This window comes from Podarcis tiliguerta (genome assembly GCF_965153285.1).
Source record: "Podarcis tiliguerta genome assembly, chromosome: 9".
In the NCBI taxonomy this organism is placed as follows: domain Eukaryota; kingdom Metazoa; phylum Chordata; class Lepidosauria; order Squamata; family Lacertidae; genus Podarcis; species Podarcis tiliguerta.
In genome coordinates this window covers 48,949,689-50,103,121 of record NC_139542.1, presented here as the reverse complement: position 1 = coordinate 50,103,121, position 1,153,433 = coordinate 48,949,689, and the positions used below count along the sequence as shown (strand labels likewise).

General features: G+C 41.7%; 26 protein-coding genes and 11 long non-coding RNA genes across 162 annotated transcripts in view; 16 read left to right on the top strand and 21 right to left on the bottom strand.

The window, feature by feature from the left end:
* TLR3 (toll like receptor 3) overlaps nt 1-57,179 on the bottom strand; it is a 112,937-nt gene extending 55,758 nt beyond the window's left edge. The window contains exons 1-6 of one of the 2 annotated variants that reach the window (XM_083458126.1): nt 57,081-57,179; nt 53,232-53,304; nt 49,704-49,772; nt 27,332-27,444; nt 24,317-24,380; nt 23,148-23,286 (exon numbers count right to left, since the gene is read on the bottom strand). The gene's annotated coding sequence lies outside the window, so the exon portion shown is untranslated. The remainder of the gene's footprint in view (nt 1-23,147; nt 23,287-24,316; nt 24,381-27,331; nt 27,445-49,703; nt 49,773-53,231; nt 53,305-57,080) is intronic. The other variant, XM_083458125.1, reaches the window with a different exon arrangement.
* LOC310685100 lies at nt 179-6,425 on the bottom strand. Of its 2 annotated transcripts, XR_014515068.1 has the most exons (3): nt 6,299-6,425; nt 4,283-4,468; nt 179-548 (listed from the first exon to the last, which is right to left on the bottom strand). It is a non-coding gene; the product is annotated as an uncharacterized lncRNA (long non-coding RNA). The 2 variants fall into 2 exon arrangements; XR_014515069.1 differs by lacking the exon at nt 179-548 and having other exon boundaries at nt 3,609-4,468.
* A 69-nt stretch (nt 57,180-57,248) lies between the features above and the next one.
* SORBS2 (sorbin and SH3 domain containing 2) lies at nt 57,249-238,975 on the top strand. 50 transcript variants are annotated; one of them, XM_083457831.1, is made up of 31 exons: nt 57,249-57,492; nt 57,882-57,985; nt 87,168-87,305; nt 155,229-155,278; nt 158,696-158,788; nt 161,503-161,529; nt 163,870-163,994; nt 164,852-165,460; nt 172,591-173,079; nt 175,818-175,959; nt 177,002-177,177; nt 185,567-185,633; nt 187,140-187,184; nt 189,346-189,523; nt 190,664-190,778; nt 200,426-200,509; nt 201,552-201,608; nt 206,362-206,411; nt 207,449-207,636; nt 208,794-210,365; nt 212,608-212,696; nt 215,424-215,470; nt 216,891-217,005; nt 217,115-217,243; nt 218,056-218,259; nt 223,792-224,601; nt 226,580-226,774; nt 228,775-228,882; nt 231,062-231,111; nt 235,242-235,348; nt 236,564-238,975. In XM_083457831.1, exons 4-31 carry the CDS (start codon nt 155,269-155,271, stop codon nt 236,623-236,625), a joined length of 5,943 nt encoding a protein of 1,980 aa, XP_083313957.1. In that variant the 5' UTR covers nt 57,249-57,492; nt 57,882-57,985; nt 87,168-87,305; nt 155,229-155,268; the 3' UTR covers nt 236,626-238,975. The 50 variants fall into 50 exon arrangements, with proteins under 50 accessions (XP_083313957.1, XP_083314006.1, XP_083313960.1 ...); XM_083457880.1 differs by lacking the exon at nt 158,696-158,788 and having other exon boundaries at nt 163,939-163,994; XM_083457834.1 differs by lacking the exon at nt 57,249-57,492 and having other exon boundaries at nt 163,939-163,994; nt 165,317-165,460.
* Nucleotides 207,321-307,519, bottom strand: CFAP96 (cilia and flagella associated protein 96). Of its 4 annotated transcripts, XR_014515389.1 has the most exons (14): nt 307,389-307,478; nt 306,001-306,051; nt 305,467-305,624; nt 303,023-303,242; nt 301,588-301,725; nt 301,407-301,482; nt 299,847-300,026; nt 298,708-298,880; nt 297,313-297,377; nt 291,529-291,611; nt 222,419-222,540; nt 218,559-218,693; nt 209,134-209,218; nt 207,321-208,424 (listed from the first exon to the last, which is right to left on the bottom strand). XR_014515389.1 is itself a non-coding variant. In XM_083458444.1 (9 exons), the coding sequence occupies exons 3-9, from the start codon at nt 305,564-305,566 to the stop codon at nt 297,329-297,331; spliced, it is 936 nt and encodes a 311-aa protein (XP_083314570.1). In that variant the 5' UTR covers nt 305,567-305,624; nt 306,001-306,051; nt 307,389-307,478; the 3' UTR covers nt 297,222-297,328. The 4 variants fall into 4 exon arrangements, 2 of the variants coding, with proteins under 2 accessions (XP_083314570.1, XP_083314571.1); XR_014515388.1 differs by lacking the exons at nt 207,321-208,424; nt 209,134-209,218; nt 218,559-218,693; nt 222,419-222,540; nt 306,001-306,051 and adding an exon at nt 290,340-290,492 and having other exon boundaries at nt 307,389-307,519; XM_083458444.1 differs by lacking the exons at nt 207,321-208,424; nt 209,134-209,218; nt 218,559-218,693; nt 222,419-222,540; nt 291,529-291,611 and having other exon boundaries at nt 297,222-297,377.
* On the top strand, nt 252,543-276,939 carry PDLIM3 (PDZ and LIM domain 3). Of its 2 annotated transcripts, XM_083458413.1 has the most exons (8): nt 252,543-252,980; nt 259,670-259,821; nt 261,745-261,829; nt 267,759-267,826; nt 271,830-272,093; nt 273,362-273,492; nt 275,171-275,282; nt 275,848-276,939. In XM_083458413.1, exons 1-8 carry the CDS (start codon nt 252,888-252,890, stop codon nt 276,035-276,037), a joined length of 1,095 nt encoding a protein of 364 aa, XP_083314539.1. In that variant the 5' UTR covers nt 252,543-252,887; the 3' UTR covers nt 276,038-276,939. The 2 variants fall into 2 exon arrangements, with proteins under 2 accessions (XP_083314539.1, XP_083314540.1); XM_083458414.1 differs by lacking the exons at nt 267,759-267,826; nt 271,830-272,093 and adding an exon at nt 266,953-267,140 and having other exon boundaries at nt 252,551-252,980.
* Nucleotides 279,104-295,189, top strand: CCDC110 (coiled-coil domain containing 110). Of its 11 annotated transcripts, none has more exons than XM_083458145.1 (7): nt 279,104-279,146; nt 279,357-279,455; nt 284,239-284,291; nt 285,752-285,817; nt 286,658-286,768; nt 287,692-289,621; nt 294,629-295,189. In XM_083458145.1, exons 1-7 carry the CDS (start codon nt 279,119-279,121, stop codon nt 294,814-294,816), a joined length of 2,475 nt encoding a protein of 824 aa, XP_083314271.1. In that variant the 5' UTR covers nt 279,104-279,118; the 3' UTR covers nt 294,817-295,189. The 11 variants fall into 11 exon arrangements, with proteins under 11 accessions (XP_083314271.1, XP_083314268.1, XP_083314274.1 ...); XM_083458142.1 differs by having other exon boundaries at nt 279,113-279,249; XM_083458148.1 differs by lacking the exon at nt 294,629-295,189 and adding an exon at nt 290,463-290,533 and having other exon boundaries at nt 279,113-279,249.
* UFSP2 (UFM1 specific peptidase 2) lies at nt 307,475-322,074 on the top strand. Of its 5 annotated transcripts, none has more exons than XM_083458366.1 (12): nt 307,475-307,551; nt 309,572-309,650; nt 310,402-310,585; nt 310,680-310,746; nt 311,265-311,422; nt 312,455-312,647; nt 313,667-313,813; nt 314,384-314,548; nt 315,183-315,307; nt 316,948-317,024; nt 319,166-319,290; nt 319,794-322,074. In XM_083458366.1, exons 1-12 carry the CDS (start codon nt 307,486-307,488, stop codon nt 319,878-319,880), a joined length of 1,473 nt encoding a protein of 490 aa, XP_083314492.1. In that variant the 5' UTR covers nt 307,475-307,485; the 3' UTR covers nt 319,881-322,074. The 5 variants fall into 5 exon arrangements, with proteins under 5 accessions (XP_083314492.1, XP_083314493.1, XP_083314491.1 ...); XM_083458367.1 differs by lacking the exon at nt 307,475-307,551 and adding an exon at nt 307,621-307,885; XM_083458365.1 differs by lacking the exon at nt 307,475-307,551 and adding an exon at nt 307,915-308,058.
* On the bottom strand, nt 320,417-327,273 carry ANKRD37 (ankyrin repeat domain 37; the record flags this gene model as incomplete). 2 transcript variants are annotated; one of them, XM_083458515.1, is made up of 5 exons in its annotated part: nt 323,693-327,273; nt 323,310-323,462; nt 322,745-322,836; nt 321,815-322,041; nt 320,417-320,627 (listed from the first exon to the last, which is right to left on the bottom strand). In XM_083458515.1, the coding sequence occupies exons 1-5, from the start codon at nt 323,717-323,719 to the stop codon at nt 320,623-320,625; spliced, it is 504 nt and encodes a 167-aa protein (XP_083314641.1). In that variant the 5' UTR covers nt 323,720-327,273. The 2 variants fall into 2 exon arrangements, with proteins under 2 accessions (XP_083314641.1, XP_083314640.1); XM_083458514.1 differs by lacking the exon at nt 320,417-320,627 and having other exon boundaries at nt 321,792-322,041; nt 323,693-324,308.
* A 12-nt stretch (nt 327,274-327,285) lies between these two features.
* On the top strand, nt 327,286-342,607 carry LRP2BP (LRP2 binding protein). 5 transcript variants are annotated; one of them, XM_083458430.1, is made up of 9 exons: nt 327,286-327,423; nt 330,136-330,268; nt 331,643-331,755; nt 332,788-332,895; nt 334,538-334,680; nt 335,829-335,934; nt 338,995-339,218; nt 341,830-341,995; nt 342,175-342,607. In XM_083458430.1, exons 2-9 carry the CDS (start codon nt 330,160-330,162, stop codon nt 342,238-342,240), a joined length of 1,035 nt encoding a protein of 344 aa, XP_083314556.1. In that variant the 5' UTR covers nt 327,286-327,423; nt 330,136-330,159; the 3' UTR covers nt 342,241-342,607. The 5 variants fall into 5 exon arrangements, with proteins under 5 accessions (XP_083314556.1, XP_083314555.1, XP_083314558.1 ...); XM_083458429.1 differs by having other exon boundaries at nt 327,358-327,479; XM_083458432.1 differs by lacking the exon at nt 327,286-327,423 and adding an exon at nt 327,842-328,035.
* A 986-nt stretch (nt 342,608-343,593) lies between these two features.
* SNX25 (sorting nexin 25) lies at nt 343,594-391,642 on the bottom strand. 2 transcript variants are annotated; one of them, XM_083458096.1, is made up of 19 exons: nt 390,682-391,642; nt 381,721-381,805; nt 379,406-379,622; nt 374,478-374,650; nt 372,031-372,217; nt 370,276-370,346; nt 362,174-362,364; nt 357,059-357,190; nt 356,199-356,474; nt 355,501-355,656; nt 353,058-353,189; nt 352,747-352,887; nt 351,120-351,233; nt 349,166-349,330; nt 348,222-348,339; nt 347,220-347,286; nt 345,908-346,089; nt 345,070-345,170; nt 343,594-344,182 (listed from the first exon to the last, which is right to left on the bottom strand). In XM_083458096.1, exons 1-19 carry the CDS (start codon nt 391,186-391,188, stop codon nt 344,102-344,104), a joined length of 3,096 nt encoding a protein of 1,031 aa, XP_083314222.1. In that variant the 5' UTR covers nt 391,189-391,642; the 3' UTR covers nt 343,594-344,101. The 2 variants fall into 2 exon arrangements, with proteins under 2 accessions (XP_083314222.1, XP_083314223.1); XM_083458097.1 differs by lacking the exon at nt 390,682-391,642 and adding an exon at nt 389,592-389,756.
* Nucleotides 391,643-393,919: 2,277 nt separating this feature from the next.
* On the top strand, nt 393,920-415,101 carry CFAP97 (cilia and flagella associated protein 97). Its single transcript, XM_083458359.1, has 6 exons — nt 393,920-394,305; nt 397,578-398,483; nt 398,563-398,634; nt 407,268-407,536; nt 412,467-412,617; nt 413,477-415,101. The coding sequence occupies exons 2-6, from the start codon at nt 397,607-397,609 to the stop codon at nt 413,608-413,610; spliced, it is 1,503 nt and encodes a 500-aa protein (XP_083314485.1). The 5' UTR covers nt 393,920-394,305; nt 397,578-397,606; the 3' UTR covers nt 413,611-415,101.
* A 13,018-nt stretch (nt 415,102-428,119) lies between these two features.
* On the bottom strand, nt 428,120-432,775 carry SLC25A4 (solute carrier family 25 member 4). Its single transcript, XM_083458449.1, has 4 exons — nt 432,283-432,775; nt 430,586-431,072; nt 429,203-429,343; nt 428,120-428,621 (listed from the first exon to the last, which is right to left on the bottom strand). Exons 1-4 carry the CDS (start codon nt 432,391-432,393, stop codon nt 428,464-428,466), a joined length of 897 nt encoding a protein of 298 aa, XP_083314575.1. The 5' UTR covers nt 432,394-432,775; the 3' UTR covers nt 428,120-428,463.
* A 111-nt stretch (nt 432,776-432,886) lies between these two features.
* LOC310657406 lies at nt 432,887-459,793 on the top strand. The gene is made up of 3 exons (XR_014501753.1): nt 432,887-433,059; nt 449,114-449,196; nt 458,701-459,793. It is a non-coding gene; the product is annotated as an uncharacterized lncRNA (long non-coding RNA).
* Nucleotides 459,794-464,038: 4,245 nt separating this feature from the next.
* Nucleotides 464,039-483,091, bottom strand: HELT (helt bHLH transcription factor). Of its 3 annotated transcripts, none has more exons than XM_083456719.1 (4): nt 482,997-483,091; nt 467,363-467,467; nt 466,961-467,057; nt 464,039-464,837 (listed from the first exon to the last, which is right to left on the bottom strand). In XM_083456719.1, the coding sequence occupies exons 2-4, from the start codon at nt 467,378-467,380 to the stop codon at nt 464,350-464,352; spliced, it is 603 nt and encodes a 200-aa protein (XP_083312845.1). In that variant the 5' UTR covers nt 467,381-467,467; nt 482,997-483,091; the 3' UTR covers nt 464,039-464,349. The 3 variants fall into 3 exon arrangements, with proteins under 3 accessions (XP_083312845.1, XP_083312844.1, XP_083312843.1); XM_083456718.1 differs by lacking the exon at nt 482,997-483,091 and adding an exon at nt 468,115-468,489; XM_083456717.1 differs by lacking the exon at nt 482,997-483,091 and having other exon boundaries at nt 467,363-467,713.
* Nucleotides 483,092-488,977: 5,886 nt separating this feature from the next.
* ACSL1 (acyl-CoA synthetase long chain family member 1) lies at nt 488,978-574,905 on the top strand. Of its 6 annotated transcripts, XM_083458207.1 has the most exons (22): nt 531,149-531,854; nt 534,174-534,239; nt 542,858-543,092; nt 550,340-550,454; nt 551,097-551,161; nt 552,160-552,261; nt 554,860-554,959; nt 555,451-555,629; nt 560,436-560,468; nt 560,590-560,641; nt 561,063-561,136; nt 562,592-562,669; nt 564,133-564,267; nt 564,495-564,629; nt 565,199-565,294; nt 566,172-566,244; nt 567,764-567,852; nt 568,201-568,317; nt 570,153-570,296; nt 570,989-571,090; nt 571,593-571,664; nt 572,441-574,905. In XM_083458207.1, exons 3-22 carry the CDS (start codon nt 542,898-542,900, stop codon nt 572,579-572,581), a joined length of 2,097 nt encoding a protein of 698 aa, XP_083314333.1. In that variant the 5' UTR covers nt 531,149-531,854; nt 534,174-534,239; nt 542,858-542,897; the 3' UTR covers nt 572,582-574,905. The 6 variants fall into 6 exon arrangements, with proteins under 6 accessions (XP_083314334.1, XP_083314332.1, XP_083314329.1 ...); XM_083458208.1 differs by lacking the exons at nt 531,149-531,854; nt 534,174-534,239 and adding an exon at nt 488,978-489,097; XM_083458206.1 differs by lacking the exons at nt 534,174-534,239; nt 562,592-562,669 and adding an exon at nt 562,722-562,799 and having other exon boundaries at nt 530,907-531,493.
* On the bottom strand, nt 511,362-519,760 carry LOC310657431. Its single transcript, XR_014501778.1, has 2 exons — nt 519,419-519,760; nt 511,362-511,660 (listed from the first exon to the last, which is right to left on the bottom strand). It is a non-coding gene; the product is annotated as an uncharacterized lncRNA (long non-coding RNA).
* A 3,213-nt stretch (nt 574,906-578,118) lies between the features above and the next one.
* CENPU (centromere protein U) lies at nt 578,119-602,662 on the top strand. Of its 10 annotated transcripts, none has more exons than XM_083458251.1 (14): nt 578,341-578,602; nt 580,973-581,040; nt 581,849-581,900; nt 583,463-583,532; nt 584,028-584,154; nt 585,690-585,762; nt 586,850-586,981; nt 587,388-587,463; nt 594,483-594,606; nt 595,977-596,055; nt 598,066-598,113; nt 599,270-599,331; nt 600,575-600,731; nt 601,361-602,662. In XM_083458251.1, the coding sequence occupies exons 2-14, from the start codon at nt 581,024-581,026 to the stop codon at nt 601,481-601,483; spliced, it is 1,140 nt and encodes a 379-aa protein (XP_083314377.1). In that variant the 5' UTR covers nt 578,341-578,602; nt 580,973-581,023; the 3' UTR covers nt 601,484-602,662. The 10 variants fall into 10 exon arrangements, with proteins under 10 accessions (XP_083314375.1, XP_083314369.1, XP_083314377.1 ...); XM_083458252.1 differs by lacking the exon at nt 578,341-578,602 and adding an exon at nt 578,906-580,205; XM_083458244.1 differs by lacking the exon at nt 586,850-586,981 and having other exon boundaries at nt 578,384-578,602.
* On the bottom strand, nt 587,802-594,485 carry LOC310685716. Its single transcript, XR_014515420.1, has 3 exons — nt 593,227-594,485; nt 588,052-593,190; nt 587,802-588,015 (listed from the first exon to the last, which is right to left on the bottom strand). It is a non-coding gene; the product is annotated as an uncharacterized lncRNA (long non-coding RNA).
* Nucleotides 599,545-616,196, bottom strand: PRIMPOL (primase and DNA directed polymerase). 2 transcript variants are annotated; one of them, XM_083458310.1, is made up of 14 exons: nt 616,091-616,196; nt 614,758-614,840; nt 613,260-613,444; nt 613,019-613,110; nt 611,634-611,775; nt 609,394-609,541; nt 608,391-608,678; nt 607,278-607,440; nt 606,726-606,823; nt 605,781-605,867; nt 605,588-605,696; nt 605,345-605,427; nt 605,210-605,256; nt 599,545-602,732 (listed from the first exon to the last, which is right to left on the bottom strand). In XM_083458310.1, the coding sequence occupies exons 2-14, from the start codon at nt 614,765-614,767 to the stop codon at nt 602,430-602,432; spliced, it is 1,755 nt and encodes a 584-aa protein (XP_083314436.1). In that variant the 5' UTR covers nt 614,768-614,840; nt 616,091-616,196; the 3' UTR covers nt 599,545-602,429. The 2 variants fall into 2 exon arrangements, with proteins under 2 accessions (XP_083314436.1, XP_083314437.1); XM_083458311.1 differs by lacking the exons at nt 613,019-613,110; nt 613,260-613,444; nt 614,758-614,840; nt 616,091-616,196 and adding an exon at nt 612,505-612,721 and having other exon boundaries at nt 600,725-602,732.
* Nucleotides 616,197-616,303: 107 nt separating this feature from the next.
* Nucleotides 616,304-629,346, top strand: CASP3 (caspase 3). Of its 3 annotated transcripts, none has more exons than XM_083458451.1 (7): nt 616,304-616,431; nt 620,560-620,641; nt 621,284-621,408; nt 622,394-622,522; nt 623,652-623,827; nt 624,989-625,106; nt 626,121-629,346. In XM_083458451.1, the coding sequence occupies exons 2-7, from the start codon at nt 620,568-620,570 to the stop codon at nt 626,345-626,347; spliced, it is 849 nt and encodes a 282-aa protein (XP_083314577.1). In that variant the 5' UTR covers nt 616,304-616,431; nt 620,560-620,567; the 3' UTR covers nt 626,348-629,346. The 3 variants fall into 3 exon arrangements, with proteins under 3 accessions (XP_083314577.1, XP_083314578.1, XP_083314576.1); XM_083458452.1 differs by lacking the exon at nt 616,304-616,431 and adding an exon at nt 616,442-616,573; XM_083458450.1 differs by lacking the exon at nt 616,304-616,431 and having other exon boundaries at nt 620,517-620,641.
* A 9,079-nt stretch (nt 629,347-638,425) lies between these two features.
* Nucleotides 638,426-677,743, top strand: IRF2 (interferon regulatory factor 2). 6 transcript variants are annotated; one of them, XM_083458421.1, is made up of 11 exons: nt 638,427-639,278; nt 639,510-639,886; nt 653,251-653,337; nt 664,781-664,873; nt 667,167-667,266; nt 668,454-668,630; nt 669,282-669,319; nt 670,377-670,491; nt 671,298-671,462; nt 672,822-672,868; nt 676,328-677,743. In XM_083458421.1, exons 4-11 carry the CDS (start codon nt 664,787-664,789, stop codon nt 676,649-676,651), a joined length of 1,053 nt encoding a protein of 350 aa, XP_083314547.1. In that variant the 5' UTR covers nt 638,427-639,278; nt 639,510-639,886; nt 653,251-653,337; nt 664,781-664,786; the 3' UTR covers nt 676,652-677,743. The 6 variants fall into 6 exon arrangements, with proteins under 6 accessions (XP_083314548.1, XP_083314547.1, XP_083314546.1 ...); XM_083458422.1 differs by lacking the exons at nt 639,510-639,886; nt 653,251-653,337 and adding an exon at nt 646,769-646,889 and having other exon boundaries at nt 638,426-639,278; XM_083458420.1 differs by lacking the exon at nt 639,510-639,886.
* LOC310657417 lies at nt 639,715-641,071 on the bottom strand. Its single transcript, XR_014501764.1, has 2 exons — nt 640,732-641,071; nt 639,715-639,910 (listed from the first exon to the last, which is right to left on the bottom strand). It is a non-coding gene; the product is annotated as an uncharacterized lncRNA (long non-coding RNA).
* LOC310685717 lies at nt 677,584-697,569 on the bottom strand. Of its 4 annotated transcripts, none has more exons than XR_014515421.1 (6): nt 697,220-697,569; nt 696,210-696,413; nt 689,135-689,321; nt 681,696-681,838; nt 679,664-679,828; nt 677,584-678,467 (listed from the first exon to the last, which is right to left on the bottom strand). It is a non-coding gene; the product is annotated as an uncharacterized lncRNA (long non-coding RNA). The 4 variants fall into 4 exon arrangements; XR_014515422.1 differs by lacking the exon at nt 697,220-697,569 and adding an exon at nt 680,897-681,013 and having other exon boundaries at nt 696,210-696,803; XR_014515423.1 differs by lacking the exon at nt 697,220-697,569 and having other exon boundaries at nt 679,660-679,828; nt 696,210-696,803.
* Nucleotides 694,651-722,234, top strand: ENPP6 (ectonucleotide pyrophosphatase/phosphodiesterase 6). The gene is made up of 8 exons (XM_083458392.1): nt 694,651-695,114; nt 702,615-702,794; nt 708,211-708,322; nt 709,105-709,246; nt 712,339-712,518; nt 714,140-714,277; nt 718,491-718,614; nt 721,988-722,234. The coding sequence occupies exons 1-8, from the start codon at nt 694,874-694,876 to the stop codon at nt 722,191-722,193; spliced, it is 1,323 nt and encodes a 440-aa protein (XP_083314518.1). The 5' UTR covers nt 694,651-694,873; the 3' UTR covers nt 722,194-722,234.
* On the bottom strand, nt 714,311-725,172 carry LOC310685730. 2 transcript variants are annotated; one of them, XR_014515446.1, is made up of 4 exons: nt 722,868-725,172; nt 721,348-721,493; nt 717,861-717,942; nt 714,311-715,441 (listed from the first exon to the last, which is right to left on the bottom strand). It is a non-coding gene; the product is annotated as an uncharacterized lncRNA (long non-coding RNA). The 2 variants fall into 2 exon arrangements; XR_014515445.1 differs by having other exon boundaries at nt 714,311-717,942.
* A 5,626-nt stretch (nt 725,173-730,798) lies between these two features.
* On the bottom strand, nt 730,799-864,828 carry STOX2 (storkhead box 2). 7 transcript variants are annotated; one of them, XR_014515343.1, is made up of 5 exons: nt 859,703-864,828; nt 753,977-754,129; nt 743,718-745,989; nt 737,602-737,976; nt 730,799-737,078 (listed from the first exon to the last, which is right to left on the bottom strand). XR_014515343.1 is itself a non-coding variant. In XM_083458100.1 (4 exons), the coding sequence occupies exons 1-4, from the start codon at nt 860,169-860,171 to the stop codon at nt 737,781-737,783; spliced, it is 3,090 nt and encodes a 1,029-aa protein (XP_083314226.1). In that variant the 5' UTR covers nt 860,172-864,828; the 3' UTR covers nt 730,799-737,780. The 7 variants fall into 7 exon arrangements, 4 of the variants coding, with proteins under 4 accessions (XP_083314226.1, XP_083314229.1, XP_083314227.1 ...); XR_014515344.1 differs by lacking the exon at nt 859,703-864,828 and adding an exon at nt 814,639-815,989; XR_014515345.1 differs by lacking the exon at nt 859,703-864,828 and adding an exon at nt 772,409-772,584.
* Nucleotides 826,261-897,579, bottom strand: TRAPPC11 (trafficking protein particle complex subunit 11). 6 transcript variants are annotated; one of them, XM_083458041.1, is made up of 31 exons: nt 897,268-897,579; nt 896,453-896,681; nt 894,728-894,897; nt 893,760-893,830; nt 892,889-893,003; nt 892,031-892,130; nt 891,445-891,518; nt 890,967-891,063; nt 889,860-889,993; nt 888,894-889,041; nt 887,673-887,766; nt 886,584-886,663; nt 886,418-886,496; nt 886,280-886,334; nt 884,741-884,886; nt 884,119-884,180; nt 883,896-884,028; nt 882,707-882,837; nt 881,319-881,471; nt 880,497-880,684; nt 879,898-880,046; nt 879,200-879,321; nt 878,595-878,714; nt 876,820-876,885; nt 876,575-876,731; nt 875,853-875,964; nt 874,273-874,364; nt 873,090-873,223; nt 871,915-872,082; nt 829,705-830,023; nt 826,261-829,285 (listed from the first exon to the last, which is right to left on the bottom strand). In XM_083458041.1, exons 1-30 carry the CDS (start codon nt 897,519-897,521, stop codon nt 829,997-829,999), a joined length of 3,660 nt encoding a protein of 1,219 aa, XP_083314167.1. In that variant the 5' UTR covers nt 897,522-897,579; the 3' UTR covers nt 826,261-829,285; nt 829,705-829,996. The 6 variants fall into 6 exon arrangements, with proteins under 6 accessions (XP_083314167.1, XP_083314165.1, XP_083314166.1 ...); XM_083458039.1 differs by adding an exon at nt 836,525-836,651 and having other exon boundaries at nt 828,621-830,023; XM_083458040.1 differs by having other exon boundaries at nt 828,621-830,023.
* Nucleotides 897,580-897,674: 95 nt separating this feature from the next.
* On the top strand, nt 897,675-907,800 carry RWDD4 (RWD domain containing 4). 2 transcript variants are annotated; one of them, XM_083458506.1, is made up of 7 exons: nt 897,675-897,919; nt 901,183-901,263; nt 901,991-902,100; nt 902,192-902,336; nt 902,791-902,908; nt 903,610-903,659; nt 904,872-907,800. In XM_083458506.1, exons 1-7 carry the CDS (start codon nt 897,896-897,898, stop codon nt 904,902-904,904), a joined length of 561 nt encoding a protein of 186 aa, XP_083314632.1. In that variant the 5' UTR covers nt 897,675-897,895; the 3' UTR covers nt 904,905-907,800. The 2 variants fall into 2 exon arrangements, with proteins under 2 accessions (XP_083314632.1, XP_083314631.1); XM_083458505.1 differs by having other exon boundaries at nt 897,746-897,919; nt 903,610-907,800.
* A 2,239-nt stretch (nt 907,801-910,039) lies between these two features.
* LOC310685490 (uncharacterized protein) lies at nt 910,040-949,785 on the top strand. 4 transcript variants are annotated; one of them, XM_083457711.1, is made up of 32 exons: nt 910,057-910,636; nt 913,474-913,536; nt 914,349-914,468; nt 915,895-915,972; nt 916,053-916,148; nt 916,912-917,473; nt 918,104-918,303; nt 918,939-919,351; nt 920,650-920,804; nt 920,907-921,115; nt 923,453-923,592; nt 924,804-924,914; nt 927,241-927,399; nt 927,815-927,938; nt 929,009-929,218; nt 930,763-931,634; nt 932,670-932,809; nt 933,678-933,806; nt 934,946-935,277; nt 935,737-935,870; nt 937,264-937,392; nt 938,457-938,704; nt 939,063-939,231; nt 939,811-940,012; nt 940,184-940,314; nt 942,121-942,281; nt 942,832-942,989; nt 944,696-944,902; nt 945,370-945,464; nt 947,324-947,445; nt 947,854-948,111; nt 949,699-949,785. In XM_083457711.1, exons 1-31 carry the CDS (start codon nt 910,586-910,588, stop codon nt 948,090-948,092), a joined length of 6,159 nt encoding a protein of 2,052 aa, XP_083313837.1. In that variant the 5' UTR covers nt 910,057-910,585; the 3' UTR covers nt 948,093-948,111; nt 949,699-949,785. The 4 variants fall into 4 exon arrangements, 3 of the variants coding, with proteins under 3 accessions (XP_083313837.1, XP_083313836.1, XP_083313838.1); XM_083457710.1 differs by lacking the exon at nt 949,699-949,785 and having other exon boundaries at nt 947,854-948,994; XM_083457712.1 differs by lacking the exon at nt 949,699-949,785 and having other exon boundaries at nt 910,058-910,636; nt 942,835-942,989; nt 947,854-948,994.
* A 561-nt stretch (nt 949,786-950,346) lies between these two features.
* Nucleotides 950,347-955,863, bottom strand: ING2 (inhibitor of growth family member 2). Of its 4 annotated transcripts, none has more exons than XM_083457716.1 (2): nt 955,715-955,863; nt 950,347-953,361 (listed from the first exon to the last, which is right to left on the bottom strand). In XM_083457716.1, the coding sequence occupies exons 1-2, from the start codon at nt 955,734-955,736 to the stop codon at nt 952,691-952,693; spliced, it is 693 nt and encodes a 230-aa protein (XP_083313842.1). In that variant the 5' UTR covers nt 955,737-955,863; the 3' UTR covers nt 950,347-952,690. The 4 variants fall into 4 exon arrangements, with proteins under 4 accessions (XP_083313842.1, XP_083313839.1, XP_083313840.1 ...); XM_083457713.1 differs by lacking the exon at nt 955,715-955,863 and adding an exon at nt 955,087-955,568; XM_083457714.1 differs by lacking the exon at nt 955,715-955,863 and adding an exon at nt 954,571-954,862.
* Nucleotides 955,864-960,645: 4,782 nt separating this feature from the next.
* CDKN2AIP (CDKN2A interacting protein) lies at nt 960,646-966,241 on the bottom strand. The gene is made up of 3 exons (XM_083398045.1): nt 965,516-966,241; nt 964,089-964,216; nt 960,646-963,599 (listed from the first exon to the last, which is right to left on the bottom strand). Exons 1-3 carry the CDS (start codon nt 965,809-965,811, stop codon nt 962,467-962,469), a joined length of 1,557 nt encoding a protein of 518 aa, XP_083254171.1. The 5' UTR covers nt 965,812-966,241; the 3' UTR covers nt 960,646-962,466.
* Nucleotides 966,242-974,219: 7,978 nt separating this feature from the next.
* On the bottom strand, nt 974,220-980,562 carry LOC310685112. Its single transcript, XR_014515077.1, has 3 exons — nt 980,422-980,562; nt 977,197-977,231; nt 974,220-974,241 (listed from the first exon to the last, which is right to left on the bottom strand). It is a non-coding gene; the product is annotated as an uncharacterized lncRNA (long non-coding RNA).
* A 13,081-nt stretch (nt 980,563-993,643) lies between these two features.
* LOC310685448 lies at nt 993,644-998,711 on the bottom strand. Of its 2 annotated transcripts, XR_014515271.1 has the most exons (4): nt 998,618-998,711; nt 996,077-996,158; nt 995,902-995,967; nt 993,644-993,727 (listed from the first exon to the last, which is right to left on the bottom strand). It is a non-coding gene; the product is annotated as an uncharacterized lncRNA (long non-coding RNA). The 2 variants fall into 2 exon arrangements; XR_014515272.1 differs by lacking the exon at nt 993,644-993,727 and having other exon boundaries at nt 995,685-995,967.
* Nucleotides 998,712-1,004,172: 5,461 nt separating this feature from the next.
* Nucleotides 1,004,173-1,010,516, top strand: LOC310685362 (claudin-22-like). The gene has a single exon (XM_083457614.1). The coding sequence runs from the start codon at nt 1,004,273-1,004,275 to the stop codon at nt 1,004,939-1,004,941; it is 669 nt and encodes a 222-aa protein (XP_083313740.1). The 5' UTR covers nt 1,004,173-1,004,272; the 3' UTR covers nt 1,004,942-1,010,516.
* On the bottom strand, nt 1,007,530-1,121,397 carry WWC2 (WW and C2 domain containing 2). 3 transcript variants are annotated; one of them, XM_083457093.1, is made up of 23 exons: nt 1,120,642-1,121,397; nt 1,081,182-1,081,291; nt 1,069,290-1,069,493; nt 1,067,262-1,067,338; nt 1,066,066-1,066,145; nt 1,061,319-1,061,448; nt 1,060,828-1,060,974; nt 1,058,451-1,058,524; nt 1,053,837-1,054,076; nt 1,044,273-1,044,362; nt 1,042,802-1,043,418; nt 1,034,539-1,034,662; nt 1,032,586-1,032,666; nt 1,032,396-1,032,482; nt 1,029,185-1,029,377; nt 1,026,851-1,027,015; nt 1,024,962-1,025,131; nt 1,023,464-1,023,662; nt 1,020,995-1,021,156; nt 1,016,268-1,016,360; nt 1,014,708-1,014,950; nt 1,012,630-1,012,757; nt 1,007,530-1,010,641 (listed from the first exon to the last, which is right to left on the bottom strand). In XM_083457093.1, the coding sequence occupies exons 1-23, from the start codon at nt 1,120,770-1,120,772 to the stop codon at nt 1,010,575-1,010,577; spliced, it is 3,612 nt and encodes a 1,203-aa protein (XP_083313219.1). In that variant the 5' UTR covers nt 1,120,773-1,121,397; the 3' UTR covers nt 1,007,530-1,010,574. The 3 variants fall into 3 exon arrangements, with proteins under 3 accessions (XP_083313219.1, XP_083313221.1, XP_083313220.1); XM_083457095.1 differs by having other exon boundaries at nt 1,067,262-1,068,466; nt 1,068,865-1,069,493; nt 1,120,642-1,121,176; XM_083457094.1 differs by lacking the exon at nt 1,120,642-1,121,397 and adding an exon at nt 1,119,780-1,119,906.
* LOC310685470 lies at nt 1,035,894-1,042,776 on the top strand. Its single transcript, XR_014515303.1, has 3 exons — nt 1,035,894-1,036,505; nt 1,037,704-1,037,818; nt 1,039,080-1,042,776. It is a non-coding gene; the product is annotated as an uncharacterized lncRNA (long non-coding RNA).
* LOC310685451 lies at nt 1,097,014-1,103,191 on the bottom strand. 2 transcript variants are annotated; one of them, XR_014515277.1, is made up of 3 exons: nt 1,102,862-1,103,191; nt 1,099,536-1,101,193; nt 1,097,014-1,099,447 (listed from the first exon to the last, which is right to left on the bottom strand). It is a non-coding gene; the product is annotated as an uncharacterized lncRNA (long non-coding RNA). The 2 variants fall into 2 exon arrangements; XR_014515278.1 differs by having other exon boundaries at nt 1,097,014-1,099,440.
* Nucleotides 1,121,398-1,153,433: the final 32,036 nt, after the last annotated feature.

The window sequence follows — 1,153,433 nt, the reverse complement described above, 5'->3', positions numbered from 1 at the left end:
GTTTCACGGTACCTGTTTGCTGCTTAAAATATATCTGTAGTGTGGCTCATTTCACAGAACCACAGTGCTGTAGGGCCTTGTGTGCCTCCCACTCAGACAATCCTTTACTATACGGTATATCATGGAAAGACTAAGGAAGTCTTCAGATTACAGAAGCCAATAAAACAAAAGGGAGGAAGATGTGCAATTTCCTTACTAATGAGAATTACAAAAGGCAGCTGATATTGCTGAAGAGTAGAAGCACCATGCCGCTGTCCCTTAAAAAGGTCAAGGATGTAGTTTGTAGCTAGGCTATAACTTCTTAAAGCACCTTCCAATATAAAGGCTAGGGACATATATCTACTTGTGCAAGCTGACTCGCAATCTGATGGCTCAGACATGTAGATACACAACTGCTACAGGCTTACAGAACATATTTGTGAGGACTATACATCTTGAAGGTTTTCTGCAGCTATTGTCATCAGTTCTTCATTGGCATACAGATGGCTTATTGCATAATAGGCCTTATTCATTTCTAAGCAAGATATTATGGTGACCTTCCCCAACACCTGCAGAAGAGAGAGAAATTATCTTGTTTCCGCATAAGCCAGTAGTTGTTGAGCAAGTGTACAATGAACCTCACAGCAGTTTAACAAAGTATCTGACTTGCATTGGGGTGGTGTACTAATTATTTACAATGTAGATCCATGAAATGACGCAAGGAGCCAAGACAAAAAGTGGGAGAAAAGCTTTGGTACACAATCACAGGATCTTGTCATGGGTTCAAGTTAAGTGCATAGCAGACCACACACTTCACAGGCAGAAGTTATGCTAAAGGGAGTCTTCCCTTGAGGGCAGAGGTCATCTGAACACATTCTCCTGTGGCCAAGCCAATCTCCACCACTACAGCGAATATTGTATGCTGGACAGAGCTCAGGCAAAGCTTTTCTGAATGACTATGGGGAATTGAAGCCCAAACTCAGGCTGAGCCTGAGCCTTGTGAGCTGTCCACAAAGGGAAATGTCCACAATGGGAACATTTAGAGCCACTTCCATGTGAATGTACTTGATATCGGTATGTAAGTCATCCCCAAAAAAATTCTCTTGTGGTGGGAAGTGCAACTCCAAGTGACATTTTTTAAAATCAATGCATAGATTTCTTACAGCAAAAATGAGCAGTTCGTGGCACATTAATGATACAGGAATGCTTAAAACTCTGATTTTTTAAATTATAGATTTTTAAGAATCAATTCTGGATGACACAAGAATAGAAGTCTTAAGGGCCCATTTAAACAGCAAAATGCCAGATCAATAATGTTATTTTTAAATGAGGCATTCAAGAACTAGAGGATAAACACCAGTTTCACATTTATTAGATTCCTGCAAGCAATGCTGCCAGACTTCTTCCATCAGTACACTGGCATCAAGCTTGCTGCTGTGCCTCTTGTTTCCATAGGTAAAAGGAAATAAGGCCTCCCATAACAGAATTCACCACTTCCATGGTTTGGCTTATCAGTGGCTGCTTGTTTCCTACCGAAGGGCAGGAAACAACCAACCTAGATCATTAGGTTGGTTGAAAGGGAATTCAGTAGCCATGGAGTCAGAAAAACATGGGATTTTGGATTTAGGCATATGGATAAATAATGACAAAAATGTAGGAATTGAATTGAATGGGGTGGGGGATTTATGTTGGAAGGCCTGTGGGGTGTGGTCAAGGCATAGATAAAAGGACATGGGTGGGTTGTGATTTCAGAATTTTAATCAATTATAAAATGTATATCCTATGGCTCAAGGAGAATCAGAAGATGTGGGAGAAGGTAGTCACAGAGAGGAGAAATTAATTTTTGCACAAGTGTCTTTTCTTCAAATATCAGCATCTTTTACAGAGATATTTACAAATATCAGCCAAGTTACAGGGAACCAGGCAGAGGGCCTTCTCAGTAGTGGTGCCCTCCCTGTGGAACGCCCTCCCACCAGATGTCAAAGAGAACAACAACTACCAGACATTTAGAAGACATCTGAAGGCAGCCCTGTTTAGGGAAGCTTTTAATGTTTGATGTATTACAGTATTTTAATATTTTTTTGGAAGCTGCCCAGAGTGGCTGGGGAGGCCCAGCCAGATGGGTGGGGTATAAATATTATTATTATTATTATTATTATTATTATTATTATTATTATTATTATTTTGGTCTGTGTACTTTCTGTGTAAGGTAACATAAAGCTCTGTATTCAGTCACTTATCATAGAAAAGAAGAGTAAGTTCTTGTAGCAACTTGAGCATTAATTTCTACACCACTATTAATTTGTTTTATCCCACACTCTAAGGTAATTTCTTTTTTTAAAATTCCCATCTTGCCTTTAGTACGTTTAGTGCACAATTTATAGGTTACCCAAATAACAAGGTTCTTTCCAGAAGTGTTACAATCTAAGGCAGGGACAACAAAGATGGGAAGAGACAATATGGCCAGATGGAAGTATTACACAAATTGGATGTGCAAGGATTAAGTGCTAACAAATTGCAGAGAAAGTAAATCTAAAGTGAGTGGGTCAATAAAAGGTTTAAGAGGAAGTTGACTTTGATAATGGGTTGGCAGGCAGAGAGGAAAGTGGACAGAGAAGGGGAGGCTATGTAGAAATGAGAAGTGGAATGCTAGAAGACTGGAGAAGAAATGATGAAGGAAATGGGAATGGCAGATTAAACTGAAGGAGATAGAGGAAAATAAATTATTGTTGGGAAGCAGAGAGTGAGGAAGAAATTTACATAGTCAGAACTGGAGATCCTTAAGTGGAATTAGAGGAGCATTGAAATTGATGTGGGAAATGACAGGGAGAGAGCATTTTTAAATAACTGGGTACTTGAACTAGGACCTCTGTGGTCCGAAGAGCCTACACTACTCAAGGAACAGACCCCTTTGCACCAGGGATGCAAATCCCCATTTCAGCCCATCAGCCTAGGCAATAAGACTGCAGGGAATTGTCAAGACAGGAGGGGGAGTGCTAACATCCAAGGCAGAGATTTGCCCCTTTAAGGTCTTTCACTGCTCAAGGATGAAATGGCCGCAGATGTATAAAAGGCTTTATTTCACCTTTAGACTTTCTTTTTGGAGCAAGTTGTTCACCTGGAGCTTTCCATGGTGCTGAAGCTAGTGGGCTGCCTTGCCCTACGATCCTCTGTGGGTTTCTTGTTAAGGTCAGGCCAGCAAGATGGTATTGGGAAAATTATGAAATACCAATTAATTTTTTATCCCCTTCACTATGTTGTTGGCTCATAGATGAATACACTTTTATAGAATACATCGGTTAGAAATTAATTCAGAGTTTGTTACCAGCTGCCTGTTTAGTGACAGTTTTCCATTTTTATGCTATTGAAACACCTGCCAAAGATGACTCGGTTTAACATGTTCTGAGCTTATTAATAATGAAAGTTGATGCTGCAAATTCAGACTTAATGAAGGAGGCAGATATTAGATCACTTTATGGAAGTCTTGTGGCCAGTAATCACATCAAGCCCATGTGAACTGGAAGAAGTGCAAAAATATAGGTATGTTGTATTAATTGCCTTCAAAATATAATGCTGCCTGTATCTATGATAAGTGAGCTGAAATAAAAGTGAGTAAGTAGTGGTAGAAATAATTGCAATTATTTTCATTTTGTTTATTTTTTTCATAAAGGGTGGGTTTGTGTCTAAGTTGCTGGCTCTGTCTTTGGCAAGAGGTTCATCTTTACTTAAGGACTCCAGCTTGTTTGGCAGTCATTGACTCCAACAGAGTGGGGTCAACTATGGGTCCACTACGGCTTCTGAGTTAGAGGAGAGCAACGTGACAACTTCAGACCAGAGCAGTAGTGGCATAATGGAATTCTCTTGCACGTGTGCTTCTGGTTGATTACGTACATCTGGTGCTGGCCCTGAGGGCAATTCTCTTTCCCACTCTGAATCCCCAGCCCTCATCCTCAGATACCCCCTCTTCAGATCCCAGAGTTATGAAAAAAATGGAATTTTAGGCCAGCAACATTTGGAGAGCTACAGATCCCCATCACTGAAATAAATGAAACTTGTGAATGTTTCTGTGGTGCATGTGCACACATGCGCGTGCACACACCAAAACAGTGAACCTGTCTCACATGGGAGTCTAGTCAAGAGGAAAACATATGGACAGGACCTAGGACAGCTCCAAGGGGTCATGCTAAGGCAGATATAGCAGATGTTCTCTCTGCAGGGAGCTAGAGTCAATGGAAGCCTTATGGAGGCTGACCAAGCCTAAAATATGGTATGCTCCATCTGGCTGGCTGCTTAAGGCACTTGCCTTATTTGGTAGCCTTTGATTTCTGTGAAGCTGGGGAGACAGAGATTTTTGCAGAAGAATCATCCTCCAAGTCTGGATGGTGAAAAAGCTGTGTCCTTTAGCTGGGAAGGCACTGAATAAGGTACTGGTGGTTATTCCTCCATGGAAGTAGTGTGAACCTCCTCCTCTTCGGTCCTTCACCACAATCTGCAAGGTTGACAGGTATGGTCATGACAGCCAGTGGCAAGACCAATAGAAGATGTATCAATTGACTTTAGTATGTAGTCTTCTGCTAACCCCCCTCTGTAGCAGAGGAACTCCCTGCATGTCTGCCATTTCAGTTACGTCTTTATTTGCTCAAAGCTGATAGGGCCATTGCATCCCTAGTTATAGTTTTTCTCTGTGAATTAAACATCCAAGTGTAACTGACTGTAGCAACATTTTCATGACATTTAAAAAATGTCAAGGGGGAGCTGTTCACTTGATGGGAATGGTATTCATTTGCATTGTTTTTCCTTAATTACTGTTGTACTCCGACAAGGAAATGTGAAAAATAATGAGCAGAGACTCTCTATAAAATAAATGATATACTATTATATAAACTGCCCAATCTGTTATTATCATCATCATCATCTATTTAAATAAAAAGAAATCGGTGAGAAGGCAAAATTTTAATTTTCAGTAAAATGTGGATACTTCTACATGGATGAAATCAATCCAAAAATGGGACTGAGCTTTTTAGTTGTGAGCACTGGTCAACTTCTGGTGGTAGAGACACTGAATAAACAAAGAGAGAGAAACTGGCTTCATGCTACTGCTAGTTAGAGCTGTGTACCAAACCTGGTCAGATCCTGAACTGAATCTAGCTGATTTGGGTTGACCTGGTATTTAGTCAGATAGGATTGTGGCAACCCTGGATTACCCCAGGTTGGATAGGGTCCACCCAAAGCAATCTGTGGGTGTCAAAAGCAGAAGGGGGGGTGATATAACAGAGAAGATGGGGGAGATGCGCAGACATCTCCTGCCTTTCTCCTAACTGCATTTTAATTAGGGTTTAAAATCCAATTAAACATGAGGTTGGGAGAGGGAAGAAGGAGATGTACACAACAGTCTCTGTGTGCCTCCTCTCCCCCCTCCCTGGACTACATCTTTAATTAAGGTTTTGAACCCTAATTAAACACTGTGGAAGGCCCCTGAATCTGCTCAGAGCACAGATCTGGGTTGAATCAGCTCAGGTTAGGTCAGTGCCACTCTGAAGCACTGGATCTGCTCTGATATAGGATTGGAGGGTTGTGCACAGCCCTAGAATTTTTGCATGACTATTGTGATTTTGGATAGACCACTGAATGCTTGCTACTTGCTGGGATTGCTGAGAAGAATGCTAAACAATGTAGATTTTGATCAGATCTAGCCAGGAACTTAATCCAGTTCTTAAGCAAAATGGCATACTCTGGATCCCTTAAAATTTATTAGTTGCGCCCTGAGGACATCCTGAATAAGCACCATTATTTTATAAATGTAAAAGACATCAGTGGACTACTACTGTATTCAGTGAACTTTTTACAAGGTTAGTGCTAGTGCAAGGATTTTTTGCAAGGATTAGTGCCCCTACACTATCCCCAGACCTGTTCCATAGGGTTGGGGAGGAAATCCTGAGCAAGTTTAAGGAGCACAGATGGGGAGGTAGGGAGAATGTTCTATCCTGCAGGGCGGGAAATCATTGCATTGACAGAAGGTTTACCTTAGCATTATGTTGGAAATAATATTGGGATTCTAATTTTCTGTTGTAGAGCACACAAAATGCTGGTCTTCAGAAACCCTAGCCTAGGAAACCACAGTGAAAGTGAGCAGAATTATAAGAGAACCCCTTTTTCAAACTAGGAAAGTGTAAAATTCTGGCTTAGCTAACTCTGACCCCTTGATTTGCAGCCCTGTTCAGAGGCGATGAAAAGGGATCCCTTTTGGCAGCTTTTGTGGACAAATGAGAAAAATTTGGAGAACAATGGGACAAGAAAGAAGTTTTGGGTAGGGAAGTACCTGCACTGTCTGTTCCTTATGATAGTGTGGGCAGCTGATCCCTTTCCTCCACAAAATGTATTCAAGACCAGATGTGCTCCCCCAACCCAGCTAGAAAGCCATGTTCTCACTCTGTAGTGGCTTTCTTTATCCTCCACTATGACATTTTCCATTATGTCATCATGATGCCAAGCCTGATTGGCTACATGGCCATCTGAAATCTTTACATTCAGAGTATGATCCCCAATTGGCTGTGATTGTGTTGTGAGGAAGGAGATCCCCAGTGATAGAAAGAAATGACTGGTGCAAGCAACAGCCAGCAGGCATACACAAGATTAGCATTTGGCAGTCTTTGGAGAAAATGTATAGCTTCCCCCCAAAAGCCTCCTTTTCATACTGAAAGAGTTTCCTGAGGACTTTCAGTGCAGCTGTGCTTGAAATTAGCTGTGTCTCATCGAAGGAAGATGAGCTGATAGGTCTGGGAGTTCAGTGAATCAATGCAAAACAGTATATGACACACAGTGATCCCTGAACAGGGTGCATTGCTGATGCAAAGAACTCTCTGTGATCCGCAAAAGCTCTCAGGCTGTGAGAGCCTCTTTGACCCTAACTATTGTGTAAGTGTTTTACTGAGTGTATCCTTTCAGAACACATGCTGCTTCACGTTTGCTTCCTTGCCATGGAATACCTGGGATACTTTACAAAGGTAGAAATGGCAATATTTTGAATGGAGGTGTGTGTGGTTTTGCTTTTCCTTTTTTTAAAAAAGCCCATTGAACAAAGTTGGATCAGTTACAAAGCTCATTGACTGAATAGTACACTCCTTTCACAGCAATTGTGCACCATTTGACTCCAATTACATCCCAAAGAGGTGTGTAAGGTATGGCAAAAGTTTTTGTCCTAGGGAAGTTACCCAGGGTTCAGGGATAGTAGTGCCTCTGTGCTGCAGTAAATTGATCTTCCTTTGCTTCCATTAACTCCACCAATGAACAGGATTTGATTCTCCTCACAAATGGTGGGAACTGGCTTGACTTCAGATTTTTATCTGACCCGCTTTGTATTTTTAAAATATGCTGGCGGCGGGTGGGGGGGTGACCACTGAGAGAGATTCTGGGTGGTAGGAGGGACTCTTTTTTTCCCAAAATCCTGTCTAGAATACAGAATCATTTGTATTTAACTGGGATAGAAAATGACTGGTTACCCAGTCTCCAGGTGGGCAGCATTTGTGGCCCATCATAGGAGGCCCTTGGCTCCATGGAGAAAAGTCCTCACCATTGGAGCCAGACTGTTGAGGAATTTTCCCTGCCCTCCTTTGCAAGGGAGGGTGAGATGGCCCACTATGCTCAAGATTTAAATTGGCCAATTAGGTGGCCAGAGTGGGTGGTGCTTCGGTGCCAGAGTGCAGCAGTCTTCACTCTGATCCACTACCCAGCTATATAGGCCGGCTGCGCCCAAGTTCGGGATTGCAGTGGACCAAAGAACAAAAAGGAAGCAAGTTTTTTGAAGACCAAAAGAACAAAGAAGCAAGTTTTTGAAGATCGAGCCACGATGAATGGTGAGGGATAAGGCATAGTCTCATAGTGGAGGAGTGGTGTCCACACAATCAGGAAGAAGCAGAGAACATTGTGGGACAGAAAAGAAAAATTTCGCTTTAACAGGGATAGAAAATAAGTAAAAGGGCTGAAGACATCCTGGCCCACTTCACATAGTAAACCATTGCCAGTAGTTTACTATGAATGTGGCGACTGCTCCCACTTCATTCTTCCCCTAGCAGAAGTGAGAGCCAGAAATCAGGATCCCTGGCTCAGCATTGCAGCTGAACCAGAGTTTGTGGTTTGTTTTGTTTCACAAGAATAAACATTGGCTTAGCATCATGGTTTGTTTGCATAGCCAGTTTGCATGGAGCAGACATTTTCCAGGTTGGGGTGTCATTCTGCTAGATAATTGGTTAGTCAACACAGCCATCACATCACTACATTTACTTCTCCCGAGAAATGGGCCATCACCCCAACCCCATTGTGGCCTTTGATTTGGAAACTTTAATTGTGGGAGAGTGGAAATGGACCAACTTACTATTTTGTTCGAATGTCATCTTCGTATTTATTTCCTGATGACATTCCAGGCTATTATGTTTAGCACTACCTCCTTTCTACTACCTTCCGAATAAGAGTGAAAGACTCCTCAAAAAAAGAGGACTTTCTCTAGGACCCCTTCAAATATGACTTACTTACTGTATGTGTGCTAAGCTGGTTTGCTTCATTTCCTTCCAGAATAAGCATCCTGCTATCTCAGTCTGTGAAGCAGTTGAGACCTGGACTGAACTGGGGTGAAGAGGGCACATTTGCTTGAGAAGCTAAAATAAGTCATGGCAGGTGGGGAGGATGCTGACTGTGTGGAGTTTCAGCCTGCCTGCTGGGTTGCCAGAGAAACCAGAGATGTTGCTACTGCAGAAGCAGTAGGTAAACCAACTGAGATAAAGGCCTGGGAGGCAGGGATGGCAAAGAAAAAGAGGTAGATAGGTGGAGGAGAGGAAGCATAGCAGATGGGAGATGGCACTAGGTACACCAAGACTGCGAGAAACCAACTGTAACTCAATGAGGGGTGGGCAAATCTGTCAATTTTGGTTTCATTCCATTTCTCATTTTTCCAACCCTAAGTTGAGTTCTCCCCATTTCCACACCAGTGTGTGATTTTGCTCCACCCCTATGAAAATCCATCAGCATTTTAGCGTACATTTTAAAATGCAGTGTTGCCAAATATACACATCTTTGCAAAACAATTTTGCCAAATACAATGTGTGTATATTTTCACTGCTATATGCATTTTCATGCACACAGTCCCTAGTATATGCATTTTGTAAACCCATTACTTGGCTGGGAATTGCCCTGCAAAATTGAGAGAAGTGTAAACTGAGTTCTGGCAAGTTCCAGCTGGGGGAAAAAAAAGCCCTGAGCCTCCTTAATATGCTTCCCAATGCCATGACTCAGGTCAGAGAGGGAAAGGGAGCAGTTATTATTGAAAAATATGACAGTTAAAAAATAGCTTCTGTTTGTCTGTGAAAGGCAATTGCCGCTGTGTATTATTTTTTTTAAAGAATTGATTAAAGGTGGAGTGATTTTCCACTGGGACTGTGATACTTGTGGCAAGGTTAGCCCTTTCCTCCTCTCACCATGGTACCATCAAAAATCATCCCATTGCTGCTGTCATTCTCAGAAGTGAAACTTCCATTGGCACCAGTGGAAGGTTCCCTCCTGGCATTGTCAGAGTCAGACTGTCCTATTCAGGAGATGAAACAGTGTAGTCCAAGGAGAACAATTTCCTTCAGCACTAATGAACCCACTCCTTTATGCAAGGGGTGGGATCCTGGCCCAATCATCATCATCATTTATTCAATTTATACACCGTCCTATACCTGGAGGTCTCAGGGTGGTTCACAAACAAGACCACAACATATAAAATCAAACTAAAAACAATAACCCAATTAAAAAACCAAAAAAGAACCACATTCTAATAGGGTGTTAGATGTCAATAACATCAACCAAAGGATGTCAATAAGATTATCATCATCATATATTCTTTATACCCCGCCCATGACTAACTATCCATGGGAAAGGGCTGTTGTTCTACTGCTAGGCACATAGAGTCCAAAACATGCAGAATGGGGGTGGTCATGGTTGTTGGGTGTATTAGTAGTGGCAAGTGGTTAGCTCATGCAACCTACCTCACATATTCTTTGAACATGGGGAGGGCTGTCAGGCTTCCCTGTGGTGTGGCAAGAAAGATAGTTCAGTCTGTTGCTAATATATTCACTACAAAAGAAGAAGTCCGCCTCAACTGCTGCTTTGGATTTCAATAGCTGTGATTCACTTACAGACAATAACTGTTTTCCTCTGCAAAATCCTCTTTCTCATTAAAGAGGTACAAACTTTTGGTTGATTAGCCTAAAGTCTTGTGATGTCCCTCACCATGTCTAATTCCCCTTTGCATTAACAATGGGAGCATTTTTGCTACATTCATCTGCCCTGCTTTCCTTGAGGACCTTGTTGTTCATAAAGTTATAGCTGGCAGAAACTAAATCTGGATGTTTTATTGTTCTGTCTCAGGACTCCTGCAGGATCAAAATGGATTAAAGTTACCCTGTAGATGCAGTTGTGCAAATTCAGCATAGTGAGAGAGGATGAGAATACATGAAAGCCAACAGTTCCAAGAGGGGGGAAAGGGTATTTGAATGGGAAACACACATCTTTGTTCTTAGACAGTGTTAGACAAAACTAAGATGAAATGCTGCTATAATTGAACATGGTTTTGGGGTGAAAGCACATTCTAAGGGAAATGTACTGGCACATGTTGGTTAATACAACAGTACTGTAGCTTTGGACTTTATTAAAACATGACTAATTCCAGCTCAGCTGGGCTGTTCTCAGTCTTCTCTGTGTTTTGGCAATCAAAACCCCCATATTTTCCCTAGATGACGTTGAACTGAAGTGCATTCATAATAAAGGCTAAGCTTCTGTTGTTTGCAAATGAACACTTCAAATAATAGTGGTGGGCAGAATCTCTCCCTGTATTTGAAAATACCTACTATTGAGTCGAGCAGTTTGTGATATCCTTTTCAGAATATCTCTGTGTTTCTAACTGATGCAAAACATAGCGTTGACTAATCTTTTAACTTCTGAGTCCTTCCTCATTTAGGACCAGGACCCACCCTCAGGTATGAGTAAATTATAATTAGAGCATAGTTGGAAAACAGAAGGTGGTGTTCAACTAAGATTTACTCAGAGAAGACCCACTGAAATTAATGAACTGGGATAGCGCAGTCGATAGAGCTTGAGACTCTTAATCTCAGGATTGTGGGTTTAAGCCCCACATTGGGCAAAAGATTGCAGGAGGTGGGACTAGATGACCCTCATGGTCCCTTCCAACTCTATAATTCTATGATTCATTACATGACTAAGTTCGAGCCATTAATTTAAATTGGTCTACTCTGACTAAAACAATACTGCCTAGAAAATTTAACTGTCCATGATGTTTCTGAGTTACGGCATTTCATTTAGTGGCATATATAGGACACAAGCAGGTATTCAGCTATAGTAAATAATTTTTGATTGCATGAAACAAATCAGGTCTGGAAGCAAACTAACAGACCAGCAATTCAAGAGCAACTTTGACTGAGAAGACCAGAGTAAGCATCCTCATAAGACTAGGTAACACTTGCTTGTGTCACATGATTCCTTCTTATCTAGCAGTGTTCCACCAACTTCTGGTGAATGACTGGTTACCCAAGCTTATGGCATGGGGATATTTTAAATAAATGACGGGTGAATTCTGAAGCCCATGTTCCACCATAACATGTTCTGCTGTACTCTTCCATTTGGACCATCAATGTGCTTGAGACTCGTATGTTTTGTAGTTTTGCTTTCAGTCTGGATGTATGTATGTATGTATGTATGTATTGCAAGGCGTTGGTGTTGAACCCTAACATTTCTGTATAGCCAACATCCATCTCCTATAATACAACTTTTATTCCCTGAGACTAGATAGTTGTCTGACAGAAAGATGGAGGTTTTTTAAGCGAAAGAACAACCAACCAGCCTGTCATCTATTTGCCTTTGAGCTCAGAAAATTAACTCCGTGCTAATTGGCATTCTGTGGGTGCAGTTATCTAAGATCATAGGTAGCAGCTCCGCTTGATCACACCAAAGCCCCACCCATTGCAGCATTCTGTTCTCACAGTGGCCAACTAGATGCCTATGGAAGTTGTGAAATGTCATACAGCTTTCTGCTTTGTTCAAAAGGATTGCATCTACTTTCACTCCATTTAGCACCTTATCTGTAGCAATTTTGAGTCAAAGTGTTCAGGTTTTGTGTGGACAATTACAGTGGTACCTTGGGTTGAGAACTTAATATGTTCCAGAGCTCCATTCTTAACCTGAAACAGTTCTTAGCCTGAAGCGTGCTTTCACTAATGGGGCCTCCCGCTGCGCTGCTGGCGCACGATTTCCGTTCTTATCCTGGGGCAAAGTTCTTAACCTGGAGCAACCACTTCCTGGTTAGCGAAGTTTGTAACCTGAAGCATCTGTAACCCAAGGTACCACTGTACTGACAAATACTATTTGGCATTAATAAAATGGGTTAGCCACATTGTCCCACAGTTATTACTCTGTCTTTGTGGTTATTTACATGTAGTTGCCACCATGTGCATCTGAGTTCCCATCTGATTATGTTGGTATCCTGTGGAAGGCGAATCAAAGAGCCTTCTGCCAGGTTCAGCGCAAGTGTAAAGGGAGGGAAAGACTCTTGGGGATCGGCTGACTTACTTAACTCTCTCAGCCAGTAAGGAGGAGGAGCAGAAACTGCTCTTTCTTGCACAGATTACCCAATTGTCATTCTGTTCTGGCTGACAGCCATAGCACCTGGCTCTTTGGAAATCATGCAACACAGTATTGCTCAGTCTTGGAACAGCTGCATTTGCCTCCTAGGACAAAGGTAATATGGAAACTCTTTTAATTATACCAAAACATCAGTAGGTAGACTATTGAATGCTGTACTGCATCCCTGGTCCTTTCCAGTCCAATGAAAATAATAAGATTGCAAGACTAGCCCTTATCTTTAAGACCACTCTAACCTGGAGGGTAACATTTGCATAGGATTGCCCACTATTATGGATAATTTATAGCTTGCTTCTTGTCATTACTATAAAATATGAGCTTTTTAATGCTGATCAAACGTCTCTTTTCATCAAGAGAAGGATGTATTTTGAGTTATAAATTGATTCATGTTGTAAATATATCATGATATCAGCACTGTAGGCCTGCATTTACATATTTTTATGTAAGAAAAATATGAGATCTTAAATCTTCTATGGAAGGCCACAAATGTAGATGTCAGAAAGTTGGCAAAATCTTGTGAAGGTCAGTTTGGATGGGAGAAAATAAATTTTTAAGGAACCTTCGTTCTCTTGGCAGGAAAGGAGTAGACTGGCTAAGGACTGCTGCTGGCTGGGAGACTAAGAGTCAAGGGTAGAAGCAAGGCAAGAAGAATTGCAATGAGATATGTAAATTGTTAGTCTGAATTAACCTGACAAGCCTTTGTCCACATCTTTCTGGTGATGCTCAGTGTATGATGGCTCTGTGTCTTTCCTGCTGAGCTGTCACACTAAATCATATATGGGGAATATATTGCTGGCCCGGATGTTGTAGAACTCCTATTCCCATCAGCCCCAGCTAGCTTGTTCAATCATCACGAATGATGTGAGTTATAGTCCTACAACATCTGAAAAGGTACAGTTTCTCTATACCTATTGTAAAAGCAAGTACTGTACTTTTCCATTTATAAGTCTAGGGTTTTGTTTTTTTACTGAAAAAGAAGGTTTAAAAACGGGGGACGTCTTATACACGGGTAGTGGGTATGGTAGATGGGTGATTGGTTGCAGCCGCGAACTGCAGACTGTCATTGGTGATTTGTAGAGTGATTGGCGGCTGTGAGAAATGGGTGTGTGATTGTTTGCTGTGTCAAGGGCTGCTGAGGATTGGCTGCTGCTGCGGAAATTCTGCTTGCTATTTACTTCTGCTGTAGGCAATCAGGCAGACGCTTGCAGCAGATGTGAGCAATTGTTAGCGAGCGGGGCGAGCAATTGCAACCATTGGGTTAGTGATTTACTGTATTCCCCCCCCCCCCAAAAAAAAAGCTCATCAACTTTGGGCCATTTTATGAAATTGGAGTCCCCCAAAATAGGGGGCGTGTTATACAAGGGAGCGTGTTATACATGGAAAAGTACAGTAGATAAAATGATCTCAGTGGAAAATGAAAGACTCCTCAATGAAGCCGCAGTCTATAAACTCTTCTCATTCTACACAAAATCCTCTGCACCAAAGTCAGGCTCCACTAAGTCCCATCTTTCCTCTTTAACACATTTGTGGAAGGCATGGATTACAGATCTGTTTTTAAAAACTATGCTTTTAAAAGACAATGCTTTCAAAAACTAATTTTTACTGTGAGTTTCAAATAGTACAAGTTTCTGTTCAATGAAATCTGTAGAATTTGCATGCATTTACTATTACAGTAGTTAATTTATTAAAACTTTAGTTAAACCACTCAGAAACCAAGCACTATTACAAAAGTGTGTGTATATTTTGAAAAGTCTTCTGAGATCTTCAGATATTCTTATGAAAAGTATAAGCCCAAGATCCACATGCTTAGTAAGAGATATGAATCAGTTCAGATCATTAGACAGAATACATAATTGTTGGAAGTCTGTCATACTTCCAACAGATGGTGCAATTGTGCACATGGACAGTATAAGAATAAGATTAGCAATTAATCCCATTCAAGAAATAAGTGTGCCTAGTGGCATATGAACAACAAAACTGCTTCTAACATTTTGCAAACAGGAGAAAGGCTTCAACATCGGAGATGAAGAATGTTTGGAATACAAAGACAAATTCAGTTTATTTTCTTTTAAAAACAGTCCAATTAACAGCTGAATTTGCAATTATTCATCTAAAAGGGAGAAGGTTCTAATGGTGATGGTTGAAGGACAGCACAATAGGAAGGGATTAGACATTTGTCTAAACATGAGCGAAGCAAGAGTGGAAGAGTTATTACCTCTTGAATGTGGATGAGAAGAAATAGAGGCAAATGGTGAGAGGCACAGACTTAGCACTCTCCTGAATCTTATTTTCAGTGATGGGTTTTATGAAAATAAGGTGGTGCAGTCAACCTAACCATGGCACATCAGTACATTTGCACTTTATTCTGAAAGTGTGCCAAATGCATTTACAGTAAAAAGCATGGTGTAAACACCACCATAAAACTCTTTGATTAATATAGGATTTCATAAACTATGCTCCTCAGGTAAGGCCCTGGTGGACTGTAATTCAGCACCTGCCAAAGTGATTTATTCATCCCCGGTCTTGTTTAAGTCCTTTGTTTTCCACTGTGTAAAAATCAACAGCACTCGGTTATTGCTGTATGTCTATCCTCCCTTCCCAATGAAATGCCTGCCCCATTTTTCCTAGTGCTGAGATGAGTTCTTAAAGGCATATGGACTTACAGTAAACAAGAAGGTCAGGGTGCATCCCCTGGTTTCTGCTTCAGTAACAGAAGCTCCAGGGCAAAATGCAGACTATATAGGTTTCTTCTCTGCTGCTTTGTTCTTGGAATATGTCTGCAGTTCTGTACTGTTTTCCATATGGAGCTGGTGATGGCACTGGAGTTCAATGGAGAAGGCTTCAATTTGCTTTCATGTGCTGGATATAAAGCAAGAGGATAGCTGCTCATCCGTGGCAGTTGCTTATTGATTCACCATCATCTGACCTTGTCACGGAGAGGGATCTAGTGATAGAAAACTGCCTTTGGGGAACTGTCATCTTGAAAGTATACTCCTTGTTTGATGCAAAATGCTCTAGATTTGTTGACCTTCATGGCACACTGTTAATCTTTATTTGGGGACTTTTCTAGCAATGGGACACGAACAGTGTCTTTTTTGCGAAGAGAGAATGTAGCCTTTTTATTGTGTTTTTATTGTGTTTTAACTGGCATGGTTATGTCACGGGGAGAAATTAAATGTAACTAGGCAAACATGGTGTTCCCTGCCCTGAACTGGATCCAGAAAGAGTGGACCTATTGAAATCAATAGGATTTAAGTTAGTCCTAACTTGAATCCCAATGACTTCATCTGGTCTACTCTAAGCATGACAAAGGGGGCAAAAACCTACCTATCTAAGAGTAGGTCCCATTTAATTCAATAGGGCTTATTTCCCATTATTTCTTATTTCTCTGCCGGCTCAGCTCTCCCCTGCCTCCTGCAAAAAGCAAGGGATAGTATGCAGATGACCAAAAATAGCTTTAGCATATGTAATGAGACAAGAATCCAATATCTCAGTTTTAGTTCCAAAAAGGTTTGCTATAGATCTGCCAGCAGTGCCCTTCAGTTCTCTGTATTGGCCAAACAGGCCAAACCTTATGCCAAAGAATAAATGGACATAAATCTGACATCAGGAATCACAAGACAGAGAAGCCAGTAGGAGAAAACTTCAATCTCCCAGGATATTCAATACAGGATCTCAAAGCAGCTGTCTTATTTAAAAACAAAAACAAAAACAAAAACAGAAATAGACTTGAAAGAGGAGTTGCTGAATTACAACTTATTACTAAACTGAAAAGTATGGAGAGACCTGGTCTGAATAGAGATATTGGATTCTTGTCTTATTACATAAAGGTAAAGGTACCCCTGCCCGTACGGGCCAGTCATGTCCGACTCTAGGGTTGTGCGCCCATCTCACTTAAGAGGCCGGGGGCCAGTGCTGTCTGGAGACACTTCCGGGTCACGTGGCCAGCGTGACAGAGCTGCTCTGGCGAGCCAGCACCAGCGCAGCACACGGAAACGCCGTTTACCTTCCCGCTATAAAGCGGTACCTATTTATCTACTTGCACTTAGGGGTGCTTTCGAACTGCTAGGTGGGCAGGAGCTGGGACCGAAGGACGGGAGCTCTCCCTGCTGCGGGGATTCGAACCGCCAACCATACGATTGCCAAGTCCTAGGCACTGAGGTTTTACCCACAGCGCCACCCGTGTCCCTCCATCTTATTACATATGCTAAAGCTATTTTTGGTCATCTGCATACTATCCCTTGCTTTTTCCTGTAGGACTATTTGCAATCATTGACAGTCGCCAGTTTACCATACCCATTGAGCCAATCACCCATCTCCCACTACCCTTCTTAGAAAAACCCCACCCCACCCTCCCACTATATATAAGGGTCTGGTGACTTTTGTTTCAGTGTATCTGAAGAAGTGTGCATGCTCACGAAAGCTTATACCCAGAACAAACTTAGTTGGTCTCTAAGGTAAAAAGGTAAAGGGACCCCTGACCATTAGGTCCAGTCGTGACCGACTCTGGGGTTGCGGCGCTCATCTCGCTTTATTGGCCGAGGGAGCCGGCGTACAGCTTCCGGGTCATGTGGCCAGCATAAATACACCGTCAGATAAGGCCTACCAATTTTCTCCTGATCCTGCATTTGCATTACCTTGGCAAAGTCAGGTTGGGGAACCAATGAGTTCAGAATAGTTGTCCTCTTTTCATAACACACAAAGAAGCCTCATACAAATTTTCATCCAGTACGTTTCCGAGCACAATTCAAAGTGTTGGTCTTGACCTTTAAAGCCCTAAACGGCCTCGGCCCAGTATACCTGAAGGAGCGTCTCCACCCCCATCGTTCTGCCCGGACACTGAGGTCCAGCTCCGAGGGCCTCCTGGCGGTTCCCTCATTGCGAGAAGTAAAGCTACAGGGAACCAGGCAGAGGGCCTTCTCGGTAGTGGCGCCCGCCCTGTGGAACGCCCTCCCAGCAGATGTCAAAGCGATAAATAACTACCTGACATTCAGAAGACATCTTAAGGCAGCCCTGTTCAGGGAAGTTTTTAATCTGTGATATTTTATTGTATTTTTTGTTTCTATGGAAGCCGCCCAGAGTGGCTGGGGAAACCCAGCCAGATGGGCGGGGTACAAATAATAAATTATTATTATTATTATTATTATTCAGGATGATTCACTTTCAACAAATCCTGGTGGCAGCTTTTATGCAGAAGTCTAACTGGTTACTTGCCAATTACTTGGGTATGTCCATCAAAAAACTACAGGGGAATGAACAAATTATTTGTTTGGGATCAAATACCACCCCCCCAAAAAACTAGGAGTTCTATGGAAAACTAGGAATGCAGAAGCTATAACAAAAGAATGAAAATGAGCGCTCTCTGAGGCATAGTGACAGCTTTTGTTTTCCTCACTTGTTGTATGGAGATGCTATATAGATTTCTGAACAAAAGCCGCACTGGACCTTACCCATTAGGCACAGGACTAAACAAAACCAACATACTGGATTGGACTGATTTCAAATGTTTTGTGCCTAAGGCATGTTTATGAGCAATATTGTATTTGGCAGAAAAGCAATTAGGCTAGGGAGGCACGGTCTCTATGTGTAAGTTGGTGAATTGGACCTTTTTGTTATTTAAGCTTTCTGCCCCCCGTCCAGGTATAGCCATGGTGCATTTAGATAGTAAGTCATAAGGCTGCTCTTAACTACACCAAATGCCCATCTAGTCTCCAGTATAATGTTCTCATAGTGGCCATCTAGATGCTTATGGAAAGCCCCCAAGAAGGGCATGAGTGGAATAACAATCCCACCCTGCCTAGCGATTCCTATTCAAAGGCATACTGGTTTTGATATGGGAGATTATAGCCACCATGACTAGTAACTGTTGATAACCATATCCTCCATTATTATTTTTGAGCAGTGTGATAACAGTGTTGGAAATGAGCCTTGCCATACAGGTGGGAACATGTGCATCCTTGTCAGCAATGTTTATTTTATTATTTTAATTTTTATATCCTGCCTTCTCCATATGCTCAAGATGACTCAATTTTGAAGAAGAAAAATGTATACGAGAAAATAATATGCAAAAGCTGGTACTGACTCAGCAGCAGGAAATAGCAACTTTAGCTAGTGTTCCTTCTTTGATGCATTTTGCAGCGTGTGTGTGTGTGTGTGTGTGCGTGTGTGTTTGAAGGAAGAAAGTCTACAACTGAATCTCCATCAGGAGGTAGGTTAATAGTGTTAGGCCTTTGAGCCTGACACAAATATTCAGATAGACCAAATGGATTGGCTGGAAGTCGATAGTGGGTAACACATGACACAGTGGATGGTGCTGTTGCTGAAGCAACGAGGTAGCCAGAAGACTGAGAAGCCGACTTGGGAGGATAGTTTCTTTAGATGCTGGTGTGTCTTCATTAGCTTGTGAAGTCAGCTGACCATTTACAGGTGAGTCAGCTGATCAAACTCAGACCGGTATAGTGGCCTAGAGGGTTTCCTTCAATCACAGAGCTTAGACGGCCAGTCTGACTGAGTGAAGAGTGAGAGTGCAGAGGCTAGATCTCTAGTCTTATTCAAAGAAATAGAATTCCTTGGTCAGAGCAGAGGGAATGACTGTTAAATGAGTTTAAGATTCTAAAGTAAATACATCTGCAATGTGGCTCCAAAAAGTAAAGTGTGGTTGGTTGGCTTGTTTGCTGTTTGGGAAAGCCTCCAGAGAAGAAGCTAGGATAAATGTTGAAAGGGGGAAGAGCTCTCAACAAACCATCAGTTTAAAACCAATTGTTTGAGAAACCACAAAACAGAGGCCTTGTTTTAAAGATTTCTATTTTTAAAACTTCCACTCCTCAAAGTGTTTCATCACATAATTTCAATGAGGCTCACCCTGCAGAATTATTTGAGACCAGCCTACTGTGTTTATGCCATTCCAGGCTATGATGTGCTTAGAAGCCGAGTTTGCAGAAAGCTGTAAATCAAGCATGTTAGCTGTTCTTTTTCCCCAACTCACTTTTCCTGTACAGTACCCACATTCAAGACAAGACTCTCTTTGTAGCAATTTAAACCTCCATTTGGTAAATATTTGATGCCATGAACATAGGTTTTAGAGGGAGCAGTTAGTCAAAAGAGGTTTTTAAAGAGTGTAAAGCATGTATTTCCTTTCTTGTTCTTTTCTGGGGCTTTTAAAACCTCAGGCCTAGTTTCATTCTCCAGCTCTGTCAAAACAGCAGGATTTTAAAAAGGGAGCTGTTTTCAGCCATTAAACTTAATATACCAAGTTAATCTGACACTCAATGGAGTTGAATTAATGTTGAATAATTTCCTAAAGAAACAGCAGCCATCTCATTGAAACTGTCCTGCAATGAACTTGCACTACATGATCTAAAGTGATGTTTCCAGCCAGTTCCACCTATGCAATTGGTTGTGAAGGGGAGGGGATAGATGTGCAGGATTGTACAAATGCAGCCCTCTTTCAAGTTGATTTAGGGCCCATCACACCCTCCCTCCATTTCCACTGTGCCTCTTCTACAACCGTGGAATGGCGGTAGTGGGAACAGATGTTCCTCAACTTGATGAACCACAAAACTGAAGTTAGTTTCATGGTCCTCTGAATGAAAAGATAGGGCATAGCCATTATATCTAGACATGTTGTTGACACCACTAAAATGCTAGGACTAGGGCTACTTCATAGCAGTATGAAGGCATACAGCTCAAGGCAGCAATGCATCTGAATACCAGTTGCTAGAAACCACAGGAGCGAAGAGTTCTCTTGTGTTTGAATCCTGCTTGTCAGTTTCCCACAGGCATCTGGTTGGCTTCTGTGAGAACAGGATGCTGGACTAGATAGGCCATTGCCCTGATCCAGCAGATTTTTCTTATGTTCTTATGTGAGCATTCCTAGCTATTATTAGGGATGTTCTTATGTGCATATGGGGTGTTAGGGGAGGGGTAGTACTTCTGGTGGAGGACACGTTGTACTCCTCCTGGGGTAGTTTGTCCACCTTTGGTCCCCACCCTGCACTCAACTCTCACTTGTGGCTCCTAGATGCTGTCAGCAAGTGACAGCGACCACACCCTAGGAATGGCTTTGACTATATGACTGAACCAGGTGAGGCTGGCTGATAGGTCTCAAACCTTCAGTGAGTTCGGGACTTCCCCTGCATGTGAAGACAGGCTCTAGTGCATTGAGCAGAGGAGACCAATAGTGGGTCCAATGGTCAAGAAGGCAGTTTCTGTGTGTGCTGTTTAGGAAAGGGAGGGGCAGATGGGGCTTGTCAACCTGGGAAGGTAGCCCAACTTGGAGAAGGAAAACTCTGAACCTGAACCTGAACCTCTGCTGCCTTGTGGGACACCTTTGGGAGATGGAAAGGCTAAGGAATAAATCCTACACATATCCGGAGTGAAGTCCCTAAGAGGGTTGGATGGAGCCTTGTACGCCTCCTTACTGCAGCGAAGCTGGTGTCAAACATACTGTTCTGCTTTCCTTTAGACCACATCTGTGAGGCCAGTAGTGGGGTCTTGTCATCTAGGTGGCCCAGGACCTCCATACACACTGTCTCTTGAGACAGATGGATGTCAACAACTTGAGTGCGAAGTGATGCACACATGAATATACCAGGATTGCAGTGACTGGGTGTGAAACTGCTACTTTGATCAGGGACATTAATTACTACTAACTATATTAGTCATCAGCCAGTTCACAAGTTACATTTTGCAACATGAAAATGTACCCAGGGACAATCAGGACTGCTGGCATGTACAGAAACAGATTGTTATTATAAGCAGCCCTTAGAACACTTTAATTTAGCATTTTCTCAAAGTTAGTAACAGAAATGCTGACTGATAAAAATATGAGTTTTTCCATTAGAGTCCTACTTTTGTGAGAAGACAAAACATAGCAATCATTTAAACACAGAGAAATGCTGAAAAATAAAATGAGTGTATCAGCAATTAGGCATAGGAGCATAATCATACCTATGTGCTGGAGCAATTCAGAGGTGGTAAATTAGTTCTGTGTACATCAATCATAAAAGTTGTCTCCTTAATTATATATGGACTCATTCATACTTAATTATTCCCAAGGATGCTTAATTAAGTGCATCATCATATTAAAAGTTTGAGGCATTTAGCTCTTTGAGTTCATACTTGCTGATCAGACTGTGGCTTTATTTACTGATGTTAATGGGCAAAGAATCATAACACACCGATTTCCCAAACTTGTAGAGTAGCAAGCATTCAAAAACAAATTTGGTAAGTATTTGAAAAATACTACAAAATCTAAACATTATGCAAGAGAGGAAATACGCTACAAATATTTAAACACAGAGAGTATGAAACAAATAATTATAAAGTGGGAGAGTATATAAAACAGTACATACATAATAGGAGAGTACCATTTAGTGGTAGTATGGTTGTAATGCTTTTTGTAACATAAAATCATTCAATAAAAATTATTTTAATTTTTTTTTTTTTAAAAAGAGTACCACTGCAGAAGTCAATACATAATTCATACTCTCTAGGATTTAATAAAAAAGAAACAGTCCTCACTGTCTGGCACTGGCCCTTTTGAAAAGCTCATTCATGAGCCTGTGATATGAGACGAAGAATTTTCTTTCAGGTTGCATTCACATGACAGTTTATTCCAGCTTCCCAACATTTCCCTACCTGTTAATTTCCGCATTTTGTTTGATCTTTCACACGATGTAAAAGCTACTACTGGCATTGGCGTAACGTGAGTTGCTGGCACCCGGGACAAGCAAGCCGCTGCCACCACCAGAGCTAAGATGAGCTGCACTGCACCACTTTCCATGTTGCTTGCTAGCAGAAAAAATCCTCTGACACTGGAAATTGTGGCAGACATTGGGCACTACATTTTAGAAATCAAGATGGTGGCCACTCAGGGCCAGTTGGAGCCAAACAGCCAATTGCCACCCCTCCAAAAAGGCCATCACAGCCTGACCTCCATAGTTGACAGGGGTAGGATTTAATGATTGGGGGTTTCAGGGAGACAAGAAAGGCATCAGACCTCGTGGACTCAGTCAGTACATATGGGTCCCAGCAGAAACCCAGGTTTGCTGGGTGCTGACATAAGTGCTGGCTACCATTTTAACTGGAGATGCTCTGCCACTGTGTGATAGTTTCTGCTGGCTGCTATCATGGGAGAACTCACACCCCTATAGATACTAGCTGGGGTAATTATAACCGCTAAAGTACAGTCACTGGTTAACGGTCAATTAAACAGGTTTTTCATCATCCTAATGTGTAAAGAGAAGGAAAATGCTGCAGAATTTCTTCATATATTTTACATTTTTACAGATGAGAGAGGCCAAAGTCATCCTATTTCTAAAGCCCAATGAGGAACACTTTCTTTATTCCAAGCCCCTTGATACAGTTTTGCTCATGCATTTGGTCTCATTCATCATAGGAAGTCTGGCACAACTGCAAAAGCTACAAAAGGGATATTCTTTCCCCCAGAGCACTCTACAAATATAAAATATTGAGCTTACTTGTCTTTATGAGATAGCATGTGGATCAGTTAGTTTTTCTTTCCTTTATGCAATCCTGTAACAATAGTCGTCAAGCCATTTAGCAAGCCAAAATGCTTTAATCCATAACAAATTTGTACAGCTGTTGTTTCAAAACATGCTAAAAGAAAGGAGGCAGGCAGAGAGTTAGAGAAATTTGCCTGCATCTTTATGAGGAGTAAATCAAAGGGGTTTTGCACATATTTTTAAACTGCCAGACATGAGTCTTTGCTTAGAACTGTTAGCAACTCTCCCTCTTTTCGAAACAATATTATACTTTTAAATGATTTACACACACTCTTAAGTGAAAATCGCACCTTGATCTGATAACAGTGCACAAAAATGGTTTACATTCATTTAACACATGCTTCCTCAGAGAAATTTAATTGAGACATCTGTTTATGGATAGGCTACAGAGATAGATAGATATAATTTAAGTAGTTGCTATACTTTTTTAAAAAAAACCCATAAAATTATAGAGTTGGAAGGGCCATCTAGTCCAAACCTCTGCAGTGTGTACAAAGTACAGTAATGCAAAACATCACCATTATTAGGTATTAATATATATACTGTACCACTTAATGCCAGAATAGACTTGTGAGTGGTTTACAAGGCATTATGAATATGAATCCAGTTTTATTGTGCAGGCTTTATGTCAGTATTGCAAATGAAGGCAATTGCGTTATTTATATGATCCCTCTTCATGCATTTGCCTGAATTCATGAGGGTCTTTTTTTGGAGGGGTAGAGAGGCAGGTACATAGGCACAAGCCCCATACCCAGTGTCCACACAGGCTCCTCTCAGACCATTGTACAAAGATCTGAAATGGTCTTGTATCTGTGTTTCGGCTTCCATGTTTATCAAGGTTATCAAGCCTTATTGAGGTTCCCAATGGCATGGTGATATATAAATACCTTCAGCAGAACACACATAAATGCTTGAAGGTCTGAGAGGCAGAATGCCTGAGGCCAGCGAGGTGGGGCTTCTGGGCATGCTTCTACAGAAGCACTAGATTTAGGGCAGTGCAGGCGATTCCCCTACACAGGGTGCCAAGCCGAGGGGATGCACTTGAGAGCATGCGCAGAACAGAAAACAGGGGAGGGACGCCAAATTTTGTCCTCAGTCTGCCCCTGGCTACAGCTAGTTTAAACCTTTTCATGTTCCAGGTGACTGTCTGGAGATGGCTACTGTAGACTCTCTTCCACTACAGACATCCTACAATGCAATTAATTCTAGAGTTATATCAATCAGACATCGGATTCTTACTGTAAATTGCAATTATATTTCTGGAATGTCAATAACATTGTGGTATGTCCCATTCATAAATCAGTATCCTGATCTCCCCATCCCCTTCTACCAAATCAAACCATTTTTTTCCCTAGGGAGTATTGTTACATTGTTAAATGTCCTGTTCTCCCTCTGCAACACACTATTTCCTTTCTGGCATATTGTTAAGGTAAAAGACAACACTTTTACCTTAATAGGCTAGTTTACAGTAATGAGACCAAATCTCTTGAGTAGCTGAGTCACCAGTGAGATTTAGCTGCCACCCTTAAGCGTGCTCAAGAAGGGAGGAGGTTTTCCTGGAGAACCAGCTAGGATACAGATTTACTATTAATCGTAATCCCTTGGGAGCAATTGCTGGCATCCTAGCAGCTGTTGGTTGCTTGTAAACATACTGCAGAAGCACGAGGAGGAAGGGAGGGAATAAAAATGGAATAGCTGGACTACATTAGTCCAGCAGATTGCATTCTTCCACTGGAGAGTCATGCAAGTTAGATTTGGAATAGGGCTATGTCAGATCAACTTCCACGATTCCCTCCCTCCCTCTCTGCACTGCAATTACAGACAAGTGCAATGCTTACACGAGTATGATATTCCTGGTTTCTGCCTGCTGTAATGAATATGATGCAAATGCTGAACCGCTGAACTTGTTCCGATGATGTCTCTAAGGGATTTTTTCCCAAGTGACCCTCTGCATACCTTTTGACTGGAGTGTGCCACTTGTAGATATTATTTATGTGGCCTAGAACTGTATAAATCCCACTTATACTGAGTCAGACTATTGGTTTGCCTACTCAATCTGCTCTCGTTTGCAGGGATTTCCAAAGGTCTGTCTGAGATCCTTTTCAAAAGAAATGCCAGGGGTTAAATTGAGACTGTCTGCAGTACATAAACAAAATTGTATTAATTTGGAAATAATTGGTATAGTTGGGTTAAAATGGGAAAATCAATAAAAAAAATTGGCAAAGGACTGTCTGCTGTACCACTGAGCTAAGGCTGAGCTAAGGTCAAATGTCACGTTTCAACTGAATCAACCTCCAGGTCAAAGTAGGGCTTCAATTTTATCTATGGAGGCAGGAAATGCTTGTGAAGATAGCATGATGTGTACATAAACCTGTTGACTACTGTTTGCTGGTAAACTCTTCCCATTGCTAATACTTGTTGACAGCAAGTCTTGATTGCCTTACAGACCCAGCCTGCACATCTGAGCTCAGATTCTAGCAAACAGAGTGCTCTTTTCCTTTACTAGCAAAATCTGTCCTATCAGGGTGTAAGTCCTCTTGAACTCTAGGAAAATGATAATGCAATGCTATGCTTGTTTACTCAGAAGGAAGTCTCTCTGCTGAAATGTGAGGGGCCACAGCTTCCAAAAGAAGCAGGCAAAGCAAGCATGCAAGTAGGATGAACATATGAAATGTATTCAGTTTTACAGAGGAAAGGAAATTTGGAGGGATGTGGCCAGAGTCCAAGTCCAGTTTAAAGAGAGAGCACAACAAGAAGGGATAAATAGTATTTCCATTAAAATAATAGTAATTAAGTTTGAATCACAATATTCAAATTAGCACATGCAAATTTATGTAAATCTATATCCTCTTTTCTTTTTGGGGGTGGATGACCCATGTCCTCTTTTTCTGTGGATGTAAATACAAAGGACACAGAGATATTTCTCCCCTACACTTCCAGGTCTTGTCTGTAGCAAGGAGATGTGTATCGCTCCCTTGGAGAAAACAGATGTAAAACTGAACAATGTGTTCAGTGAATTTGTAGTCCAAATATGTCTCAAATCCCACCAGGTTCTTCCTCAAGGGAAATATAAAATACTAGTAAGCTGGAAATGGCTGCATTTTCACATTTTACTCTTTTGGGGGAAGACTGACTGCTGCAAGCAAGTATAAAGGGAAGGAAGCAGTTTCCAGCTTACTGGATTTGTCAGATTTCCCCTGAGAAAGAACCTGGTGTGATTCAAATTTGTTGGGGCTACCATGTTACATAATGAGTTCATTCACATCTGCTGGCTTTACCTCCAACCTCATTTGTTAACAGCAACGCAAAGGTGTTAAGATATAGATGTCAGCAGGCATGGCAATGTTCTAACACAACAAGGTCTGCTTCTTTTAGAATAATGCAAGAACAGCCCTGCTGGACTGGACTGGACTTGGATTGGACTAAAGGCCCATCTAGTCTAGCATTTTCTTCTGAGTTTTGCGAAAGAATATGTACAAAATGCATACACCTGGGTAAAGTATTAAATGCATATATTTGTGAAGATAATATACAAAAATGTATTATATTTGGGGAAATTGGTTTGCAAGAATATGTACTGTATATTTGCATGTATATATTAGGAGAGATTCACACTGAAATGCTGTAGAAGTTTCTTGAGGACCTTTTTTATATACAATGTAGAAATGTAGGGGAAATGTAGAAATACAGAGAAATATAGAGGTCAACTTCAGACCAGAAAAGTGAGAAACTGGAAAAACCTGAAAGGAGCAGATTCTCACATCCCTAGTTAGAACCCTGATTATGTAGGAATCCAAATAGTACGGAGAGCTTCCATGAGTGCAGGAGGCTCGCAGCTTCAGACCTTTAACCTCTAATGCATGGAGGGTTGTAAAGAATGCAAAGCGATGCACTGACAGAGGCATGGCTTGGCAGTGTGCCACCCCTCTCCTTCGTGTGGTTTTCATCACGTTGTAAACTGAGCATCTATCTAGTGTTATAGATTTTTGAAATCTGCTCCCATTCCCTTACTCTTTCACCTGCTCACTCTGTTCAGATGCACACACAAACACCATTTTGTAGTGGGGTCCCGCTTAAATGCTTGTAAAGATACACAGAAATGGATATAGAGGCATCTTCCTAGTCCCTCATTCTCTCACCTGCACAATCTGGGAAGGTGCCTGCTTGAGAAGGGAGTGTTTTAAAGACCCTCTTCCCAGAAACACACCCTACGTTGCCGTTTTCCACAGAGCCTCACTTGTCACTTGAATTTCTGAAATGCATTAACATACGAAGACATATCATGGGCAACGAGCTACTGAAAGCAATATCATTTAGCAGCAGTCATGCCTGCATTTTAATTATTGTAGGGCTTGGTCATATAAACGATGGCCAATAAATTAAATGCTGGCAGTGGGCTGCTTCATGCTATTAGGAGCAGATCTTGTCAATGCAGGGTGATGTATTTAATGAAACTGGGAGCTCAGGCATATTAGCAATAGCAATAAAAGTCCTGTGAAGTGACAATACATTTAACCATGCTTTATAAGGTAGGCTTTAAATACTTGCTCTTGGAGGCTGCCAATTAACAAAAGCAATATTTTCTGTCCCTTTATTTAAAATATGTATATCCCACTTTTCAAAGCGATAGATTAATAGCTAGCTAGGTTTTTGCAGCATTTTGTGCAACTTCTCATTTTCATATAAAAAAACCCAAAACGATCCTGGATGGGTCATAAATTAGATTGCCCTGGCCTCGAAACTGATGGTCATAATCCTGCATACCTGACTATCCAGGAAAAAAGGTATGTGGAAAGTCTTGCTCTGTGAAGGCAACTTCAACATCATTTTTTCAGAAAAGACCAATCAGCTAATGAATAAGTTCACATGTCATACTTATGCTTAGCTTTTGTACCTTTAAAAAATGCTTAGTAGAGAGCATGATTTGAAACTAGTTATGGGTGAATTGGTCAATTCTGGGTTTTCTCAGTTTCTAATTTTTCCAAACTTACGTTCAGTTCTCCACATTTCCACATCAGTTTGCTATTTTTCTTATGTCCTCATGAAAATTCATCAGCTTTTGGGTGTTAATTTCTACTAATACATATGTCATTTTATCCAATACATTACTGCAAAACAGTTCCCCCTAATAATTCAGTTTTGTTTGGTGTATTCCTTAATGCATGTGTTTTTATCCACTATACTATAGTATATGGATTTTGCACACATTACTTGGCTGGGGAACTGCATTGGAGAATTTGAGAAGTGCACATTTTTAAGGATGGATGTGCTTTCTTCACTGCCTGAGTCAGCAAACCCATGCTGTGAAATATGGCTTGGTTCTTAACTTGTTCTTTCCTTACGATGGCTGCTTCTGAACCTATCTACCAGTGCAATTGGTTTGGTCCCCTCAGTTGTGAACAGTCTCTGAAATTCTGTCAGGAATTACCACAGCGTAAAACACCTTTAGATTGTGGTTTTTTAAAACAATGTTGGTATGGGGAGCCCTGGAGATGCCAGCAGATGACTGCATGTAAATAATATCCCAGCATCATTTCTCTCTCTCTCTCTCTCTCTCTCTCTCTGTGTGTGTGTGTGTGTGTGTGAGAGAGAGAGAGAGAGAGAGAGAATACATATTCGTATATACACACACAGTTTCTTAGCATCACTGTGCCTTCAGTCATAAGTTCTTCCTACATATACAGACATCCCTGATAGAGTAACCATCCTTAAGCAAATTAAGGCCCCAACTCTGTTTAAAGATGCAAAGTTTGTCCTGCACCTATTCTCCTGCAAGGTAGGTTCATTAGTAATGCAACCTGTCGCTCCTGCCCCTCCCTTCTGCTTCATGGTGACCTTTTCAGTGTTTGAAGCCTTCTTCTGTCATGCATTAACATTTGGGTAGGCGAACAGGCATGTCTGAATCAATTTAGAAAATTAAGAATGGTGGGAATCTTCCGTTTGCTGCTGCCTGTACTTGACACACCCTGCATTTATCAAAAGAAAAATAGTTTCAGTGAATATGAAAATCACAGAATGGTGGAGGTGGAAGGGACTTTGGAGGTCACCTCACCCAACCCAGTAGCAAGATCTCTGACAACATAATTATCTAGTCTCTGCTTAAATACCTCCAGTGAAGAAGAGTTCAAGTGTCAATTATGAGCTGTGGCCAAATAGTGTGCCCAGGCAAACAAACACAGGTACTCATCCATTGGGGAAGGAAATAGTGATGAAGCACATAATTATTTGTAGAAGGTTGCAGGTTAAAGACTTAGTATCTTCACTTAAAGGATCTCACGTGGTGCAGGTGGGAAGGACCTTGACTTGAGATCTTAGAAAGTTGCCTTATACTGAAACAAACAATTGGTCCATCTCACTCTGTACTGTCTACAGAGTGAGACAAGCCAACCTCACCACCCCCACATGACTGAGGAACATGTGGCCCTCTAGATGTTCTTGGACTCCAGTTCCCATAATCCTTGACCATTGCACATGGTGGCTGGTGCTGATGGGAATTGGAATTGGACTCCAACAAAATCTGGAGGGACACAGATTCCTTACCTGTGGTCTACATATTTGGCAATGACTCTCCAGAATTTCAGACAAGGGGCTTTTCAAGCTTCACCTGGAGATGCCAGAGACCCAACCTGAGTCTGCATGCAAAGCATGTACTGTACCACTGAGCAACCATGGAGAACAACTGCTTGCTGGAGTAAATTGGACATATGGCCAAATTAAGTATAATGCAACTCATATGTACAGAGAGTATTAAGAGCAAGGCCTATAAGAATATAGCTAGGGAAACATCAGTAATTTGCCTGTTACCCGTCTGGCCAGGCAGTAAAAAGGGACAGAATGGAAGAAGAAGAGTCATAGTGAGTCGTGACCCTCATGCAGATTTATGGAAACAGCAACAGTCTGTCCCAAATCATGTTGTCTTCTGTGTGTGTTTGTGTGGACACTCTTTCCTGTGCCAAAGTGACTTCATTTCTTCTATATACTCCTCCGCATGACAGAAAAATTATTCAGTAAGGGAGAAGACATGACTAACAAGAGCATGCTGGATTTCTTCAACTGGATTCTTAATATTTGAAGAGCCTCTACTTCTAATCTGCCTGCCTGTACAGTGATAACGTCATTCCTGGGTTTTTCAAGCTTGCGTCAGTTTCCAGCTATGCCTTCCCTTTTTATAGCTGTACTAGTACAAATGATATCAAGCTGCCTTGCTTCATGATAACAATGGAATACTTTTTGCAGCAGTGTATTGATAGGGAGGTTAAAATTAACTGTCACACTAGAGGTTGTCACCCGGCTTATCTTGTAGAACCAAATAAATGGAATAGAATGGAAACTCTGCAAGGTTTTGTTATTGCATAAGGTCATCTGTCTGAAATGACATTGTAAGTTTCAGGTAGCTGATCTGCATTGCCTTGCAGTAGGGTCACTACAGTGAGCTTCCAAGTATGGCAATTTCTTAGCTGTGCATGCAAGCCTTTAGTATCAAGACTTGGGCTCCAAACCACTGGTCTGGAGGATGTCAGGCCAGAGAATTTTCAACAAGCTCTGTAAGGAAAGAAAACTGTACATTAGCCATGGAAGCTTTCTTCCACCAAAGCTTTCTTCTTGCACCAAAAGGCAAGAGGAGGTCAAGTGATGCCTCCCAATTGAACAGACCCAGTGTCAGCAACTGTGAAATATGCGAAATTCATGCAAGGGATTGTTAGGAAATGGATAGAAAAGAAAACTGTCAAGTTTGTAGTACTGTTATATGAATCTATGGTGTGTCTACTATTGAAATAGTCTATTTCTGGTTGCAACACATCAAAAAAAAAGATGTGGAGCAGGAAATGGTGAAGAAAATGGCAGCCAAAATGATTGGTTGAAAAAGTCCAATGTTTAGCACTTTTTTTGCTTGGGGAAAAAAGATGAATAAAGGGGGATATGACAGAGGTGTATAAAATTATGCATGATACAGAAAGCAGACACAGAGAGCACTCTCTCTTTCTCATATAAATACTAGAACCTGGGGACATTCAGTGCGGCTGGTGTCAACAGGCATGGAGGGAAAAATTAGCCTTTTCCTCCCTTGTTGTGATCCTGAATAAAATCCCTCCTCTGAAGCTGCTGTTTACAGCAGGAGGAAATCACCCATTGGACCCTACCGTGATTCCAATAATTTGTAGCTCTCTAGATGCAAAAATGCATATAACATCATGTCTACTTTGGACCTGAGTATTAAGGAATCAGATTTCTCCAACCTAGAGCTGACTTTCAGAGATAGTTGAGCCCCGACTGGTATCCAAATGCTGCAATTCAATATTCACTTTATGGGGAGTAAGCCTCATGGAACAGAGTGAAACTTACCTGTGATTAAACATGGTGCAGGACTGCACTTGTAAGTAAGGTGCTGCTGTTGGTAAATTTCAGTAGGCACATACAAACATACGGCCTGCTCCACTAAGGTATACAAAATACTAGGCTCTTTTCACTTTGCTTCCAGTAGGCATACAGGCTGTCAAACAATTACATTGGCTTGTGCCTTCAGGCTCACACTATCAAATGCAATGCCACAGAACAATAGAAGCCAATTTCTTCATATGATTCTATTTAACACTCCCCAAGCTAGTTCACTTGTGCTGTTATTAAAATCAGTTCAGAAGCAAACTTAGAGAGAGCCCATGGCACACAATCTCACCAAAGGGAGGGACGTTAAGATCCCACTAATGTCAACAGAAGAGACATAAGCTTGTGCTTCGGTATCACCTATTAAAATCAACAGGACATTAAAAGTGTTTAACCGTGGCCTCATGGTTCGCAGTGGGCTATGGCCTGATCCACACCTCAGCCTGTGCAGTTATCTAAGAGGCTCAGGTTTATTGCTGTAACCTCCTTTGGAACAGCTCTCTTTGGGGCAATATAGCTATGTTACATAAGCCAATAGTTGATGAAGTTTTCCTTTGAAGTCTCTCTGTACTAAATAGGCTTTCTTAAATAGGTTCACCCACATTGCACTCTTCTTCCTAATCCCAAACTCCTGTAGTTAAATGAAAGGCCCAGTGATTTCCCCAAAACTTGCTTTCAAATACAATGTCAGTATTTTTCACAAAAAAAGCGACCCAGAGTCACTTGCAAAGTGAAACAAAGATTAAAACAAATAGATAAAACAAATAAAAAGCACATCTATAATATACATAAAAGGGGAGATCTAACCCCAACCCACTAAAAAGATGAGCAGAAAAGAGGCCACAAATATATCTAATACCCCACAGATTAAGAACCAAAAACTTGGGTCAATAGAAACTTTTTTGCCTGGTGCCTAAAAACTAATACTTTTATTTTAAGAACACCTTATGAAATTTGAGAATACAGGAATAAGCAGTGCATTCTGAAGCAAAATGTTTCTATATCCAGTTAAATAATCACAATTCTCCAGGATTATTCATTGTACTCATAATGACTATACTGTTTGAGTTGAAAAAAACACATGTTTCAGCATTGTTAAGGGGAGAAAGTTAATTGGAGAACTTAAAAGTAAAAGTAAAATTAGATCATTGATTGGTACTGTTCATCCAGTGCTGAGAGAGAGAAATTATATATGAGGTTAATGGAGCTCCACCAATTAGGTAGAGTTCTCTGTTAAATAAGACACAATAAGAGCTGGTAAATGCAATTAACAGTGGAAACAGAAGGGATCTGTGGCTCTTAGGCCTCCCAAGTTAATGCAATCAAATTAAAAATGGCAGTCATTTTAATTTTCAGTCTGAAATTCTGCGCCCTGCTAAAATACTTTGCTTCAAATTCTGGTTTTCTCTTTAGATAAGGTAACTGTATTTGCCAATTTTGGAAGACTGAAAATGAGGCATTTCTTCCACTTTAAGGCTGCAGTCCTATACATGCTTATCTAGGAGTAAATCTTACTGAATTCAATGAGGCTTACATATAAGTAGACATGTCTAGGATTCTGATGCTGGTTCCTGTTTAGTTGTATATTTTCATTCATTGGCCTCCCCACTCCTCTCCAGTGTGGGCAAAAACATGTATGACTCCTTTGACAATGAGCTGATGGTGCTCAACAAATTATAGCAATGCCAAACCATTTACAGTTATTTAATCTTATTTGCTCAAGATATGAAAACTGTGTGCTATGGATGTTAAAAATGGTACTGGTTCACACAATGTCATCAAAGGGATGATGATGGTGTGATGACCTTGCCAAATTGTTGTTGTAATTGGCTAGCAAATGCCAGTGAATTTTTTATTTAGTTGACAATTTAGACAGTAGTGGGGGAAAGTATTTGTACGCTTGCCAAGTTTCTCCTTCAGTCAGGAAAGTGGTGGCAATATTATTTGTAGGTGTTGCTTTTTCTTACCTTCTCCTTGTCATTTTTTGGTGTACAAAAGTGATATGTTGTAGATCTATGTCTTCCTACCTGTGTTGTTGCTCTTCAGTAGAGTTGTTCAGATAGCTACCATTTGCGCACACAGCGTAATAATCACTGCCATCTTCACACAAGGACAAATGATGATGTTCCCTGAATATACTCGCCCTGGGATCTGCGTCCTAATTCTGAATTGCAATGAGAAAGCTATAACATTTAGAAGCTGCTGTGACGAGTTGGGACTATCACATTGAGAGTGTTTCCCCCCCTATCCACCAATCATGGCAAATCACACTTTTATGAGCAGGCTGACTCATACTGTGAGTTGCTCTGAGCCATGTGGCCAGGATGTGTGCTGTCTCCATGGCAAGGATAAAATCTAGACAAGCTCAGACTCTGAGCCACTAAAGTTGACGGGCAATTATGTAAAGTTAATGCTGGTTATGGATCTTCATCAAGAAGAATTAATAGACTGCCTCTCCTGGAGAGAAAGATGTGCAGGTGAACAAGTGTATTACCATTCCTCAAATTCCTGTGCACAACTGAAGCTTTGAAAGTGAATACTGATAAGTGACTCAATAACAAAAGTTAGTCTTAACTGTCTGTGCTTTCGTATTCAAAGAGCTGCTTCCCAGGACTTGAATGTTCCCATATCACCTTCCCTAATACAAAATCCTGTTAATACCTAGCACTGGGAGGGATCAGATGAGCTGCTGAGAATGAGTGCTTTGCACAGCAAATGGCACTCAGTGAATTACTGGAGGCTAATATTTATACAGAATCCATTGCACCACAAAAAAAAAAAACCATAAAAAATGTGCTGCTTGCTTCTCCTCTAGCTGCCATTCCACCCCTAGACTGTGCAACTTTTGAAAACTGGTTATTATACTAATCTGCTTGTAGTATATCAGAATACATTGGGCTGAACCATTCACCTTATTCATGTACTGTGATGTCCTGAAAGTTACTTTTTTGCCATCAATTAATGAGGAAAGAAACTGAACATGAAGGTTATCATAGGGGAGAGAAATGAGTGGGGTACAGTGTTCCTGTTGTGCTCGGTATGCTTTCAAGGAGGCCAAATGGTGTTTGTGACTAACCTTTCTTTCATTCTGCAAATCACCTCTTTTCTGATCTGTACTCTGAAGCCTTCCTAAAAACCCCATGATGCCATTGGTCAGGCTCTCCTCTATGTGCAGAGGGCAGGTGTGCTCTCTACTTTGTGGCTGGCTGCGGTTCACTATTATCATTTTAAGTGATAAAGAAAATCAACTTTCTGCACTGATTCCTTATTTTAAAAAGGAAAAACCTCCCTTAAAAACAAGCATAGCCAGTGTGCTGGTCTCAGGTTCTCAATAACCACTCTCCCCAACTATCTATCATCTATCTATCTATCTATCTATCTAAATGTATATACTACTTGATTGTGAAACAGAGAGAGAGAGAGAGAGAGAGTTTACAAAAAGATATGGAAATCAAGGGGGGGCCACAACTATACTTTAAAACATACAGAAGTTAAAAATACTAAAAAATACAAAAGTTAAAATACTTCCCGCACTTCATTTAAAATCCAGGGGAAGGTGTTATAAAGAAACTCCTCCCCTGGGGCTTTCTGAGATCAGCAACTACAGGCAGTGGGAAAGCTGCAGAGTGCAGGGCAAATGTTTAACGGGAAGAAAAACACACATACCCTCCATGACTACCTTGTAACATTAGCCCAGCCTTGCACCCACTGAAAGCATAAAGGAGTTCTAACGTGCCCTGCAAAAGAGGCAGAAAGGTGGAAACTTCTTTTGCAGCTGAAGAAAACTTTCAAGAAATTGGAGAACAGGTTTTGACACAGCACTAGTTGTAATTATTCAAGACACAAGAGCATGCTCATGTGCTTTCCTCAGAGGGCAATTAGGAGCTTGCAGGGGTGATTTTAATTGGGTTAAACCACACACACCCCACCAGCACCACAGCCCTCAATGGATTAGTCCCCTCCCACAGACCTCCTAACATCCCATTTGCTTTGACCTGATACAGGAGCACCCCACTGTTGCCAAAATAACATTTAATGAAAGAAGCAGCCTTATATCTGCAATCCTAGAAGAAAACATATTGAAATAAAACCTAGGCAAAAAAATATGGATTAAAACTTTGAAACATCCTGAAAAGTCCTTGGTTTTCATCTATATACATTGGCTGTAGTCTGCAGGACCTAGTGTTGGGATCTTAATATGTACCCAGGGAAAAATTGCACCCTTGCATATGCATATGTCTAACTCAAACTGATGTCTCAGAGTTGTTAGAGACGTAACTTTTCAGTACTGCTTGCAGGTTTCCTGCATGCATTTGGCTGGCCACTGAGAACAGGATGCTGGACTAGATGGGCCATTGGCCTGATCCAGTAGGCTGTTCTTAGGTAAGTGCTGCCTCCATGTACCCTATGTAGATTAACATAACTACTTTTGTGTAGGATCACTCCAACCCCAACACCATGTTTTATTGCTGGACTCACATTGGACAGAAACTGGGAGAAACTAGAAAGGTCTAAGAGTGGAATCTTGCTCCAAGCTATAATACTAATAGAGTGGTACCTCGGGTTAAGAACTTAATTCGTGCTGGAGGTCTGTTCTTAACCTGAAACTGTTCTTAACCTGAGGTACCACTTTAGCTAATGGGGCCTCCTGCTGCCGCCCCACCGGAGAATGTTTTCTATCCTCATCCTGAAGCAAAGTTCTTAACCCGAGGTACTATTTCTGGGTTAGCGGAGTCTGTAACCTGAAGCGTATGTAATCTGAAGAGTATGTAACCCGAGGTACCACTGTATATAACCCAATAATGTCCAGACTACTATGGATTCTTTTAGAGAAACCTCAGTCTGTGTTCCTACTCTGACCAAGAGTACCGATATCCTTAGGACAATCCTGAGAGTAGAGATGATTAAGAGTCCACTTACTGTTTTAGAGTGCCCTGGAGTTCCTATTATAAACTTTCAGTCTTTTTTCCCTTGAAGTACATAACTGTTTTGTAAACTCTCCAGCATTATTCTGCATTGCTTTCAATATATTTTTATTACTCTCCATCCATCTTCTCAAGCTGAGCAAGCAATGTTTCTTGACGCTTGGATGGTGACTTTTGAAAAGCTCGACTTATCCCCAGAACCCTGACACCATGAAGAGAATGAGATTGGACTAACGTGAAATAAATTTTGAGACATTATATCAAAAGGAAATGGATGTTTTGTCTCTTGAAGTGATAGGAGGGCGATTTAGAGTAAGAAGATTTGAAGAATGCAATCTGATAAATCGGATAGGGGAAGGAGGCAGAAGGAAAGAGCAAGAGGTGAAAGGAAAGTTCCAAGGAAGGGGGTTCTTCATTGAATCATTATTTCATTTATAGACCTTTCCTACCACTGGTACACAAGTATACAGGAAGCCTTTTCAGTTACAGTACGCAGTATGGCAGGGATGGAGAATCTTAGGCCAGGGAATAAATGTGTCTCCTGCACCACACGCCGGGCCTCTCTATCGGGCCCTAAGAACTCTCTCTAGGTCAAATCCCTCATTGGGCCTTGTTTGCATCCAAAATATTTTTGCCTGGCTGGAGTGTGTCCTGGAAATCTGACCATGTATTTTACTTGTCTCTATGCAGGCTAGGCAGGGTTGGTGTGTGTATAGCAAGGAGCTTAGTGTACAATGGTAAAATTTACATCTGTTGCTTTGCCTCTGGCACTGCCCACCATGTGACATCCAGAAGGATGCCTCAGGCTGAAATATTTTCCACATTCCTGCGGTATGTCACAGAGGTAACCAAGAAAGAGCCTCAGATGTATACTCATGTATCTTTTGTGGTGTACTCGACACAACCAGCACTTAACTGGCAAGATATGCTTGGCGCAGTGTAACCCCGACCATAGGAAATCTTAGAAAGTGTTATATCTCCAGCGGAATGAAAAGCTAAATACTCATATGCCAATGCTCATATAACCAATGTGGGGCAGGGGGCACCGTAGCACAGCTAGGTCTACCATTAGGCAGCATGAACCAACTTGTCCCTAGTGGCAGACCTTAGGTTGCCATTAGCGGGCATTATTGTTTGTTTGTTTGTTTGTTTGTTTGTTTGTTTAATATTTTATCACCCTGGGAGTGCCACTGGAATTTTCTTCTTCAGGTACCCAAATGTCTTGGGCTATTTCTGCAATTGAATGCAGTGTTCTTATTTATGATAGATAGATAGATAGATAGATAGATAGATAGATAGATCCCACTTTTCACCACTGAGTTCTCAAAGCAGCTTGCAACAAGAAAAATATCCAAAATAACAAAAATTAAAATATAAATTAAACTTCAGACGTTTAAAATCTCGGAAATTTTAGAAAGAGCAATGGGAAAATGTTAACACATCAGAGAAGCATTCATTTTCCAAGGCCCTCCTGAAATGAAACTATTTTAACAAGGCATCTGAAGCTCTGCAAGGATGGTGCCTATTTGACAGGAGGAAGTTCCACAGAGTTGTGCCCACAACACTGAAGGCATGACTTCATGTTGGCATGAGTCATGCTTTTAAGTCCATGGGGGACCACTAATGGTGCTTCCCAGTCAATCTCAGCAATTGACTTGGGACATACAGAGTAAGGTGGTTCTTAAGGTATTCTAGACCTAAGTTATTCAGGGCTTTGTGCATTGGTCTAATAACCTTGAACCTAGTGCAGTAGTATTGGGACGCGGGTGGCGCTGTGGGTTAAAGCCTCAGTGCCTAGGGCTTGCCGATCAAAAGGTCGGCGGTTCGAATCCCCGCGGCGGGGTGCGCTCCCGCTGTTCGGTCCCAGCGCCTGCCAACCTAGCAGTTCGAAAGCACCCCTGGGTGCAAGTAGATAAATAGGGACCGCTTAGTAGCGGGAAGGTAAACGGCGTTTCCATGTGTGGCTCTGGCTCGCCAGAGCAGCGATGTCACACTGGCCACGTGACCCGGAAGTGTCTTCGGACAGCGCTGGCCCTTGGCCTCTTTGAGTGAGATGGGCGCACAACCCTAGAGTCTGTCAAGACTGGCCCGTACGGGCAGGGGTACCTTTACCTTTTTTAGTGCAGTAGTAAATGGGAAACCAGTGCAGGGCTTTCCCCCCCTCTTAACACATGTCATATCTCATGTTGGTGGTCTGTTCTCATTACCAGTCTAGCCACAGCATTCTGCACCAGCTGCAACTCCCAGCCCTTAAAAGCAGCATGCAGCCTTTATGTGTCCAATGGATCTATCCAATACAGCACTTTGAGAGGTTTCTAAATGAATCAATTTTAGTTTGCTTTCTTTTTCTGAAAGAAACTGTAATGTATCCGTGTGGTTTTTAAAAATCCGAAGTCCTCAAATATCAGGCAAATAACAAAGATGCTACACTTACATTAGATGCTGATGAAGGATGGAAAATAAATTACTTTCTGACACCTACAGAAACATACTTCTTAGAAATGCCTGAGACTGCCCACACATTGTATCTGATGCACCTACAGCTGCTTGTTATGTAACTAACTGTCCCCTTTCTTTGGATGTGATAATCTATCAGTTTAAACTTTCAGATCAGAACATAGAATCCTTACCTCCCCCACACAGCTTTGAAAAGACGGAAATTCAGTTATTATCAAACATTTTGAAAATTAGCTCTCTGGATTGTGAGTCATGCTGTTCATCTCTTATTACCGTTTGGTGATGTGACTATTCCAGTTTCCTTCATATATGCCTTCACATTTACTACAAAGGTTCACAACTCCCCTCCTCCCCAGCCCCAAATACCCCCACTTTCTTCTGTAATTGAATTTAGATTAAAAGCGATGCTCCGTCTCGGTTGCTTTTGTGGGTAAATGTATTACAGTAGGAAGGCTGAAGGCCAAATACAAATGGCTGTAACTTTGATTGTTAAGAGAGGAAAACATCTTACTGCAGACTTCAGAATACCAATTTAGGCCATGGAACCCACATACTTGGAAGCAAGTTTCATTGAACTCAGTGGGATTTTAACCAGAGCAGCCATGTCCATCCAGAACATTCACTTCTACCTCTGCTTACAGAGGTTGTTACTATGGAAGATGGTTTGGATTCCTCAAAAGCTCAGGTAAAACCCTACTGAAGTAAACCAAAGGACCTTTTGCAGATGCTCTAACTACTGAGTTGTAGTTCTCATGCTTAATAGCTCTTGGTAGACAAATTAATGGAAGCTACCTGTAAGTTGGTGGCCATCATTGCAACAACATCCTGTGGCCATCAGCAGCAGACAGCATGGTGGTGGTGCACTGTGCATTTGACCTCCCTCTGGCTGTATCACTGCTGCTCACTGGGATGGACAGAGGAGGTGGTAGAGGAAAGATCAGTGCAGTGCAAACATGCCAGCAGGAGCAGCAGATTGGCTCTTCCAGGGCTTTTGCACCATGCTGACTTCCCCTTGTCCCCTCTCTATCCCTATATTCAGCAGCAATGCGGCCGGAGGGAGATCAGGTGCATGGTGCAATTCTATCACATGGTCCACTGCTGGGAGCAAAGAGTTCTACAGGTTAATTATGAGTTTTGTAAAGTACAACCCCTTCTGTCCTGTAACTTTGTTCTTTAATTTCCTCACTATTTTTAATATATATATATATATTTAAACTCTTAACATTTTGAAATGCTCATTTAGGAGTGCTGATACCCCTATGAGCACTTGGCATGCCTTGCTTCACCACTTCCAAAATTGAATCAGGCCATGTTATCAACAACGTTTGGGGGCCACTGCAAGCTTGTTCATCTTTTATGTGCCTTTACCTTGGATGCATCCAATATGTAACATGGTTCAACTGGCATGTGCATGAAAAAACTACAATGCCTATGCCACTTGGCTTACATGTATTTGGGCTTGTTGACAGAATAGTTACAAGATGGCACAGAGCAGGAGGAATGTGGGAGTATTTTGGAGGAAGAAGATTAATAGCTAAATATTTTTGCTAGAAATTGCTTCGGGGTTTATGCTTATGCTACCAGCCCTGCATTTGTGAAGAATCTGTTGAAATACTTGTTGCAGTTTCAAAATAGGTAAGAGTTGGTGCAGGGTGGGAACCTAGTGTTGCATTGCATGCTTATACCCCATTTCGTCTTCTCCACCAAAAGCAGAAACACACACTGTTATTTGCTTGAGTTGCAAAAGTTTTCATGTGCTAAATGGTGCTTAATATGGGACCTGAGATTGAAAAGAGAAAAAGGTCTGCAGTGCACCCCCCCACCCTTCTTTGTATTCTCCTCTTTCTTGTTCTACAAGTCCTGCAATTTGGGTAGTTTGATTTTCTCAAGTGTTTGATCAATATGATCTTTGAGTGGATTCTTTGAGATTCAAGGTTAAGCAGGAAAAGGAACCGTAATCTAATTCAATTCAGATTAATACCAAATCATAGTGATCTCACAGACCCATGTACTCCCCAACTTCATCCCTCCTGACCTGTAGCACGTTTCTTCCTCCATTTCTGGTTTTTACTAACCATACTTTATCATGCTATTTAAACTTGGAAACTTTGGTTAGAACCTTGCCTTGAAACTATGGCTTGAAGTGTGTTTGTGGAGTCACCACTTACAGCTTGGAAAGCTAGTTAAAACCATTGGCTAACTTGTAGGCTAGCACAGTAGCTGCCATACTTGCAGGGGAGGAGTGGCCTTCTCACAAGATCTCAATGTCTCATGGGACATTGCATCTCATGGGACCTTTGAAGGGGGCTGGCCACCATCCTGCCTAGCCTTCTTCCCCCCTCCTTGTATGGAGTGGCAAATCCAGTGGCCAAAGCAAGGCTGAGCAACATAGTAATACCAGTAAGCCAGGCCTGTTGTCATCAAGGCTGTGTATACCCTGTACTTTTAAAGCACATTCATAGCACATTCTCCACCCTCTCAAATAATTATGGGCACTATGGTTTGGTAAAGGTTCCTTGGAATTGTAACTCTGTGAGGGGTAAACTACAGAGCCTAGAATTCTTTGAGGGAAATAATGTGTTTGAATGTGCCTTATAGTGTGCAGAAACAGCATAAAATTGAGGTTCTTAGGCTGCTTCCTAATTATCTGTTTCTTGAACATTCATTCTAATTTGTTTACTCAGAGTTTAAGGGGGGGGGTTTGATGACGCCAGCTAACTATTGAGGAATCATTCTGTGTTGTTTGCAGGAAGGTTATATGAGAATCAAGCCATTCTCCTCCCACACTTTTCCAGTGTGCTTTCCTTATTCAGGAAATTTGGAGAGGATGCAGATTTATGGTGCAAGAATACCAAAACATCTTCCATCATGCAATCTGAATTTGATGGATGTGACGGAATCCCAACTAAAATAGAGACAGCCTTATAAATATCAAGCTATTCCACACGAGTTACTTGCCCTATTAGTGGTTCGGAGAACATTTGCATTTGCATCATAGTGAAATAGTCAAAAACCTTGCTTGACACTCACAAGGGAGTGGATAAAAAAGACCTTTTGCAAACTTGATTTCTGGTGGGGAAAGGACATACATATACTACTGCTGTTTTATAGCAAATTGATTCCAGGATGGGAGTGAGGATCAAGCTGCTTTCAGATCTTTGCACAGATTAATAAAAAAGATAGTGATCTACTTCCCATTAGGCTGTTTACAATTTTATTTTTTTGTCAAAGCTGTTTCCAAGAAATACAGCTTTGTGAAATGGAGATACTAAGCAGCTCTTCAAAACCCAGGATATAAAATCACCCTGAATGTTCTATAGTGAAAAGAAATCAGCAATATTGATGAAATGCTGTCAGACTGAAACTGTTGCTTAAATAGTCCATTCGATGGTGTAGTATACATAGACCACATATTTGCCTGCATGCTGTAAGAACAGATTTTTAAGATATTCGTTTTCATTATAGATTTCTTCACTATATGTGCCTTATATAAAGAATGTAAGAGGAGCTGCCTCCAGGTGTGTTCTCACACATAATGCAACACACTGGCAAGGGGAAGAAGACAAGTTGTCCTGGAGACAGCTTCCCATAGTGCCTTGCTGAAAAAATATTCCACTCTTTTTTCTTCTTCTTTCAAATATTCCCCATCAATTTATTATCAAAAGGGAGAGAAATACTCATGAAAAGCATGCACTGACCTTTCTTTAGCAGCAGCCGATGGATTTTGTTGGGTATCCTTTCTTTCATTCTATAAGTCATCTCTCCAAGTAATCTGCATTCTGCAGCCTCCCAGGTGCCCACCCAGCTTCAGGGCTGGTGCTAAACTTCAGGGAGGACATAGTCATGTCCTAACCAATGGCCTCGCCATAATCCCCCCCCCCCTTCTGCCATCCCTGCTTTTGTTTTAAAATATTATTTGCTGCTGTGATAACCGCCTTGAGTCTCGTCAGGTGGAGGAAAGGTGGGGTATAGATATATAGTAGTAGTAGTCGCACCTACACTGGAGGCTTCTCTGCCACCTCCCTTGGCACCTGGGCCTTGAGCAAAGGCATCTTCAGAGACAAGGAGGCCAGAAGAATGCCTGTGCTGCTATTGCAGTTTGTCACAGCAGCTAGAAAGACATATATAGACCTCCAAGTTTAAAGTCTTTCTAGCTGCCGTGGCACAGCCAATGCCTCTTCACCTTTCTCAGAATGCCAGGGGATACGAAGGACCCTCATGGTCCTTTCTCAAAGCCCAGACAAGGCAGGGCAGTAGAGGGAGGCAGCCAGCTAGCATAGCTGAGAGCTGGGCCCAGTAGAGAGTGAATGGACAGCAGATCAAGCTGGTAAGCGACCCTTCAGAGTGCTGAGCCCATCAGCCAGTGCTCAAGATGTATAAAAAAGAAAAAGAAAAAGTGAAATGATTTTATATTTAGTGGGGTCTTTTTTAAAGGGGGGGAGGAAGGAAGGAATTCCCTTAAACAACACCACCTTAAACAACGGCCTCAGTCCAGTATACCAGAAGGAGCGTCTCCACCCCCATCGTTCTACCCGGACGCTGAGGTCCAGTGCCGAGGGCCTTCTGGCAGTTCCCTCATTGTGAGAAGCAAAGCTACAGGGAACCAGGCAGAGGGCCTTCTCGGTAGTGGCGCCCGCCCTGTGGAACGCCCTCCCACCAGATGTCAAAGAGATAAACAACTACCTGACATTCAGAAGACATCTTAAGGCAGCCCTATTCAGGGAAGTTTTTAACATGTGATATTTTACTGTATTTTTGGTTTCTATGGAAGCCGCCCAGAGTGGCTGGGGAGGCCCAGCCAGATGGGCGGGGTATAAATAATAAATTATTATTATTATTATTATTATTATTATTAATCAGTGAGCACTCTCAGGTGCTCAGTAACCAGCCTTGCTATTTAGTTAAATCCTAGGGGAACATGCCTCCTGTAGAGTAGATGTTGTTTCCATATAATGTGATCCCACATCTGACCAGGCTTGGTAGAATGCTTATTACACCAAAAAGACACTTCTGCCCTCTATTGCTTCTTGTAATGCGAAAATAAATAAATAAATAAATAAATAAATAAATTTTTATTTATATCCCGCCCTCCCCAGCCGAAGCCAGGCTCAGGGCGGCCAACAACAATAAAAAAACCAAACTTGCACTCCAGATTTACGCATCCTTCCAGTGAAGATCCACAAATGTCTGCTTTGTATGTGGAACTATATGATAGAAGAGGAACCGTGGCCCCCTGTGTCACTGAGGGTGGTATTCTATGCTTGTCCACTCATACATATGCCCCATTTAGACTGATGGGACTTACTTTAAGCTTTGTGTACATAGACAAGTTGTTTTCGATATGTGCCTCTGTGTAGAGAACCTGGTTTCCTCCTCCTCATATTTCATTAAGCCCTAACTGCAACACTTAACCACTCACTTGATAACATCTGCGTTGGGAGCCCTCAATTCCTCCCAGGTTGAGCCATGAGAGTGGTCAATTAAGCATTGTCTGGAAATAGATGGGGTGGGAAGAGTCGAACATGCACCAGTTTTCAGCTGTCACTGGTGAATTCAGGCCTCTGTCTCTCATTTTAACCAGACTCATATATGACGATGAAAATTGCACCTCTCATCTTATAAGGCAAAGCACAATTTTCAAGTAATCTTGTTGAGTGGTTTAGGAGATACAATGTCTCATGTTCTGTAGTTAAGGTTTTGCAGATTTGTTTAAGGGCAGGCAAAAATCTCCAAGAGGCCACAGCAGAACAAGAACATAACTTATTACAAAACACTTCTTCATAATACCCCCTCCATCCCCCAAACAGCTAGTGTTCATAGAGATGGGGCAGATTTAGCCGTTGAAGAGCCAAGAAAGATCATAAAGCACTAGGGTGGCTGATTTTCTCTTCTGTATATTTGAAATTAGGTTCTCATTGGTTTGTACTCTATATAGCAGAACAGAACAGAACCCATGCTGTTAATGTCAGTTTGTATTAATTAAAGCCAGAATTGTCTGGCTTTAATTTGCAATAGGTCCAGGTGTTTCTCTAAAGTTAGCTCTGTCTCTGTTTCTCAAACTCTGGTGTCTTCAAAATGCCATCATTGAACTGTGGGACAGGGAAACAGACAGACAGGCATACAAAGAGCCTCTCTAGCAATGCTACTCCATCCATTCTGTAGCTGTGGTCAGATGGACCTTATACCTGTGTGATTTGCAGTGCTGCTTCAAAAATCACAAAGTGCCACAAAAGCACAAGGTACCAAAAAAGAAAAAAGAGCAAGGTCAGTGGTTCTATAAATATTTTGATTAAGACATTTTTGGAATGATTGTGAATTGTTGCACTTCAGGGACCTAAAAGAACACCGACCTCTTTGTGAAAAGAATGTTACCGATAAGCTGATCTGCTCCTTATCAAGTTGGCTGTTAGAGCCGTGTTGTCAACCAGACATTTTAACATTACTCAAGCATGATGTCCAATAGTATTTATACCTTACCAAGAACGACTGAAGTTAAGCACTGCCACTTCTCAAAACTGACCATTATGTTCTAATGCCCACAAACAAAGTTTCCATGTTTTAAAATGTCTGAACCATGAAATAAGGTTTGATGTCAGGGTTAGACTTGAAAGCTCTCATAATCATGTTATTTTTTTACTTTAAGATACGTAATGAATATGTTTTATATACCTTTTAAATATTTCTCTCTCCATTCCTCCTCCTCCGCTTACATTCATTTTGGGCAAGCTAATGATTAATAGTGAGATCCATCCAAGTTGATACTATTTTCACAGTGCTTTTGAACTTTGGTATGAAGCGTTGGTTAATATTTTCCAAAAATGTTACCTTGGAAGTCTGAATAAAACTTGTTCTCACTGCTAGGGAAAACTGTGGTGGGCCAATCTTTTAAGTTGTAAATAATTAAAGTGCCCTCAAATTCACTCACAAATGGCTGAAAGAGAGTGGTGGACGTAACCCAGAAAGACACCTGCTATTTCATTAGGAAATCCAGGTTCACAAGCCAATGAAAGTGTGGAGACAGTGAAATACACTCCATAATGTGTTAATGCACTCTTTTCTCTGGTTCTCCTGGCTCATGAGTTCAAAGAAAATAGGAAAAAGTAAGCATGATGTTTAATAACAAACAAACAAATTTATTATTTGTAGCCCACCCATCTGGCTGGGTTTCCCCGCCAGTATGGGCGATTCCCAACAGAACACTAAAAACAAAATAAAACATCAAACATTAAAAGCTTCCATAAACAGGGCTGCCTTCAGATGTCTTCTAAAAGTCAGATAGCTGTTTATATGCTTGATATCTGGTGGGAGGGCGTTCCACAGGGCGGACACCACTACCAAGTAGGCCCTCTGCCTGGTTCCCTGTAACCTTACTTCTCACAGTGAGGGAACCACCAGAAGGCCCTCGGAGCTGGACCTCTGTGTCTGGGCTGAACAATGGGGGTGGAGACGCTCCTTCAGCTTTGCTCTCTGTTGATTCTCCACATCTCCCTCTGAATTTACATGAGTGAAATAGGAAGATGGGCAAGAATACAACTATGAACATAGTGTTACAGGGTTTTTTTGCCAGGAGGAAATAACCCACTAAACTCCTGACTGCTAGATCCTCTGCAGAATTCCTTTATTTAGTAAAACATCAGTGGCGTTTACCTCTGGGCGTCCAATATTTATCCTGAATGCTGAACAGTGTGGCATTAAAGAAATCTGGTGTGAATAAAACATATAAAGGTGTGTGTGTGTCTTCAGAAGTGAAGAACACTTTCCTTATTCTTTGTGGATCTGTCTTTTTACATCATGGTCCCAAGGTTACAACCTTTCCGCCACAACAAAAGCCTGCCAATATCCATCCTACCAAGGCCTTTAAGAAACTTGGATGGATTTGCTAAGATGCTGGGCTTTCTCCTTTGCGGTATTTAATTGCTTAAATTATTTTACGCATGATTGTATTGATTAAATTGCTCTTAGCTGTGCGGGTATTATTGAGCAAAACACCACAACCAAACTGGTATATAAATATTTGAGAAAGAATAGCATGCTTAATAAATTGTTGCACAGACTTCAGTTGACACATGGGCACAATCCTCTGGGAAGCTATGTTGTGAAAGCCCTGGCACTGAAATGCTTAGGAACCACTCAAGAGGACTGTCTATTACTGAAGCAAGCTATGTAGGCCTAACCCTGTCAGCTTGAATGAAGGTCCCCTTGGAGGCCATATTTAAGCCACTGTGAAATCACTGGAGGGAAATCCAGGGTACCTCTTAAATAATAAGCTCTTACCATTCATTTAACTGGAACTTCCACAGCAAAGCTTCCCGGAGAGCTTTACCCATGATGCTTCTTCACAGGACTTTTAAAAAGTATAATGTCTGTGAGCTAGAAATAACGTATTACATACAATAGTTCTCACTTTCACAGAGGGCATTGGGGAAACTTAAGAGTGGGTCAGCTTTCCTGAGCGACCCACATCTTCTTGGGCATATTATATATGCAGGACTCTAGGAATTAACAAAGCTATCAGATATTTCTATGCCTGGCACTGACTTTCATTGCTGAAACAACCTATGAAATTCTGTAGCAATGCACAGCTGTGGCACTGCAGCAAATGAACTGAATATGCTATATAGTGGTACCTCAGTCTACAAACAGTCCTGTTAACAAACTATTCGGTGAACAAACTCCACAAAACCGGAAGTAGGTATTCTGGTTAGTGAACTTTGCCCTGGAAGCCGAACGGAAGCCGAACGGTAGAAGGGCACTTGTGGCGGGAGGCCTCAGTAGGGAAAGTGCGCCTCAGTTTAAAAACACTTAGGTTTAAGAATGGACTTCTGGAACGAATGAAGTTTGTAAACCGAGGTACCACTGTATTTGAAATGCAAACACGGACAGAATCTTAAATAGGTGAAGACAGCTCATCTACCTGTTTTAACTCTAATCTGGACAATGGGATCCAGTTTGTGTGTGTGTGTGTGTTTTAAGAAAAAAAATGTTTATGCCTCTCTTTCCCCTTTTTAAAATCTCTCTACCGCGCACAAATCCTTAAATCAGTGACATACTGGCTTGACAGACTTTCCTTATGCCAAAGGAACCTTGGGATTTGTGCACCGTACATACTAATACACTTGCATGGAGCAGATTAAGAGATCTCTTGCAGCTTTATTAGCATTTGTACTAAACTATTATCTTTGTGGGGAAACAATGACAGTTTAATTAGCATAGATAGAACTGGCACATATAGTAAGGCACTGGATTTTAATGCGAACTACCTTTCCAAAACATGCCAAATTTGCACTTCTCCAAATTTTGAAATACAGTTCTCCCTACCCCCACCCCTGCTGCCCAAGTAATGTGTACCAAAATAACCGTGTACAGTAGGGGAACATATGCTTAAAAAATGCTTGTGTTGGTGAAAATAACATTAAAACGCATTATATTGAGGGGAAATACATTTGCAAAGTTGTGTATATTAGGCAAAATTGCATACAGAAATATGTTAACTTAAAACGCACGTGAATTTTCATGAGGGCTTTTTTAATTAAAAAAAAAATCAGACCAATGGAAAAGTGTGGAGAACCGATCTCTGTGAAATACGAAAAACTGAAATAAACAAAAAATGACAGATTTGCCCACCCCTGTTTGTAGCATAGATGTACTTTGCCCCTCTTCTTCCTTCTCCCCTTCAATGCCTTCCCCCTTTTTCATTTTTAAAGGGAAATGTTGTAGTGCCATTGTTGCAATCCAGTTTAAGAGCTCATCCAAACTTACCTTTTTGCCCCAAGCTTTCTAGGCACAGGTCTGTATTTTAAAGCTATATACATGCTCCCCACCCCAGCAGTTTCCCCATAAAAGCTTGCTCTTTAACAATGAATTGGAACAAATGGCAATTTGGGGTTTCTGCAAATTTCTGTTAGCTCCAATTCAGCAGTAAATAGTGGGTTTTCATGGGGAAAGTGCTGGGGAAAAGGAAAAAAAAACCTGCATAGAGCTTTAAACTGCAGACCTGTGCTTAGAAACACAGCACAGAAGGAAGTCTGGCTGAGCCCTAATTCAGACCGCTTTAGACTCACCCACTGAAAACCAATGGCCTATGGTTATATTATACAGAGGCTCATGACCCACTGGTTAGGCTGGCAATACAATCACCTTATATGGCCAAACTATTTCTCCTCAGATAACTAAATGCGCCAGGAACTCTATTACCAGTTGACACACAGAGAACAGGGCTTCCTCTGTAAAACCGCACACATGCAAAGGAGGCATACTGGAGAAAGGTGCCATTATATGAAGGGGAGTAAATTTCCCTCTTGTGCATATTACCATAGTTTTCATGTAGAGATGTGTTTATTTTAGGTACTCCCATATCAAAGCAGTGGTTCGCATCAAAACTTACCACCTCAGAGAGATGGCTAGTTTCCTTTGAAATTACACATCACCTCAAGGGGCTTCAATATGTAAACAAAACCACGAGCCATATTTAGAATAGGAGAAACAAGCTATAAGGATGTGTAGTTCACTGTCACTTTTGATTCCTTTCTCTGACTTGTATGTAACTAATGACTTGTCATTTCTGTCACACTCAAAATTCTAGTAAAATGTGGAGGGGGCAGAGATTCTTATCCAGTTAGTAACCATAGTTTATCCTACCAGTACATGCACAATCAACACCAAATTCTTAATTCACAATTTTCACCTTTTGCTATCAAATTACATAAGAACTTGATCACAGCATCAGAAAAAAAGCTCATAAAAATACCTTCTAGAACAGAGGTTCCCAACTGTGGTCCATGAGCTTCATGCTGGTAGCCAATGAAGTAAGCCTGGGCTTTAAGCAATATATTGTTTCAGTCATGTTTAGCAAACAATCAGAATTTCCCTTGCCTCTTTCATCATCTTTTACCCAGCCCTAGCTGCAGTAGCCACAGAAGGCAGGTAGCTGGCATCCACATCAGGATTTATGTCTATTCCCGCAATTTCTCTCATTTGGAGTTGGTTGTTTGTGAGCCAAGGGCCCTGATTTGAAAGCGGCTGATCTCTAGGCTCTTTTTGCCTCTGCAGGTCAGAACAGACACAGTACAGAGTATCTACTAGATTAGGTCCTAGCCTCATACCCTGATGTTCCAAGGAGGACCAAGGTTCCTGACACTATGTGTAAACAAGATTTTCCTTCAGTGGGGAATCAGGACTCACCAACAGCTCTTTCCCAGCTCCTCTCTGAACATTCTGTTTTATGTTGAATGCTTTTCCCTAGCCCAACTGAATTTGTCCCAACCATTCATGCATATAAATCCACAGATTAAAAAATAAAAAAATGCCCAAGGTGAGTTCACTTGCCATGATAACAAGTCTATCCCTTCGTATTTGTTCATGGGTCTCTTTGAAAAGCTATCCTAGAAATCTTAAAATGGAACACTAACCTAGTACTCAACTCTCATTGGCGAGGTATGCATGGAATATAATAAAACATGAGACACTTGGTTAGGATTATTGACTTCACTGCAGCGATGACAAGACAGATCAGCTCCCCTAGTAAATTCCTTGTTTGTAAACAAGATTCACAACCAGTGAAGGATCCCTTTCCTCTAAAATCATTTTGACATGTTAGCTTTTGCAATCTACTTTTTAAAAAATTAAAATGTGGGTTTATCTTAAGTAGTTTGAGGTATTATGCATGATGGGCATTATAAAAAAAAGACTAATTTTCTACAATGCCAATCTACAGCCATCATTTTACACCTTGTATTTTACTAATTGCAACTCTATGTTGTGTATGTCATTACGTGTTCAAAACTAAATATTGATCAGCCATTAGCCCTCTTAAATTGAGAATAACAGCATAAATCCAAGATTCAAATTCAAAATCTAGAAGCTCCATTAACAATACATTTCCTGATTTTTGTAAAATTGCATTAGAAAGAATGGCCAGGAAGTAGAATTGCAGAGAATAGTTCAACAATGGTCATGTGATAGTTTCACCAGGCTCCATAAAACTACTGTCTGTCCTGAACAGCACTGCCTGCCACCCAGGCTAGCAGTGAGGCTGCTGTGTACTTGCCTTTTCAGTACAGTTCTCCAAAACAGCAGCCATTTTGTATGTGTCAGGTAAAGCATCATTAAGTTGTCTTAAATGACTACGATTTATTCTTTTAGAATCAGGCAGGACCTTAATATAGCAGAGGAAAGTCTTATGCCAGGCTTCCTCAAACTTGGCCCTCCAGATGTTTTGAGACTACAGTTCCCATCATCCCTGCCCACTGGTCCTGCTAGCTAGGGATCATGGGAGTTGTAGGCCAAAAACATCTGGAGGGCCGAGTCTGAGGAAGCCTGACTTATGCCTCGAGTTACTTACTTAATTCGTTCCGGAGGTCCGTACTTATCCTGAAACTGTTCTTAACCTGAAGACCACTTTAGCTAATGGGGCCTCCTGCTGCCGCCGTGCTGCCAGAGCATGATTTCTGTTCTCATCCTGAAGCAAAGTTCTTAACCTGAAGCACTATTTCTGGGTTAGCGGAGTCTGTAACCTGAAGCGTATGTAACCCGAGGTACCACTGTAATTCAGGCTCAGCTTTAGCCTCTGCTTTTGTGTGAGTGAGGTTAAGGACCACAACCCTTAGAATTTAATTGATATCAGTGCTGTCCTCCCAATTGTCAACATCTTCATGGATGCATGAGTGAGAAGTCATCCACAGTACATTATTCTTGGCTCTGCTTATCTTCAAGACCTCCTCTTACAGTACTTCCCCCTACTTGCATTCTTAAAATGTTTGTGAAGATTCAGTCTGGTCTTTGCAGCAGGTGAACAGACACACAAGACTGAGACATGCCATCTCAAGTTGTTTGTGGCTGTTTGCACATTACCACATACATCTTTCTCTAGTTTCAGGTTAAGCAGCAGAGCCTTTTATCAGGGAAATGGCATGGAAACATGAGAGGAACTTAATTTTTAAAGCCATTGATTGATACTTGCTTGACAACCGTAAACCACTGTTACAAAGACATTGAAAACACAATCTTTTTGAAATTGCTACAAAAACCTAGAATAGAATGTACATTCATGAGTTGCCCATTTGGAATTCAGATAAATAAATGAAAGTACAGTATGAGGAACCACCATAAACTAAGCTCAGAATGCATTATCCGAACCACCATTTTTTGCATGGACCTAGTTTTTAGTTTGGATTAGGATGGCAAAAATTCTGTAACTCAGTGAATGTTGTTCAGGCATGGTCAAACACTAAGGGGCTGAGCCAGTTGCCTGCTGCATCCTCCCCACCCTTTTCTGCCAGTGGGAGGTCCCCCTCCCCTTTGGCAGCCCTCCCATGGACAGATTAGCTGTGCTTGCCGCATAGCACACATCAGGAACCAACTGGATCGGCCTTTAACTTTCTTCCCAGTTTGGATATTCAATTACCCTCAAGAATAATTATAGCAATCCTATATCTAGAAGGGTAATTTTATTTCCTGTAATTGCTACTTCACTAGGATTTGCTCTTCTGGCATTTGTTGTGTAGCGATGCCAGTTGCATGCAAGGGCAGATAGTCATATCAAAAAGCAATGTGATTTGCAGTGCTTCCATATATATATATATATATATATATATATATATATATATATATATTAGAGGCTGTTCTAATTTTTCTATTAATTTCACATGTCCCAATTTCCCCAGGGTAGGAGAATAATAGCACAAGAATGTGTTTTGAAAAATGCACCCGCCTGTAACCCTTCTGTGGGTCTTGAAAGGTACTGCCAATTTTACTGAAGTAGAATTTGGACGCTTCTTGCATGGGGCAAATAGCAACTGGAAGCAATAACATGCAATCATGCACGATGTGAGGATAAAAGCATCTGTCTGGACTGGAGACAAGCTGTGTGGAATGTCTGCCACTCTTGTCCTCAAAGTGAGGAGTGATAGACATGATTGTCATTATGAGTAAAGCTCCAAGCAGAGAGACCGACAGCATTAGTTCATGGAACAAGCTAACATCCATGCCTCTCTGTTTAAATGTAGACTAGCAACTATAGCAAATGGTGATTTTAAACATAGCTGACTATAACTGAAGCCTGGCTTGTGAACACATGCCAGATCTTGAGACTCTGCGACTTGTGGGGTGAACATGCAGCAATAATGTTTGGGTTACCCAGGCCAAACCAATATAATATGGTCTCCGGGTGGGAATGTCACTGCCAATTCCTGTGGCTATTCAGGGCTAATATGGAGAAGAAAAGAGGTTGAAGAAATCACATGGTTCCTTAGAAATTTCCTCAAGCTTTCTTATCTACCATTTTTTAGTTATGCAGAAACAGAAGTCTATGGTGGTTGCCATCCTCTTTACTTCATTTAATACATTCACTCCTGCAAGAAAATACATGTCCATTATGGGTTTTAGCTTCCACAGAGTGGAAATAGTGCAAATAGAAGGTAATGAAATTATTTTGTCTTGCTTAGCCCTGACTAACTTTGAGAAGGGGTTTGTATGTGTACATGTGTGAAATGCTGTGTACCAAATCAGGCCCAGAACATATTCAGACATAAGGTTTACTAGGCAGCTTTTTTGTGTGTGGTTTTCTTTCCCTGTCTCTCTACAGCATGGTCTCCTTTTTATGACACTGTGGGTTTCTGAATAGGCCATCATGAGCAGAACCTACAGTTCTGTGTACTGTAGCTCACAGCCCAAATTGATAAGATTGGCAAAGTGTGAAAAATTATAGTTACTGTGCATGGTAAATGCAGAGGTGATTCCAAAAAATGGTGGAGGAAATAAGGCAGAAGTTAGAGTAATGCCCTGCCCTGCATATTTTGCAAACTACTCAGGATTTTGATAGAATAATGGCTAACAAGCACCTCCAATGATGCAGAATCACAGCCTCCCTAAATAGGAAGACATCTGTATTGCTGCAATGTGTTTTATGTGGGGCTGCCTCTGAAGATGGTTCAGAAACTTCAGCTGGTGCAAAAGATGATAATGCCTTGTCTTGCCTCAGTAATGGGACTGGATGGGAGCCAATAAACTGAAGCTCAAGTTAGTGGGTGGTTCCCTAGATTGGGTGGATGGGAGGTTGCCTGGTCTTGATGGAGTTACACTCCCACTGAGGGAGTAAGCACACAGCTTCTGGATCCATTGCTATTCACTGAGGCTCAGGTGGCCTCAGTGGCATGGAGTGCCTTCCATCAGCTTCAGCTAGTGGCCCAACTGTGTCCCTTTCTGGACAGGGATAGCCTAACTACAAGATATTGAGTGTATGGTGGCTCCATAACTCTGTACAGTTCTGTTTAAGGTTAGTACAAACCATTGAGAGGCGAACAGGGATTTGCAGTACCATCTCTCTATTTGCTGTACACTTTACAGTCGAGGAGTTCCTAAACTAATTGCAGCGAAGTGGTATTTGTAAGTGATGCAAAGTAATTACATGTCAGTAATAAATTGTGGAAATTGCTATGTGCGCATCTGCCAACAGCTTTTGAGTCAGCAGCAAAATCAGCAGATTGGTACTAAAAAAGAGACCATACTGGTCAGTGCCCATGGGCCATGGTTCAGGAAAGAGAATTTGAGTCATAGTAGCTGGCAGTGTTCTCTGTCTGGAGCTCCTGAGGCTCTTAAAATCAGCTAGCCTCCCCGCCCCCTCCCAAAATACTTGATTATTTGCTGCTAATAATAATTATCCCACATTAGAAAATCAAGCAATTGGAATAAGGCCCAAGAAAAGCAAAACACCAAGACTTGCATCCTAAGATATTACTACCTGCCACCCCAGTCTCTGAGCAGCAAGAGACTCCGAGGGTTCCTGCACTTTCCCAGGGTTCAGTTTCCTAGGAATGAGGGTCAATGGGAGACCATGGTGTTCTTAGGATATATGGTTTTAACTACACAGATACAAGCTGAGCACAGGGTGAGGAAGCTAACACCCCAACAGATCTTGCTTCCCTATTAGGTTCCAGCCGAGCCCCAAGTCCAGAACAGAACAGACAAGCTCATAACAACAACATGCATAGGAATCCAATGCATATTTACTCAGCCCTATTGTGTTCAGTGAGACTTGCTCCCAAGTAACTGTACATATATCATTGACCTTAAGGAAGTTCATGGATGGAAAGGGTCCCTTCCCCAACAGATACCATGTGAAAATCTTTCTGGAGGGTTGGGAGACCTTCTGGACACTGTGGGGTGCCGCATGTTAACTTCCATGAACTTCTTCACTCCTTCAAGCCTGATTTGGGGGTTTCCTCAGGAGTTCCTAAGCCTAGCTCCTCATTGTTCAGGAAGGCCCTCGACCCTCCAGAGGGGCTTTTCAGAGAAGCACAGGGATACAGGGGAGGCCAGTCCACCTATGAGGCCAGATGGGGCAACTGTCTCAGGTGAGCAACACATCCCAATGTTGAACTCCCCCCCTGCCACACCTTGTTCCTGATAAAGATCTTCCCGCATCTCTTCTTCCCTGTGTGGCATTTTGTGGTCCGCCTCGGGTGCCAAAATGTGTTGGGCTGGCCCTGGCTTGTTGGCTGGTTATTGTAATTCTGCAAGGGGTAAACTGCAGCACCCACAATTATTTGAGGCAAAGAATGTGCTTTATAGGTGTTGTGTGTACACAGCCTTAGTCATAGGAGCCAACTCCTAGGGGCTGAGGTCCCTTCAAACACCCCCCCCATAAAATATGTGAGGGGGCGCCCCCCCCAGGTTGATGGGTATTACCATTCACATGCTGTGTGTGTGCTGCCCCATGTGATCCATTATGCAGGGTGGGGTCCCCCCAATATTTTATTCAAGTTGACAACCCTGGCCTTAACACAGGGGTATGGGAAGCTACCTCTTGGAACCCTTGTCATTTGGGCTACTTTGGTTGCAGTCCTGCATGCTTATTTGAGAATGCATCTCAGTGGACCGTCCAAGTAACCATACATTGGTCTGGACTGCTTGTATTGAGCAGAATCTACAAATGCTTGACATAGCTATAAAAATATGTCTACTCAGCACCTCTTTCTTTGCTGCCTATGGCAGCCACTTCTTAATAAAAATGCATTTTTATCAATATATGAGCACTGGCACCTCCGTTTTACCAAAACAAAAACAAAAAAAAGAGAGAAGGAAAGCACTGTGTGTCTACTATTTTTAAAACAAAAATGTTGTGGTGTAGCATTGGTGCAACCATACAAAGTTCAGACTGCTACAAGTCAACAGGAACATCTAATTGGGATATAAAGTATATACAACTGCAGAATAAGGCACTATATGGCAGGATGTAAGCTCTGAGAAGAGATGCGCAACAGCCACTAGGCATGTCAATAAGTTTTATGCAAACTCACATAATATCCTTCAGTATCCCCACAGATCTCTCAGCTGTGCAGAGCTCACCAAATATGTGATAAATACTTATGTGAGATAACGCAGAAATTCTAAAGGTGGAGCCATTTCCATCTCTGCATCTCTGTCCCAAGATAAAAAGCTTCATTTGTTGAATGCACTGGAGACCAGCCACTAAAGGCCTTGCTGGAAAAACAATGGTGGAACTCCAAAATAACAGTGCTTGTAACATTCTGTCTACATTCCACATTGAAGGCAACAAATGTTAAGATCTCTTGATTTACACTTTTAGGATGAATACTGGATACTATTGATTCCCTCCCCCTTGCCCTACCATCCCACATTTATGGAAGACCATTCAAAGAGCGGTCACAGCGAAGTTGCTCTGAAAAAAGTATTATTGTTGATAATAGTTAGATAGGCATTTCAATAAACAAGGGGATTCCAACAGACATAAAGAGGGAGCTTCAGAATAAGCAGACAATCGCCTTATAAACATTTTACAAGCCTCTGCCCAATTTTCTACACTTGCCACTTCATACAATAATGAAAGAGAAAGAGGGAGGAGAGGAGGGAGGAAGAAGAGAAAGAGAAAGGGACGAGGAAGAAGACAAAAAGAGAAAGAAAGAAAGCTAGTTTCAGACAGTGTGTTAACACTGGCATTTATTATTTTATGCTGCCCATAGGATAGGGCTCTAACATTGCCCAACTCCACCTAGGTTTGGAGCAAACGACCCAAAATCTCCGTCGCGTCTAATTAATGGGAGATTGGCAATATCTGTGTGAACACCCACCCCCTTTCCCGGTACTTATAAGACAAACAGCAATTAACCTCCTGTGTTTGGGGCGGGGGGGGGGGGATGAGATCCGCACATGATCAACCATGCTTGGTGGATAAGTCTGTTGGTTGTTGCCATGGCTACAGAAAGCTAGTGGAACCCAATGAGCTGTCTGCAGCAGTGCTGAAAGGACCAGCCATTTTGCGGGCGGGGGGGGGGGAAGGGGAGTAAAGAGAGTGTTAGCATATTATGCTGGGCTTTAGCGTGGAGTACACAAAGCGCGCGGGGGGGGGGGCGCGTAATTTATTGCGAGGAAACTGAAGAAACGAGCCCATTATGGGTCTAATTAATAGAGCCGGGAATGCCTCCCAGCTGCCATTTTGACAAGCTGCCTATCGCCGCTGCTCTCCTCCCCCCCCCCCACCACCCCCAGCTGAGAAAAGGTGGAATGCAGCGTGATAAAGGGTACATATCTCAGTCTCGCGCGCGGGCAGGGGCTGCTTTTTGTGTGTGTGCGTGCGCGCGCGTGTGCGCGTCTTGTTGGGGTGGGGGCTGGGTGGGAAGCGAGGCTCCTCTGCAGTTATCTCCACAGCTCGCCGGCTGGGCTCTCAGAGCGCGAGCTGGTGACCCAAAAGAAGGGTGTTGCCCTCTCCTCACAACATTGATCCTGCACGCTGCCTGCCTCCTGCTGCTGCTGCTGCCGCCGTCGCTTCATGCAAAACACACCCCTGGCTGAGAGCAAGCAAGCAAGCAGGTGTGCAGCTCAAGACGAGCTCTGTCTTGTGGTGTGTGTGTGTAAGTGTAAAAAAAAAAAAAAAAGCCCTCTCAGGTTTGTATGCACTTCCTATTAACAGATTGCTGTCTTGGGAGCATCTGGCCGTGGATTTAGTCGGGGAAGGAGGTTGCTGCTGCTGCTGCTGCTGCTGCTCGCGCGCGCCTGAGCTGCTCGGCGAGAAAGGTAAGCTTTTGTTCGCCTGCTTCCAGTTCGTAGCCCTGAAGACCCTAGTGGTATATGTCTGTATGTATATATTTCGCTTGCATTAAGTTGTTTTAAAAAAGAGGAAAAAAGCCGTCCATGTTGACTCTACATTCAATTGCCCTGGCGATTATTTATTTTGATGTGTAACGTGGAGAGAGCCTTTCTTTCAGTAAAACAGATAATCGAACTGTCAGGCTTGGGCTACTACTGCAAGCGAGCAGTTGCTGTTGGGATCTGTGTTAACTCCCCCCTCTCACTTCGTTTCCACATTCAGAGATGATGATGTGCATTGGGGGGGGGGGGTCTTCTTTTGTACCACCACTGTCCCAACTCTAGGAAATCATCAGTATGCCCCAGGACTTGGGGAGAGTTTTTAAAAGTATAACCATCTGAAGCCCTTGAAACCCCTCCATATTGCGGTGCTGACATTCTGCCCGGCGTGAATGTTGCTATATAACTAGATTGGAAGAGCACCGGCCACCCCTTGCCCTCTCCACCACGGCTCTTGCATTGCATTGCATTGTTGTAGTATGTAGGTCATAAGGGAAAAGAGGCGTTTGCACTCGTCTTGTGGGCTGCACGCCCCGTTGCTGTGTTTGATTAGTTTCTGATGGCTGTGCTGTTAAGAGGCGAGTAAGGTAGGAGAGAAACAGTTCACACCTCCTTTTCAAAGAGCTCCCACAGACCCACACTCAGGCACACACGGAGCACAACACACCCATTGTGCGCCTGAGTTGGGGGCTGGCTTGATAGAAAGGAAGCCAGTTCTCCACATGGACCACAAATGCAGCTATACTGAGGTGGAGAGCGAAACTCCTTTGAAACACAACCTCGGTGGCAAGCTGCATGTTAAGAGCAATATCAGGGACAAAGGAAATGAAAGATACACACATGGAATGTCTATAGACCTTACTGAAGCAGAATGGTTCTGGCATATGTCTAGGTGCTAAACGTATAGGCTTTTGGTTTCTTGAAATAACTCGTAAAACTGATCAATAAAACCGCAATCTGTTGACATAGCGTAAGGCAGATAATGTTTAAATTATGGTAAAGGAGAGAATTGTACTCACTCCAGGTTGCTAGTAATAGGTGGCTGTTGTTTTGCCAGAATGCCATCATTTTTGGCTGCTTAGAATGTTGTTGAAAACCTGGAGTGCCTTTCATGTTTTTATAAAATTCCATGCTTTCTCAAAGCACTACTGGATAATCTTTAGAATATACTTAACATAATAGAATCGCTGCTAGATTAAACATTGCAGACAGCTGCGCCGAACTCAATAGGTAAATTAGTAACAAAGGTAGTATTATGTGCTGGTGAAGCAATAAAGATGTCAAAGTCCAATACATTTTCAGATGTCTTTTCCGTGTATATATATATATGAGCATTTATTAAATGCGATTGGGAAATGCTGTACTCAGGTGTGCACAGAATTACACATTCACATTTAGAGTCGCTTGTCTACCAAGTCCTTTGCAAAGCATCTTCTTTGTTTTGTGTTGTTTTTTAGTTTCATCTCCAAGCACTTAAGTTACTTGAACTGGCCTGTTTTATATTTCTTGTCTTTTGTTACACTTCAAGATCATTCAGATATAGGACCTGACTGCCCCCCCATCCCTTTCGCTATGATGTGTCATTCATTCATAGTATCACACAGATTCAATTTAACAGGTATTTATTGATTCTGCTCTGTGTCAAGTCCATTGTTAAACACTGAGTGCAGCTTCACACAATGCTTTTTTTTTTAAAGGATGGCATTTTTAACAGGGACTAATGTAAGTATTGTGTGCAGATCATAATGAATGAAGTTTGTGCACACAAGTTGCTCTTTGTACACGTGCTGGGGTGTGTTGACATTTAATTTTGTCATAGAATTCCCTTTTCCTTGCAACTTCATAATGTATGGAGTGCCTTGTGTTAAAGAGTTTTCCCACAGGATTCCAGAAATGGTATTTGAATGGAGCTGTGCTCATTGAAACATACCTTCAATTTAAACATGGATTTCTTCTTGCTTTTAATAGCACGTTGACCTCGGTCATAAGTAATACACTGGAGCCTTAAGAGCTGTCTGCACATTCAGAAAAATCTAGTCACATAATCCTGGAGGACCCTAACAACTCCAGAGACAAATGTGGTTTAATGAGGGAAAGATATGCCAGGAGAGATGGGGGAGAGACTCCCCTCTGCTAAATTCTCAAACATGTACAGAGGGCTTCAAGAAGAGTAATGTTATTTCTTCACTTCACACTGGATTTGCAGGCACTTGGAAGTAATGGAGAATATCCTTCTTGCTCATTTTTTTTTGAGTGCCTTCAAAAGCATGGCACAAAAGGAACCAAGTAGTTAATTACATAATGGGGAGAGCAGAACTGTGCCCAGAGGCTGCACCCACTCTGTGTTGCTTCATCTTATGAATTGGAAAGGGAGATGTCTGCAGAAGGTAGCTTGCTATATGCATCTAGGCTTCCCCTGCTCATAGTGTGGAATTAGGGTTCTGTGTTGTGGAGTGGAACCTAGGCACAAACAGGCGACTTACCTTGTACAAACCTTTCTTTTGCCCAACTCATGGATTTCAAGGGCTGCTGGGTGCAGCAGGCAGGCAGAGCCCCACTCATCCCTTCACACAATTGTTAATCTTGTGGCGGGAACACCCAAATAGGGCTCTAGCCTCCCAAAATAGAGCTCTAGCCTCTGTTCATCAAATAACTTGGGGCACAGGTGACCAAAAGCAATGTAGTTAGGCCCTTAGTCTAGCTCAGCTGTAGTATCCAAGCTGGACTGGAGTAAAATAGCCACAGGCTTATGGGGCACAAGCGTAACAAGGCAGAGCAGGGAGGCAGTGATTTCATTCCATTCCCTTGTTTGCTCTGTTTCATGTAGAAAAACAGATGGTGCTACCTGCTTTTCTGTGCCAGTGCATCAGCTTTAAATAAATATATGTAACTGCCTCATCATCTCTAGGTCTTTTCTTGGCAGTTGGATTGAAAGGCAGACTTGTTTTTGGGAGGCCAGATGTTGGCAAGCTGATCAAGACAGAGATGACAAAAAAATTATGGTCAGTACACCTTATTGTTACTTTTATATTTTGTCTTTCCTCGAAGGAGCTCAAGGCAGTGTGGAAGGTCCTTCATACATCTGGCGGAAATAGTTTCTCTGGGCACTCAGGAGTGGGGGAACCTGTGGTTCTCCAGATGTTGCCTGGTTGGTAGTCAGGAATGATAGGGGTTTCAGTCCTAATAGTATCTGGAGGACCACATATTCACCATCCCGATGGTACTTAGTTTTTGTGATTCTACCTAGAAATCTAAGTTGTGCTAGGGGCAAGGAGCAAGAGTCCATCGCCCTGCTCTGGCTACTCTTTGTGTCAGCCTTCACCATAGCTCTGACAACTTTATTTATGACACTACAGGCAATCCATGGTTTTTTCCACAGGAGTTACTTTCTGGACCCCAATGCATGTTGGTGGAGCCCGCGTAAAGCGTTTTGCCCACCCCCATTCTGCCCCTTCCCTCCCTGCCCCCGTTCCATCCCCATTCTGCTATTTTAGTGATGTTTTAGGGTTACTTCCTGGTTTGGCCCCGGGCGTATGTGTGCAATTGCACATCCATCAGTCGTTGCTTGTATTTGTAGGCCACCCAATCACCAAGTTCTCTGGAAGAATTTCAAATAACAATAAACACATTTTAATACAACCGTAAACCACTGAAACAAAAGATATTTAATGCAGGGTTAGCGAGATGATACAGGTGACCAGTTTATCATGCAGCTGCATGCACAGCTTGGTAAACTGCCTCTTGGTAAATAGTCATATGCATTAATTAATTCACTTGATGTTCCCTATTGTCCAGCACTTGTTGTGGGGAGGGCATTAAACTGACATTTAATGAAATGCCATTCATGTCCAGCTTTCGTACACCTGTAAGTTACAGAAAGGCAGAACCTACAGGAGCAGTTCTTTGCTGACAAGTATATGAATCTTATAATCTATATTTGTTTGTCGATATGCTCATTTTAATGTACAGTAATTTACAGACATTTGTCTAAGGCCTATTTTTCACTGAGATTGTAAATCTGTCCTGGCTGTAATCCATCAGAATGCAGGTGGGATCTTCACATGCACCTTCCTAACAACAGCAAAAAAAAAAGAGCCCACATGCGAAGACTGAGAAGGCTATGCTAGAACTCTACATCTCCCTGACATGCCAGTTCTCAAGGTGGAGGAAATTTATGTGCATTGGAGGAGCATTCAATCATGTTGAGCCCCCCCCGTCCACCCCTGCAATCTTGAAGTAGTAACACAGGTTTACCACCTGCAGTGAAAACTGGATGTGTGTCTCTAGCAGAATATACAGAGCTCTGAAAGCAAAAATAAGACAAATGATCACGTGAAATATCCCAGCTTTGGCAGTATGGCGCTATTTTGTAGCAAGTTCAAGTCACACAGTGTGCAGGAAATAAAGTATTCGGATCTCAGGATATGGTGTAAGATCCAGTGTTAGTCATACTAACGTTGATCCATTGAAAGAAAGGGATTTGACTGATGCTCATTGATTTCACTCTCGAGTATGACTTGGTTGGGTATCACCTATGGTCTGGAAGCACATGAGGTCATCATCTGGTTGGTGACCTAGGACCCACATTTCCAATTGCTCTTTTGTGTGAGGATGGCTGTTGTGTTTTGTAATACTTCGTTCTGGCACTTGGTCTCCTGCTTTGCTAGGGTTTATGAGCAAGACAAGCTGTGCTCTTAAATTAAGGCAGTAAATGGAATGAAATAAAAACATAAACATATTCCCATTCAGAAAGTACACAGATTTAAAGCTAACATGTTTAGTGTTTTGCTACCAGGCCACAGAAAGAGAACACTGTCTCCATTTATGATTACAAATTTACTTTTGGCTTCTGTACTGAGAACCAAACTATACATGACATTAAATGTGTGAAAGCATTTACTCTGCATGTTCTGTATTCACTAAATATTGGCTGCATGGTGAGAAGAAAGAGCAGAAGTGGGGGACGCAGCTTGACTTGTCATTCCATCAGGTCTCAAATGCAAATGAAGAAGTTGGCTTATGTTATCACTGTTGTGGTTTCTTGTCTGTCTCTGTTGACTTTCCTGCTCATCTAAGTGGATTTACCATTTGTCCAGACTCTCATACAACTGATTATGGGAATGCATACAATATGTCAAGGATGGGGAATCTGTGACCCACCAGATATTGTTGGGGCATAATTCCTGCCATCTCTGTCCATTTGCCATGCTGGCTGGGATTAATGAGAGTTGGGAGTCAATCAACACCTGAAGGGTCACAGGTTCCCTGTGATATGGGCATGCAAGATGTCCCACTCATTGCCATGCTCAAATTCTGACTCTGTTGACAGACAGATGTCAAAGCCATATCTTTGGATCATGTGGATCATACTAAGTCTGCCTGTATTTTTACAGTAATCACAAAAGTGTGTTGAGAAATCAAGTAAACAGCACTGGAAAATATATGTTTAAAATCTACTATATGATCTCTGTAAACATGAACATTTTAAATTTATGTTGGAGGCATTCCCATAACTCACTCGAGGGTATGATTCAGGGTTTTTGTCATCAACCAATGTCTCCTAATAGTGCAAAATCTTACTGTAATTATATATACTAATAGCAAACTCCTTTGAATGTGGATTCTTAGGTAGCCCAAATTCCACATATTTCCAATCCACACATGAGATATCGGCAGGCTGGGGGGGAATGGGGGAATTCCAAAGCTTGCAGAAATACAAAAACATAAACAAAACAAAACCCAATATCTTGGAGGGAAGACAAAATATTTGATGGAGTACGTTTTCCAGTATGTCCCAACATGGCCTTTGAGAACAGTGTGGGAGGCCTCTTGGTGGTGATCCCAATAAACCTTACCTGTTTGGTGGTAACACCTGGAAGTCCCCTAATTATGGAACTCCCTCCCGTGGAGATATGATTGACGGTCGGAGAATTTGCCTTCTCATAGAACTGCTACTGCTTATTGAATTGCTTGTGCCCTGCCAGGTAATATGTCACATTCAACAAAGCTACAAATCAAGAAAACACAAAACAAATATGTTTTTTCCTGTTCATGCTGAACTTCTTACTGTTGAATTTTTTCTTTCATTTGAAAAACAACTTGTTTCTGAACAGTGTTCTTATGTACTCCTTTTTAACAAGAAAGAAGCACTGATTTGGGTGCAACTGTGGATTTGATGTTTTCAAGTCAAATGTTAGACGTTTCATCTGATAGGAAAAGAAATTCTATTTGAAAAAGCTGGAGCATATTCTTTTTATTTCAGTATTGATTTGCTGAAAGATCTTCCCCAAGACTTTATGCAAAATTATGAACACAAATTATTTTTGTGTGTGTACAGTTGTCGTTTACCTTTCAGGTTTAAAAGAAAAGCATTGTGTTTATATGACACTTCAATGGCCAAGTTGTCAAAGATGTGGGATATACTGCATTCACCCTATTATCTCAATAAAAACCCTGTGATTGTTAATCTGCTATCAAGATTCCTTTAAATCACAACTGCTTAAAATTTATTTTGTATCCCTATAAATGAGTTCTTAAGACCAACATGCTTGAGTGAAGGGGGACAGCAAAAAAGAGTGTCTTGTAGAGAATAAACAGAATCAATATCAGCAGTGCTCATACTAGAGTGGGGGAAATGGAACAAAGCCCTGCAGGCATATAAAAGCAGTAAAAGCAATCGATGGTCTGTTAATTTATAGAAGCTATAGCTTGCTATGAGAAAATAACAGCCGTGACTGAAGGTCAGAATAGATGACTGAGTCCTTGGAGTTTAAAACGCAATTGGTTTTAAATATTTCAAGGAATGAAAATCCAAAACAGTTCTAAATTCTTGCTAAACAGAGGAAGGGTGTGTTTACAGAGTCTGAAAGAAATACTATATATTGAGACAGAAGCATCAGCATATGACTACGTTGATCATTATCTGGTTTTAATATTCCAGGAATATGGTCTGATGTGGAGAATCATTCAAGTGGGATATGTGTAAGAATAGGTAAGGATAGAAACACTGTGGTTAGATTTGGGTTTTAGGGTTATCACAGAACAATACTGGGAGGCCCAGTATACACATAGGATGGGAATGTGAACCCTTTAGGAGAGAGGAATAATTCCCAGTATGAAACCATGTAGTCTACAGACTGGTTCTCCACCTTCATCATTTGAAAGGATTGCTGAAGTCTTGGCAAAAGACTAAAGTTGTGATAGTGTGTATATTTCTCCTGTTGTAATACTTTGTGGGGGTCTTACATCTGGGACTTTGGGGCCCAGTGTGCCACAGTACCTGCACCACTTGGGCTAATTGCATGCAAAAGGAAAGGTGAACCAAATCTTTTGCTCTACAGTTCAGCTTCTGCAAATGGCTGGGCAGTGTGCTTCAGCTTTCAAGCCCAACAGGGTTAGGTGTCCTGATGTGCCAATAATGGCCCACCTGGCTTGGCCTTCACTCCTTGGTCTTGAGACTGAGCTGCTGTATTCTGTTTGGGAGCCCTACTTCCTCGCTGCCCTGACACGTCTTTAGGAAAGCTAATAGTCTCCATCCTCCTCAAAAGAGTGAAAAATATTATACAGTGGTACCTCGGGTTACATACGCTTCAGGTTACAGACTCCGCTAACCCAGAAATATTACCTTGGGTTAAGAACTTTGCTTCAGGATAAGAACAGAAATCGTGCTCCGGTGGCGCGGCAGCAGCAGGAGGCCCCATTAGCTAAAGTGGTGCTTCAGGTTAAGAACAGTTTCAGGTTAAGAACGGACCACCAGAACGAATTAAGTACTTAACCCGAGGTACCACTGTATAGGCTTCACCTTTCATTTCTCCACTGATAGCAGAAACTATTCCCCCTCATCAGCTGTATGATTTCATTATATTGTAAATCCATGGTATAACAGTTTTAAAAGAGTGTAATGATAACTGTGTGAATTTGTGGGGCATAGTGGGAGGAAAGCACCCAAAAGAAGTGTGCCTCTGTTGACCTACAAAATGAATGAATGACAATTTGACCATAAATAAGTCAGTCTTCTAAGACCATAGCTTTGACATACTTTGGCGCACACAGTTCTTTGGAAGAGTTCTTTTCTTTAGGAGTCAGTTTACAGATAGGGTATCATGTAACTTGACCTGCAATGGAGATTTCTATCCCATCTTTAAACAAGCACAAGAGAGAGTTTTAATTCCCGTTTTGCATAGCTGTACAGTTGCACGTGTTTCGAACCGACACAACATCTGATTCACAGAGACGTCTGGTAGCTGATTTATGGTTTTGCTTACACACAATTCCAAGATTCAAGACACATACAGTATTCTCAGGACTAGTAGCCCTAGGAGAAATTTCTGTTGAAGTCTGCACCTGTTCAAGCAGCACATGTCAGCATGAAATACAGTCTAGTTGTATGGTGAAGCATAGGAGGGGAGCATAGTAAGTTAACTGCTGTAAAATACAATATTGCATTCTTATGACGGTAAGACTTGGATTCTAGAGAGCTTAAAATTAACTCCTGATTTAAATGCAGCAGATGCTGCTTTGAAGTCAATTAAATATATTTTAGAAAGTTTTCTAAAAAGTGAGTGCATTGATATACATCATCTAAAGACTGGTGTGTGCGTTTACAAAATCAGCTAGTTGGCTTTAACAGTTGCCTCCATCAGGAATTATTTCTTAAATCGATGTGCAGGTCAAATTCAGTGGTAATAGGACACTGTTGTTAAATAGGTACAATATTTCCCTTTTTAACTTATATAATTCTTGCACTTGGTTTTCTTCACAGTGTGATCTTTTTTCTTTTTAAAAAATAGGCCCCAGCCTTTGGTGGCATTTGCATCAATTGATGTGGCTTTCAATAAAACTAGCGCTTTTTCCCCCAGGGGGTACTCAAGAATATGCAGTACCGGCACCTTGTTGTTGCTGCTGTTGTTGTTGTTGTTGTTGAAAAGTGTTGCACTTACTGTAACAACTTTGTGGTGAGTACTAGCACCTATTTTTCTAGATAAAAAAGCAGTGAATAAAGCAATCAAATAAAATACATAAAGCAGCAACATATGATGGATGCAAGTTCAGCAGCAAAAAATATTCTAAAATGAGGGTCTACCAAATTTGTGAAAAGCTTCTGTTCTGCAGACAAAATGTCTGCTAAAAGTTTTAACTGGGTGGTAAACAATTGGAAGGCTGAAGGGGCTCTAGGTACTATTCAATAATCTGGATGAAACCACAGAAATGGCCTCTTGCCCCCAACCAATTGTGCCTCAGCCATGAGCAGGAGGGGGATACCTCGGGTTAAGTACTTAATTCGTTCCAGAGGTCTGTCCTTAACCTGAAACTGTTCTTAACCTGAAGCACCACTTTAGCTAATGGGGCCTCCTGCTGCTGCCGTGCCGCCGGAGCACGATTTCTGTTCTCATCCTGAAGCAAAGTTCTTAACCCGAGGTACTATTTCTGGGTTAGCAGAGTCTGTAACCTGAAGCGTATGTAACCCGAGGTACCACTGTATTCCAAATCTAAGCCATTTAAGGCTTAAAAAGTAATCACCAATTCTGAATTGTGCCCCCAACAGTGCAACTGTTGTGGAACAGGTATGCATGCAGGTCTCACTAGCTGAGCTCAAAGCCTTATCCAGAAAATCATTTGTTAGGCAAGCATTCGCATAATGAGTCAAAAATTTCTGGGGAAATTTCCCAGCCACAGAATTTTGCCCCCAAAGTGATGAAAAAACCCATGAAAACCCTCTGAAACCTTGCAAAAAGGCAAACAGAAAGAACAAATGCCTACCTTATCCTCTGCCCCTTTGCAATGGGAGAGAGAGAGTTGGACATAGTGAATATGGAGACCCAGCCATTGATTTCAGTGGCTGGAACTTATTTCAGCTATTTAAAATGGTCACTTGAGGATTTGGAAATGATTCAATGCCATTTAAACTAGTTTTGAATCTCTGAGCAAAAGTGCAGGTTTCCATTTATTGTTTGTTAGTGGGTGGGGCACGTTTGTCATTGCGGGTTGAAATTTAGAGGGGGTAAATAAACATGTCATGAAAGTCATCCTTGAACATCTTCAAGTTGTGCTATTTCAGAACTTTGCTACGTAGGATAAACTCTTCCTTAAATGAAGAGATCTGCAGGCTGTGTTGCTCTTTGGTAGGTAAAATTCTCATTTAATTATAAGTCTGAACCCAGGTTAAAAAAGCACATCTAAACAAAAACACAACAGATTTTAACCTGTTTACCATTTCGTTTGGGGCAAGCATTTGCAGTGTGGTCATTTCATATGAATTCTCCACAGGGCAAATGCAAGAGAGCCACATATCAGTTTCTTCTTATTTGTGCACCTGCACAACGCAACACTGGGTCGTGATAGTGACATGACAAAATGCAGACTTTTTTCTTAAAGTGTAAAAAGTGGGAGTGAGGGGAAGAAACCTCAGCCTTGTTCCCCTTACAGTTAGGTAAGCCAAACACACACACTGGAATTAACAGAAATCTCTCTTCCTCATGCTCTCAAAAAAGCAAATGAAAACCTTCCCCTTGCGGGGAAGAGTATGGAGATAACAAACGAGACTGAAAAAAATGGGAAGGGAGTTCCAGTTCACTGTTAAATTTCATACCAGTTGTGCAGGGGTGTGGATGCATTGAAAGGACACAAGTCACAGTGCTTTTTTCAGGGGGTACTAAAGGGTATGCAGCACCCAGACCTCTTTTTTGTTGTTAAAAAGTGTGGCACGTACTGTTACAATTTCATGGTGAGTAGAGCACCTATTTTTCTGGGAAGAAAAGCTGTAACAGGTCACATTCCCGGAAGGAATACACCAAAAAAAAAAAAAAAAAAAAAAGATGGTTGGAAGTGATAATCTCCACTATACTCAGGTGAAATGTTTTAAATCCAAGGGATTGTTTTCTTTCCCTGTCTGATGATGCTCTGCAACTCTGTCCTGCTGATCTATGCTGCCAATTTACCATTCTTCTCCCTAGCCATAGCAGAGACTTCCGCTGCGCTAACACTAAACCAAAAATTCTATCTTAATAAGCCAGAACATGCTCTAACAGCATCTGCCCACTGGTGGCCCATTTCCTAAGGTTTTGTTCCTTTACACGTTGTTGTTGCTGCTGCTGCTGCTGCTGTTAATTCAATTCATTACCCACCTTTCAACATCCCATCCCAGGGCAGTTTACAACAATTTAAAATTCAATATTGAAACTACCAGTATATTGAAAATATTGGAATAAATGGTGTGGGTGACTGAAATAGTAGATCAGAAACATTTGACCAGGAAAACACTTTCCCTTTAGTTAAGGCGAGAATTGTCTTCTCTGGTTGTACAACTAAGTATCATTGTTAAAGCACTGTATGCCACAAAAGACAAGCACCGTATGCCACAGAAGGGCTATTTTTTTTTAATGGGCAACAAAATTATGTACTTGTAATAATGGGTGAACCTCCCCCCTCCAGGCTGAATTTGGAATAGGCTGGCCTAATTGGTCTTATTTATGGAAAACAATTCATTTCATTTTTTAACACAATACAGACCCTGCCATGACACACACAATGTGATCTGTAGTGCAGCAGAGCCAAAACACCAATTCCAGTTCTGCTGAGCTTTTCTCTGCCACCCTGTTTCCTTCTCAAAAGCCATCCAGGCAGCACTGATAGGGTTGTTTTGCAAGAGGCCTTTTGGTGAAACCTCCATTTCTACCTGCTACCTTGAGCACCAAAACAATAGTGTTGAAAGGCACCAAGGACCATGGGCAATGTAGTTTCCCATCAGTGCACCTGAGCTCCTCATGCCCATTGTAAATATTTAGAGGTTCTGGCAAGTTACATTTCCCAGGGCTCCAGATACCTGGGAAGCTGATGTTTCAGTGTTCAGTATTCTAGGGAGGAATGGAGGCTTTCTGCAAAGGCTCCCCGTTATTGTGCAAGGTAGGCTTTGCATAAGGGAAGGGGCTGGCTGAGTGCTGGTTTTCATGAACTCATATAGCAAATTGTGCTGGTCTAATGGTGTTGTTCCTGACAACCTAGCGGTTCAAAAGCACGTCAAAGTGCAAGTAGATAAATAGGTACTGCTCCGGCAGGGAGGTAAACAGCGTTTCCATGCGCTGCTCTGGTTTCACCAGAAGCGGCTTAGTCATGCTGGCCACATGACCCGGAAAAACTGTCTGCGGACAAACGTCGGCTCCCTTGGCCAGTAAAGCGAGATGAGCGCCGCAACCCCAGTCGTTCACGACTGGACTTAACTGTCAGGGGTCCTTTACCTTTTTTAAAAATGGTGTTGTGAGGTGGAGGCGCTTATCATCTTAGTAACTGAGTTGTTGCTTGATACTGAGAAGCGGGCAATGCAGCAGAGAGGCCACCAGTTTAGCCTTCCTGCTGCTGCATTTACACTGTGCTGACTTGCCTTCCAGGAGATCAGAAAAGCACCTCTGCCCCATCATGCTATCCACTTCTGGTGTTATGCTTACATTTTGCCATTCAGCATCTTCACAAGTCATCAAAAAAGGTTCCTCTCTTTTATTGAATCACACCAAGTATCTAACTAAGTAATTTTGTTACGCTTTCTAAGGGTGGAACTAGACACTTGTATTTTCACTGCTTAAATGCTTCTATTTAGTAAGAACAAATCATCTTCTACTGCCTATGTAGCAGAATTCCAGCTATATAGAGAACAGGTTATTTGTAAGTTCTGGCCATGCAGTGAGTCTAGCATAGTTTACCTGCACTCTTTCAGAAATGTGTGGAAATGTAGGGTGCTAGCTGATGCTGCCTTTAGCAGAGAGGGAGCCATGGCAGTATGTCTCCTCCTAATGAATTGTGATAATGTTGGATGCTCTAGTGTCCCAAGAATATCTGTTCTGATATGGGAAGGAATTTAATAATGGACACCTTCCCACAGGATTACAGGCTTCCAGTGTACCAAATGGTGCAGGCAAAAACTGCCAGTTGCACTCCCAATTACTCAGAAAAGAGCTCCAATGTCCTGTCCAGATTATTCGCATTAGACTTTTCTAAGCACTGACCGTGCAGGCAATCATCACCTCCTTCCACCCAATGTTGGCTCCCCAGAGTTTCCGAAATGTAATTTGGTCTTGCAAATCAGTGGGCAGAGTGTGATTTATTAGCAGTACAAGCATAGAATCCCTAATCTCCTCTTGTGGTCTCAACATCCACTTATCTTTCCTCAGCCACAAAAAAAGCACAATATACTTCCCACAAATGCTTGAAACTAACACAACCTGCACTCCCATTAGTGGTACTCTGAGGAGAATTTCAGTGGCAAACAATATCCATCTCCTCCCTCTCTCTTTTGCCTGCAAAAAGCTGAAGTAGCACATGATAACATACCAAATATTAAATATGTTTATTTGCCAACAAAAAGCGACCTCAGCATTTGAATTATTGTATTGTTTCTTTACCCCTCTCTCATGTTATTTGTTAAGTTAAAGGGCTACATGTGAGTACAGGTGCATATGGATAAGTCTCTCTCATATATACTATACCTCGGTGCCAGATGAGAGAATCTAGGTTCAAACAAAGAGTGAAATTACACAACCTTATTCTTGTCAAGTGGGGGGGGGGGTCGTGTCACACACAACAGTTTTCAGCTTTCTTAATTATGTGGCTGCATAATTTGCTTTCACCATACCATGTGCTGTTTTCTAGATCTGGATTAAACACTCAAAATACAATCCTCACCCCTCCCCCGCTTGCAGTACTTGATTGGACTTCAAGTCAAGGTAGCTTTCATTGAAATTCTTGCTTAGTTTAGAGTTAATTTTTCTGTGTCACATACACATATATACATACTGTGCATATTTATGTGTGTGTATTATATACATGCAGTTTGCATATGTGTGTGTCTTTCTATATCATATTTATTATATAGGATTCATTACATCATTGTTATACCCTGTCCTTCCTCCAAACAGCAGCTAATATCTTAAAAGTTTACATAACAATACTTTTAAAAACATAAGATAACCACAAAACCATAAAAAGTATTTATCAACCAACTTCGTCTAAGTCCCTAAAACCTGGGCAAAAGTTTTTATAATTTGCCTGAATATTCCTAATATGAGGGCATCAACCAAAACTCACCTGGCAGGGATTTTCATATGTGACATGTGTGTCTGTCTGGTTGGCAGTCCTCAAAGCTGGCATCCAAAGCTGTGGTGAAATAGATAGTTTAATTCCAGGTAAGGGATTCCAATTATCCTCAATTAATTATGCTCCTATTTTAAATATTCAGTGTTTTGGGGGGTTGTTTTTTAAAACAACAACATATGCTCTTGGCTCTTGGGCAGTCAGTTAGCTCAGGAACATCCTGTACCGTCTGTATTTGGCTAAGGCAAGGGATAAGTCTTTACTCCCCCTCAGTCCAGATAAGCTCCATTAGTTCAGTTGCAGAGTCAGGTTTACCACTTGACTGAAGAAGGCACTGACTTTTCTTTTTATGGTGCATCTGTCTTCATCCCAAGTGCAACTTCTTAAATATATGTAATGGTTTGTCCTTTCTGAGTTCCCAAAGCCCAAAATAATTTGGACTTGAGTTTTGGGAGGAGTAGGGTTGTACTCCCATAAACTCCGACCACCACAGCTAGGGGTAATAGGAGGGCCACAGGTTCTCTAAATCTGGGCTAGAGCTGTGCTGAAATGTTAGCAATACAACCACCTTCCTGCAGCCAAAAAACAAGAAGAGAAGACTGGCAGGCAGCCCTCAGATCAAATCATATACAAATACAGGAAATACAGGTGTGTGTATTTAACCCCATTGTTAAAATTGGGTTTACAGTCTGGGGGGCCCTGTGCATAAGCAAAACCCACATATTTGGAGAGCATCCTCTAAATGCTTATTCCCCCCCCTGATCTCCAGTGTTCTTTCCCACTCTCTCTCTAGTTCAGACCAAAATAACTAGAGATGAAGCTCTGGGGTCTGCTGGAGGTTGTAAGATGCTCCTCATGCATCAGCTGATAGGTGGGAATGCAGAGAAGCCTAAAGAAAGCCCTGCTGTGCCTCCTGGCTCTTTGTGGCTTCTTCCTCCCCCACTGACATACCCTTTGGGCTCCAGAGAGGGTCTCCTTGTGAGCCATGAGGACACTCTAGCTCTCTCCTGCCATTTCTTGGTGTGGTTCTATTTATTTCCCAGTGCCATGCGTATATGTGGTTGCGTGCAAATGTGGGATGGGAATAGGACAGTCAGGTGTGTCCACTTCGTAGAATTGTAGAGCTGGAAGGGACTGCAAGGGTCCTCCAACCCCTTACAATGCAGGGATCTTTTTGCCCAACGTGGGGCTCAAAACCATGACCCTAAGATTAAGAGTCTCATGTGTTCACCACTTGAGCTAAGATCATGCCTCACTGAATTCCTCCTGCATTCTCATGTTGTGCATGATCCTGTAGGTCCTGAGGAAGTGTGGAGAGTGGGAAACAGTGCAAGGGTGTTTTCTTAAGCTTTCCACTGGCTCTGCTTGCTGAAGAGAGGTGTCATTAGGGCTCACTGAGACCTAGTAAGGAAAGTGGCAATTTCCCACCCACCAAAAATTTTTAAAGAGCAGCAAAAAATTCAGGGGAGAATGTTTTTCAAGAACTGCAGGGTGGGACAGGAACAGCCTCAGGTTTGGCACTGATGCATTTTCTGCCGTTTCAACACCCTAAACTGTCACTTGGAATATATCAGTGATACTGTGATACTGTTATCCCTTGCTCTTCTTACTGTGATGTGTGTTATGATTCCTTTTGCTGCTTCATAAGTTTCTCAAGACTGGAGCATCTTTATATTGTGCCATCTGCAAGGCTTCACATTGTCCATGTGTAATAACAAAGCATAATTCAGTACTTGGATCTTCACAACAGCCCTCATAATAGTGAGCAAATGCATTCTGTAGCAATTGCCTTCCTTTGACAACTGTGTCATCCCTTAGTGAAGATTGGTATATAGAGTTAATTCACTGCTGTTTCCTAATCCACTAATTAGAATAGATGTGACAGGTTCTCCTGCCTCTGTACTTTAAGGAATCCCTACAGCCTGATCTCTTCCAATCTGATTTTGCTTAAGCTCATTTTCCAGGTTGCCAGTTCAATTTCTAACAGACTGGCAGTGTGTGATATTTCTAGTTAAAAGAATGTCGTTTCTCTCTTGGTCCTAATTGTAAAGGCTTCCATTTTGTGTTTAATTCTCTGGACGATGCATTGAGACTTTTTCCCTAATTCATTATCTCTGATACTTGCAAACTGATACTTTCCACTTTTTTAAAAACTTCCCTTTTTTAAAAGGTTTAACTTGGCTGGCCCACATCCATCCATTAGAAATGCACAAGTAACACTGAACTTTCCTTAGCAGAATTGTTGGGCTATTTGTGGGAAAAGGAGCAGTTTTACTAGTGGCATTTATTGGTTTCTAAAGAATAAATCCAGCAGAGCCATTTAGTTAATAGCAAAATTATGTTTATGAGAGACCATAAGCGGTGCCTTTCTGGATGAGACAGAGGTCTAACTCAGCCAGTATTCTGCTTTCTTAGCAGCCATCCAGATTCTTCAAGATGCTCTTGAGTAAGCCATGAAGCAAAGTAATTCCTGGCTGTCTAGGCCTGTAAGTTAAGAATGCATTCTTATAATGACCCAAGGGCAAAGAGAGGGTTTGCCTATTGCAGTGATCTCATAGCAGAACTGTAGCAGGGGCAGAGAACATCTGGCCCTCTAGATGTTGTTTGACTACAACTCCCATCAGTCTGCATGGCCCAATGGTCAGGGGTGATGGGTGCTGAAAAATATCTGGAGGGTCACAGGTTCCCTATGGCTGCTTTTGCAATTGCTCTCCCTAGAGTTTCTGAGGCTAATTTGTTCCCACTAAGATGGACTTGTGTCTCCCAGTGTAGCATTTCACCATAACTATGAATGGCAGCCTTTAGGTTATATGTGAGAATGTAAAATATACAGCAGTTAAACTGACCATACATAGGGGAGCAGCAAGTTTTGTCTCCCCACATCTGCAAACAGCAGCTGTTTGGATTTGCCTCATCCATCTTAATGGGAATGATTAAAAATGAGCCCACACTTTTCTGCATAGTCAAAACTGGGGCGCACGTCTTCCAAGACATGCTGCTGGGAGAGTCACACGGCCTGCACCTCACCCAAAATGGCCACCGAGATCTCATAAGAAAAAATGGGGTGCCCTGCCTTGTACTCCGTTTCTTAGTTACACTTGAGTGTGATGCTATAAATTCTAGGCTATAGGGCAACCCCCAGGACTCACTTTTAATACAAAGTCTGCCCATCTTCACACTGCCTAAGTTTTAAGATAGTGAACGGTTTGCTTGGGAAGAGATGTTCTGTTTCTCTGATCCGTTCTGCTGTGTGGCAGAGAGCTGATTGCATCACATTCTTCGTCTCTCTTATTTATTTACAGTATTTTAAAAATACAATGCATGTAAAGAGAATTGACCTTGTTAGAATTAAGGAGCAATTGTTTGGCAGCACGTCCAGGTGTCTCATTAAACAATAGGCTTCTGTTTGGTTTATATGCTGATTTGCCCTGTATGTGTTATTAACTGTTAAATAACATTGCTACTGAAGGAGCATTTTACAGGTGCAAGCAAAGGTATCCCAGGCTCTCTGAGAATCTTCTGATGCAACCTCAACATACCTCTCTAGCTCAAATTAAAATCCAAGCTAGAGAATAACTTCCGGCTCTCCCAGCCAGCCAGCCACCCTAATCCCTGAAACCTCCTCTTCCATTCCCTCTCCATTTACTGGGTGGCAGAACAGGTGTGCCCCAGCCATGAAAAGAAAGAAAGGACCAAGTTTAGATTCCACTTTTCTTTCTAGAGTATGGGTGGCCCTTGGAATTTCCCAGGACCTACTGGGACGCGGGTGGCGCTGTGGGTAAAAGCCTCAGCGCCTAGGGCTTGCCGATCGAAAGGTCGGCGGTTCGAATCCCCGCGGCAGGGTGCGCTCCCGTTGCTCGGTCCCAGCGCCTGCCAACCTAGCAGTTCGAAAGACCTCCGGGTGCAAGTAGATAAATAGAGACCGCTTACTGGCGGGAAGGTAAACGGCGTTTCCGTGTGCTGCGCTGGCTCGCCAGATGCGGCTTTGTCACGCTGGCCACGTGACCCGGAAGTGTCTCCGGACAGCGCTGGCCCCCGGCCTCTTAAGTGAGATGGGCGCCCAACCCTAGAGTCTGTCAAGACTGGCCCGTACGGGCAGGGGTACCTTTACCTTTTACTGGCACTGCAGTAGCAAGGCACGCTTCTGAGCTTGGAGTAGCGCAGGAAACAAAAGTATTTCTGAAATTATGCGAAACAGCTCAGTTTCATTCTTCATCAATCTGGTTTGGGGTGGGAGTGATCTTGCCCAACACAGTCTTTCTCTCTTTTTAAAAAAGCACATTTCATTTCTTCAAAAATGCATGGGCCTGTTTCAGTGGTCCAGTATGCTTTAGTGGTTAGAGTGCTGGACTAGGACCTGGGAGACCAGGGTTCAAATCCCCACTCAGCCACGGGGCTCACTAAGTGACCTTGGACCAGTCAGTTTATTTCAGTGTAAATGACTTCATATGGTTGTTGTGAGGATGGAATGAGGAGGGGGAGAATCACACCTATCGCCCTGAGCCCTCTTTGGAGGAAAGGTGAGCCATAAATGTAATAATAATACAAGTAAATTACCAGTAAATACATTGAAATATTTGTTTGCCATTCAAGTTTGTAAGGAGTACTCAGACTACAGCTTTCCACCTTGGGTATCATGGCAAACTGAATTGGCCAAATAGGTAGTACTGCAGTAAGCTGAGCTTGTAAGGAAAAGAAAGTGACCGGGGAGAGGGGGGAGCAAGTGGCAACAAACATGGGGCTCATTCAGAAATATGACGCCTGAAGTAGGACATCAGTCTCTCAAAGTCCTGTCAGCCATATTCTCTCCATATTGCAGATGAGGATGTGAGAAAATGATAGAACAGTGACTCGCATAAGGCCATTTGATAGGGTTTGTGATGGAAGTGAAATTTGAATCTTGTCCTGCAAGGATCACATCTCTCAGACTTAGTATATACTGCTCAGGCTGTAAATAGCAGCATAATGTTAGAATCGGGACATAATCTGAGGATAAAGAAGCATATGTGGTGATATATGTGGAGCTATGCTCAAATGAAGACATTTGATGGGGTCTGCTCATGTTCCTGTCCAGAATTAATCGGTTGCAGCTAGATTGCAGCTAGATTGGTGTTGGCTGTAATTGTTTTGGAATTAATCAAAATGGTGTATTAATGATTAACCAGTAGGAAGGACCGAAATATTTCACCCTTTGCTGTCAACTACCTATTGCAGATAGAAGTTTATACATATGGAAGTTTGCAAAGCACACACAACACCAGGCGGTGCAGGTAAGATTAACTACATTCAAGGGTCTACTAAAATATATCCTGTGTAAATAATGACCTAAGTAATGGGATCTTGTCTAGCTTATACAGCAAAGATTCCTTAGAAAGATATGTGTGAAGAATGCCCCAAGTTTGATAGCCCTTTCAAGATAAAGATGCAACTGTATAGATATACTCATCAGTAGTCCCACTGACATCATTGAGCTTTATGTGTATGTTCCTTATGGACTGTTTTCAGATGACTTGCATGCTTCCACATGCATGAAGATTCCACCTGCTATATTCAGCACCAAGCCAGAAGAGAAATTGTTTTGAACTAAGTTTCTGCACTATGATAGTTCCTTATACATATTATAAGCCCACTGATAACAATGGTCCTGCCTGGCTTTGGACTGGAGACATTACAGCCTCAGGTTAGCGGACAGTAAAACTGTGCATAAAATTGCATATCTTGGATACATACCAAATAAAGAATATATAAGCTAAAGCTTTGGGCTTTTAAAGGCTAGAGAACACAGAAAGTTTGTTGACTTTCCCTCAGTAGAATTCCAGATCCCCCTAGTGTTCCTATTTTCCAGGGACATCCCTGATTTAGTGAAGCCATCCCAGTTTCTGATTTGATCCTACTTTTCCTTAGGATGTCCCTATTTTCATTGGAGAAATGTTGGAGGGTATGGAGTTATCCGACCCCCTAAGTCATCTGAAGCCAATCTTGTATAGGGAAGTGTTTTTTTAATGCTTAATGTTTTATTATGTTTTTATGTATGTTGGAAGCTGCCCAGAGTGGCTGGGGCAACTCAGTAGGATGTGTGGAGTATAAATAGTGAAATTATCATTATGGAATGGGACATCCCTATTTTAATAGAGAAATATTGGAGGGTATGGAATTTTCTTAATTTTGCAGTGGTGTGGTGACTGTGAGTTAACAGTTGAATATACATTAAGGAGAGATAACACATCTTTCCTTTATCAGGAAAGAGTATTGCTTCTGAGTGATGAGTTCCTCCAGTTTAGTGACTTACAACACTTTATGTTGACACAAAGAAAGCATTCATTTGAATTTCATTCCGTCTAATTTACAAGAAGAAGAAAAATCCCATCGCCAACTTGTTTGTCTGTGCTCTGGAAGGCCAATTTTTGTTTTGTCCCATTTCTCCCCAAAAGCAGTAACTCTGCTCATGAAGAATGTCTCCATATATATCAGTGGCATTATTAACCAAATGGTAGCATGTAGAACTTGATGATAAAAATGTACTGCTGCTTCCTGAGAGGGAGGAGTTCCAGATACGTTTGAAGCATTTGTTGTTGAGATGAAACCCTTGCAGGGCTGTCAGTGGGATATTTGGCCTCAGCATTCAAAATGTCTCAGGCCACCTTGGGGCTGTTTGATTTACAGGAAACTGTTGGGTGGGGGGCTACCTGGACTGCGAGAATGATTTTAAGCACGATTCCCTCTGCTCAGTGTGAATAATGTAATGTGCAGTTTGGCCCTAAGCGGGTTGTGGCTAGAGCACATGTGCACCCATAAACAACATAAAGCCGCCCCTCAATTGTAAAATAGCCGCAGTGATTTGGAAGGCATGGGTACCAGAAAAATGAGGACAGTGTGGATGTATGAGTTTGTAGCCCAGCAGAGCTTGATTTCTAAAATTTACCCTGAACACACTTGGATGTCTATCCCTCTGAAATTTGACAGCCTAGGTGATTTCTTTTCATTGGCAGCACACACTGCAGCACACAGAACATTTTGTAGTTCTGAATGGCTCGTATATAATCCTTGTCACCTCGCACCTATCTTTTCTTCTCTCCTTTGTCCTTTTTGGGTCACTAGCAGCACTAGCCAGTCATCTCTTACTTTGATCCATCTCTCTGAATTGCCTCTAAGGCAGACCTGGGATCCACCAGGGGACTAAATGATACATGCCATTGTTAGCCTGGCGCTGCCTTCAGGGTTTATAATAAAAGCTCGTTTTTAGGTGTCCCATCCCACGTTTATAGCCTGAACACGGTTGCTTGCAGTTAGATGACTTTTTTAGACTTCCTGATGTCACATTTAAGATCCAAATGTGCAAATACTGACTTAACACAACATTACCAGGCATTCTACACAGCCCTTATCCTCTACCCGGACTTTGACATTCCTTTTCAGAGGGAACAATGGATGCTTTTCTGCAGGATGGCAAAATGATCTCCCTTTTACTCCGAGGCCTAGTTCTCACAAATAGTAGACAAGGCAACTGACCTGTTTTCTGAACTGTTCTACTTGGATGAGGGAATTTATTTATTGATTGGTATGTTTTCCCTGCACATAGAAAACTGATATGTCAAGACAGATGGCTTCACTAGAATCCTCCCTGGTATCTACTTTTCTGTGTGCAAGGATTTTATATATAGAGGAGCATTTGATCTTGTGAGCTATCATTTGCAGTCTGAAGTAATGCATTTGAGAAACAGGTTGGCCACCTTATTGTTCATTGTGCCTTATGGTAACAAAGGTCCAGATTCCTTGAATATGTCCTTTGAAACAAATCGTCCTTCCCATTGCTAAGTAGAATAAGGTTTTGTGATTTCCCGACATCTGCTCCTTTTCTTATCACCCACAGCTTTCAGTGTGAAGCCAAATAAGTGGATCCAGAAGGTACTTAATAGAGCATTCAGCATTCCCTCCTAATAGGGAAAACCTCTGTTGTGCTTGTCTGGATGAGAGACAGAGGACAGGAGAAAGGGGGGCAGAGTGCTAAACTATAGGTGGGGTACCTCTGGACCAAACTTGCACCCATCCTCTACCCAAGCTGAGGAGGAGAGAGATGACAGCATAATCAGTTGGGCTGCCTTCCATCTAAGGAAGGATGCCTTTGAAAGTGGGGATCAGTCCACCTGTCAGCAACCTAATCTGCAACTTCAAAGCTTCCCACAGCTTAGCACCTTCCCATCTGAGAAGAGAAATGAAAGTGTTCATTGGGCCAGCTGCCAGCTAACCTGATCTCAGCTATCAAAGCTGTCCCTACAGAAAAGATCTATTGGGGTCCCCTGATTGTTACCCCACCCTCAGACATGTATTCAAGGAAATTACAGGAGTGAAAGCATGCTATAGATGACTGCTTTGGTAAATGGTTCCCATGGCATCTGTGGATACCCACCCATATTTTTTCTCAGGGGGAAATAGTGATTATTGGTCAAATTCTTTAATTCAGTGCTTCAATGTAATTTAACATATCCTGCAAGGGGGAGAAGGCGTTTGCATATTTGGGGAAAATATATTAAGAAATGAAGGTTGTCATGGAAGGCTCAGAGGACACCAGTCTGAAAGCCAGAAAATAACTTTATTATTTTTCTTAAACAAGAATGTATCAGGATGTTACAGAAGTTGGGTCCTAGCCCAACTCTCTGCCAAGTGGTAGCAAGATTCCAGGGGGCTCCTGGCACTCACCCAAATGAATCTGTGTTCCTTTGGAGAATGGAGACACAGCAGAGACTGTTATAGCTTTAAGAAATATGATTTATTCATATATTCACACCTTCAGTCTGCATGGAGGGAGTCCGAATCTTACAGCAAGAGGGGCTTGTTCCTCACAGCAGTGCAGCACTGGAGTTAAAGGCATCTCTCCCAGCCTTCAGCCAGCCTGTTCAAGATGGATCCCAGTCTTTTTTTTCTCCCTCTTCTCAGCACACCTTGCTCTAAAGTCTCTTTTTCTCCTGTCACTTGAAATGCACACCCCACCACCATAGCAACCTCTATCTGCCCAGGCCCAAGATTCTTCCTAGATGGGCCATCAAACCTTTTTGTCATGTTAATGTCTCTATCCCACATGAGGCACTGGCTTAGAAAGGAATCTTAGCCTGCACTTTTTTCCACTGGCCTGCAATCTTCCCTTCAATATTGCAAATAATCAAAATCTTACCATATATTAATTTGTAGGGTTTAGCCCCCCACCCCCAATAGATAACAAGGAAGCTCCTTGACACCATCCAGATATAGCTAAGTCCATTGCCACCAGGTGACTAAGCTATATGATGGATGCTATCCATACAGGTGATTTAGGAATAGTCAAGTACATCCAGAAGTTCTGTGGTTGCCTTAAAAAGGTCTGCGTTTCTTTCTTACTGCTCTGGAACACTACCTTCAGGTAGTTAAACTTTGCAGTCATAGCCTACCAGTGTCATTCGGCCAAGAAGTCATTCATATAACCAAGGGCAAAAGTCTGGCTTTGAACTTGTTCCGAACAAAAATATATTTCTATTCACGATTACATCATATGAAAGGGATGGGGAGCCTGTAACCCTCCAGATGATGAGGCACTTACATCATAAATAATCATTGGCCTTGCTGGTTGAGATTGATGGGAGTTTCAGTTCAAGAACACCTGAAGGGTCACAGCTTCCCCGTTCCTGGTATGTTGTTTTCTCAGTGGCGCTACAGAAATGGTGGTTGCAGAGAAAAGCAGGTGTGTCTAAGTCCCACTGACAATTCACAGCACTTACAATCCAGTCCTAAAAGTGTGCAACTTGAACAGGATTTCTTTGTTTTATTACAGACTTAAACACAAAATTAAAACCTGCGTTCTATTGATTAAGCAGGCCTCATAATTTGTAGACCACACCCAATAACACAGCCTTCACAAACCTGATTCCATCCAGATGTTTCGATTTGCAGCTTCCATCAGCCCCAGCCACCAGAGCTGAGGCTGATGAGAGTTGTAGTCCAAAACTTGAAGGACACTATGTTGGCAAACACTGCAATGATGGATGGGATCCAGAGATGACCTCCATGGGTGGAAAGGCCTTTCCATGTGTGCAAGACAACCTCACTGATTTCCACTGATTTCCCTCTTCAGCAAACCCTCTTCAGCAAGCAGAATTTCTACTTGTGTGGCTGCAGATCAAAAACTATATTATTTACCATTTGCTTTGAAGCAGAGCTGTGAAGATCCCAAATGCCTGATTATTCAGAAAACTAAACAATTTGATTGCTGACTCTTAAGCATTTCAATTCACTCCTAGGATTTTCAAATGTGTTTCTGCTTATGACAGTATGCAGAAAGGAGTTGCTTGTTTTTGCTGTCTTCTGCAGTAGGCAGTCATGAAGTAGGTCAGTTTTACTGGACTTAAGGACCAGATTTTGGCATTCAAATGTCTCCAATTTTATTTTCCATTTGCTTTTAACTGTTAATGGGAATAGTTATAACGCCCTTTCAGTAAGTGGTCTGTTGCCCACAACAGTCCAGCCGACCCTTCTATATTTATTAGAGAATATTTACCACCACCCCTCTGATGTATACGCCATTCAAGATGACTTAGATCAGTTAAAAGCTGCAATTTGATAGTAAAACCATAACATAATTAAAATGCAATAGAGATCAGACATGACAGATTAAAGTAATCTCTCAATCATTGCAGAAGCTTGCTGGAATACAAAAAAACTCACCAGTTGTTGAACAGCAAAAGAGGGGACCACTGAAACTCATGATGTGATGCATTGCACAGATTCCACAAGGAAGTCTTCTCTGATCACCGTAGCCACCCTTCCAGCATAGGTGTAACACAGTGAAGGACATCTCCACCAGATCTTGGGCAGGGGACATGTTGAAAACACCTTTCTTACCTTCTTGCAGGAGAGGCCCATATTCCACTCATAGTCATACGTGCTTTCACAGAAAGAGAAACAAGTGCAAAAGGACCAGCAGTTGGTCTGTGGTGTGGCAAGCTCAGGAAGTGGCCCTTCCAAAGGTTTAACTTTAGTATAAAGCTGAGAAGGGAGTGCAAACATGTGGGAGTATTTAGAACAGGGTTTCCCAAACTTGGGTCTCCAGCTGTTTTTGGACTACAACTCCCATCATCCCTAGCTAGCAGGGCCAGTGGTCAAGGATGATGGGAACTGTAGTCCAAAAACAGCTGGAGACCCAGTTTTGGGAAACCCTGCTCTAGGTTCAGAGGCAGCAGGGGCACCAATCTGAATAAAAGGTTGGGGAACCCAGGTAAGCCCTGCCCTGCATAATCGATCACAAGATGTGGTGCACACACCTGATCTAGAAGCTAATGGCAAAATGATTGCCCGTAAGTGGCCAGCCTAATGTATCTCGGTGTTCTCAAGCAGAGTGTGGAGGTGATAGCTTCTCCCTGTTTCTCCCCAGCACCTGGCATTGCAAGGTATGTTGTCTGTGAATATGGTTCTGTTTTGCTATTATGGCTAACAGCTGATGGGGAAATGCATGTACGACTGACTTAATACTTTCCCAAAGGCTTTCTATTTTTGCTAAAATGTTAGTATTATCAAAAATGGCAAGCAATATCAATAACATTGCCTAAAACAGGAGTGGGGAACCGTTGGTCTTAAACGTTGTTGGACTACAAATCCAGCTAGCCCTGACTAGTGACCATGCTGGCTGCAGTTTCTGGGAGTTGTTAAGCAACATCTAGGGGGCCAAAGGTTCCCCATCCCTGTTTCAAAACGTAGGGTGTAGCAAAATATTTGGGAAGCAGTTGTCTAGATTTAAGGGTGATGTTTCTGGACTTCTTTTTTGGCATGGCTGTTTTCAGAGTTATGGAAATCTGTCATGTCCTGGAGACAGACAGGCTGGCTGCAAAAATTTTAATAATATTTGCGACCTATAAAACATGTTTCTTGAAATCAAGCAAAAGCGAAGAATTATTGTGGGCAGTTGCTGCAAATGATTAACTCACCCCAAAAGCAGTGCTACTTAACAAGCTTAGTAAATGCTATCAAAGTGACAGGTAAGATAGATTTACAGCAAAACAATCAAGTTGCAAGACTGAATTTTGTGCCGCTGGTAAATGAGGGGATCGGAAGGTGGATGGAAGCTGTCTGCTTGAGGAGACTGTTTCAGGGAAAGGAAAGAAATATAGCTCTGCAGAGCATCATACATTTGTTTTTTCTTGCATCTTGCTGGCTGGGACAAGAGTAGCTGTATCTCCTTAGTGTGGAAAACCCCCAAAACAGCAGTGTTGAAGGAGAAGTGAAGCAAGCAGCCCAGTGTACTATTTAGGGCTGGCATGAAGAGGGGTAGTTCTTTGAAAAGCAGCTAGAAATGGAACTTGTTCCTTGGTGAGAGATAGAACAGGGAATTGCTGTATTGTCCAGGCAAGAACCAGCTGCTTGTCTGCATACAATGGTACCTTGGGCTACAAACACCTTGGGTTACAAACTCTTCAGGTTACAGACTCCGCTAACCCAGAAGTAGTACCTCGGGTTAAGAACTTTACCTCAGAATGAGAACAGAAATCGTGCGTTGGCGGTGCAGCAGCAGCAGGAGGCCCCATTAGCTAAAGTGGTACCTCAGGTTAAGAACGGTTTCAGGTTAAGAATGCACCTCCGGAACGAATTAAGTTCTTAACCAGATGTACCACTGTATTTAATCCAGGACTCATTCAATCCTGAGCTCTTTTACTGGATATTTTTTATGAATCTTGATTTTACAACTCCTGTAACAAGCACATATATTTGAATGATCCATTGCTCAGCTGAGATTCTCCTATAGTGTCCTGTATTTTTATTTTATGTATTTATTTTTACATTTATATCCCACCTTTCCCATTTTAGAGTTCAAGGAGGCACGCGTCATTTTCTCATTTTCCCCATTTTTATCCTCACAGCAGCCCAGTGATGTATGTTAAGCTGAGAGTGAATGGTTGGCCCAGAGTCACCCAGTGAGCTTCATGATTGAGTAGGGATCTGAATCCAACTGTTAGAGATGAGGGTTGTTTCTTGGTGATGAAGGGTTTCCCAGTTAGGAAAGATGTTTGTAGAGGACATCCAGGAAAGTTCTCTGGGATGATCACATATAAGAAGGCAGCAATTTCTGTTCCGACCTATATTTGCCCTACAACCACTGCTGGTTTCTGTTCCACAGCAGTTTGAGTAAAGGTAAAGGGACCCCTGACCGTTAAGTCCAGTCGCAGATGACTCTGGGGTTGTGGCGCTCATCTTGCTTTACTGGCCGAGGTAGTTGGCATGACTAAGCCGCTTCTGGTGAACCAGAGCAGCGCACAGAAACACCTTTTACCTTCCCGCTGGAGCAGTACCTATTTATCTACTTGCACTTGATGTGCCTTTGAAGTGCTAGGTTGGCAGGAGCAGGGACCGAGCAACGGGAGCTCACCCCGCCGTGGGGATTCGAACCGCTAATCTTCTGATCGGCAAGTCCTAGGCTCTGTGGTTTAGACCACAGCGCTACCCGCATCCTTTTCAGTTTGATTAGTACTACGTTATTTGTCTTGCTGTCTTCTACTTAATGTAAGTTGCAAAGTATTTGCCTAACTTACATACATTTCGATGCAAGGGACATGTCAAAACATTGTTTTCATTAATTACATGTCATTTGTGGACATTAAAAAAACAACCACAACGGTAATGTAAAAAAAAAAATTGATTGTATTCGCCTGACTCATTTCCATTCCTGGCCATGCAAACGGCAGTAATTTCTTCTTCATTTTCCATTTTAAATCTCCCACATCTATAATGATGGAAGATTTTTGGGGGCGAAGGCTAATTAATAAGTTAGTGTTCTTTATTCCCCAGTGTGAAAATGGTTTCTGGACTGATCGTCTGGAATCAGGAGGGTTTGAATCTCATCTTTTCCATAAACTTACATAAGCTGCCCCCACCTCAGCTTCAGTCACCCCATTTACAAAATAAGTAATATTGATTTATTTTACAGGGTTCTTTCAGGATAATGTACACTAACCATTTTGAACAGTTGAAAGTGTTATATATAGACGTACAGTGGTGCCTTGCAAGACGAAATTAATCCGTTCCGCGAGTCTCTTCGTCTAGCGGTTTTTTCGTCTTGCGAAGCAAGCCGATTAGCGCTATTAGCGGCTATTAAAGGCCTAAGGGATTAGCGGATTAGCTGCCAAAAGGCTATTAGCAGCTTAGCGCCTTAGAAAAGGGGGGTGGGGAGCGGAAAAAACCCTCAAGAATCGCAAGACATTTTCGTCTTGCGAAGCAAGCCCATAGAGAAATTCACCCTGCGAAGCACCTCTGAAAACGGAAAACCCTTTCGTCTAGCGGGTTTTCCGTCTTGCGATGCATTCGTCTTGTGGGGCACCACTGTAGATATTAAAGTTGTTCTTGTTGTAATGTACCTGATGAGTATGCTTACCATAGTATCCCAACATGAAGAAACCTTCGGCAGTTGTTCCTTCTCTGCAGTAGTGAATAGGTGGGCAATTGCAATACCCGTTGGCTCCTCATTTCCCTTGCCACATAAACGCTATAGAGTCAACAATCATTCTTAGGTCACTAAGCATTCGAAAATAGAAGGGTTGCAGATTCCAAACATTTTCTTGCAAACAGGAAATAAACTTCTGGTTTCCCTTTTAGGATGCCAAGTGAGCCAGTGAGATCTAAAAGCCTTGGAAGCAAAATAAAGCATATAAGAGAAAGCTCCTCATTCAAAGAATCTGGATTGATGCTATTAAAAGGAGGCACAATATTTACAGTATTTTCCAGGCTGGCCACCCGTTCCAAGAAAAATGAAGTCAATCAGGGTTTATTTCTTGTGCGGCATGCTGCTTTAAATTGTCTGAAAACTGATTTTGCTCAGCATTGCAAGTTTGGATGTGGAATCTGAACAGTGAACAAAGTTGTTGTGAGTTTCCTGCCTGTGTACTTTTCTGGTTTCTCTTATTGCAGACAAACCCGTCCGGTGCTGAAAATAGCTCAAATGCTCCTAGAACAGTAGCTGCAGCCAGCAGCTGAAATTCTTTCATGCTCTTATCGCCCTCTCTTTTCCTCTCTATTGCAGGTTCTTGTTCTTCAGTTAAACTTAGACCTTTACAGAAGCTAAACATTAAGAAAGGACTGAGTTAACAAGATCTTGATGTACAAGAACAAAAATATTAAAATCTCCTACATCTGAAAAACAAGAAGACTCGTCTGACCGGTAATTTTCTCTCTCTCTTTGTGTGTGTGTGTGTGTGTGTGTGTGTGTGTGTGTTAGGGATTTACAATTTCATTCTGCATTCATAGCTGGCATTCCTTGGTCATTAATTAACATACTGTAAGAACCTGCCATAGAGAGTTGGTATTTCTGAGAAAGAGAGAGAGAGAGTCTCTTTGAAATCTCAGCAAGCTAAGGGTGTGCAGAGGCATGTGAGGTTTATGTTGTGTGTTGCTAAATAAATAGTAATTCAGGAAATTTAATGAAATGCTAATTTTGTTTTTAAGAAAATAATTTATTTTTCCTATTAACTTCTTTGGTCTGGTAATTGCCTTTGAAAAGGTCTGAAGCAAACTAGTCAGTGACTTTCTTTTTAAATTGTTTGCTTAGCTTTCAAGTACTTGAAACTCGGAATACTATAATTTGCTGCCCTACTCCATTTCCCCTGGAAAAAAAGGGAGGGAAATAAGGGAATGTAATTGTATATTTTTGAGTTGATCTGCATTTCCTTAGTCCTTTCTATTCTGATACAGTAAATGTTCAGAATTCATTTCAGTATCTGCAGTGACAGCCGTCGCCAGCCTTCCAATGACAGCCCGAAGTGGGTACAGGAAAAGCTTTATCTCTTCATTTTGCTGAAAATATACTTGCTATGGGTTGCCGCTGCCTTCTTCTGCCTTCAGTTTATTAATCTCTTCTCAACTTTGCCTTGCAACTTGCTTCTTGAATAGCAAAAGTATATAAGTAGCTCCACTTGCCTTCCTGAAATCCTTCGGTCGTGACCTGTCCCTTTTTTTCTGTCAGACTCCTTGGTCTGACCACTGTCCAGCAATGAGGTGCAATGATGAAGGGTTAAAGCTTCATTATGCAAATGTTCTGTTGGCTTTGAAAAAAAGGCACCCACCTTAGCTGAAAGGTTGGTGGGTAGACTGCCAATTCCCAGGAAAATGTGGATGAAGGGAAGGAAATTGTTGCTAGTTATTTATATCCTGCTTTTCAAACTAGTTTTCTAAAAGAGCTTCACAATAAGAGCATAACAATAAATCACAGTATGAAGATAAAAGCATAACAGCATTTAAAAACCAGAACAGAGAAATAAAAACAGCAGAAATCAATCATAAACCCCTTTATGGAATTAAAATGTTTTACGAATTCATCTAAGAATAGGAAGGGTGGGCTTATTAACCTCCACCCCTTAGAGAGGGAACATCATATCAACAATGCCATCACCACTCATCCCTGGAATCTTTGACTCATCTTGTTGCTAATGATAAGCCAGAGGGTGAATCTAAAGTTGATTTTAATTAAGGCTTGGGTCATTTTATATGATAAGGGGCATAACGTGCACATCCAGAAGGGGTGTGATCTCTAGTGAAACCATTCAAAAGAAGATGACTATTTTTCAGAAGAAGGTACCATTGAGAAAGAGCTGAAAAAGCTTAAAGATACCTTGTGTCCACCCTACAAATAGTAGTAGTCTTGTAGGGACTTCCTCTTGTTTTTGTTACTTTCACAGTTGGACAGACCTATGGCAGGGGGAGGAGAAACTGGCAAGTGCTTTGCACACCCTACTGCAGAAATATGATTATTACTTACAGGGGCAGAGCAAGGTGGGGCAGGCCGCCTCGGGTGTCATCACCGAGGGGGGTGACATTCAGCGTGCCACCCACCCATGACTCCCGCCTACCTGGAGCCGTCGGGGGAAGGGGGTAGTTGCTCCGCTTTGTGCTGCTTCGTTTTGACAGCCCTGCGCTCCCGGGCCTCTGGAGGAGGCAGGCAGGCAGGCAGAGGATGGGAAGGAGGCAGGCAAACAAACAAACAAGAGGAGGGTGGAGGGAAGGAGAGAAGCAGAAGCTCTCTCAACTCAGGGCCCAAACCCTGCAGCCCCCCAAAAAGCTTAACAATTTTGGTCAATCCTTCCCTTAAAAACCTCAACAACTTCTGGCAATGATAATGGGTAGATCACAGCCAGTCTTTTTATACTGTGAGTAGATCACAGCCTCTTGGGAGTCCAACTAGATTTCAATGGGGGGGAGAGAGACAAGAAATTTTCCACACTGGGTACCACCTAACCTTGCTACGCCACTGATTACTCATTCAATTTCCTACCTGCTTTCCACCATAAACTCCTTGTGCTGGTTACAGCAATTTAAAAATACAATATTAAAATCAGTTTAAAACAAATTGCAGTCAGGAGAATAGGGTGGGTCCTACAAACATATAACTCAGGTGTCAAAGACCAAAGTGAAAAAGTGAGTCTTCAGCATGTGGCAGGAAGCACATAATGAAGGTGCCAGATGAACCTCTGTGGAGAGGAAATTCCACAACTTTAGGTGCAGCCACAAAGAATGCCCTATCCAAGCTCCTGAACTTATGAAGGTGGTGGAACAGCTAAGAGGGTCTCTGCTGCTGATCTTAATATCCAAAGGGTTGGTGGGGGGGGGGGCTTTAAACACTAATGTGAGCACCTGACTGCTGCATTTTGGAGCAAACTGAAATTTTTGGGTCATCATCATGGGCAGCCCATGTAGAGTACATAACAATAATCCAGTCTGGAAGTAACCAAAGTATGGAGTATTAGTTTTCATGGAAATAAAATTTGAATTAAGGGATTTATGTGCCAAACAATGTCTTCTACATTATTATTTTCTGTTTAATATTTAAGTGACCTCACTTAGTTCACAAAAGCCAAATTACATACACTTAAAATTCTTCTCCAATTGGAACCAAGCAATGCCAAATTGAAGTCTAAGGTTGCATTTTTTAAATATATCAAACTAATATTGCTCCTGCAAATAGGGGTCTGTAACTGAAATGTTGATGTAACCTGGAATCCAAACACTATGAACACAGCACTGTAGTTCTTCTGAATGAAGGAGAAATCTCTGGAGAGGAATGGAATGTCTTTCTTTTAGTAAATATACCTCTGCATTCATAGAAAACAAGTGGTAACATTCTGTGCAGGTTTCGTCTTTGACAGTGTGTTCTTTGTTCACTCTCCAATGGTGGTGTCAAGTATGTTAGTGAAAAAGTAATGTGAAATTTCCCCATTTGCATTTTTTGTTTAACTTACCTGTTTCACTCCCAGGGAACACTGTAAGCCTTCAAAAGCTCAGTGCTATGAGTAAAAGGAGTACTTGGCATAATTGACTTTGACCCATTTTGGACAATTATTCTCTGCTTCATAAACCACGGTTTATTAAGCCAGGAATGAGCGTTGAGTTGAGCACTCCTGGCTTATTTTCCTGGTTTGTTAACCAACTTTAAGAAAGGTTTCCCTGATTCAACCGTAGCAAGGAACTCTGACTCAATACAAGCTGGATCTTTTCACTGGCATCTGATGTGAAGGGTGGGAAGAGGCAATTCCTGGCTTAATAAACTATGGCTTTATGAAGCTGGTAATAATTGTCCATACTGGGCCATTAGCTGAATAAGACTGCAATGCTGTGTACTTAACCTGAACACAGAATGTACTTTTGAGTAACCATGCAGAGGATTGTAAAATGAACTGCCTCCTGTGTTTTTATAAATATTCAAATGAGAAAATGCACACATGTGTGTTTTATTAGGCTATTGACAATGAAAATGCCACCTCATCTTGGAATGTTTCTGAATTTAGTTTCCAGTATAAAATTAATACAGCACGTTGTAGAAATATTGCTTTCAAAAATGTACTGCTTCTTGAAAATCCCACCCCACTGATCTGTCCAAACCATCTAACATACGTATGGAGCTCTCTTCACCCCAAACAGCATTTTCAATAGAAAATGCAGGTTCATATTAGGTACATCTTCTTCCAATTGCAGATGTGCTTCTTTCATTGACATGAATGGAGTTGCTTGTGGCTACTAGAGCCTTGTGTGCACAGTGGAGTCTGCCCTGGTCTCTGGATTTGGGTGCATGGATGGAATCCAGTTTCATAGGACTATGTCAGCATTTCCCAAACTTTGGTCTCCAGCTGCTATTTGACTACAACTCCCATCATCCCTAGCTAACAGGACCAGTGGTCAGGGATGATGGGAATTGTAGCCCATCAGCTACAGCTAGAGACCCAGGTTTAGGCAACCCTGGACTACATGATTGATAAGATAGTTTGGATGGACATGGGAAGGATAGATAAAGGTCCAATGAAACCTAACAGTAGCTAAGACTCACAAGGCTTAGGGATTGCCCACACCTTTTGCCCCACTCTTTCCAGACATGGGTCCGTGAATTGCCATTTGCTCTGATTCAGCTTTAAAGAGTAGAGTTTGTGGGGGAGGGAGCTCCAAAAAAATGTATTTGGGCAAGGAGCTTAAAGCATTAGCTATGCCTGGAAAGCATGGAGGACAGGTAAGTGTGGATAAGCCCTTAGTTATGAAATATAAGTGTTAAGGGGATTAATATGGAGCATGTGCATGAATAATGAAGGATAAAATGTCTTTGAATTTAAGCATAGTGCATTTTCCTTAGTTTAAGAAAGCACAACCAGCTTCTTTCACATAATTTGGGGAAAAGAGCTCCCAAGTAAGTGGCTGCAACATTGAGGAAGCTTGAAACTTAGGGGGGGGGGGAATTAACACAAATAAAGCATTGAGGTCAAATCAATAGTTGGAAATTTACTGCTCATTCCTTTGTATAAGTTAATAGTTAATAGAAGAGAAAATAAATGTCAGAGAGGGGAGTAACATTTGCTTACATTGAGGAATACATTGTAGGGTTCAAAATTGTGTAGAAAGAAGGGAAATCTCTTGGTTTTAAGGGGTAAGCTATATGTTACAGATCAAATGTGTGTTATGAATCCACTGGAGTGACTTTCTTAAAATGCGTACAAAGAAACCACATTCCCCAGCTGGGTTGGAGATGAAAACAAATATTATTTCTGTTTTTATTTATTGTAAACTGCTCTGGGTGTTTTTTATATAGAATGGATTAAATTAATAAACTAAACGAATGGCACTAAACTTGGAAATGGAGAAGCTGGGAATTAATAAACAAAGCTAATGAAACATGTTTGGAGTGCCATAAGGGAAAAGCAATTGTGTGTTTTGGAGCTGTGGGATTTGGAGCCGGTAAGCAGTGAGGAATGGTTTACACAACTCCTTCTCTTTGCTGGTGCTTCATTTAAAATAGTCACTCACTTTGCTTGCTTGCTTATCTATCTACCTATCTATCTGAAACACCTCTTGGGGCTTCACACCTGTGATTTTTATAAATCACAAAGTAGGGATGGGGGAGGTGTTTGATTCAGTTTGTCTTTAAAGATTAAGCTAGCCAAATCTGCACTATCTAAAACAATACATGAACCAAAACAGAAGCAGTCTAGAAAACTGCACACCTCCGAATTTTGCAAGGCACTTTTCCAGCCAAATGACATGTACAAAAATGCATATACCTGGCTAAAATGTATATATTGGTGAAGATAATGTACATTCATACATTGTATTGGGGAAAATTCTTGGCAAAAAAAAAAAGTATATTAGGCAAAATTGCATACAAAATGTGTCTGTTAGGAGAAATCTGCACTAAACTGTTGTTAAATTTTTGTGAGATGTGGAAATTTGGAAAACAGTACTTAAGAATGGAAAAGTGAGAAACTGAGAGAAGCCAAAATTGACATATTCACCTACTTAGAGCCTGAAGTTTTTAGTAATTTGGAGTAAGTGCTTGCATAGGACTGACTTCTGATTACACTTGTTTAGGATCAAGGTATGAGTGTGTTTCGCAGTTTAGTTTCGTAGGCATCCTACAGCCTCAGCCGGTTTTTCTTTTAGTCTGACAAGTGTCTCATTATTAATGAATTTATTTAGTGAGCTTGTGTGTTGTGTTATTGAGCCCTGGATATCTCTTCCTTTTTTTAAAAAAAAAAGATTCTATCCTCCTCTTTAGTTGAATGGGGGCAAAGACAAAGAAATGACTTCTTCAGCCCTCATCCTACCTTTAAAACCTTTAGGCAGCTTATCCACCTTCAAGAATCGGGGGGGGGGGGGTAATGCCCTCTGTCGCCAGGACAGGTTTAGAAATTCCTAGGTCCACGCTCTATGGAGCAGGAGACCACTCCCCCTCCACCAGTTTATGTACCTTCCCCCAACAGGCTGTGTACATCTGGAAACTACACCTACATGAAAGCTTCCTCTGCTTATCCCTTTTAAATCCCCTCCTGGTTCTTGGAGACAGTGGTTCAAGAGAAGGTGAGGAAGCACCTGGTCTTTCACTTGCCTGACTTGCCTCTTCTTCCTCCTCCTCTTCTTACCCATTATGTGCTCCACGCTCAAGCTCTGAAGCTTCCTACCCTCTGACTCTTGTCTCCTGGCCAGTCCAGTTCCCCACAAATCACTGACTCCCTCTCCCAAGTCACACTCCAGCCTCCCTCCCCCTAGTGCGCACTCATCAGCATCCTGCCACTTCCTGACAGCTGGTATGGAAGAGAGAGAGAACATGAGAATGAGAATTAGAATGAATGAATCTGAATTGGTATTGTGACAGGCGTATTGTAAGAGAGTATTGTTTTTCTCTTCATCTAGGGTTATTGAGGAATTGCTTTTCAGCTCATTAGTTAGGCACTTGTACATTTGTCAACACGCACACCCCTCTCATTTCTTAATTCTCTGTCACTTACTTTCTGCAGCATATCTAGAAATAACACAGAGAGATAGAATGCAGAGGGGGTGGTGTTCAGCTGAATCACTCTCTGGGTTTTCAGTGATGGAAATAATGTCTAGACCACACCCTACATTTGTCTGGGCTTCTGACTTCTTGTTTCTGGGTAGTCTGTTGCTGTGCATATCCTACTTTTGGCCCCACTTTTTGAGACTCAGTCTCGCCACCTACCCAGGTTCAGAAGAAGACATGAGCATAATCCCAGTTCCCCTCTGCACAGAGCAGAACCACCTCTTGTCTACATTGATTCTAGCATAGCAGGTCTGAAATATTTTTATTTGCATATCCTCATTAGTAGACACTCAAGTGTATGATTCACACTACGCTGAATCAGTAGCAGAGCTACAGTTCGTTTTGAAACCAGAGTGCACCCACAGTTTATTCCTACTCATTCACCTCCTATGCAAAGTCTTTTAAACAGCAGTGAAAATTACATAGTCGTGAGAGCTAGGCTGTATATTTGTAGTAAATGAGGAGCAAAATAGATTGAGTTGCAAAAGTAAAAAAGGGGGGGGGGATCTTCTTAAGAAAACAGTTTCCAGTCCACAGATGTTCAGATGAAGCCTTCTGCTGGAGCTCTGTTTTTTCTCTTAATGTTGTTTTCAGGAAGCCATGTGTGTTTAACTAAGGGTGTGTTCAGGCTTTTGCCTCAGCATATGAATGCTATATCTGTGGATGGGGCATAGGTCCTGCCCCCAACATCCCCTTGCTTCTTGTCCCACACCTTCAGTCCTGGACTTTCCCTACATGGAGTGGAGAAGGCCTGCAAGGAGCTTTATAATGGGTAGTATACCTTACATGATCAGGGATCTTGCTTTACCAGGGTCCCTGATCACATGGGTGGTTCTACTTGCATTCAGGCAGGAACTGAGAGGGAAGCAGTACACATTGATGTGGGCAGCAGCTTTGCATGCATTCTCCTGTCCACCCTTTGAACATTCATGTGAACACCATCTTTAAGGCTTCAGGCCTATACCTACTACTCTGGGAGTAAAGGTAAAAAAAAAAGAAGTAGAGAGATGTGGCTGGTGCTGTGATCTAAACCATTGAGCCTCTTGGGCTTGCCGATAGGAAGGTCAGCGGTTTGAATCCCCATGATGGAGTGAGCTCCCGTTCCTCTGTCCCAGCTCCTGCCAACCTAGCAGTTTGAAAGCATACCAGTGCAAGTAGATAAATAGGTACCGCTGTGGTGGGAAGGTAAACGGCATTTCCTTACGCTCTGTTTTCCTTCCCAGTGTTTGGTTGTACCAGAAGCGGTTTAGTCATGCTGGCCACATGACCCGGAAAGCTGTCTGTGGACGAACACCGACTCCCTCGGCCTGAAAAGCGAGATGAGCGCCACACCCCATAGTCGCCTTTGACTAGATATAACCATCCGGGGTCCTTTATCTTTACCTTACTCTGGGAGTAAGCCCGTTGCATTCACTGGGGTTTACTATTGAGTAGGCATGTAAAGGATTGCACTATAAAACTCATTTTAAAGGTTAACATGCAGTAGTTCTCTGTGGATGCTGTTGTGCTGTTTCACAGCAAGTGCTAAGCTTCTTCATGCCTCACTGTGCAAAGGTTACCGGTATATCCAGCACTTCTAAAAATCACTCCCTGAAAGCACAGTGTTTATTCTCTCTCCAAGGTTTGTAGGTCTTCAAATGTTAGCCTCTCATTAAATCATTAAATTATCGTTCATATTTGTCTAAACGAAGTAGTGGAGCATTAAAAATACATTTGTTCTGGTAGAGCTATTTCAATTTCCCATAGACTGGCCAATGGACTTAACTTTAAATTTGGTGCATACAATTGTTCTTGCAAAATGCTGGTGAACACAGCAGATTATTCAAAAGTGTTTATATTGCAATGCATTAATATAATATATATTTGGAAATATTTTATATAATTTCTTTTTTTTTAGTACTGAATTGTGGAAACAGGAGTGCTCATTTGTTTAACGAACAAACCTGCCTGGCAAAGAAATCATGTTGCTAAATACGGTCAAAATGATATTTGTTTCTCCTTTAAACAGAGCTAGAGATCTCTCACACCAGCGTATGTCTTATGCCGTAAGAGTCTCTTCCCAGAAACTTCCTTCTATGCCATTTCCATGCTGGTTTGGAAGCCAGAACCACTAGTGTGTGTGGCCAGTCACACAGTCCTTCCCATCCAGTCACTGCCCTCTCTTACAAAAGAGCCTTACACAACTGGGACACACCCATGCTCCATGTGACTCTGAGCTTCCAAAAGTTAAACAAGGTGGGGGAAAGAGCTATGGAGATATGATTCCTGCACTGCTTCAATATTATAAAAAAGGGCCTTAAATTACCTACAAATGTGAGTTGTACACATTGCCTTGTGTCAATATTGTCGACCACTGGGCTACACTGGGCATGTTATCCTCCATGAAACATCACTGTGGTTATTGGTGCATTAATGCAGCTGTCTGAATGGCCCTGTTTTCCCTTAAATATTTCCTTATTCATGAAACAGCTGCCATTTTGCCTTAAAGAGTGAATAACCCCATAAATAATTTTGAACCCTCTGAGGTTAATACCAAATTGGGAAAACCCCGCTTTCTGGGGATCATAAAATAGGTAAAAGCACACCTGTTAAAACAGAACCCTGTGCTTTGAACCTCCTTATACTGCTTACCACCTGATTCCACAAAGAGTCCATTGATTTAGCTGACATTAAGAATGACAGAACTGGGTTCATTAAAAAAAAAAACACCACCTAGATACTCTCTGAAAGTATCCTGTTTCCACACATATAAATACAAGGTCTTACCCAACAGTAGTTCTTAAGCAGGTTTTTTATTATTATTAATATTAATCTTGTCAGAATATCTGTCTCCAAAGTGTGCTGTGGTTTGTAGATAGTTTTACAGGATATTTTTTTTAAATTCTCATACAGATGTGAAAGATTTGTACACACACACACACACACACACACACACACTATCATAGACGTCTCACAAGAAACAATGGAATGTCAGGAAAGGCTGGTAAATCTCTGAGCTAAGGCCTTGGCATGCCAGCTTGGCTATTATTGATGGCGTTGCATTGTGATATGTGTGCATCAGCATGGGCAAATCTTGTTGAAAATGATCCATACTGCATCTAAATCACCCTGTTCAATACTGTGTGTGCTTTTGGCAACACTGGCACTACTTTTAGCAGCACCTGCATAGTGCAATGTCAGTGCTGCTGTCTGGCCAGCACTGGCTAGTTTCTGTCTAAGATACGGAAAGGACTTAGCTGAGTTGTTTGCACCATTTGACAGTGGGAGCCTCAAAATACAAAATATGAAACCCGCTTGTCATCTAAAGGATCTTCAGCTTTCCACACCTTATCGTAGCTTCCTTCAGGCATTCAGGGTGAATGCAAGAGGGGACCTTGCATGTAAAAGCAACCAAGCCCCGCCCCACAGACACCTGTGTGCACATTGGCTATGCCCCCCCCCCACCAGCCAAAGGGGAAATTTGTGTCTGACTGTGTGGATGCATGAGGGCAATGCCCCTTACACAGGGCCATGAATGCTGATCAGCGTGGGTTTCTTTCCTCATGGAGTGAGCCCTGCTTACATCTGCACGCACATAGGCCCTACTTAGACCGACTGTGACAGCATGTCGGTCAGGGGGTGTGACTGGAGTAGGTGTCTAGAGGGTAGGTAAGGGTGTAGACTAAGAGTTAAAGCTCTCACCAAGCCCTGATCCAACTTCAGTTCCTGCTGCTATTATTATTTTTAAATAATTAAATGGAGCATTAAGTGGGATATGCACAGGTGAAATGAGGTCTACTCGCACAATGGAGTTTTCCCCGTCCTTCCCCCCTCACACACCATGCCCCCCAAACCTGGGTTTCCCCCCAGCCCTCCAGAGCAGACTTATAGGGCACAAGGAGAGGAGAGAGGGGAATCTCATTGCACAAGTGGCCCTTGTTCCACTTGCAAAACAACTTAGTTGAATCCTGCCTAATGGCTCATCTATGAACTTTAATTCTTAATTGCTGCCCTATACAAACAGAAAGACAGTATTGGGGTAAACTTATTAATCCATCTCACAGATGTATTGTAAGAATTACTGAGGTGTTTATGTGTGAATGTTGAAAAGCACTATGTAAGTTCTGTGCATGGTTTGCTGTCAAATACCTAAAGATCTGAAACGGTTATACCTGCTGCATCAATGCAGTGTAAACTTTTAAGGAATTGACTTAATGCAGTTGTATATATAAAAAGCCTGCTCTGTTCCTGATATTTAATAAACATTCAGTCTGTTAGGAAAGTAACCCTCTTCTTGTGACAGCCATAGGTTTCTGCTAGCCTTAAAGCAGAAGAATGTGTACTTAACAATTATACAACTCAGTACTTTCAGATCTGACAAAGTGTGGCAGTTTCTTCTCATTTAGCTAAAATGCATGCTGTGCTGTAGAGAGGTCTTCCCAGTGATAAGCCTCACAGCTTGGTGACTGAAACTGACAAGAGGGAGCGAAAGTAGAATATTCAAGCAGTATTTTTAGTGCCTTATGCTGGGTTTGTATTATATTGGTACGTGACCCCATGTGCATCCAGTCATTGCATTTAATTCACCTAAGGGCAAACAGATGTTCCGAAAGTCTGTTGGCAGCTAAGCCACTTCTTGTCTATCGACATAACATTGTAAATGATAGCAGGTTGTGCAATTTATGGCCTGGCAAATCTCTGTTTGCAGCCATGAACAACCATATTGTTTAACTTCAACCATAGCCACCCCTTGGTCCATGGCAGCTGGTGATCACGGACCTGCGAATGCAGAAGCAACACTGGCTTGTCAGAATAGGCACAACTTGCAACTGGGAGGCCCACAACAGAATGCAGAGACATCCAGCGTCAAAATATGAAATAATTATATGGAGATCTTATACTGAAAGGGAGTGCAGCAGGGCCGGCCCACCCATGAGGCAGGCAAGGTGACTGCCTCGGGTGGCAGGATCCACAGGAGCAGCAGATCTACCCTCCAGGGAATTCATTGTCTTCTGCTGCTGCTGCTGCTGCTGCTGCCGCCGCCACTGCTGCAGAGGAGCAACAACTAGGGTGCACTCCTTGGAAGCCAGATCTGAGCATTCTCAGCAGCCTCCTCACCCACCCATACACCTCTATAGTAGCCTCTTGGCAAATAGAAGGAGCTGCTGTTCTCCTCCCACTCTTGTTCCCGATGTAGATGATTATTGTCCCCTTGTTCCTGTAGTAGATCTTCACTCATCCCTGATATGGGTGCACCATTTTGTGGTTTGCCTCGGGTGTCAAAATGTCTTGGGTTGGCCCTGGAATGCAGCCTATCTGAAGCACGCAGTATAGGGGAATAAAACAGTGCTCTGTTCATCTACACCAGCCTTCCCCAACCTGGTGCCTTCCAGATGTTTTGGATACCAATCCATCAGACCTGGCCCCCAGCACTGTGCTGGTGCACTAGGTTGAAGAGCATCAAGTTGAGGAAGGCTGATCTGTACAATTAATTGAGACACTACAAGAGCACTACTATTCTCTGAGAAGCACGTGATTTTAATGTTGTGAGTTTGAAGCTGGCTTTATGAAGTTTGATCACTGGTTCATCAAGTTGAGAGCTGTTTACTTCAACTGGCAGGCTCTCCATAGCAACCTTTCCCAGTTTAGTGCCCTCCACATCTTTTGGACTATGGACGAATCTACACTGATTGGTTATAATGTTAAAATGTGTTGTTAAAATGTGACACCAGAGGGCACTGTAGAGCAGCGATCTGTCAGCAATGGAAAATTTCATTGAGTGCTATATTACATTTTTACAGCGTTTTTACAGATCAGTGTAGATCCAGCTTATAAATCCCATCATCCCTGACCATTGCCAATGCTGATGGGCATCGATGGGAGTTTTAGTTTTAAACATTTGAAGGGCACTGGGTTGAGGGGACCTGCTTTAGGGTCAGCATTGCTGATTCTGAGCTCTGTTTCCCAACATCCTTTACCTTGAGATTCAGGGAACATGGGACCTTTTCCGTGCAAAGACGTGCGTTTTCCATTTCTTTGCTATAGCTCTGAGTTTTAGGTCATCAGATGTAATAGTGATAATTTTATATAGCATTACTAAGTTTATTTCAGTTATAGAATGTAGGAGGCCCACAAATTCCTCAAATCAAATGCTGTAAATTTTAAATTTGACTGGTGTAGATTTCAAGTTGCACAGTAAAGATCATGAAAAAAAAATTGGATGTTGAAAGGCCTTCACGTTCCTTTGATATTAAGTAAATATACTCTCCTTGGGGAAAAAAGTGCATTACTTCTATATAACCAACTTTCCTACTTTATATTACTAAAGTCACCAGTGGATAAAGTTCAAAGTAATAGCACTTTCCTCACTACAAGATGCTGTTTCAAGCAGCGGTATTCATCAATATTTTATAGTGCTGACTAAGCCAAGCCAGAAGCAAATTGCTCGTGCTCTCTTTGCCTGATGGGTTTCCTTGTCTTATCTAGTAATCTTTTTGTTTCTGATGGAAATTAATCAATCTTCACAAGGCCACAGCTAACTCTTGCTTTTCAAATCATGCAAGTGTTACTTCTCCCCCTCTTTTCCTAAATGTTTCTTTCTGGCACATTGCAAAACAGTTGCTTTTCCTTCTGTGCAGATATGTGAGACTAAGAGCCAAAATGGATGTAATGCGGGATTTGTTAATAGGATGTTCCATATTGTTGTTGCTGCTACAGTGTGTGATACTTACATCAGGACTGAAGTGCTGGTGGAAGTGGATTTTAACCTCTTTGCCTGTGCTGTATTTCTGATTAAATTCTCATGCCACCCAGAAGAACTTCTATTTGTCATGTGATCAAAAATATTCAAGTATTATGTGGGTACTTGTATTATCAAAAGATTAGCTGGTAACTAACTTTTTCTTACTAATTGATTTCCACCAGAACATAAGATGAGCTTTGCTGGAGCAGACCAAGAGTCATCTAGTCTGCTATCTTTTTCAGCCCCATAATAACCACCCAGATGTTTCTCAGAAGCCAGTGGGGTGTTGTTTTTTTAGCAATATACTTTTTAAAGGAATAATTCTTGCTATTATTATTATTTTATACCACTTACACACAAAAATTACAGTCCACTTTTCCCCTCCAAAAATGAGTTACTCAAAGAGGCTTACAAAACACATTAACAGCAATAACATTCCTTCCTTGACTTCGCTCATTTACCATTATGGCATCTTCTTGTACTTGGTGTGTAACTTTCCTGATTTCCGGTACACGATTTATCTGAACTTCTTTCAAAATGATTTTACGTAACTTCCAAATGTCCTAAAGGAGCTTGGCCCTTATAACTTTCCTGCTTAACTAATTTCTTCATTTTTGAGGTTCTCTCTTCTTCTTCTTTCAAGTAATTGTGAGCGTGTCAGACTTTCTTCTTACTTACACGTTGAATTTCACTGCAGTCTGGTCACTGTTCCTGACCCATTCCACAATGCTTACACCCCACATCAGGTCCTCAGGATTAACTCAAAGGTTGCCTCTGCAAAATCACAGATGGAGAGAAACAAACATGATCATTAGGTCTAATTAGGATCAAATATTTAGTAAGCTCTGGTAGCTGAACCTCATGTACTCACGGAGGCTGAGAAATTGTTTGGGGGTAATGTGCTGTAGAAGTAACAACTGAAGTATGCATGGTTGAATAAACCTCTTCAGAGATTTTTCACCCCTTGTGGAATGTCTTTTAGCTAACTAGAATTTTTTCAGACTCAATATATTACTTTTCCACCGTTCTTGACTATCTACATCAAAATGCATTTGCAATATAAATACATGCAGAAGAAAGTGTGAGTTCTGTTGTCGTGTGTAAGTATAAGTATATAGCCACACCAAATGTCAGAAAACAGGAAAATTAAATAATTACTACTTACATTTTTCCTTTAAAATGTTCGTTTTCATCAAGCTGCATAAAAGTGGTAAAGAATTTAAAATAATTACTCACACACGCAAAAATTAGTATCTCCCTGCTTATATCTAATTTATGTGACACGGGACAAGAGCTGGGCTGATATACAAAACAGCCAAGTGCTAAACTAATTTGGGCTCATCTGGAATTGCAAAAATCTCTAGAACTTCAAATTAGTTTTGTGAAAGCATGGTCTTGGGTCCAACAAATGTACTTGAAATTAATGCCTCTTTGGGACAATGCATAGCTTGTTGTTGTTGTTGTTGTTGTTAAACTGCAGTACCTTCACTGCCCCTCTTCCCATATGTAAAGTGCACTACAAAAAAAACAGTTTATTTTGTTTAAAGAGTTGATGCAGTTAATGATGTATCAAAACTACAAATAATTCATTTGAGTGAGACTCAAATGTTAGTAATAGTTTCTACATATTAGTCCTTCAAACACTGCATTGTTATAAGGTCATAATTGATTGATGGGACGCGGGTGGCGCTGTGGTCTAAACCACTGCCACTGAGCCTCTTGGGCTTGCCGATCAGAAGGTTAGCGGTTCGAGTCGCCATGGCAGAGCTCTGTCCCAGCTTCTACTAACCTAGCAGTTCAAAAGCATACCAGTGCAAGTAGATAAATAGGTACCGCTGCGGCGGGAAGGTAAATGGCAATTCCATGCTCTCTGGCTTCCTTCACGGTGTCCCGTTATGCCCGAAGTGGTTTAGTCATGATGGCCACATGACCCAGAAAGCTGTCTGCAGACAAACGCTACCTCCCTCGGCCTGAATGCGAGATGAGTGCCGCATCCCATAATCACCTTTGACTGGACTTAACCGTCCAGGGGTCCTTTACCTTTACCTTTTTACCTATAATTGATTATTAGTCTGGTCTGTATGTCTTGGCAGACCATCGTGTTTTCTTATTATATGTCTGCCACAGAAGGGCTGGGGTGTTAAGAGAGAGAGGATAGAATTTTGTGTTCCTTCTCTCATCAGCATAACCCATGTTTAAGTGTTGTCTCAGCAGTTATCCCAGCCAATTCTAAATACCTAAGCCAGGGATTGGTAGTGAGGGTCCTCTAGGTATTTTGGACTAGATTTCTCAGCAGCCCTAGCCACCATGTTAGATAGTTAGGTGCAATGAGATTTCTAGTCCAAAAATCTGGAGGGCACCATCATGTTGGCCATCCCTAGTTGAGAGTTCCATTGCTATGTCTGCATCAGCACTGGGAGAACTGTGAAAGACTTCAACATCAATTCACTCAGATTAGGTTCTACTGAACACAAGAGCAGCTGGAAAAGTAAAGCGTTGCTACTCCTGTCCAACAATGAGAGCCAGTGTGGTGTAGTGGTTAAGAGCAGTAGTCTCGTAATCTGGGGAACCGGGTTCGCATCTCCGCTCCTCCACATGCAGCTGCTGGGTGACCTTGGGCCAGTCACACTTCTTTGAAGTCTCTCAGCCCCACTCACCTCACAGAGTGTTTGTTGTGGGGGAGGAAGGGAAAGGAGAATGTTAGCCGCTTTGAGACTCCTTAAACGGAGTGAAAGGCGGGATATCAAATCCAAACTCTTCTTCTTCTTCTTCAACAATTGGATGTTTCTTGAAACACTGTGATGAGATAGCTGCATATCCCTGTATTCCACCTCTACAATTCTGTGATTCTGATTCATTGTCAGCCACATAATAAGAGAATATGGTGATTAACAGAGAACAAGCAAAGAAACACGGTGTTCTGCAGTACAGCAAAGTTTAGCAATCAGTGTTCTAGTTTTCCCTGAACTCAGCTGACACTGTTCATACCTTCAAAGAAACTGTGAAAGGAGGAATGGCTTTTGGTGTCTCACAAGAAGTAGAATTCATGGGTTTCCTTCAGGACTATTAGAAGTCACTGGTGTTCTCTACAGGGGAGTGCCATGAGTTCAACTTGTCACAAGTAGTAGGGGAGGGAGAAGAATATTAAACTTATCAAGTTTCTTCTTTTACTTCTTTTCTGGAAGTATGAACCAGTTCTTAGATTCTGATATTGATTCTTCTAGACTTTGTTGTGTGGTGTTCTGACTCGCTTATGTATATTCAATATAAGCAGCTGACAGCTGGAACTGAATGTTAAATATATAATCAGCAGTCCAGACAAGGCAGAATACTAAAAGGGACAAAAAAAATAAAAAAGGAAACCAAATCTATTTGACACTCTTCCAGATATAATAAAGAATATTGGCCCAGGCTGCCTCTGCAAGCCTCTCAACTACTGGGTTTTTAAGATCAATGTCACTGAGCAAGCAAACCTCTCAGGGCGAAAGGGGTAGAGAGAGAGAGAGAGAGAGAGAGAGAAGCGCGCAAAGTTTGAGAATCGGGGATCTACATCTTCCCCAAATTGCATCTAAAATTGGGCTCAAAGGGAGTCGACTTCCATGACATGATCAAATCCCCAAACCACAAAAGAAATTATCTTTGCAACCTAATGATGATAAAATTTAGCAGCCGAGCCAGCGGCATCCACTTGAGATGCTTGAATGTAAATTATATGGGGTGGAAGTAGGTCAGCGATTTTCTCTAACTATCCTTTAAACTAAAACGGGGGGGGGGGGAGAGAGTCTGGAGGTAATTCATACAGCTTGGAGAACTGTGAGCACTCTCAGAGCTGTTTTGGATGATGAGTGGGCTAAAGGTGCTTTAAATAAGTACATGGCAGAAACTGAGCCACAGAAACAGAACAAGGGGACCCTATAACCAGTGACAGAGCAAGCTGATCAGGCGCCTGGGGCGACATGCATGCCCTGCGCCCAGGGGCGGGGCCAGCCACCCACAGGGGCGGGGCCAGCTGGGGCAGAAGAAGAAGAAGAGGAGTTTGGATTTGATATCCCGCTTTATCACTACCCAAAGGAGTCTCAAAGCGGCTAACATTCTCCTTTCCCTTCCTCCCCCACAACAAACACTCTGTGAGGTGAGTGGGGCTGAGAGACTTCAGAGAAGTGTGACTGGCCCAAGGTCACCCAGCAGCTGCATGTGGAGGAGCGGGGAAGCGAACCCGGTTCCCCAGATTGCAAGACTACCACTCTTAACCACTCCACCACTCCACAGGACTTCCGAGGAGTCTGCTTGCCTCCTCCCTCTCAGCCACCCTACAGCTGAGGGGGAGGCAGCTGGCGAACCTGTTGGGGCAGCACGGAGCCTGCGGGCACCCAAGCCACCGTGTCACTCCCAGGGGAGATGCATGGCTCTGGCGTGCTGCAGGCCCCACAGTGAGTGCCGCCCAGCATTTTGTCACACACACACACCCCCCTCAGAGGTGACACCCGGGGCAGCCTGCCCCCACCACCCCCTTCCTCCGCCCCTGCCCATAATGTGTGCTGTAGCACTGAGTGCTTCTGTTCCAATCAATCAGCTATAAGGCTCAGCCGGTAGAACATGAGACTCTTAATCTGAGGGTCATGGCTTTCAGCCCCATGGTGGGCAAAAAGATTCCTGCATTGCAGAGGGTTTGACTAAATGGCCCTTGTGGTTTCTTCCAGTTCTGCAGTTCTATGATTCTCCACAGTACTCATCTAGTCCATCTAGCCTGGTCTCTCCCCCCGCCCAAACTAAAAAAATCAAGCAGCATTTCATGGGGCCACTAAGTATGTTCTGTCCTCCTTGCAAAGTTTTGAGGGTTCTCTTCTCCTCCCTTAGTGTTTTCTTCTTCTTAACCTGAAGTCACAAAGATATCTCCCTCTTGTGCATTGGTGATGAAGGCAGAATTTGGTTTGCTTGGTATTTTAAGGTGAGACTAGCTTACTTTGCACTTTCCAAAGCAATGTGCAAACCAAAACACAGCTGTCCTTTAAAATCCACACTTCTCTGAACTTTGTGAAGCAGTTTTCCAGCCCAAAGATGTGTGTGTTAGGGGAAGTGTGTGTGAAAATGTACATATTGGTGAAAGTAATGCACGAAAATGAATTATATTAAGGCAGGGGTTGGGACTTTCAGCTCTTCAGATGTTGCTGACACTACAACCCAGCCTGTGTGGCTGATAGTCAAGGCAAATGGGAGTTGTAGTCCAGCAACATCCTATATTAGGTGGAATTGCTTGCAAAAATGAGTATATTGGAGGGAGCTGCAAAAAAAAAAATTATGTTAGGAGAAATACATGCATAGATGCTGATGAACATTTCTGAAGACTTGTGTGGCAAACTGAGGATAAGGTTTGTGCATGAGTGATGCCATTTTGACTACATAAGTACAGTGGTACCTCAGGTTAAGTACTTAATTTGTTCCGGAGGTCCGTACTTAACCTGAAACTGTTATTAACCTGAAGCACCACTTTAGCTAATGGGGCCTCCTGCTGCTGCAGCACCACCGCAGCACAATTTCTGTTCGCATCCTGAAGCAAAGTTCTTAACCTGAAGCATTATTTCTGGGTTAGTGGAGTCTGTAACCTGAAGTGTATGTAACCTGAAGCGTATATAACCCGAGGTACCACTGTAACAACACTCATGCCTGAACACTGGAAAAGGGGGAAATACTATGAGAATTGAACACATACTGTTGGATGTGGATTGAGAGAATGTTAATGGACTGGGTCTTTTGCTCAATGCTGCTCAACATTGCACCGCTAATTGTCATTAAAGAGGCAATGAGGAGTAACATAAATCACTTATCATCGATGTGATGAGGTGGAACAAGATGAAGGGGGCAGTATGAAGAACATAAAGCAGATGCCTATCTTGTATTAAGCTAATAGCTAGCATTGCAGTTAATTAATGCTAATGCAAGCAAAGCCAGTGTTCGCTAGTGCCTCTCAGATGGGTGTGTGTGTGTAAAGAGAGCATCCAGTCCTTATAAAACAAACTGATGATGTTCCAAAACAGAATTCAGAATAGGAAAATATGGATAGGCGCATGCTTGAATCTCAGTGATTTGTCTCACTAGAGAGCAGGCGTAGCCTCCACTAACCAGTTTCTATCTTATTTCCAGAGATGGATGAATCACTCTGTTCACATGATTTCTACATGTGTTCATCCTTAAGCCCATTCCACTCTGCTTCTGCACTACTTTGCAAAATAATGTTATTAATTGATCCTTGAAAGCAAAATAAGAGCATTGCATTAATGACCATACAGTGGTGCCCCGCAAGACGAATGCCTCGGAAGACAAAAAACTCGCAAGATGAAAGAGTTTTTCATTTTCTGAGTTGCTTCGCAAGACGGATTTCCCTATGGGCTTGCTTCGCAAGACGAAACGTCTTGCGCCTTTTTTTTAAAACCGCCAATGCATTCCTATGGGAAACCGTCAATACACAGTGGTGCTTTGCAAGACGAAAAAACTCGCAGAACGAAAAAACTCGCAGAACGAATTAATTTCATCTTGCGAGGCACCACTGTACTTGGTTTCATGTTTCTGTTGTTTATATTCATACTAAATTTATTTTTAGCAAAAGAAATGGTTACCCAAAATATTCAATGATTGGATCTATAAATGCAAATGCTTCCTCCAGATCACATTTAAATAGATACTTAAATTCATCATTCTAAAGCATTTTGCCTCCAGCTATGCATTTCAAAATGCATTCTCTCCTAAAAGGCACATTCTTAAGAAAATTATTTATACTTTTTGGGACCACAAATTGTGAAAGTAAATTGGAAAGTATGAAAGCCAGTAAATATCAAATCCTAACCATGACCACTGTCCGGAGGGGCTAATGGAGCAGTGGGCCTGCTGCTGTATCTGCAGTCCACACAGATCAGGGTGGAAGGTGGGATGCAGGCAAACTGCTGTAGCAGCCTGGAACTGATGCAGCAATCAAGCCCAAATCTGGGCTGATGCCATCACATAGTAGCAGTGAGCCTGGACCAGGATCCAATGACTTAGCACTTCACCACCCTCCAAGTCCTCATCTTGGAGCTTTCCACCAATTTTTCTCTGAGAGCCAGTTTGGTGTAGTGGTTAAGAGCGGTGGACTCGTAATCTGGGGAACCGGGTTCGCGTCCCCGCTCCTCCACATGCAGCTGCTGGGTGACCTTGGGCTTGTCCCACTTCTTTGAAGTCTCTCAGCCCCACTCACCTCACAGAGTGTTTGTTGTGGAGGAGGAAGGGAAAGGAGAATGTTAGCTGCTTTGAGACTCCTTTGGTAGTGATAAAGCAGGATATGAAATCCAAACACCTCCTCCTCTTCTTCTGTAGATATCTGGCAGAAGCACTTTCAGTTGCCCGCATGTTCAGCAGGTAGAATAGGGCAGAGCTCTGTACTGACAGAAAATTATTCTAGTGTCACTCAGTTACAGGGGATAGCAGGTCTCGGCGGAGAAACACCTCTGCCGAATTGACAGTCCCCAGCCCGATGCAAAGTGGGGTTGGTAGTTCTGGTCAAATCAGAATTTGCAAATATTGCATTTCTTAAGGGATCCCTATTTATTTGCTGTTGAAAGCTAATCTAGGAGCTGTTTTCATCGTGTGAAAGTTTCAGTGATCCAAAATGTTACCCAAGGCAGACATGCAAGAGCTGCTTGGAAGGCGGTAAGAAAGAGTGGGTGGACCAAGGCTAGAGAGAAGATTGCAGTAGTCAAGGCAAGAGGTGATGGAGGAATTCTTATTCTTATTATGTTTTGCCAAAGGGACTGGCAGGGAGGCTGGAAAGTTGTAAAACTGGTTTGGTGACAGACTGGGTAGCAAGGGAATGAGAGAGTGAAATCAAGGGGAAAGCCAAGCTTCTATACTGCTACAGTTGTACCTTGGATCCTGAACGCCTTGCGAGTTGAACATTTTGGCTCCTGAACGCCGCAAACCTGAAAGTGAGTGTTCCAGTTTGCGAATGTTCTTTGGAATCTGAATGTCTGACGTGGCTTCTGATTGGCTGCAGGAGCTTCCTGCAGCCAGTCAGAAGCTGTGCCTTGGTTTCTGAACGCTTTGGAAGTCAAACAGACTTCCAGAATGGATTCCATTCAACTTCCGAGGTACCATTGTGTTGCAATATATATAAGGATACAGAAGGATTTAATGCAGTGAAGCCTAGGACCAAGTTGAAACTGTTCAAACTCCCTTGTTATTTTTGTTGCTGCCAGGAGGTACAAAGTTGCTGAACTTCTATGGAAATGTTGCATTTAGTATACTATACGCTGCTGTTTTATTACTGCTATTACTATGAAATTATTCCTACGCGTGTAAATTGCTTTTTGAGCATATTTTTGTGTGGAAAGGCAGCATGCAAATAAAGAAATGATAGATTTTAAAGGTCTTTATGTGTGTTAGAGTGGGATCCATAGAGAGGGGGAGAGAATAAAATATTACATGTATTGGGCATGGATATGACTGTTTATATACATTTAATGCTATGTTTGTTGAGGAATCTGGAAGTATGACAGGCAGATCCAGGATTTGAATGCACAAAGTTTTCCAAGTGTATGAATAGGCCACAATATATAATCGCATACAGCTTTCCAAAGAATCATTGGCATCATAGTGTTGCTTTATAGTGCCTGCCCACTAACAGCTGTAGAAAATTCTCAGCCATGTATTCCTTAATATGTATTCCGCAGGCTTCTTTCTCCCTCATACCCGTATCTAACAAGAGTAATGTTCCTCTTTGGGCAACTAAAGGTGATGGATCTAATAAATATTAACACTTGCCTGGCTATAAAAACAGCATGTTAGACTCAATCGGCACTTTATGCTACCCTTCTGTTAAAAGATTATATCACAAGAAATGTAGTTAGTTTGGGGGGGGGGGCACCAAGATTTTTATACGGTGCTCAGCCTCTACTGGCTGTAAACAACATATCAGTTACATTTCTCAATTGTAATAAATTCCACACAATGAAATAACTCAACCTGATACCCTGCCAGCACATAGGGAACATTATAGCTGAATGTGGTGTTATACCTGAAATCTAGAAAATAGATTTCCTAATAATAATAATAATAATAATAATAATAATAATAATAATAATAATTTATTTATTTATACCCCACCCATCTCGCTGGGTTTCCCCTGCTACTCTGGGCAGCAACGGAGGAAGCTGCTCAGGCGCCTGGGGCAGGGCACCTGGGGCAGGGCAAGCCACCCATAGGGGTGGGGTGAGGGCGGAGCGAACCATCTATAGGGGTCTGCCTGTCTCCTCACACACAGCCACCCTACAGCTGGATGGGGAGGCAGCGGGCGGACCGTTTGGGCAGCGTCAAGCCTGCGGGCGCCCCAGCCACCACGTCTTTCCCAGCGGAGATGTGTGGCTCAGGCACGCTGCAGGCCCCGCAATGAGTGCCACCCAGCGTTTTGTCACACACACCCCAGTGGTGACACGTGGGGCGGACCACAGCCACCACACCCCCTTCCTCCGCCCCTGGCTCTGGGCAGCTCTCAACAGAATATTAATAATAAAAAGCGACAACATCAAACATTAAAAACTTCCCTAAACAATATCATTATTATTGGATTATTGGCTGCGTAGCAGGAAGATCTCTTGCATCAGTGATTAAAAAATGGTTCTTGGGTAGCACAGTGACCCAAGACCTTTGCTTGTTGCCTTAGAGAGCCACTGCCAGTGGAAGTGAACCAGTTGGGGGTGGCTCTGTGCTACATAGTATTCCTGGCTAGGCACATCTAACCATCCATTTGTTCTATTTTTCAGTTGCCTTTGTAGTCAATTTCAAGATTTTGATTCTTTATTTGCCTGCATGATTCCTCTCTCTCTCTCATGGGTGTATGCGGATGGATGGATATGTTCATGATAATGACCACAGTCATGATTCAGTGTTATAAATTGTCCTGCTGTAAAAAGTAAAACAAAACCTGGACCAGTAGATTGTCCAGTAACCCTCAAGCCTGACACCCCAGATTGGGTCATCTGCACCAAATTTGGCCGTGTAACCCGTTTATTCCCAAACTGCTGGCCGGGACAGACCAGTGTGTAGTGAGAGGAGCTGAAATGTGTCATGAAAGCTAATTCACCACTTGTGGATGCATGTACTCTATATTCGCTTTTGAGCGATAAAAGAAAAGCCCCCATGTAGTGCTAGTTGTTTTTCCTCTATGTCAGTAATAGTCTCCTGCTAGTCCTATGAATAGAGAAGGCAGTAGCACTTTGAGCTGTACATGATCAGGGAAGGTTTTCAAAAAGGTTCTAGGTGTCTTCTTCCTCTCACAGTGAACAGGCCTAGCTGGGAAGAATTGACTCTCTAGCCACTTTCTTCACACCAGGCATAACTTTATAATTTTCTGTCACATCATCCCTCTAGCCATCTTCTTTCTTAGCAACCCTCCCCCCCCCAAAAAAAAAATTTGCCTTTCCCCTCAGGGAAGGTGCTCCATTACCAAGAATTGTTTTGAATAGGAATTGAAAAATCTCTCCATTTTTCAGCTTTTTGCAGTTTATCACCTTTTCCCCCAATTTTAAGTTCAGTTCTCTACAATTGCATATCGGTTTGTGGTTTGATTATTTGTTTACTTTGAAAATGAAAACCCACCAGCACTTTAATGTGAATTTCTCCTAATATACACATTTTTATGTGCAATTACATACAAGGATGTATAAGGAGAAATGCGCCATTTGATGTAGGAAGGTGGAGAACTAAATTTAAGCCTGGAAAGACGAGGAACTGATACAAACCAAAATGGACTCATTTGCCTGTCTCTATAGCAGGAGGGGAAAAACTGGCCTTGGCAGGAACGCACCAGAGATTTTGAGACATATTAATGTTTTCTCGGTTGTAAGCACTATTGACTCTTAGGGCCAATGTCACATTTCTAATAGTTTCACCCACTCCCTAACCAGATGGTATGGTGAAGAGCTTCATTAGGTTCAGTAGATGGAGGGAATTAATCCTTACATGCATGCACATTCACACTCACATACACAACCCTTTCTCAAAATTAAGTACTTTTGACTGTAAAACTCATAGCAACTTTGGGCAGTGGTGGGGCTTGATTGTAGAATGGAACCTCAAAATGGTTTTTGGAAAACCTTCCAGGGAGAAAGGTTTCCCTCTTTTTCCACATCAGTAGCCTGGTGAAGGGATGCAGGTGGCGCTGTAGGTTAAACCACAGAGGAACCTAGGACTTGCTGATCAGAAGGTCGGCGGTTCGAATCCCCGCAATGGGGTGAGCTCCGGTTACTCGGTCCCTGCTCCTGCCAACCTAGCAGTTCAAAAGCACATCAAAGTGCAAGTAGATAAATAGGTACCGCTCCAGCGGGAAGGTAAATGGCATTTCCGTGTGCTGCTCTGGTTCACCAGAAGCAGCTTAGTCATGCTGGCCACATTACCAGGAAGCTGTACACCGGCTCCCTCGGCCAATAAAGCAAGATGAGCGCCACAACCCCAGAGTCGGCCACGACTGGATCTAATCTTACCTTTACCTAGCCTGGTGAAAATTGGGGCGCTCATGCCCGCACCCCTAAAAAGCGCCAGTTTTTTAGGTAAGAATGAAAACACTGGGAGATTGATCCTGGATCTCCAACTCCTCTTCGGTTTTGTCCCTAAATTAAAAGTTTTGTTTTCCATTTCATCTATTTGATGGGTTTTTTTGCAAGGGCTAACTTTTGCTCCTCCCCCCTTCCCTCTGCCCCCCCACCCCCACCCCCACATCATCATGGCCTTCATGCTCATCAGTCTTACGTTAGAAAATGGATTCTACTAAAAAAAACAAAAAACTACTTTAGATTACATCCAACATGCAGAAAATATTTGCACACCATGTGCTCACAGATGGGGCTTTAAAATTGCTTGATGTGCATAATTACTAGAAATCTGAAAAAGTTTATTATCACTGATATTGCTGATGCTAAGAGCGGTGGGTGTTTTTGTGGGGGTTTTTGGAAACGTTTAACATTTTGTTTGTGAAGCGAATTATGTTCTGCACATGTCAGCTCTTTCTCAGAAGGTCTAGCAAGTCACTTCATCTACATATGCAAGAAGTTTCTTATTACCATAAGTTTGTTCTCTTTATGTTCCGTGCAGTGAGGGAAGATGATTAGATTCCCCTCCCCCCCCCCACACACTTTTTACATATATATCCTGCCTTTCATCCCAGGAGCTCAAGATGGGTATGTGTGGTTCTCCCTATCCTTATTTTATCCTTGCAACAACCCTGAGAAGGTAGTGAGCTTCATGGCTGAGTGTTGATATTAACCCTTGTCCCACACTCTAACCTCAATACTACACGGCCTCAAGTAGAAGAATGATCGTGCATCATTATGGAAGCCTTTCATCCCCACTAATATATGAAACACTACGTGCTGGTATTTGTCAAGAATTGACAGACATTTCCCTCTTCCAATTACCATGGCAGGCTAACATTGATTCCAGCCCACTCCTTCTAAGAGGAAGTAAGGAGGAAGATTTACTGACTGCAGGAACTGCCCAGGATGGAGAGGCTGTGCCTCCTCCAGCAACACTGGAAGCTCTCTGCATCTGACAGTGTGCAGGTCTTTGTTTTGTGCCCTGACGGTCATATCACAAAGGCCTGGTCCAAGTAGACAGCAGAATGAACTGCCACAGTCCAAGGGTGTGTGCTCCTTCAGGGTTGTTCTGGGTGGGGAAATAATCTTCTGGATTTATGGCCAAGTCAAGCTTCAGAATTGTTATTGTCTCTTAATAACAGGAAGGCTTCTTGCTTCTTCTCACAGGCCCTAGTAGAGGTAGCTTGATCGGAGCCTGCCTTAGAATGAATGAAACAGCTCCTTTCCTCCCAGGTGAACCCTGACAGAACTACATCTATGTCAAAAACAAAAGGACAAAAAGGAACCTACAATTACAGTGGTACCTCGGATTAAGAACTTAATTTGTTCTGGAGGTCTGTTCTTAACTGAAACTGTTCTTAACCTGAGGTACCACCAGTGGCGTAGCGTGGGGGGTGCAGGGGGGGCCGGCCGCACCGGGCGCAACATCTGGGGGTTAGGGTTAGGGGGCACAAATTACTTGCCTTGTCCTGGGTACTGGCAACCCACGCTACGCCACTGGGTACCACTTTAGCTAATGGGGCCTTCCGCTGCTTCCGTGCGATTTCTGTTCTCGTCCTGAAGCAAAGTTCTTAACCTGAGGTACTATTTCTGGGTTAGCAGAGTCTGTAACCTGAAGCGTCTGTAACCGAAGGTACCACTGTAATAAAAAAAAGACACTGAATACAGTGGGACTTCCTTATGAGTAACTGTGCATAGGATTGTCCTGTAAGTAACTCTATCACTATAAGCTGGTCCCTTTCTATAACACCAACTTGAGCAATTGCTTTGGATGCTTTTACTATATAAAGATATGTTCAGTTCATGTTGGGTGACTGACATTTTGGTAAGCCGAATAATTTGTTTTAGTTTAGGATGGGGCGGGGGAGAACACCAGAATAACGTTAGGCATGGGAAAAATATCTGGAATGGGCATCTTAGGGAGGCTTTAGGAAAAATAAAGCAGTAACAGTCTGGCAAAACATAAAGAAGTAAAAATATCTACAAATGTGCCCAGTTGCAAATTGCTGGGATTGAAGTGTCCTTTACACTTTGTGGAACAGTTAGTGAAATTGTGCGGAGTCAAGCCTTGTCAGATGAACTGTAACTCTGTATCATATTTTGTGGTCAAGAAAGAAGAAAAAGTCAAGTTGCATCTGAAATGCACTTCTGTATTTTGGCAGAATATCACTTGTGTTTTATCAGTGGTAACATATACTGTAGCTTTCAATGTCACCACTGATGTAGTCAAACTAGGCATTGAGATATTTGTCTTTAATCTACTAATAATATAGTAGGAGTTTGCCATGAGTGAGATGTCTTCATATGGTCATATCATATGAAATAAGAACCATAGCGTGCGTGTGTTTGTGCAACATGAAAGGCTGAATTTCCTAAACTTCTTTTTGAAATGCTTCACATATGTTCTGTATGGCACATGGAGAGGGTAACCAAACAGCTCTGTTTGCTTTAGTTGTGCACATGTAAAAATGAATGGTCCTCATTGGGAAAGTGCATTACCATTTATATCAATAGCCATCTCACCAGCTTCATGGGTTTTGGATGAAGATATGGTACAGATGAAACATCTGGATACACATCTGCATCAACTGCACACAGAGGAGCCTATTGTCATCTATATGTTGGTCTGGGGCAATGGAAAGTAAAAACTTATTGTAATTCTACTCTGTTGAAATAATCCAGATAAATGTATCTATTAACTGGATGCTATGTGTTGCCTCCAGTGCTGCTACCAGCAGAGAGTGTGACTCATATGAATTAAAAACAATTGGATAAATATAGGCTTGCAGGTTCCACTTAGAGTCAATTGACGATATACATTTCTAACCCATTAACTAAGTGTCCAAATTCTTTGCCAAATTAGTTCTAATATTTTAGGAAGTCAAAGTGTGTATTTATCATAACTGGTAGCCTGTTTAATCCTGCAGGAAAAATACTTAAGCCTATCAAACAGGGATCAAACCCCAGCTCATTATGAACTCCAAACAACCTTGAGTAAGTTGCCATCTTTTTGTGCTTGCAAAAAGGTGGCAATCCCATTCAGGTGTGTAGGTCTGTCTATCAGTCTGATGACAGGTTCCCCTATTCTGCCCAGCAATTTTCCCTTGAGCTGAGTGCAACCCTGGGCTTGAAAAAGGGTTCCCCATCTCTACAAAGAGCATGCTGAAGCACAGGTTTGGTGTATTGGAGTTTGGTGTATTGGAGAATCAAGGAAAATCTGAAAGACACCAAACAAAAACCACCCCATAATAAATGTTAAGCTCAGAATTACTTTAAAGGGCTCAGCATTCGTACACACACACTTCTAGTATCTTGTGAAGTTGTATGTCTGCCGACCTGATACCATTATTAATGTAGGTGTATGGAATGTCATGAAATTTATTCTTAAACGTGACAGGAAGGAATATTTATTTATTTATTTATGTATTTATATGCTCAGTTGTAAAAAACAACAACTCAGAGTGGTTTATAAAAAGATGAAACAAGAAAACCAAGCGGAAATTCACAATTAAGCTTTAAAAACATACTTTTTGTGGGGGGGGGAGAAATGAATGATTCTGAGAAACTTTGACCTAAAAGAAAAACTCTTCAACAGAAAGTGGGAAAGATGGATGTTATCATGGACTGAATATCTTAAATAATCTCCCCTAGCTCCCCCCCCCCTTTTTTAAAATGTAGCCAGCAGATGGAAAATTGGAAATTTTTCTCTGTTTCTTTTCCTTTTGTCTTTCATTTTCTGTTGCTTCTCTCTCTCTCTCTTAATCTCTTTCTCTCTCTCTCTCTCCTTTGTCCTTGTTTCTTTTGTCACTTCTTCTTCTTCTTCTTCTTCTTCTTCTTCTTCTTCTTCTTCTTCTTTTGGAATCCTATGTTTGGAGTCTGTGTTAAGATCCAGGGATTGTGTAGGCCCTGGGTGAGAGACAGGGTAAGGTCAGTCTCCCCAGAGTGAGAGGCTGGGAGGAGAAAGGAATCCCAGCTGAGAGGTGGGACGGGCTGCTGCTACCTTCTGTGGGTGCCAGGGGCTGAGAATTGCTTTTAGGAGAGGTCTCCGTACTCTGTATTTTTTCACAGTTGTTATCTTACTCTGTTGTGAAGAACTTTAATAAAAATCTCATAACAAAACAAAACATGCAAAAGTTGAAATACTGAAACAGATTAAAATTACCCCCCATTTACAGTTGCATTTCTTCCCTCAGAATTTGCTTCCCCAAGTTGCTATAAGGATCAGCAGGTACAGCAGACAGAATGGATGCCTGTTTCTGGGTATTCTCTCCATATGAAAAGCAACCACAGTGTACCACTCTGGTGATGAGAAGAGTAGTGTGTGTGTAATTAAATAGGGAAATGAATGTGCACATAAACCTCAGCAGTTTTATTACAGCTTGTCTTGCCAGCTGGCTGCTTTTGCCCTTTCTTGCTCAGTAGTTTGACTCATCTATTCTTATATATATATAAATGTTACAGGTTTTTTTTGTTATGGGGGGAGGGGAGGGCCGTAGCTCAGTGATAGAGCATCTGCTTTGCATGCAAAAGGTTTCAATCTCCTGCATCTCTAGGTAAAGATTAGGAATGTGCCCTTTCCTGAAACCCTGGAGAGTTGCTGCCAGTCCGTGTAGGTAGTACACACCGGGATGAACCAACAGCTTGACTCAGTATAAGGCAGCTTCCCATGCGCCTAAAGCAAAACTTTGGCTGGTCTCTCTTAAAACATGTTTAGAACATACTTAAATGTAGAACTCTTGCACTGTTTAACTTGTCTTTTCCTTATAATGTATAAAAGCTATCGGTCAGGGATGGAGAACCTTCCAGTTTTGTTGGACTCCACCTTCCTTCGTTCCAGGCAGCATGGCCAACAGTCAGGGTTGATTTAATTTCTTTATTAAATTTATAACCACCCTTCATCATAAAATATCAAGGCAGTTCATAGAATAATGAGAGCTATAGCACTGGGAAATCTTCAGGTGTCTTATCCCTGCTATATGAGTTATAAGTGACCCAATAAATGTGCTATAAGAAACAAAGGTTGCCTTCAAGGCTGTCAGTATTTTGTGGGAGGGATTCTAGTGCATACCAGAACTTTAGGTTTATAAAGTGTTCTGTTGCTTTGCCCCCCCCCCAAAGAAAAAACACTTTAAAAAAAACACGCTCAGAATTTTGTGGTTAGGAAGTGACAGAGAAATAAGTGGGAAGACATGTAAGCACAACACAAAGGAATTAGGATGAATTTAGGACAAATGTTCATTGTCATATAACCTCCCCATGAACAAATCAGAATAAATGCTCATTAAAGACAGGATATAGTCTAGCATCTGCGTACGTTTTGTGCAAGCAAATTTGGATGAGTATTGAAGAAACAAGTCTGAATGGGCCCTTAAGTTTTCTGTCTGTAAAAATATAGTTAGATATCTCATCAATGAAGGGATTTAAAATTTTTTTTTTTTAGTTAATAGAAGGGTTTAATCTTACAGCAACATTGTTTTAGTCATTTTGGATGGTAGTCCTGAGATACTAATTTTCATAGATCTGTAAAGCAGTTTGAGAACCTTATTGATTTTTTTCATTCATTCGTAAATAAATAAATAGTGTACATAAAAACTTTGGTAAAGAAGCTGATTAGAAAAGTTTATAAATGGGGCCAGACCATCTAAATAGGCATGTGACATTGAGATAGCAGTAGTGATTATTGCAAAACCAGGAAAAGGGATAACAGGTTAAAAAGGCTGTGCAATTATTTTGGATTGTTTTCGGGTTTTGAAATGCATAGTAAAGCCTTTTCTCAAAGCCTTTCCTAAAACTGCTTTTGGAGAGAGTTTTAAAAAAGGGGAAAGTGCAGTTCAAAGAAAGTAAAATACTTTTCAGACCTAACAGCTTAAATTGGAGAGTTATAAATATATTCTTAATCTGTCCCTTTGAGACCGATGGTGCTTGAAAGTGTTTTGGCTTTGGCTGATCATACCTCAAGCTTTCTTCCCTGAACACGAAGGCCCATTCCAGATTCTTGGATGGAAAAACACATACATTTAATCACTGTGTGTTCTGTGCTGGCCCCAATGCAGTGCCACCATTTAAATATCTTATTGCCTTAATGATTTAGGGGGGAACTTGTTTGGAAGGGGGGAGTAAGCCTTGCTATGGGGCATGAAGCAAAGTATGAGTTGGTGGTGTGAGAACTCCAACCCTGCCTTTGCACAGGAGAAACAGCCAGGTAGGGAAATTTAAAAACAACACCCAAACAACTGTAAGTTCAAATCCCCAAAATGCCATAGTAATGTATAAGAGAGTGGTAGTGTCTGCTTTTCATACTTCTCAAAGCCTAGATTAAAACCTAGTTTTGAATTAGCCTTGGCAATATCTCAGAAAATGCCTCCACAACCAAGGACCACATAGCGACTATTATAGCAATGGACATTCTAGTTTAATGAATCACTGACTCTCCCAGATGTAGGCTATTGTATATCCAGTGCTCGAAGTGCAACCAGAAGCACAATTGTGAGTAGAGGATATCTGGACTCTGGTAACAGTTCAGTATTTTCCGTGTGAATTTATATGTGAGCTGCCTTATCGGTTCTGGGACCAAAAGGTGAGGAAGTAAATAAATAAAATGTTGATTTCAGAAGAATAAATGATACCACTCTGTACTGCTTTGGTCAGACCTCACCTGCAGAACTGGGTCCAGTTCTGGGTGCCAGAGTTTAAAAAGGATATTCACAAACTGGGACCATCCAAAGGAATTATGATGATGAAGGGCCTGGATACCTAATCTCATGAAGGAAAGATGGAAGAAGCAAGTGTGTATTTATCCTGGAAAAGAGATTAAGAGGCAATGTGCTAGCAATTCTCAAATATGTGAAGTGCTATTACATAGATGATGGGACAAAGTTGTTTTCCGATGCTGCAGAGGGTGGTATCTGAACCCACATGTTCAAATTACAAAGAGGGTGGTTTTGACTAAACATTAGGAAGAACTTTCTGGTGGCACACCTTGTGCCATAATGGAACAGACTGCCTTCTTTGGATAATGCTTAACTCTCCATCATGAGGGGTTTATAAGCAGCAGTTGGATGGTCACCTATCAGGGATACTGTAGCAGTACGTTTTCTGCATCAGCAGGGGACTGAGCGTGATGATTTTTGAGGTCCATTTTTATCTGTATGAGTCCATGAATCAATTTCAGTATGTGTGTGGACACATGCATGAAGGAGAGAAGACTTGGTTTTGAGATATTATCAGAAAATGGAAAACAAGATTTGGATAAAGCCTATCTATGCGGGAGAGTACAGTCAGAAATATTCCATAGATTACAGGTCTCTGTGTGATGAATGGGAATGGTTGAGAGAGAAAGAGCGGTTTTAAGCATGCCTGGTAATGAGGGGCCTCTTGAAGCAGTATAGCTTCAAAGAAAATGAGTGCCTTGTGGTGTTCAGTATTCTGAGATGAAATTACAGGCGAATAGGCTGGAAGCGTGGAACTTTGACAGATATTGCAGGCGTGGGGAGAGCTTAACTGGAATGCTTAATAATAGATATTTAATAGGTTCAACGGTATCTATTTTCCCTCTGTGTCTACTAGCTGCTTGAGTGTTCTGATGTCATACCCGCTGCTGCTGCTACTACTGCTTAATGCTGAGTACTGCCGGCTTTTATACACCCTTCAAGTACAGTATTCTATCAGATCTCATAGAATGGTATTGTTCATAACTTGCTTACTGCCATGTTATAAAGACTTTGCTAGTGGTGGCTTCTCACAGTATAAATTTCATTCCTAGGGCTGTTCATGCTAGGAATTCCACAATAAATTACTAAGTTAAATTTCTGACATAGATATTGCTGTCCTGCTTGTGCAAACAATTACCCCTCACCTTCTTTACATCCGATTCGCTCTGATTTGCTTTCTACTACATGCACAGAGAGGGGAATGCTGGCTGATGTACAAACTGTTGGCAAACTGCACAGGGAACTAGGATGAGAGAGAAAGTGAAAATGTATCAGAATGCACATCCAATGTCTGTCAGTACTGCCTTATTCTCACTGATGTGCCTTTGTTTCAATGGCGCTCCTAATGCATAACTATGCATGGCCAAAGCTGTATTAGGGTGTACATTGGCAGAGCCTAAAGTGCTATCTAAACAAAAGAATGTTGAACACTTTCCAGATTCAATTTGGCTCCACTTACCTTCTCAAGTTGTGCTTGTGTTAGGGCATCAAGGCAGGGCAGCAAAAATGAATGAAAACTATAGTGTGACAAGCAATATCATGCATACATTTGAGCATGTCAAATGTCAACACATACTAGTCTGCCACTGTCTCAGAATGTAACCTAAAGGCACAGGAGGTCACCATCTGCTGAAGCTAAGGAGGTCTTTGTCTGGTCAGTTCCTGGATGAGTGACCACCTGGTAAGCACATGTGTATTTCCTTAGGTTCCATGACAGAAAAGGGCAGGATACAAATATCAGAAGACTGCTGGGGTCTGCCCTGCCAACACTGCTAGCATCATCATCACCTTTACTTGTGGGGACATCGCTGGAACTGAGTGGTGCCAGGCACTGTACCCTTCTGAGAACACACCAAGATGTCATCAAGAGGCTACACCCAAGTGAAGAGAGAGAGTGTGCTGTGTGGCTGTCTCCCACATCAGCTCAGCAAGCTGGAGATTTACACACCACAGTCTCCCTTTCCAGTTGCCCCACATGTTGGGAGGAAATGTAGCTGTTCATAAACCCCAGCAAGGCAAGATGCAGCAGGTAGAAAGCTTAGGAGACATTGAGAGTTGGATACATGGACATGATGATGGAGAAGAGGTCCTGGGAGAAAGGCAGGAAGACAGAACACAAATAGAAGGGAAAGAGAGGTAGATTTCTGAGAAATTACAGAGAGAGGTCAGAGTCTCAGGGGTAGAGGTAGCACCCCAACCCTTACCATTCCAAGCACATACAGGATCTTTGAAATTGAAGATGGACCTGTCCTAACTGAGGATTCAACAGGCAGCTCTTCCCCCCATGAAGGGACATTTCCTTAATATTAACCAGCAATAAATAATACTGCTTTGTCTGATTCCTTTGTTCATTATATCTTGAAACCAATGGACCAAGGGGTGTTTGGTATATCCCTCCCTGATATACCCCTCAACAAAAACAAAAGGCACATCAGCTTGAGTTTTACAAAAGCAACACCAAGAGACTAAAGAAAAGGAAGTTGAAAGGCAGCACTGCCACCCCCTGGACTGGTTGCAAGTAAGAAAGCAGGCAAGGCAAGGGATGGCTGAGGTCAAATGGATGGACCCATGGAGGCCATGCTCTTTCTCCCTGGCTGGGGGTGATTACCAGTTGCTGCAAACCGCAGGAAGGGTGTGTGATCTGGTCCTGCTTGTGGGCTTCTCACAGGCATCTGGTTGTCCACTGAGAGTGTAGAAAACTGGACTAGATGGGCCGTTTGTCTGACCCAGCAGGCTGTTCTTACATTCTTGTGGTTGATGGGGCAGTCCTCCATAATGGGCCAGCCTGCAGTGTGTGTGTGTGTGTGTGTGTGTGTGTGTGTGTGTAAGTACACTTTTGGATTCTCTGTATGTGGTTCTGATTTAGGCACTAAGGTTGAAAGCTTTTCCTTAGGGATGGGAGAAAGAATATCTTAATATAAAGGACACCCCTCTGGGCTGTTCTCTATCCACTCTACTTTTACTTCCTTGCAGTTGTCCTGAGCTGCTTTCTCTGTGACCTTCAGCGTGTTTATATGAAGCTTTCCCAGGTTACAATTTTAGTCATTTTAATGACTTGTAATAGTAATCCTCTGGCTAAGAATTAATTGTAACTTGGAGAGCAGCCTTCAGTATAAAAGCTAGGTATATTTACCTTTGTCAAGTACTGGAAGATCTAGGAGAATGTTCAAGAATTGGAGCTCCTGCTTTTATCTATGCCTGCATGTTTACAAAGCACAGGATAAAGGAAGGTATAATTATTCACGTGAGGCCTTGGCTATGGCCCAATGTGTTTCTTTAAAAAAGAAACAAAAAAACCTTTCAAATCGATGTTATACAATCGATTTTTTTTTCATTAGTGCTCTGTATACCATTGTTGTGATGATATGTGCCAAAAGAGCGTCCAATTGCTCTAGCTTGTTACATCAATATCAGAATGTGTTCCCTGGCCTGCATGCACACACATACCCTCGGAGAAGCTCTAAAAGACAAAAACAAATCCCAACCCAATAGCTGCTTTCAAAGTATGACAACAGAATAACACCAGAAAAGTGTCAAGTTAATTATCTCTAGCCAAAGGACTGAATCAAAATAATACCTATTGTACAATCTTTCTTTTGAATTTTCAACATGACCTGAAAGGGGCAACTTCATGAGTGTTCACTGTTCAGGTTTTTTTTCTTCATCAGCTTAGCATTCAAAAGGTTTTGGCTGTGATTTTTTTAATGTTAGTGATACTTTAGTAAAAGGAGCTGTTGTTCTCTAATGAAAATGGGAAGCAGACTTCCAGTACAGCAGAGGTTTTTCAAAGGCTAAAGTATGATCCTATTAGGGTCAGAACTCTTCTATCCCTTGGCTCAACTGCATCCATGTTGTTTGACTCCAGCTAACAGCTGGGGAAAATGCCTTCAACTTTGCTTTTTTCCTTTAAGCATAGCACATTTGAGACTAAGCATATTTAAGGCATGCTAACTTTTTCTTATACAGTGGTACCTCGGGTGACATACGCTTCAGGTTACATACACTTCAGGTTACAGACTCTGCTAACCCAGAAATAGTACCTCGGGTTAAGAACTTCGCTTCAGGATGAGAACAGAAATCGTGCTCCGGCGGTGCAGTGGCAGCAGGAGGCCCCATTAGCTAAAGTGGTGCTTCAGTTTAAGAACAGTTTCAGGTTAAGAACGGACCTCCGGAACGAATTAAGTACTTAACCCAAGGTACCACTGTAGCTCAAGTTCATATATTTATGTTTAACTTTCATGCTGATTCATTAACACCTTGTTAAGTTTGGCACATTTACTTTCAGGAACGTTGCACATCTAAGGACTATATTATTTTTTGCAAAATTGTGACTGCATTAATTCAGCCTGGTAAGATTAAGCTGGAGACTTCTTTGCTGCAATTGCCAAAAACAAACTAACTTACAACAGTGTTTAACCCCCTTTTAAAAAAAATTTCTAGGCAAATACAACAAACCAAACTGGATAATAACTTTTATTAGGACCAACCAAAAAGTCACAAAAATATGATAAGCTTATAAATTCTCTAGAACTCCTTGTCAGGCAAAACATTGCATGAAGCAAGGGGTGATGGGATGAGGAACTATTTGCTATTGTCAAGCTGTGTTAAAGGCACAGCAGCAGCTGGTATCAGTAAGGAAGCTTACATCTAGCATGCTTTGTCAAAAGCAAGTTTCTTAAAAAGTGCTATGAAGTACCACTATTATCCAGTAAGAAAATCTACCCCTCCGTTGGCTGTATATGCTTTTACCTCACAGTAGGTTGTGCATATACATCTGCATTGGGTTATCTGCTCTCATACAGTCATTCTAGTATAAACACCTGAGAGCATCAATGCTTCGATAATTTGTGAAGACACCTCAGACTTGACTGTGTGATTTAAACAGCAGTCAATCAAGTGAACAGCCTGAATTCCAGGCTTAACAGCTGCTCAGATAGAATCACACTTCAAACTGAATCTGGAGCAACTCCTGGTGAATGATGGCCCTTTAAGGATTTTAAGGCCACATACATAACTCTTCTACTAGTAGATGGGTATGAGCTTTGGCTGAAGTCCTCAAACCACTGACTTCAGAGTAGTGCACTGGCAGTCACCTGCTTCTTCTTCTTCTTCTTCTTCTTCTTTTGCAGTCCTTTTAGCCATAATTACAGGCCCTAAGGAGGTCTGGTTGGATTCAAAGAAGCTTCTGTTTAGGGATCTTGGTTCATTTTGCCCGCAGCAGACTGGGAGTTCCTGCCAAAATCTGCTTGTTTACATTAAAATTACCTTGGGATGTAAAAAAGAAAAAGATCATCTGCAGCACAAGTTTTTCACAGACTGGAAGGTGCTGTGATAGGGAGCTATCATTGCTCATGGTACATCTATTCCGTTCCCTTCCCGCTTCACCCAGGGTTCTCCTGGACTGTTGCTGTTTTCAGGATTCAGTTGCATACTGGCAAATTCAGGCAGCACAATTATAGTTTATTGGGAGTTCTGGCGGAACAAACCTACTTCCTCAAAAGATCTGATTTTTTGCTAAAAAGGAAAGCAACTGGAAAGTATGGGGTAACACTTGCTTTGACACAACATCATGTAACCACCCTGCAAACACATCAGAATGAATGCTAAATAACCAGATTGTCTGCAATAGGGGGATGTGTTTGTTCTCATCTTGAAAATTTATAAAGCCCTTTTGCCTCAAATTTGCTGTATTGAATCCTGGCGGCACCCCTAGTAATGATAGTTCTGTCACAGTTCTTCACAATTTGTGACCTGCGAAACTGAACTCAGCCCTCCATCCCTTGTATTGCAACCTATTTCAGACCTGGAATACCCCTGGTTTCAGTGTCTCTGGCCAGCACCAAAAAACAGGAGGTTTCTCAAGTTCTATTGTGGACTACGTTAGGGTTGCCATATTTCAAACAGTGAAAATCCAAACAGAAAAGTTGTTGAGCTTCTTTTGCCCAAAGTTGATGAGCTTTTTTCGGAGCAAGACCACACCAGGCAGTGCTGATGAATGCGGTATTCCAAATATGTCCAGATGTATTGTAACCCTAGACTACGATAAAGGATTTGGCTTAGTGGACCAGTCATAAATGGTGCTAGAAGTTGTAGGAGAACAAGACAATGAACAGGATGGTGATACAATGACTACTTCAGTTGACACAGGATTGTGTTTGCAATTGTTTAAGATAAAACCTATTTTGAAAAGAAACTACTTTTGCCATTTTTATGAACATTTATTGTTTGTTTACAGATAGTTGCCTTAGTGATATTTGTTGGGATACTGCCAGGGAGACAAAGTCCATCATGACTCCACGTCGTCTCCATTGCGATCCATCTATCTCCCGTAGATACAGTATCAGCAATTAGTGACGCAAGCTCCAGAAATAGCTTGCCACATTCCAGAGCTGATGCATGCTCTATCAGCAGAATTCACAGCAAAAGATGCACTCAGGAGAGCATTATTTACAAGTTTATTCAGCGTTGATCAGAACAAAGAAAACATGACTGCCTGCGTTGATGTCTCAGGCACAGAGAGAGAAACGAAAGCAATAGACAAAACATAAACTTCCTGTGAACAGGAAATACGCAGACTCTGTGACTCACAAAGCCTGCTCCCTTTTAAGGTGGAAATAAGGTTAGGAAATATCCTAACAATATTGTGTTGATTGCAAAAGCTCTAGGGGCAGCCATTTTACCAAATGTACTGTTTTGAGAATCGTAGAATTGTAGAGCTGGAAGGGACCATGAGGGCCATCAAGTTAGGATTCTGGCAAGACTGTCACCAATTCCCTTTGTGCCATCTATATTCTCTAGTAGTTCAGTACAGTTGTAGACTTCTGTCACCATCTATCTTAATGACATAAAACTGGCAAACTGGTGATTTTCTAAGCTAGCAGATTTGAACAAGAGTTTTGCAAGGCTGACTACATAGTTCCATTAGCATTCCGAAACAGCTAAATTTGCAAAGTTTGTGTGCCATTTTAGATTTCTGTTGCCACAGCTGTCAAATGAGGTTTCATGTCAAATGTATCCCTGATTGTTCCTTATTTTCTTGCACCTTAGGGTACCTTAGGGGTTTTTTTAGAAGTCTTGATTCAACTCATAAACATCTATCTGTATCATCAGCAAACCTGCATCAGCAACAAAGGGTCATTTGGAAGCTCTTAACATTCAGGTACCAATGTATCAGTTTAACAAATGTCGTTCAGTTAACTTGCCAATTAAGTTGTCCCCAAACCTAACACTCAGCTCCCCATCCACAGACTGACTACGGTATCCATTTTAGGTAAGCAGCTAGTTAGGCTTTGCCACATGGTCTGCATGGGGCTACAGTGTCAGGCAAGACCAGCAGTTTGTTGGTTCACAATATATGAGGTTTGAGGTGTCAATTTAGCTGGGAAAACATCTCTTAAGATCCCTGACAGAAAAAAAATATAGTGACTGAAGGCTGGAAATAAGTATTTAACTTGTGTTTGGTTTACAGAAAACAGATATTTGGAAAATTAACTTAATTTATATGTTAATTTTTCTTTTCATCAAAAGATGTACGCACACTATTAACCATATTATGGCTCCAGAAAGCCCCTGTTTTTTTGGCATATGTTTGGTTGTCCTGGGTGCTTAAAGCTGAATGATGGTCACAATTTGACATAATGTGCTTAGTGTCTCATATGATCTGTGGAGACCTACCTTCTTCCTGGATTAAAATTCCACCCTTGAGACAGGATTACTGGAAACCTTGAAGCTTAAAGTTCACAGGGAAGCAGGCAGAGACCAGCTTACAGCACCTTGAACAGCTACAAGAGAAGTTGTATTGGCAGGGAGTGAGAGCCACCTGAAGTCTTATGTAGGATGCCCAGGCTTGAAGCATGGTAGGCTCCACAATATAACATGTTAAAGGACTCTCCCGTTGATTTGTAATCTTTGGATTGTGTGATGTTGGAGAGGCAGAAGCACTGGAGGACTCATATTTTGATTAGTGATGATGACTGAACTGTTTGGAGGACCTTGAATGAAGCCCCAACAGTTCTCCCCTTACCACCACCAAGGAAGTGTCCTGAAACTTAGCCTCATTCAAGGCGTCCACCAAGCATTGGGATCATTGCACAGTGTAAATAGTTAGAACATAGTTAGAATAGTTAGAGAACCAGTGTGGCGTAGTGGTTAAGAGCAGTAGACTCGTAATCTGGTGAACCGGGTTCGCGTCTCAGCTCCTCCACATGCAGCTGCTGGGTGACCTTGGGCTAGTCACACTTCTCTGAAGTCTCTCAGCCCCACTCACCTCACAGAGTGTTTGTTGTGGGGGAGGAAGGGAAAGAAGAATGTTAGCCGCTTTGAGACTCCTTTGGGTAGTGATAAAGCGGGATATCAAATCCAAACTCTAAATGAAGGGCTGGTGAAACAGGGGGAATGAGTTTCCAGTGCTGGGTAGAAGGCCCAAGAAAAAAATTATACAGAAACTAGGGGCAGTAGTGATTGTATGCTGCGGGCAACATTGTTTGGTGTAGAAAAATAGGTGGCATGCTGGAAGGCCAAGTGAGAACAGATCCAATAATTCAGGTGGCCAAAGGAAGCAGGACAGAATTGACATTGGGCTGAAAAGTAGGAAATGGGTGAGGAAAGAGAATGAGGAAGCAAGAGAGAGTGGCTAGGAAGAGAGTATCAAAATCCCATAAAGACAGGATGGGGAGTGTGTGCTTGTCAGTGTGTAGGCAGGCAAGGGGAGCCCTTGGGGGCTTTTAGCCAGAGAGGCCAAACAGGCAATGGAGATTGCAGATGAATTTCATATATTGATTGAACTTGCTAAGCAAATGTTTGCTGCAGGTCTCTAGGAATGCATTATTTCAGCAGAGTGAGTGACAAAATCTTTATTGTTCAAGGTCAGCTGGAACCAAATCCTTTGTCTGTTGAGGAGTAAGCTGATTTTGCTAGCTATTGGTTCTTGACCCAAATAGATGTTTTCCCCCAGAACAGAGGCTACTTTTCAGTTATGACCAAAACGAAGGCTTACCAAGCTACTTTAATAAACTCCTGTTAGGAAATTGGAAGATGGCCAAAACTACACCCTAGAATAATCAAAACGTTCATCTTGAGCTGAAGCTTAACATGATCTGCTAAGGTCTTTTTTAAAGGAAGTTATTTAAATGTATGGATATGATGAATTCTGAAGGAATTACGGTACTTTAAAATCAAGAGTGAGTTTAGCAGCTTTCCTGTACCCTAACCACATTTTCCAAAATAAATATTCTTGCTAAAGCTGGCTATCCTCTGGTTTAATAACACGCATTATTATTTATTCATTAAACAAGGAAAATGCAGTCAGAGCTGCTATGCGAAAACACAGAAATAAGATGGTTCCTTGTTCTGAGGAATGCAGAATCTAAGCGAGTTTAGACTACATACTGTGGCCACGTGCCATTTGCTCTTCTGCAAAATAGCCAGCATACACAATTTAGACTATTTAGACATTATGCTAATAAACTGAAAAAGCTATCCCCTCCCTTTAAGCCTGAGTAGTCTCAGTAATAAATTGGGAACCATAGCAATTCACATGATACATTTCAAGGCTGTATGTTTGTGCTACGAGGAAAATTGGTGAATATGATTGTGTGATTGCAAGAATATTTGCACTCCGTTTTAGTTGCTGCCCCACAAAATAATGTAATGGATGTTACCTGTAGGAGGCAAGAAGGATAAAGAAGGAAGGATTTCTTGATTAAGTTTCACTGGGGCAGAAAAACAGTAAGTTCTGGACATAAGTTCTGCATGCACACCATTTGAATGGCAATGCCCATGAACTTTGGGGGACGGTCCCCACAAATATTTTATTGGGGGGTGAAGATCCCTTGGCTCCTAGGAATTGGCTCCTATGCTCAGCAGCTGGTGTGCAGATTTACACTGTCTCTGGCACTAGTAAGCAATGAATAGTAGGTATCAATAGCCCTGCCCTCTCCAGATTTGCCTAATTCCCTTTTTAGGCTATAAGAGTGGTAGTGAGTTCCGTAGTATGAGCATAGAACATTTATTCTTGCTTTTTCAATCTGCACCGTTGAGTGGATGATTCAATGGAACTTTGGCTAATGAATGGTTGTTTGTGTGTGGAACTGGAGCAATAAAATCTCTTGACCATGTTCTTCTGTACTTTAACCTGTACAGTGAGTACAGAAAACAGTTGATTCTCTTTCTAAGAATTATCTTGGGGAGATCACCTGAAGACTCTGAATTCACTGCTTCACAAATGCTTCCTCCTACATTAGTTGAGGGGGTTGCAGAAAAAAAACAAAAACTGACTTTAGTGCAGATCAGGATAAAATTTCTATAGGCTTTAGGGACAGAGAGAGAGAGAGAGGAGGATGAAATGTGTGTTTATATCTATCTGATTTTAATTGCTTTAATGAACTGTATGTTTTATTTCTGTACCTGCTTTCATTCATAGTAGGAGCACAGGACTGTCAGGTTTGGAATGGGTGCAAGGCAGCAGGGCCAGTCAAAGAGCTGATAGCCTTATTTTTTTTCCAAAATATGACAAGGGTGGAGTGGGTACTTTTAGTTTCTTTCCTGCAAGTATCCAGCACACAAAGGTAATTATGGATTACAGTTTGATAGTCAATTAGAGTTCAAAGGTGCAGCAAGGGTTGTTAGCCAAAACTCTCAGGGCAACAACATTTCCAACCTCCCAAAGACAATGCCATAGTTTTGGCAACATTCCATTGTTACTTTTGGAAAACTCTTTCTGACATTCATTCTTAGCATGTGTGTTGTTGTTGTTGTTTAGTCGTTTAGTCGTGTCCGACTCTTCGTGACCCCATGGACCAGAGCACGCCAGGCACTCCTGTCTTCCACTGCCTCCCGCAGTTTGGTCAGACTCGTGTTTGTAGCTTCGAGAACACTGTCCAACCATCTCGTCCTCTGTTGTCCCCTTCTCCTTGTGCCTCAATCTTTCCCAACATCAGGGTCTTTTCCAGGGAGTCTTCTCGAGAGCCAGTGTGGTGTAGTGGTTAAGAGCGACAGACTCGTAATCTGGGGAACCGGGTTCGCGTCTCCGCTCCTCCACATGCAGCTGCTGGGTGACCTTGGGCTAGTCACACTTCTTTGAAGTCTCTCAGCCCCACTCACCTCACAGAGTGTTTGTTGTGGGGGAGGAAGGGAAAGGAGAATGTTAGCTGCTTTGAGACTCCTTCGGGTAGTGATAAAGCGGGATATCAAATCCAAACTCTTCTTCTTTTTCATCATGAGGTGGCCAAAGTATTGGAGCCTCAGCTTCACAATCTGTCCTTCCAGTGAAGGACACTACTTAGCATGTAGCTGACCATTTTCACCTTATTTCATAGCCACATATCTTTCATTTATATTTCTGGGAATGAGATGAAGGATGGTGGCACTTAACCTGCTCAAAAATCCTGCATCCTGTGGAAGCTGGAAACAATGGAAAGCTTCTTGCTACACCCAGGGTGGTTTCCTGTAGTCACACTTGAGACACAAAACATAAAATTGCCCCTTGCAGAGAGGCTAGCAGTCAGACATCTGAAAGCAGCACAAGTTGAAATATTAAAGGGAGATGCATCTTGTGTGTGAGTCATCCAAACAAAACAGTGTGAAACCAAATAGTTACTAAACATACTGAGCCAAGAGGCAACTGACTGCTGCTGTGGATCAATATAGTTCAGTTTGTGTTGCCTCTACTGCTACATTCGTCAAAGTGAAAGCAAACGCTTCCGTGGACTTTTTCAGTACTGTGATTCTGGAACATAGACGGAAAATGATGTGGTGCCGTCTTTGCGAGAGTTTGGCAGTGATGATTTATATGGACACGGTGGCTTTTCTATGATAACCTGTGCACCTAGATTGTTATGGGTGAGTCTGTATTGCAGCCGTGACTTGTTTATGTTTTGTGCTTCCTTCGTTTTACTACTCTTTCCCCCATACCTGCCTTTTTTAAAAGGGTCTGTTCAGGTTTATAATTTTCTTTCTCTGTTTCATATGAAGATCTGTGATGTTGATTACTTTAGTAGCATAGTCAGTTATCTGCAGATGTAAATCCACAATTATTTAGAACTATAGTTCATATTCCTCAATCTTCATTTAGATGTGATTAAAGGAGATTCATGTTTATTTTTGAATACAGTACCGCAAAATAGGGCAGGCAAAGATTCTGGTAGGAACACCACCATAGAATTTTTGCAGTGCTGAAGGCTGGTGATGGAATTATCAAAATATAATGGTCAGTCTGTTTTTTCAGGTGGCTATATGTATCGCCACATTGACTGCCTGGAATATAATAAAACATCACTTGTCCTGAAATGGAGAGTGCAGTTCCCCCTCCCTGCAAAAAGCAGGATTTATTGCATCTTTATGAATGCAGTCTTTGCTGTACGGTTGTATTTTGAAGCTGTGTGGACTGAAGTCTTTAGTTTCTCACAATTAGAACACATTAAAAATATGCAGTTCAAAATTCACTATGTATCACTGGCTTGCTTTTTACCAAAATAATTTGTTGTGGCATAACTGGGAAAAGGCCATAACAGTGGGTATATCTAAATCCTATGCATAAGCAAGCTCCAATGATTCCAATGAAGTTTACTCCAAAGTAAGTGTGCATAGGATTGCAGCTTCAATGGCTTATCCAAATGATAATTCCAAATTTATACAACAGACTTCCACCACCCTGTAAGCTACAGCATCATAATATTAAGCAGTCCTTGGAAAATGCCGCCATTTTCACCAGTGCTCCAGAAAGTAGCATATATCACTCTGATATTCTTAAGGAAATACTGGTCTTTGACAGTTATTGTTGGTTGATATGTTTGAGAGCTCCAGACATACACTTCATAAACAGAGCATTCTGATCACCCCATAAATCATTAAATCTGCTCCCCAGAAAAGGAATGAAGAAGCATGCCAGTCTTTCAGTAACTGCCCCTGCTGCACAAATCAAAATGGTACATTTATTGGGCTGACGAGATCAAAGAATTGCTTCTGAGCCAATGAATAGCAAGTCCTCCATATCTCAGTGCTTAACTTGATTAATCAAGCAAAGTTCTCGTATTCCACCAGCCTTCAGACTGTAATACAAATGTCCTGCCTCAGCCTTCTCTGGGTACAAAGATATAACTTCTACACAATCACAGCTGTTCTGTCGCCTCCCGTCTGCCACCCTGTAATGTAATAGTATAATCTCCTCACCCCCTTCATTTTAATGCTGACAGGCCATTACAGTTCGTGATTTACCCAAGCATATTAACCATAACCATGTTATGCTGTGGGTGCCTGCATATGATTTATTATCAGATAGTAGTCATTTCTATTTACATAGTCACTTAAGTATTTTGAATTACTACCTGCGGAGAACCGGGCCCCCTTCCATTTATACCCACCTTTCTGAGCTATAAGGAAAAAAGATCTCTACTGTTTAGAGGGGGAAATGCTTATATCACAGGAAGGGATATTTGATCACTTGCAAAAAATGTCCTGATGACCTACAGATCCTTGAAGAATATCAAAGGAAGGCTGTGTCTTTCATGGCATTTAGCCATGTACAGAGGTAAGAAAGCATACTTAAGTTCTAGTGATTTCAGTGGGGTTTTAAGCATATTAACTGTATTCTAGGTTGTCTCCATTGAGCAAAATCCAAAGCTCTGTCAGCTTGGTTGCTCTCACAGGGCATTGCACCCTTATTTCCCAATTCTTGTAAACAACTCTCACATATTTTGCCCTAGCAGTGCCTTTTTCACAGGATTGTTTTCACATAATGTAAACAAAGGCTATATCCCGCATCTGGGAAAATCCAGAATGCCTCAACAGGTTTTGTAATTTCAGGATGGATTGAGGTTGTGCAGGTGTCACACTGACATTTTAAGGGTATTAGATCCATGGCTCTGTCAGTGCATGATGTGACACTTTACAGGGCAAGAAGTGCAAGTAGGTAGATACATCTTTTGTAATGTGACATTATTTTGTGACCTGGTTTTGTAATGTGACGTTATTTTGTGACCTGGTTTCTGACAGAGATCAATAAACAGAACACAAACACACAACCCCAATACATATACATTAGTTCTATATTGTACTCACAAATATGAGCATATACTATTATTAAAACAGAAAAAAACTCCAACACCAAACGCTTTCCTCAAGAAATTAAAAACTACCTGCATATGAACTTGAAAAAGATATCGTATTGACATGGTTGATTACTGATACTCCAGTGTTAATGACTATTTTATGGTTCGCTGTAATAAACACCTAAGTTGTACTTTTCAGGATAATTCTGTGTGCAGAGAGAGGGAGGGAGAGAAACCTTTAGCAGGGAAAGTCCTCATTGGTGACTTCATAGTGCTAACTGGTCTTTGCTTTCCCCATAATTAGTTTAGAAAAAGAAGAAGATGTGCTATGTATTTCACATCTAGTTTGACTGTCAGATGCTCAATATGGTTTTGCCTATGACTGCATACAAAGTAATGTCTTTCTTCTTCTTTGGCAATCACTTGTAGCTGAGTAAGATTGTCTTCCGCAAACACGGTTTTAACAATGAGTCCATGACTATGGAGTCCAATTCTGGATCCACATGTCCTTCCACAGTGGGGACATTGGTTTCTGGGCAGGAGTTGATCATGGTGTGGATTTGCCAAGCGTGCCTTCCTCTTAGCATGTTTCTCCCGTGCGTCCTGAGTTCGTGTGTCTTAAAAGTCCATGGCACCTTTGGGTAAAGGCTGTTCTCCAACTGGAGCGCTCACAGGCCAGTGTTTCCCAGCTGTCAGTGTTTATACTACATTTTTTTAGATTTGCCTTGAGACAGTCTTTAAACCTCTTTTGTTGACCGCCAGCGTTACACTTTCCGTTTTTAAGTTCAGAATAGAGTAGTTGCTTTGGAAGACGATCATCAGGCATCCGCACAACATGACCAGTCCAATGAAGTTGATGTTGAAGAATCATAGCTTCAACACTGGTGATCTTTGTATGTGTAGCACAAATGTAGGGTGTGTTTTTTTCTCAGTCCAGAATCATTCACACTCATCCTCAACATGCTGATTTCAGATCCTGCCACCCCTAAGGGTGGCTGTGGTTACTTGCCGCACATTTGAAAACCTACCACATTCCACACAGATTCCCCAGGCGAATGAAGAAGGAAGTGGTGGTTGCAATCTTGGTAAATGCTTACCCACAACTTCGTTGGGCAGGTGTGGAGACCCACAGACAGACCATTACTGTGACTGCCCATTGCCAGCGCTCCGTCTGCTTCCAGCCATACCTGTGCTCCTTCTTTTTTGGCTTGTCCCTCCCTGTGTTTCCAGCTGCTGGCTGGCCCCATCAGCAACTTGCCTTCCAACCCATCTTACCACATCAGACTTGACTGTGTAGCTGCCTCCTGCCCAAGCCAGCCCCTCTTCCATACAGGTGTAGCCCAAGTGTCAACTCTGTTTGTTACTATGTCATTAGATGCAGGGTAAAAAAGAATCAATCTGCAACGAGCTTTTGTTTTGTGAATGATGCACTTTTCTCAAGAAGTGCTTTTTGGGTGCGATAAAATATGCAGCAGAACTAGATTATATGTGGACTGTGTATAAAAAACAAACACTCAGTCTCCATTGTTTCTAGAATAAAACGCTGTGTGTACACAGCCTAAGAGATGGGGATTAAATACAACAGTTTTCTTAATTAGTGAGGATGCTTTCCTGAATGGATTAATTATCTGCAGGGTGGAGTCTGAGATCGGTGCTTTTTAAGGGTGTATGTGAGAAAACAGCCTTTTCCCAACTGATGAAGGAAACATGCAGTTTTAGAGATGATCAGACAGAGAAGAGAGAGAGCTGTACATTGGTCCAAGCTGAAGGCTCTTTTGGACACTGTTTGGGGATCTGGAGCAGGACTTGTGGCTGTGCTGTGTGCTGAGGGACTTGGTATACCTCAGCTATGGTCCTCCTATATATATTTGTGAATAAAACATGACAAATATAATAAAAGACACTGTAAGTCTCCATTGCATGTGTTCTCTTATCCTATGGTGGCTGAATGCCTTAGCACTGCCCACAGACTTCCCCTTATTGAGGAAGTAGAGAGCATTAAGAATAGACAAGCATTTCCTCTTGCGTGTCTGACTGCCCCCTGTTCTGATTCAGCCACATATTTCATCTATACTGCTGAACACTGTATTTCTATAGGGACCCCAACTTCTTGCGGGCATTTTCAGATTGCTCTCTGTTCTTTTAAATAACATGCCATTGAATAAGCAGTTATCAACATCTCTGGAGGTTGTGGTTCAGTTCTTCTTGCTGATTGGATTGCTGTTTTCATCTCTTGGACAGCTCCTTCTTGTCCTTTCCCCTTATTTTCCCTCAGAAGATTCTCCCTCTCTGTGTTTTTTCCTCTAATGCTAATGGTGCTTTGAGCTTCTTCTGCCACAGTAGCACCAGCATAAAAAGTGGAACAGGGAGTATATAAAAATGGGCCTTCCTAAATGGCTTTTGCCCTGTATACCTGAAAGAAAGTCTCCACTCCCATCATTCAGCCTGGACACTGAGATCTAGCTCTGAGGGCCTTCTGGCAGTTCCCTCATCACAAGAAGTGAGGTTACAGTGAACCAGGGTCTTCTTGGTAGTGGTGCCCTCCCTCTGGAACACCCTTCTGTCAAGAAAATAAACAACTACCTGACTTTTAGAAGACATCTGAAGAAAGCCCTGTATAGGGTTGTTTTACTGTGTTTGATGTTTTAATTTCCTGGAAGCCACCCAGAGTGGCTGGGGCAGCCCAGTGAGATGGGTAGCATATAAATTATATTATTATTATTATGTGGGAGTTTTGAAAATGTGCATAAGAGGCAATGTGAGAGAAGTGTATAAAGTTATGCATTTTGTGGAGAAAGTGGTTAGAGAAATGTTTTTCTTCCTCTCTTATAACCTTAGAACTTGTGGACGTCCAGTGATGCTGAATGTTGGCAGGTTCAAGGCTGACCAAAGAAAATGCTTGTTCACACAGCGCTTAGTTAAACTCTGGAATTTGCTTCCAGAAGAGGCAGTGATGACTACCAACTTGGATAGCTTTAAAAAGATGAATAGACAAATTCATAGAGCATAAGGCTACTAAACCTGATGGCTATGTTCTACCTCCCCAGTAGGAGGTGACAATGCTTCTAAATTATACCAGTTGCTGGAAGCCTCAGGTGGGGAGAGTGTTGTTGTGCTGAGGTCTTGCTTGCAGGCTTCCCATTTGCATCTGGTTGGCCACTGTGAGAAAAGGATGCTGCACTAGATGGGCCACTGGCTTGATCTAGAAGACTGTTCGTAGATTCTTACTACACTTGTTGGCATGATACTACGCTCGTGTTCTGTGATTTTCCGATGTGCAGTAATCAGCATGGGGATTGGCACAATCATCACTGTAGATCTTCCAGGTATCGACATGCTCAACACTCCCCAAGGCCTTCATCTGGAAGTGTCCTTAGATTGTGAGTGTCCACCATGCTTTATGAATATCCGCTCCACGTTTATTGACCGCTGCTTTTAATGAGGTGTTAGCTAGGATGTCACATTTTTCTGCCTTGTGATAAATTCTGAAGCAATGTTGCCACTTGCAGGATCTATTAGATACCTCGGTTCTCTGCTTTTAGTATTCTTTTTTGTCTCTCAGCAGTTTTTCAGTGCATTAATTCACAGTTAGGCTCCACTGGTTTACAGGATTCTGTTTGGAGATTGGGCTGTCACACTCTGCAGAGAATCAATTTATTTTTCAAATCCATGTACTTAAGACGCAGATTAAGCTATTAAGAAGCATGAGAAGATCATTTAGCAAAATACCTTTTCTTGACAATATTGCCTCAAACAGAAGAAACCCTCACTCTAATTATGCTAAATATCACAAATAGCATGGTCCTTCAAATGGAAGAGCATTTCTATTTTGGCTAATCATTCAATGCCAATATATGTACTGCTTTTGAAAGAGTGCTGCTAGATGAGCATAGATGGAGAGATGAGCCCACTGCAGATCTACATCCATACTTTTGGGGCCACACACCTGTTGGAAGTGCAACAGCAGTAATCATTCAGTTTGTCACTTAAGGGTTAATTCTGTCCATGTTAAAGGCAGCTAACCAAGAGGTTGTGGTGGTGCTGCTGATGCTGTCCAGGAGTGCCAACTTAGCCCCACAACCATGGGTGCCCAGGGCTGTGGGTGCTATGCAGTGTGCATGGCCCTGGCACTGAAATTTGTGGGTGCCTGACCCCTTCATGGGGAATTTTGTGGGTGCTCAGGCACCCAGGGCCCCAGGAAGTTGGCATCTATGGCGCTGGCAGTGCTTACCAGCCAGGCAGACTGCTATGATGTTTACTGGTTGTGCTGTTCTGAGGGAGTTTTTCTTCTGTTTGGTTGAATGTCTCTCTGTTGAAGTAAGGAAGACAAAGGCTCTGTGTTCCTTTCCCCTCAAATTATACACTGCTTTTGTTCAATAATGTCATCAAAAAGCAGCACTCAAGAATAGGGATGGCAGAGAAACAAAATAAAAAAACTAATCCATCGTTAGTTTCTACATCGCCCAAATTAGGTGGTCAATCATTTTATGAACGTTCATGGTTTCGTTCCACACCAAATAATTTCTGAAAATAATTGTCAAAAACAACTTACATGGTTTTTGAAACTTAGTCCTACTTAATTTTGCTTTATCACACCATACCATAACCTTTCGCCGTTGTTTTTCTTTCTTTCATTACATCTGATTTGACGTGCTGAAATGTGTATTCCTTCCTTGTCACTGAGGTGCTGATGGGAACCATTATCCAACCCATTCAATCACTGTTACGTTTCTTAAGCTGTCACCGCTTGATATCCCTCTCATTTTATCTCTGTAGCTCTATTGCATGAGGTGGGCAGGGGAGAGAGAGGCTGTCCAATGAGTTTTTCCTTCCTCCTGCACTATAAGAATTTGGTAGCAGGGCTAGACCAAGTTTTCTTTGACCTCAGAAGACTTTTGGTTTCCTGCCCATCACCTTCAGGGTGGGGATCGGGTGGGGGAATGGGCAGTCACATTCACTGCAATCCTGTCAATGAAATGGGTCACTCATTGGCTTCACTCTCAATGTTGTCTAGAGGTCCATTGCCTCAGGCAGTGCAATGCTGAGGTTAACAACAGCACCACTAAACAAACAAACCCCACTGTGCTGTAGTGACAGAAGAAAAGGGAAAGAGGAGAGATTCAAGAATAGCCATGTAGCACAATGTGGGCTTTCTTGGTTGGCCAAATAGCTGAGCTATAGCAGTGTACAGAGAGTGTACAGTGGTACCCCAGGTTAAGAACTTAATTCATTCTGGAGGTCTGTTCTTAACCTGAAACTGTTCTTAATCTGAACCACCACTTTAGCTAATGGGGCCTCCTGCTGCCGCTGCATCGCCGGAGCATGATTTCTGTTCTCATCCTGAAGCAAAGTTCTTAACCCGAGGTACTATTTCTGGGTTAGCGGAGTCTGTAACCTGAAGCATATGTAACCTGAAGCGTATGTAACCTGAGGTACCACTGTATATGTGAGTGGCAAGATACACATACATACCCTCCAACATTTATCCGATGAAAATAGGGGCATTCCATTGCATAACGATAATTTTACTGTTTATACCCCACCCATCTGACTGGGTTGGCCCAGCCACTCTGGGCAGCTTCCAACATATATAAAAACATAATAAAATATTAAATATTTTTAAAAATCCCTACACAGGATTGGCTTCTGATGGCTCAGGGATAGGATAACTCCATACCCTCCAACATTTCTCCAATGAAAATAGGGACATCCTAAGGAAACGTGGGACATTCCAGGATCAAATCAGAAACTAGGATGGCTTCTCTAAATCAAGGACGTCTTTGGAAAATAGGGACACTTGGAGGGTCTGCAGATATGAGGGAAGAAAAAATGGTCAGGGCAGAAGTATTTACAGACTTCAGATACCATGGAAATTGTCTGTAAGCCCAGCAGAAGGCTGTTGTGTAGCCACTTTTGGCAAGCCCACAGCAAGCGTGTGACAAGATTCAGTGGAGCAAATATGTCCAAGTGCCTATTCTGGGATGTAATGATTAAGTACTCTTATATTGAGCCAACCCTACCCCATGAAAATACCTTTAGAGACAAATACAGTGGTACCTCGGGTTAAGTACTTAATTCATTCCAGAGGTCCGTTCTTAACCTGAAACTGTTCTTAACCTGAAGCACTACTTTAGCTAATGGGGCCTCCTGCTGCCACCGCATCGCTAGAGCCCGATTTCTGTTCTCATCCTGAAGCAAAGTTCTTAACCTGAAGCACTATTTCTGGGTTAGTGGAGTCTGTAACCTGAAGCATATGTAATCCAAGGTACCACTGTACAGGTGGGACTTAGAAACAGCTTTATTCAATGAGGCCCTACGTTTCATGTGTTCAAAATCATGTAACAGAACACTGATTTTTAAAATGAAAAAGTAGAACACTGATTTGCTAGCTTCCCCCGAAGTACCAGCATGGCCTTGGAGAAGAATTAACAAACTCTTGGGCAAGTGATCGCTTAGAGGGCATAAAAGAGTAAAGAAAGCAGGATGTACATCTTTGCTGCTAGAATTCATGTTCTAAAGGTGTCAAGATGTCTTCATTTGCAAATTGATGTACCCACTGTAGTTCATATAATATTAATCTCACTGTATGCAATATTTAACAGAGGAATGCTTAAAGGCCCCTTCAAAAGTTGGCTATTCTAGCATACTTGAATTTAATCCGATTTAGTTTTCTCAAGGCTAATTGGAATATTGATTGGGCATCTTGCCTTTAAGTAACTGAGAACCTTTAAAACAATCTATTTTGGGATAAGTAATTGTTTTCTATGATTTACTATAATTTATATATTCCAAAAGTGGTGAACCTTTATATTCGCTGAAGAACTAAACTGGAGTTTTCAGTGTGTGAATGCAGTTTCTTTGTGAGGAAGGCGTTCTGTTTTCAGTTTATTGGGTGCATACAAATGTCATGGTAGACCATGGCTTATTGTGATGGGGCTGAACTTAACCTCAGAATGCTGCCCACCCCTTCAGGCTTTTTCTTCCAGTTTTCTATTACTCCTGGCTAGCGGTGTCACCCAAACTTCACAAGCCATAGTTTATGAAACTGGCTTGTTTTTGTTAACCGTAGTTAAAATTTACAACAGTTTAGGGTTCAGACAACATGCTGAACTGCAATTAATCTAAAACAGAAGCAGAGGCTTCAGGTATCCTCCTTCGAGCTGCAGCAAAGGAGAAAAGAGAGAGCAACTTCAAAGGCCACTGATTCCCTATACTTCATTGTAGGGGAAAAACATGAAAACCTCTTGGAGGTTTACTACAAAGGAGAATGAGCTGGTTTTTGTGAACTATATGCTGATCCAGAAAGGTACTGAAGAGACATTTCAGGAAGCTGAAATAAACTCATCATGAGTGGGTAGCAAGGACAAAACAAAAAGTGGGAGAACGGCAGAAAAGTACCAGGAGTTGTGTGGGGCTGGACAATAATGACTGAACAGTCAGAAGAAAGACTTAGGACATTTACCAATCAGTAGGTTTCAGTTTTTATTTTAATGACTATATTGAAAATGGTTCTGAATTGCCTTCTGTTTCAAAACCAATAGGGAGAACATGTCACCTGCTTGAGTAGTCGCTTGAGGCTGAGCTTTATATAAAAGAGGGAACGTTTTTTGAAGGCCAGAGGTAATTATAAATTGGTAGCTTGGTCTTGCCACCACAATAGGCTGCCAGTGTCAAAGTGACATGGTTGCAAATCTTGTTCAGTTACTACAGAAATGAGTAAAAGCAAGCTGGCTCACTTAATACCTTTGATGGCATGCCTATCAGCTTAGCTGTGTAAGTATATGTCCGTTATGATACATGCTAACTATACAACACACTATCCTCCAGAATGGTTTTTAAGAAAAAAATACCATAAAATTGCACATGTGGTTCATGTAAATGCTTTAAAACATTTTTAAAGGGTAAATCAAAATTTAAATTTCCAGGTGTTCCTTCAGGAATGCCAACAATCTAGTGTCTGGTTCTTTTTAGAATAGATAGTTTTGCTTCTTTTAGTATATAAGCATAGAAAATTTATGTTTTCATTCTTTTGTGGTAGAAAAATGAATCAATTGAAAAAGCTTCAGGTTTGGTTTAACTGCATATAAATAATTCCACATACCTCTTGCGTAGAGCCTTCCCATAGAATTTTTAGTATGGCAGTTGTGCAGTTGTTACATGTACAAGGTCCAGGTGTTTTTCCTGATTGCTAGATTTGTCTTGCAGATAACCCATTTCCCCAGCACTCGAAAGCACAACATTGTCTCGCTGGGCAAATATAATTTGCTGATCATTGGTTCCTGCGAAGCTGATTTTCAGAGCCTGCAAAGCATGGGCGCAAAGGAAAATGGCTCACCTGATATCATTGTGTCCTGCCCACCTGCCAAAGAGTTTCAAATACCTGCAGTGCTGCCCAATCCCTTGCAGCCATCCCCTCCCCCCCCCCCCGGTTTTATGGACATTTTGTTTTCTAGTTCAGTGTAGGCTGTATGAGCAGTCTCTCTAATTATGGAGCTCACGTCTACCCCTTAGACAAACTACACTGTGGTTAAAGGTAAGGTAAAGGTACCCCTGCCCATACGGGCCAGTCATGTCCGACTCTAGGGTTGTGCGCCCATCTCACTTAAGAGGCCGGGGGCAAGCGCTGTCCGGAGACACTTCCAGGTCACGTGGCCAGCGTGACAAGCTGCATCTGGCGAGCCAGCGCAGCACACAGAAACGCCATTTACCTTCCCGCTAGTATGCAGTTCCTATTTATCTACTTGCACCCGGGGGTGCTTTCGAACTGCTAGGTTGGCAGGCGCTGGGACTGAACGACGGGAGTGCACCCCGCCGCGGGGATTCGAACAAGTCCTAGGCGCTGAGGTTTTACCCACAGCACCACCTGCGTCCCAACACTGTGGTTATTCCATCATAAGAAAACAGTCTCCATACTTGCTTCTGTTCTGGGTGGGGCAGAATTACAGTACATGCACCTAAGACAGAATCCTCTATGGCCCAAGTATGTTGCTATCAAATGGAGGGGGAATGGTTTGTTTTTATGGTTTAGAAACTAAGCCCCTTCAATACCCAGCAATTTCAAAAAGAGGCTATGAAGTACATGGATATGCTGAATATTTTGCTTCCTAACAAACAAGCTATTAGTATTCATTCTGAAAATGCTGCTTAACATTTTATCAAGAGAGATGATTTCATATTTATGTGGAATTTATTATTTATGATTTGGTATAATCCAACAATAAGCTGCCGCAGAAATATTTTTTGAAGCAGCAATTTAGGAAGAACACATGTATTTGTAAGCAGGTTGTAACATTGTTCAGATTCCGTGGAACAGCACATATAATGCAGCTAGGCATTTGTGGGATTGTATCATTGGCTTGAATTTTTGGATGGACCCAATTGGGAAGACTGCTGGGGGGTGGGATACTTCCCCAACTGCTTAGTCCCCAGAGCCTGTGGAGCAAGGCTCCATAACAGTGGTTTTTTCCTAATTGCAACTCCCCTTTCAAGTGAGTAAAGAGATTTGGGCAGCAGCAGCAAAAATGCCTACCAGTCCCAGCATACCAGCAGGAAAGAAAGGTGATTTGTATTATTTCTGGCAGAGAGAGGGTACTCCAGTTGTTCTAAGCACCTGTATCCAAAAGTGAGCATCGCTGCAATATAGCCCCATAGAATAGAATTTGCCATGACTTTCAGGTGAAAACTGAACTTTCAGAACTGCAGCTTTCTCTCTCTATCTTTTTGTATCAGGGCTGGAAGCAAAGCCTGAGTTCCAGATCTACCCAACACTAATTTAAACAGAGACGTTGCAATAAGTAGACAACTTTGGATGAAAGATGGTCTTACAGCTATGGCGATGATATTGGGTTCTATTTCTGTTTTGCCATGCCCCTCCTGTGTGACCTTGGCAAGACACTCCAGCTTTAAAAAACAACAATTCTGCTTCACAAGATTGGCACCTAAATAATTGGCCTGAGATTCAGAAGTGCTAAGCATTTAACAGCCTCCATTGATTCTCTGTGGCCTTGAGTCTATTAGGAGCCATAAATAGTCAGCATCTCTTTCAAGGTAGCTGCTTGCTCATTTCAGAATCCAAAAGCAGAAGAAAGGGTACCAGTTCCTCAAGGTTCTCTCACGCCTGCAGTGGTCCATTCATAGGGAACTGGCCTTTGACAAGGATGCTCTTCGTCCATCTGTTTTCTGTTGCTCATTTCTATAAAGCAAGCTTGGCTAACCTGTGGGCCTCCAAATGTTGCTGGACTCCAACTCCCATAACCCCTTGCTGATTAGAGCTGATGGGAGTTGTAGTCCAACAACTTCTGGATGGCCATAGGTTAGGCACTCTTGCCATTAAAATATATATAAATAATGTTCAACTCTTGAAATGAAATTCTTTGTAGGTTTTTTCTGGTTTTGGTTTTTAAGAAATATATTAAAATCTCTTTTAAAATAGCTTTTAAGATAAAGGTAAAGGGACCCCTGACCATTAGGTCCAGTCGTGGCCAACTCTGGGGTTGCGGCACTCATCTCGCTTTATTGGCCAAGGGTGCTGGCATACAGCTCCCGGGTCATGTGGCCAGCATGACTAAGCCACTTCTGGCGAACCAGAACAGTGCACGGAAACACCGTTTACCTTCCCGCCGGAGCAGTACCTATTTATCTATTTGCACTTTGACGCGCTTTTCAACTGCTAGGTTGGCAGGAGCAGAGACTGAGCAACAGGAGCTCACTCCGTCGCGGGGATTCGAACCGCCGACCTGATCGGCAAGTCCTAGGCTCTGTGGTTTAACCCACAATGCCACCCATGTCCCAAAATAGCTTTTACCTCATGGCAAATACAAGTGCTATCTTATTGCTTTGCTATGTGTAGCAGCTCTTTCCTAGATAGGTTTTTTCCCCTTGAAAAACAGCAGGGCCATGAACAACTCTTAGGTCTTTTGCGCTCTCTTGCTCTGTGTGTGTTTGTGTGACTGCAATTGTATAGTTTTTTTTAAAAAGAGACCTCCCTGATTCAAACCAGTGGATTTGGTGGAAGCCTTGCTATAGATTCTAGTAGACTTTCAAATGGTTCTGGGCTGGTTTTCATATCACTGAGACAGCAAAGCTATCCTAATATTCATTCCTTTCCTGCTTTATCAGAGTGCCCTCCTGCTAACATGGGCAGAATGGGAACAAGAAAGAGTGGGCCTTCTTGGCAGTGGCCCCCTGCCTTTGGAATGCTCACCCCAAGAGATGTACACCTTCTAGCCATTTGCAATCCTTCTTTCCCCTTTGCAAGACTGCCCCCCCCCTTTAGTATTTTGGTAGTTTTAACTGCAGTAGCGAGTATTTGGTGTTTTGAAGTACCATCTTTCTCAGCCGTTGGCTTTAATATTCCAAATAGGGATTTTGTGTTTATTTAGTTTTCTGTTTAAGTTGGAATTTTGTCAGTGAAGTTGATTACATGTATTTTGAAAATTTGTAGCTTGTAGGGTTGTATGCTCTGTTTTAATTGTTAGTCGCCTAGAGGCATTTTGCAGTAGGTTAACATATATATTTAGTTAACAGTAACAGTAATGAGCCATCATCTTTGTTATGAAGATTTTCAAATGAGTGAAGTGACAGCAATATAAACTGTAAAAAACTACAACAACAAAATGTATTTTCTTTCCTGTTTATATTCAGCACCAGACAGCCACTTTGATCATATGTTTAATGATTTTTTTCCACAGGGGAACAGACTGATAAATAGTATCTAGATATTTAGAATTAGACTTAAATAAGAAAAATTACAAACAATATCCAACTATTGTTTTATAAAGGCAAGTTAGCTCATTCAAATTAATTTGGGGCTCCAATAAACATCCCAATTTAACAAAATGACGTAAGAACAATTTATTAACAGGTAAATTTGAGCCAAAATTATTTTAACTAAATATATTTTACACATATAAATGTTTTTCATATTTAAAAATAATGCCCATGTGACATTCATAAAACTATTACTTACAGTTTATGACAATTTTACGAATTCCATGTGGATAATTTTGAGCCATGCAGTCTGCCACATTAGCCACATTAGGCTAAATCACAACTGTTGTAAGGTTCATCACACATTTGAAAGTGCTGTAATATAAGCTGTTAATGAGTATTGGTGGGTTTTTAACTTTCAGACAGTAGCTCTAGTTCTTCCATATAGTCATGTTGCTAAGTAGAAAGTTGGAAATAAGAGTCTGTGATTGTTTGTCATCAATTCTGACAGCCAGCTCCAGAATCTGTCTATATTGGATGCTACAAAAGGGAAATGAAGAGGTTTTCCCGATTGGTCCAGTAGCAAAATATATATGACTTTTAATAATCAACAGGTATTAGAAATAGATGCAGACTGAATGTCCTTGTTTTTAGATAGCAGAACAGGGAAATACAACTGAAGCAAGTTAAGCAGGGACAGCAATTTAAAGCTCAGAATTAGAATTAATCTCTTGTTTCATTCCCATAATGATATATATACTGTATATATACTGTGTGTGTGTGTATGTATATATATATATATATATATATATATATATATATATATATATATATTGCTGCCTTACCCGTTTCATAACCTGCTGTTAAAATGCACATTTAGAGGGAGGCATCCACTAAATGGTGTCATAAAATTGTCTTAGAGATGTAGCTTTACTTACCTAACAAAACTATTAAGTTCAGAGAAAAAAAATGAAAGTGGATTTCTTAAAATGCATGCCACTGTGCACGAATGTATACAATAGAAAAGAACGACATAATCGTATAAAAAGGCAATTTATTGTTCATTTTTGCTTCCCTTAGTAGGCAGCCATGTCATTTAGTTTGTATGAGATTAAACAAGATATAAAGGAGATACTGATCAGCACTAGAAGGAAGTATGCCTTTAAAAAATGTATCATTTCTTTATACCTGTAACACACTAAGGGCTTTTGTAGTGGTTTTGTTAAAGCCTCTCACGATAACTGGCTGAGCTGTCCTAATGTCAAAGAAGGCTGGGGTATGAAAAGGTATCTGGCAGTCAGGGCCAGGCCAAGGCTGTGGGTAGCCATATCCAAATATAGGCTTGGAGGCCCTTGAGTTCAGTGACCGCCTTGAATTGGAAAGTGGCAAATATAGAGCCTGAAGTTCAGCGAACAGAACACATTGCCTTGTTGACTAGGCAGTGGCAAAAGGCCAGGATTCTGGTATGTTTATCAGGCCTGGTCAACCAAAACACAGCCATCCTTCAAGATTCACACTTCTCCAGCCAAGAAAAGTGTACAAAAAAGCATATACTATGGTGAAGTGTGTGTGTTCATGCATATATTACTCAAAATAATATACAAGAATGCACTATATTAGGAGAGATTGCTTTGCAAAAGTATTAAAGAAGGTTTGCACTAAAATGCTGGCGAATTTTCAGGAGGACTTTAAAAACAAACAAACCACAAACTAATGTGGAAATGCAGAAAACTGAACTGGGATGCTCACGTTTTCTCTCTCCACATCAGACTATGGGCCTTCATCCATTTTATCTCCACCCTACCTGCCTGAAACATGCATTTGGTTTGCCCACCTGAAAAATGGTCTGCTCTCAAGCCTGAGCATCTGCTCGTGTGAGCCTTATTTACAAAGCCATGCATGCAAAAGTCAAATGAAAAGTGTGCTTGGAAAATTGGCAGCTTTTCCACCATTGTGGAACTCTTAATTCCCTGCAGGAACTTTCATATCTTCAAAAAGAGAGAGAGAGAGAAAGTTGCAATATCATCCTATTCAAGCTGGTTTCTGGAGACTAGGATGAAGCTAGTACTGAATACTGTGGAGAGGATTGCACTCTCCTTTTCAACAGTTTTAACTGCTGGTGTTTTGGGCATGTATTATTATATTAATGCATGCTATTGTTGTTGGGCTTTGTTTCAAATGCATAATGCCCTATGCAGAGTCTTCTAGGCAGGACAAGACAATAATCTAAACAAATTAAAGATAGAAGTAGCCTTGCATATGAATGCAATAGAGGTCAGTCAGTAGTTAGCATACACACTGTGGTAATAGCTTCTATCATCTGGGATAAAAGGCATTAATAAATGTAATAGCGCAGGCAGAATTTCTCCAGAGTCATATTAATGGGAAACATAATTAATTGCCTTCAACCTCCAACTCCCATTCTGCTTCTCTCTCTTTTTTTTTTACTAACTTCTCCAGAGAAATTTCCATTCTCCTGAAGACCTCTTTCAGAATGATGCCTTCTTTAATTTTTCACACATGACTTCTAGCTCCAGACCTAATTCGGCTGGTAAATCACATTTTATTGAAGGCTTTCTATCTCAACAGATCTCTATGAATTAGTGTTCTTAACAGTATTAGCAGATTTCCTTTGTTTTAATTCATTCTGCTTTTTCAGCAACTAAATGCTGATGCAACTTATTCCTGGTCACTAATTAAGAATAAAATCTTTACAACATTCTTGATCATTAATTAATTAGAAGAAAATTGAAAGGGTAGCTATGGATAAATGTTGAATCTGAACAATGGTAGAAGAAATAAGTAGATAACTGGCTCGGTTCAGGCTTGAAATGAAGTAAATCTCAAAGGTTTTTAGGCTTAACTGCTGGCAATTGTTAAAGCCAAGCAGTTATTTTAACTGTTCATAATCATGTGAGTTTTTCAGCCCTGCCAAGTTTAATTTTCGTGGTCATGTTTACTTTGGCTATTTATAGGGGGTCAGAATAGCAGATATTTTGCTTTTAATAGTGACAAGACTTGCAGGACTATATTAGGTATAAAACAGGAGGCAGCATTGTATGTACAAGTTGGGTTAACAGCAGAAGCAAGGTCTGTGAGTTTTGGGGGTCTTCACGTAGCTGAAAATTGCAAGTGCTGTCAAAACTGCCATTGGATTGATGTGAAATACGGTCAGTGCTGCAAGTGTGTGAGGGCACTGCACTCATACTTGGGAGGACAGACTGCCCTGACATCTTGTGTGATTCTAATAATAATGCATGCAGCTTTTAGTTTTTAATAGCGTAAATAGGCTTAGCTCCATCTTGAGGGTTACATGCACGCACTGTGTGTACAACATAGACAGTATTGTGTTACTGCTTCTAAATTCTTGAGGGTTTTTTCAGGCAGCACTTAAGGTGACCTCACATAAGTTGAGTGCCACTGCCACAATCATTTTGCTAAACCACTAGATTCTTCAAAGTCGGGACAACAAACTTAGTTTGAGAGCCTCACTAGGGCAAAGCAACATTTTGTGGAATTGCTTGTGTCTAATTCAGAGACTGAAAGAGGCTGGCATGCTTGAGTTACTCTTTAAACAGCTGATTATACAATCTGCTTTCTTTTTGTTTCAAGCACAGCAGGGTAAAGGGGCTAACTTTTCTAAACCAGGGTGAGGAACCAGAAGATGCTGTCTAACATCATCCTGACCACCAGCTGTGCTGAGTACACTGGTGGAAGTAGGAGCCCAACAACATTTGAATGGCCAAGAGGTCACCACCCCATTCATACCTGGCAAGCGTTCTAATTTGGGTCTTAAAAAATTCATCACTTAAATATTCAGAGTGAGATTTAGACTTTCCTAAGGGAAAGTGCTGGGGAGGGGAAGGAATTGTTCCTCTTGGACACATCCACAAAATAGATCATCAAGTGGAGAACCAGAGTCAATCCCACTTCCCAACCATAGGAAATGACGGGCTATGTTTTCCCCATCTCTGTTGGCTGACAGTACTGAGAGCAAAGAGTCAATCCTTGATTTTCATGAGCTTTCTCTTAATAACCCATTGGCTTTGCATGGTTCATTTCTTCCTTGCAGAAGACACCAGCCGCCTTTGCGCTCCAGTGAGTAGAAAACGAGCACCTGGTCTCCAAGGCTCCTGCTCCAAACCTTCTGGCAATCGCCAGAGTAGCAGGACCAAGCCATGTTAGTGCACCAATTCATCTTCCTGAGTTGGCTTTCAAATCTGGCATGATGGTACAGATTACAAGCTGTTACGGCTTTTATTAAATTCATATGTGCTGCAGGAGCATCTGTGGATTGGACTTTAAGCTAACTATTTGTAATGTCTAGGGAAAGCAGCGTCTAATGTCTGAGAAGCAGCTACTTAATTCTTTGATATTTTGATGGAGGGGAAAGAAGAAGAAAAATGTCTAAATAAACGAACGAAACCAGGAAGGACTCTCAGTCTGTTCCTCATGTTTTAGAGAGCTTGTGCCTGGCCACTTTTTAATTGACAGTGCACATCTATATGTGCCAGACCCTTTTGACATAATGTAGACAAAAAGAAGAAGAAGCAATGTCCAAGGATTACCACTGTCCAATTAATTGTGGGTAATGAAAGAATGCATGGGAGCATGAAGAAGCCAGATAATATAAAGCAAATTTCAGGCTGTGAATGTGAAGTAGGTATTTATTCAAAAGTTGTTTTCTTCCCATTTAATTTTGAAGCCAAAAAAATTGCATGCACCATCTGAATGGCTAAATAAACCCTAATTTGTTGGAGATACTTAGAATCTAAAAAGAACTCTTTATTATTTGCTTCACTGTAAAGACCTATTTTTGCAGCTATAAAAACCACCCATGAAATGTGCATATTGTGCTGTCAATTTGTGTCACTTCCTTGACATTTTTGGTCTGACACACATGGTTTGGTTTTCAGAAAATGGCTTAAATATCTTGGGCATGAGTGGTAGGGAATCCATATAAAGAGACAGAACTTACAACATTTCAGCACTAAAGGTCAAGGATCAAATTACCACCTTTCAGCACACAGCTTGTCAAATGCCTTTATGCTCTGTTGCTTTGTTTTCACTTAAAAGGGATAGTGTAATGGCACAAAGTCTCCCCAGCATTGCTACTCAGTCCAGTGGCTTGAGGCATACTCAATTAACACAAACACATCCTTTAAGTACAACAGTCTGTCTTACCTTGAATTCTTTCCATCAGATCACCTGGTGTCACTCGATGGTGGTAAGGGTGGCAGACTTGTTTCTTCATTCAATGCGCAAAATTCTGGATGTCTATGTAGAGTAATAACTATGTCTCAGGGCACATCTGATATTTTGTGATGTCCCATCTCCTCCAGTGTCCATATAGAGTCCGTGTGTTATGTTTGAAATGCTTGTAAACTGCTTAGAACTGTTTTTCTAAACTGTGAGGCAGTATATAAATTACCAGAGTTAATAGATTCCCCCCTTAGTTTATATTTGCCTGTTGTTGTTGTTTCCAAACTGCCCTTTGTCCAAAGAACACAGGGCACCTTACAATATTAAAAAACAAAAATGCACACCATAATAACTTTTCTTTCTTTCTTTCTTTCTTTCTTTTTATTTTTTTAATTATTTATACCCCGCCCATCTGGTTGGGTTTCCCCAGCCACTCTGGGAGGCTCCCAACTGAATATTAAAACACAATACAGCATTAAACATTATATAATGAACAAATAACAATAACGAACAAAAAGAAGAAGGCTCTGCCTGCACACACAGTTTAAAAGGCCATAGATTGTTTAGTTAGCCAAAGGCCTGGAAGAGGGTGAATGTTTTTGCCTGGCATGTTAAGGTATGAAATGAAGGTGCCAGGTTAGCCTCCCCAGAGAGAGCATTCCACAAGTGAAGAGCTTGTGGCCCATCCTCATGTTGCCCCCCTCTGGACCTCTTGTGGCGGAGACACATGAAGAAGGGCCTGAGATGGTGATTGCAGGGTCTGGGTTGGTTCAAATGTGGGGATGCAGTCCCTGAGGTATTCTGGTCCTGAGCCCTTTAAGGCTTTATAGTTCAAAACCAGCACTTTGAATTGGGTCCAGAAACGAATTGACAGACAGTTATATTAGGGTTACCAGACGTCCCCGGTTCCTGTTGACAGTCCCCAGATTTGCAAATCTGCCCCCGGGAAACGTGGCAGCGGCAGCCTCAGCAGCCCAGAGCCAGCCTGGTAGCGAAGTTGGCTCTGGCTGGCTTCAGGAGCTGCTCGCTGCCGTGGCGCCCGCCATTTTTTCCTAGCTGGAAGTCCCCATATGATGTGTCCTGTGTGCATTTGATGTGTCTTGTGCAATCTTCTGTCCCCTTCCCCCTTTGTTCTGACTGATTGGGGGAAGCTCGGGAGTCGCAGCCGGCCAGCCGTTGCCCAGTTTTTTTAAAAAAACTCTGCGCATTTATGTTTCACAGGGTGCGAAAGAAGGGCTTTGCACCTTTATACAATATGCATGATGCTTGGGCCCAGGGTCTTTTGCCTCACCGTTCCCACTACTGACTCCCTGTTGCTACCCAGCTTCCAAAAAAAGTGCCCCCGGATTCATTGGAAAAAATCTGGTAACCATAAGTTATATGCTCAAACCACCATGCCCTGCTGAGCCACCTGGCTGCTAAATTCTGCACCAGCTGTAGTTTCTGAATTATATTCAGAAGCAGTCACACCTATATTGAGTTGCAGAAATCTAACTTAGAGGTTACCAGAGCATAGACAACAGATGTTAGGCTATCTCTGTTCAGATAGGTACACAGCTAGGCTACCAGCCAAAGCTGATGGAAGGCACTCTGCGCCACCAGGGCCATCTGAGCCTCAAGCCACAGCAATAGATCCAGAATTACTCCCAAGCTGTGTACCTGCTCCTTCAGAGGAAATGTAAGCAGCTCATCAAGAGCAGGCAACCTCCCATCCATCCAGTTTTATCTGGATTCAGCTTCATTTTGTTGGCTCTCATCCAGTCCACTACTGAGGCAAGACAAGACAGCATCATCTTCACAACAGAACACAACATGTCCACTATAGATTTTTTGCACTATAATAATGACAAATAGCGAAAATGTATATAACTTCAACTGAGCTAAATACAGTTTATGTAAACGAATCAAAGCTCTCAGTAAAAATCACGTTGACATCCTTCTGTACAAAGAGTTCTGTACTCAGTGCGTCTTTGCTGAAGCTTGGTGTGTAGCGTTGCATTTTATAGCCTGTTTTCATGGTGCTACTGTTTGTTCAGTTCCCAGCTAACAGAACATTTTAAAATGCTGTCTCCCCAGCAGCGAGGAAACACTCCAGGAATCTGATGCTTTCAGGAATAATTTGTGGCTGTTAAGGAAACCAGCGTTGCTATCAAAGACTGTTTATTGAAATAGAACAAAACAGACTGGACTCTCATTTTAATCTTTGAATAACTGGGGATAATTTGATGGGCTAACTTGAGTCTCGTTTCTCTCTAAATTGAATGACAAGAAATTTTATTAGGCATTCCATGAATTCCTGCAATTGTCCTTTTCTTTATTATTCACCTCGGTCTGCGCTAAAGCTTTTATATAGATGGCAGCTATTTTACTCTAAATATGATGGAGATTATGCTTTTTGTCTTGAGTTGCGGACAATATTTTTCATGACCATTGAAAAATTATTTGAATTGTCAGAATTCCCAGTTTGTTAGACAAATTGATTTATTTTATGTTTAATATATTCAGTATTTCTTACATGAGTGTCACTGTAGAAATACCAAGTGATTGGCAGTTCAGTGGAAGTTGTGGAGTTTCCACCATCTGAAAAACTGAGCACTGGACACAGTCCTTTAAAAGTGCAGTCCTATACATGTCTACCAGAACCAAATGGCCAGATCTCCTGAACCTCAGAGAAAGAGACATGTCTGCTTCTGCTCTTCCCAACCATTCTCTTTCCAGACTTGCCATCTACCCTTACCTCTTCTGCTGTTGTGTTTACTTCTTCAGTAAAGAACAGCTGGTGTGGAAGGAGGCAGGCAGCAGGACCATGGCAGAATGATGCATGCCTTCCTTTTTGCCTGCATTAGGGAGAGATTCAAAGGGCTGCATCCAGTGTGCATTCTGCAGGCTGACAACCCAAGGAGTTTACTACCAGAATCCCTGTTCATGTCAGCTGGCATTCTGCAGAGTCATAGGTTTCTAGAATGGGTGCTTCTTTCCTATTATTCATTTTTATTTACTTAATCAAATTTACAAACTGCTTAATCATCAAAGCCTCAACGTGGCTTGCATAAAACATGCATTAAAATTACTGTGAAAATCATATATTAAAAAGGAGTTAACCTTATTTGTTTTTTGAAAATGGAAATGAAATCAGTTTTTAAAATACACATTCAAAATAAATAACATAGAATTGCATGTCAAATTTACATGGCTAGATAGGCTTGAACCAATTCCCTCTTTTTTGTAATAGACATTGAAAACAGTACAATGAAGAGGCCCTGCCTAATATCAATCAACAAGTTCAAAATGAACACTAGGGACTCAGCTACATTTGTAAAGCTAAAACACTTTATATGCGTTATAACACTGTGACACCAGATGGCACTGTGGAGTCCAGTCTTTTGCCAACGGGATTCCCCTGTATAACGTTTACAACGCGTTTAACTGAATCGCTTCTTGGATGTGTCTAGATCCAGCCTAGGTAGCATCTATAAAAGTTCCAGTTGCACAGATAGAAACGGTCCAGTGGTCATGTATAATAGTTCAGTGGAGACAAGTCCATTTGAAGCACTTCACCCAACCACCTCAATCTACCCTTAGCCACCATAAGTCCTTTGCTGGCTTCTTACCTACAAGTTCAGAGGGTGGCACTGACTGACAGCCTCCTCCTCCTTAGACTCAGTGTTGCCCTTGTAGAACTCAGCAAAGGGAGAAATGGGAACAAAACTACAATTAGTTGGTTCCAACCATCACTGGTCCTGGCTCCACCTGTCATTGGCTGTGGCTCCATCTACTGTTGGCCTCCTGCCTTACGTTCTACCAGTCCCAATGGGCAGCAGCCAACACTGCAATAGTTTGTCCCTAAGTGCCTGGATGCTAATAGGCCAAGGTAACCCAGAAGCAACATGTTTCTTACAAATCCCAAAATTCTATTCAAGGGGGTGGGGGAGAATCCTTGATGGATGTAACATCACCGGTAGCACCTACCTGTGTTCCTGACACAGTTTTGCTTACTTCAGCACTATATGCAATAAACAGAGTCACAACATCATTCGTAGTTAAAAGCAATTTTATCAGCCTTTAGATAACATCGCTCTGTCTCCTTTTTAGTTGCTATTTCATGTCTTGTTTCCTGTTTGTTTGTGTATTCGTTTGTGTTTTGAATGCCATGGAGCATCAAGTCCCCAAACGGAATACCACAGATGCTGAAACCCTTCCAACTTCTTGGATTAATGTATTTATAATTTGCTTTCAGTGCATGTTAAGTATCTGGCAGGCTCGGTTGGGACCTGATTCAGCATTCCTTGCACTCAGTGATTTTTACTGTGTTGAATCAATGTCTTCAGAAGCAGTAATTCTTACACAGCCCATAGAAAGAACTGCCTCAGCCTAACCACATTCAAAACGCAACATTAGCGCTTGAAACATAATGTACACCTTGTAAAAACCAACATATGACCTCATGGTCCTTTTTACAAAAGTACAAAACAGAGCCTGTGTCTCTGCTGTTTCTCCCCTCAATACGTCCACCTGATTGAGGGCTGCAGGGAGCAAGAAAGACCCTGCTGATTGTCCCACCTACAGCAGAAGCTAGGAGGGTGGTAACTTGAGAGAAGGCCTTACTGGTGGGGCACCCTAGTTATGAAACTTGCTCCTGGTGGGGGGCATCACATCTTCCCTTACAGTTGACATTTTTAAGTGTAAGTGAAGACTTTCCTCTTTGTCCAGGCATTTGGATCATGAAAGCTGTACTGTTTTCTTGGAGTGACTACGGGGGTTGTTGCTGCTGTTGTTCATTTTATCAAAATTCTTTGGGCTTTATTTGATACTTACATGTTAAGTAATGGTGGTTTTGGTCTTTTATGTTATGCCACTCAGGCTGAAGGGTTGCATATATTAAAAATTAAGTGAAAACTGTTCTAATAAAGAAATGTCTTTAAGCTATGGACAAGTTTGGAAGTGTGAATTTGGACAACATGCTGATGTTTCCTCAGAAATGCTGTGCTGTGTTTTAGGGAATATTCTCCTTTTCGGATTGCAGCCCAAATAGGGTATCCTTTCCAGTTTTGGACAAAGTTTGTAATCAATTAATACGCATGTGATTAGAACCCAACAGAGGGTGAAACATCACAATTACAGTTGTATAGTAGCATATCAGGGGCCTACCACCACATGAAAGCCAAATACAGCAATCATTGACAAGATGTAGAGTTACCAGAACTCTCCACCACCACCTCAAAAACATTTTATGCCCTTGTGATAAATTAATAGGTTGCTTTTGTGTTTCACAGGAAAACTGAAGACTTCAACAGCAAATCATCCAGAGTCAAAATGAATACAGGTATGCGATTTCTATGGTGGGGCAGGGGATAATAAGTTTAAACTCTTTCATTAAGCATATTGTTCAAATGCAAGTAGAACTATCCTAATTTGCTTCAAATAATAACTGTAAAAAATATAGATGACTTATCTATGTGTATCTACTTATATGTGCTGCTATGTATAAATATATGGATTTATACATGCATATGCATGTGTGTTCCATTTCAATATATTTTCTGGCATTTAGTAAAATATATTGGGGCACAATGCACATGTACATAGTCCAACACAGTGGCATAAATCAAGACACTTGTGTTTATGGTGTGCTGTTTAATTCTAAAATGATTGCGCTGTGACTTACTTACAGTGCAATCCCAGACATCAGAAGTAAGCTCCATTGAATTAAATGGGACTTACTCTCAGGCAAGTTTGTATAGGATCACAGTCATACTTTGCTGAAAATTCGTATTTTTATTGGTGCGTTTCTAAACACCTATTCATATTCCTAAAATTCAGTTTAGGATACATTGCATACTTGCCTTTTGAGACCACTATGTTTAACGTTAATCATGGGTCAGAAAATGTGGTAGTTAGCGATGGTCATGAATCCTGTTTGGATTACCATATGTATTTAGAAAAATTATATTGTGCTGCTTCCCCCCCCCCCCACTGGGTGGGAACTCAAATCAACTAACAATAGAGTGATAGAAATAATCAAGACACTATCAAAGGACATGATAAAATAAAATTATGATAGAATCATCCTAGATAACAGGTTACCAGTTAAGCTTCGGGGGGGGGGGGGAATCTTTTTATAGAGCCAAATTTTCAGCAGATTCCGGAAGCCATTGATGGAGTATTTCAGTGTTGATGGAGTATTTCAGAGCATTGGCACCTTAACCAAAAAGATTGTGTTCCTTCTACCCTTCCTCTGAACTTAAGTCAGCAGTGAACTGGAAACAAGGCCTCAAATATTGAACAGCATGTTTTCTTCTTTCTACATCAGCCTTACTCAACCTTGGGTCTCCACATGTTTGTTGGAGTACAACTTCCACTATCCCTAACTAACAGGACCAGTGGTCAGGGATGATGGGAGTTGTAGCCCAACAACAAACACCTGGGGAACCAAGGTTGAGAAAGCCTGTCCTACATCTCACACACACACACACACACACACACACAATGACGCAGTTTCTGCAATCCTACATTGCTAGGGGAGTGGCAACCATGTTGTAGCTGTAACCTAAGAATTGGCCCAAATCCTATTAATTTCAATGACAGAATCTAAGTATATCCTTAACACTGATGAATAGCTTCTGGTGCCGCTATCTCCAGTGTGACTAACAGCACAATTCTAACCATGTCTGTTTAGAGGTAAGTACCATTGAATCCAATGGGCCCCATTGGATTCAATGGTGCTTACTCCCAGGTAAGTGGGGTTAGTGTTGCACCCAAAATTGGCTAAAATCCAAGCATTTAAACTTAAAGTGGGTTGTTGTCCAAGCTGTGCGTAAATCCTGGTGGCTTCTAAGCAGACAAAATTTCAAATAATTTCAAAGGACTCTTCACCACAAAATGTCTGGGCAATCTGCAGACTCACTGCCTTTTTTTTTCACAGATGGATAATGAATGGGTCAAACTTAATTTGCTAAAATATATCTTTAGTGTCCTCCAATAAATATTTTAGGCAGGAATGTACGAGGATAATATGTGTGATAAATGCATCTAATTTAAAAATGATTAAAGAAGCCAACTGTTATATAATAAATGAAAGACATAAATACAAACCACAGCAAACACGCACACAGCCCTCAGAGACTGCAAAAATCTGTGAGGCTTAACTTTGTTACTGTTAAATCATGATGATGCAAACTTCTTGCAATTTATCCAATATGTTTCTGTAACGCAGCAGCAGGCAAAGGAAGGCCACCCACAGTTTTGAAGAGCATTTTCTAAACTTAACAATAGCATGCACTCTAGAGGCTTCCTTCTGCCACCATCACTGCTCTGTATTCCAACTACTTTTGATAGGAATACTCAAATTAATGAATTTGCATGGATTCTTTCCCCTTTAAAGTTACCTGCCCTTGGTGCTGAAGAAACTTTGGCTTGCAGCTGCAGAGAATTTGTGATCAAATGAAGCTGAGTTTCTCTTTTGCTTTAGCAGACATGCCCAGGTTCCTTGCCCTTGCATAGGATTAGGATTGATCACCACAACTCTTGTACTTCGTATAATTATTCAGTGAGAGATTGTGCCATGTAGTATGTGGGATGTATAGTAGCCATGTGTTTAAGACACCCAATATGATCTTCCTGTTAGTGGCAGCTTTATTCTAAATTTGGGCTCACAATAGATGCTCTCCTTCAGCTGACTACAAAGAGCATACATTCCCTGAGCTGGCAATTTTAAACGTAGCCCAACATCATGACGCTGACTTGGCTGTTCCCTTGCAAAGAACGGGCCACATAAATTACACCTGATTGAGCAGCTAGAAATTGCTGAGATGGGATTTTGATTGGATCCAACGCACCCAAAGGATGGTTGAGTTTTCTGCTGTCCCTTCAGCTATATTCTGCTTTGCAAGGCCCATCTAACCTTAGGAGCAAACTTACCCAGGATTGCCTGTTTCAGCAATGTGCAAATACCTTGGGGGAAGAGAGCACTACTGCCTGCAGTTTGGCCCAAAGCACACACAGGCAACTTAACAGCTCATGATGCCCCCAGTATTTCAGGGAACAAAATGAATTCAAGACCTTTGTATTCATCATTATCCTTCCAGGGTATAGGCACAGATGTCAAAGGGAAGATACAAAGAACTGCCAGACATTAAAAATGCGGCATTCTAGAGGATTGGAGTCTTCTCCCCATTCTGTACTACCTTTAGATGAACTATAAATGTTCTCCTTTATCTATCTAGCTTATCTGGAAGGCACTTAGAAGGAGAGCGTCATAATTTAGTTCTTCCTAGATCTCTCCTGTTACACATAGGGGGAAGACACCCGTTTTAGTAATCTGTATCAAAGTATTCCATGAATGAACATACCAAATCACACAACAAATCCTACTTTATGACTCAGATCTTTTTTAGGGCCACACAGTATGTTCTTTATTGAAAAAGTAATGTTGTGTCAATTTTGATCTTCCGTTTTAGTCTTTTTGTGGTGAGTTAGGTACACACAACAAGTGGTCTTTCCAGTACTGGAAAGCACATGATAAATCTATCTTGGCTTGGGTATTCTTTGGAATGGCAGTAATAATTAACTACAGCTTCCCCAGCCCTTCGGTATGTATGTACAAAACCCAGAAGATCAACAGCAATTTCTAACCGCATGAGTTCTATGTCCACATTTACATAGTTCACTTAACTCCACTTGATCTGTGTTGCATGTGCTTGCTCTCTCTATGTTGTGGGCCTGTGTCATTTTGTGCTTTCAGATAGTGGTGGGTGTGCTCGCAAACGTGCTGCCATGTCTGTCAAATTAACAGCCGTGAAGAGAGTTCAGAGTTCTCCAAACCTATTGACAGCAGGTATTAAATATTAACCATGGAATGTCCCACTAGGGTGCCATTGTGGCATGGTTTCTGTACAGTGTTGGTGCTGAATATCATGGTTGATAATGAATGTGGCTGCAGCTGCTGCTCACAACTGTTATTACGAAATGTTTCTGTCCTGTTGGTGTAATCTTAAGCTATGTCCTTGTGGGAACTTCTCAGGCATTCTGGGCTGTGTCCACTGAGAACTAGACCAGCAGTGCACATGCCTTAATTTGAACAAGAGCTTATCTGGGCTCAGCCCCAGAACTTATTTTCCACACCAGAGCTCATGTGAAATAATAGCTTTTGAGTAGTGTGCAACTAAGTCATACTCAGAGTAGACCCATTGAAATCAATGGGCTTCTCTCCCCCACCCCCATTTGAGGGAGAGTGATCATGTGAGCTGGAGCCATAATCAAGCAGAGGTGTTCTTTAAAGAACAGAGGGGAGATATGGGTTATCCATCCACACTTCTACTATGCACTGATGTCTCTGGCAGTGGACGAACAATGGCACAGAATTTTTTAAGTGGGACTAAGTTAGTAGTACTAATTCATTTTTTTCCTATTTTATCACTGTGGTTGCTTAGCTAGAAACTGATTGAAATCCCTTGGGGATGGAAGAAGGAAAGTACCATAATATTCTCTATAAAATGACAGCGCAAGTGTCCTGTAACACCAGTCAGTATATATTACAAGATATATGAATGCCGGGCCAAATTTTTATAGGAAGACGTTTTCATGCATCATCGCCAAATTGGAAGCAATGTAGCATTTACAATATTCTCAGTACTCTTCAGAATACTGGGTTGAAATCCTTCCCTTTGGCTGTTAGAAACCATAAACCAGGTTTCAGAAATTAATGTGAATTTGGCCATTGAATTTTACCCTTGGGTAAGTTTTGCTAAATCAGTGCAGCTTACAGTTTTTAAAGGTTTCCAATGCCAAAGTAATAGAAACCATGTTGGAATTAAAGGTTTGTGGCCATTGGGCTATAAACATTTAAAAGCAGCTTTTTAAAGATTTGCATTTGGCACTAGCCCAAGAAAATGAAGAATGTTAAAGTGACAACTCTAGCTTCATTGTCCTGGCCTTTCATCGTAAACAGATTAATTATGCAATATAATGTAACATACCTAGACGAATATTCATCAACAGAAACAGATCTCAGTAAAATTTCCAGCTACAAATCATTAGTGTTGTTAATAGTCACCTTAATTGTAAAGTTGAGAAAAGTCTTCTTACAATTTTATATTCAATTACAATAGCTCTGGAAAGCAACTAGAGAATGACATGGACTGAAAAAGAAGAATAGTATCACTTAATTTCTATCTAATAAAGCAGCAATAAAACTAATACAAAATAAAACGGAACCACAGTAGCCCTGAAGTGTAGCCTTCAGAAAGTGTGAATTAATGGAGCCATAAGCACTGATTTATTTACCTGTGTTCCAATCGCCCAAGTTGTGCATAGGTAGCAGAAGAGAAGTGGAATTTCAGTTAATCAGTGCATGTTTTGTAGCTCCTTACTAAGCTGACATAAGGAAATTTGCAAAGGGTAAATTGGACACTGCCTCATGAAGAACATGCCCTTTTCAGCCTACAACTACTATCATATAGCTGTTTTAAAGAGATTGATTCCATAGAGCATGCATAGAGGATTTGCTCTATGGCAGGCATAGGCAACCTCGGCCCTCCAGATGTTTTCGGGCTACAACTCCCATGTTCCCTAGCTAACAGGACCAGTGGTCAGGGATGATAGGAATTGTAGTCCCAAAACATCCGGAGGGCTGAGGTTGCCTATGCCTGCCATAGAGCAAATCCTCTGCAATTGTCTATAAAATTTTCTCTAATGCATCTTAAAGCACCCTCACATAATTAATCAAAGACTAACAATGGAGCAGGGATTTCAATCAATTTCTATGAAGAAGGGCACCATGGCAGAGGTTCGTACATTGTCTATCAATAAGGTCACAGACAATGTTGCTGACAATAGTAACATTAGAATGCCCTGCCTTAGTTTAGTTTCCCCCTAACTTGTCCCAAAATGCTTTTAGTTACCTTGAGATTTGAATGGTTTTTCTATTGCTGGCATCTCTTAAAACAAATTGACCTGGCAAGGTCAAATGGGTCCAATTCCCCTGGCCTGCACATAAGTTTATGATATTGGGTTGTTAATAATAGCTTAATAGGTTATGCTAGGTTAAGGAGGCACTGTGCTCATTATGTGCTTCTGAACATAGAGGAAAAAGGAGTATATGTGTCTGATGCTCACTTGTGTAGTGCTAAACTATGGTTTAATGTCTCATCCAAGCTGAACCAGTGTGAAATTGAAGCAAAAGTGCTGTTGTGTTATGCTTGCTCACTCTTGTTTTGGGCCACATAACTTTAATGAAGGTTAGAGGGCTCTTTGACCGAGCAAAAATGGCATAACGAGCCATTCAGTCTGATGTTGTGCATATTTACTTAGCAAAATTTATTTCAGAGCTCAGCAGTGCTTATGCCCAACTTAAATATGCTTAAGTTTGTGGTCTTTAGAAAAAAAAGGTCCTTGGCTACATATGCCGGTATAGTAAGAGTCATTAAAGTATGTGTGCCAATAATTTTTGGTAAGTGAATTACCCCTTGTCTACCACAGTGGTATCAAAGCATAAAGTAGGAATGCTAACTGTACTTTCCACATATTAACTTTGATGTTCTCTTTCTTTAGGACTTGATTCTCAGTCACCAGATTCAGGTAAATGGGTTGCTGTTATTTTAAGCTGAATATAACAACACTGTGAGTGGAATAAATAAGGCATGCATTTAAACCCCCTCCCCACTGTTTCTCTAGCCAAACTGTACTAATTTTGAGATTCTAAATCTTGAACTAAAGACTTTTGATACGTGTGAAAGGCTTTCTTTTACATTTGCTGGCCTTTATATAATGGATGATAACCTAATTTTTTGCTTTCTTAATGGCTTTTTAAAATGCAGACCACTCATCCAAAAAGACCCTACATTACATACCAACATTTATATGTAATTTAGAGCAGAAAGCGCTCATTATCTTCAGTTACGAAGTGGTAGTGAAACAGAAGAAATCTGTTCTTGCAGGTGTATAACAGGAGGTTTTTAAGGTGCCAGTGGGCATAGAATGGATAATTCTGCAAGCTTACACCAGAAAGACTGTACTGCTGCATGAGATATAATTTGGAACAGCTTTCAGTTAATAAGGGCTTTACTGGTCCTTTTAGCCAACAATAAAGCTGCTAGCTGCAGCGATCAATCTAATCCTACAGCATCTCTTTTGGGTAGCTTATAGTTCTGAATTTTTCCATCTTCCTAAAGGAAGGTATGTACTGCGTATACGCTTTGCGTTTCTTCACCTCTCTAAGTCAGTGTTTGCCAAGCATCTGAGTCAAAGGCAAACTATACTCTTACACCCAAATCACTGTTTGGAGGTAGAACACAGGCTCTGCATGCAAAAGGTCCGAAATTCAAATTTAAAGCACTACAAATATGACCGGGGAAGATTCCTGTCTGACACCCTGGATTGCTGCTGCCAGTTGGTATGCCCACTGCTGAGCTGGGTGGACCAATGGTTTGATTCAGCAGGAAGCACCTTCCTATGACAAAATGTAAATTTAGAAATAAAAGCTTTGCTCCAGCTTATACCTGTTGTTCAAGGACAGGACTGGGCGTCATGAATGCCACAGAAATGCCATGAAAAATACCAGCCCTGTGACTTTTCCCTAGGAATGTTCAACATATGACATATCATTATGCTGCAAGTTTTCCTCAACCCCTCCATGCCACTGACTGCTGCTTCTGCAACACAAGGAATCCATAGATCTCTTGAGTATCATTTAGTGGCAAAACAAGTCATGGTGGCAGCCATTTTTGCTGGAAGCTACATCTAGGAGGCTTGTACAAATGGAGTACCCATGCATTCTCCTGAAGTGACTGAGGGCAGATGCGTGTAAAAACCAGACAAAGTGTGGCAAATAAGTAAACGACATAAGCAAAAGCTGAAGGATTGGAGCATCTGGGAATGCTGTTCTGATTTGAGCATTCATTTGTTTTTTAGTGTTATCTGAATAATCTAGAACTAGCCTTTCCTCTCCCAACAGTTATAATCCATGTGTGGGATTTATCTCATTTTATCCACATAGCTACTTTAAGGCATAGATTTGGCTGAAGGGTACTGATTTGCCCAGGGCCCTCTAGTTAAGCTTCATAATCCAGAGGCAATTGCAACCTAGACTCCTCACCTGCCAGGCATATACAGCTACACTATATTTACGGTGCAATCCCATACATTTCAAGTCCCCTTGAATTCCATAGGTAAATTGGGTAAAAGACTTTGGGATTAAGAGACTGATATAAATAAAAACAATAGAAAGCAACACCATCATGAAATCCTGACCTAGTCAGGAGCTCAGCAGCACTGCTTCTGGCTTCCCATGATGTTGTAATGTCTAGCATTTTCTAGGCGTTCTATACATATTTATTATAAAAACAACATAGCCTGTGCCTGTAGGCCTACAGTCCTATTAGGGGTTTTCCCCCCAGCCATAATGCACCAGAACTCAGTTCCAGCACCTCTCAGGTGGGCGCCATTGCCATTAAAAACAAACAAGGGAGGTGAGTTCCGGGACCTCTTTTTCTAGAAAAATAGCACAGGACATGATTTAAAGCAGGGGAGGATAGAGAGGGAACAGCAAAACAAGCAAAAACCGGTACTTTCCCCCCATAAAGTCACATTAATGACCATACTGCCTAACCACTTAGGAAGATAGTTATAGGAGAGGAAGATCCAAATGGCAATTGGTTCCAACTGAGCCAATGGAATGGACCAGCACTTGTCTGCCTTCTTCCTCCGCTGTAATCTGGCAGACTGGCTGCAAATAGTATGAATGTACCCTTTGTTATTGACGTATGGGCATTATATCACTTAGACTTCTTTCACGTTTGTGCCACATCGTCTATATTATGTTGATTCCAGTCACTGTAGAGCTCTTTTCAGTTACTTGACATAATCAAAGCAAATCTTTTGTCAGAAATAAATTTGCTTGGATTTCTTTTCATATAAAAGCTTGGAGATCATTTAACAGTGGGAGTAGAGAAACACTGAATGGCGACACTAGCAGCTCCTCTCTTGCAGCAAAAGGCTTTCGAAGTGTCCGGCCAAACCTACAAGAAAAGAGATCGCCAGCTCAGGTAAAATGGCAGATATGCAGTCTCACACTCTGAGATTATGTGAAATTCTAAAGTTTAATACTGTGATTTCGTGAAGTAAGGAGAGGCAGTTTCCATTTGATTATTGCTTTTGGGGTGCTCTCCTGACATTATTGCATTGGTTTGTAGTATGATCTCTGTTTTGGCTGTGCATACAAATACTGGTTTGGATGCACAGCTGCTGCTTCACTCATGCACTGAATTCCTTTCAAGGAGTAAAGCACAGCTATGCAGTGTTCATCAGGTTTAAAACATATGCCTGCTGTTGGAACAACAGCACAGTTATTTTTTGTAGCCCAAAGTATAGAGTTTGACATAAATTTGAAACGTCCACCCATTCTACAAATTACTTAAGATACTCCCCCCCCCCACTCACCCACACATGCACGCACGCACACGCGCGCACACACACACACACACACTGTTTCTATTACTCTAGACCAGAAAATTTAAGGGGCTATACATCAATTTCCATCAGAACAGTCTGTTGGTTCCAGTGATCTATCTTGTTAATTTTCATCTCTATAATTTAAAGGTGATAACTAGCAATATTGATCCCAAGAGGGGGATGCTCCATATTAATGGGTCAGTATTGACCTCACAATGAATTTGCAATTAATATATGCATCCTGGCTTTCCAAACATCAAAATAAAATGTTTACCATCTGGAATGATGAAGAATGTGGAGGCCTGATTCAAAACCATTGGCTGGATTTGTGTCGGTATCTCTGTTTAAGAAGTGACACGTTTTATCTCTGTTTACTTTCCTGCTAATGTTTTGCTTTCTCTCTTTCTCCTGTAATATTTATTTTGTTGCGTGGATGCTTTTGGCACACAAGGCCCCCCCACTTCCTCCTAGGAAAGAAAGTTTGAGTAGATCTGGAATAACTAGCCACAAGAAGAGCGAAATTAACTCCCGGTCCGTAACAACCAAACAAACTAAGAAATCTCCTGATGCTGACCACTGTACTAACAAGGAGTTTATACGGAGGGCAGTTTATTCTAAAAAATCTAACAGCAGTGTGTCCTACGCACACAAAACCACTAAGCCACTGGCCTCTGTTTACAGCACAAAAACAATAGCTGGAATTAGAACAAGTTTCCGCCAAGGCCACAAACAACCAGGTCAAAAACGTAGAGTTTCTGCCCTGAAATTAACTAGGGCACGAAATGCATCTAGTAGTATTCCTTCTTGTGTACAGCAGCAGCCTGTGCCTGTTGAAGCACCAGCAACTCCACGGAGGCCTGTCTCACCTGCTTGTAACCCAGTACCTGAGATACACAAAGCATCTCTTTCCATTCAGATAGCTCCCATCCCTGATAATAAAGCGGCGCCTGAAAGCCAACAACATCCACCTAGGCTTTCTCCAGACACTTCAGAGACGCCTCCAAACAATATGCAACAAATGTCTACAGTTCCTTCCGCACAGTCCACAGAATGCAATGTGGTATATTATGTTTCTCTCTTGTTTATTTTAGATCTTTCCTGTGTCACCTAACCTTTTTCTCTTTAGTCTACTCACCTGGCTTTGAGTAGTGGTTTACACTTCCTGGGTAAAACTACCTGACACACCGTATTGAGAACAGTGTTGCTGTTTATTTTTTTATTGGTTTTGAAAGATGTTTATGGCCTGCCTTAGTACATGGAGAGAGGGAAGGAACAAGTGATGTTTAGGTACCTGTTAAGTGCGCACCTTATTGCCTGTGTCCTAGGTATTGCAAAATTCAGTTCTGTAGGAAAGGCCGTCTGAGTGACACCTGAATGACACTGCTTGGAGGTATTGAAATCCTAAAAGGAAGTGTCTGGGATCCAGAGGGGTGTGTTTTCTCTTCTATGTGTGCATGGCTTTTCTCCCCACTTACCCCCGCCTTCCTCCTACAGACCCACCCATCAAAAAAACAAAAACAAAACCTCACTCCAAAGGTTAGGAAACATACCAGCATATCATTCCATTAAGTACAAGGGGCTGAACAAAAAAATAAATCAATCAAGAAACCCTTCAACCCTGCCCACCTCTGTGCACACAAAAGTCCTTTGCACATGCGTGCCAATCTACCTGGATTCCAGCTGTTGTGCTTGTTTTGCCATGGTGAGAATTCTCTGGTCGTTCTTCACAGATGAAATTCTTCTTTAATTACACCAAAAGCACATAAAGTGGCTGTACAAGATGCATCTAAATCCAGCCCTTAGTGGTGCACAAATTACAAGGCTTCCACAACAAAGGCAGAAGACTGAGCTGTTAATTTATGTAGGTGCTTGAATTGCTAGGGATATTGGCATTAATTACATCTTGAGTGAGGGTGTTCACACTTCACACAAGGCTGCTCCGATGGCCATGCTCCTTAGAGGCTCTGCTGTTTAAAGCACAAGTTTGAAAAAAGCACCCCTATGTTAATCAGAGGGGTTATCTCTGCCCCTGCACACACACACACCCAGTCACCCATAAGATATGCCTCACTAGAAACAGGATCATTGAACAAGGCCAACCGTTCTGATGACTTCAGCAATTTTTATTATTTTTGACGGCACTCTTTGGTATACTAGATGCAAGCGATGGAACGGTATGGTTAACAGAAAAGTATTTCATAAGAAGTCCAATTCCAAAAGGATAAAATCCTCTGATGTGTGACACAGAGGAGGAGGAGGAGTAACAGTGTGGTGTTGTTGTTTCTTTCTGGTCTAATGACTTGCCAGATTTCAGTGCTTGATTGTGATGATATGGAGAGGGTGATATTTAATGTTTGAGCCCAAAAATGCAACTGCCTTAGAGCTGATATGAGGATTCATAATATAATTGCATTAGAATCTGCAAATGTGGTGCAGCACCCTGGAATCTGATCTGATCAAGGTTGCTATAGAACCGTTTTATTTATATATTTTAAAAATGAGTTGCCATAAATCATTATACAGACAGAGCTATGGGAAAGCTAAACAATTGTTACAACTGTATTAATATTAGTACAGGTGTTGCTTTTATTAATCAGAATAAAAGCGGATAGTTTGGTTGTCATGATGTTCGTGTCCTGAATCCCTAGAATCAAAATGTGAAAGCCCAGGATCCAAAATGGTCCCAACTAGTTTTGTGTGCCATGGTGCGGGGAGCATAAAACTGGCATTTGCCCCAGGGGAAAAAAGACCTGTCTCAACATGGGAAACAACTTTTGAAGCTGACTTCAGTTTCAAAAATAAACTCCAAATCCCATAGGACAGTTTGGACCCCAGCCAAGATGGAAGATGGAGGCAAGCAAAGCATATGTGCCAATCTGCAGAGGGGCTTTTAAACGAGCAAGAGGGTGATTAGTTTGGGCAGCAGACAAAGCTGAGCATTCTTTGCCCTTCTGCCTCTGCTCTGAGAAACTGGAATGAGTAAAAATGGCACATTGGGGGGCCCCACACAATTGAAAAAGCAAGCGGGGATGTTATTACTTGAATCGCCTGGAGACTTGCATTCCAGTAAGGAGCTACTTTTAGTAGCCTCCAAATGTTACCAGCTTTTGTAAAAACATTTCTTTTGGCAATCTCTTGGTAAAACATAAACCAAGGCCCAGCTTACGTTTCTCCAGGAAACCAGGAAAGCACTTGTGACTGGGGGAGGGGGGCTTTTTTGCTTTCCTACTTTTATTATGTGGTGGATGGCCTGTGGATTTCACTGCAGGCTCTCTTTATGGAAGCGGTATGAGCCACTCACATTTATTTCTTCCATTTTTAGTATGAATCCGCCTTTTTGGTAGAAAGCCGGGTTGGGATTTTCAACACTGAGCCAAAGCGTTCAGGAAATGCATATCATATATATATCACGTCTTCATGAAATAAAGGCACCTTTCAATTTCTGATAAAAAATATGGTTTTAGTAGTACATTAAGGGCAAAATCCACTAAGAAATTTTTAGTAAAGCTCTCACTTATTTTGGTGGGGAGCTCATAGGAGAAATTACTGGTGAATTCCTTATCAGTAAAATAAAATGTGTCTGTCAGGTTCATCCATCCAATCATTTATTTTGCCACAATTAAACCTTAGGTATCCCATTTAAAGCTCTCATTGGCATGCAGATCATAACATCTACCAGGTATCTGAAATTTTTACATATTGGTTTGGGTCACAGTTATTGTAATAGCAGTCAGGGCCAGTCCTACTGTTAGGAAGAGTGAAACATCTGCCCAAGGCATCTGGTTTGGGGTGTCATGAAAGGGAAGCAATTTGTTATTTTCATTTATTATTGTATTGTTACTGAAAACGTGAGGTACTGTGGCAGTTCCTGTCTCTGTGATCTGACTAGTCTTGGATATAGCGCACCCTGACTGGAAATGGGTTGCCATTTTCTGTACTGCCTCAGGCACAGAAATGTTCACAGGTGTTATGAGTAGGTATGCAATAATTGGATAGGGAAATGTGGATTTATTTCAGCAACGAGGTTAGACACTTTACAGAAAGTTTGAAGTGTCAGTAGAAGAAAAATATGGAATTGAATTAGTTTCCTTTAGGGAAAGGGCAGATATAAGACCTGTTGTATACATCTCAGTAAAAAGCAAAATGTACTTCCAGTTTTGAGAGAAGTTATAAGACATGTAAACTGAATCCTAATGACAAGTATGTTCATGGTTCTAGGTGAGTGCCCAGACAAAGGTGAGAGAGCATGTGGAAAGGGCCCCGTGTAGTCATTCCTGCACTAAGAATGTGTGCTTACTGCTGCACTAAGAAGTGTGTGAACAGCATGAAGATTCCTGGTGAATATGCATATGTTAGAATGCCATTGTATCTATCCACAAGAACTTAAGGTGTGCTTATGTGTAAGGGAAACCACTAGCACAGATGCTGCAGTATACTTGCATGCAGAGGTGTGCAGTTGAGACAAGTGTTGTTTCTTTTAGATTGTAAAATGTGTATTGTTGTTTTGACGCAAGATGCCTGGATTTGTATTTATGTATTTTGGAAACTAGATCCCTTTCTCATCTGTGGGAGGGTGGAAAATACACATAATTTTCACAGTGTGTAGGAAGAGCTCACCATAGCCACCAATATTGTAGGGCAATGTATTGGAAAGATGAGCCAAGTAGGTTCATATTAGCATTAAGATGTAAACATTCCAACAAAAGAATAGTTAAAGAATATTGTGAAATTCTGTGTTACCAATTACTAGATCATGGATGATTGTCCTACATGTCCAAAAGAGGATGTCCTTGGGAAAGCGTATAAGATTGAAGATTTTTTAAAAAGAAAAGGGGGGCTTGATTTTTCAAAACACAGCATATTTTCATGCAGCTGTTGGTGCTGTTCTTTTGTATTATCAGAAGTTTACAGACATAAACAAGGGACCCAAAGGAATACAGGTGTTCATAAAACTAGACTAGTTCCGTGAATTGAAGACTGAAAATTGGAAAAAAAAAACTTTTACACCTAACTTGAAGCAACCAAATTTTAAAATGTTGAGCATGACCCTCTTAACAATTAAAGCAAGAGGTATTTTTACCCAAGTGTGTGTGTTTGTGTGTGTGTGTTAAAATCTGAGTTTTGTGTGCTATCTTTTCTTATGTGTTAATTAACAACGATCAGTTCACTTTTTCATCTTAGAATCTTAATCGTGTCTTGTTCCTTTGAAGCAAGGCCAGCAATTTGGTGTCATTATCATGCACCCATTCACAAACCTCTTATTAAAATCTGAAATTGTCCACAGTGGTTATAATATACCTGTATCTACATACTTAATGTTAATTGCCTATATAAGCAATCTGGGAAATATATCTTGGTGCAGAGATTTGTAATAAGCACACTGTGCTTATCCAAGGCCACTGTCCAAAAATCTAAGAGTAGTCACAATGTGTTTGGAGTCAAGTTTTTTGGGGGGAATTTCCATTTAACAAATAGTGGTCTCGTGAACATGTTGTTTTTTTGACATGGAAAAATCACAGCAAAGTGACTTTTATCTTCCATACTTACATGGTGATAATTCCTTATGAATATGCCCCTCGTTCCCTATATCTTAGAAAACAACGTTAAAGATCTGTAAGGTATCAGTTTTCACCATGTTATGAGGAATTGAGAAGGAATTTTTACAACAGATAAGTTCTTGTGGTGCTTTACAACTACTTTTCTAAAAAATGTAGCATGTGAGGGAACACTTCATATCAGACTAATAATTTTTATTGGAGAATGATTACAAATCAATACACAGACAGTGTATATATACTTCCTGTGGAATTCAGGTGCATGCAGAAGAAGTTTAAACAAGTGATGGTAGGAAACAGCCTATAATAAAGCGTGCAAGATCTTTCTGGGAAGGATCATCAGCAGGTCAAGGTCAGGTCAAAGTCTGATCAATGAATATCTAGAAAGGAAGATTGGGGCAAAACCAGTCTTGCCTTGCATGGGGCCAGTGTGTTGGACCAGTTGTCTTCCACCAATTGCAGCCTCCAGTCATGGGTCCTTGGCAATGGGAGTGCAATGATATGGTTTTAATCATATTATTTTATCACTGATATGCTTGCCACCCTGCCTATAGTACATTAAAAGAAAAGGAAGTATGAATAAACCTAAGATGTGTTGTATCCAATACTACTGTTCTGCTTGCGAAACAGAACTGTTCCCCCCTCTCATCCCCACTACTGTCCCCTGCAAACCCTCAATATTTGTCAACTTCACATTTACCTGTTTCCATTGTAAGATATTTCTAATTTGAGAGTGTGCTATCCGGAATTCCATGACTTCCATATACATTGCTCTCAGTTCCCGGGCCTCATACTCACAATTGAATGTGCTGCTGTTTTCTAAACTCTGCATATTCAGTGGACAATTTCTCAGCTTGAAAAATAAATTTCACTTCATAGAGGAAACATGGCTTTAGGTCATGCTCACTGTTCATTCATTCACTCACTCATTTTATTTGTATGCTGCTTTTTCACACACACACAAAAGCCATGCTCAAAGTGGCTTGCAACAAAGTAAACAGGGATGCATTTCAAACACTACAAAAACTGTTTCGTAATAGCACAGCGAAACAATAGCAACTATTATAACATACCCCCCCCAAAAAAAAATTCAGAGCTATAAATATAACAAGATTACTTAAACAACATGCAGCATCCAAAATAAAAAATAAACAACAGTTTCACCTTAATCCAAGAAACACCATTCCCATGATGTTCTTCAGTCCCTTCCCTGCAGAAGCTTCTTATAGTGGGGAAGCTGGAAACATCCCTCCCGTTATGTTCCTGTTCACACGGTTACAGATTTTATAGATTAGACCTGGACGTTACATACATACATACATACTTATTTATTTATAAAATATTTTGCTATATTAACTGCTTAGGAACATCAAGTTTCCTCTTAATTGTCTACCCAGCTGCCTTCAAGGTTGTATATTAACTTTCTGTGTACCTTTTGAGTAGCAATGGTGATTACATCAGTCTTGGGTTTTTACCTAGTGAGCATTTTCCATGGTAGCTTCACTTCTCAACCCCACTCTTTTTGTTTTCTATGAGTATCAGTGCTATTTAGGAACCATTACTTTGCCTTCATTCGTAAAAGGAATAGTTTCCTCATTTTTTAGTCAATTGTGAATTCTAGACTTTACATTTTTTTAAAAAAAAAAGGTCAACCTGCAGCACAGACATTTGCAAATTTGAAGTTGTGATTTCTTTTAATTGTAAAAAAAAGTTTTGCGAAAACTTACTTTGTACAAGAGAACTTCCTGTTAAAGTGTACTGAGGTCCAGGTTTTAGGTCACTTCAGATGACCGGTTTATTGAGTGCTACTGAGTGTTGATCCCAATTTGTTTATGGGGAAAACAGACAATGCTGGCTATCTATGCTTTCTGATTTGTTTTTGTTTTTAGGGAGGCTAGATATTGTTGGCTTAAGCAAATGTTACCCCACGCTTCCAAGTGCATTTCTCTATCACTTCCTTTATTGGAAAAAGTCACTCTGGCATAAAATGGGTTTGTTGCACGTGGTGCATGGATATTTGGGCAGGTGGGCAGGGAAACTTATGAAATGGGGCATAACCAGGATTTCGTCCTGCTTTCGCTTCATTGTGTAGAGCCCCCTTCTTATGCATAGTGTGTAGAAGCGGCTATTATTGTGACACATTTTACCATTGGCTGAGAAGGTCAGCTGTCTAGTCCTAAAATGAGACACTTTGGTTACTACTATGGAAATAGTGATATGGCTGAGAATTAAGCTTACTATTGGCCCAAAGAGCAATTCCAATTTTGTATATGGGAAGAAAAACCTTTTAAGGTTTGTGGCAGATAAACAGGCGGAACACTATTTGAATTAAACATCAAACAATTAAAATCTTGGAAATGAACATCAGGCTTATTCCAACACACTGTAGTTTCTGGCATTGCTTCCCATTAATACTTGACAAATTCACTTACTGTGTTTTCTTTTGTAATACAGAGTTTGTTTATTTCCTAATCTATTTGACTGTGTACTTCCTAAGACTGCTAGAAAACACATGGTGTGTGGGTTTTTTTGATTTCTGAGAACTCTTGCACACAACAAAAGGGTAAGGAAAAGAGTAAAAAAATAAATAAATTTAGTAATATGTTTATTTGTTCTTTTGTTTCTCAAAACTCAGCTTGGAAACCAGAAAGTAACTGCCAATGTGATGGAGGTAAATGCTTCACAGACACACAGACAAACTTCAGCAGAAGCTTCGCCACTGCCTCCTTCACCACCTCCTTCATTGGTATCGATTAACAGACCCTCTCTCTCACCCGACAGTGGCACCCACCCCGTAACATCATTTATTTTGCCAACACGGGATGATTTTTGGCCGTCACGCTTGTATAGAACCCTGGCCCTTTCACGTTTTTCATACGCATACCCTTTCCTAGCTCCTGACAGTACTATCCACAGGACTGAAACGGCCTCTGTTATGACCGACTCAGCCATGAGTGAGTACTCCTCTCGCCCGGTGAGCGAGTCCTCCACTGCCATTCTAGATGATCTCCAGAGCTGTAACTATGATACTACTGACTGTTCTGAAACACCTTCCCCAACCTTGAGCCAGATGTCTGCTGTGTCAGATGCCACCACCTTAACCACCACTGCTGCCAGAGCTCATGTAATTATCCTTCCTCTTTCCTCCTCCCATTTTGTTCAACCAGGCTATCAAAGTGGAAAAGAGATAAATCCTTGTTCTCGTCCCTTTTACTCGATGAGCATGCTGGAAATGGCCTACTCAGGTTCTATAACTTTCCTTAATGGGAAAATTTCAAACTCGCTACATGTAAACGCAATCTAAATTTGCTGGTCAATAATCCCAATACTCTGGAGGAGTGATGCTTCCTGTGATAGATGTGATGGTAGCTTCCTTGGATAATTAGTCAGAAGCTTGAAGTGCTCCTGAATCGCTCGCTACATAAAAAGTAGTATTTGGAATACTCTTCCCCAGGGACGTATCAGCTCTTATATAAATATTTATTATCCTCATTTTCCCAGGCCTTAAAAAAGCTGAACTTTATTTTATCTGCTGCACTGCTTTTTAATTATATTGTGTTTAATAATTATTGTTTTATTCTGGATTTTTAAAAATACATGACAGTATTATTATTATTATTATAAATTTGTAACAGTACAGATAATTAAAGTATTCATAGTTAAGGTTGAGGTATAATAGTATTTTTTACGATACCTGTTTTAATTTTAACCTTCTATCTAGAAGTTCTGATCCATCAATTTAGAGGCATGTTGTGGAGACAGGTAGGTTTGTGCGTGGTGGTGTGGTGAACAAGAAGCACAAGTCACCTGTCTTCCTTGTTTCTCCACAACATCCTCTCACCCCATTTGGATCTTTTCTACCTAAGAAATGCACATGCAGTCTATCGGGGAGCATGGATCCCGCCGAAGTGTGAGAATTGTAGAAGTTGTCTTTTGGTTGTAATGGTGGTGCGATGAAACAGGAAGCACAAGACACACACAGTTCATGTTGGAACAGTGCCACAGTCAAAGCAGCTCATAGTAGCGAGGGGAAAGTACTTTGCACATTCTTGGAGACGCTGTCTCATTTATCTCTGCTCCTTATGTTCCAGTGCCAAGCATTGGCAGTGCAACAGACTCTTTGGGGATTTGCTCTGGGAAACTCTTGCTCAAATTAAGCCCTGAACAAATCTTGTAATGGTTATTCTTCAGTCTCACTGTGCTAAAAAGGAAGTGACATTTGGAATATAGGCAGAACTATCTTAAGATGTTAGATAAATGCACATGCAGATAGAATGCTCAAACAGAATGTTAGTACAACTACAAACCTGTCAGAAACTACTGAGCGACCACTATGATGTATGCCTCAAAAATGGATTTTAAGGTGTGTGATTAGTACAGCACTTAACCCAACCTTATCTTCCATTAGCAGTGATCACTGACTGCATGAGTTTGCTTCTGATTTTCGCTTTTTCTCCAACTAACATTTCCCCTCTTAAGCATTCTTGTCTTCCAGGAATAAAACTATGGATATTCTGACATTCACTTGCTACAAAATGTATTGTTTCTTTTCTTTTCCAGGAATGCATTTTCTTTATTCTTAAGTCACTTCCCTTCAACTGTTTAAATACACTTGTCCTTATGTATAACTCAAAAGTCTAATACATGTGATATATACATACATGAGTTAAAATCAGCAACTTGCTTAGTTAATTTCAAATGAAGCATCCTATAGATACAGCTCACACTCTTAAAACAAGCTGGAATATGCCTAATATTTTATAGGTCACTGTATTACAAGATAATAAAACAGTAGATTCTAAAAGGCTTTTCTGAATGAAAAGCCGTTATAATCTAGTATCATGCCGTAAGGGTTAACATGACAAATGTAAATGGAATCTTTGGTATACTTAACCAGAACGCTTGAACTCAGTGGGATTTTAATCCAAGTAAATGGGTACAAGGTTAGAAAGTTTGCATGACTTCAGGCATGGCATGTGACCTCCTTGCTACACATAAGGTTACAAGTCAACCAGAAGTGCTAAAGAAAAGCAAGTTGGTGCATAACACAAAGTAAGGTTTCTATATCTATAGCCATTGGTTTCTAAGGCTGCAATCCCACACACACTTACAAATGAGCCAAACCCCATTGAAGTCAATGGGGTTGATTTCTGAGTAGACATGCACTGAAAAAAAGCTTTTCAGTGCTACTCATTATTCTGATTTTATAAAGCAGCATGTTAAGTGGTTTGAAAAACAGCAGCTTTGTGATCTTAATAAATCAAAGCATGCCTAAATATTGGCAGTGACTTATTCCTCCCCCCCCCCCCAAAAAAGGAAAGATGTGTGGCAGAATTCATTGCCTAGGATGTTAACCACATAACAATGGATAACTTTGGCCATGTATTATATTTTGAGAACATGCTGTGGGTTAAACTTGACCATCACATCTAGTTTGCATCCAGATTCTGGCCACAATATTTGAAGGAGATTTCAGCTCTTCTTGCTGGCATCTTTTTTCTTTGTCTTCAAGTGAATGGCAATAAGATTTAAGCACTTGGAAATGGAAGAGAAAATTGCCTTCAAGAGAAAATTGGAAGTGCAAGTTTTACTGTCTCTTTCATTTTGTACTGCTTTGACCTAGGACTTTCTTGATGCCTTCCCATAATTCCAGCATGCTGTTTTTTGTAGGGGGAATAGAACAGGGTTGCATAGGGAACATAATCCTGAACACAGACTGTTATAGCTAAGAATCTGACAGCTGGATCTTTGCTATAGGGATAGGAATTCGTTCTTCACCTTTTGTACATGGTAGGCTTTGGACAGTTCTATGATTAATTTACTGGGGTGTGATTTTTGCTTTGTTTCTTTTCTACCTCTCAGGCTCAGATAACAGTGAATGGGAACTCTAGTTCAGCAACCAGTCCCATGAGCCACTTTCAAAGGCCCTTTTCCCCTTCAGGATATTCCCCACCAGTCTCACTCAATTCAAGTCTGGTTCTCCTGCAACAGAGCAGAACAATGGGTGAGTTCCCACATAAACAAATAACATACATTTATTTTAAAAAATTAAATGGTGTACACTGAATAATGAAATGTCCCTCTGAATGACTCTGCTCCCTTTGTAAGCCATGAATCTGGAGGATATTTCTCTGATTTCTGCAGGGGATAATGTGTGCAACAGAAAAACATTTTCTTAAGCTATGGTGGCAGGAGTATGTGTGTATGTGTCACTTTTATATTGCTGGCAGTAGCAGTAGAAGCATCATAGCTTTGCTGTCAGCAAAGGTGCCAACTTGGGCCCCAGACTGTGGGTACTTATCACTGTGTGCCACAACACGAACCTGTCACATTGCTCTGTGTGCCACAGCTGCCTTCTGGTGCCACTTCTGTGCTTCCGCAGCAGCAGCAGTGCATGTGTGCATGGCCACGCCCGCAGCGGGCCCCGAAAGAAGCCCTGCAATGGAGGGTGAGAACCTGGCCCAGTCACTGCCGCAGGCCAGGCACCCACAGTGAAAAGTTTGCGGGTGCCCAGGCACCTAAGGCCCTCTGGAATTGGCGCCAGTGGCTGTCAGTGACCCAGCCACCATTTTCTCAACCCCTAAGCTACCCAGAATCATTGTCATCCCAGGGCATTTTATGGGGGCATGTGAGGGACACTGCAAAAATATAGGTGCTGCCTCTTGTTATCATTTGAACAATAAGCTCCCAATAATTGAACTCATAATATAGCAGAAATAAATGTTTGCCCCTTATACAATAGCAGGGAAATGGAAAGAGTGGAATGAGGTGGGTCAAAAAGTAATTTGTTTCTAAAGATTCTAAAAAGATAACTAGGCACTACACAGCTGGAACCTTCTAGAAAGAAACAGAGCATGTGGTGTGCTACAGAGTTTGAGTCCCCCTGAGCACAGAGGCCCAACTCCAATTCATCCAATATCTAGTATCATGAAACATCTTCCTAATCCTGTGTCAGTTTGCCACATTGAAAGTGCCTAGTCTGATAACGGAGGTGAAGCGTGTTAATTAAATGGTTATACAGCGCTGTGTTAACATTATCTTTGTAGAATCCGCAGAGACATACTCACAGCATGCTCATTCTGTTGGCGGCAGCAGTACCACCAGCACAATACCAATCTGCAGAACTTCGGAAGAAGAGAAGAAAGTCACAGTCATTAAAGCACCACATTATGCAGGGATTGGCCCAGTCGATGAATCAGGAATCCCAACTGCAATTAGAACGGTAGGAAATGTTGAGTGAGTGTGGCTCTGTGTGTGTGAGTGCATGAACACGTCGTACAATGAATTGATTGTTGGTAATGGCTTTTTCACATTCTTCTAGGCTTATATAATGTGTAATAGAATGTGCATAATCAGGGGACTCGTGATTATAATTCTGTGAGTAGAGGGGAAAGGGGGAGGCTGGTGGTGTATAATTGGAGAGCCTTGACTTTTTTTTTACTTTTCACTGTAAAGTTGTCAGAAGATCTGCCGCTTTCTCTGTGTTTTGTTTTCCTTTCCTTTCCTTTGCTCCACCTTTCCTTCTTTTGTTTATTTTGCCTTTGAAAAGTTTCCTAAAGTTTGGTGCATTTTGTAACTTTTATCAAGATGTCCTTGCATGCCTAATCCTTCCTTGTATTCATGAGTTAACAGTTATAAGATGAATGAATTAATGTACACACACACACACCAGGCAATCATTTATTTAACCATTATCACCAGGAAGCCCAGTGTAGAACTAGCTCTCCTTTGCTGAGCGGGTGGAAAAAGCTTTCGGGTCAGCTTTGACAGCTTGCCACTAGTTAGTGCTTGAGTGCTTTCAGGATGCCACACTGAAGTGTTTTGTTTTTAGCTATGCTGAAGCATTCTTTCCACGCTGCTGCCCCGGCATCCCCTTCTGGCCGGTCCAGGCGGCAGCAGTAGCAGCTGCAGCTCTTGTAGGGAAGGAACTGTTTGCCGGTCTGAAGGAGTTCTTGCTGCTGCTGCTGCTGCTGCTGCTGCTGCTGCTGCTGCACTGGCTGAATGAAACGACTAGGAGCCAGGATGAAGGCAGCAGAGCCCTTGCAGGTGAACTCTTTGGGAGATGCAAGGATATAGCAGCTGTGGGTATACTTTGCCGGCCAAGACCAACATACGGGGATGTGGCGTTGCCAGGAACAGATTCAGTAGAGAGGGGAACAGGGTGGGGTGGGGTGAGAGAGAGAAATGGAATTGATGGGGAAAAGCGATAGGGAAAGATTTCGCTCTAAGTGGTAAGACTGTGGCTTTTAAAAAGAATAAGGGAGGGGAGAAGCTCAGTCAGTTCTTGCTTCCTTTTACTATGGTTGTGATCTAGCTAAGTCATGTAAAGTGTGTTTTTTTAAATGACTAACTCTCACTATAACAATTCTGAAGACATTTCCATCCCATTTAACAGAGGCAGATCCCTCTGTGTGTCTTTTTAAAAGAATCACAGACTAATCAAATAGGATGGCTATTAGTTATATAAGAGCATGAATTAAAATCCTCCCAACTGTACTTAATGGGCCTGGCCCATTGCCAGCTATATATTTAAGCCTCCAGATTCTCTTGATCTCTTTAAGATTGGCTATGAAATTCCTCCCATTTTTGGATAGCTGTTTCTATATAAAAACATGTTTTTAGCTTGTAGAACTATTATTGCATAAAATTTTATAAGCCGATGTGATTTAAGACATGCACAATGCCGTCCCAGGCATGCTCATTCAGAAGTAAGTCCTACTGACCTCAATAGGACCTACTCCCAATTAGGCATGTATAGAATAGCAGCTACATAGTTTGCTCAGAATGTCATATAAACAAAGAGGCATGTGTTAAGTGACCACAGGAACACAAACTAGATAAGTTGGAGTGCTTAATGCTCTGCAGCCTCAGAGTTACTTTTTAATTTTTACTGATTGCATATTCATCTTAAGATCCATGCAAAACAGCACAAGTGTTTCAGATGCAATTGTATTGGATCATATATCACTGTACTTGTCCATACATCTTGCTGAGTTCAACAGGGCTTAGTACTGTTGTTGTTGTTGCTGCTGCTGCTGCTGCTGTGTTCTGTAATTTAGTACAGAGAAAAGTGCGCATTATCATGCACATCTTTTTAGGAGGGATGGTAAATAATCAAGTGTACACCACATTTCTGCCTGAGTTACCAATCCAGCTACAGTTAGTCTGCAATTCTAGGTACACTTACCAAGGAGTAAGTACTGCTGATCTCAATTGAAGCTTCTTTGTAGCTGTGCACAAGATCACACTGTCAGTCACTGTCTCACTTTCAGTGAAGCCAGCAGAGCATATTAGTTATTGTGATTAACTTAAATTTCATCTTGTCAGTTAGAAATTAGAATGGAAATTGGGAGATTTGATTTTCAAAGGAAAGTTTGCTAATCAATTTGGCTTTTTTATTCAGTGTAAATATGCCCTAAATCAGGCACCAGTTGTCTAGTTGATATACTTTCTCCTTTTCAAGTGGTTTGCTGAGCTTGCACCTTCGCTGGAAAATTGGTATGCTTGTTAACATTCCAGCAATGTGTCTGAATGAATCATAGAATACCAATGTGCACAGATGTCAGATGTGCCTTTAAAAAGTAGCATTGATTGCCACCCATAATTGACAATGGTGGATCAGTTTTCTAGCTGTTCAAGTGGATATAATCGCTTCTGTCTTATCTGGATTCATCTGCAGTTCTCCTTCATCCAGCCCATAACATTTGCACAAGCACCTAACTTCAGCTCCCAGATCCAGTTTGAAAGAAAAATAAAGCTGAGAGTGCTCAGCATATTGTTGACACTACACTCCATATTGTCTAATGATCCCTCCCAGCAGCTGTATGTGCTTACTATAAAAAAGTATTGTAGATAAGATAACATTTAAGTAGCGGACACTTAACAATTTGAGGATCAAGTGCATTGCCCACTAGAAATAATTTGGTTGCAATCCATTAACTACTTTCAGATTCTGTAGACATTTCTTTTTAAAAAAATGATTTACAACAGGAACACACATATGCACACAATATGTTGGAAGGGATGCAGAGATCTTCCCAGGGGATTGTGTGCCTATTTCGCAGAACTCGGTACTCCAACCACAGCGGAAGATTGCTTTGAACACAATTCTCCATCAAGCTGTTCCTTTATTGACATTAACATTGCCATTTGTAAAATTGTTTTGCAACAGCCTCGGATTCCTACTGGAGAGTGTCCATGGCATCACTGATGGGGGGAAATGACTTGCCCAATTTTTTATTCTGCCTTTTAATTTTGCATTGGCAGTGTATTCATTGGTCTCTGTTCATTCATTCTAAGCTGAGTACAGATTGGCATAGACCAAGAAGCTGAGCTGTTGGGCAGTGTAGATTGCAGCAAGGAAGCAATTCCTACTCAGTGGCATCCAGGAATGTCAACTTGAATATAATATTGGAGGGGGGGCAGGGAAGCCCCACTCTGCATAATTGATCACAAGTCATGGCACACACACACACACCATTTGAATGGTAAAGCCCATCAACTTTGGGGGGGGGGGCAAATGGACCTCAGCCCCTAGGAGTTGGCTCCTATGGTGGCACCACGAAAGGCATCTTGGCCAAGGGAAACCTATAAACTGGAGATGGGGCTTCCTTCCGTATATTTTAAAGGTGGCAGCTGCAGAAGATGGACTTGTGCACACTTCAGATGCAAAATGCCAACCACCAAAAATTGTATAAAAGCTATCCTTAGGAAAACCAGAATGTGGAATTTGCTCTTTATTGAAAGGACAGTGTCTATTCAGATATTAAGCTTTTCCTTAGATTTCATTCTGTCCATTTGTAGGAGCATAAATATTGTAAGCTTGCTTGTCTATGTGAAGTGAGAAATCTAGCTTCTTCATAAAGCAAAGCTTAGCGGCAGTAAAGGGAGTTTTCAGCAGTATAGTAAATATGTCTACTGTATACTGGGCCAGTTTTTGAACAAAGATATCTTTCAGCCAAGAGTTTGGAAATGCATATTTTTGCAGCATGTAATGCCTGCCCATTTAAGAACCCTGGTCACTTTCCAAGAGCTTACAGCAATTAAGCTCACTGTCAGCCTCTGACATAGAAAACCAAATTTTCAACCTTGAGTAACTAGTTCTTCTAGGTAGATCTACAAGGCGCAGCTTAGACAACTACAGGTGCCTTATAGTGCATTACATCATTGTCATTTTTATTCTCTGTGTTAACGTTTGGTCATTGTACCATACTCCAAAGAGCTGGAGTGCTAAGTAAATTGAAAATTAAGATAAAGATATCTACATTCATGTTATACACCCAGTTTCAGATACTGAGTCATCTTAGAAAGACTCCAATATTTTGGCTATGTAAATTTTTATGTTTCATTTCTTTAAAAAAATTCCGTATCATATATGAGAATGTGTATTATGTCATTTCTTTAGTTTTTGGCCGAGGACTCATCAAAATGTATTCCAAGTATAGTTACAGATACTCAATTATTTTAATGCAATACATGATAGTTTTCTGCAAATTGAGCAAGATAGACAAGCAAACTTTGCAGCATTCAGTTAGATGCAATGTACTAAAATAATGGGAACCAAAAATTTATGCAAGTCAGTTATTTCAGATTTAGAAGCAGCTTTTGTACGTAGAGGTCTTTGGAAAGTATATGTAGAACACTGAATGTGAAATATTAGGATATGATGTGCAGATAATAGAGGGATACAGACTTCAGATCAAAATAGAATTGTGTTGTCTGACATTTTATCAAGATCATAGGATTATGCATTACAGGGAAGGAATGAGTGTACAAATTTGTTATCTTTGCAGCTTGCATGCATCACTGTTTAAGGTGGTTTTGCAACTGGCTTTTGGTGTGCTCGGTTTCATTTTTTTACTGGCACTACTCTGTATTTTTAGAAGTTGTGATCCTTTAGGTTGCCATGAATGACCATGCAAAAAGCGTCCTTGTGCACCAGAAATGCAGCCCAGGTTTCTCAACCACTTGTTCCCCAAAACGGGCAGTTTTGTAGCCAGCTTGCACTGTATGTTTTCTTAAAGCTGTGTCTGTAGGTGGCAGACTTCGAGATTAGCTGTTTTTCTTATAAATAGGTCTTATTTTGCTTCATCCATGCTACTTGTACAGACAGATGATGAATTTTCAGGAATAGAAAAGGTTTACTGTCAGTTGAACATAGTGGACATAAAAAAATATATGAATGCTACTGTTAACATAATTGATGTCATTTCTTGTTGTCTTATGATTTTCCCCCACTGACCCATTGAATATTTAAATGCTGTCACCCAATTTATGAGCAACCCAATTTCTCTTTCCAAAATAAACTTAACTTTTGCCAGTGCTTGGTATGAGTGTTTGCAAAAGGTGCTTGTTAAACACTTGCTTGTAGGACTGCAGAACTCAGGTCAGCTGGAACCCAGATATAAGGACTCATTCAAACCTTATCAAAATAGAGAGGTTAATGCCCTCATCCCACACAGGTCTTCCTGCAGTTTCCCCCATGGAAACTTCCACAGAAAAACCATTAATATTTGAAGTTTGTCAAAGTTACCAACATGTCCCTTAGACGCATTGACAGTGGAGGAATTCTGGCAAGTGATAAATAATACCCCACCTCTTCAGCAGCCAGTAACATGGTGCTAAGATGGGGAGAAGCACAATGTGATGCTAAGCACTATGGAAAGATAAATAATTGAATGCAGTATCGCCACACATGCACATATACCAAGGGCAAACTAGAATCCACTATTGTGTCCAGCTTCAACATTGGTTCTAAGCATTGCCTGTTTCCCTACCTTTTAAGCTGATGGATTTAAGATTATTTTCTTCCATATTGTTTTCAGTGAAACAAAATAAGCTTACATCCATGTACAGCTTAGTTGTCTGCCTAGCATTTACAAGATTCCCAGGATTTGGTAATAAGAATTTTTAAAATACCCTACACTGTATCCAATTATAATGCTTTTTTTTTTTTTAAAAAAAGAGTAAATGGTGAGTTATTGGCTGTGCCTACAAAGAGAATAAAAGATGCTTGCTGTCAATGGATTTGACTACCACCACAAAGGATCTTATCTAGAAAAGAATCGAGCTGCAAGAAGTTTTGTGTAGCTACTGGATTGTGTGTGTTTTACTTTTAACCAACAATCCATTATAATTGCTTCACGGTCAACCTTCTGATTATTTGTACGACAAAGAGGCCTTTCATTTATGTGTGAATAACTAAATCCGGTCCATCCGGATTTGTTTGACTTAAGCAGTGTTGGAATACTGTAGCTAGCTTTTCTGTTTTTTAAGTGGGCTTTTGCCCAGAGAAAATTAGAAGCCTGTTTGCACAAAGCATTGCTTGATTATGGATTGTTACAAAGGCTAAACAGAATGTAGGGCAAAGAGGAGACTCTCCACTGAGAAGAATAAATGCCTCCGTTAGCTGTGCATTTCCTCATTGATCATCACTCCACGGCATTTATTTCTTCAAGCCTCTCAAAGAGTACTTGCATCTCTTCCTTTTTTTACATGGTTGCTACAGTCTGATTTTATAATTGTGGTGCTTAATTCTTTTACATCAAAGGAATATATCCAGCAATTGAATACATTTCAGTGCAACTGAAACTGCATGCATTGGTGGATAACGCTAACGCCTAATTTAATTACTTGCCTTTGTAGTAATGACGAATCTTCATGCAGTGCATTCCCACCATCCCTCCTTTATTTAGCCCCAATAAAAGGTGGCTTTTCCTCCATGTGCTTAGTCTGTTGTGGAGGGATGGCAGGACTATTCCTGTTGACCATTGGAGCACCCCACTGGCCCTTCCGTCAGCACATGCATGTTCACAGCTGATGCATCCCCAGATGATCAGGGCTCCCAGCAGCACCGGGTTGACAATCACATAAGCACCCATTTTAACTTGATATATGTTGAAGTAGGAGCAGTCGACCCAGTCCTGAGCTTCCCCCTACCCCTCTCTATGTAATCATATGAAATAGCACCTACGAAGACCTGTTGTGCTAGATCATTTGTACTATATTTAGCCCTTCTTGCTGAAAACAAAGGAAAGGACTAATGCTTCACAAAGACAGATACCATCTATAAAAGATGGGTTATCCCTCCCCCTCCAGCTGATCCTGAAAGCACTTGAGGAACTTACTGGTTTTCCAGTTGGAACACTTGGTAAGGCTTGGTTTGGCCATTACTGCTCCCCATTCTCCCAAGACAAGAAACCTTTCCTTGGATAAAGCAGGGGTGAGCCGAGTTGCTTTCTCAACAACCCATGGAGTAGTTTACTGTTCAGAACCTGAAACATGTATATTTGGATCCTTTCCAACCTTGCTTACACTACTGCCAAAGGGGAAATGTAACTCTGCTAGTCCTCCTGGACCTCTTGGAGGTCATCATTGTCATCAACCATAGTCTCCTTCTCGGGTCATCTGGCCAGAGTGAGACCTGAGGATCCAGTGCTATGGTAGTGCCGGTCCTTTCCAAAGGGATGAGCACAAAAAGCAGTACTGGGGGACTTCACTCTATGGCCTTTGGCCTGCGAGGTGCCACAGGATTCCATTCGGTCCCACACTGACATGAAGCCCTGGGGAGAAATCATATGGAGGTTAGAGTTAAGATGTTGTTGGTATGCTGATGACCTGTCATTGTAGGGAATCTGTAGAAATCCTGAACAGAGGTTTGGAGTCAGTTTGGGGATGAATGAAGGCAAATGAGTTGAACATAAAGGTCCTGTAAGTCCTGTAAATCTGCTGATCTGGATAGAGTTATATGGCTAATGCTGGATAGGATTGTACTCCCACCCACCCACCCACCCCCTACACAACCAGGTGCACAGTTTAGAGGTTATCCTGGACTCAGCTCAAGGTTGGCTATGTTATGCTCCCAGTCATTTGAGTATTCAAGCAACCCAGCTTCAAATGCTCATTCCATCCCTAGTTTTCTAGTCCATTATTTTCCACAGAATTATTTCTTTGGAGCAGTTCTGAAGGTTATCCAATCCAGTGCCTTGAAGTACTGAGATACCAATCATATCCAAACATTCCTAATGAAGGAGACATTAAACAGTACTGTAAAAGACAGAGCTATATCATCTATGACCCATTAAGCCAAACACAATCTGAGAGTTGGTCTTGCTCCCTATATGCTGATTCGGTCTTTGCAGTCACCAGGAGAACCATGTCTTATGGAGTCATGTCCCCAGGGTGGTGACATGGGCCTGGACTTTTAGTATGGAACTCCCTTCGGGAGGCTAACAGACAAGTACTTTTGAGATTTTGGTGCCTATTGGAGAGGTTTTTATTCTAGTAGGCATGCAGAGAAGGAGAATCCCCACCTGGTCATTATCAACTCTGGAGCAGTTTAATGATGATTTAATAGGTTTACATATTGAATTGAGATTTTATTATTGTTTGTTCCTTGCTTTTGAGGTTCTTTTCTGCAAATAAGGTGATTTTAAAAATCACTTTATTAATTTTGTATTATTAATACACCTATCAGCTAAGTATGAGGACCCATCTAAGGAGTAAACGACCCTCGTAGTTACCTCTATTGTACATTAATTCAACCTATTGTGTAACCAATTTAATCTTTGTTGTTGTTTTCTTGCTAATTATTTAAACTTTGTCATTTTTAGACAGTTGACAGGCCGAAGGATTGGTATAAGACGATGTTCAAGCAAATACACATGGTTCACAAGCCTGGTATGTCCAACTTCCTCTCTTTGCTGTATTTTCATACATCTTGCTGTTTTGCTGTCAGATAATAATATATGCCAGTGGTCATTCAATAATAAAATACCAAGGTCCAGTGGGCACTTTAAGCCAAATAAGTATGTTCAATACAGCTGGTGCATTTTTCTGTGGGGAAAACTTAAGGAATTCTCTAACAGAAATTAACATTTTAAAGAAGTACAGAAAAATAAGAGAGGTTACAATGAGTGTGTTAGGGAAACGAAGTAGCTCGGGGTTTTGTGTTCATCCCTTAGAATTAGCTTGGGAAGATTTTCATTGCTGTAATCCTGCCAAGGCAACAAATCAAATAAAGAGCTCTTCCTTTTTTTCTTTCTTTTATAAATTCAACAAAGTTAATGACAAAATGATCCTAGCCTAGGTATGGAATCATTTGGTTCTCCTCTTGGTTTAGTTATTGTAAAAGGAGTCGCTTTGCGTAGTAAGTACTAAGAATAACATTTAATCCAAGAATAAAAGACAGTGACTGGTCCAGGGTTATGAAGTGAGTTTCATGGCTGAGCAGGGAACTGATCAAATAACAATAATTTATTGATTAACCGAGCAATCCTGGAGGAGCAAAGGGGAGAGGGAGCTAAATGATGGACGTGGCAGCCAAAATGGAAGCTGAGGGGAGCACTTTTGCTGGGCTTTTCAGCACAGTGGATCACTATATTTTGTATCTACGCCCTCCCCACCATCACCAAAAGCACTGGAGAAATTAGCTTCATCTGCTCCAGGTTAGCATAGATGAAGAGCCTAAATTCAGTCCCTCACAGGGAAACAAAACATCCTTGGATCCAGCAGATCCATAGTTGATTCTGTTCCATTCTCAGAATGCTCCACACTCTGTGGCCATAGGTTTGCTATCACAAGCAAGAACACCAAATGGGGGTAGCTTTCTATCCACCAAGCTTTCTGAGGGTACAGTAGGGAGCCTCCACAATCTCAGTCTATCCATCTCCATGAGCAAAGGACAGATACCTAGGCCTTTTCCTAATTACACCCCCTCTGCAAACAGGCAATACCAGGAGGTCAGGATTGCCCTCTTAATCTACATATACATTACAATGGCACCATCTTCAAAAAAGCCTTTCTGGATGTGTGTGAAAGGTGATGCTGCCACCTGTTGCATTTGTAAATTCCTGTTTAAAAATAATTAACATAAAATCCCCACTGCCAATAAATCAGGGCCATATTTAAGTTGATTAAATATTTGTTGCAGATTAACTAACGAATCAGCTAAATATTCCATACCTAACTGGAAGGGCCATAGCTCAGTGATAGAGCATATTGCTGTATTTCCCTCTCAAGTGACAGAATGCAATCCAGGATTGGTAGCATTTGAGATAGACTCCTGAAGTATAAAGCTGGCTACAATTTGCTTGTTGTTTTACAGTATTTGGGATAGTAGAGCTGCCTTGCTGTTCTAAGCGGACCAGTGTTGCACCACTATAACATTTATCTTTCTTTTTGTAGATGATGACACAGACATGTATAATACTGCCTATGCATATAATACTGGTAGGAATTATTCCTTCCCTTCATGAGTCTGTTCTCGTTACTTTTGGCAATTACCTAACCTTGTAGGCCCATCCTTCTTGTGCTTGTGTAACTGCAGTTTTTATTGTTGTGTTGTGGGATCTCAGTGTATTGTTGTCATTTCGATATTTTCCTGACACCTGAATGATTGCGTGTGAATTCTTTTTCCAGCCAAATCACCCAAAATGTATTTTCAATGGTGACCTTCCAGTGCTTTGATTTTGTACTAATTTGGACAGATTCTGGCTTTGTGAAGAGTTTCAAAGCAGAGCTTGATTACTAGCATAACCTCCATCAACATGCATTGGGGATGATAAAGGTAGTAGCTGAGTAGAATACTGCATTGTATGCATAAAACATGGGAACAATCCAAAGTCATATATTTTTGTGTCTCGTTAATTTTAATATGAGAGAGTTAACACTGAAATAAATAAATTCTGCTCAGGGCTAAACTATACATTATGCTAAAGGAGCAGGTGGGCAATTGTTATATAACAACACACTGTCACATTTGGGACAAAAATTGCCTGCTTTCTGGCCATGTAGCTAGGAAGCATAGGAAAAGCCCCCTGCACCTGTAATTAATTAAAATAATGAAGAGCATGCAGATACAGCTCTGGATTTATTTTAATCTCTGTTTCGTTTAATTTTCACTAGATCATCCCCTTTACCATGGGACAAAACATGAATCCAAAACTCAAGCTTCCACACTGTGCATTCCATTAAAGCTGTCAGCACGTTGCTTTTGCAACTGCTGGAAATTAAAATGAAATTGTCAATATAACAATAGAAAGTGACAGAACAGCGGTCGAAGGCTGCAAATTTCTGTAAAAATGTACATCAAGCCAAATAATTGTGAAAATATATCAGATGTACTTATTGATTAGAAAAGCCCTTTAAAAATGTGTTATACATATTTGCAAAAATATGCAAAATGGTAATGCACCATAGGAAAAAATGCATTTTAAAAAATGCAACTTCCAATTTAAGTTGATCACATCACAATCTGCATAGATTCAATCTTCACTTGCAAAAAAAGTACATTTATGTGATCTGCTTGGGTGACTGTCCAGAACTAATGCTGATAAATATTATATTACTAACCAGAAAGGCATTGTTACAAAATTAACAAAGGCATGCTTAAATTCAAGCATGTGTGTATTTCTTTTTCAGTTTTCTGCTAGCAAGCAACCACCAAGATAACAATGGCAGCCAGCAGTAAATTATCCCAACTGTGGCTATGCGGCACTTCCAGATTTTAGAGAAATGGGAACAGAACCCTTTATCCATGTATCAAGTCCCCCTAAGGCATGATAAACCACTTGCTTTGGACTGCAGAAATAGGGGTCCTGTCAAGCCATTGATATGGCCCTATACCCAGGTGGTGTGCTGCATTTCACTTGATGGTTTACAAGTTGTGCAAGCCATGCTTACCATGAATCAATATGGGACTTCTGGTACCAAAAACACTTCTTTTGATTGAACAATTGCCCAGAGGCACCCTTTTTCTTAACTTTTAGGAGTATGTTGTTTGTCTCAACTTGATCTACTCTTTTGAACCTGGCTCCAGTTGATAGAGCTCAGGGTTCTAGTAAAAATCAAAGTAGATCCGTCAAGCCTGAAGTCTGCCCACTCCAGTCAAGACCAGTTGTTGCAAGTTCCATTGAATTTAGTGGGATCTACTTCCAATAAATGTGTTTAGGGACTGAAATGTGTGTCGTTACATACCCTTCTCAAAGATAGGTCCACAAGTATCCTCTGTGTTGGGTATATGATGTGGAATCCAAGGTGGCGGCGTACAAGTGGATGACTCTTTTGTTCTCATCCTGGGAGCCATGGTCTTTGGAAATCTGCCCTTCTTGCTGCAGCCTTCCACACCACATGCTAGTCTGTTCTAGAGGATGCCCTAGTCTCTAGGAGCCAATGTTTAGGGGCACAGGCTGCTGCAGAGGAAAAGAAGAAGCAGGAAAATTCCATTCTGTAAACTCTATGCCATTCATGGAACTGAGGATATAAGCCAAGAACTACCATTAAATTCACATTAATTTTTAAAAACCCATAATTGAATGTGGCAGATATGTATTATATCAAGTGATGTTAATAGTTATATTATGGCTTTTTTTCTGTTTTGTCATTTTATTAGGTAACTTTAGCCCATCCTTTTCTGCTCAAGCACACCCTGCTGCAAGAACACAGACATACAGACCGCTGACGAAAAGTACTTCTGACAATGGCACGGAGGCCTTTAAGGTCTCGTCCCCTGTACCTCCACCACCCCCAGCACCACCAATTCGCCCACGGCAACGATCTGCACCAGAGAAGTAAGCCTTGCAGCCGTTTTGTAGCAGTCAATCTAGAAGCAGCAAATTCCATGAGGCATAGTGTGCGAGGCATTATTTCAGGCTCTTTTAATGTTCAAAGCTCATAATAAGTATTTTTATACTTGCTGCAAATGCTTTTACATAGAGTGTGCCTTGCTTCACCATAAATAACTTAACAATCTAAACTGCTCCACTCACACCACAAAGAGCTCATAACCCACCTACTCTCAGTAGCCAGAAACATCATAGCCAGACACTGGTGAGACCTGTCAGGAGTAAGCATGGACCAAGGCTATCAAATAGTATGGGAAGCAGCCTTATTGGAAAAACTAAGCAATAAACTTAAACTCACACAGGGACAAATAGAAGACGACACCTTCACCTCGGTATGGCTCCTTTATCACATACACAGCCCAACAAGACAACAACAAGAATCCCCCGACAGCATACAAATCAATCTGGCTAGCATGATTCAAAAATACACACTCACACCTGGCTCACACATAAAAACAATTCTCACTACAGCCAAGCAAAGACAACCAACTACACCCTACGCCACACCCAACCTCTCTTACCACCAAGGAAATACAAGTGAATAGTAAGAGAACCCATACACGTAATGCTGACACAACCCCTCACACACACTAAGTAGAATAATGGAAGCATAACCACCCCACCCCACTTGTCACTCCCCTCTCCCTTTCTTCTTCTTCCTAATTGTTTAAACCAATTCATAAACCAAGAATTTATACAATGACCACTAATAATGAAACCTATGTTGTAGATATCTTTCCACATTTATTATGCTATTTTTGTGATACACAAACAGCACGAGGAAACTTGATATACTTGTTTGAATAACATTTTTCATGTTTATAAAAGCCAGTTAAATATATATATATATATAAACTGCTGCATTGCCTCTTGACTTTCAAATACTATAATGTCATTAATTATGCTATTGCGAAGCATGGTTTTCCTTTCTATGAAATCTCTGCTTTTAGTGTCAGTTTTATTGTGATTTTACAAATGGCACATGGAGAAAGTAGGCTTGCAGTACCCACAAGAATTTTTTTATATTTGAGTAGAGCTTGGTGGGAAAGATGATTTAATTCAGTTGTCAACTTTATTTTATCTTAGAAATGAGTGGGACCCTCCTGATAGAAAAGTAGACACACGCAAATTCCGTTCAGAACCAAGGAGTATTTTTGAATATGAGCCAGGAAAGTCATCTATCCTCGAACACGAGAGACCGGTAAGTGAAGTCGGTTTGTATTTAAACATAACAAATACTTTAATGAGTTAATTTCTAGTCACAAAAGCTGACATAGTTTTAACGGATATCATTAAATGCTGTGAAAAGAAATGAAAAGTACTGAACTCTTCTTAAAGAGATTTGTTGTGGTGGTTGAAGGGTTCACATTTTGTGGCTGAAATGTCGCAATTTTGGTTCGCTTGCCACATTTGACTACTTTGGATTTTTTTAAATGTTGGACTCAATCTGAAAAATGTGCTTGTTTAACTTGTCACATAGGTAAGCAGTCTTATAAGCCCCTAGTTGCAGAATGAATGTGGGGAGTTTGTCACCTTTGTAGCAATTTTACCAGCACATGTATAACATGAAAGTTGTTACACATTGGGGGGATCCTTGTTCCTATGCACTCCAGAAAAATTAAATCCACAAATGTGTTTTCATTATTTATGCTTAATGAGGTCTTCGCAAATGATGGCTCAATGCACACTAACTTGTGGCTAAATGTCTCTGTTGCATTTTTTAAGCTAGGGTTCATATAAAATTATTTAAAAGTATGTTTAATAAGGCTGATGCTTGCAAAATTACCACTAATGTTCCCAGTAACTCTATGGCATAGTCTGCTCATTGATTTTTATTGCATATGCGTAGTCTTGGGGGAAATGTGCTTTGCTCAAACGTACTAATACTGTCCTTGCAAAAGTAACATCTTTTATACCTTTAGTGGACACAAGGGCAATATCTTTCTTCATTACCCAGAAGGTGGTCTAGCTGAGCTGGCTTTAACCAGACCAGTACAATTTATGTTGCCTAACTTGGATGCAGCAATTGTCTTTAAATACTCAGCATTTTTAGGGTTGATCTTTAACATTCTAATATATCATTTTAGAAGTTGTAAATGATTTTATATTTCCACTGTTCAGGAATTAAAATACTGATTGATGTAGGTACTCAAATGCTGAGTTTTACTTATGACATGTTACTTTGTGGCCATTGCTTTTGAAGCCGAATTTTACCATAGCAGTTATATAGCATATAAACTGCACTGAATGGATGTGTCTTAATATTTCCCTGTCTTATTGGTTAAATCAGTTAGGGGGTAGTTTCCAGTTTTTATTTCTCAAGTATGATTAATAATGAAGGTTTCAGTGGGAATGTGGATTATTAGTTGCAAGTGCAGTAACTTGTATCAGCATATAATGCATGATGAAATTTTATATACATGCGAGATACGTGTAACTTGATATTTGGGAAGAATTAAAGTTAACATTGGCCAATTCTGACCACCCAACGTTCACAATAATAGCGTGCCATTCATTTTTTTAAAAAAGTGATGAATTAACTGTAATCATCACATCTATGGAAACTTCTGAAGGCCAAGCATAAAAACCTGACCCTATATTGATTTAAGAAAATGTCTGTGCTTTGCCTCCCATCAAGGATAGGCACACTATGCAATCTGAAGGAAGTTGGGGTGAAATTATATGTTATGAGAAATACAAGATCGCTGCTGAAAATTACCATACTTTTGCTCTCTACAGTAACATGGAGAAATCAGTCAATTTCCAGTCTGTGTCAGTATTACAGTGTTGCATGTGCTCATTCATAAGTTCCATTTCTGCATTAATCCCTGCACCCCAAACAGCTCATTTGGGGAGTTTCTGCTGGTAATAGCAGGGCTCCCCCACTGGCAGAGCTGAGTGGAGGGAGCCTTCTGCCCTATCCAAATCCTCTCTAGCACAGCAGATTAGGGGTTTGGATTCCTCTCCTTTGCACCACTTCAGAAACATTTATAATTAAAACACTCAAATAACTATCCTTGTCTGGTATTCAACTTCTGCAATAGAAATATCATGGAACAAAAAACCCACCCAATACAAATAACTCTGCATATTGAAATGTTTCACAAATGCACCCTTGTTTCGTACAGTGGAACCTCAGCTCCTGAACGCCTTGGGAGCCGAACTTTCTGGCTCTGGAACGAACAAAAACCAGAAGTAATTGTTCAGTTTTTGAATGTTCTTTGGGAGCCAAATGCCTGGCGCGGCTTCCGCATCTTCTAATTGGCTGCTGCAGCCGATCAGAAGCCATGCCTTGGTCCCCGAACTGTTTTGGGATTCAAACAGACTCCCAGAACAGATTAAGTTTGGGAACCAAGGTTCCACTGTAATGCCTAGCAAATCCTAAATTAATTCACTTTATTTTTTACCAGATTTCCCCCTTGGAATAAAGCTTTAGTTATGTGAGATTCATCACTGATGTAATCTAAATATAACCATCTCCCCAAACCCTGCTTGCGCTTGTAGCTGGCACTGATTGTCGAGGACTCCATTTCACATTGTGACAAATTGAGTAAGTTTGTTGCTAAATGTTCAAAGGGAGCTGCAAAATGCTAAATGTTTCAAAGAACTTTGGAGGTCTGGATCTTAAACGGTAGCTGTGGTGTTCTGACAATCGCTTCCTTTTGAACAGACTCTAAATCAATTAGCACAGAGCCAAGTTGTTAATGTAACATTAATTTTGAAGTCTTCACTGTACAAATGATGTTAATTATAAAACAGTTCATTTGCATAAAGTAATAGGCAATGCCTTTTTGCGTCAGAGCTGCAAAATTTGTGGACAAAAGAAATGCAATCTACAGAGTGCACTATAATTGGGACTTTGCCTTTTTATAGCATGTTCATGAAGTGGGAAATTAATTCCCATTACCTGGGGCTGTAACGCGAATTGAAATCTAGTATGAATGGAGAGAATGGGCATATATATATATATATATATATATATATACACACACACACACACACACACACACAAACACAAACACAGAGACTATTTTCTGGCCCAGAAAGCAAAAGCATGCGGTTTTGCACTTTAGGGATATCACTTGTGTTCACATCATGAATTCACCCACATTGCTTTCACAACTGGATGTTAGAATCATAGCATTAAAGGTTCCAGATTTGCTTCCTTGATGTATGGTTGGCACCTCCTTCTCTAGAAAGCCTCCTGTGCTTTTAACTGCTTATGACAGGAAGACATTTAGCAGGTGCAACTTCTACCATAGCAGAAGTTTTGTGTGTTGAAATTCTTTTGGTCACACAGTTGTTAAAGTTGCCCGAACGTTGCTAGAAAAGAAAATGGGAGAATACCCTGCTCTTTGGTGGTAATAATAATAAGTACTAATAATGTTGACCAGAGGAAAAAAATGCAGTTGTTCTTAGCTATGGTTAGTAACAACAAGCCAACTTCAAGCAATCATTTGTGATGATGGCTTGTTTTCACTAACCATAGTCAAATTTAAGCATGTTTAGGATTCAGACAACATGCTAAACTGTGGTTAAGTGGGGGAGGGAAGAGGAGGAGGGGAGCACAAGCCAGAGGGAGGCCACATTCATTCTCATAAGGGCCAATTTTCACAAGTTTCACCATTTTGCTACATCAAATACCAATGCTTTTTGCAAAACACATGGCCCCTATAGGCATAGGTTATAGAGGTTTTGCTTCAAAGGCCTAGTGTTGAATGCTAGCTATTTGGAAACCACATAACTGCCCATGATGCCAATGTAACATTAGCAGCCCTGGATACTTAAATGCATCTTGTTTTTTCATTGTTTTTTCAATTACTGAGTTCCTCTGAAAAGATAACAAAAAAGAGGGAAAGAAAGGCACCAAACACAGGATCAAAAGGGGAGGAGACTTCAAAAGCATACAGAAAATAATGCGGTGCTCAATGCATTTATTCCTCTCTTTCAGAAAGGGACCAAAACTGCATTTTGTAGTATCTCAAAAAGTAGGGAAAGGCATGGTGTGGAATAGTTTGAAATCAGGGTTGACCCTGAGAAAGAATAGTTATACTAAAAATGTGTTGGGTAATAAATTATTTTCTGCACAGCTTTTGAGAGCTTCTGCCTTATCACAGTGCCGTAGAGTGGGGGGTGCAGGGGGGGCCGGCCACACCGGGCGCAACATCTGGGGGTTAGGGTTAGGGGGCGCAAATCCACGGGTTAGGGGGCGCAAATTACTTGCCTTGCCCCCACGTGCTGACAACCCACGCTACGCCACTGCCTTATCATTCCTCTAGCAAGCTAAATTCCTCCGCTTTCCAAGAGCTCTGCTGCTTTCCTCTGTTTATGGAGAAAAATGTAAAGACGTTAGCAGTCAAAGCCAGGAGGTACACAGTATTCCTTGTGCTCATATGTTTTTACTCTTCAGAATGTATATTATTTTTAGCAGTAGCTTTAGAAATATGTACTTAGAAATAATACAAAAAAGATGTATTTGATCCTAAAAGGCGCTTTGTATCAAACGGGTGTGCTATTTTACACATCTCAAAACAGAAGTTGAAAGTTCTACATTTTAGTATGCCATGTGTCAAAATCTATGGGTATTTATTTTGCAAAATTTATACACTGCCTGTTTGTAAAAACAACAATGACCTCAAAGCAGTTTACCAAAAGATAAGATCAATAACAAAATACAATACTTTAAAACATATAAAAAGCTAAAATACCAAAACAGGATTAAAACTCACACCAACATATTTAAAGCCTCTAGGTAAGCTTTCCTAAACAAGAATGTTTTTACCAGGCATCATAGGTGTGATGATGCTTATCCTTCATCTTGAGTTAGAGGCTCTTAAGCCAACTCAGAGTTTGACTATTATAGAAAGCCCCTCCCCTCCAAAACAAGCCAACCCTGCAGCCATCAGTGCTGGGCTTGTGGCACAGGAAGAAGAGGCAACACCACCTGCCTTCCTCTCTACTTCCTGGCTACTGTCAACAGCAGTGCATGATGCCTGAGAAACTGGAACAGGGAAACTGGGAAGGGAAGTCATGGGAGAGCCACTTTGAGAGTAGAGAGGCACAGAATCTCTTTACTCGGGATCCCCTGTATCTTGTGAGATTTGGAGGCGGAAATACAGGGAGGCCTATATAAGGCCTTATCACATGTGGCTTGGCCTCAGTTGACCAGAGATTCCAGGCAAGCAGTCTGCAAACATAGATAGGTGCACTGCTCAACAGAACAAGCTGAAGCTGCTATTTAGCACATAACCATATTGATGGTACTTCTGGCTCAGATCCCCTCCCCAATGCTTGCTTTTAACTTTAAATAATATGTGGGAGATCCAGTTGAGGACCTCTCTCAGTGCCCAGTCTAGTTTGGCCCCAAGTCCAGGGTGAAAAAGAGGAGCAAATACATTTTTAAAGATGTCATATTGATACCCTGGCAAAGTGCTATTCCTCAATTAGCATTACAGCTTTGCTTTATTCAGTATGTCAGAAAGCAGCATGCATGGCCTCATGGATATCTGTCATTTCATCAAAGGAAGGCTATCAAATGTTGCTTGTTACAAGGAACTGCCCACCCAAGAGGCCCATATTACACAGGGTTGGGTGTGCAATTCATAATTGACAGACATTTTTCTATGTTGGGCTTGTCACATCATTGATTGAAAAGTATCAATTACTTGGGGGGGGAATAGAGCTGTTTTGGGGGCAGCCCTTGTTTTGTTGAGCCCTTTCAGTTATTTCTGAGTCTGCTTTTGGCTCCCAAGATGCTTATATTCCATGTTCTCTGTCAAAATAACCCTCAGTAAGGTTTACAACTAGTGCAGTTTTATGACATTCTTCAAGAAAAAAATAAAATCTAAAATGAGATGTCACTGAAACAGTTCAGCAACATGAGTGCTGCATCAAAAACAACTCTGTTTTTCAATAATGAATGTTAGATCATACATGTCCATCCCTGAAATATATTTAGAGCACTTTTTCCTTTAAAACAAATTATGATTTTTCCCAACATCTGTTTGTATGCATGTTGCATGCATGAGTACAGTTGTGCAAATTCTGCGTTTTTAAAGAAGAAAACCCCATACCTTCAGCTGACAGTTTGTAGTCCTCCCCCAAATGCATATAAAGAGAGGAGGCATGTGTAAATTAGTACCAGGACAAAAAGTGGAGATATGTATCCAGGGTTCTATTTTTGATTGAGACCTCAGTTGCCTCTTTATTTATGCACACACAACTTCTTACATTTTGACAGTGCAGATCAAGTTACACAATTTTTTACTGTCCTGCTTACACACATAGCTGTATGGAGTTGCTGTATTACTTTTTGGGGTAACAGCTTTTTAAATATGTATAGTGTATAGCAGGGGTGGGCAACCTAAGGCCCGTGGGCCGGATGCAGCCCAATCGCCTTCTAAATCCGGCCTGCGGACAGTCCGGGAATCAGCATGTTTTTACATGAGTAGAATGTGTCCTTTTATTTAAAATGCATCTCTGGGTTATTTGGGGGGCCTGCCTGGTGTTGTGACATGAGTAGAATGTTTGCTTTTATGTAAAATGCATCTCTGGGGTATTTGTGGGGCATAGGAATTCGTTCATTTTTTTTCTTCCAAAATATAGTCCGGCCCACCACATGGTCAGAGGGACGGTGGACCAGTCCACAGCTGAAAAAGGTTGCTGACCCCTGGTGTATGGGCTTACCTTATTACAAAAATCAGAAAGGCAACATTGGCTCACCAGCCTGTTATCAGGCTCTGGTGGGTTACCAGGATTCTGGACAGATGTTGTGCCAGTTGGCAAGTTAACAAATTAGTTGAACGAACCTGTTTCACAGAATAAGAATTATAGAGTTGGAAGGGATCCCAATGGCATCTAGTCCAACTCCCTGGAGTGCATCAACAGGAGCTAAGGAATCCCTGACAGATGACCATCCAACCTCTATTTAAAAACCTCCAATGGAGAGTCCACCACCTTTTGAAGTAGTCCATTCCCCTGTCAAACAGCTCTCACTGTCAAAAAGTAATGTTTAGTCAGAATCTCTATTCTTCTAATTTGAATTCATTGGTCCAGATTCTATGCTCTGGAGCAGCAGAAACAAGCTTGCTCCATCATCCATATGATGGCCCTTCAGATATATTTGAAGATGGCTATCATATCACATCTCAGTCATCTCTTCTCCAGTCCCTTTTGGTTCCATCAGTCAACCAGCTGCAGTTGTACACAATGTTAGATTGCGTCAAAAGCTTATCTACATGTAAGTCTAGATATAGGACATTCTCCAAAAAAATTCTCTAGCAGTTCCTTTTAGTCATAATAACTAAATGGAGTCTCCATATTCAGAGACACCTTTGAGCTAGATGCATTCCTATATCCATGCCCCCCCCCCCAAAAATACATTTGACTCAATTCAGATGGAATGATCTCAGTCTGATAAATTATGGTTTGTTGGACTAAAAATGAGGGTTATGCCACAGTGCTTCCTTCCTACCTTAGTGCAAGACTTCCAGAGTTTCCTGTTATATACTGTTTCCTATATACATATAAACCAGTAAACAGTGCTTTAAACACAAGCTGCAGTCCTCTTGTTTGTGAACTGGTGCAATCTGTGGTTAGCAATTTTCGCTAGCTTTAACCACAGTTCTCTGATTTTTATGTAAGGAGTTCTGGAAACCTTGCATCAAGTCATTCAGGAGAGCAAGAGAGAGAGAGAGAGAGAGGAGAGAAGGAAGGAAGGAAGGAAGGAAGGAAGGAAGGAAGGAAGGAAGGAAGGAAGGAAGGACACTGCTCTTTCTCAGACTGATAAACCACATTTTATCTGACCAAGAATATTGTACTTGAACCAAGCTTTTCAATTAATCATGGAACAAAAATTGGAGACAGAAAGTAATAAGCTTTGTGCATGGTAGTTATCCATCATCTTTATGAGTAAACACAGAAAAATAAACCCAGAAAAGTGCTACAAAGCCAGAAATATTAGCATTTTACTACTGAAGTGGATGGTATGGTGAATGAAAGAGGGGAATCTTGGGGATGCTTACTCTAACACTAAAGCATTTACTGTTGCACAGCTAACACAAATTGTGATGTTCAGCTGGTGGAAACTAATATGCATCTGAGGTCACAAGCTGGCACTCTGAGCAGTATGTAAGTTCAGGGCATTTGTTCTGTGGATCTGAAAAAAAAAACCTAAAGGAATGTCAGGAATGGCAATTTCTGAATTTGTGTGTGAGAAATTTACTTTAAATATTTTCTCTCATCTTTGGTTCCATACTGTCTCATGGTGACTAATTTTAAAATGTAACTCATAAAGAAATTATAAGTAACAAAAAACAGCAGCTACGAAAGTAGCAGATAAAAAGAATTGTGCCGTGGTAAAAAGGAAGATGCTCAGCAGTGGTGTCAAATGGAAAATCATTTGTTCTTCTAGTGTTCACCTAATTCCCCCACTTGGAATATGGGGTGTAAGATGTTATTTGACACTCCTGCTGCTTCTGATGAGAATAATTTTGCTAGAAACTTGTCCTGAAAGGTGAAGCTGGGGCTGTACAATTGCAAAAGGCTCTGAGCAGAAATTCTTGTTTCTTGCTGCCCTCTACAGCACAATAAGTGAATCAAAATGATGTGTCCCATGATGACTGTGGGGAAAAGGCTGCTTTATTTGACTATGTATTGATGATGCTCTAAAAAGTTGCTCATCACTTTAAAGAGTGCACACTAAAGACAGACCCTTAGTAGAAGGACCCAATCAGCTGTGGCTGCCTTCTTCACAAACCATCACCACTGGGGGTAAATCAGTGTGCTGAATGAATATCAAATTGCCAGGAAAATAAATATTAATATATATATTATTATTTCATTCATATACTGCCCTTCCTCCATGGAGCTAGAGGCGGTGTATGTGGTCCACCCTTCCTTTAATTTTTTTATTCTCAAAACAACAACATAGGAAATTAGTTGAGAGGAAGTGGTTGAAGGTCACCCAGTGAGCTTTATGGGTGAAAGGGGGTTTGAACTAGGTCATCTCACTCCAAATTCAACACTCTCTAACTACTTCATCATGATTATTCAGACACATGATTATTTATTGGAAGGGGACATGGGAATGGGTGGCTACATTTATTCTTCCACCCCTGAAAAAGTCATACATGCTGTCTAAAATTGACAGCACTAGCTGTCTGGCCAAGTACCATGAACTCACCCTAGATGCTGTATATGGCTCCCATCTCTCCAAATAACATTTTTCTTCAAGTGTCAGGTAGTGATGCAGAACTTTTCACACACAGAGACACACCTGTCAGTACTATATGAGTAGCTTATTTTATAATGGCTGAAGGAGGTGGTTGGGCTGTCATCATCCTGCATACTACTTCAGAATGCTTGACTTCAAAATGCAAAATTAACATGCTTTCCTTGGGTGGTCCAAATTCTGCCCCAAATCGTGCATTTACCTATCATTGAGAGTTACATAGATCCTGAAAAAGAAAGCATTATATACTGCATCCCCGAATGCAAGCAAACATGCTTCCATTTGTTGTACAACAGTGCTTTTTAAAAAAAGAAACAGCGGCACAAAGCAATCTGATGTAATCTTCTTAAAAACCTATCATATTTTCTGTATTGTGTGTACACAACAATCCTTTGGAGGACAAGCTGAAAAGGAGGAGTTCAAACAACCACAGTGTGACAACTCTCAAATCAAATCTCACTTCACCATGAAGTCCCCTCCATCCCTTTGTTTTTGTTTCACTCTTTCTTTCCTATTATTTGTGTTAATGTCTGTGTGTCATCAGTGTGCCATGTCATTTCCAACACTTTGATCAGTGTGTGCCTTTTCCTCCCCTTTCTCCTTCACAATTCTTCCAGATGGGTCGCATAAACCCAGATGACATAGATTTAGAAAATGAACCCTGGTATAAATTCTTTTCTGAGCTGGAGTTTGGACGCCCGGTAAGTGAGGCTAGAATATTAATAGATAAACTTTAGGAAAATAAGATGCAGTTTACACTTTTCGAGATCAAATTGCCTAGATTCCAGACACACTTCAGTGCCTTAAAAAAAGGAATAATAGAGGCACACCGTCAAAGGTCTCGTGTGTTAGATATTGTGGTTGTGGTATATACATTTGGAATGTTTGAAGAAAATCCACTAAAGCTCAGAGAATGTTTCATAAGAATGGCTCACCAAACTGAACTTCCTTTATTAGTTTTTCCTGAGCCCTTTACTATTGAAAACACAGATGATCACTAATTTGGAGTACTGATTCCTGAGACTAATATCTAAATGACAAGAAAAACATAGTATGTTACACTTTTTATTAAAGTTTTACTATGCTTGTTTAGATTTAATAATGAAATTGATCATTACTCTAATTAGACCCTAAAAGATCTTCTATCATAGTTGCAGAAACACAAAATCAGTGATAATGAAATAAGTAGAGAAAGAGACCACCATCTTCCACACTGCACCACAATGTTAACAGAAATGCCAAATACAGAGGATAAGTATGTCTGGGTCTGTACCTTAGTCTGGTAGGTGATGATCAGTGTAGTTTGTATCAGAATTAAAGGATCAAATTACCCAAGCATCCCTAGCTGTTCATTCAAGTCCAACAAAATGAATGAAGGTGGAAGGGAGAGAAGCAGAACTTTGGTTATTTGCACCCCAGAACACTTTTCCCTCACCCTAAAAATCAGCAGAGATCTAAATAGGAGCTGGTGATATATTTGAATGGTTTTTCTTGACATTTGTTTGTCCTGTAAGAATTAAGGCAGCTGATTTTAAACTAGGCAAGGGTTTAATAAGATGGTTGTATACTTTCTGCTGCACATTCTCCACATTCACTATTCCCCACATTTTTGTTATGTTTGTGCCACTCTTGTAATCTGTCAACACTCAGTTTCTAACTATGTTCACCTTCTCCACATGTTCCATTCCTTGCTGCCATTGATTCTCCTCCATTTCATCTCGCAATTCTGCTAAAATGATGCAGCCTCCTAAAAAGCTTTTGGATTATGTTCAAGACAATCCTCCAGGTCTTTCCAATGAGGTAAATTAAGCATGTTTCTTCTATCAGTGATTAAAACTCGGGAATGGCATACATCATGAGTTCTCTTTCGCTTGGTTTCTATGTAGTGCTCACAGACACAACACCTTATAAACAGCCCTTCTAATTATGTACAATTATAACTCGGTTTCTTTCTAGCATCAGTGGAGGGTCCCTCATACGGGCAATGGGGCAGCACACTGCACTCTCTTGTTCTGACTTGTGCGTACAAGACATACATGCTTCTCCCCAAAGTCCATTCTGACTGCTGCACATGCTCATTGCTCTTCTTCTGACCTGTTCTGTGTCTTGACGCCACCTCTGTGCCTTCCCCTCTTTCTCTCAAGGGAAAGAAGAAACTAGATGTTGTTGTTCTTCAGTGTGAAATTGCCTTAAGCAGGATGTCCAGGTCCAGTGCTCTGCTTATTTACCCTAATTTGGTGGAATGTTGTTGCTGGTGTCTGTTCCCAGCAAGTCATGTTGCCTAAGAGCATAGCTAGGCAGCAGCAAGAGAGGGAGCATCTCTCAGCAGACCAGTGGCACATGTGAGAGGAATGGATTGGAGGAAGCAAGACAAGGAATAGCAGAGACTAGGCAACTTGGCAGTGGCCCCTTTCTCTAATCCAGCAGCATAGAGAGTAGAAGGCAGTTCTTGTCATCTAGAGTAGACAATATGCACATCCTTAGATTTGAGAGCCTTGGTATCCTTCATGTATCAGAGTGTAGCAGTATGAATATTTTACAGTTTAGCAGGACCAGAAAACGAGCCTTCAAAATGAAATAAACAGGAGTGTTTTGGTAATATTCAAATACCTCGATGATGTTCTCCAGGTACTATTAACTTGCACTATTGTATATCTCCTTTTCACTTTTAAAAATAAAATTTGGTGATGATTTGGTGATGCATTTTGCAGCTGCAAATGACAGCTGCAAATCAGTTAGTACCTGCCCCCAAACAGGCAATTTATAATGAGCAAATTAGTTTGCTCAATGTCACAAAGATTTTGAAAACTGTTTTCCCTTGAGACATTAAATTCAGCAGGAAATGTATTTCCACCTTGCTTAAAGGAAAACGAGGCCTATTTATTTTAGAAAATGCAAAGTTAAACAGTTCTGACGTTTTCTCTCTCTTTTGTTGTCAGTTTAAAACAAGGCAGTGGTTTAAGATTTCCATGAGACAGCAAGAAAAGATAGGGACAGCATCGAAGGGGTGGAATGGGAAGCAATCTGAAAAACATTTAAAATGCTGAATCTTTTCCTGGAGCCATTCTAAATGGAGTAGCCACCATATTTTGCCCCTATCAAAATACAAGACAGATATGGAGGTTTCTGTATGTCTGAGGAAATCTTGAAGGAAACTTGGTATCCTGCAATGCAGAAAGTTGGACTAGATAACCTTTGAGGTCCCTTCCAACTCTACAATTCTATGATTAGCCAAATTTCCTGGAGATGTGTGGTTTTCATATCTCTTCATTGTTCATGAAATGCAGTATAAGCAACATTTGAAATTATTTGGGCGGTTGTATGTAGGCAATGTTACACATTATAACAAGGCAAGAATCTTGGCTTAAGGAAATGTTTTGTGCATGAGAAGGATGCAGGCTGGCCCTACCTTTAGGCAAAGTGAGGCATAGGGAATAGCCACAAGGTCCTAAAGAAGAGAGCAGTGTGTACCATATAGCTTGCTGTTTCCCCCAGGTGGGGTAGACCATACTGTCCTACTGCAAGTGTTGACGTAAGATTCAGCTGCCTGTCAAATGAGATTCTGGAGATAGAATCTTATCCTTCACTCCCAACAGTAACATGGAATTGGTCAGCCCTGGATGCATCCTGATGCACAAGCAGTTAAACAAAACAGGAAAGGTATCACTTAATATTCATTTAAACCCAGAAGGATGGTTTATTTCTCCTTAACAAGTCAACCTTAAATCAAGGTTTCTTCTTGGTTTATGAATCCTGGCTTGTTAAGGAGAAACAAACCACTATTCTATATTGTTAAGTAAGCTATCCCCTTCATTATTTGTTTATTCATTTCCATGAAGCAATGAACTTGGTGACTAAACTCAAATAAGTTTTTCACATCTCCAATTCTAAAGCTTTTTTCTCTGCAAACTCCACTGGAATAATTCTCATTTCATCATATGCTGAAGACACATTTCTTTACCTTGGTCTTTGATACCTGAGAGATATTTTAGGACCTACCCTATTCTTTTTTGATAGACATTTAAACTGATTTTAATATTATGTTTTTATATTTTTTTAAACTTGCCCTGGGACCTTATGGTGGAGGGTGGGTAAGAAATCTAAATACCGTATTTACTAGAGTCTAATGTGCCATTGAATCAAATGCACCCCTCAATTTTCAGAACCTTGAAACCAAAAAAAGTATTTACTGGCAAATGTAAATGTGCTATCGAATCCAATGCAAACCTAAATTTTTGCAACATAATTTGGCAAAAAAAAGGTGAGCATTAGATTCGAGTAAATACGGTAGTAATAGATGATGATAATAATAATAATAATAATAATAATAATAATAATACACATAGTGTCTTGTCTCATCAGCATCTATTTCCTGATCAAATTGGGGTGTGTGAACTTTCTTAAAATGTTACACTTTTAAAGCGCATACTAAATTAATGTTGATCATTTTCTAGGTTTCAACTGCATTTCTATTATGTTCAAAAATACTACTTCTCTGCCTTTAAAATATGATCTTGGATACTTGTTTGATAACTACTTCTGCATAACTTGGTTTCCAAGGGAAAAATCAATTTGGAGATGTTGGAAATGTGTATGCTGCTTTGGTATTTTAGCTCCCACAGGAGGCAGTGATGGCCACCAACTTGGATGGCTTTAAAAGAGGGTTATAATAATAATAATTTTATTATTTATACCCCGCCCATCTGGTTGGGTTTCCCCAGTCACTCTGGGCGGCTACCAACAGAACACTAAAAACAGAATAAAACTTCAAACATTAAAAACTTCCCTAAACAGGGAAATTCATGGAGGAAAAGGCTATTGATGGCTACTAGTCACAGTGACTATGGTCTACCTCCACAGTTGGAGGCAGTACGTTTCTGAGATCTGCAGGAGAGGAGGTGCACTTAGGTCTTGCTTGTGGGCTTCCCACAGACCTCTGTGAAAAAAGGATGCTGGACTAGATGGGCCACTGGCCTTATCCAGCAGGCTCTTCTTATGTACTTAAATATCTCCAACACATCCTGTTCCCAAATTACTTTTGGGTCTTGTTACTGAGGAGGGACTGTAGCTCAGTAGTGGAGCTCATGCTCCACATTCAGAAGGTGCCAGGTTTAATTCCTAGCTCCTCCAGGTAGCAGGTGATGGGAAGGGCTGCTGCCTGATACCTTGGAAGTCCATTGTCTGTCAGAATGGACAAAACTGGGTTAGGTGGCAGCTAGCACATAGCAACTTCCTTTGTTTCTGTGTTCTACTATACAATGCATTTGTAATGAATGCCAGTTGTGGTAAAAGGCCCTGCTGTCAGTAGTCAGCATGTTTAGGCATTTGGCAAGAGCCTGCAGATTGGCAGGGACTCACTGCTGACTGGATCCCCCAGAATAGCTACTAACACTATAAGAGGCAGAGCAGATTCAGCAGTCCACCGGCCTTGTCTCCTGCTGGGCTCCCAGTCCCCACTGTTAGGGTGGTGCACAGCAAGGAGGAGGAGGAGGGAACACAGGGACAGTCTGGTGCCCAGGCTCAATAAATTCTGGAGTCCATTCTGGGTGGGTGGTGATGCAAAATCTTTTGCCGTCTCTCTCGGCGCAGCGAAAAAAGAAATTACTGAAGTGATGTATAAGAAAATTAAAATGTAAATACGAATACAAGCTCTGCTGTCACTCGCCAAAAGTAAATGGGTTCACCCAGATGCAATGCAATAGCGATTGCTTCCTATAATACATTTTATGTGTGATTTCAGCCTGACCTCCTGCTTTTCCACAAAGAACAGTAGCACACAGTGTGAAAATTCTATTTTCAGTTCCTTGGGTCATCTCTGAAATTACATAGCCTGAATGTAAAATATGCTTAATATGTGAATGCATAGTTTTGTGCCCATGAAAAGATGTCCCTGGGATAACATGATTCTTTTTCTAGCTCCCACAAACTGTAGTACGATGTGTGCCTAATTCCAGCGCAAGCTTTCACACCAGTTAAGTGACTAGATTAAAAATAGTGTGTCACTAAGGACTGAACATATATTGACAAGTTTTAAGTATTTGCATTCCCAAAGGTCATTCGGCTGTCACTTCTTAAGCAACGGAAAAAGTCTTTAGGTTGGTGGGACCAACTCTGCTCTTAACATGAAGTTAAGAAGGTCACCAAGTGGCCGTGCAAGTTATAGATGTGTAAGCTATGTATACAGAGAATTTCAAGCTATCTTTGACATTAATACTTTGGTAAGTAATTATAGGATATCTCAAGTCTCTCATTTACTGATTAATTAATGTATTTATCTGAGATTTTATAGTTTCTACCTTTTAGCCAATGTAAATCATAGCACCTATCATTTTGGGAACAAGCTTAAAAAGGAACAGTTTGCTGCTTGACCTTTCAAGTATTAAAGGAGGGACATAAAATTGACTTTGAAAGCTGCCTCACTTCTAATTTTTCAAGCTTCTCTTGGTATGATAAATTATGGTGTTCCTATAGTCACTGCATAGTGATTTCTTATGAATTATACCAGTGAAATCCCATATAAAAGGCTAACTGTCTTGCTTGTTTGTGCCTCCAGACTTCCTTATACTACAGTCCAACAGATAGAGGCTTGGGCAGACCTTCTAGGTAAGAATAACTTTGATCAATGAAAGTAGGGGGGGGGCTGTACAGAGACGTCTGCTCATCTATAGAGCAGCTTGCATTTGAAAGTAACTACAGGAAGACATTTCCATATAGCCTTTTTGGGTAAAGGACAGACTCCACCCCTCCCTATTTTTGCTATACCCAGACTGATATGCATGTTTCTGGCTGGGACTCCTTACCTCAGTACAAATCTAATAATCTGTTCTTGTCCCTTTCTGTTTGAATATGAAGCATAATTTGTCCTGATGCTCCACACACTATCAAATTTCCCTCCTCTCTGTTTTCAGCATCTCCATTGCAAGATTTGTTAGTGTGGTTAAATTGTTTGCATTCTCATTTTGTGTTGTTTTTCAAGTACCAAACCCATGAAGTGAAAGGATGTATGTTGCTGCTAGCCATGTTTATCGTGCATTCAGATTAAGAATAATGTAATCACCAGCTCTCCATTAGGCTATGTCAACTGTCTGTAAATTATATAGCAGCAGTAGAAGCCTTCCTTCTTGCCTGGAAACCATGCTTTTGGAAAATGCTTTGAATTTATTAAGGTACCCCCTAATTGGAAGTGAAAGACAGGCAGGTTACACTGTCACTATCACTGGACTTGTTGTTGTTAGTGTCATGCAGTGCTTCAGGAAGCATTCTGTTCTTCCACAAAATCATAGTTTGGTCATTATGTTTCACATTTTCCATTCAGTTGTTAAACTGCAAAAGAGCATCCCATGCTGTAGGAAACTGGAACTTGTGTTGTATGTTTTGTGTGCTGTCAAAAAGAAGAGTCAAGGCCACAAAGATGTCAACCAACAGACCCCAGCTCTGATTCTTGCCAACTTAAAAGAGCTTGAGACATGTAAACAAATAAATCGGGATCAAAATGAGATTGTTGTCACACTATTTGGCCTAATCATCTTGTTGGTTTTTATTATTAGTACGTAACTAAGTCAGCACTAGCTGATGAGAACATCACTGAAGTTTTTTTAATGCGTCCTGTGCAGTGACACTCATACTGCTTATTTCCTTAGTTCAACAAGTACTGCAAGTGACTACAGGAAAAGAAGGAAGTCTGAGCCAGCAGTACCTCATCAGAAGGCACACAGTGATCAAAATGCAAATCGGGCTAGTGTGGGCCATACAAATACGCAGAGCACATATTCTACACTTAGGAAGCCTGTTACAACCTCTTCTCCATCGTCTCCATCAAAAGCAAAAGGTAAGAAATTAACACAGTTGTAAACAGGCTATGATGTAATTATACAAACATTCCTTATAAACTGCAAAATATTGTTGAGCTGTTGATGGATGCTGAATGCTATTAGATGGTAAGCATTCACTGATCTCTCAAATGTCTACAAGCAAGAAGTCAAAATTCTGTGCTTATATTTATATTCATCCTCTGGGGTTTGGGTATTTTAAAAAGTTCTCTATATGAAGATTATTCTGTTTTTTGTTTTTTTTAAATGCAGTCAGCATTTGTAACTGTAATGTATGACATGCCATTTAATTGCATTTCTTCTGTTGTCTGGACAGAAAAGAATGTTCTATTTTTGAAGATATAAAGAATGTTATACCTTCTGTCATACACAAGAGTTTGAATGAGGATATGGATCTCAAAAATAAATGGGGGCACACATCCCCCCCCCCTACATACAATAGAGACCTCCTAGTAGGCTATGGCTGTGGCTACTAGAGCATTATAACAACCAACTCTCATTTGTTCACTGTTAAACTGAATCCATCATAAATCTTACCAAGGGTGCAGCCTCTTAAGGAAAGTGAAAGATAGTTTAGAAGTGTCTAGGTTAGAAGTCTGTCTCTACATTTCTTGCCATGCCTTGCTATCAGTTTCTGAACAGGATGTGTGGTTCGACTTGTCTGCTTTCATTGCCCTAAAGAGGTGACATGATCACTGCGTATAAACCCATGGATTTTCAGATGGTCAGAAATGAGACAGTCCTGGTAGACTTGCTGGAAACAGGTGCTCTGTCCTCCCACTGCAACCTATAAAAATATTTAACTGTTAGTAGAAGCATGAGATTCTATTTGCTTAACCTTTAGATTTTAACAGTGCAATCCTATACCTGTCTACTCAATCAAAAGTAAGTACCATTGATTTCAATGAGGCTTACACCCAGTAAGTGTGTAAAGGATTGCAGCCCAGGGTCTAATAAATGCTTAGATCTGTTTTTCATCCCCTATGCTTTGGTAATGTGTATCTTACATTAGTGCTTAATGCTAGGTTAGGAAGACTAACTGCCTTCTCTCTGTTCTTTCTGGCATGTGCTGATTGTCTTATTTCCTATCTACTTTTGAATCTGTTAATTTCTGGCAATGTCTCTTTTTCACCATGCTGCTCTGTGGATTATAAAGGTGGGGATATTAGCAAAGTGTGTTCACCCCTTTCCAGTTACTCAGTGCCCAACTACAGCAGCTCAAATGAATTAGATTACTGTAGAACCTATGGACAGCGCTTGGCTGTGCCAAGTGACTCAAGAAGGGCAATCAGCTACAAGAATGGCTGGCAAATGTCCCGTCAGAATGCAGAAATCTGGAGCAGCACGGAAGAGACTTCCTCTCCCAAGCGGAAATCTCGCAGTTGTGATGACCTGCTAGCAGATGATCGTTGTAGCTTTCCTGACCCACAGAATAAATCGGAAAGCATGGTGTCTCTGTTATGTGAGGAAGATTCGAAAGGTGGCTCCACACTTACCTGGGCTTCCCCATACGCTTCTGAAAGCCGTGGCTCCAGTCACTCACGGGCACGTCATAGATCAGCCCACGACGCCCCTGGCTTCCTGAAAATGTATAAGAGGATGCACCGTATCAATCGGAAAGACTTGCTGAATTCTGAGGTAATCTGTTCTGTAAAGTCCAGGGTATTGCAGTATGAAAAGGAACAGCATAAAGACCTGCTGCAGGGCTGGAAAGACTCCTCTGCTGAGGAAGTGCCCAGAGACATGGTGCCCAATAGAATATCTGAATTTGAAAAGCTGATTCAGAAGTCAAAATCAATGCCAAACTTAGCTGAAGAAGCACTGTCAGCAGCAACCCTCCTCGAACCTCCTAAAAATGGCTTCTGTACAAAGAGACGGTTTTCCATCGAGTCCTTGCTGGAGGAGGAAAACCAAGGCAGACATGCTACTCAGGTACAACGGAATTACAAATCTAAAACTCTGGTGCCAATTCACATTGAAGTGACTAGTGAGGAACCGCAAAGATCTAATCTGGACTTTTCAGACAGTGACCAAGATGGGGTGGTCTCTGACCTCAGTGACTTTATACAGATAGAAGGCTCTTCCTTTTGTAGTGAAAGTGATTTTGACCACTTTTCCTTTACGTCGTCGGAAAGCTTTTATGGATCGGGCCACCACCACCACCACCATCACAAGCATCTCATCAGCTCCTGCAAAGGGAGGTGCCCAGCATCGTACACCCGCTTCACCACCATGCGAAAGCATGAAAGGGCTAAACAGGAAACTACCCCAGAAGACCCTAGAAGACAAGACTCTGACTCTGGCCTCTCTAAGATAGCATTCCTAGTCAGCCCAGTGCCTTTCCGGAGGAAAAAAACGGCAGCCCCCAAAAAGCAGGCTGAAAAGACTAAATGCAAATCAGCTGTCTTTGACGCTCTGGACTCTGCGCTTAAAGATATCTGTGACCAAATCAAAGCAGAAAGAAGAAGGGGAAGCTTGCCTGACAACAGCATCTTGCACAGACTTATTTCTGAGCTGCTTCCAGACATTCCCGAGAGGAATTCCTCCCTTAAAGCTCTTAGGAAGAGTCCCATGCTCCAGCCTTTTCATCCACTGCCTCAAGATGGTGCTATTCATTGCCCTTTGTACCAGAACGAATGTGGAAGATTACCACTTAGTGCCTCTTACCAAGACATGGAAACAACCAACAGCAGCAGCCAAGAAAATGATAGTGCACTATGTTTCCAAGGTTGATTATCTCCTTTTCTTTATGCTTGTGATTGAGTCATCCACCCCCTATCCTTTCACTTCCAGCCCATTGTCATTGCATTTATATTGTGTTTTTAGAAACAAATTGTTTGTGGTGTAAAAAGTCATAGGAGTGAAAGGCTCATTGATGAGTGTAAAATTAAAACTATCTGTGCATAGAGATGCAATTATCAGATATTCATAGGCTTCTAAAATAGTAAAGTTGTGGTTCATAATGGAAATGAAGGTCACACCCTTGAAAATCTGCTCCCAAGGGAGTGATGTAATTTCCTCACCCAGAGTTTTTAAAGGTAGGAAGATGCCTATGATCAGGGCAAAAATATCCCAATAAAATGCATAAGCAGTAGACCATGGGAAGCTATTAGAGAAGCTATGTTGTGCAATAATAGCATTAAACAATGCAAGAAAAGCTGCTTTTTTAATTGGTTCTAACTAGGCTCACAAAGAGTATGCACAGTTATAGCTGAAACGTATTTTTACGTTGCTCATTTAACCCTCCCTTTTTAGGTAAATAGAATGTTAGACCCTTTAAGAGAAGTGTCCATTGTACAACTATTCATTTTTGAGGGTGGCAAAACTAGATCTCTTTAACTATTTTAAAATGCCTCCATTCAGATTTGAGAGGCACAAAGGCCAGAAAATAAAGACAAGGAGTACTGATAGCCATTTCTAACAGTTCCATCTTGCATAACTTAGCTTAACTTCCCATTTTAACAACAAAAAGATGTTGGTATATATTAATTGCACAGAATACTATTCTGAGACATTCAACTCTACAATGGCCTGTTTTACACATAACACTAATCTATAATTTAGCACTATGTGCACAAGCAGCAGCAAGCCTCAGGCTTGTGCACTCCCCTCCCCTTCTCCAAGGAAGAATTTGGAAACATCCATTTTTAACTAACTAGTTTTCTGTTGGATCCACGCTCAGTGTGTGCTCTGGTTAGTTTAAACTACAGGTTGCTGAAACAATTGTAAGCTCTTAGGTGAGGAGGCTGAGCAAGCTCAACAGAGCTCCACTGCCCCTCCAGATCGCAAGAAGACCCTCCCTGGAGCCCAAAGAGCACATCCTCTTTAGGCTGTGGGGAGGGTCTCCTCACAAACCACTAGGACTCTCCGAGTGCTCTCCACTTAAGTGCATATTCATTCCGTAAGCATCTATCCTGGGGGTTTTCTTTCTAGAAATAAAAGTAAGGGTAGGGATGATCTGAGTTTTAATTGTGCAGTTCAGGGAGGACTTTTACTTCTCCTCATAGGGACGTGGGTGGCGCTGTGGTGTAAACCACTGAGCCTCCTGGGCTTGCTGATCAGAAGGTTGGCAGTTTGAATCCACGCAATGGGGTGAGCTCCCGTTGCTCTGTCCTAGCTTCTGCCAACCTAGCAGTTTGAAAGCACACCAGTGCAAGTAGATAAATAGGTACCGCTGCGGTGGGAAGGTAAATGGCGTTTCCGTCCAGGTGTTTCCGTTGTGCCAGAAGCGGTTTAGTCATGCTGCCCAAATCACCCGGAAAGCTGTCTGTGGACAAACACCGGCTCCCTTGTCCTGATAGCAAGATGAGTTCCGTACCCCATAGTCGCCATACCCTACCTTTTATCTTCCTCATCTCTTCTACCACTGTAAATTGCCCCCAAATATGCTCTTTTGGGAAATGGCACCTTCCTGGGGGAACAGGAGCTATGGGAGTGATTTTCAGTGAGAAAGTGGCTCAGAGATAGATATTGCAGTTGCGATCCTAGTTGTCTAGTTCTGGACTTATATAAAAGAGGAATGCATACTTATTGATAATATGAAAAATGTCATGTAGTTCACCTTTCTGTGATTGTGGCATGTATCCGATACATTCCCTTGCATGTGGTTCCATGTTTAAAATCTTATGATTCATTGCTATGCTTTTCTTACCCTTCGCATCCTTAATATCTCATACTTCTGTTCCTTTAGTTGCTCAAATCACTGTTGTACAAGTTAGAATTAGGGTGCTCTGGTCCTGCTTTTGCTCTTTAATTGCTCAAGTTCAGTTTTAAAGCATAAAGTATTAGTGGAAGAAATTTCCCACAGTTCAGTTTTTAGCTTCTGTTTGTCCTTTTCATTTGTTGGTTTCTATTTTTTTAGCCCCAACTTGCATTTTGCATATAATTTAGATGTAGTGCCCCTTCAAATAGAGCCCAACGGCTTTATTTTTAATTAAACTGAATTTCACAAAGTGGCATCTTATTTTCAGTAGACCAGGAGTCCCCTGGGAACTATTCTGCTTTCACGGATGTGGGTCGATGTGCTCCAAAGGAAAGAAGAGGAACTCCAGAGAGAGAGGTATTTAAAAGAAAATGAATAATTTAAAAGTGTTTGAAGCCAAAAAAGGCATTATCTGTAGTTGTCACTGACATTTATAAAAGTCCACTGTTTATCAATGGTACTTTTTCTTGCCCAGGTGCTACAAAACAGGTACCATATATACTCACATATAAGCCGACCCGAATATAAGCTGATGCACCTAATTTTACCACAAAAAACTGGGAAAACTTATTGACTCGAGTATAAGCTGGTTCACCACACCACAAACCTCCTGGTGGGCTGGAGTATGTGTGCGTGTGCATGCACTCGCAGCAGAGGGGGTTTCTCTCTCTCCCCCCCCCCCCAGCCCCTCCTGTCTCCCTGCCTACCTAGGGTTCTGCCAAGAGGCAGAGGCTGGTGGTGGCAGTGGCGGAGGAAGAACAAGCAGTCCAAAAGGGCTGCTTTTCGGCTGCTCGTTCCACCACCGCCAACAGCGGCAAAGGCACAGGAGGAGGAAGGAGCAGCCCAAAAGGACCCTCACTTGAGTATAAGCCGAGGGGGACTTTTTCTTTTTTAAAAAAATAATTTTTATTAAGTTTCCATTTACCAAATTAAACATATCATACCAATTAGTCCAAATTGTATCAATACACATCATAAAGTCCAAATGTTTTCCAAATTAATTTTTTTTGTAGAGGGTACCCATGCTTCACAATTGGCAGGAGTCCAGTCATCTATATTTCTGCTGCTTTCATGTTTACAATGATGTTTTCAGTCCCATCTTCTCAACTCTTTGTCGTTACTCATTTTCCTTTTCAGTCATCTCCGAGTTCTCTCCACAAGTGGATTGAAAGAAACAGTCCTATTTATATCTCTGTGTGGGCTTTGTAATGCTCTCTCGTAGATCTCTCACAGAAATCCAATAGTCCAGGCTTTCATTCGAGCAGACATTCGCCATCTTGCCACTCCGATGAAATACAGTCTAAATGTCTGCTCATTAACTTTCCAGACCCACTGCATCGTAATTAGTCTCTCCAGGAGGATAATAGCCCTTTCAAATTTACCATCCCAGCCTGATAACCAATCCACAGCTCTTCCTCCCTAAGACCATATATCGTGCAGCAAAGGTCTGCCTGTCCATATCGGGTCACATTTCTTGCTGCGTCACAAAGAGAGCCTCTTTTCTTTCCAAATCTTTCACAGAATAAAACCTTTAATTCATGTTATTTTTCCCCCACACAGTTCATTTTTAATCCCACTTGCAAATTGGTCGTTGAGACGGTTCTTTAAGGGGGAGGGTTGTTAAGTAAATCACATAGAAAAAGTATAAAGTCTTTCCCCCCCTTTCTGTTCCGTTCCACCTACCAACATGTCTGTGATTCTCTGATGTTATCTCTGTTCCTTCCGTCCTTCCATCCCGATCTTCTTCATCTCAGTGGTAAAATTATTAGCAGATAAAAACATCTCAGTGGTAAAATTATTAGCAGATAAAAACACTCCTGACCTCTCTTGAAGCATGTGCGTTTACTTCTCCATTTCCCCCCTTCTTTTTAAGCAACGCAACCAGGCTCGCTCCTGAAAGCAGCTTCAGGGAGCTCCGAGCCTGTACAAGGGCTTTCCGCCCAGTGCCTCTCACCCCCTCCTTCATCCGAATTCGGGGGTAATTTATGGCAACCGCGGGCGAGGGCAGCATCTTCCCCTTTCCCTGGGAAGATGAGGGAAACTGATTTACTCCCCATAATCAGCCTCTAATTACCTCGTGCAAGCTGGATACATGGTATTGTCAGCCATCTTCCAAGGCGCCCCTAGTGGCCCCCGAGGGGGACTTTTTCAGCATAAAATATGTGCTGAAAAAGTTGGCTTATACTCGAGTGTATACGGTAATTTATTTGCCAACATAGAACTAGGATGGAAAAAGGAAAGGGAGAAGAAAATGAGATTCTGGTCCCCAGCAGTCTTGATGTTGTCTCTGAAGGCCTAACTACCTGTAATGTTAAATGCATGAATGCATTTAACATGTCGGGGGACAGAGTTGTGTCTCTATTGAGGGGGCTCCATTGATATATGCATTTATGTGAGATTGATGATTATTTGTCACTCTCAACAGTGGCTGGCATGGCACACTAGCACTTATGGAGTAAGGCTCACCCTCAGGTTCCCATTGCACATTTGATACTCACAGGTACCAAAAAACTAAATAGATGCCATACCATGCCTGCCAAACATCCCAATTTGAGCAGGGCAGCTCAAATTGGGAGCCTTTGGAAGGGAGGTGGGCAAGGGCAGGCAGGTGTGAAAGGAGAGGCAGACAATGGAGAAAGGATTGGTGGGGCGAGAAAGACTGAAAAGGATTGACACGGGGTCCAGAGATTGACAATTGGGGGGATCTTCAAATCTGGTTTATATATAGGCCACAACCATCAGACTCTGGCCTATCTGTGACTCCTGATTCCTTAACACCCTTTAATCATCCTGTTAAAAAAATGTTTACCCTGATTTTCATCCCCCAGATGTAGGAAAGTATGCCATGCAGTTAAAAAGCAATATAAAAGTCTCTTAAATAAGTTAACTGAATAATAGACAGATCATTTGTAGCATAAATGCTAATAAGAGACATTGGAGACACTATTATTTTAAAATGTTAGGCATTTTACTTAAGGGCTTACATAAAAAAGATTTTTAAATGGTTCCCTTCTTTGCAAAGTTTTCGACATAACATTTAAATATTTATATTCATGTAGACTCATTTCTTTCCCTCCATTTCAGAGACTGCCAGCTAGAGCAGTATATGATTTTAAGGCTCAAACCCCTAAGTAAGTATTAGTGACTGCTGTTTTTCCTTTAAAAATTATTATGTATGTTGGAGCTGTTTGCAGAGGAAACAAGTGCTATATGTAGGACTTTTAATTGCTCTAGATTAGTCTGTATATTAGATGTAGTTAAACTATTGTGGGCTAATTGTGGGATATTTAAGCATTCTACAATATGCAAATGTTCAGTCATTTAACTTGAATGAGTCTCTGCAGTGTTTAACTGCAAAATAATGCATAGAATCATTCTCATGAAGTATTCAGCTATATCAAAGGCATAATAAATTTTAGGAAACATAAAATGTTACTGGTTTTTAAAGCTGAAGGGCGATATATATTGTTAGTAACTTAAAAGTCATTAATTTCAATGGATTTACTCTTAGTTGGATAGCAACTGATAAGTCCCCATCACAATACAGGAAACAGTTTTAAAGTGAACTATGGATATTTATGTGCGATACTAAAAGTTCATTTTAGCTCCATTTGCACAATGGGAGCACATGAATGGATGCTGCTAATGCAAATACAGTGGTACCTTGTTCTACGAACAGTCCTTTTAACAAACAATTCGCACAATGAACTCTGCAAAACCGGAAGTAGGTGTTGCGATTAGCGAACTTTGCCCTGGAAGATGAACAGTGGAAGGGCACCGGCAGTGGGAGGGAAAGTGTGCCTCGGTTTAAGAACACTTTGGTTTAAGAATGGACTTCCAGAACGAATTAAGTTCGTAGACCAAGGTACCACTGTATGGTGTTTTTTCCTGCTTGCTTGTACATCGTAACCAATATTGTTCTTTTACATTCTTGTTCAGCAAGAGAAATACAAAAAGTGAGGAGGGAACCAGAACTAAAGAATGACTTGCCTTTTCATAATAGAAGGGTATTTCTGTTGCATAAGAAAATTTGTGGTTTTTGTTTGTTTTTTAAAGGCTGACGTTTTCAATAGCACGGTACCAGGATTCAAAGCAGAAAGTTTCCTGCTGAATATTTGTACAAAACATTTTGAATTTAGGCTCTGTTAATTATTCAAAACGTGACTTGAGTTAACCATAGTTAGATGTTGTATATACACCATGCAAACCATAGTTAAAGCTGTTTCTATATCTCCTTCCTTGCAAGGGTTGAGCATGTCTTGCTGGTTATTCGCTAAGCATGCCTTGCAAACTAAACCATGTTTGAGAACTTAAAGCAAGTTCTCACAGAAAAAAGCATCATAATTGTTTTTATGTTTGCACTAGGCCAATAACATCAAGTAGGGTTTATGTGCTCATGACTCTCCTTCCACAGACATGTAGGAGGAGGAGGAGGAGTAATAAGAATAAGAATAATAAACATTCAAATCAGATTTCAATATAAAGATCATTTGAAGTACAAAAAATCCAAACAGCTAGCTTAACATTACTGTTTATAAATATCTGTTACAGGGAGTTATCCTTTAAGAAAGGCGATACTGTCTATATCCTCAGGAAAGTGGATCAAAACTGGTATGAGGGCGAACACTATGGAAGAGTTGGGATTTTTCCAATTTCTTACGTTGAGGTTTGTGTGTATTGCCATCTCCCCCCCCCCCCCCCTTCTGTGTTAGCTTTACGGAGTACTTGCGCAAACTGAACAGACTGATTTAAAGCAATCACCATTCTCTTTCCAGAAACTTCTTCCCCCCGAAAAAGCACAGCCAGCAAGGCCACCACCCCCAGCACACATTGCAGAGATTGGAGAAGCTGTTGCAAAATACAATTTCAATGCAGATACAAATGTGGAACTGTCACTGAGAAAGGTAAGCAATGACTAACAGCTTCTTTGTCAAACAGTATTGTTATTCAGAACTAAAATTACCTGAAGTGATGGAACGGAACGCTACTGTTTCACGCTGTGGCTGGTGAGATTTGTGGCTCGTCGAATAAGAAAACAGGTGAAAAACAAGAGACTAGCCAACTTTTAATAGTACCTAGTGTTTCACACATATTTGAAGTGTTCGAAATAATTCACATACGCTGTCTTGCTAATCTCTTTAAAAGGGTCCTATAAGTTAGACAATATATTGTTTGAAATAAGTGCTGTTGCGCTCAGGTCCTTCCTGCTTGGAGACCTTTCATAGGCGCCTGGTTGGCCAATATGAGAACAGGACTCTGGACTAAATAGGCCTTTGGCCTTATCCAGCAGGACTCTTCTTATGTTTTTACATGTGTCTCACTTTTCCAGTGTGTTACAGCAACAGTGGAAAATTAAAAAGACAATCATATAAATTGAATGACATAAATAACTAGAAACTGTCTCCACTAGTAAGAAAAGTTGCTGTAGAGAGCAACCGGGTGGGGGGGGGGGAGAGGAATCATTTTTAAAATTATCTTTCTGGAATAAAAATCAGGAGGAACAATTCCTCAATTCCACATTATTCTCATTTTGTGGTTGTGGGCCATTCTGAAAGTACCAAAACCCACCTAGTTTAGGTGAGCTTTGGGGTTGGAGTTTTCAGGCTCGCAACTCTCACTCTTTGTTACTACACTACCCTGAAAGACCGGGTGGTAATGAACATGTGATGCTTTGTAGAAGATTATCACATCTCAGCTTCCAAGTTTTGCCTTCCAGGGAGACAAAGTAATTCTCCTTAGACGGGTTGATCAAAACTGGTATGAAGGCAAACTACCAGGAACTAACCGACAAGGAATCTTCCCTGTGTCCTATGTGGAAATCATAAAAAAGAATGCCACCAAAGGAGCAGATGTTTCTCCTGTTCCTCCAATACCCCAGAGTTATTCCAGCGACAGAATACATCATTTAAGTTCAACTAAGGTAAGGAGAACTTTGATCTTTTCAAACATGACTAGAATATTCCTATGCACAGACCTCGAGAAAAATTAACCAGTGGAATCGGTACATATTTATTGAAACGATCAAGCACACAGCACTACTATACTTACAATACTTTCTTCTATGAAAACACAAATGCAGTATTTTTTTGTTTGCAGTATTTATATCAAAATCAAATTTATATCAAAAAAAGTTCTCCCCATTGTGTTACCTTTATGTTTTAAAAAATGTTTCCTTTTTGTTTTTTTAAAAAATGATTCTCAGAGTTTGTTAGCACTAACCGTATTAAAGCCAATGGAAATCCACTTCATTTGCTACCATTTATTGTAAGCTGCTTCCACTTCGTCCAGTTTCTTGCTCCGTAAATGCAATGTGGATTGGTCAAATTGAAGGTTCCTCTTTTCACGTGTATAAATCTGCGATGGGGAAGAAGTTTGGTTCAGTTTGCAGGTTAATTTGCTTACTTAATTTGCACTTCCCAAAACAATGCCTAAACAAAAATGAAGCTATCCTTCAAAATTCACACTTCTCTGTTTTGCCTTCTAGTTTGTCAACCAACTGATGTGTATAAAAGTATGTATAGTGGGAAGAGATGTGTGTAGTAATGCATATATTCTTTAAAATAACATACAACAGGCAATAATTATACTATCGCTTAGTAGAAGTGGCAGCAATCCACAGGTAGCTTTGTATAGACTGCCTTGGTGCTACAGAGGCATGGGCATCCTTATACAGAAATGTATGGTGCCAGTGTCCTTTTTGTTGAGGACCTGTGTGGGCAGCAACAACAGTACATCAGAAATTATTCTGCAGTCCACTGATGGATCACAATCTACCGTATTTTTCGCCCCATAGGACGCACCAAGTTTTTTGGGGGGGAAATAAAGGGGGGGGGAAATATCCCCCCCCCAGGCGCTTGTGGGGCCGGCAGTGGGGAGAAGCGCTCTTCTCCCCACCGCCCACCTGCAGAACAGGTCCGGGGACAATGGGAAGACACGCTGCGCCTCCCCGCTGTCCCCGGAGCTTGCGGGGCAGGCAGCGGGGATAAGCGCTCTTCTCCCCACCGCCTGCCTGCAGACCAGGTCCGGGGACAGTGGGAATACGCGCTGCGCCTCCCCGCTGTCCCCGGAGCTTGCGGGGCAGGCAGCGGGGAGAAGCGCTCTTCTCCCCACCGCCCGCCTGCAGAACAGGTCCGGGGACAACGGGAAGACGCGCTGCGCCTCCCCGCTCTCCCCGGAGCTTGCGGGGCAGGCAGCGGGGAGAAGCGCTCTTCTCCCCACCGCCCGCCTGCAGACCAGGTCCGGGGACAACGGGAAGACGCGCTGCGCCTCCCCGCTGTCCCCGGAGCTTGCGGGGCAAGCAGCGGGGAGAAGCGCTCTTCTCCCCACCGCCCGCCTGCAGACCAGGTCCGGGGACAACGGGAAGACACGCTGCGCCTCCCCGCTGTCCCCGGAGCTGGCGGGGCTGGCAGCGGGGAGAAGCGCTCTTCTCCCCACCGCCCGCCTGCAGACCAGGTCCGGGGACAACGGGAAGACACGCTGCGCCTCCCCGCTGTCCCCGGAGCTTGCGGGGCAGGCAGCAGGGAGAAGCGCTCTTCTCCCCACCGCCCGCCTGCAGACCAGGTCTGGGGACAACGGGAAGATGCCCTGCGCCTCCCCGCTGTCCCCGGAGCTGGCGGGGCTGGCGGCGGGGAGAAGCATGCGTCTCCCCACCGTCAGCCTCCAAACCACATCGGGAGACAGTGGGATGGCACTGTTCCGTCTCCCCGCTGTCCCCCGATCTTGTGGGGCTGGCGCTGCGGCTCTCCTGAAGCCTGGAGAGCGAGAGGGGTCGGTGCGCACCGACCCCTCTCGCTCTCCAGGCTTCAGCGAAAGCCTGCATTCGCCCCATAGGACGCACACACACATTTCCCCTTCATTTTTGGAGGGGAAAAAGTGCTTCCTATAGGGCGAAAAATACGGTACATCCTGTCCATCCAGCCATGTTTCTGTCCTAAAATCGTATCTCAAATCTCCAGCTCTTGTAATGTCAAATGTTGAACAAAAGAGGATTAACACTATGATAAACTATTTGAATGTGAGGTGTTACTGTCATTCTGATGTACTATTAATTGCAGTTTCTCCAACATTTTAATATGTGCAGGTGTCAGTAGGGTATTTTGCTAGTATACAGTTGCAGCTAGCAATTGATGGACACTCTCCACCCAAATGTTTCATAATAAAAGAGAGAATAGACTCTCTTACTACTCCCACCATAAAATCTCTTCAATCCATGAATATATTGGATTTTAGTGGAGAACTATCACTTTACGTGTCATTGTTTCTAATATTTTCTATCTATAGATGATTACTAGAGTGGTGCTAATTGAAAAAGCTTTAACATTTTGCAAACAGAATTCATTTTCTCCCTCTCTATGTGTCCAAAACATATGTTGACTAGCAGTTGAGCTCTTTCCATCCCCACTTCTCTTCTTCTCTTCTGAGCACCAAAAATATAGTTGATGAACTCTTTTAGTGTTTACCATGTAATCAGTTCAAATCATCCTCAAACCCAGAGGTTCTCGTATTGTGGCCTACAGACCACTAGTGGTCGGCAAGCTCCATTTGTGTGGTCTACACAAAGGTTATATTTCAGTAGAGATCGCCTGTACTTGGCCCTGCACCTGCTTTTTCCTAATGACTGAGGTCAAGTCTCTTTTGACCAGGGACAGATGTCTCCAAATAGCAAGGCTCTGGCCTATGACCCATGATCTTCATTTTTAAAAAATGCTGTTTACTTATTTTCCCCTAAAATTACCAGTTTAAAGGGGTTTTCTCAACCTCAGACACCTCATTTCCACAATACTGCACTGATGGTGCTGAAGAGCTAAAGGGTTGTAGTAAGTACCGTATTTTTCGCACCAAAGGACACACCGGACAATAGGACGCACCTTGTTTTAGAGGGGGGAGAACAAGAAAAAAAAAATCTCCCCCTCTCTGCCCAGCGCCCCTTCAGCGAAGCGGCAGGAGGCGCTGCGCAGAGAGAGGGAGAATTTTCCCCCTCTTGTTTTCCCGCTCTAAAACAAGGTGCCGTTTAGGGTGCGTTCAGGCGGCTACCTTGGAAGCCTGGAGAGCGAGAGGTGTGCACCGACCCCTCTTGCTCTCCAGGTATCAGGTTCCTTTCAACCTGCTCTATGCGGCTGGCAGGGGGAAGCCCACCACCAGCCCCAAAGAGCAGGTCAGAGAGCAGTGGAAAGGCGCAGCGGAGAGGCTGCTGCCATAGTCGCACGTCACTTCTCCAGCTGGGAGAGGGTCGCGTGGCTATGGCTTCTTTAGCCCCACGCACCCTCTCCCAGCTGAAGAGGTGGCGCGCGGCTAAAGAGCCTCCTGCCATAGCTGCGCGTCACCTCTCCAGCCGGGAGAGGGTCGCGGGGTGCTTCTTTAGCCCCGTGCGTGCTCTCCCGGCTGGAGAGGTGACGGGCGGCTATAAAGGTTCCTGCCATAGCCTCGCGTCACCTCTCCAGCCGGGAGAGGGTCACGGGGGGCTGCTTTAGCCCCGTGCGCGCTCTCCTAGCTGGAGAGGTGTCAGGCGGCTATAGAGGTTCTTGCGCGTCACCTCTCCAGGCGGGAGAGGGTTGCGGGGGGCTGCTTTAGCCCCGCGCGCACTCTCCCGGCTGGAGAGGTGACGGGTGGCTATAGAGGTTCCCATTCTATAGCCGCCCGTCACCTCTCCAGCCGGGAGAGGGTCGCGGGGGGCTGCTTTAGCCCCGTGCGCGCTCTCCCGGCTGGAGAGGTGACGGGCGGCTATAGAGGTTCCTGCTATAGCCGCGCGTCACCTCCCCAGCTGGGCGAGGGTCGCGGGGCTATGGCGTCTTCGCTCCATAGGACGCACACACATTTCCCCTTCATTTTTGAAGGGGAAAAAGTGCGTCCTATGGTGCGAAAAATACAGTAGTCTGCTGAGGCTTCCAGCAATCAAGTTGTCCCTAATAATGATAAAATTGAGGACCATTGCTATAACTGCATCACAGAGAAAATTATGAAACTATTTCCTCTCCTTGCTCACTTGCCCTTTGTCAGAAGAGCACAAAGAAGTGTGCACAGGCCTGCACACACCCTCCCATAGATCCAGATGCCCTACTTGTCCCCACAACCATACATACCAACTGGTCCAAGCAGGAGTAGTCTGTATCATGGAAAGAGAAGAGTGGTCCTATGGGATCTATATATGGCTGGAGCCCATACTGGCTGGGTATTTTTCACTGAGACTTGGCTGAGAGCAAGCCTGGAAGAGAAAAAGAGAATAAAGAGCTCTGTCAAGCCTCCTGCTCAAGGGTCACTGAATCCTCTTCCCTGCAAGAGTGTTCCTCAGAGTGGCATCCTGACACTGTGTCACCCCAGCTGTGGCAGCAGGGTTGAAAGGAATGGCAGTTGGCTACCAGCTATCGCAAGGACCTCTGTCTCTCTCTTGCTGTGTAGAGAGGGAGGGGGGAAGGCTAGTAGTGTGAGGTAGATAAAACCCTAGAGAGCTGCTGCCTATGAGTACGGAAAATACCACGGTAGATAGACCAGTGGTCTGATGCTGTATAAGGTGCCTCCCTTTACCCCTAGAGCTGATTTCAATCATTCCAAGAATTATCTCAAACGTTTTTTCTTTTCTTTTCAAATGAAGGTTTAATTTTGAATTTTAATAACAAAAACTACATTTTCAGTATTTACTGAAGCAATGGATATCTACCGATGCAATATACGTATGAATCCCAACTCTTCCCGTTCTTACAAAAAGGACCTTTATTTTGCCAGAAGGAAACTTCAATCAATATTTAATTTTACAATATGATTCAGCCAATAAGGATATTCAAAATATATGGCTGTGTGTGTTTACAATGATTGTCTATGATATGCAATAAGTAGCATCGGAATGCTGTATACTTTCGAAAGACATGTAATTATACATCAAATGCAGTATGCAGTTGTATTTTAAATGTTTCTGCAAAGTTTCCATGTCAAGTGATGATTTTTTTCTTAATGCTTGCACAACCTGAGATTGCCCAGTTGGTGTTAATATTCACTAGTATTTAATAGTACCCCAATCTGAGCTGCATTTTTATTTTTTTGACAGCACCACTCTGCTCTAAAAATAAGAATAGCCATGGTTTGGGGAATTCTGGCAATAACATTTGGACCGTTAGTCATAGGCTTACTAAAGGACAGTAGAGAGAACATAACTCTCATGGATCAAATTCACTTCATGAACTCAGTGATTCAGATCTGTCTTGATGTTTGACATTTAAGCTCTGGGCATGAACCTGATACAGTTTCACTTTTCAGATATGCTTTCTGCTCTTCTGATTCATGTGATAATGATTTCAGACATTTATGCTCAATGAAATAATACCCTATGACCAGGAGATGTCATAGGGTGTGTGTGTGTGTGTGTGTGTGTACACACACACACACACACACACACACACACCTGAGCCCATTGCCTTTTTTCACTTTGTTTTAATTTCTATGCTTTCCCTTATTTCTCAAGTTGGATTCCAAAGCATCATCCCCTCCTCTCAGGTACCGATCCTCTCCTTGTCCAGATTCTAATAAAGGGAATCTTCAGGCTGTCACCGATGAATGGTTGTCACTGACTCTTGCCGTCTCACCTTCAAGCACACCTTCCCCAACTCCTCCACCTTTTCCCAAACTCTTTCTTTCTGATTTAGAGGAACTTGGCACTCTAGCTTTGACAGGTCCGCAGAGCGTGCTGGGGCATTCAGATAATATCACTCCTCAAGTAAAGCATGACCATTTTGTTCCAATTACCTCACCAAAGGCTTCCCACTCCTTCCCTGAATCTCCAACTTCACCTCAGCCATTTTCTTCATCTGCCTGTAAATCACCTCCTCCAGCAACCTGGTTTCATGACAGCGTGCGTAAGCCTGTTACCAATAGTGTAAATCTAAGTGAAAGTAAATGTAGCAATTTCAGAGAGCTGAGAGGAAGCCCCACCACCAAGGAAAGGAAAAATTTCTCACAAACAACTCTGGAAGTTCAAGGAATAGCAGGCCCTGCTCTTGTTCTCTCCAAAGAAGACCCATTATTCAGAACCCTGACGGAGACTGACGAACCAGAAGAAGAAATCTGTGAAGAGCTGCTAGCGATAATCCAAGGGGGCCGGTCAAAATGTAAAGATTCAGGTTTCTACAGGCGTGCCCCTGATGTAACAGAACAACTGGCAAGGCTTCATATAGAGGAAGAGCTGAGCCATGACAATTTAGAGTCACTCATATCAGTTAAGAGAGAACCTATGATACCTTGCGAAGGGGACAGTTCACCAGATACTAAAAAAGAGGTATTTAAACTTCTTAAGATAAACTCCTACATTCTCATCATGAATTCAAGTCTTAACTTTCTGTTGTGTGTGTTTCTGCCTGCATGTGCCTTTCTAGTATAAACTGCAATATTTTGAGAACAGTAGCATGCACATTAACACACAAGCCCTCTCTCCAGTTATTTTATTTTGGAGATGGGAAGAAATGTCACATTGTAACTTAGTTTACCCTAACTGAATAAAGTCTCTCCTTCCTTCCTTTTGGAGCTAGCCGCCATTAGTTGTGGCTGTCATCAGGAATGAAAAACCATTGGTTCCTTTGATGGGCACTAAGTAGTTTGGCACAACTCCTGGTCAAACTAGAAGACATGCCAATGTGATCATACTTTCCTAGGAAGGAAGGAGTGTAAAATCTGTCACCCCCATGCAATTTCCCCAATACAAATGCTCCACCACCAGACTAGAGCGGCCAATTTGCCCCAGAAGGGGAGATGCTATTTGTAGCTATACCATCTCTTCTCCTATGGCAAACAGAAACTTCTGGCTTTTAATAGATAATTAACACCCCTCCCTCTACACACGGCACTGATTCAAGTCGCACCACCATGGGATGCTATTTATTCACACACCTTTAACATGCCATCTAGTTTTGTCTCGAAAACTTTACAGTAAGTCATTCAGGAAATGCCCATTTATTTATAGGTCACTCTCTTGTTCAGAAGTGACCAACATGTCCTCCGGATGTCATTGGACTAAAATTCCTGACAGCCTCAGTCAGCAAGCATTGCCAGTAGTCAGGTAACAGTAATCCAACAGCATTTGGAAGGTACTGCATTGGCTACCCTGATCTAGTTAACTTGAACAACTCCCCATAGGTTTCTGATATAAAGAAGCATTACCCAGAATACCCATTAAAGTTAATGCTGCTTTATACTACCTACACGTGTGTATAACACTGAATTCCTTGAAATGTGAGCAAGCCACAAACAACTTCTGCTTACCCCACCACACGAAAGGTGAGAGTAGCCAGTTTACACAATCATTGTGCACAGAGCTTTGCTTGATAACAAAAAAAGAACCATCTAGCTTTAGAAACTGCCAACTGGCAGCGGTTGAGTCTGGCCCCCAGCGCCATTCTAATTAGTCCCTGGTGGTTCTACTGAATTTTAATCAAGTTGTCATAAAATGTTTCCCACAGTTTTACTCATAAGAAAAGGGGGGAGGATTTTTGGCTTGTAAGATTGTCTTCCATCTAATGTTACATCTCTCTTAAGAATTTGTATGCAGCATCCCAGCTGTGGAACCAGCCATTTATAATGGCCTGCCTAGTGTTTGTTTTCCAGCATCACCACTGTGCACGCACAGGCAGCAAAAACAGTGTATCTGTTGTGGTCCCTGGTCACTTGCATTCCGCTTGAAGGGTTAGACTTGCTCCCAATGGTGTTAAAGCCTGAACCTGCATGGAGTGATCAGTTTGCATGACAAAACATGCTTCAGGCCCTTTTCTGAGAAGCAGAATGTGCCTTCGCCACCTGCAAGAATGCAAGCATTGGCTATCCTTGTCCAAGAGAGACAAGGGCTGCAATCCAGCAAACATTTTCCAGGCATACTTGTTAACTCTACATGCACAAGCCTTTTCTTTTCCTCCCTGACCTTCACTGTAGACTGCTTTCTAAATGTGGGAGCATTTAAGAAGCAGCTTGCTGCACTGTGAGGTGCAGGAGCAGGGACCCACTATGCCAGGAACAGGGAGCTGCTATTCAAGTAAGCAGATAGGAAACAGTCCTGCTGAGCACAGAGATCGATCCATGTATTTCCAATAATTGCATTGTCCTATATGTACTCAATTAACCCTACTGAACACAACAATGGGTGGGAAGGTTGGGGGTGTCCCATTTCCTTTCACTGGTGGTGGTGCAGTATTCCTCTCTCTGCTTTATTGCTCCCTTTGTAATTGCTCTTCTGCTCAATTACTGTTGTGTTTCTTTAAATGTTTAAGCCAGCTTCACTTCCCTATGAGACGCAAGCACCTTCCACCTCTCCTTCTTGCCTTGCTTCCAGTCCTCCATTTCACTCAGCCAAAACATCTTTCTCTGAATGCGTTTCTACATCTTCCAAGCCTGCTGTCACCCACTCACCCCCTCTCCTTTCCAAACTGTCATACAGACAGGAGAAACATTCTCCAAAATTAAAGGTAACAATATCTGTTAGAATATGAAATGCTGCATGCTTTTTCAAATGCCTGACATTCAGGAAGCCTGGAGGTTAACCTAATAATTTAAAATCAGATTTGATGGTGACTAACATTTAATAACATAAGCATGCAGTCAGATCAAAACGTTGTAGCACCAAGTATTTAAATATACACCATTCACCAAATACTCCAACCTTTAATGCACTGGTGCAACTGAGCAAAAGTTATGTCACTACTGAAATCAGTGCATCAGAATTAGGACATGCCAAACAATAAATATATAAATCAGCAAAGATAAAATTTTGGCACACAGAATGATTCATAGTCCTTACTTCCTACAATTTTTCTTGTCTAGATTTTGATTCCTCCGTAATACTACTAAGACATTTGCTATACAAATTTTTATCAGTAAGGACTTCATCCAAAGCCCTTCATCCAATCTGCTAGAAAACCACTATTAACTTTTATGGTGTGGACTTTTATCTACTTGGATAGTATAAACATAAATAACTCAATAAAATCCTGAACAAGCTACCTAGCATGCATATGTATTTCTTACTCCTATAGCAAGCATATTCATTCCTATTCTTGAGAGCCAAATTACACTTGCCTGCCTGGCTTCCCAGTCAGTTCTAGGAGTACACAAAGCCAGGCTAGAATTGAAACATCAGCATAGCTGGGATCCCCATACACATGACAACTTACTAACTAGGGAGAACCATGGTCTTGGAAGTCTCGATGGAAATGGACAAGTGGAAGAGGCTATCACAGGCCTCAGGTACCTTGCCATTCCTACCAGCAAACAGATAATTAGACAACTCTCTTTTTGATAACACACCTAGTCTCATAGGAAGGGACTCAGGAGGCCCAGGGCTTCTTGCCAGGCTGGTGTTGTGTCTCATCGTAAAGTACCTGGTTAGACTCTGCCTAGGTTGATACCACTTCCATATTGCTCTATTATAAAGCATGCATAGCAACCCTTCTGAACTCACATACAGACATTTTAGATCAAAAGCATACCATACATCTGGAATCATGTGGGGGGAAGGTGTAGCCAATCTGAACTGAAATCTCATTATTCCCTTTCATTGAATTATGCTATTCCTACCAACACTGGTCAGCCACTCACAGTGGCACGGTCTATTCACAGCTATCCAATCCACCATTGCAGGAATTCCTGCAAGAGAATATTATTCATGCACTGCTTATGGTGCTACGAATCCAGTTAGCATTTTAGCCTGTTCTATCATTAGCAGGTACTACAACTGAAACAAGAACTAGTGTAATGGCACTGAGAAATAATAAATCATTGCTTTTTGACTAAAAAAAAAATCACTTTGTAAGAGTGCTTTTGAATTTTGCAGAAGGAATGTGTGACCCACACTGTCTGCTTCAACACTTATTGGAATGTGCAAAGGCACTCTTAGAATCCTGTAATTGTTTATTTTTTTTTTCACACCCATCTTCTCAGTCAAGCTTTGGAATCTAATTTAAGGAGGCATCAGCTTCATCTCCCTTTCATATATCACTTCCTCTCTACTTATATTCACTCATGCAAAAGACACATTGAGATGCTTAGAATGCAGGTCAGATTTTCGCAATGAGCTCCTTTTAATCTCTCGAGAGTTATAATGCCTCAGCTACTAATATTTTCCTCCTGGCTATGAGTGCTGTTTGCTTTTGAGGTTGCTCCATTATTAAACTTGAAAATGTACAGTGCTGCATTTTGTGATAGGATCTTCTGCCCCAGGTAGACTGGTAGGCATTGCATTTTTTAAGTGCTTGAGGACGGGGGTGGGGGGAGTGTCGCATTAAGGAAAATGATCATCATAGCTTTGCAACACAGTGGATTAACAGATGTGCATGTCTTTTTGCACAAGGGTATTTTGGAGATTTGAAAGCTGGTTTGTGCAGCTTGCAAGTGAGAATGATATGACAACAGTAAAATTGCCCGTCTAGACTTTTAGATGAATTGACCCCCATGTTTATGGTTTTTCCAGGCCGATTTAAAAAGAGAGATATTTGTCATCGGCAAACCTCCTCGTAGCCCTGTTATAACAAGGAGATCTTGCAGCTCGCCAGTCAGAGGGCACAGCTATTTACATAGGGTATGGTACCATATGGCCCTGATATTGCCAGGTTTCCCCTAGCATAAGGAATTTGGTTTCTCATTGTGAAGTCTGGGGCTCACATGCTTAAGTAAATTCTCTTTAAAATGGAAAAAGCTTGAGTGATAAAAGTGTGGAGGCCACAGGAAGCTGTGCTTGATTTGGACTGTTCTGCTGGGGAATTGTAAATTGCAAGTATGTGTGAAACAGCCCTAAAAAGAAGCAATTTCTCTAACCAATCTGTGTTTAACTCTCCCTTCCTTCTTAAGTAGTTCCTCTCATTTCTAAGTATCTTACTTATGAGACCATTTGCAAAGGCTAAATAAGAAGACCTCATTCGTAATGTCTATGTTGCTGTTCCTTGTTGTTTCCAAATGCATGATCGCACACACACACACCAAAATATTTTGCTGCTATGGCAACATATGTTGCACTCACTTGACGCCATGCTTTTTCATCGCACTGATTCTCTGAGCTGCCATCTGCATCAGCTTTTTCTTGCTTATTCACATTAAGCTGCATCCTCTATACAGTTCAATCTCTTATTATAATTGTCCATACTCTGTCTTTGAAAATAATGTGTGTGATTTCTGCATTTTATGTACAAACCAAATGTTATACATATTTGAATCTAATCGTTTTTGTATACATTACAAACTTCATTTAACTGAACTACAAGAGGAGTCAGGGATGATCATGTTTGCATTAAGATGTTTATGTTTGAAAAAATGTAAGTGTACTTACAGCGTTACAATCATGTACAGTTACACGGAAAAATTATTGGAGGCTTATTTATGAGGCTTGATTATTTATGAGGCTTGTAAAAGGCAAGGGCCTTTTACCAAGAAAGCTATATTCTTTTCTCATCAACCATTTGTTGACCATATGATCCCGAGACTTGATTACTTTACTGTAGTCTTGATAGACTCATCTTGAAGACTAGTTAACGTCTATAATTGGTACAAATCATTGCAAGTCCAGTCCTGCAAGTCCAAGCACTACCTTTCTCTCGCATTTAAGATGGAATTGGGTTATACTGATCTGAAAAAGTTCAGACTACATTGTTCACTTCATGTCCATCATTTGTGGTCCATTCATAAAATCAGGATCCACATAACATCAAACTATGAGACAGTTACATAAATATACCCTAATAGCTGTTCTTTTGAACTGTGAACTTCAAGTCATGAATCCTAAACCATGGATTCCCTTTTATATTTTGAAAACTTCCATATTTATTTTGTTACACTAAGTCTGCTGGGTATTTATGTATGTTTACTTACCTTTCTGTTCAATAAAGGCAGTTTCTTTTATGTTAAAAATATTCAGTTTGTTTTTCAGAACTTTAATTAATGCCAATCTGTGGTGGGAAATGAAAATTGCTTTTCAGCTTTTTATACTGGCATTGGTTACCATTTTCCCCTTAAAAGGCTACATGTTGATAATTTATCTGCATTCTTTTAATAATTTGTTTTTCTCTTTTCTCATTCCCTATGGGATAGTTTATTTTTGTTTTTTAAAAAAACCTTCCACAGTCCTCTCAGAACTAGGCAGTATCATTAACAAACATAGCATGTGGTAGTTGCCAATTAGATATCTGAGAGTACTTTTGCAAGAATGTGGTATTGAGCAATCATAAGGAATGGCTGCTTGTTCGGTCAGTGTTATTCACACTGATTTGCTTTCTGCTTGTCTGAGGCTGCTTGTTTGGATTAAAATTGTATATTCATTTGTGCATTTTATAGACTAGCAGTATATATGACACTTAACAGCTTTTTTTGGCATGGTGATATTTATGCTGATGATGATTAAGGTTGCAAAAGGTGTTAAAGAAATCCTAGCATCTCCTCTTTTCTTTTACACTTTGGGGGTTGGTTTGCTTTGCTTTTAGTTGTTTAATTTATTTGTGAAGCAGACAGCCAGTAAATGAGGCCTGCATCACAAATATCCTACTTGGCTCTATGTGCTTCTGCATTGTGACCTTTAGCTATTTGTTAAACTGTTTTTATATGCAGCCTCAGGACCAGTAATATGGGGAGGATTGTTGTTGTTGTTGTTGAGCACTTGGTGAGCTGTGCATGGTGGTCCTAGGGGTGCAAATTATATAGGACTGTGGAAAGCTATACCTGGATTTGTAACCATTTATACTCTTATTACATTTCAACTCATTTCATTTCAGCCACAGCGCCCTGTGTTTGCTCATGAAAATATACACAGTGGGGGGGAACCGTAAGTATTTTAATCTACTAAAGTTTTTATCGAAATGACATTGGTAAATTTCTAGTGTGGTTGAGTAGGGAGTATTTGCCATCCCAGAAGCTGTCTACTGAGGCAGCTTGCATCCCATGGCACGGCAGTGCATGGAGAACATATGTGTAATGATATGGGCGGTGTTGGCTGTCCCTTCAAAACATGCTATCTGCCTCTGACTCTCACCATTGACTCATACATAGACCCATGACCCATACTGCCATTCATTAAACGCTCCTAAAACTCAAGAGCTCCTGTTCATGCACAAGAGGCATAACATCAGCAGCATCCCTTTCAAAGTGAGTTGAAGTTGGGTTGTGCACTTTGGTCATGAACATATTAGAGAGCTTTTTCAAAACTATATGGCAAGGAACAACTCTATGTTGTTATCTTCAGTCAAAGTGATATTGGGTATTAGGCAGAAGTGGAGAGATGCATGCTGAGCATCGCTGCTGGTTAGAGGCAAAGGGATGAAGTACAGGCTGCTCAGTGCAGTGTGAGCACAATGGCAAAGCCAATCTGCCACTGCACCTACACCACACTGAGCTTCCCCTGCCCCTCCCCATCTCAATAACCAGCAGCAACACCTGGCACTAGGAAGCTAGGTGAACAATGCACCACCTCACTGGTACTGTTAGCAGGGCTGGAAAAGGTCTCTGAATGAGACCTTGGAAAGCTGCTCTGCCAGTCAGGAGAAACTGTACTGGCTAGATGGACCATTGGTCCAGCTAAGTAGAAGGCAACTTCATTTTTTGTGAAAATCTAGACAGACTTCATTTGCACATAACAATGCCAGTGGAAGTTGTGCAAGTTGTGTAGCTGGTGTATTGCAACATTTTATTCAGTTGCCGAAAGCTTTCCTTTTATAGCTCCTTTGGAGTGTTAAAATCTGAACATGTATCACCATTACTGAAAACAACTTAACTGTTGTAGTTGAAATTCAAGCACACACAAGTAAATGTCATGCTAATTAAGTTGTTACACTGAATATTCTGGCACCTCTTAGTGGTGACAGGCAACTTACAAATTACTGATCAAATTCACTTTTGGCACTTAATGCAATTTTAATCTCAGAAATGAGTTCTATTTCCAATTATAATGGGAAGTGAATTAGCTTATGAGATTTATACATAAATACCTCCTTTGTTGATGTGTTGGACATAGTACTTAAAGTAGCAAAAAGTCAAGAGTTAGCCTGCAAATGGTGTAGAGAGGGGGAGCTTTTGTATATCAACTGCTTAGAACCACAAATGGGGAGAGTGCTGTTGCACTCAGATGCTTCTTGCAGGCTTCCTATAGGTTTACGGTTGACCACTGTGAGAACAGAATGAGCCTTTGTTCTGACTTGGCAGGGCTCTTATATTCTGGAAAGAAGACATGACTGGTTGTTCCTGTTCAACATTCTCGCTAGTCGGTCAATAATTTCTAACAATGAAGCATAAGATCTGAACACTCAGTATATTAGATCTATTTTACTTAGTTACTGCACAACCCTGTAACTCTGCTTACAGCATAGTAATAACAGCAGACAATAAAAAGAATGCCAGTGCACAATCCATCACAGTTGGGCACATTTCAGTCCATTAAAATTTAAATTCTCCAGAATCCCAGGATGGGACAGCCTTACTAGGGCTTCCTTCTATATACACATGCACCTTTATCTTTTAAGGACTGCATGAGCTCTCCATCACTTGTGTGATGCAGCAAGAGAGGACTCAGTGGACATAGGTCTGGTGCTGTCACAGGCACAAACCAATAGGTGCCTTGCCCAGTTCACATTTCATCTGGCATTGGCAGAGTGCTGAGATGAACTAAGGAGGAGGTGGTAGGGAGAATACATTTGTTTTCCCTAAGGAACAAAGCATTACAAGTTTATCTTTAAGAAATGTAGTGTCCACACAATAGATACTATGGCTTGGCCCTAAGGAAATTAATTAAAGTAACATGGAAGGAAACATTCCCTATCCTCATTTTCGCCATGCAGTCAATTATGCCCCCTGAAAGGATGGGCTAGGGAGTGTCAGGAATCAGAATTAAGCGCAGGTCAGCAATAAAAAAACATGGTGTCAGTGCAGTTAAGTCTTTATTCAAAGAAACCAAAACAGTGCCGGCCTAGTGATCCCAGCAACTCTTCCCTAGGCTTGGGCAATATATCACCCAGGACCGATATGAGGGTAAGACTGTGATGGTGGTTTCACTCAGCGGTATATTGCTAGTGAAACCACCACAGTTCCTGAGTCCCTCTGCTACCAGCACAGCAAGGTAGCAGGCAGGACAGCTTGTTCCTCCCTCCTTTTCTTTGGCTGAGGAGCACGTGGCTGCCCTCACCTCAGCCAAGCAGTTTTATGGAGCCCCAACCTGCCACAAGCTGGCACAAGCCAGTGGTGGGGTGGGGGCTCCGTTAAACTGCTCCTGCTCCCCAGCTGAGGAAGCATTCTTCTACTTGCACAGAAGTAGGAGGATTAGGGATCTCAGGCTGATGTGTGCAAATAAGACCCCGTCACTCTAGCATGTGCATGCGCTGGATGAACAGAGATTCTGCTTCATGCTGCCTGGCTGAAAGGGCCATGCCAGCAAAGGCAAAGGGAGCCCTGATGACGGAGCCTGTCAGGTTCAGTCTCAGCACTCCTTCCATCTTCAGGCAAGGAAGGGGGAGAGCAAGCAGCCTCTTTCTCTGAGGAAAAGGAAGCCGCTTCCCTGCCCCCCCCCCACTCCTTGCCAGCAAAGCTGAAGGAGCCCTGCAAACGGAACCTGTCAGGCTGTGTTTGCAGGGCTCACTCCATCTTGGGGAGTTGAGGGCTAGCTCAGCTGGGGGGTGGGAGCCTTCATGCCAAGCAGCGGGCTGGGGCCAGCTGCATTCACCCCAGCCTGCAAAGCCCTGGGATAAAAGCACCTTAGCTCCTGCGCAGTGAGAGCTGAAGCATTTTCACCCAGGGTCTCACAGGCTGGGGCCAACGCAGCTCTTTCAACATAGCGATATATCACCAAACTGTGATGTTTGGCTGGTGATACACTGCAATGTTGAAAATCTAATATTGCCCAGCCCTAGTCTTGCCCCAATCAAACAGCTGTGAGGACTGAAGGTCCCCACCTTCCCACCACTTTCTAAGGCTCCACCTCTGCAGGGTCTTAACCAAGCAGTCGCAAACTGTGTCTGCACAAAACCAATCTCTGTTATTTTCATTTCTCTGCATGTTCTAGAATACCAGGGGGAGGGGAGCTGGTCACAAGAGGAGGGGAGTCTCCCTCAACTCTGCCTCTTGCCCAACCTCCTCTCCAGCCTCAAGAGTCAGAACTTTTCTCTGCCACAGCCTCTTCCTGCTCACTAAACTCTGTTTTCTGCTTCGAACACCACCTCCACCCAGTCTGCTCCTCCTCCTCCCTCAGACCACTCATTGTTCTCCCACCACCAATCCCCTGGCTCTGGGGGTTCCCCAGGTGGTGCCTCCCACCACTCCTCTGCATCCAGCCAGTCTATGAGAGGGAGCTACTGGGGGAGGGGTGGGAAGCATCCCTTCCATGAACTTTCTTATATTCAAATCCAAGACTACCATAGTTTTAGATAACTCTTCCTCCTTTGGTAGGCCTCCCCCCCACACACACACATATACAAACTACTCATCCCACATTGTTCAAGAGAATCCCCCGATTCTCCAGATAGACTTTGGTGGGTGCAGGTAGTTACAGAGATTAAGGGACAGGGAACTTCTGTGACCTTGGTGAAGTTAACTTACGTTAGGATCCAAGCCTCTGTGGAAAGATGTCTAGATTCCCTTGGCAAATTAGTAAACAACTGCCTGGTTATTATATGAAAATACAGTCATGTACAAGAGAATGGGAAGGAAGATATGGGGAAATGATCAGAGCTTAACTGTAGCTGATTGACAAGCTAACCAAATAAATAGTAAGTTAGAATAATTTGCATTTCTATAGAACATTCAAGTGCTCAAAGTACTCCATATGCATATTGAGTTGTAGTCTCTACAACAACCTGTAAGCAACCTATTTTTAACTTCAAAGGACTATTATTTAACAAGCTTTTCCAGCTAAGTAAAAATGAAAGCTGCTCAATTTTTTTTCTTTAAATGCATCCATTTGTCCTGTTTAAGGTTTCAGGTTCTGTATAACTATACTCCTAGGAACGAAGATGAATTGGAGCTCAGAGAGGGAGATGTCATTGATGTGATGGAAAAATGTGATGATGGATGGTTTGTGGGTATGTTAATTTTAAATTTAGTAGTGCTCTAGGATATATGTGCTACCTCAGAGATTGCATAGCAGGATACACTCAGTACTTTGTGGCTGGCAAATCAGACTTCATGAGATACCTGCAGTGACACTAAACCTGTCAGAATCTTTTCAAAAACCTTTGGTATGAATTGTATCACACTGTTTAGAAAGAATGTGGCAAGCATTAATTCCTTCACACACACAATGCATATCATCCCCTTACCCAGAGTTCAGCAGATGCTGTAAAGCATGCATGGAGCTTGCACAAAGGGCCAGCTCCAAAAAATGTTTTGAGCTTCCCAAATCCCATAACCATTTGTATCTGAGTCACTGATAATGCAGCAGTATGCCAACCAATGTAGGGTGTTTGGGCTCTTGCATCCCAAGCATGAGCTGTTGACTGGCAAGGTTTACAGATGACCACTATATGAGACCTGGCCAAGTCAGAGGCAGTGTGTATTCATCTTCCTGCTTCTAACTGGCGGGATTGCTTGCTTGACATGAGAGCACACCCTCAGAATTCTCTTGCACCACTGAGATTGCAATATTCAGAGCTCAGTGGCTCCCTCCATTTACACCTCAGCAAATGCCTGGCATTGACACATGCTAAGCATTGGTCATAGAAGGCTTCCCCATTAACTTCGATGGAACAAGCATTTGAGTAACACTTGTTCCCTGTTAAGAAAGCACTGTCCAACAAAACTGAATATAGGACTTGGGAAGAACGATGGATGATATCAGAGGTTTCTTCGAAGTTTCAACTGCATCTACCTGTACTGCTGAAGAGGCAAGCTGCATTTTAAAAACATCTTGCCTCCTCATCAATGTGAGCTGCTGTAATTAAAACTTCCAAGAATTCTACGTTTTTCCTGTTTTGCACCTGCAGCTTAGGTGTAGGAAACTTTGACTCTCCAAATATTGCTGAACTACAGCTCCCATTATCTCTCACCACTAGCCATGCTGGCTGGGGTTGAAGGGAATTGTAGCTCAGTTACACCTGGAGGGCTAAAGGTTCCCCAAACCTACCATGGCTTTATTGAATGTGATATTTAATTCCCTTTTGCAATGTATTATTCCATGTTTTCCAAATTACATAGCTTAATATACTAATGAAGGATGCTAAAATGAAATGTAACTATCTTCTCTAGAGAGCAATATGTTACCACTACTGCCATGTTTCACTTATTACTTCTACTTTCAGGAACCTCCAGAAGAACAAAATTCTTTGGTACTTTCCCTGGAAACTATGTCAAGAGGCTGTGAAATGTTGCTTATTTTTTTTCCTACTTATTTATGCTGCATTTCTGCAACACATCTGCATATAAAGCTGCTAGAAAACATGCTCCACCAGTCTTCTGTTATGCTGCTTTGCAATTCCAGGTAGAAGTCATCTAGTTCATCCTCACAATTCCCATCCTCATCCGCCAGCCAGCAGTATTACCGTTAACAGCTACAATGGGATAACTCAGCTTTTATGAAACAAGAAGAATTAGTTCAACCTTTAGTACACCTCTTTCTGTGTGCATTAAATATTTGCCTGCCCCTACCAATCTGACATATGCCAAGAAGAAAAAGCTTAATCGAAGGTACTTTGTGACACTCCAAGTGGTTATCCATATTATTTGAGGGAAATTGCAGTACTGTCCTTAAGAAAAATGTTTTATCTTCTTTCACCTCATATATAGAACAGGTTGTAGCTTACTACATTTCAACCATTGTTTTGAGTTTTCACATTCTTTTTAAGCTCAGCAGCATATGTTGCTTTTACGTTGCTGTCTCACACATTTGCCTGTTTTTAACTCATTTGCAATATAGAATAATCACTCAGACATATAGCTTCCATGGCCTTGTATGTTGCAACATATGCAGAGTGGTTATAAAATTTTGAGCAGGAATAATTCAAAAGGGGAATTGCTCTTAATAGTTGACAAGCCATGACTTCTGATTGGATCTCAAAGAGTTCATGAGGCTTGAGTGAATGGAGGTCATACATTGGTTAAATCCCCCGTTTCCACAGCTAAGAGCAGCTTCATGCATGAAGCTATTTGCAAATCCAGTAAGCACAACTTGCACTTCCTGCATCTGTACACATTAATGTCCGGGAGGGCATGCAAATGTTCCTAAAGCAGTGTTCTTTCTCCATAGAGAAAATATGTGAGTCATACATTAATGATGTGCACAAAGACAGGAAGCAGATGAAATGCATCTTCTGTATTTGCATATGTTAATGCCCTAAGTCAGGAGAGAAGTATGCATGTCTTTGCAAGAAGAAGTAGATCTTCCTATTGCAAGTGCAGCATACACCTCTGTCTCTCTCTACAGGGAAAATGTTCAAAGGCCCCTCTTCCAACATCAGCGATATGGGCAAACTTATCCCAAAGGAATCCATGTTTACTGCTTAATATTAAAGAAGTGTACAAAACAAAACAAAAATACTGGGAAACAATTAAGCAAACCAATAATGAAATTGTTGATGTCGTATGCTTCTCTACTACATCAAAAATACCCCGAGTTCAACAGAATATCTGAAAGTCTAGTACAGTATTCAACATTCATTTATCATACAAAGTTTCTGCAACAAAAAAACCAATATCCAGTGCACAATTTTACTGCAACACCGAGTTGGGGGAATTCTGCAGAAAGTATCACACAATGCTTTTATTTATTTTTTCCTACATATGTATACACATACATTTATAAACCTGAACAATATTTTCTTCCTGGCCCTCCAGCATTAAAAGAAAGAAACAGAAAGGCACAAAAATGAACACAGGTACATGTGGGTGGATGTAATGAAATAGTATCAAATATCTGAATATAGTATTTGTTTTCCTTATGCAAAGAGAGGCATCAATAGCGTATGAGGGAAAACACAGGATTTCCCACATCTATGGCTTTATGTAAGAGTCCAGATTTGGTTTTGCTGGCACCATATAGAAGGCAAAAACAAAACAAAACCCTTTTCTGGGTAAAGGACAGATCTTCTCACAAATATTTGTAGTCTTGTAGCATTTTGTACATATGTTTGGTTTTTTTGTACAGAGCCATTTTATTGTTGGGGGTTTTTTGAAGAAGAAGAAAACCTACCCCCTTCCACTAATAAATATCAATATTTCCTCGTCTTCTTTACCCCGTCCTCCTCCCAATGTATAAGCACATTTGGATAGTGCAATTCTGTAAAATAGCATTTGCTGCAAAAGTTTTATGAAGTATAATATGGTTTTACCAGCCAAATCTTTAAAAATGTACATATGTCTTTATTATGGAGAAATGTCAGTAAGACAGACAATAAATCATATTTGTGCAGCATACCTTTATTACTGCAAATTTCATGGCAAAAGCTTTATATTTCAAAGGCTTTCCATTATAAACTAGATGTGCATGCAGCTTTGCTGTGAAATCAATACCTATCTTTGATGCCATTTATGATGGAAGACTTAAATGTCTGTTGCCTGTGATATTTTAAAAAAGCACTGTTTCTATTCTCTATCTGATTTTAATAGAACATTTTTCATACCTGGCTTTCAGGTAATTGACTTTGAATTATTACATGCAAAGGGTCTCTGTGTTTTTTCCCTTGAATAGACTTCTAATAAAATTTGCTTGGAGTACACTGGTATGCCTTTTTGATTAGCATCCTTACGGGAAAGCATCACACATTTAAGTTGAATATGCTGGAATTAAAATCCTGAACAGCAAGGTTCATTATCCTATAAACAACAGAGGCACCAGAGAAAGCAATGACACAGTGCCTTTTCTGCTGCTGCTGCTTCTACAACAAATAGGATATCATTTACCCAGTGTGGTTCCTCTTTATCACATAAACAGGACAATGGCCTATATCCAGCAACAGCATACAAATAAATATGGCTAACTTGACCCAAAAACCTACCCCACCGCACAAACATGCAAACAAGCCACACTGCAACCAACTGAATGAAACCAACTGAATTCTGAACCTTCCAACCTCTCACAATGGCAATGTCTAAACAAAGGACCTATCCACGTGTCACACTAGGCAACAGAATGAAAGAACAACACCCCCATCTTTCTCCTTTCCTCTTTCTCCCCTTCTCATTTCCCCCAACTGTAATTTTCTCTGTTTATTTGCCTGTTTTGTAACACAAGAAAAACTTTAATTAAAAACTAATTTTAAAAAATAGGATATCATGACCCCAGGCAATGATGTAATCTGGGGAAATAAAGAGACTGTAAGAATATAGGCATTATGCTGAAGCTAAGCACAGCACACATGCACAGCTAGCAGGAAAACGGTCACACTTTATGGCTGATCTGTGTGTTCAGGAAAAACAAAGTATAGTTCTTATACCACACATCAGTCTACAAAGCTCAGAGTACTTTAAATGCAAAGAAAGAAACCTCACAGCAAATGTTTCATCCATTTTTATCAGGAATAATCACAGAGAGAGAAATGGGTGGAGATAGTATATGGCATCATTGTGTCATACAAAAGTGTTGAATGGCAATGCTGATGATAGCCATACTGTATGCAGCAATTGCTTCCCATCCATTAAACATGACTCATCTTCAAGCATGGGGAATAAGAAAGGGAGTAATAATAAACAACAAAGTGTTAAGCTGCTCTACAAATACAGTATATTTTCTTGGCCATAGAATCCTGGACTCTGAAGCACTGCAGCAAATCTGTGTCCCACATTTTAATATTGGCATGTCCCAACAGCCCTGCATAGCATTCAAAGGAGCATCATGCATACTTTGCTAAAGGGTTTATTCCTAAAATGACCACTCCACAATAATTAATTTTGTCCACAGAGTGCTACTGTCTGGCTTTTAAAGTGCTAGAAGGTCCCTATAGAAAGTGGAGCTTTAAATCAGGCCTGCCCACCTGTCAAAATAGTCCTCCACCACTCTAGCCTCTTCTTAATTATTTTGCACATTTTCTGACTTTCCCTATGCTAATCTGTCACAAACAATAGTAGAAGTTAACCACTTCATTATCACCTCTTACCTGCAGAGCAAGTAAGGTTTGCCAATTACTGTGATGCATCAGCAGGTTTCCTAATTGTTGCTCCTTTAAAAAAGGTCCTGGAGCTGTGCTCCTCTCCATTCTCCCTCCACTATACAGTCTGTGTTAGTTAGAGCATGGTGCTATTAACACCAAGGTTGCAGGTTAAAGTAAAGTGAATAATTTAAATCCTGGAAATGGCTAGATTCTAAATAAAAAATTTCTTCGGGACTCTTAAGTATGATGGCATACAAGGTACAACATTTGAGACCTTCAAATTAGCTCAGTTGGTTAGAGTGTGATGCTGATAAGGGTTTAATCCCAATACAGAGGAGCTGCATTGCAGGGGGCTGGACTAGATGAGCTTTGGGGATCTCTTCCAACTCTGTAATTCTATGATTAAACTATTTTACTTGGTTTAAAAATCTAATTTTTATTTGACCCCTCAGCATTTGTTACATGCCAAGCACTGCCTGCAAATAAATACGGTTTAGTTATTTGGTGGGAAATCAGTTACTATGGTGTAAGTACTACAATTTAAGCAATAGTGTGGGAAGATGTCAAGGCAAGCAAAGCCTGTATCTCAGCAATGACAATTTAAAAACAATCTGATATTTCACAAAAGAGTGGAGGAAAGCACCAGCTGGAGCATTATGCTGTCCTTGTTTGTATGTTTTATCCTTCATTCCACAATCTAGACCCTATCTTACTTTACCTAGAAATATTTTTTAAATTCATGTATTGTACCTACACTCCACACATTTAAAGCACCTCATTTGCCCCGAAGAATCCTCATAACTGTAGTTTGCTGCAGGTGCTGGGAATTGTAGCTCTGCGAGGGGTAAGCTCTAGCTCCCAGGATCCTCTGAGACAAATAATGTGTTCTAAAGTTTGCATTGTTCTCTCCTCCACCTGCAATATGTTCCTTACTAACAACCTTGTGAGGTAGGTTAAGCATGGGGAAAGTGACTACTCCAAGGTCAGCCAGTGAATTTCATGAATGGATGAGGAATTTGAATTCAGTCTACCTAATCGCAGTCTAACACATTAACCATTATACTACACTGGCTTCAACAAAGGGAAGGAACTGCAGAGAAATCAGACCAGCCAAGAATACATCAATAGGCCAAAGAAACTGGAGTAATAACTCCTTATACTGTATAACCTTTTCTGGCCAAGTTTGTACAGTAAACTCTGCAAATCAGAGACATATCCTTGTTGGCTATAGATTCCTCCAATAACCCTCAACAGCCTGGCAGTGTGGTTTGACCGAAACTAATCCTCTCCATTCACTACACAGAAGTTGGTGGGAAGTTTCTACAGTTCTTATATAATGCAGTAGGAATTCTTTAATGCCTGCAATGGGTTAACAGGAGCATGGGGTGCACATTTAAAAAACAAAATGATCTGTCACCAAACATGAAATAGCACAGAGCTATCTGAAGAAGCATTAAGTAAGCATCTTTCCAACAGGGTTTTAGGTCACTGCTATTTTTATTCCCTTGGAAGAGTTGCAGGTATGTTAGTGGGGTAGTCTTGAAACTGGCAGAGTTGTGACAACCGACAAAATATAAGCGTTTAGCTTGTCCTTCAGACAATGCCTTATTCTTAAATGTGCAAGGCAAAATGTGTTCATTTGGCTATACCCCCAAAAACATCAATTCAAATTCCTTTGTACACTTAAAGCTCATGAAATACTAAGTCTGTTTCAAGTTCCTGCCAAACTGACAGTCAGCTACATGTGGTTACATTCAAAGTAACACTAAAATGCTGCAAAGGCTCTCAAAGTGAGAACCAGTTCGAATTTATTCTTGTACAGCTATAAAACTTGTGACAAGCTCATCATTTAATATGAACAAATTAAGTGGACAAAAGGAACTAAGATGCAAAACATTCCTCTTACAGGGAAGCTCTGTACAATTGCCTTAAGGAAAAGTCACCTCTCAAAATGATAATTTAGAGCCAGAAAAAGCCAACCAAAAGAATCAAATCACATATACAGAAAGAAGCTTTTTGATTTTGGAAAAAGGAAAGAAAGGGGAGGGCATGACAGAGGTGTACAAAACTATGCCTCGTGTGCAGAAAGCAGATACAGTGAAGTTTTGCCTTCCTCTCTCCAAGGTCATCTAACAAAGCTGAATGTTGGAAGACTCAGACCAGATAAAAGGAAGTACTTCTTCACTCAGTGCATAGTTAATAGTATGGAATTCACCTTCAGAAAATGTAGTGGTCACCAACTTGGGTGGCTTTAAAAGGAGCTTTGACAGATTCGTGGAGGATAAATCTATCAGTGACTACTAGTCATGATGGCTGCGTACTACTTCCAGTATCAAATGCATTACATCTGAACACCAGTTGCTGGGGAACACAAGTGGGGAGAGTGCTGTTGAACTCATGTCCTGTTTGTGGGCTTCACACCGACACCTGGTTGGCCACTGTGAGAACAGGATGCGGGACTACATGGGTCTTTGGTTTGAGCCAACAAAACTAGTCTTTATGTTCTTAGGGATTTTTTTTCACAGCTGCCATAAATTTTTATGTTTAAAAATCAAACTCAAGTGGCCTTTGGAATACACTTAGATCAGTTTAAATCAACAGATAAGCAGATGGTTAGTGAGGTAAACATAGGTCATCTGGAGGCAATTACCCCAAAGCCTGTAATTTGGCCTGTAAGCTACTAGTTGCTGTCCACTGGCACAATGCACAACCACATTATTGGCAACCTCTTATTTCCACCAAGAGAGAAGATTGTAAGATATTTGGAGGTGTGCATAATTATTTTCAAACATGTGATTTGCCACCCTTCCACAATCCACAAATACATACAAAATGAAAACACTGCACCGTGTCAAACAATAAAATCTAAACTGCAGATAAAAGCAGTAAAGTATAAAAGGTACAGTTGTTAAAATGGTTAAAAAGCTCTAGAAAACAAGATAAAAAGAGTTTTGCCTGGTGCCTACCAAAAGAATGTTTTTTCACTCCCTAATCACTTCAAATGGCAGAGGGCACCCAGATAAAAGCCTCTGATTTTGATCTTTGTGCACAGGCAGGCTAACGTAATCCTTCAGGTATCCAGACATCAATCCATTTGGGGCTTTAAATGCAAGCACCAGCATTTGAATTGTTCTTGGAAACATACCAGGAGTCAGCACAGTTGTTTTGGGCATTGGAAAAGCACAGGCTAATAGCTGTATTTTGTATTAACAACAGTTTCTGAATAGTCTACAAGGGCAGCCCTGCATACAACACATTACAAAAGCCAGCTCTACCATTAGGCAGATTGAGACAGACATCATTAGGTCAAGTGCTGAGGGTCAGGGAATGACAGAGCTGTGTGTGCCCCACACAGCCTGCTCTGTGCCACCAAAGCTAGCCTGTTGTATTCATGTACAATGGAGGATGTTGTTTCATTGCTAGTGCCAAAGAAAATTTGACTACCAGTCTGGCTGGCTTTTCTACATGAAATACGGTGAGGCACCACCATCTTGTGCTTCTCCTAAGTCAGCAAAATGTCTTTGGTCACTCCTGCATTGCAGCAGTGAAATCTGGTTGCATGGTTGACAGCCTTCCTCAACCTCAGGTCCCCACATGCTGTTGCACTACAGCCCCATCGTCTCTCATCATCTGCCGTGCTGGCTGTGGCTAACAGGAGCTGTAGTCCAACTGGAGACCCAAGTCTAGGAAAGGCTGCTCTACTGACAGCACTCTTATCTCACTTTTGTTGTTGTTGTTGTTGTTGTAGGGATGGAGAGTGTCTTCAAAAAGATGACAATTTGCACTAACAAGATACTCTCAGCGCAACAGAAAGCAGTTGCCCATCTTTGCCACTGTCAGTGGCGTAGCGTGGGTTGTCAGCACCCGGGGCAAGGCAAGTAATTTGCGCCCCCTAACCCGTGGATTTGCGCCCCCTAACCCTAACCCCCAGATGTTGCGCCCGGTGCGGCTGGCCCCCCCTGCACCCCCCACGCTACGCCACTGGCCACTGTATCAGGAAAGGGGGGAGCTATGTTGAAGCTCTATTTGAGGTATTCACTGGGGGAAAATGGATAGCCATTTCAATTATACTATCTCAAGCTAAACACAAGTGTCACTACTTAATGCTACCATTTAAGCTAACTCACCTTCAGAGAAATACACACAGCTTCCTGGTGTGGCTCCCCTTCATTACATACACAACCCTACAAAACAACAAGAACCCACCGACAGCATACCCATCAATATGGCTAACTTAACCCAACAACCCTCTGCCTCACACACGCAAACAAAACACACTGCAGTCAACTGAAGGCCCTCCAACCTCTTTTACCACCAATGAAAACTAATAAATTAATAGAAAGAGAACCTACTCATGTGACGCTGACATAAAAACCTTGCACATACGCTATGTAAAAGAAAGTTCACTACCCCCTTCTCTTTCCCCCCTCACTCCCCACCTCTCTTCTCTCCCAACCTTATACTGTCTGTAACATTAGTGTCTCACATTGAATATAATTGATCTGTATAAAGGATTATATGAACAGAAAGCAGAGACACTGTATGTACTTTCCTAACCCAATAAAATCTTTAATAAAAACAATTTTTTTAAAAAAGAAACCTATACAGCTTCTGAGAGTTCACCAAGCATTGCTGTCATGTTTTCAGTCTTCTCACTCTATCTTTAAAGCCTACAAAACTCTATCCTTAAAGACAATAAAACTCACTTTATATCAGTGCAGAACAAATAAGATAAAGATTTACTGGTGGTTAATTGTGTTTGGAAATGATAGTGTTTCCTACTTTGAGTCTTCAAGAATGAGGTGGGGTAAAAGGTCTAAATACATAAATAAAATACTTTTGCAAAATGCAATTGCTGAATCTCTCTCTCTCTCTCTCTGTGTGTGTGTGTGTGTGTGTGTGTGTGTGTGTCTGCCCACCCTACATGTCATGCAAAATGTTTGAATCCAATAAGAAACTCAATGAGAGAAAATGAAACTGCAGTGCCAAAGGACATAGGCAGCTCCAGGAAAGGGCTATTTATGCTCTGCAGTTCTGCACAACTTAGCTCTGTAGCAAGCGCTAATTCCGGGATCTTGTGTATAATGTGGAATTCTGGGAATGTAGTCTGTGATAATCCATGGTTGGGTGATGTCATATCTAATCTAGGTTCTGGTACACAGAGGTTTCCCCTGGAGCAAAATAGCATTCACTTGCTGAGTGGCACTGCAGAACTGCTCCTGAGTGACAACGTGGAACGTGTTAAGTTTCTTTTTTGCTCTGCACACTTCGTTGGTCAGCTCAGCAGTACATTTTGTCCCAGAATAGTTACATGGTGACACAGATGCCAACTATTGGTTCCTTTTCTGGACTCCCAAAAAACCTCTCTTAAAAAAAAAGAAAGAAAGAACTACAACAAAAGAGCTGTTGTGATGGTGGAACAGTAGTACCTCAGGTTACATACACTTCAGGTTACAGACGCTTCAGGTTACAGACTCCACTAACCCAGAAATAGTTCTCAGGTTTAGAACTTTGGTTCAGGGTGAGAACAGAAATCGGGCTCCAGCAGCACGGCAACAGCAGGAGGCCCCATTAGCTAAAGTGGTGATTCAGGTTAAGAACAGACCTCCGGAACGAATTAAGTACTTAACCCAAGGTACCAATGTAGTTATGAGACTGAGGTACAAACCAGTAAAGGTGTGCTTTGAATCTCTGTCACAAAATCACTAAGTGGTTTAAGTAAAGCAAACCCAATCCTCACCCATTGTCTCCCATCTTAAATAGGGGGATAATAATACTGACCAGCTTTACAGGATTGGGGAAATACAAGACAATCCAAGGATATATCTTCAAACATTTTAGGACAATTCTTAGGGGGAAACCATAACTGTTGAAAGGAATATAATACTGCTTTAAATATATAGTACAGATGGGTGGCGCTGTGGGTTAAAGCCTCAGTGCCTAGGGCTTGCCGATCGAAAGGTCGGCGGTTCGAATCCCCCGCGGCGGGGTGTGCTCCCACTGTTCGGTCCCAGCGCCTGTCAACCTAGCAGTTGGAAAGCACTCTCGGGTGCAAGTAGATAAATAGGGGCCGCTTACTAGCGGGAAGGTAAACGGTGTTTCCGTGTGCGGCTCTGGCTTGCCAGAGCAGTGATGTCACGCTGGCCACGTGACCCGGAAGTGTCTTCGGACAGCGCTGGCCCTCGGCCTCTTTGAGTGAGATGGGCGCACAACCCTAGAGTCTGTCAAGACTGGCCCGTACGGGCAGGGGTACCTTTACCTTTTTACAGATAAGGTATTTGAAAAGGGCTATCATATAATAATCCAAATGTATTTTCTTCTGCTCCAGCAGATACAACCCAAACCAATGGATTCAAATTACAAGAATAAGGATTTAGACTAAACTTTAGAAAAAACTTATTGATGAGGTGTGAGCTGTTTGACATTGGAACAGACTGACTCAGAAGGTGGAGGACTCTCCATTAGAGGAGTTTAAGCAGTGGCTTGGGAGCCACCTCTCAGGCATGCTGTAGTGGTAGGTTTGTTGAACTGTCAGGGGATCGGACTAAATGACCTTCACTGACCCAAATCCAGGATTCTATGATCTGATGAAGTGGACACTAGTGTCTACAAAAGCTTATGCCATCATAAATGTGTTATTATTTAAGGTGCTGTGGGCCTGTTTCTTGTTAATAAAGCCTAAGTGAATGAAAAATGTTCTGCCCTGGTCTTATTTGAAATCTCAGAGAAGCTAACAGAGGTTGCTATGGGCTTCTAATCCACATCTGGACAGCTGCTTAGCTTCAAGAATGCTATAGCATTAGGTGTTCTCAGACCATTTACTAGGCCTAGTTCCTGTGTTAATTTGCTTTTCTGCAAAGCAGATGGCTTTGAGTACTTTCCTGAGGATGTACCATTATTGCTCATAATAAATCTATAGCCCAGCTTTTAAACTGCACAGATTTCACTGAGACAGATTAATGAAGGTGGTTATGTGGGTGACTGGACAAATAACAACTGTGGCAATTTCAGGAAGATCACAGGGGGTGCAGCAGTCCTGCTCCATTAAAGTCAGACATTGTTTTTTGCCAGCTGGTTTTCATTTTTCATTTTCTTGGTTAAAATACGGATTGCCTTCTATGTTAGCTATTAGTCACCTATTTTTGGCTGCCCTTGCCCCAGAATAATTTCATATCAGAGATATTGTGGTAAATTAAAATGACAGCAAGCAAACACAGTTGCTTATTGGAGCATTGTTTAAAGGGGGGCCAGGGCTAGCATCTGTGGTGTGCCCTTTGGAGGCTCTGTGGGGCTGCCCAAGAATCAGGGCTGGCCTAAGGCATTTTGGCACCTGAGGCAAACCATAAAATGGTTTCCCACCCCAGGCAATAAGGACTGAAGGAACAATGGGAGAATAAAGACCTACTTCAGAAACAAGGGTGGGAGGAGACCAGCAGTGCCTCCTATTTGCCAAGAGCAGCAGCAGCAGCAGCGGGCAATACACTTGTCCCCCTGCAGATCCAGCCACCTGAGGTGGTCACCTCACCTTGCCTCATGGCTGGGTTGGCCCAGTCAAGAATGCTGCACATTGATCTACACTTGGTTATGAGCCCAGCCTGGAAGAATCCAGTGGGTCAAAGGTGTGGCCAACAGAATCTGGAGCTTACTTGCTTTTCAGTCAGTTAATATGACTCACTAAAAGAATCCAGAGCAAATGCTCCATCATTCAAACTAGAATTTCCTTCCAGGGATAGGCTATGTCCCAAGCACAGGAGGCTGTAATGTGAAACAGGAAAGAATACATGCAGTGCCCCAAGACGCTTCAGGATTCCAGCTACTATAAGACTTATTAAGGATTTATTTTGCCAGTTTGTTTCATTGACACTGATTCATTTGTTGTCTTCTTCTGACTTTCAAACTGACAAAGTTTGATATCTTTGAACAGGTAAATTTAGCCTCTTCTTACATTCTCACACCTCTGTTAAATGCCACAAGACATGAATAACAGCTATTTAAGAACTCAGTAGACTTTGTGCAAAATTCTGACAGTGCAAACAGAGACTGTAGTTTTGATCCAGGTAGCTTATGGAACTGTACATGATTTTAGTTCTCCAAGGATATGGATAAACTAACCATCTTTAGTACAGTAATGACAGGTGTCTCCAAAAACAGTCAAAGATCAGAAAGCAATAAGGTAATATTGCATTCCTGGAGGGTTTAGCATGCAAAACCCAATACAATCATGAAAACTGAGCTCTTGTACATCCCATTAACTTCATTTGGAGGGTTAAGAAGAAGTGCTTAACTTTGGCCAGAATGTACCATAAGTGTTTGCAAAGGTAATATCACACCGACAAGTTCAAGCACAGTATGAATTCCTCCTCATATTTTACTGCATTTTTCCTGATGTGGCAACAGCCTTCTCAATTGCTAAAGAGTGAACTTTGAGAGCAACAACTAAAGACACTAGGCAAGACACATTAGGATTTTGTTGTCTTCTTACCATCTCATATTTTTTGAATTGGTCCTGCCTATATTTCTCACATGTACTTCTCCAAAGTAGTTCATCTGTAGAGCCAATCCCTGTTTACTCTATAAACTATTTTATCTGGCAACTCTATCTATGAAACTGAGCTTTTAAAAACACACAGACCCCCTACCCTAAGATTCAAGTTACATTCTGCCTTGTGTGAGTGGGCATGTTTGCTTATGATTTCAAGCAACAAGCTGGAGCAGCTCCCTCCATTTACTCACAAGTGGGTGCACCAGGTGGCCTTTTCAAGGTCCATGTTTGTTTTCCTTGTTCGTCTTTGCCCTGTGACTGCTTCCTACATGTACACAGTATGCTCACAATCTCATGAAAGAAGGCGCAGGGACAGACAAGAGGCAATGAAACAACGAGAGGAGAGGAGAGGAGAGGAGAGGAGAGGAGAGGAGAGGAGAGGAGAGAGGAAGGACTGATGCAGATCCCTGGTTAGCCTCATACAACACTATGTTGAAAGAAGAGAGGGGTGGAACCTTATATCTTATCTACAGCAATCTCTGAATGACTACATATGTCAACTCACTGAAAAGCCTGAGTATGACTAACTAGATTCTGTATCTGCCAAACTGCTGGCTTGCGTCCCATCCCCAGACTGAAAACATGTCACCATATTTGTCTTGCAGCTGTTGCTGTTTGTTAAAGGCCAATAAACAAGGCCCATTTTTCTATGGCAACCATGGCTAAAGCATTAGCCATGTCCCCAATCAAAGCTGTGAAAAAATGTCACCAAGACTCACCGTTATCAACTGATCTATCCCAGCTGTAAAAATGTAAGAGAACCTACATCCCTACTGACCAGAGTCAGTCCTACTGCCTCAGGTGTCACAAGACTAAGCTGTCATAGTAGGTTCCAGAACACACAATGGCCCTTCAGCAGGCTGGTGTTTGTTTCAAAAGAATTTTTGTATTTCATACCACTTAACACAAAAACACAAAAACAACAAAAAAAGGCAAATGTCTCCTTAAGATTTTCAGTTACGAAGAAAGCAGATATTAACAAACTGGCTCAACCAATTTCATTCAGGTCATCTCCAAACTGTCAGTAAAAGGTAAAGGTAAAGGGACCCCTGACCATTAGGTCCAGTCGCGGACGACTCTGGGGTTGCGGCGCTCATCTCGCTTTATTGGACGAGGGAGCTGGCATACAGCTTTGGGATCATGTGGCCAGCATGACTAAGCTGCTTCTGGTGAACCAGAGCAGCGCATGGAAACGCCATTTACCTTCCTGCTGGAGCAGTACCTATTTATCTACTTGCACTTGGACATGCTTTCGAACTGCTAGGTGGGCAGGAGCTGGAACCGAGCAACGGGAGCTCACCCCGTGGCACAAATTCATACCACTGACATTCTGATCGGCAAGCCCTAGGCTCTGTGGTTTAGACCACCGCGCCAGTACTGAATTCAAATACATACCAGGAATTTTAGATTTGCTCAATTAAAGTGGATTAAAGCAGTATGTCACCCCAGCACAACAAAAGCACTTTTATAAAAGTGGGGGTTTTGTGCTTAGGACAGTGACAGGGAAATGCACTAAAAATGAGTGGAATGAACGAATGATTAGATTAAATACTCAGTGTCATAGCAAACAAATCTGAAAAGCGTAAAGCAAACAAAGAATGAATATTCAATAAAGACTGGCCTAAGGCTGCATACTCACCCTATATTTAAAGCACACTGCTTCTTCCAAAGAATCCTGGGAGCTGCAGTTTACCCCTCAAAGAGCTACAATTCCCAGCAGCCTTAACAAACCACAGTTCCCAGGATTCTTTGGGGGAAGTCATGTGCCTTAAAGGTGTATACAGCCATATTCTAACCTCCATGCAAGTAAATCAGGCTGAAAGCTCAAAGAGGTAATCTGGAGGAGCCTTGCGACAAACAGCTATGTAAATTTTAAAAATGGATTCAAAATACTTATGAGAAACCAAACTTTGGTCTGTCTGCACACAGATTCTGATGCTATGTGCTGGGAAGGTAAATTAGAATCAAATCAAACCAAGCAGTCGTTTAGCCCAATAGTTTCTATAGGTACCATCAAACCTAATTCCAAAGTCATATGATCATGTCTCACTTCAGGGATTAAATGTGATACCTCCCTCCAAGTAACACAAGTAATTAACTACTAATTTACAGCCCTACCCATCATGAACTGTAATTCATTAACTCCCAAAAAGTAACAGATCCTCGTCAAGTGCTTCAGGCAGCTCATCTTGGATGTCATGGAGGGATAGCATATTGTTAGTTATTTCATCTATTATTCTTGTATTTTTACTTCCATCAAGAGGCACATGTGGGATTTTCTTTTTCAAGTGCCAAAATAACCTGGCCAGCCTTTGATATGCTTTGGGTTGCCCTGGGCAAAATAAAGACACCAACAAATGTAATAAATAATTATATTCTGCACCTTGATTTAGGGTATGTCTGCATCACTACATACTCCACATCCAGGATGCTCCTACTGCTAGTTTTTGAAGCCACATTCACCTGTTAGCCACAATCCATATCAATCCTGTAGTTTCCTGTCAAATACTGCTGATTCATGTGTTACTTCTAAGAGACCACCTTCCATCCAAGCAGAAAACTAACAGCATTCACTTAGTACTTCAGAATGGTGTGAACAGCTTCATTAATAGGGAATTCAATCAGGTTGCAAGGGAAAACTTACAAGATTGTGCATGCTTGGTGAAGACATTCCTGCCCCACCTCTGATGCGAACACCATGCAAATATGGCTTGAAACACAGTGGGAAAAATATATTTGCTACATTTAAAACTGCTAATGTGAACATACCCTTAGGGAGAGCACTATTTGGTATTCTGCCTTGGGGTGCAAAATGTCTTGAGCAGGCCATGAGTGCTTCATTGTAAATGCCTTCCTCACCTGCTTTGCGATTTTGTTCTGTGATGGTAACCATGTTGGCAAAAAAAAAACCTTCATCATGAAGAGGGGGGGAAATCAAACATTTACATTACACCAAATCATGTCAACGGCATCCAGAGCATGAATTGGGGACGCCTGAATTCAAATCCCTTTGCAGCTCTGAAGGACACTGCATGGCCTTGGGCACTCTTGTCATACAATCCACCTCACAGGGTTATTGTGAAAACAGAATATGACACCCTGAGTTCTTTGAAAAAAACCAGAATGCAAATTGTGTGAAATTCAGCCTTTTCTCTTGGCCAAAAGGCAGGACAAACACACTAAGAAATAAAATGAATTCATGAATAAATCTTATAGTAGCAATTTTAAATATTAATATGAAGAAAAGAGATGATATAGGAAGTGAATAGCAGGGAAATGAGTGCTTGGCAAACTGTCTCTTTTGCAAACCAATTATTTATATAATATAAATATTTTGCCATTTTTAATTATTATAAAGTGCCATCAATATGCATGATGAATTTACAAGGGAACAGGGACTTTTCCTGAATAACTTAACCAAAATTCAGCACATAGGAATCAAGGGAGAAGAGCGGAGGGGAAACAGAGGCAGAGGCAAACTAAGGAAGACTATGTATTTATTTATTCTGAGGTGCGTATTAATTGACTGGCAGGACAGCCAGAGAGTTAGAGAGCACAGATTCGGTGGTCAAGAGATGCACAATTCAATCACCACATCATCAAAAAGGAAGCCGGCCAGTTTTAAGAGGCCAACAGGAGGCTGTAACCCGAAGCGCCACTGAGTGCAGGCTTGGGAGACTCCTGGGAAACAGCTAATAAGCTGCTTGGGAGTTGTAAAGTCCACAGAGCAGTGTCCAGGTTTTAGTTTACCAAAGTTGGTACTGCTCCCCCCTCTGAGTGGAGGCAGCCTGGGACTGCTGACGTCACTGAGGAGCAGAGATAAAGGGGTGATATACAGCAGCTGGAAAGCGAAAACTTCTGAGGCGTGCTGGAGAGAGGCTCTACTGCTCAGTCCAGGGAACCACAGCCAAGCTGACAGGAACCCTTTCTTACAGAGATCTAGGGAGGTGGAAGAAGAAAAGGGAACCATTAAAGATACCCTCAGAAAATTGCTGAAAAATGCCACAGAACGTTGTCCTCCCAGGACCGGCGCCTTGGGGCTTCAGGCTGACAGGAGGGATAGATTTTAAGCAGCCGTTAATCATATCCAGGGTATGTCCTTTTCCCTTTTCTTTTCTTTTCTTTTTCTTACAATGGCATCCTTGAAGTTGTGGAAGTGTGGAGTCTGCAGGAGGTGATAGTGTTTTGCTCATCCTCAGACAAGACATGCTTTGCTGAATGCTTTGTATTTTTAAAGAACACAACACAGGTGGTTGTTAATTTTGCACTGTGCAATCAATGGTTGAAGGGTTTCTTTTAATATGCTTGTCAAGAAGAGTGAGCAGACTTGACACTGCTATTTCTTCCCATGCACCCCTTACTCTGATGTAGTATTCATCTACTCAACCCACATGAATGGTTACCAGTGCAATCCTAGATATGTCTCTTTAGAAGAAGAAGACCACTCAATTCAATGGAATCACTCTCAGGTAAGGGGACACAGGATTCACTGGACTGCAGTCCTGTAATCCGCTTACCTGTGACCCCATTGAATCCAGTGGGATTTGGAATAGGGCCAAATTTGCAACACAATTTTGCAGTGCAGTGCCCTCACCCCCCACCACTTAGCTTCAGACAACCTGGAACAGGGCATTTATAGCACTGCTTAGGAGAAGGTGGGAGGACACCTTTTCCACCCCTGCCCCCTCCCCATAAATGCTGCTAGAGAGCTTAAGCTTGGGTCTGGCTGCCAGCCCTAAACTTGAGCATTTTGTTTCTACATGAAGGGGAGTCAGGGTTTGGAGACTAAGGAACTGGAGAATGTGTCTTCTTTTCCTTTGCTTCCTCCTGTAACATCTTGATTATTCACCCCTCCACTGCTTTCAGAGCCTTCCTCCCACCTCCAATGGATAAATTCAATTTTTTGCATACTTGAGTTTCCTCAAAAAAAGCAAAATGTAGCAGCAAATACAGGAGTTCCTAACCATAGCATTAATGTGAACCTAGAACTTCCATCTCTGATGAAATAAGATGTGTCTCTTCTTGCTTTCTCCATATAGGCTCAACTAGTATCATATTCTGTATGCCCTGGAAACTCACAGGTTTTTCTTGGACCATTTTGGGGGTTTTCTTTTAATTTACAAACTTGCATACTTCAATCTACCCAGGGCTCCCTCAAGTTTATAGAAACCACCTCCTTATTTTTGGTTGTGCTGTTTTGCTTTCAAACTGAGAGGTACACAGCCACCCACTTCACTTCACCTAACTGGAACGCTAATGTGCATATGATAACTTGAAAATTAAAAAGGATGTTGTCTTCCCTGTTCAAGCACAAAGATGGCATATATAAAGAATGGAACATCATGCAAACTCTTCGACTGAAACCCTTATGCTACTTATTCTAGTGAAAAGAAACTCAAGGAGTCAGAAATTTAAGGTAGAGAAGGGGGCACAATCCGTTTCTAGCCCACTGCTTTTCCATTTCATCACCTCCTCAAGCCACTCCAGATGTGCATCTCTATACAACAACACAGCTGGGTGTCAGTTAACTAGTTTAACTAAGTTGTACAAAAGGAATTTGCAGGATGCCTTCTTGGGGAAAGGCGCTATACATATTCATTTTCACACTTAGGGTAAGTTCACACAAAATCAGCATAATGAGAGTTCACGGGGAGAGTGGGGTAATGTTGTAATTAGTTGTGCCTAATAAGGGGACAACTGAAGGATCAAATGTAGACATTTCTGAGTGCTATCTTCATATATTTTTCAAAATGATTACACACTCACCCTGTTGGTTTGTAACTGGGAACTTGTTGACAAGTGGGATATACTTCCCTAAAGCAAATCAGGTTAGTAATTTTATTGAGTTCATCTAGGAGCAACTTAACATGTACATTACAATGCTAACTCAGAGAGTCTTCATACTGAATCAGTTCGGGTTACTTTGCTGACCTCAAAAATCAGCAAAGAGGTGATATAGTTTTAGGATTGATTCATTAGCAAGAAACTATTTCAAGGCCACACCATCTGTACACAACGTCCTTTACAGGAGCATAAATCCTTTTTGAGCCATCCAGATTGATATACATTTTTGCCCAAACATGCACAGCCACTCCATATCTTTATTCTGAGGCAGCATGCACAAGGATGTGGAATGTTGCCATTGTGGACAAAAACTGAGAGACCTAATTTTGGAATTCACATTTCTGCATTTTCCATTACTTTATAATGCTGATCAAATAAAGTCAGTGCCAATGCCTTATGCAAGAACTGTGATTTCAACACCTCTCTCATTTATTTCATTTTACTGCATGCATTTTACTGCATGCACAAGTAGAATTAATTGGCCACAACCTTGAAGACCTCTACAGACTGAAAGATAGGATAAATATTTGAAATAAATAACAAAAATAAAAATGCTCCTGCTAAAACAAAGTATAGTTTAAATCTCACTGAGGTCAATTGAAATGACAGGCACATCCTTAACTGACATTAATAGATCTTTGAAAAGTGATTAACAGTACGTCCCTTTGTTGGCTTACTCATAATAGATTCCCATTGCATTCAGTGGTGATTACTCACAAATAACTATGCACTGGATCGTAGCCTTACAGAGCAGATTGTGCCCTTTAAGTGTTAAAAATTCCATGATATATACTTTCAATATCACTATTTTACAAACAACTTCAGTTTCACTGGATGCTACAGATACAGCTAGTATTCCTTGCAGAATGAGAATATCTAAACGTATTATCCTCTCAAATTTGCAGTCTGATTGAAAAAGTACTACACAAATAAAAAATGCCAGTGTAAGGAGTTGAAGAATTATTGCTGACTTAACAGTATTTCAAATGAGAACTCTTGTTAGAGTTAAGGTACTACATTTAGGCACTTAAAGAAAAACCAACACAGCTAGCTAGTACCGTAAACAAAGAGTAGTTTGTTTCACCAGAACTCCATGCACTCTGAGTGTTTAACCTTCATAAAATGCACAAAGCACATGTAAGCTGATGTGGTGAATGCTTATGGCATATGACATGGACACACTGGAGAAAGGGAAACAATGTCTGAGCTTAAAAACAATAGAAGACACTGTGGAGTTTTTGGACTCCTATTGCCTTTTATGGCATTATAAGAGGGAAGGACTTTCCATTATCTCTCAAGAAAAGTATTTTAGTAATGCTAGGCTTCTTGCCTGCATTTGTTTACAATAAGCTCAGTCAAGTTTAAAGTTCTATTAACAAAAGAGGAGCTGCATTTATACCTAATTACTGAGAAGTAAATTGTTTGGTATTATCTGAGTCACTGTGAGACAAGTAGCTTTGGGAGCTGCTGAACAAGACTCATTAACTGTCTGTTTCAAGGCCTACTGCTCCGCACTGCAAGGCGTGTTTACATAAAAAGACAAATGTGAAGACGGATGCCTTGAGTTTTACTGGTACATCTGTTTGACGTTAACATATGTCAACTACTTTGATTCTTTTTCTCATTTATATGTAACAGTTCAGTATTTAGAAATGGATCTCTAAAGTGCGGGCCCAACGCCCAGAATACTTTAAATCAGTTCAATAAAACCTTAACTCCTTGATCCAAAAGATATGGATTATCAGAGCAAGTTCTAAAATCAATGGCCCTAAAGGAGCTTAGGTTAACCATTTTTAAGGTAACTGGCTTGAGGGTATCTTGAACTATCCATGTGCAAACCATAAGAAATATACATGGGAGTCTAATTATTTTGTTTGAGAAACAAAACACCAAACCGTAGCATTTTATAACAAAGTACAGGATACATATGCATTTTTGATAACACTGTGTGAACACAAATTTAAAACTGAACAGTGGAAACACAGTAAGTGCACAGTAAATGGAAGTGTGAACACAGCCACAGTTACAGTTTTAAGAATACATTTATCTCAGGTTGAATGTCTGCATGCACTCCAAATACCGGTAAATGAAGTTGAGTTCCTGCATAATCAGACTTTCCCTATACATTTCAATGGAAAGAACAAACTCTGTGTGAGCATCTCTTTGCACATCCAGAACTGAACCCTTATTTGAAGTGAGTGCTGGAACACCTGAAGATTGAGTGGGATCCATGTATACCATGGACAAGGAACCTGCAGCCCTTCAGAAGATGCAGTTCCTGTCATTCCAGGTCTTTGGCTACATGGTGGGGCTGAATGAAGTTATAGCTCAACAACATCTGGAGGGCTGCAGGTTCCCCATGTTGTACACATTAAAGGAAGCCACACCTTCAAAGAATAATTGCATCAAGGCAATAGTGTCTACCATACATTGTATAGTTTTAACTTTCCACTATCGGGAGCTTTTAATGACAGCTTATTGGACTTTTCTAAGTAAAGGTATTTACGGATGAGGGACTTGTTTCCTAGTGGCTCAGGCTATCATTTTAAGAGAATTGTACTGAATCCTTAGGAAAATGATACAGGACAAATCTATGTTTTTCAAGATGAAGATGTACATATTTTTTAAAAAAAAAATCTTTAGCTATGCCAATTTCCCATCAATTTGTGACAAGACAGCATGATCATTCAAAAATAGCTTTCAAATTAAGCAATAAATCTTTTTGGAATTGATTTTCTAGCAGCGTAGAGTTTTAAACAGACCATAGCAAAACAGAGTAGCCTAGTCAATCAGGTAAAGACTTCACAAGGGAGAGACAGAAGGGGCTACTACCACCTGTTTATCTAGAGAAGTGATGTCATAATCAAAAAGCTATCTGTGGTTACCCAAACCAAATACAGTAAGACAACCCTCTGGAAGGTTTCAAGCAAATGTAAAACCTCAGGGCAGATAATCCAGACAAGCTAAGTATAGAAGTGGATTGAACTGCAGCCCAATCGTCAACATACTACACTGCTTGTTTGAAGGCCACCAAAATAAATGCAACTAAGGCAAAAAGAGCAGTTTGTGGATTAATCAAAGCATGCTAAGAGACAGTTAAGCACATCAATGCAAGAAGCAAAATATTTTCTTATCTAATAACTGTAAGAAGCTGGATTTACAGATTAGGCAATTGACAAATAGATTACAACATTGTCATATTTCACAAAAAAGCTTTATCAAGGAATGATGCTTCCAAGCAATAGCTCTCTCTCTCTCTTTTGAGAACCAGGATACACACATCAGTAAGAACCACACATTAGTAAGGCAGACAACTTTTATTCCCTAGTAGGGTTGGTGAGCCTTTACTAATGGCACGACAGGTAGAAATCCAACATGGGTACGCATACAAATTTTTAGCACATCAAAAGCTTTTTCAGTCACACTAGCTTTTCACATACGAGGGGCGAATTATGTAGACAAGGAATCTCCTATCTGAAATCTGAACTGGTACATTCTAGGAAAGGCTGAACCAGATGAGATTTCTAAATGCCCTGTGCTGTGCAGGGCATTGTACAGAAACTGTAAGATACCAGAAATTACCCCTAAGTGTTCTCCATGGCAAAATTATAATTTTAAAAAATGCATCCCCGAAGTGAGACTATATTCTCTGTTTGGTCACTTTGTGACAATGCCCCAAGAGTTTGGAAACCATTTCAGTTGTCTGAAATCTTTATTTCTTGCTACAATTAGAATCCCACCTTTCCACCAAGGAGTTCAAGGTGGTGTACATGCTTCTCCTCCTCTCCATTTTATCCTCACAACAGCCCTGTGTGGTAGGTAAGACTGAGAAATAGTGATTGGTCACCCAGTGGACTCCATGGCTAAGTGGAGATTTAAACCCTGGACTCCCAGCTTCTAGCCTGACACTCTAAACACTGTGGAACACTGGAATGTGCTGAGGAGGAGATCAGGTCTGGAACTTCCAAAACCCTTAGCATTTGCTCAAGCCAATATATCACTTGCTAAACTCTGTATCAGACATACTTCATGTCTGGTATTTTTTGAAGAGAGAAATATTTCTGGAATTCTTCAGCCTTCTAGAAAAGGCTTGCGCAGTTTAACATTCTCTTTCACAAGGAGAGGTGTAGAAACCATAGGAAGGAGTGGTTCATGGCAGAAACTAGTCCCAAGGTTGCCAGGCCGCAACCATCACCCACACCAGACTTGAGTGAGCAATGTTTGCTATTTCCTCTGTTTTGTAATTATGACAAATTTCAAAAGTATTAAGCCAACCACAAAACCTGTTACATGCATAAAACTGGATAAAGCACAACAAATTATATAACCTGTGTGCCAACCATCATCACCCCATCCATATGCAAAGCAGATAAAGAAAATATTAGAGAGCAAGTTTCTGTTTTATACATCCATACTGCTAAACAATGGCATTATAACTCATATAAAACACTGAGAAATCTGTATTACCATTGCAGACAGACTTGCTGACTCATGGTCCCTTGCTGCACATTCTATGTCATGCAACATAATGTAGATGACAGTTGTCTGTCCTCACTGGCAGCACCAAAACTCTTCTGAACATAAGCTTGTTTTAGTATTTTAACTCTTCGCATGTTTTAAACTATTGCCGTATAATTTTATTGAGTTTTTTTGTAAACAGCTTTGTTTTTTCTACAATCAACAGTGTATAAATTTTATGAAATAAATAAATAAATGCTAAAATATCAGCTAGCACCAAAATAATAATAAAAAATAGAAGCTAATGCTTACATGCCTGTCACAATGAGTCATAGATCAACTACAGCTCATACTCGAAATTAAGTGAAGTTTCACCACCTCCCTTATTTGTGTCAAAATAAGTTGCACTGAAATCAATACTTCTTATGTGGAAACAGGTCTACTTATCATTTAAAAGAAACATCTTGTGTTTCTTTCAGATCACTCCAGGAAGCAAAGCTTCACAAGCCAATTTGTGCCCTGGTGACATCATTATAGCTATTGATGGCTATGGCACAGAGAACATGACTCACAATGATGCACAAGAGAGAATTAAAGCAGCGTCACACCAACTCTGTCTGAAAATTGAGAGGTAAGATTTTGCCATATGCTTGGAGTACAATACAGTGGTACATTGGGTTACAGACGCTTCAGGTTACAGACACTTCAGCTTACAGACTCCGCTAACCCAGAAATAGTACCTCGGGTTAAGAACTTTGCTTCAGGATGAGAACAGAAATCGCGCGGTGGTGGTGCAGCGGCAGTGTAAGGCCCCATTAGCTAAAGTGGTACCTCAGGTTAAGAACAATTTCAGGTAAAGACGGACCTCCAGAACGAATTAAGTTCTCACTGTAATGGATTCAATATTTCCCATCAAAGTTTGCCATTATCTGATGATTACAAACATTCATAGCCATGGATCCAATAGATTTCTGGGCCCAACCTCCTAGATGTTCTTGGCATGATAATGTGGCAAGATTGCCATGACAATTCCTAGTCCTGTTTCCCTTGGTGTAATATATCTTCTGCAGCTTCTCAGACTATTTTCTACTAAATAGTCCCACTGTTAAACAGCACTGCTCCTTACAGGTTCGAAACAAAATAGTACTCAGTTTGGCCTTGAAGGGAAGGCACACAATGGAATGAGGCTGTCTCCCAGGCCACTCATCAATGGGTGATTTGAGAGCAAGAAATGGTAGTCAAGGGGCCAATCAGGCAGAAGCAAGCAATGTAAAGACAGGGAGAAAGCATGAGCACAGAATAACCTGCTGCTCAAGAGTGAGCTGGAATTGGATTGCACAATGTTTAGTTAGTCAGGGCCCTGCAGGACTCAACAAGAGGAGTGTGAGACTGCAGAAACTGGAGACAGTAGCTGGATAAGATAACAAGGAATTCAGCAAGGGAGTATGACTCTGAGGTATAAGGAAAGTTGTCTCCAGGCCCAAGGCTGCTGGTTCAAATTCCAGTATGCTATTGTCCATGGAAACTTGGGGCATTGCTTCTTCTCACAGACACCAAAGCAACCAAATTCTAAATCCTAGCTCAATTTGCAGTAAAGGGCAAAAGTTTGCATTTCGCCTAATTGCATTGTAAGATATAGCCCACCCATTCTATTCTTGATGTTACCATTGTCCTTACATGCTTCAGCTTTTCCACTGTACACATTCTTACCAAGCACAACCTTTTCTATTAAAAAAACCCCAAAACAGGTTGATTGTATCCATTTTATGTTTTGTTTAAAAAGACACTCTTTAGATTCAGAAGTGGCTCACCAGTTGGGACGCAGCCACTTTGCTAGCTTCCTGGTAGGTGTGTTGCTGTTGCTTACTGGGAGGGACAAGGCAGTGGGGAGGTTGGTGTGGTGCAAACACACCAGCAGATTAGTGCCAACATCCCCACTGCCTCTCCCTTCCTCTCCCTCTGAGTAAGCAACAGCAGCCCATCTGCTAGGAAGCTGGTATGGTGGTTCCACCCCACGCAGCAAGTCACTCCTGCCTGTATTGCTATGGGGTGCTCCCAGATAGATATTTATTGGGGGAATCAGTGCTGCTTAGGCAAAGTTTTTCACAGCATCCATACACATTGATTTCAAAATGCCAGCTTGCATCCCACCCACATTTAATTTAGATTTACCCTGTCTGAGATAATTCTGTTAAGTTGACATAACTTGTTGCCAATGACCTATTTGCAATATTAAACCCCCATTTGGAAGCATCCTTAGACTTTCACAATTCCTCTTATCTTTCTTTTGCCACAAGTAAGCTTACAAGCATTATCTGAAAATTTCCCTGCTCAACAAAAACTAAAGGACCACTGTCCTATTTTTCTTTAGTTACCAATTCAGTATTGTCTACTTTTCATAAGATTTAATATACAAATAAACAGTTAACTTACTTAAAAGATAAGTTTTCATGTTGTGATAAAAGGGAGACAAAAGCTTTGGGGGCTTTAGGATTGCATAACACATTGAATGCAGATGTGCTATATTAAGGATTCTTCATTTTTCACCCTACAGGGCAGAAACAAGAATGTGGTCTCCGCAAATAACAGAAGATGGTAGTCCACATCCATTCAAAGTAAACTTGGAAGCTGAACCACAGGTAGAAATCGCTTTAAATCAGCAGCATTCCCATTGTATTTTGCAGCAGCTTACTTATATTTTTATTATGTTTCCCAATGTCTAGTTAACCTCCTGTTAAACATAAGATATCTTAAAGCAGTACATCCCTATACTTTTGTATGAAAAACCATTGGAAGCTGTAAGATTCTTACATCTGTTCTGGACATGATCTTGAGCCATTAAATTCTTAATACCTCACATGTTCCAGAGCCGAGTCCTGACACTGAAAACAGCTTCTAGGGAAAGGCCCCAAGGACCCCTGGTTAAATTTACCCATCCTCACTCACCTGAGTATCACACCTAACCCAAATAAGTCTACTGTCTTAACCCAAGCCACATCTGCACCATACATTACTGTATATCACTTGAACAGCCATGGCTTCTCCCAGAGAATCCTATGAATTGTAGTTTGTTAAGGGAGCTGAGAATTGTTCGGTGACCCCCTGCCCTCACAGGGCTACAATTCCCAGAGTTTCCTGGGAAGAGGGACTTATTGTTAAACCACACTGGGAATTGTAGCTCTGTGGGGAGAACAGGGGTCTCCTAACAGCAGCCTTAACAAGCTACAATTCCCAGGATTATTTGGGAGAAGCCATGACTGTTAGTGGTATAATAGTACTTTAAATGTATAATGTGGATGTGTCCCCAAATTGAAATTTTAAAGTCTCAGAATTCCGAGGGAGTCTTATCTTCCTTGGTCAGGCAGAAACCCTCTACTGTATCCTCAGCCTGGTTGATTTATAGCCATCCTGGATGTAATACTGATGATGTAACTTTCTTAACAATGCATGCTTATGGTTAGTTAGTGTGTGACACTAAACGGATTACCCATTCGGGTAGTCATTATTCTAGATGAACTGATCTGAAGTAACTTATGATATCTGTTAGGGGCACACCATACAGTGAGCTCGAATAGTAATAATATTTGGAAACTAAGGCATGCATAATAGAAATACTGCATTCTTTAAAATCTCAGTAACAATACAATATGTCAAAATCAAAAATACTGAATTCATTTTACAATGCTGAAAATGGTCTTTTCAAACCACACATTTTAACCTATACAATGCCATCCTGATAAATAGGCCAACTGGTTTGTTTGAGAATACTCTTCTGCTGCTTGTAAAATTCAAAAGGTGTCCACCATTTAGAGCTATCTGTGTGATTATGCCCCTAACAGCTTTGTTGGGACTTATAAATTATGTGCAGTGATTACTATTTAAATTTGGTCTTGAGTTCTCAGTGAATTTATCAGACAAATCAGCCAAATTTTAGAGGTTTATTCATACAATAAATGCAAAAGCTGGACTGTTATTTTTTCTGTTGCTTGCTTTGCCATTTACACTTTGTGGACATGGTGATATTTCTAGAAACTAAAATTAACTCAAACTCATTGCAGCAATGATATACTTTTACAGTAAGACATTACAAATATGATGTTGTTATAATATGCACTCTTTCTGCACTTCCATCTGTAAACTAATCCCAGTTAAAAACTAGTTGATGATATATTTATCAAAGTTAATTTACATATAACATGGTTTCTGACTAGGATTTACTTGCATTCTTAGAAATGCACCTTGATTCCACAAGCACATTTACTTGGAAGTAGTCCCCACTGATAGTATAAACCTTTGCACTTATCAACCATCCCATTAGGTTGATATACCAAACAAGTGGAAATCTTGCTCAACCTGTCTGGCTTTTGAGATATTAACAATTATTTCTCTCATATTTTTAAGAATATTTTCTCAGCTATATGGACGAAGGGTGGGTGTTTGAATAAAAAAATACAACTGCAGCTTTTATTGTTAGGATGCTGATGTGCTAAATATGGCATGCTATGGGTTTGCTGCATTTGCTTCTAGCTACAGAATGTGCACAGCTGAAACATGTGGCTGAGTTTACAAGATATTTCAATGCCAGGTGTGCCCACACTATTTAAAGATTAGTTTACTAAATCAACCAAAATGACTCAAGGAAGTGAATAGCCTCACTTAAGTAGGCTGTAGATCTAGGCTTTTGGTTTCAGTGGCACATTTGTCCTTTGACTTCAGTGATATTGGAAGCATTCTATTTAGAACTCCACACTATGGTGTTTGCTTATATGCTGGGTCTTTTTCAGTTTAGTCTTGTCTACTTTTAGAACACTGATCTAGCATGCGCGCACACACGCACACACACACATATATATATACCTATTATGTGTCCATGTCTTTTTTACTGAAGGTTAAGCTGATTTATGGCTGTGAGACTTTTCGAGCAAATATGCCTAGACGTTAATACATGTGGAAAATAGATGCATTAAAAAAAAATTAAATGGCTATTTAGCCTTTTCATTTCAAAAATTGCTGTGGGCTCTGCCAGACAGCTTCTTTATTTAGCAGTAATCTTGACTTGCTCGCACAAAGCTTGTGCAGAAGTTAGATTATATCTGGTCTTTATGGAGCATTTGTTCTGATGCGTTTGTGGGAGGATATACAACAGGGGTCAGCAAACTTTTTCAGCAGGGGGTCCACTGTTCCTCCGAGCTTGTGGGGGGACGGACTATATTTTTTGGGGGGAAATATGAATTCCTATCCCCCACAAATATCCCATAGATGCATTTTAAATAAAAAGCACACATTCTACTCATGTAAAAACACCAGGCAGGCCCCACAAATCACCCAGAGATGCATTTTAATTAAAAGGACACATTCTACTCATGTAAAAACACGCTGATTCCTGGACTGTTTGTGGGCCAGATTTAGAAGGCGATTGGGCCGGATCTGGCCCCCGGGCCTAAGTTTGCCTACCCATGATATACAACAAGGAGCATTCATCTTGATTTGCTTACAGGGTGTTTATACATCTTCCTGTGAATCATTTGCTTATTCCATGCTATTCGCCTATCACTTTCCAAACTGAAAAAATCAGATTATTATTTTTAATGGCTTTGTTGTGCTAGAGTACTTTGATCCACACTAATTGCACAAACCTAAATTTCCTGGAATGTGCTTGAATCCCTCCTGCAAAATATTATTAGGATTGTTTCAACAGTAGCCTCTAAGTGGTAAACAATGTTACAAAAAATTCAATAAGCACAAATCTGGTTAAAACATAAAATCAGAAAATCTTAGCATTAAAATGCCTGCTAAAATAATTAGTACCAGAAGTCAAACAGAGAGGCGGACTGTTTGATCCCAGCCAGGAGCATATTCTGCAGAATTGGACCCACAATACTGAATGCATAGTTACGAACTGTGCATGTGAGCTATGGGGGATCACTAACAGTGACTCCCCCCAAATACCTCAGCAATTAGGCAGGGATATAAGAAATTAGTGGTCCTTAAAATATCTGACCCCAAATTGTTGTCTTGTAATTGTTGGGATTTGATTAGAGGCTAGGAGAGGATATATTTATTAGATTTTATCCTTCCTCACATTGTTGAGTTGAGCAGAGTGCCATTCCTTTGCCACTTAAAAGGGAGCTTGTATAAGCTAGTTTTAGCCTTTTAGCATTAACAAACCAGGGTGCTTTAAGGCAGACTGGATTTTCCTGATATTACCCACCTTTTCCTCCCCCTCAAATAATAACCACACAATAGGTTTTCTGGCAAAGTGAAAATAACATTTACTCACTCAGTCTACGTCTTCAAGAACAGCAGTTATGGCAGCAAAATGTAGGCAGGCTTAAAATGCTATTTAAGTTACTAAGAGACATTAAAGTCTAGCTTAGAGATGGAGTCTGAGCTGGAGGTTACAGGTATTGTAAGAAAAAAAGGTGTGCCCAGGAAGGGAGGAGCATACCAAGTTATACCTCTTCCTGTCAGGACACAAAAGGGAAGTGATCTCACAGTCTTCTCTAGTAAGAACCGAAGGAAAACTCTATGAGCTTCAGCCCCTATTATGTGCCTTGCTAGAAAAACATGATTTTTTGATTTGACGGCTATAAATATCCTGCAGTAATTAATACAAGAACCTTGAACCTGGCCCAGTAATATATGGATAGCCAGCACAAGCTTTTAAGCACTAGAGTCATGCGCTGGTGGTAGTTTGGCCCTACTAGCAATCCAGCTGCAGCATTTTGCACCAGCTGGAGCTTCCAGACTGGGCCCAATATTGACTCCACAGAGAGCACTGCAATATCGAAGTCTTAAAGTTACCAATGCCTTGTAGCCAGGGCAAGCTATCCATGTCCCAAACTGACTGAAAGTATCCTTTCACAGTTTAACCTGAAACATGTTTACTCCGACATAAATCCTACTGATTTAAATGGTACCTACTCCCAAATTAAATATGCAAAGGATTGCAGGTTTCTGTTATTAAATCTGAGACAGAGAACCCCCTCCCCAATCCCTGATAACGTCTAGCAATCCAAACTATGTCATTACATGTGTAATGCAGAGTTTTGCCAATCCCATGTCCCTTTATTGGATGCAATTTGCAGGGACAAATAAATTTCAATGACAATGTGAGTTGACTCATATTGGGAATCCTAGAAGTTACTAGGGAAGACAGAAGGCATGGTGGCTGCTAATTTTGACTGCACCTCTTATGTAATATCTAAAGGTAAAGGTACCCCTGCCCGTACGGGCCAGTCGTGTCCGACTCTAGGGTTGTGCACCCATCTCACTTAAGAGGCCGGGGGCCAGCGCTGTCCGGAGACACTTCCGGGTCACATGGCCAGCGTGACGAAGCTGCTCTGGCGAGCCAGCACCAGCGCAGCACACGGAAACGCCATTTACCTTCCCGCTATAAAGTGGTACCTATTTATCTACTTACACTTAGGGGTGCTTTCGAACTACTAGGTGGGCAGGAGCTGGGACCGAAAGATGGGAGCTCACCCCGCCGCGGGGATTCGAACCGCCGACCATATGATCAGCAAGTCCAGCCAAATTTACAGTTTCTTCTACAAAAATTAGCAATGACATGTTATTGTCTATAAGTATAGATCTTCCCTATACTCCTCCCTATATTTTCTATGGTGAAACACAGGATGCTTGCTTAGTGGTTTGCAGCAAGATGCGTTTCATTAATAAGTAGCAGCATTGCCAGTTGTGCTTGTTATTGGCTTTAATGTGCATTGTAGCTTTGTGTATTTTGTCTGCCTGTTGTGCACAGGAATTCAAGCCCATTGGTACAGCTCACAACAGAAGGGCCCAGCCTTTTGTTGCAGCAGCAAACCTCGATAACAAAAGACAGGTGGTGAGCTCTGCCTATAACTCTCCCATTGGGCTGTATTCATCTGGCAATATACATGATGCTCTTCATGGACAGCTACGGGGCCTTATCCCCAATTCACCTGCAAAGTAAGTAAGATGCTCTAAGATGGTCTTTTGCTGCAACATCTGTTTAACTGGCTTCATGGTCTCAAGTCCAGCTCTTGCTATTCTTTTTTCTTTCTTTCCTGATGCTCAAAATATACAAAGTGTTATTCAAAAAATTTACCTCTAAAATGAATCTTCAAATAAGCAAGACCAATATTATAGACATTTCTCTTTCAGAGGGTTGGCTACACAGGACATTATTATTATTAAGCACATTCCAGCCAAAGCTAAATACTGAAGGCACATCCTATGTGCATGCACACACAAGATGCACACAGGAGCATGCCCCATTGGTTTGACTTACTTCTGAGTAAACATGGATAGGATCAGACTGCAAGTCTTATTGATTGCAACAGGCAATATAGAAAAATGGTGTGCAGCCTCATCCTATGTGTAGGCTTAAAAAGTTAACTTTGGCTTGATTGTTCCTATTGTTCTCTTTTTCTCACAATAACATCAGATGTATTAATGTTACTACTATATAACTTACAACTCAATAATTTACAACATGTATGTTAACTAATCTTTTCTGAAAGCAAAGATGCTTGCTTAAGTTAAAAAAACAACAACCCTGTATTTCCTTTTCTTCTTCTTCTCCAGGACTTGGGCTACTTTGAACACAAGCATAACATTCGGCCCAAACCTTTCATAGTCTCAGGCCCAAGCAGGTTATAACTTCTCTGTGTAATCTGTAACTGGGTGCATGGTGTTTTGTTTTTTAATGAAAACAGTAACAATGCTATTTCAGTATGTTGTAAAGCCTTCTAATGAATAAATGCTTGCTTTGCAGCACCTATAAATCTGAGATCAAATGCCATCAAATGCCAAAAGACACACCTGTTTCATTTGTCATGGAGAATAGTAGTGAAAGGGCACACTTTTTGTGCAATTATTGATCAAAATCACAACAATCTGCCAAGCAGTAATGCGCCTGCAATCAGGTTAATTTCAACTGAACCTACATCAGAGAATTGTTTGGTGCATGAGAGATCAAAACTGAAATATCACATGTAACATTACTTATAGGGCTTTAAAATATGTAGTAACGTACATACAAACAAACTACAACAACACTATAATGTTGGGCTAGAAGGGAGAATGAGAAAAGGAGGGAAGGACCTCATATGGAACCTCCACGGGCTAAGGCTACCCAGTGTACATCCAAGGACACCAGTGGATAAGAACAAGATGGCACTCTTATGAAATAGAGCAGGGATAGTTTGATAGGGATGTTTCTGTCCTTTATGGAATGCTTAATGATCATTCTTATACAATTATTCAATGTAGGATGTGATTTGAGGGTTGAAAATGGAGTGCTACATATGTTTATGTCCTGCAGGGAGCTGACTATTTTGCAGTTAATGTGTCATTAACAAATGACACATCGATACTCTCATTTTCTATTTCATAGGCAAATGATACTATTTTGTTTATTTGGTTAGATTGTTTTGCACATCGCCTTTCATCTGAAAATCTTAGGAGTGGGTAGCAGTTAAATTCAGTAAAATACAGTTCACATCTGTACATACCATTAAAAACACAATAAAAGCAAAATAAGTTACTAAATGTCAGTGACCATTCCCCCAAATCTAGATAAAAAAGCTACCTTTTGAGCTTTTTAGAGTAAGTGCCAACTGAATTTCAAGGCACAGGGAGTTTCAAAGCCAGGGTGCCACCACAGAAGCTGGCATGCACATCACCATGCCTAGTGCTGAAGCACTAATTGCGGGGCAGGGGTTGGTGCACAATTCGACTGCTGGGCAGAAGTCCAGGAGACCAACATCAGGTGGAGTGAGATATGATGACAGGTGGAACCACCTTCTGACTTTTTGTAGGCAAGAAGGCAGGCAGAGTGCCTCACTTGTAGTTTTATAAAACATTTAATGTGTCAACACGAATAGAAGTTATTAATATTGCAATTGCTGTATAAGGGATTATTATTATGACCAGAATGTAATTGAAATTAATAAGATTTTGGAATGCAAAAATAAAGAAAATCATCAAACCATCAATTCTAGCATGCGGGGGGCCACCTTATCTAAATTATATAATTCAGTATTTAAACGATTGGAATTGGTAATTGTAGTATAAATTGGTATTGTTATAACGAGGCTATTATTGGATTGTAATTGAAAACTAATAAAAATTATTATCAAGACAGGCAGGCAGAGAGAGACTGGCTGAGATCAGTGTGAGGTTGTTGGGGCAGTACCCCGTATGCCCTAGGACCAGCGCCAACAGGCAATAGCTAAGGCCTCCCTCGCCAATCTGCCGAGTTGTGTTGTAAGAATAAGTTGTGTTGTGTTGCAGAGTATATAGTTCCACGCTGAGCATAATTTTTGAGTTTACATAGCAACATAAAATATCAGCTGGTGGGCGTCTGAAATATTTTGCTAAATGCACTCCTTCTCCTTCTGCAGCACTCGTGGGCAGTGCCCTATTGCTCCTAACAATACCTGGCTGTTAACAGTGCACTTCAGCTTCTGGAGTTAACAGCATCATTATTGACAAGCTTTGCTCATGCTTTCCAAACATGGATCCTGGTTTTATTTCTGAGTAACGGTGTGTGGCTGTATGGCTATCCCCTTGTATGGATATTTAGCTTGAGTGATCTGGCAACTGTAAAGTTTCTTACTTGCTTTGGCACATGTGCAGCTCTTCTGGAATTCTTTGTCTTGCCTTTGATGGTAAGGAATGCACTTTTCTTAAGGCAGTTGACAACATGGTCCTACTTAAATTCCACATGGCATCCCTGAGGGAAGTTAGTTCAGTGAAAAAGGATCCATGATGTAGACAAAGCTGCCATTTAGCTGTGGGTGATATTTCCCTTTTTATAATATTTGTGACAATAAACACCTGAAATTCAGAGAAAGATGACAAATAATGAATATTGTGAATGTCTGAAAACTCAAAGAGGTATCAGTAGATGCAGCAAATAATCTACATATGATTGCCATCAGTCACTAAAAGTGGTGAATCAGAAATCTGGTTTCAATGTTCCCAAAATTTGGCATTGTGAATGTTCACCAAATTCAGGACATTAAGGTTCCAGTCCAATAATTTTACACCCTTACAGTCTGGGAGGCAGTAACATGCACTGAAACCAGTGGTCTTACTTTTGAAAAAGGCATAGGATTGTTCTGTAAGGCTGCTGTCCTTTGCACACATGCAGAGTATAATTTCTTTCTGACGTAGCATGTTTAGTAGGATTATGCTGCTGTAGTTTTTACATATTAGTCCTACAGCATGTTTATCCAGAATTAAAACCTTATTATTTCTGTTATATTTCTGATAAATAAGTCCACATCCTTAGAGTAGTTTCACATATCTTAAGAAATGCTAGTGTTGTCAATAGAGGATCTGCAGCTGAACTGTCTGTTCACTCCCCACAGTTCCCGTCTAACAACTAAAAAGGGCACTTACACACCTCTCGTTCCCTGCTATGGGCACCCCATGGGCATCTCACCATGGGAGAAATGTACAAGTTGCCCATTTATTTCTTGCCAATTGCCTCCTGCAATATTCAAAGTTACCCCTAAGCTCCCATTTTAAATTAACTGTAGGTGATCAAGGGGGTTTCCATCTGTCTTAGTAAACCATGCTTAGGAGGCAAATCATGTCATATAACTATTCTAGGGCTTGTCCACAACTGAGCATTATTTAGCTAGTAATCCACTCCCATCCCATTCGAATTAGACTCAAGTAGTCCACCCCACATATATCTGAATTTGTGCATAAAAAATTATTAAATAATGACAATAAATAATAAATACATTAGGAGCAACTTGAGTCTTTCCTGTGTTTTTCCTCAGCTTCTCATTTGTTGATTCTATTGGTAATGTTCCAATGGCTTTTAAATAGGTAAAGAAGGCACAGCTTTTCCTACCACAGTGAGATTTGTGTCACATAGCAATTCTGAACCAAGAAAAAAATATGTGGTCAACTGCTAATACATTCCTAGTCTATGTAGTTTGTGTCTTGGACTATTGAATATTTAAAATTGAGGACTCTAAATTAAAAACTGACAAAGGCATGTTTTTGTAATCCAAAACGAATGCAAGAAGAAAATCTGACACATCTGATTATTTCTGTGGCATCAAAGACTAAATAATTAACAGATCTTCAGACCTGCTGTATTAGCATACTGGTGCTTGGAATGACTTGTGGTGCCATTACCTCAATGTGTTCTTAGGAAACAGATTCCACTAGTGCTGTTGCAATGCTGTGGAAGCATCATAGTTATGCATTGGCACAATACTGGAAATATCAGTATTATCTCACGAAGTTGTTATTTTATACATACGATTGGCAAGAGAAGTTTTAACTTCCAAAATTTCTTCTGATTCTGATTTACTGTTCGAATCTGGCCATTAACCTGTGCCATCCTTGATGTAATTATGTGCTGAAGGAGGTAGTATGAGACAAACAAACATTTGATGAACTATAAAACTTAGAAGTTTTGCATAATAGTTGTGATCTCTTTAAAATTATGGCAGATTATACTCAGTAGAAAAATACACAAAAGTTGTGTTTCATAAAATGTGTTTTTTCTTGCATTTGATTCTTTTGGGCACTTTTGTCACTCTGGAGAATACTTCTGCTCCCTGTTATTCATCTTCTTTTCCTCTCTGGTTTGCATCACGTATTTTTGTGTACTGGTTTTTGGCACAGTGTTTGCAGTACTCCTTCCGGTATTGACGGCGGCAGCGGACGTAGCACACCCTCTTCAGTTAGCACTGTTAGCACTATCTGTCCTACCGAATTGAAAGCTGCAGCTAAGATGGCCCCCAACATTCCTTTAGAAATGGAACTGCCTGGTGTCAAGATTGTACATGCTCAGTTTAACACACCTATGCAATTGTATTCAGATGACAATATTATGGAAACACTGCAGGGGCAGGTTTCTACAGCACTGGGGGAAGCCACCCCGATAAGGTAATCCAAGCCACAATGTATGGTTAGCTTATTTCTAAGGCATGAATAGTGCTGCCATTATTGTTGCTTCATTAGTCGTTAAGGCTTTTAAATATATCTAAACCATGCCAATTTGAAAGTCAATGTGAAATTCTGAAAGTCAATGCCTATTTAGTCATCAATTTCAGTGGGATAAAGACTGCCACCTTGGTGAAAATGTTCTATGGAAGATGTACAGATGGACAAAATGTAGCCTAAATTGAGAATTATTAGGAAAACCACTGTGTCATGCCAGGGAGATTAAAAATGAAGTTTGGTTAGGTTTCATATAAAGGTTTTTAGGTTTGTGAAAATTTTATGCATTCTAACTTGTGTTTAAATTAGGGGCAAATGCTTGAAAGAAAATATTGTGACTTCCTAGGGAAATGAAGAGTTTTAAGTTTGGTTAAGTTTTTATATAACTTTATACAATTTGTGTAAATGTTACTTTGATATGGGTATGTAGCTCCCCTTATGTGTCCAGCTCCTACTTTGTGATAGTTTGACAACTAGAGACTTGATAACAAATCTCAATCTATATGCACTCAGCTTGTAAACAGTCACAAGATTCCCATAATTGATGTCAACAGGAAATGAGACATTCAGATAAATTGCCCATTATATAAATTACATTTACATTAAAGTATATAGCAATTGTCCTGCTAATCTGATGGAAATTGGTCATCTCTAAACTTTTAGAATTTTGTGTGCACTCACAAAGTAGCTACATTTTCTGGACAGTGATTCCCTGGGGTGTTCATTAAGTGAACTGACTTTACCCATACTGCACTCCTGGACTAAATATTTATTTATCATATTACAAGTAGTGGCAAGCATGCTTTTGGGAACCATTCCAGTAAAAAAAAGCTTTGAGTTGTTTTTGTTGATGGGGTTCATTTTCACCAAGTATGAACTTGGAAATGCCATATTATTCCCTAGGGGTATTTTGTGTCTGGTAACTAATAGAAACTTTAACCCTTCTTGTGGGATGTTCCAGTTGCCTATAAGATGATTATTAGAAATCAAGAGTTAAATCTAAAGTGATTAAGCTTTAATTTCCTTTGGAAACTGGTAAACTTCATTTTCTGAGCTTTATATTTGTTCTCTGTGTAGATTTTCTTTTGCACATTGCTAGAATGGAACATTATCTGACTTCGTTCAGTTCTGTGCCTTCCACTTTTGTTTTAAACAATGCAATTATAGTGAACATTTACTGGTTAACTATCTCATACAGCTCATTGATTTTTCAGTGACCCAGTACCAGCTGCAGTGCCCCAGTCTGATGTGTACAGGCTGCTACATGATGATCAGCAAGGATCAAGTAAGCCACGTCAGTCCGGTTCCTTTAAGATTCTCCAAGACATGGTCTCTGATGAATCTGGTTAGTTGCCATTTTTGTACAGCATCTCTCTTCACTTACATTGCATTACATTTCTATGATGCAGCCAGGCACGCCACCTCATAGGGGAAGAGGTTTCTTCGGCCCCCTTAATATATGCTGGCAGGGGCCAGGCACCCTCGATATTGAGAGGGCGGAGGAGGCTGAGCATGACACAGTTTAGTGCTTGGCTCCTCCTGAGCTTGAGAAAGGAAGCTGCACGATGCAACTACCTCTCCTATGCTCAGGAGGAGCCAAGCACTAAACTGTGCTGCACTCGGCCTCCTCCTGCTGGTGCAACATTGAGAGCCAGTGTGGTGTAGTGGTTAAGAGTGGTAGTCTCGTAACCTGGGGAACCGGGTTCGTGTCTCCGCTCCTCCACATGCAGCTGCTGGGTGACCTTGGGCCAGTCACACTTCTTTGAAGTCTCTCAGCCCCAGTCACCTCACAGAGTGTTTGTTGTGGGGGAGGAAGGGAAAGGAGAATGTTAGCCGCTTTCAGACTCCTTAAAGGGAGTGAAAGGCGGGATATCAAATCCAAACTCTTCTTCTTCTTCTTCTTCTACATGACATCACTCACACATGGTGTATGCCAGCCCCCAATCTTGCACGCAAGACAGCGCCTCTGGATGCAGCCACTTTGCTGAAGCTAAGCAGGTTTTGGGCTTGTTAATTACTTAACAGGAGGCAACTCAGGACATCACTTACACATTGTCAAAAAAGGGGGAAGACATCACCAAAAAAGTGCACAAGCTTGCATAAAATTTGCGTGCCATGATTAACATATACAGATGTGAATTAAGAAAGAATTACAATAATTTAGCTAGACGTAAGATACTTCTCATTATTGTGGGGAACACTGTGACCAGGTGACCTGTGTGCCTACTCAACCTGTTGATAGGAAACTTCAAGGTTGCTGTTCTCTCTTCTTACAGAGATGGGAGACGTGGATTGGAGTGCACTTCAAATAAAATATTCCTTCAAAGAGTGGGCTATCCCCTGATAGCCATTCAAATAGAGATCTGTAAACCTTGAGTTCCATAATGGAAGAAAGGCACTAAATAAAGTAAAGCCTAACTGGAACATGCACAGTGACACCAATATCAAATGTTAACCAAGAGGGTTAAACATATGCAGACCATGTGTTCACAGTAAAAATGAGAGGGGGAGATAAAAGTAGCAGCATATATCTATTGCTTAATTAAATGGAATCCCCTAACTTACTGAGCAGTCCCATAACTCAGAAGTAAATCCAATTGTGTTGAATGAGGATTGCCCCCTAGGGTTTATCGGAATGTGCCTAAGGGAGAGAGGATATAGACATGGCACCTGCATATAACTAGTGAACTTCTTTTTTAAAAACATCTTTAAAATTGAGGAAATCACCAATATTATGCCAGAGAATTTGGATGGTTAAAATAATAATCAAGCTTCATGTGTTTTGTTAGGCAATCCCTTGTTTTGTTTTGTTTTGTTTTGTTTTGTTTTGTTTTAATACTAATTAGCAATCTCATCTAGTAACTTTGCAGATGAGAATGTAACACTAAGGGAGTACTTTTAATAATTTTTCTCCTACGCCATTTTCTCCGTCTAAATTGCATTTAACCCAAGACACTTAGAAGAAGCCTTGAGCTCTGTCCTGTCCTGTAAACAAAAGTGGCATCTTTTTTCTTTTTCTCCAGATGGTCGGGCCCCTGCTATAAGGAGTGTGAAAGCACCAGTAACGAAGGTACCTGCTGCTGGGGGAAGTGTGCCAAAGGTGCCCTTGTGTGACAAGTGTGGAAATGGAATTGTGTAAGATATTTTATTTTCGTTCTAATTGATTTATGGCATAGGTCTTTGGAAAAGTTAACACCAATCTAGTGGTGGGTGGGTATCTGTGATTTCTCTTTCATGAAGTTAAACAAAATTCAAAGCATTCATACCTCTTTATAGAGCTATTTTTTATTGCACATTTTTATGCATTTTGTTTTATTTTGTTGGTGCAGCATATATTTTTAAAAGGTTACATAAGGTTTGGGACAATGCTATAAATAAAGTCTGCGTAGCCTGTGTTGCTCTAAAAGAAATGTTGGCGAAGCTTCTTGATTTTACATGCTCTTCTTAGCTCCCACTGAAATTCAACCTCAGCAGGGTGCCTAACAGATGCTGTACAGATTGGCTGTAACAGCATATGACCAGGAGCTGCAGAGGTGAGGGTATCTGAAATTTACTTAGTGGTTTTCATCGGTCAAATTTTGGCTTGCAGGCATCTAGGTATATTTTATTTTTATTTTTTATTTTTAAGAAACCCGATTTCGTATATTCATAATTGAACTTTAACTTCTTTTATTTTTACCTCCCTTTCTTTGATCTACAGTGGCACAGTGGTGAAGGCACGTGATAAATACAGGCATCCTGAATGTTTCGTGTGCTCTGACTGCAACCTCAACCTGAAGCAGAAAGGCTACTTCTTTGTGGAGGGGCAATTATACTGTGAAGCTCATGCACGAGCTCGTATGAGGCCCCCAGAGGGATATGAAGCCGTCACTGTTTATCCCAAGGCTTAGCTGTCCGGAGAGACACAAATACCTGCATGCTCACATAAGGCACTATCCGCTTACAGCAGCAATACGACTGAAGGCAATCCAGCATTCTGCTTTTTAAAACAGGGAGGGAGACAGGATGGAGAAGTTGGGAGAAGGATGATCATTCTTGTAGCCCATGTTGGTATCTATGGGATTATTTCCCAAAACATTATCACTATGGCTGCCAGTGTAATCCAATGAGTTATAAATCTGACATGCTATATTAAGATCCTTTGCAAATTGAGTTCATGTATAATACTATGAGTAATCTACAGTGAGAGAACCATACTGTATTTTTAAAATGTTCCTCTGTTTCTCTGTACAAGTGCAATTAAATTGCTTTTTTAAAAAAGACATGTTCTGTAGCAGCATTTACTCCCCAGGTGTTTGTTACCTTCATATCCAGTGGAAGTGGGAAGACACATTCAGGAATATAATGTCTGAAGAAATATGACTTGTGGTGGTAGAAGCAGCGGTGGCAAATATCACAAGTTTTTAAAGAGGAGTGAAACAGAGGCAGATGTCTCAAATTAGCAGCTGTTGCATCTGCATAGGGCAAAATAACTTCAACCTCATACATTTTTGGAAGAAAACTCTAAGATAAAATAAATTTAAGCTCGTGTCTAGAGAAGTCAAGTGCAAGACTGTTGACAGGTGATGGCTAGTATGAAAATGGTATATATACCTTAATGTTAAGACTGTAGCCTACTTTATCTCCCTAAGGCATTGTTATTGCAATGTTCTGATGTAACTTATATCTTCACCTGAAGGAAAAACATCAGTCCTCAGACCCTTTCTAAACTTCCTAATCCAGGCCCCCATCTAGCCTCTGGCGCTATCCCCAGGCCAAATCCCCCACCTGAAAATATGCCCCTTCTCTGGGAGACACCAAAATGATTTTTGTTGGGGAAAGAGTAGTGGTTGGGAGTACATTGAAAACAAATACATGAGAAGAGATTGCAAAAAGTACTTGTGAATTGAGTTCTCAGAGGAAAGGAAAGAGCTGGAGAATAAAGCTATCAGAGGGCACGATGCATATCGTTTTCCCAACAGAGACACAAGTAGCATAAGATATGTGAACCATGTTTGGTTGTGTGCCAGAGGTTTCTGCCAGCACACGACACTTACTGTGGGGTCATTCAGCAAGTTAAATACAGGCTTGCTGTAGATGTTGGGGGAGAGATTAACTCTAGTGAGTTACCTTACAAGGACAGGTGTTCGGTCTTCCCAATAATAAAAAATCTACATTGTCAGTGTGGCAATCCTCACAAAGAGAGCCCAGACAGATGACCAAACTATCCTAGGGTACCTTGGTTATCTGTATCAACCTGCAGTGGAATTCCAGGGCCCCAAAGGCAACAGCAATGGCTTACTATATTTTGAAGTCAGTGAAGTAAAACATTATCATCTGTGGAGGCCTCCCTGCCTTAAATCCAAAGTCTAAAATGACTGAATTGCACAACTGTCAACCTGCCAATTGCAGTGGTCGACTGAAAAGTTGCTGCTATCTGGGCCAAACTGTGTCCATCAGCTCCCTTATTCTATGTGTGGGGGAAAATAAAATCACAGTTGCCACAGCAACTAATAAATTTCCTAAGATAGGCCCTACCATGTCAAGGTACCATTTCTTCAGCTGGAGGCTTAAGCGGTAGGGAGTGCACATAGAAACATAAGAAACTGCCTTATATTAAGTCAGCCCATCAATCCATCTAGCTCAGTATTGTCTACACTGACTGGCAGCAGCTCACCAGGGTTTCAACCAGGGACCTTTCCCAGCCCTATCTGGAGATGGCTTGGGGTCCATCCTGGAACCTTCTGTAAGCAAAGCAAGTTATAAAACTTGCTTTCACCCATGGGTTACAGGAAGGATAGGTCTCACTGTGAACACAGAAAATCTTCCTTCTCCAGTGAAATAGATATTGAGCCTGCAGCCACGAAACGCTGACATATAAGACTCAAATCCTGCTACATTAAAATAAATGAGACAGAATCTTTTTGTTCTCTATAAGAATCTACTGGAATGGAAAGGAGAAGTGTTGCTGCTGCTACCACACGACAATGGTGACATCATGCCAGGTCTAATTTTATATGCTAGTCAAAACCATTATAACAAACAAAGGTACCAGCAAAATCACAATGCAGAGTAAACTTTTAAATATAGCAGTAACATATACGCTGTTGTATAATATTGTTGGGATCGAGCCCAGGTGGTTGGACTTCTCAGCTGCTGTGGAACAGGTGTAGGAAGGGTTTGCTAACCGTGTTCTAAATGCTAGAACTATTTGGAGACCCTTAATAGTGGGGCTACATTACAATATTTCCTGTAGTTTAAGAGACCTGAACTTAAAACAACCAAGAAATAGTGTCCCAAGTTTTCAGGTCTTTATAATTTTAGGAACTCTCTCACCTCCCCCTCAACTTTGGTTTCCTTTTTTTGAAGTTTTCAAACAGATAAAACTTTATTATTATTATTATTATTATTATTGCTATTTTTGTAGAAAAAAAGGTGCCGGTACTCACCATGAACTTCTCCCTCGTTCTCTTATAATGGAAATGGCACCCACCTGAGAGTTCTGACTAAAAAAAAAAAGGCATTATTATTATTACGTACTGGTTTAATGGCTGGCAGAATTTCAATCTGATTCTGTTCTATGGATTCTTCTATACTTATTGCATTTATGTTTCAATCTGGGATTTCTTATTTTGCACAGTGCCACCAGCCTTGAGAAGGCTTGGATCTTAAAAGGCAAAATAGAACAAGAACAAGAACCACCTTTTTGGACTAATGAATCCCACACAATTAACGTACCGTAGAAACTCATAATACGGTGTGTCCCTCACCCCTGGGTGCTCAGGTGCTTTGCTCTACAACTCCCCAGGTGACAAAATCCGTTTAACGAACATCTAAAATGACGGTTATTCCAACTTTTCGAATCTACCTCAGAATTTACCTCAGAATCCTGCAGGGGTAGCGCGCGGCCTCCAGGGGGCGTTGCGAAACGACGCGTGACGTAGAGAACGCTGCACAAGCAACCTTCCCTCGCGCGCCCCCCCCCCGTCTCTATGGAAACACGTTCCTTAGCAACCCCAGGTAGCCGAGTGGCGGTTAGAAAGCCTGAGAGCCTCAGTTTGAATGGGACGAGGATCGTGCGGGCGCACGCGAGGAGGAATGATGAGAGCCGGTGTTGGCTATAGTGAGTCAGGCGGGAGCGGGGAGGGGTTAAAAGTTAGCCGGGCGGGCGGGGAAAGCTTCCGGCAGCAGACATCTATATTAACAGTATTAACGCAAACTGCGTTGCAGGAACCCAGGAGTGCGGCAGGACGAGCGCCCCCAATTTCGGGAGGCTGAGGGAGGAAGAGAAAGGCTCTCCCGTGGGGCGCCAAGACGCCTCAGCTGCAGGTGAGCCGACTCCTCTCACCTGGACGTCGACAGGCCTACGATGACACTTTTATTATTGTTGTTGAAAATGCTGCCCTGTCGTCCTCCCTGGTTGGTGTAGGGATGCTGCGATGGGCAATGATGTAATTTCCTGCAACAGCACAGCGCCGTGGTGGGTTATTGTGCCCACCCTCTGTGAGATGTTTCCCTGCACCCTTCCTCCATCATAATGTGAAAATAACAGTTTTTAAAAAAATCATTTACTAACAGACTTCAGCACCCGGATGCGCCCTTGCACCTCTCTCCCCAAACTGCTTACTCCAGCAGTAACCAGCGGTAAAGTACTTCACTTCCACAGCTGTCCCCAACCTCCAGAATTAAGGTGCCAATGAGTGCCAATTTTCTTTTTCCTGTGGTCAGCAGGGCAATGTCACTTATTTATTTATGGGAGTTGTTGTTGTTTAGTCGTTCAGTCGTGTCCGACTCTTCGTGACCCCATGGACCAGAGCACGCCAGGCACTTCTGTCTTCCACTGCCACCCGCAGTTTGGTCAGATTCATGTTTGTAGCTTCGAGAACACTCTCTAACCATCTCGTCCTCTGTCGTCCTCTTCTCCTTGTGCCCTCCATCTTTCCCAACATCAGGGTCTTTTCCAGTGAGTCTTCTCTTCTCATGAGGTGGCCAAAGTATTGGAGCCTCAGCTTCACGATCTGTCCTTCCAGTGAGCACTCAGGGCTGATTTCCTTAAGAATGGATGCGTTTGATCTTCTTGCAGTCCATGGGACTCTCAAGAGTCTCCTCCAGCACCATAATTCAAAAGCGTCAATTCTTCGACGATCAGCCTTCTTTATGGTCCAGCTCTCACTTCCATACATCACCACTGGGAAAACCATAGCTTTTACTATACGGACCTTTGTTGGCAAGGTGATGTCTCTACTTTTTAAAATGCTATCTAGGTTTGCCATTGCTTTCCTCCCAAGAAGCAGGCGTCTCTTAATTTCGTGGCTGCTGTCACCATCTGCAGTGATCATGGAGCCTAAGAAAGTAAAATCTCTCACTGCCTCCATTTCCTCCCCTTCTATTTGCCAGGAGGTGATGGGACCAGTGGCCATGATCTTCGTTTTTTTGATGTTGAGCTTCAGACCATATTTTGTGCTCTCCTCTTTCACCCTCAATAAAAGGTTTTTTAATTCCTCCTCACTTTCTGCCATCAAGGTTGTGTCATCTGCATATCTGAGGTTGTTGATATTTCTTCCAGCAATCTTAATTCCGGCTAGGGATTCATCCAGCCCAGCCTTTCGCATGATGAATTCTGCATATAAGTTAAATAAGCAGGGAGACAAAATACAGCCTTGTCGTACTCCTTTCCCAATTTTGAACCAATCAGTTGTTCCATATCCAGTTCTAACTGTAGCTTCTTGTCCCACATAGAGATTTCTCAGGAGACAGATGAGGTGATCAGGCACTCCCATTTCTTTAAGAACTTGCCATAGTTTGCTGTGATCGACGCAGTCAAAGGCTTTTGCATAGTCAATGAAGCAGAAGTAGATGTCTTTCTGGAACTCTCTAGCTTTCTCCATAATCCAGCGCATGTTTGCAATTTGGTCTCTGGTTCCCCTGCCTCTTCTAAATCCAGCTTGCACTTCTGGGAGTTCTCGGTCCACATACTGCTTGAGCCTTCCTTGAAGAATTTTAAGCATAACCTTGCTGGCGTGTGAAATGAGTGCAATTGTGCGGTAGTTGGAACATTCTTTAGCACTGCCCTTCTTTGGGATTGGGATGTAGACTGACCTTCTCCAATCTTCTGGCCACTGCTGAGTTTTCCAAACTTGCTGGCATATTGAGTGTAGCACCTTAACAGCATCATCTTTTAAAATTTTAAATAGTTCAGCTGGAATACCATCACTTCCACTGGCCTTGTTATTTGCAATGCTTTCTAAGGCCCATTTGACTTCACTCTCCAGGATGTCTGGCTCAAGGTCAGCAACCACACTACCTGGGGTGTACGAGACATCCATATCTTTCTGGTATAGTTCCTCTGTGTATTCTTGCCACCTCTTCTTGATGTCTTCTGCTTCTGTTAGGTCCTTACCACTTTTGTCCTTTATTATGGTAATCTTTGAACGAAATGTTCCTTTCACATCTCCAATTTTCTTGAACAGATCTCTGGTTCTTCCCATTCTGTTGTTTTCCTCTATTTCTTTGCATTGCTCATTTAAGAAGGCCTTCTTGTCTCTCCTTGCTATTTTTTGGAATTCTGCATTCAATTTCCTGTATCTTTCTCTATCTCCCTCGCATTTTGCTTGCCTTCTCTCCTCCGCTATTTGTAAGGCCTCATTGGACAGCCACTTTGCTTTCTTGCATTTCCTCTTCATTGGGATGGTTTTCATTGCTGCCTCCTGTATAATGTTTCGAGTCTCCATCCATAGTTCTTCAGGCACTCTGTCCAGCAATTCTAAATCCTTAAACCTGTTCCCCACTTCCACTGTGTATTCATAGGGGATTTGGTTTAGATTGTATCTTACCGGCCCAGTGGTTTTTCCTACTTTCTTCAGTTTAAGCTTGAATTTTGCTATAAGAAGCTGATGATCTGAGCCACAGTCAGCTCCAGGTCTTGTTTTTGCTGACTGTATAGAGCTTCTCCATCTTTGGCTGCAGAGAATATAATCAATCTGATTTCGATGCTGCCCATCTGGTGATGTCCATGTGTAGAGTCGTCTCTTGTGTTGTTGGAAAAGAGTGTTTGTGATGACCAGCTTGTTCTCTTGACAGAACTCTATTAGCCTTTGCCCTGCTTCGTTTTGAATTCCAAGACCAAATTTGCCAGTTGTTCCTTTTATCTCTTGATTCCCTACTTTAGCATTCCAATCCCCTATAATGAGAAGAACATCCTTCTTTGGTGTCACTTCTATAAGGTGTTGTAAGTCTTCATAGAATTGGTCAATTTCAGTTTCTTCAGCACCAGTAGTTGGTGCATAAACTTGGATTACTGTGATGTTAAAAGGTCTGCCTTGGATTCGTATCGAGATCATTCTATCATTTTTGAGATTGCATCCCAGTACAGCTTTCGCCACTCTTTTGTTGACTATGAGGGCCACTCCATTTCTTTTACGGGTTTCTTGCCCACAGTAGTAGATATGATAGCCATCCGAACTGAATTCGCCCATTCCCGTCCATTTTAGTTCACTGATGCCCAGGATGTCAATATTTATTCTTGCCATCTCATTTTTGACCACATCCAACTTACCCAGGTTCATGGTTCTTACATTCCAGGTTCCTATGCAATATTTTTCTTTACAGCATTGGACTTTCCTTTCGCTTCCATGCATATCCGCAACTGAGCGTCCTTTCGGCTTTGGCCCAGCCGCTTCATCAGCTCTGGATCTACTTGTACTTGTCCTCCGCTCTTCCCCAGTAGCATGTTGGACGCCTTCCGACCTGAGGGGCTCATCTTCCAGCGTCATATCTTTTATATGCCTGTTGTCTTTGTCCATGGAGTTTTCTTGGCAGGGATACTGGAGTGGCTTGCCGGTTCCTGCTCCAGGTGGATCACGTTTGGTCCAAACTCTCCACTATGACCTGTTCATCTTGGGTGCCCTGCTCGGCATAGTTCATAGCTTCTCTGAGTTCTTCAAGCCCCTTCGCCACGGCAAGGCAGTGATCCATGAAGGGGCTGGGAGTTGTACCCCTGCACTTTAGTTTAAAACAGTGTCTCCCAAATGTGGGTCTCCAGCGGTTTGGGGACTACAATTCCCATCATCCCTGGCCACAGGTCCTGCTAGCTATAGGGATGATGGGAGTTGTAGTGCAAAAAACCAACCGGAGATCCAAGTTTGGGAAACACTGGTTTAAAAGGCTGTTGGAGAGGCTTACCAAAATCAGTACTAAGATGGCCCACAAATACATGACACATGGGGAGAAATGAATGGGAGGAAGGGAGGGCTGTCGGTTTCACCCTCCATGGGCAAAAGCCAAGTGGGGGAGGAGAGTTTAAGTCAGCCACAGCAACAAAGGCTAAACTGGCAGGAGAACACATCTTCTTTGACCCTGTTAAATACAAAAGCACCAAGCTGTGCACCATAAATGATTCCTTATGGCTGTGGAACATTTGACATATAGGCACATGGACTCAGTTGAGAGAATCATAGAATTGTAGAGTTACAAGCCCCAGCACAGCAGGAATCTTTTTGCCCAATGTGGGGCTGGAACCCACAACCCTGAGATTAAGAGTCTCATGCTCTACTGCCTGAGCTATCCAGTGGCAGGTCTGTTCATATATTTTTCTCTATTTCTCAGGAATTAAATATTCTGGCATATCTTCTAGTATCAACCAGATTATACGATGGCAAATTTACTGCTGGATACAGTGTTTCAAACAGTCTTAGGATCTTTAATATGTAAATTTCCAAGCCTTAGAAATTATGACTTTTATGGAGGTAACAAAAAAGTAACTTACATTTGTTCCCACTTTGGCATGAATACTGAATATGCTTACTAAGAACGAAACAGGCACATAAAAATACAGAATGTCGGAAGGAACAAGTGTAAATATGCATTAAGATGTTCTTGATTTAGGGAACACACTCTTGGTCTAGGTCAGGGATAGTGATTACGTAGTCTTCCAAAAGCTGTTGAGCTCCTACCATTGCTGACCACTGACCATGCTAGCTGGGGCTGATGGGATTGGAGTCAAATAGCATCTTAAGAGTCATAGATTCTCCACTCCTGGTCAAAGTACTAAAGTTTAAAGCCTCCAGACGTTCCAACATTATATTCTTCAGGGCTTATTGCACTGATTTTTCAGATAAATCTGCTTCAGGAAGAGATGGTCAAGTCCAGCCACCATCAGCATTAAAAGTAAGTTTATCTGTTTGGGGGGGGGGCGGGCTGAGGGATAATATCCTTGCTAAAATACATAAATAATGGCTAGAAGAGAAGGTGGTTCAGTATGGATTTTAACGTTACCAAAGTTCTTTAGGCTGTTCCCTTGTTCTTACATAATATGTTGTTAGGATTGTCCAGCCTGTGCTCCTGCAGCTGTCTACCAGCTCCATCAGGTGCACCAGCTGGGAGCCTACTTGCCTGCACACTGGATCACCATAATTTTACATGCTCTGGTTACCTCCTGCTTGGACTACTGCAATGCACTCTACATAGGGCTACCTTTGAAGGTGACTCGGAAACTACAACTAATCCAGAATGCGGCTGCCACACTGGGAGTGGCCGCCTGGACCATATAACATCAGTCCTAAAAGATCTACATTGGCTCCCAGTACATTTCTGAGCACAATTAAAAGTATTGGTGCTGACTTTTAAAGCCCTAAATGGCTTTGGCCCTGTATACCTGAAGGAGCGTCTCTACCCCCATTGTTCAGTCTGGACACTGAGATCCAGCTCCAAGGGCCTTCTGGGGGTTCCCTCATTGCAAGGTTACAGGGAACCAGGCAGAGGGCCTTCTCAGTAGTGGTACCCGCCCTGTGGAACACCCTCCCATCAGATGTCAAGGAATTAAATATATATCTGACTTTTAGAAGACATCTGAAGGCAGCCCTGTACAGGTAGGTTTTTAATGTTTGTGTTTCTTTAAGATAAAAAGAGAACATGGGCTTGCCTCATTATCCTGAAGCATATGGATAACCCAATCCAAAGATAGGACTTTTCTTTTGGCAGCAATGTTGTGAACATAGTACAGAATTCAACATGCACAATACAGATACCAAATATACCTAGATCAACTGTTTCAAAACTGTACATTAATTAACTTATTATTTATACCCCACCCATCTGGCTGGGTTTCCCCAGCCACTCTGAGCAGCTTCCAACAGAGCACTAAACTACAATAACCTATTAAACATTAAAAGCTTCCCTAAACAGGGCTGCCTACACGGCCTAAAGAGAGATCACTGTCTAACAGAGCAATCAAATTCCTTCTCTGCCCAGTTTAGCCAGCCAGCAAAGAGGAGTCCCACCAGCAGGAGTCAGTGGAAAAACTCAAAATGTGTTCTGGGGGCAAAGCTGAGCTGGCATGGGATCCATAGGATCCTGAGCAGGTCTAAGTACTGTTGTGCAGTGGCATGAGACCTGATCTGGGCCTGGTGGCTGCGCCAGCTTGGAGTCAGATCAGTGATCAGGCCTGGATTTGGCTCTGCCATTGTGCCCTGCCATACCTTCAACAATTTCCTCCTGCTACAATGGTATGCCGTTTATATCTGGTAAGATAATAAATAGCAAGTAAAGATCACAATCTAGGCATAGGAAGAAAAAGTGCAGACTATTGCAGAATATGTCTAATTAATTAATTTTACAATACAATATAGATCTTACAACAGCAGTTGGATTCATTTCAAGCCCTTCGACAACAAACTTTGCAGAATGTCAGCATGGTAAGACCAAGTCCTAAACAAGGTTTAATTCCTCATTCAATGCACAACCTTTCTAAAGGCCTCTAATATTCGCATTTTGCTTTTACATGTCAACTTTTTCTTGTTGTTCTCCTGCTCTGGATCACCTCATCCTCTCAAAATTCCTTGCAATGAACATCTGCCACTTGGTTCCCCAATTCCAGATAGTAGATAAACTGCAGCTGGCTGGCTATTGGACACTTTGTCTAAATGCCTGTGGTGAAGAAGACCGTTTCAAGTGTCAAATCACCTTCCCTTTATTTTTTCCAATGATTCCCATTCCTACAAGATATGGTTATACGTATATATCAAAGTTCTGATAAACTTTGGGGTTTTCCCATTGTGGAAGCAAGAAGGGACTGGTCATGCTTGCCAACAATATATGCATATATAAATATTATTATTATGTTTTTTTCAGAGGTTCCACAGTAAATAGTATAGTCAGAGATACCATGGTTTGCGATCCAGCAACACATCCAATAATAAGTAATACTAAATATTTAAATTCTGCAAATGCTGTAGGGTGGGGTGGTGGTGGTAAGTCCCACTGAACGCAGTGGAACTTACTTCTGAGTAAGTGACATGCATACACTTGTACTCAAGTATTTTTAAGAATAAAAATAAGTTGCTACTAGGCTTAAAACGTGGGTGTGGTTCTCCCAATATTAGCGGGCTAATACAGTGGCCATGCTTCTTGGAGATGATACAAGCTGGAGTCCAACAATGTCTTGAGGGCCACAGCTTCCCACCTCTGCCTTTAAACCAATATAAAAAGGGATGAAAGCAGGAGAAGGATAACTATCTCACTTCTTGTTTCTTCAGGTTCAGTCTGAAATCAACCATATACTTAATAAAAATATAACTGATATGAAGAGCCCAGAATTTATTCCAGACAATTTACTTTTGACCAGCTCGCCTATCAACACTACTATGGTATGTGGGGTTGTTTTGCTTTGTTTTGCTTTGCTGACATTAATTATATAATGGCATTTTACGGTTCAAAGGAACTAATCCCTCGGCTGAATTTACCATCATTTCTGATCCAGAGAGCAGTCCATGTAATATGCACCACAGTGCTCCATAAAGTAGAGAGCAAGTGTACTGCCACTTAGGATATAATTAATTCTCCTTGACTTTGTGACATAATCTTGGACATAAATGCCCCAGTTTCCTGAGGTCAGGAGCTGGAGTCAGGTGTAGGTCAGCAATAAAACAAAAACATGGTGTCAGTGAAGATAGCTCTTTATTCAAAGAAACCAAACTGGCATAGTGATCCAAGCAATTCTTCCCAGTAGGTCTTGCCCCAATGAAACAGTTGCAAGGACTGAAGGTCCCCACCTTCCCAACACACTCTATGGCTGCTCCTCTCCAGGGTCTTTCCCAAGCAGTCGCAAACTGCATCTGTGCACAACCCAATTCCTTGTTGAATTACTCTTTGCTTATCCTACTATTAATGACTTTTAAAATGCCTTAAAAGCTAGATAGTATACAATGATTATATTCAAACAAACCTACCCTGCCCACAGCCCTACCATCTTAAAAACAAGCACCCACAGACAAGAACTAAGGATGGAAAGGAGAGAAGAGACACAAAAGGAAAGGGAGGCAGTAACTAGAGGTCATAAATTGGGGAGAACTAGCATACTTTCAAATGCTGTTCAGACAGTTGCAAAGAGAGAAAGGTGCAGATGTCAGGAGGCAGTGATTCTGTGGAATAAAATCTGTATCAAAACCTATATTCCCTTTTGAAAACAGCCACTCTATGCAACTCATTGGTGGTTCCTAGCTATGTTTCCTCGGTTGTTAAATACTGAAGGCCTTCTGATCTGACTGTTATCCCCTTCTCCCTCTCTCAGCCAAGAGGGCATCAAGAAGCGCTTCCGTTGAAGAAAAAACTTCATCTTGGTAACAGACCAGGTGCCAGTAATTGTCTACAAACCAATTTCAACACTGTATTTGGAAAGCCGGTCACAGGTGAACGCGTTCCAGATCAGGTTCTATCAAAATATATAACAGTTGAAAACCATGCCCCAACGTGTAGAAATAAAGGTATTCTGCCTTGGAATACTGACCAAATATTGAAGAGGTCTGCCAACTTTTCCTCCCCATCTTTTGTTGGTTTGGAAGCAGAAGAGAGGACTCTTCGAAGAGAGAAGAAAAATCGGGATGAACCTAAAGTGTGTGTGGCATTCCGTAAGTATGAGGAGGAAGAGGAAGAGGAGTCCTTGACTGAGAGTGTGAGTTCTTTCAAGGATACGAAAGACGACGGCAAAAAGACCTATAAGCATTTTGAACGTCAAAACTCTCCTAATGTTATGAGTGGTAAAGACAATGATTCTGGTTATCTGTCAGAACAGGATCTAATAGAAAAGGGAATGTCATATGAGGATTTTAAACCTAGGGGGATTTCAGAACTAGAGGATTCTGATGAGTTGCATATTAAAGAAAATATCGCACAAGCAGCATATGATAGAAAGCTGCAGATGAATTTCCTGCCCAAATACAGACCAACAAAGATAGACCAACCAAGGCAGCAGCTTAGCACAAACCAAGAGCTCAGAAAGCATCAGGAATTCTGTGGTGCTGTGTCTGATGAATATGCTAAAAAAGTTAGATGGTTAGAGACATCTGACAGAGAATCTGAACATGTCTGTAATAAGGTGATGAGCCATGAAGATGAAAATGAATCGAAACCTCTTACTGATGTTATACAGTCTCTGACAGAGCAAAATTCAAAATATCAGAAGCAAATCAAGGATTTGCATGATGAGAAGAATAGCCTTCAAGAAAGGCTAGTTAAATCTGAAGAAGATTGCAAGGAATGCCTTAAAGAAGTGAAAAGACTACTGAAGAAATGCAAGGAGTTTCAACAGCAAAAGTCAGCTCTGGAAGAAAAGCAGGAGCAGCTTTATTCTGAGAATCAACGTATGATGTCTGAGATAAATGATTTACAACAGAAAGACCAGAAAACACAGGAAACCTTGGCTTTTTCCACACATGAAAAAAGCGATCTGATTGTGTCCTTAAAAAATTTGGAAAAACAAGTTGCAACCCTTCAAGAAGAAAATAAGAAGTTAGGCGGGGAAGTACTTCAGCTAACAGACAACAAGGGTTTGTTAGAAAAGGTGGTTGGAGAAAACCAGAATGAAATGCAACAACTGAAGATAAATGAGAAAACTACACTATCGAATCTGGAGGCTCTTATTAGGATGACACAGTCGCTTAAAGATGAAAAACAGAGTCTTGAAAAGGCATTGCAGGAGGTGCTCACTGTGAAAGAAGTGCTGCAGAAGGGGCTTGAAGAGGCCCAGTCAGGCAAAACTAATACTGAGGAAAAACTTCTGATGGAACGTAAAAGTTCAAAAATAGAAATCGGTGTTTTGAAAACTAACTTGTCAAACATGGAACGAGAGTGTGAGAGGATGAGAATGGTAGTAGCAGACATGACAGACGAAAACCACGTTCTTAAAAAGGAGCTGAATTCATATAAACAGGAGGCTTCTGATTGCAGAAATAAAACAAGACTACTGAGCGAGCAGCTCCTGCTGATGGAAAATGAAATACGCTCTACAGAGAACGAGAGAGATGTGTTGCAGTTTGAAGCACGCCGTCTCCAAAAGAATAATGCTAGCCTCAGGGACCAAGTTACGGCTTTGGTCGATCAACAATTTAAGCAAAGGCATAATTCCAGAAGCCAAAAGCAAAACGACCAATTTGCAGATCCCAGTGAAATCTGTGAAGAAATATCTAGCTATCAGCATATTTCTTTAATACATAACTCACCAGGTATGTTTTGCTTTCTGATATGTAAAATTCAACTCAGTTCTAAGTCTTTATTATTCTGAGGAAAATGACAGTTGGTATCATCCTTAGGGTTAATGTAAAATAAAGGAATAAATGCTTAGATTAAAAACAACAAGAAATCACTGGCAATGCCTGAAATCTGAGGGTGCAATTCACCAGGCCTTTCCCCTCCCTCTCAGGCAAGACCCTTGGACATGTGTGAGCCAGTTATATACCTGGGTGCATTTCAAGAAATAACTCACATAGTCATTAGTGGTCCCCCTTCTCAATATGCCCTTGGTCCAGAAGTATTACAGACCTGAGCATGAGGTCTGGAAACAGCTGGACTTGTGTGGGGGAAATATTGTGCACTCAGTCTATAGATATTTTCAGCCACAACCAATACTGAGATAAATTGCTAGGTATAGCTGATTTTTAAAACACATTTGATTTTGTCTGTGTTACATATAAAAAAATTCAATGAATTCAGCTTTTTATAAATTTATAGTTCTGGTAAGAAAATAGTTTTTAAAGTGACTTTTTCTCTGAAATGTGTGTAGAATATGATCCTGACAGATGCTTTTTACTCATTTAAGTCATAAACAAACTGGGAGAAATTTAATGTTGATAAAGAGCTGATCATAAGAATTATTAGCTTTGATTGCTTTTGGAATTGGTTTAAACTAACCTAACCTACCATCAGTGAACTATTAGCATTAGCTTCAGTGACTTATTTGATTTATTCCTGAGACATCATGGTTATATAGGTTTGTAGATACCACAGTCTCCAACAGTGAATTGCTCAGGGGGTTTTTTCTTAAAGAAAGCTGTCCTTTTTTTCCAGGCAGTTCCAGACAAACTCCAACAATCTGTCCTTCAAAGAAAGCATAATAAAATTTTCTTCTTTGAAACCTGTTTTTAAACTCTCCTATCCATTTACTACCATTTCCCCTTAAGTCTTTGAATAAAAAATTGGGTTGATGTTTTACAGGTAACCAATGATAAGTTTTACACCTCTTTTTTCACATCATATCATTGCCAGTATAGTATATACATACCTGATGGCTAAACAAGCAATAATGTAGCCTGATGAACTAGCAGAAGCTATAGAATTATAACATCAAGTTCTAACAATACCCGGAAACAAAACCACCACATTGAGACAACTATATAGGGAAGAGTGCATTAGTCAAATATGTTTCATATCCTACATGCATCAAAGTAGTTTGTATTGCTTCCAAAGAGCAGGCCATATGAGAAGATAAAAATATTTCCTTTTGACATTAAATCCTGTTAGCTCAATCCAGTTAATCATTGTAAATTTTGGTAGCAGCTATGCACAATATATGCACATTTTAAAATGCTTTATACCACAATCCTATGCCTGCCTGGTCAGAAGTAAGATGAAATGTATGTAAAACACAATCTTATATATTTCTATATGAACGCCATAGTGAAGTTGCACTAATACAGTGGTACCTCTGGTTGCGAACGGGATCCGTTCCGGAGGCCCGTTCGCAACATGAAAAGAGAGCAACCCGCAGTGGCGTGTCTGCGCATGCACGGGTTGTGATTTGCTGCTTCTGTGCATGCGCGAACAGCAAAACCCGCAAGTAACCCTTTCCGGTACTTCCGGGTCACCGCAGGACATAGTCTGAAAGAACGTAACATGAAGCGGACATAACATGAGGTATGACTGTATTAACTTACTGAATTGATAATTTCTAGGACAACCTGTTACCCTCCAAATGTTGTGAATTTCCAACAGCTCCCAGCCATTATGGTCAATGGTCAGTGATGATGGGAGCTATAGTCTACAACATCTGGAGGGTAGCATGTTGATTTCCTTTGCTCTCGGATGACCCCACTGTCATGGTCAGACCACTTCCTGTTGAAAAGTACCAACTTACCCTTTAGCACTGGGAAACCTGTTAGAATGGCTTGCATCTGGAGACTTGAGTCCAATGGATTCTTGAATGCTCTGGGAGATTTTCTGGTGGATAGAAATGGTGATCTTGTGAAGGCCCTTGTCTCACTAAGGGCACTAAGATGCAGAGGACCAGAGATATGATTGCTCCTGAGTGCCTCTCTGACAGTGTGGAGCATATTTGGCTTCCTGGTACACTGGGGAACTACATGCAGTGAAACAGGCTGGATGATTTCCAGAAAGCAGGTGATGGAAATACTACTGCAAAGACAACTGAACATGCATTAAGAGCACATAACCATGTTTGCTGCATGGCAGTGAAAGCAGCAAAGGCAACCTATTTTGCTGCTTCCACTGTGTCCTCAAGAAATTGGCCAGCAGAACTCTTCAGGGTAGGCCAAGACTGTTAACACCTATAGTGGTGGCTGAGGCTCAAGATACCTACCTCAGATACCTACCTCATTTTACCAACTTCAGTTGCTAAGATAACTGGCTATTCCTGGATCAGGATAGCTTGCATACAGTTGTGCATGCATCAGTAACCTCATGGCTTGATTACTGCAATGTGCTCTTTGCAGGGCTGCCCTTGGGGTTAGTCTGGAATCTGCAGCAGCTGTAGCCTGCCAAGACTAGGTTGCAAACGACCACCATATAACAGTTTACTTGCAGGATTTGTACTGGCTGCTGATATGCTACTGGGCTACATTCAAAGAGTTGGTTCTAACATATAAGGCCTCATACAGTTTAGGACCAGCTTGCTTGAGAGATCGCCTTAGCCCTTATATACCCAGGAGATCACTGTGGTCTGTTGGCAGATTTCTTCTGTAAATTCCAAAGATATCAGAAGCCTGCTCAGAGCAGGGCTTTGAGTGTGGCTGCCCCTTCTGTGGAATAGTATTCATCTCACTGTGACAGGTCTCCACCTGCACTTTCTGGAAACAATTGAAGACATTTTTGTTCCGATAGGCTTCCCCAACTGGATAAATGGATCTTTTCTGTGAATGTCTGTTTAGTAGTGTTAGCTTTGTATAAAATGTATCTGCTTCTTTGAGAGTTTTTATTAGTTTTTGCTGTTTTTATTGTACATCACCTTGAGATGATTCTGTAGATTAATAATGATCACAGACTCATTGAAGGGACCCCAAGGGTAATCTAGTGCAACCCGTTGCAATACAGGAAGGTTATATTGTTAGCAATAATACGGCCAGGGTCTATATTTTTCTGCTACATATATTTCTATAGTCTATGAAGCATGGTTTATAACCCAGCATGTTTCTTTGACAACAGTAGTCAGATTTTGAAAATTTGCAAATCTTTGGCCTGTTCCTTGTGTTTCTTTTGTGATTTGTTGGCCACACCTTCAGATTTGGCCAACCTTATATGCATGTATAGTATAATTGGTACTGAAGCTGAAGCAAATCCAAACCACTGGTGTCTAGGACTTTCTACATAGTTACACAAAGCGTTTGAGATGCTATTTTTTCCATAGAATGGCACATCAACCAAATATATGCAGTTACTGTCAGTGGCACCAGTCTCTTCACTAGACCTGCTGCTATGTGGAGTCCATATAAACTATTTTACCACACATTCTGTTCAGACTGAATAATGCCACATCTGTGCAAATAGTGTCCATGCCAGGGGGTCATAAACTGCAAAATACAGATATACTATTTCAGACAGACTGCTGAAACAGCCTCTACATTATTTACATGCACACAAAAAGGCCATAAAAGTTTATGAGTGACTTAACATTAATGTTACTTCAGTAGAAAGAGTGATAGCTTGTAAAAAATTCATACCCTTTGCTGTCTGCCCATAAGAATTAATATGTGAACCTATGACACCTCTTCTGACACAATGCAGCAATTTCATTTTTATGCAATGGTGTATATATCTGTAATCTGACAATTGCATTATATTGCAGATAAGCAATCAATTCATGTCTATATTTGCAAATCTTGCGGAGGGTGGATTTATGTCTGTCATAAAAGTATAAGAGCATGAATATTTTAGGGCCTTTTTGTTTACAATGTGAATTCTAATTTCATTCATTTGCTTTTTGAAAATTGAATTAATATCTTGATGGTGTCAGAACACATCTAAAACAAGCTTCCCTCTAATTATAATTATACCTAATGCAATTTCCTGTGCTCTGTGCACACAGGATTGGGCATCACCTTCCCAACTCCAATGCAAGAGCACAAGTAAATCCCTATGTAGCACAGGTGGTTCCTCCTGCCTACTGCCATGGCATAAAAGTGAGGTGTGAGTGACCGCATCCTATAGTCCCTTCACAGAACATTCTGAGTCTTCCAGATCTTTAGGGGTTACAGAGGGTGGCAACAATCTCACTGTAGGGTTCAAAGGTAGGGACTTTCATGCCAAGTAAATTGGAGCCAAGCAGCTCTGTATCTGAAATGGAGCAAGCCTCTGCTTAGGTAGATTAACAGACTTAGGCAATTTAGTTGCTCTGTATTTATGAATACAGAGAAAAATCCACACGAAAAAAATCAGACAAGAAGAAAGCTTTCAGTTGTGGTTACAATTACTGCAATAATCAGGATGACTGTTCCACATTTAAATGTGAAACAGACTAAGTATATAAACTTGCTTGTGTGTGGCACTTACCATGTTGTCCTTTACTGGAAGATGATAGCTGTTGCTGAAATATCTCTTTCCTAGACATCTACTATCTCCACAGAACATTCCTATACACTAAGGGCATAGGTCAAGGTTTAAAAGGTCTTGCAAAGGCAGGGATGTTGTCTGTCAACAGATTACACCCTCTGTCCTCATCTTTGGCAGAATCATTGAGCTCCTGTAAGGCTAACCTTTGAGTACATTGAGCGCCCCACTAACTCACCTAGGAAGAAGAGAAGGTTAAACTACCCTGTCTCTCTCAAGACTGCATACTATATTATTTGTTCCTAAACAAGAGATTATATACTTATCAAACAGGGAAGGAAAATTTGTTTTATGTCCTATCAGCTGTGGAAATTCCACTGCAAATAATAAAATTGGTTAGTTCATTAGATCTTAAAGCTATCTTATCTTCTTTCCTAACATTTCCAATTTGGTAGAGTGTGGAAAGATTTCTGAAATCCGAAAGAAACTGGAAGAGGAGGAACTCTATACAGAAAAGAAGCGCAACACCACCAAGAAGCTCTACAGTGCTTTTTCAGTCAGCTGCACCACATCCGTCATAAAAGAGTCGGGTTTTCCAACTGCTGTGCGGAAGAAATATAGCACTATTTGCTCTGCTACTTAGTGCTTTAAGGGTTATGCCCACAGAAGTTAAGCACTACTCTATTTTCCAATTGTTGTGCCTGAAAAGCATAACAAAGAGCAGAGCAATCAGAAATCCAAGTACTATGAAAGAAACTAACTTGAGGTTGTAGATGAGAAAGAGATTTGAGCTGCACACACACAATACATATTTATGGTTACTTTTATACTATTCCCATTCGTTTCAGCTGGAGCTTTTTCCTCAAAGAATGAAACACCTGACAATGTTTTGAATGATATTTTATGCTATTTCAATTCCAAGAAAGGAGGTAATCATCTGAGCTTTGTCATAATTGTTCACTGAATATAAAAGGATGCAAACGGGAAATAAAGACAATTTCTGATGAAATGTAAAACTTGAGTATTGTACCCAAATCAGTCTTCATTTAAAAATATTTGCATTTAAAACACTTGAAAGAGTTTTATTATTGCTGTGCTTTATATCAATTTTACTTTGGACACTATTTATAGTTGGTAGAGAAAAACAAAACTAAAGTAGAAGTTAAAGGTACCTTGTAGGAAACCATAATACTAGGTAATCCTATTAAGGACATCTTAGCTAATTATTCATATGAGTTATTGAACATAATAAAAGAGACAAACACTTTTTTTAGATCATGCATTTAGAAAATGGACTACTTAGAAAATTCATTTCCTCTTCTCTTTTTCATAGGAACAATTGCTCCTTCTAAGATAGTGTCTGCCATTTATAGTTCTTCCAGGAAACCAATAATGTTTTTAAATAATAAAAACCCTGCTACCCAGAGTAGCATCAGAACCATATTTTAAAGTTAACCAAAAGCATTTTAAATGGATCTGTTGATTAATCACCCACTGCATTCCTATCAAAGCAATAATAGCATTGTGTCTAGATTATGGTTACCAGACGTCCCCGTTTCCCAGGGACAGTCCCCGGATTTACAAATCTGTCCCCAGAAAAAATCTGTCCCGGGAATGTCCCTGGATTTATATTTTAAGTGTTGTAGATTTATTAGTAGAGAATGAATGTTGAGTGATTGGTTCAATGGCACAAGACACATCATAGGGGGACTTCTAGTGAGGCAAAATGGCGGGCGCCACAGCAGCAAGCAGCTCCTGAAGACAGCCAGAGCCAACTGCACTACCAGGCTGGCTCTGGGCTGCCGAGACTTCCCTTGCCACCACCGCCACTGTCGAGGGGGAACCGGGGATGCCCGGCGTGTCAACAGGGGGAACTGCTCTCTCCCTCTCTCTCACACACACCCCATGACCCAAAACGAGCTGGGAGCGAGAGCACCTGCTTGACTGCCCAGCAGAGCTCTGGGGCCAGGAAAACCCCGGAGCTGATGCAGGGAGAAGGAGGAGAGGAGGAGAAGGAAGAGAAAAAGAGGAAGGAGAAAAAAAGAGAGCAGCCCCGACCTTGCCGCGCCGCTGCTGCCGCTGAGGAAGAGAGGTAGGAGAGCACCGGGAGGGCACGAACACGTCACCGAGCCCAGGCCCAAGCCCAAGCCGAGCCTACTCGGCGGCGGCTAGCGCTCCAAGAGAGCAGGCTGGGGCCCAGAGGAAGGCCGCGTGACAGAAGAGACCACATAAGAGAAGATATTACTTCTTAATTTTCTTCAAAAATAACTTTTTAAATAACTTTTTTCCTCTTAAAAAAAAAGTGTCCCTGGATTCTTTGAAAAAAATCTGGTAACCTTAGTCTAGATTGGAATAGGGGGGTAAGGAAGAGAGATCTGCAGATTTTAAAGGTTCACCGTGATAGCAAAAGGAGGGAGGAAATGGAACACTTGGAATAGTCTCTCACCATGGAGCTTTTGGAGTTGCCACCATGGGAAGGGGGCTTTGGGGATTTGGATTCCCAGATATTCCTTAAATCTTCAACTTTAATTTTAGAAACTCTTAATTTTGTGGAAAAAAATGAGAACGTGATATCCAGTGTTAGACACACTCAGAGTAGACCCACCAAAATCAATTAACTTGTGTCCATTGTTTTCAATTGACCTACTCTGAGCATGACTCACAATGGATATCACCCTTTGTCTCACAGCACAGAACCAGCCCTTATCTGCATGCCTATATCCTAGATTCCATTCTTGTAGCCATACTAGAGTGTTTAGGAACCCAAAGAAATAGATTTTAGTAGATCAATGTCTATTAACTAGGACCAGACTAGATGTCCATAACAAGATTTTGTAAATGGCTGGACATAAAGCTTGAGGTTCATCAAGTGCAAGTATTTATTTTTGCTAGTGCTACATACAATCAAAATAACATTTATACCAAAATATACTTCACATTTTATATACATTATTTGTAAATATATTATCTATTTCGTTATATATATAAAGAATATATTCATAAAACATCGTCATGTGTGGTAAACAGTTTTGGCAAAGGATAGCCATATTTGACATATTTCCCACATTTTTTTATTTGCTTCAGATACCCTTGAGCTGTTAAAATGCTACTGTTTGCAGAATCTAAAAAGTTCATTCACCTTGCTTTGGGTACAGCTAATATGACATCACTTGCGGATTCGTGTAGTTGGTTGCATTTAATGATCTGAAATTCAAATTTGAAAGAAAAGTGTCAGAGCATTTAACTGAATTGTGACTTTTTGCTAAGATAAATAGCCATTTCTTCGCCCTGGCTTTCCCACATAAGCTCTTCATTGTCAAACAAGATCTTAACCCATCAAATTAGAGCTTATACAGTAGTCAGTAACATATTATATTCTTCATTTTAAAACCTATGGTGTTTTTTAAAGTAATAATACTAGTAATATAGAGTATTATGCAACTTTTGATATAATACTATTTTCCCATAGTTGGTGAAATTGTCTTAAACAATGAACCTCTCCATAGCTGCATTCCAGGCCACTGAAATAAGCCCTGGATTAGAGGTGAATGGATGGATGGATAGGAAGGAAGGAAGGAAACTTTACAGTTTCAGCCAGTTGCATAATGCTAACAATACCTTCCTTTCACTTAAATTTATCTCTTGAGAAGGTAAATTGGCAACCTGCTCATTCCTCCACCCCACCTAAAAAGGGTCATCATATTCCTTGCAGTACTAGAGGCACAAATTCATTAGATTTGTATCCCACTTTTTAAGGCCTATATGGAAGTTGGGCTCCAAAACACATGAAGTGGCATATATGGCAAACAGACCTAAAGGAATCATCATAACCACTCTTCATATTACAGCCACTATATTAAAATCAGTTTAAATCAAGCCATATTTTATGAAGCAAATCATTAATGTGCAGGCATCTGGTGATGCCTTCCAATTGTTAGGATTCTATGAGATTCCTGGGAGCCAGATAGAGAAACCTAGAGGTGTGCATTCAGCTTTAGGAAATTGAGGCTCCCCATTCCTGATGTGGAACATAAGGAGATAAATAGATTAAAGTGACCATGAGTATGTTTGGAGTATATTACCCACAGCAATGAGTAAGTAGGAAGAAAATTCCCACAAATAAGAATGGCTTCCAGACCAGAGGATGTTGTGTTCCGACAGAAGGAAGCCAGTGGCGGAAGAAGCCTCTTGGGCACCTAGGGGCAGGCAAACCACCCATAGGGGCGGGGGGCACTGCACCACAGGGCACCCATAGGGGCTAGGGACAGGGCACGCCACACGGCACCCATAGGGACAGGCAGAGGTGGAGCTTGTGACGGCAGCGTGCATCCCGGGGGGGGGGGTGTTTGCCAGTGGAGAGCATCCCAGGGGTGTGTGCAGCAGCAAAGAGTGTTCTGGGGGGTGCACCTGTGGCGATGTCACCCCCCCTGGGATGACACCCAAAGCAGACCGCCCCCACCTTGCTCTGCCTCTCAAAGAAGCCCCAGCAAACCTTATCACGAACATGAAGTAATTAAAGTTATGTCATACTTACTTTTCAACATTTAATGACATAATACTTCTTACTGGTCTGCTCTTCGGTCCAGGAGAAGGATGAAATACCCGCCCTTGTTTATTGGTTGTGACAGGCTTTGCCTGTTTAACGATGTAGGGGTCTACGGAATGGGTTGGATAAGGATCAAATGTGCCTGCTTTCATGCCCCCAGGCTGGAAAGCAAGGATAAAGAATTTTGATAAGTTGGTAACAAAAACGCTTCGCAGAAAAATACAGAGCCTGAAGCAGTAGTTCAGAAATATTATTTCACGAAACACAGTGTATTATGTAAATAACAAGGCAGCCAAAACCCAAAGGCACCGCAGAGAAAATTTGCTTATCACAGCCCCAAGCAGCACAGAATGATGTACATTTATCCTATTTAATCCACAAAAGTTGTGCACAAGAGTAAATTTCAGCGGGTGAACTTTGCATGGCTACGTAGAAGTAGGTCCCATTCCGTTAGGTGGAGCTAACTCCTGGGTAAGTGTACATTCAATTGCGTTTTTACTCCACTACAATGAACTCCACTACATACACCAAAGAAATCTTAGTCAATTGTTTAACTTTTAGTTGATTAATTAAATTAGCACATAAGTAAAATAAATAGTTATGAAGCAAAAAAAAATATTTTTTTACACTGATTCACAAGTGTGTCATTGTGGCATTACATTGGATGTAATGCCTTAATTGGATGTAATGCCTAAGAAAAGGCATTACATCCAATGTAAGAGATAAGGAGGAATGCCTCATAAAATGCTGTATTTTTTTAAAAAAACTATTCTGTTAAAAAAATTAGCATTGGTATTTTTAAAAAAAATTGGCTGTCCAATTTATTGGGAGTACCATTTTAATCAATTTCAAATGTTATTAATTCCATCGATTAATGTATCAAACTTTGGAGCCCTAATAAGTTTACTTTGTATATTAGCACCATCTTTAAACAAAATGCCATTTGATTAAATAAATAATTGTAAAAAACATTTTTCAAACTTATTTATGTTTCCACCATTCAAAATAGTTCTCTAAACTGCAACAAAAGTAAGCCACCACACCCATCTTCTCTTTCTAGCTAAATGAAAATGTCTGCAATAAAAATTAAATGACAAAGAAGAAACGTTTTTAGAGAACAACTGCACCTTCTTTGCAGGAGAAGTTGGCTTAAAAGGATGGGTAACTGGTGCTGGCGGGGGTTGTTTCTTTGGTGGTGGCAATGGTTTGTCATCATGGTAAGGATTTACATCAAAATATTCTCGTGGGTAAAGATTCAACTTGAAAGCTCCACCTTTCATCAAACGGTGGTGTTCTTCACTCATTTTCTGTGTAAACCAGAGAGGAAAGATATCACATTGAATACTTCTAATTAAGATTATTTTCAATTGGGAATGACTAGGAAATAATTTATGGCTGGAATCCTATGTTTACTTATCTGATAGTAAGCCTTACTAAACTGAACAAACACATGCACAGGACTGTACTCTTTGAGATGATAACGCAATAAATGCTACAAAATAGATGCAGATGTGTAACAACATTAGCGATCTGAACATGCCAGGAGTGGGACACCTGTAGTTCACCATCCCAAACCACTAGCCAACAATATCCATCCATCCATTGATTTTAACGCCACCCTTCATCAATTAGATATCAAGGTGGTATACAGAATAAGCCCAGAACAAAATAAGCCCAGGTAAGACCTCTGGAGGGCTACAGAGTCCCAATCCATGGTATATGTCAAAGGCTTATATCAGAAGGCTAACACATGATTTGTACCAAATGTGTACCATGGGAGTGCTGCAGAATGGAGGAAATGATATCCTTCCTTCTTGATCCAAATAATTAATGCTTATAAGAAAAAGAATAATCAGCCTAGCTTTGGACTGCCTCAGATTAATCATTGGAGTTACTGGCACAGTATCATATTCCTCAAAAGCTTCACACAGAACCATGCAAACTAGATATATGAAGAGTATGGTCCTTACTGAAGTAATAGGAAACAGAGCAATGCTTGTAAACCTACATGGATTTTTTCCCATTTCCCCGCTTTTCCACTTTCCCAACACCTTCCAATCCCCCCCCCCCCCAATAGCAGGGCTTCGTGTCACTGGTTCCATCTGGGACAAACAAGTGGGCCCCAAACAATAACTGTACCAATGGGCCACTATCCAAATCTCCTAGTTGTTGAGAAAGGACTTGAGCAGCTTATATCCAAAAGGGACGTGGCTTAAGTTCATGGTAGACTAATTTCAAATATAATGTGGTTGGCTCAGACTATGAGTTCAGGTTACAATGTTAGGTCTAAGAGAGCTCTAATGGTGTATCCCTCGCCCCCCAACACACACACCCAAGAAAGTAATCCATCAAAATGATCAGGTCAGTCTCAGTACGGGGCACAGAGGGCTGTAAACCTTGCTACCTAGCACATTGCTGATACTAAATAACAAACTATGAACGTTTAGAAAGTACTAATAAAAATTCTTATAAAACAGAAAGAATGCTACAGTGGAACAATTCCCATTTTTGAATCAGCAAGCTGAAACAACAAAGAGCTAACAGTCTTAACTAGTTCATTTTGCAAAAGAAATATGATTCATGTACAGTCTCATTTGCACAGAGCAAACTAAGATCTGATCATGTGAAACAGGGTAATGTTCTCTATTCACAGACATTAATTAAATGGAAATACAACAGAATTTTACCTTAAAGTTTATCCTTCCTGTGTCATACAATTCCACTGAGTGTGGGTATGGTTTACCTATGGTAAGATTTGCATACCTGGGTAAAGAAAAGAAAAGAATGGTGACACCAACATTCAAAAGCCTCTAAAATTCAAGAAAACATATCAGAGACTATTACAACTCTAGAAAGTTGATGTTTTACCCGTAGCCAGTTCCTTTCTTCCCTGGATTGGTATAGAGATTCTTCCCAGGTGGGACATACGGCACTTTGTCTTTTGCTTGTGCACTGAAGTAAGCACATGGGCCACCGATTGTTCCATAGTAGGTTCCTATACCACAACTGAAATAAATAAACAAACAAATAAGCAAATATTTATCCATTAAATTTGCAACTTAATTGTGTAAGAACAGATAAGGAATCTGTGGCCCTCCAAATGTTGTTGGACTGAAACACTGCTAGCTTATGCTAAGAAATATTGCCTTAAGTATTGTGTCCAAGGGTTTCCCTCCAGGGACAAAAGGTTCGTTGATTCAGTAAAGGCTTTCATCAGTGGAGTGGGATGCTATTTTCAACGAAACACACACCCACCCACACACACACACAGAGGCAAGCGATCTATGCCACCTCCTGTGCTGATCTAAAGGGCCCCTCAATCCTCTGGAGCAACTGGGGAGGTGATGGGAGTTTCAGGGTAAAAAAATGAGCATACATAAGCTGCCTTTCTTCCCCAGTGACCACGACTGAACTCAGCTGTACTTTCTTTTGAGTATGTATAGGATAGCACTGCAAGATGCTCAAAACCTTATTCAAACATCTGTATTTGCCAGTGGTTGGCTGCTTATTTTTATTTAGTGCTGCATTTTAATATTAATATTTGGTTTGGTTAGAAATGCAAGAATTAACGTACTATATCAGACCAGAGGCCCCATCATGCTCAGAATCCCTTTTTTTTCCAGACAAGGGCTAATGCCTGGATTATCCTGTGGGAATATAGGACAACAGACAGCCATCTCCAAATGATTCCCCTTCATCTCTCTGCACGTGCCTTCGGCTGCCATATTGTATCCTAGAAATGGCTCCTGGGAAGTTTGAGAAAGTTTGTAGAAATTAAAATAAGCAGCCCCAGAGGGGGAAAGGCATTTGCGGCACATGTGTCAGTGGAGTAAAAGACATTTGTCATTTCTTCTTCTATATTCCTCTCCAAGCCACATTAATCTACTGATTACCAACTCTGTCGAGAACTGCTTCATTTTCAGGATCACTAAATGAAAGACCTACCCTAATCTAGGTCTTCCCACAAGACCCTGGCCTGTGATTTAGAGCCGAAGGCATGCATGCTTCCTTGGTTTCTCTATGAGAAAGAACTAATCTGTGTGCTCATGAACATTTTCGATTCCACTAGCTGTTTATTCTCCTTTCATAGAAAAGAAAAAATTGTGATGCACAGTGGTGGTGGGTGACATAGAGACTGGGGGACCAAAGGTATATACAAAATTCAGATGTAAATACCTTTATTTTAGCAAGAAATAAAACCTAACAAAATAATCTTTTGTTTCTAAAGTTATTTTAATTTAACATGTAAAAATAAACAGAACCCATATGATGACCAAAATTAACGCCTTTCCCCAGCACTTACGGATATTTCTCTCCATTACTAGGAAGGAAGGGTTTGCTCAAGTTTTTCTTTGACTCTGCCATTCGGTATCTTCTCCTTAGCTGAACAGGATTCAAATAGCTTTCACCCTCAAAAATTCTTGCATACACGGGATCAAAGTAACCTGCCTGGGTAGCTGCCTTCTCTTTGTTACCCCCTGGTAACATCTGCTTGTTCTTGCTTGCAGCTTCATTAAAAGGGCCTTTAAAACAAGTTAGTGCTGTCAGTTTTGGTTTAATAGGTGTGGCTTTACTTAGTTTTAATTTTTACACATGTACATCTGTGCCAGATTTTCAGACTCTCTAACTTTGTAGAAGCAATTTAAGGCATGAACTGCTACTACATCTATGCCAATATGGCATTACAATAAGCTATATATCTTCAAGATGCGCTGAAAAGTAATAATCGTGAACATTTGTTCTAAACTAAAGATCCTGACCCTGCCTCCAAGTAGAGGATAGTAATATGACCATATGGAACCCCTAGTTAGAGATTTTTGGCCCTTTTCCCCTGTAAGAATATAATTTGTTTCTGAGGAATAGACGCCTGGAATAAATTTTAACACAATCTAAAGATCTACTACTACACCAAAAGGAATGCTGTTTGAAAAATATTCCCAGGGCCCCTTAGTTTGAGAATTATTGAGCCTAGAATCTGGTTAACCATACAGAAGTTTAACTGAAGGATGATGGGGCAGAAAGTCCAGTCAGATCAGGACAAAACCACAGATTGCCCTATTCAGACATAACAAGAAACCATAATTATCACAAACTAGGAAGTGAAAAGGGTCAACTGTGTCCTGGTTCCATTTGAACAGGGCGTTTTTCCAAGAAATAGCAGAAAAAGACTGCCTTCAAAATACATTTCCCAGTATATATAAAAGAATGTTAACCACATGGGAGAATAACATCATGTAGGGCTAAAAGAATTGGGGATTAAACTGCCCATGAACTGGTAAAGAAAGAAAAGTTCCTCTCTGATAATCAGGACCCAGATGGAAGTTATTATTGTTTTATGAAAGATTCTAATTGCAAAGAAGTATGCATGAATTGCTTTCAATCCAAGTACTTTTGTAAGAAAAGCCCCCAATTATTGTGGATGAAGTTTATAGAGGCTACTTTCTCAATTCTATGTGGTGGCATACAGTGCAGAACTCTAGTGGCACCCTCTGTAAAGCATTGGGATACCTCCATCCTACCTAATAGCCACAAACCCACTGTCATTTCCTATTATAACATATAGACATATGTTGCTGTTTAGTCATTGAGTTGTGTCCGACTCTTTGTGACCCCAAGGACCAGAGCACGCCAGACACTCCTGTCTTCCACTGCCTCCCGCAGTTTGGTCAAACTCATGTTGGTAGCTTTGAGAACACTGTCTAGCCGCTCATCCTCTGTCGTCCCCTTCTCCTTGTGCCCTCAATCTTTCCCAACATCAGGGTCTTTTCCAGGGAGTCTTCTCTTCTCATGAGATGGCCAAAGTATTGGAGTGTCAGCTTCAGGATCTGTCCTTCCAGTGAGCACTCAGGGCTGATTTCCTTCAGAATGGATAGGCTTGATCTTCTTGCAGTCCATGGGACTCTTAAGAGTCTCCTCCAGCACCATAATTCAAAAGCATCAATTCTTCAGCATATAGGCTGCACTAATGTAATTGGCCAACAGCATGATGGAGCAGCTCTCCAATCATCCTGCCTTCTTCACTGCAGTTTTACCCAAGTTCCCATGCAGCAAACTGGATTGGTTAAACAAGGCAAATAAACTAACATATACTGCTAGCTACTACCAAATCAGTGCTTCCAACTCATGCTGCTATACATATGCAGTGTCCTGGAAACACTGGTACAATTTTAAAAATTATGTTGGCCTTTATTCTATACATTTAAGGTTTACACAGTGAAGGATTAATCAAAGCAATTTTTAAACATTTCTCATACTAAGGAGTTAATTTCAAACATACAGTGGTGCCCCGCAAGACGAATGCCTCGCAAGACAGAAAACCTGCAAGACGAAAGGGTTTTCCGTTTTCAGAGGTGCTTCGCAGGACGAATTTCTCTATGGGCTTGCTTCGCAAGACGAAAATGTCTTGCGATTCTTGAGGGGTTTTTTCGCTCCACAACCCCTTTTTCTAAAGCGCTAAGATGCTAATAGCCTTTTAGCAGCTAATCCGCTAATCCCTTAAGCCTTTAATAGCCGTTAATAGCCCTTAAACTGCTAATAGCGCTAATAGCGCTAATCCGCTAATGGGCTTGCTTCGCAAGACGAAAAAACCGCAAGACAAAGAGACTCGCGGAACGGATTCTTTTCGTCTTGCGAGGCACCACTGTACCTGTTTTATTATCCTTGCTTTAACTCATTCATAGCTTTGAAGATTTTTTTCCCCAGAAAGAAAAACCACAGTATTGTAAAATAGGGAAAAAATATACTTACGGTTAAATGGTGAGACATATTTATCCCCAATAGAAATATATTCCATTTCACTAAAGAGGCCAATCCTCTCCATGTCTGATTTTCCTGTTTCTGAAGGCATGTTTACTTTTGTGTGATAACCCCGCTACTCTAGAATATGTGTCAATGCCTTACAATGCCTAGAGAAAAAGAGATGGATTCATACATATCAGTTTTCAAGACATTTCCAAAACAATCACTGTCAATTTACTGCTGAAAATACTGGTTTAAACAGATAGCAGAAATAAGTAGCAAATTTCAAATTAAGGTACAAACAGAATTTTTAGTTTCTCTTTGGCACAGTAGATGAAGCAGCAGTAAATTCATTTGAATCTATTTTATCAGACTCTCTGATCCAACTGATGTATTGCTCTCCCTCACACTCATACACCTAGAATTAGACCACCAATCTGGTATGTACATAGCTGATCCTACTTTTTGTCTCAATAAGTAATTCAGGAAATATAACAAGCTAGGATTGGGCAAATTGAAGTACAGAAATGGCTCAAGCCTCACCTCAAACACAAATTCACTGCATAGCCTTAGACAAGCCCCTCATTCCTTCATCTGAAATATAGATGGAGTGTTGTAAGACTTGAGATAATGAATGTGAAGCAGAAGTGCTAATATAAATAATATTACCATGAGGGGGAAAACAGTACTCTGCTGATACCAGGTATCATTTGGAATATGCACTCCTTATTCCCAGACGGAACATCCTGACAAGGGGGAGACCAACCTGGACCATCCCTTTGGCCACTGAAGGTGCTGCTGTTCCAATGCTTGCTTTCCTCTCCCCCCTCCATTTGTTGTTGTTTTTTAATCCATCTTATATTTTAATATGTGCGAAGATTAGTATGTTTATGTGATTTATGAGCATTAATATATTACTGGATTTCAAAAATCCATTTATTATTATCTGTTTCATTATGCTGACACAGTTTAAGCAGATAAAAATAGTTGATTTTTATGTTATGGATATAAAAGTCTTCCAAATATTGATCAGCAACAAACTACTAGGGATGTGCATCATATTCAGAAACCTGGTAGGATCTGTATGAGGCAACACAAACAGAGACCACTGAAGCACTTTGTGGCATCTCAGCAATCCAGACTTTAAAAAAAAACCATGCAGGCAAGCGTCTGCTAAAAGCATTGCAGTCTTGAGACTCCAATTCAAAAGTTCAGCAGCCTCTTTGCACTAAGCAGATGGAAAAGTATGGGAGAGCTAATGTCATCTGCATATTGATGACACTTCTACCTAAACCTCCCAGCAGGTTTATATAGATCATTAATAAAGCATAGGAGAACGGAATCCTTAGGGAACCTCCAGGCTTGGGAAAACTTAAGCTTGCAAAGAATTGCACCACCTGCTGAGAAAGAACTATGGAAGAAAAAGAACTTCTGCCACAATCCTAAATGCCTATGGATAAAATACTAGTCGTACCTTATTAGGCATAAAGCAATAAAAGCACCACGTAAAAAAAGAAGCACAAATTCAATTGTGAGCCCTTGGAAGAACAGCAAGGGCAAAATGACTGCAATCCACCTGGTGCCCCGGGAAAGGCTTAAGTGCACGCGTGTAATGCTGTATCCATACACATGACACGCATTTATCGTTGCACGTTAAAGTTTCTCTTCACAAGGCACACACACACTTTTAGGGAGGAAACTGCATTACAATTAGGCTAATTATTCCTTCAGTTTGCACCATTTATGCCTCATAGCTGTCGGAAACAGGGCTTGGAGCCCAGGCTCTGTGAGGGAAATGGGGAGCCCTTGACTTCTTGTTGTTTATTAAATTTGTATACCGCCCCTCATCCGAAAGTACCAGGTTGGTTCGCAACAGAAAAAATACAAATTTAAGGATACGAAATACATTTTAAAAAACTGTCGTCACCCACCTTCTTTCTTTCTCTCTCTCCCTCCCTTTTCCCCCGCCAAGATGGGCTACTCTGGCTCAGCAACAGAAACTTCCTCGGCCTCCCTCTTCCATCCACAATGAGCGCCAATTTCTCCTTTGCGCAGAAGCGTCTCTTTGTTGATGCGCGGTTGCCATGGATTCGGGTAACCACCATCATTAAATATTTCACTTCCTCCCCCCCCCCGCCTGCAGCTCTCGTATGGCACAACCCGAAAGGATCGCGGCGGCGGCTGCGCGGTGAGAAGGGCATGACGGGAAATGTAGTTCAAGAGCCCGGATGCCGGCGTACGCAAGTCCGTCGGTGGCTTTTAAAAAAAACAAAACGCAGAGGGGTGTCTTTGCTTTGCCCTGGAGAGGCAGCGAGAGGGTGACGTGTCAGCTCGTTAGGGGCGTGTGCAGAGGAGTAGCTCTAACCTTGCCTCAGGTTGAGGGGGAGGAGCCATGCAGCCGCCCCTGAACGTGCCGTTGACGGACGTGGTAAGTGACGCGGGTAACCGCCACTCTCGCCCCGCGCGAGGAAAGGGTCGCTGTGAGAGGAGAAGGAAGAGGAAGAGAGTGGGCTGGGGGACGGTCGTGATGCTGCCATGGGGCTCCTCTGCCAACAAAACAGTGCCTCCCTGGGGCATAAATTTAACTCTGCCATGCAGCCGGTGGGCACTGGAGTTGCCGTGGCCAATGAGAGGAAAGACTGGGTTCCCCCTAGTTTATTAAACCCTCCATCTTCCCCACCACCAAGAATATGGAGTGAGGTGGAGGAATATAATAAGTGAACCAAGACCTGGAAGACAAAAGTTCAAATGCCTACAGCGCCATGAAGCTCACATTGGGCCAGGCACCGTCTTCCAACCTAACCTACCTCACAGGTTCGTTGTGAAGTTGAAATGAGGAACCATGACTGCCATTTTTCTTTTTTCCTCCTCAGAGGATTAGTAGGGTAGGATATAAACGTGATTGTGAAGAAAAGATCTGGCCTGTCCACACCCAATTCTGAGTTGGGGTAATACAAAAAGAACACCAGCCCTAAAATAAAATAACAATAAAAAAGAATCTTGGAGACAACCAGGTTATATTAGCCTGTGCACGTGAGACGTTACAGGCAGACAAATCCAATGTGTGGATGACTTGGGGCAGGCTTGCCTGGGTGGGTCGTGTAAGGCATGCTCCTGTACTGAATACCTGCTCCAGAGTCTGTTTTACAAATTTTTAATTGGTCTAAGTACTAGTATGCGGGTGGCGCTGTGGTCTAAACCACTGAGCCTAGGGCTTGCCAATCGGAAGGGCGGTGGTTTGAATCCCTGCAACGGGGTTAGCTTCCATTGCTTGGTTCCAGCTCCTGCCAACCTAGCAGTTCGAAAGCACATCAAAAGGCAAGTAGATAAATAGGTACCGCTCCGGCGGGAAGGTAAATGGTGTTTATGGTTTCGCCAGAAGCGGCTTAGTTATACTGGCCACATGACTCGGAAAACCTGTCCGGACAAACGTCTGCTCCCTCGGCTAGTAAAGCGAGATGAGCACCATAACCCCAGAGTCATTCATGATTGGACTTAACTGTCAGGGGTCCTTTACTTTTTACTAGGGTTGCAATAAATGGCATGTAATACATATAAGATGCAACCTTAAATAATAATCAAATTAAGCAGTTATGGATTACACGTTAATAGGAGCCAACAGAAGAGACCTGCTGTGGCTATGGCCAGCATTTGTTGCACACTTCCCGGACATAGATGCTAAATGAGCTTCCCTTAGCAGATGGGGAACTGGAGGATTTGGACATTAATATGTAAACATGGTGCCTAGCACAATTTTCCTTGCACACATTTGCACCTTTTTTATTGAGTCTTAAGATTAACAAAATGTCAACTGGCTTTTTGTGATTGCTGTCATGGCCTTATCATGAGACTGGATCTGAGCATTCCTGAGCACTCAAATCTCAGTTTCAGTTCAGTCCTGCATCATATTTCAGTTCCATTGTGAAGTAGAGGTGTACTGTATTAGTTTCATCTTATAAATGAGATTCAGCACGTTAACAACATACAGTTTTGATGCATGGAGAGTAGAATTGAGCGTTAGGCATGGGCCACACTCCAATCACAACTTGTGAAAATTTACAACCAAAGCAGCAGCACTTCATACTAACTCAACTTTTTCTTACCCCCCAAATAGGTCATCTTAGAGACTATGGACATACTTTTTAGAATAAGAGGTGGCCTTGATCTGGCATTTCAACTTGCCACTACTGATGGTGAGTCTTCATATCAAACACTGTGTTACAATATTATTACTGAAACTAATGTAAGGAAAATATTTCATTTTAACCAGATTGGCATGAGAATAAGTTTTTGGTGGATCTAGGCAGGAAAAAATTTTAAGGATTCAGGTCCTTTAAAAATATTTTTTGAAGGATCCAGATACAGTTGCAATGCTTTGTTAGCACAACAGCAGCAGTGGGTCCTTTTGCACTATAACTTTCTCTGGTTTTGCATCAGCATATAAACAATACAAAGCAGCAGAAAGTGAATGAGCCAATGTTGGTTTTATGGGCAGCATCCAAAGTTGCTTCTGTAGGACATAAACCAGAAAATCAGCACAAGCACTTGTGCCTCTAATTTGTTAAGTGGTTTGCTTGAAAAAATAGTTGAAGCTGAGTGAATCCATCCTCCTTCCCAAGTAAAGGATACCACACAAAAGAAGGCAGAACTTTGCATGCCAGAGGTTCCACATTCGGTCCCTGGACTATTTCCCTTTAAAAAGGTGAGATAGCAGATGATGGGAAAAACTTCTACCTGAGATACTGGGGAGTCATTACCAGTCAGACAATAATGAGGTAGATGGGCAAGTAGGTCTGAGGCAGTTTTATGCTTTCACTTTAGCAAATAGTTTTGACAACTAAAGAATTACTATTTCTTTTTGTTCCATCATCCTTCAGAATATTTAAAATGTGCAACTATCTCCCCAATTCCTTTCATCTTCTTTCTTTTCTCTGTGTGTTTTAGATTCGTCAACAAAAGAGGGACTGAAGTATGTTTTCAGTGATCTTTCAGCCAAACTGGCTTCAGATGTGCTGGTATTCAGAATCTGTCACAGCTCGGTGTATCTGTGGCCAAATAGTGGTAAAAATTCAGTTGCAACAGAGCTTACAGATGATTCTGCATGTAAGGAGATACTACGATTTATTCAGTGAGTATAGCTCAACAAAAATAAGAATGATTTTTGAGGGTTCTGATAGTATACGCATTTCTCAGTATGAGTTGATTTTATTACTGTTTTTCAGATTTGAGCAGGAAGATGATAACAAACGCAGGTTTTCAAAAAAGAAAGATAAAAAGTTACAAGAACTGGTATGTTTACCTTTCCTTGCTATGGCTTTGTAGAACTGAGTGAGTGAAACCGTTGTGACATTTTTATAGCTAAATCATGCATTTGGTGTAAATGCAGAAGTTTACACTTTCAGATAAAATTTTAAAATCTCATCTGCGATTGTTGACTTGCAGATCCTAACATGTTCCCAGCAGATCTGCCTGCAACATAGGCATAGCAGTCCTGCTGTTTTGCTATAATACTGCACTAGTGGATTGATCAGTCAACTCAACCCCCTACCCCACCTCCTTGCGAATCTGTGGGCCAAATTGGAGGAGATGTTAGATATCTTTGTCTCTTAATTTCTTTTAAATGCAGTTACAGGGCACCTAATTTGGATTGGAACTGTGATGCTTGGAGGAGAAAGGTGTTTAACCCTTTTAACATGGTCAATTTTAAGAATGAGATTTCCCTCCACAAAAAATATTTTGTGCTTTGTTAAGGAAAACAAGGGCAGTAAACTGCACAGCTTGCACATTTAAATTTTTATTATTTACAGCAACCTATAGTAAATATAGATCTTATGCTGGAAATGACGACTTCGTTAGATCCTCTTTCTCCAATCATTGAAAAGGAGAGCAGAGGGCATCACTACATAAGCATGACCTTGCCAGTTGATGCTGTTGTCTCCGTGTCTCCAGAAGAAGTGTGGCGGAAGTAAGTAGATTATGTATAAAGGATGTGCTTGAGTTTTTCTATTGTATGATCTTTGCATATTTATCATGCGAAGGTGGATATATCTCTGCTGAATTTTATAACATCCTTAAATCTACAGTTGTAATAATTAGGGCGAAAAGAAGTGTGCTGAATTGTTATCTTGTTACTCAGAAAAGTAGATGCCCAAGAAGCAGATTGTTCAGAAAGACTGAAATACCTAAAGGTGTGCATAATATAACCCAATGTTATAACTAGAGGTTATGCACTTGGAAATAAATTAAAATCTTTTGGCAGGGAATAGTTATCTTCATTGGGCTTGAGAGAAGTAGTGTTTCAGCTACACCATGATGCGAGAAGAAAAAGGCACAGTGTTGGTAAACTTTGGGTAGTGCTAGTTTATATTTATGCATACAAAATGTTATAAACCATTTAAAAGGTTTCTTCAGGCCTAAGCAAGGAAGAGATAGTACCGGTATATTGTACAATGTAATCCTGCCATGTATTGCAGTGAAGCATGCATCCTCTGTTTCCAATATATAGACTGCAATTTATATAAATATTAAACTGACTAGGTGCCAATAGGCAGGCTCGTTTTACTCATATATGTGCCAGTGTGTCGCTATTGAATTTAAACGAGTAATCCTCAGTCTGCATTGGTTTCTTTTAGTTGATTCCTGATACGGTCTCTGTCTGCCATATCAAAAGCTGCTGATAAATCTAAAAAGGCTACAAAAAGCTGATTAGATGTATCCTAAGTTTTTTATTAGACTCTGTAATCTAAAACATTGACCAATGTGCAAAATCCCCAATCAATTCTGTCATCTTGAGCACATGCTCCATGCCTTCTTTCGCATATGCACACTCACCAGTCAATTCTCATTAACCCCAGTATTGATACAACTGTATAAAGTGTAGCAAAGCAGCTTATTAAGGGACTTTTTCTCCATCTCTTGAAGAATACACATAGTTTGAGAGTAAGAAAGTAATTCTGATTTTCTGGTGTTCTTAAATAGTTTCATCAATATCTTGCAGTGTACGAAGTCTCCTGGTGAATGCGATTCATACACAGCTAACTGATATGGAAAAGTGCATTTTGAAATATATGAGAGGAACAACTGTTGTGGTGCCTGAACAATTTCATTTCATGCTACCAGGAAAAAAACACCTTGTAACAATCTCATATCCTACAGGCGTTTCTGATCAGCAATTGGAGCCTTACAGACAGGTACCTTATGTTGAAAGATTGTTTGGATGGTGATGACTAAAACATGGCATAGTTAATAGTTTAACTTTATATAATTATTAATAAAAGTAATCTATAGTTCTCTTTTTTAAACTAAACTGGCCTTTAAAAAGTTATGTTAGGTTCTATGTACTGAAATTCATTACTATCAAGTGGCCTATGTCTACTTCCATACAGATTATGATGTATAATGTTTTTCCGACTATGATATTTTTAAAATAGCACAAGAATGGGGGACTGTTGTCAGCTTGAAGGTCACATCCCCCCATAGGAAACCTTCCTTGGGCTGCATGCTGATGCTGGGTGTGTCCAAAGTGAATGGATCAAGTGGATATAACTCTGGTGCTTACCTTTGTAAAATAGACTACCTCACAGCCATGCAGAAATCAGTTTTCTTCATTCACTTTTGCTTCTCCAACCTCCATCCAGTTAAGCAAGAGGAATTATGCAGGAGACCTTCCAGCCAGGCAAAAGTCTTCAAGGAATGTATGGAGCACATCTGGTGGGGGTGTGGCCTGAGGAGAGTGGGTGTGTCTTTTCTATATACAGATTGCTCTGTATTTGCACAGGGATTCCTTATAGTGTGTGCTGGGCACTCAGTACAAACAAAGCCAGACATTGTGATATATGTGTGTGGCTACTGCTGAAAGCTGTAGTGCAGCATTGCTCCCTCCTCTGGTAACATGCACAGAAATGAAGGATGTGATGTGATGTCATCAAATTCCAAGCTTTCCCTTTTTCTGTGCTATTTCACGGGTTGCTTTTGTGGGGTGAGAGAAAGTTGGAGCGTGATGCTGCCACATGTTTTTTCCTCTACATATTATCCAGGCAAAGAGAAAGAAGAAATGCTAGGTTACTGGATTCTGTGTTGTCCGCACATCTCTCACACCATCTAGTTCTTCCTTCAGAGAATCTGGGTAGAGCTTAATGGCTTGAAATCTGCAAAGGCTTTTCTGTTTCCTATGGATACACACTCTCTCTCATTTTTACCTTGCTTTTAGGAATTACATAGACGGTTTAATCTACCGTTTGACAGACCTTATTTCCGAAGGGCTAATGCCTATCATTTTCCAGATGAACCATTCAAAGATGGATATCTCAGGAACCCACATGTACATCTCAACCCACCTGGTATAGAGTCTGGGATGGTGAGTTTCATTTCTACTTGCTCTCATCTAATGGCCCAATAAGGAAACAGGTACATATGCTGACTGCATTGCAAGAGAACTGGGAGGCTCTTCTTGGGAATTTCAGTTAACATTTTGACATTGATGGTTCTTCCTAGTGCATGCATACTTAGTGGTATCCTAGTGCCAGTCCCCTAATTTGCAAACAAATTCAGTGTGTTCTACTGGGAAATATACTGGCAGTATTGAAAGAGAGGGGAGACAGCACAGAACACACAATGGGACTAGCTGCTCTTAGACAGCTCTCCCCGGACTTCTTTCTCAGTGGCTGTTCCACATGGTCATTAAACATTTTATGACACAATTATGAAGAATTCTGCTTGCTTTCCTGTTGGCTCTCCATCCTTTTTTCCCTTTAGTAGCATATTCTTGTTGGTTTTTACGGCCACCAGAAATCTTTAATAAAAATACGTTTAATAAAATTAGTAACAGCAGCAATAAAAATACCAATTTGAAATACAAAATTACTATCATAATAATATTCTGAACTTGACATGCAGGACTACAATGTGCTTTTTCTTTCCTACCCAGGTGTATGTGGTATATGGCACATATAGTTACCATCATTACATGCAGGATCGTATTGATGATAATGGCTGGGGCTGTGCCTATCGGTCTCTACAGACTATATGCTCATGGTTCAGGCATCAGGGATACATGGACCGATCAATACCAACACACAAGGAAATCCAACAGGTACTGAAGACTTCCAGGTTTGGGTTCCTTGAAAAATAACAGCTCCCAGTGGAATTGTATGTTTGGGATAGCCCACCTACACTTACCAGACTATATGCGGTTTGACATTTCTGAAGCTTGCATTTTGAATGATTGGGTGCTCCACTTTATGTTTGTGCCCCATCACTGCAGCACTGAGCTGGCAAACCTGTGTCTGCATTCCACTTTAGATTGGAAATGGACACACCTGATAAAAGGCTTCATATACCATGTTGGGCAGAAGGATCCTAGTCTAGCCTAAAATTACACTTATATACATTTTCTATTTTGATATTTATCATATACTGGCTAAAAGCAAACTTTAATATGGCAGGGACAGTTTTGGTGTCAGATGTAACATCTTAAGTCAAGCTTTTTCCACAACACACCTTATGTTAATAAAATTGTGTATCAATTGTAATGAATAATTATTTAATTTTGTAAAGATATTTTCCCCTCTTTACCCCGTCCTGTTTCTAATAAACCAGATTTAAAATAGTAGTAGACAGGTAAATATTATTATTATTATTATTATTATTATTATTATTATTATTAATTACAGTTATGGTACAAATGACTTGTTACTTTTGTATTTTCATTTGTGGTTGTTCCAAAGGCTCTAGTTGATGTTGGAGACAAGCAACCAGGATTTGTTGGATCACGCCAATGGATTGGTTCTATCGAAGTGCAGCTTGTACTGAACCAACTCCTAGGGATAACTTCAAAAATACTCTTCGTCAGGTAAGAATGCTCACGGGGAAAACTGAGGAAGGGCTGCAGCTCAGTGGCAGAACACATGATTTGCATGCAAAATGTTCCAGCTTTAATCCCCAGCATCTCTAGATAAAGCTGGGAATTAACTGCTGCTTGAAACCCTGAAGAGCTGCTACCAGTAAGTGTAAACAATACTGAACTAGATGGATCAATGGTCTGACTCAGTGTATGGTAGCTTCCTCTGTTCCTAATTTCTAACAAAACCAAGATGGCTCAAGAATCAGGTGAAGAAACAAGTGCCTCAGAGGATGAGCCACAATACCATAGCGCAAATCATAGAATACACCATTAAATGACAGATAAGGCACCAGATTCCATGTTAACAAAAAGAAGCACAGTCAGCACCTGAGTGGATAGCGATTGGATATTTTGTTACTTAGTGACCATTATGTTCATTATCAAGAGACTGTAAAAATGTATTGATTCTGAATTATTTTGTTTATGGTGGTCAACTCTAAAATGGAATTAAAGACAGGACATTTTATTCAATAGTAATTTCATTCTAGACCAAACACAACATTTTTACCACTGATATAATACTATAACCTTTGTAAAATTGATTTCAGTTTCTACATAAAAAAATATCCTAATGTTATTTTCTGTCACTGTTAGAAGCAGCATACAGTTTGCTTTAGATTTTTATTATTGGGACTGACGGACATACCAGCAGTAATTTTTTTATAGCGGATGTAGAGCACCTTGGAGATTTCCCTTTAATGTGTAGTCTATGTGCTGTTTTAAGTGATTGCAAAGAGAAAAACCAAGCTATATAAGTTCCTAATTTGTCTTATGAAGAGTGCAGCTTAATACACTGACCTGTATGCTGTATAGTTTCATGAAGAATATATAACTATTGGTAACTATTTGTCATAGGTGGCACTGCCAATATCATTCCTTCCAATATTTCTCTAATGAAAATAGGGAAGTCCAATATACCATCATCTGTTGAAGTACTTAAAATGAGGTGTGTTTTTTCAACTGAGAATGCTGCAACTTACACATTACCAGTAGTTCTGACTACCGTGTTTTCAGGGGAATCCATTGCAACACACCTTAATCCAGTGCAACACACATGCTCAAAAACACAGGTCAGGGGGGAGGCTGAGGGGGCTCAGTCTTTTGTGACGTTACTGTTTTTATCAGGCTGTGGTGTGCATGATTGTGAGGAATACAGTGGTGCCCCGCAAGACAAATGCCTCGCAAGACGGAAAACCCGCTAGACGAAAGGGTTTTCTGTTTTGGAGGTGCTTCGCAGGACGAATTTGCTATGGGCTTGCTTCGCAAGACGAAAATGTCTTGCGATTCCTGGGGTTTTTTTTCCGCTCCCCACCCCCTTTTTCTAAGGCACTAAGCTGCTAATAGCCTTTTAGCAGCTAATCCGCTAATCCCTTAAGCCTTTAATAGCCACTAATAACCGCTAATAGCGCTAATCCGCTAATGGGCTTGCTTCGCAAGACGAAAAAACTGCTAGACAGAGAGACTCATGGAACGGATTCTTTTCGTCTTGCGAGGCACCACTGTATAATGGATTGGAACTTGTGGCTTTCATGAATCCCCCACCCCCAATTTAAGCACTAACTGAAAACGATGACAACCTTTTCTTCTAGCCAAGGGTCTGAGCTGGCTTCTCAGGGAAGAGAACTTGCTAATCATTTCAAGACTGAGGGAACACCAGTGATGATTGGTAAGATTTTAAATACCACCCAATCCATATTATCCCAACTTTTCTTTTCTAAATATGCTACTGACCCTTTAAAAGCAGTGTGTTGGCTTTGGAGATTCTGGTTACATTCTTAACCCCTGTCTTGGGACTGTGCTACTTTAGCACACAGATAAGGGATTGCTTGTTAAATGTTTGAATGTTCTGCAACTATTTTTCCTGGGAGAAAATAGCACATCCAGGAAAAGCTGCTTCTACCAACATTTTCCTTTTTATAAATGGACACCTTTCAGTCATGTGATCCTCTATTTGCATTTTGAGGTGATACAGTCTTGGGAATTGCTGTATCGTGAGAATTTGGAACACACAGCTCAGAATGTAAAGCTATTTCTGTGGCAACTTTTTTTCACTACTGACATGTTGAGTCTATTAGTTCAATGTTCCATTTCCAAAGAACATCTAAGCTATTCCTGAGATATGTTTTTGCTGGTCCTTACTGTCTAAGAAATCTATTATTCAAAATAATGACCTTAACTTAGAAACTGAAAAAGGATATTCTTTCCCCAATTGTTTTTAAAGTCTGATTTCCAATCTAGGAAGCTATAAATTGAGTAACTTCTTTTAGACTGCAGTCCTATCCTAGTCACACTTTTCTGAGACCAAACCCCACTGGACACAACTGGACATTCTTCTGAGTAAACACACATAGGAATGCAGTGTTTAAAAGCAGAGCTCGTCAGGAATCTTTAACAAAAACCTCTGTCACCACATGATTGTGAATCATGGTCTTTCTTTTGTTTATCTTGCTTTTTAGATAGCTTTGAAGTGGCTTAATGGCAGTAAAGAAACATCTGGCCTGTGATTTATTTTTAATTTTTATCCCATGTGAGGCTCCTTAATGAAAAAAGATCATCTGGAGTCTTAAGCAAGATAAGAGTCCCTGTATAGCTGTAGGTGACCTTCATCCACTAGTTGTTTCTGTCCCCTCTTGCTTTGGAAAGTAAGTCTAATTAAGTCCCACCTTAAGAAATAAGATGGGCTTAATTAAACTTACTTTCCAAGTGACCTTGTAATTATCCATACAATTTGAATGTCTTCCTTGCCATGTTTTCACAAATGGCACCTGTGGCAAAGATGTACTGCACCCAGGCATGTTTTCAGAGGATTTCCACATCAGCTGTCAAAGGTGTCTCCTGTAATTTTAGACATTCTATTCAGTTTCCAAGGTCCAAGTTTGTAGAAGAGGGAGTGGGAGCAAAATGATTCAGTTCTCTCAGCTCCAATTTGAACATCACAAGAGTGGTGCTCTTCACATGGTGGAACAACACAACTTCCATTCCCACTAATGGGATAACACAACTTATGAGTTGGATAGTGTACATCTCAAAGCTACAAACATGAATCTGACCAAACTGCGGGTGGCAGTGGAAGACAGAAGTGCCTGGCGTGCTCTGGTCCATGGGGTCACGAAGAGTCGGACACGACTGAACGACTAAACAACAACAAGTGTACATCAACATCCATTAAGATAAAGGACCTACTTTTACAATTTTGTGCTTTAGCCTAGGTTTGCCCACTTGATGTGCTCTTAGCCTCCAGAGACAGAAAATGCAGTGTTCACTTATTCCTTTTTTCATCTCTTCAGCACAGTGTTCTCAACTTGCTGTTGGCACTAAAAAAACCCTCTGTTTTATGCAGATATTTCATACTGTTTGGGCAATTTTTTTTAGACTTCCTAACCTCTAGAAAAGACTTTTTTTTAAGGATCATACATGATGTTCTCTTATCAGTTGTTTTGAGTGGTTATGTTGCTGAAAACAAAGCAGAGTGCAATTCTAAATATACTTACTAAGGAGTAAGCCCCATTGAACACAGTTGGAATTCCTTCTCAGTTAACTCATTTTATTTTAAGTCCTGTGCATGTTTATCTATAATAGCTTATTTCCTGCACAGTTCCATTTTGGCTTCTTTCAGCCTTTGTCCAGTTTTCTTCTACCATGCATTTCCACGAAAGGCTTTTAGAATTGACTTTTAAATGTTCAGAAATGAAAATTTCCTGCTTGACTTCAGAGGATCATTTAAAAGTATGATTAGCAAATGATAATTTTGTCTTTGAATGTACTGTCTTACCTCTCCATCTTCTTTCTCTCGTCTTCTCTATTCAGGTGGTGGAGTCTTGGCTCACACAATACTAGGAGTAGCATGGAATGAGATCACAGGGCACATAAGATTTCTGATCCTGGACCCACATTATACCGGAGCAGAGGATCTGCATATTATATTAGAAAAGGTGAGACTCTGACATTCCAACTGCATATGTTAATACTGAAAGAGAACATTTTGTGAGATGTTTTAAAAAGTCTGCGATTCACTTCTCTGTCATTAACCATGGGTTTTTGCTTCATCTTGACCTGACAAATGATGATGTAACTGTATACTGTTTGGAAACAAGCTATCTTCAAACCATTTTTTATGAAGCTGGTTTGTTGCAATAAGCCATGTTTAAGATTAATTACAATTTATGCTTCAGAGATAATTTTAAACAATAGTTAATCAAAAGTGGGTGCAAAAGTTTCCAGTCTGGCCATGATTGGGAGAGAAGAAGAATCGCAAGCCAAGGTTTCCTGCTGCACATTCCCAACAGAGCTGAATAAACCAAGAGGTGTTTTGTTATCCTTTGTGTGTATGAATTAGTAGAACAAAGCTTCTGACATTCATCTCAATTTTACTAAAATGCCAGCTATTTTATTAGAAGCAACAGACTTAACAGTGTATTGTTTTTCTTCTATACAGGGCTGGTGTGGATGGAAGGGTCCAGATTTCTGGAACAAAGATGCTTATTATAACCTGTGTCTTCCTCAACGACCAAAAACTATTTAAATGGCTATTTAGATGATCATGGTGAACTACCGGAAGTTCTGTAAATACATATAGGTACACAAACACACTTAAGCAGTGATTATTTATTTTACCTTAACATAGTATTATGTTGCTCACCACCTGTTAAAATAAAAATGCTAATCCAATATATTAGAGTCCAAATAATGAGGGGGGGTTCAAAAAAAATCTGATTATTAAACATTGTTATTTCCTAATAGCTGGCTTTTCTGCATTTATAATCTGATCCTAACAGTGCAATCCTATACATATCTGTTCAGAGTCACTGCTCAACAAAATCATGTACATTTTAATCCTCTGTTTGAACACTGGTTAAAGGTATTTGTAAAGTGGATCTTGGGACCTCATAACAATGCTAATTTTTAATATACCATCTTTGTTCCTCTGCACTCCTTGAGTGTGTTTGTGTGTATATATGTGGAGCATTTGTTGTGGAAGGAACAAAATACCAATCACAAAATCAGTGCTAGATGTCACATAGTTACTTGGGGCATAGATGGTAGAAAGAGAGGGCACAGTTTATACATATATATATTTTATTGTGTGAATACAGGAATTAATATTTTTAAAAAATCTTCTTCAAGAAGCAACCCATTCTCCTTCTTAGAAGGCACTGTTCAAAATATTTGGTTTTGAGATGCAGACTTATTTCTTTGTAAAATTCTTAGTGTTCACACGTCTTCTTGCGGTAATTGGCTTTCACGTGACATCGAAGACTTCATCTTTATTCTGTTTAAATGCAAAGAGAAGATTTGTATTTCATATATAAATCGTGCATCTGAATTAAGCTTTTTCTAACCTATACATAGCACTCGGTTTCAGCTTGGCATATCTCAGTCTTAGAAATCAGTTTTGTGGGAGGTAGTTGCTTATTCCCACTCCCTTTGGCAGCTTAGATGCTCTCCCCCCACCCCTTGCATACAGATTCACCATGGCAGGGTTGTTACAGCTTTCTTTTCTGTTTAGAACATTTTGTGTCCGTTTTCCAACTTACATAAGCAGTCAACATAATGACCATAGAGAATTTTTAAATAAAAAAAAATCCCTTCAGAACTTTAACAAAACTAAAAAAAAGCAACACCTGAACACACAGAACAAATCATCCAATTAAAATGAGTGGAGATGACCAGGTATACAGTACCAGCATAAGAGCGCAATAATATGGCTATGAACTGTAAACATTTTTAAAAATTGTTTGGGGCTATGTTCTCAAAATGTCAAGAGAGGCTGCGGTAGCCTTTAAAAGAGAGTTGAGAAGGCCTAGGCAGATACGTGAAATACCTGTTACCTGTCCTGGAAGGAGCCCTTCTCCTTAATTCTAAGTGCATATTGCTGTGTGGTGAGGAAATGACACTCAGTATATAATGTTATATAAGTGTGCAATCTGTATTCCTCACATTGGAGGAGGTAATATTAAATGGGTGCTGTTTAAGGAGGACGGATAGGGTTCCTAGACTGGGACAGTAATACTAAACACTCTTACTAGGAATTTCCACTAAAATCGAATCTGAAATATATTTTGTACTTGCACTACTGTGATTGAAGTGTCCTAGGGCAGGGGTGAGAAACCTTGGGCTCAGGGGTCAAATGTGGCTTTCCAGGCCTTCCTGTCTGGTCCTGGGGCTCTCTCCAGGCCACACATCACACCAGCTGTGCTTCATCTCCACCCCATCCCACCCCCCACTTGAGTGTTTTTGCATGGCTGGAACATGCCCTTGAATTCTGGTTTCTTGCTTGCCAGGTTAGGTGGGTGTGGGTGTGGGTGTGTAAGCTAGCCTACTATACAAATGAATATGTCAATTTGCACTGTGCCTGTTTGATACATCTTTTATCAGATAGAAGTTGTGTCAGATAAAACATTGTGCTTTGAAGAAGCTGCCTTGTATCTGTTGTCTAGTGAAAGCTAAATGCCATACCATTTGATCTCCTCCTCTTCTCGCTTATGGATCTCTTGCTTTCATGTGCTCGTTTCTGTCTTGCCTCTGTGTCTTTAAGCAAGCTGTCATCATGCAGAGAGTAACTAAGCTGTGTTATTGCTTTCCTGTTTTGAATGTGTTTCATTTTCCTGAGGAACTGTGCACAGTCCAAAAATCCAAAAGCCCATGCAAGGTCTTCTGCTGTTTCACCATTCTTATTGCACAAGCTAAGAAAAGAGAATTAAAACAAAATCAATACATTTGACTGAATGATTATTATTATTATTATTATTATTGATAAAGTAATGCGAAATAACAAGTGTTAAGTGAACTATTATGAATTTTAAAAACACTTTTAACGGTGCAATTCCGTAAATACCCAAAAGTGGGTCTCAATGAGTTTAGTTGGGAATCCTGTGCATTGTTTGGGGGGAGTAAATTACATTGAATCCAATAGGACCTACTTCTGGCTAAATGTGCTACATGGATAGAGCTACATGGTTCTGATCTAACTAAAGGTCATGATTGTTATGTTGAAATCAACATGACAATTTAGGCATAGCTAATTTTAAGCCCCCTTGATTTCAGTAAGACTTAAGTATATCTAACTAAAGTATATTTGGACCTAAAGTTCCATCCTTTACCAAACTTGCCTCAAAGGCCATTGTAAAAGTTGTATGCAAGTGATTATTCATAAATTAAACCGCAATTCGAACTTGTACAGCATATTTTAATTAATCAAAATAACTCCACTGTAATAATTCCCCTCTCCTTGCATTGTTTCCCAAAACTAAAGAGATCAGTTATATTTTTGTTGTTGTTGCTAACTTTAGGATTCATATTCAAATCTCCATTCACATTTCCTCAATATAAACGCCATAGCTTTGTTTGGGTACATTATGTGATTAGTAATTGAATTTGTACACTTACTCAATGTCAGCATGACTGGCAACCAGCAAAGTGAGACACTCCAAACTCCCAACTTTAGCTGCCTTGTGAATTGGAGCTTCCCCAATCCAGTCCTGAATAAACAGAGAGGTTTCCTTTTGTAAGCACAGCCCTACATAATGGTGTAATCAGTTACTATAAAAGTGGTGGGGATCTCTAGCGTAGTGCTGTACTACTTAAAATTGCCACAATCTCCAAACCAAAAATCCTTATCTTTAAGGGCACAATTCACAAACCAAGACCAACTCCTGCAACAGAATTAGACGTACAGCCCACAGTTCTCTGGATTGGGCCCCACTGGGAAAATATGTGCATTGTAACCAAACTTACTCTCTCCCCAAATAGTGATTTTTTACATTTTGCTATACAATGGCACCTAGTATATGCTAAACCGAAGTACTATCAAAACTATTCTAGCATATCTAGCTTTGCATCAACCTTGTTCGTAGTGTTAAGCATTACACTAGAATGGACAGCTATTGTTTAAGAGGATGAGGTCTGTTGGAACCGGACTGCCTTCCTGAAAAATAGAAAACATAACTTATACCTGTTGGTTCAGATTGGCTCCTGTCTGCTGTTGCCAAAGTAGGAAGAAAGCATGTCCTCCACAAGCAGCCAGATGAGCTGGGGACTGACAAAATCCATCAGCAGCTAAATTCACTTCAGTCCCAGCTTCCAGAAGGTGGCTCTGCCCATCAGCCTACAAGTCAGATAAATGTTTGAAACATTTATTGTTCCTAGGTGTGATTTACCACCCCCTCAGTAGCAAAAACCAAGGTTCCCAATAAATTATGATGAAAATGATGAAGCATTTGCTGCATTGTAGAAGTGTGACTTCTCATTGATCTTAAATGTCTGTGAGTTTAACCGGCAATGTTAACATCTAGAAATCTAAAAACACATTAAAAATAAAGGCTTTCCAAGCATTACCTCTGTGTTGCAATCCAACAGTAACATTATTTCTTCTTGCCTTCCTCCAGTATACTTGCGGCAAAAGTTGTGGTTGGATTGGCTGACTTCCAGCACAGCTTTACTCTATCCAGTGAATCTAACCAAAGACTGGCAGTGCCAGCTAAAGAACAGAGAGACACTCTGGCTGCAATCCCGCCCTCTCTGCCGGGAGCTGTCTTTTGCACGTACACAAACAAGAGCACATGCAACTCGACCCACCTTGCTGTGTCCTGATTGGCTCCTGCTGTTGCTTTCCGCATGCATCCTGTGTTTGCTATGCTTATGAGATGGGAGGCAACAGGAAAGACTTATGGCAGGTGGGGCAGCCATGGAGCACAGTACAGCTAGACACGTATCACACACCCACACACTGAGCCACCCGCAGTCTGCCCCCCTCCCCTTGCAGCATCCTCCAGAGTAGAAGGCAGGAAGCAAAACAATCCCTCTGTAATAAGTATTGACATTTCCTTCTGAAGTGGGTCTTGGATAAAATACATTGGAGATACTTAAGCAAAGAAATAAGGCCAGAAACCAGAAAAGATAATGCTGCAAAGCATCAAAACAGTCAACTACCGGTACCCATAAAGGCACTAAAAAAATAATAATAAGCAACACCATAATCGCTTACCTGGATATAGGGAAGGAGGTAGCCAGCTGAGCCTCTCTTAGCGAGAGGCTTCAACAGAGTGGATGCTATCACAAAGAAGGCTGGCTGGCTGGGTGTCGCTGCTCACAAAAACTTGGAATGAAGGGGCATCCATAGCAGCTCCTCTCTTATTTAAGGTATGAGAAAGCCTATGGGGGAGTGCTTCTTCAGATATCCTGGACCCAGATCATTTCAGCCTTCATAGCTCAATGTTATAGACATGTTTCTTTAAAGAGTGTTCAGTGGGGCTTAGCATTTATTAGCAAGTGTGTTTAGGATTGCAGCCTTAAAGACTAATACTGAATTGGGCTCAGGACCTCATGGTAATCAGTTTGAGAGCTGGGAGTTATACCTGCTAGAACCAGTTAGCCAAGGATAAAGCTATGCTGGGCAGCCTAATGGGAATCTTAAGATCTATGATCAGCCACAGGCTCTATATTTAAATGCCTTTAAACTGCAGCCTGTTTCTATAAGATGTGAAGCAAGAAGTCTTACAGTGTGATTGGTCATGAAAACACTTGAAGCAAATAATTCCATATGGAGCAGATACTAAAGTGTAAAAGTGGTTCACTACTTCAACGCTGGTGTCTCAAATATTTGAGAGGATCTAGGCGGAAGTAGTGAGCAAGAAAATAATTTGGACTGATATTTGTCCATGTTCTAGTAAAATAATGGTTAAAAACTAATTGCTTCATATATGTTATCTCTAGTAATCCTTACAACAGCCCGGTGACATAGCTGAGTGCTGTTATTTAGGAGACAAATAAATAGTGGCTTGCCTAAGGCTGCAAACTGGTTAATGGCTAAGAACCAAACTATAGATGTGGCTAAGATCAGTAAACAGGAACTTAGTCGGCTGAGAAGCTGGGGTTTTCTTCACCCCCATCATTTTCCTGGTTTTAAATTACTGCTTCCTCAAGTTGCTATTTGTGTCCCATGTGGGGGAAATGCATACATAAGTTCATTCTGAATTAGTAGGGGGGGGGGCTTCCTGACCCCCAGAGACAGTCAATGGTTGCCAAGCACAGGATCTTTCATCCACGCAAGCCAACTCATTAGGTTGGGATAACAGCTGCTCTTGCTACCCTTTGTGTTTCTTATGCCGGACTTGGCCTAAGTATATTATTACATATGTCCATACAAGTAAACAATAGAACTGGAAACATCTAGAACCATATAAATGGAAACCATATTGCTTAATGCTCAGTTTATAAATAGTATCTATGCATAGCAATAGTGGTTACAAATAGAAACCAAAGAACTTGAGTTATTTCTCAGAAACCTCTAGATACTATTGACAGTTTACAGTTCACAGTAATCCATCTAGCACACTCTACTGACTTAAAGGCAATAGACGGCATAAAGAGTTTATTAAGAAAAGGGAGTTAAGCAAAGAAATATCTAACAATTAGCAACTAAGATAGTAAACGGAGATTATTCTTACATCACAATCCCTCACATTTTATTATGGGTGTGTATGCCAATCTCCTGCAGGGACCACTGTAGTATATTCAATACACTAAGTTAAGAGAATACATTCAGGTAGACTGCCCACAGGACTTAGTTTTTTAAATTTATAAAAGCTTATCTGGCCTATGATAAAAACTAATTCTAAACCTAGCAAATACATTCACTAAAGTTGTTTGTTTTCAGAAATATTTCCTGTCCCATGCACACATGCAGCATCTTAGTTTGACGGCTTCTTGATGAAACAGAATCAAGAGCTAATTCAGTCTGGTTTCAATCCTGATTTTTCGACAGAATTGTTAAGATGCTACATAATGAAGCAAGAAGAAAGCTTTGAATCTTGCTTCTCCTCTTGTCTGGGTCTTGTGTAATTGGGAAGATGTGTGCATCTCCCCCCTGCCAATTTACAGAAGAGCTAGAAATGTAAGAGAGAACAATTTACACTTTGTCACTGCCACTGTGGTGACAAAGTGTGAATTTAGCAGTGCTATATTTAGTGAGATTGTCCATGTAATGTTTAAAAGTATAAGACTGTGATGTGCCTTTGGCTACTGCTATTCTAAAGAGAATCTAATTCATTATTGCTAGCAATAGTCACCCCCCTCCCTTTATGGGCATAATTCATTCATCACAGAAACCAGCAGTGAGTCCTAAATATTTTAGCACATATCTGTAACTCAGGTTTCCCAGCACCTGACACACTCTACCTTTTATGAGTAGATAGCGCTTTCCTGTAAAACACTATAGTTGTAATTTTAAACTAGAAATCTTAACAGTCACAGACATGGGAGGATGCAGTTTGCATACCGCTGCATTTCCTCTCAAATTGACCGTCTTGCAGGGAGTCACTGCAGCGTCCCGCCTAGACAGGAAGGACAGAATTAAAACATCAAATTTGTGCACCTCCCTCTGGAGATACAATTTGGGGTAAATTAGCAGTAACCACAAGCGCAGCAACATAACAGAATAAAATTACGTAGGTAATAACAAAACTCCCGCAGTCAAAGCCATGCAGTGAAATGCTTCAGGAAAGCTGATACTGTGAGCAAACCATAAGGCATATATATCAATTGGAATTAGCTATTACAAACTAGATTATTCCAGTAGCTTCCTGCCTCATATGCTCAGAGGCACTCTTCTTTCCCAGAAGCCCCTCTTGATTTTGGCTAGGTTGCAATGATGTAATTATGTATTTATTTATTTTGACGGACTGCCCTGTTTAGCTGCTGAGGAGACGACGAAATGTTCCCTCGGTCGCAGGCAGCTTCTGGAGTGTGCGCGCGCACTGTCCTGTCATCCCTCCTCTTTACCGGCCCTGAGGAGGATGAGGATGAGCGGGGCGGGGCTATCTGTGACCTGACCGCGCGCGCGCGCCCCTCGTTTGCCCCGCCCTCAGCAGAGCGAACAAAGGATTCCCACTCCCTCAGCGCCTCCTCCCCACTCTCCTCTCCCCGCCAAGTGCTCGCGCGCGCGCGCCGCAGCACTCGAAGAGGCGGGGCACTGGGAGAGGGCGGGCCTTTCTGGGAGGCTCGAAGGCGGCGTTGCCAAGCAACGCGAAGCTGGCAGGAGGCGGGCGCTGGGAAGCGGGAGAGAGAGTGTGAGTGAGCGCGCGCGGGAGGGCGCAGTTCGCCATGGGAACCGGTGGTCAATTCAGTGAGTCGCTCGCGCGGGGGAACCGAATCGGGCGGGTTCATTTTGCCTTTCCATGCACTTCTCTCTCTCTCTCCCCCGCCCCCACGCACACAACAAAGCGCCTGGTTTTGCCCCCTCGCAAATGTTACATGGTACATAATTTTTAAGTACTGGGTTTCGAACGCCACTTGGGAGTCACACACGCATCAGACCCCGAGGCTAAATCGCAGGTGCACGGGTTAATTTTTTGGTGGCGCTGGTGCACTCTGCGCATGGTCAGAGGGCATACCGCAGTCTCGGCCCTAGAAGCTCCGGTTCGAATTAAGACACACCCGCCTTTCCCTTTTTCGCTCACCTGTTGGGGGCAATTCCTCCGACGAGACGTGGGGAAGGAAAGGGGCACCCTCGCCCTCCAGATTTCCGAAGGAGGGGTGAGAGGCAGCCATGGTCACAGAATCGTCGTCGTCATCATCATTCACATCACTGACCACCATCATAATAAGCTGAGAGGGTCCATATAGTGCTGAGGAAGTTCACTCAGGATCGGGGACCTTCTAAAACAGGGGATAAGTCACCAGTGCGCCTAGTTTTTCTTCTTCTTCATGTCCTACATGTGTGAGAATCTCGCTTTGTAAACAAAACGTCCCTCCAGTCTTAGAGTTTAATCCCTTTCCGTCTGTGAACAAGGCATTTATTTCCACAGTAATAGGGTCAGGAAAGTCCTTTTGACCTTAGCAGGACTCTTTGCTAGGATCCTGGCAACAGACTGTTGGCACAGATTGATATTGGAGTAAGTTTTAGGCACTTCTTGTTGGCCTTTGTCTGTTTCGAGAGACAATGGAGTGCACCTCCAGGGGGTGAAGTCAAACGGCTGCATTAGGACTGAACTGACGCCCCCCAGGGCGCAAGTCTGGGAAGTGCGTATGGAGGTCCTGGGATGTGGGTGGCACTGTGGTCTAAACCACTGAGCCTCTTGGGCTTGCCAATCAGAAGGTCAGCAGTTCGAATCCCCACGACGCGGTGAGCTCCCATTGCTCTGTCCCAGCTCCTGCCAACCTAGCAGTTCAAAAGCACGCTAGATACATAGGTATCTGCGGCGGGAAGGTAAATGGTGTTTCCGTTCACTCTGTTTTCTGCCGCGGTGATCTGTTGCGCCGGAAGCGGTTTAGTCGTGCTGGCCGCATGACCCAGAAAGCTGTCTGCAGACAAACTCTGGCTCCCTCGGCCTGAAAGCAATATGAGCACTGCAACCCCATGGTCACCTCTGACTGGACTTAACCATTCAGGGGTCCTTTACCTTTACCTGGGATGTCCAGATGATAAGACCCCCCCCCCCACTCTTGGCCTTGCTGCTGTAGTCCAAACAAAGGCTGTGCAATGCATTTGTGGCACCAGGTTGGCTGCAGGAGTTGCCAGAAGGAGGTGTACAAGATGCTATCCGACAGTCTTAGTGACTCCACCCTGGATTTGTGTAGGGTTTACTCCTGAGCCTTTTTTTCTCCCAAAGATATCCCACAGGGCAGTGGAGGTTCAGGATTAGAGTTTTCCTTCTTCTAGATTCCCAGGTGGACAAGTTCCATCTGCCCATCACTTCCCTCTCTACAGCATGCATAGAAACCACCTTGTTGACCGTTGGGCCCAGTATCGGTCTTGTCCTCTCAATCTGTCAGAGCCTATCTTCACATGCAGGGGAAGTCCCTAACTCAGCAAGGGTTTGAGACCCAGTCGTAGCCATTGTGTAGCCACTGTTGCATGCTGACAGCTTCTAGGAGCCCCCAATGAGAGTTGAGTGCAAGGAGTGTGCTGACTTGAGCTTCTTGGGAAAAACACAGGTTAAAAACATACAAAATAAATGCCATTATGTTGCAGGGAAGACTTGCCAAGAGATAAGTTGCTACCATTATACAATGGGGGAAAGCAAAACTATGGAACCTCGTAAGATTTTGCGCCAGGTCCTGGCACACTGAGAATGTTTGTGCTGTTCTGGATTTAGAATGTGTTTTATAAAAACTAGATGCCAGAATGAAGGGAAGTTGATGGCTTGGTCCAGCTAAAAATTTATAAAGGGGGATATGATGTTATAATAATATTAAAAACGGAAAAGCAATAAAAATATTATAAAAAAATAGAGAATGTTTGTGCTGTTCTGCAGAGCCCAAGGCAGGGCAGAGCAAACTTTATAAGAAAAGTATACAATATGACCCCCCCAAAAAAGTTTGCTTTCTCTTATCCTATTTTGAGCCCTTGTTAGTAAAAGTTTTCAATTGCCTGGAAATGTGTATGTATGTAGCCAACAGCATATCTGCTTGTTTTCAAATGTTGGATTAGTTGTATGTGTAGACATCAGGCATCTCTCTTTTTTTTTTGCCTCCTGTTTCAAATCAAGCCTCTCAACTGTTTGGAGCCTGGCCAAGATCAGGCAAAGTGTAGAAGGTGCCCTTCATAACAAGAGGCCTTTGAAAGCTTCTGGCACTGTGCGTTCCCATAAAGGTAAATGTGGGTAGTCTTAAAAATCAGCATGAGATGTTCCTCTTAAGAATAGAACCTTAAGGATTAGATTGTAGCTTCTGAATCTCTTATTTTTGATGGCTGAATGAGGCGCAAGTAGTAATTATTCTGTGGTCCTCACAATCTCCCAAGCCTGGGCATTTACTCCTAATTTTATCATTTATTCCAGAAAGCAAGAGTTTGAAAGAAAGAAATGGAGCTAACCAGTGAGCCTTTGCCTCAAGAAAGTAGAAGCGAGACCATTCTCCAAACCATCTCAAAGGTCCAGATTTCTGAATCAGGAGAGTTCAAACCTGACCCAGGTAATTATTATTTATTAAATTTGTATACTGCCCTTGATCTGTAGCTCTCAAGGTGATTTACAGCATACAAATACACTACAAAAACACTGTATACATAATAAGAACAAAACAAACCAGTAACACACACCCCAACCTCCCACAAACACATTTAAAAGGACCTAGGATGTTAGTCAACCAAAGTCCTGGTTGAAGAGGAACTTTTTCACCTAGCACCCAAATATAATGAAGACCCTGGTGCCTAGGCTGTTCGATTTTTCATTCCATATCCCATGGATGGAATCATTAAAAAAAAATCTGTTCACAGTAGTTGGCTGGGGCTGACGAGAGTTGGAGTCTCACAACATCTGGAGAACAGATTCCCATCTCTGCTGTGAAGTAACACTCCTTCGCACTGCAGTTTCTGAGCATATTTTTTAGTAGAGAGGTGATGTTGCTGCTTATTTACTTCATCTGTTGCAGTGTATAAGCAATGTATATAGCCATACACAACCTTTTTAGTTGCAGCCTCTAGCCCACACCCAGGGTGAGGATGAATGAAGGGAAGAGATGGTGCTTGTGCGTTTGTGTGAATGGATGTGTGTGTGTGTGTGTGAGAGAGAGAGAGCATGAATGAGGAGTGTCCCACACCCACCCACTTCTTGCTTTGGTCCCACTTATCACCACCAGTATTGCAGCCCTTAGCTCTGAAAAGGCTGTCTACCTCTGGCTCGTGGGATCTGCTACTACTTTCCTAAACACATGGAAGAAAAGAACCTCAGGTTAACAAGGAGCTTTGTTCCTTGATCTTAATTTTGCTTCAAGGTCGGATTTATTTTCCAGGAACATTTTGAAATCATTCAGGCACATTGACACAAAGAGGGCAATCTGTGCATTGTGTGCATGGGCCTGCTTTCAGGATTGGGCCCCTCAGGGGCCAAGGAGTGTTGTAGATTTTTTTTAAATAAAAAGAATACACACACAGTGAATGCTGGGTTTGTTCCGCAAGCATATTTCCTGGCAGATGGTGTGGTCAGCTTTGATATTCCTGTGGATATGGCTGTTGAAGGTAAGGGGGCTGAATTTTGGCTCTCCTTCTCTCCAGTTTAATCAGCACTGTAAAAATTGACTGTGCCATCTGTATAGCTGGTACTCGCTGGCAGAAACTGTTGTGTACGGTGATCTTTGGATTGGGGCCACTTACTCTGGCTGCAAGCCCCAAGTTGTATTTCGCAGGATGCATGCAGACAATATCAAAAGAAGTCCGAAGAGTGTTTAATGCAGCTTGTAGTGTAGCAAAACAAGAACTACGTCATCTCATAGGTGATGATAATGTAATGAAGATTGTTTTAACGTTTCAGGATCAAATACTATTTTTGTTTTTTGTTTTTTAAACAGAGATTTACAGTCACGAGTATCTGCTTTCAAGGGCTGAATTGTTACTGGAAAAGCGGATTAAAAATGGAGATCCTTTGGCCTCTTTTCTCAGAGGGCAGATGTATTTTGAAGAGGTGGGACTTTGCGCACACACCATATACATACATGAAGAAGTTTGAAATTGTGTTGAACAAGTATCAGTGTTGAAATGTGGGATTAAGAATTCAGATGCCAATATGTTAGGAAAATTCACAACCATTTACCAGGTCAGATTGGTGTAATATGCTCAAACTGGCACGTTTTCTAACTGCTGTAAGGGGAGAAAATTTAAGGGGAATCTTCCTGTCCTGCCAGGAAGATGCAGAATTTCAAGTTTATTCATGCTTTTATATTGCTCAGGACTTATATTATTCTATTCAGGCTTTACATCTTTATTTTTATTTTACTGATTTCAATTGGGCCCAACAATTTAAGGGGCAATCCAGTGATTTGCCAGAGAGATTTAGAATTTTATGTTGTTGTATGTAGTTTTATTTGGTTATGGGTCAGTTTTATTTATGTAAACGTATGTCATTTTTATGCAGATCTGTAGTTTGCTAACATTCATGCTTTGTGATGTCCAATGGCTAGATACAAATGAAGAAATTGAAATCCATTTAGGACTCCAACCATTTGTCCAGTGATCCTTTGTGGCTCAGTGGGAACCCCGATATCAACTCAGGCTTGTCCAGTGACCTCAGTGAAGGAAACTGCTCTCTGTGCACAGCCCATCACAAAAGCACACACAAAGTTTTGGGTTCATGTGACTTGTTCTTTCCAGTGGTTTCTTCCCAAGAACCTCTCTTCTGTAGTGCTTGCATTTCTCTTTAGGGGAGGAAGCAGAGAACCTGGCCTGTTTAGCAGGAGAACAAAAACAGCTAGTTCTTATTCCAAGGTTCTCTGCTGAAAGTGACACGCATCTCTCATGGCTCAGATCCAGGCATTCCACGTGTTTTATTAAACAGTTCGCATAATTTCCATATTCCAGGATGTCTAGTGACAGTTTCTGGGTTGGATTTTATATTTTACTTACAATATTTTATGTTAAAATGACACAATTGTATCCCAAAGGCTTCAGTAGCTAGATTTAATCCTGAGTATTTGATCTCTCGTCGTTTCTTGCACAGGGATGGTATGAAGAGGCACTGCAGCAGTTTGAACAAAACACAGATTTTCAGTCCATGTATCAACTAGGCGTAATGTACTATGATGGACTGGGGACCCCACCAGATCCTGTAAGTTGCAACCAGATTGCTTCCCCCCTTTGGTTATTCATTAGGTAACAACTTTTCTTACTTAATAGCATGAATTTCAAAGATACAGATTAATAAGCAAATGTCTGAAGCATAACATCATTGGGCAGAGCAAATCGGTGGAGCCAGAAAGCAGAGGATGCTTCTAGACTGTTAGCGTTTTCAGGTGGCAAATTCAGTCACTGATAAAGTCAGGTTGTGCAATCATAGTTTATTGGGGGGATCTTGCCCCCCCCAACACCCAATTCTGAGAGCGCTGTGCTTTTTATTTATTAAATTTCTATACCATCCTTCATCTGAGAATCAGAGAACAACTTACAATGTAAAAAACACAAAAATGCATACCATAGTAACAAGCTAAAGCAATAACCCAGCCCCACACAATTTAAAAAGCCATAGATTGTTTTGCCAAAGGCCTGGGAACGAAGAGGAGGTCTATCCATGGAAAAGGTGGTCTAAAATATTCTATGGCCTCTGAGAGGCCCTACTGAGAATCATAGGAATGTGCCCTAAATAAGGTAGGCAGAGTCCAATATTGTCACAGAGAGACTTTCCTGGTGCTCTTGTTATGATCTTTTGGGTGCTAAGTAAAAATAATAATAATAAACAAAATTATCTCTACAAGCCTTTTTTAAAAATCAGGCTCTCAAAGTCAGACCTGTAATTTGCTGTACATTTGTGCTGCTGTCTTGGTTTTATATTTCCCCCCACTCTACTGGTAAAAATAATTTTATGCAGCAACTAATTGTTTTTGACTTTTTAAAATATTGCATTGTCTTCTTTTTGTGAGCAGCCTGGAGAACATGGGTGGCTTACATAGATGCTAGGTAGTATGCAATGCTACTACAGCGGTACCTTGGTTCTCGAACTTAATCCGTTCCGGGAGTCCATTCAAAAATCAAGGTGCGGCTTCTCATTGGCTGTAGGAGATTCCTGCAGTCAGGTGGAAGCTGCGTCGGACATTCGGCTTCCAAAAAAGTTTGCAAACTAGAACACTTACTTCCAGGTTTGCGGCGTTCGGGAGCTAAAACGTATGAGTACCAAGGCGTTTGAGAACCAAGGTACCACTGTAGTCCTATCCCTGAGTGCTGCATTCATGCTAGAGCCAGATGTTTGCATATGTGAATTCTGATACAAGGGTTTTTAAAAAAAATAAAAATGAAGAAATTTATATGCTGCCCAATTAAGTTTTAAAAGCCAATTACTGTATTAAGTTTCTACAACTGCAGGTCAATCTTAATCATATGAAATATTTCCTAATGTCACTAGAGGGCAATATATTTGTTACATTGTGGGGTGGGGTGGGGGTCATTGTAATATCCAAATGAAATGCTGCGCATGAAACCAAATGAAAGAAGCAGATAAAATTGTGAGAAATCAGGCACACTATGCATCTGGTTACAATTTACCAAACCCTTTTTGTTTTACTCAGATTCATACTTGTAAAAAAACCATTCTTCCCACAAACTTTCCCCCCTGGTAACAAACAGTTACCCCCTTGGTAACTGCTACATTTAGTGGAATGTTAATGTTTTTGTTAAGTTTGCCAATATGGATTTCATATGCTGTGTTTGGTAGAGTTTTGTTTATGCTGTGTATTTTTGCTGTTTTTTGTCACCTACAGCAAAAGGGAATTGAATATATGGAGAAGATTATCAACTCCAGTTCCCCTAAAGCAAGGCATTTGAAGTTTGCTGCTGCCTACAACCTTGGAAGAGCTTGCTATGAAGGATGTGGAATTGAGATTTCAGAGAAAGATGCTGAACGGTAACCTTCACCAGACACCTGTGTGATGTGGATGCACTTTTGAGAAATGTCACATGTGTTAATGCCTCTTTCACGCACGCACCCATCACTCTTTGCCTCGTCACACCACATAGCTATTTTACTGGGAGGAAATGTGCATTTTCTCAGCACGGAGACGAGGGGCTCAGTCTGCCATTTTTCCAGGTTCCCACTTCATTGTAATTGCATCTGGACACTGCAATATAGAACAGCCCTAAAGCAGGAGTGCGGAACCTTTGTTGTTGTTGTTTTTCACTTGTCAAAGCCAGTAGTCACTTAGGAGTAATCTGCCAGGTGTCATTGGTGGGCAGGGACAGAGCCTCTTCATCCATGCATGCTATCACCTTTTAAAATACATTTCATTCCCTTCTCCATCACCTCCACATAATGGGTTTGGCTGCCAAGAGATGGAACAACAGATTAATTTTGCCAGAGATGTAAGCAGATAACTTACAGAGGGCCTTTTTAACTCTCCGCCTTCCATTGCTTCATCTGTCTCGGGCTGGATCTAGACACATCAAAGAAGCATTTCAGTTTAAAGCATTGTAAATTTAAACAGGGAAAACAGGTAGAGAAAAACGGGACTCCACGTCGCCATCTGGTGACACAATGTTGTATCGCACATAAAGGTAAAGGGACCCCTGACAGTTAAGTCCAGTTGCGTACGACTCTGGGGTTGCGGCGCTCATCTCACTTTATTGGCCGAGAGAGCTGGCATACAGCTTTGGGATCATGTGGCCAGCATGACTAAGCTGCTTCTGGCGAACCAGAGCAGCGCACGGAAACGCCGTTTACCTTCCCGCCGGAGCAGTACCTATTTATCTACTTGCACTCTGATGTGCTTTTGAACTGCTAGGTTGGCAGGAGCAGGGACCAAGCAACGGGAGCTCACCCCGTTGCGGGGATTTGAACCGCCAACCTTCTGATCAGCAAGCCCTAGGCTGTGGTTTAACTCACAGCGCCACCCACATCCCATATCACACATACAATGCACATAAATCGCTTTTTCTTTACCAGTCTAGTTCTTTCCATTGCTTCTCCCTTTCCCTTTATTCTAGCCACGGGTTACCTATACCTGTTTTAAGAGGAACAGGCCAACCATGCCACTCATGTTTTCCTATGTCTTCCAGTTTATGGTTTATTGCTGCAGACCACGGGAACCCAAAAGCAAGTGTAAAGGCTCAAACAGCCCTTGGGATGCTGTATTCAGCAAAGCATCGAAAGGATCTGAAAAAGGTACGTGTCCTGCTTTGGCTTACATCACAAATCTTGATTCAGGTGTGCTGTCCAGTTAAATGAGGCTGTTGTGATTTAGATGTGGCAAGAATCAAGTGAGTAGTACAAAATACTTGTGCATCCACAACTGGTTTGCAATGAAAGGCTGCCAAGCAATTTAAGGTGTTTCTTAATTACCTGATGCCTTTTGAGATGCAGCACTTTTTGCCAGGGGGGAGAAAGTTTTACAGCAGCACTGACCCTAATCTGCTTGTAGCTGTAGGCAACTTTGTTGTTGTTTAGTCGTTCAGTCGTGTCTGACTCTTCGTGACCCCATGGACCAGAGCACGCCAGGCACTCCTGTGTTCCACTGCCACCCGCAGTTTGGTCAGACTCATGTTTGTAGCTTCGAGAACACTGTCTAACCATCTCGTCCCCTGTCTTCCCCTTCTCCTTGTGCCCTCCATCTTTCCCAGCATCAGGGTCTTTTCCAGGGAGTCTTCTCTTCTCATGAGGTGGCCAAAGTATTGGAGCCTCAGCTTCAGGATCTGTCCTTCCAGTGAGCACTCAGGGCTGATTTCCTTAAGAATGGATGCGTTTGATCTTCTTGCAGTCCATGGGACTCTCAAGAGTCTCCTCCAGCACCATAATTCAAAAGCGTCAATTCTTCGGCGATCAGCCTTCTTTATGGTCCAGCTCTCACTTCCATACATCACTACTGGGAAAACCATAGCTTTTACTATACGGACCTTTGTTGGCAGCTAGGCATGTGTAAGAGCTATTGCAGAGGTCAACAAACTTTTTCAGCAGGGGGCCAGTCCACTGTCCCTCAGACCTTGTGGGGTCTATATATATTTTTTTTTGGGGGGGGGGGGGAATGAACGAATTCCTATGCCCCACAAATAACCCAGAGCTGCATTTTAAATAAAAGCACACATTCTACTCATGTAGAAACACCAGGCAGGCCCCACAAATAACCCAGAGCTGCATTTTAAATAAAAGGGCACATTCTACTCATGCAAAACCACACTGATTCCCATACTATCTGTGGGCTGGATTTAGAAGGCGATTGGGCCGGATTCGGCCCCTGGGCCTTAGTTTGCCTACCCATGAGCTAGTGGCTCTTTGTGAAGCTACATCTCCATTTGCATCAAAAGATGATCCAGCCATTATGACACTGATGAGAACAGTATCCAGCTGCACGTTTGCAGTGCATGTAGAAGACTGGTTGTACAGGCAAATCCTTCTTGCTTGATTGAGAAAAAAAAATACCTATTATCTTTTCTCTATGTGAATAGGGTCTCCCCTCAAACATGCTTGGTATATTAAACCATTTAGAAGAGCTAGCTTTTACTACCTTTCAGAATAAACTAAGAGACACAGTAGCCTTTCACCTTATCTGAATTTAGGGTACCAGATACCCATATCACTTATGATCGTTGCCACTGCAAGAAGTGAAATGTGTGGTGTCCCCCCCCCCCCAAGCCATTTGCTTCCCTGAGTTTTCAAGCAAAACACACTTCCCCCATTTAAACCAAATATTCTTGCCTTAGCTTTCAAATACCCAGGAGAAAGAAGGATCCAACTTGCAGCAATATAAACTCAAATAATTCCCCCCCCCCAAAGAAACTGAGCCACAGCATTTATGAGAATAGTTTAATGTACTGTTGTATACTACCCTGCAATCGGCGGATGAAGGGCAGTGTAGAAATAAAATGAAGATGATAGCAGCACTACAAAGAAAAAGAATGAAGTTGTACGCTGGCAAAAGCAAAATTCACTTTCGACCCTTTGACATTTGTGGCCAGGTTTGCGTAATGAAACACTAATGAGCTGCGTGGGTTGGCACATCAGACTTGGATCTCATGATAACAGCATTAGTCATTTGAAGGAAGGCTTGAACATCCTGGGGTAATTTAACAACCAGTCTTTTCTTAATGCCATGAGCTCAACATTTCAAAAAACAAGAAGCCATTAAATATCAGAGAAGTTCTGCATTTATAACTAAGCAAAACATCTGGCAGGCTGTAAATAGAAACATTGGCTTGCTCTTTTTAAAAGACTGTGTTCTAAGATTAAGTGCTCAAACACACTTCCACTTGTCCCACTGCTTTCCCCCAGGAAAACGTGCTGTTTACCGCTGAATCAGAACAAAACGTCAATTGGGTTTTCTGCGGATCAACATTTGTTCCGATTCAACAGCAAGTTTTCCTAGGGAAAGCAGCAGGGCAGACAAAGAACCTCTCGTACCAATGACTATCAAGTGCAGGGCAAGCAGAAGTGTGGTGGACAAGCCCCAAGAGTCTATACTGCAGTTGGTAGCTGCCCATACACTATGTCAGAAGTGCTGGCGTGCTCACTACCATTTTCACTGCCATTTATTCATATGCCTAAATTGGGAATCGCCAACATTGTTGGGACCGTGAACAAGCAGGAGAAACTGTCACGAGCACCACATATAAACTCCGCAACCAAGGCCACACCACAACCTGTTCTATGGTCTGCAACAGAATGTTTCTTTCAAGCCTGATTTCAGCCAGGGCAGGGGACCCCGTAGGCGTCAGCAAAAGCCCCTGTGGGAACCACATTGGTATCCCCTAGTCTATGTAATCCTGCCAACCTAGCAGTTCCTGCCAACCTAGCAGTTCGAAAGCACGTTAAAGTGCAAGTAGATAAATAGGTACCGCTCCGGCGGGAAGGTAAGCGGTGTTTCCGTGCGCTGCTCTGGTTTCGCCATAAGCAGCTTAGTCATGCTGGCTACATGACCCAGAAAAACTGTCTGTGGGCAAACATCGGCTCCCAGTAAAGCGAGATGAGCGTCACAACCCCAGTCGTTTGCGACTGGACTTAACTGTCAGGGGTCCTTTACCTTTTTTAGGCTATGTAATAAGAGAGCCCTCAAATCAGTTGGATAAAGTGCCAAAATGTAATTTAATGGCCATTATATTATGCTGATTACAAGTCCACATCTCTGCTCTGAGATGAGCAGCAGTGAGGCTGCTCATAAGCGTATTTTGTACAGTACCCATTCAACCATGTTGCCACTATATATGTTTCAAAATCCCATTCTTTCTCCTACAGGCCTTCTTTTGGCATTCAGAGGCTTGTGGGAATGGGAGCCTGGAATCACAGGGCATCCTTGGTCTTATGTATTTTTATGGGCACGGTGTACGTCCAAATTTAAAAGCTGCTCTGGAGTGCCTGACTGCAGCCTCAGATCGTGGGAATGTCTATGCTAAAGGTCACTTGGTGGAATATTACTACAAAAGGAAATTTTTTACAAAAGCAGCTGACTTTGCCAAAAGGTAAATTAATTCATTAGTAATTCAAGTGGAAGCTAATGATGAAAACAAAGGCATGATTAGATCAGTTCCCAAAGAACAGATACATAGAAATATGGTACCTTTTAATTTTTGTGTTGCTGATCTTAAAAAAACAATTCTGCTTGTTGGAACTAAATTTCCTCTCTGCTTGACTCTCCTTGCTTTCTCCAGCAAAAGGGAAAGACGGGGGGGGGGGGGAGAGAGAATCAGTTTTATGTTTTGCCCTTAATATCCACTAAATTCAGGATACTAGATTTTAAGTGGGAGGAACACATGAGTTTACCCAGGAAAGGCATAATTATCTAGTTCATATCTGGTGAGGCATGGTGGTAGGACAATTTTCTTCATGTCACTATTCAATAAAGAATTATTTTACTTTCCAGATCGCATGTTCAAGTGCTAATCTTCTAGCTCAAGGGTTTTTTCAGCAATACATCCAGCTTCAGTTTTAAAGCACTTGGATGTCATTTGAGAATGGAGAAATGATTCAGCACTCTCATTTTTGCCTTAATGGTTTTGCTAAATGATGTCCTAGAACTTTGGGAAATAGCTACCATTCCACTTGTTCCTACCTGGTTTGTGACAAGCATGATACATCTAACCTTTTGCCTAATGGTGCCTGTCTAAGCATGCTCACTCAGAAGCAAGGCTCACTATGTTCAGTGGGGCTTACATCTAGGAAAGTGTACATGGGTTTGCAGCCTATATCTGACATTTCTGGGAAGAGTCTGACTCTGGAGACGAGGGAATGCTGTCACAGACAGAGCAGGAGTGGGTTAGTTCGGCTCCCCTTCATCAAGAGTTCCCAGACTCGGATAGAGCAGCAGATTCAGAAGGCTTGCAGGCAGAGAGAAGGGAGGAGTAGATGACATTGAGGGGATTGCTATGCAACCAGGAGGGAGGCAGCGTTTAGAGGATTCTTCTTTTGAGGGAGGGGGGAGTCCACCCACCTTGTCCCCGAACCAGAAGAGCTGAAAGTATAAGAGAGGAAGGACTGGACTATGGCACCCTTCATGCTGCGAAAGGGTGACCAACTCGTAGCTAAGAGCGGCAGGCTCGGAGATGCTCTCTGGGTGTTAATTGTAAATAAACATACCATAAAACTGCCAGAGACTCATTAATTCTTATTGGAGCTTGCTTGCTTGCCTGCCTGAGATCATTACAAGTCACTATACTACTGTGAAATCTTTAAGCCTGGTTTTCACCACCACAACCCCATTTCTGAAGCCACTTCTCTATTCCTTTCCGCAGCCCTGCTCTGCACCTGGTTTTGCCTTCACTGCCATGTCCATTTGTCGGCTCTGCGTCCTTTTTCTCTCACACAGGAGACAGCTGAAGAATGGAAGAGGGAGATGTTTGAGTACAATGAGAAGGGAGGGACCCTGAGAAGAGAGAACATGCTGGTGTTCTGGGAAGGGAGAGCAGGGAGGAAGCCCCAAATTAGGACTGGTACCATAGTAGGGGGGAAGCCTTATTTCCTTCTAACCTCCAGCATGCTCTCAGTCTGGATCACCACCATCCCATGTCAGTTATTTGTTTAACACACAGCCAGACAATTTGAACACCATCATGTCTGTAAGTTGCCTTGAGTCCCATCAGGGGAAAAGGCGGGGTATAATAATAATAATAATAATAATAATAATAATAATAATAATAATAATATCATCTAGTCTGGCCCTTAATTCTCCCAACTTATAATGATTAGCTTGCTTTGCTATGAGATCACAACAAACTTCTAATCTCCCACCTCCTTCTGACAGCAGCAGCAATGCCAGCTTTTGCAGACCCTTCTCGTTCTAATGCTGTTTTGACCAAGAGCAAAAGGCTCTTAGTATTTAACGTCCCCTCCATTTTTTCTGAAAACAGCAACAAAAGCCCTATCAACACGCTTTTCACATTCAGGCAAATGAGAATGAGAAGACAAGATGTGTGGGGGCAGGGACTATGACACAAGCCTGTCTCTGTTGCTGTTTCACAAGGAATATGGCTTTAACAACCCTTTGCTTGTCTCTTGGTTCATTTGCAAAAAGTGGAGAAGGGGCATGAGGATTTTAGCACAAAAATGCACCAACTATACAAGTTATTCCTGCTTCTTCCCTTAAACATCAACATGTAAGGACGTTGTCATGCTGAAGTTTGTGTGGCTGCTGGTAGGCTGTCACACCAACTTCAGTATTTAATAAATAAAAATAAAAACAAATAAACAGGGCAAATGACAGGCAGGCAGGTGAGCAAACAAGCAGTGCAGTGGCAGGCAGCCCTGACAAATTTATTTAATGGAAGGGGGGAGGCGCATCAGAGAGCTGTTTAGCAAGGCACTCTGAAGTACCTCCCTCCAGCTGTGCTAGCATTCCAGAAAACTGCTCTTTAAAGCACCTCCCCATTGCTTTAAAAGGGGTTAGCAGAAGGTGGGAGTAGAGAGGTGCTTTGTGCTAGCTGTGACTGCTGCGGAGGGATAGCAAAGGGGTGGGTGAGGTGTAAAGTGAGAGGTTTGATCAGATGTGGAGGAAGAACAGTTGGCAAAGTCGTAATGGCGGCCCCCAAGGGTTCTGAAAATAACTAAACTTTTCCCTTGTATTGTGAATCCAAACAGGACTGCAGAAAATGATGACGTTGAAAAGTTAGCAAAGGCAACAGACTGCATTCCTTTTTATATAAAGAGAGGGCTTGCTATGGCTTCCTTCTACTTGGCTAGATGTCTCCAGTTTGGCCTAGGAACACAACAAGATTTAGCAGCAGCTAAAAATTATTATTCTAAGGTAAGTTGCTTTAACTCTGTTAGCTCTTTGAGGCGACATTATTTGGATTGTCATTCGAAATACTTTTTTTTAAAAAGTGCGTGTCCTCGTAGCTTCGTAATGTAAGCTTTATATAATACAATGAAGGTATAAAGTTCATTTGCAATTATGGTCACTCTAATTCATCTTTGTGTTTATAGGCATGCAGGCTGGATCCCGATCTGGCTTCTGAACTTGAGCTACTGGCTAATCATGGGAGAATTTAGAGCATCGTTTTGATGAATCTGAGCAAGTTCCGGCAGTTTGTCTTTGTAACGACAAATGTCAGTTGTCGTTCAGCTTTTGATAAATCATGGTTATTATTGCAAGCATTTTAGGCACATAATGTTCTGATTATCTTCATCTAAAAGAAAAGCATTGTATGAGTTACTTTCAGTGTTACGTAACCATCAAGTTTGGGTCAACATGCATTAAGTTCAGAACTGTAGCTCTGTTACCTGGTATCAGGGTGGGGTGTAGGACTGTCTCTCACCGTTTCTGACAATTTGCCATGCTGACTGGGGCTGATGGAATCCAACAGCATTAGGAAGGCTGTCCAACCCTAGTTTACTTAATAAAAACAGCATCGTTAAATGCCTCTTTCATTGCCTACAAATACTTAAAACGTTTTCAAGGCCAGCTTATTAAATACCCCTCAATTCTTAGATAATTTGTCTTATTTCAGTCATCAGTTGCAGCAAAAGAATACTGGAATTAAACAACTGAACCATCTTTTATATATAAAACTTTGCTGAAAAGTCCCATATCAGACCTTTCTAGTATTGCTGAACAATAGCACACCCTGTAGATGCTGAAGCTTTACAATTTAGTCACCGTCTGTTTGTCAAGACATGCCTCTTGGGCAGCTGCATGAAACTGGTGAGCACTAAACCCTCTGCCCTGTGTAGGTTGGTATATTGCAGAATCAAAGTAAACCAAGAGCTCAGGCATGTGGAGTTGATCACTGACACACTGTGACACGTTGTGTGCATTTGAAATCGTACCATAAAAGTCCCTTGCTACTCAAAAAGCTATTGGGCATTTTTCAAGGCAGTAGTGGCTATGTTTTGAGCTGGCAAAGGATTGAGGCACCCACTCATGGAAAAGCAAAGTGGCTGTGCTGTGGCATTTTTCTTTAGGAACAAGGAACTGAAAAGGGATGTTTTCTCCATCTGTTAAGGTGTGGGAGACCCAAAAGCTTTTTGGGCCCATTCAGGCTTTGGAAATACCATCACATTTCCTAGCTGGACTAAATTAAGTTTCAGAAAATTCAAAAATCAGGAGTCTCCAGCAGTGAATTGGCAAGCTTCGCATTAAATCCAGTTGTTCTTTTACCAGTGCTTTAAAAAGAGCCACATTTAGGGAAATAGCTATATAAATGATATCAAGAGGGGATGAAAGGTTTAAGTGAACAGGTTATTAGTATCATTGTTTATGCAATGAATGCCAAGTCATTCATTCATGTGATTTATGACAACATGAAATCTATGTTCTGCACCTTGCAGAATCAGTGCAATTCTCTCTGAAAGCAGCACTTTGGCCCACTGAAAGTGTAGCTTAATTATGAAACACTACAGTTAATTTTTGTTATTTATTGCTTACAAAGGCTCCAAACTATGGGAAATCTTTGGTAAAAATAAAAACAATAAAATTTACACAATATCTTTACATATATTGCACAACAAGGCTCTTCAATACAACAAGAAAATAGAGGAATGTTCATTATCCTCAGCAAGGAAATTAACTGTACAACATTCATTGGTATACCACTAAAGCAAAATGCCTTTCATAAATGTTTTAAAATACTCTATAGTTCTTATACCTTATATTAACATTTACATTTCAATCTGCATCTTAAACAGAATTACTCATGTAACAAGTTAAATAAAAGCCAGAAACTACGCAGTGCTGGCATTCTACCGTATCGTCAGTTCTTTCAAGTCTTGTTTGCTCCATGTAGAATTTAAAAAGAAAAGAAAAATACAAATTTGCAGTAGTCCTCAGCCAGCCCTCTGTGGAAAAGAGGGAAATAAGTTACATGTCTGCTTTTAAGAACAGACATGTCTCTAGTAATTCACTTGTGCAGATTCAAACCTGAGCTGCCTTAAGCTGCTCTAAATGAGTTCGCAACTCAGGACACAGTTCAATTAGCAGCAATTCCAATAACACCTGGAAAAGAAGAGAGATTAAAAGCGTTTTCCCCCCTCTTTCTGAACCGGTAATTACAAACTTGGATAGCAAGTCATTAATAGGTGCAGAGACCAAGCCCACACACCCTGCCCCCAAGGGCTACCACAGGGGCCCCACAGTGGTCAATTCAGGAACAAGAGGCATACATGGAAGGAAGCAATTACTGTAAAGTCCACAGATTATTGTGGGGCCCTTTACGCAGAGTGGCTGTCCAGTAAAAGCCTTTTCTAAGGTATTATACCTGGTTCCACAAGATCTCGCTGGAAGCTGCCACGCAACTCTGGCGGTGGGCAGGGCACAGCCCCATGAGATTCCACCACACCAGGTAGCTGCTTCAGGCTGCCTCATGGGTGGGCTTGGCCCTGTCTGGAAGGCTACAGGTTGTCCACTATGTACTATGGTTCATTGGTTGCTTTTAAAAAAAACAATTTGCACATCTGACAGTTGTAGAACCACACATGGAAAAATGCTCTTGGTAGCTCTCTGGGGAGGACCAAATCCTTATTATTCATCAATGTTTACTGGCACATACAGGGCTCTGCACAGATTTTCACATACCTACGAAGACCTCAAGGATTAGTAAATTTATCAGGTTTAGATTATCCCTCTTCCTCCCAGTCTAAAGCAAAATCTCAAGCAGCACAGACCTTCAAGGGGATTTTATCCACATTTCCCTCAGTGGATCTCACCCATCCCTGGTTAAAACAAATTCTGCAGATAATTCTAAAAGGTTAGAGGATAAAACAGCTACTGTTGCAGGCCAAAGGGTAAATGCCAGAAACTAACACCAAGAATCCAAATTCTGAGGTCTGAAGGAAGAGTAATTTTAAGTAACAAACCCATGCAAAAATGTGCTGGTAACTCACATAAAGAAGATGCTTATTGGCCTTGGTTTCTTGAAGTGCATTGAAGACTTTGATTACACCATGGCGAGCATTTTGCTGACCAACGAGACTCTGTAGTGTATCTGAAAGAAAAGATATTTAATTTTGGTGACGTATCTGCTAATGTGTTTTAAGAAATTCCAATGAATTAAATATATATATATGCAATGAGCAATGTAAGCTGTGTATTGAGATACTGATTCAAAAGCCTGCATATCCAAAATGTTAAAATAGATTCCTGTTATCTATCTTTTAAAAACAAATCAGAGATTTTATCATCAAGAAGAATATAATATGGATTAATACACATGTAAAGTGCCTTTTTGTAAAGTGTAAAGTGCGGGAGGCAGTGGAAGACAGAAGTGCCTGGCGTGCTCTGGTCCATGGGGTCACGAAGAGTCGGACATGACTGAACGACTAAACAACAACAAAGTGCCTTTTTATTTTCAATATTTGGGTGCAGTAGATTTAGTTCCCTGCTTCTCTGCTTTTTCCATATCACCTAAATGCCACCCTGATTTCTTTTAAAAGAAACAGTTCTTCTACCCACAGAATAACATCTGACAGATGTCAGGGATCTGTATAAAGGTTAAATATGCAACTCTGTGTGTGTGTGTGTGTGTGTACTTGGTTTGCTTAAAATTTAATCTCATAGAATCTCACAGATTTGCTTATTAAAGTGGGCAGAGTTTAACTCTGCCTGTGGAGTGTTTTGAACATTCTAAGGGGTAAACAAATGGTAAATATTGTTTATTACCATAATCTCCTTTGATTCATTACAATCTGAACGTTAACATGACAAGTGATTTGATATGCTCACCTGGAATGTTTTCAAGTAATTTTTGCTGTGCTTTCTGTTTCGTCTCCCGGCTTTGCTCTTCACTTCTGGGCTTTGAGCTGGATGCTAGTTTTCCATTTGGCCAAAAAGCATCTCGGAACACATTGATGTAGTAAACAAGCATTGGTTCACTGAAGATCCAATTTACAGTGTCACGAATTTGCCTTGAGGGAGAGGCGTCAAGAAGAAATGGTCTTAATACTATAGCCAGAGGAGACATGCTTTTAACCCACTTTGAAACTTCCTAGAGACAACTTGTACATCAAGCAACAAAAATAGGGTTTCCACAAGGCAGATACAACATGTTGCTTAGACAATACAGCAACTTGGACTAATCTAAATGTTACTCTTACAATTGCAATACCTAAAATTTGGAAAATAAAAAGGGGGAAGAGAGAGCTAGGAACAGGACAGCAGTAAGCAGTGAAAACTAGGTTTGAGTAAAACAATAATTGGCAGTAATAATAAAATTATACATAAATGCAGCTATAATAATATTAACTATAAAATACAAACTTTTTAAGTTTTAACTTAAACTGTGATACTACTGTATTGTTGGGGGGGGGGGAGCAGAGGTTTATTTTTATTTTTTAAAAAAGGTAGAGGTGAATCCCACTTCAAAATGTTTGAGAAGCACTGTTCTATGGAAACATGCAAATAGCTAGAAATCCTCCATTCTCATGCCCCCTCTGGTGGCTTCTAGTCACATTATATTTCAATGCAACCACTGTGTGTCTACATCTAATACTGGGTGAAGAATTCAGCATCCTGAAACTCTTATGCTTTCATTTAAAGGGGGGGGGGGGAGGCAGGCAAGTTTCTAATCTCCAAAGCTGCAAGGACAGGTTTGGGCGTCTGTAGGGCATGCCTGATGAAGTCTCATAAGCTTGGCAATGTGCTGTGTAACTCTCATCTCCCCCATGCCTGACATAATTAGAATTATGCAAAATAAGCAAATATATACAAATTGATGCATATCACAAATTCAAATTTCCTTGGCACCAAATTTTGGGAAAGCCTGGCTCTCCCACCCACCCTGCTTTCTGGTTCAGCCCTGAGTACATAAGGATTTGTGGCATACAAGGCACATGGGGAAAGTTAAGAAAGATTTGTCTGGAATTCTGAAACGAAGCTTGTGAAATTTCAACTTTCCTTTTCTACATACAAAGAAACATGCAGAAGCTAGTTTCTGAACAAACATGCTAGCCATGTCGGTGCTGTTGTCAGCTGTTCCTGCATCAAGCAGCTGATTCAGAGTACAATTCTAGAAGCAGAGAAATCGTAATGCACTCACTTGTTGATGGTTCTTCCAAAAGTGATTTGAACTAGTGCAATTAGCGTCTTCCTCACCCACTTAAACACTAAAACAAACAAAAGCAAGCAGCACACAGAAGTCAACTCCAAGCATGCAGATAGGGTCTACTCAAATACTCTTAAGTATATGTTCAGGTTATGCTGTTTACTACGTAAAAATCCGCCCCCTTTTAATTACTACAAGTGATTATGTGACTTTTCCTACTCAGCAGCCTTCATAGAGAACCCAGACAATTTTTAAAAATGGCCAACCTTCCTAGTGAACAATTCTTTCCTAGTGCTTATTTGCACACAGATGGTTTGAATGTATCAGGAATCAAAACTCATTTATTTATTGCTGCCTATTTTCAGTGCTTTTTTCTAGAAAAAATAGGCACAAAGTTGTTACAGTAAGTGTCATACTTTTTAACAACAAAAAGAGGTGCTGGTATAGTGTACCCTTGAGTACCCCCTAAAAAAAAAGCACTTCCTATTTTACATTGAGGATTTTAGCATATAGCATGCAACACTAATACACTTTTTTCCGTGTTGAAATTAGCTAAAGAGTTACACTGCTCAACATGCTCAACTTCAGAATGTTTCTTTAGAGGGTTATTTCTGCAACACAGGGGCTGCGCATTAACACTAAACCATGACTAAGACATATGCAAATGAGGTGCAAGAAACCTGATTTGTGTGGGCCACGGGTAGAACAATTTTACCTGCGTAAATGTTGCAAGTGCACCTACCCAGGTCACAACCATGCTAATGCTACATGCAAAAAGCACACGTCTATGCAATGAGGTGCATGTAGAACATTTTACATACGCAAGTGCTTGATTTGACAGAAAACCACCTTCCCATATTAAAACTGAGCACGAAAATGTGGTGCATTTCTATCATCCTGATGAGTGCACTCACAGAATCATAGAATTGTAGAGTTGGAAGGAACATCACCACGGTCATCTAGTCCAACCCAACAATGAACAAGACCACTGCTTACTTCCTCGCAGCTCAAATATCTCTCCTATCAGCATGAAGCAAGGCTCAGCAAGGGCATCCCGTTTCCCATCCACATCTTCTCCATAGTCAGACAGGTCATCATCGTCTTCAGCCTCCTCCTGGACAAACCAAACAAGCACAGGGTGGCAAAGGTGGTTCCAAAAGTTACGGCGGCCATTTTTGCTCCCCATCTAAGATAGCAATCTGAGGCTGATCCCTCTACCTAATGGTGGAGCCACCCACACTGTGCTCATCAAGTCCAAGTCTGTACCTCCAGCAAGAATTTATATGCCTGAGACAGGCATCACAAATTATTTCAAATTAAACATTTAACTAAGAAGATACTATGTAATGCCCCTGCATATATAAAACAGCTGTCAGATCCAGATTTACGCCTCTACATCTTGTAGCCATTCAAAGGCTGTCCACTTGTTTTATGCTAATGCCAAATCTTCACTCCCATAGTCCATTATCTCTTACTCTTTCTTGCCAATAAATTAGTGAGGACAGCCATGGTAGGAAAGGTTGAGCAGAAGTGGCCACCTTGATTTGTTAAGACCAATGGTGCTTCTATATTGACAGAAGCTTTCTTGAATACTGGCTAGGCTTTGCTGCCCAGGATTCTTAAACTGGGGAAGGCATGGCTTAGACTTGGGTCTCATGCATGCCATTGTACGTGCTTCAATCACCAAGATTTGTGTACCTGGGCACAAGCCGTAATGGCTTTCACAATAGCTTTCAATGGAGCTTGAACAGTTGGTGCCAGCGAAATGTGGAGATGGCACAAACATTCATTGGCAACCTGCATTACAGTTGGCAGAGCGCTTTAATATGCTGTCCATTAGTTCATGTATTTAAATTACTTCTGCAGATAGTTCCACCTGAGATGCTTCCTATTTATTCTGGGTGCTCATCTACCGTAAATATTGCTCTTTGCCCACTCACCTCTTGATGAGAAAAGAAATCACCGGGAAGCCTCTCCAAAAAAGAAGCGAGTGAAAAAGAAGATTTCTTTCCCTGTACATCGATAACCTTGAGGTGTTCTGGAGAAGGGCTTAAAAAGGCATAAAGTGCTTCACTCTGACAGAGCCTTTCATCAGAAAGCAATTTCTGTGGAAAAAGAAAAGCCACCACAATTGTAATTTTCTTTTTTAAGCAGAGCAGATGAAGACTCTGCATGAGGGCAAGGAGTGCTAATCAGCACTGCCGATGTCAGCCAGTCTTAAGGGTTTACAAAATCAGCAGTGATTTCTGGAATCAATACACTTCAGTAGCTCCTAGGCACATTCCTGGCAAGTATGTTAATTGAAAACAGCACAGGGGAAGCATCCTGTTTATGCTTTTCGCACTGGTACCGTCTAAGTGGGAAGTGGACCTACCTAACAATGGCCTCAGAGAGTTGCTAAGGGACAATCTGTAGGCTTTGCCACCAGTGCGGTCAGTAGCTAACTGGACTTCTCCCAGTAGCTGCATGTCAATGGGTAGCTGGGTGGTTGTGCAGGCTACACACCCCTCTCTCTCCTTGCATACTGGTCAATTGGGGCCATCAAATAAAGCAAATCCCATCCCCACTCAACAGTACTTAAAAGAAATTACTAAGATGTTTTACATATTATTTGATCCTGAATAAGAGTTACTTAAGCATTGGGGGACGCAGGTGGTGCTGTGGGTTAAACCACAGAGCCTAGGACTTGCCAATCAGAAGGTCAGCGGTTTGAATCCCCGCGGCGGGATGAGCTCCCATTGTTCGGTCCCGGCTCCTGCCAACCTAGCAGTTCGAAAGCACGTCAAAGTGCAAGTAGATAAATAGGTACCGCTCTGGCGGGAAGGTAAACGGTGTTTCCGTGCGCTGCTCTGGTTCACCAGAAGCGGCTTAGTCATGCTGGCCACATGACCCGGAAGCTGTATGCCGGCTCCCTCGGCCAATAAAGCGAGATGAGAGCCGCAACCCCAGAGTTGGCCATGACTGGACCTAATGGTCAGGGGTCCCTTAAGCATTGGGGGAGGGGCTATAGGGCAAAGAGAACTGTAAAAGGATTTCCTAAGCATTTTTCTAAGGATTTCTAAGCATGGAACCCCTTGACTGCTTTCAACAGCAGTTTTGGAACTTCAATGAACTGCTCAGCAGAGCAACCTATAGAAAATTTTCAGCTGTATCACTATTTGGGGTTGGAGAAAAGGGTTGATTAATGAAGTCTGGTCATGGTTGATGGTATGAGTAAGACGCAAGAATGTGGTAGGATTCTGAAACACCACAGAATCCATCGAAAGGTGAAGTGGGAGATGTGGAGCCCATCTGAGAGACTACCTAATTTGTCCCAGAGAACGCAACAGAAAAGTAGGAGCTGTTATTAGCTACAGGCGCAGCCAACCAGAACAAGTGTCAAGAGCTGTTCACTACATTGGGTTGTATGCTAGAAAAGTCACGTTTGACACCACCAACCAGTTCTGAGTACCTGACAAGTGTACTTCTTTGATATGCTAAACATATGTAAACCTAAATTGCACATTTAAACAGATCCAAACATATGCATCATACCTTACTATAAGCTCAGGTTTGCACTTAAAATACCTTGAGTTATACATTTAAATAACATAGGCCTAAATCCAGAGCGATTTCGTCATACTAAAGTCACATCAACATCAACAATTAATTGTAAGTAATGCCCAGTTGAAATGAATAGAACTTCAAATTCGGCTCGCTCTGGATTTGGATTGAAGTATGTGAAAAGGCCAATAAACATTGGGGGGAAATGTGAGAATAGGCAATCAAGAAATTGAATTCCTTACTCTAAAGCCCATGCAAAAAGGTACAGCGCACCATTCTGAGTTAGTAAAATAAAACAGATATATATATATATATATATATATAGTGATTGCTGCTTCTTTGATATCTTACCTGTAAGAAGTTATTTAACTGGTTCTTTGACTTCTCCATAAATTTCTGGTCTACTGATTTAAAGGGCAGTTTGCTGAGTGAAGGCAACTGAGCTTTTTTTAATGATGGGAAGCACTAGGTGGGAGGACGGGGAAAGAAAGCAAATCACAATTATTTCTCCATTTTAATTTACACACTGTCTTTATTTTTGTCCTGTTCTATTTACGGTAGTCAGAAAGGGAAGAACTAGTTTTCGGCTTCTCTGCCTGTACCCTTGATCGCCTGCAGGAACTCTTCCATCAATCAGCCAAAAAGAGTAGCTCTAAGTGCAGTACTAGGCTGCAGAAATAAGCCAATGCCAGCTTAAGGCTCACTGGAACTAACATCTTGCAAAAAATGGAGAGTATAATAGGTTATAAAAGGGTAAGGTCAGTGCAATTAAGCAAGTGGAAGAAAGCTGTAAAGCCTTCATACAGCCAAAATAAAAATGGCAAAATAAGAATGAACCAACAAATAGTTGGAAGGAAAAAGAAAGAGCTATTGTGAAAATAATTTACTTTAGGTGTATATGAAAAGACGGAACAAAGCCTATGTTCACATTTGCCTTTCAGTGTCAGCTTAACATGTCATGATGCCTTCCTACCACTGGCTGCTGTCACTCACACTCACATGCACACATAGTATGCCTTGCATGCTATGCCTCTTTGACTCTTGATGTGCTTAAGCCAACTCTCCAAACTAACATGAACACAGGATAAAAAGTTTTAGATACAGCATATAAGCTTATACTCTTCTAGGATGTTGAGAGCCAGTGTGGACTATGCTCTAACAAAACCAGATTAAAAGAACGGGGGGGGGGCACATGAACATAATGGTGTTTGGTGCTGCTCTGGGCTCCTTTGAGAGGAAGGGTGGGATATGAATTTAGTGAATAAATAATAAACACACAGAAGGCACCCTGTGGTTGGAATACTCCCTGTGAAAGTACCAGCAGCAAAAACACAAGACAACAAAGAGAAAACTGCCAGGTTCCCTGAACAGAAAAATGTTGCTGGTAAGAATCAGTAAATGATTCTAGTGAACAGAAGGGAGACAAAACACCAAGAGAGCGAAAACAAAACAGCCCAATTTTCTGCCTCACAAGAGCAGAAAAGGGGAAAGGGGACAAAAAAATGGGGCTTATGATCAGTGGAGTGATACGTTCTGAACTGCAGGAGCTCATGAAGACGACCCCCAACTTGATTCTGACCAAACTAAGCCGCCTGATATATATTTTGCTCTAGGAAGGTTTAGCGTGGTCAGAATCAAGTACATGTATACACTTTCAGAGTTATTCTGTACATTACTTCTGGTAAATGAGCTAGAGGAGAATCAAAATTTGTGCTCCCAGACTTATTAGACTTGTCTACCCATGTACTCCCTGAAACCCAAGGGGTGCATTGGTGGCCAGATCTGACCCCCCCCCCCCCCCCAGCTCTCCTATCCCACTATTATTGAATCTGACTGCCTGGTGCTGGATAGGTTGTTGTTGTTTTTGTTGACAGACATGTCTGGCTCCTTCCCTACAATATGGAGGACAGAGGATACAGAAGTTGGCCATACAGAATATTAAAACTAAGCAAGAGCAATTTCCACATGTTCTCCATACCTCACTGAGTTTCCTATGTAGGCTTTGAAACTCGCTGAGCTTTCGGAGTACCGTCCATTCCTTAGCTTCAACGCTGCCAATCTCTTGTAAACTCACCATGACAGAGTAACAGGGCACTTGTTCACCATTTTCTTCTATGACCTAAAACAGAGAAAGGGTATTATTATTATTATTATTATTATTATTATTATTATTACTACTACTACTACATCATCATCATCATACTGGAAAGGGATATGCATGCACACCTACATGACAGAAAGGTTCCACTTATCTATATTTAAAAAAAAAATAGAAGGAAAAATTCATACTTCGCTGGAATTTATGAAGGCTTTCCACATGCCGAAATTCTCACACCACCAATCTGTTCTTTCAATGTGCAATTGAAGGTCACCGTGTTCTCGCTCCATCAGAGTGATTTCATCCTTCAGTTTAGAAACAATCTGCCAAGGAGGGGAGAAACCACTTGTTATTATCGGTTATCATATTCCTTCCTTCCTTCCTTCCTTTTTTTAAAGAAAATCTACACAACTATTGCAACGGATCACTCTGGTGCATGTACTGAAGGAAACAGATTAAAATGTGTAGCAATAAGGAAGAGAAATAAAAAATTGTCAGGGAGTGGAAGGGAAAGAGGCAAGGAATTTAGTAAAAGCTCCCAAACCGATTCCCCATCTAAATGACTCTGTCTTGACATAGCAGTACTGCTTAAAAGGTCATGCATAATTTGCTTAAGGTCACGTATAGTTCAGAAATGAAAAGCAAATTAAGCCCTGAAACTTAATGATAAATGAAGATTTAGTGCTGAGTTCATGAAAGATAGGGGGAAGGGGGAAATCACTATAGAAAAGTTTTTAAAAGATGCTGTGAACTAAAAAAATTAAAAATACTTAAGATATTGTCCAGCACTAATTCACTTAGATATTTTTTTTGGCCGGGGGGGGGGGGGAGGGGACAGTAGGCTGTCAGACAGCTGGGGAAAAATGCACATTCAGCAACCTAATAGATAATCTATGCAGAGAGGTCCAACATCATGGTGCAGAATTAGATTGTAAAGAGGCTTTGGAATCTTTGGACCTTAAAAAGCATGGTTATGCTACACACTATTTTTATGGGTACACACAGAATATTGTGTTTATCTGTAAAACTGTAACAAAGGCCTAGTGGCAACTGCATGACTTCAGATGAATGCATCACATAAGATGCATGAATGTGACCTAAAGGTAAAGGTAAAGGGAGCCCTGACCATTAGGTCCAGTCGTAACCGACTCTGGGGTTGCGGCGCTCATCTCGCTTTACTGGCTGAGGGAGCCGGCGTACAGCTTCCGGGTCATGTGGCCAGCATGACTAAGCTGCTTCTGGCGAACCAGAGCAGCGCACAGAAACGCCATTTACTTTCCCGCCAGAGTGGTACCTATTTATCTACTTGCACTTTGATGTGCTTTCAAACTGCTAGGTTGGCAGAAAACTGACTTAGCCATGCCTTAGTTGTTATATCGCAGCAACATTGATGTTAATGTATGAAGCCCAAGGATGCACTCAAGGATCTGAAAGTGCTGAGGTGGTACTGTGGTTGATTTTACTGAATCATGTGAGCAGGAAAAGTGAAATAGAATAGAAGAGGCTTATACTTGATCAAAAAATACACGAGTAACCAACTACCAACAATTTTTGATAAGCAACTCCCATAAAGGCAGTTTTACTAAAAAATATATATGTTTTTATTGATTCTCCATTGCTCATGGTAACAACAATAAAACAACAAAAATTAATTTTTTAAAAAACTTCTGGGTCATTTGACAATGTCTTACTCCAGAGGTTAGTTTAGTAGAACTCTCCACAGACTGCCATGTGTCAAAGGCAGGTTGTAAACATGGTCCTCTTGCTGTATGAAGTCATGGAAGGGTTGCCAAGTATTTTAAAATTAAAGAGGTTTGATATCCCCTTGATTGCTCATATCAGAACAAAAACTAGTTCTTACTGTTATACCAGTAAACACATCAGATTAATTCCACGTGGCAACTTTTCTCAACACAGTTGCAAAGCACCGAATAATATTTTCCTGTGATATTGCAATCAACCCACAAGGCAGGACCTTCCATGCCAACATCTAGGACTTGGTATCATTTTGTGTCTCATTTACCAAACCAAAGAGCAAGCACTGGTGCAGAACTGGAGAAGCAGGCAGGAATGCAGGTTTGATTCTATGCCATCCAAAAGGCCCATAGACCCTCATGCAGCATTTCAGAAATGCTAGAAAGCCCCACTGTCTATTCCACATTGTCACTAAAGTTCATAGTTCAGCAGCTGAGCACCAGCTTTACATGCAGAATGTCCAGAGCTCAATTTCTGGCATCTCCAGTTAAAGAATATCAGGTAATAGATTTGAGAAAGATCTATGCTTGAGTCCTTGGAGAAGAACCAGGGTCAGCTGGAACTGACAATTACTGGGTTATAAGCAATCAAAGATCTAATTCTGTGTCAGACAGCTACATATGTACTTATATTCACTGACAGAACAACACTGCAACCCGCATAAATTGCTAAGATCAGATTTTTAGGGTGCTGAGAAGGAAACACTATTAAAGATTGTATATCAATGCCTTTGTAGAACAATCAGTGGCTAATGAGAAGCCTGGAAAACAGCACCTTCCAATTTATTTTTTGAAGTGAAAGCTCTCTAGAGTCTATCTACATGTCTACTCTGAAACACAGTCTGCTAGTATAATGCATATAAATAACAAAGCCGCAAACCTTTTTGTCAGGTTTTGGTGAACTGCAGAGAGAATTTAGAGCTTGTCTCTTATATTCAAGTCTGTCATTTAGCTGGCGTAACTTATTCACAGCGTAACTGGCCTGCTCATTAATTCCGGAGCTTCCTTCATCAATAACTTCTTCACAAACTTGGTTCTAGAAGAGAAAGTATGGGTAGCCAACAGTGATCAATATACGTTAAAGTATAATCCATTAACTTGACTACCTGGTTTAACACACATGGTCTAAGCAGAAGTACGTAAATAACTGTGCCAACTAGAATAAGATGTGGGTTTGAATCCCGCCTCAAATCACAAAGCTCACAGGTTAGCCTTGAGCCAGCCACTATCTCACAGCCTAAATTACATCATGGTTGTTGTGAAAGTTAACATCATGTAGGAAAAGGACCATGAATGCTGCCCTAAAAGGGGTTTGATGGAAGATGTGTCTACCACTTACTCTTAGCCAAAATAATTAAATGGAAGCTCCAGGTACAGAGACAACACACCCAGTTGTTGGGGCAATAGTAGGAAGAGCTATTGCTGCCTGGCCACTGTTGGAAACAATGATAGACTAAGATGGACCTTTGGTCTGATCCACCAGCGCTTATGATCCATGTCCCCCAATATTACTATGCTATCAAATATTCTAGTTTTTTACCCAGTTTATCTTCCATGGCATCTGTAAGCATCACTCACCACTTCATCTTTGTCGTCAGATGTCATCTGAACGGTACTCCTCTCTTCTTCCTTCTTGATCAGCCTCTCATACAAATCACTGACAAGGAACGATGGGTAGTACCTGTCCTTCAGTGTTTCATAAACATCGGTCTGGATTTTGTAGAACACCTCAATGCCTTTGTTGCCTACAAGGCTCTGCTGTATCTCTTTATACAGTGACTTTTCCACAGTAATCTCTCTGCCTTCTACAAAGAAATCCTGATAGATTTGACTCACAAGTTGAGGTATTTCAGCCTAAGGAGGAAGAAAAACCAACATGAAGAGCTGCATCCATCATAATCAAGAACCATGCAGTTAAATATATGCTTGTTTATCCTATTCGGTTCTCTGAAGAATGACCCTTGGTTTTAAATACAAGCAAATAATTATAATCATAATCCACAGTACAGCATACTCAAACAGAAAGCAAGAAGGATCACACCCCATGCAGGTTTTTCTTTATTCCTTTTCATATTGCTGATCCTCAGCAACACATGGTAGGGAGATCACAGCAGCAGACTTCTTCTGCATGTGAACACTAAAAACATTATTAAAAAAATACCAGTGATCTGGAAGATTAAGTGTTAACTGTTTATGTTTTCGAACAGTCCATTTTCTTCACTCATTTCATGAAACAGGGAATTGGTTTTTAAATTTGGCCTGATTTTTGCCACACCAGCACAACTGACTGGACTGATAAAATATCTAGGAGCAGTTTATATGCAATTTGAATACTAAAGCCAATGCCAACTTTTTATACAACACTGGTTTACAATTAAAAGTCTTGCCAAAAATTATTTCCAATAACAAGGTATGACATATGTTTATCTACTTTGTACCTTGTTAGCATTCTTCAAGTATTCCACGCATTCCCAATAGCGGATCAAAGATCTCTTATCCACTCTTTCCATGTATGTTCGGAAGTGCTCTCTGTAGGATGGGTTGCACAAAATATCCTCAAATTGAAGAATCTGGAGGGGGGAGGGGGACAATTAATGACATTATTTCAATTAACTAATCTAGTTCACAGGTTACAAACCTCATTAAGCGCACTTATTATTGACAAAGTGGATTAAGGCTGGAAGGATCAGCAGAGATAATCCAAGATTCTGGATTCATTGTTTTTTATACCTTACCATTTTCTCAGCACTCTGATAAAAATCTTGGGAGACATTAAAAATGTTTCATGGGTGCAGAGATCATCAGTGCCATCTCCACAATGACCCCTCTTAGTACATGCAAGAATGTTTTTGTGTATATTAGGTTCAGCAGCAGCTCCTTGTACTGTGTTGGAAGCCGTTTTAATTTATTATTTATTAATTACATTTATAACCTACCCCTCTCTATATGGTCCCTGGGAGGAGTTGATACATAACTGCACAAAGCATTTTTTTAAAGAAAGAAGGTCTTTCTGAGCACCTCCGTTTTAAACCATTTCAAACTCCTTCAAAGGGCTGGACAAACACGAGTTTTGAATCCCTCCCCCCCCCCCCCCCCAGTTCCAAGGAAAAGTGTCTTTGTAGTAAGGAATTGTATCCAGAAATTGGGGGGAATAACTCAGCAGCTCATCACACAGCTCTCTGGATAGACAACCAAATACTAAAAACATAATAAGAATTTGTTTATTCCAAAGAAGCAGATATAGTATTCTGCTGTTAACCTCTTTAAAAATGGTGCGAAGGTACGCTATGTTGCACAGCCTTAAAAGACAATTTTCATGAGTGTTCAGGACACAACTGCTAAGACAATGGCCTACCTGATCACACACCAATTATTTACACAAGGAATTAAGGAACACACTATATTAATTTTCCTTTGTGTATCTTCAGAAAGAGCGACTCATTCACCCAATCCAGAAGTTCTATGAATTTTGCAGAACTCCTCCCTATAGTAGAGCCCCGAGGGGTGCAAAGTTTCTTCCATTCTCTTCTGTGTCACTGATGGCTCCATATGCAAGAGCAGCCCCCAACTCCACTTCTAATCTATACAATTTCCTGGTTGAAGAGCTTTTCCTCACCTCACCTTTAGTTTTGCAATCTGGAGCCATAGCAGTTATGTGTAAAACAGCCAGCAGGACAATCTTAGGCGTGCTTACCTTTAAATAAGTCCCAAATAAATAGACAGGACTTGCTCCCAGCAAACATGTCTGAAACTAGAGCATTAACAGCTTAAGCACTAGCTCATATAGCTTCACGCTGAGCTGCAAATGAGACACTGGAATCCACTGCTGTGCTGCAATTGTTACAGTACAGAAACAATGAACCTCGGGATCCAACATGCTCTAACCAAGAACTCAAGAAGCAACTTAACTGGAGTGGAGGGAAATAAACCTTCTAAAGTGTTCCTTATCAGCACAGTTATATGGCTGCTGATTTGCTATCTGTAACCAAAATCTAGTGGCTGGAAGGGCAAGCAAAATGTTCAGCATGAAAAAAATACATCTGTTTTGGAGGCTCAAAGTATTTCCTGAAAGACCCCAGAAAAATATGGTTGTAACCCTGTTCATTTCACCACCCGAATCAGCTATAGCTTCAGTGTTGATTAAAAGAAATTGAACTCTTCCTTCCTGTTAACAGCAATGCTGTCAGGTAGCTGGTAAGATTTGGCTGAGAGATGGTGGTTGATTTTTAGCCAGCAACAAGGAATGTGGAACTGCAGCTGCAGAGACTGCATGCAAGAGCGCCACCTTGTTAGTAGAAGGGGAGCCCTGCAGGGGTGTCCTATAATAAATAATAATAATAATAATAATAATAATGTTCCCTAAGTTCCCAATTAGGGTTGCCGCAATTTAAAAATACAACATTAAAACCAGTTTAAAACAACTTACTATCACAAAAATAGGATGCATCCTTAAAGTATACATCTCAGGGTTATGTTTTAGAGGCTAGGGTAAAGAGAGCATTCAATGAGAAGTGCCATTCAGAAGGTGCCAGATGAAGGTTCCACAACTTAGGTGCTGCCACAGAGAATGTCCTCATGCAGGCCACCACCATGAACTTCTGAATGCAATGGTACTACCAAGATAGCCCCCTCTGCTGACCTGAGAGGGTCTGTAGGGAAGCAGATGGTCTTTCCAAAATACGGCACCTGAGTCATTTAGGGCTTCAAACATTAATGTGAGCACCTTGAATTAGCCCTGGAAACAAGCTGGCAACCAATGCTCCTGCTTTAAAACAGGGGTTATGAGAGATCTAAACGAAACCCCAGAAAGTAACGTGGCCATTGCATTTTGGACACAACATGAGCAGGATTTTAGTCGCTGCACGTTTCCTGGGTCTTCTCTCTCCCACAAAACTGTTAAAATCTTGCTCTGGGCACTCATGTACCCAATTCTTCCTGGCCTGGCCTTTTTCTCTATGCACAAAAGGTGCAGAGTGGGAAAGGGCTGCCACTCATGTGCACTGGAGGTTCCACCACAAACATTTTAGACTCCTTTTGCACAGCCCCAAGCCACCACAAGGGGGACACGTTGTACCTGGTGGGCAGGGAATTCATAACAAAATGTACCCTACCTCATTGAACCTAGCCTTGGAGAAGCCCAAAAACCTGTTCTCAGACTTGCAGAGTACTGAATAGGCATGGAAATGTTTGGCAATGTCTGGCTCTCCAAAGCTAAGATGGAACAAGAGGGGCTGAAAATCTTGTTCTGGCCACTCCAGAAAATCTACTTGACTCCTCTTTCCCTTCCCTTTTTCTCTATACCTTCAATTTACTCTTAAAAATGTCAACGTCTCTGTAAACTGGACTCTTTGAAGAGGAATTTGTTATGCGTACCAGGCAAACAGATTTGACAGTTATTGCAGGATTCTTTTTTTCCTTTAAATGGAAGGAAGTAGAAAGCCACTCTCCCTCCAGTGATTCTTACTGCTAACCATCTTAAAACTAAATTCAGCCGCTATGTATTTCATCCGCTTGTTTAAATAGCTCATTCCCTCTAAACCTATTTAGATGCTTCTAAATCCCCAAGGCAGGGGGAGTCAAATCCAAGGGCATATAAAAAAATGCCGCAGGGTAATAAAGCAAAAATACAACTCAGTCTGAAATATTATCGCAATGCAATCAATGGCGCTCTCATTGTTACTTTATTAATTCAGTACTGTCAGGAGTGGTACTCGTTTGCAAATATTTCTTCACAGATTGACTTGCTTTAAAGCAAGAAAGGAATTAAAAAATGAATTAGATGTATCATTATCATGGTAGAAGAGGCTGTGGTTTTTATGCTTTGCCTGCAAGCATTCGTGCCAGTTTTACCAAATTTTTGCACCATCCTAATTGCATTTAATCAGAAACAAGACCCACTGTTGTCAGTAGAAGCTGTATCCAAGTAAGATGCTTAGAACTGTAGTCAACACAGATACAGTTTTTAAAATGCCTTCTCTTCCCAGCATGTGAAATTTGTATAGTCCTTGAACAAGGCTGAAATGTTCTCACAAGGTCTTGGAAATTCCAGTACCCTTGGTGCCCTGTAACAAACTGAAAGCAGACAGCTATGCTGGGACACAGGCAAGAATCCTGTCACGTGATTGGCTATGAACTAGAAGATCTAATTTTAGAGCTAGTCCACAGCTACGGTGTGTCCCTTTAAGCTTTTTAAAGTCAAGTAGCTTCAAATTCAGGGATGAAAATTCAACAGTTGCCCTTTAACTCTGCCGCATCTCAGGAGGAGTTGAGAGTTGAGATAATGAACCTTTCAGTCTTGGTCCTGTGTATGTTTACTCAGAATTAGTCCCACTGAATCCAAGGAGACTTAATTTTAAATGCATGCACACAGAATTGCAGCCATGTGGTCCAATCGTGTCCACATTTACCTGGAAGCATGACAATTTGTGTTGATTGGGGTAGTGTCCTTATTGTTACCTGTGAAGTCAGCATAGGACAACCTTTGCTGCTCAAATATTCTGTCAAAGCACAGCTGGAACAAATAAATTGTTTTATTTTATTATGAAATGTGGAGTTTCTTCCCCATGCCAACCGTGTGCCCAAATATATGATTCACATATATGTCATGACAAAATATTTGACAAACTGACTTAGGTAAGCAACTAAAATTATGCACTACATTTCAATATAGCACAATTTTCCTAAGAAAGAGGGCCATTCTGGCCTGTAGTATGAGTACCATTATGTTAACTGTGGAACAAGAGTCCCAGCTTTTAAAGGCTTTCCAAAGAAATTGACAATTTCCAAAAGGTTTCCACTAAAATTGCAGGGGGGGGGGGGAATATCATACAGAAATAGCCACAAGGGTATCTTCTGGATCTCGTGCTGAGCTTTAGAATCAGTGAGACTGCACACTGCTTTCCATAGTCAGCGTGGTGTCTGGAAGTTTCTCTCTTTTCTTCAAAACTTTGACAATGCCTGGGGAATCCCCTGACCTTGTGCTTAGCCTTGGGAAGCAGAAATAGAAGCACTAGCAAGGTCACAGTCCCTACAAATTTAATGTGTTGAGGACAAATCCCTGCACGGTTGCACTGGGCTTCAAGAGGTGCTCCCGGCTCCTCTGAAACTCAAGAGCAGCACTGCAGCGAAGACCTCCGTGCTCCCACTTTATGGAGAGCAAGGGTCAACAGCAAGCAAAAAATTCTGGCTGGCTCTTGAAGCTAGTCAATATTTGTGAACAGTGCTAGAGTCATCAGAGAGTCAGGTGCAGGCCTTGCCAATGTCCCTGATAGCAGCCGCACATAAGATATTTTGAACTTTCCAAAGGAAGTGCAAGATAACAAGTATAGAATGGTTTTTTTGGGGGGGAGAGATAAATCTCTGCATTGTTTACAAAAGCCACAACCTTTCCTTCGTGCAAACAGGTAGCCGCTGCAGTATTGAGACTCCTCCAGTTTGCCTGCATTTACTTCCAGTCAGGTCCTATAACATGATGTAGAAGAAAAAGAGAGGGGGGGGGGAGAAAGAAAGGACAAACAAACAAACAAAGAAACACAGAGAGCCAGCATGCCTACCTTCTGGTTCTGTGGGCCATCACTATCGTCAAAGATGCCATCTTCTTGCTGGTCATAATCAGGACCTCCTAGAAGCCGTATTCGCTTTTCGCACTGTTTTTTTGCTACAGTTAGCTGGTTAATATACCTCTTCATGTTCCGGGCTCTCAGATGGTCAGCTTTCATAGCAGCCGTCTCTTTACCTTTACTCTCTATCAAAAACAATTGGTAAAAATTGTTAAAAACTTTTTGAACTTAAAAAAGGTTAGCATGTCAACATATAATGATTTTTGAAGAATGGACCCATATAGCAGTCTTGGCTTCAACCCCCCCTCACACACAAAAACACACCTTGTAGTAAAAGTCAGGATTGTCTCCTAGTGCCAAGGTATTACAGTTCACAAAAGTAGCTTTGCGTTTCTTTCCTTTATGCCACAAACAGCTAAGAGAGATACAAATTGTGCAAGCTGACTAATAAACTTTATTGGTCCACAACACTTTTTATCATCATAGGAATGTATTGTTCATAAACGGTTTACATGTTAGCTTTTTATTATTATTTTCACCCCTAAAACATCTAAGAGTCTTGTGGCACCTTAAAAATCAACAAACATATTACAGCATAAGGTTTTCTGGGCTACAGTCGACTTCATCAGATGTTGTGGAAGGAGAATTGTTAAGGCCGCTCCACTTCCGGGTGGGGTGGTGTTGCGGGCAGGCCATGTGGCCTCCCACACACAGCAGGGGCTGGGCTAAGCCCCTGCAGCATCGAGGAGACCCTGGCCACATCACACACCCCTTCCCATTCAACATTATTGATCTTGCTGGATGAAAACATGCCTCAAACATTCAGATCAGTTCTGGCGGCCATGAACGGATGGGAGAGTTATACTGTTTTTATAATACAACAGTTCTGATCAACCAGGAAACCATTTGAGCAGGTTTTAATTGTTCTTTGAGGCAAAATTCAGGAAGTCTCTTTGTCCTACAGTTTAAATTTTGTTTATACAAATGTCTAAAAATATGCAGATGAACTTTCAGAACAACCAGTGACACATGTGTTTTGAGATGAAAGAAAACAGGTGTTTCCTTCGGGGAGCCTAACATGGTTCTCAAGGCTAGTTTTGCTCCATTTAGCTCAGTAACAGTATTAATTGAAGATATTTAAATAAACCCTCTGTTAACTACAAGAAAGAGATTACAAAATTAGCAAAAGAATATAAATGCCTGATCACAACCAGAACCAAAAAAATCTGCATTTGCGAAAACGCATCTGCCATAATAAAAAGTGAACCACTGCAAAGCACTAATTACAGAATAGTAAGTGATGCATTAATTAGCCTCCTTTATATGCTTCAGGTACTTTACGTACATTAGGAGCTCACCTTGGGCACACAAGAGGTGCTTCTCGCAAAATGACTGCTAACCAACTTCAAGTCCATGAGATACAAGTTACTAATACAGTGGTACTGAAGCCTTGGAAGTCGAAAGGAATCCGTTCCGGAAGTTCGTTCGACTTCCAAAACGGTTCGTAAACCAAGGTGCGGGCTTCCAATTGGCTGTAGGAAGCTCCTGCAGCCAATCGGAAGCCGCGGAAGTCCCGTCGGATGTTTGGCTTCCAAAAATAGTTCACAAACCAGAACACTCACTTCCAGGTCTGCGACGTTCGGGAGCCAAAATGTTCAAGAACTAAGCTGTTCGAAAACCAAGGAAGCATACATGGTTCATCTCTCTCTCTCACCAAGACATTTTGCTGCCTGAGGTGAAGGGGAAGGTTCACATACAGATGTCAAATACAGTAGCAACTTAATCTGAAACAAAAGTCTAGTTTAGGGGGTCCAGGACAGGTTATGTGGCGCACACAGTTCTCATGTTATTCTGCCTGGTGCAGAATATTCTGCCTGGCACATCCTCACAACAACCTGTAAGACTGGGACAGAAAATAACTGGCCCAAGATCAGCCAGTTAACTTTATATTCAAGATTTGAGCCTAGGCCTTCCCAGTTCTATGGCTTGTCCACAAATGTGGAATCACACCAGCCTGCCTTCCCCATAAAAGTAGAGGCGTCCTGTTATTCTGGACCTTTCCCTCTTTAAATATGGGGTTCAAATCAAATACCTAAATCACAAAAAACTCTACATGTAAAGTGGAAAAGGCCCTGGACAACTGTGGACAAGTCCCTACAACACTGGCTAAAAAACAACAACAACCTAAAAGCCTTTCTCCTCCAAACATTTAAAATGAATGAAAGAGAAAAACTTTGATACTGTGCCCAAGATGCAAAAAATAAATTCAAAACATAGTGTTTGGAATTCGCAAGTTATTGTTTGCTTTTTATTTATCTATTGCTTCCCACAAGGCATCCCCAGATGATTTACAATACAATACTTTTTGAGCTATTATAAATAATAATTTGAAATTTAAACACCTAAGCATTTCCCCCCCAATCCCTTTGATCTATCCTCAAGGCACAGAATCAAGGTGGTTTGTTTTTTCATAACAACGCATCCTAACTAGAACCTTTTGGCCATAATACATCATTATTAGACAGCGGAATATAACTGAAAACCTCAAAATATTTTTTGAACAGCAACCATCAATAATATGATCTCCAATGTCAATCATAGTTTGTTTTGAAGGTTTTTAAGAACACTATAAAAAGTCACATTTTGGGAGCTGCACAAACTCTGCACTGCTATATCTGACAGAAAAGCTAAAAGTTAACTGCAACAGCACCTGATGAGAATCTGCAAGAAATTAAAACCCAAGGCATAAAGTAAGTGTCGGTGAGAGTTAGGAAAGCTTTTCAAAATGCTTTTTTCCTAGCAATGACTACTAAACTATTCTGCATTCCCACCTGCACTCTGAGATAGTGGGCTTCTCAGTTTCTGGCATTCTGGTCTGACTACAGGGCTAAAGTCTTCCCAAAACTTGTATAAAACCTGAGTGCTATCATCACACTCTTATAGGTAGAGAAGTCAAGACAATACTTTAAAAAAAAGAATCTTGCAGCACCTTTGAGGACTAACAAATTTATTACAGCATCAGCTTTCAGGGATTCTAGTCCATGTCTTAATCACAGAATTCAAACATTTCAAACAGCCCCTATTCTACCGAGTATATTTACAAAACTGGATATATGCAACATTTTTTGTATTTTTTATTATGAATGTGTTTCTCATAGGTATAAATGCAAAAATGAAGACTAGCATATTTATGCCTACTCAAAATACTAAAAAATTGAAATTCCTTCACCACCCACACCTAAACGATTAAGCTGTACAAATTGGTTCCTGTACACACAGAAGTGCACTTTTTCGCATCGACTTAAAAAGCTAGTACAAATTGTACCTACTTACACTGAAACATTCAAGTGGAAGAAACTGCGTAGCCTCCTACAGTTACTGATTCTGAATCTCTTAAGCTCTGAGGGAGCAAGATCTTTTGAAGAAGAAATGACCCCAGGTGGAGTATTTGTCACAATTTTGAAAGTGGAGGCTATTCTCATACAGAAAAGTACAACTAACAAGGATCTTTTTCTGGCCCATAACCAAGTGGGTAAAAGAACAAGTAATTCAAGACTGTGCATCAGATCTTCTCTTGAAAACACTTGGTTGGCTGAAATTTGAGAATACCACCTTCCCCTATGCCACTTTCCCATTCTTCCAAAAGTCTCCAGTCTGCCACAAGTCCACAGCTAACTTTTTCCACAACAACTGAGTAGAAATGAGTATTCCATAAAGATTTTTTGCATTCTACAAAAATGCATAAGAAAAGTCAAGAAACAGAATATACACAGATATCAAGGTCTTGATCAATAAGCTTGATATTTAAATCACAGTTGTGACTCAGATGGGAAACTGTGGTTTGAAGAGACAGAGATAAAGCCAACAAACAAGAGGCGTGTGTGTGTGTGTGGCTCCAGCATGCTTTTCCAGCTTAACAACACCCTAACAAATTCCATATCCCTTTGGTTCACCCTCAGCAGCCTCCACTACTGCCTGGTATCAATGAACTGGAAAATCAAGGATATGGTAAACAAATATCTGGAAAAATTCAAAATAAAATGCAATCCTATATATGTCTAGTTTGAAGGAGGTCTCTGTGAGGTATAAAGAACTTATACAGAGTTGCAGCCTGCAATGCTGATCTGCAGAAACTTATTATTTTTTATTGAATTTATATACCTTCCATTTTTCCTTCTAAGCCAAATAGAACACTATAAAAATTAATACTATAAATACTATAAAATTTACATACAGAATCAGAAGTGGTTTGAAAAATACACAGCTCTCAGTTGCTGCACTCCCCTGAACATGGGGCAGTAGCACTGTAAGCTCAGGGTCTGCCACAAAATTAAGTAAATATTTATTGATTTGATTTCCATACCGCCTTTCTCCTAAGGCACTCAAGATGGTTTACAATTTGAAACGCTAAAACAAACACATTATATAAAACATAGAGTGGCAAAGTGATTATTGGGCCAACTGGTAGCCAATGGTATGTGCCTGGGCTGCAGATACACTAAGTAGAGAAGACCTTTTAAAAAAAAACTATTGTTAGTTTGTTATATAAACTTTTAAGAAGAGAAGAAGAAGAGTTTGGATTTGATATCCCGCCTTTCACTCCCTTTAAGGAGTCTCAAAGCGGCTAACATTCTCCTTTCCCTTCCTCCCCCACAACAAACACTCTGTGAGGTGAGTGGGGCTGAGAGACTTCAGAGAAGTGTGACTGGCCCAAGGTCACCCAGCAGCTGCATGTGGAGGAGCGGAGATGCGAACCCGGTTTCCCAGATTACGTGACTACCGCTCTTAACCACTACACCACACTGGCTTAAAAAGTACTTTTCTTCTTTAGAAGACACAGGGAGTATTATTTCAACAGAAGCCCATAGTAATTTCACAGGATGATGGAAATTGGAGAGAGCTCCATTTTCTGTCAAGGAAGGAAGGGAGATGTGCAATCAATTCTAAAAGCTGCACGGAAGAGGCTTTGTGACACACATTCAATGTTCTTTGCAGCAATCTTTCTAATCATGCTGAGGGGGTACTTAAAAAGGACGTAATGAGAGAGATTAGTTGTCAGCTTGTCATCCTAATGGCCATTTGCTGCAAATGTCAAGCAAGCTGCTATGAAGAGAGAAACACTGATGCATTTTTGAGGTAAGGGATTCTTACCTGCAGCTCAGGGAGAGGGGATTTCGGAGGGGAAGGACATTCTAGTGGACTAAGTAGCAAAAAAAAGCAACAACTTGGCTTGCAGCAACCCTTTTTTTAAATGAAGAAGTAGTAGTACAGTGGTACCTCAGGTTAAGTACTTAATTCATTCCAGAGGTCCGTACTTAACCTGAAACTGTTCTTAACCTGAAGCACCACTTTAGCTAATGGGGTCTCCTGCTGCCGCTGCAAGGCTGGAGCACAATTTCTGTTCTCATCCTGAAGCAAAGTTCTTAACCTGAAGCACTATTTCTGGGTTAGCGGAGTCTGTAACCTGAAGCGTATGTAACCTGAAGCATATGTAACCTGAGGTACCACTGTACAGTCATACCTCGGCTCCCGAACGCCTTGGAAGTCAAAGGTTCCAGCCCCCGAACAATCGAAAACCGGAAGTGAGCATTCTAGTTTTCGAATGTTCTTTTGGAAGCCGAACGTTCGACTGGGCTTCCGATTGGCTGCAGGAGCTTCCTGTAGCCAATCAGAAGCTGTGCTTTGGAAGTCAAACGTTTCGGAAGTCGAACGGACTTCCAGAACATATTCTATTTGACTTCCGAAGTACGTCTGTAGTTAAAATGTTATTAGCGACACTGAAAACATCCAAGGGCACCATTTGCTATCTCAGCACAGACCCATTGAGTCTTTAATAACTGTATTCCTGAATATGAATTCTAGAAACCTGATTCCTGGACCTGGAGAGCTAAACCACAGTAGTTTGAGTACTGGTGATTATAAGGCTAGATTACTGCAATGCACTCTATGTGGCGCTTCCCTTGCACCTGGCCTCTAAAATGCAGTTAAGTGCGGAATGCTGCAGTATAGTTGCTGGTACAATGAGCTTATAACACCTCTGCACATTTGTTACCAGGTCATGGTCAAGGTGTTACTATTGGCATGTTTGTTCCAATTCAGCTGTAAACAATGCATTTTCCCAGGAAAAGTTTCAGGGACAAACTCTGCTTGGACCTGTGCCTACAAATGACAGCACAAACGGAAGTCTGCATGAGCCCAAGCCCAAACTGCTGGACATGTATTTAAAAATCAATAACCCAGTGTGTGCATTTTCTGCTTGCTAGCAGAAGTGGATTCTTGTTGGGTACTATTTCTTTATTTTATTTAATGAAATGTATATACTGCTCAACTGCAATAAAACCTCCAAGTGGTTTGCAGGAAATATTAAAGCTATCAGAAACCTTTAAACAAGAAATGGAAAAAAATAAAATACAGTTGTACCTTGGTTTTCGAACAGCTTAGTTCTTGAACGTTTTGGTTCCTGAACACCGCAAACCAGGAAATGAATGTTCCGGTTTGCGAACTATTTTTGGAAGCCGAACGTCCGACGTGACCTCTGCGGCTTCCAATTGGCTGCAGGAACTTCCTGCAGCCAATCAGAAGCTGCACTTTGGTTTCCAAACATTTCGGAAATCGAACGGATTTCCAGAACGGATTCTGTTTGACTTCCAAGGTACGACAGCAAAAGATAATTAAAATTAACAGTACAGTAAAAAGGAGATTAAAATACATCAACATCTTGCCTACGCAAATGTTATAAGCAAGTGCTGAAAAAAGTACATTGAGGATGCCTCCCTGATAGGTAGAGCTTAAAAGACTGATTTTTTATAAGTACAAATTGAGTATTATGTGGGATTTGTAACAGTCCATGCCAATTCCACAGATCAAAGCAGTTGAGTGGGCACATATGGGGTAAGATGATACTGCAAGTAATCAGTGGGTTTTCCCAGGGAAAGTGGCGGGACAAAAGAAAAACGTTCGGACCCATGCCTGGAAATCATGGATCTGAGCCTACAAATCACAGCAAAAACGGAAGTCTCATGCCTATTGTGTATCCTCTCCACTCAGTATCTTATGAAATGGTCTTTCCAGTAAATGAATATATTCATCACTATCTCGCTCTTTGCAAAGGGAAGTTAACAACAAATACTGTTTATATTTTGCCTTTAGTACTATTTCAACATTAGGCTTTTTATGCCATAAATAACCTATTTCAAGTAACCTATTTCAAAGCATGCCTTTAGAAACAGGAACAAAAGAAAGATAACTAGAGTATGTAACAAAAATGGAACAGAAAATTACGCACTTAAAATGAAACTGAAGTAAAATGAAGCACGCCAGAAACCCACGTAAGGGCACACAAAAACATTCAAATGATTTTGGGGGGTGAGCATGCTATTCTGGGATTCTCACTATGCCATTTATTTATCATTATTCATTAATCTTCTATTATGTTGTTTATTTGCCAGTACTGATATTGGCAGTGCATTGTGCTTATCACAATGGATTGCCAGTGGGCAAAACCCCACAACATAAAAGTCTGCCCTTTCGTCCCCAAATAACTAAAGTGGACAGATGTGAGAAGTGAACCAAAAAGCAAGTAAAATGTACCAGTCTTGAACAAAGGAACAGTCATCTCAGTAAAATAAAAATGATGTACGTGAAGCAAAACTGAAATGGATCAACCAACATTTAGAATACTGGGAAAGTTTTGAAAGTGGTTCCATTGTTGCTGTAGAAAGCTGAAGGCTAAGAGAGGCATGTTTTCAACCAGCCTTCATTTTTCATCAAATGAAAATACTTTGCTTTAGACTCTCTCTGCATGTAGACAAATTTGGCATCAAAACAAAAATGTGCATATCCTAGGATGATATGCATCATTTCAAGATGGTAAAAGAGGGCATGCAATATTACACAGTGGTACCCCCCTCGCATTTTGCAATGTGGCCTCCCCGCTATGTTTGCTTTCTTTATAAACAAAGTAAGAACAGTATTCTCAGTTTACGGATGGGATAGCTCAGTTGGTACAGCATGAAACTCTTAATTTCAGATGGCCATGTAAAGAATTAGTTATAAGTTTTCTAGTTTTAAACACCTCCCGAAAATACGCAACTTACCTTTTTGCCTTTTCAACTGTGGAAAGCTGCCGATAGTGGTTGCTTGAACTATTTCCACTAAAATCTGATACCTAGTTACAAAGAGAAGAATACAATCAGATCTTTTTGGCTTCATGGCTAATAGTACCTATAAGCAACAATGAAAGGAAAGACTTTTGAGTGAGGAGTGGAAGGGCTGAGCAGTTTTTGGTCTTATGCAGTATAGAGGATAGGACATTTTGGATTGGTTTAATGTTTACACTGACATCTCTACAATGGTACCTTGGGTTAAGAACTTAATTTGTTCTGGAGATCCGTTCTTAACCTGAAACTGTTCTTAACCTGGGGTACCACTTTAGCTAATGGGGCCTCCTGCTGCCACTGCGCCACCACTGTGCGATTTCTGTTCTCATCCTGAAGCAAAGTTCTTAACCCGAGATACTATTTCTGGGTTAGCGGAGTCTGTAACCTGAAGCATCTGTAACCCGAGGTACCACTGTACTTCCAAAATTTAACATGCATCCCTCAGAACTTATTATCACCATAACGGATTATAACAGTTATAACCCTCAGCACTGTCAGACTGTAACAGTTTTCAGAATATTTTTGTTGTCATGTATACAATAATTAAAGGATTAAAAATATTACTAAGACCAGAAATCATGTTATCTAAATGTGTGGCTTACAGAAAGACTATAATCTTGCAATTGTGATTCCTGCCTCTCAGCTGAGTAGTTTAAGGAAGATGCCCCCCCCCCCCCGGGCTCATGCAAATCAGAGGAAGAGGGTGTTGATCAACTGAGGGGCATGGGAAGCCTAACCTACTGCGAAGGGTTGTGGTGACCACTAGGACAGAGCTGTTTTGTTTCTTTCAATAAACAGTTAACTTCACTGACATCGAATGCTTTATTGTTGACCTACGCCTGCCTCCAGCTCCTGTCAAGGGTGAAATGAAAAAAAACCCAACAATATGCACAGAGAAAGAAATACAGTGGTGCCTCGCAAGACGAAATTAATTCGTTCTGTGAGTTTTTTCGTCTTGCGAAGCACCACTGTGTATTGACGGTTTCCCATAGGAATGCATTGGCGGTTTTTTTTAAAAGGCGCAAGACATTTCATCTTGCGAAGCAAGCCCATAGGGAAATCCGTCTTGCGAAGCAACTCAGAAAACGAAAAACTCTTTCGTCTTGCGAGTTTTTCGTCTTCCGAGGCATTCGTCTTGCGAGGTACCACTGTAAGGCCATGCATGCAATCTGACTCCTGTGAGCAGCCTCAGGAACTCTATAAGACATCTGGATTACGACATCTGGAGAACGAGCCGTCTTAAGAACAGCTTCTTCTCCAGAGCGATCTTGGCCCTGAATGGGAAGCCCGGACTTTGAAAGTCATCAAATCTCCTTTGCTGTATTTTACTATATTTTTTAATTAGTGTTTTTATGGAGCAGCCAAGTAATTTCGTTGTCCCCGAAGGGGGCAATGACAATAAAGTTATTATTATTATTATTATTAGTCATTCCTGGTATAAATCCTATGAGTGTGGCCTATTCCTGCGAGTTCAATAAAGCAAAAACACCTGCCTCCAGAAACACTGGGCTGGAGAATACGCACTTTGGATATGGGTCACAGTATAGCTATTCATGGCCTCAATTACCTGCATGCCATAAATACTAACTAGAACATGCCTGCTCTCTCTCTGATACAGACTTTGCCCCCAATTCAATGAATGCCAATGGACCTATTTTGTGTCGAGTTTCCTATAAACAAACATGGAATTACCTTAGTTGTTTGAGGAACTCAACATCCGAGTTGCTGTTAATAAGCTTGATGAACTCTTCGTAAGAAGGAGCATATGTGTAGGCTCTTTTGTGATGCTCATTCACCTGTTCCCGGTACTCCATCTGGACAAGCAACATTTGGTTGATGTAGTTGGGATCACTCAGGAGCTCTACCATGGGTTTCAGTACTGAAGTTTTAAAAAAGAAGAACGCGGCACACATGTAATGCTGCAGACATCTTCACCGAGGAAAAAAAAAACCCTGTACATTTTGCACTAAATAATATTAGCCTGAATTTATGGATACAAATGAACCACTTCTAAATGCTCGTGTGACGTTTATTTCAAAAATTCTTAACAGCTTGGTCTTATTTACTTGGACACAAATCCCAGTGCCCAGTGGGAAAACTGTTCCTAAGAAGTGTGCATCCCATTGTAGCCTTAAAGAACGTTTCCTAAAAATAGCTGGAGGTGACACACAACCTTAGAAGTTTATAATCACAGGAGTTTGGAAATTCAGTCTGTTAAAATACTGTAGCTTCATGCCTGTGAAGTTATTTCCTAGAACCCTGAAAAGAATTAGGAGAGCAAGCTTTAAATATTTAATTCAATCCATTATAGCTGTAGTTGACTGATCGGTAAGGGCAAATTTTAGATCAGAAGAGCTGCAAATTAAGAGAAAACTTAATTTCTCTTAGTTTGTGGGGCCTGATCCAATGTGGGTCACAACAGGAGCACCACCACCATGCAAATATATGGTAAAATATTAAGAAATAAGTTCCCAAATGCAAGCTTGTGTTAAAAGTAGAGTCTAGATCTGAAAAGTTTAGATAGCTGCCATAGACAATATTGGCCAAAATGAACCAATGGTATAAGACAGCTTCCTTTGTTCCTATGAGTAAAAGAATGAAAACAAAAATATAAAAATTTGCGTCTTTTTCAAAGAATTAATGGTGGTTTTTATTTATTGTTGTAAATCACGTAAATTTGTTTAATGTCTCAAAGAGACAGTTATACTGAGGTTTCAATAATATACTGAATATACAGTGGTAGCTCTAGTTACGAAGTTAATTCGTTCCGGAGGTCCGTTCTTAACGTGAAACTGTTCTTAACTAGAGGCGTGCTTTCGCTAATGGGGCCTCTTGCTGCTGCTGCACCACCGGCACATGATTTCTGTATTCATCCTGGGGCAAAGTTCTCAGCTCGAGGTAACTCTTCCAGGTTAGCGGAGTTTGTAACCTGAAGCGTTTGTAACCTGAGGCGTTTGTAACTTGAGGTACCACTGTACCATGTTTTTATATATGCTGGAAGCCGCCCAGAGTGGGTGGGGCAACCCAGTCAGATGGGCGGGGTACAAATAATAAATTATTATTATTTTACAAATATAACCATTGAAAGGGTAGGTGATTAACCAACTAATCAGGGTTGGTTACCTGATTAGGGTAAGCTGACAGCCCTACTTAAAATGAAGTCACCTTTATTTCCCAATGAAACAGAAATTTCCATTTACGAGTTCCAGAAAAAATGCCATATTAGATTGTAGCAGCAAAAAGCCTGCGACGCCCCGGAGACTGACAAGTTTATTGTGGTATGGGCCTTCGAATGCAACATCCATCTCATGCACCTGATGAGTCAGTCTGCCTTCAGTCTAATTGTATGCCTGCCCTCATTTCATGAAAGCCTTCACTCTGGCACACATCAAGAAAAACGTGCAGATTTTTCAGTGGCTCAAATCTGTAGATCCAAAGAAGATCTCCTGGGCTCCTCTAAAATGCTATCAGAACAAGCAAGGTGCAATAAAGTCAATGCATGCACAGGAAGGGTTGCCAAAGCAGCTCCCACAGGTTCTACTCCCCTCACTAAAATCAGGCTTCAAAAAAACATCCCATTGTAGCCAAGGGTGTTGTGATGCTTGCCAAGTCGCAGGACAGCTGTACCTAGGCTCCCAAACGCCTTGGAGGTCAAATGTTCTGGCTCCTGAACGATCGAAAACCGGAATTGAGTGTTCTGGTTTTCGAACGTTCTTTCGGAAGCTGAACGTCCAAAGGCGCTTCCGATTGGCTGCAGGAGTTTCCTGCAGCCAATCAGAAGCTGTGCTTTGGTTTCCGAACGTTTCGGAAGTCGAATGGACTTCCAGAACAGATTCCGTTTGACTTCTGAGGTACGACTGTATCTCCATGGTGCCCACAACAGTTGCTGCAATTTGCAAATGTGCCCACAGGCTCCAAAAGACCAATAACCTTTGTTGAGGGAATTTTAATCTGTTTCAACTATTTTAACTTTTGCATGTTTTGAGATACGGTTGTGAATTTTTCTTGATTTTCTTGCTTTTTTGTGAACTGATTTGAGGTTTCTTAAGACTCAAGCAGTGTATAAATTTTATGAAATAAATAAATGTGCAGGCTGATTTTCTAATTGTGACCAAACACTTGACCTGACCTATAATTACCTTTTGATGCAAGTATTTCTGCAAGGACTATGCGCAAGCTCAGCGACCGGGCATCCTTTGAGGGCAGAAGACAATACACCAAAATTTGAGAACATGCTTGCAGGAATCTTGCTTCTTCATCAGAGTTCCTCAAACACGGATGCAATAAAAATGGCCGTGGCTGCTCTTCCAGTCTAAAGAGGAGCAGCAGAAAGTTAATCATCCTCTAGTCATCACTGCTTGAAGATTCCCGATCCATAAAAGAAGAAAGCCAGCTACCTATAAAAACCACTGCCTTTGTTGAATGTTACATGCAATGCATTTATTTATTTACAGTATGAGTTAGTTATACATTTCCCCACAGCAAGCCCCTCCCTTCTTCCTTATTCGTTATAGAAAGAAAGGGAAAACAGCAATTTAAATCACTTGGGCTTTGCAATGTTAACAAAGTTATGAACATTTCTGAATTTCTTAAACACACACAGACACACAACTGTAGTTTCACAACACTATGCCATGGTGAGGTTTAGTAGTTTGTGGGGACAAGGTTTATGGGGACAAGCATCAGATCTCACATCCCTGTGTTCCCTCCTCTAACATGTCTGTGGAGGAATTTGAAAGGCTTCACTTCAGCTTTATGCAATCTATTGCTTTGAATAAACCAGATAAACTTTAAAAAGCTCAATGAATTGGTTCAAACAAACATATGCAAATGTATTTTTCAACAGCTCCAATGTCTATTTTACAGAATTTCCATACAAAGCATTTATCACAGATTTTCAATTTGGTCCATCTTGTTATTGAAAAGCCGTCAGCTTGTGAGGGAGCTTGCAATTGTCAGTTTGAGGCCTGCTTTGCAAATGCCATATAAAAAGGCCCAGACCAGGGCTTCATTTCCATTTCCAATCAGCCAGTAAAATACTTCCAGCGTATGCTTGCATAAGAGGGCAAGTATGCAAACATGTACTGGATAAGTTTATCTTAGCAGGTATTTCAAAATCCTTGAGGCAGCTCTTGCAATAAAATGCATGCAAGAAAGTATTCCATAAAGCTCTAGCATTTAGGTGATGAGTAAAAGGAGAGACCTACCAGGCACAAAGTACAGCATTCACAACAAAGACAGAACAAAATCAAACATCACCTAAAATAAAAATCATTTACAGTTCATGAAACACACCAGCCCAGTTGAGATGCAACACCAAACCATGGTTTAAATCCAGTTTATTGGGAAAAGCAGACCTAAGTCCTGGGTTCACACACTTCCCCTCTGTCTCAGTCTTTGATGCGTGAAGGGAGGAAGTTCCAAGTTTCTATTTGCAGTTCAAAACAACCAGCAGTCCTTATTCAAAGGAAAGCTATAGTTTGTGCAAACCACAGTTAGATCAAACTGTAGGGTAAAAGACATTGAATTATACATTCAGTTTCCTTTCCCCTAAATAAACCCTGATAGTTAAAGAAAGCTGTCCGTTCCTCTGAGCCCACCCACCCACAGTTGTTTTCATAGCAAAAAGAAAGTGAGACCATGTAACTTCCCAATCACTGGGACAATCAGTAGGGTAGGAACTGAGCTCAGGAAAAGCACAGCGTCCAAACCCCTGACAAATTATTCAGAGCTGGCTAAGCATTCTCAATCAACCAAGGCATTCAAGCCAGTCTCTGGAGGAACAATCCTGGGCCAAGGAGAAGTAAGAAGCAGGCTACTTGTCCCTCATCCTGCAAATTGCTCTGACTTTGCACATTACACTCCATTGTCAAAAATATATTTCCTGAATGGACAAGGACAGCCTTGCAACCTCGGGCCACCATGGCTTGGAAAGAAGGATGGTGAGGCCATTTTGATACTTTTGTCCAGTTTTGCAAAGGAAATGGGTCTCTTACCAATGGCTGAGACAAGCATGCTGAGAGTGGCATTTTAAAAGGCATTATAGAACAAAAATCTGTTTAGAAAGTAGGGTAATTTATCACGGTGTGCAAGTGAGAGTCTTTTGCAAGGAAACCTGAGACCACATTCATGTTAGCCTCCTATTAACTCTAATTGCAACTTTAAAAAAATAAAAATAAATCCTGAAACCATTCTGGTTCTTCATCATCTTGACAGTGTAAAGGGGCTCCCCAACAGGCAGGAGATAAATCTGAAAGATGTTTACGCAGCAGTAAATCTAAAAAGACATTTTTCACAGGACTGTAGTGTATATCTATCTACCAGGGCTTCCACACAAGTCTGCAGCAAGCTGCTAAGTAATTCACAAGGGAGCAGAAGTGGCTGTACATCTCTTTATCTGCATTGCCTCAGCTTCTTAAGAGATTGGCAGAATTAAATCAAGTTTGATCTGCTAGAACCCCTTTTCGGGGGGAAAAGGTATAATTAGGGCACTAGCAAGAAAACACAAATCCTATAGATATGGATGTTCCCCTTTTGTTTCATTTGCTAAGAGAAAGACCATCTAGCTACCAAGTCAGATATTTCAACTTTTATTTCTTAATTGCTTTAATATTTCCGGCTGGCCTTGAGACTGCTATTTGCAAAGAAAAACCCTCTCATGTTTCCCATGTCTACCACATGCATTAAAATGACTACTGGAAAAGCTATTAACGGAAGAGGAGAAAGAAAAGCAGCAGTAGTTTTACCTATCCTTCAACCTAGTTTGCAAGGCATGTTTGTTCTCTGCATTTTCCTGCAGTACTTTACCAGGCTATCAACGGCAAGTTAGCAATTTGCAAGTGATCCCTCCTGAGAGTGTAAGCAAGAGCAAAGAGTGTGCCCAGGTCACATCAGCTATAATGAATGTGCAACTGGAACAAACTCATGTCTTGATTCATTACCTGAGCCTGTCAGAAAGTTAAAACTAACTGCAATTCAACAAAGTGAGTGGCAAGTGTTAGGTTCTCACAGGTAAAACCGGGAACCATGGCAGGCAGAATCAGACTGGCAAGCCAGATGTTCCCCACCACTGCACTAAAAGTTTGCATGGATTTTAAAACACAGTGAAATCCTGTTAAGTCTCCATGTTTCAATTCCCAACTGGGCATTCAATTGTAAATATCTAAAAGAGAGCATATGTAATATTACTGTGCTATACTGGTATCCCAGCAAGAAAGCTTATATCAGCTGCCCCATTTTTAAACACAGAACATCCTTAAGAAGTAGGTTATGCAAAAGAAACATCTAGTGCCTACTTTGGCGACGTTTTTATTTGTGCATGCTATAGTTTTAGTCCTGCAGATCCTTTTTACCTGGCTTTTAAGATTCTGCTGCCTTTTAATAACTGTATTTTTTATTATTCAGTTTTGTTTTATTTATATTTTAATTGGGTTTTTAAATTTGCATTTTCCTCTTATGTGAAGCACTCTGGGAATTCATGCTGAAGGCTGGAATAAAAATAGGTCAAGGAGCTTTCTTTCTCTGCTAGAGAAAGCCACATAGCAACCTGGTTCTTAATCTATTGCATCATGAGCATCTCCAAGATAAACAAACAAACTGGCCAGCAAGGTCATGCAGTGAGCTTCAATGCCACATGGAGATCTGCCGCATCCCAAGGACTCACATATACCAACTACACAGCTATTAACTGGCCACATTCAATGTGCAACAGGTGGGGGGGGGAATACACAGTTGTGTTTCAAAGGATGTAGTTCAAGAGATTCCAAGCAGTCGCCTAGCTAGCCCATGGGTCCACCCACACAAATATACTTTAATTTGGGTTGTGTGTGTTTTTTTTAAGATGCTCCTGCTGCATCCTGGTTTGTTGTGGTTTCTGTTAATCCCCTTTGCCAACTAGGTACTGCCAATGATAAGACCAACCAAAAAAATGGAACTACAAGAACAAAGAGGAAATTCCCTTTTCAAGAACATCAGCTTTCACAATATACTTCACATGCCTATGTAGTGAACACACCCAAGTCAAAGGGATTCAGTTCCTAGTACAAGAGAAGTGGACAACAAATATACAACTGCAATCCATGTCTGATAACACATCAGTGACATTATTCTCTCTTCAAATACATATATACATGCATGCATACTCTTGCAAAGTTTTGCTTTCTGGCAACCTCCATAGCCCATCTTTAACTGGTCTTAAATGACCGCACCCCAAATGCTGAATAATAATAATAATAATAATAATAATAATAATAATAATAATTATTTATTATGTATACCCTACCCATATGGCTGGGTCTCCCCAGCCACTCTGGGTGGCTCCCAACAGAATAATTGGCGAAGTTTATCATTTTTAATACAGGACAGAAAACATTTATGAGTTTGGCCACAATTCTAACCTTGATGAGAACAATGCCTTGCCATGCACATGGCATAGAAGGTAAACCTGTAACACATGCACCAAAACAATAGAAGTTCATTATACATTTAGGTAGGAAAAGGAGGGTCCATATGCCTGCCAGAAAAGTAGGATCAGGCCTACACTTCCCATTGCCTTTCTGCTACTGACCAGGGCCTGTTCAGCTCAGTAGACTAGACACAGGCCAACCACAATGTATGAGGGAGCAAGCGGCATATATAGTCTCTCAGACGTTTGACTTGTATTGTGACATACATGCCAAAAAAGTTAGTTATCATTGCTGTTTATCATTGTTTCTGTTGGTGTTGCCTCAAAGGAGGCTTCACTATTCTTCTTCAACATCATCATCATCATTTGTATTTATAGCCCATCTTTTTCTCTAAGCAGCTCAAAGTGGCTCCCTCTCCTTGTTTAATCCCCGGAACAACCTTGTGAGGAAGGTTAGGCTGAGAGGCAGTGACCGGCCCAAGGCCACCCAGTGAGCTTCATGGCTGAGTGGGGTTTGAACCCTGGTATCCCAGGTCCTGGTCCAGCACTTTAACCACTACACCACACAGGGTCTCTCAATACAGTTCAAACACAAGCAAAAGGGGAAGGAGAGAATAGCTAAACTAAAATGGAATAAGGGTGTTGTGGGGAATATGTTTTTACCTGGAACTGGCTGCTTTAAGGTCACAAAAGTGGGTTAACAAAGCTTTCACTACATCGCTGCAGACGACTTTAACTACATCAATGTGACTGAGCCTCTGTCGCAGCTGCTTGGCAACTTCCCAGAAGTCTTCGGATAGCAGGTGGTACAGCTGTCCCTCGTCTCTGCTGAGGTGACCATACCAAGATAAAATGTAATCTCTGTAGCTGTAGTCAAACACTGAAACCAAAGCAACACCAAAGATGAAGCAGAATTCAGTCAGGAGCCTTGGGGAAGGGGGGGGGGAGTACTGTTATGAACAATTGGTGCTTGAAAACACTGGCTGCTTGCACCTTCAGCGTACTGCATTCTCCCACCTTTCAAAAAATAAGAAAGGGATGATATAAGAAAAAATGGCCTTGAAAAAGCTTGCTGGAGGTTCACAGAGTAAGACTGCAACTGCCATTTGTCAGTCACCTTACTAGAAATCCTAAGTAGCTGCCTATAACTGTAAGTAAAAATAAAATACGGTAATTTCCCACAGAATGAGTAATTTAATTAAGTACAACTGATAAAACACACTGTGTCACATGAAAACTAAGCTTTATTTTATGAAACTATTAACTACCCAGCTCTATCATACCTTTTTGGTCCGGCATGCCTAACCGCTTTATAGTCACATGTAGGTAGAAACATCTTACTGAGTTACAGTAAAAAGCCTCATGCTGCTCACTAAGACAGCTGGGTTGGTTCACCTCCCACTTTTTTACATCTGTTACTTCCACTTCCACAGGCATGACAGTTTGCAGATTTAGATGCAGCAGCAAATTAGCAGACTTTGCCAGAGCAGTTACCTGATTAAGAAGAGCATGTGAAGAGGGGACAAGAGGCCACACAGGTGCAACGCTTGTTCATGTAACAAACCTTACATAACATTAGAGGTGACTGAACCCACTATCAACTGTGGATGGGCAATACAAAGTGTTGACTGGTTTTGGTTCCAATGTAAATCCATGCGCTTCTACCCACAGCTCCTTAGCACCGAGCCTCCCATCTCTGGTCACTAGATCTCAACCCAATGCATGAAATTTTCTGCTAATAGCAACCACACCAATCGCCAACATTGCATGGCTGACTCTTCCTGCCTCCACAATTAGAATGCTCATGGTTAAGCCCCATGCAAGGCTACTCGCTACCACTGCAACACAGCCTTTGCAATTCAGCATTCATTTACAGACAGAAGCTCTCTAAGAGACAACAGAAAATACTGTCCTTTATCTGCTGGCAACTCAACCTAAGCCTTGTCTTCACTCTTTTTAATTAAATTATTTGGGTACTGCCTTTAAAATATCATTCCTAGGCTGCACAATACATTTTATAAAACAGAGACACACTTGGGATATATCAGCATCGTATATTCTTTTGATGACAGGTTCCTGAGTTTTAAAAGGCAGCTATTACAGACTTGGATTGAATCACATCTCTTACCCACAGTGTTTGCCCTAACTGCCTGCCTACTCCAAGAAGAAACCAATGCAAGAGAAGTGGATCCATGATCATTTTCAAGGCCAGCAGCACGGTTCTCCAATACTGAATAGGTGATAATTTAAAAAAGGAAAAAAAGGAGGGGGGAAATAGACCACCTTGGCTGTGAGTCCTAGAAGACGTGCTCCTTGTCTGTAAGGAACCTTGAGCAAGATTTGAACTGTGGAAAGGTATGTATGTATGTAATCAGTGCTATTTATCTAGAAAAAGTGGTGCCGGAGCTCACCATGAACTTCTCCCTTGTTCTCTTAGAATAGCAATAGCATCCACCTGAGACATGCAGGAGCTGAGCTCCAGTGAGCTTTGGCTGAAAAAAAGGCATGTATGTAATATAAACCTCCAAATGTAGAAAGGAACGAGCCAGGTGTGCTCACTACGAAGACTACTGTTCTTGTTTATTTGAGTAGTCATATTCTGCCTTGTCCAATGAAGCTTCAATTTATTAGCCAGCGTCCAGTCTGTTGTGTGTTTCCAACTGCAGTCCCTCGTGCCACCTCCAACTCTATTCCAGAGGATCCCCTGATCTTTCACAGTTGAAAGGGAGAGCTGAGACCCAAGAGCACTCCCTTCTGTTAGGGGAACTCCACTCATGGATCCAACCAACCATACATCTACTTTAGACAATGACAGCACAGTTACTGACATTCAGATTCCATGCTACTAGTTAGGCAACCTGAATGTCTCCCAAAGTACTGTGGGTGGGTGGGAGGGAGGTCCTCAAATTTTTATTTTACAAAATTCCATTGTGTGAAATATTTTTTTCATCAAATAACTGGTTATCTTTGAGTCCTACCTTCTTTCAGAGCTTTATCCATGTTATGAGAAATCATCAGTCTCCTTGACTGGACAGATTCATGTGCGTTTCCAGATAAAAGAGTCTAAAAGAAAGCAAACATGCACACACCTAAGACATGGATGAATGCAGTATTTAAATAATGACATTTGATTGTTAAATCCAGCAAAGCACACACTACGTTCGAGACATCTAGCCCAGCCTAACAGTCATTTAAAAAATAAATTTCTTTCCAAATCTGGAGTTTGCCAAAACTCCGAGCCACTCTCCTAACTCCAAAGGTTGCTCAGTTTTTTAAATGACCAATTTGAAATGAGAAAATTAAGTTATCATTTGCAAATAAAGACATGTAAACTAATAAGGGAAAAGAACCATTCATCTTCTAGAAATGTCAACCCAAGCAGATTTGATAGCCACAGTATGCAAGATAAGAATACAACCATATACATGAAGTCACAAAGAGTCAACATTCAACATTTGCTGCCAACATGATCGGAATCAACACCTCACCTAGGAGGACTTCCTATACAGCTGAATGTGTCCAATAAATGTGCATCTCCACAGATAAAACTGTCTTCCTCAAAGCTTCTCCATCTCCAATGACTCTAAAAGCAACACTATGCAAAAAGGGTGATTCAGTTGTTCACCCAAGTTAGCACCAGTATTGTCTTTGACGTGCAAGACGACCAGCAACATCTTTAATCACAATAACCCTCAGAATAGGTATTTACAGCTTCGTTTAGATGGTGTGAGGCAAGCCACCATGTCATAAATCACATTACATACACATACAAAAATGCAACATATATAGTATAAATAATTCATCGGTCAAAATATTACAGATACTGAAAGCACCACTCCCATCCTACCCTGTTTCCTGGAAAAAATGTGATGTGATGTGCGAAATCTGTGATCAAGATCTCCCTTTTTGTTTTGTTCTAAAAGTAGCAGCTTGGGGAAGGACTCATATTGGGCTGGGACCACTGTAGTGGGGAAGGGGGGGGGGTGAGTGTCATATATGGTAGCAGGTATAGGGCAGGGCTTGGCCAAAATGTCCTGGTGAGCCAAATGGGGAGTCTTGGCAGGTCAAATTTGGCCCATGGGCTGGAGGTTTCCCACCCCTGTGCAACATGGAATGTAAGTGCTCTACATGGACAGTACGGCCTCTCATTTCATGGGGATGCTGAACACTGGTAACTGTATACTCAGCGTACTTTCTTCTTATGTACACTTCTGAATCACACTCAAGCGTTATGAACATATGAAACCACTTTATACTCTCATGCCATTGGCCCATCTACCCCCATACTGTCTAGTCCAACTGGCAGTAGCTCTCCAAAGGCTCTTAAAACCAAAACATTAAACGCAACGATATAAAAAAAGCAATTACGAAAAGCAGCAGAAATAAACACACACAGTATAGCATACAAGAGGGGTTTTACTAAGAGCATTTGCTTGGCTTTGAAATGCCAAGCAAAGCACCATTCCATATTTGGGGTGGACCATCAAGTAGGGAAGGTCCTTTCTCCTGCAGCCACCTGCCATGCCACAAATGTAAGGGGCACTCAAAGAAGGGCCTCATATGCTACAGTGCTAACCCCACTTTCCTAAGTCCCATTGAATACAATAGGGATTACTTCCAGGACGACATGGTTGATCTGTACTGTTATCGTATGGCAGGTACGTGTGGAAATGAACAGTTCTACTGGCTTCAAAAAAGGTCTAAACTAGGTCAACAAAGGAGCTATGGCCCTCTCCGCAAAGCGTTCTCAGATATTCAGTTCAAGCAACCAAACACAGTTCTGTGCATATTTATCTCTCCCTCTTGGTTATCTTCAGTCAATGAAAAGAAACAGAAAAACCAGCACCATCAACAAGCCCATCAACTTTTTCTAGGAAATTATGAGGAGGAACAAAAACAGGCATAGCGCCAGGAACATAAAAATAATGGAATGTCCACAAAAGAAACATCTTATTTCACCCTAGGGCCCAAATGAAAAACTCAGGTTGTGAAGGAGCAATACTAGATGAGTCACACATGCTTAATGTTAAATATTGAGACAATTAATATTCCTCAGTGGATCCTGCCCTCTCACTCTGGGTGTCAATTAACGCCAGATTTAAGTTTTTAATGAAGAGTTGCTGCTTCTAATAACATTTCGGTATTAGTTCTCTGGCCTGCTTTGGATAATGATCCTCTGGGTCAAATGAGCTGACATATGAACAAACCTTTTGCCTGTGCCCACAGCCCTTCTGTTGTAGAAGCAATCAAACCAATAAGACTAGCATTTCTCATTTTGTACAAACAGGAAAACTACGGGTTACTAGTTTTCAAAGAAGCCAGGATGTAAAGCCAACTTCAACTATGGTTAAAGGCTTCTATGTTTGATTACTAATGCTACAAACGAAGGACTGAAGGGGGCATATATGTGGGCAAAGGTTTGTTCCTATGCAGGGCTTTTTCCCCCAGCCAGAGCTCACAGGAGCTCAGCTCCAGCACCTCTCAGGTGGGTGCCATTGCCATTCTAAGAGAGAATCAGAGAAGTTCACAGTGAATTCTGGCACCTCTTTTTCTAGAAAAATAGCACTGCTCCTATCTCAGCTTATTAAACTGAAATATACGGCCTATTCTCAGATTCACGTACAGAGGAAGGCCACTTTTGTGTTGCTTTAAGTACACATGTCTTAACTGCTTCCTAATCATTATTATAAAATGTATTATTATGATTATTAATTAAATTTGCATAGCACCGTCCCCCAAAGGCAGTCCCGTTGCTCTGTCCCAGCTCCTGCCAACCTAGCAGTTCGAAAGCACGCCAGTGCAAGTAGATACATAGGTACCACTGTGGCGGGAAGGTAAACAACGTTTCTGTGCGCTCTGGTTTCTGCCCCGATGTCCCGTTGTGCCAGAAGCGGTATAGTAATGCTGGCCGCATGACCAAGAAAGCTGCCTGTGGACAAACACCGGCTCCCTCAGTCTGAAAGTGAGATGAGCACTACACCCCATAGTCGCCTTTGACTGTACATAACCGTCCAGGGGTCCTTCACCTTTTTTTTTTTAACCTCACAACATAAACATAAAATGTAGAGTACACATATCATTTATTTGGACCAGGATCTAAAAAGCTAATGTAGGGATATTTTATGCTACTTTAGGGATACTCAAGAAATTTCTGTTGTTGTTTTTAACTCCCTCAGACCACCCTCTTCCAAATGCTGTATCACAAACTGTTCTAGAAAGTCCCCTCATTCAAAAGTGATTTACTATGATCACACGGAGTTGGATGTTCGGATCAAATGAGCCCACAGCATCTGGAAATTAGTTACACAATTATCTGAATCTCAGGCTTGAATGACAAGTAAGCTAATATTGGGTAGCTTACCCCTGAACTGAATAGCAGAGAAGCCAGGGAGTGGGTGGCTGTTACTTACTAGAATGAATGAACTTCTCCAAATCCTTAAATAACATTTTTTTTAAAAAAATCATGTCAAGAAATACCTCACTAGAAAGAGTACAGGCTTGCTGGGAAAGGATTTAAGCAATACAAAACAAATCTTATCGCATGCAACTGCTTCTCACTGACCTACAAGAGTGCTCTGTTTAAAATGTGTTTACAGCAACAGAACTGACACCAATGCTGAAAAATTAGGAACAAAAGCAGGGGGGCGTGGGGAATCTCAAGCCTGAAGGTCAAATGCTTCCCAGCTCTCAGAGCTCTCTCAAGGCCATAACTTTTCTAGGGCTCTGTGGTCTATTCTCAAGTGCTTTTGCCTGGCTGAAATGTGTAACAGAACTATGGCAATGCCTCTTGCCTGTCTGGATAGAAAGATGTGTTTATGTGGCTGCATCCACCACTAGTATGCAATACTGCTCATGAAGGAATGTGCTCCTTTGGCTGAATAATGTTCATCCCCAACAAACTAGAGTGAAGTTCTGAGTTCTGACTACAAATACCGTATTTTTCGCCCTATAGGACGCACCGGCCCATAGGACGCACCTAGATTTGGGGGGGGGGGATAAAGGGAAAAAAATCTTTCCCCCCCAGGCGCGGGGCTGGGGCGGGGGAAGCCCAAGCTTCCCCAGACCCCAGAACGGGAGCCAGAGCGATGGCGAAGCCGCGCTGGGCTCCAGAGGGTTGCGCGGAGCTGCGTGAAGCCCAGGAGTGCAGGCAGCTCCGCGCAACCCTCGGGAGCCCGGCACAGCTTTGCACCGGGCTCCGGAGGGTTGCGCAGAGCTTCCTGAAGCCTGTATTCGCCCCATAGGACGCACACACATTTCTCCTTCATTTTTGGAGGGGAAAAAGTGCGTCCTATAGGGCGAAAAATACGGTACTTCCATTACATTTTATGGATAATAGTTATCTACTTGCAATATTTATATCCCACCCAGAACGAGATTCTCTAGGCTGCCTATGGTAGCAATAAATAAATAAAAGTTACAATACAATTAACCATAAAAACAAAATATTGTACCATGCAGATAATAATTTCCAGTCTACAAAACACCCACAATTTGAAATGTTATTAAAATGTCTACAAATCAATCATTACACACACAAAAAAACCCAGATTAATTACCCCTTCATTCTTTACTCATTTGTACTGTCAATAGTTAAAGAGTAGCATACAGGTGGATTTTTCTATTGTCACTATATTTTTACAATCTGAAACTGAAGTTCCAAAGCATGTCCGGACCACATGTGAGGCCGGGGGGGAGGGGGGTCTTGTCATCTGGGCAGCCCAGAATAGGGCTGCCATATTTTGAAGAGCAAAAAAGACGATGCTAAGCAAATACAGTGAATGCTCGGGTTGCGAACATGATCCGTGCGGGATGCACATTTGCAACCCGCTGCGTCCGCAACCCGCAGAGGCATATCTGCGCACGGGCGGGTTGCGATTCGGTGCGTCTGCACATGTGCAAAGCGTGATTTAGCATTTTTGTGCATGCGCGACCGCCAAAACCCGGAAGTAACCCGTTCCACTACTTCCGGGTTTCGGCAGTCCGCAACCCAAAAAAACGCAACCTGAAGCATCTATAACCTAAGGCGTGACTGTAAATGCAATTTGTCCCAAATTTTACCCCTGAAAAAGAGGACGTGTCCAGGAAAAAGAGGGCACATGGCAACCCTAGCAGGAGCTCCATACAAACGGCCCAGGCTTGTGCTACAGGAATGTCACTTCAGTGATTTCACCCCCGTAGGCACACTCCATTGTCTCTCGAGATGGATGCATGCCAACAACAACAAATATGGATTTTGGAATTTCTCTTAAACGCAGAGCATTCGCAACAAGTAAAATACCCTACTCTTTCATGGTGTAAAATACCCTACTCTAAGCAGCTTCTCTAAAATGTTACCCATTTTCAGGTAACCTACTTTAGCATGCCACCAGTGAAGAGCAAGCAAGCAAGCAAACAAACAAATAAAGCAGAACAGGAAAGAAAAGAAACTAAGTGCTGCAATTATAGAGCCTTGGTCTGAGGGACTTTGTGATTTCCTTAGGATTTTCAACACTAGCTGTGTTTGAGAGCCACTTCTTGCCCTGACTTCCTCAAATGGCAAAAAGGAAGGTTGCTCCCTCTTTCCCAGTCAGGAAACCAACCTTGCGCATTTTGCTAGCTACAAGATTGGCCTTTAACAAAATATCTGAAAATAAATGAGATATTGTTAAGGCCACCTATAAAACTGCACCGTAAATGTGTTGTTGTTGTTTAAAAAACCCACCAACGAAAGCATACCTGCCTGTGTCAGATAAAGCTGGACAGACAGAAAGGTAAAGGAAAGGGGGAAGGATGCTTGAAAAGACTAGAGGTGCATATAAAAGAGTGCAACCAGAAAGGAGAAAAGCAGCATTTATAAGGAAAGCTCCACCCCTCAAAAAATGACAGCTAGCAGAGGCACATAAAAAGTGAAAGGACTGTGAAGGATTTAATTCTACTGCCTACAAATGCAAGAGAATTTGCAATTGCAAGGTTGCGTTTCCGCAAGTAATCAAGGGGCTGCTCTCATCTAAGAATGTTATCTAGAGACAGAATCCAAGCAACAAGGACAAGGAGTACCCACTCTTGAAAACTGGAAGACAAAAGATAGCTGTTATCAATAAACTACACATTAGGTCATACTTCAGAATGAAACCGATTCTAGTGCTAAAGGCCAATTAGCAGTCTAAGTATACAAACCACTAAGGATCCAAAAGTTTATTATATTCTATGACTATTACTTCACAAAGCCAAACAATAGTATATCCAATTAGCTCTTGCAAAAAGACAAGCAGATTAAAAAGTGTTTTATGGGTCAGTAACTTCACCGGACTTTTTTTTTGCACTACCCTTCCTACATAGCTAGGACTTGGACTGGAGTAATTTCATGGGGATTTTTTAAGTGTATTTCCAGTTAAGCTACATTAGCAGATAAAGAACTAGCAGTTTTGTCTGTAATGATGCAGGGAGTAACAGCAGCTACCTGTGGATCAGCCATCACATCCCATGCGGCATGCTTTTGGTGGCACCTTCTCTATTTTTACAGGGGTAAAACAAACAGCCTGCCATTTATTCCACCCTTGCTAAACAAGCAAGTATCTTAAAGCCAAATAAAATAGTCTTGATCTTTGGTGGTTTGCGAGTGACGAGCCAAATCAATTCAAGTCTTGCAGCACAACAAAATCCATTGAGTTTGGAGGCTGACACCATTAGTGGATGGTTTAATAAATTGCCCAGATTAACGATAAGACAGCTCTCATTCAAAGAAGTTCCCAATTAAAACTGCAGGCTAAGGCAGGTTCTACTGCAGAATTTTTCCAATTACACACACACACACACACACACAGAGAGAGAGAGAGAGAGAGAGAATGGATATACACATGGAAATCCCATAAATGGGGGAGATAAATCCAACTATATGCCTAGTTCCAATGCCAACAATGCAAAATAATTTTGTCTGATATGCAAGGCAGATGATATAATCAGTAGGTTTCACATCAGTGTGCATTACTACTATGCTTATCATGTCCAGAATTTTGCTGTGATTATAGTAGCTGGCTTGTGGTGGCCAACAAATCAGTTGACCAAAATCATAGACACATAAAATTCAAGGCATTGTCTGTCCAATTACAGAATAAGGAAAAAATGTTACAAGTTTAGCTTCTATTTATATGTGAGGCTGAATAAACAGCTCTCAATCAAACATGCATCTACTGTGCTTCACACTGATCATTCCCCTCTGGATATAATTTGTAAGAGTATACTATGATGTGCAACGAACACATCTGTCTAGTCTGGTCCTGGGATACTACATGCAATCACAAGGTGGGGTACATTTTCCTTGAGAAAAGAAATATAGGAAAATTGTCGTGTATGAAGCAGGCTTAAATTCCTGTGTGATCAACATTATGAATTGTTTTCAGCAGATCTGACACTCTACAATCAAAATTAGCTGTGGCAATTCAAACACTGTTTCCCACTTATCCTCACAGCAAATAAGGAATGACGGTTCTTCAGTACCGTATTTACTCGGATGTAATGCACACCTTTTTTGGCCAAATTACATTGCGAAAATTAGGGGTGCGCATTAGATTTGATGGCACATATACATTCGCCAGCAAATACTTTTCTGGTTTCAAGGTTTTGAAAACTGAGGTGTGCATTAGATTTGATGACGCATTAGATTTGCGTACATACAAATCTGTGTGGGCTGCACCACTTCAGCTGGCATGGGTGTTCCACCACTAAAAACCTCAATGTAGAAAACTAGATATTCCGGAGCTGGTGAACATCTAACTTTCTACATTTAGGGAGCACAGGTGTGTGCGTGTTTTGGTATAGAGAAGAAATCCACTTTGCAAGCTCCCCTTTGTAGTGGTAAACAAAAGTTTACCAAAAGTAAGAATGAAGTGCAGATCCTTCAATGTCATCAAAATCCTGTACAATATGGTGCCTTCATCCTCATCTGCTGCTTCTCATAATTTGGCATCCCTTTAATGGCACCCCCCAAAAACCACTGCCATATAAGTGGGCTGTATCACCCTGCCTGTTCAGCCAGCTATAATGTAAAAGCCAAATGGACAAAAGAACACCTCAAATTAAACTGAATAGGGGATACGTTTTTCTGCTTTTTATTCATAAGCACGTAGTATTTAGGAACACACATTTGAAATTGGCCAGCTTCACCTACTGAACCAGTTCTATTTATTTACTGTATTTCTGCATTGCTCGAAAGGGTTATCTGAGTGACATGTGGTTTAAATGAATAAAAACAGTGAGAAAGCAGTAACCCAAACGAAATACAACCATTGCAGGGCAGCATTAAAACCTATCAACAGAACAGCACACACTTTCTAGTGTTGCTTGTTGTTAATCCTACTTTGAACAAGTTTACCAGTATTAAGCTTGCAGGCCTGAAATAATCCTCTGCTACTTCGGGCACTGCAGCCAAAATAACTGGAGCAGCTGCACTGTCACTGCACAGGTGAATAATAGGAGACCGTCATCTTTCAGCAGGGAAGCGGGAGATGAAATTAGGTTTCAGGCCGCTATGCAGGCACACGCGCAGTCCAGGTACACAGATCCCCCCCCCCCCTATTCCTATTTTGGTATGAGATATTGAGGTGGGGGCGGGAATCAAGCCTAGACCACCTTACACTTACTTGCTAAATTTAAAAAAAAGACGCCTGGACTCCAGTCTACCTGAACATACTATCCGGGGAGGCCTACAGTTGAACCCCAGATGTCTGGGGAAGGCTGAAGATCTCTGCGATTCCCAAGTTGGGAAGAAAACATACTCTGTATGGGCTCAGAGGCACTGTCCACCCCACGGAGCTGAGAACCCAAGGAGAGAGCACAGTACACGGGCAACTCTGGGCTGAACTCCAGCCCTGCTTTGGAAGGCAAGGCATGCACTCTGAAAAGAGTCTGCAAAACTTAATTCGGCGCAAGGCAAGGGGTCCATGGCAGGGGCACTTGCTTACCACGGCAGCTTGCAGTAAGGGAGCGGCGTTTTCCCTGCCGGGGTAGCGGCAGTTCCAGGCAGCGCGGAAATCCGGCGGGGGTCTGAGGCGGCCGCGGCTCCGGCTGACGAGAGCCAGCAAGGTGCCGACTACGAAGGCGCTGGCGGCGCAGGCCAGGTAAAGGGCCAGCTGGAGCAGCAGCAAGGCCAGGCTGGGCTGCCCGCCGGCCTCGGCCGCCTCCTCGCCGCCGTCGCCCTCCTTCTGCCGACCCAGGTAGAAGAGGGACACCGCCAGCAACAGCACCCCCAGTCCGGCGGCCAGCATGGAGCAGGGCAAGCCGCGACCAGTCGCCGCCGCCGCCTCGTCGTCCTCTTCGGCGGCGGCGGCGGCCGGGACGCTGCCGCTCCCGCACGACTCGCCGGGACTCTGAGCTGCAGGGGAGCCGGCGGCGGCCGAATCGAGCTGCCCGCTGCTGCTGCTGCTGCTGCTGCTGGAGGGCACGTTAGCGGCGTCGGCATCAGGGAACATGCTGCTCCAGGCGTCTCCGGGAACCAGCGCATCTCCCGCCGCGGGGGCCCCCTCGCAAGGTCGCGTCCCCCCCGTCAACAAGACTCAAAGCCCCGCATGGGCGCAGGCAGCTGGCCGGGCTCATGCCCGGGATCCCCGAAGGGACGCGCAGCTACAGCGACGCAGCCGGGCCGCCTAACTGCGAACAAAAGGAGCTGCTGCTGCTGCCGCCGCTGCGAGCGGCTCTCTATTTCATCGCATCTCGCGCAGAAGCCGGCGGAGGCCCCGCTGAGCCTGTTTGCGCGCCGCGGCGGCGAGAGGAGGAGGCGGATGAGGAGGAGGAGGGAGCGCCTGAATGACAGCAACTGCTGGAAACCGAGCCATGTGTGCTCCAGCGGGCAAGGCGGGGCCAGCCGCGTAAAGGCAGCAGCTCCGGGCCAGCTCTTGCCTTCCTCCCCTTGGCTGGTTGCGGTGTCAATCTTAGCGCTGAGATTCGCGCAGCGGCTCCGTCCTGTGGGTTTTCACTTCTCAGGAAAAGAAAAAAAGAAGTGCTCCCTCCAGCGGAAGTCTGCAAATCCTCCCGCGTTTTGCAATGCCTGGTTGTGATTTGAGAAGCATGCAAAATGCGCATGTTTCCAGTTGCATCCTGCAACCCAGCTACAAGATAAAGGGTGATAGCAGGGCGCTTTCAGCACCAAGAGTTATGCAGCTCAACCCTATGCATGGCCGTGAGTTCATAGGGTAAAGGGACCCTGACCGTTAGGTCCAGTTGTGGCCGACTCTGGGGTTGCGGTGCTCATCTCACTTTATTGGCCGAGGGAGCCGGTGTACAGCTTCCGGATCATGTGGCCAACATGACTAAGCCGCTTCTGGTGAACCAGAGCAGCGCACGGAAACGCCGTTTACCTTCCTGCCTGAGCAGTACCTATTTATCTACTTGCACTTTGTGCTTTTGAACTGCTAGCTTGGCAGGAGCAGGGACCGAGCAACGGGAGCTCACCCCGTCGCGAGGATTAGAACCGCCAACCTTCTGATCGGCAAGTCCTAGGCTCTGTGGTTTAACCCACAGCGCCACCCGTGTCATATTATTGGAAGGGGCACCGAGGGTCATCTAGTCCAACCTGCTGCGCTGCAGGAATCTCAGCTAAAACATCCATGGCAGATGGTCATCCAACCTCTGCTTTAATATCTCTAGTGAAGGAGAGTTCACCACCTCTCCTGGGAGTCAGTTCCACTGTTGAACAGTTCTTATTGTAAACTCCCCCCCCCAAAAAAAAATAGGGTCTCTGGCACTGCCTCCTGCGGTAAAGCCAATTGAGGAGATGATGGGTGGAAAAGGTATTCAGTTTATTGAGAGATGCACCAATCTAGACACAGGGTGAATAAGATCACAAAGGCTGTGCACCTCACGTTGAGGGAAGCAGATACTTATACATATTGCAAAAATGCGTGAGCTCATGCCCGATGCCCATAAGCTTACTAATTGGCTAAAGTTCTGCATAAACAAGAGCATGCTAAGCTCTGATCTTCTCACCACTTGTGGGGGCTCATGTTTGTTCTGTGCTTGCATTAGCAGTTTCATATATGGTTTTGGAAAACCACCTAGCTTCCTGTCATGCTCTGTTGTTACAGTACCTATGTACTTTCCAAACCCTAAAGGTCACATTTACTGCAATTTGCTAAACTGGTAGATTCTTATCTCTATTACCTAGCAGTCCGCAAATTCATGCAAGCATAGCAAGGCTTCTGCTATACCATGGGGAGGGAGGGAGTTACAAAAAAGCAAAAGAAAACTTCATGTTAGAAACATCCTGGTGATAATGATTGTCCACTCGTCCACCTAGCCCTGTATCCCTTGTAGGTTGGCTACCATTACTGTCGGAAGGTTCTTCCTGATCTTTAGATGGAATCTCATTTCTTGCAAGTTGAATCCATAGGTTTGGGTTGATGTAATCTAGAATAGCATTAGTTTTTGTTTTGTTTTGTTTAGTTTTGTTGCTGCTGCATCACACTGTCGTCCCATGTAAAGCTTGTGGTCTACTAAGAACCACATTTACTACTGGCAGGCCAGAGTGTCGCCCATATTATATTTGTGCAGCTGCTTATTCCTGCCTAAGTGTGGGACCTTACATTTGATCATTATTGCTAATTATTTTATATAATCAATGAATACAATGTGGGCCTTATTCTCAAGTAAATATGCCTAGATCCAGGCTGTAACCCTAAAGGCTGTTAAATTAAATGAGACTTGCACCATGATCCTATGCATTTCCTCAGAAATTAAAACAATGGGATTGAATGATAAGCGTGTATTGAAAGTAGCCTTGCAACACAGGCGTTTGCACGTTTAATCAGAAGATCCGACTTCTTAATGAGGCTTAACCCCAAATCAGTGACCATATTAAGCCTACTCCTTAACGCTTTTGGGAATGCAACTTAAACACTCAGTCAGCCATAACTCACTTGAAAAGGAAGTTTAAGGCAACGGTTGTGTAGATGCCATGAGGAATTTGAGAACCAAGAGATCGCATTATTTACACTGATTGTAGCAGATCTTATTTACAAAACCCTTTGAGCAGCCTCGTGAAGGAGCCATCGAAGGAGGAGGAAGCTCTTAATGTTTATAGCACACCTTTAAGGGGCTCTTTTGACGCTGGGTGATGGCGACAGAAAAGGCAAAAAGATCCGAGATCCCCGTCTAATCTGCGGGGATTACATGCTCTATTTGCGGCTCGCTACCATTTACGAGACGAAGATTTGACCTTAGCTAGAGAGTAAGCGGCTACGGCCGCCTAGCTAGCCTGCCGAGCATCCAAGATTAGCCGAGGAGTCTGCCGGCAGCCTGAGGACACACCTTGGCGAGAGCCTCTAAAACGGCGGCTCCCGAGGCAAAGCGAGAGAGCGAGCTCAAGGCTTCCACCTGCTGCATTGGAAAGGGAACTATTACACATGCCCACGCGGAGACGGAAGCAGCCTCTTTCCCCTCCTCTCCCCAATCCCGCCCTTCCCGTGGTTACGCAAACACAAGGCCGGGCGGGAGAAGCCGGGCTTGGTGGAGAGCGCGAGGCGAGAAGCGCTCTCCGAAGGGGCCTCCAAGCGCCGGAGCGCTAGCGACGCCTTCTGCCCGCCCGGCCCGCGGTGAGTACCCGAGCCTTGCTTGCCCCAGGCTGCTCGCCCTCCCGCCTCCTCTGCAGGGAGGTGGGTGTCGGCGGAGCCGCTGCTGCAGAGCGCCGACCCGCCGCCCTCCGACGCCTCGCCGCGGGCTGTGTAACCACAACAAAGCGGGAAGGTGGCGGGCGTGTGCCGGCGTTTCCTCCGACGTATCGGAGGAGCATTGGCCGTAGTGGCGGGGAGGGGGGGGGTCTGGCTTTTTCCAATCGAGGAGAGGAAGGGGTTTGCCCTCCGTCCGACCCCGCCTGCATGCAACCAGTTTTCTGCGCGTGGCTAGCCTATATGCAGCCTCCTTCGCCTTTTCGAGGAGCTCCTTAGTTAATCCTCCGTGCAATGTCGCTGCAATAATTATCATTAGGCTTCGGCTTGACGTGCGGGCGGGCTTTTGTCGCCAGCAAAGGTCGTTGCGGGAGGGGGGCGAGTTGCGCGCGATTATAGTCGCTCCCATTGTGCCCTGACGCATCGCGGTCACGACTCAGGAGGGAGGAAACGGCGCTCTTGACAGATGTCTTCCTAGGCAGCCGGAGCCTGTTTGGCTGTGACTGGGGAGGGCACGTGGTATTTGAGATCTACCCCGAATGGGGAATGCTTATGCCTTTTAGAAGAGTGAGCCTGATGCCATCTTCCAGTGTTAAACTTCGCTTTGAGCAGGCAAAGGAGCGGTGGGCTTCCTGCATTTTGGGGTGGACCTGATCTAGATAGGTAGCAGAATGCTCAGAGCTGGATAGGTTGGGCTGTACTGCTTCAGATGCAAGTGATCGTGGGGAGGAAGTCTGTTTTGAATCCTTCATAATGTTAAACATACAAATGCCTCCCTGCAAGTAGAAGTGAGGCAGGGAAGCACATAGGAGACAATGATTGTGGGGCTTCTCCTTACTGTGCCAGGCTTCTCCTTACTGTGCTAGCTTTCTACATGTAGGGAGATTTTATTTTTTTAAAAAATTAAAAAGCAATTCAGCCACCCCACCAACAGTCTGAAGTGGTATAGATCATTCTACCACCTTCTTCATTTTTCTTTGCCATGGGCCAGGGAGTCCAGATCAAATAAAGCGGTATCCAGGCAGGCTGGAGCCTGCTTCCTTTTGTTTACCTCAATACATAGATACCTGTAGTGGTAAGATAAGAGAGTGGCAGAGCTTTACAGCATCTGTTAATATGGATCCTTTCTTTCTGTAAAGCAGGATTAGACAACCTGTGAGGGACGCGGGTGGCGCTGTGGGTTAAATCACAGAGCCTAGGATTTGCCGATCAGAAGGTTGGCGGTTCAAATCCCCGTGGCGGGGTGAGCTCCCATTGCTTGGTCCCTTCTCCTGCCAACCTAGCAGTTCGAAAGCATGTCAAAGTGCAAGTAGATAAATAGGTACCGCTCCAGCAGGAAGGTAAACGGTGTTTCCGTGCGCTGCTCTGGTTCGCCAGAAGTGGCTTAATCATGCTGGCCACATGACCCGGAATCTGTACACCGGCTCCCTCGGCCAGTAAAGCGAGATGAGCACCGCAACCCCAGAGTCGGTCACGACTGGACCTAATGGTCAGGGGTCCCTTTACCTTTACCTAGCCTTTCATATTGTTACAAAAACCGGGTGCCTGCCCCTCCCACTGCCGAGAAGTGGGAAGTTTATGTCTTAATCCGTATCCCAATTAATCAAAATCCTAACATTTATTAATTCCTAAGGTTTAGGGGGAATACCCCTTAGTCTATAACAATATACCGTATTTACTCAAATCTAATACTCACCTATTTTGGTCAAATTATGTTGTGAAAATTGAGGTGCGCATTAGATTTGATGGCGCATTAGACTCGAGTAAATACAATATTTGTTGGACTCCACCACCCATCAGCCCCATCCACCATTGCCAGTGGTCAGGGGTGATGGGAATTGTAGTCCAACAACATTGGGAGCACAGGTACCCCACTCCCACTGTAAAACATACTTCCCATGACTAGAATAGTCCGGATCAGTGTTGCATGCCTGCCAGCATGCTTGCCTTCTGCGTACACACAGTCGGCATCACATGCATCTGTGAAATGTTCTCTGCATCCTCCCTCGCTTTCAACAATGATACTCAGGAAGCAACGGTGGCAATTATCAGACATTTTAAAAATTGTATTTTTCTATGTTGCATTTCCTTGAGCTTCCTATGGAATCATTTTAGTGGCTTTCTATGTGAGACTTTGCCAGGAGCTGTCAATTCAGCGTGGTAAGGTTTTGTGCACCTTTAGATTATATGAAAATGTTAAGCTCAGAACAGAAACAAGCAATTCCATGCAATATCAAATTTCCTTATGAAATGGTGGAAAAAGAAGCAACAAAATCCGCTCTAGGATCATTATTGTCTTTTTAAAAAAGATAAATGATTAACATTCTGCATAGACTTAAAGTTGGGCAGAGATACAGGGATGCAAACTTAAGCAGCTCTATAAGACCTCTAGCTCCACCTACGTTTCATATCCAATCCTTCTTCTTTAACTTTCCGCATGCTGGCAGAATCTCACCACTCCAAATGGTTAGGTCACATTGAAAGCGAAATCAGAACTTGTGGCCTATCACTTGAGTTGCTGCTTATGCTCCCACAATTGGAAGCATTCTAGACAATCAAGCGCAGAATCCTGGAGATTGAATTCCAAACCCTTAGTTGCACAGCCAATAAACCCTGTTCCCAATTGGGGTTGGGAATTCCACCCTCTTTGGCCAGGACATTTCATATTTACACCAGCTTTACGATCCCCACCTACTCAGAGCTCTTTCCCTCGCAAGATTTAATGTCTTATCATCTGCAGTTTTGCAAGGTAGATTTTTGAAAATCCCATACTCTGATACTGCCCTTGTGGCACAAAACAGGTTGAATGCATCACACACGTTTTGTTTTATTGGCCATTTTATGCAAAAATATATGATAAGTATTTGGCCCCCTTATTGAACCCCTCCAGGGTTTTCTATCTGCTGAACAATTGTAGTAATGACGTTGTGGAGTATGTGGCAAAATGTTTGAGTGACGCCATGAAATTACATCACCATAGGTCCTAAGAGCCATTTTCATACCTCACAATGTTTGGACAGCTTTATCCCAAAGTATCTCCTACTATGTTTTGTTAACTGTATTGTGTTCTGATCCATGTATAGAATGCACTTTTTCTATGCCAATAAAGGAGATTGACTGATTGACTTGTAGTTGTAGAGTGGGTTTTGAACCTATATTTTTTAAATTTCTCAGTTAGTAATTCTGGTCTCCATTTGCAGGAACCGCATTTCAGCACCTTTTTTTGATCATGGACCGTATGTATGAAGATGTGTCAGACTGTGAAGTGGATCACTCTTTCTTCGATAGTGACTTTGAAGAAGATGCGGCGAGGAAAGGAGCAACAACGAAAACAGATGAGAAGGCAAATGGTGAGCACACACAAACGGAAGATACAATTACAGGCAAACCTGGCTTGAACATGGAAACCAAAGTGGTGGAGGATAACTGTACTGAGGAAGAAGACAAAGCAAATAAAGATACAGAAACTCAGGAGGGGGAGGAATTAAACAATGGTGCTTGTGATCCTGAAAATGCTGTGTTGTCGTTAGCTTCTCTAAATTCAGAAAAGGCAAGTACATCTGGTAGGATTTCAGCACAAGGTAAAGGAACGCATGGAAAAAACATTTCCTCTCAAGTTGACCAAATAGTTAAAGCATCTGAGGAAAACTACTATACAGATGAAGAAGACAGTAGCGATGACAGCAGAAACCAGAGGGTTAGACTTAAGTTGTCTAAGCAGTCTAATAGTGCAAAGGTTAGCAAGAATATTGCGGTCAGTTCCTCCTCGTCTTCCTCCTCCTCACATTGCCTATCCTGTAGTTCTGATACAGACTGCTCAGATTCAGATGGTTGCTTGTCAGACTCATCCTGCTCTTCTTCAAAAAAGCAAAGCAAATGTAACTTGGCGCTTCTTTCTCTGAGAGAAAAACCCAGCCCAGGAATTAAATCGGTGGAAGTGAAACCTAAGCTCGGTGACAATGCAGAAGAGTCTGAAGATACTGTGACTGATGTGACTCCTCTGTCAACTCCGGACATCAGCCCCATCCAGTCTTTTGAACTTGCAGCATCTAATGATAAGAAACTAAAGGTTAAAAGACAAGAAAATGTGAGCCAGGAGTTATATGGTAAGCATGAGGTGCAAAAAGCTTTACACTTTTGAGGAGAAGAATTACAAGCCCTGACTAAATTTCTGTTTCTCCTTAGAACCCGACTTGGATCACAAATGTCATCAAAAGGTCTTGCAGGAGGCTGTGGACTTGAATCATCTTTTGAAAGGTGACATTTTCTTAACTTTAAAAATATGGGGTTTGCTCTCAAAATAATAACATTCTGATATAATATGTATGTCTCTGCTGTTCTTTCAGATCTGGATAAGCATTTTCAGTTTTTCCCTTGAGTTCTATGGAACAGCAATTGTTAACAAAACTATTTGTTTGGTAAAGTTATTATTTAGATAGACTGCACTCTATACACGATAAATGTCTTTTCAATTTATTTCTGTTTATTACATTTATATTGTGCCTTCTCTCCAATGAACTCAAGGAAGGACACAGAGTTTTCCCTGTCCATTTTATACTTCCATCAACGCATATAAGTTGGTATGGAGGTTAGGCTGATAAATAATTGCAGGACCAAGGTTTCCCCACGGTGCTTAGTGATTGAGTAGGTGTTTGAATCTGGGTCTGCCCAGCCCGTCTGCAACAAGCTCAAAAGGTCACCATTGATTCCACTGGATATATTTTTGAATTCAGAGTAGTAGTAAAAATCTGCATGGCCATAGTAGCATAAATGACAACATATAACCTCTGAAGCAGACTCTTGATTCTATGTATGTATGTGTTTAAATAGTACATTGCTAGCTAAGGTTTGTAGTTGAAAAGAGAACCTGAAATTTGCAGCCAAATTCTGTGGACGGCTTAGAAACTAAAGAGGCAGTCAATGGAAGACACTTTTTTTTTCCCAGCAGAGCTGCTACAGCCCAGCCAAAAAAATCAAATTCAAGGGGGACTGGGGAAACTTGGTTATCTCCTGAAAGATAAACCGGGTGTGGTGATCCTAGTTCACCAAGGCCCTCCCAACCCAATTTTCCTTCTACTCACTTTCGCCCCACAGCAACAACCAGATCTCATGGTTCATCATAACAATGGACACTCAATGTATATTTATAGTAAAATAAGTTATTATTTTCAAGTGGCAGTTTTCAGATGTTAGGATGCTTGTAGCTTATACATGTCAACCTTTTCTCTCCTAGCAGAGGTTCATTGTTGAATAAATTACTGAGAGGCAATAATCAGTGATGACTCAATGCTATGTATTTAATTAAGGTGGCTTTACTTGTTATTATGAGGTGATCATTACAATTATCAAATTAATAATGAAACAGGAATTCAGCATATGCTTGTCTATTAGTTTGTGGTTCTGGTAAACACATCCAAACACCTTTCCATGTAAAAAAGGAAAAGAAAGCATCAATTACCTTGTAGCCTAAAGCATCAATGCTCTATTGGACTCAAACTCTCTCAACCCATACAGAGCCTTCAAGACTTTTTATCTCCCTGTCTTAAATTTGCCAAAGTATTGCACCCATGATAGCAACTATTCTAAAAATCAACTAGAGGTATTGTTTTAGAGGGCAACACGTGAATATGGGAAAACTCCAGGACTCGGTAAAACTTCCCTTCTTTACTGCAATAGAAGTTTAGTAGTTGTACTCCTTGGGAAGACGTGATCAAAAGTCTAGATGCTGCCTGAGAACTGTTTGAACACAATGTACTAAATTCACTGGTATGAAGTAGAGGAAATGTGTGCTGATCTCCTCCTGCAGGACAGAAGTTGATAATCGAAGCATATAAAATTGTCATGTGTATGAAACTCTGCTGTTCAGAAGTTCCTCAGTTGCACATAAGTTCACACATGCCTTTCCTCTGCAGGAACTATCCAGGTGTCAGTCTTGGGGAAATAGTATCTGATATTAGCAACGCAGAATTACGTACTTCAGTCGTAAACTGAATGTTACATTTTTCAGGCACTTTTGAAAGAGGGTGATAAATCAAAAAAGCGAGGGGAGGGTATTCCAATTAATTCTTGAAAATATATGATATATAAAAAGAAACTCAACATCACCAAAAAAATAAATATGGATTATTAACCGTTTAAGTCACTTTGATGTAGAATGGGAGTACACATTAGCTTAATCATGGTTTTTGAATGTTTAAAGATATTTTATCAGATCAAGACTGAAAAGATCTCAGATCATCATTGCTTTAAAATGTGGTGCTAGAACACTATTCATATCCTTTGATCATGATAAATACTTATTCATCCTCTTGCACTTGAATTCTGGATAGACTTATTTTCAAGGTAATATTTCTTCTGTTCTTGCATCACTGGTAATTTGGTTTATGAAAGGGTATGTTCTTTAACTGTTAACACTCCAGAAGAGCCTTGATAATGTATGCATCTTTTCTCAGGTGAAGAGAAATTTATTTTCTTTCTTGCCAGCAGCCCCAGAGACAACCAGAAACCTCATTTTAATGTCTGCCTTCTCTCACATTGCATCTTGAGATTGTGATCATATGCAGACTCCATCTGTCATCCAACTTTTCCCTTCTCCGCCTCCCCCCTTGCTCTGTTTGCCATCTAGCCTAATATAGAGTTCCTGCCTTCTAATTTGTGGCATTTGGGTTGACCTAATAAAGGTATTGCCCAAATACAGACTTTGGATTTTTTCCCCTTGCAGCCCAACTTCTCCTTTTGCGTACCTTTTTTCATGTCACACAATGCAAAGACCACGCTGTTTTAGCCTCTTGTTTAGCCTCCAGTTTTTGTAATGCAAATATAAAAATGTTCTGTAGATGAAGGGAGCCATTTGTCTGTCTCTGGGCATAAGTGAGTTAGAATAGGACTCTTAGAACAGGCTTCCTCAACCTCAGCCCTCCAGATGTTTTTGGCCTACAATTCCCATGATCCCTAGCTAGCACGACCAGTGGTCAGGTATGATGGGAATTGTAGTCTCAAAACATCTGGAGGGCCGAGGTTGAGGAAGCCTGTCTTAGAATGCAATTGGAGCTCTCTGAACACAGAGCTCTGGGTCAATTAGCGGAAGAGGCTGCTTTACTTCTCAGTAGCTCATTACAGTTTCTTGACAGCTTGTATTGACTCAATTGGACATGCACGTCAATGCATGATAGGGAACGGAAGTCTCCCTTGTACACAAAATAATAAACGATAGAAATTAGCACAATAAACCACAGATTTCAGTCCACCCAGAGAGGACACTTTCCACATTATAACTCATTCGGAAGAGCAAGTACAGCCCAGTTTTGCAAAAGAATGGGAGGAATTATGTGTCCTGCGCTCTCTTTACAAGTTAAATGCAGCTAAGCTGCAGAATTTAGCATAAATAAATAATTAGCTATTAATATTTTTTTTACCGAACTTCATCTAAAGATCACAGGATGATTTACAATATTAAAAACAAAAAACTACATGCCTAGAACATAAATAAGAACAATAACACCCCACCTACATGCACAGTTTAAAAGGCCATAGATTGCTTAATTAGCCAAAGGCCTGGGAGAGGAGGGTTGTTTTTGCCTGGAACCTGAAGATAGGTAATGGAGGTGGCAGGTGAGCCTCCCTGGGGAGGACATTCCACAATAGGGGAGCCACCACAGAAAAGGCCTGTTCTCATATTGCTGCCCTCCAGACCTTTTGCGGAGAAGACACACAAAGAAGGGCCTCAGGTGATGATCACATAGGCATGTCCTTTTGTTTTAGAATTTTTTTAAAAAAGTTAAGAATGTAACCAATCTAGAGATAACACCAATATGACTTCAAATGTTGTGGAATGGTTATTGGCTGGAGCTGAGGATTCTGGAATTAGTACAAATATATGTAGTTTGTTGAATGCTTTCTATCATTTGATTACACTGCTCTGATATGAGATGTCTGGTGCCAATCTATTATGACGCACTGCTGATGTCATGTAAGCAGATTCTGTATTATGACATCCTGGCGGTAATCATTGCAGCATCAGAAGTGTTTCAAGAGTTGAACAGCAGGAAAGAGGATTTCTCCATACAATTAGACTTGATATAGATCAATGTGATGAAACATCCCAGGTTTCAGGAATTTGCTGGCAGAAAATAGGTGAGTGCTGTAGGCAGAAATTAGAGAGATGAATATAAACTTTAAGGGGCAGCATCAAAGAGAGGTTACTTTAATGGGCAAAATGTTAAACATGACTTGGAATATGTAACTAAACATTTCTGTAGTCAAAATCAATCTACATTTATTTTGTACAGCACCTAGCACATAGTTTCATCCTAATCCTGGAAACAGTCTGGGTGCTGCCATAGACCACCTATTTAATAAAAATATGTATACTGTACACATGTTATATGGAAGCTCTGGTTTTAAGCCAGGATTGTCTCCAGAAGGATTTTGCAGTCCATGGATAGGTGCAATATTCTAAGGCTATGTGAAGTTGTTCGTGGTAGTCTGTTGTCATAGTCTTGGTTCCAGTGTCTTACCTGCAGAAGCGAATTGGGCAGGAAGAACTGTAGATTGGTTTTGGCTTATAGATAGGTAGATTGGCTTATAGTTGAGACACATAGATGTATTTATCCTGGGCGGGCATAGCTAATATCGATGGCATCAATTGTCATTTTATAGTGATCACAGCTTTCCAGTACAATTTGTAAGACATCTTTGTTTTGATTATCTCACAATTGTACATAAAATATATTTGATAGAGAAGTCCCTTTTAAGTTCAACATGATCACCCTAACAAAGTTTTAACAGATTACATTAAGTACTGTATATCCCAAACTGCCAAACCAACTGGTATTGGTTTACAAATACCACCCAGAATATTTTCCTATTTGTGACTATTTTGCAAAAGTTGCCAAAGAACATGCCTGGGGCTTGACTCCTTGGTGCAGCTGAATCAGACAAGTCTTGAATACAGTTATTAAGCTCTGTGCTGATGTTCATGCAGATTATTTGTTGCTGGACGAGTCTCCTTTATTCCTAACCATCATCCCTGGTAAGGGATGATGAGAGCTATAGCCAAAAAACATCTGGAGGACCATAGTTTCCTTATCCCTGTTCCAGATTGTTAACTTCTACCCATGGTGAAAGGAGAAAACCTGGTGCCAGGTAACAAATCAACAATCTCTTAATCAGGGCTTTTTTCAGCCGGAACTAACTTCCACCTCTCATGTGGGCGCCATAACCATTCTAAGAGAAGGAGGGAAGTGTTTGTGATGAATTCCAGCACCTCTTTTTCTAGAAAATTAGCACTTCTCTGAATGAATCTATAGTAATTGTGGTGATAGAATATTCTTGAGCACATTTTTGGCTATATAAAAACACTCCTATATTATTTGTAGGAGGGGGGCCAGAAGTGGAAAATTCCCTTCTTGTGCCTTAGGACTTTTGTTTTACCTTTGTTTATGATGGCATTGCTTATGAAGCAGAAGCCAAGTGTTCACAATATGCACATTTTTAACTGTTCTCAGTGAGGTGTAGGAAAGATTAGTCTTTGCACAACTTCACTTTATATTATATCTAGCAACAATCATTTTAATCTACTAATCTAGGAGTTTTAAGATTTCACTTCGTTTCCTAAGGTGACCTTGTGTTTCAGTATTAAACAATACATTTTTAACTGTCCTCCATAGGGACTGTATGATAGAGCAAGACTGGGGTGCTTTATCCATTGCAGAGAACTAAAGCACTCTAATTTAGAAGAAATTATCTATGTAGAAGCTTCAAGCAATGAAGGGTTGAGATGTGTAAGTGACTCTTTAATATGCAATATTTAATAGTTGTTTTGCCACATTCCAATATGTAAAGCATTAGAACAGAACATGTAAAGGTTGTCACTGGCTAAATAACCACACAGCTGGTCCTCTGTGCAGAAAGGTTCTTTGGACTTGTTTGTTTCATCCACATCTGGCCAGGTCACAAACTATCATGCAGGCATAATTGTAATCTTTTGATGTAATTTCACTTACCTTACCTAGCACTCCACTGCCAGATACAAAACAGTTTTCTGTGAGTAGAAGGGCACCTTTGAATCAAACCTGTTGTATTTAACTGAAGTACAGGTGGAGTAATGGTAACTTAGAATTGTATACTGATATATTGGGAGAAACTGAGCACATGGAAGAATAACACTTTTAATTGAGTTTAATTTCACACTGGCGTGAAATTCAGTACTAAGTAGTGTGAGAGCACCTTTTATTAATTTTGGGAAAACTCTTAACAGTTTTTGTGATTTTGCTGGAAATAAATCATTCCCTTTCTTCACTGTATGCACCTCATGACACTGTTCCCCTAGCTGCAACTCTTCTACCAGTTCTTGGTATTTCGCCCCTAGCGAAGATGGGTATTAGGATGGAACAACTAGCTCTCTTCTCTGTATGCATTGGCTTTTCCTGTTAGGTTTCTTTCTTAATCCTGGCTTATAATTACTTATCAACCTAGCAGTTTGAAAGCATGCCAGTGCAAGTAGATAAATAGGTACCACTGTGGCAGGAAGGTAAATGGTGTCTCCGTGTGCTCTGGTTTCCATCATGGTGTTCCGTTGCCCCAGAAGCGATTTAGTCATGCTGGCCACATGACCAAGAAAGCTGTCCGTGGACAAATGCCAGCTCGGCCTGAAGCAAGATGAGTTCCACACCCCTTAGTCGTCTTTGACTAGACATAACTATCCAGGGGTCATTTACCTTTACCTTTTTTACCTTATCATCATTATTTATTATGTTTCTGTTCCACCCTTCCTCTCAACATAGCCCAACATAGCAATCAACTAAGCAGCAAAACAGTGCAACATAAAATAAATTATATTTAAAACCTCTTAAAACATCGAGAATAGCTAAATGTTTTGTTAAATAGTTGCATACCCCTACAGCTAAAATCTCTCTCTCTTTCCATGAACTGTGTAGCCCTTTCCCAAAACTTATTTTCCTACTGTTTGCAGTTTATCATACTGCTTATTATTTCAATCTTGGTCACTAGTGTAAGGGTTTGGAGAGTCACCTAGAAGCTTGTCTAAGAGTAGTGGAGGTCCCTATCCATGCAGAGTTTCTGAACACATCATTCAACGCACCATATGTTCCCTTGATTTCTGTAGGGTTTGAACCTAATTAAGATTTAAAATTTATGTACCACCTTCTGTCTGCTTTTACTCTTGCCATTTAAGTCCCTAAAGACAAATCAAACTTGTTCAACAATTTCAGGCTCTCTAACATCACTGTGGGATTTTGTTACACTTACAAGGAAGTTGCCTGCCCAAGACTCACACCTTAAGGCTACCATCAATTGCACAGTTGTCTGCTTTGCTGCAAATTGGGAAGCATATGATTTTAAATTCCAGTCCATGGTTTACTTTTGATAAACTAAACAGCAAAAAGTTACTAGAGGATATGTATCTGTGCCAGAGGCCTCTGAAATAAACTCTGCCTACTGTAAACAAATCAGTTGAGCAGTCTCATATCCATTCAGCAGAAAGCAACAGTTTCTCTTCTTCATATGTGGTAGAATCATAGGTTAGAAGTAGGCAAGATACTTCCTTGAAGATGACCTAAGCACTCCTGAAATCACCAGTAGTCAAGGCTTTTGCTCAGAGACGGTATACTTCCTACAATGCTAGAAGTTGAATCATGGAGATGAAATCCTACAATCCCCAGAATGAAAAATGCAAGGCAGATGTTGAGAAATGTTAGTTTAAATATTTTGTGCTATTTGTAGACCCTTTGCCATGTCACTTTGGGTTGCTTAACCACACCTCTGTGCCTAACTCAATAGCACATAAGGTTGAAGAACAGAGTATCTGGTGTTTGAAACTCTAAAACATACTGTCCTTGGCTAATGCTCATGTTTCTTTCAGCAGTGTACATATTGCCAATGATGAGAAATGTAAGTTGATATAGTGTGGTTCTCCAAGTATGGAGAGACTCTTCCATAGCAACTGCCAGTGTAGGACATCTTAACTCAGGGATCACCAGTATGGTACTTGTGGGTAGACTACATGTGACTACAGGGTCCCTTCCTGCATCCCTCTGCCTGCTGAAATTAGACTTGAAGCATTTTGCTATAGCTAATAAAATAGGTTGTGATAAGCACCCACAATAGTATCTCCAGTTTGCAAGTGTGCCTCTGGTTTTAGAACTTTATCTTAACTGCATGTACATTTTCAAAATTATCTATATTATCAGCTCACCATGTATTTCTAGATGTGGCCAAGTGCTCACATTGCCTAGTCCTAGCTCATGTTTAAGAATTATAATGCACATCAGGTCTTCATAGACCCAGCTTCACATATGTGTTGGATTCCTCCTTAAGTATACTTCTGTGCTATGTCATGACTTTTTATGGTTTACATGCATTCTGTTTCTTTTGTTTGGAAACAAATGAGAGTTGGTGTGCCTCTTACACTTGGAGCCTAATATTGCAACCTTACGGACAATTTTCTAGAACTAAGTGCCATTGAACACACTGGGATAAATAACCTTGCAAAAGAGTGCACTGCAAGTATTCTTCAGTGCCATGGTAGTGGCAGTATTGTATTCTCTCTAGGCTAGCCTTTCCCAATCTGGGGCCCTCTGAGTATTTGGGCTACAACTCTCAGCAACACAAGCCAGCATAGTCAATGGTTTGGAGCATTATGGGAGTCATAGTGCAGCAATTCCCACAGGACACCAGGCTGGCAAAAGCTGCTGTAAGCTTTTGCTACGTATGCATGTGTTGCCATTTAAAAGCTATAGGCTGAAAATGAGGTAACCCCCTCACTTAAGTTAGCTGGTTAAACCCGAACTCAGATTTTTCTGGATTTCAAGTGAAGATATACAACCCCCTTCATCTATGTTGGCTTCTCAAGGGTTTACTTGTTTTCAAAGCTTTTCTGCAGCTGGAGAAAAAAGAACAACAGAAGCTGGTCTTGGATCAGTCCTCTATAGGGTCAAGGAAAAACTACTCTTTCACAAATGAGGAAGTTCGACAAATTGATCGGGAGAACCAAAGGCTCTTAAAGGAATTGACAAAGCACTCTGCAAAGCCCAGGAGCAAAAGTACCTCGCTGAAGAAGCCTCCAGGCCCAGCACCGAAGATGTACCACAGTGCCATCAACAGGCAGAGAGAGCAGCAAAGGATTGACAGAGAGAATCTGGTTAGTTGGTTGAAGTTCTTTCGTTTATTAAGCGGAGTTTTGTACCTACTAAGTGCATCTATTACAATCTTTAGTAAGTCATTGAGCAGTGTCATTGTACTATTGCTATGATTTGGAGAGATGTGTCATTGTAACATCCGCCACATTCTGTCCATGTTCAACCTAGGAGGGAAGAGGGGGAAACCAGCCAACCAGAAAATAAAAAGCGATATAAAAATGGCATGCCCCCAGCATCCCTGGAAACACAACCGCAGTCCACCATTGTGTGAACTATGAAGTCCACATACCACCCACATGGAGAAGGAACCAGTGAACCCCCAGCAATGATACAGCCCCCAACTGCAGTACACACTACCATGTTGCAGCACACCAGTCTTATCTGCTGCAGTGCCATAGTCACATCTCCCTCCTCATTGACCCTGTTCCATGCCCTTCTTGAGTACTTTCCCCTGGCTAGAATGTGTTCCTAAATTTTGATAATGCTTCTTGGGCTGCGTACACACTGTACCTTTAAAGCACATTCTTTCCCTCAAAGAATTCTGGGCACTGTGGTTTCTTAAGGGTTGTTGGGAACTGTAACACAGTGAGGGGTAAATGGCGCCCAGAATTCTTTGAGGGAAATAATATGCTTCATATACGCTTTAAAGGGATAGTGTGCATGCTGCCTTATTCGTCTGGATGCACAGTTGTGTGTAAACCTTTTGACATTTTTGCATGGCTGAAATGCGGCCTACTATATACAAGGGCTCCACACCTCCGATAAGGAGTGGGTTGGAGGGATCCCTGTCTACCACTCCCTAGGAAAAAAGAAAGTTAACTTGAGGAGTTCTTGAACTGTCATCTTGGTAGCAAGGAAGAAGAAAAACACATTATGTAGTACCAAGAGAGTACATTAATAGTGTGTCAATAGCACGAAGAATGTAGCCCACAACATAAAATGAAATGGAAATAATTGAGGCGATAGCTAGCAGTCAGTTTCATTATCCGTATCTTTGCTTGTTCCATTACCATTGAACCATTGTTGTAACCATAGTAACACATATTGAGGCAAATGGAAACTCGCATTTCCATGTAATAGGTCTTTATCTAGAGCTGATCAAATAGTAATATAATGTAATTTTGCAAAGTATTATTACATGCAGGAACAGAGAGAGTTTGATTCATGGTCTGTCTGCTTTTTGCATAAGAATTCTGATCTCTGCTAAGGGTTTATGAATCCTAAATTTGCAGTAAATTATATAATGTACTCTGTCTCTCCAATACTCAGGATTTTATTTTTAAAATTCCTGTACTAAGAAGTCTAAGCACTTGATGCCTTTCCTTGTGTATCCCCACCCTGCAATCCCATTGCTCTGTTGGTCTCTTTCTGAACCTTCACAGGTTCAATTATATTATTTTGAGGTGCAGCAACCACAAATGCATACAAATATTCTGGATGTAAATTCATCGCAGAATGGTTTGATGACATTATGATGCTGTGATTCCCACACACACCCTCTTTACACATCTGCAGTTGCATTATTCTTCATAGTATCAGATATATTGACATATACACATACTTGGTGAATTTTGTGCTGTGAGATTAATCCATGCACATTTTCTTCATCAGGGCTTAAATTCTCTGCTAAGGGCTATAGACAGAAATATCTGTCCCATGTTTTCACCAAGAGGCAAATGTATTTGTTTTTTTTGCTTGTTGGTTCTTTTGATATACTGTAATTGCATTGAGCTCATATTTCCCAGTTTTAGCAACCACATCCCTCGTGCTCACAATGAAATAGATTGACCACACTTGTTCAGAAAACTAGTGATCTTTCAGAAGATTGACCTAAAAGGTTCTTTTCTGGTGAACTCTAACTACCGAGTGTTCAATTTCTGTTTTGGTTATTTAAATTTTCCTTATAATTACCCAGGTTGCATTTATACTTCATTGGTACATGGTTAGCTTGTCTTTAGTCATTGGTCCCATTCTAAAGTCAATTATCCTTTTAAATCTTTTTTCCTTTGTATCATATTTTTCTATATGCATTCCTGTGTAGGGGAGCAGATCTTCCATGTTGTTTTCTGCTACCCTTCCTAGATAGAAACACATTTACAGGTTAAAACAAAGTTTGTGGCTTATTTTGAAGTTTTAATTTTTCCTCACTTGGCAGGTGTCCTTTCAGTGTGACTGTTCAGCATCAATGTAATTTGCTGGCCTTGTTCGGATATAACACTAAGCCATGGTTTAGTGTTATGATAACAGCCCACAGAATACCTCGGGCCTGCATCCTTCTCTCATTGGAGCCATGAGGAGAGGTTCAGAAGCTTTCACTTCCATTTTAGATTAACTGCAATTTGTCATGTTATCCAAACTCTGACAAACTAATTAATTTTAATGATGGGTGGTTTTTTCTGAAACAAGCCAAATCATGGTTGATGAAGCTGGCCTGTTTCAGTTAATCATAAGGAAGATTAACCATAGTTTAGGGATCAGGCGATGAGCTAAACTGCAGTTAATTTAAAGTGGAAGTGAAAGCTTCTGACTATGCCATAAGAAGGAACCCACAATCTCAAAAGTCATTGGGGCTTGCTCTTGTAATGCTAACCTATGGTTTAGACCGAGTTATATCTGAAAGCAGCCTTTCTGACAATTGATACGTAATAGCCTCAGGATGCTCTTTCCTGACCATTGTGAAATAACTAGTTATATATAATATACCTTATAGCATAAATTTTTGTATGAGTAAAATTTCCACTTGCATTTTAAAGTAACCTTTTATTTTTACATTCCCCACTGCTCTAGATTATAGTCAAAGCCCTTTCTTTGCAATTTCTCTCTATTTTCCCCTTAATACATTGTTAAATTAAGTATTTGTTCACTTAGTGCAAGAACATTTTCCTGGGCTCTCCCCAAGCACCACATCAATAGCAATGTAAGTTTAAATAAATTTTGAAATCCTCAGTCTAAATTGATTATCTCTCCTGCTCTTGGTTTTATGAAGACAACTTTTTAAGCACCTTAATCCAAAATTTCCTTTACTATGCTTCTGTTACTTCTCAGAACCAAATATCAGACTGCAAATTAATTAATTTATTTTTTGTTGAATGACAGTGGAACTTGTCTTTATATTAAGGAATATTTCAGTGCAACTGTTAGTAGTAGCAGTGATACAGGGTAGTATTTAGCTAAGTTTACTAAATAGGAGTAAAATGCTAACTTGCTAAATTGAGTTGAAATCCAATGCAAATTACCTCAGCAAATTAACCTTATTTGTTTATGGAAATGCTCCAGTTCATTTTTTTCTGGAAAGTTCACATCAGCACTTACTTTTTAACTGTATTGGGGAAAATGAACCAGTGCCAAGTAATACAGGATATTCTGTGTGTTCTGGACATTTTTATATAGACAGCTGTTTATACTGGACAAAAACCAGTTTCCTGTTTTTCCTGTGACTGTTACATGTAAACAGAATTGGCAACGTGAAGTCCGTTGCTGTAGCTGAAGAGAATTTTCTTCTAGAAAAGCATTTCCTCTTTTTTATTATTACATTTTTATCTTGCCTTTCCCCCTTCTTCTGTGAGGTAATCCTGACTGCAAGATTTTGACTGGCCCAAGATAACTCAGATGTCTTTTAGGCAGCGAAGGAATTTGAACTTGGACTCTCCCTAGTCCAAGGCAGACATCCTTTCCACAACGCCACACTGAGACACAAACACACTATCTCCTCGCATACTTGTCCATACTAAATATTCAGATTTTATATTACCCACCAGTGGCATCAAGCAAAATGATTGCACTGATGTGTCTGATAGTTTCGGGTTTTCTGTTAGAGAAGCAGGGATAAAAATCTGAAAATGTGGTGTTAAGGTATGAGATAGAAATTTTATTTCTAGTTCAACTAGCTAAAGAAGCTAAATTTAGATTTGAAATGTACCCTTCCACCTCTGCTGTGAAAAATAATCCTGGTTTCTGTTGCAAATGAATTTAGAGGAGACATCATATAAACAAAGCCAAACACCTGTCCAAGAGTCCAGTGGCCAGTTGTTTCATAATTCATGTGTAGCTGGTAGCTTCAATGTGTGGTCTCCCTCACATTTGACTTCCATTTTGAATAAAGCACTGTTGAGGGGAGTAAGTTTGAGCTTTTTTTAAAAAAAACCACAACCACATTTATTTAAGTGCCAAATATAAGAAAGAAGAAGGAAAAAACAAAGAAGGAGATGGGGGCAGAGAGTGACAGTACACGCTGTCTACACAAATCAAGAATATAATAGCTATCAGTACTTGCTTCCAAAACTAAACACAGAAGTCAGTATAAGCCATCTAGATATGTATCCTCGTGAAACTGGTGTTTATAAAAAAAATGTTCAAATGTAGCAAGGGTGGCGAGGCCCTCAGGCAGTTGCTCAATGGATATTGTGTGTTTATTCTTGCAAGTTCAAAATACCTTGGCAACAAGAAGGGCTCACAGCTTCTGTTTTCCTGTCATTAATCCCCATGTTTATAGGAATATTGTTTAAGAGTATCTGAACATAAATTACAAAGGAGTGGTAACTGCAGCAATTAGATTACTTTTTGGCCCTCACTGGTAAATGATACTTAAGCCGCAATACAGAAAACAACAAAATTCACAACCTGACCCTATTAGCTGATCTAATGTATAAACCCCACAATCACTCCAAAGTTTGACACTGCTTTTTTGTTGGCATTTGAATTAGGCTGGTAGAAACATAATGTGCTACTTTACCATTTAACTGTTATATGAACAACATCAAATGTGGTTTGGTTTAGTTCTTTAAAATTAAGCTTTTCTGCTGCCCATGATTCCCTAAAACAAATTACCAGTATATCATAGCAAAGAAATGGTATTCAGCTTTAACTAGTTATGATAACTGCTATGGATTTTCTCTAAACAAAAAGTAATATTTTTAACAAATTAAATTTAAGGCTTTTTTGAAGAGGCTTGAAGCGGTGAAACCGACGGCTGGTATGAGGCGCTCTGAACAGCTCATGGACTATCAGCGGCAGATGAGTTACCTCAGTTCTGCTCCCTCTCCAAGGCGAGGGAAGTCTGCCTTAAGCCACCACAGCCCTTCTCGTAAGCAGAGTTTGCGCTTTTCATTATGTATTTTTTGTAATAGTGAACCATGTTTTCAAGTATACATGCATAATCCTGGATGTCTTCATCCCCCAGTCTCAACATGATTCAAATGTGTGAAAAGAAAATAAGATTACTAAACCCCAGTATTTAGTCCCATTTGCAACTTGCATTGCTCTGTGTGTGTCGCCCTCCATGTCCAGCTAAGCATTGAGAGTTATATGGGGAGATGAACAAGTCCCATTCTCAGATTTTTCTTGCAAACAAAATGTTTTAGGCAACATGACTACCAAATTACAGCCTTCTAGTGAATGTTGATTATTTGTAGAGGTCATGTTCCCCCTTTTAAAGGAAGTCCGCATTACTGTTCATCATCTTCTAGTCCCCTGGAGTGTTTTGGGTTAGGGTTACTTGTGCACTAAATTTCAGATTATTATTTTTTGTGTTTTCCATTATAAAGAAATAAAGTGACACAAAGAAAAAGAGAAGAAGAAAAGGAAAAGAAAAAACAATATATGAATATTTACGGGGTGGAAAATCAGATTTCTTGATTCTGTGGGGGTACATTTCAAGAGCGAAATACACATTACGGGTTGGAGCCAAAGTGTTGCTCCAAATGTCCTAGATCCTCAGAAGTGGCTTTTTGAGGGTTCAGAAGACGACAGCAGAAAGCAGGCATGGAGAAACCCCCTTCCCATGAGCTGAACCCCATTTGCAGTTGTTAAGACCCTAACCCAATATTTCTGATTATAAAACGTGGAGTTGCTTGCATAGATTTTAAATGGCTTTGTTTTTCAAAATGGCAGAGTTATGCAAGCACCTTAACGCTGTCCTCCCTTTTCTGTGTCCTTCCCCACAGGAGGTGCTTCGCGAGCATCCAGCCACAGTGCATCTAGTACCGTGAGTCGGAGAAGTGAAAGACCCGTTTATGACTCATCCAGTGATGCCCTGCAGCGATTGAAACCCACTAGTATTCGTACTGCCTGGCTCTAAGTTATTTGCACTTTGCCACCAGATTTTTAATTCTGATGTATTTGCAGATTGCTGTAAAGGCTGTGCAAGAGTATTGTAATATTCACTGTTGGTGATTAAAGGACACTGGAAAGTGACATTAACTACAAACAGATACAACACTGATTATTATTATTGTTGTTGTTTTTTGAGCAAGCAGGATCTTTACTATATGTGTTGGATAATATCTTCCCATTCAGTATTTCTGCTAATGATATATTTGTATAAGAAAAGTGGCACTGTAAATCTTATTTATGTTCTTCAGTCACAACTGAAGTTCAGATGTGAAGAGTAGAGGGTGGACTTGTAGCACTTTTGGACCAGTGTAAAAGTGTAAAAAAAAAATGCATTTCATTTTTCATTGTACAATAAACATTTGCATTGGATTAGTTGCTCATTCTTTTGTTTCTTACAGTGTAGCTGCTGTTTTTAATTTAGCACAGTCAATTTATGCAGTCCTCAAGGAGAATTACATCGCTGGTGTTCAGTATAATTATAAGGTCTTGTGGAAATGGTAGAGTGACGATATGCAGTACAATTCAACTCAGTTTCTTTCTGGTGATTCTTGAAATGGTTCTGTTTGGCTGAGTGCTTTCAGATGAGCTTATGCTTTGCTGCTGCTTCTGTGTCACATTCCAAGAATGATTTTTGATCAGGTCTCCATGCTTAATACTGAGAAATGTTATCTTTAAATGTTTTAATATTACATGGATCCAGTAGCAGTCAGAATGGAGGGATGGAGGTGCTTACATGACCCTCCCCTTGCATTGTTGTGCCCTTACCAGGAGGGGCAAGACAAAGGCGTACCTGATGCGGTGTGAACACGCTGGCAGGAGCACCAGATGTGTTTGCACCCCACAGGCCATCTTGCTTCTCTGCCTCCTCGTAAGGTGCAATCATGCTGGTGACGGGAGGTAAGCACCACCAACCTTCTATGCTGACCCTTGCTACTTGTAACTTAAGCAGTACATTTGGTTTTATCCATTGTCTCCCATTAAAGCTTGGCAAACCTTTTTTTAATTAAACGAAGCTCTCATTTTTGTGAATTAAACTCAATTTTGACAGCGATTTTAATGTCTTAAGCAGTAAACATTTAGACAGTGGTGTGGAAAAGAGTAGCCTCTGTGAACTAAAGCTCTCTTATTGACCTTGCAATGTAACTAACGTTTTGATAGCTCTGCCAGTGTGAAGTATATGCACAATTATGCTGATTGAATGGTTCTTTATGTAGAGTTTGACTGTTTCTTGAATGAAGTACAAAGGAGCAAGCCTTCTTCTGGTTGCACTGTTGTTGTTTTAAAAAACTACTAAGCACTTTTAAACCTTTCCGTGACTTTTTTCTCTTCATAGAAAGCACAGTGTGTGCTAGCTTTAAACTGTATCATCTTAAATGTTTTACTTGATTGATTATGGAAGACATGAAACTTGTATGTCACTCTTTTTAAAGCTTTAAGTAAATGATTAATTGAATTACATCTGTGTTCAGCATTGTACTTCCTTTCTGTGAATATTTTATCCAGATATAAACAAAATGAGGTAAATTTGGAGCTTAAGTTAACTAAGTCTGTCATAGAGTCAAATTCCCTTCCTTCTTCTAATTAAAGTTCTCTCTGTACTGATTGCCAACTCTAGCAGTCCGTAGTGATTCCCCATTATTCTTTGAAATAGGAAATAATGTTTCCACCTGAAACACAAGTTCTATTGATGGCGTATTTTCTGGGTAGCTTGCTGGTTTGTTTGGAGTATGGTAAGCCCACAACTTGCACACATTTAACTTGCAGATTTATGCTCATGGCAAAAAATTGAAAGGTTGCAGGGTTCCAGGAAAAATGACTTTGTTAATCCCCACCTGCCACTGAACCCAGTGGCTTTTGATGTGATTTTGGCTTTAGTTGTGGTCCCCGGAACTTAAACCCCATGTAATTTTCAGGGCTACTGTAGATTCTTGCTAGTATCAGAGAGTTGCCTCGCGCAGTGTGAAGGAGCAAACACTACATTAACCACACAATATGTTTGTATGTGTTACAGAGAACCATAGCCTATCCCAGCTCTGTAGTATAAATAAAGCTGTGTCAGTTATACACAACCTATTTACGTGTGTGCAGAAAACACTTGATTTTAATGTACATAATTCAGTGCATGGAGAGCCCCCCTGAGAAACTATAGTTGTTATCCTATGCAGATTTTGGAGCTTCACAGAAGAGTTAAACATGATTTGATGTATAAGCAGGAAAGATTTAATCAAGTATTCAGAGGTAATTTGGGTTAGTGTACAGAGAGATACAGCACACGTTCATTTTCACAAATACCTCCTTGCTGGATTTGACTGAATAGCTAGCTAGTTTACCATACTGTGAGATACTTTTTTGGAAAGACCACTTGCAGGGCATAGCTTGTAATAATCCTGTCCTGCTGATTAGGTCAAGCATCTGCTAAGATGAGTCTCATATATTGAGTATTAATGAGAGGGGCCCAAAGTCCCGGTATAAGGCAGCTTTCTATGTTCTTAAAAGTGTATTGTTTTATGTATATTGGCTGCTTTCTGTTCTGTTAGCTTGAAGCAAGCGGTGATCAGCTTGGAGGCAGAAACTGGTGTCTATGTGTTCTGCTCCTTTTGCCCACAAAGCAAGTTCTGTTTATATGTCTCACATAATATATGAGATGTCATTTACTTGCACAGCATCCAAGAGTGTAGTCTTGACGTTCTCTCATCACTTCATTGACTTGTTTGCTGTTCATTTTTGCAGTACCGGTACAGTATAGACATTTTCCGTGAAGTTCTGGTTAGTATCTTCTGCTAATTAAGGGCATCAGCAGTTTCCATGAAGAAGGTTAGAATAATTGCCTGTTTGATGTATTTGCAGTCTAAAGTGCTTTGCCTGTAACTTTAGCTGGAAGCAAGATAATTATATTTCTGCTTCTGGAAAGACACCCAAGAACATCGTCTCCTTTTCGGAAGGAACAATAGTAGTCATAAACATTTGCAGAGATAAAAGCCGATATCGGTTTGCTCAGGGAAAGCAATGCCTACCTGTTTTGTAATATGACCCATATGTATGTTTATATGTTTTACAGTTCTACCCCCACTCTTCTTCTAAAGAGCTCAGAGCAGCTTAATGTGGTTTCCTGACAGATTCTCATTCATGTAGCTTAAGGGTCAAACTAGCTTCAAAAGTTGTAACCATGTCTTCTCATTTTCAGACCATTTGATGGCAGGCTGTGCAACAAAACAAGCAGGAAATACAGTGGTACTAAAGGGAGATGGGAAAGGTTTCTTCTCAATATTTTATTCTGTTGCTCTCAAATATTATCTACACATAGTAAATTCCTGCACTCTGCTAGGATGGTCAAAACAGCCCAAAATTGCAGTTGCTTGCAAAAGTCTAAATCAGACAGGTCAGGAGGTCGTTTTCTGCCTAACCAGCTACTTGAAACTGCTGATGCTAGCTACAGGTCAGAAGGTCGTTTCCTGCCTAGCCAAAAACTGCTGTCAACTAAAAACCACTAGCAAGATGTTTCCTGCTTTACTTCTGCTTTAAGTAATGCAAGAATAAGAAGAGAGACGAAGGGAGTGCTTGGCTTAGCAGAAAGACAGGAAGGTTTAGCAAGCAATAAAATGTGTTAAGCAAGCAATATTTGCTAGCCGATTGGGGAAGTCTGGGGGTATAAGAAAGTCTGCTGAAGTGTCTTGCTTTACAGCCAGTGTATTTCTAGGAACTAACCAGCAGGCTGTCTCTGAGTACAGACCTTGACTCTGTGCTCAGATCTCAATAAACTCTTTTTCTCCAAAGAAGATTTTGCTTTCCTGGTACTTTTGTTCCCTCCGAGGTCCAGGGGATGGCGTGGCTAATGGATCCCTAGGTAAATAAGGCTTCATTTCTTTGGGGGCTCGTCCGGGATCAGCCCCCTCCCCAAATACGGACCGGAGGGCCAGGCTCAACCAAGGTGAACAGCTCCAATCGGCGTTCGCATTTCCGGTGCACACCCTGCCAGTTTGTAGGGGGAGATTGCCACACCGTCCTGGAGCGGAGACATCTAGTTGAGGGAGAACAAGAGGACAGAACGGCGCCGAGGGGACAGGTCCGCAGCGGAGAAAGGTAAGCCCGAGGGAAAGGGCTAGGGGCCCGAGGGAAAGGGCCAGAGGCCTGATCAGCCTCACCTGGTAGTTGGCAGTAGAGTGCCCGGCAGTAAGAATGCCACCAGGAAAGGAATTGGTAAAGGTTTGGGAAAGGGAATGGGGCAGAGGGAATTGAGTGTTTTGTTGACATGTTGTGTGTCAGATACTCCAGTGGATGAATTGTTGAATGAGGGCCAAGGCTTAGTGCCCCCTTGGCCGAGCGATTGTAGGGTTGTGCATTTTCTGACAAACTGTAGCATGTGAAGTGTGAGAGAATTTTGAAAACCCAGTTAGGAGGGGAGTATCTGAAAAAAAAAAAAAAAAAAAAAAATAGGGTCTGGAGCAAGCCAATGTATTCCTCTGGAATGCTTTTTTAATAACTGGAAAACAGCCACGAAGAGTGATGATTCACATTGAAAAAACAGAGACTCAAAACTTTATGTGAGGTGGACTTGCCAACCCAGAGAACTGCGTGGCTTTGATTTGCAATTAATCAACCCCCTGTGGCAAATCAACCCCCTGTGGCAAAATATATTAAATGTCCACCCAGACCAGATCCCCTATATCTCTACATGGAAGACCAATGTAAAGAAAAGAATCTACCATGGCTAAAGTCTTGCTGTGACAGCAACACACAGAACAGGATTTGTACAGTGAAGCCTCTGGTGTTAGAAGACCCAGAAGATGAGGAGGGGGAGTGATTAAGCCACCACCTTACACTCCACCAACAGCCCCTCCAAACCCCCCCCCCCCAGGCCAAGATCAAGAAGCACAGGGAGGTGCTGGTGTAGGGGGGAGGAGGACCTGCGAAGGAGGATAGTGAGACGGAAGAAGAGGAAGATGAGGAAGATAACGAAGAGTTTAGGAAGACACTAGATGATATGAATCAAGGAAAGAAAATGTGGACAGAAAGACAGAAAAAGAGACTAAAGGAGTTTGTAAAGCCATTTGAGGAAGAAGTTGGATGTAAGCCCCTTGTTAGTTGAGGCAGCAGAATGCTGCACCCCTGAAAAGAGGAAGAGATGGCAACGTAAGTGGGGACAGGCGGCGAAGAGAGTTATGTCTCACAGATAGTATGAGAAAACCAGGAAGGATCAGGCAACTGGAGAAATGCCCCTTCAGAGGGTTTATGATCCACCAGCCCCTGTCCCAGCTGAACAAGCGAAGGCACCACAGACCTACTCGGTCCAGCATATACCCTTTTCAAGTGCAGATGTTTGTAATTGGAGAAATCAGAACCCCTCTTTTGAGGAGAATCCAGCAAAGATCGTAAAATTGTTTGAAGGGATTTTTTTTTTTAAACCTATAATCCCACTTATGATGATGAACAATATCTCCTGGACTCACTACTAATTACAGAAGCATTGCTTGGCCCCTGCATGAGTCAACTAGGGAATAGAGAAGGATCCTTTTATATGGGGCAGGGAACAGCAGCAGGCTTTTCAGGGTCTCAAAGTGACAACAAGCCCCAGTGCTTGGCATCCAAACCCCAAGAAGCCTTTTACGCTGTTCATAGATGAAGACCAGGGGGTAGCCAAGGGAGTCTTATGCCAGAAACTGAAAAATTGGCAGCAACCCGTCGCATACTTGTCAGAGAAGCTAACCCCAACAGAACAGAGATTGCCCCCCCCCCTGTATGAAAGCGATTGTGGCAGTGGCCACCCTACTCACGAAGGCAGATAAAATTCACGTTTGGACAGGACACCACCTGTGTGACTCCACATGCAGTCCCAGCCTTACTTGACATGAAAGGCACCTATTTCCTATCACAAGCGAAAATGAGGAAGTGCCAGATGCTGTTATTACATTCACGCCTGAAGTTTCAGGTTACCACAGCCCTTAACCTAGCTACCTTATTACAGGTAGGAGAAGGTGAACAAGGGAGCTGCCCACTCAGTCTCACCTGTGCCTGTAACAAAACCCACAAACCAAGTGGTTAATATAATTGGGGCCACAGGTAAATCACAAAAGGCCCCGTTTTTTTGCAGTCTGTTACCTGCTGCCTAGGTGGCCAAGTAGTCCAGCACAATTTTTTTTGTATATACCAGAGTGTCCCATTCCTTTATTGGGCCAAGACTTGTTAACAAAATTACAAGCCCAGATTTCCTTCCAACCAATGGGGGAAGTAATGATGACAACTGGACCAGCAGGAGAGTTTTCTTTAGAAATGCCCCTGAGAGACCATTGGTGCTTGATGATGGTAAAAGAAGAGGAGGGAATCCTCCCTGTTAGCCTGCCTCATGATGTTGACCCTGGACTATGGGCGAAAGATAAAAACCAATACCCCATCCCACGACAGGCAGCTGAAGGAGTGTGGGTGCATTTGAAGCGATTGCTTCAACATGGAATCTTGAAACAATGCCAATCACAGTGAAACACCCCACTGTTGCCAGTGAAGAAGGAAGATGGTGGGTACCGCATATAGGCCCCAAAGTTCTGGAAAAGAGGAAAGGATGAACAGGACTTTGAAAAAAAACCATTGACCCAAGAAACAGGGTCTAATTGGGTGTCCATGTTGCCCTTGGCTTTGCTTAGAGTCTGTAGCCTCCCATTGAAACGCATTCACTTGTCACCCTTTTGAAGTGATGTTTGGGAGACCGGTTCCTTATGTGTGCATGCTTTCACCTATCCCTGCTCAAGATGTGGAATTGAACAATTATGTACAGTCTCTCTCTCGAGATTTTCTCTCTCAACCCAGGCCCGAACTTCTTGCATGACCAGTTTGAGCCAGGTGACGAGGTGTGGATGAGACTGGTCCCAGGCACCACTGCCGCCGTGCTGGAAGGGCCCATCTGCTCTCCACACCCACAGCTGTGAAGGTCGCTGGCACCACCCCTTGGGTCCACCACATAAGAAAGCTGCTTCAGATTGGACTGTGTCTCAGCATCCTGAAGATCCCCTCCAGTGACGACCGCCTTGCTGATATCTCTACGCACGGTGAAGAATTGGATGGGAGGGGCGCCCGCAGGCAGCGCCCCCAACGTAGACATTTGTTCTCCAGCCAATTTAGAGGTACCACCAGGACTTTTGATATTGGTACCAGAACTCACTCCAGACGATGTGGAACCACGTTACACCCTTGATGAACAGCAGTGGACCAGCCAAGAAGGAGCAACGCTCCAGGAAGGACCGGACAGCCGTGTTTTTGTGCCCCAACATCTGGCCAGCACAATTGTAAAGAATTACCACGAGTCCACCCATTTGGGAGGCCCAGCTGCTAAGGCGCACCTTGGGAGAATATTCTACCTCAACTAACTGCTGCTATAACTAACTGCTGCTATATCCCAAAATGTGCCCTGTGCGCCAACCAAGAGACTGAGAACTATCACCCTTTGAACTTCTATATGGCAGGCCAACCCCTTTCGTCCGAGGCATCCCCGCCGGTTTGGGCAGATGGGAGATCACATCACCCAAGAACAAGTGCAATCCCTGTGTTTGTTGTGTGTGTTTGCTTTCTTTCCAGGTATTCCCTCAAGCGTACACCTGCAGTCCCGTGGCAGTCTCGCTGAGCCGGTTCACCAGTCCCTCTGAGTGACAGCGTCTGGCGACCCCCTCATCCCTAACTGCAGTGAAAGTAGTCGAGGTGATCCCCTGGGTACATCACACGCATCTGAAGAAGGGTGTCTGGACTTGCAAAAGAAATCCCGCTGACCCTCTGAAGTTGATCATCACCTTGTGTCTGACGCTACCAGGAAAAAGCGTTAGGCCACGGGCAACGAGATCCTGCGACTAATCATCACAAGGACAGTTACAAAGACTTTCTCTTTTCTCTCTTATTTTCTTTATTGACTTGCTCTATGTCTTATTGCCCTGACCCTACCGAACCATACCAACCCTATTGGCCTGCTGGCCTCTGCTACGACTGGTTCGTCTTGCCGGTGGTAAGAGATGGCGTGCTCCTTGGCTATTGGAAACTGGGGTTTGATGAGATTACCGTATTGAGACACCCCACTGCCCCGTTGTGGCTCCTCTCCCACACCACTGACCAGCATGCGTGGACAGTGCTCTTACGGGAAGCTGTAGAGACGATCGAAATCTATCTAGTTCTGTACCGCTCTTGCTGTTGTGGGAGGGTAGTCAACTGTTATCTGGAAGGTAGAGCACTGTACCAACCTCATTTGATAGACCAGGTCCTACTCTTAACCCAGGTGATAGATGGGAGCCTGAGCCAGGTGTGCATTGAAATTACTAAACAAGTGCCAGTAAGAATTGCCACCCCAGGATTTCAGCTTCCATATGCTCTGGTCACTAGGGAGGCAGCACGAGAGTTCAATCCACCCAACAGGGCTAATAGAAAAATTGACCCACATAGTGGGAGCATCAGCTCACCGGTAGGCTCTCATCCTTGAGGCTCAACAGGTAGTCGGGCACAAATATCAGTGAGCTCTTCAACAATGAGCACACCCCCTGAATATTGGTGGGAGGAACCATGGAGATATTGGGTTTGGTGGGTAGGAGTGATATGTACCGCCCTTGTCATATGGATGCTCTCGTATTTCTGTTGGCATGAACGGTATCGTATTTGTGAGGAGAATAGGCCCAATAATGCTTCTATTGCCTTTCTGCTTCTGTATACCCTGCTTAATGCAATGCCTGCAACATATGATGAAAAAGATGATGTCTCGCATGATGGGACCTCGCGTGATTGCTGTAATGAGAGAATATAGACCCCTACCCCAGAACGAATCTAAGTAATAGATTGTTCAAAAGAAGAGGACGGAGTAAAGGGAGATGGGAAAGGTTTCTTCTCAATATTTTATTCTGTTGCTCTCAAATATTATCTACACATAGTAAATTCCTGCACTCTGCTAGGATGGTCAAAACAGCCCAAAATTGCAGTTGCTTGCAAAAGTCTAAATCAGACAGGTCAGGAGGTCGTTTTCTGCCTAACCAGCTACTTGAAACTGCTGATGCTAGCTACAGGTCAGAAGGTCGTTTCCTGCCTAGCCAAAAACTGCTGTCAACTAAAAACCACTAGCAAGATGTTTCCTGCTTTACTTCTGCTTTAAGTAATGCAAGAATAAGAAGAGAGACGAAGGGAGTGCTTGGCTTAGCAGAAAGACAGGAAGGTTTAGCAAGCAATAAAATGTGTTAAGCAAGCAATATTTGCTAGCCGATTGGGGAAGTCTGGGGGTATAAGAAAGTCTGCTGAAGTGTCTTGCTTTACAGCCAGTGTATTTCTAGGAACTAACCAGCAGGCTGTCTCTGAGTACAGACCTTGACTCTGTGCTCAGATCTCAATAAACTCTTTTTCTCCAAAGAAGATTTTGCTTTCCTGGTACTTTTGTTCCCTCCGAGGTCCAGGGGATGGCGTGGCTAATGGATCCCTAGGTAAATAAGGCTTCAGTACCTCGGGTTACATACTCTTCAGGTTACAGACTCCGCTAACCCAGAAATAGTACCTCGGGTTAAAAACTTTGCTTCAGGATGAGAACAGAAATCATGCTCCAGCGGCCTGGCGGCAGCTGGAGGCCCTATTAACTTAAGTGGTGCTTCAGGTTAAGAACAGTTTCAGGTTAAGAACAGACCTCTGGAATAAATTAAGTACTTAACCCAAGGTACCACTGTACTGCTTTTAGCTAGATTTCCCCCCCCCAACTTCAAGCTGCAGGATTTAAAGGGTAGATAGATAGATATGTTCATTCTAAAATAGGCCTTGTGCTAGATTTACGCATGTAGTAGAATCCCAACCTTTGGTTGCTAGTACTAGTTTTCGTATTGTAAGTTTTTTTTTTTTTTTTAAAAAAGGAAACACAGAAAGACAGCATCACCTACCTACTATCCGATGGTAATGCAGTCACTACGACTTCAAAATTCTAGCTTTAAGTACATCTTTGCAAAACTCTGTTTGCATCCATCAGTAACTAACTCCTAGTGTCTTGTACAAATTTTTATTAATGACACAATTTAGCAGCTGGCCATAGTTAAGCATGTTTAAGGCCCACTGACATTTGTAGGTTAGTCAAATGTGTCTTGTTCTTGCTGACTAGTTCTCATAAGTGCTTAACTTTGACAATTGGGTCCATGAGATGAGGTGAAGCAACTGCCACCAGGGCAGCAGATCTTGATGTCAATCTTTCTTTTTCCCCACCACCCTCGTTCCTGATGCAGATCTTCCTGACCCCCTTCTTCACAAGCAAGGATGGTGGGGTGGCTCCATTTTGGGGTCTGACTCTGGTGCCAAAATGTATTGGGCCAGCCCTGAGCCAAATAACAAACCTGTGTAAAATGAGAACAGTATCCACATTTTTCTTGCCAAGGTAACGCCTGGGCCACAAGGACTTGGAAAACTGAAGGCTCACTTTCATTCAGAAGTTTTCAATGCTGGGTTGCAGATTTGAAAACTCCTCTTCCCTTCTAATAATGTCCACAGCTCCTAATTAGCAGAGAGCCTTTCTAATTTGAAATCAGGGAAGGACTGCCAGAAACTAGGACAGCTGAAAGCTGTGCATCAGCATAATAGGTTGCTTCATAATTTGCTTCTTTCTTGTTTTAGGCTAAAGTGTGCTGTACATGGCTATTATGAGACCTCTGGAGGCACTTAATTTAGCAGAATGCTCTTAAGCTTGTCTTCAATCAGTGTATCGCTCAGAATTAACAAACATCCTGATGATTATGATGCTGGAAAATGCACCAAAGAGGCCAAGGATTGAGGATGGTGGCATTTCAGGAGATTTAGTGGACTCAACCTAGAAATCTTATTTGGATAAAATACTCAAATGTCAGATAGCAAAAAAGGCACAGGGAACTTTGATTATTTTTTTTTTACTTGAATGGCAATTCTCTATACTGTACAATAACTTTCTGAATTATGCCTAAAGTTGTTGGCTACAGTGAGGTGTCATTTTTTTGCTTTCAAGCACATATGATGTCTGTGGCTTACAGTGACAGTAGAAAACCTCTAATAATTTGTGAAGAAGGCAGCTGAGGTTTGAAATGGAGGTGGATGGTTGGCATGTTCTTCCATTTCTAACAAAGGATTTCTTGATACTTTTGCCTGTGTAGGAAACAAACAACAGCTGTAGCAGCCCTTTCATAAATATGAGATTTTACTGCCTCAGTTCCAAGCTAATCTCCATGTAGCAAATGCAATTACTGCATTTACTACAGGAAGCACACTGCTCTGTTAACTTACACATTGCCAAATGGCAACACATCATTTGTACAACTCTCATAATAGGATTGTTTTGCCGTCTGGATGCACGATTAGCAGTCTGCCCTTGTGATTTTAAGACTTTCTCTGAACAGGAAACATTCCCTCTTACCCCAGCACCTGTAGTTGGCAGCCTTCAGAGGCCTCTGTCTGGCAGCAGAGCAAGCAAGGGTAGGAGCAAAACCAACCCCAACTGGGCTGTCCAATTCATGATGCAATGCTGCTTCAAGATTCTCATGCCATGTCTTTTTAGAGATCTTTTCCCAGCTGTCGTTTGGTATGGAACCAATAACCGTTTGTCAGGACTACCAAAAATATCCTAGGATAACTGCTTATAAACAAAACATATTTATAATAGGCTGGTGCAAGTAAAGCTCCACTTTGTGTACTGTGGGAGCCTTTGAGAGCCAGTGTGGTGTAGTGGTTAAGAGTGGTAGACTCGTAATCTGGTGAACCAGGTTTGCGTCTCTGCTCCTCCACATGCAGCTGCTGGGTGACCTCCAGCTAATCACACTTCTTTGAAGTCTCAGCCCCACTCACCTCACAGAGTGTTTGTTGTGGGGGAGGAAGGGAAAGGAGAATGTTGGCTGCTTTGAGACTCCTTCGGGTAGTGATAAAGCGGGGTATCAAATCCAAACTCTTCTTCTCTTCTTCTTCTTCTTCTTTGAAGCTGCCCGGGGTGGGGTGGGGTAACACTCCTAAACATGGGAACTCTGAAGGCATGGATTGGGCTAGTACAGAAAATGCGTGCTGAGAATGCCCTGTGGCTATCATGTGGTGAATGCTTTGGGACAGATTTTATGGACCAAAAAAGGGCTATTATGTGGTGGCGACCATTATGCGGTGAAATATGGTACTAGCCAAAATGGCTCTGTTCTGCCTCCACTGTTGGAGGCAGTATGCTCCTGAATGCTGGGAATCACAAGTGGGGAGGTTGGTGCTGTGCTCAGATCCTGCTTTTTGGCTTCCCGTGGGCATCAGGTGGCCTCTGTGAGAACAGGATGCTGGTCCAGATGGGCCATTGGCAGGCTCTTCTGTTTTCTTCCTCTAAGCTCCCTCTGCTCCAGCATCTTCCATCTCACATCAAATTTGGCCAAAATGGCCTTTGGAAGAGCATCGTAGAAGCCCTGGTACCATTTTTAATCGCAGAAGATGTGGGTGAATTAGGCACGTGCTGCATATATAAACAGTTGTGTTTAATATTTTTGTAAAAAAGTGGGGGTCTTTTAAAAAATTGTTGGGGGTTTTTTGGCACTTTGATATACCTTGGGGCTTGGACAAGCCTGCTGAGACCTTTTTCTTGTGTACGGATGGAGCTCCTCTTGCTATATAATCATCAAGGTTCTAGCCTGAATCACAGGCATAGAGGAAATGACAAGAAACAGATCCCAATACATTTATGCTAAGCAATTTGAACCAGAACTGCAGACCACAAAGTGCTAATCTATAATCCACTGTGGCAGGAGTTAAAAATAGTCTATTGCTGATTAATTTTCCATCAGCTTCAAGATGCTGCTTCCGCTTCCTATAATTACAAAAGCAAAATAAAAACAACACTTGACAATGGTGCCAATGACCTTACAGGGCACTGTACCAAAAGTGTCACAGGCAAGATTCCTCTTAAGCCATGGGTAGGCAAACTAAGGCCCAGAGGCCAGATCCGGACCAATTGCCTTCTAAATCTGGCCCGCAGACGGTCTGGGAATCAGTGTGTTTTTACATGAGTAGAATGTGTGCTTTTATTTAAAATGCATCTCTGGGTTATTTGGGGCATAGGAATTCATCAGTGGGCTGGCCCCCTGCTGAAAAAGTTTGATTGCTAGATTGTTACATGTTACATGTAGGCAAGTATAAAAATGGCCCGTCGTATTTGATGATAGTATGCTGCCACATGTTCAACAAATACATTAAAAACACAAGACGATTTTGTTCTTAGTGCAGAAGTAAATGGAATTGCAGTGTTTATCTGGTTCATTATAGCATGTGTAAAAGTGGTTGGGGGGAGTTTCTAGCTTGCATTTTGCGCAAGGGCCACATTCACCTTTGACCCAACCCTCTACTGGGCCACATGCCATTTTGGGTGTGTTATGGAGTGGTATCCCATTACCTCAACACATACTCTCACGTGTGTATATGCAGATTATAGGATAGGAGTTAGCGAACTGCCCTATTCATAACTGACCTAAGATCTTTCGCCACTGGTTTCTATGTGTCTAATCTGAATAAGAAGGATATCACAAGTGCTTTAGGCTGCAATCCTATAGCTAGTAACTGTTGAATGAATCCACTAAATTCAGTGGGACTTACTTCAGTCAAGGCATGTATAGAATTATCCTGCAAGTCTCTTTTTAAAGAAAGTTATTTTCCTTTGCTTTCCAGTAATTATTTGATCAGGGCATTTGAGATCAGGTTGCTTTTCTTAAAAAAGTTTTCTTCCTCACTTCCCCCATTTTCTTGTTCTTCATATATTAAATTTCAGATAAATCTACAGCTGCCTATTACGGTTTCCATGAACTTTCCCCTTAAAGCAGTTGAAAGTTGTTTCAAAAATATTTTTATTTATTTGATGTCTATCTTGTTCTTACATGCATTCCCTCTCTTCTCCCTATACCTGCTCAGAATTGTTGGTTATTTTCCAGTTTCATAAAAAGTACCTACTGGGATTCTCATATTCCTACCTGCCCTCATTTGAACCTGTCTGGTTTTCTTGTGAGAACAGGTCTGTTCTAGCTATACAGGTACGACAACACCTGTCCACACTTAATCTTCACCCACAAACTTCCAGTAAGTGCGAAGGGAGGACAGAAGCTAAAACTAAAATCTTTTTTTTTTTAAAAAAAAGGATATATGCTATCTTCTGCAGCAATTACACCAATGATTAAGTACAAGATATAAAACTTGCATAATTCATGTTACACAATTTTAAACCGCAAAAAGTGATTGCCTGATTTTAATCCAGATAAATTACACACAGAAATCCATTGAAATTATACTTCACTTTCTATAGTTTGTTTGCTTAAAGCACTTGGGCTTCAACCCTGTATGACTGTACTTCCCATGACATATTTTTGGCAGTGTTTGACATACACAGGTCAGAACCATCCATATGGTTGTAGTTTTTTGGGTGGCACAAATGCAAGATAACATGCCCATGTTTTCCACAGTATTTGAAGCTACCTTTATTAAGTATGAGCCATGCAGAAAAAGAAAATTGGCAGAGCTTTGATTTAAATAGTATTTATTGAATTCACATTTCTAGTTATCTGAATACTGTGTAACTTGCCGCCTTCAGGAAACGCACTTAAATATAGGAATATATTAATGGATTTTTGTCAAATATATTTATATATACAGGTGCCTCTTTAGTTTTTCCATACAAAAGAGTTTGGCTGTAATCTAATGAACAAACCATTGATCTATCTTACAATGCTGCAACCTGGTCTCTGAATTGGATTTAACCCACGAAAGCCATCTCTATTTCCCTAGGAAATATTTTGTTGCCCGTTAAACCACATGTAGGTACCTTACAAAAGAGAACTTTCATTTGAATCAAGCCATTTGAGTCTTAGACGTATTTCTTGATCTCATCATACAAGACCAATACAAAAGCACCGCCCATGCCTCTCAACACATTGGACCAGGCGCCTTTGAAGAAAGCCTTGCCCCCTTCATCTTTAGCTATCTTCTTCCAGCAGTCGATTGTGCCTTTGTACATGATATCAGCTGTGGAAGACAAACAAGGACAGGTAAAACGTAGTTACATTACCTGGAGAAAAAGACCATCGCAATACTGCCTTAATTCCCCTCTCAAGACCTGGAATGCAGTTCTCTGCTCTTTACTTGCTTCAGAAGGAGGACAATGAAACTATAATTTCACCAGCAGCACCACAAAGAAACCACATTCAAATTTGTCCCCACATTCTGGGAGTGAAAGAACCTTCCTCCCTTTGATTTGTATACACGCATACTAAAACTTAGTACTATAAAACAGGGCAAATATAGATAAATATAACTTGCCCAAAGACTGCAGAACAGAAATAGCACTGTACTATTAATGCACTTTACTACAAAATGTAAACATACACCAAACAGAAAAGCTGTAATATAAAATCAAATGGCATTGCTCAAGGAAACTGCGTTAATAATAATAATTATTACGGTCAATTGCACCTGTGTCTCTGTTTCAATCTGACCTCTTAAGAAGAAAAAGTACTTGGTTTTTAAGACTTCTACCTTCCCTTGAGAATTTAAAATGGAGGAATTTTTTTTGGCAACATTACAAAAATGTAGGATTATTTTCTTACCTCCTTTCCTGCCAGACTGCATCATCATCCTACGTCGGACAGTGTCAAAGGGGTAAGACACCAGCCCAGCTACTGCAGTAACGGTCTGTGCTATCATCCAGCTTACTATGATGTGTACATTCTTTGGATCAGGCAACATACCTACCATTGGGAGTAGATTACCCAAAGACAGGAGAAGGAAGAGGAAGAGGAAGAGGAAGAAAGAGGGGTGGGAAGAGGGTGTTATCAGTACCACTTTATCAATTCTACCTCAAGCAAGACCAATCATGCCAGTTAAGTTTTGTTTTACACCCAATCAATCCAAGTCACATGATAGAGATTCCTGCATTGCAGGGGGTTGGACTAGATGACCCTTGGGTCCCTTCCAACTCTAAGATTCTATTATTCTAGACATCAGCAGCTGCAGCAGAATTCCAAGGCAAGTCATTTTGCATGCTGCTTTGGGAAGACGTACATATACACAGATGCTGTTGTGTTTTCAGTGCTTAGAATGTATACATTACCAGATAGCAAGTGCATTCATACAATCCTTAGTTACAGGAAAGTTTGGGGTTGTCAACCAAACAGTTAAGCCACCCTCAGATATACGTAGACGCTGAGTAGTCCACTCAATTAGCATCCTAGCCTTCCTCCGACAAGCTCAGGTGGCAAACATGGGGCTGTCTCACTTTATCCTAACAGCCCCATGAAATTGAGCCACTCCCAAAGTCTCACTCTGTATACTTCAGGAATTTAAGCCCACATATTCACAGTTCAATTCCAGCACTCAAACTATTACACTACAATGACACTTTTTGGGAATTGCTTCTATTGCCAGAGCTCAACAACTGAGTGGGAAACTAAAAAAATGTATTTTTTTACTAGGTGGGAATATTTAGCTTCATGTCTAGAATATCCATATGTACCGACCTCTTGGCCAATTGGGCAAATATTAAGAGATGATTGGTTCAAGGAGACTAAGAAGCTTGTATGATGAGAGTCACAACAAGGGTAGCTTAGGGTATCTGAGTAATGGGGCATGGGAAGGGCTGCCTGATTCCCTATGCTGGCAATTAAAAGAACCTTACTAATCAGTGCATGGCCTTGTGAAGTTAACTCATAACTACATATCATACAAATTATACCCATTATAAATCTTTGAAAATACTTGGATAAGGAGGTGGACATTTAAGAACTGTTCTGTTTTCTTTCTTTCCAAGAAAAGGGAGAAAGGTGAAGCACACTCCAGACCTGTCTTAACTAGAAATACTTACCAACCTATTGAATCAAGAAGAACCCTATTTTGGGAGCATGTTTAAATATTTCATATTCTACATTCAGGGAAAACTCTAACTCACAGAATCTAGGGTGTGTTTTGCTACTCAAGTGGCTTCCCTTTCTTACCCTTAGCTGTATCATAGACGCCAAAATACGCTGCTCTGTAGATGATGATGCCCTGGACTGAAACATTGAATCCCAAGTAGAGACCCTTCAGGCCATCAGATTTGTAGATTTTGGCAATACAGTTGCCCAGCCCAGTGAACTGCCTCTCGCTCGCCCCTTTGCCCACATCAGCAGCTAGCCTGGTCCTGGCAAAATCCAGCGGGTAAACGAAGCAGAGAGAAGTTGCTCCTGCAGCACCCCCAGAGGCCAAGTTGCCGGCAAAGTAACGCCAGAACTGCTTGTGCCTGTCCACACCCCCAAGGAAGATCTGCTTGTACTTGTCCTTGAAGGCAAAGTTGAGGGCCTGGGTGGGGAAGTACCGGATGACATTGGCCAAGTTGCCTCTCCAGAAGGAAATGATGCCCTGCTCCTTGGGGATCCGTACTACACAGTCCATGATCCCCTTGTACTGCTTATCAGCTGTGATCTGTTGGCTGGCATGCTGGACCTGTTAAAGGAAGAAAAGGGATGGGAAGAAAGAGAGATGGAGAGAGGGAGGGAGGTGGGAAGGAAGGAAAGAAGGAAAATCATTGTGGCACATTATACACAACTTCTCAATTGGAAGAAATAGCCATTCCTATCTTTGCACCTGCAGCTTTATCTTTGATTACTGTTTGGTGCCAAAGTTGGCCCTCCGCTTGAGATTAGCATCACTTGCTACAACACCAGGGCATAACAGCTGCACATAATGTGTAACTATAGTAACTTACTTGACCATTAGAAATGGAAAGTGGAAGAACTGTAGTTGCTCCTCCTTCTAATCAAACAATTAATCCCGTCCCCCTCACATATGAAGTTCTTGATAGGCTATGGACTAGCTTGATTTTCTCTATTATACACACACTTTCTTTTTTAAAAACCATGGTGATTCGGTAGCATATGCAGTATTAAAGGGAGACAGGCTACATATGTGAGACGTCATTCTTCCATTTATATGGCCCTCCCAAGAACTCATGTCCTTCAGTTGACCTCCAGTTAGTTATCAGGCCACTGATCCTAGTAGCAAATAGCACTTTCGCCCCCAGTTTAGTTCAAATGAAGGAAGCTTCCCTGATACATATATGGTACAAAACACCGTTCCTTTCACAATAGTTTTTTAGTGTATTTTTTTTACAAGTTATTGGACTTAATGGCCACCTGCCATATACGTGCAAGCACACACTGAAAAGAAAAGAATAAAACACCCAAGATTTCAAGGCATTTCCCCCAATGCTCAGCACACTTGCAGATCTGTGCTATAAACAGAGCCAAGGAAAAAAGAGCTGCGCTGGTCTTGTGTAATCAGAACTGCACAACTGGAGTTTCCATATTTAGTCACTTCAAGCTCTAGCCCATCTGACAGTAGAATTCCTGCTCCACTCCTGAGTCACAGGAAGATCCTTTCCTTAGAGATACAGCCGAGCAACAGCTCTTGAGGGCAGGAAACTTAAGGCATCGCCATCACCAAACCATCACCACTTCTAACAAAGGACATATGAATTTCTAAGCCAAAAAAACCCAACTTGTTGTCCTTGTTAATCTGGAAAGAACGTCCCTGCCAATTACTTTTAGGTCCACAGAACGATGCAACCTTTCCAGGAACAGGTGCGGGTTGACTTTTTGGGCAGCTTATTTTGTGCACGCGCAAGCACACTACTTTAGAAAACCAACCTCCTTACCTGTAGCAGCAGTTTCACTCTTTCAATAGGTGCTACGGCAGTTTTGGAAATGGCAGCAGCAATCCCACCAGCCAAGAAGTCCTTAAGGAAACTGAGAGCTTGGTCAGACATGATGGAGGCAAGTCAGAGCGACACACCAATCGCCCCCTCCTCTTTTCTTCCTTTTATTATTTGTTTTCTTTTTTTGCTAATGGAGGAGCTGTCCACAGGCACCTCCCCACCCAGCTGCGCCCCCCCAACCTAAAGCAACCGCGTTCCAAATGGACGGACCCTTACCCCCTTTTCAGCTATTTATAGCTCCCCCCTGGGTCTCGCGATAGCCGGAGGGGGCCGGCAGGGGGCCGTTCCGCGCGCACATTGGCTGGGACCCCCCGTGAGGCGAGGGCACCGGGGCAAAGCCGCCATGCTGCTCTCCCCTGAAGGGGCAGCCCTGGCGAGGGGGACGTCTCGGCAAGGGCAAAGTAAAGTTATCTGCTGCTCCCTGTTGGAGAGCGCAATGTCACGGCATGTGCTCGCGCTATTATTAATAGCACACGGGGCGGCCCTGGCCGGGGGTGGGTGAGGGGGCGAAACTGACACTCTCTGGGCGGAAGAGTTAACCCTTCCACGGGGCGACCGAAGTTCTGGCGAGGAGGAGCGCAAGCGGCGCTGCGGGAAATGGGGAAGGGCGCGAAGATGCGCGGTGCGCCCTCGCGCTGCTGGCGCGCGCGCCTGTGCGTTCTGTTACAACATATGAAATAAAAGAAACCGCCCTTCTTCCTCCAAAGAGCTCAGGAGGTGGGGTTCCATTTTTTAGCCTGCACAGCAGCCTTATGAGGTAGGCTAGGGAAGCTGAGATACAGTGATTGCCTGAAGATGTCTCTGCCCGGGGATGGATTCAGGATTTTCCCGGTCCGTGTCCTTGCTACTGGGTCACACTCGTTGCACCCAAACATTATTTTCAGTTTTTAAGCCCACTGCACTGTGCCTCGCATTTCTTTTTATTTATTTATTAAATTTTGGAAGTAGAACACAGCAGTGGCGTAGCGCGGGGAGGGCGGCCGCACCGGGCGCAACATCTGGGGGTTAGGGGGCGCAAATTACTTGCCTTGCCCCGGGTGCTGACAACCCACGCTACGCCACTGGAACACAGACATTGTGGCTAATAGCCAGATCAGATCAGGTTCTTTATTATGCACTTCCTAGACCTGAACAAGCTAGTAGCCACTGATAGCCCTGTCCTCCATTCACCTGCTTTTATTTCCAATTTAGTATAATTAGGATTGGGATGCAGGTGGCAATGTGGGTTAAACCACAGAGCCTAGGACTTGCTGAATCCCTGCTACGGTTGCTTGGTCCCTGCTCCTGCCCACCTAGCAGTACGAAAGTACATCAAAGTCCAAGTAGATAAATAGGTACCGCTCCGGCAGGAAGGTAAATGGCGTTTCAGTGCGCTGCTCTAGTTTGCCAGAAGTGGCTTAGTCATGCTGGCCACATGACCCGGAAGCTGTACGCTGGCTCCCTCAGCCAATAAAGCGAAACGAGCGCCGCAACCCCAGAGTCGGCCACCACTGGACCTAATGGTCAGGGGTCCCTTTACCTATAATTAGGATAGTGTTTTCATATGCCCTTTGCTTTGTCTTTCTAATTCTCTATTGCCTACTCTGGCTGGCAGCAGCTCACCAGTGTCTGGGGCAGAGACCTGTCTCAGTTCATCTGCAGAGATCCTTTAAATGTCAGCTTGTACCCTTGTACATGAAAAGCAAGTGCTGTGCCATTTAGCTATGACCTTCCTCATGTACACATATGTTTTTGCCTTCATAATTTACTTATTGTGCATGGTGAACTCTGAAAAGTAATGAAGTGAGGAGTGTGCAGCCATATTTAAGATGCTGATCCTGGAATTAGAATATGAAGGGAGACCAATGAGTTTTCTTGCAAAGCGCAGAGCTGCAGCTTTAAAGTTCCACTGAGAGAGAGTCTTTCTCATGCCAGCAGTTTCTCTCCATTCATGGATGTAGTGAGGAGGAGTTAATGCTCTTTTCCTAGTACTGCCTTGAAAGGAGAACCACTGCATGTGGATCAGAAGGCAGGTGTCACTCTTTAGGTGGAAAGGAGGCTGGTGGGAGGTCCCAGGAGCATATGACTAGGAAATGGAAAGTTTGTAACCCAAAATATGAACTATAAGTACAGGAGGTGCTTGTATACAGTATAATCCGGTCACTGCCTGACATCATGGATCATGCGGATGTAGGCATATCAACCTGGGAAGGCAGCCCATTTAGGAGAAGGAAAACTCTGACCCTAAACCTTGCAGAATATATTCAGAAGAAAAGGCTAAGGAGTAAACCCTACACAAATCCGGAGTGGAGTTCCTAAGATGGTTGGGTGGCGCTTTGTGCACCTTCCGACAACTTCTGCAACAAAACTGGTGCCAAACATATTGCTCTGCCTTCCTTTGGACCATATCAGCGAGGCTGATGTCATCTGGGCATCGCAGGACCTCTATGCACACTGCCCTGGCTTGCACCCTGGAGAGGTCACTTCAGTGTTGCTAACGCAGTGGTTTGACTTCACCTCCCAGAGGGGCACTCCATTGTCTCTTGAGACAGACAGATGGCAGCAACCATAAAATATTCTCATACTGTGTATACAGCATACATTTAAAGCACAATCCTCCACCCCCTTCCAAAAACATCCTAGAAACTATAGTCGTATCTTGGAAATTGAACAGAATCTGTTCCGGAAGTCCGTTCAATTTCCAAAACGTTCAGAAACTGCAGAAGCCCCATCAGGCTTTGGGTTTCAAAGAATGTTTGCAAACCAGAACACTCGCTTCCGGCTTTACGGTGTTTGGGAGCCGAGTACCAAGGCGTTCAGGATCCAAGGTATGACTGTATTTTGTTACGGGTGGTGGGAATTGTAGCTCTGTGAGGGGGCAACTACTGTACAGTTCTCATGATTCTTTGGGAGGAAATGCATTTTCAATGTGTTTTAAATTTATGATGAGTATGCAGCTTCACATCCTTTGCATTATTTGCTGGACAGGCATTTTCACAAAAGAGGCTCAGGCTGTGTGCACACAACAGATTGATTCTGCTTTACTCCATGGTATGTCCATTTGAAAATAGATGTAGGAGATTCTGGCAATGGGTGGTATATACAAGAAGCACCATCACCACTTCCTTCTCTGCTCACCTGTGGCATATGCAAGGAGGAAAAGGCATGGAAACCTAAGTGTATCAAGTAAACACCTTTGTGGATGGCGCAAAGGAAAGGAATAGGACACATTTAGACACCATTGTTGTCAACTTCTGCTCTACTTGTGAACCAGTTTTCCACTTTAGCTTCCAGTGCAAAGTACATCCTGTAACATAGACACCACTGCTATGCAAAGTAGTGGTGCAACTATAGAGGAAAATGGCCAAAGGAAGTTCTTCATGTTTATCAAAGCTTCAGGCTATGTGTCCTATCTCTGCATTATAAAGCCCTTTTCTTTATTGCATAGAGCTACTTTAAATATGTCGGGCATCTCTTACAGATCATCACAGCCAACTTTTCTTGCATGAGAGTTCTTGTACTTGAAGCAGCTGTACAGAAGTGGGAACAGTTTGCCATTCTAAGGTGGCAAAAGCTCTCCCATGCAATCTTTAAAGGTACAGGAGTTCTGCCATCCATTATGTTTTGTCACTCCATATCAGTGCGGTTTCAGTGATGGGAAGGATTGGGTTAATTAAAGGGAGTTTTGTTGCGAAGAGGCAAGGGACCTTATTTACTTGGGACTACTTCCCCTGAGTTGACCTGTAGATCTCTCAGCAAACTGGCTTATTTTAGCACTGGCCTTCTGAGGTCGGCTGACTTTTCACCTGAATAATAAGGTACAAAGCCAAAACTCAAGGACTTCTGCTGCTTGGAAAGCAGACTGCTGTAGCAACTGGATTCTCTCTCTGTTCTAAGACAAGTGACCTGAAATAACCTTATAACATATTCACTGTAATATTATCCCTGCAGTGCATCTCCAGAGAGACCGATTTCAATCTTAGCCATGCTAAAATCACTATTATCTACCTTGGCTCTGGAAGATATGAATAAGGAAAAACAATTTTTAAAACTTCCACACAATTCTGTTTCAAAATGTACATTCATTCCTCAGTGACATTCATCTCCTATTTTGTACCTGCAGCTAAAAAGTTAATGGTTTCAGATTATGCTGGTATTTGCCATCTCTTTTGAAGTTCTAGCATTGGGACTGTAGCAGGAGTGAAATTGTCTAAGTGTCTAAAACACCTAATTCACTTATTGTAACTGCATTTATTTGGAGATAAGACCTACCAGTGTCAAAGTAAGGTTTGCTTAACCAACAATCAAAAGAAAGCCAGCATGTTCTTTGATAGTTCTGTACCATTCATGATCACATCAAGAAATAAACTTTTGGGATGTTCAGCTTTTCTTACTCCTGTAATGTGCTCAATTGCATCTTGTTGCCCTAGTCCTAATGCAATATATACAAGCACCAGAAGGTTAAAAAAAGGTAAGGTAAAGGACCCCTGGACAGTTAAGTCCAGTCAAAGGCAACTATGGGGGTGCAGCTCTCATCTCACTTTCAGACCAAGGGAGCCGGCGTTTGTCCACAGACAGCTTTCCAGGTCATGTGGCCAGCATGACTAAATCGCTACTGGTGCAACAGAACACTGTGACAGAAACCAGAGCACATGGAAACGCCATTTACCTTCCTGCCACAGCGGTACCTATATATCAACTTGCACTGGCATGCTTTCAAACTGCCAGGATGGCAGGAGCTGGGACAGAGCAGTGGGAGCTCACCCCATGCGGGGATTTGAACCAACCGACCTTCTGATCAGGAAGCCCAAGAGTCTCAGTGGTTTAGAACACAGTGCCACCCGCATCCCAGAAGCATCAGAAATGGCACCTGGAAGCTCTGAGCCACGTACTCACTGGTTGCTTGCCCTTTCTCCTAACTCATATATGTAATATGCTCCAAGCAGACACATGATTGTGGTGGTGCTTGATTTGCTTAATTCTTCCCCACAGACGGAAGTGATAGTGTGGCAGTGGGGAGATGTCCCCATGGTTGTATAGCAATGTTGATTACCTGCATCATATGTGACAGTTTGCAAGTGAGAGGGGGGGAAAGCAGGAAAGGGATGCAATGTGAATGACACTGCTGAGCAGTGTCTAGATCATAATTTTATGCATTATGGATATTCTGCAAAAGGTGATGCTTCATGTGAACTGCTCATACATTGGAAAGTTCATACAACCAATCTGATGTGCTGAAATGCATTGCATAAGGGAATTTGTGCTGGTGTCAGTATTTAAAACATAGCCATGCATGTGACTTCAGGAACAGAGCCAAGATCCCGGGTGTCTATAACGTCACCTGCTCTGTGTCAAGCTGTCACACAGAATGGTGTGCATAAATAGAACAGAACTTCTGCATGTGATTTCTGAGCAGTAACCTTTCCCTTTTTCATTTCTCCCTTTCAACATTTCGTCCAAAGGCTGCATAGGCTGCTGCTGAAGCAAATTAGTGCCATTTCGTGTTCCTGTCTCTGTTGGCTACTTTCTAGCAAGCCTATAAAGAAGTCAAGCAGGTTGGCAATCAGTCAAATTACAAGCTGGCAAATAAACTAAACTAAACTCTAGAAATTTCTAGCAAGGCTTTAAAGAAGTTGAGTTAGTTAAGAATAAGTTACAAGCTGGCTAAAACTATGAATAAATCACAAGGATCAAAAATCAAAATCTGGAAATTTATGTTGCATAAACAATGCGCATATGGGGACAAATTCACACAAAAATGCTGGTGAATTTTCACAAGGATTAAAAAAATAAATCAAAACTGATATAGAAATGTGTAGAACTTAATTTAAGAATGCAAATATCAGAATCTAAAATGTATATAGTCACCAATCCCTGGGAGGGATATGCCTAGATTGTAAAATTTGTAGGAGCAGTAGGTATCCTAAGTTACATTTCAACTGAGCTTTGCTACAGCTGAATATTTTTCTGCCACTAGATGGCAGAGTACCCATTGCTTAGATCTGTGGGCTCTAGTACAAGAAGGTTTATGCCTCAAGCTCAGTGGTGGGCAGACGTACATTTGGGGGGGCCTGAAGCTTGAACTGTTTTGGAGGCACTTTCATAACAAGCACCGAGATCTGGGTAGCCATTGTTATATTCTTCAGTGGGGTTATTCCATGCCAGATTACCACAGTTAAAACAAAAAACTACTGCATCTCGGATTTTGCTTAAAATTGCTGTACCGCGACCCTCCAATTTTACAACAGCTGACTCTTAAACTTCGGGATTGTTGAAATATATACAACAAATAATGGGTCTATTAGACTCCATTTTTTAAAAGCCATATGGACTAAAAGTCGCTTCTGGTGTGCCTCTGGGATTACCGGTAGGTGCCCTGAAGCTTAAGCTTCATTAGTCTCATAGTGGATCTGCCCCTGTTCAGCATTTGGGCAGGTCTCACCCACCACCCAGATCACTTCTGCCACTTCAGCCTTCTGACCCTTATTGCAATGGGTAGGTGTGAGGGGGGCTAGTAGTGGCACGTAGGTGGCGCTGTGGTCTAAACCACTGAGCCTCTTGGGCTTGCTGATAAGAAGGTTGGCAGTTTGAATCCCTGCGACGGGGTGAGCTCCCATTGCTCTGTCACAGCTCCAGCCAACCTAGCAGTCCGAAAGCACACCAGTGCAAGTAGATAAATAGGTACTGCTGCGGTTGGAAGGTTAATGACGTTTCCATGTGCTCTGGCTTCCATCATAGTATTCTGTTCCACCAGAAGCGGTTTAGTCATGCTGGCCACATCACCCAGAAAGCTCTCTGCGGAAAAACACCGGCTCCCTCATCCTGAAAGTGAGATGAGCGCTGCAACCCCATAGTCACCTTTGACTGGACTCAACCGTCCAGGAGTCCTTTACCTTTACCTAGTAAGGGTAGAGGGGATCAGAGAAGGGTGCGGGCAAAGGTTGGAATATTCAAATTATTGCTTCAATCGATTTCACTTATTGCATCGTATAATAAAAAGAATGCAGCTTTTATTATTAACAATAGTCATCATAATCATTGATTAGCTACAGAACTAAGTTACTTGTACTTATGTCCCATTGATTTCAGTGAGAACTTACAGTGTGATTGTATACTTCTATTTAGAAGTAAGACCACTGAGTTCAATAGGATGTATGTACAGCCATGGCCCTGTATCCCTGAAGGAGTGTCTCCACCACCGTCATTCAGCCCAGACACTAAGGTCCAACTCTGAAGGCTTTCTGGTGTGCCCCTCACTTTGAGAGGTGAAGCTACAGGGAACTAGGCAGAGGGCTTTCTCGATAGTAGTGCCAACCCTGTGGAACACCCTCCCATCAAATGTCAAGCAGATAAGTAACTATACAACCTTTAGAAGACATCTAAAGGGAAGTTTTTAAAAGTTTAATTTTGTGTTATGTTTTTATATGTGTTGGAAGCCACCCATCTGACTGAGTTAACCCAGTCAGATGGGTGGGGTACAAACAAATAAAAACAATAACAATAACAATAACAACAATTAGGTGTTTGCCTAGCAGGAGTGGCTAATCCTCAAACCCCACCAAGTGTTTCTGGGTGGCTAATCCACAGACCTCTCCCAAGAATTCTGCAGCATCTTTTAAAAAGGTGAACCAAAAACTCAGATACAAAGGTATTATATAAATGCACCAACAACATTGGTTTGTACAATTGTACAAATTTTAGAAATGGGTTTTTATTGATTTTATAGTCTGTATCTTTTTTATGTTGTTTTTTTAAAGTCTATGGGACCCCAAGCCACTGCTTCTGCAATTTTGCATCAATGCAATAATAGTGCAAGGGTGGTGTCCACACATAGTTTCACCTTATTAGTTTTTCTGCAATGCTCCCCCAATGTTATTTGTGTTACAACAACTTACATGATTTCCGCAAGTAAGTTAAGGGACATGCACTGATTAGAAACAAAGCAGTATGCTAAAACCTTTGCAAGCTGAAACAGCATTAATAGCAGGATCACGTATAACTGCTCTGATACCATCATGATCACAAATCACTAATAAAATGGCCAACTGGAAAGGTCCTGCATCTTTTGTGTATTATCTCATTTCATCTCATTGTAGACCAGTTTGAGATCTTCTGACTTTGAAGCAGTTTAGAAATCTGTGAAACCAATCAAATAAATAAGCATAGCCAATTCGTGGAAGCATCACATACATGAAGCAACTGTTTATCTCCTCCTAACTGTTTAATAGACTTGATGGGAGGGGCTGTCAACTTTTCCCTTTTCTTGCGAGGAATCCTATTCGGAATAAGGGAATTTCCCTTTAAAAACAGCTATGGGGGGAAGCAATCTGGGCAGATGGTTGTAAACAAGGACAAACAAAAAATGAAGAAGTTCCTTTTGTGACTTCACTTTAAAATAATGTTTTAAATGTCATGCATATGAAAGGAAGTTCATTCCGGTTGTTGATTTATATGGAGCAGCAGGGAAAGGGGAATGGTGGGACCAAAGCGACAAATCCACATTGCACAAGTGAACCCTTTCATTGGCTTGCCCCAAAGGAAGCCTGTCCTCCCCAGCTCTCCAGAGGTCAGCCCTGCCTTATCAGCTCAGCAAAATGGAGAATGAATGCCTTGTTCATTATTATTGCTGAAGTCATTCCTATTTATGCCGGTATTTCATGGATTATGTTTTTATGAAAACACTTTCTTGCCTGTGAATAAACACAGGCGCTTTAAAAATATTTGTATGCAAAATGTATCGAAGGCCATTATGAAAATGCTTTGCGAAAAGGCAGTAAGAAGCCTTTTGCAACCTCGAAAAAAAAGAAGAAAAAAGAAGCCCTCTCACATTTTCTCTACATTTTCTTTCATGCTAAACAGTCCAAAGAAAAGGCCTTTTCAGAGTTAACTAGTTTCAGCGATACCAGTGTTTTAGTGTAATGAATAACTTTTCAAAGGGGACAATCACACATCGCTCAGTATGCCGGTATTTCTATTTCTGTGCACCACCAATGGAGGGATTTCTGTGGCAGAATTTCTTTCTCAGAGAAAGCTGAAGCGATCAAAACCCTGATTAACCTCTGATATTCACGTGCTGCTCTTGATCTTGGGGACCGAAGCTGTAACAAAGAGTTAATGGCAGCCATATGCTTGGGGTATTGTAGGTTCCGCTGACCCAAATGTGAACTCCATGAGTGTCTGCAGCGAACTGCTGTTTGTTCCAAGTTTGGCGTGCAGATTACTGATGAAGAGTTTGAGCTTCTACTTGACAGAATCCCCCTTGATGAAGATGGAAATGTCAAATTTCCCCAGTTCATACCCATGTTTGATTCACAATTTACAGCCTCGACTTTTTGAATTTGTCATATGTCAATCAATTTCTGTTTGCTAGAGAAGCTTTGCAATAATCCACGAGAGCAGGTTCAGGCTATCTGACCGTGTTGCATTTTATAGCATTTAATATTTTCAGGAAATGCAATTTGCCTCATTCAGTGACAGCTTAATTGGTGTTTAAGCACTGAACAAAGTTTGACATTCAGGGCATTTTCACACACAAGAGCTCAAGCGTTTTCACACTTGAGAGCTGAATCAACCTAGGCTTAAATTTGTTCCTTACCATGGAGGTAAAACCTGTACGGGCTACAAGGCACTTGCAATTTTTATTCCAACTTGTCATGCTTTGAAAATACTCACAGATGGCAGAAAGAATGTGAAAGTGGCTCAAATGTGGTGGTTCTTAGTCTCATGTGTGAAAATGTTCTTGTTTCACCTGGGAATATGTTTGCAAATGTGACAAATGAACAACTTTTTCAAAAGGTTTGTAAGACATACTTTTTTAGTGAAGCTTTTTTTTATTGAAGATGTTTCTGTGTCTGACTGCTTAAATCTGCGTTCCTAGTGTTGGTTCTGTTATAATGGGCAGGTTATATGTTGGGGAAGGGTGTGCATATTGAGTCTTCCCTAGGAGATAAGTCCAGAGTTCTGAGCGAATGAGAATTCATTCTTTCTCGATTTCCCTTGAAGCTTTTAGGTAAAGGTAAAGGTACCCCTGCCCATATGGGCCAGTCGTGACCGACTCTAGGGTTGCGCGCTCATCTCGCTCAAGAGGCCAGGAGCCGGCGCCATCCAAAGACACTTCCGGGTCTTGTGGCCAGCGTGACAAAGCTGCAACTGGCGAGCCGTTTACCTTCCTGCTATAAAGCGGTACCTATTTATCTACTTGCACTTAGGGGTGCTACTTGCACTTAGGGGTACTAGCACTTAGGGGTGCTTTCGAACTGCTAGGTGGGCAGGAGCTGGGACCGAACGACGGGAGCTCACCCCGCTGCAGGGATTCGAACCGCCAACCTTACGATCAGCAAGTTTTAGGCACTGGGGCTTTACTCACAGCGCCACCCACGTACAAGCTTTTAAATGCTTGTAAAAACAAGAGTGGTGGATATTGTGTCTGCACACATACAAACCCATAATGTTTGCAATGGGTTAGATTTATGTTCCTCTCCCCATTTGATAAGACTTATCCATCATAGCTCAATCACAAACTACTAGTGATTGCGTGTGTCTTAACCTTTTATGGGGACGAAACTAACTCGAGGAAACCAGAGTCCTGACCTTTGTGATGGCATCACTGTGTGTGTGTGTGTGTGTGTGTGTGTGTGTGTGTGTGTCATTCTTCTGGTATCCATGCACCATTAGATTTTTGTGTTTTTTCAAAAGTTTTACTCTTCAAAATAAAATAGCCAACAATATTGGTTTAACATGGAACTTAAAAGCCAAATAAACCATTCCATTACTGTATTTATCATTAGGATGCAGAGGCTGTGACTGGTGAAGGTATTTTATGTAAATGCCAAAACTTGGATTCATATGGCAGAACTGAAACACTGACTTAGCAATCGAGAAATCAATTGCGCAGCCTGTCCCAATGTTATCCTGGTACAGGTCATCATATGGTTCCCAGGCAGCCTTCTCTCATTTTTCTTCATTTATTTAAGCAACACTGAATATTTCTAGCTGCATGCAGACACTCACATTGATGCCACATTTAGAAAGTGTGGGACCGAAATGCTTCTGTGGAATCGTGGCAAAGCTGGTTTCTACAAGGGCAGATTTAACTCTCTCCACAAATATTTTTTTTCCTCCAAAGATTTTGGTTTTGAGAATGGGTGGAGTGGCACAAATTCAAAAGCAGCAACACATTTAAATTATTAGTATTACAATACGAGCAGAAAGAAACAAAAAAAGTCAAAAGCTCTGGCCAAAGAAAACTCTCTTTACCTGGAGTCTAAGGTTGTAATCCTATATGCATTTATCTGAGACCAAGATCACATTGAACTCAGCAGGATTTACTTCTGGGTAGAAAGGTATAGGATGACACTGCAAAATTCAAAGGAGTAGCAATAAGCTATATAGGCCAAAGGAGGACGTTCCAAATATGGGTGTCACCTGATCTCTGGTCCCCACTCTTCTACCTCAGTATGCAGGAGTATCTGTAAGAGGTACTCTCCAGATAATTTTAAACTCCAGAAGGGGATCACTGGGATCGGAGTCTCAGAAAAAGAGAAGGTGTTTGGGTGGGAGGGGAACTGATACTGTAGTAGCAGCCAAGAGGGGCTTCAAACTGGTTATGAACAGGTGCAAAAAATGCAAACAATGGGTACAGAAACATACTGGCTGTAGTCTCCTGAAGCCCTTCATTTCATGTCAAAAAATATTTGCTGGAGAATATTGGGTGCAGCACTACAGTGAACACCAGACTTGTCTAATTCTGGCTGTGTTATCTCAGAGAGAGAGAGAGAGAGAGAGAGAGAGAGAGGATTTACAAGTCAAATGATCCACTGTGCCTTTTGTCAGCCAATTAAAACATCTTCACTGGGACCTACAGAACTAACCTTTGTGTGGTCTTTGGTCTCGGATGGAAATGATCGCTTGACGCGTTTGGCAGTGTGAATTTTGAGACGGTACAAAATGTGTGTGGGAACTTGGGGGGGAGAAAAAAAAGCCCATCTTAAAAATAAGTAGGATCAGGGTGGTGATGGTGAGGGGGGGGGAGAAAGGTGACGTTAGAGATGCTGGTAAAAGTTAGTCGTGGTCAAGCTTGGGGCGAACAATAGCGCAGTGTTGTTATGGGCTGCTTTTACGACTTAGATATTCTTCCCATGTCAGTATAATCACTACTGGGAGGTAGCTCGATTAAGGATTACCATATCATTAATAGTATCTATGACTTTTGTTCAAAGGCTACTTGTGTAATGTTGCCTTGTGGATGAAGCTTCCTAATCCGCTGAGCTGCAGCTGTAGAGGAGGGCCTTCCTTAGAGGCGCCCACACTGACTTCCCTGTCCCTTGGATCAGTTCTCAAAAACAGACAGAAACAACAGTCAACTCAAAGCCAGAAAAAAGAAACATCCATTCTACATTTCCACATTCATCCGCAAGCTCCAATCCCTGCCAATGTCTCCCATTCATGTCTTCTCTAACATCCAGATCACCACTCGGATGGTGGCCAGATTAAAAGGGGAACAATGCAGTTTTAAATGTAAAGTTTGCATCTAATTTTTTTTTTATCCTTTTGCATGAGAAAAAGCACATTTATTCTGTCTGTCTGTCTAATGCTCAGCCTTTTCTTATTTTCTTTGGCAACGCAAGGCATGCTTGCTGCTGGGTGCCCAAGCTCGATGTGCTCCTATGCTGCCTTGGCTAGTTTCTCGCTACACATAACTGCCTTGAAACTGAAAATGTGTATGTTGGAGGCTGAAATGCTAAATATTAACAGTTTTGCCTAGTAAACCATGGTTAGAAAACAACCTACTTTAACAACAGCTATGATGCAAATATTGGGTGCAGATACATGGCCAGTAGAAGAAATTACTGTAGTGGAAAATAAATGTGGCAGGTGGGAATAAAACCATAAATAGACTTAGGACAGAAAATACCGGTACTTCTATGTACTGCAGGCTTTATGACAATAATCCACTTTTAAAAATAACAAACAAACAGTGAAGTGCCTGCTGTCATCCAAGTCCAACATTTGGAAAAGGAAATGTCCAGTCTGTGAATAAACAGCAATTTTGTAGTTAAGTAACCAGGTCCTGTTCACAGTTGCCTAAGCATGTGCTTGAGTAGACCCTGCAATAAACTTAAAGAACGTCTCTATCCTAGGTATTTCTGATCTATGAAAAACAGACAAGGTCTGCAATTATTCATGTTTGCCACTTAGGTAACAGTTTAAAAGTTAGTTTGGTCCAAGTCATACAAGCTGCTTCTCATAGGACACTATTGAAAAGATTTGGAATGCCGCCTTTGGGGTCAAAATGTGTCAAATGCTTTCTGGTCTCCATGGAATTGTTGGTTTCTCAAGCAACATATATTGCAAAAGGCTTCGCCCGTTAATTGTCTATACATTTTATTTGCCTTTCTTTTACTGTGCAAGCTATTTTTCTGATATGGGTGCTTTTACACATTTGTCCTATATCTTTCTTTCTTTGTCTAGATTTATTATCTAACATTTATATCTATGTGCTTCGCTAAGAATGGTTACTGGTTAGTCCTGATTCCAATGGAGCCATAACGGCTCTGAAATTTTCAGTCCAACATTTCCCCAATGAAGATCTTGTTACTTCAGTGCTATTATAAACTTTTGCTTTGGGATGACATTGACTCCTTTGATCATTAATTAATTTTTACCTACAGCCAGCCCTATCCCCCAAACTCGGTGAAGATAAAAAACATTTCCCTGTCATTTCCTCAATATCCCATATGAGACAGAGTGTTACTATTCCCACTTTATCAATGGGATTATTGTGACTGAGAGGTAGGACCTTATCTAAAGCACCTAATGAACCTATGTGATACATAGAAAGGAATATATGCATCAAAACACAAGTGCCAACTTCAGTTTTTCTATGGCAGGCTACACAACAATTAAGTAAATGTAACATCACTCAATGGCTAAATGTTACATCACTCAATAGTTTCCTTGTGCACAAAACTGATCAAGGTTGAAACTTCATATCATCTGACATCACCTCAAAGGCCCTGATCCAGTGAGATGCACCCGGCAGTCAGATGCCAACACTGATCATGCCTTCCAGCAAAAGAAAGGAGGGGATCTGGGGGTTTCTAGCTGGATTTTGTCACTGGATGTGAGAATGTTTTCAAAAGAGACACCCAAAAACTAATTTGAATCTCTCTAACACTTTTACATGACTGCTGTTAATGCAGAATTTAGAATTCAGGAGATAAACTGAATGTACACTGCAGGCAATGAAGTTTTTATGTTCCCATGAGCACTGATTTAAAACAAAGATTACTTAAGCCTCTTTAATGAAATGCTAGGAGTCTCTCCTTTGGGCTAATTGTGACTCTCATGGTATACTTAATCTTGTGCTCATTTAGCACATTCTGGTGAATCTGGTATAGGAATGGCTAGTGGATGATACCAGGCCCTCCAAGTGTTCCTATTTTCCAGGTACAGTCCTGGATTTGCAGAAGCTGTCCTGGTTTCTGATTTGATCCCATAATGTCCCACTTTTCCTTAGGAAGTCCCTTTTTTCATCAGAGAAATGTTGGAAGGTATGGAGTTATCTGACCCCCCGAGCCATCTGAAGGGAGCCCTATATACGGAAAATGTTTAATGTGTAATTATGTTTATATATATGTTGGAAGCTGCCCAGAATGGCTGGGGCAACCCAGTCAGGTGGGCAGGGTGATGATGATGATGATGAAATAGGGCATCCCTGTTTTCATCTGAGGAATGTGGGAAGCTATGTGATACTAATAAAAAGAATATTAATCATTGTAGTAAATGGCAGGTATGTGGCACTTTAGAGTAGGCCACACTCACACCATACAATTAAAACACCATTATACTATAGCAGTCCTATCTTCCCCCAAAGACTCCTAGGAACTGTACTTTTCTAAGGGTGCTGAAAGTTATTAGAAAACCCCTATTTCCCTCACAGAGCTACAATTTCTAGAGTTCCTTGGGAAGGGAGATTGATTGTTAAAACACTTTGGAAATTGTAGCTTTGCCCCCTTAACAAGGAACGGTTCCCACACTTCTGTGGAGGAACCATGACTGTTAAAGTCATATAGTGGTGCCTCGCAAGACGAAATTAATTCGTTCTGCGAGTTTTTTCGCCTTGTGAATTTTTTCGTCTTGCAAAGCACCACTGTGCATTGACGGTTTCCCATAGGAATGCACTGGCGGTTTTAAAAAAAAGGCGCAAGACGTTTTCGTCTTGCGAAGCAAGCCCATAGGGAAATCCGTCTTGCGAAGCAACTCAGAAAACAAAAAACTCTTTCGTCTTGCGAGTTTTTCGTCTTCCGAGGCATTCGTCTTGTGAGGTACCACTGTATAATGGTGCTTTAGATGTAGGGTGTGGCTATGGGCACAGGCAACTAGAGGCCTAAGGGCCTAATCTGCCCTCCGGGGCTCTCTCTCTGGCCCTCATATTAGCCCCATTTTTGTGTATCTTGCTTTCTCTGGATGCAAGCAGAGATAGCTTGCAAGATGCTAGCTGATGGCTCTTTCACTAATTCTTTCCTGGTATGAACAGAAATAGAGGCTGTGACAGAATTCATCCCACCCCAATGTGCTTCAGTTGCCCACTCCCATGTGTGAACCACACGAGGCCCAAGCTTCATGTGACAGAAATAGAATTTTATTATTACGGTCACATACCAGTTCCAGCTCACTTACAATATCCAGAAAATCATAAAACACAACAGGAATACATTGAATTGGAATTGGGTATAACAGAGACAATTCAGATATAGCAGCAGTTAAAAATATATATTAAATCTTGATCACTAAAATATAACCTAAAATTATCATTTAAAACCTTAATCACGTGACAGAAATATAAGCCAAGCCAAGCTTAAAAAAAAAAGGATGATGATGATGATTATGATTATGATAACTGCACTTGCACTTTAGCACTGAAACAAAAATTGGTTTGTTTGTTTTTAAAGGTAAAGGTAACATCTGTTTAGCTCCAGTCATGGACGACTCTGGGGTTGCGGCGCTCATCTCACTTTATAGGCCAAGGGAGCCAGTGTTTGTCCACAGACAGTGTTAAGTTGTTGGTGAACATAGAAGACGACACAGCGATTTCTTCCAAAGCAGCTCTTTATTTGTAAGCTAGACAGAACTGAACAGCAAACAGCTCAGCCGGCCTGCTTTTATAGGCAGCCGGCTGTCGACAATGTAGCAACAACAACCCAGGGTTTCCCGCCTAAAATAACTGACATGGACCTGAGTGAAAACTACATACACAATACTCCTGGTGGCCAGGGCGAGAACTTCAGTACATAACAGACAGCTTCCAGGTCATGTGGCCAGCATGTTGTTTTTTAAAGTCACACAAATACCAAAAACAAAAGAAAAGGAATGGGCGGAAATAACCACACTGCAGATCATGTAATGGTGGAGGGAGAAGTAGCCAACACATTGTGCAGCCCCACTGATCAGGGAGAGAAGGAACCGAGGAAGGACAAATCCAGTCTCTTGATCCCTCTCGCAAACTGCTAATTTGTGGAATTTGTTAAGGGTTCCAGGTATGCAGGGCAGGTGATGGTAGCAGTTCAAGCAAGAAATTCAGGGGGGGATAGGGACAGGGCTTCACCTTCCATATCACAGTTGCCTCACAGAACATCTTACCAGGCAGGTCAAAATCACTTTGCCAGTCCACATGTAAATCACCACAAACCAAGCCTTTTAAAAGAGAGAAGGACAGGGAAACTATTGGAAAATAGCAGTCATTTTGGATCAGGCCAATGACCTATTCTGGTTCAGCATCCTGTTTTCACAGTGGGAAACCAAATGTCTCTGAGGAGCCTCCTACCTGGACCTGAGCTGAACTCTCCCCAGTAATTCTTACGACAGCTCTGTAAAGTAAGTCAGTATTTATCTTCTTTATTTTGCAGAAATAAGACTGCCAAAGCTGGACCTCCTATTGGTGGTGAGTTTTGAGGCATGGACTTCCTAGACTTGTAGCCCCTTCACTTCACTATTTCTAGGTGTAGAGTTTTTGCATGACACCATGATTAATGGATGTACAAAGGAATAAGAAACCTAGCGTTGTATGCAATAAAATGGAGTGGAGGTGGATATGGGGAGTTGCACCACGATGACAAAAGGCTGGAGAATCAAATCTTGATTCGGTTATAATGCCACATCATAACCACCTGCTTTTAAGACAAAACTGTTACTGCAAAGGTGACATATCTGAGCTCATTAGCAACAAACATTTTGGCACTTGTGGACCAGTATAAAACTGAACTCATATTTCCATAGTATAGCTTTTATTACCTAGTTTAATTATCGAAGATCAGAAGCCTGGCTCTCTCCTGTGAAGGTCCCACAGTTAAGAATTTACACGCTTTGTCCCCATATTTACAATACCTTTTGACTGAGATGTCTAAAACCTTTTAGCATAAGGTTTAAGCAGTGGACAGTCAGCTCTGGCACTTCTTAGAAATCTTTTCAGAGGGGCCATGTGGCCGAGTTCTAATCCGGGAAGAGCCACTGCCTCTCTGTGTGATCTGACAGAGTGACATATCACTTGACCCCGGTCACAGCAGCTGTAGACCTAGGTTAGAAAGTCAGGCCTAAACAGAAAAGCGGGCCATGCTATCTGTCCAGTCCTTTCCCTGCTAATAAATGAGAAGTGCTGTTTTTTTCCTTGTCCATTTCCTCCACAATTCAAATATATATTTATGAGGGGCAGGCGAGAATTTGAGCCTCCCTTTCAATGCACACGTTTTCATGGGAAATTAAAAACCTATACATTGCCTGTCTAACAACTCAAAACAATAGATACTCCATGTGCATACCTGAATCTTTAATTTATACATTTAACTCTGACAATTTATCAACTTCAACTCAGTGTGCTTGCAGAGCGGGGGGGGGGGGGGACAAAAGGACTGTTTAAACACATATCTAGAGCTCTGCCTAGTCGGAAATATTTTAATATATGCGGTAAGGGGCATTTTTACGTATGAACACGTGGTTTTTAATCTCAATTTTGTTGAAATACCTGTCTAGATATTTGGATAGCGCACATTACTTTATACACTGAAATCAGGATTGATGGAATATTCTCATTTTTAATGTCAGCTGGTGATGGTTTATTGTTGTTGCTGATGTTTTAAAATTATCGTTGTTATTATTACTATTTTAAGTTTAAATTTAAATTGCTTTTTCTGTTGTGTTCATTTTTTTAAAAAAATATCAGAATAAACAAACAAATAATGGGAGCTTTGAGCAAAAGAGGCATATTTTTAACAAAGGAAACTAAAATAGCACCTTTAAAGCCAAGTTCTTTTATAAGCATGATAAAATGTTGATGAAAAGAAACCAGTTCTTTGTCTAAGCCTGCAGAGGGCGCAGTGCTTCTTCTTTAACCCTCTCGGGCATACAGTTCTGTGGAATTCTTAAGTTGGCAGTTTAAAGTCTATCAAGGAGGCCTGCTTACAGAATACACTTGCTGGAACCATAAGAGGGGAGAGTGCTGCTGCACTCAAGTCCTGCTTGTGTGTTTCTCACAGGCATTTGGCTGGCTCACGTGAGAACATGATGCTAGACCATTGGCTTGGTCCAGCAGGCTCTCCTCATGTTATTATGTTCATATATAGGAAAGTTGAATCCATATTGCGCCAGGGTGTGATGTGTTTTGTGGGTGTGCGTTATCGATCAGTGTCCTACACTTGGCTTTTCAAAAAGGGTACAAGATGTCAAATTAGCGTGCATTGCAAAATGAATCTATGCATTTATTGTAACAATGGCCATGTTTTCTGAGCAACTAAAAAAAAGCCAAAACAATAACCGGGGTAATGAATTCAGTTTAGCAAAATCTCATTTAGACACAAAACATGATTCCCATCCCCTCAGTTTTGAAGTGGTTATTCTATGCTGCTAGGAAATTATTTTACTTATTTGGGCGGCTTAATTGACTCTTACATATGTCACAGTGAGTCTTGTGAGGCTTACACCCAAGCAAGTGTGCAAAGGATGGCACCTTTTGATATTTCCATCCCAAATAAACGTGGGAATCTAGCTTTTTTAGCATAGATTTTCTCAGCTTTATTCTTTTTAGTTCTTTTGAAGGACCTTCAGACAATATGGAATATATTTCTTACCGTCGGCTTCTTACAGAGTAATCTGAGCTGCAGAAATTTCAGCCTGCCCAACCAGTCTCCAAATATAGTAGGTCTATTAAAAGTGCTGCAGTTGGGAGCTGGCCTTCTCTCGTGCCAAATCATTTGACCTTAACATTAGCAAATATTTTGATTCCTGCTAGTGTATGTCTGAGCATAAGCCATCAAAAGGAATCCATATTGCAAGCTATCCAGGGAGCTTGTCAGTCCCATGTTAGCAGCCCCCGGTCAATGAGGTCATCATCTTTGCTCACATTTTGCTTCTTTGAAACATACATTTATGCAATGTCCAACACTTGCACATTTTTGGATAAAAGCATTAGGATGTATAAATACTACTTCTGGGGGAGGGGAATTAAAATCGTCAAATGATAATATTATCCTAAACCACACACCAATTATGTGGGTCTTGACAGCCAGTCATCATAGATAGACTTTCCGTGCCCTTACTTCTGCCAAAAGATTGATATTGACTCACTAGAAAGAGAACACTACACCCCCCCTTTGATCAATGAATAGAAGATATGACAACTCTTGCATTTTATAAAAATTATGACTCCTTAATAATTGTATGCTTGCTGGAATAAATAGCATTACTTATATACCTATATATTGTGTTCAGTTTCCACCACCTTTTTCTCCCCCCACCCTCCCATTTCTTTCACTTTATTTGTCTGCTGAAATTTTTAAATTAATAGAAACTTTGCCCACCCTTAGTGCTACTGTCCACTTATAGCATGTGACATAGCAAACCATGGAAACAGCTGCACTTCTGCTTCTGTCAAGGCAACCAGGCCCAGCCCACACCGTAGTTCAGCACCGCTTAGCTGTGGAAGCTCATAGGCTGTCAGTAAGCCACAAAACAAGCCTCCACCTGAATATGTGAAAAGTTACACTTGTCAGGGTTTGAGATTAGTGGGGAAAGGGCCGGCCCTCCCATTAGGTAGAGGAGCAGCTGGCCCAGTGGAGGGAGCCACATCGGCTGCCTCCTTTCATTCTTTTTTACTGCAGTGGCCAGCCACAACATACCCTTCTGCTTCCTATACAGTGGTACCTTGGGTTACAAACACCTCAGGTTACAAACACTTCAGGTTACAGACTCCACTAACCCGGAAGTAGTACCTCGGGTTAAGAACTTTACCTCAGGATGAGAACAGAAATCGCGCGCTGGCAGCAGCAGCAGGCCCCATTAGCTAAAGTGGTACCTCAGGTTAAGAACGGACCTCTGGAATGAGTTCGTAACCAGAGGTACCACTGGATTATATTTAATAGTTAAAATGAAACAGCTGTGTTGGAATGGCAGGCTGTGATGTCTTAGTGCTTAGGTGCATGCGTTCCTATGTATATGCACTACAGTCGAGGTGCATTTGCCCCGCAATCGGTAACGTGCCTTCGAGAGGCCTGAGGAAGGAGGGCTGAACACCAAAGATTAGAAGCTGCAGTGCGGTAAGAGGCCTGCACGAACTGCCTCCCTGACAAAAAGTGAGACAGTGTTTTGCCAAGAACAGGTACCAGAAAAATTGGATCGTTGTTCCTAAATAGGAATCATCGTAAATGTGTGGGTATTTTGGTTAGGTTTTTGAGAAAACGGATGCCATTGCCCTAGCACTCACCTGCAATACCAAAATAATACCAGAAGGTGGCCAAGTTGCCGGAACTTCCATGGCAAAGCATGAGGAAGGGGGTCCATATAATAAGCTATAGCTCAGCAGTATATTTTGTGGTTGCATGCTGTTTCTGGACTGGGATAGCTTGAACACATGCTGGTAACCTCAAGGCTGGATTTCTGCAATGCTCTGTATGTGAAACTAGCCTTGTTTGTTTGTTTGTTTGTTTGATTGATTGATTTATATATATACTGTCCTTCATCTTAAGATTTCAGGGCGTTTCACATAAATAAAATACAGGATAAAACAAGCAAATAATTAAAACAAAGCAGCAAAACAATAAACACTCACCCTTCTAACAAGCACATTTAAAAGGCTGTAGAATATTAATCAGCCAAGTTGAAGAGGAATGTTTCCACCTGGCACCTAAAATATATACAATGAAGGCGTCAGGCAAACCTCCCTGGGGAGAGCATTCTGCAAATGGGGAGCCACTACAGAGCAGGCCTGTTCTCGTGTTGCCACCCTCCAGACCTCACAAGGAGGAGGCACATGAAGAAGGCGATGAACACAGAGTATGGGATGGTTTATATGGGGAGAGGCAGTCCTTGAGGTCCTGAGCCATTTAAGGCTTTATAGGTCAGCACTAGCACTTTGAATTGGGCCCAGAAGCTGATTAGCAGCCAGTGCAGTCAGGCCGGGATCGGTGTAATATGCTCCAACAGTTTTGGCCCAGTGAGCAACCTGGCTGCCAAACTCTGCACCAGCTAAACCATCTTCAGAGGGGCCCTGCATTTAACGTGTTGCAGTAATCCAACCTAGAGCTTACTGGATAATAAACTACAGAAATTGGGCTATCTGTCCCTATCCCTATCTGTCCAGATAGGATTGTAGCTGGGCCATCAGCTGAAGCTGGTGGAAGGCACTCCATGCCACTGAGGCCATCTGAGCCTCAAGCGACAGCAGAGGATCTAGGAGCATAGGAGCCAATTTCTAGGGGCTGAGGACCCTTTGGCCCATAAAATATTTGAGGGGCCTGCCCACAAAAACATTAATGGGCATCGCCATTCAAATGGCGTGCATGTGTAACTTACCTGTCTGTCACCCCCAATATTTTATTCATGTTGGCACCCCTATCCAGGAGTACGCACAAACTATGTCCTTCAGAGGGAGTGTAACCCCAACATGAGCAGGCAGCCTCCCAGCCTTGTTGGTTTGGCCCTGGCTAGGTGAGGGACGCGGGTGGCGCTGTGGGTAAAAGCCTCAGCGCCTAGGGCTTGCCAATCGAAAGGTCGGCGGTTCGAATCCCCACGGCGGGGTGCGCTCCCGTCGCTCGGTCCCAGCGCCTGCCAACCTAGCAGTTCGAAAGCACCCCTAAGTGCAAGTAGATAAATAGGGACTGCTTACTAGCGGGAAGGTAAACAGTGTTCCGTGTGCTGCGCTGGTGCTGGCTCGCCAGAGCAGCTTCGTCACGCTGGCCACGTGACCCAGAAGTGTCTCCGGACAGCGTTGGCCCCCGGCCTCTTGAGTGAGATGGGCACACAACCCTAGAGTCTGTCAAGACTGGCCCGTACAGGCAGGGGTACCTTTACCTTAGGTGAGGGCAAGCTGCTGCCAGCATATAACTCCTTGTGTTATACCAGTAACTGTCAACATTAACCATGTTCCATACACTCTACCTTTTTAGTCCCTTTCTTCAGTGGTTGGCAGTGTGGGTCCCAGGGCCTGCAAAGGCTTTTCTCTGTATTGCTTCATTCTCTCCCCGCTGCCATATGATAGGTAAAGGCTGTTAGGTCCAGTCGCGGATGACTCTGGGGTTGCGTGCTCATCTCGCTTTATAGGCCGAAGGAGCCTGCGTTTGTCCTCAGACAGCTTCTGCGTCATGTGGCCAGCATGACAAGCCGCTTTTGGCAGCGCACAGAAACGCCGTTTACCTTCCTGACGGAGCGGTACTTGCACTTTGATGTGCTTTTAAACAGTGCATTCTGTGGTTTAGACCACAGCGCCACTCGCATCCCATATGATAACACACCACTATTACCTCAGAGAAAGTGGTAGGGGTGGCCATTTTACAAGGGGGCTGCAAAAACCACCTGAAATCAACCCACGGTCCTTAGGTTGCTTACATCTGCAGTTCCTTTTAACTGCTCGAAGCAGGCCGTTGTCTAGGAAAGCTTGTGCCACAGTAAGCCAATTAGTCCCTGAGGTACAATAGCAGTTTTCCTTGCCCTGCTGCTACAGAACACAACAGCACTGCTTCCCAGCTTTGCTTTGGTGAGCCATATCTAATTAGCACCTCCTTATTCAGCAATATCCTGTTCTGCTGCTTAATTAAGAGTCTCTTGTGGCACACAATTCTCTGGGCTTCCTGTCTTTCTTTAGAGAAGTACACAAAAGCAGCAGGATCCCCTCCTCACGAGGCATTAACTTGATGCGATGATGCTTTTTCTGAGAGACTTGACTTCTTGCCTTGTGCCTCCTCACCCCTTCCATGCTGAGATGCCTTGTTCCTCTCCCTCCTAGGGTCATGTCCTACACAGCACCCCCACTGCGGCATGCTCTGCTGGGTCACAGAAACATGAGATGACACTTTGAAATACCATAAACATAGGAGGAAAACAAAATAGCTGCACTCTGCACCCACATATCCAGATTCTTCTGGAAATGTGATGGAACGCTAATGGCAGGGCCGTTTTAGGCGTCTGGTCCTCTTGCACCTTTAGGTGGGTACAGGATGGGCCCTGTTGTTAACTTGTTGGATTCAGCCTCTTAAATAGCAAGCATGTTCCCAAGAACAGCCAGTGGATGCTTCTTAGGTTTCAGCCCTGGAAATATGTCATCTATGTTCAAGATCACATGAGGACAAGCGTCTTAAGTAAAAACTGTGGCTGTTCTTTACTAAAGAATAGGAAGAAAAGCAGCAACAACAGCACATTTTCTGCATATTCCCAAGACGCTTTCTTTTAATAATCTGTTTAAACAAACTAGTAGTTCTCCCCCCCCCCTTTTTTTCTCTTTTTTCTTTTGCATATTGACATAAGCATTCATTTGCTAATTTGCAGGACATTAAACTCCACCAGTGAGCCTCCTCTCTCTTTCCCGCCTCCCTGCCCTGCAGTTCCTGAATGCCAGATAAATGCTTTCCTTCTTAAGGTTGCTTAGACCCTGCATGAGTCCCGGCACACATGTGTCCCCACCCACCCCAACCCAGTCTCTATCTTCTATATAAAAGTCAATGTTTTGATCGCCTTAAAGGAAATAATGAGTTAAATGGACCAATATTCTCTCCTTGGCTCTCAAACTGGGCCTTTTCATAAACGCCTCTGAGCACCTGCAGCAGCTAAGTCGTTTACACATACATAAATAAATAAATTAACAATGAATAAATAATTTAATCCTCCCGCCCTCCCCATTTGCACAATGACACCTTGCGGATTTGCTCCAAGTGAGGTTTTTTTTCATTCTTTCCCCATTTCTTTCTTTCCCCATTTTCTTTCTTTTTTTCTGATAAAGTCCTCTCAGATACTTGCTGACTGTCAGGCTAATTTTATTATTGTTTTCGCTTGATTAGTTCTGTATGACCTGGGTCGCCCTTAAAACCCACATCTCTCGTGGAGGCTTCCCCAAAGGCTGCCTTTTTTCCCCTTCCACCCCTTCCTCAAAAGGGATGGAAAGTGCCTGCCATTGCTCCGGACAAAAGCTCTGGAAGGTTTTTCAGTTATTAGTCTTCTGAAGCAGCCCCTTCCGCTCACCCAACCGCAAAAAAACCTCATTAGGGGGGCACCTTTATTTTCTGGCTTCTATACCCAATGCATGTAAGGGTTACATATGTCAAGTTTCTCAAGTCTTGGATGAATCTGAACATTCTCCCCTTTAACCCTGCAGGACTCTTTAAGTTGAGCCCACCACAGGGACTCGCTGCATCTTTTCACTTCTACATTGTCATGGCTCAAGGGCCATGGATCCTTTAAAAATAAAAAGGAAAACACACCCACCCAGAAACAAAAACCTAAGATGAACTTGTGCACAACGGCATAGGTATTATATTGCTGCACAGAAGTGAACTTTGACAGGTGTGCATCAACAAGCAGCAACAGATAAGCAGTGTTACCACAATCTCATAAAGGTTTCTCCCCAAAAGCAAACCAAAAACCCACACCCCACTAAAAGCAACAAAAGAGTATTGTTTCATCATGAAAGCTAACATGAGCACCTGTCTGACATGTGGATCAAATACTCTCCAAATTAATTTACCCTTTCCAAAATATATGGGAAGTATTTTCATAGAATACTATGAAAATACTATGAGAATACTAGAAGGGTGAGAAGCTCATTTAAAAAAAAAAAAACCATTTCCAGAGGGGTCGCTGTGTTAGGCTGCAATCCTAGCCCATTTACCTGGGAGTTAGACACACTGCACTAAATAAGACTTAACATTGTTAAGTAGACATTCTTAGGAGGACTGTGTTGTTAGTCTGTTGCAGGCAGCAGGAAACATGAGCCTTGTGGCATTTTTAAGACTAAAAAAATTCTTCTGGCATAAGCTTTTGAAATGGACTCATGCCTGCAAAAACATCTACTATAATAAGGTGGGGTTTTTTTCTTCATCTTTGCTGTTTTTGCCCCTACAGAAGACTAACAAAGCTACCTGGTTTGGGTTTGTTTGTTTGTTTGTTTGTTTTTTAAAAAAACCCCAAACCCACAGAACAGCTTTTCAGCCTTTCTGTGAAAACTGCCTATCATTTTGAAGAGGGTACATGTATTTGGAGGGGTGTGCCTTAGTTGTCTATATGCAGGAGTCAACCGCAACACGGTCCTGTGCACAGCTGTGCAAGTGCTTGTGTGAATTATAATAAATCATTCTTTCCTGCTATGAAAGAACAAGCAAGCTGTGTTCAGTGGCAGATTTGGAGACCTCAAATTTCTGTGGCGTCTTGGGCGACACTAAAATTCAGCTCCCTCCCTGCCTCTTGTGCTCTATCCTACATCACTGTTGCAGCGCCGCCCCCCCACCCCACCCCCAGTGCTGGTGCACAGTGTGGCCACACCAGTTGTACTACCCTAAAACCACCTTTGCCATGAGTAATGAGAATGCTATTGCGTTATATCAAGTGGAGGTGTACCTAGCTCTCTGGGGTTTTGTGCAGCTAGGGACCTGCTTGATGCCATTTCATGACTTGCAGCTCGTATTGGACAGAACATGTTTTTGACTGCTGAAAGAAGACATTTGGGAGTATGGGGAGAGTGTGCAAAGCCCTGTGTCCATATTGCAGCATTATTATTATTATTATTATTATTATTATTAGTCTTTGAATCTTGCCTGCCACCTTCCCATTGGCTCTTGACTGGTCTCTGTCTCTCACTTCACCCTGTTGCATGGTCCAGGCTGAAGAGTCTCTAGCCATGAAGGGTTTGTTTGTTCAATAACGCTTGAAAGCACAAGTGACCTCTGTATTAAGAAGGCTGCCGGTCACTGGGTAGACCCATGCTGACTGTAAGGCTCCTCCAGCAGTTAAGGCAAATTCAAGGAGACTGAGGCCTGGTCCTAGCAAGCAGCTTTGTTCCTTACTCCCATGGGCAGAGAGAACCTTTGATTTCATGGGGATGATTATTTTTATTCTTGCCCAATCAAGGATGAAGCCCAAGGAACAAGAGATTGCCCCTTTCAGAGACACAACAATGGATCACCTCCAGCCCAAACCACTGGGAAGTTTTCTCTGTGTTTTGTTGAGGGCTCCTGGAAACCAGCACTATACAACTTACTTAAAAGGAGAGCGCATGAGAAGGGGAGGCGGCATGAATCGACACATTGTGGGAAGACAAGATGGGAGGGAGACACACTGAACTCTTAACTCTGCCTCCAGATACTTCTCTGGCCAAGACTAACATTATTGTCCTTAATGGAAGGAAATTGAAACTACTTCCAAAGTAATTCTCAGTCTTTATCGCAGAAGGCAGAAATGAGCAGAGGCATTTCAGGGCTAGAGGTGGAGACAGGAGGTTCAGAGAGTCAGAGAAATATCTGAGGTGTGTGTGTGTGTGTGTGTGTGTGTGTGTGTGAAACAAGGGGACAAGACTTTTATCCCAAAGCCATTGTAAATCTAAAGCAGGGTTTATCCTCCTCTGTGAAATGAAAATTGGGGCAGGGGGTGTTGAGATCAAGAACAACATTTGAGCCACAAAGACTGTCATGGGCCACTGCAAGTTTGCAGAATTATATGTAAATGACCTAAGTTTTGAATGTGGTGGCCTTGTGCTAATCCCAGAGAGAATATCTACTTAGCAAAAGAAAGTGAGGGAGGGCGTTGTGGTGGTTTTTGTCTAATTTGGTTAACAGTGGCCAAAAGTTGAATAAATTAATAATAATTTATATTTCCAGGGTAACACTATCTCTGTAATGCTTCTGTGCTGCAGGAGTTTCTGAATGGCTTTGCGCCAGGAGAGAGAGAGAAAGAAATAGTCTAAGTTTTTTCCCCCTTCTTCTTTCTCTCTCCATATTCTATTTCAAGGGATGAAGAAAATGAGTGTAAGACACGTTTTCCAATAATGGGCGCCAGCCACTCAATTTCTGCCGCTTCTATATTATCCCTGTGGACATTTAACAAGCGCTATTTTCCTACAGCGCTCATTTGGATTTGGAGCCACAAGTGTGTCTTGACAAAACAGACAGTTATTTCTTCCCTGTCCTCAAATTGTCCACCAATATGACCTCTTTTTAAGTCAATCTGTCACACCCGGTTTTTCTGTGTTTACAGTTTAAATGGAAGAAATACACTATGCTTTATACTCATTGTAATGAGGATTTTTTTGTCTGTCTCGGGATAATGGAGCTGATGGCTCACAAATTGTGGGTCAGCCTCTTCCATGACCTTAGTAAACAATCCAGCTCAGATCTCCCTAAAGCCTGCAGAATGAAATGAAATAAGTTAATTTACCTTCCGTCAACTGATCCGGAAGCCCAAAACACACTGAACAATGTAAAATACTGACTGACACACACGTAGGGAAATATTTTTCCCCATAGCACATGAACGAATGCTGGTCTGGAACACAGCAAAGGTAAGTGCAACCTGCGGTAATAATAGGATATTAAAATACAGGAATATTTGTGGGGCGAGAGTGAACTACATTGCAGTGTGATTAATACATCTGAATTTAGAAAGTAACTTTTAGAATCATTGGATTGCCAAAACCTATACTTTTTGTTAGTTTGGCAAATTTTAAATCATTTTTTTTAAACTAACAACATTTTTCTGGAGTTTTGAAGTTTTAGTCGATGACACTTCTGTGAACTGCTGAAAATGAAGTCTGTTTGTCCTTTACATGGTTTTGAGATCAAATAGCTGTTTATACATAAGAATGAAAAAATGCTGTACGATGACATTACTTCAGTATGGCATGAATGATTTTTTTTCCATGCGGGAAAGCATGGACTTTGAGCTCATTGGACAAAAGGAGGTATGTTAATGCAGTTTAAAAATAAATAGTTTATATGGAAAGAGAGAAACAGCGCAGATCTAGCATCAGCTGCCATATGCAAGCCAAACAGCGCTGGATTACCAAATAGGCAGAGTAGCCTATGCGCCCCACGACTTTTAGGGGCCCCACGACAATGGATCAAAATAGTATTGATTTGATCTTGAGAGAAAATTACAAAAATGTATTAGGAGATAATCTGCAAGCCTAAATGAGAGATAATGACCTGGGAGACTAGGGTTCAGATCTTCATTCATTCATGAAATTCGCCTGGTGAACTTGGGCCAGTCACTGTCTCTCCACCTAACCTACCTTACAGGGTTGTTCAGCTGATAAATGGAAAAGAGGAAAACCACGTATGCAGCCTTGAGTTTTTGAAGGAAAGGCAGGATATAAATGTAACAACAATAACATGGGAGTTTTGGTCAGTGCGTACTTGAATTTCCTTTTTTCCTTATCCAGTGGTGCCTTGCAAGACGAAATTAATTTGTTCTGTGAGTCTTTTCGTCTTGTGAATTTTTCGTCTTGCGAAGCACGGTTTCCCATAGGAAATGCATTGACGGTTTCCCATAGGAATGCATTGACGGTTTTAAGAAAAAGGCGCAAGACATTTTCGTCTTGCGAAGCAAGCCCATAGGGAAATTCGTCTTGCGAAGCAACTCAAAAAACAAAAACTCTTTCGTCTTGCGAGTTTTTCGTCTTGCGAGGCATTCGTCTTGTGAGGTACCACTGTATTGAGATCTTATATGGAGTTTACCTTCACGGCAGCTATGCCTATGTACCTCAGCAAGATTTTGTTACCATTGTTCTGAACAATTATAGAACCAAGCTGTCAAAATCCCTGGCAGTAAGTATTTTTCTTTCTTATTTGCTCTGTGTTTTACACTCCCTTTTGGGTTTTCATTTTATATATGATAACATTCCATTCAGCCTGCAAAAGGTGACTGGGAAAGGGCATGGGGATTTGCCTTTCAGGATTTGAGTACTTCAACTTCTTCATCTTAAAAAAAAGCTTATCCTCATTATGTAAGACTTCACCTTACTGTACAATGTAAAATTGGAGCCTTTCAATTTCCCCACAGGACTTCCTTGCATGTTTTGCATAAAGGCAGGAAGTGTGCATCTCTGTTGAATTGCAGCATTACTTGGTTGAAATGCATATATGAACAGAAGCACAAACTATCATGGAAAGAGCTCTCACACCTTAAGTAAGCTTAGTCATCATTTTCTTTATGGATTCACTGAGTCATTGTGCTTTGTTTTGCTTATTTAAATATGTACACTCTGTGTTTTGAGGAGCTTTCTCCAAAAAGCTGCTTATAATGTCCATTGAAAACCAACTCCATCAGACAATACAATATAAAAATATGAAATGCAGTATAACTAAATAATAAACCAGAATAGAAATTAAAGTACAGAAATAGAATATTCAAAAGATTAAAAAAAAAAACCAACAAGAATTTTTAAATACAGTAATAAACAAATGCTGGGATAATCCAGGCTGAAATCCCTCTGCTAGGAAATCATGAGACATCTTTGGACATAATTATAACCAGCCCTAAGTTCCCCACCTGGAATTAATAGTCACAGAAGTATGTTAATCTACAGCTATCTGAATGAATTCTAGCATGTTAAGATGTGGAAGTCACATCAGGAATCATCTGAGGGTGACAGAATAATGTAATTGGTCATCACTGCCCAGCTTCCCAAAGTGTATTGAATTACACAGCAAACACCCAGGTCTCATTCAGACACTTGCTGTCTTCCATGGGATCACTGTTGGTGTGTGTATGTGAAATTCAACTAGGATCACATGGAAACTCTAACTATTTGCACTTTCACCTCTGCATGAGGTTGGAGGGCTGGACACACACACACAGCCATTGTGGTATGTGCAGTATTGTAGATCTTTTATCTGCTTCTGCAGTCACACAGGTTATATGACTGCTGCATGTTGATCACCCACATGTGAATACCTTCTCCACACAAGCAATGGGACATGACCATAGTTTAATGGTAGAGTATATATGTTTTTAGGGACGCGGGTGGCGCTGTGGGTTAAACCACAGAGCCTAAGACTTGTCTATCAGAAGGTCGGCCCTTTGAATCCCCGTGATGGGGTAAGCTCCCATTGCTTGGTCCCTGCTCCTGCCAACCTAGCAGTTCGAAAGCACGTCAAAGTGCAAGTAGATAAATAGGTACTGCTCCAGCGGGAAGGTAAATGGCCTTACCATGCACTGCTCTGGTTCGCCAGAAGCGGCTTAGTCATGCTGGCCACGTGACCCGGAAGCTGTACGCCGGTTCCCTCGGCCAATAAAGCAAGATGAGCGCCGCAACCCCAGAGTCGGCCACGACTGGACCTAATGGTCAGGGGTCCCTTTACCTTTATATATGTTTTGCAGGTAGAAGGTCCAAGGGCTGCTGGATGGACCAATGGTCTGATTCAGTATAAGGCAGCTTGAAGAAATGTTCCAGCCGTGGGCCCCAGGTGGACCTGGAGTCCAGCTGGTACCTAGTGCATTCCCATGTGCAATGGTGTGAGACCTCCATGGGTGCCTTAATGGGGCAGTAGTAAAACAGCTCCATGGTGAGATCTGCAATGATCCATTCAACAGCCCCCTTTCTCTGTCATGAATGCCTTGGCTGAGATTCCTGAATTATTTGGGGTCCCTTCCAACTCTACAGTTCTGTGATTCTATAATAATAATAATTTATTATTTATACCCCACCCATCTGGCTGAGTCTCCCCAGCCACTCTGGGCGGCTCCCAATCAAATGTTAAAAACATTAAGTATTAAAAACTTCCCTAAACAGGGCTGCCTTCAGATGTCTTTTAAAGATAGGATAGTTGCTTATTTCCTTCACATCTGAAGGGAGGGTGTTCCACAGGGTGGGCGCCCCTACCAAGAACGCCCTCTGTCTGGTTCCCTGTAACCTCACTTCTTGCAATGATGGAAACGCCAGAAGGCCCTCGGCGCTGGATCTCAGTGTCTAGGCTGAACGATGCGGGTGGAGACGCTCCTTCAGGTTCTATGATTCCATGACATGCTAATATGATTGTGTGAAATGGCTCCAGAGCCCTTGAGATTAAATCCTATAAGGTTTGCTTCCAAGGAAGCATGGAGATCTCAAGGCCAGGTTGCAACAACAAACAACACCATATATACACCAGGGTATTCCCATCCCGTATCAAAGGACACCGCTGCATAAGTTAAAGTCTTGTGGTGCAGCCTGGCTCCTATCAAACCAACAGCAAAATAACCTTGGTGTACGATACCATCCTTAGCCATTTGGCACAGGCATCTCCCCCATCGCTTAAATAGAGTTTCCATTCCCCTTAGCTTTGTTTGTTTCTTCTAAAAATGCTTTCTTTAAAAAGGTAAAACAAAACAAACCCAATGTGCCCTGAACCTTACTCCATTTGTGCCAAAATCAGAGCAAACATTTAGAAGAACTGGCTGGCAGAAGGATGAATAAATAAACACAGCAAACATATCAGGCTGAACCTTTTTCCAGAAGTATATTTTTATTTCACTCCACCGTTAATTTCATATCTATTTACAGTTGTGGAAGGAGGCCAGATAATTTATTGTCTTGAAATAATATAAATAGGTAATATGTGCAGGTGAGCTGGGCACTACCTGGCCTTGGAAGGCATTTGGGGCCTTTAGGAACTGCAAGACGCAGAGAAGGTCAATGGCATGGCAACACTGGGAAGGCAAAAGCCATAGACTTCTCTCTCTCTGGCAGCTCTTTAAGACACAGGGACCCTTTTTGGACAACCAGCTGGCAACGCCAAACGTGGGCTATAGCACCGATGGATGCTGGCCAGAAGGCAGGCTGAATGTGTTGGGGTGGGAATGGCCAATTAGGTTGAGGTAGTGGCGGTCCAGACTTTGCACGGATGACAAGAAGGTGCTGCGCTGCTGCCCGTGGCCAGTGAGGGGCACAGGAGCGTTGGGGAGGTAAGGGAGAGTGGGACTCCTAGCGGAGCTGTGCCAGGAAAAGGGGGCGTGTCCAGATCCCTGCTGGAACACAGGGTCATTGGGGCTGTGGCCCAAGCAGTCTGGAGCTGGTGGCAGCTGATAGGAGAAGTCTGGCTCTGGGAGAGAGCCCAGTGAGGAAAAGATGGGTTCGGTGACAAAGCGAGCTTTGGACTGCAGGAAAGCCAGGATCCGGGCGTACTTGGTGTCCTTGGTCTCCATTCTCTCCACCGTGGTCAGGTAGTGAACTAGGTTCTTCATGCACTCGTGGTAGCCATAGTGAAAGTAGTTGGCAAATTCAGCTAGAAGCTCTGTTGGAAAGAAAGGAAAATTGGGTTACAGCCGTGGTTCCTATTCGCATGGAGGAAGCCTAAAAAGCCATTAACTGTTAATAACTCATTCTTGAACTGCCCGCCTTCAAAATCAAATTGCCCCCTGTGGGGCATGTGGTTGGGAATCATGGCTTGCCTACATGGGGCAGGAAGAAACTCGAACACCCCACCCTACAATCGACACCCTGTTTTTCCTGCCTCTTGCAGCAAATGAATGGGAACCTGTTTTGCCTAATTTAGTAAGTAGAGTTTGGAAACTAGTGTTTCCCAAGTGGGGGGTCTCAGTGGAGTGGTGAAGTAAAAAAGTAGGACAAGGCTCCTGTACCTTTGCAGGTATTCACCTGTATCTTCTTCACCTGACCATTTTACACATGGGAAAAGGTGCATTGGTTAACGTGGGCATCCCGTGGAAGGCAATGCAACAGGACAAAGGATGCTTCAAGAATGTTGCTGTTTTTGGATAGGATTCAGCCATATACTGGCAAATTAAAGTTGCACAATTAGAGTTGGTTTGGTGCTCTTGTGTGACAAAGGGCTCATCCACACTTACATTTGTATCATGATTTCTAGGCAGGGGGCCAAGAGATGTTCCTTTTGTCCTGCCATTTCCCCTGGGAAATCCTGTGGTTTACTACTGCATCAGAACAAACGTCAAATGGGTTTTCTCCAGATTTATGTATGTACTGATTCAGCAGTAAACTGTGGGTTTTCCAGGGGAAGGCAAAGGGGCAGAAGAAAAACCTCTCCGACCCATGCCTAGAAATCATGGGGCAAATGGAATAAATTGCAGGACAAAAGGAGTGTGAATGAGCTCACTCCCTACCCCAGTGATGGGAAAACACACTGGAAAGTGTGAGATAACAATCGCTTGATGTGGCATCACATAACCTCCCCACAATAACTGAAAATGAATGCTCAGAACACATCCCATGAAGTCTAACAAATCAGGGGTAGATCAGCAAATACAGCATGAGAACAGAGCAACCCATGCTCTGCAGTCTTGCTAGTTAAGGTAGGAAAAGCAGCTATGTTTAAAGCACATTTGAAGCACAGGTTCCCACTCAAAGAATTCTGAGCAATTTTGTTTCTTGAGGGTTGCTGGGAATTGCAACTCTGTGATGAGTAAACTACAGTGCCCAGAGATATTTGATGGAAATAATGTGCTTTAAAGGTATAGCGCGTACACAGCCTTAGAGTGTACTGATAAATTCTCAGCCAACAATTTTGCACTGGACATCCCCCCTATGTAGCCAGGTATATACAAAAAATATACACCTATTTGAGTATATGTTCACATCATATACATCTGCTGAGTATTAATGCTTCATGTAGCTGATGAAGTGGGCTGTTGGTCACAGAAGATTGTGCCATAATAAATGCATTATTTGTTCATTATTATTCTACATTTCACAAGTCTGTAAAATCCTTCCTTATCAGGGAATGAAGTTATCTTGCTGGATCAAACGAAATGTTGTTTGAGTCCTGCACTTATGTCTCCAAAACCACCCAGGCTTGGAAAGCTCAAAGCAATGCCTAAGCTACTGTAATGCACTGTCTCTAATCACGGAGAGCTTCACCTTCCATTAATTTGCTTACTCCTTTTTTTGCGGGGGGGGGGGAGTTTAATTCATGTAAAGGATTGTTTATTTATGTTCCATGCAATCCATTCACTGTGAGGTAGAATCACTGATTCCCAAATTACATACTGAAAACTGAGGCCACCACCCCACACCCATTTATCTGGGAGCAGGCCCCATTGTAATCAGTGGGACTTACTTCTGAGAAGATTTATAGAGGATTGCACTGGGGGTCTGAGTCTAAGAGCTAGTGGGTTGCCCTTGGCGATTTAACCCCTGGACCCCTAATCTGGTCGTGAAAACGTTTGTGTCCAAAATCCCTCCCAGTGTCGCGAGCTGGGATTTCTTTTCCTCTCCACCCGTGTCGCCAGGATCCCCCAATTTCACTAATGGGATTTCCCACAGCAAAGTGTGGTCCATTCCCAAGGCTTCTCAGAGCTCAGCCAGCAGTTCCCGGCCAAGGGTCTTCTCCCTGCGCGCCTGCGTGGCCAGAAACGCACAGCCACGGAAGAAGAGCGCGCCTACCCTTTTCTCTCCCCCGAGGGAAATCTGCAGAGTGAAGGGCCCGCAGGTACTGGACGGTCATCTCCAGGATCTCCGCTTTCTCCAGCTTGCCGGAACTCTGAAATGCACAAAGGCAGACAGGACTTCAGGGAGTTGTTTTCCAACCCCGTGCACCCGGAGCATTGAATCCAGTGAGTTAACCTAACGACAAAAAGGCTTGCAAATGAGCGGGAATAAGCCACACTTGTTTCATTCACAAAGCTATGATCACGATCCCCTTATATTGCAAAATGCCACATACACACACCCCTCTCCACGCAAAAAGAACAGCAGCAGCAGCAGCCACTCCTAAGTAACCCCACGTACGCAAATTGCCTCCCCTCTCGGCTAAAAAGACGCAAAACGCAACTTTGGGATGCGCACCTGTTTTGCCAAAGCCATTGGCACCGTCTTTCCGAGTTCGTTCAGACAGCGGTTGATCCGGTCCCTTCTCCTTTTCTCGATCACTTTATGGGAGACCGGGATCCTCTGGAAAATGCATGAGAACGACAGGCTTAGGCTAGACACACGTGTGGTATGGCAAGATGGAAGGGACCATCGCACCAGAACGCGAAGTCGCTCCATCACCTTTAATTTTTCTTGACGTCTCCAGACACTTCTCTGCCCTTCAACAACCTACTTCTGTACAGCTTGGAACAGCCCTTTAAGAGCCAAGCACTTGTGAACTCCTCCTATCCAACTCTCCAAGCTTTTGACATACTGGAGACAAAAAAGAAACAAAAACCTCCCCAAAACTTGGCAATGCAGCATCCTTACTGCTGGAGACGATGATGGCTCCATCATTTGCTGACGGTACCATAATCCTAAGAAGGCAAACTGGGGTGGGGGACGGCAAAGCCTCAAAACTGAGATATTGGAAACTTCCATACGAGATTTGAAACGTCCAGGTATATGAAGCGCCAAATACTGCAAGGTTCCTATATCTCAGCAGTTTCGGGACTTCGCCTTTTTCTTTCTATTTCCTGAGTTCTGGTACTGCCCCCCCACCCCATCCCACACATCATCACAAGCCTCAGAACCGATGTCTAAGCCTGTGCAGCTAAGGGCCACCAGTTCCTTGAGGAAAGGTCGAGCCCGGTGGCAGCGCGCAGGGCACCGTTCCTTCTCCAACTCACTTTCCGTTCCTTCAATTTGGAGGCCATCGTGACAAGAAGCCGCTGCTGGGGGAGAAGCTCGCAGAAGGCACCCGATGTCCTCCTTCAAGTGGCCCAGGTGGATTGCAGAGCCCTAACTTCCAAGGGGCGGTTTATAAAGCGATCATTTCTGAGGGAGGGGGGGGGGGGATATATTCATGGCCTGCCTGATTCCCCAGGATTAGGGAAAGCAGCGTTAGGAGGAGGAGGAGGCATGCATTAAAGATCAGTTTTTTAAAATGTGTGTATGTTCGGGTCTTCCCCCATCCACCCCACACCCCCAGCCTAAGGGGCGTGTAAGGGTGGGGTGGGGGGACGTCAGATCAGCTTTGTCACTCCACGTGGGCCTTCAAAGGACACGTGATCGGCCCCCGAAGGGCATTTGCATGGCAACGACCCGCGCAGGGCTGAGGAGCAGCGAGATGAGCGCAGTGGCGCGCCTGCAGGCTGCGAAACACTGGCCGTCTTCTTTCACTGGGCCGCCAAGCGCCTGGTCGGTCTCTCACACGACAGCCGCCTGTTTACAAATCCCAGGCACCCCACACTCTCCCCCCAGCCCAACACACACATGCACACACCCTGCCGCCGCCCCCCTTCCCTGTCCAAGCGCTGACTGCATTTTAAAGCCTGTCCAGAGTCATTAAAGTAATTAAGTAAGCCCTTAATAGGCTGTTCCGCCCAGTTCAAGGAAGAGCCCTTGGAGACGGAGTGGGCCCGTTTGTTCTCAGGCTTTTCTCACACGACTTGGTGACACGTCCATCTTTATGAGAGATGGCAGCCAGGCCTTTTTGTTTCTCCCGCTTTATGTGGCGGGGACACCCCGGCAGGTGTGGGGACTGGAGGCTGGCACGAGATTCTCTCCCCCCACCCCGTCCTTTAAATTTTTCTCTCCTCCCCTCTGCAGACCTCAGGAGCCTCCCTCAAACCTTTGGCACACGACGGTCGTTTCTGTAGTGTGTGTGTGTCTCTCGAGGTTGTTATTTTTCCCCTCCTCCTCGCCGCTTTGGAGAGGCTCAATTTGTAGCCTATTATCCTATAGGAAAATATCCCATTGAAAAGTGTGAATGGTTTCATTGGGCCTAAATCTTAATAATGCGGGTCAAAGAAAAGAGGGGCGAAATAAAGAGGGGATCGCAGCTGGTCTGAGAGTGCATTATGTGGTGTCACCTGCGAGAAGGGTCGCCTACAGACCCCCTATTCATTTGCCTAATTTTGGTCAATTTAACAAACTTCAGGAGAAATTATTGTGGCATTGTTAGGGAGGGTAAAGCTTTCTGATCGAATTAACAGCATGTTTTGATCCGGTAAATGTCATTAGAAAGAAAGAAACAATCGCGTTTAAAGGGGCTGGGAGTGAAATGCGCCAAGTGGAGACGCCAAAGCGCAACGCTCACAAAGGGAGCAAGTAACTGCCACAGGGAACTTTTGTACACGCACATTGCTGAAGTTTTTACACAAAAAGGCATTATTTCATACTTGAATACGTCTAATCCAACAATTGTCTATTTTCTGCAAACATATTTTCACAGCATTGTTAACTTTTTTCCTAGGGCCTCTGTTCTGGCAGCCGCGCTTCTCGCCTCGAGAGCGCAAAGGGCTGTCTTTTTGGGGGGCAACAAGTTTGTCCGAGGGGGGGCCGGAGAGGGAAGAATGGAGCTTGGGGAAGTTGCTTGCTTTCTTTTGAAAGGCTTGAAGAGGAAAATATCGAAAACACACAAACAGGAACTTGAGGAAATTAGCTAAAAAAGAGGGTGTATCCTTTTCCTCTCCAAAGCTTCGGAGCGCATTTTCGTGCCTCTTTCAACTTTCATTGGCACCTTCTTATTTAGTTGTATAGGGACACCCCCGCCCCTCAAACAAGCCCAATTTACACATCGACTAAATGAATAACAAATTCAACTCAGAATGTGACTATAGTTTGCACGTCCAAATAAAAACATCACCTAGACTTTGGAGATGTGTGCCAGTGTATCCAAACTTTAGTCCGTTCCATCGTGGAAACGGTGTATTTTCCAAAGCAATATTATGAACGTGTGTTTTTAAAAAAGAGTCAGAAATACAGTTTCAGAGAGACGTTCTGCAAACTGTTTTAAAAAATAGGTTACTGTTCTCCTCCCTGATTTTTATTATTTTATTTTTAGATGAAGGAAACTGTGCCATTTAATATCTCCTAGAACTGTATTTTGGTTAGCTTTTGGTTATTTTGTGCTTCTTCTTCTTTTTTTTATTGCTGCAAAATGCAAATTCAGATTCTTGTCTGTTTAAAGAGCTCTCGCTTCTTGATGCTTTGTCTGTAACCTGTTTTGTCTGCAACCTGATGGGTGACTAAACAAACCCCTACAAAATGTTATCCAAAACTGTGCGTGCCTTGCACGGTTCAGTCTGGGGGGGAGACGCTCCTGATTGTTGTTCTGTTTGCAAGATACCCTCTTTCAGAAGGCTTGTAGGTTTCAGTATATTCAATTCTGCACAATGGGATTAGAAACTAACCGTTATCATCCAAATTAACTAAACTGTGAATAGTAAACGTGGGAGCTTTATTTCTCTCCCTCTCTCTCCAGCCAGTGGAGATGGAGTTGATCCTCTTACTGTCTGTGTTAACCGCCAGCTGCAGGCACCTGCAAGGCAACCCCCTTTTTTTACACCACTCAACTTGTTTATTTGCTTCTTTTTCCCTGCCGGAGAATTGTGTCTCGGTCAGGACAGGCTTGGATGAGGTGCAGGTTCAGGCTGACAATGGAAGCTAGAAAGGACACATGCAAAGTGGATATGACAGGGGTGATGGAGCTGGAGTGCTGGAAACGTTATGGCATATTAAGGGGAGATGTTTGCTTTTACTTCTGATTTCTAACGTTACATCTCTGCTCAGACTAACAATGAGGGCCCCAGACAGACATTATGAGCTGCTTTGGAAAGCTCTTGACACATTTCCAGTTGGAGACTTCCAGAAGTATAACAGCATTTATCGTTTAACTCTCCAGAAATACACAAAACCCACACCACTCTTTTATTCATCATAAACAGTAGAGTGCACATGTTTCATACATTTAGAAATGGGTACTCCCTATAGCCATGATTTCATGTATATACATAGAAAAAGCTCCCTTGGTTTGTGATTTTTTAAGCACTTTAGCAATGAGGATTCAACACAGACATAAATCTGGAAAACGCTCTTGTCTTTCTTTACACACAAGAAACAAGGCAGTTTGAATGCAAAGCAGTTCTTTCCATCCATTTATTTAAAGGCTACAATCCTCTGTGTATTTTACTTGGGAGCAATCTCCATTGAATAGAATGGGACTTACTGTGTAAACACGCAAAGGATTGGACTTAATGCCTCATGCTAGCATACACCTGTTAAAGCGCTGCCGCAAATTGACACCGAATGCCATACAGCTATTAATATATAAAATTAATTATTTCTTAATTATGCGGTAATTGCATACATTAATGTTAAGAATGTATATGATACAGAAACATGACATAAACACATAAAAGCAATGACACCTGCATTTGAGCACAGTTGGCATACTTGGAAGACCGCCGCCCCCCCCAATTCAAAACCTTATTGGGAAATTATGCTGTAACCTGCACTTGTTTTAATCTGGCAAGAGACACACCACACAAAAGCAAGAAGAGGTTCTTGTTTTTACTTCAGCATTGCCTCTCTACTCAATCCTTCTTCCATAGTAGCCATTTGCTTCATTTAAAGAAGGATCTTTGATGGCGGGGATAAAGTTATAGAGAGTCATTCACAGGCATAAATGCAAGTTGGGGTGGCAGAGAAACAATAATTTCACATGGTTTTGGATCTTTGTTGAGCTTCGCACACCCTGATTTCAGGGCCAATCCAACTGTTTTTGTTTTGTGCTGTCATGGAAAGAAATTGAATCGAGGTTCTAACACCCCAATCCTAGAAATTTTTACTAGGAAGTAAGTCCCACTGTAATCAATATGTAGCTAATGTAGAGGCAGTATTGTGCAGTGGTTGGAGTGCTGAGCTAGGAATCTGGGAGAGGAGAGTTCAAATCCCTACTTGGCCCTGATGCTCACTGGGGTGACCTTGGGTGAATAACTTTCTCTCAGCCTAGCCTACTCCACAAGGTTGTTGTGAGGGAAAATGGGGGAGGGGACTGTGTATGTCACCCTGAACTCCTTGGCGGAATGGCTGCATGGAAAAAATAATTGTAATCATGGCAAAATAGAAAAATGGAACTTATTCCCACATAAATGTGTAAAGGATTGCAACCTATATTTCCTCCTTTGTTGTGTATGTGTATATGTAGTTATATAAGTTAACTGTAACAATACAGTGGTACCTCGGGTTACAGACGCTTCAGGTTACAGACGCTTCAGGTTACAGACTCCGCTAACCCAGAAATAGTATCTTGGGTTAAGAACTTTGCTTCAGGATGAGAACAGAAATTGTGCAGCGACGGCACGGCAGCAGCGGGAGGCCCCATTAGCTAAAGTGGTGCTTCAGGTTAAGAACAGTTTCAGGTTAAGAACGGACCTCCAGAACGAATTAAGTTCTTAACCCTAGGTACCACTGTATTAAAAATGTAAATTTAGAAAGAGAAATTATATATCTAACCTTGGACGTATATCATTTTACCTTTATATGCTAGAGGTCTTGTATACAGGACTAATGAGTAGTATATTCCTATTAATAGTAAATTCCTATTAAATTGTGTTCCAGTGTAAAATAAATATAATTTCTGCTTTTGTCCTGTGGAGTATGGGCAGCCCACAGGCCAGGCTGTCCTCTCATATACCTGCTGGGATTGACAAGGTATCTGACCCTCACCTGAATCTCATAGCTCTCCCGACGAGCTGCCTTTGATTAGTTATCATTTAAATATTGGGAAGAATAATTAGCATCACACGTCATGTGCATGGAAGTTGCCAAACCAATTAACCAACCAGAAGGATTACTGTTAACAGCACCAGTTTTCCTATAACTTGATATTGCTGGATAGTTTCGATGATCTGCAAAAGCATTTTTAGTTTGCTTTCTGTTGCCACCCTGGAACTTTTCATTATTAGTGCCACTTTGTTTTGTATGATTTCTTGCAGATGAAGGATAAGAACTTTTCTGCTTGTATATATTGATAATATAATTTTGGTTACTGAGGTCAAACAAGATTGTACAAAAAACAAGATGACAGGGCAGGAGCTACACAGAGCAGGGCCTTTTCACTGGTGGTGCCCTGCCCTCGCATGAAGTTTTGGGTTAGCAATTTTGGGAGAGGGGAGACTGCCTGCTGGGGAGCAGGTGGGCTGGCAAGGCCCCCTAGATTTAGAGGCCCTAGGCTTCAGTCTACTTAGCCTATACATAAATCCGGCACTGCTCCTTACATTATGCAATGCACATCCAGGGGTGCAATCAATGTGACCCCCTTTCAGAATAGGGAATGGGGAGCCTGTGGCCTTCCAGATGTTTGGGACTACATCAGCCCCAGTCCGCATTGCCAATGGACATCTGCAGGGCCACAGGATCCTCATTCCTGACTTACAAGGTGATGTACATTCCCTTCATCGTGGCCTGACATTAGTTGCGCACAACACACTTATCCAGCTCTGAGCTGCTGCTGCTGCTGCTTTCTCTAGATAGTCTACACCTGCCTTAAGACAGCCTAGTTCCCTCCAGATGCTTTGGACTACAACTCCCATCAGCCCCAACCAGCATGATGGGAACTGTAATCTGTAACATCTAGAGGTTGGCAAAAGCTAGCCTACATTCTGGATTTTTAATTCTGGCTACCTAATTGACAGGTGAGAGGTTTTTCTCATTTTCTTTTAAATATAAAAATACACTCCACTGAGGAACTCAAGGCCTTGGGAGCTATTTTATTACCGTATTCCAACACAGGTAGATGATGGAATTTGAAATGAAGCCCATTGTAGAATCATAGTATTGTGGAGTTGGCAGGGACCCCAAAGATCATCTGGCCCAACCCCTTGCAATGCAGGAATCTCAGCTAAAGCATCCATGACAGATGAAATGTAAAATGTTTGATGACAGATGAAATGTAAAATGTTTGCTGGCTTACGCTGGTATGTATTTATTATTATTATCTACCTGTATTTACTGTCAATCTAAAAGATGACGTATGACTTATATAACATGCACTATATATATATATATATATATATATATATGACAGATAAAGTATGTTGCTGTTAAACAAACCTCTGGAGGAAGGCGGTTCCAAAGGTAGAATTCAATCCCAAGAATGCCTTTCCTTCTGGTCTTGATCATTGTATTTTGCACATAGAGGTATTATCAAAAGCTGCATTAATAAGGTTATCAGTATTGATAGAATCATAGAGTGGGCACCCTGAGGATCATCTAGTCCAACCCCTTGCAATGCAGGGATATGCAGCTGTCCTGTTCAGGGACTGAACCTGCAACCTTGGTGTTAACAGCACCATGCGCTATCCAGCTGAGCTATCCAGGCTGGTGAAGGTCTTTGTAACATACAGTTCCTAAGCTGTGCAATGATACTGGCAATGTGGGGTCTTTGCTTTTCACAGATCCTTTTATATCATTGGTAGTAGCAGACCGTGGCTCAGAACTTCACTTGTGCATGCTCATTTAGTTCTTGAATCAGAGAAGCCAAGACTAACTGTGCGATCCTATACATGCTTGCTCAGACACAGGGCCCATGGAGTGCCAATGAGATGCACTCTCCAGTTGGGAGGAGCTGGGACAGAGCAATGGGAGCTCACCCCGTTGCAGGGATTCGAACTGCCAACCTTCTGATCTGTAAGCCCCAGAGGCTCAGTGGTTTAGAGCATCCAGGGGTCCTTTACCTTTACTCTCCAGTAAGTGGATGCTTTATTTCTGGAGAATTCTGCAATCTCAGTCCAGAATCTGCTGCAGTCTTCCCACCTCCCACACCTCTGCTTGGGACCTTTGTAAGGATGAGATACCCCTTAAGGATTTACTCCTGCTCTCCCTGGAGACTTTCTGAGGGCTGCTATTTCCCATTTGGGCAAAGGAACATGCATATATTTTGCTTTTGGTCTTTTCTGAAATATTAAGATTTTGCTGTCTAATTTTTGGGGGTGTAAGTTGTACTTTTTAAATTTATTTTTTGGTTGAGTTTTGTATCTGGGAATTATCGTGTGTGAACCGCCTTGGGGGCTTTTTTCGGGGGAGGGGTTGAAAGGCAGCATAGAAATAAACTTTAACTATAGCACTAACCATCTAAGGAAATTATTAATAACTGCAAATTCAGTATGAAGTTGTTTATGGGAGCTGAAGCGAAATACAACCACCAGTGCTAAATCCTAGGGATGTTGACATTGTAGATTTGGCTTGTTCTGGTGTATGCAATGCTTTTTGTTCTGTTTTGCAATTGTGCAATTTGTGTTCATATTTATAGTTACAGGTAGGTAGCCATGTTGGTCTGCCGTAGTCGAAACAAAATAAAAAAAAAAATCCTTCCAGTAGCACCTTAGAGACCAACTAAGTTTGTTATTGGTATGAGCTTTCGTGTGCATGCGTATCTGAAGAAGTGTGCATGCACACAAAAGCTCATACCAATAACAAACTTAGTTGGTCTCTAAGGTGCTACTGGAAGGATTTTTTTTTTTATCGTGTTCATATTGTAATAGCCATTGGCTACAAACAATCAAATTGATTGGGGGGAAACCCACCAGCTAGACTTAAAAGCAGATCAGTTAGAGTCACTGGATTCTAGCAAGAATAAAAAGGTCTTACAAACTTTTGGGGGAATATGGGAAGAAGGGGAACATATGTCAACTTTGACAAGAATATCATCTTATCATTTCAGGGCTGTAAAGGACTTACTCCTAGCAGTTGTGAGGAGTTTGTGCAGGAGTGTCTGGTCTGGGGGCGGGGACAACAACAACAGCAATGGGAGTGGGAAAGTGATGAAGTGGCTTAATGGTTAAACCAGCACCTTGAGTTGTGCTCAGAAGGAAACAGATAAGCAATGCCATTTGCAGAACAGTGGTTAGATATGCACATGCCACTCCATATCCTTTTAGGAAGGCAGCCCTAGCATTTCCCACCCACCGAAACTTCTGAGTCATCTTCAAGGGCAGCACCACCTACAGTGAATTACAGAGGTCAGTTTTAATGGGCTTTTAGAAAATTATTCCCTTGATTTTCTTACAGACACAAAAATCAAAGCAGCTAACAATCCAAACATTAAAAAACAAAGAACACCCATGCAAAAGAAAAACAGATTGTCAAGATGGGAGAGGAGAAGCAGATGGTGCCGTTGAGCAGAAAACACCACATCTCTATCTTCCCAAACTGTCTCTGAGCTTTAAAAAATACAAATCCATGTCTGAATGAACACCAGGAAAAACTGCCCAATGTAATATAATATATTTGCTTGCTTACAGTGGTATGTAGTTATCATTGTCTAATGATTGCTCATCTATCAAAGAGGTGATATGTGGCATATATAAAAAAAAAGGAAAATTAATACAGTGGTACCTCGCAAGACGAATGCCTCTCAAGACGAAAAACTCGCAAGACGAATTTCCCTATGGGCTTGCTTCGCAAGACGAACGTCTTGCGCCTTTTTTTTTAAAACTGCCAATGCATTCCTATGGGAAACCGTCAATACACAGTGGTGCTTCGCAAGACGAAAAAATTCACAAGACGAAAAAACTCGCAGAACGAATTAATTTCGTCTTGCGAGGCACCACTGTAATAATTGCAATTATGCTGCTAGTAAACAAACCCTTTCATAGTAATCTGTTGCTGTAGCCAAAGTTTCCAATGCCTGCCTGAAGAAAAGTATCTTCCATTGGCTTCAAAAAATGCTCTAGTTCAGATTTTGGTGGACGTCCAGAAGGAGGCTGTTCTAAAAGCACATCCTTTCTACACAACTAGAGGCGTGACCCTGGTAATGTGCTTGGCAATAAAGCTTTCATCATGAATCTGCTGAAGGCTCTTTCTATATGCCAGGACACCTGCAAATATTTTCTCCTAGGGCCAGTTTTTTAAAATGTGCCAAGACAGAGATGGCTACAAGCCCCAATAATCTCCCTTCTTGTCTCCCCCGCAATGATCTCCCTCCTTGGATGACCTGCACATGTATGCCCTGTGGGCAAGAGGGTGGGGCAGTCACAGTCCTGTCCTGTCTAAAAAACCTGATCTGAATTTGCTCCTATCATGCAGCTATTAGAGAAGAGGAGCCCTGTCAGAAAAACAGCTTGGCAACTCAACGAGAGCAAACCAGTATTAGGGGCCTGGGGTAGACAGGGTGTTCTTGTTCTCCTAGCTGTGTTTAGGAAATCAAGCAAGACTCCACAGGCTTGTACACTTCTTCATCATCCTCTCACATGCAAACTCGGCTAGTGTTGCCAATCCTTCTCTTAACCCTGGTTCCAGCCTCTGCCTGAAAACTAGCCATGGTTAGCATTAATATTGGCGGAAATGGAGCTGGGCAGCATGATTACCTCTGAAAAGAGAAAGGAAGGGAGTTTGCATAGCAGAGGAGAAGGAGGGAGAGGGGAAGCTGGTTAAAGGTAAAGATAAAGGGACCCCTGACCATTAGGTCCAGTCGTGGCCAACTCTGGGGTTGTGGTGCTCATCTTGCTTTTTTGGCCGAGGGAGCCGTCGTACAGCTTTCGGGTCATGTAGCCAGCATGACTAAGCCGCTTCTGGCGAACCAGAGCAACACACGGAAACACTGTTTACCTTCCTGCCAGAACGGTACCTATTTATCTACTTGCACTTTGACGTGCTTTCAAACTGCTAGGTTGGCAGGAGCAGGGACTGAGCAACGGGAGCTCACCCCATCACGGGGATTCAAACCGCCGACCTTCTGATCGACAAGTCCCAGGCTCTGTGGTTTAACCCACAGCACCACCCGCGTCCCTGGTTAGGAAGTCAGAAATCATACGTGTGCAATAGGTCAATGTCAAGGTGCTAAGGATGAATGCAGAACCCTTGAAATATCCCAGGCATTTTATATTTTATGATCCCTGAATGGCTCACATTTAGTTAGAACTGCCTGACGCAAAATTTAACATGGCTGTGTGTGCATTCCCTGTCCTGTAAATCATATGCAATGCTAACAGATAAACTAGACATGTCTGGAACCTGAATGGCTCCTATACAGTGGTACCTCAGGTTACATACGCTTCAGGTTACATACGCTTCAGGTTGCAGACTCTGCTAACCCAGAAATAATGCTTCAGGTTAAGAACTTTGCTTCAGGATGAGAACAGAAATTGTGTTCCGGCGGCACGGCAGCAGCAGGAGGCCCCATTGGCTAAAGTGGTGCTTCAGGTTAAGAACAGTTTCAGGTTAAGAACGGACCTCCGGAACGAATTAAGTACTTAACCTGAGGTATCACTGTATGTTTAAGAGCAGTTTGAGCTACAGTAGCCTTCCCTGGCTTGGTGCCCTGCCGATGCTTTGGAGTACAACTGTAAACTGCCCTGAAATCTACAGATGAAGGGCAATATACAAATTTAATAAATAATAACAATAATAATAACAACCATGCAGGCTGCAGTAGATAGAAAGTGCAGTCTGAGATAAGGGGAGGGCAGCAGGTTGGGGGAAGGCTGACCTATAGAAATCAGCAGATGAAACTTTTCAAGGCAATGAGATAAGCATTATTCTCTGCCAATAATGGCAGAAAGGCACCAGGGCAGAACCCAGTTAAAAGCTGGTGACCTTATAGTTCCTGCGGGTTTGACGAAATACCCAAGGCAGAAATATCTTTTTAAATCTAATTTGGGTAAATTTCTGCCCAGTTTCTATAAGATTCTAGCTTCAAACCCAGGCATACAGGGATGCTCTGGTCATACTGCCACCAAGTGGACAATAAAGGTAAAGGTACCCCTGCCCGTCTTGACAGACTCTAGGGTTGTGCACCCATCTCACTCAAAGAGGCCGGGGGCCAGCGCTGTCCGGAGACACTTCCGGGTCACGTGGCCAGCGTGACATCGCTGCTCTGGCGAGCCAGAGCCGCACACGGAAACGCCGTTTACCTTCCCGCTAGTAGGCGGTCCCTATTTATCTACTTGCACCCAGGGGTGCTTTCGAACTGCTAGGTTGGCAGGCGCTGGGACCGAACAGCGGGAGCGTACCCCGCCGCGGGGATTCGAACCGCCGACCTTTCGATCAGCAAGCCCTAGGCACTGAGGCTTTAACCCACAGCGCCACCCGCGTCCCTACAAGTGGACAATGCTAGACCCTAATTAACAGTTGTAGACATTAGGCAGCCTTCCCTCTTCCTAGCGATGCAGCCAGGTTAACATAGAAGGGGAAACAGCGAACAAAGTGCAGTCTGAGCACTATTATCCATATTGTCCTTCCGCAACTGTCTTCCGAGTGTTGTTATTCATTTGCTGTGCCTTCTCTGGTTTCGTTTTTGTATCACTACTGATGCAAAACAATAAACGATAGGGGCAAATGATAAATTGGCAACTCTACCAATCTCCACCACTCTCCAAGAGAAGCAGAAATGCATCATCTTGTTTTATTGCCAGAATTCCCCCCCCCCAACTTTAAATTTTTAATAATCACGTTTATCCACAAAAAAGACTGATAAAACAAGTAGAAATTTGGTAAATGCGGCTTTTTCTATCCGCGCTGGCAAAAGTCCACCCTTCGGAATTTCTGCCACTCATGTAGTTGTAAAAGATAAAGGAAAACATATGCAATACCAATTACCCTATTTAAAAATATTAATTACTCTCCCTGAACTCTGATGGTGAGGCACAAATTCTAATGATAGCATTTACAGACTTTTAAAAGGGTCCAGTACAAGGGGCAGGGTGTATACACACTCCCCATTAGGAATGCCGATTATATTATTATGGTAACCTATGCTCTTCTGCCTTTTACAGCATCTTAATTTGTAGACGATGGGGACGCGGGTGGCGCTGTGGGTAAAAGCCTCAGCGCCTAGGGCTTGCCGATCGAAAGGTCGGCGGTTCGAATCCCCGCGGCGGGGTGCGCTCCCGTTGTTCGGTCCCAGCGCCTGCCAACCTAGCAGTTCGAAAGCACTCCCGGGTGCAAGTAGATAAATAGGGACTGCTTACTAGTGGGAAAGTAAACTGTGTTTCCATGTGCGGCTCTGGCTCGCCAGATGCAGCTTGTCACGCTGGCCACGTGACCCGGAAGTGTCTTCGGACAGCGCTGGCCCCCGGCCTCTTGAGTGAGATGGGCGCACAACCCTAGAGTCTGTCAAGACTGGCCCGTAAGGGCAGGGGTACCTTTACCTTTACCTTAATTTGCAGACATTAGCAGGCGATAATGCTAACTTTGAAATCTTCTACTGAAATATTCTACAGAAGGGTCAAGTTATATTCTGCAGGGGGACAGCCTAACTAGATTAAGAACAGGGACGGTAGCTGGTTAACATCTGTAACCCTGGTAGGGCTGTTCTGGTGTGAAATGCTAGATCAATCCAAAATAAGAACGAATTCATCAGTTCTTTGATTGTGGATGAGTGGGGCTGGCCTGGCATGCATTACTCATAGCATATATACAAACAGTGTGCATGCACACAAAGCTCACACCAAGAACAAACTTAGTTGGTTTCTAAGGTGCTACTGGACAATATATATATTTACGGATGTACAGTACAGCACCAGTTCCTTTAAGCATTTAGGCACAGCCTGTAGCTCAGTGCCAGAACACATGCCTTGTATGCAAAGGGCCTCAGGTTCAATCTGGCATTTCCAGGTAGGTCTAGGAAGGACTTCGTCCTGAAACCCTGAGCTGCTGCCAATCAGTGTTAATAATCCTGGGCTAAATATATATATATATATAAAATTGTCCAGTAGCACCTTAGAGACCAACTAAGTTTGTTCTTGGTATAAGCTTTCGTGTGAATGCACACTTCTTCAGATACCTGTGCGTGCACATGAAAGCTTATACCAGGGGTCAGCAAACTTTTTCAGCAGGGGGCCGGTCCACTGTCCCTCAGACCTTGTGGGGGGCCGGACTATATATTTTTTGGGGGGGGGAATGAACAAATTCCTATGCCCCACAAATAACCCAGAGATGCATTTTAAATAAAAGGACACATTCTACTCATGTAAATACACGCTGATTCCCAGACCGTCCACGGGCTGGATTGAGAAGGTGATTGGGCCGGATCCAGCCCCTGGGCCTTAGTTTGCCTACCCATGGCTTATACCAAGAACAAATTTACCGTATTTTTTGCTCTATAAGACTCACTTTTTCCCTCCTAAAAAGTAAGGGGAAATGTGTGTGCGTCTTATGGAGCGAATGCAGGCTGCGCAGCTATACCAGAAGCCAGAACAGCAAGAGGGATTGCTGCTTTCACTGCGCAGCGATCCCTCTTGCTGTTCTGGCTTCTGAGATCCAGAATATTTTTTTTCTTGTTTTCCTCCTCCAAAAACTAGGTGCGTCTTGTGGTCTGGTGCGTCTTATAGAGCGAAAAATACGGTAGTTGGTCTCTAAGGTGCTACTGGACATTTTTTTTATTTTTATATACATTTCAACTGTGTCAGACCAACATGGCTACATACCTGAATCTAGAATCCTGGCTAGATAGTCTGAATTGGTAATATGCAGTTTTCTGTGTTCCTATGTAGGTAGTTGGGTTTTGTTTTGTTGTTTTTAACCACAGCCTTTAACTGCTGCAATGTTCAGAACTTGCACTTGCGGATAAGATGCTGACTAATGTCACAACTGCCATTCCTTGACTTAAGACCACATGTCGTATATCATATCCTTGCAGCTGCATCGCCGCAGATGGATCATCATTTAGGTCCTTTGTGCCGGTGCCACATCAGGACTGCAGAGCTGTCAATAATGCAAAGTGATGCTGTATCAGCCAGCTCAAGAACGATGAGCTAGAATTCTCTCTCACTTGCATATCCCACAGAGGATAAGACTGGCCTGTGAAAAGATTCTCTAAATAACAAATGGTTGCATCAAATGGAAGCTGTTACGATCCTGAATTCAGTTCCGTTTAAATTCCATTGAAGTTATTGGGGTTAGGGGCTGTGATCCAATGCCCTCTTATCTGGGAGTAAGCCCCGCTGAACTCAATAAGACTTCTGGATAAACACAAATAAGATTGTACTACTGAGAAATTATAATTATGCACAGTATTGCAGTCATATTAAATATAAGGTAAAGGTAAATCACTCCTGGACAGTTAAGTTCAGTCAAAGGTGACTATGGGGTATAGTTCTCACCTCGCTTTTCAGGCTGAGGGAGCTGGCATTTGTCCACAGACAGCTTTCAGGGTCATGTGGCCAGCATGACTGAACCGCTTCTGGCACAATGGGACACTATGATGAGTGCCAGAGCACACAGAAACGTCATTTACCTTCCCGCCACAGTGGTACCTATTTAGCTACCTATTTAGCTGGTATGTTTTCGAACTGCTAGGCTGGCAGAAGCTGGGACAGAGCAACGGGAGCTCATCCCATTGCTCGGATTCGAACCGTCAACCTTCTGATCAGAAGCCCAAAAGGCTCAGTGGTTTACACCACAACGCCACCTGCCTTTAATTTAATATAATCTGCATTCCAATACTGCATTGTTTAGCTGATTAATTAATTGGTTAAAAAGCAACAAACATTTAGTATATCAGTACTATTATGCTCTCACCTCTGTGTGTGTACACACACACACACATTTAGTATTTGTATGAAATGTGTGCGGTCTAACATACTTTCCCCTGTTGAACACAGATATTTAATGCATAACAAAAAAAGAAAAGTCCTGCAAATACAAAGAGAGGTTGATTTGCCTTTCCTTTTGAAAAAGGAAACATACAGTTTTGATCATCGCAGGCAATTTACAGGAAGTATATCTGATGGTGAAACTTTATATTTGGTGTTGGCTGCTGCCCCCAAGTGGTGAGAGAACATACCTAATTATTATTAATAGCATTTTAAACCGTTGCCCTCAGAGGAATGCAGCTGGCTTTATGACCGAGAGAATATGGATTGCACCCAGCAAGGCAATCTGTGTTATAAACAGATTATTGTTTATGCATATGAGCCTCTCTTCCTGGGGGAAGTAATAAATAATTTAAAATCCTCTAGGAAATCTTTTATTGTTGATTTTTATATACTAACTCAAACATATTTTTGTAGGAAAGATGACACACAAATATTTTGCATAAAAATAAATGTTTCAGTGGAAGAGGAACTATCAAATAGTCTATCTAGGATGATAACCCACGAAAAGTACTACCGGCACCCTTGTATTCTTCCCAAATTCTTTTGCAATGCAATTTTCAGTTGCAGCAAACAACTCAATTTTTCAGTAAGTATACTCCCACCTTCCAGCATGCCAATGAATGTAGAAGCACCACAGAATAACTGAGAACAATTTGGGAACTTGACACTTAAATTGTCATCAAATTAGATGCTATAGGACTTTTTAAAATTATGGAGAAATCCTAGATATGTCTATTCAAAAGTAAGCCCAAAAAAGTTCAAGGATACTTCCTTTCAGGTAAGGAGACATAGGAATGGATCAAATGGTAATGGGAAAGTTTTAAGCATATTAGATAGTTGTTGTTGTTTTTGCTGTTTCACACTGATATATAATCTTGCCTCAAACAGAATTGCACACATTCAGTGTACCATTAGCACCACCTCCACACAAAAAACCCCTCAAAATAAAATGGATCACAGGCTCAAAGCTATCAATCCTGTTCTCATTTTAATGAATTTGATTTCAAGCGTGCTTCCTTTAGAATGGCTGCTAACAGATAGAGTGGCCTTAAGTGCCCTACAAAGGCATCTGCCAGGACAGAAATGGGTGGATATATAACATTTAGCAAGAGGCATTATTTTGGCATTATTTCCTCTGTGTTGCATTAGGAAAGGAACCTTTTTTCTGGAGCAAAGGACAAGTGCTCCAGACAATTCGCAAAACGATTTGTAGCTTGGATTGGGTAAGCAACTGGTCAAGAAATGTACAACATGGACAATCTCCTGAGATATATCTGAATGTCCTTTAACTTGCCTGACCCGGGACACAATAGGGATTACAAAACCACATTTTGAAAAGCTCTACCACAGATGTAATAAAAAGAAGAAGTTTCAAACTTACAAAGAAATGAGCAAAGTAGACAGGTCTTTCTGTAATTCACACAAGGGAGAATTACAGTGAGAAGGAAGGATAGGATGAAAATAGCATTACCAGTCTTGTTTTTTTAAAACTATTTGAGTATAATATAGTGATCTGTTGTATACCTATGTTTCTTTTTCTTTTCCCTTTTTGAAATACAGCAATTTACTCCAGTGGTGTAGCGTGGGGGGTGCAGGGGGGGCCGGCCGCACCGGGCGCAACATCTGGGGGTGGGGGCGCTCGCACTCGCAGCTCTCTGCCCCTACCTGGCTCACTCACTCTCTCTCACTGCAGTGCTGGCTGTGTGAATCCGATCCGAGCCGCCGGGTCGCCGCCCACTGTGGAGGGGGGGGTGCCAGGCGTGCGGTGCGGTGCGGAGAGAAAGCGAGGGACTATCTGGGGGAGGGACAGTGCAGCGGGGGGGGGCGCAAATTACTTGCCTTGCCCCGGGTGCTGACAACCCACACTACGCCACTGATTTACTCCTACCTTAATTCTGCAAGTAAAGTGCTCTTCCTCTGTGCAATTTGCGAAACCATTTCAGTGTGGATTGCATAGTTGCGCTCTGTCTATGCTTCTTCCCCAGGTTCCCACAAAAGTAATGTCAAAAACTTTTTTTAAGTTCCCAAAGTCTCTTCCACACATCCCAAGGGAAACAGAAGCAAGCTGCATTTCAATTTTGTGAGTGGATTGCTACAGTGTATCATTATTCTTACTATTATTATTAATTAAATTTGTATGCCCCCCTTCATCTGAAGATCACGGGGCGATTCACAACATAAAAATACAAAATGAGAACACAGAATGCATTTAAAAAATAAGAAATGGAATTAAATCAATACACCAGCACTGGATTCCTTCACACACACAAAATAAAAGACTACAGTGATGACAACAGGTGCTTAAGGAAGTCCTCTCTTATGGACTGAAAGGATGTTTTAAAGAAATTGGAACACAGGTAATCAACAAGACATTCATTCTTCAGGTGACAATGGACTACAACTCTTAGGACTGGACCATTGGCTACTTGGCTGGGGATGATGGGAGTGGGGAAGCCAACATCTTCTGGAGGCCAAGGTATTGGCTACCCCTGAATTAAAGGGTTACAAAACAAACAACAACCTAGACCTGAAGGGGCCTGAACAGTTTTAAATCATGAGGGCTGGACCATAAAGAAGACTGATCGCTGAAGAATTGACGCTTTTGAATTATGGTGCTGGAGGAGACTCTTGAGAGTCCCATGGACTGCAAGAAGATCAAACGTATCCATTCTTAAGGAAATCAGCCCTGAGTGCTCACCGGAAGGACAGATCGTGAAGCTGAGACTCCAATACTTTGGCCACCTCATGAGAAGAGAAGACTCACTGGAAAAGACCCTGATGTTGGGAAAGATGGAGGGCACAAGGAGAAGGGGGCGACAGAGGACGAGATGGTTAGACAGTGTTCTCGAAGCTACAAACATGAATCTGACCAAACTGCGGCAGTGGAGAACAGAAGTGCCTGGCGTGCTCTGGTCCATGGGATCACGAAGAGTCGGACACGACTGAACGACTAAACAACAACAACAACAACAGGTTCTGAAGGGATATCAGAAGATCAGAAGAGAATACATATAGTTACATATTCAGGCAATATGTCTATTATAAGGTCAACCAAAATATCACAAAATGGGGCTGCAAAATACTGTGCTATGGAGAGGCCTAGCCTGCCTTGAAGGATGTGGGGATGGTCTCCCACAGGGATTCCTAGGGATGGAAGGAGACCAGCAGTGCCTCCTATTCACAGAGAGGCTGCTGTGGGAGCAGTATTGAGGGGGGCTGCTGAGGAGCAGGCATATCTGGCCTCCAAGGAGCACACTCCAGCAGTGGCCAATGCATTCCTTAAAAGCCAGATATCCTGTCCCTGTGTATCCTGCCACCTGAGGCGCTCACCTCACCTTGCCTCATAGATGAGCCGGCCCTGTAACCTCCCCTGTGAACATAGGGTGAAGGGCGGGTAATAAAAGAACAATTACTAGTGGTTGTACTACTACTACTACTAGTAGTAGCAGCAGCAGCAGCAGTTTAATACATTATAAAGCAACTCAGCACAGAAAATAAATCAGAGCTTCATTTTTAAGAGGAACTCATTCTACTTCAAGTTCAGCATATCTCAGAAGGAACTAATTACAGTTCATAGTCAACCCTTTACGAAGCGGACTAGTTTGGATCACATTCAGCTCAAGTTCAGCCAAATGATCTTTGGCAATGTTTTTTCAGCATTCAGAATGTTACAAGCAGCTGTGCTGAAGTATAAAATATAGTTACAAAGGCTAAGGGAGCATCAAAAAATGAACACAGTGGAATGTGAACCATTTCATTTATTTCCCCCAACAATTGTGAAGAAACTTGAAGATGATGAACTAGAAATCTACCCCAAAATAAACTTATTACATGTTCACTTCACTCATAAATTATGGGAACTACTTTCAGTAAGTGTTTGGAGACTTTTAGACTAATTCAGTGACCTTTGTGAAACTGAGCTATTTCACTCCAAGGCCTGAAATAAATGCATAAAAGAATGTGAAGTGAATAGTATGCATATAAATGGTTTTTAATTGGGGTGGTAGCAGCTGCTTTTGTTCTCAGTAACTGGCAACTATCCACTGCAAGCCTGTGTAAGAAAGGTAAATTCCTGCACTAATGGGTCTAGTAATTTACTCAGCTAGACTTTTACAAAAGTACGTTAACACTTTACCCAACCTAAAGCAAACAACAATTCAAACAGAGCACATCAGGTGAGAAATCATAGCTCTTTTCCCACTGCTGTGGTGAAGAATCAAGTGTAGTTCTACCTAACATTGAAATGTTATGACTTACCCATTAACTCTTGGAGTGAATTAAAGAGGAAATCAACTTGATTTTACCATGCAGTTGTTTGCAAAGTCATTTACCCTCTTTACCCTGCCCTTTGACCCTCAAGATTACCTTTTTAGGACCCTCTCCATGTTTGTGAGCTGTTTTTAAGGTAAAAATACCTTTAAAAGTGACCTGCCCTGCGACTTTAGGATGAAGGGTGGAATAAGGGAGAGTGAGCTGCCCCATAGTTAAAATACCTCATTCATGAACCACATAGGCCTTCATATGTTTCAGAACTGGTGTTGCCAACATGATGCCTGCAGGTACCCACAGAGGTCTTCCCTGGTGCCCACAGTGTACATGAATACCCCCAGGAAAAAAAGCACTGCACACAACTATTCACACTGTCACCAGTAAGATTCATCTGCCAGTCCACACAGCTTCTGAACAACGAATGGGGTGTGTGAGAGAGAACAAATAGGCATTTGCCTCAGGCAGGAAAACGCTGCACTGCAGCCTGTGGCACTAAACAAGAAATAAAAAGAGCATCTTGAGGAGGAAGAACATATTCCAACTAGCATAGGAAGATGAGTCTACACCACAGCCCTTGTACTAGTCTCCATTTTATAGTCCACACTAGTGGTTATCAGTCCATGCTGAATCAGCATGCTTGACAGTTGAAAACACCTCCATCTGGAAGCCTGTGTGGCAAAAAAATACTGCTTTTCAAATTACTGAAGGTGTTATCCTAAGCAGTTGGCTGGGGAAATGACTTCCTCGGTGTTCCTGATGGCTTGTGACAAGACAAAACTAATTTCTCTTTCCAAAAGAGGTGACTCATCCTGACAGTGTGCCTGTTTTAATTTGCCTTCCAGTTTATCTGAATTCCTGACAGCAAAGGGATAATTAGCAATACTGAACTGTCACTAGATGAAATGATTGGGCCATATTTTTAGGTGGATAGACAGATAATTGCTTCTGGTCAATAAATGCTTCTGGCCCACCTTACCCAACATGCAAGATTAGGAATTTCTGCGACACAGCAGGACCATTTGTTATTCTGCGTAGTATTAACAGAAAGCTATTTTCAAACCATGTTCAGATGGAATGTAAACTCAGGCTATGTTTGTTTTGAAGAACTGTCACCATAATTTTTGGATGGGTACTCTAAACCAGCATTTCCCAACCTTGGGCCTCCAGCTGTTTTTGGACTACAACTCCCATAATCCTCAGCTAGCAAGACCAGTGGTCAGGGATGATGGGAATTGTAGTTCGAAAACAGCTGGAGGCCCAAGGTTGGGAAACACTGCTCTAAACCATAAGCTTAACTATGGTTTAATGATAAACACACTATGTGGAGAAAATTGTGGCTGTCCGACTTCTCCCCTGGTCCAGCTGCTGCTGTACTGCCAGGAGTTAAGCTATGGACAAAATCTGGTGCGCCCCCACCCAATATTTCTCATTTTCACAATAATTCCTTTTGGCATAGTTGCGTTTTTATGGGTTTTCTCAATAAGCTCACTGAAACTTTACATTATTAAAAAAATATAAATTGTTTTTATTTTGTGCCCACACCCAGTGCCTTTTTTCTGGGGAGGGGGGGGACACAGGGGCACGTATAGCCCTAAACATTTTGTGAATCTATGTTTGGCCTCATTGAGGGGCAGTATTTCAATATGAGTGGGAAAGTGAGAGTACCCCTAAACATTTTTTAGAGGGAAAAAAAGCACTGCCCACACCTAAATCAGATGCTGTGATGCTCCCAAATACTCCATCTGTTTGTTTGTTTGTTTGTTTGTTTGTTTGTTTGTTTTGGTCTTTGGAAGCAGGGGCTGATAGTCCTAAAAGGAATGTGTGTGGTTTGAATACCTGTTTCCTGCTGATATTTCTCAATGTGTGAATGTGGGTATTGATAATACTTTCTCGGCTTGCTGAGCACATCTGCAATCAAGGTGTGCAGTCTCTTCCCAATCTATGGGAACTAGGTTATGACCAGGAAGAAAAGAAACCCTGATTGGTAAACACGGTCGAAAGAAGATTTCTGGGACCCATAGTAAGTGTGAAATAATCACCTTTCTTGGAACTTGAGAATCAAGTTTAAAAGACTGGCTCTAGTTACTTCTCTAATTACTGATAGCGCAACCTGGTTATTTAGTACTCTTTGTTAAGGTCATCATACTGTTGTTTTCATTACTAGCTGTAGAGGGAGTGTTGATACTGATGTTTTTATGTCCAAAGCTAAGGACTTACCCACACTTAACTTTTGCCTGCTCTTTCCAGGCACAAGTCTGCGTTTTAAAGCTCCATCTTCAAGCACTCTTTTTAAAATTTGCCCCAGAGCTTTTCTTGCAAACCCCCCCCCCCTGCTCTTTAAAGCTGAATCACAACAAACAGCAATGGCAGGGATTGGCTTGATTTCCCATTTGCCTTGCTGTGGATTTCTTTAGTTTTGGAAGTAACTTTCTGAGGGAAAATGGAGGCTATATACTCAAAGAGTGGGACCTCAGATGTCCTGAAGGGCATGCAAAGTGCCTCCTTGAATCCTATTCGTAGATTAAATCTAGAAATAATTAGGGGGGGGGGGAATCTTTTCTTTTTTCCTTACATTTTCCTGGCCTGCAACAGGTTCCTTGACCTAATGCAAGACACATCCCTTTCTTTGGCTTCCAAATACTCTCTGCTATTAGCCTTCTTAATCTTTGTACAGTGGTACCTCAGGTTAAGTACTTAATTCGTTCCGGAGGTCCGTTCTTAATCTGAAACTGTTCTTAACCTGAAGTACCACTTTAGCTAATGGGGCCTCCTGCTGCTGCCACGCCGCCAGAGCACGATTTCTGTTCTTATCCTGAAGCAAGTTCTTGACCTGAAGCACTATTTCTGGGTTAGTGGAGTCTGTAACCTGAAGCGTATGTAACCTGAAGCTTATGTAACCCGAGGTACCACTGTAATGCAGCTATATTTTTAAAACATATAAATCAATGCCTCTCCTGCAATTTAAAATAATTTATGGTCCAATATATTTGTCTGTTATGAACCACTCTGGCTGTGGCCCTATACAGAGTATAAATGCTTTTATGCACATAATCCCTGTTGAATACATTGGGACTGGCTTCTGAGTAAACATAAATAGGTTCAGTGAGATTTATCTCATCCAGATTTTAGCTGCTGTCATCTCCTAGAGACTTGTAACTGGGCTTCTGCTAGATATACAAAAATGCTTTTGTAAATTTCCCCACGGGCACTTCAGTGAGATGGGATGTGTTGACTTTTCTTTTTCCAGTCTGGTGAATGTTAGATCCTTGGAACAGAATATGTGCAAAAGGTGAAAACTTGACTGGTAAACACTGTGCTAAGAGCTCCTGTTTATATTGGTTATCTTGGCAGGCAGTCCAAAGTCAAAGCAATCTTTGCAGACTACAAAGATCCCCTCAAGGCATTCAATTATTGTTGATTGTAAAATAATGATGATTTTGCTCTTGTCAAGTTGTCTGTCTTGGCCTGTTCTTCACCTCAGCCTGCGGGCTCAGGGGATCTCACATGAGAAATGAGTATATAAAAAAAGAAATAAAGAAATGAGTTTGGTTTTATAGCATCCTGTGGGTTTGGAAAGAGAACATACTCTGTGAGGAAACACTGTAGCAAGTGTACCTTAATACCAGAAAGCGGCAGGAATCAGAGGTACTTCTATTTATTTATGAATTACAGAGCAGCAGCTCATCACAGCAGCTAAGACTTGCTACCCAAGCACAACTAAGACACATTCACCCTGTACATTTAAAGTACTATGATACCACTTTGAACTGTCACGGCTTCCTGCAAAGTATATTGGGAACTGTACTTTGTTAATGGTGCTGAGAGTTGTTAGGAGACTTCTATTCCCCTCATGAAACTTGTTTCCAGAGTTTTTTAACAGTTAATTCCTCTTCACGGGGAACTCTGGGAACTGTAGCTTTTTTTGGGGGGGGGGGTTCCAGTGGAGAAACTGGTGATCCTGTCAAAAGCCAAGTTCTTACTATGGAATGGCGAGATAAAACAGGCAGTTGACACGGTCACACCTTACCATCCTTCTCCAAAGTTTTGGAGCCTGAGCAGCTCCTAGATCAGACAAAGACTGGAGTGCCACTGGCACAGGTATCACTCTGAAGCAGATTGGACACTTGTAAGAACACCCGGGACGCGGGTGGCGCTGTGGGTAAAGCCTCAGCACCTAGGGCTTGCCGATCGAAAGGTCGGTGGTTCGAATCCCCGCAGCGGGGTGCGCTCCCGTTGTTCGGTCCCAGCGTCTGCCAACCTAGCAGTTCGAAAGCACTCTCGGGTGCAAGTAGATAAATAGGGACCGCTTACTAGCGGGGAGGTAAACGGCGTTTCCGTGTGTGGCTCTGGCTCACCAGAGCAGCGATGTCACGCTGGCCACGTGACCCGGAAGTGTCTTCGGACAGCGCTGGCCCCTGGCCTCTTTGAGTGAGATGGGCACACAACCCTAGAGTCTGGCAAGACTGGCCCGTACGGGCAGGGGGTACCTTTACCTTAAGAACATAAAATCATGCCTACTATTTGGCAGTGTAGGCCGCAAAAAGGGCTCACTTTGCATTGCATCCTGTAGTAGCCCTATTTTCATTGGAGAAATGTTGAAGGGTATGCAGATGGTTTAGAGGTTACTGACTTCCAGTGTGGAGGAGGGACCTCTGGAACCCTCAAAGACCAGATGTGACCAACAGGCTACACACTTTGAGGTTAAGTTTGCCTGATTTCAGAGTAATCCTGAACTTGTTGCAACTCCAACTAAGTACCCAGTGCTGCTACTGAGGATATTTTGTGGGGTCAGTTTCACCTTATGCAATCAGCTGATGTGGACAAGGTGATGGTGACATGCCCCCTTGACCCCATCCCTCCTGGCTTATCAGACCTAGCAGAGGAGGGCTGACTGGTTGAGTCCAGAGTTTGGTTAACACTTCCCTGGGAGACTGGGTGGTTCCTGCTGCACTGAAAGAGGCACTGGGACGACAGCTCTGAAAGAAACCAGCTCTGGACCCTTTTGATTGGACCCTTTTGAGGGGGAAAGTGGTAGAAAGGGCCATGGTAGGGCAGCTGAAAGCATTCTTGGAGGACACAGATTATAGATCCATTCCAATCTGGGTTCAGGCCTGGCCACGGAACTGAGCCAGCCTTGGTCTCCCTGGTGGATGACCTCCACAAAGAGTGAGGCAGAGGGAGTGCAGGTTTGCCCCCTGCTTCTTGATCTCTCGTTGGCTTTGATACCACTGATTATGTTATGCTCATGGGGAATGTGAACTGAGGACACTGTATTTCATTGGTTCTAATTCTACCTTTAATGGGACATCTGTGGCACTGTGGTCTAAACCACAGAGCCTAGGGCGTTGGATCCAGCTCTGACATGGAAGGCTCAGGTAGCCTCAGGGGCTGGGGGTGCCTTTTATCAACTGCAATTGCTTTGATAGCTACAGCCATTCCAGGAACCAGAAAGCCTTGTTGCAATAGTTCATGTGTTGTTTACTCCAGGACTGCGATTTGATTACTGCGATTTAATTTATGTGGGAATTTTCCTTGTGCAAAGGCTGCAGTTAATGCAGAATGCTGCTGCACAGTTGGGGACAGGAGTGAGGCCTTGGCAGCATATAATCAGTGCTCAGAGTTCTGCACTGGTTGCTGATCTGCTACTGGGCTAGGTCCTAGATCTTGCGCTCTCTCTCTCTCTCTCTCTCTGTGTAATATTAGTTACTGTATTTTTTAATGTATTTTAATTAAATATTAGTTACTGTATTGCTCTCTCTGTGTGTGTGTGTAATATTAGTTACTGCACAGCGCTCCCTCTAGCTGTTCTGGCTTCTGGGGTAGCCCCCGAAGCCTCCGCAGGGCAGCGGGGAGCCTGCATCCCGCTGCCCTGCGGAGGCTTCGCTGGCTACCCCAGAGCTGCTCGGGAGTGCAGGGCATCTGCCCGCTGCCTGCCCGCTGCTCCCAGGGCTGGAGGGGGAAGCCCAGGTTTCCCCTGCCAGCCCCAAAGAGCGGCTCAGGAGCATGCCGCACTCCGGCAATTTAGCTCCAGGGACCACACATTTGCTCCATAAGATGCACAGACATTTCCCCTTAGTTTTTAAGAGGAAAAAAGTGTGTCTTATGGAGCGAAAAATACGGTAATAACTTGAGGCCAGTTTACCTATGAGATCACCTTACACCATATGTGCCTACTTGCCTTCAATCCATAGAATTGGCACTACTACAGGTGCCACATAATGCCAGTTCCACATTTGCAATAACTCAGTGATTCAGTGTGGTAGCACCTTTAGAACTCCCTGCCTAATGATATAAATCAGGTGCATTCAGTGTATGAGGTGAGGTGATGGGAGTTGTAGTCCAACAACATCTGGGGACCCACAGGTTGAGAAAGGCTGCCTGGAGGTTGACAGTGTCGCCCCCTTGCAGGTGTGTGGGCCGCAACATGTTCCCAACAGTGCCTGACCCTGACACTGGCTTACACATCTTTGCCAGTGTCAATGTAACCCAACAGTCCATGGTTTGGCAAGGATCTGTCTAATCCTTCAGCTATGGACAGTTGTAAAGTGCTATCGGCTACAGGCTTCTTATACAGGTAAAATGGCAAAGAAATCTCACCAGCTTAAAAGACAAACAGCCTTAAAAAAACAAACAGCCTTTCCGCATCTTCTGCTGGTCAGCCCTAGGGAAGGAGGGAGACAAATGCAGGTTTAGTAAGAACGGTTGGAACAAAATGTTATCTAGGGAAAAGGTTACAATAGTTACAACTATCTTGGGTTTCCTAAATGGACGTTAATAGTTATCAGGGATCACGGTTAACCATTCACAGATGCCGGTGTGCCTGGAGGGGTAAAATACCACTTGATATCTTCTGACTGGTAATTTGGGGTTGTGATTCGAGGACCCGATCCCCGCTTGGGGAATAAAGACACGTGGTCACAGAATGTAAGGTTAATGGGTAAGGTAAAGGCCACAACTTTATTGATTACAGCATGTGAGAAGGTATTGGCTTAGGCATTGGACCACGGAACATTAGACTCCACCCACTCGTAGAGGGGTGAGTCTGAGGAGGGGTTAAACACCAGTAGGGGAAGCCTGTTGATGCTAATCCAACTATGGGCTCTCTTTCTGATGTCACCGAGGGTCGTGCCATGGCCCCCCGCCACACGGGCATCGGACAGGATCCATGACCGCCGGATTCCTTTAGCGGAATACCCAAAATTGCCGGGGAAGGCGATGGCCACACCTTGCCCCTCAAAACACCAACAACACATTCCAATGCCTAACCGCCACCTGAGCCAAAAAGGCTCGCCGCCAATACCCTCACAGCTGCAACCAATCCCTAAGACTATTGGATATGTTAGCCAGCCATATGTCGTTTCCCCGATTTGAAAGATAAATGTCGTCATCCCGGAATAGGGTCTGGTCGCCAATCTGGATATCATCATGAGATATAACTAGGCCATTCATAAAACGTACTTTGCGCGCTACCGTGCGATTCAAGAGTTTCCTGGATTTCTCAATGGCCATAATGTTATGCGCACCGTGCCAAACCTTTCTCTTCAAGAGGGAGGACCAGAACAGGGTTGTTCTGGGAAATAAGGCAGCCAACTCATCCAAGACCTTTCTCATGTTCCACAACAAGTCCACACTCTTCCTGCTAGCCGGGTCGGTCTCATCCAGCTGAATGATTAGAATGTTAGGGGGGGCCAACAGCGCAGCTTTTGCCTTCAGCAGTGGCATGAGTTCTTGCCAGCAGCAATCATTGAGTGTCACCATTAGCCAGCAACTACCTCTCCCAGTTTCTGACTGCAGAACTTTCCTGAAATCATTCTGTGCCAGACTCAGAAGGGCATAGAGCATGAAGTGGGTATGCAACAACATCTGTCTAATCTTTCAGGACAGCTCACTTCCTTTCCTTACCTATATATTTTCTGCTACTTTCCTATAGGTTGTGCAACATTTTGCTCCCATTTGTATCAGAACAGCGTGGAACTCTTTTCCTTCCACCGCCATCGTATGACATTCTGTGACAGCTGCACGCCTGTTGCAGACAGAGGGTGCCGTGCTTTTGCACTAATATTGCAATCAGATGCTTCTCCTTCTGTGTCAGATGTTCATCTGCACAGAAGTGTGGAGACTCTCGCTCCAACATTTTCGTCTTTTTGTTATGACCATGTTGCTGTAGCAGTGTTCCCATGAAAGCACCATGAAAGTGTGAAAAGGCGAGTGCCAACTGTTCCCATGACCACCTCTATAGAGTTCTTAAGTTTCCCGCACTTATTCACAAGGGCATTGTGTGAATGCACTCTTAACAGAAATTGAGATTATAATATAGACTTCAGTATAGACTATACTATAGTATAAACTATAGTATACAACAGAAAATATAGTAAAGCCGAATTATATTGCTTTAAGTTATACCATTCTAAGGGTTGATTCACACAGGTCAAATATTTCTGCACAGAAACCAGGTTGGTGTATGAAATTCCCTGAGTTCTGCATGCAGTTCGACCATATATGAATGTGTATGTTGCGGGTAACAGGTAAAGGGACCCCCTGACCATTAGGTCTAGTCATGGACGACTCTGGGATTGTGGCGCTCATCTCGCTTTATTGGCCGAGGGAGCTGGCGTACAGCTTCCGGGTCATGTGGCCAGCATGACTAAGCCGCTTTTGGTGAACCAGAGCAGCGTACAGAAACGCCATTAACCTTCCCGCCAGAGTGGTACCTATTTATCTACTTGCACTTTGCTTTCGAACTGCTAGGTTGGCAGGCGCTGGGACCGAACAACGGGAGCGCACCCCGCTGCGGAGATTCAAACCGCCGACCTTTCGATCGGCAAGCCCTAGGCTTTTACCCACAGCGCCACCCGCGTCCCTTTTCGGTGGTGTTAGGCTGTAGTAAATCTTCAGATATAGGCAATTTAGCTCTGATACCCCTTCCCATTCAAAGTTGTGCAGGAGATCAACCATTCTCCAGTAGGGTGCTCCTGTAAATCGGCAGAGAATTCTACCAATCACTTCCACTGTCGAAAGCTTTCTTCGTCAGATTTTTTACCTTCTGGACAGACCTTTCTATAAGCCCATTCAACTGAGGAAAGTTAGGGCTTGATGGTGTGTGTTGAAAATCCCAGTCTTTGGCAAACAGCCTGAATTCTGCACATGAGAACGGTGGAACATTATCACTGAGCACTTCATCCGGAATACGATGTCTGTTGAATATCCCTTTCAGGTTGGCAATCACTGCTCTACTGCTGGTACATTGAATTGTGCATATTTCTGGAAAGAGAGAATAATCATCTGTAACCATTAAGTAGTTCTTGGAATGCCATGTGAATAAGTCAGCTTTTTTCTTCTGGTAGGGCCTTTGAGGAACTGGATTTAATGGCTCTGGTTGTTGATGTGACTTGTATTTTAAGCAGGTGAAACAACCTTCTGCCTTAGCTATTATATCCTGATTAATTTTAGGCCAATATATCACATTTCGTGCATTTCCCCCCGATTTTATGTAGTATTTCTTTATAAGGGCTAGGAGGTATCACTACTTTGCTTTCTTTGAAGAGGATGCCATCTATCGCTGTGAGTTCATGTCTGAAATTCTAGTAATCTCTGAAACTTACATCACATATGCCCTTAGTCTCATGCCAGCCTCTAATTACTACTTCATTCAGGATTTGCATAGATCTTTATCAGATTCGCCTTTGATCTGCTCTAGTTTCTCATTTGCCATTTTCATTTGCCACAGTAAGGGAAGCAACAAGCATATCCACATAAATATGTCTCTGAAATCTTTTCCACTACTGTAGTGGGGAAAACAACACTTGAAAGCGCATCTGCAGTGAACAAACATTTCCCTGTTGTGTTTAAGTCACCTACAGATGATACTTCTGCAGTTTGAGCGTCGTTCATTTGATCTGTAATGTACAGTCATTCAGTGGTTTGTGGAATATGGTTCTGAGAGGCTCATGATCAGTTTCCACAGCCACTGTGTTGCCATAAATATATTGAGTAAATCTTTCACAAGCAAATAATATACTAAGTAACTCTTTCTCAATCTGTGCATATCTCGTTTCAGCATCAGTGAAGGACTGGCAAGGACTTTGTAAGACCGCAGCACTCAATTAGATGTTGAGGAATCTTATGAAATCAAGATTTGGCAAAGCCACTGATTATTTCTCTCCCTTAATTATAAAGTAAGGTATTATAAAGTATAAAGTAATTGAGATGTCCAGCTCAGTGATGTGCACATAGAGCACATGTATGGTTTGATGATAGATTTTGGCAGCAGATGCAATACCAAATGATAGGTGCAAACATCTATAATGTCAAAATGGAGTACTCAATGCAGAGGTGCACCTAGGCTCCCTTGTGCCCTTGGCAAGGAGATGTATTGGCAGCAGCGCCGGCACCACCCATCTCCAGAAAAAAATGTGACCTAATTCAATAATCACAAATGGCTGTTAAACTGGGTGTTTCACAGCACAATCCTACTCAAAAGTAAATCCCAAAAGTAAAAGTAAATTTACTCAAAAGTAAATGGGGCTTCCTTCCAGGAAACTGGCCATAGGACTACAGCCTAAATCAGGCAAGCCAGAGGCAGGAACTTCTGACAATATCCCACCGACCTTTTTGTTATTTCTAACAAGGCACCAGCAGAAAGGCACTTTCAAACTGTGCCATTATCTCCTCTCTGGCTGGTAATTTTTTTCTTTTTTCTCTTGTTGAGATCTCTTGGATCTAGGCATATGCACAACTGGCCATTATGTTTCTCCCCAAGTACCAATGAACTCACCCAGTCAGCTGGTTCACCTGTTTTCCTAATTACTTCTAAGTCCTCCATCCTGTCTAGCTCAGTAGGATAGCAAATGGCACTTTCCTGCATCACTGAATAACGGGAGGAACTGTATTATTAATCTGGATGGAGTCTTCACCTGGTAAAGCAGCCCAATCCAACAAACAAGTCCTGGTATTCTGCTACGAGTGGCCCTTACCCTTGGACAGTATGGCCCTGCAATGCAAAGATGTGTTTTGCCAGATTTAATTTTTCACAGGTTGCGACCCAAGATGAGTGTCGTATTCTTGGGTACAATAAGGAACAACAGGCTGCTGTTCTCTGTTTTGGCCTTATTGGCAGACTGGGAGAATCTTTTTCAGATGAGTTCTGTTCCCATTTAAATAGGATAGATGTCTCATTCACCTGCACAGAGAGACTCCAGTCTCCCTTTCACTAGTCTTTATTACTTCTACTTTTTTTTTACTCTAAAATAATGTTTAAAAATGGGGGTCGTCTTATACACGGATAGTGCATGGGGGGGGACGGGTGATTGGTTGCAGTCACGAGCAGGAGCTTGTCAGTGGCGATTTTGTGGGTGATTGGCGGCTGCATCAAGTGCTGGTTTGGATTGGCTGCTGCCTCAGTAATTGGGTGGGTGATTGGTTGCTGCGGCAAGGGTTGCTGTGGATTGGCTGTCGCTTCGGGAATTGGGCATGCAGTTGCCCTCTGCTGTTGGTGTGTGGGCAGGCGCATGTTGTCTTTGGCAAAGCAAACGATTGTCAGCGTATGTCATTCGGGTTAGTGATTTTCTGCATTTGCCACCCAAAAAAGCTCAACAACTCTGGGCCATCTCCCCCCCTTTTCTTAAATTTGAGTCGTCCTGTTCCCCCCCCCCCCCCGTCTTATACACGGAAAAATACGGTATCATCTAAAGTATCTTCAACAGTCTGCACCTGATTTTTCTTTCTTTCTCTGGTTTAGCTACACCTTTTGAAATTATTATGCTTCCCACAGTTCAAACATTATTTTCCAAATGCTCTACAGTGTTTGGGTCCTAGCTGCATTCCACACTTTCCCCATGCTTATTTCTTTTGACTTTCTCCTTTCACAGCTGCTTGTGAGGAAGGCATTTCGCCCTTTTGAACGGGTTTCCTTATACTCTGTTCCTTAATATGCAGAGTAGGGACAACATATTCACATGTTTTCAGAGCTGTGTTCTGTACTTTCACAGTTTCTGGATTCAAGTCCAATGGCAAAGGAATTATCTCAATTCTTCCTTGCTAGCTGTAGTGAAGGGGGATAAAAAAAGATGGCAAGTTCAAAAAGTGCCAATTGTTTGATTGAATCACTATTTCTCCCCAGACCGAGGACTCAGCAACATTGGCAAAGAAAAAGCACTTTATGAACGTTATATATACAGTGGTACCTCGGGTTACATATGCTTCAGGTTACATACGCTTTAGGTTACAGACTCCGCTAACCCAGAAATATTACCTCGGGTTAAGAACTTTGCTTCAGGATGCGAACAGAAATTGTGCAGCAGTGGTGCAAGCAGTAGCAGGAGGCCCCATTAGCTAAAGTGGTGCTTCAGGTTAAGAACAGTTTCAGGTTAAGAACGGACCTCCAGAACGAATTAAGTTATTAACCCGAGGTACCACTGTACATTATAGCACTGTGATACCAGATGGTGCTGTGGAGTTCTGATTTTGCCAACCTGGTTTTTCATGCAAAGTTTACAACACATTTAACTGAAACGCTTCTTTGATGTGTCTAGCTCCAGCCCTAGCGCAGGTTACAGAAACTGTAAAGGGCAATCCTTGCTGGTGTCCCTTTTGTTTTTCAAGACATTACTGGAGTGCTCTTTTTCACACATGCAGTTGTCTCTCGGGCGGGTGGGGCATGGTGTATAAAATACAACACTATCTCTGTTTTTTAATAAAATGTGGGAAGTTCTTACATCATGTGAATTGCACCCTTGTTGTTTCTCACACTGCTTTGTGGCAAACATCCCTGTGACTAATTGAAACTACTTGGGAACAGGGCAGGGCTTGAAAGGTCACTGTGGTTTGGTTTTGGTTTTTCGTTAGGTAGAGGCATGCGCACCTACACAGACAGCTAATGCAAGCTGGGACAGCTCCACACTATACATTCAAAGCATATTCAACACATATGACTCCCCACAAGAAATCATGGGAACTGTAGTTTTCCCTCGAGACATACAATTTTCAGTGATCTTAACAAACTATAGTTCAGGCTTCCTCAACCTCAGCCCTCCAGATGTTTTGAGACTACAATTCCCATCATCCCTGACCACTGCTCCTGCTAGCTAGTGATCATGGGAGTTGTAGGCCAAAAACATCTGGAGGGCCAAGGCTGAGGAAGCCTGCTATAGTTCCCAGGATTTGCTTCAAATGTGCATTGAATGTGCTTTAAAAGTGAGCTCTCAATTAACCTGCATAGACAGAAAGAAGATTCTGCATCCCCAGAAGATGTGGGAGTCTGTTTGGGGGAATTTCACCACACCCCGACAAGTATCACCTGGAGAACAGAATACTTGCTGAGATTTTCACCATCATTATCTATTTCTGGAGATTCTGACTCCTTTTCCGATTATGCCAGTCAATTGACAGGGGTGGGGAGGAGGCTGCACCCCCAGAAATAGCACCTGAGAAGGACACAGGTAGAGATCACCACAATCACAATCCTTCCACGACTGCAAATATTCCTCCCCCTCTCCCACTCCATGGAAAGTGAAGGCTTGGAGAAAAGTGCACAAAGAGAAGTCACTACCAAAATAATAGCATGTGGCTGATTCACATAGAAATCCATGGTGAAAAAACAATGCAATAAATAAAATCAAACTATTATAAAAGCAATCTGAAAATCAGGGAATGACGGGCCTGAAATGGTGGCATTACTACAGGGTGGAGCCTGTGTTGTGTGCCTCCTGAAGCAAGAAAGAAGCAGCAGTACGTAATTTGGATTGGACCAAAGATTAGGATCTTTGTGCACTACACTTTAAAATCAGCTTTAAACTATTGTAATTAAATACCTTCCTAGCTAAAGGACCATAGGAAATACTGTTCTAGTTCTATTTACAAACACTTATAAAGGTTCCCACAAACTACAATTCCCTCGGTTTTTTGGGGGCAGAACAAAAACTGTTTAACTGGTTCAAACAATGCTTTTTTCTTTAAAAAATTGTGTAGGGGTTCTCTCATTTTCCTACTCATTGAAATACTGCACCTCAATGAAGCCCAACTTAGATTCACAAAATGTTTAGGGGTATGCATACCCCTGCGTACCCCCAGAAAAAAAGCACCGAGTTCAAGCCCATGTAAGTCTTTAGTGCAAAGTTACCTTTAGCCAACTAGTTCTGAGCCACCGTCAATCAACATGGGACTGTACTACAAAGAGTTGCAAATGTCAAGCAAACCTCAATGATATGGGAGGTCTAGGATTTCAGCATCTTTTTCAAAGCTCAACAGTACTGTAGTCAGTGGGGTGGAATTGGACCAGAACTGCAGTGCTGGGAAACGTAGGTCCAAGCTTTTCTCTCATTTCCAGATTGAAATCCACATACCACCACAACCCCAAGCTCTGCTGTGAAGCCTCCAGTTCGAAGGGACAATATTGTGCCTATGTTTTCCCTGCCACCCACTCATGAGGCTATTAGCAGTTTGGCAGGATTTTGAGAATAAAAAGAGAACTAGGGCAAGAATTATTACCCTTGGCCACTGCCACATCCAGACCCCCACCCCATGCTAGCAGCTTCATCAATGCTTTGAAAATGGCGACAGATTCCTAATAAATGACCCTTAAAAGGTACCCCTGCCCGTACGGGCCAGTCTTGACAGACTCTAGGGTTGTGCGCCCATCTCACTTAAGAGGCCGGAGACACTTCCGGGCCACGTGGCCAGCGTGACATCGCTGCTCTGGCTAGCCAGAGCCGCACACAGAAATGCCGTTTACCTTCCCGCTAGTAAGCGGTCCCTATTTATCTACTTGCACCCGGGAGTGCTTTCGAACTGCTAGGTTGGCAGGCGCTGGGACCGAACAACGGGAGCGCACCCCGCCGCGGGGATTCGAACCACCGACCTTTCGATCGGCAAGCCCTAGGCGCTGAGGCTTTAACCCACAGCGCCACCCGCGTCCCATAATAAATGACCCTTAGGAATAGTTAAAAGAATAAAAATAAAATCTTTGTAAGTAGATATTGCTTCTGATTGTTTTCCAACAGGTACACTTTATAGATGAGTAAACAGAGGGAAACAATAAGCAAATAGATATGAAGAGCAATTAAAACTATTAAAATTATCCAATACCTAAAAATGATCCCCAAGTGACTTTTCCAGTTTCCATAGCACATTATTGGCTCGTCTAGAAATAGAACCGTTGAGTGCACATTTCTCCCAAAGTATTAGCGAAGCTACCTTGCTGTTGCTGTCATATATAGTTAATTCTCAAGGTGATCTAAAATTGCACATATTTTCTGCTTTTACAAAGCCAAATAATCCTGTTATTCAACTTAATGCACTAGGAATTTGCTGATTATGACATGTAGGCTCCCATCTGATAATAGTTTTGCAACCTCTGAATCAATCACTCTAAATAGCAATGTACATGACATGTTGTAGTCCTTTATCTTTAGGCAGTATTTGACATGAAGAATAAAACTGGCTTAAACTGAAAGGCCCATAATTTTATCTGGAAACCCCTGCACTGTTCCTACTTCAGACCACATGGCTGGCTGTACTCTCTCAACAGGAATAAAGAAAATAACTTTGTAGATGGTCAGAAGTGTCATTCTAGCACACAGAAGCTGATGTACTGGACTATTCTATGGCATCGGGTCTTAAGTCACATTGATCAAAACACAAGTGGATATCTATTGGCTTGCAGAGGCTAGATATAGTAGTGGCCATTAGGAGCCATTGTCATCATCAGATCCCAAAAAGAAATGTGTATACTGCCCTTCAACATTAGCTTTGAGGGCAACTTACAAATTAAAACCAATCAAAACATCAACAGAAGCTGAAAGCAACTTAAAAATGTTAGTTTCTGTTTGCCACTGTGCAGCTGCTTAGAGTCACAAGACTCTGTTTACATTCCAGAGACATTCCAGGCTGTTGGAAGTCTCACAGAAGACAGGAGACGGATGTGACGTTACTGGTTTCCTGTCCCTTTGTTTGTTTCAGTTGCTCTCTGCTCTCACAGAGAGAGGATGATATATTTTCTGTCTATGTGGCTTAGTAATAAAACTCATAGCGATGTAGCCATAAATCTCATCACTTCCGCGTGCTGTTTTGATTCTCTGCCGAATGGGAATGTGCCTGGAGCCTCATCAAAGGCTCAGGTCGTTAATCACGTTGGAGGGCGATTCCGGAAGTGGGGCTTTATCAGCTCGGCCGAGTGCAGGTTCCGACAAAAAAAAAGGCCTAAGTTGGAAAAAATAAAAAGGTACCAGAAAGATCAAATTGTGTGTGCACAAGTGAGCTTCCCTAGGGAAAGGGTATCAGAGATAAGAGCAAAAACCAAAAGTATCCTCTCTCCCAGTTGCCAGTTGCCTCACTTCTGACACAAAGAGGAGACCATCAACCAGAGACCATAGTATATGGGCAGATTCATGTAGGAGCAGGCGTTCCTTCAGGGACCTGAGGCCCCAGTTGTGTAGAATATCATAGGTATTGAACTGAGCAATTATTTCCCACATATTCAATAAACGTTTTCCAATCTTCTTTAAACATCTAAACAAGTGGCCAATTTTTGATTAGGAGTTCTAGCATAAGAAGGTTTCCTAATATGTCAGAAATTCAACATGATATTGGCACCTATACCAGTGGAGGGTGGTGGGACCAGTGGGGCCTATTTCCCCCTTTTTCTTACTATCACTGCTGCATGTTGGGCAAGTTTCAACTGCCAGCCCAGTTGGCTTCTGTACAAGGAATAGGGAGGGACGGCCATCTTGTTCCTCACCTCAGTCAGCAAAAAGTCTTGGCTTCAGAAAGGTCACAAGACGGCAGTTGGTGAAATACAAGGGTTGTGAGCACTCAAGCTCCGGTAGAATCTTCCACCCACAGACTGAAATTTTGTAACTTGTCTGGAAAAGAACATGACAGTGCTTGATCTTGAGAAATACATGAATGAAAGAGAAAGAGACCCATGATTCCAGGGAAGGGAGAGAACTGCAGAATCACTTAATTGAGAATTGAGAAAAATACGCAAACGCAAGGAAAGCTTCTGTGACGTATGGCCATCCAACCTCTGTATAAAAATCACCAGTGAAAGAGAGTTCACCACCTTCCAAGGGAGACAGGGAATTCTGGGAAGAATCCACCACCTTGAAGGCCATAGGTGAACAGCTGGACAGATGCAACTCTCTTTGTTCCTAACCTTGAACCAATATATTGGTGGCCCTCGTCTTCGTGGGGTAGATAGTGGAAGCCTGAAAAGAAGGTGGAATTCTTGTTTATTTTTTAAAGCTGAACAACCGATAGATTTAATTGTTTATATAGTGTCCCACCAAATAACCTGCACACTACCGCCTCTGTTTTCTTTCCTGTGGGGAATGAGCACAGAGCTTTCAGTCTCACATCTATATTTGCTCCAAGCACAATCAGACACCAGCACCAGAATAATATATTTTTGCCTGGCCACCAGAGAAACGTCTCAGTTTATTATCTTGTTGGTTGTTTATCTGAACAATTCCTCAAAACCTTTCTGTTTGGTTTCCTCCAGTCAGATGTTTATTGGAATTTAAGGATTCTAACCACATGTTTAGGCTGACCACTTGCATCCCTATCAGGTCTCCTTTCACCTGCTCCTAATATGTTGTTGTTCACTGCATTTTTGTTGCAAGTGATAAATACTGGCAGGTTCTCTGACCACATACAGTTGGCTTTAGAGTGGCATTCCACTGCCCTTCTTTCGCGTCCCTGGACAGCCTTATTTATTTATACCTTGCCTTAGTTTCCACTTGCCAAGGTAGTTCTCAGGGTAGCTAACAATGTTCAAAATACACTAAAACAACCACAAAACAACTAAAATAATTTAAAAGCCAAACACACACAACAACAACAACAACAACAAACCAAGAAGCAGCGGCACAGAAAATTTAAAGTAGAGTCACCTTAAAATACCAAAATTAATGGAAAGGCCACAAGCTGACTCATGGTCTCTAGTGAAGGATGGGCTGTAAATATAAATAATAAAATAAACAATAAGCTAACTAAATTGTGGACAGTAAAAGCTAAGGAGAGGGACAAACACCAGCAGAAAGTTACAGAAAAGGCCCTCACATCCAGTAGAGGCTGTTCTACCATTAGAGTAAATGAGGCACCCAGTTTGGCTTCAGCCAGCCCCCCCCCCCCCGCCACCTGCCCTCTTACTAGCAACCAGCACTGACTTCCACTTCTTTCTTTATTCCCTGCAGAACCCTGAGTAGTTGACGATGCTGATCGGCAAAATTTTCTAGCATTGATGAATAAGTGCATGGTATACACAAAGTAGGGGACGTGGGTGGCGCTGTGGGTTAAACCACACAGCCTAGGGCTTGCCGATCAGAAGGTCGATGGTTTGAATCCCCACGACGGGGTGAGCTCCCGTTGCTCGGTCCCTGCTCCTGCCAACCTAGCAGTTCGAAAGCACATCAAAATGCAAGTAGATAAATAGGTACTGCTCCGGCGGGAAGGTAAACAGCGTTTCCGTGCGCTGCTCTGGTTTGCCAGAAGTGGCTTAGTCATGCTGGCTACATGACCCGGAAGCTGTATGCTGGTTCCCTCGGCCAATAAAGCGAGATGAGCGCCGCAACCCCAGAGTCGGCCACAACTGGACCTAATGGTCAGGGGTCCCTTTACCTTTACTATACACAAAGTTACAGGTTTTTCTCTTGTTGACAGCTGACAAAAAATAGTGATGGCCCATATGATCCTAGTGAAAATGAGCAGTTACCAAAAGAAAGCCTGTGTCATTCACCACAAACGTCAGAGTAGGGCAACCTCAGCTTCTGTGTTGTTCAGGGAGACCTTCCATTCACCACAGAAGATAGTTCCCCTCAGCTTTAACAGAATACCTCACAACTTACACAAGAGTCAGTTAAAGTCAAGTTGTTAAATACCAAGATTTGCATTTGCATCATCATCATCATCATCATTTTACCTACCCACCACTCTAAGGTCCCTGCGTGGGTTACAACAATTAAAACACAATATTAAAAACAATTTAATCCCCAAAATAAGGTGGGTCATAAAAATGTACATCTCAAGTGTCAAGAGGTGCATCTTTTGCCTGACACAGTTCTGTTGGGATGGAGTTCCATAACTTTAGAGTTTGTATCCAGTTTGTTCAGGTTTTAAATCATGACCAACAGGGCACTTTGTTCTTCATCTACCCATTATATAATGCTCAAACTGCCTGCCCGCCATACATTTAAAGCACATGACTTGCCCCAAAGAATAGTGGGAACTATAGTTTGTTCAGGGTGCTGGGAATGTACCTCTAGGAGGTGCAAACTATAGTTCCTAGGATTTTTAAGGGAAACTATAGCTTTAAATGCTTCTGAATGTATGGAGTGCACTCAGCATCAGTATAGAGAAAGAGAAGTTGCTGTAGGAAGTAGTTTGTCATAAACAGAGCCGACCCAGCCATTAGGTGGTGTAAGGCCTCCACCTCAGGGGCCGGAAGCCCCCAAGATGGCATTCTCACTGGTGCCCTGCCTGCCCTGCCACCTCTGGTGGTGATGAAGTGGGCCAAAGTGACCCCTCTGGTGGGCCAAGTTTGGTGACAGGGATTTTTAACCTGCTTCAGCAGTGGAAACTTAAAGTTCTGAGGTAGAATTAGTGACATGGGAGGTTGACATCTCTGCCAGCATCGTGGCCCAAATCTGCTTCCCTTCTCTTTAAAAGTTAAAGTTTTAACCTTAAAAGGAAAATAAAAAAAAAAAAAAGAAGAAGAAGAAGAAGAAGAAGAAGAAGAAGAAGAGGAGTTTGGATTTGATATCCCGCCTTTCACTCCCTTTAAGGAGTCTCAAAGCGGCTAACATTCTCCTTTCCCTTCCTCCCCCACAACAAACACTCTGTGAGGTGAGTGGGGCTGAGAGACTTCAGAGAAGTGTGACTGGCCCAAGGTCACCCAGCAGCTGCAGGTGGAGGAGCGGAGACGCGAACCCGGTTCCCCAGATTACAAGACTACCACTCTCAACCACTACACCACACTGGCAATAAATCCTGATTATGCTCTGTCCCATCTACTTAGTTATACAGTATACTGCTTTCTGAGCACACAAAGAACTCACACATCTCAATAATCTCCCAGGTAGAAAAAAAAAGTGGGCTGAGGGAGGAGAGAGCTGTCTTTTCCTCCACATGGCAGTGAAAGAGACGAGGCTTAGAAAGGATGACTTGCTCAATGCCACCCAGTTTGTTGTTAATGGCTGAGGTGACATTTAACTAGGGAAATCTGGCTCTGGATCTCTTAACTTCTAAAGCAAGGATGGGGAAGCTTTTTCATCCCCTTCTGGGCAAACTTTTGGGGGCCGCATTCAGTGGTGATCAGGGCCCGAGGGAAAAGTGAGCAGAGCAAGGAATGTAATGTTTACCTTTGTACAGCAGGTACACACCCTCTGCGCACACACACACTCCCCCCACTCCATCCTTCATCTAGACAAGCACCAGGCAGCCCTTAAAAAACCCCCACAAAGTAGTTCCCATGAGGAGCGTGGCCTAGGGAGAGCCCCAAGGGACAGATGGAGAGGTCAAGAAGGTCACAATTGTCCCCCAGACCTGAGGTTCCCCACCCATGGCTGCAGTACACCAGCTCGATCAGGGCAAGTGTTTTTCTTAACCTGTTCTGTGTCAACAATGCATTATACAATAGGCAGAAAAGCAAGCTAAATGGCCACAAATAATTCCTTAAATTCCGTGTATTATTTTCATAATACTAGAAAGGACAGCCAGGAATTTATGACTACTGATAATCATCATTAGCTCGGGGATTGGAAAGACTAATTAAAGACTATAAATGGCACATTCCTTCTGAGCACCCTTAGGAAAATTGCACGGATCGAGTAAATCTGCATTGCTCTGGGGAACTCCTGTTTCCTGGCAGAGGTGGATTTAGGGGAGCATGACCGGTTCAGGTATAGAGCCTTGAGAGTGCTGCAGGGGCACCTCAACTATGATGTAGAATGGAAAGCAAGAGGCAGACAGTGCCGAATTTTGGGGTTGCACAGGGCACCCATTTAAATTTGAGACTCCAAGGTCCACTATTGCTCTTGAGCACACCGGGGAAAGTAACTTTCTGTTGGACTATTTGCAGAATTCATACTATGCTTGCAATTGTATCTTGCTTTTTTGCAAAGAGCCAGACTGGAGAAGGAGACAGGGACCGCCTGAGTATACCTGTAGGAAGAAGGGTCCTGTTTTCATTAGTACATTCTGAGCTTTTTTCAGGACATGCAGTGCCTTCATTTCAGGCAGTACTTAACTGAGAGATAGCAGGGCTCCAGTGTGCATAGAAGCTATTAACCTCAACAATGCAGACACCAGTTGCCAAAGCCCAGTGCTGCAGGCACTAGGAATAGCAAGCCAGCAGCTCATGTGACACAGAATCATAGAATCACAGAACTATAGGGTTGGAAGAGACCATGAGCGCCATCAAGTCCAACCCCCTGCAATGCAGGAATCTTTTGCTCAATGTGGGTCTTGAAATTAAGCATTGCCACCCACCCAGGAACCGTGTCCTCCCAAAGTGCTGAAGTAATAGCTCTTGTACCTATGGTACCACCTTGCAAAAACGTCTGGTAAGGCAATCTTTAGCCCAAAACATCCAGAGGGCACTGGGATCTTGTTTCAGGCCAGGTCCTGGCTAGAGAGGGTCCACAACAATAAATGGATGTTGCTCTGTTGGACATACAGCCCTTAAAAAACCCCACATTCTTGCTTTCTCGGTCCTAGGATAATGAACATTTTGTGAAATTGACTAGCCAAAGAGGCACAGAGACAAATGAGTTATTTCCACAGTGAACTGGAGAGTTTATAACTTGTCCCATGCTACATGTCACCAGGACTCATGCAGTGTTTGCTCAAAAGCTGTTTTGTTTACTGTACTGTTGTGGGAGGAAATTGACAACATGGAAATGCTCGAGTCAGTTTAGCAGAGGCTCTTGCCGAGTTCAGTAACCCTTACAGTAACCCCCTGTGTAACAAGCATGGAATGCTGATGCATGTCTGAGGATTCAAAAATAGATCTGTGTGCGCATACAGTTCTGGGAGGCAGGTTAAGGAGAAAGGAATTCAAGGAACAAAAAGAGAGAGGAAGAGTTGCAGAAGTCCTGTCCACGTCTGACCGTTGTGCTTCATTAAAGCAAGGAAGGCTAATTCTGAAGGTCTGCTTTGTGTCTTGTTCTTAAAAGCAAACCTGAAGCATTTGTGAAACCATCGTGCTTGGGATTTTTTGTTGCGGTTCCTTTTAAACTCAAGGTCATTTTCAGTGTCCTTGTGAAATATTTCCTGTGGCTTATTTGAAAAACTTTCCCCACATTCCTTTCAAAAAGATACTGCATTTTGTTTTGAGCTTCTCTGTAAAAAAAACTTAATAGAAACACGTGGTTGAATTGAGGATACTTAAGAAGTTACTAAGGAACTGGTTGTTTGAACTTAAATATTTGTGGCAGAGCATTCACCTGCAACACCAGAGTAGCATCCTCCTACAAGGCTGCTGTACCAGTAGAATTTGTAGAGCTCAGTGTGGAGCAATTGAACATGTGAAGGAAAAAGGTGTCTTTCACCTGTAGAGTGCATTCCCGTCAGTGAATAAAGCCAGAGGTAAAAGTGGGTGGAGTTTGCAGCATTGCATAGACTGGGCCCCTCCATTCAGGTGTGTCATTGAAGGTGTCTCCTTCAACATGGGGTATAAAAAGTTAATGGGATTTAAGCAGGAAGTTACAGGATCTGCACTGATTGGAAATGAAGTGGTGCGACTGCCTCAGAACTTTTGCAGGCATAAACAGTTATTGAAAGCAGGATCATGTGTGACTACCCTGAAAGCATCATTTGCACAAATAATCAGGAATGTGCAAGAAGAGGAGTTTCCAGAGGGGCCCTTAATGAGCTAACCCCATCTCTCTGCCTCTTCCTTCCTCTCCTCATTAGTCACACATAGGAGATGGCAGGCAGGATATATGGGGTGCTTACCCTCCCTGAAGGGATGCGGGTGACGCCAATCAGAAGTTGGCGGTTCGAATCCCCGCGACGGGGTGAGCTCCCATTGCTTGGTCCCTGCTCCTGCCCACCTAGCAATTTGAAAGCACGTCAAAATGCAAGTAGATAAATAGGTACCGCTCCGGCGGGAAGGTAAACGGCATTTCCATGCACTGCTCTGGTTCGCCAGAAGTGGCTTAGTCATGCTGGCCACATGACCAGGAAGCTGTACGCCGGCTCCCTTAGCCAATAAAGCGAGATAAGTGCCACAACCCCAGAGTCGGCCACGACTGGACCTAATGGTCAGGGGTCCCTTTACCTTTACTACCCCCCCTGAATGGAAATGAATGAGGATAAAGTAATCTCTCGCTCCATTTCACTGCATAGGGAGGGAAGCATGTGGCTTTTTGGAAGAGAGGAGCTCTTATGGATGCTTCTCTAGAGATCAGCAGTTATTTATTTATTTCGTTCCTGCCACCTGGGTTCCACTTGCTGTTTTGCTTCAGCACTCCCCCATGCTCCAGATAAAGAATGGGCAAGGATCCTCTTCCACTGCCATACAAAGTAGCTTATTTCTTAATAAATATATTCCGCAAATTCATTCCTGGAGAAATATTGAACATCAAAGAAACCACAAACACTCTAATCCTAAACACTTATACTGATAAGCAAATCCCATTGACCGCAGTGGTATTTCTGCCTGGGATTTCAGTTTTTATTTAACATTTAGTACACAATTGTACCCAGCAAACATTCCATAGGGCTCACTCCCCATAAAGTATGCCTTAAATATGTATATATTTATTTATTTATTAAAAAAGAAATGCTTCATTAAATACACATGTTTTAATGAAGATATAGTTTTAAGTTAGTGCTTTTCCAAAGAAATAATTTCTCCACTCTCTGGATGGGGATAAAACAAAATCCTCCCAAAAATCACAGGGTGTATGCGGGGAGAATACATTTCTCTGAACCTGTGGGACTTTCCCCTATTTCCCCCCTGCTTTTTAAACACGTTTTGATTTCAATGGATTCCGGAGTTCTTCTTTAGCCAGGCAAAACACAAAATATGTTTGCCTGCTGTTGGACTTCCCATGGTCATCTGGTTAGCTCTCCATACATCTTCTTTCAGGCAGGAGAGGCACTTTCCAGTGTTTAAACACAAACTTTGTTTCTTTTTTCATCACCTTGTTGCTTAAGGCAGATCTGTACCACTAGAAAGAATGTCCACTGAAAACAGACAATGGTATGTGAAATAAGAGGGGAAGGCCCAAGAACAAGCAGAAATGTCACTGTTAAGTTGTGGGTGAACATATCAGACGACACAGCGATTCTTCAAACAGCTCTTGTTTATTCCCAGGCCAGAACAGAACTGAACTGAAGGGTTCAGTCAGCCTGCTTATATAGAGCTCCAGTACAATGTAACTGTAACAATTTTCTAAAACTATCCAATCACTGAACGTCACTTTTGATCCCTTATTTGCATAACTATCTACAGTATCCCCCTGCTGGCCCAGGGTGAGAACTTCAGTACATAACAGTTACCTACAGTGGAAGTCCCCAGACAGGCTGAGGGATCATTGCTGAGTGATGACCAGTGTCACCATCTTCATGAAGCATCCATATAACCCTGTTAAAAAAACAACACCTTCAGTGTCTTGGATTGGGGACAGGAACTAAGAGGAGCCAATGGCTAAGTAAATGCATGTTAGGAACAAAACTAGAGTCTCAGCAGAAAGTCCTGCAACCAATTTCCAGGTTTGTGTGTAGCTTTCTTTCCTCTGTAGTAGGTTTGTGAGATAAAGAATGCCAGCCAGCTGGTCTCTCGGCCAGCAGCAGAAGCTGACTGGCTCTGGACTCTCTGCACTGAGGGATGAGTCGCACTTAGAGACAGGCTAGCTGGGAGAGCTCAGGTGGAAGGAAGCACTGAAGCTCAGTGGTAGAGAATATGTTTTCTTTTTATGCAGAAGGTCCCAGGTTCCATTCCCAGGCATCTCTAGATAGTTCTAGGAATGTCCCCTTTCTGAACCCTGGATAACTACTGCCTGTCAGTGCAGGCAATGCTGAGGTAGATAGATGAATGATCTGATTCAGTAGAATACATCTTCCAGTGTTCCTACGATCCCATGAGGTGAGTGCATTCCCAGTATTCAGAGACTCCACAATAGGGATGGGCAAATAGGTCAGTTTCTGTTTCTCATTTTCCAGCCTTAAATTTGCCTCCCCACACTTCCACATCTGTTTGTGAATTTTTAAAAACTAGTTCTCATAAATAAAGTATCATCTTATTGTGAATTTCTCCTAATATCCTTTTTTGGGGGGGGTATGCAATATTGCCTAATACAGTGGTACCTCGGGTTACATACGCTTCAGGTTACATACGCTTCAGGTTACAGACTCCGCTAACCGAGAAATATTACCTCAGGTTAAGAACTTTGCTTCAGGATGAGAACAGAAATCATGCTCCCGCGGTGCGACAGCAGCAGGAGGCCCCATTAGCTAAAGTGGTGCTTCAGGTTAAGAACAGTTTCAGGTTAAGAACGGACCTCCAGAATGAATTAAGTAACCCGAGGTACCACTGTATCCAGAGTTAGATCCTGCATTTAAATTAACAAATAGAAGTGGTAATAGGCATAGGCATAGGCATAAGTACTGATTTAAGGCTTTCTTGCCACGGGATATTGTTTAATCTTGGACCTTGGTAGGTATCCTTTTAGAAATGAGGCACTGGTTGTTGTTTTTTGGAACGTGGAATTGTCTTAGTTATTGGCATTTATTTTCACTTAGGAAGGCAAGCCATGAGTTGCTATACTAGAAAAGCGAAATCTGAAGTAACCTCAATTGTTCTGGGACAACAACAACAACAAAAGATTGCGCCACAAATTAAATAATAAAAAAGTTAATGTTTTAAACAGAAAATCTCATTAAAAATAAATAAATTATTGCTGGGTCATCCAAGGTTCAGAGCAGCCTTGCTGATTGTGAATATTCAGTGAAACATTGAACTGACGTCAAGGGAGGCTAAGGCTAGATGCCACCTGTGATAGCCCTGCTTCTAATTCATGCAGCTTTTGCCAACCTGGTGCCCTCTAGGTGTTTGGGGCTCAAGCTCCCATCGACATTAATGCATACACAAGGTTTTTATTAAAGGTTTAGAAAGCCGACTGCTTCTCAGATTGCAGTTTTGCTGTGTAACTTGAGCTGACGTACGTAGGAAATGGAAAAATGTTCCGTTGTAAACAGAGGCTAGACAAACAACAAAAACGCCTGCGGACATGATTTCATTCCATTTGCTCCCGCTATTATCTTATCAGTTTTAAAATGAAACATAAGCTAAACAAATGAAATGCCACTGTTTTTATAAACAGATCTCTTCCATGTAAACTCAAGCCACAGGTGCTTTATAGGAACATAGCAAGGCATGCATCTACCCTAATATGCACGGTGACATACCAGTTTTGAAAATGGGAACCTGAGGCACGGGATTCTTGAATGAGGATAAATGTGAGCATTGCGTGATGAGATTGTTATAGGTGAATGTTAAGGGGAATGTAAGTTGAATGGTAAATGTGCATAACAACCAGCCATTGTGTACATTCACCAGGCCTCAGTAGGCCCTTTAAAAATCCATACATGCCCAGGTTGTGGCAAACATTTCAAGGATAGGAACCGTTTTGTTAGTTCAGCAGCAATTTTAGTGCAAAGTTCTCCCAATATACGCAGTTTTGCCATATATTCACATTTTTGCAAGGCAATGTTTCCTAATACAATCCATTTTCTAAACTATTTTCACAAATATATGTATTTATATACATTTCCTCTAGTATGTGCATTTTTACCCAGATTATTTGGCTGAACAACAGCCATCCTATGATGTTGTGCACTTTCCCCAAATTTTGCAAAATTCAGAGAAGTGCAAATTTCAAAGGCTTCTGTTTGTGCATTGTTACATCTTTCAATGTGACCTCATCAAAGGTGTCCCTTATCCCTGACTGCAGGTGGTTGGTTACCCACTGGCTCTCTTGCTGCAAGGCAGCAGGCTCCTTTAGTGGGCTGCCCAGGTACAGAGGTCACTAAAGGTGAGGCAGCCGGTGACTCATTTCCCCACCCCGTTCTCAGTTTCACAGCAGTGACCATTGGCTTATATAGCTTGCTTGTTAACTGAACCACGGGAAACTGAGACCCAGTGAAACTGAAAGTAAATGCTGCCAAAGCCCTAGGGTTGTGAGCGTGCAAGCCTGATCCTTCACTTGTGACTACACAATTGAGGCCTTCTTTTTTTACTCCCACGTTATTCATCCATGTGTTAATCAGTGGCGTAGCGTGGGTTGTCAGCACCCGGGGCAAGGCAAGTCATTTTCACCCCCTAACCCGTGGATTTGTGCCCCCTAACCGGTGGATTTCCGTCCCCTAACCCTAACCCCCAGATGTTGCGCCCGGTGCGGCCGGCCCCCCCTGCACCCCCCACGCTACGCCACTGGTGTTAATCACATATTTAAAATGTGTTGTTGATGAGACTCTAGTTGAAGTTCAACGCTAAAGTTGCTTCATCGATTGAGGCATTGCTGTAAACAAAATTCAAGCAATGTTCACGTAGGTTTCCAAACAATACTTGAATTGTCTCGTCGTTGTGCAGAATGGCCTTGTCTGAAAATTTTGTACGACCTCATTTGCTTAATGCCTTTCGATGACTGTTGGCTACTAGCTATCCAGCACATTCAATCTGGGTAAGGCCTCAGGGAAAGTGCCTGAGAATTGGAATGTACAGTAGTCAGTGGAAGAGAAGGATCCTAAGGGGTGGGGTTGGCAGCCAGCTGGCAAAATGCAATTCAATTGCTTTAAAGGAGAAACACACTGTTTGCCTAAGGGTCTTCTCCTCTGTGCTCAACTTGAATATTTTATAAACATGTATTACAAAAAGCACTATAAGATTCTCATACTCTCTTCCCAACCAAATTCCTACCAGCTGCTGAGCCATCAAGAGTTGCTAAGTTCAGGTTTTGGTGTCTCATCCCGGGAAATGTGACAGAACAAGAGAGATCTTTCAAATAGTTTAGCCCTGACCTTGTCCACAGTCGCCAAGCAGTGAAAGCTTTTAGCACCGCTATGCTGGTGCTTGCGCTCTGCCTAGGAAACAAGCATCCATGTATCAGTAGGTACATCAAGGAGGTATTAGGGCTAGGTGTGTCAAAGGAGGGCTGGAGTACTGGCTGAGGGGGGATACGTTTTCTGAAATACTTTTTTCTGGAGCGTCCCGTGTGTGTGTGTGTGTGTGTGTGTATATATGCGCAGAAGAATGTAACATAATAATTCATATAAACAATAAAAAAAATCCCCCAATCCTAACTTAAACATATTTATTGATATATGTGTATATTTATATTTATATGTCCAAATGAATATCCAAACGAGACTGATGATCATTTGATAAAAATTCAAACATAGAAAAGGCAGTGAGATCTTCAAACCACTGAGTAATGGAGGTTGAGTACTTATCCTTCCAGTCTTGAAGCAGAAGTCTCTTTGCCACCATAATGTCTCATAGGATCCGCTTTCATTGTGCCCACAAAAAGGGAATGTAATTTAGAAGTGTCTGAACACCTGAAAATATAAATAATTCCAGTTGAGTTGCCCGTTATGGCGGACAGGAGCTCTTTCGCGGAAAGGGCGCCGGTGCTTTGAAGCCAGGGGAGAACCACTATAGCGCTGCGGTACCCCGAAAAACCCTCAAATCGAGCGTTCTGAGGACCTGGTGTTCCTGTGGGTGTGTGGAACAACTCCCCCGCTCCCCGATAAGCTCCAAAAAGAGCGCTGAGTGCGAGCGGGGTTGGAGACGGAGGCACTTGGGAATCGACGCGCTTCCTTCATTGCACAATGCTCTGAGTCCGTCAATCGTGAGCGGCCAATTCCTCCAAAAAAAAAATCAATTGGAAATTCGTGAGTAAAAGGATATAAATTTGACCCTTTAATTTGGAAGTTGCTGTGCAGTCCAATACACCTGCAACGTCATTTTGAGCCCACGGACAAATAATGTTATTAGTTTTGGTGGGTGGGTGGGGAGTAGGCTGTATACCAAGAACCTTCTAACCCCTGGGTACAGCAAGTGTTAAAATATAAGCCAGGCTACCTTTCAGTTGAGGTGATAGCCTGGACAACGAGCCATTAGCGGGAACAAAGGAAATGAATCTGTGTGATGTGGCAAATGGGTAGGCCTCCGTCCCTCAACCCGTGAGTAGTTAGAAGGAGAGTTTTGCAGTGATGTGAGCTAGAAGCAAAGCGGCAAACTGGGGATAGAGAGAGCAGTGTTTGATTTCTGTTTGTATCCAAGCCTGTGGCTATAGGAGAAGCAAGACCCTTTTGGGGTGCTGATGCTGTGAGCCCCTCCATCGTAGGCTCAGGTGGTTTATACATATAAACCATATATTATAAAGACACCACAGCCTCCACTGTGCCTCCTTTAGTAGTAGTAGTAGTAATGATGATAATAATGATGATAATAATGTATTATTTCTACCCCACTCATCAGACTGGGTTCCCAGCCACTCTGGGTGGCTTCCACCGTACATAAAAACACTGTAAGACATTACACCTTAAAAAGCTTCCCTATACTAGGCTACTATCAGATGTCTCCTAAAATATATATAATTACTCATCTCCTTGACATCTGATGGGAGGGCATTCCACAGGGTGGGCGCCACTACCGAGAAGACCTCTGCCTGGTTCCCTGTAGCTTTACTTCTTGCAGTGTGGGGACCACCAGAAGGCCCTTGGTGCTGAATCTCAGTGTCCGGGCTGAATGATGGGGAGGTGTTCCTTTAGGTATACAGGGCCCAGGCTGTTTAGGGCTTTTTTTCCCTTTCCTTTTTTATAATAGTTAGTTTTTATTTCATTTTAATACAACACATACAAAAAGAAAATATGAGGCTTTTTAGGGCTTTAAAGATTAGCACCAACACTTTGAATTGTGCTCAGAAATGTACTGGGAGCCAATGGAGGTCTTCCAGGACCAGTGTTTTATGGTCTCAGTGGCTGCTCCCAGTCACCAGTCTAGCTGCTGCATTCTGGATTAGTTGTAGTTTCCGGATCACCTTGAAAGGAAGCCCCATGTAGAGTGCATTGCAGTAGTCCAAGTGGGAGAGAACCAGCACATGTACCACTCTGGCAACACAGGCGCAGGCAGGTAGGGTCTCAGCCGGCGTACCAGATGGAGCTGGTAGACAGACACAGAATTAACCTGTGACTCCATGGACAGCTGTGAGTTCAAAATGACTCCCAGGCTGCGCTCCTGGTCCTTCAGGGGCACAGTTTCCCCATTCAGGAAACATGAGCTTTGGAAACATGAACTGTGTGAATGACCAAGAGCCCTTTGAATCATGCACTGCTCAGAGACTGGGGTGGTGTGCAATAATAACAAATCATCTGCACAAATAACTATTTTAAATTCCACTTCATGTAAAAAACAACAACCATGAATTTTCCTATTCTGCTCCAAACGCAAATAAAATATCAACGGAGAAAGGACAGCTCTGCCTCATACTTCTCCAAACCAAGCACACTTGAAAAAATTCCATTTGTTCACACCTGTGATTGCTGAGAAAGCTGTAAGATTCTATTCCAATTCTTAGATTCCCAAGGAAACCTGGTGAGAGCATGGCAAGGTTGTGAGGTTGTTATGCAATACAATAAGAGCCCTCAGGTGATACTAAGCCAGTTCATTCAGTTTATTTGATCTACCTTCTTTTAGCTATACAGCTGCAACATTACTCATGATATCACCAGCCACAATCAAAGCACCAGAACACATTCCACTTTCATTGTCAGCATTAGCTAAAGGAGAATGAAGTTCTAAGCTGCCTAGCACAGGCTCTCATGGTCCTCTCCTTTCAAAGTAAACATTGACAGGTATATCTGTGCTTGATTAAAAAAAAAGACCTATTGCCAGCTCTATGTTGTTGGCATCCATCTGTCTCGGGAGACAATGGAGTGCATCTCTGGGGGTAAAATCAAACTGCTGCATTTAGCCTGGCGGTCCTAAACTGCCCAAATGACAAGGTCCCCTCTTGACCACATTGATATGGTTTCAAAGGACAACAGAGCAATACATTAGGCACCAGCTTAGGAGCAGGGATTGCTGGAAAGAGGAGTACAAGGTGCCATCCAACCATCTCAGGGACTCCAGATTTGTATATGGTTTACTCCTTAGTCTTTTCTTCTCCTGAAGTTATCCCACAAGGTAGCAGAGGTGTAGGATCATAGTTTTCCTTCTCCTAGATGGGCTACCTTCCCAGGTTGAAGAGCCCCATCTGCCCCCTCTACAGCCCATGCAGAAACTGCTTTCTTGACCATTGAATCCACTGTTGGTCTCATCCACTCAATCCGCCGGAGCCTGTCTTCACATGCAAGGGAAGTCTCTAACTCACTGAGGGTTTGAGACCCATCGGCTATCTCACCTGGTTTAGTTGGCCCGTTGAAGCTGTTTCCTGGGGTGTGGCCTCTGTCACATACTGACAGCTTCTAGGAGCCACAGGTAAGAGCTGAGTGCAGGGTGGGGACCAAAGGTGGACAAACTACCCCAGAAGGAGCACAACAAATCCCCCACCAGAGGCACTACCCCTTCCCTAACATGCCGTATACCCATGGTATTTTTTAATATATATATACAGTGGTACCTCGGGTGGTGCTGTGGTCTAAACCACTGAGCCTATGGCTTGCCGATCAGACGGTTGGCAGTTCAAATCCCCACAACGGGGTTCGAAAGCACGTCAAAGTGCAAGTAGATAAATAGGTACCGCTCCGGCGGGAAGGTAAATGGCGTTTCCGTGTGCTGCTCTAGTTCGCCAGAAGCGGCTTAGTCATGCTGGCCACATAATCCGGAAGCTGTCTGCAGACAAATGCCGGCTGCCTCAGCCAGTAAAGCAAGATGAGCTCCGCAACCCCAGAGTTGTCCGTGACTGGACCTAACGGTCAGGGGTACCTTTAACTTTACCTCGGTTTACGAACTGAATCCATTCTGGAAGTCCTTTCTTAAACCGAAACCATTCTTAAACCGAGGCACACTTTCCCTAATGAGGCCTCCTGCCACTGGCGCCCTTCCACCTTTTGGATTCCGTTCTTAGACCGAGGTAAAGTTCTCAATCTGGGACACTATTTCCAGTTTTGTGGAGTTCATAAACCGAATGTTCTTAAACAGGACTGTTCTTAAACCGAGGTACCACTGTACTGGGGGTTATCACATAGGTGAGTTGCTAGAGAGCCAGTGTGGTGTAGTGGTTAAAAGCGGTGGACTCGTAATCTGGTGAACCGGGTTCGCGTCCCCGCTCCTCCTCATGCAGCTGCTGGGTGACCTTGGGCTAGTCACACTTCCCTGAAGTCTCTAAGCCTCACTCACCTCACAGAGTCTTTGTTGTGGGGGAGGAAGGGAAAGGAGATTGTTAGCCGCTTTGAGATTCCTTAGGGTAGTGATAAAGCAGAATATCAAATCCAAACTCTTCTTCTTCTTGCAACTTCTGGTTGCCCAAGTCATCTGGACTGCAGGATAAGTATTACTCCAGAAACTTAGGACTAACATCACACCTGTTCATTTAGTGATCCTCAGTAAGCAAGACCTAGAACTGGCACATGGCTCCATCTCTTCTCCAGAGAGATGCAGGAAGGACACAGCTTAATCTTCCTGCTCTGCAGTATTGAGACAACTTGTCTGCCAAACAAGTGTTCTTTCACTGCTGTTGTCCCCATCCGCTATCCTTTAGCAAGGACGTTTGGATGGGGCTTTGCCAATTCAAGTGTTCTCAGGATTGCATTCCTCCCTTACAGATTGGTCCATTAAATATAGCACATGCTCTTGGCATCAAATGTGGGGCAAGGGGAACAACCTGTAAACACTCCTTGCACATGTTTCTTTAGCAAGTTATTAAGTTATATGAGGGGACTGGGCCAAATGGACAGAGCAGAGCTTGATGAAGAGAAAACAGGAGAACCATATTTGCAAAGTGCCTCATTTTATTTCCTGTATTTTCCCTGATCTTCAATACCCAGTGATTTTTGCCTGCCATAGAAGTGATCCCAAATCCACCTAATCAGAACAGAACAGAAGCTAGTACAACTTGAAAATGCAAGGAAGGAAGATGGCTTGTCTTGTTGATTTTGCTAATTTGCTCTGTGGCTTTGAATTGTTTTACGCACTGTTTAATGTTTGCCTGTTTTCAGCTTGCGGAACTTTTATTGTATTTGCATTGGGGTTTTTTTGTATGCCACCTTAAGAGCCCTCTGGGAAAGTGGCTCATACATTTCAAGCCGGACAGGTCAATCTTGGGCATATATGACTGAAACTGCTTTTATTTATTCAAGAGTAAAGCAACCCACCTGATCATTTTGTTGATCATGCAATATATCTGCTGATTTTACATGTCACGCAGTGCAACCCTGTCTATGTTTACTCAGAAGTATGACTTGCTGTTTTAGTGGTTCTTACTCCCTAGAAAATGTACTCAGGATTGCAGCCATTGAAACTGTGTATACATCATACATTAAAAGCACATAACTTCCCCCTCCCCCCAAAAAAAGCATCATGGGAACTGTGCTTTACCCTTCATAGAGTTACATTTCCCTTTTTAAAAAAAACTACAATTCCCAGGATTATTCCCCCCCGCCCCCCGGAAGTCATGAACTTTAAATGTGTGGTGTGTATGCTGGGTAGCCAATGCAGTGCTGTATAGATCTTTTGTAGGGCTGTCATACATCTGGATTTTCCCAGACATTACTGGAATTTCAAAGGCACAATTGACATCCGGGGGGGATTTCCGAAAGTCAGCGCTTTGTCCTGGATCTTAGGCAAGTCAATTGAAAAATCATGTTTATTTGGCAATTTTGTAAAAAAAATATCTCAGTAACTTAGGGGTTTTCCTTAAAAAAGCTCCACAACTCTTTCGGGGTGTCCTGGTTTTTTACTTTTTGAAATATGGCAACCCTATCTTTTGGACTACAATTTCCATCATCCTGACCACTGACCATGTTTGCTATGGCTGATAGGAGTTGTAGTTCAGAATATATGGAGAGCACCACTTGGCTTGCCTTGCATGTGCTACATCTGCACATTCTCATGTAGGAAAAAGCATATAAACAATCAGCTATGATGACTGCACTTGCATCTGTTTTGCTGCAGCTCTCCAGCAGAAAGGGCTTTACCCAGGTTTTGCACAACTGAATTCGAAGGAAGGGCTGAGAACTGGGATGTGTGCAAGCCTATGCTGGAGCGGCCCCAGCACACAGAAGTCAGTAGTACTTTACCTTGCCTAACCCTGGGAAGGATTAGAAGGCAAACTTGCTAGACTCCAACAAATTGGCAATCCATGTAGCAGCCCCAGATTTAGGGCTGTCTGGGCAGCTCCACCACACAGGGCACTGAGCCAAGGGGGCACATAATAATAATAATAATAATAATAATAATAATAATAGAAGAAGAAGATTTTTACAGCTATCTGCTGAGAAGATCCATAAAAAGCAACTGTAGCAACATGAATTATTGTGAAAAAAAGAAATATTTAAGGCGGAAGCACCCAATTTTGTCCTCACTCAGGGTGCCATCTTACCAAAGTCTGCCCCTGAATGTTGCTAATCAAATGTGAGTAAAGAAGAGTTCAACAACAGTGTCAGGGTGTTGTGACATCATCAGAGCCTGAAGCTGTAAAAGCCTGTTGAGTAGCTAAACATCCTGTTTATGCTTCTTATTTCTTGTACTTCTAGTAATGTATGGCAAGCTGCCATTCTGGCAAATGGGGCAATTACGGAGAAAAGAGCCAGCATTGAGATGGAGAGAGGAAATACATATACCTCCTATAGGCATCTTTTGCCTCCTATTAGGGTGCCCTCTAAATAACCAGTCTATGGCCTTCTTAAAATGTGTGCCTATCCAAATCACGAGTGCTGATTTGGCAGCAGGAGAACCCCATTAGCTAAAGTGGTACCTCAGGTAAAGAACAGTTTCAAGTTAAGAACAGACCTCCAGAATGAATTAAGTTCTTAACCTGAGGTACCACTGTAGTATTAATTGCCAGTGTGATGTAGTTGCCACAGTAGGACAAGGGAGACCAAGTATGAAATGACCACACAGCCATGAAGCTTTCATTGGGTAACCAGATGGGTCAGAGTTACTCTGACCCAGAGTCAGTGACCGAGAGCCAGTGTGGTGTAGTGGTTAAGAGCAGTAGTCTCGTAATCTGGGGAACCGGGTTCGCGTCTCCTGTCCTCCACATGCAGCTGCTGGGTGACCTTGGGCCAGTCACACTTCTTTGAAGTCTCTCAACCCCACTCACCTCACAGAGTGTTTGTTGTGGGGGAGGAAGGGAAAGGAGAATGTTAGCCGCTTTGAGACTCCTTAAAGGGAGTGAAAGGCGGGATATCAAATCCAAACTCTTCTTCTTCTTCTTCTCCTCAGCCTAACCTACCTCACAGAGTTGCTATGAGGGCAAGACAGGAAAGGAAACCACTTATATCCCCTTGGTTTGTGCAGACTTAGGAGGAAGTCCCATTGAATATAGCAGTTGTGATACAGCCCAACAGATTACTGTGCTCAAACACCATTAACTGAGCTTTTGAAAAAGGGAACCTTTTGAGAGCTAATGAGCATCAACAAACATCCATTCTTTCTCTTTAGAAACAGCATTTACAAACATTAGGTTGTGCCCAGAATGTTTGCTTTCTTTCTGGTATGTGACTCCTTTTTTCTGAACTCTTTGTGATCAGTATTTCAGAAACTACTTTACTGTTTGGTTTGGCAAGGATATGTAGGCTTTGAAAAGGTATGTTGTAACTATTCAGGTGAAGGGAGGCCCTAATGTCACCCTGAGGTTAGGAAAAGGGACTCTCTTTGCAGGGATGGACTTTGGTAATATGGCGTCCTGAGCAAGCAGAAAATTTGGTGGCCTCCCCTTCAATATTTCTTATTTTCACAATAATTCCTTTATTATTTATTATTATTTGTGCCCCACCCCTCAGCTCAGCACCCTGTGCAGATGAACTGCCTGCACCACCCTAAATACGGTGCTGCTCTTTGTTAGATATTGAGATAGAAAGCATGCTTTTTGGTAATTCTATAAGGGAAATGGCAAAAGAAAGAGAAAAATACAATCACTTGTGTGGGGCTGAACTATATGTGATGCATGCACCTGCAAGCGACCCAAGTCAGCACGCATAAATAATAAAATTCACATTGCAACTGAAAAGGATAGCCCCACCCAGTGCTTTTTTTCCAGGGGTATGCATACCCATGAACATTTTGTGAATCTTTGTACTTTTGTCCATTTACTGTATTTATTTTTCCTGATTTGAACTATATAAAATGGTGGTTTTCTTCAGTCAAAATGAAAGTACCCCTAAACATATTATTTTAGGGGGGGGGAGCACTGACCCCACCAATTCAAATACGGTAGGATAGAAGGCTATTAATCAGATCAAGGAAGTAGTTATTTACTGCGACAGCATTAAGTGAAATCCAATGCCATTCTTTTTAAAAACAAAATCAAAACTAAAGGATGTTTAAGTGCACACTTTAAAATGTAATGTATGAATTGATTTTGAGAGGAACTTGATAGCAATCAGGTTGTTTGGCATAGCTGGATTGTTGCAACAGGCTGGGAAACAGGTTGACAGATCTTCTGAATGCAGGGAGAAGCAGTGGAGAGTATGCACAATGCAGATCAGAAGGTATTTCTACAGAGTCAGGGGTGGGACACAAGCAGGTTGTGTTTTACGGTAACTCCTGCAGGAGCGACAAATAGGGTGGAGTCCGCAAGTAGCCCACTGGCCTTGCGTTATGCAGGCCTATTTCACGTGTTGCAAAATGAACTCTCACTCTCTCTCTCCCCACCCCCCTTTTGTGAGCGGTGTTCTCAAGCCAGGCATTTAAATTGGCATTTCCCTGGTGAAGAGGCCTTTCAGCTCACAATTCATTCAGTTTCACTGAATGCAATTTCAACAGGGAACCATGTCCTGCAACTGGCTGCACCTGTCTCAATAGCATTATGTTATATATATTTGGGGTTTGTGGATTTAGGGTTTGAAACAAGTGTATATTAGACAATGAGAGCTTAATGCAGCTTTCTCCAGCCTGCTGCCCTCCAGGTGTTGTTGGGCAATAACTTCCCTCATCCATGACCAATGGCCATGCTGACTACAGCTGATGGGAGTTATAATTCATGAACATTTGGTGGGAACTAGGACATGGGTGGTGCTGTGGGTTAAACCACAGAGCCTAGGGCTTGCCGATCAGAAGGTCGGTGGTTTGAATCCCCGCGACGGGGTGAGCTCCCGTTGCTCGGTCCCTGCTCCTGCCCACCTAGCAGTTCAAAAGCACGTCAAAGTGCAAGTAGATAAACAGGTACCGCTCCGGCGGGAAGGTAAACGGCGTTTCCGTGCACTGCTCTGGTTCGCCAGAAGCAGCTTAGCCACATGACCTGGAAGCTGTACGCCAGCTCCTTCAGCCAATAAAGTGAGATGAGCGCCGCAACCCCAGAGTCATCCGCTACTGGACCTAATGGTCAGGGGTCCCTTTACCTTTAGGCTTGGGAAAGGTGGCATCAGAAATTATTATGGCCAGCTTTTGAAAGCCACAGCCATATTAGTCAAAACTCATAGAGAACTTCTCTTGCGCTGCACCCTTCGAGTGTGTTTATGCCTTTCCCCAGATGACAATAACATGTCTGAGGCTCCTGCTGCAGTAAACTAAGGATCACGTATCCCATTTTGGTTAGATGTATAGCCTTCTCCTATGCATCCACCTCAGGAAAAAACACATTTTATAAGTGAAGGGACTCTGCACAGTGCTTGATTTGCCAGTCCTTGTGACAATCATAAGTCACTCCTGTTGCTAGAGCCGTTCCTCAAGGTTTTCTTTTCCCAATAATAAAAAAGGAACCTATCCATTTTGGCTTGGTTTCTTTTAACACCCTGAACGAATCTCTAATTGGATAAACCCACAAGGCATGCAGAATGGAAAGCCATAGTCTCCCTGAAGCATTAGGGAGCACCAAAGAAGTCAGCGTTGGATCTGCAGACAAGCACATTTATCACTTGTGGAATAAAGGAGACACAAGCTAACCAGTGGCAGAAATACACACCAACCCAGCGGAAGCTGGCCCATAAGGGCAGGGTGGAGGCTCTGCTCTTACCAACCTCAGGCTGCCCTCAGACAGTCTCCACCTGCCTGCTTTCTTCTTACTCCCAGTCTGGAGGGTGATGTTGATTGTCTGCTTCCTCTGTTACGGCTGCCATATGTCTGAGTTTTCTTGGACACTCCTGGAATCAGACTGTCAAAATTGCAACTAGGGCGATTTTTTAAAAAAGAAACATGCTTTTAAAATGCAAAAAAAAACAACCCTAAAAAACTTCACACACCCCCCCCCACAAAAAAGGTCAACAACTTTCTCCAGATTTTCACTTTGGTGACTATGACATCCCTATGTTGCCCTTGTACACTCCAGCAGGGAAGAGGATGGGGACAAAACTATAAACAGGTGGCCTTGCCTCTCATTGGCCCTAACCCCACCTACTGTTGGTCTCCATGCCTCTCCCATTCCCAGTATGCACCAGCCGCCACTGCACTAACCTGATTGTAGGGATGTTTGTAGGCCGCACCCCAAATTTTCCTATAACTTGAGCCGTTATTCTCAAATAATTTACCTTAAAGCAACTTGATTTCCCTCGGTAGATTATTTCATGTTTGGGGGGGGGGCGGCTTTGAGCAGCAATACTTATGATTCCTTACCGATTTCCAATGTAATATTTATGATGTTCTTGTTAATACTGCATAATATTTTTATGTAATTGTTAATTCATGGTGAGAAGCACTTTAGTTTTTTGTCAGTGAGTACTGGGGAGGACTTTGCAAGTTGCAGTAGGAGTCCGTGCTGTGACTGAGGGACTTAACAAGGAAGAGAGTCTGGTAAAGATAATGGTGTAGGATGCACCATTAGGCCCTGGCTGCAGATCCACCTTTAGTGGATCGAACAGATGGGGATGGAACTAGCTGGCAACAAAAAGACTGCTGCTGTTAATGGAACACAGTGGCTAAGGGCCAAAATATGTTAGCTAAACATCTGTGTTTTGAAGTGCAGCAATTTAAATTGTGTTACCCACAAACTGTTAGCCCTGGCTGCTCAATCTGGATTGGGAACCTGGGGTGGGGGACTGGGGGAGCTGTATCCCTTTAACCCCTGCTGTGGTCCTGATCCAGATCAGTACTTCCTCCACCATGCCTTCAATTTGGACTGAGAGGTAATAGAAGTCCCATTCATTTCAACTGAATCTGGGGCTAGGGGGCAGCTTTCAACAACAACAACAACAACAACAACTTATTATTTATACCCTGCCCATCTGGCTGGGCTCTCCCAGCCACTCTGGGCGGCTTCCAAAAAAAAATATTAAAATACTGTAATACATTCTATCTTTGTTCTCCTGCAATTCCCAGCCACATTGACACACACCAGATAGAATATGGTTCTAACAGAAGGGAGGCAAGATTGAGCAGGTCTCGCAACGATGCAAGGGCTACAGTCCTAAGCGCTGTTACTAAAGGCTCATCCATAATGCTGTTTAATGTGAATTGTAAGCTTCCTGTGCCTCCATTAATTCTCCGTTGTCCATATGATGGTCGCCTCTAAATCACTGCCTTCCCATACTTCCTTCTCCCTCAATCCAGATTTTCTCATACCAGGGATACTCCAAAAAAAGGAAGAGTATGAGAAAATATGGATAGAGGGAGTGGGAAGTATGATTTAGAGGATAATGTCAAACAACGGGGGATTAGTGGGGGAACAGGAAGCTTACTATCCACATTAAACAATGGTGTGGATGAGTCCCAAGTCCCAAGGAGACTCTCTGTTGAAGATCGGGCTGTAGATCTCAAAATGTGTGCCCTCAATATTCAATGGCTTCACCATTTCAAGCCTTTCCATGGGGGGCAAGAAGGGGGGCAGCTGCTCCCCTAAATCAGGAAAAATCAGCACAAATCAATACAAATATGAGGTTCTGCTTTCCCTCACAAAAGCCTGTCCCCCCAAGAAAAAACCCTTGCTATGCCCACACAGCCTTTCCATTCTGTTCCTTTTTTGAAGAAGCTTATACATTCATCAGTATGGCATTGTACATCTTCCTGAATGGGAGGGGCAGGGGTGGAGAGAAACACAGCCTACTCGTTTTCACATCTGCCTTTTGAAAGACAAATGAAATGGAGAAGTTTGCAAAGGGAGGCATTCCCCCCAGCAGCTCTGTTTCATTCCACAGCACCGTGACTGAGGGCTTGGTGTGGATATTGCAAAGGAATGCATGGAGTTGAGAGGATAAGCTTTAATCCATTTATGGTTTTGGTACATTAGGAATGGTGGGCATTAGCACCTAGAAAGGGCAGAATAGTTCTCTCAGATTTCCGTGTAAATAGACTCTGGGGAAGGTGAATGACAGAGTGGACTATCCTGTTTTTTTGGGTTTTTTTGTAAGGATGAACGGATTAGTTTTAACCCAGAGAAAGGCAATCCTTCCTTGCAGTACTATAAGCCTTTAAGAACAAAATGACTATTTGAAAAAAATTATCTAAGAGCAAACAAGTACCGGTATTACCACACAGGTATTTACATGTTGTTCTGGCATCATTGCACAGACCACATGAAATCCAGTTCTTTGAGAATCCACCCAATGGAGATATATTACCAAGGTCATAAATTTCCCATCTAGCTTTCTATCTTCTCTTGCATCAGAGTACCCTGATTCAGATATACAATCAAATTGGGTTAAATCATGCATATGTATAGTAGCAATTATATATAGGCATGCATCTAATACTCAAAACTATGCAATTAAAAAAAAATCATAAATGGACAGGTCTCTCATTTTTGTTTCCTTCTCCTCCTGTTATATCACTCTTCAGAAAATGCCCCAATATCCTTCATTTGTTTCCCTTCCCCCTCCCTCCAGTGTGGTGTAGTGGTTAAGAGCGGTAGTCACGTAATCTGGGTAACCGGGTTCGCGTCTCCGCTCCTCCACATGCAGCTGCTGGGTGACCTTGGGCCAGTCACAGTCTCTCAGCCCCACTCACCTCACAGAGTGTTTGTTGTGGGGGAGGAAGGGAAAGGAGAATGTTAGCCGCTTTGAGACTCCTTAAAGGGAGTGAAAGGCGGGATATCAAATCCAAACTCTTCTTCTTCTTCTTCCTTTTTGGCAAATAATTTTAATGTCTCACTCAAAAAAAAAAGCAACCAAAGGTATATGATGATGGGAACTGGTCCAGGAGTGAAGATGCAGTTAAGCAACCTCATGGGTTATTGTGACATATTTACCAAACATTTCCCCAGAAATACAGGAATTGACTTTGATATGCAAAACAGGTTTTTATTTAATCAGATCCACACTGCGTAACTTACCATAACTTTAATGTATTCCTCTATAAGCAACAGTGAACTCTTCTGTCAAACTGTAATTTACAGTGCATAAAAGGGGTATTTAAAAGCACACACAGAACCCTATACAGATGGAGTACTGAAATATTTTGTTCATTACCTTTTGCTCTATCTTCTACATCATGGGTCAGCAACCTTTTTCAGCTGTGGACCGGTCCACCATTCCTCAGACCATGTGGTGGGCCAGACTATATGGGGGGGGGGAATGAACGAATTCCTATGCCCCACAAATAACCCAGAGATGCATTTTAAATAAAAGGACACATTCTACTCATGTAAAAACACGCTGATTCCTGGACTGTCCGTGGGCCGGTTCGAGAAGGCGATTGGGCTGTATCTGGCTCCCGGGCCTTAGTTTGCCTACCCCTGATCTACATTAATAAGTAGAAAGGTTTTTCCCCCTCTGAAATGTTTTCCTGGTCAATCAACAGCAATATACTGGTAGTTCCTTTTCAATTTAAAGAGCAAGTCAGTGAACCCCAAAAAAGAGAAAGCATATTGATACCAATGCAAAAACATGGCTACGTGAATACACAAAAGTGCATAAATTAAATATATCTGTTTGGGTTATATATGGGTATAACTCTAGTATCAGACTGCAGCAGCTTATAGGTAAGATAACATAAGTTAGTGGCATCAGTAGATATGACACAGCTCATTAAAATATGATGTTGTAGTAGCTGGTGTGCAAGAGCTATGATGACCTTATGTGGAATCAATGCACTTCAGTGCTGGAGTGTTAAGAACATAAAGTTACCTGTATAGATCCCTGCCTTTAAATACACACACACACACACACACACCACCCTTAATTTTCTGGCCAATGAATGGGGACAGAATATGCTTCCCTTCAGTTTTGCAATCCCAGGGTACTCTGTTGGAGCAGAGTGATCTTTCTGGCAGGCAGAGAGGATGGATGCAATGCGAACATTTAGCATTAATAGTTGGATATTGCAACCTCTGGTGTTTGGTTATATTATTGGGGGAGCAATAAAGAATTATGTAAGTTGGAAATTATGACACTAGTCCCTGCTGAGTATGTGTAGCAATGAGGAAGGGACTATGGACAGGGTCTCAAAGAGAGTGACTAGTACAAAGATCTGGCTAAAGTTACACAAAAGCCTCTCTTTCACAACGGCAGGCTTAGACTAGATTTTAAAATCTAGTCGCTATACATAGATGCCACTGGATAAAAATGCTCTCCCAAGACACAAAATGTGAGACAGAGGGGAGAGGTACAAATTATGCCACTTAATAACAGGCTGGTTTAATGGTTTGAAAACAGAATAGCAAAATGATACTTCAAGTATTTCCCCCCCAATACTGTTTCAATACTGAAAGAATACCTTTCAGTACTGAAAGAATACCTTTTGGGTGTCTCTCCATCAAACTTTTGCTCATGATAGAGAGATTTGAGTCTGTCTCCTAGTCCTCTCCCTTCTCCAGTTCCTCTGAGAGGAACACAGGCAGCTGCATTAGTTAAGACCATTGGTCCCTCTGGTGGAGTATTCAGATGGGACATTCTCTGCCCTACCTGGGGATACATCTTGGCACCTTGTGCAAGTCCCATTCTCACAGGTATTTACCAGAAAGAGGGGGGAGGGATGTAAACTTTGGCAAGCTCTATGAGTTACCTCTGTGGGCAACTAATCATGTTTGTTGTCTTTTAGTCGTGTCCGACTCTTCGTGGCCCCATGAACCAGAGCACACCAGGCACTCCTGTCTTCCACTGCCTCCTGCAGTTTGGTCAAACTCATGCTGGTTGCTTCGAGAACACTGTCCAACCATCTCGTCCTCTGTCGCCCCCTTCTCCTTGTGCCCTCCATATTTCCCAACATCAGGGTCTTTTCCAGGGAGTCTTCCCTTCTCATGAGGTGGCCAAAGTATTGGAGCCTCAGCTTCATGATCTGTCCTTCCAGTGAGCACTCAGGGCTGATTTCCTTAAGAATGGGTAGGTTTACTGAGAAGTAATTCAGCGGCAAATGTGCAGTCAAAGAACACTCTCTCCCCCCCCCCCATATAAAAAGGGTGGTAGGTTTGTTTCATTTATTTGAGGGGTAAGCACTGAAGTGATGCTGCTTCCTAGGATTTGTTCTCCCGGGCCACAGATCCCATGGAACTCATGCAGACATGCTTCTGAGTAGACCGTGTAGAACTGCCCTGATAAGCTGAGTGCTTGAAGGTGTAAGGGGTGTGCGCACGTTTTTGTTTTTGTTTGTTTTGGCTTGCTCTTGCTTCTTAAAGGGCTTAATTTTGATGGATGCTTGGTTCTTCCAGAGAACCTGTTTTTTCCCCTGAGCAGGTCTCATTCCACAGAACATGTGATGCAATAAATCAGTTTCCAGGGGGCAGTTGCGCTGAACTAATCCCTTCCTTACAACAACAACAACAAGCGAGGTGGCGCGCAGTGGAGTCTTACGCCGCCTTTTAATTATTAGCCGCTTTATGGCGGCATCAGCTTTCGCGGACCAGACCCTCGATCCTTAATGCGCATCCACAGCTAGGTGGCGCGAGCTGCGGTAGGCGGCGGACAGGCTAGCGCACGCCGCGGGTCCCTTGAGAATGCGCAGAGCGCAGCCCTTCCGCCCGCGCGCAGTCCCTCCCTCCCTCCTCTGCAACTCCGAGTTCCAGGCCAACCCCGAAACACTGGCTCTGCCCCGTGGCGCCCTGTGACTGACTGCGCCCGGCCTTCCTCCTCGTCCTCGTCCTCCCAAATTCCGATTGGCTGTGGGCGCAAAGGAGAGGACGCCGTCTGGTTGGCTGGCCAGCCTCCTGAGGGTCCTAGTGCCCCAGCTCTCGTTGCGCTTGCAGGAAAGGCGGGCCCGACGCGACGTAGCCACACGCTCTGCTGCCGCTGCTGCCACAGCTCCGGCCGGGGGTGTTTTGTTTTGTTTCCTTTTTTTCTTTTTTGCGGGCCGCTTAAATAGGACGGGCCGGGCGCTCCAGCTGCAGAGCGCGTCGTCGTTGTAGCCGTCGCCACAGCCGTCGCCGCTTGGCCAGGGGCGAGACGAAAGCAGGTGGGTGAGTCAGCCCGCCAAGACCGGCGCCTGTCATCCCGCAAGGAGAGGGTTGAGCCCGGCGCGCGGCGAGAGAAGCTTCCGCGGCCCGCGGGGACTTTCCCGCTTCTTCCCCCGCCTAGAGCCGCTTTCCTCCAGGCGGACCTTTCCTTCCCGGCCGCCGCCGCCGCCGCCGCCTCTGTGGCTGCTGCCGGGAAAGGGGGCGGGGAAGAGGGGGTCGCCCTGGCTCGAGAGCCGCACGTCAGGAAGCCGAAGCTTTCAGCAAGGGGCCTCCCCGCCATACATAGGCCGACTAGAGAGGCGCCGCCGCCGCCGCCGCCACGGTTTGCGGGGACCAGGCGAGCCTTGCCATCGAGCCGAGGTCGGTCGCAGCATCTTCGGGGGGAGGGGAGGCCTTGGCGGGAGGTGGTTTGGGGGAGATGATGTTCCAGGTTGTCTAGGGCTCTGGAGATGGCTGGCACCGGGCACCTCCGCATGCCGCCCCCGGCGAGTCTGAAGGCGCAGATGGACGCAGATTTTCTCATTATGGTGACGGGGGAAATGGTTTGTCTTTTGGACAAGCGTTTGCTGCATTCCGAGGCACTGAATGGCAGGGCAGGGGAAGGGGAGAGTACAGTAATCCATTTTTCTCCACCGCACTTGGAATGTGTGTCATTATTATTATTATTATTTGCCACCACCCTAAAACTAGGAGAGCTTTTGCATATGGGCCTGTAAAAAGGTGCAGCTAGTCAGGTCAACAGTGCTGCCCACTTTACCACTAACTTGCTCTCCCTTGGGCTGGCTTCTTATCACATGATGGAACTTTCCTGGCTTGCTTAAGCACCATCAGGGTTTGGTAGAACAGCTCAGTGTAACGATATTGTTATTTGGAGGTGCGATCTGCCTTGCAGCGGTCCTTGGACAGCTGCCCAACCAGTTGGGATAGGCATGAAATGCTTTTAGGTAAAAGTGTCTAATGGTAGCATTGCTGCAGAAATAGTAATTTATTATGGACCAGGCCATTCTGTTCCCATTTAGGATTGCCATATTTCAAAAAGTAAAAACCAGTTGTCAAGCTTTTTTTTTTTTTTTTAGGAAGCCACTGAAATGCTGTGACAGATAGGTTCAGAATATTCAACAGGTTTAGCAATAGAAGTAGGAATCTTCTTCCTTGAGGATAAAAGGCTGTGGCTTCATTTCAATATTTGAACAATGGTGATCAGGCTAACCAGAGCTCATTTGGAAGCATATTCATGATGTTTTACTGTTGGATATGTGTCAGCTTTGGTTGATGGTCAGATTATTGCTGTGGTGGTTTAATGTCCTCTATTTTGGGTGCTTGGATAGCTTCTCACAGGTATGTAGAAAGCAGAAGAGAGGACACTTTGGCGGGTAGAAGAGGGGGAAATGAGGGAGTATGATAAAGGAATAGGCAGACGTAACCCCTATAGCATCACAAATTTGCCTAAGAGTAAAAGATGGAGTAGATACCTTCTGAGTGGATGTTTGCTTGAGTCATATTGCTCAGTGCAAAGTGGCTCCAAAAGCAGCTTAATGAAACTCTTGCTGTGGGTTTTTTCTAGGTAGCTCTTAACTACACACTAAAAAGGTAGTGATAATCCAAAATATACTATACTTTTAGTAAGGTAAAATTAGCCTTTGATCTCTTAGTGGAATGCTTTTCGAACTAACATTTACTATCATTACTAAGAGTCGTGTTGTGCTAGAGGGCCTTATGCCCCTTGGGTTCCTCGCTTTTAAATGCTCTTATGGTGCCAGAAGTTCTGGTACTGTTTCTACTTGTTTGCTTGCCATAGGACTAGATTGGTGGCCTTCCAGATGTTGTTGGGCTTCAACTCCTATCAGCCTCAGCCAGCAAGGCAAACAGCCAGGGATGATGGGTGTTGTGATACACTTTCAGTTGAAAGGATAGCCAGCTTAGCCATCACTTACAGCAGAAATAAAACTTTAGAGGCTAACAAATATGTGGTTCCACAAATTTTCATCAGTCACCAAGAATGAAGGACTGTAGTCCCAGGAAGCTCATTGCCTAATAAATTGGTCTTTAACAGTGGCAGAACGTATGCCAGTGTTGCCCGGGGTGGGCGTATGGGACGTGCCCCTGAGGGGGGCGCATGCCACAGTTCAGAGTTAGGAGAGGGCTGAGGAAGCTCCTGCCCACTCTCTTATTTCTCTCCACTGTCAGATCAGGCCTGACCCGGGGCCGGAGTTGTGCCAGGCCCAAGCGCTGCAGCTCCTTCTGGCCAGGATCCGATGAAGGAGCCTACTCTGGGGGCGCCTGTTTGCGTTTGGGGCCACAGCACACACACACCCTCCCACGCTTCACCTCTGATCCTTAATGTTTGTTTTTGGTTGTTCTGATAAAATCATACTGTGGTCTACTTTACAGGTTTGCTGTGAGGATAAAGCAACTATCAAACACTTTGCCAAACTTAAAATGCTATTAAAACAAGTAGAATGGTGCAGAGAATGGTCCAGATGAGAACTCAGTGTGCAGAGCCTATATGTAGTATACTTAGGGTCATGGATAGCACCCTGCCCGTACCCTCCACCCAGACAAACCTGTCCTAGCAGATAGCCACATACTGCATTTGCTGAGGACCCACATGTAAAGTCTGGTTTTTGTAGGTCTGAATATCCTGATTGTGTTCCCAATGCTTTTCTCTTTGATTTTCAGATAGGCTTTTTCCAAGATTCCAAACTTGGTCACCCCTTTCTCAATTCAAAAATTGGGAGTAAGCAGGTGGGAGACACGTTTTATTTTGCTTGTTCTTTATTTATCAGTTTTACATTTATATCCATTCCACCTTTCATCCAAGGAACTCAAGGTGGCACTCACGCACCCACTGTCCCCCATGTTATTCTTGCAACCACCCTGTGAGGTATGTTAGATTGAGAGACTGTGAATGACCCAAGGTCACACAGGAACCTTTGTGCATGAGTGGGTGACTTTTACCCTGATCTCCCAGGTCTTAGTCCATTTAATATCCTTCTACTTTATTCCACATTCTGGAAAGAATGTGGAACATATAAATGAATAAGCTGGGAAAGGAGAATAATATATTTCCATAGGTTTGGAAACTTATGGGGTCCCTTTTTTAGCAGTCCTGTGTGGATCACCAATTCCAGCCTTCATTTCTAACCAATTCAGACTGCAATCCTGCAAACACCTATCAGGAAGCAAACCCTATGGGATTCTGAGTAACATACAGTTACTGCGGCATGAATCTGCACAAGCAATTCTGAACCAAGTTAAGCTGCTTGGTTAGGTGCTCAGTATTTATATGTGGTGTTTGAGCGTCTAGTGTTTCCTTGAAAAGGAGGATAAAAGAGAGGGCCAGAACAGTTAATGAACACGCGGCTTTTTTCTCCCATTAGAGAAGCAACTGCGACAGAAAGGACCTCTTCTGAACCAAAGAAAGACAATTTTCAGTTTAGTTACCCTAGGTGTTTGTAAAACTTCAATGATTTGCAAGGGAGGAGGATGGGGAGAAATCAGTGACCTCCTAGATGCCCTGCCAGGTCCAGTGACCACCAAAATTTTGGTGAAAACCAAAATTATACTAGCTGTTGAATTGTTGTGCTATATAAATGTGCCTGAGGAGACCACGATTTGCCCATCAAGTACAGTATACAAATACTGTATACTGCTACTTTTTGTAGCAATATAGATGCTCAAATTTATCCACAGCTAAGTTACAAATAGATTACTTGAGAAAAAACATTTAAAAGTAGGAATACACTAAAACAAAATGTATCATGAAAATAACAGTGCAATCCCACCCTCTTGAATTCCCTATTTAAGACCTGTTGAATTCAATGGAGCTTCTCCCAGGTAAGAGGGTTAGGACTTGTGGCCTTAACTATGTGTTTGTTGCATAACTATACTGCTTAAGACTGCAGGTAGGGTATAAACCTTCTACATTTAGCAAGCTAACATGCAGAGCAAAAGATCCTAGCTGTGTAACTGGGCACCAGTTGATCTCTTTGTAGAAAATGTGCAGAATGTTAAGATGAGTGGAGTAGCATTTGGGCAGGTAGTTCATTCACAAGTAATGCCTTTTTTGTTACGATGATGTTGACTCTGAAGTACCTATTTCTCAAGGTTATGACATTAATTCTCTAGATGTCATGCTTGCTTCTGTCTAATGAGGTGTTGTCCAGATGCTGTCCTGAGAGAACATAATTTGCAGCTCAGTAACCTGGAATTCTGAAGCAATGCACAGCCAGGGTCTGATTGTGCTGTTTGCTGAAACACTTGTAGTCACTGTAAAGATACACAAGACTTACTGCCATTTTAAATTGTTGGGAACTATGAAGAAACGAGTTAGGTTGTATCTAGGTTATGAATCTTTAAGAAACTATAACAAGTTAACTTCTGTATTCATCCTCAAACTAAGGTTTAAAGTGCTCTCCAAACCTTGTTTCAACAGCAATGGAGGTTATACTTGCTTTCAGGCAAGAAAAAAGAAACCTTGTGGCTAAGATCTCTGCTTGGTTATAGATGTTTCTATAGATGTTGCACTTGGTAACAAAACTAGAAAGAAAGAAATCACACAGGGACAACCAGGAGCTCTTACGAGAACAAGTATATCAATGTTGAACAGCAGACTTTTTGAAGCTCAATGAGGGTTGGGGCATTTGTAGCTTATTAATACAAACCCTCTGCGTAGCGCAAGGGTGTGCTTGCCGCACTTTTCTCCTGGCAAAGAAAGAAAAGTGTCGGGAAAGTTACATGGAATACAGAAATCTTCGGGGGGTTTTTGAGAATGATCTCTGCTTCAGAAAGCTAGACTTTGTTTCTTGAAATTGCTTGGGTAGATTATTGAATTCCAGTGATACTATTTTAAGACTATCTGCATGGGTAGCTAGGATGATGCTCAGTGTTTAGCAATGCATTGTCTCATAAGCTCCATTGCTAAGCCTTCATTGAATTTTAGGGCAGTGGATTTTTTTCCTGCTCAAGGCAGAACTTGACCACAGTCAATCCTAACTTTCTTGCTCCATCTTGTGAATGCTGAAACATCTATATATGTTATTTAAATATCACTTAAATTTCCACACATATGAGCTCCACTGTTGCTACCCAAAGGCCTTGGTACCGACTGAAAAAATGCCTGTGTAGACCAAACCATAAATGGCTACTTGAAACTGCTGTTTCAATGGACCTGAATGCTTGGCTGCTGCTCTTTGTTGAGTGTTAACTTAAATTGAGTACCACTGGCTGGTTCATTAATCACTGTCAAAATAATGTTTCTGATCTGTTTCATTTTCCGTTTCCCTATTGTGCTATTAAGCAATAAATGGATTATTGGGATGTTTTTTTCTGACTTACATTCTGCAGAAGTAATAGAAAAACTATTTCAGTTGCACCGAGAATTGTTTTAGCTAGCTTGATGCCTGTCTTAAGACACACCAATGTCTTAATGTGGCTTAGAACAGATTTCTCAGATATGACCACCTGCATTTGTTTTTAAAAAAGATTAGGAGTTCCAAAGGGAACCAAAACATGAGTAAAAGTTTCCATTTCAATCAGTAGATTCATGTTGATTAAGCATTTCTTAACCCCAAAGATAAGATGGGCTAAATTGGAACTTTAAATGGGGGACTTGCACAGCTTCTAGTAGCCCCATGTAGGTAGAACTGACTCCAGTAACAGAGCAATGCCTCTGATTAAGCAACTCATGCGATTATTTTTCCCCTCAATCAAACAGCAGAGTGGGAGGGAGAGAGGCTATTGGCTCCTGGGTTCTAACGCTATAATGAAGAAGTTGACAGTTGCCCTCGAACGATGTCTGCCTATTGGCAGACAAAAGGAGAACATTCTGCCTTCTGTAAATAGATTATTGTACTTGCTGGTAGAGGAGGAGGAGCTAGGAATGGCTGCATTCAGCCAACTTGGCTGGCTTCCACAAAGCTGAGTTCAGCTGGAAAGACCACATCTTGGCTGATTCAGTATTTTCCTTATTCATGTGTCAAGGAGCTTTTGGCTGGCTTGAAGCTTAGCATTTATTAACTGAGCATGTTATAAGACAAGGACAGAAACCTGCATGCCCAGCTCCCTCACTGAGCACTCTCTTCTAAAGCTAAACATTTTGGGTGGCATTTGACTAATTTGTACTCGGAGGAGACCTATTGAGATCAGTGAACTTAAGTTAGTCATAAGTGACTAGGTCAGATAGCACCCTTTACTCTCTAAGTAATGACCATATTATATTTAAAGGGAGAGTTGAATTCTACCATATACACAAGATGCTAGTCCTGTCCCACATATAAAGTGTGTGTTACCTGGATGTAATATCTAGGATATTGTCCTTATCCTCAATGGACTTCAATATTACATATGCCTGCAAAAATGTTTTACTTCCTTAGCTCTTGGGTGTAGAACTGAAGTATAATCCCGTTTGCTATATATCAAGTACTGTATATTATAATGTTAATACAACATACTAAACTATGTACCCTTGACTGGTTAATTCTACAACATGAGGCCACTGAAGATCATCCCCAAGTAGAAACTATAAACCTGGGAGTGCAATTCAGCATGGACTCACGCTGCTTCAGTCTAATCTAGAGTTCACTGTTAATACAGATATCACAGAAGCTCTTTGGATACTGGCTTATCCACGGCAAGTTGGACTTTGTGTTTTCTGACTGAAGTGCTATTAAATCTTATTGGCTCCTAAACTTGACACAACAGGAGCTAAATTTAGATGTAAAAAGGTTTCCCAATAATTTCATAATACGCTTAACCTTAAGTCTGAAATAGGAATTGCTAATTTCAGTGAGCTATACTTCCAAATGGAGTGTAGGCTAAGGAGAATATTTCTCAAAATATAGGAAGTATATAACACCTCATTGCTTATCTTAATTTTCTCTTGCCATGTCTAGTATCCTTATTGGCGTGGCTTTTACAGGCACTAAATAAGTTGACTGTATTTAATCCCTTTTTAAAAAGTCACATTGCTCTTTATCATATGGTCTCAAGTGTTATTTTCATGGCAAATTGGCAAGCGTGTTCTGTTGCACACCAACTCCCACATACAAAAAGGTGGGGCGAAAACAAAATCAGCAGCAGTACCAGTTGAACTAGGGCTTACTTTTAATGAGGAATGTAGACACAGTTCAGGAAACAAGTTGGTGTAGATTTTTGGCATGTTGCATGTACAAAAGGGTGCAAGTCGAAGGATATGATGGCTTTGGCTTGATTTGAAGGCTTTGAAAAAAGACCTTGCACCCAAAATATCAAAAGAGCTTGGTGAATTGGGGGGGGGGGGTAAATTGACTGTGGTAAGTCTTTACAGCATGTATAAGAATAACTTGACATTCATGTAGTGATCAAAGCATATTTTGTTTCTGTAAACCTTCCCAACTATGATGCAAGCTAGACTGGTTTTCTTGCCATATTGCAGAGGGCAGCGATGAGACTTTGAGTATACTGGCTTGATATTTATTTATTTATTTATTAGAGAAGAGGAGAGCCTGGGAGGCTTCAGCTGGTAGCATCCTGCCTTACAGCTTGTGCTTCTTAACTCCTGCACTATGCAAACCGTCTTGGCCTTCTGAAGCTTTCAAATTAATCTGCTCATTTTGCTGACACTATTATTGCTAGGCCAGCCTTTGAACTAAGGGGAAAAGGCATTATAGACTGGAGAGGTAGGTGGAGGAAGAGTCTGAAGGGCACAGCAAGCAGATGACCTTAAGTCGTACACATCACTTTGGACCCTGCTCCCATCAGATCAGTAAGTTGTTCCAGAGAAGCTCAGGTTAATCAGAAGTTTCCCAGCACCTTCTTATGGAGAACATTGGTGGCAAATGAACTTTTCTGAAAGACTGCACCACTATTGATCTTCTGATCTACAGTCATACCTCATGTTACGTTTGCTTCAGGTTGTGCATTTTCAGGTTGCGTCCCGCGGTGACACGGAAGTACCGGAAAGGGTTACTTTCGGGTTTCGCCGCTCACACAGACGTGCAAAATGACATCACGCGCATGCGCAGAAGCGGTGAATCACGACCTGCGCATGCAGATGCGGGTTGCGTTCTTTTCAGGTTGCGAACGGGGCTCCAGAACGGATCCCGTTCGCAACCAGAGGTACCACTTTACTGAACAGCTGCAGAAGAGTGTGAGGTGTGTTCTAGGCTGTGCAAGGCAGAGTAGGTCTAGTCAGCCACCGCTTGAACACTTGGAATATGCAGCCTAGAACAGTCAGCAGAATCCTCTGCAATTTGCATGCGGTCTGGCAGCAGACAAACCGATGTGGAAAGTGTTCACTGAAGGCAGTCTGAAAACCACTGCCCTAGTGAAAGATTAGATGCCTGCATCAAATGCCCACAGTACAATTTATCACACTCTCAGCTGAAAGATTGTCAGTAGCATATTTTTGTCTACTGCATACAAATAGCTGTCAAGGTGTGCAAAGTGATGTGCCAAATAAGCTTTGTTGGACTACATAACTGCTGAGGTATCCATGCCTTGTAAGTTAGATACATGCTAAAATTTGAGATAGGAAACTCAGCAACTATTTAAAGATGAATCAAGAGGAAAAGTGAATGTCTCCTGTTAATCAAATCAACACTTACTTCACCACCAATGTATGCTGATAAAACATATCTATGGTATTTTTATGTGCAAAAGCTTGGGCTGCTCAAATGCACAGGAAAATAGCTTTCTGCATGCTTAAGAACAGGGGTCGGCAAAGTTTTTGTGGCTTGGGCCGGTTCATGGTTCCGCAGACTCTGCAGTGAGCCGGAGTGCGCTCGCACACACAAATGTGCAAACGCTATTTCTGGCGCTTCTTCCAGCGTGGAGGAGGCATGCGCTGCTTCCCATTGGCTGCAGGAGCTTCCTGCAGCCAATGGGAAACTGGCCAGTGTTGCGGAAGGCGGTCCCCGCTCTGCTCTGCGCTAGTTTAGTGTGGCGCACGGGAACCAACCAAGCAGGCAGGGGGGCCATGGGCCGGTTAAATGACCCCCCATAGGCCACTTGTGGCCAATGGGCCTTAGGTTGCCGACCCCAGCTTAAGAATAACAAAGCAACAAAATAGTGATAAAAAGAACAGCATTGTTTTGCATATTTTATTTAGACTCTGCTTTACTTACCAAAACACCCCAGTGTGGCTGGCTTAGTGCTAACACACACAAACAAACAACCCCCAAATATTTAAAACATGTACAGTAGTACCTTGGGTTAAGAATTCGTTCTGGAGGTCCGTTCTTAACCTGAAACTGTTCTTAACCTGAGGACTACTTTAGCTAATGGGGCCTCTTGCTGCTGCTGCGCTGCTGGAGCACAATTTCTGTTCTCATCCTGAAGCAAAGTTCTTAACCCGAGGTACTATTTCTGGGTTAGCTGAGTCTGTAACCTGAAGCGTCTGTAACCCGAGGTACCACTGTACTCTAGAAGCAAACCAAAAGAGCAATACCTCCTTGAGGCAATTCTATTTAGAGCAACCCTTACCTTTTGACCTTGGTTTTGAATGTTAAGTCAGCATGTAAACACCTGATTGCTTCCTCCTATCAAGTGCAGTAGAGAGATTAGGCAGCAAGACAGGGTTAATGTAAGCCTTTCAAAGGGGCCTCTTTGACGACCTGCGTGAAGTAGTTGTGCAACCATGTTGGCTATGGTCACACTGAAATTCTTTATTGTGTACAAAGAGCAGGCCATTCCCGTATCAGCCTGCCCCATACACTGTGCCCTTTGTTGGAGGTGAAGTGGGTGGCAAACATTTTCAGTTGCGGCACTCCATTTTGAGAACTCTGCCTTGCAAGGCTTGCTTGGCCCTCTGCATTGCCATATTTTTGACACCCAGCAAAACCCTCCCAGACCTTTTAGAATCTTTTACAGTCTTCAGAAGATGTGGCCTAACTGATGCTTTTACGTACTGTTTTCAGAACCATTGTCATTGTGCCCTATATTAATTTTTATAAACGGGGGGCCGTAAATAAAAGGTAGTACAAAAATCCTTAAATGAGCTGGTGGACATGGCTCATGAACATTGGCACTTGCCCACTGCATGCTTAGGGCTGCAGAGCTGATTAGCAGGCTTTGTCCTTACACTGGAGAAAATGCCGGATAAAATTGTTGCATGAAGGAAGCTTTCCACTATCTCTCCCCACTATTCCCCCCCACACCATATTTTTTTAGCTTCAAACCCAATTGCAGCTCTGTCCTATTTGAGTGATTCCCCCCCCCCCCCGGGTATATTAGTAGGTAAGCTGACAGTGCTACTCTACAACTGCCCTTGGTTATCACAGCCGGAAAAGGCATTGATACGCAATGACAAATGGGTCCAGCATTCATGAGCTTAGTCTTAAGAGCCTGGCTCTAAACGAGCTTGCGTTGCCTTTTCCCACAACTGCATTCATAATACTGTATCTCCTTCCCGGTTATAGTAAAACTGTCTTCATCTTGACTGCCTTGTTCCAAAACCCCCACCAGCTTCTGCAAACAAACTGTCCACGCTGACACGTTCCCCCCCTCCCTTTGAAAAGCCTTTTTGTCAGCCTTCCTCTGGTGATAGGAATGAGCTGATGATGGGCATTAATGAATGTCACTGCCAGTTGTGAGTTTCTGAGGCAAACATTGTTTGCTTCCTAGCCTGCCACCCTCTGTGTTCAGTGGGGTGACTTGGTGCTCTCTTTCCATTGGCCCGCCTTCTCTTAGAGCTAAGTATGGACTGTGCCTGCTAGTTACCTTTGCCCTAGTGGGCAGAAACTTATTAAGTGTAGTCACGTGAATCGTGTCCTGAGGGACCTTGGTGTGGAGGGAAGCGTCAGCTGAGCAGGCACAGCAGGGCTTTTGGAAAAGGAAAAGGGGAAAGAAAGGGCTGTTCCTACTCTACAGTGTTTGCTGGGGATTTAAAGGGACCATTAGGATAACAATACAAGCTTAGTTAAGAGAATTTTTATACACAACTTAGGCTAGCTTGCACTCTAAAAGCACTGGAGGAAAACCAATTGCACACAGGCTCTTTTTAAAAAAATAGCTGCCATGGAAGAGAAGGGAAAGGAACTACTGTTGCTTTTTTGTCTTACAGCCTGGCTCTTCCAGCAGATTCTCCATTTTCCAAAAGCACAAAAATACAGCAAGAATGTATTTTGCAAACTTTGGGCACTATGTCTAACAAAGTGTGGTGCCTGCCAACAGCTGCCTTAACAAAGAAACAGAAATGTTAAACGTAGTCCCTTTGCCTGTTCAAAATCTCTTGCCTTTCTGGAAGAGGGCAAGTGGCAAGAATGCAGATGTTTCCAGCTTTGTATGGTGGTAGAGCATGAGAATAGCTGCATCTCCCTCTCGGGGGGGGGGAGGGGGTTCTTTGATAACACGTTGGGTTCACAACTTTTCTTTTTTGTCAACAGATTGCTGCATTAAAAAAAAAAGCAAGGACAAGAGATCACAATGCAAGCTCATGAATTGTTTAGGCATCTGCGAATGCCAGAACTTGGTGACGTAAGGCAGTACGTGCGCACTCTCCCAACAAACACGCTGATGGGATTCGGTGCTTTTGCAGCTCTCACAACTTACTGGTACGCCACAAGACCCAGAGCTCTGAAGCCACCATGTGATTTAGCAATGCAGTCTGTGGAGGTGGAGGTAAGGAATCGCCGTCTTTCATCCCTTGCGTATTTACTTGCAAGATTAGCATAGCATGTTTCATAAAAGGGTTTTTTAAGCTGTTCTGTGATGCAATTATTGGATTAAGACAGCTGGTTGTATGTGCCAACGTGCCACCCACAGTTCATACCAGTCACATTCCTTTTGTCCCCAGAGCATATAGTTCTGTTGCAGCATTTTATATAGCTTTCTCATATTGATTGCAGCAGGCTATTCTGGCAAGGTCTAGGAAGTGTGCAAAGGGAATGACTGCATCATGTGCTCAGGAGCAAGGGCTAGGGAGCTATGCAAGGCAGAAAAACTACGTGTTGGAGTAGGCTTGGTTCAAAGCATCCATTGATTTCTGAGATGTAAACAGCTCAGAACCTTTTCTGCAGCCATGTAGGTTTGAAACAGACACTTTTCTAAAGCAATGGTGAGGAACCTTTCTGGCTGGGTGTGCCAGATTCTTATTTCTCCCTACCCCTGCTGGCAAAGTTCGGCAGGTGGCTTATATTGGTACTGTTGTCGATGTACCCTCTGATATTTCACAGTGCTGCTGTAGCACTGTGTTGCCCTCCTTAGGCCAACTACAGTAACCACAGATGGTTAGTTTCCAGTTGATCAAGGATAATGTGCACTGTTTATTTAATTTATCTCTAAATCTCCCTCCATCTTCCAGGATCCCAGAGCAATTTACAGCATGCACATTAAAACAACAATAAAACCATTCATAAATCAGCAATTCAGATAATGCAACCATACAATTAAAACAACTATGTCGCAGCAGACAACTTCACTTTCAGCTGGTCTCACCAAATCAGTTTCAGTAACTGAAGGTTGATGAATTATTCATTTTATTTAAGCGCATTTGCATAATAACACAATTAATAGTAAATTGCTAATAAAATTACATGCAAAACAAAGTGTGCCTCTTCTGTGTTCTCTCCCTCTGGGCTAGGCGGGTGGTGAGTCTTTTTACCCTAGTACAGAGAATGAAGATGGATTTGGCTTCCTCAGGTTGGCAAGATTGTAACTGTTCTTTGGTTTTGCAGCACTGGAGAGAGTGGAACCAAGTATGCACAGTCGTATTTGGATACTTTAGAGCAGGCACGTCCAACAGGTGGATCACTAGATGTCTGTGGTAGATCACTTTATACTTTGGCTCCCCTAAAAAAAAAGCTCAACACTTTTGCCCTGCACCCCCCAAAACAGGGCTTTCCTTCTTTAAAAAAAAAAAGCTCAAGAACTTTGACCTGAACCCCCCAAAAAGGGGGTAGATCAATGCCAGTTTTTAACTCTGTGAGTAGATCACAGTCTTTTGGGAGTTGGCCACCTCTGCTTTAGAGGATAGTTTCTCTTTGTGCTTTCTCCTTCCCTGGCTGTCTGGCCTGGTTCCAATCCAGGCTCATTCTTGCAGTCAAAATATCCCACACAGTCCAATACAAGTGTGAAATAAAGGTCAGTAGCAATTTCCTCTATGAGCAACTTTAACAAGCAGCTTTGAGCAAGGGGCCTGGGTAGGCTTTCACTATCCTAGTTGCCCCAGACATGACCCTTGGCAAACTTCTTTGCATTTTCTACATCTTGTGCCAAGCATAGCTATTTGTGAATTAGGAGGCCATCTTTCCATATAGACAGAAATTTTCCATCTACAGGGTCCCTCTGGTATTCCCTTTTCTGTTTAAGTATATGTTCAGGGATTGTGGGGATTTCTTCCAGCCCTACAGATTTTTGAGGTGAGGACCAGCATTGTTACGCTGTGATACAGGCAATCACCACACCACAGGTACCAAAACATTTTGAACACAGAGATACAGTGGTGCCTCGCAAGACGAAAAGAATCCGTTCCGCCAGTCTCTTCGTCTTGCGGTTTTTTTCGTCTTGCGAAGCATGCCCATTAGCGTATTAGCGCTATTAGCGGTTTAGTGGCTATTAGCGGCTATTAAAGGCTTAAGGGATTAGCAGATTAGCTGCTAAAAGGCTATTAGCGGCTTAGATCAGCTGATAAGCGGCTTAGATCAGCTGTTAGGCGGCTTAGCCATCAGCTGTCAAGCGGCTTAGCTAACAGCTGTTAAGCGGCTTAGGGGCTTGGGAAAAAGGGGGGGAGGGGGGAAAAAACCCAGGAATCGCAAGGCATTTTCGTCTTGCGAAGCAAGCCCATAGCAAATTCGTCCTGCGAAGCACCTCCAAAACGGAAAACCCTTTCGTCTAGCGGGTTTTCCGTCTTGCGTGGCATTCGTCTTGCGGGGCACCACTGTACAAAACATTGTGATTAGACAAGGTACCTGAAAATTATACTTGATTAGCTGTACTGAATTTCTTTAAATACTCTCCTGTCATTAGTTGTACAGTATATGCATCTAGTTAGATCCACGTGCAGTTTCATTGTGTTGATGACTTTGTTTTCTGCATATGCTATTAAATTTTTGGTTCACTCATTCATTTTCATGTTAATGATATTGGTCATTAATTATTGGTCACTGTGTAGTGTGGATCTTTATTTTTACACTATTCTTTTAAACACCATACCCCGACCAGCCAAAGAGGAATTTTGTACTGTTTTGTAATGTTGTAAGTATTTTAATGAAATAAATCTGAAACAGCCTAATTGAAATGAGCTTGATCTCTTGCTGCAGCAAGCAAAGTATACTGGAGCAATACTTTTCAGGCTCATGGCATTAAAACTGATTGTGTGGATAAATAAAAACCTTGTGCTGAACTGGCTCATACTTCGCTTTGTCTAGCAAACTATTATCCTGGATAAACTGGGGTATTTTTGCTGAATAGGAACTGCTAACTTAGGTCTGATAAGGTATTAGTAGGGTCTTTTTCAAAAAGTCAACAGATCTTGCCCACTATATTTTCCAGAGTGCTTGGGAATAATTCTTGCAAATGAAAATCCATTATCATCTGTTGCTATTTCATTTCACTTGCTGCAAAACCAATTTGATGTGTATGGAAAAGTACATCTGGTTTATGGATTTTGAGTATACTTTGTCCCTTGAAGTTAAACTCTGATCGGGACTTCTGCTCATTTTCTTTATCAATTGATAGGTCTGGAAGTCACTGTGCTTGAGAAGACCACTATTTCTGAGTGCAGGGCAAATAATTGAGAGTTGAGGTGTGGGAATATGCTTGCTTCTGATTCTAGTCCTATTTATGCTGAAGCTCATAGACTTCAACAATAATTCCTTCAAGTTTAGGTTAAGTATATCTGAATAAGTACTCCACTAGATGGCAAGGAATAAATGAGGATGTAGGTCTTGCACTTCTAATAATTATGAATTTTGACAGGTTCAGTTCTTTTCCTATTAGTGTCATTAAAAAAGAAAGGTTCATGTCTGATGGAAATCCTGTATTTAAGGCATGCACATTAAAGCCATCACTAGTAGTATCAAATGAAATAATGAGCTTCTATCAGACAATGCTTATGTAAAACAAAAGGAAAAACTTAGAGAAATTTGGCTGTTCTTGGTTTCTGCAACTCTTGCTCCTACTAGGTGACACTTCCTTACAGGGCCCAGGGTGGGGAGTCATCACAGGCCGGCAGGATTACCTTATATCCCATCAGGATCACTCACTTGCCCAACTTGTACTGACCTTACACCGTGATCAGATGTTTGACTCTACTAGCCAAACGAAGCATATTTGTGTTTGCTTCCGTGGAGTAACTACCACATCTTCTAAAATTCCCCTTTTTCCCAATTGCTGCTGTTAAGACAGCCTGCCCTCCTGTGCTCTAATGTTCCTATAAATCCTAGTTTGAAGTCCCTTTGGGCCTCCTTTTCCCAGCATCCTTGTCAAGGTTTTGCAACTGGTGTGCTGATTTTAACAGAGCCACCTCATGGCATTCTTTCCAAAGAGCGGCTGGTAATGCTGACACGCTTTCCATAGCCTAATAAACTGGTAGTTGGCAAATAGCTGTTGCAAAATACCAAGTTTCTGATGGTTAGTGGGTGGCTGGCAATCTGGGCACTGCTGGCTGGGGTTGTGTGCTCTCCTTAAATCAACAAGAGCTTGCTCACAGCTGACAACACAATAGCTTCCTCAGGCATGCATCCAAGTATCCTTTCACTCTAGAGAAGTGTGCCTGCAACAAAAGCGTCTTGAGAACTACCAGCACTTCTGCCATTCTTCTCCCAACCTCTTTCAGTGAAGTCGCTGGCTGACAGCAGGCCAATTGCTGTAGTTCAGTCATAGGCAAACTTGGCCCGCCTATGCCTGCTGTAGTTCCCCTCCCTCCTTCCACTGCCAGTAAACTAGGCACTGGAATATTATGCTGTAAAGCAGCAGGCAAAATTCCACGTGCACAATGAGAGTTGCAGTGGTCTCTCAAGAGCCTGAGTTGGGAATTAGTTTAGATTTTTCCTCTTGCTATGAATTTTAGGGGAAGGGTATATAGCTCAGTGGTAGAACATCTCCTTTGAGTGTAGAAGATCTCAGGCTTGATCGCCGGCATCCCCAAATAAGATCCTTTGTCTGAAGTTCTAGCAAGCCGCTACCTGTCAGTGTAGACAGTACTGAACTAATGGAACAAGGGTCTGACTTAGGTTGCGTATGCATTAAAACGCAGCAAGGTCCACTCCCCCAACTCCCATTGCCTTTAAAATAAAATCTGCACATGATTGCACACATCTGTACAGTTGTATGTGTTTCCAAGTCAAGTGCTGCCTGCCCACACCAGTGGGCGGAGAGGGGGAGTGGTTGTCCTCATACGTTTGCAAATTGGATTGAAATTGGTTTGGGGAAAACAACATAAGAACGCAGTATCTCTCAAGGAACTTCAAGACAGATGTGGATTGTGGCTAACGTGTGTACACTGCTTCACAAACCCAGCAGTGGGAGCACACTGGATGCAGAGTAAATAGGCTTGTGTGCACTGTATAAGGCGGCTTCCTATGTTACTACGCTTGGCAGGCTTATAAAAGCTCATCCTTTCTGAGCTTCACCTCACCCCCATTTCTCCTACAGGAAATATTACCGATACACCTTTAAAAGGTGGCAGCGAGGATTTCTGTATGAAGTACTGGACTTAGGAAGTTTAAATGCTACGTATTCACTTGCTAGAAAGTTTTTCTTTATCAGCACTGCTTCTGTAGGGCAGTTATTCTCCAGCTAGCTTGTATGGATGCAAGCTTCTGTCTAAAGAACAGTGGGATGTGGTTAACTTTGATTATCCTGCTTATATTTTAAGATAAAAAGCCATGCAGACCTGAGGCATTTTTTTATGGTACTGTGTACAGTTACACCTTAAAATTATGGATACAGCACATGTGTATGATACAGATAGTGCTCTTTCAAGGAGCCACAACCACTTCTACCACCTTGGGACAAATTCAGGTTTGCTATTGCTGCTTCATCTTCATCGCCGTTTTATTATTTATACCCCGCCCATCTGGCTGGGTTGCCCCAGCCACTCTGGGCAGCTTCCAATACATATAAAAACACAATAAGATGTCAACATTAAAAACTTCCTGATACAGGACTGCCTTCAGATGTCTTGTAAAAGTTGTGTAGTTATTTATCTCCTTGACATTTAATAGGAGGGCGTTACACAGGGAGGGTGCCACTGCCGAGAAGGCCCCCTGCCTGGTTTCCTGTAACTTCACTTCTCACAATAATAAGCAGCAAGGTAAATGAGAACATAGGAAAAAAGCCTGTAAGCTTCTCATAGAGTAGAGAGCACTTTGCCATCAATTAGTCATATGTGTTAGATAGGAATGATGCAAATAAAGCATTTCTTATTTGAGGCATTTATCATCTTGGGGTTTTTTGGTTGCTGGGATAGTGAGTGATCATGATCACAAGACGTCCACTTACAAAGCAGGCTTTCACTGAAGAGTATAGTATTCTATAATGATGACGAGGAGCTTGTAGTTCATAAAATGTCACTTTGAAAACTTGATCAGCTGACTAATTCTTTCAATGAAACTTTCATGTAAAACTCAAGTAGTATTTTTTATAGATGTCTGCTCTTGAATATGAAACTCTGTGTGAGAACTAGTTTGAAACCAGCTGAACCAGTTTTACACTGAAAAATTCTTTTCCCGAGCGAGCTGTTTGTAAACACACCAAAAAGGTACTTCCAGACAATTACCTTATTTGCAAGGTGAGCAGTGTGTATTACAGTGGAAAGGCTGTACAAATGTTTAGGGCACAGGTGCAATTCTTATACTTCAATAATGTACTAAAGAGAAATCTGGTTTCTGAGATAGTTTTTCTCAGCGATTCTAAAACAGGTGTGAGAAACTTTTGGTCCTCTAGATGTTGCTGAATTCCCATCAGCCCTAGCAAGCATGGCCAGTAGTCAGGGATAATAGGAATTGTAGTTCAGTGGAATTTGCTGCCAAGGAGTGAGGTGGAGTCTCCTTCTTTGGAGGTCTTTAAGCAGAGGCTTGACAACCATATGTCAGGAGTGCTCTGATGGTGTTTCCTGCTTGGCAGGGGGTTGGACTCGACGACCCTTGTGGTCTCTTCCAACTCTATGATTCTATGATTCTATTCTATGATCATCTGGAGGGCATTACATTGGCTACCACTGCCTTGGGACAAGGCAATTGCAAAAGATTATACAGTTATTGCAGCATAATGTTAGACTTTTCTCAAGTTTGGTCTAGTTTAATTGGAAATAAGAAACCAACCTTTTGCAGTGACTCATTGACCTTGTAGTGTGTAGAGCAGGAGTTGTGATGTCCACAAACACACATGTTCCCACAGGGTCCCCCATCCCCTTTGATGTTAGACTTGAAAGAAGCATTTTGTTTAGCAATGGAATAGGTTGTGGTGTGTGTGTGTGTTGCCCACAATAGCTTGCAGATCTGCCCATGACTGCGAAAAGGCAGGCAACCCCTTTTTAAGTTCAACATTTTATTCTATTCAAGCAAATTTATAAGCATAGGATGACTAATTCTAGAATACACTTCCTTTCTGCAAACTGCAACTAGACTACGTTATCAGCACTAATTTTTGTTTTTGTGTACGTATCAACCAGATACAGCTGAACTTAGATTTAACTATCTGGGATGCCCTAGTATTGTAGCAGAAATGAAACGAGATAGGAACTAAATTTATATCTGTCACACATTTTAGCCAGAGTTTTGCTTCTTTCGTTGACATGCTTCCTAATTCAACCAACTATTGCAACAACCTAGTCACTTGGCTGTTACTGTCTGACATCAAAAAGAAGTGTCACACAGGACGCTTTGGAGAAAGAAATGTGTAATTTAACCTTCTTTTATCTACAGGGTGAAGACCTTGCCCGAAGATCCTCACTACTTGATAGTGATGAGACAATGTCATACTACTATGATGACGTGAAGACAGTTTATGATGTCTTCCAAAGAGGAATGCACGTGTCAAGTGAGTATTCGTGCTTTGGGAAAGCAAACTGGAACAGTGCTCTAGTCACCTGAAAGAAACAGTAGCTGACTGCTTTCATAGTGCAGTAAAATATTGTCTGCTGGAATAAGGTACCCCTGCCCGTACGGGCCAGTCGTGTCCGACTCTAGGGTTGCGCGCTCATGTCGCTCAAGAGTCCAGGAGCCAGCGCTGTCCGGAGACACTTCCGGGTCACGTGGCCAGCGTGACGAAGTGGCATCTGGCGAGCCGGCACCAGCGCCGCACACGGAAACGCCGTTTACCTTCCCGCTATAAAGCGGTACCTATTTATCTACTTGCACTTAGGGGTGCTTTCAAACTGCTAGGTGGGCAGGAATAGCAAATAGTAATCAGAAAATCAGGAATAGCAAATAGTAATCAGCTAAACTTTCAGAACCTGATGATTGAAGTTTAAAGTGAGAACTATGTATCATGATGGTTGCAATATTGACATTGTGAGTAATGAAGCCTTGCACATGAATTTTTAACTTTAAAATCGTGGTTTTTTGGGGGGGCTAGAGCGAACCATCTGATGGTGGAATGAACTAGAATCTCCCTTGTGTTTCTTTCTTTTCCTTTTTAGTTGCTAAAATTCTTAAACCTTTTAAACTTTTATCACTGTAGACAATGGCCCTTGTTTGGGTGTAAGGAAACCAAATCAACCATATGAATGGATCTCTTACAAGGAGGTGAGTGGACACAACTTTGTGTATGTTGATGAGGTTAGTGTTTGATTCTTTTGATGCTTACAGCAATCAAGTTATTTCCTTTCAGAAATGTTGGGATGAGGGAAGTTCAACAGCCACAATTATTTGGTGCATACTTAAGTGGCCTATGTTCTTTATGTTTATATTTAATACAAAATTGTTGTTAAGTTTCACTAGTATCCAGGCTTTATGTGTTGCACACTTGCCTAATCTCTAGTTCAACACTTTAAAGTATCTTTCAAAACTTGAATTCTAATCAGTTTTTCCTTTTGTGAACTTCCTTATATTTCCTGTCCCTTCCTTTCTCTTTCAATTCCTGAAAAGCCTGTCTGGAGGGGTCAGAGGCTCCACACCCTGTGCACAATGGGGAAATTACCCAGAATGGGTGGGAACTTTGGGCGATAGCAGACATCTGATTGGTTTGGGGTTTTTTGAGGGGGAGGACTTTATTCAATTAACTTTCTCAAGTCAGCTTATCTTAGAATCTAAGCCACCGTGTTTCATTGTAACTTGGCTAATATATATCACAAGAGAGATTTTACGTGTTGGAAATATTGATCCTGTGTGTGATCCCTATAATATTTCATATTCTAAGCTTTTGTATTCTTAGCTAAACAGACTTAACAGCATTCCCACCTACGTATTCAAACTGAGTATGTCTCAGCTCATTTAAAATCTGATTCTTCTATGTGGTTTGTGAATTTAATGGCCAGGGCAGTTGTGGAATTATTCTTAGCTCTGCCTAGGCATAATTTTTTAGAGCAGATACCTGGCTTTTAAAAAACAGGCTTCCATCCTACTAATTAATGGTATATAGTTTCCCTTAAGCATTGGCCAGTACCTGTGCGAAATGTGTAAAGTGGCTAAGGTTACTGAAGAGGCTGAGCGGGATAAAATGGAAAATTGAACAGTAAACTCCTACATGCTTTCACAGAATTGGTAAGTGGTGCACCTTTACACAGACGTGTGTTTTCCCCCAGGTTGCAGAAAGAGCAGAATGTGTTGGCTCAGCACTTCTGAACAGAGGCTTCAAACCATCTCCTGATCAGTTCATAGGAATCTTTTCACAGAACAGACCTGAGGTAATCAAAGGCTATCATTAGGCTGATAACTCTTGTGGAATAAGGTAGTCCAATTGTATAGCTTTGCGCCCCTGGGAAGATGAGCTTCCATGATCCTAATTTCACCCAACCCTGTACACAGTGCAGCACCAGTACAGAGTGAATGGTTGGGAGGTTGCCATCGTCCGTAAAAATCACATCTTGCTCACTAGGAAACCAATTCACCTGGAAGCCAGAATCAAGGGTTTGGTCTCCCTTTGCAAGGAAGCTGCCCACCCCTCAGCTGATCAAGCCCCCATACTGCTCTTCCTTGCAGGAACCAGAGCAGTATGGAGCTGGGTGATATATCTCGGCTGCTTCTTCCTCCCCTAAGGTGGGGAGGAAGAAGCAGACAAGATACTTTTCAGACACTGTGATATATCAGCATATACTGATACTTAGCTGCTGATATATCATGATGTTGAAAACCAGATATTGCCGAGCCCTAAATTACAATATCAACTCTTACACACCTGGATATGCACTTACAAATTCTGTTGTTAAGAATGCATTGACGTTTCTTATGTGTGTAAAAGAAAACAAAGAGTGTTGTAATGCAGTGCACCTATAAACTTGCACAATGTGTAAAAATAATTCATACCAAGCCCTACTATGCAACCAAGCTCATACCAGGGTGGAACTAATTGCTCATTAGCTAACTTTCAGCAATCCTTTGTACGTACATAGCTTTATAACTGAGATGTTTTCCAGAGGGAGACTGTTCCTTCATATGCACCCTTTATGGAAATTTGAATTGTGAACTGCAGACAATGCAAGCCTCTAAGACTTGATACTAACAGACCACAAAACTGAGTCATAACAACTGTGGTAGCTAAGATACCGAACGTTTCTTCCAGTTCAATACTAGTTCAGGGAGTTTGATTCCTGCATTGTTTTTGTTGGCATTTGTTTTTTCCAACATTATCTCTTAATCTAATGTGCTACTCTTTAGGAAAGAGTCATTGAACTGATTGATCCAGTAATACAATACAGCACATTATAGAGAAATAGGTGTGGAAAATATCTGGGACTTTGGTTAAGAAAGCATTAGCATATGGCTTAGCTTTAACCATCAGTTAGCTTGCTTATTATAGTATTACTTGCTTAAATCAGCTTTATCCTTTAGGTTCATGGCAACATATAATGATGGAAGTGCCCTCCTATGGCACTTCCTGATGCACATTGCATTAAAATACTCTTTGTACAAGTGATTGCTTTTTACATGCATAAGGAATTGTAATGTGTTCTTCTAAATGCTTGTATTGAACAAATTCATGTGGCAGGGAACTGGGTTTGATAGCAACACCTGTATACAAGATGGAAGTACAGTGGTGCCTCACAAGACGAAATTAATTCGTTCTGCGAGTTTTTTCGTTCTACGAGCTTTTTCATCTTGCGAAGCACCACTGCGTATTGACGGTTTCCCGTAGGAATGCATTGGCGGTTTTAAAAAAAAGGCGCAAGACGTTTCGTCTTGCGAAGCAAGCCCATAGGGAAATCCGTCTTGCAAAGCAACTCAGAAAACAAAAAACCCTTTCGTCTTGCGAGTTTTTCGTCTTCCGAGGCATTCGTCTTGCAAGGTACCACTGTAGATACGACTGTTGTGGAGCAATAGCCCTTCTTTAACCACTCCATGCCCTTGCAGCTGCCAAATGTATGATGTGATCTCACCACACTTTTCCAGTACTGTATTACAAAGAAGAGGAGAGGGAAACTCTTTATATCATTTTCAGCAGCAGACCTATGTTTACTATGTCCAGTTCCTCCTACAGGGGCAATGTGAAGTAACCCTGAGAAACAAGATGCAGAAGTACAGTGGTACCTCAGGATACAAATGCTTTGGGTTACATGTTTTCAGGTTGCGGACCACGGGAAACCCAGAAGTACCGGAAAGGGTATTTCTGGGTTTCACCGCTTGCGCATGCACAGAAGCGCTAAATCACGTCACATGCGTGTGCAGATGCAGCACTGCAGGTTACAAATGCGGTGGGTTGCAGACATGCCTCCATCACAGATTATGTCCGCAACCCAAGGTTCCACAGTAATGTTCTTTTTTTCAGTACTCCAGACTTACAAACTATTTCAACACGAATATGTACGTCCAACTCCAATGATATATTAACAGACTGTTCCAGGACTGTTTGTGTCAGTGGGTAATAGTTCTTCCTTATCTTGGTGCCTGTTCAGACTCTCAGCTTGTGACTGAACTGGTTATTAGGCACATGCAGAATGCAACAAACTGCATCAGCAAAAGCTGGCTTGTAACTTATCATAACAACAAATCCGTGCATGGGCTGGCTAAACAGCACCGATCACAAGCTGTAAATAGCTGCATGAATGGCATCTTAGCTTCCATGACAGTATTCATAAAGGAAACGAATTGCAAAAGCATTGACTTTTCTCCTTACTGCTGCATACTTCAGTTGATGGCAGCAGCTTGCTTTGCAAACAAACAAGGCTGACACTGGCATACTTGAGTCACTGTTTTAATGCTAGTGTGAAAATACCTAAACCAGGCCAGCTGGCTGTAGCATCTGTGCTTGGCAAATAAGCACTACATTAACTCTGCTTCTCTTGCAGTGGGTTATCATTGAACAAGGATGCTACTCTTACTCTATGGTGGCTGTACCCCTCTACGACACCCTTGGAACTGAAGCTATTACTTACATTGTAAATAAAGGTATATTCTGCATTCCTCAACAACTGAATACACTTGTCTGTAATACAGTCACTATTAAAAAGTCTACCCACCATAACCTAAACATCATTGAATGCAACTTAATTTTGCAGCTGTGGAGTTCTTTACAGAATTGTTTTTGAAAGCTGCTACAGCAACAGAATTGCAGTAGGTAAGATGAAGTAGCCTTTAATAGCTGAGTAGACACAAGGACTTGCTGACTATAGGAAGTGAATCCATCGATTCCGACAGTCTGTTTTGGGATATAATGGCTTTGGAGAAGGAGCAGCCTGAAGAGCGTTCTTGGAATGGCCTACATACAATGAGATCCCTGCAGCAAAATGAAAGCGCCAAACTTAAGTGTACAATATGCAATTTACTCCCAACCTTGGTGACATAGTCTTTTGTGCAGAAGTAGACTAGACAGGGTGAGGGTAAGCTGATTCTAATTATTCAAATTTTAATAACTTTGCCCCCTTTCTTCCCAATTTTAGCTGACTTAGCATTGGTTTTTTGTGATAAGCCTGAAAAGGCGAAGCTTCTGTTGGATAACATCGAGAAAGGAGAAATATCTGTCCTCAAGACAATTGTGATTATGGATCCCTTTGAGAATGATCTTGCCACTCGTGGAAAGAAAAGTGGAGTGGATGTAATCAGCATGAAAGAATTTGAGGTGAGCAAAGTAGTTTATGGGACAGCCACAAGTTTTGATGATACATCAAAATCAAGGGAAGAAAGAAGCGAAGTTTAGCAAGTTACAAAATGCTGATCTTTGACCAACAGGGTAAAGGATAAAGGTTGGACTTGTGTTGTGTAAAAGCTTGGATCTCCTGGCCAGTTTACAAATTAGTATTTCACAACATGGCACTAAACATTTGCTAAGATTAAAGATACACAACCTAGTATAACTGGTTCAAAGGTTGTGTCAATTCTGGGATGGGGAATCACACTTGAAAAATGTTAACGAGAACCTGTAGTCCTGATTTATAAAGTGTCACTGCAACAAAGATCAGAGGTCTTGTGCGCAAATCCATACTCCAAATGTACTTTGTGCTTCTGTAATGTAGTTCTCCAGTAAGCTTTCAAGTCTGACTTTTGAGGAGCCTGAACCTTTAATTGGATGGCATGAAAAAAGATCCAGCTTCCGAGTGTCTAGCGCTGATGCCTATGTGCTCCCAGTTAGGATTAGGCAAGTCAATTGAGACTCTTTATCACAAGACAAACTTCACTGGATCAGCCCAAAGGCCCATATAGACCAGCTTTTCTGTTCTCACAATAGCCAGACGGATGCCTGTGGGAATCCTGCAAGCAGAATTTGAGCACAACAGCACTTGCCCCACCTGTGATGCCCAGGAACTGGTATTCAAAAGTATACGGCTCTGACAGTAGTGGTAGAACGTAGCCATCATGGCTAGCAACCTTTGATGGCCTTATCCACCCTGAATTTATGTGAAGCCATCCAGGTTGGGACATCATGGCCTCCTATGCAGGCAAACTATTAACTATTTGCTGTGTGAAGTACTTTCTTTTGTGTGTCCTGAATCTCCCAACATTCTGCTTCCTTAATGTACCTGAGTTCTTGTTTTACAAGGGCAAGATCCTGCTTTAGGTGACTGGCTTTCTACTGAAGCATCTACAATATTATTTTGTGTTGAGGCTCAGGAATGTCCATTTCTGCCTGAACTTTGCCCTACCTATTCAGAATCCTATTGCCAATAGACAGTTACACATGTTTTGGATACCAAAGTGCTTGCACTTGCAGAAGAATTCCTGAATTTGCCAACAACATGTCCAAAGACTGGGTTGAACTCCCTCTGAAGGAACAGATACACAGTCTTGGGATGCTTCTGAATCCAGCTTTGTCACTAGGGGCCTTGGCCACAGTTATTCTGGACTAGGATACCTTGGCTACCATTAAACTAGGCACTGGTAACTTCAAGACTGGATTACTGCAGCAAACTCCATGTGGGGCTTCCCTTGTAGTTGATCCAGAAACTTCAGTTAATGCAGAACGTTGCAGCACAGCTGCTGACAAGAATGAAATCTTGTCAATATGTTACACCCGTGCTCAAAGATATGTGCAAATTCAAGGTGTTAGTAAATAAAACCCTCAATAGCCTGGAATGAGATTATTCAAAGGGTCAACTTGCCCCATATGTGCCCACTTGATCACTTTGATATGTGGAACTTGCATTTTTGCAGAAGCCATATAATGTTCATTTCACATCTGTGAGGAAGTCAACCTTTTACTGTGGCGGTACCCATGCTGTAAACTTCCTGCCTGGTAACAACAGGCAGGTGTCTACTGTATTGTTTTAAGTGCCTTCTCAAAACGTCTGTTTCTTTATGCCTTTTCAAATACATAATTGCATTAGGTATACTTGCTTTCAATTTCTGTTGATCTGTAGTTTTCTATGCATAAAATATTTAGCTGGCTTAGTGTTTGTTATTGTTGTTATTGTAGCTGTTGTTATTAAATTGTCTATAGATTTTGTTAAATAAATAATTTGGAGTTCAACACTGCTAAAGTAGCATCACTGAAGCGTTTTCCTGGGGAAAAGATGACTTTGTTTTTAATCTGCTTGTTTATTCATCACGGGAACCTGTTCAGACTAGGGTGGAATCTACATACATATAAAAACAGTTCTGAAAATGCTTTTTTAAAAAACGTTTTTAAAAATACACTGAATTCCATAACGATTTCCATCTAGTGTCACATTGTGTATTGCACTTAAAACACACTTAAAACGTTTTATTTGCAGCTGTATAGCTGAGTCCTAGCTCTTGCCTCCAGACTATCACCAGGTTTATTTGTTTCATTACTGGTAGAAATTCACTCATCATAGCCATACCACATGCATCTCTTTCGTTTCTGCTCCCCAGCCCAATGGCAACATTCAGAAAACTAAAGAGGCCAGAGTCAGCACTGTTAAACTTAATATTAAACCAGTTTAATAATTTCTGCCTTGTGTCCTGAGGTGAAGTTTAGGGTGTGGATTTCCAAATGCTTGATTACCAGCATGAGCCTTTCTTCATTCAGGGAAGGAGCTTTCCTTTATTTATTTAGTTTTAAGTGACAAATTTGAAAACCACAACAAGCAGTGTTTCTAAGTTACCTCATGCATATACCAAGGTGGAATTTACTACTAGTTGTATGTTGTGCCAGTTCAGATCTGTCCTGAATCAACTGCATGCAATCAAACATAACACTGGTCAACAACAAATTTGTTGTCTGTGTTTTTTCAGTTGATTAGGACGAATCTGATGCGCTGAATCCAAAAATCACATTGGTTTTGCTCAATCAGGTCAAGTTTTTGAGCTATGGCCACGTCATTTTTTTATGTTTTTGTTCACACGTATGCTTGTGTGGAGCATTTTAGAAGAAGTTGTGGGGGTAAAATGCCATGTCGAATAATTGTTTTGATTGGAAATGATTATTTTAATGACAAGAAGTATTCAGGTCTGATAGTTCTGGGTGATTATGTCGAAAAGGGATCAGTTTGAAGTCATAAAACCTCGAAATCTTCCATAAATTGGTGCGGCAAAGCATAAAGTTGGGGGATCAAAACTAAGTTAATGGGACAGCCGCCCCACGAAGTATCCTGATCTTCAATCAGCACGTCGTCCTGTAGCTCATTGTGATGAAATTCCAGTGCCTATCTTCGGAGAACTTCCTGACATTAGTGACGAAGATGCCTCCAGTGTTGAAGGACATGAAGAAGAAGAAGTGGTTCTTGAAGATGATGCTCCACATCCATTTTCCCAAAAAGAGTTGAATGATCTAGTTCGCGACCTCAGCTTGACAAAGGACTCTGCCAAACTGTTGGCATCCAGATTGAAGGGGAAAAAACCTCCTGTCTGACAGTGCACGCATCAGCTTTTTCCGCAACAGGCATCAAGAGTACCTCCACTTTTTCTCAGAAGAGAAGGACTTGGTGTACTGTGCAGATATTGCGCAGCTTCTGCTCAAGCTTGGAGTTGCCACAGTATGAACCCAAAGATTGGAGACAGTTCATTGACAGCAGCAAGTGATCACTGAAATGTGTTCTGCTACCAGTTTGCCTCCATACCCCTGGCTCACTCGAGTACACTGAAGGAGAACTATGAAGCGGTGAAGTAATGTGCTAGAGAAAATTGGTTATGATCAGCATAAGTGGTTTATTTGTGTTGACCTGAAGATGGTGAACTTTTTGTTGGGACAACAGTCTGGCTTCACCAAGTACCCATGTTTTCTGTGCATGTGGGATAGTAGGGACTGTGCTCAGCATTACACGAAGAAGGACTGGCCTGTGCGGGAGGAATTGGTGCCTTGCAAAGAAAGGAACGTCATCAACGACCCTCTGGTGGACAGAGACAGAATACTCTTCCCACCGCTGTACATCAAGCTCGGCTTAATCAAGCAGTTCACCAAGGCTCTGGACAAGGATGGTGACTGCTTCACTTACTTGTGCCAGGCTTTTCCAGGATTGACCATGGAGAAGTTGAAAGCTGGCATCTTTGATGGTCCTCAGATCCGTCAGCTCATCAGAGATCCAAAGTGTGGAAACTCAATGAACGAAGTGGAACTGGAAGCGTGGAAGGCATTTGTTCTGGTAGTGAAGAACTTTCTTGGCAACAATAAGGCCAGAAACTACGCAGAACTTGTCAACAACATGCTGACTGCTTTCAGAAACCTGGGCTGCAACATGCGCGTCAAGATGCACTACCTATTTTCACATATGGACCGGTTTCCTGAGAACCTGGGTTCAATGAGTGACGAGCAGGGGGAGAGATTCCATCAGGACATGAAAGAGATGGAGACCAGGTATCAGGGTCGCTGGGACGCAGTCATGATGGCTGACTACTGTTGGACTCTGAAGAGAGACCTCCCTGCCGCTGAGCATTCCTGGAGTTCCAGGAAATGGAAGTTCGAGCCCTGAAGTTTGAAAAATGGTGAAGCAACATGCAATTTACGTGTACTTACCTTTATCAATGCCCACCATTCAGTTTACAGTAAACCTGACCTGATGGAGAGAAACGGATGCCATTTCCTGATTCAGCAGTGCAAAAATACCCTAAATCAGTTGTAGAAATCTAGACAACATTCAAAAAGTAAAAATTGTTGCCCAGTGTAATTTACTGTGCTCCCACTGGAGGTGCTCCAATTCTAGTTCACCAAAGGAGGGGAAAGGTCAGAACCTGCGGGCATTTGATGAGTACAGAGCATAAGCCTTGCCAGCTTTCCACAACTTAATTGAGTTTAAAACCTGTCCAAGTGTATAACCTATAAATGAGGAAAGCTGTCATTGTTTTAAGTGCTAGGTGAATAGTTGTGCTTTCCCTTCCAAATAGCTGAGCCTTGGTTAGAAACCGATGAATGAAAAGTAGTTTTCACTGCTGCTCCTGAGAGAGCTTAAAGTAAGAGCTATGGAAATCCCAAACTTCATTAGCTTCCTAACTTGCCATCTCTTTCTCTCTCTCCTTCCTGTCTTCCTTAAAGGCACTGGGAAGAGTCCACAAACACAAAGTTGTAGTAAGTATCATGCAGATCCTAATATAAAAATCTAGTTTACATTTTTTTAGCCTTTCAAACTGTGTGTGTGATCAGTTGTTAAAGACAGACTGCTAGTCTAATCTCTTACTCTTCTTCTTAGCTTCCAAAACCAGAAGATCTAGCCGTAATCTGTTTCACCAGTGGAACTACAGGTACACCTTAGAAGTATTGTAATGGGGAGACAACATTCGTCGGTTGGGGAAGTGAGATTAGAATTTTGAGATACCTGGATTGCAGTCTAACATAGAAAACTGTTTTAATGCTATAAAAGCAGATTCTTTACTAAACTGCTATGAGCCCTAGTTTTTGATGGGGCACAGAGACTTCTGTTGTATGTCTAAGCTGCTGAGAAGGACAGAGGTTTTGGAGGTAGGGGAAATTATCCAGCCTTGCCCATATCCTGGATTTCTCTTCACATTTGGTAGGACATTTAAGGAAGTAAAATGGATTATGTGTATTCATTGTATAACCTATCATTCTTAAGCTCTTGCATATGTATACAAGCGTTTCAGCAGCTTAGTTAGAAACTGGATGTATTCACTATTACATATATTAACACCTTTTTTCCTCTAGGAAACCCCAAGGGAGCAATGATTACTCACCAAAATATAGTGAGCAATATGTCGGCATTTGTGAAAGCTACAGAGGTAAAGTGTGATGGTTGAGTTTTTAAAAGCTTAGAGTGTACCTCACTTGGAATGGAAGCAGCTAGACCTTCCACAATGTACTATCCCTTGAGCTTCTGAAACATGTTATAACCAAACTGTTGGAGATGGACAACTGCATTGCACAATTAAAACTTTGTTAGCAGTCTTTTTTAAAACAACAACAACACAAAGCTGCCCAATGATTATTTAATACTTGGACACTGTGGCAGTCTCCCCCAGCCTGGCACTTTCCAGATGTTTTCGATTCCTACTTGCAACATGCATGGCTGGTTGGCAGGGATTATGGGAGTTGTAGTCAAACAACACCTGGAGGGGTAGTAGATGGGAAAGGCTGCTTTGTGAATTAATCTTAATTATAGTTGGGTTTAGAATGCACCCTGTCTTGAAGGTTCACTGAAATTAATTGTAAGGGGAACTAGAACATAGGTGTGTCTGCTAAATTTCTTAATACTTCAGATTGCCTTATGGCACTAAGTGCTATAGTGCTCAGAACAGTGTTGTAAGAATTACTGCAATAATATAAGGTGGGCCGGTGCTCCCACATGAATAGTGCTCTGAGTGACTTTCCTAAGGCCACTGACATTTGATGGTTGAGATGGTATTTGGGTCAGATGCTATCTGACATGAAGCTTATCTCCATAACGAATGTTCCACCAGTTTTCCCCACATATTTTAATTGTAGCTAACGTAACCTAGTGTTAACTCTATAGCCAAGTGTATTATTGCTTCTCTACTTGCCTGATTCGAAGAGCTCTTGCATAAAGCACAGTATCAAAAGATATCTGGATTTTTTTAAAAAATAACATGTAGATCAGTCGGTTTAAGAAGGAGGATCCAATCGAGGGATGATTGGACGACGCACTCAGCCCTTTATATCTGATGTTCCTATCTAGCTTTTGATATGACATCTCACTTATCCAGTTTTTCTTGTGACCTTGAGGCAAGAAAAAACTTTTCTAATATGTTTGTTATCAATAACCCAGGATTAAACGCAAGAACCCTGTTAGCTGTGAAAGCCACACTGGAAATGATTGACACAACTTTCAAACCCCATTTTGCAGCTGATAGGGCAATGTGGTATAAAAAATAGTCTCCAGATTAACTTGATCAGCTAACTTGGGTTTTTGTTTAATTTATAGCTTGCATTCTTTCCAGTTGCTTTGGTGGACATGTGTACTGGTTCTGTTTTAACTGACATGGAATAACAGGCGGGAATAAGTTGGTGACTTGGAACTTCTCAACATCAGCAACTTTTAAAAAATACTGTAATCAAAAGACCAAACTTTGTTTCAACTCTTTTTAAAAATTCAAGGTTAACCATTAAAAAGATGGACTTTGGGATAAATATGTGTTTGGGTATCTGTTCTTGCACTAAACAAATTTAACTCTTACATTTTTCTCTTTCTTTCCTTCTATTGGTGCTTCCACTGACAGAAAGCAGTTTTTCCTTCTACAGAAGATATTTTAATATCCTTCTTGCCTCTGGCCCACATGTTTGAGAGAGTTGTGGAGGTAGGAACCTGTATTTTCCATGTAACAATTAAGTAGTGTCCTCTTTTTGCAGAGTGGCTATATAATGAGTGCCAGAGACACACACATTTCCTATTTGCCTCTTGCACATGCATTTGAAAGAATTATGCAGGTAAGACTCTTTCTTTGTGGGGAAGCAATTTTTTTGTCAGCCTGTCAACAAGTAAGAAGAGCATCTAAGCCGGTATGTTGAAACGGAACAGAAAGGGGGGGGGATAAAACTTTTTCTTTTTTTATTATGATACTGCCTAACAACGCCCCTCCTAGAAGAACCGTCAATACTGTTGGGATACTGCCAGGGAGACAAAGTCCATCTTGACTCCACGTCGTCTCCGGACGTCCATTGATCTCCCGTAGACACGCAGTATCAGCAATTAGCGACAGGAGCTCCAGAAATAGCTTCTCACATTCCAGAGCCAATGCACGCTCTATCAGCAGATAATGCACAGCGAAAGATGCACTCAGGAGAGCATTATTTACAAGTTTATTTCTGCGTTGATCAGAACAAAGAAAAACATGACTGCCTGCTTCAGTGTTCCAGCACCGAGAGAGACGAAAACAAAGACACAACAGAAACATCCTGTGAAACAGGAAATACGCAGACTCTGTGACTCACAGAGCCTGCTCCCTTTTAAGGTGGAACAGAAATATCCTAACAAATACAACCTATAGCAAGTGAGATGGGAAAATAAACTGTGTGGAAATAAAAATATAATCAAATCCTTTCTTTTTTGAAATATCTGGAAAGAAAATAAAAGGCTCTCCTGTGACGCAGTTTTTAATCAGGATGCGCCATTATGAGACAGGCGATGCTGTAGAAATTGATAGCCACAACCCTTGGGGGGGGGGAGTTTGAGAAGCACCACACTGTTCTGTGTATTTTAAGTGAGATTGTCTCATCCTCTGTCTCTAATGCTTTCTGAATGCCTTCAGTGCATTCCCAAAGTTGAAACATACAGCTCTACTGTAGACCAGTGAAAAAACGTTGGTGTGCCTGCTGATCTCTTTAGCCATATGTCTCCAGGCTAATTCGTCAAGCAAGATGTGTAATTCCTACAGCATTTACCCAGCATGAAATTCAGCGAACTTGCTGACTGAGTTAAGGATGAGATTTATCAATCTTGGTGCTAGATTGTGAGGCAGGGAACAGTATGAACCAGACTAGTCAAACATTTGCATGCTCATTGGTATTGGGGTGCAGAACATATTGAGGACCGTAACTTTTGTTTTAGTTGGGTGTGTGAGGCAAAAATGATAGAAATACGTTTCTTAGACAGCACTGTTTTTCTTGGTAAAGATACTTGTGATATGCCAGAAGAGTGCAAAGAATGCTGTAAACTACACTTAGAAAATATGCAGAATGTCCCTAATTTTTAACTTGGGCAAATCTACTTGCCCAGCCAGGTGGGTTTGGTTTTAATAATCTATATGGTCTCTTTCAACAGTGCGTGATTCTCTGTCATGGAGCTCGGATAGGATTTTTCCAGGGAGACATCAGGCTACTTATGGATGACTTAAAAACTTTGCAGCCTACAGTGTTTCCAGTTGTGCCAAGACTGCTGAACAGAATGTTTGATAAAGTAAGTCCACGAGCAATCGAATCCAGTCCGTGCTTTCCTTCTCACTCCCCTTACAAGTTCAGATGAGCACACTTTGCAGCTTAGTGAACCTGCCCGTAGCCATCAGGACGGACATCGCAAGCAAAGTTGCCTCTAGGATTTGCTCGGTGAACCGGTATCAATAAGCCAGTAAATGACCCGTGCAATTTTTTGCTGCAAACATAATAAAAAATGGTCTCTCTTCTCAGATCTTTGGCCAAGCAAATACCTCATTTAAGCGGTGGATATTGGATTTTGCTTCCAAGAGGAAAGAAGCGGAACTTAGAAGTGGCATAATTAGAAATAACAGCCTGTGGGATAAAATGATTTTCCGTAAAATACAGGTAACTATACCCCTGCATTTTTAAAAATGAAAATAGTGTGCTCACTGGAGGGGGGCAGAAGCAATTGGGTTACAAGTACACCCTGCATGGCAGAAACATCCACTTTCAAGAGGATGGCTTCAAACAATCCCAATAAAGAGCCTTCCTCTTTTCCTGGCATAGAATTGCCAAATGGGGCCCACTTACACATTAATTTATTATGCAGTCATCCTGCCCTCAGCTCCTTTGGAAGGAAGGGCAGGATATACTTTTGATAAATGAATTAAATAAATGAAAATTGCCTTCTACTGTACATGCTTGGTTTTAGAATGGCCACTGATCTTCATTGCTGTGTCGTGGAACAATTCCAAATGGTGAATTAACAAGGCAGCCAGTGGTACAGTGAATACTGTTCTAAGGAATAATCTCTTTATTCACTTAACTCACATGTACATAGAAACCATCAATGGGATTTGCACATTTGAGTCACATTGAGATGTATATCCAAGTGCCACTCACCGTAGCTTTTTCCTGGATGCTACTGTTGGAATGAAAATAATTGTGGACACTTCTCCCCCCCCTCTTTTCAGGCAAATCTGGGAGGAAAAGTCAGGCTAATGATAACAGGAGCAGCTCCTGTTTCTGCCAATGTACTGACCTTCCTACGAGCAGCTCTTGGTTGTCAGGTGAGTTTGGACTGTGACTGAACTGTAAATCTGCTCTACTTGTTATTTCGTAAAGTTTCCTTAAAGCATTTTATTTATTTTTTTGGTCAAGAGTATAAACGCCATACTTTCCTCATAGTGTTAAAGTATAACCCAAAAGAGTAGAATCTGAGTAGGAGAGAAGCTGATGTGCAATTTGTCTCACTCTAAGGATGTATTTGGGGGGTGGGATCACTTCTAGTAACATGTCATTAGATGCCCCACTAACAAAAACTAGCTCTCTTTTTGATAGCACGGTATTTCCATGAAGTGGATAGTAGTCCATGAAAACTTACGCCATAATAAATTGGTTTGTCGTAAGGTGACACAAGGCCACTTGTTGATTTTGCTGCAACAGACTTACATGCCTGTCCTTCTGAAAGCATTATGCCCATGAGTGGAAATCTCCCATTCCCAATGCACACTTAAAAGAGAGAGATGTGCTTCCACAATTCAGTGTGTTTGGCCTTTAGGTATAATGTTAGGGCAGGGGCTGGATGCTAATGTTTATTATTAAAACTGCAAGAATGTATTTCAGAAAACGCTCCAAATTGAAAGCAGATGGGATTTTGTTCAAATGTTCTAACAAAAGCTATGAGACTTGTGATTACTCACTAAAGACATTTCTGTAGGAATGATTGTATATGTTGGAATTCTTACTGAAAATATTTGTAGTGCGGGAGGGTAGAGAGACCATGGATGGCTTAGCAAAAATGAATCCTACATTCGTACAGGGTTTTTGTAAAAGCTTAGCCTGCATATTGCCTACAGTTCTGTTTTTGTGTGTGTTAAAGGAACAACAGAATAGGAGAGGGGCTATAAAAGCTCCAATGGCTAATTTCTGTACTCTGTTTAACAGTTTTATGAAGGCTATGGACAGACAGAATGCACAGCTGGATGTTCCCTAACAGTACCTGGTGACTGGACCGCTGGTAGGGCTTCTGTGTTCTTTCTTGAAACGTTGTTAAAAAGATGGCATGGTAACTCAAGCATGAAGTGAGCCTTCCAAAGAAGTTTATGGATTGTTAGTGCAAGGAAAGGAAAATTGTATTGCTTCCAGTAGTGGTCCACATACCTGGTGTTCTGGAAATAAAGGGAGTCTTGCTGTTCTGCTTTGTGCAATCCTGCAAAGGGTGGAACTTTTCAATTTGCATTTCATTTCCATATTAGACTGGAATTGATAGTATATTCCATATATCTGGAGGAGATTGGCTGTGGAAGTTCATGATAGCAGAACCAGCCATCTTCATAGTACACCGTTCCTTGCTTGACTACATTGGCTGCCAATTAGTGTCCAGGCCCAGTTCAAAGTATTGTTTTTGACCTATAAAGCCTTAAGTGGCTCAGGACCACAATACCTCAGGGACCACATCTCACCATATGAACCTAACCCAGGCTTCCTCACCCTGGCCCTCCAAATGTTTTTGGCCTACAACTCCCATGATCCCTAGCTAGCAGGACCAGTGGTCAGGGATGATGGGAATTGTAGTCTCAAAACATCTGGAGGGCCAAGGCTGAGGAAGCCTGATCTACCCAGACCCTGAGATCATCCTCTGAGGTCCTTCTTCGTATGCCGCCTCCTTGAGAGGTCCTGAGGGTAGCAATGCGAGAAAGGGCCTTTTCTGCAGTGACTCCCTGTTAGTGGAATGCTCTCCCCAAGGAGGTTCGGCTGGTGCCTTCATGATACACTTTTAGGCCCCAGACCTTTGGCTGATTAACATCCTATTCCTTTTTAAATGTGTTTGTGGGAAGGGGTTTTATTTATTTGTTGTTGTCGTCCTTGTTTTCCAATGTATTTTGTGTTTTTTAAATCTTATATATTTATGTTTTTAACCACTCTGAGATCTACGGATGAAGTGCAGTATACTAATTTAATAGACAAAATAAAAATAAAAATTACGCACTAAGTGCCAGCTTGCCTGGCTGCACTTGAACTCAAGTCGGGTTCCCACTGGTTATTTTGATAAGACCAGACGAACACAGTAGCTAATCACAGATCTAGCTACTTTAATGAAAGTAAGCCTTGGATGCAAATGCACACATGGAAAGCCCTGCGTAACGCAAATAAGGCATTGTGGTAACAAAGCACTGGGCATTACATACAGATACAGCAATGCCATCACTGAAGCAATACCATACACTGCAGTTTCCAGTGTATCATTTAAGTCACATGGATCTCTCTCTATAGTCAATGACCATGAGCAAATTTGGTATGTATGAGTTGACTCTAGAAGAGTTTGTTTTGATCAGTGTGATGGCTGGGAGCCTTAATACAACTTTAAAAAGCTGAGGCCAAAGTACCCTTTGAAACATTCAAAACTCAGGCTTGGGACCATGAGAAAACAATAAAGACTGCCGTCTGAATGACACCACTTCTGCTTATGTAGAGCTACAGTTATAAAGTGAGTACTATTGCCACATGCTTAAAGACATTATTTATCCAACAAATAGGTCACGTTGGTGCCCCAATGCCTTGCAACATTGTAAAGCTTGTTGATGTTGAAGAAATGAATTATTTTGCTGCCAAAGGAGAGGGTGAGGTAAGTAGCACTCTAAATCCAAGGAATGAACCTATGTCAGGAGTCCTCCGTCTCAAACTGTACCCATTGTTTAAAAATAAATACTATCTATATCCAAAGAAACCATAAAAAACCTCATTCAGTTTAATGACCTCGGATTGTGATCTCGATCAATGCAGTTTGTCATACAGAGACAAATGCTCTGGTAATGTCACTAAAGCATGAGATTAGAGAGAATCGCTCTTGAGTGAGATGCACTGGCTACAGTAAATGAGCTTTATTCCCACTCCATCCTAACACTGAAACACTTAATAGGAGAAACCTGTCCTGCAGATTTTTTTACAGAGCGTGTGTTCCATTCTATTTCAGGTTTGCGTAAAAGGGCCAAATGTGTTCCTAGGCTATCTGAAGGAACCTGAAAAGACTGCAGAAGTTCTTGACAAAGATGGCTGGGTACACACCGGAGATATCGGGAAATGGTTACCAGTAAGTAAACCTGTGAATCGATCATTTTGAGACATAAGAACAAATATCAAGATGGCTTGCCATTGCTTTAATTCCACAGATAGAGATGTCCAGACTTTCCATTGCCCTACATATCTTTCCTCTTTGCATTCTCTTTTTGAACTTCACAAACATGTTTTATCCTCCTTTAAGAGTGTTTCAGGTTAGAATGTGAAAGAAAGGTACCAGAGGGCTGCTTCAGTCCTTTAATCAGAAACCAATTAAAATGCAAAAATTAATGCAAGTTAGTAAGAACGATGGATTGCTAATCCTACTCAGAGTAGACCCATTGAAGTTAATGGACACAACTAATGTAGTAAAATAAAGGGAACAGCAACAGATGCCAGAAATGTGAAGCTTCTAATTGGACAAGAGGAATCTGAGAATAAACAACACTGGTGACAGCAATGCACATTCTAGAGACTATGTCCCTTTTTTAATACTGAACTAGTTTCATTCAAGGAGGGACGCGGGTGGTGCTGTGGGTTAAAGCCTCAGCACCTAGGACTTGCCGATCGCATGGTCGGCAGTTTGAATCCCCGGGGCGGGGTGCGCTCCCATTGTTCGGTCCCAGCGCCTGCCAACCTAGCAGTTTGAAAGCACCTCCGGGTGCAAGTAGATAAATAGGGACTGCTTACCAGCAGGAAGGTAAACGGCGTTCCGTGTGCTGCGCTGGCTCGCCAGATGCAGCTTGTCACGCTGGCCATGTGACCCGGAAGTGTCTGCGGACAGCGCTGGCCCCCGGCCTATATAGTGAGATGAGCGCACCACCCTAGAGTCTGGCAAGACTGGCCCAAACGGGCAAGGGTACCTTTACCTTTAGTTTCATTCTGACTTGAACACAGACCGTTTCTTCCAGCTACTATAATTAACTTAAGGGTCAGTCAACACCACCATCAGGATTGTGATGTAGAAGCTGGCCTTTCAGTGGAGTTAAGACAATGCAAATTCCGTATTACCACAATTACTGCATTTCCTTATGTTGGCATGCCATCTGCAGCTGTTAGACAACTAGTAGAAAGGCCCAGCTGTGGATCGATATATCAACAACATGAGGAATGGATGAATATGTCCATGGATTTAGCAGTGCAACCCTCTGATAACCTGCGACCTGTGGGGCAGGAAGAGGTGGATCAGTCAAAGCAACTGCACCTCCAGGAGGTCCCGACTGCTACAGTGGATAAACTGCAGCAAATTGTTGTAATAAAGTGTGCTGCCACTAGAACACAGCTGCACAGTATACCTGAAAGGGTTCAAACTGCAAAGCTAAGTTGCATAGTGTCTCTCCTGGGATACCAACCTTAATACATAGAATGCCAGGCATTTCAGACTCTTCCCCAAGACAGATGATTAAGCAGCCCAGAACATTTAGTACCCAGCCAACAAATGGAGGAGGGCGACAATATACCACTGTAGCAGCTGAGGCCTCTTTACCAGGAGAACCTGGGAATGCGTTCTAAGTAGTCTGAGGCATTCATCCCATCACCGTTGACAAAGTTGGGACAGTGTATTTTGCAATGAATGTAAATGAATGAATCTTTGATTGATTGATTTGATGCTTGTAACATGCTCATAACTGATACATTAGAACTGTTTGTTCTAATGTAGGCATAAATCAGAGAGCGAGAGAGAGAGAGAGAGATCTAGTTGTTCCAGATGATTCAAAGATAATGAGCAAGGTCAAATGCTCCTGTGAACTATTCCTTCTATTGAGTCTTCTGCTAGCACTTGTGTTATTGTTCATGGAGCAATGTGGTCCTGAATTCATTACGTAAACAGTTTTCAGGAGTAAGCTAACTATTATTATTGTGTTACAGAATGGTACACTGAAGATAATTGACAGGAAAAAACATATATTCAAACTTGCACAAGGAGAATATATTGCACCAGAAAAAATAGAGAATGTTTATATGAGGAGTGAGCCTGTTGCCCAGATATTTGTCTATGGTGAAAGTTTGCAGGTATGTTTACCTTAAATGTCTATTAGAAATAGCCTTCTAAATGGAGCATGTAAGCACAATTTTTTTTAGTTGTTAGTGGATTTTATTTACAATTAGATGCTTACTTCTGGACAGGTTAGACTAGCAAAGAGCTGTTTGTAAAATATAAAAAGTGATATTGCTTATTTGGTAAAAGCCTATTTTTAAAAAGATATTTATTTCTGTGGTAGTACTAGTGTGTACATTTAGGCTACCTGATACAAGCCAGGCTTGATGAATGTCTAATCTATGCCGGGAAACATTCTTCCATAAATGTTGAGTCTTAAATGTGAAGTCCTTAGAATTTTAGGGCAGATTTATTTAAATATTTACATCCCATTTTCAAAGCTGCAATGAGACCTTTAAGAAGGGCAACCTAATTTGAGACCATCATAATGAGCTAAAAATGATGACCCAAACCTAATAACTCAGCACCAAGATTTAAACCTGCTGGAATAAAAATATTATGTTTTGTCATTGAAAGGCCATTCAAATCTCCTCATAGTGTCTTCTCCTACCTGCAGTGATGCAACAAACCCCTCAACAGCATTGACAATAGCATAGCTTGCTACCTGACTGTACTTTGCGGGGTGGGGCGGGGGGGGGTCTCAGAGAAACTTCTAAAATGAATTGTCAGTGGGCAGCTTCTAATATGCTCCCTTACTTCTACTTAGGCTTTCCTAATAGGAATTGTAGTACCAGATCCAGATGTTTTGTGTAGCTGGGCCAAGAAAAAAGGACTGGGAGGCACCTATGAAGAACTATGCAGGAGCAAGGTAAGGGATTGGATCTGTGATTTAGAGAAGTCTATTCTTCCCACCCTTTTCATAAGCTTCATCCAGGCATCCATTCTGCTCCTGAGACCACAGCGTGGCAGGTGAACGGGGGTTACACCTGCTAGCCTCATCACAATGTCTACACATCATCGCAGTCTGCTTTTGTGCTCTGGCTAGCATTGCCTAGAGGGTTGACTAGGAGTCAATGTGGCCCTCAGTCCACAAAAGCTTAACCACCTCTGGTCTAAAGGATGTGGTGACTCCACTCATATGTTTCCCTCAAGCACCTGAGAGTCCTGGATTACTGAAACATTCAGTCTCATGGGGGAGCCTATGGATGTACAGCTAGCTCCTCTCTTTTAGATCTTCAATGAACACATTGGATAAAGGTAGATAAATATCCACAATAAAATGTGCACTTTTGATAGGTGGTCCACAAATAGTTCAGAAATACTTTCTTTCAGTATTGCTCTATAACTCTTATTATTCTGAATCCCAATAGGACATCAAAAAATATATTCTGGAAGACCTGTTGAAAGTTGGGAAAGAGTTTGGCTTGAAGTCTTTTGAACAGGTGAGTATCTCTTTGAAGTTTCAACTATAATATTTGTACTTTGATTTCAAATTAAACTGCTTTGTTTGCATAGTTTTGCAGCTGGAAACTTTAACTGGTTCATTATTGAATCAAAGCTCTAATTTTAGAACAGACCTGAATCTGTGGGGCTGATTTTTGAGAATACATCTTAATTTCATCCCACTTTTACTGCAATAGGGAATAGAATAGAGGTGTCTTTCTCTTTCCCTTTTGAGTGTCAGTTATGTAATTTTATCAGGAAGACAAAATAAACCTAATGCTGCAAGCAAGTAATGAAAGCAGTTTTAAGATAAAAAGTTTAAAATATAAATTGACAAAATATAACCAATAGAATATGCCTAGCACTGTGTTTGTGTGTGTATCAATAATAAACCAAATGCTGTAATGTACAAATAGTAATAAATTCAAAGAAAATGCTATAATAACTGGATGTGTTTCAACCCAAGTGATCATCTTCAGTGGTACCACAAAATATTACAAAAATTTCAGCCTCATCAACCAGCATGCTTGTGAACAATATAAAATAATCTGCTAGGCGTATTTTATTGGTTTATTTTTTATTTTCTAACTTTTCCTTTAGTTTTCATTGTTAAATCCTACTTTGCAGAGTTATACTGCTGAGTATTCCTAACATAAATCACTTAGAACAAACTGTTCTGAACATTATCTCATATATTCCAAAATGCCAATTTTGCTGTTAATACTAGTTAATGAAAAAAGTATGCAAAATCTGACTTCCTGTCTTATCTTTCCAGGTCAAAGGCATTACTCTTCACCCTGAAATGTTCTCTGTTGAGAATGGCCTGCTAACGCCAACATTAAAGGCAAAGAGACCAGAGCTACGCAAATACTTCAAGTCCCAGATAGAAGAACTCTATGCCAATATACAGATGTAACTGAGGAAAACTGTTGGAGAGAATGGCATTTGCTATTGACCTTCATATCTCTAAATTGACTACAGCAAATATAGGGAAGGAAACAGTGCAATCATCAACTTGTACGCAAAGGGGTACTCGACATAGGAAAACTGAAGAAAATGGAACACTGCCTTACTGTCCACTTGTGTTGCAGACCATTTTTTATGGTGACATACAACTTCTTCAATGCGCCTTAAAACTGTAAATGGTATCTATGTGATTTGTAAGTTATTTAAGACTTCCTCAGCCAAAAATGTGACTCTCTCCAAGGCATGTAAAGGGATGTGTGTGTGTGTTGCTAGCACATTTTATTGTCTTTAGTATATTGTGCAGCTGGTGGTTTCTGCCCCATGGAGATTTTTAGTGCACATTGAGAAAGGCAGGTTCCCTTAGGACGCTGGCAGAAACTTGGCTACTTTGGTTTCCTGTTGACACCTTCGAAGCTTTTCTGGGTGTGTCTTATGCCCTAGGAATCTAGATGAAACTACCAATGCAATACATGTTGACTTCATGAGCTCCAGAGATGGTTGGGCCATTGCAACATCATGCTGTAGCATGCATGTGGATGGAATTCCAGTGCTGGGGCTAACTGTCATGCTCATTCATTGTTGGCCACTAGATTGCCAGAGCAGGCTTAACCTTGGACACTTTTAACTTGATTATCTTTGTGCAAAGTTGGCTTCTGCTTCACACTATTCTCACATTCTGATCTCCAGTATACAAAAAAGCCAGAAACTGGGATGTGGTTTAAACATGGGACATTCTTTCATTAGGCATGAAGTGGGGAAAGATATTTCAGTTACCATGTATCTGCACCAGTATTTCATTGGGTGGGGGGAATGAGATTGAGATGCCTTGTAATAATCCATGCTTGAGGGTTTTTCCACATAGCAAGTCATAAATTCCTGTTTAAATATATGTAAACAAGCACAATGAAGTTTGCACTAAAGATTGTGTAACTGTAATGCACTACTCAGTTGTATAATTTCATACATATGTACCCTAATTGCACAGCCAAGCCAATACTCATAGAGTATTAAGTCACTTGTTACATTGGAGTTCAAATGTTTGCTTAGTGTTGGCTATTTCTATATTTTATAAACCAAAATTTCCAAAAACCAATGAAGGAAACCAAAATAAATATTTCTGCATTTAATTTGAGTAAACCTTTTTAAGAAATTGCATCAAATGTTCATAAACAATGGGAACCACTGTCTGAAAAGTGTGGCATGGTAAAATGTAGTTTAAAAGAAACTGAGTATTACTAATTTATTTTTGGGGTGGTGGGGTGTTACTTGAAGTACTTAATCATGTTCCAAATGAAGCCAAAGAAAAAGAAATTGTAGGATCCTTAAAGTTGCTCTGCTGGATTTTCAACTCTTGCTTTCTCTCGCAGGAGTTCTCTGCAATTATGGTGAAACAATAAACACACAACTCTGTGTACATCTATTGCAGAGAGCTCTTTGCAAATTCAGAGTGCTCAGCCTGTTAATAATCATGGGCTATAGCTTACTACATGAACAAGAGGAAACCAGTAGCTCATAAGAGGAGCTTGTGGTACAGTTAACATCTGCAGTGGTCTGAAAAAAGCTTGTTAAGAACTTAAGAAGAGCCCTGCTGGATCAGACCAAAGGCTCATCTAATCCAGCGTCCTGTTTTCAGTAACCGCCCAGATGCACTCAGGTCCTGCTTTCAGTTTCCCATAGGCAACCATGCATTTGAGCTTCCCAGCAACTGCCTTATTCAAAAGACTGCTCCTACAAAAATAACCTGAGGTCATACTATGGCTTTCTCCTTCCCCATCGCTGCTCCATTACCAAAACCCTTTGACTAACGTGGGGTGTTTGTTTGTTTGTAGCTCTTATATCTGCAAAAAGTTTGGCTCCACAATTTAAAGCAGGGATGGGGAACTTATGCCCCTCCATATATTGGACTAAAACTCCCATTACCTGGCCATTCCAATGGGACCTGGAAGTCCAGCAACAGTTGTGAAGCCACCAGCTCCCCACCCCTGATTTAAAGAAACAAGTTCCCTACTTCACTCAGGCTGCAGCTTTATATCCCTATTGGACATGGATTTAGAAAACGCAGGATGTATCCTCAACTCTTTCCCTATTTGAATCAAAACTGTTAACTCTGGTGTCTTGTTTTGTAAGTTTTTAATGTATGTACTCTGTATTTGGAAGCTGTAAATTGCTCTGTAATATTCTGATACCTTAACAGTCTTTTGATACTCGCTTGCTTTGAGGAAGCGCCATCTATATTATAGTCCTGCTTACTGTAAATTATGTAAAATTTACAAACATTTCTGCTTCTTGTTTGACCAAAAGCACTTAGAAGAACATGGCCTTTATTACAATATTGGGTGTGTGTGGAACTGAAAATTAGATCACCTTTAAAAGCATACTCCTGATTCCTTCTAGTTCAAATGGTGGAATGGATGTCTTCTCTAACAAAATGTTTGTCTGATTAACTTGAAAAACAGTGACATGAGGTGCTAAGAAGTACCAGGATTCTCCCTTTCCCCATTAAAGTGAAAAGAATAGAGCAGTACTCTGCTAATCTAAGATTAGTTGTGCTGCTTATGCCTTATCTTCACGCTTCAGGAACACATCTGTTGGCTCTTGGTCCACCCTACAGAGTACACCAAGTTCTACCTCACCCCACCCCTCTGTAATTACTTCTGCAATTCAACCACCATAAGTAAGTGTCTACTGCTGCCCTTTCACCTAGTTTGGCAAGAGACAGAAATATGCAATCTCGCTTTATCTTGACATCTCAGATGCTTGCAGAAACATGCCCACAGCATGCAGTAAAACTTTAGCAAAAGAGCTTGTTGTAGTTTAGAGTGTGTTGTAGTTGCTTTCAGATAAGCAGCCTGGCAACTCTGTAGGTGGTGGTAGTATTGTTAGCAAATACTCTGCACTGAATTTGGGGCACCTGGCAGATGAACTTGCTTTCAGAAACCTCTCATGGAGAGTGCAGCAAGTAGTTGAACCCACTGAGGAGGGCATCTTGTCAAAAGACCCTCCGAAATTGGGAGATGCCCTTCTTGTGATGATGCCCACAAGAAGGCAAGCCATTTCCCTCAAAACATCTAAGGGGGCCCTGAGGACAATTCTTTAAAATTAATCTAACCATGACATGGGTTCCCTATGTTTATAAATCTTGAGGGATAGCAAAAGAAGCAGAATGCAGAAAGAATCAGTAAACTTACACTTTAGATGAAGAAACTTTCTTGCTTTCTCAAAACATAATTGCTTTCTCAAAAACGACCACCACAAAACAAACTAACTGCCACCTTTGCTCACCTCAACTATCCTCAAATAGTTGCTTCTCCCAAAGTCCTCAGCCAAGTCACTCAGCAGGGGGACGTGTCACAACCGAGGACATGACACCATTACTTTAGCTACCTTGCTTAACTATGGGCATGGCTCTCCTTAATATTCTTTTTTTTAAAAAATGCATCTTTTAGTGAGTGAAGTGGTTTTATTTATTTTTAAAAGTTCTAGACCCCTTTTCATGCAGCACAGTGATTTTCTGGAAAAGACAGGAAACACCACACACATGCACTTTTCAGCATGGTGGGGACACCAAGGGAAACACTTCTGGCCTAGAATACGGCCGCTGTTTCTCACTTAATAGTTAAAAATAACCCCTCAACACCCTGTAGTAATCTGTCCAGTATTATGATGGACAGGAGCAAGACTTCACTCTTAGACCTCCTCATCCGCCTGTTTCTTTCAGTTTCTGCCCAGTGTCTTCCATCAAGAAACAAACACCTTCCAATTCCCCTCCTGTCTGCATGGATGAAGTAAGACAAATCAATCACCTTTACAAAAGATGCACAGGCTGTCCTTTAGCTTCATAGCTCCTTCTCATTTCTCACTACACACAGGTAGGTAGGTGTTGGTCTGCCGTAGTTGAAACAAAATTAAAAAATTCCTTCCAGTAGCACCTTAGAGACCAACTAAGTTTGCTGAAGTCTGAAGACGTGTGCATGCACACAAAAGCTCATACCAATAACAAATTTAGCTGGTCTCCAAAATGCTACTGGAAGGAATTTTTTAATTTTGTTTCACTACACACAGTGTATGTGCGCTAGGGCTTCCCAATGAACATGTCAACATGTCAGTGCCAGTTCAAATTAAAGGCTGGAGCTCTCTCCCATGCCCTTTTCTCTTTCATAATCTGTGTGTTCAAGGTGGGTGTGCCAACCTGTATGTTCTCAGTAGAACCTGGAACATTATAAGCTTGGTGCTTGAGTCTAGAAGAATAGTTTAGCAAATGGTCAACACATGAAGTCTGGACTGCAGGAATTTAAATTTAGCTCTTTCTCCATTTGCATAGATATCTTTCATACCGCTGTAGTAAAGCTAGAGAAGTGTCTTAGACTAATTGCACTGTCAGGTACATTGCAATATCAAGTTAAGACTTGTTCAGAATAAGCTCCAGTTAGTCTAATATACTGCACTATGTTTCAGTGTTTCACACTTTTGAGGATGTAGTAACACACCACTCTTATTTAAATGTGGATATTTTATCTTCTTATTAGCCTCAGCTGTACTGAGCAGGACATTCAGTAACCCTGATGGAAGAGAACATGAAAGGCAGCACATAATATGCCAAATTCAGTGAAAAGAATACAGATTAAGGCTGAACTGAAGTGCCCTAGCATGGCTGTGATGGTAGTACTGAACTGTATTCTTCCATTCATAGAAAGTTCTTTGATTTGACAAAGAATTACCTTGAGTCATATCTGTGTCCTTCCATTAGTGGAAGAGTCTCTGAGCCAGTGAAGGCTTCCATGAATAAAAAAGGGAGACAATTTTTGCAGATTCATCCCTGTCTAGGATGAACGTGGGATGCACCATGCTTCAGTGGCTCTGCTGATGGGCAGACCTTAGATGACGAACTATTGCTCTGCCTCACAGGTTTTCTGCTCTAGAGTTCTATTTTATCCCTGTGCTATCTATCTAACAGCCACATTAAGCCAATGGGTAAAAGAAGCAACATACAGATGACAACCAACTCTGAGGTGGGACATTGAAATCCAACATTGAGTTGGAATCAATGTTATTGATGAAGCAGAGAACATGTTTCTTATTCGAAACTGTTTGCAATGCATTCCCATGACTTTCTTAAAAAATAAAAATAAAACCCTCTCCTCCTTTACATCTGGCAGTTCCCTCATTGTGAGAAATGAGGTTACAGGGAACCAGACAGAGAGCCTCCTCGGTAGTGGCGCCCACCCTGTGGAACACCCTCCCTTCAGAAGTGAAGGAAATAAGCAGCTATCCTATCTTTAAAAGTCATCTGAAGGCAGCCCTGTTTAGGGAAGTTTTTAATATTTAATGCTGTGTTGGTTTTAACACTCGATTGGGAGCCGCCCAGGGTGGCTGGGGAAACTCAGCCAGATGGGCGGGGTATAGATAATATATTATTATTATTATTATACATTAACTGAAGATCAAAGAGCCATCTATGAATGGATGGATGCCAAGAAGCCCTAGCTGCACTACTCCTAACCAGCCACTCCGTTCTGTCTTCTGGGTGTAAGGTTTCGCACAGACGTTGTTGGCCCACAACTCCCTAGTCAACTGCCAGCGGTAACTGGGGTTGTAGCGCAGCAACATCTGGCAACTAAAGGTTGAAGAACGCCAGTACGGTAATGAACTGTGTAGTATTGAGGAAAAATAAGGGTTACCTATTCCCTTCCAACCACTAGATGGCGCTGCTCCTCTGTTCTCACAGCTACCAGCAGCTAACGCCGCTCGTCTCCTAAAGCTCCTAAAGCATACTCTTTCGCCTCTTAGCTCAGAGCCGACGGACCAAACCAACTGCCGAGATAGAAACAGGGGCGCCCTCAAATGTTCCTTGTACACTGAGGGAAGACCTAATAGTTGCGTCTCCCCCCATTTCCGGGTGCTCGGTAGGACAGTTCCGGCGCGGCCATTTGAGTTACAACGGCGGGAAAGAAACAGCCGAAAGGAGCTCGCGGTGAGTTCGCTTCTCTCGCGGAAGCTGTCGGGCCTGGCGACTGAGGGGGGCGCGCGCCACAGCCGAATAGTTCAGCTCAAGGGGGCACTTTGGGCGGGGGCGCTAGGTGCAGAGGCCCAGGGGCCCTAGTCAGGGAGGGGGAGCCGTGGGCTCGAGAGGAGTTATGAGGGGGCGTGGCCAGATTGAGTGGGGCTTATCGGTAGAGCGCAACAGAGGAAGGGCGTGGCCCCAGGCTGCGTGCCGGGGGCGGGGCATGGGAGCCGTTGTTACGCGCGCGCGGGTTGTCAACGGTGCCAACGGACGCGCCGCGTGAACGTTGAGGCAAAGAAAAGAGTTCTGAGGGGCGGCTGCTCTTCCGGTTTGAATTCGCTGTAGCTCAGCGAGGGAGCTCTTGGGAGCGGCTCTGGCATTTTATTTTATTTTAGCCAGAAACTAATCATAGAATCTTGGAAGGAACCCCGAAGGTCCTCTAGTCCAACCCCCTGCAATGCAGGAATCTGAGCTAAAGCATCCATGACAGGTGGCTGACCAACCTCTGTTTAGAAACCTCCAAGGAAGGAGAGCCCACCACCTCGGGTGGGAGCCCACTGCTGAACAGCTCTTACTGTCAGAAAGTCTTTCCCAATGTTTAGTCGAAATCTTTCTTGCAACTTGAAGCCATGGGTTCGAGTCCTACCCTCCAGAGCAGGAGAAAATAAGCATTCTCCCTCCTCCACGTGACAGCCCTTAAGATATTTAAAGATGGCTGTCATGTCTCCTCTTTTCCAGACTAAACATATATTTCAAGCACTCCTCATAAGGCTTAGTTTCCAGACCTTTGATCATCTTGGTTACCCTCCTCTGCACACCTTCAAGCTTGTCAACATCCTTCTTAATTTGTGGTGTCCAAAATTGGACAGATTATTCCAAGTGCGGTCTAAGGCAGAATAGACCGGTACCATTACTTCCCTTGATCTGGACACTATACTTCTGTTGATGCAGCCTAGAACAGCATTGGCTTTTTTTTTGTTGCATCACACTGTTAACTTATGTTAAGCTTGTGGACCCCTAGATCCTTTTCACTTGTACTGCTAGTAAGCCAGGTGTCCCCCATCCTATATTTGTGCATGTGGTTCTTCCTGTCTTAAGTGCAGAACCTTATATTTGTCCCTATTGAAATTCATTTTGTTAGCTTGCGCCCAGTTCTCCAATCTGTTAAGGTCATTTTGAATTCTGATTCTGTCTTCTGTGGCATTAGCTACTCCTCCCGGTAGGGGTGCCATCTGCAAATTGGATGAGCATCCTCTCAGTTCTTTTATCCAAGTCATTTATATAGACGTTAACAATGGGACCAGGACAGAACCCTGCAGCACCCCACTTTTCACTTTTTTCCAGGATAACGAGGAACCATTAATGAGTACGCTTGGGGTTCGGTCAGTCAACCAGCTACAAATCCACCTAACAGTTACCTCGTTCAACCCAAATTTTACCAGCTTCCTCGCAAGAATATAATAGGGAACTTTGTCAAAAGCCTTATTGAAATAAAGATACACTATGTCCACAGCATTTCCCTGATCCACCAAGTCTGTAATTCCATCAAAAAGAAGAAGAAGAAAGAAATCAGGTTGGTCTGGCATGACTTATTTTTAAGAAACCCATGCTGGTTCTTAATAATCACAGCATCCTTTTCTAAATGCTCACAGACCGACTGTTGAATTAACTGTTCTAGGGTCTTCTCTGGGGTCTTCTCTGGTATCAATGTCAAGCTCGCTGGTTGGTAGTTACCTGGACCTTCCTTTCCCCCTTTTTGAAGATGGGGACATTTGCCCTCCTCCAGTCTGTAGGGACTGCACCTGTTCTCCAAGAATTCTCAAAAATAATAGACAAAGGCTCTGAAATTACACCCGCAAGCTCCTTTAGTACCCTTTGGATGCAGCTCATCAGGCCCTGGAGATTTGAATTCATTTAAAGTAGCTAGGTGTTCCCTTACTACTTTTCCTATCGTGGGCTGCAGCTCCCTCCTTACATCATTTGTAGTGCCAATCTTTGCTGGCTCAAGAGTTGAAGATAACCCGCTTTTAGTCTTAGCAGCCCAAAAAGAGAGAGAAAACACCTCTAGCTTTCTCGCCAGGTTGACTAGCTTGGGGGGCGGGCGGGTACTTTACATGCTTTAATCTTACATCCCTGTAAGACAGGCAGATAGCATTCCTGTATCTCTGTCGTCCACAAGGTGGAAGTAGGGAGGAATAGTGGAAAACAAACCAGACGCGATTTTGGTAGCCACACTTGTTCGTGGATTTACTCATCTTCATAAAAAGTGGAAAGTGTATGTCTTATTGTTCCACCTGAATGTGATTATTAAGTGTGTGTGTTTTTTTTTTCTCTTTTCAGAAGAAATAAATTCATCTTAAATTAGCAGTACAGACAAGACAAGAGTAAAATATGGAAAACGGTGTTCGGTTAGTAACTATGAAAAAAAGTATTTATAAGTTCATTTCCACTTTTCTCAACAAAATTTACATCAGTCTTGTCCTTGGTATTAATTTGTCCTAAGCAAGTGTAAATCACAACATCTGTGCTGGTAAAAGAGTGTATAGATTACAAGGGAGTATTAGTCAGCTATAAGAATATGAAGGTGTGCATATAACTGAAGAACTTGCTTCTAGAAGTTGCTAGAATTTTGACCTATTATATGGAAATTACATTTTTTGCAAGATCATACTGGCTTCTTAATTGAAAGGAGTAATGCAATAAATATCATCTGCCTGAATCTGTATGTCTACTGTTGAGGTAGGTGCTTTTCAAAAAAATACTATTTTACAGTAAGCAGCAATGACAGATCTGCTGTTAAATTTCTCTCAGCAGACATAGCATCTAAGCCCCTCTGTGCCTTCCAGTTCTCATCTCCCACCATATATTTTAACTTTTACAATGGCATTCCACAAAATAATAATTTCATTAATATGCAATACACATATGGACAGAACAGTGATGGAATGTGTTTGTATAAGGAACAGCAAAATAAATATACTGACTGATTGAACTCCAGAGATGTTCTGCAAGCACCTGAAATACTCAAGCTGTATAGGACTGAGCTTGTTCTGTACTTGAATGGGAGATTACCTAGGACTGTGTCATTCTGTTTAGGAAACTCACAGATACAAGTGCAATGAAGAGTTGATAAAGGTCCTGCTTGGAAAAAAAATCATAAATGTAAAATATAATATACCCCTTTATGGTAATGTTTCTTTCCCCCTATTTTGTTAGTAAAAAGATGCCAAAGAGAAAATCAAGGAGGGACTTCAGAAAGAAACTGGGAGTAAGTGGCACATATCTTTTTCATTCAAACACAAATGAGACATTTACCACTTCTGTTTAGTTTTATTTGATTCACAGCCTTGAGATAATCCATACTGGAGTTCTATGGGGAATTTTGAACTTAAACTTTTTTTAAAAAAGCCTTTCGCTCTTCCAACTATAGAGGTGACACATGATATCCCAAGTGCTTAAAGAGCATGATGCAATACAGAATCATCCTCCGTTAGGGGCACTATAAGTATACAGAATATGTAAAATACGTGTTTACATAGAATGGGATAATGAATGGCTGACATTCAGAGGCATGGCATGACACAAAATTGGTACAGTCACTGCTGCTCTCCTCCCCTTACCCAGAAAATCTGCTGCTTGCCACTTTTGGATTGGAGATAACACAGTATTGATTCTTCAAATGCGCACAATGGTGCTGTTGCTGTCAAATCATAGAGAATTCCCCAGTACCAGAAAAAAATATACAAAATGGTTACATCCTGCTCACTGACACACACTACACAAATACAGGCCACAAACACACACACATCTCTCACACATACACACTCATACAGCTTGGCTGTGAGTCTTGGAAGACTTGTTCCCTGCCTTGCAGGCCTTTCCCCACCTGGCCTGGGAGGGGAGGGCCCTGACTGACTCCAGCTATGAAAGCTGAGGCTGCTGAAAAGACTCTTGGGCTGGACTATTGTTTAGGAAGTTTTGTTTGGCTGGGTGTTTCTGTTATTAATTTTAAAAAGGATCTTTATTTTAGATCTTAAGATATATGTGGAAATTGTTCAATTTGGTTGTGTACTTTTTGGCGTCTTATTTATTGTTAATGGCTAATTTTGGCTTTGTAATTATGTATTTTTTTTCACGTTGTAAGCTGCCTTGAGCATGGTTTTAACTTTGGAAAGCCAGCATGCAAGTAAAATGCTGTATGTATATATGTATGTCATACACTACATATACACAGCTACACAAACCTCTCTCTCTCTCTCTCTTTCTCTTACACAGACCACATATACAAGCAGACCACTCACATGCTAGCATACCTTCCCTCACACACATTGCATACATTTCACCCTCTCTGCCAGATCATAGATACATACCTTGCCTGCCCGCCTCTCCCTCTCCCCCCATCACACCACTATTCCTCTTTCTATGTCCAACTGTTTCTCTATCAATCACACAAACAGCATGCACAGATCCGGAAAATCCGCTCCACAGATGAAATAAGTGTCTGTCATTCACACACACATAAACCCCTATCTATCTCACCCTATCCCAAAGGCCAATCCCTCCCCCCCCCCAAAAAAAAATACATACATAACCCCTGGTTTCTTGTCTTGTTTTGCTTTCTGCGGGTTTTTTATTATAGGAAATAGTATTTTGATAAAACATTTCTTTCTTGTTCTAATCCAGTATATGAATTTGTTTGAATTCTATTTCTTACGCTGAAAGAAAGAAATCTCAATTTTCAGCTATTTGTTACAGATTCTGTTTTTTGAGGGTCCTCCCCAGGGATACCATGTCAAGTTGCACTTTCATTTTAAACTGCTTTCTCCTTAGGAACCAGATGTATCAGGTATTTTGAAAGTTCTCCAAACTGACCAAGCAGAGGAACCTGATGAATTATTTGGTTAGTGATCGCATTTTGCCTTTTTAAATTGACACTAATAGTTACAGAACATAAAATAGAGTCTGCTTCAGCAGTGTAAGTCGTGCCCCAAATCCTGTGAACAGTTTCAGAGCTGAGGCATCAGAGTAGTCCAAAATTACAAGGAATTGAAGTGAGAAATATAAAAATATGTTCTCCTCACATGTAAACAAGCCCATGAGGAGAAATGAATGTGCTGTCAAGCCCACCTCTTCTGGCACATTACTGTTATCATGTTACTAGCCCTCCATGAGTTTTGAAGGTGAAGTTCTGAAATAGGAGGACTGTTAATTTAATAAAGTGGTTGTGCTGGAAGGGACAGTTGTCACTGATAGTGTGCCCTTGCTCCCCTTTATGTATATGTTTACATTCGAGGTGGACAAATGTCTGAATGCCCAAGACTGACCTGTGTTTTTATTGCTCACCACAGACACGATGGTGCAGTTCATTAATGCTAGATTTGTCTATGTTATCTAGGTGAACCTTCACAGGAACCTTTACATAGCACCGCTGTGTCTGCTTATGAGGAAGAAGATCAGTATTCAGATGGGTCAACAAACAGTTCATCAGATTCTGAGCCAAAAAAGAAAGATACTAGAGGAAGGTACTACAGATGTAAATTTGAAAACATGTTTATCCTTGTAAAACATCATGTACCCATTCCTCATTCACTCGCACACCTGTTAGCTTGACTAAAATATGCTAGGCATACTAACATTGGCCATTCATTCAGCACACTACAGAACTCCCATCTAATTTTCAGGTGCCTTTTCATGCAATTGAGAAGATATCGTCCAAACCATGTGAAATGTTTGGATGGTTTGATTGTTCCTTTTTAAACTTTTAACTAAGGATATGGAGGAGAGAACACAAGCATGCTCCCTCCTTTTTATTTGAAGTATAGGGTGCGGAACTGCAGGCCAATCTGGTCTGTTAGGGGTCCACTTTCACCCATGAGGCCATCCCCAAACCATGCCCACCTGCCCATCAGCTGACATCACTGGTGATAAGCAGAGATTAAATCCTGCTCAAAAGCACTATGTGAAGCAGCTTGTGTGTCACCTGCTTTCAGGAGAAACGCACTAGCTGCTTCAAACAGTGATTTTGGAATCTAGCACGAAGCAGAATCACACTCCGTACCAGCTGATGGGAAGGGAGAGCAATCCTCCTAAGGACAGAGGAGGAACAAGTCTAAGAGAGCTTGTTCCATGTGTTTGCCAGTTTCCTGCTGTTGCCAGCAAACTTCAGCCTTGTTTCTCTCATGCCTGTCAATGGTGGAGAGGGGAGAAACAAGCTCAGAACTTCCCAAAGCACTAAACATGGGTTTAACAATGCCCCTTTGCTTAAAGGGGAGGCAGAGCAAAGCACTGTTTGAAATGAAAGGAGAGGAGTGAATGTTTCAGTGGGCACATTGCAAAGCCACAGATGGGGTTTTGATAGGTGGGCAGCCCCATCCACCCTGTGAGGCCTATGATGCAAAGGATCTGGTCTGTGAAGCCAAAACGTTTCCCCACGTGTGTTCTAAACCAACTTGTATGTTTCAAAAATATGACTGTAGGAGTATTCCTAACTTTCAGGTCTAAACAGGATTATTATTTGCAATCAATACATTATGCAGCAAAAGTATATAAATATACTGCATTATTTTTCTTTGGCTCTTTGTACTCTACTGTGTCATCAAGACTGAACCTTTAGCTCTTGCAGTACCTTTCTGAGTGGCACATCTGTGTGACCCCTAGGAACGCATTGTAAGAGATATTAGAGATTTGTAAGTTGTCTCAGTGAATTAAGCTTCAATTCCTAGCAGCACATACTGTTGTGCAGTATCGGCTCCTTCAGCTCTTAACCACTATGCAACACGACACTATGCAACACAAGCCATATAGCTTTTTGAGTAACTCAGATATACAGTCGCATCCTTATTTTTTTCCTTGAATGCACACATCTACATACCATTCAATTCACATATCCATTTGATCCCCACTATATTCTTGCTGGCTCTTTGATTCTTACTGTCAGCATTGGACAAATCATGTGTGCCAACAATGAAACTTCTTAGCAAGAAAAGAAGTGACATTTTGATTTTTAAAGCTACATGCCAGAATATTCTGTATTGCATTATTTTATATCTTTTTCTAGCAAGTGTCAGCATATCTTGAAATCAAGATCAGAGAGAGAAGTTTCTGAAGAGGAACCTGTGCAAGAGAATATGGTAAAGAAATGAAGTTAAGATTGTGTGTCCTACTTTTACTTCAGGAAAACAGACAACAATACATTGAAAATTCCAGTATATTTCCAATATATTGGAAATAAATAATTCGATCTCTATGTTTTAAATGTATATTATTATAACTGGGTAATTAATTCTCCAGATTTCAAGCAAGTATGATTTATTTACTACTAGCTGAAATCTCATGCTAGCTAAGATAATGAAGAATGAATATCGGTAATATTATCTTCACATGGCATGGCTCTTAAAGTCATGACTTGGCCTTAGAAATCATATACATACATATATATATAAATTCCCTTGTATATTATAATTTCCCTTCTAGGAGCTGAAGCTCTTAAATGCATTTACCCCAATCTAGCAAATGCAGCTTTTGAGCGCTCAGAAAAGAAGATTAGCACAAGTATGATAGTTGAGGAATGGCAGACATACCAGGAATGGTATGCTTGGTGCACAAAGCATTGTATCTTTGCAGGCACATTATGTGTATAGGCTTTTGCAGACTCTTGTTTTCTGTGTTGAGGTAATTGTCTGCATGTCTTCAGACTACACAGAAATTATGAATGTTAGAAACATATTTTAATGGAAGTTGACACTTAGGCTTTAAAATAGTGGTGCTCTTAGTCTAATATTTCTACAGTACAGCTCAGCTGCTCCCCATGTGCTCACTATAAACAGCTGCTTATATTGGTCCAGTTGTGATCACAGTTGTAATATATAGTAACAACTTGAGGCTGTTTTGTTGCTAGTGCCTCATGGCTACCTCTATTACAAAATTTTCATGGTACCTTTATTGGATGTAACCTACTTTCATTTAGTTTTTAATTATGTTTGCTGTGGGAAAGCAAGGTAAATTGTGGCTCCCTGCAGCAAGTATTCATATGTTTCTCACAGACTGCAGAAAACATTGCAGATGCATGTTACATAAAGATTTATAAGCGATGTTTCCATAATATGTAAAGCTGTTTTTATACTGGGGGGAAAGTTTGCATCCGTTCCTATAAAATGAAAGGCACTGCATTTGTATTCTCTTTAATGTGAGAATAATCACCTGACTGTTTTCATTTAGAGAGCCACAGAGTCTACATCCAGCACAGAGGACTATAGATTAACATCTCCGCTGCCAGTAAGATGCAGCTCTTCAGAATGCAGAATATCAGATAACATTCCAGATCTTGTGGAGGACTTGAATACTGATAAGGTTAACTATAAATTTTGCTATGCACCATAGCTGTGTGAAGCTTTGTCCTAGGAATGATGCCTTTTGGCACATATCTGGGTCTTGTTCTTTTTAAAAATGTGTTCAGAAAGCATTAGTGAAGAAATACAGTGCTTCCTATATTTTAGTTTCCAGTATTTTTTTCACGGTGGTGCTTTCACTGGTGCAGCTTATGTGTGTGCAAATTAGTTAGGGGCTGTTGCAAATGGGCAAATGTCCTCTCAACACCATTTCCTTGTATTTCCTCAACATGCCTTGGTCAGAACTAGCCAGAACCACTTGTTGAAAGAGTGTGAGTTCAGACAAACTTCGAAGCTGCTGCTCCTGCCTAATGTGATCTAAAATTTCAAAATAAAAGTATTTAAATGTATGCATATTTATTTGACAGATGCCTATTATGAGTGCTGAATGCCACAAGAAGCAGAAAGAGGCTTGCTCACCAGAGATGGAGACAGATTACTCAGGTGAGAAAGAGGTTGTGTGGTGTTGTTTTGCTTACAGTGGAGGGGATCCATGGATAGCTTGTCACTCACTCCACTGTACAGGAATTTTCAAATTAGGGCACTTACCCTGATAGTGGTTGCTCAAGGTGGTATTCATGGTTCCCCACCAACTCATAATTTAATCCCCATAACACCCTTTTCAGGTAGGTTTGGCTGAGAGTCACCCAGATCCTAGTCTGATGCTCTAACCGCTATGCCACACTGGCTCATAATATTATCAGACCATTGCCTATTAGAAGGCCTAATGGTCACTATTTTGCCTGCCAATATATGAAACAATAAGTGTTAGCATTTGTACTGAAGTTAGGAAATTTCACTAGACAAACTTTGGTCAAGCTGAAGAAAAGCACTGTGGGAAGACCAAAGGCCAAAGGATTTATGGGAAATGTGTCCCTGTTACCTTAAGCTGCAGACTAGCTGTCTCTGGGAGTGTGAATGCTTATCTCAGGCATCTGCAGGAAGGAAAAACCTCTAGTTGATTAGTGGTGATTTAACACCTGCTTACTAAGTGTCCTCCCTGTGCAAACATGGGTTATCAAGCCTCATTACAGGAGAAGGAGGATCTGGTGTGTGTCTGAGAAATTTGGGGAGGAAACCTTTGATACCAAAGTCTTGAGAACCAACAAGCCTTAGCTGTCACAAGCTGAGTAATTATCCAACTAGCTGACCATTCCTTTGTGATGATGATTCCTATTGTCGTCTTGAGATGCGGATTCAACAGAGGACTTTTCGAACTGCTCTAACCTTTCTTATGTTCTCCTTTTGTAAGTACTTTTAGCTAGCGATGCTTTACAATGTTATTGTTTTTCTGTCTGAAACGCTATAAGAGATGTGCCTACTTTTAAGTATGTTTAATTTTGTTTTTTAAATAAATTTTAAAAAGAGGATTTCCTTGTTGTTCTGTGTGCCATTCTGGGGAAGTCTGAATCCAAGCCTGACCATTTAGCCTCCTACTGAACCTGTGAATTCCTGCCTGTAACTTGCGGAACCTGTTGAATTTCTGCCTGCATTTTGTGGAAAGCAATTGCAGGGTGGGGCAGCCAGTAACTGGGAAGAGTAACCTTCTCCCTTGGGTAATCATCTGGCTATCCCCGGATACAAGGGAGTGGTGGCAGCATTTACCCTTTTGGTGTGTTTTGTCCTGTAAAAAGTATATGTTGCGGCACCACCTTCCCTCTTTTAGCCTGGTCCCCCTGGATTGTAGGACAGGTGAGGAAGGGGCGTGTGACCCTAACATTACTACATGGTTGGCAGTTGGGTGGGATCGAACTTCCCTACAGAAAGGCACTTTGATTTTAATTTGAGCACGTATCTCTTATAAGTTGCAGGCGTTTTATTTTTTTCTGATAGATAGTTAGGAATCATGGAAGGCCCCCATAAGAATACAATGCGAATGGTGGATGAATGGGGGATGGGTGGAGAGAGTAGCTCCCTTCCTACCGCGGCAGAACCCCCCCAACAACCAATTTCTAAAGCAGACTCCTCCCACTTATTCTCGGAGCATTCCGAGGGAGAAGAGAATGCCAACCAATTAAGAACTTCTCTGAGGGGCTGGAGAGAGTCGTGCAACTCTCAGAGTGCAGTTGGCAAGTCATTTAACCAACAGCTATCACCTCCCGAGGAAGTGAAAGCTGTGATTGCCTCTACACGTCCTAGAGGAAGCTATCTTGTTTATGCAGAGCCGAGGGAAATGGAGTTTTCAGCCGGTGAAGCTGTCGAACGGGTGCCGGATCCTGTCCAGGGAGGATTTCGGTGCCGGGAAAAATTTGCCAGAGGGGGCCAGTCCATCATTACTGACCCAAGAACCAGCCGGATGGCGTATGAGTATCGAGACTTGCCACGACAAATGCAGGAAGCATCTGTGGAGGACGACGACCTGGAGCGTCCGTCCCGTGAAAGTCGCAGACCAGTGGGACGTTGTTTGCCTAGTCCAGTCCGGGTCTACTTGCCAGTAAGAGCTTGGGAAACCCGTGGGGCGGCGCAATGGTACAAGGAGGAGGTCAAACCTCACCCCCAACCCTCGCGTGGATACGCAGAGGAGGGACTTAAGCGTCCGGATGGACAGGTGCCTCATTATCGTTATGCTTCAAGATATGACTGTAGCCCAGAACCGCGGGGAGCAATTCCAAGACAGGCTCCTCAAGGGTTTCCTTTGAGCAATTTTGACTTGCGTTTGTTTCCTACATACCAGCCCCCCACAGACGTTTTTAGTTATTTAATTCTCTTTGAAGGGACCTGTCAGGATATGGGGGTGCCCTTGAGAATGTACATGCCTATTTTGCGCCCCTTAATTTGTGGGGAGCTAGTTGAGCTGATGGCCCATCTCCCTCTGTCCCAGGCAAATGACTATGAGCGTTTTAAAAGGCTGGTGATGCAGAGGCCTGGGTTTCATGCTGAAAATTATAGACGAGCCTTCCGGAAGGTGGATAAATACAACCCCTCAGACAGTATTTCTGTGTATTCTTCGAAAATGGCTCAAAATTTTGAATTATGGCTTTTGGCTGAAGGCGTTGATACTGTTGAAGGACTAAAGCAATTGATGTTAAAAGAACAATTTATGGAACAATTGCCCCCTGAGATTGCAAGCCTAGTCGCCAGTCAGCTTCCAGCTACTTTGGAGCAAGCGACCCAGCTCACAAAATCGTTTCAATTGAAGTGGTCCCATCTGGTGAACAGGGGACAGCCGGGAGGGAACAGACCAGCGGCGTCGGCTCCAGCCGGGAGATCTGCCCCCCCAGCTAAGGAACAAAGTAAAGCCACCCACATGCCTGCAAAAGACCGCTCGAAACTTGCTCCTAGTTCGGGACTGTGCTTTCATTGTAAAAAGCCTGGCCATGTGAAGGCAGCTTGCCCTCAATTGAATGGTAAAAAGCCCCCAGCCTTGACATCGACCCCTGCAGTGCGTATGATTCAATGACTGGCGGAGGACTGGGAGGCTGAGCAGCAAAGTTCAGGAACTGGAGAAAACCCAGTCCCAGATGGGAGGCGTGGGGCAGCGCCTGATGCTGTAATTCCTAAAACTGCTGGAACCACTTCTAATGCTGTTACAGTGGGGTCAGTGAGTACAGGGGCAGGACCGAGGGTGCCACATGTTAATTGGGCTAATTTAAAATTTACAGCACCCATTGAGATCAATGGAATTGCTGTGAACTCTTTCCGAGACACTGGTTCTGATATCACCAGCGTGTCTAGAGATCTGGTTTTGCCCATACAGATGTAGCCTGACCCCTTGAAGATCAGCCCATATGGCATAGATGAGATTTTCCAACCTACCGCCATTGTTCCGGTGTCCTATAAAGGCTACACTTGAAATCAACTTGTTATAGTTCATGATCGTGAAGTGTGTAAAAGCCCTGTTCTGGTGGGAAATGATTTGGGATTTAAGGTTCACCCACAGCAAATATCGGTGAACTCTTTGTCAATTAAGGTCTCACCCACCCAGGCACAGGTGATGGAAAACTGGGGAACGACACCTCAAGGTTTGAGGGATGAGGGAAGCCTTATCCCAGAAGGGATGGGTGGGGGTTTGGCGCCTGGTGCTACAATTCCCGCAACCATGGGGACTGCTAAGACTGCTGTTCCTGAGAACCCAGTTGGGGAAGAGGGTTGGCTTAATAAGTACCGCCACTCCTTGCGTTCATTGGTGCAACTCAGCGTCTAACGCACCTCCCAGTGTTCACATTCGTCAAATTGCTGTGCTTTCCTTTCGAGGCAAAAACTCTGATACTGTGACTGTACCAAATGACTTAGTTTTTGTCCCAGCTGATTCAGTCCGATTTTCGGAAAAGTAATTCTAGTGGTGGAAAATTAATCCCCCAACCTGCAGCCATTGATCCAGTTCCTTCCAAGGATTTTAAGGGGGATCATTTTGTACCAGTCCCTGAACCCCAAGTTTGTGCAAACCCTACTTTGGGGGAAAGTGTTTTGAAATCTACAGTTCCTTTCCAGCAGCTTGCAGCAAGCCCCCTTGCAACGCAGAATGAGAAAGATGCAAGCGTGTCCTGTCAGCTGATAGCTGAGAGTCAAGAAGAGGAAGGGGGGCCACCTCAGCCTAGCCAAACCATTGTGGAGAGTTGTAAGACTCTTGCCATGACAGGGGATTCTCTGTTGTTTGAAGTAAAGCAGAGATTTGGTCAGTTTCTCCTAGGTTGCCTAGAAGCTGCGGAAAGCCCTCCTTGCGAGTCTGTCTTTTTTGTGTCTAAAAAAGAATTTTTCTATCCACAGCTCAAGGACTTTAAAGACCCAGTTGATATGTTCAATGTTTTTCAAAATATGTTTTGTAATGTAAGTGGTTTCATTAAAAAGAGAATGAAATTGGTGGGTCCTTTACAAAATTTTAGTCCTGGGAAACAGCATGGCTGTGTTATGAGTAAAATTGTTTTCAGGTCTGGTGGGATCATCAGCCTGCCCAACCCCTTTGTTCAAAATCTGCTGAAAACTTTGGTTGAGGTTTACCAAAGGAGCTCAGAGTTTGTGTCAAACCAGTCAGGTTTTGCCAAGCTCCTAGATAATCCTTTGTCCATGCTCAGAGGGAGATGGGAGGAGATTGAGTTAATTTTTCTCAATTCGTGGCCAGAACGCCTTAAGCATGTGCAGAGAGTTTTGGCAGGATTGCGAGATGCAAACCTGACGGTTGAAGTGTCTAAATGTAAGTTCGCTCAAGGAGAAGTGATTTACTTGGGATTTACAGTGGGGTCGGGAAACATCAAATCCCTGGAAGCCAAAATCCAGTGTGTGCAGGAATGGCCCCAACCACAAACCAAGAAGGGTGTACAATCTTTTCTAGGATTGGCAAATTATTATCAGAGGTTTTGTTAATCATTTTGCTACTCGAGCTACTCCCTTGACCAACCTGTGTAAGAAAGCTCTGCCAATCAAAGTGGATTGGACTGATGATTGTCAGCGAGCCTTTGAGTTGTTAAAACAGGCTCTTGTGAGTTCGCAGGTGATGCTAGCCCCTGATCAGTGGCGTCCCTTTGTGGTGCAAACCGATGCCAGTCAAACAGGATTGGGAGGGGTTTTGCTCCAACAAGACAATGAGGGGAGTTGGCGACCGGTGGTGTGTCTGAGCAAGAAATTGCTACCCCGGGAGCAAAATTATTTTACTGTCAAAAAGGAGTGTCTTGCTCTGGTCTGGGCTCTAATTAACTCCGTCCCTATCTGTGGGGTAACACCTTTGAAGTCCAGACCGATCACTCCTCCTCCTTTCCTGGGTGGAAAGAGTAAAAAACTCTTAACCAAAAACTACTCAGGTGAAGCTTAACCTTACAGGATTATCAATTTAAGATCACTCACATTCCTGGAAAGGAGAATGTGGTTGCTGATACTCTGTCACGTATGTACCAGTCTGTAAAATGAATTGTTGACGTGTGAATGATGTTCCACTTGAGTATTTCCAAACTGTGTAAATATTTTGTTTTGGTGAAATTTAGGGACTTAACCCTGTAATTTCATCTTAGAGGGCAGGGTGTAGTGAAGTTAGGAAATTTCAGTAGACAAACTTTGGTCAAGCTGAAGAAAAGCACTGTGGGAAGACCAAAGGGCAAAGGATTTATGGGAAATGTGTCCTTGTTACCTTAAGCTGCAGACTAACTGCCTCTGGGAGTGTGAATGCTTATCTCAGGCATCTGCAGGAAGGAAAAACCTCTAGTTGATTAGTGGTGATTTAACACCTGCTTACTAAGTGTCCTCCCTGTGCGAACATGGGTTATCAAGCCTCATTACAGGAGAAGGAGGATCTGGTGTGTGTCTTGAGAAATTTGGGGAGGAAACCTTTGATACCAAAGTCTTGAGAACCAACAAGCCTCAGCTGTCACAAGCTGAGTTATTATCCAACTAGCTGACCATTAATTAAGTAATAAATTAATCAAGAGTTCTGATTGGTTTTGAGGTCCAATTCCATATGGGGTTTTACAGGGGAAAAAATCCTAGGAAAGGGGTTTTGTGCTGCACCTCATCCGCCCTTCTGTCAGATACCATCATGCTGACAGTCAACGTGCTACATTCCTATGCGTGTCCTTTGTGATGAAGATTCCTATTGTTTTCTTGAGATGCGGATTCAACCGAGGACTTTGTGAACTGCTCTAACCTTTCTTATGTTCTCGTTTTGTAACTACATTTAGCTAGCGATGCTTTACAATGTTGTTTTTCTGTCTAAAACGTTGTGAGAGATGTGCCTACTTTTAAGTATGTTCAACCTTGTTTTTTAAATAAATTTTAAAGAAAAGAGGATTTCCTTGTTTTTCTGTGTGCCATTCTGGGGAAGTCTGAATCCAGAGCCTGACCATTTAGCCCCTACTGCACCTGTGAATTCCTGCCTGTAATTGTGGAACCTGTTGAATTGCTGCCTGTATTTTGTGGAAGCAATTTGCAGGGTGGGGCAGCCGGTAACTGGGAAGAGCAACCTTCTCCCTTGGGTTAATCTTCATGGCTATCCCGGGTTACAAGGGAGTGGTGGCAGCATCTACCCTTTTATTGCGTTTGGTCCTGTAAAAAGTATATATTGCGGCACCACCTTCCCTCTCTTAGCCTGGTCCCGCTGGATTGTAGGACAGGTGAGGAAGGGCATGTGTCCGTAACATTACTACAAGGGGGTAGTGGTGGGATGCTGTGCCCCCTAACATTACTACATGGTGGCAGTGTGTTGGGATTGAATTCCTAACTTTTCTACAGACGCTCTAACCACTATGCCACACTGGCTCATCATATTATCAGACCATTGCCTATTAGAAGGCCTAATGGTCACTATTTTGCCTGCCAATATATGAAACAATAAGTGTTAGCATTGTTTATTAGTGCTACCGTGCAGTGCTGTCTTCAATTTCACAACTGAAAGACAATGTTTTATGATGCCATCGTTTATGGATTTTATTTCTTCTATTAAAAGTTGGTGCTATTTTGAGGCATTTTAAATCATAAATTTTGAGGGTTGGCTGAGACCTATAATCTCAAAAGCTGCTTCAAAAACACCGTTTATTTAGATTCAGATGCTGAGCCAGATTTGATAAAGGTTTGGGGTTCCAAAGACATGAAAAAGGCTGCCAGCCGTGTCAAAGAAACTGATGTTATTCTGGATGCATTTGAGAAAATAACAGCAAAATACAAGTAAGTATCTTTATGACTAAGATTTAACTCGGTATATGACTTTAAGCTCATAGACTCCACTGAAATTGGGCATTCTTAAGCCACTTTGTGCGCTCTCTGTTACAGATTGGTTTGCTGCAGCTGTGCTGTTTAAAGATAGTGAATGTTGTCATATGATCATAACCAAAAGGCTAAGCCATTTTTAGTCGGATATGAAATAATTTTCCCCTGATACTACTTCCTAGGAACTCTGCCCCTGCTCACTCAACTTGCCATGCCCTTGCCATTCCCCTCCCCCCCCCACATTACTACCCTAGGGCACCCCCATATTCATGTCTCTTCCTCTCTCCTACTCTGCAGCCTTCTTTGCGCGCGCACACCATGCTGATACGTTACTGTATCTCTTAAGATTAGTAGAATCTGAAGATACAGTAATCTTACACCAGATTAAGAGCAGTAGAATTTTAAGAGCAAGTTTGTCGGTTTAAGTTCGGTTGATGAATATTGTACAAATATGAGTAGCTGCTTGTTAATAAAATACATCTTATAAAGTACTACATTCAATCTGAGACATTTTGTCAAAGACAACACATGGCACCATGAATGAAATACATGATTGTGGGAAGATGCTGTGGAATATCTGAGGGCTTCGCATCCTCTGATGTTGTTTAAAGCAGCAGTTTCCCTCAGTGTCCCTCTGTGCTCACTCCCATGTCATGACTGCTGTTGTTGTGCAGCCTGCCTTCTCTTCTGTTCCTCTGCCCCGTCCTGACTTCATGCAAATCCAGTATTGTGATGACGCACTACAAGTCCTCCAATGGGCGCTGTGCAATGGCAACCTTACATTTTTATGTATATAGGAAGAAAGAATACTAGAACAAAACAAATGGGTGCTTATCTAAAACAATTCCCATCCCTCAAGTTTAAACCATAATGAGGATGAACTAACTACAGTGGTACCTCGGGTTAAGTACTTAATTCATTCTGGAGGTCCGTTCTTAACCTGAAGCACCACTTTAGCTAATGGTGCTTCCCGCTGCTGCCGCGCCACCGGAGCACGATTTCTGTTCTCATCCTGAAGCAAAGTTCTTAACCCGAGGTAATATTTCTGGGTTAGGGGAGTCTGTAACCTGAAGTGTATGTAACCTGAAGCATATGTAACCCGAGGTACCACTGTAAATGTATTGCAACTAAATTAAGCTTTCAGTGTTTCAAGTTATAATTTCACATGTTATTCAGTAGGAGAAATTTAGATAGTTGATGGCATTTTCCAGTTTTTGTCCACTCAAAGTATCAAGTTCTATACCTAGAATATGTTTTTCAAGATACTGATCAGTTCAGCATTTTTCTTTCTTTAATATACTGAATTGTATGCATTCTGCCCTATTCAGACAAGGAGTGGAGCTGAAAATATGTGGGAAAGCTATTGATAGCTTTTCTATTGCGTTCAGAGAGCAACTCACCAATAATGTAAGTACATTTGTTCCCTTATTTCTGCTGTTCAGATGTAAGTGCCATTGCTTATGTTGCCAAAACGGCACCATCCAGGCACAAGAGGGAGGTACTGGAGTTTGCAGAAGCATTACAAAAATAGGGGGGAACCCTCGGAAAGGGAAAGCCCGAAAACAGCCCGCCAATGATAAAATTTGCTTATTGGCTGTGGCATGCCAGCTAATGAAATGCTCTGCATGAATAAGGCTGACAAATGGAAATGAGGGTGCAGCGCTGCCAAAATGCAAACAGACTTGCATTTGTTAGACCGGTGAGGGAAATGAGGGGCTCAAATGGATGGGGTGGTGGAAGGGGGAAAGCCCTCTGCAAATTATCTGTTCAGACCTGTAGCAGGAGTGATCTGTTCTTCACAAGGAGGATAAGGGGATGGTTCACCATGTGGTTCTGAACAAATTGCATCTGAGAGAATGTGACCCTCATCAAAAAAAAAGGTTCCCTTCTACTGTTACACATACAAAGGCTTTGTATTATCTGACATGATTTTTCCTCTGCTGTTTTCCCATCTGCAGACTTTAAAACTTGCTTTTCAAATGACATATGTACTTCACAGAGAACATTTGAAAACTGAACTGAAACCTGTTGTATTATTTAATTCTCAAACTTGGAAATGATAGCATTAACAAAGTGCCCACAGCAAAATTAAAATAATACTTATTATGAAAAATGTTTGTGGCAATTAATGCTTTAACATTTTTAAAGGACTCCAGCCATGTTTCTCAAATGGAAGACATACTGTAAAACAACCAGGAAAGAAAGGTGAAGGGTGGGATAAATATTTTAAATAAAACTTTGAATCATATTTTCCCCAATTGAGTGCTGATCCTTTAAGATTCTTGGCTTAGGATAATAAATACAAATTCAGAACTATGAAAACTAAGTAACTTTCCACAAATTACAGAATCTTTGTAACTTACCTGCTTAGGCCCTAATGTTGGACTGAGCCAAGACAGTGTCCCAAACAGTTAGCATTCACCTGGGATTCTGGCATGGACTTACTCATGGACTTACAAGTTGTAGGAGCTGCATCCTAGTTGGCTACAGCAGGATAGTGTAGCTAGAGCCTTGGAAAGAGCACAGAAAGGAGAAGGAATCAAAAAGTAATGATCACAGTTTTGGTTGTCTCTCATATGAGTAACCATGCCTTTTGAGCTTCCCTTGTTGACTGTATGTTATGGTTAGCCAGCTCCTGCCTTCTAGCCAGCCATCTTGATCCCAAAGCTGCAACAGACATATGCTAAAGGGAGAAATCTGGAAATCACAGAACTCTAAAAAAGTTGTTGTTGTTGTTTAATCGTGTCCGACTCTTTGTGACCCCATGGAACAGAGCACGGAACAGGAGCTAGGCACTCCTGTCTTCCACTGCCTCCCGCAGTTTGGTCAAACTCATGCTGGTAGCTTCGAGAACACTGTCCAACCATCTCGTCCTCTGTCGCCCCCTTCTCCTTGTGCCCTCAATCTTTCCCAACATCAGGATCTTTTCCAGGGAGTCTTCTCTTCTCATAAGGTGGCCAAAGTATTGGAGCCTCAGTTTCAGGATCTGTCCTTCCAGTGAGCACTCAGGGCTGATTTCCTTAAGAATGGATAGGTTTGATCTTCTTGCAGTCCATGGGACTCTCAAGAGTCTCCTCCAGCACCATAATTCAAAAGCATTAATTCTTTGGCGATGGTCCATAAAGCCTTCTTTATGGTCCAGCTCTCACTTCTATACATCACTACTGGGAAAACCATAGCTTTAACTATACAGACCTTTGTTGACATGGTGATGTCAGAGACCTCAACTTAAAAAAACAACCTATCAGCTTACTTGTAATTGGATATCTACTTCCAGAAACCCCGTGGCTAGAAAATGTGAAACCAATGAATTGCAACCCTTACAGTGACACATAAAAGCTGTGTCATAATAAAACAACTGAATAAAAGAGTAAATTAAGAAGCTATGCTGTATTACTAAAACCACATTTTCATTAGGTTGCAGGTGCTGAGGAACTTAGAACAACAAAATTGAAAAATGCAAAGGTAAACAATTTCATGAATCTTCATTAATTGTATGGGTTCTGTCTAACTACAGAAGTGAGTATACATGTTGGATTAGGACATTTCAGTGAATTAAGAGCTGGAGTTCGCAGTGTGCCCTGTGAATTTCACCAGAGGGAGAAGCTCTCCTTCCAATAATGATTAAATCCAACTGCTGTGGCAAGAATTTATGTCCTCGTCTTTGCTCTGAGACATGTTAGTTTTAGAGGTGTGCTGCTTTGAAGCCCACGTTTTTCACCCATGATTGCTTTGGAGTGGGAAGGCTAGATTTCTGCTTCCGAGGTGGCTGTTAGAGGGATAATATTTGGAATCATGAGACAGGACACCAGAGGGCATGTTGTCTTTGTGGCTAATTGTATTGACTGAAATGTGTTCAGTCAACATATTTAATCAACCTGATCAGGTGTAGTGCTTGTGTACTGCCATCTGCAACTGAACATTCCCCAGGATAAGAAGCAAATCTGCATTCAGTACTCATTGCTGGAGCCAGTTTGTGAAAGGTGTGTGTGTCTTAGACCAAAATGCATAGCTTTCATACAACTCCTGGCTCTCTTCCTGCCATTTTGGATGTTCAGGAGCATTATATTCACTATTTTATGTGATAAAGAGCCCAAATAGATTGGTATGCCTTATATGAGAAAATGAATTTATTACAATTGTTTTGTTCTCTTGCTATAGCTTTTCTAAAAGCAGACATTAGTTTTGGTGGACAATTTTTTAAAAATAAAACCACTGGCATTAATACCATTGTATTCATATTGGCAGGTATTGATTTTATATAATGAATGTTCTGTCTTCTTATACCAATTAATCAATTGGATTTCCTTTCAGTAAACATCACTTGTCCCCCTGTACATTAATTGTATTTATTTATTCTGTCACTCATTGTACTTAGTATAGCAGGATCATGTGTACAAAAGATATCCACTTTATACTTTGTAGAGTGCAGGTGTACAAATGATTAAGGTCTGACTGAAGTGATATCCAATGTTATATGCTGAGTAGGTCCACTGAAATCAATGGGCATGTTAGTTAAGTTCCTTGATTTCAGTGGGTCTGCTCAAAGTATGACTTCGCTGGATATCACCCTTTGTATGTTTTGCTTTTCAGTCTTAAAATATATTTATTGTCATTACAGATGGTGAGAGCAACAAATAAGAAAAGGCAGCGTTTGACAGAGGTCAAAGGAGAACTACTTAAGTATGTTCTCATCAGTTAAAATGTTTCATGAAATAACTTGAAATACATTTTAGATTTAAGTTTTAGACATAGTCCAGAACACTTCTTATATTATTAAAGTCTAAAATGCTTTTTTATGATATACCTCTTATAAGCTCATTTGTGTATGCTTTTTTATATTCTGTAGTATTTTGTGTTTTATCATGAATCATAAATTCCACTTGTTTTTTGCAATTATCAATGTTGACAGAGAATAATTTTATTATTAGAGCACTGTTCTCTTCTTTGTTAACATGCATTTCTAAACACCGAGAAGCTTCATAAACACAATTTGCGACAACCTGTTTTCAAGGTGTGTTTTTTTTAAAGATGATTGTTCTTGGTCTCTGGAGTCACATGTGGGTTTTGTGCAAAAGCAACATTTTGGAAAATTCTAGAGCCTCCTCTCAAATGAGTGGAAGCAAGTGCCTTCCTGCCCAGGTCTTTTTCAATTGACAGCTGAGCAGCAGTGTTGGATACATGTTTATTCAGTCAACTCTAAACCGTTTTCCTTAGCTTTTTGCTAGACGTTTGTTGCCTTAGTAGTTACAACTTACACATATGTTAGTCCAATGTTGCTGATAATTTGTCACTGAGGCTGTCTTATGGATTTGAACTGTTTCAAGGTGTGTTGCTAACAGACTTTCGCTAGGTAACCAACTAGCCTATGCTGTGCCATCATTAGTCACTATGCTTTAGATCTTAGAGCCAGGAAATCTTTGGGGGAACAATCCTGCAAGATTGCGTCCTCCAGGGAGGCCAGCTTGGTAAACTTCCATTTCTGCATCTACACACCTAGCATGAAGGAAGTCGGGTTGCTTACTTTAAACTGATGTTCTTTGAGTGGTCTTCTGTACAGTCACACATCTCTTTCTTGCTGTAGGCTCTTAGAAGCTCACCTTGAGCTAGATGGAAAAGCACTGACGCACGCAAATAGAGTGGGCTCTGCACCTTTGAAGGGAAGGACAAGTTCCAGCTCCCATTCTATTGTATTTATTACTTTCTGTTTAATGCACTAAGGTAGCCTCGGGCTGAAGGGCTGTTTAGAAATTCAATCAATCAGTAATCTTTGGCTCAGGAGCTTCTTTAAAACATTGTTCTGTGGAAGTGAAGAACCCATGTGTGACTGAGCAGAAAATCACTTGAATGTTAGCTACATTTAACTACTTTTTAGCAGAACAAGTAGCTCATCAAGGCACAACCCTTACACGTTTGTGTTTTGCAGAACTGAACCACAGCTAAAGAAACTGGAAAGAGAATATGCTGAACTAAAAAGAGAACTATCCACTCTCCGGAATGCAGTTCAGTTGGTGACTGATTTAAAGGATCTTAAACAAAAATATGTCAATGTCAGAAAGGAAAACCCACAAGAAAAAACAGTAGTAAGTATATGTTTAATAGTCTGATGCCATGTGAAGTATTTCATTACTTAGGTAGAGCAATCCTAATTGTTGCTGCTGTTGCTTTGGGCAGCTGGGTGGGTGGGATAATCCATGGCAGAGAAACCACCCAAACCCTGTTGTGCTCATTCTGAAAGGGTTTATTGTGGTGGTAACATTTAACCTCCCCCCTGCCCCAAATTCTGTGCTGCTCCAGCCTTTTCTTTTGTAGTTCCCTCTCATCCAGTGGGAGGGAAAAATTGGTATACCAGCTCCAGGGGTAGTGTATTCAATCATCTCTCAGCAGTCCCAGTGGCATGCCGAGGGAAAGAAGGGGTTTGTATCCAGCAGATCCAAAGGCACCTGATCCACCCTTGGTGCTATTACTTACAAAAGTGACAGTGCCCACCTAGAGGGAGATCCAGTATATCCTATGGCCCCTGGAATGCCCTGCCAGGCTACCACTTGATTTGACAAACCTGCTTCTGAATAGTCCCCAAACTACAGTGAGTGGTTAGTGTTGATCTGGGTACAACTGCATGGGTGGGTGGGGCTGTGACTGGATTATTTCACAAAGTGTTTCTTAGAAACATTGTCGTCGTGTTTCTTAGAAACATTTTCTTCTTTCATAGTATGGTGCCTCCAGCCTTCCTGCACTTCTGGTGGAATCACGAAGAATTTTAGGAGCTGAAAGCCACGTTCACCGTATCAACTCAAAATTACAACAGGTTTTAGATTCACAAACGGAGGACTAGACATATATACATATAATTTACACTTTACTGCCTACCAAATACCCTGCCATATTTTAAATACAACTACACAGCAGAGACCCATTGAAATTAATGAACATTACTAAGTTATGTCAATTAATTTCACTAGGTAAAATATAGTTGAATGCCACCCCACTGACACCTCTAATAGTATTGTAGTTGAAGCAGGAAATTTGAAGATTAGTCCTTTTTTGAAGAGATTTTTCTCAAGTGGCTGAACTATTCGTACTTTTAGCGTTGCTATCTGAACTCAGCATAAAAAGCAATAAATGCTTTTTTAAATTGCCAGTTAAGTTGGAGGCAAATAGGAAGTAGTAGGATAGGACGGAAAACTGAATACAAACAAGATAAACCTTGATAGTTTTTTAATGGCAAGCTTGAGAAGTGACCACTGCTTGTTGTCAAGCCCTAAGAACATCTGAACAGCATGTTGGCTACCTGTGGCCCACGGGGTACTATAAATTACATTAAGCTACTTTGTTTACCATCACTAACATAATTAAAACATACCAGAGAAAAACACTCTAAAATGAAGCAGGTGGCTTGTCTCCTCTTCTGCCAATCTCACACTCTGTGCAAAACAGTTAGTATATGTGTAGTTGGACATGTATGTGAATTACACAAATCACTTTCTACACTATAACTTTAATCATTTGACTATTTAGCTGTACTAATCCATTTCTAGAACTAAGAGAGAGCATATTTGAGTAACTGGCATCTTGGTGGTTGCTAAGTTGTTTCAGCATGTAAGTCACCCTGTAAGGGGTACTAATGTTTTTTGGTGTTTGAACTCTTGGAACTAGCTAGCTGAAACCATCATGATTTCTCAAGTAAAAGCACCTTGTTGGCTAGCTTGTCTGGCTATTGCCAACATAACTACCCTAGTGAATGCTTTTTATTCAGCCATACCTAATTTATTAAAGTAGAGTTACTTTTTTGTTTCATCTCCTTTGTGTTTTCTTGAAACCTCTATTAGGAGTTCATCAGGTATTTCATCTGTACTCCAAGGCTGAAATGTTTCAGCAGCTTCAGCTAGTTCTATATCCTCAGCAGCTTCCAAAAAGCAGGTGTCATTTTCATTATCTCCTGTGATACTTGAGCTTTTCTTGGTGTTCAGCTCTTTATTTTCATGTGTTGCCGTTAAAGATTTTCTTTCTGTAAGGTCATGGTGTGTGTTTGCTTTTTCTTCAATATTTCCATTTTCATCCATTATATACACATATTCTTCATCCTTTTAAAGCAAACAAGTTATTTGAGGATTATAACTTTTAACCAGGTTCTAAAATATTTATATATTTCATACAACCAGAAACAAGTTTATTTTTCTTTTATTGTTACTACCATTGATTACCTGCCTTCTAAACCATTGTCTCAAGGCAATTTACAAATAATTAAAAACAGTTAAGCATGAAAAACAAAAAATGAATTTAAAACATTGTTTTCAGAAAGTGCAGACAGTGGGTGCCTGTTGTATTGTGAAAGAAATGTTATTCCAAAGAACAGGGCCCCACTAACAACTCTGCTCCAAATTATTGTGGAATGGGCTTCTGAGATCTCTGGAACTTGCAGGAAAAACTCTCCCTCAGATGGCAGCAATCTACTGGGTGAATCTAAGGGACAGGGCAGTCTCACAAGTAACCTGGTCCTGAGCTGTTATAGGGCCTTAAGTCATGCACCAATCAAAGTTGGTGATTTTTATAAATTCAGTAGATCACTATGTGCTCCAATGAGTATTCATATACAGTAGCTGCAAACACTCTTAAATACTGCCTGGCTTTGGTGTTTAGAGGCATAAGCCAATAACTGTCTGCAGCTGCCCAACATAATATATCATGGCTGTTGAAGAAGCTTTCCTTCAGTAGGAAAGAGCTAAGCCTCAGTGGGAGACTTTCTAACAAGTTGGTCTTTTAAAGATCCTGAATGCACAAAGCTAAGAGGCCACACATGCAAGTTCACTTGTAAATTAGTTACCAACAGAAATTTCACATCATCCAACATCCTATTTTTCACTTGAGATGTTTCACACTCAACTTGAGTGTTCACAGATTAAATTATGTCACATATGTGCAGCAGCTCAGAGGCTACTTTTTGTTAAGACAGTTAATCTATATGTTCAAAAATTGTTATGAAGAGGTGGTTGCCACCAGTGCTTTTCTTCTGGGGGGTATGCAGGGGTACGCATACCCCTAAACATTTTGTGAATCTAAGTTTGGCCACATGGAAGGGCAGTACAGTGGTGCCCCGCAAGACGAATGCCTCGCAAGACGGAAAACCCGCTAGACGAAAGGGTTTTCCATTTTGGAGGTGCTTCGCAGGACGAATTTCCTATGGGCTTGCTTCGCAAGACGAAAATGTCTTGCGATTCCTGGGGTTTTTTTCCCCTCCCCCCCCCCTTTTCCCCAAGCCCCTAAGCCGCTTAACAGCTGTTCGCTAAGCCGCTTAACAGCTGATCTAAGCCGCTTATCAGCTGATCTAAGCCGCTAATAGCCTTTTAGCAGCTAATCCGCTAATCCTTTAAGCCTTTAATAGCCGCTAATAGCGCTAATCTGCTAATGGGCTTGCTTCGCAAGACGAAAAAAACCGCAAGACGAAGAGACTCGCGGAACGGATTCTTTTCGTCTTGCGAGGCACCACTGTATTTCAATATGAGTAGGAAAATGAGAGTACCCCTGAACATTTTTTTTAGAAAAAAAAGCCAATTCAAGTGGAAATAGTGCTATTTCACATGGTCAAAGAGCTGTAGTGTAGCTCAGATATATTTTCAAAGTGGTAGATGAAAAGCTAGGAATTCCTTTATTAGGAGGTTAATAGAGGGCACTTGCGGTTTCTGTCCCAGCAACCTGACCCTATATTGCACATTTAGTCATCTGTTATTGCTGGTAAGAAAAAAGTTAAGACACACAACTCTGATCAGACTTTACTAATTAGACAACAATATTTTTGCACCATACAGTGGTACCTTGGTTTAAGAACAGCTTAGTTTTTTAACATCTTGGATTAAGAACGCTGCAAACCCGGAAGTAGGTGTTTTAGTTAGTGAACTTTGCCTTGGAAGCAGAACATGTTCCACTTCCTGTTGAGTGTGTTCCATTTGTAAATTGAGTCCCCCGCTGCTATGGGAAAGCAAGCCTTGGTTTAAGAATGCTTTGGTTTAAGAACGGACTTCCGGAACGGATTAAGTTCGTAAAGCAAGGTACCACTGTACTTTCATGATAGAACAGGAGCATTCTACTTGCATTTTCATTAACAATACTTCTGCCAAAATAACACATGGAGAAGGTCTTATTACGAAGTTCTGGTTTTAGTGGAATGTGCTTCCTAGCAGTTGCACAGCTGTGCAGACTAAAGGAATTCACAGTTAGATCAGGGATGGGCTTGCATGACTTTAATGAGAGAAACACAAGCAGTACTACAATATTCACAACCCCAACTCCCAATGCGTAATTTTCAATTCTATGGGCATATTGTACCCAAATTGAGAGGAGTTATGCACTTGCACAACTTTAATAATGCAAGCCTATGACAACATCAAGACTGTGCTAATGAAATACTGGTTTTATTTTAAAAAGTAGGCCTGAAAATTTCTCTCTTATGTTTGCTCATTTTTCACCTACACAACTCACTTTCTAAACTACTGTTTGCTACAGAAATAGGTCTTGCCAGGATATAACCAAAACATTTCAATATTGCACAGTGAGAAAAGCATACCTCTTTGAAAAGAAATGGGAGGCATACCTCAGCTGGTAGTGGAAAACCTGTTAAATACAAAGAGAGTTTATATTGAATTATATCCATTTAACATTAGTAGCTGTAATATTGTAGGTAATACAAAAAAGTACTCACATTCTGACTTGAAGTTTTCTGCTCTGCAAACAGGGTCATGGCATTTTTGATACCAATTCTCACTTTTCAAATCTATTACAATCCTTGAAATAGATTTAATAGTTTATGTGAGTTTCAGTCAATGAGAGTGATCTTAATTGCTTTATTTTATAGCCTTGCTACAAGGCTTTGCAGAAAAGCTAATCCTACTTTTATTAACCTATTGAACAAATTATTTTTAGGAAAATACCAAAGTATACATACATTATATTGTTACTTTTGTGAGCTCTGCCAATATTCATGCACCAGCGATACTTGGAGATGTCATATACAAGAAGTTGCTCAAGAGAAAAATAGTTCCATCTTCTTATCCCTGAAAAAAGAGATGTTCCACTTTGTAAACAACTTCATTATCTTTAGAAATACCACCTCTGCTTGGCCCAAAAATATTCCTTACCTCCTTGAACATTATCTTTATTGACCAAAGAGAGAACGAAGTTATCAATTTCTGGATAAGGTGAGCACTGATATCCTCCTATGGGGTCTATTAAAAAAATTTACAAATGTTAATAACTTATTCTTCCGTAGCACATACTAAGAAATAAAATATGAACACTGTTAGGAACAGAATTAGGACCTCATTGCCATGGTAAAAAAAAGCAAAAAGCTCCATACCAAAACCATTTCTAGCTTGCCTGTCATAGTACACAAGCAATCATTGACAGATGATGCTAAAATTTGGCCAGGCAGCAGCAGGGCATAACAGAAACATAGCCATTGTTGCATCCACATCGCTTATGTCAATTGAGGCAGCAGGCAAAAACCTGTTCCGCTACTGCCAGTTGAGTCCAGTGGAGCTGCTCTGGGCTGCATGGAATAATGCAGCCCCCGGCTTTGCATATTAGAGGAATGGAGCCTGAAATGGTACGAACTTCACTTAGGAAAGCTGAATTCTGAGTCTCCTTCCCTCAGGTCTGCACTGAGAATGTAATAAAATCTAACGTGCTTTTCATATCTAGCCTAGTCATCAGCAGCAGTACAAATTAATCTTGCTGCACAAATTAATCCATTTTTAAATTTCTGATAACGTGACACTTCTGAAATTTTTTGGATTGTCTTTTGTTTTTTGTGTGTAATACACTGCAATGACCACTGACGAAAAGCAGTTTAATCAAATACTTGTCAGCAGCTTACAAAATTTTTGAATTGTAGGTATTTGAAGTATTTTCTATGCATAAAATGTTTCAGGATAAACTTCTTCAGGAGCACAACTAGACATAAATTTCAAAATTCAGACATACTCATTTTCACAGCCGCATGATGAAATAAAAACATTTTGAAATTTTAAATGCCATTGCATCATTTCCATAACATGAATTAAAATTTATTTTAACACAATTACCCAGACAGCCATTAGAAACACTGCCGTCTAAATCCGTAGATTTTTCTTTTGTCTCCTTTGGGTTGTCACAGGACAAAATTTTTAAACTGTCTGAATATCTGAGAAGAAACACAGGGGGAAGAATCTTAATACTTGCAGGATACAAGCATATTTTCCACAGCTACACATCTATATCCACACTTTAACCATGGTTTTTTTTAAAAAAAAGCTCATTATTTTACTTGGCTATATCAACGCTTGGAGAAGCAATCACAAATCATGGATAAAATGACGGAGATAGAAAAAAGAAACAGGACAACAGGAAAAATTCTGCCTTATACCAACCACCTTCCAAGATTTATAGCCAGATGAGAGGGCAGCTCCTCAAGCCAAGAGGACCCCAATCTATCATGACTCTACAAGGCAATGTTGCTCCAAATTCTCCAGGATTCCAAGCAGAGGGAGACTAGCATACATAATAGTCATTGCTATTGCAAGTGAAATAATGAACATCCTCAATAATCACTAAAAAGTATTAGGGAAATTAACATTTCAATAAAGTGATATTGTTACCTTACATTACAGATCAAAGAGGAAAGGAAATACTGCTCTTCCATACAAGAATTCTTTACTGGTTCAGGAACAAATCTGTTATCTTCAGCAATGTCCAAAACAACAGAGTTTCCTGCTTTTGATGACTTGTATAATCGGAAGTTTCTGTTCTTTGTATATACTCCTAGATAAAAAAGGTTATTGGCTGTATCTACAATTGCTTATGCTTTTTGGATTCAACAAAGCAATTCAACATTTAAATGCGTTTAAGGCCACCAATTTCAATCCATAAACTCTCTTGGAATGCAGCCCTTAATCACTGAATACCATTTTAACAACAGATGGGATCTCACTAACAAAGTTTTTTTTTTGATGTTTTTGTATCTCAAATAAGATTTCCAACATATGAGGGGATTAGAATGTAGAGTCCTGACAATACTTGTGTTTGTGGTGTCAGATGAAGTATGCTTGAAAATACGCAGACACCCTGAGCCAGAAAACACTTGTCAAGAGAAGGTAGACTTTATGCAGCAAATGTTGGCCCATGGTCCCTGAACATCACATGTATAAATAAAGAATGACTGTGTTCTTATTGCATCTTCCCTCCCCATATGCGAAGTCTCTGACAGCTGTTCTTCATCTTCCCTTTTGGCACTCTTCACATGGGTGGAGAATTGCTCATACCCAAAGTCATACATACAACAGGGCCAGATCAGGCCCACAATTTTTAGTATCAGTGTTAATCAGCACACAGTGGACAAATGCACAATGAGTAATTTTGAAATTATCTCCATACTGAAATAACCAATTGGCAAAAAGCTTCTTAAAGCATTACCCATCTACCCTATGTTGTCAGCCTTGAAATACATACAAGGGCTACAGCAGGGGTGGTCAACATGGCACCATCCTTTCATTGTCTGAGTACAGCATCTATCATCCCCATCCACTAGCTATACTGGCTGGGGCTCCTGGCAGTTGTAGCCTGACAATACCTAAAGGGCCCCCCAGCTATAGCAGATTTTCAGATATACCTGCCAGCTCTCCTGTTAAGGCATAAATAAAATGTTCCCAGGTTCTTCGCATATGCAAAAATATTACCATAGAGCTGTGTATTAAATGTGCATTTATATTTACCAAGATCTACGAACAACTGCTTTTCTCCGTGTTTACCATTCACTATTAGAAAAGAAAGGTCTGGATTTTCTTTCCATTGAGATGCACCATTTCCCAAAGAATCGTTTGCTCTAAGTTGCCTACTATGAGACACATCCTTGGTGACAGTCTGGTTTTCAACAGAGCTGGGCAAATCAGTGGCAGCTTTGCAACTCTGAGAACGAGAGACCACCTGTTTCTCTGGAACCATTGCGTCTCTTTTCCTAGTTAAAAGAACAGCAGGTTGCAAAATTTTTCTTAAAAAGTTACCTAAAAAACAGAATGGGGAAATTTGAGAGATCAACAATAGGAAAGTTAAACAATCTAAGAACCAATATGCAATTGCTTGCCTAATAGGAAATACTGAATCTTTATAAATTGGGGGGGGGGGGGGGAGCCAAAACAGCATGCATTGTACGAATTCCTTTTTCCAAGATTTTACTAACAGCTTATCCAGTTAGCTTCTCATGCTCCTGATCTGGTGGTTAGAATACAAACAAAAGCATAGAAAGAACCCTATGACATTAGCTGGTATGCTGCAGGAGGCTAGCAATACACAACCCACACCAAACCAGCCATAGGGCAAGGACACCAGTGCAGACTGGAATAACTTGCACAATGAACCTCTGTAAGCTGGAAGTACTGAGTCTGCGTGTTACTATTATTTACACTCTTCGTCCAAGGAGCTCAAATTGGTTCTTCCAGAACATTTTATCCTGTTAACGATCCCTTGAGGTTGGTTAGACAGAGATAGTCTGGCCCAAGTTCAGTCAACTTCATGGCTGAGTGAGGATTTGAACCTGTCTTTCTGCTCCTAGTCAGACACTTTAACCAATGAGGCATGTGAGCCACACTTGCCAACTGACTGTATCTACAGCCCAACTTGTTAGATATATAAAAAAATGATGATCATATATATTCATATCCACTACTTTAAAATGGTTGCAAATCAATTTTGCATGCATTTGAAATAAATTGTGCTTACCTATATGAATATTATTCTTAAATGCAGCATTGCGGAGCAAAAATATTAAGTGGCAACTAAATTTTTCTTTGGTGCTGGAATCCAGATTCAAAACATCTTCAACTGAACATTTTATTCCATAGTGTTCATCAGTCTTTTTACAAATGAACTGAAAGACACAGTGAAATTCTCCCGTTATCATTTTGTCCCCTATTAATTATTAAACTTGTTAATGGCTTATTATCCAATAAGTATCCACACTACTTACAACATATTTTAAACATTGCCATAAGTAAAACCCTAAGATAATATAAACATATTTAAAAGATCTGATATGCAAAATTAACCGGCACACAAAATGGCTTTTAGAAAAACTAACACAGAAAATTTCAAATACAGCTAAATACAGGTAAGTATCTTTATGACTAAGATTTAACTTGGTATATGACTTTAACCTCATTGACTCTGCTGAAATTGGGCATTCTTAAGCCACAATACTTTGTGCTCCCTCTGTTACAGATTGGTTTGCTACAGCTGTGCTGTTTAAACATAGTGAATGTTTTCATATGATCCTAACCAAAAGGCCAAGCCATTTTCCCTCAGTCATGAAATTATTTTCCCTTGACACTACTTCCCAGGGGCTGTGCCCCTGCTCACTCAACTCGCCAAGCCCTTGCTATTCCCCTCCATGTTACTACCCTAGGGCACTCCCATATTCATGTCTCTTCGTCTCTCCTACAGTCGTACCTTGGAAGTCAAACAAAATCTGTTCTGGAAGTCCGTTTGACTTCCAAAACGTTTGGAAATCAAAGTGCAGCTTCCAATTGGCTGAAGGCCCATCGGACGTTTGGCTTCCAAAAATAGTTCGCAAACCAGAACACTCACTTCTGGGTTTGTGGCGTTCGGAAGCCAAAACGTTTGAGAACTAAGCTGTTCGAAAACCAAGGTACGACTGTACTCTGTAACAGTATTCTATTGCAGGGACAGTATTTAAAAATATAGATATTTTTTGTTTTCATTGATTACAAAGATGATGAAAAGTCAAATAAATATTCCCATCCAAGACATCTGGTAGAAAAAGCCCTCCTCCAACTCAGGGGTATTTATGTGTTGGTCATGGGGAGAAAGACAGTGGTCAGTTTTCCCTTTAAGCCGCAGCCCCTTCTGTTTCGTGGAATGCTGCTCAGGGGAATCCCCTGGGCTTTGGGAGCGAGTTTGCAAGAGGTACAGCAAGCAGGCGAGTGGGAGCTGAAAAGGCCCTGGGCATATATAGTACGTTACATGTAGCCCTTTGATTGTTGGCCAGTCCATCTCAGATGGACTGATAGTCCCTTATACTGGGACCAAAAAAATGCCCTTTTGGTCAAGCAACACTTCAAAGGTTTTAGGCTTCATCCCCAGTCCTTCCTCTTTTACACAGCACATGGGAAATCAACCACACTGTCCCTCTTCACCCAGTCTCAGAAAGACTCAGACTTTCCACTTCTGTCAAAAGGGCACATCTTATGACTGCGTACTGAAACAGAGACAGATGCTATTTTCCCCAGTGTGCTCCAACTTTCATACCATCCACTAAACAACTTTTTTGAAACTTTAAGACTAGGCACTCTTCTTCGGTAAAATAAAAGTATTATATGTTACTTGAAATTCTGAAGTACCAAGTTCTGGTATTTAACATCAAAGTCCAGTGGCGTAGCGTAGGGGGTGCAGGGGGGGCCGGCCGCACCGGGCGCAACATCTGGGGGGGGGCGCGCTCGCACTCGCAGCTCTCTGCCCCGACCTGGCTCACTCACTCTCTCTCACTGCAGTGCTGGCTGTGCGAATCCGATCCGAGCCGCCGGGTCGCCGCCCACTGTAGAGGGGAGGGTGCCAGGCGTGCGGTGCGGTGCGGAGAGCGAGGGACTATCTGGGGGAGGGACAGTGCAGCAGGGGGGGGGCGCAAATTACTTGCCTTGCCCCGGGTGCTGACAACCCACGCTACGCCACTGTCAAAGTCTGCTCACGATATATTCCCACACAATTGATATTACTATTTCTCAAGTGCTTAGACTAGATAGAAAGGTCATGGCATGTCTTGCCTAATACCTTGCAGGATTAGATTTTAAACTAACAGATGATGGTGTAGCATTTGTTTGAATCACCAAAGAACAAGATTCTACTGCCTCCCTTGGTGGCTTATTTCATTGTTAAAATTCCATTATACCAAGCATATTCCCCAAATGTTTTGCCTATATCTATATTCCTTATTACTTTAATATTACCTCTATCAAGTCTGCTACCATCTGTTTCCCATCAGCTTCTTGATTAGCTGGTATGTAGAATTCCAAATCAAAGTAAAGTTTGCAAACAGCTTCTTCTGGAATAACCTCATAACAATGCATAAGGCTTGTTTCATTATATGTTCTAGATTAAAGGGAGAATCACAATAATTTATATTCATTGAAATTACAATTATCAGATTACACCAAATACTCCAAATTATTTTAAATAAAACCGTAGTTACTTTAAATTGCTATTGCCTCGCATGCAGGTGATAACCTCTGTGAAATGCAAATGGAACCTTCTGAGGCCAAGCAGAAAAGAACCCTTATTGTCTGGAAAAACCCATAGCATCCTATTGATGAACACAGCTGTTTATCATCAAATTTGGAATGAGGAACTCTAAACTATAAAGAAAGATATAGTTTGGGAACACTTTGAGTTATCACCTGCTCCAAAAATATGTCCCAGTTCTTTATGTGTATGGTTTTATAGAAAGCCACTATACTGTTGAAGAGCACAAAAGCACAAAGATGTGCTGGCTGAGTGAGCCTAAGTAAAGCTGCATAACTGTTGCAACGAGCTTATACCAGAAGTGAACTAATGTGGCAACAGATGTCAGGTGCTACACCAGCACTCAAGTTGTTGAGTGAGGTCAAAGGTGCAAAAGGTGCACCCACATATTTATTTATTTTTAGTTTCCTTTTTGGAAGAAAAAGAAAATATACCTTCAATCTAATAAAAATCTAATGAAAAGTTGAATGTTCTGTCACACTGGGGGAAAAACACAAATGAATATACAGTGGTACCTTGGTTCTTGAACCGCATCGGATGTTTGGCTTCCAAAAAAAGTTCGAAAACCAGAACACTTACTTCCAGGTGCCAAAATGTTCAAGTACCATGGTGTTCGAGAACCAAGGTTCCACTGCATAGGCTTGGTTCCAGGAGTATCCCAAGCAGAATTCCACTCAGGAGGTGCACTAGTCAGCAAAGGAAGGAAAGCAGACTATTACAGAATCCCATTTCCCCTTCCAATCCTTAGCGCTCTCCCAAAATCTGCTTCACATGATTGGGGGACCTACTGGAACACTGTGAAAAGGGATGCTAGGGGCTTCTGGGGAACTCAGCAAAAGTTCCCCCTCACCTTGTCTTCTCTCAGTGCGATCTCACTGCTGGATCAGAGGTATAAGGCCCTTCCATATCCCAAAGGTAAAGTCTGGATTCAACTTCTAAATTGCAATAACTGCAACCTTACACACATCTACATGGGGGTATGTGCCATTTAACACAGGGGAACTTATTCAAAGTAAACACGCAAAGGTTTGGGTTACATCAATATATGAACATGAATCTTTCTGAGTACAGTATTTGTTTTTCAGATACTTGCCTATAATAAAACCAAAGCTCTGCGTATGTTGTCACAAGATAAATCCTTTGTTTGTTTTCTGCATTCTTTTCCAAAGCAAATACATGAACATCCTTTAAAAATTAAAAAAAAAATCCTCAGTCAACAAATCAAAGTACCCAAAGCCAAGTCATTTCTCATTTATAAATGTGCTATAACAAAAACTTAACATGTGCAAGGCATATTGCTGGCAAAGCCACATTCTAATCATTAACCATCATACCTGTTTACAAGTTTTGGCAAAGTTAAATGCCTGAGTTTGCCGATGAAATAGCTTCCAAACTGGGGTTGCTTGCCATGGTTTGGACAACTGCGGTTTGTAACGTGGACAGATGGGCCGTCGTTTATACGAAGATGCTAGCTCCTCAATATCCTTTAGCCTTTCTTCCCATTTTCTCTTTGTCTGTTCTAAAGCATTCAAAATATCAAGTCTGTATTCAAGCAAGAGTTCCAATAAATAACAAGCGAAGCTCATGATCATTTTCAGATAGTTATTATACAATATAGCCCAGAAGTTCGGTGCAGGATTGACTCTTGCTGTCTTCTTGACGACCAGAGATGAAATTGTGGCATTGGTAAATAGGTGGTGCAAAGAAGCATGCAAGTGCAGACTTAACCACTTCCAGAATCAATTGAAACCACTGACCAGTAAGACAAGGTGCTTGCTTATTTTGAAGCTTCAGCTTATCCTGTATCTTAAGAGACACTAGGGTAGTGCATAGATAGATATTTCACAGGCTAGCTGGGTTGATGGACATGCAAACGATATGTCTAGCATCAGCAGTACATTCAACAGGGAACACATCCCACTTCTTACAATTTATTTAGCAACAGGGTATTGTTATTATTAGAAAGCTCAAACTTATTGGGAAAGGTGCACATAGACCACAATTTCCACTTTAAAATCATGGCTGTCAACATTCCCCCTTTTTTTAAGGGAAATTCCCTTATTCCGAATAGGATTCCTCACAAGAAAAGGGAAAAGTTGACAGCTATGCATTAAAATATACATTAAACAGGGATTCAGTCCTTTGCTGGTTGCTGCTCATGTATAAGACAGAAAGCTGGTGTATATAAACATGCACTTTTTAAAAATAGGGCTGCACTTGACACACCACTCTTAACACTAAATTGTTCAAAGTACATATTTTCATGTCAAGCCATTACATCCTTCAGCAAGCATGTCATGTTCCACCAGAAAATCAGTTCTAAAGGTGGAAGTTATTAATACACATGATCATGAAACAGTCCAGTGATGCAAGCAAATATGTCTGTGTATATATATGGATCATGCCATTCTCAGCATATATTCAGTGCCATATCCTATGTTCTCAATCTCCATTTCCCACCTTATATTTCAGAATATGCACATATTTTTATTGGGTTGGATCCAAAGAATTTGGACCCAGCAGCTCTTCCACACACAGAGAAGGGACTTTTGCTGATTTCCTCTACTTGCAGCCTTAACATCCTGTCCCAGAAAGTCCTCCAACCCTCTGAAGCAGATTTTCAAGGAGCACAGGAAAAATGAGGCACCAAGACCACCTACAGTAATTCCATGCGATGTCTCCTCACAGAATTCTGGAACGAACCACTAATGTCAACTGAATCAAATAAATTATTCTGAATCAGCAGTGATTTTATCTGCAAGAAGTTTTAATCATGCTTAATACTGCTAAGTTTAATGTAACTATTTTCAGAACTTGGAATAGTGGACTTACTGGTGCTCATGATACCTTTCTTGCAGAGAAGTAATCAGTCTTTATCCTACTTTGAGACAGCAAACACACTGAGGGGAAAATACCTGTAAAAACGTAGACTTTTAATATGTTGAATATGAGAAGTGGTTAATTTCCTTCATAAGTGTAAATCACCCAGTGGTTGAGCTAACCGCAGGTGCAAAACAGCCAAGCCAGTTGCTATGGTAAAGACCCAGTGCTCCAACTATAACTGTGATTAACACATGTCAGCTCAGTAGTAGAGTCTGTTAGTTGTCCAGTGCTACGTTCTGAATTGCTGGACTTATTTAGAGCAATGGAGATACTTTGTATTTATATAATACACATTTGTATAGTGCACATATAGTACACAGTACACATCCACTGTGTTCTGGGGCCCAAATTCCACTTGGCACCCAAACCATATGGAAAGGAAATGCAAATAGGCCATCCAGCGCGCGCGCACATACAAAAGAAGTGCTGCAGGTTCCTATAAGCAAGATCTTTCCAAACTTCTCATGTTGGTGACACTCTGTTTAGACATGCATCATTTTGCTTGCCGATCGTAAGGTCAGCGGTTCGAATCCCCGCAACACAGTGAGCTCCCGTTGCTCGGTCCCTGCTCCTGACAACCTAGCAGTTTGAAAGCATGTCAAAGTGCAAGTAAATAAATAGGTACCGCTCCGGCGGGAAGGTAAACAGCGTTTCCGTGCGCTGCTCTGGTTCGCCAGAAGCGGCTTAGTCATGCTGGCCACATGACCCGGAAGCTGTATGCCGGCTCCCTCGGCCAATAAAGCGAGATGAGCGCCGCAACCCCAGAGCTGGTCACGACTGGACCTAATGGTCAGGGGTCCCTTTACCTTTAATTCAGTTTTACTAGCAAACCAGAGGTTAAACTAACCCCTTTCCAGCCCGGGAGGAGCGTACGGAGCGTTCGAATGACACACTGCAGCCAACACACTAATGGATGGGTAGGCATACTAAGGCCCGGGGGACCGGATCCGGCCCAATTGCCTTCTAAATCCGGCCCACAGACAGTCCGGGAATCAGCGTGTTTTTACATGAGTGGAATGTGTCCTTTTATTTAAAACACATCTCTGGGTTATTTGTGGGGCCTGCCTGGTGTTTTTACATACCTACTAATAGGTATCTAAAGCCATTTGCACATAACAAAAGATGTATTATATCAAAGCAATTGTTGAACTGAAATACAATTAAGAAGTATATTAATAGTGAAATTGGGAGTGGGGCCGTAAGCTATAGCTTGTTTAGCTTATACGTCAATCCGGCACTGATGGGGGGTGAACCGCATCGCAGCTGCTGCCCCCCTACCTACCTCTAAGAAGAGAGCGTGGGGAGGAGAGCAGCTACAGCCCCGCAGCCACTTCCGAAGAGGAGTGGCTTTGCGCGCGCAAAAGAGGGAGCCGACGGGCGGTTTCCCGCGCTTTCCATTGGACAAACTTCCTTGTTGCTGGGGCCGTCGCCGTTGCTAGGGCAGCTTCCTCTCCTTCTTCCTTTCCTCCTCCTCCTCCTCTTGGGGCGGGGCTGAGGGGTGGGAGACGGAGCGAAGGAGCAAAGTGCGGAGGAAAGAGGGAGCGCGCTCCGCCAGGCACTTGGGTCCAAAGAGGGAAACGGGCAACCGCAGCAGCACCGAAGGAGGAGGCGGAGGCGTCCGAGGTCAGTAGCCCGCGGCTCGCCCAGGCTGCTTTTTCTCCCCCCTCAGGGAAGCTAGCCAGCCCTCCTGCAGGCGCCCTCCCCGCCCGGCGGGGCGCTCCTTATTTTGATAGCAGGAAGCGCGCGGGGAAAGCAGACAGCAAAGGTACAACAAAGAAAAGTTTCTCTGCGGGAAACTGCTGCTTCCCCAGCCGAGCCCCACCCCGGCCCCCCCTCCCGCCTTCCCACGCCCCCCCCCCCAGCCTCTCTCCTGCTCGGCTTTTCCCCTTCCTCCGGCAGCCCCTGCTGCTGCTGTTGCAGCTGTTCGGCGCCATAGTTGCTTATTGTTCCTACTTCTTTCTGTCCCAGCGCATCTGAGGCGCGGATCACGTATGCCCTCGAGCCTTTTATTTAGGAACCAGGCGAGGAGCTGGCAGGTCTGAATCCAGCCCAGTGTTCGCTGAGCTGCAAACAAGAGGGGACCCGCTCCCTCTTTTCTTTTTTTTACAGAGCGGAAGCGGACCGAGAGATCTTACTTCAGCAGCATGCAGCAAGTTTTCTCTGAACCCACCCCCCACACATGTGGCTTGGTGGTAGAGTTGAGAAATCTCCCCTTCACTGTCTGTTGTTTTTGTTCTAATATTCTTTCAGCTCATCAGACATGTGGCATCCTTCTGTGACTGGATATGAAAGAATTAGTGAAGTAGTGCTTAAAAAAACAAACACCACTCCCCAAACACCCATTAGTATGCTAGTTTCTGCAGAAGGGAAGGACTATAATCTTGTTTGTGAGTACCAAAGCAGGGGATGGTAGCTAAACTACTTTGGTTTAATTTGAATCGCAATTAAAATGTGTGATAATTGTGTATGCTGCACTTGAATTGATCAATAGCCCAATGGGAGTACTTGGCATATCGAAAGGGTTGCTTAATAATGCCATCTTGTCTGTTTCTGTAGTTAGCAATCTTGCCAGTTTTAAAACCTGAGTTTTTCCTGTCATAGGCTTTGCTTGGAGACCAAGATGGGAACATAGTAATTTATCACCCTTCCAGCAAAGACTTCATGGCAGCATTACCCATGAACTAATCCTCACTCAAATGGCTTAGATTAATATATGAAATTATGCTGTCAGTCTTAACAAAAAATGACTACAACAGTATCTGGAAAACGTTGCCAGTCTCGCAGGAATGCTTTAGATTTCCCTTGAAATTGGTGTTTTGCCTGAGGAGGAATTTTTGAATGTCATTTTGAACAAAATCTGGTGATAATTATTACCCAAGGAAGAACTACCAAAATCAATATGATTTTGGCTTTATGTAAAATTTCAGTGGTAACTTAAGAATTAGTCAGTTGGCCTGTGGATGGAGAAATTGGAAAGCTTGAGACTAAAGCAGTTGAATATTAATGTGAACTCTCACAATCATAAAGCAGCAGCACCTTTTTTTCTCAAAAAAGGAGGAAAACAAAGTCCATGAGAGTCAAAAGATTATTTTCCAACTATGGCGCTATACTGACAGTTGCAGATAGGCGCCTAGATCTTTTCAGCCTTGTGCAATTCATTGTATCTTCCTGTTAAAAGTGAAAATAAGAGTGTATGGATTGATAAACAAGGTTAAAGAGAAGTACAGTTTTCACAATAATAGGCTAGCTAGTTTTGCTTATCTATGTTCTCAGTCAAGTCTATGAAATTTGTCACTAGTGTCAAGAGCTCCAGAAAACATTTTCCATATTTATAATGTTTGTGGCTAAGTCAACATAAACAGATATATGTAGAAATAAAGCTCGTTAGGAGCAATTGACATGTGAAAACGTGCAGATCAATTTAGGTTGCATCTAGATGGCAGTTTCCTTTTGTGATTATTGCATCAAGTAGCAAATGGTAGAAAAGGCACCATAGCCAACAACTAGTGAAAGGGCTTTTATGTGATGCATAGTAGCCACTTTTATCATAGGCTTTCACAGCAACACATTTTGAGCAGATCCCATTGCAACAACTTCTGATTACGGGAATGTCTTGTGAGCCTACCATGTCAGTGGTGAGCAGGACCAGAGGCAAAAAATAGATGGAGCAATGAAAGTGACTCTTATCTTTGCACGGTTGGCTTCATTCCAGCCACATTAAAGTCAGAAAGGTGTCTATACACACACCTATAGGCTGGGTTTGAGCCCCACATTGGACAAAAGATTCCTGCATTGCAGGCAGCTGGACTAGATGATCCTCATGGTCCCTTCCGACTGTAGAATTTCATGATTCTGTAATGATCCCACATATAATGGGTAAAAAGACCAATCATGTCAGCTGTATTGTTACTGACTTTTCCTAGAAGCCTCATAACTTTATGTGCCCTTTAAAATGTTTCTTACCTAAGGGAGGAGGAACTTCAAAGCAGAATATCTGTTAACTTTCCTAGAAGCCTTTCTTTCATCCTTTGTAGAATGAGATCATCCTCCCCAGAGAGAGATGTATATTCTGCTTGACAGAATATGACATCAATGCATTAGCTAACCGAGATGAGGTAATGCTTTAGTACTCCAGTGAAGCTAGCTAGTAACTGTGTTGTCCTCCCAAGAGCTTCGATGCTTCAGTACGTTAGCATTGGTGTTGTGGAAAAGAAACAAACCGTCAGTGACAGAGCATATGTCTGACTGCACAAAATCAAAACAGATGTCTGCTGATGGATAGGTCTTTTTGTGGCCAAGTTGCTTAATTTTAACAGACTGTTGATTTTCAGGTATGGTGGTACCTTGGGTTAAGTACTTACCGTATTTTTCGCACCATAGGACGCACCGGACAATAGGACGCACCTTGTTTAGAGGGGGGAGAACAAGGGAAAAAAAAGCTCCCCCTCTCAGCAAAGCAGCAGGAGGCGCTGCGCAGAGAGAGGGTGAATTTTCCCCCTCTTGTTTTCCCGCTCTAAAACAAGGTGTTGTTTAAGGTGCATTCAGGCGGCTACCTTGGAAGCCTGGAGAGCGAGAGGGGTCAGTACACACCGACTCCTCTTGCTCTCCAGGCTTCAGGTTCCTTTCAACCTGCTCTTTGGGGCTGGCGGGGGGAAGCCCACCACCAGCCCCAAAGAGCAGGTCAGAGAGCAGCAGAAAGGCGCAGCGGAGAGGCTGCTGCCATAGTCGCACGTCACTTCTCCAGCTGGGAGAGGGTCGCGGGGCTATGGCTTCTTTAGCCCCGTGCGCGCTCTCCCGGCTGGAGAGGTGACGTGCGGCTATAGAGGTTCCTGCCATAGCTGCGCGTCACCTCTCCAGCTGGGAGAGGGTCGCGGGGGGCTGCTTTAGCCCCGTGCGCGCTCTCCCAGCTGGAGAGGTGACGTGCGGCTATAGAGGTTCCTGCCATAGCTGCGCGTCACCTCTCCAGCCGGGAGAGAGTCGCGGGGGGCTGCTTTAGCCCCGTGCGCGCTCTCCCGGCTGGAGAGGTGACGTGCGGCTATAGAGGCTCCTGCCATAGCCATGCGTCACCTCTCCAGCCGGGCGAGGGTCGCGGGGCTATGGCGTCTTCGCTCCATAGGATGCACACACATTTCCCCTTCATTTTTGAAGGGGAAAAAGTGTGTCCTATAGAGCGAAAAATACGGTAATTTGTTCCGGAGGTCCGTACTTAACCTGAAACTGTTCTTAACCTGAAGCACCACTTTAGCTAATGGGGCCTCCTGCTGCTGCCATGCCGCCGGTGCCCAATTTCTGTTCTTATCCTGAAGCAAAGTTCTTAACCTGAAGCACTATTTCTGGGTTAGCGGAGTGTGTAACCTGAAGCGTATGTAACCTGAAGCGTATGTAACCCGAGGTACCACTGTATAAAGTTATTTTTGAAGCAGTATTTTTTTTACCCTGTATTTGACTTTAAACCTGAACAGGTAGCCAAGTGTTGTAAATTGCTATAAACTACCCGTTTGCATTTCCCCTTAGTGGGTTTATTAAAAATGCCTAGCTTTCAGCTAAATTTATGCTCCTTCAGAATAATTATGCCTCAGGGTTGTATTCTCCTTGTCTGAGGGAAGTTGGGGGCAGCTCGTTTTTCATTTTCCTTTTCTGTTCTCTTGATACATGGGAGGCCACAATTTTATTTTCCAGAAGCTTTGCTTTCTCCTTGCATTGATTGGCATTAAAAAATTCTGATGATAACACTTTATCCTTTGTTTACAGAAACAACTATGGCAGACATAAACCATATTATGAAATCCTCACAAACTGTGACAGATGCAAAAAAATTCCCTGGTTCTGAAGGGTAAGTGGGGATTTTGACTATTGGTGTTGGTTGGTTCTTTGTGGTGGTCTTTTTCTTCTCTTCTAGCCACTGTAGGCTTCGGCTTTAGTTTAGATCTCCCTCAAAATATATGGAGTGTCCACCCCATAATATACCCATTCCTCCCATGGGCCTGGCACCAACTGATGGTGAGTTGTGACTCCTCCTTGCCATTAGCCATTATCCTACATGGAAAGACAAGGCAAGCAAACAGCAGTGAAAATGCAGCAACTCCCTGGACTTAATCTTTAGCCTGAAGCTTATGTAACCCGAGGTACCACTGTAATAAAAACATGAAATATTTTATTTGTTCCATTGTATTTATTTAATAGTGGATATTTGAGGGAACTGTTTATAACTAGGTTGTTGTTGTTTTGCTAGCAATTTCTCATTCAGCATTAACATTCATGCTGTTCTGAACTTGTGCAAAATCCAAAAGATATCAAATTTGCAGTATAATTGTATACATGCAAACTCAGAAGTCCTTTTGAATTCATTTGGACTTACTTGTAGGCAAATGTGTGTAGGATTGTAGCCTCAGACTGCTTTTTAAATTCAGGATCAGAAAATTGAAAATTTGAGAGAGAGAGTTTAGTTTTACATTGTGTTTTATTTTTTCCTTAGGAAGAGCATACCTATTAGCAAATCTGTGGACTCTGTGATACCGGCAGATGAGACTTACAGAATGGATCACCCTGAAATGGGAATGTGTCTTTTAGTCAACAATAAAAACTTCCATCCAGCTACTGGTAAATTTTTTTAAAAAAAACCCTTTCTCCCCTTGCCGGTAAGGCTTCCCTCCCTGTAACCTGCTTTAAACTGTCAAAAGTGAAATATATCTACTGCTTAGTCTTTTTCAAAGTTGGCTGTTGTTTGCTTAAGGAAGTCCGTAAGTTCAAACATGCCTAAACCTGCATAGGAGAGAGCTGTTGGTCTTAATATCAGGAGAGAGGAACTTGTGGCCTCCCAGATGTTGGCCTCCCAACTTCCATCAGCCCCAGGCAGCATGACCATTTGTCAGAGACGATGGGAGTTCTAGTCTCAAAACATGTGGAGGGCCACAGATTTCCAACACCCCTTTTAAATAGCAACGCTGTGCTTTAAGCACACAGTTAGGTGACTTCATTACACCTAAATGAAGCCTGACAATATTGTTCCTTTTCCTTCCAAGCTCGATAGAATCGTACCTTAGATCCCGAACGCCCTGCGGGTCTAACGTTTTGGCTCCAGAACGCCGCAAACCCGGAAGTGAATGTTCCAGTTTGCGAACGTTCTTTGGAACCCGAATGTCTGATGGGGCTTCCTTGGCTTCTGATTGGCTGCAGGAGCTTCCTGGAGCCAATCAGAAGCCGTGCTTTGGTTTCCAAATGTTTTGAAAGTCGAACGGACTTCCGGAAGGGATTCTGTTCAGCTTCCGAGGTACGACTGTACAAGGCTTTTTCAATACATGTTTTATTTATATACAAGTTTGGTCCTTCCATGGATCAGCAGGTGATGCCAAGTTCAATTGTTCATCTGCAATAAAACCAGTGCACCCATTGTTTCCATTCTTTCTGTGTTTACAGGGTGGAATGTCTTCCATAAATCCTGATATATTTCATATACGAACAAGTCTTCAGGCTCCAGCTGTGCTTTCCCATATTTTATTTTCATATAACTGAGCAGAATTTGCCTGTGGCATGCACTGTTTTCAAAAATTAAGTCAATGCAACTTATTTTCTTTTTTATCTAAAGGGATGGCATATCGCTCTGGTACAGATGCAGATGCTGCACATGTTGTAGACACATTCAGGACCTTGGGGTACACAGTCAAGCCTTATAATGATCTTACATGTAAGGAGATTATTGAAGTTTTGCATAATGGTAAGTAGTGATTTGGTGGATGATGTATTGCCTGTTGTGCCGAAATATAAAATATAAACTCTTGGGTTTTTGTGTTGTCTGCTCTTCTTAGCAATGAGGAACTGTGATATTAAATAATAATTAGAACACCTGGTGTGGCAGAAGGGTTAAGGGTCCCTTTGTGTAGCAGCAGGCTGCATGCACACCACTGAGTAGGAGGATCTGAAAGCATAGATTACCATCAAAAAGTCTGCTCTGACAGTCTTAAGACATCTGTTGGAAATGGGCAAGTCTAGATACAGTCCCCTCAACAGCTGGAGATCAGAATTGACCACCTTGAGGGAATGCATATGTGGACCAGGTCCATCATGGAACAATGTGTTTGCAGGCCCAGCAACAAGGTTTGGAAGTTGTGCCCCAGGTACTGCTTTCATGAACTCTCCTTAGGTTAAGATTTTAAAATTATATTTTAATTTTGCTTAAGCCTTAAGCAGTGTAATTGGTATTTCTAACTTGGATAACTTCAGAGTCTGAACTGGCAACTAAAAATATTCCTTCCTGATTAGGAATGTCAAGATTCTTCACTCAGGAAAATATTTCAGTCTAGACACTAAGCTCATTCTAGAATAGAAGCCACTTTCAGTCCTGATTTTGTTACCCTTTCATTTGTCAGACCCAACTTTCTTTAAATATTTCCACTTATAATGCTCTCCCACACTACTATTTGCTTTAATAAGATTCTTTTCAATACTCATTTATATAATAAGCCTGCTAATAACTACTGTCACTGCCTCCTACCTATAAAAAGGATTCTATGGCATATCAGCAGGATTTATCCTTCAGATATTAGTATGGCAAGAGCAGGGCAACGTTGGGGAGAATGTAACTGCATTCAAGCCTAAGGTAGCCTTACAGTTGCCACAAATTCATAGGAACGTTAAATTATCCTGTTACTATGCTGCTTATCCCAAAGAAGCTATATGATCGACAATGCTTGTCTCACTTTGTCTATTTGTTCGTTTGAGGGAAGCATTATTGTGCTTGAAGTTTTGCTATTGCCTAAAAGTTTCTTGTTGAAAAAATGTCAAATGAGTATTTGGAATTTCTGAATACTTAAACAATGTTTTCCCTCCACCTGGGTTTTTTGAAGCTGCCCAGGATGATCACAACAAGAGAAGCAGTTTTGTTTGTGTCTTGTTAAGCCATGGAGAGGATGGACTCATCTATGGTACAGATGGTCCTCTGGAGCTAAAAATGTTAACAAGTCTCTTCAGAGGAGACAGATGCAAGTCCTTGGCAGGAAAGCCAAAGCTCTTCTTTATTCAGGTAATTGTGCAAAATTGAACAGATGACAATACTGTGAAGACTTTCATTTTAAAAAAGTTTCTCAAAGATAAAAGGAAATGTTATGTCTGCATTATACTATTAAGCATAAGATCTATGGTTACATTTCTGGGAATATAAAATATATCCAGTGTGTCTGGTAGTGTTAATTTTTTGCTTTCTAGCAGTGTTAATATTTCAGTTTCCATACCATTCCTACTGCTTAGAGAGGATAGCAGCAATATATATATATATATATATATAAACTAAAAATTCTCTTCCTTAAAACTGGCCATTGAAACCCAAAAGGAAAATCTTAACAGTGATTTTAGAAAATGCACAAGCTTAGACACTAGGATCATAGTTGTGGAGCAGCTGCTAAGAATTATTCTTTAAGTTCCCTGCTTTTTTTGACTATGGTAAACAGATGGAAAATAAGAGAACTGCCCCAAATGCCATGATCCCTGTTTATTTTCATTAGGAAATGAGATCAGTATGATGATTTTGTATTTGTCATTTAATTTTAGGTCTCCTACAGAATAATGCATTAATAATGAGAACACATTACTTTATGCCAGGCTTCCTCAACCTCAGCCCTCCAGATGTTTTGAGACTACAATTCCCATCATCCCTGACCACTGGTCCTGCTAGCTAGGGATCATGGGAGTTGTAGGCCAAAAACATCTGGAGGGCCGAGGTTGAGGAAGCCTGCTTTATACTAATTAGTAAAAGCTTGTCTACTTGGACATCCTTCGGAAACATTAGTCAGGGCTTTCACTGAGAAACTAAGCATTTGACCAATGGCCAAAACTAAGCATTTGACCAATGCCTCTAAACCATAACCAATTCAGAAAAGCATTTCTTACTGTTTCAGTTTAGGTTGGTGGTTTTCTCACCTGTGACCACAGTTTTAGCAGAGTGCTCTAAAAGTGCTGTGAACTTCTTCTCTGACTCAGAACGGCTTTTCCATGTCACAAAACTGCAAAGTTCAACTTGAAACTCATACCTCATCAAGATTAGCATGCCTCCCCTTTCAAGGTGTGCATAAACGAGTCCTCTTATTCCTTGTTTGTGTTCATTTGTATCCGACTGTTGCCATTTTCAGTGAGCCAATAATGGTAATATTTCTGGCTACCATTTACTCTTCTGTCTTCCTTTGCGTAGGCTTGTAGAGGAACAGATCTTGATTCTGGTATTGAAACAGACAGTGGCACGGATGAAAGCACATGTCAGAAAATACCTGTAGAAGCCGACTTCCTATATGCCTATTCAACTGCTCCTGGTAAGATAAATGAATAAAAGATGCAGCCTTGTGGTCAAAATAAATCGATGGCTTGATGGCTTTATAACTTTTTATTTAATGCATCTCCTAGTCCAGGGGTCAGCAAGCTTTTTCACCAGGGGGCTGGTCCACTGTCCCTCAGACCTTGTGGGGTGCCGGACTATAAGACATGCCCCCCACGACTCTCCCCTCCCTTCTCCACAGCACCGGACGAGCGCCTTGTGGCTGCTTACCTGTGTCTTGCGAGCGGCAGGGGCTGGCGGCGGTGGAGGGACGATGAGTGGCGCACGAAAGGGGTCTGGAGAGGGGCTGCTTAAAATGGTGGGCCGCTTGAGCACTGCTGCTGCTGGCATCAATAAAGCCCAGCCCCCTTCCTCCTCTAGGCAGGGTGGGGAGAAGCCAGTAGGAGGGCGGGAGGAGGAGGCGGCACCGTGTGAGGGAGAGGGAAAGAACGCGCGCGCTGGCGATCCACGCGCCGATTCCCGGACCCTCTGCGGGCCGGATCCAGAAGGCAATGGGGCCTTAGTTTGTCGACCCATGTCCTAGTCCAACAAAGGTGCCTGAATACTTCTCCCTCTTTTTGTAAAACCATTTCATGTACAAAAATGTTACTGGCCCATCAACCCGCATGCACTAGCTAGATAGCCTAAGTGGAAAATATCTCCAAATCAACATGGCCATGTATGAAGATGGTTTTTTAATCTCAGCACTTCTCTTGGGGAATATTTGAGACTAAGGGGCGGTAGGCTTAACAGCAGAACAAATAAAAGTTGAATGAGATTAATGTGAAGCCCTTTACTAAACTGAATGAACACCCTTGTTCTGGGGCAAAGTTATCTAGTTGTGGTGGGGTGATTGTGACTTTAATCAGTTCAATAAAAGTAAGATTACTGCATTGCATGGACTAGATGATCCTGGGGTCCCTCCCAATTCTGATTCTCAAACATGATTAGCTTTTGTAGTCTCATTCTGAAGAACATTATATTTTATTCAATTCATTTTTTTTCCTTATAGGCTACTACTCTTGGAGGAACTCATCAGATGGCTCCTGGTTTATACAATCACTGTGCGGGATGCTGAAACAGCATGCTACAAAACTTGAACTTATGCAAATTCTGACACGTGTAAATCGCAAGGTTGCAGAATTCAGTTCTTATTCAAACAGACCAGACTTCCACGGAAAGAAGCAGATCCCTTGTATTGTGTCTATGCTCACAAAAGATTTTTATTTTCCTCACTAGCTTCCTACACTGTGATGTGAAAGCTAGCAGAAGAGCACTAGCGTTTTATATCATTTTTAACTCTTGACCCGATGTCCAGTCTCTAATACATAGGTTGTATTGAAATGTTATGACCTATGGAGTGGATTACTACAATCACTAGAATAGTGGGATCACTTGCTAGTTCAGAAATTCTAGTTTGGAAAATGAAAATATATGTAGATTTGCAGTTATGCTCTAACCTCATTGCTAAAATAGATTGAAGGAAGAGATCAACTATTACTGTCAAAATAAAGTATCAGTTACCGCAGACTGAAGAGCAGTAAAAGGTTACTTTTAGTTAACTTTGGTAACTGTTGCAGCCCAATCCTGGGGTTATTTACCTGAAAGCAAACTGTTGATAGAAATGGTATTCCCCCCACCCCCCAAGTCAATACCATTAGAATTGGAGAAATTAATGTCATGACACAAGTGTGCAGTTTTTCAATATGGCGTAAGGACTAAACTATTATCTTTCATATACAATCATGTAGCACAATCAAACTTGTGAGGTAGTTCTTCAGCCTTTTAGAAATGGCTATATGAAATGCTTTTTGAGCCTTTTCAAAGCTTTTTGACCACTATAAAATACCTTGAGATTTTTTTTTTTTTTTAAGAGGTGCTTCTTTTCTAATAGATGGCAAATGGTTCTTGGAACGCTGATCCTTACTGGATCCAGGCCTTAAAGCAGTTTTGCATGCTTACATTCACATTTCAGTTTAGGCAGGAGTGTTGTGCAAGTGGTAGTTTGTGAAGAGTATAAATTCAGCCTGCTCCTAAACACATTTTTGTGGTTCTTAGTTTTATTTATATATTCTATTTGATGATAAGAAGTATATGAAAAATGCATGTCCCATTTCCCAGTCCTCATTCTGATTCCTTTTTTAAAAAGCAGCATGTTTTAAAATACTAAGACTTAGAAGCAAGTATGTAAAATAGAAGTTCATCTTCACCTCAAAGTAAAATATTTCTTCGGCCCTTTCTAGCATGCAGATTCTTAACTACTTTCTTCATACAACTTTGTGTTCTGCCCGCATTGGCTCATTCTTAGCTTTCTTGACATGGCTCTTACAAGTCTGGGCTACGTGTCCCTGGTGACCTGTGCTTCCTTCCCCCTTTTTTTGAAGGTTGCTTCTATTTTCAGCTTATTACTCAGCTTTTTGTGCAGCTACATTGTCTTTATTATTTTTTTAAGACATCTGCCATTTTTCTTTCTCATCTGGAATCGTGAGTGATTGTGTCCTTAGTAACTCCTTTTTTTAAAAAAAACAACAACAACCCAACTTGTGCCTGTCTGGGGCTCTTTCCCCCAGTACTATATCTAGCTATGGAATCCCACCTAGTATTTCTCTGATACCATGAAAAACATCTTTCCTGAAATGAAAGGTTCAAGTTTTGCTACACTTTCTTCCACCTTTCCATATGTAATGTCATCATTACATACAGTAGTTACTTTCCCCCCTGAAGTTCTCACCACTTCCCTGCTGGTTAAGATCTAGTCGAGAATAGCCAACCCCTCGCTGCTTCCTCCACATTGTGAAAGAGATGGTTTTCAGCAAGGCATGTCAGAAATTGCATGATCTGTGCTTAGCAGAGTTTGTATTCCCACAGATACCAGGGCATTTGAAGCGTTATTGCTTCTTTGAAGCATCTGTAATTTGTTTCAGGACATGTTTCCTCAATCTTCCTTGGTATTGCAGTCTGTACTATACTCCAACCATGATGTTTTGCTTCTCTTATTTTTACCCAGGGCTTCCCACAGGGACTATCATGATCACTATCAGGGATTACTTTCTAGGTGTGCACATTTGATAGGTAATGCTATTCACCCTCCTTCACTCAATATGAACTTCTGTAGATTTCAAGTAGGCTTACAAATAAGTAAGTACAGGCAACATGGTAGTTAATAATTTATGCTAAACCATGGTTTTGCACAACACGCACAAGCAGGTTCAGTGAGCCTTGTTTTTGCAAGCACTCCCTTTGCCCCCTTCGCACATGGTCAGGAGGAAGAGTTTAGAAGCTTTTGCTTCCATTTTTGGTTAATGGGTTTGTTGCATCACTGAATTGGCAACCTGTAGCTAATGTTACTTATGCCAACTTTCAAACCATGGGTTACTAAGCTAGCTTGCATTAAACTATTCGTAGTTCATGTCAAACACAATTCTGGGTCTAGATGGCACAGCAAACCGCAGCTAACTAAAAGTGGAAGAAAAAGCATCTGAGCTCCTCTGCCATGCAGGGAGCATATGAGCCAAGGCTTGCTGTGCCTGTGCATGTTGTGCTCAATATTAACATGATAGTGAATGTCTTCAGGCATGGATAAAAGCTTGTGTTAGTGAACTTGTGGTGCTTGCAATACTTGGAGAAATTATTGTGAGTGTAACTGAGATAGCTGTGCATGTTTCGGGTTGAGACCTTTCATCTTGATCCAGATGGGAGATAATGTGCAGAAATAGGTTCTGCATGCATGTAAGATTTGCCAACAGCAAAATAGGAAATGGGAGCAAGTGGGACAGAATACAGCATTCACAGGTGTATGTGCATATCATGGCTCTTTGGAATATAGTCGCAGATCCACACTTCAATGTTTCTTGAAGTTTTGGTGTCCTTATTTAGCCATGGGGGCTCCTGGATTTGATCCATCCACCTACTCATCACCTGCTAAATAACTCTGAACTTTGAGAAGCAATCACAGCAGTGTGCTTCAAATGGCATAATATGCAATAGTTTCTATACATTTGAACTTATCGCCAGCTAAATAAATCAGTTAATTTATTCAGAAGAGTTGACTATGTCTCTTGCTTAGAGGCATGAATCTTTTAAAAAGAATAATACAGAGCAATATCTGAAACTACCCATCATTGCAAACAAGATTTTTGGCAAAGGTTTAAATCATTAGATATGATTAATTTATGTGTGTGACTGTGACTATCTTAACTCCTGTATGAAAACCTAATAAACCATGTGCATTGTATAACTAGCTTTGGTTACATTTTTATTTAAAAAAACCTAGACATTTAGAATGTCTTACAAGTTCCAGTTTCTCGGTCCTGTTTAAAGTGTATAGATAATCATATTAACCCGCATAGAAAAAAAATATTCTACAGGTAAAGTTTAAAGAACACTTGCCAAATACAGATGTGAACTATTAACAGCCATGCAACCTCCATTTCAGGGAATGAGTTGGCCTCAAAAGTATTGTTCCTCTTTAATGTCACTCTGCCTATAATTTAGTGTGGCAAAAGAGACATTGTTCACGTGTCATGTTAAACCATAGCTTAAACAGTGGTTAAGACAAACAGGCAGCATGCAGTAAATTCTCAACTTTGCTTCTGCCCCACTTGTGGCCATGACAGGACCAACGAGCGGAACTCAACAAAATATTTGCACTAACTCAAGGATTAGTGCTTGTGCAAGAAACAGGATCCCCCCCCCCTTCTCTCCTCACATGCATCCTGTGCCATCCCCCTATCTGCTCCTGGAAAGTTGGGAGAACCCCCCCCCCCCAAATGGATACAGGGAGTGTACAGAGGGAGTAGAGGGGGAGAATGTTCCATTAGGGACCCCTGACCATTAGGTCCAGTTGTGGCCGACTCTGGGGTTGCGGCACTCATCTTGCTTTATTGGCCGAGGGAGCCGGCGTACAGCTTCCAGGTCATGTGGCCAGCATGACTAAGCCGCTTCTGGCGAACCAGAGCAGCGCACGGAAACACCGTTTACCTTCCCGTCGAAGCAGTACCTATTTATCTACTTGTACTTTGATGTGCTTTCGAACTGCTAGGTTGGCAGGAGCAGGGACCGAGCAACGGGAGCTCACTTCGTTGCGGGGATTCGAACCGCCAACCTTCTGATCTGCAAGTCCTAGGCTCTGTGGTTTTCCCCACCGCGCCACCCATACATTGATGGAATGTTCACTTTAGCACTATGTTGAAGGCAATTAATATAAAAAAACTGCTCAAAACAAATAGTCACAATAGCAGAGTGGGTCGTAAAATATAGTTCTCAAGTATCAAAGGCAAAGTCTACCTCATCCATCCCAAAATTGCCTCCAGACACCAATTAAGCAGTTCCACAACCCTCCCGGGACGCGGGTGGCGCTGTGGGTTAAAGCCTCAGTGCCTAGGGCTTGCCGATCGAAAGGTCGGCAGTTCGAATCCCCGCGGCGGGGTACGCTCCCGCTGTTCGGTCCCAGCGCCTGCCAACCTAGCAGTTCGAAAGCACCCCTGGGTGCAAGTAGATAAATAGGGACCGCTTACTAGCGGGAAGGTAAACGGCGTTTCCGTGTGCGGCTCTGACTTGCCAGAGCAGCGATGTCACGCTGGCCACGTGACCCGGAAGTGTCTTCGGACAGCGCTGGCCCTTGGCCTCTTGGAGTGAGATGGGCGCACAACCCTAGAGTCTGTCAAGACTGGCCCGTACGGGCAGGGGTACCTTTACCTTTACCTTTACAACCTCCCTTCAGTCCAGATCTCCAATTTACTTCTCCAAGGAGTCTTCTAAGTGTCCTTATGTCCTGAAGAATCAACCAAGATTTTACACAGTATCCATTTTAAATATAATGGCAACTTTGATTTTTCTTCTTAATCTGGTCTCTTTGCAGTGCAATCCTATGAATACTTACTCTGAAGTCCCACCATGTTGGATGTTTATTCCCTGCCAGTATGTGTGCTGAGGACTGCAGGCTAGAATTGTGTATGAAAGCTGATTTCACACAATACTGCCCATATTAATGGTACATGCCTCAAGGCTGCAGGAGGGTTGGCTATAGGGCCCACCAGATGCATTTATTTACTTGATGTGTGACTTAATCCTGGAATCCAGATGTACTTGGAAGTGAGGGGAAACCCAACTAAAATACTTTCATTTACGTTTGCCAGTCCAACGACTGGAATTTCCATGGCTTTGATAAAAATATTATGTATACCTGGGACAGGGGTCTCTTCTTTCCTGGGTTATGCTGTAAAACTCCCTATAGACTGATGGTTTTATAGAAATAACACCAGCAATAGTCCAAAGGAATTTCACTGTACAGTACTGTATCATCTCAATCCAGACTACAGTGGTACCTCTACTTACATTCACCTCCAGTTACGTCTCCTTCGGGATACGTATGCGGGTTTCGCTGCACACGCATGCACAGAAGCGCTCTACCATTCCGTACACATGCACAGAAGTGGTTCCTCTGGTTGTGGAAACCTCAGGATCCGACCGGAGCTCCGGAACGGATCCCATCCACAAACGGAGGTACCACTGTATTATAATGTGCTATGTGGGCATCAGATCATTGCCACAGGGTGTCACTAGAGATAATGAAACAATTTGCCAAGGCTGAAAGCTGCTCAAGAGTATCTGATGTAAAACCAGAAGAACCCAACAAATCCTGATTGAAGTATCATCTAGAATATATATTTGCTTGGGAATAAGTCCCACAGAGGGATTTATTTCTGTATAAACATACAAAGGACTGTGCTGCAATCTGTGTACACACCATACATTATAAGCATGTTTCTCTCAAAGAATCCTGGGAACTTAGAATGTCGAGAGTGCCATAAATTGTAGCTGTGTGAGGAGTAAACTAAAGTTCGCAGTAAATGCATGGTGTGTATGTAGCCTTAATAGCTAGGTAAATAATCTAAAACTGTTCAATAATATTGCAAATTCACATTTAATAAATAGATGGTTGAACTGCTTATAATTCCCACCCACACTTGCATGGGTTGGTATACATCTTCAGAGAAATAAGGAGTTATAGCCTTGTCTCCCACATAGAGTTAATATTTCCACTATGGTGCTACAGAGTGAAAGTTAGTTTGGAAATGTTTCCTGGTCCAGTGTCTTTTCAGGATTTATACAAATTTACTTAATTGCAGCAAAGAAAGCATAGTGCTTAAATACTTGCAAATATATTTTTTTTGGCATTGTTGTCTGGGCAGCCCAGGACCTCTGGGGAGTTCCCTTTGGTGCTGATGACACAGCAGTTTGCATTCACCCCTGGAGGTGCACTCCATTGTCTCTCAAGACAGATAGTAGCTCTGTGAGAGATAAACTACAGTTCCCAGGATTCTTTGGGTGAAGCCAACTGCTTTTAATTCATTTAAAATGTATGGTGTGGATGGCCTGACTAGCAAACAATGTTTTTGCCTGGTGCCTGAAGATATGTAACAATGGAGCCAGGTGAGTATCCCGAGGGAGAGCAACAAATGGGGAGCCACCACTGAAAAGGCTCGTTCTCATATTGCTTTTTAAAAAACCTCTTTACATTGGCTTCCTCTCTGCATTGCATTGGTTTTAAAACCTAACTTTGAAATGTTTGCATTCTGTTGCTCCAGATTATTATTTTCCCCTGTACATTCTTTCTAGACCCCTGAGTGCTTCTTGTTCTTACATTTCCATTTTCTTTATTTGGTAATACTTTTTTCTTTGTAAGTCACCGCCTGCAGCTATTTCTGCCATCTAGTCCTTCCTCCTCTTTAAGAGGGGCCTTGACATATTTATTTTCATATATCTTTTCCAAATGAAGTATTTTAATTCAGTCTCTCTTACTCCATTGTATTCCCTTACAAAGGAAGAAATGGAGAGGTTAAAGAGGTATGTTTATTTAGACCGCAGGCAGGATGTTGTTTTTCTTATAAATTCTATGTTATTATATTGCATTATATTAATCATCATACATAGTTCTCCCTCCTAGGGGTAGACAAATATTGTCAGTTTTGGTTCCTCTCAGTTTCTCATTCTTAAGTTCAGTTCTCCACATTTCCACATCAGCTGGCAATTTTCAAAAAAACTATTCCTCATGAAAATTTATCTGCATTTTAGTGTGGGTTTCTTCTAATGTACACAGTTTTGGAAAACAGTTTTCCATAGTCTAATGGATTTATCGGTGCTATATTCACTAATTTATGCATCACATTTATTTTTGTACACACTGCTTGGCTAGAGAACTGCATTGCAAAATTCAGAGAAGTGTGAGTTTCAAAGGATTTTTGCATTTTCGTTTGCATATTTGTTTCAGAAAACATAGATTTGGCAGGTTTGTCTTTAAATGCAACCTGAAATTAATTTCTTCCCCATCCCTTCTCCTTCCTCTCATTTGTATCTGATGTATACACATTTTTTTAAACATATTACTTGACTAGAAAACTACACTGCAAAATTCAGAGAGGTGTGAATATTGAAGGATACTTGTGTTTTGGTTTGCATATTATTTTGCGAAGTGTGACTTAGGTGTGACCTTTAAATGAAAGCTGAATCAAAAATTTTCTTCATCCCTAGACAAACATTAGATCCATTATCCTTCTGTGCTGTGTTTCTCCAGATTCTAAGACTGAAGGCAGGTACTGTCTTGTTTGTATTGATCTATTAGTTGCTGTGGAAGCCTTTTTTGGCTGAAAAACAGAATAAAAATATATATTTAGATAATTAAATAATCAATATTAAAATTCATGTAAAGAAAATACAGATTAGATAAAATTAAGCAGGAGGGAGCAGAAATTGAAAACATTCCATTCTTATTGTTTCAGGCTCCAATATTCTTATTGTTTCAGACTCCAATATTCTTGGCAGCAATTTTGCTGGGGTGCAGTTTGATTTATATAGCCACTTAGATTGCATCTAACTGCCAAATTGATTTAAGAACCTCACTCAGTGTCCAGTCAGGCCTTTCACCCACAAACTGAACCAATCACAGACCAGATCAAAAGCCACCAGTCATATGGGAGTTCTATCATTTTCCAAGTCTCTTTTATTTCCTCAAGCTTAACATGATTCAATCAATCTGTGTTTTATTTTTTCTTAAATATTTTTTCTCCTTATTTCAGTAATCTTCATAACTTTTAAATATATTGTTTCTATACTGCTTCCATCTATTTTACGTTTCCCCAATAGACTCCATTCTTCTCATCTGTTGTTAATCCAGTGGTATCTCAGGTTAAGTATTTAATTCGTTCCAGAGGTCCGTTCTTAACCTGAAACTGTTCTTAACCTGAAGCACCACTTTAGCTAATGGGGCCTCCTGTTGCCGCCGTAGCACGATTTCTGTTCTCATCCTGAAGCAAAGTTCTTAACCTGAAGCACTATTTCTGTGTTAGCAGAGTCTGTAACCTGAAGCGTATGTAACCTGAAGCATATGTAACCTGAGGTACCACTGTATTTAGTCACAATAATCCAAGTTGTTTCACGCCTAACAGTCAGTTTGAACCTCAGCCTCCCAAGTCCCAGCCCATCACTGTAACCATTACACCAACCTAACTTATACCTTTTTTTCCTGGGACGTCTTCATCTAATAAAAGAGGTATTCTTTGTTTCATCTGACAAATGCTAGAGTGGTATTATATGTACTGATCCATGTCACTGTTTGTCAAGTGGGGGGGGGGAATCTATGAGTCTGACAAGAACTGTTTCAGGCTTTTAAGGGCTTATGACATAGACAACCTAAAACAGTAGGATCCCATGGAAGTGGGGAGCAGACATCTATGAATCGGCATAGACCTCCTGGGCACACAGCTTCTCCTCAGAGGCCTCACTCTTTTTCTGCCATGAGGTAAGTCCCACTGAACACAGTCTGAATTGCTTCCAAGGAAACATACTTAGCACTCAATTGTTAAGTTCCTAATGGCCTGTCATTTATACCAAAGTTAAATACCTTAATGTAGCATATTTGTATCACAAACGAGTACCGCTTCTTAATTCTTTACCCAATAAAGTGGTTCCCTGGTTATGAGGAAAAATATAATGAAATCTACTGCTGCCTCCATTTACTACATTTAGGCATCAAAATACCTAGAGTGGTACCTCAGGTTAAGTACTTAATTTGTTCCGGAGGTCCGTTCTTAACCTGAAACTGTTCTTCACCTGAGGTACCACTTTAGCTAATGGGGCCTCCTGCTGCCGCTGTGCCGCTGGAGCCCAATTTCTGTTCTCATCCTGAAGCAAAGTTTTTAACCTGAAGCACTATTTCTGGGTTAGCGGAGTCTGTAGCCTGAAGCGTATGTAACCTGAAGCATATGTAACCTGAGGTACCACTGTATTGTTTGTTTTCAGGATCTGTACATGTGATCTGTTGTTAAAAGCATGGCCTGCATATTTTCTTGTTTCCAGGTTTTGAAGATGGCACCAGGATACTGCCATTATTCTTGAAGTTATCAGGGTTTTAAAATATAGATATATTTGTGTCAGAACAGAATTTATTAACAATTTCTCCCATCCCTGCACTGCCAATCTGGAGGCCCACAAGTTCCCCATTCCTGCTGTGCGTGTTTTGTTTTGGTTTTTTTTAAATTTGCCTAGAGGGCAAATTTATAGGTTCCTGTTTTGAAGAACCACTTTTTCTGGCAGCTTCCTCAAAGCCACAGCACATTATTTTCTGATGTGAAGCAGTCTTTGAAATAGAAGCTTGCAGAATATATGTAACCTATAAAGGGATTCCCCGGTACAGTGGTACCTCAGGTTAAGTACTTAATTCGTTCTGAAGGTCCGTACTTAACCTGAAACTGTTCTTAACCTGAAGCACCACTTTAGCTAATGGGGCCTCCTGCTGCCATGTCACCGGAGCACGATTTCTGTTCTAATCCTGAAGCAAAGTTCTTAACCCGAGGTAACATTTCTGAGTTAGCGGAGTCTGTAACCTGAAGCATATGTAACCTGAAGCGTATGTAACACGAGGTACCACTGTAATTATGTATGTTAGTATTTACGTGAACTAAGACAGAGGAAGACACATGAATGGTGCTAGAATGAGGTCAAAATTATTGTTATGATAAGTATTAGACACTTGACGAATGGTAAAAAATTATCTGTTAAGATTTTAGAGGCCTGAGATAAGTGCCAGGACATGCTGACATTACCAATAAAGGACACTGACGTTCATTGTGGTGGGTTTGTAAGCTTCCAAAATAAGCTTTACTGCAATGTGAATGGGCCAGGTGGTAGGACCTCTCAGCTCCAGATGGTCTTGGATGATGAATTATTTGGATCTGTTCCAATCCAGCTTTTGGCACAGGAACAGCCTGAGTCCCCAATGGAGGATTTATGCCAGAGAATTGATTGAAGAAGTGCCGTGTTCTTAGTTCTCCTGGACCTTTCATTGGCCATGTTGTCCTTCTGGACTGCTTATCTGGGTTGTTTATACAAGACCTGGTCCTGTCGTGGTTCCTTCTGTTCTAGAAAAGCCTTTCTAGAAGGTGATACTGGGGGACTGGGACTGTTTCACTTCATGGCTATTGCTGTCTGGTGTATCCCAGGGTTCAATACTGTCCCTTATGCTCTTTAACAGCTACATGAAACCACTGGCAGAAGTTGGAGGTTTGGGTTGCAGTGTCATCGGTATGCTGGTACCACACAGCTTTACTTCTTACCTTCAGATCCAGGAGAGGTTGTTTTTGAACTGTGAGTTGCATGTTTTGTTGTTTGTTTTGAATGTGTATTTCTAACTTACGGATTTTGCATTCCCTCTCGCTTCATCACACATGATCAGAGGGCATGACACAGTAATGTAAAACCCAATAAAGAATAAGAACTATAACATTATTTGAAATATAGCCATCTCCATCTATTTAGTATATCACTCAGTACATAGCCAAGCATCTATCGGGCCTGGCAGGAAAAGTGTCTTCAGCTGGCACCCTAAATGAACCAAAGCTGGTTAATTCCCTAATTTCCCTTTATTTAGGAACACAGGAAGATGTCTTATGCTGAGTCAGGCCCATTGGTCTTTCTAGCTCAGTACTATTTAGCAATACTGACCAGCAGCACCTCTCCCGGGTTTCAGGCAGGATATTTTCCAGCTGTACCTAGAGATACTCCACCACTGAGCTATGACTCCAAACACCTCTATTAAATTCAGCTAACTCGATAAATTGAAAGTGGAATATATGTGTCAATGTGTATATGTAAAAGGGAATTCTGGCAACAGGTGGACTGGAATTAACTTTGGTATTTGTCCAGCAATATCCCCCCCACCTTTAAAGGCTGCAATGCTGGTTGCCATAACTTTTCTTTTCTCTGGTGTGTGAGACAAAGTTTTGCTTTTGGTATGCGTTTTGAACAAAGATTAAAAGGTGGAAGTTACAAGTGACATCTGAAAAAGAAGAAGCGAAGACAGAGGCAATGAGCTTAATGAGTCATTAATGTCTGAATTCCAGTTCATCTTTGCCAGAGATCATACACGATGTCATTGAATCATCTCAGAAAAGGAGTGGGCTACAAAACAAACAAAAAACCATCAGCCAGGAAGTTCTGCTGACTTGGGAGATGTATCTGCTTTATTCTATGACTGACACCAGTCTTTTGAAAGACACGTTTTAAGTTTTGTAGGCGAGGAAGACTAATTTAATAATTAAGTTGGCTAGATAATTTCTCTAATTCTTTTAAGCCATATTGAGACATGTTTGTTTGTTTCACTTTTTTCCACAGGCTTTCAATAAATATTTTCAGGGCAGGTTATTATTGTTATTTATGAATTTATGTATTAATAAGTAACCATGAAAAGGAATATGACAGCAATGAAGTAGTAAAAACAATAATGCCCTCAATAATCAATAAAAGAGGATTAAAGACTCAATAAATGTTAAAAAGCCATGGAAAATAGATGGCTCTTTGCCAGGAATCAAAATGACGAGAAAGTAGATACTAGGCAAGCCTCCCTGGGTATTGCATTCCATAGGCAGGATACCACCACCAAAAGAAACACAAGGCATGGGCCTGGAACCAAATAATAATAATAATAATAATAATAATAATAATAATAATAATAATAATAATTTATTATTTATACCCCGACCATCTGGCTGGGCTTCCCCAGTCACTCTGGGCGACTTCCCAAAAAATATTAAAATACTGTAATACATCAAACATTAAAAGCTTCCCTAAACAGGACCATGCAGCTAATTCTACACCCAAGAGAAGGATTTGGACCTGTGATTTTTTCAACAACAGCACATACTATACAGGAAATGACTTTTCGAAAAGGGAGGAGTTTCACAGTGGTTGGCTGCTTAAAAAAACAATTCCCCTGGTTATTTCCCCAACCTCATTTATAAGTAAAAATTCAGAAGAAAGAAAAGAAAATGATACATGTATGCCCTGACTTCTCAAATCCTCGCTGAGATAAGCAGCCACTGCCTCTTAGGCTGTTACTGTTTGTTTCACAATGACAACTAGAAACTTGGCTCTTTTTTTTTAGCAACAAAACAAGCCAAATCTCCCGGATCTGCCAGAGGCCGCCGGTTCCGCACGCACGCACGCACGGCGTGCAATGCTCAAGGTCGGATCCAGCATCTCTCCGTCCCCCTGGGTCGCTTCGCACAAGGCTCTGGAAGATGCTCGGGCGCCATTCCGTCCCCAGGATACAGCACCCGACCACAGAAAAAGGAGGCGAAGACGAGGAGGAGGGGAGGGGAAGCAGTGGCTGCTTGTAAGCCCTGGTTTCCCTTACCGAGGAACCGAAACCTCTATTTCCGCCTCCCCCCTCCCCCACCAGCCACTTTCCACCCGCTCGCCGTGGGCTGATGTCGCTGTTGCTGGAGGGAAGTGAAAATGAAATCGACTTTTCTGAGAACTGATGAAAGCAGCGGAGCCTGCCAATGAACGGCTGCGGCAAACTTCCGCACCCCTTTCTCTCCTTCCAGCCCCCACCTCCCCTTCTCTCGCTCTCTGCACAAACAGGCCTGGAAGAGGAGCAGGAGGAGGAGGAAGGGAGGGGGGGATTTCCAAGACTCAGCTCCTCGCGGCTTCCTCCCCTTGTTTTGCTTTCGATCTGGGCTGATCTCCGCCAAAAGCAGAGGAGGATGGAATAACTTTTAGTTTTGCTCCCGCGATTTATGCAGCCGCCTGTTTTCCTTTCCATTTTGCGTCTCTTGGCAACCGCGATAACCTTGAAGGGAACTGCCATAAATAACGCGAAACAAACTTATTGGTAAGGCATTTTTTTCTAAACAAAAACCAAAACCCAAATATTAATCCTTTGCAGATTAGGCGTTTCTCTCCCCGCCCCCCACATGATTGAGACGCTTGCTTCCAGAAATGTTGCTATTGATCTCGATTGAAAAGAAAAATAAAAGGCCAGCGCCGTTGCGGGTCATATGATTTTAGGTGCAGCTACTGGTAAGAGAATGCAGGGCTTTTAATTTCACTTTTGGATTTGCAGAGGCTGGGAAGGGATCGGCTGGAAGGACGCGTTTCTCTCGCTGGTTGTGGGGCTCTGAAACAGGCGGTTTGCTTAGGGGGTTGCCGGATGGCGAGAAATAGCAGCGGCAGAAACAAAGGCGAGGAGCGATTGCGACGGGGCGGAAGGGAGAAAATAATCTGGATTTAGGAGCACAGAATCGGAACCGAGCCCAGGAGCACCTTGCTTGGGGGACGCGGAGGAAGCAACTTTTATTTTGACTCCCGCGGAGGTTGACGAGAGAAGCTAATGGAGCTGCTGAGCTGGTGGACACTTGTTGTTTTCGATCCCGGGATACGTTGGCCATGCGGATATTATTTCTGGCAGCTGACCAGCCTCTTCGCGGGCGTGGAAGCTAGGTGAGCGAGCGAGGGCCCCCAACCCTGCAATACACGAAGGGGAGCGGTGCATAAAACCGGGGGCCGGGCGGGAGAAGGATTTCTCTTCCCACCTCGGGGACTTTGAACCCAGCCATGGCGGGGCAAGGCCCGTTCTGGTAGAAATCGCTTTGCCGAGAGAGGAGAGCCGGGCGGTTCCCGGGGCCCTGCGGCTGCCGCTTCCTATATGCTTTTCCTTTCCCTCTCGGTGCTGTGAAATGAGGTCGGGGAGGGGGGAATTGGGCTGGGTTGTTTCGTAACGTGTGCTTGGTACCGAAGGGCGCCGTGTGCTCTTTTTTTGGCTTTCCCCGCAGAGGCCTTGCGGCTGCCATCTCCACTCTCCCCTGCCCCTCCCCGAGAGGCTGTATGTAAGAGGAAGAACCAGGCAGGGAGGCGGCCTTGGGATGGAGCCGGAGAGAAAGGGAGGAAATGGCCACTTCCCGCCCTTAACTAGCAACTGGCGCTGGGGGGGGGAGAGACACACCTGGAGGTGCCACTCTGCCAGCGGCGGCGGGGGGGGCAGCCCCCGCCTCCCCCAAATACAAGCGTGACACCCCCCCCCCCCGCGAAGTAGGTTGTTGGTTACACAAGCCTGGCTCGGCCACTTCCTTTTCTCCTCCGCCTCAGCGGCCGGGTCAAGCCGTGACGTGCTGCTCCGCTTGGCCAATGGGGAGCCGGCTTCGAGGCAGTAGAACGCGGCACTGGATACTTCTGCGGCTCGAGGCGTGGGAGGAGAAAGGCGAGACTAGGTGCATTTTGTTCCAGGAAGCTCGGCTTATCTGGCGCAAGGGCTACCAGATATACCCCCTTTCGCGCGCTAGCCTTACCCGTTTTTGCTTGAAGTCAGACCGAATAGGTTGGAACCCGACGTTTTTTGCCAAGGGATGGTTAATATTCTAGGGCAGGGTTTGGGGAATCTGTGGGCCTCTAGGTGCTGCTAAACGGCAACTGCCATCAACCCCCCAGCCAGCATGGCCAGTGGTCAGGGATGATGGGAGTTGGAGTTCAGGAATATCTGACGACACAAGGTTGAGAAAGGCTGTTCTAGAGTGTCACAGCTGCCTATGATGGCCGCCTTTGTTGGTGTTTAGGTAAATGCACTTGGGGATGCGGGTGGCACTGTGGGTTAAACCACAGAGTGTAGGGCTTGCCGATTAGAAGGTCGGCGGTTCGAATCCTCGCGGCGGGGTGAGCTCCCGTTGCTCAGTCCCTGCTCCTGCCCACCTAGCAGTTCGAAAGCACGTCAAAGTGCAAGCAGATAAGTAGGTACCGCTCCTGCGGGAAGGTAAACGGCGTTTCCATGCACTGCTCTGGTTCGCCAGAAGCAGCTTAGTCATGCTGGCCACATGACCCGGAAGCTGTACGCCGGCTCCCTTGGCCAATAAAGCGAGATTAGCTCCGCAACCCCAGAGTCGGTCACGACTGGACCTAATGGTCAGGGGTCCCTTTACCTTCACCTTACTTAGGAAAGTGTACCTTAGAACAGAAGCTCTAGTTAGCAAATTCATGGTGCCACATGCTCGATTTACTCTGGTTTAATTAATCTAAAACCATTACCACCCCAGTGTATTCTTTGCCACTTTTAAATGATTTGTTCTAACAACCTTAGATTGTGGCATGGCAGCCCCTTTGCTCACTGGGATTTAGCCGTTAATTTTCATGTGCAGAGGCAGCAGGCATACACAGTGCAGAGCAGGTCTTTTGTGAAAACCCAGTGTGCACAGAGTTCTGTGCATGTCTTGTATGTGACTGTCTCTAAGGAGACAGCTAGAAGTCAGCAGTAGTTTCCACACTTCAGGAAGCCATTAGAATTTTACATGAATTAAAATTTGATAGTCTGTAAACCTGCATTTCCACTTTTCACTGAATCATGACACTGAATACAAAAGAGCCATTGAAGTGAGGGGCATAAAAGTATATTGGCTATGAATGTTGCAATGTTGTATGCCTGTGATATCAAAATGTACCTTGTCTGCAAAAATTGCTCAGCATGAAGACTAGGCTATGTGAGAAGTAAGGAGAGGGGGCTTCTCAGTAGTGGCACCCACCCACCTTTGGAATGCCCTCCCATCAGATGGCAAGTAGATGAGTAACTATATAACCTTCTGAAGACACCTGAAGGCAGCCCTGTATAGGGAAGCTTTTTAAGGCTTATGTTTTTATATATGCTGGAAACCACCCAAAGTGGTTGGGGCAATGCAGTCAAATGGGCGGGGTAGAAATAATAAATTACTATTATTGTAAGGAACACAACAACTCAATTCCAGTGAGAGTCACTCATTGAAATCAATGAAACAAGTTTTTAAACAGCAAACTTAAGCCCCATTAATTTCGAATGGACTTAAGTGCAACTGACTTTTACTGAGTGTAAGGAAGTCCTGGTCTAAAGGTTATTTGGAACATGGGGATTTTTGGTGTTCTAAGTCTTTGTTTTGGTCCAAGTTTGATTTTCCCTGTCCCTAAATTGTAGCAAATTCCCTTCAAAAGAGTGGCATACTTTGCATTGGGCTGTCTAGAAATCCTAATTTGAGGAAATAATACCATTTTTGAAAATCTCAGTCTGGTTCTCTTGGATCCCAGCGATCACATAGGAAAAGGGCCTATCATTAACTCTTAAGATTCAGATATTCATACCAGCTCAGTTAGTATGCAAATATAAACATAGCCAAAGTCTTGGGACAAGTACTTTTTAACTTGTTCACAAATTAACTAGAGGTAGGGTGAGTAGTGAGGTAGCCAAGTTTGCTAAAGACTTCAAATTATTCAGGGGATTAAAAGACAAAAAGCAATTGTGAGGAACCCAGAAAGGATCTCTCCAAACTGGGGAATGGGTATTAAAATGGCAAATGCAGTTTAGTATGAAGTGATCATTTACTGGAGTAAAAAAAACTGCACATATACACTGATTGAATGTGAACTAGCAGTGATGCATAGGTTGGTGAAAATGTTGATGATGTGTGTTGCAGCTTTGGAGGAGAAGGCAAATTCCTTTTTTGGAAATTGTTTGAAAATAGAACAGTCAATATTATATTGCCTATTTACAGACTTTTGGTGTGACCAAACTTAGCATACTGTCCGCAGTTCTGATCTCACCTCACAATATTGAGCCAGAAAAGGGCAGTCAAAAACAATCAAGGGGCTGGAGCAACTCCTAAGAACATCTGGGCTAGCATCCTGTTCTCACTACAGCCAACAAGTTGGCTATGGGAACCCCGCAAGCGGAACCTGAGCTTAAGAGCACTCTCCCCTCCTGTATTTTCCAGCAAATGGTACAGTCATACCTCGGGATGAATACGCTTCAGCTTAAATATTTCCGGGTTGCGCTCTGCGGTGACCTGGAAGTAACGGAACACGTTACTTCCAGGTTTTGCCGCTCACACATGCGCAGACGCTCAAAATGACGTCATGCGCATGCACGGAAGTGGCGAAACCAGATGTGCAGTTGCATCTTGCATTCGCTTCAGGATGCGAACGGGGCATCCAGAGGTACCACTGTATTCAGAAGCATACTGCCTCCAACCATGGAAGCAGAGCAGAACTCCCCTCTTAAGGAAAGCTTACAATGCTTGGTTCTTTCTGGTTTTGAAAAAAAGATGAGTAACAGGGGACATGATAGAGGTTTATAAAATAAACCCAGGTCATCCAGTGATGCTGAATGGTAGGAGATTCAGAGCAAACATTCGCTACCGCAAGATATCGTGATGATCACTACCATAGATAGCTTTAAAGTGGGATTGGGCAAGTTCATGGAAGATAGGACACATTGATAGCTCCCAGTCATGATTACTATACATTACCACCTGTATCAGTCAGGATGCCCCAGGTGCTGTTCAGAACAGTGCAGTAACACTGTTCTGCTGTGGCTTTCTTGTAGGTGTCTGGTTGGCCACTGGGGGAAGAGAATGCTGGACCTGATGGCTCTTTGGCCTGGTCGGACAGGGCTCTTCCCACATTCTCAAAATAAATGTGGACACTGGGACAAGTTTCAGTTAATTACACTTCCTATATTGTAGCACTGACGCCGGTAATGGCGCAACATTTCTTGGGGCAGAAATTGTGCTTGTACTGAAGAATGGCCATTTTAAAATAACGGCATGGGCTATGTTCAGGAGCATTACTTAGGGATGTATTGTGTCTCCCCATCCCATCTCAATTTAATAATAGTCCTGATTAATTTGTTGAAAACTAGACATTGCTAAGCTCTAGCTGCCATCTCGTAAAATATCAGTGTGGTGTACTGTACAATAAAACACAAAACACCATTAAAAACAGTACAGTTGGTAGACAGCTACCGAAGCCAGCAAAAATGTGCGGACCCCTTATCAGGTGCCACCAGACACTGCTCTGTGGGGAGAAAGAAGCATGTTATTTTAACATGCAATCTCTTTGGCCACCTGGTTAAAAACCCCTTCCTTCCTGGAGATAGATCATATAGTCACATCTCAGGTAATTTGCTACTTTCGGAAGCAGTAGTGGGGAACCTGCAGCCCTCCAGATGTTGTTGGACTCCCAACCAATTCCCATCAGCCTCACCCACATGGCCCATTAATGGTCAGGGATGATGGAGAGCAACATCTGGAGAGCCACAGGTTAGTCACCCCTGCTTTTATGGTGAGGGAGAATCAGAAGGATACACCTGCATCTGAAAGTCACACCAAACTGAGAGTTCCCTTTAGGACATATGGGTGTTGCATGACACCCTTCGAAAACTTGGCTCATTTGTGCCACAAAGTAGTGTGGAGTTGGATATAGATTAAAAACTATGGCTGTTGTTTTCACTTGCGTGTAGAACTATGGTCAGATTTTAGAAACGGCTTTGTGTTACTTGCATGTAGTAGGGCCGGATTGAGAAGGCGATTGGGCCGGATCTGGCCCCTGGGCCTTAGTTTGTCTACCCCTGGTGTAGACAGAGAAGGGACTTGTTTAATTTAGCAGCATTTACTCTCAAGTAGATGTGCATAAGATTGCCACCCATAGAGGGTCTTGATTCTAGTCACAATGGGTTTACCCAGAAGAGCACGGATTCTCAAAAGTCTCCAGCTGCAGAAGCCTCATTCCATCCAGAAATACTTCTCTTGTTGGGGTATATTGTGCATTATTAGCCTGCTGGGCTGCAGTTTTAGAAACTATTGCAGCTTCCAAACTGCATTGATGCCTGCTCTGCTTTACTGGCACAAGTGCCTTCCGGAGCACGGCCTGAGTTTGTTACTTCATAAGCATGAGTCATTCTTCCAGTGTTAAACAAGAACAAAATGTGCTCTCAGCATGGTGTTCTTTACAGTAAGGTACTCTTAGCATCAATGATTTGTTAAAACACTGCCTACTGCTGTAATGCTGAATGCTGCTTATGAGTTTTGTTTTCTGTTTAAGGGCACTTTTGCCATGCTGCTTATGAATGGCGAGGAGGTACAGGGCTGCCAATACAATTCTGAATGTGTGATCTCTGTGCAAAGGGAAAACTAATAGACTGGGCGGCTGAAAAGATACTTGTGGCGTGTCCAGGGTTTTGTACATGGCCAGTGGGTTTAGAAAAACAAACTTGTGTTTTTTTATCAACGTTAGATTTCCATGCCATGTCACAAACTACTTTGGAAAGTCCCCCCCCCCCACATTTTAAGAGTAGCCATATGAAATGCGCCACTTATGTAAAAGAAGTCTGCAAGTTCAAAGCCTGTCCCCAGCCAGACTACAGAATACTATTTGTACAATCATTTGCATACTGACCTTTTTCTTTGCAAATATATCTCAGATTATGAAGTTAAAAAAAAAAAGATACAGAGATAGATGCTCAAACTGTGGTCTGTGAACTCTGTTCTGTGGTCTGCGAAAAGGTTGTACAGTCAAGAATATCTGTTCTTGGCTATACCTGTGTTTTATTTTTTATGATAATGGAGGCCTTTTGAACCAGGGCTGGATTATCAAATAGGCTAACAAGATTCTGGCCTAGGAGCTGTGATTTTCATAGATAGATAGATATATCTTTATTGTCATTGTCCCATGCAGGACAATGAAATTGCAATAGTAAGATAGTGTGTGTGTGTGTGTGTGTGTGTGTGTGTGTGTGTGTGTGTGTATAGTGGTATGATACCACTTTAAACAGTCATGGCTTCCACCCCAAAAAATCTTTATTAAGAGTGCTGAGAGTTATGATGAGACCCCTATTCCCCTCAAGGAAGTAAACCCAATGTGGTTTAGCAGTCAGTCTCTCTTCGCAGGGAACTCTGAGAATTGTAGCTCTGTGACAGGAATAGGGGGTTCCTAACAACTCTCAGCAACCTTAACAAATTGCAGTTCTTTGGGGAAAGCCATGACTGTTAAAAGTGGTATGATGTCATCTTAAACATATAGTGCAGATGAGGAAACTCCTGCAGCTAAGCTGGTGTCTAATGTATTGCTCTGAGGCCGAGAGGAGGTCTTCTTGTCCGGGTAGCCCAGGACCTCCATACACACTGCCCAGGCTTGCGCCCCAGGAATGTCATTTGGGTGCTGCCAGTGCGGCAGTTTGACTTCACCCTCAGAGGCACACTCCATTGTTTCTCGAGGCAGAGAGATGCAGATGACCGCCTTAAACACGTAGTGCAGATGAGGCCTAGTTGTCAGAGCAGTAGGCAGGATAGTCATCGACCAAATTGGTGGTTGAAAACAGAATGTTGAAAGAAATCCAAGAAGTTTATTTAATCGTGTATGGACCACTTTCTTTATATAAAATATCCAAAAGTGGTTTATAAAAATAAGAAGCCAAAGATTCTTAAATCAACAAAGAGCCAAAACAAAACATATATACTGATAATATAAATAAAGAGCAAATATTTTTTTATATATTTTAATCAACTGTCCAACCTATAAAACTCTTAAAATAAACAGTACTAAAGATAATGAAGACAGTGACAGCGATGACTCCAGTGACCAAACTTGAAAGTGAGATGACTGAGTGACTTCACAGAGCTTTGCTCACAAAAGCAGACACATCCATCGCATTAGAAAGGTAAAGGTGTGGTTACTAAAACATAAATTAGGCATGTGCTTTGATTTTTAGAAGGGAAAAAAGTTTACTAAGTGGTCCACTGAGACCCCAGTAATTTTTCAAGTGATATTTGAAGGTGGAGGCAGCGGCAGGGATTTTGAGAAACACTTAGTTTATTCTACTTCCAAATTTATGACATGTCTACACATACATAGGACACATAGCCCCTCCACAAATATCTGTGCATCAAATACGGGAGCAATTGGCATCCTCATCAGAGTGCTGAGCTAGGTAAAGAACTGCCCTGAAATCTACAGGTGAAGGGCGGTATACAAGTTTAATAAATAAATGGGGGGGGGGGGAATAGAAAAAGACCCTGCCCTATGTCTGCTGTACGTTACTTTTTTCTACTGCCAGTTCTAAAATTGGTGGCTTCCTGGTGGGGCAGAAAGAATTGCACGGGGAAGCTTTTCCAGGGCTTGCCACCCCTAGTTTAAAAAATTGTTTTACTCACATGTTTGTATGGTTCTAAGATCACAATGGGGAGCAAGTAGTTCCTTTTGTTTTGTTTTCTCACCCATCGGGTTGGTGTTACGACTGGTCTGTCTCATAAAGTTGAATTGGCATTTTAAAGGAATGAAGATTGCAAGGCATTCTGCCTTCTCAGAATGCTACATTTGTGATTAACAGTACTCAGAAGGGTGGGTATTACGTCTAAGGGCAACAAATCTCAAAGAGTGTGTGGCTACCAGTCACACGCCTACTCAACACCAAGTGACACAGTCAGCCCATGCAGAAATCTCCGCTGATGAAACCCAAACATCAAATGTTTGCAACAGTAGAACAAGCTGCATTCATAGACAAGCTGCTTAGTCATGGGGAAGTCCAGCACACCTTGTCAGGCAAAATCCCCCTTGGCAGGTTGCAAAAAGGATTAATTTTGTAATGTATGAGACTGAACTTTTCCCTTTGCCATATGTGTGACAGTTGCGCAGTTAAGTTCTCCATTGTAATACTGAAAATCACCAGTCTCTAATCACAAGCAGCCTACTCTAGTATAACTCCATGTGCCAGCTGACTTGGTGAGGCATCGCAGCCATGCCTTCCAGCCAGATGGAGAGGCTAGGCTTCCTTGCAAAAGGCTAGTTGTCTGTTGCAGAAGGCACCTGGTGCCCGACTAATTTCCAACACTGTGAGATGGGCCATTGCTCTGATCCAGCAGGCTCTTATGTTCTTATGTTATCATGATGTGTAACTAGTATGAACACTGTGGGGCTATTACCCTGGTGTTACAGGCAGATGCACTGGTAGATGAAGCTGTATAATCATGCTCCAACAGAAATTAAGCCATAGCTCTCCGGTACATTAATACATCGCACATTGACTATATGTTACTATATGTGTGCAAGAACTCCAAACTAAATCATTTATAGCAGGTGCGGGAAACCTTTGGCCTTCCTGATGTTCCTAAACTGCAATTTCCATAATCCTTGGTCTTGCTTGCTGGGGCAGGTGGGGATAGTAGTTCAACATCTGGAGGACAAAAGGTTCCCCATACCTGGTTTGTGGCGTGGCGTGTAAATTTTTGAGCATCTTTAAGGGGGGGGGGGAATAGCCTCATTCTGTAATAGTTAAAGGCACTGAATATCATACATATCCCCTGGCACATGTGACCGAGTATTACTGCTTCATTTATGTAAAGCTAAAACCAGCAACAAAAAAGTAATTCACACATGGGAAACAGAAAATAAAACCCATAAGAAAGTTTGCACAAACAGCCAGGGGTTCAGTACTACAGTGGCAGCCACTGCTTTTGCAATAGCCAAGTAATGGTAATCTCCTGCTAATTATGTTGTTGTTGTTGTTGTTATTTGCAATTGCAAAAAAATGTTTTCATTATCCTTTGGGATGTGGTTCAGAGTGTTCACCTTTGCAACTCAACATTACAGCAGGGCTTGAGTGACAGAAACAAAGCACAAATGAGCAAGTACAAGCAAATGTCAAAATGCCCCATTTGGAAAGTCTTGTGCTTGGGAGATTTCCAAGTCCTTAAAGGTGAAGAGAGGGATAGGGGTGGGGAACTTCACTTTCTAAAGAGATCATCTTTATTTCCAGTTGTCTGTCTAGGCACAGGTGATCTGTAGGTGGGAATGTCTGCACCCCAAAGCCATGGGTTAATCATGCTGAGAACTGGAGGGTTACAAAATAGGAGAGGTTTTTTATGAATAGCTAGAACAACCCCGCCCAGGTAATAAAACAAACTCTTTAATCAAATATCACATACCTTTATTGCACTGAGCAAATAGACGTTGCTCATGATTACAAAGAACAGTTTTACAAAAACAAAGATTACTATGAATAGCAAGTACACCTTGTGATTGTGACGCTTGTACCTCAGATACTTGAAATCTTGTGCTCAGGCACGTTCCACACTAAAACATTTGGTGTCTTTTTTCTGATTTCTACTCAGAAATGAAAACATACTCCCTGTCCTTTTATAATACCACTTAAAAGGAGGTTAATGAAATGGTCTTTTAAGAACCGATTTGTTCTTAGCCTCAACTTCTGTGTATTCTAAAGGGAGAAGCTGTGCTTGAAATATTAGCATACTTTTCCTAATTGACATATGAGTGCATTCTGTAACCCAAGTACAAATCGTTTTGTAACATGTAGCTATCAGAAAAGAGCCCATAAACAATAAAAGTATCAGTGTTTTGTTTTGTTTTCTCTTTTGCCATGACTGCAAATTGCAAGATTCAAATGCGTTGCTTTGAATTTTGGACTGGCTTGAATACTGCTTTTGTTTGTTGAAGGTGAGAGAGTCAGTATGACAGTCTCCTGAAAAAAATGAATATGCTACCAGATAAATCTCTGAAAACCATCATGTGCTTTTACAGAATTGGGCCCATTTATTTTAATTCTTCCTGCTTTCAGTACACATAATTTAAGTGATACCTATTAAAGGTATCCTTTGCGATATAAACTTCTAATACAAGAATTAATATTTAATTCTGTTGTAAGTGTAAGCAGCAATTTTTCCTCTGTGCAGTTTTGGCTTCCAAATTTCCCCAATACCCCAGGGCCTTCCAGGAGTTCATAAAAGAAAGGAACACTCTTATCTCCTATATACATATAAACATAAGGCTGTCATCACACAGTTCTTTTCATTGAAGGATTTGTAGTGCCTCATCACAATCCTGGATTTGCATGAAGTCAGGGCTGGGGAAGTGAGCAGAAGAGAAGGCAGGGTGCACAACAACAGGGTCTTGGCATGGGAGTGAGAAAGGGGAGACACTGAGAGGGGGGAAGTGGTGCTTTAGAACAGCGGCACCAGGGATGGAGGAACACAGAGGCAGCTTTAAACAACAGCTGAGGTTTGAATAAAGCAAGGATGTAGGGACACAGGGTGCTTAGAAGTTGCAGTTTGTGGGAGGAGGAAGATGCAGAAGGTTACTGTGAGTTGGTTTGGGTGCAAGTGGGGCTGCAGAAAAGAGAAACATGGCTTCAGAAATGGGCTTAGGAAGGTGAAAAGTCATCTTAGTACAGTGGTACCTTGGGTTAAGAACTTAATTCGTTCCGGAGGTCCGTTCTTAACCTGAAACTGTTCTTGAAGCACCACTTTAGCTAATGGGGCCTCCCACTGCCGCTGCGCCGCTGGAGCACGTTTTCTGTTCTCATCCTGAAGCAAAGTTCTTAACCCGAGGTACTATTTCTGGGTTAGTAGAGTCTGTAACCTGAATCGTCCGTAACCTGAAGCGTATGTAACCCGAGGTACCACTGTAGTCACATGAGGTGGGAAGGGGTTAATGAGGGAAGGGCTGAGTGGTTGCTGAGCAGAGGGAGCAGGGACACAGCCCCTAGTTAACAAATGCAGTAATAGGTGCAATGTAATTTGTTTGGTTTAGGGAGCTCTCATTTCTTTCATGCATCTTGTCACAGAATTAATGTGAAATATGGCCTGCCATTCACGAGAAGGATTAGCTAAAGTTTCCTAGTAACTGCCTATGACCTTATTGTCTACTTTCTCAGTCATCGTTAGATGTATTCTTGGTGGGTTCATTTATGTCTTCCAAGTACAAATTCCTTTTGCTACCTTTGGAAGCAATAAGAAAGGGGTTAGATGAGGGAGCGGAACGTGTGCCCCTCCAGATGTTGCCTGACTACAGCTCTTATCATCCCTTACCATTCACCGTCCTGACTGAGGCTCAGTCTAACACTATCTGGAGGACCACAGATTCCCCACTGCAGTGTCTAGGTGATAGATAGGCAACTGCTGGTTTGCATTCTGTTGCTTTTAGTCTCCTCCCTCATAGACTGTACTGGTCAGGCAATAATGCACAAGAGACGTGGTTTATTATGGACTAGCCCATCTTTCTTACATGTCACTTTGAAGGCACAAAGTTCATCGGTTAGGGGACCGTGAAGTTGTTACAGTAAGTGCCACCAGTGCTTTTTTTTTCTAAAAAAAAATGTTTAGGGGTACTCTCATTTTCCTACTCATATTGAAATACTGCCCCTCAATGAGGCCAAACTTAGATTCACAAAATGTTTAGGGGTATGTGTACCCCTGCGTCCCCCCCAGAAAAAAGCACTGAGTGCCACACTTTTAAACAACAACAAAAGAGAGGTGTCAGTACTGTGTACCCTTGAGTACCCCCTGAAAACAAAAAAGCGCTGGGCCCAGCGATGGCTGGACTGTTTTACCTTGGCTCTCCAATAGCAAAGTTTTTTCTCATGTAACTTATGGGTAGAACCTGTACAAGCATGGAAATAACTGAGGAGCTACATTTCCTGGGAAAATTAGGGTTGCACTATGCAGAGTCAGTAATGATGAGTCATTTTTGTGAAGGCTTCGAAGGCAAAAAGATTGTGTTTTTCTTTCTTGGTTCTATGGCTCAAATTAAATTAAAACCATCCACCCAGTCTTAATTTTTTCCTCCCATGCCTTCTTAAATGCACATTCAGGAAGCGCCAGATGATAGCCATATAATTTACTAAGGAAGTTGGGTCAAAGTTCATACCTTTCTTTTATAATACAAGCAGTGGCCGATAAATGCATGTCCAGTTTACGCGTGACCACGCATGTGTGCCTCTTGGCGACCTGGCAGTGGCTGGAAAAGGGGGAGGGGGCATAACACGGTGGGCTTATGCGTGCTCTGCTGCCATGCGTGATGACCCAGAACACAACCCCTAGGCAAATCAGGAGTTCCCTGTACATTGAACATGTCTTAAGTATATAGGTGATTTACAGTCACAAAATATACATGGTTAAGCTAAGGTGGATGTGGATGTGTATGCATATCTTGAAGATGAGCTAGATTTTTAAGGGTCATCTCTTATTTCAGAGCATAACTGAGGATATCGCCTACCTTTTAACATCATATCTGCCTAGAACAGATCAGCTAACCTTTATTCCATGCTCCAACTTTGATCTGCTCACCGCTGAACCTAAGCAGATCCTGGCTAGTTGGTGTGACTGCACTGCAGGATTGTGAATTAGCATTGGTGGAAAAGATTGCATACATGCAAAGCTCTGAAATTCTTGAGAGGTATTTGATGGGAAGAAGCTTGGGGGGGTCATCACATATGTAGAATTCTTCTTTATTATCTGGTAGGTTTTTTGGTGGGATGGAAGTCGTCTTTTGTTTGTGTTAGAAGGCTGCTCTTCATTTTTGTTCAAATGAGAAAGGAAGGGTTGGAGAAAGATCTTGAATCAATGAGTGCATGTAGTCTCTCTTTCCTTGACAATGCACACAGGCACTGGCTTAGAATTTATTTTATGCGCCGAGAGCATGCGCATGAAGGAACACAGTGCCGTTCAGCTGCCTAGCTTTTCTGTAGTACTAATGCGAGTGCCAGAGCAAGAAAAGCGATCCACTTTTAATGAGGAAATTGCGCTCTGGAGGCTTGTCTGAATTAGGAAAACATATGAAATGTTGTATATTTTATCTCTCTGCACACTTTGACCTCTTCCTTGGGTGTTGCCGTTCCTCCCACCACCCCCAATCTTCACCAGCTGCGTCAAGTTAGATGAAGGCCACATTGGGGAAAATGTCAAAATATGCTTCGGAGTAGCTGACTGGGGCATTTTCCATGTGTGGAACAACTGAGCTCAGAAGCATGCATCCAGCCAGCCATAAAATATACTCAGAAGATTTATAGGCAGTTTTTTCAAGTCTTAAGACAATGAAGGCTTCAAGGCTGTTTTCTCAGTATGCTTAAATGCCTCTGCTAGCTAAGTTTTTAAGTGGTGAGAAATGTAGTCTAGCAGCTAAAATAAGTGTTCAGGGGGGTGGCCTGCCTTCCTGCGACATTTGTCACTGGTCACTTTCATGTAAGTGGGATGGGGTGGACCATAATCCAACTTCTATTGTCTCCCCAGATGCTTCTTTCTCCATCTCTCCCTCCTAGCCTTAAATGGCCTGTGAGACGTATCACATAGATAGGACAAAAAGCAGGAGACAGACAGGTAAGTGCAGAGCTCAGCTTTGCTGTATCTGTAATCTGAACAGACTAGGCTGCTAGGACAGCTTGCAAGATCACAGTGTTAATGAAACAACTGCACCAGGAAATGAGTTGGGATCCAAAGCACACATCTTAGCAAGGGATGGTATGACACCCCCCTCCAGCTCACTTGCATAATTAAACAACTGGCTGCATTTTGAACTACATACTTAACATTTCTGCACAGTTTTGGTAACCTAGTGGTTACCATAGAATTTACAATAGTGCCCGGATCATCATATTCTAGGAGTGACCATAACGAAAGTACCACCCTAAGTAGGTATGAGGCACTTTTGGCCACGATGACCACCATCTGAGGATCCCAGAAGCGTCTTGCCCTAGGGTAGGTGTGGGGAACCATTGGCCCTGTAGATGTTGCTGAATTACAGCCCCACCATGGGCACCATTGACCATGCTTGCTAAGGCTGATGGGAGTTGTAGTTCAGTGACACCTGGAGGGTCAAAGGTTCCCCTCTCCTGCTCTGGGGCCTAGGCAAGTGGCTCATTGTGTGGGACATATGCTTCATAAGGCATATATTCAGATCTTGGCATAACTTTCCTCAACCTGGAAACCCATACTCTTTAGTGTGCAATTAGGATAAACATTGCAAATTTCCATACAATATATTTTAACTGTGCACTTTATTCTGGATGTAAGGGAGAGTCGTGGTCAAGCGTACGTCCAACGGCCAGAACTTCCTTGTATTTGGTGTTCCTTAAAATAGGGCTGGTGCTGCTTTACATCCTGGAATAGCTCCAGCTTCTGAACAGATCCAAGTTCCCTGAATCCTATAATTAGAGTACAGATTCATCTGAGCAATTCTATCTGGTCACACAAGATAATATCCAGACTTATGAAATGATTGTGAATCTGGAGAGGAAGGCTGAGTTTGTCGCTGCTGCTTAATTTTGAAAATCACATTTCACAGCTGTAGATTTAGTGTTTTCTGTTAAGCAGAAAGTTGTACCACAGATGTGAAGGGAAAGCAGTGGAAACTGAGGCTTATGAGCTCCTATTTCACCTGACTTCTGGCAACACCTGTGGTCTTTGGCCCAGCACCTGCCCCTTCGTCATGTCAACTAGAGTCAGCTGTCTAAACTAGGATATTGGCCAGGCAAAATCAAATGGGGAACATTAAGCAGGAGCAAGTGGATGGGTGGGGATCTTGTGATATAACAGCTCTAACCTTGAAACGGAACCCAAGAGAAGAACTGGTAAAAGGTTTGCTGGCTGCTGAATTTCTGTTCGTATACTGCAGGGCAGATTAGGTTTCACGAGTCCAGCATGATCGCAGGCAAAGCCAGAGGAAACTGGGCCGGCCCTGTAGTCTGGCAAGGCTCATTGGGGCCCACTTAAAAGTAGCTTATGGAAGTCTTCTCCAGGAGGAAGTGGGGTTTTCCCTGCTTGGGGTTGAGGAACAGAGAGCTTATCTGCTTCATTTGATTCCTGTGAAGGAAACTCTTGTGCGGCAGAGCTCTTCTGTAAACAGCACCTGCCTGTTCAGGGAGAGAGGATACTACAGGTTAATACAGAAACACTGCATTGTGTAAACTGATCCTTCTTTGAATAAGCTGCTGCTTCTGCCCTGACAGCGATGCCTGTTACTGGGATGGTGAAGAATTTGCTGCCACAGTCATGAGTGTGAGTTCTTACCAGGAAGCTACAGAGGGCTTTCATTGCACACTGCTTTCCATGGCAATGTGTTCACAGGGGCAATAGGGGCATGTGGCTTGGAACCCTTTTGCAATGCAAGAACCTGATATAAGTATGTGCTAGTATGCTGCGCCAATTAGCTCAAAGCAGTGATGGCCAAACTTGGCCCTCCAGCTGTTTTGGGACTACAGCTCCCATCACCCCTAGCTAACAGGACCAGTGGTCAGGGGTGATGGGAATTGTAGTCCCAAAACTGCTGGAGGGCCAGGTTTGGCCATCACCACTGGCTTAAAGTGTGGTGCCAGTCCCACAAATCCTTGCTTTAAAGGGCCTGATCTGGCCTAGTATATCTTTTACCAGTTGTGACTCTTACACACTAGCATAGTTTTACAGTTTGCCCATCTACCTGAAGATATCAGGTACTTTAAGGTAAGGGCATATGGTGTGAAAATGGCTACAAAACTTAGAGGCTAGCTCGTAAGGTGGCAAAACTTACTACGTTATCATGGAGGGTGGATATAGATAGATGTCGTTACTGCAGTGTTTCTACTTATAACATTTTTCCAGCTGCTGACAGAAATTGAAACTAACATAAGCGCAATACCAGGTCCAGTTTCATTTCTAATTTCTTCTCTACACCAGTTTCGATTTCTGTGTTGTTTCCATTTCTGACAACATGCTCAGCCCCAGAAGTTGCACTTTCTGTATGTCATAACAGTTGCTAGCCAGCAAAGTTGACCTTAAGGTTTACTTGAATTGTTCAGAGCAGTTTGATGAAAACTTTGTGGATGCCACAGGGATAGAGCAATTCCAGATATAAAATCGGTCCCAACTGATTTTACAGTCTTTTACAGCGCATGAATGGGCGCAGATCTGCTAGAAGGTAATATCCTTTCTCCAACTTATAATATCTATCCAACATCAAACGCTCTCCTGCAGGAAAGTGGTTTGTGAAGCAGCAGCAGCAGCAGCACCCTGCAAAACGGATCCTTCCACTGTTGAGTGGGGACAAGGATCCTGTGGGGGAGGGCAGCTGGCAGGGAGGAGAGTCGTGTCTTGGGCCTGCCTTCTGCCAGAAAGATGCCAGTGCCTGTCTGGTAATACTTGGCCTTTTTCACACATTGCTTGCTCCTCCTCCTTCCTGCCCAATGCCTGACTCCCTAGCAACCTCCTGTTGACTTCCAGTGATAAAGTGTCTGGGTACTATAGCCTGGCGATATATCAGTAAATTGTCTGAAACTTGTATGGCATGGGTAGGCAAACTAAGGCCCGAGGGCTGGATCTGGCCCAGTCGTCTTCTAAATCTGGCCCGCTGACGCTCTGGGAATCAACATGTTTTACATGAGTAGAATGTGTCATTTTATTTAAAATGCATCTTTGGGTTATTTGTGGGGCCTGCCTGGTGTTTTTACATGAGTAAGGTAAAGGCAAAGGGACCCCAGACCATTAGGTCCAGTTGTAGCCGACTCTGGGGTTGCGACGCTCATCTCGCTTTATTGGCCGAGGGAGCTGGCATACAGCTTCTGGGTCTTGTGGCTAGCATGACTAAGCCACTCGTGGCAAACTAGAGCAGCACATGGAAACGCCGTTTACCTTCCCGCCGGAGCGGTACCTATTTATCTACTTGCAGTTTGACATGCTTTCGAACTGCTAGGTTGGCAGGAGCAGGGACTGAGCAACGGGAGCTCACCCCGTCGCGTGGATTTGAACCGCCGACCTTCTGATCGGCAAGCCCTAGGCTCTGTGGTTTAACCCACAGCGCCACCCACGTCCCTTTACATGAGTTGAATGTGTGCTTTTATTTAAAATGCATCTCTGGATTATTTGTGGGGCATAGGAATTCATTCATCCCCCCCCCTTCAAAATATAGTCCGGCCCCCCAGAAGGTCTGAGGGACAATGGGTCGCCCCCCTGCTGAAAAAGTTTGCTGACTCCTGCTGTATGGCATTCAGATCGCAATACCGGTTTCAGACATTTTGAGCTGGCAATACATTGTGGTGGCCAGGGAGCCATGATGTATTCCCAGTTCAAATTGCCTGTAGACAGCAGAGGTGGAGGCAGGCAAGCAGATGGAGCCTGCCTGCGCCTTTGAGGAAGCCCCCTGACCCTCCAGCTCCAGCTCACCTGAGCCGGAGCGGCTCCACTCAGCTGAAGGGAGAAAGAAGCAGCCGAGATACATTCCAGACATTGTGATATATCATCATATTGTGGCATTTAGCTGCTGCTATATCACAATGTTGAAAACCAGATATTGCCCAGCCCTGGTGTGTACCCAACCTGTCCAAGGCCCTCCAAATATGCCCACTTCGGCTTAGGCCTCGACCCAAACCAGTGCACACCCCTAATATACGTTTGTTAAAAGAGCATAGCACTTATTCTGTCTGGCAAAGTATGCTCAGGTCCAGAAAAGCTTCCAGTTTTTAAGGTACTCCAGCATGACTTTATGCTGCAATGCAGCTATCCTCTTGCCATTTGATTCTGCTGATTTGTACAAATAATCTTTATGCTAGAGCCAGACTTTCTGAAGCATGGACTGTTTGATCCTGTGGAGAGGTACAAGAATAAACAAAATGTGTGGGTGTTGCTTCATAGAGATTAGAAGAAATAAACATGATACTTAGGTTTTGCCATATAGATATGCTCCGTTTAGGAGAAGTACTATCTCAGACTGTACAATTGTGAACAATTTATTTCAAAGCCACACTCCCTTATGTGCTTATATATGTGTCCTCTGTTGTTTCATTCATGTCCTTTTGTTTGTTTGGTGAAGTTTGTTTGCTAAGTCATTGGAGGAAAGGCTCCTGTGTAAACTACAGTTTGGACGAGATACGTAAGTTAATGGAGGTCTGTTTTCATACTGTATTCTCTAGGGTGTGGCGTGTGATTGTCAGCGGTGTTTTAGCGGGTGATGGTGGGTGTGTCAAGGTCTGCTGGCAATTGACTGATGCAATAATTGGGCGAGCTATTGGCGCTTACATTCATTGAGCGTGCAGACAATTGGTGGCTTCGTCGATGTGCGTGCGATTGGCTGTGGCGGTCTTGCGGTCTTGCAATTCCTCCCCCTCAAAAGCCCAAGAATTCTGGGTAACCCCCCCCCAAAAAAGCTCAGCAACTGAGGGCAATCCCCCCCCCCAAAAGCTCAACAACTCTGGGCAATCTCCCCCTATTTTCTCATTTTTGAGTCTCCAAAAAGAGGGAGCGTCTTACAGAAAGAGGGGGCATGTTACACATGGGAAAATATGGAGCAGAAGACATCTGAATGCTTTGGGACCTGTAGGGCAATCAGTTGGGAGATCCATGTGGGCAAAAAGAATCGAATCCAGGGGTCGGCAAACTACCAGGGTTCTAAATCCAGCCCGCCCAGCCATTTAAGAACCCACTGCAAAGCTGAGACTCCTGGCAATGGTGACGGGAGGAAGAGGCCGAGCGGCGGCGGCTCTGCCAATCAAACGCTGCGCTGATGTAAAACAGGTGTGGTGTTTGATTGGCAGAGCCGCCGCCGCCCTGGTGCTCCTGTGGCTGCTGCCTCTCTGCATCCCCATGAGGGGGGCGGCAGTGGCATTCCTGGAGGAGGACAGCTGGCCCAGGCTAGGGCTTGGCGGGGCCACCACCGCTGCACTCCCATTGGCGGCCGACGTGATGAGGCTGGCAGTGAAGTAGCCCAGGTGGCGACCTTCACCTCCGGGGAGCAGGAGGGCAAAGGGGCGGAAACACCCGCATGGGGCGGCAGCTTCAGGTGAGGCACCAGCTTGTCCTTGTCTCCGTCTCCATGCTTCTTGAAGAGGTGTACCAGGCAGTGTGTGCTGCTCTCGGCCAGCTGGATACATGGGCATCCTTTTGTTTAAAAAAACAACTGTGTGGGACTGAGCTGTAGCCTGATAGCACCTCAGTTGCATTTATGCCGCAGCCACTAACTTGCAATTGCTTGCAAGGTGGCTAGATCAGAGCTAGTTGTTTGAAATTCTCACCTTTGCCTTTGTTTGTTTGGCCAGGGTTTGAGAGGATATCTATATGCCCAACACAGACCTTTTGAGCTCGACCTCCCTCCCTGAACCTAACTATATCTTCTGCCCACCACACCATCTGTTCTGGGGGTGAATGTGCAGAGATCCTCGCACATCGTCAGGTGTGTGCCATGATAATGGAAGGAATCTTGCCAAAGCATAGAGAAGGTGGTGGCCGCAGTGTTGTGCCACAGCTGATAGGCTCCTGCGGAGGGAGACAGATCCGGCGGCTGCAGGATCCTGGAATTTGGAGGAGGGTACAGTGTCTAACATAAGGGCTTTCTCTCCTTTTGGGGGGTGCCAGTGCAGCACATGGGTTTACCCTTGGCACCCTTGAGGTCTTTCCTTGGTGGCCTCTGAACCCACCCAGCCACTGGTCCCTTGGTCATAAGGATGGTTGCCATTTTCTCCCTTGAAAAGTATATAGAGCTGAAGGAGGGGTTTAGAAGACGAATGGTCTTTCCCGCTTCCTCTTTTTGCCCTATGTGTTTTTCAAAGCTCAGATTAATTCTAAAGGATCTGGCTTTAAAAACAAACAAACTTGGATCACTTGGGAAAGCAACATTTGCTTGCACACACTTTCTCTCTGTGTGTGTCTTTCTGTTGTGTGGGGCTGATCCAGGGGAGGAGGGGGTTGAGCACCCACAACACTTGTTCAAAAATCCAGATGTGCCCAGAGTCCTAAAAATGTTGATGATCCCTGGCTTACCTGAAAGCACCTGCTCATAGAAGGCTAGTCTGTTTTGTTCACTTACGTCAGCATGTTGTTTATTTTGTGACAAGAATTCTGCCATGAAGGTGCCAAAAGGCTTTTGTATATAATTCCACGTTGCTTCCTTTGTTCAACAGGAAGAAACTGAATGGCTCCTGGCTGTAGAGGATAACGATTGCATCTATTTCTTTCTTTACCCAACTCACTTAATCCTCTTGCTAATATATTTGCATGTATACGGGCTGTTTCTCAAGTTACAGGTATACTGTCCTAAAGGTGCTCGAAAAAGCAATGGATGCTTGAGTATAAAGGACCGTCTCAAATTGTAGAGCCTCTAAACTCCAGTATGGCTTCTTCCCATCGAGCAGTTCCTCTGTATGACGTAGGGATGGGCAATATATCAATTGTTGTTGTTGTTTAGTTGTTCAGTCGTGTCCGACTCTTCGTGACCCCATGGACCAGAGCACGCCAGGCACTCCTGTCTTCCACTGCCACCCTCAGTTTGGTCAGATTCATGTTTGTAGCTTCGAGAACACTGTCTAACCATCTCGTCCTCTGCCGTCCCCTTCTCCTTGTGCCCTCCATCTTTCCCAACATCAGGGTCTTTTCCAGTGAATCTTCTCTTCTCATGAGGTGGCCAAAGTATTGGAGCTTTAGCTTCAGGATCTGTCCTTCCAGTGAGCACTCAGGGCTGATTTCCTTAAGAATGGATGCGTTTGATCTTCTTGCAGTCCATGGGACTCTCAAGAGTCTCCTAATATATCAATATATCGTCCAAAATCTGTCTGAAGTCCATATCGTGAGATTGGTTTCATAATTTTTGACCTGGCAGTGTAGTGCAAATCATCGTGCGTGCGTGCACTATGCCAAAATCACAATGTGGGGGAAACAGTGAAGCCAGTCAATGCATCTCTCGTTTCCTGCAGCCCCTGTTAACTCTGCCAGCTCGGCTCTCCCCTGCTTCATGCAGAGGACAGCAAATCAAAAGAGCAGGTGCCAGTTATGATGCAGGAAAAACTGTGAAGCCAGCCAGTGCCTCTACATAGTTCCATCCTTATTTCAGACATCATGATATATTGGTATACTGTGATGTTTAGCTGATGATATATTGTTGAAAACCAGATAGTGCCCAGCCTAGTATGAAGTATGCTGCCCAAAGACTGTAGTCGGGTGGTTCTTGATTGGCTCAATAATACTAACAAGTCTTGCTACGGTATAGGAGGCTAACATGTTGTGGTGACCATCCCTGTTGCCAGTTAAAAGGGGCAATCCTGTTTCTTCCCAGTGTAGGGCACCTTTCCACACACAACATAGCATGCTGTTGAACTTTTGGAGTCCTGCTCTTTCTTCTTCTTTTGGGTTTGTACACAAGCCACAGTTGCTGAGGTTGCATGTAACCCTAAACTGGTCAGGCATGAGCAGGAAGGACCTGCTGCAAGGCTTGCCACCTTGCATTTATAGGTTGATAGGCGGTTGGTAGTTAACCCATTCATATAATTAATGTTGTGAGTGAGATTCTGAAAGACCATTCTGATCTGTGTCTTCGTTTGATTTATGGAGACAGAAAATTACCGTATTTTTTGCTCTATAAGACTCACCTTTTTCCTCCTAAAAAGTAAGGGGAAATGTGTGTGCGTCTTATGGAGCGAATGCAGGCTGCGCAGCTATCCCAGAAGCCAGAACAGCAAGAAGGATTGCTGCTTTCACTGTGCAATGATCCCTCTTGCTGTTCTGGCTTCTGAGATTCAGAATATTTTTTTTCTTGTTTTCCTCCTCCAAAAACTAGGTGCGTCTTGTGGTCTGGTGCGTCTTATAGAGCAAAAAATACGGTATTTCTCCACACCACCTTGCCTTCTTCATGGCAGCACAAATGGGAGAAAATGCCAGAGTATTAGAGGAAGGGGTTGGTAGTAAATGCTAGAAACCAGATGGCTTGTGGTGAAGTTTGGAGGCTGGAAGTAAGTGCAGGTGAAGCTCTGGCTTCTTGTTGCCTTCGATTGCAATGCAAAGAGTTTGTTGGAGGCTGCTGGTGAATGAAACTGCGAAGGCCTAGGCAATTACATAGCCATTTACGTCAAGAGAGGACATGCTTCAGACTTGTAGGTTCTGCTGTTTGTTTGTTTTTTACTAGCACCCTGAGATCTACCAACCAGAGCCAGGTGCAAAAGACATACACGTGTAATTAAAGAATGCTGCAGCCCAGGAATTAGTTTTAATTAGCCAAACTTCAACTGAGCTCACTGTTTGTCCTCACAAAACCACTCCTGGTTAACTCTCCTCCCTCAATCCTAGGTATCTTTCATTTTCAGCAGTATAATTTGGGAGTGAGGACTTTCTTTGTTGTTGCCATAATCAAGAGTCAGAAATGCTTGCTGATCTACTTCATGCAGATCTCTACCAGTAGATCCCACTTTCTGAGTACAGTGGTACCTTGGGTTACAGACACTTCAGGTTACAGAATAGTACCTTGAGTTAAGAACTTTGCTTCAGGATGAGAACAGAAATCGTACTCCGGTGGTGCAGCGGCAGTGGGAGGCCCCATTAGCTAAAGTGGTACCTCAGGTTAAGAACGGACTCCCAGAACGAATTACCGTATTTTTTGCTCTATCAGACTCACTTTTTCCCTCCTAAAAAGTAAGGGGAAATGTGTGTTCGTCTTATGGAGCGATTGCAGGCTGCGCAGCTATCCCAGAAGCCAGAACAGCAAGAGGGATTGCTGCTTTCACTGCGCAGCGATCCCTCTTGCTGTTCTGGTTCTGAGATTCAGAATATTTTTTTCTTGTTTTCCTCCTCCAAAAACTAGGTGCGTCTTTTGGTCTTTTGGTCTAGTTGCGTCTTATAGAGCAAAAAATACGGTAAGTTCTTCACCCGAGGTACCACTGTACCTCTGCTTTCCATTGTTGACGCAACAACTATATTGCTTGGGTTTTAATTCCTGATGTATGATTTGCATACTCTATAATCAAAATAAATGTCTACTGAAAAAAGATTGAGTATTCTGTCAAAGAGAAATATCTTCCTTCTCTTAGGCAAATGAAGCAGTTAATTTCTCAGTGTCCTGTATCTGCACAGTGATCTTTCCCCTCTTTGCTATTTTCCTCCCCACAATTTCAAATGATGTTTGATGGATTTTTTTTTTGTAGCAGCTGTGGTACTAATTCCTTATGGAAATCAAGCCCCTCCAGAAGCCATCAGGATTTGGTCATAGAGAAGAGTTATATCTATATATAGGGGAATGTTTTAATAATTGCTTAAGTTCCATCTTTGAGTAAGCAAGGAAAGCACATTTGGTTTCTTCTCGAAAGGCTTTTCTGGCTCTTGCAATCCTACCTACCTGAATCCCACCTGTATTTGTTGATCAGGCCTGAATTCACTTCTATATTTAGCCATGATCTCTCCAGCACAGCATACCGTCCTGCTTTCTTACAGTATGACTTACTACCCATTTAGAGGCAGAACACATTCCTAATTCATGAAATATATGATGTCTAAAATTACATTGGCTTCATTTTACTGACATATTACATTGCAGGTTCATCATTTATTCTATGGTATTACTTGCTCATCAGTCACTGTTACAGAATATGATATTGAATCTATGATTGCAGCCTTCCATAAAGTATAAAGCAAATAAAAATAGATGAGTGTATTTCATCCAAAGTGTAAAGTGCACAACAACCTGATACTCCATGTTTACTGAGAAGTGAGTCCCATTGACTCATGCCGAGTTCTCAAATTAAGAGTGCATAGGATTACATGCTTGCTCAGAAATCCCCCCCTGAATTTAAAGCGACTCACAGCACAATCCAAGGCGTGTTTACTTAGAAGACTCATTACGCCCAGGTAATGTAATGCCCCAATCCTACACATGTGGCCATTGAACATGACAGGCTTTGTTTTGAGTAGACATGCAGAGGATTACAGGCAAAGTGTCATCAACTTCTGTTGGGAAAAGTTTAGCAGATGCTTAAGTCTTTCAGTAAAACTTGTGAGACTCAAGAGGTACAGTGGTACCTTGGGTTAAGAACTCAATTCGTTCCGGAGGTCCATTTTTAACCTGAAACTGTTCTTAACGCAAGGTACCACTTTAGCTAATAGGGCTTCCCGCTGCCGCCACTGTGCGATTTCTGTTCTCATCCTGAAGCAAAGTTCTTAACCCGAGGTACTATTTCTGGGTTAGCGGAGTCTGTAACCTGAAGCGTCTGTAACCTGAGGTACCACTGTACTTCATTTTTAAATTTCAGCATAGGTACATGGTGTTGCAGTGAAAATCATCTCCAGTGAACTGTTATAAAATACAATATAGTGTAGAACAATTGCTTGTAAGATAAATTGTCGGGAAGGTCTTATCAAGAAGGCCCTCCAAAGAAGTAAACTCTGATTAAAGCCTTCCAAGGCAGTCCTAGAGATTGGTTCTCTTGAGGTCAGCAAAGTGGGAAGCCTTGCATTGCATGGGCCTGGGCTGTAGGCAGAGCCTTTGTTCCCAAGTTTCATGTTGAATATTACCATAAAGTTTATAGATATATATTTTTTACATTAGCATTATAGATAATTTCACTTCTGTGTATAATGTAAAGTAGCGGTGGGAATCAAGATCTGGTGAGTGGGCTGGATCCTGAGCTTTGAAGGCAGCCCTGTTTAGGGAAGTTTTTAATGCCTGGTGTTCTATTGCTTTATTATTATTATTATTATCATTATCATTATTATTATCATTAATTCTGTTGGATAATAATGCTACTAATTATTATTATAATGTGGCTCAACTGCAAAGGAAGAAATTGGGAGTTCACTCTTAAGTGTGCTCCTAATTCTTCCCTTTAACTACATCTTGACGTTCAAAGTGCAGCTTGAACTTTTCTGGACTTGATGTCATATATGACATAGGAAAGGAGGGTGTGCGTGTCTTTCTGAAAACAACATGGCAGCCCAACCCACGAGACCTAATAAGGTCCATGCACCAGAGTTTCCCTGCTACTGATGCAAAGGAAACACACCTGGCTTGTCAAATAATTGAGCTGCGGTTTCTCTTCTTGCAAAGGTAACAATGCCAGTGGAAAGAATGCGAATGCGGCCGTGGCTGGAGGAACAAATAAATTCAAACAAGATACCGGGTTTGAAATGGCTAAACGAGGTAAGGCATGCCTGTGTTTTTAAACATTATTATGGGCCCATGAGGTGATACAAAAACAAGGAAAGCACCAGTTAAAACCAAACCATTGTTTAAACAAAACTAAGAAATGGAATTAAAAACCCATCAAAAGCCAGGTCAAATAAAACATTTTTATAGCCTGCATGAATCTAAGCAAAGGGAGAACCAACCTGATCAATAAAGTAGACAGTTGATACATGGTACATTCATAATGCCACAGAGTGATTTGATGCTAGAGGAATTAATCCAGCATTAGCATTCATCAAACTCTAATTTGAGTGTAACCAAAATTGGAATGAGTGTAACCCAAAACTGTGGTTTGCTGCAGGGTGGATTTGATTTAAATTGAATCGATTTAAATCATTAGTCAGCAAGACTTGATTTAAATCATTACTATTTTTACAGAAAGACCCATTCTTGCATAAATTTTCAGAGTAGTTTTTACAGTTATCAAAAATTACTGACTTGGTTATACTATTAGAAATACATAGACAGATAATTATGAAATTATTGTGAGGTTTAATAAGTTAACTCTTTATATTTGGACGTTTCTGCTGTACTTTATTGGAAGGAGAAAAATAATCATAAGTAACAATTTAAACAATTTATTTAACTAAAACAATAACATTATAGCATATGTATCCATGTTTGTTAACTGATGTGTATAAACAAAACTTAGACTGAATTTTAGCACGCATGAACAACTTAAAACAAATTCTTATTTCCTGATAAATAGCCTTTGGACTATAATGAAACTTGGATAGAAAATTATCTTTAGAAAGATTTTTCCTCCAAAAGCATTTTATTTTAAAAATCCGATTTAAATCAAAACAATCCAATTTAAATAAAAGAAACTTTTTATTATTATTATTTTTAAAAAATTATTGATTTTTATCCAGCCTGGTTAGCTGTAAACTGGGAAGTAAATAATTATGTGGCATATGCAAGTGAAAAGGAGTGAGCATGTTAGGACAGGGCTCAATGCCATATGACAGACATCTCCAACATGTCGATTGCGCGATGGATTTTTGTCGATCACGACCCGCCACCCTCTCCCATGGCCACCGGGTGCCCTCAACATGCGCTCAGCTGCAGCTGGAGCGACAGAGGGTCCGCTTAGCCAGGCTTGCTCACCGCTGCCACAGCAAGCGCTCTGGCTGGCGCTGGCACCACCTCCGCCTCGCAGCTGCCTCAAGCACCCCGCCAATTCAGCTGGCCGGCCTGGAAAGGTGTGAGGCCTGCCTCTGTCCCCTGCAAGCTGCAGCCCCAGGCAGGAAGGCAAAGACAAGGTGTGCGGGCTCCGCACAGACTGCAGTGCTGCCGAGGGAGCCACAGGAAGGGCCGTGTGAGAGACAATGGTATCCCTCCTCCCTCTCCCCCCTCCCCCTGGTTCCTGTGGAAAGAAAACGCCCTCTCCCTCCTAGTGGGATGCTGAACTTTCCTCACTTTTCCAGCTCCAGCCTAGCTGCATTTACTCAAAAGTAAGCTGCTGGCCCCGCTCCCCACAGAGCTCTTCCTCTGGTAAAGGCGGAATTGGACATTTTGGGGCATGTTGACTTCCCACGTGCACCAAGAGCCCTGGGAGGGGAGGGGGCTGGTGTGAGGGTAACAATTTGTTATTATTTTTATCATCATCATCATGATTTATTATTTATACCCCGCCCATCTGGCTGGGTTTCCTCAGCCAAATATAATACGTTTAAGTTGAAGAATGACAATGGGAGAGTGTGGTAGATCACTGTTAGTTTTTGATATTGGATACTAGAACGCAGCCTAATGGAAGTTGGACATGCCTGCCATATGACATGTGAAGCACCCCATACTATTTTGGTTTCCATATTCATGGTTTTCTGGGAAGTGTTATAGCCTGCCTTATTCTATGAACTCTGAGCCAGTTTTAGTCATTTTCTGTTCCCAGGGGTCCACACTGTTAAGTAATTCAAGTAATCAAAAGGCTTAGGATAAGAGGCCAGTGAAATTAGAAATGTTTGCCAGTAATGCACATCCAATAGTACCTCAATTAGTTCACAGCTTTAAGTCAAAAGGAGGCACCTGAATATTTTGCAGCATTTAGTAATTTTCCTTAATCTCAGTAAAATCAACAGCTTTGACTTTCATTCCATGCAGAACATTATTGAGCCAGAAAGTGAGAAAGCAGTGAAAAATAGGTTCAGGTTGTACAAATGCTACCTGTTTTATAAAGTAAGGAAGTTTAAGACTTCTGTATCTGCAAGTTGTTAATTGTGCTTGTTTCCTACTTGTTTTTCTGTTCCAGGAAAAAATGATTTTTCAGATTCCCTGGATGCACGCAGCACGCCATGGGTGGGATGTTGAAAAAGATGCTCCTTTATTTAGGAACTGGGCTATTCACACAGGTAAGAGGAGCTCAGGTTTATTGGGGCAGGTTCTATCTCTTCTTTCAGCGTTGTAGTGTTCTGTTTTGCTTTTCCACATTTTCACCTTTACCCAGTGTCCCAGCTGTAGTGCAGTGAGCAGGTGGGGCTCTTGCAGCTACAAGGATATAGCTGCAGCTATTTAATCATCTGGGGGAAACAGATCCACACATGCATCCCTTTGCCTCTTCAGAGCTGCCCCCTCCATTCCTGTATATGTGGCAGGGTCATAATAATCTATCAGAGGCCTCTGTGCCTGGCAGCTGATTTGATGGGCCAAATGCGGAGAGGTTTGGAGTATACTTGAGCAAGCAGCTGCTGTGTGTGTCTTACAGGGTGTCCAGAACTTCTCGGTCTGATTGTAAGGATCCCTGAATATGAAGGGTCCCTAATTCATAAAAAGCAACACTCTAGAGGTCCTGGGCCCTAAGGAAGTCAGATTAGCCTCAACCAGGGCCAGGGCCTTTTCAACACTGGTTCCAGCCTGGTGGAACGCTCTGTCTCATGCGGAAAGAAATCAGATCCCGCAGGGCCTGTAAGACAGAGTTGTTCCTCCTGGCCTTTGGCTTGGAATCAGCCTGATCCCCTCCCCCTCTTTCCTTTTCCTTCTGTGATGGGACCCCTATTTGGGGACTTCCCTGGCTTTTTTCTGGCCCATGTAGGACCAGTCTGGATAGTTGGCCTTGGTGAAGATTTGACGTTTTCTCCCCCCCCCCCCCAACAGTTTTTGATCTGTATTTTAATCAGTTGTTTATACCTGATGTTAGCCGCCCTGAGCCCGGTCTTGGCCAGGGAGGGCGGGGTATAAATAACATTATTATTAATATTATTAATATTAATATTATTATAATCATCAACATTATTATTACAGTGGTACCTCGGGTTACATACGCTTCCGGTTACATACGCTTCAGATTACAGACTCCACTAACCCAGAAATAGTGCTTCAGGTTAAGAACTTCGCTTCAGGATGAGAACAGAAATTGTGCTCTGGCGGTGCGGCAGCAGCAGGAGGCCCCATTAGCTAAAGTGGTGCTTCAGGTTAAGAACAGTTTCAGGTTAAGAACGGACCTCCGGAATGAATTAAGTACTTAACCTGATGAGGTACCACTGTATTTATTAGCATAAGGTGTGTCATACCACGAATCCCGTTTTTCTTTCTTTGTTAGGGAAGTTCCAGCCAGGAGTTGATAAACCAGACCCAAAGACATGGAAGGCAAACTTTCGATGTGCTATGAACTCCTTACCCGATATTGAAGAAGTCAAGGACAAAAGCATAAAGAAAGGAAACAATGCCTTCCGGGTATACCGGATGCTGCCGTTATCTGAGAGGCCTTCAAAGAAAGGTAAATGAGAGGAACATTGCGGATATTCTGGAGATCGAGAGAAGCCATGCTGATAGTGGGCTGCTTCCTACATTAGTCAAATTGTCTCCTTTATAGCAGGCACACTTGGTCTTTAACATCCCCGGTAATAATAATGAATTGTGCAACGTCTTCACTTCTGTGCCTCACAAAAAGAGCAAAACGTTAACAAATAAAAACGCTTCTTAATACAAGAGAAATATATATACAAAATAAATACACACTGGGCAAGATCACCTGGTTGGCACAAGATTGTGTATATCTGCCTGTCATGTGTCAGGTCAGGCAAGATACTCACAGGGATGAGAAGACAAAAGATGTAGCAGTAGCTCCATGGTTTTAGGAGCAACTAGTTTTCCCTTGAATTCAAAATTTAGTGGGGCATCTTGCTCCTCACCCCAGTTGACGGTTTTGCAGGGTAAGCTGCAGGCAGTACTGCTGTCCAAGCTTCCTTAATTTCATTACGGTTCGAATAGGTAGTCTAGGCCATTTCAAGTACCACGTAAATTATAATTATGATCAACATTGAGTCCAGTGACTTTCCAAGTTGGAGTATGTTGGGGCTAGGCAGAATTGTCCAGTCTTGCCAGGAAATGATTGTAAAACAATAAATGAATCCTTACATTTCTACAGGAAAGAAACCCAAGGAAGACAAAATGAAACAAATTAAGGTAAATATCTCATCATTTCATAGACAAATTATGGTTGATGATTGGAAGATGAATGGAGATTCATGACACAGTGTCTTGCCAACCTGTAAAGAAATTGGGTTTTACTGGTTGGTCTATGTGGGTTTATGGGGTTAACTGAGATTCTAGCAAGCATTGCCTCTACTCTTTCAAGCCTATGTTCACACACAGGCTTAAGGGATAGACAATTGCTTTAAAAAGAAAGGAAAGCTGAAAACTTTTGTGCAGACTACCATTACTGCACTTTTTTGTATTCCCATGTGATCATGCTGAAATATATACAAAACCTTTATATCAGCTACTAGGAATGAGAGATTCCCCTCAGTTGATGGGCATTTAATTTTATTCTTACCCTTCTCCATCCAAATATGGAACAGAAGAGCTATCCAAATCTTACACTGAAACAAAACGAAACGCAAATGTTTCTGTCTGAATTGGGCCTCCTATCCTTATACACTTGTACCAGCAGGAGCAGGTCTTGTAAAAGGCATTTCCTTGCCTGCTTTCTGTCTCTTGCTCTCTGGGAGCATGGATTTTCCAAACAGAGAACATGTGCCGCTGAAACACATTTTGTGGATGCAAAGTTCAGGTGCTTTTCTAAGGAACTAAGAGGACGTGTTTACGTAGTGACTGGCTCTCACGATTATCCTGCATTCTCTGCTCATATCACTAAAATGCACTTGGAAAGCTACAATGAATATTTAATAGGAATAAATGTTTCAGGCAGCGCCTCACCCTTGCAACTCTGTAATGTTGAATTTTTCATTACAAACCATGCATTAACATTTCTTGGAAGGCACCTTGTGAATTTCACACTTTGCTTTTATGTATGAAAAGGGCTGGGAAAGGTTGCTGTTTCAGTCTGATCTGGGGAAGCTTAAACAGCCATTCGACTTTCATTTAGGCCTACCATCATGGCTAAGAAGGGTGTGTCAGGGACAAAGGGCAGGGAAAGGTTAACGAAGCATAGTCAGGAGATAGCTCTTCTGTATACTCAACAATCTTAACACACTTCCATTTTTTTTATTTTTTTCCCCAGCAAGAGCCAGAGGAATCGTCATATGAACTGAGTAATGGAACATGCCAGGGGTTTTCTGATTACTGCTTATCTCCAGCAATAAAAGCTGAAGTCGACAGCACAATAAACATTGTAGGTAAGTCGCCCCAGCACATTCCTTTTCGTATCTGGTAAACTTTTACTGCACTAGCTGTAGCCTTTAAAGTTCAGTTTCACTATACTGTTGGTAACACGGCGGAATTACAGCAACAGGAGTTCGTATTTTGATGTGCCTAATAATATTTTGCTGTATTTGAGAACTCTTAAGAACAAATGTGGACATGAAATTTAATGGTTTATTTAGCTCGAGTGGGTCTCAGTAGTAATCCTTCTCACCAGTGAAAAAACACTACAGGAACTTTGACAGCACTTTTCAGCTAAAGTAGGAATCCAGCATCGTAACACCCTAACAAGGTGACGGGGAAGGAGATGAAATAGAAGAATTTTTGTGGCTAGACCGTCATTTTCCATGTTAAACTAAGAAACAGGAAATACTTTTCATCATGAATGAAAGGTCATTTTAATTATAGTATATATCATATCAAGGGAAGGCTAATTAAAACTGATGCACTTATTTGAATGTTCTGGTATATACATTATGCTGGCCCCAGCAAACCAAGGTTTGCAAATCAGGAATTTGCTCCCCTCTCTTCCTCATAGTCAAACCTTCCATCTGATTCCTAACCAAGTCCCCTCTTAACCATGTCTTCAAACCCTGGTTTCCGATGTTGGTTGAGATGGGACAAGTTTAAGACTCTACATAGTGTACCAATCTTAGGGCTAGATCTCCAGCCATTGTGAAGTTACAGTCCATAACAGTGCTTTTGGCTTGACTGTAATGTATGCTCTTTATTAATGCAGGCACAGGTAATCATCACGATTCTTTCTTGTTATCATGCAAAGTTGTAGGAGATTCGCATTTTGAGTGTGGTTCTGAGGATCATATGATAGTTCCCAATCCACCTGATGTTTGCCAAGTAGTGGAAGTGACAACAGAATGTGATGACCAACCCAGCAGTGTGAGTCAGTTGTATCCACTACAGATCTCCCCAGTCTCCTCCTATGCAGGTAAGAAACACTGCACTCGCAAAAGAACTTGGGGTCTTGGTTTCAGTCAGTGCCATGTTTTAACTTTTGGTAGGTAGCTGCTTTTCTTTTCTATTTTAGAATAGTTGTCAGATTCTTTTAGTGCTTGGGTTCTGCTAAACACAGGTATTATTTCTTCTGAGAAACAAAATACCTAAACCTGCTGTAAAACACAGAAACGAAATACTTATTAAAATTATCCTTTACATGTATGTTCAGTAAACCTCACTCAGTGTGCGAAAAATATGTTTTTAGCGGTTTCTGTTTTTATCTGTAAGCCACCTTGAGTCCCTTTCATGGGGAAAGGCAGGGTATAAACAAGTATATAATAATAATACACATGTGTGCATGGTGTCACAACCAAGATGATTGCAAATGTGGCTTCTTAGGAAAAGCTCCATTTTGGCTTTCACTTAGAAAAGTGGAGTATACATTTCAGTATGTATTCGTGTATAAATAAAATTACTTGAGATGTGAGGAATGGGAACCGAAGGGCAAGAGGCTTTCTTACACAGGGCTCAAGAGAACATTGTTTGCCTGAATTGTCTCTGTGCTGCTGCATCTAGGAATTAAAGGCTGGTAAATGTACTTGTACATGAAATCCTGTTATGTGACAGAGAAAATTGTGGGATGTATAAGCTATACCACAGACAAAGGCTTGGTTCCGGGGGACACAATGGAGCAGGAAACCTAATACACTACCAGTTTGTGTGTGTTTTAAAAAGGCCTTGAGGCTGCATGTTCTAGATAAATATTATCAAGAGAAAGAAGTTTCGTTGCTTCTTGGGTGTGGGTGCCGATAGCGCTGCTTGGAGGTCAGCCAGAAGAATGTGCAAAGACTGGTGTATGTTTATGTCTGTAGCTCCAGAGGTGGTTGAGAAGGGGCTGTTGACCATGCAGCAGGCCGGGTTCTAGCAGTGTCCCCCTTTTGACCCTCAAATAGAAAGTTTTGCATCCTCTTTACCAACTTCTGATTCTAGTATAATCTTGCCCTAGTAAAGTAACTTTTTTTGTCTGGCACTGTTGTGGCATTTCAGTGGTATAGCTGCCTCACACTGAGTCAGACCATCAACCTCAGTATTAGCCAATCTAATTGGCTGCAAGTGTCCAGGGTATCTGGGGGGGGGGGGGTCCTCTCCCTGCCCAAACTGGAGATACAAGGGATTGAACCTTGGGGCATCTGATGCTCCCAGCCCTTCCCCACATGGAGTCGCTGGTTCTGGAGAAACCTCATAATGCTGACATGGAATCCATGATTGAATAAGAGGAAACGTCCTGTTAACATGGTTTATTGACAATCAATATGTCACATGTTTTCAGTATGCATATTTTTATCCACAGAAAGTGAGACAACAGACAGCATACCGAGTGACGAAGAAAGTGCACAGGTAAGCAAAGGAATAGAATATATTTCATAAGTCTTTTATTCCTTTTCCCGCCCCCTTCCCTAATATGCTTCAGTCCATTTCTTCTGTGAATTGAATGGTAGCAAGGTAGAGGTGTTCGTTTGCTGGTTTAGGACTTTCTGCCCCTCCTTCCATCTACAAAGGCCCTGGAGGCAGCCCACAACAGAATAAAAATATACAATAAAATTAAAGCCATATCCATAAGATTAAAACACTGGTGTGGCATTAGCATAGCAGAGAGAAACCCAACCATTAAAATAATCCAAATGCCTGGCCAAAAATAAAAATAAAAGCATTCAGCATTCACCTAAAGACTGAAATGGTGGGAGCCAACTAGGCCTCTTAAGGGGGAGGGAGTTCCACAGACTGCTATCCCAGAACCTACTGTATTTTTTGCTCCATAGGACGCACCGGCCCATAGGACACACCAAGTTTTTTGGGGGGGAAATAAAGAAAAAAAAATTTATTTCCCCCCCAGGCGCTTGCGGGGCAGGCAGCGGGGAGAAGCGCTCTTCTCCCCACCGCCTGCCTTCAGACCAGGTCCGGGGACAACGGGAAGACGCGCTGCGCCTCCCCGCTGTCCCCGGAGCTTGCGGGGCAAGCAGCGGGGAGAAGCGCTCTTCTCCCCACCGCCTGGCTTCAGACCAGGTCCAGAGACAACGGGAAGACGCGCTGCGCCTCCCAACTGTCCTCGGAGCTTGCGGGGCAGGCAGCGGGGAGAAGTGCTCTTCTCCCCACCGCCTGGCTTCAGACCAGGTCCGGGGACAGTGGGAAGACGCGCTGCGCCTCCCCGCTGTCCCCGGAGCTTGCGGGGCAGGCAGCGGGGAGAAGTGCTCTTCTCCCCACCGCCTGGCTTCAGACCAGGTCCGGGGACAGTGGGAAGACGCGCTGCGCCTCCCCGCTGTCCCCGGAGCTTGCGGGGCAAGCAGCGGGGAGAAGCGCTCTTCTCCCCACCGCCTGGCTTCAGACCAGGTCCGGAGACAACGGGAAGACGCGCTGCGCCTCCCAACTGTCCTCGGAGCTTGCGGGGCAGGCAGCGGGGAGAAGCGCTCTTCTCCCCATCGCCTGGCTTCAGACCAGGTCCGGGGACAGCGGGAAGACGCGCTGCGCCTCCCAACTGTCCTCGGAGCTTGCGGGGCAGGCAGCGGGGAGAAGCGCTCTTCTCCCCACCGCCTGGCTTCAGACCAGGTCCGGGGACAGCGGGAAGACGCGCTGCGCCTCCCAGCTGTCCCCGGAGCTTACGGGGCTGGCAGCGGGGAGAAGCGTCTCCCTGCCGTCAGCCTCCAAACCACATCGGGAGACAGCGGGATGGCGGCGTTCCGCCTCCCCGCTGTCCCCCGACCTTGTGGGGCTGGCGCTGGGGTTCTCCTGAAGTCTGGAGAGCGAGAGGGGTCGGTGCGCACCAACCCCTCTCACTCTCCAGGCTTCAGCGAAAGCCTGCATTCGCCCCATAGGACGCACACACATTTCCCCTTCATTTTTGGAGGGGGAAAAGTGCATCCTATGGAGCGAAAAATACGGTACTTCAGAGCAGGGCCACTGAAATAACAGAGATGGTTTTGGGGTGTAAAATTTAAGGATTTTAACTTAACAGCCATTCGCTTTCTACTCAAAAGCCCCCAGGGATGTATGCTGCTAGCAGAGGCAACCATGCCATGTTGCTCACCCACGTGGTAAATAAATAGATGATCCTCAGTGTCCCTTCCAAGTCTACAGTTCTGTGATTCTGTAAACGCTCTGTTTCAGCCAATGGCTATAACCACTTTGCTTCAGCTTACGATGCTGAACCGCCGAAGCAGTACTAAAAATACAGCCATGACGAGGCGTTTTCACATTTCGGCCCTAGCACAGCAGACGGTATTTCTACACGCAAAGTCCCTGGGGGACTTTGCTTTGCAGCTGCTCCTTCTCCATGAGGGAAGTGGAATCTCAAAGTTAGCACGACTCCTCTGGAGCGCCAGCCGCACACAAGCAGTTCTCAGTAGCAACCCTGTTGCTGCAGAAACCTTAGAATTACTCCAAAGGCAGCATTTTTCAAACATTCTAGCTCAGCTGGGCTTGCAAATTGGGCCGAGTTGTGGTAGAAGTTGATACAATCAGTTCAAGGTGCCTTGGTATCAATGCAAAGAGTGTGCCCTTGCATTAATCTCCGGGTGCCAGCATTGCTGGATCAGGGCCTCTCTAGCACCCGCACGACACAGTTGTGCTGCACAACTGCTGTGCCATGTCAGCATAGCCTGGAAGAGGCCAAAGCTTCCTTACGTAGTGTTCTGGGGTGCTTTTTTTGACCCAGAACAGGCATTGGTGTGTATCTGCACCAGGCGTAGCTAATTATCATTGAAAACTGCATGTCTTTTTGCTTACCTTCACACTTCAGGAGTCATGGTGTTTGCAAGTTAATGCACTGCTGCAGCAATCTGTAACGGGACACTTTTTTCTCCTTCAAAATGAGCAGCGAAGTCTTTCAGTTGGGTACTGCTACAAACAAGCAACTGTGCATAACATTTTCCGACTATGAAAGCTAGTTGCAGCTTGCTTGTTTGTCGTATCTTGGTTGCAAGCTGCCACTTTTGGATTTCCTGAGCTCACATGTGGTTGAACACAATGGCAGGAAGTTCTCCTAGCCATGATGGAAAGCTTTCTTACACATGTGGTACCTGCAAATACCAAAAGTATTTCTGTATGAGTACTTCTTGTATGAGAGAAAAAACATTCTTCACTATAGCTTCTGTAGCTGATTTTTGTTGTCAACCCTGCAACTGGGCAGGTTAAGTCTTAAGTGTGTATGTTTATGTATTCTTACAATGTGTACTGCGTCAGTGAAACTCTGTAGACTTTCCTCCTTCACCACACAGAAGCTGGATGGTCAAGGAGAGGGAGTGTACCATTGCTCCACCCCTGACATTGGCATGTGCACCAGCTCCCTGACCGCTGTGTAGTCAGTGACAGGTTCGAATGGGGTGCCTAGGCAGTCAGGAACCCTGGGCAATTGGGGGTTCCCAGTTGCCATAAAGAAGCTACAAACGCACACCCAGACTTTCCCCAGATGTATGAAAGTCAGGATGCTAAGAGAGTGCATGTGGCAGTGTAGGAGCACTTCTGCCACATGCTAAGTTGGGAGCTGGAGGACCTTTTATCGCACCTCACTTGGCATGGCCAAGCAAAGGAGCCTAGGGCCAATTGTGCAAGGAAGGGAGTCAGTAAGGCCCCAAACAAACAGGTTGCAATATGGAGCACAGTTGAGGGAAAGGGGAAACTGCCTTTCATTCTAGATCCTCCTGTGGTGAAGAGTCCCTTTCTGTACCCTCAACACTATGACAATAGTCATCCTACAAGTGTGGTTATTGCCTCCTCTACAACAAATGACTTTTCCAATTGCAAGAGGTGTCCTGATTATGCTGTATGTGGGATGAATAAAACCCTCTTGTCTCCTCTCTGCAGGGTCATCTTCACTGGCAAAAGGAAAACGTTGGCGGCAAACAATACTACAGCAACTTGGGGACCAGGAACTCCCCTTACCCGCTTCCTGGGATGGCTACTTTTGTGACTTCCAACAAGCCTGACCTCCAGGTCACCATTAAGGAAGAAGCCTGTCCCTTGCCTTACAACAGCTCGTGGCCTTTCCCAGAGCTCCCTCTGCAACAAATCGTGTGCTCGGCTTCCACCAGCTACAGCAACAGCAACAGGCCACCGGATCACGAGAACCGGGCCAGCGTCATCAAGAAAACGTCAGATATTACTCAGTCAAGAGTCAAGAGCAGCTAAGCCACATAAACGGGCACGTTCTTGGCGGATTCTCTGTTGTGGCTTTGAGGAGCACATCTAATGTACATTCAGCAAACCGAAGAGAGAAGAGCCTTGACAGTGCGGAAGGCGACCGTGTCCAACTCCAGCACTGGAGCATTTTAAACTCAGGACTCCAACCCACAGAATGTAGACGTGAAGCTGGACAGAGGTCCAAGGTTACAGCCCAGGGAAAGGAAAGCCACCCTGGTAGATTCCAAGGCTGAAACAAGAGGACCAAGAGCCCCCAAATGAAGTTCCTCCATTTCTAGCAGTTCAGGCCACAATGGAACTGAAAACCTCAGAATGGAAAGAAAAATGTGAACTTGCTTGATTTTTGTTTTTTTCCAGAATCAGTTGTGAATATGTACATAATGCAGTGCTGTACTAGCAATACTGCAGACTGCTTTCGCACCTTATTGAAAAAAAGAAAAAGCACTTGCAAAAAAGGCCTTTCATTATCTTGCTCTTATTAATGGCACACTTAAAGCCCCTTCTTCCCCACCCTCAACTTCGCTCTTTCCCAGGGCTCTTCTGGCTAATGTCGCCTTGGAGTATGGAAAAAGAATCAAATAGGAAAGTAAAACCTCCTCCTGTACATTTCGCAGGTTGTTTTAAAGAGTGCTTACCTTATACTTGTCTAATCTGCTATGCTTGAAAGCTGTGTGGTACAATAGAAGAAAATCTATTACAGATATATTATGCAAATTCCCAGGTTTTAAAGAGAGAGAGAAATACTCTAATTCTAACCAGAGTAAGCTTTTTTATTTTTTTATACAGTGGGATATTTTATTCAAAGTAAAATTCTAAAGTGAATATTAATTGTTTTACTTTTTTTATCTTTTCTACAGCAAATTTATAATTTTACAATTCAGTGACTTGGTTGTCAGCAACCATCGCATCTTTGTGGCACATTTTCTTTTTTTTTCTTTTTTCTTTTTTTCTTTTCTTTTTTACAATTTGTAAAGGTGAAATAGCTTTTAATGAATTTTATGTAGCAATCAAACTATCCTGTGGATTGATAATAAATATTATATATAAATAAGTTTTTAAATAAACACGTTTTCTTTGGTGTGTGGGATTTAATATATATATATAAGATAAAACACTTCCAAAGGGATCGTGTAAAAAAGTTAAGGGGGCAATTACTTTCATGTTCTGAAAACAAAAGATGCCAAAATATATGATGTGTGTTCCATTGATTGAGAGGCGCTTTGGGGCACGTTCCAGGCTATAGCAGAGGCAGGAGGAATAAATGATAACTTTTGCTGGATTATAGCTATTGTTTTTTAGATTAGGTTAAGTGGAATTTCTTAGTGCTTCAGGTACATTCGGTGTCAAAAGTTATTTACAGTGCACAGAATGCTTACAAAGAAATCCTGCACACAGACCAGTTTTACTAATTTGAGACAGAAGATTTGCTTGAGACATACAGTTAGAACAAATTGATGCTAAAGGGCTATAAGGTGCATGTCTATAAGGAGACAGGTAACTCCTGTCTCCAAAAGCCAGCATGGTAGTTTAATTTTGCAGTGAGGCAATAAAAGCTGTAATAATTTCTGCTGGAAATCCTACTGCTTGGGCTTTCTGTTTTGGTATCCCATAACTGGGATACTTCTTAATCTGGCTTTCCTAACCACTTTAGAAACATGGGTGAACACAGCAGTGCTATTTTTCAAAAAAGAAAAGGTGATGGAACTCACCATGAATTTTACTTTATTTTCTTCATTCTCTTAGAAGTGCCTACCTGAGAGGTGCTGGAACTGAGTTCTGGCAGGTTCCCGCTGAAAGAAAAGCCCTGGAACAGAGAATCCCAATTAGTGTTAACTGTGGATAATATCAATGAAGAGATTCTAGGCAGTGAGTCAAGGCTTGTCCTAGATACGTAAAACGTATTTATACTAAAGTTCAGAATCTGACTCTCAGGCAATTCTTAAGGTGGCTTATGACAATTAATCATCAGTAACCATGAAACCAATACATAAATTATTATGAATGTGGCTGCAGTTTTCACACATGATGAAGTAGTCGCCTTACTTAAAGGCATTCAGCACAGGTACAGATTAGACCCACATTCGTTTATGGTTTATATAATATATGAAGCATCCCCTAAAATGTCAGTTGCTTGAGGTATAGATGAATCTGCCGCATAACCCAAAGTTTTCACACATGAAGCGTAAAGCATTTTTGTGCTACATGATGTCCTCCCCCCTCCAAAAATAAAACCTATCAATCAGAATGCTTATTTGCTTGCAATATCATTTGTTCAATCTTTGCACTGGACCTGTTGCAGCTGCGATGCTGCTTGTGGCACAAGCAAAACAACAAAGATTGTGAGATCAGCCACTTAGCCCAGATAATTTCTTAGCAACACAGCCAAATTATGCCTAAATGAATCTATGTGCTTGTTACATTTCTGCCCAACCCAAATGAGGACAGAGCAGCAAGGTACATTAGGCTGATATCCCAAGGCTATTCATTGAACTTCCTAGCCTTAGGGCTAATTCCATCTTTACTTTTTCTGCTTGGATACAAATCTAAATTGAAATGGTAAAATGTATGTACTGTAATTATACCACAGAGAATTCTCTTTATTTTCTATCCATACTGACACAGTTCAACTATCTTTTGTTTCTATAATGTATTATTTTTATTTGTTAAAAGTGCATGTATACACACACACACACGCCATGGCTCTACTGCTTCAGTACTAGTTTATGCACACACAAAAAAGGGCCTTGAGAAAGTGTTCAAGTAGCACACATTTATCCTGTCATTTTGAAAAGAACTTAAATGTTGGTAATTTATCACACAGTGAAGTTTCAGAGTGCAACTAGGAAACCACAAGTAAAGTGCACACAAGCCTCACAACTCACGGCTGCTACTGATAATGAAGTTTCCCAAGTACCGTATGTGCTCTTTTGTTCATATTTTAGCTGTAACATCATTGCAGTGCAGCATTTTAACTACCGGTAGTTCCAATCGCTTACTTACAATAACAGGTCCGAAAGCTTGTACTTTCAGAAAGTTTATACAGCTCCTTCTTTAGCACGGCTGCAATTGCTCTTTTGGTTCAGGATACAACAGCATTTGGAGATTCTTTTGTTAGAGTTCTATACGGCAGACCTATCCCAGGTTTCACAGGGCATGTGTGTGCTCCTAGAACAAAAGGATATGGTTTAGTCTTGCTTTATACATCAGGGATTCCCCAACTCCAAAACATAGTAAGAAAACCCCTTAGGGTTTCTGTTGTGGCTGTGCACTAGATTCAGCCAAATTGCAGGCTAAATTGGGCTGATTAGAGGGCATCTGGGCTTTGGCTGAGTTGGGTTGGGGCAGCCTTGGATCAGGTTGGGCCATCTGGGGTGATCTGCAGCCATCAGGGGCAGGGTATTGGGTGGAAAGGCTGCAGGAGTCTGCTAGGCCAGCATGTTCCCCACAGAGAATGTGCTGGGGAAGCAAACCTTAGCAGGATGGAATCCTCCACTCATCAGGATTCAATCCTTTGGGCTGCAGGATGCTTTTTTGAAGCTTGCGAAGTAGCACCTAGCAGGACTGAACCCTCTTGCTCTTGGTTGGGAGAGGAGATGGCAGCGTTTCTTCCCCCTGACCCCTCCTGACAGTATCTCAGTTGCAGTTGTCAGAACCCTAATTAAACATTAAAGGTAAAGTGACCCCTGACCATTAGGTCCAGTCATGGCCGACTCTGGGGTTGTGGCGCTCATCTCGCTTTATTGGCCGAGGGAGCCGGCATACAGCTTCTGGGTCATGTGGCCAGCATGACTAAGCCGCTTCTGGCAAACCAGTGCAGCGCACGGAAACACTGTTTACCTTCGCACTGGAGCGGTACCTATTTATCTACTTGCACTGCGTTGCTTTCAAACTGCTAGGTTGGCAGGAGCAGGAACCAAGCAATGGGAGCTCGCCCCGTTGCGGGGATTCGAACCCCCAACCTTCTGATCAGCAAGCCGTAGGCTCTGTGGTTTAAACCACAGCGCCACCCCACCCCAAACTGTTTGCTGGACCCAGGGCAAGGTGGGTGGTCCCTGGGTCGGCCAGGCTTGCAGAGGGGGTGGAGGGGGCTATGTGCAGCTCTAGGTTCTATACTATGGCCTTGCTGCCCTGACACAGCAATACTGATAAGCTCTGGAAGCTCTAGCTTTGTAGCAAATCCCAGCATATGTGAATGAACAGTCTTGCCCTGAATCAAAGCAATAGTCTACCTACCCCAACAACTGGCTAACATTAGTTGCCAGCAGCACTTCTGTAGGATCTCATGACCACAGATGGATGGACATTTGATGGCTCTGTTCTCCAAGTTTTTAAAGCTGGAGATTACGAGTACTGAAACCAAAAACTTCTTATTTGCAAATAATATATTCTGCGCCATGCTCTTTTCCTGATAGGATTCTATGCAAATTCAAATAATTATTAACAGTCATGTAATCATATTTTTTTTAAAAACGAATACAAAAATTTAGGAGCCAGTGAAATTTTATAGTAGTCGGATAGGAGCAGAGAATGGCGTCATTACTTCTGCAGCAACCTTCATTCCAACACTCAAGACCAATATTTTTGAGGCACCAGTGGCTATTAGGCACGTTCATTTTTTATGCTGTTAATTTAAGTACTTAGGTATTAATTTTCAGGTTCTGAGAGTACTCTGAGTTGTACTTAAATAGGCCTTAATTTTAAATAATTAGGACTGCCAAACCCCACACACCGACTGCATCCTTCAAGCAGCCCTGTTCTGTTGAGGCAGAAATTCAGCAGCGGAAGCTTTTCCTGACAACTGAGGTGATGGGGGTTGGGAACCTCCAGCCCACTGCACAGCTCCACCCAGGCCCTGATCCTTCACTGGTCCTACTCTGTCTGTGCTCTGCGTCTTTCCAAAAGCTAAACCTCAGAGTGCATTGGTTACAAGTGGCCTTATAACATTGTTCTGCCAGCACTGCCACACTTCATGGTAGGGTCTTTTAGTTTTGTTAAGCCCCAATACCACACCACAGGCTTCCTTTCCACTTACCTCCTCTGTTCCAAAGATCTCACCACTGCTACTGAAGCTGGAGACCCAAAGGTGGGAAGGATGACCTCAAAGGCCTTGAGATAAAGTGCGGCAGGTAGAACAACTTTCCAAAAGTCCAACCACAGGGCACGGTGATTAGATAACTAAGAAGTGATAGGGAAAGTCACAAGAGCAGGATTAGTTAAAATAGGGTTGTTATATTTGAAACAGTAAAAATCCAGACAGAAAAGTTGTTGTTGTTTTGGCCAAAGGTGTGGAGCTGCTTTTAGTTTTGCCCAAAGTTGTTGAGCACTGCCAACATGGGTTGCCATGCGTCCGGATTTTCCCAGACATTTTTGTGACACTACTTCCGACAGCAGTATTCCAGGGAAATTTTGGACGTGTGACAACCCTAGTTAAAAAGAGTGACAACCCTAGTTTAAAATGTACACGTTGTTACATGGATTTGACAGATGTCAAGGCAAACCTTTTGAAAGTACAGTACATACAGTGCAAACCATTTGTAACCTATATTCTTAAAGCTGTGTTGGTTTTTCTAAAAAGTGCTAAGCCGCTAAAATGAAACAGCGGCCCAAGAATGACTAATTAAATACATTTCAAAACTCCTTCAAACAGAGCTATGTTTTTATAATCAAAACTCCAGCTCCTCAATAACTGACTTTGACAATGTGTTTGCACTTTCAGTTTACACAACAACCTGCTCGGCTAGTTGCTGCTCCAAGTTCCCATAGTAACCATTCACTTGGCTGCCTTGCCATGGAAACTGCATATTTTTTCCTAGTACCTGAGTGACCTTTGAGCTACAGAACAAGAGAAGGTAGACAACTGTTTCACGTATGGAGTCGTATACTTATATGTACCCCTGCAGCAATTTATTGCGGGTACTCATGACAGATTCTCCATTCACTTAAATGGAAGTAGGGAGTGCCACACACACACAAGGGAAAGGCAACAAGAACAGCACCCCCCCCCCCCTTAAAGTGATAGAGGAAGCCTAAATGTGCCTAAAGGTTCAAAAAGGTTAGGGACCCCTGTTCTTGCTTCTTGTCATTTCAATAAGTGCCATTTTGCTGCTGGATGTCGCAGAAAGTTTTCTACACAGAGGCACCGGACATATAAAAAGGGGTGTTACAAAAATGGTTTAGTTAAACAAACCATGGTTTCATGTTGCATCTGAACCCAGCCATTGGCTCCAGGCTTGAAGTCATTACCAGAATATGTACACATTGAACTGCAATATGAGCATCACATGATGCGACAGTTATGCAGCAGTTTAGAGATAACAAAATAATAAAGTTTCCGTATATTAGTGCAGTCAGTTAACTATCTTCCTCCTGCCTTCATTGCTAGCAGTTACTGAGGCTCTTGGGTAGTAGTAAAGTCAAAAAGGGTTTATCAATGCTAGCCAGAGATTGCAGCATTCTTTATAGTGACAAATTAACAAACCCAGACTTCCAGTGTTTACCTCTTTCCTTTTTATAACTCTGGCCCTTTGAGCAAACAAATAGCAGCTATGATGCAACTTCATCAAACATTGCATTATGGAAATATGCCAAATTTTATATATAAAAAAACACAAAATACTTGCACTAAATCAGTCCAAAGGTTACAGCAGATTGTTTCATGCACACCCAGCTATAACTAATGTTAGAGCACTCGCCGTCGTCAGGAAACAAAGGAATGAAATCAACCACCAAGTCAATGATAATCTTTTTGATCTACATGAACTTAAAAGAGTTTGATGCAAAGAGGTTTCTCCCTTTTGTTTCCTGGGCTGGGCTCCTTTGTTCTTAAAAGCCGTGTCTTTGTCAAAAACATCAACAAGTGTACTGTACCTTTCCCCATCAATCATTACATCACTGAGAAAGGGAAGGTTGCAGTCGTGCCCTTCCTGCTTTGATGTGTTGAATGCTCAGGAGCCCTGCTGGTAAAAGGTGGCAACTGCATTAGCATGCTAAGGCGACATTATCCATTGTAACAGATTTCCTTTTTATTATAATGCTGACTCCGAAGCAAACCAAACCAACCCAACCTGATTTATCTCTATCTGTGGTAATGGGAAAAGAGCAGAGACAAGGACTCAAATCCCTGTGCTGACTAGCCTTGAACACTTGAGGCTGCATACACACCATATGTTTAAAGCACATGGCGCTCTCCAAAGAATCATGGGAACTGTAGTTTGTCAAGGGTGTGGGGAATTGTAGCTCTGTGAGGCGTAAACTACAGTTCCCAGAATTCTTTGGGGGGGAGTAAGTCCTGTGCTTTAAATGTATAATTCTCTCGGCTAATCTACGTCAGAGTGTTTCTGAGAGGACATGACTGCCCACATACATGGGGATGCAGTTTTCAAATTTCATATTATTTCAAGAAACACAATCCTGTATCACTTCTGCTCTCCATCCCCAGGACTGGCCAAATCTAACATGTTACTCAGAGTAGCTGTATTTAACCTCCTTCCATGCCAGCACAGTATGTCTGTCTGTCTATTTAATTTTTTTTATTATGTTTTATTATTTATTTTATTTTCAGCATTTGATCCTAACAATCATTTCAGTTGTAAATACAATTTTATTCTCACTTTCACTTCCACTGTTTATAAACAGACAGAACCAAACACAGAAAGAGAAGGAGGCCAAGCCATGGGAAATATCTGTGCAAAAGAATTATGGAAGGCACAGGAGCTTCTGACAGTTTTAAAGCTGACTCTTGCTTCCATATAATTAGATATGTGTTTTTATTGGAGGTTATTGCTGGTTAAAGAGCTCTGTTAAACGGAATGGGCAAATCAGTATTTAATTTTTGCTATTTGGACTGATTCATGCATTGCATGAATTCTACATACAGGCCTCACTTGACAGAACTTTTAATTGGGTAATTGGTGAGATGAAATTTTAATCTGTAGGGCTAAGTTTGAAGAGCACACTTAATTACTGAAGCCATTTTGGCTCCTGTGTGTTACTGTAACTGAGAAAGAAGAACATATTAAGGAAAGGCCATGGAACTTTTGTTTATTAAATGGAACCTCTTTCAGGATTTCTTCAGTGGCCTCAAAAAGGCACATATTGAGCTTTTAAAAAACATATCTTATTATAATTTATTTTTAGATAATAACAGTTATCAAGCAAAACGAAAAACAAAACAACAGAACAAGCAAAACCATTTCATGACCAGCAAAATACAGTTCACTGCATTATAAAGCACAACAAAATTTTGATTGCATGCTATTTCTGATTATCATTATTATCCTTTCAAAATGTTTCAGGTTTTATCGAGAAAGCATTTGTTTTCTTTTTGGCAAAGTGAATGCTACTTGTGTATTTTGCTATGTTGTATCATTTCTTTTTAATAAAATAAATAAAACAACAACACACAACAAAGCACTCTGTGTGTCAACAGAGGCTGCCAGTCATGTTCCTGATGTGCAATATAAGCAATTAAACCAACTTTCATAAAAAGTGCCTTTCATCATCATTAGATTACTTCTTGCTTCAACTTCTTAGGCAGCTTTTCCATTAAAGCAGATTTGTTGATACCATTTGTCCACCCAATTATTACATAGCATTTTCAATTGTTTGGTTTTGTTATTAGACAGACAGACGGATGACAGCTCTAGAATTTTTTTTTTTTGGACAGGTACACTAGATAGCCTCAAAGTAACATAGGTACATGACTTAGATTCCACTAATGATTCTGCTAAATAGAACAGAATATGGAACAAGGTCCACTTAGTCTCTAGCAGAAAGGAAAATTCCTTAAATCCGACACCCAGGTAATACCTGTTGCCCCTCCCCCACCCACCACCTTGAGTAGGGATATCTGGTTCTAATAGTCCCCTATATTGATTACTTTTGTAATATGATTTGCGTGTGTTGAGCTTTTTCAGTATACAGATTTACATTTTGACAAATTAATTAAAAGTTAGGCAGCAGACGTGTTGATAGCCCTAACACATTCCATTCCACTGACCATCTCCTACATTGCAATATGTCATTCGGGAGGAATAATCCACAGTGATGCTCAAACTATTCCCACTGTGCATAATCCATGAGTACTTTTGAAGAATCAGGTAAAATGTAAAGGGACCCCTGACCATTAGCTCCCGTCGTGACCGACTCTGGGGTTGCAGCACTCATCTCGCTTTATTGGCCAAGGGAGCTGGCGTACAGCTTCCGGGTCATGTGGCCAGCATGACTAAGCCGCTTCTGGCGAACCAGAGCAGCGCACGGAAACGCTGTTTACCTTCCCGCCAGAGTGGTACCTATTTATCTACTTGCACTTTGACATGCTTTTGAACTGCTAGGTTGGCAGGAGCAGGGACCGAGCAACGGGAGCTCACTCCGTCATGGGGATTCGAACCGCTGACCTTCTGATCGGCAAGTCCTAGGTTCTGTGGTTTAACCCACAGCACCACCCGCGTCAAATCAGGTACCTTCCTTCAAAAACAAGCAAGCAGAACCTCATTTATAATCAGAATACATAACTTCAATTATGTATAAAGATTTTAAGGAATTCACGGGAGTTTTTGTGTGTGTTTTCCTTCCCAGGTCTGTTTATCCTCTAGTCTAGGACACAATTGTTTTGCATCTGAATGCACAAGAGCTGTTGACAGAGGAGGGAGTCTCCTGAAATTTAAGGAAACCCTGCTCATTGTAAACACTGCCCTGAGGGTTATTTCCTGCTTCCCCTGCAGCAGCTATGACAACAGTCATTCACGTATAAACAGTTGCTAGGATGCCACTTGGAAGGGAGGGAACAGAGAGAATACCAATAATATTTCATTTAAATGCAAGAAAGACCTAAATTTAAAATGTCCAGTAATCTCACAAGCATTTTTTAAAATGAAATTTCACATAATTTTTAAAGGAAAAAGAAAACCAGTGTGAAGCTCACTGGGTGTAATTGACCACTATTGCCTAGTCTGACCTCATCCACAGGGTTGTCACCATGTCAAAAGTGGGGTGGGGGGCAGGCGAAATAACTACTTATGGCACATATTCCATCCATTATTCTTTGCAAGGCTCTCTCTCTCTCTCTCTCTCTCTCTCTCTCTCTCTCTCTCTCTCTCACACACACACACACACACACAGAGAGAGAGAGAGAGAGAGAGAGAAATCATGTGTTTCAGATGGCCTGTGAGCAAAGATGCTTTGGCCCTTCAGGGTTTCAGCTGGCTGTGTGGTATCTATAATGTTTTAGCTGGTTTTAAACAGAATTTACTACTCTGGTCTGAGTGAGTTGGTTGTTATGGGTGGGCTTTATTTTAAATATATTATTAAATTTATCATATATTATTGATTTTAAATATATAAATTATATATTTTTAAATAATTAGTCATTCACGCGCAGCAATTTATTTCTTTACATTCTGAAAGTACCAGTTCTTCTGCCACTGGGATATAAATCAAATGAAGTAGCTTAGAATGAAAGCAATTTCACAAAAAAAGGTGTGGTTGGAGAAGGTTTGTTTGTTTAATTTCTTGCTTATTTTCACAACATTAAAGATTTGGATAGGATATTGCTTCCCTTTTAAGATTAAGATAGCAAAACACGGGGGAGGGAGCATGGGGACTGATCAATTTATCAATGGATATGCAGACAAGTGTCCTTTTTGAACTTAGGTTTAAACAATGCTGACACCTAGTGGTCACACACAACTCAGTCAATTTCAAGAAGTGCCTTGCAGGATCAGCAGAAAGCCTAAGCACTCTGGTTTCCAACAACAGCCTGCCAGGGAGGTGCGTCTAGAAGGAGCACAAAATAAAGATGATGACCTTTCCATTGGCCTGCATCTTGAACATAGAGGTTCTGTCTGTTTTCTTTTATTTAAGAAAACAGATCTTCATTCATTTACAGTGGTACCCCGGGTTAAGAACTTAATTCGTTCTGGAGATCCGTTCTTAACCTGAAACTGTTCTTAACCTGAAGCACCACTTTAGCTAATGGGGCCTCCCGCTGCCGCTGCACCGCCGGAGCACGATTTCTGTTCTCATCCTGAAGCAAAGTTCTTAACCCGAGGTACTATTTCTGGGTTAGTGGAGTCTGTAACCTGAGGCGTCTGTAACCTGAAGCGTCTGTACCAAAGGTACCACTGTATTAGTATATTTGTAGCTCACCCCCCCCCCTTTTTTTTACTGACAGGACTCCCTATTTACAAGTTTGGATTTCCTTCCCTTTCCCTGTCCTAGCCATGACCAGGGCAACTGGCTTGCAGAGACCTTGCACCTGCGATTCGTTCCTCCATGGGGCGATTTGTGCTCACGAAGGAAAGTAACCCCTTCCTCCATGGTCCAATTCCTCCAACATATCTGGATCTAACAATAAACTCGACTGCAGATACTGTACATAACCACAAACTGACAGATATCTTATTTAGGCTTATCCATTCCAGACATCCACTGATTTCCTGGGGAGTGAATTCAGTAAACCCTTATCTGTTTTTCTCTTTCTTTCTTTCTCTTTAAAATTTCCTTACTCCCTTCTTCAGGGTTGAATCTCACTGCCTCTCAATTCCACTTGTGCCCCAAAGGGCAAATGCTAACACTTCTTGGCAAGGCTACCACCTCTACATTCATTCTATATGGGTAAGATAAATTACAGTTTTTCTCTACTTTGCGGGGCTATACCCCAACACACAAATCTACTGTCTGTGATTGTCTGGCTAAGCTCGTATCACAGTAATAGTTCATGGTTGTTAACATTAGCATATTATTATCCCCACCACGATTTATCAGGGCTGGCCTGGGACATGTTGCCACTTGAGGCAAACAGAAAATGGTGCCCACCCTCCTCCTCTTCCTGCCCCCGGCCAAAGCCCCTTCCTGCTGTTCTGTCAGCTGAGGCAACAAAAGGCAGCCCCGGCTGGCACCCAAGATCTGCTGCCCTTCCCAACTGTCAAATTAGCCAGCTGCCCAAGGTGACTGCCTCACGAAGCCTCATGGGCAGGCCAGCCCAGTGATTTATTAAGTTTATTGACTGTTTTACAGAAGCATCTTAATGGGACTTGCAAGTAATAGTAAAATCAATACATGAAAAACAAAACAACTAAAATGAAGTGCAATGCGAGGTAATCAAAGTGTAAAAACAATTCCTCTATCCTCAAACACAGGTCAAAATACCACAGACACCCTTCAAAATGAAGAATACAGTGGTACCTCTGGATGTGAACGGGATCCGTTCCAGAGCCCTGTTCGCATCTAGAAGCAAACGTAACTAGCGACAGCACGTCTGCGCACCTGTGTGTCCCTTTTCGCCGCTTCTGAGCATGCACGTGACGTCACTTTGAGTGTCTGCGCATGCGCAAGTGGTGAAACCCGGAAGTAACGCTTTCTGTTACTTCCGGGTTGCCACAGAGCGCAACTCGAATGCGCTCAACCCGAAGCGCATTCAACCCAAGGTATGACTGTACAATCAACTGTTGCAAAGAAGAAACACCAAAATACCTTTGAGAAAAGAAACATCTTTGCCTTGTGCCAAAAAGATAGCAATGTCTGCACCAGGCAGAGCATTCCATGTCAGGGGGCCACTGCTGAAAAGGCCTGTTCCCACATGGCCCTCTGGACGGCTGCTGGAGAAGGATATCTGATGATGATCACAGGGCATGGACAGGCTTATAGCAGGAAAAGCATTCTGTAAGGAAACCATCAAACTTTAGGAACTTTTTCCTTTGGATTTTTGGAATAACTATTTACTTTCTTTCTTACTTACTTGTTTACTTACTTACTTACTTAGCTTGTACCCAAATGGCATATATTAAACAGTGCTATTACACAGGCTAATCCAAAGCAAGATTTTGTTATTCAACACTATGAACAACGAGGATTTGAAATGTAAGTAGACTGTTCTTTGCTATCATTTTTTCTATAATTTCTGTGCTGGAAGAAACTTCCTAACAGCTTCAGTTTTCCTTTAGGTCAAAATGTTCAGCCTACTGTTTTAACTGATTTGGCATGGCAGTTAGTTTCTTGGCTCTCAGTCAGCGTTTTTCTAATTATCCAGCAATTAAAATCATGTGCAAACCATGCAATTAATTAAGAAACAAAAGGTCAGCGATGGGAAGAGTGAAACGGGACATTTTGGCAGTTTAGGGGCTTTCCTTAGAAATGGGAAAAGAACAGCCTCAACCTGGAAAGCTAAAGCAAATTGAGAGAGGAAGTGGTAAGAGTTTCACTCATTTCCACTTCCTCCTTCAATTCCCTGGTTTTCCAGACTGAGTGGATAGGATATTAGGAGGGAGAGAAAGGAAGCATTTTGAAAAACCTTTGGAATCAAAAAAAAAGGGAAAAGATGGGTTTAGTTTTTACTTCTACTCTCTGAAGTAAGTGTTTGGCTTAGTTTCCCCCCTCTCTGGTGTTTGTGTTTATCTATCCTGCCTTGGGATCTGTTTATTTCACGTTATTGTGTCTGCAGGGGTGGGTGTGGGTGTGTGTGTGTGTGATATGAAGTTTGTTTCATTTTTTCCAGGGGAGGGATGTCTGTGGTTGGGTGTTAGCTTGATTCAGCTCCTTCAATAATTAGCAAAGTTTTGCCTTTGCATAGTACTACTAACAAATAAAAGTTACGGCTTTGAAAACGAACATTGTGAGGGTGAAACTGATGCAGACACTTGCTTTGAGTACTAGACTGGTGGCACCAGTGCATCAGGTAATACAGAAACTTAAAATTGTTTGGCATGGCTGAGGAAGGTTCTCGCCCTGATAAAAAACGAAACACTTGTGAGGCAAAGGGACAGAACAGAAGAAAGAGCACAAGGATGATTCTCAAGTGCCAGGGGAGACTTTCATGGGTGCCATTGCACCTATGGGTGCTCCATTGGGGATACCAGGCTTAGCTGAAAAGCTTTCTGCTTAAACAATTCAAACCATCTCATGTGCATTTATCCAGCTGCTCCTGAGAGTTGGGAATGGGAAATGGCACAGAGGGGTGTAATTTGTACAGAGACTGGCAAAAATCAGAAAGGTTCACACAGTGCTTTTTTCCTAGGATAAAAGGTGCCAGAATACCTCCAGGAAAATACCCACTGGGTTCACATTTCATTGCTTTTAAATGGAAGGAACGGACACAAAGCTCTCTTGAAAAATTTCCTCAGGCAAGCCAGTAATGATTATTCGACCTTGTGCCATTTACAATTTGAATTCCATGGGCTTCATCATAGGAGTGGCTGCCATTTGGAATTTGGGGCACTGTGTATTATCAGGCTTCTCCCCGCCCTCACACAGAGTGATGGACATACACCCCGCCTCCATTCTCCTTGCACCATTATCAAGCTATCCAGGTTGTATCGGTGCTGTTGCAATGGGGAAAATCACTTGCATCACTCCACAAAAACAAAAGTCTGAGCACAGCTTGCAGATGCCACTCACTGAATCTGTGTGGTGATTGGCGACTGCAGGTTGCTGCCGAAAGCTTGGACCGCCTTCATCAGCCCAAGAATGCTGTTTTAAGCATTTGAGAAAGCAGGACGCTGCCAATAAAACACATGAGCATCCCAGGAAATCAGCCATTCTGGCACCTGACCTTGCTCTTGTTTTTCATTACAAGTTGCCCTAACCCCATACTTTAATGGTGGTGCAACTCTGACCCCAGCGGCCTGCTATTTGCTGTGCTGGCTTCGGCACTTTTATATTCCCAAACTTTATTTCTGCCAAATCTAACTTCTTGGCTGCAAGATTCTTAGTTTTGTCTCTTTTCTGGATTCTGGGACTTTGCATTGGCCAGCCTCCAACCACATTCAATATGTTCTGGCCTTTCACTTGGCTCAAAGACCGTTCAAGAAATAAAGAGCTGCTTTTTACCAAGAGGATTTCTTAACTCAGCCAGACTGAGACAAAATCAGAATAATAATAATAATATGCATGGTACTTATATAGCTCTTTTTCTCAAGGGCTCAAAGTGTTTCACATACATTATTTATTTCATGACACAATAAATTTATTATTATTATTATTATTAATTATTATTATTATTATTATTATTATTATTATTATTTCTATACCACCCTTCATCTGAAGATCACAGGGCAGTTCACATAAACACAAAAATACAAAACAGAACACAAATTACTTAATAAAACAAGAACCAAAGCATACCAATAACCCCTGTCCCACAAACACATTTAACAGGCCACAGAATGTTCAATCAGCCAAAGGCCTTGTTACAGATCTATGCTTCTGCCTGGCACCTAAAGATATGTAATGAAGGTACCAGGCAAGCCTACCTATGGAGAGCGTTTCGCAAATGGAGAGCCACCACAGAAAAGGCCTGTTCTCATGTTGCTGCCCTCTGGATCTCTAGAGTCTATTGCATTATCAACATCTGCAACAGGGTGGCTTTCTGAGGTGACATGTTTTTTATCAAGCTGATGGGAGAGAGTGATACGGAGCTTAGCACTATAAATCAAACAGAGGTGACTTTCAAAGAAGAAGAAGAAGAGTTTGGATTTGATATCCCGCCTTTCACTCCCCTTCAGGAGTCTCAAAGCGGCTAACAATCTCCTTTCCCTTCCTCCCCCACAACAAACACTCTGGGGCTGAGAGACTTCAGAGAATTGTGACTGGCCCAAGGTCACCCAGCAGCTGCATGTGGAGGAGTGGGGAATCGAACCTGGTTCCCCAGATTACGACACTACCGCTCTTAACCACTACACCACACTGGCTCTCAATTTTACTTTAGAAGAAACAAAGTTGCGCAAACCCATCCATAAGGATGCCAGCTTCTTTTTAAAGAAAGATCACATGCATTCAATAGCTACACAGAAACCAAGCAGGCACAACTTCTTCCATCACAGTGCTGCAGTGCCACGGAAAAATGCACAGGCTAACCCCCCCCCCTGTCTTGCAGCTATTAGAACCCAGGCAAGTCCAACTCTATGTCTTAACATGATTTTAAAAACAGAGAACGGTTTCAAAGCTTGCTAGTCGTATGAGGAGTGGTACAAGTTATTCAACACTGATGTTACAGGCATTATTCATTAGTACAGTTATACACTGTGTTGTGTCAGCACTAATGCAGAGGGGAAACTGAGTTTCACCAGGGGACACAATCTGTGGCTTGCGTGCTTGTAAAATAGTTTTTTTCTGTAACAACAAAGGCACAACTTGATAGAAAATGCCTCTCTTCCCAATCAGCAAAGGATTACAGGAGTCCTCACCCCAAAATGTGTGACATCTGCACACATCTTTAGTTACAGGGGCATACAGTAAATACTCAACCAAAGCAAAGGAGTCAAAACAAGCATCACATCCTAGATGATCAGGGCCCTGTTGCTCCCTTGAACTGTTGCCTACATTCCTCCATACAAGTTGCCTTTCTGTTTACTTTTAACGTATAATTGATGTGTATGTGCGTGACAGCACAGCAGGAAGAGAACAGTAAAATGCAAAGAGGTATGTCAGAAGTCTGGCACCGACTTTCCTCACATAATACTACAGTGTTACCTCAGGTTACATATGCTTCAGGTTACACACTCCGCTAACCCAGAAATAGTGCTTCAGGTTAAGAACTTTGCTTCAGCATGAGAACAAAAATCGTGCTCCGGCGGCACGGCAGCAGCAGGAGGCTCCAGTAGCTAAAGTGGTGCTTCAGGTTAAGAACAGTTTCAGGTTAAGTACGGACCTCTGGAACGAATTAAGTACTTAACCTGAGGTACCACTGTAATAATAATTTATTTATACCCCGCCCTTCCCGGTTCAGAAAACCGGTCTCAGGGTGGCTAACAACAAATTTAAAATACTTAATTATAGACGCAGCATAAAATACAGTATAAAAACATGATTAACAATAAAATTCAAAGTTCAGAAATCAATTTGAGGAAAATCCATCTAATAAACATTAGATAGGCACCAGGGCTAGCTGGCTGAATTAGTCTTACTTGGGCCAGTGAGGAGGCCAGGGGAGAATTAGCTGTGGGGTCTCAGAGCGGGTAATCTTCATAAAAGGGAAGGGGGAAGGAAGAGAAGGGAAATAAAAGATCAAATTAAATTCAAATTAAAGGCCAGGAGGAATAGCTCTGTCTTACTGGCCCGGCAAAAGGAGGTTAAATCCTGTAGGGCCCTAGTCTCGTGGGACAGAGCATTCCACCAGGTTGGAGCCATCACTGAAAAGGCCCTGGCCCTGTGGAGGATAGTCTGACTTCCTTAGACCCCGGGACCATGGTTATTCATGGACCTTAAGGGCCTCTGCGGGGCATACCAGGAGAGGTGGTCCCATAAATACAAGGGCCCTAAGCCACAAAGGGCTTTAAAGGTCAAAACCAGCACCTTGAACCTGACCCTATACTCCACTGGGAGCCAGTGCAATTGGTAAAGCACTGGGTGAATATGCTCCCATGGCAGGGACCCTGTGAGGAGCCTCGCTGCAGCATTCTGCACCCTCTGGAGTTTTTGGGACAGTTTCAAGGGCAGCCCTGCATAGAGCGAATTACAGTAGTCAAGCCTGGAGGTGACCGTTGCATGGATCACTGTCGCCAGATCGGGGTGGGAAAGGTAAGGGACCAACTTACCTAGACTATAAATAGACTATAAATATCGGAAGTCACTAACATACGTGAAAAATTTCAACCCTGGGTGTCAAATGCCTCTGTAAATTTGCAAATATCCATTACCGCGCCAAAATCTGGTGAAGCTAATGTAGGAGTCAAAAACAGAAATAAAAAGTGCACTCCTCATACTTTAAAATTATATCGACTCACTGGCTTTAAAGAAAAGGTTTAAGATCTGAAAAATTCATTATGTTTTTGTTCTCAGATTTATCCAGTTTGTTTTGAGTGCCCTGAAAAGCCTGACATGTGGGAACCCAGCAGTTGCATTGTTCCTGTGTTAACCTTTTGAGTGTCGTGGAAGCGCCGCTAGAGTTAACACCGAGAACTAAATTTTTGTTGCTTCAATGCAACGTTTCTTTCTATAGTCAGAGCACGGTACCAGAATGCAGCCCCCAGCATCCTGCTTCGCTACATCAGAATGCAAAGTCCACCGTGTATTAGCAGTTATCCTGTAACTTTTTAAGTCTGGCAATTCCAGTTACTGCTGCTGTACCTTTAAACTCTGGAATCAAACCAGCAAAATGAGAGCAAGCAGTGTGAGGTCCAGCCCTTCAGAGCAGCTTCAGATGCCTCATTGAGAGTTCTTGCACAGGGACAGGCGGTGCTGACAGTGCTCTGCCAAAACTCCTCTCCACCCAGCAACATGGCAAAGCACATGGCCCCCTTTCTCCTGCTTGCCCTCACCCTGGCAAGCTCATCCCTCGCACATCGAAAAAAGCTCCTGCTGTTCTTGATTGATGGACTTCGCCACGATTATATCAGCGATGAAGCGCTGGAATCCTTGCCTGGCTTCAGAGAGATTGTGAACAGGGGGGTGAAAGTGGATTACCTGACACCAGACTTCCCCAGTCTTTCCTATCCAAACTATTACACACTGATGACTGGTGAGTACGTTCTTTGACTTTCTCACTACAGGGCTCTTAACAGCAGGCAGCCTTAATTGTTGCAGATTGCATAAAGTCAGTAGTTTCTGTAACACTGCGGGGGCGAATAAAGACTAAATTTTTAAATGAGGATTCATCCTCGCTGAAGATTAAAAGGAATGACTGCAGGTCAGTCTGAACTATATATAAAAAAACAATAAATTTGTCAAGTTTTTGTTCCACTTTATCCTCAAGAAAGAACCCCCCCCCCCCACACAAATATAATCTTGTCAAACAGTTAGACCTTGTTGGCTCATCTGAAAAGCAAACAGTACAATCAGATTTTTTTTATAAAAAATAAAAATAAACTTTGACTATTAACTGTAGTTGTGGTGACTCGATAGTAAACCACTCAACTTCTCGCCTCAGGGAATATCAGGCATTAGCAAAAGTATTAAATGATTCTACGACACAGAATACTATTCTCAGCTGGCGCATCTTCCCTCACTGGAATACAGTATTAGATTGTGCTGAGTGTTCTTCCCCACATTTCTGAATAACTGGTTAAGATATAATTTAACAATTACTGAAAACAGACATTCATTTATTTGAGGGCGTGTAAACACATTTAATCATTTTATGGATCATTTCACTATATTAAGCAAAATTTGCATCAATTCTAACTAAAACTGAAAATATTGTGGCAGGACAGGACGGGGTTGTTGTCCCCATCATTACAGTATTTTCTTTCTATTTTTGTTCGTTGCTTGTCACAGTTGAGACTGTAGATGCTTCCACAGCAGGTTTATATAGTAAATAATGTCAGGTATGTAAACTTGGAGAGCATCTAAGGTGCTCTCCAAGTTTTCATATTTTGCAATAAACCTTTCTTTTCATCCTAGATAAACTGCAATTTATTTGCTTCTTTAGAGTACTTCTAATATTTCCCATTCTGAGCACTTCTGCCAGCATCAACACACGTGACCCTAGCATAATAAAAACCCTTGTGAGTAAAACCGGCATAATGTCATGGTTTGTGACTTCGTGCTTGTGCTGCGGTAGGTACATTGTTTCCTGCGTTACAATTAGCTCTATGATCAGCAGATGACTACTTACCCGGCTAGCCGCTGAAATGTCTTACTCTGAAGAAGCCCCACTCACTTCCATAGGACTCCCTCAGAATCAGAAGGTTGTGGACTGGAACTTCTGCAGTGTTTCCAAAGTTCACTTTGCTTCCCATTCCGGTTACGCAGCAGGAATGTGAGAGAAAGAAAGAGAATATAAACAAGGGGCAACTGGTCCAAACACTGAGCAAGGATCCTGGAATTAAAAAAGCAAAGCACAAGTTTTGTATGATCAAAGCACTGCACTTGAATTAAAGAGAGGATCTGCAACAGTTTAAGTGTTATCCAAATACATACAGCACTCTGAACCCTCTGGATAACTAAGGCTGTAATCTTAAACACACTTCTGTGTAAACCTGCATAGGCTTGCTCTGCATGTTGAGAAGGGTCCATAGCTCAGCAGTAGAACATCTGCTTTCAATCCCTGGCATCTCCAGATAGGGCTGAAACCCTGGACAGCTGCTGCCAGTCAGTGTAGACAAAACAGGGCGAGATGGACCAATGGACCAGACTCAGAATAAGGCAGTTTCCAGTGCAAATCACCCCTGCCATGCAATGATGGGAAGAAGATGCTGGGAGGTCAGGCAGCTGGAAGAAAGAGTTTGGATTTGATATCCCACTTTATCACTACCCTAAGGAGTCTCAAAGCGGCTAACAATCTCCTTTCCATTCCTCTCCCACAACAAACACTCTGTGAGGTAAGTGGAGCTGAGAGACTTCAGAGAAGTGTGACTAGCCCAAGATCACCCAGCAGCTGCATGTGGAGGAGTGGAGACGCGAACCCGGTTCACCAGATTACGAGTCTACCACTCTTAACCACTACACCACACTGGCTCTCTTAGCCACTGAGGACACCTGTTCTTTCCAGAGACAGTGATAGATATAGGAGTACTCTCAAACTATATACCTGCTCCTTCAGGGAGAGGGCAACTTGATCAAGAACAGACAACTTGTCAGTTCCCCAAACTTGGGAGCAACTTGCCCACAGGGCTTCTGTCTTACCAGGATTCAGCTTCAGTTAACTGGCCTTTATCCAGCCCCTTAATAATTCCAGACATTGGTCAAAGAGACTTGTTATCACCTCAGAGATGTGAGGAGTAGAGAAGTAGAGCGGAGTGTCATCAGCATACTGCTTACACACCTTGCTCCATATTACCAATTGGAATGGTCATCTTTTCTACCCAGTCACATCTGGTTTATCAGGTTACTCTAGGAGTAGGACCTGGGAATGAACCCATCATTACACAGGAGTGGCTGCTAGATGAGAGTGAACCAACAGACACTCCTTATTTACTTACTGTCACACTACAAAAATGCAATAAACTTCCTTGTGCCATACTTGAAGAATAAGGGCTATGATTCTCACAGTGCACTACTTACCATACTAGAGGTTTTTGATTGGGCGGGGAAATCACAATAAGCACACCTAGTCTGCATTTCTTCAAGAAATAATTCTTGCAAAGGGGGCACTGGTCTGGTGTTGCTCCCGTAAGTGCTCCAGCAAGATGGCACACCGCATAGCTGTTGGTTGGCAAGGGAAAATAGGTACATAAAAAGAGAATTTACTGGATGCCAAGATCCAGTTCTGGGGCAGGTACTCTTTGGTGAAAGAACCCCAGCAGAGATTTAAAACATCACAAAATATGCAGCAAAGTAAAACATGGAAGTATAGGCTGTTAGACATTTAAAAGACACCCTCTAAGTTTCTTCCAGAGTTTCCCACTTCCCCTAGCACAAAAAAGACCAAATGTTTGGTAAGTTAAAAACAGTTTACTTACAAACTTTTCCAAGGTCAGATTCGTGTGCTTTTCCATGCAGCATTCAGGAAACACAGGCAACAAAACTTAGGTTAGTTCCAAAGTGGTGAAAGTTCCAAAATTATTAGGTACAGGAAGACAAGGATTGTTTGTAGAAAAGGTGAGGGGGAGTGATCTAGCTAAGTCTGGAAATGTAGCTCAATAAAGGCATAACTAACACTAAAATGCTTTTATCAGGAGTGGGTACCAAGGTGAAATTTTGGTGTTCCTAGTTAGTTGCAGGTCCCTTCTGGACCATTCCCTTAGTCAACACACTTACTCAAGGTCAAAGCAGAGCTCAGTTTTGGGGAAAAATAATAGTCTAAAACAGTTTGACACACTGCTTTCCAGAGTTGGTTATCACCCAATTGCAGGAAAACACTCAGCTGGCACAGTGGCAATTCTTTTAATATATTTTAACTGAGCAAGGTCCACTCTTGCCTTAATTGTTGGCCACCCGGATTCTGTACAAAGAAGGATCTTTCAGGAAAACCACGACTGGTACATGTTTGTTGTGACTATAGCCCCAAGTCTGTAGTCATTAGTGAAACACTCTGGTAAATGCCAATCAAAGACTCCTGCTGTCCCAGACCTGATAATTTTTGTGGTGGTTAAGTATGGCTTTAGCTCTGTGCATTTTTATTCTTCTGCTATGTGTTTTTAATTTGTTTAATGCTATGGAGTTGTATTCCTCTACTGTTTAGTTTTTTTAATTGTGTAGTTCGGCCTTCTTCAAACACTCTAGCTACTTTGGACTACAGTTCTCATTAACCCCAGCCATCAAGGGTTATCACATCAGCATAGACTTGTTCTATTTGCTGTGGGTTTTTGGGATTTTTCTTGCACTTGTAATACAATATAACAACAGGAGCAAATAAAAAGTAAGTTGCCTACTGTGTTATCGGGCAGTCTGTAAACAAACAAATAGGGATGCAGGTTCCCTGAATCATAAATATTCACAGGTGTGCAAACATAATTTGCAAATATAGAAACATTTCTTAATTCCATTTTCTAGCCCTCTACCTTTAAAAGTCCATTGCTGTTAAAATTCCCCCCACCGCACTGCACTGCCAGAGAAGATTATCATCTCTAGTAAGGGAGCAGCAAATGAACAGTTTTGAGCGGGGCAAGCATCCAGAGACCCGATGTGCTATACAGAAAGTAACATGGAAGTACTTTCCCCTGTTTTCTATAAGGGGGTCAATAGCTCTTTAACCTACGCTGCATTACATCTGGGCTGACTGATGCTAGAAGACGGGAACTCCCCGGCATGTGAAGCTTGTCAGAGGCAATGAAGTGTAATCAGGAAGGTTACAGCAGCAGGAAGATGCGTGAAAAAGTACTTTTCTAAGAGCAAGGAGAGACTGTTGGTGCTGAAGTTAGATAGGGAATGTGGTGATGGGATGCTCCAGTGGGATCTCTCCCCCCCCCCAATGGTTCAGAACAGAGGTCAGCAACCTTTTTCAGCCGTGGGCCGGTCCACCATCCCTCAGACCATGTGGGGGGCCAGACTATATTTTGAAAAAAAATATGAATGAATTCCTATGCCCCACAAATAACCCAGAGATGCATTTTAAATAAAAGCACACATTCTACTCCTGTAAAAACACGCTGATTCCTGGACCGTCCATGGGCCGGTTTGAGAAGGCAATTGGGCCACATCCAGCTCGCGGCCCTTAGGTTGCTTGCCCCTGGTTTAGAAAGTTGTTGTGAAATTTTTGGTCAATTGTAGAAAGACATGGCAACTGTTGACAGAAGGTTAGATCAATTGCAGCAAGCAGATTCCTACATATTTGAGGTCTTATTCCCATATACAGTGGTACCTCGGATTACATACGCTTCAGGTTACAGACGCTTCAGGTTACAGACTCCACTAACCCAGAAATATTACCTCAGATTAAGAACTTTGCTTCAGGATGAGAACAGAAATTGTGCTCCGGTGGCGTGACGGCAGCAGGAGGCTCCATTAGCTAAAGTGGTGCTTCAGGTTAAGAACAGTTTCAGGTTAAGAATGCACCTCCGGAACGAATTAAGTACTTAACCTGAGGTACCACTGTAGAACATAACAAAATATGATAACAAATGCCTAAAAGTAAAAGGGATAATCCAGAACTGAGTGGTGATTACACCACTCATTTCAACATACTGTACTGACTATGCTACAAATCACACAGCTAGCTTCTGTGATCACTTCCATGAACTGCACAAGTACTCCTAAAAACACAAAAATTTTCATAGAGAGATGGGGAAGGCTTAGGGAAATTCTTATTGTCTCAGCCCTTCAACTGTGTTTGCTTGTTTAAAACATTTTTTATTATCACCTACAATAAAATACCACATTTAATATAAGGATAATGATAGTGACCCATCTTACAGGGATGTGAAATGCTCTGAAAAGAAAAATATCAAGTATTGTTATTATATGGTTTTAATCAGCTACAATGCCTCCTCTGTGTCTACAAAAACAGTGAGCCACAACAATGGGTAGTTAAATACAGCAAGGGAGGTTATGAATATCCAGTTATTACTGTTAACAATGTTTTGCATAGCAATTTATTGTGCAGTAATTTTTGCCTACCTAAATCTTCAATAATATATCTGTTATGACCTAAAATGAGTCCAGTTAATACTTAATTATGAAAGAAACTGGGGGGAAGAGAATATGATAATTTGTTCGCTATCTGGTGACAAATCTATTACATGGGACTGGCCTTGAAAACTGTTCAGATGTTACTGCTTTCTGGCAGATTCAGCCCTACCATTAGGAAGGGTGAGGAAGTCACCTCAGGCAGTTGATTTTGGTATCCTGAAGGGCAGAAAATAGTTATTTATTTTTTATATTACTTCTGGGGACAGGTAGAAGCACTTATGGGATTTTTAATTTTTATTTTATGCCTTAGGTGGAAAAATTATTTGACAAGTCTTTGATGCTGTGCATCTCAACTTATTTGTGATCACCTGCAGTACTTCAGACAGCAAGCTGTCTTGGGCCAACCTTGCATATAATCTTTCTTTCCTTTCCAGCATTTGCCAGTTTGCACCCAAGTTTGGCAGAAGGTGCTGGTATTTATTTATAAAGCTGTTAGGGCTTACCTATGAAGGCTTAAACAATCAGGTAACAAACACTATGCCACATGTAAAGCCCCACAACAGATGAATCATCCCTGCTTTGCAACTGACAGAAATTTGTTGAGATAGAGGTGAGGCTTATGGAGTAATGACTTCTCCACGTAAATGTAGAACATCCAGCTATGTAATATCTTTGTTAAATGGAACAAAATTATTGAAAATATTCCTGTTCCGTTCCATCATGTTTGGGAGAAATACGTGATGCCTGCTACTACTCCCCCTGCCCAAATCATAATTGGTTTTATATTTACATTTTACTGCTTGGATTCTAGTTTCATTCTGTGGTATGATTTTTAAAGATAACTTACATTTCCATGGGTGCTCTGTAGCAGCCAAGAGATCTGAGGTCTTAAATGTCGAAGAATTGCTCATACATGGGAAGAAAAGCATTGGCGCTGGCTTTCCATCCAATTTACTTTTTCTAAATAGGGTTCAGTGCCATTATTATTATTTTTAATTTGCATGTCACACACTCATTCCTTGAATAAGTTTACCATTATTCTTATAATGTTTCCATTGAACAAGAAGGAGCAGTAGAGAACAGGTGCTTGCATAAAGGTAAAGGTAAAGGTACCCCTGCCCGTACGGGCCAGTCTTGACAGACTCTAGGGTTGTGCGCCCATCTCACTCAAGAGGCCGGGGGCCAGCGCTGTCCGGAGACACTTCCGGGTCACGTGGCCAGCGTGACATCGCTGCTCTGGCGAGCCAGAGCCACACACGGAACGCCGTTTACCTTCCTGCTAGTAAGCGGTCCCTATTTATCTACTTGCACCCGGGAGTGCTTTTGAACTGCTAGGTTGGCAGGCGCTGGGACCGAACAGCGGGAGCGCACCCCGCCGCGGGGATTCGAACCGCCGACCTTTCGATTGGCAAGCCCTAGGCGCTGAGGCTTTTACCCACAGCGCCACCCGCGTCCCAGGTGCTTGCATAGGTGACCCTTAAAATAAAAACAGTAAAAGGTGGGCAGCCGATCTTCAACATTAGGGGAGGGGCAAGACTGACAGCTCGTTCCGTTTGAGCACGTTGACATGTACATCTGCCCCACAATCTGCAAGCGAAGAAATCATGAAATTTCTCTTTGCATCTTCTTCACACTAAGTCAATACAACTTAAACTTTCCTCTCCCTATTTTGCATGATATCAAATGCCAGTCTAGGTGGCTTATGACAATACAACTTGATGATGTTTTACCAGTAATTTCATTCATCCATACTAGAAAGGGAGCATGACTTCTGCAGCTCTTCTGGGGGTGCACAATAATAGATACTTTTCTTCAAAACTGCATCTTTACATTCATTACTTATTTGCAAGATTTGAGCTGGAGTAATTCTTTATCTAGTGCCCTCTAAGTCTACGAGAGAGAAGTGAGACTTTATTCTACTTCCACAGGGCCTTGAAATGGGTATGGGGGTGTTATGACTGCTAAACATAACTGAGAAGTGAGGCTATAAAGCAATCCTCTTACCTTCTAGGTCGCCACTGCAATGTCCATCAAATGACTGGGAACTACATGTGGGATGCAAGTACAAATATGTCTTTTGATATCGGCGTGAATCAAGAGAGCCTGCTGCCTCTTTGGTGGAATGGATCAGAGCCCTTGTGGGTCACTATGATGAAAGCACAGAGGAAAGTCTTCATGTACTATTGGCCTGGTGAGTGTTGCTGAATTCTGCACTTCTTAAAATTGCTGACTAACATTACATGTTCTACTTTTTAACTGCTCTAAATGCAACCTCAAGATCGATCGCTCTGGCTCTGACCCAACGCACAGCAACCAGAAGACTCTGTTTAAAAAGCTAAAATACCACCAACCAGCAAGGAAAGTCAAGCAGATGGGAACTGAAACTGGTCCACTTATTGCTTTCTCTTCTAGCATAGTAAGACTAAGAATGGAATAAGAACCCTTCTGAATTAATCCAAAACCCCATCTAAACCAGTATCCTATTTCGTACATTGTCAGCCTAAGGGAACTTGTGTATCTATGGAGGGCATGCAAGCAGGACAAATGGCCCACAGCTACCTCTCACTGTTGTTCCATGGTAACCAGTACTCAGAGGCAAAGTGCCTCCGATTCTGGGGGTAGTATACTGCAGGGTACACACTTCTGCACATGAGGAAGCCTTTAAGCGGATGGCAACACCTATTCTTAGCTATCTATAAATTGTTATAGGCTGGTGGGGGGGAGCTAGAAATTAATAAATGGTAGGATTTTGATTATTTGGGATATGAAGGGAAAACAACAGCTGTGGATGAATTCCTGGGCTAGCCTATGCAGAAATCAATCTGGCCTAGCAAGGGCCATTAAGAAACAGTACAGGGCCACTGAGGACCATTGGCAATGCAAGGTAACTTCCCACCTTCCCACCTGCCCTGAGGCTACCAGGGTAACTGGGTATGATGGCACCGGAATATTTTGGGCCTTTGGTTCAAGGCTTGGGATAGCTGAGAAAAGGCAGAATGATCCTGGCTTCAGCCAGAATGATCCTGGCTGAAGGCAAGCTGGAAGATATGCATTAGACTTCAGTGCTGCACTGCTATGGGGAACGAGCCCCTCTCGAGACGACCATGCTGCAATATTTGGACTCCCACCATCTAAATTCAGGTGTAAATATGTGAATAAATAGTATTTCTTAAAGTTACGACAGCCTCCACCACGTCTTCAATTCCCCAAAGGAGCACAGACCATGGTTGAGGGCCAAGACACCTGGAATCCTGTGCACAACTGGGCAGGGATTGGAGCGGTGCAGCCACAACCAGGACAACAATACTGTGGGATATTGGATGTCATATGAGAAAGATGCACAGGAGTATCTTCACCTTGACTGCAATTTGCAAATCGTTTAATCTAGAAAATACATATGTGCTATTTTTTCAAGAGAAAGAGGTGCCAGAACTCACCACTAACACCACCCTTGTTCTCTTAGAATAGCAATGGCGTCCACCTGAGAGATGCCAGAACTGAACTCCTGTGAGTTCCCCCTGAAAAAAAGACCTGCATATGTCAGCTGCTTAGTGTAGCTGCCTTGAGAACCATGTTAGCACTTACCTACAGTCACCAACAGATGTTCTATCATATATAAATGGATCCTAACATTTGAGCTGCAAACTTTTGATATTAATCTCACCAAAATAGTATTCGGTTAATTCTGTTCATTAGGCAAAAAGCATATTTATTTCAATGAATGTTTTCTAATACGTTTTCCAATAAGAGCAGTATGTTGATCAACATTGTCAATGTATCAGGCCATGCCTCTTATGTATCTGGAATGCCAACATGCAAATATATGCAAAGTTTAACAATTCCCCTTTTCCATTAAAAATTGGCATCCATAACCCAGAGATTCATGGGCACCCCAGGATATATTGGTGTATTTCCTAGTCAGTCACTAGTTTTGCTAAACCCACAAACCACTTTCGCTTTGGAGGTAACATTGAATGTGGAACTATTGACAAAACTCTTGAGATATACTCACTGGATATTATGCTTTATTTCTACAAATGGAGTCCCACGTTAATACTGCTTTTGTAATGGCAATAGTTTACTGTTGCTCCTTATGTGTGTGCCCACTTTGATATATGTGCAGGACTCTGTTTGTTTGTGCACAGAGAATGCCAATGAGGCAGCTGAACTACTCATTCATGTTCTATGCTAATTCATCTCATCTTACCACGTATGCACTTAGTCACGTCTCCCCTCATACAATACTGCATAAGATCATTCAACAGAAAGGGCAGTGTCTCAGCAACAGACAGATACAATAATAATAATAATAGCAATAATGACAATACAAGTTGGCATTTGCTCAATTCTGACAGGCAGAGAAACAAGCCAAGCCATTCTTCCTTTCTTAAATAGGAAACCTGATGAACAGCTAAACTATCACAGCCCGTTAAGCCTTGCACACAAATTGCTATTGCTGTCAGATGTTCTTCAAATCCATCCAAATGGAATCTCATCTTATGATAATTCCCAAATGATTGTTTGACAATGTCAGCCTGTCCAATTTTTATAAATACTTGTACAGCATAATAAAGAATTAAAGTCGTTCGATAAATTTTAAAACATGAATCATTTCGTAATCAGAAAACAGATTCTGAACTAAGTTTTAAAACTGCAGAAACTATTAATTACTGGAGGATTTTATCTTCAAAAGTTAAATTGCACTCAATTAATGTGTCTATTTCAATGGTTAGACACCCTCAAGTTAGGCAGCAACATTTTAAATTATTCCCTGATTAAAACAATTAGGACAAAATAAGCATTAACATTTTAAATACTGCAGAATGCTTAATTAAAATCTCCTGTATTTGAAAGCCACCCAAAACAAGGCATAAAAATCTAAGGCATCTAAAAATGCTAAAAGCTCAAAAATGGTTGAGTCTGAAGAGGAAGGAAACTCCACAGAAACAGTGGAGCCCCTTAGAACATATCTGTACCTGACTTTGCAATGTACACAAGAAAATACTATCGTTTGCTCTTAAAGATGACAGTTCCATGGAACTAATGCTACAACCTGGGAACACTTCCTTGCCCATGCTTGGCCCAGAATGGACCATGGATGAGCACAGCAGGAGTTGGGAAGAAGACTGTATTGTGCCAGGTGTATATCATGGTTCTGAACCATTGGAACCACTCACCTGCAGTCTAAAGTCATACAGTCTAGTCAGAATATTTGTTAAACTTGAACAACTATATGCCTCAGAGCACATGGTATCTCAGAATACATGACATAACTAACATCTGTGCATCAACACTTTTGTGGATCACTGATACTGTTGTGAAAGAACCATGCAAATAAATTGACCGCTTTTGAGCTCCCGATTATTATTGATAAAACGTTACAATCCTCTCATCTTTTTCAAAACTTGATTTAAGGTCATGTCAAATAACATTTTGAAGTGACTATGCAGCTGCTCAGTTTGTTTATAAGAATATGGATGTGTTTACTTCAACTAAAGTTGAATGACCATGTCACTAGTGAATTTTAAAAATCTAAAGCACAAAACCACAAATTCCATTCCTTTTACCCCTCTCCTTCTGATCAAGACATTTCCCAGACCATTTGCAGCAATCTGGAAACCTTTAAAAGAGTTGTGTTATGACATTCGGCATACAACTGCTAAACCAATGTTTAGATATACAATTGGAAAACGATAGAGGTTCAAGTCTCTGTGTCAAACATATAAAGATGCAGAATACTATATATAAGAAAGTGAAATGAAATAGAAGTTTTTAAAGGCTTAAACAGGACCTTACTATATAATACGATACCTACTACTACTATAATACAAAATAGTGCAACTGGGGTAGTTAAATGGTCTAAATACCAAAAGAGATATAGGCAGAGCAATCAGACAGGCTGCAGACGGCCTTTGCAGTTAGTTGTACTAAGCAAAGGGAATAGCCCTTTGTGTAGGCTCTCATCCCCTCTGTTGACTGGTTTTGGAGATTTTTGTAGTTTCAGAAGCTGCAGAACCTGCCTGATTAGAGATGATGATGGTGGGACAAAAATGTGTGCATGCTCAATGGAGAATAATGACTGTGTACCTGTACTATGATTTTGAAAAATTGGTCTTCAGCCTTAGAGCTCACCAAGCTATGCTTTACAAAATCATGCTTTTGCTCACCGTTTCTACCTGCTGGCAAGGAGGAAATACACAATGCCATAGAACTAAGACTCATGTTCAGGTGGGTTTTAAAGTTTAGGAAAATGTGCTTTATGAAGCTCTCTATAGGTCAGACGGACATAGTAAAATGCAGCAAAAAAAAAAAAAAAAGGACCTGAAAGTGGAAAAAGAACAATAATAGAAACCCAAACAATTACTTAAAGAGCAGAAAATGCTACGAGGACCATCAATACCTGGCCTCTTAGGGCAGCTGCTGAGAACTAGTAGTTACTAGATAACACATAAATTTTGAAAGCATGTAATTCATTACTTATATAGAGGGCATCTGACATGCCTCAGTTCTAATTACAGGTAGGTAGCCGTGTTGGTCTGCCATAGTCAAAACAAAATAAAAATAAAATAAAAAAATTCCTTCCAGTAGCACCTTAGAGACCAACTAAGTTTGTCATTGGTATGAGCTTTCGTGTGCATGCGCACTTCTTCAGATTCGTCAGTGTAAGACTTCCCACAATACTTGTTTTCTCCAATGCCACCACCATTTCCCCTCATTCCTCCTTTTGTTTGACTCTCCTGGGACTATTCGAGGAAATACATATTACAGAACTATGATTTCAGGGTGTCTGGGTTATGAAAAACTAAATTGCTTGTGTTTTTTGTTGCTAAGCAGAGCAGCTATAAATATTAATACTAAAACATGGTTCTCCTGTGTTCAGAGCTCACGTTCCCCCCTTTAGGAGTTGCCACAAGCTTCTAGGACTCAAATCAGTGCATTTTTTCTGGGAAAGGTTTGAGGTGACGGAAAGTTAATTGGTGTAAAATGCTTTCATAAGATCCTGTGGGGAAAGAGATTCAACATTTCAGTTCCAGAAAGAGGTTTTGCACATTTGAATACAAAATATTTGGTAAAAGTATTTTTGATTCTAGACTATTGCTGTTCTTAATTTATTGTAATATGGAGCAGTGTAACTGATTAGTCCTATACAAACAAAACTGATTTTTGAATAAAATTAAGAGTTTTTATCTGAGAAAAAACGGTTGAATTTTAAAATAGTTTAATTCTAACAAGCAGCTAACCAAAATGGCTGCAAATCCTTCAGATTCCAGTTCTGAATGTTCAAAATTAGCCCTTTTCTTTTGGGAACATACCAGGAATATACAGAATTCATGTCTAAGGTCAACATTTTTTATTTTCAGATTTTGGGTTTCAAGACGGATGTTTACAGGGTGCCCTGGATATTTTAGGGGAGTGCAGGGGGAGGAGAGAAAGAGGAAGTCCTGGTGCAAAAGCAGAACTTCACTGGTGCAGGCTGGTATATCTCAATCTAAGAGTTAAGAGTCCCTTTCAATATATCCATCCCTATCTAAATATTGATGACATTATTTAAATTCGTAATTCAAAATTCGGAAGCTGAATTAAACTAATTAAACACTTTGCTTTAGGGTGTGAAGTTGAAATCCTTGGAATTCGACCTACCTACTGCCTACCATATTATAGTGTTCCAACAGATGGCAATTTCTCCAATGCTGTATATAGTGCTATTGAGCTTCTGAGGTAAAGTAATCAAATGTTTTATTTATTTCTCTAATCTGAGGAGTAAAACCTTCTTCCCCATAAGAGTAGCAGCATGATATTATAACAAAGGTAATTCATTTTGGTTTTCTGCATTATGGGAGATGCGAGAAAGGACCCTTAATTGAGATAATTCGGGGAGGGGGTGGCAGATGAGGGGGGGAAATACGGCAAAGACCAACAATGTTTCCCTCAGCTCCCTCTTTGTTTTCATCTCCAGTTAAATTTGACACACAGACACACACAGATGGGGAAAGAGGAAGAAGTCAATAATGGTTATGAATGTAGCACTTTCCAAATGAAGATTTGTACCTATTTATACAACTGTCTTCCCAATGTACAGTATTCTGAAGATTAGTTCGGCATGCTAAAAGCCACTGAAAGCATCAACACAGACTGTCATTACACCATAAAAACTGGTTGTGTGAACTTTACCATTAGTTCCGAAGCAGCTCCACTTGGAACGGCCTATTTACTTGTTGACTATATCTATAAACTGTCTTTTGGACAAAACATTTAGGGTATAAAAAAATGGCTTACAATATAAGAAACAATGGTCCAATGAGGGGAGGAAGAGGCAAATTAGCAAATTCAGGAATGTAGAGGAATTAAAAAGAATGGCCTGCGCCTTTTCTGTCTGCAACACTTAGCTGCACATAGCATGAAAAAATCCAAGTCTTAGTGTTGATTCTGAAAGATGCTTCAAAATAGTAGCATACTATACTTGTTTTACACCTAACTCTTCTGTGGTGTTGCCACTCTAGAAGGGGCAGAGCGGATATGGCAGCAGTGTATTATGAACGGATTGATGTAGAAGGTCATCACTACGGTCCCTCATCTATTCAGAGGAAGAATGCCTTAAAAGCAGTGGATAACGTATTGCACAATATGACAAAGCTTATCAAGGTTAGTGTTACTTAGAGGCTACGGGGTCTGTTAATTGCCCCACAGCCCTTTCCTTATCTTTGTTAAACATTCTTTGTAGCTGTTCATCAAAGGTTTCATCACACCTTATATATACATCTACACATCGTTTGAAATGGTAACACACATTGTACCTGTTCCAGATGTGAGTCATAGGTACTTGTGATCAAATCAATGCATGTAACTGCTTCAAATGTGACAGGGTACACTTGCTGTACTCTTAGCCATTGCTGGATGTGAAGGTGGCCATTGCTGGATGTGATGTCATAAAATGCATAAACACTGCTACCGCTTACACACAAGGAAATAAAGGGAATAGTATATGCTGTGCTTGCAATGGTTCCCAAACGGCTGGCTCCAGATAGTGAAGAAAACCAGTTTCGTCAGAGCTCCAAGGTAAGCTGAGGGCCCACTGCCACCATAGCAAAGTCAGAATGCCAATGTATGCACGGAGTACCCAATAAATTTGGTGAGAAAGTGAGAGGATTGTCAGTTTGTATGCTCCACCTCTTCCAAGTTAAAAGGGACACTAAGTGCCTGTCTTCAGGGCCCTTAAATTACCCAAGTCCTCAGGCTCAGTATCAGGCACCTTCAATTGTAACATCTACAACCCTTCCTCAGCCACCAACCCCATTTAGGCCAAATCGTGCTTTCCAACTAGCCACTAAAGGAGTCATCATAAAAAGGAAAGGGGGAAGAATCTATTTGCCCACTCCCCTGCCATTTGAGCACTGAGCAGAACTGGGAGAAGCCTCTGTCTGAAGTCTTGAATGTGAAACATTGGGGTGACTGGGTACATAGATTCACATGTTCCCTCAAAGAATGATTAAATCTACCATATTAAACTAGAAAATCAGTGGGCAAGGACTGCTCTGTTTTGCTTTCTTGGCATCCACTGACATTTTGCAGCTATGTAATAAATGTAGTGGGACGCGGGTGGCGCTGTGGGTTAAAGCCTCAGCGCCTAGGGCTTGCCGATCGTAAGGTCGGCGGTTCGAATCCCCGTGGCGGGGTGCGCTCCTGCTGTTCAGTCCCAGCGCCTGCCAACCTAGCAGTTCGAAAGCACTCTCGGGTGCAAGTAGATAAATAGCGACCGCTTACTAGCGGGAAGGTAAACAGCGTTTCCGTGTGCGGCTCTGGCTCGCCAGAAGCGGCTTAGTCATGCTGGCCACATGACCCAAAAGCTGTACGCCGGCTCCCTTGGCCACTAAAGCAAGATGAGCGCCGCAACCCCAGAGTCCTAATGATCAGGGGTCCCTTTACCTTTACCTGATAAATGTAGTAAACGCATTTAGCACGCATAACAGATTGATTCACGTCATCCAGATTACAGCATACAATAAGCATGAGCTAGCAAGATAAAACTGCAGCCTGCCTGCTCATCAGTGTGGGAAGGTGGAAGCAAATTTAATTGATTCTGCAATAACTGCAAGGTTATTCTCTTGGATCTCTTGGATCTTTAAAAGCCTTTCATAGCTTGCAACCTTGTATCCATCTGAACATTAAATCCACCAGCACTCCAATATTTCAAGACCTACACATATAAAATACTGCTCAGGAGGTTAGAATGAGTGCAAGTAGCAAAAGGGTTTTATGGTGTTGTTCCTGCTGCTCCTCATTTTATGCTAGTCCATAGACTACTCGATTTAGCTTGGCAAGACATGGTTATATTTTAAAGAAACTATAAAGAATCAGAGAAAGTTAGTCTGCAAACCAAGAGGGCAGTAACTTAGTTGTGACTAACAGCAGAAGCAGATGTTAATCTCTCATTGTGCTACTTCTGAGGGAATATTTATTGTGCAGCCACAGGGAACCCACCAAAACCAGCCTTCCTCTGGCAAATGATCCCTGCTCTGGTAGGAATGTGTAGTTGCACAAGTATTCACTCAGAGAGGTTTGCCTTGCACCATCATTACATATCTTTAGGCACCAGATAAAAACATTCCTCTTTACCCAGGCCTTTAGCCATTAAATAATCTAAGGCCTGTTAAAACTGGGTGAGGGGATGACTGTTATTGTGATCATTTTATTATTATGCTGCCTGTTATGCTTTTTATTATGTTTTTATTATTGATGCTCTGTAAAATGTGTTCTTAATGATGTACACTACCCTGGGATCGTTTGATAAAGGGCAGGATATAAATTGAATTGATGATGATGATGATGGTTTGGAACATCAAATTGTAAATCTCTACCGCTTCCAGCCATTGGCACCAAGAATGAGGGCGGGGATGCAGAGACTTAGGTCATTTCCACATTACCTGTTTATTGTACTTGCACCTTGATTTGTTTGTGGAAAGTTTGCAGGGAGGCTAGACAGTTTTGGCTATTTATTGAATTCTGAATTGTTTGCAGGAAGGCTGTATGATGCTGCATCAAACAATTCAGTCCATTTCTCCATCACTTTCCTTATCCCCCAAAGCCCAAGCTTTTTGTGGGAAGTGGGTTGACTGTGCAAGACTGCCACACCAACTTTAACTGCGCAACCTGAATTTGCCAGTATAGGAATGAATCCTACCCAAAAAACAGCACATCTGGAAGGGCCCTTACACTCAATGGTTGCATCCTGATCACAGTGTACAGTGGTACCTCGGGTTACATACGCTTCAGATTACATACGCTTCAGGTTACAGACTCCACTAACCCAGAAATAGTGCTTCAGGTTAAGAACTTTGCTTCAGGATAAGAACAGAAATCGTGCTGCGGCGGTGCGGCGGCAGCAGGAGGCCCCATTAGCTAAAGTGGTGCTTCAGGTTAAGAACAGTTTCAGGTTAAGAACGGACCTCTGGAACGAATTAAGTACTTAACCCAAGGTACCACTGTATAGCATGTATATTCCATCTCTAACTAGACCCATTTATTTCAACTTAAGTGCAATTTTCTCTGAATCAAGACTAGAATGTTATTTGATATCAGCCCCTTTTAAGCTTGGAATGGTGAAGGGATTATTCCCCCACAGCACATTTTCTTCTATCAGCATGGCAGGAATGGTGAATCTGCTTACCGAACTGAAAATGGGAAGTGCATTGTGTATTTTTCCCAAGCTGCAATCACAGTCTTTACTATCTTGACAGGACAAGGGCCTGCAGAATGACCTGAATGTCATTCTTTTCTCGGATCATGGGATGACTGACATTTACTGGATGGAAAAAGTGATCGAGCTGAGAAATTGTATCAACATGAGCGATGTTATACAAGTAAAGGACCGAGGTCCTGTTGTAAGCCTGTGGCCAGCCAAGGAGAAGCAGTCTGAGGCAAGGGACCTTTTCTCTTTCTTTACCCACTTTGTGCCAATCAGGGGTTTCCCCCTCTTTCCTGTACCGCTTAACACCCAGTTCTGCTGCTTGGCCTCCACACTCGGGCGTTACTTGTGCATTCACAGGAAAGAACCTGGTCCTAGTACATTCTTATTAATTATTATTATTATTATTATTAATTACAGTTGTACCTCAGTCGAACGTTCCGGCTCCTGAATGATCGAAAACCAGAAGTGAGTGCTCTGGTTTTCGAAGCTTTCTTTTGGAAGCCGAACATCGGGTGGCTCTTCCACAGCTTCTGATTGGCTGAAGGAGCTTCCTGCAGCCAATCAGAAGCCACGCTTTGGCCAATCAGAAGCCGCGCTTTGGTTTCTGAATGTTTCGGAAATTGAACGGATTCTGTTCGACTTTAGAGGTACGACTGTATTATTATTTTATTTTATTTATTAAATTTGTATACCGCCCTATACCCATAGGTCTCAGGGCAGTTCACAAGATAAAAATCACAAAATAAAAACCCAAAATAAATAATGAAATAAATAAAACAATCAAAAGAACAAAACAAAAACAGCCCAATAACCCCCTGAAGGTCTACTGAAGGTGAAGAACCTAGACTAGGAAGAATTACACGTCTTCTGCTAGTGTCCTACAGCCATGCATCGTAGCCCTAAGGCAGGCCCTCCAGATGTTTTTGGTCTACAACTCCCATGATCCCTAGCTAGCTGGACCAGTGGTCAGGGAGGCTGGGAACTGTGGTCTCAAAACATCTGGAGGGCCGAGGTTGAGGAAGCCTGCCCTAAGGCAATGATGCTATAGTGCCCTTAACAAACTAGGCTCAGCCTAAGAGATTGGTCCATCCTTTATGCATCATCATGACCTCTGAATCACCTTCCCATCAATAGGTCAGATTTTATCAGCAGGGTCTACATGTCACTTTAAACCACAGTTGAGCTTAACTGAGGCATAAAGGCTGGGGCATGGAACAAAAAGTGGCCACTTGGCTCCTTCCTGTGCCTTCTGCTGCCATAATGCTACCAGCCAAGCCGTAGTTTGGCCAAGTAACGTGTACAAAAATGCACACACTATGGCAAAGGGTGCACAAAAACGCATATTCATGAAAATAACATACAAAAATGCATTACATTAGGGAAATAGGATTTGCAAAATTATGTGTGCAGTATTAGGCAAAATTCACTGACAATTTTTTGTAATAGTAAATTGATGTGGATATGTGGAGAACTGAAGAAAAATTAGAACTTGAGAAACCGACTTCGCCAGACACCATTTCCAAGTAAATGTGCACAGGGCTGCAACCTTAATATGTTTCAAAATATTACTCCCTAGCTTTGTGACTGGCTGAGCTAGGAATGCAAATACATTATTTCTCAGCAAGATGGGGGTGCAGAAGTCTAATTTCCCCTCCTTTAATTATATCCAAGCTCAATATTTTAAAAGGAATATTTTTCATGGGATTTTCTGCACAAGTTAGTAAGCCCACAGTGTTCCCATAATAGCTGTTTTTAAAAGGCCATATATCTTAGGGCAGTGTGATGCTAGGGCAGTCCATGCTAGCAATTATGATGTGCATTGAGGCTTCATAGCTTTTCTTTCTTTGCAGGTATACAACAAACTGAAAAATGTGCCACATATGACAGTTTACAGGAAAGAGGATATCCCTGCTCGATTTTATTATAAAGAAGGGAAATTTGTCTCTCCTTTGACACTTGTCGCTGAAGAAGGATGGTTCATAGTGGAGGTAAATCATCTGTGTCAGGGCTATACAAGTTGTGACCCATCAAACAGAAGACAGGCATGAATAGTGGCCTGTCTGGTGCTTCATAAGTCCCCTGTTTTTTGTTTTTGTTTTTTGCTCTATAGCAAAACCAGGAAGTTTAATAAGTCCCTTGTGGGCCACCATACATGGTTGATATGCTTTATTTTGCTTGTTGGGTCATAGGTTGTACTGATAGTTTGTATGAGTCGTTTTAAGCTAAGGCTGTGTTTCAATATAACCATATTTGGAAGAAAATTAAAGTTAACATATACTGTTTGAAAAGCTGAAATCACATTTTCATTTCAGGAATATAAGGAGATATTTACATCTATTTTAATTAACTGGTTTATTCTAAAATTATTTTCACAATATCTAGTACAGGGTGGATTAGCATTTTACATTAAATGTTTTCTCTCTCTAAATGTTAGAAACATTGCTGATACTGGTAAGGTTCTTCTGGAGTAAGTAGGTCTCTTCCTACTCTTAATTTTTTATTGTTTCTAGCTTTTGAGAATAGCTTTCCACTATACCAGTTGTTCCTGAACCACTTTCATTATTAACAGAACAGAATTTTAAAAATAGCTTTTTATTATATAGCGAGTAATTGATTTTTAATTTCCTCCCTATCAAAGGGACTGTAAAATGGCTGCCAAACCTATCAAATATTGTATTTGATATATTTTTAAGGTGTTATTGTAGAAAATGTCTCAGCAACTCAAAATGTTTTTTTCTTCTTAATTGCTCCATCTCACATCATTTTGAAAAGGCATAAGCAGAACACAGATGTCAGAAATGTCTTTGTCATGTTAGTCATCTGCACCATTTTGCATACAATCAGATCTCATTTTTAAGCTTCCTACCATATAGAACACCTACAGGTGTAATGATTTTCCTGTCTTGAGAAAATCTTCAATTCTACATCTGGTCCTAAATTATAGCCCAGTGGTTAAATTCACTTTGATTTCTTGGGTAACCCTCAAACTGTGGGTAGCACATAATGGTGGGAGATTTCTTGGTGTGGGGAGAGGGTGTCTAGTCTTGCTGCTGAGCAACTATGTGCAGTGGAGTGGAAGGCCAACCAACCAGAAGAGCCTCTGAGGTGTACTTGCCTGGAAGGAGAGTCAGCATCCAAAGTCAGGTCCAGTCCTAGGGTCAGGCAAACAGCAATCCATGTCATCAGATAGTCCAGGGATCAGGGAATCTGAAGATCGGGGGTCAAGACAAGCAGGAAGCAGCAAGGTTGGGCCATGAACTGCAAGTGTTGTTACCAGCACCTGACTGCTGCTGGAAGCTTTGCTTAAACAAGCTAACACCAGCTGGTTCTCATCAGTGTCTCCTCTTCTGTGTCGTTGAAGGCTGATCAGCTGCAGGTGGAGTCTCTCCACCTTCAGGCTGCTGTTCAGCAGGCAAAGCTGACTCCTGGCCCATGACAGAGGGACTGACAGTCTTCCAGATATGGGAAACATGGTATAGTTGAATGCAGTTTTGCAGCTCACAGGAGAAACAATAGTGTGCAAAATGAAAGTAAAATTTTAAATCTTTTTAGTAAAAGTGAGTGATGATGCGTGTGCCTACTTTAACAGATTATCAGCATATCATCCGTCATTTTGGATACACACACACATTTAAAAATTACAAAAGATTAAAATAAAACATAGTTTACATGGTCCAGGCACACCAGCTGTAGGGGGAAGTTGGCAGAGCACCTCAGCCAGCTATCTTGTTCCAGTTTGTCTGTATCACCCATTACTGTCTCTTTTGTCTTGGAGGCCAACTGCCCAAAGCAGAGTTCATTAGAAGCTGGTTGACACCAGGAGAGCAGTCAGCCCTAGAAGTCTTCTTAAATAAATAAAGCTGAATTTCCAGCTCAATACTATTTTAACCTTGGTTGCTGTGGTTCTTATTATGATTGTCCTGTTAGAGGACTCCAACGCGGAAACACAGCTGATTTGGTAGGTGTCTCCTTTCTTGCCCACCATGCCATATTCCTTCCAAAAATTAGTAGGGGCTGCCATGAAAACAATGGCCTTACACACATCTGGAGAGCTGTCAGAACTGATTTATGATTTGTTACTTTTTATTACTTCCCAACAAAATATAGGTACAGTTACCTTGGGTTTGGGTCCTGCCAGTGACAAATATGCAAAACTTGAATGTCACTGGCACGACACATTATCACTTGTGTTGGATTTTAGGCTTATACAGTGGAGAGATGCATGATTTCTGCTACACACAGTTGCAGCATAAAATCTGCCACTGCTTCCAGTGATGGGGTATTCAAATTCCACTTCCTGTATGCCAACAAGAGTGAGCAATGGCTCGATCCAAAGAATGATGCCCTTCCAATTTATAGCTTCAGTGAATTTGAGCTAGTAACACAATAAACTGATGCTGGAATCCCTTTTGATTTTTATCTCCTTCTATTTATGATGAGAATCCTTGCCTGTCAGCACTGTAGTCATTAAAAAAATAAAAACCTTTAAAAACTCAGGAGCCCCTTGAGTATCCATACATTTCTCTGTATTTAATAGTCAGCAGATGTACTAGATAATTGAACAATTCTAGCTGACAAATTAAATCTGTTTCCTTTTCTCTATCTATTTTTACTGACAGCACTCAGAGTGAACAAAGGGGGAAAATTGGCTCCCCCTTCTAACTCCAGAGCCCCTTTACACCGCTGCTCTGTTTATTTCATTTCCAGGCTGTCAGTGGTCTGCACAACGTCTACCACGTTTGCTAGCATTAACCTATGGCCTGCCAAGTCTTACCTAATTTGTAAAATAGTCTTATGCCAGCATGACATAACTTGTTAAACCTTTCAAAATTTGCTAGACGTTGCTGTTGGCTCATCTAGCAGCGTATCAAAACTAATAAATCAAAAGTGCCCTCTGCTCAGGTCCACGTATGAAGAAAATGCCTATCAGTGCCTGTTGAGAATGAAGTCCAAAAGCACAGCAACTTTCAGTACATAAAATCAAACATATTGAATGTATGGGATAATACATTCAAATGTATTATAGTTTTTCTTATTAAACTAATATGTCACCACAGTAGTTCAGCTAAGGTAGAAGTCAAAAAACAGGGCCAGAGTTATCAGAATGACAATGGAAAATGGGGACTGTGTTAGTGAAGCATACATTCCTGTAAAAGAAGGATCAAAGCCAGCTCTTCTCAAAACCATTGCTTGCTGCAGCTGTTGTGGCTGAAGTGATAAACCACAGTTTATTGTTTAAAGGTGAATGTGCGGTGTGCTGGTGCACAGGGCTAAAATTGGGCCACTTTTCTCTTTCCCATTTCTGCTCCAGTATTTGGCTTAGCATTATGTCCAAACTTGGGCTCATAGGTTGTATCTCTCTCTCAAAAAAAAATAATCCCATAAGTTATAATCAAAGTTTGTTCTTGGCTTACTGGTACAGTAGTGTTTTGTTTGGTGGGAGACAAACAAAGGCTTAATTGTGGTTTAAAAGATGCAGAATACAGAACAGAACTCTCTAGTATGGGGGTTCATGGGGTAGCTGGAAGAGATACCAAGGCCTTTTCTTAAATTTCCTCGATGCTTACTCACAAATATCTCCTTGATAGACGAGTCATCCTGAATTGTTTTCGCAATCATGGATGTAGCTTGGAAGGATGTCTGAGCTTTCTTCCTGCTCTTTGAAAAGATGAGGGCAGTCACTTCATAAAACACTATTGACCTGTTTGTGTTAATATAATATTGTGTAATGGTATTTAATCTATATCAACTAAAAGACCAGTTAAACCCATTTACACAGGGCTCTCATCTAGGATGCCCTTCCTATTTTTTATTTTACCAACCCTATGTCTATGGAGGACTAAGTTGCAGTGCTAAATTAAAACTAGCATGGCAATCCTATACAGTATGCACACTTATCTAGGGCATGTCTCACTGAACGTGGGACTTACTTCTGAGTGGGCATGCACAGGATTGTGCTTCAGTCATTTAATGTGTAGGCTCTGTATTTGTAGTGCTGTATGACCTTTTTTCAAAACAATTAAATACAATTACTTAATTTAATGATTCCATTCTTTAAATCCATTCATCTGGATGATCACCTTTACTTGGAAGGAAGTTTAATTAGTTTCACAGTGGAACTTCTTCTCAATAACTATGTTCAGCACTGAAGCCTGGGATGTGTAACACACTCACGTTAAACAGAATTTCTTTCCCCTGCAGAGCAAAGAAAAGCTTCCATTCTGGGAGAATGGAACTGGAAAAAGAGATGCCTGGCAGAATGGTTGGCATGGCTATGATAATGAATTGGTGGATATGAGAGGATTCTTCCTTGCATATGGGCCAGGTAGGTCAACTGGAGAAGTAGATAATCACCCTATTCCTTCCTTGCTTGCAACAGATGCAGTTTTTGGTGCTCTCTGTTGAGTGTATGTGGACACTAGTTAATTGTGCAGATTCAGTCTTTCTGCTACAACAAGTGTGGAAAACCTGTGGCCCTCCAGATGTTATTGGACTCCAACTCCCATCAACCTCAGCAAACATGGTCAATGGCCAAAGACAATGGGAGTTGCAGTTTAGCAATGTCTAGAGGGCACTGTGGGTTAAAGCACAGAACCTAGGACTTGCCGATCAGAACCCCGGAGTCGGTCACGACTGGACCTAATGGTCAGGGGTCCCTTTACCTTTAGAGGGCCTAAGGTTCCTCACACTGTGCAAATGAAGCAGAAACAAGTGTTACTCTACTTCCAACTTCTATGCCTTGTTTTACACTGCTTGGGAAAATAGCATATAACTTGCCTTACCAGCGTATTTCCAGCGACTTTGTTAAAATATATTGTCCTAGCCATTATGAACTACATAAGGGAGCACAACTAATAAAATGTCTTTCTGTTTAGAGAGCACAGAATGAGAAAGTGTAAATCTTGCATAATATGGAATCTTATTTAAATCCTAATCCTAAATCTGTCACGGGCCAGAGCAATATACGCAGTATTTTTTTTATAAAAATATTTATAACAAAATATACATCACAGTGGTTTGCAACAATATGAAATCCTAAAAAGTTAAAAGCAAGTTAAAAACCAAAAGAATTAAAAACAAGCATCAGTATACCATTGTGGGGGGTGTACTCTTTATTGCCTGCAAAGGCCTGGTGGAATAGAAAGGTTTAAAAGTTGGCACAGAAGGTGACCGCTCAATCTCTATTGGCAGGGTCTTCCACAAGACTGGGCTGATGACACTAAAGTCTCAGTTTCTCAATGCTGTAAAATTATTTCCTTTCCCCGCCCTCCAAAATAGGGGAATGTTTATTTTGTTTAATATTACAATGCACAGACATTGCAGTTAAAAGTAAACCTGTTAAGTACGGTAGGTCTGTGTAAGCCTCCACTCAAGGATATATATTATAGTTAAAGGCAATTTTCTTTTGAAAGCTATGATAATTGTGCTGGGTTGAGAGGTTGCCAGTAGTCTGAGATTTCATCAGCTACTTTGGATGTTCTTGAGTAATATTGGCAGAAGGAAACATTTAGCTGTGCCCCCCTGTGTTTATCAAAAGTCTGGCTTGTCGTGAACTGTTTTTGTTCTTGGAGTTGCAAATTTTGGACCCCTCTGCCTACAGTCAAGGCTCTGTGTACTTTTTATTGTGTTAAAAGAAAAATAATCCATCATTCAAACCTTACGGGGAAATTATCTCTCTCCACTCACAGTAAACAAGGAGCAATTTTTCAAACATTTCACCTTGATCCAATCCTTAAACTATTCATGTTACTTGTCTGTTATCAGAGGAGTATCTTTATTTGTGAAAGCATTGAAAACCAGCTTTTGTTGGAGAAATAAGTTCTTTCTACTGAACTCAACAAAAGTATTCCAAGCAGTACTTTTTGATTTCCTGGAACCAGAGCAATTCAAAATTATTCAAGGCTAAGATGAAGTCTCACGGTCTATCCTTTGTCTGTTAAGCATATTCAGTCCAAAGTACATCCAAAGTCATCTCCCCCTCACAGAATGGGGTGGATAAGGTTCATTATTTCCTCAATTGGTATAAAAAAAGGCTATATCACCAGCAACATATTCAACTGCCTTTGATTTAACCATTGTGAAAAACCACATCCTATAATTATAATTGGGAGGACTGAGTTGGTTCTTTATTATCAAGTAGGACCCAAGCACAAAATGGTAAAAAACATGTGGGCGTGCATTTATATATATTCTTGCTATGTTATCTCAGTGTCTTACATTGGAGCATAATGCCTTATATTGATTCAGACCATTGGTCCATCTAGGTCAACAGACCCTCTCTGAGGTGTTAAGATTGGTAGTTCCTGCCAATCTAGCAGTTCGAAAGCATGCCAATGCAAGTAGATAAATAGGTACCACTGCGGTGGGAAGGTAAACAGCATTTCTGTGCGCTCTGGCTTCCTCCCCGGTTCCCATTGTGCCAGAAGCGGTTTAGTCATGCTGGCCACATGACCCAGAAAGCTGCCTGTGGACAAACGTCGGTTCCGTCGGCCTGAAAGCAAGTTGAGCACCGCAACCCCAGTCACCTTGGACTGGACTGAACCATCCAGGGGTTCTTTACCTACCTTAACCTTACCTTGTTGTAAGCTGAAAATGCAACTCTTTACCTAGGCCTTTGACACCTGAGAGATATACTTTAGGACCCACTGTATTCTCTTGGTTGTCATTTGATTTACCTAAATCATGGCATGGCATGGCATGGCATGGCATGGCATGGCATGGCATGGCATGGCGAGGCGAGGCGAAGGGAAGGGAAGGGAAGGGAAGGGAAGGGAAGGGATCTTAATCTTAATCATATTATTATCTATACTGTCTGGCAGCAGTTCTTCAGGATCTTAGGCAGTAGGCCTTCCCAGGGCCAGCCTGGTGATGCTCGGAATTGAAACTGCAAAATAGATGCTTAACAACTGAAATGTAACTGTTCCCCATAGCTGGACATACTATGAGTGGAAAAAGGAAGTAAAACATAATGGAGCAAATATCTCAAAAGTTAAGATTATCAAGGATACTAACAGAGCTAATGTGGCACGACAGCAATATATGGAGAAACGGAACATACAGTCAAAATTACTTTGCAGAAATAAGCCTTAGCTGGATTCTGTCCCAAACTGATCCAGGATGGCAAGGACTGCAGCAGAGTTGTTACTGTGAAATTCATCCAAATTGGATCCTTCTGCTAGTGGGAAAAGTAAACTGCGGCATAACCTGAAGTCAAGATTCAGGGATGTGATTAAAGGCAAAAGAACAGTGGGTAGCAGACAACGCCAAACACAGAATACAGGATACCAAACCAACAACAAAATGTTGCTTAAACAATACTTTTGGAAATACCCACACCTGCTCATGGTCAGCAAGATCCAGTCATTAGGTTAGGAGGTTCTTCCATGTTCTCTCAGATCCTCTGATACTGGACCACAGGGCCGATTCACAACATGCACTAATAACTGTGCAGTAGCGACTGAAAGCAACTTCACATTGAGGCTGACTAACTGGTATAGTAAGCCTTCATGAGAGTACTATGGGGAAAAGTGAACATTTAAATGTGGACCATGCTTGCTAACTTTTGTTTGTGTTGCTAAAGGCTTTCTGACCTCATGCAAAAGTGAGGCAAACGTTTAATTTCAGGTGATATTAATTTAGCTTGCAGCATTGCAAAGTACGCTACTGATCTAAAATGCCTCATTGTCATTTTGTTTCAGATTTCAAGTCTAACTTCAGAGCCGCGCCAATCAGATCAGTTGACGTTTATAATGTCATGTGCAAGGTTGCAGGAATACAGCCTTTGCCAAACAATGGGTCCTGGTCAAGAGTGCAGTGTATGTTAAAAAATAATGCCAGTTTGGCACCATCATTCCAGTGGAGCAGCTCTGTACTGGCACTACTTCTGTTTGTATTGTTTGTATAACAGATCTTGTTACTCCGGTCCCAATACAATGTCAGTCAGTGTGTCCAGTCTTTTTTTTCCATTCGTCATTTGAATAGCAGTATTAACAGAATGCTGTCTGGGAGAAGATTATACATATGCATTTCTAAAGCATCAAACTCAGCTTCACGTGTAAGAAACATTATGTAAGCTCCTAGTTCTGGGGCATGCACTACCAATGAGGGAAAGAAGCAACATTTCCCATGGTATTTGTCTCCAGGTCCCTAACCAGCCTCTAGGTGAAACAAGCACATGCTTAAGACTAAAAGGTCTACACGAAATCTAGCCATTCTGGTCCTAGAAGTCTTCCTGGCTTTGCATTTATCTACATGTAGAAGGTATATGGAAAGCTCCATTTGCTGATTAGACAGCCACCCCCACTTAGGCTATCCCTTAAGCCAGGTGTGGGCACAATTCAGGCTCGAAGGATCTACTCTACTTGTATCCCCCCACCTTTAAATCAAGATCCATCAACCTGAGCTTGGTACAAATGACTCTGAGCTCAGCGTATTACCAGAACTGACCTGAACTTAGAGTCCTTCCACAAAATAGATCCATGGTTTACTACTACCCTCCCCAGTGGGTCTCCACCCCATTTAATGCTTAATTTTTGTTACTATTGATCAGCTAGGAACAAGAAAGCTTTGCTGATGTACCTCAAATTATCCAGAGATCTACCACTTGAGCCATAAGCCCTTCTCCATAGGCACCAAGCATTTGTTCCTAAACCAATGATGTTTTACTTGTCTATGGCCCTCCCTGTATTTCTGCTTTAAGCTGAAGACTTTGGCATTTGGCACTGTAATGGTAAACATTTAGATCAGACAAAGTCTCCTTGGTTTTACCAGAACTTAATGGCAATGCCACTCAGCTTCAGATAAAAGTTCCAGGTGCTAGTTTTCTATCCTGGCATGGAAGTTACCTCACAAATGTCACAAGTCACTTCTTCATTCCTGTTCTGTGCTAATGCTGTAGATCGGTATGATTTTATTTAGCTTTAGCTTTCTTTAAAATATTTCCAGTGAGTAATAAAATAAAGAGTCCCTACTCTTTGGAAGTCAGGTAACCAAATTTAAAATGTGTTTCCAACTTAACCTAATGCCAGAGCAACCATGTGTGATTAGCATTTCCTTGCATTAAGGTCATTCAGATAATTGAGGTTTTACTGTCTAGAAAAGGGAGAGATGCCAAGCCCTTCCTCTCTTTTAAAGAGATAAGAGTTAATTCGCTCACCATAATTGCAAGAGAAAAAATTCCCTTAACAGCTTGAAACACCAGTGTGAATGTTAAAAGCAACTTTTGAAAAATTCTATGTAAAATTAAATTTTTAAAGATTAAATATTCAAAATTCTTCATAGCTTTGGCTTCTTTAAACAGAAGATGTATCGAGGATTACAACTATGCATGAGCTCCTGCATGTCTCTGTGACATAGACACAGATATTAACCCTGACAGAAGAGTTCTGCAGTAACTGGTAAACCTTTATGCAATTTTTTAAAGTTCAAGTGAACCATCAAATCCATTCGAAGGAAAAATAAATAAAAGAAAAACAGTCTTTTGTTACCAAGCTATTGAGTATACAAGGCAATATAGTTCTTTCTAAGCATTTGCAGTAGCTGGGGAACAAGCATCTATTGTTTAAAAGCCTGTGTCATTCATTAATAGAGCAGGCACTTTGAATTCTTTGGAGCACTCTCCATGCCTCACCACTAATAATAATAATAATAATAATATTTCAAAGCCATCACAAAAATTATTGAATTGCAGGTCAATTTTTCAAGAAGATACCCAAACAGGAAGCACTAGGATATGCAAACAGTACAGAAGTCCTTTGTGTTCTTGTGAACATTTTTGGGGGGGTATGCTTTGCCTTTCATCTTTCATCTTCTTCAAACTTGAATACATTTGTGCCATCCTATGTATGTTTACTCAGGAGAAAGCCTCTAAGTTCAACAGGGCTTACGCCCAAGTAAGTGAGAGCACAGAATGGCACCTTTTGTTTTCTATATATACAATGAGAATTTAGCAAAACACTCCATTCATAACAGCTGAATTATCCTGGTTTGCACCAGAAGGGATAGAGTTTTGAACTGAACCATTATTGTATCTGTATAGAAAAGAAGTGCCTTTATTGACTGATGCCGAGCCTCTTCCACAGTAATTGTGGTGGGACAGAGTTTTCAATATGTTCCCAGTTTAATGGGTGGGGGGTTGTGCAAATAGATACAGCATGATACCTCACTAACATGCACCCCAAAGATAACAGTCATTCATAATGGAAACAGAGAAGCAGCTATTCTTAATGTTGAATGACCTTAAGAGGACTGATTGAACCACTCAGTATTTTTGTGTCTTTTGTACTGATTGATGTTATACTTTTTTTTTAAGTCAGAGATGTGCACTGCAACATTCTAATGTGTACATAGCACAATTTGATGTGTTTTTTTAACGTATAGATAGGGTAGGAATGGGGGCAGGATTTAAAGAAACAATGAGTGATGTTTGGAATACTGGTAAACAATAGACTAATATAAAAAAAACCAGCAGGATCTTGATATCTACAGTATTACGCATTATTGCAAATACAATATGTTTACAAAAAAGCACTAAACAGCTTGGTCTAATTGTGAAATCAAGGCAACCAGCTTGGTCCACTTATCTGGGCCAAGAAAAACATTTAACATACATTTTTTAAATAAAAAAAATGCCAGTATCATAATTACAGCTGGTGTGTGGGGTTTAACACTTTCCTTCCCTGCTGCACTCCTGATGAAATAAAATTGGTTCCTCTGAAGCTACTATTTGCACCAGAAGGGAATCTTCCATTAGGCTAATGGGGGGAGGAAGGGTCCTCCCATGAAAAATGAAGTGATTTTCATCTGAATCACTGTAGGGGATGAAAAACTCTTCCCCCTTGCTATGATAACGATGATGATGAGACCCCCCCCCCCCAAAAAAATCTGAGCTATTTGAATTATTAAAAAATCAAGCATCTGAAGTGTAAAGATACATTTAGCATCACTTCTACTTTGACCCTCAGTGGTAGGGTTTTTCCTTCCCCTTTATAATTTATACACTGCTTGATTGTTATAAAACCTGTAAGTGGTTTACAAGAAATACTAAAAATTGGTTACCAAGTCTTGATTTAAAACTTTCTGGTACATGGGTGTGGCCAGGAGCCAGAATTTAGGCAAGTTTAGAGGAAGAGTCTGGCAAATTTCAAAGCACTGTACAAGGAGGTAGAAGGAGTAGCAAAAGCTGTCTGTTAATTCTGGTGTTGGCAGTTATGGTAGGCTTAGCTTGTCTGAGCATATCCAGAAAAGTGAGTGTCAGAGCAATTGCCACTTCCATGCTACTGTGTTTCTCTGTCACCTGCTTCCGATTCCCAACCTCTCTCAGTACAATATAGCCTATGAAGTGTGACCACAGAACAACCGCACATGTCCCCTGCTGCAGTCTTGCATGAGCTGGCATGTAAAACAGCTTGCTGTTCATCTAGCTTAGTATGCGTGTAGGTGAAGCATGCACACTAATAATGTAAAGATCCCTCTGCAACTTTTCTTCTATTTTTTGGAGGCGATCTGCCAATATTTGCAGCATCTACACAAATAATTCTGGCACCTTGCCCAGAGATCAAATGCTGATTCTCTCCCCCCCCCCCTTTGGTTTTTTTTCCTTTCTTTCTGGTTGGCTACCCTACTTAATAGAAAATAAATTGTCAACAGTGTTGGAGGGTTATTCTGATTATTCACCAGCTTAATGAATGATAGCCGTGTTTTTTTTTTTTGTCAAACAAGGACATAAATGTGGAAAATGAGAAATAACTTAAGTTAACCTAAGTCTTTACAGTACAATTAAATTTCGAATCATTTGCCGTTTCCTTTCCATGGCATGTATGAGCTCTACAGCTGTATGAAATGAACAAGTTGAAAATGCTTGTGTGCAGCAGCGGGGGGTTGGGGTAGCGGTAAAGGCTTTGCTCTGTTTTAAATAGAATCGTAGACATTGTGCTCATTTTATAATCAAATTCTAAAAGTATATCTACACATCCCCAATTGTAAAAAACAGTAACGCTGAATGGTAGGTTTGTGTGTGTAACTCTCCTCCCCATCAGAGAATCGGAAGAAACCTTCAAACCCCACCTTATTTAAAAATTTAAAAACAGGAGGGGGGGAGCATTGGTAAACACAAGGGGGATGCTTGAGGGCACCCTGCTTTTGGTAATGAATACTGCATTAGGTCCTGAAAACAACAGTATATTGCTTACATATATGTATGTATGTCAGGCTAGTGCTCAGAGACAAGATGAGAATTTCCTTGCTTATTATATAGCTCTACTTCCCTTTTTTTTTTTACCTCAGAGCTCCCTCTTCTGGCCTTACCTAGGCCTATCCTTCTATATTTAAAATTCAAATACATTTAAAGTTAGCACACAAAGAAAGGTTTCTCTCTCTGATAAAAGCAGTCTGAAAAGCAATACTCTAAATTTAAAGTACTGTAGTTATTATTCTAATGGCACCAACATGCTTTTAGAGAGGGGGAGAGGATAACAACATGAAGAGACTGGAAGCAGTGCCAATATGAGATGTAACAGGAAAGCCGACTCTGACTGGCTACTTATAACAGTTCAAGAATGACCACTGTCTGGTTTCAGCAATTTATTTTTAAGGAACTAGAGCAGGCTTCCTCAACCTCGGCTCTCCAGGTGTTTTTGGCCTACAACTCCCATAATCCCTAGCTAGCAGGACCAGTGGTCAGGGATGATGAGAATTGCAGTCTCAAAACATCTGGAGGGCCGAGGTTGAGAAAGCCTGAACTAGAGACACACACTTTCATATCCAGGATTTTATATTAGCTCCCTGAACAAGAAGGACATACAGTGGTGCCCCGCAAGACGAATGCCTCGTAAGACGGAAAACCCGCAAGACGAAAGGGTTTTCCGTCTGCAGAGGTGCTTCGCAAGACGAATTTCCCTATGGGCTTGCTTCGCAAGACGAAAAATGACGAAAAAGTTTGAATTTTTTTTTTTTGCTCCAAAACCCCTTATTCTGAATTGCTAAGCTGCTAAAAGCATTTTAGCAGCAAAACCGCTAATCCCCCACCCCTTAAAAAGCCGTTTTTAGCTCTTAAAATGTCAATAGCGCTAATAGCGCTACTCCGTCAATGGGCTTGCTTTGCAAGACGAAAAAACCGCAAGACGAAAAGACTCCCGGAATGGATTCTTTTCGTCTTGCGAGGCACCACTGTAAAAGCAAACTTGAAGTCAACTCATTTTCAGACTTCCTATGGAATTTTGGGCATCAGTATATTCTATGAAGAACCAAGAGTATCAGGTATGGTAATATTTGGTCAAGGGCTAGCGGGATCATAATTTACTTTCTAACATGCAGAAAACCAGGCATAATTAAAACGGGGGGTGGGAATTTCAACTTGGTTGGAAAGCAGGGATTATACATGAAGGGCGAAAGCCGAACTATTTGAAGGTTGGAAAAGAGGCATTAAGAGCAATGGAGTGAAGCCAGTGATAACATCACTCATCCAAGTTATGTCTTCCAATTCTTTATATTTAATACATATTGAGATGGATTTGGGGCTCGTTCACACATTGCCTCAACATGTTAGGCTGCACAAATTGCAGAGGATATGAGTGAAAATGGGGCCTACATGTCTAGGCTCAACTAAGGCATCTATTCACTGTTAAGAAGAAATGGATGCATAATGTTTACTGGACCTGGTATAAACATGAGTATGCAGAGGGTATACTCATATATGAGTATACATATGGCACTCAAATGTTATTGGAAATGTGGGAGGGCCTTTGTGAAGGAAATGTGTGAACATACTTTCAATACACAAAACTATGGAACTGCAGAATGTGTTCTTTCACTGAGTTTATTCTTCCAACTTTCTAAATTACCAGCTCTTCCTTTTTTTTAACAGACACACTGCTTTCAATACACTTTCACTCACATAATTTTTCCACTTACACACACATCTGTCATCCCTTCTTGGTTAAGCTCCCACATTTATTCAAACTTTAAATTGTTGCTCTTTTAATGTAACTTTTTTGTCCTTTTATGGACCATTGTCTGCCATGTATCCCTTTGGAACATGTTCCCCTCCGTCCAGCATACTGGTTTGCAGTTCAGTCTGTTTTAGGTAAGCCCCCCCCCCCCCCCAGTTTTTCTGTTACTCTCAACTGTCCTCCTGCTACCCAGCGTCAAATGGAGGTGAATGAAATGCTCACTTTGAATGCATTCTCCTCAGCTTCCCTCATTGCAACTTTTGAGGCGAGATCATTTCCCACCTAATTTTACCAATGTAGCTAAAAACCATGATTTTTCTTCATACCGCTGAGGTTCCTGTTGCCCCTCCCTGCTGTTCTCCTCCCTTAAAGCACTTTTCAGGTCCACCTCACAAAGCAGTTTACATAAAATTATAAAAAAACAGAAAGCGTCAATCAAACAAAAAAGGCAACTGTTTTTGTTTTGAAGGTGCTTACCTACTTCTTTCCTGTTTCCCTCAGGGCAAGGCTGTTCTATGTGGTGGCAGTTAGTAGAGGTAGGTAGAAGGGCAGCCCTAAGAGCTGCATGGTGGTAGCTCTTCAAAATGGCTCCTAGCCTACATTCATATGGGACCCCACAGAGTTTACAAAAGGAGTCATAACAAACCTTGCGCTGACAAGGGTATTAGTTGTCTCTCATTGAATAGATAATGTGTTTGGGCAACACAGAGCTAGAATAACTCAATGAAGTGATTTAACAGAAGCCACATCTTCATGGCATGAAATATGAGAGGAAAAAATACATCACTCAACTAAAGCTAACGAGGTAAGTCATCCATAAGGGAAATAAACAAGTTCGGGAAAACATTCTGCTCTATAATGATATTTTATAAAACCCAAAGCTAAAACATGTTGTTATTAATGACAAACAGGATGTTTGTTTTTTGATATTTTGTAGTATCATAAAGATATCACATACTTGAGGGAAAGGGATTCCTTACCTGCAAATCTCTGAAGATAAACAGAGTAAGTCCATCACAAAATGGTGTCTGTACACAGTGAAAAGAGTGTCACTGTTTTTGTTCTAAAGTTATAGGTCACAAAGGTTAATTCCTGTAAATATAGAAAGTTGTGTCAAGTGCACCCAGTACCTACAACAGCAGGGTCCAATTCGATACTAAGTCATCCATCCATCCATCCAAGCACATTGCTAGACTTTACTTACTGACAAAGACTGGGTTCAAATGAATGACAGCATCAGCTGCCAGATGTGCTGAGTGGATCACATTCCATCCCAGTCCAATATTTTTTCATTACTGGAAGCAGCCTGTTAAGAAGTCAACACAAAAGAAAAAGGGAACAGAACAGAATATCTGCAAAGGGAGGTAGAAAAACAAACAATCATTGAGTTTAAGCTCTCAGTCGGTATTCTAGAATAACAGTAATTTCAAATCTTTTTTACATCCATCCGAGATGATGTGCTCTGCAGCTTAAGATAAGCTATGATAGAGGTTTGTTATCAAATTAAGATTTCGAAATATAAAAAGCACATGCCCTATTATAGAGCATTGACCCAAATTTCAAAGTTTCCTCAACCCACATAGGATATGGGTTAGAAGGCCTAGGGAAACTGTGGGGTTATGGAGGCTAAGTTGGAATCAAGCGTAATATGTGTGACTGCAGAATATATAAACAAAAACAAAAACCCTCAGAGTCAGTTCAAGGTACCCAATTTCATGTCACCAACTGCCGTGTGGGAACAGTCCTGATGTATGCAACAATACTGTCTTGTGAATTTATTGTTGTTGTTTTCATTTTACTTGTAAGCCACTTTGGTTAGAATTTGCATCTTTAAAGACAAGATGTAAATAAACAACATTTGTATACTGGTTATTAGTTAAGCCTATAACCAATTTCCAAGCTTCTCGTGCACAAGTTCATTTGTAAGTTTACCTCTTCTCTTGAACCAAACATTTTCAAAATATTTATTTGTATTCCTCCCCTTCCCTGAAGGAAATTCACTGAATATATTATTGTTTGAGGTATCTCAGCAGAGGCTAAATGGCCACCCATTACGAATGTTTTATATATTCCCTCAGCAGGAGATTGGACTAACTGATCTTTGAGGCATAATCCAACTCTATGATTCTATTAGCCTTCTCAGGGTGTGTGGTAGTAAGCAAAATTTAACTGATCACTCCTTCTAATGATGAACTCTGTTGATGAGTACTAGCTACATGGGAGTCAAAATGGGTCCAAGTAGAAACAAAAGTGAGGTAGCAGCATGGTGGGGGGGACGGGACACCAAGGTTTGCAGAAGTAAAAACAAAACTCTACGGAGGTGATCTTCCCCCACAAGCCTCTACTATCCCCCAGCATACTTGTGGATGTTTGGATGGCTCCGTGATTGGATGTTATAAGGCAGCTTCATATGCTCAAAAATCATTTTAGTTTCTAACACAGAAAAAGTATAACATGAACATGATAAAATGGACTGAAAACACAAAACGCAACTAGCATACACGTTTTCCTCACATCAGTGGCATTTGCAAAATAAAATAAAAAAGACTTGAAAACGTAACATATAACCAAATGTTATTTAATATTTTAAAAAGTAACACAATCCAAAATGGATATTTCACACAACACTACATAAACAACATGAACACAATATTACCATATGGAGGGACTTTCAAATATAGACTTACAAAAATCCCTGTCCTTTTTTTTCTTTTAAGTTATTATACTAAGCATGACAAGTTATCATCATTTACAATATGGTACACTGACACAATAAAAACCATGTCACAAATGTGCTGTTATAAATCAGTAACGTTAAGGGAAGACATTTCATGAACTGTATTATTTCATATGAAATACTATACAATATAAACAGAACATCCAGTTCGGATGACCTTTACAGCAACCAGAGACCAAGTAATTTTAATTTTTTTTTCAGTGCAAACACATTTATACAAGGCAGTCTTGGTTGCAAAACTCCCTTCTAGCATACAGTAAGTCCCACTTGCATTTATTAACTCATTTAAACCTAAAGCAACAACCACATTCAGTCACTCACAGGTTACCTGCAGAATTATGATCCCTTTAAATCTAAGTCTCCTGTTCATACAGAAGTTAACATCTGTGCCAATTATTCAACGGGCCCTATCTTTCATGCTCACAGGTGGGTGTCTGATGTATTTTAAACTGTCTATAACCTCTAATCACAGTATTGTTGTGAATCATTATGGAATAGCTTCAAGGGGTGTGTGTGTGAGAGTTTGTCAATGAGAAAAGAACAGTTTGCTTAATGTTTCTTAGGGTACCTTTATGATGCAGAACAACTCAAAGTGGAGGCACTCTGGTGAGTTTGTGTTTGTGCATCGTATACTTGGCATGATAGGAGTCTGGCAGTTGCAGAATATGATACACAATGGCTCTATGATAAACTGACCTGGGAACCATCTCCCAACAGAAGTACTTTGCTTCTGCCACTGTTAGATGGACCAAAACAACTTATTTCATATCATTAACTATTCTTGTCCACTAACTGTATATGCTGCATAGGCTACTGTTATTTTAAACTTTTCTAAAGTGGTTAACACGGCCTCTGCCTCTCAGTCATATGATGCTGGAACTGTCACCGTATTTTCTATGAACTATGGGAACTATGGGATACTTACAACTATGGGATGCTTCCATCATAGTCCCACTTAGGCTGTGGCCATACTATAGAACAAGCCATCTAACTCACCCCCAACAGAACAATGATGGACCAGCAGTCATGTATTGAGCCTATCAGGCACTTTAGATTTGAGCCCCATGTCCTTGCAGATCCAAGGCAGACTGTAATATTGTAAGCGACAGGCCTGCTGTACAACATATTTAGTTTAAGAGATAACCAATCCCTCTCATGCTATATTTTGTGAATACATGTCACAAAACACCTCTATGCACACACCCCCGTTGGGCTGGGCTGGGACCATTTTCACGACATGTTCTTAAAACTGAAATATTGAAACGAATTTAAAACACAGAGGCTTAAGTATTTTCTAGTAATTTCACATGAATGAAAGCGAAGGTGGAACTAGAATGAAAAAAACAGTGTTATGGCTCCTTAAAGACTAACAGCTGCTCTGTGGAATGTGCATGAAGTGGACTGTGGGCCACAAAAGCTGATGCCACAATACATTTATTAGTTTTTAAGGTACCAGAACACTCTTCACTTATGCTGCAAAAGACTAGCATGGCTGTGGCGTCTCATTATATTTTTATTTCATCCCATTGCCCAAACCCAGCAGAGCAAGCTCGAAAGACGAGAAACTTGCACTTAGCAACTGGTTTCTGTGTGTGCTCTCTCTCAAAGTGATGCTGCGATGCTCACCTGTTAGGCAAAGAAAAGTATGCCTTGATTGTCTAATGGGTAAAGAAGAGTATTACATTTTGGAAGCAGAGGGGTATAAATCAAATGAACTAGATTGGGATGATTATCTGTAAGATTATAACTGAAAAGTGATTTATTTAAGTTAATGAAATTAGTTGGAAATATTCTATGGAGGAGCAGAGAGGAATATAAACTACAGCAGTCTCTAATTTACTGAACTCGGCGATTTCACATTTGGAAAAGGCTTGTTCAAAATATGTATTTTAGTATTTCTCTTGTGTGTAGTAATTTTAGTTCTTTTTCACTAGTGAGAATGGCTATGTTGCTGGAAGTTAAAATATTTTGGCACTGTAGTAAGGGCCACTTGAAGGCTCCAAAACGGTTTCTTTTCTTAGACAGCTTAGAAACTAACTTCGTAATGTTAACGCTGAACTTATTTTAAATACTAAACAAATGTTCATTGTTACTAGGCAGTCAAACAAGTAGAATGAGGGAAACCCTGTATTTGAGAGGGTTTGGAACCTGGCTACATTGACTTGGAAACAAGTCATTTGACTGCAATGGAGTTTATTTCTACTAGTTAAGTTTGCAAAATGCTTGAGATTTTCAGGAAAAAGTACAGTAGAAGTGCATTGCCAATCTTTCATGAACTGCTCTTTATAGCAAAACTTTGCCCCCCCCCAAAAAAAAGTGGTGAGGGAAATAATTGCTACTTCTTCCGATTGACAGATATGGCTAGTGATTTACTGAAGGCAAGAATGCTTTTAAACCACACAGCTATTTATGCTAATCTGCCTATTACAATCAGGACTATATCTATTCCGTGTGTCGATGACAGTACTGCACATGTGTGGACTGGAATCTGGGTCCTGCATGAGAGTTAGCATCCCATGAATCTTTGCAAACAGAGGCTCAAAAATACACAAGGGGAAATCTAAAAATTTTTAAATGGCTCTGCACACGACTACCAGTGGTTGGGATGTGTGTGGCTTCAATCCTATGTGTGTCTCCCTCCCTCTCCTTCTTCTATAGGTAGCTGATGCAGGGAAAACATATTGATTTCTCAGGAGATGGCTCTTCTTGGTACAGAATCTGGATTACTTTGCCATAGAATTGGGATTTTTTTTAGGTACAGAACATTCACAGCCCTGACTACAATAAAGCCATTATTATTTTAACTAGTTAAAAGGTTCTAACAATACGCTCCTCCAATCTTGTTTTGTATTTCTGTGTGAGTGATAATGGCATGGATTTAGCTGAACAACCCCCTAAAAATATACCTAGCACATTTATAGAGCAATCATAGCCTTGAAGGGCAGCTGCCATTCAATGCGCTTATTTTTGTCACCCCCACCCTCGCAAAGGATGCTTCTGAAGATATTTTCTTAACTGTTCCTCGCTCTTTTTACTGTATGTTTAAAGGAAAAACACTCCTACGGCTTATTTGGTGGTTCTGTTCTTATTAACACTAATATCAGGATCTCAGACTATTTATCTCATTGTGAAAAATATTGGGCTCTATAGTATTCAACCCCCAAGATGCGCATGATTGAGAAAACTGAGAGCATATTACGCCAGTGGCCCACTTGGGAGGCAGATAATGCAAAGATTTAAGCTAAACCTCTGGCATGATATGTTGCCATAAATGAAGGCAGAATAGGGCCCAAAGAGTTTAAATGGAGGCAGTAAAATACCCGGTGTGTCTTCTGCTAAGCCCCAGACTGCCAATCATATTCCATATACTGTATATATTTAACAGGCTTCTAAAGTACAAGCAACACTAGACTTTCTACCAGGTAGAAACTTCAGCAGAAATGGAAAGACAAAGGACAAATTTGAGCCCCCCCTCCCCTTTGTTTATCTAAAAGATTCTATGACCCTTGTATAAAATCTCGTACTACTAAAGCCAAAAGCCAATTGAATACAGTAACAGGAAATCATGGCAATGAAAAATGACTTCATATGCAAGCACCGACACACAAGAGAACGTCATGGCCTATTTCTTCATAAAGTTTTAAACGTCGCTCTTAACAATACCCTTTTAAAAAAAAGACATGTTGCTGCATTTCATCAAATTCATGGAGGTAGTTATATGTGTAAAAAAGAATTTTACCATAAAAGTAACATGTTGTATTATAATAATACATATCAAGTGTGCAAAATGCCGACAGATTTGTGTTGACCCTTTAAAGTTGAACACAACATAGAGATTCAACGCATTCTGGTTCTGTAAACCTTTAAGTTGATACATTAGAAGGATGATAGATGATCAACCATGCAATATAAGGTCATCATGATTTCATCACAGGATAACAGTGACAAAAACACTCAAGCTCCACTCCTGTGAGTATATGTCTATAATCTCAAAATGGACTTTCTTTATATTTCTTTTTGAAAAGAATGCACATTAAGAATGTTTCTTTATGTAAGTTTCATTTATATAACATGTTCCGAGAGTCACATTAACGCTAATAAAATGCCACAAACATATTACTGGCCAATAGCCATGCCAATATTAACAGGACCTTTTAAAAGCTCGTCTTTGGGGACCTTTAAATGTCAACCAAGGGAGAATTTATTGTTAAAACACTGGAATGATGTCTTTTGTATAACTGCTTAATGTATCCATTTCAATAATCTTAACTAATGGAAGCATATTTCCCATACATGGTAATATCTTCCTCATTCACATTTTTATACGACATTTTAATTTTTACTTTCAGTTATGAATTCTGATATCATTCCAGCAATTGTAGTGAATTGATGCATTCTATAAATATCAGAGCATCTCTCCAAAAAACCACCCCACACATTGCTACTGTATAGTGTTATAGCAATTTCCTCCCCAAAACCTAATAACTCTGGAATCTGCATGTATTAAATATTCCCAGAGTTACCTATGTAAGGAGTGAGATTTGTCAGGCAATGCATTTCTAGGTTATTATACCATAGCTTCAAAGGTATTTATAAGGCAGGAGGCCAAGTAACTAACCAACCAAGCAGCATAATAATCTCCATTATATGCACTGAGCCATCTCACTACTTGTAGCAAATAGAATGTATACATGATAATAAAGCAAGTATCTAGGCCTGATCCTTCACTGGTTATTCCAGATAGCAGGGCTACAACTCAAAGCTTCACAGGACCCAGAAGGCTCAGTGTGCACAATGGGATTTCATGTATGGAGCACTAAAGTTAAAGGAAGAGCTCCAGTTTGTTCAGTACTAAACACACATCTGAGTCCCTGCATATGTACCAGAGTGCCCTGGACTTGCAATGGACTGATTTACCCTGGTGTAAACTGAAACCAATTGTGCCCAGTGTTTGTAAAGCTATTTAATAAGCACCTGAAAGCTGTTTAAAACTGTTTAAGGTAAGAGTGCACTTTCAGAAGACAACACAGAACACAAGTGAAGCTTGAACAGGTTATACAAATCATCACCAGTACCTGATGAAAATACCGTCTTTAATGGTATGCTTGGTTATATCACCTGGGTATCAACAAAAGACAGATAAGTGTAAATGTTAATCCATACAACAATTTACACTGCTTCTGATCTTTCTTATTGTATTTTATTATTCTACTTGTACCACCATTATGATTGTTTGAAAACAAAATTTATGCAGTACTGGGTTGCATAAATAACAGACAGCAGAATTTGGCCCTTTATGCTTTTCAAGTTTACTCTTGAAATTGCAGATCTCTCTAAACATTAATCTAGAATACTTTTCTTAAAAAATAGATTACTTTGGATTAGCAATTTCAGGACATACACATTAGATATAATAAACCTGTGGATACAGAACTTCTGCTATCAACTTTGTGAGACTCACAAAAGAGGTAACGCGATGTCTTTTATTGAACTAACCTTTGTTGATGAAAAACTTAGCAAGCTTTTGAGTACATCAATGAATATCTCATTTTCTCAGATCAAACAAATAATCTCTCTCTTCATCAGCGATCCACCTGGACACATTTAAAACTCATGATTATTTTTAAACTAAGTATTTCCATACAATGTTTACTCACAAAGAAATGTAATTCAATAAAAGGCCTGAAGTTTATTAGTCTCTAAATCTTTTCTCTACAGTGTATGCTAGTTTCAATAGCCTAATTTAGGCACTCTAAAAGCTACATAAAATAAAAATATAATATGTCCTTCCATAGAAAGAAATCAACCCTTCAGGCCATAATTCATCATTTGTATCACAAAGAGCTTTCTTCTTTTTCTTCTTCTACTTCTTCTTCTTCTTCCAAATTACTTCGATAATAATAATAATACTAATAATAATAATAATAATAATTTGGGGTAACAACTGGAGTGACACATTAAAAAAGTGATCACTTTACTTGCCTTTTATATTTTTAAAAACAAAAAACACCTGTTACCTCTTCTATCACTTAGTGATGTGCCTCAATCAAAGTTAGGTTTCTCCTTCCTCACCTTCAATTCAAAGTCTTATATCCCTGCTTTCAACTAGGGGAAATTAAGAAATAAGTTTTAGGTAAACATCTCATACTTTAAAAAAATCAAAGTAAAAATAGATAACATCTCCATTATTCCCCACCTCTTCCCAAAAACACGACCTCTTTTGACTTACTTTTGCTATGGATTCTTGCAAGATCATGTCATGAAGACTCACAGTGAAAATGACAGATGTATAAATAATTCACAGGTAGAGCTGAGGTCTTTCCTAGACTCATTTCGCATTGTTTTCCCTCAAGGTGACCCTTAGCTGTTTACTTTCAACAAAGGCTCAGTTTATAAAGGAAAAGAACCATCTCTGTGGCAAATAGTTTAACCAGTGGTAGGGGGCATCACATATCTGTGGCATTTTAAAATGAAGTTGGCAACTGCATGACATTGAAAATGCAGATTACACTTACAGTGTCTAGACTTTCATATATGTGCTCAGTTACGATTAAGTGAAGCAAAAGTGTACATATTATCCCTACTGCTATTCTCTTGCTACAGAGCCGCAAAATGTGAAAAGCAATACCTTGAAATAAAGATTTCTTTGTTGTCCCTAGCCTATGTAGCAACACAGTTTAGGTAGACACAAAAACTGTGCGGTTGAGATGCCTGGTTTTCCCCCCCTCCAAAAGACGTAAACATCAGTCCCAGCGCCGTAAACTTTGCTGTATAGGATGAGACAGAAGATCTGAGGCAGAAGCACTATCAAACACTTGTAACAGAAGCTTGCAGGCAATTAGCAGGTTTCTGCAGTTTTTCAGTTTCGCTTGTTGGCGGGTCAGCAGTTGCACGGAAGCTGAACACTGGACCTGCACCACCATGTGCAGGGCTGAGAGCTGGGTTCTGGCGCCTGTTGCTTTCAACAATGCTTGACGTGTTGGAAGCTAAGCTCTCACGAGTACTAGAGAGAGAAGGGGGTGGGGAGAAACAAACACACATATAACAGTTGTACATATATCATATATAAGTTGGTTGTTAACTGACAAACCAAAATTCCGGGTTCAGATGCTTCCACATCACAGAAAGTCAAATTATAGCTTATCAGAGCTGTGTACACATGCAGACTCCTGGAGAAGAGCTCACAGTTGCTTTTCGCATCCTCTGTCTTTTTAACTCTTGTGATGTGCTAAGCCAAGCCATGTCATGGCTTTGCATGTCATCTGAACTCATGATCAAAATTCTTCAACACTGAATATTAGTATATGTTATAATTAATAATTTCAATACTTTACGCAAGGTTTAAGAAGTCCTTCATACTGAGCCCATGTCAAGATGCAGATATTGTCAATTGTTGTTCAAGTGAGGCAAACAATATATCCCTATTGCAGGTGAAATGTAGCACCTTTCCATTCCAGACTGGTGCACTCAAGAACAGGGTTGCCCTGGACCAGACGTGTGGCTGCATGACTGAACTAAGATATAAGAATTACTGCTGTATCACAGGCTCCACTGAGCACAGGCACTTACTGCTCCTTATGTAGCATACAGAACACTTCAGGATAAATCTGAAAAGCCTTTAAAAATAATTTCTAATATATATCATGCTGTCAGCATGACACCTTTTCCATAATTTTATCGTGCAACCATGACAAAAGACTGACCTTATCCCCATCTAAAATATGTGTGGGCCTAGGCATGTTACCAGTATTCCTTTGTGTATCAAAAACATCATCCGTAGTAGATGGCAGATAGTAACTACAGGTACAGCAAGTGATGCTTGGCACTCCCAGGGCGGGGGCAAAGAAAAATGATGCATAAACCTACAAGACTATTGTAATAAGTTTGCTTCTGAATTTCTTTACTTTCCCCTTCTGTTACCCTCCCTTTTTTCCTTCTGTGTAAAGCAACATTCACTTTTGTCTGTTATAGTTATCATTCATGTTTATGTTGAGAATAGCAGTGGCTCTTTTATTTTTCATACCTAGAAATTGGTGTAGAGAGCGCAGCTCAATGGGACACCGCTGTGTGCAGCCTAAGGAAGTGAGCCTTGGGCCTGCCCATAAAAAGCAAGTCTAGAGTGAAAGATTAGGGTGATGTCCACTATTTCCATGAGCTCTTCTTGTTGTGGGTGAATTGAGTGTTTGTTTAGACCCTGGGTGAGAACCCAGATGCTGAGAGGAAGGGTGAGTTAAAAGGCAAATGAACTGATATTGATTTATATACAGTGGAACCTTGGTTCTCAAATGGCTTAGATGACAAAGAAATCGGCTCCTGAATGCTGAAAACCCAGAAGTGTTTCGTTTTCCAAACGTTTTTCGGAAGCCGAGCATCCAATGCAGCTGTTGGCTATTGTTTCCAGGGTGCCTGTGCCAATCGGAAGCTGTGTCTTGGTTTCCGAACGTTTCGCAAGTCAAATGGACTTATGGAACAGATTAAGTTCGAGAACCAAGGTTCTACTGTATATATATTTGCATTAATGTAACATTTTTGTACGTAACTGTGTATTTTTGAAATATTTTAAGTTGTCTGTTGTTGCTTCAGTTTTCTGTATGCCACCTAAGAGATATTTTTAGTATATTGAGCGGCATAGAAATTAAACAAACTAATCAATTCCTACCTCAATTCCAAGTTCATTTTTAGGCCATTAATATCTCATATGAAGCCATATTGTTCAGCCAATGGTAAATCTTTCCCAGATAACCCAACTGCTCTGCCACAAATAGACTGTTATAGCCAGCCAATTCCTGAAATGCCATCATTCTGCAGTGGCATTTCAACTAGAGAGTGATCATGGTGGAAATATCACATCAGTAATAAAACAGTAAGAATGAACACCCAAGGCACACTTCTCACTGAATATATAGGGGAGATATGGCATTATGGACTATTGGTAGGAGCTCACAGCACCATCACCAACAAATGTTGCTGAACAGAGTTGTTGATTGTATAACTCTAAAAAAAATTATACCTCAATTAATTTCCAAATAAACTCAAAGAACAAAATATATAAAATCCCCAGTAAAATAAATATTGGTGTAATGTAAAAATAAATAAAAAGAATAACAAGAATTAAAATCCTGCTAAAATTAAGACAAAGATAAACCAGCAAAGAGAGAACAATCTTTTAAATTAATTAATATTTTTACCAGCCACAAATACAATATAGTGTGGACCTAACACATCTAAGCTGGCATTCTACATGTGTTGCACAGGAGGGAAAAGGCCCAAATCGTAGTTACTGCTAGTTCTGCTTCCTGGGATGTAGAGTAGGGCTTCGCATAAATGACTGGCAATGTCGGGAGAACTGTGCAGAAAAAGGCAGTTCTCAAGGTAATCAGTGCCCAAAAGGTCAACACCAGCACCTTGAATTGGGGCCAGAAACACACCAGTAAACAGTGTACAGATCACACAAAACTGGCATGACAGAAGCAAAGTATCGAGCACCTGTCAGCAACCTGGATACAGCATTTTGCAGCAGTTGCAGTTTCAGAACACTTTTCAAGGGTAACCAACCGCATGTAGAGCACTTTATTATCATAGCAATGTTATTGTTATTGCCATTGGCCTTAACAATTTTCATATAAAATATCTCAAACACAAACTTCAAGGAAGTAAAAAAAAGTTATATATATTTTAAACCCAATACATTAAAATTACAAATTAAATTAAAGGTATTTGCTATCTTCTCCTTAGATATCTTCCACACCAGCTGTTTTGATCCTTTCCACTTCTTTCTCTCAAAGTTAAAACATATAGCATGTTATAAGGGTCACAAAAGGCTGTAACACCTAGCTGGGTTGTTTCCTGTGAATTACCTTCTTATATTACCTTCCATTCTAGGAGTATGGCAGCCAATGTAAGAATCACTCACTGAAAGGGAGCTTCAGCAATATAAAAATCTAAAAAACCATGTGGTAGCAACCTGGAAGATTGGAAGGAAGTAGAGAAAACATGCTTATTCCTCCCTTCCATCCCAGTTCCTTGACAATATTAGCCTAGATGTTCTAGATGGACAGATGGGTTCATGTCCTAGGCCAACTGTCCAGTCTTTCAAAATAGGAACAAATTATGTTTACTTTTGAGTGAATGCAATATAGCTTTTTATAGAAGAAACTGCTTAAGTAACAGATAAAAAATGTTAAGATATATATGCACCAGTAGTGTAAATACAGTGGTACCTCGGTTGTTGAACGTAATCCGTTCTGGAAGACTGTTCGACTTCCGAAATGTTCGACAACTAGGCACAAAGGGCTGGCTGCCAAGTCAATGGAGAAAATTGGGGGGGGGGGCAGTGGAAGCCATTTGACATCCGAAGTGCATTCGAAAAGGGAAGCAATTACTTCCAGGTTTTCGGTGTTCGAAAATCAAAATGTTCAGCTTCCAAGGTGCTCGAAAACAGAGGTACCACTGTATTTTCTGGTTTTCGTCTGCACCAAAATTAGATTGTAACTTTTGCTAATTTAAATCCACGTTCATATACGTAGTTCTTCCAGAGGTATTAATCTGAACTGGCTCAATTCAGGTGTTTCTCCAAATCCTGGTTTGTTTCCTCTGAGGCTTCTCTTTCCGCTACCTGCTTGGCATGAATCCTAATTTGCTTTGCTGTGTGACTTGTGAACTGGCAAGATAGGCCTGTTCTCCAATCCAGCATCAGAAATCCACCTCAAGCCATGGTTTCTGATCCTGGTTTCGAGGGCAATTACTAACCATAGTTTGCTGACTTTGTTGTTACAGTAAATTAAGGATTATATCTAAGAGCAAGGAATGCACTCTGCCTAATCCATGGAAAATAATCTGAAGAGAACCTTAGTCATTAACAGACTAAAACCCCTGTCCCACACATACAGAGGGAAAGTTCAAAGAAATCCACCCCAACCGTTACTTTGAAAATCCTGTTGAGTGGCATTTTGCAGGGTAGTAATGCACGGAGATTTGGAAAACACTCACTAAATTCTTCCCTGAGCCAGTGAAGAATAAAGAAAATAAAAAGAAGGGGTGGAAAAGGTTCTGTCTATGAGAGAAGCGATACAGGAAGCTGCCTGGTATTGAGTTGGAATACTGAACCATCTGTGACAGTTTTGCTGACACTGACTGGCAGTGGCTATCCAGGATTTCAGACAGGAGATGCTCGCAGCTCAACCTGGAGATGCTAAGGACTGAACCTAAGATCTTCTGCCTGCAAGGCAAATGCTCTCCCTCTGAGCTACAGAGGCAGAGAGATTAGATTACAGAACCTGCAGGACAGAAACAAAAGCCTACCTTTTACATTCATAATGATATGAATAGCATGTCCGTAAAACTGACATTTTTTTAAAAAAAAGCCTTGGTTGAAATAGTCAAATAGAATTGCACCTCCACACACACCCTGGAAAAGGCAGCCATCACCACACAGAAAGCTTTGCTTCTTTTCCTCAGGCCTCGTGCAACAGTATAAGATGCAGGTAGTTTGATAGAAGCAATTTACTTTTAACAAAACACGTGCAATAATACCATCCCCGTCTTTGTCTGGTCTCCAAGAGCTACAAACCCAGTAGAAAATAGGCCAATTTGAGAAACAACAACAGAGCTCTGTGGGAGCTGACCAGAAAACAAAGACAACAGCAAGGTCTACAGAAGCTCAGAGAAACCCATAATTAGAGCCTCCGGGCACCGGAATCGAACCTTCTAGGCACAGGCTCCCTGAGTTAACAGCAAGAAGCAGCTGTGAGGAAAGCAAGCTCTCTTTCCAGAGCCAAAGAGCACCAAGATCAAGCTAACAATGCTATTTCATGCATGACAAATTTCCGACAGAAGATCATTTCCGCGTAGGAAAAATGTCACAGCCTACAGTCTGATCACCAGATCTGACTATCTGTACAACTTCTTGCCTTAGATTAAGAAACAGTGTGGGAGGAACCTGATCTTGTTGAGATCATGCTCTCTTTTCCTCCTGCTCTCTGGCCTCTGAGGACACAAGTCTAGTCTAGCACTGCTAGAGGAAGCAACTGTGGGCTCCACAGGCATTTTTCCCAATGAGTTGTCCTTCCAACATTGGTCGCTCACTACTTTCGTCTTCATTTCAGGATAACTGATAATATAAAGACTACTGCAATCATTACCAGAAGTGTGCAGAGATTAGTGGGGTTCACTATTCATTGCAATAAAACAAAGAATGACTTGACTCTGCAATCCTATAGGAGCCCTTCTATGCTTGAGTGAATAAACCTAGGCAGATAATCCATATAGGCAAGAATTTCACCACACAGCTGCACCATGTTTGAGTATCTGTATCACATCCATTTTTGCCAAAGCTTAAGGAAAAGTATAAGCAGAGCTTGGCTCTGTTGGGTTCATGCTCTTCCTTTTCAGCCGATAAAAGCTTCCTTTACCACTTGACGGTACGGTGACAGAGTTCATTCAGAAAGAGTTTGTATAACTTTGTGAGCTTAAAGGTTGATTATTTAGCAGAATAATACTGACCTAGTCATCCTCTGAAATAATCACAATTATCCCCAGTTGTGTAAACAACCTCACAAATGTCTGGTGGCTGCCTGACTTGGGAAGAGTAACCAACCAGCCAGGATAAAGTTAGCAGAGAAAACCTGCTATAAAATGCTATCATCGAATAATAGCCCAGCCTCGTAATACTTAATGCGTATGTAGGACACGATAATTTAAGATTAAAATATTACAGGTTTTGGTAAATGAGTGTTAAGATCTTACCGTGGCGAATTGAACCCACTGTCAACGGTGATGCTGCTGCTGTCCATGCTGTCCAGCCTTGCTGAATGTGTGGCTCTCTGGTTGTTGCTGTTTTCCGTTTCCTTTGGAGCAAGGAGAGTCAGATTCTTCTCAAACTTCCTTTGCAGGTCTCTTTCTTTTTCCCGCTCAAGAAGCCACTGCATAGTGCCCACATCATCCCGGTTCTTTTCTTCTTCAGCGTTCTTGTTGGTCCCTTCGTCAGAATCGTCATCATCCGATACGTTGTAATAGTCGAAGGATGCCTCTTGGTTCCCGGCTGTTTCTTGCTGTCTCTGTGAAACAGGTATGACTTGTGTTACTGAGGTCACCATAGCTTGCTCGAGTTTGTCGCATCTGCCTGGCAATGCATCAGAAGGTGTCTTTTGATGAGGTTTTAGTAGTGGCACACTAGGCTTGTGAAAACTGTTCACAGACAGAGTACTGTGGAGAGGCTTAAAAAGTGTGTCTTTACTAAATATTTCTTTCCTCTTATCAAGGCTACTAGATTCCGTGTTGTGGTGTTGAACCAGTCGGCCATTTGCAATCACTTCGGGGGTTTGGCTAGTTGCAACTGGTCCACCGCTGCTGTTTGGCCCTTTAGGTGACTCCTCTTTGTGCACCCCAGGCTCTCTGGCTATGTGCTGAGATTGCCTTTCTGAGGGAGACACTTTTTTAACGCTTTCTGTCAAAATCACTGTGTCATGGTCTTCTTTATTTTTCCCCAAAGGTGAAGGAGCAGTAAGTACAGTTTCACTAGAAGTGTTACACTGAAAATAATCATCAATTGCTGATTTCGTTGTACAGGAGTTGAGCTCATTATACGGGGGCAAATTCTCGGCTGGCTTGCTTTGTTCCAAGAGGCTACAGGAAATGGGAGTTTCTGCATTGCCACCAGTCTTTTCAGGTTTAACTACTTCTTTGTAGTTTGCAGATGACATAAGAGCCCTTTGATGACTGAGTGATTGAGAAGGCCTTAAGGTGCTATCGTCAATGTACGTTTGGCTGGTTGTTTGGTCATCTTGACTGCAAGCTTCAGCTATGTCTTCAGGTGTACCTAAAGAAGGAGCACCCAGAGGTCCTTTGGAGTTATCCATCGATCGAGACCGCTCCTTGGCTTTATTAGACCTCTCATTCCTTGATCTTCGGTCCTGCGTATGGCTGTGGCTTCGATGGACCTTAGAATGGGAGCTTCCCCTTGAAGGTTCAGGAAAAGGCATTTCAGTTCTCCTTTTGGCTAGTTCACCAGATACATCCCATTCAGGTGTCATAGGAAAGTGAGATTCAAGAACGTTAGGGCTGCTGTGCATAATGAAATTGTCCCTCTTGTGTTCTATTATGAAACAGCCTTCGCGTGGGGACCTTGTGAGGGGATCATAGAAATCATACTCTCTTTCACCCGGAACGTCCAAATGGGAGCCCTCTGAAGGATCCCCTTTAGAGACCCGAGTTTTGCTATGCGACCGAGATTTCCCATGAGACTTCCTATGACTTCTACTCTTTTTGCTTCTCCCACTATGGTGAGCTGAAGATCCAGCTTTGCTTCGTTGAGCTTTTTCTTCTTCAAGTTTCTTCATTAGTGCAGTGTGCCTCATGACATTTTCCACAGTTAGATCTGGGTTAATACGCCTAATAATCTCCATCTCTACCTCCCTAGGTATAGTGGTAGGGGTATCTTCATCCCTCAAAGGCCATTCTTCTGGAGGAAACTGGGCAGAAAAGTTGGCCAGCTGTTTTGTCTTGTCCTTTTTGAAGCTTAGTCGAAACAATTTTAGCCCAAATTTCTTAGACTGCTTTTCTCCATCCTTAGGCTTTGTAAGTGTCTCTGTTTTATACGAAAAATTTACAGTACTTTTACTTTTTTCAGTGGGTGGCACCTGGCACATGGAAGGGGGGCAGTAGGAGTCCTTGCAGTCTTTTGCCGATTTCCTCTGTAGAGTGGAGGCATGCATGCTGTGCATGTCTTCTCTACAACAATGGCAGGAGTCGCAGTGGTTTTTGGGTAATGTCCGGTCTCTGACGCAGCCCGAGGTGGAAGGCGTTATAGTTCCTTGTTGTGGAGAGGTACACTGAGACCTGTCAGGTATCCTCTCATCCAGATGGTACCATTTACTGTTAGTTCTAATAAGGGATGGTGTTATAAAATAAGTCTGTGGGGTCACAATGAAGTAGCCATCTGGTGTTGGGTATATTTTCCTCTCCCGTACCAGCATGTTTAAGGTATGACGAAGGATTTCTGGACTTGGCGTTGGAACACCTGAAAACAACAGCAAAATGTATTTATGAGTTCCTTTTAACCCTTCCCAAAGTATGCAGATCCTTGACATGATCTCAAAGATAGTTTCTGCTGAGCAAGCAAAACCTGGTCAAGCATCCTCCAGCATGTTTGCTTTTAACCTATCTCTTGCACTTGAGGTCTCTAAATTATTAACTAAAAAGGGAAAGCACTAGCAGAATGTGAAAAAATCCCCTTATTTATTTTCAAAGTGTTGGCGAACCTTAAGGTTCAAAGTTACACCTCCATACCAAGCCCCAAACTAAAAATCTTTATTAAACATTGTGGATTCTTCTCTCACACACCACTTACCTTGATAAATATTTAAATCCTAATTAGCCAAGTTATTGCATATAACACAAATACAAGGCAAGAATAAATATGCTGTTTTTGGTATCTGCACATGTATTTAAATAAAGAAATCATATCAGAAAATTAATAACAAATGCCCATGGGGAGGGAAATACACCTTAAAGAAGCAGATCAACATTTCCCTGATTATATCGCAAACTATTATCTTAAGAAAACTGAAGGTGCAGAATTCAATCTAAAAGAAAGTGTCATTTCAATATCAGGAGAAAGTCAGATTATGTCAAATTTTTCACACAATACACAGATAGCATTAGATTTTGAATTTGAGGTAAAGCTAACTGTAAGACCAATTCAGAAATGCAACAGGTTGACTAGAGAAACCGTGGAGGCTTTATGCAAAAGCTAGACAAATAAAATAGCTTCACAGTGAATATTCAGTATGAAGATGACAAACAAAGTATCTTAAAGAGATTGTTCTTTTCCATCCCATATGGCTGAATATGCAACCAAAGAAACTGTGCAGCTGCAACATAAGATACTACCCAAATTACTGTATTTACATGAATCTAATGTGCTATCAAATCTAATGCACACCTCAAATTTCAAAACCCTGAAACCAAAAAAGTTTTTGCTGGCGAATGTAAATGCGCCATCAAATCTAATGCGCACCCTAATTTTCGCAATGTAATTTGGCCAAAAAAGGTGTGCATTACATTTGAGTAAATACAGTAAATTTCTATGCTATTAAAGGCACATGTTAACTTTTTAAAGCAAACTTACAAGGCATGAAGAAACCATTAGTTACCAAAGAAGACATAATGGATATAGAATACACTATGGATTTGGAAAGTAATGGGGGGGGGGGGAGTAACGCCCATCAAAACCAAGATTCCAAAATAATCTTACAACAACAAATCAAGCTTGTTTCACCACCCATCCTAAGGCATGTGCTGCAGCCATCCCATGCATAATGAAGGCTTTTAGATCACTTTCCTGCTTATGTCTGAAAAAAGTACAAGAAAAAGTGACAGTGTGAGAAAAATTGCTATAAAATGTGTTAGGCTGTGCGAGAATTTTTAACACCATCTTAACGTCATCATACAATCATGAGAAGAAATCCAGTTATTTGAAAAAAGAAAGAAAAAGCTTTCATACTTTTGGGGAAAAAATTCAAGCTGTGGAGGCACACTCTAAGTGCATTACTCATTATTCCTTTCTAGATTTAATTTAAACTTAGCACTTTTTGAATTTGTCACCTTTTTCAGTCACTGGAGGGCGAGTGGAAAAGGTGACAAATTTTTTAAAAAGAGCTGGATTTAAGCACTGGCTGGAAAGAAAGAACTGGGAGGGCACTTAGGGCATGCTCCCGATTTTCCCTTTTGAATTTAGCATGCCTGAAGTCATGTGGTGAACATGCAGGCAAGGTTTAGGTCAAATAGGGAGGAGGCTTATAGGCTGGAGTTCACCACCATTGCGCTATATCATAGTGGCTCAAATATGTTAGGATACCATTTCAAAGCAACATTTCTGTACCCTGCAGAAACATCTTCAAAAGGCCTAACAGTACAACAAGAATTAAGTAGCATAATTTAATCGAGCCTCACAATTTATTACAAATGCACAATCCATTTTAGTGCAGTGGCCTGCCAATTCTCCCCCTCTCTCTGCACCCTCTTGCCCAATGTGCTACCTTCCACTGTGTTTTAGAGGAGGGGTTGCAAACCTTTTTGGACCAGCATAAGTACCTTGAATTTTGAGAAAGAGCTGCAGGCAGCGGTCACAAAACAGCAGCCATAAGGGCCCTATCGTAATGAAACATTAGAGAGGACAGAGTCATTGCTGATTGCTCCTCCCACCCCAAAAACCTCAGGCTTACCATGGGAAGTCAACTATGTCCTGTTGGTACCGATTGTGGAGATCACACAAAATTGTTTTCTCCCCCACCACTTCAGGAAAAATATACAAGGCAGCGACAACGTTAGTTCTCTTACTCACCCACAGACATACGTGCATCTCTCTCTTTCTTTCTCTCTCCCCCCCCCCTCTCTCTCTCTCTCACACACACACACCACATAAACATCTCTGTGTCTCCCACAAACCACACATAAATGCAGACCACATATTCATACCTACCTACCTACCATTAATAATAACACATCTCCGTTTCACTGACCACACATACTGTATATGCATAGGTCAGTCTGTCCCCCCACAGAGAACTCATATACTTCTCTCTCTGTCTCTCTCCCCAAGGGCACTTCTCCCTCACATGCATAGGTATCCAAATGATTTTTTTGGTAGGAGGAGCATTTCCAGGGCTACCCCATTCTCTCCTCCGCCCCCACAGGTGGATGGGTTCAAAGTAAAATACTGACAGTCAGGAGCAGGCTAATTTCTCGCACAAAATGAGAAGCTGCCTGTACATTCTGCCTCACATCTCATGCTCTAAAAATGTTAGAAACGTGCTCTTTAAAAAAGAAGAAGCTGGGAATCTGAGGGTTACAATTAATCAAAACCCCTATTTTAGAGGTCCTGTAACCTGAAGGTATATCTCTTCCATACCAGCAAAATAATTAATTCAAATGAACCCTAGAACCATTGCATTATATTATACCCATTTTAAAGTTAGAGAAACCTATGTTAAATGCACCCCAAAGATCACACAAAATTAATGTTATTACCATGACTAGCAATCAGATTAGATAAACGTCTATTAAAATATATTTGTATGTCTAGTTCATCTTCAAAAGCTACCTCATTCCTACACTTCACCAGTAAATTCTTTCAATGATAAAAAATAAATAAAACACAGCGAAACCGGAATTTAAAATACTGCTTGACAGCAGTAGTGTTATTTAAGATTATGTAGTGCTTTAATAATTCAAAAGCAAAATCTGTCTGGACACTGAATCATCAGACATGTACATCTTCCACATCTCAAGAAAGTGTGTTGTGCCCTCCACTGAGCTTCCAGACAGAAGATTATGTCTTGTTTGCTGGCCACAAAAGAAGGCTGACCTAAGGTGAACCCAGTTAAATGTAAGACACATTTCAAGCTGCTGTGTGTAAATTGGATGCAATTTAGAAAGGAAATGTATAGGAATCCTAGTTTTAGAAAGAGGCCACAATGAGGCATGGCAGCTGTCAGAAAATGACTTCCTCACTTCTCAAGGTTACAGCAGCATTAATAGTTATATTGCATTTCAGTTTACCGTGCCTAGATAGTCCCATACATTATGCTAATTTTGTAGCTACCTTGACAGTGAAAACGGCCAAAACGTCTTCCCTTTTGTTGCTGTGTTCTAATGACTGGCACCTATTCCATTTGCCTTCCCTAGCTTGGGCTCAGGGAGCATTATTCAATCTGCCTTCCAACAAATATTGAACATAACTTTACATAAAACGATTTCTTTTAATAAGATAATAGGCATTCACTGTGTTTCCCTATTAGGAAGAATTGTTTTATGTTCATCATTATAGTCAAGCTCTGCCAAGAGATTTGTGGAATCTCTCTCTCCTCTATAAGCATGACAAGTGAAGGCCAACCTGGCCCTATCCAACAGCCAGGAAAGGAACAGTTGCAGCGTCATTGCTTCTTTACTTCCTGCACAGAAGAACACTCTGCTCCAGCTGGGAGCACAGAGCTGAAGGGATGTTCTCCTAAGGTTACTGGGAGGCTGCATGCCTTGCTTCATAGGATGAACATCACAGCAAGGAAGAGATCAGCTTGGCCCCATCCATTGGCCGGTGAAGATGCAGAATACTCAAATGCTTTCTTGCCTTCCCATCTTGTTTTCCTTTGGTATCATGTCTGTTAGATGGTGCATGCCCATAGGCTCATAATCTTATCTTTCAGTAAATAGACAGTACTGTGTAGTAATAATAATAGTAATAATAAAGTAAAGGTAAAGGGACCCCTGACCATTAGGTCCAGTCGTGACCGACTCTGGGGTTGCGGCGCTCATCTCGCTTTATTGGCCGAGGGAGCCTGCGTACAGCTTCCGGGTCATGTGGCCAGCATGACTAAGCCGCTTCTGGCGAACCAGAGCAGTGCACAGAAACGCCGTTTACCTTCCCGCCAGAGCGGTACCTATTTACCTACTTGCACTTTGACATGCTTTTGAACTGCTAGGCTGGCAGGAGCAGGGATCGAGCAACGGGAGCTCACCCTGTCACGGGGATTCGAACCGCCGACCTTCCGATCGGCAAGCCCTAGCTTCTGTGGCTTAACCCACAGAACCACCTGCAGCCCTAATAATAATAACAACAACAACCACTTAAATGCTTTAGTTAATGAAGTAGTAGCATGTTCCCTCTCCCTCCCTTTTAAATAAAGCAAACCCTAAGGTATAACAATAAAGGAGGCATGTTCTACTGGAATTGGTGTTTATTCACTATGAATACAGATTTATGAAAAGCAAATTCCAAATACTGTACTAAAACTTCTAAAATGATCCCCCCCCCCCGAACTGTCACTGTGGCTTAACAAGGGGTAGAGAAAAAAAACCATCCTTTGCTCATGATATACTAGTTTAAGATGTACAGTGCTTGCAATGTGAGGTTATAAATAATTAGTATACCTTATTTCTGATATAGCCATGACCCAGATTTGTACCTGCTCTGTTGCTCAGCAAACTAGGTGGCTATGTTGCAATGTAAAAACCTGCATTGAGGAAGCACATTTTTCTTCTAAGGCTGTGGCTTTGAAATTACTCAACCTTAAAGAGTTGTGTAAAAAGCAGCAAAGTAGCAGAAGCAGTTTGATAAGTGCAGCTTTAGATGGGCAACCAGTTTTTGAACCAGATGGGCTGTGGGTTGGTACCGGTTTTCACAAGCAAATGCCAGAGCAGCTATTAGCAATTCTGATGACTATAGGGGTGATCTATTCTTACTTTCAAGTATTTTGAATACCATCCTTCAGTAAAGATTCTGTGGGTGGTTTACATAAAAGGAGGGGGGGGGGAGAGAAACACAACAAAAGTAAAAATAATATGAAAGGACTCAGTTATCACCAGTAATAACATCTGCAATCTGTGATGGAAACAAAACAGCAGTGGTGTGAAAATGTTTATGTAACCACCACAAAAGGCCTATAATATGAAACAGTTCTAAGAATAAAGGGTCCGGTAGCCACAAAAACCATCTGTCCACAGCTTCTCACAGGACACTATGGAATGATATGTTTGCTTGATCTAGTCTCATCGTACAGCATCATTTTAATTGATTCCAAAGTATTATTCTTTAACATTATCTCTGTTAACATTATTGCTATTTTTCTTACTCTCGCTATATTTGCAGGGAGGGCCAGAAACACATTTTTCTTATAACATGCCATTCTGAGAAGTGTTTGGGCATGGTCTGCCTGTCCCCCGGGTTTTCTCCATTTCTTACTAGGCAGAAATTAGTTGCCCAACTTAGTTTGTATCAGCAAGATGGAAATTTCTTATTAACATAACTTTCCTTGATTGGCTTTCTACAAGCCCTGTCTTTTTGCCAACTTAGGTAATACTGACTGGTCCATGTCTTCAAAAGAATTCGGCATCTTCTGTCAATCTTACAAAATTCAGATTTTTAGAAAATGTCCAACCCAAATCTCTTATGTGTGTTCAATCTGCCAGCTGTTGGCGTGAAACTACATTGTCTAGCTCTAGCTGGTACAAATCCTACAGATATATATTTTCTTGCTCTTTTTTATTTTATTTTTAGATCTGTATCCTCTCGCTGAACTGGAAGCGGTAATCCATGGGATTGCTTTTCATGTTGATGATATATTAACTTAAATATTACATGCTGAAATTGTCTTACTTGAAACGGAGTAGAGAAATTTAGTCATTGGAGAGGTTTGTAGATTACAAAATGAGTATACTTTTAACTTTTATATACATACAGACAAGCTGGCAGCTGTGCATGAGCTTCCATGTGCTAGGAACAAAAACCAAGGAAAGAGCCAACAGTTGGAAGAAATTATTTATTAGTTGGGTTAAGTAGATGGTTTGCAACCTGCATGAATTGGCACTCCCGGTTATTCCACCTATTCTATAAGATCTCTATTCATAGAGTTTTGTGTGGGTGAGATCAGAGAAGAAAAGAATCAGAAGCACTATTGCATTTCTGACTATGTCCAGATCTGCTCTTAAAAAGCTGTATCAGCAAGCTCTGCCCACCTAGTTGTAGAAGCTCAACTATTAAATATGGAAAAGAATAAGATGGTGGGGGAGGAGATTTGAAAAGCAAAGATGAACTGAAGGACAGACAGAGAATTTAAATGAGCAGTTACTGTTCACAGAGGATTATGCTTTACAGGAAAATACTAAAGAAATCAATGTTTTGGAAATCAAATCATTCCACAAAACTGGAGAGCATACCCCTCCAATAATATTATAGGGCAAGAGAAAATTGGACAAGTTTAATTTCCCTTTCAGGAGAGTAAAACTTTCGCAAATACTTTCTTTGTAAAACCAAGTTCAATAAAAATACCCAAATTGTGATTGAAAAAGTGAGTTCCCATGAATATTCTATTTGATATAACGAAACAGCTAATTTTCTACTCTTGGTCCTCACTAGATGATACTAGTAAGTCATACTAATAAAGATGTGTATTTGCAGATCACTGGATTCTTTTCAAAATATCCATAAAAAAAGAAAGAAAGAAAAAGCGAGATCCTTTGGCATTACCTCAGGAGGGTAATCCCCAAAAGGAATCTTTAATAATAATGACGATAATAATAATGTCTGCTCAGAAGCAAGTCATGCTGAGTTCAACAGGGCTTTCTCCCAGGTAAATGCATATAGCATAAGGGACTGTTGTTAATTTGTCTTAGACTCCATTGCAAGTGCAGCCTACAGAATATGCTAATGGGTTGAGAAATCTCCTCTGGAGTATATTTTCAACTAATAATCAAAGTACTGTACTGATGTGTATAAATCCAAATTAGCCATCTGAAATATTTTTAATCTCAACTGTCTAGTGGAAGTGTCCTTTCTTTGGGATTTCATTCTTTTGGCCCTTACTGTAGCACACCAAGTTGTCATGCAGAAAACATTGAGATATACTGTGCTAGAAAGTAACGTGAACTTTATGTGCCCTCTCCACCGCCTTTCCACCTCCAACATGGATCATTAATTTCACAGTCTTCTGAGAACACTGGCAACTCACCTTATAAATAAAGCCACACGTGAAGAGTAATAAAAGAACTCTGCTACAGAATGCAGCTACAATCCTATGCAAAGTTACTTCAGAGTAAACCCCACTGAACTAAGTAGGATTTACTTCTGCAAAAACAGGATCAGGCTGCATGTCAGATTCCCAACCCCCACCCCGAAAGAACAACAACCCCCCCAAAACCCCAAGCATTTTTAATTCTCTAATATTTTGAACTCTTTTTAGAAAAGTTGAAGGAAGTATTTGAAACATACTTTAAAATCCACACTCACATCTATTTAGAAAGAAAATCCTTTCCATGCACATATAATTGAGAATGAGGTGACAGACAAACCCTGATTCAACAAGAAAAGCAAGTGAAATAACCTGAATATACATCATTTCAAAACAGCAAGCTTGTAAAACTTTTACAGGTCATTTGAAATGCTTTGTTTAAAAATAAGGAAAAGAAAATCTGGGTCAATGTGAGCACAGATACATTAGCATGTATTTTACCTGGGAAACAGGTTGTTAGGTGTTCCATTAGCGCGTCTTGCGTGACTTGTTTTCGTGCTGAGTTCATTGCAGAAATGGCCAAGCAAAGGATTTCCCCAAGTGGGATAAACTGTGATTGACTGATGGGAGACATACTGATGGGCGATACATCACCTGCAGAGAGAAAATATTTTGCTTAAGTATTCTCAAAGCAAGCTGACTATATAGACACAGATGTTTCCAACGTAGTTTTGGAATAAAACCCGGACAATAGAAGAATAGAGAACATTAAAACAACAACAACCCTAGACTATTTTCACAACAGAACTGACATTATTAAAACATATCATTCCCAAAAGTCTGGTTTAATAGGGGTGGTGGTGAGGGGGTTAAAATGTACAAGTCTTCAGGAGTATGTTGACATGAAAGGCTACAAAAAAAAGAATCTGTAGAAACAGGCAGCCTCCATTTTTTAATATACCCCCCCCCCGCTCTCTATCTTTAAGCAGATTGCTGGACAATTCTATAAAAAAACTCTAGCAGAGGGCTAACATTAATTACCGTATTTTTCGCTCTATAAGATGCACCAAACCACAAGACGCACCTAGTTTTTGGAGGAGGAAAAGAAGAAAAAAAATATTCTGAATCTCAGAAGCCAGAACAGCAAGAGGGATCGCTACGCAGTGAAAGCAGCAATTCCTCTTGCTGTTCTGGCTTCTGGGGTAGCTGCGCAGCCTGCATTCGCTCCATAAGACGCATACACATCTCCCCTTACTTTTTAGGAGGGAAAAAGTGAGTCTTATAGAGCAAAAAATACGGTACTCATTTTACTAGAATGAAACCACGAGTATTGAGAGGACTGTCAGTCAAGAATGAAGAAGCTGACAGAGAAATCTGATGGAAGTTTTTGGCATCTGTATTTGACCTTATTAGGTCATTCCCCCAATTTTTACCCCTTCATCATCTTCTTTAAAAATCTGTGTAAAATCAGTGAATTTTTTAAAGAGCAATATTGAAAAAATATGGAACCGTTCCCTGTGATAAGCGATTATAAAGGACAAAAATCCCATATGCATGATGTTTCAAAGTCTGCACTTTGCCTACTATTTCAAGCCTAATTCTCTTGAGGTGGTGAATTTGCATCAGCATCACTAGCAGGGGTTCATAAAGGCAACAATTTAATTTGAGATGAGGAGGGGTAGGGGGGAAGAATGAAGGGGGGGAGGAATTGTAAACCATGAGTACATCTTTCAAGTTTACAAAAATTTACAAAAATACGAAGGCTAATAAGAGAATTTGTTTTACACACAGTATTGCATTGATTGTAAGTGCAAAGTGCTTCCTTGTTTACTTAAAAGCAATATTAAAGTCGGTTCTTATGAGAAAGGATTTTAGATTCATGCAAATGGTTGTTTCATTTATCTACACTTCCATATCTCTAGCTGAAGGAGAAGTCACATGCAGTGAAGTGTATGCAATTCCCCTGCCTGAAATTGCACATGTGGAACCCATTTTTAAAAAATGAAACCCTCCTATCAGCTGTTTTAGTTGGAGAGCAGAGGGGTGGACGCAGCTTCCCTTATTGTCCCTTTCTGAACAAACATCTGGTTATCAAGAATTTCACCTTCAACACAGGCTCCCATGTGGAGGCCCAGCTGGTCTACCTGCTCTCTGCTGGACTGAAGCTGTGCTTATGATTATAAGTGCATGGGACAAAATCAAATACTGCTCTAAATGCACTTAAGCCTGATGATTTTGGGGTGTTTAAAGGTGTCTAACTTTACTAGATTTTGTGTTAAATAGTTGCAGCAACACAACACAAAACAGCCACCAACACACCACTGCACTCGATTGTGGCCACTGCATTCAGTGGTATGACTTAGGATGCAGCTATTATTTTTATTTAACTCACTTACTATTGCTAAACAAATTGCTTCTGAATGCTTCTGCATATCTGAAAACTCTACTAAATGTTACGACTCTACACAACATTATAAAGTCAAACTAAACAATTAATAAATATTTGCATGGGCTGACTGCCTTTTAAAAGCATAACATAAGCCACGCCTTTTTAATTCTTAACATAATTTTTAGTTCTTGTTTATCGGTGACAGGGGAATTCTCATTTATTTTCACTGCTGACACAGTTAATACAATAGGCACTCTACAGATGTCTATGAGACATTTTGTGGCTCCTCATCTCAAATATTTTTGTAGAGCTTACAGAGAACCAGTGACAGCTCCTCTTCATCTCACCTTCAGAGGTACTAATTTGCCATGTTTTATCATACTCTTAAAAATAATATTTGCTAACACTTATCGTCTACGTTATTTCAGATCAATTTTAAAGTGCATTTTTCTTCTTAATAAAAAGTTGGGTAGCTTATTTCTTCTGAATACCACAACTCTTACGGAGCATGGAGGCCGGGGGAATCAACCATATGGCTCCCATTAACTTGGGCTGATGTCCGCTTAAGGCAGCTCTCCTTCAAAATTAAATTACCACACTCAACTTTCCAATGTTTATGCTCCAAATTAAAGGGCAAGCTGTGGGTGGGGGAGTGCTTTTGCAATCTGACTGTCCAGTTTGTTTAAATGCCCAACAATTGGTTTTATCACCACTACTACTAATTGAAAGGAACAATAGTCAACTGAAGAAAGCAAAGCTTTTTCCTGTTACTTTCTTATCATACTAAGAAAACAACCTGAAAATGGCTACCAAACAGAATTTGCTTGAGTAGAGAAGATGCTTCTTGCAGATGGCTACATAAAAAACTGCAAAAATATATATAATTTAATAAGAAAGCTTTCTAAATGATAAAAAATGGATAATAATGAATGGGTTCTTAAGGAGAATGTTATTCGAAATATCCAGTTAGATTCTCAGCATATTCTTTCCACCCATTTCCTCCAACAGTATTTCTCAAACTTGAACTACAACTCCCATCATCCCTAACTAGCAGGACCAGTGGTCAGTGGATGATGGGAAGTGTAGTCCAACAAACAGACTTAAGTTTGAAAAAGACTGCAAGCGTCTCCTATGTCTTCCCTCAAGGAAGGGTCCTGTTCAGAACAAATTTAACCACAGAATATAGTTCACAGAATACAACCCAATTATGCATCATTTCCACCCCCCAATAAATTTGTTTATAATATAGAATTATTGCATGCAGAGTAGTTTGGGTGCAACTATCAGGGGCACACAGTTCTGTCTGTCACAACAGCAAGTGTTTCATTCATGTCCCATCCCATTTATCTTATCCTTTCTTGTTACTGGCAGGACTTCGTGGAAACTGAAGAGATAAGGGGTGATGGAGGACATCTCTATGAGCTCCTTTGGATAACCAAACTATTTGATAAGTGTCCATTAGCCAATAGTTTAGTGGTAGTATAAAATACATCAGATGTACCCACTCTATGAAAAAAAGATTTGATTTGGCGGGAAAGTTTTCATTTCAAAGGACAACTCAGTACTAAACAGCAACTTGCTTTCTCTCTCTCATGAAATGGGAAAGTCTTATCTCAGTGGTAAAACACATATTTTGGGTGCGAAAAGTTATAGCTTCAATCATTAGCATGTCCAGGTACAGCTGGGAAAGATTCCTGTCTGGAACCCAGGAGAACCATTAGCAGTCAGAGCACAAAACTGTGATTAGGATGGACCAGTGCAGTATTTTTAAATAGTCCATAGCTATTTTTTAAAAAATAAAAAATATGATAAATGCATTTTCATGTGATATTAAACTGAAAGTATTCATCTTCTAGATTCCTATTAATAACATTACCTTCTTCATTCTAAAGCAAATTAAAATTTTCCTCTTTTTTTAAGATGAGAAGTACTCATTCCAGAAAGAGCCCAAGCTTTCATAACTGAGGCATATCCTGCATTAGCTATAGCGCCATACTATTTTATAATATTTTGGCTGATAAGTTAAAATGGTATCCTGACTTCAAATTAAATTTCACATATCTTCCATTTTTTTAAAATAAATTATTTCTTATATAATGCTACCTTTTGCTCTCTTTTAGTCAGTTTTTTAAAAATTCATACACTTACAAATAGTCTCCGTTTTCCTTTTTCTTCTTTTCTCTTCCCACCTAAATGTCATTGACATTCCACTCCGCCCTTCCCTCCCACTGTCCCTATACATATGTCAACAAAGAAAAGAGAGAAAAAACACACAAAACAAGCCATCACAAAAAAACAAACAGAAGCACAAACCCACACATATCATATATTTGGAACACAGTCCATTTGCTTTGCTTGCGGTTTAAAACTAAAACTATTTGGGAAGTCACTTTAATGCCCTATAACTGCTGCTTTCTAAGAACTGAAACATGCAAGATCTTCTTCAAAATGCTATCTCAATTCCTACCGCAGCCCTGCTTTCAATATACAAATAATATTGGGTCAAAGAAACCTACCAAAGTGTTCTAGAACACCTCAAAATATAAGTTATGCCTGAGACTTTAATTCTGCATTTCTCTCCCAGTTTGCCTTACATTTTTCTAGCTCTACTTTTTGAACTGCATCACTCTAAGTCAACTCTTTCATTATCTTATTAGATTGTTCAAAGTCCTAGCCTTGGGCAACCTGCAACTTTATAGTGGAGAAGCAGATGTTTATATGCTGATTGGCGAGACCTGGATATTGGGTTTTTCTTCCTCCCAAGTCCTGGGAGGGATGAGCCACTACAGGCCACTCTTGAGAGCCCAGCAAGTTTTGGCATGCTCCAGCAGACGCTCCAAGTATCAAATGCTTTCTCCCATGTAATACTTCTGTTTCACAGCACAGAGTGTACGGCTGCCTCTTGCAATCTTACAGCGAAACAGTGGAGGCCTTCTTCCAAGGAAGTACCAGAAGACAAGGTTCTTCTTCCACCCAAGTCATTGAAAGAAAGGGCCATTACCAGGCATACTTTAGAACTTAGGGAGAGCAGGATCTGTCAAAATACCCACAACCTTGTAAAGTCTATGTTCCAGAGCACCCACATACTACATTTTCCTTAAAGTATATGCTACCCAGTGTGGTGTAGTGGTTAAGAGCGGTAGTCTCGTAATCTGGGGAACTGGGTTCGCGTCTCCGCTCCTCCACATGCAACTGCTGGGTGACCTTGGGCCAGTCACACTTCTCTGAAGTCTCTCAGCCTCACTCACCTCACAGAGTGTTTGTTGTGGGGGAGGAAGGGAAAGGAGAATGTTAGCTGCTTTGAGACTCCTTAAAGGGAGTGAAAGGCGGGATATCAAATCCAAACTCTTCTTCTTCTTCTACCCTTTACATCAGTGTATCACCTCTTTAGGTCCTTTGAGCAAGGGAAGCTTTTAATTTCCAGTCCATGAAAAGCTTCCCTTGCTCAAATGACCTAAAGAGGTAATGGTATATATGCCAACCTCATAAATGAGTCCCTTTGAGTTTAATTGGGCTTATTCTTGGGTTATTGAGTGGCAGCCTAGGCTCTGGTTTAGGAGCGGGAATGGGGAAACCAAGGTCTTAAACAGGTGTATCTTTGCAATCAGGCACAGCGGGATATAGCTATGGAGAAGCATCAATGATTATACACTCACCAATTTTGTATCATGCCAAACCCTGTGGCAGCCATTTTGTGAGTGGCGCCCACAGCACACTCTCAAAATTTGAGATGTGCCCACTGGTCCAAAAAGACTGGTGACTCCTGCTCTATAAGCCAATCAAAAGCAAACTCAGGTAAATATGCACACATAAGACCTGAAAAACCTGTTTGAAGACACACTTCAACTTTACTAATAAAAATAGAAGTTATGCACAATAATTTCCACTGAACACTAATGCTCTGCTCTTCATATCACGAACAATGCTGCTGTCAGTTGGCCTCTGGTGACAACAGAATAGTGAAAGTTTCTATGCTGTGTGGAGAACTTCTACTGCTGGTTAAGTGGCACCCAGCCATTGTTTAGTATCTATTTATTAAATTTATATCCCATCCATCTGCTTGCACTAAGACATGGTTTGGCTTAGTGTACATGCAAACTAGGTCAGTGGAAGATTAAGACAATAAGCATTTGCATTACAAATTTCAAATTTGCAAGTTATATTCAAAATTATTTTCAAAAAGGCTAGTGATACCATCAGGATAAGACTTTGGGGTAGGGGCCCCAGTCACACTCAGTGAAGCAGTGTTGGCATGCCACATTTTGAAGTAATACACCTTACCATCCAAAGAAGCTAAGACCATTTATTCCACAGTGCAAAATTACGTAACTGAACCACTGAAAAAAAGGAGCTGGGAGTGCATTTAACAAACAATCAAGCTTACATTTAAAGCTAGTAGTATAGTTTGACCTGTCCAAAACAAACTTCTGAAATTTCTATTTATGCTAACATTCCTTCATACATGCTTATCTTAATATAGCTTGACAGAATATGCTGACTGTCTAGGTACAAGATAAACAAAGGCCATCATTGGATTAAAAATGTTAGATTAGAAAATTACAGCATTTACTATTTGGGTTTTGTTTTCAACAAGAATTGAAGTATTCTCAACATGCGCTGTTTCAGGTAGAGTGAACAGATGTACAGAACAATGGCTAAAATTCAATGGATGGGAAAAGTCACACCCTCAACTTCCCTTTTTGCCAGAAATAAATATCCAAAATGATGAAAACCATATTTTAATATATTTTCCCTCACGTTCAATGGCTAGCCAAAAGTCCAATGCCATAAATTCACATCCTCTAAGCACATTTTTTTTAAAAAAGTCTATATAAAATACTGAGCATGTTCTTCACAAAACCTAAACGAAAGACAAAAAAAGTTTAAAAAGGCTAAAATCATACTTTTCCAAGATTCTAAAAGCAACGTGTTAGTAAAATCACACAACATGCTAAAATGGAGCAGTCTTTATCCCTTTGCAGATATGCTTCCTTCATCTGCATGGACAACCACACCAGATACAGACAAAAAAAAGATACAATATTATTATGAAAACATCTATTTCATAGTATAAATGAAGACAAGAGTCCACAGGACTCTCTGAAAGACTGCACTGGACCTGAAAGATGACAAATACACCTTACCTTTAAAATCGGGCTATGATCAAGAACACATTACCTATAAATTGGTCACAGTTAAATAATTCAGCAGTGCCTGGACAATTAAGAGTAGATGTCAACTCATCAGACCGCAGAGCACACAGGCAAAATTAAGTTAGCTGGAAAGGACTTTAGGAATGTGGCTCCTCATTCATTAATTTGCTTTACAGTATCTAGTGCAACTCAGCATTTCTAGACCAGTTCTACTTCTACTTTCTGGAATGGAGGCACTCACAAGGATGGGGGAAGTAACACTGCGCTGCAATGCCTCAGGATTCTGCCGTGTCATCTTCCGCCTGGATCTCTGCAAAGTGAAGTCATATGAAAGCATTGGCCAACCTCACTCTTCACCACCATACCCAGAATCCTTTGTAAGCTGAAATGAGTAATTGCTCTGGGAAAATGCTATCGCACAGCGTTCCAGGTTTCCCAGAGCAGCTTTTGGAAAACTGCCTAGGTGCACTGTATAACAGAAACAAAACAGCTAAAACAGTGGCCAAAATAGCCAAGTAATCACTAATTAGTTACCATTTTAACTCCTAGAGTTTTTGAAGGCGTAGATACTGTCTTAAGATCTAAAACATGTCAAGTGTTAATAATTGAAATACGCATCAGCTTCTAAAATAATAAATTAGATGGCTGGTTCACTTAGCAGCTTTTATAATACAACCACAGATTCCTGAAAGGCTCTCTTTCGACCGTAGAAAAAGAAACTGCAGTCCACTTGAGCAGTACAGAATTGGGGGAGGCGTGGCTCACTTTTGAGCTTAATGGTGACTTACTATCGAGTCTCCCACCGCCACTGAGCTTATATTGCTTCAGGCAATGGCTGTATTGAGAACTAGACAACAGCAAATCTGTTATGCAGTGGGGAACCCTTGGGAGGAAAGCAAAGATGGCCAAATTGAGCAGGGAAGAGGTAACTGATGAGAGCATGTCTGAGCTGTCAAACACGGAGGCCATAACTAGCATGGTGCAACAGCAAAATAACAAGGGGTGTGAAACTGACAAATGTGGCCAAGGACAAGGGTGAAACCGATGAATTCACTGCAAAGGTTAGATGGACATTAGCTGCTCAAGTCAATCAAGGCTAAGTTATAGGATCTCTTCTTGCAAATTGTGGAGTTAAATAATACTGCAAATGAAGCTATGACTATGAACCTGGACAATCAGACAAAGGTAGACATTTTAAAAATGGAGGTGGGGGATCCATTGGCTGTGCTTGCCAGAGCTGATGGGAGCTGCAGCTCAGCAACATCTAGAAAGTCAAAGGTCCCCCACTCCTGCCCTAAAGATAGAACTACAACTTTTCAGTGGGGTAGCCAGACTGCAAATAAACTACTCCAAGTGTATATATTACCACTAAATATGTCAGAAGCAGAGAAGAACAGTCCTCAAGCTTCACTTTGCAGGACTCACCTGCTGCTGAGGGCCTGAAGGGCCTTGCCTGCCTCCTTCCATCTGGGCAGAGAGGGCTCCGTTTTTGTTTTTTAAATTGCTTTTATTTTTTATCTATGTCATTTTAAATTGTAATTGATATTGATGCTGTACAGTGGTACCTCGGGTTACAGATGCTTCAGGTTACAGACTCCGCTAACCCAGAAATAGTACCTCAGGTTAAGAACTTTGCTTCAGGGTGGGAACAGAAATCGTGCAGCGGCAGCGGGAGGCCCCATTAGCTAAAGTGGTACCTCAGGTTAAGAACGGACCTTCAGAACGAATTAAGTTCTTAACCCGAGGTAGCACTGTATTCCTAGTTTTAGATTTTATGATTTATGTGGAAATTGTTTTCCATTTGGTTGTGTACTTTTGATGTGTTTTATTTATTGCTTATGACTTTTGTTACATTGGTAATTATGTAAATCTTGCCATGTTGTAAGCTGCCTTGAGCATTGTTTTAACTATGGAAAGGTGGCATACAAATAAAATGCTGCTGCTGCTGATGATTTTAGTGGGTTTAGGTACTTCGGGGTAACAATGCCCAGTTGAGAAACATATTAGTGGGAAATTGTATGGGCAGATTAGAAGGGAGATGAAAAACTGGCATAACCCGGACTTGTCATGGTTTGGGAGGACAGCAGGCATTAAAATGGCTATACTGCCAAAGCACTACTTCTTTTTCCAGACCCTCCCTGTCACTATTCCAAATAATTGGTTCTCAAAGTAGCAGTGGCTTTTGAATAGCTTCACAACAAGAGACAAGAGGAGCAGCTTGAGTAATGCCACATTGAACAGACCACGTGACAGGGGTTCTGGGAATGCCTAATCTAAAGCTGTATTATGATACCTTCCTGCTGAAGCATCTTATTCATATTATATGGGGATCCCAGGGAATACAATAGGTGCAACTTGAGATGTATCTTTCAATACCTACTGTATCATCTTTTCTGCTTTTCAACCCATCATGAGCAATAATACATAAGATTAGCAATCCCTTTTTATGGACATCTTTGCAGGTCTGGAAATGCTGGAACTCCTTTTTAGCTGAAATACAGCCTACCATTATTCCAATATTGGACTACTTGACGTTTTGCTGCCCAGACAAATATGATAAATTGAAGTGAGGGGGAGTTAATCTATGATTCTATGATTCTATGACCGGACTCATCAATGGTTCCTCTTCATCCTGGAGAAGAGTGACTAGTGGGGTGCCACAGGGTTCTGTCTTGGGCCCGGTCTTATTCAACATCTTTATCAACGACTTGGATGATGGACTCAAGGGCATCCTGATCAAATTTGCAGATGACACCAAACTGGGAAGGGTGGCTAACACCCCAGAGGACAGGATCACACTTCAAAACGACCTTGACAGATTAGAGAACTGGGCCAAAACAAACAAGATGAATTTTAACAGGGAGAAATGTAAAGTATTGCACTTGGGCAAAAAAAATGAGAGGCACAAATACAAGATGGGTGACACCTGGCTTGAGAGCAGTACATGTGAAAAGGATCTAGGAGTCTTGGTTGACCACAAACTTGACATGAGCCAACAGTGTGATGCGGCAGCTAAAAAAGCCAATGAAATTCTGGGCTGCATCAATAGGAGTATAGCATCTAGATCAAGGGAAGTTATAGTGCCACTGTATTCTGCTCTGGTCAGACCTCACCTGGAGTACTGTGTCCAGTTCTGGGCACCACAGTTCAAGAAGGACACTGACAAACTGGAACGTGTCCAGAGGAGGGCAACCAAAATGGTCAAAGGCCTGGAAACGATGCCTTATGAGGAACGGCTAAGGGAGCTGGGCATGTTTAGCCTGGAGAAGAGGCGGTTAAGGGGGGATATGATAGCCATGTTCAAATATATAAAAGGATGTCACATAGAGGAGGGAGAAAGGTTGTTTTCTGCTGCTCCAGAGAAGCGGACACGGAGCAATGGATCCAAACTACAAGAAAGAAGATTCCACCTAAACATTAGGAAGAACTTCCTGACAGTAAGAGCTGTTTGACAGTGGAATTTGCTGCCAAGGAGTGTGGTGGAGTCTCCTTCTTTGGAGGTCTTTAAGCAGAGGCTTGACAACCATATGTCAGGAGTGCTCTGATGGTGTTTCCTGCTTGGCAGGGGGTTGGACTCGATGGCCCTTGTGGTCTCTTCCAACTCTATGATTCTATGATTCTATGATTCTAAAGGGATAATCAAAGTAAAATATAGAATTATTAGGGGCTACCTGATGACACAGCATTCTTTGCAAGATAAATTACAAGAGTGAAACATAGCTGGTTTCAAATAGCACAACTAATTGCTTTATTATTAAAATTTGTATCCACCAATCATCTGAAGATCACAGGGTGGTTCAGTCTAGTTCTCTAACCAGAAGGGACAAGGGTCTTCGCTCTCTCACCTTGGTTGAGCATCATTGCGTGGCAACAAGTTTGTATTGCAAAAGCATGACTTCTGAATTGTACAAGGTATTAAATGAACTGTAAGATTTCAGAGCATGTGGAAAGGTGACCTGGAAACACTAATCGAGGATGAGCAGGAGGACAGAATATAGACAACACCCCCCCCAAACAAACTTAGCTAAAATACAAGAAACCACAATTAAACTACTTTTAAGATGGCACTTTATGATTAAGGGAGTCTGAACTCTGTGCTGACAAGAACATGGGGGATGCGGTTGCTACTGCACATGTGGAATTGTGAAATACTTCAGACTTTTTGGTGGCAGGTCTTTGAGGATGTGCCAAGATCACGAAACAATTTTTTTGTTTAGACCTTGCGTTATTTTACATACAGAATAATAAAATTCCGAAAACAATACATAAATACTGAATTTGTATGGTTCTAGCAATCACCAGCTTAAAATCAGACCCTCTCATAACATTTAACACAACCCCACAGGGTAGTCAAGGGAATGTCCAAGCACAATCAATTTGATGCAACATGGTTCCTGTTTCTTTGTTTCATCAACGCTTGCAAAGACGTTATTTATCCTCCAGCCACACATGCAACATTATGGTGTGGATGTGTCCACACAAAGGAGTAAAGTTTTATTTTCCTGTTATTGTAACATTCCTAACTCACCTGTTGTGGATGAATACTGATGTGATTGATTAATATTTATTATACATGTTGTGTTCTGGAAAATTGTGGAAAAAACATCATTTATTTTATTTTTACAATAATTCGCTGTGTTAAATTCACTGCTAAGGGCTGTTTGCCAATAATTCAAACTGGTGAACAAGTCCTTGCAGGCTTGCCTCTCATCATCCTATTCACTTTTTTATGCATGCACCAAAGAGGAAGCCTTGAAACCACGCCAGTAAGTTGGCAATTAAATGTCAAACAGCTCCTAAGACAGAAAGCCAGTAAAACGGCTGCTTCTCTTGCTCCTGACAAAGAAGGTAACATTCAGAATGAGGTCACTGTGTGAGGTTGCTCTCAGCGTGAGATTTGTATTTCCTTTGCTAGAGTCTGTAACATTCTATCTGAGAAAAAAAGAACTCAAGGCATGTCTGGGCTTATAAGAGGTTGGATTGCAGCGATGAAAATGTATTTTGTATCCCGTGTGTTTGAGTTAGGGGAATGGTGAGTGTAGCACCTATCACATGCAAGAAACAGGAATTTGACATTGATGGAGGGAAGGGGAAATTATATAGCTTGCACCAGTCATTAGTGGTGTGTGTGTGTGTGTGTGTGTGTGTGTGTGCACGCGCGCGCGCGCACACACACACACACACACACACAATTTTATCAAGAGGAGCTGCCCATAGCAGCTTGTCTTCTATTTTGATACCTAATCTAGAGAGTTTGACCGTATCATTCTAAATGGAACTCAGCTTTCCATTCAACTTTTCTGGGCTAGTAAACAATTGTGCTAAAAGGTTAAGAGTTTGAAATATGGTTAGTTTCGTTCTTCTCAGGCCTTCTCTGTGATAAGATGGTAGCTGTTTTTATTGGCCTGCGGCACAATAGCTCATCTGCCATGCGAAAAACCACTGGAAGGTATCATACACATACCTACTGAGCTCCAAAGCCAAGCTTCTGTGTCATCTAGAGGAAGTCAACCCTGAACCAGTGTCTCATGACTAAAATGATAGACAAAAGGTAATGAGAAGAACCCTGCAAATGTGTTAGTCAGCCAGCAGTCCTATTAACACTTCAAATTAGCTTACCATACTTTCAATGGCTCTACCATACCCAGGTCTCCTCCTCCTCCTCCTCGTTCTGTCAACCTGCTACCCCATAACTTCTGCAAGTGTTTGTGAAGACTTCCATTTCTAGAAAAGCTCTCTAACGTCTCATGATCTGCTCACATTAAGTGATGGTGTGATGCAAGTGTAGTGGACACTTGAGTTGTGAACGTGATCTGTGCGGGAGGCACGTTCGCAACCTGCAGCATTTGCAACCCGCGACCCGCACGTCTGCACACGCGCGAGTCGCGATTCAGTGCTTCTGCGCAAGGCACGATTTAGCACTTCTGCACATGCACAAGCGCCAAAACCCGGAAGTAACCCGTTCCAGTACTCCTGGGTTCGGCGCAGTGCGCAACCCGAAATTGCGCAACCCAAAGTATCTGTAACCCAAGGTATGACTATACCAGCTGCTCACCTCCCCTGGTTAGAATTCTCGACTTAAAGCCAGTAATCAGGATGTCTACCTCACCCATAAGAATTTGTTAGCTCTCCATCTTCCCCTGAATGAGTGTCTCCCCGCTTTAACTCATCTAATATGTCCTGTCATCACAAAAGGACAATTCTTTTCAATTCACTGTTTGCAGAGGTTAAGAATATTTGGATATAGAAATTAGATACAAAAGCTTCTATTATTGCAGACTATTCCATTCTTCCTAACAAGTTTAACAGGTAACAGCCCATTAAAATGCTTTTAAGTTGTTGTGTTTTGTTTTGTTTTTTACTTTTAAGTTTTTAAATCCTTAATCAAGTAACATGCTATGATGCCAACAGATTAGTAGTCAGTATTGGCAAACTATCTGCAGTATTAAAAGGAACATTGCTATGTGCATCCCTAAAAATAAGCAACAGAAGAGAGGCCAAAGAAAAGAAGAGATTTGATACTAAAATGTTTTACAAATAATACATGTTTTATATTGGCCACATAATAACCTGAGAAACTGACTTAGTATCTCAAGCTTCAAATTAGGCAGGATTCTTGGAGAAAACAAGTCAAAAGCATGCAAATGTCCACATCTGAGAATTACAACAAAAAAGGTAATATTTTTGCAGCTGAGGGGATTTGTATTCTGTATCAAAAAGGTATGTCTACCTAGAGAATGATAGTAAAACCCTCCACTGTGTTTCACCATTGTATCCAGTTGTCCAAGAAAAACTGCTGGTCCCCTACAAAAATATTGTGGAAGCACAGCCTTTGTATCATGCCCCCAACCCTAATTCTTAATTGCAATAGACCAAAATTTCCTTCTGCTTAGAAGTAGGTAGGTGGCTGGTCAATGTAAATTAGAAGATGACTGCAGTGGTATCTGAAAAAGCCACATTATTGAGCTAGGATAACCTTGGAAGTTTTTTGCCTTAGGCCAACTTGAGGACTTGGCAAATGGTGCAAAACAATCTGTATCAAAGCAGCCTCTTGAAAAGGGCCTAGCTGATCTAAATGCAGCAGCTCAGAAACTTTAGGAAATACTGGTCTCGTTTGCACAACACACTAAGCCATGGTTTGTTTAGTGATCAAACTGCAGTGCACATTATTTAGGATGTGGGGGAAAGCACAAAATGAAAACGGTTCAGACAGCACAGAAAAATTTGAGAAAATAAGTCGCTTTCAAGAAACAATGAAAAGGAAGCACAACATAATGAGTTTTGCATTGTTTTTTTGGTTTGTTTGCTCTTTTGCATTTGACTAACCTTTGCCCTGAATCAGCCCATGGCTGCACCTCAGTATTATTAATGATGCAGCACAGAGCAGCAATCCTAAATAAATTTACAGTGTGCTTTTTACTTAGTAGGATTTACCTAAACATGCATATGATTGTGCTGCAGGTCTCTGATTTAAAATGTGCCAGAATAAACCTGCCACAGATCTGCACCTGGAGCCCAAATTGGTGTGCTGATAAACCACTAGAGGGAGTATTCCTTGTGGCCAAAAACCTGCCAATAGAAATACATTACACAGCTGCTGTTCCTAGGAAGTATTTAATTATGTGCTGACTTGCAAGTTCTCACAGATTTTTGAGATGGGCAAAGAGCATAAAGAGCATATTTGCTTGCGCAAGAGTGTTTTCTAATGCTTGACAGTTCAAAACCCGGACTAGTTCAGGAAGGTTTTTCTAAAGAAAGCAGAGAAAGAGGCACCATAATGCAAGATATTCAAAATCAAAGCATATGGCATATTCACTTGATAGCACAAAGAATCAACACCCTTAAATACATATTTTTTAAGAAGATTTGTTTATCGGTGGAAATTTCTGAGAACCGCTTTCAGCTTCAAAGCTGGCCACTCTTCTGTGAAACACTTTTGACAGGTGAGTGTATCTTGTGAGGTCAGGCAGAATCGTGTCCACTTTTGGCAGGCGTCAACTCCACCCTGGAACTACCAAGCGGAGCCAATCTCGGTGAGGCTTGCATTCAGCATCAGTTTAAAAGCCCCACAGCCAATGAACAACCACAAGCATGCCTCACTCCTGGCCTAAACCAAAGGCAAAGGCATTTTAGTTTAATTAATGAAATGAAAATCTCTGCTCAATATTCAAGGTTGTTCTGAGTGGTAGTCAGAACACCACTTTTTGCATTTCTGTGGTTATATGTATATTGTTATAACAATCAGAGAAAAAAACTAGTATACAACCATCTTTCTGTGATAAAGAAATGTGGCCCTGTTACTGTTCTTCACTAGCATACTAAACACAAAGCCTGCTATTTAAAAATAGCTATGATACTGCTGTTACATGGACACACAAAAACGCATATCCAAGCTATTTCTTAAAAAAAGATAAAAAATCAAGCCTTACGTGTTAGAGCAGGGGGTTAGCAAACTTTTTCAGCAGGGGGCCAGTCCACTGTCCCTCAGACCTTGTGGTGGGCTGGACTATATTTTTTTTTTTGGGGGGGGGGGAGATGGACAAATTCCTATGCCCCACAACTAACCCAGAGATGCATTTTAAATAAAAGCACACATTCCACTCATATAAAAACACCAGGCAGGCCCCACAAATAACCCAGAGCTGCATTTTAAATAAAAGGGTACATTCTTCTCATGTAAAAACATGCTGATTCCCAGACTGTCCATGGGCCAGATTAGAAGGCGATTGGGCCGGATTTGGCCCCCAGGCTTTAGTTTACCTACCCATGTGTTAGAGGACCTTGGAATCCTGAAACATGCAGATGACAATCCCACACAACACTGCATGTGTGTAAACCTCAGTGACTGTCTGTAGGTTTTTAATCCCACAGGGAACACCAGATTAGGGCAGCCTACCCAGTTTAGCATCCTGACATTGAACAGCTAAAGTTGGTGTTTTCCAAATCACTCAAAAAAGAGAAAGAGGTAGCTGTGCTGGCCTGCAGCAGCAGCAGCAGCAGCAACAACAACAATCCATGTTAGGGCAATATCCAAATCAGAATTATTTTAAAAAGTTAACTTATGAAGAATTAGTGCCCGAATCTGCTTGTTTTCATGTTCTTTTTCTGTTGCTTTTATATCACATATATTAGATCAGAAGCCTGCAGGCAGAGATTCTGCTTTTTTCACATCTTTGCACAACACTTAAAATTTTAGCTGTTTCATAATGCATAATAGTAACCACAGCAGCAGCAGGCAGTTAAAAGTTGTATTTGTCATACTTTACTTTTAAAGTGCCTGAAGGTATTAAGACACTATGCAATAATAACCACAGGCTTGCAATCAAAATCAAGGGGGAAGTTGTGACATATTTATCGCTCCCAATGTCTAAAATAGACTTGGACTTCACAGTATCTACACCACATATGCCCACCCCAACCAGTGGGGGGACGACCAACAAATGCATTATATTTTCCACTCTTGTCTGTGCTGCACTCCCTTTTCCTGATCGTTCGCCACGCTTCCTGATAAGTCACACATTCCTTCTCCTAAATAAGGAAAAAAGAGGAACAACTCAGCTGCTTTCTTGCATCAATGTAGCCACATGCCAAATTATTTGTCAGGAAAGCGTAGCAAGGCATGAACTCCACTTCCAGAGACAGATGACAGTGTACTGCAGGAAGGAGGAGTTGTGTCAATATATTATTGTTTCTAAGCTGAACCAGCTAGACAGCATTGTCCCAGCAAGCACTCCCGTTGTGGGTAAACTGGAGTTGTCCCAACATTCATTCAGACTGCCAGCCAAAGTTACTGTTAAACCCCTAATTCTTGGCTCCAGTCCGCTAGGCTGTTTCCACAACCTTTACTGTGAGGAAGGCTGTTGTACTTGGATCGTGGGTACCTACAGTACAGTGCATCTTACCATCATCACAAAACACCAGAAATTCCTCCCTGGTACAATTTTGAATGTCCTGCCCATAGATCTATTTTTGCCCTAGCTGCTTCTTCTTTCACTACCTGGGAACATGCACGTATATAGGCTTAACAGAGGGCAAAATGCACTACCAAGCATGCCCAAAGTACAATGGCAAAGCTGCTGAAGTTACAGGTAGGTAGCCGTGTTGGTCTGCCGTAGTCGAGACAAAAAATAAAAAAAAATCCTTCCAGTAGCACCTTAGAGACCAACTAAGTTTGTTATTGGTATGAGCTTTCGTGTGCATGCGCACTTCTTCATATACACAAGTGTGCATGCACATGAAAGCTCATACCAATAACAAACTTAGTTGGTCTCTAAGGTGCTACTGGAAGGATTTTTTTTAATTTTTTGTTTCGAAAGCTGCTGAAGCTAGCGAGTGCCACATTAAAATGTTAAGCTGTGGAGTCAGATGGTTTTTGCTTGTTTTAAGTATCCTGTCATATATAAACAGCTTCTTTCTACTGCCCTTGATTTCTTGGAACTTGCTAGCCCTCCTTTGGCCTCACCGCCTGCACATATTAAAGCTACATACCCAAATGAGGGCAATATGTGGATTTCTATTAGCACATACAAATCTGATCGTTATGCAGCAAGTTGCTTTGATTTGGTTATGCAAGTGCTCAAGGTAGATGCCATGGGCAAACAGACATGCAAGGAAACAATGCCTTAATGTTATTTATCTCAAAGTATAAATGCAACTGCAATGGAAAGCAAGCAATTATTTCACCAAATCTTACTGGCTCACAACATATACATTATACAATTCTCTCCCCCCACCTTCTGCCAAAACGGGGACCATCTGATATTCAATCAAGTCTTAACTACTGTAGGCAAGTTTTTTTTACAAACACAGTATGACAGTATTTCCAATGCTTTTCAGCCTTTGAAACAATGATGATTAGTTTTAAAAATCATCACAAACAACCATTAGCATCCTACATCTTAAACATTTCTCCAAACTATCAAATTCCTAGAATTACACAGGTGGGTTTCTCACTGCACACTGGGATTACATATTCACAATTTTACATCTGTGTTAAATAACTGAACCACCCAAATCCTATCATTCAAATAGTGGCATAACTTGGGTCTCTTCTTCCAAAGGTGACCAGAAAGTAACTCCAAACTTTCTTCTCTCCCACATCAATCCCTTTTATCACGCTTTGCCAAAGGAGTTGTCAGCGCATCTTCAATTATGCCGGCACTACGTAGCTATGCTGAAAGCAGCTCATCCCAAACACTGCCAATCAATCTGCCCACAGATAAATCTTAAATTGCTCTCCTAAATTCCCACATCCCACTACATAAATATACATAGAAACCATATAAAGAGTACTGGGGGGGGGGGTTCAGTTCAAACGGGAATGAAAATAATCTACACTGCAGCCTTTCAAAAGATCCGAGTCCGTAATCCCAAAAGATTCAAAAGCATTACCTCACCGTCGCTTTGAGACAAACTGAGCATTCACTCCGGGTCCTACCCAGCATTCCCTGGTCCACACAAAGACAACAGAGGTGTGACCAATCACATTGTGGCTAGCAGGCGCTGTTTGAAAGCTCCCTCCCTACACTGCCCATTGACATGCTAGCTGGCAGCCTGCTGAACCTGTCGTCATGGCAACACATCCCAGCTGCTCTCCACTGAGGCTTGTTACATTACTCAGCCCCCTCCTCCCTTTTCACCACTCACTTTTGCTAATTAAAAATTTAGGCCTATGTTTTGCATGTCGGAAGGAAACAGAAACAAAACACACACTCTCGCTGCGAAAGAGCTAAAAACACACATTTAAAGCAAACAGAAAGTCTTGCGGCAGCCAATCAGTGGGCAGCTGTACAGACCTGGACAGATGGAACTTGTCACTAAAGCTCCTCTTTGTTTTTGTAGCAAACACGCGCAGACCTAAAGATACTCCACCCAGATTCAAACCTTGCAGACCTCCATGAAATACATTTGTTTTGCTCTCTCTCTCTCAAGATACCATTTCTGCTCAAAGAGATTGTGGAGAGTCCTCTATGTTAACACAGGACCAATAAAATCACAAATTGCCCACAGGATAATCAGGCATTGTGTGGGATAAGAACCTAGTTAAGCCGTCAATATAGTAAGTGAAGCAATGGGGTGGGAGAAAAAAGCAGATGGGACAAGGTGAAACTTCCAACATGCAGCTTTTCCAGTGGACTTCCCTTGTTGCACAACAAGCAAAAACAGAGATTAAAGATGCAACCACAGACACATTAACTTGGGAGTGAGTCTCAATGAACAAAATGGGACTTACTCCTGAGTAGATCGAGAATACATGCCGTTAGAAAGGATACAGGATACAACAGTGGAAGATCCTCAGATGTGAAAAAAGAGATCAAGGGTCTTTTCAAATAAAAAAGGGGGCAATAAACATTATTTTAAAAAGCATGTTCAGTGAGTTAAAATACACATCAATATGAGGAGGAAGTTCTGTGCACAGCAGATATCTCTGGCAGCAAACTGAGTTCATGGAAAGTCTTGCCTCATCTCAACTCCGTTCATGACTGAGGTGTCTTCTGTTTTAGCCCATCATTTATGGTTCCATCCTTTCACCTGTTTCTTTGTCATCTTAAAGTTCAACATGTGGTCAAACCACAGCCCAACAAGACAACAACAAGAACCTGCCAACAGCATTTGAATCAATCTGGCTAACCTGCTCCAAAAAACACCCACCCGCCCCCCTCACACATGAAAACAAATTTCACTACAGCCCATCAAAGACAACCAACCACACCCTAGGCCTACCCCAACCTCTCTCACTACCAAAGGAATACAAGCAAATAAGAAATCCCACATGCTGACAGAAAATCCCATGCGTACACTAAGTAGAACAGAAGCCCTGCCACCCAACCCACTCACCATTCCCCCCTCCACCTCTTTCTCCCTTTTCTTCCTAATGTAACACTAATGTCTCAACTAACAAAACTGATCTGTAGAAAATGTAACTTGAAAAAAGACACTGCACATACTTTTGTAAACCAAGAAATCTTTAATAAGAATATATTATTTTTTTTACTAAGTGATCAAACTACACAGTGACTACATTCACACAAAACATAGAAACTGCTAGACAATCCGACTAGAGGAAATAAGTGGGGCCTACAACAAAACATTAGTGTGGATTACTCATGACATCTTCCAGGATACTCCATTCCATCCCCCTTCCTCCTACCAATTCAGAATTATGTGGCTCAGTGTTTATTGGGCTATATTTTTAATCCAATTATGTATTTTGTGGTTTTATATTTCAATTTTATTCTGTGAACCGCCCTGAGACCTCCAGGTATAGGACAGTATATAAATTTAATAAATAATAATATTGGTGGGCTTGCCTCCTTCGGTTTTCTTCTACTTCAAACTTTGGGGCTCTCCCAAGCATGCGGATATGTCTCTCATTTTCTAGCGGCACCATTTGGCTACAATTCTGTTGACAGCATCTGAATTCAATATTGGAGGAAGTGATGACATCATCATCTGCTCAGGAGACTGTGAAAGTCCTCGCTTCCCACATCCCCTAGAGTCAAGGGGTGGCAAAACTTTTTTATTCATCGTCAACTGTTGGAGGTAGGAAGAGGCTTGTCAACTGAGGCACGGCTGATGTGTACAAATGGACATGGACAGGTGTTTTTAAAATAGGGTAAATTGGGGGGATCCACAAAAACTGTTTGGCATCACAAAATTGCATCATGGGACCCACTGGAGTGGTCAGTAAGAAAAATAAAAATGGACAAAACTGGACAATACATTCCAGTGGGGTATCTAAGGGAGCAGGGAGTACAAACATCAAAACGATTTCAAAGGTGTGTTCTTTTTTAATTGAATGTGGAAAAAAGGTGAGGGAAGCTTTGGCATTACGGTACCATGGCAAAGAACCCAGAGGAATAGTAAAAAAGAAGAAGTTTTATTTGTTATTATTTTAAATGACACTTTGGGTAGGGGGATTTGAGTTTCACACAAAAACCTCTTGCAGGGCTGAATGTGGCCAATGGTGTAGAGATTAGCCCCCCCTGCCCTAGACATTGTGAAATCTATTTTTATGTAAACATTTAATTGGGCTCCTTTGGTATACAAATACAGTGGTACTTTGGTTAGTTTATGAACAACTTGGATTAAGAACGCTGCAAACCCAGAAGTAGGTGTTTTGGTCTGTGAACTTTGCCTTGGAAGCAGAACATGTTGAGTGTGTTCCATTTGTAAATTGAGTCCCCCACTGCTATGGGAAAGCACACCTTGGTTTAAGAACTGACTTCTGGAATGGATTAAGTTTGTAAACCAAGGTACCACTGTAAGCTTTAGTAATGTTTTTGACCAGGACAAAATAAATGAAGCAATTTTGGCAAAATCTTTGAATCTCCATCTTCCTGTCCACTCCCAGCTTCTGACAGCTTAAGTGATAGCCTAACTATGAAGAAGCCTTTTTGCCATGCAGCCTAGGTAAAATATGGAAGAAAGGTATTGAATCTCTGAAAACAGATTGTAACATAATAATTTTCCAGTCAGAAATGACTGGAAATAACAAATCATAAATATGACCTAACCAAAGCTTGGGAACATCCTCAAATGTACATGTCAAAATTGTGTCTCATTTGCAGGTAAGTATAATGAATTGAGTATGGTTGATACCTCATGAAGTTCACATTTTTAAAAATTATTTATGGGAAACTAAGGATTTTTCAGTCCCCAAAAATAATGAGGTAATGTCTGAACTTCACCTGTGAAGGTGAGCGGGGGGGGGGGGGAGATACCTGCATGTATCATCCCTGAGTTGCTGTCAAATGCTATAAATCTGGTTAATATTTCAGTAGTGTTGAATCTCTCATATAAGCAATCATATTTGTGTGTGTGTGTGTGTGTGTGTGTGTGCGTGTGTGCGCGCGCGCACGTGTGCGCATGCTGGGAGTTATTTATCAACTTAAAAGACATGTTTTTTTAAAAAAAGGTTGTCATGTGAACAGTATCTCAAATGAAATATTTGTTTAAGTCAAAGGTCATTTAACAGTCAATCAGAGTGTTTATTTTGCGATACTCATGTTGATTTTTCATCAGAGCACAAGCCAAAAGCAGAACATGTAAACAAAAGGCCTGTTTATTGAAACCATTAAAACTACATGTAAGAGACATTGTGATGAGTGCTCATTCATAGTAAGAAGACTACTTCGTGCTGCAGACTGTGTATATCATCAAGACTATAGCACAAATCTCCACAGTGGGGAAAACTTCCCACAGCAGTATCCAAGTAATGAACATCTGGCCAAAGAATGAAATGTGGGACACCCAAGTGATGAACAGCAACATGAATCATTTTTGAGGGAATGTAGCTGTTTAGAAGCAACTAATGAAGAATAGCGGAGTATTGCAGAACTTAGCAAAATTCACAAGCATACGATAGCAGACACATCAAACACAAGCTTAGAACACTATGGGAACAGTATTGCCATCCCTGGTGAACGTGGTAAAGCTGATGAGGTGACATGGAGAAATATGCTTTACCTCCCTCTCATGACTCTAAAACCTGTGAATAGCCAATGAAGCCGAATGTGTACTGATCTGTAGTTAAATTGAGCTGTAGTTTGCTAGTTTGTGGCCCCACAGTTTGCGTCACGCTTTGTCCAACTGGCCCAACCTTTTTTGACACATCCTTTTCTAGAGCTTCGTATACAGATTCTGACTCTGTGGGAGATACTCAAATGCTTGTTCCTCAATATGTGGGATACACATATTTAAAACTTGATGCCACTCCTGTTAAGTTTTGCTACAGTTTCAATTACATGTATCTTCTGTAGGGTGATGTTGCCTTCTTTTGACTTCGCACAGCACCCTTGCAGGTTATGATCATCTTTCCCTATCCCCTTTTTCTCTAGGTCATGCATAATTTTAAACACTTCTATCCTGTCACCTCTTGTCTTTTGTCTCAGCTAACAAGTTCCACATGCTGCAACTTTTCCCTAGAGGAGATGCTCCATTCTCTTGATCATTACGGTCACAGTTTACTGAACCTCTTCCAACTGTACAATATCCTTTTTGAGGTAAGGCAACCAGAACTGTACACAGCATTCCAAAAACAGTTGTGCCATAGATCTGTATAACAGCATTATGATAACATCAGTTGTATTTTCAATTCCTTTCCTATTGACCCCTAGCATGGATTTCACACTTTTACACTCTCAACAACTTCAATGAGGTATCCACTATGACCCCAAGGTCTCATTCCTGGTCAGTCACAGGCAGTTCAGACCCAATGAACATATATGTGAAATTGAGACTTTCTTACCCTAATATTTATCACTTTACACTTGTTTACATTGAACTTCATTTGCCATTTTACGGCTCATTTACTCAATCTGGAGTCAATCCTGCAACTATCATGTCATTTTGTGTGATACACTGTTTTTTGATGCATTTATCCCCAAACCAGGTTCAATCCAAACTGACAAAAAGAACAATCTAGCTATGTACAGAGCTTTACTCGCTACAGTTGAGTGCCTATTTATAAAAGTGTGATACGGAAATAGCCATGGTTAATTTTTTAATAAGGACTAAAGAATTCATGGGTTGTCGTTAATAGTCTGCAATATTCCTAAAATGGGAAAGCAACCCAAAGAGCATAATTTAGTGACTGTAGTGTCCAAAATAAATCCTTTGAAGAACTTACAGAACTGGCAATTCTTGGAAATAGGCAAGTGGGCTTACATGCGTTGCTTTACCTATCCCATTTCCCATTGCTGAGAGCTAACTAGGTCTATATTATGCGGAAGAACATTTGCAGCTTAAAGGTTATGTTCAAAAGGAGATTTCTAATTTATGTTTTTGGGACGTAACAGCATATTCACACCAACATTTTATGTGGCCTCTTATAAATGATTTGGGGGTATTAAGTGAGTCTTAGGGATGTTCTACCATATAAATTTATCACACCTTGGAAAATTTCCAGAAGTGGATGGAACCAGGTCATAATCTCAACACGCCTGAGTATCCACAAGGTTGGGGGAAATGATGCCACTATCCATCAAAGACGTAACTGGGTCGTGCAAAGCTGCCTTCAGTTAATTAAACTAAACACAGAAAGGAGAGGGGAGCTAAACGTGCAGTATTTCTCTTTCAGCCCCATTCAGAACTTTAATTTTTAGCATTAGGCTAAGCTTTTGTCCAGATTTTTCACCTTAATTTTCAACTTAAGCCAGTCACTACACGAGTTCAGAGTGAAATCTGAAGTCTTTATCAGACTGTAAAGATATAAAGCTTTTCTGTGTGTCTCTATTGTCTTCACCCAAGATGAAATAGCAGGCTACAGCATGCACTGAAAAGTCAGTTGAGGATCCATGCCAAATATTTTCAGGAACTAGCACAAGCAACTGAAGAAATGAAATTCACACCACTCTCCCCAGATGAAATCTAAGCTTGTGTACTGGTGCCTGTGGTAAATCAATTAACACTACTTGGCTCACCTTCCACACTCATTTATGAATTCAGTTTAATCTTTATGCCATACACACATGTGCATGATAATATGGAGGATAAGATCACTACTAAATCCCCTTGCGCAGACAGAATTTGGGGGTGGGGGTGAGGGGAAACAATGATACTGCTGCACTGGTGGGTGTGAGCTGGCAGAACTAAAAAATGCTGAGATGGATGGAGTAGGTGGATGGTCAGGGAGAACCAAGGCTAGTCAGAACCCTCTGCTTGCTCAGAGGTTGCTTCTGCTCCCAATGGTGGCATGGTGTTATTATCTATCAAATAAGCAGTGCCATTTTTCTAGAAAAAGAGGTGCTGGAACTCACCATGAACACCTCTTAGAATGGCAATGGCACCCACTTGAGAGAGGTGCCAGAACTGAGCTCCTGTGAGTTCCCCCTGGAAAGAAGCCCTGCAAATAAGTGGCGTAAGGAAAAGCATGCCCAATGGACTCAGTCCAGAGATCCAGATGACTTTCCCCCAGTCACAGTAGAAAACTTCTGGCTACAGTGAAGCACAGCACCAAGAACCGAGAAGACCCAGAAAGGGAACTGAACTTATTCATATCACAGAACAACTGTACTCTACTCACTTGTCAAAATAATTAATCAGTACATAAGAAAGGACCCTGTGCCTAGACTTTATTTCACCCAGGTCAAAGACCCAATTTGGCACACACCCACCCCTGCACATTTGCGTACACACACAGACTGGGAGCCTCAATGGCGCCCCTCTGGAGGCTTCATGCGGCTAGCCCCACCTCCCACATAGCTATGGCTCTGCCAGGATCCATGATGAAGTAGCAAAAATAGCCAAAGCCAGCAATGAAGTTGAGAAAGAAGATGCATTACTCTTATGGCTTCAACTCTCATCACAATGGTACTGTCTGCAGCTGGTGCGAGTTGCAGAGCAAAATGTCTGTAGGGCACTGAGTTGAGGAAGGTTACGTTACATATATGCTGCTTCAGGATGCCAGTTTTTTTTTTAAACAAACAAAACTCTGGGACTTTCAAGTTTAATGCTGCAACTAGGGCTCCAGGGGCAAAGAAGGCAGCAGAAGCAAGAAGAACAAGGGGATCACTCCTGAAGAACCTTCCCTTCCTCTTTCTTAAGCAGTCTAAAATAAGCACAGCATCCAAATACCCGGGCAACGAAGCATCTTCCCTTCCAAATGCAACATGGAGCAAAAATATACTGTCATAACAAACTTCCTTTACTCAACAGGTAAGTGCAGTACAGTGGTACCCCTGGTTACGAACTTAATTCGTTCCGGAGGTCCGTTCTTAAGCTGAAACCGTTCTTATCCTGAGGTGCGCTTTTGCTAATGGGGCCTCCGGCGCGCGGTTTCAGTTCGCATCCTGGGGCAAAGTTCGAAGCAAGGAGCAGCTACTTCCGGGTTAGCGGAGCTCGTAACCTGAAGCGTTCGTAACCAAAGGTACCGCTGTATTTGATCCAAACAGAACACAGTGAACACACAGATTTCTACCCAAATTGAAATAGGGTGCACTATAGAGAGAAGGAAGGATAGGCTCTAGCCAAGGAGAAGAACAGAGATGGAGACAGCTTCTAAGAGAGTAGTGTGAAAGAGAAGGAAGAGCTGGAGTTTTGAGTCTGGCAATGGTCATTGTGGGACTTAGGAGGCCTGAGAAAAGCCAGGAGCTGAAATCAAGGTGTGTGGGGAAGAGCTTGTGACTAATGAGGCAGCCTTCAAGAAAGTTATACAGCCAAAAGTCAGCAGAATTGCTGAGAACCTTGAGCAACACTGATGGTTGGACCAGAGTGAAGACTGTAGCGTAAGTCCTGAGAGAAACTCAAGAGATTCAAGGGAGAAGAGGCCACAGACCTGGTTGAAGACTGCAAATCCTCAGCACCTAGTTGAGTGTTACCTAGGGAGGAGTGGTATGGGAAAATTGGCTTTAGGTGACAGGAACCCTAAACCGTATTTGCTATATTATTTAAAGTGATTGCAACCATATAGTGTAAATACATTTATTTAAAGCAACAGTAATAAAGAATAGTGTGCATGTTACCCTAAACAAACATCAGCATTTGTCTATATTAATAACCATTGTAAATAAAATAAAATAAAATTTACTTTGCTTTTTCTTTAATATTTGAGTTCCTGTGTTGTTTTGTCCAATGCTTATCCATAGTTACTGGCGCGTACACTGAGAGAAAATTAGTAGTATTGAGATATTTAGTAGCATTGGTAATAAAAGGTTAGAAAATGTAAGTAATGCAGCAGAACCATCTTTTCCAAGACAACCCTCATCATAAGTCTGGCAAAACAGGAACTATACTTGATGATCTGATAAAGTTGAAAGTATTTACTTGGACTTTGTTATTTTAACTCATGTGCAACTACCTATTCTATGTGCCTATTTTATAGTTTTGTTTTTCAACTTTAAATTTGTATTTTGTTATAATTGTTCTTTCCGTTTTATAACATTAAAACATGAATTAATAATAAAACTTTGCAAATAAATAAAGGAAGGAAGGAAGGAAGAAAAGAAAAGAAAAGAAAAGAAAAGAAAAGAAAAGAAAAGAAAAGAAAAGAAAATAGGTAATAGCTAAGGAAAAAAACTAATGTGCAAGATGCCGCTCGATAACAAACAAATAAGTAATGGAGGGGCTCTCCCAGATAAGGTCAGATACTAAAGTACCACCACATGGCAACTAATAAACATTGTAAAACATTATATGCCAGTGGTAAATCCCTGGGAATCCTTAGTTCTACAGAACCTTTATCATCAGGTTTTTTGCAATGAAAGAAATAGTTAAGGCAGACATACTTACCCTGAGACAACCTTCCCACCGCTACTGATTATCTTCAAGGGAATCTTGGGTGTGTTCTAGTGAAAACACTAATGTAATGATGGGCAATGGAGAGGCTCAACAATAACTTGCATGAACATCCTATAATTGTACCCCGGAATCCTCAGTAATACATGGGAGCCAAAATGGAAAGTGCTCTTTAAATATGGAAAAGTTGACAACTACCATAATATGCTACTACATATCAGGTATGAATATTTAGCGTACACCCACAGAACAATACCCAAAGTCATAAAGCACATGTTCCAAGGAAAACTGCTAGGACCAAATTCATTTTAGCTCTGTTAAGAACTGAGGCATCAAGACATCTATCAAGACAACAGATGAAATACAGACTGAGACTTGCAGTCGCAGAAATGCAGGTTTGGATCATATACATTTTTCCAGCAAGTGGCAACCAAGTCGAGCTTAGTTTTCCTGTTGGAGGTTGTTTATTGGATGATTCAAAAAGTGAAGATGATTAATGAGAAAAACAACAACATATGCTATATGACTCAGAACTCAGATGATTGGGGGACATGCCATAGCAAGGGCACATTAGGACGCAGAAATGGAAAATATCGTCTGGCCACTGTCACTGTAGCATTCTTCATGTTTGGTCCTCCGTGGTGTGTGTTAGAAAGGAATCAAGTGTCCAAAAGATGTCCAATTTCATCTCATATGGTTTGCATTGAACATCTGCCAGTGTTTTAGCCCCCTACTGATACACAATACATTTATTAAAGTTTACGGGGAAAGATTTTTAAAGTTTCCTTCTTGAATTAACAGCATGAAGATGGTAATGGCAAAAACAGACAAATCAGCTTCTGTGGAGAAGGTGTGTGTTTTTCAAATCATGTTTCTGAAAACAATCACAGTCTTACTAAATGGCATCATATGTTTAGGATGTGTGCCACTGAGCAGAACTGATTAATGTCTACAAAAAGGAAATTAAAATAGTGAGAAAATTCCCACATACATCCTGCTTTTTAGAGAAAGCATGTTCTCCTTCATGGAGAGCACGTGTTGTGGTGGGGGCCGCCACGACACTCCAAAGTTGGGGGCGGTCTAATTGTTCGTTGGCCACTGATGCGATTGGGGCTTCCCTTGTTGTTGGGAAGAAGTTAATGTTGCCATTTGTTGATTGACAGTCAGAAATGCTAAAACTCCTTGCACAAGGCTAGGGCTTCCTCTTTTTGACCGTGCATCGGATTGCCCGTCCCCCCCCTAGGGTTGTTCGCTTTGACCTTGCTATGCCTGTCATGGGGTCGTCTGCTCTTGGGGCAGGGGCCTGGTAGGAATTTTGTCCATCTGGCTGATTGGCTGGGGCCATTTGGTTTTTCCCTACTGCATAGCAAATCGTACCAACTTTTAAGGTTGCGGTTAGGCATTGGTTTATGGTTTGGCTGGTTGAGGGGAAGTGGTTGAGTGCCTGCCCTTGGTAGGTTGAGTGCCTGCCCCTCTAATGCTGCTGCTGCAAGCGATTCCGTTAAAGGAATTGGGGGCTAACTATTGCTTGTCCATTCTGTCAAGGGGGCTCGGGCCATAGCAATGAGCTCCTGGTTGCATTTGGGGTGAGGGCAGGTTCCCTGCTCCGCGTAACCCCCAAGTGTATTCCCCTATTCTGACTTTCGCATCGTGCAGAATGTCAGTCTGTCCCCCATGGTGGGGGCAGATAGTCGCAACCAATGCCTAAGCAACCACTTACAAATTTGTATTTCAATAAAGTTGTGGCCAAAATTATGCCAAAAATCTTAAACAAAAAATTCTGTGTGATATGTGAGTTATTGGGGTGGCCCTGGGGACCTCGACACGCAATACAAATATATCTTTAACTGTACATTTGTTTTAAAATCCTTTGCTTTAGACAGACCCTGTGACTAGTGTAAATTCCTGGCTGCATTTAAAGATGTAACATAAGTCTTATTGGTTTTAACAAAGCCATGATATTGTCTACAGGGTTAACTGAGACATGTGCAATTTCCATAGTAACCTCCTTGATTGTTTATTTGCCATTCATTTTTTATGATGCCCTTGAGTGCTGGCAATTCTTTTTCTCTTTTAATAGCACTCAATTATTGCACTTCATCACACCTGGCTAGGAGGTGAATGTAAAATGTATCAGCACTGCTTGGCATTTCGACAAACCTACATGAAACAGATTATGCCCGAAAAGATCTTGCATTCCCATTCTAGCACAGCCATAGCAGCCCAGACAGTTGTGCAATAGAAAAGTAGTTTTATTTTGTTTCTTTGTTGTAATAGATTTTATACAATTATAATAGATAATAATGTTCCCTTTTATTTGTTTTATTAGAGTCTTCCAGTTCATATAGAATAATAGGTGCTTGCATTCAGGTGCAATAACAAATCACTACATGCACCATTTGGAAAAACCAAAAAACCAAAACTCCTTTCCTCAGGTTTGGTGAAGATGTAACATTTCTGATTTCCTAACTATGGCTAGGAGATTAATTGCATGCTTCAACTCACATGCTCCCACCCACTATCTTCATGCTTCTTGATGAAACCTCCTATGCTTTCCCTTTTTGGAGCTAACCATGGTGCAGAGTGAAATCTTCAATAATGCTAATGTAACTATGGTTAGTTTTTGCAAACAGAATTAAAAGCAGGTTTGCAAACTCTGCTTAATTCAAACTCCCACATGCATTCCACATATGCTACCAGGAGTTTGATCCTGTACAGGCATAACATTTCTGACCTCCTAACTATGGTTTGAAAAGTAGGGTTGTGTTCTCAGCTTGCGCTTTCTCTCTTTCTCCCTTCTACTGCCTATGCAGATTTGTAACTTGTCTATACCATTAACACTGACCTAGACATAATGCTGCTACACAAGGTAAGGAACACACTAGATCTCAGATGGCAGGCTTCTGGGGTCTGGATACCACACAGTGTACAGTAGGGAATATATGGGAGAATATCATTTAAGGAAAGCAACCACAATAACATTAAGTGACCTATCAGAGCTTGGAATTTTTAGTTAGTTTGTTCTAATGGGTTTTTATTATTGCTGTTCAGTTTAAGTTAACGCTACTCTTTTCCATTTCTGTTCCTGGTCACCAGATCTGCTTTCCAGGTGACACACAACTAATCTCATCATCTACTTTATTTAAATGGCTGCTGACAACGAAACTTCTCATTTTGCCTTACTGCAACTGATTTTCCTCCACAATGCTTTTGCTGCACCTCACCTTTCATAGAATCAAAGAAATGTTTGAAGGGATCCCAAGGGTTATCTATTCCAAGCCCCTGCAATGCAGGAACCTCAACTAAAAATCCATGCCAGATGGCCATCCAGCCTCTGCTTTAAAACCTACAAGGAAGGTGAGCGCCCCGCCTTTGCTGGGAGTATCTTCCACTGTCAAACAGTTCTTACCATTGGAAAGTTCTTCCTGATGTTTCGTCAGAATCTCCTTTCTTATACTGTAACTTGAATCCACTGATCTAGCCTCCAGAGCAGGAGGAAACAACCAGTTGGATTGGCAGTTGTATTGTTTTATTTTGTACAGCATAACAACTGGTTTTTAGATGAGTTATACATTAGAAACAAGATTCACAAATCAGGTTTTGTAATTAACTACACTCCAGAGCTAGAAAAAGTAGCAAAATGGTGAGAGAGGAAGCTGCCTTATACTATACTGTACAAAAGCATCTCAAGTTGCTTAGTATTGACTGGCAGTAATGTCATCCAAATGCCAGTTTCAGACAGCAGTACTTCCTAACCCTACCAGTGTCGACTGTATCTTTCAACAATGCCTTTATGAAGTTTTCCACCCAGTATTAGATCCAGTACAGTGGTACCTTGGTTTACAAACACAATCCGTTCTGGAGGTCCAGTTGTAAACCGAAGCAGGTTGTAACCCAAAGCGTGCTTTCGCCAATGGGCCTCCCCCAAAAATGGGTTGTAATCCAAAAAAAGGGACACACACTTCCGGGTTTGACGTGGCTGTAATCCAAAATGGTTGCAGACCAAGGTTCCACTGTATACCTATTTGATGCAATTCACCACAAAAACGGAAAAACAAATACAAACAAATTTCTTAATATTGAGCCTAATACTAAATTCAAATGGTTGATCTGGCACAGAGGCAGTGTTGACATTGTATTTATTGGCAGCAGTCCCTCCCCATCCCAGTTTAAAGTAAATCCTTATGATAACAGAACAAGGGCACTGGATCCCACCTCAAGTATCCCAGACCACTGAATTCCCTCAAACATATTCTTCTTTTAAAAAAAAAGAACCATAATTAAAAGTGTGTGTTTTTAACAAAACACACAAAAGGAGATTAATAATCCAACACTCCTTGAAGGTAGATCTGTTTAGGAGAATGACTTAGAAGGGAAGGCACAATTGTATAAATAAACACAAAAACGTTTATGATGATATAAATTATATTCTGTAAAAATTACGTTAAATTATATATATTTCCTTAAACTCCCAACATAGAAATGATACATGTATAAGAAATTGACTCATTTATGAGAATGACTACTTCTGAGGTTTTGATAATCTGCCCCCCCCCCAAAGGCAACACATACAACTGGAAAATTTACATAGTTTACCCTGAAAATTATTTTTGAGAACAAGGCCAGTAGCATATAGATAACTTATCCAATCCAAAGTCTGTTTCGGGGGACAACTTCAATCCTAAAAAAAGCTCAACAACTTACAACTTTGGCTGGCCCTCACGGCCCTTCACTTCATCAAATTTTTGAAAAAAGTTTGGACACCACTGACTTATCCTATGCAGGCACGTCCAACTCCCCAGAAACTGCGATCTACTCCCACTATAAAAATACTGGCAGTGACCTACCCATTGGCAGTGAAGGGAGGATGGGACAGAGTTGTTGAGGGGTTTTTTTGGGGGGGGGGGGCACCAGCGTTGCTGAGCTTCTTAGTTTCCTTTAAATCACTCACCAACAGCTAACACCAAACGAGTGCCAAACTGACATGATGGAGCAAGAGGGCAGGGGGAAAAGACATCCGTTCCCATTTTTTAAAAGTCATTTTTTTAAAGATAAGGATCTCACAATTGACCATGATCGGCAACAAACACCAAGGGATCTACCTGTCGATTGCAGTTGAACGGCTGGACATGTCTGCTATAGTATGTTGATCCAGCTATTCTTCCCAGTGTTGTGAAGCTCCCCCTTCAGACTATACGGGGAGCCTGGGCTGCATGTCAGGGTCACCAACAGCTAACGCCAAATGAGTGCCAAATTGACGCGGTGGAGCAAGAGGGCAGGGGGCAGAGGTCGAACGGCTGGACATGTATGCTATAGTATGTTGATCCAGGTATTCTTCCCAGTGTTGTGAAGCTCCCTCATCCCATTTCTTCCCTTCAGACTATACGGGGAGCGTGAGCTGTATGTCAGGGTCACCATGCAACCATGGAACTACATCACCTCTGACCAGACTAATCAGGCCTTGAGAGCACCAGTATTCCCTAGCAGCCCACATACATGGAAACCTTATTCTTGCAAAAATTAATGTACTATTGTGAAAAGTGAAAGAACTCTAGATTTTTGCTTAGCACCCTATTTCTATTCAAACTACTGCATTCAAAACTGGGGGGAAATCAGGTTTTTTAGACGTCAGCTCTACAGAGGATTGGGCAAGGGATGGGGAAAGGACTGTCAAAACTGACAAGAAACACTGTCAAAATTTTAAGTGCTTGGGCAACTATCTGACCAGGGTTTCCCCCGCCCCCAGCCAACTGTATGGAAATGATAATGGAATAAAACCAAACCATCACACACACAACAAAAACTCAGGCCCACAGAACCTTTCCTCATTATATTAAATATTACTTATTTGACGTTGAAGACCAAGTGGACAAAATTATTGCTTTTACATTCCAAAGCAATAGCAGATAATTAGTTGTTCTTATAAAACAAAATCCCATTCACTAAGAAGTTCCATTTTGGATACAAAAACACAATTCTGCATCATACATATATAAAATTCTGTTGCCATGCTACTAATAACTAACCTCCTTCCCTTTTCTTTCATAAGTAATCCTTCAAGTGTGGAAACCACTCTGTGTAAAATTGCAGGGATTCAAGTTAGGACGTCTGTAACCCTTAGCAGCCACTGAAGCTGCAAACGTGACACCAATGGCAAGTCCAAAATAAGCTGTGTATTGACCAGTAACTGCTACTGTTTGTTTCCCTTTCAGTGGCAAAGGAAAAATACATTAGGATGACTGAAAAGGGTAGATGCAGTATCTCTACTGACCTGAATAACAATCCATTAGAAGTTGACATGGCAGCACAAAACAACACTGAGAGACACAGACACAGACACACACACACACACACACACACACACAATAGACAGACACCATCACTTCTGCAGCAAGGGAGCCAGCAGATAACACTGCTTCTGTAAGTTATGCCAGCCATCTCTGTTCCATCTTGTAGCCAGTGATTAATCACTCTACAGCAGAGCAACTCATGCAATGCAGACCATGGAAAGGGGGGGGGGCGGGGGACGACACCGTGGGAATTTTACGCCTGGTTAGGAAATCTTTTCATCTACCTGAGAAACTGAAAGTGGTGCAACCAATGAAGTGGAAATACAAGACAGTAGTTTTGATGACTGGATGTGTGTGATGGCATCCCAAGATCTGCAACAAAAGATAATTGTTCTGTTTATTTAAACAAATTTATAGAGATAAGGGAACTTTTTACATTATCAGTAACTAAGTAATTGCCTGAACGCACACTCTGGGCCCTAGCCACTGACACCATGAAATACTAATGAGCCCATTTTACAGCTTGGAAGGCTGATAAATAGTTATGGGGTCCAATGAGCCACAGATGTAAAAGCATGACTCTAGCGTCACATTTGACATGTTGAACACTAGAACGCAACAGACTGTGTCTAAGGCTCTATAAAAATAATTTTTAGATACTAGTCACATTTATTCTAGATGACGCATTTTTTGGTCCCAGTTCCTTACCACTGGAAGAATGCATTTAGACAATAGCTAATGACATGGCAACTACTTAAAAACTTACTAGGTGGAATGGAAATCCCCTGTAGCCTTCGGTCATGTGAAAAGGCCAACTTTATTTTAGGCCCTTGCAATAAACAGGAGGATTCACCAGATTCTACAGGAAATACTTTGCCATCATGACAATTGATTGACCAGTATCTGCCTTACACTGGTGCAACTTTTTCAGCTACAAGTGCAATACTGGCAACATATCACAAGCCATCACTCCTTTACACGCAGGCAACCCCGAATTTGCACTGGGGTTGTATACTTGATCATCGCATGCATCGGTGGAGTGAATAAGCCCACCCTCTTCCAGGTCCAAAAACCACCTCTGCATGCATGGTCACGCATGCTTAGAATACGTGCAAAATGTTTGTTGCCTGTATATCTTGGTTGCAAATAAGCATAATGGTTTGCATATTGCCTTTTGAAAAGATAAGCCAAAACTGCATCCTACATTCTAATTCTGATTCTCTGGTGCTGTTGCTTACCGTATTTTTCGCTCTATAAGACGCACTTTTCCCCTCCTAAAAAGTAAGGGGAAACGTGTGTGCGTCTTATGGAGCGAATGCAGGCTGCGAGGCTAAGCCAGAAGCCAGAACAGAACGCTGTTCCAGCTTCTGGCTTAGCCGTGCGAACCCTCCGCAGGGCAGCGGGGAGCCTTCATCCCGCTGCCCTGCAGAGGCTTCGTGAGGCTCTCTCTGGCTTTTGCGGGAGGTAGGGGAAGGGACAGAGTGCGCGGCTCCGTTCCTTCCCCCAACTCCCAGAAAACCCCCAGAGCCGCGCTCCCTTTAAAGAGCGTGTGGCTCTTGCGGGAGGTGGGGGGGGGAAGCTGGGTGCTTGCTTTCACTGAAGCCAGGAGGGCAAGAGGGATCGGTGCGCACCGATTCCGCTTGCTCTCCTGGCTTCAGGGATAGCCCCGCAAAGCCTCCAGAGCAAAGAGGGAGGAGTGCTCCCTCTTCGTTCAGGAGGCTTTGCATTGCTTTCTTATTTCATGTTTTCCTCCCCTAAAAACAAGGTGCGTCTTATGGTCCGGTGCGTCTAATAGAGCGAAAAATACGGTATGTAGCTAGAACAGCCACGCACAAGCGGGACATACCATCATTCTCAAACCAATGAGGTAATGGGAAATGAGGACAGAGAAAAAGAGATACAAAGGTATCCTCCTTGTTCACTTGATCTCTTGCCTGCACCTTGCTCACTCACTTTGGGCAGCCTCCTGTTTGAGCAGGGAGAACTTTGAAGCTTCCTCCCAATCACATACAGCAACCACACTCATTTCAAGTTATTACCATTTTTCACAACTGTGACACCTGTGGCCACTGTCAGAAACAGATTCCTGGGCTAGATGGACCAGAAAGGCTCTTCTTATATTCTTATCCTTATGGGGGCAGTGTGATGTAGTGGTTAGTGTGTTGGACTAGGACCTGGAAGGCCAGAGTTCAAATCCCCACTCAGCCACGAAAGCTCAGGGGATGACCTTGGGCCAGTTGCAATTTCTCAATCTAACCTACCTTACAGGGTTTCTGGGACAATAAAACAAGGGAGGGGGAGGGTACAGAGGAGGCTACTGTGAGTTCCTCCAAGTCAACGAATACAAATGCTACACACACAGGAAGCTTTAGGCCAGGCTTCCTCAACCTCGGCCCTCCAGACATTTTTGGCCTACAACTCCCATGATCCCTAGCTAGCAGGACCAGTGGTCAGGGATGATGGGAATTGTAGTCTTAAAACATCTGGAGGGCCGAGGTTGAAGAAGCCTGCTTTAGGCTCTCCCAGCACAAGAGGTGTTGATAAATGCCTGTTTGTGTCCCACGTTGCCTTGAGAGTATGTATGTCATGCTGCAAACTCAGGGTTTTCACCTCCCCACTAAAAACAAATGGTTGCACAGTTGTGCTTGTAACGACATAGAAAGAAGACTTGTTTAAAGAAAGGATTCCAACAATGGAGAATATACATGATAAACGCCAAGATTATGGAAAGCAAGATTTCTGTCCAAACTAGTTGAAGGAAAAGTCTGTACCTGTTTTGTGTGATACAAACTTGCATGTAACAAAACTGAAAGTGAAGCACTAAACGGAACAGATCACTAAGTATGCATTACAATGTGCAATATCTTGCACAACTATCAGCAGCAAATTGTACAAAAACAGTACAGTATTAGATTATTTTCTGCTGTGCCTTTAAAGGTAAAATCATCAGAACCACAAAGGGGGGGTGGGGAGAGAAAATGAGAATTCCTGCAATTAAGAGCTGACAGTTCTGCACGCCTAATACAGAAAAGCCATCTGCGTGGCATATCTCATTACAACACTAACTTCCAAAAATGTAGAGCAATTTAAACCTCTAAGCCACTGAGCTTTAGCAGGAGACAAGCATATGTGATTAGAAGTATACTTTTTTTCACCATAATACCTTTTAAAAAAACACTTTGGGCACAGAACTTCCTAACAACACAAACAAATGCGATTTTAAAACTGAGTGAATTCTCCTGGATATTTGCAGTAAATAATTGCTTTTTACATAGTTACATTCTTCTGTGGTTTATCTACATCTTGAGCACTATTGATAGCCAAAAATAAACAGATTTCCATTTCAAGTATCAACTAGCCAGTTGCCTTTGACAGTAGAGGTCAAACTAGTGGGTTGCTATGGGTCATTCTCCTAGAGACCAAGGGGGAAATTCTCATGTGCTGTATAATTTCTATTCAGATTAATTATACACACACACACACACACACACACACAGTGGTACCTCAGGTTACATACGCTTCAGGTTACATATGCTTCAGGTTACACACTCCGCTAACCCAGAAATAGTACCTCAGGTTAAGAACTTTGCTTCAGGATGAGAACAGAAATCGGGCTCCGGCGGCGCGGCAGCAGAGGGAGGCCCCATTAGCTAAAGTGGTGCTTCAGGTTAAGAACAGTTTCAGGTTAAGAACGGACCTCCAGAATGAATTAAGTACTTAACCCGAGGTACCACTGTGTGTGTGTGTATGTGTGCATATATATATATATGCGCACTATTACAGAAAGGCTATAAGCTGATTTAATTATTGAACAAGAAAAATACCTAAACAGACCAACAAACTAACTTATTTCCTAAGATTTTCATGCTTTACTCAGATTAGGTGAATAAATGAAGTAGACACCACACAGAACTCAATACTACTCTGGGCCAGTTAAATTCTTTATTCAGGAACTATTACTGGTTCAACTGGCATGCAGAGATTCCTACTACATAAAATCCATAAAATAACAAGTGCTATACTGATCTGTGGGTCTCAGTTATTTGAGTGATGGGACCAGCAAGCTGAAGCAGGACACACAAGAGTTTCCTCTTTGTGTTGGGAGGCTTTTGTTTTAAAATAGTACACTATTTTAGATATGTCTACTTGCAAAAATCTCTTTAGTTCAAATTTAACAACATGATCTCACCCATGTTTACATAGAAGTAGCCTCAATGTATTTCAATGAGTTGTCCATTCAAAAGTGTATGTGCTTGACACTAAGAAAAAAAGATTATTATACGGAATCAGAGGTGAAGCCCTAAAAGTTGGTGAAATTAAGAACCTGTACAATGCAATAAGAAAACATAAACTGACAAAAATAGCACGCCGAAAGATAAAACAACAGTATTATCAAGTATTAGAAAAGAGAAAGAAATAATAAATTTAAGGTCTACATGTCGTTCACTTCTGCACACTTCCAGAGCTGGTGCAAAACTACATCTGGCTTTGGTATTATCTAAGGCAGTCTTAGGGATCTGTAGTCCAAAACATCTGGGAGGCACCAGAATGGGAAGGGCCAATCTAAGGAACTGGATTTTTCTATGAGATTGTGCACTCCTTCCACTAAGACCTTCCTCTTTCCAAATAATTTGGTTGCCATTTTGTTTACAGGCCCATTCAAGGTGCCCACAAGCCTTAAAAGACTTACCGGTAGGCCCCAAATATCTGAAAGATCATAGCCATCCCTACCAAGCCTTTCAGGTGTTAAGATTTGCAGAGCGAACTTTCTGGGAGATGGCTTTCTCTATGGTTTGCTCTGCACTATGGAATTCCCTCTCCACAGAAGTGTGTCTACAATGTTCACTGCACAGGCACCCCCAATTATGCCCAATCGACTCACGAGCAACTTCATGTACACACGGCGCCAGGAAATAAATAAATTGATTCAAACCAGGAAATTGCAGGAGAGAGCTGGAGAGTCAATGTTTTATATCCACTGTTCTTAGGTTTGAGAAAATCAGAAATGTAATGTGGTAGGGTCATCTGAACAAAACATCTTTGGAAAAAGTTAACTTTTCTTATAGAGTGTAGAAAAGTGGGAATGAAAGTGCTGCCTATGGGTGAATGGAGCTCATGTGTATGATTTAATCATGTGAACCAGGTAACTCCTCAAAAGGAAAACAATGAGGTTCGGGTTTGGTGACACCCCCCCCCCCAAGTTTTTAGAATAAGTTTTTAGTGAGTGTAAAGACATAGGTCAGGGGTTTTTTGGTTTGTTTGACACTTATCAGTTCCACGGATGGGCTTCAGAAAGCTAATAAAATCTACAATATTCCAGGGTAAAGAAAGCACACAGTGACACCTACTAAACATCTGGAATGGTTTGGCAACCCATTTCTATAAATTCTCTCACCACTTTTACCTCTGCCTGAAAAAAAACAGCAGTGTTCAGTTGATATGGATGGTTGCAGCATTTTATAACCTTTCAACATCGCTTTCAAAAGAGGCCATTTCTACAGGCAGCTTTCTAGAGTACCTGCAGGATAGGACTAGGTAGAGAGCTACAAAAGCGCACACACAGAGTGCAAATGCCTACCTCACCCCTGGCCATTGCTGTTATCTTCAGGTGGCTATTCACAAAACAAAAGGATCAAATTAGTTACTACTAATAGTGACTTAAGGAGCAAAACTGCTACCAGTGGCAAATAAACTATAGTTCCTATCACCATTATACAAGCAGGTATATTAATTCACATAATGTCAGGGAAATACCATCAGCTGTTTAAGCAGAAATAACTGCACAAGTTTACACAGCAGAAATATTAAGAATGCTAAACCCTCACAAGTGAAATAACAGGTATTATTACTACAATTAACAGTATGTAATATGAAAATGTCCATAGTGTTAACCCCAGAAAACTACATATATTTTCACAGCAAATCTTAGTACTGCTAAACTAAGCAGCTTGAAGGGAGTGATGGAAATAAAAATGCATGACACAGAGGAAGAGTTCTTTTGGAATCTGCATTAACTAATTTAGAAGGGAATGTATGATTATCTGAATTCTATAAATATGTATGATTATGGTCAGTTGGAAGGATTTGCGTTATAGTTTTTGGGAAGGACAAGAACTGATTATGGGATCTGAGGTTAAACGCTGAAGTGCTGCAATATCACAATTAAGTCAGTAGAATGCAATTCCTCAGATAAAAGTTGCTGGCCAGAACATAGTTGTGGGCTATATAGGGTTGCTGCATTTCCAAAAGTGAAAATCCGGACAGTTGACCTTTTTTTTTTTTTTTTTTTTAAGCCAAAGTTGGGGGGGGCCTCCCTGTCTAAGGCACAAAAATACAGTGGTACCTCAGGTTACATACGCTTCAGGTTACAGACTCCGCTAACCCAGAAATAGTACCTCGGGTTAAGTACATTGCTTCAGGATGAGAGCAGAAATTCTGCTCCGGCGGCGTGGCAGCAGTGGGAGGCCCCATTAGCTAAAATGGTACCTCAGGTTAAGAACAGTTTCAGGTTAAGAACAGACCTCTGGAACGAATTAAGTACGTAACCAGAGGTACTACTGTAAATGGTTGATGTAGCTGCCCAGGTCGTTAGGAGTTCTCATGCTTGCAGATGTCGGGCAGCTCCGAAGCCAGGTAGCCGTTGCTGAGGGTTTTTTTTGAGAAAAGCTCCATTAAAAAATGAGTTTTGAAGCTTCTTAAAGGATTTTCACCAGAAAACTTGGCCGCATTGCCATATGTCTGGGTTTTCCCTGACATTTTAGCGATTTCCGGAAATTCCACCCAGGCGCCATGTCCGGCATTGGAATCCTGCATGTGTCTGGGGAAACCCGGATGTATGGCAGCCCCAGGGCTATCTGTGCTCTGCAGATTTAACAACAAAGGTAAGGAGCAAAAAAAATTAAATACAAATGGTTAGTAGTGGTGCTTTTTCCCACAGAACAGAATTTCTTCACTTATAATGCTGTGCAAACATCCTGAAAAGATACAAAAAAGTATTTAAAATCTTAGAATCTTCTCTGGAGAGAAAATTGAAATGATTTTGACTTCTGCTGTACTTTTGCACCAGATCAAATCAAACTAAAATAATATGAGCAAGTGGATACAGTGCATCATGAGTTACGTTGACTAGAGGATTACATTAACGAGTCTCTGGGCAACACCTAGAAACTTTAGCCAAAACACCTCCCATACAGAGAGAGCAGGCCTGCATGCATTGTGCCAAATAGCTTCTCCTCAGAAAAATTATTCAGAAGAAATGTTATAGACTACCACCATTGTCACTCCAAATGAAAAATAAAAGGAATATTATATTACTTCTGGAAAAACAAGGCATAAGAGAACTTTCTCCGTTTGAAAGGATACTGACTGTATCCAGTGGTTGTGCAGCAAGTGCAAGAGTTATTTATTTTCTTCCCCTCCCCTTCAGTCTATAGACCGTGACCCTGCTCCCTGCCCTAAAAAGAAACCCTACTTCTGGGTAAGTTCTGAATATGATGCGAGACCAATGTTTTTTAGCAAATAAAATTTGACAGGCTGGCTGTATATGATTCCGTGTTGGCTAGGCACGGCCAACACCAAAGAATAAGCTTGGACTTAGAAAATAGGAGACAAACTCTGAAAAGGGAGGAGGAAGAGTGCACAACTCTGGAAACAGAGAACCTTAGGTGTTGAAAAATCATTTTTCTTCTCTCGCCCAAGTTAATTTCCTTTCTTATAACTGCTAGTGCCTAATCTCCACTTTCTGAGGGACTCCTCTCAGCTGAAGTCACAAAGGAAAAAGGAGGCAACTGGAAGTTCAGGGTAAGTATGTTAACCCTGAACACATGTTGCAGAATGAGATGACAGAATTCTATCCCAAGGCGGTAGAGTGAACCATACTACTTCAGAAGGCAGATGGGAGATGTCATTTTAAAATCCTACCTCACGTTAATCGTGCCCTCTATTTATTTCTTTTTAATAGTACGACAGGAAGAAAGGTTTTAGCCTAGTCATTTCTCTGTGTCATTCTTGTGCTTGCAGGGAGTTTCACATATAGGGGAGCTGTCAGCTATCTGTCTACAATCCACCCATGTCATAACTCTAGCACTGTATTCTGGTGCATCTATAGTATGTCAAGGATTACAAAAACTGACAGTCCAGCCCTACCAGAAAATTTATATGGGAAGAACTGGTAAAGTCTTGTTTTAGGACTGTTCTGTACTTATATATTCACCAGTCATGGGCATTAGCAAGGCAATTCTCAAAAAGTATCCAGCAGGCCAAGTTCTCTTTGGCCTGTAAAACCACATTAATATTCTCCTTTGACTGTGACTAATGTTAATCTACTGGTAAACTCAGTATTCACACATAACTAGTGATTAAAACTAATGGGACTCAAATACATGCATCAAGGTTGGGAAGATGTCCCTTGTGTTACAATTTTTCTTTAAATCCAATAGGAACAACGTGAGTATAGAAAGCAACTATCTTTCACCTATGAATTGCACAACACCAAAGCAGATTATGGGCTAGACTCAAGATACTTCATTTCAATTTCAGCTCTTCTTCCTTGGACAAATTGTTTCTTGATTATTCTTGAGAACAGCAATAGCTTCCTCTGCTCAGTACGCCCCATCTCCTAGGTTTTGGATTGGAAATAATAGAAATGCAGAATTGTACAATTGTAAGCGACCTCAGGGGTCATCTAGCCCAGCCCCCTGTAATGCGGGAATCTCAACTAAAGCATCTGTATTTAGTTGGAATCTCCTTTCTTGTAGCTTGAATCCACTGGTTCAGGTCCTACCCTCCAGACTAGCAGAAAACAAGCTTGCTCCGTCTTCCATGCGACAGCCCATTATAAATTTAAAGATGGCTACCATATCTCCTCCATCTCCTCATTTCCAAACTAAACATACCCAGCTCCCTCAACTGTTCCTCATATGGCTTGGTTTCCAGACCCTTGATAATCTTTGTTGCCCTCATTTGTACACGTTCCAGCTTGCCAATATCCTTAAACTGTGGCACCCAGAACTGGACACAATATTCCAGTGTCAGCCAGCTAATAGAATAAAGAACATCAACACTTTGTGGGCTCTGATTATCATACTATTTCTCTAATTGTTTAAGTCTGTGGTTCCCAACGCAGGGCACACACCCCACAGGAGGGCAACTTGGATGCTTGTTTAGACCAAGTTAATGGCCTTTCAGGCTTCCTCCAGGTGAATAGGAGTTCGTTTTTTTGAAAAATAAGAATTATATGTCATGGGGGGAGGCATTAGGATTTTAGAGATGCGTAGGTGGGGCATGGCCAAAAAAGTTGGGAACCACTGGTTTAAGTCAAGTCCTATGGTCAGTTTATATAACTGACAAGGCTTAGGCAATATCCCTTACTTATGCCTCAGAACCTGGTTTTGGAAGGAAATCAGAGGTGCATTTGGTACAGATACCCATGTTTACACATCTTGCAAGGATTATTGGCCCTATAGATATTGTTGGATGTGAAACTGAGCTAGCAAAGCAACCAGGACAAAGTTTCCCAAACCGCAAGCTTCATTCAGTTGGTCTGCGGCATGTCCACATTAAATTATATTTTTATGGTTTATTTTATTTCTTATACTGTCTTTTATTGCATTACTTGAATTTTATGGAATGCAAATTGTAATACAATAAAATACAGTGTAAAAAAAAAGAAGCAATAAAAATTGAATTAAAATTCGATTACAATCATACAGCATCTAGCACAGTGCATTGGAATTTCTACAACAGGCAGAAAAGCATGAAGTGGTCCACCTAGACCAAAGGCTATCAGCAACTACCAGATGGTCCATGAAGGTGGGAAGTTTAGAACCACTGAACACAAATTTTGTTGCAAATACCAGAAAATTCTTTCATCAGACATTTGGTCCCAATAGTTCAAACAATATTAAACAGAGGACAGCAACCCAATAGAACTCAGGAACCTAAATAAAGTTTGTAGGCCAACAGCATCATCCAGAATTGAGACTAAGTTCAGAACAGTGAATTCTGTATAAACAAAGACCTGGACTTAAATATAAGGGTAAAATCACTTGGTGGGAATTTCGCATACTTAAAAGTAGAGTCGTTTGCTAATCTGGCAGCCTTCGAGTTTGACGGAGTGTTTCAAATGCCAACAGCCATCTACACAAATAAATTAAATCAAGAGTTTTTGATTTTATGCTGACTTAGCATCATGGCCCAATCATACACCTGTTTAGCACAGAACTCCTATGAAAGTTCTGTGGAGCTTACTCTCCATGGAACAGCGACCTTAGCCTTATTGACAAAAAATAAAAAATCAAGTAATCTCAACGTGATGCCTTCCATCTTTCAGACACTAATTACCATGCAGAGAACCAATCACAAAGAATTCTTGCCAAATGTACTCATTTCTAACCTCAAGCCACGGAAAATATACAGCCTTCATGATGACTAAACACATCTTACATATGTAGATATTCAAGCAGGAAATCAAGAAAGAGGAGGTCTACGGAGCTGCATCTATAGGGGGAAATGTGTCAGCTAAAATGTCACCAGTTTTTGAACAAGCTGTAGCGTGAACATCAAAAATAGCCCACAGAATGTTGCCACTACCTTGACAGGCACTGACTATTGGTTCCTCACAGACACCCCCTCCTTCTACCCAACTTGCCCTCCTCCTTTCCCATTCCAATGCATTACGGCTATCTGTTGGGAAAAGGAAAAAAAGTCATTATGGGCAGCCCTCCCAGCACACCCACACATGCAAGAGCACAGTTTCCCCTCCACTTCCTACATTGCAGGGGGTTGGACTAGATGACCCTAGGGGTCCCTTTCAACTCTGCAGTTCTATGATTCTATCCCTGCTTGCCACAAACTGACCTCCCAGTTAGCTATATCTGCAAGACTGTCGGGGCTTACAAATATAACAGAAAGCTAAAACTATTTATTATTTTAATCATGGTATGTGGTTAGGCGCTACATACACAGCAAGAAAAACCACAGTTTATCCCAGAATATAAACATACATGGAAATCAGTGGGATACTGGAAAAGACGGAAAGGGGAAGAAGTCCCAGGCAGGTACCAAAATAGCCTAGAGAGAATAAAACTACTATTTAAGAAATGTGTCCTTATGACTTGAGATTTTACATACAGAACTTCAGCTTCTCAGGCATCAATCAATTTATTTCCTTTAGACATGTCAGGAAGCTTGGGAAAGAAAAGTAGGAAACTAACAGTTTCACCCCCCAGTCTTACATTAGAAGGGATCAAGAACTATTTATCTATCATAGAGGAGTGTTTCAAACAAATAAGTGGATACCTGCCCTAGTTTTAAATGGCATAGTTTTTACAGAACCACAGGAGTGTAGGATTTATTTTTTATTGTGCTTGAATTTTTAAAAGCAGGGGTGGGGAACCAGTTTTCTATCAAGCACAAGTGACCTGCAAAGGGGGGGGGGGAGAGGTGTCATAAGCATGATTAATTGTAGCATAGGTTCTTAAATGTATTAAAAATAATAAAAAATATTTAAATCTAGGAAGATAGTGCTGGGATGCTGCTGGGGTGTGGCTACCTAGGCTGAAGGGAACAACTGACTAACTCAGGGCTCAGCAAACTGTTTTAGCAGGGGGCCGGTCCACTGTCCCTCAGACCTTGTGGGGGGCTGGACTATATTTTTTTTTTGGGGGGGTGCCCCACAAATAACCCAGAGATGCATTTTAAATAAAAGCACACACTCTACTCATGTAAAATCACCAGGCAGGCCCCACAAATAACCCAGAAATGTTATTTTAAAAAGGACAAATTCTACTCATGTAAAAACACGCTGATTCCTGGACCATCTGCGGACCGGATTTAGAAGGCGATTGGGCCAGATCTGGCCCCCGGGCCTTAGTTTGCCTACCCATGAACTAACTGTTACAATACTATAAATATTCCTGGAAAGGGAAGCAGAAGAAAATGCATACCTGCTCCTTCCAACATTCTTGAATGGAGTATGTGGCACCGATCACTGGTTTCTATGCAAACCAATAGCTGTCCTTTTTTAGGAGGATTTTGTTCTTCGGTTAGGTTCAGCATCCTAACCCTATGCACTTAATCCACAAGTAATTCTATCACATATAAATGGGATTTGCTCCCAAGTAAGTAAGCACAGGGCTGAAACCTGCAATCTGGAAAGAGCTGGGTGCTTCAGTTTTTAATTATTGGTGCAGCAGGAAATAGGGAAGGGAGGGGGTTCTTTTTCGGGATAGTAACAAACCAAGCCCCTTCATGGATCACTGCCTTGCCGTGGCGAAGGGGCTTGAATAACTCAGAGAAGCTATGAGCTATGCCGTGCAGGGCCACCCAAGATGGACAAGTCGTAGTGGAGAGTTTTGACCAAATGTGATCCACCTGGAGCAGGAACCGGCAAGCCACTCCAGTATCCCTGCAAAGAAAACTCCATGGACAAAGACAACAGGCACATAAAAGTTATGACGCTGGAAGATGAGCCCCTCAGGTCGGAAGGCGTCCAACATGCTACTGAGGAAGAGCGGAGGACAAGTAAAAGTAGATTCAGAGCTGATGAAGCGGCTGGGCCAAAGCCGAAAGGACGCTCAGTTGCGGATATGCCTGGAAGCAAAAGCAAAGTCCAATGCTGTAAAGAAAAACATTGCATAGGAACCTGGAATGTAAGAACCATGAACCTTGGTAAGTTGGATGTGGTCAATAATGAGATGGCAAGAATAAATATTGACATCCTGGGCATCAGTGAACTAAAATGGACGGGAATGGGCGAATTCAGTTCGGATGACCATCATATCTACTACTGTGGGCAAGAATCCCGTAAAAGAAATGGAGTGGCCCTCATAGTCAACAAAAGAGTGGCGAAAGCTGTACTGGGATGCAATCTCAAAAATGATAGAATGATCTCGATACGAATCCAAAGCAGACCTTTTAACATCACAGTAATCCAAGTTTATGCACCAACCACTGGTGCTGAAGAAATTGAAATTGACCAGTTCTATGAAGACTTACAACACCTTATAGAAACAACACCAAAGAAGGATGTTCTTCTCATTATAGGGGATTGGAATGCTAAAGTAGGGAGTCAAGAGATAAAAGGAACAACTGGCAAGTTTGGCCTTGGAGTTCAAAACGAAGCAGGGCAAAGGTTAATAGAGTTCTGCCAAGAGAACAAGCTGGTCATCACAAACACTCTTTTCCAACAACACAAGAGAGGACTCTACACATGGACATCACCAGATGGGCAGCATCGAAATCAGATTGATTATATTCTCTGCAGCCAAAGATGGAGAAGCTCTATACAGTCAGCAAAAACAAGACCTGGAGCTGACTGTGGCTCAGATCATCAGCTTCTTATAGCAAAATTCAAGCTTAAACTGGAGAAAGTAGGAAAAACCACTGGGCCGGTAAGATACAATCTAAGTCAAATCCCTTATGAATACACAGTGGAAGTGAGGAACAGGTTTAAGGATTTAGATTTGGTGGACAGAGTGCCCGAAGAACTATGGATGGAGGCTCATAACATTATACAGGAGGCAGCAACTAAAACCATCCCAATGAAAAGGAAATGCAAGAAAGCAAAGTGGCTGTCCAACGAGGCCTTACAAATAGCGGGGGAGAGAAGGCAAGCAAAATGCGAGGGAGATAGTGAAAGATACAGGAAATTGAATGCAGATTTCAAAAAAATAGCAAGGAGAGACAAGAAGGCCTTCTTAAACGAGCAATGCAAAGAAATAGAGGAAAACAATAGAATGGGGAAAACCAGAGATCTGTTCAAGAAAATTGGAGATATGAAAGGAGCATTTCGTACAAAGATTACCATAATAAAAGACAAAAGTGGAAAGGACCTAACAGAAGCAGAAGACATCAAGAAGAGGTGGCAAGAATACACAGAGGAACTATACCAGAAAGAAATGGATGTCTCGTATACCCCAGGTAGTGTGGTTGTTGACCTTGAGCCAGACATCCTGGAGAGTGATGTCAAATGGGCCTTGGAAAGCACTGCTAATAACAAGGCCAGTGGAAGTGATGATATTCCAGCTGAACTATTTAAAATTTTAAAAGATGATGCTGTTAAGGTGCTACACTCAATATGCCAGCAAGTTTGGAAAACTCAGCAGTGGCCAGAGGATTGGAGAAGATCAGTCTACATCCCAATCCCAAAGAAGGGCAGTGCCAAAGAATGCTCCAACTACCACACAATTGCACTCATTACACACGCTAGCAAGAGCCACAGACAGGATCGTTGTGTGGGAAGTAAAAACTTTGTGAATACCTTATTCCGAGTAGAGAAGCAGAGCTCCTGACCAGTAGTTAGCAATGGCATCATGGAGCAAAGGGATGCTGTACTGCTGCCTGATGCAGTAGTCCAGGGGTAGGCAACCTAAGGCCCGGGGGCAGGATGCAGCCCAATCGCATTCTCAATCTGGCCCGCGGACAGTCCGGGAATCAGCATGTTTTTTTACATGAGTAGAATGTGTGCTTTTATTTAAAAAGCATCTCTGGGTTATTTGTGGGGCATAGGAATTCCTCCATTATTATTATTATTTTTTTCAAAATATAGTCCAGCCCACCACATGGTCTGAGGCATGGTGGAAGGCCCATGGCTGAAAAAGGTTGCTGACCCCTGCAGTAGTCTTTTGGGCTCTATGACTTTGGGCTTTCCATCTCTGTGGTTGTACCACTGCCTAAAGGAGCAGCAAGTAATTTTGTGGGCTCTACAGACTTTGGACCCTTTGTTTCAGGCTCCAACCTCTCACCCCCCCCCCCCGAAACTGCAATTCCTTTTCCATTTTTTTCTGTGTTTTGTTCCCTCTGTCGTCAGACCATGCCTGGTTCAGAATCACCTTCCTCAGTCAGGCACTGCCCCACTTCCTCTGAAGTGCTGTGGGACAGGACGGGGTAGGGCAGGAGGTTAGGGGTCTCTTTTTTTTTATGCCAGCCTCAAGCAGCCTATTTACCCACCTCAGGAATGTGTCCCTGGAAATGTAAAGGGGCCAGATGAAGCTAAGAAGGGCCGCTTCAGCCTCAGACCTAAAACAGACATTCAAGTTGTTTAGGCCTCAAAACCATCAATGTCTGAAGGGCTCTTGATGCTTTCATACTTAAAAAGAACAACAACAACAAAAACTTGCAAAGGTTGAAAGAGCTATTTTGCTTTAGGTTTCACTTCTGGAACCAGCTTCGTTGTTCCGAGATGAGCCCCACTGGTAGAAGAAAATAATATAGAAGATTCTAACATTTTCTGGTCTTCACATATTTTAGCTTTAGCTATTGGAATCCATCAATATACAGTGGTACCTCAGGTTAAGTACTTAATTTGTTCCGGAGGTCTGTTCTTAACCTGAAACTGTTCTTAGCCTGAAGCACCACTTTAGCTAATGGGGCCTCCTGCTGCCGCCACGCTGCCAGAGCACAATTTCTGTTCTCATCCTGAAGCAAAGTTCTTAACCTGAGGTACTATTTCTGGGTTAGCGGAGTCTGTAACCTGAAGCGTATGTAACCTGAAGCGTATGTAACCCGAGGTACCACTGTATTAAGAACAGCCCCGCTGCATCAGGCAAAAGGTGTACCTAATACTCCTATAGTGACCACAAGGCCTACATCATGCAGGGAGGATTTGTTGGCCTCCAGACTCCAGGCTAATATACAGAAAAGACGGGAGCTGTAGTCCGTACAGGACTCCCACAAGCAGGATGTGAGCATAACAGCCCTTTTCCACTTCTGTTCCCCAGCAACAAGTATTCAGAAGCATGCTGCCTTTGATACAGGAGATTGTAAACAGCCATCGTAGCTAGTAACCACTGATAGGCAAATCATGGAGGATATGGCTAATTCCCTTTTAAAACCATCCAGGTTGGTGGTCATCGCCACATCTTGAGGAAACTATGTGAAGAAGTTTCTCTGGGAACTTCACACCATTCAGCTTCACTGGATGACCCCTAGGTTCTAGTATTATGAGTTAGAAAAACCTCTCTGTCCACTTTCTCCACGCATTATTTCATATGCATCTTTCATGTCTTCCCTTACACACTTTCCCCCTAAAACCTTTCTCGCAGGAAAATTACTCCAGCCCAATGTTCATTTTGGCCACGGGTACTGCACAAAGTATTTCAAGTGTGGTCACACCATAGATTTTGCTCTTTTTCTGCATCTGTAAAACATGTTTTTAATAAGTGATCCGCAAGTTACTACAAACTTTTGGAACTGGTCTTTGGTTTCCTAGGGAATTTGTAAATTAAATAAAGCTCCACCATTCTTCTGCAAAGGGTATTTTTGTGCTTTGTTCCTCTTAATTTGTAAGTCAATTTTTCTGTAAGGGCAATGCACCATTCTCTCTTGAACCAGGCATTCCGGTTTTACACCTTTTAAATTCTTCCAGAATATGGCTATAATCATATGTGCAGCCACTAAGAGAAATCCAATTACTAGTTTATCTACCAAGTCCTGATTCTCATTTAAATACAGGTTCAGTAACACTAGTTCTGAAGACTTCATGACATGAGATCCTTTGGGAGCTCTTCATAAATCCAATTTTTGCCCCTATAACCAATAAGTTGGTATCATTCACAAACTTGGCTACTTTAATGATCTGGCTTTAGGGGTGAGCAGTAAATAATTAAAAGGCACAGGTCCCAAATCAGATCCTTGGGGACCACACCTTACACCCTCTCATTGTGAGAACAGCTCTTTTATTTCTATTCTATGCTTCCTGTTCTTTATCTGTCTTCTTATCCCATGACTGCTAAGTTTGCCCAGGAGCTTTTGGTAAGGGACGTTGTCAAAAGCTGTTTGAAAATCCTAGTATACAGTGTCTGCCAGATTTCTCCTATCCACATGCTTGCTGATACGCTCAAATAACTCTAAAAGCTTTGTGAGACAGGACATACCTTTCCAGAAATTACATTGATTCTTCTTTAGCAAGATGCTTGATCATTTTAATTTTATGCATTAAATTTTGTATATTGTACGGTTTTTGTTGGTTTTTTTGTAAGCCACTTGAGGCCCAGATATGCTGAAATGCAGGGTGCAACTTTTAAAAATTAATAATTTTCTGAACGAGTCCCTCTGGATTTCCTTTTAAATGTCACCTTCCAGTTCTAAGACACCATTCTTAGGGAGAATTTACATCACTTTGTTATTTAAGAACTCTCTCGTGGACACAACACAATACATGAGATGGGATTTGGGCTCCAATAAAATCTGGAGGCCAAGAGGTTCTCCATCCCTGATGTAGGCATCTGGTTGGTCAGTATAGGAGTAGGATGTTGGATTAGACACAGCTTTTTTGCCTGATCCATCAGGGCTGTTCTTAAATTATTAAACTGATCCATATCCATATTATTACAATTTAACTATGTAAACGAATATGGCCAATACATAATGAATTCACAAATCATTTGTGGTATTTATGCCCATTTTAGCATGACAGTTCAAAAATTTAAAGAATTTAAGCAAAAAATATTTGAGTATTTCTTTTCTCCTCGGTCTTCTACTCACACCCTATTCAGTGCTAAAACTACCAATATCTGTTTGATGTTCAAGACAAAACTGTCACCTTAGTGTTCCTGACAACATGGGGTATATATTATAAAATGAACAAACTTCTGCCTGAATTTTCTATTAAGAGGCTGCAGCTTTTCTTAGCAGACGGCATTTATGCTGAGCTGAATAGGAACCCCTCCTTATTCTTTTCAAATAACAGGAATCACATTTTCTACAATGTGATGAAAACAAAGTGTTATTTTTGGTTGGTAAGCAATTGGTTGACATGGTAAAAGTGATACCACCACTTAATAACAGTAATTCCCAAATCATCTCCTGCTAGTATTATGAAAAGGGAAGGATCTTATGCAGTCAGGATCAGGTAGGAAGAAAAAGAAAATTTGCATGTTATGGCAGTTCAAGCTGTTGGTCAGTGAGCTGAACCGACAATGAAGCATTGTATTTTAGATTTCTAACATATCATCATGTTACCAAAAACACATTAGAATTTCACAAAATTTCAAGTTTTTTTTTTTTAAAAAAAAATAATTCAGTACACTATCCAATGCCATGATTCCCACAGACGTGTTTGCTAAATATATGTTTCAAAAATGGAAAGCTGATAAATTATGTTTAGGCTTATCTAAGCCAATCCACAAGTTAATTGATAACAAAGGGAGATAAAAACTTTCCTGCATTTCAAACACAATAAAAACACTCTTGGTTGGTTCACATCTAGTACCATGATCCAGCACTACAGTATGTCGATAAATCTCAGCATGTCTGTGCAAAGCTCACATACTCCTCTTTGTCTCCTCTCCTCTTACATAGCAAAGAGGATTTCTACTATGTTTACTTTCAATTCGTGACTTAGTGCAGGAATGGGAGCCATGGCCGTCCAGATGCTTTTTAACTACAGTCCCCATCATCCATGACCACTGGACTGTGCTGGCTGGGCTGATGGAAGTTGGAGTCCAAGAACATCTGGACACCCGACTCAGCAGTATGTGTGAACCGTGAACCAGGAATTCTAGTTTACAACCAACAATGGTTAGTTGCTAAACACGCCAACTTCATGGTTTGTAGCTGGCTTGTTTAACAACTAACCATTGTCGGTTGCAAACCAGAATTCTTGGCTCACACATACTGCTAGAGTTTAGTTTTTGAAATTAAAAGTAAACTCAGCAGCGATCCTCCTCCTGGGTGCACGGAAGGAAGAGACAGGAAGCGTGAGAGCTCATACTTGCCAATACTTAGCCACATGGTGCTAAACCATTGCTTAGCGCTAAGTAGAACCAATCAAATTTGATTACAGGTCAATCAATGGTCTCAGCAGCATTAAAAGAATATGAATTCTGGAATATTCTTATAAAAGCCAAGTTCCCCTAATGACATTTCATGATTTTATTGAAGAATTGTGGTTCTAGGACAATCATTCTACAATGACCGCATGTGTACGTCAGCCATATTTAAAATGGTAGCAAGAGGCAATGTCTCTTTGCTTTTGCCCTAACCTAAGAAGTGAGCCCATTTTATCCTTCACTTACCTAAATAGTCCTCAAGCAATGTCTGCCCAGTTCACTGTTAGAACAATGCCACTACCCAAACAATTAAATAAACAAAAACACCACAAACTTAAGGCTTCAATCCTACATACATTTACCCAAAATGAAGACTCTCTGTATATTGTGGGACGTCTGAAAAAACATGTACAGGACTGTAGTACAGGATTGGTCCAAGCCGCTTTATAAATATAAAATATTTCTCTTTGCCATCGATACATTTAAGACAGGAAAGAGTAGACTACTTCAGGCAGTTGTCAGGGGATATAAACGCCTTTCCTTGTTCATCACTGAGGTCATCATCCAAGGTCTTGCCTCTGGTGGGTGGCTAATGCAAAAGATCTTCCCAGAGATCTCATTTTGTTCCTACCCTCTTAAAGTATTGTTAAAGCATTTTATTCTCTCAAACGTTAGTAAACAAAACTATATTTGTATCATTTGTTGTCTTCCAATTTATCTGCAGCTGTTACAATTGTGAGTGCGTTCGTTGATTATTTTAAGAGGGTTACTTTTGGCATAATTTTATTTTGGATTGTACATCTCCTTGCGGGCCTTCTAGTGGAAAGATGGAGCGCAAATGTTTTGAATAATCTTTTTATAAAAGGAAACATGATGCATGTGCATCTCGCCATAGCAAAGTCACAGTTGGGTGCTCGTCCAGGGCAGTTGCAACTTACCATAGCTGGGCTGACACTTCACAAATTACATGGCAAGGCTTAACAAACCTTGTCATGGAGAAAATATACAAAATTAGACAACAGGCCAGGTGCAAAAGGAAGAGCAGAAACACTGTGCCTTGTCTAATTTTTATCCCTTCCTTCATCCAAGAGAGGCAAAAAATATATTACTTCCCCATGCTCACTTTTTTACTATTATTCTCACAACAATCTGTGAAGTAGGCTAGAATGAGTGCATGTGATTGGTCCAAGTTAACCTAATATACCTCAGGGCTGAGTAGGAATTTGAGCCTGGGTCTGCCTGGTCTTAGTCAGAAACTCGGGCTGAAATACTATATTGCCTCTCAGGAACAGAATTCTAGCCAAGTATATCTATGTTGCACTAGGTTCTTACACACCCTATGTAATGGCAAGCCTCTATTACAGAGCACATGGGCAAGGAATATGTGGCACTGCAAACATTGTTGGACTAACACAACTCCGCTCATCCCCAAACACGGGTGATGCTGGCTTGGAATGAACAGAGTTTGGAGTCCCAACAATATCTAAAGGACCACTGGCAGGTTTTTCAATAATTTTATGTATTGCATCAGAAGCTGGAAACAAACTCTTAATATTGAGTTGAAGGACAACTTGAGTTGAAGTAACATGACAGGGTTGCTAAATTAATCACAGTACAGTGTCTTTCAAGCCAATGTGTTTCCATTCTTCAGATAAGCAGCCCAAATTTCAGCAGCACAAGTGACCCTATGCTTATTTTAGTCACCTTGTTCATTTATCTGAGCACCAACCAACCCTTATTTGAAACTGTATTAAGAAGCTCAATATAAGTTTCTTTTTTGAGGTATGAAAAGGCCCCTGCCTTTCCCCTCAAAATTCTCTTTTTTAAATGGCTTTTTCAATGCATTTCATCAAGTAACATGAACAAGTAGGTTATTCCTCCATTAACAAAATTAGTGCTTAAGCTTCTACTTGGTGGCAAGACTTGCATTTGGTTCCTTTTTAATACATGAGCCACTTCCCACTAAACATACTGAAGTGATTTAACAACAAATACAGATGCAAACCGGGATAAAATTCTCAACTTAAAATGCTCGTTGGAAAAGGTCTTCAATAAATAGGTGTCAAAAAGATGGTAGAGAGGGTGCCCATTCGATGCATCGCATGAGGGAGTTGCAAAGGCTATGTGCCACCACACTAAAGGTCCAATTCCTACATTTGAAGGAATGGACCCACACATGATATGGCATCTGCAGGTGGCCTTCTCTTGCGGAGCCCATTACTGGTTAGATACAGAAGGAATGAGGCAATCTTTCAGGTATCTTAGTCCCAAGCTGTATAGGACTTTGTACACCAGTCCCAGCATCTTGAATTTAGCCCAGTAGCTAACTGGCAGCCAGTGCAATTCTTTCACCAGTGACACAATATATTGCTGATATTCTGCCTCAGTGAGCAGCCAAGTCACAGTATTTTTCTTCAGCAGCAGCAGCTTTTGAGCCAAACTCAGGGGCAGCCCCAATCTGGAGGTTACTAGATTTACGTAAGTATCCTCAATACTTCCTCACTATTCCAAACAAATATATTGGTGTAGCAATAGGGGGAAATTAAATCTTTATTGTAAAAAACACACCTACAAGTTAGGAAAAGGCATGTCCATCAGTCCTATGTCTCTCAGCTACTCCTAGGTGTGCACCCAATGAGGCAGTTGCCACAACATAGAGTTCCCACCCCAACTTCAGCTTATATCTCTCCCCATCAGAGATGCACGCAAGAAGGCAAAGACTGCCTATATGTAACTTTCTGCTCCTCCTCCTTCAATCCTCTCCTGGTCCTGGGAGACAGTGGAGCAGGAGAGGTGGGGCAGGAGGAGGAGGTGTAGAAACCCTTGCGTCTACACCAGCCTGACCTATCTCTTCCCCTTCCCACACCTATTTTCCACTCTCCAATCTTGCAGTTTCTCCTGCCTCTGACTCTTGTTTCCCAGTGGCTATAGGTTACCCCAATTCACTGATCCCTTCTTCCAAGTCAGTTTCTAACCCTGCTTCTCTCAGTGACCACTCATCGGTATCCACTCACCAGTCCTCAGCGTCCAGCCTGTCTCTGACATTTAGCCACTACTAATATATTTTGAGTTAACGACATTCATGTAGACTGTTCAAAACTTTATATACCATAGACTGAGCAACAACACCACCGCTGCTAGCAGCAGACAGTGCAGAAAGTAGCTCAATCACACTCATCCTGCTTAATCAGATTCTGATGGGACAAATATTGTATGTGTATCATACTTAGGGTTGCCATATTTCAAAAAGTGAAAATCCTGACACAAAGTTGAATAGCTTTCCCACCCCACCCCCTGGGGTTTTTTGTTCGTGTGCTTAGTGTTGACCAAAGTTGTTGAGCATCTTTGGCCAAATCACAAAAAAGTTTTTGAGCTATTTTTATGAAAAACGACACTGCCAAAATGGATTGCCACAAGCCCACATTTTCCCAGACATTTTAGCACATTTCCGCCCGCAGTATTCTGACTATGTCCGGGAAATTCTGGACATATGGCAACCCTGTCCTCTCCCTAATCACCCCCACAGGGCCAACTGGCACCAGCGGTCCTGTAGAATGGAAGAAAAGAGGCAGGCAAGCAGGTAAAGACAACATCAGGACCTGTTCCAGTTGGACTATCCCCTCCCCGATCCCCACAGAGCTAACATAGCAACTGCCTTGTGGGATGGAACATCTGATGTCAGCTCCCACCCCACCAGAACTGTTTTCTTTTTTAAGGATGTGGTTCTTGATGTATCTGTTGTGTTTCAGAAGGATTACTGGCCACTTTGAGGACTGCTGGAAAAGTGGAATATAAATCTACTAAACAAACAAGAACATGCATGGGCTATCTTAATTACAACTCATCTTCTTGCAATGAATTTAAGTAATGGGCTTTCAATACATAGTTAAGTGCAAATAAATAATAGACAGTGAGAGGCAGTTTTAGAAATTCAGATATATTAGTTAGGTGCCAAATGGCACCTTAAAGCTAAGATACAGTTGTCACAATGGAATGTCTATTTGCCGGGGAGATGGACTACATGACCCTTGGGGTCCTTTACAATGCTACTATTCTATGATTTTATGATCTCAACTATATTGATTGACTGTAGCTTGCTCTTACAATTCACTTGTCCCAGTATGCAAGAAGGAGAAACACAAAGAGTTGTAATGGAAATGGTATTAACCATGGACTAAGGCAGAGGCTTTTAAACTGTGGTCGCCAACTTGGTGTCCAGGCCAATAGCAAAATGCACTAACACTTTGCTTTCTAAACTCTCAGTAAGTATAAACAGCATACTAGCATTTGTTGTTGTTGTTATTTAGCATGACTGTTTCCTATTGGTTAAAATTCATCACTATTATAGTATCTACCCTAGTTACTCTCATTTTCAAGTTATAAAAATTATTAGGATAGACCTGCCGGTAGTCAAAATCTCTCTCTAGATACAAGGTCAAACATGTTTATTGTTGCAGTTTCTACTTATTTCAAAGGCATAAAAGTCAGCGTGCTTTCTTATGAGATATGTATATTTTCAGCATGAACAATGAACTCTCTGCATGGCCTCTGAACCCTATGCTTGCTCAGAAGCCTAAAGAAACTCTGAACTTCAGCAGAGGCCATTCAATAGACAATTATTCATCAGCAAAAGGCACAGAATCTCACCGTGAAAATATCACTACTTTACCTAACAGTTTCTTCATGGGTTGTCTATCAGCTTTTTCAAAAAATTTCACTGTTTATTAGTAGCCCACTCAAAATAGTATTCAAAATGCTAATATTACGTACTGGTGTTTTTTTTTACTATAAATTCATAATATTACTAATTCATAAAGTAAATGCAATTTTTTAAAAAGAAGGCCTCTCCCTTTCAACTTTGTAGACAGTTGCACTTCTACAGTAATTATTTGGACCATTTTGTTATTGAAAAGCACATACCCTGTCAGATTACAATTCTTGGTAACTGTGTTAAGACCACTTTGAGGTTTTTTACAATCGAGTGGTATGCAAATTGTATGAAATAAAATAATTAAACAACACTCAAAACTCTTACAGCCATTTACAGGACAACTGACCTTCAGTTCCAAAATAATCAGGGTTGGAGCAATTCCCCTATATGGAATGGTTACACTGTTTGGGGTATATATAAAAAAAAAGCTGAGTAAAGGGGACATGATAGTGCTGCATAAAATTACCCAGGTGCGGAGAACGTGGGTAGATATATTTTTTCCTCATTTTGTCACAACGCCAGAACTCAGGGTCATCCAAAGCTGCTGAATGGTTGGAGATTCAGGACAGGCAACAGAAAGTACTTCTCTTCATATAGTGCATGTTTAAAAGTATGGAATTCTCTACCACCAAATGATGGCCACCAACTCAGATGGCTTAAAAAAGGGGATTCCTGTAGGATGTGGCTAGTGATGGCTACTGGTCACAAAGGCTGTGTAACACCTCCAGGATCAGAAACAGTATGTCTCTGGTGAACCACAGCATGAGAGGGGCATTGTGCTCAAGTCTTGCCTACGGGCCTCTCACAAGACATCCGATTGGTCACTGTAGGAACTGGGATATTGGATTACAGTAGCCTTTGGTCTGATACAGTCATGAAGATCTTGTGTACATGTATTGGTGGGGGAGGGGTTAGAGAGAATCGTTTAAAAAGAATTTTAAATTAGATCTTGTTTAATAAACCCATGCCCAATCCCGAAGACTCAAAGTGCATACTAATGAGTTTACAGTCCTTTGAGTGTGGGAGGGAGAAGAAAACAATTTACTTGCTTGCATCCCTCAATGTCCTTGGGCTCAAACAATCAAGCCCAAGCAAACAACATGGTCTCCTATCTCCCAAACAATACAGCACTTATTTAAAAGGGACCACAACAATACTAATAGTAATTAGGCTAAATGACTGGATAAACAGAATGCAGCCCTCTTGAAAAGCCCATGTGTTTCAAGGCCCTCTCTCCTGTAAAACAGTTTGGGTGACAAAGAAAGCATTTGTATTCACAGTCACTGCTACTTTTATGCAAGACGACTTCCTATAGATTTCCTGTCAGGAAGAGAGCTTCCTTTTAAAATAGCCGAAGTGTTTAGATACAGTACCCATTCCTCCCAAAACCAATATTTGGAAAGGCAAAGGACAGAGTTCATTAAAAAAAGAGAAAGAGAGAGTCAACCCACAAAGAGGCCAAAATTACTTTTCCAGCTGCAGTATCACATGCTAGATGTGCTTTACATCATTCTTGTTTCAACTGCCACTTGTGCTATACTCCTAACAATTATAGTGTATTACTCATAGTGGATGTGTCACCTGCTCCCTCTTCTCCCACCCCCCACACCATACGTTCTTGCATTGTAGCACTGCAGATTATTGCCTCTAGGATATTCAAAGATGTAACATTCTGTTTTAGAATGTCCAGACACAATAGGCATTACCTTCCCATCCCCCAAACAAGTACAGACTCATATATGTGTCTATATTACTTACACACATACACACACCTCTGGAATCAGACAACTCAGTACTGATAATCAAACTGGACCATGCAACCACTCTCCAGAGTTTGTTTTTATGAATACACACATACTTTGCATTTAATTCATGCTAATTGTCACTTATAAAACTCTTAGGAGAAATACATCTGTTAAAAGGATAACTCTTTCAACAACACTGCTTTCAAGAAAAACAAAGAAACCTGTTTTCCCCCCTCCATAGTCTTAATACAGTTGCAGAAAACTAATTGACTATTCTGTTGGGCATTATCTAATCATTCTGATCTAAAATGTCCCAAATCTGTCTCTTTTGGGGGGAGGGGGGGGGAACTGCACTGTGATAATGAACACCAGCTCAGATTCTAGGTGTATACAGTGAGGCCAGATTTCTCATAGGTGTGTTGCTAAATGTACTGCAGCAACCAAACTATAAACAATATAGTTGCTTTTCAGCTCCTTAAAGCATAAATTACACTTGTCATTTCATTTAATGCATACCTTCTGAGCAAAACAGATAAGCTTGTTCACCAAAACTTAGTCAAGTAATATTTCCATAAAAGATTTCTTCTTTATGTTTATGGTAGCTGACAAAAGAATGTTCACAAGAGTGTCTTAAAGCACAAGAATCTGCTCTAGTACTGTTTAAAGAGACATATTTATTAGAATGCAAAGGAATAAGTTAGGTATGTAAATTGCTGATAACCACTAAGTTTGACTTGAATCTGGGGATGGGATACAGGAAGGAGATGGAAAACCTTTTCTAGCTATGTATAAGAAATCTTCATTTCTCTAAGCTAAAGTGAGTCTCACAGGGAAAAATATGCCTTGATGATAAATGGGGTATTTGGCATCATGGTCATGAAACATTATGTCGGATTGTCACACTAACGAAGCACTCAAACAACAAAGGAGGCTTCCAAGATATTTTGTCCTTCTCGTCAACATTCTCTTAAAGATTATTTCCTGTTCCCTCCTGAACATCTCAAAAGGGAATCATAGAAAGAATGGAATATAAAGGCATCATTAAAAGGGAGGGATGAGGCATTTCCTTTCATAATTTTTATTAAAAGATGACTGTTTCCCCTTGTTATAATCTTCCAAGGCTTTATTGTTTGTGCTCTTATCCTGCCATGCAAGCACAAGCATGTTGGTGCAGTGTCCATTATTTCTAAAGAGCTTCCACTGAAGCAATTGAATAGATGAACATACACATGTGATACATATCCACAGACACCCTGTCCTCCTAACACACAAATGTTTATATTTATACTTATTTTTGTATAAGCAAAAAGAACTTCCCCAGACAAAAACAGTCAACTGGGACACGAAGGCTCTATTCACAGAACCCCCAACAGCAGCGACACTTTTTGTTGTTGTTTAGAAAATGAAACGCAGAAATGCCTATTGAGATAATTGCATTTAGCTGGATTAAGAGACAATATCTGATTTGGTAATCATGATTTAGCAGAAGGAGACCAGGGATGCAGATTTGGGAGGGAGGAGGGGGGAGAGACTTCTGGGATCACATCTACTAGGCATTTTGATTCGTTGAAAATACTGATCTGACCATTTTTCTCTCCATTTATTTTAGGGGGAAGCGGGGGGGGGGGGGCTGGAAGGCTTTAAACACCATATTGAGCAGGCCCTGCTGTGAATCTTCCTGAGGTACAAAATGGTGGATGTGAGCTTTAAAAGAAATTGCATTATTCATTACAACCTATGTTAATCAGTCACAAGATAACCCCCCTTTTTTTTTACACAGCACAGGGGAGATAAACAAACATGCGAGCCCATGCCTTGAAACAAACATACAGATCTACACACACACAAACACACACAGCCAGTTACTGACCAGATGTCATGTAGCCCCGTGAAGCCTGGGAAAGGAAAGCTGGGGGGAAATGTTTGTGCAGGCGGTAGTCCTTTTCACTGCGGGACCTCATGCGATCAGAGGCCCGGTCAGAAAAATCAGAGCTAGGCCAGGCTCGCCGCAAGGTTGTACTTCGCGTCTTCTTCATTTTGAGGCTACCTGCAGTCTAATCCACCACGAGCAGCAGCAACAGCAGCAGCAGCAGGAGCGGCATGAGCCAGGAGGCCTCACGGCTTGCTCGCTGCACTCGTTTTACACCCGTCTCTTTACAGGCACCGCTCGGGTCGGCTCTGCAAGCAACATTTTGCCACTACCTTGTCCATCAAGCAGACCGCAGGTCCTTTCCTTTCCCCCCTTGGAAAGATCCAATTCTTTTACACACGTCCCACAATGCATTACACTTCATTGGCGCTCAAGCCCGGCTTGTAGCTTCCAGAGTCATGTGGAGGAGAGGCAAATTATGTGGCTTCTAAGGCGGGGGGGTAGTGGCGGTGGAGGAGGAGGAGGAGAGCGACCGAAAAAAAGGGGGGAGGGGGGGAGAAGAGAAGCGATCTGCAGCGTGGAAGCTCTGGGGTCCCAAAACAATAGGTCGATTCAGCACAGAAAGGCTCGGCCAACTGTGATCTGCAACACAAAAGGCCCGGGCGAATTAGGCAAAGCAGGCTGCCTTTGGGCTTGACCCGAAAGACGGCAGGGAGCAAAGCAAAGCAGCATCGGGTCTGCAATGCCATAGGAATCGCGGGGAAGTGCTGGTAGCGGCCAAAGGCTGGCTTCCCCCGCCCTCCTCCAACCTATCAGAATCCGAGCAAAACATCAATGGAGCAGCCGAAAAATCATGGCTGCAGCAGCAGCAGCGACCATTCTCCCCGTTAGCAGCTCTCGCAGCTCCTCCTGCCGCACTGGCAGAGCAAGGATCCCTCGCTCGCGCGCCCATTCAAGGTGTACATAAACCTACAAGCAGCAGCGATGGTGCTCGATGCAGATGGTCATCATGGCCGAGGGCTCCCGAGTCCCGTCTCTTCCAGGCTCCTGCAGCCGGCCGTCCTTCCTTCCTTCTCGCATGCACGCTTATTCCTCTTTTCCCATCACCGCCTGTGTTTGCCTACGTCTGCGCCCGTCGAGCCGTGCCAGCTCCTCCAGCCTTGGGGGGCAGCCGGACCGCGAGATTAAGCCCAACGCGCTTTGCTTTCTGCAAATCCGGTGCGTTTGCCTTGCCTCCCTGCTCCTCTCCGCCTCGACTACAGTGAATAGCTATTGAAGGCAGGAAACAAGGCAGCCACCCAGTCTTATGCTAATCAAGGAGCTGCCTTAAGTTAGACGCGCTCAGCCAGTCGGGCAGCACATTCTCATGTAAAATAGCCCTGGGCTCACCCAAACCTTCGCTTGTGCCCCAGCCTATAATCAGCTTGTGCGTATTTACATACAAAGTTGTTGTTGTTTTTTAATTTTTAAAATAACAATCCAGCCTCTACCTCCTCTCTTTTCTTACAAAGAAAAAACAGAAACGCCTTTTTTGTTTTTGTTTTGTTTTTTGAAACCAAACCTGCCTGCTAGATTTCTTAGCCTGCCCAAACAATCACTGATGTTGGAAAGGGGGTGGGGAGGGATGGGGAGAGAGATTGGTGGAGGGAACCCATTCATTTGACAGCTGGAGAGGAACTCTAGGACAAAAGTAATCAAACTGCCTAGAAGCAGCTAGTACTACACTACTTCTTTGGCCCTTCTCTCTCTCAGCACACACTGCCAACCAATCAGACTCTATGAGAAAGGCCTGTAATCTCTTTTGCAAACCAAAGGCTTGGTACAGCTGTTTCTAGTCCAATAGCCAATCATTGAGAGACAACAATGCATGAAGGGTACTAAAAGGAGAGAGGTCCAGTTCTGTTTGGAATATGGTGTTAGCTGGAGAGTACCCTAGCAGCCAGAGCATGACTGTGGGAAGGCTGTAGGATTCTGTTCTGTCTGGAGACTTAGAGGGATACACACCCCCACCCCCTCCACCCCTTTTACCTCTCCACCAAAAGGAATTTTAACTATGCTTGTTTTTAACCGCAAGAGCTCTTAAGGCCAATAATTTTCATTCGGAATAACATTATTTACTATCAAACAATTCAGAGGCCTTATTTATCTATAGGAACATTTTTATCTGGTGCCTGCATTCCACTCTGGGCAGCTGAAAGCAATCAAAAGCAACCAAAAAGTACAATAAAAATTTATAAGGTACAATATAACACAAATAGACTAGAACAGCAGATAAAGTAAGGCGACGGATAAAAAAACACACCTCCAGATAAAAAAAAAATTTGAATAAAACACACACCTGCCTAAAACAGGAAAGGTTTTGCCTCATGGCGAAACACCATAAAAGAGGCGGCCAATAAAATCTCCAAGGACATAGAGTCCCAAAATTTAGGTGTGACCACAGAGAAGATTTTCTCTCTAGTCCCTATTTATCATGCCTCTGTCACAGTCAGGACATAAAGAGCCTCTTTGGAGGCTACTACCCTTCCAGCACACACGCACACACACATTTCTATGCTTTCATTAGCTGTTCACCTGTTCACTTTTTTAAAAAGTCCTTTTATGCTATATAAACAATACTCTGAGGAAATGGACGAGAATAGTGAAATTGAATTTCCAACAATACTTTTCAGTGTGGACCTGAAAGGGTTAACTTCTCATATGCAAAGTAACAGATTAAGAGCCAGGGACATTTCTCTCTCTTCATTGCTGGGCTCATTAGTCATTACAAAGCTTTTGCTCCCCAGAGTCAGTGAAGGCCACACTAGGACTAGAAATGTTTAAGAAGAACTTCTTCCTTTCCTAGTCCCTGAGAACACATTTCCTGCCACTTATTTTCATAGAGATGTCATCAATACTTCAAAGCTGCCCAGGGATATCCAGTGTTACATACATGAGATTAGTCACCCAAGTTGCCACCTGAAAATTAAAGGTAAAGATAAAAGGACCCCTGACCATTAGGTCCAGTCGTGACCAACTCTGGGGCTGCAGCGCTCATCTCGCTTTACTGGCCGAGGGAGCCGGCGTACAGCTTCCGGGTCATGTGGCCAGCACGACTAAGCCACTCTGGCGAACCAGAGCAGCGCACGGAAACGCCGTTTACCTTCCCGCCGGAGCGGTACTTATTTATCTACTTGCACTTTGACGTGCTTTCAAACTGCTAGGTTGGCAGGAGCAGGGACCGAGCAATGGGAACTCACCCCGTTGTGGGGATTCGAACCGCGACCTTCTGATCAGCAAGCCCTAGGCTCTGTGGTTTAACCCACAGCGCCACCCGAAAATTACTTTGCTGCTAAACATTCTTCCCTCCTTTTTTCTTGCCATGCTGCAATTCTCAACAGCTTAAAATATATAAATGGTGGTTCCCATTTCATCCAAACGGAGAAACTGCGGTTATTGGGTTGAGAGCAAGTCAGAATCTTAAACCAACTTCAAGGCCACCATGTTTCTCTAGGGGATTTTAAATATCACCTTCCATAGGTAATTTTGCTGCTGTTCAGCTGATCATTACAGTAATGAAAGAAAGGTGAATTAAGGACCATAGATATGGTTGGGGTTGTGGACCTCCTTTCACCTCCTTTCAACTTCTAATTCGGCCATGGATTTGTAAACAAGTCAGAGGTTGAAGTGAGTTCAAAACATTAACCCTGGGCCAAGGTAACAGATTGTGTAAAGAGGTGCTTTGCCTTCATTGGTTTTACAGATTACTATTAATTCATCACAGAGACCAAGAAGTAGCTTTGCTCATTAGCACAAGTTTAATTTACCAATGACAACCACCATATGGTTCTCTTTGACTTAAAAGGAGAAAAAGTGGTGGATGCAATCTTTCTGCAGAAAAGTCATTGCACCATCCATTACACAGCCATCTCTTGGAGAATATCGCTAAGGCTAAACGTGGCAGGGGTTCATTTAAACAAAAAAGTCACATGGGAACGCCATGGGAGACCATTTTCAATGGACCACAGTGTCATTGCTCCAAACAAGTCAGCAGGAATAAATTCAAGTCAGTGAGGTTTCCAGGTCAAGCTGCCAAACTTCTGCCACTCAAGACATCACCATCTTAATGTTCCCCACTTTTCTTCCAGTACAACACAAAGAAGAACACAACTACCATTTCCACAAGCACTTCCACGCTATATATACACACTGCTAACCATCTGTGAAACACTGCAACAGTTTCCCCATTGAAAGCCATATTAAACAACGAAAGGTTCTCACTACATATAATTATAAATAGGCATATCTGTAACGTAGCAATGAATACATAAAAACCCTATATCCATTATTGCCAAAATATTTCACATTTTTAAAAGGTCATGGATTTGAAAGGTGCAACTTCAAAAGTAATTAGGCATGAGTAAGTGGATGCTTCTTATAAAAGAAAGTAATAAATATTGGAAGTTCTATATGGATTGCACTACTTATCTGGAGATAAGACTGAATAAGCTTCTAATTTAGTTTACCGGCAACACCAAAGTAAACAGAATAACAAAGCTCAAAACAGTCATGAAAAAAAGACAGAAGGGGATCTCTCCACACTGACTGGATAAACAAATATACTAGCAAATAAAATTCACTGCTAGTAAGAGCAAAGCGGGACGCGGGTGGCACTGTGGGTAAAAGCCTCAGCGCCTAGGGCTTGCCGATCGAAAGGTCGACGGTTCGAATCCCCGCGGTGGGGTGCGCTCGGTCCCAGCACCTGCCAATCTAGCAGCTCGAAAGCACCCCCGGGTGCAAGTAGATAAATAGGGACTGCTTACTAGCGGGAAGGTAAACAGCGTTCCGTGTGCGGCTCTGGCTCGCCAGAGCAGCGATGTCACGCTGGCCACGTGACCCGGAAGTGTCTGCGGACAGCGCTGGCCCACGGCCTCTTGAGTGAGATGGGCGCACAACCCTAGAGTCGGGCACGACTGGCCCGTACGGGCAGGGGTACCTTTACTTTACTTTAAGAGCAAAGTAATGCACGCTAGGGACAAACAATCATAACTACACAATGCACATTCATAGGTTGGCTGCAGCTACCTAATAAACTGATCATAATAGAAAGTCCACCAAGAATGTCAACCCAGTGTGTTGAAACAAAAAAGTCAAATGACTTCAAATAGATTAAACAAGTTAGTGGAGGGTACATTTCAGTAGAATTTAGCCATGACAGATGAAGATGTATTTCCCATGCTCAAGTGCTTCTTTCTGTCTATGACATACTAGAAGCAAAAAGCAGGGGGTGATATTGTCAATTTGCTTTGCCAATGCTCATCCCTGGGACACTGGATCAGTTCTTGCGAGCTTCTTTAGTCTGGAAGCTGGTGTTAGATTGGCACTACTGAGACACCAGCAGTTTCTCTAGCCTTTAAATGTGGAAAGTTTGGTCTGGGGTCAAGGCCACCTCTTGACTAACAAGCAAAAAGCATCAGAAGATGTACGCATTTCAGCCTTCAACTGCTAATGTTAATTGAAACCTTAAAGAGTTCAAAGGTTCAAAGGGGGGAGGCTGAGATGGTGAAAAGTTTTGTTTGGAAAGCTCAAACATGAAAACAGAGCTCTGCATCCATCCATCTCTTCCACATGGAGTAAGCAACAACAAAACCAAGAAGTTTAGGAGTTCAGGGGCAATGGCTACTCAGTGAATAAAATATATATTGGTTAAAGTTCTACGCCGGATATAACAGAAATGCCCCAACGAGTGTAGATGTTATACAGAGAGAGTGCAGGCACAGAGCTTCAACTAATGTACCACTTGGTAAGAGTCCTGAATCTTAAGAGCAGGGGGAAAGAGGCTGGAATTTCTTAAACAGAGAAAAGGAATTGGGATTTATTATACACATGAGTTGGCAATTACAAATGCTGCAGTGCTTCCCCTCTATCCCTTTTCAGGTCACTTTCAAAAGAAATGACTTTTATGGGCGACCCAATACTGGGTTACAGGAAGTCCCAGGTTTTGTCTTTCCCACACTGATACTGAGGTTCACTAAGCAAAGCAACATGAAGAAAGGACACAGCACAGCATCTCTCTTAGGATGTCTGCCACTGATTTAATTTGTTCCCTTTCAGAAAATGCTCATCATCATCCAAATCAGATATACAAAGGGCGCCACAAAAAGGAACAGTTGGCAAGAATCACAATCTTTTGGCTGTCTCCATCCTAAGTACGTATAAGATTGTTTCCACTGATGGAATTGAATTAGCACCACAGTTGCCAGTTTGACACATTTCAGGGTCTATCTTCTTAGATGCAATGTTTGAACAAATTTTGTCTTTAAAAAACTTGAGAGATACAGAGAGAGACAGCAAAGCAATTCCCAGGCAGGATCTTCCAAATATAAAAGCAGGAGCCATTCAGACATCCTCAGGCTAGTCTGCCACTTACCTGCAGAAGGGCAACAGGTATATTATGCTATTGTACTAATCCAGGCTTAATTACAGAACCTCTTAAGCTTATTTCAGATCATATTTCTCTCCCTTCTTGTGGTTCTGGGATGCACAATAACAGGAATGCAGTGCTTCTCTTCCATCAGCTTTTGTTTTCCTTTGTTCTACAATGTGTTTATTTTAACAAACAATTACTTTTAGTCTGGTTAGATTCCCCATTCCCTAAATGTCCCATCGAGAGAAGAAAGGTTTTGCTGACTTATATCCTATTCTGATTTTTAATCCAAAGGCTTGTGCTCACAGGTACACATTTCATAGGTGGCAACCTATGACTCAAGGCTCATACTTCTTACCCTGCATTTTTTTTTAAAGTGAAGCAGGAAACCACCTTAGTTCTAAATACCTGCAGCCATGCTTGCATGAACAATTACTTCAGTTTACTAAATCCTAATCCTCTTCAGCTCATACTCCGTCCTCTGTGTCAGGCAAGGGGACAGTGAGAAGGAAGACTGAATACAGAGTCCTTAGAGAGGGACCCACAGTCACTGCCATTCACACGGACATAACCAGAGAAGCGTTACAAGCAAATGTGACCTGAATAAGGTCACACAACCTGTTCTTAGGATGCTGCTGAACACACCAAGACGGAGCTAGGAGGACCTTCTTCAGTTCAAGGGATGCATTCTCTCCCAGGCAACCTTTCAAGGGCCACACGCAAGGACAAAGGCAATGGATGTAAATTTAACCTTTCTTCCCTGTCTCCCACATGCGCACATAATGGGGAAATGTAGTTTGAACTAGTTTCTATAGACACTCATGCACCTGTCCCAACAATCATCTCTCAGAGAAGCAAGATGTATTATCAGAATTCAAGGACATATTCCAAACTAGGCAAAACTGTTTGGAGTGTATAGCAGAGCCAGTGAAAGGTGTGGCCTAGGGAGAGTTCCAAGACAGAGAGGAGCCTGGAGGTCTGCCTTTGGCCCCCAGGCCCCCATATTCATATTCAGTAGAAAATGAATAAAGCTTCTCATTCAGTTCCCAACAGAGCCTTTGATCCCAAAAAACCTCTCCCCACAAGCACCTCAGCCACTTTCTCTCATGATAGAAATTCCCTTTTGCTCAGAGTCATTACAAAATTCTTCCTCTTATGCCACTTATTATGCATCTTCATTCATTCATTCATTCATTCATTCATTCACTTACTTCCCTACCTACCTTAAATTTGTATACTGCCCTTCATTCAAAGATCTCAGAGCAGTTCACAGCATACAAGTTTCTACATACTTGCAAACAGGAGTAGCTAAGGCACCTAAAGGAAAGGCTTTGCCAAATCCTCTTGGGGGATCACAGCACCCTTTACCCTGAATATTGGCTTGAGTGAGAATCAGCCAATGGGAAAGAAAATGGTGCTGCCCCTGCCTGCCAGGCGTTTCTCAGTTCTGGATTAAAATCAGCCAGTATGGCCAAAGGGCAGGAATGATGTCCTCTCAAACTTGTACTTAAGACTGGATCCTGTTTTAGTGTACTTTCCTCCAACCCTTGTGTGTCAGACAGTCCCGTACTGGCATGTAGAAGATACAGGTGCTTCTCATTTTGGGGACTTGAAAACATCCACATTGTAACTGCTCTGCACTGGTACTGCCAAGATTCATGTGAGCCGTACATTTCACAGGAGTTTACATATCAGTGGCTTGGAAGGGACAGCAAAGCAACAGCAGAGGTAACCATCACTATAGTGATATATGTTGAGACAGACGACAACTCAGAAGGGTCCAATCAGCTGAAGCAGCAGAGAGAATAGCATTATGGTCTTATGTGGCCTGTGGGCCACCTGTTGAGCCCCCTTTGCTTTAGATTATTTCCCTTCAGTTTCTCAACTAAAACATTAACTGTGCTAAGGCATGGTGTTAAATGCTGAAACATTCAACAGCTGCTCTCCTGTTACAGGCAAGATTGTACAGACAGCAGCTTTGAAAAGCCACAGGGTAACTTGCCCTGCTTGCCAGTGAGCTCTTTGATGAAGATGGGGGAAGAGACAAACAGGTGCCTACTGTTATATTTGGACAGCAGATAAACCGTGTAATGGCATTTGCTAGAGGAAATTTATTATCTTCTTTCCTTATAGCATGCTGTCATTTAAAATAATATGCAGTACAGCTGGCTTCTATATGTCAACTTGTGGCCTTTGTGCTATAGATATTTGAAACTGTGGAAAACAAAAGTTGAGGCCAGCATTTATCCCAGTCCAAAATACTATTTAATTTGTCCATAGGTTTGTTTTTGTAACTTATTTTTATTACCACGTTTTATTTTACATAGAAAGTTAATGGACTGTCATATGGTTGGTGGTCAAATGCCACGTCTACAATAAATATTCTTATTACTGCAGGAGTAAAACGATCCATGAGAGTCATCTTTTGCGATGCTATTACACATGCACTTTAGCTGAAAAGCCATGTGAGCGACTTGTTTTGCTTGGAAATACATTTAGTTGGTTCATACAACACAGTAAGCCAAACTAGGTTTAAGGGGTTTATTCTTGGCTACAGCTCATAGTGGGCGAGAAGAGAATTTAGTCATGTGCTCGATTGAGATGACAAATTAGTTCAGGGGTCAGCAAACTTATACAGTCTTATACAGTGGGTGGGGTTTTACCTAACCAGACCCGTCAGTGGAAGCAAGGATTTCCACTTGTGCAATGGGGTGATCCCCCCCCTCCCTTCCCCATCAAAATGGGCTCTGGAAAGCTTGGGAGAACCTCCAGAACAGTGTACAGGGGGAAGAGGGAGGGATTGTTCCATCTGGCAAAACCGAAATGCTTGTGCAGATGGAATGATTAAAAGAGTGCGACGCTGACTCTCACCCAGTGGCTGTAATAACAAGCCCTTTCCAAACCTCCTAGCCAGGAGAACACAGGAGTCAGGGGCACATGAAGGGCTGGCCACCACCTGAAACATTCATTGTGCACGTAATGTGTATCACCATAAAACAGAAGCATTCCTCAAAGAGAAAGTACTGATTATTTGGCTGAGAAAACAGGCTCACACCTAAAGCCCAGAGAAGGTAAAAGAAAGGAGGCAGACATTATTATTTAGACACTTGCTCAAGAGTAATCCTCGCCCCCAAGAACTGTAGCCAAAACTGTAGTCTGAGTCCATGAGGCTTGAACATAGAAATAACTTGCTAGGGGAATGGCCATTTGGACTGAAATTCCATAGCTTCTCTTTCTCCTTTGCATGACCCTTTCCCTCCAATACCCCCCTTTTTTCTATTTTGCCTATTTTAGATTAAAAACCTGTGGGCCAGGCCTGTATTAAGTTTTAATTATGTTCCATACCCAGCTTTGCATGCTCTGCAATAATGCTATTTGATACTTGGCTTCAATTCAGTGCTGTAATAATTATATTATTCACCCACCCACACGCATACACCCAGTGACTTACCTTGTGCTGACTGCACAATGAAGCACATGGGCTGCCCAAAGGGTGACAAAGCACAACTTTTATGAGTGCACATTTTCATATGTTTTCCCTCCAAACGTAAGTGCTTGACTCGAGAACAGACTGGAATTTGGTAAAAGCAAACCATGCAATATTTCCAACACATATTTTAAATATTGGTCGCTTTTGGGCTCTGCATCTGGTATGACTGCAAACCCACATTGTTATTTCCATTTCCCACCAGGTCACCAACTAGGCATTTGGGGGACAACCCATGCTATAACAGAAAGCAAACCTTTGAAAATGGTGTGTGTGTTTAAAAACCTACACGAAAGGCACGCCTTTCAAAGAAAAAAAACAAAAACGCTTGGGCAGGCACTGAAGGCAGTGTTATCTTGTGTTCGGATAACATTTTTTGCCATGAAAATATTTAAATTGTGTAACAAGCTGCACATCTATATCAACAAATAGTAGCATTTTTAAACTTTTTAGATTTCTACTCAATGCACACCCCTTTAAAAGAAGGGGAGGAAGGGGTGGTGGAAGGGGCAGATTGATGCTATTATTGAGCTGTCCATAAAGAACCTCCTGCTAACACCCTTTCAGCACATCCCCACATGTACCTAATCTGAACATAAAAGGGTGGGATTAAAACTGCCAAGATAAAAACTGCCTGCAGTTTCAAGCTTCAGTGGTGGTGGTTTAAATCCTTGGTTACTTGCATCCTTCAAAAATGTGAAATGCTAAGAATTCCCACTCACCTCCAAGTTACAAACAGGATCATGCAGATCCTCCACACCTGCAAGCTCACCATGCAGTGCGGGATCTTGAATGTCATCTTAAAAAAATAAATAAATCAAGTTTCTAGCCCTCGAAGATAAAGAGAAATGGAAGGGATACAGGCAGTTGCTTCTGAAAGGAAACTAAAACTCTCAAACAGAGATTCCACTGGGTAAGAGGATATTGTATTTCAGCAGAGATTTTGTACATGCAACTTATATTTCCCATATGTGGCAGATTCTGTAGTGTACCAACGAAAGCGTCATACTGTAGCATACAGTCCAAAACTGATTTGCAACCATGGGCAGGCTTGCTGCAGATGTAAAATTATGTCATGGGAAAGAAGATATGGGAAGAAAAGATAATAATGCATGCAACCCCATTGCCTGATCCCAATCTCTTAACCTTGGTTAAGAGTTTGTGCATGTTGTATCTGAACAAATCTATAGTAGTTAAACTGAAGCTTGCATTTCTAAAAGTAAACTGATATAAAACAGACATACACGTTCATACATCAAATTTCAAAAGAAAAATATTTTCCTTTTAACACCACTTATGGCAAACTATATTATACATAAATGCATAGCCTTGACTCTTTTGCTATTTGCTATTATTCTTATTACAATTACTATAGCGCTGATGATTTAATAGCGGTTCCCATCCCCCAAGTAATTTTGTATTATTTTTCTGGCAGTCAAATATTCTTCACAAAAAGAACTAGAAGATTAAGAGTAATTAGTGTAACTTTTCTTACTGACAGAAAAGCACTGAAAGGAGACCAAGGCATATTTCAAAATTCAGCAACTGTTTTTCCAGGTTAGTAGCACTGAAAATAGAATGGGAAGTTAGAAAGAAGGACCACAGAAGAATTATATATAGAATGAAGCCCACATAAAGAAGATTCTATTTATTTTGCTATTGACAAACTTCACAGCAGTTATCACATGGTGGACTTGAGTGTAGAAGAAAGCCACGTAAGATGCCAAACCAGGGAGAAATAAAATTTATTAAAGGAGCTCAGTTCGGCATACATAAGAGTTGCCACATTTTTATTTTCACTAGAAGTTTCTGGGGAAGGTTTGTTCACATAGGATGCTAAGTCGTGGTTTGTTTAGCTTCACTGTGATTATTTGTACATCCAAACCAAGCTTACAAATGTGAATGTGACCAACAAACCATGGCTTGAAGTTGGCTTACAGATCTGAGCTCATCTTAATCATAGTTCCTTTTTAGGTCTGAAATGGTACTCTGATTTGTTTCAGTGTCCAAGCCCAAATGCTCACTGGCTGTATCTGGATGAGTCACAAAATGTAAGAAAACAAAACCAATATTACAAAAACAACTTGCAGTTACTTTGCTCATCTGCAAGGTTGATCCTCTTTTGTTCAATAGATCATGATTAAAACAAACCATGGCTTAGTGTTGTGTGCAAACGTGGTCAGTTACTTGTTCACACATAGTATCAAACAACAGTTTAACATTATTTATTAAGAGATTTCTATACCACCCTTCAACAAAAAAGGTCAGAAGCAAATTTACAAAAAAATAAAGTAATATAAAGCATATTAAATGAAAGCATTAAAATAATTCTCAAAATTTATATAAATAGCATAATCAAAAACACCCCCCAAAATGACTTAACTGTCAACCACTAAAAGCTGGCAAAAATGGTGTGTTTTTACCCAATATCTGAAAGAATACAGAGTCGGGGCAAGATGCACGTCAATGGGGGTGCCATAGCAGTGTCACAGATCCAACACCAAAAATGCTCTTCCGCAGGTCCCTGGACTATACACCTCCTTTAACACAGCAACCACCATGAAAGCCTCGCCCACTGATCAACCAACACAGGTAGGGTGGTACAGAAGAAAGCATTATCTCATACATTTGGATGCAGGCCATTCAACGTAAGCACCCTGAGCTGGGCCTAGAAGGTAACTGGCAACTAGTGCAGATGTTTAGTAACATCAGTTGTGGTCGACTGGCCCACTGCCATTGACACCAACTGCATTCCACACTAGTTGCAACTTTTGGATTAATTTCAAGGGCAGACCCATTTAAAGTGCAATTACAGTAGTCCATCCTGGAGGTTACTAGAGAACATGGTTGAGACCCCTTCACGGACAATCTTTGGATTCACAAGCTCCTTTCTTTTACTCCATTAACCCTCTCCAGGCATTAAGAATTCAGAAAGTTAACAGATGAGGGTGGCAGTAGGGAAGAGCATGCTGACTCCACCCTCATTGCCATTTCAATCGCCCAACTTGTAAATGGCAAATGGGTGAAATAGGGAGCCTTTTCATGTTTTCATCTTTACCGTTCTTGTTCTGTATATTCTTTGTATCTAAAATAAATAAAGGGTTTGTGAATGAACTGTGCTCTGCCTGCCCTCTGTCTTCGCCTCACTTTTGGTTTAGCGGCAAGCCAACATTCGCCATTACATGGAACCCAAACAGTTCAAAACTGCAGTTTCTTGCACTGTGTTCATAGGACTGGTGCTTCCTTAATTTCATTTCCTATTAATTATGTACCCTGTTTCTCTCTCAAACTGAAGCCCATGGTGGCTAAACAGCAACACACTGAAACAAATACAATATGGAAAATAATATGAAAGGTTATTTAAACTTTTTTAAAAATGAAAATCTAGATCTAACAAGTCTGTTACCAGTGTTTTAAAAGAGTATAGCCTCTGTGGACATGGAACTGTTGTTGTGAAATGAATAAATCTTCCAGGAGGAGGTGGGCTCCCCTATTTGCATATATATTCTCTCCTTGAATTGCAGGCTAAGAGCTTGGTTACCAAATGTGACAAGGCAACAAATTCTCTTTGCATAATCATGGCTCACAAATGCCCACAGCTCTTTCGAGATAGTCCCATATGAAGAAGTGTCCATGTTTACATAGGATTGCAGCATTTCCACCCACTACCAATGAAGTAGTGGTAGTGGGAATTTCACCCACTACCAATGTGCTGGGACGGCTACACATAGAACCAACTTCTTGTCTTTTCACTGAACTACTGCCAAACTTGCCTGGAAATAATAGGGTGCCTTTTTAGGTTTCAACCACATTAAGTCTGGTATCTTTCAATGACTCTAAATTAGGAACTGGAATGTCTTCTTGAAAGTCCATAATCTATATGCATTTCTGCTACAATAACTCATTACATATTTATATGTTACTTATAAATGCATACATATACACTATGTCATATATGCCCGCAAGCATTGTTGAGGCAAAAAGGGGGAAAGCCATTGACTTGCTTTTGCATAATTAAGACTCCAATAACTCAGCTAAAGCAAGTTACCAGGTTCTTTGCTGTTCAAGAATAAAAACAATGAAACCAAAGCAATTCAGGAGGTTCTATTTAGTACTACATTGAAACTGAATGCGAAATACAGAAAGTGAATGACAAGATCACAAAAAAGTCTTTCTAATGAATGAATACCCCCCCCACACACACATTGAAACACTTTCATAACTATACTATTGCAAATTCATTATTTGTACAGAGGGACAGGAGAGTAGGCAATCCTAGCAGAGTTCATAAAATGGATTGATACTGCATGCTACAGACACTTAAGACTATGTTGCTGTATCAAGAGAACTGTACAAGTGTTACTGTTCTGCAAATATTTTGGTTTTCATATAAATCACCAACAACATAAATTTTAAAAGCTTAGAGAAAAGTTTAATTCCTCCATAACATTGTGCTTAGCCTATAGTACAACCTGTTCATACTTCAATTGACACCAGAGGCTTTCTCAGAATTTCCTCACCATATGGCAGGTAGGTACACTGAGGGTTGGGGAGAAACTTTTCAATTGCAGCACCACATCCCAGACTACCTGGCCCCCTAGTTGGTGACTAGTTGGTCCGCCATGTTCTGAGAAGAGGCATTTTGATATAGCATTGGGCAAGGGCTTGGTAAGATGATAAAATGTGCCTCTTGCCCACTTTTATTTTTGGGTGCTTTGTTTTGGCTGATACAGCTTGCATTGTATTTTGATTTGCTGTAATATTTTGCTGACTTCAATGGATTGTTTTAAAGCAGGAGGGGAAAAGCTGTAGCCCTTCAGGTGTTCCTGGACCCCAACTTGCATCAGTCCCGGCTAGAATGACCAGTGATTAGGGGTGATGGAAGTTATACTCCAACATCATTTCAAAGGCCCCAGGCTCCTCATCCCTGTTTTAAAGAAAAGCTAGCAGGATAGAACAACTCACTAACCATGTAAACAAATAGGCCCTTGCCATATTATTCTTCCTGATCACCACTCCATACCTGCTCTGAGGAATAGGTTGGCCCAGCTGTGCCTCCTTACAAAATAGAAGGTGGGGGGAGGTGGGACAGTTCTCAAACCAAAGTGGAGGCTATGCAAGACTATCATAAGAAATGGCAGCTCATGTTGAGTTCGCAGCATAATAATATCACAACATGATTGAACAGCGAGAAACAACACTGTAATATGACATCTAAATGGGCAGAGATTTTCATCTATGCAAGTCTTTGGAATTCTTTATCAGATGACAGTTCTGTTTGCACTGCTCAATTAAATCCACCCCATATATGTAAGCATTAAGCATACTGTACATCACTTCAACAAAGCCTGTAAGTTGTTGGTGAAAAAAGTGAGCATAACTAATATTTTAAGAACCCTATAAAAAGCAATGTGCATGTGTATCACTGGCAGTGAGGGATGTTATTTCACAGTCATTTCCCATAGTCAATCTTCTTGGAAACCAGAATTTTGCTAGAAAAAGTAAGACAGAAACAATAGTTTAGAAAGCAATTCAAAGTGGCAACTTAAAAAGCAATTCATCTAATGTACCAAACCAAATGTTTGGCTCATGTTTTGACATAAAAACAGTGCCCTCTACTGCACAACTAATGAGCAGCAGTGCCCAACAAGGGCAATAACATTAAATACCTTTTCAATCAGTGGTAAGAGTCACCGTGCCTAGTTTATACTTTTCAGTGATTAGGCTAATTGAATGTACAAACTGTACAACATTGGCTAAGAAAGTAGGCTAACTAACATTTTCTCCTCGGAACTAGTACAGTTTATTCTTTCTGGTAGCAACTACATTTTTGTTGATCGCAAATATACAAAAAAACAAAAAAAAAACAAAAAAAACCCCACACCTAATGAGTAGCATTGTAGTATTATTGACAGAGAGTTTGGAACTCTGAAATAAAAAGTATATTATACAGCAGAAAAAGCCTAGCTGAACCATTCATCCACCAGTGAGTCTTTTCTTATGTTAAATACCAATGAGAGTAATGATAAAGATCTAGTCACAAGACACCCTTTATTGCTCAAAAGGAAGTGCATGAATTAATCTGCCCACATTGTCCTAAACAATCTTCCTCTAAACATAGATGAGGCACCCTAAAGTTATTGCAGCCAAAGACTTGAGATGCAAATCCAAGTTAGCACCAAATAAAACATTAACCCGTCTTGTTTTAAAATTTAACGTTTTAAAACGGCATAAATTTTGTTTTTGATTTAAATGCTCACAACTTGAAAAAGAGTGAAAGGCAGACAGAAGGAACAAAGAATCTGAAGAGGATTTATTGATTGTCAGACAGATCCAGGGAGGTCTGCTAACATTGGAACACAAATATTTAATCTGATTCTGAAATCTTATCTGCTGCCTTTAAGAAGATTAACATATATTCTCTTGCTGCAGACTATGAATTCTGACTGCCTAACAAACTGGAAGCGCTTTTTTTTCTTTTCTTTCTTGAAGCTATAGGACCTGCAAGTCTGTAAAATACAATTTTACTCAAAAGCAATTGTGCTAATACAGACAAAGAGGCAAGCATGTTGAGGAAAGATGTATCTTAACAGCTTAGAACAGAGCAGTATTCATGTATTCTAACTTCATATGCATTTAGGCTGTCCTTACTCTGAATCTAGTCTGGGATACAATGTGCATGCAAAATATTTAAATCGGGTTGAACTATAGATTAGGAATCATATTTTTTGTGTGTATAGATATATTAAAGAAAGAGATAAATTTACATTCTGAGACTTTAAATTAGCAAATAAAAAGAACTCTTAGCTCAATGGTGAAGCAATCCTAAACTGAATTGGCAGAAAATAAAGACAGAAGCACTCAATATGCTAAACAACCAAATGCTTGAATAAATGAAACTTGTTGCCTCAAAGAGGCCTTTCCAAACCAGTGTGAGAACAGAGACAGGCACGCAGCCAGGCTGCCATAGACTATCAGCTACATCCCACTCCACATCCTCCAAACGGAGGTTTGGGCCAGAAAATCCATTAATTTACAAAAACATTAGGCGTGCCCCTGGCTCTCCACAGCATCCTTCACATTGCCACAAGGGCTTTGTCTAGACTAGGATTTAAGGGTTGCATTAGCTTATCCTAGCATCTAACTCAATCAGTGTAAGTATGTATACATTATTCTGTACATTAGACTCTTTTTAAACTCTGGCTGTTGCCATCCCCCTAAAAAAGCACATCAACATTTAAAGCCAAGTTAGTCACAGTAACATCAAAAGAAAGCAGTGGCCCAATTCTAAGAGCCACTGCAAACATACAGTCCATAGGGAGCTTGTGACAAAGGTACAAGCGGTTCCTTGCAGAAGGGCCCAGACCCAACTGCAGTGCTGGCACACACTGTTGAAACTCGAGGCAGCTAAGCCACCTTCCTGAGGGCCACCAAAGTGAGCAGCCCAAGAACTGCTGTGTTTGATTTGAAGACTTTAAATGGCAACTGGAATCAAACTGCATACAAACTGCTGCCTGTGTTACTTATAGTCAAAATTCCATGTCAGAACTGGGCTAGGTGTTAATTTATAAGAAAGTTGAACTAAAGAGGTCTTCAAGGTGCATTATGGGTTAATTAGCAACAGGGGCCTGACATCCATTAGTTGTTGCAATGTGCTGGAAGTAACAAACACCCAGCACAATTTTTATAGACCTCCCTGTATTAAACTTATTAAAAAAAAAACTCACTCCACAAATTTGTTGAGAAACATCTCTGTCATCTTTTGGCAACTTTCTGGTTTTTCACAGCCTGCTGCTATCGAATTACAAGTAACAATCCTGGTCCTTTTTGCAAGCTTTAATACATTTGGAAACTGCTTTCTTTAGACCACATCTTGAATTCTCACACATTTGTTAAATGTATGAAAAATCCTGAGCCATTTTGGGCTCTGTATCACTCACTAAAATTGCCCCCAACTTGCAAAAAGGCCTCTCTTCTTCTTTTTAACCCAAATTCTAACGTCACGAGCAAAATCAGATTTTGTTTGATCTTTTTTTTTTTTAATGAAATGTTTGAAGAGGTACTAAAAAGTAAAAGTTTAATAGAAGGGGTTTGTTGAAGTTACCTCATAATTTATTTATTTTTTAAACCATTTCCTGGAAATGTGAATATTTGAAGAAAAACAATAGAACATATCTAATTGTGTGCTTCTTTACTGCAGTTGGGGCTTCTGTGACTGAAGGGGGGGGGTAGAGGAGTTTTAAAAATTCTCCCTTTCCTCAGCAGTAACACTCTTCCAAAGGCTGCCCATTCCTCTGGAGAAGGTCGCGAGCTCAGAGAATTGCAGAGGGAAGGTAGTTAGGTTAACCAGCCTAAATATACTCTTCTGGTTCTTCTCTATGCCAAGATGTTCTGCTAGCATGGAAGACAAGGCATTCAAGCACTCCTTGTTAGCTACATACTGTCTCAAGTTACTGGAGAAAAGTTGGAGAGGGCTACTGCAGTCATGGTCCTGCTTGTTAGAACATTCCTATAGGCATATAGTTGGGCAGTGTGGGAAAAAGGTTACTGGATCTTAAAGGCCTACAGTCGGCTCCAACATGGCTGTTCTCAATGCACTGTAGGGCAGGGCACTATCTGGTTTTCAACATCATGATACATCACCAGCTAAACATCGTGATATATTGATATATCACGACGTCTTAAATAAGGATGGAGATATGTAGAGGCTTTGGCTAGCTTCACATTTCCCCCCACATTGGGATTTTGACATAGCACACACACACTATGATTTGCAATATATTTCCAGGTCAAAAATGATGAAACCAAGACAACGATATGGACTTGAAACTAGTTTTGGACGATATATCGCCCAGCCCTAACACACATCATGATTCGCGATATATTGACAGGTCAAAAACAATGAAACCGATATTCCGATATGGACTTCAAACCAGTTTTGGACTATATATTGATATACCGCCCAGCTCTAATGCACTGTATATGGGGCTGCCTTTGAAGACTATGTTACTTGAAAATTTCAGCTGGTACAAAACGTGTCAGACAGATTGTTATTGAGCCCAGCTCTAGCCTAACAGCAGCCCTGCATTCTCTCAACGTGCATGAACTCTGCCCCAAATTTGATGCCATTTGGACCTTGCAACAAATCACTCCTCACAATACAACCCACTGCATTTGCCTTTAGATATTGTCCTATCCTGACCAATTCCTAATCCTGTATTCAACTCTGATCCATGCTTGAGATAAAACATAAAGATACATATATAATTACATATTACTGTAGCTCTGTCTCTTGTCAACCCACAGTATAGTTTTGGTCCATGACTGTAAACGCCTTGGAAAATTCTAACAGAACTCATTAGTGAGGGGTGGGGAGTATATAAAACACTACTCTGCTCATATTTCAGCTTTCACTAGTAACCACTTGACCTCAGAGAATCTAAGAAGACGAACGGCAAAAGGAAACCACTATACAAACCTGAAACTAAAACAGACAGAAGAGGGAAAGAGGATGTAATATATGCCAAAAAGAAAACATGGCCAAACAAAAGCTTTAAATCCAGCCAGTAAAGAATGTTTTTTTAAGTGGCTTTTACAATACTCCAGTTCGGCAATGTTTACATAGGAAAGTTCTTGAAAAGGGGAAACTGTCAAATATCATTAGATTGGTAAAATTATACATCTCAAGTTTACTGCCGCAACCCTCATTTTTCCAGACTTCTTGCCAATTTTTGGCTTTTAAGACTTCACCGCATCTTCCGAGAACCTATTCTGAATTAAAATATATACTTTGTACAGAAATATCTGAACTCTAAGCTAAATAGAAAAAGGAAAAGACAAGAAAATGATGAGTTCTGTAGACAAGCATTGTAAGAAAAAGCTGAGCATCCTTTAATGAATGAGCCAGATGTCCCAGCACTCCGGTCCTAACTCAATTTAAGGGGAGCCTGAAAATTTGCTAAATAAATTTTACTTTAAAGGAAACAGTGTTTGAATGATTGAATTTTAGATTTAAATATTTAGATTTTGATTAGATCCTTATGCTGCCCTTGAAGATTACAGCTGTACTAGATATTGAGTTCCATTCTTAGCTCATGAATAGGGAAATGAAAACAGCCAAACACAAGTCAGACCATTTTCCCATCTGCTCCAGTTGCAAAGCAAATTTTGGCCAGTAAGTTACAGTACCTTCCATCCCATAATTATCTACGCTTGACTGGCAGTGGCCCTTCAGTGTCATCAGCACTCATCATAGCTCTGGCAAGGAGCTCATCACAGAGATTTTCAGCTTGGACAATTACATAGTCTAAGAGGTGCCAGTGGTGTGACCGAGGGTGCCTCTATGATGTTTAAAATTTATTTTTGTTGAAAGTGTGTGTTGGTAATAATGAGGTTATACGCTGCACATATTGTCAAAAGTAAGATTCCATTCTGGTTGCTGTTGCCAATTCCTTCTTTCCCCAATAGTCCCAGGCCATAGATCAAAATCTTGCCCAACTCTTGCATTAAAATCACCCAGGAGGATAATTTTATCTGATAGGATGGCATCCAGCTGAGACTAAATTTTTTCTTTAATGTCTTCATCGGCATCCAGTGTTTGTGCATGAGCGCTTAGAATAGCAGCCCGTTGGTTTTTGGTGAGTTTTATTCGAAGGGTTGAAAGCCACTCATTAATGCTGGTAGGGACTCCTGACGAGAGCTTCACAAGGTCATTTTTGATAGCAAAACCTACTCCATGTATTTGATGTTCTTGTTCAGGTAGGCCTTTCCAGAAGAATGTGTAGCCTCCTTTTTATTTGTTGCAACTCTCTTGCAATGATGGCGATCCTGAGCTCGGAATGCTCATTATCTGTGTTATCCAACAAATTCCGTATATTCCTTGTTCCAAAGTTCAATTGTCTTTTACAACTGCTGGGTGGCGCGGTAATCCAGCCAGGGGAAAAGGGAGGCAGACTATGTTTAGGGCACCTTTTCTACGCCCACCCCCCTTTTCACGGTGAGCAGAGTGTATCCTAAATAGGACTGCTCAGCTGCCGAGCTACACAACTGCCTCATTCCTTGAGTCAGAACGAGTGAATCTGTATCCACCGCCCACAGGCTGGTTCACTACTAGGGGCCTCCAAATTTCATGGCCTTGCCCCTGTTACCATTTGCCGATCGCCATGGGACTTTTTTGGGTTTGGGGTGGATTTTTGGAAGACGCCTGTACGTGAAATTGTTTTGTGTGTGTAGATCAGTGCACGCTGACCAATGCACAGTCTTCACAGTTAGACTCTATTCCGATGGCATGAGTTTCGAGACGACCGGTAGTTTCTTATCTGCTGCAGCCTTCATCTGCTGTCGCAGCCGTTGTACTGCTTGTTATTTTCTGCGTGTTCTATCGTTGAGGACTTCTTGGATCATTCTTTGTCTAGCTCCTCCCCTTTGACCGTACCGCCTTGGGTGACCCTGCTGGGAGTACGAGACTCCAGACGGCTTTGCTCACAAGGGTCATAGGAATGTGCAAGCCCACTCACCACAACAAGGCGATGATCCTGCAAGCAAGTGTATGTATATGTATGACTTGCTTGCCTGCCCTTCACTGTGAAGTCCCAACTGCCAGGGCAGGTTACAGTATTACATAGTTAGGATTGCTCTGAACATAATTTTAGAAAGAAATGTTAAAATTCTCTTTTAATGTTATAACCAGAAACCCACTCAAGAACACCACAAGAGCCCCTTACTTAGTAACAGTATGATAGATATATTTTCACAATAGTTAGCAAAATAATCACCTACTGGTCAGCCTTATCTAAAAGAGTGGATAAGATGGGTAACTTTGGTTAATCACAGGTTTGCCTAAACCAGTATTTATTACAGAAGAAGAAATACAGGCTGGCTTTGAGAGATATATTATTTAGCTTTTTAATACTGTATGTTATTTTATTTTGCAGAAATCAGGGTTTCCTTTACAAAATGTTTCTTACAACCGTTATTTCTTTGTTTATACTGACCTCTAGTGGTATAAAGTAGTATATAATAATTTTATATGTCCCAGAGGTGAAACGCAATATTGAAGAAATTGCCATAACCAAACCATTGAGTCCTTCAGCTGTTCACGTTGGCGAAGGAGGTCACACCCTATGAAGGACAAAGCATATTGACACAGATAATACTCAGAATCCTCTACTGGGTTATGAATTAATACCTTACTGTTCATTAACAGACAGGTAAATTCTGTTTTCACACATTAAGCTTGTAATTAAAACGTGCAATTATAAACATGTAATTAAAAATGTTCAGGAGTTATTAGATAATGTGGAAATGTTTGCAGAAATATTTGGCTAAAACTCTGGCTCCTACATGTTAAATGCCCTTCCTATTTGATTTGATTTTTTAAAATTTATATACCTCTTAATATACTAAAAAATATCTCTAAACTGTGCACAGAAAACTGAAGCAACAACAGACAACTTAAACAAAATATTACAAAAATGCACAATTACATATAAAAATGTTACATTAATACAAAGATACCAATATATATAAATCAATATAAATTCATTCTTCTTCTGATGCACACTCCCTCTCAGCCTCCTGGTTCTCACCCAGGGTCCAAACAAACTTTCACCTCACCGACAAAAGTATCACAAGAAGAAGAGTTCCTGGAACTCTAGTCTAGTCTCCCACTCTAGACTTGCTTTTCATGGGCAGGTCCAAGGCGAGTGGTACCTCCTCAGCCTGCCCACAGCTGTCTCTCATTCAACTGTACTCTCCACACCCAGTTCCAGGTGCAGAAGGTTTGTTGAGCTTCCCAGGGGGTCCAAAGGATGGGAAAACGGCGTCCCTCCAATCACAACTCTTTCTTCAACCTCAATCCCCTCTCCTCGTCCTCTATCCAATACATATCCTATTAAAAATGTGAACGAGACAACTGGGTGTAATTCAGTATTGGTGGAATGACAGCAATGGAACAACAGGAGTAAAATCACTAGTAAATTTCCCACGTGGGGTTCAGCTTACAGATGAGCAGAGTGCCATTGTCTAATTTAATGTATGTACAGAGGGTAAAGGTAAAGGTAAAGGTACCCCTGCCAGTACGGGCCAGTCTTGACAGACTCTAGGGTTGTGCGCTCATCTCACTCTAGAGGCCGGGAGCCAGCGCTGTCCGAAGACACTTCCGGGTCACGTGGCCAGCGTGACGAAGCTGCTCTGGCGAGCCAACGCAGCATACGGAAACGCCGTTTACCTTCCCGCTAGTAAGCGGTCCCTATTTATCTACTTGCACCCGGGGGTGCTTTCGAACTGCTAGGTTGGCAGGCGCTGGGACCGAGCAACGGGAGCGCACCCCGCCGCGGGGATTCGAACCGCCGACCATGCGATCGGCAAGTCCTAGTGGCTGAGGTTTTACCCACAGCGCCACCCGCGTCCCTGTACAGAGGGTACCAAAATAAAAATGAAGTCCTTGCACTTTAACTGCTTTCAAGTACAGCACACTGAAACATAGTCCATTCTTCCATTCCAAAATTTACCACAGCTTTGGTCACAGGAGTCAGGGCACAGGAGTGTTTCACAAGAGGAAGACGAAGGGTCAAAAGATGGGCAACGGTAGGAAACAACTTTAGCCGTTCATTTCCCTTCTAAAAGAATGACACTTATTTCCTCTTTCCAGGAGGGAAAAGGTAGATTAAAACAAACACATTGTAAGAAATAAAAGGGAGTGAACATCCTCATACTAAATTCAGCTGAAGCAAAACCCATTTAAATTCAATAGCTTTTTACTGTGCAAAACATTTTATGGCATACACAAACCCTCTATCAGTCATTTTTGCCCTAAAAACAGAATGACAAAGGAGCCAGCTTCTAAAAAGTTTCTCTGCACAGTTTTTTTGGAACATCCCCCCCCCACACACACACACTGGGTGCAATGGTGTGACAGATACACTAGATATAGCTTGCATGTGTTGTGCTTCCTGAGAGGAACCAGGAAGAGATAGGGGCAACATTCACCTACCTCCGGCCTGAGGAGAGGGAAGCTACAGAGAGCTGTGAAACCGTTACTTAAATAATACTTTTAGGTTGGGTTTAGAAAGCAAAGTTTGTTTGACACTGTAAGCAATTCCAGAACCTTTAAATACAAGCAACCAGGCAAGTAGCTATTAACTAGTCTGGCATACTCAAAGTAATAATTAGTGTTTATACGTCATGCTTAAAAGCGTAAAAAGCACCTCGTATACCTTACCTCAGCAATCCTTAAGGCAGCCACGGAAAACAGACCAGTACTATCCCCCAGGGAAGATTCTCTCATATCAAGCTGAGAGAACAATACACTTGCCACTACAGCCCACACTTAATTTAGGTACCATAAAGAGTTGCCAATATCTCAACACCTCGGGAGGATGTGTCACCAATGGCGAGACCACTGCTAGCCTCAGCATTTGAGCTACGGTGGGCTCCCAGCAATTAAAATTGTGGGGATCAGAAGCCACATTTCCATGGAACACTGTCTTCTTACAATCTATGGAATATATGTTTAAGTTGTCGTGGCCTGAAGACATGGACTGGTGAGGCCAACTCCACACCCTCTTGGTCCCTTACCAATTACAGTTGGCAAAATCTAGAAGGAAGATATTGATTGGATGGCTAATGCTTCACTATGCGAGGGACTTATAGCTACCATCTTGAAAGACACAGTGGCGTGGCCTTTTCTTATCAAGCCCTCCCTGGACACGGAGGGTACAGAAAATGCCAGTCCCCAGTATTCCCTTTCCTAATCATGTGGAGCCTCTGCACCGCTCATGCACTGGGGTTTCTTTACAGTCAACCTAGTGCCACACTGAGGAAGAGGACACAACATCAGGGGCAATGTTAAAAGTGTGGCCCTGCTCCAAAATAAATATGCCCTACATGTGAGTAACACAGGAACAGAGGTTTTGTCCCAATTACAATGGCACCTGGCTAGGGGGACTAGGGCTATCCCTGGGTGTGTGGGGAATGAATGGGTGATGACTCCAGCCCAACTACTTTTGGGAGGGGGGTGCTTGGTGCCCAGCTGTCTTCCACCCACCCAGTGAGGTTTTTCACCTCCTCAATGCCTAGAGCAGGGAGGCAGGTGACAGAAGACCTTGCTGGCACTGCCATTGCTAAAGCAACAGGAAAATAAGGAGGAGCATGAAATTTAAAGACTACTTACAGAAACATTGTAAAATTAAAGAATGTTAGAACGATGCTGGATTGAAGTTAAGTGGGATTTTTTAGCAGCAATGTTAAGGAACATGTAAAAATGGATTGTTAACGGGTGATAATCTAAAGCTTTAATATATTAAGATAAAAGATTAAGATAAAATTAAAGAGGGAAAGGATTTGCTGAATTAACCAATTGAACTGGAATACAAGAAAGGGAGGTGTGAGGAGGTCAGGGAAACAAGCAAATGAAAGATAAGGTATGGAAAGACTGATTTGCTTTTAATTGTTTTTATTTTGTATTTTCTTTTTCTTTTTCTTTATTCCTTCTAATTTTTGTAACATGTTGAAAATTTTAATAAATATCTTTTTTAAAAAAAGGAAAATAAGGAGGAGCATGCCACCACCAGGAGCAGGAGTAGACGGTGGATGAAGGAAAGGTGTGGGGAACACAGTGTGATTTGTCCTGGCTCCACATCCCCCTAGGTCTAGCCCAGGGAAAGGGATAAGTGTTTGTATTTTCAGATCACAGTACACTGCCCCCCTCCTTCACCGAACGGTTCAGGTCTTCTTGAAACTGATCTTGGCTAAGTAATATAGGGTAGGATCTTCCACACAAAGGATGGTTCTTCATTAGACAGGCTCATACAGTTGTTATGGACCAGAAAAGGAAAGCACACATTTTTACAGCCTGCTATATACAGTTGTACCTTGGAAGTTGAACGGAATCCATTCCAGAAGTCTGACTTCCAAAACGTTCAGAAACCAAAGAACGGCTTCTGATTGGCTGCAGGAAGCTCCTGCAGTCAACTGGAAGCTGCAGAAGCCCAACCGGACATTCGGGTTCCAAAACAACGTTTGCAAACCAGAAGAATCACTTCCGGGTTTGCAGTGTTCGGGAGCCAAAACATCCGAGTTCCAAGGCGTTCGGGATCCAAGGTACGACTGTATTGTGTTGCTAGCATATTGTGTTCTATTTAATGGATAACTTTCCCCTTACTCAAAAAACTAATATATTGAGGGGGCACCTACCCATAGCAATTTGTGTCAGAGGAGCTTTGCACGAAAATACGATTTTCATGTCAGAATCCTTTACATTTACATGAACTCACTTTGCATGTCCCAAAAAAGAAGATGGGTGATCTTCATTTACTTTGTATCACAAGCCTAAAGAAGTTGAAAAACCAAATAGCAAACAAATAGCAGTGTTTGCTGTTGGATGGATGGTTGGACAAGAATTGAATTATTTATTGTTTCCTGAAATTATTATCAAATCCACACCCTTTCCTCTCAATTAGGACAAGTTACACCCTTTCATTTCCTTGGGAACATTTTTTTTTTCTGCAGCCAAGACTAGTTTCCTTCCTGTGATATACACACACAAACCAGACAGGGGTAGTTTCTAGTTTTTACTTGCACTGAAAACCCCAAGTTTTCCATGAAATCTGTCTCACAGGCAAAGCCTTTTTAATTATTCCCTGCTCTCAATGAAAAAACTAACATTTAGCAAGACCATAGAACTGTTACCACATCCAAAGTGGCCCTAACTATATGAAATAACCTGTGAAAGATACTATATTATGCCTTATGCATAGAGAGAATGTGACACACATCAAGCCAAGTAATATATTGTCTAACTCCGGCTGAGTAGATGAAAAGAGCCCCAGGCCTCTGTTCAAATAATTACAAAAGCTTTAGTCTCCTAGAATGTGGCCCTGATTTGCATATTTACATAAATATGACCTCATTCCAAATCAATCTTTGGACTTCTTCATGATTACAGCCTTACTCAAAATTGGCAGAAAGCCAGTGTTGTGATCCTTGGGCACAGGCAATCTATTTTTCATTTTCTCTCAGTAAACACACATGACTTCTTGATAACTTAAGGATACTAAAACTTTTGCCTAATAATCAGGCCCCCTAAGAGGTCCAGGAAGGCCCGGGTCACATCTAGCTTTTGAAACTCCCTAGCCATAATAAAAATTGAAATGACAGGACCTAAAAACAACATAAGGCACCAAAAATAGATTGAGAAATAATCTCAATATACATTTTCTTATTTAATAAATGCTTTTGTAGCAAACATTTGGGCCGTATGTGCATAAAAAAGAAGTTGCAAAACTTATCAAGTGCTGAAAAAATAAATTTGAAGACCCCTTTTATCCTGAGACGCTGGGACAAAATGGCCCCACCCCCACTGGCCCTGCTAATAATCTTTTGAATGAATACTCTCATCCATGTTTTCCATTACTTTTAAGCTGCTAATCAGGACAAGGCTGGCCTTAGCAACTCTTGTCTAAATCCCACTTTGCATATCTATACTGCTTTGCACCTAAAGATCTCACTGTGACTTGCAAACAATGAATCACAGGAAACCACTGATTTTTAACCAGAGAAATCTGCCTGTGAGGTTTGTAAGCAACAGTCTCTAGGAATGAAAGAATGAAACCATGGTGAATTAAATTAGAATGTAAGTGAAAGAGGCAAGACATATTGAGCACTACAACCTCAAACAACTCAATTAGCAAACACAGGAGTGGTATTTAAAATTTGCCATTCTGCCCATGTAACTTTAGGAGACAACCCCCCCCTCAAAAAAAAAAATCCAGTAAGATGACCAGATTTCTGTTACCAAACATTTCCAGATAAAAAGCAATACCTTTATTAGAACCAACTAAAATATCACATAGTTCTGAGAAGCTTTCTAATTCTCCATAAATCTTTTTCAAACTATCCTGGTCCATGAACCCAATTTTTCAGGGAAAAACATGCTCATTTCAAAATGGCACTGTTAGGCTAGGCTAATGAGATTATTTCTAAAAGGAAAAAAGGGGGATGATCACTTATGTACCCAAACAGCTTCTACCAGATTTGTCCCGTGATGTGTGAAGTAACTTTAGCCACAGCACAAATACCATGGTTTGAGCTTAGTTTTATCATGATTTTCATGCTCGTAATAATTGTTTTTATTGCTGCTAATATTACCGCTTTTGTAACAATTCTAAAGCACTTCAGATACAGTGGTACCTCGGGTTAAGGACTTAATTCATTCTGGAGGTCCTTTCTTAACCTGAAGCTGTTCTTAACCTGAAGCACCACTTTAGCTAATGGGGCCTCGTGCCGCCACCGCATGATTTCTGTTCTCATCCTGAAGCAAAGTTCTTAACCCGAGGTACTATTTCTGGGTTAGTGAAGTCTGTAACCTGAAGTGTCTGTAACCCAAGGTACCACTGTACTATTCTACAGGCAAAGAATGCAACACCTTTTTAAAATTAAACAAACGGGGATTTTTTGCACTTGGTAGTAGAAATAAGTGCAGTAAATGATGGCAAAATGGAAGTTGACCGTGGACTAAAAAGGGTTACATACGCTTCAGGTTACAGACTCCGCTAACCCAGAAATAGTACCTCGGGCTAAGAACTTTGCTTCAGGATGAGAACAGAAATCGTGCTCCGGGGGCGCAGCGGGAGGCCCCATTAGCTAAAGTGGTGCTTCAGGTTAAGAACAGTTTCAGGTTAAGAACGGGCCTCTGGAACGAATTAAGTACTTAACCCAAGGTACCACTGTACAGTAATGCAAACACCTGCAACCAGCTCAACTGAAGGGAAGCAGTAGCAGCTGAAACTCCTCACTGTGCTAATCTTCAAGTCTAACATTCATTGTAGCTGCATACCTCGGAGCTTGCTCACATACTGAACAAAGATCATTTTCGGAGATAACCTCTAGAATCTATGCAAAAAGTACAGCACAAAAAGCCTGGAGATTTCATTAAAACGTCTCTGTTATTTTCTAATTCATTTTCCTGTCAGCCATGACCAAATATTCAACCCTATTTAAGTGGCATATTTATGACACTTCATTCTTCACAAAAATTATCATCTCATAATTGTCATGTACAATTGTGTGTCAAGGGGTGATTTATTTTTAGATATACTCAAATGTATGGCTTGGACCCAAACCAGCTGGGGTTTTTTCCCCACCATTGCTAATAAAACATAGAGGTGTGGTTGCCATTTTGTTTCTTGGCCCAATTAAAAATGCTCAGCCCATTGCTTAAAAGGCCTAATTGATAGGCACCAAATATGATTAAGAGACCACCTTTCCCCCTACAGAACCTCTCAGGATAGCAGAAGGAGTTCTCTTGGTAGTTTCACTGAACTCAGAAGTTCAGGGTGGTGATGGCCCAAGAGACTACTCCTCTCTTCTCACTTCAATCTAATCCTGCCTCTGGTTTATTAACAGACATTATTAAGGCAAAGGTTCCCAAATTTAGACCTAACAAGGAACTCTGGCATAATTCAAGATCTCTGCAATGAAGCCCACAAGATGGAAGGAGGCAAAGGAGAAACACATGGCTTAATTTAAAAAAATCTATGGCGGGGTGAGGGCTGTTGTTTTGTTTGTTACCATGTTGTGTATTTTTGTGTTTTTATATTGTCAATTGCCCTGTGATCCTTGGATGAAGGGCTGTATAGAAATTTAATAAATAAAAAAATAATAATGGCCACAGCACTCATACATAACTTCATAAACTATTATTTATAGAGCCAAATGATAGTCTGAATGTGGCCTTTGAATAAGCAACCAACACTGTCCACAATAGTGATCTGGATTTTAAGATGGTCCTCTTCCAGTTTCCATAGCAACATTCAGAAACAGAACTTTCCACACCCAAAAGGTGTTTTTTTTAAAAGGTGACACAAAATTTGATAGTTTCATCAGTAACACAGAGTTCCACACACAGTATCTCTGTAATCATGATATGAACCCTGTTAGATAGGCCAATATTATTAGCCAAGATATAGTGGTTTGCATAAAGCCATCCTTCTAGAGAGTTTGCAACAGCTGTGGAACTTGAACCAAACATATTTTTTACATCTTGAAGTTTTTGCATGTATAACTTTCTGATAAATAAACCTGGCGCTTTTACACACTGTGGATGTAACTCACAGGGGTCAGCAACCTTTTTCAACCATGGGCTGGTTCACTGTCCCTCAGACCATGTGGTGGGCTGGACTATTTTGGGGGGGGGGGAGAATGAACGAATTCCTATGCCCCACAAATAATCCAGAGATGCATTTTAAATAAAAGGACACATTCTACTCATGTAAAAACATGCCGATTCCCGGAACATTCACAGGCCGGATTGAGAAGGTGATTGGGCCACATCCGGCCCCTGGGCCTTAGGTTGCTTACCCCTGTGCTCAGGTAAAAAGGAATGCATTTCTAAAATTACATATTTCATCAAGTAGCTTCTTGATTAGTAAGCTGCAGCTTTACCAAGAGCTTTGTAATGAGATAACTCCTCATAGGTGAGTTTGTTTTTCTTTATACAACAGTCGCACAACTCAATAGGTTCCCTCACTTCTTTTTGAAACAACAGCATAACTGGGAGTAGCTGTGCCTGTAAAAAAGAGACAGAAGGCGATACAAAACAATGCTCTGGCTGGCATACCAGTGCACTGACCCCATGAAACCGGACTATGCAGAAATTAAGCTGCAGCACATCTGAACTAGCACATCAACATTCTCCAGATCTTTTAGAAAGATTAGAGTGCAAATATTTACACCAACCCCGCTCCTATCCTCCCCACAGAAGTTAAACAGCCGAGAGCAGTTTTAATAGCTGACTAGCTCCAGGGTAATCTGCTTACCTGTGTCATATCAATATACAATGCCTCACACAAAGTTTTCCTCGGCTTCTCCTAACAGATCTACCAAGTTTCTCTTACTTGTAAGCAACCGGACATAATAAAATATAATTATTGTTAGGATATAGACTTGCCCTTCCCTAGGGTTTAACATAGGAAACCATTTACTTCAATTAGAATTTTATTTGATCCCATAAGTTCACACAATGTATAAAATTATCTCATCTCTCAGCAGTTTCCCACCCCCAGCCATCATGGTTGAATGTAGTTTGCTACATCAATTCAGTATATTTTCTGTAAGTCCAATATTGTAACAAGGGCATTATTTCATTTATTTAGAAGTTTATCCACTCAAAAAAGAAGACGTATCTGTTTTTCAAACTTCTATTCCCCCCCCCAAAAAAACCCCTTTACTTATTGTTCTCATTCATGTCTATTTATTATGTATTGTTATGGATAATTAATAAACCGACAAAAAATCAAAACAAGTTTTCTTGCTTCTGCCAATGGTGATCAATGACATAGGACTTGGATACGGTAACTTGGTACAATTAGGGGCACGTTCAGTCAGCCAGGCAGTCAGCCAGGACGGCCTCGAAGAAAATGGGTCCACCCTTATCAAACAAATTTTAAAGTCTGTCAGTGAAGCTCCCAACACAAAAGAGCAATTCACCTTCATTAATATGTATATGGGTCAACAAAAACATAATTATCAAGCCTGCAATTTAGGGCTGCTGGTTAAAGTGCAAGCGATTTCCACACACAACAACCACCATGCAAAACAATCTTCTAGATCCCACAGAAACTATCCACAACAACAGGAAATCTGTTCAGTGTGACAGTTAAGAAAAAGACGTTGATGCATGTTGTTATGGACTTTCCAGCAATAAAGACAGCAGAGGTGAGTAGTGTTGAGACTGCTCAGCCAGCGGAAATCAATGAAGTTTGCAAGACACATCTTAAGATTGCTGAGGCTGTTCCACCATCAAAGTTTTTCTCCCTTTATTCTTTGGAAAAGGACCAGCCAGCAAATGAGTCATCACACACGGGGCGTGTGGTCTAGGGAGGAGCCCTGGAAAGCAGGATGCAGCCTGCAGGGATGTTATTACCTATTCTTACCTTTAGCAATTTTGCATCTAGGAGAGAGTAAGAAATAAATAGAGTATGTAGGTGCAGTAAAGAAATGTCAGGCATTTATCACCAGCTAAGGCCCTAGGTAAGTTCAGCATTCATTCAAGCAATGACTGTTACTGAATTTTGCTAGTGCTCTTCAGGTGTTAACGATTTATAGGCTGCCAGATCATAGTCGCTAAGAGTGAGAGAGCCATATTCAAAACCTCACCTCAGCCATGTACGCATTAGAAGTCACTATTCACTTAGCATGCAGACTGGGAATAATAATAATTCTGACCTAGTTTGCAGGGTTGTTGCAGAAACATTACTTAGTCATGAATAATGGTGCCTTTTAATATTATTATGCATTCATAAAACACATTTAATGAATGTTTCATTAATTCGTATTATTAGTAGCAATAGTAAACAATTCTTCAAGTCTACTAAACCGCAATAAAATGGAACCTTCTTAGAATGCAAACAAACAAACGTGGGAGAGAAGAGGAAAGTTGATTTTACCTTTGCCCAAGAGAAAGCAATATGTGAAAACATATTTAATGGTCTGGCTAGGTAAAGTTGCTTTAAGCTACTTTGTTCCTCCTCTTTTCTCCCCCACCTCCAACACCCATTAGTGACTGTGAAGATCCTGACAAATATTTCAGAACAGAGGTATGTTACAATGATTTCACAGCAAGGCACAAATATGTCCCTTCTGAAAGTAGCTCACAGCTAACAATGCATTAACTTGTCCAGACATTGTTGGCTAATAAGAAAAAGATAGCTTCAAGTGACGGGATCAAAGGGAATATGCCTTGCTTAATGAAATTAGATTTGCCCCTACCAGAGTATTAGAGAGACAGCTGTTGATCCTGGGTTTAGAGAGTCTTAGACTCACTGTCTGGGCTTGCAGATATTGTCAAGTATCTACATGGATACTTCCCACAGCATCTGTGGCCAAAGAAACATTAGGATTTGTGAACATTTTCACCTTTAGCTCTTTGTTCATCTGGCATTGAGGCAGGTTTTGTCAAAAGCTGGGGGGGAAATCCTCAGCCTATCTCTGTGGTTTTTTACTGCCCAGAAATAGAATACAAAGAAACTGACAGAAATGTAAGTGCATCTACTCCCACAAATGACAAGAAGGACCTACAGATAGTAGCGGTCTCAGAAAATGCTACAGCATTTGACAAACTATGCCTTTATTAAATATTATGCTGAGCTCCACACTAAAAACATTTGCTTTATATTCACAAAATTATGGGTTTGTGGTTGCTCTTGAAAATCGCTTTCGTGTGGCTGGGGCTCCTCCATACACCAGCTGCGAAGTTTGAGTCTGCTTTTCCATGTGGATCAGCCAAATTGCACTGTAAGTAAGTGAGCGAGCCTCACACATCTGACAGGCTGGCAGTGCTGGCATGGGTACTTGTTGTGCATTCCAGCTCAACCATGTGCAGAAGTGACTGTCAGCAGCAGCCATGTTGTAGAGGTAAACTTCTGAACTGGACCTTAAAGTGCAGTTGTGCTTATCACTGGCCTGTTGCTGTATCACTGGCCTAATGCTACAAGGCTCACACTTGAGCAGAGGTAGTTCAAAGTAACCTTGGAAGTTCATTTACAAGGGATAGCAACCACAGCCTCCTCTGTTCTATAGACATGTAATATCCTCTTTCTCTTGATGGCAGTTGCCATTGGACAGTATGACTGCTTTAAGGCCCAGAGAGAGAGAGAGAGAGAGAGAGACTCCAATGGCTAACACAGGATTTCTGCCTTGGTTTGCAAAAAGAGATACAAAATACATGGAGTACATCAGCATCAGCAATGTTTCCTCAACTGGGGAAAAACACTGTGGCATAATGAATTTCCTGTGAAACAGTTGATATGAACCACAATGTTGCATTTTGATCATCCCACAATTTAAATGGAAACATTTTGTAAATAAATAAGTAAATTGTACCCCACCCACCTGACTAGGTTACCCCAGCCACTCTGCGCGGCGTCCAACATACAAAAAAACATCCTAAAACGTTACACATTAAAAGGCTTCCCTATATAGGGCTGCCTTCAGATGTCTTCTGAGGTTATATAATTACTCAGCTCCTTGACATCTGATGGGAGGGCATTCCACAGGGTGGGTGACACTGCTGAAAAGGCCCTTTGCCTGGTTTCTTCTTTTATCATATTTGCATTTTTTAACTCCTTTAAAGGCTGTTCTTGGAATGCCATTTGACCATTGAAGGACAAGGTATAAACTTCAAAAGTAAACAAACGACTACCAAGTTTTATTTTCTGTTTGCAGGCACTGGGTGCAAGGCTACTTTGAATAGTGCCAAGTGAACTGTGCAGTAACAGCAAAGAGGAGAGCTGCAGCAGGGTGTTCATTGCAATATTTACTGCATCGTGACAGTTTCAATATAGACAGTTCTGAAAAGCTAGGACCACTCAAAGAAGAAAGATGCAAGAAACAATGGAAATGTCAGGAAGGAAGTCCACGTATTGGAAGAAGCAATGGACATCTCCAAGCCATCTTCTACTGTTCCAATGCCCGGATTTGACAACATCACCCAAGAATATTGCAGACACCATTATGTGCATTTTACAGTGAACTATTCATAGGTAGCTTACTGTATTAGCAAGTATTTATAGCAAAGCAAGAAGAAAGGAATGCACAAGCAGTCACCATTGTTTCCCTCTTATTGTTGTGTTTTGCGGGAGATGGAAAGAAAGTGAAACTAACACAAGTGACACCCAAAGAGCTACAAAAGTCCTGTTAGTTGTTAGGGCCACAAATGATACCAATATGCTAATAATAATAATAATAATAATAATAATACAAAGAGTAAGGATTTATAAGTGCTTTCAAAAGAATGCTAAGTGTTGTAACTAATACACAGTTATAAGGGAACGAAGGAACAATGCTACAAGTATAGAATTAGTTAGAATTAGAGAACAGTGACAAAGTGCAAGCTAGTGATGTAGTTCAAGATTAGGGACACAATCCATAACTGAGCTATGCAATAGGGGGTGGGGTTTGCATTGACAACCTCTACACTGCTCAGCTCTCACCAACTCCTGGCATATGAAGGGCTGAGATACCTGAAATTTGGGCAACCGAGGTGGTTGTCTAGTTTGCCTTGAAGGCCCCTAGTGTTATCTCTAATTAGGGCAGAGTTATTAGACATAATTACCAAAAGCAAACAGATAACATACCTTTTATTCAGCATACTTCTCAAGAAGCTGTCTACTACTATATCAGTGCATATATATATATAAAAAAAGAATGCAGAAAGCAGAGACTGAATGATGCTCATATTCTAGAGGAGGCAAGCGCTATCTAACATGTCCTCAGTCTACAGTTATGTGTCAATGAGAAGATGAGTTGTTACAAGAAATCACAGGCTTTTAAAAGCAAAAAAACCAAAACAGAATTAACTGAAAGGTTAATTACAGAAGAAAGGTAAAACCCTGTAATTAAGCTCATAGAAAAAAACATTTAAGATGAAGTAGGAAGTAAGGTTTTCCCCCCAAGGCTTTTGCCAACACATGTCTTACACCATTAACTAGAATTTGACAAAAGGCAAAACAAGCTTAACAGCAACCAAATGACCATTTATCCTAAAAGGGCAGAATTAAAAGTAATGCATCATTTGCTATAATTATTTCAAGTTAAACAGCTCCAGAAAATAACAAAGATGCACTGTGATGGGGTATGCACACTGGGACATACCTTGCTGCTTTAAACAACTGAACCATTGGCCATTCAAGACCAGCACTGTATTGGAGATACGTAACCAACACATGTGCTCTAACCAGGATCTACAGTCCCTCCTCCACCACAGGTGGTGAAGGAACAGCACTATAAATGCAGAGAAAACATGGGTGGCTAACCTGCAGCACAAATATCACACATAGCATGGATCATGGCGGTTTGAGACATACTTTCATAGAAGCACATGGACCCATAGGCCTGGATAGAGCATGACAGCAATGGCTATGGCATAGCGGCACTTTCCTGCCTCCTCCCGAACAATGTGCTTTTGCCTGCTCTCGAATGCAGCAGATTAGTGGCAAACCTACTCCAAGGTACTAGTAGTTTATTGTGGCACTATCATATACTCTGGACTTGACTTGTGGCACACTTCACCCAAAAAACTGACCACCACTGAAATGAGCAAGTCTAACATGTGCATTTATCTGCCAATATGGCTAACTATCGCCAAGTCTCAAATCTTCCAAAATGCAGCAGTTAGATTGGTGACTGGGAGCGGCCACCGAGACCATATAACACCGGTCTTGAAAGACCTACACTGGCTCCCAGTACGTTTCCAAGCACAATTCAAAGTGTTGGTGCTGACCTTTAAAGCCCTAAATGGCCTCAGTCCAGTATACCTGAAGAAGCGTCTCCACCTCCATCGTTCTGCCCAGACACCGAGGTCCAGCGCCGAGGGCCTTCTGGCGGTTCCCTCGCTGCGAGAAGCCAAGTTACAGGGAACCAGGCAGAGGGCCTTCTCGGTAGTGGCACCCGCCCTGTGGAACGCCCTCCCACCAGATGTCAAAGAGAAAAATAACTACCAAACTTTTAGAAGACATCTAAAGGCAACCCTGTTTAGGGAAGCTTTTAATGTTTAATAGATTATTGTACAGTGGTACCTCGCAAGACGAATGCCTCGGAAGACGGAAAACTCACAAGACGAAAGAGTTTTTCGTTTTCTGAGTTGCTTCGCAAGACGGATTTCCCTATGGGCTTGCTTCGCAAGACGAAACGTCTTGCGCCTTTTTTTTAAAACCGCCAATGCATTCCTATGGGAAACCGTCAATACACAGTGGTGCTTCGCAAGACGAAAAAACTCGCATAACGAAAAAACTCGCAGAATGAATTAATTTCATCTTGCGAGGCACCACTGTATTTTAGTGTTTGTTGGAAGCCGCCCAGAGTGGCTGGGAAAACCCAGCCAAATGGGTGGGGTATAAATAATACATTATTATTATTGTTGTTATTGTTGTTGTTGTTAGGGGTAAGCTGTAGACAGCTGCCAGAAAAGAGAGCTCAAACCAGGAGTTAGGGCAGGGGGTTAGAGCTGAGAGCAGGCTTCCTTCCGACTTGTCATTCCCCATGGTAAGTGAGTTTCTGCACCACGATAAACAGTCCTCCTTCCAAGCTTTAAAGCAGGCATCCCCAAACTCGGCCTTCCAGATGTTTTGGGACTACAACTCCCATCATCCCTAGCTAACAGGACCAGTGGTCAGGGATGATGGGAAATTTAATGTCCCAAAACATCTGGAGGGCCAGGTTTGGGGATGCCTGCTTTAAAGCTAAACATTAGGAAGAACTTCCTGACAGTAAGAGCTGTTCGACAGTGGAATTTGCTGCCAAGGAGTGTGGTGGAGTCTCCTTCTTTGGAGGTCTTTAAGCAGAGGCTTGACAACCATATGTCAGGAGTGCTCTGATGGTGTTTCCTGCTTGGCAGGGGGTTGGACTCGATGGCCCTTGTGGTCTCTTCCAACTCTATGATGATTCTATGAAAGCCTGCAGAGGTGGGTGGGAATCGTCCCGGAGGTTTTGTGGTGATCCTCACCCCAACCCAACTCCCAAGACTGAGAAGACAAGTACAAGCGCTATGGCTGCTGGGTTTCTGGAGGTTGACTGAAATGCCTCAGCTGCCCAGGACCAAACAAGCTCTGGAACAGGAAATACTACAAAGAGCAACACCCCCCTAAAAAAAAATCCACAATGAAAAATTAGTTAGCAGAAGCCGTTTTTGAGAAGTAACACAGAGTCACCACTTTTCCTTGAAGTTAAGTAAATGGATAAACAGCACATTTTTAGAATGTCTGCTGGCTAACTTCGAAAAGAACAGCCTTACCACAGAAAATAGTACATAGTACTTTGTAGGTGCTGTAAACTCACACATCAAGCACAGCAAGTGTGGGGCTATATACAGGAAGAGAGTAAACTTTTCATGACAAATTTTCTTTCTTGTTAATCATTTGCCAAGTACAAGGTTACACACAATGCAAGATTTGTGCATTTAATATTTGTTTTGTGAGAAGGAGCAAATGAATTGGTTTGCTGATTAACTGTGCTATGCAATTTTTTAAAAGTTACTGAATGAGAAAATTTGGTTTTATTATGGTGGGTTGACTGCTGCTCTTATGGCTGTTTTATGGTTGTGGAGCCCTACTGCTATTTTCAATGGGGAGTTTTACTATAGTTTATTTATGTGGCTAATATATTTTGTATTTTTATTTGCTGGAAGCTACCTTGGGACTGCTTGGTCCTAAGAAAATACCTCAAATAAATAAAACATGTCAAATACCCATATCTCCTTGTTTACCTATTTATTGAAGGTATACAGTACTTATTGCTTAAAGGCCTCGTGATGATAAGCCTGGTTCCAATCCACACAATAAACTAATATTTAATGCTTTGAGATAAAAGTTCATTCAGGTTACCCTAACCACAACAGAACATCAATACCTTTTTCATGTTTGTTTATTTTAAAATGTAGAGACTTTCTTTATTCCCCCCAAAGCATCCAGGACTCAATATGTTAACTTAAAGTTATGAAACACACTAATTCAAAGAACAGAACAGTGGCAAACACCAAGTTCTGCAGAAATGACAAAATTGTGTAACAACAAGTAGATACAGTGGTACCTCGGGTTAAGTACTTAATTCGTTCCAGAGGTCTGTTCTTAACCTGAAGCACCACTTTAGCTAATGGGGCCTCCTGCTGCTGCTGCACCGCCAGAGCATGATTTCTGTTCTTATCCTGAAGCAAAGTTCTTAACCTGAAGCACTATTTCTGGGTTAGCGAAGTCTGTAACCTGAAGCGTATGTAACATGAAGCGTATGTAATCCGAGGTACCACTGTACAACAGTGGTGCATATTCGGTTCTCAAATATACTTCTCTTTTCTTCTCCTCACTTAAAGTTATTTCAGTGGAGACAATGAAACCAAGGTTTTGGAAAACATAAGCAATGTTCAGTAACAACAAGACCTAAGGCTGTCCAAATTGCTTTATTCAGTGTTCAAGATAAATTTACTGTAAGCAGCTACTGCATTGCTTTAGAGATCTCATCATCTGATACTGATACTTCTGGCTGGTTAGTATGACATTAAGGATGAGTCACCTAATATGAACTCTTTGTAAAAAGAGGCACCAATTAAACGGTGTGGTTGTTTTTCTGCTGAAAAAGGGTAAATTGCATCCAAAAACTTGTGAGGCATAAAATATCCACTCCAAACTACAAAGTTACTACACAGTTATTATCTGTGTTACCCAATAGCAGGATAATACATGCAAACCTATAAGACAAAGAAACAGTTTCGTTTCTTTTGGTAGCCTAATGATAGTCTTAAAAAGCAATTAAAAACTAAGCTTTAATGTAGGAAACCGATGTGTGACTGAAGATATTCACAATAAAACTTTGGGGGCCCTCCAGAGGTCCCTTTTATTTTGCATTCATGATTGTTTGTGTTCACAATGGTGTCAGGGCAGTTATATACAATCCCATTTTTAATACTGTTTGTGCCTGCAAATGTTTTGGGGCAGACAGCTTATTTTTACACTACTTAAATAATATCACAAACAGGCATTATGGAGACTACAAGTTTTTTCCTGCCCAGCCATTGACTGTCCCAGTTTAACTCGGGAGTTGGGGAGAAGAGAGCTAAAGTTAGTAAAAAGACGTAAAACATTCTTGCAATTGGGCAGACGCCCTTGGGTGCTTCATTGCAGCCACACCAGAGTCATTATAAAAACACTTTTTTCTTTATAAACCATTATTAAGGTGCAATCCTATGCATGCTTAACTGGGAATGTCTAACTAAATGGGACTTACTTCTGAGTAAATATTTCTGGTATTAGGCTGCATGTCATCAGGCCTGGAGCCTGGCTTTGTGGCAGGATGCACCAGCTATCTGGTCCTGGAAGGTAGACGATGAGTGCTATGTGCCAAGTGAACCTATGTCTGTGACAACATTGTGGTGGATAGAAGAACGTGCAGTTTTTCTTTTTCTTGGGACTATTGTTTTGTTTTGCCCTGCCCACTTTGTCCCCTGCCCAGCACTGGATTCCAGCCTCCAGAAAATTGGGCTGAAACACATTCTAAAATATTTTTTTTGAATGGTGTAAACCACACACAGTATTTTTAAAGCACTCACCAAATTGGTATAGACACAGGAGGAAATAGTGTTGCTTGCCACTGGTATCTTGACAAAACGATCTAGCCAGTGTCTACGATGAGACATGTACACTTCACACTGTACTTATTATCTCAATAATAAGCTGGGGAGAAAATCACCACTTCCCCTGCAGCCAAATATTTCTGTGCTAATGCTGGGAAGCACCCCATCTCAATAGAAGCTATACCTCAATAAATTATGTCTGAAAATGCTTTAACAAATGAGCATCAACTCTATGGACGATATGAAGGTAACATCCAGAGCTGTTTTAAAAGACACTGAATTGTTACATATGAATAAACCTTACTCCTCTAGGGGAGCTATTACTACAGATGAGTAACTATTACTGTGAAACCAAAACAACTTTTCAGTGAAAGGAAGTTTTCATGGCAAAAAAGGGATATTTTGAATATGACAATACCTACTTTGTTACCCATCAACAAATTAACAGCATTTCATGTGCTATATCTGCTGTACGTTTCTACAGCTATCTACTAATGACCAGAAAATTACAACAAAGCACCACTCCTGGGAGCAAAAATTAGCAGGGGCTTAATTTCATTTCAAGAAAAAGAGAGAGGGAGGTACGGGGAAAGGAAGAATGTGCACACTCAGCTTCAACTCAAGAGAACAGCATATAGCCCCTCTACTGTTATGCATGGCAGCGTCTAAACAAAGGAACAATATTCCTGTTGAATTCCCCTTGCTAGACTGTTGCTGGTATATTTTGTTTAATTATTGTACATACTGGTGAAGTCACCTTCCAATTAAGGAAGCTGGCTTCTGAACTATACCAATCACTTATAAAATCTGTGGACCTGTTCCAGCCCAATGTCAAGCCCTTCCTGGCTGTATAATGCTGACATTTTTCAAACAAATCTCTTTGCTTAGCATTAATTCAGCAAGTGAAGATTGTAACAAGAGCTGCAACTGTTGGATAGGGCAAATTTGAAGCCCACCGACTAAAGCAGTATTAGCATCGTACAATAAAGCAAACAGCAACAACTGGCTGCAGACGGACACAGAGAAAATCCATAGCTGACAAAGTTTGTCAATAAAGAAGAATAAAAGTTGGGGAAAGAAGTGCCTTCTTGTTGCTTGCTGTAGAATTAACTTGAAATTCTCCTGCCTAAGAGCTCCAGATAAGTATATCACACGTGATGGTTGAGAGGCGAAGTTATCATCCACAGATTAGAGTAGTGATCATCTATAACTCTTTACTAGTTTCCTCTGATGGAGAACATTTTTAAAAACGCCATTCTCATTAAGTCTCGTCCTTTGAATGCTGACTTCTGTGCAAAATTCCATGCAAAGCTTTATCTCCAGCCAGGATTGAAGTATAGACACACCCTCCAATTTTCTAACACTTGAGCAACTTTGGTACTAAATAAACTCTTAAGAGACTATTTTGAGTATAGCATAAGAAGCAACTAGAAAAAGTACATCACAGAATCCCATTACCACTCATATTAAGAGGGGTTACACAGGGCTGAGAAGAGCAATAATGTCACATTCCGTGACTTTCAAAAACCCTGTCAGCTTTATTTGCCCTGCACTAAACTTTCGGTCACTGATGGGCTGTCAGCAGCAACTAATTGACCAGGTTCAGTTCATGGACACCTTAATGTTCTCCAACTAGATTTACAATAAGAGCCCCAGTGTAGTAGGTCACAATGAAACAAATATACTATGTTTCTGCTATATATCCAAGTAAGCAAAGCTCTCTCTCTCTCTCTCTTTTACACATGGTTTACAAATATGAAAAGATACACTAATTCTAAGATTAAAAGCAAAGATAGTTCACAGCTGCAGAAAGATTTCGCCTTCGGGCACTGCACAATTACTCATATCTTTCACTCAGAGAAACATGATTGACTCAACAATTACTGTGTAAACCATTCCTTACAGTGTTTAGAGTTCCAACACTTTAGCCTTCATATCCTTATTTGCAGTACATACAAATTCAAGGTATCAAGTACACCCTATTACAAATGTGGCATTTTGCATCTAATAATGGCAATACCTCAGTGGCAGAGCACATGATAAATACACAGAAGGCCCCAAGTTCAATCCTGGGCTACTCCAGTTAAAAGGATCACACAGCAGGTGAAGGGAAGAACCGCTCTGAGACCTCCAAGAGCCACTGCCAACAAGAGAAAATTCTGGGCTAGATGACATAGTATAAGGCAGAGGGGTGTGTGTAGAAAGCCATGGTGTGAACAAGCTCCATTTTGTACAAATGCTTGGGAATCCACAGGCACAGATGCCAGGATAGCATGGGCAACCAGAAAACTGATATTTGTAAAGAGCAAGGAAAGCATTTGCAGGTGTAGCAATCTTTGTTCTTTTTAAAAACAATAGCACAGGAAGGTGGGGCATTTGATATAAATACAACACTGCATCTAATCTTGAAATGCAGCATCAATGAAATGGGTGGAAGGCTACAACCAAGACCCACACTTCTCATTGTTCCTCCTCTATAAAGTCCCCAGCTAGGTACACACTTTACTTACTGTGGAGCAGAAAATGAGGAAGGTGAGCTCTGCTTGTTTCTAGTAAGGCAGTTAAATGCAAATGTGACAAGCAAATAAATAGCATCCACTATCTCTTTTAAATATCAAGATAGAATCTTGTGGTAAACTTTTAAAAGGTGTAACATTTGACATTCATCTCACTGTGGAGCTTGCAGAAAAGTAAGTATAAAAACTTTTCGAAAGAAAAGAGTGAAATGCAGGACAATCTGGGTTCACCCCAATATAGTTTGCTGCCCAAGGCACAAAAGCAATATGATGCATTCAAGGTGGTGAAAGAAACCCAAAGACAACAAACTAAACAACTGACAACTGACTGCCCTTTAGGGTAACCCTTCCAATAAATCCAAATTAAAACTAGAAGAGCTGGGGGAATATCTAAAATATTACTTGAACTGTTGACCCCCACATCTCAAAAGGAAAGACTGTGACCAGCCCACCATAACTAATTTAACGTAATGCTCTCGGTGATTATGGAAATACAAAATACAACATGCTGTTAACAATACAGGCATAAGGAACTTGGATCAATGTTGTAAGCAGTTAAAAACAGAATCCAGAAAGTTATTCCCATGTCAATTACTGTATAATTTAGTGCCACAAACCAGAATTTTAGCCTTTTGCTCCACTCACAGTTCAATCCTATTCAAGTCTACATTGAAATACGTTTCAGTGAATTCAATGGGGCTCTGCACCTTTAAATCATGTTGATTAGAATCTGCAGCTTATTTCAGTTCATCCACAGAAACAAAAGCAGGAATGTTTATGTGAACAAGACACCACAACACAAATTAAATAGTATTGCTTCTTTCTGCCAGTGCTGTGAAAAGGTACCATTTTCTGGCATGATCTACGAAAACATGATTCACAGAGCTCACACAAATGCACCTGCCATTGTAAACATGAATTACTGCAGGGAGTGACCATTACTGTCCCATAAATAAAATTCCCAAATGTCTAAGATACAGGACACAGACTCTGAGGCAAGTCCACACTAAAACAACAACAAATAAGTCTTGAGAAACATCCCAGGTACAGGAGACTTTTGGACGGACACTACAAAATCCTGGAGGAAATCCAACAAAAGCAAAAACTTTTCCAAGGTCGGCCTACTATAAGAAGCCATTACATTTCATCTTCAAATTCCTAGTATTTCCTCATATACATATCTAGCTATGTCTGATGTACCAAAGGATAAACGAATACTGTATAAGGCAGTGTAAAAATCAAACCTGGAGACTTCAGCGGATCAGCTACTGAGCCACAGCTGAGTGGTAAAGCATCTGATTTTCATGCACAAGGCTTCAGATTCAGACACAAGTTGATGAGCTTTCCTTGGCAAGTTGTTGAGCTTTTTTTAGTTGTTGAACTTTTGGCCAATGAAGTTTTGGAGCTATTTTTAAGGGAGTTTGCGTCAAAACAGTTAGTTGGGCACAGTTCCTAAGCTAAGTTAAACAACCGATGGGAGAGTTTGCGATTATGTTAGGCATGTGCACTTAGCTTATTTCGAGCACCATATGTGATGGGGAGGTTAAAAAATTGGAGAAAGGAGAGACAGTGACCAATTGAGCTGGGGTAGGAGGGTGGAGATATTTTTCTCACTTTTCCTACAACACTCACTAGTTAATCTACATGAACTGCCTATCAAAAAGACAGAAAAAACAAGGGACAGTACTGACAGGTAAAATGCTAAGGAAATGGAACTTTTCTTAGCAGTTTACCTGTCAAACCTGTATTCAATTCCTGACACACCAGAGGGGGTGAAAAGGAGGCAATATTCCCCCCCCCCCGCCCAAGATAATAGGCCGCTTCTGGATGGGCGCAATGAAAACCCCCACCACTTTTCAGGAATCAATCACCGCTTTTCTTCTTCAAATCACACGATAGTTGCGTCGTGTATCACCGTATTTTTCGCTCTATAAAACGCACCAGACCATAAGACTGTTTTTGGAGGAGGAAAACAAGAAAAAAATTATTCTGAATCTCAGAAGCCAGAACAGCAAGAGGGATCGCTGCGCAGTGAAAGCAGCAATCCCTCTTGCTGTTCTGGCTTCTGGGATAGCTGCGCAGCCTGCATTCGCTCCATAAGACGCACATGCATTTCCCCTTACTTTTTAGGAGGGAAAAAGTGAGTCTTATAGAGCAATAAATACAGTATACTATACTTACACACACCCTCCCCTCCTCTATCAGGAGGAAAACACATTTGACAGGAGTTCAGTTGGGCAGAAATCATTAGGAGGTCGCTGAAGGGGTAAAGGACTGAGTGGGAAGCAGGAAAGTGCGCGCTTTCCCAGGAAGATGCCCAGGTGGCCTTCCTCCCCTTGGGGCAAAGGGAACAAAAAACGTAACCTGGGCTCCCTCAGAGCCTTTCCAAGTTGCCAGGCGGAGCTGGGGGGGGGGGGGTGTTGACATCCGTCGGCCCTGCGCAGGCGCACCCCGCGCCTCCCCGCTCCCGTCCACTGGGGGACGCCGCTGCTTCCCTCGTCCTGCCCCGGCTTGCCCCGCGCGCTCGGCCCCGCGCTTACCCAGGCACTTGATTCGGAAGCCCGCGGGGGGCTTGAGGGACCTGCGCATCCAGCCCTCGCGCAGCGCCTCCAGGTGCTCCTCCTTGCCCTGGATCAGCAGCACCTGCTCGTCGATCCAGCCCAGGAAGAAAGTCTCGGCCACCGCCGCCGTCACCTTCTTGTTCCAGAAATGCTGCATGTTCTCCTGCTTGAAGTCGGCGAAGATCTCGTAGCCGATGTGGTGGCGACCCAGAGAGTCGCTGCCCGGCGGCGGAGGCGCTCCTTCCCCTTGCTGCAGCTGCAGCCGCCGCCGCCGCTTGCCCTCACCTTCCCCGTCGTCGTCGTCCTCCGCCTCTCCGCCGCCGTCCTCCTGCAGCTCCTCTCGGTGCCTGGCCGGCCGCGAGGCAGCCTCTTCCCCGCCGCAGGGGCTCAGGACGATGGCCAAGGAGTGCGGGGCGATTTGCAAGAACTTCTCCATCCGGCGAGGCATCGCGGCGTCGGAGCGCCGAAGAAGCAGCAGTCGAAGCAGCCGCTGCCTGGCCAGGAGCGCCGGGCACGGCACTGCGCGCGGCGCTGGCAGCCTGGCGCGGTTCCCAGCTCCGCCAGGACGGACCGCCCCCGCCGGCCCAGCGGCAGGTTCCGCGTCTCCCCGCCTTCTCCCCGCTCGCTGCACGTGGACGCCTGGCCCGCCTCCCGGGCGACCCTCAGCGGCGCCGCCCTCTCCCTGCGCCGCGGGCTCCCTGCGCTGGCTCCCGGCTGCTTTGCCACGTTTGCTTCAGGTTATAAAGCCGCTCTTTTCAAAGCAAAAGAAAAGTTTTAAGGGCGGCACACAGCATCACACAACACTCGAGGAAATTATTAAACTACTTTCGCCCGCCGCCAGTTCAGGGTTGCCACCCACCCACAGGGCCCCGCTGTGTATTTTAGCTACTGGAAGGTTGGGAAAGGGAACTTAATTCACCGCCTGGAACTTGGGGACTGTTCAGTCCTGTCATGCAGCTTTTGAAAAGCGCGCGCGCGCGCGCTGTGAGGAATTGACAGCCCTGATCCACTGCTAGAGAGCGAGAGTGTGGAAGCGTTCTCTCCCTCCTCCCCGTCGCACCCCAGTTAAACAAGTCACCTGGGCCACTGTAAATTCCTTTAAAACTTCAAAGGATGAAATCAAACCTATAGAACCTACTCACAATTTACATGTCACTTGAAATAAGCAAGATACCGTACAAGATGATGGTTGTGTGCCTTTTCTGTTTTTAATTCTTACATAACATTCTCTTACAAAGTGTGTAAGACAAACGATGACAACTGTATAATTGGTGCACTAAGATATGTAATATGCATACACACACATATATATATCACACACATTTTTAAAAAAAACATTCTTTTCTTACTATCCGAATAGCAAACTTGGCGACAGCTCCTCAACTATTATTACTGGTCATCTTGTGACCAGAGATAGTATTTTAAAAATTCTGAATTGACAGCTATTTAAATACTGAGGGATTATTTTAATTATTATATATCTCACCATGGGCATAATTTAACCAATGCAGTATAATCTTCAAGCATCATTGATTACAGTATATATTGAATTTAATTGTTGCTATCTAAATAAGATGAAGTGTTTTAATATTGCTGATTCATGAAATTTACATTTTTATCACTTTAGAAACATGTTACCTATCTCAAACCTTAGGTTCTGAAAGGTACAAACTTTAAGGGTTGGGTGGGTTTTTAAAACACATAGCAGCTTAAAATGTTTAAAATACAAAAAGCCCAGTAAATCTAAACACCCAAATAGTTTTACCAAAATCCACCAAACCAGAGCAGAGAAAAGGGGTTAAAAAGGAACAGTATCCCAATACCGTGCCCAGTGCACAACACTTCATCCTAGATTTATTTTTAAAAATGCAAAATAATGGCATGGTGAAAGTATTTTGTTTCTGTTATAAGGTTGTGTTTTACTTTCTATTATCTGTTACAGATCTGATGTGCATAAGAGTCCATTCTTCCCAGTGGACTTCAGGGAAAACTACTATCTGTAAAACAAAATTCTAAATACTGACTGACTCATTTGTGGTTAAATAGGAATGCAGGAGACAAAACTCAAAAGGAAAGTAATAACTGTACTACCAAAAGTAAAGTTACAGTTAACATTAATGCCCTTGATAGCACCAGGCTATGGTTGATAGAGGCCCTAGGCACCATGATAACTGTTTTAACAAAAGCTTTAAAAAGTATATTGTAAATTATACTCTAGTATCCTTTCTTCAGTGCTTCCCTAGAATGGACTTGTTAGGGAGTCCATGTTCTCTTGTATTCTCTTCCAACTGCAGGTATTAACTGCAGCTATAATTTCAGGGTATCACAGAATTCCCTGGATTGTGGCCATGTTCCACACTAATAACACCGCCATGAAAGCTGCAATCATATATCACTTCTTCCTTCTCTGCTTTGTGCCATTGCCTGTATTCGACTGGATCTAGCAACAGATAAACAAAATAACCTTGATGACTACTCTTACTTGTTGAAACTAGTCTAAATTAATTTAAGCATGTATGTGGGAAGGAAAATGTTGAGAACAAGGCAAATGAAGAGATAATTGTAGGTAATTTGTCTAAAGGTTTTCTGGCTGGGGATAGTATTTCACGCACACGTGGGCAGCGAGGCATACTCTTAGAACAGAACCTGATCAAGCCAGTACGTATAAATCTTTCTTATTTGACATTATATTGTGCCATATACTAAAAAATAACTAACTGCCCATGAATTAGCCGGAACAAGTAGCACTTCTGGGTTGTTTTGTTTTTCCTGCAGCTTCTAAACAGATAGTAGGCGAAGCCCAAACAATACCCAACTGTCTTTATTATTTTAACTGCTACCACCATGCAAAGTAAGTGGGAGACATAAAGGAAAAATAAAGTTTCCTGCTAAATGAAACATATCCTTGACGTCAAGCCACCACAATATTAATTTTTATGTATTTCTTTAGGTTTACAAACCACTTAATTGCAAGTCTCAAAATGGTGTATGAATAAGAGACAGCTAAAATTAACAAAATGATTCCACACAGACACACACACAATTATATTATTTCTGAGGATTAGATTCCTCATTTGTACTGTTACAAGGATAATTAGCTGACATCACAACTCAGCATTGACTGAAGCTATTCCAGTGTGATTTTCCTATAGATTGGGTGGCTCCCAAGAATTAGGATTATAACGGCAGCCAAAATACCTCCTTTCCCCACACACATATATAATTACTCTCTTTTTTTACACTCAAACAAAAAGGCAACTGCAGCAGTAGTCTATTTCCTTCTCATTGTTTTCTTCATTTTAAAAATGCAAATGTAAACACTTGCTGAGGTAGGTGTAAGCTTAAATAAAGTGTTTTGCGCCTCTGTAGTCTATAAGGGTTGCCAGCACTTTCAGAATTTGGGTACTGGTATGAAAATAAACATCAGGATCCAAATCTTTTGCCAGCTGAATGAAAGAGTAAGATGGATAATAAGCAACTGCTAGCCATCTATTTATAGAGTTTGCTTGCCAAATCTGTAACCTGACCGGAATCACCTGGTGCTGTAGTAAACCCCTATTGCAGCAGTGGAGAATGTCTGTTCAGTGGCTTGCAAGTGCTAATAACCAGCTGATCATTGGGGCTCGCAAAGCACAGTGCATGGTGTTTTGCAAGCCCCAGTGAAAAGCTGATTGCCGGGGCTCCCATGCTCAGAAGTATGAAAAATGGGTCACCTGGCGTAATTATGACAGGTGAATAATAGGTGGATGGCCTGGCTAACCTGTCAAAGATGCCCTGTGAGTGAGATGCAGCCCACCACCCAGATGCAGTTCCCCACCTCATCCTTATTGGGTCACATCCAAACAAACTTAGGAGTTCAGCACTGCAGCTACTCTCCTCTTTAAAAAATAGTAATAAAGAATGTTTTTTGATTTTGAGGGCCTAGTCATTTTTCCAAGACATGGGTAGGAAGTGTTTGGTTTCAATTATTTCTGAAGTGGGAAATAACCACCAGCTGTTACTTTGCTGTAAATATCAGCTTGCACAAGTGGGGACATACCTTTGCTGGTGGCAAAGAAGGGATGGGGGCCCTTTGGGCCCATTGATTGAAGTGTAATTGGTCCTAGTGCTTTCTCTCCCCCTGTAACTCAGCAACTATGTCCAATTGCTGAGCAAGCCATAGAGACACAACACTGAGAAAAACTTTATACTGTAGATCAGTGGTTCCCAACTGGTGGTCCATGGAACGCAGGGTATCCGCATAACCCACCCAGGGCACCATTCACATAACAAAAACGACTATAGAGATATAAAAAAATTCAAAAGTAGGGGGTCCATGGCTTGGCTTTTGAAAAACAGGGCATCTGCTTTGCTTAGCTAATTAGGAACTACTGCTGTAGATTTTGATCCTTTGAATGGCTTGCTACTTATGTTATTTGAATCATTAGAAACAAATGAAAATAGGAAGAGCAAAACAGTTTTTAATATTGCAATGACAAAATGTACCAGTGATTTGTGGTGGATCATATGTACATCTAACAGAAATAAAAAGGATTTATATACTTTTTATTTTTTTTGCACAGAGTAAACATTTAAGATGTAATGTGCAAAGTTACAAATTAAAAATTTTTTGCGCTTAATGCATAGTTTACAAAGAGATGGAATGTAGAAACAAGTAAAACCAAAATACACTACCAGCGGGTGGTGGTGGTGGGTTTTTTTTTGCGGGTCTTCACTTGTGTTTATATAATAACCTTTTAGTAAGAGAAGACAGACGGCTCCGTTGTACAATAGCCTACGGGTCTGGACACACCCTACTACACTCTGCCATCACAATGACAAGATCAATAAAGAAAAGTGCTATAACCTTGACTTAAAATGGAAAGGAAACCACTAACCTATATTAAAAAGATATGCCATCAGCACAATGTATTTTTTTCATTCTCTTCTTCAATAGCTATTATTTTAGGTGTGTGTATGGATTTTAAACTATTTGCCACAAGATTGTTCATGCTTGAGGTTTCTGAAGGCCATAATTCCTTAGTGACTACCAGCATGAAAAGTTTTTAATCCCCCCACTAGATGTTTGGAAATTCTTCTAGTAAGGATTCCAGATCTTTTATCCCCCCCCCCCCCCAGTTGCTGTTGCTTTTTTAATGCATCAGGAATGTTGTTAGGGGGCAAGCACTTCATGACAGATCTTTCTCTTCCTTTTGCAAAATAACTATAAAAAAACTCTCCCCCCCCCTTTGCTTACAGGGTGACCTAGCACACCCTGCTGTGCAGTGCCAATGAGACCACAGCCATCCAACATTTTAATTTGCCCACAGACACATTTATGTCATGGGCCTGTGATCCTGGCATTTTAAATACTGAAGAACACCCCAGTTCTTTATTTCCCAAACCTGCTTTGTGTTTTTGCATGAATTGTTCATTAAGAAACAAGAAACACGAGTAACAAAAGAGACTGTAAACTCCTTGGAGGAGAGACCAATAAAAAAATTCCAACACAGGGAAGGAAAATGGACGGAAGGATAAAGCAGGGCAAGAATGTGTGTTCAGTTTGGTTCCACACAAACTTAGTTTCAATAAGGGTTGAAGATTAAGGGGTTGTGCCAAAGGTTTAACTAAAAAGGTGGCTTTAGAAGGAAGACAGAATTAATGCAACACAATGTGCTCTGAAATGGTGTTCCAGAGATGGAGCAGTAAAGGGTGGCATGGTGGTGCAGCAACACTCCCCTGACCTGACAGTGGAGTCAGTGCCATTCAATGGGGGAGAGGGTAAGGTAGCAGTGAAGTTGGTGTGGTGCAAATGCATTGGCAGGAGCACTAGATAGGCTCCCCTTCCCTCCTCCTTCCTAGTAAATAGCAGAACCTCAGCTGGTAGGTGGTCAGGCCACCCCAGCATGCCATCCATTACTGCATATGGGTAGAAAGAGGGGCACAGTTTAATGAAACAGGAGACCTGTAGATGGCTGAGGGTGGGTGAAGCTGAAGGAACAAAGGTCACAGATGGGGGATGGTGAAGGGATAAGAATGCTTTGAAGGTAAAGATGAGTTTGCTGAAGAGAGGCAACATGACCTGGTGATGCTCTAAATAAGGAAAACAAAGGAGATCCAAGATAAAGCCATGGTTACATGCCTAGCCAACAGGGTGGATGGTGGCAAAGAAGGAAAAAAGGCCCGGAAGGAGAGTTGCCCAAGTATAAACCAAGTTTGTAATGGCGATGAATGAAACATCTAAGCTGAAATATCAGACAGGAAGTTGGTGGGGTTGGATGCAGTTGTGGAATAAAGTAGAGATGGATGATCTCACTGAAAGCCACAAGATTTGATGAAGTGACTCGGGTGCATAAATGGAGTAGCAAATGACCAAATACAAATTCCTGAGAGACACCAGCAAATTTCCTGTGGAAATTTTGAATGAGGGATTAGGCAAGTTGGGGGGAAACCAACAGAGGACAAAGAGGGAGAAACCTAACACACATAAGCAAACAGCAGATATACTCAGCGGCATAAGAGAGGTAATAGATGAGGACAGAAGATCTGAAATGGGGAGAGAGTTCTTTTGAAGAGTACAAGTTAACTGGACTACAAAAGGTAGAATTCAGATTGTAAGGATTGGAGAGGAGCTGGAGAAAATTGAGACAGCAGTAATCTAGGATGAGCAACCTGGCGTCCTCCAGCTGTTTTGGACTAAGTTTCCCTTCGGTCTCAGCCAGTGCTGTTCAGTAATCACTTAAGAGTGCATGCATTAAATGCAAGATGAATTTACTTATATTCCTTTCTTTGAAAGGCAGCCATTTTAGAGAGAGTTTAAACATGCTTTAAAAAAAAAGGAATTGTGGTCAGGAAAATGCTGCTTCCAAGCATCCCAGCTGGGGAATCTTATTTCACAGATAATTGACTGTTTTCAAAGCATTAAGAAAGATCATTATCAACATTCTCTGGTATTCGTTAGGTATGTTATTTCTCCTCTGCTTGTGGGCTACCAAGCACACACCTCTGTTCCCGTCTCCTGGTTGTAGTTCAAGTACAAAGCCAGAAAATATGCTCAGGTATTTATTTTCCATAGCCAGAAAACATGCCGGGGTATTTACTGTATTTCCTTTGTTGTTTATGCAATCAAACATATTGAAAGCCTTCAGACAATAGAAGAGACTGGGGGTTCTTGAACAAGTAGATAACCATTTTTTTCTTGTCAAGTTCCATGACTCTTTGGCATGGTCACGTACAGGCTTAATGTTGGTGGCAAAAAGGGTATCTTATAATGTTAACGCAAATGAAAAATCATGAGGACTTAATGTATCTTCTACCCTTATGGTCTATTTTTACTCACATTGGTTGTAAAGTCCACAAGGGTGTACTTTATACAGCGTCTGGGGGCAGATTTTTTCCTTCCTTCAGACGTTATGAAAGACAAGCCAGCTTTTTAAGGGCTGAAGAGGTGGCATTTATAATGCTGCTAATACTATGTGAAGGAAAGCAATGTTGGATTGGTGGACTAGAAAGGCTGCCCCTCTTAGGAATGGCTTAAAGATGCTCACCCAGTGACAGACCACAAATATTCAGCTTGCATTTTAACCAAACATCAGAATTTTGAAGAAAATAAATGTGCTTGTGAAAGTCTTAAATTTAAAATTTAAATTTTTTTTAAAAAGCAAATAAAATTCAGCCTCAACTCAGTATTGTTATGCCTGGGATGTTGCAGCTCAACTTATGCAATGGTTAGTAAGCATAAGATTTCAAGAGCAGCTTTAAGATCAAGCTAGACTGATCTTGCAGCAATAACTGGTCAGTTTACTTTTAAAGCTTGTACATCCCATCTCAGTTGCACAACATACTTCTTCAGGATCAACACTGCTTTGTTATAATTATTTTATTTCCACAATTTGTTCTTTTCTGGTTTAAAGCAACTCTGATTTATTCATATTTTCATCAAAATGAGGTTCACTGCATTCATGAGGCTAGAGGAAGTTAGCCACATATTCTCTCTCTCCCTTGTCCCTCAGTAAAGTTGTGTCATTATTTATTTATTTATTTATTTATTTTAAAAAAACATTTGGTTCATTTCCAGGTAGCTGCTTACCCAGTCAGCTGGCCACAATAGAAGCACTGAGGCAGATCTTGCCATGGTGTTAGATTCCTTTAGAAGGAAGATCAAGACATACCCACTTCCACTAGGTGTTTGAAGGTGAGGAAGTATACTTTTTGACATTGGGTTGCTCATCAATACTACCACATGGGTGACCCTTTTATTAGTACAAAGCCAGCTATAATAATGCCAAATGCTAGTTTGCAAACCTCCTTCAGATTACAGGTGTAAACCTGCTTCGGATGACATTTATGCCATTTAAAAATATTATCTCCTAAACCTATATCATACCATAAAGTCACTATTTGTCTCATAAATTTCTGTAAAAATTCAGGATAGCACTCCTTGGTGCTTAGATCGCACTTCAAGCATTCTGAAGTGCATTGCCTATGTTATACCAGCAACTGTCAACAGACCTGGAAATTAAGCCAGTTGTTATCCTCATATTGCAGATGAAAGGACTGAAGCTGAGGAAAAAGCAGCTTGCTTAAGGCAGCCTAGCAAGTTCATGGCTGAGGAGATATTTGAACAAGGAAATTTCCCGGCTCACATTGTTAGCTCACATTGTACCCTGGGCTCTGATCTTCCTTTAGATCCAAAAGGAGACACGCTATGAGATCCAAAAGCCAAAGCTTAAATTAATTTATTGAACAATGAAAAAAATCACGAAACACTTTTATTTACATGATTTACTGTGACCGGCTCACATAACATTGATAGGATGAATTTCTGTTAACTAATTGACATTCTGCATGGAGAGTTAACCCTGATAGAGATTGACTGGATAAAAGTCTGAAGACTGGATGATATTGCTGCAGTGTAATGGCCTTTTCCCACAAAATGGCTTCCAGTTAGCAACTAGAGGTTACAGTAGAAAGCATTTTTAAACCAGTCCATGGTAGCAGACTTGGCTCTGAACTGCTAAAATTAAGCATATGGCTTCACACATGAGCCAAATGTTTCAGCTTCTCCCAAAAGGCCTACCATAGCAATAGGATAGTTTTGCAAGGGTGGCCAAGCATTTAAGATGCATTTGGCTACTTGATAACAAAATCCAGCCATATCATTTTGTAGTATTGTGGTATTTAGGGTTTCTCTTCTCCCATAGTAAATGACTGTCAAAGGATGCTGAAGAGCTGCTTGAAAAAGCCAAGGGTTGTTCAGTGGCAAAGTTGCCATTAGGAATATCAGCTTCTCAATACTGCTATCATTGCCTCTTCATGAGAAAGGCCCCCAAAACAGCTTCCCAGCAGTTTGCACAGTACTACTAATAGCCAGCAACTCTCAATTATCACCAGATGCAAGCACAAAATGACACTTATTCATGGAATACTTCAAATTATCAATCATGCATCAAGTAGCTAGTGCCTAATAAGACAATAAGCATATGAAGTGAATCCTGTTCTTTACTCGAAACGTAGAAGGGCACAAAAAGGAGGTTCTAAAAGCAAGTGAGACTTAAATGCTATAGAAATCGAGGGCCAGTGGTGGAATCAGTTATAGCAAACACCACAGGCGTTGCACCTCAAGACTGGCTACTGAAGGCAGAATTAATTTTCTTCTTCTTTTTAGCCAAGTTAACGTCATTCATATTGCCAAAATATTCCATATACATAATAAATAGCACTTCCGTTTCAGTGAAGTCCAAGAAAAAACCCGCACACTTAGAAAAACCCGCACACGCAAAATTAGAACACTGACTTTCTCCCATATATTATTTGTTCGAATCAAGTCCATAAAGAGACTCAATTAAGACTTTAAGCAGTAGTTTTGGCTCCTAAGTTTTTCATTTGTAGACTGAGCAAAATTAGTTTGGAAAAAGCAGAGTTCTATAAAGTATGTGCAAAACTCTTAAGTGCATGAATCCACAGTTACGCAGCAGCAATAGAAGCATCATCTGGTTGACGGCCCTGTGGCTTTAGAAGGAAGAGAGAACAGATTTAATATTTAAGTTTAATCTACAAGTATACAGCAGTACAGTACAAATCTACATGCCAATATTGGTTTCTTGTCTTTTAGAATTCACTCAGCCCCCAAACTGTAAATCCATTGTACTGCAATTCATGGCACAGACTAATATTACTTAGAAGCAGCTGCAGCTAGAGTGGCATCCTCCTCCTAGCAGCTACATTGGGATTCATTGGGGTGGGGTTGGAACAAGCCAGTGGTGAGGTTCAGGAGCTCTGGACCTGCAGTGGTGGCATTCTTCACCACCAAACCAGAGCTTCGCTGACCTCACCGCCTCCTTGCCCCATCCCCATCCTAACAAACCCGGTACCCCCAGCCCTCTTCACGTGCAACTGCTGCTTAGAAACTCTGTATATTTATTGTAGAGAAAGTTGCCTAGGGTTCCACTCTTAAAAATATTTAATTGGAGGCACGTCCCATTGAGATTAGTGAGCGCTGAAGGATTGTTAAAACAAACACTGTTAGGCGTTGGCTACAAGGAAGCAATGAAGTTCAGGCTATAATGGTGAAGAGCATTACATTCATTCACTGGTGGAAATAATGTAAGTGATTTTTCAAATTTCCTTGTGTGTCGGATCACTTCTAATCCAAACAAAAAGGAGTTTGGATATGTGTTAGTTACAGCAGAGAAACAGGCAGAAGAAGGCAATAATTAGGTGCCAACTGCACTTTGAGCATCCTTCTCTTTTTTCGGATTTCCATCAGCAAGCTGTTCCACTAATAAAAAAATGTTTATTTAATGTCTCTCATTCTGTGGGACTAACAATACTGCATTTTTTACTCTTAAAGAAGATAAATACATGCCACTTAATTAGAAACTTTACAGCATGAGCAAGATGACTCCTATCATTCTTTCAGATTTATAAAATTCCACCTAATTTTCAAAAACATTAGTAGCAATAGCTTAGAATGAATGCCAAACTGACGTCACTGGCTCCAACAGTCTCTTATAGATACAATGCACAAAAGTATAACTTGCAAAATGACAATTCTTTAGCATTTAAGACACAATTTTATTACATCTAAGCAACTACAATACTTATAATGGCAAGTATGCTGAGGGATTATTAAGTCTAACACAATCCGGGACTCAGTTTATTCAACTTTTTTAGAGCAGAAAGGGGATGAAATATATCCCTTAAGAAAGCCCCCCACCCTTCTCTTTTAGGAAGAGAAACTAATATTGCCATGTATGAGAGTATGGGCAAGAAGAAAGTACAGCTCAAGATGCTACACATGCTTAGAGCTTCTTTCCCAGAGGCAGTAGGCTTATGTCTCTAGCTGGCAAAAAGTGTAGATGGTTCATCTCAATAGTATATTGATTGTCAGAATGTATGGGAAACACCCATCCTTTTTGGCTGTAATGCAAATCAAGTAGAATGAAGAGCTATGACAGGGGAGGGGATTAGGTTGTTTTTTTTACAATGTAGTTCACAAAAGGCACATCACATTTTTTCAACAATTTCACTAACACTGCCTGGACATGTCTCTTCCTAGCCACTAGCGTAACAGTAACATAATGAGTATGAATATTTCAATTAACATAGACCAATTCTTGCTATGAAAAAAAAGGGCTTGGGAGAAAAGACTCGTTAATCAACTTCATAATACCTAATAATTCCACTATCATATGAATACTTTTAACAAATGCCAAAGAAGCCATTGGTGCTTTGTCTTCGTATTAGACTCTTTTCAATTCCAGTTATTTCCAGGTTTGATTTAGCATCATGGTAATTCATAACCCAAAGAGATATTTACTCTATCTTGAAACTATTTCAACTAAGCATCTTACAAAGTACTGAATATAATACGAAATAGCAGCTATTGTTTGCCTAATTTGGATCACAGAATACAGGCAGAAGCTTTAGCAAATGTTACAGACTGAATAGATACTCTGGTTCTCTCATAAAACGATGTAAGCTAGTCTTAACAGGAAATATTTCCTCAGAATCCCAATTAAATTATTGCAAAATGCAGTCAACAAGAGCCTTCTAATTGACTATACTCCAAATTATAGATTTGCATTTTGCAATTTATGGGTAGATGCTATGCCAACTTGAAAAGTCTAGCCTATTATTCAACTGTCTTTAAGCATGACACATGTACTGAAAGAGCTCTAAACAGCACAGATGTCATTATTATATCTTACCTTTACAAATATGTGTGTTGGTATAAATCTTCTAAGCAGCTGATTGGTGAAATTTGGAAACCGTAGCAGGTTGATATTAAGTGATGGCAGCTGTTGATATCCAGCCATGAGAGGATAGAAGTTGTATAACATTTCCTGTTCGGTACCAGGAAGGATTCGCAATCTTATCTAAAAATACAGTTCAAAGTCCGTAATCAGTCCTTTTTTTGGATTACGATCTCAATCTAGGCTTTCTATTTTATTTAAACGTTTGTCTGAAACAGTTAATCATTAGTATGTTCTTTTTATTCCCACTCAATTTCTCAACCTCCTTGCTCTTTCAACTTTAACCTTGTAATTTCAACCCTCCTGACCGGCACTTGCAAAGGCTCAAGTATATCTTGTGACTGTTACAAGTTGTCTGTTTCTTAAATGGCAGCTGCTGAAGTCAGAACTGTATCAGAGTTCCCCATGGAAAAGGTAAAGGACCCCTGGATGGTTAGGTCCAGTCAAAGGTGACTATGGGGTGTGGCGTTCATCTCGCTTTCGGCCAAGGGAGCCAGTGTTTGTCCACAGTCAGCTTTCCAGGTCATGTGGCCAGCATGACTAAACCGCTTCTGGCGCAATGGAACACCGTGACGATTGCCATAGCACACAAAACACTGTACCTTCCTGCCGCAAAAGTACCTATTATGTACTTGCACTGGGATGCTTTCAAACTGCTAGGTTGACAAAGTGGGACAGAGCAACAGGAGCTCACCCTGTCACACAGATTTGAACCGCTGACCTTCCGATTGGCAAGCCCATGTAATGAATGGGAGCATACAGTTTATGGTAATAAGCCATACAATCTCTTACCACCATCATTCTTTTCTTTCTCTACCGTCTCTTTACTCTAGTTTCTCTCTCAATTACAGATAAATGCAAAGTTCCCCCAGATACCTAGATATCTGTATATACAAACTTAATATTTCAGATTTATGTAAAAAGTTATTCTTCCCTCAAACAAGGATATCTTGTGGTTTTTATTCCCCAGTTTCCCCACCTCTAAGTTTTGCAAACGGACACAATATTCAGAACACTATTGGACATGTTTAGGACAATCAATTTATCCTATGTGTGACTCAGATAATAGCTTGAAGGTGTGCAGGAGGCTGTAAAAAATATTTCTTTTAAGTTTGGAGTCTACGCCATACCTGCTTAAGGCCAGAAAACATGAAGGCTTCACTGGGTTCCACTAACACTTCCACATCTTGAACAATATTGGTCTTATTTTGCAGGTGATATTTTACAGGTAAGGATTCTCTGACTCGACCAAACGAGGGCAAATCTTTGGAAAGGAAGTGTAACAGAAGTTACATGTATTTCAGCAAAAATAGCATTTATTGTTTCTTTCTCAACTTTGCAAGTATATATTAACACTATTTAGGGTTATACACCTCAGAAACCAAGAAAATTAAAAATGTACTGAAACGTTAACAAACACAGGAGTAACCATGAAAACATTGTAGCTTCACGTAGGACTGACGAAAATACCAGTCTCTTTTTAGACACTGTTAAGTTGCTGAAGTGCTGCAAGGCAAATTCCATCTGTCAGCAGTAAGTGAAAAGGGAAGGTTATGCATTACAGTCTGGATTTTTAAAAAATGGAACTAGAATAGCCTATTTCAGTCTTTTGCTTTTATGAAAATTCACATCTGTAACAAACGAATGGAGTATCACTTCCCAGAAACATACAAAATGATGGAACAACTTAGCAAATAAACTTTTATTTATTACATTTTATATCCTGCCTTTGAAAAGGCAAGGAGAGGTTGCTTGAATTAGGGTGAAATGCGCCATATCACCAGCAGCTTCATGGCCTAGCAAAGATTTGAACCCAGGATGTTCAGCCTGTCACACTCATTGGACAGGTTTAGGAGTTGGTCTGCTTTTGTATGTTTCTGGGGAAAGAAATGATGTTCAAGAAATGGTGTGTCTTCTCATGGAAGTTTTATTAAGATGGAAACAGGTGACAGACAGAATTTGCATCTATCAACTGTGTGAACTGTGATCTTTTTTGGCCTCTTATATTTTAGAAATAGAGTGAGTTGTGGCAGCACAAAGGGTTGGATCTAAACTTAGTCATACTTAGAACAGACCTACTGAAATCAATAGGACTTATGACTAACTTAAATTGCATTGATTTTAGTGGATCTAATCCAAGTATGACAAAGTGGACCCAACCCAGTCCTTAACATTTAATGGGGAAATGACTTTGTCCACAAACTGTGTTAGTAAGCAACACTTTTGCAACACACCAGAATCTAATTTTGCACTGCGGTAAGAGTTTGAGAGCATCTGAGGTCAGGTATGACTTTATGCATAAATTTGCATTACCTGCGTTAACATGGAGTGGGATACTTTCTGCAATAACGTGGGGAAGTGTGATCACAGTATTAACAACAGGTATGCTCTTCTCAGCTGTGCGCCTTTAAAAGAAAACAGAGATAAATATTTTAACACTACAAAAAAATCAGCACTAAACGACTTCTTAATTTTCAGTTTAAAAGATAAGAGGAAAGAGTTCCAAGAAAATCAAATTATTAGAGGCATGGGACAAAAAGGGATATAGGATCTAGGTGACAAAAACAGATTTGCATAATTCAGTGTTTTGCATAATAAGTCAAGATAAGTATTGTGAAGAATGATAAACGTTATAAAACATGAACACCAAAATACAGTAAGGGCAGATGGTTAGGGGAACAGAAAAGCATAGGGACCTTGTTTTTCAGCTTTTCATTTTGCCAACAGCTCTTTCTACTCAATGCAGATTCTTTTTGCTTGTTTTAGGGTTTTTTAGGTTGTTGCAATACCTAGATATGAACTTAGAATATACAATGGCCATAAATTTTAGGGATGAGTGAAATACATAAAATAAATTTTGCAGAAAGATCTATGTTCCTGAATTTGATAAAACACTACAGTGGTACCTTAGTTCTCGAACTTAATCTGTTCTGACTCCCGAAACCATTCAAAAACTAAGGCGTGGCTTCCGATTGGCTGTAGGAGCTTCCTGCACTCAAGTGGTAGCCGCATCGGACGTTTGGCTTCCCAAAAACGTTTGCAAACCATAACACTTACTTCCAGGTTTGCGGCGTTCAGGAGCCGATTTGTTCGACAACTAAACACACACTAGAAGAAGCATTCATGGCCACCTGGCGTTATGGGCACAGATTCAGCACATAAGCATATGAGGCTTATATGCAGGCTTTGGTCTGCCTGCTGTTAGTTACTCACTACACAGGTTGGGCAATGAGAAGAGCCCCATTCATGACAGGCAGGCCAAAGCCATTGCAGAGGCCTCAAGGCACCAGGTGGGTCCTCAGAAGCCCGGCAAAACCTGATTAAGCGTTTTCCAAGCCCCCATCCCAGGTAGATTACAAAGTGGAGTCCACAATGTAAACTTAAGACTCCAGACAAAATTCTGCCTTGGGCAACATTCACTCCAAGCTCTTCTTTTCAGCAATATATTATGAAAGCTGTTCCTACTGCATTCTGCTAAAGAACTGGTTCCCTGAATGCTTTGTTTGTTTCACTAAGGAGCTGATAATGAAAAAACAAGCTCCTCGGCTGGGAGTGTGCCTTGAATAGTCAGATAAATGCTGATCTGCCTTATCTGAACTCTCTAGATTCATGTGTTCAAAATTTGTGCGAATGGGTTTCTTCAGCAGCCCCTCTGCCTGGGGTAACTGTGTGAATGTTTTTCCACAGTCGATTTCACCCCCACTATTTTAAAGGACTACTGTTGGATCTGGCTAAAAGATACAATATTAGATAGCCAAGGCTTCTCTCGGTTATGTCCAAACTGTATGCCAGAAGGCTTGAACTGTGATAATGCTTATTGATATTCATCAATAAGGAAGAAATATACAAGACTAACCTATGGGATATTTGAAGAGGCAGATGGGAATATTTACCTTTTCCAGGAAATTACATAACTTCCAGTAGCCACTCCACTTTGACCAGTAGGAAGTGTTGGACAACGAAGGCAAAAACATTCACTAGCACTTTCACCTGTCTGTAAAACAACTATCAGAAAAGTCGGGTTCAGTCTAAAGTTTCTCAGATACAGAAATCATTATGAATGTTTTATATGAACGTACTCTATATTATTTACATACAAGTAAGTGTAGCAAACATTAACCTATGAAGACTATAAAGAACACACGCATATGCACCGTACAGAGCCTTGCCTTGTTTCACTTTTTCCTGTTCCCCAGCAAAAGCAGAGGAACCAAATCACATAAAGACAGAAGGAGCAGTCATTTAATGACAAAAGATAGGATTATATGTTATCAAATATTTCCAGAGTCAAACAGGACTTGGTGGGCCTTCACCATCTCGGCCAAGTTACTTTATTGTAAAAGTACAGACATTTCACTGTGTAGCAGCTATGACAAAATGTTGATTGTGGTGGAGGAAATGCAGAAAGAGTACACTCGCAAGGGAGTCAAATTAATCTCCAGGTTTTGCCTTTTGAGAAAAGCTTACTAATTCTATGCAATGTGTCAAAATAATCCTATTTAAATAAAATAAAAACACATACTGTATTGCCTGGCGTAATGGAGTAACAATCAATGGGTTTCTTCCCACACAACATCCCAGAAGGGTGCTTAAGAATGCAAAGGAAGGTTCTCACCATTCTCCACATAAGATTCTAGATGATCCACAGGCATCATGGAAGGAGAAAGCTGCAGCTGGCTAGTTACAATAGTGAGGGCCCAAGGAGAAGCACTGAGGATGTCTGTCATCAACAAAAATGGGATGTCCAAAAATACTTTATCTAAATGCTCAAACTGCCAGGAAGAGAAACAAAAGGTGGGTTATTTTATTGTTCATACTGTCTGTCCAGGCAATGTTTTCAATCAGGTTTCAGTAACGTACCTTAGCTGAAACAAACTTAACAGCTACCTCAAATGGAAATACCGTCTCCACAGTAACTGTTTCATCCTGCATAAAAGAGAAACCCTAAATCATCCTCAAGTTTCGATTTTCATGGGCCAACATCCAAAAAGTAGCAAAAGCTTTATCATTCCTCTGCAACTCATGCAAACAGTAACCCCTCCATCTATAGGCACTCTAAAAAACCTCCTCCTGTATCAGAGAAGGAAAAATTTCCAACTATAGCTTGATCTTATCCATACTCAGGGTGTGTGTGTGTGTGTGTGTGTGGGTGTGTAAAATGGTATTGACCAGTACACAGCACCACCACCTCTTTTTTTGTTAACCCTGGAAGCCATCATGTTCTGGCACCCACAACACATTTATCATGATAACGAGTACCAGCATCTTATTTTTATACCAAAAAAAGAGGCATGGTCAATACTAGTAACTACTGTCTCAAATTACCGTATTTTTCGCTCTATTGGACGCAGTTTTTCCCCTCCAAAAATTGAGGGGAAATGTGTGTGCGTCCTATGGAGCGAATGCAGGCCTGTGCCATAGCCGCGCGCAACCCCTCCGCAAGGAGAGGCTGCGTGGGGCTAAAGGGGAAGCCAAAACAGTGATTGGGATCCATCCCGCTCGCTGCCTTGCCTTCTTCCATAGCTGCGCGCAACCCCTCCGGCAAGGAGAGGCTGCACGGAGCTATGGATTCTTTAGCCCCACGCAGCCTCTCCCAGGAGGTAGAGGCTGCACGGGGCTAAAGGGGAAGCCAAAACAGTGAGCGGGATCCATCCCACTCGCTGCCTTGGCTTGTTTCATAGCTGCGCGCAACACCTCTGGCAAGGAGAGGTTGTGTGCCGCCTGTACGCTGCTTTTTGGGGCTGGGGGGGATATTTTTTTTCTTGATTCCCCCCCCCCCTAAAAACTGGGTGCGCCCTATGGTCCGGTGCGCCCTATGGTGCGAAAAATACAGTAGTTGCATTCTTAAAACAGACATTATTAAAACCAATTATAGTCTTTCATCCCACTGGTCCTATTATTTCAGCACCAGAGTCATTTGGCACCTTAGGCCCTCTCTCCCAATTATGCTCAGGTCTGCACAAGCCATCACTCACTAAGCTGAACTCATGCACGGCAGCTGACTAGCGGCTCAATACACTTCCTGGTTTCGCTGTGAGGGACACATGCAGCTACATTCAGCTTAGTTGGTTACAAGGTGTGCAGACTAGCGCTAGATGGATATAAACATTCTCTTGAGTTGAAGGAGACTGTTGCATGTTGACGACCTGGGTGTTCACCATCCTAGCTATTTCCTGACACCTCTTAAGTTTGCCTTCTTTCAGTTATAGAATGGTACACCCATTCTTCTTCTGAACATCTTGTCAGAGGAATGACTACTTTTATCACTGATAGCCAAGCTTATCAAAGTGGATAATGAAGAAACGTCTATCTTAATATGCATTTCTGCTTGACCACATTATAAACAAGATACTCAATTTATTTTTATTTATATATTATAAACATATTCCATTTCCTGGTAGTTTATACATTTATAATGTCCTACTTCATTTCAATTTATTGATGCTGTAATAAAAACAACAACAAAAAAATTTAAAAAGATTACATTTGTCAAACCATCCATGCATAATGGATTCCAACAGAACTCATGCATGTGGTCTGCATGCTTAGGAAACCCGAGACTTTAGCTAGTCATGCGTACAAGGATACACCTGGAGAATCTAAGAGAAAACCAACTGCCAACCAGTCCAACATACCCTGTGACATTTGCAGATAATCTCTTTTCCCTCAATGGTCGCACTCACTAGGTAGGAAACATATACAAGAAACATCCTAGCACCAACTGTTCCACAGTGAATATATAAGGTCTTCTCCAGCTTTACAACAATCAGGGGGGAGAAAGAGGGAGGGAGAGAGAAAAAGTGAGTAGACAAAACAAATACCGAAGACCTCTAAGTACAATATGCAGAAGTCTTATTTTAAAGCATCATCACATTCAAAAACATTTCTAGGACTATCTCAACTATGTGTGCACATGAAACCAAGAGAAACATTTTGTGTTCCTAGGTTGCTTCGTGTTTTACTTTGGAAAAACAAGTGGTTGTGGTTTGTACTGTGTGCAAATATAATTCTTGAGCAAATTCTGAATTCTGAAAGAGTTTCCCTCCTTACTGTCCCATATGTATCGTGGCACAGATCCAAAGAAATATCATAATCCTGAACTTCTATTGGAGTGAAAAGGGAACTGAACTGTAATCAATCTTCTTTGGATTGGGGCCTACATCTCAGAGGTACTCATGTGCAACATAATTCCATCACTGCTTTTTAATACTTATAATATTTGTCACACTGACATATTTACCTTTTCACCTGGTTGCAAATCTCCTACAGGGATATCAGTAAGTAAAGCAGGATAGGAATCATCACACATTTCTGTTCCATTTAGAGTCACATGAGTTTTTTGAGTCAGGTTTGCATCTTGGCCTAAAATAAGGGGGTAGTAGATTGTCGTACTTCTTAGGTTTACAATAGCAACAACTAGGAAAGATTTTAAGTTACTTTTATTACGAAATTGCAGTCAATATGAACTTTACGCAGCACTGATCTCATGCAAAGTTAAGTTCTTCAGAACCACATTGGCCCAGTTCACATAAAAGATTGTCGTGGAGCTGATTTGTGAACCTTAAGCTTGAACATCCTGTCGCAAACCCACCTCCCAGCAAGACTACAAGGAGGATGGAAACTTTTGCTTCCATTTTAGATTAATCCTATTTTAGCATTACATCTGAATCCTAAAATGTGGTTTTAAGATTAACAATTGTTTGCTGAAAGCTTCTTAAGTTACACTTTGAAGTCAGCTTGCTGGAAAAGACCTGTGTTTGGTTGTCTTCCAGCACCAATCCAAATTGTCTATAGCTATTTATTTGTCATAGTTATTTAATTGTCTATAGCTATTTATTTGTTATAGTACAGGAGAAGGGAGTGATTTAATCCTTTCCATAATAAGTCCATCACTCTCTCTAGGAAATGTGAGCAAGTATCACGGCACATAACAAATACCTGGTTTTAAGCCTGCTGTGAGCTTTACATCTTTGGCAACAGTCTTCTCGTGTGACTGAATTGTCACAACCAAACAGTACATTTCATTTGTCAGGGCAGGAGGTTCGTGACTTAGCTGTACAGAAATGTTTGGCACTCTGGAAATGACCCTTTAATAAAAACAAGAGAAAGATCAACTGCCTGCTACCTCTCAACATTCTTACGTCCTGGTCTTATCCGCTCCTCTAGCTGCTGCTGCAGCGCAAGCCTCTGCTTGCAACACAGCAGCAGCATTCTATGCAAGGCAAACAGTTGACTTTTGTTCCACATGCCTTTCAAATCCCCTCATATCCTCTCTTCTCGACACATACTTTTGCAATGTCACAAATGTGCACTAATGCTAAATGCAGTACTATTAGCTGCCCAGCACAACACATACTCAGGCATTTCTCGATACTATTTTCATTACCACCATTTCCATTTTACAAATGGGAAGAGAGGGAAGCTCTGCATTTTTCTAGTTTACATACACACACACACACACACACACACTCCAAGACACCAGACCATTCTATGTATCCATTAAACATTTGCCACTGCACATGCCGATTCCCACTTACATGGTGCTCGTCTGAACTGCAAGGCTATCCCAATGAACCTCATTATCTGGAAGTTTAGGTCGCCTTTTGAAGGAACGAGCTGCAAGCAATGATTCTTGAGAAGAAGCAGCATCTCCCCCTCCTCCATGCCAGTTCAAAATCAAACACCGGCCGTTCTCACCACCCAGAATCAAATCCACTGATGTGATCTGGAAGAGAGACAAATACCATTGGGACTTTTCCACTCCAGTCTATGTAATGCCATGAAAACATACAATATTCACCCAGAACCAGACTAATACAAAATTCACATTACCAGTGCCACCTCCTTCTCTATGAAATTATGCTGGGGCAAATCAATATTCTGAACTGTCTGTGCATAAATCAGTCTGCCCCATTGGACATAAAAATCTCCAGCATCAGAATTTTACAATTATGTGTGGATCTATTTTCAATATATGCCACCTTTACTGGAAACTTTGTTCAGAAGTCAATTCAAAAGGACTTGTCCCACTACAATCTATATGTGCACAGGATTGTGATCTTAGGATTTCTAGGTTTTCTAGAAAATACTGCAACTCTGCCATGTCCCCTTTCTACCAATGCTGCAATTTTGGCCTTCTGAATAATGCAATGCCCTGCAGAGTCCCAGCTGGTGCAGTGCTGCAGCACAGCTCAAAATGTTCTACTAGTGCAAAGGCCTTGGGCATCTAATTCTATCTCCTGTTTGTTAAAACTGTACTCCCTTGGATTAGTCTGTTAGTGTTAACAAACTCCTGAATTATGATTAACCTGTCACTAAGCTTTTTAATGTATTGTTTTGAATATTAGTTAAGGACTTACCTCAATCTTCTTTCCCACATCCTCAGTTTTTGCCACAAATTTGAAAGTGAACTTCTTTGTCTTACCAGGGATAAGACACAATGTCCCCTGGCTGGGTGGTTCCACGTCACTTTTTTGATAGGCTTCTTCCACCACACAATATTGGTTGTATTCCTATAGCCAAAAGAAAAAAAGAAAAAAAGGGGGGCAGGTTTTCAAAAACAGCACCACTACAAGAGTAGAATAATGTACCAAATCTCATTTGCTGGGATTACTGTTTTGCCCCCCAACCCTTTTAGAGCTAAAAAAAAGTTACACATACTACGCACTTCATGTCAAAGCAGCAACAGAAAATACTCACAGATAAATGTATACAGTCGTACCTTGGAAGTTGAACGGAATCCATTCTGGAAGTATGTCCGACTTTCAAAATGTTCGAAAACCAAAGCACAGGTTCTGATTGGCTGCAGGAAGCTCCTGCAGCCAACTGGAAGTTGGCTTCTAAAAATAGTTCACAAACCAGAACACTCACTTCCAAGTTTGCAGTGTTCAGGAGCCAAAACATTTGAGAACTAAGCTGCTCAAAAACCAAGGTACGACTGTATGTTGAAAAAGAACTGTCAATTGCGTTTTGAAGCTATTTAAGACGAGAAAAATTCAGGAAACATTTGTAATTTATACAGCAATCCTAGATACTAGAGGGTGCATCCCAGTGAATCAGTGGGGCTTGGTTCCAAGTACAGACAAACAGGATTGCGCTGCAAGTAGTTTAACTGGTTACTTGGGATAGCCAACACGGTGCCCTCCTGATATTGTTGGAACCACCATTAAATCAGTTCTGTTCTTACAGGGATCACTACCTACACAGAAATAAAGATGCAGATTCTAAAAAAGAAAAAAAAAGTGGAAAAGGAAGTACTGATATTTTGTAGTATAAAAATGGTTAAGGTAAAGGTAAAGGTACCCCTGTCCGTATGGGTCCGTATGGGACTCTAGGGTTGTGCGCCCATCTCACTCAAAGAGGCCAAGGGCCAGCGCTGTCCGAAGACACTTCCGGGTCACGTGGCCAGTGTGACAAAGCTGCATCTGGCGAGCCAGAGCCGCACACGGAAACGCCATTTACCTTCCCGCTAATAAGCGGTCCCTATTTATCTACTTGCACCTGAGAGTGCTTTCGAACTGCTAGTTGGCAGACGCTGGGACCGAACAACAGGAGCGCACCCCGCCACGGGGATTCGAACTGCCGACCTTTCGATCGGCAAGCCCTAGGCGCTGAGGCTTTAACCCACAGCGCCACCCGCGTCCCATATATAAAAATGGTTAGCATAAGGCAAATCTTATCCACTGCCCATCAAGAAGGTATTAACCTTCCTCAAAAGCAATGCAAGTTTTGTTGTTTTTTAAATTACCTGATTATTGAAGCTAACACACAGCTTAGAAAACCGGATAGGATGTGGACAATCAGCTTTCAAGCATATGTCAAACTGAACTGGTGTATCAACGTGAAAACTTGGAGCAAGAAACTTGGCTTTGCACTGCACTAGAGTTTAGAGCAAAAACAAAAGACAAGAAACACAGTATTAAGTATGACTGTCATATTTCACAGAAGACCAATGGTAGATGAGCTGTTCAGTTAAGTGGGGTCTTCTTTTCTTTCTTGCCCTAGCTAAAGACATGGAACACTTGAAGTGAGATTCTCTAGCTGCAATCCAAGCAGATATGCAGTAGGCAGAGGTGCTTCTACTGCGTTCACTTATCTTCAATCAAATAGAAACAAGATGTATCATAATATATCTATTATATATTAGGGTGTGCACAGAAAAAATAGAATATGCCTCAGCTCAGCTCAACATCATGTTTCACCATGAATTCGAAGTGGAGGTTCACACCACCATATTTCCCAAAGCATTGGATAGATTCTCCCTTGACCACAATAGGAAAATGCCTTTAACTTAATTTTCTTTTTGGCAGTATTGGATTAAATTTACAGGCATAGTAACCATTCTGATGAGATGAAGCCTGCAAAAGTTCTGACTGGTGCAAGTTTTTTGTGTGTGCTATGCATCTGTGCGGTTTTAAAAAACCATTTGATGCAGTTCCCTGTGGCAACTGGAATGAACGTGGCATACAACCACACAAACATTTTGTAGTTGAAATTTCCCACTGAAATCTAAAATGTATATGCTCAACTTTTTATTTTTTTAAAAATAATATTTATTAAACGTTTAGAAGTTACACAAAAAAGAAAAAAGAGAAAAAAGAGAGAGAAAAAGGAGAATACAAAATTACATAATAAAAAGGCAAAAACAAAAGCTCTCTCTCTCTCTCTATATATATATATATATATCTGGATATATTTATGCAGAAACCTGCACTATAAAGCGTATATGCTCAACTTTTTAGTGCAGGTTTCTGCATAAATATATCCATGCACTGTATCAAGTCCCTACTTCCAAATCTAGCAAAATCTGTAAACTATCAAAAATATAACTTTCAGAAATGAAATATGGATGTTTACAGAATTGAAGTGTGCACTTTCATTTTTCCAACAGCTGCACAAAATGTTGCTTTTTTATTTTCAATAGCTTTGATACATACCAAATGGAATAAAGTCTTGCACTTCTATTGTAAAGATATTACTTCCTGCCAGAGAAACTCGGTCAGTCCACAACTTCTGGGCAGCTTTCACAGAAGCAGCATCACATTCAGGTTCTGGATCTGGATTCTCATTCTGAATCCAAAACAAGAATTATTAGTTCTATATGTAAAACATTTACATTTTTGGAGATTGTCTCAGAGAAGTTGGATTCTACCTACTGACCATGAGAACTTTGATCAGATTCTTTTCTATCCGAGATTTTTGATCTTCTTTCAAGGTAGACGCTGATGGAAAATAAAAAAACAAATTAGGAAAAAAGGAATAATAATAATAATAATAATAATAATAATAATAATACCCCATCTTCAATTTATAATGAAGAGTTACTGCCTGCAATACCTGCAAATGTTTTAACATTCCCCAGCTATCTTCATACTTAAAATCAAGGTCTAGTTCTTGCAAGCAGCTCCAAAGAAAGTTCAGCATATTTGTTGCATTTCTATCCCGACAAAGATCTCAGAGCAAGATGTGTGCCCACCTTCCACACACACACACACACACACACACACACACACACACACTAGGCTGAGAGTTACTGAACAGTCCATGGTTTACTCAGGGAATTTCTTAATGTAGTTGGCATTTGAACATAGAACTCCTTGGCCCTAGATTGTCTAACCACATTTGAAGCAAAATCACAAAGAAGAGGTCCCTTAAAGAGACATCAACCCTTTTAGGCAGGGCTGTTCCATACACCACAAATGCCTTTCATCTGCCCATGTTTGCACTAATAAACATTCAAATCAAAATAGTTAAAAAGAAGAAGACAGAAATGAAGTCTTACCCCTTCCCAGCAGCTCCAATGAGTATGTAAGGTAATCTTTTATTTGCGCCATGAGATAGGAACATTTAAGAGCTGTGGTCAGTATAGAAGTAAGAAGAGTCCACCATCCTTCACTACGATAGTCACATAAAACATAATCTAGCAGCCTGGAAAAGGGTTAAAAGAGAATTTAACTAAGCAAACGAATCTGACAGTTCATATAAAAATAACACAGAAGCCAAATAGAAGATACACCTGATCAAATAAGCTTTGTGATGTGAATTTCCTAGGGGGGAAATTAATCCGAACATTTTCAGTTCCCTATGACAACTGGGATCCGATTTCACATCTTTGACTTCCACTTAGCAAACAAAGCTAAAGTAGTACATAAGGTTAATTTTACATGCCGCAAAAGTAACTTGGAGGTTTGTTCTAATAGCTGAACTGAAATATTAAGCTGAGCACAGAATGGAGAAATCCCACTGGTTACTCCTCCAGTGCTCATGGAAAAACTGCCGGCACACACTAACCACAGGGGAGTATGTCAAAGACACATGAGCCCTACATAGGGGAAATAAACCCATCATGGCAGTGCAATGTCTAGGAGCAGTATCTGAGAGGGTGCAGACTATGGCATCAGTCTATTTCTCCCCTAACAGAGTTTACTGGCAGTTAGGTTTGATACATCAGTAGGACATTCTATTGATATATTTCTGACTTCCTGCTGGTATATCTCAAGAGATGATGGTAAAAGAGGGCTGTTGCTGAATTCTAAAACCTTCCACAGCATACCCACCCTAGGATTTCACCTTTAACAAGAATTAAATGCTGTACTCAAAAAGAAATTCAGTAATTTACTTGACAAATATTGTTACTGAAATTTCAGTTACAAAATATTTGCAACTCGGCACTCTACTGAGTTAAGGCAATGAAAACACGTGTCCTAGGGAAAACCACTATGAAAATAGCAAATTTGGTTAGTACTGTCATTATCTTAATGCATTTTTAGAAACTGAGTATTTCCCCTATACCTTCAGATTTCCAACAGTTATTTCCTCTAGAAACAGTTATAAAAAATACAGAATTTATCATCTATTACATTTGTACATATTGAATTATAGCTACAGGGTGGCATCCAGTTAAACAGTTTACTAGCAGAAGGACTTTTGACTGTGCAAAAGAACTTACCCTCCCTCTCCTCTCCCCACATGCCACCTAAATCTGCAGAGAGTTTGAGAAACCCCCCAAATATACTTAAGAGGCACACAGAGGAGAGAGAGAGAGAAAGTTCTGCTGCACAGCCAAAAGTCCTTGTGCTAGTGGAACTGTCTAGTTGCATACCACCTGTAATATCTGAACTCACTGAAACTATGCCAGGATAACTTGTCCTGTTACAATTTATGATAGGTTCACGGTCAATAACTTTCAAACTGACCCATTCACAACGCTCTTCTATACACTCCTGAAAAAAAGTTTTCCAATTTTCACTTAAATTACTAAACAAAAATTAAAAATAAATACCTAAAATCATGCAGTGGCATTTATAAAAATCATACTTACTTCAAAGCTTTGGTGTAATCTTTAGTATCGTAATACTCTTCACCCATCTGAACCACTGAAAAGAACATTATATTATTTACAGTATTAAAAACTGTAAAATGTGTTTTATTAAACATTAGTTAGGAATCTTATACTTACTCAAGTGACTTTTCATTCTTGGACATTTGTACTTCTTGAATTGGGCAACTGCATTACTCAGCAAGGTGATTATTAGCTCCTAATAAAAAGTATTGTTAAAGTTATATTTGCCCTTACATCGACAGCCTACAAATACTATTTTATACTATACTATACTAATACTTACAGAGTGAAGAACCTTTCTCTCTTTCAGTTGCAGCGCCAAAATTCCCACTTTCTCCTTTTCGGGATCATTGAGATCAAAGCCTGCATATGACAATGAAAAATCCATCTTAATGAACTACTGTACATTCTTTTGTTACAAGCCTAGTTCCAGTTCAAGAATGTTCATATTCTAAACACTGCTCTGTATCTCAGGAGAAGGAATGTTTTAGAACTCAGGTGTATTCTTTGTTCTTTTAAGTAGACTGTTTTAAAAGATAGGCTGAAATAATTAAACATACTAAAGACTAAAGCACCTTTAAGTGCTATGGTCTAAGTCAGCCTACTAGGAAAATTACTGCTCTTAGCAACAAAGCCAAAACCTCACAATCTGTGGTTTCTTGGCAACAGCCCATAAAAGGAATAATTCCAGAAAGGCAACACTTATTTAATTTTTGCTATTATAGAGGCTACTAATAATGACACGAGCCTTATATCACACAATGAGAGGGTTTGCATTTATCTGGTAAACTCATTCTAAGCCTTTGAATGGAATGTTTAAAACCACAGGCTTAGTTCACTGTCATCCCGTTCCAAATCTCTGTATGGGCTCTAACAGACAGAAGTTGCTTTTCCAAGCATAGGCTGCCTCATTCATTTCAACAGAGATTATAGATCTCCAAGTGAACAGAAATATACAAGCCAATCTGTTTCCTCTAGTCTTGTGCCACTTTAAAGATTAACCAATTTATTACGGTTCAAGCTTCCATAAGATCAGTAGCAGCAGGGAAGCTGTCAGTCAGAGGAGTTCAGCTAGCATTACCAGTCTTCTCATAGTGCAGAGGTAGAAACCTGTCACCCTCCAGATGTGGAGGGTGATGTGGTTGGACTATGATTTCCAGCAGTAGTAGCCAGAATGGTGAATGAACCAACATCACCTAGGGAGTAACAGGTTTCTTACTCCTGTCACAGAAGTTTCCCCAATATGCTTGGCAGGATGTATAAGGCTCTCAGGAACACAATTTGAAATATACACACATTAGGATAAATGTTTGTTAACTAAGATTGCTTTTTGTTTATGTTCTGTAGGCAAGAAACTGAAAAAGATATTTACTTAGTATTCCCTGCCTCCATGGTCTTTGTCCGTAGAAGTCAAGCATTCCAGTTTGAGTTTCCAGTGGATCTGGATTGGGATATATTACGGAAGACTGCAAATTAAGCAGAGAGAGCCTTAACTATACTGTTAAAGGTTATGACACAGTGTGATAATAAAATACACAACCGAATGCTGGGGGTGGGGATGGAAAGACTTCCAAAATGTATGTGATTATAGAAGAAGCAAAACCACATCCAAACCTGTATCGGCACAGAGGATGAAAACAGAAAAATGCTTGTTGGTACATAAAGGAACTACACTGAACCTACATATACCTGCTTAAGACCTGGAAGCTGTACACTGGCTCCCTTGGCCAATAAAGCGAGTTGAGCGCCACAACCCCAGAGTCGGCCACGACTGGAACTAATGGTCAGGGGTCCCTTTACCTTCACCTTTATCATAATACTGTAGCATGACCTATCATTAGAGTCTGTGCCCAAATAAAGTTGCCTAGAAACCTATAACTGAGTAAAAGTGCCGACATAGACTAGGATTCTAAAAGGTGTGCATTATTTAGATTACACAACACCTGCATTTGCCATACACAAACCAAGTTTTTTAAATCTCTCTGTGTATATATGTCTATAAGTAAACATATAAATCTCTTGACCAAAAGTTATGGGCTTATAAAAGTAAGCTTACAGAAGAGATTACAGGATCTGAGATACCTCAGTCAGTAGGGCATAAGACTCTTGAGCAAAAGATTCCTGAATTACAGGGGGTTGGACTAGGTGATCCTAGTGATCCAATTCTACAAGTTTATGACTCTGAGTGTGAACTCATTAGTTTAAAAATACCAACTTACTAACCCAGAAATCTTATTATTCATGTTACCTTTACCTGAAATTCACTGAGAAATCAAAATAAGTTCAGCCTTACTTTTGGTTAATTTTTATAACCTACGTGCCGCAGGTATGGTTTATGTTGATGGTTTACGGCCCATGTTGATTCTTTGCTGCACTGGAATCACACACAGGAACGAACAGGAATCAGCTTTTTGCACACCACTGTAACTGATCAGTGCATGGTAACACCATTCACACAAATGAGTCAGCACAGCTATCTAGAAGTCAGTATTTTAAAAAACCCTAAAAGCTATAGTCACTTCTTGCAGAAAACCTTGTAAGAATATGGTCTCAGAAAGGAGGGTAAACAAATGTAAGGCAGCCTATGACTCACCTCATGATTACAGAGACTATTGGCCAATTGCTTCCGTTCTTGTGCATAGTATGCTGCCTGCTGGTAATAGAAACCAGGATTCTGAGTTTGAATAGCTGTCAGTCCTAGTTTAATAGCTTCATCGAACAAATCTCCAAAAGCTTGGAATCTGTTTAAAACAAAAAGGGAAAAAATCGCACACACATCTTCAGAACCAGACACTTCAGATTTTTCAGAAGGATTAAGCAGAGTAGCAACAGGCAACTAACTCATGGGCCACCCAAAATCCTGACCTCTTTCCAGGACCCCAAGAATCTTAATTTAAGGAAAGAATCCAAAACTTTCCTATATAGCCATTAGAAATAGAAAGTCTGAAAACTCAGGGCATCCTTTGCCTCAAACCAAAATAATTTTAAAATAAAGGAACCCACCAAATATATCACTACAGGTCTCAACTCTCATGATTTCTATATTTGTTTCAAACTTTCTAAGGATCCCACTGGGCCAAAAAATAAAATCAGAATTATGCATGTGATTAACATCTGCAATGTTTACTATCTATGATAGGTGCATGCAGATGGTTACTTGTTAACAGAATATGGAAGTTGGGGGACATTCTCTGGCTCACTATATATTAGCTCACTATATATTTATTTCTAGTGTGGCCCTGAACATGTTCCCCATTTCTTCTCTGAAACATGTCTGGAACAGAAAAACACTGAAATCTAGGTAACGAGCACAAAAGAATTTGAGGCTTGCACCAGTCACTTTGGTTCACATCCCAGTAGCTTTAGGCAAGTCATTTAAGCCTCAGGTTCTTCATCTGTATAATGGCAACCTTCCTCCTAGAGCTGCAGCTATAACTAATGTGGAATCTCATAAGGTTTATGTAATAACTTGCAAACCAAAAGCAACACCGTAGCTGCAGCTTGAATAAGCTCACCTATTCACTAATCACTGTAGTAAAATTACTAAGTAAAAACATACTGTTTTGACATCCAGGCAGCATGCTCAAAAGCCAATTCAGCACTCCCTATTTTTTTCTTGCACAAATCTATGTGTTTTCTGAACTGTGCAATTGCATCCAGCGGTGTATTATGTTGAAAACAAAGGCGACAAATCTGAAAAGATTTGAAATTAGAACACTTTGATTAAAATATTTTTCAGTGGTATACCAGATTGACAACTACAACAGAATACAGTTGTTGTAGGTGAACAGTAACAGTACAACAAACGTTAGTTTTATAATTATGTTCCTCTCTGCGCTTTCAGACTATTTCATTTTTTCCCACAGTCAAAATGAAAAGTCAAAATGTAATAGAAGCACAAATTCCAGTTATTCACAGGAAGTAACCTCAAATCATCACAAATATGCCAAGGAGACCAGTGGGCAACAGACTCCCCCTCAGAAAGAATTTGATGAGGAGAAACCTGTCTGCATTTATAGGAGAATGCTGTTCTCATGGGTGCTTTCCCATGTTAACATGAAAACTTGGGATGAATAATCTCTACCAGAGCTTTTCAATTACTTGAATCTGAAAGAAGGATAAGTTGAATGGGGGGATGGAACTTAAAAGTTAAAAGTAGAAAGATGTTTTAATCCATATACTTCATGTGATTCAGTACAGAAGCATTCAATATAATAAAATAAAATAAATAAATGCAAGATTTCACTATTTTTAGCGTTTCTAGCCTCCAGGATAACACAAAACCATGGACAATAATTTAAGAAAGGATTATGATTTCTTGTCTTGTTACTTATTCATCATTGCACAAACTGTACCCTCTGCAATTTCAGTGCCATCCTTCACGACCCAACGTACCCGCCCTCTGTCCATTTACTAGATATAACTTTTTATGACTATATTGAGGACCAATTACACTGTGCCTCTATACTTTATACAAAGAGCATGAAGAAAGGTCATTAAGGTCTGTAGGAACATTGCTTTACCTTACTCATTCTGCCTATACTGCCTCTTCACATCCATTCAGGATATTCAACTAAGAAGTGTTCCTTGTCCTTAAATCACTCAGAACAGGAACTTCTGCTACAAAATGTCCTAAGGGCGGCCAAGTTAAATCAATAGTCATTACCTTGTAGTTTATAAATCCTGCCATAGTCTTGATTTCCAATATGTTTGTTTCATGAGCTCTCAGTTCATGTACAAGATTATATGCAGTTCTGTAATTTCTAAGTAAGAAATGTTAAAGTTAGAGGTTGTTCACTTGTTGTAGAATAAATAAATTAGTAAGCCCCAAATGTATTGCTTTTCTTTTCTTTGGACCACAACAGCGAGGCCCAGAGTCCTTTTTGAATTAAAGGGGTTTACTGTTGCCTCTCCTCTTGAGTAAAGTTACTTCAGAGGAAATATATTAAATATACTTCATAAAATGCTGCAGTGCATATTTACTCATGGAGAATGACAATAAATCATTTTAAAGATGGCAGTGGAAAGGTGCTCTTCACTCCCTTGTCTCCCATCCCACCCACAAATGGAAGATATGCCTCTCTTTCTAGACTGGGGGAGGTGGGAGCATCCCATGATTCTAGCCTCTGCATACAAGTACTTACTTGAGAGCATTCTGTGTGTCTTGCTTCAATTCACTGAAGAATCCTATTTTGAACTGGTGTCTAACAAACAGAAGCTGCAACACAAGCAACGTACAATATTTTTAAAAGGTGGTATTAGTTTTAAAGCCATCAACATGACGCTTTAGGCAACACTAATGCAGATTAATACCAAACTCTAAGAATACCAAATCAATTTATTCCATCATAAATTAAGGATACTGATTTGGCCTGCTTTTAAATGTGTAACACCTAGTGTTATTAATGCTTGCTTTATTCTTGCTACTTGCTTTATTCTTCCTACTGCGAAAGTTGCATTTTGATTTGTTTTGCATTCTGGTGTGATTTTAGAAATGGTCTGTATTCTTATAGAACATATGGTTGTAACATTATGGTATATGCCACTAAATACTTTTAGTAGAAGAGTAATAAATAAATAAATAATATTTCTAAAATAAACTTATTTATAAATAAGTTTATAAATAAAATATTCTTAAAACTACCAATAAAAACAGGATTTGCAGCAATGGTGCTTCTAAATTCTTCAGCACTGATAGCCCAACTAGTTTAATAAAGTTGCTAGTTATACCTGATGTGTTGTTTTGTTCAGGTATTCTTTATGAGATTTCACCCTGCGGATTTCTGTATAGTAGTATGTCTGTGCGTGTTCATAGAAGGCATTCTCTAACCTATGAAAGAAAATGTCAACTGCTTAAAAATGAAATAAGTGTCTTAATACTTCACTGTATCAATAACTAACTGCCTTGCTTCAAACACATTCACCCCCACAAATCTTAAAGCTTATGTATATCAGCAGCATGGAACAGGAGCACACAGCTTTTCCAGAAATAAAATGGTGGTGGATTCATTACGTTTCAACAGAAATACGTAACATGTAGGTAATGGGTGTATTCAAGAGTTCCATAAAATGTTGATGTAAACACACTTGGTAGAGAATTAATACACATGAAAGAAAATGTGTTAAATTGTGGAGAGGTTTTTAAAATGCTTATTTTCTAAAAACTTGCCTTATAATTGCTCAGAAGCAGCAGAGGCTGTTCTATTAGGGTAAACTGGGCACTACCTCACCAAACTCAGTCTGCCCTCAGCCAGCCCTACTTGCCTGTCTTTTCAACTGCAACCAGTCCACAGGGTAGCATTGCTTGACAGTTTCTTCCTCCTTAGTCTCAGTGTTGGCCTTGCAGAACTCAGCAGGGAGGATGCGGACAAAACTAAAATGCATTTGCTCTGCGTTTCATTGCCTCTGGCTCCATCTACTGTTGGGTTCCCTGCCTTCTTCCCCACCAGCCTCAATAGGTACCAGTCACCACGGCTCAGAAGCAAGTTCCACTGAGTGCAATGTGACTCTCAAACAAGCGCGAGGATGATTTCGGCCATGGTAAAAAAATAACTAAAGAAAAGCCTGCCTCTCACATAATTTACTTACCTTATAATATAACCTACAAGGTGATCAGTATGTGGCAAAACGAACAGTGACTTTCCAGAGAGGTCACAAGCATTGCATAAAGCCGCTGCCCTTTCAGAAGCAATAACATCTTCTCCTAAAATAAAATTTAAAAAATGCTGAACTATCTACTTTCTGAAAATCTGTCAAAGGGCGGCAGATTGTCACATTCACGGTACACTATTAACCATCGTTTACATGACATGCAAATGAGTTCATTGTGCACTACAACATATAAGATGAATGGTTCCCCTTTGAACCAAGTGTGGAGTTAATTTTTTTCTGAGCTGGAAGAAAAGACAAAGACCGTGAGACCTACAGGAACAACACTGCTGTTGCAGTTGATTACAATATATCCAAACCCACGGTGCACTAGATTCCTAAAAGAACGTCAAACTTCACCGTAAGGACAGCGTGAAAGGCTTTTAACACAAATAAAAAGGAACCTAGAAAACCTGGTTACCAGAGAGAAAAGTGGGATATGACTATACACCCCATAAAAGGCTTTCAAACCAGTCTCAGCTCTGTCATCTGTCTCCAGCCAAAGACAGATATACTGTATGCTTTTAATTCTTTTGCTTTTAACTTGTTTTTATTTTATTGTGTGTTTTGCTATTGTTGTAAACCGCTGTGATACATTTCTATGATACAGTGGTATATGAAAATGTTTATAAATACATAAAATAACTGCTACTGAAAAACATTCAACCTACAGTAATACCAAGTCCCCCCCCCCCTTTTTTTATGGCACACATTTCTGCCTTCTATTGAAAAAGAGGTGTATTTCACAACTTCAGTTTACTGTGTTCCTTTATTTCAAATCTGATCATTTTAGCTTTCAATTGTACTTCACCTGGAGGTAACGGTGTTTTCTTCTGAATCAAAACCACAGCAACTTTTGTGTTTCTTCCCTGCAAACTCTGCCTGTAAGAACAATAAATAACATCAAACTGAGGATGGTAAGCATGCAAGCCTTTAGACCATACATACTGCAAAATATGTTTAGTAATAAATGTTGCCTGACTCAAGAGATAACGGAGTGTGCCTCTGGGGGTGAAGTCAAACCAAACATTTAGTACAACCTTAACTAAAAGGAGGCATTCTGTTTTTGTTTTAAAGAAAGCAATAGAACTCAACAGCAGGCTTTCTCTATTTCCACTTATGTTAGATTTCCCAAAGGTGTAAACTAAGTAAACTAAGATGGTATGTGTGCTTTTTTAAAAAGTAGCATTTCAAACATGGGGATGAATTCAACATAGTGCAACAGCAATCATTCTGTCAGCACAAGCATTTCAGCTTGCCAGTCCGAATGATGACCCCTTTCATCTCACCAACTGGGTGGGGAGAGGCAGGGGGAAGAGAAAGAGAAAGCCCTGTTGTCCTTCCAGAGGTCCTTGCACTGGCTTCCACTAGTTTCCAAACTTTTTCAATTGCAGAGCACTTTTCAGGAGGGAAAATCGTCACAGAGTACTACTGTTGCCTTTATGCCAAAGGCGTGTGTTTATTTATTTGCTAAGCACTTGGAGATGTTTCAGGGAGACCAAGTGCTCCACGGAGCACAGTTTGGGAACCACTGCACTAATGGAACTCATTAAGTTAAATCCAGCCTATGGTTAGACTTCTGCTGTAAAAGCACCCTTACATATGTAAGTTACAGTGCAATTCTACACTCAGAAGTAAGTCCCAATGACTTCAGAATTGCACCCTGCTTATCTGTCTTGAAAGTGGAAGAAAGGAGCTTGCGAATGATGACTTTCCCCCAAATATGTTTGTATTAACCCATTAGTAAGCTAATACCTAAGAAATCTTTTGAAATCATACCTGACAATTTCAACTCTAGTAGCACACTCTGACTGTTTTTCTTTCCACTGGGGCTCGTCCCAGTCCAGTTCATAAAACACCACAACAAGTGCAGGCACCAAGTTCAGGTGTTTGTTCATCCAGCCAGTCTTCAAGATTCCTTTTGGAATGTACCATTCATACGTTGTTCTCTGCAAGCATTGACAAACAAGGTGAGCTGCTCTCTCTGTTCTTATACAAGTTTGGGTGACTGATATATTTACACCAGGACTCTGCTTTATCCCATGTCCTTCTCAATCACAGCTACCAGATGTACAATAAAGGATCAAAACTTTCTCTTCTCTATGCTAATCACCAACCTTACTGCCTAGAGCAGAATACACTTGGGGGAAAGTTTCATTATACTTAGGAGGACTTTATACGTAAACATGCTTCATTGTAAGAAAGCAAGAATCACAATCTACTCTAGCATCTTGTTCTCACAATGGCCAACCAGATGCCTATGGGAAGCCTTGCAAACAGGACATGAACATGACTGTATTCTACCCACCCGCACCTCCCAGCACCTGATATTAAAAGATTCCAACTTTGGTGGCAGAGAATAGCCATTATGGCCAGAAGCTGATGATAGTCCTATCCTCCATGAATTTGCCTAATCTCTCTTTAAAGTTGGTGCCCATCACATCTTGGGGGAGCATATTCCTATGCATTTGAGCAAAGCACTTTCTTTTGCCCATTCTGAATCTTCCAAGGTCCTGGATTCTAGTATCATAAAGGAGGGAGATTCTCCCAATCCACGTTCTCTGAACCATGCATAATCTTATACACCTCTATCATTCCCATTTCCCCCCTAAATTAGAAAGGCACAAATGTTGTAACTTTTCCTCACAGAGGAATTGCTCAAACCCCTTGATCATTTTGGTAGCACTTTTCCAAATTGTTTTGCAACTCTACAATTTCCTTCTTGAGGCGAGGGTACCAGAACTGTGGATAGCATTTCAAGTGGCCTCAACAAAGATTTGTACAATGGTATTATAATATTGGTTTTTAAATTTCCAATCTGTTTCCTAATGATTCCTAATGTGATATTCCCATTTTAACAGCTACTGCACAATGAAACAACATCTTCACAGAGCTATCCACTAAAACCCCAAGACTTTGCTCCAGGTCAGTCAGGTCAGACCTAACTAGCATATATAAGAAATCAGGACTTCCCGTCCCTCAGTGTATATCACTTTATACTCACTTACAGTGAATTGTTTTCGCCATTTTAATGCCCATTCACCCAGTCTGGAAATAATGTTTTGGAGCGCCTCACAATTTTTTTGTTTGTTTCACTGTTCACCCCTAACACAGACTATGAATGGACAGGTTAAAAACAGAAGTCTCAATATGGATTCTTGGGTGACTCTACTTTCTAAATCCCTCCATTGTGAGAACTGTCAATTTATTCCTAAAATAGTCTCAAGTAGAGTTGCAAAGCATGCTTTGGTTTGTGTCACATACAGAATAAGGCTTCTAGCCTAGATAATAACTCAGTTTTTAGATTTAAGCTACAATTCTATGCTTCCTTTTGAAAGTATCCCTTTAGCTATGCTGATTCCAGCATTCAATTAACCTTCAAGTGGAAAACTGATTATACAAAGAAGTACAAGAATCACTGCAAATAGCAAGTAATTCATATTAAATATATTTTACAATCAAGACATAATCCTTTACTTCCAAACATAAAACGAAAAGCAATACCTTTGTCCTACATTTAGGATATTCATGATCCCCAGGGAGTACTTTGAAAGAAATTGGTACTCTGTCCGCTCTCCTGTTTGCACAAAAGGCGTCCCAAACTGCCCGATGAACAGCATTATACACTACATCCAAACCCGTGAGTGTAACGAAGGCCATAGGACGGCAGCATAGTTCCACAGGAAAGTCCCATTGCGAAGGGCTCATCGTTAGGGTTGGTTCGCAGGGAAATCTGAAACAGTTAGTATACCTTTCAATGAACTGGTCTGTTACTCAGATACATTTATTGTTATTCTGGGACACCGATAGTCAAAGAGAAAGAAAAGCCTCTGCTAAAGAAAATAAAAATACCTCTGACTAAATTCTTCCCAAATGTAAGCTGATACGACATGCAATAGTAAATAAAATCTTAGGATTGAAAGAGGCACAGCTTCCCCCACCTTGATAGCAGTATATGGAATCAAAGAATTGTAGAGTTGGAAAAAACTCCAAGGGTCATCCAGTCCAACCCAGGAATCTCAACACGCGGTTCCCAACCAATCTGAAACCATACCGGACCCTGCTTAGCTTTGCAAACTCCGCAGCCTGAAATGGCTTAGCCATGAATGACCAAGCGGCTTCCTAGAAGGTTTCGCCCAACTTTCCCCGAGCTTCTCGGCGGTGTCCCTGCTCGCCCGAGGCCGCTTGCCGGCGCTTTCCCTCCGCGGCCCCTCCCGGAGCCAGTCATGGCGCTCCCGACAGCTGACAGCGCCTGACCCTCCCGCGTCTCCTTCCCCTCGCAGCCCACCACGCCCCGCGCGGCCCCGCTCCACCCGCACCTGCGCCGCTGCGGAAGAAGCAGCTCCCCCTCAGCGCCACAGGCGGCCCCGCTCAACTTCCACCGGCGCAGTCCATGGGAAAGGCCCGACCGAACCACGGAGGAAAGAAGGGGAAAGGGTCCAGCAGCAGCCCAAGGCCTGACTGAAGAGCCCAGCAAACAAGCCGCGGGTTGGGAGGAGGGGTGCGAAACCAGCTGAGAGCGACGTCTGCAGCTGCCCAATGAGCGCCAAGACTCATCAAGGGACGAAACCATTGGAGCGCGGGCAGCGTTAGAGTTCGACGAAGAGCCAATGAGGACCAGGAAAGAGGTCGGACTGGCGTAAGGGAACCGAAGCGAGCCAGAGGGCGTGTCTGAAAGAGCCTGTGGCCAATAGCCAGCCGGGAACAAGATGCGGAAGGGTGGACCCCCACGCCCAATAGGAAGGGCGGGGAGGACGCGGGTGCCGTGAGCCCGCCTCCTCTTGTCATTTTCGGCGCACGCGCACGGGTAGGCGGCTGTCGGGATCGGTCGGGGCTGCGTGGATCTCGCCCTGGCGGAGAGGAGGGCGTCGCGATCACCTGGGAGGAGGGACGGTGGGCAGTGAAAGGGGTTGGGGGGGGGGCTCCTGTTTCCTCCGGTGTCGCGCCATGACGGCGAACGAAGACCAGGAGGTGAGTGAGGATTGAAAGGTTTTGGTGATGATGGGGAGAAGGGCAGAGTTTCATCCGCTGCACAAGTAGAGAATCAACAGGCGAAGTTCTCTCCCCCCCCCCCCGCTCTGTCTCTCGGGGGCAGGCGCTGCACCTGTTGAGCTTCTGCCTGCCGCAGCCAAAAGCTTGCACAGGCAACATGGGGCATTGCTCAGTTGCTTAGAGCAACGATGCTGATAATGCAGAGGTTGCAATTTCGATCCCCATATGAGACAGATGCATGGCAGGGGGTTGCACTAGATGATCCTTGTGGTCCCTTCCAACTCTCCTATGAACGGAGCAGAGGTGGGCAGAATTTAGACTAGCACTCACTACTGGATATCTAGGTAATTTGCAGAAGATCCGGAAGGTTTCCTGACTCTGAAGTGTCCTGACAATAGCAAGAATTAGGCTGCGGGGCGGGGGGGGGGGGAGATGGGTTGCAAGAGTGGGCATCTTTGCAGAAGGGTCTTGCGAGCTTGGTTCCAATCCAGATCTCAAGTGCTAGAGCAGAGCTTATGTGCAGAGACATCCTGTTCCTTAATTCTGAACAGACTTGCCTTGCTAAACCACTGTTTTGCACCTCCATCTGTTTGGGCCCACCCCTACATTACAGAAGTTAGCATGCTTAAAAACCTCAGGATAATTTTGGTAATTTACTCACTACAGTTGTCAACACCAAGTAGGCAATACCCTGATTAAGTGGTTTTTCAACTAGTGTGGCATGGCACCCTGGGGTGCCTTGAATGATGGTCATGGGTGCAACACTGTCATCTATCCCTCTTTCCTTCCCTCATCCTCTGATGTCCTCTCGCGTCTCAGCCTCCCAAAGGCTTGCACAGCTGTTAATTGTGGCAGACCTGGCTGCAAGCTCCGCAGGCGAATGCTGCCTCTGGGGCTGGTCAGGGGGTGCTGGTTGCCAGGAGCTGAAGCAGCCTCAGAGTAAGCAAGCAAGCGGGCGAGGGAGACCAGCTAGCCAGTCCACCAGCCCTTGCTGTTGGGAATGGACAGACAAGTCCCAGGCCCCTATGGGGCAGTGTGTGGAGGCACCCCTCTTTGGGGCACGGAGGGGCAGCTCAGAGACCAGGGGCGGCAGTATTGGCTGCCCAGAGGACTCCCAAGAAGAGGGGGAGAGGAGGCTGAGGGAACATTCCACAAGGGAGAACGTTCAAAAAGGTGAGAGTTTGCCTGCTCTGCAGGCAAGGGGTGACATAACTGGGCTTTTGAGCCACACAGGGGTACCACTGAAAGAATGTAGTTGCTCAAGGGAGCCGTGGACTCAAAAAGGTTGAAAACCTCTGCCCTGATTGAAAGCCGGAAGGGAGCACAGCTTGGTGGGACCATAGCTTGGTGGTAGAGTCTGCAGACCAGACACACAGACCCCACATATACTTTCACAAAGACAACCTACCATCTTTACTTTTGCTACACAGTAGAATACCCAGTACTTATGTGCTCATTACATACTCCGTTCCAACAAGATGTAAACATTGGATTTGGGTAATATTTTTTGTTGTATTCTTCATATTGAATAATTCTATCAATTCTATAAATACAAATATCCAAATTTATCTGTTGTATATAATATGTATTTTCATGTTTTCTTTTCTTAACTTTGCCTTGGATTTAAAGAACTGCATTAGAGAGCATATGCCTAATGGAACTTTGGGCTTCTGTTTCTCAAAACAGCAGTCTCCCAGGCCACATAGTAAATGGGTTGTGAAGCAAGGGAGACAGGGGACACTTTCAAAGTGCTGTAGCTTGAAGTATGACACAAGGCACTATTGTCCATAAGTGGGGGGAATCAAAAAGTTACAGTGGTACCTCAGTTTAAGAACAGCCCTGTTTACGAACTCTACAAAACTGTAAGTAGTGTCCCGGTTTGCAAACTTTACCTTGGTCTAAGAGCGGAATCTGAACGGTTCAAGGGCACCGGCGGCGGGAGCCCTCATTAGGGAAAGTGCGCCTCAGTTTAAGAACAGTTTCGGTTTAAAAACAGACTTCCAGAATGGATTAAGTTTGTAAACCGAGGTACCACTGTATAGGGAGTACCATGCACAGAATACTCCTACAATCTTTCTACATGTGTATATGCATTTTAAGGTCTTGTACAAAACAGTGAAAATTAATCATAACTGCTTTTTTTTAAAAAAAGCAAATGTAAAATAAAATAGGGCTTTTGGTTCTGTCCAGACTATTTGAAAAAGTACAGGCACCCACCCCAGTTACATGTATTCAGGTGATGTGTGACTGCGCATATGCATGCCATTGGAAACCAGAATTAGGGGGAAAGACCTGAAGTGCCTCAATAAAGCCCTGCTGCACCTCCGGCTCACGAGGAGACCCTCCCTAGAGCCCAAAGGGGACATCCTCTTTGGGGCAGGTCTCCTTGCAAGCTTGAAGTGCAGCAGGGTGCTTCCCACTTAACACACAATTCATTTATGCTTGCAGGTGGCCAGAACCTAACCCCCATGTAAGTCAGGAGTCACCTGTATCATTGACTGTAGTGCGCTTTGAATAATAATCCCTGTAGTTGAAAACATTTGGTCCTATAAAGTATTCATATTGTTTATTGTCTTTCTTTTATTTCATACCCAACATAATACACCTCTGCTAGGTTGGTGTTATCATTAGTAAGGTAAAGGTAAAGGCACCCCTGAACATTAGGTCCAGTCGCGGATAACTCTGGGGTTGCGGCGCTCATCTCGCTTTACTGGCCGAGGGAGCCAGTGTACAGCTTCCTGGTCATGTGGCCAGTATGACTAAGTCGCTTCTGGTGAAACGGAAATGCCGTTTACCTTCCCGCTGGAGTGGTACCTATTTATCTACTTGCCCTTTGACGTGCTTTCGAACAGTTAGGTTGGCAGGAGCAGGGACCGAGCAACGGAAGCTCACCCCATCACGGGGATTTGAACCGCCGACCTTCTGATCGGTAAGCCCAAGCTCTGTGATTTAACCCACAGCGCATCAGTAGTAGTAGTATTAAACCCTTTTTTATTTAATGTTCTCTTTTAAAAAATTATTTTGAACTAAGGTTGAAGGTGATGAAATTAATATCAAATATTAATACTTAAACAGACTGTACACAATTTAAATGGTTAAGAAGACCAAGACCACTACTGGCTAAGTATCTTTGGCCCTTTCCTGCAGCGTTACCCTAAGGACTATTTTGTGTTTTAAAGATTTGTGCAAATGTTCTCTTTAGCTTTTAAAAATATTAATAGTTTTCTTGTTCTTTCCTTCAGATGGAGCTAGAAGCATTACGCTCTATTTATGAAGGTGATGAGTGTTTTAGGGAACTTAGCCCCATTTCCTTTCAATATAGGGTGAGTTTGCATGAGGATTTATTACAGAAAAGTAATCTGTGTTGACTTGAACTAAGTCCCAATTCTTCCAAGACATATGCATGTATCTGAGGTAGCTCATAGTTTTTACTGTTTTTGTTAATTGATTTATTGATTAATTGCATGCATTTACTGTGATTTAGCTATTGTACTCTGCTTTGGGATTATTTTATAGGAAAAGTGGGTAACAATTTTTTAAAGAAAAAAGTACACCACCTGTCTAATACAGTTGTGAATGAAAGAATATTTAACTTTTAACTTCAATAGCCACATTTATTTTCATAGGATTGCCAGCATGTAATTTGTGAAGTCGAGCTCAGATTCATGCTGTTATCCAGCAATCTCATTTGAATTAAGCAATAATTATTTGAATTAAGAATAATTTGAAGTAATAATTAAACAGTAATAATACTGTGTTTATTCAGAATGAGGAAAGTTACCTATGGAGCAAATGTCTTTTTTATTATTGTTTTCTAATGGCAGCTGCATGGATTCCTGTGAAGTAATATTTTACATTTGTATCGATTAGTGTTGCAGTCGTCTTATCTGAAGACTCAATTCTATGGATGATGATAATCATAAAAATCAACAGTGAAGGATCCTTGTTATAAAACAAATATATTTCAGTATTTCTTCCATTGGTTTAAAAATGGGGGGGGGGGGGGTCTGGATTCTTCTTACACTGCCATGCTTTATAAATATTTTCCAGATAGGTGAAAATGGAGACCCTAAAGCTTTCTTGATAGAAATATCATGGCCAGAAACATACCCTCAAACTGCTCCAGTCATCTCTATGGATGCATTCTTCAATAACTCTATGTAAGTATTCCAGATTCTTATAGTGGCATTCCTTCTGGAATAGCCTTCTTTTGCATCTGTCCCTAAAAGGAGGTTCTATTATTTCTCCTAGAGCCTCCACCATAAAGCAAAGTATATTGAACAAATTAATGGAAGAAGTTGAAGTTAACCTTGGTACCTCTATGACATACACAATTTTTGAATACGCCAAAGATAATAAAGAGCTGTTTATGGAAAACCAACCCATTAATATTGCGGTAAGCTGATAACTTGTTAATATATCTCAAAATACTAGTGTTTCCCCCCAAATATTAAGAGGTTAATGCCAAACTGCCACTGCAAGAATAAGTTCACATTTCTAGAAAAGCTTCACTTTCCTATAGTAAACTAGTAACTGTTTGCCTCAGGTACAATTCGGTATTCTGGATGTTGTTAGTAAAAATGGCTGATTATCATACCTAGAATTGTATATTGTTCACTGGCTACAATATATAAAACTCCATGTATTGTTAACAAGGGTTATGATAAGTTGCAACACAAATATACTTATCTCATAATGAGCTTTCATAGCCAGTAAATGCAAAGTTTCCAGTGTAGAAAAGTATAGATGAAGATCTGAAGCAATTGGATCTTTACTAAATGGGAACCCAAGGATGAGAGAAAGTGCCAATAAATTACAGAAATATCTTATTAACAAATTACGTTTTTTAGACAGCTTTGAACAACTGCATCTCAACAGGACATCCAGATGCAGCACAAACTAGTAAGAAAAAAGAGAAAAAGGAACAATTGACCAAAACACAAAAACGAAAGTTAGCAGATAAAACAGGTGTGTATGGTGTAGTTCATATGTTTCTTTTAGATCTTTTTAAAAGATGCATTTTGTTATTGTATGAATTAGGAGATTTAACAAATGTTTGTCAAAGTACAGGATTTTACCAATGTTTGTATATTAAGTTTATATTTTTGTGCAGGATAATGTTTATTAAAGCTCTCTGTGTGTGTGTGTGACTACAGTTAATCTTTCAGTAGTTATTGAGTTGGCTCCCATAAAAAGATCAAGCCATGGTTTGGTACTGTGACAGGGGTAGGCAACCGAAGGCCCGGTGACCGGATGCGGCCCAATCGCCTCCTCAATCACAGACGGTCCGGAAATCAGTGTGTTTTTACATGAGTAGAATGTGTCCTTTTATTTAAAATGCATCTCTGGGTTATTTGTGGGGCATAGGAATTCGTTCATTTCCTCCCCAAAAAATATAGTCCGGCCCATCACATGGTGTGAGGGACGGTGGACCGGCCCACGGCTGAAAAAGATTGCTGACCCCTGCACTATGAGAATGAACCCTGTGTTCACGTCGTCCTTCCTTCCCACTCCCCTTATGAACCCCATTTAATTATTTAGTGTGTGGCTGCAAATAATAGTTTGCATTTTGAATCTTGCAGCAAGCTGTGGTTTGCTGCAAACCAGGAAGTGGTTAATTAAAATCTGAAATTTGAAAATTAACAGCTTGTTTGTGGTGTTTTGAATAGATCACAAAGGAGAGCTTCCTCGAGGATGGAATTGGGTTGATGTAATAAAGGTAACATACATCGCAGTTGAAAATTATTTAATACATATATATTTAAGAGACTTCAGCAGTGTCTAATCTGTTACTCTCCCTTTCCCTTCTTTTTGTTAACCATTTTGGACATGGATGGCATTGGGATTCTCTTCTTGTCCTTATGTAGCATGTAAGTATTTCAGTCTTCCTGAATTGTTGTACTAGTTTTGAGATACCTTTAATTCCAAGGTTATTTGGGATACTTTCTCCTTTTTGATAGGTTTTTAGGGCACTTATCCTAAACATGAAAAGAAATCCTATTGAATTATGTCCACGTATTTTTTTTAACAAATTCAGAAGTACCGGCTAACCAGCCTACCACTTTTGTGAAAAGAATATTAATTGTTAGAACTTTTCAACCAAATCTGATATATAATACTGAATATGCAAGAAAGTGGAAATCAAAATATTGTGTGATGTTCCCAGTGTTTGTAAATATGTGATTAATACAGGTTAACTGTTTACAAATAAGTTCAATGCCCACATGTGGAATTGCCATCTCCCTGCATGCTTGCATTCCTCCATTGTTGTAATTACGTTGTACACTAGCCTGCTTCACATATCACCTTAAACCAATGCCTAATTTCCCTCCTGTACTTCATCACACTGCATATTCACTTTTAAACTACAGCTAAGCTCACCATGGTATAAAGTGATATGCAAACAAGGCCATTGACTATAGTGCTAAGTGATGGTTTGCATGTGTGAAGGAATGATCACAGAAGAATCACAACAAATAAAACTTTTTAGTAGTTTAATGTTAATTAAAAAACAACAACAATACTTTAAGGGCTGTCCAGGCAGGCTGTCTAATAAAGTGGTAAAACATGTCTTCTGAGTTTCATTAAGGTTGCCACAAAGCATCTGATGAACTGCCCCAGGCCAAGATAAACCTTTTTGTTTCCATGCACTGAGATTCTGATCAATGCTATAGTCCCAGGTCCGTACTCTCAGGGTTTCTTTTTTTACTGTATGTCTCGCCAACCCTTTCAGCAACTTTTTGTATAAGGAGCTCTCTTCACTTTGGCAGTAAATCGGTTTTTACACCTGTTACTGAATGTTGTGACATTCTAAATACTAGCAGTACCAGTCTCAGATACCTGCCTTTAAGAAAGAAAAAAGTTAACAGAAAATCTGCAGATTGGGGCCAAGAAAAATGGTTGCTACTGAATATTTTAATCTTTTTTTCAGCTAAGCAAAACTGGCTCCAAGGAAGATGAATAGGAGGACACTGATATAGGAAAACATCAGCTTTTACTACAACACTGTTTGGAATCAACTGCCATATTCTCTCTTTTTTCATTTACATTTTATAAAATGACAGTAATCTGAAAAGGTGTGCTTACCTAGAGGGAAATGTTTTTGGTATCCATAATCACTTTCTTCATATCACATGTTTGCCTTTAAAGAAATTAGGCTGAAGATTGTCTCCTATTTGGATGTCAACTATCAGGACTCTGAATATAACAATATGTAATTTGCTTTTATACTGTTTGACCCTGTACTAAATCATGCAAAACTGGAAAGTGAGTCATCTAATGCTCTAGCTGCTGGTCTTATTTTATATTTCTTTTTGCATAGCTTCTTCAGTGTTATTTCAAATACTATTCATTGCTGATCCAGCTTTTCAGATGAAATCTACAATGACAGGCTAAATTTTGGAAAAAATATTGGATCTTCCTGAACCGTGGTATTCTTGAAATGCATTTTTTCAACCCAATCCCATGGTCTCCCTCTAGCACAGCTTCCCAGCTGTAATATAGTCACAGTCCTAGAAAGCAAAACAGGATCATGAGGTATAAAAGATAAGGTATCAACTTTTATTCCCATGGCACATCTGCAGTTGCCTACCAGCCACTAATGATGCCCTTGCATTGGTACAATCCCTGGATCAATTATCAGCCCATGGCAAAGAATAAATGCAAACATTATATGATTGAGCCAGTACACATGGTGTCCCATGCACAACTAGAGAGAGATGGTTCCACCTCTCCATGTTATAGGGAGGTAGCAGTAGGCAGAAACTACAACCACCAGGCCTCCCTTCAGACAGGGATTAAATCTTCTGCCAATCCACAGCCTACAATGATAATACTTTTGCCAGGCAAACAAGAAGGGAAGAAAGGAGAACCATTCCACTGGCAACCCAATATCCTAGTGAGCAGATCATGGGCTCTGAGAATTGTGAGCCCTTGAACGAGATTTGAGATTTGCTCTGGGATCAGTGATCATACACTGACAACTGTCGGAACACTCCACATAGCTTATATGTTGGTGTCTTCCATGAAGAGAAAAGAGATTTTGCTAATGGAGAAGTCAGAGGCAAGAAAGGAGGAACAGTATGGTAGGAGCTCACAGCAGAAAGCAGCAGGAGTTATCTGGTAGTTTGTTGGGATGGAACAATGTCAGACAGAAGAGAATGAAGTCACTGCCTGCCACAGGAATTAGCACAAGTCAGACCCACAATGTGGCTTTTGTAGCTACCCAAAAACCTATGCTATGGCACACACCCTTTCCCCCAACCAGTGATGGCCAAACTTGGCCCTCCAGCTGTTTTGGGACTACAATTCCCATCATCCCTGACCACTGGTCCTGTTAGCTAGGGATGATGGGAGTTGTAGTCCCAAAACAGCTGGAGGGCCAAGTTTGGCCATCACTGCCCCAAACCATGTTTAGATGCAACTGGATAGACCAGGTGTGACTCGCATTTGGAGCTGCAACTTGCAGGAATGGGATAGTAGAAACTTCATAGACATTGGGTTGCAAGTTCAATCCCTTGATGAAATATCCTAGCAGAAGAGGCTGGAAAAAAGCTGAATGTATAGACAAACTTGAGGAAGGGCAGCGCTACAGCCAATGGGAGTCAACGGTTCATGAGCCAATAGCCCCATTTAAATATTTGCTTGCCTTGCATAGAAGCTGAGGTGTTTTAATCTTTTTTTACAGTTGATTTTAATTAACTTTAAATGTGTTTAATGACTTTAACTGTTTTTGTTGATAATTTTAATAGTTCTTGTGAACTACTTAGAGGTTTTACTACAGTCAAGCAGTTTTCAAATTTGGTTGAATAAATAAAATAAAGTTATGCCCCAGAATGCCATCATTTCTCCCAGCTCCTTTCATCCCAGCCATGAACCTTTTCCCATAAACCTTTGGTTGGTTGCCAGTAGCCACTGTAGAGGCAATGCCCCATTTGTACACACCCTTCTACTACTTGATTTATTATTACATCAACACGTAACCAGGTTAAGTGGGTGGTAAATTCAATAAATACTACTACTACTACTACAGCATAGAAAGCTAGTGAATTGTTGGGATACACTTTGTTACTCTAGCTAATGCTCCAGTGGCCACAGACCTCGTCAGGTCATTAATTATGGGGGAATATTGAAATCCACAAGGCTTACTTGCTGAGTCCCTCCAGTTTCAGCCAAATCATCCCACCTCTTTTATAAGCATAACAAAAGATACACATCCCAATACAAATGAAACTATCCTATTCTATCCAGAGCCACTGTTATTTGACAGCAATGTATCTTACCTTTTATCAATGAAGTTACTGTTCTTCACTCATCCACAAAGTTGATGGGCTAACTATAATTTCACTTCTGATAATTATTATTTTTTAAATGGGTAATTAGAATTCTGATAGGACTCCAGTCCAAAATACACTGGGGAGTACACTTCATTGAATTCAGAACTTCTGAGTAAACCTGCATAGAACTCCACTGTATGAAAAACTGTGATGAAAAAATAACTAGAACTAACCCACCAGTACATTTTCTCTGTTGGAAATGCATTTATGGTACAGTAGTTTGTATTTTTCCTCTCAAAAGGTAGCACAGTACCCGCCCTAAATGCTGGGTGCCATTTATTTCTGTTTGTTATTTTCTTCCTTTGGAAAAATAGGAGTTGTCATGTTTTCTTGTATATGTTAATGAATAAAGAGATGGATATAACCACCAAATGGGTAGATAAAACGGAATTTTGCATAGATGTGCCGTCTTGTATCTAAAAGTTCTCTTTACTGTTTAAATAGTAATAGAGTATAAGATGCCTTAATGCCATCTAATTTTTATTGTGGGAAAGGAGGGATTTAAATAAATATATATTTATCTGCCGTGTTGTGTGTTTATTTGCATTTAGGCCCTGTGCATACAGTGGGCCAAAGTTAAGCAGAAACTTCAACTGTAGAGTTCAGCACATATTTCAATCTGCTATTAAAATCTTTGTGACTTCAACCTGCTTCAATTTGGCTGGGCAGCATTGTGTGTTTCTGTAACAATATGCTACAAGACTCTTGGAGAGCCCTGTTGCAGCCGGCCATAGGCCTATTTAGCACAGCATCCTGTTCTCACAGTGACAAACTGGAAGGCTGCAAGCAGGAGATGAGCACAAGATTGGGTTGGGGCGGGTGTTTTCCCCCAGATGGAACTCACCAGAACTCAGTTCCAGCACCTCTCTGGTGGGCGCCATTGCCACTATAAGAGAACAAGGGAGGCGTTCATGGTGAGCACCTCTTTTTCTAGAAAAATAACACTGGCAACATAGCTCCACCAACCTGAGATTCCCAGTAACATGCTGCCTCGAACAGTGTGGGTAGAACATAGCCATCATGGAAGGGGAGATAGAGCAACAGCGGATGAGTTGGCATGTAATACACAGAATAAAATAAATGCATGAAATGTCCTGGTGTTGAGGCTGTGAGCAAACTGGTGGAATGTTTCTGTTGTAAATAACAATTTCAAACAAGGAAAACTGATGAAAGTGGGATAATTTTAGGAGAGGAAGACTGTTCCAGGAACAGTTTCGCCTGCTCCATGTTTTCTCCCCTGCCATTGGGGAATCAATATAGGATCCAGACCTACATATCCTCCCAAATAAGTAAATTAAATAGCATGATCAACAGATTGGATCAGAGGCCAAGTTATATTTTGACAACTCCCGCCTTTCTACAATGTTATATCTGCACTTCTTTGAAATTTAATTAGAGCCATCACAAAAATGAACAGGATATTCAGGCACTCGGCTATGTAATTTTTAGCACAGTGAATACCTACATAAATTATTGCGCCTTTCACACAAAAGTAGTTTCTATGAAAGGAATCCAGATATTAAACATCTAACATCTTTGTCGTGAGCACCTGTATTTCTGCTGATGGGGGGACGGGACTAACATTTGAGACTGCCAGGTATGGAAAATAGAGTGCTTTTGTTCAATAGCTCCCCAAGGGAGAGGAAACTCAGTTTATGCAGAGTAGAAATTTAGTTACCATGACAATTTATCTGAATAGACCAGTTGGGGGGGAAACAAACAAACCGAAATTGCTTGTCTCCTTTCTGCTGCCACTTGACATGAAGTCAGAATTGGTAGGATCTTGAAGGAAAACCTTGAAAGGTAGGATATCTGAATACTTCAGACACACTGGTTGATCTTTAGTTGCATTGTAGGGCGCACACTGCTTCTGCACTTTCCTTGTAATTAAAATATCTTAAAATAGCCCACCCCAATGGTCATCCGAGCTGGGACTAATGGGAGTTGTAGTCCCACTTCCCAGGACGGTGCGAGGACCAATTTTGGGGTTGCAACCAGCTTGGGTGGAAATTCTGATACCCTTTCCCTTGCCGGATCATGGTGTGGGTAAGAGGTGCTGTACCATTTAAGGTAAGCGGACTTTGTAGTCCAAAACATCAGGAGGCTGCCTAAGAATATATTGCAGCAAAACCACCTCTGTCTTCCAGCTGTGTTCTTTCGCTTAAAAAATGTGCAGGCAGAAGTTGCTTCCAATTATAACTTCTAATACAATTATCTGAATTTGCCCTGTGTTGTGGTTTCAACAGAGTTAGTTATCTCATTCAGTAAGGCAACTGTAACAATCCTCACCAAACTGCTCAAACTTGAGACCAACTGAAATAATTTCACAGTGGTTCTGTGTGGTTGGTCCCATGTTGCATCATTGTCTTCTATAAAGCTGTACCATGTGTGATAGGCAGGCTGTGGTTTAGGGACCAACTATCCTGATGAGCCATTTCAACTCTACTGATTGGGAAACAATTGTTGCCGCTCAATCTAGCATGATTGATTTTGTATAATTAATAAATTTGTTCATTGTTAGCTACCAGCAAAAAACAGCCACCTAACAAACTCCAGACAACACTGGCTTAATTATTTTTCGCAACAATTTGTATAGGAATCTGTTTTGAGCTAACTGTAATTGTAATAAAGTGAGATAACAAATAAAGGTAGAGATTCATATCGAGTGCTGAACACATTCTTATGAGTCCATTAATAACGTTCAGCTATTGGGGTTGTTTTTCTCTTCCCACTTTTTTATTTGGCTTTGGAGCTGACTGTTCTAGCCAACAGCTCTTAAAAGGAGGCTAAAATCTGAATAGCAAGTCAAACAGGTTTTGCCACTGCATGTTGCTATGGGTTAGCGCTGCCTGGGAATCAGTAAACTTACTCACTTCCATACGCCAAGAGGCAGAGAAGAAAAATAGCACTGGGAAGAGAGATGGGTTTTTTGTTTGCTATTTGGAAGCATCTGTGGGAGAGAAAATCCTACTACGTCATAGGTATTTTGTAAATACGTGTTATACTTCTCAAAGGGAAATGTGAAATTATAAGTTTGCAACTGGCTGGTAATACTTTCAGTTATGCAGCAGTACCTGTAATTAGATTTGTGCCCTGCTGTCTTCTTACTAAATCTGTTCTCTTCTTACTAAAATTATAACTTTGGAAGGAAGCATAAGATGTTCGGTTATATGTTTTGGAGTACAACTAACTGATTCTTAGCTCAGGAGAGAGCTAAAACAATCTGCCAATACCCAAGAGGCAATGAAATAAAACTTTCCTCTAAGCTGACTTTCTACATTTTCTGACTTTAAACATCTGTGCAAAAACCATGTGGGCAGCTTACACAAAAGGATATTTGTCTCAGAAGCCTCTACATACAGTAAGTACCTTTTGAGTAAATCTTAGATATTTTATTAAAACTATAATTTAAAACTAGTTTTACTATGTTGGTTTCTGTTCTAAAACTTTGTATTTTACCCTCACCTTTTTGGAGGTGGTATCTGGGCTGTGTAAGAACCCCAGTGTTAAAAAGCATAGATGAACGATACCTAACCCTTGTATTATTTTCAACTCAAAACTGTCAGCAGATTTCAACACATTATGAATATTGAAAGGTTATGATCTCCTTATCTAAAACGTTGTTTCAAAATAAATTTCAGCAAGGCATTTGACAAGGTGCCCCATGATATTCTTGTAAAGAAGCTGGTAAAATGCGGGCTTGACTATGCTACCACTCAGTGGATTTGTAACTGGCTGACTGACCGGACCCAAAGGGTGCTCATCAATGGTTCCTCTTCATCCTGGAGAAGAGTGACTAGTGGGGTGCCACAGGGTTCTGTCTTGGGCCCGGTCTTATTCAACATCTTTATCAACGACTTGGATGATGGACTCAAGGGCATCCTGATCAAATTTGCAGATGACACCAAACTGGGAGGGGTGGCTAACACCCCAGAAGACAGGATCACACTTCAAAACGACCTTGACAGATTAGAGAACTGGGCCAAAACAAACAAGATGAATTTTAACAGGGAGAAATGTAAAGTATTGCACTTGGGCAAAAAAAATGAGAGGCACAAATACAAGATGGGTGACACCTGGCTTGAGAGCAGTACATGTGAAAAGGATCTAGGAGTCTTGGTTGACCACAAACTTAACATGAGCCAACAGTGTGACGCGGCAGCTAAAAAAGCCAATGCAATTCTGGGCTGCATCAATAGGAGTATAGCATCTAGATCAAGGGAAGTTATAGTGCCACTGTATTCTGCTCTGGTCAGACCTCACCTGGAGTACTGTGTCCAGTTCTGGGCACCACAGTTCAAGAAGGACACTGACAAACTAGAACGTGTACAGAGGAGGGCAACCAAAATGGTCAAAGGCCTGGAAACAATGCCTTATGAGGATCGGCTAAGGGAGCTGGGCATGTTTAGCCTGGAGAAGAGGAGGTTAAGGGGTGATATGATAGCCATGTTCAAATATATAAAAGGATGTCACATAGAGGAGGGAGAAAGGTTGTTTTCTGCTGCTCCAGAGAAGCGGACACGGAGCAATGGATACAAACTACAAGAAAGAAGATTCCACCTAAACATTAGGAAGAACTTCCTGACAGTAAGAGCTGTTCGACAGTGGAATTTGCTGCCAAGGAGTGTGGTGGAGTCTCCTTCTTTGGAGGTCTTTAAGCAGAGGCTTGACAACCATATGTCAGGAGTGCTCTGATGGTGTTTCCTGCTTGGCAGGGGGTTGGACTGGATGACCCTTGTGGTCTCTTCCAACTCTATGATTCTATGATTCTATGATTCTAAATCTGCTGTTCAATTTTTATGCTAGCTTTTATATTATTAGAGGCGATATATACTCCCTCCTCTGTATCTTCATTTCAATTTAAAAGTGCCCAATCTTTCTGTTAAATTCTCACAGATTAAGAAAGGGAGAATAGATGTAATATATCGTACTTACTTATTTACAACATTTTTATGCTGCTTATCAACAAAGTCATCTAGGTGTTTCGAAAAGTTATGAATCAATAAATACAGAATCACCATCAAATAGAATCAGGACCAATTAAGAACATATCAACACAGCCAACATAAAACCATTAGAAGCCGGCATAAAATGAGCATGTGCCCTAGGCCCATGCAGACACAGAAGCAGGCTCAGCCTATTTTGCTGCCTGAGGTGAAATAGCAAGCGGCTGCCCGACACATGCACCACACACACGACCTTACCTCTGGCCTTGCTAACCAGTTGCACGGCTGCAACTTCTGGATTTCAGCAAGATCCTGTGAGATCATGCGGTGGCCTCCGTGCACCGCAGCCACTTTTCACTTATCTGGTGGTATCAGTTTGCCCTTCCAGCAGCCCAGTGATCTCATCTGCATTTTCAAGGCCTGCCTGAATAAGGAGATCTTAGCCTGCAGGAGGAAGGGTAACAAAGAGGGGAGGCAGTCTAACTTCTCTTGGGAGGGAATTCCACAATATGGAAGCGACCATGGAAAAAGCTCTCTCTTGCATCACCCCCACCCATGGGTCCTATGTTGATGGGATCAAGAGAAGATGCTCACCTGAGGATCTTGCAGTGGCATAGCGTGGGGGGTGCAGGGGGGGGCCCGGCCGCACTGGGCGCAACATCTGGAGGTTAGGGTTAGGGGGCGCAAATCCACGGGTTAGGGGGCACTAATCCACGGGTTAGGGGGCACAAACTACTTGCCTTGCCCCGGGTGCTGACAACCCACGCTACGCCACTGGGATCTTGGCATCTGCATAAGCTTTATAGGGACATACAATCTTTCAGAAGGCCTGGGTCCAAACCACATAGGGCTTTGTAGGTCATAACCAGCACTTTCAATTATGCTTGGAAATGCACAAGTAGCCTGCGAAGTTGGTTTAACAAAAGAGTAAAATTCTCCCTGAAACCTGCTCCACTCAATAATCTGGTTGCAGCATTCTGGGCCAGCTAAAGTTTCTGAACACTCTCCTTTGGATTTGGGGGTGGGGTGGGGGTTCCAAACACTTTGCGTAGAATTATATAAAACATTATTTTGTTATGTATTTTGTATACAGATACAGATTCATTTTTATAAAATTGGTACACACCATTTCCAGAGCCTATGTAGCCTTTTCTAGTCTTGCAACAATAGGCATTATTTTTATCTGGCTTTGGCTGAATGCGTAGTTTGCAAAATTGAGGCACAGCAAAATTTTATGCTGTATTTCCTACAGGGTGACAAAGAAACAATTGTTTTACCTTCAATTCATAAAAGACGATTGGATAATATTGTGACTGTAAGTATTTTAACAATAATGCACTTTTCATTATATGTGGTGGAGTTCTAGCCCTGCTTACTTGAAAGTAAATTGCACTGTGGTCAGTGAGGTTTACTCCCTAATCAAGTTTCTTTAGGAATCACAACCTAAATTTCTATCACTGTTGATTAGCATGTAACTTGATGCTCCTCCAGACAACCTATTTATTCAGCATTCATCCAGACTTTTTTAAAAATAATAATAATTAAGCATTCATCCAGACTTGCTTGCACGAAGCATATGTTGTGGTTAGACTTTTCCCAATCTAATTAAGCATTCCTCTTGATTTGATTATGTGGGGGTAGTTATGAGTATACTTCCTGATTTGTTTTGTAGGATCTTTACACATATTTCCATTTATCCTTCGTACATCCCACATTTTTAAATACATTTCCTCATCACTTTCCATACTGCAAAATATCTGGGTTTCTTTTAAAGTGGATTTGTTGTGCTAGGGCAACAGAGCATTTAAATCCACTTTAATTGTACAAACCTAACATCCAGTATACGACTGAAACCTTCCCACAATAAAGTGTCAGTCTGAAGACACCATCGGTTAGCCTGTGGAATATTAAGAATAGCTGGGTAATCAAATAAAGTATATACGGTAGTGCTTTAATTTAATTTAATTTAATTATTTAATTTGTATTTTTGTTTTTATTTTGTATTTTTGTATTTTTATGTTGGGAACTGCCCTGAGATCTTTGGATGAAGTGTATAGAAATGTAATAAATTAATGAAATGAAAGGGATTATACCAAACCTGCCACATGCATTTATTTTTCTTTTTAGCCTTCCGGTAATTTGCATAGCCGAGGACACTCTAGAAGCCTCCAAGAATTGTTCTTCTCCCCACAGATGTCACATTCACAGAAATATGTGTGCAAAGATATTTGCTCAAAATGGACTGGGGTGAGTTACTGTTCTGGCTTGATGGTGAGGTTAATGAGGTGTTGTGTATTCCCAAAGCATGAATGGTTTAATAACCTAAGTACAGTAATAGCATAATCCTAGGAAATGCAAAAAAAAAGCCTTGTTGTCATACACTGATACAAGCATATGTTTAAAGGAAGTTGAAATCAAAGGAGAACCAATAACTTTCCTGCTTTTTAAATAGAAGTACTATTAATTATTACGGTGTTCCGTGTGCTGCGCTGGCTCGCCAGATGCAGCTTGTCACGCTGGCCACGTGACCCGGAAGTGTCTGCAGACAGCGCTGGCTCCCGGCCTCTAGAGTGAGATGAGCGCACAACCCTAGAGTCTGGCAAGACTGGCCCGTACGGGCAGGGGTACCTTTACCTTTTAACCTTACTATTAATTATTAGGAGCTCTGGTTTCAGCATGAGTATCATTCATCCCAGGGAAGCTATGAATCGCTGTTAGAAAATATATTTCTTCCCATTTATGTGAACAGAACCGTCACTATAGTTCAGTCGCTAGAGCATGAGACTCTTAGTGGGTTTGAGCCCAATGTAGGGCAAAAAGATTCCTGCATAGCAGGAGGTTGGCCTAGCAGACCCTCCAAGTGTCCCAATTTCCCAGGGACACCCCTGATTTAGAGAAGCCGTCCCGGTTTCTGATTTGGTCCTGGAATGTCCCACTTTTCCTAGGATGTCCCTGTTTTCATTGTAGAAATGTTGGAGGGTATGGAGTTATCAAACCCTCGAATCGTCTGAAGGCAAACTTGTATAGGGAAGGTTTTCGGTTTTTTAAATGTTTAGTGTTTTATTATGTTTTTATATATGTTGGAAGCTGCCTAGAGTGGCTGGGGCAACCCAGTAAGATGTGTGGGGTATGAACAGTAAAATTATCATTATGGAATGGGACGTCCCTATTTTCATCGGAGAAATGTTGAAGGGTGTAGACTTGTTGGCCCTTGTGGTCCCTTCCAACTCTACAAGTCTATGATACTACAAGTAAAATTTCACATGATGTATATATTCATCAGCAATGTTCTCATGTGGACCCTTGGGGCATTAAAAAGAAACTTTTGTAGGGTCAAAACATTCTTGAAAGATTCACAAATTTTGGCCCATTTACATCTCTCTGGCCACATCTGTACTGCACATTTAAAGCAGTATCATACCTCTTCAAGCAGCCATGTCTTTCCCAAAAGGATTCTAGGAAGTATAGTTTGTTAAGGGTACTGAGAGTTTTAGGAGACCCCAACTCCTTACAGAGTTACAATTCCCCAAGTACCTTGGGAATAGGCATTGATTGTTAAACTACACTAGAAATTAGCTCTGTAAGGGGAAGAGCGGTCATTAAAAGTATTACCTCACCATCAGTAAATTCCCTCATTTACCATTTTTATATTATATTATTAAATTACTTCTAGAAACAAAAATGTCATTGGCATGTACCGTATATGAAAATAACTGAAGAAACAGACATGCAAGTGAGGAAACACTTAAAGGTAGGTAATTACTTGCCTTTAAATTTTTTGAAAGGGGTGGAAAACAAAATGTCCCTAACATTTGCTTTGTTTATCACTAGCACTGCACGTCTTTCCATTTTGCGAAAAGCTTGAGACACACATCAGAGGATAAAAGTCAATCACATGTGAGAAACCCAGAGATGTTTATTCTAAGGGTAAGACAGAAATCACCAGATGATGAGAATTATATGGATAAGGATTTTGTTATTTATATGCCGCCCATCTGACTGGGTTGCCCCAGTCAGTCTGGGCTGCTCCCAACAAAATATTAAAAGCACAATAAAACTTCCCTGAACAGGGCTGCTGTTTAGGCATCTTCCAAAAGTCAAATAGTTGTTTGACATCTGATGGGAGGGCATTCCTGTGTGGTGTCAGGAGACGCTGCGGGGACCCGCACAGCCTGGTGTGCGGTTGTGCTGACCTGTGCAGCATCCCCAATACTGTGTAGTTGTTGCAGCCTTCCGCTAGTATGTTTCTATATTATTCTGCAGTGCCAGGTGATTCCAATAACAGATATTGTATTGGTCTCTCCTTTCCCTATGCATTGCTGTCCATGTATGATCAAAATCCTTGCAGAGGACAAGTTGGCCTACAACTCTCATCATCCATGATCATTATTCATGCTGGCTGGGGCGGATGGGAGTTGGAGTCAAACATCTGAGGGCTTCATGTCTGCTAACCCTGGTGTAATGTGAAGCATTTCAAATTTAGGTAGTCTAAAAATCAACAAAGCATGATTTTAGCCTCCTTTTCCAATCTTGCATCTCTTATATGTACTACTACTGCAGAAGTCAACAGGCATTTTGTGTGTATATGAGATAAAGAGAAATGCATGCTCAACAGTATATATGCAATTAAAATGGCAGTTTATAAAGGCTATCTAATTAATTATGGGCTTGTTCATTTATTTGTTTTTAGCCGGAGGCAAACATAAATCAGATGAAATGCCACTATTCAAGTTTTAGTGTTTGCTCAAATGAGTCACTGGATGGGGATAAAACTACTGAATTGATTGAAAAAGTTGTAATTTCTAGACACAAAGAAACAGAAACCCAGAAATCAACGTATACAAACAAATGGCTCCTCCAACGGCAAACAAGTGAAGAAACCCACCATTCAGAAAACACCAAGACAACTGATGAAAAGAAAATTAACAGAAGGATAATGGATTTATCGAGAAGTGTGTTATCAGGTTCTCTAATGTTATCAGATGTAAATAGTTCAGAAGATAAAGCAGACAGAGCCGCTGTCTGTGGATCCTCATCATCCAGTCTACCTCACCTGAAAACCCAGACTGAAAAAGTAAAAACCTTTAGTGCTCGTTTGCTTCAAGACCAGGGAATAACTAATGAAACCAGATGCTATCCATGCAAGTCTTCAGATGGCAATACAAACAGAGCTGCCATTAGAGGACAAATCAATTCTCTGTGTTTATCCAAAAGGAAAATCTTCATGATCTATATCTGTGGAGGCTATCAAGGTACAACCAAAAGCACCAGAATTTTGTGTTAAAAATCTTAAGACTAACAGATTTATTGTGGTATAAGCTGGTGTTTTGGGGTGGATAGGTAAATTGTCACTTTCCTCACCTACTATCTCCTCAGTGTTTTCATTGCTTTTCCAGCCATGCCGATAACTATTTCTGGAGTGCTCTTGAACTATACTTTTTTAGTTTATTTGTTTCATCCCTCAGATTTGCACAAAACCAGAAAACAACACAAGCAAATCACATAATAGAAAATTTTAATGTAATTTGCTTGTGCAGTTTTCTGCTTTTTTTTTTGCAAATGTAAGTGTTCAAAAGAACAAAAAAAAAATACACCAAATATTGCATAGCAAGTTAATCTGAAAAGTGTGTGCTGAGAATTTACAATTGCCTGTGAAATAAATCGTGCTCCTAAAAGTCATTATAACTAGTGGTGCTAGAGTCCAGAACCCGGTCCCCTTTCAATTCAAATAAGCACTTTATTTTTACATTTATAGGCAGTGAGCCTATAAATCATATACTGAAAGTCTGCCAGCTGCTTCTATATCTCCACGTGTTCTAAAAATGTTGCTTTTAATCAACAAATTGATTTAGGTAATATGCTTGCTTTATTATCTTAATCAGATTCTGAAGTAGAACGAAATGCATTAATGGAAAAGTCATTTCCTTGGCTGTACAAATACTGTAAAGAGAGAGGCTACGACTTCCGGATGGTGGACCTGAGGTGGGGGATAAAAGATGGCTTCACTAATGATCACAACATGGCTTCCCTACATATGAAGACATTAAGGAAATGCCAGCAGCTTGGATTCCAAATGTTTGTTGTAAGTCCAGATGGAATTTGCAATACGTTAAGCACACTGAGGGTTTTTTAAATGCCATTTCAGGGCCTAGTTTTTCCATTTCATAAGTCATTGGATGGAAGAAAGAGGGGAGTCCATATCAAAACAAAAATGGATATATCTGGACAGGGATGTATAAGGGGTGTGTGGGGTGCAGTTCACCCCGGGTGTCATCCCTGAGGGGGTGACAAATGGCACACCGCAGGGGGTGGCACTTATCACAGGGCCTGGCCTGCAGCGCACCCAAGCCACACGTCTCTCCTGGGAGTGATGCGGTGGCTCGGGGCCCCATGTTGCCCAAAACGGCAGTGTGGGGCTTGCATCTGCCAGGCGGACTCCATGGACAGCTCACCGTGGGCAGCTTGCCCTGCTCCCCCCCCCCCACTCCGGGTGCCGGAGCAGCTAACTACACCCCTGTATCTGGATCACCCCTAGTAGCAGTCAGTTCATTAGGTTACTATTCTGCTGCCTCAGTTCATTAGGTTATTCTTATGCACCACAGTCATACCTCGGGTTGAAGTAGCTGCGGGATGCCACTGGCTTCACAAAACAAATGCACCAAGGCTTTATTGGTTCCATTGTAAGCCAATTTTCTCTTCTTTGGTTTTCTGTTTCAGGTTTTTATTGGGCAAAAGCATGACGACCCCTCTCTCCCAGCAGTAATAGCCAAGGAAGATTTAAAGGCGATCAAAGCCACAATTGAACAAATGAAGCTGAGTACCAAAAAGTCAAAGCACAGTTTGTCTAGTGGTTTGAGGGAAGAAACTCTAGTAGATAAAAAGAATGAAATCCAAGGTGATATTAATCAATATGCCCTGAGCCCTAGTGTCTCAACAGAAGAACCTGAAGCTGAGACAAACAGCAAGAAGGAATATGAAATGATTAATTCAAATGGGCAGGAGTTTTCTAATGCTTCTCTCCTCACCCAAAAGACTGTAGCTGAATATGAGAGAGAACTTCAACTTCTGGATTGCTGGTACAGGTTGGATGAAAACTACATCCCTGCAGTTTACAGACTTCAACCTATTTGGTTAGTTATTGTCATTATTGTTGTTATTATTAAATTACAGAAGCTTGGCAAAAACCTACAGGCGTTGGGACAACTGTTGTGTACCTTCCCTGGCATTTGGTGTCCATTTTGCTCTGTTTGTAAACAAATTCCCTTTCCAGTACTGCGACAGAGGTTTGCATGCCATTTACTTCAATTGGCTATTGCCGGCCAGCAAAAGGAGTTTAACATGAAAAAGGAAACCAATGTGCAGACTCATTCCCCCCTCACAGTTGCTGGTGCTTTGGTTGTGTGCAGGTCTGAATGTTTGAGTCTAGTATAAAGATGCCCGCTGTGGGGGGAAATGAATGTCATTGCTCAACCCAGCTGCCATGAGTGGGAGGTGGAGACAATCTGAACAGCAGACTACGAGAATGAATGGGAAAGAACTGGTTTTCAGGGGCCTGTCCTGGAGTAAAATCCGAGGCAAAAATTTGGCACAAGACCAAATTGAAAATGGAACTAGGTCTGGATTTAACGGAAAGTATGGATGAGCCTTTATTGAGCTCTAGTCCATAGTCCATAGTGTTGACTATGTCTACTGCAGTTTGGTTTGAGATTGAAATGAACCCAAACAGTTCCTCGTGCAAATATGTATTCTCGTCACTTTCTTCCATGAATATTACATCCAGAGACAGTCGTTCTATGCCAGAAATATCTGCTGTTTCATCTGCTAAAAGCCAGTGCTTGAATCATAGGAGGGAATCATGGAGGGACAGAGACATCTTTTCTTAATTGTGCTGGCTACTGCTCCCCAGGGCTTTTTCTCAGCCAGAACTTGCTGGAACTCAGTTCCATCACCTCTTAGGTGGGTGCCATTGCCATTATAAGAGAACAAAGGAGGTGCTCATGGTAAGTTCCAGCACCTCTTTTTCTAGAAAAATCGCATTGTTTTTCCCCATTTGTTTTTGGAAGCTTATGGAGACCATAATAAAAATGAGGTGAAATTAGGCACTGGATTGTGAGTTTATTTGCGGATTCTCCTAACTTTCTTCCCATAAAATGGAGACACTGTCCTGTGCTATGAATAACTATGCTCTGTGTATCATGGGCATTTTGTATCATTGATCTGTTGACTTGTGCTCCCATCTTCCTTTCAACCATCCAAAACTCACTTGCGAATGGAACATGTCTGTGGGGCTACTCTTCAGCATTTCACGGAGCTGGCGAATTGTACATTTTGAAGATGTACATTTGTACCTCCAGTGCAAGGGCAATTGTACATTTCTTTGTTTTTAGCCTGTTTCTCACGGTTCATGCATTCCATGTTGTCTGCACAGCACAGTGTACCAAGATATCCTCAGCAATGATCCTACTCGCAGGCAACAAGCGAAGAACAAATGGTTGGCGTCTTTTCAGAAACTGCACAAGATATTTCAAGAATATGCTGCAGTTGCTCTTGGACAAGAAGCTGCCACCACATTGCTCAGAACAGGTGAGGAAGGTATCCAATATATGACCAGGGTGTTGTTTTGCTTCATTATATGGGTGGTGGCTTATTTGAGTAGTTTAAATAGAATTATTTCTGTTTTGCAAGTTTTGCAACAAGAAGTGGATCAAGGATTCCAGGTCCAGGGAAAGTGTGAGGATCACTGTCACTGCTTCAAAAGAGACATCACAGATCTGCAGTCCAGTCTGTCAAGTCCCCATGCACCAAAATATATTGACGTTCACCCACTAAGACCAGAGATCAACAAGACAACGTATGAAGCACATCAGAACTTTGTGAAAAGCATTCACTCTAGGGTAGGTTGCTCAGAACATCATTGGTAGTTGTAGCCACATAGGGCCTGGGCTATCTATAGAAGCATCTCAATGGATATTCTGGTTGAAGATATCTCAAGATGTCCTGATGACATATCATGGGATATCATATTTGTACCACATCATCCTCTGTAACAAGGGTGGAAAGCCCTTTCCAGTGCAAGGGCAATATTCCCTTCTAGGGACATAGGCCAGTGGTGGGTGGGACCCGGGCAACAGGTGTAAAATTTGCCTTTGTACAGTAGGCAAATTTCTACACACATCTCTCTCTATCCTGCATCCAGACATACAAGAGGAATCACCAGAGTGCAAAGGCACATTCCAGCCAGGCAAAACACTTGGGGGTGGGGGGTGCAGTAGAACCAGTGAGTGTGGCCTGGGGAAATTTCTTAGGGCCAGATCAATAGGCCTGGAGGGCTGTATTTGGCCCCCTAGCCTGAGATTACCCACCCTGCTCTATAACATAGCAAAGGGAATCGTGGGGTCTCTATCTTGAACTGTGCAGTGCAGTTGCTTCGGGCAAAATGTATTGAACACCACTTAAGAAATATTTTTTTCTTAAGCTGTCCACAATATCCATGAGGAAATGAAGAAAACATTTCCCACTCTGTCTACCACTGCATTCTACATAATGATCTGCAAGTGTATACTCTGCCTGCTTTCAGTAAACCAATTCAGACCTTTTTCAGAAACCATTTCTAAGTACTTTTATATACATTTTCACCACCTCCCCCTGCCCCCCCCAACACTTTTGGCCTCGATTTTAATTTATTTTAACCCTGTTATCTGAATTTGTAATCTTTCTCAGTTATCCCACAATATGCACTTTTTAAAGCTTTGTTCCTCTTCCTATCTTTATTGCCACCTGCTTAGCATTAGTCTCTGACTTTCTTGTGGCATGCTCTAGACCTGAAAATGATGGAAGCAAAGTAGAGCCTTTAATGAACAGGTAAAACCTGACAAAATAAATATCATTGCTTCATCTTTTATATATATACCTACACTCTAACCCCAAACACACTAGAAGGAATCGAATAGGAAGCACCATTTTCATTTATTTGCATTTCTCAGCATGAGCTTCAAACTATGCTATTGACAGAAATGGCTTACTATTTTCAAAGGAAAGGTCTTCATTGATTCCTTTCCCAGCATGTCTCTGTGCGATGTCAGACCAGAACATTGCACTGTTACAACACAATAAAGCTTGAAAGAAACATCTCCATTTGCTAGGCTGAAATAAACTATAGTCAATGAAACGTGTATTATTATTTTGCATACAATTTGTCCTTAAAGAAATAACATCAGCTAGATGTGTCTTACTCAAAATCTCATACTGCATTCTAAACACTGGATGTCCATGTTCCTAATGAAACAGTACTGTTTAAATGAAACTTATTCCTATAAAATATGCCCGGGGACATAACCTAACATACCCTCCAACATTTCTCCAATGAAAATAGGGACGTCCCATTCCATAACGATAATTTTACAATTTATACCCCACACATCTTACTGGGTTGCCCCAGCCACTCTAGGCAGCTTCCAACATATATAAAAACATAATAAAACATGAAACATTAAAAAAAAACCTGTAGAGGATTCCCTTCAGACGGCTCGAGGGTCAGATAATTCCATACCCTCCACCATATCTCCATTGAAAATGGGAACATCCTAAGGAAATGTGGGACATTCTGGGATCAAATCAGAAACCAAGACAGCTTCTCTAAGTCAGGGATTTCCCTAGAAAATAGGGACACTTGGAGGGCCTGAGCTATAAGTATGAAGAACTTACACTACAAAAAGATTAAGCAGGTTTAAGTTGATCTTAAAGGTAAAGGTAAAGGGACCCCTGACCATTAGATCCAGTCATGGCCGATTCTGGGGTTGTGGTGCTCATCTCGCTTTATTGGCCGAGGGAGCCGGCTTACAGCTTCCGGGTCATGTGGCCAGCATTCTGGCGAACCAGAGCAGCGCATGGAAACTCCGTTGACCTTCCCGCCGGTGTGGTACTTATTTATCTACATGCACTTTGACGTGCTTTCAAACTGCTAGGTTGGCAGGAGCAGGGACCGAGCAACAGGAGCTCACCCTGTTGCGGGGATTCGAGCTGCCAACCTTCTGATCGGCAAGTCCTAGGCTCTGTGGTTTAAACCACAGCGCCGCCCGCGTCCCATAAGTTGATCTTACTCTGGCACAAAGACTCCGTTTAACATTCAAAACTTCTCTGATTCAAACAGTTATCCTCTTCAGTATTGTTCAGTCAGCTGTTTGCTTGCTTGGGTGGTTGATGATGCCAACATTATAGGCTTGTCTTTACAGCTTCGTCACACAAATATCTACAGAAAGAGCATTAACTGGGGAAGAGATGGCATCAGCCCCACCACCAACAGGTCCCATGCTTACTACCTTGAGTGCCTTTGCAATGACTTTCAGAAAATTGTCATCAATCACTTCAACAGGTCAGCCACATAACTGCTTCTTTGGTGAAGCACTTCATAATGTATACATAACTTAATAGTAAAGGTTCGTTCCATTATACTTCAATATAGAAGTAGTTTTCCCATGGCACCTTAAATAATCAAAGCCTAAAAAATATGACAGTTGAAAATTTCTGATGTATTGTTTGCTCTGTTTCACTTCCTCACATTAATTACGGAAGTAATTACCACAAGAGGAAGAGATGGACAGTAACTTAGGTGGCTTCAAAGAGGATTTGACAGATTCATGAGAATAGGCCTGTATGGCTATTGACATTATAGCTAAGAATGGAATTTCATTTTCAGAGATAATATACCTGGGAAGACCTGTAGTTACAGGGGGTAACTCTCCATCATACAGTACTTATAACTTACCAAAGTTATCTCATTGGTCTCTAGTAGAGGCAGGATGTGCATGACTGAAGAAAGCCAAAAACAAAACAAACAAACAAAAACCCCAACCCTCTTGTACTTTCACATATTTTGTGGAGCAAATTCAAGAAATATAGTATGGTTTGGTTTCCTTGTAAAAAAAAAAAAAAGTGCAGACAGACCTTCTCTAAGAATTGCCACCCATGCAGGCACAATGCTAGGAGGGTCAGTGGAAATGGTTAGGGAGCAGGATCCAGTGGTCCAAAGTTGCATTTTAGACTTCAGGTGAAGTCTTTCCAAAATGCCATTTCTAGTAAGTGGGCATAAGGGCTTGAAGATGGGTACTCAGTGGCACTTAATACTGTGTGAAGTGTGTGTGTGCATCTAAATCAGGAGGAGGTAATTCTTGGCACTGCTGAGAAAATAAAGCTGTTTTAGTCACTTGTCTGGAGGACATCACATTGGCTAACCCTTGCCATGTGGTTGCCAACAATCGTATAAGAATGTTGACACCACAAGCACATTTTGTGCATGTCTTTATAAGGATAGTTTTTTTCCTTGTTTGTCACTTCTGAATGCTGGAAATTGTGATTAAATAATCACCAGCATTCTCCCGTGTATATCCTCATATTTGGACATTCATAAAAGGAACTAAGTTTTGCCACATCCTCACGTGGTTGTCAACAACTACATGTGTGGTGGCATCTAGCTGGGATATGAATGGAAGAAAATAAATAACACTGTCCAAAAGTCACTGTAACCTATACACAATGTTGAAATGTGGATTAAAACTTTTCCCCTCCATGTTTTCATTTGTCCAGAACAATCCATTTGAAGGATATTCAAGAAATGCTACCTAAGCGAAGAAAGCAAGTTTTTGAAACTGATCATGACGATGAGGTTCTGGAACATATCCAGCACTGTCAGGCCTTGTGAGTTTGGTGATGTTTGGTTGCTTAATTTACTTTAGCCAGGCTTCATGATGGAGAACAGTTGAAGAGTTGATATGATAGTTGTGGTTTAAGAACAATCTTATTAGCAGCCTCTATTGAAGTAAAAACCTGACCCACCCATTCATTTGGGCAGCATTCTAGTCATTCAACAAGAGCATATATGAAGGAAAATTAAATGATACCAATTCCTACTCACACCCACACCCCTGCCTCTTACCAGAACATAGACATGTTTGAGAAATAAAAGTTGTACTCTTGTAAACAAAGCACTTCTCTGCTAACAACATGCCACCAAAGGGGCATATTAGATACCTAATATAAGGTTTTCCAGTGCGCTTGAAGGGTCAGCTCATTAGGCAGGGTGAGACAATCCACTCTGGGGAAGGTGGATTTAAAAGTACCATTAATGGACAGCATATTATCAAATATTCAGTTCTACTATTGAAATTTTACCACCAAAAAGTGCACCACTTGGATTTTCTTCAATCATCATTGTCATCTTCAAACAATTTATTTATATGCCACCCATATGACTAGGTTGCCCCAGCAACTCTGAGCGGTTTCCAGCTAATTAAAACATCAAACACAGTAAAATATCAAACATTAAAAACTTCCCTATCTGCGGCTGCATTCATATGTTTTTTAAAAGTCAGGTAGTTGTTTATTTCCTTTGCATCTGATGGGAAGGCATTCCAAAGAGCAGGCGCAGCTGCCAAGAAGCCCCTCTGCCTGGTTCCTTGTAACCTCACTTCTCTCAATGAGTGAACCTCCAGAAGGCCCTCAGAGCTGGATCTCAGTGTCTGGGCTGAACGGTGGGGTGGAGATACTCCTTAAGGTATACAGGACCAAAGCCGTGGCTCCAAAAGGTCTCGGCCATCACTTGGTCCCCTATCCCTAGAATGGCACTACTCCACAACACAGCAATCTCAGTGGTGGCAACTAGCACCGGTCTGGCATGATACCCAAAATATAGCATCATGTTGGCCCCTGGATCCTCATTGTCTGGGGCTTTGTTCCATCCTTGCGAAAGGAGTTATAGAACCAGTCTATAAAACTTTACATTAGCTGTGGTGGCTGCCTATTCACAGGTTCATTTCAGCCCCTGAAAATCATGGTTGTCAGTTGGCATGTGTCAGCCTCTTGTCACCCATGGCAAGCCAGTGGTGCACACACTTGGGTAGCGCACACTGAATTCATCTTAGATTTGTTTTTCTTTTTTGCCACACTATTGCAGATCTCTCTTCATGAGTATTTGTATATTGTCCGGAAACATGCAGGCTGAGCATAGGAGGAGCTAAATAGCTAAAACACTGTAGTAAAATCTACTGCCCCACATTACATATCCACAGGGGCAGCCAGCCAGCAGCAGCACGTGTGTTAGGGCAGAATTACTCTCCTGACATTGCTGTTGTTGCTACATAACAACCAGGCTGGGTTGGGACAGGCAGCAGGGAGATCAGGTCTGTATGGGTGCACTTGTGGGGTTGGCAGCAGTTCAGCTCTCCTGCTGGTGCATCCCTGTGGCCCTGAACTCAGTCCCATCCTGCCTCATCCCTGTCCAGGTAAACTGTTGTGGCTTTGGTGTCAGTAGGAGGTACTAAGCCCCACCACATGCATCACTATCCAAGCCAGCATCCTAAAGTACTGCAAGAGCTTACTGTTCAGCTCTTGTCTTTCTTGAGAAACCTGTTCACTCACTTCCTTATTCATTCACCTGGGACATGTAGTGAAGGAAAAGGCACTGATAACGAAGGAGAGAGTTGTCAAACATGTTATCAAGTAATCATACCATCCTTTGTGAACAGCAGGATGGATCTATCTGGATTGACTAAATCTAGATTGAAAGTAGCATGTTGTGGAAGAGCATGAATGATTCTAGATTGAGAAAAAATTATTTATTTATTTTTGCTACAAATGGGTAACCCTAATTCACTTTCTGCCCCTTGCTGGAGGAATAAAAATAAGTCATCCTCCAAGCACCTCCTAGGAGTGCTGGGCCACTTACTTGTAGCCCTCAGATACGTTGATATAGGATTTTAGGCTGCATACACACCACACCTTTAAAGCACATCCAAAGCACATTCCCCTGCCCGCTCACACCTGAGAATAATATTAAATGTAGTTTACCCCTCCCAGAGCTACAATTCTCAGCATCCTCAAGAAGCTGCAGTTCTCAGGATTCTTCGTGGGGGAATATGAGCTTTAAATGTGTTTTAAAGGTATGGTGTGTGCACAGCGTCAGTCTTAGCCAGTACTCAGTGGTGACTAAACACAAATAGTGTTTTGTTTTCCCCTCTCAAAACAGGGTTAAATCTCTAATAGGAAGAGAAATGTTTTTGTGCAAACTGAAGAATCGCCTTGCATCCTTGAACAGAAAGCTAGTTGTAATTTGTGGAGAGACTGGATGCGGGAAAACTGCCGTCATAGCAAAAGCCGCTTCTTTGGCTCCTAGCTGGATATCTGGGTAAGGGCCTCTTGCAGATTCACAGATACTTGGAACATAGATAAAAGTTCTTGAATAAAGATAATAGAGATAAACCCAGTGTTACCCATATCCAGCTCCCAACTGTTGCTTACTAGCTACCATATTTGCTCCCTTTGATTTGTCTTAGCTGGTATCACAGAGTGCTGTGAATTCTGTGAAATGTAAAATTATTCCATATTGATAACAATATATAAACTAAATTAATACCTTTATATTTGCATATTTTACTCTGAGCCCAACATTCACTGTTCACAACGTTAAGTCCACCTTCAACTAGATGATACAGTAACGGCACACATACATTGATTTAACACATGTATTAAAAAGAAAACATTTTCATAAGCAAGGTAAAAAGCTATTTTATTTTATTTGCTTTCCCCCCCTTTTCATTCAGGAACCTCAGAGTTGTAATTCGATTTATTGGTGTTACTGGTGAAAGCAGAAATATCCGACTGACTCTCTTCAGTCTTTGCTACCAGATAGCTTCTATCTACAAGGTCTCGGTTAATTTATCCAAGGTAACGAATTAAATTTTCCTTCTTTTTAAGGCTCAAAGGAAAAATTATACTGTTGCATTTTTACGGCAGCAGCACCTACATGCACACACTTTCCCCTCCACATGATTCAGCAAGAAATAAAAGTTAAGAGTGGAAGATGACAAAATAGCTCAAGCATAATGCTGACGGTGCTGCTCAGATAATGAAAGGTCAGAAACCAAGAAACACTTTTCAGCAAAGGACCAGTGCTATTACAGCTGACAGTGCTCATAATCAGTTCAACATGGGAAAACAAAGGGGATCCTGGGGCACATCTCCATCACTGCATTATCAAACACTGTAATGTGTTGCATGTCTACAGCCAACACATGTCAGAGAACATCTCCAAAGTTAAGACAGATTTCCCACAATTTCTATTGCCAACACCTTTTTAATATTCTGCAAGCCATTAGGAATCCCTTGGTATCCATTATTTTTGCTGAGCTGACATTTCATTTCCTCTCCTTACTCAATCATAGTCTTTAATAATAATAATAATCATTCTTACCTAGGAATGAATAGATTGGTTTATTTCCACGCCATATCAGTTTCTTATGTGTTCATTCGTAAGTCTGTTTTGTCACATTTCCACATCAACCTGTGAATTTTAGTAAATGCATGAAAATTCAAATTGTTTCCATACATATATTTTCACAAATATACCCTAAAATACACATTTTTATACATAGCTTTTAGCTGAAAACAGTGTTTCAAAAGTTTGAAGATGTGCTTGATTTGATTATAGCAGCAAAAATGAATAAGGACTATGAACTTTTGTGGAAACATATCACAGGGCTCTCTGGGACATGTAATTTTGAAGCATCTGTTCCTCTACGAAGAACTTCTGCAACATTTATTGAAGAAAAAGGTTTATCTGGAAAAGGTAACAACCTTCTGGGATATTTCAGCTAAAGGATAACAATGAATGCAAATTACGTTGATTAGCTGAAAAACGTTGAACAGAATTTTCAGGCAACTCTGTTCCTGTGACCCAACACAGTAGCCATAGCTACTTGGGACTGGCTAAAATGTTTGCTATCTTTCTCAAAAAGGATTTTGAAGGATTGGTGGAAGAGTTTCTCTCATTACTGGAGTCTGCCACACAAGACAAACCACTTCTAATATGTCTGGATGGCATAGATGAATTATCAGAGGAACATGTTGCAGATTTTCCTTGGATACCTCCTGAATTACCAAAGAATGTGTATTTTATTGTTTCCACGTGCACCGAATCAAGTTTTTCATGCTTCAAAAAACTGGAGGTAAAGCGATACTTTATTCAGTTGTTTTTTTCATTCCACACTTTCTCAAACAGTGGGAAAATCCAGGGCAGTTTGGTAGGGTCAGTACTGGACACTTTCAGCACATCCTATCCTTGAAAGAAAGTCCTGTTGAAATCAATGGGTCTAAGTCCCACATAGGTGTGTACAGGATTGCAACCTTAAGGGCCTTGATCCAATCAACCATGAGAACAAATGCTCATGGATTCCCACATAGGGCTTAGAACATTGTGCCCCACCCCGTATCCTTAGGGGAAACTGAGAGTCATGCCCTAATTTTGCTTTCCTTGAGGAAGTGGAAGAGGTAAGTTGGCTGGGGATATGAAACTTGTAACCAGACCTCCCATTCCATGTAATAATAGACTAGCATATTGAGTGCTCATGGGCTTAGGCCTCAGAGTGGATCCTGACTCTGTTGTGCGCTATGCAGACCTTTCTAAATGTGAGTGTTGCTGTACCCACAGTGACCCATTGGATCAAGCCTATGGTGCTTTTGTGGTATCTGTTTATTTAAAGCTTGAGTAATTTATTTACTGAATTTATATTCTACCTTTCCTCTCAAAGGAGCCCAGGGCGAATAGGAAGGTATAGGTAAGAGAGTGCTAGACAACACTCACCCCAAAGCAACAGCAGACCCTGAAGAGACTTTAGCTTGTAAAAGCTTACTTTCTTTGCCCATATACAAACTGTTCTGTTTAACTTTCTTGGTGTGTATACACTTTTTCCTCTATGGGTTTTTCCACACTGGAGCAAAATGTGGATTCGCACTAGCCTGTCTCTACATTGACAGAGCGGCATCTATATGGCACTTCCCCTATCCCAGTGTCGTCCTGTACCTTTCCCCCTTTAAATGCGGGTTTTTTTCTCCATCCTTGGAAAGTCCAAAAAAGACCAGTATCAAAAATCCCTGCATTTAAGGCAGCCATTTCATTCTACGTCTATGCCATAATTCCAAGGTCAGTTACGTCTGTGTTTTGTAGCCCTTTCCTGATATCAGATGTGAGTCAAGAAAGATAAGACCCAGGAGAGTGTCAGATTTTGCTCCAGTCCCTCTCGGATCTGTCTAGTCTAAAAGAGAACATGCCACCTATCTTTTATAGTCAAACTGCCCCACAGGTATTTAGTATTAACCCTGAGTCTTGATTCAAAACTTGAAGATCCAACCTGTAGAATCCTGGCAGAGATTTATAGGTATAGTTATCTGCCCCACAGATCTGGTTATTGGATGAAGAAGTGCAGAAATCCAGTGATATTAAATCCTTTTTCGGTTCTTATATTTTACGGTAAATAGGCTGTCTTGTATTAGGCTGGCAAAATGACACCAACTCAATCAGGTCTGGAGACAATGTGATCAGGGGCAGACTTTGGTCTTTCAAATTTCAGCAGCACCCTGTGGGAGGCCAAAATTTTGTCCTCCCCTATCTTTTGCCTACTGTTTTGCGCATTCACTACATCATAGTTTCAATGCTGCAAGTGCTCTAAATCTGCCTCTGATATGATAATTGAGATATGCTTCTTTTCCTCAGAAAATAACAGCGAAAGAGAATATTTTACAAATACCTCCTTTGACATTTGGAGAAATCAGTGAGATGATCAGCTCCTGGTTAGAAAAGGATTGCCGAAGACTTCCCCAGCAACAGCATGATCGCCTAATGGAAGCATGCACAGCCTGCCCAGTACCACTCTTTGTACACTGTGCCTATAAGGAGTCCTGTTTATGGACATCTTTCACCCCAGAGGCAGAGGTGTGTCTTCCTCAAAATATACCTGATCTGTATTCATGGACACTGAACAGAATGGAAAAATCCCACGGAGAACAAGTTGTAAAAAAGATGGCAGCTTATACCACACTTTCAAGAAATGGTATTACTCAGGAAGAGCTGCTCCACCTTATGTCAACGGATGAAGTGGTTATTAAGGAAGTAGCTAAATTCCAAAAAGTCTCAATTTCAGCATTCCCGCTAGTGCTGTGGTTGAAACTTTTGGATGATTTTGGAGACCACCTGAAAGAGCAAAGAACTGACCACACTTATGTTTTTAATTGGGCTCATACATCTCTGAGACATGTCTGCATGGACAGATATCTCAGAACACAGGATTCCCAGGCATCGCTGCATGCCACCTTTGCAGATTATTACCTGGGTAGAATTCCACATAAACTCATTGAAATGTCTGCATTTCAACCTTTGGCCTGGACTTTAGAAAAAGAGTCCAAGATCAGCTACACCTTTAATGTTCGTAAGCTCCTTGGGGCTCCGTATCACCTCATCAAATCTAAGAACATTACTGCCTTAATCAAAGAATGTCTCTTTAATTATGAGTTTCTCTTATACAAAGCCTGGGCTTCATCAGTTATCAGCATTGAAGCGGATCTAAGAGCAGCTATCGATGCAGACAGGTAGGCTTACAGCAGTAGAACACAACTGTGAATGTCTAGAGCTTATTTTACTTAATCACAAACCCTCATACTTACAGCCTGTAATCAATTAATCTGGTATGATAGTAGGGCCTGGCCAAGAGATTTGACTGCCTCAGGTGAAAGACAAAATGGTGCACACCATTTTTCTATGTGATGGCCATTGACTCTTAGGCCTCATCTGCACTATACATTTAGAGCAGTTTGATACCATTTTTAACAGTGGACCCAGCTATACAGCTGCAAATAAAACACTTTAAATGTGTTGTAAAGTGCAATATACAAATGTGACACTAGATGGCAACAGTGAGCTATGCCAAATTCAATGTATTTTTTTAAAAAGGGATTATCACAGGCTTTTTAAAAATATGTGTGTAGATTCTACCAGTCACAGCTTATCCCGAAGAATTCTGGTTTGTTAAGAGTGCTGAGAGTTGTTAAGAGACCCTTCTTCCCCTCACAAAACTATAATTTTCAGGATAGTTTACAGCCAACCCCTCTTCCCATTGAACTCTGGGAACTGTAACTTTGACAGGAAAATAGGGGTCTCCTAACAACTCTCAGCACTTTAAAAACTAGTTCTCAGTATTCTTTGAGTGAAGTCAGGACTGCTTAAAAGTGATATGATCCTGCTTTCAACGTGTTTACTTACTTTAACACAGGTAAATTGATCTTCATCCCACCTAAGGGCAGCAGGCTAGCTGAAAGGTGGGCACATATTGCTCTATCTTCCAAACCACTTCCATTGTTTATAGCACTGTTCAGCAATCCATTTTGTTTAACAATCAAAGCTACATTCAAATAAAGATTCTAGTTACATGCTAATCAAGTTATTATGAGTTTAGTTTCCACCCTGCCCCTCAGCTGGCCTTTCGTTTCTTAACAATAAATAGTTGAGTCCCACAATGTTTCACTGTGAAAACCACTTCTCTGTAAAAACCCCTCTAGTGTTTTATTGATATTAGAGCAAGGAAACTCAAATGTGATGTGATTCCTGCCGCCTTGCCTCCTCCACAGGACTATACGTGACTTAACTTTATTAAGTGAAGCGCTCAAGTTATCCAAGAAAGTTTTACTACAAGACCCTTGTCAGATGGCTTCACAGCTTATAGGCCGCCTTCATCGTATCATTGCAGCAGATAAACCAGTGGCCCCAGGTACTGAAAATTGTGAGATTTAGATTTTTCAGCAAGTATTTTGCGTTTTCTATATTTTTGATATTTTGTTTTGAGCTCCAACCATTATTAGTCACTACTGGGACTTAAGCATCCAAGACAAAACCCAGGGCCGGGCCAGCCATTTGGCAAAGTGAGGCCACTGCCTCAGGCAGTGGAAACCCCTAACGTGGTTCCCCTGCAAATCTCCCACCCTCTCTGCCACTGGAGCCAAATTTGCACTAGAATCTTTGGGGGCACATGAGATCTCACCCAAAATCATCGCTGATTCCATGTCCACAGGACAGGGTGGCACTTCCTGTTTTGCCTCAAGCGGCGAAATGGGACGCGATGGCCCTGGCAGAACCAAACTATACTTACAAGTTTCCCGGAGGATTAGTCATGACCGGAGGCAGAAAGGAATACTGGAGGCAAATGTAAGAATGTAATTGAGGGCTGGGAACCTTTTTCAGTCTAAGGACTACATTCCCTTCTGAGGAATGGGGCCAGAGGCAAAAGTGGGCAGAACAACAAATGTAAATTTTAGCTTTGTAGTCTAGTTTCTACACACCCCCACACTCCTCTCTGTACTCCATCCAGGGAAGACTGACTCATTTTCAGAGTTCAAGGACACATTCCAGTCAGGCAAAAAACAGTAGAGGTGTGAAACACACACAGTGAGGATTGTGGCCTAAGGAGACTTCTGAGGGTCAGAGAGAAAGAGACCTGGATGGCCATGCATTTTAAAACATTTGAAATAATGCAGAATTCAGGGCAACAGGGTAAAAATAAACAAACCCATGTCATATTTATTACAGTTTTAAAATCAGCTCATTGAATGACTAACATACATTATATTGTGTTGGTTCAGGTGATCCCAAAAAATATCCCTATCTGCCAGCTCTTTTGTCCCAATGTCAGAAATCTTCTATTCCTGTTCTTCTACCTTCAACAGCCTGCCTTATAGAACCTGGTAGACTTCTCTGCGACCTTTTGAGAGGTAAGGGAGAATAATATTAATCTTTTAGAAACCTTTTAATGGCGAATCAGTGCTGAAGTTCTAAGCCCTCTAAGCCCTTTGCAAGATTTTGCTAAAGACCAGAAGTTACGAAGTTTCTAGCAACCTTTGCTTGATGTCTATTCCCTATGTATATCATTTTAGCGTTGCATCTATAATTCTTACCATTCAGTCCCTTCTGCACCACTAGAAAAGCAATCAGACCTTTCCTTATGGTTTGGATAGAGAGAGAAAATAATCACATTGTTTCTTATAACTTGTGTTTTGGCCGCTCTGCCTGTTTGCTGACATTTTGCTGCCTGAGGCAAAATACAAGATGGTGCCCATCCTCATTTAGAAAGTAACCCCCACTTAGAAAGATTTAGAACGTTTCATGATATTGTGCTCAGGTAGCATGAGACATATTCTGGGCTAAGTGATTATGGGCTTGATAATGCGTAGGGTGGTCATGTGTCCTATTCTACAGAGGGCAGTCCTCTGTTTGAAGGATGTCTTCTGTTTGAAGGTCTGTCCAGTCCAAGTCAGATTTAAAAATAGAGATCTAAAAGAAGGGAAAACAGAGCCCTTGAAATTGCCCATCAACAGTTAGGACCCGGACTGTAGGCTGAACAAGCAAGCATGATGATCAGCCTAGCACAGTCTTCCCCAGCCCTCCATCATGGTGATATGTACTTACATTTAAGTTATTATGGTAATTATTCCTAAATATAGTTTATGTTCTCTTTTTAATTATTATGTTGTTTTAATGGGTTTCTTTATTGTATTAACTGGATGCTTATTTTAATGGTTTGATGGAATTGTTTTAGTGTGTGCTTTAATTATCATAGAATTGTAGAGTTGGAAGGGACCCCAAGGGTCATCTAGTCCAACCCCCTGAAATGCAAGAATCTCAACTAAAGCATCCATGACAGCTAACCATCCAGCCTCTGCCATAAAAAACTTCTTAGAATCAGTTTTCTAAACTGCTAAGAAACCATTTTGACAAGTAAGTGGTATAAATTAATAAATGATGATGAACTGCTACCCATTTATCTGAGTTTCACAGGAAGGTTCTAACTGATGCTACTGAAGCTGCTTTTCCCCAGAGTGAATTCTAACATTTTACTCCCATGGATCCATAGGCCACTTGGACAGAATTGTAGCAATTGGAGAAACTCAGGAAGAACTCACTGTTGCAACAGTCTCCAGTGATGGAACTCTGAAATTGTGGGATTTGAGGGTCGGCAAAGCTGTCTTCACTCTGCATGGAGTTGGGAATAATATCAGTGCAATTTCAGTGTGTCTGGAGAACAGACTGGTGGCTGTGTCTGACAAAAGCACCATTAAAATCTGGGATCTTTCCCTGGAAAAAGTGGTATATGCAACTGGCGAGTTTGTTGGTACTCCAATACTAACATCTGCAATGAATGGGCACCTCTTACTGGTGTTTTTTAATGGCAGCCACATGGTTAAGGTGAGGTGTTGTTTTGTTAAAAAATCACATCTATGACAGTGGGTAGAATTATGTTCTGTGCACTGACGTGGTTGGTTGTGTTTTGCTAGATTTTTGTGCTGTTAGTTCATTGGTATTGTATTGAATTTAAGTCTTTGTTTGGAACTGTTAGTCACCCCATGAATCTTAGTTATGGGGAAACTATAAATGTAATTGATAATAAAGCAAACAAGACTTAAGGATTACTAACCTTTGAATCAGATCTTATGTAGATCAGCAGACATTAACAGATATTTTTATACTGATGCTGGGATCAGAAGAAAGAGATACAGGATTCAAGCCTTTAATTGTATTCCAAGTGGCCTTACATAACCACTTCTTACAGTTACTTTTCTTGGTGATTTTACAATTTGGGCTCAGATACAAAGTGGTCAGCAGCCATCTCAAACCAATTCATTTCCATACTATATTATATTTCAGGTTTTTGATCTTGCTCATTCCTGTCAGTTGCTCCATGAGGTATACCTTTCTACAGAGGAAGAGCCTATCTGCAAGACTAATTCCATTTTGGTATCCAAAAATTCAGTAAAAGATTATGTTCTGTGTGCCTTTAGGTTAGTAGAATGTAATTTATTGTATTAAAATAAATAGTAAACTCCTCTCTATAGAAAGACCCTATGCATTTGAGAAATCTTTCATAAAGAAAAGCCTTGCAGATCAACTACAAAACTGTTTAGTCACTACTTTAATGTATTCTATATGGGTGGAACTAAACATCGCACAAATACAATAATTCAGGCAACAAAGACATTTCTGTTTGCTAAATGGAACAACCTCCCCTCTCCTTCTTCACACACTGTTCAGCGGATTCTCCAAACTCTCCAGAGTGGATTTGGGAAAGGCATGGGGGGAATTTAGGAGAAGAAAGCATTACGCTATCCAAAGTCCTTGCACTGGCTTTTGCTAGTGCACTAGCTTGGTGGAATCCAGCCCTATGCTCTCCAACACAATATTCTCGCTATTTCTCCCCATCAGTACCACAATGCCTTCATGCAATCTTTCCACCTGGTACCCCTCACACCTAGTTTTGGACTACAACTCCTATCATTCCTGGCCATTGGACATGCTGACTGAGTTTGCGGCCTAAACAGCTGCCTTAATGTTTCAGTCTCAAACTACATGTCTCCCTCCACATTCCTAATTACTTAACAGGGGAATGTAGTTTTGGAAATGGTCTGAAACAGGGGCTAAAGAGAAATTAACCTAAGTCCCCAGAAGTTGGGGCAAGAACATTCACAAGTTGGTGCATCTTCCTATGCAATTAAGCTATACAATTTCTCACAGGCATCTGGTTGGCCACTGCGAAAACAGGATGTTGGACTAGGTAGGCCATTGGCCTGATCCAGCAAGCTCTTTTAATGATCTTATGCTTTGCCATAGATATGTGGCTATTACAAGGAAGATCTCTGTTGTAGAGAAATATTTTCCTGTGAATACATTAGTAGAGAAACTGGGTTGTAGCTGACAAAGTCATCCCTTTTGTGCAAAGTAATCCCTTTTGTGTTGAAACTGCCCCGCTCCCCACTTCATCCTCCCAAATTCAGAGGGTTGCAGAACAGGGATTGGGGGGGGGCAAATGGTGCAGGGGAGGGGAAGTTGCATTACACAAGGGGGAGATCTTGCATGAATGGAACACCCATTGGATAAACCCGCTGGTTTTAGGCCCAGTCAGACTTGAGAAAGATAAACATGTATGTCTTTAGAAAATTAATGTTTCCTGGGTTTAATAATTTCTGAAAAGGAGAACAGCAGCATGCCTCAGAAGCTAGGGTTTTATTTGTATCTTTTCTTCTTGGTGGATTTGGATGTAAAATCAACATTGCTTCTTTTAGAGATTCGCATGGTCATTATTGTAAACAAAATGTGGCTTTGAGGATGATCATTGCCTGTGTGGTCTTGATTCTGTAACATTGTGGCTTCCGTAAATCTCTCTCCTCTCTTTTGCAGGAGTGGAAGTGAAGCCATGGTCTTTAGTGGCAAAAAGGGGAAAGTAGTTGCTAAGCTGAAAAGCCAAGAACCAGTGGCAGCTGCTGAGGATGTTGCTGTAACTAAGGAATACTTCCTAGTGATCTTCAGGTAGTACTTGGAAAGAACAACTTTTTCTACCCTCTTTCAACTGACTATCAGTTGACCATTCCGGTAATATGGTATAAAATCACTCATACCCGCACATCAAAACTTTATATGTCTACACAGGTAAGCCCTGTTGAATTAAATGGGATTTGCTCCCAAATGAGTATAGGATTTCAGCCTCAGGATGAAGAAAGCAGGGGCAATTGACCAAAAAAAGTGATAGGGTTAGGGTGGCCTCACCCTGTCTAATTTCCTTTGTGAACCTATGATGCCTCTCCTTTTAAAATATTTACCTTTGATTATATGATCAGAAGGTTGGCGGTTCGAATCCCCACGAAGGGGTGAGCTCCCATTGCTCGGTCCCTGCTCCTGCCAACCTAGCAGTTTGAAAGCACATCAAAGTGCAAGTAGATAAATAGGTACCACTCTGGCAGGAAGGTAAACAGTGTTTCCGTGTGCTGCTCTGGTTCACCAGAAGCAGCTTAGTCATGCTGGCCATATGACCTGGAAGCTGTACGCCAGCTCCCTTGGCCAATAAAGCGAGATGAGCGGCGCAACCCCAGAGTCGGCCACGACTGGACCTAATGGTCAGGGGTCCCCTTTACCCCCGCTTATACCTGAGATGAATGTGAATATCACAGAGTTCTTTCTTAACTTAATCTTGCAAAGCCTTGAATATATATATTTATAACTTCAGGAGGCTTATTAGGACAAAGCTTGAAAACCTCTGTTTGAAACCTGCCACATTGCAGCCTCTTTTTTAGTACTACCACTACTAATTCTCACTTCTAATTTATAACATTGAAGATATAGTTTATTGACCCTTTGGAGTAGGTAACTATTGGTTCTATTTTACATGAAGTAAGAGAAGTAAGTACCATAATTTGCTTAATGCCATCCTGGATTCTCTGTTTATCATAGATACATTAACATACTTTTCACATCACTACTGTCCTTGAGCATAAGTTTTCCTTCACTCTCCATTCATTACTGCTTTTTAGAGAGCCAGAAATCACAATACTTATGTCACACAACACAACCCACCCATATTAGCTTTTTCATTCCAGGTGTCCCTTCATGAAACAGCGTGAGATTGTGCATATAGAGCTCTACAACGTCCACACTTTTGCCTATGCTCACAATCTGAAGGGATGCTGCAATGATTATATTCACATTTTTGCTGTGAATCATTTGGGCTCTCACCTGCTGGCCTTCAGCCCCATCCCAAACACCAATACCACTGAAATAGTGTCGTGGAACCTGGAATCTGAAGACCACAAGCACTTGGTGAAGTTTCCTTCAGTGCCAGCCGGTGGTAAGTAACTTCTATGGGAAGTTCAAAACCTCTATAGAAAAAGCCGCAAGAGAAACATGCACTTTAGTACAATCAAAACAAGGGGAAAATATAAAATTATAAGAATTCTCAGTGAGGACTTCACCAGCACATAACTCCAAATAAGGTTATCAGGAATTCTAAATACAGAGTGTATCTGTATATTGAAGGCAGTATATATGCCACGAGTAGGGAACCTACAGCATGTGGCTCATTGAAAAAGCTGTGAGTTTCATAGGTTTAGACAACCCATGTTTTTCTAGTAACATGATTAGAGTTTTATTATGCAATGTTGAGGTTTTATGACTAATGGTTCTTCTAAATTATGATAAATATGTAGGTGTGTGCTCTGACCTTCGGTACTGTTTAACATTCTGTGATGGAGACAATTATCTTCAATCTTGGAATTTGGCTTCCAAGATCAATGACCAGTCATTGACAGTCACTGCAAGTAAAGCCAAGAAAACAAATGGCATTCGTGATATTCTAACAATGGAGAACTATCCTAGGTAAGAAAGACCCACGGCTCTCCTAAAAATGTGTTAGTTACTGTTTTAAATATTGTACTTGACAAACATCATTTTTTAAAATTCTGGCTATGCACTTTTCAAAAGTAGGTTTTGAAAGTAGCCAGTTTTTCAAAAGTAGTCAGGAAAATGCAGAGATTTAAATGAAAAAGACAGAGTTGTTGTGTTCCAGTGATAGCCGATATCTAAGGTACTTGATCCCTGAAGAGCTTCTAAAATATGTGCATTACTATAGGCAGGGCTGTTGTATGCTAAAAAGTGGCTGCGGGGGGGGGGGGGACACAACGACATGGGGAAATTCTGTGTGAAATTAATTCCAGTTCTCCATCAAGAAAAGCAAAACAAAAAGAATCTGTATATATTGGTTTCTTTTGCACTGCTGACCAAGCGCAGAGAAAAGTACCATGGAGGATATGAAAATTCTTTTCTCTAGGGACACCCTTCTTTTCATTTCTTTCCCATTATTCCTATCCACACTCTTTACCAGCACAGAAATAACAACATTTGCACAACCTTTGCTGTATATCAATAACAAGGCTATTCATTTCAATATTTCCCAAGGTATGCCATGTGCAGAAACACAAGTCCAGGGGTCATAACAGTGTGGAACATCATGAAATCAAAGTGTAAACACAATGCTGTGAGAGTGGAGAGGGGATTACTAGAGAATACGGATATAGTTCTGGTCAGAGACATGAAACTTTATGTCCTTACAGACAAAGGGATGGCCTCTTTTGCAGATCCTCCGAGACCCATTTTCCAGGTATTGAAGGCACCTCTGTCCTGTAAATACTGGTTGTTGTTTTTTTTTTTTGTGATTGGCATTTAAAGCTGAGGCTGCTCAGAAAGAACCTTGTAAGAAAAAGCTGAGACAGTTAAGAAAATAATTTGCACGTATATTTCCTTACCGAAAAATGTTTTTATGCCATTCCAGACTCTTTTAGTTTATGACCTCCTGAAAAAGAAGTACATAAGGAAGCAGACTGGCCTTTACATCACTCCCTGCCCAAATAACGAGTATAAGATCCTGGAAGGAGGCCTTCTACTTGGACTTTCAGAGAACAGGTAATGTCTTTACAGCTATTGAAGATAATATGGGTGTGTTATTTTTGCCACATTGAACGGAATAGTCACCATCAGCTATTAATATCAGTATGACATGAATTGACTAGACCAGTGGTTCCCAGTTAGCTAATTACTGAGGACCCCCTATTTTTCAAAAGCCAAGCCACGGACTCCCTGCTTTTTAGAAATTTTATAATTACCTCTGAAAAGCAATTTTTTGAACAAAATAAGCCCCAAATAAGTAAACGATTTTAGGTATACAAAAAAACCAGACTAGGGTGGAGCGATATCTAGTCTTCAAAATCAGCAGCTAAACAAGGGGATATTCCGATATATCACGATGTCTGAAATTGGAAATCAGGCAGGTGGGGTGCTTTCAGATCAGGCATGGGCATGAAGGAAGGAGCAGCTGTGGAGATCGGATGGTTGGGGGGAGGAGAGTAAGCAGAGTCACCTCCACTGCATGGTTTGAGTGGGATGGGATGAAGATGGGAGGTACATCAAGCTGCTGTCATTGGGGCAGCCAGCGGTGGCAGCCAGCGAAGATGCAGTTCACTGTGAAGATGCAGTCCACTGTGGCTGCTGCTGCTGCTGCTTTCCTGCTGACTGAGAAAAGCTGCTTTGCCTCAGTACCAGGGCAAGGTAGTGCCACGATCCCTTGAAGTGAAGGTGATCAGCTGCCCTGTTCCCCATCAGCGTGAGGAGAAGGCAGCACCTTGCAATCAGCTGCCCTGGTCTCCTTCAAGATGAGGAAAGGCAGTTCAGATCAGCAGCATTATCAGCTCAGATCATTGTGCAATATCAGCAGTGCCTTGAAATCAGCTGCCCTTAATTGGGAACCACTGGACAAGGCTGTCTCGTAAGTTTCCAAACTCAACCAAGTCATGCTTATAGCAACACACTGAGATTAAAAAGCGAAAGATTCCAGGAGGTTCCATGGTTATTTTTCTGTTGGGAAAATCAAGGCACAGTGGAGGCTAGTATCTTTAAGAAATATGGTTTATTTTACACATATTTATACCTAAAGTCTTCAATGGAGAGGATGCAGAACAGTATACCCCAAGAGTATACTCATTGGCTGGCTCATAGCTTCAGCAAGCTTGGGTCCAAAGCAGCTGTCAGTCATGGCTCCTGCTCAGATAAAGGGGGAAACATACAGTAGCTTTTTGCATTGCCAATGGCCCTTAATGGCCCAGTACCTGGCTCCCCATTGTTTATCAATGGCTCTGCACTTAGGGCCAGGAAGATTTGCATAAACTCACCCAGGATTTTTTTGTCTGGCACAATTCTGCAGCTTGTATTCTCCCTTCATATCCCAAATATTATCTAAAAATTTCTACCATTCACTAGCAGACTCTACCCTAGATCTATGACAGTATGGAACCAGGAAGGGGTAGAATTTCCTGCTCATGTATAAAGTGAAGTCTGAATTGCTTCATTTCTGAAGCCTAGCGCTCTGAGTCTGACCAAACTGCGGGAGGCAGTGGAAGACAGGAGTGCCTGGCGTGCTCTGGTCCATGGGGTCACGAAGAGTCGGACACGACTAAACGACTAAACAACAACAACAAAAGCGCTCTTTACAAGCTTCCGACATGAGATGGATGGGCAGAGAGTGAGCTTAGCAGCACATACATAGTAAAAGGTGGTTTGTCTGTCTTTGATTCTCACCCCCCACCCTTTATCTCCTGAATTGCTCTGTTACTGAATCAGGGATTTTACTCAATTTTGTGCCCATCTTACATCAACTGGTCACCTTGAAGTTCTAGAAAGTTATTATCTGTTTGCTTTTCTGGTTCCTGTTTTCAGAGACCATTTTATTACCTGGAACTTGGAAACTGGATTTATTAAGGATCGATTAAGGCCAGAATACAAGGACAAATTTTCATCGCAAGCTGCGAAGCCTAGCCGTTCCTTGTCCAGGGAAAACATGAAACAATGCAAAGGAGTCTTGCCTAACAGAACAACAGGTTTCAAACTTTTCGTTCTAATTCATTCCCTTTTTCAGTTTACACAAGATATTAAAACTTACAGTGCATATATTGTTCAACCACCACCACACCCCAGTTGCCTCAAAAACCTTTTATCAGAGGTTTTGTTCTCAGTTGTGTTAGATAATTATTTCAGTGAGGCAGGACCAAAAAAACAGCCAGGTTCCAAATGATCAAGTTTAGCATAGCCAAGAGGTGTTTACATTTGCTGCTCCTCATTCAGCACCACACATACATATGGCTGCAGAGCAAACTGCTTTTTATATTTATTTATTTGTTTGTTTCTTTGCTTGCTTGCTTGCCTGCCTGCCTGCCTGCCTGCCTGCCATTAAGGACCTTTGGCTCAAAATGAAAAATTCAGCAGAGCATAGGTCAGCCATTAGGGGGACCTTGAAGGAGCGTTTTGGATCATGGCCTGATCTTGTATCACCAAAACACACAAAGTGGCTTACAGCAGTTGAAATCCACCCACGCATATGTTAAAAATCTCAATTTTAAAAGTTATTTGCAACACCATTGCATTATATAGCAGTGTTACAGCTTCCATGGGAAAGGCGAAATGAAACAATGACTGGAAAGAGACGGAGGAAGGAAAAGGCAGCGAAAATGGAGACGGAAATGCTGCAGCAACTTGCTAATGAAAAGAGCAATGCCATTGACCAGTTCCTCCTGAGTGGAGATGAGAAGGTGAGAGGCAGTGTGTCCTAAGCGCCCTTTGTTTATCTTCTGCCAATGTGCTAATAGTTTGCATTTATTTTAGTGCCTTACAATCCTGTTTTTTCTAACCCATACCAGATTGTAAACTTTCTTGAGGAATGAACTTGTGCCATTTTATGGTTTCTCAAAAATATATGAGTTAGAATTAAGACACTGTGTCCTTTAACCTAGAGATTGTTTAATTCCATCATAACTTATGAACTTTATTTATTAAACATTTCCTGGAGGGATTTCTGCTTGTGCCTAGCCCGGCTAATTCTGTACTTTTTTTGTACATAACTGAATATACTATTAATCCTACCCAGAGAAGACCTTTGAAAGGAATGGATTCAACTAACTTAGGCCCATTAATTTCAGTGGAACTGCTCTGAGTAGGACTTAATTGGATACAACCCAGGATTTTTGTTGTTAATTTTGTTTTATGATGTATACCACCTTTTAGGTGCTTAAATGATTGCTTTCACATTGATATTATAGCTTGAACAATGCGTGTGTGTAACATGCGCATACCTTTGAGTGGATGCATGGACCTCTCTTGCATCTCCAATTATGCATGTACAGGAAATGGCAGTGGATTAAATGGAAGAACAAAAAGCAAGTAAACACTGTAGGCTTGTTCACCACCCTGCAAAATAATGCCTTTAAGAAGCTTGCACTGTAGAAAGAGTCCACTGTGGGTGGACTTTGGCTGCCTGCATGCCATACATTTAAAGCACTAAGAATCCTGGGGATTGTAGTTTAAGAGTCCAGGGAATTGTAGCTGGGGCCCCCCCCACAAACTATACTTCATAAGATTCGGAGGTGGGGGGGGGGAGGGATGTGCTTTAAATGCATGGCATGTACACAGCCCATAACTCAGTCCTGAAGTAGCTTTGATACACCCTGGGCCATCATAGTCTTCCTGTAGTGAAATGGAGCACCAGATATTTAAGGAGAGAATTACCGTATTTTTCGCTCTATAAGACTCACCAGACCACAAGATGCACCTAGTTTTTGGAGGAGGAAAACAAGAAAAAAAATATTCTGAAAGCAGCAATCCCTCTTGATGTTCCGGCTTCTGGGATTGCTGCGCAGACTTCATTCGCTCCGTAAGACGCACACACATTTCCCCTTACTTTTTAGGAGGGAAAAAGTGAGTCTTATAGAGCAAAAAATACGGTACTTCAAGAGCACTCCTCCACTTGTAAGAAATGGGATTCTCCACACGGTGCAGAACAGGTGCCTTACTGGCAGCATATAGTACAGGAGTTGGTAGTTCTGCCAGTCCCTGCAGTAAACATTTACAGTGGTACCTCTGGTTACGAACTTAATTCGTTCTGGAGGTCCATTCTTAACCTGAAACTTTTCTTAACCTGAGGTACCACTTTAGCTAATGGGGCCTCCCGCTGCTGCCGCACCACTGGCACGCAATTTCTGTTTTCATCCTGAGGTAAAGTTCTTAATCCGAAGTACTAGTTCCGGGTTAGCAGAGTCTGTAACCCGAAGTGTTTGTAACCTGAGGTACCACTGTATAGCTCATCCCTCCATTCCTCATAGGCGCAGCTATCTTATACCAAAGGCCTTTCATAAGACTGCTACCTGCAAGAGAGGATAGATGCACCAACATTTTATTTCATGCAAGTATTTATGGCCCAATATCTAAAAATTAATTCACACATCCCATTATCTTTTCTTAGGCTGTTGTGTGTTCCTACTATGCACATCACCTGTCAGTGTTCAGCTTGGAAAGCATGTCCCATCTCCACACCCTTGAGAGCAGAGAATCCATGCTTTTCTTACACAATGCTGCCTTGACCTATAACGGCCATTATCTGGTGCTCTCGAATTACAGCGAGAAGGAGAAAGTCAGCTATGTAACGCTATGGAATTTAGCCACGGGGAAGGTATGTTTTCTTAAATTCTTTTGAGGTGGCAGAGAACCAGCTTTGCAGTTGTGGAGTATGTCCCCTCTCCCCCCCAAAAGAGGTTAATGAACAGCCACAGCTTCCTCACAAATGGTGTGCAAACTAAAGCGATTTTTGCTCTCCTTACAGCAGTTTAAAATTAATGATAGAAAACATTCCCAGTTCTAGAACTTCTGAGCTTGATGTCCTCTTGGTCTGCCCTCCCTCCTGTCCCAAAGTTAGACCTGCAACTCCTGCTCTCTGTTTACTGGCTCTTCATTATATCTTCACACCTCATTCTTCCAAAGCTGTAGAGTAGAACACCATCAATGTACTGGAACGCTACTCCAGCCTGCCACCTAAAGGGAGAAAGGGCAGTGCTACACATTAGGAATTGCTAAGTACAGGTAAGTGTAAGTACATAACCAACGTATTTAAAACGGATTATCTCTCCCCTAAAAATGCAGGTTAGGAAAAGACTAAAAAATGAGCCAAACGTCTGCTGTACAGCCATTACTGCTGATGCTAGTAGGATAATTTTTGGAGTGATGGTGGAAAACAGGTAAGCAAAATGCCAAAGTTTAGTAGTTTCCCCCCCTACAATTGCCCCCCCCCCCTAAATCACTCAGTTCTTCTTAATTGTTTTCTGGAACAGTTTGGCAAGAGTGTCAACAGCTAGACACAACTATAACAGGCTTTTGAGAGCAAAACCTCATGGCCCACACAGATATGCCTTTTTAAATGAAGCGAAATCTAAGTACACAGAGGCCTATTTTTCATTGGATTCACCTCTCTCCCTCCTGGTGGAAGAGATTGCAAGTACCACATAGCCCTTCTTCAGACATCAATAGCATATTGCTAGATGACCCTTGGGGTCCATTCCAACTCTACAGTTCTATTATTCCATATAATTACTAGTACTGTATCTACTGAGACACTATGCTTGATTTAGTAACACAAGAATTTTTTCATAAAGATTGGAAACTACTTTGGGCAGGTTCAAGGGATTACAACTTCCCAATTCAAGTTGTCTTCCTCCTAGATAGGCCCGTTGTGCTTCACAGGCTATTGAAATTCTCCTGCTTTCCACTTGTTGTCTGAACACAAGGCGGAGCTTCCCTATGACCATGCAGGGCCTGTCACATACAGCCCTTATCACCAAAGTTTAAGTGCGTACCACGGGGAAAATATTATTAAAATAATTTATAGGCCACTATTCATTTTGAGATGAAATACCAAGTCCAATGGTTCTACTGTTCCAAGCATCACTAACCCTGGTTCCAATCCTATTTGTTTTCTAAAATTTTAGTATATCCTTTGTATCGACATCTCATCAGAAATTGTATTAGAGACTAGATATATTTAATTTACATGCTCAAGAAAGGCTTGACTGTCCAGCATTCAGCTGCACAGCTGTTAACTAGCTAAACTTCCGGGCAATCGTTTGCCAGGTTTCATTACTTGGCATGACTTTGTGTACGTTTGGGTAACTAAATAGTGAGATGACATTGCAACACCTGTACAGTGGTACCTCGGTTCTCGAATGAAATCTGTTCCCAAAGCCCGTTCAGCTTCCAAAACATTCGAAAACCGAGGTGTGGCTTCCCATTGGTTGCAAGAGCTTCTTGCACTCAGCAGAAACCATGTAATATGTTTGGGTTCTGAAAAATGTTCAAAAACAGAAACATTTGCTTCCATGTTTTCGGCGTTTGGGAGCCAAAACGTACAACATCAGAGGCGTTCTGGAACCAAGCTTCCACTGTCTGTGCATTTCCTGGAGCAGAGATGCTTAGGTTCCAAATACTTTTGTACAAAAATTTAAAATGGTGCAATGAAAGAAGCAAAGAGGGCATGAAGCTGTATGTCATGGATTGGAAACCTTTATTCAGGCCAAGGTCCCTCATCCCTTCTGTAAGGGTTGGAACTACTTTGGGCAGGTACCTTTTAATTACAGCAGTCTTTAGTGAAAGAATCTGCATCTGGACTGTTGAACATTATGTTCTACATATTAGAATATGTTGTCCAGTACAGTGGTACCTTGGGTTACAGATGCTTCAGGTTACAGAAATAATACCTTGGGTCAAGATCTTTGCTTCAGGATGAGAACAGAAATCGTGCGGCGGTGGCACGGCAGCAACGGGAGGCCCCATTAGCAAAAGTGGTGTCTCAGGTTAAGAACAGTTTCAGGTTAAGAACAGACCTCCGGAACGAATTAAGTTCTTAACCCGAGGTACCACTGTATTCCAGATGTCCCGATTTACAAACATCCAATATACTGCAGGGCAAGCTGAAGAAAATGTGAACTCAACACCTTTTTTTTTTAAAAACCAACATTTGCTCACCATTTACATAAAAATAGTTATTGCCCTGTCTGTCACTCTCAGTACTACAGAACTGATATCTCTTTTTTGTGATTTCTAGGATAAAGATCTGGGATCCGTTTAAGCATAAGCACAAGCTAATTCAAGGTTACGAAGGTCTTCATCTAACTGTGTGCAGCAAACTACACATATTAGATGGAGCAAAGGCTGTTCTGCTTGCAGGTTTGTGACAGATTTATTTTGTGGAGGCAGTAGGGCTAGAATATTTTTGTTACATTAAGCTGGGAATCAACTCAATGCAATTTTCTCCCACGGTTTGCTTTATTTGCTTACAATGGTTAGTTTAAACATTTAATGGCAAAGCAAAGGTAAAAGACGTCTCTGAAATGGGTACTTTATAAATGAAAAAGGGGAAATCCTTTCAATGTTGGCATGATTTTTAACTTTTCAGCCATCCTAACCCTTTGAACAAGGGGGAAAGCAGAAAGAAATATTGATTTCTATTCTGCATCCATAGATTTAACCAACATGAATGGGTTGCTATTATGATTGATGGAAAAGGAGGGAGAATGCACAATGCTGTGCCTTAGCAGGACATAATGTGATGTTATGCGTATTTTTTCCCATTAGGTGAAGTCAGTATCTGGGATTTGGAAAGCGGCACAGTTGTATCAGTCTTTACACCAGACAGCAAAATCTCCTGCATGACAGTTGCGTTTGATAGAAACACAGTTCTTTTGGGTTTGAGTGACAACCCTACTCTCATTACTTTGAAAATGCTGAGCACCAACACTGCTGCAAGTTCAACAGGAAAAGATTTGTTTGGAGAGGACTCCTCAAGCAGTGAAGAAGAACCTGAAGTTATTTAAAAGCCAAAATTTTAACCAAGTAAGAAGCTAGCATTCACAATTGAATTTTTTTTAAGAGAGTATGTTACAAGATATCCATTGATTTGAGAGAACTGGCACAAAATACTTTTTTAGTTTCTGTAATGTTGGATCATCACCCAGAGTAGACCCAAGGAAATCAATGAGCTTGTGTTGATTTTAATGGGTCTACTCTAAGCGAGATGAGTGCCGCACCCCATAGTCGCCTTTACCTTTTACCCCAGGGTCCTTTACCTTTTACCTTACTCTGTAAATTTGTTTATAATCTTGCCCTAACAAAAATACCTACTTTTAGTTTGCTATTGGCAGATGTTTCCTGGCCTTCTGCATCAGTGAGAACTTATATTGGTTGCATTGTCTAAGGATCCAAGCAGAGATAAGCAGGGATAAAACACCCAAGTCACTAGTTATATAGAGGAGCTTTATTTAGCCTTGAGCTCCCAATGTTGCTGGACCAAAACTCCCATCATCCCTGACCATTGGCTAAGCTGGCTGAGGTTTGGTGAGAGTTGCAGTCCAACAATATCTGTGGTCTCAAGACCGATATAGAAGATATTTTGTACCCTAAATGTCAGAAAATTTTAACAGAATACGTAGAAGGAAGGGGTCTCCCTTTTTTTAGGAGCAGCAAAAAGTAATTGGGATATATATATACTACATATATACTCTTCCAACTCTATGATTCTATGATTCTACACACATGGTGAAGCTCATGTGTTTGATTAGGTTTCATAAATGTAGGAAAGGGGTTATCTATCAACTTTAAGAATTGTTATGACAGTGATAATGGATTTCAGCGATTGTAAAAGATATAATCAGAATGTTTCAATTGAAATATTGATATTCTATTGTGAAATTTACTGATAAATTAAAATGATAGCAAATATTTGGATGATACTGGGTAATGGTTATTGCATTATGAATATGCATTTGATATCATACTAATCTAAAGCTAAAATAAGCTAGAGCAATGCATTTGTCTTAGTGCTACTAACAATGAGGAATTCTGTTAACTAATTTAGTTGAGTCCAGCTGATTTTGCTCCATCTGAATATCTCAAAGTATGGCTTTAAACAGGACTGTGTTTGTTCTCATCCCTGCTTGGCTTTTGTGTGATTGGGTTGGCACAGCTTATTCCTTACATATAGGCACTGACAAACACTAGCCTCAACCATCTCTCTTTGGCACATACTGTACTTAAGTCAGCTTTGTGTGGAAGAACACCAGTTTATAAGGAAGCATTGGTACAACAATTTCTGATGGCATATGCTACCAGCTCATTTTGAATCAGCCGATCAACTTCGTTTTGTTGTGATGTAGCAGAGAGGGGTGGGGATCCCACCTTTCTGGACATGCTAGATTGGCTTGACTTGAAGTTTAACATCAAGCAGGCAGAGGTAAAAAAATCATCCTGTTTAGGAATTCATTCAGATGTCCTGTTTCATCAATGCCCTAGCTATTCTGAGATGCAGTTTTAAGAGGCAAGTGCAACATGATACGGCATAGAATGCCTTCAATTATGAAATTACGTTTATTGCTTACTGTTCCCACTTCCCTCTTTCCTGTCATTATATGCTGCTAAATTTAGGGACACTCAAAGGGAAGAATACTACTTGTCTTACTCAAGCATATAAGCCAAGCAAGTCAGAAGGAATCTCAGCATTCATACCTATTACAGTGGTACCTCGGGTTACATACGCTTCAGGTTACAGACTCCGCTAACCCAGAAATAGTGCTTCAGGTTAACAACTTTGCTTCAGGATGAGAACAGAACTTGTGCTCCGTTGACGCGGCAGCAGCAGGAGGCCCCATTAGCTAAAGTGGTGCTTCAGGTTAAGAACAGTTTCAGGTTAAGTACGGACCTCCGGAACGAATTAAGTACTTAACCCGAGGTAACACTGTATGATGGTTTTCATCAGAACTCCATTACTTTTATAGCTTTATTTCAATACCATTTGTCAGATACAAATAAAAGAATATTACAAAACCTAGGAGCTAAAGAGCTGTGTGGGGTGTTCCAGAAATGCACTGGGGACTTTCAGTCTCACTCCAGCCTGTGTCAAGGTACCCCTGGAGTGACATTTTGTGGGGCAAATGGAGAATGCAGTGTGAAAGGGAAAACGGACTTCTTTCCACATGCACAAAAACATTTATTAGACACGTATATGTTTCTTTGGATCCCAGCCTCTGTGTGCAACACTGAAAAAAGGGGGCAATATAAAAATGTTCTGTTCCATTTTTACAACCAAAATGGTTTTTATTCATAAAACATAGCATGCAAAATATTAGATCCAAGTAATTGATACACTTCAGTGGCACAGTTCTTATTTGCATGTGCCCAGGCTTACAAAATTTAGAACCAAGAGGGAGATTGTCAAACCACAGCAAGCAAACTTATTTTAAAATCATTAGAAGTTCATAGCAATGACTGTTTCTTAAAAATGGGAAACATTATCATTTTGCTAAGATAGGGCTAAGAGTCAGGTTGTCAGTTGGAAGCAGAGGAGACACAGGAATTGCAGACGCTAGTCTGGGCATTCCCAGTGTAGGAATAGTGCAGATATTTAATGCACACCATTACCTGGTTGCAGAATTATCATGCCTAGAAACAGATCTGAAATGCACAAGTAGTTTTACAATCAGTGGAAGGTGTTGAATATGGTGTTAAGCACACAGGAGTGAATAAATCCAAAACCAGTTCCCAGTCTCCGTCAATCAGCTGGGATCAAGTCACTGTTCAAAATATGTCCTCTTTCTTAGAATTTCAACAACATGCTAGTACCTTGGGACTTAAATTTTCCTACTCGTTGCATTATTTTGTTCAGGACACTGGGGAGAAGCAACTAGACATCCAAAATAAATACATATATCTGAACTTGCATTTTGTTTTTCCCAAAGACCCTGAACAGAAGACATATTATTTATGGAAGAAGACTTTCTCTTCCCCTGGGAGATAGTTCACAATCAATGTTGCCCCATGAAATTGTGAGACAGTGTTTCAGAATCAGTTGAAACAAGTGTCCCATTCCTCTATGGAATACAGAAGTAACGATTCAGCTGATAAAACCCGACACCTAACAATAACAGCAGTTCCCAGTTAAACTAGGTAATATATAAGGTCCCAGAGATGTTGCTACTCACCCTTACAAAATGAAAAATGTCCACCTTAAGTGAAGTATCTGGTCAGAGCTCGTGATAACGTTTTTTGTGTGTGTGAAACTTTCCGTAACTTTTTCAAAGAACAGTTAAACCACAAAAACTTTAACTGCCACAGAAATGTTTCAGTTTGTTGTTGCAGAAACAAGAGTTTGAAGATATGTGAATTTATTATCGGGCTGTTTATTCCATTTCATTCACATTGCTATTGCCTGACATGCACATTATAACCTCTGTGAAATGCAAATAGATCCCTCTCAAATGCTAAAGAAAAAAAAGCCTTGTTTAGAAAAACCTATAGTAGTATGTTAGACAGCTAGACAGAGGTTACAGCTGTTTGTCATCAAATTTGGCATGTAGAACTCGATTAAAGAAATAATATCTAGTTTTGGAACACCTTCAGTTACTGTCTGCTCCAAAAATAAGGCCTGGTTCCTTATGTATAAGGTTTTACAAAAAGCACTACGCTTTTGAGGAACACAGTTCCTTTTGTCTACATCTACATCTATTGTATCCCTCTTCTATAAGAGGGCAGTTGCTTTTTACTACTACTGAACTTTCCTCAGCTCCAAGAGCCTAGAAAGCACGAAAACCAGTTAACATACTAGTCCAGGCAAACTCTTATAACTTGTCCAAAGACTTATAGATATTATAGTACTTACGCATCCATTGTACCTGTAAACTTTTCAACATGATTGTATGTTCCTGCCATCATCCAAGAAGTCAGTGGCAAGATGGCACAACATGAGTTAAAAGATGGAAGGGAACAGAATGGGAAAATCAAGAAGCCTCAGTTCAGGACTGTCTTTGTAATGCTGAGTAGAACTCTTCTAGCCATCGTATTTTATTGTTTAATATACCGTCCCTAAAAAGGCTTCTAACCTCATCACCACAAGATTAACATAGTGACATATACAGAAATCACAAGGAAAGCAATAAAGAAGAATGTTGGCTTTTCACCCCGAAAGACTTAAAATGTAACACTAGATTAACCCCAATTAAATATGATCTTTTAAGACTCTGAAGTCTAAAAGCGTCATAGAACGAAAGTGTTCTCAGCAGAATGAGCTATAATGGACTAAAGTTACAACTGCAACAGATGTTAAAATACCAGTCTTAACATGATTATCCCTCCAGTCCGTCCTCATCAGGCATCACCATAATTCTGCAATTAAAAAGAGTGAGGGACCAAGAACTCTTGAATCCCCTTTGTGCTACTCCCATGTGACCCTGTTCGAAGAATTTGGTTTTTTTAGTGCAGAATACTCAAAAGCACAAAAGTACTAACATCTATTAATACTCCATTAGTACTACAGACTGTAAAAAATATTGCATAGTTTTATGCATTATTCTAAAATATGGGTCTGCCTATTAAACAGTTTTTAATAAAAACTACGCAGCTCTCAATGTATTCAGAGCATCGACTACCTCGATCTTCTATCTTTTTTGGATTTGTCTGTACATTTATCCATAGTCTTCTCATTGTCTCCTCTGCACTTAGGACAATACCATTTCCCCTTCGGTTTGTAAGTGAGTCCAACACATGAAAAATGAAACCATTCAATGGGACATAGTTCATTGTCACACCCTATCATTTCCCCGTAAGACACTTGGTCACAGAGACAGTAAGTTGGTTCATTAGGGTCTACTGCAAAATCTACTGGTGAAGCTTCCCTTTCTTGTTTAGCTTTAGAGCGTTTCTTTTTCTTAGCAGATTTGGATCTCTTTTCTTTAGGGGGCTGGTCATCATATTCATCAATTCCATTTGCTATATGGCATATATCACGGCTTTCACTGGTGCGCTGTCGACGTGGTCTTCGTGAAGATCTTTCTGGTAGACAAGGGTCCACTTTTGACTTTTCGGTGGGCTTCTCTGTATCTGACAGATCTTGGAAACACTGAGACTGGGACTCTATTTGCCGGGCTCTGTTCTCTACCAACTCAAGCATCTGAGTGACTATTTGGATTTTCTCATCACCAAGCTCTTGACTGTAGATCAGGGCTCGCTGAAGATGCTGCTGCAAACGCTTTTTCTGAGCAGGATCATCTTCACTCTTGTATTTTTCATAGACTTCGTCGATTTCTTTTAACGCTTCTGTTAAAAAGAAGTCAGAATAAATGTATTATGAACTAGAATCCTTCAAGTCCCTCCTTTCAAGCTGACAAATGCTAATCTTGTACTAAAAATGTGAATAGTACATATCAGAGGCTATGTAATAAAGCATATACTTTCAAAGGATAGTAACACATTAAGATGCAAAAACAAATCTGTCCAAGGCCTCTTCCAAAATACAAGGAAGTTTCTTAAAAGCATCTAGAGATGTGTCATTTAGCATGTCAGCATTATAAAGTGACATAATTAAATCTGGTGTATCATAGGGGAGGTGGGAAAGCAGGTTTGTTTTTTCTAGTACTTTCCTCTTCCGACATCCTACCTTGAAATGGGAAGGTGCATTTTTCACATGTTAAGTACTGAAAAATACTATTTCTGTCAATTTACAAGAGGTGGGGAATCTCAGGTCTAGAGCCCAAATGTGGCCCTTCAAACCTCTCCCCAGGCCACACTCTTCATCAGCCTTGCTCTGCTTTTGCCTAGTGGGAATGCATTCTAGAACTATGGCAATGCCTCTTTGCTTGCATGGATGGCGAATAGAGAAACGCTTGTGTAAAACATACAGAGTCTGTATGGCTAGAATGTAGCCTGCTGTACAAAGGCAAGAGTCATGCCCACTGCTTTACCTACTGCCCTACCCACTGTGTGTCCCCTAGAAGGTTACCTACAAAAGAATGTGGCCCTCAGGCTAAAAAACACAACAAAACAGGTTTCCCAGCTCTGTTTTGCAGGGAAGTTGGAAAAAAAAATTATATTGAAGAAAATACACCATTCCCCAAACACCTCCATCCGCATTCTAACATCATACACAAGAGACCAAAACATCATAGAATTGTAGAGTTGGAAGAGACCAAGAGTATCATCTAGTCCAACCCCCCTGCAGTGCAGAAATCACTGGTGTTAGACTAAAACCATGTAAAAAGATGGGGGGGGGGATCCCTTGGTTGCAAGTAGAACAAATAGTAGTAAATGGCCTTGAATATATGCTCTTCACCCATCTGCCACAAACACTAAAAAGAAAAAAAGCACTTTACCTACCACATGTATAGTCTGTTGATACAAATGATAGCCCCCAAACCTAGCTAATCTAGCCCTGTCAGCCCTACCTGGGAACCGGGTGGTGTGCAACTGTGCAGGTGCGTGCATGCGTGGGTGATCACTGCACTGCATTTGAAACAACAACAACTCAACTTTGCAGAGACGTCTCTCCGTGCAACCAAGGGAAAAACGAAAACAATTTCGAAGTTCGCATCTCGGAACTTTTCGGGCGATGCATCTCACCGGAGACCCCACCACCACCAGGGAGGCGTCACACGGGTCCTGCTACTGAACCTCCTTCCCTCGTGAACTTGGACTTTAAAAAAAGGTGGCAGAGGGCATGCCCCGTCGTCCGCCGCCCCCTCCCAGCTCGCGTCACAGGGTCATGAGGGCGGGGGTGGGTGGTCCAAGTCCCGCCGGGGCCCCAGGGCCGGGGTCATTCCTCAGCGCCCACCGCCTCAAGTTCGTCCCGAGGGCCAAGGCGGGTGGGGGGGGGCTGGCGGAGCGTGGCCATTTTCCTCCCCCTCCGGGCGCCTGGTGAGGCGTGGACGCCCCTCCTCCTTTCAAAGCAAGGGCGGTTGGACTGGAGGGGTGGAGGGTGGGAGCAGCGCCGTTGCCTCCGCCGCCATCGCCCCCTCCCCCCCTTCTTTCTCCCCCCCCCCCGCTTACCCCGGCAGCGCGTGTCCATCTCGCGCAGGAGCGAGGCCAGCCTTTGCATGTCCAGCGGCAGCGACTCGACGCACTCCAGGTAGTCCTGCACGTAGCGCGCCAGGATCCTCTCCGACACGCCGCCGCCTCCGCCGCACGGGAAGCCGGACACTCCGCCGCCGCCGCCGGCCCCGCCGGCTGCAGTGGCAGCAGAACCGGCAGCCGCCGCCGCCGCCGCCCCAGACCCCGCCCCCCCAGGCTGTTGCCCCGGCGACCCCAACATCATTACGCGACGTGACAGCGACCCCGCTTCCCCCTCAGCGGACCCGGGGCCCTCGAGCGATGGGGAGGGGGGAGGGGAAGGAAGCCCCTCCGGCCGCTTCTGTTAATCGGCGCGGGCAGCCGAGGCGAAAGAAAACCTCCTCCCTCACTTGGAACTCCCCGCCTCTTTTTCCCTTCCGCGCCCCCCCTTCCTTCTCCTCCTCGCTTTTTTTTTTTTTTGTACCGCGGAGCACGCATGCGCGAGGCCTTGTCCTTATAAGGAGCGGCCGGTTCGCATTCTCCCGCCTTCCCCTCACAACCGACGCGATTGGTCCGGACGCATGGAACGTCAGGAGGCCAACGCGGAAAACGAAGGGCGGGGTCTCACCTTTAAAGAGACACCGCTCCATGCAATTACGGTTTCCCCTCCTTCCCTTCCTGCCGGTGGCTGGTCTCAACGGAACGATCAGTCTCTCCCTCTCTCTCTCATACACACACTCTTTATCAGAACCCGCCTACTTTTTTTCCTCCAGCCAATCCGCTGCCGAGAGGGACGGAAATGAAGCCGGAGAAACCGAACGCTCCCCCCCCCCCGCCTCCCCCTTTCACTTGTGTCTGAATCTGTTGACAGCGGCGCGTGGAAGGGAGGAGAGAAGGGCTGGGGGAACAAAAGGGAGTTGGCGCGGGGGTGGAGAGGAGGGAAAGTGACACTGGAGCCCCCACGTGCAGCTGGGAGGGGAAATAGAATGTTCTGCTTCAGGACCGCTTTGCCAATAGCAGTGTGCTCCCAAATGTTGTTGTTGTTTAGTCGTTCAGTCGTGTCCGACTCTTCGTGACCCCAGGGACCAGAGCACGCCAGGCACTCCTGTCTTCCACTGCCTCCCGCAGTTTGGTCAAACTCATGCTGGTAGCTTCGAGAACACTGTCCAACCATCTCTGTCGCCCCCTTCTCCTTGTGCCCTCCATCTTTCCCAACATCAAGGTCTTTTCCAAGGAGTCTTCTCTTCTCATGAGGTGGCCAAAGTATTGGAGCCTCAGCTTCAGGATCTGTCCTTCCAGTGAGCACTCAGGACTGATTTCCTTAAGAATGGAGAGGTTTGATCTTCTTGCAGTCCATGGGACTCTCAAGAGTCTCCTCCAGCACCATAATTCAAAAACATCAATTCTTTGGCGATCAGCCTTCTTTATGGTCCAGCTCTCACTTCCATACATCACTACTGGGAAAACCATAGCTTTAACTATACAAACCTTTGTCAGCAAGGTGATGTCTCTGCTTTTTAAAATGCTGTCTAGGTTTGTCATTGCTTTTCTCCCAAGAAGCGGGCGTCTTTTAATTTCGTGACTGCTGTCACCATCTGCAGTGATCATGGAGCCCAAGAAAGTAAAATGTCTCACTGCCTCCATTTCGTCCCCTTCTATTTGTCGATCGCCCTTGCTTCGAGGGTCTCTGGACTCCTACTCCTTCCCCACTTCCCGTTTTATGCTCTCGACACAGATTTATGCAGAGAGAAAAGTAACTTGGTCATAGTGTGCTGCTCGCATTGCTACGTGAGCTACGGTGGCTTTAGAAATTACCCCGTACCTGAAATGAGTGGGACTTGGAAGTTTCCAGCTGCAAGTACAGGCACACATAGTAAACTCGAGTGAACCGACTATGGAGTAAACTGCACGAAACAACACATCAAACCAAACAAGTAAAGTACAACACACTAAAAAAAATCAAATCAGCCGTGGAGCAGCTCGCCTGCCCCAATCGAGCAGGAATTGAGAAAAATTACTGCTGATGGTTGGGAGGCTCAGGCGGTCAGTCCTATGGAACTCAGTAAGGCTTTTTTCTGATGTTATTGGTGGTGCTGATAACGCAAAGGTCACGGGTTCGATCCCCATACGTTGGACTAGATGACCCGTCTACTGGTGCTGGTGCATTTGTTAAAAAAAAAAAAAAAAAAAAGGCGTTCTGAGAATGAGCCCCGTTCTGTTGGTGCGGCGATCTCTGTGAAAGATGCACATGCGCACTACCTGCGTGACTATGGAGGTGACGAGAGGCCCCTTCCGCGCCCACCCGCTCGGCCCTGAGGGCTTCTTGGCGGAATCAACGTGGGCTCGCGAAACGGGTTGTTGCGCGCTGCAAAGCACGCGGCACTCTCTGCCCAAGGTCCGGGGACTTTCCCCTAGGCGGGCTCAGGGGCCCAAGAGAAACATGCGTTCTCCGCGCGTAGCCTAGAGAGCAGGTCTTTAGAACACCCTACGAGAAACGACGCAGACAGCGGCTATATAAGCCGTTGAAGAAGCGCCTTTTTTCCAGGTCATGGCGAGCAGCATGAAATGCAAAACTTTTTCTATTTTATATAAAATCGTAGTGCGGAGGTTCTCTCTCTTTCTCTCTCTCTTTTTTATGTGGGGGGATCGTGGGGGGCGGCAGTTCTTTACTACAGAAGGTCTGGGTGCGTATGCTAAACGTGCATGCAGATGGTATGCAAATATAACTTATCGCCCCGCCCTTTACTGACTAACTGGAATTTTAAGAAGCGGAGGAAGAATTCCGCCTGCTCAAAACTTCTAGGTTGTGGCTGCATAGACTGAGATGAGCTCGCTGCAGGTGCGGCCACTGCCTCAGGCGGCAGGATCCACGGGGCGTCAGCTACCGCCCCTCTGCTCCTGATGTTCTTCTTGCACATCTTCCCTCACCCCATTTCCCCTGGCAGGGGCCGGGTTGGAGGGTGCCAAAATGTATTGTGCTGGTCCTGCTGTTTTCCCTTTGCAGGGCTTATATGAATCCATGTTCACAAGGTTATATTGTTCGAGATCCTGGTAGTTTTGCTTATTTTGCATATAAAAATTAACACCTATAATCGCTGTGGGAATTAGAAAGAAAATCTCTGAGCATGTGCAAAGTGCCATTCATGCTTCACTAAATAATGGTCACCCCCCAAAACTACTGGAAAGGGAGGGGAACTCAGAAAGCATAAGTGCTAGAAAAGCTTGAGGAATTGTTTGTAAATGGAACATTCCATTTATCACTGTTCCATGTATTAGATAAGGGAGGAGGGTGGCGCTGTGGGTTAAACTACTGAGCCTAGGACTTGCCGATCAGAAGGTTGGCGGTTTGAATCCCCACGATGGGGTGAGCTCCGTTGCTCAGTCCCAGCTCCTGCCAACCTAGCAGTTCGAAAGCACGTCAAAGTAGATAAATAGGTACTGCTCCAGTGGGAAGGTAAATGGTGTTTCCGTGCGCTGCCCTGTTTCGCCAGAAGCGGCTTAGTCATGCTGGCCACATGACCCGGAAGCTGTACGCAAGCTCCTTTGGCCAATAAAGCGAGATGAGAGCCACAACCCCAGAGTCGGTCACAACTGGACCTAATGGTCAGGGGTCCCTTTACCTTTAATGTTTTAGATAACCATCTGACGCAACAGCAGTAGAACAGCAGTCTTACCTTGCAACTTTTGGTGGAGCAGCAGCAAGGAGCAGTCACTTTTGTTGCCCACCCACTTAGCAGCATTGGGTGGGAGGGGTGGGTTTGGGGTGAGCAAGGGGAGAGTGCAGGCAAGAGTGCACCAAAGAGGAGCCGCTGCCTTCTCTTGCTAGCACTCACCCAGTGGTAGCACTCAGGGAAGGCCGGGAGGCAGCACAGCTAGGAGGTGTGTGTATGTTGTCCTGCCGGGTGAATCCCTCTCCTTAACCTGTTGAGCAGATGCTTGCCCTTAAACATAAACTGCTTGAGTGTGAAGAGTGATTGTAAGTTATTTCCCAACCTTCTACTTGAAATGTGGTAGCAGAAGCAGACATTGGAGCCCAGATGTTCCACGTAGCAAACACTGGAGCCAGCTGCGTCTTGTATTGTTTGACTTCTCGCAGAACCAAACACCAACTTTAAGGCCAAAAGGTAGTTTGCCTGTACATCATACACCATCCGCTAGCAATGCCCTTGCACTTGCTTGTTTAGTCCAGCATATATGAAAATGGAAATGTCCAAAAAGGTAAAAAGGACATCACCCATCCTGGATGTGGGGGCAGACCTCATGAGTCTAGTAAGAGCTACAATAATTCTGTAGCTCTTAACGCAGTACAACCACCCTAGCTGGACAACCACCAGAATTGTTAACTAGTACAGTGGTACCTCAGGTTAAGTATTTAATTAGTTCCGGAGGTCCGTACTTAACCTGAAACTGTTCTTAACCTGAAGCACCACTTTAGCTAATGGGGTCTCCTGCTGCTGCGGCGCTGCCGGAGCACGATTTCTGTTCTCATCCTGAAGCAAAGTGCTTAACCTGAAGCACTATTTCTGGGTTAGCAGAGTCTAACCTGAAGCATATGTAACCTGAGGTACCATTGTACTTTTAAAAATGTATAGTGGGTATTATGCATCCTCACTACTTCTGCTTGGCTGAAGGTGGTTATGCATTTCCAGCAAAATCAATTCAGAACAAAAAGTACCTCAGGTTGAAGCAATAAATTTAATTAAAACTGCCAACTACCTTGGCTACTTCAGTCCGCCAGAGGACAGGGTTGTGCTCCACTCACTTCCATAGAGATGTGTTACACTTTTCTGTACCAGTGTAAAACAGAGACCCCGAATTAAATTGGAAGTCAAGGAATGTGTTAGTCTAAAACTGCTATCTCTATGGGCAGAATGATGCAAGTAGCCAAAGCTTTACCTGAAGTTGATACTGCAGTTCTCACCAACGAAAACTTTTTTTAAAAAAAGTGGAAACTACTAGATCATATGCAAGTGAAAGAGAATGCCTGGTCAAAGAATAGAAGGGTGTGTAAGGAAGTGTGTGGGGTGACTGTGCCTGCTGCTGGCAATATAAGGCTGTCAATAGCTACTAGCCACAATCACTGTTTTACTTCTACTCACAAGAGGCAGCATGCCTCTGAATACTAGCTGCTGGGAATTGCAGATGAGCTGTGTGTTGTTACACTCATGTCCTGCTTGCAGGGTTCCTACAGGCATCTGGTTGGCTGCTGCAAGGACAGGCTGCTGGATTGGAGGAGTCAGTGGCCTAATCCAGCAGGATGACCTTGGACAGGAATGGCAGCCACAAGGGGATGTGACCTGAAAAAGGTTATTCACCTCCATAGGAAAATGCTGGCTGCAGATGTGCTTTTTGTTTAACAAGCACATATTACTATACAAGGCCAAATTAAAGAAGCACAAAGAAATACACATTTGATGCTACTTTTTCTGTCACTCTTCTCATGAGTGTTGTGGATTGTACAATCTACCATGTTGTACAAATAAAAACTGAAATCAAAATTGTTTTCCCAATAGTTTTTTGCAAGAAGTTTAACCCATTAAGTTTGAACAGGAGCCAAACAACTGAAAATATCTTTATTTGAATGAGTATTTTTTTTCTTACAAAGGAGTCTACCTTTCTTTAACAAACAATCAGCTGCCACATATTTTTACCCACTTTTGCTCAGGAACAGGGGTCACCAACATGGCACCTGCAGGTGCAGATGGGCTCAACAAGGCCTTCCCTTCAACAGAACCCACACTCATTTCTCAGGTTTGCAAATGTGCTTATGGGCCCTAAGATGTCAGCAACCCCTACTACACAATATTCTATTAAAATGCATTTGAAATCGATTTGCAAAAATTTGAATAATGAGTTGGATCCTAAATCAACGTAAGGAAGTTCATGAAAGGAGTTTCCTTTCTTCCTCCCCCTATCATTCCTTGGTATCCCATCTCACAGTTCAGGATGGGCTCTCCAATTCTCCAGAGACTTAGCAAAGGATGAGGCAGGTGGTCGCAGGAACAGAAATGTTCCTTCCCTAAATTTCCTTTAAGTTTCCTTAAGACTAAGCCATTGTGTGTTCTGTTGCTGAGGTGAGCAGAATTATTTAAGCAAATTCAGGAAGGGCTCTGTTGTAATTTACTACTTGTATTTCATTCAGCTGCAAGAAATGCTGTCTTGCTTCCCATCTTACAGCTTTGGTCCAGATCCTGGAATTAGCATAGCTAGTTGTTGCCTTGGGCTATTCATTAAATGGCACAGCAACACTCAAAGCAGTGCTGTGTGAAGAAAATTAACAGACGATGGGAAATGCTCCATCAGTGCTGTGAGAACATTTCACTGTTCAGAGAACATTTACTAACATGGAGGTAATAGAACGATGCCTGTACATGTAGACCTATGTGCAGACATCACAGCAGTGCAGAACTTTAGATGAGATTCAGTGTGTGAACGCAACACCTTTTAGTTAATACTTGTTGACAACTCCAAGTCATAATGCAGTGCAGGTTTTAATAAAATTAGCACTTAATTTGAGTGGTTGAACTTGAAAATTAATACTAGTGTGTTTAAGACTGAGCAAATATCTAAGTTATAAGCATATATCGTTAGTTAAATGAAATGGAAGCAGAATATTTCATAAAATCTTTTTAAAAATCCCAAATTACACAGACATAAATAATTGCTGAATATAGAAAGCTGCATTTATTAGAAAAAAAGCAAAGATGGTATTTCTCACAAAATATAAGTCAAAGCTGCTTAGAGAAGTGTTTAGTGATAGAACTAACTTGGTGATTATTGACTGACAATTTGCAAGTATGATATTAAATAGGACCAGCATATCATTTTAGTTAAAATTTAAAATATTACTACTTCATTAAAAAACTTAAATCAACTATCTTGAGTCAAATCAACTATCTTCTTTTCTTAAAACAGGCATATGAACATTCTGAGCAACATATGAAGCAGGTGATTAAAGGTTTGATTGAAACTTTTAGACAACCTTCTACAATCCAGATACAATGGTTCTTGTCTACAAATCTGTTCGCAGCTAAAAAGGATGAGTTCTGAAGTGAGCATTACTGATACTAAATTGTAGGATTTAGAAAATTAGACTGAACAGCAAACTGTACCTTAATTGTTCCTTAAAAAATAGAAGACCTGGTATACTATTTAGCAAATAAAACAGCACACTAATGTGCTATATATGTTAAGGCATACCTCAGCACGCTTTACATCTATAACAAATTATTTACATTTGCTACTGAGTGAAAAGAACAAGAATTCCTCAAAACTGAAAAATACAAAATATATGGGAGTCTAATACAGTGTACAAAAAGTAATCAGGTTATTTGTGATAGAACATTATTTGCTAGTATAAACAGCGACTGCTTCACTGTTTTATAATATTTCTTGAGGATTTCTTAAAGCTGGAGGTAAATTTAATGGTTTTGATTCTTCATCAAGAAGCACCAAATCTTCAATCTCCCTTCCTTTGTACTTCCTTTTACATAATTTCACAATTACCTTTTTCTTGAGAAACAGTTTCAGTGCCTCTCTTGAAGCAACTGCTTTGGCATTTTCCTTACTTTTTCCACAGCCAGTACCCAAATACACCGATTTACATCTCAGTTCACACACCACATTTTCCTGAGAGCTTTTATTCTGAGGTAAATCCGCCAGCTCTTTCAGTGGGACAAATTCAACATCTAATGTTGCCTTTACAGACTGAATGGATGAGTTTAAGAGTTCAACATGATTGACATTGGGACTAAACCCTCCAGCAGCAACCAACTTCCAAGCAACAGCTTTGTACAGTCTATTGAAAAATGGTTGCCTCTCTTTTGCGTCTTCACTTGTTAATAATTTGCATGGCACTTTGGCAGGAACCACACTCGTGTGTGAGCTGCTTTTTGAAGCTAATGCTGCCGTATCTTCCAATGTGCCTTTCTTTTCAGATGCGTTTTCAGATTTGGACTCTGAAGGTTTATTTAAACAGTAATTCAGCTTTGATTCAGGGCCAGGCAAAGAAGAAGCCACAGCTGATTTGTGCCTGGTGGTTGCTGTAGATTCATAATTAGCAACTCTGGCTTCTACTCTTGCTACAGTTGAAGATGCCGCAGGTGCTGCCTTCTGGGCTGAGGAGACTGGCGCTGCAGCTGCTACCTTCTGGACTGCAGTTGAGGATGCTGTGGGTGCTACTATCTGAGGTGCAGTCGAAGAGGCTACAGGTGCTACCTTCTGAGCTGTAGAGACTGGAGCTGTAGGTGTTACCTTCTGAACCACTTCTGATGCTGCTGCAGGTGCTTCCTTTTCAGCCACAGTCGAAGATGCTGCAGGTGCTACCTTTTGGGCTGCAGTCGAAGACAGTGGCTTCTCTGCATTTTTTGCTGCCTCTTTTCCTGGGTTCTTCACAGGATTACTATCTGTTTCCATGGGCTCTTCTGGCTTTGCAGACTCTGCATCACTGCCAGTAATTTCAGAAGCTTTTTCTGTGCCAACAGCACGCTTCTTGCAGGGCTCTTCTGGCCCTTCTAAAAAAAAGTTAAAAACAAATTATGTCTGTAATTCAGAGTAAGTGTAACTGTCCTTATCACAATCAAACACACACTTTAGAAACAGAGTCAAGGAAACCGAGTTACCTTAAAGTCTTACAATTTATGGCCTCTGCAGGAATTTTATAGGCATTATAATTAATAACTGTCTGCTTTGAAGAGGTACATTTAAAGCATCATACCCTACTGTATGTAGTTTAGATCAAAGTTCCTTGCTCACTACTGCCATAAAACTACTAGGAAGGCAAATTGACAGTTAACACTTCTGCATGAATTAAATCAAATTCACCTTACACTTACACTTATTTGATTGTAAGATTTACCAAAGCAAAATGAGTTAGATCAAATATTAATAATATTATCAACATAACTGACAATTTAAAGAATGTTGGCTGACATTTTTGAGAGGATAACATGTATTCATTTATTATGCTCCTATGTGTATTTGCACAGCTATTATCTGCTAACCATTGCTACTGGATATGCCTCGTTTCACCTTGGCAACCAGTTCATCTCTCAGAGTGTGGGTTGGAGCATTGGTCACTGTGATGCCTGCAGCCATGTCCATCACCTTTTCCATCACTTGCAGAGGATACCTGAAGGGAAAAGGCAACTGCAATTAGCATTTTGAGGAAAAATTAAGTTTGCATTCACTGATCCTCAAGACAGCTACCAACACATATGTGTTAGTTGGATTGTAGATATTGCCAATTCCACTTCCACAAACCCCAAGCAGAACTCAAGAGAAGAAGAAAAAGGGGGCAGCTATTTTCGGGGTCAGAATGTTTTCAGACATCTGGCTGCATGGGTGCTTGGCTCTAAAAAGCAATTAAAATACTTTAAATAAACTTTTGATGCTTCAGATATCTGCATTGTGGAATAGTAATTCCATTTTTCAATGCACTGATATAAGAATGGCTCAGATCAATACAAAATTACTTCTAATTAGGCCTCATTAAGCCCAATGTGAAAAGATAATGATTCAACTTAAATCTTATTGATTTCAGTGTCAACTAAATGTGACTAGCTCCACCTGGATCCAGTTGATTGTGTAAAACTGGAGACGTCTTATGTTCTGCTCAAAAAATGTTTCAAGAAACAAAGAGCAATTTATCTGCCATTCAGGGTGACTTGTGGAAAGACAGAACAATGAGACCTAGACAAGAGGAATTCAATGCTCTACGGTTATTAGAGTCTTAGCACTGTTTAGTCACAGAATGTGCATTCAGAGTAACAAGCTTGCCTCTCATCTCAGAATCTAGATTAACAAAAAAAAGGGTGGACACAGTCAAAATAGAAGATACATTTGTTTGGTTTAGCTGGCTGTTACAAAGCCTTATAAGCACCACAGTTCTGAAGAACAACAGTAGCAAAATTAAAGTAATTACAGGCTTTAGCACAATTGGCTTATATTGTAAAATCAGGACCTGATCAACATAATGAGGGTGTTGTGGGACTACAGCAACTTACAGGTACACCAGGCAACTACCTTGCTAAAGGTATACAAGTCTGGTCCTGGTCAGTGCCTCAATGGAAATCACCCGGGAATCCCATGTATGTCAGCCTGAGCTTCATGATAGAAGAAACATGGGATATGAATATGATAAAACAGTTAATATGATTAGGCAGAAAATGATCTTGCAGTTTTTGCTCAAAAATGGGGGATTAATGTTATTTTAGCACATAAGCCAGCTGCAAAAATATGTGCATTGGCTTGTAAAGAAAAAACAAAGATTTATAACAACATTCGGAGAATGCCTTATTTTCCTTCTTAGGTTTATGACATCTTAAGGAACTCCTCCTCCTCATTGTGAAATTAATTACCCTTAAAGTAACGTACGTATCTCACGCAAACGAAACGTTTTTAAGTTTCACTTCTCCCGCCAGCGACTCACCTGCATCCCAGGAAGACATGGTTGGCCCACACCATAGACAGGGAGGTCAGTCGCCGTAATTCCAGGCTGTCTCCGTCCCCCGCACCGCCGTCTTCCCCGCCCGGCGACAAGGGCAGGCCTTCCGCGTTGCGAATCAAGAACTCCCGGCGGTGCTGCCAGTGCCCCTCGGGCTCGCACTCCGCGCGCAGCTTCTCCACCCAGCCCGTCCCGGCGTCGCCGGCTTCCCCGACTTCCTCACCCCCTCGGCAGGGCTCGGAGTCGGGCCCCGCCGCTGGGGCGGCCTCCCCGCCGGCCATGGTGCTCGGCGGGAAGTCGCCTCCTGCCGCCGCTCGCTCTCCGCGACAGGGAACTGTTCGCGGCAGGCCCGGGAAGTAGCGCTGGGCGAGGCCCCAGCTTCCGCAAGAACTGGCTTGCGGCGCCTGTGGCGGACACTCAAAATCCCCTCACCGGAGATGATCGTATCAGAAGAGGCCATGCCCACAAGATCCAGTTCCGGCGAGCCATTATGACTTCACTTCCCGCGCCGGCCCCTGAGGATGATGATAAAAAGCTGCGCTTCTTTCCCATAGCCCTTTGCTGATCCAAGAGGGCGGGGAAGGCAAGAGTGTTATCGCCACTTCCGGCTTTCATACGGCTACGTCTTGCGTGCAAGGCAGGAGCGTAATACAAATTGGGAAAGGCTCCTTTATCCCCTTAAAGCAGTAATGGCCAAACTTGGCCCTCCAGCTGTTTTTGGTACTACAGTTCCCATCATCCCTGATCACTAGTCCTGTTAGCTAGGGATGATGGGAGTTATAGTCCCCAAAACAGCTGGAGGGCCATGTTCGGCCATCGCTGACTTAAAGTGACAAACACGGCTGCCTCACGTTACCAAGTCTCTACGGTGCCTTTTCTTTTCTTTTTTCATCAACGCGCTTCTCACACACGCAGAGATAGAGAAAGGCGTTGAGTGTCACGTAGGTGTCGCATTCAACTGAGAGCCGTGCCTCTATACTTTCATGGCTGCCTGCCCCGCCCCTTGACTCGGCGATTGGTTCGTCGTTGCCCTTCTCGCCCTCCGGAATTCCAGCGCGAGATATCATTGGACCGTTTTCTCACCAATGAGGAGGCTCTTCGCTCTCGTTGCTGTCTCGAGCGAATGGAACACGGGAGCCCAGCAGCAACGGAGCCAGCGGGTGCGTCGCATTCAGACTGAAATCCCAAGTGCAGCCGCTTGGCCGGTGCTGAGCTCTTCGTTTAGCGCCAAAGTGCTGCTGCAGCATAGCCAGCTTCAGTTGTAGCAGCCATCCTGGTTCTGCGCTAGGAAAATGTGGCCAATCCTAACGTTACTTGAGAGTCTCCTGGGAACACGGGTTCTTCGATAGGCTGGAGTTGGGGCTAGCAGCACACAGCGAAACAGCGTAAGCTGTCAATCATGGATTTGCAGGACGTTCCTCCCATTTGTAACATTAGGATAATAATGTAAAGGTTTACCTTTGAGCACTGTTGTAAGAAATACTACTGAGATAATTATTATTTCATTTTAAAAATTTGTATACTGCCCTCCATCAGTAGATCTCAGGACTGCTGGCAATATAAAATACGTATAATTTTATCCCCCATGCTGTTTAACATCTACATGAAACCACTGAGTGGTGCCATCCATAGTTTTAGAACACAGTGATGATAATAATAATAATTTTTATTTATACCCCGCCCTCCCCAGCCAAGGCCAGGCTCAGGCTGGCTAACAAGCAATAATAAAAACAAGTTGAATGAATACAACTTAAAAACAAGATTAAAACACAACATTAAAATATTGAAACATTAAAATATTAAAATGCAGCCTCATCACAGGAGGAGAAAGGAAAAAGAAAGAGGGCGAGGGAATCTAATTGCCTCCAAGCCAAAGGCCAGGCAGAACAACTCTGTCTGATGGGACACAGCTCTATTTCTTTACATCTGCAGGTGTGGTGGTAGATGCGCTGTACCGTTGTCTGGCCTTGGTAACCTGGACCAGATAGATGGGAGGTTTCTTGCTCTTGATGGGGTTACATTCCCTCTGAAGGAGCTGCTACATTGCTTGGGGGTGCTCCTGAATCCTTTGCTATCACTTGTGGCGCTGAGGTCTAAACCACTGAGCCTCTTGGGCTTGATGATCGGAAGATCGGCGGTTCGAATCTGTGCGACGGAGTGAGCTCCTGTTGCTCTGCCCCTGCTTCTGTCAACCTAGCAGTTCAAAAGCATACCAGTGCAAGTAGATAAATAGGTACCGCTGTGGCAGGAAAGTAAACAGCATTTCCTTGTGCTCTGGCACTTGGCATGGTGTCCTGTTGCACCAGTGGCGGTTTAATCATGCTGGCCACATGACCCAGAAAGCTGTCTGTGGACAAACGCTGGCTCCCTCGGCCTGAAAAGTTAAATAAGCGCCACTACCCAGTTGCGTTGGAGTAGATTTAACCGTCCAGGGATCCTTTATCTGTCACTTGAGGTGGTCTCCGTGGTGCAGAGTGCCTTCCATCAGCTTCAGCTGGTGACCCAGCTGTGCCCCTATCTGGACGGGGATAGCCTAACTCCTGTCACCTATGCTCTGGTAACCTCTGTGTCAGATTACTGCAGTGGGTCTTCCACTGAAAACAATTTGGAAATTTCAGCTGGCGCAGAATTCAGCGGCCAGTTTGCTCACTGGCGCAATATGGTTTGAGCATATTACACCAATCCTGGCCTAACTGCATTGGCTGCCAATTACTTGCTTGGTTAACATACCCATTTAAATGAACTGAACTTTATCACATACAACTAAGTCCCACTGACTGTATTATAATACAGTGGTACCTCAGGTTAAGTACTTACCGGTAATTCTTTCCGGAGGTCCGTTCTTAACCTGAAGCTGTTCTTAACATGAAGCACCACTTTAGCTAATGGGGCCTCCTGCTGCTGCTGCGCTGCCACTGCACAATTTCTGTTCTCATCCTGAAGCAAAGTTCTTAACCTGAAGCACTATTTCTGGGTTAGCGGAGTCTGTAACCTGAAGCCTATGTAACCCGAGGTACCACTGTATAGCTCATCCCTCCATTTCTCATAGGCGCAGCTGTCTGATACCTAAAGACTAGCATACTCACACTGTATTGGAGAAAGTATGGGTGCAATGAGTGCTATCAACCCCCAGAAAAGGGCAGAATTATCTGATGGGGGTAACTAAGTCATGCATTGCTTTCACATGATCTCCCCATAACATAGGTTACCATGGGGAACAACCATTGGTCTGCTAAGGTAATGTGAAAACATTCCCGTATTGTCCTGGATCATCTTAGGGATTATTTTAGCCAGATTTTTGAAGGAAATACATTGCCATTGATTGGTAATAGCTGTTTTACACAAATTAATGGCATTGAATTTTTGTCATCACCCTGCAGAAGTGAGAGCTACATATCTCTCTCTTTCTGTGTATGCATGTGTGTGTGTGTGTGTGTGTGTGTGTGTGTATTTTGGTTGGTACCCCAGGCAAGCATTAATTTGAATGCATTGCTATAAAAAAAATTACTGGTTTTGAGTGTTGTTTTAGCTGTCACCCTGACAACCTTTATTTACTTTGGCATCCTGAAAATAAAAAGATGCTTTGTATGCTACATAATTTATAACTTCCCCTTGTATAGCTGTGATATTCACATTAATTCCACTGGATGGCACCGAAGGAGGCTAGATCACATGTAAATAGCTCTACAAGCCTAACATAATTTTGAAAGTGAATTCAGGGGTTATGCTTGATTTGCATCACTGCTCAAATATCAGGCAAATGCTACCTGATTTGTAATTCTGTTAGATTTGTAATCATAAACATAACTGAAGCAGTATTATGGAACATTATGTGACTGTGTGCCTCCAGTATATCAAAGTATGTGTAGTGCCGAGTTTTGGGATTTAGTTTTGGCAGAATGCCTAGATTCATGTTTAAAGATTAGTAGAGCATTGCCTAATATTGTGTAGTAATTCCATGCTGCATTGAAAGCTCAAATATCTGTCAGAAACTTTAGAGTCCATTCCTCAGCGCCAGCCTATACATTATGCCTAGCCTGCCCATGGGATGCTGCAGAAAAACGACACCCCTGTAATGAATTCTCTCTCTTCCTCTTAGAACTTCTAGAAATACTCTCCATGCATCACAGAAACATCTCCAGCTTTTTCACTATGCTCCAGACTGCCTCCCCTACCTCCCCAAAGGTCCAACACTTACAAAAATATGCGTGTCTCTGCCTTCACTTCAAAAACTGACCCTGCTGTCAGAGATGCCTTATTTTTCTCCACCCTCCACCCAAAGTCCCAATCATTGTGTTGTCATGTTTAATAGCATAATCATAGCAGTTAGCACAAGCAGGTCAGTGGGAGAGTCACGGACAATGTTGCCATATTGGTGAGTGTGTGTTTTCAGGAAATACTTGTAAAGCTGGAACAATGCATACAAAATTTTCTATTTTTATGCTGTGAACCACCCTGGGATCTTTGGATGAAAGGCAGTATACAAATGTAATAAGTAAGTAAATACAAGCAAGATTCCTTGGTAAACATCTTCTTGCATCACCTGACAAAGCTGGGATGTTAGGTATCCCAAACTGACATGATCCCAAGAAATTCCTTTATCTCAAGCCATTGAAAAAGGTTTCAGAAGTAACATTGGTTACTTAAATGTAAAGGTAAAGGGACCCCTGACCATTAGGTCCAATCGTGAACGTCTCTGGGGTTGCGGCGCTCATCTTGCTTTATTGGCCGAGGGAGCTGGCGTACAGCTTCCGGGTCATGCGGTCAGCATGACTAAGCCGCTACTGGCGAACCAGAGCAGCGCATGGAAACGCTGTTTACCTTCCCACCAGAGCAGTTCCTATTTATCTACTTGCACTTTGCCGTGCTTTCGAACTGCTAGGTTGGCAGGAGCAGGGACCGAGCAACGATTCAAACCGCCAGCCTTCTGATCAGCAAGTCCTAGGCTCTGTGGTTTAACCCACAGCGCCACCCGCGTCCCTAACATAGGTTACTTAGATTCTGCCAACTTTTGGTAGCTTGTGAGACCTTGCAGACTCTTGGTTCAACGACGCACCAGCAAATTCACATTGTACAATTATAGTTGATTGGGAGATTTGGTGCAAAATACCCCATTTCTCCCAAAGGTCAGACTTTTTTGCGACAAGAAAAGTAACTGCATTTAATAGATAACCAATATCATCTAATCTTCCTGCAAACAAAACACGATGATGCTCAATAAACAGGTCATTTGGAAGTGCCCTATGTGACACTTCTTGGGAATTGAAGCAGAGGGAAGAGATTTAGCTGATTCACTTTCCCTCTGTATCTCCCAATGTCACCTTCTGTGGAGGGTCCCCCAACCCCCTGGAGCAGATTTGGGAGGACTGCAGCAGGGAAGTGGTGATTAACTCAAGTTGCCTCCCTTTTCTGTTAGCAGGAGCAGGGAGGGCTCATTCTGTGAGTGCATTTATAAAATCTGAGAGTCCAACTCCTTGATATTAGGATAAAAGGGGAAACTGAAGTTTTTCAGAGATTTGAGTCCCACCTTTGTACAGAGAGAGCTCAGCTATTAGGAAAGAGCATCAATGGCTTCTGAACCAAAGAATAGCTGAAAAGTCATTGAACTATAAAGGGAAGGGCTTTTGAAAAGCAATTGGGAAAGGTTAAGTGTGAATGATGTTGTCGCTAAGGCAAGGAATTTCTGTCAGTAGCACAATTAGCATTTCACTGTGTGTGTGTACGTACTCATAAGACATATAGGCAAAATCCACCACACTTTTTGATCCACCACACTCACTGCTGTGGCAGATAGAAGCACCCAATGAGACTTTTATTACTCACATATCATACTAGGAAACTAGGTTCTTTATTGAGTCATCTGCAGTTTGACAGACCGCTCTTCTTCCCAGGTTGAGAGGAAAAATGGTGACAACAGCTTATTTACTGCAGGGGTCAGCAAACTTACTGTGCCTCAGGCCGGTGTCTCCAGCACTGATCCCACAGAGAGCGGGGCAGTGCATGCCCATATGCGTGCACACACACTATTTCTGGCACACTTCTGGGTCGGAGGAGCACTGGAAATAGCTTGTGTGCATGTGCACGGGCCTCCTCCGACCCGGATGTGCACCGGAAATAACGCTTGCACATGCGCAAATAATGCACACACGCACAAGTTATTTCCAGTGCTCGTCTGACCCAGAAGTGAGCAGCCGTGCAGTGCAGCGTAAGAGCGGGCGGCAGGGGTCACCGTGGGCCGGATAAACGAGTCCCTTGGGCCTTATCCGGCTCACGGGCCTTACTTTGGGGACCCCTGATTTACTGGGACAGAGCGACTTTTGCAGCTGTTGTTAAAAGTTCACGGTGCCAAACAACAAAGCACAGGACGGAGCTTAGGCCACTTTTTTGTACCACATCATACATTTGTGCATTTCCACTGTTTCAGTTGCCATCAACCAAGATAGCCATAGCTTGCAGGTCTGCCACCTACTGTATCAGCATCTGAGGGATGTGATTGCTTGATGTGCATGACCTGATTTATTTCTCATGCTGAAACTCCACTGAAGTTCTCATCTGCGCATGTGGAACAGCTGTCGCCAGTGTTCACATCTCAGCTTAACCCCAGCTTCTGTTTTCTAATTGGATGGCAGCTGGTTTGAGCGAAAATCCATCAAACAGGCGTATTTCTCAATAAGCCATGGGATGGACTGTGTCTAATAACACGTGTGCACAGCTTCAAACATCAGGAGTGAGAGCGTGCTAGAGCCAGAGTAAACAGTCATAAGATGGGATGCATCAAAAGCTACCCCCAGCCAGTGCAACATTGAAAGACATCGTATTGTATTGGCACTGCAGCACTGTTACGACAGCATCACAGTCATACAACCTATCACAGCTGATTGGAATGTCAGTAAACTTTAAAAAAAAACTCTTCCTTTGGCAATGACAAACAATCCTTCACTTTAAAAGCTTGCTGCTTTGTAACTTTTTGCCTCTTTGGGGCAAATGCCTCTGGGGCAAATGTTGATACAAACCAAGCTTTCACCTGCATTTTTGAGGAACAATTGTTTGATACCCTGGAAGTTTATTTCTAATATAATGGGATGCTATTATGAAGGAAAGTATCCACCACATCTTCAATTGCTTTGTGTGCCGAGATCCTGCCGGGGACTACTTGGGGAAAAGAAATCCCTCTCATATTCACTTCCTCTCATGAATTGCTTTCCTTTTCTTCTCACTGTGAAATGGCCTATGGCTAAATTGTCAATAAATTCACTGTTGCAGATTGCCTCTGCAGCAGAAGCAGCATGAGGCTGGAAATATAGAAGCAGCCAAGAACTCAGCACTTTGATGGTGGTGTTCCACTGCCCTAGGAAAGGCCTCTGTGGGCCAATCATGCGCGTATCTTACAGCCTCACGTCTCTTCTTATTCTTGCTGTGTTGCCCATTTAGCTTTCTCAACCATAATAGTAGGAGGCAGAATTCCCAATGAAACAAGCTCTACTTCTCTTAGATACATTGGAGCCTTAGCTCAGACTGAAGCCTAATACAGGTATGAAGAGAGGTTCTGCGGCAGTGTGATCCTCCCACAACTTTCTCAAACTCCAAATGCAAAAGCAGGGACACAGGAGCAAAGCGTCCAAGGAAGGAGAAAACTGAGATAAACACATGTGTCTCTGTCTGACTATCACACACAGAGACATTTTGTGAAACTTGATTACTTGAAACAGGAGTAGCCTTAGGTTAGGACTTATTCCAGTGACTGTCTATGGCTGGATCTACATTGATCTTCTAAACAGTGTTGAAAAATAATGTCCTATAACATTTATAATGGCAGTTTCCCTTCGCTGGTGGGTTGCTGCTCTGTACCACCCTCTGGTGTCACATTTTAATAACACAATTTTAATGTTATAAACCATGAGTGTAGATGTGCTCCCAGTCTTCCAAAGACACAGAATAGAATCAGGGCCCAAGCACCATTTTTGGGTCCAGTGCAAACTTGTAATATACCTCTCCACCCTGACCAACATAGTGATCCAGTCCCATACATATAATTTCTCAAGCACTGAAATAGAAGTGTCTGTTTTAACTTTAAGATGCCATTTTCTACATTTCTAAAATTATACCGTGGTCCACATTGGGGCTTTTCTTCCATGCAGGCAACCACACACACCCTGACTTTGTGCTTCTAGCATGAAGAAGACTTCTACTGATCTTTTTTCACTGGTGGAACTAAAGTCGCCTTCTGTCAACCCTCTTCCACTGACACTTTCTGGCTCCAGTCCTACATATTCATCGCCGTTTTAATTTTATAAACTGCCTTGAAATAACGGATGAAAGGCAGTACATACATGTTTTAAATGAAATCCCCTCCCCACCATAGCTGTAGCCTTTATAATCAGTGTGGCATTTATGTAGAATTTGTAATTCCTTCAGGGAACAGCCAGCACATTAGTAAACAGAGGAACAAAGGGAAAAGAAATGTACTGACGGCACGAACTGTGTTGGAGGGGTGAGGGACGACAACAAGGTTTCCTCTTCTTTATTATTTTTGAAAGGAACTCAAGTAGCCCTTCTGGCAGCTCCTCTCCAACCCTTCACTTCCGTTTGATAGGCAGATGAGATAGAGATTTTATTAGAATGAAGTGAACCATCAATAATTAGCTTGTGGCAAGTCAGCAAAGAACTGTGCAATGTAATATGCCTGGGCATAGCAGATTAAGGCTTGACACCTGTGAAATTATGAAAATAATGAAAATTAATAGCTTCCTGGTATTGCGATGGCTGTTCCTCTTTTTCTGTAAATTGTCTACTTGGTGTATGTCAAAAACAATACACAACAGAAGGTTTTGTTTTTTTGAAGCCACAACTGCTCAGCAAAGAAACTGAAGTTTGATATTTTGCATCTCTTTCCTTCGGTCCTTATTGATGGTATCTTCAGCTAGTTATTTTCCATTGCATCTGCCAGGAAAATTCATGCCTGGCTATTACAAGAGGAATTTTAAACACAGTCTATAAGCATGTTGTGTATGTGCCTTACTTCTACTTAAAATTAATGTGTTAGAAACTTTCAGGAGACACAGTTAGGATTGATTTTAAAAGACCTCTTTATACATGGTGCCTGCTTGTTTTGGCATTTGAAATTGAGCTGGAATCAGTTCCACCAGAAGCAGCGAAGGCTTGTTCCGTACCACGTCCAACATCCTGACAATTATCGCTTGCCTTTGGGTTTTCAAATCTATATTTGAATTAAAATGTATATTTGAATTTAAAATACAGCAGCGTGGGATCTCTTTATCTGCTTATTAGGGGTTCTGAGTCGCCACAGCTCAGTTTGTATCCTAGCTGTGTCTATTCATTTAGTTTAAGGATATATAGGTTGTGGTATCTGTAGTGGTACAAAATACTTAACGGTATCTCACCTACTGCAGTTATTTTGCATTGATGGTTTCAAAACTGCATTTGCTTAAAACAAGAATGGGGAGCTTGTAGACCTCCAAGTGTTGCTGGACTCCAACTTCCATCAGCCTCTGTCAGCATGGCCAGGGATGATGGGAGTTGTAGTCCAACAATGTCTGGAGGGCCCAGGCAGCATGAAGCTCTTATGCTTTTATTCTGATCTGCTAAATCATTGCCCATCTCCATACCAAAAAGTATGCTAAAGAGGAGTTTGGGGTTGGTGCTCTACAGTTGTGCTCCTTCAGCCTACAAAGGATTAAATTTATACTGGAAGTCAGAATAGCTTTTTATTCGGCTTGGCATTTGGCAGCTAGGCTGAAGTATATTTTTACCTATGAAGATGACACCGATTTCTGCTTAAAATGGTCTTTAATGTGAATGTAAGATCTGCCTTGCCCAAAACGGGCGTTCGATTTCATTTCTGCATCGTGTCCTGCATTAGTAGCTCAGAGAAAGACTGAGAGGGATTTTCTGTGCTGTTGAGCACAAACTGATGTGAAAACAGCCTAAATGGATAATGTAGGGTATGCATGTGGAAGGGATTTTAATGTTGCATTTTGCTAAGTATAATATTTTAAAATGAGTGTGTTTCAAAATTGTTTTGTTGATTGGGTTTAGGATACTTTCTACCCCTTCCAGATCCTCCGAGGGTAGGCAGGTAGAAACTGATTTTTAGATTTCATCAACACCCGTTGATCTTTTTCTTTTGTCATATCTCCAGTCAACACAGTTCTGCTGATCTCTTGAAAATTGATCATTTGCTACAACCCAATGCTTAGCTATTTTCAGATTAATTACATAGCTTTTCCTCTGTCTCCATGGTTAGTGATTTCCCTTAATAATCTATTTGGCCAGGCTTTTGGTCTTGTCTAGATTTGGGATTTGTGCCAGTTTGGATGTAAGGAGTCAGCCATTGGTGTGGTTGTGCATAAAGCCTTAGTGGTATACACAGGCAAATCTCTGATTTAACATTGCCGTGGAGAGAAAATGCTATGGTTAAAGTATCTTTCTCCAAAGAAACCAAGGATTTTTCATATTGCAATGTCTCATGCGCTGACTGCCAATAGCAGGATTTCAAGCAAATTCCAGAATAGCAAAACCTTTTCTGCACATTTTCCAAAATCCAAAATATAAACTGCTTCTTCTTTATATTTGCTAACAACAACCAAGGAAGACACAGTGTCCTATCCTACTTGATTAGAGAGATCAGTATGTAAAATTGATGTTCTGCAGTACTGAACGATGTGCCAATGAATGCAACAAGGCATTTAAACAAAAGATTTGGTCTGACTCAAAATGAAATAGATCCAAGTGGAACAAGTTGGAAATCCTGATGTGGAATTATGCCCTTTTGCAAGTTCGGGGTGTTATAAGACACAGCTTATTCCCTTATCTGCACCTTCCACCTGTGTTGAGAGAAGAATGTGACATTTAATCCAAACAATGGTTCAGGTGAAATCTGTGGAACAACAGCGGTGGGCAGAATATGGGAAAGCTCTGGAAATGCCTCTATTTACATGCTCAGCAAAGGCAATGACAAGCTGAAATGCATACGCAGTAGAGCCTACATGTTAATCTTTATAAAGAAAAAAAATTAAAGAGCAAAACAATTAATTTAGCTGTTAACTCTCCTTCTAGCAACATATCCCAAAAGCAAACCAGTTCTGTCTAACCATCTCTTCTGTCTGAAGAATAGTGCTAAGGGCAAACTTTGAGCGAGATGGATGGAAGTAAATGAAATAAGATTTAATATAGATAAATGTAAGGTAATACACCTGGGAAAAAATAATAATCAACAAGGATACAAAAACGGGAGGTTGTTGTTTAGAAAATAGCAATACAGGAAAGGCCTGGAAGCCAGGAAATAATTAATTACTTCAGCTATGAACCCAAAGTACAACATTGCTGCGAAAATGGAATAGCATCCCAAGGCTTAAAGGGTACGTTTGGTTTTCTGCATTTGTATAATAAAAACATAGAAAAGGCAAACTTTAATGTCATTGGCACCACATAAACAGCACTGTGAAAAGAATTATAAAGACTGTTATTTTGCTGCAGAGAAGATTCTCCACATGGCTACTATGGTTTATTAATTTAAAATTGCTATTGCTTTGTGAACCAGCAGCCATTCTTTTTCCTCCATGTGCTCCAAACTGCAGACTGTTATAAAGCTGGACTGTATATTCAATACCCAATTCAAGACAAATCCCAATAAAGAAATTGAGTACCTGCTTGTAGATCAACCTAGGGCACTTCTGTGACTCTGAAAAAAATTTGATGTGATTAGCGAGTGGAATGTCTGTTACCAGGAAATTAAAGATGGCATTTCAGAAGCCCCTTTTTCTTTTTCTCAGGCCAAATGGGGACCCACATGAGTCACCATAACAAACATGGGAAGGGTGAGACAAAGGAGCAAAAGAAGTTTTGCAATATGAAGAAAGGAAATTACAACATGTAGGCAAGCTCTACCTAGGCTCATTAGCATCCTTTACTGCGATGACACATGGCAAAAAGGGGGGGGGTGTCCAGTAACAGCTGTGGGCAGTTGGATCCAGCCAAGAGGCTGAATCCTCACCTCATGAAAGCACACCTGTTTCACAGACCAACTTTCATAGGTGGGCGTCACCATGCGCCAGCCACTTATCGCAATGACATCAGGTGACCAGATTTTCTTTGCCTGCACGGTTTGAGAAATCAAACTGCACAAAGGTGTGCAAACCCTGTTTTCAACAAAGATCGACACCTTTCCCTACCCCACTCCTGATGGAATATATTTATGCCTTTGTAAAATGGAATTGGGAGGCGGGTGGCGCTGTGGGTTAAATCACTGAGCCTAGGGCTTGCTAATCAAAAGGTTGGCAGTTCGAATCCCTACCACAGGGTGAGCTCGCATTGCTCGGTCCCAGCTCCTGCCCACCTAGCAGTTCGAAAGCACGTCAAGTGCAAGTAGATAAATAGGTATTGCTCTGGCAGGAAGGTAAACGGCGTCTCCGTGCACTGCTCTGGTTCGCCAGAAGCGGCTTGGTCATGCTGGGCCGGAAGCTGTCTGCGGACAAACGCCGGCTCCCTCAGCCTATAGAGCGGGATGAGCGTGCAACCCCAGAGTCGTCCGCGACTGGGCCTAACGTCAGGGGTACCTTTACCTTAAAATGGAATTTGGGTTTCTGTGTCAAAAACAATAATTGCACCAAACTCTTGTGCCCCCCCCATCTTAGATTTCATAACTTTTCACAAGGTAGTTTCAGTTTGTCGCTTAATACCTCTGAGTGAAATCACGGGCTGTGTGCATAGAACACATTCAAAGCACACACCCTACCCTTAAGAACACTGGGAACTGTAGTTTATCCTCCACAGAGCTACAGTTCCCAGCACTCTTAACAAACTTTAGTTCCCGGGTTATTTTTAGGGGGGAGTGCTTTTAAATGTTCTTTAAATGTATAGTGCGTACACAGCCATAACTAATAGCTCTGTGACTTCATCTTCAATCAAGCATGTATCAATGAATACATAGCAAGCACACCCCTGTATGTTTTGGTGTGCGCCAGAACATTATGTTGTTGTCTTTGTCCATGGAGTTTTCTTGGCAGTGATACTGGAGTGGCTTGCCGGTTCCTGCTCCAAGTGGATCACGTTTCCTGCGGCAGGCAGTGGAAGACAGGAGTGCCTGGCATGCTCTGGTCCATGGGGTCACAAAGAGTCGGACACGACTAAACGACTAAATAACAACAAGAACATTCTGGAGGGGCCAGAATCTGTCTGGGTGGAAGATCCTCAAATCGAGAAGTCTTAGTATACTTATGCAAGCAGATGACTCTTCAAAGCTTTACAGTTAGGGCACCTTCACATGACACTTGAGTGCTATAGCTTGCTTCTAGAAGGCAAGCATCTCTAGCACAGGCAGAATGCATCCAATCCGTCTTTAACAGTAAGTCCTGCTCCACAGCAGTTCAAAGCACAAAGTCAGATAAGGATAACTGAGAAGCAAGAACATCTGTTGGTGCTGTGCTGGAGCCACTGCAGACAGGAAGGATATCAAAGGATATACAATCACTCTTTGAAGGCTATAAAGCCAGTATTCTATCCTTCAAACGCTCCCACAGTGGCATCTTCTGTTTTAAATCTATGATATTACTGATAACACTAATTGAACAAACATGTCTAAAAACGTAGATTGCAAACTTTTCATTAACAGCAACAACAATATTAATGCACAATGGGAACTATTTTCCTTTGTTAATTAAGGAATGGTCAGTTGATTATACGCAAGAAAATGGCCTAAGTTGAATTCATTCAGTTTTGTTGTATAGAACAAACCATGGCTGGGTAATTTATGGTTGTCAACTGTGGGCCCCAAGTTTAATAAAGTCAGAAGAAAGAGGGATTCTATCCCAGCTCTGTTCACTGACTGGGAAAGCCAAGAAGAGACTTTCAAGAAAATGAAAAGTTCTGATTGATGACAATAAAACAGATTTTATGCAAAGTCCTTTTCATAGTGTATGATCTTCTCCCACATGTACCAAGCAATTAGGGCTGTCTTGTAGTAAATTTGTGGCCTTATAAATTGTAGTCCCTGTGAGTCTTCAATGAAAGGCAAATAAAGTTGTCTGTTGTACAGTCAGATAAGGCTTTTCTGTGTTTGGATTATTAATTGTGTATGCCTGGCTATCTAGACAGCTTGGACAAGAGCTCTTTTTATATGATGTAGCATGAAACAAAATATTTATGGTAGAGCAGTGTTCTTGAACAAAAACCCTAGCTTTACCTTAACTACTGCCTGGGTATTCAGAGGATAATAATAATAATAAAGTTTGGGTAAACTGTGTGTCTGTTCACACACACACATACAGACACACAAATTAATTCCCTTGTCTCCTTCAGTGTTTGCTGCATTCTAATACTAGATACACAACAATGTTTTTTCAAAGTTGGCTCCTCACAGTCTGTTCCTCTTGTCCAGTTAAAATGGCTGACACTATGGCCTTCTTCCTATGATTCCAAGCTGGTCATTATCCTGTAATCACCTACAGGGCCAGCTCTATAGTTAGGCACAGTGAGGTAGATAGTGTCAGCTGGCAAGTTTTTGGGGTGCTATTAATTGGGGAGAAAAATTATGACTTACTTTTATTTTGCTATCATTTTTACACTATTGGGGACATCATTTCGACCTTCTCCCTCGGGGTCCAAAATGTATTGGGTCGTATCTGCTAGGCAAGCAGCAAGACACCAACAATGCTAAAATATTGAATTGCAACATTAAAAGAAGCTTAACTTTGATAGATGCAGTGATATTTCCAAATTCACTGTGCAATGTCTTAATTTACGCACAACAACATGCCCAAATAAATCCTCAAGCAACCACACCGGAAAACCCTCAGTACAATGCAACAACACTGTACTAATGACAACCCATTTCTTCTCCTAGACTACAATCAATGACAGTTTGGGAGAATCACCTTTCTCTTCTGCGATTTTGCTGGTCAGTGGTCTAGAACAGCCTTTTCCAACTTGATGATGCTCTCTGGAAGTTCGGGACTACAACTTCCATCAGCCCAAGTCAGCGTAGCCAATGGTCATGATGACACATGAAGCACGGAAGTGACAGTCCAGAGCTCTGAAATCAAGTGAATACAGTGGTACCTCGGGTTACATATGCTTCAGGTTACAGACTCCACTAACCCAGAAATACTACCTCGGGTTAAGAACTTTGCTTCAGGGTGAGAACAGAAATCGTGCTCTGGCGGCGCGGCAGCAGCAGGAGGCCCCATTAGCTAAAGTGGTGCTTCAGGTTAAGAACGGGCCTCTGGAACGAATTAAGTTCTTAACCCGAGGTACCACTGTATCGGTTTCATGTGATGTCACTTCCGGCAGGAACGGGCTATTGTTACTTGTTAAGTTGTGGGCGAACATATCAGATGACACAGCGATTCTTCCAAAGCAGCTCTTTATTTGTAAGCTGGAACAGAACTGAACTGAGGAGCTGAGTCAGCCTGTTTATATAGAGCTTCACTAGAATGCAACAGTAACCATTTTCTGTAACTAGTCAGTCACTGAACGTCACTTTCGATCCTTCATTTGCATACAAACTATCCAATCACTGAACGTCACTTTTGATCCTTCATTTGCATAACTATCTACAGTATCCCCCTGCTGGCCCAGGGTGAGAACTTCAGCACATAACACCACTGATATGGGGTGGCGAATCGCATGAAGTCATTTATTAATTATAAAGAAAAATCAGGCCATGTATTTGATGGTCATATTTTTGTTCCTACAACAGTATTTATTTTTCAACACCTAAGAGCAGAAATTAATGTTCACTGTTTTACAGCGTGTGTGTCAGTGTGGAAGTGGACTTGGCAAGTGAAGGAATTGTAGTTCATTAACAGTGCTGGGAATTTTAGCACTTTGATTCTTTGGAGGAAGCCATGTGCTTTAAACATGCTTCAACGTGTGGTGTGGATGTGAGTTAGAGAGGGACACGTGGCTGAGTTTCATCTTGCTGATCTAATCTCTAATGATTCAGACAGGACTACTATGTACACATGCCCACCCCGCCAAGGAGAGCATTAAAGAGAAAAGGCTGTTCTCTCTTCTGAGAGCAATTAACAAGGGCTGGGTGGGTTTTTGGTTTTTTTTGTTTAGAGGAAGGGATTACCTTTCCTATAGATAGGCAGTATATATCAGCTTTCCTTCTTGGTCATGGATTTTGGAATTCATACAAGTTGATGCCTAGTGCTCCATTACTTCCCCTTAAAAAAAAATCTTCTCTAACAATAAGAGAGCTGTGTTTATAAGAGGGTTTTTCTGAGGGTTATCTCTAAGCATGTGTGTTATCATGCTTTCCAGTTTACTATATTTCAAGGAAGTATTTTGCCCCCCCCCCTATAAGTAAGGCTTTTTCAGACACAAAGCAATTAAAACATTTCCCACACTATTTGTTATCAGTCCCCCCTGTCCAAGTCCCCTCCCCCCACAAAAAGGCTGTTCTAAAAAAGCATGGATAGGAATGAATAGGTAATGCCGTTCTCATAAAAGTAGCACAAAACAACATTATAGAACTCAGGGTAAATACTACAATGTATGGCACCTTTGACTTGAAATAAAAAACATACTGAACTAAATAACCATGAATGATTTCAAGGCAGTCAGCCAGTGATAGTATCTAGCTTAGCTCCCCCCCCCTTAGCGTGACATGAAACATCTGATTAATACTACTTTGTTACTCCCACAGAAAAGCTGACCAGGGAATACTTGTATTATATATCTTGGGTATTATATATAAACAGATATATGTCTGTATATATACATACCACACTTGAATCCCATTCATCCTCCAAGGTGATTGGGATAGTAGCACACGTACAGGTCTTAACGCATTTGGTTCCCTAACCTGATTACCAGAAAATATTTAGATAGATATGGCTGAGATTTAACCTATGACTTTATACCAGCAAATCATATGATTTTTTTCATGGAGCGCTGACTCCGCAGTTGAGTTTAGAGTGAGAATTTGAACCCCAGTTCTTAGCAACTTCTTGTCTTGACTGTTGGTTAGAACAGATGGGTGCCATTGCCATTATAAGAGAACAAGGGAGTTATTCATGGTGAGTTCCGGAACCTCTTTCTCTAGAGAAATAGCACTGAAAGAGTGCTCCAAAAGTAGAAAGAGGGCATGGGGTTGCCCAGCTGTCCTTGATCTTGATGTTTCATGCCTCTTTACTGGCCACCTGATGTCTGAAGAAGGGAATCTGGAACATTGCACAATCAGGCGTTCAGATAAATTGGAAGCCTACATGGGTAGAGCTCTATGTGCAAAGGCTCCCCTTAATCAGGCATCCCTACTCAATGCATGAACATCTGGGAGGCCGATGGCATTGGTGGTTGGGCTAGTAGCACGACCCTGCTTCACACACACACACACATCTCAACACACCTGTTCTTAAAAGGCATAAAAAGTAGTTTTTCTTTGTTGCTGTTTAGTCATTTAGTCGTGTCCGACTCTTCGTGACCCCATGGACCAAAGCACGCCAGGCACTCCTGTCTTCCACTGCCTCCCACAGTTTGGTCAAACTCATGCTGGTAGCTTCGAGAACACTATCCAACCATATTGTCCTCTGTCGTCCCCTTCTCCTTGTGCCCTCAATCTTTCTCAACATCAGGGTCTTTTCCAGGGAGTCTTCTCTTCTCATGAGGTGGCTAAAGTATTGGAGCCTCAGCTTCACGATCTGTCCTTCCAGTGAGCACTCAGGGCTGATTTCCTTCAGAATGGATAGGTTTGATCTTCTTGCAGTCCATGGGATTCTCAAGAGTCTCCTCCAGCACCATAATTCAAAAGCATCAATTCTTCGGCAATCAGCCTTCTTGATGGTCCAGCTCTCACTTCCATACATCACTACTGGGAAAACCATAGCTTTAACTATACAGATCTTTGTTGGCAAGGTGATGTCTCTGCTTTTTAAGATGCTGTCTAGGTTTGTCATTGCTTTTCTCCCAAGAAGCAGGCATCTTTTACTTTTGAGAAATGCTGGAGGGTATGGTAGGATTTCTCTATTTTCATTGGAGAAATGTTGAAGAGTATGAAGTAGGCAATATAATATTTGACTACAAAGTTTCATCTTTTAAAATAATACTTTTATTGATTTCCAACATAATTAACACAACAAAATATCTGACATAATTTATAACAACAAATAAAAAAAAATCAGGCTGTTTCATGGTGAGATACACAGAAATCTGTTCTGAGAAGCAGGTTGCTTTTCTTCCCTGTATTAGAAACAGAAGCAGTCCTTGCTTGCTTGCTTGGCCGGCCAGATCTTGGATTGATGAGCCACCTGGGAAGCCTCAGGCCAAGGCGGTATTCTGTTCAGCCAGGTTCGAGACGGCATTCAGCATGTGGTACTTGTGTTTGGTGAATCTGGGCACAGTTTACAAATGAGTTGTTGTCTGCATGTAGAAGCAAGAGAACTAGCAAAAGAAGTAACAGAGAACTGTACTTTTTGATGATAGCACACTTCAAAGCCCTGCGTGACTGTATTCCTCAATATATACTTAGACTTAACTGTTTTATTCACTTTGAACACTGCTTGATCTAATATCAACTGTGGTAACCCCATGTGGTGAGACACTTCCATTTCTGTAATCAGCAAGGAGACTTTATTCTCTTGACACAGCCAGGTTCTAATGCATCTTAAATTGCACACCCACTGATTTAACATGATATCCAAGAATGGCATCCTAACTCATTCCCTCTCACATGCAACCAGCCACTTCATCTTAACTCGCCATCCTCCCCCACCCTTTGGCACTGCTGACAGAAATGGGACAGGGGAGGGAAGGAAAAGAAATTCTCATTTAGACATGGAAAAAGAAAGCACACCAACTCAGCCAGGTTTTTGTATTTGTATGACTATCTGTTGCTGTTTTATTGCAAACCACCCTGATGATTTCTGTAATAAAAAAAAATATAAAAACAATATAAGTGTTTTCAATTAAAAATAAATGGACACCATCTTATTTGTTAATCTTATTCAGATTCTGTACTTGATTTCTCTCTCTCCCATTTATCAATGTATAATGCCTTTCTTTTTGTAGTTTAATGATCAGCAGTAATAAAACTGTTGGTAAATGTTTAAAAAGCAAGTGCTATCCCACACTTTCCAACACATTTCCCCCTCATTTCCCTTTTTGCAAGAAGTCCAATATTTGGGGAAGCTGGTTTGTTTTGCAAGACTTCCCAGTTAGCTAAAATAGTGCAACCTGAAGTTGCCAGCATGTGGCTGAGTCCCCCAAAACAGCAAGTCTGGAAGCGCCCTATGATGGGAAAAGCCACACCTGATGATATTATCAATTCTGTTCAACTCTTTCACACCGGAGCATACTCTGAAGTCACATGATGCAGCAACCTTGCTGAAGCAGGTTCAGTATGTTGATAAAAGCCGCTAGGAAGCCATACAGATACCACCTTAAGCTCATGGAGTTAACATGGAATGGTGTGGTTAAGTGGTTCCTGGTTGGACTAGGAAGACTTGGGATACCTAAGGTTCAAACCCCCACTCAGCCAGGATGCTCAATGAGCAATCCTTTGTGCCCCCCCCCCCCCATTCTCATCCTTATGGAGGTGGAAACTAGATCTGACCCACATTTGGGTAATTAAAAAAAGATTTGGATGGGCACCCAGATTCAAAATGCAGGGCTTTGTGCATTCTTCAGCAGGAGAGAGCCCCCAACAGAGTTAAAAACACTCTCAGAGTTAACCAGCAGCATAGCATGGAATACAGGCTGTTAAACCTTTTTGCATATCCTGTTTAGTCTGTTTACAGCTCTTGCCTCCCCTCTCTGACCCTCTTGCAATGAACAGACTACACACTGTTGAATAAGTTTAAAAGCTTTACAGTGGTACCTCGGGCTAAGAACTTAATTCGTTCCGGAGGTCCGTTCTTAACCTGAAACTGTTCTTAACCTGAAGCACCACTTTAGCTAATGGGGCCTCCTGCTGCCGCCGTGCCGCCAGAGTACGATTTCTGTTCTCATCCTGAAGCAAAATTCTTAACCCGAGGTATTATTTCTGGGTTAGCGGAGTCTGTAACCTGAAGTGTATGTAACCCGAGGTACCACTGTATTTATAATCCAAGGTCCAGTTCATGTGTTATTCCATGCAGTAGCAAAGAGAACACAGGTAGATTATTATTGGGTGCAAAATACAGCATATAGTTTCAAACATGTGGTCTGAACTTGGATTAAGTTCAGGCACATCCATCCTAGGGGATTACATGGTGAAAACAGAGAGCGAGGAAAGGAAATAGAAGCTTCACTTCCTTCTTCACAGAGGAGAGGGTGTGTGACCTAGCTGAGGCTAGGAACAGAACTCTGTGGTCTTAATCCCACCATGCCATAACTAGCACTCATGCATAGTCATGTTTGACTGCAGTATCCCACAGTCCTAGCCTGCCTCCCAGGATTCTTGTGAGGATGAAACTGATGTGGAGGAATGAAGTAGCCACTGTGTGGTGTTCAGAGGGAGGGTGGGATAAAATTGTAGTTAATAAGTAAATAAATAATAGGATCCGGATCTGGATCCAGAGACCTGATGGGCAGCAGAAGTCTAAAATATAATTAAGGGGAGCATAAACAATATTTTGAGCATGAACTTATCAGTAAATTGCTGCATTTTAATTTTCAAGAAGCATCAACATCTACAGTATTTCTGCTATCGGTGTGTGTTTCTCTCTGTGTGTGGTGGTGGGGATTCTTTTGCGTGAACACATGATAAACACATACACGTAGGCAATTGTATAAAATATTTCCATGGCTGAATGTCGTCTAGCATTACTGTACTTGTTATTTCCAGATCTATCATTTCAGTCACCAGATCAGTAATGTCAACAGTGAGCAAATTCCTTTCTTGTCTGCTGTCAATGCGTCTATAAACAGTAGGATATTCCAGTTCTGTTTTTTTTCTTTTTCTTTTAAAAAATAGACCAGCTTTTGAAACATTTGAATATTGATGACCTTTTGCAAGAATCAGTAAAGGGACGGTGCTCTGCCACCCTTTGTGAAATGTGAGCAACGACACAAAGGGAAGCCCTAGGGAAAGAGGTCTTGTTTTCAGAGAACTTGCTGGAACCTCCTGCATTTCTTTTGACAAGTTTTCCATTCCTATATTTCTCCCCCTGAAAAAAAATTAACATTTGGAACAGAGGTGGGCTGCCTCATTGCCCAGGTTCTTGTCATTTCTCAATTGTTCTGCCCGAATTCAGACTATAAAAGGCAATTGTGTGTAATTCTCAGATCCTGTTCATAGTTAACATTTTCTTTCTGTAAAAATGATTTTTTTTTAAATAGAACATGATTGATTTCTCACAGCTCTGTTAGGATAATAATGAAATAAGGGCTTCTTATTCTGCAACTGAAAGCATAAATTTGCACCCGTGACCCATCCGCCCACTGGCACTTGACTTCAGATCAGGCGGGTAGAGCAGCAGGAGATTAATTAAAGTAAGATCCTCTTTTCATGTAAATGGCCTTGGTGTAATGCCCAGCTGTGCTTTCTAATGACTCAATACTGCTACTTTCTTAGAAGCAGCTGTGCAAGTCATACGATGGTAGCTGGGGGTGGAGTGGAGAGACAAAAACCTGCCTCAGGAAAGGACCACGGCGAGAAATATAGTGATACATTGTGAAAGCAGCATCATTCTGGAAGACAGATGTGTTTCTCGCATGAAGCTCATCAGAATTAGGGTGTGTTCACACTCCTTACTCCACATCTGGTGCGCTCCCACGGCTAGTTTTCGAAGCCACATTCACACAATGTTAGGCACAACCCATACAGTACTGTAAGGTAAAGGTAAAGGGACCCCTGACACTTAGGTCCAGTCGTGACCGACTCTGGGGTTGCGGCGCTCATCTCGCTTTATTGGCCAAGGGAGCCGGCGTATAGCTTCCGGGTCATGTGGCCAGCATGACTAAGCCGCTTCTGGCGAACCAGAGCAGCGCACAGAAATGCCGTTTACCTTCCCGCCGGAGCGATACCTATTTATCTACTCGCACTCTGATGTGCTTTCGAACTGCTAGGTTGGCAGGAGCAGGGACTGAGCAACGGGAGCTCACCCTGTCGCGGGGATTCGAACCACCAACCTTCTGATCGGCAAGTCCTAGGCTCTGTGGTTTGACCCACAGCGCCACCCGCGTCCCTTACAGTACTGTAGCTTCTTGACAAATATTGTTTGATGCATTCCCCTGCCCTCAAACGAGCATCAATCCACACTAGAAAACTGGATGCAGGATAAGCGGCAATGTGATCATTTAAGACAGCGGCCATCATGCATGTGCAAATGAGCACACATGCTCAGACGACAATTTCATGAGTAGGAGCTCCAGGGGGTGGGTTTGTTGAGCAGACAGGGAAACCCAAAACATCCTGCTGTCTTTGGAACCCCTTCAAGTCTGTTGTTTTATATCTGTAAGATGGGAGTCTACAGTAGAAAGAACTGCTGAAGTGCTCAAACCAGTCTCCTTGTTAACGGCCCTAACAAAGCATGCTATTTACATGTCTAAAGGGTTGGTCAAGTACTGGTGTGTTGCCATATAAACACCGAGCTAGCAATACTTTCAGAACTGGGGGGCAGGCGTCTTCCCTCCCTCTCACCTCGCTGGAGGTCACATCATCCTAGGGGTAGGAGAACAATAGGCCAAGGGCTAGTCTCATCTGGAGCTGGGAAGGCACCAAAGCAAGTTCTGTTGGAGTGGCCATGCTGTAAGCCCCTCCACCTCAAGCTAATGATGCAGATATGTAGATATAAGCACCGGCATCAATGAAGTCTCTCACTACTTGGAAATGTGGGTGCGTGCCACACTATATTCCTTCTTCTCAGCCTTTGGTGCAGCCTGAAATCTGCATAGGCGTCTGCTATCTCATCCCACATTCCATCTTGATTGATCACATGCAAACTCCATGACACCCCAACTCACCTACTCTGTTTACTAGCTAGGCTGATGAAAAGTTAGGGAGAACTTGGAAGTTTGCACACTTTGGGTGATATTTTAGTTGGCCTATTAAAGGTAATAAATCCCAAATACTGATCTTGGAATTTTTATTATGCCCCCACCTTATACTTGTGGTTGCCACAGCTGTAAGATTGTGACAAACCCATTTCTTTTCTCTACATAGGTGATGGGTTATGTGCACCATTTATTTTAGAATATTTCCATTATCATTACAGTATTTTATTACCCTGAATATTTAAAGTACCAGATGTTGGGGATGCAGCCAGCGCTCTAGGCAAAATGACTTATTTTGGCTACAAAACACATTTCCATCAGGTCTTTCCTTCTTCAACATTATTAAGTAAAAACAGAGAATGGGTGGGAATTAATTTACATGCAACTTCAAGCACTGAGATGCTTTTCTCTTTGATTTTACTTGCATTTTCCAGATCCCGTTTTTTGTCAATAAATACTCAGTGAATCTAACAATTGTAAAAAATTAAAAGCAACACAATCAACATCGCAATAAAAAAAATGACAGTACAGTTCAAAACAGAATAAAGAACAACAGCAGTAAAAGCGCACTTCAAAAAGCAGTACCTGAAAATGCCCCAAAACAGCCTTTTTGGCCACTGAACAGGAAGCAGTCACGGAGCTTGGGAAACTGTATGTTTATGACAAATTACTTGCAGAAACGTGTACAATAGTAAAAATGTGTTTATTCAGAGATAGTCACGCTAGAACACTGAAGGACTTTCAGGAGGATTTTTAAAAAGGAAATTCACCATTTGTTGAAGAAATGTGGAGAAGGGAATTTAAAATGAAAAAAAAAAAACGAGAAACTGAGAGAATTGCAATCGACAGTCTTCTGTCCCTAAACACCAGCAAGGCAGAAGGCTGAGTGGTGGTATTTTTTTGGACTTCCCACTTACTTTCTGGATCAGTGGTTTAATGCTTCAATATTTCCCTCCCATTGGTCACTCCCCACCATTGTGGGAGCTTATTGGAAGAATGAGAGGGCTTTGAATCCAGATGATCAAAGCTTTTCCTGATCTATACATACCCCTGCCATGCCCCCTTTTTTGGCTGTTACCACCAGCTGAGCCCTGTTAGAGGAGTGAGGTTTCTGCTTTCTCAACAGGGGGGCTTGCAAGATCTTTCTCTCTGTGGTTGGGGAGGCAGATTATCTGCTATGGCAGCTGGGACCCCCCCCCCCCATGGGACCATAGGATTTCTCTCAATCAGTTAAATGACTAAAACCCTTTTGATCCATAAAAATGGCACAGCCAATTAACCGGGCAACATAATTTTAAAAATGTTAATGCTTCTAATATAAGGTACATTTGGATGTGTAGATGATGGCACATACATATATCACCTAAGAAATAATGATGCTGCCACACAGCCTGTCACTATATTGAGTCAGCCCATTCAACCATTGAGCCCACGACTGTATACCCAGCCTGACAATGGCTTTCTATGGCAAGAGTGGGCAACCTGTGACCTGAGGGACACATATGGCCTGTGGCCTAGTTTCCTGTGGCTCTTAGCTTAATTTCAAAAGCCCTCTGCAAACGATCAGTTCAGGCCTCTTGCAAAAGCAATCTGTTCCTTCCTCAGCTGCATTCTGGGCATGGAAGAAGCCAGGCTGGGTGGGGGGGTCAGTATGGACCACTTTTGCCCTGGTTCCATCTATCGCTGGCTTCACCCCCACTTTCAATAAGCAGGTGGGACCTATAGACTACTCCTGAGAAAAAGCAGCAGCAGTTTCCCCCATCACTTACTAACTAAGGTTTCTGACTGGAGATTAGCAGAGATGGGACTTTCTGTATGAAAAAGCCTGCCATCTACTTCCAATCTAGGGTCCTCCCCCACAAAAAACCCCCCGGAAAGCAATGTTTTTTGTCTAAAAACATTGTTGTTTTATTCTATGCAAATTTGAAATGGCCTTTTATTCTATGTGAATTCTATGCTGATAAATTGATTTGTTTCACTGAGTGACAGTCCTATCCTTCATGTTTTGGGTGGCACTTTTGCACGGATGAATCAGAGCTGACTGTTTTCTTCTTCACCAATGTCAGTGGAAAGCCATTTAATTTAAATAGCTTAAAAACATTTTCATTTGCCTGGGACTCAAAATAGCAACCCGATTCTTCCCAGGGGAGCCTGGACTGGTTGGGTTTAATTGGAAGGAAAAATATGGTATGCAAAACTCTCTGGCCCCAATCCAGAAGTCTTTGTGTAGTAGAACATCTGCTAGGGCAGTATGTAGTCCAGTCAAAAATAGCCAGTGTGTGGATCAGTGGGCAGCAAAGTGGGGGAACTGCATACAACCCCTTGCCATTGATGAAATTGTCAACTTTTGCCTATATGCACCCAACAACTAGATGGGAAGAGGCAACCCCTCTGCTTGTATATTTCAACCTTTCCAGATGGGCTATGCCACCTTCATCATACACCTACCTCCTTAGGTAGATTGGAATGCATATTTGTAAAATATTTGCTTTGCCATTGCTAACAGCAAGATCTCATTTCTATTAATATAAACACACTGTCATGTTTCCTTTTCACCGATGCTGTTTTTCTAGAAAAAGGGGTGCTGGAATTCACCATGAATGCTTCTGGCAAGTTATGGCTGGGGAAAAGCCCTGCTTTTCATCCTTATTTTGCTCTAGATATAAGAAAGGACCAAATACTTACACCTCCCACAAAACAGCCGATGTAAGCTGGGTCCTGCTCATTGCATAAGAGTGCAGAAAATGGTTCGTGAACTGTAAACATTGGTTAAGTGTATACCAGTTCATTTCACTCTTACATTGTATTCATGGCACATTTTTACTGTTTCATGATTATAATGGATCTCTTTATTGAATTATTGAACAACATTTTTAAATAAAACATCAAAGGATATTTTTCTGCTATCAGTTCTCCCAGAGTCATGGGATATATCAACCCTCAGGACTCTATTCCCTGCCAGAATACTAACTTTGCCAGATTCATTATTTCTAAACACACTTTACAGAAAAAGTACCCAGTTCTTTTTTTCCTTTCAAAGTAAAACAAGTGTTCTTATAAATATTAAAAAACTAAATTGTTTTTCAGGGGTGGGGGTGGGGGAATTGTGTGTAAGGTCTTTCCCCAACATCTAATTTATATTTCTCTTACATTCGGAAGCAACATATTAATTGCACCCTTTTATGACATGCACAAGTTAAGTCTGCAAATATAGAATTGTAGCCAATGCTAGTCCTCCACAGAGCAGACCCACTTAGCTTAGTGGCTCTCAGTTAATCACTTCCATCCATTTCAGTGGGTCTTCTCTGAAGATGACTAATGTTTGGAAACCTACATCCAAAAAGTTGTTCAGATCAAGCTGGACCTTCCATCCTCAGCTCCCAGAGACATGACAGAGGAGAGAATAATTGAGCTTTTCCATTGTAGTGCTGTGGTGAAGGATATGCCCTTTTTATATAACTGAGAGCCATCTCAGGAATGAGCCTGAGTGAAGACAATTTAAAGTGATTTTTTTTAATGTTAAGGTTAATTTTAACTGATGTGATTTCATTGTATATATTATTGCATACAATGTAGAGTGCAGCTTTAAACAGATATATATAATTAACACATGGCCACTGACATGCAGGTCCTTTTGGACCCAGAAGAGGGCGGAAAAGGGCAAATGAGGATAGGTCAGGGTGTAATGGGACGGGGTGGGCTTATGCATGTTCTGCCAATGCACACAGGGCCAGGAACAAAACCCCTGCGCACATAGGAGCCAACTCCTGGTCCCTTTGCCCCGCCAATAAAATATTTGAGGGAGCTGGGCCCCCGCAAAGTTGAGGGGAATTCTCATTCAAATGGTATGTGTGCCACACCATATGCAGGGCAGGGGTTACCTGCCCCCCCATATTTTATTCAAGTTGGCACCCCTGCCCACACAAAATGGTCGCTGACTGTACTTGTGTGTGTGTATACTTATGGGTGTTAACGAAGGGGGTAGTACCTCTGGTAAGAGACACATTGTGCTTCTTCTGGGGTCATCTGTCCAACTTTGGTCCCCACCCTGCACTCAGCTGTCACTTATGGCTCCCAGAAGCTGTCAGCATGTGGCAGTCGCCACACCCCGGGAATGGCTTCGACTGTCCAGATTGAGTGCATGAGACCGAAAGTCAAGAAGGTGGTTTCTACAAGTGAGGGAAGTGAGAAGTGGTATAGCAAATCTAGTTGGGTCCCAGGCACAGGTCTAAAATCTTTCACAAAGACCATCTGCAGAGGTATCGAGGGGACAAGGCATGTGACGGGTTGCTCCAACCCTCACTGGAGCTTGAGCCTAGGTCCCTGGGAACAGAATCACAGGCCCCACCTGGGCAAGTGGCTCCACCATTTTAGTGGGGTGGATGGGGTGCTGGGAGCATCTCACAGACAGGAGCCCACAACTGAGAACACCTTTTATCATATGATCACCTTGTGTATTTTCCTCAGGTGGGGCACACAAAGAAGGGGCCCTGATGAAGATCTAGATGTGACACTCTATGTGTCATTAGCAACCACACCTTAAAATGTGTGTGCATTTTAAATAGCAGGCTCAGAAATATTTAAGTGGGGATGCTATTTTGCTATGGTCCTTTTCTTGTCTCCCTGTGCAAGGATGTTGCCTGCATATTCAGCTTTGTGCAGCCTCAGTTCACTTGGAATACAATCAGCTGCCACCTTGATATGTCCTTATATTGCACAAAACTCGTTTGCGTTAATGGCTACAGAATAAGTGGAGCATATTGTATCCTACAAGGGCAATCAATTGCCAACAAAACTGGATTCCAATTCCAGATGGACTGCTTTGTGCGCCACTCAAGACATTGTTTCACTTGTTCTCATAGAACCCCGGCTGCATTAGGCAAGAGATATACCGTTGTTGTTTTTTAAAAGGCAAACATAATGTTATGCACTTGAAATGAGAGAAATGTAAAATGTACTGTTGTCAAATGAAATGTGCTCTGTCCCTCATCCCCCACTTTTAAATCAATGTTAAGGTCTTCATGTATTCATCTCTTCCACTCAAGTTGATTCTAAACAAAAACGCCAGCCTTTGTTTGTAATTTTATGGCTGTTTTCAGATGAAATTAAAAAAACAAAACTTGTTCCACTAATAAAGGATTCATTAAAACCAACATTAATGTTCAGATGGAAAAATGCCCAGTTTGTCAAAGCAATTTATTATGCAGCACCACAGGAGGCAAAGCAGTTCACAGAACAAGTGCGACTCCAGTGGACCTGTTACTGAACACAGAAGGTCTGGTTATTATGATGTCCTTGAAATGTTTAAAGAAATTGAGCCCACTTATTAAAAGGGGTGGGGGAGGGAAAAAGATGCAGCGTTTGAAGTACTCAAAGAAAGGGATTAGGCAGAGTGCTGTGGCTGTCCATGTAAACAGCTTTTCTATTCCAGCATGTTTAGATACATTTGGATCAGAATTTCTACACAGAGGACTCGTTTTGGGGACACACGGACCCTTAACACCCCCAGACTGGATTCAGATACTAACTGGTGATGCCTTGAAATTAATTATCAACTGTGTTCTCTGCCTGGGGTCAGCACTGTTATTTTTCATCTCATCCCTAGGATTCAGTGCGAGTCACAATTCTTATTGTTAGCATCTATCTGTCTGGGGGCGGGGGGATGCAAGAGTACGTCTCCGGGGGTAAAGTCAAACCATTAGCGAGTTACGGCGCCCGCTGTCACTGTAGAAACCGACATGGGAGAGACATGTTTTATTGTAGGTGGAGCAGATGAAGGCGCCCAGTTGTGTGTTGCAGGTGCACCATGGTGTTTCTTCCTGCTGAACTCCTCTCAGCAGTATTTTCACCTCTGGTCACTGTTGTGGCCTGTGCAGTTATCCCATGTGTGATAATTGCCCACAGCTCTGGCAGAAGTTACCGTTGATCAGGGGCAAAACTAGGCTTTATTTCACCCAGGTCAAAGACCCAGTTTGGCACCCACCCACTCACGGCCATTTGCATACACACACACACACACACACACACACACACACACACACACAGAGGCTGGGAGCCTCAAGGGCACCCCTCTGGAGGCTACACCCCAGGCAAAACAACCTGGCTAGCTCCCCCCCCCCCCCCCGCGACAGCACTGCATTAAAACATAAATATGCAAATCACGTTTATTGATACAGTTCGGCCATTTTATGAAAACCTGTTGTAACCGGGACAAAGCAAAGATACTGGGAGTCACTGTGTGTTGGTTCGGCGATAGTAGACCTCTGGCAGCTGTGGTGCACATCAAGTTCAAAGCATTAGAGAGTGCCACAATAAATATGCATTGTGATGGCTTTGTCTTTAGTTTACTGAGGTCAGGAGGAGGTAGTGGCACACCATGGAGAGGCCGGCCAGCCACACTCTCTGCCATGACGAAGCCTGTGTGTCCGTCTGTCCTTGTTCAAGAATGCCACAAACTGTCACTGCCAATACCAGACTAGGTTGGCCATCTATAGGCTAAGTGAGCACTAACTAAGGATTTCTATTCTGTGCTATTAGATCCTATTAACACCTTTCGCTACACATAGCATATAATAAAGGATGTTTAAACAACACCCATCTCTATGTTCAGTAAATGCATAAGGGAAGGAGTAGAATTGTGTTCCTACTGGCCACACACAATATTCAAAGCTAAACCATAGCTTAGTGCAAATGAGCAAACAGATGGGCTCCTGAAGATGTTTGCAGGTAGGACTCATCTAGGTGAGTTTGGCCAGGGCTTCCCACTTACTTAGAGGAGTTGTATAGAAGAGGACATATAGGCCTCCCCCAAAACCATTATGACAAAATGTGCATTGTTAGGAGCAGAGGCAAAGCAGGCAAAATCCTGTCCCCCCATCATGCATGTCTAAACACCCCTATTCTAAACATCACCAAAATTGAGTGATCCAAACAAAGCAGCAGTTCCTAGTACAGTGGTACCTCGGGTTAGGTACTCAATTCATTCCGGAGGTCCGTTCTTAACCTGAAACTGTTCTTAACCTGAAGCACCACTTTAGCTAATGGGGGCCTCCTGCTGCTGCCGCGCCGCCGGAGCCCGATTTCTGTTCTTATCTTGAAGCAAAGTTCTTAACCTGAAGCACTATTTCTGGGTTAGCGGAGGCTGTAACCTGAAGCGTATGTAACCTGAAGCATACGTAACCCGAAGTACCACTGTACACACAATTTACAATCCTAAGATATCTTAAGTAACAGTGGAGCTTATCGTTGTGGAACATTCTCATTATGAGGGTGGTTTTCTTAAAAAGCTTTCTCAATCCTGTCCTTTCTTGAGTCACAATATACTGTAGATAGTTTTGTGGTGGGAGCTATCATTTTCTATGCTTCCAGACTACAGTGTTTCTGGGCGCATGGAAATGTATATCTATGAGATGGCCTTGTTAATTTTATGTTATTACCTTTTAATTTCAGTGTACATGTTGGAATGAATCAGGCTGTCATGTCACAAGGATCAGCAATTTGGCCTGAAACAAGAGTTTCCTTTTAAGGCTGAAGAGTAATGCAAGAGCCAACGTTTTTCTAAACAGTTCACATAAAACACGCTTGTCTATTGAACGATGTAAAGAAAGTTACCTAAGAGGCTTGTTCAACATACATTTCAGTAGCATCACTGCAGTCTTGTACTGCCAAAGGAGATAAGGACAAGAAAAATTCCCTGTAAGAAGCCAACACTCAGAAGATCAAGGTGTGCTCAGAAATACTGGGAAGTCAAACTTTTATTCCCATAATGCTCCTGTGGTGCCGCTTATGTAAAGTCTTAAAACAATAGAGTTCATCTTTCCTTTGTGATCAGAAATTCTCTTTTTTCCTTTTTTCCTTAAAGATTTTCTCACTGTCCTTATAAATTAGACATTTTCTATTACCCGATGCCCACGGCCATACAGTATCTCAAGGATACAATATTAATTATCTAATACATACTGTATCTGGTATTTCAAAGGATCTTTTTTGTGTTTCAATTTGCAACATTTCTGCAAGGTGCTTCCTCAAAGAAATCACCCTATTCCTTCTTTCGTTTGCCCAGCAGATCATCATGTGAGCCTGCTTTATTTATTGCCGCTTCTGGACTTTGAGAATATCTCGTTTGGCTTTATCTTTTAAGCCCTAACATTCTTTCACTGACCTGTGGCAGAAATCTGAAAGGTAGCGTCTTGCTCCATCCCAACATGGCTGCCTCCCCACCCCCTTAGTGAATATTTCAATTGGCTTCAGTCTTTTGAGTTCTTCAAATAATCCTAGTTACAACAAAGTTCTTAACAGCGTCAATCCTGCTACTGAGCCTTTCATGTTTTCCTTTCATCAGCCTTCAAATGCTACCAAGTTCTCACTTTTTCTACCCTTGAGAACTTCTACCCTTGAGGACTTCTCCCCCAGTGAACTTTGCTTTTCCATTCATGCTTCTGTGGGGCATAGCCAAACTAACACAACACATTGTGTGTCACGTGTAAACAATAAATGGAGAAATTCATTTTTGACCACCCTTGCCCTTGCATTTTACTAACGCAACAGAACATAATTGTTCTATTTCAAGGGGGGATTTTGCACAGGCATGATGGTGCCGTCGGGTGATGCCTTCTACTTATGAACTATCTGTCAAAGATCAAATGAAACTGACAGAAATTTAATATTACTTGACATCACCTCAAACTCCCAGCTACTCCCTCTGCAGTGTCTACAGAGTCCTATGCCACAGAGAGTCTCCAAACTCATCTTCTTTAGGCAGCAAAACACACGGGGGAGTTGAAGGCTAAGCCTCTTCAAGGACCCTGTCAGCCTGTTGATACTGAAGTTCTGTTTGTTGTTGCACCGACTACAAAAGACTTTCAGCTTCCAGATTATGTGTGTGTGTGTGTGTGTGTGTGTGTGTGTGTGTGTGTGTGTTATTATACAAGCTCAGCAGCTTGTGTAATGCAAATTTTACACAGTGTTGGTGTGGGAGATTATTAGTACCAAACCCCTATATTTTGAGGTGGCTGGTTAGACACTCAAGAGAGGTTTTGCAGGTGGTATTGATTGTCACACTTTTTATACCTGTTTGCTCCTCCCCTGAACACAACCATTTTGTTTCTGGCAGCCTGAGTGTTACAAGCATGCCTATTTCCACCCAGTGGCTGCAGGCTGAACTGTACAGTGCTACCTAGGGTTACAAACACCTCAGGTTACAAACACTTTGGGTTACAGACTCTGCTAACCCAGAATTAGTACCTCTGGTTAAGAACTTTACCTCAGGATGAGAGCAGAAATTGCACACCAGTGGCGCGGCAGCAGCGGGAGGCCCGATTAGCTAAAGTGGTACCTCAGGTTAAGAACGGTTTCAGGTTAAGAACGGACCTCCGGAATGAATTAAGTTCGTAACCAGAGGTACCACTGTATTTGAAAGCTCTGTGGAGACCATAATCGCAGTACATTGATCACAAGCCTACAAGCCTCCATTTTGCCTATTGTATATTGGCTTGCACTGATATTTATTTCCTCTTCCTTTTTTTGCCAGTCCAGTGAAGCAACACTTCTTTCTCCTCCTTCTGTACTCTCCTCCCTCCCGGTGCTGTTGGTTCATAATGGAATGTGATTTTTTAATTTTTCAAGATACATTTTTTATGGTTATAAAGAAAACCATATTTTATATCTCCCCCCCCCAACTCATCTATTATATTAAACTAGACTGAGTAGTTTTGCTGATATGCAGTATTATGGGTTTTGGCATTTGCACATTTAATTGAATTCAAAAGTAAATGAAGCAATCATAAGGTCTTAAGCAGAGCCTGCTGGAGTGGGGCAAAAGCCTATGTAGCCCAGCATTTTGTTCTCACAATGGCCAACCAGATGCCCATTGGAAGTAGGCAAGCGGGACTCTCCTCACCTGTGAATCCCAGCATCTGGTATTGAGAAGCATACTGATAGCGGATATAGAACTTTTATCATAAAAGGACTTACACTACCTATGTCAGCATACCCTCTGATGAAAATAGGGACATCCTATTCAACAACAACCATTTATTATTTATACCTTGTCCATCTGACTGGGTTGCCCAAGCCTCTCTGAGCAACTTCCAACATATCTAAAAACATAATAAAATATTAAACATTAAAAAAACTTCCCTAAAACAGGGCTACCTTCTAAAGCTTGTATAGTCACTTATCTTCTTAGCTCGGGGGTTCTCAGAACTCCATATCCTCCAACAGTTCTCCGATGAAAATAGGGATGTCCTAAGGAAAAGCAAGACATTCTGGGATCAAATGAGAAACACAGACAGCTTCTGTGAGGCATCACCACTCCTTTGTTTACATTATCATTGTCTTTCTCAGCTTTCCAAATCTTGTAATATCTGGAAAAGTATCATCATTGGATCAGAATGAGCAGCATTCATATGAGCTACCTGTTGGTCCAGGAAAGCTCTCCTTCAGAAAAGTGCAGCGAGTCTGAGACCGGCAGCCACAAAAGGAGTGGTTTCAGAGATCACTCTAAACCTCTTGTGGATGAGCTGGCAAGCACTCAGACCCTTCTTCCCTGCAGACACTCATGAATGCCACACAAGGCCAAGGCCATCCATAAGGTAGACTGAGAAAGCCGCCTCAGGTGGCAGAATCCAAGGGTCACCTCCACTGGTGCCCCCACCAGAGAAGCAGCTGCAGTGGCTTCTGGCGAGAGTCCTGTGAAATCTCTTCAGCTCTTGTGAGATTTCACCAGAACCTGGAAGCTGCAGCTGAGCAACCCCATTAAGTGAGGCGGTGGGCATTGCACGTGTGCCGGGTGACACGTTCTTGTTTTGCCTCAGGTGACGAAAAGGGATGGGCCATGCCTGGTGCCAATACTGCCCATCTGCCCCCTTAGTTGCAAAGGGCTTAGGGTTCTGCAACAAATCCTTGTACAATACCAGACAGGTAAAATCCTAAATGTGAGTGAAAGGGCAATGTGCTCAAACAGCTAAGGATCATGCCCAAGTGGGATATGCAAATTGCTGAAACTTTTCTTCTAAGGACCCTGCAGAAAGTGCCTGCCTCAGGACTCCAGACACAAATACCTACCACCAGGAATCGCAGCTGCACTGCTGCAGGGGACAGGCTAACCAGGACCTCAGAGTGAGACCCCCCCCCCAAAAAAAAACACACACCCCCCCAAAGCCATGCAGAGATCCCACAGACCCATGGCTTCATATGCCTCTGTAACGAGAATGAATTTTGCCTTAAGAACCCTTCCTTACTCACCAGGTAAATTGTGTCTTGCAGACAGAGTACACAGAGCAAGTATACACTGCACAGAAACGGGGCCACTGTTTTGTCACAAACCTCCAAAATACAGGTTGTATTGTTGAAGGCATTAGCTTGAACGTACTCTTGGGCAACATTTTATACACGCCATAAATACTGATACGAGTCCAAGTGCTTAAATTAACTTCCATGACAGGAGTGTACAATTCACTCAGGATTTCAGAGTGATCACTGAGCTGTTTATTCCTAGATTGGTAGCCCTCTTAAGCAACATAGCATTTTATATTTGTATAATGGGATATTTGTGAGGAAGCAACTTCCAGCATGTCGTGGCCTACTTTTGAAGGGGAAACCTGATGAATCTATACTAAAAAGTTAATGCAAAGTACAACCAACATTCCTAAAATGATTAGAGCTTTAACTCTAACCTTTCATCACTTCACATATGCCTTAATCTTTACTTTCCTGTGTCTTTTGTTCCTTATAAGATTCTGCTGGGTTTTGTTACAGGATTTAGGGGGTGCATAATATACTGTAAAGCACCACCATGCTTTCTTTTACCTTGCTGTTAAATATTTTCTTTTTGAATGGCCTTTGTTTAAAGGCAGGCAAAGCAGTGGTCCAACTCAGATGCTAGCCACTATCCTAGGGTTCACACCAGTGCGAATATAGTTGCAATCCTATGCTGAAACAGCACCCAGGGGTCAGCAAACCTTTTCAGCAGGGGGCTGCCCCACTGTCCCTCAGACCTTGTGGGGGGCTGGAATGTATTTTTTGGAGGGGAATGAACACATTTCTATGCCCCACAAATAACCCAGAGATGCATTTTAAATAAAAGGACACATTCTACCCATGTAAAAACACGCTGATTCCTGGGCCATCCGCAGGCCGGATCTAGAAGGCGATTGGGCTGGATCTGGCCCCCGGGCCTTAGTTTGCCTACCAATGACCTAAAGCAACACAATTTCTGCCAATGTAGCAATACCCACAAGCACCCCTAGGATATCCCCTGCTACCCACTGGTCATGATGCTGCACACCAGCAAGTCTCCCTTATTACTGTACCAGGCGTGGGACGCACCAACTGATGTGTGAGAACAGTTGGGTGAGTCAGCTTCCCTTATGACATCAACATATGCTGCATCATATGCAATCCTGTACATATGCAACCAATACAATGAACAACCACAAAGCTACAAAGAGACCACTTCCTTAGTGCAGACTACCATGGAGCAGAGGACAAGAGGGCAGCAGCTGGACTGCAACGGCCGCACATTCCGGGGCTTTGGCACACTCCAAGATGAAACATAGGCAGCCTGAAAATCATCTCCCGCAAAGATAGAGCCTGGCGGGAAAGGAAGAAATGCTATTCCAAATGGAGCACCCAATCAGCTATGTGGCCTGGGGAGTAAGAGATATCTCTGAAGAACCCATAGGCTTCCCAGAAGGGGAGTTCAAATCCCCACTTTCAGAACCACCAACTTTTTTTTTTTAATGAACTAATTCAGCCTATAGAAACATATTATGTATTCATTTCACTTTGCCCTGATGGATGACCTCCCTGGAGAAAGTGTGAGTGTGATGCTTTTGCTGCTGTAGGATCTGAATGAATCTTTGTTTGCGTCAGCCATCGGCCATAGCAATAAAACAACAATACGATATACAATAATAGAAATAACAGAAATACAATAATAGAAATAAAAAGTCAATTATATTTTAGGGTTTTGAATCAATAGTCAAATAGTTGGTCTTATTCTAATTGACCCAGCTAAAAACCTTGCAACCTTTGCTGTCACTTGCTCATCTTGATCTGCCAAGAGAAAGGACACTGTGTCAGTGGTTGGGCGACCCAGAATGGACAATAAAAGAGGGGTGATAACCTCATTCCTCAAGTCTGCTGTAGGATCTCTCAGTAGCCATTGATGCCTTTGATGCCCAGAGTTGTGGGGTATCCTCCTGGAATACCTTCTTGTGGGTTGGAAGTTGGAGGCAATGTTTTCCGGTGGTTCTGCTCCTACTTGCATGGCTAAGTCTCAAAGAACAGTACTTAGGGCACTCTATAACTACATATTGGGAGCTGTATTGGCAGGGTGCTGCAAGGCACTATTTTGCCCCCAATGTTATCTAGCATGTATATGAAGCCATTGGGAGCAATCCTCAAAATGTTTGGGGCACACTGTATGCTGATGATGCCCAGGTCTATTTCCACATTAAATCTGAGTCAGAAGAGGCCCGGTGAAAGCTGAGCCAGTGGCAGGATGCAGTGCTGGAGTGGATGAGGGCCAATAGGTTGAAGCCAAACCCTGCCAAGTCAAAGACATGGTGGGTAAGAGAATTGGGTTCCCAGGCCTGAGAATTGGGGAGTTTGCCTTTCTAGGTGGGATTGCACTGTATCTGATGGAACAGGTATGCAGCTTGGGGCTTTTCTTGGATTCATCGTTGTCCATTGAGGCCCATGTGGCCTCTGTGGCAAAGAGACCTAACATCAGCTTCAGCTGCTTTTGCCAAGTGCATCCTTTCTTGCACAGGAATTATTTGGACAAACAATAGTCCAAACAAGACATTACTGGTGTAAAGCATCCCATGTGGAGTTTCCCTTGCAGCTGGTCTGGAGGCTACAGCTGGCATAGAATATCACAGCCTGGGTGGTGAGTGGTGCTCTTTATTGGGTACATATCCCAGCAGTGCTAAAGGATCTGTCAGTTTTAATGTTCTGCTACTTACACACACACACACACACACACACACACACACACACTCCTAAATAACCTAAAAACCTGTTCCCCCCTCTAATGCTCAGTAAGGACATGAAGACCAAAAAATTGAACCCAGTTAATTTGTTATGTCCTGATTATTGGCTTGTGATAACATGGCACCTGTGTTGTGAAATGCCAACCCCCATCAATATTGGCATTCCACCGGCTCTTGAAGACACACCAGTTTAGACAAACATTCCCCTGAACTTGAAACTTCTGATGTGTTTTAATTCTTAGATGCCTGCCTTTGGGACTAAAATCGATGAACTCAATGCTTTTTTCCTGGTGGTATCTGCCCCCCCATCAGAGCCTTGCACCTTGAATAATATTTGTAAAGCTTTTTGTATGAATTCAATAACAATGCTATAATGCAGTCTTCTGATGCCATTTGCTTTTATGCGAATTCTTGTGTAGCACAGTTAAATGTATGGTATAAATCAATAGCCTTAGGTCAAAATGTTTTCTAGACCCTATTTGGAAGCAGATAGACTGAGCAACATAATACAAATAATATTCTCTGGATTGGAAACAGATCCCCTAAATTCAGAGGAACTGCTTTCATTGCGCGCTTGCAGCTTTTAAAAGAACTGTATCTGATTTGTTCCACATGTGCAAACCAGTTTGCACATCTAAGTCTTTGTGTACACTCTTGTTCTTGTACAAGTGCCATGCACAGAGAAGCACAAGAAGTTGATTGTCTTGTGCATTCAACACTATGGATCATGGGCTTTGTCTATGGAAACTGGTCACAAAATAGTCACAAATTTTAAACACCTGCTGGAAATATTACTATTCTGCCAGGCCTTTGCTGGCAATTAATACATTCTACCACAACAGTTAATTGATGTCTGCTTTTAACTTCTTTTTTCTTTGTGTTTATTGTATGGCTTTATATTTTATTGCTGTAAAGGTCTTTGATATATATATATATTATGATACAGCAGTATATAAATATTTTTAGAAATAAAATTTATATATGGGATAAGCAAGGTATGCTCTACTGCTAAACAAAATAAGATAACCAAAATTGACTTTTTTAAACAAACGAGGAATGTTCCGTCATTGTCAATGGACATTTCAGGAATGTAGCTACAATGATCCTGTAGCCTACTTTATGTATCACCGCTTCTTCACTGTGCTCTAAAAGGGTCAGATATATAACAAAGCCTATTTAAATTTAATTTTATATAAAGCACATGAAAAAGATCTTTTGCAATCTTCTCTGTGGTGGTGAAAGAAAAGAAGAATGAAGGAAAGCCTTTGGGTGTATATATACATATATTGAGGAAGTCTAATAATACAGATTATAGGAAAACAGTATACCTTTCTTTACAAGGCCTTGATTTGCAACCCTGAAATCTCAGATTTAGCCATTACAATGAAGTCCTGTTGCAGACAGAGCTGGTTTTTTATCACCACTTAAAATCTAATTAATCCGTATTGAAGCACAAAGATTTCTGTTGTTTTTTTGAGGTTAGGGGTCATAGAGCGTTCTTTGTTCATCCTCAGACTTGTAATCACCAGGCATTGGGATATAATTTTACCAAGCAAATTGGAAGGTAACAGATCAAATCCTTATCACAAAACCTAACTCATGGTTAAGCAGAGTCCTTCGTCCTTTACAAGAAACATTATATTCAGGAAGAACAAAAACACATTTCAGAGCTTGGAAAGGGTTAATATGCAAAAGTTTATATTCAGGGCATGAAAGAGCTAAAGATCATCAGAGCTGCAGCCGCCATATAAAGTAGCAAGTCTTATAGAGTTGGCCAAGATTTTCCGGCTGTGCGTTTTCTGCCTTTAGAATGGCTTTAGTGTACCGAACCATGATGCAGTTAGCTGGGATTTTATTTTGTTTGTTGGGATGGGTGTTATCCTGCCTCACTACCTATTTACCTCAGTGGAAGAATCTCAACTTGGAATTGAATGAATTGGAGATCTGGACCATGGGACTCTGGCAAGCCTGTGTAGTTCAAGAAGAAGGGGGAATGCAGTGCAAGGAATTCGATTCTTTTTTGGCTTTACCTCCAGAGCTCAAAATTTCTAGGATACTGATGTTTGTATCTAATGGATTAGGACTTTCAGGCCTCTTGCTCTCAGGTTTCGGACTGGACTGCTTGAAGATTGGTGAACAACAACTGGACCTAAAGAGGAGGTTACTGCTGTTGGGAGGAATACTCTTCTGGATATCAGGAGTCACAGCCATAGTCCCAGTCTCCTGGGTTGCTCACACCACTGTGCAGGAATTTTGGGATGAGAATATTCCAGACATCGTTCCCAGGTGGGACTTTGGGGAAGCACTGTTTGTAGGCTGGTTTGCTGGATTCTGTCTCATCTTAGGAGGCTCAATGCTAAATTGCACTGTCTGTTCTGCTGATGCTCACTCATCCTCGGTCCATTATACAGTGGCAGAAGAGCAAGATAACTGTCAGTACCTGGAAAGTAACAACAGACCCAAAAGCCTAAGAGTTTGAGAGAGACAGAAAGGAGGATTCTTCTTTCATTTTCAGACACTTAAAACACACGAGCCAGAACCTTGTTCCAATTAAGATTCAAAGGATTCTTTGTTCCTTTGCAGATTCATTACACTTGGGCGTCTAAATTTTCTTCCTGCGCTTTTTCTTTCAAGAGCTGTGTTTTACCTTCCTCATTACAAAACTGAGAATGTTGACTTCACCAACAGGATGAGATTAAAATGACTGTGTAAAAAATCACCACTGTGTAGATTTTATCTGATTCGTTTAAAATGTAAAAACAAAAAGCATCCCAAGTTCAAGTTAAGACAGAAAAAAAAAAGGAATATGATACCTATTATTACACAGCATCATACTACTAAAGCTAGTAATTTATTTCTATGGCCCACTGAATTTCTTCAAGTCAAAAAGGACAAGGAACTAACCTGCCTGTAGGTTTCTGCTGCAAGAAACAAATCTAATTCATGCAAAAAGACTTTTAATATGAGTTACAAATTGCCCTGCAACACTGGCAAAATGTTTAAATGATTTCAGTGATAGCATCTATGGAATAACGAGTGACTCATCTTAACACATGGGAAATGCAAAGTCCCCCTCACTCCCTAATCTGAATGCTCTAGTGTCTACCTATTTTTATATATCTATATATGTAAGTTAGTAGCAAACAGAAAACAACCTGTGAGATGTGTTAAATGTTGCTGTTCTTCTCTATGTAAATAGTTGAGTTTTAAGCATGCATAATCACAATGTGTTTCCTAAAACCTGATAAATTCTACATTTATTTTACTACATGAAGCCAGTGTCGTCTTTAGTTTACAGCTTGAAGGAACGGGATTGCTTCATTCGTGTCCCATGCAATCTAAATTAACTTTTATTAAGTAGCTTTGTATTACGTTGTTTAATTTATTAATGCCACCAGGCACTGAAAAGCTATTCTAGAAAGGGATTGACTATTGTTATTTGAATAGAAACCAAAAAACAACAACCATAGTTTGTTATTCAGTTTCAGTGGAGAATGGGCTTTCTTTCTTTGAAACAATGGCTTGGCACTGTTTCTTTATGTGCAAAATATTTCTATGTCAGCAAATATGAAATATGGCTTCATGTTCTTTAGCTAACCAAGTAGAGTTTCAGTGTGAGAATATGAACATCTGTTTATAGCCAGTATTAACATAACTCCCAAAAGATGTAACTGCAGCAAGTTCAGAAATTAACGCCACAGCTTTTACAACTCCGACTATGCAATTTATGAAAACTTTACAGTATTTAATAGGAAATGATAGCTAGGGTGTTTAATAACTTGCAAGGCTGGAATAGCTTTGGGTTTTATATGATTTGAAGCAAGGTGCCAACAGTACCATGTGAATATTCCAAGAAGGAACTATGTAAGAAGAATTATGTAAAAAATGTTAATATTTTTCCTTTAGCTTTGCCCGAAGAAGTCAAAATTTAGAGAATTTTAGCATCTGTGATGAATGGATAATTGCTTGAAGAAAGGACACCAGAGGGACAAAAAAACAACAACACAAGTGCCATTGTGACTGATTCCAAGGTTTGTCTTGTTCCAGTTTACTTAGTGTACCCATATTGCAGAAATTTGGTAGGACACTTATTCAAAAGATTGCCACCAGATGGGTATAGTGTTTATTTGTTACTTTAGTAGATTCCTGTTTCTCTACCCATCTTTCATCAGAGATTCATTCATCATAATTCTGCAATCCATTAGGTCATGGCAGAAATTCAAGATATCATCAGAACATTGAAATCGACAATACAGTCATGGGTAAACTAATATCTTAAGGATGACTGAGGGATGTTGATAAACAAGTACTTTAGAAAAGCATGCTTCCTTTAACTTTTTCTTTTAAAAGGAAAAAGCTTCTGCCTGATAGAAAATGTTCAGATTTTGAGTGAAAATTCCCAAAACTTAAGCTATTCTATGTTTGTTTATTGGGGTATCTATGTTTCCATGATATTCGATTTGCAAAACTAGCTGCCTATCACATAACTTGAGATATTGCATAACATCAAATTATTTGTCACATAATGAATTCCTGTTTCTGCTGGAATCGTGGAAAAACTGTCAGGAGTTTAAGATTATAAACTAACCGGTTCCTATTTGCCCAATCTATTCCTAAAAGTTACCAGCATTCAAAAGAACAGTAAAAAAATGATACTGACTGAAAAGAATTTTCCATTCTGCAAAATGGCAGTGATTTCTTTGGTCCCCATAAAAAGAAGAAACTTTGTTCAATTATATCCTAAGGAAAAGGACATAAGTATGACTCTGGATTTTAGAGTCAGGTCACTGTCTTCATATAACATCCCATTTTTCAGTTGTGGCTGTCAGAACAGAATCATGCAGACATCACATATTACTGCCAGCCCATGCATTTTACATGGGGGTATGCTGATAAGTATCAAAATACAATTCAAACTGTTATTGATAATATTGATCACTTTACCACCAATATTACATGGTCCAGATCTTATAAAAACACCAAGGAGTCTTTTGTATGCAAAAATCAAAACTTCTGGGCTGTTTTTGAAAAAAACACACACAAAAGAACACAAATGAGCACAAAAGCTTTGTTAAAAAACTGTATTTTTTTCCAAATCACTGAAACACATGGAAAGTGCAGAGATGAAAGTTAATCTAGGTGATGTACATATGCACGTTTACAGACAACATTAGCACAGAAAGACATTCGTGATATAACCTGATTAAATATTTAGTTCAGTCCTGAGCATTTTTTTACTTAAATGTAACAAGAAGGCAAAAAGTTGAAATTTGATTTTCATTCTATAAATGATTTGCTATATACTTTGTTCAGTTGGCTAAAAAAATAATATTGCCTTGTACCTGTAATACTTAAAATTTGATATATAGAACTGTACTAACATACTGATAATGGGAACATGAGGATTATTATGTTTCTTATATCCTATGAAGGGTAAATCTTACAATAAAAGCAGTATCTGTATAACATGAAATGTGGCTGGTATTTTTTTTTATCAGTGTCTCACCAATGTTATTTCATTACTGTATATAAACTGAGTTCAAAACACAAACCAACAAACCCAGAACAGTTCAAAATTTATTCCTAAAAATGAGTTGATATTACTGTAGTCTGACGAAGTCAGAAGATGTATTATTGCAGTGACAATTGCTCTCATTTTATAAATGAGCAAATTTTTCAGAACTACCAACAATATTATTTCTGCCAATATTCATGATTTATCAGAGAATCCTTTTTGGTTCCCTCTGAATTTCTCTCTCTCTGTGTGTATGTATGAGCAGCTTCTCCACTAAGAAACCAGAAAGCTGTATACATTTCTCACAGTAGCTTTTTTTTTTTAACCCGTAAATTTTAAATGGCCAGAACTGAACTATATTAAGCAGTACATAAATAAGACTGAAAATAAATAAATCACAAGATACAGCTCTATACATCATTTCTACAAACATTTATATTGTCAAACTGAGAAGCTGAAACAGTCAAACTTCATTTCTATATTAAACAATTTGAAACTTTAGCTTTTAGAGATTGACCTCATCAGAATACATGGCATGTATGTGTTTAGATTAGGCCTAAAAAGAGAGGTAAAGAAAAAGGGGCACAGTTAGTTTACTGACTACCTCCAGGTTTGAAGTAATATTTTAAGAATCTGAATAATTACACAGACTTCTGCATAATAAGAGAACACTTGGGGAGATTTACAAAAATAAATTAAGGCACAAGTTTTTCCCCCCATCAGGATTTCCAAAGATGGCAACAAACATATTTTAGTTATGTTCCCCTAATCTTTCAATGAGACAATTACATTCTGGAAAAAATAAAATATGACATAATTTATAATAATGTTGCAAAATGGTCAGTGTTCTAATAGTCTAGCCCTTTTGTTTCCTTGCTTGATTTCATATATAGTGTGTGCACTTATGATTCATGTACATAACCAGCCATTTATTTGTGCTCATCAAAATGCTTCCAAACAGCTCAGCCATCTTGCAAAATGGTGTCTGAAAGCCCATCTTTTGTAAGCAATATTTATGAGGCTTACAGTTTGATCCTATAAATGCCTACACAAAAGTCCTATTGAGTTCCGTGGAGTTTGCACTCTACTAAGTGTGCATAGGATTTCAGGCCTGATTCAGCAAAAGTAGCTCACTGCTGCTTGTTCTCTCAAGTGCTCTCCTCTGGGCTGCTCGTCACAGCTGAAAGTAGACAGAGCTTTGCCAAGCCCCACTGTGACGACCTCAGACTTGATCAGCAATGTGCTTCCCGGTGACATTCAGAGCCCATCACTGGTAGTGCTAACACACACATGACACATTTGCAGATATATGCCTCTTTTAAAAGTAACCAGATTGTTACCACTTTGAATTCTGATAAGCACATTCATATCGTCTTTTACCTTTTATCAATACAAATTCCTGTTTAAACAAGTTAAGGTTCCAATTCCACAGATACCTTGATCATGCTTATTGTGCCATAATTAAACACATCATTTTAAGTGCTTCATATCATGAGTTTTCTTAGAAGAAACACACACACACACACACACACACACACACATACACGGTACTTAAGAGCAATGAATTTCCTAAGAACCACTCCTTTGAAAATTGCATGGGTCTGTTTGGGCTTTATCAACTTGACTTTTCCTACAGGCTACTGGCTGTAATACTAAACAAACTATTTTATATTCAAGGGTTAGTTTTATATTTCAGTTTATCTTTCAGCTCAGGTTTAAATACTTTGTGCGTGAACCTGAGTCCCATTTCAGAAAACAGCTGCCCTTTGGGTAGTTTCAGTTTATAGACACATTTCAGGGTTACAGACTTGACCCATATTACTTCCCCCAGGTTATAGATGCAGAAAACATTAGGAAAAACCCAAATATAGCCCAAACTCCAGTACATTCACAAAATAATACTCCTGCAACTCAGTATCCCATGCGGCTTCCTTCATACCAAGACAGAAAGGAAAAGAAGTGGGTTCAACATTGAAAGTTCCATTGTGGGTGACACAAATATAAACAGCACCTGTTTGCATGAGGCAGTCTTGCTGTTTTGGAAGAGGGCTCGTGCTTGCTGCTAGCTACAAAAAAAATCACACTTTGTACAAAAATATTGCATGGCCTAACAGCCATCTTCACAGTCTGCTCTTGTGAAAAAAACAGTGAAACGAAACCGCCTGTTGAACACAATATTTCTCAACACAGTGCAGTTCAACAGGATATACACACTTGGTACAGCCTTTGTTCCTTGATCCATCTTTACAAAAAAGTAGCGTATCTGTAATACATACAAACTGTACAAAATTAGCATCATGTACCAGAAATATTCTACTTTGGTTTTCTGGTGTGGAAGATTTAGGCAGGGGAAGAGAGAGGAGGCTTTCTCTTGCCTTTATATAGATATATATTTATATGTATATGCATATATAAAATCTACCAGCACATAATATATACCACCACATAATGTACTGAATTTTTTTTTTACAAACAGTATCTAGGCTTGGATGTAAAACAGTAGGCTTTTTTAATCATGGGACTATACTACAAAAAACTGTCATCTTAAAATAAAAAAGATGAACGAGTAGAAAAACAGGTTGTGGGGAGAAGCATAGTTAGACATCATCAGCTGGCAGAGATGGTATGCTGATCTTTGCTCTTGTGAAGTATGCAATCTTCTCCCTTAAAAAAAGAAGGAAGAGGAAATACATTTTAAGTGGTTAAAAAAAAGAAAAAAGAAAATCACAGTGAACTCCAACATGCAAAGTAAAAGCAATGTAAGAACTGAGTAACAATTTTCTACCCATCCAAGCAAATCTCTGTATAATTCAATCCTTTGGAATAAACTGATTACAGTGGTACCTCGGGTTAAGTATTTAATTTGTTCCGGAGGTCCGTTGTTAACCTGAAACTATTCTTAACCTGAAGAACCACTTTAGCTAATGGGGCCTCCTGCTGCTGCCACGCCGCCGGAGCACGATTTCTGTTCTCATCCTGAAGCAAAGTTCTTAACCCGAGGTAATATTTCTGGGTTAGCAGAGTCTGTAACCTGAAGCGTTTGTAACCTGAAGCGTATGTAACCCGAGGTACCATTGTCTTTTAAAGTTACTGCGACTTTTTATATTGGATCAGATTGTTATTATTAATGTTTGATGTTTTATTATGTTTTTGTATGTGATGGAAGCCGTCCAGAATGGCTGGGGCAACCCAGTCAGACTGGGGGGCGGTATAATTTTTTTAAAAAATATATTATTAATTAAACTGTACTACTGGAGCAGGGCTCAAATTACAGAGGCCTCAGCACTCCCTCGACCTTTTGCACTGGCCCCCTTAGCTACTGTTGAATAAGGCTACCTGGGTGAATCTTTGACTTCCCTCCCTCTATCAAGGGCCCCATGGTATTCTGTTCGTCTGGGGCTACATGCCTTACTAAGGAAGGTAGTCTGGTATCTAACTTTGCATTGCTGTATTTATTCAGGCTGTCAATCCACTTAGGTTTTGTTCTCAGGACAAATCTCTCTTTAGCCAACTGAATGTCTGTGTCTGCCTGCCTGTCGTTCCCCATGCATTTGGTATGCATGTTGACCACCTGAGTCTCCTGCCACAAACCAATAATTCTATCTGCTGGAGATTACCGTATTTTTTGCTCTATAAGACGCACTTTTCCCCTCCTAAAAAGTAAGGGGGAAAGTGTGTGTGTCTTATGGAGCGAATGCAGGCTGCGCAGCTATCGCTGAAGCCAGAAGAGCAAGAGGGATCAGTGCGCATTTATCCCTCTTGCTCTTCTGGCTTCAGGGATAGCCACACAAACCTCTTGAGCGCAGCCGGAGTGCTCCTCCCGCTTCACTCAAGAGGCTTTGCTTGCTTTCTTGTTTTCCTCCTCTAAAAGCTAGGCGCGTCTTATAGTCGGGTGCGTCTTATAGAGCGAAAAATACGGTACATGAGCTGAGGGAACTTTACAGCCAGTAGAAAAACAGCAAGCATGCTCTCTGGACAGAAAAACATCTGTTTTCTTGCTGGAGTTGGGGAAAATAAAATCAGTTCTACTACACCTCTACAGTAGAACCTCTACTTACATCCTGCTCCAAGTCGCGACCGTGGCAAACCCGGAAGTAAACACTGGGTTTGCCGCGATTTGTGCACGTGCAGAAGCGGCTGCTGCCGTCTGCACCTGCGCAGAAGCGGGCTGCCACCGAATGTCCCTGCGTACAACGGCGCTTCCACCAGCGACCCATTTCGCCATAAGGACGGGCCTCTGGAACAGATTGTGGTCGTGAGTAGAGGTTCCACTGTATTTGCATTCTGCCATGGGGAATCACAGAGCTATGTCTATTTGGTTGGCTGTTTCCTCTGGATTATTTGAAGTCATTTGGCTCGTAAATGGATGAAACTGGGGTGAGGATTTACTGATGAAACCATTAATGCCTTTAGCTCCAGCACTCGGAGCTGCACATTCCACTTCAATCACTGCACCTTCTTCCCGATGCTCAGAAACCACATCACAAAGCATGCCCTGAAGACATCTTATTGCATATCTGTATTGCATTCATTGAATAGTTAATCCCATGGCATCAACTAATTCTGGAAAGGTGCATCTATAAGATGGGAAGGGCAACTGAGAAACTGTCACAGATTTTTCTCCAGCTCCAAGGAATCAGGGGTCTCTTTACCTGAATGACTGCACCTGGAGAGGAACCTTCTGGCTTTGCTCTCGCAACCGGCACACATCCTTCGACGCTTTCCTCATCAATTTTTCAGCACTTAAACCCTGTTTTTTTTCCTCCTTTGATTGTTCAGCCTGGTGAGGGAACAAAATTACAGCTAACAGGTACCAAATGACGATATGACAGGATTCAAGAAGCCAGAGAGAGAGAGAGAGAGAGAGAGAGAGAGAGAACCTCACAAAATGTCTTCAACACAACATGCTCATGGGACATAGGGTGGACTCACAAGCAGAGAGAGGTGTGCATACTGCAGCTGGAAGTTGTGCATTGTTCATTTTACAAAATAAGACATATTGGCACCGCAGCTAAAATGACTTGGGGCCAATTTTTAAACAAGATGCATGAAAAGGACTCCACACTTCCTGGCATGTCCTTTAAAGGGCTTTTAATCCATGTGCTGGTACATCTGAAGCTTCTGGCCCAGAAGGCAGCTCTATTGGCATGCAAGCTCTGTGTCGCAGAGGCTGGCAGATGGATGGAAAGCTTTTTAAATGAGATGCCAAGCCACGCAAAGCCTGTTTTTGCACACCCAGTATCTCATTTAAAATCAGTCCTTAGGATGAACTAAGAAGCAGGTATGGTCTGGATTTTATAATCAGGCAATGTTCTTCAGCCAAGTGTTTTGAAAACCCTTGTGGCAATTAAGAGTGTCTAATATCTCAAACACCCCAAACCATATTTCATTTATTTACTTCCTGTGATGTTGATTAGTTTTATTAAATGCCCCCCTGCTGTGTTAATAAAGTATTTGGTATCTTACTGCCTGTCTCAACTTTTTACTTTAGTACACTAAAAGCCCTAAAGTGCCTATTGACTTTTGCATTTTAATGGACACCACATTTCTACAGTAAAGCACAGCTTTGCCTTCTGGAGTAAACATTGCAAAACTGCAGAAGATGATCCAAGCAAGCTTTTGAAGATCTACAGATGTACATAAGACTTGAACAGTAAGAAAGGAATTTTATAGACTTCAGAACAGGTTCACATTTCTAGCTCTTCAAAAAATAATAATAATGCACTCAGTATTAAGAAAAAAAATCAACTTCAGAACTTAGATACAGTCGTACCTCAGTTCGCGAACGCCTTGCGAGTCGAATGTTTTGGCTCCCGAATGCCGCAAACCCGCAAACAAGTGTTCGGTTTGCGAACGTTATCTGGAACCCGAACGTCCGACGCGGCTTCTGATTGGCTAAAGGAGCTTCCTGCAGCTAATCGGAAGCCATACCTTGGTTTCTGAACATTTTGGAAGTCAAACGGACTTTCAGAATGGATTCCGTTCGACTTCCAAGATACCACTGTATTTAAAACAGGTTGAAGGGTGGGGGTGAGGGGACAGAGTACCAACTGGAACATTTTTCTTATGTATGGGAGATAATAGCCCACACCTAACAGAATTAGGTATGCTTAAGCCCATTGGGCTGCATCCAGTGTTCCTCTTCCATTAGCGACTTCCACTTGCAGATTTAAGGGAGAGGCACCAGGGGCGCAGGGCAATTGCTGGGAATTGCTTCCCTTCCTATTCCGTCGAGGAAGCCTTACCATCAGCTAAGCATCATCATTGGCTATATCCAGTGCTTTTTTTCTAGGGGGACATGTACCCCTAAATATTTTGTGTTGCCCCAACCATCGATGGACAGATTGACATGCCAGCTGTCTCCCCAGTAGCAGTGCAGACTGGAGCTCTGTCATTCTCCCTGCCAGTGCCTGGGGAGGGGAGTCTGGGGCAGCTGCGGTGAAGGCAACGGTGCTCCTCCTTCTCCTCTTGCCAGGCTAGAGCCATCCGGTGAACGCTCGCCCCTCCTCGCTCAAGCCGACCCCGCCACCATTGTCGCTGGGGGCCTTCCCATCTTCTCAGCACTGCCTCCACCTCAAGTCCCTCATCCCGGGGTTGGGGGGAGTGGGAGCAGCCAAAATGGGAGTGCCCCTAAACATTTTTTTTAGAAAAAAAGCCCTGGCTATATCCCATTGTACCTTCATGTGCATGCTTCTCTTTCATTTAGAGATGAGCAATTTGATGTCTCTACCTGTTTTTCAGCTTGTTTCAACAGCTTCTGGAACCTTTCATCCTCCAACACCCGTGGAGGAAGCTCTGTCTCTCCTCTCGCTTTCATCTCCTCCAGCTTCTGCTTCAGGTCACGCAGCATCTGCAGTTCGTCATTCAGGCGACTCTGCCGGGTGCGAGAAGCCTGGAGGTCCAGCTCCAAATCCAGAGAGGTGCGAACAGGGCACTCTTGCGTTGCTCTTCGCATGTTAGGCTGGCAGGCAGGCTACAGTTTTCAGGAATCCCAAAAACATAAGAATGAATTTAAAACCAGGAATGAAAACTTCTCAAGGTGATGTCAGCATACCTACATATAGCATGCCAGGTTTATTTATCTTTTTGTATTAGACAGCTTTCCCCCTGCATATCAGTGTATTCAGTTTTTACTTTGCTTTAGCTTTATGTAGGTTTTCATTTCTATGTTATATTATAAGTCATTTTTAGTTTACATTTCATTAAAAAAACCACAAAGTTCAATAAATAATACTAAACATATGTATGTACTTTGTGTATAGATTTACGCACACAAAGCTGTGGTCAGACTAAATACCACAGTTCCATTATCCTTCAGTTGTCCTGAAAATTAAGAAGTTTTCCCTCATTTGGTTAGAGGGGATGCTGATAATGCCAAGGATGCAGGTTTGGTCCCGATATGGGACAGCTGCATATTCCGGCATTACAGGGGGTTGGACTAGATGATCCTCAGGGTCCCTTCCAACTCTATGATTCCATGCAAAGACCATTACATGATAGGGACAAATTTCGCAACAGGGAAGGCCCTTAATTCCTTTCTCATCCACTACTGTACCTGCAGCCTCTACCTCCATCTGGGATTCCCAGACAGTATTTACCACCTTGAAGGGAAAAGCAGTAGATGCAGGGAAAGGGGCAGGTTGAGGAGGTCTGTGGCAACGTGCCATTTCATGAGACCCCCAACAACTGCCTTGCTCAACTCCCCCCCCCTTTATTTAAATTGTACTACGCCATGAAGCACATCCCTGTGGCAGTTTTTGTGGCAGTGACCATCGCCCCACCAAGTGCAGAACACTGGTGGCAAATCCAAGATGCCAACCGACTCTACTAGGCACTGAAATGCAATTGCCTGGAGTTTTACTCATAGTGGTACTAGGTGGAGGGTAAGTTGTAGGCAGAAAGTGGCTGACCCAGAAATAATTTAATAGGAATTTAGTCCCCACTCCCCCAGGCACTACCCCACAGCAAATGGTGCCCTCTTCTCAACCACTTGAAAACTTATTGGCAGCAGCCATGATTTTCTGACTCAGGTTGTTCTCTAGCTCAATTCACTGTTTCCCCAATCTGAGCACAACTAAAGCACAAATGGGCTTAAAACAAACAAACAAACAAAAGATCTGCGGCACAACTTCCTTTGGGCTTCATTCAAATATTAATGGGAAGCCAGGGCTTCCTGGAATGAGAATAAACCACAGCAAGCAACTTCAGTTTGTGGAAGAAACTCTTTAATCTAGCAAAATGTTTGCAGTGAAATGGAAAAGTGAGCAGCAAATGGTCAGGCAGCACATACCCTTTTAACTCTCAAGCTCCGCCGTTCAGTGGCATTTCTCACAAAAAGGGATTTTTTGGCCAAGGTTGAGCTGTCGCTATCACTTCGATTCAACTGTCAAAACAAGGAACAGACAAGAGAGTTATAACATAAAGTGATTGGGTTTGAAATGGAACAGCTCCTAGTGTTAAAATTGCCAAGAGTAACTACCGCATGTCCTAATGGAGGTGCCCACACTCTCACCATTAGTCTTATTAGTAATAAATGCAGAATTGCTAAAAAGCCACAGTTTGATTATCAATAATTCATTAAACCGGAAAAGTGCCACGATTCCATTACATTAAACAATGTTTACATAGAAGCCATCACCAACTGCTCTGCTGCCCTCAAGTTTCAAAACTTGAGCGTCTAAGGCAGAATGTTTCAAAGGAAACTTTGGTCAGTGGATCACCAAGAAACTCTTTATATTGGTTAATGTGAGGAAGTTTCATTCACTGTGCTTTTAAGGTTCGACAGATTGCAGCAGAGCTCTAAGAAGGAGAGTGCACAATGGATTAAGAAGCTATGTACTAAAAACTGGTTTTTATTTTTTAAAAAAGCTTACATAGGCACACATAATGTTGGACTTTTCCCTCTGCACCAAACTGGGACCTTTGCTTGATCAACTACTGTTTATACAGAACACTGGTGTAGCACTGCAGGTTCAGGCTTTGGGCTCAAGCACTCCTTCCTCACGCCCTTGGGAACAGTAACTGAATGCTTCTGCTCTAATTTAGTAGCAACCCAAAGGCTGGAATTTGCTGCGTTTGGACAAAACAGCCAACTGTGGTTTCCTGCAAACAAGAAATGGGAGCTTCCAATATCCTTCTCTCCCCATGGAGGGGAAAGGGAGCATATGTAAGCCCAAGACTCAAAGCTGCTTGCATTTAAGAGAATGCTAAACCATGATTTAGCATTATTACAGTTGACTGCAGTGAGTATTTTCCTCAGACCTAAGACTACAACCAATTCAAAACGCAGAATTGTTTGTTTCTCCACATTTCTGTCTTATATTCTGTCTTTGTTTCCGATGCTATTCCATGAAACACCATGTAGAATGGTATCACACTGCAAGAACAACAAACAACTTTCTGGATGTCTTTGTACTGTAACTCCAGTTTTGTTAACTAATTGCGGATTGTCTCACTTTTAACCCCCACCCCCTTCAAATAATCTCATTTTTCTTGCTGTATATCCTCAAAGGGTTGCATTCCAAGACAGGGTAATGCCGAGGGAATGATTTTGTATTGTATAAACAAAAATGTCATATTAAACTTTAAATGAAAAGAAACTACATGCAAGATATACATTTCAGTTCTTCTAGATGGCATATTAAACAACATTATTTACAAGAATTATACCACAGAATTTTCAATAATTAACAAGTTCTGAGTCTTAAAATACGCTGATGTAGCTAGCATTTGAAAAATAGCTTTGCGATCTAGGTTTCTCTCTCCCCAAAGAGACATTAGTTTTCCTACTCTAGGAAGTACGCTGTTAAGCGATCATGGATGATAATGCCATACATTAGTGCTTAAATGTCACTTATGCATATGGAGAGGTACAAACAGATTCAAAAGCTCAGTTTCCCATTATACAATTTGCAGAATTATTACTTTTAAAGAAAGATGGATAATAAATAGTAAAAAATATATTAAAACAACCTGCAATTATCTAATGGTAAATGGTGCGATCAGTAGCAGTCAACATAGATTTGTTAGGAATTAATCATGGTAGATGAACCGCATTTCCCAGTTTGGTAAAATAAACTCTTTTAGTAGAGACTTTTGACCTAGTTCCCAAAGTGCTAGATATATGTTAAATCTGTGTGAAACCTCTAAAGGAACGCATAAGATTGGGACACACATGGATGGATGGACACACACACACTGTGTGTGTGTGTGTGTGCGCGCGCGCGCAAAGGCTAATAGTCTGAATGAGATAGCTCGTGGGATTGTGTAAAGGCAACCAAGATAGATCAAGTGTTTATCGGTATATATATGTCATGTGTCCCTTTTTGGCAAGGCAATGTAGAGTTTTACAGGCCTTTTGCTACCTCTTGTTCATTCACGTTGGGCCTCCAATTGGGTTGTCTCAAGGATTCACCATTTTGTGTGTGAAAGTGTTTGTGCCCACTTCTTAGGTATGGCTGCATGCTATGCCGGTAGCTACTTTAACCACATTGCCATCTTTCTCCTAGTCCCTCCTTTGGATTTGAGACTGAGGGGACTCAAGCCTTCAGAGTTTTATTTGAGAAAAGCCAGTCCAGTTAGTCATCACAGACAGAGGGAGGGACAGTTTGAACAAAAAATTAACCACAATTTGACCATACAATGCCTCAGCACAAAGATGGCTGCCATTTTGAAATTGTCGTATCCATGATGGAAAGTTACTAGCACCTCAAATGTAGGGGTCTTGATTTATACATTACAATAGCTTTCCTCCACACCCCAAATGAAGACCCGCTTCAATTTAGGAAAGATTTAAAGAACAGCTAAAAAGATGGTATTATATGAAGTGTGAAGAACAAGGCTTTGTTTAGCATCCAGTTTTTAGATATTTAGCATTTCAGAACCAAACAGAAATTGTTCAACCCTCTGCAACTGGAAGGGAGGATAAGGAGCGAGGTTCAGAGTAATGGAAGCCGAACTGAATATTCATACATTCAGTCACTGATTGTTTGCAAGTCTCTCATGTAACTCTACCGTCTCAGTTTTCACATGAGCAGTTTGTCTGAAAGCACTACTATGATAATGTGTAAACAGTTGCTTTGGAACTAAAGGAGCTCCATGGAAACTGTGTCGGTACAGCTTCTTCCAGAAAAGGTATTTCTGAAACAGCACCGTCAGAGGAAGTGCCATTTCCACATTGCATATATTAATTTCAAAATTATATGCTCCTAGATATCTCACAGAAGCAGCATGTTGCATATAAACAATTGCATTAGCAGAGGTCACCACAGGAAAGAGAGACAAGATTATCTTAGGCTTGAGGGGAGGCCAATGCAGCCATCTAGGCATCTCTGTCCAGCCACTAGGACTCTTCCCAAGCCCTTCCCCATCTCCATCGCACACAATCTTGGCCCTCCTCAAAAGCTTTTGCCTGACTGGGAAGTGCCCTTATGTTGTGATAATGCCTTTTGCTTGCCTGCCTGGATGGGCAGGTGTGTGCATGTGGGGTGGTTGTGGTGTAGAAACCTTTGCTTTTGTGTGGTTGGAATGTCGCCTGCTTTGCAGAGGTAAGAACTGCATCCACTGGTCCGCTAACTTAAGGACATAGCAGCAGCCCTGCTGGATCCTACTACACTATCCTACCACACTGCCTCTGATACTGGAGGCAGCACATAATCATTGTGGCTAGCGTCTTTCAATGGCCTTATCCTCCACTAATTTGTCTTAAAGTCATCCATGCAGGTGGCCATGAACATATACTGTGGCACTAAATTCCTTAGCTGATCTGTGCCATGTGAAGAGTACTTCTTGTCTGCCATGAGTATTCCAACATTCAGCCCGGTGCTGTAGCCTTCCATCACAGGGGAGTTGCTCCAGCCCTATAATGATTTTGGTTGCCCTTATTTGCACCTTTCCCAACTCTATGATGCTGGAAGAGTATTCCTAGTGCGGTTGCACTGTAGCTTTGTTTAATGGCATTATGATAATGGCAGTTATATTTCTAATCCCTTTCATAATAGTCCCTAGCATGGAATCCACTTTTTTCACAGCTGCTGAATAATGGGTTGAAATTTTCACTGAGTCATCTGCTACAGCCTCAATATCTTTTTCCAGATCAGTCATCACCAGTTCACACTCCAGTAGTACACATGTGAAGTTAGGTGTGTTAGCCTGCATTCATTTTTTGGGCCTCCCACCACCACCAACCATTGGCACGCAGACACCAGAAGACTGCCCAGGAGAGCACACATACCTCAGACTGAAAAAGGCCCCCCACTCCTGGCATATGGAATTACAGTGCAATCCTACACACTTGGAAGCAAGCCTTACTGACTTCAGGCTGAGGCCTGTGTGCACCCTCTTATATTTAAATCACATGACTTCCCCCAAAGCATCCTGGGAGCTGTAGTTTGTTAAGGGTGCTGGAAATTGTAGCTCTGTGAGGGGTAAACTACAGTGCCAATGATTCTTTGGCAGAAGCCTTGTGCTTTAAATACCTGGGTGCAGCCTGTCTCCTAAGTAAGTGTGTACAGTGGTACCTTGGGTTAAGTACTTAATTTGGTCCAGAGGTCCGTTCTTAACCTGAAACTGTTCTTAACCTGAAGCACCACTTTAGCTAATAATAATAAGCGGGGCCTCCCGCTGCTGCCGTGCCGCTGCTGCACAATTTCTGTTCTCATCCTGAAGCAAAGTTCTTAACCTGAGGTACTATTTCTGGGTTAGCGGAGTCTGTAACCTGAAGCGTATGTAACCCGAGGTACCACTGTACTGTTTATATAGCAAAGTGTGAATGTGTTTATGTCAGTGGGGTGGGGTGAGGGGGGTGTCAACAGCAGCAACAAGCTCCAGGCTCGCTCATGGCAAGCAGCAAATTCTAAAGTCCACAGGCAAGAGTGACAAGCTTGCTATAGCTTAGCAGCTGAGAGATGGATGCCGGGTTGTCAGTATATGGCTCATTGCCAGTAGCGTGCTACTGCCAAAGAAGTTAAATGAGTCTTTTAGTTAATGGGACCTCGCGGAGAACACTCTTTGTCTTACCCTGCAGATGTACTGGTTCCGCTCGCCTGGAGAGAAAGTTTGTGAGCGCACTATCATGCTGTTCCTGACAAAGGGATGCTGCTGAGACTTGAGGCCGGCTCTGTCCTTGGGTCGTACAGCCACACCCTCACACCTGCCTTCTGTGTTCGTTTCCTTATCAACCTGTTGAGGATATTGTGCATTGTTGTCAATCCTTAAAACCAAAACCTCCCCACGAAGCTTGCTTTCCCTCCCATTCTGGCACAAATTAGTTACGATAAAGACAAAGAATCCAATGCACCACTCAGCAATAATAGGCAGAAGGTACTATTTCAATGTGGGACACGTGTGAATCTTACTGCACAAAGCATCACACACTCACCTGCCTGAATGGTATGTGAATCTTAATTAACAATGATTTCCCCTGCTCATATTGTACTTGATATTAAAGGCTTGTGACTCAGGCTGAAACAAGGGACAAAAGGCTGACCTCAGGTTAGAAGTTTCTGATTTTACTAATGGAAACAAAAAACTTGCGGAAGAATGAAAGCTGGAGACCATTTTAAGTAAATGAAGTGATATTGTCTGTTTAAAACTAACACTTATATCGAGGCCTACCGTTTGCTAACTGCAGGAATGCTGTTGTCCTCTCTAGAGGTGGTGAAACAAATGCTGGAGAAAAAACATATTCCCTATTCTAAAACAACAACTCCTCTCTTTACTTAAATTCCAAGTCTTAGATGAACTGATGGAAGTAACCAGAACTGGCTACTGTTGTGAATTATGCTAAAATTCTCAGTGGGGTACTACAAGAATGTAGACCAATCCTTTCTGTTAAATGTGTATGTTATTTTTGCAGAACGATAAAAAATGTAGGAAACTTAGGCCATCAGTGGTAAGAAGGTATCAAACAGATTCTAGCCAATAAACATATTCTGAGACATTGCTCAAGACTCTATATAACCAAGAGGTCTTCTGTTTCTGTTTGGTTTTTCCAAAGGAGCAGCCGTGGTGCTAAGAAGGAACTATCATCTGGTACTTGGAGATCACTTTGTTTATATGGAAAGTAAAATAATAAAAAAATAAGAGGAAGGAGAGCAGGCAGGTCCATTCATAAAAACCAGGCTGCAGTTCAAGATCAGAGCAAGAACATGCTTTATCAAAGTACAGATACTGTACTCACATGCTTCCAAAGCCATCCCTTCATGCAAAAGGAAGAGGAGTGCTTCTTTGAAGATGCTGCCTGCCATCCATAATTTTTGTAATTAAAGTAATTGTTTTTAGTGGGTCGGATCCAGAGTTGCATAAAGTGGAACTCTGCAAACTAGCGGAAGAGGCAGGGCTGATTTGGGGTGATATTTTCTCTTCCCTTCCAATCTCTCTCCCCCTCCCCTCGCAAAAAAACAAACCAAAAACAAACCAAAACCCTGATCCAGAGGGTTAGAGGACCATTCAGAACTGCAGGGGAAAGGGGAATTGGTGAAAATCACTCTCCAACTCCTTCTGCCCACAGCAGAATCCACTTCACGCAGTGGGAGTCTCCACTAGATCCATTGACCTCCATAGGAGGAGTCCTTCTGCTCACAGAAGAGCAGGTCTGGATCCCACATCATAGGTACTGCCTCCTTAACTGGGAGACACCTTTTTAGTTGATCAAAAGTGCTTTTTCATTGTTTAATTCCACCAATTCTTTGACTAAAGCTTACAACCTAAACACACAACACACAATTCTCCTGCACTGCTCTGAAGCGCTGAGCCCTTATTATTAAAACTTCATAACAAATGCAAAAACAAAAATATTAAACCATCCGTGTATGCAAGTATAGCTTAAACATTAAAATAGCCTATTAAATATTTAATACATTCATTATTAAACATGAATAATCTCCCAAATAAACATTAAATGTTAACTAGCAAGCTGAATGCTTTTCTTGAGGACTTAAGAATCTCTTTTCTGCTTTTCCCCTTTACTGTATATCAAAACAGAAAAAGGATCACTTTGCCAGAGGGGACAGAACCTGTTAGAAATCAATGGAGAGTTTAAATGCTGAGCTGACTTTGGCCAGGTTCGTGCATAAAAATAAATATAACATGAAGAAGCAGTGTGCTGGTGCTCACCGCATGCAGACCCCTCCCACTCCTGGTGCACTGCCCCAAACCCTGAGCACAAACCTTGGCTTTTGATTGTGCGTTGTTTGGAAGGAAACAAACCACGTGACAGGGTCCAGGCACCACAATAAGCCAGATTCCAGCTTGTGTTTGTTTTCCAGTGGAGCTATGTGCTCATAAACTATGGTTTGCTTTGAATTATGGTTTAATGTTACATGCAAACCAGGCCTTCATTTATTAACATAGGGCTGAAAACAATAAACAGATTCCTTATGACAAACACTGTTGCCTTTAAACACACCACCTTGCTCGACCAAGCACAGCCACAGGATGTCAGTGTCTTCTTTGTGGTGTGTTAGAGAAACAATCTAAAATATTCACCAGTATGGGTGGTGCCGTTGCTTGTTCATTGTGACACGCGTGTGCATGTTTTCTGTCTTCCCTGTGCTTGGTTTCACCTTCCTCTACCAGTTTAAGGCAGAATCTGTTGTCATCTGAGTCTCTGCTTCCCTCTGCCCCTTTAACATTGTCCTCTTCTTCTGTCACAATCTCACTGGATGCCTCTGCCAGCATTCCTAGCCTGTGAGAACAAAGTAACCCAAGTTTACCCTTGAAAACTGACAAGGCCCGCAAAGAGGAAAGAAAAAGAAAAAATACTGGCATGCCTGGGATCTGAACCCTGTACAAAAGATATACTATTATCGACACATTATCTCAGCCAGAAGTAGATTAGAATTTCAGTACAACGCTTTCATGATCTGACATGTGAATGCATTATATTAGTCATCCGCTCCAAGAAAAACAGAAAGGTCTGTTGCAAATCGGTTCCCTTAGAACATTCTGACAAAAGCGCAGTACGTTTGACAGCCACAGATGGTTCTAATGGAGAGATGCAAGATACCTTTCTCATGATGATTAACCAGCAAATGTAGAACTAGCAAATACAGAATAATTCTTTTCACATTCTCTACAGATATCGAGATTATATTAACATGAAGGGGGGGCACTTTACCTGCATTAATTCTTTTTTATATGAGATCTTAACACAAGGCAATTAATCCACATTTAATAACATCTCTACTGAAAGATGAATCACCCAAACGCGACATTTATTGTGGACAATGCAAGGCTGGCTTCAAAGAAGAGATAATACCCATCTTCATTGTTTTATGTCACTAAATAGCATAAAACAAAAGGGAGGAGCCAGTGCCTTCACAACCTGCTTATAGGCTTCTTGGAGGCATCTGTCTGGGAAACAGGATGTTGGACCAAATGGACCTTTGGTCTGATCCAACAGCTCTCACAGGTTCTTACGCATGGGGAGTGGGCTGTAGTCCCTTAAGTCATTAGCTTCTGTGCTATTAAGGAGAGAGAGAGAGAGCAGGCCTTTGCCTTCCGGCTGCATCGCTGTCCACCCACAAACTCATGGGGAGAGCCAATGCATGTCCACCAGGCTTCCCCTCCCATATGCAGACAGTGTGGTGCCAGGGCTGGCAGGGGAAATGGGGGCTGGGATTTCAAGGGGTGGGGGTCTCCTGGAAATCTTAATTGTGTGCAGACTCAACGGTGGAAGCATGTGCGGCGGATATGCCATTCATAATTCCTGCTGCACTTCCCACTCAAGACACAAGATACTACTTAAATTTAAAACAAACAAACAAAAACAGCTTCTCTCTTCAGCACTGGGGAAACTGGTGTAGGGAAAACGGCAAGTGAAACGTGCAGTTCTCCACCAAGGGGTCTAGAAGGGTAAGAAGTTAATTTTACATGCACAAGGAGCAGATGGTGAGCAGAAGTTTCTTTCAGTGATCAGCCTTGTTTTTGATGTTGCTTTATAAATATTAGTATTTTAAAAAAACAAAAAAACAAATAAACCTACCAGTCTTCTTCAACATGTTGTGGCTCCTGCACACCCTTTTCTTCTTCCTCTTCTTCTTCCTCCTCCTCCTCTTCTTCCTCCTCATCCTCTTCATCTTCCTCCTCTGCCAACTCTTGTTCTACTGCTTGCAGCTCTGCTGATGTCCTTTCCAGTAATGCTGACACAGCATCCTAACGGAGACATTGGAAGCAGATCTACATTAGAAGACATACTGAGCGATGTTACTTATAAAACCTGCCCTATTAATAGATGTGAACAGACAATGCCTTTGTCAATTACACTGGCATTGCCAATGAGACTCTACCGGAATCCACCTTTCAGAAAAGGTGTTGATTAAATGTATTGATCACAAAAACATCTGCAGGAACACATTAACATAAGCAGGGCAACATCATGAGAAACTCAGAGCCGAGCATATTTGGTTGCTCACGTGACACCAGGTTTCCATGTGACTTCAGAATTCATGCATCCCTTGTGAAAATTATACCCCCACCAAAATGTACAGAAAGGATATAGTAAAGGAAATATATTGTGGTTCTTTGGTGCAAAATTACATATTAACCGTATGCTGCAAAAAACTAGCTGCCATTTATGCATAGCTGGCAAAAGCAAACTTTACAGAAGTATCTGACATTCATAAATGTCAACCAGCCAGGTAAGATTACAACTTTTTCTGGCTCTGCTCCCCGACTTGTAGTAGCGAACAGGAATGCTCATTCCCTTCCCACGCTGCTGAAGCGGGACAATCGTACATGAACATAATGTTCATAAAAGACAACATGTTCATTAAATCCAATGCAGGAAGGCCCGGATCTTGTAAGCTGTCATTCCAGGTAAAATCTAGGAAGCAATCATGGGATCGGGCCTGTGTGCGATGGATTTTATGCGCCTTTAAGAATGTTATACATGTTTCAGGAAGGCTACGCATGCCAGGTGGGCAGCATATGCTCTTACTTTTTATCACGCATAGAATAGCAGATCAAGGAAAGAAGATAATCCAAGCAGGCCCACTATAATTGTGCACTTTGTAGCTGAGAATAGGAGTCCAAGTACAGGCAGAAGGTGTGTGTGTATGTGTGGATTGAATAACTGAACTCCATGTAAAAACAACAGCACTGCTACCAGTTCAAGGTGTTACTATGAGTATATAAAGCCCTAAAGTTTACTTGCAGGAACACCTCATGCCATATGCACACACTCTACTGCTTCAACCTGTGGAACTGGCATTGTTATAGGTGCCCCTTAACCCTGATTCTGGCCTTGCAAGACGTCCAACTTCTAGTGTGGGCAGGGCCTACATTTTGGAAGTCCCTGCCTATTGACATTCCACAGGCACTATCACTGTGCTCTTTTCAGAACCTGCTTAAAATATTTTTGTTTAGGCAAGCCTATCCAGACACATAGAGGTTAATGTGTTTTGAGCTTTTCTTTAGCTTCTGTTGGTTTTAATTATCTTTTGAATATCTTAATGCCTGTTTTTAACTGTTTCCCATCAACCATTTTTAATGTTTATTTTATATTGTTGCAAACTGCTTACAAATGGGGTTTTTTTTTTAAAAAAAGAACACAATACAATACAAATTTTGTTAAATAAACAAAACAAATAACACTGTGGAAAGTAACCTAAGCTTTCTCCATGAGCTAGCGTTGTGTTTTTTTATGCACAGGGAATTTTTAATGTGGTAACATGCGGCTTGCAGGTGTTTTTCCCCCCCTTACAAGGTAGATTTGGTTCTTAGAAGCCAAATTACACACCTCCACTCAGGCCATATGGCAGTCAGCTAACAAAAGCAGCAGGAGGGAGCAAATAATTAGACAGTACAATTGCTTCACCGTTGCCGCTTCTATTTTTCTAGTCTCCTGTTCAGAAGTCATCACACACTGCTTACCAGGTCCAAGGAGCCAGGCGACTGGTTGCTTGGTACAAATACAGGATCCTCCTTTAGTTCCTTATTATTTTTCCTAGGAATCTGCTTGTAAGCCAGCAAGTTATACCAGAGAGTAGAAGTCTCATCTGAACATGGCAAGTCTGCCAGGCTTATTTGAGTTCCAGCCTGCACAGAAATGTGAAATGATAATTCATTGGTTATTTAGAAAATCAAATCAATAAAAAATAACAGGAATTTTGATAGATACAACACCCCATCCCTGATGAAACAATGCAAATATGTCAACATGGTTTTACACTGGCTCCTCAAATACCTCTAACTTCCTGTACCTCTTACATAATAACAGGACAATGGGCCCATCTACAGTAGCCCAGAATCCTGTTCTCACAGCAACTACTACCTGTGGGAAACCCACAAGCAACTGGGATTCAGAAAGACTCTACAAAAGGAGTCCCAACTAAGCCCTGGGACCCAGATCTTCTTCACTGGTTGGTAACAGCCAGTCTTTTGCTGCTGTTGTGTTTTCCCTCAATGTGGGGACAGCCTGATTTAAAGGAGACACGTATGTGTGTGTGTGGAGTGTGTGTGTGTGTGTGTGTGTTGTAATCTAGAAATATTAAGGACCAGACAATGCATACCCACAAGGATAAATATATATAGTAGTTTAAATTCTGTAAATCTAATCAAATATAACAGATCCATGCAAGAAACAGTACTAAGTTGGTGCCTGAGGCAAAAAAAACCCCTGGCATCAGTCCATTATGAGGAAAGAATGTGGTTTTATATGCAAGAAAAGAAAATTCAGGCTCCTATTCGGAGGCTTGAAGAGCCCTATTGCGCAACATGCCTCAGGCGCCATCATTTTAAACTCTAGCAGTGTCCATGGTTATTAATCAATATGCTTCCGTTATACACTGTGCGGTTACTGAGGCAATGATAGCGTGAGAAACACAAAGAAAAACAGAGCAATCAGCTTCTTACCAGGGTGCTCTTATCCAGGGGGGATGTGACCATTTTGTTTGATGCACCTTTGCCACTGAGGTAGGGGAGGAGCCAGAGCTCAGTGACAGAACCCATGTTTTGTTTGCACAAGTTCCCAGGCTCAATTCCCTGGCATGAGAAATTCTGTCTTGGAATAAGATTGTCTGTAGGCAATATTGGGCTCCATGGAGCAATTTGGTATAAGGCACTTTAGTAGACCTTCTTCCAAAGGCGAATGGAAGAAACTTACTAGCTTTGCAGTTTTCTAGGCTGCACATCATTTCTGTATTGATGTGTGTTGTGGGTCAATGCTGTCAGATATCAACATAAAAGGTAGGCCAGGAAATTGCATCAGCGCCAAAATTGTATTTTAAGTATTTAACTCGTGTGTTTCTTGTTCATGTCAATGGGGCTTTCGGGAGCCACAGTAAGACAGAATCGTGTCAGCCATGGAGTGAAAACAGGTGTCACAAACGTAAAATACATTCCAGTGCTTCTACCCTCTCAAAATAAATAAACCTGGGGGCTTGTGTTGCGGAGCAGCATTTCCCTCTCTCCATAGCCAAAGAACAAAAACATTGTCCGGTAGACAAAAGTTTGCTTCCTGAAAGCACAACAATTGCACCAACTGTTTGGCATTTAAGTATTTAGTAGGCTCAATTCCAATCTTCCATCATTCCCTCCCAGCCTGTGAATGTGACAGGAAGTCAAAATAAAAGCAACAAAAACTGAACCCTGTCCATCTACCTGCAACCTAAAGATATAAAAAAAAATTAGGGCCAAAGGGTTAACTACTCCATGTGGGTTGTATATCTGCTAGAAACAAAGGATTTTCGGTTTTCATTAAATTTCCTAGTTGTCACAGCTGGAGAGAGATGTAGAAGAATCTGATGAAAAAATGCAAATAGTAGCAAATCCCCCCCACAAAAAAAATTCTTACTGTTTTCAACTTCTCTAAGCTGAAATGTAAAAAATTGAGTTGAGAGGCTGAACCAAAGGCTGCCATGCTTGGAGCTCACTATTTTGTTGCAAAGCTCATTGTAGCTTGCCATTGACTACATCGATTAAAACCATATGCAAATTATGCTTATTACATGTGTCTAAAATATGTATATTAGCTGCAGCCCTCAGGCTTATGATGCATTTTCAATGAAGCCCTCAGCACTGAACAAATTGTCTACCTCTGTAATACTGTGATCAAAAGGGAATCTAAATTCCACAATCATCCCATATCAGAGATGAATATATTAAGTCCTGCGGAGGTTGCTAATGCATGCCTCAGAAGCCGCCTATCTATCAGCATGAGAAAAAACAAAAGAACATCAAACAAAGCCAATAATAAAGAATACTTACTAGGCATTCTTCCCAGCGAGTTTTACTGACAGAGCAGACATCCACTCTCAAAGTCTTCTGCTGCAAAGAGGCCTGGGAAATGGCTACTCTGAACATCTCACTAAATAAAAGAGTTTCAGCAGCAGAGTGGACTTTCGTGCGGAAAAGACAGCTGATGTCAGCGGAAGAGGGAAGAACTGCAACTCTAAAATACCTAGGAGGTGGGAAGAAAAAACATGCAAAAGATGATTCAAACAAGTATCCCAAAGCCCCTGTGCAAAACACTTGTAAAAGAAATGTCTTATTCCTGGATAAGTCTTATGTTCAACTGCAGAGACTTCGGTGCCCACTGCCTTATAGATGTCAATAGTAAAGGTGTGTCACCTAACCCGGCCTGTGGGAAAACTAGGGGGAAAAGAAGGAAAATAGAAATGGAAATGCTGAAACTCAAGAGTGGGTGGGAGTTAAGAAGAGCTCACAAATCACAGATGGAATTTGTAGAGTCTGTTATCCTACCAGAAATAGCAGGGGATATGTTAGGATGCTAAATACTATCCTGATAGTGATATGCTAGAAAGTTGGAAAAGTCTTTTAAAGATGCAAAAAGGGCTAGGAAAATAAAGCAGAGAAATTTGAGAGTTTGAAATAAGAAATAGTGAAATGAAACGTTGTGAATTGTAAACAGAATACTGACACATAGATTAAAATGCAGAAGTTAAGGAGAATAAGTGACAGAAAATGGAGGAGAAGAGAGAAATATTAAGAGCATTTAGCAGGTTCTGAGTGCTGGTTCACACATACAAATTGTCATTTCTCCCTCCACACAATTCGTTTTGACTGTTTCCAGTGACAGGTGATGAAATGTCAGTGTGAATCCAGCTGTATGTGACTACAATCCCCGGCAGCCAGAAGGAGTTTCCACAATCTTCAATCCTTCATATAAAGTTGTCCAATTCCCACTAACATTTCTGTTATTGGTCCTGTACCCCAATGACCAGTTGAAATCGTGAGGTCAGTAATCTACTTCAAAGGCCACTTTCTCTTCATATTGCTCTTGGATTATTATTATTTTTTAATGCAGATCTCTAGAACAATTCTGTTGATCATCCTACAAAATAAGTTATTTACAAATGCTGCCTTTCTCACAGACACTTTATTATTTATCTTACATGAAACCAAAAACCCATCTTTTTGCACAAGGGTTTCCTGATGCCACCTTTTAGCAACCGTGGGACGGTAACTGTGCAGTTTCACTATTTCATTTCTATGGTCTCATTACTATTATTTTGTTGTAAACTGCCTTGGGAATTATTTTTAAATGAAAAGTGGCAAAGAAATTATTTAAAATAAAATTTTAAAAATCCTAAGACTTTCCCTCAGGTATCTTCAACTCATATAATCATGTCAACCAATCTTTTTATGGTCCAGTTTTTTTACAGTTATCAACCCCATCCACACCTACAGTTCGGAAAATAGCTAGTCCTGCTATCCCCAAACAGCTGCTTTTGTTTATTTGCCACAAGCACACAATTAAAGCTTAAAGAAATGCTCGTAATATTGCTTCATCCTACAATACAGCTCAGCAACTTGGGAGTGCTCCTTGCACAACACTGCGCACTTGAAAACAAAGCAGGCAGGGATAAAATAAAAACCAAGCTGGAGCACTCTCTCGCTCTCTGTTCCACATTGTGTTTCCTAAGGCCATGTTCACATGAGTGCCGTGTTTCCCCAACTTGGATCTTCCGCTGTTTTTCAGACTACGATTCCCATCATCCCTGACCACTGCCCTCAATAGCTAGGGATGATGGGAGTTGTAGTCCAAAAAAACCCCAAGTTTGGGAAACACTGCATTAGTCATTTGAAACACAGTGAGGTTGTTTCTCCCTGCTGTGTTTCAAGTCCTGTTCTCACTTTTCTATACAAACCAGAGAGGGGAAAGGGATGTCGTCACTTGATGCCTATTACCTGGTTTGTTTCCCCACACTGAACTCCTAATTCACCGAAGCTGTTACCTGTGCACATCCAATGGCATCCAGAACCGTACATACCTCCGCTTAACCGCAGCTTCCATTTTCTAATTGGGTGAAAGCTGGTTTGAGGGAAAGTGCATCAAGCTGGGAATATTTCTCAAGAGGCTACAAGATACCTATGGACTGTGGCTTATTGTCATGCTTACTCGGTTTCCCAGTGGTGGGAATGAGCTGGAGCAAGAGTAAGCGGTAATGTGTACACAGCTTAAGTCTTGTGGGAGCACTCCCAGACCATATTGCGATGTAGAAAGCAGCCTTTTAGTACATAAATATTTCCACAAATTAAGCTACCTTGACGGAAACAAGTGCTCCCAGTAAAAGAGGCATTTCATGCTTTCACAAAAAGGCGCTGCTCTGCTTATCAAGTGAGAAGGTGAAACTCCATTCCCTTTGAAATGCAAATGCATTACACACATACAATGAATGTTTAAAATGGTCTCCAGGTAGCATATGAATCTCAGATACAACTCAAAAGGTATAGTCGGTTTAAGGTCAGCTCCTTCTGGAGAAGACTTTCTGCTTGCCTGTCAAATTGATAGTTAGAAAAATCCAGGCATATTTCATGATTGGGGTTTTGCTAAACTATAGACACTTGTGTCCTTTTTAGGGAAGGCCAAAAAGCAACAGGAACCTAAAAGGACACCTTAGCTGGGTTCACCTATAGCTCTGAGACCACCTTTTGAAAAAGTTGTGTATAGGCACAGTTTGAAACCTCACAGGTATTAAAAATATCTTCCTATATTCCTATTTATTTGTTCGTTGCTTGGCAAAGAAAGAAGATGGGTGCTTCTGTGACGCAGAGAAGGAGCACACAACTTTCTAAGGTGAAATGGAATGGAAAAATAAGGACGGGGTCACATGGCAGGGCTTTGGTGTAAAGGGGAAAGTGTAATCTTAGGTTCCCTCCTCCACCACCACCATCTTCTTAAAGGCTATGTGAGTATTTATCCAGTCCAGAAGTAAGACACCATCCTTTACAGAATAAAAAAAACACCCTTAAATAATTCTACTGGATCCACCTTTAACCCAGCTTCCTCAGAAAAGCAAAGATCATTGACTTTTGGTATGTCTGTGGGGAGTATGTTTGTGGGGAGGTGATGAAAGGTAAGCAACCAAAAAGGGGGGTTCCCACAGCACTTTCTCCCAATTCCAAATATGCCAAAAAATGTGATAAACCATAATCCGGGGATTACTTTACTTACACTTTGGAGCCAGGGGATACAGAAAGGGCATGAAGATTTTGTAACTGCCCCACAATGACCACAAAACTTGAGCTGTTTGTATCGTATCTGTTAAGAAGAGACAAAAACAAAACAAAACCCAGCATCAGGCACTTGTAATACATTTGCAGTTGTCAAGGAATAGCCTGACTTTTCACATGCGCCGACTTACCGGAGTCCTATTTGCACTTGAGGTGCCTCTAGAACTGTTGTATCATCTTCACTATATGCAACTTCTTCACTATCGTTTGGTCTAGAGGAGAGAGGAAAAGAGGTTGAATAGCCACAGCAGACCAACATTTATACCTTTGAACAGTAATATACTTTATTTATTCTATACCAAAACTGTAAGATTGTTCCAAATGCACTGTTCAAGTCAATGCTTGGGATTTTTTCGTTTCAAATGTAATGTCAAAAAGTGATGACAGAAAACAGCTACTTCCATGTGGATCTAGGAAGGAAGGATTGCTAAGGTAGATCTCTCTAATGGCTAATTATTTGAGGATCTTCCTTTGAAGGGTCATCATCGTTTATAATTGCTTAAATGCGCAAAGAGAGAACAAATCCCCCATTCATACATGCTTGCAATTGGCCTCAAATTGTTTAAAATTGTGTTTTACCCTTCAGTGTTTATTAGGCCATTTATTCTGATTATTATAAAGAAATGTGCTTTGAAACAAGAAAGAGCTTTTTTAAAAACAACAAATGAAAAGTCCTCTGTTCTTGAAAGCATTGCATTGGGTTGTTAGATTATTTTTTCAGTATCTACAAGTAGTATCTTCTTTCTCCTCTTTCTGTGCTAACATGAATGAATGAATGAAAGGCCAGCTATGGGAGCAATTTTAACTCTCAGCAGCAAGGCAGAATGTGGCAACAAAACCATAGCTGGCCCAGCAGAAAAGCTCAGATCAGGCCCATTGCCAGTAACTAGTAAAGGTAAAGGGACCCCTGACCATTAGGTCCAGTCATGGCCGACTCTGGGGTTGCAGCGCTCATCTCGCTTTATTGGCCGAGGGAGCAAGCGTACAGCTTCCGGGTCATGTGGCCAGCATGACTAAGCCGCTTTTGGCGAACCAGAGCAGTGCACAGAAATGCTGTTTACCTTCCCGCCGGAGCAGTACCTATTTATCTACTTGCACTTTGACGTGCTTTCGAACTGCTAGGTTGGCAAGAGCAGGGACCGAGCAATGGGAGCTCACCCCGTCGCGGGGATTCGAACCGCTGACCTTCTGATCGGCAAGTCCTAGGCTCTGTGGTTTAACCCACAGCGCCAGTAACTAGACCACCTTAATTAAGTTCCAGTGGATCCTTAGCTGATCCAGTTCTGTCCCCTCTTCTGCTCCCAGTGATGTTACCTTATGCGTTTGGTAAGCACACCGGGGGCTCCTGCAGATGCTCCAGTCAAAGGGATTCAGATTGGTCTGCATGTAAGTTAATTACTATTAATACTAATATTTTAATCCTGCCTTTGAATTCTCAGATGTTTCAACAGTACACTAATAAATTTAAATTAGGGATATGCAGTATGGTTTTTGCAAAGTTGATATTCCTTTTATATTATTATTACATATTTATAACCTGTCCATCAAGCCAATGGTTTCAAAATACCCAAAAGATTACAACCCTGCAACCCCTAGCTATACTTGTTTCTTATACAGTACTCCTTTGGTCCCCTGGTTGATGTTTGTTTCTGTGCAGTTTTAAAAATTCTTTGTCCTTTCAATCCATAGTCTTGGTTCATCCACACTGCATTTTAATACGATAGGTTGTGGCAACTCACATTATTTTGGTAAGTGGCATCTGTGTGACACCATCATGTCAGATGCAGCATTGTGACGCTATTGACAAAATGACATAAGTTCCAACAGCCGGTAAGTGTGGGCAAATGAGGCTGAGGATTGGGTGGGCAATGAAACAGCAGGGGAAGCTCATCATCAAAATAGTGAGAAGGTGTTTACAATTACCCAAATGAGCAAAGCGAGTGGGGAACCAATATAAAATGAGATAAATTGTTTCGACTCAGCCCCACATACTATTTTTCAAATTGTTGCAAAATGCCTGGACATGACAGAGCCAGATGCTCCAATTTTAGTTTTGGACAAATGGAATTCTGCCTTAAACCTACTGTTTTACAGAAGCTTCGTATACACCACTGTCTCCGGCCATGGACTCGTCAGATACTGCAGCAGATACACACCCTGCCTTCTCCTCAAGGTGGTGACTTACTGTTCTTCTTGGTAAGTCAACACCTAAGCAGGCAAGAAGGAAGAAAATCTTTGTTTTAGGTTCTATCAATCTGAAAAGCATATACACAAAGCTCTAAAGTCACAGTCAAGTTGAAAAGCATCTTGGGCATCAAGCAGAGTAACTCGTTTCATCACAAGTCATTTATTGTTATTTACTGAAATAGCACCACACCTTTTTAGATCCAGGACTCCCCTTTAACCCCAACCTACAATTACATAGAAGAGAGAATGTGCTAAGTGCATCTTGCTGTTTAGGGCTGAAAAAAGCAACCGCCACTACAATTCTCTTTTGTACAACCATTAAAGGTAAAGGAGGACTATCTTGCTTTGCATCTTATCACAATCTCCCCACTTCTCCCCCCCCAAAAAAAAATACCCCCACCAAACAAAGAAAATGGGAATGCTGGTGCCCTTGATGTGACCAATCTCAGGTCTGGGAATGATCCATTTGTAGGTTCTAACATACTAGTGGAAAACCAATGTATTGCATACTTTCATTAGGGTTTTTGTGCAAAACTAATCAGCTTCATAGCCTAGCACCGTTATTAACTTGCCCATAACAGTTTCCCATCAGCATTATTCCAAGTCCTTAGCTACAAATGAATATTCCCCACCTTTCAAGCTTGCTACCACATTCTGTTTGAGAAATACTATAAAGCAGTGTGCTTGACGAGCCTTTCAAATGGAACGTCTAAGGGCCAAGTTAGAGCAAAGGCCCCATTCAACCTGGCCAACAAGTGAATCAGTCCCCACACCTAGCAATTAGGACAGGGTTGGGGAACCAATCCTTTGCCCTATCAAAGGTTACTAAACCACAGACAGGGCGAATCAACTGGGGGACTGGTTTTGTATGTGGCTCAGTGGCCCAAGAGATGCCTCTGAAAGTGCAGATTGGGTTGGCTGTCAGATGTCCCAATCTGCCTCTCCAAAACTCGACACAGATAGGAGACTGCCCAGCACTGGACAACCTTACACCTGAGAAGAGGAAGCTCTGAAAGTGCCGATTGGGCAGGTCACACCTGGATGATGTACACTTTCAAAGGTGTTGCTCCTCTCCTACATAAAAGGAGCTTGCAGAATGGTTGACAGATGGGCAATTCATGTTTGAAAAGGCATCTCTCCTTAGGAAGAAGGCTGCCCAAGTGCTTCAGGTCAGATGACATTAGTTGGCTGGCCACACTTGAATTAAAATATCAGAATTCTTCCTACCAAAATCCCTGTGAGAAATTAATTCTAATTCTGCCTTCGTTTCAGCAGTGATATGTTCTGCCGAATGTGATATGATTCTACTACCAAAACTTAAGGAGAATCTTTAGGGCCAACCACCTCTTAATTTCAATCTTCAGCTCACATTCATGAGCTGGAGTTTCCTGCAGAGAGCAAGAAACATTCCCTGTAAGCAGCATCCTGTAATATAATAAGTTGCAAGGCTGAGGAGTCCTTTCATCTGCCAAGGAGCCAAGTGTATTGGTATGCATTACGCCCCCCTCCTGAGTCATGACTTTACATCTTGTTAAGATGTTTAAATTTTAAGGCTTCAGATTAGAGGATTGATTGCTGCATTTCTCCTTTCATTTGTAGCAGTGGGGATGCTTTTTCCTTGATGATGAAGTGCTTTTTCTTCCACCACTTTGAGAGGGGTGAAGGTGATGACATGATTTATTGATTACCCCCAGGAATAACCGCAGCAGTCTGAAATCGACTTTGACAATGACAGAGACTGTCTGTGGAAGAACTTCATGGTTATTCTAACTCTGTTACTCCCAAAGATATCTGGCATGGGAAAACCTATGTTTGAGGACAAAGCCCCCGCACCATATAAAGATGCAAGAGACAGCAGGCATGGGTGTTGCAAAAATAAAAAAGTCAAAGTCAATGGTGGGGGGGGAGAGAGAGATGATTTCAATGAGGGGAGAGAGAGAACTAAGCACATGCTTAAATTTCTCAGTGAAATCAACAGAACTAAAAGCAGCTAACAATGAAACTAGATATATACAGGAATTTCAGGAGTAAGTTCAATGCAAATGAATGATCAAAAGGTACAGTATGCACTTAGGGATTTGCCTTTCCTGTGTGCTACTTAAAGGACACACAGTGAATTCAGTTGCAGATAGACAAAGCTGATATAATAGAGATTGTAGATTATACATAGAAGGAGACAAGTTACAGAGTAGCTTCTTTATAACCTACCCAATTCACATTCAAGTAGTAAAATATGCTTAGTATCAAGAGAATGATTAAACTTACCAAATACATTGGTACTACAGTTGTAAAAAGCAGGTGAAAGCTGCAATTCTATGAACACTTACCCATTTAAACTTAGTAGAACTTACTGAGTTACTCTGCATAGAACTGCTCTGTTAAATGGCAGATTGAGTACTATCAGTAAACCTCTCCCTGCTCCCAATTTAAACTCAAAGTTAGGATTACAGATATCCCATTTTGCAAATGAAAGAAGAGTTATTTTTTAAGGAAAGTAAATCCTGTCAAATTCTTATAGCCCTTGAATGCTTTAGAGATAAAGGACCATTCAAGCTGCCACAAGAAACGTACATTTAGGGACCACTCAGCGTACATATGACAACATTTGTTAGAATAAAAATTCTGCCAATTGGGAATGCTAAATTCTATCAAAGCAAGTAATACAAAGTATACACAGGCTCTCGAATCTTTCCAATACAGTCGTACCTTGGAAGTCGAATGAAATCTGTACCGGAAGTCCATTCGACTTTCAAAATGTTCAGAAACCAAGGCGTGTCTTCTGATTGGCTGCAGGAAGCTCCTGCAGCCAATCAGAAGCCACGGAAGCTGCATTGGACATTTGGGTTCCAAAGAATGTTCGCAAACCAGAACACTCACTTCTGGGTTTGCAGCGTTTGGGAGCCAAAACGTTCGACTCGCAAGGCGTTTGGGATCCAAGGTATGACTGAATTTGGGAGAAGGGCAGAAAAACATTCAGAGTTATGGTACACCTATCTTCCACAAGATACAAGCTCAGACTGAATAAGGGGATAATTGTTTCTCACTCTTATCATATGTAACAGGGATGGGGAACCTTAGGTCTGCAGACAAAAGTGGTTCTCTAGGTCCGTCTCTATCTGGCCATTAAGAATCTATCCTGAAAATACATCTCTCATGTGTCAAATGCCAGGTAAAGAGGTACGTCTTCACTATTCCCTGAAAGCTGTATAGTGGAAGTACCAGAGGCACCACTGTGGGGACTGAATTTTACAACTTAGGGACTGCCACAGAGAATGTCCTCTTCAGGGCTGCTTATTGTCCCCAAACTTCTGAGGGTGGCAGAAATACGAAGAGAGACCCTTCCTCCTGATCTTAACAGGTGGAGATATGTGCATGTAAAAAAAACCCCAAACAAACAATCAATCCGTTCTAGCCTTTTGTAAGCTAGGATGTAACATAGTGTAACACAGAAGCCAACTCCTTAGGGATGAGGTCACTTCGGCCCCCCAATAAAATATCTGAGGGGGCCACCCCACAAAGTTGAGTGGAATTCCCATTCAAATAGTGTGTATGCGCACCACATCATGTAATCGATGTGTTACCTGTTCCCCAGCCTCTGAAAGGTTGTCCATGAAGAAATACAACCCATGGTCTGAAAAGGATTCCCTATCCCGTTAAAAGGAAATTTGTACAACACACACTTTATCAACTTCATTTTGTCTGCATCTTTGCACAGAACTAGGATATATTTTCCCATTTGCCTGGCAATAGGGAAAGTAAAGCAGAATAAATGAATTTTTGAATACTGGGAGCTATAGGTACATGTTGGATCAGAAACTAAGTCCAATTGACAAGAATAGGAGAGAGTATGTAAATTGCAGACAATCCCCCTCAGGCCACATGTAGCCTCAGCCAGGTTACAAAAAACTTCCATGGTATTGCCAATAAACGCCTTTATTTTAAAACAATTTCTTCCATTACCAATGAGTGGTTGAAACCTCCACAAAGTTTGAGATAAAAAACACAACTTATTCCAGGTTCTGACAGACGCATCAGATAACCACAGTGAGGCAGAATTGAAGGTGTACAGATGTCCAGTTTTCCTGAGCATACATGTATGGTGTCGTGCATTAGAATTTGATAGCTATAGCACTGGGAGAGAACTAGAGAAGATTACAGCTTGCCAATAAAAGTCTCGCATTGCACAAAGCAGACACATACAACCGCCCCCTCCACAAGCTGAGCGAGAAGAAAAGCCTCTTGCTATCTTAAAAAAAACAACCAAAAACCCCGACCCTGCTTTTAGCCATCTGCAGTCCTTACACTTTTGGCAAGTTTGCGATAAGCTAGAGAATGTACTATTTCATATCAAGTAAGCTCAGCCAAGTGTGTTAAGCTTGAGTTAAGCACTGAAATACTGTCATTCATATTACAAATAGATTTTTCTTTCTTTACTCAGGCAACCTAGCAGATGGCAGACAGTCAGCTCTGGGAGCCCAGCTTGGGCAATAACAGCTGGCTATCGATATTGTATGTCATGAATCCACTTGGGCTGCAACCAGCATTCTTTGCTACAATGGTCTATGCCATGAAACGAGCTTCAGTTACCACATTAATCCAATACTTGACCAAATCAACTTGACAGCCAGTGTGGTGCAATGGTTAGAGTGCTGGACTAGGACCTGGGAGACCAGGTTTTGAATCCCAAAACGAGGAGGAGAACCACGTGTACCACTTTGAGCTACTTGGGAGAACAGGTGCTATATGAATTTAATAAATAAAAATAACAGCTATCCAAAGCAACTAACAGTGCCAGCAACTCTCCTCTTCTTGAACATGCCTGCTTCAGAGCACAATTCAGCCTTCCCCAACCATGTGCCCGCCAAATGTTGTTAGACTCCAATTCCCATTAGCCCCAGCTAGCATGGTCAATGATAAGAACTGTAATCCAAAATACCTAGAGGGCACCAGGTTGAAAAAGACTCGTTCAAAGCATTGGCATCAAAGCACTATATAGTAGGAGATGTCAATATCAATGAAGGAATGCCTAGTCCCACACCAATGTGCCCAAGATTGCAGAGCAGAGCTTTGCTATAGAGGCTACTGTCATTTGAGGTAAGTCCAGGAGCAACAGGAGAGAGAGCGTTCTTGATGGTAGTTGCCTATTTATGGAAGTGCATCTCCAAAGAGGCTCACTCGGCGCCTCCTGTATGTTACCTGCTGCTATCTTTTCAGCAGCAGGTAACATACTATTATTCTTTCAATTAAGTTCTAACTATTTTAATCTGCTTTTAAAAATCGCTGGTGCTTATTCTTTTTGCTTTGTGACTGATTTGATCATTATTCTGTTGTGTTGAGGAATACTCTGGGAAATTCCTTCATTGAAAGCATTATAAAAGAAGGAAGGAATAGATGGATGGATGAATAAATACTAACAAAATTCTCTATAACCAGGTCAAAATGCTTGTGAAGTTGAACACATGAACCAGAAGGTGGCAGCAATACTGTATGTAAGAACATGGGGAGGTGGGAGAGGAGAGGAGGACAGGTTTTGAACGTGTAGCTTCAGCTGAAGGAATCAAGGAAAGACAGCAAGTGAAGCACAAGAAAGGTATCAGCAGGAGCTGAGACACAGCATCTCTCTCTGTATGTGTGTATTCACACACACATGCCTCTCTTTCTGTTTCTTTATCCTTCCAAGACAGAACTTTGAAAGGAAACCTTATCTCTCTGGATCTAAAAGCCGCAAATCATTTTGGTCTTGGAAACACAAATAAAGCTCTTGATGCCAGAGAACAAATCCATTCACAACAAACTCACAAGACGTTTGCTAAAGTTCCCAACAGTCAGCTGCTGGAAAACTGTAGATGGTTTGGTCAGTTAGCTAAAGAAAACAACAGCACACCACGGACTGCTCTTAAAACAGTTTTAACTCATTGTCTCGAATGACTTGGCATGCACCAGGGGAGAACCGTCAAGGCACTGCCAGAAATTGCCTTAACCCAAAGCTAGAGTCCTATGCTAGAGGACAGAATATTTCAGAAGAGTAAGGGTACCACCCACTTTTGACGGTCAAACTCAGCCTAGATTATGAGTCTCTTTATCTGCACTCTTAAAAAGCATCTTAAAAAGCAGACATCACCTTGCCAACAAAGGTCCATATAGTGAAAGCTATGGTTTTCCCAGTAGTGATGTATGGAAGTGAAAGTTGGACCATAAAAAAGGCTGATGCTTTTGAATTATGGTGCTGTTGAGAGTCCCATGGACTGCAAGAAGATCAAACCTATCCATTCTTAAGGAAATCAGCCCTGAGTGTTCACTAGAAAGACAGATTGTGAAGCTGAGGCTCCAATACTTTGGCCACCTCATGAGATGAGAAGACTCCCTGGAAAAGACCCTGAGGTTGGGAAAGATTGAGGGCACAAGGAGAAGGGGACGACGGAGGACAAGATGGTTGGATAGTGTTCTCGAAGCTACAAACATGAGTCTGACCAAACTGCGGGAGGCAGTGGAAGACAGGAGTGCCTGGCGTGCTCTGGTCCATGGGGTCATGAAGAGTCGGACACGACTAAACAACAAAACAACAATCTGTACTCTGTGGGTGAGTTGCTTAAGGCCTGAGAACGGCGGACGTATTCTATATTGACAACTCAGGTTCCAGGACAGTCCTGTTCTGGAAAAATGGCAGCCCAGTGATCTTCCTGGCATAGTGTAAATACAAACACTTCAGGTCTAGATCCTTGTCAGGGCCTTCAGCTGTAAGTGCACCAGATCTTGGGCCAATGCAGGTCAGCATCCTGTTCTCACGGGGGCCAACCAGATGCCAATGGGAGCCCCGCAAGCAGGACATAAATACAATAGCACTCTCCTCCCTTGCACTCCTAGTAACAAAGCCACCATGGGCAGTCACCATTGATAGCCTTATCTTATTTATCAATCCCTATCCACCAGGTTGGTCACCATCACGGCATACTGTGGTAGCAATATTCAATCATTTAACTGTTCCAAGTCTTCCAACATTCACCTTCCTTGGATGACACCAAGTCTAGTATTAAGGGAGAAAAACTCTTTATCCACTTCCCCACCTCATGCGTAATTCTATACCTTTATCCCATCATCCTTTACTTGCCTTCTTTTTCCTACACTAAAAAAGCTATATTGCAAACTTTCTTAATGAGGAGTCGCTCTAGCCTCAATATCGTTTTGGTTGCCATTTATTAATTTCCCAGCTCTGCAATATCCTTTTTTGAAGGGGCAACGACCAGAATAGTACACAATACTGCAAGTGCCATCACACCATAGATTTGTATAATTGCATGATGGTATTGGCAGATTTATTTTCAGTTGCTTTCCTAACGATCCCTAATATGGAATTTGCTTTTTCACAGTCATTTCACACTGGGTCATTTTCATTGAGCAATCTCCCACAAGCAATTCTTTGCTGGTCAATCACCACTAGTTCAGAGTGTATATGTGAAGTGAGGATTTTTTGCCCCAGTGTGCATTACTTTAGACTTGTTTCCATCTTAATGCCCCTTCATTCAGTTTAGAGAGATCCTTTTGGAGCTCCATGCAATCCCTTTTTGTTCTTACCACCCTGAACAACTTCTTGTCAATAGCAAAGGTGGCTACCTCACTGCTCACCCGCAACTCTAAGTAATTAGTTGTGTACTGCTTTATGGATTATTCTGGTAGTCAGCCTGTCCACTATCCTGTGGTCTCCTTTTCTGCCTGCTACTTTTCCAGTCATCCACTGCCCATCTATCTGGTTGTCTCTCAATTTACTTCTACCCTGCACTCTTGTTCTAGCTTTTTCCTGGCCTACGATATACCCTGCCATCCATTTTCTTGAGCTTTGTTATGCATCCCTACTTCTCACATTCTGCCCAGTTCCCGTATGGGATCTGCCCCAGCATTGCATTCCAACTCTACCTCACATCTTGCCAGAACTCATAATTCCTGTCTATGCTCAGCTGCCTACAGTCCCATGTTAAGTGTGACACCCCGAGTTAAAAGACAGCTTGTTGCTCTGAACGTGTCTGTGTGTGTGTGTGTTTCATTTCCAGGATTTAAGTACTAAAAATTCTCCAGAGGGGGGGGGGGGGAAAGAATGGACATTTGTGAGTACAAATAGCAAGATATACCCATATGTTACAGGTAGGCCTGACCCTTCTTTTTTACCTGTATTTCTTGAAGGCGACATGGTTTGCCTAACACTTTCATGGAGGTCTTTATCATCCACCGATGACTGAGAAGATGCTCTGGCTTCAGAGTTCAACAACATTTGGTTCCCACAGAGGCTAATGCCTGCAAAGTCACTGGGTAAATCACAGTCCTCAAAGTCCGTGGCGAGATGGTGCAATGGAGAGTCTTGAGGAGGCACTGGGAATGCACCTTCTAAAACCAAAGGTGATCCAGGAGGGGACAAAGAGGAAAGGGAAGATCTTGAAGACAGCGATGTCACCGATTTTGGAGGTTCAGTTAATTTTGGTGCATGGCTTGCTGCCAGAGAGCTGGAAGAATCGCTGTAGTCCATTCTCCCATGGGAATTGACCACCTCATTTTCATGAATTGTGGTAATAGGGCCCGAAGGAATGTAACCACATTTCTCTTGCAATATGAAGTCCAGTTTATACTGATAGTCTAAATCTGTAGGTTGTTCACCTTGGTTATAATACAGATCTGTAGAGCTAAGGGAATTCAGCGACCCCCTGCTGGACGTATTCAGAGACCCACGACTGGATGCCAGGGACCCCAGGCTGCTCCCTGAAGACATAGATAACGTACTGGCTGAAAGACTGCAAAAAGGAAGAAAAAGATTGAGCATTCATTTGAAACTACAATGTGTCCAATTAGTCTCAGCCCACAATAAAGGATAAAGTATGAATATATAGTCCAGTCAGGTCGTAAAGGTGTCAAGTGCAATGACATCTGAAAAAAGGACAAATGTTACAATTTTTGAGGGTAGAGCCTATTAGTCTGATAACAGTTTTTGGAGGACAGTTAATTAACTATACATCATATTGGTAACAATATGAGGATGTACCAATTATAGCGTAATTTTAGTGTTTAAGCTCATTTTTTGAGGTTTTGTGTCCAAGAATGGTCATAATTTCACAGGATATCAATTTGTTCACAATTTATGTGATAGCTTCCCTTATCAGTTCTTTTAGTTCACTATTTGGGATACTCCGTTGTTCCCCCTTGGTAGGTAGGTAGGTGACGTGGAACATGTACACATAACAGAAATTATCAGGACCTTTTTAAAATTTCCACTGTGATCACCTCTGCATGCACAAGACCTTGTTCAGCTAAAATGTGTCTGCTAATCTGTTTTCCCCTTTCCCTCTGCCCACTCTCATGCAGCTGCAATGCCTTGCAGAAGACGTGTGTTGACAGCTGTAACAGCTGTTTCATATAGAAGTTGCTTCTGCTCTGCGGAGTCTGTGGTCTGGGACACAGGCTGTGGGGAGCCAAATATTTATTAGGAGGTACATTAAATTTTTGTGGGGCATAAAAGTAGTTTCCAAGTTAACAAAATTCCACCCAAAACAAACTAGTACTATTTCAAAGTAGACATTTTCTGAGCTCTGTTGGACAAACCTCTGTTTTTCTCTTGTCAATAACAACAGTGTAAACAGAGCAACCTTACCTTTTAAGTTGCAAATGCAAGTTAGTAGTTAGTTGACTAGTTTCTTCAAGTTTTTTTACTAATTTATTCCTTCGTTCTTCCAGTTTTAACCTAGAAGATACAAGAACCATAATTATACTTAAAAACTCTTTCAACTTCATTATTCAAGCACATAAAATACAATCCTAAAAACTCTCACTTCACTGCCACCTTGTATTTAAATAAAGTGGTACCTTGGGTTAAGTACTTAATTCGTTCTGGAGGTCCGTTCTTAACCTGAAACTGTTCTTAACCTGAGGTACCACTTTAGCTAATGGGGCCTCCTGCTGCCGCCATGCAATTTCTGTTCTCATCCTGAAGCAAAGTTCTTAACCTGAGGTCCTATTTCTGGGTTAGCGGAGTCTGAAACCTGAAGCATATGTAACCTGAAACGTATGCAACCCGAGGTACCGCTGTAGTTTAAACAGCAGACAAAGTTCCCATAGAACCCTAATCTTCTCCTTGCTGGTCAAAGCGACAGCAACTGAAGGAACTGTAAAACAGCTTTGCATTGGCAGGTAATGTGTGCACAAATAATAACTGATTGAGCAGTATCTGTTAATTAGATTTTTTTTTAAAGTTTCCATAGCAATGTCATTCTTATGGCCAGCTGTTGAACATTTGTTTAATAGCAACCTTGCACTAAATGAGGATCTATGGCCCATGCCTTTTCTATTTTCTATTTCCTGTGTATATTACACAGTACCTTAAAGCAACTGGTTTCATTTTTAAGAAAATGTTTCTGGCCCAAATAATTGTGATATGCCCCTGATAAAGGCTATAATCTTGTTCCGTTAAGCTGCTCAAATCCCACTGACTTCATTTTTTGTGTTGCACTGCAGCCTGAATAGCCAGAGGTGGACAGAGAGTAGTGTTCAATAAAAACAAGGAATAGAACAACTTAATCAGCAGGGCTGCAAGGAGATATTATGTATTATTTATATTTATTAGCCACTTTTTTCAGAAAAGGAAACTCAAAACCATTTTCAAAAACGAACATTAAAAATAGGCAGGAACAAAACTGATAACCTGGGTCCAGGGGCATTTAAGTATATGGAATACTGACATAACAAAAAATATTTTGAATGCAGTATTTCATGATGTAAAATTTTATTAATAGCCATTAATACACGCTATACATATTAGGCAATTGTGGCTCCATATGTTCCACTGAGCAACTAAGCACGTTCCACAATGGCTTCTTCTTCAGCATCCGATGACTGTTTTAACGTGTTGGGGCCTCCAGGGTTGTGGGACCCCAGGGTAGTTAGTAAACTGAAACTGATCCATATGGAAGCTTTTTTAACGGAGGGCCACTGACCCACGGAAAAAGTTAATTGGGGCTGGAGTCACACATGGAATAGAGCCTCCCCTGCCCTCCCCTCTCTCTCTTGTTTGTGGTCACCAGGACATGGTGTGTCCTGCTCCAAGTGTGCGGTCCCTTCCTTGACCTCATGCTGCACCTTTGAAACGCAGCATGAAATTAGAGACCAAAGGAAGTACCTCTGCTACCCCTCTCAAACCTAGAGCTGACCAGGAGCAGCACAGACAGACTGGGCTTCTTTGCCTCTGTGCCTGCTGGATGGCCCCAAGGGAAAGGCTGTGTGGAAGGAAGCGCATGCTTTTACACACCCCCTGGAAGCAGCGCCCAATGTTCCAGCCCAAAGGTGTATTTATAGAGTCGGCTGCCCCTGGCAGAAGAGATCGGCTGCCCCTGCTACAAGGAGTTTCAGGGCAATTTTCACCCTCGCGCACGGTTGTTCTTCAGAAATGCTTTTTTTTCAAAAATGATCCAACAGAATCATGTGCAACGTGTAAGTCTAGATTAAGTAAAATTAATGTAAAGTTGTTTAAACATGTGTAAATCATTCCAATTACAGAATTTCTGTCACAGAATCTCTGTGCAGTTCCGCTGTTTTAACATAAGGCTGAACTACAGCGTTTTCCTACCAAAAGAGTCAGTTTACCTCCCATCCTCCTCTCACTGGTTCAGAAAAAAAGATTATACCAATAGCGAAAGAGACCTGAACAAAGAAAATGGTTGTGGAAGAAAGGCATGAAGAGAAAATAGAGACCAAATGAAATGCATCTATTTTGGCTTTTATACTGTTGCTTGAGCATTTTGTTGCTCTGAAACATAAAACCAACAACGAATGAAGAAAACAACTGCCATACATTTTCACTACTTTGAAGAGTACAAGAACTGTGGAGACTGTAAAAAGCACAAACATTCAAATAACATTCATTGATGTTTAAGAAAATGCTTTGGACCTTATGCTGCCTCATAAAGATTCAGATGATACTTGCTGCCAAAACCATGATCCAAATTCTGATTCACTGCACATTCAGTTTGTTATCCAAACATTCCCATGCATATCTAAAAGATTCATATAAATGTTAAATATGGGGTAAGATGTTTATTTATCAACGTAGGATTGCTGCAGTATTTTTGCCAAATGTACTTCTAAAGGAATCCTATTACTTAGCATCCATGTTTTTGAAGCCTGATGAAATCTAGGCTGAAGGTTTCACAGCCCTGTTTTTAATGGTGTTCTTATATAAATTCCACATGTCATATTAAATTATTTCTTTTTCCCAGTGCTGTTTAACAGTTTCCAAATTTATCCAAACCACTCTATTCTTTTTTTAGCTGCTCCTTTGCCTTGGAATATTAAGATATTCTGAATAAAAATTACACTATTCCCCTTTCACCTGAAAAGTTTTAAACTTGTTTTAGAAACCTTTCCTTTGGGAGTCTCCTCTCTGAAATGTCAGTTAGAAGACAAGGTTTCAGATGCATAGACCCCCATCAAAGATACTGCTCTGCATGCAAAATACATACAAGGGTGGGGGGAAGCTTAGCACTAGGGTTTTTCTTTGTGATGCAGACATCTTAAGGGAGGCCCTCTTTTTAAGTGCAGCATTTAAATACAGGCTGAAGTCTATTTCTGTTCAGCATAATGCTCTAAATGGTCCATTAGAGGAGGCCGACAAATGACAAAAGGGAATGTTTCAGTGGATAGCTTTGAAAATTGATCAAAATACTAGGTTTATGTGTTTCCTTGCTTCTGTCCTCTGGATAATGTCCATTTTCTGCTGCAAACATGAATATCATCCAGGTAGGCACTATAGTATACCCACAATGTCTTATTGGGCAAAATGCACATGACACAGGGAGATCTAAAACTCACCTTCTTATCTCCCTCCTTCTCTCATGCTTTCCCCAATACATCTTTGGAGGAAGGGGCTGCACTAATTTGATCAGACAAGTAGAGCGGTGGGTGGAGACGCTTAATCTGTTTTTTGGACTATTTCCCCAATATAAAATACATCCTCCAGGTGCTATTTGATCCATAGGGGGACATTTTAGGCACTTCCCTCCCCTAGTGCCTGGAGGGGAAATCAGTACAGATGGAAAGTGTCAAACCCGCCTCCCCATCCCCATCACTTTCCTGATCCAATTAATGGTCCTCCCTTCTTCACAGTTGTATTAAGGAGAAAGAAACAGGGACCGCAGACCTCTCGGTGTCTTTGGCCCTTATATCAAACAATGTTTAATAGATTAAAGGTTTGCTTCTTATTCTACAATATAAAAAACCATATAAATGATCTTTGAACAAGAGCAATTGTCCTCGGGGAGACTTAAACAGAGTGTTTGGTGGTTTGGAAGTTCCAGTTTGCATATGCAGTCTGTTTTTGACAAGGGTTCTGGTGGTATGAATCCCTACAGCATAGAAAAGAGTTGTTCGGCTGCATTTTACTAATTATGAGTTTTCTGCTTTGCCTTTTAAATTTGGTGCACCCAAGCCCTTGAAGAAATAAGACCATTTAAAACAGCCTTAACTTTCTTGTAAACCACTCAGAAGTTTTATTACAATCAAGAGGAACAGGAATCATTTTGTTAAATATAATAAACTTAGAAAAACACCAGAAGTTAGAGGGGCTTGTTAGCTTGGAAGTTCCTGCTCTGCCATTTGGATATGGTCCTCCTCAATTCTTTGTATAAATAGATTTTAAGGGCAGTAGGAGCTGGATGCTGCTTTATTTTATTTGTCTGGAGACACCTGCTTTATAATTGTAATGGTTTTAACAAGGCAGCTAACATTTCTTAGGAAGCTGAAAGCAAATAAAAATAAGCGATTGCTTCCTCAGTTCTGCTCATAACACTTTCTATGTCTGAAAGGATGAATTCTTCATTTTATAGGCTGAAAGAACATTCGTGTTCCTGAGAGTGGGTTAACACTTATTCATATATTAATACTTTGATTTAAAATTTTCTTTTTAATAGGTTGGCCCGCTCAAACACATTGCACTAAATGTAAAGTATCCAATTCAAATATTTTTGGAACTGTGTTTAAATTACTGGCCAGTTAATAGAGAAGCTATTTCAGGAAATTTAGAAAAATCAAACACACACTGCTGGCAAGCAAGCTCTAGTATATGCATAACTTCATCTCAGAAGTCTGGAGTTTGGCTCTCTTTCAAGACTTGTGGTAGAAGAAATTTATCAGGGCATGAGAACTGGGCATCTTCAGATTTGCTTTGGGTTGAAGGGAAAGCAAGCAGTGGCATTCCTTCACAGGTCTCAGATACTTTAAACTAGTGTAGTGGAATTATGAAATATTTTTGAAAACTATCCTTGCTGCATTTTGCACTAGCCACAGCGTCTCGACTTGGCTTAAGGGTAGTGCATTATGGCTGTCCAATGATGAAGTTACTAATACATGAGTCACAGTGGCAAGGCTACCCCTGTCCAGGAATGATTGCAATAGGAGCTATCAGGTTGAGCTGGTAAAAGAGAACTCCTAACCTTTACAGTCACAGTCTTCCAGTGACAAAGATGGATCAAGGAGCAGTGCAAAGCTACACACCTGCTTTGAAGGCAGCAAAAACCCATGCAGAAAAGGCATACTGTCTGAGTCCCAGACTCTGGAACTAGTCACCCACAAGACTACCCCTGTTGTCAGGATTCAGATCCAACTTTCTGGCCCTCATTGGGCTCATGACCAAATCCAGGCACCAATTCAGCACTTCCATAGCCCACCTGATTCAGATGTAACAGGGAAGCAGAGCTGATGACACTGCACTGCAAATCCTCTTATGAATGAACCCAGCAGCTTCATACAGATGTTAAATAGCATTGGGAACAAGATGCTTTCCTGAGATACCACATGCATAATTGCCAAGGTGAGGTAGAGTCATTGAATGCAACTTTCTGTCACCAGCTGCGTAGGTAAAAGAAGAATCATTGCAAAACAGGAGCTCTAACTCCCATCTTACACAGCTGGTCCCGATTAATCTGATGGTTAATGTTATCAATGGGATGCGGATGGTGCTATGGGTTAAACCACGGAGCCTAGGGCTTGCCGATCAGAAGGTCGGCGGTTTGAATCCTGCGATGGGGTGAGCTTCCATTGCTCGGTCCCTGCTCCTGCCCACCTAGCCGTTCGAAAGCACATCAAAGTGCAAGTAGATAAATAGGTACCACTCTGGCGGGAAGGTAAACAGCATTTCCGTGTGCTGCTCTGGTTCGCCAGAAGCGGCTTAGTCATGCTGGTCACATGACCCGGAAGCTGTACGCCGGCTCCCTCAGCTAATAAAGCGAGATGAGCGCCGCAACCCCAGAGTCGGTCATGACTGGACCTAATGGTCAGGGGTCCCTTTACCCTTACCTAATGTTATCAAAAGCTGCTCAGAGATATAGCAAAACCATTAGGGCAACCAAGGATGATTAAGTTCTAAACCCACGAATGAACTCAGACTGAAATGGGTCTAGATAATCACTTTTCTCCAAGTATGCTTGGAACTAGGCTGCCACTACTCTCTCCAGCACCTAGTTCAGGAAAGGGGTTTTTGTGATCAGGCAGTAGGTTTCTAATACCTGAGGATCCAGATTGGGAATGCATCATCATCTCTTTCAAGGTAGCAGACAGCGCCTCCTCCCACAATAAGCTCACCACACCTTGGAACCTCATCAGTGCCTACTGGATAGCTTGAATTAGGCATGTCACGCCAGGGTCAAAAGCTCAGCGGAACAGCTACAAACATTTTTTGCACATCCTTGGACCTCAAATGCTGAAACTGACCCTAACCCTAACCCTAACCCTAACCCCAAATTAGACAAGATGGTGCATCGGACACCTCATCAAGACCTCTCAAAATGCAGAGAAAACTTGTAGAAAACCTAATAGTATTTACTTGGCTTTCTGTTCCTCTGTGGCTAGGATAATACCTTGCCATAGGCAGAACTACGCCGAGCAGACAAAGGGCTTGGATTTGAAAAGCATTAAATTAAAACATCCCCATAAATGTAGATACACACACTTGGGGGCAGAAAGTCACACACCTATTAAAATATATTTTTGTAAGGGAAAGAATATGTTCATTTGTATCTGTAGATGCTTGAATATACCAGAACCTTTAGGCATAAAAAAATCAAAAAGCTCTAGCAAAAAAGGTACAATAGAACCTTTGCTTAAGTCTGGTGAAAAACAGAATTGCTGTTTTTCTCCCCTTGGTTTTCAACAATGATTGAGGGCTCACTCAATCCTCTTTCCTTTGAGGTTAACAAGGATTTTTCTGAACATTCTTAATGGTTGCATCCTTGGCAGCCGAGTCCTATAAAGGAGGCTCATAGTAGCTTTTCCCTGGCAAATCCAAGCTAGCTTATTAATTAATACTCTTAAATTCAGTGACAGACAAAAGCTAAGCTAGACAATTTTCACTTTGTGCTTGATATGTACAAAGCACTGGTTTACAGAGTTAGCATAGGTAAAGATAAAGGGACCCCTGACCATTAGGTCCAGTCGTGACCGACTCTGGGGCTGTGGCGCTCATCTCGCTTTATTGGCTAAGGGAGCCGGCGTACAGCTTCCGGGTCATGTGGCCAGCATGACTATGCCGCTTCTGGTGAACCAGAGCAGCGCATGGAAACGCCGTTTACCTTCCCGCCAGAGTGGTTCCTATTTATCTACTTGCACTTTGACGTGCTTTTGAACTGCTAGGTTGTCAGGAGCTGGGACCGACCAACGGGAGCTCACCCTGTCACAGGGATCTGAACCGCTGACCTTCTGATCAGCAAGTCCTAGGCTCTGTGGTTTAACCCACAGCGCCACCTGCATCCCTACAGTTAGCATATACCTCCTTAAAACTGGGCTTTCCCTTTCTGACACTGAGCTTAAGACTACTCAATTATTGATGTGATGGTTACAATTATTATTATAAATATTATTAAGTACCTGTCTCAGGGTGTGTTACATTAAGACACAATATTAACAACAGTTTAAAATAACTTATAATCACAAAAATAAGATGGGTGGGTCCTAAAATATATATACCTCAAGCGTTTTAAACAAGCATTCGCAGGAAGCTTCATAATGAAGGTACCAGAAGCACCTCTGTGAGGAAGTTCACAGCTTAAGGGCTGCCACAGAGAATGTCCTCTTCTACGACACCACCCCCTGAGCCTCTGAGGGCAGAGAATTTACCAAGGGGGCCCCCTGCCAATCACAGCATCCAATATGGTCCTAAGAAAATTAACATGAGCATTCAGGAATCCAGCAGATTCCATCAGTCTCTGAGGATGGACCATGTCGATGGGTTGCCCACCCTTGGAGAGTGGGTTGCTGCTCAGCTCAAACCTCACCAGGGAATTGTCTGTGCATGACAACAGACTCACGGTGACCCCACCTATCAACCAAGTATTACCAATCAGCTCTGAGGTGAAGACCAGGTGAAAGGTATGCCTTGCTACATGTGTTGGACCATTGATGTACTGTACTGAGACATCCCCATGGTTGTCATGGAGGTCATGAAGTCTTAAGCCAGCCCATTTGAGGCAGCCTCAGCATGGATACTGAACTCCCCCCAAGTGCACTGAGTGAGGGTTCTCCAACACCACATCCAAGACACCAGCTTGGTCAGGCAGGCTGCAGAACAGCAGGGTGAACAGTGCAGTAGCAACATCCCTTTTCTATCTCTCTGATACAACACAACAAACAATTCCTCAAACCCAGACGCTGTGCAGATCAGTCTCGGTTACCAGCAATGGCTTTTGTATTGGGAAGTCAGGGAAGCAAATCTGCCCCATCCCACTCTGCCACCCACGACTGGACACAGGGTTGTTCCCAATTGTGTCCTTCTGTTGACGGAAGGCTCTTTGATCCAGTGGAGACTTCTGTAAACTGAAAGGGGAGAAGAGGTTAATCCCTTCTTCTCCCATATTTTCCAGGCACCTACCACACTGTTCCAAAGGGTTCTCTAACCCTCTTGAGCAAGGAATGAAGGAATCAACAAACAAACAAAATCTCCAATAGCCCTTCCACTAAGGGCTCATCTACACATCTGTAGGGTCTGTGATTTATTCTGTTTGTCCTTTGACTTCTAGGCATGGGTCCTGTAGGTTTTTCCTTTCTCCCGCAGCTTTCCCTGGGAAAACTCACATTTTAGCACTGAACTGGAACATATGACAATCGGGTGGATGGATGTTTCGATTCAGTGCTAAACCACAGGTTTTCCCAAGGAAAGCAGTGAGACCAAGGAAAACCTCTCAGACCAGTGCCTAGAAGTCACAGGACAAACGAAAGAAACTGCAGACCTAACAGAAGTGTGGATGAACCCAGACTCAGGACTCCATTAAACCGGAGAGGGTCAAAATCCCTAGACTTTTTACTTGTATGGCAATAGCACTGATTACTGGGAAGAAAGGTCCTTTACTATATTTATGACTGGGTGAAGGGTGACAGCGGCTAAGGAGAGACATTTTGTACACACCTAACACCAAAACATTCCTGCTTTGCAGGGGGGTTGGACTAGATGACCCTCACAGTCCCTTCCAACCCTACAATTCTATGATTCTATCTACCAGTACCCTGTATACTTAAAATTCTTTGCTAGACTTCACAAATAAAATTAGGCTGAAATTCTCATATAAATCCTATTGGCAGAAATTATTACGGTATTCCCCCCATCATTCATTAAGTGCTTGCCAAGTTCAGAAAGCTGATAAGCCATGGCATGGCTTGCAGTGGAAACGAACAGACCCCGGCAGTTGTATGTCTCCCCTTTTGAACTTAAAGCAAGACATTTGTTCATTCGTTTTCTCATGCAAGCGCATGTGTGAATTAGTATCTCTATCAAGCGTAAGAGGTTCCAGCGCTGAAGCAATCAGGACAACATTTGCTGTGAGGAGTTCACACAGGTCGTGGCTATTATCACAAAACCTGCCAATGATGAATTGCGCTCTGCTGACTTCCTTCAACTATTTAACATCAGGTCTAGGTTTTCTCATGCTGGTCACAAATGCAAAACATAGAGCGTGGAATAATAGGAACTCCGTGAGTTCTATCACGGTTTGAAGGTCTCCTCGTGTTACTGCCTGGTGGACTAATAATAAATTTAATTAAAATCTACACAGAACAGCTACTGAAGGAAAATGGCCCATCAGGGCGCAGCTCTGACTCTAAAATGAGTATAAAGGTTAAACTGAAGAAAGCAGAACTTAATGTTAGGAGGAAGGAGGGGGAAATGAAAAGAGGGAAATCTTACCTCTCTGTAAGTTCGTCACTAGGTGCGCTTTTCACAGACAGCTCCTCTTCTAGCCTTTTCCTTTCTGTTTCCAGATGCTCCAATTCGTCTTGAGTGCGTTTACACGGGGTGACAAACTGAAGTTCTTTCAGAAGCTCTTCCTTTTCATTAATCAGCATCAGCTTTTCTTTCTCAATATCCAGTGCCCCAGGCCAAGCTTCACTTTCTAACTTGGACAGTTCAATCTTTAAGTTTGCCATTCTAATCATATATGCATAATACACACACACATTAAGGAAGGAAGAAGAAGAAAGTGCAGATGAGCAACAGGCCCCTAAGAGTGAAAAACAACACCTGGTAGAACAGGAACATATTTAGATTTGGCAAGTAAATGGGATGCAACTGTCAGGGCAGAATAATCAAACCTACTGAACTAAGAAGCCTTAGCAGCAAATGTATGCCATGATGCTTTTCAGAGGAGGATGATCTTGGGCCAGATTGGATGAAACAGATCTATGTATGGTGGAGAGCAGAAGCAAACAGCCAGTGCTATTAGCTGCCCAGACCAGGACCTAATATTAGAGCAGGAACGACTCGTGTAAAATCTAACAAAACATATGTTAAAATCCAGTGCTCCCCCCCCCCCAAAAAAAAATGTTTATGGGTACTCTCATTTCCTGACTCATATTGAAATACTGCTCCTCAATGAAGCCAAACTTCGATTCACAAAGTGTTTAGGGTTATGCATATCTCTGCGTACTCCCAGAAAAAAGCACTGTTAAAATCCTAAGTTTCATTTGGAAAGTCGGCCGTGCAATATGAGCAAGTCTATGGACATAGACCCTGATCAGATGTTATGCCCTTGTGTGAATGAATGGCTAGTTGCGTCAGAGGGAGGGCAGACATATGAGTAGCTAGGGAGGCAAAGCTTGCTTATAGAACTCCCATTGCTTCCCATGCTATGTAGGAGACCAAGTGGATCCGTTTGATCCCATTTGGCCCTCTGTCATCCCAGTCAATAGCTGGGAGGAGGGAAATGGCGTTATCTTGCAATGTCACCACACAAAAGGACAGACAGACAATGTTTGCTTTGTGCTTAATAATGTGTAAAACTTGATGTGTAATAAAACACTGGCTTAAACAGTCAGCATATGGTATCTTAAGTACTGGCATTTCTCATCCTAGGGGTAGTTTTAGACGGCCTGTCCCATTAGTCATCTGATAGTTGGGTTTATCACACAGTGAGTCAAATCAATTTTAATTTTTTTTAGAAACAGCTAATTTTGAGAAGGAACTCTCTTCCCATTATCGCAATGTAAAAGCTGCAGCTTGCAAATTTTTCAGCTGTAGCACTCATTTCATGAAATTTGCTCTCAAAATAGATCTACCTTACCAGCTCTCTCCAGCAGGTAACAATCTCCCTTTACTTAAAGTCTTTCCCTGTTCTTTCATGTACATAGGCTGCATACAGGAATACTGCTAGTTTTTGTTTTAACTATATTGATTTTAAGCAACTATTATGAGGGATTTGTACTAAGCAATTATTTTATTTTTGTTTTGTAACATTTTAAAATTATTTATTTTATGCTTTACTCTACCTTGGGTAAAATTAATAGAGAGGTATCTCAGCAGTCTCCAGAAATCGTACATTAGCCAGCAAATACAACACCTCTGTATTTAAGCTCCGATAATGAACATTACAGGTTTATAAACAATTTCCGCAACACACTAAAAAAACTAGCAACCATTTTAATGGGCATAGCATTAGTTTGATTAACCAGAGAAAATACAAGCTAGAACAGACATGATACAAGAAACAGCCTCCTTCTCTTGGACCACAAACACAAACCGAGCAGGAAACTGCTTTATAAATACCTTTGATTAGCCTTAAGATTGTAGAGATTTTGTGCACTCTATCTAAACTTCAACTTTAAAAACTGTATAGAATTCAGGTTATAATCATTTGTATTTTAATTTCTTTTTTAAAATTAGTAGATCATCATTTGGAGTATGAAGTCAGTGATTAAATTCATTTTCCTCCAAAAATTATTTTGATTTTGGAAGATGATAATTTGATTCAGAAGATTATTCAGGTGGATGATAATTATTTTGTTTAAGAAATCCACATGGAATATGTATATGGGACATTTTGAAGAGAAGCCTGCCTGACAGCCCAAGATTGATAATGGAATGCAGCAGCTTTATTCTCTGGGTCACTGGTTCAAATCTAGCCAACCTTCGTATTATCTTAAAGTAGCTGCTTTTGACAGCTGTTCAATGACTTACAAGATGAGGTGGCAGTCTCACAGGGGCTTTTTTCTTCACTGCAATGCTGACAGTTATCCGCTATTGTAATTGGCACCCTTGTTAGCTGTCTCATAAAAGGGGCCCAGGATAACAAGGACATGAACACTAAAATGCCCTTTCAACCTTTGAGCGAACATCTTTTTAACAGTGCAAAGTCAATTTATACACACTGCAATATCCCCATCTAATACTGTACTTGCTCTCTGAAGAGGTCTCTGGCCTCTTGACTGGCACTGTTTGTCAATACCAAGTTTCATTTTTAAGGCAGGTTTTTATGTTTTAAATCAATCCAATACCATTTCCCTTGTATATGTTGAAGAGTTTGTTTTGAGAGGCCTCAAAGAGTTTCAGGAACTATTCTTCAAACTTGTTAAAATGATGAGGGAGGGAGGAGGGTGGCTAATTGAAAACACGCCATCTACAATACTGCACACTATAACTGGCCCCTGGCCTTAACACTACCTCCAAATCTCTCACCTGAATTTTTCTGCTCATTCTTTAAACTTGTATTCCTTCCCTGACCTTAAAGGTAAAGGTAAAGGTACCCCTGCCCATACGGGCCAGTCGTGTCCGACTCTAGGGTTGTGCACCCATCTCACTAAGAGGCCGGGGGCCAGCGCTGTCTGGAGACACTTCCGGGTCACGTGGCCAGCGTGACAAGCTGCATCTGGCGAGCCGGGTCACGTGGCCAGCGTGACAAAGCTGCTCTGGCGAGCCAGCACCAGCGCAGCACACGGAAACGCCGTTTACCTTCCCGCTATAAAGTGGTACCTATTTATCTACTTGCACTTAAGGGTGCTTTCGAACTGCTAGGTGGGCAGGAGCTGGGACCGAAAGACGGGAGCTCACCCCGCCGCGGGGATTCGAACCGCCAACCATGCAATCGGCAAGCCCTAGGCACTGAGGTTTTACCCTTATCAAATACAGTTCTCTTTCCCATGCCTTTTGTTTTCTCTGCCTTACTCATACTTAAGCTGCTTTTGATCTGGAAGCACGCACAAAACATTTTTGTTCTGTGCCACAGACTTTAACTTAGCCATGCACCCACCATCAATTAGAACAACAGGGAGCAGCTATCTGTGGCTTTCAACTCAGTGAGGAAGATGTGCTTGATTGGATCTCTTGTCACTTATGGTGTGGGCAGGAAGAATGTCTTTTACTATGCTCCATAGCTATCAAATGACTGGCATCGAACAACAGGGCCAGCCAAAGACATTTTGCGACCTGAATCAAAGGGCAAGATGGTGCCTCCCTTCATTTCATGTGCAGAAGCTGACTGGACTGGCAACTAAATCTTAGTTCGACACTGGCAATGGAACAGCACCCTTCAATGGGCAGCAGGTTAATTTAGGGATATAGCTCTAATCTCCAACAGTAGGGAATAGCATACGGCAGCGACTGGTACCCTTAGCGTTTGCCACCTGATGTGATTGCCTCACTCTGCATATTAGTAGGGCTGGCTCTGTTAAATAAACAAGAAATTGTCTCCATATAGGCTATCAATACTGAGAAGACCTTCAAATACACTGAAGTGTTATGATGTGTTCAGTAGCGCTTTTGTTATCTTTTCATTTAAATGGCAGTTTCCAGACACCCTAGCTTAAGCTGAATACTTCTTTTGTAGTTTGGGAAGTTGTTGATAATCAATCCCTGCTTCCCCCTCCAACCACAAAAAGAAGTCAAATGCTCACTAGACATGGATACCTAATTCTCCATTCATTCTTCAACTACCTTTGAATTGATCCTCCTGTTCCAAATGTATGTGGACCCACTTTGTAGCTTCCACCAAGGTATTTCAGTACACTTCCATATGCATATTTTGAAATAATTTAATCTTCATTTAAAATATGTGGATTGGTCTGAGAAAGTCCCAAAGCACAGCCATCAAGGCTCTGATCTCATGGGCACTAATTATACAAATTATGTTTTTTGTGCATGAGAATCTCCTGTCCTTACAGTCATTACTGAAGTATAATATGAGTATACAAGCCAGGAAGTGGAACAGAACTTGCAATAAACGTCCTCTTCTTCTGAACATGCACTTCAATTAGGTCCAATTTCTGCTGCTTATAAGTAGCAGAAGAATTATTTTGTTTCTGGTATTTTCATATTTCATAAATCTGTGTAAAGAGTACACCACAGAATCTACTAATAGCCCAATACATAAGGTACAATCAGCCTAGAAAGAATAGAAATAAATGATGCTGATAAGCAATGTTTCATGAAGATGCATCCAGTAGATGTCACTGCAAGCATTAGATTGGCTACAAGGTTCATGAACTCTGATACAAATTCACATTTTTAAAAAGAAAAGAATCCAGTCATTACCTTCTTTTGGCTTCTTCGTACTTAAGACTTAGTCTGACCTTTTCAGCTAAATTGGACATAGTCCTGACACCAACCTGTTGAAAGAACCAGCAAGCTTATTGCATGGATCATTTTTAAACGAAGAGAGAAAGCAATTTAATGAAATGTAAGTAGAAACACATTTCAAAATAGTAACCATTGATTTTTCAGCACAAACACTCATAATTACTCAATGTTTTTCTAAGGAATTTACATTCTCAATTGCTAAATCATTTCTGGACAGAATTTAGTACAAGTCAGTACAATTCTGTTTAAGGCCTACTTTGAAGTAACGTTTAATACATCCCAAGTTGTTACTTGCTACTTTGAACTCAGAACTTTGGTGGAGATCAATGAAGTTCAAAGTAGGACTTCAATGAAATCAAGATTACTAAAAACCACATTCAAGTTTGGGCTTCTTCTCAGAAAATCTTAGTACAATCACTTTCACAGCCTTTCATCATGCTACCTTAAAGAAATATGCCAGCATTTGGAAAACATTTGTGGATGTAAACCTATGGCTGACATATGGGTCAATGAGATGCCAAAGATTTTTAAGTCACTAAAGTGGTAATTCCATCAGTCACTTTCAGATGTACAAAAACAGAGATTGGAAGAGATCTTTGCTCACCGGTTTTTGAAACTAGAAAGGTGTCAACTTTATTTTATCACCTACGTATATTTATTTACTTATATACTTATTTTCTTTTTGAGAAAAACTAATACCGACCACTTAAATTCAAGAAATATGGGATAGTTTAAGTTATATTTTTTATTTTGAAAGGTACAGATTACAAATGACTGCTTACTGGCTGGGTTCATATGTCTAGATAAACAATGGTTTAATGTGAATGGACAGTATGCTACTGCAAACTGATGAAATTATGGGTACAATGGTACCTTGGTTCTCGAACTTAATCTGTTCCAGGAGTCCATTCAATTCCTGAAACTCGAAAACCAAGGTGCAGTTTCCGATTGGCTGCAAGAACTTCCTGTAGTCAAGTGGAAGCTACATCAGACATTCGGTTTCCAAAAAATGTTCACAAACCAAGGTGCAGCTTCCGACTGGCAACAGGAGCTTCCTGCATTCAATTGGAAGCCACGTCAGCCGCTCGGCTTCCGACAAATGTTCACAAACCGGAACATTTACTTCCAGGTTTGCAGCGTTCAGGAACCGATTTGTTCAACAACTAAACCCTTCGGGAACCAAGGTACCACTGTACTTCACCCCTTCCTCACTTCTGCTGCTGGTTTTTCTCATCTGAACCCAGGCTGGTGGTTTCTTTCTCAAACAAACCTTGGCTTACCATCAGATCTGGAAGCTAGAACGAAGCAGCCCATGGCTTGTACCCTGGTAGCAGCAGAAATGGGGCAGCAGCAGCCCAGCATGCTGCTCATCCACATTAAACCTTAGTTTATCTTAGGTAAAGGTACCCTTGCCCGTACTGGCCAGTCTTGACAGACTCTAGGGTTGTTCGCTCATCTCACTCTAGAGGCCGGGAGCCAGCGCTGTCCGCAGACACTTCCGGGTCACGTGGCCAGCGTGACAAGCTGCATCTGGCGAGCCAGAGCCGCACACGGAAACACCGTTTACCTTCCCGCTAGTACGCGGTCCCTATTTATCTACTTGCCCCCGGAGGTACTTTCGAACTGCTAGGTTGGCAGGCGCTGGGACCGAACGACGGGAGCGCACCCCGCCGTGGGGATTCGAACTGCCAACCATGCGATCGGCAAGTCCTAGGCGCTGAGGTTTTACCCACAGCACCACCCGTGTCCCACTTACCTTTGTTTATCTTACCTATGGCTTAATGTGATGTGTAAACCAGCTAATTCCCATGCTTTTTAATTTTGAAATGGCTTGCATAAGAAACCGGTTTCAATGTCAGAAAAAAAATATTACTTTTACTAAAGGAATTTGAAATATATTTCCTCCAAATGGATGATGGTACTCTTTTGATACAAGCAATGCTATATTCTAAATATTTAGCTAGAAAATTTTACTCCCCCACAAAATACTGCAAAGCATGTGCAGGAGTATTTAGCTTATCATATTTTCTTATGCTTTCCCCCACCTGCAGCTTCTCAGAAGCCAATAACAAAATTGGACGACAAAACTCTGTTTCTATCACTTTAACAATATTCTTTTGAAACCCAGCCTTCAGAATTCTAAATGTACCACAGAAAAGCCTCTTTTTGGCAATATTTGGTTTTGCTATCAGAAAAAAAATATTTTAGTGGGGAATATATTAGCCATCTTGATTAGATATAGCAGCAGCCAACCATTTGACTCAAATCCCCTCAAGAATGTTCTGCAGCTATTTTCTCTCTTCCCCACCTTTGAATGGCATGAAAAACTTACATCACCAGAAATGTCTGTCTGAGACCCTGCATCCAAAGTCTGCCTCGAGAGAGAGAGCTGAGAGTGTGCTGGACTGCACCTCAGATCTGGTTCTGATCTGCCAAAATTTTGATTGAGGAGGAACCTCTCCCTCAGCTTTGCAAGACTCTGAAAGGAAACACAAATAATGATGCACTTTCATGCTTCATTTATTGTAAAAGATCGACACACAGCAAAAATACATTGGATGGGGGAGCAGGGAAAAGACAAACCATAAAAGGAGAAACGGTATAAAGAGCTCCCTCAACAGTTAAACATATCCACTTAGGGAATCAACTCAACTGAAGGTTGATCGTATTTGCATGAATAAAAGCATTATACGCATATCACAAAAATAAGCTACTACTTCAAGAGGACAACAAAAAACCATGAGTAGTCAAAACAATCAAACAAACAAAAAAAATTGCAAGAACATTTACCACTACAGTTGTAGGGTAGAAATTCAAAAATACCTGCATTAAATCTTGCTTCTCCTTCTCACCAGAGCTTATAGCCTTTCGGATAGACTTTAATTCATTCACAATGGCTTTGGCTTCACTTAGTTCATACCCACTCTGGCCTCCAGACATTTTTTGGTCAATTCTGTAAAACAGAGAGACACTAGGGGTAAATGCAGAGAAAGAAGTATTGTTCTCCAAATTAGGGGAAAGAATAGGTAGTTCTAAAGATATTGTTTCCCATAGCATAGTAAGGACCCAGCTACATTGGCAAGGAAAAACAGCATTATATGAGTTGTTTATGCTTTCTAAGACTGTGACACCAGGTGGCGCTGTGGAGTTCCGTTTTTGCCAACCCGATTTCTGGCACCCACAGCACTTTCTCAAAGTACAAAATGAGCCCATTTGTCCAAAAAGGTTGGTGACCTAGTGCTAGGCAAACATTTTAAAATATTCATTTCTAGCCAGACTGGATACTTTCCAGAGGAACAATTTAATATAACCCATACGAGTTTTTAAAAATATTGTTATTGATTTACAATATCTATCTCCCCATCATTCATATTCTCAAAGTGGTTTGCTTAAAAAGGTAAACACAATAAAAATATCTAACGGAAAATATATTAAAACCACCATTTAAAAGCCATTATCAACAAACCCAAGAAAACAGCAGCCTTACAGAAGCAACAAAAAGGAAGTGATGCAGCAAACGAGAAAGAAGAAGCAGCATTTCTGAAAATCCTTGGTTCCTTCCCCCTTGCCCCCGCTTCTTCATCTATCCACTTCAGTCATAAATTTATGTTTTTCAACAGAAGGATGCACCATCACTTCAAAGATAAGAAGTAGTCTTCAACTTCAAGTACACATACAATATCTTACACAGAATGCATGCATTGAAAATGCAATGTTTTCTTAACCCTGACATTAAGCTCCCAGTGTTAAAGAGAGTTTAAAATTGTACACATAGTTTGCTATGCTTTAGAATTCATGGAAGAAAAGTGCCTCCGACCTAGTAACACAGGTAGACAGGCAGATGGCTACTTGATACATGCACAGGAAATTAAACATTATCTGTTATAGGAAGCTAAGTTTTCCAAAAGGTGAACACAAGTTCACAAACTGTGAGTGACAATTGGCTCCTATAGAAATCCATGGCAAAGCTCCAATTGATTTGAATGAGAACCATTGTGGCCGAGATGCAACCATGGTAGCACATTAAAATGCACTAGAGGCTTGCAGCCAAAGATATAGCAAACTATGCAAACTCAGGCTCTCTTACGCCTCTGTGGCTCTTGGCCACATGAACTTTTCCTCTCTGCCAGTTCTCCTCTTCCTCCAAGACGTTTGCTTGACTTCTTGCATTCTCCTGTAGCAGTCAGTGCCTCTTCCATGGTTATTTTTGTAGGGTTCTGATTCTTTTAGCCCTCACCCCCCATGATCTTCTACCTTGCTAGCAGGTAGGATAAGAGCACTTAGCCAATCAAGGCCAGAGGCTCTTTTGACTGAGACAATCATTACAGGAGGCTTTTATCACCACACTGCAATATGGAGAGCAATTGTTACTTTGCGGGTAAAGCCATTTGCTCTCTGCAAACAGAGCAAAATAATGACTGGCTGCTTCTTGGGTTATTGTTGTCAAGACATAGGTGCATTCTTGCAAGCTGAATCACACTCTCTCCAGATATGTGTAAGTATAGCAAGAAAAGCAGAAAAAAACACATTTATCTCAGACAGAGGAGTCTATAACTTCCTCTGGTTGGATATGCAGATGACACACATCTGATTGCTGCTGTTCACAGGGGTTCCTAGCTAGTCCAAACCGAAACTGTGGATGGTTTTAACTATGGGAAGCAAGCCAACTTCAATCAAGTTGGGATGGGGAACCTGTGATTCTCTAGTCCGTGGCAGATTTGGGGATCTCATATTTCAGCGGTGCCCTGTGTGATGCAAAAATTCAGCACCCCTTGCCTCTCGCATTCTGTTCTACAGCCTTGTTGTGGTGTCCCCTGCAACGCAGCACCCAGTGCTGCCACACCAGTTGCACCACTCTAAAACCCCCTCCAGCATCTTAAAAAACAGAGACATCACCTTCCCAACAAAGGTCCGTAGAGTTAAAGCCATGGTTTTCCCGGTAGTGATGTATGGAAGTGAGAGCTGGACTATAAAGAAGGCTGATCGCTGAAGAATTGATGCTTTTGAATTGTGGTGCTGGAGGAGACTCTTGAGAGTCCCATGGACTGCAAGAAGATCAAATGCATCCATTCTTAAGGAAATCAGCCCTGAGTGCTCACTGGAAGGACAGATTGTGAAGCTGAGGCTCCAATACTTTGGCCAGCTCATGAGAAGAGAAGACTCCCTGGAAAAGACCCTGGTGTTGGGAAAGACTGAGGGCACAAGGAGAAGGGGACGACAGAGGACGAGATGGTTGGACAGTGTTCTCGAAGCTACAAACATGAGTCTGACCAAACTGCGGGAGGCAGTGGAAGACAGGAGTGCCTGGCGTGCTCTGGTCCTTGGGGTCACGAAGAGTCGGACACGACTAAACGACTAAACAACAACAAAACCGCCTCTGCTCCAGATGTTGCTGGGTTACAGCTCTCATCTTCCCTGACACTTCTCCATGCCGTCTGGGGTTGGTAGTAGTTGGGTTCCAACATCTGGAAGGCCACAGGTTTCCCAGCCCTGTCCTAAACCACAGTTTAGATTAACCATAGTTCTGAGTTCAGACCCAACACACTGTGGCTTGCTGAAAATGGAATTGAAATCTTCCCATACCTTCCTTGTGGCCGCTCAGAAGGAAAGGCACTCAAGCCCAAGACTTGCAATGCTAAACCATTAGTTCAGCCAAAGACCACATCAGGATCCAATTTAAACATGCATAACTGCCATGGATAGTGAACATATAGTCCCTAATCTTGTTTGATTTTACTATCTTTACCCAGCTAGGGTAAACAAACCCCAAAACAAGTGGAACTGACTGTGGTTTTGTTGCATGCTGAATGTCTGCTGCTGTGGCGTATGGTGTCTCACATTTTAAGCTGGAGCTGCCATATCATCACATATATGGCAAAAATGAATAAAATGGCTCTCCAGCACACAAGATATTCTGACCTCCCAAAGTGGCTGTCTGAATTTTTCCAACAAATGTCCATTGTTTGCTTGTGGTATGCTGCTGAAAGTTTCCCAAACATGTTTTAGATTCCTATCAAAATTGCTTGCAAGCAAGTTGCTTTAAAACAATACTTCATTGTTACAGTAATGTAATAAAACCAGCATGTTTGGCTAAGCTTTAATCTTGGGATAGTAGCAGAAGTTTCCAAGCTTTGGGTATAGGTCTCCAACCGCAAAAAACCCCCTATGCTTTAAGGGATAGCTAAATTAAGGTTAAATATGTACCTCTTCATTCCCTCCCAACAACTTTTACTTAGATTCAAAAGTATTACTACTGTAAATTGTGTGCAAACTTTTCTTCTATTCGACTTCACAGTCTTCCAACATATGGGTGAAATGTGGTATGTCTTTCCAGCCCCTTAACTACCACATCACAAAGATATCTAAAGTCTCAACCAGTTGTAAAGTTTAATCAAAAGTTCAGCAACAGGCAGACTAGGAATTTTCTGCCTCATTGGTTACAATCCCAAACATACCTAACAGAAAGTGGTTCAACTTAATTCCAAGTAAACACATTTAAGGGTGTGTTGTAAATTCTAACCCTAAGTTCCTTGAAGAAGGCCCATAGCTCAGTGGTAGAACATCTGCTTTGCGTGCAGAAGGCCTCAGCTTCAATCCCTGGCATTTTCAAGTTGGACTGAGACTGTTTCCCATCTCGAATCCTGAAGAACCACTGCTAGTCAGCATGCATAATATTGAGCTAGATGGACCAACGGTCTGACTCAGTATAGGGCAGCTTCCTTTGTTCCTATAAATTTAGTACCTATTATTTATCATTATTAATTTTATTTTGCCCTGCAGCCTATTTAGACTGCTGCTTTTTCCTTTTCAGAGGAGCGGTGGTCTTCAAGTACAGTGGTACCTTCGTTCTCGAACGGCTTAGTTGACGAACAAATTGGCTCCCAAACGCCAAAAACCCGGAACTGTTCCAGTTTTCAAATGTTTATCAGAAGCTGAATGTCTGATGCGGTTGTTGGCTATTGACTTCCAGAATGGATTACGCTTGAGAACCAAGGTATCACTGTAGATACTTGTATTATGCCCATCACCACTTTACACAGCATGGGGAGAATTTGCATTTGGAAATGCAAAAATTAGCCAAGTAAAAAGAAAAAGGTCCTGAGATCTTTCCAGCTTGCGGCATTTCAATCTACAGCAGCTTTCTTGTGCTTCAACCTCTTCACTACAGCATGTCTTTCTCCATGACAGGTAAGGATGCAGTAAAAGCCTAATCCCACTTTAGTGGCTGATGAAGCAGGAAAATGAAACACTGCTGCTCTTCTCTCTCTTTTGCAGCTGATTCTTTGCTCTTCTGCATCCCGCAAGTGGCAGATGGAATCATTCAGTGATGCTTTTTAAAGCCTTGAATCAGCTTTGCACTCCCCCCTGACTTTTTTGAAGTTAATTTTTCAAAACAAAAAAATTTTAAAACAGTGGCTGGGTTTTCCCATTGCCGGTAGGCAATAGATTTATCTCAGCTGTTTTCTTATTCCAAAGCTTCTCTCAGTAAACGGATGCAATGATTCTATTTGATTTGGTCCTAAGCAGCGGACTGAATTATTTAAGTCAATTTCAATCATTTTATACTCACTGTTGCAATGTTTCATAGCCTTGCTCCTTATACAGTAATTCTTGCTTCATCTGCAAGAGTTCCCTCTTCAGCTTTTTAACCTTGGATGCAAAAACAAATTAGTGAGCCATTCGTTTAAGACAATGGAACATGTGGTTTGGATCAGCAATTGGTGTCCCCCCAAGCATTCACTCTTGGTTAGTTGAGGAACTGGACGTTACAACCACATGACACAATACCTCTGGGGGTTGCCTCACATGTCTGTGTGTGTAATGCTTGAATGTGGTGTCCTATCTCTAGACTTGTTAGCCCTTATTAGTTTTGGCACACTATATAAATCCGTTAGCTTCTACAGGAGTAACAGGCAATTTCCACTCTTGGATATGCTAATGCTTACTAATATGGTGTGAAAAAAAACTGTTCACAAAAGGACTAACTGCTCTGAAAAAGAGTGCAGCATGTGTGTCAGTGTTCAAGATACCCTGCTAGCAGACATAGCTGGTTTCAACACTACCAGCCTTGCCTATCACATATAAATAAGCCCTTGTTAGTATTTGTTGAACACAAAGGAATTCTATCTTCCTCTTGATGTTCCTGAACAAGCAACTAATGCAAGAGACATGCCAGATTAAGACACCTCTTTATTTGGATAGCCTCATTATAGTAATTAAAGTTGAATTTAACATTTACTTGCTTAAGTTAATTTGTCACTGGATGTGTGCGCATGCCACCTGTTCTCATTCAAGAGACATAGCACCTACTGACATAGCTTGGAGAGAGAGAATGAAACAGAGAGTAAACATGCAAGCGGGAGAGGATCCCCAAAGGCCACTGTGTGTGTGTGTGTGTGTGTGTGTGTACGCTACACTAACTCAGAAACCAAGAAGTTTCCATCTAGAAGTCAATCTACACATGCTACAATATGTACTGCATTATTTTCTGCTACAATACGCTTCTATAAACCACCAACAAGCATCAACATACCCTAAACCAAGTACAATTCATATTATTGGAACTGCCAAGTGCTATTCGTATTATTAGTACTGCTAATGTCCACGCACACACACCAAATGTGTTCATATGTGCATGCCACAAAAAACCCAGCAAACATTTCATTTGGATACTTGGGGATTTCAGTGCCTGGACGGCAAATGTCTAACAAGAAACACCACAGATGACACACATTTCCCCATAGATCTCAAATTAAGCATTCTTACCCTTAATCTTGTAGTGGAGATTTCCGCCTTCAGAATATCAGGGTCATACTTAGTGCTGGAAGAGGAGCTTGAAAATACTTATTAGGAAAATTTAAAGAAAATGGAAAATATATTTAACCAGCTGAGAAATGGCTCCTTGTTTAATTGCATCATATTGTTGCATTACAGCCAAAGCTACAGCACGAGAACAACAAATATTCAAATACATTTTCTTTCTATCAACCATAAAATTATTAGAAGATGATACACGGGTGAAAGTTACACAAATGAACAAGCAACTGGCCTTTTTGGGGGGCGTTTAAAACTGGCCCAAGATTAAAATTCATTTTGACACACCCATAATGGGGACGGAGGAAAAATTCATTCACTTTGCATTTTAACAGGAAATTTGCACTTCCTGAACCAGGATGCAAAATAAAACAGAACTATCCTTCAGAATTTGCACCTGTCTGAATCTTGCAATGTAGTTCGCCACTCAAAATATGTGTACAAAAATGTACCATATTAGGGGAAATTGCTTGCAAATTGCACATCAAGCAGAATTTAATTCAAAAATGTGTATGCTAGGAGAAAAGTGCACGAAAATGTACATATGCATATAATTTTTGTACTGACTTTTTATATATATAGCAAACGGATGTGAAAATGGCTGGGAACCGAGAGGAATCAAAACTGACAGTTTCATCCATCACTAGTCTGGAGGTGGTTGGTGGATGGATGGCAGCTAACAGATTGTGGCTGAATCCAAACAAGACAGAAGTATTGTTTCTGTGGGACAGAGGACGGGCAGGTGTGGGGAACTTTCTAGTCCTGAATGGGGTAACTGAGCCCCTGAAGGAACAGCTATCCAACCTGGGAGTCATTTTGGACTCAAAGCTGTCCATGGAGTCACAAGTTAATTCTGTGTCCAGGACAGCTGTCTACCAGCTCCATTTGGTACACAGCTGAGACCCTACCTGTCTGCGTACTGTCTCACCAGAGTGGTACATGTGCTGGTTATCTCCTGCTTGGACTACTGCAATGTGCTCTATGTGGGGTTACCTTTGAAGGTGACTCAGAAACTACAACTAATCCAGAATGTGGCAGCTAGACTGGTGAGTGGGAGCAACTGCCAAGACTATATAACACGGGTCCTGAAAGACCTACATTGGCTCCCAGTACATTTCCGCGCACAATTCAAAGTGCTGGTGCTGATCTTTAAAGCCCTAAATCATGGGTGTCAAACACAAGGCCCGCGGGCTGAATCCGGCCCGCCAGACCTCGTCATGTGGCCCGTGTAGCCGCCACCGGCCTTCACCTTTTATTCTCGCTTTTTTGGGGGGACACAAGAAAGCCGCCTCTTCAGCGCATGCGCGGCAGCCTACAAGCCAGAGAACGTCTGCCCTCTAGCGGCGCCGGCCGTTCTACACAGGAAACCTCCACTTTACATGCATTCAGGAAACCTCCACTTGTTTTTATATTGAGCGCATGCCATCCTGTGATGTGACAGATCCAACGGCTGCCTGAACCCTTCTCTCCTGTACTGTAAGTCCTACAGATACAACCGGCCCTTTGAGGGTGACCAAACTGCTGATGCAGTCCCCGATAAATTTGAGTTTGACACCCCTGCCCTAAATGATCTTAGCCCTGTATACCTGAAGAAGTACCTCAAACCCCATCGTTCAGCGCGGACATTGAGATACAGCACAAAGGGCCTTCTGGTGGTTCCCACACTGCGAGAAGTAAAGCTACAGGGAACCAGGCAGAGGGCCTTCTCGGTAGTGGCCCTGTGGAATGCCCTCCCATCAGATGTCAAGGAACTTTTAGAAGACAGCTGAAGGCAGCCCTGTACAGGGAAGCTTTTTAAAGTTTAATGTTTTACTATGTTTTCATATATGCTGGAAGCCACCCAGAGTGGCTGGGGCAACCCAGTCAGATGGGCGGGGTACAAATTTACTCCTCCTCCTCCTCCTCCTACTACTACTACTATTACAGCAACAAATGAATGAATAAATATAAATACAAATACCGTATTTCTAAGATACGTACAGCTTGTATGAGAACTTGATTTCTCCTTGTAAGCATCATTCAGCCTCACATATTCATCCAAAGCAAGTGCTAGTCTCTGTTCTTTCACATGGTACAGTTCTTTCTGAGTGCTGAGTGCATCTTGTGCTACTGTAAGATAATCTTTCAGCATTTTCTCTTGTTCTTGCCTCCATTGTTTTCTTGGATCTTCTATCTGTGTGGTTTCTGGAGAAATGCAGTTGTAAAAGCTTTTATTTAGTAAAATAAAACCGGTCAATCTTAGCCACATTCAAATTAGTGATGTCCAAAGGACTTGTTTAAAAAGCTCTGTTCTATTACCTTGCTAGCTTTAAGTGACATCTTTACTGAATCACATTTTGAACCTCTGCATTATCTACCCGTTTTTCACCAGATCCAAGCAAGACATACATACTCAAGCAATACAATGGGTCAGAGCAGACCCAAAGAAAATAATGAAAGTCAGTTAATTCTGATAGCTCTACCCTGAGAAGGACTAACACTGAATACAACTGATGGATCCAATAACATTTTTGTCCCACAGATAGTTAGGTATAAAACATGTGAAGAACTGAGATTACTTCCAAAGTATCTTAGGACTGAAGAAGTTTAAGAGAAAAAGCAATTTTTACATGCAACATGTATGATGTTATGCTCTATGTTCTTTACTACTTTCAGCCTGCTGTTCTCCTATATAAAAGGCAGAGAAGAATGTTTAAACCTTTAAGGCGTTTCAGATAAAGATTCAGGTTTTAAGAAAATCTCAGGTCAATGAGTTCAATTTATGTTGATGAAAGATGCTATAGTGTATAACTCTTAAACAGTACTTTACATCTTCAAAGCTCTCTAGGAAAACATTAATCCACGATACTGATTCAGGTTCAAGTGCTTCTCCTAGCTCTAATGTTAGTTACATATACTTCTCGAAGACACTTTCTCTACTTTTGCCTACTTAAATTATCCAGTGCAAACAGTAACTCCAATGCACCACAATAGACTTTAAACATATGTTTGGTTAGCTTCTGCTGCAGCAGAGGAAGGTCCCTAGTGGTATCAATTGCCAATAATGCTCAATAGTCCTACACATTTAATCTTCCTACTGCTACACTTTGATGTGAATTCAAGAGGCAAGTAAATGAGGAAGTAGCTCTTTTTTAAAAAAAGAAAAAGGAATCAGAATGCTTCCCATGCGCCCCCTTAAACTCAAATACAGTTTATGTAGGTACATTTGTATGGAAAGTTTTGCCAAATATACTCAAAACAAGACTAGAGATAGATAGTATTTGTTTTTACACAAGCATATGGAAGGAAAATAAGAGGTGCCAACTTTATATACCGCTGATTTCTCATACGCTTAATAGGATGCTTCTCCCCATCCAAATATTTTTTTGGCATCTGTTGGTCTCAAGGGAGAGTGATGTGAGCCTCCAGGGGTGAAGTCAAACTGCTGTTGTTAGCAGCATCAAAGTGACTTCCCTGGAGTGCAAGCCTGGACTGTGTGCATGGAGGTCCTGGGCTGCTCAGGTGATGACCTCCCTCTCAGCCTCGCCGATCTGCTCCAAAGGAAACCAGAGCAATACATTTGGCACCAACCTGGCTGCAGGAGTTGCTGAAAGAAGTCGTACAAGGCACCATCCAACCATCTCAGGGATTCCACTCTGGGTTTGTGCAGGGTTTACTCCTTTGCCTTCTCTTCTCCCAAAGATCTCTCGCAAGGCAATGGAGGTTTAGGATCAGAGTTTTCCTTCTGATGGGCTACCTCCCCAGGTTGATGAGCCCCATCTGCCCCTCACTTTCCTCTACAGCAAACGCAGAAATTGCCTTCTTGACCATTTGACCCACTACTTGTCTCATCCACTCAATCCAGTGCAGCCTGTCTTCACATGCAGGGAAAGTCCCTAATTCATTGAGGGTTTGAGATCCATTGTATACCATCACCTGGTTTAGCTGGGTTGTCAAAGCTGTTCACTGGAGTGTGGCCATTGTCACATGCTGACAGCTTTTAGGAGCCACAGGTGAAAGCTCAGTGCAGGGTGGGGACAAACTATCCCAGAAGGAGCACAATGTGTCTTCCACCAGAGGCACAACCCCTCCCCTAACACCCCATACAAATAATTTTTATATAAAGCAGAGAAGCTGGCAAAAGCCACATGCAGTCAAGGCAAGCAGAAATAAAGAGGTGTTTCCCAAGCAAAGACAGAGCCCTCCATTGCCCTTGTCTTCAAAATGTACCTTTTTTTCCTCCTTTCACAGAGAAAGGGGGAGATCATCTCTATGGGCACCAGCATACATCCTTAAATCTCAGAGCCAGGAGCCAGGAGCAAGTCTTTCCCTTGGGCATCATGAGGCAGAAAAAACTCTGGAGAAATTCTAGTTGAGACAGAGAGAGCCTTTTTTCCTACTGCTTTTGTGTGTGCCTTTTTTTTTTTGGGGCATACACACTAACCTACGCAAAAATAACAATTATTGGGGTGGTTAAGGGGAAGTGATCATGAAAGCAAACCCAAAGCATCAAATGGGATTTCATAATGATTCTACAATCAAACAGGATAAAGGCAGTTCTGTTGGGCTTTGGGGGATGAATGTAATGATTGCGGTTGTACTTTAAGAGAGCAGCACTAGTCGTAATGGAAAATAATCTCACAAGAGAGAAAAGCCATATCTGCGAACACATTTCAGGTAATTGCTCAGTAGGTTTAAGTCAGGATTGCTCAATGTGTGGCCCAAACTAAAGGAGTAGCCTGCAGAGTCCTAAAATGTGGCCCACAGCAATGCTGTCCTTGTGACTGTAGGACAAGGACAAAGCTGTTTCAATGCAGGGTGTGCGTTTTTTAGCACTTACAGTCTCACAAATCAAGCAATTTTATTTATTTTCGCCTTTAAGAAACCTCATGTGGCCACAATTTTTGTTTCTGAATATGAAAACAAAATCAGTTGTGATCGTCTCAGTCCTGAAAAGCTGGTGATATTGTTTCTGAAACGTTCCAGGTTTAGGAAAAATTAAGATCCTTTCGAATAATGATTTCCAAACCCTAAGTTTTCTAAAGATGGCTTCCACTCTATGGCTGTTACAAGAAATAGCATGAAAAGGTTCACTGTCTGACAAGTGGCAAACGGGTATATAAATTAAGGCTACGTGGGTGAATTTCAGCCTACTGGGGGTTTCACAGGCCATCTATTCCTAACAGCAGGGCAGTGTACTTTTACATCCACGAAGCAGCGGGACAAAAGCCAGTACTTCTTGCATTAAAGAAAAAGGTTACCCTTCCCCTTCAAGGTAGCAAAGCCAAAGCTGGATACACCACACAGCAAGCATCTGCAGAATATTTGCTGCAACCTTGCTTCCCTCAAATAAGAGCAATTGGAATAAGTCAGACATAATTCAAGCTTGCCTTTGGTAGCAGAGCAGAAGAGAGCAGTACGCCTATGCTGTTTCAGAACTGCTGTTACTTGGAACATACTGGGACAAATGATGACAGCAAAATAGCATATTTTGCAGTAAAAATAATTTTCAGAGCACCAGTTAAATATGAGCCCATAAATTCGATTCATAAACACCATTTATTCCCAATAAAAACGTATTTACTCAGAGAGCATTCTGCATGCAGATATGAAGCTCTGGTCTGCGCTGCAATCTACCTGTATAAATTTCAGTGCAATTGTAATTCCATAACAAAAGAGCATTTCTCTTGACTCTGTCAGGCTTGATTGAAATGTCATACCATGGAATTGATCTCTATTCTTTGAGTTAACTGTCCTTTTGTGTAAGGCATATGGTGTTTCTGGGGATCATGAACATTTGTATTCTTGTTCTTCCATAGTGGAGAACAGCAAGTAATTTCAGGCTAGGTTGTCAATTTCTTGTGCTGAAGGAGGAAAAAAGAACTCAAATCTTTGGACCCATTTGCTCTTCTAAGCTGCTGGCTCAAATAAAAATTTTGTGCACTTAAAGAAAGCAGTGAGGGACCAGAGTTTTCTCTTCCTCTGACTAAATAGCTTGTAGACAACACAGTTTCCCATCTTTCTCGAGACAAGCACAACACTGTAATATAAGAGACTGTACCTCTGTTGTCACACATTGTCATATGTACCTTTTGTCAGTATGACTTTGTTGGAAAATTAGATCCTCTGCCTTACATTTCCCGAGACTATCAGAAAAGAAACTGAAATACACTGAATCACATGTTTAAATCCTTGGGATGCTTGAAGAAATGAGAAATTTAAAAGTACCCAACTGTCACTGTTCAGCTTCAAGCTGCAAATGGAAAAGCAACTCTGCTACCAGACCTGTGAAATCCAAAATGACACTCTGTAGCCAGGTGGACAGTCCCTTTTCAACAGCCCCAAATGCTGGGAAAGGGATGGTCATCAGAACCATGGTGGGAGGGGAAAGCATTAAATACCCCCTTCCTCCTTGCTGAAGTCCCAATCCTGATCCCCCTACCCCAGCTATAACTTAGGGAGGGAAAACAAATCAAGCTACAGTAGAACCTCTACTTACGTCCCGCTCTACTTAGGCCCCTTCCAAGTCACGACCGTGGCAAACCCAGAAGTAAACACCGGGTTTGCCGTGATTCGCGCATGTGCAGAAGCGGCTGCTGCCGTCTGCACATGCACAGAACTGGGCTGCTGCTCAATGCGCCTGTGCAGAAGCGGGCTGCCGCCCAACGCGCCTGCGCACAATGGCACTTCTACCAGTGACCCGTTTCGCCATAAGGACGGGCCTCCGGAACGGATTGTGGTCTTGAGTAGAGGTTCCACTGTAAAGGCAATGTTATTTGGAAAAAGAAAGGGTTAACGGGACAGAGCAGAATCCTACAGAAGGGACATTGTAATTAATGGGGCTTACTCCTAAGGCAGAGTGTGCAGATTTGCAGAAAGAGCATGCTGTGTTTGAACAAAACAGTATTTTAGTGCTAACACAACCCAGGTCCCCCCCCCCCCAGTTTGAAGCTGTTCTTTATGAAAAATGAAATCAAACCCAACTGCCATACATTTAATGTAAAATTAAATAGTCCGTAAAACACCAGGTACTTTTATTTTTCATGGGTTTCCTTTCAAAACATCTACTGAAGAAGCTTTACTTATGTTTCTCCCTACTTAAAGAGAAAGTGTATTACCATCATACAATTGAAATGTCAAATGTAAAACAAAACCTAAAAAGCAAAAAGGGGGACTGAACCCCAGTCCAATCAACGTAGATTTAATGCATTAATTGCTAGTGTGATTAACCACCTAATCAACACTTCATAAAGTATGACATGCTTCCATCAACCCTAAAAATTGGAGCCATGCATCTTTTCTACAACATGCTTTTTGACTGCAAGTCATTAGTGCACAATTCACACTGCGAAGACTAGGTCAACATAATTAAACACCCACTCATGAAACTGGCTAACAATCTGTTACTTACCTTCTTTACCAACAATAGCAAGCAAAACTAGAATTTCTAAATTTATCAAGCTTCCTGCTGTATTCTAGTGTTGGCATTGCTAGGTGAGATCCATGGAAGGTAACTAAAAACGTTACCATGGGGGGTCAAGACTTCACGAAGCCACTGAATTCCTGCAGATATGTCATTTCTGCTCTACTGGTTAGCTGGGTGGTGAAGGTGGCATCTCTTGAAAGCGAGGTGTATACAGGTGTCCTTTCCACAAACTGATTGATCCCAATCAATCCCAATGGGGCGAGGGTATCTGCACCCTATATAAAGGAGTCATTAACCCACAGCTGAATGACAACACGGAAGAAGCTAAGAGAAAGCAGGTCACTTTTGGAGCTCAGACATTTCCATACTAAAGCATTAAATTAACCAAGGTCCATATGTCAAACCCTGAAACAAAGAGGCAATCTGCCAAAACTTCAATCAGAGGCTAGCTGGTAAGCACGCTGGTGCTTCTTAAAGCTTCAGAAAGTAGAAGGGAAAGTAATAGTATTATCCTTCTTGACTTCACCATGACTGCATCTTCCCTTCCATCTCAGGCAGTGCATTGATTCCCCATTGCAGTCCCAGGTGCAAAGGACATACAACAAAAGGCACAGGACAAGAGTGTTGGAAGGAAATAAGTCCATAATAAGAAATAAGTCCATAACTTTCATTCATTGCGGATGTCAGATGGTTTGATGTAGGCATTGGGTATGTATCCTGAAATCAGCAAGCCCGTGTGCAGGTTGATGATTAAACAGAGTTGACCAAGGTAAAGGGTCCTCCTGCAACACGCATCACATCTGGGTGACCCACCAAGATCACCATGACAGGGGTGCAACGGTCAACCCCTGAGCTGAGTATCTGGACATGCGGCACCCCGTAACCTCCCTTAAGGGGATACATGACAACAGAGCAGTGGGGAGCACCTCCTGGCCATGTCGGCTAAGGATCCATCCCAACGCCTCTTCTGGCACTCACAAGTTGGTGGGAATGGGCATTACCTGACATAAATGCTTCTAGGCAAACACTTCCTGTTTCAGTGCTCCTTACTGGGATCTCCAATCCCAATCCTGCCAGGACTTGTACAGAAAAGGGCCCAGGAGCAAATAATCCTCTCATTGCCAGTATACTTCACCTATGTCTCCAGGTACTAAAGAACAGTCTGTGCCGTTGATTCAGAGCAAGACACAAGACATTTGTTCGGTCTATAACCTTTGAGAACCTTACAAGGGAACCATTCATAAGCAGCAGGAAGTCATCAACAACAACAATGGACACAAACGCTTTACAAAAAACAACAATGGATACAAACATACAAATTGCCATATTGTGATGAAGGGTCATGAAGTCTGCATCATAGTGAGAGTCATCAGACATTGGCATTTTCATTTGAAGTTAGTAGATGTTTAAGAAAAATAACCATTTATATGCTGAGATCTCAAGCCGAAGGGTGTGTGTGTGTGTGCTATTTAAATCCATCATCTGCCTCCATGCATTTGGCACAGGAGGGAAATCCTGCCAGAAACATAAAAGTAGCAACACGGGGGGTGAGGGTGGAGAAAACATGTGAACATGTTGCTGAAATGGCCACAAATGATACATCGTATTACACAACTCTTTTCAGATCATGATGGGTGAGATGCTTACATCGGTTAGCAGCTTCAGGCTCCTGCAAAATATTTTGACTTGGTTAAACATTAATTCCAACACTGTGGCTTGTGAGAAGTGGAGAGGATTTCTAGCAACTTACAAGTCAAGCTGTTATAAGAAGGTGTCTTTTCCCAAGACATTTGAGAATAATGCTGTGTTTTTTCTAGTTGTAACTGTACCTGTCCTGTGCAGAAAAAAAGAGGATTACCTGTTCTTTCAGCAATCAAACCTAGTGTTAGTCTTTTGAAGGGAAAACTGTACAGATGTTATATGGGCAACAGTACTTGTTTGCTTAGATACGTCTTGAGGTTTGGTCCAACTCGTTTTTGTGTGTGTATGAATATAGGATTAGATTCTGTTTTCTCTTCTCCTGCCTAAGCATCAGAATCCAGACTCAGAACTGAGCCCCAATGAGATCTCCTGTGCAGAGGAGGAGGAACATGGTCCCAGAGAGCCCTCTAGCACAAATGGAGACCTGGGGACTCCATGCTTCATGAAGCTCAGCGAGAGGCCCTTCCCTATAATAATAGTCTTCCACTATGGGCCTCCAATATGAGGGACCCCATTGTCCCTTATTGGGACCTTGATTCCAGACCTGGGCTTGCCCATCATTCTCTCCGGGACTCCAGAACTAGTGGCAATTCTGCCTGGGCAGAAGTTTCGGTATGGTGACTCAATCCCCAACTAGCAGCCTCAGACCTACCATCCAACTGGACTACTTAGAAGGGAAACACAAACCCAAAGGTGCTCTGGATACTGGCTGTGAGAAGCTCCAGAAAGATGTGAAGCTATAGGTCCACTTTAAAAACAAAACAAAAAACCACCACCAGTCTCTGCAGTGCTATATTTCCAGAAAAAGAGGTGCCAAAAATCACCATGAACGCCTCCCTTGTTCTCTTATAATGGCAATGGCACCCACCTGAGAGGTGCTGGAACTGAGTTTTGGCGAGTTCTGGTTGGGGCGGGGGGAAAGCCCTGAGTCTCTGGCTGCTAAGCGTTGATGCAACAGAGCAACAACTCCAGGAGGTAGCCCTTCCTTATTCTTGCATTTCCTTGCGCCATATTTTTTCAGTACAATCTCCTTGCCTGGCTAGAACAGGCCACGTAAGTTCTGACTGTGCAAACAGCTTACCAAAGCCTCTCTTGTATATAGTAACTCAACTGTAGAACCAGAAGTTGTGCACAAACAATAACTAATCAATAGTGGGTTGTGACAGTGACTGTGCCACCTCTCTCACAAGTTTCTGAATATATATATTTACCTCACACATACACCCACCATTTCTCTGTCAATAGCCTACATAAAGCTACTATTGGTAGACATGTTGCCCTTATTTTGTACCAGTGTTGTAATTCTGAAATTATGTTAAAAGCCCTGAGGTACCTTTTCAAAAAGAAAATTGCATACATGAGTTAGGTGAACTTAAATATATTTTGAGCAAACTAAAGACTAAACTAAACAAGGGATTCTTCTTAACTGTTTTTGCTTTCGGATCCTGAGCCTACAATACAAATTGGGAACTTATCCAAGCAGCGCTGCTGATATGCAACTTTGATTTATTGAACTGCAACACTGAAACCATACCAAAATGAAAAAAAGGAGGTAGTAAATCAAGCCCAACAGTCATCACATACTGAAAGTCAATTCTTCAGAACGGCTAAGGGGTGGAAATCACTGCTTGGGATTCTTACGGTTTCAACAATAATACTTAACATTTATGTGGGGCTTTGGTTGGCATATTTGAACATTCATCCTATAATCCACCACCATGTAAGGTAAGTGACTATTATCATCCTCCTCTTTCTGAAGAAAACAGAGGCTGAAAAAGCAGTACCTTAACTACGGCCTCCTCATGAATTCTTGGAAAGGACAATCCTAGAACCAGGAACACCATGGTTGACAGCTCTCAGTCTTAGCCACTACACCATGCCAGCTGTTTCAAAAGAATTCAGGCTACATGAAAAGGCTTGGGATGCAACATTATCCTCCTACCTGCAATAATAGCCGGCATAGTTTGGCATCCATTTCTTTTAAAAAGCAAAATGCTCATGGTCTGAAAAAAGGGAAATATGTTGCTTCCACAGTACAAAGACTAACAGTAACGCTGTTAATACATCATCTACATTTCTGCACAACTGATAATGTATACAAATGCCTCCCCGAACTGCCATTTCTACAGCTAAAAGTTAATGAAACTTTTGGTAAACTCCTGTGTGCTGCAGTTAGCAATTATCAGACCGTTGCATTCCAGGCAGGAGAATTAAAGCTATAATCTCAACTTTAGCATGTAAGACAAATGACCTGCCTCTGACCCTTATCACAGGCAGTTTACCATCCAGTAACTCAAACAAAGAATGCTCTCTTCAGAACACCCACTCCAATACCCCACATACCTGATGTCTACTGCGCTCCAGAAAAGTTTCACCAAAATTGCTCCGTCAACATGGATTAATATACCACTAAGAGAGCATTAAGTACCTGAAACCTCAGTCTCAAACAATGAGGTAAAACCAGTTCAGCAAAACAAAAGTACACCCATTCCACCACCTTCCATAAAACACATTTACAAAAACACCCCCTCAAAAACCTCACTCCTACACACATTTTAAAGCCCACAGCAGGAGAAGAGGCAGTTCGTTACAAATACTGTATGTATATTTTGTTGCATTCCAGTGCAGCATGCCCAGTAAAAACCCGCCGTGTAAACAAATTCCAAACAGGCTTTCTCAGGTTTGCTATAGGCATAGTTCGTATCTTGTTTGTTTCTTCATCCTTGAAGCCTCAAGTATGGATCTTAGCCCTGTAAAGATTTTTAGCAAACTACAAAACACAGTACTTTATGGCCTCTGATTTTAATGCAGTTTTAATCTTATTTCTCAGACAAGCCATGTCCGGCTATAATCTAGGATAATAATAACCAATAGCTGGTCCATGGCTCTCCTTTCTTCACAGAATGCTCTTTAGATGGACCATTATGACTTCAGTAAGCCACCTTTTAATATTTATCAGGGTCAATTAGAATATAAATGTTTTAATCGTTTCTTACTCAAGTGATAACCCCTTTTTTGCTGGTGCTCTATTTTAAAGAGACAAGAATTGCTGCAGTCCCTTGGAGCCTGGTTTTATTTTGATATGAGTATTCGTTAGCAAGACCCTACTATTATATCTGATGCTTAGTGATAAAATGTCACTGCAAGGCTATACACACTACGTTGGTTTAGAGTAAATGTGCATATGGGTGGAGAATAGGGATGATCATCATTACATGGGGAAACCCTATGAGCATACATGTACAGGCTGTTTCACAAGTTATGGTATACAAACATAAAGGATGTTACTTTGTTCCCTCTGTGGCGAGGCTGAGAGTACACCAATGTAGTACATGAAGTACTCAGGCTTTTCCTTTCCTTTTTGTGCTATGTCTACTCTTCCAAAATTGGTTTTATTGTTATTAAAAACAATTTTTAAAATCTCAAGCACCACAAAGCTCAGACAGTTCCAAGAAGATTAATCTCTTCACTACTTTTTAAAAAGTAACATCTCAGCAGCACAGATGACAGAAATTCTTAAATGAAAAGTAGTAAGCAATTACACTGGGTTGCGTCCAATGCTATGCTTGTGAACTTCTGCTGGTGCAATGGAACGTCACTCTGAGCAGCCCACGTGCAACTCCCAACTAATAATTTTGGGACCATTTGTGTGTCATTAGATCAGCTACCTCTGAGGTTTTTACACCACCCATACTGTCAGAAGTACAGTGGTACCTCGAGTTACCAACACCTCAGGTTACAAACACTTCAGGTTACAAACTCCACTAACCTGGAAGAGTTACCTCAAGCTGAGAACTTTGCCCTAGGATGAGAACGGAAATAGTGTGCTGGCAGTGCAGAGGCAGCAAGAGGGCCCATTAGCGAAAGCACACCTCTAGTTAAGCACAGTTTCAGGTTAAGAACAGACCTCTGGAACGAATTAAGTTCATAACTAGAGGTACCACTGTAGCAAAATGCAGTCTCTAATGTCTGGATGAGGGACATTAACTTATCAACTGAGAAACTTCTACCTATGGCAAAGAATTCTGGGGCAGGTTCTGGGGCAGACATACAGCTTACAAGGGGTGCTAGTCAGGTCTACTGAGCCTAATGAGAACGCATCCCAAAAAACACCCAGCATTCCCCTGTGGTTGCACAATGCAGGGAGAGATTGACATCTGTGAGCAAGCTGGCTTTCATGGAAGCCTGCCTGCCATGACTCACCTTCACTTTGAGGATCCCTCGGTTTGAAAACCACAGCACAAAAGCAATTATGAATATATGGTTATCTTTAGATTTAATGCAGTTTCCTATGAATATATTTACTGAATATTGTTCCAGCATCTTCTGGATTTTGTGTTTCTGGCATACAGAGAGACCAATTAGAATGTTAAGTTTTGGCAAAGATGGGGAGTTATTCCTTATGTTTGTATAAACAGAAAAACAGAATGTTTTAATTAGTGGCACAGAGGTTTTAAGGTTAACAGTCAATCCTGTGCAGTTCTGATCTCCATTTTGAGAACCTCCGTTTTAAGTGTCCTTGACAGACAGAAGGATATAAGAGCAGTTTTTTTAAAAGGAAGGAAGGAAGTGGGGGGGGGGGGAGTAGCAGCGGTAGACATTCATTTATTTTCTTAGGAAAAGCACTAAAAGAATTGCTATGGGGAGTTTTGACTGTCTCATAAGAAATCTCTCCTCTTCAAGTTCTTGTTAAGAGTCTAACAACAGAGTCTAATCTGGCTAAGCCTTCTTATATAATCAATAAAGCACTTAGAGAAAACACTTACGGTTTATGTGGTCGATATAGTAGACACCAATCTGAGGATCGTATGCAGCTTCCCATCCCCATGGTAGCTCATCTCCAACACAGTCTGCAAAGGATAATGGCTTTGTTAACCTAAAAACAAAACCAGAAAGTAATTGAATTAAGATTATGGAATTTTTCCTAGACATACACATGCAGAAAATTAGGCAAAGTAATTCAGAAGTGTCACTTCAGGCACTATACTGTTCAATATCTCCACTTTCAAACGAGGAAGAGAGAAAGGCTTGTTTAGGATGAACTGACAAGGGTAAGAGGCTAAAAAACCAATGTCTGAGATGTCTAAACAGAATCAAGGAAATCTTCAATATATGCCTTTTTTCAAGGCCAAACAGGATGCCATTCTGGAACACCCATTTTCCAGAGCTACAATGTGCTGTCTTTGCTCTAAAAATCGGAGCCCCTCCTCAATGGGGCAGAGACGAATTAAACTGGACAGACATCATCCCATATAAATCCAGAAGACAAATTTGAAGATTTGCCTAATTTAGGGTTAAAAATGTAAGAGCTTGCTGGATCAGGCCAATGGTCCATCTAGTCCCGCATCCTGTTCTCACAGTGGCCAACCGGATGCCTGTTAGAAAGGCTTGCCCGGCGCTTTTGTTACATATCTTTAGTGCCAGGAAAAACATTCCTCATCTCCCAGGCCTTTGGCTACCATATTTTTTGCTCTATAAGACTCACTTTTTCCCTCCTAAAAAGTAAGGGAAAAGGTGTGTGCGTCTTATGGAGCGAATGGAGGCTGCGCAGCTATCCCAGAAGCCAGAACAGGAAGAGGGATCGCTGCTTTCGCTGCGCAGCAATCGCACTTGCTGTTCTGGCTTCTGAGATTCAGAATATTTTTTTTCTTGTTTTCCTCCTCCAAAAACTAGGTGCGTCTTATGGTCTGGTGCGTCTTATAGAGTGAAAAATATGGCGATTACGCAATCTATGGTGGGGTTTTGTTACTATGTTATGTATATTTGTGTTCTTGTATTGTAAACCCCCGTGATCCTCAGATGAAGGGCAGTAGAGAAATTTTATAAATAAAAATGAAACAAAAAGCCCACAAGCAGGATTTGGGCACAAGAGCGTTCTCTCCCCTCCTTTGGAATTCAGTAATTCACAATGAGAAGCATTACTGTGGAGGCAGAGGATAGCCATCATGCCTAGTAGCCATAAATACCCTTCTCCATGAATGTGTCTAATCCTCTTTTAAAGCAGTCTAGGTTGATGGCCATCATTGCCTCCTGTGAGATTGAGTTCCACAGTTTAACTGTGCACTGCATGAAGAAGTCCTTTTGTTTATCAATCTTCCAACATTCAGCTTCTCCAGATGTCCATGGGTTCAAGTGTCATGAGAGGGAGAAAAACTTTTCTCCATCCACTTTCTCCATGCCTCCTACTTGCCTTTTCTATACAGTAGAAAGTCCCCAACCCTGCAATCTTTCTCATATATATATATATTTCTGTCTTACAATTTAAAATACAATTTAAAATTTTACATCCTTAAGGTATCAATGACTTCCCTTCTTCTCTTTCCATGGTTCATTTTACATATCGTAAATCCCTGCATATTTTACGAAAACTATACCAATCAGTATTCCATCCATCAAAAGTTATTTACACTGTTGAATTTATCTTAATGCTGCCAGCGTTTTCAGCTGTACACAATTATTTCCCATATATTCAATAAACGTTTTCCAATCTTCTTTAAACATATGTTCTTCTTGTTCTCTTCTTCGATATGTTAAGTCTGCAAGTTGTGCCAATTCTATCAACTTAAGTTGCCGTTCTTCTTTGGTTGGAACCTCGCTCATTTTCTATTTTGGGGCTAACAAAACATGGGCCACAGTATAGTAGCATACATACCATAAATAATACATACACAAGGTTGATTGCCCTTTTATTAACCTTGTTAAGGATTCTTGTTAAGAGACTCTGTTGTAGTATCCTAACCCAGGAGGGAAACCAGGCTTTATTTCACCCGAGTCAAAGACCCAGTTTGGCACTCACCCCATGCACATTTGCACACACACACACACACACACAGAAAGAGAGAGAGAGAGGGAGGGAGGGAGGCTGGAAGTGTCAATGGCGCCTCTCTGGTGGCTTCATCCAGAGCAAAGCACCCTGCTAGCCGTCTACGGCTACGGCTCTGCCTAACCCAAACATCTAATAAATAATTGCAGAAAGATGTCTTGGGACAGAAACAACTTGCTTCTTGCTAGAGCAGGATCTATCAGCAAATGCCATGAACTGTCATGATGTGAGCAAAGAGGCTATAATATCGCTAGAAACTGAAGTCTGAGGGATATCAAAAAGGGTGAAGCCCTTTCACCACTCTAACCTTGAACTCAATTTCTGACCAAAGTTAGGAACTTCAGAGGAATATAGAAGACTGACAAGGAAGCCAAGAATCTGGCTTAATAAAAATAATACTGAAAGGCAATTTATACAGTAAAATGCAACAGCATGAAATGCTGATCAGGTCTATGGGCTGTAACTACCCAAGAAAAAACCTGGGGGGTGGTATGATAGCAAATAGATCGCTGAAGACATTGGCTCTGTGTGCTGGGGAAGTGAGAAGGAAAATTCAGTGATGGGAATTCACAGGAAATAAATTGAAAATGAAACAGCAAGTATCATAATATCATTATATAAATCTATAGCAAACTCACATTTAGAATACTAAGTATGTTGTTTCTGCTTTCCCTAACTTAGGGTGGATATCATAGAGCCTTACAGGGTACAAATAAAAATCTCCTGATTTTCTCTCGGGAGAAAGGTAAAAGGTAGGGCCAGTCAGAGTGGTGCAGCTATTAAAAGTGCTTGACTAGAAGCTGGCAGGCCTGGAGTGCAATTTCAACTCAGTCATGAGGCTCACTGGGTAATCTTGGGCAAGTTTCTAACTCTCCATCTCACAAGGTTATTTTGAGAATAAAGTGGGTGGGGAAAGAACTACAAGCTTGTGGGAGAGGGATGATTAAGTGGCAATAAAATAAACAAACAAATAAAAAAAAACCTAAATAGGGTTGGGTCGCTTAGTTAAGATGAAAATACGATGGGACGGGAGGCAGAAAAAAGAGAAAGGTTGATGCAGTTATGAACCAGTGTGCGAAGATGGGAGGAAATCAAAAGTCTTCCTCTCTCACTAGCACTTTAAACAGTTCACTATCTGCTGAACCTTCGCCTTTAGAAGGTGGTCTTTATGCAATTCCAGTTAATATTTAAGCATGAAATTTTTCATGTAGCTTGTTTGGGGGAAAGCACAACAAAACACAATATTTCATAAGAAACAACAGGATAGATATGGATTGTGGCTAATGTGGTGTGTACACCACTTCCCAAACCAGCGATAGGAGCTCACTGAATGTAGACAAAATTGGAGTGTTTACACAGACTATGTGTAAACTCACTCTTGCCTTCTTTGCTCCTGTTTTTTAGACTGCAAGTTCTCTGGGGCAGAGATCTGTTATTTCTTTACAATGCTTGAAAATTAATGGTTCTATTTACAGGCCACCACAATACATTTGTGTTGTCGGTCCACTGATCTGGGAAGCAGAAGCAAGCAGTGCAAAGCTGGAAAAACAGGCAGGAGTGCTGGCCCAACCAAGTGCCATAGTTAGGCTTGCCACAAATGTGTCACAAATCTCCACTGCCTCTGCCAATTCATTCAGTTTGATCACCCATGGTCCAACCAATGTGCTTCTTCATGAAAGAAAATGAGGATTCTCTGTCCCATCTAGGATAGCTGCATAACCAAGGCTAAAACTTGCAGCATCTGCAAGTAAGTGCTTCAAAAATAACAATAATATCAAAAAGTCTTGTGATACCCTAAAGATTAACAAATTTTATTATGGTATAAACTTGTGTGGACTAGAGTTCACTTCATCAGCTGTAATCCTCAGATGCAGATAAACATTCACATGGTTGTAAGAGGAGTTGTAAGCAGCAAGATCAAAGAGAAATGAAATGCAAGTAGTTCAGACAGCGATAATTCAATTACTGCTTGAGTGTGTGCAAAATAAACACAGTAGGCCTTTATAACAGCAGTAGTAGGTGATAAAACAATCAAATTGACAATGTAAAGTTAATTAACACCTGTAGCAGGAATGGAAACTATTGTCTCTATTCACAGGCAATACAACAGGTCTCTTAAAAAAACCTATTGAATTCAATGGGCTGAGCCCCAGGTAAACAGGTTCAGGATTTCAGCCTTCCCACTATAAACAACCAAGAGCCTTGTGATGCCTTAAAGACTAACAAATGTACTGTGGCCTAAGTTTTAGTGGACTCGCTTTGTCAGATGCATGAAGTGAAACATCAGTTGGCAGGTATATAAAGGAGAAAACTGTAAGGTGGGGCAACGAGATGCAGCAATTACAGTCAGTGATAATTAGCACTGAAATGTATGTTAAATAGACATGCCTTTTTAAAGTAGCAGATTGGTGATACTAATCAGTATAAATACAGATGTTTCCACCAGGCAGTTCTTGCCCTCAGCCTGTGAGCAAGCAAAGAGAGAAAGAGGGAAGAAGAGTCATGCTGGCTTACAGCGCACTTTAAAGTCCTTATGAGAGGAACTCCAGGAAAAAAGGAGGAAGAGAGGGCTGCCTTACTGATAGTCCAGCACTAACAATAAATCACAAAGAGAGAGGCACGGATTAGGATAGGGCAGCCAGTGAATTGATACACTGCCTCTGGCTCCAACCAAGAGAGACAGTAGAAAGGGGTCAAGGCCATGTTCAGAAACCCCAGAAACAGAGCACTGACTGCTGTGGCAGTGCAGGAGCATGAAATTGAGTGTGCATGTTCAAAGGGCGACATTAGGGTTCCAGAGAGTCAGAAGGGCAGCTTTCTAAGGGAGAGCATCTTTGTGACTCTGAAGCACTGAACATGGACAAACCTGAATGCAAACGCCAGATACTGACCACTAAACTGGTTTTATTTCAAGGAGTTGCTTCTACATATCTAGTCTCAGTTTCAGCAATGTACTTAACGTCCTTGTAAATAAGCCCACAAAAGTTCATAGCCTGCAAATATATGTACAACATTACTAGTTAAGAGAGTACTATTCTGCATTACCACGGAACTACCTCCTCAATCTCCAATATGGATATTGAGGACACTAGCCTCTTAGCAGGCTTGTAAAACCTCCTTGTATTCTATCAACACAGGTGGCAAAGAAGGGGTGGAGCTGAAAGACTGCCATCCCATTCTTCTCAACTTGGTGGAGCACTATGGTGGACAAGGGATGGAGATAGCCATCACCTCAATTGCTAAGCCCTCACCTGCATGGGGTTCCTCATCATTGTGGCCACAGTGTGTTGTTAAATAAAAGGCCACTTTATAGGTCTAGAAATGCACCTTGATTTCCCATCATGAGCAAGAGACACAGTATGTCTTGAGCTCATGTGCTCCTTCTTTCTCCACTTCTCCAAGAGCTACTTTTAGTTCTGAAGATACCACAGTTCTATGTGATGCCTCATTTCATGGAGCTGTGGAGTTAGAACAAACCATAATTTGATACCAGGATATCAACCTGGTTTGAGCCTGCTAATCTCAGTTTAACCAGTCGTGGGGAACCTCCAGATCATGAGCCAAATTTGGCTCTGAATACCCTTTTCTCCAAGTCATACGGAGGTAAAGATGCAGCTGCAAAGGAACAAGCCTTAAAACAAGCTCCATGTTGTTCCTGGGCAACAGCAACTCAAAGTCTCAAAGCGGCTAACAATCTCCTTCCCTTCCTCCTGTACAACAAACACTCTATGAGGTGAGTGAGGCTGAGAGACTTCAAAGACTAGCCCAAGGTCACCCAGCAGCTGCGTGTGGAGGAGCGGAGACGCGAACCCGAGTCTACCACTGGTGTAGTGGCTTTAAGCCCTACTGGAATCTTTCTTTCAAGCTCAATCCACGCTGCAAAGGAAAAAAATGCTCATCATTTGGAATGTTTTCAATGTGGTTTTTATTGGATTGTTAAAATGGAAAACTTAATAAATATTATTCCAAAAAAGAGAGGAAAAATGGTCATCTGACAGCATGGTGATGTCAGGTGATTGAGAGCTATACATTTTTATTAGGACTGGTTGAATGCTGCAGAGATCTGAATGGCAGAAATGTTTGTGGAGCTTCTGTGAGTTCTAATAGAAGTATTTAAAAAATCTGTGGCTTTGGAGGGATTTAAAAAAAAATTATTGACCATTCTCCTTAGGATGTGCCACAGTAGCCCTAGTGCACCAGCCCCCTCTGGCAGCCAGCGTCCAATATGCATAAATGTGGGACCATCACATATTACAATCTACACAGATGCAGGAGTCTCTTAATTTCTACATACAAGTGCCTTCCACTTTATGCTGTATGAAGTGGCTTTTAGATTAAAAAAATAAGTGCAGAGCTGATTAAGTAAGCCAAAAGTGGGGAAGCCAATCGATAATGTTCAATTGCCAAGGAAAAAAATAAGTATTTCCAATGTAAGAAATCATTAACCAGAGGCTATATGCACATATCCTCTAAAAAGAGAGAGCTACATCACAACTTAATATATAACCAATTCTTGACAGAGAAGCTGTAAAAGAATTCATGTCTTTGACCAACTTTATGAAGTATTCAACATGCAATCTGTCCCAGCTCTATTTTTTATACACTTGGGTAGTGCTCATTATCAGATCTTGCAGAAGGGAACTAATTTAGCAGTCCCAATTAATAAGTAACATGCTTGTTTTGGATCAATCACTGCATGAAGGTTGGGACAGAAACAGAAGTTGGATTGCATACTTGAGATTCATGAGCAAGCCTGAGCCTAATCCTAAAAGGCCACTATGAAGTTTAGTATCCATATAAATAAACTCAAATGATCTCAGAAGCATTTTTTTAACGTATGCTAGCAAAAACTATAGTTCTGATTCTGCAAACCTTCTTACAAACTTGCTTGGTTCTAAGTACCTAAGGAACATTCTTTATGTCTCAGATGTTTAAGGAATATTACAAGCTGCTAGAATTATGTCAAGTTGTGGGTTGCCAGCTCTTACAAAAAACAAAATTAAATTCCAGTTTTTGAAATCCAAACCTTAGTATTGCAACATGACAGAAGTAAGATTTGTGGAATTCAGCTATAAATAGGATATCTCTACCAGTGGTGTGATTATACATGGTAGTTAAAAGAAACCTTTAGGATTTAAGTCCCAGGTACCAGGGGAAAGCAGCAGTTTCATATTCTGCTAGGAAGCTGCCAGAGGCATTCTGGAATAAACTGAATTTGTTCTTATTCAGAAGGGGAAATCTTCATTATACCAATTCAGAAGTAACTTCAGTGGATCATACTTCCAAGTGCAGTAATTAGGTTTAGGAGTGCAGGTGTAGGTTGCACTTCTATGCATATTTACCTGGGAATAAGTCCCACTGCGAGTTGCAGGATATTTTGGAGTAAGCAAATATAGGATGCATATTTAGACTCCTATAAATCCTAGTATATCTTGCCTAAAAGCAAAGCCAATAAAATCAAGGTCAGTTGTTAATTTAATAATTCCCCCTTCAACTCATGCTTATGCAGCCAAAACAGCACCATCAATGCATAGTGGTCCATGAGTAAACCCAAGGTATTCAGAAGTGCAATTTTTTAAAAGGAAAAACACCCCTAAAAGGGAAGAATCCCCCCCCAAATGTTAAATGAGGACAGAGCATGCTCAGGGGGCACAGGACGAGCATCCTGGAAAGAAGGCTGGATGAAGGGAGAGACAGATATACAGAAGTCTAAGAGAGCCATCTCATTGCCTGGTTCAGATCAAGAAGCTATTTTTGAGACAGAAGCAAGATTTGCCTGTTGAAATAAATGGAGAAATCCGAGATTCTTCCCTTCCCTTATACCTCTTTATCATTCACACACACATACTTTAATGGGAATGTAAACTGAATGGTTGATATGCTGAACAACTAGACACCGTGTGCACTTTGCAAGGTCTCATCGAGACTGTGCACATAATTATTCCATAAAGAGGGTATCGCACATTTCCTGGTCAATATACATAATCTTCAACAAGCCTTGGGAAATGGGCATATATTGAATGAATTTTATACATTCTTCAGCAATTATGCAGAATACTCAGCACTTGGGGGGATGCAAATACTATGTATTTGCTGAATCTTGTACATTCTCTGGGCAAATTGTATATTCTCTTGTCACTATATATAAACGCCAAGAAACATTTTTGTTTTCAGTTTCTTGTTCAGAAGGGTGCAATCTGTGCTCTTCAGGTGGCTTCTGGCCCACTGCCGAATCCGACATGGCCTCCAACATTCCCTCCAACTGATCAGCCAAGCAAGCAGGAAGAACGAGGACTCCAGATAAAGATTAACTTTTTCTGCAGTCCAACCCTCTTTTCAATATTCTCAGCTATTCCCCAGTCAGCTGAGCAGCACAAGGGGGATTACAGTGAGAGGTAAGTTTTAAACCTTTCTCTCCTACAATTCCGATGGAAATTATTGCCCTCACCCCCCCCCCCAAATAATGCAATATTATCCATGGCCTTTGTCTTCATGCAGCAGATTGGGCTAAGAGGGTAATATGCAGTACAGTTCAATCCTGCAATGTACAGTGGTACCTCGGGTTACATACGCTTCAGGTTACATACGCTTCAAGTTACAGACTCCGCTAACCCAGAAATAGTACACAAGGGCCCCACTTATATCTGTGTTAGATCAGACAGATTTCCCAAATACATTTTAAAAGAATTTCTATTACTGCATTTTAGAACCTCGGCTGTGAAACTTACAGTCTGCAATGTTTATTCTACTTATCTTGTAAAAAGTCCAAACTCTTGCAAACAGATCTTATTTATTTAGATTTTCTGCTTCTGCAAAGTTTATAGTGCTTATTTAATTACTACCTACATAGCGTAGGAGCCTCAAGCAAGCACCACCCAAGATATATGACAGAATTTACATATTAGCAGTGAATGAACTGCTACTGCATTGTGGTTGTGTAACAGTTTCTCTTGAGCTACAATGGTGCAGAATTTTTGACAGGTGCAGAGTATATGCAGCCCTGTACATTGCTCTACTACAAAAAGGATGCAAGGGTAGCAAGATAGTCTAAGTAATTGCCTTTAGAACGTGTTTTTGCTAATGATGGAGGAATTTTAGTTACAAAAGCACACTGTCAAGTGATATGAAAGATTGCACATTATGGAGACAAGAAGCAAAAGTTCAAGTATTCTATCCACAGGCCACAGCGTACTATTGGAATTTCAATTTTGTTTTGCTCTGTGTAGGAAGTAGAGTTTAAGCATCCAGAAAATATTGAGTGTAAATTGCCTTTGGGCACAATTTATTATTTCAATGGTTATCTGTTTTTTGACATCAGAGAGATAAGGTAACTAGAGGCAAGTCATAAAAGGGAAATGTAACAAAAACAGACAAAATTTCCTGTTCATGTGTTACTTTCCAGGGAGAAATCTCAACCCAGTTAAGAGTCTCAGGCTCCCAGTCCTGCCCCTTCACCATGCAGGGGAAAAACAAGTGAACCATAGTGCATCACATTGATTTGGACGCAGACCCCTCTGACCACACAATCCATCTCCCTTTTCAGCTGGGGATAGACTACACAGACAGAAAGATCCCATGTTCAAACGCATGCACTACAGTTCAGCTTGTTTGATACTTTTCCTGTGTAGAAGGGGAACGAGGGAGAAAGTATGCCTGTCTCTCCAGCTTGAGATTTCTTCCCAGAAAACATGAAGGTCCAAAGGGAAACAGAAACCCAATTATTCGCATATTGCCCTAAAAGCCCCTGCTTAAAATAGCCTCTCTAGTGGAAATCTGCATGGTCTGGGAATTACAAGTAACATAATAAACTTATTTTCTAGTAAATCTTGTCTTTCTCTTTTATTCCTCATCACTCTCCCATACGCAAATTAAGCTCTTAAGGCCCCTTGCCAGAATCACTTATCTCCTACAACTCCAGGCTGTGAAAAAGCCCAAAACACAGATTAAGGAAAAATTAAAATTGTGGTTTACTTTTATTGTGTGTTCATCTGCCACACGAGTGTACCACGAGCTGTGAACCTTTAAAATCTAATAGTAGGACTTCCTATACTGTCGGTTGAACACTCAAATAACAATAACAATAACTAGCCTGACAAAGACATGTGCTCTGAAGGAGGAAGGCAAGTACAGTGGTACCTCGGGTTACAGGCGCTTCAGGATACAGACGTTTCAGGTTACAGACTCCGCTAACCCAGAAATAGTACCTTGGGTTAAGAACTTTTCTTCAGGATGAGAACAGAAATCGCGCAGCAGCGGCGCAGCAGCAGTGGAAGGCCCCATTAGCTAAAGTGGTACCTCAGGTTCAGAACAGTTTCAGGTTAAGAACGGACCTCCAGAATGAATTAAGTTCTTAACCAGAGGTACCACTGTAGCTGGTACACCCAAGAGGGGAAAAACTGGTGCTCATCTGCAAGAGAGACTCCCACTCACCATTTGGTTGAAGGGGCATGGAGAAGGATAATAAAATATACAGGAGCTAGTTTGCACCAAGTCCTTAGGATTAGTCTAGGAGAAACAAACCTAACCATTAATGAATCTGGGTCACTGTAAGCAGCAGCACAGGGAATCACTGGCCCCTCCAACTTTGGGAGCTGTCTCAGGAACCTATCTGAATGGTTCTCTTGCCTTTCATAATGGCAAACTCGAGCTTCTTATTCCTTACATATCACTAGCCTTCATGCCTATCCTTCCAAAAACCAAAGCAGTGCCTCATATTTCTCAGAGGCTCACAGCACTTTCTCATGTCCCATTTATTTCACACCATAGCAACAGAGAAGGATAAACATTAATAGGCCAACTCCACTTAGACTTACAGGAGCAATGAAAAGCATGCTCAACATGAATCTGGAAAATCCTTCGTCACCTATGAACTAGATGGCTTGGGCAAGTGCCAATCTGTGAAATTGCTTGAGCCCAACTCTTGCCCAACCCACCCCTGCTACTTAAATCCTGCTCCTTGTCAAACATTAAGTTCTTCTGATAACTACAAATATTTAGACCTTTTAAAAATACATAAACACTTGGAATAGAAATCTTAAAAACTTAAAATCTACAAAACATAAAGGGAAATCAGGGGAGACAAGGTTTTCATTAAAAGACAACTCTAGCTGTGAGGTTCTCCAGCTCAGATAAATACCCTTTTCTACCAGCCACAGAATCAGTATACAGTGGTACCTCGGGTTAAGTACTTAATTTGTTCCGGAGGTCCGTACTTAACCTGAAACTCTTCTTAACCTGAAGCACCACTTTAGATAATGGGGCCTCCTCCTGCTGCTGCTGCTGCTGCACCGCCGGAGCACAATTTCTGTCCTCATCCTGAAGCAAAGTTCTTAACCTGAAGCAATATTTCTGGGTTAGCGGAGTCTGTAACCTGAAGCATATGTAACCTGAAGCGTATGTAACCAGAGGTACCACTGTACAGACCATCAACTTATAAAGTGACTAATGTGGAGTCTTACCACTTAAGACCCCTAACCTTTACCACACAACAGAATTTGTGGCAGAAAACCTTACCATTTGGTATGCTGGTCACAGAGGATTTAAGGCAGATGACTAGTTCTCCTGCACTGGGCGCCGAGCCTAGGTGGCAGGCACGCAGGGCGTCGTAACTATGATGTCGCATATGCACAGAATGGAAGGCGAGAGGTGGGAGGGGCTCTGAATTTCGGCTTCATACAGGGCTCTGGTTCAATGTGAAAGACCAAGGTCTGCCACTGCTGGTCATCTATATTGGGCCTATGCTAGCTTCCTGGGCCTATGTTCTGTTCCTCTGACTCCCCACTGCTGAAACACAAACTGCAAGGCCCTGCCTTTTTGACCATGTTATTCTGTGTTGTGTTAACTGATGGGATTAAGAAATAAACGAATAAGGTGGCAACATGGAGGGGTTATGGGAATGAAATAAATTGAGCAAATAAATAATGAACTCATTATCTCAGGAAAATAGCCCGTGACAAAAAATATGAGCTCAAGACCACCTAACTGGCATTTGATTCATTTCAGCATATTCTCCTTTATGGAGGCGGTTAGATAAAGATTGTGTAATAAGATTGCGGAGCAGCTTCTCTGACATTCAAAAGTCTTCCGAATGAAAGCAAGTGGTGGTAATGCAGTTTTGTTTTACCTCCTAGGGTTCCCTGTAACAGTGTGAAGCAACTTTAATTAGGATGAACACTCCGAGAAGGAACGTATGATCAGCTTCAGCCATTTCCTCACCTTGTTTTGCACAAGGGAGCTCTAAAATGTTAAATCCTTCCTTTGTTCCCAATTATTACTGCAGTTAGGAGGTCAAAGAACAGCATGCCTGATAGTCCAAACAGGTCAGAGAACAGCATGGCTAATAGCCCAAGCAGGATAAAAGTCTATTTGGTTGAGGTCTGGCCCCATTAATTGGGAAGAACAAATGAGGAAGAATGTGAAATTAACAATCATCTAATGCCCAGTTGCCCTCAGATCACAAAACCCACGTGGGTTTGAACAGGCTATAATGTAAAAATAAAAACAAACAGGAAAACATAGGCTGGTGAGTCAAGCAAGGGTCCAGTAAAAGTAAAGGTAAAGGGACCCCTGACCGTTAGACGACTCTGGGGTTGCAGCACTCATCTCGGTATATGCTTCTAAATATGAAATTTTAAATCAGCTCTGGTATAGCTGTCTCTTTTATGAAACAAAGTTATTTTCTTAAGATATCATAATCAGAGCAAGATACAGTGGAACCTCGGTTTTCAAGCGCCTCGGAAGCCGAATGATTCAGAAGCCAAACGCCGAAAACCTGCACGTGAATGCTTCCGTTTTCGAACGCGCCTCAGAAGTCAAACGGCTTCCGAGGCATGTTTCTCCATTTTTCTGAATGGAATTTGCTGCCTGCCCATTGTGCCTCAGTTGTCGAATGTCTTCCGGAATGGATTACGTTCGACAACCAAGGTACCACTCTACAATAGAATGGGTGCTACAGAACAGCTGGGTTCAAGTGCTCAAAAAAGGAAAGAAGTCATTAGAAATTTTTCCTCCTAAAGAACATCCAGTGAAACAAGCATATGGGGACAAGCAAGGATTAGGCATCACCTGAATTCACTGTCTCACAGATTCAGAGGTATCTTAACTGGTCAATGTTTAACAAAATGCAGAATTCAGGTGTGGCCAACCTGTGGCCCACCGGGCATTGCTGTAACTGCTCTGAGCTCCCAGCCAGCATGACAAAGGATCAGTGATGATGGGAGATTGAACAAAATTACAATGCCAGGCAGCAGAAAGAAGTATTCATAAAGGGGATAAGAATTTCATATTTCGCAATACTGTGTTCTTGCCTAGCATACCACCTGTGCTAACTAGGTAATCCTCTTCAGGCACTGAGTCTGAACACACCAGGGCAAACAGTATACAGGGCGTCAGGGGTGCTTGCAGTGGCCCTGCCCCCAATATCTCTGAACACAGGTCCATTTCCTTCCAACCGCCGGGGGTTGAGCACAAAGGTATTTGTCTGGGTGCACTTAGAAGCCTCCACATATGGTGGGGGTGGGGGGTGCACGTGCGTGTGTGTGTATGTGTCTTGCTCATGAGTAGACCTGTAAGGGCATTCATCCAAATATGCTTCAAAGCTCCTTTCAGACCCTGCTAAACACGGGAATGTGGGGGTAGAGTTGGCATACCTGGGAACACTGGGGACATGGGCGTTCCTAGGGGTTGGTTAGGTTGCCCCTACCAAGGGCACAAGCGGGTGCAAAAATCATGCCTCTCCACTCTGGCTCAGAGTGGCTAGGAGCCCCCTGCCCACTCGCGCACTCCTTGGGATGCTCCTCAGTTGCTCTGGGAACCATGGGAAGCACATAGGCTCCTCTGGGCACCCCAGAGGAGGAATCCGGTTGCTGGCATGGGTTGTTGCAGCAGCCCTGTGGAAGCCCCTCCCCAGTCAGCCAATGGCACTATCAAAAGTATGAGCAGAGCACCCAGCAGGGCTTGGAGGGAAGAAAGGTGGAAAAAGCAGGCGATAGTGGCAGGAGGAGGAAAAGGGAAGGTGGGAAAAGAAGCAGACAGATGGAGGGCAGGGAAGGCACAGCAGAACAGACCTGACCCCAGCAGCAGTGGAGGAAATCACTAGCAGATTGCAAAAGGTGACAAAAAGCAAACTTTTTGAGTTTCTAGTCCATGGTCTCTCCCTGTTTCAGAGGCGCCAATATAGCTCCTTTACCTTTAAGAGCACAGGGGAGTCTAGGTACTTTCAGGTTGTGGGTGGGATTCGCCTTAAAGACTAAGGCACTTTAATATGGAGTTTTGGATGAGATCACACCTCATCAGAAGCAGTGAGTGTGATTCTCACCTGTCAGGTATATATACAAGTGGGTGTAAAGGAGGGGATGCAAAGGTTAGAATTAAATGGCAATGGAATGCAGAAGGACAATAACTGACCATTCAAGTAGAGCTTATATACATTAAAAATGACTCTTCACAGCAGCAGTGATAACAGGATTCCCTGGGCACAGTACACTGTATGTGGATTGTATACTGATATATTTTTTAAATCACTTAGAAATTGTTCGATTAAACGGTTTATCAATTCTTCTGAATTAAAATAAATGTACACTTCCCCCGAGTTCCATAAAGAATATTAATGTCTTTGTACATCTCTTGTACACTATCTGTTCTCTAGGCAGTAAGCATATCACTAATAACTGGTAATAAATAAATGTTTAATAATACTGCCATGTGCTTGTTCATGGATATGTGCTCCTTTCTCAACTTTTGCATCAGTGCAAACTTGGTTGGAACCTTCACAAAATCAATTCATAAAGGGAGGCTTGATATGAGGGACAGGAAAAAAATGAGACGTGTCTTATTTTGCAGTTCTGCTTTTACCACCTACTGAAATTCTTCCTTAACCACATACCCAGCTAACATTGTCAAGTAACATGCAGTTGGGGACAGAGAACAAGAAGGCAAGCAAATTAATAGGTGTCTGGCTGGAATTGCAGGGGTCAGGTAAGAAGGCAAAGAGACGTGGGGCATGAGATCCCTATTCACAGTTTATAAACCATGGAGGACAGTTCTGATTAACATCAGAATAATGTTTAAGACCTAGTAAGAAAAATGTGACCCAATTGATCAAAACATTTTGCAGCAAATTGGCCCCAATGGACCAATTTACAAGGAGGACACTCAGTCAAGACAAAGTATTTCAACCTCATTAATGAAAATATTCTTTGCTACTATTCTTGCTTAATTTCAGAAATCATCCTTTGCCAGTAAAAAAAGAAAAGGGGGAAAAAGGAACTCTATAATTTGATTTTAAGGTTAACTATGCATGTCAGGATGGGGGTATCATTAATGTCTTTCCCCAACCTTATAGAATTGGCTACTAAGTAAATATAATAATTCATTATGCAGCAAGGTATTTCAAACAAAGCCTTTCACATGGGAAAAGAAGGTTATTCCTTAAAAACAACAATAGTTTACACATCATATTGCTTCACCCCACCCCTGCAGGGAAATAACTCCATGTATGGCTTCCGCTAGCAGTCAATAAAGGAGCATTTACCACCCCCACCCTCCTTTGATTGGTGAGCATAAGCATAAGAAGGGGATACTTTCCTGACAAATATTAAAGAAAAAATTCATGATTCACAAGATGGAAGTAAAGCAAATCTTACTGAAAATGAAAAGGCAAAAATAAAGAAAGAAAGAAAATAATTACGGTACTTTTAGCACAGTACAAATTCTGTTATGAGGATACCACTATCCTTTTTGCACTCTCATCCTGGATCAGAAACAAGTCTGCAATCACAACACAACTTTTTTAATATATTCATGCAGTTACAGCTCAGAAATACTTCCCATCGATTTCAGTGGAACAGATTCAGGTGTACACACAGGGTTGGAAGCTATGATAATTATGACAGATGCCCAAATTACACCAAGAATCTGAAACAGGCTGCAGTCCAACGTATACTTACTTACTCACCCTACAACTGTCCCATTTCAGCTGGGACTACCACATTTTTAAGATCCCCATCCAGATGAAAAGTCCACATTCCAAAAATTCCAGTTTGCAGGAAAGAATTGTGCTTATGGCTATGAATGCAGCACATATTTAAAACACTTTTAAAAGCAACCCCCCACAAAACTGCAGTGGGTTAAGGGCACTGAGAACTGTAGCCCTGTGATGTGTGAACTACAGCTCCCATTGTTCTTTTTTTGGGGGGGGTGCTTTAAATATATGGTGTGTGTGCAACATACTCTTCTTCTGCAATAGCTCAGCATAGGCGTCAAACACGGTGCATGTCTCACTGTGTGTAAGTAACCTGTATACTGGATACCAAATAAATTATGGTGACATCATACAACTTGCATCTCTGAGAATTAAGGAAAACCTGGTAAAATGCATTATTTTAAATGACCCAACAGTCTTCACAACTGGTCCCATTTGCTGGAAACTTCCCATAAACATGGCATAATTTAAAAAAGGGTTTATTCCTTTATCCTCTGAAGCTGATCCAAAATACTAAGCAATGCTACTGTATTTCAATAATATATATTTTAAAGAGGGAGGCCACTAATGATCTTTCGATCTTGACTCTTATGTAGGTGCCAAGCTGAGTTAAATATTGGCTACTGAAAGCAAGGATGCTTTCAGAAGAAAACAGGAGTCTCAAAGATTTCAACTTCTGTCTATAATCATCTTCTCTTGAGAAAACACCTTCCTGAATTTTACAATAACTTTCTGCTACACATTTCAGCCAGTTGGCATAGCTGAAAGTTAATTAGATACAGACACACAAAAGTCAAACTAACATTTTAAGGCTACAAAACCGCAAAAGAAGATTAATGTTAAACTACAGCACTTGCTTCAAAGTGGGGAAAATATTTTGCTAAGCATCATTTCTTTCTTTCTTTCTTTTAGCTCTTGCCATGACAGTTTTACTGCCTGATTCTTTGATAAAGCACTCTGCTCTGCTTGAGCATATAAGGTCTAAATATTAGACAAATGGAATGCTAGGAATTTCTGATAGCCATACCCTGTGCAGGGATCATTCCAGCACTATAAACCAAATGATGTGACCTTTGAGCTTTCCGGGGGAAACTCTGAAGCAGCAGAATTATAAAGAGGCCATTATGTTGGGAGCTATTCCAAGATATTTAACATGCACTTTCACACTACTTGTGATGGTAAAATAAATTGGGGGGAGGAAATCTGTGAAAGTAAAAGGAATATAAAGCAATTGGACCCTAATCCCATGCAGAGTTATGCAGCTGTCAGTCCCACAGATTTAAATAAGACATTTACCCACGGTTAGGACCACTGTCTTACTGTGCAAAGTGCTTCTTCAAGTGCACTTCTCTTCTTAAGGCTATTTTTTTATCACTCAGGAACCCATTGTTCCCAGATCATCCCAGGCCAGAGGGTGTGGCATTACCTTTTTCTCTAGCTCAGGACACCCTCTAATTCATTCCTAACTGCCTCCATGTTGTAGGAACCAGCAGTTACAGAATAAGGCAATGGCTCTTAAGACAGCTCCTCAGAGGGAAGGCGGAAAGGAGGTTCAAGCCAGCCAGCGTTCATAAGGCTTCGGCATGCTGCTGAGGCAACAACTGTCTCTTGAGTGAGTCGTAGTCAGCAATGGTTGATGTGAGCTCTCCAGGGTGCTGAGAATTTGTCTTTTGCCTTCCCTGGTCCTAGCTGAGTTCTGGTGGCATCTACCCTGACTGAACTACTGGACTTAACTGACCATGACCCTGCTCTGTTGGATGCAGTCTGCATCCTATTAGAGAGTGCATAAGCGTCAACTTCTCCAGTACCCTAAGGTGAGGGAAAACAGGACAATTCTCTAAAGAATTAAATTTGTTGCTAAATCTTATAATTATATAAGAGTCTCAACCATCACTTTCACACTGATACAGTGCGATATTCATCTTCATGGTTATCAGTTACAAGCAGGATATCTGATCTTGACTGATCAAAGCAGTTTTTAAAAGTTTTAAACAACTTCACTTTCTAGATACCATGCATGTCTGCATATAGCAGAGGTCCACAACTGTGACTAAATGTTTTCAATACAATCCTTATTAGGATGCAACCATTTTATTTTTTTAAAAAGAAACCCACCCAACTTTAACTCTGGACCAGATTATTCCTCTGTATGTATTAAAGAGCTTAAAAATGCAAATGCCCCCACATTTTAGTCAAATAGGTCATCTGTAATGACCTAAAACTACATCCTAAGAGGATTTCACACACACCCCATTCCCAAAATGGTTTGGAAGACATTGTGAGGCTCATACCTGTACAAGAGGATTTCACACACACCCCATTCCCAAAATGGTTTGGAAGACATTGTGAGGCTCATACCTGTACAGGCATAACTTGATCTTTCTGTGCCTATGTTGCTAAGTATATGTAAAATGCATAGCAAGAGAACCTTAAATGAGTCTGATATTACTACTTGAATACTTTTACCCTTGCCAACAGGTGACTCACGAGGGGGAGGGCAGAATATCATTAGCTAAAGGCACTTCATGGTCTGAAATGTATCATGTCTCCAAATTTTCCCAGAAGCTTCCCCAAATGTCAAAAAGTATTAGCAACTGACAGCATTCACCAGCTTTCTGATCTCAGATGGCCAGCCTACAGAGAAATTCTGCAACATGTACCCTACACTGGACATCCTATACTCTAGGGAGATCAAATACGGTAATATGAAAGAACAAGGTGCTTCATTGCAGTGTTCCAGACACTTTATCCCCCCCACCACACATTCACACATTTTCCTTTCCCCCCTTACTAAAATTGCACCATATTGGGCTGTTGAGGGAGCAATCCCTCCCTTTGTTTTTGTTAGTTTGTTTACAGAGGTGTGACTGACACATGTGTTCACATTCCCAGCTGCTTTAAAATATTGGATTGTTCCACTGATTTCTATTGGCAGTTCTCACTTCTGTGACTGGGGGCATTTTAAAAATAGCTTCTCAGTGTGAACCAGAAAAATGCATATCTGGGCGATGAGATGGTTCTTTCTACCCTTTTATCCCTGAGTCTTTTCCTTCATCCTCCTTTTCCAGCCACTTAGTTTGCCCCAGCCCAGTCAGTCAGCATTCCATGGCCACTGAGTTCTTACTGAGGTTTTTGTGGTCCCCCCTCAAACTTTAAGCTTACACAAAGTCTACTGATACCTCCATTTTGTACAAAGGTGGTTTGTGGGTCCAGCCACATTTGTATAAGCACACAAAGCCTTGAACTGGAAAGAAGACAGAATGATTCGTTGAAAAACAGAATGTTTAAACTACCTGAAGAAGAAAAATTAACGGAATATCCTTATTTTTATGCAACACCATATGATTTTTGTTTCTGATAGTTAATTATAGAGCAGCCTGGGAATTGAGCTTCAATATTAATTCATTCCTCACTCATAATGAGGCTTAAAGATTAAGAAGCATGTAACATTTATGTAACAGGAAACATCTAAATGTTCTGTGGCCATTTCCTTCCTTCACACCCTCAAAAACCCGTCAAAAACTTCAACAAATAAAACAAAGCTAGCATTGTAACAACTGGTGATTAGTTATTAGTATTTGCTTGGAGCAATAACTCTAAAGTGAATTAAATGTCACTTCCTCAGCTCAGCAGTTAAGTGGGTCACATTTTTGCTCCTGTCAGGATAGAATCTGCATTGCAGGGCAGGGCGCAGATATGCTCTTTCGCAATAAAATCAAAGGCTACCTCCATGTCATTGTCAATGTTTATACTCTGGATACACTCTCACCCCCGTTCTGAGGCCTGAGAAGAGCCACATGTCCAGCCATGTGTCTTACTAAGCTGTTAGATTCACAACAGGATGATATTGATCCAACTTCTATTACTGATGGAGAAATGGAGAATGACACTGGAATCTTTTCAGTTGCTTGGACGTTCTGTGTCCATATTTCTGGAATTTTGTGTTCTATCATGAGAACGCTCCTTGGCTAAATCTAGACACATCAAAGAAGTGTTTCAGTTTAAAGCGTAAATTTAAACAGGGAAAACAGGTAGAGAAAAACAGGAGTCCACATCTCCATCTGGTGGCACAATGTTATATCACACATACAACACACATAAATACATTTTTCTTTACCAGTCTAGCCAAGTCCCCTGATCCTGACAAGATTTGTTTTCTGAAAGGTTTTTTTGTTTAGGTTTGCCAGTCGGTAAAAATCTTTCTGTCATTATCAAAAACTTCTCAGAAAAGGCTGGAAGTTTTGGTACAACAAAAAGTAAAGAAAATTAAATGTGAAAGGAAATGTCTTGAAAAGCTAGGTCTCAATTTGATCGCCATGATCAAACAGCAAAGAACCGTAATTTAGATCAATGTGCATTTTAACAGTTTTTTAAAAGCTCTTTTAAAAGGGAAAGCGGCAGTCAAATGGAAGGATATTTTCATCCTTAAGAATTTTAAAGTAGAGGAGTGAACTAGACATTATAAGCAGTGCAACTCAATTTGAATTGTGCAAAGTTCAGGTACATTATGTGAAGCTGGAGGATATTAGTCACAGCATGGGCAGATGTGAGTCTGATCCCTCTCTCCATCATCACATTTGCCTCTGAAACTACTTCTCGCCATCTCTTTTTCTCCTAGCCTGAGTTACTTGCTAGGTGAGACACATGCCTCCAATTTGCCAAGGTAACAACAAAACATATTTTTGCTCTTTGATTTCAAAGAACACAATAGCAGTACACACTACTAAAGAACCAAGATGACATGCACTACTATAGGGGATTAATTGTAGTGATGCAGCTGCGTCCAAAAACCTTTATTCACCACCTTCTGATGCACACATAATTTAGGCTGAAAGTTCTTCATTCTTTGACCCATCGGTGCATCCAAGCCACTGATAACAAAGGATCCCCCTGCATACTACAAGATTAGCAGTACTAGATATAATAAAATGGACCCAGAGGAATGAGAGACAAAGCACTAATCAGGAAGCAATACAACCTATGCCTGTAAGTGAACTCTTAACATGCCAAAAGATACATTTGAGACTGCTTTAAATAAAGGAAGTCTACAAGTTAGTAGAACAATGCCAAATACTATACAATTTTTTGTGTGTGCTGGTGATGTTGAAATGAGTTTTATAGTTCTAAAGCAATGTGAAGCACTGGGAAGATTTAGACACTACATTAAACCATAGAGTCAGGTGCATGAACTTCTACTCCAGTTGGGCCAAAACCAAGGCGACTGAAAGCATCTGCTTCCATTTTAAATTAACCACAATTTGTCATCCTCATCACAGCAATGCAAGGAGAGAAGAGAACACTTGTGATGCGTAACGCTAAATGATGTCCAACCCAGGTTATCATTGCTTTAAGAGCAACTCATACAACCTGTCTTAAGAGGTCTGTCCAGAAGAGAGAAGTCTGTGTTGCAGGCCTACATTCCAATACATCTTCTTCTTTTAGGATGTATGTTTATGCCCTTTACCACAATGGACACCACACTACAGATCTTAATCACTTTCCTCCCTTTCTTGCCACCTTGCCTTCCTGCAGAAATTAAAGTTCAAAGAAACTTTTTGGGTATACCTAAGAGATGCTCTGTTTTAGCTTGCAAAGAGGCAGGGCTTTAACTTGGGGCTTTAACATTCAGCACAGGCACTCACCTTTTGTTTTATTGGTCCCAGAAGCAGTTATCAATGATCAAGCAGATGATTATCTCAGACAGGGGAGCAAAACAGAAGGGAAAATAACCCCTCCCCACAAACTGTAAAGCAGTCCTTTCCCAGAGCTGGCATTTTGACAGGCAAATTAATTGAGCCCAATAAAAGTTCAAAATGCTGGCATTTTTCTCTTAAATGCTCTGCAGGAGGGTGATCTTGGTAAAGTCTGCCTGCCAGTGCAGATTAAGCATTGAAATGGCAGAAATGGCAGGGGGTAGGACCTTCCCTTGCTGCCAGCAACTAGCAATTCTTCTTCCAACTGCCACCAGAACAAGATTCTGAACAGCTTTCGATGTATTTGCTTCTCTCACATCAGACAACCCATTTTAGGAGACCCTCACGTCACCCTGATTGTCCAGTCAATATCCATTAAATTCCATTCTATAATTTGGTTTTTCAATGCATTTTACACAGCTATGGGGCAATATCTACAGAGAGTCAAAACCCCTACACAAGAAAAGCCTGCAGAACTGAAACCACTTGAGCTCACCTGTTAGCCTAGAAAAAGCACAGTGCTCAAGAAGTCTCATTCACTCTGAGCTCTCTTGAAAACAGTTGTGGAAGATGAGTTCTATTAGGTATAAAACTGACATTTAAAATAGTGTCCTGAATATGGACATCAACTTCTCTGATCTCCAAGGCAAGCACTGCATTACAATACGTTTTACATTTTCATTTCCCACCCCCACCCTATTTTTAAAATAAGGGTGGGGGCTCAGCAGGCTTTGAAGCTCAAAGTGAAAGCTACACCAAAAACTTGTTTAATTATGGTTTATCAACCATCAAAACAGATACCACTATTTTCATGACCCCTTGAAAATAGGTGCAGGAGCTGAGGTGCTGCTTTGAACCTGAAATACAGAATGGTACCTAAAGTAACCGCATTTACCTTTATTCCTATATCTTCATCTTTTAAGGGAGCTATTACACTGCACTGTCTTTTGCGTTTTACTCCCTGACTTTAAAATCTGTGCACATGTAAAACTGATATTTGCACTTGAAATGTTACCCTGAACACATGTACCATTTTTTATTCCAATCTCTCCATGCTCAAACTATTTAGCATTTAAGCACAGTTATCTGAGATGCCTTACTTCAGATGATGCATTGCTTCATCTTGTGTCACCAAAGCCATAAGGCAAGCTCTGGGTCAAATAAGAGAGCCTCTTAGCATAGTTTGCATGGCCAGAGATCATGCTGGACTTCATGCATCTAGAAGGTGGAAGCCTGTTTACTTTCAAATGCCTAAATTCCATATCTTACATTATACTCACATTCAGTTTTGAAGGACAAATAAGGAAAAACAAAAAATACACACCAGAAGGCAGAGAAAACAAGGAGAAGAATGTAGTCCCTGGAGGCTGGGTAACTGCTGGTCTGAGTTTAGAAGGCCTTTGATTTAGCTGTAGTTAAGTGACCATGATCCAAAGAACTACTTTACGAATAATAGTTGACTTGGTTTATTTAAAAAGCAGTCAGACCCTCTAATTTCAAAAGCAGTATTTTGCTGTGTGGCATTGGACCAGTTGAAGACAAACCCAAAGCCCTCTTGAGTACATGGTAGTAGGTGGTTGGTTGTTCTGGATCCTGCCCTTTTAAACTCCACTTTTACATATACAGGTATATCTTCATTTCCAATTTAAAAATACAAGAAAGCTTAATGTCTGTGTTTCCTTTAAGGAACGTAATTTGCTTCATTTACGTTGTCTGGGTAGATAATTTGATATATGCTATAGTCTAAGTATGTCTGCCCTCTTTTGTAATTAGACACGGTCAACTTAAAACTTTGCTCCAAAATTCAAATCTCAGTCATAAACCGGTATTGCTGCTACTGCCTCCCTGTTTTGTTGGATTGGTAAAACAACATTTTATGGGGTAATAAATAAAAGACTGTGCATTGCTGGTGATGAGAAGGACACAGAAAGGAAAGGAAGACTAACAAGAGATGTCCTGGTGTTGTTCTTACCTGGAAATTCACCCATCTACTCTGGAACAGCCTCCCCCAAATATTGTTGGACTACAACTTCCATAGTCTCTGATCAGGGATTCAGAGCTGGGAAAGGCTGCCCAAAATACAAAATGGTAGAATGGCTCCCTTTTGTCCATGTCTCATTCCCTTAATGCAGCAAAAAACCCTATTTTTAAAAAAATCAATCACCCATAGAAATCATTACTTGACTAATATTCCAATGATCACTATTGCTCCTTAGGTATTAATAAAGTCTGTCTTTGCACAGCAAATATTATCTTAATGCAGTGACACCTCGGTTTACGAACTTAATCAGTTCCAGAAGTCCGTTCTTAACCCAAGGCGCACTTTCCCTAATGAGACCTCCCGTCGCCAGTGCCCTTCCACCGTTCGGCTTCCGTTCTTAGACCAAGGTAAAGTTCGCAAACTGGGACACTGGTTTTGCGGAGTTTGTAAACCGAATCATTCATAAACAGGGCTGTTCTTAAACCGAGGTACCACTGTATACTATATAAACAATTATATCTATATATGGAAGAGCACAAGGTAAAATTCTATCCCACATTGTAATTTTAAAATAGCAGTAGCATTGTATCTTGAAACGGTAGTGCAGTCCACTAATTTAGGTTTAACATTTACAATACAATCCCAGGTATGTTTACTCAGAAGTAAGCACCACTGAATTCAATTGTGCTTATCCTGAGATAAGTGTGTATGGGATTGCAGCCTAAACCTCCATCTTTCTTAATGGCAAAAGGGTACCGTATATTAAACCTCCACTTGACGATGACAGCTGAAAGGCATTCTATTTTCAAGAAGGGTTCCATACAAATGAAGCATGCAATATTCTGTCTGTGGAAGTCAATTTATGCTGAACTCGTAATTTATCATACAAACTCAGGAGATACAAATGAATGTCACAGAACTATTTCTTCATATCATAACTACTGAAGTCTTTTATACATGTTTTTAGAAGTATTGAGTTTCAAAAAACTTGAATCAATCTTTTTCCTATAGAAAGTGTTACAAGACTCATGAGAAAATATATTAAAAGCCTCTGTCAGAGAAAGAAAATCCCCTTTAGATCAGTGATCTTTTGAATAATCACATTAAAGAAACATTTCTATTCTTTCATGGGGTGGGGGAACCAAGACAGACTACTAAAGTTAGCAAATTTGCAATGCACAGATCTGCAGTCCAAAGATCAGAAGAAATGCACTAGTCAAGGCAGGTAAAACTAGTTAGAACTCTACGGGCTAAAAAGGAAAGAAAACCTTTGCACTCAACTGGACTTGCAGCCCAGCATTTACCGTATTTTTTGCTCTATAACACGCACCCGACCATAACACGCACATAGTTTTTAGAGGAGGAAAACAAGAAAAAAATATATTCTAAACGAAACAGTGGATGTATGATTTTTGTGGTTCATGCTGTGGCCACAGACATGTGATCTGACGGTGAGTTTGGGGTAGCCTAATGCAAAAATCCTGAGGATCCATGTGGATCCATGCTTTGTAACCACGTTTTTGCACCACTGCGGCCCCAGGTAACAGTGGGTGCATGATTTTTTTGGTGCAAGCTGTAGCCATTGACATGCTATATGATCTGATGGTGAATTTGGGGTGACCCAGTGCAAAAATCCTGAGGATCCATGTGGATCCATGCTTTGTAACCACGTTTTAAGTGGGGAAGGAAGGGAAAGCACTCAAGGGACAAGGAACACCCGTGGGTGTGTGGAGAAAGATGCTGTTAATAATGAAGAAGAGGGTATAAGAGGAGAAGGCTCCTCTCCTCTTCTGCTTTGCTCCTTTAAAGCAAGCATGCTCAGCTTCTCTCCCTCCTCCCCGGCTCGCTGAAAAACTTTGCTGCTATTCAGCGAGCTGAGTGGGGAGGAGAGAGGGACAGAGAGCCTTCTTGCTTTAAAGGAGCCAACCAGACAGGAGCCGCTTACACTCGTATAAGCGGTTCCTCTCCTCTCCTGCTTTGCTCCTTTAAAGCAAGCAGGCTTTCTGTCCCTCTCTCCTCCCCACTCAGCGGCTCTTCTCCCAGTTTGCTGTTTCAAAGCGAGCCACGGAGGAGGGAAGGAAGGGGAACCATGGATCCTCTGCTCACGACTGCAGCAGATCCCCCCGCCATCCGTAGGCATTCGCTCCATAACACACACAGACATTTCCCCTTACTTTCTAGGAGGAAAAAAGTGAGTGTTATGGAGCAAAAAATACGGTAACTAATTTAGCTGGCACTTTCCCATCAAAGGCTGAAATTAATGGTGCTTGTGCTGATTGGCCTGAGAGTAACTTCCTTGAACCTAGAAAACCTTTGAAACAGAGGCAATGGCATCCTCCTGGCTGTGCTCACTGGAATGGGGATGGGGCAAGGCAGGGGCAAGGAATCTCTAAGACCGCCACCTCAGGGCTCCGCAATCTCACAACCGCCTCACCAGGATGCCTCTGCCTCTGTCCCTACTCATGAGCAGAATGCAGTAGCCAGAATGCTGACTGGCCAGACTTGTATAACACCAGTGCTAAAGCAACAATCCAATTCTAAGCCCAATTCAAGGTCCCAATGCAAAGCCCTAAGCCAGGCTTCCTCAACCTCAGCCCTCCAGATGTTTTGAGACTACAATTCCCATCATCTCTGACCACTGGTCCTGCTAGCGAGGGATCATGGGAGTTGTAGGCCAAAAACATCTGGGGGGCCAAGGTTGAGGAAGCCTGCAACAATGCAGGGTCCAAATATCTGAAGGTGCACCTTCTTCCAATAAAGCTGCCTGTGAATTAAGATCTGCAGGGGAGGCTCTGCTGGTGATTCTGTTGCCAGGGGAAGTCCTAGTGGAAAGGCAGAAGTACACAGGACAGCCTTTTCTGTGGTGGCTCCCCAACTCTGGAATGACCTTCCTTCTGGGGTGGATCTAGCAGTCTAGAAGTGACATTATTTAATTTCTGTTAGCAGCTGAAGAGGAACCTCTTTACACGGGCCTTTAGTGTGGGATAAGGTTTCAATCCACTCAGGTATGTTCATTTATTGTTGCTTTAATAGCTTGCTACCATGATCTAGTTTATTGAATTCTGGAATTTAATAATGTTTTGGTTTTATTAAACAATGTTTTATTTTTGCTATGTACTTCTACCCTGAGAGCTTCTTGCAAAGGGCAGATTATAAATACGGTAAATAGATAAATGAAATAAAAACTATATTGGAAGAATGTTATAGAGAGCTACAAATTATCCCAGTAGACACAGAACAAGCAACTTCCTATATTCCTAGGGAGGCTTTGTATAAATTTACAATATTAAACTAGGTGTGCGGCTTTTAGTCTGGGCTAACAAGAGATTAATTCAATGTTAGATTTACAGTGAAACACTTTCATTTTTCTGCCTTCAAGAATGAAGTTGTTGATTTGAAAGTAGACCACAGATAACACAAGGGCGTGAATAATAAACAAATGTGAATGCTTTAAAAATAGACTATAATGTATGATCAAGGAGCAGTATTAAGCTGCTGGAAAATTAAGGATCATGCTATATGCTCTAAAATCCTGTGACTTTTGCAAATAAGGGATGCTCTCCTAAAATAAGGAACAACCACCACAATAATAATAATAATAATAATAATAATAATAATAATAATAATAATTTATAACCCCCCCTTCCCAGTTTAAAAACCAGGCTCAGGGTGGCTAATAGCAAATATAAAACATTGATTAAAATGTGACTTAAAAACAGCATAAAACAGCATAAAATACAGCATCAATATCAATAACATCCAGAAATTCAGGGGTCATTTTTTGGGGGGGGGGCCAGTCAGTAGACATCAAATGATCACCAGGGCTAACTGGCCAAGTGGGTCCTACTAGGGCCAGCAAGCAGACCAGGGAAGAATTTAAATGTGGGGTCCCGGAAAGGGTTTCTTCATAGAAGTGGATAGGGGGAAAGGGAATAGAGGATCAGGCTAATTCAAATTGAAAGCCAAGTGGAATAGCTCCGTCTTACAGGGCCTGCGGAAGGGGATCAAGTCCTGCAGGGCCCTAGTCTCGTGGGACAAAGCATTCCACCAGGTCAAAGCCATCACTGAAAAAGCCCTGGCCCTGGTGGAGGATAGTCTGACTTCCTTAGGGCCCTTTGAATTTATACTGCCAGAAAAGCTTACATATTAAAAGGTAATCCAATTTTCACAATATCAGCATTAATTCATGTACTGTCTCTCACAATAAGTGATTTACAATAAATCAAAGTCAGTATCTTAGTGGCCCACACACATTCTGCAATTATCTAATGGCTGCCATCAGATTCTGTATGACAAAACCCAGATTAAAATCCCTACCCAGCAAAGAAACTCACTAGGTGACCCTTGGTCAGTCACTAGCCTGGGTCACACACATAATTCTAAGCCATTGTTTAATAAAGACATGGTTTGTTAGTGTTATGTGTGAACGCCAAACAGTGACTTAACTATGGTTTGTTTACCAATGACTCCTAGTGTGAAGTCATGGTTTGTTGTTGGCTTACAAACCTTGATTTGTTTTAACTATGGCGTTACGTGTGACCACAGCTCCCTTCCTTAAGCATGGTTTGTTTGGTTACTCTCACCTCAGATACTCACCAGGTTATAAGAGCACAAGATAACAACAGCTTGGCAATAAATCAAACTTTGGAGAAAAAAACCACATGATTTATTTGACTGCCTATGGAACAACTTGCTATTAATTCATGGTTTGTTAGGTGATGACTTAGCCAGGCCACCATTTCTCAGCTTAATCTACCTCAAAGGGCTTTTGTGAGGATAAAGCAGGAAGAGGAAAACAATGTTCACCACCCTGAGCTCCTTGAAGATATCAAACAATAAATATAATAGTACACATCCCAAGAAAAAACAGCCCCAATTACTGTGATAATAATTTTTTTAAAGGCTTCTATTTACTATGTAAAAGGGACGCGGGTGGCGCTGTGGGTAAAAGCCTCAGCGCCTAGGGCTTGCCAATCGAAAGGTTGGCGGTTCGAATCCCCACGGCGGGGTGCGCTCCCATCGTTCAGTCCCAGCGCCTGCCAACCTAGCAGTTCGAAAGCACTCCCGGGTGCAAGTAGATAAATAGGGACCGCTTACTAGTGGGAAGGTAAACGGCGTTTCCGTGTGCGGCTCTGGCTCGCCAGAGCAGTAATGTCACGCTGGCCACGTGACCCGGAAGTGTCTTCGGACAGCGCTTGCCCCCGGCCTCTTGAGTGAGATGGGCGCACAACCCTAGAGTCTGTCAAGACTGGCCTGTACGGGCAGAGGTACCTTGACCTTTACCTTTATTTACTATGTGATCCAGAAGTATTGCATCAATGGTATAGCACAGAACACTAACTGGAAAGGCTTCTCTTCTCTTTTTTGTGCCCCATAAAGTCTCTAATCGTCATTTTAGGAATGTTTTACAAAACATGTCAGATGATTATTAATCTCCATAGCATTCCTTTGTTCATCTAACAACCATGACTGTATTAACTGTTTATTTGGACACAGCAGTGATCTCTAAGCATAAGGAAAAATAGGTTTTACATGGTGTTTTGGTCTACTCTACAAAGCAAACCAATAATTATCTCAGTAATGTAGCTGCCCAGTTTTTCAATATACTACCAGTAAAAGGTAATTGCACTAGAGAGATTGAAACTAGCCATTTACGTACATTATCAACCATGAACCAGTTACATGATTAGGAATACCAGAGGTTAATTCACAGTTCTTAAATACGTAGTTTCACTTCAAGTTTATTTATGTTGGCAGGAAATACAACAATGTTTTGAACAGGTATATTTGCTCATTGTATCGAATCTTCTCAAGTAACTGCATGCTATCTGTGAATCGTCAAATTTTCCCAATAGCACATATCAGAGGCAAAAATCCTGTTATCATCAGGTTACCCGAAAGTTAATTGAGACCACGAAAGAGCCCATATTTATCTCAGGTCTCTTTTACTCAAGTGAACTCTCTTCAGCCTCTCATTAACTGCTTGATCATTGAAATGAATTAAGGCATACACACAATTTGGGAATTCTTATCCCAGCACAAGTGATCATGTAATCAAATCTAAAGGTAGAATGAAGTATAATGACAAAAAGCACAACAGCACACACATCCTTAAAAAGGGGCAGTTTAGGGCAAGCACATCAAATGTTCATGGACAGAAATCAAGTGTGAACAAAAGGGCTATAACCTTTTGAAAGAAAGCTGGGGGGGATTTTCTCAAGTGAAGATATTTCTGGAAGGCATATCTTCATAACAAGACAAAATCAGAGTTATTTGTACACCATACTCTGGAGGTTCTAACATAAACACATAATCTGAGCCACTGAAAGCAGAATTTTATTATTTGCCTAAATTATGCAAATTTGTGTTTATTTTCTTATTTTGCTTAAGTTACCTTGCTCATTATTGAGAAGGCTAAAGAACTGTAGGGATTACTGCAACCCCACTCCCTGAGCACTAGAAATTCCAACCCAGTCCCACCTTGCACCTTCTGAGATTTTAACTAGGTGCTGGCCAGCACACTTTTTAGCTCATTTTTACAGCATTAAGGGCTAGAGGTATCAGAAGAACACATTAGCTTTTTATCAAAGGTAGTTGAATTACACTGTATGGATACTGGAGGTTTTTAATCATGCAAGAGGGTAAAATCTCTTTAATGTGAGCTAATCAAACCCTAATGAATAATGCACACTCTACAACAGAATTATGGATTTTCCCTTTAATAAAGACGGATGACCGTAAATCACTGTACTAAATGGCATGTTTGCTTTCAACAAGGAAGTTTCATACCATACGTATCTCAAGTGAAAAATACAGCACACTCCCTCTTCAAGACTATGTTCTATGGTTACAACTAGTTATAAAACTATTCCACTCTTTATTCAACGCCAGTCAAGACACATAGCATTATGTATTGTTAGAAGTTACTCGCCCACACCATTTATTGCATGTTAACGGTCCCCTGCTGGGGGGGGGGGGATATTTTCACGGAACAGGGGTCAAGCTGACAATTCAGTGTGACTAAAAACACTCTACCCAGTTGTCTCCATGAGGTTTTGTATAGACTCAGAAACCGGGGAACTTTAATGTATTAAAGCTTCTAGCTCTCAATAATCTACCCACAGGTTAAAAAAGAACACACCTAATGCAGCTATGTAGTCCAATCTTATGTTGTTTATTCAAAATTAAAGTCCCATTTAGCTTTAAAGAATTTATTACCCAGCAAATGTATATGGACTGCAGGTACATACAAACACTTTAATTGCAGGTACATACAAAGCATTTTAATTTCAATCTCATAATTGTTGTAAGCAATTTTAAAGGACTGGCTCCTTTGACAATTACTTTGAGCCAAAATCTTCTGCCCAGGACTCCTTGGAGTGGATTGAGTCTAAAGGGAAACTTCCAATGAACCCCTCCAAAGATGAAGGAGATGCAGATCTTTTAGGTAAAGCACTTGAATGAACCCACTGTGGCTGTTTGTTCCCATAAAGATTCCTTTAGGAGAAATCTTAAGAACTCAACTTGGGATATTTAAAAAAGGGAAATCTCCTGCATTGCTAGAGGGAAAAGAATATAATATTTTTCTCCTACTAAAAGCCTCTATAAAAATGCATGTGGTAAAGTGGGTAACAACTAAGTCCCACAAAATAAGAGAGAGAGAGAGAGAGAGAGAGAGAGGGATACACATGGCCAGACAGAGTTTCAACCCTGGGAAGTGATAATAGTGTCATATGAGTGCAGTACCCAGTAGGTGTCAGTGACCATCACACAACAAAGTGTACATGCCTCTAGGTGAACTTAAGGGAATAGTAAAAAAGATCTTTGATAGTTTGGCATGCACCTCCAGAGGTGGTATGAAAACTCTGACCAATCTTTTTGTCAGTAGTGGAAATTCAGCAGCAACAACAAATAAATGTGTATATTGAGCACAACAGGAAGAGGATAAGAGCATTTCCACTTCTCCCCAAACAGATCAATATAGCCTTAAAGACTGACAGTGATCAATATGACCGTATAGTAATGCACACATATACTGATTTGTTAAGGATGTGCAAAAAGGCAAGAGTACCACTATATCAAAAATTAACATTAAGCTATTCAAATTATTATTCAAATTATTAAATTATAAACACAACAAATCAAACAAATTAGCTGAGAGAAATAAGACCTTTGGTTCAGCAAGTCCATTCAGTATTCCATATGTCTGCTTGTAATGCAGTAACACTCTGATGAGCACTCAAGTATCAGAGTGAAATTTAATGCATATGTTCAGGGCACAATTCTACATTTTGAGTTCAGTTACTAGCTTGATGCATCACATCCATTTTCAAAGGAACATGCAAAATATAATGCATTATATCTACCCTGAGAACACAAATATGACACCTCAAGTGAGGTGTCCCAAACATTCTGCTTTACTAGCACTATTCTAATATCTGTACCTATGTAAAACAACTTAAAGGTATTCCATGGTGCTTTAATTAACCAAACAATATCGTCTTTGAACACTGGCTTTGCTTCCTAGCCTGCCATTATTTGTGGTCACTCCTAATCCCTTCTCCTGTGTCTTCTGGTGTGCAAGGGGGCTTGACAGAGACCCAGAGCAATATCTCATTTGTGTGGGGTAAGAAACGACATGAGTCTTTCCTGCTGCTCAGAAAGACTCCTGTTATTTATTATATGCTCAAAACCTGCAGTGGAAATAAAGGCAAGGACCTCCAGGGCAAGGATCCGTGGATGGGATCAGAAGGGTGGTGGCATTTGCTGATAAATGGATTTGTGGGTGCTTCGAAGCAAATGCCAACAATTTACCAAAATTTCTCTCAACTCCTCAAATAGCATAGTGACACCATCAAAGTCTTCTCCAAGTGATTTTTTTCTGGCTGTCAAAGATAAAGATCTCACATTCAACAACAACAAATGCCTTTCATTTCAGTCAGTTATGTCTGCAGCACATTCTAAATTGCTCTCTTCCACTGATCAATTAATTGTCCTGCTTTCAAAGCTGCCACTGCCCTGCCTTCTTCAACTTTTTTCTCCAATGGAGTCTTTTTCTCAGGTCTTCTCCAACACTGCTCAACTCTCCTTCAACTTTTTTTCCTTCCTCTCTGTTCAGCATATTGTGTGTCATTGGTCTGGCAACTGTTTCAATGAAGAGGCTAAACCAAGGGGGAGGTATACCCCCACTATTCCAAATATACAAAGCGAAACAATTTGCATCATAAGACAATTTCATTTACAAGAGTGGAAAAAACCAACCTGTCCAACATTAAGCTCTTTGAAATTTAACTGATTTCAATGGGAGATATTGAAGCATGTACTTAACTTTCCGATTGAAATAAATGGGCTTCAAAGTCCTTAACATTGGTTGAATCTTGTCCCATTATGACTATAAAAGGTGTCACCCATTACTACACCCAAGAGGAAAGCTCATTGCAGAGCAGCTATTATTATTTTAATAATAACGTTACCTACTGCTATCATAGAGCATTAGCACTTAACCCTGCAATTATAACTGTGTACTTTCATTCCATTAAAAAAAGTCTTCTGAAGGAGTAAAACAAGTAGCTCTATTCATTGTGGGTTATAGTAAGTGCCCTCACATTACCATACAGAGAGGAAAAAGAATATAGGGGGTGTTTCTAGCACTAAAATATACAGATAGGAGTGTTAGCAGCTACCAGATAGAACCTGAATACTCAGAGAAGGTGATACAATGCTGTTTAATATTATGCCATGCAGAATGATGTTAATAACTCTTTCCATACAGACACATGCCAATGGATATATTATACTGTACTGTACTCTTCATTCTTAGGTGTTTGTAGCTGTGCACTGTGGAATTGTTACACAATTCCATAACAAATACAGAGACTCTATTATGATCAGTGGGGAGAAATAAATATATTGCAAAGTCACCCTGTCCTCAGTGATTCAAATCTTATGGCTACGCAAACATCCCCTTGATATTGGCATTTGAAACCTGTCTATCTACTCTCACCTCTGCAACCTTTGTCAGTAACTGACATTTTGACTGTCACTAACCATATTTGCTTTTTTAAAAAGCTATTTAAATCACTCCTTCAAAACTACCCACTTTCTTTTTGTCAAACTTCAAAACAATGTTCTGGCAGCTGAGCTAGACAGTTAATCTATTTCAAATATGTAATTGGCAGGCGTGTAGTAAACAGTTAATCCTGGATATGCATCCCAGTGGTAGCACACGAACCACCTATTGTTGACCTTGTATGCTTACATAACATTTACTTCCAGCAAACCACTTCTCTACTTTGGGGAAGTGTGACAGTATGCCATCATGCCAGATCTCCAACTCAGCTGGAATAACTGTAGGATTCAAGCCAAACACTGCTTGTGAGGTCTCAAATACACTCTTAAAATTGTATTCTAGGTCTAGGGAAGGAAAGGAAGGCGATAAAGGGTGGAAAGAGATGAGCATTGAATCTTTACCACAGAAGTAATCAGATTACCTTTCCCCCATCATCCAATTGTGTATTTATTGTTATTTATAGCAATTTATGTGAAATATAAGTAGGTTCAATTGGTGGGGGGGGGGGAATCCAAAGGCAGATCTAGGGGAGCGCAACGAGTGTGGTAGCACCACAACAATAACATCCAACAGAAGGCGAGAGGTGAGGGGGCACTAGTTTTTGGTGTTGCACAGGCCGCCACTGAAATTTGAGACGCCAAGGTCAGCCACTGGGGGACTGCATACTCCAGACAGCTCAACCATAACAGATTGCTTTCCCTGTAGTGACACAGGCAGAGGATGCTGCTGATGATGCAAGAGTTAAAACCAATAGAGACTGGTCTATTGGGCAAATGGGGCATTGCCCCAACGCATCTGCCCTCAGCCAGTCCCCACCAGCTTGCCTTCTTACTTGCAACCAGTCCAGGGGGTGGCAGCACTGTGCTGTCCTTGTAGGGCCCAGCATGGAGGAGGATGGTGACGAAACTATAATTAGTCGGCTCAGTCTGTCATTGACTGTCTCCAGCAACTTTCTGCCCTCCATCCTACCAGTCTCAATGGCCACCAGCTATCAGTGGCTAAAACATCATCCTCTGCCAGGCCATGGCATTCCTCTTGCTTTCCATTTAAAACTAAGGCTGAAATCCATTGGACACAACAGGGATTACTTCCAAGTAAACATGTGTAGGATTGCATTGAATATGCCTTAAAAGTTTCCACCTTCGCCGCATCAAGCAGTTGGTCCCTTACCTTTCCCGCCCCGACCTGGCCACAGTGATCCATGCGACGGTCATCTCCAGGCTTGACTACTGTAATTCGCTCTACACAGGGCTGCCCTTGAAGCTGTCCCAGAAACTCCAGCGGGTACAGAATGCTGCAGTGAGGCTCCTCACGGGGTCTCTGCCATGGGAGCATATTCACCCAGTGCTTTTCAAGCTACACTGGCTCCCGGTGGAGTAAAGGGTCAGATTTAAGGTGCTGCTTTTGACCTTTAAAGCCCTTCGCGGCCTAGGACCCTCGTACCTACGGGACCGCCTCTCCTGGTATGCCCCACGGAGAGCCTCAAGGTCCATAAATAACAACACCCTAGTGGTCCCAGGCCCTAAGGAAGTTAGATTGGCTTCAACCAGAGCCAGGGCCTTTTCAACTCTGGCTCCGGCCTTGTGGAACGCTCTGCCTCATGAGACCAGGGCCCTGCAGGATCTGATTTCTTTCTGCAGGGCCTGTAAGACAGAGTTGTTCCGCCTGGCCTTTGGCTTGGAGCCAATTTGATTCCCTCCCTCTCTTTCTTTTTTCTTTTCCTTCTCCTCCTGCAATGAGGCTACATTTTAATATTTTAATGTTCCATTATTTTAATGTTGTATTTTACTTTTGTTTTTAAGTTGTAATCATTCATCTTGTTTTTATTATTGCTTGTAAGCCGCTCTGAGCCCGGCCTTGGCTGGGGAGGGCGGGGTATAAATAAAAAATTATTATTATTATTATTATTAAAACCCTGTGCCCTTAAAAATTACAACAAAGAGCAATGTTATAAAAGTACAAAGGGCATTGGCTTTTGCACCTGGTAGCTACTGAACAGGTGCTGGACACCAAATACTGTCCTAACATTAGGAAGATACAATATATTAGGTATGATGCTGTACTACTTTATATAAGAATCAGATCACTGGTCCATCTAGCTTAGTATGGTCTACTATTGACTGGTAGACTTTATCTCAGCCAGTTTATGGTCCCAACCCCAGATTTTCTCAAGGATGGAAGAATGTGGGGGAGGGATTACTTATGCGGAAGGCATCCAACACATTTTCTTTCAGCTGGGCTCTATTTCAAGTGAATCTAGGGTTTTAACTAAAGGTTTTGAAAAGATTTCTGGGGTATTTGCAGAAAAATGGTTAAGCACCTACCCCAACTCAACTTTCTGAAGCCTTCCCCACGGCAAACCTGAAACATAGAAGTTTGCTTGTAGAAAAGACAGACCATTGGGTCCATCAGACTCACTACTAGGTGGCAGCAGATTTCTATCATTTCATAATGGGCCCTACCTGCAGATGCCAAGAACTGAACCTGGGAACTTTGACATGCAATGCTTGTGCCCTGTGACTACTCTGCAATTCATCCCCAACATGGGGTTTCAACTATAAATGTCTCTGGTAAGACCAAGACTGACTGTCAGAGAGATGTTTTTCTCTGCTCTGCTACTCAATGCCTTTTAAAGGTAGAGATGTCAGACAGTAAATCTAAGGCCTTCTGCACTGAGAGCATGCATTGAGATATGGCCCACTCTTGAGCTGCCATTCTGAGACCCTTACACCCGATTCTACAAGTCACTGTGCCAGCACAACAGTTCTTAAGGTCAGCCCTTACTATACTCTGAAACACATTTACAGTGGTACCTCGGGTTAAGTACTTAATTCGTTCCGGAGGTCCGTTCTTAATCTGAAACTGTTCTTAACCTGAAGCACCACTTTAACTAATGGGGCCTCCTCCTGCTGCTGCTGCTGCTGCACCGCCACTGCACGATTTCTGTTCTCATCCTGAAGCAAAGTTCTTAACCTGAGGTACTATTTCTGCGTTAGCGGAGTCTGTAACCTGAAGCGTATGTAACCTGAGGTACCACTGTACTAGGAAAGAAAATCAACTGAAATAATTGGGGCTAGGCTACAATCTGACACACATTTGCCTGAAAATAAGACCCACTGAAGATAGTAGTTCTTACTTCTGAGTAAATATGCATAGGGTCATGCTGCAATACTATGCACACTTTCTTGGGAGTAAGTAATATATTTCAGTATGTAGCTGGGCTATAACTCTGGATAGATTCAAGATGAGATGTTCACCTTTTACAAGGCGGATCATGCACTGTATACTGAACTCAAATAACAGGGTATACATTACCTGCCTTTTCCCCTTTGTTCCCATATTTGTGTCTCACAGCCGAGACCCATACATTAGTTATGGATTATCTTAAGTACGAAGTGCAACATACCTCTTTCTGTTTGTTCTGTAACAGTGAGTAATGAGATTGACAAGCATTAATAGAGTTACCCCAAACACTGTCTCCCACACTGTTTAACAAGGACTTCACTTCATTAGCTCTTGTGAAAGAAAATACAGTCAAGCTCTGGGCTGAAAGTGCCCCAAGTCTTCTCTCACTTCAGAAGTTAGGAAATTAATGAAAAGTGAAAGACAGTAGTCAACTCAAATCTCATGTGATACAAGAGACAAATTGCATTTAATTTTCTTAATATAGCAGGGGGAAATGTAATTGGAAAGTTATAGCTGCAAGTCTGGTTAGCAGAACAGAAAAACCAGATATCTGATCAATACTAGCCACATATTCAAGGTGTCACAACAACTCAAAATTTAGTTAACAACGCATAGCAAAAACAATATTTAATTTGAGTCTACAGCACTCTTGATAGACAGTAGCACAATATCCTTCATTCAAGCATTACATTTTTCCTGTAATCTATTCATAAACAAACATTTAAATGTAAAATCAAGAGAAAACAGGTAAGACGTTTTCAAAATTTTATCATTATAAGTTGCCAAATATATGCAGAACTCAGTACAATTACCACAACCTGCAAAACCCACCACTTTATCAACATTTACATTCTGTTTCAGAGATTTTTTTGAAGTACACAGAACGTCAAATAAGAATGTTAGATCAGCAGTTTGAAAACAGTTTCATTCCAGTAACATGTTTATTGTTGCAGCTGCTACAACATTTTGCACGAGGCATGTCAAACTTTTCAGTGTGCAAGCACCATGGAGTCGCTGCAGCTACTCTTTCTTATTTCAGCCAGGAAATATAAGCCAAGACCTTCATGAATAATTCAGCACCGTTTGTGCCATAAATTTATAATGCCCCTTATTAGTTGGGAGATAACTGGATTTCATTGGGCTTAATAAAGTCCAACACTAGTTCCAAATGTGAACAAATGGCCACTGGATATGTTTTACAAAATTATATACTGGAGAAACTGTTCCTTAATCAAAGACAGGACATGTTAGAGCACTAGTATTATTCTTGCAACGGATTAAATAGAAACTAATATTTATAAAGTAAATAATTAGTTATAGGATCTCTCATCATGAATTTTATCCCCTCATTTACATTCAAAACCTCAAGTTTGAGGACTAGGAAAGGCAGGGAGCATCCTATAATCTGGAAGGGGGGATAAAAGCAGTCAGTTGAGGCCTAGTTTTGTGGTTCAGGCATGAGGCCTGTGAAGACTTCCCTCAGATTCTCCACAAGAACTAACTTTAGAGAGAGGTGGGGTGGAACAAGGGATACACATTTAGGGTTGATATCAAGACAACATACAAGGCTTATTTTTATATATATATAAATAATAATAATCCAGGATTTCAGAAGCAATGGAAGTTCAAACCTGTTACATGCCAAACCTGCAGTTCCAAAAACAGACTGAGCAAACTGCCTACACTTCCCCACCAGGAGCAGCACTTATTCCTCAGGAAGGTTGTTCAAAAAAGTTTTGTACTAAAGAGAACGAAGTCAAATACAGTCTTATCACTTTTTTTTTTTTTTTGCACACAGTTCCAAGATCTTGACTTTTTTTCTTGGAAGAGAAAAAAAAGGGAGTGTAAAAAAAATTTGGTGGAATTCTTTAAAAGACTGACAAATCTATTCTAATTGGAATGCTGATTTCTTAAAAAAAGAAATCTTTAAAACTTGTGCAAAGTTGTTGTTTTAAAAAAGTAGAGTGCCTTAACCGACTTTAGTTCTAAAGGCAATAAAGTTTACGGTAGACGGAATTTGCATTAAAAAAAAAAAATTGGGGAGAAGGAATGGGTGGGGATTCTGTGGCGGGTCACGAGAGCCTGAAGACATTCCCAGAGTTCTTTCCTTCCTCTTCCCAAACTCTCCTTTTTATTTCCCAGCCTTGCAGAGTCACTTTCACTCTCTTGTCTCCAACTGCACACAAACACACACACCCCTCGCAGGACAACACATGCCAGAAAAACACACAAACACGCACACCTCCTCCCAAAATAATACTGGAGAGGTACCCACTCCTTTTTTTTATTTTTACTCTTTGCAGATTCTTATATAACTGTACGAGACCCTCCCTTACACGTGAGGAGGAGGAGGAGGAGGTGGGGAGGAGAGGAGAGGCGGAAAGAAACTCTCTAAAGTTAGGACAAGCGAGGCTGGTGCCAAGTGCTCTCCCCCCCCCCCCGCATGCTTCAGCCCCCGTCTCTTGTGCTGCCCCCCCCCCAATCTACACCCACCTGTCTCTGGGGTCGATCCAGCTGGTCTGCTTGGTGTTGTGGTCGATGTAGAAGACTTTCCCATCGAAATCCCTCGCCTCCTCCCAGCCGTCGGGTAAGGGCAGCTGCCCATTCCCCACTTTCCTAGGCATGGCCGAGGGCGGGGGGTAGCAGCTGCTGCTCCATAGGGACCAGAAAACAAGAAAGGAAGGAAGGAGGGAAGCGGGAAAAAGGAGGACGACCCTACTTCTCTCTCTCTTCCCCCCCACCCCCTCTTACTTCTCCCCGGGAACCCTGGGCGGGTGGAGGGAGGCAGGCAGAGCCTTTGCAAATCGGCCAGGAAACTCGGCGGAGTTTCAGTCCACCATGTCTGAACGGGAGTCTCCGCTTCCTGCCCCCATTCCGTAGCAGCAGCGGGTCAGGGGGGGTCCAGGCTGAGCCGAGGCGGCGACTGGGTTCCGATCCGGGGCGGGCGCGGAGGGTCGAGTTGGGGGGGGGGGGTAGCCCGCCTCAGCCCCCCGAGCGGCGGCGGCGGTAGCAGAAGCAGCCGCTCATTAGCATGAGATTAGCATCCATCTCATCTGCATGCACATTCCTCGCTGGGGCATTCCTGAGCGTTAACCCTGCCAGTGCCAAAGGAAGAAAGGAAGGGAGAATGAAAGACAGGCCGGCAGAAAGGCCGTCATCACATGTGAATGTGCTGGGGGGGGGGGGTAGTCAGAAAAAGCGGGTGATGGGGGGAGGAAGAGGCGAGGAAAGAGAAGCAGAGACAAAGGTGATCACAAAAGTGATTTCTTAAATTATAATAATAAACCCTCTATGAACTGTAGGGGGGGGGGGCATTGAAAAGTTTACTGCAACAACTCCCAAAATGCAAACTTTGAAAGTCCATCGGTCCCACCAAGTCAGCTCCCCAAAGTAGTTAGGTATGACCTCAATGGGTCCGCTGTTGTGACCTGCAGCGGGATTGTTTTCTGGCCCAGCAAAGGCTGCTTTCTACATCACACTTTTTATAAGTAGGGCAAGTACTCTCAGGAGTCACTTCAGCAACTAAGAACATTGCGTTCATGTTCCAGAAGGCTTCATTTTGTCCCTCAAGATGCCACTGGGAGTCTTGGAGTAGCCACAGAGCGTTCCTGAGCCTGAAACGACAGAGACAACCTTTTCCTCACATTTATCTTGTTTTAAATCAGGGGGTGCCTTGCAGATGAAATCCAGTGAAAAAATAAAGCAGGGACTACCTGCTTTAGGTATTACGGTAGTTTTTCTCAGCACAGGTATCAATACCTATAATGGGAATACTTATGGGACGACAAAGTCAGTATGGTCCTGTGGATAAACAGCTGGAATTTAGTGGAATGGAGAGAGAAATATTTAAACATAATGATGTCCAGCACATAAGCATTGTGAAACTGAAAAAGTAGCTTTAACTATTGTATTCACTGCATATATGAGTGGAAATTGCCCAGAAAGTCCAACACAGTCACATTTAATGTCAAAAGAAAAATTTCCCAACTATTGCAGGATTAGCTGAAAGGGAACATTCAATGGCCCAACTCTCTGCAACATTCCATAGTTCCTAGTCAGGCTTTCTAATTTTAAAATTTTATATTATTTTTATTTCTTTTCATTTACAAACTAATACTGTATACTTATTTTTACATGGTGAGTCCTAGACGTTTGTAGAAACCTCCTTGGCTCCTACCTTATTTTGGGATATCTGTTTTCTTACAGGCATGGGACCACTGAAGGTCATTATTTGGGGGAATTATAATGGACAGATTTCACAAAGAGGAACATACACAGCAGAGTTTACTAAAACTGTTTTAGGGGGTGCTTTAGTTTAACTTCTTTATAAATCACTTTTTAAGCCACAGCAATTTTTGCATAACCCTCATCTGAAGGTGCCTTATAATCAATATTTCTCCACAATCTGTCCAGGCCACAAGTCTCACAACCAGTGGGTTTTTTCTGGGAGGACACATACCCCTAAACATTTTGTGAATCTATGTTTGACCTCATGGAGGGGCAGTATTTCAATATGAGTAGGAAAATGAGAGTACCCCTGAACGTTTTTTTAGGGGGGGAAAGCACTGCTCACAACAATTGTACCTGCTCCCACAGATGATAAGGGTCTACCAAAGCTTTGAACCATGCCTATTACATGACAAGTTGCATCTGCTAAGAGTTTCCTCTTCCATCAAAAAGCTTCATACTCTACTGCAGGGATGGGGAACTTCTAGCTCTCAGAATCCAGACTGCAAAGTCTTGCCAGGCTACACCTCCACCTGATGACTCACTAGCTGTTGCTGCTGTAGCACTCTGTGCTTGCTTCCCAAATTTACATAATCTGGTCATTCCTGGAATCATAATCTAGTTGGGAGCTATTAACCTATTACTTAATACAGGAAAAGAAAGCTAGTTTATTTAACCATTTATATGGGTGATAGCCAATGTTAGTCATATTCAGAGTAGACCTAAGTCCATTGATTTTAATAGGTCTACTTTGAGTATGAGTGGACGCAGGTGGTCTAAACCACTGAACCTAGGGCTTGCTGATTGGAATGCCCACGACAGGGTGAGCTCCCATTGCTCGGTCCCAGTTCCTGCCCACCTAGTAGTTCGAAAGCACATGAAGTGCAAGTAAATAAATAGGTACCGCTCCAGTGGGAAGGTAAATGGCATTTCCGTGTGCTGCTCTGGTTTGCCAGAAGCGGCTTAGTCTTGCTGGCCACATGACCCAGAAGCTGTTTGCGGACAAACGCTGGCTCCCTCGGCCTATAGAGCGGGATGAGCATGCAACCCCAGAGTCGTCCACAACTGGACCTAATGGTCAGGGGTACCTTAATGTTGATACCACCCTATATTTTTAACCTTATCCAAATCAAACAATTAAGCAGGCCAGATGGAGGCCTTTGGCTTTTAATAATCTAAGCAAGGCCTTTTAGAGTAGGTGGGAGGTTTTAATGTTTTCTTCCCCTGCGCCACCTTGTTTTAATATAATTATGCAGTGCTTTGGGGAGGGCAGGGCTATACATACCCCTAAATATGTTGTGAATCTTTGTACTTTTGTCCATTTACTGTATTTATTTTTCCCGTTTTGAACTACAAAATGAGGGTTTTCTTGAGTCAAAGTGAGAGTACCCCTAAACATTTTTAAGGGGGAAAAGCACTGTACGTATGTATTTTATTTTGTTTTTTGTCATTTTGTTAAAAGTGACTAATAAGATTAATAATAATAGTAATAATAATCTCCTGTCTTTCCTTACTGTTTTTCTGACACAGTCATTTTCTCCTATCATAACACAAATAATAACCACTCACTGACAAATCAGATATATGTATGATGAAGTAACAGAAAAAGCTAAACAAAGATAGGAAAAGGAAGAAGAAAGTGACTAGGACACATACAGTATGTGGTGTGTAAAATATTCACCTTTTCTATTCATAATTTGTCATTATAAATAAAAATAAGAGAAATGTGCAAAATATAAAACAATCCCTGTACATATTAGCAAAATAACAGTAACAATTTATATTCTGAATGGAAGTTTCATATCCCTCAATTACCATGTTTCAATATTCATGCTTAGAATATTCCTTGTACAATGCTGATTCCAGTAAAGAATAAAATAAGTATTTTTTTCTGAAATATTTCTATTGAGTTGATTCATTCATTGCATAATTGTTTATATTACATTATTTTATTCAATACTATCAAGTTCTGATGTTCTTCTTCCATTAGCCTATTAAGGATATTCTATCCATTTCCATGTCCTTGTGATCATTATGCAGGCAGCTATCAGCGTATGAATAACCAAAATCTTCATTGCTCTGAACCTGATGTTTGAGTTTCCCAAAAGCATTATCACTAGATTCAATTGTAATTGACAACTAGTTATTTAATTAATATTTACTTGAATCCTCCCTCAAAAAAATTTTTTTAATTAAACAACAATACCAGCACTAACAGAACACCAACTTTCCTTCATACTTTTAAATGTAGGCATGAGCTTTTCTGTAGCAAAAAATACACATGTGCCCAACCAGACAAACTGGTTTTAATTTTATCAAATGCACTTTCTTTTATTAATAAGATTCAAAAGTATGTACGTTGAAAAATGTGAAGAGGAGATTCCTGTCTTTTGAACCCAGCTGCCAAGTATTGATTTTGGCACCACAGTAGAACTTCAAAGTATGAAAACAGAGCAAGTTCTTATAAGGAGAGAGTAGCCTATTCTCCAGCTAATGTACATTTGTGTCTGAGTAGCCTCTGCAACTATATACGTGGTCTACAAATTCTGCTATAAAGAGTTAGTACAGATATCTCATCTACCTTGCTTCTTTCTCTGCAATTAATTATGCTAGTGTCCTATGAGATGCAACAATTTCCACACTTGAGTAAGGGCATATTTACATTATTTGGTGTACTAACATGATCCATGTGTAACAGCAACAGATTGAGAGATAGCTTCTCAGACTAAAACTATATTTTGTACCACATGGTGTATTTGTAATGAAAAGTAGGCCTGGCTGGGAAATTACCAAAGGAAACCTGTGACCCAATGGAAGTTCAAACAATCATTTTCCAGCATGTGCCAAGGTTGAACTTAATTCAGGCTTGGAAAGTGGTTTATTTTACAATTTCAGATTACAGCAGTCTGGAAAATGCACTACAGATGTGTGGCAGACCACCCCTCACCAACACACACAAAAGACAACCACTCAGTAAAGGTTATCGACCCACAGTGACTCCGTAGTTCACTTTGGTGTTGTGTATACAGTATTTGATAAAAGGAAGTTCAAGCCCTTTGGGGTGGAGTTTACAGTGGTGCCCCGCAAGACGAATGCCTCGCAAGATGGAAAACCCGCTAGACGAAAGGGTTTTCCGTTTTGGAGGTGCTTCGCAAAACGAATTTCCTATGGGCTTGCTTCGCAAGACGAAAATGTCTTGCGAGTTGCTGCGATTTTTTCCCGCTCCCCACCCCCTTTTTCTAAGGCACTAAGCTGCTAATAGCCTTTTAGCAGCTAATCCGCTAATCCTGTAAGCCTTTAATAGCTGCTAATAGCCGCTAAACCGCTAATAGCGCTAATCCGCTAATAGGGTTGCTTCGCAAGACGAAAAAACCGCTAGACGAAGAGACTCACGGAACGGATTCTTTTCGTCTTGTGAGGCACCACTGTATCATGCAGAAACCTCTCCAGTGTAAGTATATTCAATGTTTAAAAGAGCAAGCCAAACCCCATTAAAGTGGGGTGGGTGGGTGTGTCATGAGCCCCACAACACAGTTAGATTCAGGTTTCAATTGGCAGGCTCTGATGGAAGAGGAGGAAGAGGAAACAGAGGGAGGAGTCTGAATTGGGGTGTGTGGGATGCAGGGGCGTACGAAATGGGGGGCGGAGGGGTTGGGTAGCCTCAGGTGCCACTCGGGGGGGGGTGACAAGATGGCCCCTGCCTCCCCCCAGCTGTAGAGTGGTTGAGGGTGCGCACAGTCAGTATGGACGCCGCTCGTGGGGCGTCCGTATGGGCTCCCACTCTCACCGTCCATATGGGCTGCCTCTCGCACAGCGAATGTACAGGCTGCCGCGTGTGCGCACTCCATACGGGATGCCACACATGCGCAACCGGGCAGTTCACCCTGCTCCTCAGCATCCCACCCCGGGTGCCGGAGAGGGTTCCTTTGCCACTGGTGGGATGGAGGAGAGGGGATCACCCTTTCTACCCTGACTTCAGTTACTTTGTAAGCAGGAGCAAGGGTGATGCCATTGCTGTGTGTGCAAGCAGGAACAGGCAGCATTGCATTGCTGTATGTGCTATGATGCAGGGAGGTAGGCTAGTTGAATGTGTCCCCTGCCTCCCTGAGTTCATTGGCTCCCTCCGGGTGTGGGTGACACGAGATGTCATTGGTTTTGTGGGCACTGATTAATGTTTTCAAAGATGCTGGGGGGTTGTTATCTGCCATTTTTTGCACTGTTTTCTGGTTATCTGTTTTGCAGCTCCCCTCTTGAGCTGAGTGGGTTTAGGATCGAGTGGCAATTCCAATGACATCTCTCTCCTGTCCCAGTGTACTATTAGGGCATAGGATAACTGTGCTTTAAAATCTAGACAGATGCACAATAAAGACAGAGCAGATTCTGGCTGCTCAAGCCCTATACTTTGCTCTCCATGGGAATGTTTGCCTCATCAGTAGGATGATATAGCTTTAGAAAGGATTAGTAAGAAGGAAAGTCCTTGACACAAATAAGGAAGTGCTGCCTAGTTAAAAAAGACTTATTTCCGTAGTACAGGTCAGGGAGTATAAATACCAATCTGAAATATTTCAAATACAGATGAAATTATTGGGAATTAATAGTAAAGCAGGAGGAAAATGTTTTGGCATTGCATGCAAGACGGAAGCATATGCAAGTACAAGTCCTCATTTGACAATGACAGAGTTTTCCTGTTCTCATGTTTTATTACAGTATTTTGAGACAGCAGCCCAGGAAAACATTTAAACTTGCACTTAATCATGTAATCAGATTTATTAGGGGGCTGTCATGAGCCCTACAGCACTGCTAGGATCAGGCTTGAGTTGGCAGACTTTGATAGATGAGGAAGAAATGGGGACGGGGCTGAAATGGGGGGACCTTAGTTGGAGGAGGGGAATCTTCCCTTTCTACTCGTACATCAGAAACATTGGAAGGGGAAGCAGAGGTGCTGGCTTCCCCCTCTGACCTTCCTGAGGAGCAGAGTCTCAGTAGAGGCTGGGGGAGGCTTTGATCAGCCAAGGCAGGAAGCAGAATAGGAGCTTGAACACAAGGGTACAGTCTTGTCACCTAGAACCAAATGTTGCTTTCCCAGGTGGGAGCAGACCCACCTGCCACGATGGAGAGCATGCTTGCAATCCTGACATTCCCCATCCTTCTCATTGAAATCTTGGTGGGAGGAGTGGGGGAACTTGTTTGGACATCTTCATTGCTTCTGTCCATTTCTGAACTTCTAGTCCTGCTCCTGAATTCCTGAGCACTATCCCTGCTGCTGAGCCAGTACTGTTAGTTGCCTGAATAAAAATGTACCGGTATTTGCTACATCCAAGTAAGAGCTTGTGTGTGTGTGTGTGTGTGTTTGTGTTGGACAGGAGCCGGGACAGGGCTGTAATTTGTATAGTGAGTTGATGGAAGAGTTCTTAGTGTTACAAAATATGCAGCAACTATCACATTTATAGCACAGCGGATTATTATTTCTATACGGTCTGTGTATTATCCTTTTCTGCTGTAATCAATATTCCTAGTCCCCCACCCCAATAATATTATTCCATTTGAGTGAATTAACCTCTTTAGCTTTGAATATTTGGAAATCCAGTGAAAGAATGTATAGACATGTGTGAGGGTCTCAGACAGACTGGATTAAAGTATATACAGGCATTACGCTGAACCATACTGTGAGACTGACCCATCTGTTACACTTTTTGCTTTCCTTCCTGTTAGGCACACAGAAAGCAGTCAAATAAACACACAAAGCACCAGACACCTTTTCTTTGTCTCTTTTATAATCTCCCATCTGGTTATTTTAATTTTTGCAGTGGACAAACTACTTAATTTCCATACACATGGAACAGGGCCTCTTCTCTCCTGAAGGAGCCCACTATAGGACAAATCCACTTTCAAATTACAAGGCACTCTCAGGTAATTACCATGTAGGTGGGGCTGGCTGATCTATTGGAAATATGGGACATTTGTCCTATGAATTGGGTTGCTTCCAGATGACCTCTTTATATAACATTCATTCTGATTTAATTGTGGGCATGTTCTTCAACATTGCATCAAACAATTGCTATCCCATACTTTCTAGTGTACTTTTCGAGCACTTTTCTTAGCACAAAAAGTCCATTTCCTTTGTGGGAAGAGGCACGTTTCTTGCACAAGAGCAGCAAATCCACTTCCAGAATGTGAATTTACCAGTGTGCGATTCAATCCCACTGCAAAGTAGCAACAGTCTGGTAGCTACCGTGGGTTCTGCAGAAGGCACCAAGGAGACAAGTGCTCAGAAAGAAAGGGGTGATTTCAGTAACAAAGCTATGGTTTTATTGATAATATAAAGCATAGGTAGTGCTGTATAACCAAGCAGCATGTTCAGTTAGGAATTACATGAAATAATTTGGAATAAAATAATTTGATTTTAATACTACAATAACACATGAGAACTTGAACTACATGTATTAATTAATTGGCTTGAGTTCAAATTTTGTTCACTGATCACAGGACATTGTTGCTGAATGAGTCCTTGGTAGTGGCCAGTATAACCAAAGGAGAGAGAAAACCATACAAAGGAATCAGCTCGTGAGCGTCAACAGGACAAAGGCATACATTCTATTTAGCCAGGGATCAAACCAGTTTCCAGAAGATCCATTCATGGGGATCTAAGAACTAGAAGATGGTGCTGGGAGCATAGAACAGATCTGGGAAATTTGTCCAAAGTGCCATTGGGGACAGGCATAGTAATTTTACCTGTCAAGTCTTAGAGAATGAAGAGAATGAAACAGGAATGGCAACTCTAGAATGATGCTTTCCAACATTTATGCACTCACCTAGAGTTTTGAAAGAGCATTCCCAAAATCTCCCAAAAAGAAAAGGGACAATGTTTTACCAGGAAAAAGGGACTGTCCCTGATAAACAGGGAAGATTTGTGTATATGCAGCTTACATATATAGGTTCAGGTGAACACCCATCAAAGCATCTTAGAGACTTAGTTAGCTTCTACAGTAGAGCTGCTGCAGCATGTATGTATGTACAGTGGTACCTCGGGTTAAGTACCGTATTTTTTGCTCTATAAGACTCACTTTTTCCCTCCTAAAAAGTAAGGGGAAATGTGTGTGCATCTTATGGAGCGAATGCAGGCTGCGCAGCTATCCCAGAAGCCAGAACAGCGAGAGGGATTGCTGCTTTCACTCTTGCTGTTCTGGCTTCTGAGATTCAGAATATTTTTTTTCTTGTTTTCTTCCTCCAAAAACTAGGTGCGTCTTGTGGTCTGGTGCATCTTATAGAGCGAAAAATACGGTACTTAATTCGATCCGGAGGTCCATACTTAACCTGAAACTGTTCTTAACCTGAAGCACCACTTTAGCTAATGGGGCCTGCTGCTGCTGCTGCGCTACCGGAGCACAATTTCTGTTCTCATCCTGAAGCAAAGTACTTAACCCGAGGTACTATTTCTGGGTTAGCGGAGTCTGTAACCTGAAGCATATGTAACCCAAGGTACCACTATATATATATGTATATGTATATATATGTATATATATGTGTGTGTGTGTGTGTATATATATATATACATACATACACATACACGTACACACACACACACACACACACACTTTTCTAGGTCTAAAAGGACATTACATATTCAAACTTTGGAGCTACTGCACATTGCCAGACAATTTTCAAACTGTAGAGACAGAACTGTCTGAAGATAGATGGACTCATCACAATATGATGCTTAATAGTGTAGTAACAACAACAACAACAACAAAGCCTTGGTTCTCAATGATATTAGAATATAAATTTCAATATGGCGGGACTGGGAGGTAGCAAAGAGAGGAAAGAGACAGGAGGAGCAAAGGTAGCCACTGATGATTGAGAGCCAATGCAATTACACTTCACTTCAGGCTTCACTTCAGTTGGATATTAGACTAAGGTTAGAAAGAGTACAGCTCCCTCTTCCGATCAGCTGCCATGGTGGCATAGGGAATGGGAAACAGATGCCTAGCATCCAAGATCTAATATTGATTGTACCTGATACAAGGTACCTACAACATTTCATTAAAACTGGCCATGTGTTTTTTGAAGTGTTAAGGGAACAATATAGTCCACGTACAGCAAATTTCTAGGAGAAGATTTCACTGGAGAAGATTCCCTTTGGCTCACTAGAACCCAGTTTCAACCCCCCCCCCCCCCCGCAGTGTAGTTTCAGTATTCAGACAACGAGGATTCTCATCTGACCTTGTCTCAACTTCCCACTGTCTGTGCCCACGGCTAGGTGCATGAGCAGGCAAAACTAGGCCTGCTCAAATTACGGGCGGAAGGTTATGAGGTCTTGATCCACAATCCCACCCCAGTAATCCCTCCAACTTTAGCCTTCATCCTTCTAAAAACTTTAGCTAAGGGATCATAAGAAAGATACCGGTAAGTGGGCCAGTTCCCCTCTGACTCTCCTTGCAATTCAAGTGGGAGCTCTCAGGGTAAATAGGAGGACATGTTCAAAGCCCCCTTCACTCTGTCTAGCCTCACCTTCTGCTCAGAGCAAGTCAGAAGTGAGAGAGGGAGCAAGTTAGATGGGGATGTGGAAGATCTGCACATCCTGCAGATTCTTCCTTCTGCCTGCTCACAAACGTGTATGCACATATGAAAATAGGGGGGAAGAAGGAAACAAGGCTCCATTGAGTCTATTAGAATCCTCTTTGTGTAGGTGCTGCACTTGGAATGGATAGGATCAGGCCCTCTTTTATCTTCCACTATAGTTCCACTGTAGCCTTAACTACTCAGGCATTACTATGCATTATAGTGCCTAAATAATATATGTTAAAGTGTCCTTTCGTAGCATTATGCAGAATGTTTTAAGGTGCACTAAATCTTATTTTTTCTTGAATAGGAATGGCTCTTTAATCTGCTTCTGCTTCTGAACATTGCTTAAAATTATGGCATTTATACTACAAATAGCTTTCGGTTTTCACCATTTATTTGACAAATATAATTATTTTCAGGAAAAGCTTGTCAAACACAGTTAATATTCCCACTGGCTAAGCCCTTAGGTAATAGATCTCAAAGTAATAGTTGCATTCTGAGAGTTTATATTTTCTTATTATTTTCATTAGAAGAAACCTTTAATAATATTTAGTGGTGTTTCTCTCCTGAAAAACATTTTCCAGGCTTCTGCTAATTAAAACCTTTATATCTTTTAGACAGTAAGAGTGGCTTTTCAAACCTGTAACTATTATGTAACTTGCTTTATTAGGGGTTCAATTGTAAAGCCAGATAAACCTGTGATTTAATAATTGACACTTACCGACTACATTTTCCCCATGTAGAACAGTTTGCAAACATTAATTAACTAATTAATCCTTGAGTGACTCCTATAATTTAAGTAAGTAAGTACATCCTCACACATTTCCCTGTAATTTAGGTAAATAAGCATTGTCTCATGCATTTTGCAGAGAAAACAGTTTATAGGCACCAGGAAAAAGAGGGAGGAAAAAACCAAACCACTGCTATAGCAAGAAATGAAATCCATTTGTGGTGATCAGTTTCTACTTTAATATTTCTAAATTATAATGTGAAATCTAGGCTTTCCTTTGCCAACTTTCAAATAAAAAATCAGGAACCCCCCCCCCCAGCTTACTACAGAACCTTGGTTCTCAAACGCCTTGGTACTCATACGTTTTGGCTCCCGAATGCCAGAAACCCAGAAGTAAGTGTTCCAGTTTGCGAACGTTTTTCGGAAGCCGAACATCCAGCGCGGCTTCTGCTTGAATGCAGGAAGCTCCTGCAGCCAATCGGAAGCCGCGCCTTGGGTTTCGAATGGTTTCAGGAGTCGAATGGACTCCCAGAATGGATTAAGTTTGAGAACCAAGGTACCACTGCGTAATAAATAGGTGTACTCAACTATGATTTGCTCAGAGCAGACACATTGAAATGTGATCACACAATCACGGGGTTTATGAAATTAAAATGGTGGTGTTATGAAATGTTAATTGTGATGTGTATGGTGGATTGTAAATATGGGGATGGGGGCTATTCAGGGTTAATTTATCTTGAATGGACAAAAATGAATGTTATTCCTGTTGTCCTCTAGTCCTGCTTCTGATCCATATTTGCATCTTCGTCACTGCATTTAACCAGAAAGTAGTTGCTCTACTAGCCTAAATAATGACAAAAGTAGTTCTATGTGTAGAATGCACAATTTTGACATTGTGTGTGACTCTTCATCAATGCAAGTCAGTGCAAATTGGGCACATGTGACTAAATCTAATGCCTTCTTAGAATCATAGCTGTCAACATTTCCCTTTTTTTAAGGGAAATTCCCTTACTCCGAATAGGATTCCTCGCAAGAAAAGGGAAAAGTTGACAGCTATGCTTAGAATCCCCACTGAGGTAGGTCTGAATATATAAATACACTGAATGGGGTGTGTAATTGCAACACTGAAACACTATTCACTTGATGTCACATTAGAACTATGTTGATAATGACCACATCAAAACTGGCTAACCTTTGGCCCTCCAGATGTTGCTAGACTACAACTCCCAACACCCCTGACTATTGGTCATGTTGCCTGGAACTGACAGGATTGGAGTCCAACAACTTCTGGAGAGTCACAGGTCCCCATCTCTAGATTACAGTCTACCTGGTTTAAAACTATATTGTACATTGTAATGTATGAACAATCTCAGATTGAGTCAGATTGCTAATTGCTTCATGGAGTACTCTATGAGGGTCTGAAATATCAACTATACAAAAACATGTACTATATGTAGAGAGTGTCCCTTGAGGAATCTTTCCACCATGACTTTCAATATTTCAAACATTTTAATCACAGAATATGTATTTTGAAACTCTGAGGAGCTACTAAGGTGACCCAGCACCAGGAATCTGCAGAACTTGTCTTGCATAATATGTTTGATTGCTGAATCTCTGAATCCATATTTTCTCTTCAGGAAGATATCTTGAAATGGTTCAAGATCACTGACAGCCTATCAAACTTTCCATTTGAGATATTTGCTTTCTTTTATCAGTCTTTAGATTCTGAATTTTATTATCTTGTGGTCATTAAAATGTATGTATTAATCCCATTAAAATTGTTTCTATGTTATGTATTTTTCACTTTTTATCCCTAGTGGCTCGCTCCTTCTGTTTGTAGACCAACATGCAGGCAATAGAAACAGAATGAAAGGGTGACAAATCTGTAGCCTGGTCCAGAGCTCTGTGTGTATTCTAACGTAGAACTTCTGGCAAGCACAAATCATCACTCAAAACAAAGTCCAGGGCAGCCCATACAAACTGAATTGTCCTTGACTTTGTTTTGAATGGGAAAGCTATGAGCAGGTTGGAACGCTGTGGTGCATGCCGGGAAACCCACAACAACCTAGGTTTGAAACATAACACATCTAAATGACATTAGAGGTTCTGAGACTTAGAAAGAAATAATCCTTGCTCATTAGTAATAAGGAAAAAAATCTGTAATTTCCTTTGTGTCAAAACTAGACATGAGACCAATGGAAAACAAAACAATGCTTCATGGTTTTGCATCTTGCCTTCCAAGTTCAATTTCTCTGTAGACCTGAGCAGATTTTGGGGGGGATAATTTGTTCTTTTATTGTATTTATAATTAGCCTTCTGCAAGAATAAGTTCTCTTTTCGTTTCCGCAGTGATGCATTGACTCCTTCATTACAGCAAAAATCCATGACCCCCAGTGTTCGACTGTAAACAATGATAGTTACTGGCCTCATTAGGCAACTAGCAGATGGCTTATGAAGTTCTCATTGGAGCTTTTATCCATTTGTGGCTTGCCATGTGCAAATGTTTGCCTTTTCCACTGAATAAAGCCATGCCAAATGGGACTCTGTTTCCTATTTTTATTAGTGTTGATACTTTCTGTTAATAGTTGTGAAAGAATTTCATTTTTTTCAGTTACATAGTCAATCTGCTCTTGTGTCATTCAGGTGAATTGAAAGTAAAGCCCAGGTAGAATTTCACATCAACAGTGTGTAAAATGTGAATAGAATAAGGATGGAGGGTGGACTCGTTCACATACAACTAGTGCTGAGATCCAACTGGTTTTATTCTGAATCACTGTTGTCAAGATTCAAACTCATTCACATAACTGGCAAACTTCCAATGTAGCCGTAATGAAGCTAATCTTGCTGGTCAACTCTCTCTGCCAGATATACAGGTAAGTACAAACCATACATTATTGATCCTCCCAGGACTTTCTCTTGCTGAGAGTGGGGTATTGAAACTGTGATTGTGGGCATTCTTAGGACTACTCTTCAGTGGTTCCACTGGGTGAGGTGCTGCCAGTCTAGCAGGCTTGGCATTAACACATAGGACTGTCAGGCAGCTATTTGGTCTCAGCACCTTGGTAGGATCCACAGATGATGCCTTCTCTTTAAACAATTACCCTCCCCCCTTAAAGTACTTTTCTAGCACTCCAGTGAATGACTGGTGACTGGTTCTAGTAACCCCACAATGTCCTGGAGTGATGCTACTTTGAGGGCAATGGGGAAAATTTAAATGACCACTTGCAGATACTCACTGAGTGGTGTCTGTTAATCATCAGAGCTCTGTTGCTGCCAGATGGACCACATTCATGGGTTCTATCAGCAGGAACTTTGCCAAGAGCCCTCTATAACAAGTGGAGCCATCTCTCAGGGACTGGTGACTGGGAGTGGCCACCGAGACCATATAGCATAGGTCTTGAAAGGCCTACATTGGCTCCCAGTACATTTCTGAGCACAATTCAAAGTGTTGGTGCTGACCTTTAAAACCCTAAACGGCCCCAGCCCAGTATACCTGAAGAAGCATCTCCATCCCCATTGTTGTGCCCGGACACTGAGGTCCACTGAGGTCAGGGCCTTCTGGCAGTTCCCTCATTGTGAGAAGTGAAGCTACAGGGAACCAGGCAGAGGAACTTCTTGGTAGTGGTGCCAGCCCTGTGGAACACCCTCCCATTAGATGTCAAGGAAATAAACAACTATCTGACTTTTAGAAGACATCTGAAGGCAGCCCTGTTTAGGGAAGTTTTTATTGTTTGATGTCTTATCACGTTATTATTATTATTATTATTATTATTATTATTATTATTATTCTGTTGGGAGCTGCCCAGAGTGGCTGGGGAAACCCAGCTAGACGGGCGGAGTATAATTAGAATTAGAATGTGGGAGGCTGCAGCTGACGAACTCCCTAGAGGAGCCACAGAAGAAGAAGGCTCAGATCCAGGGGAATGGTGGTGGGACACAGAAGACAGATCAGAAGAGGGAGGGAGCTGGGGGCAGAAGACACATGAGACTTGAGTGAACAAGAAGAGCTAGAGGCAGGGAGCCCTTCGAGGTCAGGACTGGATGACACACGTTGAACAGAATCTGAAGGCCAGGGCAGGGAAGGGCCGTATGCTGCAACAGCTTCACAGCAGCTGCCCAGTCCCTCTGCCTTGAGCTCCCCTCCCCGTTTGACTCCAAGGTCAAAAGCCGGGGCAGGGGCATCTCCTCTCCCCAGAATTTTTTTTCTGCTTGGAATATGTCCGGAAGAGGAGGGATAGCAGGAAGAAGAGATGCCAAGAGCCAACCTTGGCAATGTCTTCACGGAGGCAGGCATGCCAGAGTGATCTCTGTTGTATCCTAATTTCCTAAATAAAATAGCTGACTTTACTTTGAGTCTCTGAGTCTCCTTTCTGAGCTGTTGATGAACCTGCTCCCCTGACAGTGCCCTGACACCATCCTTGCCATTCTATAATCCAGAATCATAGGCTAGAAAGCATGAGTTTCATTTACTCCATTACTTATTTTTCTGATTACTGGTTTGTTACATTTATTGCCTGTCTTCCTTCTATCACAGACCTCAAGTCAGCACACAGTCACACACTGACCAGACCTCAGAACTGCTTAGATCTAGCAAAGTTTCCTGAACGGCAGTCTGACTGATAAACTAGGCTCACTCCATCTCTTGGTGCTGCCGAGCAAAGCTTTCAATGAACTAGTTTGGTTTAACCAAGCTCACTGCAATGGTTCAAAAATCTCTTAAAAGTAGTTCCCATAATGGTTGGGTGAAGTGAATGTGAACTGAGTAATTTTGGGGTAGAAATTTGAATGATTTCTAGTTCATCTTCAGCTTTATATTCTTATTCTTACATGTGTTTTTTATTTTACCCTTTAGACTCTTTGGGCCGTTTCTTAATCTTTTAAAATATATTTGTTACTTCAGCACAGCAGCTTGTAACATTCTGAAAGCTGGAGTGTTGTTGTTGTTAGCCAAGGAACATTTGAATGCACACGGACTGAATAGTGAACTGGTTTAGTTGGTTGTATAAAGGGACAAACATTAACTCGAATTAGTTCCCTTTGGGACGTACGAAACCTGAACTAATTACTTTTTGAAATGAACTTTCCAAGCTCTGGATATGAGTTACGAAGAAGGGTTCTACATGTAGGGAAAATATAATATGTGAAGTGACTCTATATAGCAGCATAATTAATGTATAGAATTAAGTATAGTTTTGTTGCTGCATTAGCTAATGGGCTTAAACACAGCCATTCACTGAAAAAAGTCAAGGCAGTGTACATCACCCTTCTCCCTCCCTTCCCATTTTATCCTCACAACAACCCTGTGAAGTAGGTTAGGCTGACAGCACGCAAGTCAGCTTTATGGCTGGGTATGAATTTGAGCCCACATCTCCTGAGTCTTCATCCAAGATTCTCACCTGTCTTTTCTTGTGAATGATGCCATTGGACTGCAATATTATCCTCAGAGGAATATATCCTAGAGAATTAGAAGCATTTGGCAACACAGAATATGCTTCAGTGTGTTTTACAGTGTATTTTAATCTAACCATCTCTAGAAAATGCATTTTATTGAGCTAGCATCTGTACAAGCCTTTATGCTTCACAGAGATTTTCTTCAGGTTTTGTTTTTGTGGATTTCCTTTTGTGCAAAAAAAATAAAAAGAGTATCCTCACCCATGGGAGTTGGTCCAATAAAAGCCATAATCTTACCTTCTTCATCTCTCTCCAGAGCCTCGTGTGTCTTTCATCTTTATATTGTGTTTTTATGTTTTATTTTCTGTTTTAAATTTTAGCACTTCGAATTGTGATTGCTCTAGTGAGACACCATTGTTTTTTTTAAAGAAAGAGAGAAAGAGAGAGAGGGAAGATTGTCATTACTTCCCATAGCATGTATTTTATGTTTTTATCTTCACCTGCTTTTATTAGAAGATTTGCATTAAAAAAGATCTTTATTTCTTCAGAGCGCATCTGTTCCTTCTGCTTATTGCTCACCTGAAAATATAGCATTGTGCCAGCAACATATTCAGTGAGGAATATAAGCAACAGTAGCAGATGAGCTCATAAGAAACAAAGATCCTATTTTCATGTAAACATTCTATGAAGGGGAGGGGGTAAAAATAATAAAATGTGGTGCTAGCAAAATATCAATCTTGCAGCACCAACATGTCCCTGACTGAACACCTATTGGCTGGGATATTGGATTATTTCCCCCCATTCTTGTCCATTGTCACAAAGGATACTAGGACTCCAACTAACTCAGTGCCAGAGGTATTTGATACTCAGCAACACTGATGCCATATGTCAAGACATATGACACAGGGCACATCACTCTGCTCCCATGTCATTAGCACTTTGAGCACTCATGTTGGTTCACTAACACTAAGCATCTAACATCCTATGAGTACATTTTCTTTATGTGAGCAGAACCAGTCAGAGGGCTAGGTGTAGGACTGGGCTTCAAGCTCAAAAGATATTTCCAATTTGAACATTTGTTATTTTTTGGTATTTGATAAGTTTTGCAACTTGCATTTGTGGGCACTGGACCAAAATGTCACACACACACACACACTCAGCTTAGAGGTGCAAACTGAAGAATTTGCCAAGGCTACAAAAGCTCTCTTTTTTTGGCACCTTATTTTGTTTTCACATGTCGTCGTTTTTATTATGTCTGGCAGCCTCCAAAGCTGGAAGTATCCCAGTTCTCTCTGGACATCAGAGAGCTTTTTTTTTGGTGAGAAATAGTAGGGAAAGGGAGCTGAGGTAGCAGTGGTCATGATCACAGTTCTCATTTGTTGGGGAGGAAGGAAAATCTGAAATGAATTCTCCTCCCAGTGCCAAGCCAGTTCAGACACTGGGCATTCTGTAATTTTTGGCACTTATTTTCCACCATTTCAACTTCTATTTTTCTGCAGACCTTTACAATCTGAGTTGTTGTTGTTATTAAGTTTATCACAAGACTGGTTACAACAATTATCAATTCAGAATTTGCACTCTCAGGAATAGGGTGGGTCCTGAAAACACACGTCTCAAGCGTCAAAGGCATGGTAAGAACAGGGGACTGAGGATGCTGCGACAAGACTTCTAGTCAGAAAAAAGAACATAAGTGGAGCCCTGCTGGATCAGACCAAAGGCTCATCTAGTAACAATGGCCTTCCAGATGCCGATGGGAGGCCCACAAGCAGGACATGAGTACAATATCAATGAGAAGTAGAGCAATAGTATGAGCAGGAAGGAAGAAACCATAGCTGTGGAAGTGAGAACAAAAGCTTGTTCCTTCCTTCTCATATAACACCCTTCCCTTTATTTTTCGTTCCTCCCTTTCCACTTTGGAAAACGGTCATTCAGAGTAGTACAAGCTGCATGCCGGTTCTCATGTATCTTTGTGGAGAGCAAATGGAAGCACCTATAAGCCTAAACTCAGATCCATATTAGATGACTAGATTAACATATACCATTATTTATTTATGTAAATAGCTCCTGAGGTGGGAAGAGGACTGAGACTTAGGCTCACGGGAGCTAGGAAGATGAATTTATCTTTCTGCCAACCTGCCAAGGTTCCAAAAAAAATCACCTCTCCAAAGCTGTTATTTGTACAGTCATACCTCAGGTTGAATACGCTTCGAGTTGAGCGTGTTCGAATTGCGCTCCGCGGCAACCCAGAAGTAACGGAGTGCGTTACATCTGGGTTTCGCTGCTTGTGCATGCGCAGACACTCAAAATGATGTCATGCGCATGCGCAGAAGCGGCGAAGAGCGACGCGTGCATGTGCAGACGTGCCGTCGCTAGTAACGTTTGCTTCGAGATACGAATGGGACTGCGGAATGGATCCCGTTCGTATCTAGAGGAACCACTGTACAGGTGTGTATCACCCCCCCACTTCGCATAAGTGGAGAGCACCCTCTTTTCAGCCTTTAAACACCCTCTCAGCTGCTCTCTCTCCAATCCAGACCCAAAATATACACCACAAGAATTGAAGCTCTGGGTCCAGTTGGAGGACAAGCAAAAAAGCGGCTGCTTCTGCTGCACTACCACATATATCAGCTGTTAGGTGGGGAGGCTGAGCAGCCTTAAAAAGCCCTGGTCCACTGAGGCTTCCTCCGCCCTCACTGACATCCTCTTCAGGCTCCATGGAGGGTTTCCTTGCGAGCCACAAGGACTCTCTAGCTCTCTCCTACCATTTTCTGGCATGATTCAAATTATTTATTTCCCAGTATTGCATATATACACGGTCATGCATGAGTTGATCATGCGTAATTGGGAAGACACCTGTATGACAAGGGAAGCCTCTATTGGCACCAATTGGATCGTCCCTTGAAATGCAAATACTAGCCTTGGATAAGTGGCTTTTGTGGGGGAAATGGATGGAAGAAAATGAGTCAAAATTCTCTCCTCCACTCCGTTGCATTCCATGGCCCCGGGGATAGTCAGGCTTCCCCCACAGCTTCTATTTACAGTAATAAAGACCTGCAGGTTAATTGCACCCACACAATCAACTATGTGCTTAGTTTGGTCTTTAGCAATGCACACTCACACTAAATGCCATCTGCCTAGAGCAAAGGTTGAGGCTGCCTAGAGTGTGGCGGCTCTGTTTCTTGACCCAAACAGCCAGTCATTGGCAGCTTTACATGTGTGGTGCTAATTGGACTTCAAAAGTCAAATTTAGCTTGCCATATGGGATTCACCGCTTGCAGTTTCCTCCCATTCTACAGTGATGTGCTGTTTCAGTCCTGTTGACTGCAGGAGAGGATAAAGGAAAGGATAAAGTTTCCATTTCAGTGGAAGGGACCAGTAGGAAGCAGACTGTGGAATACCCAGTGAAAGGACAAAGTTGAAAACGGCTGATTTAGGACAAGCATCGCAATATCATTTGGGAGTTTGAACCAGCAGCAATGTCTCAGAGTTCAGTGTAACAGGAGCAGCAGGAGAATAAAGCACGTTAAACATTTTCACTCTAACACCACAATAATACAATTTGATTTGCAATTTTGCCCTAGGTCTCTACAACGGATGCCTAAGGCAGCTACACTAGATTCTGATCTTTCTTATTACAACGTACCATTATAGCCAAGTGAAACAGCATGTATCTTTATGTGCAATTTGTTTTTTAATGGTTGATTGCCTCTCGAGATTATTGATTTTCCCCATTCAGAAAAAAAACATATATTGTCAGATGTTATTTCAAATTGTATTCATTTTTATTACAGACATCACAGCTGAAACTTTTTTCCCTTTCAATTATGCTTTTAGGGCATGAAGTAGACTAGTTGAGAAATTAGCAAACATGCAAAACTACTTTCAGATCTCAGCAAATGCCAACTTCCACCTTTAATGGCAGACTAACTGATCTGTTAACAATTTACTGATATTTCAGCTGCCCATTTCACACCCTTTCTGAGACACATAGATGAGGTGAGAATGTGACTCCATTGCTATGCCACCACTGAATGGGTATTCCAATATTTTTGCCTTCTAGTGCATCAACATTGGAATATATGGTCTTGTAACCATGCACAGCATAGTCTATATTGTCCTTGTCCAGGCAAGAGAGGTTCTTCTGGAAATACAATTTGGTCCTCTTAGACATGAGGCAACTAGGTTTAAATTTATGCTTAGACCTGGTTACATTTGGTGGAAAGAAACCTACCCCCCCCCAAAAAAATATTTTTTATTGGTTTTTGTGTAACTACAAGAACAACATTTGAGAGAAACCCTCTTAAGACACTTAACCAGGTTGTTGGTTATAGACTGAATGCCACAAAAATGATAAAATATTTGATACAAGAAATAATGTACTTATGCCTCATTCTTCAACCAACAACTTGATTAGGAAACTTGCCTGGCAAAACCCCACTGTGGTTACAAGAGTCTGAAGCAGAACCAACTTTCCTAGACTCAAGCGCACCAAACTGCAGAATCAGAAGTACATTACTTACACTGGATAAAATGATTTATAATACTTTAGGTTTATTTCAGTGTACTTGTGAAGCTCTGCTTTTAAAATTACTATGTTAGTTGGCTAGAACCCTGACTTGTCAGCTTTCTTATGGGCATTAATTTGTTGTTGGGGGGATTATTATTAAAATATGTGACCTTCCAGGTTCCACAAGCAGCCTGAAGTAAAAAAAAGCTGTACCACAGGGACACAAACCTTATTAAATGAGCAGGCACATTTTGAATTTCGAGAAAGTGCTTTGGCACCAGCTCCAAAAAGGGTGCCATGGTGGCATGGCATACCACAAAATCATTACTACAGCAAAATTTACAAATACTCCCCCCCCCCGCCCAATTCCTGTTTCTTTCCCAGGTCTTCGGTTTCTTTAATCTCTTTTCATGCTGGCCAGATGTTTCATTTGTGCTACCAGCAACCTGTTCACCTTGCTGTACAGCCTGCTAGCAGCTAAGGTGATGAAAGTGGATTACATGGTTTTATGGAATTCCCACAATGTTACATTTGAATTAGTGTAGAAGAACGAAATGTATGTCAGAAATCCCTGATGTTTGTGCTCTGCATCTGTCCATTCCTTTCTGTTTTCACCTCTAATCACAGTAGCTAGTGGCAGATCTCAATACTGATCTTGGCAGTATTACATTTGTTGGTGCATACCAACTCAGGCTGCAATCCTACACATGCTTACCTGGGAGTAAACCCTATTGAACACAGTTGGACTTGCACTCTGAATAAATACCCTGTTTCCCTGAAAATAAGACAGTGTCTTATATTAATTTTTGCTCCCAAAGATGCGCTAGGTCTTATTTTCAGGGGATGTCTTATTTTTCCACGAAGAAGAATACGGTACACATATTCCGGGGAGGCCTTATGTTCGGGGGAGGCCTTATTATCGGGGAGGTCTTATTTTCTTTGAATGCCTGATATTACAGCGAGAGGCAAAACTGGAAGTAGGTCTTATTTTCGGGGGGGGGGGGGGGTCTTACTTTCGGGAAAACAGGGTATGCATAGGATCATGCTGTTAACCATTCAACATTCCTTTGAGGCCTCCATGATCAAAGTATTTTCCTGAAGAGAATAGTCAAGTTTTCAGTTTTAGTGTCTTCATTTGAAAAGCTAATCCTGACATTAACAACTAGCTCCCTTAACTGATTTATACCTCTTTTGGAAAATCAAAAGTTGCCTGCACTGTAAGTATATGGAAAATGTCACAAGCGTGTTTTTATTTCACGTTGCTAATAGCCAGTCAAAAGCTGGAAGGTTGGTTTTTTTCATATCTCAAACTTCATAAGCATCTTTTATTAATATATAATATTAAATTTTGTTATATTTTTATGCTGCCATAATGCTGCCTTTTATAAGAACTTAAACAATGCTGATGTGAAACTCATTTTAGAAAAATGCAAGGCCCGCATCAAACACTTCTCTCTTCTCCCATTCATTTCAGTTTGTAGCAGCACATCCATCTTCCTCCTTTCTTTTTGTAGATCATTATTGCCGGGGAATTTTCATAAGAAAAGAGGAAGAAAATATTTTTTAAAGGATTACGGCTGGTGCCAGCTGGCAATAGAACATGACATCCATCAAAAATTGTCTTACATTAGCAGATCTTTTTTATTGGACAATTAGCAAAAAGACATATGGCTTTATTAATATTCCTTTCAGCTTCAGGCTTCAAGGCTAAAAGCATGAGCTCACATGAGCCATAGTTCTCATATCATCTGTATCTCATTTCCAGATATATAATCTTTCATCGTCAGGTCAGAAACTGACAAGCTGCAAAAGCTTATACTTTCTTGGTAAATTGCCTCGGCCAATATCACAGGTTGAAATTTAAATGCATGTTTCACATTCTTTTGAAGCTGTATTTCTGATAGGGGAGGTTTGGCTTGCCATACTGGAAGAATATCACAACTTGTGGCAGTGCACCATGGGAATAAATTAATCCAGAACATTTTGCCAATGTAGCAGTACTGCATGGAGTCTGTGACACTGCTGCCCAATTGTGTCTGCGGTGCCCTAGTTGGGTATCTGGCTGTGGTCTCTTGAACTCTTCAGGCTATGACTCTGCAATGGAAAGTGCATGATTTTCACATTGATCTCATGTTTTACGCTGACCTGTTGCACATGTGATAGGGGAGTCCCTGAACCCACAGACACAGAGAGAATTGCAACTTCCCATCCTGCATTTGACATCTCCACTCCCTGGCAATATCTGAAGAACAAACAAACTGCAATGGAATATAAGCAGGGCCTATCTAGTCCAGCACCCTTTCCCCCTAGCTGATGCCCATGGGAAGCCCACAAGCAAGACATGAGCACAACAACACTCTTCCACTGTTGTTCTGCTGCCATTGGCTGCCTCTGATCCAGAAGCTACCATGATTAGAAGCCATTAATAACTTTATCCTCCATGAATATGTCAAATCCACTATGAAAACCATCCAACTTGATGGCCATCATACACCTTGCGGTTGCAAAATCCATATTTAACTATACATTGTATGAATTCTTTTCTTTTGTTTGTCCTGAATCGTCCAGCGTTCAGCTTCATTGGATAACGTAGTTCTAGTGTTATATGAGAGGAGGAAATCTCTCTTTCCACTTTCTCCATAGCACACACCAGCTTATAACCTCTATCATGTCCCCCCTCACTCACCTTTTTCTAAATGAAATAGACCCGAAGGTTTAAACCTTACAGTAAGTGACTTTTGATCATTATGGTTGCTTTTTTCTTCTCTATTTCCAGCTCTGTAATATACTTTTTAAGGTGTGGCATTGAATCCTAACTTTCTGTTATGGTTGGTTTTGATACATTGGTGCAGGATTACAACCCAGCGAGTGCTTATTTGTTCATTCTTACCAGAGCTTTAGAAGGTAACTCTGAAGTGGATCAAGTCTTCCTGTGTACCTTACAATGCATGAGCTTGTATCCTAGCCATTAGCTTCACAATACTATGCATGAGCTTATATTCTAGTCCAGTCTGGGTGCCATGATGCCTGTGATGGCCATTTAAAACAAGAGTCCTCCTAGGAGAAAAGTTATGAGGCAAAATGTGCAGGTACCCTATCTAAGAGGTTTCCTATGGCTGTGCGCTGTAGAAAAGCAGCTCCTGGATCTGGGGCCACCCACTTGCCCCCTTCCACTCCAATTGATTGGGCAGTCAAGGGGCTCCCCTGTTTTTTGGTTGAGCTGATGGGAACTACAGTCTAAAACATCAGGAGGGTACCAGCTTGGCAAAGCCTGATCTAAAGTATCTTCCGCTGTTGTCCATGAGTGGTTGGTGGCTTCAAATGTGTTCCATTTCCCTAGTAATAATAATAATTATTATAATTTATTATTTATATGCCACCCATCTGACTGGGTTGCCCCAGCCACTCTGGGTGGCTTCAACAAATTATAAAACCACAGTAAAACACCAGACATCAAAAACAATGCCACGTCGCCTCTGCCGTTCTTGAAGACAGGAGATGTTGCTCTTTCAGTTTCTCTAAAAGTGCAATATCCCAAAGTTGCTGATCCCACAAATCCAGATAAAGTCAGTAGCAGCTTTCTACTGTCTGTCTACCTCTAGCCTAGCTGCAATGAGCATAAATGTAATCATTTCTTAATTAAATACATTCTCCTCCTTTAAAAGTGTAGCAGCTTTGTACACCACTGTGCAGCTGCTGTCTTCTTCCAGTAGTGTTGCCTCATGTTTTCCCTTGCTCCAAAATGTGATTTTAGGTTCTGCTTTGGAACAGAAACGAACCTTGCTGCACGCGCTCTCTCTCTCAGGGTTGTGTAGTTGCTGTTCTCTTGTCTAATTTTAGAAACTCTTCTATTTTTAATGTGGCAGAAAAGGAAGCTCTCAGGTCAGTCCACCATCTTCTTTTAGTGACATTGCCGCCCCTATGGAATCTCTGTTTTAGTAACAGAATCTCCTACTTAGCATTCTGTACAACCCATTATTTCAGCATCAACTAAAACAAAATTCTGTAAGCGTTCCTTGTGATATAGCCTAATATGGAACAACACCTAAAACAAAACCCCTGCTGCGCACTGGAATGGTTTTCAAATCACTGTTGCTTTCCCCACAATTCCCCACATTTCTATCTTGCGATTCTTCTTATTCCCATGCTCGTTTTGTGTAACACTGTCCACTAGAGAGCAGGCTGAGATCAGCAATCCTGTTTCATTCATGTCCTAAACCATGTTTGAACCCAGGTGTCTCCGAAAATGGCTAGCACACTAAAGCACTCTCCAGCTCCCATTGTTAGCTTATAAATTGCTATCAAACTTGATGGATATAGCTTGTGAAGCTTAGTGACCTACGGTGGTGATAATAAAGTATTCTGGAACCTAGATAACATTTTACTCTGTCACTATGGTTTTCTTGCTCTAGTGACATCAACTAATTTGTACTGCTTTACAGGGAATTTCTATATCCAGCTCTTTAGCTAGGGTCTCAGTTTCCTTACATTGCTCTTACTCCTTTCTGTCAGACTAAATTTATTTCAAAGAGAAATATTGCTTGATATTGATCCCAGTGCACTAGATAATTTCGGGTTCTCACACTGCTGTTCAGCTAAAATAGCGTTTAAGATTGTGACGAGGTCTTCTAAATGCTCAAAGCTTTATTCCTAAAAGAACAGTACTTACAACCCACTGAAAAAAGACTCTTAAAATACATTTGAAATCCTTCCCACCAAAGAAAAATCCCATGAAATTGACATTTTGCCATGTTTCAAGGAGCGATACCAGTTCATCCAGTACATTTTCAAAATGTTTTTAATGTCTTGGACACCATTACCAAGGAAAATGTTAATAACAACATTTTAATTTTAATTCAAAATGTGTCAAGAATATAAGGCAACAGATTCAAGGTGAGGATTCCAGACTACAGAGGAAAAGATCCAAATAATTTATAAAGTATAAGTTAAAAAGAAAATTATTTTAACATAATGTATAAGTGGTGCCTGACTCCTATAAACCCAAGAAGGTTTACAGAAACCCAAACACTTTTTTCATATATTTTAGTTGAGCTCTGCTATTAGCAAACATTGTGAAGTGAATCTGAAAAATATGGCTTGGATCCAGTCATGCCCTTCCGTGAATGGAATAATTCTTTCCAGTGACAGAAGGGGCTCCAATCCAGCAGTGACTCCTGCTGGAGGAAGAAGAGAGTGATTATCGCTGGTTTCCGTTCCCCTGCTGGAGAAGAAATTTGGTGAAATAGAAGCCTTGGTCCCTCTGTCCCCAAATAGGATGGAGAATCTTGAGAGACCATCTGCACACAGCTCCATCATACCCTTGGGAGGGGGTAATCCTTTCACATGCACTCAAGGATGTTGCTGTTATGTCTAAGCTTGCAAATCATGCTCAACTTAGAAAAGATGGCAGATGTATACAAAACGTGGCCTTTATGTGCTGTTTTTTTGAATGAGTAATACAATGAAAAATATGGGCCCATATAGCCTAGCTTCCCGTTGTTACATAAACGAAGCACATGGTGTATGATTTCACTTCTTTCTTTTGCTCTGCTGTGTTGTAAGAACTTCATTATTAACCTTTACTATAGCATATAAGAAATAAATAAATATTCTATCTCGGGAGAGGGGCTTTAAAGCTTTGATGCTTTCTGGCCTATTTTTTCACTGAGCTTGTACAAAATGTTTAGCTTCAGTAGGAAAAAAATGTGCTTCTTCAGAGACAGATGCCTCTCATGTATGGATTCAGCAGGCGGACAGCACAGTTTTTATTGTGGCAATAGGGAACATCCTGGTTAGACTTACAGTAAATAAGTAATGTAACATTTCAGTTGGTCTCTGTTCCAGCTATTCAACAAAAAAAAAGCTTAATATTTTATATTGCTGCTTTGATTGCTTTCTTTTCACATCTAGTTGAAACAATCTTCAGAAACAAGGGTAATGTCTAATGATAACCAGGAATTCTAGAGACTGCTCCTTGTCTCTGCTGTCCTGAAATATGAGAGCTAAGAATGTTCAGGTCATCTATCCCCAGAGTTCAATGGATTTACCTGTTTGCTTGGTGGATTTGATTTGGTCCGATCTAGTGTGGTGAAGGGCTTATTTTGAGCTACATATGTTGAGCTTTTGTAAGGGCACACATGTTTTGAAGCATGGATGTAGAGCGAGGATGAGGACTCCAATTCCCATCAGTCCCAGCCAACATGTCCAGTAGTCCGGGATAATGGCAGGGGCAGTCCAACAACATCTGGAGGGCTGCAGGGAGCCAGTTTGGTGTAGTGGTTAAGAGCGGTAGATTCCTAATCTTGGGACCCGGGTTCGAGTCTCCACTCCTCCACATGCAGCTGCTGGGTGACCTTGGGCTAGTCACACTTCTCTGAAGTCTCTCAGCCCCGCTCACCTCACAGAGTGTTTGTTGTGGGGGAGGAAGGGAAAGGGGAATGTTAGCTGCTTTAAGACTCCTTCGGGTAGTGATAAAGCGGGATATCAAATCCAAACTCTTCTTCTTCTTCTTTTTCTTCTGCATCTCTGGTGTAAAATAGAGATGCTAGACTCCTTCCATAAGTTGTCCAAAACCTTCTCCTTGGGCAGGCCTCTCCTGTAGCACTTACTCATGTTTCCCTACCTATGATTATATAATCACAGAACAATAGAACTGTAGAGTTGGAAGGGATCCCAAGAGTCAACTAAATGAACTGAAGTACTTCATGGCTTACTAGTAAATTAAAAATAAATCTGTATTCTCAGCAAATTGTGTACTGCAGAATGGGAAAATTTTAATATGAGAGTGTAAACAGGGGCATTTCCAAAAATGCAAAGAAGAATTGCATTTTTGCAGGAAGGAGCTGATGTGACAGTACTGCTGCCTTTGGTTTTATGCTTTCACAATTAGAGGTCACCCAGCAAAGACAAAACTGTAGCACTTCATCTCTTTTGTCTTGTGTTTGCAGTAGTAACTCAGCATATAAACCCCTGTGATGTATGCTATCTTCCTTTCTCAGAGCGATGCTAAAAGATGTTATTTATTTATTGATCATGTTTGTATAACTCTTCCTCCAAGGACTTTACTGGGGCACACAGCTCACAGTTCTTTGAGCTAGATAGTAACTTGCCCAAGGCCACCCAGCGAGCTTCATAGCTAAATGGGGATTTGAAATTGTCTCCTTGGTCCAACGGGGCCACTAGAAGTAGGATCACAACCCAGAGGAGAAAATAGGAAAAACCCTCAGCTTTCTGCTGCGGGAAAAATTTCAGGTAAGAATAAGCATATTGAGTTTTCATCATACAGTGGAACCTTGGTTTTTTAACAAAATTCATTCCGGAAGTCTATTTGACTTCTGAAATGTTTGAAAATGGAGGATCAAAGAGCTGTCAGCAAGTTCAATGGGGAAAATTGAGAAACACACCTTGGAAGCCGTTTGACTTCCGAGGCACGTTTTGAAAATGGAAGCATTCACTTCTGGGTTTTTGGCAATTGGCAGCCGAGACATTCGAAAACCAAGCTTTGACTGTAATAATACCGTATTGGCCTGAATATAAGCCTCACTTTTTTTCCAAATTCCTACTGTGAAAAGTTAAAGCGCGGCTTGAAGTTGCGACCTTACAAAAATTGGCTTTTATGATATCACTGCTGAAACAGACATATGGTAAAACGGAACAGGTGTGAGTGCCTCTGGAATTTTAAGGGAGCAGCTTATATTTGGGTATGGTCTTTTTTTCTCTCCCCCACCCCCCCTTGAATTTTAAAGGTGCGATTTATAGTCAAGTGTGGCTTATATTCGGGCCAATACGGTAGTTGATGGTATTATACCATCTTTCATTGCAATCTACTTAACGGGAATGTTGTGAGGATAAAAATGGGCAAACCCTTGGAGAAAGGGCAAAATACTTATGGGACTCCTAAATTAAAGCTATGGGGCATTAGCTTTGGCGTTAGAGGATGAAATCTGGATGGCTCCTGTTACAGTGCTGCTGTTAGCCTTGATTGCTGTTTAAGATTATTTTTATGTTGGCTGTTTGATGATGAGGTTTACATGGCTTTATTTGAGGCATTAAACTGCAACCTATATTGTGATAGATTGGTGGAGAAGAGCAGACTATAAGTACATATATTAGGTGAATATAGTTGGTGCTTTCCCGAAGGCTTTTTGCTGAGAGGAAAGGTTTTGTCACATTGAGTTAAATTCTTTATTGTGTTGCTGGGAGGGTTTTGACTTTTCTTCCCACAGGTATCATATTCTAAGATGAAAGACTGCTGAACAGAGGCACATCTTACAGGAATATATTCAGACCAGGATCCTCGGGACCAGGGACCAGGTAATATTGAACAGAGTGACCCTGGCACACTCTTGCTTGGTACCTTTTTACATTAATTGGTTTTTCTTCTAGTGGTGTATCTATTTTACAGTTGTTCTTTCTAGTTCACATTTATCAAGCTTTCTTTGGAGGATCTCATATGAAACTAGATCAAAACTAAAACTAAAACATTCAATTGTAGTTCCCTTGTCTACCAAACCAGGTACTTTGTCAAAGGAAGCCAAGTTAGTTTAGCACACTTTCTTCTTAACAAATCCATGTCAGCCATTAGTCATTCTGACATATAGGCTCCCCCTACCTCTCCCATTCCTTGTTCCTGTCAATACTGTCAGTTGTCTTATCAGATTTTATTTTTGTAAAGTGAGAAGCAAGGTTTGCATGCATTCATCAGCTTGGACTTCTTTGCATCATTTGACAGCATATTTTTTTCTGTGATCAATAACACACCCACCCAGCATATCCATTATCTATGCAGCCAATAAGAACATCCATTGTTCTACTATATGGTGTATTAATTGCATGGGATGCGACCGCTTGTCCTTTAAGGTTCTAAAAAACAAAGTGCTATCCATTTTCCCAAGCCAAATAATAAATAACGGACCTTTTCTAGTACTAAATTAGTATCTGAGGAAGCTCAACCAGAGATATCAATAATTTCCAGATGCTCTCTTGCAACTTGTTAGGAGAAACAAGTGAATAATAATAATAATTTTAATCGCCTTACAACTCATGGAAAGTGACTGAATGTACAGAGATCCTTTTCTGTCCATGAAGGTATCAGGTTTCCAAAATACAGCAAAGCTTCACAGATGCAAAATCTCCCTGCTTCAAACAGTTGCCTTCCATGAGTTGCCCTTTCCTTCTTATGCATCGCCAAGCCTTTCTGAAGGATCTGGGGCGCTTTCATAATCATAGTCATACAATGCTGCAATGGCGGAGGGAAGAAATGGCCAAAATCAGAGCTCCACTTGTGTAAGATTCCTCTGCCTAAGCAGCTTCTCTGATTTTTTTTTAACCTTTATTGGCATAAGTTTAAATAATAAAATCATACAAAGTCATCCAAATACATTAATAATCCAAACACATACAATATATAAAAGGCTCGGTAACCACCACTGAATAAACCAGACAACTTTAGCTTTAAAAATCTCAGCTAAGTATCCCGAAACAATCTTTTTAGTTTTGGGAGTATCATCCCTCAACAGATATTGGGTTATAGATTCATTATAAGTGGATATTTTGAGCTGTAAGGGAGTCACTAAGAGATCTCCATGAAGGGTGTCAAGAAGAGGGCCTCTCTGCTTCCATCCATTCAAAAGCCCAAAGCAGGTAACAACTAAAAATGTGGTGCTTTCTGTGAGTCAGAGCTGACAGGGAGACCCACTGGAATCAGCTGCACTACGGAGCTCCCCATCAGGATCGCTTGGTTTGGATTCAAAGCTCAAATCAAACGTTTTCCATTCAGGGGGGAAAAAGGTAAAGGTAAAGGTAAACCCCTGGACAGTTAAGTACAGTCAAAGGCGACTATGGGGTTGCAGCGTTGCAGGGAAGTAGTGAGTATGAGGCTGAATACTGTACACACAAACCGATTGGTATCAGAGATGTTTTTCTCAATCTGGAATCATTAATACTCGTCCTCAACATGCTGCTTTCAATCTAGGTTTTTCGTAGATCCTGCTGTCCACAAGGATGGTGTAGCTACTTGATATGCATTTGAAAATCCTCTCCTTGATTAGGTTATCTATGGCTTTTTCCTCCTTGCGCATGCCCCAGGTGAGCAAAGAAGGAAGTGGTGATTGCTATCTTGGTGTATACACCCACGCACAACATCACTGCGCAGGTGTGGATACTGCCTCCATTGCTGGGAGAGCCTACCTTTGTTTTCAAATGGACACACTGGAGTAATGTGGAATCAACATGCAATGAACTTTTATATTTGGAATGAAACCAGTTTTTCAAGAAGCGCTTATCAGGGCAAAAACATATGCAACAGATCTAGATTTTACGTATTAAAAACAAGTACTCATTCTTCATTGATTCTAGAATAAAATGTAGCGTACATGAAGCCTGAAACAGTAGTTTCTGATAACATCCTAGATATGCTTCTGGTAAACAGCACCATGAGTAAAATTTCCTTAAAAACAACAACAACAACAACAACAGCAGCAGCAGCAGCAGCAACAACAACAACTGCAGCAAACCTTTCGAACTTCTCACTTTATATAAAAAAAATCCTGAAATACTTTGTTCATCCTCAGTTACTTTTTATTTCTTTGGAGCAAAGGAAAAACAAAACAATTAAAGACTTTTTAAAAAAAAAAAGGAAAGGAAAGGGCAAAGAACTTAATTAAGAGTTATTTTGCAATAACCTGTTATTCAGAGATAATATCTACCGTACTTTTAAAGGTAGCTTTAAAGACTACGGCCTAGTGACATTCTCTGTAAGTGATAAACACCCTCCTTTTTTCATGCCCCCTGTAAAGGCTAAGGGCAAAATTCTACTTCAACAGAGGGTGAATTGTGATTAAAGAAAGAGAGCAAATGCATACTTACTGGTACCTAGAGATTATCTGCCCTTTTAAAAGTTAGAAATATCACCCAAGGACTTGAGACAATTCGGGAAGTAGGATTTGATATTCTTTTGCAGCAAGTAGAACCATTGTTTCATTCAGTTTATTAGGCATACAGCAACACAGGAGCTAGGTTTGCAATAGCCAAGATCTTGACCTCATCTCATTCCAGTAATCCCCTTTCTTAAGCATCTTCAGCCAGACTGAAATTCTCCACACTGTAGTGTCTACAAGAGTAGATGTGAAAGGGAAATTTAGATCCACAAACTTATTCCTTTTTATTTCACTTGCACAGCACTGGGATTTGACTTCTTTCCTACAGTGGTACCTCGGGTTAAGTACTTAATTCGTTATGGAGGTCCGTTCTTAACCTGAAATTGTTCTTAACCTGAAGCACCACTTTAGCTAATGGGGCCTCCTGCTGCTGCTGCACCACCGGAGCACGATTTCTGTTCTCATCCTGAAGCAAAGTTCTTAACCCAAGGTACTATTTCTGGGTTAGCAGAGTCTGTAACCTGAAGCGTATGTAACCTGAAGTGTATGTAACCCGAGATACCACTGTATTTCTATTCACACTTACAATGATGTGACAGCTGTATCGGAACAGGAAGTTGTGATTAGGCTTGCAGTCAGACCAGCGTGGATAAAAAAAGGGAAATGGGCAGAAGGCACTACTGCAACCCTTCTGCCTTGGCCAGCCCACCAAGAAGTTCCACTCACCACCCCCCCTTTCTCCAAACATCTGTTTCAAAAGAACACATTTCCCCCCATGTAGTGTCATGGCCACCATAACCCTGCCAATCCCCATTTGCCCAGACTCCAAAGATGTTTCTTTGATGTGTTGATGAGTGGTCATCAGTACCTTTGTTCCACATAACTACTGTAGGCTGCATTTTTGCACTGTTAAATCACTGATTAAACACGAGCACCTGAGCATCTAGAGCAGGTCAGGATGCCCGGAAACCCAAGGGAGTGAGGGCCAGAG

What these genes read in the sequence shown, in the direction of transcription:
- LOC310685490 (XM_083457711.1), top strand. Translation starts at nt 910,586, where the DNA reads ATGTGGGCAGCTTACACAAAAGGATATTTGTCTCAGAAGCCTCTACAT. An exon ending in CAGAGATGTTTATTCTAAGG is followed by an intron (nt 916,149 to 916,911) that starts GTAAGACAGAAA and finishes ATTTGTTTTTAG; the next exon opens with CCGGAGGCAAACATAAATCA. An exon ending in TACAGACTTCAACCTATTTG is followed by an intron (nt 919,352 to 920,649) that starts GTTAGTTATTGT and finishes TTGTCTGCACAG; the next exon opens with CACAGTGTACCAAGATATCC.
- ING2 (XM_083457713.1), bottom strand. Translation starts at nt 955,351, where the DNA reads ATGATGTTGGGGTCGCCGGGGCAACAGCCTGGGGGGGCGGGGTCTGGG. An exon ending in GATGGACACGCGCTGCCGGG is followed by an intron (nt 953,362 to 955,086) that starts GTAAGCGGGGGG and finishes TCTTTTTAACAG; the next exon opens with AAGCGTTAAAAGAAATCGAC.
- SORBS2 (XM_083457831.1), top strand. An exon ending in AAAAGAGATCGCCAGCTCAG is followed by an intron (nt 163,995 to 164,851) that starts GTAAAATGGCAG and finishes TTGGCACACAAG; the next exon opens with GCCCCCCCACTTCCTCCTAG. An exon ending in CCACTGCTGCCAGAGCTCAT is followed by an intron (nt 173,080 to 175,817) that starts GTAATTATCCTT and finishes TCTACCTCTCAG; the next exon opens with GCTCAGATAACAGTGAATGG.
- TRAPPC11 (XM_083458038.1), bottom strand. Translation starts at nt 897,521, where the DNA reads ATGGTTTCGTCCCTTGATGAGTCTTGGCGCTCATTGGGCAGCTGCAGA. An exon ending in TGAACAAAACAACACATCAG is followed by an intron (nt 891,519 to 892,030) that starts GTATAACTAGCA and finishes CTTGTGTTGCAG; the next exon opens with CTTCTGTTTGTTAGACACCA. An exon ending in GATTACACCAAAGCTTTGAA is followed by an intron (nt 884,887 to 886,279) that starts GTAAGTATGATT and finishes ACCCTTTTCCAG; the next exon opens with GCTGCTAGATTATGTTTTAT.
- CENPU (XM_083458243.1), top strand. An exon ending in ACTTCAGAAAGAAACTGGGA is followed by an intron (nt 581,901 to 583,462) that starts GTAAGTGGCACA and finishes CTTTCTCCTTAG; the next exon opens with GAACCAGATGTATCAGGTAT. An exon ending in AAGAAAGATACTAGAGGAAG is followed by an intron (nt 584,155 to 585,689) that starts GTACTACAGATG and finishes ATCTTTTTCTAG; the next exon opens with CAAGTGTCAGCATATCTTGA.
- ACSL1 (XM_083458208.1), top strand. Translation starts at nt 542,898, where the DNA reads ATGCAAGCTCATGAATTGTTTAGGCATCTGCGAATGCCAGAACTTGGT. An exon ending in TGAACAGAATGTTTGATAAA is followed by an intron (nt 564,268 to 564,494) that starts GTAAGTCCACGA and finishes CTCTCTTCTCAG; the next exon opens with ATCTTTGGCCAAGCAAATAC. An exon ending in TGATTTTCCGTAAAATACAG is followed by an intron (nt 564,630 to 565,198) that starts GTAACTATACCC and finishes CCCTCTTTTCAG; the next exon opens with GCAAATCTGGGAGGAAAAGT.
- CFAP96 (XM_083458445.1), bottom strand. Translation starts at nt 305,566, where the DNA reads ATGCCTTCAGAAACAGGAAAATCAGACATGGAGAGGATTGGCCTCTTT. An exon ending in ATATGTCTCACCATTTAACC is followed by an intron (nt 303,243 to 305,466) that starts GTAAGTATATTT and finishes CTTGTTTTAAAG; the next exon opens with GCCCTTTTAATGAAGCTGCA. An exon ending in AAGAAAGGAACTGGCTACGG is followed by an intron (nt 301,483 to 301,587) that starts GTAAAACATCAA and finishes TTCTTTACCCAG; the next exon opens with GTATGCAAATCTTACCATAG.
- STOX2 (XM_083458100.1), bottom strand. Translation starts at nt 860,171, where the DNA reads ATGCCTCGCCGGATGGAGAAGTTCTTGCAAATCGCCCCGCACTCCTTG. An exon ending in CTTCCGAATCAAGTGCCTGG is followed by an intron (nt 754,130 to 859,702) that starts GTAAGCGCGGGG and finishes TTCTCTCTGCAG; the next exon opens with GTGATGTATCGCCCATCAGT. An exon ending in CCTAACAACCTGTTTCCCAG is followed by an intron (nt 745,990 to 753,976) that starts GTAAAATACATG and finishes TGTTGTTTTCAG; the next exon opens with GTGTTCCAACGCCAAGTCCA.
- PDLIM3 (XM_083458413.1), top strand. Translation starts at nt 252,888, where the DNA reads ATGCCACAGAACGTTGTCCTCCCAGGACCGGCGCCTTGGGGCTTCAGG. An exon ending in AGCCGTTAATCATATCCAGG is followed by an intron (nt 252,981 to 259,669) that starts GTATGTCCTTTT and finishes TGTTTCTTTCAG; the next exon opens with ATCACTCCAGGAAGCAAAGC. An exon ending in ATAGTCTCAGGCCCAAGCAG is followed by an intron (nt 267,827 to 271,829) that starts GTTATAACTTCT and finishes TTTTTGGCACAG; the next exon opens with TGTTTGCAGTACTCCTTCCG.
- SNX25 (XM_083458096.1), bottom strand. Translation starts at nt 391,188, where the DNA reads ATGTTCCCTGATGCCGACGCCGCTAACGTGCCCTCCAGCAGCAGCAGC. An exon ending in CCTTACTGCAAGCTGCCGTG is followed by an intron (nt 381,806 to 390,681) that starts GTAAGCAAGTGC and finishes GCTTTCTTTTAG; the next exon opens with ACTCTTTTATCTGGAAACGC. An exon ending in CCAATAAGCATCTTCTTTAT is followed by an intron (nt 344,183 to 345,069) that starts GTGAGTTACCAG and finishes CTTCTTTTCCAG; the next exon opens with GTGTTATTGGAATTGCTGCT.
- CDKN2AIP (XM_083398045.1), bottom strand. Translation starts at nt 965,811, where the DNA reads ATGGCCGGCGGGGAGGCCGCCCCAGCGGCGGGGCCCGACTCCGAGCCC. An exon ending in CATGTCTTCCTGGGATGCAG is followed by an intron (nt 964,217 to 965,515) that starts GTGAGTCGCTGG and finishes TTTTCCCTTCAG; the next exon opens with GTATCCTCTGCAAGTGATGG. An exon ending in AGGCATATCCAGTAGCAATG is followed by an intron (nt 963,600 to 964,088) that starts GTTAGCAGATAA and finishes ACTTTTTTTTAG; the next exon opens with AAGGGCCAGAAGAGCCCTGC.
- ENPP6 (XM_083458392.1), top strand. Translation starts at nt 694,874, where the DNA reads ATGGCAAAGCACATGGCCCCCTTTCTCCTGCTTGCCCTCACCCTGGCA. An exon ending in AGTGCTATTGAGCTTCTGAG is followed by an intron (nt 708,323 to 709,104) that starts GTAAAGTAATCA and finishes TTGCCACTCTAG; the next exon opens with AAGGGGCAGAGCGGATATGG. An exon ending in CTTCCTTGCATATGGGCCAG is followed by an intron (nt 718,615 to 721,987) that starts GTAGGTCAACTG and finishes ATTTTGTTTCAG; the next exon opens with ATTTCAAGTCTAACTTCAGA.
- HELT (XM_083456717.1), bottom strand. Translation starts at nt 467,563, where the DNA reads ATGGAGCGACTTCGCGTTCTGGTGCGATGGTCCCTTCCATCTTGCCAT. An exon ending in CAATGGCTTTGGCAAAACAG is followed by an intron (nt 467,058 to 467,362) that starts GTGCGCATCCCA and finishes TGTGCATTTCAG; the next exon opens with AGTTCCGGCAAGCTGGAGAA. An exon ending in CCCTCGGGGGAGAGAAAAGG is followed by an intron (nt 464,838 to 466,960) that starts GTAGGCGCGCTC and finishes TCTTTCCAACAG; the next exon opens with AGCTTCTAGCTGAATTTGCC.
- CFAP97 (XM_083458359.1), top strand. Translation starts at nt 397,607, where the DNA reads ATGGACCGTATGTATGAAGATGTGTCAGACTGTGAAGTGGATCACTCT. An exon ending in CTTGAATCATCTTTTGAAAG is followed by an intron (nt 398,635 to 407,267) that starts GTGACATTTTCT and finishes TTGTTTTCAAAG; the next exon opens with CTTTTCTGCAGCTGGAGAAA. An exon ending in AAGCCACCACAGCCCTTCTC is followed by an intron (nt 412,618 to 413,476) that starts GTAAGCAGAGTT and finishes CCTTCCCCACAG; the next exon opens with GAGGTGCTTCGCGAGCATCC.
- WWC2 (XM_083457093.1), bottom strand. Translation starts at nt 1,120,772, where the DNA reads ATGCCTAGGAAAGTGGGGAATGGGCAGCTGCCCTTACCCGACGGCTGG. An exon ending in ATCAAGTTCTCATACAAGCT is followed by an intron (nt 1,067,339 to 1,069,289) that starts GTACGTATCTTA and finishes TTTCCTAATAAG; the next exon opens with TATTTTCAAGCTCCTCTTCC. An exon ending in GTCGCCTTCAAGAAATACAG is followed by an intron (nt 1,034,663 to 1,042,801) that starts GTAAAAAAGAAG and finishes TTGCCTGCTTAG; the next exon opens with GTGTTGACTTACCAAGAAGA.
- LRP2BP (XM_083458430.1), top strand. Translation starts at nt 330,160, where the DNA reads ATGGAGCTAACCAGTGAGCCTTTGCCTCAAGAAAGTAGAAGCGAGACC. An exon ending in GGCAGATGTATTTTGAAGAG is followed by an intron (nt 331,756 to 332,787) that starts GTGGGACTTTGC and finishes TTTCTTGCACAG; the next exon opens with GGATGGTATGAAGAGGCACT. An exon ending in ATCGAAAGGATCTGAAAAAG is followed by an intron (nt 335,935 to 338,994) that starts GTACGTGTCCTG and finishes TTTCTCCTACAG; the next exon opens with GCCTTCTTTTGGCATTCAGA.
- CCDC110 (XM_083458142.1), top strand. Translation starts at nt 279,189, where the DNA reads ATGGGACGAGGATCGTGCGGGCGCACGCGAGGAGGAATGATGAGAGCC. An exon ending in AGCCACCATCAGCATTAAAA is followed by an intron (nt 284,292 to 285,751) that starts GTAAGTTTATCT and finishes AATACAATATAG; the next exon opens with ATCTTACAACAGCAGTTGGA. An exon ending in CGCCTATCAACACTACTATG is followed by an intron (nt 286,769 to 287,691) that starts GTATGTGGGGTT and finishes TCCCTCTCTCAG; the next exon opens with CCAAGAGGGCATCAAGAAGC.
- RWDD4 (XM_083458505.1), top strand. Translation starts at nt 897,896, where the DNA reads ATGACGGCGAACGAAGACCAGGAG. An exon ending in CGGCGAACGAAGACCAGGAG is followed by an intron (nt 897,920 to 901,182) that starts GTGAGTGAGGAT and finishes TCTTTCCTTCAG; the next exon opens with ATGGAGCTAGAAGCATTACG. An exon ending in CCATTTCCTTTCAATATAGG is followed by an intron (nt 901,264 to 901,990) that starts GTGAGTTTGCAT and finishes AATATTTTCCAG; the next exon opens with ATAGGTGAAAATGGAGACCC.
- LOC310685362 (XM_083457614.1), top strand. Translation starts at nt 1,004,273, where the DNA reads ATGGCTTTAGTGTACCGAACCATGATGCAGTTAGCTGGGATTTTATTT.
- SLC25A4 (XM_083458449.1), bottom strand. Translation starts at nt 432,393, where the DNA reads ATGTCTGACCAAGCTCTCAGTTTCCTTAAGGACTTCTTGGCTGGTGGG. An exon ending in CGTCTATGATACAGCTAAGG is followed by an intron (nt 429,344 to 430,585) that starts GTAAGAAAGGGA and finishes TCCCAATGGTAG; the next exon opens with GTATGTTGCCTGATCCAAAG. An exon ending in GCAGTCTGGCAGGAAAGGAG is followed by an intron (nt 428,622 to 429,202) that starts GTAAGAAAATAA and finishes TGTCTTCCACAG; the next exon opens with CTGATATCATGTACAAAGGC.
- IRF2 (XM_083458422.1), top strand. Translation starts at nt 664,787, where the DNA reads ATGCCAGTGGAAAGAATGCGAATGCGGCCGTGGCTGGAGGAACAAATA. An exon ending in CAGCACAATAAACATTGTAG is followed by an intron (nt 670,492 to 671,297) that starts GTAAGTCGCCCC and finishes TATCATGCAAAG; the next exon opens with TTGTAGGAGATTCGCATTTT. An exon ending in GTGACGAAGAAAGTGCACAG is followed by an intron (nt 672,869 to 676,327) that starts GTAAGCAAAGGA and finishes TCCTCTCTGCAG; the next exon opens with GGTCATCTTCACTGGCAAAA.
- UFSP2 (XM_083458366.1), top strand. Translation starts at nt 307,486, where the DNA reads ATGAGCGCCAATTTCTCCTTTGCGCAGAAGCGTCTCTTTGTTGATGCG. An exon ending in CGCGGTTGCCATGGATTCGG is followed by an intron (nt 307,552 to 309,571) that starts GTAACCACCATC and finishes CCCCCCAAATAG; the next exon opens with GTCATCTTAGAGACTATGGA. An exon ending in GAGATACTACGATTTATTCA is followed by an intron (nt 310,586 to 310,679) that starts GTGAGTATAGCT and finishes ACTGTTTTTCAG; the next exon opens with ATTTGAGCAGGAAGATGATA.
- CASP3 (XM_083458450.1), top strand. Translation starts at nt 620,532, where the DNA reads ATGATAACACTTTATCCTTTGTTTACAGAAACAACTATGGCAGACATA. An exon ending in AAATTCCCTGGTTCTGAAGG is followed by an intron (nt 620,642 to 621,283) that starts GTAAGTGGGGAT and finishes TTTTTTCCTTAG; the next exon opens with GAAGAGCATACCTATTAGCA. An exon ending in CAAAGCTCTTCTTTATTCAG is followed by an intron (nt 623,828 to 624,988) that starts GTAATTGTGCAA and finishes TCCTTTGCGTAG; the next exon opens with GCTTGTAGAGGAACAGATCT.
- PRIMPOL (XM_083458310.1), bottom strand. An exon ending in AGAAAACTTCAAGTCAGAAT is followed by an intron (nt 605,257 to 605,344) that starts GTGAGTACTTTT and finishes TGTATTTAACAG; the next exon opens with GTTTTCCACTACCAGCTGAG. An exon ending in TCCCATTTCTTTTCAAAGAG is followed by an intron (nt 602,733 to 605,209) that starts GTATGCTTTTCT and finishes TTGCTTTAAAAG; the next exon opens with GATGAAGAATATGTGTATAT.